Genomic DNA, 1,153,433 nt, shown 5'->3' on the forward strand with positions numbered 1-1,153,433 from the left:
ATGCTTCCACGTCTATACTCCCTATTATCATGTCTGAATCAAGGAAGACACCATCCAATTTGCCCAAGAGGTCAGTGGTATCCCGCACAAACGAATTCAAAGACCCAACAAAAGGCTTAAGAATTTTGTCCACATAGATCCCCAGTTTTTCGGTAAGGCTACCATTGCCAGACACAATGGGCCTCCCCTTTAAAGGGGTTGTACCTTTGTGAATTTTCGGGAGGCAATAGAAGGTAGATAAGACCGGGTACCTAAAAATTAGGAAATCCCTTTCCTCCTTACCAACCACTCCATCCAGAACACCTTGTTCTACAATGGATCTCAGTTCTTGTAAAAACGGTTCAATGGGATTTGACCTTAATACTTCATATTCATCCCTTCTCTCCAGTAGGGAGAGGCACATGGACTGATATTCAGGTGTATTCATAATGACCACGTTACCACCTTTATCCGAAGATTTTATGGTGATATCGTGGTCATTCTCAAGATCAAGAAGACAGGACATTTCAGTTTTTGCTGCATGCTGGCCGCAATATTGCCTTGCGCTGGCGTGTACTCCGGAGGACAGAGAATGAAGTTCAATCCAATATTGCGGCCAGCATGCTGCCAGCGGGTAAGGAAAGGGTGAATCAAACACCCAAAAACCCCGCCCATATGCCCAAAACTGGTCCCGCCAAATTCAGGTGACAGGTTCCCTTTAAGATTGCCTAATCTATTGCCACAAGTGCGTTGAAAAGAAAAGAGTTCAGCGTGAATTATCTGGAAAGGCAACTTAGCATACTTCAGTAGATTAGTGTTACTTCCAAATAGACCAGTTCCGTATTGAGAAATGTGGCACACCCTGTAATTGGCACAGTATACAATATGCGACTATTATCTGCAGATTATGTTACCAGGGCAATCCTCTATATCGGGTAAAACACAACATCAATCTCCTTTTCATATATATGATAAAACCTGATTATAGCAGCAGCACTAGAAAAACACGTAATGTTGCTCTGTTGTAGAGCTATTTTAATGTGGTTTCTTATCCAAACGTACCAAGGATCCATAATAGAAGGGACTTTTGTATCTGCTCTTGTGTTTGTCTAACACATTGCCGGCTGCAGAATACCATGCAGAGTCAATTCCATCTCTAAAGGTACCGTCACACTCAGCGACGCTGCGGCGATATAGACAACGAGCCGACCTAAACTAGATCCCTGGAGCGTCGCTGTTTAGGTCACTGTAGAGACGTCAATCACAGCAACTCCAGAACGATGCAGGAGCGATCCAGTGACGTAACGGCGACTCACTTCTCGTTCTCGCTGGTTGTTAGCTCCATTACATCCATTGTTAGCGTCGTTGCTTTTGATGTCAAACATGACGATACACGCCGACCTGGCGACAAAATAAAGTTCTGGACTTCTAGCTCCGACCAGCAATGGCATAGCGGGATCCAGATCGCTGCTGCGTGTCAAACACAACGAGATCGCTATCCAGGACGCTGCAACGTCATGGATTGTTGTCGTTCTCTTTGCAAAGTTGCTGAGTGTGATGGTACCTTAACACCACGTCCTTTCTACTCCTGAATGCTGATCTAATCTAAATTGTAAGCCAATTAAAGTTGATAAACTTATGATTCAGACTACAGTAGTGCTTGAAAGTTTGTGAACCCTTCAGAATACTCCAGATTTCTGCATACATTTATAGAATTATATAAGCAGATAAAAATCAAATGAAACATAGAATATTAGACTTTGTAAATGAGGAAAATGATCCAATATCACTTATCTAAGTGGCAAAAGTATGTGAACCCCTGCTTTCTGTATCTGGCATGACCCCCATGTGCAGCAATAAGTGTGTATATAGGCTAAAAGGAATTTTATACCATTCATTCCTCCCTTCATCTCTGTTATGTCGGTTGGTTTTCTCCTATGAACTGCTCACTTTATGTCTTTCAATAACATTTCTGTAAAATTATGGTCAGAACTTTGACTTGGCTATTCCAAAACTTTACCTTTATTCTTCTTTGAGCATATTACATACACACAGATACTTCTCACAAAATTAGAATATCATCAAAAAGTTAACTTATTTCAGTTCTTCAATGCAAAGTGTGAAACTAATATATAGAGTCAATACAAACAGAGTGATCTATTTTTATAAGTGCTTATTTCTGTTAATGTTGATGATTATGGCTTACTGCCAATGAAAACCCAAAAGTCATTATCAGTAAATTAGAATAATTAACCAAAAACACCTGCAAAGGCCTTCTAAGCATTTAAAAAGGACCCGTAGTCTGTTTGAGTTGGCTCCACAATCACGGGGAAGACTGCTGACTTGACAGATGTCCAGAAGGCAGTCATTGACACACTCCACAAGAAGGGTAAGCCACAAAAGGTCATTGCTAAAGAAGCTGGCTGTTCAGAGTGCTGTATCCAAGCATATTAATGGAAAGATGAGTGGAAGGAAAAAGTGTGGTAGAAAAAGCTGCACAAGCAACCGGGATAACCGCAGTCTTGAAAGGATTGTTAAGAAAAAGCCATTCGAAAATTTCCCAGGGAGTGGACTGCTGCTGGAGTCATTGCTTCAAGAGCCACCACATACAGACATATCCAGGACATGTGCTACAAGTGTCACATTCCTTGTGTCAAGCAACTCATGACCAATAGCCAACGCCAGAAGCATCTTACCTGGGCCATGGAGAAAATAACTGGACTGTTACTCAGTGATCCAAGGTATTGTTTTAAGACGAAAGTAAATGTTGCATTTCATTTGGAAATCAAGGTGCCAGAGTCTGGAGGATGAGTGGAGAGGCCACAATCCAACTTGCTTGAGGTCTAGTGTGAAGTTTCCACAATCAGTGATGGTTTGGGGAGCCATATCATCTGATGGTGTAGGTCCATTGTGTTTTATCAAGACCAAAGTCAGTGCAGCCGTCTACCAGGAAATTTTAGAGCACTGCATGCTTCCCTCTGCTGACAAGCTTTTGGAGATGGAAATTTCATTCTCCAGCAGGACGTGGCACCTGTCCACACTGACAAAAGTACCAGTACCTGGTTTAAAAACAACAGTATCACTGTGCTTGATTGGCCAACAAACTCGCCTGACCTTAATCCTATAATCTATGGGGTATTTTCAAGAGGAAGATGTGAGACACCACACCCAACAATGCAGACGAGCTGAAGGCTGCATTCAAAGCAACCTGGGCTTCCATAACACCTCAGCAGTGCCACAGGCTGATCGCCTCCATGCCACACCGCATTGATGCACTAATTGATGCAAAAGAAACACTTAACAGAAATAAACACTTGAAATAGATCACACTGTTTGTACTGACTCTATATAATATATGAGTTGCACTTTTTGTATTGAAGAACTGAAATAAATTATTTTTGTGAGAAACACCTGTACATATATACATGCATATTAGTCCATAGACCTATGTACCTCAAGGTCACACTCCGTACCTAGATATACAACACATAATCCAAATCAACAGGATCTGGAATAAAGGGGTGATTAAATTTGACTGAAAATAGACAAAGTTTTATTCAAAATTCATGACAACAAAAGTAAAGACATTAGAAAAGCTGCCTCATGTGAACAGGAGGCGCAGCGGAAATGTGGCACCCCAGAGTCTGGTTTCCATGGTGACATTGCCTCCCTCTAAGGGGTGATGTCATGCCTGGAGGCAAGAAGGAAGGTCCCCATGCCAGGTAACACAGTGTACATGTCAAATCCTGCTCCAGGCCAGTAAGGGGAACTTCCTCATAAATTCTGGCCAGCAGGTGGGGTTAGTGAGTCAGAAAGAAGTCAGTTGAGAGGGTAAACAGGGGAATTGTCATGGAAACGGGAGCCAGCTGGAGCTCGTGACAGGACAGTGAGCATACCTCCCAACTTTTGAAGAAGGCAAAGACGGACAAAAGTAGTGGCGCGCGCAGCGCACCACGGCAAATTTTAGGCCACTCCCCTGACCACACCCATTTCAAAACTAGTCACACCTATATCCATGCCCCAACCACACCCATTTAGCATTGCTGATCACACTTTCATAAACAATAATTATAAACAGAAAAAAATATGGCCACACAGTGCTCCATACTGTTTAATGGACACAGATAATGCTCCATACTGTATAATGGCCACACATTATGCTCCATACTGTATAATGGCCACATGTGATGCTCAATACTGTATAATGGACACACATGATGCTCAATAATGTATAAAGGCCACAGAGTTCTCCACATACTGCATAATGGCCACACATGATGATCAATACTGTATAATGGCCACACAGTGCTCCATACTTTATAATGGCCCCCGCTTGATGCTCCATACTGTATAATGGCTACACATGATGCTCCATACTGTATAATGGCCACACATCATGCTCCATACTGTATAATAGCCACCCAGTGCTCCATACTGTATAATGGACACACATGATGCTCCATACTGTGTACTGGCCACACAATGCTTCATACTGTATTATAATGGCTACACATGATGCTGCATACAGTATAATGGCCACACATGATGCTCAATACTGTATAATGACCACACAGTGTTCCATACTGTATAATGGCCCCACGTGATGCTCCATAGTGTATAATGGCCCCACATGATGCTCCATACTGTAAAATGGCCAAATAGTGCACCATACTGTATAATGGCAACACATGATGCTCAATACTGCATAATGGCCACACAGTGCTCCATACTGTATAATGGCCCCACATGATGCTCCATACTGTATAATGGCCCCACATGAAGCTCAATACTGTATAATGGCCACACATGATGCTCAATACTGTATAATGGCCACACAGTGCTCCATGCTGTATAATGGCATCACATGATGCTCCATACTGTATAACAGCCACACAGTGCTCCATACTGTATAATGGCCCCACATGATGCTCAACACTGTATAATGGCCAAACATGATGCTCCATACTGTATAATGGCCACACAGTGCTTCATACCATATAATGGCATCACATGATGCTCCATACTGTATAACAGCCACACAGTGCTCCATACTGTATAATGGCCACACAGTGCTCCATACTGTATAATGGCCCCCCACATGATGCTCCATACTGTATAATGGCTACATGTGATGCTCCATACTGTATAATGGCCACACATGATGCTCCATACTGTTTAATGGCCACACAGTGCTCCATACTGTATAATGGCCACACATGATGCTCCATACTGTATAACAGCCACACAGTGCTCCATACTGTATAATGGCCCCGCATGATGCTCAATACTGTATAATGGCCACACATGATGCTCAATACTGTATAATGGCCACACAGTGCTTCATACCATATAATGGCATCACATGATGCTCCATACTGTATAACAGCCACACAGCGCTTCATACTGTATAATGGCCACACAGTGCTCCATACTGTATAATAGCCCCCCACATGATGCTCCATGCTGTATAATGGCTACACATGATGCTCCATACTGTATAATGGCCACACATGATGCTCCATACTGTTTAATGGCCACACAGTGCTCCATACTGTATAATGGCCACACATGATGCTCCATACTGTATAATGGCCACACAATGCTTCATACTGTATAATGGCTGCACATGATGCTCAATACTGTATAATGGCCACACATGATGCTCAATACTGTATAATGGCCACACAGTGCTCCATACTGTATAATGGGCTCACATGATGCTCCATACTGTATAATGGCCCCACATGATGCTCCATACTGAATAATGGCCCCACATGATGCTCCATACTGTATAATGGCCCCACATGATGCTCCATACTGTATAATGGCTACACATGATGCTCTATAGTGTATAAAGGCCACACAAGATGCTCCATACTGTATAATGGCCCCACATGATGCTCCATACTGTATAATGGCCACACAATGCTTCATACTGTATAATGGCTGCACATGATGCTCCATACTGTATAATGGCCCCACATGATGCTCCATACTGAATAATGGCCCCACATGATGCTCCATACTGTATAATGGCCACACATGATGCTCCATACTGTATAATGGCTACACATGATGCTCCATACTGTATAAAGGCCACACATGATGCTCCATACTGTATAATGGCCCCACATGATGCTCCATACTGTAGAATGGCCACACAATGCTTCATACTGTATAATGGCTGCACATGATGCTCAATACTGTATAATGGCCACACAGTGCTCCATACTATATAATGTGCACACATGATGCTCCATACTGAATAATGGCCCCACATGATGCTCCATACTGAATAATGGCCCCACATGATGCTCCATACTGTATAATGGCCACACATGATGCTCCATACTGTATAATAGCCATACATGATGCTCCATACTGTATAAAGGCCACACATGATGCTCCATACTGTATAATGGCCCCACATGATGCTCCATACTGTATAATGGCCACACAGTGCTCCACACTGTATAATGGCCCCACATAATGCTCCATACTGTATAATGGCTACACAGTGCTCCATACTGTATAATGGCCCCACATGATGCTTAATACTGTATAATGGCCACACGTGATGCTCAATACTGTATGATAACCACACATGATGCTCAATACTGTATAATAACCACACATGATGCTCAATACTGTATAATGGCCACACAATGTCCATACTGTATAATAGCGTCACATGATGCTCCATACTGTATAATGGCTACACAGTGCTCCATACTGTATAATGGCCCCACATGATGATCTATACTGTATAATGGCCACACATGATGATCAATACTGTATAATGGCATCACATGATGCTTCATACTGTATACCAGCCACACAGTGCTCCATACTGTATAATGGCCACGCATGATGCTCAATATTGTATAATGGCCACACAGTGCTCCATACCATATAATGGCATCACATGATGCTCCATACTGTATAACAGCCACACAGTGCTCCATACTGTACAATGGCCCTACATGATGCTCCATACTGTATAATGGCCACACATGATGCTCAATACTGTAAAATGGCCACACCGTGCTCCATACTGTATAATGGCCCCACATGATGCTCCATACTGTATAATGGCCACACATGATGCTGCGTACAGTATAATGGCCATACATGATGCTCAATACTGTATAATGGCCACACAGTGCTCCATTCTGTATAATGGTCAAACGGTGCTCCATACTGTATAATGGCCACACATTATGCTGTGTACAGTATAATGGCCACACATAATGCTCAATACTGTATAGTGGCCACACAGTGCTCCATACTGTGTAAAGGGCACACATGATGCTCCATACTGTATAATAGCCACACAGTGCTCCATACTGTATAATGGCCACACATGACAATGCCAGTGTACAGTTGGGGCTGTAGATGTGTCCCAGCAGCTCTACTTACAATGCAGGCAAAGATTTCACCACCTGTCGCTGTCCACACTGCTGCCTCACAGATCCTGCACATTGCAATGTAGCCCAGCTCTGCGAACTCTGCATGCACTCGGACAACACCACTATCTACTGGCTCCACTCCATAACTGCTGTAGTATATAAAAGATATATATATATATATATATATATATATATATATATATATATATATATATATATATACACTATGTTCCAAATTATTATGCAAATTACATTTTTCTCAGATTTTCCTAAAAGGTCAGGGCAAATGACAGTCAGTCTAATAAAAGTAATCACCCGTTAGATTATACATTGAATTTTATTGAAGAAACCTCCCTATGATAACAGTATAATCTCCAAAATGAATAAAAACTCAAAATGCACTGTTCCAAATTATTATGCACAGTAGAATTTCTAAACATTTGATATGTTTTAAAGAACTGAAAATGCTCAATTGTGGAATTTGCAGCATTAGGAGGTCACATTCACTGAACAAAAAAGCTATTTAACTCTAAAACATCCTAACAGCCCAAGTTACATGTTACCATAGAACCCTTCTTTGATATCACCTTCACAATTCTTGGATCCATTAAACTTGTGAATTTTTGGAGGATTTCTGCTTGTATTTCTTTGCATGAAGTCAGAATTGCCTCCCAGAGCTGCTGTTTTGGTGTGAACTGCCTCCCACCCTCATAGATCTTTTGCTTGATGATACTCCAAAAGTTCTCTATAGGGTTGAGGACAGGGGAAGATGGTGGCCACACCATGAGTTTATCTCCTTTTATGCCCATAGCAGCCAATGACTCAGAGGTTTTCTTTGCAGCTTCAGATGGTGCATTGTCATGCATGAAGAAGATTTTGCTCCTGAAGGCACGCTTCTCCTTTTTATACCATGGAAGAAAGTTGTCAGTCAGAAACTTTATGTACTTTGCAGAGGTCAATTTCACACCTTTAGGAACCTTAAAGGGCCCTACCAGCTGTTTCCCCATGATTCCGGCCCAAAACATGACTCCTCCACTCCTTGCTGACATCGCAGCCTTGTTGGGACATGGTGGCCATCCACTACTCCATCCATCTGGACCATCCACAGTTGCTCGACACGCATCAGTAAACAAGACTGTTGGAAAATTAGTCTTCATGTATGTCTGGGCCCACTACAACCGTTTCTGCTTGTGAAAACTGTTTAGCGGTGGCCGAATAGTAGGTTTATGCACCACAGCAAGCCTTTGAAGGATCCTACACCTTGAAGTTCGAGGGACTCCAGAGGCACCAGCAGCTTCAAATATCTGTTTGCTGGTTTGTAATGGCTTTTTAACAGCTGCTCTCTTAATCCGATTAACTTGACTGGCAAAAACCTTCCTCATTCTGCCTTTATCAGCACGAACACGTCTGTGCTCAGATACAGCCACAAATCTCTTAACAGTACGATGATCACGCTTAAGTTTTCGGGAAATATCTATTGTTTTCATCCCTTGACCAAGGCATTGCACTATTTGATGCTTTTCAGGAAGAGAGAGATCCTTTTTATTTCCGATATTGCTTGAAACCTGTGACCTGCTTAATAATGTGGAACATCATTTTTAAGTAGTTTTCCTTTAATTAGAATCACCTGGAAAACTAATTATCACGTGTTTCAGATTGATTTCAGTGATCCATTGAGCCCTGAGACACAATACCATGCATGAGTTTATTTGAAAAACAAAACAATTAAATCTTTACGACACTGAAATCCAGTTTGCATAATAATTTGGAACACAGTGTATACATGCTGTGGAGCAGTGGATTGCTCTGGCTAACAAGCTGCACTGGATTGCTCTTGCTAACAGGCTTGACTGGATTGCTCTAACACCACACAGTAACCATACCTCAGAATGTCCTCTCTCCCTCTCTGAACCACCGGAGAATATACGGAGGGGCATGGCCTAATCAAGGGGCGTGTTGGCTGCTTCTCCTGTTGGCTGTGCGGGAGAAGCAGAGTCTGTGTGGGACTGCGGGGCACAGCCTTACAATCGGGACAGTCCCGCAGTATGAGGAACAGTTGGGAGCTATGCAGTGAGAAAGGAGAGTTGGCAGTTGGTCTGTGGAGAGGGAAGGAACAGGAACAGAGATAAGAGCTCAGGGGAATAAAAACTGCGTATAGCTGACCCCAGAGCGGAGCGCTGATAAAAAGGGATGCCAGAGTCCTTGGCTGGGCAGGTTCTGTACGCCTTGACAGCCGAATCTGGAGGGCAGGGGACTGCAAGTTCCCTTGGCACAACGAACACCTGAAGGCATGGTAGCAGACCAAGAGCCCACGGCTGACAGTGAAAAGGACATTGCCCGTGAAATAGGCTCACGCTGTCTGCCATACAGGTTAGAAATCCTCACGCAGGATAGGGCCGCAGCTTAGCTACAAGCAGCAGGGACCTTAAAAGAGAGCGCAGAAAGAAAGTCCTCAACTCCACCTGGCAGGGTGGATCCCCTGAAAGCCTCCAGGCAAGCCGGACTCAATCCGTCATCTGTAATTGGTACCCTAGATTGCATCTAGTTTCAACTAAAAGGTAAAGAAAGCTGCACCTCTCTGTGTCCTTCACTTATTCTCCGCACCCCAACATTCACCACCATCTGAACAATCAAATATATTTGCCCTTGGGCCCCGCTCTACCTGTAGGTAGCTGAACCACCTTTGCTGCATTAGCATCAGCCTCAGTGGACCTAAACCGCAGCGTCGGCCACCCAATGCCGAATACCACGGGTGGCATCACGACCAAACACCACATAATTATCCTCCATTTTATGCCACAGCCAGGGCCACGGAAACAGATCACGGCCCCGTGACCTCCCCCATAAAACTGTCCGGTCCGATTCTGGGTACCCCACGGCCCTGGCGGGCACATCAGAAGTAGTGCAATTTAAAATTAAGGAGTAATTTCTTATACTTGTACAGTCAGAATACACAAGGATATACAGGGTCAGCAATTGAAGCAAATACATATTGGGAAAAACATTTTGCAGCATAAGTAACCTGGAAATTAGTTTGTTTGACTACCTCGCACTGTTTACTTGTCTCCTCTACTGTTTATCTGCCATGTCTAACTGCAGAGCACTACGACAAACATGACACTAAGGTCTCATACACATGTCAGTATTTTTGATCAATATTTCATCACTAATTGCAGGCCAAAACTAGAAGTGCAACTTCCAGAGAAAAACTGTAATTGAAGAATGACACATGTTCTGTGTTTTGGAGCTGCTCCTGGTGTTGGCATACAAATACTGATGAAATACTGATCAAAAATACTGATGTGTGAATGAGGCCTTAGTCTGTGTCTTAGATCGGTGTGTCAGCAGTGTACGGTCTGTGTGTCAGTTTTACCATCAGTCTTATCAGTGGTTTTCATGGATGGATAAATAAATTACATAGCTTGTCCTATAATTTGCAAAGGTTAAATCCGTACAGCACACGGACTATACACGGATGCCATTAATGTACTATATGTGTTTTTCACAGACTCATAGACTTGTATTGGTCTTTTTCATTCGTATTACTGGAAAAACCAAGACATGTGAACAGCACCATAGGTTATGGATTGTGCAACACAGAAATTTGATTGAGGCCTAAGCAGGACCGGTGTCAGCACCCGGCGTACCCGGGCAAATGCCGGGGCCCTGGTGAGACAGGGGGGCCCATTCAGGGCCGGCGTTAGGGGCAGGCTGCCCGCATGCGGCCCCTGAGGCAGGCATCTGCGGTCTGAGGTGCACGCTAGAAGAGAGGAGGCAGAGGCAGCACGGAGCTCTGGAACTTTTGCAGCTGCTGGAGAGCCGCCCACAATCTGTCGCCATGGATACGCAGCAGAGCAGAGTGACTTCCGACTGTCCAGTGCCTGGAGAATGAGCCGAGCGTCGACAAACAGGAAGTGTGCAGCACCTGCCACCTGGAGCAAAGGATTGCGGGGGCCGGGGGGATGCAGAGCCTGGCTGGGAGGACAAGGTATGGGCTCTTATATACTGGTTGGGCTGTATTATATACTACGTGGTGGGCTGCTATATGATACGTGGGCTGCTATATACTACATGGGCTGCGCTGCTATATACTACGTGTGCTGCTATATACTACGTGGGCTGCTATATACTACGTGTGCTGCTATATACTACGTGGGCTGCTATATACTACGTGTGCTGGGCTGCTATATACTACGTGTGCTGCTATATACTACGTGGGCTGCTATATACTACGTGTGCTGGGCTGCTATATACTACGTGGGCTGGGCTGCTATATACTACGTTGGCTGCTATATACTACGTGGGCTGGGCTGCTATATACTATGTGTGCTGCTATATACTACGTGGGCTGGGCTGCTATATACTACGTGTGCTGGGCTGCTATATACTACGTGTGCTGGGCTGCTATATACTACGTGGGCTGGGCTGCTATATACTATGTGTGCTGCTATATACTACGTGGGCTGGGCTGCTATATACTACGTGTGCTGGGCTGCTATATACTACGTGTGCTGGGCTGCTATATACTACGTGGGCTGGGCTGCTATATACTACGTTGGCTGCTATATACTACGTGGGCTGGGCTGCTATATACTATGTGTGCTGCTATATACTACGTGGGCTGGGCTGCTATATACTACGTGTGCTGGGCTGCTATATACTACGTGTGCTGGGCTGCTATATACTACGTGGGCTGGGCTGCTATATACTATGTGTGCTGCTATATACTACGTGGGCTGGGCTGCTATATACTACGTGTGCTGGGCTGCTATATACTACGTGTGCTGCTATATACTACGTGGGCTGGGCTGCTATATACTACGTGTGCTGGGCTGCTATATACTACGTGTGCTGGGCTGCTATATACTACGTGTGCTGGGCTGCTATATAGTACGTGGGCTGGGCTGCTATATACTACGTGGGCTGGGCTGCTATATACTATGTGTGCTGCTATATACTACGTGGGCTGGGCTGCTATATACTACGTTGGCTGCTATATACTACGTGGGCTGGGCTGCTATATACTACGTGGGCTGGGCTGCTATATACTACGTGGGCTGGGCTGCTATATACTACGTGGGCTGGGCTGCTATATACTACGTGTGCTGGGCTGCTATATACTACGTGGGCTGGGCTGCTATATACTACGTGGGCTGGGCTGCTATATACTACGTGGGCTAGTCTGCTATATACTACGTGGGCTGGGCTGCTATATACTACGTGGGCTGGTCTGCTATATACTACGTGGGCTGGGCTGCTATATACTACGTGGGCTGGGCTGCTATATACTACGTGGGCTGGGCTGCTATGTACTACGTGGGCTGTGCTGCTATATACTACGTGTGCTGCTATATACTACGTGGGCTGTGTTATATACTACGTGGGCAGTGTTATATACTACATGGCTGTGTTTATATGCGATCATGAATCGTGGTATGTGTTAAAGAGGGGGCCCACTGAGACTCTTTCGCCCGGGGCCCTCAAAAACCTGGAGCCGGCCCTGGGCCTAATATACACTCATTTTTTTTTCTCTTGGCCAGATATTAATTTATAGTGAAGTATGTGCTTAGATCTAGGTCTAATTATACTCACTAAACAAATAACTATTTGATTTAAGACTAGTAGAGAAGGCAATAAAATGTGAAGATAAACAAGGAAAGCTGCAGGCCAGAATGGACTAAAAGGCTTAGCTCCCATGATGAGTATTTGGTGAGTTTTTGATGTTGCAGAATTTCTGCACCAATTAGCTAACTTAGATTACGTGTGCTTTTTTCATTGTGTTTTAGGTGCATTTTTTACATGAATTTTATTGCAATTTTTCTGCTGCGATTTTTGACTTCTTTTGGCATGCCATATTTTAAATGAAAATTATTTTATTTTGATACTTCCTGTTATTTGGCTGTTATAAAACTTTGTTGATAAAGTCATATGCGGATTACATGTAATTTAGGTGCGTTTGATCACGGGGTGATCCGATTTTCTTGGATGTGGAGAGTAAATAAAAATTCTCAATCTACTCCATTAAAATAATGACATCTAAGTGTGGTCCGATTTTTTCCACAGACCCATGGATATGAATGGTCGAGTACTATCCGATAATCTGATGCAATATGTGTATTCTGCCATTTTTTCCTCGGACCGACTTGGACATATGCACTGCCCTATAGAATAGAATCATAGAATAGTAGAGTTGGAAGGGACTTCCTGGGTCATCTGTTCCAACCCCCTACTCAAAGTATATAACATGGGGATGAGTTCTATCCATTAAAACGACCACTGAGTCTGCGTTCTCTGTGCCGCTGCTTCCTCCTACCTGTTAACAAAGGACTGGTACATGACTTGTTCCTTCCAAAGACCTTACAAAAGTCCAGGGACATTCATTATGTGTGGAGAAAAGATTATTTTGGGATCTAACTAGGAAAGGGTTCTTTACAGTTAGAGCAGTCAGACTGTGGAATGCCCGACCACAAGAGGTAGTAATGGCAGACACTATAACTAAATTTAAAAAGTGCTGGATGCTTTTCTCACAAAAATGGCAGTGTGGGTTATAAACAATTTAGCAATAGAGAATGTAGACTTGCCAGAGGCTGAACTTGATGGAACTATGACTACGTAATTGTATATCTGGAGGTAAAATATCAGACAGTCCAGGAGTGGGCATAATGCCAGTGCAGCCGGCACAGCTGCCCTGGTGCCCAGAGGTGGAATGTATTGCAATGCGTTGTGGGTACTGAGGAGGGTAAGAAGAATTGTTTATTTTTTTAAAATGTGTTGAAAAAGAAGCACATTATTATTAGAAAGGGTCCAGGATGGGAGACATTTTACCATGAAGAGGCTCAGGATGGGAAATGTTTTACTAAAAAGGAGCCCATGACAGAGGCCATTTTACCAAAAAGGAGTCCAGTATAGGGGACATTTTACAAAAAAAGAGCCCCGGATGGGGACATTATACCATGAAGGGGCATAGGATTGGGAACATTTTAACTTGAAGGGGGCCAGGATAGGGGACATTATTATATTATGGGGCACAGGATGAATGACATTATACCAGGATGTGAGTCATTATTATATGGGGGCGAACCTTGACACTGGTATTGTTGATGTTTTTCGGTGGGATAACCCATATTAATTTTATCCTGATTAACTATAACTCCACCCACTTACTACACCTTAAAATAAAACGAAGGCACCGTAAATTATTTGGATAATTAAGGCCACAGCAGCCTTTATTTAAACAAACATGCAATGACAAAAAACACAAAATAATATAACACACTGGTAGGGGTCCTTGAAGCTCCCAAAATTTGGTTATTACCAAACATAAAGTGTAAACATAAAAAAATACCATATATTACTCCCAGCTGTTACCACACTGGCTGGAGAACACTACCATAACCCCAACACCACCCTAACCCCAAAACCCCAACCGTAACCCCAACCGTAACCTCAACACAATCCTAAACACAACACAACCCTAACCTCAACACAACCATAATCCCAACACAACCATAACCCCAACAAAACCCTAACCCTAGCCCCAAACCTAACCCTAGCCCCAACCCTAACCCTAGCCCAACCCTAACCATAGCTCTAGCCCCAACTCTAACCCTAGTCCAACCCTAACCCTAGCTCTAACCCTAACCCCAACCCTAACCCTAGCCCCAACCCTAACCTTAGCCCAACCCTAACCCTAGGTCTAACCCCAACCCTAATCTTAGCTCTAACCCCAACCCTAGCCCCAACCCTCAAACTAACTACAAAGAAAAATACCCTGGATATTTTCCAATGCTGAGGGGTGCTATACACTTATTTCTAAGCGCCGTTAAAAAGCGGTGCTGAGGAATTAGTATTCTTATCTGCCATCATTAAAAGGAGTATTGGCAGTCATTATGGAGTTAATGGTGGGATATATATTGGTATTTAGGGGTGCAGTGTGGGGGATTTTTTATTCAGGAGACAAATGTATATATTCAATATATGTGACCTTGTTATTTTCAGAGCTGTGGTGATCAGTGAGACATCATGAGTCAGGACTGGGAGATGTTGACATGAATGTCTGACCAGGTGGAGAATAAACAACAGAAAACGAGATGTCAGTGGTCACTGGATCTAAATATTTATTCTGTATCTACACCGAATGACTTGAAGCTGCTTTGTTTTTTATACCTTCAGGTATTAGGCTTTAACAAAACTTTATTGAAAGTGATTTGCTGATTACGTGCGTTTTTTATGTATTTTCTCAGCATTAAAACCACAATTGCATTTTTTTACCTGTGGATTTCCTGCATCTAATGCAAGTCTATGGGAAAAATCTGTACATAAAACTCATCACATTCGCAAGAGAAATTAATAAGTTGCAGATTTGAAAAACGCACAGCATGCAATTTTACACTGAATAAAAAAACACAGTGGGCATGACATTTCTATAAATCCCAGTCATTTTGCTGGAACTATAAGGGTATGTGCACACGTTGCGAATTTTGCTGCGGATCGGATTGGCCGCGGCGGATTCGCAGCAGTTTTCCCTGAGTTTACAGAACCATGTAAACCTATAGAAAACAAAATCCGCAGTGCACATGCTGCGGAAAAAAAACGTGCAGAAATGTAGGGTTGTTTATTCCGCATGTCAATTTTTTGTGCGGATTCCGCAGCAGTTTACACCTGCTCCATCATAGGAATCTGCAGGTGTAAAACTGCAGGTGGAATCCGCACAAAATCCGCAAAAAAAACAGCGGTAATTCCGCAGGTAATCTGCAGTGCGGTTTACCTGCGGATTTACCAAAATCAGTCTGGAAACATCCGCACCACTTTCCGCAACGTGTGCATGCAGCGCCTCAGAGTCCTGGTCACTGCAGTAATGTCGTTCTTCCACCAGGGGGAGTGATATTACGTCTGAGGGCAATAAAGGAGATCTCTTTACCAGGTATCACAAACCACACAACACACTTCACACTCCAGGCTGCCAGGGGGAGCTACGCTCCTATCTATTAGGGCACTCCTCACAATTAGGTAAAACTGGTGGTCTGGACAGAAAGAGAGGTAAAAGCTGGCTGGAGTGAGTTCCAGTCAGATCCAGACTGCGGTCTGAGGAGGACAAGGGTCAACGGAGCTGCGCCTGCCCCACGTGCGGCAGCATCCTAAGAAAGAGGCATTAGAAGAGAGGCGTATTGCAGAGGGTGAGAAACGAAGTCACAGCACAAGGAGAGGAAACCAGAAGGAGTTCTGCCCTGTGAAAGGCTGCCTCCTTCTGAGGCGCAGGAACCCCGGTAGCCAGAATACTGAGGGAGTAAGGATCTCTACGCTTTACTTCAGAGACTGGCAGGACAGTCAATTCCATGTTAGCTGCCCGACCTTATACCCAGGAAGCACGGTGGCAACTTGTGGGGGCCTGGGCGTGATAGAGTCCCTGTAAAAAGCCTCAGGCCATCAGTCATACTGGTTTGTCCTATCCTATCCATCAGGGGGACAGAGAGAAAGAGACTTAACATCCAGAATAGTTGTGAGGACCTTACCGAGAAGCTCAGCAGGGAGGTACTACAACACCCAGGCGCCAGAGGAAGGCTACTAATTTCCACCTGGATAAGGGGACTCTGGATTTGCCTTCAGACCTGCCAGACTCTGCCTGCCCTGTGATCTGTACCCTGGACTGTGGACACTAAAGCCTTCAGTAAAGGTAAAGAGACTGCAACCTGGTGTCCTCGTTATTCACTGCGCCTCACACCATCCACCATCTACACTCTGGGAAGCCCTGGGGATACACTTCACCTGTGGGAAGGTATACCATCTAGCTGCCATAACATCACCCCAGCGGACCCCTAAGCAACGTCGGTCACCCTGACCGAATACCACAGGTGGCGTCACGAACATTATCCCGTTAAAGACCTTTCCCCCCATTTATTAACGGACACCCCTAGGGCCACGGACCGGGTCAGCCACCGTTACATCCCCGCCGAGAACCGAAGGGCCCGGTGCCAAGTACCCCATTGCCCTACTGGGGGCGCTCCATGCACGTAGCCTTAGATGCTGTGTCCAAAACTCACCAAAAACTCATCTGGGCACACGGCCTTAAGTTTGTTCAAAGAATGGATAAAAGTAACCTACAGTTAGGTCCATATATATTTGGACAGAGACATTTTTCTAGTTTTGGTTATAGACAATACCACAATGAATTTTAAACAAAACAATTCAGATGCAGTTGAAGTTCAGACTTTCAGCTTTCATTTGAGGGTATCCACATTAAAATCGGATGAAGGGTTTAAGAGTTTCAGCTCCTTAACATGTGCCACCCTGTTTTTAAAAGGACCAAAAGTAATTGGACAGATTCAATAATTTTAAATAAAATGTTCATTTTTAGTACTTGGTTGAAAACCCTTGGCTGGCAATGACTGCCTGAAGTCTTGAACTCATGGACATCACCAGACGCTGTGTTTCCTCCTTTTTGATGCTCTGTCAGGCCTTCACTGCGGTGGTTTTCAGTTGCTGTTTGTTTGTGGGCCTTTCTGTCTGAAGTTTAGTCTTTAACAAGTGAAATGCATGCTCAATTTGGTTGAGATCAGGTGACTGACTTGGCCATTCAAGAATATTCCACTTCTTTGATTTAATTAACTCCTGGGTTGCTTTGGCTTCATGTTTTGGGTCATTGTCTATCTGTAGGATGAAACAACGACCAATCAGTTTGGCTGCATTTGGCTGGATCTGAGCACACAGTGTGGCTCTGAATACCTCAGAATTCATTCGGCTGCTTCTGTCCTGTGTCACATCATCAATAAACACTAGTGACCCAGTGCCACTGGCAGCCATGCATGCCCAAGCCATCACACTGCCTCCGCCGTGTTTTACAGATGATGTGGTATGCTTTGGATCATGAGCTGTACCACGCCTTCGCCATACATTTCTCTTTCCATCATTCTGGTAGAGGTTGATCATGGTTTCATCTGTCCAAAGAATGTTCTTCCAGAACTGTGCTGGCTTTTTTAGATGTTTTATAGCAAAGTCCAGTCTAGCCTTTTTATTCTTGATTCTTATGAGTGGCTTGCACCGTGCAGTGAACCCTCTGTATTTACTTTCATGCAGTCTTCTCTTTATGGTAGATTTGGATATTGATACGCCTACCTCCTGGAGAGTGTTGTTCACTTGGTTGGCTGTTGTGAAGGGGTTTCTCTTCACCATGGAGATTATTCTTCTATCCTCCACCACTGTTGTCTTCCGTGGACGCCCAGGTCTTTTTGCATTGATGAGTTCACCAGTGCTTTCTTTCTTTCTCAGGATGTACCAAACTGTAGATTTTGCCACTCCTAATATTGTAGCAATTTCTTGGCTTGTTTTTTTCTGTTTTCGCAGCTTAAGGATGGCTTGTTTCACTTGCATGGAGAGCTCCTTTGACCGCATGTTTACTTCACAGCAAAACCTTCCAAATGCAAGCACCACATCTCAAATCAGCTCCAGGCCTTTTATCTGCTTAATTGAGAATGACATAACGAAGGGATTGCCCACACCTGTTCATGAAATAGCCTTGGAGTCAATTGTCCAATTACTTTTGGTCCCTTTAAAAACAGGGTCGCACATGTTAAGGAGCTGAAACTCCTAAACCCTTCATCCAATTTTATTGTGGATACCCTCAAATGAAAGCTGAAAGTCTGAACTTCAACTGCATCTGAATTGTTTTGTTTAAAATTCATTGTGGTAATGTCTATAACCAAAATTAGAAAAATGTTGTCTCTGTCCAAATATATATGGACCTAACTGTATTTCCTCTGAGATTAACCTTTTTCTCACATTCAGAAACTGCGCTCTGCCACAGGTTCCAAGCCAGAAAGAAAATTACTGTTCTTTGTGCAAGTAAATGTTTTTGTTTCAAAATGAAAATCAACATTGAATAGAAATGTAAAATGTTATAATACTGTGACCTATTCTCTATCCTTCACCTGTCACCTATGAGAATATTGTCGCTTTCCAAATGATTGCCTTGGCAAGAACGTTATCAGTGTGTAAATGAGTATGCAACTACCAATGAAGGGCATGTCAGTGATAGTAAATTAAGGCAAACTTCGCAGGAAAAAGCTTACTCTATATCAAAATTACCATAGACTGTCCAGTGGGCAAGAATTTAGATAATTTATACACTTATATTTAAGGCATATTTTGGTATCATACTTTTCTGCGCTCATGCTTTAGTGCAGATTGTAATGTAAAAAAGTTTCTTTTATACATGAAACAAGAAATAAAACTTTGGTGAAACCATAAACAAAGATGATTGCTGGTCTATTCAATTGCAAATACAATTGTCTCTTGTTTTTTGTACTTCATGTAATTGACAGAATGCTGATAAATTCTTCATACATCATCTTTATTAATTCTCTCTCTGTGCCAAGTGTGTAACTCCAATGAAAGCCAAACACACAGCTCCTATGGGGCTTGTGAGTTGAATGGTACCCAATGTCAAATATCCCCCTGTCCCGAATCCGCCTACTTCTCTGGATCTCCACCATATTGAATGGTACAGGATCCGGGTGAAGTGTCAGTGAATGCGCTGCTGATGAATATATTCAGATAGTTGATGATATTTTCAAAAGTTTTTTTGGACAGGTTTCAGGTCAACGCATTTTGAAGTCATACACAGGACCTCTTCATCAAGACAAAACAAGAGGTTTTGTCCTGATAAAGAAGTCCTGCGTATGACTTTGAGACCCGTTGACCTGAAACCTGTCCAAAAAAACTTGTGAAAATATCATCGACTATCTGAATATATTCATCAGCAGCGCATTCACTAACTCTTCACCCAAATCCTGAAGCAGGTTTTACACAGCTGAAACCCTCTCGTAACTTCTGCATTTGGAGCTAGCTCATATCCCAGTAGTTTAATCTCTTGGATGCCATGGTGAACAGCAACTATGGCATATAAATGGTTAGACAAGGGAATCTGTTATGACCTGGTGGTTACGGAGTGGTACTGAGATGACCTGGTGGGTAAAACCAATCATGGACAAGCTCAGAGGAGGTGGCAGCTCTACAGACAGTAATCACCTATATGACCTAGTGATTACGGAGCAGCACTGAAATGACCTAGTGGGTAAAACAAATAATGTACTAGCTCTGAGGAGGTGGTAACTTTACTGACCGCAATCCCTACTCCTAACACCAACACTAGAAATAGCCGTGGAGCGTTCCTATCTCTGCCTAGACGCCTCTTCACAGCCTAAGAACTAGCTACCCCTGAAGATGGAAACGGAAAACTATCTCGCCTCAGAGAAACCCCCAAAGGAAAGATAGCTCTCCACAAATATTGACGGTGAGTGAAGAGGGAAATGACAAACTCAGAAATGAAGCTAGATTTTAGCAAAGGAGGCCACTACTATCTAAATAGACAGAGAAAAAAAAGGCTACTGTGCGGTCAGTATAAAAACTAAATGTCCACGCAGAGTTTACAAAAATAACCTCCACACCGACTCACGGTGTGGAGGGGCAAATCTGCAACCCCAGAGCTTCCAACTAGCCGGAATATTTCATGATGACAAGCTGGACAAAAGAGACATAACTTAAACTGAACAAAAGGTCATAGGCAGGGAAACACCCAAAAACTAGCAGAACTTATCTTAAGCTGAAATGGACTGGCCAACAGAGAACTTCCAGGAAAGGACTGAATCCACAGGAAGGAACATTGACAGCTGGCATCAACTACAGCCTAAAGCCCAGTTAAATAACAAGGCCAGGGCACCGATTAGTGAAAGCAGCTGCTAAGTTCCACTTGAAACCACCAGAGGGAGCCCAAGAGCAGAACTCCCAAAAATACCATTCATGACCACAGGATGGAGCCCAAGAACGGAATTCACAACAGTACCCCCCCCTTGAGGAGGGGTCACCAAACCCTCACCAGAGCCCCCAGGCCGATCGGGACGAGCCAAATGAAAAGCACGCACCAAATCGGCAGCATGGACATCGGAGGCAAAAACCCAAGAGTTATCCTCCTGGCCATAACCCTTCCACTTGACCAGATACTGAAGTTTCCGCCTTGAAAGACGAGAATCCAAAATCTTCTCCACCACATACTCCAGCTCCCCCCCAACCAACACCGGAGCAGGAGGGTCAACGGAGGGAACCACGGGCACCACATATCTCCGCAACAAAGATCTATGGAACACATTATGAATGGAAAACGAAGCTGGAAGGGCCAAACGAAAAGACACCGGATTGATAATTTCAGAAATCCTATAAGGACCAATAAAACGAGGTTTGAACTTAGGGGAAGAGACCTTCATAGGAACATGACGAGAAGACAACCAGACCAAATCCCCAACCCGAAGCCGGGGACCAATGCACCGACGGCGGTTAGCAAAACGTTGAGCCTTTTCCTGAGACAATGTCAAATTGTCCACCACATGAGTCCAAATCCGCTGCAACCTGTCCACCACAGAATCTACCCCAGGACAGTCCGAAGGCTCAACCTGCCCTGAAGAAAAGCGAGGATGAAAACCAAAATTACAAAAAAAAGGCGAAACCAAGGTAGCAGAACTAGCCCGATTATTAAGGGCAAACTTGGCCAACGGCAAGAAGGTAACCCAATCATCCTGATCAGCCGACACAAAGCATCTCAAATAGGTTTCCAAGGTCTGATTGGTTCGCTCCGTCTGTCCATTTGTCTGAGGGTGAAACGCCGAAGAAAAAGACAAATTAATGCCCATTCTACCACAAAAGGACCGCCAAAACCTAGAAACAAACTGGGTACCTCTGTCAGACACAATATTCTCCGGAATACCATGCAAATGAACCACATGCTGGAAAAACAAAGGAACCAAATCAGAGGAGGAAGGCAACTTAGGCAAAGGTACCAAATGGACCATTTTAGAAAAACGGTCACAAACTACCCAGATGACAGACATCTTCTGAGAAACAGGAAGATCAGAAATAAAATCCATGGAAATATGCGTCCAGGGCCTCTCAGGGATAGGCAAAGGCAAAAGCAACCCACTAGCACGAGAACAGCAGGGCTTAGCCCGGGCACAGATCCCACAGGCCTGCACAAAGGAACGTACATCCCGTGACAAAGAAGGCCACCAAAAGGACCTGGCAACCAAATCTCTGGTACCAAAGATCCCAGGATGACCAGCCAACACTGAACAATGAATCTCAGAAATCACCTTACTAGTCCATCTATCAGGAACAAACAATTTCCCCACAGGACAGCGGTCGGGTCTATCAGCCTGAAACTCCCGAAGCACCCGCCGTAAATCAGGGGAGATAGCAGAAAGAATCACCCCCTCCTTGAGAATACCAGCCGGCTCACGGACTCCAGGAGAATCAGGCAAAAAACTCCTAGACAGGGCATCAGCCTTCACATTCTTAGATCCCGGAAGATACGAGACCACAAAATCAAAACGGGAGAAAAACAAAGACCACCGAGCCTGTCTAGGATTCAACCGCTTGGCTGATTCAAGGTAAATCAGATTCTTATGATCGGTCAAGACCACAACACGATGCTTGGCTCCCTCAAGCCAATGTCGCCACTCCTCGAATGCCCACTTCATAGCCAACAATGCCCGATTGCCGACATCATAATTACGCTCAGCAGGCGAAAACTTTCTGGAGAAGAAAGCACACGGTTTCAACACAGAGCCATCAGAACTTCTCTGAGACAGAACAGCTCCTGCCCCAATCTCAGAAGCGTCATCCTCAACCTGAAAAGGGAGAGAGACATCTGGCTGACGCAACACAGGGGCAGAAATAAAACAACGCTTAAGCTCCTGAAAGGCCTCCACAGCCGCAGAGGACCAATTCACCACATCTGCACCTTTCTTGGTCAAATCGGTCAGAGGTTTAACCACCGTAGAAAAATTAGCAATGAAGCGGCGATAAAAATTAGCAAAGCCCAAAAACTTCTGAAGGCTCTTCACAGATGTGGGCTGCGTCCAATCATAAATAGCCTGGACCTTAACAGGGTCCATTTCAATAGCCGAGGGAGAAAAAATGAACCCCAGAAAAGAAACCTTCTGAACTCCAAAAAGGCACTTAGACCCCTTCACAGACAGTGTATTAGCACGAAGAATCTGAAATACCATCCTGACCTGCTTCACATGAGACTCCCAATCATCGGAAAAAAACAAAATATTGTCCAAATATACAATCATAAATTTATCCAGATACTCCCGAAAAATATCATGCATAAAGGACTGAAACACAGATGGAGCATTAGAGAGCCCGAAAGGCATCACAAGATATTCAAAATGGCCTTCGGGCGTATTAAATGCTGCTTTCCATTCATCACCCTGTTTGATGCGGACCAGATTATACGCCCCTCGAAGGTCAATCTTGGTAAACCAGCTAGCCCCTTAATCCGAGCAAACAAATCAGAGAGCAAAGGCAAAGGGTACTGGAATTTGACCGTGATCTTATTAAGAAGGCGATAATCTATACAGGGCCTCAAGGAGCCATCCTTCTTGGAAACAAAAAAGAATCCCGCTCCCAACGGTGACGAAGACGGGCGAATATGCCCCTTCTCCAAGGACTCCTTTACATAAGTCCGCATAGCGGCATGCTCTGGCACAGACAGATTGAAAAGTCGACTCTTAGGGAACTTAAAGCCACGAATCAAATTAATAGCGCAATCACAGTCCCTATGAGGAGGCAGAGGACTGGATTTAGGCTCCTCAAATATATCCTGGAAATCCGACAAAAACTCAGGAACTTCAGAAGAAGGGGACGAGGAAATTGACATCAGAGGAATGTCACTATGTATCCCCTGACAACCCCAACTAGTCACAGACATAGATTTCCAATCCAGTACTGGATTATGTAACTGTAACCATGGAAACCCCAGCACAACCACATCATGCAAATTATGCAACACCAAAAAATGAATATTTTCCTGATGTGCTGGAGCCATGTTCATGGCTAACTGTGTCCAGTACTGAGGTTTATTCTTGGCCAATGGCGTAGCATCAATCCCCCTTAAGGGAATAGGACTCTGCAAAGGCTCCAAGGAAAAACCACAGCGCTTGGCAAATTCTAGGTCCATTAAGTTCAGCGCAGCGCCAGAATCCACAAATGCCATTACAGAAAAGGATGACAATGAGCAAATCAGAGTAATAGACAAGAGAAATTTAGGCTGTACAGTACTGATGGTAACCGAACTAGCAACCCTCATAGTTCGCTTCGGGCAATCAGAGATAGCATGAGTAGCGTCACCACAGTAAAAACACAGCCCATTCTGACGTTGGAACTCCTGCCGTTCTGCTCTTGTCAAAACTCTATCACATTGCATAGGCTCAGAACTCTGTCCAGAGGACACCGCCATATGGTGCACAACCTTATGTTCACGTAGGCGCCGATCAATCTGAATGGCCAGAGACATTGATTCGTTCAAACCAGCAGGTGTGGGAAACCCCACCATAACATCTTTAAGAGCTTCAGAAAGACCCTTTCTGAAAATAGCCGCCAGGGCATCCTCATTCCATTTTGTAAGCACAGACCACTTACTAAATTTCTGACAATATATCTCTGCCGCTTCCTGACCCTGACACAGAGCCAGCAAAATTTTTTCTGCCTGATCCACAGAATTGGGTTCGTCATAAAGCAATCCAAGTGCTTGAAAAAATGAATCTACATTGAGCAATGCAGGATTCCCTGGCTCAAGGGAGAATGCCCAATCCTGCCGGTCACCACGCAGCAGAGAAATAACAATCTTCACCTGCTGAATGGGGTCACCAGAGGAACGGGGTCTCAGAGCAAAAAACAATCTGCAATTATTTTTAAAATTCAAAAACCTAGATCTATCCCCAGAAAACAAATCAGGGATAGGAATTCTAGGCTCAGAAACAGGAGTTTGAACAACCTAATCTTGGATACTCTGTACCCTTGCAGCGAGATGATCAACACGCGCAGACAGACCCTGAACCTCCATATCAGTACCAAGCTCCTGCACCATCCAAAAATCAAGGGGAAAAATAAAGACGAAACAAGCAACAAGAAAAAAAAAACTATGACTCAGAACTTTCTCTTCCCTCTTTTGAGATGCATTTAACACTTTGTGGGCCAGCTGTACTGTTATGACCTGGTGGTTACGGAGTGGTACTGAGATGACCTGGTAGGTAAAACCAATCATGGACAAGCTCAGAGGAGGTGGCAGCTCTACAGACAGTAATCACCTATATGACCTAGTGATTATGGAGCAGCACTGAAATGACCTAGTGGGTAAAACAAATAATGTACTAGCTCTGAGGAGGTGGTAACTTTACTGACCGCAATCCCTACTCCTAACACCAACACTAGAAATAGCCGTGGAGCGTTCCTATCTCTGCCTAGACGCCTCTTCACAGCCTAAGAACTAGCTACCCCTGAAGATGGAAACGGAAAACTATCTCGCCTCAGAGAAACCCCCAAAGGAAAGATAGCCCCCCACAAATATTGACGGTGAGTGAAGAGGGAAATGACAAACTCAGAAATGAAACTAGATTTTAGCAAAGGAGGCCACTACTATCTAAATAGACAGAGAAAGAAAAGGCTACTGTGCGGTCAGTATAAAAACTAAATGTCCACGCAGAGTTTACAAAAATAACCTCCACACCGACTCACGGTGTGGAGGGGCAAATCTGCAACCCCAGAGCTTCCAACTAGCCGGAATATTTCATGATGACAAGCTGGACAAAAGAGACATAACTTAAACTGAACAAAAGGTCATAGGCAGGGAAACACCCAAAAACTAGCAGAACTTATCTTAAGCTGAAATGGACTGGCCAACAGAGAACTTCCAGGAAAGGACTGAATCCACAGGAAGGAACATTGACAGCTGGCATCAACTACAGCCTAAAGCCCAGTTAAATAACAAGGCCAGGGCACCGATTAGTGAAAGCAGCTGCTAAGTTCCACTTGAAACCACCAGAGGGAGCCCAAGAGCAGAACTCCCAAAAATACCATTCATGACCACAGGATGGAGCCCAAGAACAGAATTCACAACAGGAATCCCACACACAAACCATAGAAAAAAAGTAGCCATTGTTTCTAATCTAGTACAACCTCTTGACCCACTAAAAGCATTTATCAACTATTCACAAGTCACAGGATACTCATGCTCTCTTGGAGACCAAGTGGTCAGAAGACCAGTAATCAAACGTTTATTACTTATCCTGTAAATAAGATCTACAGTTAATGTTGTTAGTGGGGCAAGTCCTTTAAATATGCAGCTTGGACTGTTTGCTACAATAAAAACTGCAAATTAAACATAGCTGTGTATTTGTTGAGGTCCTATTGGCTTGAACTAGCTGGGTCATTGAGAGTTAAAAGCAGAGGCAAATCTAAGTTTTCCTGCACCCGGGGCAAAAATGCAGTTTGGTGCCTCCTCCTATACACAGCTTAAGTGGTTTGTGTAGTTGTTAGAGCTATTAACATGGCACTAGGTAATGTAGAATAGATAAATCTAAGATAATATCAAGCTATGGTATTATTATTGATGCATTTATAATTAATAATAAGTGCTTGTATGTTATAAAAAATGAGGCATATGTCATCAAGTTGATGGTTAGTACATAGCAGCCCAAAATACATAAAAACTAATAAAGCAAACACAGTGCATCCATATTGTACATAGTAACAACACTATAGTACTACAGATCACATTTATCTCAGTTTTAAAATGAGCAGTGCTTGTAAGCCCTAACTAGTTATGCTAAATAAAACATGGATCAACCAGTTCATATTTAAATGATCAATTAGGTGTATATTAGCGAAATAAGTTTAATGTAATACAATCATTAATAAGATAGAAAGAAACATTTATTTGTGCTACAATATGCAGGGTTAACAATTGAACCTACTACTGTATAATTATACACAGTTAACCTACATCTGCTACAAGTGATTGTATAAGCGTGCATATTTGTGATAATAGCTACATATACAATATTAGGGTTGAGCGACTTTCATTTTTTTAAGATCGAGTCGGGTTTTGCGAAACCCGACTTTGTCCAAAGTCGAGTCGAGTGAAGTCGGCCGATTATCGCGAAAAGTCGGGGATCGACCGAAACATGAAACCCAATGCAAGTCAATGGGGAAGCATAGTCGGCAGTGAGTGGAGGCCAGGAAAACACCTACAGTGCCCATTTAATGCCAAAAACATCCATTCTTGTTTCTGAAGCTTGTCAATCTTAATTAACTTTCTAATAATGGTTGGGCATTGGAAATTGGGGGTCATTTGGCAAAAGTTGTGGGGGGTAGGGCTGGTTCAAGGTTTTAGTGGGCCCAGGAAACGTGGACTACGTCACGGCGGTGGAGCAGTGAGAGGTAAGTATTTCAACTTTGCAAGTGCTGTGATCCTGAGCAAGCAGGGAGGCCCACTCGTTCGCATTGGCACTGGCACAGGGCCCCTCAAAGTACGGCGGTGTGTTTGCACGGCGGGGGCGCCTCCCCCCGGCAGCGATACTTTTGCGTACTCTGAGGGGCCCTGTGCCTGTGACGTCGCCAACGAGTATGCCCCCCTACCTGTTGAAGAAACCTGCACTTTCATCTGCACCTTCCTCTTTGTCCCTGTGTAAGGTGGTATAGTATGCGGGAAGGGGAACCTGACTTTCAGCAGGGTCAGATTGTGGCTGTGTAGCGTGCAAGGGGAATGTAGTGGTCTGGGTCAAAGTACCACAAGACTCATCTAGCACCGGCTGGGCAATGGGCAGGATGAGGACGAAACACTGATATAGGCCCAAATAATAAAGTGGGTAAAATGCAGTTCAAAATTGGTAACAGGACTAACCAGGTGGCATTGCTTAGTTCAGTGGAGTAGAAAACCCATGAGCGGCAGACACCGTTAGTAGGGCCGAACCACACTAGTAGGCCCTATGCAATTTAATATTACAAATGAAGGCCGAAAGCCTGAAGGTTAAAGGTCAGGAAAATAACACAGGACAACACCAAGGTGCGGCACACACCGTTACTAGGCCCAACCAAAGTAGTAGGCCAACTGCAGTTTAATTATTTAAAATGTAAGCCGAAAGCCTGAACATTGAAGGTCGGGACAACAAAACAGGAGAAAACCCAGTAGGGTTAGACACCGTTTTAAGGGCCCAACCACACATTTTAAAAACAACTACTTAACGAGAGCCTTAAGATTGAAGCTCAGCTTTATACAGTGGAGGACAACACCATGGAGCGGCACACACCGTTAGTAGGCCCCAACCACCAATTTTTAAAAACAACTACTTAACGAGAGCCTTAAGATTGAAGCTCAGCTTTATACAGTGGAGGACAACACCAGGGAGCGGCACACACCGTTAGTAGGCCCCAACCACCAATTTTTAAAAACAAATACTTAATGAGAGCCTGAAGGTTGAAGCTCAGACAAGGAAACCTGTAGGAGAACACCCAGGAGGAGGAGAACACCCAGGAGGAGGAGAACACCCAGTAGCGTCAGACACCGTTTTAAGGGCCCAACCACACATTTTAAAAACAACTACTTAACGAGAGCCTTAAGATTGAAATTCAGCTTTATACAGTGGAGGACAACACCAGGGAGCGGCACACACCGTTAGTAGGCCCCAACCACCAATTTTTAAAAACAAATACTTAATGAGAGCCTGAAGGTTGAAGCTCAGCTTTATACAGTGGAGGACAACACCAGGGAGCGTCAGACACCGTTAGTAGGCCCCAACCACCAATTTTTAAAAACAACTACTTAATGAGAGCCTGAAGGTTGAAGCTCAGCTTTATACAGTGGAGGACAACACCAGGGAGCGGCACACACCGTTAGTAGGGCCCAACCAAAGTTGAAGGCCAAATGCAGTTTAATATCTGCTACTATAGGCTGAAGGCCTAAAGACTGAAGCTCAGCTTTATACAGTGGAGGACAACACCAGGGAGCGGCACACACCGTTAGTAGGCCCCAACCACCAATTTTTAAAAACAAATACTTAATGAGAGCCTGAAGGTTGAAGCTCAGACAAGGAAACCAGGAGGAGAACACCAAGGAGGAGGAGAACACCAAGGAGCGGCAGACACCGTTACTAGGCCCCAACCCAGGTAGCAGGGCAACTGCAGTGTTACATTTAAAAATACTTTATGAGAGCCTGAAGGTTGAAGCTCAGACAAGGAAACCTGGAGGAGAACACCAAGGAGGAGGAGAACACCAGGGAGCGGCAGACACCGTTACTAGGCCCCAACCCAGGTAGCAGGGCAACTGCAGTGTTACATTTAAAAATACTTTATGAGAGCCTGAAGGTTGAAGCTCAGACAAGGAAACCAGGAGGAGAACACCAAGGAGGAGGATAACACCCAGGAGGAGGATAACACCCAGGAGGAGGAGAACACCCAGGAGCGGCAGACATCAACAGTAGGCCCCAACCAAACTAGTAGCCCAAATGTTGTTTCCTATTTTTTAAAACAGCCCAAAAACCTGAATTGAGGACAATTTGAATTAGGGACTGCAGACAGAGTTAGTAGGCTATCCCCTGTGGACCATGCATCCACCACATTAACCCATTGCGCGGTAATGGACACATAACCTTCCGTGGCCATGTCTACAGGTCCATGCGTCTGTTGTCAGGTGCACCTTTGTGCTCACAGATTGCCAGAGTGCATGGACAATGCGGTCTTTTACATGCTGGTGGAGGGTTGGGATGGCTTTCTCGCAAAAGAAGTGTCAACTGGGTAACTCGCAGCGTGGTACAGCGTAGTCCATCATGGCTTTATTAATATCAAATAAAATAAAAAAAATAGGCTCTATGCACTTTAAAATAGGTTCCAGGGGTACACGTGCAGCATTGGTGTGGTCAGCGGAGTACGATTGCAAGGAAGGACCGCAGACAGGCTTACTAGGCCTAAAATAAATAAAAATAGGCTCAAGGCACTTAGAGTTATTTCGCAGGGGTACACAGGCAGCATTGGTGTGGTCAGCGGAGGACGATTGCAAGGAGAGACCGCAGACAGGCTTACTAGGCCTAAAATAAATAAAAATAGGCTCAAGGCAATTAGAGTTATCTCGCAGGGGTACACAGGCAGCATTGGTGTGGTCAGCAGAGGACGATTGCAAGGAGGGACCATAGACAGGCTTACTAGGCCTAAAATAAATAAAAATAGGCTCAAGGCACTTAGAGTTATCTCGCAAGGGTACACAGGCAGCATTGGTGTGGTCAGCGGAGGACGATTGCAAGGAGGGACCGCAGACAGGCTTACTAGGCCTAAAATAAATAAAAATAGGCTCAAGGCAGTTTTAAATAGGTTACATGGGTACACAGGCAGCATTGGTGTGGTCAGTGGAGGAGGATTGCAAGGAGGGACCGCAGACAGGCTTACTAGGCCTAAAATAAATAAAAATAGGCTCAAGGCACTTAGTTATCTCGCAGGGGTACACAGGCAGCATTGTTGTGGTCAGCGGAGGACGATTGCAAGGAGTGTCTGACAGTTAGTACTCCCAAAAAATAAATAGATGTTAATGTCTCGCAAAACAACAAAACAAAACAAAAAAAGTGTGGCATACTTAGGTACAGGGGTGGGCGCCTCTACTGAGTTTCAGACATAGTAATTTGGCAATACGTATTTACTGGTGTCAATATAGGACACTGACCCTGACTATTTTAACTAGCATCATACATGTCAACAAATTGGTATTGTCAGTGCCAGGCATTGAAGGATGTCAGCGCATAGACTAAACATTGTTGGAGCTCTGAGAGATAATTTTGCACGTGGTAGAGCACAGTTTGAGCTGGGGGGGGACTCTCTTGTGGCCGGCGGTACAGGCCCAGGGCCCCTCATGTTACAACGGAGTGTCTGACGTTGGTTGCGTGCCACCACCGCCAGAGACACTTTATTGTACTATGAGGGACCCAGTGGCAGTGCCGTCGACCAAAAGCGGGCACACACACCTCTTCAGACAAACGGCACTCTAACGGGTGCTTGCGCCAAGTGGCAAGACCACGGCCCCGTGGGGGGAGTTTTCCCATTTAGGGAGGTGTAAACATGTCGTATGCTGGACAAACAGCTGCTGCAAATTAAGAGATTGGAACACTCAGTAAGACCAGTCCACAAGCAAGACCTTTTTATAGGAAAGCTAGGTGTCAGCCGGGAAAGGTGGGGCAAAATAATTTGAAATCCAGGAGTGGTTCATTTTAATGAAGGTTAGATCATCAACATTTTGGGTAGCCAGACGAGTCCTTTTTTCGGTTAATAGTGAACCAGCAGCACTGAATACTCTTTCTGATAGCACACTAGCTGCTGGGCAAGCAAGCTCCTGCAATGCATATTCTGCCAATTCAGGCCAGGTGTCTAATTTGGATGCCCAGTAATCAAATGGGAATGACGCTTGAGGGAGAACATTGATAAGGGCTAAAAAATAGTTAGTAACCATACTGGACAAATGTTGTCTCCTGTCACTTTGAATAGATGCTGCAGTACCTGTCCTGTCTGCAGTCATTGCGAAATCACTCCACAACCTGGTCAGAAAACCCCTCTGTCCAACGCCACTTCTGATTTGTGCACCTCTAACACTTCTGCCCTGTAGCCCCCTGCAGCTCGTGTGAGAACCATCACCGGCGCTGTGTGCTGGGAATGCCTGAATCAAACGGTCTACAAGAGTTGCTTGTTTGGTTGCTAATATTTGTTCGAGGTTCTCATGTGGCATAATATTTTGCAATTTGCCTTTATAGCGAGGATCAAGGAGGCAGGCCAACCAGTAATCATCATCGGTCATCATTTTAAGAATGCGTGGGTCCCTTTTGAGGATACGTGTTGTGAATTCCGTTCTCGGGCTCCCTCCTGTGGTCGTGAATGGTACTTTGGTGAGTTCTGTCCTTGGACACCCTCTGGTGGCTTTGAGTGGAACTGCTGATCTTTGAGGTTGGCTTTCTCAGCTGCCCTTGTTTATTGCTTCTGCTCGCTTCCCTATTTAACTCTGCCCAGGTCGTTAGTTCATGCCAGCTGGCAATGTCTCAGTACTGGTTCAGATCTCTCTTGGATTTCTCAGATGACCTGTCTACTCCAGCAGAAGCTAAGTCCTTGCTAGTCATTTGCTGTTCATCGGTTTTGAATTTATTTGTCAGTACATGCTATGTTTCTAGTCCAGCTTGCTATTATGATATTTCCTTGCTAGCTGGAAGCTCTGGGGGTGCAGAGCTGCACCTCCACACCGTGAGTCGGTGTGGAGGTCTTTTTGCACACTGCGTGTTTTTTGTAGTTTTTAATACTGACCGCATAGTTCCCTTTCCTATCCTCTGTCTTTCTAGAGAAAATTCGGCCTCCTTTGCTAAAATCTGTTTCATTCCTGTGTTTGTCACTTCCCTCTTAACTCACAGTTAATATTTGTGGGGGGCTACCTTTACTTTGGGGAATTTCTCTGAGGCAAGGTAGGCTGCTATTTCTATCTTTAGGGGTAGTTAGCTCTTAGGCTGTGAATAGGCGTCTAGGGAGACTTAGGTACGCTCCATGGCTATTTCTAGTGTGTGTGATAGGATTAGGGATTGCGGTCAGTAGAGTTACCACCTCCTCAGAGCTTGTCCCAGGTTTTCTGTTTTAACCATCAGGTCACTTCGGATGCTCCTAACCACCAGGTCCATAACAGATACGTAAGGCATAATCCGCCATGTGGGCCAAAGTTCCAGTAGTCAAATCTGCGGTTGTGCTGGTTTGAGGGGCAGTTACAGGCAAATCTACGTCACTTGTCTCCCTCAAAAAACCTGAACCCAGCCTTGCCACACCAGCAATTTCCATTGGACCCGGAGAAGCTTCCTCATTTAAAAAATACTCATCCCCATCATCCTCCTCGTCCTCCTACTCTTCGCCCGCTACCTCATCCTGTAGACTGCCCTGACCAGACAATGGCTGACTGTCATCAAGGCTTTCCTCTTCCTCGGCTGCAGACGCCTGCTCCTTTATGTGCGTCAAACTTTGCATCAGCAGACGCATTAGGGGGATGCTCATGCTTATTATGGCGTTGTCTGCACTAATCAGCCGTGTGCATTCCTCAAAACACTGAAGGACTTGACAGAGGTCTTGGAGCTTCGACCACTGCACAGCAGACAACTCCATGTTTGCCATCCAACTGCCTGCCCATGTATGTGTATCCTCCCACAAATACATAACAGCACGCCTCTGTTCGCACAGTCTCTGAAGCATGTGCAGTGTTGAGTTCCACCTTGTTGCAACATCGATGATTAAGCGATGCTGGGGAAGGTTCAAAGACCGCTGATAGTTCTGTATACGGCTGGAGTGTACGGGCGAACGGCGGATATGAGAGCAAAGTCTGCGCACTTTGAGGAGCAGGTCGGGTAACCCCGGATAACTTTTCAGGAAGCACTGCACCACCAGGTTTAAGGTGTGAGCCAGGCAAGGAATGTGTTTCAGTTGGGAAAGGGCTATGGCAGCCATGAAATTCCTTCCGTTATCACTCACTACCTTGCCTGCCTCAAGATGTACAGTGCCCAGCCATGACTGGGTTTCTTTCTGCAAGAACTCGGACAGAACTTCCGCGCTGTGTCTGTTGTCGCCCAAACACTTCATTGCCAATACAGCCTGCTGACGCTTGCCACTAGCTGTCCCATAATGGCACACCTGGTGTGCAACAGTGGCAGCTGCGGGTGGAGTGGATGTGCGACTGCGGTCTGTGGACGAGCTCTCGCTTCTGCAGGAGGATGAGGAGGAGGAGGAGGGGGGCGAACACCTACAGCCAACTGTTTCCTAGACCGTGGGCTAGGCAGAACTGTCCCAATATTGCTGTCCCCTGTGGACCCTGCATCCACCACATTCACCCAGTGTGCCGTGATGGACACGTAACGTCCATGGCCATGCCTACTGGTCCATGCATCTGTTGTCAGGTGCACCTTTGTAGTCACAGATTGCCTGAGTGCATGGACGATGCGCTCTTTAACATGGTGGTAGAGGGCTGGGATGGCTTTTCTCGAAAAGAAGTGTCGACTGGGTAGCTCGTAGCATGGTACAGCGTAGTCCATCAGCGCTTTGAAAGCTTCGCTTTCAACTAACCGGTAGGGCATCATCTCTAATGAGATTAGTCTAGCAATGTGGGCGTTCAAACCCTGTGTACGCGGATGCAAGGATGAGTACTTCCTTTTCCTAACGAGAGTCTCATGAAGGGTGAGCTGGACTGGAGAGCTGCATACGGTGGAACTAGCGGGGGTGCCGGTGGACATGGGTGACTGAGAGAGGGTTGGAGATGGTATTGTTGCCGGTGCCCTACATGCAGTGTTTCCTACTACTAACCTGGTGATTCCCTGACTGCTTTGGCCTGGCGACGAAAGCTGCACAGATACTGCAGGTGGTGTGGGAAATGGTGGGCTTACAGGGAGGGAAGGGATGTAGCGTTGCTGACTAGCTTCATTGGCTGAGGGTGCTGCAACCTTTAGGGACATTTGGTAGTTAGTCCAGGCTTGCAAATGCATGGTGGTTAAATGTCTATGCATGCAACTTGTATTTAGACTTTTAAGATTCTGACCTCTGCTTAAGGTAGTTGAACATTTTTGACAGATGACTTTGCGCTGATCATTTGGATGTTGTTTAAAAAAATGCCAGACTGCACTCTTTCTACTATCGGATACCTTTTCAGGCATTGCAGACTGAGCTTCTTTAACCGGATGGCCACGCTGTCCTCCAACTGGTTTTGGTTTTGCCAAGCGTTTTTGGCCAGATACGGGCCCGGCAGATGGAACCTGTTGTGATGTTGATGCCTGCTGCGGCTCCTCCTCCGCTTCAGAACTACTGCCGCCTGCACCCTGTTCCCCCAATGGCTGCCAATCGGGGTCAACAACTGGGTCATCTATGACCTCCTCTTCTATGTCATGTGCAACTTCGTCTGTGTCACCGTGTAAGCCGGTGGTATAGCGTTCGTGACGGGGCAACATAGTCTCCGCTGGGTTTGATTCTGGCTCAGTACACTGCGAGGGCAATGTTCTGGTCTGAGTCAAAGGAACAGCATAGTAATCTGGCTGTGGCTGTGCATCTGTGCACTCCATATCCGATTCAACTTCTAATGGGCATGGCCTGTTAACTGTTTCACTGTCTAACCCAGGAACGGTATGTGTAAAGAGCTCCATGGAGTAAGCCCTTGTGTCGCCTGACGCATCCTTCTCTCTTGTTCTGGGTGAAGAAGACAAGGAAGCGACTTGTCCCTGACCGTGAACATCCACTAACGACGCGCTGCTTTTACATTTAGCACTTTCAGAAGAGGAGGCAAAAGAGCTAGAGGCTGAGTCAGCAAGGAAAGCCAAAACTTGTTCTTGCTGCTCCGGCTTTAAAAGCGGTTTTCCTACTCCCAGAAAAGGGAGCGTTTGAGGCCTTGTGTAGCCAGACGACGAACCTGGCTCAACAACTCGAGACTTAGGTGCTGTACTGCTTTTACCACGACCACCTGATGCTCCACCACCACTACCATCATTACCAGCTGACAATGACCGCCCACGGCCACGACCTCTTCCACCAGACTTCCTCATTGTTTGCAAAACGTAACCAAAGTAACGGTATTTGTTACTGTAAAACAACTTATAAGGTGAACTGTCATGGTTCTCAATGGCAAGAGAACGTAGTAAAGCATAAAAAAGGACTAGCTCTTGGAAGATGGGAACTCGAGCTGACTGTGAGCTAAACCTACCGCACAACTAACAGTGGCCGGGTAGCGTGCCTACGTTTTATCCCTAGACGCCCAGCGCCAGCCGGAGGTCTGACTGACCCTAGCAGAGGAAAATACAGACCTGGCTTACCTCTAGAGAAATTTTCCCCAAAAGGCAGACAGTAGCCCCCACATATATTGTCGGTGATTTCAGAGGAAATTGACATACGAAGTATGAAGATAGGTTTAGCAAATTGAGGTCCGCTTACTAGATAGTAGGAAGACAGAAAAGGGAACTTCACAGTCAGCTGAAAACCCTTTCAAAACACCATCCTGAAATTACTTTAAGACTCTAATATCAACTCATGACACCAGAGTGGCAATTTCAGCTCACAAGAGCTTCCAGCCTCAGAAATATTCAATCACAGAGAACTGGAACAAAAATGCAAAACAAACTTAGGACTACAAGTCCAACTTAGCTGATAGTAGTCTAGGAGCAGGAACATGCAACAGAAAGGCTTCTGGTAACATTGTTGGCCGGCATAGAAATGACTGAGGAGCAAGGCTAAATAGAAAACTCCCACATCCTGATGGAAACAGGTGAACAGAGGAGATGAAGCACACAAGTTCAGTACCACCAGTGACCACCGGGGGAGCCCAGAAACCAAAATCACAACAGTACCCCCCCCTCAAGGAGGGGGCACCGAACCCTCACCAGAACCACCAGGGCGATCAGGATGAGCCCTATGAAAGGCACGGACCAAATCGGAGGCATGAACATCAGAGGCTGTCACCCCAGAATTATCCTCCTGACCGTAGCCCTTCCACTTGACCAGATACTGAAGTCTCCGTCTGGAAACACGGGAGTCCAAGATCTTCTCGACAACGTACTCCAACTCACCCTCAACCAACACCGGAGCAGGAGGCTCAACGGAAGGCACAACCGGTACCTCATACCTGCGCAACAATGACCGATGAAAGACATTATGAATAGAAAAAGATGCAGGGAGGTCCAAACGAAAGGACACAGGGTTAAGAATCTCCAATATCTTGTACGGGCCGATGAACCGAGGCTTAAACTTAGGAGAAGAAACCTTCATAGGGACAAAACGAGAAGACAACCACACCAAGTCCCCAACACAAAGACGAGGACCAACACGACGACGGCGGTTGGCAAAATGCTGAGTCTTCTCCTGGGACAACTTCAAATTGTCCACCACATGCCCCCAAATATGATGCAACCTCTCCACCACAGCATCCACTCCAGGACAATCCGAAGACTCCACCTGACCGGAAGAGAAACGAGGATGAAACCCCGAATTACAGAAGAAAGGAGAAACCAAGGTGGCAGAACTAGCCCGATTATTGAGGGCAAACTCCGCCAAGGGCAAAAAGGCAACCCAATCATCCTGATCCGCAGACACAAAACACCTCAAATAAGTCTCCAAGGTCTGATTAGTTCGCTCGGTCTGGCCATTAGTCTGAGGATGGAAAGCAGACGAAAAAGACAAATCAATGCCCATCCTAGCACAGAACGCTCGCCAAAATCTAGACACGAACTGGGTTCCCCTGTCAGAAACGATATTCTCCGGAATACCATGCAAGCGAACCACATTTTGAAAAAACAGAGGAACCAGCTCGGATGAGGAAGGCAATTTAGGCAAGGGGACCAAATGGACCATCTTAGAGAAACGGTCACACACCACCCAGATGACAGACATCTTCTGAGAAACAGGGAGATCAGAAATAAAATCCATGGAGATGTGAGTCCAAGGCCTCTTCGGAATAGGCAAAGATAACAACAATCCACTAGCCCGAGAACAACAAGGCTTGGCCCGAGCACAAACATCACAAGACTGCACAAAACCTCGCACATCTCGCGACAGGGAAGGCCACCAGAAGGACCTAGCCACCAAATCCCTGGTACCAAAGATTCCAGGATGACCAGCTAACGCAGAAGAATGGACCTCCGAGATGACTCTACTGGTCCAATCATCAGGAACAAACATTCTACCAGGCGGGCAACGATCAGGTCTATCCGCCTGAAACTCCTGCAAGACCCGTCGCAAGTCTGGGGAAACAGCAGATAATATCACTCCATCCTTAAGGATACCTGTAGGTTCAGAATTACCAGGGGAATCAGGCTCAAAACTCCTAGAAAGGGCATCCGCCTTCACATTTTTAGAACCCGGTAGGTAAGAAACCACAAAATTAAACCGAGAGAAAAATAACGACCAGCGCGCCTGTCTAGGATTCAGGCGCCTGGCAGACTCAAGATAAATCAAATTCTTGTGGTCGGTCAATACCACCACCTGATGTCTAGCCCCCTCAAGCCAATGACGCCACTCCTCAAAAGCCCACTTCATAGCCAAGAGCTCCCGATTACCAATATCATAATTTCGCTCAGCGGGCGAAAATTTACGAGAAAAGAACGCGCAAGGTCTCATCACGGAGCAGTCGGAACTTTTCTGCGACAAAACCGCCCCAGCTCCGATTTCTGAAGCGTCGACCTCAACCTGAAAAGGAAGAGTAACATCAGGCTGACGCAATACAGGGGCGGAAGAAAAGCGGCGCTTAAGCTCCCGAAAGGCCTCCACAGCAGCAGGGGACCAATCAGCAACATCAGCACCCTTCTTAGTCAAATCAGTCAACGGTTTAGCAACATCAGAAAAACCAGTTATAAATCGACGATAAAAATTAGCAAAGCCCAAAAACTTCTGAAGGCTCTTAAGAGAAGAGGGTTGCGTCCAATCACAAATAGCCTGAACCTTGACAGGGTCCATCTCAATGGAAGAGGGGGAAAAAATGTACCCCAAAAACGAAATCTTTTGAACCCCAAAAACGCACTTAGAACCCTTTACACACAAGGAATTAGAGCGCAAAACCTGAAAAACCCTCCTGACCTGTTGGAAATGAGAGTCCCAGTCATCCGAAAAAATCAAAATATCATCCAGATACACAATCATAAATTTATCCAAATATTCACGGAAAATGTCATGCATAAAAGACTGAAAGACTGAAGGGGCATTTGAAAGACCAAAAGGCATTACTAAATACTCAAAATGGCCCTCAGGAGTATTAAATGCGGTTTTCCACTCATCCCCCTGCTTAATTCGCACTAAATTATACGCCCCACGAAGATCAATCTTAGAGAACCACTTGGCCCCCTTTATTCGAGCAAACAAATCAGTAAGCAGTGGCAAAGGATACTGATATTTAACCGTGATTTTATTCAAAAGCCGATAATCAATACACGGCCTCAAAGAGCCATCTTTTTTAGATACAAAGAAAAAAACGGCTCCTAAGGGAGATGACGAAGGACGAATATGTCCCTTTTCCAAGGACTCCTTAATATATTCCCGCATAGCAGCATGTTCAGGCACAGATAGATTAAATAAACGACCCTTTGGAAACTTACTGCCCGGAATCAGATCTATAGTACAATCGTACTCTCTGTGCGGAGGTAGTGAACCAAGTTTAGGCTCCTCAAAAACGTCACGATAATCAGATAAAAATTCCGGAATCTCAGAGGGAATAGATGACGAAATGAAAACCAAAGGTACGTCCCCATGAGTCCCCTGACATCCCCAGCTTAACACAGACATTGCTTTCCAGTCGAGGACTGGGTTATGAGATTGCAGCCATGGCAATCCAAGCACCAACACATCATGTAGATTATACAACACAAGGAAGCGAATAATCTCCTGGTGATCCGGATTAATACGCATAGTTACTTGTGTCCAGTATTGTGGTTTATTACTAGCCAATGGCGTGGAGTCAATACCCTTCAGAGGTATAGGAACTTCCAGAGGCTCTAAATTAAACCCACAGCGTTTGGCAAAGGACCAATCCATAAGACTCAAAGCGGCGCCAGAGTCGACATAGGCGTCCGCGGTAATAGACGATAAAGAGCAAATCAGGGTCACAGATAGAATAAACTTAGACTGTAAAGTGCCAATTGAAACAGACTTATCAACCTTCTTAGTACGTTTAGAGCATGCTGATATAACATGAGTTGAATCACCACAATAGAAGCATAACCCATTTTTTCGCCTAAAATTCTGTCGTTCGCTTCTGGACAGAATTCTATCACATTGCATAATCTCTGGCGCCTTCTCAGTAGACACCGCCAAATGGTGCACAGGTTTGCGCTCCCGCAAACGCCGATCAATCTGAATAGCCATTGTCATGGACTCATTCAGACCTGTATGCACAGGGAACCCCACCATAACATCTTTAATGGCATCAGAGAGACCCTCTCTGAAGTTCGCCGCCAGGGCGCACTCATTCCACTGAGTAAGCACAGACCACTTACGAAATTTTTGGCAGTATATTTCAGCCTCATCTTGCCCTTGAGACAGGGCCATCAAGGCTTTTTCAGCCTGAATCTCTAAATGAGGTTCCTCATAAAGCAACCCCAAAGCCAGGAAAAACGCATCCACATTGAGCAACACAGGATCCCCTGGTGCCAAAGCAAATGCCCAATCCTGAGGGTCGCCCCGGAGCAAGGAAATTACAATCCTGACCTGCTGTGCAGGATCTCCAGCGGAGCGAGATCTCAGAGACAAAAATAATTTACAATTATGTTTGAAATTCTGGAAGCGAGATCTATCCCCGGAGAAAAATTCAGGCAAAGGAACTCTAGGTTCAGATATAGGAGCATGAATTACAAAATCCTGTAAACTTTGAACCTTCATAGAGAGATTATTCAAACCTGTAGCTAAACTCTGAGGATCCATTTTAATCAGGTGAAATCAGAACCATTCAAGGATTAGAAGGAGAGAGAGACGAAGGCTGCAGTAAGCAGAGATGCTAGTGAATCAACTAATGAGCAAACTCAGAAAAAAAATTCTCTGCAGACTTCTTTTCTCTCCTTTCTTCAGCCAATTATTTTGACCCTTGGCCGGCCAAACTGTCATGGTTCTCAATGGCAAGAGAACGTAGTAAAGCATAAAAAAGGACTAGCTCTTGGAAGATGGGAACTCGAGCTGACTGTGAGCTAAACCTACCGCACAACTAACAGTGGCCGGGTAGCGTGCCTACGTTTTATCCCTAGACGCCCAGCGCCAGCCGGAGGTCTGACTGACCCTAGCAGAGGAAAATACAGACCTGGCTTACCTCTAGAGAAATTTTCCCCAAAAGGCAGACAGTAGCCCCCACATATATTGTCGGTGATTTCAGAGGAAATTGACATACGAAGTATGAAGATAGGTTTAGCAAATTGAGGTCCGCTTACTAGATAGTAGGAAGACAGAAAAGGGAACTTCACAGTCAGCTGAAAACCCTTTCAAAACACCATCCTGAAATTACTTTAAGACTCTAATATCAACTCATGACACCAGAGTGGCAATTTCAGCTCACAAGAGCTTCCAGCCTCAGAAATATTCAATCACAGAGAACTGGAACAAAAATGCAAAACAAACTTAGGACTACAAGTCCAACTTAGCTGATAGTAGTCTAGGAGCAGGAACATGCAACAGAAAGGCTTCTGGTAACATTGTTGGCCGGCATAGAAATGACTGAGGAGCAAGGCTAAATAGAAAACTCCCACATCCTGATGGAAACAGGTGAACAGAGGAGATGAAGCACACAAGTTCAGTACCACCAGTGACCACCGGGGGAGCCCAGAAACCAAAATCACAACAGTGAACTCAAACTTCTGTAGGATTTATATATACCTTTATAGGTGCCTGACACTGAAAGGAAAATCAGGCCCAATGTTACACACTACGTTTTCTGTGCCCCAATAATTTGAGACAGATGGCACACACAGGACCGGCACTCAAGCAGAAATGCCAATCTTAATCTCCCACTATTTTTTTTTCAGGGAGTATTAAAAAAAAAAAAAATTGACAGTATGACACACTAGGTTTTCTGTGCACCAATAATTTGAGACAGATGGCACACACAGGACCGGCACTTAAGCAGAAATGCCAATCTTAATCTCCCACTAATTTTTTTTTTCGGGGAGAATTTAAAAAAAAAATAAAATAAAATGGCCCAGTGTTACACACTAGAATTTCTGTGGCACACAATGAGAGACAGATGCCACACACAGCACTGGCACAGGGGCAGACTTGACAATCTTTATCTCCCACTATTTATTTATTTTTTTTCAGGGAGAATTTAAAAAAAAAAAAAAAAAAGGCCCAGTATTACACACTAGGTTTTCTGTGGCACACAATGAGAGACAGATGCCACACACAGCACTGGCACAGAGGCAGACTTGCCAATCTTTATCTCCCACTATTTGTTTATTTTTTTTCAGGGAGAATAAAAAATAAAAAAAAAGCCCAATATTACACACTAGGTTTTCTGTGGCACACAATGAGAGACAGATGCCACACACAGCACTGGCACAGAGGCAGACTGTTAGGGTTTGCGGAACGCACCAAATATATTTATTGAGGTGATTGGTGCGTTCGCAACCCGGGATCCACCATGAAGGAATATCCTGCTAAGTGGATGGCGGCGCTATATGGCGGTAATAACCAGCTCTGTTAGCTTCACAGAGTGGCCGAGAAGACAAAGCTCTGTGCCCTGTTAACTGTCACAGAGACACAGGCTAACTACCCAGACGCGAGCAGTCAGTGGTCATTCATGCATACTACTCTCCTCGCCGGAGGTGCCAGCATTCTAAGGGCTTGTTTCAGCCGGGTCCCTGAATACTCTCACACACAAACTCCTCGCCGGAGGTGCCAGCATTCTAGGGGCTTATTTCAGCCGGGTCCCTGAACACATTCACACAAATGACCACAATGGCGCAAAGCATGTAACGTATGAAGATACTAGCGCATGGCCGTGCGGCCATGCGAGCCTTAAATAGCTGCAGTACCTACAGGACCTTAAAGAAGAGGACCAATGAGAGATTGCCATACCTGAGCATGTGACCCTAGATCTCCACTGAGAGATCTTGCCCTGGGCATGCTCAGTGTGTGCAGAGCAGGACTTAGTCCAAGCACCTATAGGACCTTCCTGAAAGGACCAATGGACTTGGCTGCAGAAGCTGAACATGTGACCCCTGATCTCCAGTGAGAGATCTTGCCCTGGGCATGCTCAGTATGTGCAAAGCAGGACTTAGTCCCAGAAAAGCCTGTTTGCCGTAGATCAGTGCAGGGTACAATAGTAGAGCCTGGAGAGGCAGCAATAACCCTTTGCACTGAATCAGACTCAGTGAGACGCTGGGACCGACGTCTCCGCTGAGCAGGCTCCACTGCGGCCGATGGAGAATGGGAGACCGCAGCAGAGACGGATAGAGATTCCCCCTGTGCAGCAGAGGAAACTCGACTCCTAACATTACCCCCCCCCTAGGGCCCCCCCCTCCTTGAGCCTCGCTACGCTCAAAAGCTGCAATGAGCAGCGGAGCCCGAATGTGCTCCACAGGCTCCCAAGTTCTATCCTCAGGACCGTGACCCTTCCAATCCACCAGATAAAATTTCTTGCCACGTACCACCTTGCACCCCACGATAGCATTCACCTCAAACTCATCCGTAGATGAACCCGATGTCACGGCAGATGACTCAGAAAACCGGGACAAAATAACGGGCTTTAAGAGGGAAACGTGAAAAGTATCGGTGATACCAAGGCGTGGAGGAATAGCCAAACGGTAGACCACAGGGTTCACCTGTTCCAGAACCTTGAACGGACCAATGTAGCGAGGAGCAAACTTAGTGGACTTAACTCGCAGCCTGATGTTACGGGCGGAGAGCCACACTAAGTCGCCAGGAGCAAAGGTCGGAGCGGGGCGTCGGTGTGTATCAGCCGAGACCCTCATTCTCTCCTTGGAGGCCCGGATGGCATCCTGTGTGCGGTCCCAGATGTCACGTGCCTCCACCGCCCAGTCTGCCACCCTAGAATCGGTGGATGGCATGGGCACAGGGACACGCGGATGCTGGCCGTAATTAAGGAGAAAAGGAGTCTGACCAGTGGAATCGGCTATGGCATTATTCAAGGCAAATTCTGCCCAAGGTAGCAAAGATGCCCAGTCATCCTGCCTAGCAGAGACAAAATGTCGCATGTATGTCACCAGAGTCTGATTGGTTCTCTCTACCAACCCATTCGTCTCGGGATGATATGCAGAGGAGAGATTCAGCTCTATGCTGAGTAAACGGCAGAGCTCTCTCTAAAACCGAGACGCAAACTGGGGACCCGGTCGCTGACAACTTTATCAGGCATACCATGTAAGCGGAAAATATGCTTAATGAACAACGCCGCCAAGGCCCTTGCAGAAGGTAACCGTGGTAGTGGCACCAAATGCACCATTTTCGAGAAATGATCGGTGATGACCCAAATGATGGTACAGCCACGAGACTTGGGCAAACCCACCACAAAGTCCATCCCGACCATCTCCCAAGGCCTGTCTGCCACCGGCATGGGGTAAAGTAACCCGGCAGGCCGTTGCCGTGAAGACCGATTCTGGGCGCAGGAGACACACGCCCGAATATAGTCCCCGACATCACGGGCCATATGCGGCCACCAGTACGTCCTCGCCAAAAGCTCAGATGTCCTCTTGGTTCCAAAATGTCCACCCACTCTGGACGAGTGTGCCCAAGAGAGAACCTCCGGTCGCAAATTTGCTGGTACGAAAGTCTTGCCCGGGGGCACGGACTCAAGCGAAACCGGGGCCACAGTTCTCAGGCTCTCAGAGGGGACAATAAGCCGAGGCTCCTCATCCTCCTCCTCAGATGACACTACGGAGCAAGAGAGAGCATCGGCACGAGTGTTCTTCTCTCCAGAGAGAAAATGGAGAGTAAAATGGAACCGGGAGAAGAACAGGGACCATCTGGCCTGGCGAGAATTCAGCCGCTGGGCCGTCTGTATATACACCAAGTTTTTGTGGTCGGTGAATACTTAAAAGGGAAAGCGAGCTCCCTCCAAGAGGTGTCTCCACTCAGAAAAAGCCAACTTCATTGCTAGCAACTCCCTGTCCCCGATGGAATAATTCCTCTCCGTTGGTGTGAAGGTCTTGGAGAAGAAGAAGCAAGGATGCTTCCGACCTTGAGCATCCTTTTGGAAAAGGACTGCTCCAGCACCAACGGATGAGGCATCCACCTCCATAATAAATGGCTTATCTACATCGGGACGATGTAGAATGGGAGCGCTAGCAGAGTGTGACTTAATCGAAAGAAATGCCTTGGAGACATCCTCCGACCACAACTTGGGATTTGCTCCCTTCTTGGTGAGGGCAACCAAGGGAGCTACCAAAGTTGAAAAGTGTGGAATGAACTGGCGATAGTAATTGATGAACCCCATAAAGCGCTGCACCGCTTTAAGTGAATGGGGTTCCTGCCAGTCCATCACAGCCTGTAGCTTGGCAGGATCCATAGCCAAACCCTGGGCAGAGATGATATAACCAAGGAATGGCAAGGACTCCTGCTCAAACACACACTTCTCCAATTTAGCGTAGAGGGAGTTTGACCCTAAGAGGTCGAAGACTTTGCGAACATCTCTCCGGTGGGAGTCAATATCTGGAGAGTAGATGAGAATATCATCCAGATAGACTATGACCGAGGTGGTGAGCATCTCCCGGAAGATGTCGTTCACGAAGTCTTGGAAAACGGCTGGGGCATTACAGAGCCCAAAGGGCATTACCAGATATTCATAGTGCCCATCCCTGGTGTTAAAAGCCGTCTTCCACTCGTCCCCCTCACGGATGCGGATCAGGTTATAAGCACCCCGCAGATCTAATTTAGTAAAAACCTTTGCTCCCCGTAGCCTATCAAAGAGCTCAGATATCAGGGGTAGTGGGTACTTGTTTTTAACGGTGATGGCGTTAAGACCCCTGTAGTCAATGCATGGACGCAATTCTCCACTCTTCTTCTGTACGAAGAAGAACCCAGCCCCAGCAGGTGACACTGACTTCCTAATAAAACCTCTTGCCAGATTTTCTTGGATATACTGAGACATTGCCTCCGTCTCCGGGAGAGATAACGGATAGACTCGACCCCGGGGAGGCTCAGCTCCAGGCAAGAGATCGATTGGACAGTCATAGGGGCGGTGAGGCGGAAGGGTCTCCGCAGCCCTTTTGGAGAATACGTCCGCATGAGGCCAATAGTGCTTGGGGAGAGAGGAAAGATCTGCGGGTACCTCAGTTGTAGCAACCTGAACGCACTCCCTCTGACATCTACCCTCACAGGATTTACTCCATCCCAAAATTTTCCCTGAGGACCACTCTATATGAGGAGAATGAAAACGAAGCTAGGGTATCCCCAACAGGACCTCATCAACTCCCTCAGGAAGGACCAAAAGAGAAATAATCTCCTGATGTGATGGAGATAACGAGAGAGTGAAAGGGATGGTTTGGTGTGTAATCTGTAAAGGTAGTGTCGACCCATTTACCACTCGAATCGTTATTGGCTTGGCGAGCATCACCAGGGGTATTGCGTGTCGCTGAGCGAAAGTGGAAGACATAAAATTACCCTCCGCTCCAGAGTCCATGCAAAGCTCTACCATAAGAGTGGATGGGCCTATGGTAATTGTCCCCTTGAAGGACAATTTTGAGGTAAACGTCGCCGTGCCTAATGCACCTCCTCCAACTGCCACTAGACACTGACATTTCCTCGACCGCTGCGGACACTTAGAGGCAAAATGTCCGGACTGCCGGCAAACATGACAGACCTTAGAGGCAAGAGCAGCCTGGGACTTAGACCCCGCTCGTGACCCCTCCATGGCCTCATGTGACTCGGGCGCCTGGACAGGAGATTCCAAAGGTCTGGCAAAGGTGGGAGCCAGCCTTAAGCTCTGCTTACACTGGGCTCGCTCCAACCTTCGCTCGTGAAAACGAAGGTCTATGCGAGTTGATATGGATATGAGCTCCTCCAGTGTAGCGGGAATCTCCCTAGTGGCCAAAGCGTCCTTCACATGGTCAGCCAGCCCCCTCCAGAAGACTGGGATGAGGGTTTTATCAGACCACTTCAACTCAGACGCTAAGGTCTGGAAGAGAATGGCAAATTGACTGACCATGGTCGAACCCTGAGTCAATGCCAGCAGTTGGAGCGCCGTATCATGGGTGACTTGAGGTCCTACGAAGACCTGCTTCAGAGTGTCCAGAAACCGAGGAACACTCTGCACCACATGATCGTTGCGCTCCCACAGCGGCGTAGCCCACTCCAAAGCTCTGTCCGACAGAAGAGAAATTACAAATCCCACCTTTGCCCGCTCTGTGGGAAAATGTGCAGCCAGGAGCTCGAGATGAATACCGCACTGGCTCACGAATCCCCTACAGGACTTACTGTCCCCAGAGAATTTTTCAGGCAATGGAAGATGGGATAAGGTCGGGACAGAGGTGGCAGTGGGTAAAGCTGCTGCAGCCACGCTAGCAGCCTGAACAGCAATTGCGGTAACATCCACCGCCGAGGTTGCACGCTCGAGAGACGCCAACCGGCCCTCCAGCAGCTGGATGTACCCCTGCAATCGCTGTTTGTCCGCCATTACTTAGCCAGATCCTGGCGCTCGTATAATGTTAGGGTTTGCGGAACGCACCAAATATATTTATTGAGGTGATTGGTGCGTTCGCAACCCGGGATCCACCGTGCAGGAATATCCTGCTGCTAAGTGGATGGCGGCGCTATATGGCGGTAATAACCAGCTCTGTTAGCTTCACAGAGTGGCCGAGAAGACAAAGCTCTGTGCCCTGTTAACTGTCACAGAGACACAGGCTAACTACCCAGACGCGAGCAGTCAGTGGTCATTCATGCATACTACTCTCCTCGCCGGAGGTGCCAGCATTCTAAGGGCTTGTTTCAGCCGGGTCCCTGAATACTCTCACACACAAACTCCTCGCCGGAGGTGCCAGCATTCTAGGGGCTTATTTCAGCCGGGTCCCTGAACACATTCACACAAATGACCACAATGGCGCAAAGCATGTAACGTATGAAGATACTAGCGCATGGCCGTGCGGCCATGCGAGCCTTAAATAGCTGCAGTACCTACAGGACCTTAAAGAAGAGGACCAATGAGAGATTGCCATACCTGAGCATGTGACCCTAGATCTCCACTGAGAGATCTTGCCCTGGGCATGCTCAATGTGTGCAGAGCAGGACTTAGTCCAAGCACCTATAGGACCTTCCTGAAAGGACCAATGGACTTGGCTGCAGAAGCTGAACATGTGACCCCTGATCTCCAGTGAGAGATCTTGCCCTGGGCATGCTCAGTATGTGCAAAGCAGGACTTAGTCCCAGAAAAGCCTGTTTGCCGTAGATCAGTGCAGGGTACAATAGTAGAGCCTGGAGAGGCAGCAATAACCCTTTGCACTGAATCAGACTCAGTGAGACGCTGGGACCGACGTCTCCGCTGAGCAGGCTCCACTGCGGCCGATGGAGAATGGGAGACCGCAGCAGAGACGGATAGAGATTCCCCCTGTGCAGCAGAGGAAACTCGACTCCTAACATTACCCCCCCCCCCCTAGGGCCCCCTCCTCCTTGAGCCTCGCTACGCTCAAAAGCTGCAATGAGCAGCGGAGCCCGAATGTGCTCCACAGGCTCCCAAGTTCTATCCTCAGGACCGTGACCCTTCCAATCCACCAGATAAAATTTCTTGCCACGTACCACCTTGCACCCCACGATAGCATTCACCTCAAACTCATCCGTAGATGAACCCGATGTCACGGCAGATGACTCAGAAAACCGGGACAAAATAACGGGCTTTAAGAGGGAAACGTGAAAAGTATCGGTGATACCAAGGCGTGGAGGAATAGCCAAACGGTAGACCACAGGGTTCACCTGTTCCAGAACCTTGAACGGACCAATGTAGCGAGGAGCAAACTTAGTGGACTCAACTCGCAGCCTGATGTTACGGGCGGAGAGCCACACTAAGTCACCAGGGGCAAAGGTCGGAGCGGGGCGTCGGTGTGTATCAGCCGAGACCCTCATTCTCTCCTTGGAGGCCCGGATGGCATCCTGTGTGCGGTCCCAGATGTCACGTGCCTCCACCGCCCAGTCTGCCACCCTAGAATCGGTGGATGGCATGGGCACAGGGACACGCGGATGCTGGCCGTAATTAAGGAGAAAAGGAGTCTGACCAGTGGAATCGGCTATGGCATTATTCAAGGCAAATTCTGCCCAAGGTAGCAAAGATGCCCAGTCATCCTGCCTAGCAGAGACAAAATGTCGCATGTATGTCACCAGAGTCTGATTGGTTCTCTCTACCAACCCATTCGTCTCGGGATGATATGCAGAGGAGAGATTCAGCTCTATGCTGAGTAAACGGCAGAGCTCTCTCTAAAACCGAGACGCAAACTGGGGACCCCGGTCGCTGACAACTTTATCAGGCATACCATGTAAGCGGAAAATATGCTTAATGAACAACGCCGCCAAGGCCCTTGCAGAAGGTAACCGTGGTAGTGGCACCAAATGCACCATTTTCGAGAAATGATCGGTGATGACCCAAATGATGGTACAGCCACGAGACTTGGGCAAACCCACCACAAAGTCCATACCGACCATCTCCCAAGGCCTGTCTGCCACCGGCATGGGGTAAAGTAACCCGGCAGGCCGTTGCCGTGAAGACCGATTCTGGGCGCAGGAGACACACGCCCGAATATAGTCCCCGACATCACGGGCCATATGCGGCCACCAGTACGTCCTCGCCAAAAGCTCAGATGTCCTCTTGGTTCCAAAATGTCCACCCACTCTGGACGAGTGTGCCCAAGAGAGAACCTCCGGTCGCAAATTTGCTGGTACGAAAGTCTTGCCCGGGGGCACGGACTCAAGCGAAACCGGGGCCACAGTTCTCAGGCTCTCAGAGGGGACAATAAGCCGAGGCTCCTCATCCTCCTCCACAGATGACACTACGGAGCAAGAGAGAGCATCAGCACGAGTGTTCTTCTCTCCAGAGAGAAAATGGAGAGTAAAATGGAACCGGGAGAAGAACAGGGACCATCTGGCCTGGTGAGAATTCAGCCGCTGGGCCGTCTGTATATACACCAAGTTTTTGTGGTCGGTGAATACTTGAAAGGGAAAGCGAGCTCCCTCCAAGAGGTGTCTCCACTCAGAAAAAGCCAACTTCATTGCTAGCAACTCCCTGTCCCCGATGGAATAATTCCTCTCCGCTGGTGTGAAGGTCTTGGAGAAGAAGAAGCAAGGATGCTTCCGACCTTGAGCATCCTTTTGGAAAAGGACTGCTCCAGCACCAACGGATGAGGCATCCACCTCCATAATAAATGGCTTATCTACATCGGGACGATGTAGAATGGGAGCGCTAGCAGAGTGTGACTTAATCGAAAGAAATGCCTTGGAGACATCCTCCGACCACAACTTGGGATTTGCTCCCTTCTTGGTGAGGGCAACCAAGGGAGCTACCAAAGTTGAAAAGTGTGGAATGAACTGGCGATAGTAATTGATGAACCCCATAAAGCGCTGCACCGCTTTAAGTGAATGGGGTTCCTGCCAGTCCATCACAGCTTGTAGCTTGGCAGGATCCATAGCCAAACCCTGGGCAGAGATGATATAACCAAGGAATGGCAAGGACTCCTGCTCAAACACACACTTCTCCAATTTAGCGTAGAGGGAGTTTGACCCTAAGAGGTCGAAGACTTTGCGAACATCTCTCCGGTGGGAGTCAATATCTGGAGAGTAGATGAGAATATCATCCAGATAGACTACGACCGAGGTGGTGAGCATCTCCCGGAAGATGTCGTTCACGAAGTCTTGGAAAACGGCTGGGGCATTACAGAGCCCAAAGGGCATTACCAGATATTCATAGTGCCCATCCCTGGTGTTAAAAGCCGTCTTCCACTCGTCCCCCTCACGGATGCGGATCAGATTATAAGCACCCCGCAGATCTAATTTAGTAAAAACCTTTGCTCCCCGTAGCCTATCAAAGAGCTCAGATATCAGGGGTAGTGGGTACTTGTTTTTAACGGTGATGGCGTTAAGACCCCTGTAGTCAATGCATGGACGCAATTCTCCACTCTTCTTCTGTACGAAGAAGAACCCAGCCCCAGCAGGTGACACTGACTTCCTAATAAAACCTCTTGCCAGATTTTCTTGGATATACTGAGACATTGCCTCCGTCTCCGGGAGAGATAACGGATAGACTCGACCCCGGGGAGGCTCAGCTCCAGGCAAGAGATCGATTGGACAGTCATAGGGGCGGTGAGGCGGAAGGGTCTCCGCAGCCCTTTTGGAGAATACGTCCGCATGAGGCCAATAGTGCTTGGGGAGAGAGGAAAGATCTGCGGGTACCTCAGTTGTAGCAACCTGAACGCACTCCCTCTGACATCTACCCTCACAGGATTTACTCCATCCCAAAATTTTCCCTGAGGACCACTCTATATGAGGAGAATGAAAACGAAGCTAGGGTATCCCCAACAGGACCTCATCAACTCCCTCAGGAAGGACCAAAAGAGAAATAATCTCCTGATGTGATGGAGATAACGAGAGAGTGAAAGGGATGGTTTGGTGTGTAATCTGTAAAGGTAGTGTCGACCCATTTACCACTCGAATGGTTATTGGCTTGGCGAGCATCACCAGGGGTATTGCGTGTCGCTGAGCGAAAGTGGAAGACATAAAATTACCCTCCGCTCCAGAGTCCACGCAAAGCTCTACCATAAGAGTGGATGGGCCTATGGTAATTGTCCCCTTGAAGGACAATTTTGAGGTAAACGTCGCCGTGCCTAATGCACCTCCTCCAACTGCCACTAGACACTGACATTTCCTCGACCGCTGCGGACACTTAGAGGCAAAATGTCCGGACTGCCGGCAAACATGACAGACCTTAGAGGCAAGAGCAGCCTGGGACTTAGACCCCGCTCGTGACCCCTCCATGGCCTCATGTAACTCGGGCACCTGGACAGGAGATTCCAAAGGTCTGGCAAAGGTGGGAGCCAGCCTTAAGCTCTGCTTACACTGGGCTCGCTCCAACCTTCGCTCGTGAAAACGAAGGTCTATGCGAGTTGATATGGATATGAGCTCCTCCAGTGTAGCGGGAATCTCCCTAGTGGCCAAAGCGTCCTTCACATGGTAAGCCAGCCCCCTCCAGAAGACTGGGATGAGGGTTTTATCAGACCACTCCAACTCAGACGCTAAGGTCCGGAAGAGAATGGCAAATTGACTGACCATGGTCGAACCCTGAGTCAATGCCAGCAGTTGGAGCGCCGTATCATGGGTGACTTGAGGTCCTACGAAGACCTGCTTCAGAGTGTCCAGAAACCGAGGAACACTCTGCACCACATGATCGTTGCGCTCCCACAGCGGCGTAGCCCACTCCAAAGCTCTGTCCGACAGAAGAGAAATTACAAATCCCACCTTTGCCCGCTCTGTGGGAAAACGTGCAGCCAGGAGCTCGAGATGAATACCGCACTGGCTCACGAATCCCCTACAGGACTTACTGTCCCCAGAGAATTTTTCAGGCAATGGAAGATGGGATAAGGTCAGGACAGAGGTGGCAGTGGGTAAAGCTGCTGCAGCCACGCTAGCAGCCTGAACAGCAATTGCGGTAACATCCACCGCCGAGGTTGCACGCTCGAGAGACGCCAACCGGCCCTCCAGCAGCTGGATGTACCCCTGCAATCGCTGTTTGTCCGCCATTACTTAGCCAGATCCTGGCGCTAGTATAATGTTAGGGTTTGCGGAACGCACCAAATATATTTATTGAGGTGATTGGTGCGTTCGCAACCCGGGATCCACCGTGCAGGAATATCCTGCTGCTAAGTGGATGGCGGCGCTATATGGCGGTAATAACCAGCTCTGTTAGCTTCACAGAGTGGCCGAGAAGACAAAGCTCTGTGCCCTGTTAACTGTCACAGAGACACAGGCTAACTACCCAGACGCAGGGCCGGCGTTAGGGGCAGGCAGACTAGGCAGCTGCCTGGGGCCCCCGCTGCCCTAGGGGCCCCCAGCCAGGGGCAGACATACTGTTGATGGCACTGCTCCAGGGCCCAGAGGTGGAGGGGGGCCCCTGCAGGCAGGCCCGGTATCATGCAGGGTCGGGCCCCTCTCACTCCCTCCTGTAATCATGGAACACTGAGTGTCGGGGAGAGAGCGGGGCGCGAAGTGCAGGAGATCAAAAAGGGGGCGTGTCATGCAGGGAAAGACGCTGGCCAATGAACGCTTTCCTTACCTCACAGTGACCAGACTGAGGAGAGCGCTCACTGGCTGCCGTCTGTCCCCCTGCATGGAGCGTCCCAATCGTGAGTACTCGCCTACAGTCAGGGGCCCCGGCTGCACAGCACATAGAGACATCAGTGGAGGAAGAGCAGGACTTACAGGGGGTCTTCTGCTCCCTCCACTGTTCTGTTCAGAGCAGGCTGCAGCGTCTCCTCACAGAGCAGAGATGGGGGAGGAGCTCACTGCAGGGGACAGCACGGCAGCAAAATGTATGCTGTGAAGTGACCTGAAAAGTAATGTGCAGTTATAGTGCTCTTTATAACTTATCTCTTTATAATTTTAGTCATGGAACTTTTTGAATTTGAGTCTTTTCCTCCCTTACTGGGAATTTATCATCAGGTGCTGTCTGCTCTGTGCCCCATCCCCCACAGTGGGGTCTGCAGCCTTCTCCAGCTGAACTGACCTGCAGGGCTCATCTGATCACCTATACAAGATTAGTATGTATGTATGTATATGCATGTGTGCATCTGTGTGTATGTTTCTATCTGTGTGTATCTGTGTATGTACAGTATATGTGTGTATGTATATGGTATAGTTGTATGGCTGTGTGTGTATGCATGTACAGTATGTGTGTATCTGTGTATGTGAAATAAATTTGTATGGATATATGGTATATATGTATGTTTATGTGCATGTACATACAGTATATGTATATGTGTGTACGGTATGTGTATACTATGTGTATATACTGTATGTGTGTATGTACGGTACGTGTATGTGTATCTGTATGTTCGGTATATGTGTGTGTATGCATGTACGGTATATGTATGTATGTACGGTATGTGCATTTGGGTGTATTTTATATGTATGTACGGTATGTGTGTACTATATGTATATAACTGTATCTGTGTATGTACGGTATATGTGTGTATCTGTGTGTATGTACGGTATATGTGTACGGCATTTGTGTGAATGTACGGTATATGCATGTGTGCATGTACGGTATGTGTATGTATGATGGTATATGTATGTGTATCTGTGTGTACGTACGGTGTATGTATGTGTATTTGTGTGTATGTATGGTATATGTATGTACGGTATGTGTATACTATCAGTGTATATAACTGTATGTGTGTATGCATGTAAGGTGTATGTCTGTGTATGTACGGTATGTGTATGTACGGTGTATGTATGTACAGTATATGCCGGAACAAAAATCATTGTTCTCATCAGCACATCGCCCAGTTAAAACTGCAGATATTCTGCTAAGATGATACTGTATGGGGACAGATTGATTTACTAGTGATCATTCTCTCCCCAGCCAGTGTAAAGAGGCTAGAAACAAGTGGCGAATGACTTCAATATTGTTGATCACGCTCGTCTAGTGGCCTGAAATCAGCGCATGTAGCTACAACCAAAATGTTTCTGTTGGTGCAATATGTTAGCATTTGGGGCCCCATTTTAAACTTTTGCCTAGGGCCCCACTTTGCCTAAAACCGGCCCTGCCCAGACGCGAGCAGTCAGTGGTCATTCATGCATACTACTCTCCTCGCCGGAGGTGCCAGCATTCTAAGGGCTTGTTTCAGCCGGGTCCCTGAATACTCTCACACACAAACTCCTCGCCGGAGGTGCCAGCATTCTAGGGGCTTATTTCAGCCGGGTCCCTGAACACATTCACACAAATGACCGTGCGGCCATGCGAGCCTTAAATAGCTGCAGTACCTACAGGACCTTAAAGAAGAGGACCAATGAGAGATTGCCATACCTGAGCATGTAACCCTAGATCTCCACTGAGAGATCTTGCCCTGGGCATGCTCAGTGTGTGCAGAGCAGGACTTAGTCCAAGCACCTATAGGACCTTCCTGAAAGGACCAATGGACTTGGCTGCAGAAGCTGAACATGTGACCCCTGATCTCCAGTGAGAGATCTTGCCCTGGGCATGCTCAGTATGTGCAAAGCAGGACTTAGTCCCAGAAAAGCCTGTTCGCCGTAGATCAGTGCAGGGTACAATAGTAGAGCCTGGAGAGGCAGCAATAACCCTTTGCACTGAATCAGACTCAGTGAGACGCTGGGACCGACATCTCCGCTGAGCAGGCTCCACTGCGGCTGATAGAGAATGGGAGACCGCAGCAGAGACTGATCGAGATTCCCCCTGTGCAGCAGAGGAAACTCGACTCCTAACACACACTTGCCAATCTTTATCTCCCACTATTTATTTTTTTTTTTCAGGGAGAATTAAAAAAAAAAAAATGGCCCTGTATTACACACTAGGTTTTCTGTGGCACACAATGAGAGACAGATGCCACACACAGCACTGGCACAGAGGCAGACTTGCTAATCTTTATCTCCCACTATTTATTTTTTTTTTCAGGGAGAATTAAAAAAAAAAAATGGCCCAGTATTACACACTAGGTTTTCTGTGGCACACAATGAGAGACAGATGCCACATACAGCACTGGCACAGAGGCAGACTTGCCAATCTTTATCTCCCACTATTTATTTTTTTTTTTTCAGGGAGAATTAAAAAAAAAAAAAAGGCCCAGTATTACACACTAGGTTTTCTGTGGCACACAATGAGAGACAGATGCCACACACAGCACTGGCACAGAGGCAGACTTGCCAATCTTTATCTCCCACTATTTTTTTTTTTTTCAGGGAGAAGTAAAAAAAAAAAAAAGTGGCCCAGTATTACACACTAGGTTTTCTGTGGCACACAATGAGAGACAGATGCCACACACAGCACTGGCACAGAGGCAGACTTGCCAATCTTTATCTCCCACTATTTATTTTTTTTTTCAGGGCGAATTAAAAAAAAATAAAAAAATGGCCCAGTATTACACACTAGGTTTTCTGTGGCACACAATGAGAGACAGATGCCACACACAGCACTGGCACAGAGGCAGACTTGCCAATCTTTATCTCCCACTCTTTATTTATTTATTTTTTTCAGGGAGAATAAAAAAAAAATGGCCCAGTATTACACACTAGGTTTTCTGTGGCACACAATGAGAGACAGATGCCACACACAGCACTGGCACAGAGGCAGACTTGCCAATCTTTATCTCCCACTATTTATTTATTTTTTTTCAGGGAGAATTAAAAAAAAAAAATGGCCCAGTATTACACACTAGGTTTTCTGTGGCACACAATGAGAGACAGATGCCACACACAGCACTGGCACAGAGGCAGACTTGCCAATCTTTATCTCCCTGCAGTAATCTCAGAAAAGTATGGCAGGCAGCTATAAAAAGTACAGCTGCACACAAAAGTGTGGACAAACAAACAAGATAGCTGTGCAGAAAGGAAGGAACAACAGGATTTGTGCTTTGAAAAAAGCAGTTGGTTTGCACAGCGGCGTACACACAAAGCAACGCAGCTATCAGGGAGCCTTCTATGGCAGCCCAATGAGCTACAGCGCTGAGGAAAAAAAATGTAGCTTCCACTGTCCCTGCAAACAAAAGGTGGTGTTAGACAGTGGAAATCGCTACAGCACAAGCGGTTTGGGGGTGAATGTACCCTGCCTATCACTATCCCTGCTTCTGAAGAAGCGGCAGCAACCTCTCCCTATGCTCAGATCAGCAGCAGTAAGATGGCGGTCGGCGGGAACGCCCCTTTATAGCCCCTGTGACGCGGCAGAAAGCAAGCCAATCACTGCAATGCCCTTCTCTAAGATGGTGGGGACTGAGATCTATGTCATCACGCTGCCCACACTCTGCGTCCACCTTCATTGGCTGAGAAATGGCGCTTTTAGCGTCATTGAAACGCGACTTTGGCGCGAAAGTCGCGTACCGCATGGCAGACCCCACACAGGGATCGGGTCGGTTTCATGAGACGCCGACTTTACCAAAAGTCGGCGACTTATGAAAATGAACGATCCGTTTCGCTCAACCCTATTACTGAGCATACATTTCAGTAGGCCAACATTTCGCATTTTAAAATCATTTTTCAAGCTGGTGTTATAAAGTATCCTAATTTACTGAGATAATGACTTTGGCATTTTCATTGGTTGCAAGCCATAATCATCAACATTAACAGAAATAAACACTTAAAATAGATCACTCTGTTTGTAATGACTATATATGAGTTTCACATTTTGTATTGAAGAACTGAAATAAATTAACTTTTTGATGATATTCTAATTTTCTGAGAAGCACCTGTATATAGCAAATCTTTTGCCCCAATACTGATTCACTGCCATGTGCTACTAAAAACTGCCGTAAGCCTCCCCAACAAGTTTCACCAGCTTTACTGGTGTCATCAGGTGATTGAGGCTAATTGAGGCTTTAGTAGTATTATTAAAAGTTAATTTTTAGGTCCTTAGTTAAGGGATTATTTGCCTTTTGGCGACATTGCTGGAATGGCACCGTTGCTTGAGGTGAGTGTACATTATTTTTATTTTTTGTCCTGCACTGAATTATTTAAGCAGGGTTACCCAGTAGTGAACAACCCCTTTAACCGCTTTCCGACGTTGGGCGTAATAGTACACCCACGTCGGACTTTGATCTCAGGCGGTGATCCCACATCTTTCCCGACACATGTCAGCTGTTTTTTTAACAGCTGACATGTGCCCGTAACAGTCGCAGGTCACCGATGGGTTGGCATGACAACCAAAGGTCTCCTGGAGACCTCTATGGTTGTCACGGCTGGATTGCTATTAGCACCACCCGATGGTTGGCGCTCATAGCAAGTGAGGTTTCCTGCTACATGGAAGTGATCTGATCATCGCCTGCATGTAGCAGAACTGATTGGATTATGGCAGCTTTTAGTCTCCCATGGAGAAAAAAAATGTTTTTAAAAATATTTTAAAAATATATATTTTGGCCCATTCAAAATAAAATTTAAAAAAATCAAACATACACATATTTGTTATTGCCCGATCTGTTAATAAAAAGAAAGGATTAATTTTTTTACACAATGCTTCTGCATTTTCGCCTAGTTTTTGTTAAACAGAGAATGAAAGAGTTATTTTCCATGTGTTGTTGAACGACCCAGAACTATCAAGTTCAGGGTTCGCACCGGACACCTAGTTTCCGTTACCGAACACAGACTTTTTACCGGAAGGTCTACTGTTTGGGCTGGGATGCCTAAGGGTATGTGCACACGTTGCGGAGTTTGCTGCGGATCCGCAGCGGTTTTGACGCTGTGGATTCGCAGCTGTTTTCCATGAGTTTACAGTACCATGTAAATCTATGGAAAACAAAATCCGCAGTGCACATGCTGCAGAAAAAAATGCGCGGAAACGCTGCGTTGTTTATTCCGCAGCATGTTCATTCTTTGTGCAGATTCTGCAGCGGTTTATACCCGCTCCATAATAGGAATCCGCAGGTGTAAAACCGCAGGTGGAATCTGCACAAAAACCACATAAAATCCGCGGTAAATCCACAGTAAATCCGCAGGTAAAACGCAGTGCTTTTTACCTGCGGATTTCTCAAAACAGGTGCGGAAAAATCCGCAGAGATTCCAACTACGTGTGCACGTAGCCTAATAATGTTTTTGAAAGACTACAGCACAGCCAATCAACAAGCTTTTAGGCTGTGGGCATCTCCAGAACCATCATGTGACCCATCCTGTAAAAATGCTGGGTCACGTGTACCACCACCATTCTGCACTTAGCGTAGGGATAGGACGCAGCTGAAATGGGGGACAGTGTTTGGGCCTGTGTGTGCGCACTCTGCAAAAAAGCTTGTGTGTCTACTCTGCAACCTGGACTATGGTAGTACTGTGCAAAAAAGCCTGTATGTGTTTTCTGCACCTCCGCTTGTGGGAGTACTGTTCCACAAAGCCTGTGCATGCACTCTGCACCCCTATCTGTGAGACTACTAAGCCAAAAAGCCTGTGTGTATACACTGCACCCCCACCTGTGGGAGTACTGTGCCAAAAAAGCCTCTGTCTACTCTTAGCCATGTCTGTACGAGTAGTGGTCCTAAAAATAGTTATACTCTGCTGCTGTGTATGTACAAGTTCTGTCTGGACATAAAAAAAAAACTCCACTCTATCGCTGAGTCTGTATGAGTTTGTGACTGGAACAAAAAAGATTATTCTCTGTTGCTGTGTCTGAGCGAGTACTGTGTCTAAAAATTAATAAAGCTCTGCATCACTTTGCGTGCGAATATTGTGTATAAGAAATTATTAGACTGCAACTGTGTCTGGATGAGCAGTGCTTAAAAAATAATTATACTCTGCAGCATTTTTTGAGTGGTGAGCAAAAAAAAATTATACTCTATCGCTGTGTCTGTACAAGTAGGGGGGCCACTGTGCCTGTATTAGTAGTGCTTCTAAAAAATTATTATACTCTGCTGCTGTGTCTGTATGAGTAGTGTGCATAAAAAAATTATACTATGCAACCGTCGGTGTGCATAAAACAATCATAATTTTCAACCATGTGTGTGCGAGTAGTGTGTCAAAAACAACTTCAAAACATGAGTGGAAATCTGGAGGTGCTAAGGGGAGTTGCACGGAAATTACAACCTTAACTACAAAAAGATGCCCTATTACAATCCATTTTTCCAGACCCCCCACTACTTTGTTTTAGGCAGCCCTCACGTTTAAGAAGCAACATTGTGAGAAGCTCCCTGTCCTCTCCAACAGCTGCAGGAACCTTTCCTTGCAACCAGAAAAAATGTAAAACCTGTCCATTTATAATGACCACGGACAAGATAACGATCCCCAATTCACATCAGGACTACAAGATCCCAGGTACTTTCAGCTGCATCACATCTAATGTGACACAGTTATTTATACCAAATGTCCAACTGGGAGTCTGTATGTAGGGGAGACAGGGCAAAAACTGAGAACAAGGATGAATTCTCATTGTCACACAATAAAAGAAAAAAAGAATGGATCTACCTGTGGTCAAACATTTTTGTCTCCCTGATCACAGCACCATAGACATAAGATAACTTGTATTAAAAGGTAACTTCAAATCTGAGAGAGACAGAAGAGTCTGGGAGTATAAACTCATGATGATCTTTGACACTCTCAGTGCAGGAATGAATGTGTTGCAAGGAATTTGCTCCTCAGACCTTGTGGGGGCATCACAACACAGAACCAGACCCCAATCAGAGGACAATAAAACTTTCACACCTTATCCGTGAACTGTTCCAATATTTATTGCCACAACTGTATATCACTCTCACATAATGATAGTTCTGCTTCATGTCACTTGTCTTATCTATTGCAATATTTTTTTCTGTGCTGTGTTGTATATAAATATGTGATTCTAAAGATTTTATATTAGTCTATGCCTGATGAAGAGACCTGAGTAGTCTCGAAAGCTTTCAATTTGTTACCATCTTTTCAGTTAGCCATTAAAAGGTATCAACCACTAAGGACTCTCAATTCTAAATATTTTTCTATCTACTGGCTAACACGGTACAAAGATACATATATCTTTCCTGTGCTAATTTGCCCAATTTGTTGCCATTGCTGTACAATAGTTACTTCCATCACTGGAGTGGGATTGCACAATGTGTGAATACAAGTGCACGCTGGTAGAGGCACTACTGACGGCATTCCCACCTGATAGCGGGAGCTCGCTGGAAGCACAAAGCACAGGGGAATGAAGTCATCAACGAAACTGGGGCACTGCTGCCTCCTTGGAAAGCACGGTTGGCATGGATGAAATGTGGCAAAACGTTCTCACCACACCACACCACACCACACCACAACATCCGGCACCACCATCTGATACTGTCTGTATTAGCAGTAGGCAGCGTTGCAACAACATGGTGGTAGAGTACATGTCCACACATCTCCACAAAGTAACTGGTCTGCTTTAACTGGGTGTCCAAATTGGACACATAACCTTAGCTTGCCCTTTATGCATTGGAGATGCTACCCTGCACTGCGGGAAATGTACTGTCGGAACGTGTGTTTAGCACAGACAGGAAAATCCGCCTGTCCACAGACAACGGGCCTCCCCCCCCAAAAAAAAAAAACAGTGTTGGCTACCTCCTACTCTGCCTGTTTCACCTGCACCGCCATGTCCAGCTCCTCCTCCACTTGGAACTCCGCCCTACTAGTTCTAGATTGTTAATTCTATGTTCTTTTAAGTCAGTTCCATAAAAAAACCACCCCCCCACAAAAACAGTGTTGTATTACTTACTCCTCTCTTGCCTCTTCTACCTAAACCACCATATCCACCTCTTCCACTAGGACTTCTATCTCCTGGTTGTAGATTTCTCCTCCCTTGCCTTTTGCACCTACACCGCCACATCTATCTCTTCCACTTCAACCTCCAACTCCTGGTTCTAGATTGTTAATTCTATGTTCTTTTAAGTCAGTTCCATAACAAAAAAATGAGAAAAAAACAACCCCTACAAAAACAGTGTTGGATTACTCCTCCCAATCCTCTTCCACCTACAGTTTGTTACACAAACACAGCACTCTGTCAATAGGTAAGAGTTGGTGCTCAAGAAGGGTGTCCAACCCATTGACCAATATATGACAAAAACTTGGCACGCATATTAGTTGTAAAGTGATGATTTGTTGATTTTTATTGCACGTCCAGACACAGATTCAACAGATGTTGTTAAACGTTTTCGGTCCCAATGGACCTTCTTCAGAACAATTCAAAATTATCTGATATAAGGATATCAAAAGAGAATACAGAACAAGTATTTTAGTCTCTGCCTGGTGTCACAATGTCACAGAATAAGTGTAACGATTAATATATTGATATATTGACGGAAAGGGAAAATAAGGTGTCTGAATAGAAAAAATAAAACAAAATATATACATAAGTTACATGATAAATATGCAAAGGATATATGCGGAAGCAACTGCAGTGGTCAAGTCAATCTAAGGGCTAAGCATTCTCTACAACAATATATAGACGGAGAAAGAAAATATGCCTACATAGTATGCGCTAAGTTATCAAAGGATATTCCATAAGGACCCGTTGAAGTGCTGAGGCACGAAACGGCTGTTGTCCGCTTCTTTTTCACATCCCTCCCTGCACTTTTTTTGTAATATGTCCAAATAAATGGTGACTACTATATATGGGTAAGTGCGCTTCTTTTTTTCACTTTCTTATGGACTATACTGTTTGTGCTTTATAAGCTGCACCCCGATGAATGTAAAAAGGATTATCTTCCCGGCTTTTCTGTTAAAAGGGCTTTTGGAAAACAGAGTCTAGCGTTGAACAGCTGTGCGGAGGTGTTTCTTTCTGCTATTTTTTATCAAAGGATATATGTGCTCCTGGGAAAAGAGGTGGAGCTCCCACGTGGGTCAGAGTCGAAGGGTACGGTGGAGTTCATCCTTATAAGTAAATAAGAAATGCTAGTGCGCAGTGAAATGTGCCTAAGGAAAAAAAGCATATAGGGTGTTGAAATGCATACAGTCAAAAACCAATAGCATACAGTCAAAAAAACGCTTACTAATACACAGATGTGGGGGCTGTTAGGCGAACTAAGTCGCTATGGAAGGCTGTGGCCCATGTTCGAAATGGTAAGAAGGCGGACAGTTTATCACCAAACGGTTTGAGATAAATATGCTGAGAATAAGGCTGCTGTAGGACAATGGAAGAGTGGCTTACCGGAGTGAAGAGTGGCAGCGAGTACCGCCAGAGAGGGACGCGCTGACTAACCGGGGCTCACTTCCGGGTTAATGCAGGAAATCGTGCGTCACGTGATACCGCGTGTCATCGTGGTCACGTGAGCGGGGAGCTGCGCACCAAGAAGGCAGCATAGAAGGCGGACATTCTAAGTCCTGGCAGCCTGCCCATTGTGGAGAGTTAAATTAATGTTTGGGGAGGGATAAAGATGCCGCGGTGAGTTTGCACACTGGAACACCAGGGGTGTGAGGAACAATGTAATATGTGATGCACTAAGTAAATGGGTAAAATCCATATAGCTCAAGGATGTTAATACGTGGTTGAAGACTAAAGGTACCTTCACACTCAGCAAACTTTACCACGAGAATGACAACGATCCGTGACGTTGCAGTGTCCTGGATAGCGATCTCATTGTGTTTGACATGCAGCAGCGATCTGGATATCGTTGGTCAGAGCTAGAAGTCCAGAACTTTATTTAGTCGTCAGGTCGGCGTGTATCGTCATGTTTGACAGCAAAAGCAACAATGTCAGCAATGTTTTACATGGAGCTAACGACCTGTGAGAACGATAAGTGAGTCACCGTTACGTCACAGGATCGCTCCTGCATCGTTGTGGAGCTGCTGTGTTTGACGTCTCTACAGCGACCTAAACAGCTACACTACATACTCACATTCTGATGTCTGTCACGTCCCCCGCCGGCGGCTAACCTGCACTGAATGTGTCAGCGCCGGCCGGCCGTAAAGCAGAGCACAGCGGTGATGTCACTGCTGTTACTGCCAGCGCCGCTGACACATTCAGTGCAGGGAAGCCGCCGGCGGGGGACGTGACAGACATCAGAAGGTGAGTATGTAGTGTTTTTTTTTTACTTTTACAATGGTAACCAAGGTAAATATCGGGTTACTATGCGCGGCCCTGCACTTAGTAACTCGATGTTTACCCTGGTTACCCGGGTGCTGCAGGGGGACTTCGGCATCATTGAAGACAGTTTCAACGATGCCGAAGTCGTTCCCCTGATCGTTGGTCGCTGGAGAGAGCTGTCTGTGTGACAGCTCCCCAGCGACCACACAATGACTTACCAACGATCGCATCGCTGGTCGTGATCGTTGGTAAGTCGTTTAGTGTAACGGTACCTTAACCCTTGTGGGCTTTTATGTATCTATGGGTTTACGGCCCATTGTCTGATGATTCCATGGTATCTCAGTCTCATCCCACCTTGAAAGCTGGCCACTTGAAGGGCGGGATGAAACCAGAGTTACACATAGTGCAAATCACTATATAAGGCCAGAGAAATTTGACTAAGACAGAAGCATAAACTGGTGTACCTGTACTTACATGTGTACAGTGATGTGATACCTGCATAAATGGGGACGCCCGTGCAGTGTAGTGAATTTTCCAGGGGTTCTCTGTCTTGGTGTTGCTTCTCTGATTTTCCAGACGGATGATGTTTAAAAGCTCCTTGGTGACAGATGATGTGAGTATATGTCCTTAATCATTATATGTATTTAATCTTTTTATGTACTTAATCATTATATGAATTTAATCCTTATACTGTATGTACTTTGTATCTTAAAATATACAAAGGTGTACGCAATCATACTATTCAATCATACCATTCCTTTAATTTTGTACTTTGAAATAAAATTGCGTTATATCCCAAGCAGTAGCCTTCTTTAAAGCCGTATCCAAACCTTAGTGTAAAAAACTTGGCAATACAGGGCAATAGCAAGAAAATTGTGCTGCAAACAAATGTGGATAAAAATTAATATATTTTAATCTTTGACCATGAGGCGGAGGTCCAAGTGGAGGAGGAGGTAGAGGAGAAGGTGGAGATGGCACTGTAGGTGGAAGGTGGAAAGGGAAAATAAGGTGTCTGAATAGAAAAAATAAAACAAAATATATACATAAGTTACATGATAAATATGCAAAGGATATATGCGGAAGCAACCTCAGTGGTCAAGTCAATCCAAGGGCTAAGCATTCTCTACAACAATATATAGACGGAAAAAGAAAATATGCGGACATAGTATGCGCTAAGTTATCAAAGGATATATGTGCTCCTGGGAAAAGAGGTGGAGCTCCCACGTGGGTCAGAGTCGAAGGGTACGGTGGAGTTCATCCTTATAAGTAAATAAGAAATGCTAGTGCGCAGTGAAATGTGCCTAAGGAAAAAAAGCATATAGGGTGTTGAAATGCATACAGTCAAAAACCAATAGCATACAGTCAAAAAAACGCTTACTAATACACAGATGTGGGGGCTGTTAGGCGAACTAAGTCGCTATGGAAGGCTGTGGCCCATGTTCGAAATGGTAAGAAGGCGGACAGTTTATCACCAAACGGTTTGAGATAAATATGCTGAGAATAAGGCTGCTGTAGGACAATGGAAGAGTGGCTTACTGGAGTGAAGAGTGGCAGCGAGTACCGCCAGAGAGGGACGCGCTGACTAACCGGGGCTCACTTCCGGGTTAATGCAGGAAATCGTGCGTCACGTGATACCGCGTGTCATCGTGGTCACGTGAGCGGGGAGCTGCGCACCAAGAAGGCAGCATAGAAGGCGGACATTCTAAGTCCTGGCAGCCTGCCCATTGTGGAGAGTTAAATTAATGTTTGGGGAGGGATAAAGATGCCGCGGTGAGTTTGCACACTGGAACACCAGGGGTGTGAGGAACAATGTAATATGTGATGCACTAAGTAAATGGGTAAAATCCATATAGCTCAAGGATGTTAATACGTGGTTGAAGACTAAAGGTACCTTCACACTCAGCAAAGTTTACAACGAGAATGACAACGATCCGTGACGTTGCAGTGTCCTGGATAGCGATCTCATTGTGTTTGACATGCAGCAGCGATCTGGATCCCGCTGTGATATCGTTGGTCAGACCTAGAAGTCCAGAACTTTATTTAGTCGTCAGGTCGGCGTGTATCGTCATGTTTGACAGCAAAAGCAACAATGTCAGCAATGTTTTACATGGAGCTAACGACCTGTGAGAACGATAAGTGAGTCACCGTTACGTCACAGGATCGCTCCTGCATCGTTGTGGAGCTGCTGTGTTTGACATCTCTACAGCGACCTAAACAGCGACGCTGCAGCGATCGGCTCGTTGTCTATATCGCTGCAGCGTCGCTGAGTGTGACGGTACCTTTGGTAGCTAATAGGCAAGATGCACTAGGTATTATTTGTAATGTATACTATAGCGACTAATATACTATACCGTGTAAAGCACGGGGTGCCAAGAGAGAGATACAGTGGAAGATCAACGATTCTAGAAGGATAAAGAGAATAAGGTTATAATACAGGAAACAAATGTCCATATACAATTAGAGATACGCATTCAAAGGTATACATTTAAAGGAAACTGGACGTATAGTAGTCCCTATTCAGGCCCCTTGGTTCCAAAGTCTGTAGGGTAAAAATCCAATAAGCTTCACGTTTCTTGAGCAGCTTGATCCTGCTCTGTCCCCTCCTGCCTTGATCAATATGTTCCAAAACCTGGAAACGTAATTGGGCGATACTATGGCCCATAGTCCGAAAGTGATGTGGGAGGGGGAGATGGTCCCTGTTACATCGTATATTGGACTTGTGCTGTGATATCCGATCACGTATGGCCTGGGTAGTCTCTCCAATATATGCCAAGCCACAGGGACACTTAATGATGTAAATTACATAGGAGGAATCACAGGTAAAAAAGCCTCGTAACGGGATACCCTTACCAGTATGTGGATGGAAGACTAGGTCTCCCTTCTGAACATTATTGCACTGCAGACAATTTAAACAAGGAAAGGTTCCTTGTTTTTGAGTACGTAGGAAAGTCTGTCTGGGCACCCTGATACTGGAACCTACATCAGCCCTCACCAACTTGTCCTTGATGTTGGTGGGGTGTCGATAACAGGACAGGAAAGGCTGCTGAAACTCCGGGACTTTGGGGTAACTTTTGCTTAAAATGTTCCAATGTCGGTGGATTGAGGCATGGACTTGCCTTGAGAATGGGTGATAGGTATTAACGAATGGAATTCGCGGTACCAAGTTTTTGGGCTTAGGGACTGAGTGCCTAGCTTGTGTTAAAAGATTCTTTGGGTATCCCCTATTAGAGAATTTCTCCTCCATTTCATTTAGTCTCTGGTTTCTAACATCATCATCAGTAACTATGCTTTTGACCCTCTGGAATTGAGATGTTGGAATAGATTTTTTTATTGCCGTGGGGTGAAAACTGGTATACTGGAGAAGGCTGTTTCTAGATTTGGTATGTAGGTCAATGTATACCATCCGTATTTTTGTAAATTCTATCTAGTGTCAAGGAAACTGATGTTGTCAATACTGTGCTGTAACGTAAATTTGAGTTCCGGCCAAATGTTATTGATGTGGGTGTCAAAAAGGAGAAGTGTTTCTAGTGGACCATCCCATAAACAAAAGATATCGTCTATGAACCTACGCCATAATTTAGAGTGATTCTGGAAAAGGAGATGGTTAAATACGAAACCCTCCTCAAATGCTGCCATGTAGGCCACTGCATAGGGTGGCGCTACGTTCGAGCCCATCGCGGTCCCTTTTCGCTGGACGTAAAATGTATCTTGAAATAGGAAGTAATTCTCCTTGAGGACTAGGCCCAATATGTCAGAGCAAAACTGTCTAACTTTGGGATCAACATTAGCTTATATCAGTAGTCTGTCTGTGGCTTCCATCCCCTTGATGTGTGTGATGGACGTATATAGACTACTTACGTCCCAGGTGACAAGTATTGTGGATGTGGGTAATGGGCCCAAAGATTTGATTAGTTCCAAAAATTCATTTGTATCAAGCAGGAAAGATCTCGTCTGTTGAGTAAGTGGTGCCAAGATTTTCTCTAGTGTGATGGCTAGAGGTGAGAGAATAGAGTCAATTGATGAAACTATGGGACGACCTGGTGGTTTGTGCAAATTTATATGTATTTTTGGAAGTACATAGAAGACTGGTATTATAGGATCAGTTTTAATGAGATAATTTTTCAGTTTTTTGTCTATGGTGCCCTCATCAAAGTGATGATTGACAAAAGACAAAATTTTGGTGGCTATATTATTTGTGGGATTGTGGGGGATGGGTTCATAGACCTGAGTATCACTTAATTGTCTCTGTATTTCAGAGATGTAATATGTGCTATCCATCACAACTATGGCTCCGCCCTTGTCGGCAGGTTTTATAACCAGAGTTTTATCAGTGGATAGTTTTTCCAAAGCTAGTTTTTCCTTATGTGTTAGATAACACATCTAGATGTGTTAGGGATTATTTTTGGGTGACATGAAGACGCTAGGCGTCCGTAGGCCCAGTTCCCTCAATTGTAAAAAGGCCAGATCATTATGACTCGCAGTGGTATCTGGGATGCCCTGGAAGTGTGCTTTAAGCCTAAGATTGCGAAAAAATCTCTGCAGGTCCAAGTTAAGTTAAAAAAAATTGAACTTGTATGATTGATGGTCAAAAAGAGAGGTCTTTTTGTAATAGTGAGACTTGATTGGAATCTAGGTTTTTTGAGGAAATGTTAACAACTAGGGGGATTTGCCTACCTGTGACCTGGTGGTTACTTGTGTCCTGGTGTCCCTGGCGGCATTAGCCCCCCCGCCTCGTCTTCCTTTGGACCTGCCTCTGTTGACCCCTAAAAAAGGGACTGTGATAGAAGGGTTCGTTGAGCTGGTTCTGCTGTCTGCTGATCCAGCTTGGTGAGGTGCGCCGTCAGTAGGACCGTTGTCTATCGCACCATTGGTATACTCGATCTTGCAAGTAATCCTCAGTATCTCTCAAAAATTTGGACCTCTTTTTCTTCTCTAGGTCTTGACGATGGGCCTGTAGAGTCTCTTGATTTTTCACCTTGATGGCCTAGAACTCTTCTTGTGTGAGGGTGCTTGCCAGTTGGTTTTCTATGGTGGCTAACTGTGTATTCACAGTGTCTAGGTTCTTTTGCAGATGGGCCAGAGTCAAAGTCATAAGATAAACGAACATTTGTTCAGGATGTGTTCAAATTTAGAACAATACTCTTTATCGTCTTTAAAGAACGTGGGTTGAAGGGGGACTCGTAGTCCCCTAGGAATTCATTGAACACGTAAGTGTTTGGCAATGGTGACTGTGTGTAGTTCAAAGTTGATCGCCCTTTTGGTCTCCCTCTCTAGATCCCTGTTCTTCAACTCCTGTGTAGAGGTGTGGAGAAATTCACCGGAAGCTGTAACCTTGGAGATAATTTCGGCTGTTTCATCAGCATTGTAAAAGAAAGTCTCACTAGACATAGTAGACAGGTGCCCGTGTAAAGGGAAGTTCAAATATCGTTACACAAACACGGCACTCTGTTGGTTTTTGACTGTATGCATTTCAACACCCTATATGCTTTTTTTCCTTAGGCACGTTTCACTGCGCACTAGCATTTCTTATTTACTTATAAGGATGAACTCCACCGTCACTTCGACTCTGACCCACGTGGGAGCTCCACCTCTTTTCCCAGGAGCACATATATCCTTTGATAACTTAGCGCATACTATGTCCGCATATTTTCTTTTTCCGTCTATATATTGTTGTAGAGAATGCTTAGCCCTTGGATTGACTTGACCACTGAGGTTGCTTCCGCTTATATCCTTTACATATTTATCATGTAACTTATGTATATATTTTGTTTTATTTTTTCTATTCAGACACCTTATTTTCCCTTTCCACCTTCCACCTACAGTGCCATCTCCACCTTCTCCTCTACCTCCTCCTCCACTTGGACCTCCGCCTCATGGTCAAAGATTAAAATATATTAATTTTTATCCACATTTGTTTGCAGCACAATTTTCTTGCTATTGCCCTGTATTGCCAAGTTTTTTACACTAAGGTTTGGATACGGCTTTAAAGAAGGCTACTGCTTGGGATATAATGCAATTTTATTTCAAAGTACAAAATTAAAGGAATGGTATGATTGAATAGTATGATTGCGTACACCTTTGTATATTTTAAGATACAAAGTACATACAGTATAAGGATTAAATTCATATAATGATTAAGTACATAAAAGGATTAAATACATTTAATGATTAAGGACATATACTCACATCATCTGTCACCAAGGAGCTTTTAAACATCATCCGTCTGGAAAATCAGAGAAGCAACACCAAGACAGAGAACCCCTGGAAAATTCACTACACTGCACGGGCGTCCCCATTTATGCAGGTATCACATCACTGTACACATGTAAGTACAGGTACACCAGTTTATGCTTCTGTCTTAGTCAAATTTCTCTGGCCTTATATAGTGATTTGCACTATGTGTAACTCTGGTTTCATCCCGCCCTTCAAGTGGCCAGCTTTCAAGGTGGGATGAGACTGAGATACCATGGAATCATCAGACAATGGGCCGTAAACCCATAGATACATAAAAGCCCACAAGGGTTAAGGTACCGTTACACTAAACGACTTACCAACGATCACGACCAGCGATGCGATCGTTGGTAAGTCATTGTGTGGTCGCTGGGGAGCTGTCACACAGACAGCTCTCTCCAGCGACCAACGATCAGGGGAACGACTTCGGCATCGTTGAAACTGTCTTCAACGATGCCGAAGTCCCCCTGCAGCACCCGGGTAACCAGGGTAAACATCGGGTTACTAAGTGCAGGGCCGCGCATAGTAACCCGATATTTACCTTGGTTACCATTGTAAAAGTTAAAAAAAAACACTACATACTCACCTTCTGATGTCTGTCACGTCCCCCGCCGGCGGCTTCCCTGCACTGAATGTGTCAGCGGCGCTGGCAGTAACAGCAGTGACATCACCGCTGTGCTCTGCTTTACGGCCGGCCGGCGCTGACACATTCAGTGCAGGTTAGCCGCCGGCGGGGGACGTGACAGACATCAGAATGTGAGTATGTAGTGTTTTTTTTTACTTTTACAATGGTAACCAGGGTAAATATCGGGTTACTAAGCGCGGCCCTGCGCTTAGTAACCCGATATTTACCCTGGTTACAAGTGAACACATCGCTGGATCGGTGTCACACACACCGATCCAGCGATGACAGCGGGTGATCAGAGACAAAATAAAGTTCTGGACTTCTAGCTCCGAACAGCGATATCACAGCGGGATCCAGATCGCTGCTGCGTGTCAAACACAACGAGATCGCTATCCAGGACGCTGCAACGTCACGGATCGTCGTCGCTCTCGCTGCAAAGTCGCTTAAGGTACCTTCACACGAAATCGTTTCGTTTGACACGCAGCAGCGATCAGGATCCTGCTGTGATGTCGCTGGTCGCTGAATAAAGTCCAGAACTTTATTTGGTCGTCCGATCGCCGTGTATCGTTGTGTTTGAAAGCAAAAGCAACGATACCAGCGATGTTTTACACTGGTACCCAGGGTAAACATCGGGTTACCAAGCGCATGTTTACCCTGGTTACCAATGTAAAAGTAAAAAAAAACAAACAGTACATACTCACCTGCGCGTCCCCCAGCGTCTGCTTCCTGACACTTACTGAGCGCCGGCCCTAAAGTGAAAGTGAAAGCACAGCGGTGACGTCACCGCTCTGCTGTTAGGCTTAGGGGCCGGCGCTCAGTCAGTGTCAGGAAGCGGACGCTGGGGGACGCGCAGGTGAGTATGTACTGTTTGTTTTTTTTACTTTTACGCTGGTAACCAGGGTAAACATCGGGTTACTAAGCGCGGCCCTGCGCTTAGCAACCCGATGTTTACCCTGGTTACCCGGGGACCTCGGCATCGTTGGTCGCTGGAGAGCGGTCTGTGTGACAGCTCCCCAGCGATCAAACAGCGACGCTGCAGCGATCGGCATCGTTGTCGCTATCGCTGCAGCGTCGCTTCGTGTGAAGGTACCTTTAGTGTGAAGGTACCTTTAGATAAAACTACCATAGACAGAGGTTAAATAAACCTTAATGTTTTACAATAACAAACAAACTTAAAACTGTTTGTAAACTCAAAGGTCTTTAGACAATAAATAAACAGCTCTCAAGATTGTGTCACAATGAGCATTGTCTGTCTGTAAATGTATGACAAGAAATGCTGCTCTATAATAGTCTGTATGCATTCAGTATATTTCAAAATGGACTCAAAATAGCCATTTTTAAATTCACATTACAATCCACCCTTGGCTATTTTGAGCCAAACATTATTTACACAAGGTACCATATCCTAAGGTGATGGTTTTAGTGGATGATTGGCATAAGGATAATAATGGAAGTGTGCACTGTATACAACAGCACAAAGCAATGCATGCACAAATTATAGCAAGATTACTATTATATGTTAAGTTTTAAGTCACATCTTCTTCTATGTCTTTATCTTGAGTTAACACCTCTATCTGCTTTGTCCATATCTGTAAAGGGGTCCGTACTGCCACCAGACACGCTTTAATATATTGGTAGCAGTAGTAGACTTTGTCATATAAAAATGGCTAGTGTTCTTCAGCTGAGCCAAGTAAATCCATAGATTCTGTTTGGTCTTCATTAAGCTCCACTTTCCATGGTTGGTCTCTTGGTGTTCGGTCTGAAGATCTCTTGGGTAGTGACGGAACTTGAAAGGACCATGCACACGGTGGCTGCAACAATGCACCATTTCCAGATTTTGATCTAAAGGGAAAATATATATTACTCTCTGAGATAACACCTGTCTGTTGGGACGAGTTCCCACTTCTCTTGCCCGGGTTTCATAACTATCAGCACATTATTTGCTTCACGAGCAATTACTTCTGCAGGTTCTGGAGGACCTTTGTCCCCCAGATTTTTACACCATCATTGTTAGAATGTGAGAATCCAAATCCTTTAGCAAATCTAACCTGATGGACACCCCTCTGGTCTGTGCCCATTGGTAAGTAGCTTTTTCTCCCAGGTGTCCATATTTCTGGTGTGCCCACTGAGTCAATCCGAGCAGTCCCTCAGTGGTGTCAGTCTTTGAACTGGATTCAGCGACTGATATTTTGGAATGTTCATCTGCTACTGAGTTGAAAAGTCTTTCAGTGTACCTGAAGCACAATAATCATCAACATTAAACACAGTCACTTTAATTCTTTGTACAATTACCCAGAAATCTTGCCACAACTTTCCCCACACTACAGGATTGTTCCATTCAGTAGTAGTAGGCACAAGCACACGGGTCTCTAATAAATTTTGTAATTATAACCTTGCGCCCACTGAACTGTTTTGGATTTACATAAATCAAACTGGCCTCCACCCTTGTATCTACCAAAGCTTTAACATGTTGGCTGTTTTTATTTTTACAGTTAATCACTAAATCTACATGAGTGCGTCTATCCATTTGTGGTTCGTGGCCAGCTATTTAATCAGTCTAATTTCCACTCCCTATTCATCCTCCATTTTAGATGAAAGCATCTTGGTTGGAGAAAATGATAGCCCCTCAGTTGGGTTTTAAATTCCTGTATCAAGGATTTGACTTCAGCATAAAGATCCTCAATCCCCGGTGCTGTGGGCTTTGATGGAGATGAAAAGGGAGCGGGCCCTCTCTCTCCCCGTGTCCTGTCTGGCTCCTGCTGTGGAGATTCAGAATCTTTTACTGTAACCTTTTTATTATGTGACACAGCTGACTTTTTATTAATTCCTCTCTTTTGATACAATTTCCACATCTCGTCAGTACCAATCCCATCTATTTTATCCCTGTGAATGCCATCCTTTATTAAGGCCCTAAACATATATTTCCATGTAATACGGGTCCCAGGATTGTAATTACTTTTTACATCATCATGCTGCTCTTCAGCAGGAAAATTACCCTTTTGTTTGGGACCCCAATCTCCCAGATCCCTTAACTGTCGAATTGCCTCCAATGTACTGGCGATTGTTTTCCCAGTCTGATTTACCATTAGTGTCATCATGATATGTTTATAAGCTGGAGGGGCATTTCTAATGACACGATTTCTAACAGATACACTTACAACAACTTGCATATAATCATTGTCACGATTCACACCGTGACTGTCACGATCCCTTAGCCGCGGCAAGCAGTTTGTCACGAAATCCCCAGGGATTCCTGACCACTGTCACCAATATGTCACGGATTGGGGTGACTTTAGACCAACAGACGGCTATCACATGTGCAGGGGGCTTATCTTAGTTATCCCTCCACTGCCACAATGTGATAAAAAAAAAACCACACCAGGTTATTGACCTCTTAGTTTACAGCAGGGGCTTATTTTAGGTATCCCACTGCTCTTCAATATACCATGAACTGCAGGGATTTGTGTATCCCGCTTACAGTTCCACTTAAACCTTGCAGCTCTCTGGCGCCCCCCTTACTGTCAGGTCAGATTAGGTACTGCACCTAGGGTAAATAGTCGCCAGAAAGGCTGCCTGCTTTGTACTGGCTATTGGGCACGCTGCAGCGACGCGATAAACTACTCCCGCTCAGGCAGGAACAGTAATTATCAAGCCGCAGTCGCTACAGTGACACCCAAAGGCCTGCACAGTACACGGTATTACTGCCACCAGCTTCGATTAAACGGGTCCGAAGCTAACCCAACACAGTAGCGTAAATTCCCTTCAGAAGACTTAGGGTACGTTTTTAGAGCATGGAGAAAGAACTGGCATGAAATAATATACCCCACAAAATGTAGGCAGTGCTTTATCAAAATATTTTACAAAGATGTTACAAATGAGACAATTGCAAATATGTACAAGGTAATTATAAAAAAAAGGGAATAACATGAGAAATAACACTTACAGTTGTTCAAAGCATTGCAGGCAACAGGCATGGGGAACTATCCATCTATCCCAGTGCATCAGGGCGTGCACTCTGGGCTCTTCAGGTAAAAACTCAAATCTGACCCTCTTGGACGCCGGCCAGCACTTAAAACCTATAGCCTGTGACCTCACAGAAAGGGCTGGCTTTTCCAAACCCTCCTACCTCTTCCTTTTTTACTGACAGGGCATGAAATATATCTGATGCCTGTAACTTCGCTACAGAACATGTCATAATCGTACCATACCCAGCATTCATCTCGTATTATCGCTGGCATTCTAGTGAGATCAAATATGTCCTATTTGGGATGTATATTTACAGAGAAATCCTTACTTCTTCACCCGATGGAGTTAAAAGCTCATGTTTAGAGTGATGGGTAGATCCTTTGATGGAGATTACAAATATATGTTTTCGTGGTCTTAACTTAAACGATTTGCCTAATATCTTCCAAAAACAGAACAAAAGACTTTCAAGATTCTAGAAGTTTCTAATCCAGTTAAAGCTGGGCACTTTCCACTACAGGAAATGCCGGTCGTAAATACCTTGGTGCGGGGGATGAGGGCTTGTGAGCTGAAAGTCAGGTAATTGCAGCCACAAGCTGCCGCAGAATCACTCCAAGAAGGGGGGCTTAGCCCACAGCAGGCTAGCAAGAGAACTAAACTTATATGATATTTCATACCATATCGTGACACCTCCCCCTTTTGGCGTGCGCTAGGGAGGTAGAACCCCACGGTATGCCTCCATGCGCACCTCAGTAGGTTCACCCTGGCGGGACAGTCCATCTGCATTCCCATGCTCTTTGCCCGCTTTGTGTTTAATGGTGAAGTCAAATTGCTGAAGGGCAAGGCTCCAGCGCAGCAACCTGCCGTTGGTTCCACACATGGTGCTTAGCCAGCGCAGAGGGTTGTGGTCGGTCACCACAGTGAAGGTGTGACCGTACAAGTAGGGCTGCAAGCGCTGCAGGGCCCAGACTATGGCCAGGCTCTCCTTCTCGATGGTGGAGTAGGCCATTTCCCTCGGCAAAAGTTTCCGGCTCAGGTACAACACGGGGTGCTCTTGGTCCTCCGAGTCAACCTGGCTGAGCACAGCACCGAGGCCAAACTCGCTGGCATCAGTCTGTACCAAGAACAGTCGACTGCTGTCGACTGCTTTCAACACAGGGGCGTTGCACAGTGCGGTTTTCAATGCCTGGAAGGCCCCCTCACAGCCATCTGTCCAGTTGACGATGTGGGATATCGTCTTCCTGGTGAGGTCCGTCAAAGGTTTTGCCAGGCTACTATAGTGCTGCACAAAGCGCCTATAGTACCCTGCAGTGCCCAGGAAGGACATCACCTGTTTCTTGGTCCCAGGAGTGGGCCAGTTCACGATCGCGCCCACTTTCTCAGGCTCTGTCTTCAGGGTGCCTCCGCCTACCCGGTGCCCCAGGTAATGGACCTCACTCATGCCCATCTGGCACTTTGCCGGCTTGATAGTCAGTCCTGCTCAGTGAATTCGCCTGAGCACCTCCTCGAGATGCTGCAGGTGTTCCTCCCAGGAGGGACTGAAGATGGCAATGTCATCCAAGTACGCCACTGCGTACTTCTCCAGTCCCTGAAGCAGGAGTTTGACCATCCGCTGGAAAGTGGCAGGGGCATTCTTCATGCCGAAGGGCATGACCGTGGACTCGTACAGTCCAAAGGGTGTGATAAAGGCGGACTTCTCCTGTGCCTCGGGGCTCAAGGGAATCTGCCAGTATCCGCGACTCAGATCCATTATTGTCAGGTATTTTGCGCCAGCTAACTTCTCAAGCAGCTCCTCGATGCGCGGCATTGGGTGCGCGTCAGAGGCTGTAATGGCATTGAGCCCCCTGTAGTCCATGCAGAACCGGGTGGTCCGGTCCTTCTTTGGCACGAGCACTACAGGTGAGGCCCACGCGCTCTTTGACCGTCGAATCACCCCCAGCTGTAACATCTCATCGATCTCCTGGCGCATAATCTGCTGCACCTGGTCAGAGATTCGATAGGGTGTTCGCCGTAGTGGGGCGTGATTCCCGGTGTCCACCTCGTGGACGGCTAACTCCGTCCTCCCAGGTCGGTTGGAGAACACGACCCGGAAGGGTTCCAGTGTGGTTTGCAACTGCAACCGCTGTGGTTCATCTAGCGAGGCGCTTCCTCCACGTCCTCAATGGACCCACGGGCCTTGGCTTTGGCCAGCATGTCCAGGAGGGTGTCTTCCTCCCCATCTTCGGGTAAGCTGCAGACCGGTAGGACGAAAGATTCACGTTCGTGATGAGCCTTCATCATGTTGACGTGAAAGGCCTTTCGCCTACCCCGAGCGTGGTCAAGCGTGACCACGTAGGTGACCGGGTTGAGCTGTTGGTGGATGACGTATGGACCCTCCCAGGCTGCCTGAAGCTTATCCGTTGGTACGGGGACCAGCACCCACACCTTTTGACCCACGTGGTAGGTCCGCTCCCGGGCGTTCTGGTCGTACCAGTGCTTCTGATCAGCCTGAGCCTGCGTCATGTTGTCATGCACCAACTGTGTCAAGGTCTGCATCTTGTCACGGAAGCGCATGACATACTCCACTATGGACACTTCAGAAGGGTTCGGCTCCTCTTCCCAGGATTCTCTTACCAACCCAAGGGGTCCCCGGACTCGCCTGCCGTACAGGAGCTCGAAGTGGGAGAACCCCGTCGAGGCCTGCGGAAACTCTCGGTAAGCGAATAGCAGGTGTGGGAGGTACCGCTCCCAGTCGCGCCCTTGTGTCTCAACCAGCATGCGTAGCATCTGTTTGAGGGTACCATTGAAGCGTTCACACAAGCCATTGGTCTGTGGGTGATACGCACTCGATACCAGGTGCTTCTCCTGCATTTTCTTACAGAGAGCCTCCATTAGGTGAGACATAAATTGGGTCCCTTGATCAGTGAGCATCTCCCTGGGAAATCCTACCCATGCAAAGATAGCCAACAGGGCGTCCGCCACCTTATCTGCCCTAGTTGACGACAGAGCTACTGCCTCTGGGTACCGGGTAGCGTAGTCTACCACAGTAAGAATATATCGCTTTCCAGAGCTGCTGGAGACGGCCAGCAGGCCCACAATGTCCACCGCGATCCTCTGGAAAGGCTCCTCTATCACTGGCAAAGGGATCAGGGGAGCCTTAAGAGCAGGCCCCGCCTTCCCCACTCTTTGACAGGTGACACAGGAGCGGCAGTAGTTTGACACATCTGTCCCCATCTTAGGCCAATAGAAGTGTTGAGACAGCCGGGCCTTAGTTTTGCTGATCCCCAAGTGTCCAGCTAGCGGGATCTCATGGGCAATCCGCAACAACTCACCCCGGAATTGCTGCGGGACGACCAGCTGTCTTTCCCTCAACCACTCCTTTTGTGATTCTCCGGGTACTGTCTCCCGGTACAACCTTCCTCCTTCCCAGAACACCTTCTCCTTATCAGTCTCGGAGAAGCGCGTCCCGGCGAGTTGTCTCAAACTCTCTAGGCTCGCATCCGTGTGCAGAGCAGCCTGAAACTCCTGGCTAGGGGAAGCCAGAAGCGATGTCAGGGTCCCTTCCCCACGGGAACCCTCTGGGACCTGCTCTGGGTCCACCTCTGGTTCAGTCATACTAATGACTGAGGAGGGTCCGGAAGGCAAACAGGTATCTGCGTTCCGGGCACTCTGACTGCGGGTGACAGCAGCTACGTAGGCTGTCTCCCCGGGGGATTCTACAGACCCATCAGCCGACGCTGCTATGGGCTCTACCTCCCCATCCACCCCCATTACCTCAGGAGCATTGCTACTTATGGGCCAGTTACCTTCCTCGGTGGCACTGGTCAATTGCATGGCATCACCTTCCTCACGGTTCCCATGTATGCCCATTTCCTGTAGCACCGACACTTGCCCCTGCTAGGGGTTCCTCAGCCGTCTCACTACGCAGAGCGACGTGGCTGAGCACTCCTGTACCTACGGACACATCAACTTTCACAGAAACATCATTATCAGGTTCAGTTGGCACAGGTACAACATTTTCACCATCAATCCTAGGGAAAAAATGGTTATCAGATGCATCATTACAAGATAAAGCATGGTCTGGTAACACATGCGATTTCCCATCATCATCATCATCATCATCAGGGTTAACTTTACCCTCATTAGTAGATTGGGGAGGGGTGTCAACGTCGTAGTATGCAACCAACCTCCCCAAATCAGTCCCCAACAAAACATCAGTGGGCAAATTATCAGACAGCCCCACTTCATTCACCCCACTCCCAGCACCCCAATCAATATAAACCCGGGCCATTGGCAAGGGACAGCTGATGCCCCCAATCCCAGTGACAGTTAGGGTTTTCCCCGGAATGATTTCTTCAGGGGCTGCCAGTTCGGGTCGGATGAGGGTTCGTTCAGCCCCGGTGTCCTTGAGGCCTGTAGCAACACGACCTCCCACAGTGACGTGCTGTACGTTGTCACACACCCTCCCAACCACACCACCCACCAAAAGAACTGCTGCGTTAGGCCCTGGGGCCTTGGCTGGGGGTTTCTTCCGCTTGTCTGGACAGTTGGGACTGATATGACCAGGCTGCCTGCAGTGGTAACACTGGCGAAGTTCGGTGGTAGGTCTGGTGCTGTTGGCCACGGGGACAGGACCTCTGGGGTGTTGGCTGGCAGGGGTACTGGCGTTGGTTGCAGGCTTACCCCCTCTCCAGCTGGTGGTGACTGGCTTCCGCACTTCCGATCTATGGTTGGCCTCATAGGCATCGGCAATCTGCGCTGCTTTCGTCACGTCTTTGGGTTCTCTGTCCATCACGAACTGTCGCACCTCAGCTGGGCAAAGATGGAAGAACTGGTCTTTGATCATCAGGTCTCGCAGCTGGGCAAAGGTGGTCACTGACAGTCCTTGGGTCCACTGGTCAAAGTGGGTCCCCAGTCCATGCACCACATCACTGTAACTGTCGTGTGGGCCACGTTGGAGGGTCCGGAACTTCTTACGGTACACCTCGGGTGTAAGCTGGTACTTGGCTATGAGAGCCTGCTTGATGGCCTCATAGTCACCATCTTGTTCTTGAGGGAGGGCAGCAAACGCCTCCAGAGCTTTTCCTCTCAGCCCTGGTGTCAGGTATCGTGTCCATTCTTGTGTAGGCAGCTGGTACTGTCTGCAGGCTTTCTCAAAGGCCCGCAGAAAAGTGTCCAAGTCCCCATCCTTTTCCATAACTGGAAAGTGGTCGGGCCGGGGCTTCGGTATCTGAGCGCTGCTGGGCTCACGGCTGGACTGGGACAACCCCTGCATTTGCAGTCGGGCCATCTGCAGCTGGTACTCCCGCTGCGCTTGGGCCTCTCGCTTGGCTCGCTGGGCCTCTCGCTCAGCTCGCTGGGCCTGGGCCTCTCGCTCGGCTCGGGCCTCGGCCTCCTGCCGGTATTGCTGAATCAGCTGCCGACGTCCCTCATGGTCGTCAGTGGGGAATTCTTTCAAGGCCGCCTGCAGGTGGGGGTCCAATTCGCCCGGATTGCTAACAGGGCCAGCATTCAGTGGTTGGACCTCGGCTGCAGCACCATGTTCGCTGGTGCCGGCTTCTGCGGCTTCTGGGCTCTGTGAGTGGTCTAGAGCGGCTTCCCATTGCATCAGGACTGCGACCAGTTCGCTTTTGTTTTTGCTTGCATAGTCAATGTGCTGTGACTTGCATAAGGCAACAAGGGTGTCTCTGGTCTGCTGTTCATAAAAGGCTTCTCCCAGCCCAACCATGGTTGCCAAATAAAAGATAGAATAGAAAAACGAAGAGAAAGGGAGGGGATAATTACCAGTACACACAATTGTCTCACAACTAATAAACACTGAGTTCGTTCTCCAAACTTATTTGCGCAGAGTCCTCGCAAGAACTTTCTGCAAGTTTTTAGTGAGAGGAATGATTGCTCAAACCAAATCACTAATGCTCTAATATCCCACCGCCTTGCCACCAATTGTCACGATTCACACCGTGACTGTCACGATCCCTTAGCCGCGGCCAGCAGTTTGTCACGAAATCCCCAGGGATTCCTGACCACTGTCACCAATATGTCACGGATTGGGGTGACTTTAGACCAACAGACGGCTATCACATGTGCAGGGGGCTTATCATAGTTATCCCTCCACTGCCACAATGTGATAAAAAAAAACCCACACCAGGTTATTGACCTCTTAGTTTACAGCAGGGGCTTATTTTAGGAATCCCACTGCTCTTCAATATACCATGAACTGCAGGGATTTGTGTATCCCGCTTACAGTTCCACTTAAACCTTGCAGCTCTCTGGCGCCCCCCTTACTGTCAGGTCAGATTAGGTACTGCACCTAGGGTAAATAGTCGCCAGAAAGGCTGCCTGCTTTGTACTGGCTATTGGGCACGCTGCAGTGACGCGATAAACTACTCCCGCTCAGGCAGGAACAATAATTATCAAGCCGCAGTCGCTACAGTGACACCCAAAGGCCTGCACAGTACACGGTATTACTGCCACCAGCTTCGATTAAACGGGTCCGAAGCTAACCCAACACAGTAGCGTAAATTCCCTTCAGAAGACTTAGGGTACGTTTTTAGAGCATGGAGAAAGAACTGGCATGAAATAATATACCCCACAAAATGTAGGCAGTGCTTTATCAAAATATTTTACAAAGATGTTACAAATGAGACAATTGCAAATATGTACAAGGTAATTATAAAAAAAACAGGGAATAACATGAGAAATAACACTTACAGTTGTTCAAAGCATTGCAGGCAACAGGCATGGGGAACTATCCATCTATCCCAGTGCATCAGGGCGTGCACTCTGGGCTCTTCAGGTAAAAACTCAAATCTGACCCTCTTGGACGCCGGCCAGCACTTAAAACCTATAGCCTGTGACCTCACAGAAAGGGCTGGCTTTTCCAAACCCTCCTACCTCTTCCTTTTTACTGACAGGGCATGAAATATATCTGATGCCTGTAACTTCGCTACAGGACATGTCATAATCGTACCATACCCAGCATTCATCTCGTATTATCGCTGGCATTCTAGTGAGATCAAATATGTCCTATTTGGGATGTATATTTACAGAGAAATCCCTACTTCTTCACCTGATGGAGTTAAAAGCTCATGTTTAGAGTGATGGGTAGATACTTCGATGGAGATTACAAATATATGTTTTCGTGGTCTTAACTTAAACGATTTGCCTAATATCTTCCAAAAACAGAACAAAAGACTTTCAAGATTCTAGAAGTTTCTAATCCAGTTAAAGCTGGGCACTTTCCACTACAGGAAATGTCGGTCGTAAATACCTTGGTGCGGGGGATGAGGGCTTGTGAGCTGAAAGTCAAGTATTTGCAGCCACAAGCTGCCGCAGAATCACTCCAAGAAGGGGGGCTTAGCCCACAGCAGGCTAGCAAGAGAACTAAACTTATATGATATTTCATACCATATCGTGATAATCATCATAGGTGTTTGCTGAAATAACATTTTTCATGACCTCCTCCTTCAACCTCAGAGCACAATCTTTTAACGTAAACCATGGTTTTTCAGTGGGCAGCCAGTCCGCCTCAGATGGGTATTTATGCTGCAATGCCATAGCCACAACATCAAGCATACTACACACCACATATGGTCGCTGGATTATCAAAGTACGAAATGCCTCCTTCACTACAGGCTCATGACTGAGTTGGACAAATGTGGGGCCATCCACAGCGTCCACCTGTACTCTTTGAGCCCCATCTCCCATAATCTGATTGCCCAAGCTACCAGGGATTCATTTGACTTTTGAGAAAAATGATCATGAAGGTCATTAAGCTCCTTCTGACTGTAATCCTCAACCGCATTCTCATTCCGTCTACCTGTCGCTGTCTCTACAATCCGTCTCCGATATATAGGTTGAGCTTTCACTGGGTTAAGAGGAGGATCAATTTCCCTCTTCCCATGGAAATGTTCCTCCTCAGACTCGAGATCGGTGATGTTTTCGGAGTCAGTTGAATTCCAAATATCACCATCCCACTGATCAGTGTCCCACTCTATCCCTGCTTTGGCTATAGCCAAAGCTACTTTGTTTTTATTCACCTTCCCTTGCCTCTTTCTGTATTTATACTCTGCTACACGTACGGCAGCCTTTTCTGCAACATGCTGATACCCATCACATCTGTCCATTAATAACTTATTCTGACATTATGCTCCAATGCATTCTGGGCCTCACACAACTGTTTTTCCAATTTCTGGACTTTTGTTAACATACATATTCTTTCCTCATGCTGTTTTCTATATGCAGACAACAATATCCATCTGTGCCTAGCAACAGCGCCCAACTCTTTACCATACCTCCCAACTTTCGAGGAAGGGAAAGAGGGACAAAGTGAGCAAGTGGGCAAATTTAGGCCACACCTCTGACCACACCCATTTCACAACTAGCCACGCCCCACCACACCCATTTAGCACTTCTGATCACAATGTTTCGTAAACAATTATAAACAAAAAATATGGCCACACAGTGCTCCATACTGTACAATGGCCACACACGATGCTCCATACTGTACAATGGCCACACACGACGCTCCATAGTGTACAATGGCCACACACGATGCTCCATAGTGTACAATGGCCACACACGACGCTCCATAGTGTACAATGGCCACACACGATGCTCTATACTGTACAATGGCCACACACGACGCTCCATACTGTACAATGGCCATACACGACACTCCATACTGTACAATGGCCACACACGACGCTCCATACTGTACAATGGCCACACACGACGCTCCATACTGTACAATGGCCACACACGACGCTCCATACTGTATAATGGCGACACATGACTCTCCATACTGTACAATGGCCATTGGCCACATTATGCTCCATACTGTATAATGGCCCCACATGATGCTGCGTACAGTATACTTGCCCCACGTGATGGTCCATACAGTATTATGGCGCCACATGATGCTTTGTACAGTATAATGGCCCCACACGATGCTGGGTATAGTATAATGGCCACACACAATGCTGGGTAAAGTATAATGGCCCCTCACGATGCTCCATACAGTATAATGGCCCCACACAATGCTGGGTGCAGTATAATGGCCACACATGGTTACCCCACCCCCATCATTGCCTTCTCCATCACTACACACAGACACCTTTCACCGCGCTCCCTCGCAGCAGCCGGCAGCTTCCACTCCCACGGCGCTGAATGGTGTCATCCAGTCAAGCCGCTGACTGCTCATGTCGCTGCAGCTGTGATACGCCACTGATAAAGACCTCTGTGTCTACTGTGCCAGTCAGTGTCAGAGCGAGGAGCAATATCTGCTCCGATCCGACACAGCCAGCGTCCGCTCCGTACACCTCGTACACATGCGACTCCGCTCCATACACCTTGCACATGCGGCTCCGCTCCGTACACCTCATACACACACGGCTCCTCCCCATACACCTTGTACACACACGGCTCCACTCCGTACACCTTGTACACACATGGCTCCGCTCCGTACACCTCGTACACACACGGCTCCGCTCTGTACACCTCATACACACACAACTGCGCTCCATACACCTTGCACATGCGGCTCCACTCCGTACACCTCGTACACACACGGCTCCGCTCCGTACACCTCGTACACACACGGCTCCGCTCTGTACACCTCGTACACACACGGCTCCACTCCGTACACCTCGTACACACACACGGATCCGCTCCGTACACCTCGTACACACACGGATCCACCCCGTACACCTCGTACACACACGGATCCGCTCCGTACACCTCGTACACACACGGCTCCGCTCCGTACACCTCGTACACACATGGCTCCGCTCCGTACACCTCATACACACACGGCTCCGCTCCGTACACCTCGTACACACACGGCTCCGCTCCGTACACCTCGTACACACACAGCTCTGCTACATTTACACAGTAAACACCTCCTGACCCCACACATAACAGGCAGCGCATCACCAGGGCACGTGCTTCTCTCCAGAGAAGGGGGTGTGTGAGCCCTGTGCCAGTGCTGCATGGCGCTCACCTGCGGGTGTCCTCACCAGGGCATGTGTTGCTTCCCTGGCAGTGATGGAGGGGCAGCGACAGCACATAGCCTCATTAGGTGCAGATCAGTAAATCTGGAGACATTTCTCTGCACGGTGAGAACTAGCTTCCTTTGCTACAAGCAGAGAAACAAGCAGCCTGCTGCAGCACATGGCTACCGAGCACGCCCACTCCAGCTCATTATCCTGCTGGCACCTACCTGGCACCGCACACACCGGGGGCATGAGGGTCGGTGTGCCTGCTCGTCCTGCACAACATCCAGCTCCTCCTCCTCCTCGCCACGTCCGTGTCCTGCGGATCATGACCCCGTGCCCAGCGCTGGCAGCGCCTCCTTTATGCCACAGGAAGCCCTAAGAGTAAGACTCAGGAACATGGGGAAGGGACATGGCCTAACACAAGGGGGGGTGTGACGGGTAATTCTCCTGTGTTGTTTGCGTTTTCGGGAGGAGAGTGTCCCGGGCAGGACAGCGGGGAAAAGCTTCAAATGCGGGACAATCCCGCACAATGAGGGACGGTTGGGAGCTATGTCTTTACCTATCTCCACTTTCACTTTCTGTAAGCATGCAACCACATCAGCAGGTTCAGCATCCTTCAAACATTTGTCCCATGCTTCACCCAAACCAGCACTGTGCGACCACTTGGTTGCCAAAATATGATAGGGAGCCTGTTCCCAACCTGGAATCTCAATAGACTCACTCACAGCCGCCTTTTTCTTAAAGAGAGGCATATTTTACACAATATCACACTATCACACAGAGTCCTGCTAATATTATAAACCTCTGAGCCTTCTGCGTATCCTGCTGACTGCGCCAATTATGTATTGCCAAGTTTTTTACACTAAGGTTCGGTTACGGCTTTAAAGAAGGCTACTACTTGGGATATAACGCAATTTTATTTCAAAGTACAAAATTAAAGGAATGGTATGATTGAATAGTATGATTGCGTACACCTTTGTATATTTTAACCCCTTAGTGACAGAGCCAATTTGGTACTTAATGACCGAGCCAATTTTTACAATTCTGACCACTGTCACTTTAAGAGGTTATAACTCTGGAACGCTTTATCGGATCCCGCTGATTCTGAGATTTTTTTTTGTGACATATTGTACTTCAAGTTAGTGGTAACATTTCTTCGATATTACTTGCGATTATTTATGAAAAAAACGGAAATATGGCGAAAATTTTTAAAATTTTGAAATTTTCAAACTTTGTATTTTTATGCCCTTAAATCAGAGAGATATGTCACGAAAAATAGTTAATAAATAACATTTCCCACATGTCTACTTTACATCAGCACAATTTTGGAAACAATTTTTTTTTTTGTTAGGGAGTTATAAGGGTTAAAAGTTGACCAGCAATTTCTCATTTTTACAACACCATGTTTTTTTTAGGGACCACATCACTTTGAAGTCATTTTGAGGGGTCTATATGATAGAAAATAACCAAGTGTGACACCATTCTAAAAACTGCACCCCTCAAGCTGCTCAAAACCACATTCAAGAAGTTTATTAACCCTTTACGTACTTCACAGGAACTGAAACAATGTGGAAGAAAAAAATGAACATTTAACTTTTTTTGCAAACATTTTACTTCAGAACCATTTTTTTTAATTTTCACAAGTGTAAAAACAGAAATTTAACCACAAATTTTGTTGTGCAATTTCTCCTGAGTACGCCGATACCCGATATGTAGAGGTAAACCACTGTTTGGGTGCACCGCAGAGCTTGGAAGAGAAGGAGTGCCGTTTGACTGTTTCAATGCAGAATTGGCTGGAATTGAGATCGGACGCCATGTCGCGTTTGGAGAGCCCCTGATGTGCCTAAACAGTGGAAACCCCCCACAAGTGACACCATTTTGGAAACTAGACCCCTTAAGGAACTTATCTAGATGTGTGGTGAGCACTTTGAACCCCCAAGTGCTTCACAGAAGTTTATAACGTAGAGCCGTGAAAATAAAAAATCGCATTTGTTTCCACAAAAATGATTTTTCGACCACAAATTCTTATTTTCACAAGGGTAACAGGAGAAATTAGACCACAAAAGTTGTTGTGCAATTTCTCCTGAGTACGTCGATACCCCATATGTGGAGGTAAACCACTGTTTGGGCGCACCGCAGAGCTTGGAAGTGAAGGAGCACCGTTTGACTTTTTCAATGCAGAATTGGCTGGAATTGAGATCGGATGCCATGTCGCGTTTGGAGAGCCCCTGATGTGCCTAAACTGTGGAAACCCCCCACAAGTGATACCATTTTGGAAACTAGACCCCTTAAGGAACTTATCTAGATGTGTGGTGAGCACTTTGAACCCCCAAGTGCTTCACAGAAGTTTATAACGTAGAGCCGTGAAAATAAAAAATCGCATTTTTTCTACAAAAATGATCTTTTTGCCCCCAAATTTTTATTTTCACAAGGGTAACAGGAGAAATTAGACCACAAAAGTTGTTTTGCAATTTCTCCTGAGTACGTTGATACCCCATATGTGGGGGTAAACCACTATTTGGGCGCACCGCAGAGCTTGGAAGAGAAGGAGTGTCGTTTTACTTTTTCAATGTAGAATTGGCTGGAATTGAGATCGGACGCCATGTCACGTTTGGAGAGCCCCTGTTGTGCCTAAACAGTGGAAACCCCCCACAAATGACACCATTTTGGAAACTAGACCCCTTAAGGAACTTATCTAGATGTGTGGTGAGCACTTTAAATCCCCAGGTGCTTCACAGAAGTTTATAACGTAGAGCCGTGAAAATAAAAAAATCACATTTTTTCTACAAAAATGATCTTTTTGCCTCCAAATTTTTATTTTACCAAGGGTAACAGGAGAAAATGGACCCCAGAAGTTGTTGTACAATTTGTCTTGAGTACGCTGACACCCCATATGTGAGGGTAAACCACTGTTTGGGCGCATGGCTGAGCTCGGAAGCAAAGGAGCGCCATTTGACTTTTCAATGCAAAATTGACTGGAATTGAGATCGGACGCCATGTCGCGTTTGGAGAGCCCCTGATGTGCCTAAACAGTAGAAACCCCCCAAAAGTGACCCCATTTTGGAAACTAGACCCCCCATGGAACTTATCTAGATGTGCAGTGAGAACTTTGAATGCCCAAGTGCATCACAGAAGTTTATAATGCAGAGTCGTGAAAATAAAAAAAATTTTTTTTTAACAAAAAAGATTTTTTAGCCCCCAAGTTTTTATTTTCACAAGGGTAACAAGAGAAATTGGACCCCAAAAGTTGTTGTCCAATTTGTCCTGAGTATGCTGGTACCCCATATGTGGGGGTAAACCACTGTTTGGGCGCATGGCTGAGCTTGGAAGGGAAGGAGCGCCGTTTTGGAATGCAGACCTTGATAGAATTGTCTGCGGGTGTTATGTTGCGTTTGCAGACCCCTAATGTACCTAAACAGTAGAAACCCCCAACAAGTGACCCCATTTTGGAAAATAGACCCCCCAAGGAACTTATATAGATATGTGGTGAGAACTTTGAATGCCCAAGTGCTTCACAGAAGTTTATAATGCGGAGTAGTGAAAATAAAAAATATATTTTTTTCCCACAAAAAAGATTTTTTAGCCCCCAAATTTTTATTTTCACAAGGGTAACAAGAGAAATTGGACCCCAAAAGTTGTTGTCCAATTTGTCCTGAGTATGTTGGTACCCAATATGTGGGGATAAACCACTGTTTGGGCACACGGCAGAGCTCGGAAGGGAAGGAGCGCCATTTTGGAATGCAGGCTTTTGACAGAATGGTCTGCGGGCGTTATGTTGCGTTTGCAGAGCCACTGATGTACCTAAACAGTAGAAACCCCCCACAAGTGACCCCATTTTGGAAACTAGACCCCCCAAGGAACTTATCTAGATATGTGGTGAGAACTTTGAATGCCCAGGTGCATCACAGAAGTTTATAATGCAGAGTAGTGAAAATAAAAAAATATTTTTTTTTCCCACAAAAAAGATTTTTAGCCCCCAAGTTTTTATTTTCACAAGGGTAACAGGAGAAATTGGACCCCAAAGGTTGTTGTCCAATTTATCCCGAGTACGCTGATGCCCCATATGTGGGGGTAAACCACTGTTTGGGCGCACGGCAGAGTTCAGAAGGGAGGAAGCACCATTTGACTTTTTTAGCGCAAAATTGGCTGTCGTGTTTGGAGACCCCCTGATGTACCTAAACAGTGGAAACCCCCCAATTCTAACTCCAACCCTAACTCCAACACACCCCTAACCCTAATCTCAACACGATCCATAATCCTAATCACAACCCTAACGATAATCACAACCCTAACCCCAAAACAGCCCTAATCTCAACCCTAACCATAACCCTAATCAAAACCCTAAATCCAACACACCCCTAACCCTAATCTCAACCCTAACCTCAAACCTAGCCCTAATCCCAATACACCCCTAACCCTAATCCCAACCCTAACCTTAACCCTAATCCCAACCCTAACCCTAATCCCAACCCTAATCCCAAACGTAACTCTAATCCCAACCCTAATCCCAAACGTAACCCTAATCCCAACCCTAATCCCAAACGTAACCCTAATACCAACCCTAACCCAAACCCTAACCCTAATCCCAACTCTAACCCTAACTTTAGCCCCAACCCTAACCATAACTTTAGCCCCAACCCTAACCATAACTTTAGCCCCAACCCTAACCCTAACCCTAATTTTAGCCCCAACCCTAGCCCTAACCCTAACTTTAGCCCCAACCCTAACCCTAAATTTAACCCTAACCCTAGCCCTAACTTTAGCCCCAACCCTAACCCTAAGGCTACTTTCACACTTGCGTTGTGTGGCATCGTCGCAATCCGTCGTTTTGGACAAAAAACGGATCCTGCAAATGTGCCCACAGGATGCCTTTTTTGCCCATAGACTTGTATTACCGACAGATGGCCACACGTCGCGTCCATCGTGCACTGGATCCGTTGTGTTTTGGCGGACCGTCGTCACAAAAAAAGTTCAATGTAACCTTTTTTTTGTACGTCGCGTCCGCCATTTCCACGCATGCGTGGCCGTAACTCTGCCCCCTCCTCCCCAGGACATAGACTGGGCAGCGGATGCGTTGAAAAACTGCATCCGCTGCCCACGTTGTGCACAATTTTCACAACGTGCGTCGGTACGTCGGGCCAACGCATTGCGACCGCCCCGTACCGACGCAAGTGTGAAAGAAGCCTAAGGCTACTTTCACACTAGCATCGTAATCGGCCCATCGCAGTGTGTCGGGCTGACGTACCGACGCTAGCGTTGTAAGCGCCGCACAACGGGTGCAGCGGATGCTGTTTATTCAACGCATCCGCTGCCCCATTGTGAGGTGCGGGGAGGCGGGGGCGGAGTTCCGACCGTGAATCCGCGGTCGGAAATGGCGGACACGTCACACAAAAAAAGTTACATGTAGCGTTTTTTTGTGCTGACGGTCCGCCAAAGCATGACACATCCGTCGCATGATGGATGCGACGTGTGGCAATCCGTCGCAATGTATCGCTAATGCAAGTCAATGGAGAAAAAACGCATCCTGCAAGCACTTTTGCAGGATGCGTTTTTTCTCCAACGACGCATTGCGACGGAAGCCAAAAAACGCTAGTGTGAAAGTAGCCTAACCCTAACCCTAGCCCTAACCCTAAATTTAGCCCCAACCCTATCCCTAAATTTAGCCCCAACCCTAACCCTAGCCCTAACCCTAGCCCTAACCCTAACCCTAATTTTAGCCCCAACTCGTCTCTCCTGCAAGAGGCAAGAGGAGACGCAGGAGGACCCGGGGACACCGGGTGAGTATGATAGGGTCCCCGAATCCCCCTATTTCTCTGTCCTCTGATGTGCGATCACATCAGAGGACAGAGAATTACAGATCGCTTTTTTTTTTTTTTTTTTTTTGCGGTCGCCGGTAAACAGTTAATTACCGGCGATCGCAAAACAGGGGTCAGTAAAAACAGACCCCGATCATGTTCTTTGGGGTCTCGGCTACCCCCGGCAGCCGAGACCCCAAAGATCTGCCGGGTGCCGGGCGGCGGGCACACTGCGCATGCGCCCGCCATTTTTTCCCGGAAAAAAGATGGCGGCGCCCATCGGGAGCCACGAGGAGCACCGGGGGAGATAGGTGAGTATTGGGGGGCTATTGGGGGCCATCGGGGACACTATTTCTCTGTCCTCCGATGTGCGATCACATCGGAGGACAGAGAAATTAAATGGCAAATCGCGTTGTTTTTTTTTGTTGCGACCGCCGGTAAATGGTTAATTACCGGCGATCGCAACTCGGGGGTCGGTAAAAACCCCCCAAATCATGTTCTCTGGGGTCTCGGCTACCCTCGGTAACCGAGACCCCAGAGAAAATCCGACTCTGGGGGGCGCTATTCACTTTTCCACAGCGCCGTTAATTAACGGCGCTGTGGTTTAAGTACCCTTAGCGGCCGCCGTTAAAAGGCGTATCGGCGGTCGTTAAGGGGTTAAGATACAAAGTACATACAGTAAAGGATTAAATTCATATAATGTTTAAGTACATATAAGGATTAAATACATATAATGATTAAGGACATATACTCACATCATCTGTCACCAAGGAGCTTTTAAACATCATCCGTCTGGAAAATCAGAGAAGCAACACCAAGACAGAGAATCCCTGGAAAATTCACTACACTGTACGGGCGTCCCCACTTATGCAGGTATCACATCACTGTACACATGTAAGTACAGGTACACCAGTTTATGCTTCTGTCTTAAGGTAGCTTCACACTAAGCGACGCTGCAGCGATACAGACAACGATGCCGATCGCTGCAGCGTCGCTGTTTGGTCGCTGGAGAGCTGTCACACAGACAGCTCTCCAGCGACCAATGATGCCGAGGTCCCCAGGTAACCAGGGTAAACATCGGGTTGCTAAGCGCAGGGCCGCGCTTAGTAACCCGATGTTTAAAAAAAAAAAAAAACCAAACCACAACACAAGGATTCCTAAAATATAACTTTTAATGTTTAAAGTTAAAATAACAAAGTTCTAAAATTGAGGACAGCACAATACAGATAAACAACCAGCAGGGGGAACAAATAGCCCCTACCAAATACCCTACTCTTGTCTACTACCTACTTACGGGGGTAGGCACCCTAAGTTACTGCGGTTGGCGCCCCCGTTCCACGAAGACTAGCCCTATTAGCCCTACAGATAGCCTACAGTCCCTCTAAGGTAGTTTCATGGATATAATTTGACCCAAAACCAAAATAATCATAAAAAATTAGCAAAATAGTTCGTATAAAGAATAAGAAAAAAATAGAAAAAACAAACTAAGCAAAAAAACACAAAATTAGTAGTATAACCAAAGGCTGAGGACCCTTAATAGGGTATTAATATACAATAAATGGTTACACAGAGAACAAAATCATTATTCTATTCATATATAGTAATTGATATATCATGTATAGTTTTCAAAGATAGATCATCATTATCCTATCCATACAAATCCGTAAGGGCAAATCCCAGTAATATCATAATCAATATATTATAAAAAATTAGCAAAATAGTTTAAACCAATACAAAAAAATGAAAAAAATAAACGAAACAAAAAAACAAAAGATATATATTATGTAGCCGAAAGGCTACAAGCCCTTAGTGGGATAGTTGTAGATGTTAAGTATTTAGGATATAGAAAAGGAAGATATTATTCTCTCATTTTCACAGAGCAAATCCATCAAGTAGAGTCACTCAGAACACAATGCAAACCACCTCTGTTAATTTGGTGGCCTACTAATTTTTATCCAGAAAAAATAACATATTATAAAAAATTAGCAAAAAACTGTATGAAAAACATAGATGAAAAAATGAAAAAAACAAAACCAAGCAAAAAAACTAAATAGTCTTATAAGCCGCAGCCTTTGTGTCCTTAGTCAGGAACTCAAAAAAATATTGTTTAGGGCAAATAAAGAGAAAAAAAAATTAATGTCCCATTTATGCAAAAGTCTCAATTGTGGGGAGCCACTCAAATAACAGCAGTGTTGATAAATAGATCTCACACAATGGTGATGTCAGTCAAAATTAAATACTCAAAGCCAATTTACATAAACTGGCTAATTTATGTTTACAGTAGAATCATTATATAGAGTGGAAACCCCAAAGTATAATGAAAAAGAGAAAAAAATCTTGTCCCAGGGAGATGTATAACTAATAGTCATTTAGATGGCCTCAACTTATACAGTTCAAACAATTATTCAGCCACATAGAGCACTTATCCGCCGAGAGAGAGGATGAAAACATGGCCTTTTGATCCATAAAAGTCCTTCAATGCCGTTGTGGATATCAATCCAATCGTCCTCAGGATATTCACATCCCAGCAACTAGGGCGTTCATAGGTTAATCACAAGCACTAGAGATATCCGTTCAATAATAGTTTCAAAAACCAGATCCTCTGGCAGCCATAATCCATGCAGCTACAATATTCATTATGCCGCAACAAGCGCTTTTACTCATCTGCTTAGTCGAAGTCCTCCAGTAGCATTTCAGATCCAATCAGCCACCAGTCGGCCTCTCCAAAACATAGTTACTCGGCCATATCCACTGTTCATCTGATGTATAAAAGTCCTTCAGCCGCACTGCAAGTATTGATCCGGCCACTGGCAAACATCTCCACATGGGAAAGCTTCCCTATAATACCCAACGCGTTTCCCCCCCGTGGAAAGACCGGGGGTTCATCAGGGGGTACGACCGTCCAAGTGGTGCAAAGATTTATCATCTTTGCACCACTTGGACGGTCGTACCCCCTGATGAACCCCCGGTCTTTCCACGGGGGGGAAACGCGTTGGGTATTATAGGGAAGCTTTCCCATGTGGAGATGTTTGCCAGTGGCCGGATCAATACTTGCAGTGCGGCTGAAGGACTTTTATACATCAGATGAACAGTGGATATGGCCAAATAACTATGTTTTGGAGAGGCCGACTGGTGGCTGATTGGATCTGAAATGCTACTGGAGGACTTCGACTAAGCAGATGAGTAAAAGCGCTTGTTGCGGCATAATGAATATTGTAGCTGCATGGATTATGGCTGCCAGAGGATCTGGTTTTTGAAACTATTATTGAACGGATATCTCTAGTGCTTGTGATTAACCTATGAACGCCCTAGTTGCTGGGATGTGAATATCCTGAGGACGATTGGATTGATATCCACAACGGCATTGAAGGACTTTTATGGATCAAAAGGCCATGTTTTCATCCTCTCTCTCGGCGGATAAGTGCTCTATGTGGCTGAATAATTGTTTGAACTGTATAAGTTGAGGCCATCTAAATGACTATTAGTTATACATCTCCCTGGGACAAGATTTTTTTCTCTTTTTCATTATACTTTGGGGTTTCCACTCTATATAATGATTCTACTGTAAACATAAATTAGCCAGTTTATGTAAATTGGCTTTGAGTATTTAATTTTGACTGACATCACCATTGTGTGAGATCTATTTATCAACACTGCTGTTATTTGAGTGGCTCCCCACAATTGAGACTTTTGCATAAATGGGACATTAATTTTTTTTTCTCTTTATTTGCCCTAAACAATATTTTTGAGTTCCTGACTAAGGACACAAAGGCTGCGGCTTATAAGACTATTTAGTTTTTTTGCTTGGTTTTGTTTTTTTCATTTTTTCATCTATGTTTTTCATACAGTTTTTTGCTAATTTTTTATAATATGTTATTTTTTCTGAATAAAAATTAGTAGGCCACCAAATTAACAGAGGTGGTTTGCATTGTGTTCTGAGTGACTCTACTTGATGGATTTGCTCTGTGAAAATGAGAGAATAATATCTTCCTTTTCTATATCCTAAATACTTAACATCTACAACTATCCCACTAAGGGCTTGTAGCCTTTCGGCTACATAATATATATCTTTTGTTTTTTTGTTTCGTTTATTTTTTTCATTTTTTTGTATTGGTTTAAACTATTTTGCTAATTTTTTATAATATATTGATTATGATATTACTGGGATTTGCCCTTACGGATTTGTATGGATAGGATAATGATGATCTATCTTTGATAACTATACATGATATATGAATTACTATATATGAATAGAATAATGATTTTGTTCTCTGTGTAACCATTTATTGTATATTAATACCCTATTAAGGGTCCTCAGCCTTTGGTTATACTACTAATTTTGTGTTTTTTTGCTTAGTTTGTTTTCTCTATTTTTTTCTTATTCTTTATACGAACTATTTTGCTAATTTTTTATGATTATTTTGGTTTTGGGTCAAATTATATCTATGAAACTACCTTAGAGGGACTGTAGGCTATCTGTAGGGCTAATAGGGCTAGTCTTCGTGGAACGGGGGCGCCAACCGCAGTAACTTAGGGTGCCTACCCCCGTAAGTAGGTAGTAGACAAGAGTAGGGTATTTGGTAGGGGCTATTTGTTCCCCCTGCTGGTTGTTTATCTGTATTGTGCTGTCCTCAATTTTAGAACTTTGTTATTTTAACTTTATACATTAAAAGTTATATTTTAGGAATCCTTGTGTTGTGGTTTGGTTTTGTAGTCTAGGATTCCGTTTATATTTGCCTTTGGTCTTTAACCCGATGTTTACCCTGGTTACCAGTGTAAAATAACAAACACTACATACTCACCTTCGCGACCCCCGGCGTCCGCTTCCCTGCACTGACTGAGCGCCGGCCCTAATAGCAGAGCGGTGACGTCACTGCTATGCTGTATTTTTACTTTAGGGCCGTCACTCAGTCAGTGCAGGAAGCGGACGGCGAGAGACGTGTGACAGACATCAGAGGGTGAGTATGTACTGTTTTTTTTTTTACTTGTACGATGGTAACCAGAGTAAATATCGGGTTACTAAGCGCGGCCCTGCGCTTAGTAACCCGATATTTACCCTGGTTACCATTGTAAAACATCGCTGGCATCGTTTCTTTTGCTGTCAAACACAACGATACACGGCGATCTGATGACCAAATAAAGTTCTGAACTTTAACCAATGACCAGCGATATCACAGCAGGATCCAGATCGCTGCTGCCTGTCAAACACAACGATATCGCTATCCAGGACGCTGCAACGTCACGGATCGCTAGCGATATCGTTTAGTGTGAAGGTACCTTTAGTCAAGTTTCTCTGGCCTTATATAGTGATTTGCACTATGTGTAACTCTGGTTTCATCCCGCCCTTCAAGTGGCCAGCTTTCAAGGTGGGATGAGACTGAGATACCATGGAAACATCAGACAATGGGCCGTAAACCCATAGATACATAAAAGCCCACAAGGGTTAGATAAAACTACCATAGACAGAGGTTAAATAAACCTTAATGTTTTACAATAACAAACAAACTTAAAACTGTAAACTCAAAGGTCTTTAGACAATAAATAAACAGCTCTCAAGATTGTGTCACAATGAGCATTGTCTGTCTGTAAATGTATGACAAGAAATGCTGCTCTATAATAGTCTGTATGCGTTCAGTATATTTCAAAATGGACTCAAAATAGCCATTTTTATATTCACATTACATGCCCCCATTGTGCTTCCTTTTGCAGCTCTCTGGCCCTTAGTACACCATGTTCCAAATTATTATGCAAATGACATTTTTCTCGGATTTTCCTAAATGGTAGGTGCAAATGACAGACAGTCTAAGGGTACTGTCACACAGTGCAATTTTCGTCGCTACGACGGCACGATCCGTGACGTCGCAGCGTCGTATGATTATCGCTCCAGCGTCGTAGACTGCGGTCACACTCTGCAATCACGGCGCTGGAGCGATGCCGAAGTCCCCGGGTAACCAGGGTAAACATCGGGTTACTAAGCGCAGGGCCGCGCTTAGTAACCCGATGTTTACCCTGGTTACCAGCATAAACGTTAAAAAAACAAACACTACATACTTACATTCTGGTGTCTGTCCCCGGCGTCTCAGCTTCTCTGCACGGTGTGAGCACCATAGCCGGAAAGCAGAGCGGTGACGTCACCGCTGTGCTCGCTTTCCGGCCGGCAGGCGCTCACAGTGCAGAGAAGCTGAGACGCCGGGGACAGACACCGGAATGTAAGTATGTACTGTTTGTTTTTTTAACGTTTACGCTGGTAACCAGGGTAAACATCGGGTTACTAAGCGCGGCCCTGCGCTTAGTTACCCGATGTTTACCCTGGTTACAAGCGAACACATCGCTGGATCGCTGTCACACACAACGATCCAGCGATGTCAGCGGGTGATCAAGCGACGAAAGAAAGTTCCAAACGATCTGCTACGACGTACGATTCTCAGCAGGGTCCCTGATCGCAGTAGCGTGTCAGACACAGCGATATCGTAACAATATCGCTAGAACGTCACGAATCGTGCCGTCGTAGCGATCAAAATTGCACTGTGTGACAGTACCCTAATAAAAGTCATCACCCGTTAGAGTATACATCGAATTTTATTGAAGAAACCTCCCAATGATAACAGTATAATCTCCAAAATAAATAAAAACTCAAAATGCACTGTTCCAAATTATTAGGCACAGTAGAATTTATAAGCATTTGATATGTTTTAAAGAGCTGAAAATGCTCATTTGTGGAATTTGCAGCATTAGGAGGTCACATTCACTGAACAAAAAAGCTATTTAAGTCTAAGTTCACATTTGCGGTCTGCGCCGCAGCGTCGGGCGCCGCAGCGTCGCCGCATGCGTCATGCGCCCCTATATTTAACATGGGGGCGCATGGACATGCGTCGCACTTGCGTTTTGCGCCGCATGCATCCCTGCGGCGCCCGCGTCCGGGCGCAGAGGACGCAGCAAGTTGCATTTTTGCTGCGTCCAAAATCAATGAAAAAAAGGACGCATGCGGCGCAAAACGCAGCGTTGTGCATGCGTTTTGCTGCGTTTTTGTTTGCGTTGTGCGTTGCGGTGCCGACGCTGCGGCGCACAACGCAAATGTGAACGTAGCCTAACTCCAAACAGGCCAAGTTACATGTTAACATAGGACCCCTTCTTTGATATCACCTTCACAATTCTTGCATCTATTGAACTTGTGAGTTTTTGGAGAGTTTCTGCTTGTATTTCTTTGCATGAAGTCAGAATAGCCTCCCACAGCTGCTGTTTTGATGTGAACTGCCTCCCACCCTCATAGATTTTTTGCTTGATGATACTCCAAAGGTTCTCTATGGGATTGAGGTCAGGGGAAGATGGTGGCCACACCATGAGTTAACTTTTTTTTATGCCCATAGCAGTCAATGACTCAGAGGTATTCTTTGCAGCATGAGATGGTGCATTGTCATGCATGAAGATGATTTTGCTTCTGAAGGCACATTTTTGCTTTTTATACTATGGAAGAAAGTTGTCAGTCAGAAACTCTATATACTTTGCAGAGGTCATTTTCACACCTTCAGGAACCTTAAAGGGCCCTACCAGCTGTTTCCCCATGATTCTGCCCCAAAACATGTCTCCTCCACCTCCTTGCTGACATCGCAGCCTTGTCGGAACATGGCGGCCATCCACCAACCATCCACTACTCCATCCATCTGGACCATCCATGGTTGCTCGACACTCATCAGTAAACAAGACCGTTTGAAAATTAGTCTTCATGTATGTCTGGGCCCACTGCAACCGTTTCTGCTTGTGAACACTGTTTCGGGGTGGCCGAATAGTAGGTTTATGCACCACAGCAAGCCTTTGAAGGATCCTACACCTTGAGGTTCGAGGGACTCCAGAGGTACCAGCAGCTTCAAATAACTGTTTGCTGCTTCATAATGGTATTTTGGCAGCTGCTCTCTTAATCCAATGAATTTGTCTGGCAGAAACCTTTCTCATTATGCCTTTATCTGCATGAACTCTGTCTGTGCTCTGTTTCATAGCAAATAGATAAATGGCTGCACTCAATTGTACTAAAGCAAATGAATGTGTGATACATGAAATGTGAATAGCATAATGGCTTGTGAAATCTATGAAAAAACACATGAGATGCTTAGCACAAAATTTGGCCAAAAAATGTGAGCCCATCAACCAACGTCAAGGTAATCTCATGAATCGGATGGGTACCTGACCTAACTGCCTAGTGTGAACACTTACCTCTGGCTAATGTCATGGTAAAGTCTGTATTTATAGGAAGGTTGGAACCAAATGTGTTTGGATGTAATTAAAATCACAGCATGGTGAAGGGCGGGGTGTTCAAGTCAGAAAAAATAGTGCATAGCAAGTAATGGTAAACTGACTGAACAGAGAACTAGTCTGAACTGGTGCATAACCAAAAACAACTTACATAGCAAATAGATAAATGGCTGCACTCAATTGTACTAAAGCAAATGAATGTGTGATACATGAAATGTGAATAGCATAATGGCTTTTGAAATCTATGAAAAAACACATGAGATGCTTAGCACAAAACTTGCCCAAAAAATGTGAGCCCATCCACCAACGCAAGGTAATCTCATGAATCAGATGGGTCCCTGACCTAACTACCTAGTGTGAACACTTACCTCTGGCTAATGTCATGGTAAAGCCTGTATTTATAGGAAGGTCAGAACCAAATGTGTTTGGATGTAATTAAAATCACAGCATGGTGAAGGGTGGGGTGTTCAAGTCAGAAGAAATAGTACATAACAAGTAATGGTAAACTGACTGAACAGAGAACTAGTCTGAACTGGTGCATAACGAAAAACAACTTACATAGCAAATAGATAAATGGCTGCACACTATTTGCTATGTAAGTTGCTTTTGGTTATGCACCAGTTCAGACTAGTTCTCTGTTCAGTCAGTTTACCATTACTTGCTATGTGCTCTGTTTCAGTCACAAATCTCTTCACAGTATGATGATCACTCTTAAGTTTTCATGAAATATCTAATGTTTTCATACCTTGTCCAAGGCATTGCACTATTTAATGCTTTTCAGCAGCAGAGAGATCCTTTTTATTTCCCATATTGCTTGAAACCTGTGGCCTGCTTAATAATGTGGAACATCATGGCCTCATAGAACCCATTCATACAATAAAAACACAAAACACTTTAATTGTGGATAAAAATTGCCGTGTAGTTTATTTAGGGTTACATAAATTAATTAATCACCAATAAATAAACTCCTCAAATTATAAAACCAAAGTTCCAAACTTTTCCAATAAACCAATCCACCCAGACATGGGTGATTTTCCCACAAGGCCATGACTCAGCGAGACATGGCCCCCCCAAACCACACAGCCATTTTTCAATGATAGTTTGTAAGTCCAAATTAAAAATACCAAGGCCAATATCCGATAAATGAACCAAATCAGGCCTATAAAGGCCCGGTAAAAAACCCTTCAAATCCGAATGAAAAACCCTGAAATTAAAAGAAAAATTTTTTTCATGGATTTATTGACCCTTCTCCGGATTTTATCTAAAAAAGAAAATTGATTGTTGTGCCACAAAAGTCTGGGAATAATCTCAGAAAAAACGAAGTTTGAATCAGGAAGAATTTGCTTAAGATAGATAATATCGGATCGCATGGCCGATAATAAGTCAAGAGTCCTGATTTTTCCCGAGATCATTCCCAGGTACATGAAATATAATTAAATCAGGGGAAGGAAATTTAATTAGCCATTTCTTCACTTCAGCAACCAGGCAATGCCATTTCAAGCCGCGAACTCCATGCCACCAAACCTGAATATCAGAAAGATTAAAGGATACATTTTCAGTATAAGATCGTTGGCTGGCCCTCTTCCTGGCCCAGAAGATAAAAGAATGTCCGACTATCCAAATGACTAGCGGACCTGAAAGAAAACCAATAATTAATAGTCATACAGATCATGTCGTACATATAATTTGAACCTTTTGGAGTTCCATCTTCCCAATTCCTTTATCCCTAAATCGGAAAGCCCGGCCCTAGAGGCCTCTGTAGCTGCTCCGATTCTAAACGAATGAGATGTGATTTTAAGGTGTTTTTTACCCAAAAAGCTTAAACATTTTTTAGGATAAAATTAAATTGGAAGACAGTAACCGGAGAAAAATCCCTATGAATGAATAATGGGCCCTGTCCCATAGGTCTGACCTTAATCCAATTTGCCATGTTATCAACAGGGCAGGGCCGGACTGGGACTAAAATTCAGCCCTGGCATTTGAAGTTACACAGGCCCACTTGTCACATGGTGACTGTATAATATCTTTGTACACTTGTAGGCAGGGCCGGTTTTAGGCAAAGTGGGGCCCTAGGCAAAGTTTAAAATGGGTCCCCAAATGCTAACATATTGCACATCACACAGAAGCCTTTCTGTTGTATTTACGTGCGCTGAGTTCAGGCCGCTAAACGAGTTTGATCGACAATACTGAAGTTGTTCAACGCTTGTTTCCCGGCCTCTTTCCACCAGCTGAGGAATAATGATGAGACAGAACGATCACTAATAGATCACCATACAGTATCATGTTTTCAGCAGCACATCTACAGTTTACACTGGCAATGTGCTGCTGACAACAAGGCTTTTTGTTCCAGCAAAAACAATCCGAATATGCAGCATTTTACTTGTTTAGTAAAATACACCCCATAGTCCTCCATATATTATAATGTGCTCCATAGTCCTCCATATAGTATAATACACTCCCTATAGTCCTCCATATATTAAAATACACTGCTCAGTCCTCCACATAGTATAATACACTCCTCATAGTCCTCCATATAGCATAATACAATCCTCATAGTCCTCCATATAGCATAATACAATCCTCATAGTGCTCCATATAGTATAATGCACCGCCACAGTCATCCATGTAGTACAATTCACTTCCCATAGTATAATGCACCCCATAGTTCTTCATATAGTATAACGTATTCCCCATAGTCCTCGATACAGTATAATGCAGCCCACATATAGTATAATGCAGCCACCCCAGAGTATAATGCAGCCACCCCAGAGTATAATGCAGCCACCCCAGAGTATAATGCAGCCACCCCACAGAGTATAATGCAGCCACCCCAGAGTATGTAACCCCCATAGAATATAATACAGCCCACCTCCCCATAATATATAATGTAGCCCCCCATAGAATATAATGCAGCCCCCCATAGTATATAACGCAGCCTCCCCCATAGAATATAATATACCCCCACAATAGTATATAACACAGCCACACAGTACATAACATGGCCTCCCCCATAGAATATAATATACTCCCCATAGTATATAGCAAAGCCCGCATATTATATAGCACAAACCGCATAGTATACAGCACAGCCTGCATACTATAGCACAGCTCGCGTAGTAGATAACACAGCCCACACAGCAGTATTCAGCACAGACCACACAGTAGTATACAGCACAGACCACACAGTAGTATACAGCACAGACCACACAGTAGTATACAGCACAGCCCACGTAGAAGTATACAGCACAGTCCACACAGTAGTATACAGCACAGCCCACAGAGTAATATATACAGCACAGCCCACAAAGTAATATATACAGCACAGCCCACAAAGTAATATATACAGCACAGCCCACAAAGTAATATATACAGCACAGCCCACAGAGTACTATATACAGCACAGCCCACAGAGTACTATATACAGCACAGCCCACAGAGTACTATATACAGCACAGCCCACAGAGAACTATATACAGCACACAGTAGTATACAGCACAGAGCACAGCCCACAGAGAACTATATACAGCCCACAGTAGTATACAGCACAGAGCACAGCCCACAGAGAACTATATACAGCACAGAGCACAGCCCAGAGAACTATATACAGCCCACAGCAGTATACAGCACAGAGCACAGCCCACAGAGAACTATATACAGCCCACAGTAGTATACAGCACAGAGCACAGCCCACAGAGAGCTATATACAGCCCACAGTAGTATACAGCACAGAGCACAGCCCACAGAGAACTATATACAGCCCACAGCAGTATACAGCACAGAGCACAGCCCACAGAGAACTATATACAGCCCACAGCAGTATACAGCACAGAGCACAGCCCACAGAGAACTATATATAGCACAGAGCACACAGTAGTATACAGCACAGAGCACAGCCCACAGAGAGCTATATACAGCCCACAGCAGTATACAGCACAGAGCACAGCCCACAGAGAACTATATACAGCCCACAGTAGTATACAGCACAGAGCACAGCCCACAGAGAGCTATATACAGCCCACAGTAGTATACAGCACAGAGCACAGCCCACAGAGAACTATATACAGCCCACAGCAGTATACAGCACAGAGCACAGCCCACAGAGAACTATATACAGCCCACAGCAGTATACAGCACAGAGCACAGCCCACAGAGAACTATATACAGCCCACAGTAGTATACAGCACAGAGCACAGCCCACAGAGAACTATATACAGCCCACAGCAGTATACAGCACAGAGCACAGCCCACAGAGAACTATATACAGCCCACAGCAGTATACAGCACAGAGCACAGCCCACAGAGAACTATATACAGCCCACAGCAGTATACAGCACAGAGCACAGCCCACAGAGAACTATATACAGCCCACAGCAGTATACAGCACAGAGCACAGCCCACAGAGAACTATATACAGCCCACAGCAGTATACAGCACAGAGCACAGCCCACAGAGAACTATATACAGCCCACATCTCTTCTCTTCCTCCCCTCACCTCCTCCGAGAATGGCCCCACAGTCCAGAAAAAAAAAAAACTCTCCTCACCTCTCCTCGTGCCCAGCGTTGCTTCCTGGTTCCTGCTCCTGTCTCAGCAGCTGCAGTCTGCCCGGGACACAGCAGGTGCGCGATGATATGACATCATCGCGCACCCGCAGTGTCAGAGGCAGACGGGGAATGATGGGAGAGGAGCGTCTGTAGACGCTCTCTCCTCCATCATTGCATTCAACTGTACCGGCGTCTATACGCCGGTATAGTTGAATGCGACGGCGGGGGCGGCGGATTGAGCGGCCCACCACTGGCACCGGCCCTTCTGGCATTTGCCAGAAGTGCCCTATGGCCAGTCCGGCCCTGCAACAGGGCAAATGATTGAGTCATGGATCGCGTTAATTTTCAACCTAGCTCCCCTGACTAATTGATCCGTCTTCGATTTTCTTATAAATAAAATTAAAAATGACTCATGAATCTGGACATCCGAAATCATGAGTCCCGAAGGCTCCGATTTCTTAACAGAAACCACCTCACCAATGTGAAGTGCTCCAAAAAAGGACAGGGAAAAGAGAGAGCTAAATAATAAGGCTTCCTCAGAATTTACGCAAACGTGGATGAGACAGGAGCACAATTCTTCAGTAAAGACAGGGAAATAGGTTGTCTCGAGTCAGGTATAAAATTGGTTTTCCTAAGGCCTTTTAAAAACTGCTTTACTGGAAAAAGTTTAGTTAAAGCAATACTGCCGGAAAGTTTAAGGAAAAATGAAACTCCTGCAAGGCATTTCGTTATTGCAGAGTAAGACAAACCTTTTTGTACCATAGATTCAGCAAACTTTAGTGCTGCTACCGGATTAGAAACAGCTGGGTCAAAATAATGTAGGTTACAAAAATTACTCCAATTCCGCTATGGAGCCGAGTAGTCAGCCCATGATCTAAATCTAACGATTTTTTGATAAAAAACGGTATCAGAGTGCAATCGCATCCCAAATTGAAATGGGTAAGAGGGTCGCTTCCGAATCCGCGTTGGGAACCTGCAGGAAAAAATTCGACCACTGACGATTTTGTAAAGAGTCAGTTGTGAAAATTAATTTGCTCCTTCCCAACTTAGCTTTCAGCCATATATTACACTTCAGGCATTGTAAAACCATTTGTCTCAAAATTCTGGCAGCAAAAGTATTTTTAGAAGATAACGTGTTGATAGAAAAAACTACTGCCTGGTTAGCGGAAAGGAGTAAAATCCTGGAATTCTGCATTAATGATCCCCAAATAACTATTCCTGCAAAAATAGAAAAAAAGTTCCAACACCATTAAGTTTGAAGTTACTTTCTTAGACACCCAACTTATTGGCCACTGGATGGACATCTAATGAGAGTCAAATAAAATACTGAAGCCACGCGGCTATCCACTGCAAAAAGAAAGGGAAAAGAATCAGCAGAGACAAAAGATGACTGCCACAAAGATCTGCCATTATGCTCTGACAAAAAGGAGAGCCAAATTCTAGCGTCTTCTTTTAGGTCAGAACGGATTCTAACATGCGAATGAGGTGAAGATAGACCTTTAGTGGCATCATATAAAGTTCTACAAAAAGCCCGACCTATAGGAATGACGCGAACCGCGAAATTCAATAGACCTAACAATGATTGAATTTCCTTAAGAGTGACCTTGTTCTTGGCTAAAAAATTTGATAACGCAATGCGCAGTTTAAACATTTTTTTTTTATCAGGAAGTCTAGATTCCATATTTTTTGAGAATCAAGTGTGATTCCCAGAAATTCGATAGATCTAGATGGACCAACTGTTTTTTCGTGAGCAATAGGAACACCGAAGTGCTCACACATTTGGATAAATTTATTGAGGGTATCTTTGCATATTGAGGAACCATAAGGACCGACAAACAAAAAATCGTCTAAATAATGGAGGATACATGCATCCTTACAATTAGTTTGTAAAACCCAATGAAGAAAAGAAGAAAAACTTTCGAAATACAAACACGACAAAGAAAAGCCCATTGGCTTATCAATGAGGCACTTATCAAAAAAGAAGCAGTCATCAAAATAAAAACCTAAAGAATTAAAACCGCACGGGTGAATGGGAAGGAGTCTAAAAGCAGACTTAATATCTGACTTGGACATTAAAGCATTAAAACCAAATTTCTTGAGGATTTCTAATGCAGAATCAAAAGATGAATAGGACACAGAGCATAAAGCCTTGTCCACTTCATCGATCAAGGATGAACCCAGCGGATATGATAAGTGGTGAATTAGCCGGAAAGAGCCCTCTTTTTTTTTTGGCACAATACCCAATGGTGATATACGGAAATTAACGAACGGCGGGGTTAAAAAAGGGCCTGAAACTCTGCCTACCTGAATTTCATTAATAATTTTATCCCTAGCTGCCTCAGGGTGAGCCTTTAAAGAGGGTAAATTAGGAACAACAGAACAGCCCGCCCCTTTAAATTGTGGGATAAAAAATCCTTCAGAAAAACCATTAAAAAGCAGCTCACTGGTCTCCTAGTCGGGAGATTTGCTTAGCCATACTGACATGTTTGCCAGAATCACTGACGTCTGTGCTTTTTGAATTAGGCTTCTTACCCGAGGACTGTTGAACTGCTTGCTTTCTAAAACATTTAGACATAGGGTGTGAGTTACCTCAGAACGAGCATTCATGGCGGAATCTACAGTTGTTGTTCCACTTACAAAAGGAATCGTTGAAAGTGAAACAAGCACCGCCTTTACTTGAACTAGAAGGGGTTTGTTTAGTATTACTATGTCTCTGAACGGGTAATTTGTGCCTGAAAGCTTCATCGTAATTTAGCCAAGCGAACCCGCCAAAATTCCAATAAGCTTCCAGGATTATGTCCAAGTGCTGAAATAACTTGCTGCAGAGATGGGGAGATTTTTCACCCAAAACTGCAGCAAAAATAGAAAAAGCTTGCACCCAGTTGTTGAAAGATTTAAAGTTGGTGCGTTTAAATTCATCTGAATCAGCTTTCTCATCCTTCTTTTCGAATTTTGAAAGCTGGTCCTTTCTAGGCAGTAAAGAAAAAATATCAACATAATGATTATTCCAAATAAGCTCTGTAACAGAAGGGCTTAAATGGAATCCTAAGGGAGACAGCTCGCATGTCAGAGCTTCTTTAAAAGGGCTAACAGGGGCAGTGTTAGCTGATGAATTGTCAGAAATTGCAGCACTGTGTACAGCTGATGTGACAGCAAGGGGGGGGGAATAGCTTCTCTTAAAGTTTCAGCTAACACTTTCATTATGATGTCTTTTAAATGTGAGTGTGGGACAGACAAAGGAACATTGAAAGTCTCACCCCTCGATGAATGCTGGTCGTTTCTCTGCTCCCTACAGCAGCTGGAGCTCGAGCCCTCCATGTTGGGCAAGCTCATATGGGAAGCTGATGTAAGCGGCGTTTCTTCTTCCTCTTCTGAATGTGACGACAGGGGGTCCTCCCGAACCGAACCGGTGGTCCGTACCGCAGATGCAGAAGCCACCGTTGTAGTAGTATCCAATGACACCGCAGCGCTTTTACGGCCGCGGTGTGTTAAAGACATCCTGGCCGCTTCGGTTGAGGCGGTCGGCGCTCTGTCATGACGCTGGCGGTGGAAGTTTCGCGCTGGGCTGCGAGACTTCTGAGGAGGGCGGCGCCGCGACTTCCCTCTTCCTTCCTGGACAGTGCGGCTGGAAGCAGGCGGCGACACCGAAGGAGAGTATGGGGTCCTTTGCCTCCTGCGCCTCCCTGAAGCGGTGGGTGTCGGCAGGACCGGCGGGGCTTGACACGGCGAACGAAGGGTATCTTCTGGAGGAGGAGGGACAGCGTCGGCAGGCGCTGAGATAGGTTTCATAGCCAGGCACTGCCTCAGCCAGTCCGCTCCATCCTCGCCGCCTGCTCTAGTCAGGAGCTGTTGAAGGAGATTCTCCATCCTGGGGTATGTGTCTTCTTTATCTTCTTCCGCTGACAGAATGACCAGATACCACAAAACCAGGGTTTATATATTCAAAAAAAGAGCGCCAAAGCTGCTAACAGCCAATAGAAAACCGTTACAATAGCTGCCAAACATACCAGAAAAAACTGGATAAAACCAGTTTCACACTTTCAGAGATGACTGACCTGACCTTTATTTGACCTTTCTTCTGACAGAAAGTCATATTAAATGACAGGGTCCATGAGGCCATGAGACCCCCGCTATATTTCTTTCAGGTTTACGCGGGGGGGCTAACCTTTTTAAGTAGTTTTCCTTTAATTAGAATCACCTGGAAAACTAATTATCACATGTGTTTAACCCCTTTCTGTCATTAGACGTACTATTCCGTCCATGTGGGGTGGGCCCTACTTCCCAAGGACGGAATAGTACGTCATACGCGATCGGCCGCGCTCACGGGGGGAGCGCGGCCGATCGCGGCCGGGTGTCAGCTGCCTATCGCAGCTGACATCCGGCACTATGTGCCAGGAGCGGTCACGGACCGCCCCCGGCACATTAACCCCCGGCACACCGCGATCAAACATGATCGCGATGTGCCGGCGGTGCAGGGAAGCATCGCGCAGGGAGGGGGCTCCCTGCGGGCTTCCCTGAGCCCCCCGCAGCAACGCGATGTGATCGCGTTGCTGCGAGGGTCTTACCTCCCTCCCTGCCTGCTCCAGACCCGGATCCAAGATGGCCGCGGATCCGGGTCCTGCAGGGAGGGAGGTGGCTTCACAGAAGCCTGCTCAGAGCAGGCACTGTGAAGCAGCCTGCACTTCTTGCAGATCGGTGATCTGTCAGAGTGCTATGCAAACTGACAGATCACCGATCTGTATTGTCCCCCCCTGGGGCAAAGTAAAAAAGTTAAAAAAAAATTTTCCAAATGTGTAAAAAAAAAAAAAAAAAAAAAAAAAATATTCCAAAATAATGAAAAAAAAAATATATATATTATTCCCATAAATACATTTCTTTATCTAAATAAAATAAAAAAAACAATAAAAGTACACATATTTAGTATCGCCGCATCCGTAACGACCCGACCTATAAAACTGGCCCACTAGTTAACCCCTTCAGTAAACACCGTAAGAAAAAAAAAAAAAAAACGAGGCAAAAAACAACGCTTTATTATCATACCGCCGAACAAAAAGTGGAATAACACGCGATCAAAAAGACTGATATAAATAACCATGGTACCGCTGAAAACGTCATCTTGTCCTGCAAAAAACGAGCCGCCATACAGCATCATCAGCAAAAAAATAAAAAAGTTATAGTCCTGAGAATAAAGCGATACCAAAATAATTATTTTTTCTATAAAATAGTTTTTATCGTATAAAAGCGCCAAAACATAAAAAAAATGATATAAATGAGATATCGCTGTAATCGTACTGACCCGAAGAATAAAACTGCTTATCAATTTTACCAAACGCGGAACGGTATAAACGCCTCCCCAAAAAGAAATTCATGAATAGCTGGTTTTTGATCACTCTGCCTCACAAAAATCGGAATAAAAAGCGATCAAAAAATGTCACGTGTCCGAAAATGTTACCAATAAAAACGTCAACGCATCCCGCAAAAAACAAGATCTCACATGACTCTGTGGACTCAAATATGGAAAAATTACAGCTCTCAAAATGTGGTAACGCAAAAAATATTTTTTGCAATGAAAAGCGTCTTTCAGTGTGTGACGGCTGCCAATCATAAAAATCCACTAAAAAACCCGCTATAAAAGTAAATCAAACTCCCCTTCATCACCCCCTTAGTTAGGGAAAAATAAAAAAATTAAAAAATGTATTTATTTCCATTTTCCCATTAGGGTTAGTGTTAGGGCTAGAGTTAGGACTAGAGTTAGGGCTAGGGTTAGGGTTAGGGCAAGGGTTAGGGCTAGGGTTAGGGCTAGGGTTGGGGCTAGGGTTGGGGCTAGGTTTAGGGCTAGGATTAGGGCTAGGGTTAGGGCTAGGGTTGGGGTTAGGGCTAGGGTTGGGGCTAGGGTTAGGGCTAGGGTTAGGGCTAGGGTTGGGGCTAGGGTTAGGGCTAGGGTTAGGGCTAGGGTTAGGGCTAGTGTTACGGCTAGTGTTAGGGCTAGGGTTATTGCTAGGGTTAGGGCTAGGGTTGGGGCTAGGGTTGGGGCTACAGTTAGGGTTGGGGCTAAAGATAGGGTTAGGGTTTGGATTACATTTACGGTTGGGAATAGGGTTGGGTGTGTCTGGGTTAGAGGAGTGGTTAGGGTTACTGTTGGGATTAGGGTAAGGGGTGTGTTTGGATTAGGGTTTCAGTTATAATTGGGGGGTTTCCACTGTTCGGGCACATCAGGGGCTTTCCAAACGGGATATGGCATCCGATCTGAATTCCAGCCAATTCTGCGTTGAAAAAGGAAAACAGTGCTCCTTCCCTTCCGAGCTCTCCCGTGTGCCCAAACAGGGGTTTACCCCAACATATGGGGTATCAGCGTACTCAGGACAAATTGGACATCATCTTTTGGGGTCCAATTTCTCCTGCTACCCTTGGGAAAATACAAAACTGGGGGCCAAAAAATAAGTTTTGTGGGAAAAAAAGGATTTTTTATTTTCACGGCTCTGCGTTGTAAACTGTAGTGAAACACTTGGGGGTTCAAAGTTCTCACAACACATCTAGATAAGTTCCTTGGGGGATCTAGTTTCCAATATGGGGTCACTTGTGGGGGGTTTGTATTGTTTGGGTACATCAGGGGCTCTGCAAATGCAAAGAGACGCCTGCAGACCAATCCATTTAAGTCTGCATTCCAAATGGCGCTCCTTCCCTTCCGAGCTCTGTCATGCGCCCAAACAGTGGTTCCCCCCCACATATCGGGTATCAGCATACTCAGGACAAATTGGACAACAAATTTTGGGGTCCAATTTATCCTGTTACCCTTGTGAAAATACAAAACTGGGGGCTAAAAAATCATTTTTGTGAAAAAAAAAAAAGAATTTATTTTCACGGCTCTGCGTTATAAACTGTAGTAAAACACTTGGGGGTTCAAAGTTCTCACAACACATCTAGATAAGTTCCTTGGGGGGTCTAGTTTCCAATATGGGGTCACTTGTGGGGGGTTTGTACTGTTTGGGTACATCAGGGGCTCTGCAAATGCAACGTGACGCCTGCAGACCAATCCATTTAAGTCTGCATTCCAAATGGCGCTCCTTCCGTTCCGAGCTCTGTCATGCGCCCAAACAGTGGTTCCCCCCCACATATGGGGTATCAGCATACTCAGGACAAATTAGACAACAACTTTTTGGGTCCAATTTATCCTGATACCCTTGTGAAAATACAAAACTGGGGGCTAAAAAAAATCATTTTTGTGAAAAAAAAAGAATTTTTATTTTCACGGCTCTGCGTTATAAACTGTAGTGAAACACTTGGGGGTTCAAAGTTCTCACAACACATCTAGATAAGTTCCTTGGGGGGTCTAGTTTCCAATATGGGGTCACTTGTGGGGGGTTTGTACTGTTTGGGTACATCAGGGGCTCTGCAAATGCAACGTGACGCCTGCAGACCAATCCATTTAAGTCTGCATTCCAAATGGCGCTCCTTCCCTTCCGAGCTCTGTCATGCGCCCAAACAGTGGTTCCCCCCCACATATCGGGTATCAGCATACTCAGGACAAATTGGACAACAAATTTTGGGGTCCAATTTATCCTGTTACCCTTGTGAAAATACAAAACTGGGGGCTAAAAAATCATTTTTGTGAAAAAAAAAAGAATTTATTTTCACGGCTCTGCGTTATAAACTGTAGTGAAACACTTGGGGGTTCAAAGTTCTCACAACACATCTAGATAAGTTCCTTAGGGGGTCTACTTTCCAAAATGGTGTCACTTGTGGGGGTTTTTAATGTTTAGGCACATCAGGGGCTCTGCAAACGCAACATGGCATCCCATCTTAATTCCAGTCAATTTTGCATTGAAAAGTAAAATAGCGCTCCTTCCCTTCCGAGCTCTGCTATGCGCCCAAACAGTGGTTTACCCCCACATATGGGGTATCGTCGTACTCAGGACAAATTGCACAACAACTTTTGTGCTCTAATTTCTTCTCTTACCCTTGGGGAAATAAAAAAATGGGGGCGAAAAGATCATTTTTGTGAAAAAATATGATTTTTTATTTTTACGGCTCTGCATTATAAACTTCTGTGAAGCACTTGTTGGGTCAAAGTGCTCACCACACATCTAGATAAGTTCCTTAGGGGGTCTACTTTCCAAAATGGTGTCACTTGTGGGGGGTTTCAATGTTTAGGCACATCAGGAGCTCTCCAAACGCAACATGACGTCCCATCTCAATTCCAGTCAATTTTGCATTGAAAAGTCAAATGGCGCTCCTTCCCTTCCGAGCTCTGCCCTGCGCCCAAACAATGGTTTACACCCACATATGGGGTATCAGCGTACTCAGGACAAATTGCACAACAATTTTTGGGGTCCAATTTCTTCTCTTACCCTTGGGAAAATAAAAAATTGGGGGCGAAAAGATCATTTTTGTGAAAAAATATGATTTTTTATTTTTACCGCTCTGCATTATAAACTTCTGTGAAGCACTTGTTGGGTCAAAGTGCTCACCACACATCTAGATAAGTTCCTTAGGGGGTCTACTTTCCAAAATGGTGTCACTTGTGGGGGGTTTCAATGTTTAGGCACATCAGGGGCTCTCCAAATGCAACATGGCGTCCCATCTCAATTCCAGTCAATTTTGCATTGAAAAGTCAAATGGCGCTCCTTTCCTTCCGAGCTCTGCCATGCGCCCAAACAGTGGATTACCCCCACATATGGGGTATCAGCATACTCAGGACAAATTGTACAACAAATTTTGGGGTCTATTTTCTCCTGTTACCCTTGGTAAAATAAAACAAATTGGATCTGAAATAAATTTTGTGTGAAAAAAAGTTAAATGTTCATTTTTATTTAAACATTCCAAAAATTCCTGTGAAACACCTGAAGGGTTAATAAACTTCTTGAAAGTGGTTTTGAGTACCTTGAGGGGTGCAGTTTTTAGAATGGTGTCACACTTGGGTATTTTCTATCATATAGACCCATCAAAATGACTTCAAATGAGATGTGGTCCCTAAAAAAAAATGGTGTTGTAAAAATGAGAAATTGCTGGTCAACTTTTAACCCTTATAACTCCGTCACAAAAAAAAATTTTGGTTCCAAAATTGTGCTGATGTAAAGTAGACATGTGGGAAATGTTACTTATGAAGTATTTTGCATGACATATGTCTGTGATTTAAGGGCATAAAAATTAAAAGTTGGAAAATTGCGAAATTTTCAAAATTTTCGCCAAATATTCATTTTTTTCACAAATAAACGCAACTTATATCGAAGAAATTTTACCACTATCATGAAGTACAATATGTCACGAGAAAACAATGTCAGAATCGCCAAGATCCGTTGAAGCGTTCCAGAGTTATAACCTCATAAAGGGACAGTGGTCAGAATTGTAAAAATTGGCCCGGTCATTAACGTGCAAACCACCCTTGGGGGTGAAGGGGTTAAGATTGATTTCAGTGATCCATTGAGCCCTGAGACACAATACCATCCACGAGTTTATTTGAAAAACAAAACAATTAAATCTTTATCACTTAAATCCAATTTGCATAAAAGTTTGGAACATGGTGTATGTCCATTTTACAGCCATTTTAAGGCACCAATGTTCGGGTTGCCTTTGACTTCTATTGGGTTCAGGTTCAGAGTCAAGTTCAGATCCTAAACCGAGCTTTGAACTACAGTACAGCCGAACCTGACCATCCACGGGTCCGCTTATCTCTACTAAGGACCACAGTTTTTTATTATGTTCTAATACATAGAACCACAACTATTGCAAACTCCTGATTTGTGGCTTCCCCTCTAACTCTCTCACACCCCTCCAATCTATACTAAACCTGACCAACTAATCCATCTGTCCCCCTGCTACTCCCCGGCCTCTCCTCTCTGTCAATTCCTTCACTGTTTCCCCACTGCCCAGAGACCCCAGTTCAATACTCTAACTTTGGTACACAAAGCCATCCACAACTTGTCTCCTCCATACATCTGTGACCTAGTCTCCCGATACTTACCTGCACACAACTTCCGATCATCAAAAGATCTCCTTCTGTACTCCCCTCTTATCTCTTCTTCCCGCAATCACATACAAGATTTCTCCCGTGCATCCCCCCTACTCTGGAACTCTCTACCCCAACATATCAGACTCTCGCCTATCATGGAAATCTTCAAAAGGAACCTGAAGACCTACTTCTTCCCACAAGAGTACAACCTGTAGTAACCCTCATTCCAACATACTGCTGCACAACCAGCTCTGCCCTCACCTATTGTATCCTCACACATCCATTGTAGATTTTGAGCCCTCACAGGCAGGGTCCTCTCTCCTCTTGTACTGGTCGGAGACTCATTTTGGTCACAATTGTTTTATTTGTTTTTACTATGTATACCCCATTTCACATGTAAAGCGCTGTAAGGAGGTGAAGCACAAGAAGAGTCTGGGGGCGGTTACCTTCTCGGCTCTGTGCCTGGAACCATTGAGCTGTGCTACAGGTTCCCCAGGGGGCAGACTTAGAGACTGGGACAGGAAGGAAGCCAGGCAGAGAGCAGGAAAGGCATGCGCACAAGGAACAGAGCAGCATGAGCAGCGGTCAGAGCAGGGTGCAGCTGCACGTCGGGAGAGAGAGATAGCTCCCGGTCAGAGGACAAATACAGGGAGATTGCCCAGAAAGACTACACCTTGTGAGTACATGAAAGCGGACTCTGCTGTGACTGGAGAGGGGCACTTTGAGACCCGTGCAAATACATTGGCCCCTGCAGAGACTGTGGCCCCCTGGTACCCAGGGTATCAGTACAGAGACTGTGACTCCTGGTACCCACGGTATCAGTGCAGAGCCCTTGATTCCTGGTGAGAGACTTAATAATAGACTGACCATCATTTTCCCAGGATAGGCTGTGCTGTAAAAGCTAAAGACTCAGAGCCAGTGCATATCACATTAACTCCCGAAACCCCAGGCAGCGGGTTCCTAGAGACTACTCCGCCCACGGACAACAGAGGGATGACAAGTGCCGCTGTTTTTCGGCACCTACGTTGGAGAAGACGACCCTTCAAGCAATTCCTCATCAGACTGATAAGTGTTCTTTTTCTCAAGAACTCCTGCTTAATTCTGTTACACTGTTTGACTCCCATATTTTTGCACTGTTTTATTGCTAGTTATATTCCACTGCTTCCTCCCTGCGAGGAGAACCTGATTCCTGTTATTAAACCCCTCAACTGTTGGTGTGTCTGTTTCGTGGTGACATACTCAGTACCTGCATACTATTGCAGCGCCATGGAATAAATGGCACTATAATAATAATAAATAATAATAAATAAATAGATTTAGCCATTTATCACAATTTATGTACAATCTAGGGCCACTTTCACTTGCTATTTTAGTTAATGAATTGTGAGTTCAGCTGAAATTAAAAGGAAGTAAAAGTCAGTGTTCATGTGAATTTTGCTTTGTTTGTAAAGATCTCTGGATCAATATGAGTTTCAACATCAACTTGTTTACACATGGATTAACTATAACACGCCCTTCACTTCTTACCGTTACTTACTCGTCACCATTTATAAACCTTGCTGTTGAAGCTAGTATTCACTTATCTCTAAACATACTGTGGTATGGTTTGCTTTGTTTTTTCTTCTTCTACTTTTTCCTTTTTAAAGTTATTTTCTCAACTTTCACTTAATTTTGATTTTAATTATTTTTTAGTATTACTCTGTATCCTAACCCCCTTTCCAAAACATTAATGTTTGAGAAAGCCAAGTGTGGTGGAGCTTTCTGAAGTGAGAAGTAAGCACAGAGTTAAAGACTGGAATTATACAAGTGACCTGACAACTCCAGAGCACGCGTAAGTTTATATTCAGTTAACGTAAAAATTAATATATTAGTTGTCCACCTTGGGGTACTTTTTTTTTTTACTTAAATGCATATAATTTGGGCTAAAAATTATTTTTGGAATTGAGTTTTATTATAACTGTTACCCTGCACAACTGTAATTTAGTCTGTGATCATAAATCAGCTGAAAGGAGAGAAAAAAGACAGATAAAGTTAGGGTACTGTCACACAGTGGCACTTTGATCGCTACGACGGTACGATCCGTGACGTTGCAGCGATATACATACGATATCGCTGTGTCTGACACGCTACTGCGATCAGACATCACGCTGAGAATCGTACGTCGTAGCAGATCGTTTGGAACTTTCTTTCGTCGCTTGATCACCCGCTGACATCGCTGGATCGTTGTGTGTGACACCGATCCAGCGATGTGTTCGCTTGTAACCAGGGTAAACATCGGGTAACTAAGCGCAGGGCCGCGCTTAGTAACCCGATGTTTACCCTGGTTACCAGCGTAAACGTAAAAAAACCAAACACTACATACTTACATTCCGGTGTCTGTCCCCCGGCGTCTCAGCTTCTCTGCACTGTGAGCGCCTGCCGGCCGGAAAGCGAGCACATCGGTGACGTCACCGCTCTGCTTTCTGGCTATGGCGCTTACACAGTGCAGAGAAGCAGAACGCCGGGGGACTGACACCGGAATGTAATTATGTAGTGTTTGTTTTTTTTACGTTTACGCTGGTAACCAGGGTAAACATCGGGTTACTAAGCGTGGCCCTGCGCTTAGTAACCCGATGTTTACCCTGGTTACCCGGGGACTTCGGCATCGCTCCAGCACCGTGATTGCAAAGTGTGACCGCAGTCTACGACGCTGGAGCGATAATTATACGACGCTGCGACGTCACGAATCGTGCCGTCGTAGCGATGAAAATGGCACTGTGTGACGGTACCCTTACAATAGTGAGCTGAAAGGTTATCTATCAACTCATTCTGCAGCCAGCAATATACAGTACAACATAGAGGATATAGAAAGTGCAACATTTTCAATGCAACTCAACTGCAAAAATGATTTTTATCACTAATTACATACATTTATGTGATACAAAAATGATGGAAAACCTTTTCATCTTTTTGGCTATGATTAGGAATAAGCAGTTTGTAATTGGGTTTATATTGTTTAAGTTACAAATGCAATTTATAACTGAGGAAACAAAAAACTGAGCTGGACTGTAAGCTGGTATAGGTGCAAAGTGTAAGAGCACATTCACACTATTGCTATTTCACAGACAAAACCCAAGAAAAAACACAAAAATGAGCATATAGCCTACAGCAAGTAAATAAGTAAATAGTAATCGTACATGTAAATAACATAATATACTTAGTAAATGCTATTTTGATTTAAAAAAAAAACCCATAAAAGCCATCCCACCACAACAAGGTGTGTTATGACCCCAGTGGACAGGGTCTCAGAGGAACGTGTAAGTCTGCAAGATACAAAAATCCAGCTCATAGGGCTGTGGTAACTGGGTTGACCAAATAGCTACTCCTAACGCCAACACTAGAAGTAGCCGGGGATCATGCCTACGGTGATCGCTAGATGACTCGCGCCAGCCGGAGAATCTAACTACCCCTAGGAGAAGAAAACAAAGACCTCTCTTGCCTCCAGAGAAAGGGACCCCAAAGCAAGATACAAGCCCCCCACAAATAATAACGGTGAGGTAAGAGGAAATGACAAACACAGAAATGAACCAGGTTCAGCAAAGAGAGGCCAGCTTACTAATAGCAGAATAAAGCAAGATAACTTATCTGGTCAACAAAAACCCTATAAAAATCCACGCTGGAGATTCAAGAACCCCCGAACCGTCTAACGGTCCGGGGGGAGAACACCAGCCCCCTAGAGCTTCCAGCAAAGGTCAGGATACAGATAGGAACAAGCTGGACAAAAATACCAAACAAAACAAAAGCAAAAAGCAAAGAAGCAGACTTAGCTTGAAAAACAGGAACCAGGATCAGAGGACAAGAGCACAACAGATTAGCTCTGATTTCAACGATGCCAGGCATTGAACTGAAGGTCCAGGGAGCTTATATAGCAACGCCCCTGAACTAACGCCCCAGGTGAGGATATAGGAAAAGACAGACGCTCCAGAGTCAAATCACTAATGACCACTAGAGGGAGCAAAAAGCAAAATCACAACAGTACCCCCCCCTTAGTGAGGGGTCACCGAACCCTCACCACGACCACCAGGGCGATCAGGATGAGCGGCGTGAAAGGCACAAACTAAATCGGCCGCATGAACATCAGAGGCGACCACCCAGGAATTATCTTCCTGACCATAGCCCTTCCACTTGACCAGGTACTGAAGCCTCCGCCTGGAGAGACGAGAATCCAAGATCTTCTCCACCACGTACTCCAACTCGCCCTCAACCAACACCGGAGCAGGAGGCTCAGCAGAAGGAACCACAGGCACAACGTACCGCCGCAACAAGGACCTATGAAACACGTTGTGGATCGCAAACGACACAGGAAGATCCAGGCGAAAGGACACAGGATTAAGAATTTCCAATATCTTGTAAGGACCAATAAAACGAGGTTTAAATTTGGGAGAGGAAACCTTCATAGGAACAAAGCGGGAAGAAAGCCACACCAAATCCCCAACACGTAGTCGGGGACCCACACCGCGGCGGCGGTTGGCAAAGCGCTGAGCCCTCTCCTGTGACAACTTCAAGTTGTCCACCACAAGATTCCAGATCCGCTGCAACCTATCCACCACAGAATCCACCCCAGGGCAGTCAGGAGGTTCCACATGACCCGAAGAAAAACGAGGGTGGAAACCAGAGTTGCAGAAAAACGGCGAAACCAAGGTGGCGGAACTAGCCCGATTATTAAGGGCAAACTCAGCTAACGGCAAGAAGGTCACCCAATCGTCCTGATCAGCAGAGACAAAACACCTCAAATAAGCCTCCAAAGTCTGATTAGTTCGCTCCGTCTGTCCATTAGTCTGAGGATGGAAAGCAGACGAAAACGACAAGTCAATGCCCATCCTACTGCAAAAGGATCGCCAGAATCTGGAAACGAACTGGGATCCTCTGTCTGACACAATATTCTCAGGGATGCCGTGCAAACGAACCACGTTCTGGAAAAACACAGGAACCAGATCGGAAGAGGAAGGCAGTTTAGGCAAAGGAACCAAATGGACCATCCTGACCTGCTCCACATGCGAGTCCCAATTATCAGAAAAAAACAGAATATCATCCAGATAAACGATCAGAAATTTATCCAGATAGTTCCGGAAAATGTCATGCATAAAGGACTGAAAAACTGAAGGGGCATTAGAGAGCCCAAAAGGCATCACCAAGTACTCAAAATGACCTTCGGGCATATTGAATGCGGTTTTCCATTCATCCCCTTGCTTAATGCGCACAAGGTTGTACGCACCACGAAGGTCTATCTTGGTGAACCACTTGGCACCTTTAATCCGGGCAAACAAGTCAGACAACAGCGGCAAAGGATACTGAAATTTGACAGTGATCTTATTTAAAAGCCGATAGTCAATACAAGGCCTCAAAGATCCGTCCTTTTTAGCCACAAAAAAGAATCCCGCACCAAGAGGGGAAGAAGACGGACGGATGTGTCCTTTCTCCAGAGACTCCTTGATATATGAACGCATAGCGGTATGTTCAGGTATCGACAGATTAAACAGTCTTCCCTTAGGAAACTTACTGCCTGGAATCAAATCTATTGCACAGTCACATTCCCTATGAGGAGGCAATGCACTGGACCTGGACTCGCTAAAGACATCCTGATAATCAGACAAGTACTCCGGAACTTCCGAAGGCGTAGAAGAAGCAATAGACACAGGCAGGGAATCCTCATGAATACCACGACAGCCCCAACTAGACACTGACATAGCCTTCCAGTCAAGGACTGGATTATGGGTCTGTAACCATGGCAGCCCCAAAACAACCAAATCATGCATTTTATGTAGAACGAGAAAACGTATCACCTCGCGGTGTTCAGGAGTCATGCACATGGTAACCTGTGTCCAATACTGCGGCTTATTTTCTGCCAATGGCGTAGCATCAATACCCCTAAGAGGGATAGGATTTTCTAATGGTTCAAGAATAAAACCACAGCGCTTAGCAAATGAGAGATCCATAAGACTCAGGGCAGCACCTGAATCTACAAACGCCATGACAGGATAAGATGACAGTGAGCAAATCAAAGTTACAGACAGAATAAACTTAGGATGCAAATTACCAACGGTGACAGGACTAACAACCTTAGATATACGTTTAGAGCATGCTGAGATAACATGTGTAGAATCACCACAGTAGTAGCACAAGCCATTCCGGCGTCTATGAATTTTCCTCTCATTTCTAGTCAGGATTCTATCACATTGCATCAAATCAGGTGTCCGTTCAGACAACACCATGAGGGAATTTGCGGTTTTTCTATCACATTGCATCACATCAGGTGTCTGTTCAGACAACAACATGAGGGAATTTGCGGTTTTGCGCTCCCGCAACCGCCGGTCAATTTGAATAGCCAGGGACATGGTATCATTCAGACCTGTGGGAATGGGAAAACCCACCATAACATTCTTAATGGCCTCAGAAAGGCCGTTTCTAAAATTAGCGGCCAGTGCACACTCGTTCCAATGTGTCAGCACGGACCATTTCCGAAATTTTTGGCAATACACCTCTGCCTCGTCCTGGCCCTGAGACATAGCCAGCAAGGCTTTCTCTGCCTGAATCTCAAGATTGGGTTCCTCATAAAGTAAACCGAGCGCCAGAAAAAACGCATCAATATCAGCCAATGCCGGATCTCCTGGCGCCAACGAAAAAGCCCAATCCTGAGGGTCACCCCGTAAGAATGAAATAACAATTTTTACTTGTTGAGCAGAGTCTCCAGACGAACAAGGTTTCAGGGACAAAAATAATTTACAATTATTCCTGAAATTCCTAAACTTAAATCGGTCTCCTGAAAACAGTTCAGGAATCGGAATCTTGGGTTCAGACCTAGGATTTCTGGTAACATAATCTTGTATACCCTGCACACGAGCGGCAAGCTGGTCCACACTTGTAATCAAGGTCTGGACATTCATGTCTGCAGCAAGCTTAAGCCACTCTGAGGTAAAGGGGAAAAGAAAAAAAAAAAAATGAGAGAGGGAAAAAAAAAAAAACTCAAAATTTTCTTTCTTATAATCCCACTTCTGCAATGCATTAAACATTTAATACTGGCCTGGCATACTGTTATGACCCCAGTGGACAGGGTCTCAGAGGAACGTGTAAGTCTGCAAGATACAAAAATCCAGCTCATAGGGCTGTGGTAACTGGGTTGACCAAATAGCTACTCCTAACGCCAACACTAGAAGTAGCCGGAGATCATGCCTACGGTGATCGCTAGATGACTCGCGCCAGCCGGAGAATCTAACTACCCCTAGGAGAAGAAAACAAAGACCTCTCTTGCCTCCAGAGAAAGGGACCCCAAAGCAAGATACAAGCCCCCCACAAATAATAACGGTGAGGTAAGAGGAAATGACAAACACAGAAATGAACCAGGTTCAGCAAAGAGAGGCCAGCTTACTAATAGCAGAATAAAGCAAGATAACTTATCTGGTCAACAAAAACCCTATAAAAATCCACGCTGGAGATTCAAGAACCCCCGAACCGTCTAACGGTCCGGGGGGAGAACACCAGCCCCCTAGAGCTTCCAGCAAAGGTCAGGATACAGATAGGAACAAGCTGGACAAAAATACCAAACAAAACAAAAGCAAAAAGCAAAGAAGCAGACTTAGCTTGAAAAACAGGAACCAGGATCAGAGGACAAGAGCACAACAGATTAGCTCTGATTTCAACGATGCCAGGCATTGAACTGAAGGTCCAGGGAGCTTATATAGCAACGCCCCTGAACTAACGCCCCAGGTGAGGATATAGGAAAAGACAGACGCTCCAGAGTCAAATCACTAATGACCACTAGAGGGAGCAAAAAGCAAAATCACAACAAAGGTGTACCCATCTGGACAGTCGTAACTTATCTCTAGTATTAAAACCTTGCCATGAGTCAAATGACATCAATGTGAATAAGGACAGGGCCCAACTATGACACCCAGGTTAGTATTATCCCAATGGATACACCTTGTGGTGGGATGGCTTTTATGCTTTTTTGATAGAAAAGGAAAGCAACAGGTGAACAGTGAGGTATTAGGTTTTAGGTTTATGTAACCTTTTTGCTGTCCCTCTCTGGTTCATGTAGCCACAATTTTGCTTATTTCACAAGAAGAAAATTTCAAAAAATCCCTTTTGTGGAGAATTTGTCCATCTCTAATAGTGACATACATTAAATTTGCTGCCTGCATGTTTAAAAAATCCTTTCAAATATGGCCAGATAGTATTTCTCGAGTGATCCCTATACATACTGGGTGAAACTGGTTCATTGAGCTCTATCCAAAAAGTTTTTGCTTATAATAAGTGTCACGGGCTTACCGGGACAGAGAGGAGCCTGAAGACCGTAGCATCTGATTTCTCCTACTCCTGCACTGATTACAAGAACTCCACCTTCATATTAAATGGTGCAGGTTTCTTCTAGCAGTGCAGGGATTAATCTTCCTAGCTGAGAGCTTCGGGAAGCTTTCCTGTGTTTAAGGCTCAGCTGTTCACTGTTAGCCACTCCCCTCTCCTATATAATCTGGGCCGTGGCTAGCACTCATTGCCAGAGCTAGGTTATGCTACATGGCTGGAGGTTGTTGGTGGTTGTTGCTGGAGAAGGCGTTTGGTGGATTTATCTGTGACTGTTGCTAGGTTTTGATTGTGTGATAATTACCTTTCTTCTCCTACTTTGGTTTAATCCCATCCTCCACTACCCAGTGTTTAACTTTGTTTATGTGTGTATATTTGTATGATTGGTATTTTCCATTTTCCCTGTTCATATTACCTTGTTAGTCTGGTTGGTGTATTATGGTACACTACGACTACCCTCTTCCCTGGGTGGGGGAAGGGTACAAACTGAGGGCGGATTCAGTAGCTAAAGCAAGGTACGTGGCCTTGGCTTCTTTGGCATCTTCACCATCAGAAGTAATCTAGGAAACAGTGTGATCTAGGGCACCCCTAGTGTTATGGACATGGAAGGAGCCCCTGATCCCGGGACACCCAACAACAGTCATGACAATAAGGTTCCTCAGAGGCACCATGTCCTATACACTTAAGCTTAAGCAGTTTGCGTAGTCAACATCTAAAAGTTCACATGTCATGTGCATAGCTGTTATGACCCCAATGGCAGAGGGTCTCAGAAATAATTACTAAGTCTGCAAACACAAAAAACCAGCTCATAGGGCAGTGGTAACTGAGCTGACCATATATCTAATCCTAGCACCACAAATAGCAGCAGCCGGGGAACGTGCCTACGTTGGTTCTAGACGTCTCGCGCCAGCCGGAGAACTAACTAACCCTAGAAGGGAAAAGAAAGACCTTTCTTGCCTCCAGAGAAAGGACCCCAAAAGTTGGATACAAGCCCCCAACAAATAATAACGGTGAGGTAAGAGGAAAAGACAAACGTAAGGATGAGCTAGGTATTTAGCAAAGAGAGGCCCACTAGCTAATAGCAGAATATAGTAAGATGACTTATATGGTCAGCAAAAACCCTATCAAAATATCCACGCTGGATATTCAAGAACCCCCGAACCGTCTAACGGCCCGGGGGGAGAACCCCAGCCCCCTAGAGCTTCCAGCAAGGTCAGGAATCACATTTAGTACAAGCTGGACAAAAATGAGAGCAAGCAAATAACCAAAAAAACAAAGAAGCAGGACTTAGCTTAATTTAGCACGAACCCGGACCAGCAGACAGGAGCAAACAGAAAGGATCTGATTACAACGATGCCAGGCACTGGACTAAGGATCCAGGAAGCTTATATAGCAACTCCCCTGGACTAACGACCCAGGTGGGTGCCAAACTGAGGAAAGACAATCCCAGAGTAATATCACTAGTAACCACAAGAGGGAGCCAAAAAGTCTAATTCACAATACATAGCTACAGTCATGTGCCAACGAGTTACTCTTCCTAATTCTCTCAATTTTCAGTAAAAAAAAACTACAGCTTCTGCTTCATTAAAAAAAAGCAGGAAGAGAAGTTATTTGTCATGAGACTGTAAGTATGAAAATTTCATATAAGTGATCATGTGATGAAAAGCAAGCAGAGCTAAATTCTGAAGCTGAGTATATTACAAGCTATTAGGATTTGGCATGCTGCAGTGCTTAATTTTATAATTAATGCTCCTCACATAAATATTTATATAGTAACCTTATCTAGTCAGATAGCACAATATATTATTAACATAGCCAGGTATCACGTTATCTCACACGTTTTTTATTTATTTTTACTCCCTTACGACCCTTTACAGACATCAGTATCGCTGTACCCATTGTAGCTCACAATCTAAATTTCCTACCAGTATATCTTTGGAACATGGAAGGAAACCTGAGTACCTGGAAGAACTCCACATAAACACGAGAACATACAAAGTCTTTGCAGATGTTGTCCTTGTTGGGGTTTGAAGCTAGGACCCTAGTGCAGCAAAGCAACAATGCTAACCACTAAGCCATCATGCTGTCCTTATAACTTTAATGCTCCCTCCAGTTTAGACCAGAACAAGAGTAAGATTATTCCCTTTGTAGAAATAGAAAAATATCCAGCGTGCTGAATAAAATTCAAAAGTCGTTATTGAAGAATTAAAAAGTCGCATCAGATTAAATTCCGAAACACAAATGCTAGATTTGCACATTTTTTTCTGCCCATGTACCCTGAGGTCAACTTTTTAATACTTCAATAAAGACTTCAGAATTTTATTCAACAAAATATTTTTCTATTTCTACGAATGGTTTGCTAACTGCGGCACTGCATGTTTCCTTGCGCGGTATCCATTGAGAAGGCCTGCTCATATTTTTCTCTTTTTTTAAGATTATTCCCTCTCCAGTCCCAAGCACAGTCAGTATTCAGCAGCAGACACTCCCTGAAACAATCCTTGTTACAGTGTTAGGGCTCATACTCACTTGCGAGAAACTCGGATGAGTCTCGCACGTCAATACCCGGCACTCAGGAGCGGAGCGTGCGGCTGCATTTATGGCTATGCGGCCGCACGCTCCGATCTAAGTGCCGGGTGCAGTGCCAGGTATTAACATGCGACACTCATCCGAGTTTCTCACCAGTGAGTATGAGCCCTGAGGAGCATGACTGCTGGAGTCAGCTAAAAAGAAAACAGTAATTGGTGTCCCTCTGCCCTACAGTCATCAGTGTGCCAGGTACATGCCTTGCTCCCCTCCTAGATATGTCAGTATGTAATGTACTATTCCTCTGTGCAGACTGTAACAGGAATGCATTGGACGTTCTTACCTAGTGATAATCCTTATGTAGCATGTAGTGGGTGTTACTAAGGACTGATCAGCTTTACGCCAGAGGTCAGGTTTGGATTGTGTGAGACAGAACTTTATTGATGATTGTGTGTGGTGCGGGTACAAGATGTGACTCTTTAAGGCCCACATTATATTACAATATGTACCGGTCGGCGGTAGTTTAATAGACTATTTACATTGGCAGCCTGTGCTTCAGATATATACTGAAGGATCAGTGAAAGATTATTCAGTGCACATAAATTGCCATTGTTCTCGGCAGCACATGTCCCAAAAATGATTGGGAGAGCTTCTTTAATTTTTCTGCGGTGACGTAGTACTGAAGCGGGGCTGATACAGGGAGAACATGGTGACCAGTGTGTATGTTACTACATTAACTGCACTTATATACACGATAGCTAATGCATGGGAAAATTAAAAAAAATTAACTGGAGTGATGTGTTGTGAATTCGGTTTGTGGGCTCCCCCGGTGGTCTGTTATGGTAGTGTCTCTTATGTGCCTTCCTCCATCTCTGATTACCTGTCGCCACCCTCTAGGGGAGTTTCCTATTTAAGGCTGCTTGGCTGTTAGTCACATGCCGGCCAACAATGTGCTAGTAGCATTCTGTTGCATTCACCTGCCTCAAGTTCCAGTTCAGCTAAGTTGTATTTTGTTTCTTGTTTTGCTATTTTTGTCCAGCTATCTGCAATGTGACTCTTCAGTGCTGGAAGCTCTTGTGGACAGAAAATTACTACTCCAGTGGCATGAGTTGTCACTGGAGTTTAAAGTAATTTCTGGATGGTGTTTTTGAATAGTGATTTTTAGGTCGACCGTGAAGTAACTCTTTCCTGTCCTTCTGCTATCTAGTAAGCGGACCTCACTGTGCTAAATCTGCTGTTCATCCTACGTATGTCATTTCCTCTGAACTCACCGTCAATATCTGTGGGGGCCTACTATCATCTTTTGGGGTTCCTCACTGGAGGTAAGGCAGGCCTGTATATTCCTCTTATAGGGGTAGTTAGATCTCCGGCTGGCGCGTGGTGTCTAGGGCATCGTAGGTACATTCCCCGGCTACTGTAAGTGTTGGGTCAGGTTCAGGTCACGGTCGACCTTAGTTTCCATCACCCGAGAGCTAGTCCGTTTTGTATTTTTTTTCCCATGGTCATTGGGGTAACCATAACAGTTTGGCCGGCCTGTAAAAAATCTATGTGTTAAAATATGCACTAAAGTAGGAAGGAGAAGAAAAGGTTTTTTTTTTTTTTTCTGTGTTTGAAAGTGCACCTTAGTTTGATCATTTGTATTCCTTGCTTAAACTGCAGTCTTCAGCCTTTTTTTTTCTCCTCTCCTCTTAACCTTTGAATGCTTGGGTTACACCCATTTGAAACATGGATCCACAGAGTTTAGTTGCAGGTTTGAATAACCTTGCGACAAAAGTACAGAACCTACAAGATTTTGTTATACGTGCTCCAATGTCTGAACCTAAGATTCCTCTGCCTGAATACTTTACCGGAGACAGATCCCGGTTTTTGAGTTTCAGAGAAAATTGCAAATTGTTTTTGTCTCTGAGATCTCACTCTGCTGGTGATCAGACTCAACAAGTTAAAATTGTTATCTCTCTACTGCGCGGCGACCCACAAAGTTGGGCATTTGCATTATCGCCAGGGGATCCTGCGTTGTTAAATGTAGATGCGTTTTTTCAGGCTTTGGGGTTGCTTTATGAAGAACCTAATTTGGAGATTTTGGCTGAGAAAGCCTTGATAGCTCTTTCCCAAGGGCAAGATGAAGCTGAGATATACTGCCAGAAATTCCGTAAATGGTCGGTGCTTACTAAATGGAATGAGTGCGCTTTAGCAGCTAATTTCAGAGAAGGTCTCTCTGATGCCGTGAAGGATGTCATGGTGGGGTTCCCTGTGCCTACAGGTCTGAATGATGCCATGAAATTGGCTATCCAGATTGATCGGCGTTTGCGGGAGCGCAAATCTGTGCACCATATGGCGGTGTCTTCTGAGCAAAGACCTGTGCACCATTTGGCGGTGACCTCTGAAAAGGCATTAGAGCATATGCAATGCGATCGTGTTTTGTCTAGAGGCGAACGTCAAAATTACAGGCGCAAAAATGGATTGTGCTTCTACTGTGGAGATCCAGCTCATGTTATATCAGCATGCTCTAAACGTATAAATAAGGTTGATAAAAAGGTTGATAAATCTTTTTCTACAGGTACCTTGCAGTCAAAATTTCTTTTGTCCGTGACATTGATTTGTACCTTATCATCTGTGACTGTGAATGCTTATGTGGATTCTGGCGCCGCTCTGAGTCTCATGGATTGGTCCTTTGCCAAGCGTTGTGGGTTTGATTTGGAGCCGTTGGAAGTTTCTATTCCCCTGAAGGGTATTGATTCTACACCTTTGGCTAGCAATAAACCACAATATTGGACACAAGTGACTATGCGTCTTACCCCAGACCATCAGGAGATTATTCGTTTCCTTGTATTATATAACCTACATGATGTCTTAGTGCTTGGATTACCATGGTTACAGATTCATAATCCCGTCTTGGACTGGAAATCTATGTCTGTGTTGAGCTGGGGATGTCGGGGTATTCATGGGGAAGCACCTTTGGTTCGTGCATTTCATAGTGCTCATCCAGGTCGCCCTGGTGGTTCTGGTGAGGGTTCGGTGCCCCCTCCTTAAGGGGGGGGTACTGTTGTGAATTCGGTTTGTGGGCTCCCCCGGTGGTCTGTTATGGTAGTGTCTCTTATGTGCCTTCCTCCATCTCTGATTACCTGTCGCCACCCTCTTGGGGAGTTTCCTATTTAAGGCTGCTTGGCTGTTAGTCACATGCCGGCCAACAATGTGCTAGTAGCATTCTGTTGCATTCACCTGCCTCAAGTTCCAGTTCAGCTAAGTTGTATTTTGTTTCTTGTTTTGCTATTTTTGTCCAGCTATCTGCAATGTGACTCTTCAGTGCTGGAAGCTCTTGTGGACAGAAAATTACTACTCCAGTGGCATGAGTTGTCACTGGAGTTTAAAGTAATTTCTGGATGGTGTTTTTGAATAGTGATTTTTAGGTCGACCGTGAAGTAACTCTTTCCTGTCCTTCTGCTATCTAGTAAGCGGACCTCACTGTGCTAAATCTGCTGTTCATCCTACGTATGTCATTTCCTCTGAACTCACCGTCAATATCTGTGGGGGCCTACTATCATCTTTTGGGGTTCCTCACTGGAGGTAAGGCAGGCCTGTATATTCCTCTTATAGGGGTAGTTAGATCTCCGGCTGGCGCGTGGTGTCTAGGGCATCGTAGGTACATTCCCCGGCTACTGTAAGTGTTGGGTCAGGTTCAGGTCACGGTCGACCTTAGTTTCCATCACCCGAGAGCTAGTCCGTTTTGTATTTTTTTTCCCATGGTCATTGGGGTAACCATAACAGTGATGCTTACTAAAGCTTGACCTGAAAAAATCTAATCCTATACAGGGAGTGAAGGAAAATCACACGTCATAAGTTTTCCTCCTCTTCTTCACTACTTCTATCTGAAGAACAGTGGAGTAGGAATAATTCATGAAATCTCAGTCTGGATTAGGAATAGATCGGTCGCAACCACATTTAGAAGTCCTGCCTTTCAAATAAAACCTATTCTGAAGCTGTAATATAGTTGGGATTGAGAGCTGTAAGTCTCGGCAAGCTCTCACTTTACCGTCACATCGCAAGCTGGCGACAGTCACAATATGGTCTGTTAGAGAAGCAAAAAAAAAAGAGCATTTGCTATGTGTAAGATCTTCTCCTGGCCACTGATGTGCCTACCTGTGCAGGGAACTATTAAATAGTCATTGGCAAGGAAATTGTTAAATGCTGAAGTAGTGCCCCAGACACAGAGCCAAGTGGTCACTAGAAATCAGCATTTTCACTATGTGCCTGAGGTGCAGAGGTTCTGCAGGGGTGGGATTAAAGTTCCCAGCTAAGCTCTCCCTCTCCTCCTGCTAACTGACGTCCCCTTGCTCTCTGCACCCAGAGCACATGCCCTGCCTGATCACCCTAGGCATGTCGTTGAGTTACTCAAGAATTCAGTACCACAACCAACAATACCACTGTGTCCATATTGATTATCCCTAGCTTGTGATATGTTAGTAGAACTATAGAAGTTTCACATGATAATGAGAGAGGAATCTGGCAGCATTAAAGGGATTTATCCGAGACTTTTGTACTTTATTTTTATGGGGCAAGTTGCTAACTACCTGCCTGTTCTGCCCATATCTCCACCGACTCAGAGTCGTCACAGACTATTCTGGTGATGATTCTACAGCTTCCTTTGATGTCACCTCAACAGAGCAACTTCTTCTCTTCTGCTCTGCTCTGCTCTGTAACATCACATATTTTATTTTTGTTCCCCATTAACAGGTATTATAACTACAAGATTAATATTTTGTTGTGACTTGTAGGTTTTTGAGCTGAAAAAATATGTAATGTGCAGGTGCTATTAAAACACTGATGATGCACCGACCAAACACTGATGGCACTTAGATCAAAAACACTGACACGTATTATTTTTATGCATATGTGAAAAACTTGGATGTCTGAATTAAGCCTAACTGTTTATAAATATTCAACAATAATTGTCATCTAGAAAGTACAATTATCCTTAGGTTCGGCATAACAAATGTGTTTTAAAAATTAGGTATACAAATTTTTTAAACTAATAATAAACATTGTTTTTTAGGTTTCTTGAAGATGAAGTTGTTGGGATTCATCAGCAGTTCTACACTCCTCATAGTGTTATTTCTAGCTAATTTCACAGTCAGAAGTCACGGTATGTAATTGTTACATTAAACATCAGAGTGAATTTCACACAGATGATTTTTATAATATATTTTTACCTATTTTAAAATAATAACTTTTAGCATTTTCTTTTTGACTTATAGTAAATGTTAGATTTCAGAAAACAGGTTTGAGTGTCATTGGAAAAATGCCTATAGAGTAATGGTTGCTTTAATTTTTTTATGAAATCAATAATTGCAAGTTTTTACTTAAAAATAACTTACTTATTCAGTGAACATAGATTTTCCATTACTGAGATAGGAGATGGCAGTTGGTGCTCATAATATTCTATGGAAAACTGTAACCGTCATTTCAGGAGAACTTGCAGCAGAATGTCTGTGTCTGCCTCTAGCTCCTCCTCCATCTCCTCCTCCTCCCCTTCCATAAAATTTTAAAAGCACGAACTGCCATGTCTTATTTCAGTAATGTAAAAATCTGATTCACTGAATATAGATTTCACCCATGAATTGATAGTGAAAGAACAATCCAGGATGAGAGGAAAACGCATTTATCTTATGAGATATCTTACAAAGTTGCTTATTTTTTTAATACTATTGATTTCTGAAATAAAAATGAAAATAGAAGTTATTCTTTAACCCCTTTATGCAAAATCATATACATATAGGTTAAATTATATCGCCCCACATTTAAATTGTCACCCCACAAAATTAATACAAACTGGCTGTCACCTTCACTGGGGACATGCTTCTAGCCGGTGCAGGACCAATCAGCTTTGGCCTCACTCTGCAGTCGTAGTAATTGGTCTGTCTGTACAGACAGACCAATCACAGTGAAGCAGTTTGGTTTAGTTCTGCTTTCCCAGCTTTGATCTTCTCAGTGATTCACAGTGACGATCAAAGCCAACTGTCAAGTAGTGCCGTAGAGTGCTATACACCCTCTTCCCTCAGTTACTACTGCTGTTATCACCGATCATGGCGCCCCTGTCAATAGCATAGCGACAGTGGCATCTAAATGGTTAACCATCATGGCTTCCCCACAATCACGGGGTCTTGATCATTACCAAAGCAACTTTTAGGCCAGTTAATGGCCTTGTGTTCTGCCAGCTATGGTGGCACATTCAGTCCTGCCTTAGCAGAGTAGCAGAGTATGACAGGTTAAGTGTTACTGTAAAACTGACAGGTCTCATGCTCTGCAGTACATGAGTATCGCAGTGTATGAGACCAGCCACAAACATGGAAAATAGTCAAGTTCCATGTTAGCAGTATGTAAAAATACGAAAAATAAATTGATAACTTTATAAAAAAGAACATAAAAATGTTATGCCACTAGTAGCTCAAATTTTACATAAAAATAAATAAAAAAAGTACAGAAGATGTGGTCACTTCTTCATCTCCCCGTGAAACAAGACGTCATCAGGGGACGCGTCGACATAAGCAGTGCTAACTGACCATAGCACTGCCCCTTGATGACGTACTGTTTCAGCAATGACGCTACAGAGAAGTGAGTGCAGCCCCAGCTTTCTGTGATGTTTCATTTGAGACTCTTCTCAAACGAATCGTCACAGGAAGTGAAGTAAAAAAAAAAACACAAATAGGAAATAGTAGGACAGGGAGAAGTGTTGGAAGTTTAATAATAAATCTAATTACAAAAGTGCTTAGGGCTTAAAGATAGGTATTTATAAAGTGCTTTATAGGTATTGGACTATCATTTTACCTCTCAGGGCTATTTTACTAATTAAATTAATGATAAAGCTATATAAGACCTAGAACAGTGATAGAAGTGATACCTGTTTTGTAGTAATCCACTGTGCCAGCACTGACAAATGAAACTTTGAAACCACATGCAAATAAGCTTGGAAGTGCATTGGGGGCGTGTTGAAGCAAAGTGATCTATTTTTCTTTGATTGTAATTTTTAAGTACTTCTGATTCCTGTAGGGATTCAATTATACGATAAGGAAAAGTGTAATCATCACATAACAAATCAGTATCAAATCAATAAAGATTTTTTTCCCTACATGATGAAGATGTCTGTTCATTACTGAAAGAGTTGAAATAATGCATATTTATTTGCTTTCATAATGTGGATTTATTTGGTATTAGAGTATCACACTGACTGTCCAAATATTGCATTTGGCCCCCAGCACCATGCACTAGTTAGTCTTACCAGTTTTTTTTAATATAAATACCTATATAACAAGGCAGATTTGTTCGTTAAATGAGTTTTCAACTTTTAAAAACGTGGATCACAAAAGCTTTCATACTTTGGCCAAAAGTTTAGTGGTATCCTCTTCCTAGTAATTTTGGAATATTAATTGTTATGATCCTTAATGGCTGAGGATCACAAATAGACCAGCAAGTGAATAAACTAAGGACGAGCTCTAGGTAGATGGTAACTGGACTGATCGCAAATCTGAACCTATCCAAAACAACTAGAGGTAGCCGGTGAACGTGCCTAAAAAATTCCTAGACGTCTCGAGCCAGCCTGAGGAACTAGCTACCCCTAAAGAGAAAGAAAGACCTCGCTTGCCTCCAGAGAAATAATCCCCAAAGATATAGAAGCCCCCAACAAATATTAACGGTGAAGTAAGAAGAAGGCACATACATAGGGATGAAATCAGATTCAGCAAAAGAGGCCCACTAGTACTAGAAAGCAGAAAATAGAGCAGGGGTCTATGCGATCAATAAAAAACCCTTACAAAATATCCATCCTGAGATTTCAAGAACCCACACACCAACTAACGGTGTGTGGGGAGAAACTCAGCCCACTAAAGCAACCAGCAAGCGAGGGAATTACATTTTAGCAAGCTGGAACAGAAAACATGAAAAACACCGCTGATCAAAAAATGAGCAAACAAAACTTAGCTTGAGCTGGATGGACTGGGAGCAAGGTAGTCAGAAGGAATCTGAGTAGCACTGATTACATCGACAGCCGGCAACAAGTGGAAGTAAAACAGAGCTATATAGGAACCTCCCAGAGGATAACGAACCAGCTGATAGCCAGAGACCAGCAGGATAACAGACAAAGCCACCAGGGGGAGCCCAAAGCAAAAGTCACACCATACCACCAGTGACCACAAGAGGGAGCCTGAACACAGAGTTCACAACAGTACCCCCCCCCCCCCTTGAGGAGGGGTCACCGAACCCTCATGAAAACCGCCAGGGCGATCAGGATGAGCCACATGGAAGGCACGAACCAAATCGGCCGCATGAACGTCAGAGGCGACAACCCAAGAATTATCCTCCTGACCATAGCCCTTCCATTTAACCAAATACTGGAGCCTCCGTCTAGAAATACGAGAATCCAAGATCTTCTCCACCACGTATTCCAATTTTCCCTCAACCAGCACCGAGGCAGGAGGCTCAACCGGAGGAACCACAGGCACCACATACCTCCGCAACAACGAGCGATGGAACACATTATGAATAGCAAATGATGCTGGGAGGTCCAGACAAAATGACACAGGGCCAATGACTTCCAGAATCTTATAAGGACCGATAAACCGAGGCTTGAACTTAGGAGAGGAGACCTTCATAGGAACGAAGCGAGAAGACAACCACACCAAGTCCCCAACGCGAAGTCGGGGACCCACACAGCGACGGCGGTTGGCAAAGAGCTGAGCCTTCTCTTGAGACAGCTTCAAATTGTCCACCACATGATTCCAAATCTGATACAACCTATCAACCACAACATCCACTCCAGGACAGTCAGAAGGCTCCACCTGACCCGAGGAAAAACGAGGATGATACCCCGAATTACAAAAAAAAGGAGAAACCAAAGTAGCAGAACTAGCCCGATTATTAAGGGCAAACTCGGCCAACGGCAAAAAAGTAACCCAGTCGTCCTGATCAGCAGAAACAAAACATCTTAAATAAGTCTCCAAGGTCTGATTAGTTCGCTCGGTTTGGCCATTCGTCTGAGGATGGAAGGCCGACGAAAAAGACAAATCAATGCCCAATTTAGCACAAAAGGTCCGCCAAAATCTAGACACAAACTGGGATCCTCTGTCAGAAACAATGTTCTCAGGAATCCCGTGCAAACGAACCACATTTTGAAAAAACAGTGGAACCAACTCGGAGGAGGAAGGCAACTTAGGCAAGGGCACCAAATGGACCATCTTAGAAAAACGATCACACACCACCCAGATGACAGACATTCTCTGAGAGACAGGGAGATCAGAAATAAAATCCATGGAAGGCAAAGGTAACAGCAAACCACTGGCTCGAGAACAGCAAGGCTTAGCCCGAGCACAAATTCCACAAGACTGCACAAAGGAACGCACCTCCCGCGACAAGGAAGGCCACCAAAAAGACCTGGCCACCAAGTCTCTGGTACCAAATATTCCAGGATGGCCCGCCAACACCGAAGAATGAACCTCGGAGATGACTCTGTTGGTCCATCTATCCGGGACAAACAGTCTCTCCAGTGGACAGCGATCAGGTCTATCCGCCTGAAACTCTTGCAGCACACGTCGCAAATCTGGGGAGATGGCAGACAAAATCACCCCTTCTCTAAGGATACCAGCCGGCTCTGAATCTCCAGGAGAGTCAGGCACAAAACTCCTAGAAAGAGCATCAGCCTTCACATTCTTCGAACCAGGCAGGTACGAAACCACGAAATCAAAACGAGAGAAAAACAACGACCAACGAGCCTGTCTGGGATTCAGCCGCTTGGCCGACTCGAGGTAAATCAAATTCTTGTGATCAGTCAAGACCACCACACGATGCTTAGCTCCCTCGAGCCAATGTCGCCACTCCTCAAATGCCCACTTCATAGCCAACAACTCCCGATTACCGACATCATAATTCCGCTCGGCAGGCGAAAACTTTCTTGAAAAGAAAGCACATGGCTTCATCACAGAGTCATCGGAGCTTCTCTGCGACAAAACAGCCCCCGCTCCAATCTCGGAAGCATCAACCTCCACCTGGAAGGGAAGTGAGACATCTGGCTGACATAAGACCGGAGCCGAAGAAAACCGGCGCTTCAGCTCCCGAAAGGCCTCCACAGCCGCAGAGGACCAATTAGTCACATCAGAACCTTTCTTGGTCAAATCCGTCAAAGGCTTAACAACACCAGAAAAATTAGCTATGAAGCGACGGTAAAAATTAGCAAAACCCAAGAACTTCTGAAGACTCTTAACAGATGTAGGCTGCGTCCAGTCATGAATAGCCTGAACCTTGACTGGGTCCATCTCAATAGTAGAAGGAGAAAAAATGAAACCCAAAAAAGAAATCTTCTGGACTCCAAAAAGACATTTTGAGCCCTTCACAAATAAAGCATTGTCACGCAGGACCTGAAAGACCATCCTGACCTGCTTAACATGAGACTCCCAATCATCCGAAAAAAACAGAATATCATCCAGAAACACAATCATAAACTTATCCAGATATTCACGGAAGATGTCGTGCATAAAGGACTGAAAGACTGAAGGAGCATTAGAAAGTCCAAAAGGCATCACCAGGTACTCAAAATGGCCTTCAGGCGTATTAAATGCAGTTTTCCATTCATCACCCTGTTTTATACGCACAAGGTTATACGCACCACGAAGATCTATCTTGGTGAACCAACTAGACCCCCTAATGCGAGCAAAAAAATCAGTTAACAATGGCAAAGGATACTGAAATTTGACCGTGATTTTATTCAAAAGGCGATAATCAATACAAGGTCTCAGGGAACCATCCTTCTTAGCCACAAAAAAGAATCCTGCACCAAGAGGGGAAGAGGATGGGCGAATATGTCCCTTCTCCAAAGACTCCTTTATATAACTCCGCATGGCAGCATGCTCCGGCACAGATAAATTGAAAAGTCGTCCCTTAGGAAACTTACTACCAGGAATCAAATTTATAGCACAATCACAGTCCCTATGAGGAGGTAGAGAATTGAGTTTGGGCTCCTCAAATACATCCTGGTAGTCTGACAAAAACGTAGGGACTTCAGAAGGAGTGGACAAAGCAATTGACACCACAGGAGCGTCACCATGAATTCCCTGACAACCCCAACTTGACACAGACATAGCTTTCCAATCCAGGACTGGATTATGAGTCTGCAACCATGGTAGACCCAACACGACGACATCATGCAAATTATGCAATACAAGAAAGCGAATCACCTCCTGATGAACAAGAGTCATGCACATGGTCACTTGTGTCCAGTACTGAGGTCTATTCATAGCCAATGGTGTAGAGTCAATTCCCCTTAGTGGAATAGGGAATTTTAAAGGCTCCAAATCAAAACCACAGCGCCTGGCAAATGACCAATCCATCAGACTCAGGGCAGCACCTGAATCTACAAAGGCATTAACCGGGTAAGATGACAGGGAACAAATCAGGGTAACAGACAAAATGAACTTAGGCTGTAAAGTACCAATGGTGACAGATTTATCAACCTTTTTTTTGCGCTTAGAGCATGCTGAGATAACATGAGCTGAGTCACCACAGTAAAAGCACAACCCATTTTGCCGTCTATAATTTTGCCGTTCACTTCTGGTCAGAATTCTGTCACATTGCATAGATTCAGGTGTCTGTTCAGAAGACACCGCCAAATGGTGCACAGGTTTGCGCTCCCGCAACCGCCGATCAATCTGAATGGCCAGAGTCATTGACTCATTCAGACCTGCAGGCGTAGGGAACCCCACCATGACATTCTTAATGGCTTCAGAAAGACTTTCTCTGAAATTAGCAGCCAGGGCACACTCATTCCACTGAGTAAGCACCGACCATTTCCGAAATTTCTGGCAGTACACCTCTGCTTCATCTTGCCCCTGCGAGAGGGCCAATAACGCTTTCTCAGCCTGGTTCTCAAGATTAGGTTCCTCATAGAGCAATCCAAGGGCCAGAAAAAACGCATCTACACTAAGCAATGCAGGATCCCCTGGCGCCAATGCGAAGGCCCAATCTTGTGGGTCACCACGCAAAAAGGAAATGATAATCTTAACTTGCTGAACGGCATCACCAGAGGAACGAGGTTTCAAAGAAAGAACCAACTTACAATTGTTCTTAAAATTCAGGAACCTAGATCTATCTCCATAAAACAACTCCAGAATAGGTATTCTAGGCTCAGACATAGGACTGTGAACAACAAAATCCTGAATACTTTGAACCCTAGCAGCAAGATGATCCAGACTGGAAGCCAAGCTCTGGACATCCATGTCAGCATCTGAACTCAGAGCCACACCAAGATTAAGAGGAGGAGAGAAGCTAGCACAGCAGCTAGACACACGGCAACAACAAGAAAAAAAAAAAGAAAAATTTCTCAAGGCTTCTTTTCTCCTGCTTCTGCCATGCAATTAACACTTTGTTGGCCGGCTGTACTGTTATGATCCTTAATGGCTGAGGATCACAAATAGACCAGCAAGTGAATAAACTAAGGACGAGCTCTAGGGAGATGGTAACTGGACTGATCGCAAATCTGAACCTATCCAAAACAACTAGAGGTAGCCGGTGAACGTGCCTAAAAAATTCCTAGACGTCTCGAGCCAGCCTGAGGAACTAGCTACCCCTAAAGAGAAAGAAAGACCTCGCTTGCCTCCAGAGAAATAATCCCCAAAGATATAGAAGCCCCCAACAAATATTAACGGTGAAGTAAGAAGAAGGCACATACATAGTGATGAAATCAGATTCAGCAAAAGAGGCCCACTAGTACTAGAAAGCAGAAAATAGAGCAGGGGTCTATGCGATCAATAAAAAACCCTTACAAAATATCCATCCTGAGATTTCAAGAACCCACACACCAACTAACGGTGTGTGGGGAGAAACTCAGCCCACTAGAGCAACCAGCAAGCGAGGGAATTACATTTTAGCAAGCTGGAACATAAAACATGAAAAACACTGCTGATCAAAAAATGAGCAAACAAAACTTAGCTTGAGCTGGATGGACTGGGAGCAAGGTAGTCAGAAGGAATCTGAGTAGCACTGATTACATCGACAGCCGGCAACAAGTGGAAGTAAAACAGAGCTATATAGGAACCTCCCAGAGGATAACGAACCAGCTGATAGCCAGAGACCAGCAGGATAACAGACAAAGCCACCAGGGGGAGCCCAAAGCAAAAGTCACACCATACCACCAGTGACCACAAGAGGGAGCCTGAACACAGAGTTCACAACAATTAATACAAACAAAAAAATAAGCACAAATACTAGAGTGTCTATTGGCTTTTGCAAGGGTTCAACTGCAATAGTGGGAAAGTCAGTGTAACAACATGAAAGCAAATAAATGTGTACTAAAGGGAATTTGTCAGCGGGCTTTTGCCTTGTACTCTAAGAGCAGCAGGCAAAATGCATGATTCCAGTAATCCACTTCCAATAGGTTCCAATCCACACTTACTGGTCTACGTGTTGTTTCAATAAAATCAGTGTTTTATCAGCAGGAGATTATCACTAGAGGACTAGTTGTCTCATGTAATGTAGTCCTCCTGCTCTGTATAACTCCGCCCCCTCCACTAATTAGTAGCTTCCTGGCTATGCACAGTGTACACAGAAAACTGGCAATCAGTGATGTGGGCGGGGTTATAGAGAGCTCAGCATCCAGAGAACTGATAGATCTGCAGCAGAGAAAACAGTGATTTTATCAAAATGACAGAAAACAGTCCAGTAAGTGATACAGAGCTCGAATCCGGGTGTCTGTCCTTACACCATGCTACTGTCAGATTGCAAAGCAAAAGTGACAGATTCCCTTAAGAAATACAATAAAAATCATTAATTGTAAGCTCATAGTATTTTGAGACCATATTGAATGCAAGGCAGCAGCCCCCAAATATGTCCCAGTGTCAATCATAATTGCTGTCACCTAACCCTCATCACTGTATCACTGTGAAATGACAGAATATATATTTTTTAACTTGAAAAGAAAATACAGTGCAATCTCTAGAGATGAGTGAATCCTTGAAATTGATATTTGCCAGATTCACAGAATTTTACCGCCAAATTTGATTGGCATCAAACTAACTCGCTGCACTATGAGTGGATAAAAAGCGCTCATCTCTAGTAATTACACGAAATTGTTGTTGTTCAAAAATCCCTATATTCTATGTAATTTTTTTAAGAATTATATTTTTAGTTCACTTATTCAAGAATAGAATTGCTAAAATAGAATATATTCTAACATCTCTGCCATGTTTTTTATTCATAAAGCTCAAGCTGCTTCAGATTTGGATATAGATGGTCTCGAACAAGATATTTCTACCCCATGCTCAGGTATGATTCTCATAAATGGATGAACGTTTTCATAGTAAACTTCTCCATACCAGTGCTAGTAGGTGAAAACATATGCAATGAAGAGGCTAGACGGTGTCAATGGTGGAGGATAGGTTTAGAAGGAGAAGCGCAGCGTAGATAGAGAAGAGCCGAAGAGTCCAAGTGTGGAACACAAAATGTTCAGTTGTGAGGTATGTGGAGACCAAAGAGAAGGCCTGTACAATAACCAAAGGTGAAAATGTTTTTTTGAAAGGAGGGTCGACTGAGTCAATAGTGGAATAGTTACCATCAGGTATTTGATGACTTTTGGCTAAAAAGGATCTTTCACCAGTTATAGAATGTTAAATCATGGAATAGTGGCTGCAGAGCTGAATAACACATTTAAAAAAAAAAAATTGTATTTCTCATCTCCATTTTGGAGATACTAGATAGTAAAGTTGGATTCTTATTTTTGCAAAGACCAAAGGAGAATTAGAAGAGATTCTTCTCTGCAATTAAAATGGCACATAATATCATACTGATTTGTTGTTGCTTCTTATAGAATCATTCTTAATGTTGTCTTGCTTTAATTTTTCTTTCCATTACAGATAATTGCTTTACAAGCTTTGCAACACAGGATCAGCAGACAAATGGTGACAACAATAGGTTTACAGGTACTGCATTCTCTACTAATTTTGTTAATTTTGTCTTTTATTCTAGTTGCACTTTTTCTAAATATGAATTATGAAATTTCCTAAATTAGTTTCCTAATTGTGAAGTTCAAATGCTGTGTAACCCATGCCAATTGTTGTGGTCTATAACTACTTTTTGTTGTACTAGGCTTTTTGTCATGTCCCACGACTTGAGAAATCATTTAATGTTTGCATTGTTTGTGTTCCATCCTTTCTTTCTAGGCAGAAGTTTGCCTTTCCCTTTATTTTGTCCCAACTCTCTCACTGTAGTCCTGTGATGTATGTTTGTTCACGCCCTTATTCTCCATTTTGTCATCATCCCCATATCTGTATGCATCCTATTACATGTCCTCTGTTGAATATTCCTTTTTACCTGCTACTTTCATCATAATACAAGAATTTCGGTTAAAGCAATCCTCTTTTCCTGGAGTCTTCTTACATGAGATCGTGGCTGAGTTAAGCTATCTGATAAATCGGTATGAACGTGAGTACAGGTCAATACGGAAGCGCCCAAAAGAATAGGTCTATCCAGGCACCACTGCGTTCTACATACCCATGAGTCAGAATAGTAAAAAGGAATAGCCTGCCTTCAGAGACAGTAACTCAAGGTCTGTGCTGAACCTCAGTGGAAAAGGACATTTCCCAGATACACAGTAACCCAGTTCCCAGCCAGACCCCAGTGTGCATAGAAGCACACACTGCAGATAAACAGTGAGAAGTATAACCCTCATCATCCACTCTTCCTGCCTGCAAACAAATCATGTCTGAAGCAAGGAATACAATGTCCCTACCAGACTTACAAACACAGGACAGAGACCCAGATCCCCATCCACCAGCTAGTGAAAGAGGAAAACGTACAGTTAAACCTACATGGAAAGTCATGGAGAATTTAGAGACTGAAAAATGTGTTGTATATAGTGATGTGTCTTCACTGTGGGAGAAAGTGCTGAGTCACATAGACACTGTATCAAGGCCTGCTTCTCATGAGTTACCACTTGAGGGAGCCCTAGAACAATTATGCACAGCATACCAAAGGTATATGGAGAAGACTGACCAATACATTATTCTCCTGAAGAAACTGAATTTGCCAGAGACTTTAAAAGAATTGCAAAGTTTCCAGCAGCTTAATTCTGAAAGGGACTGCACCGTACGCGACATTAAGACAAAGATAGAGGCTAAAATTGCACGGACACCGGATGCATCATCTCGCTCATCCAAATCGTCTAAGCACTCAAAACGCTCATCTAGGTCAAGTTCATCAAAATATTCCACTCTCAGCCAGCAGCTTATAAGGGCACGTGCTAAGGCAGAAACGTCTAAGATACAAGCAGCCTTTGCGCAAAGGAGAGCAGAAATGGATGCAGCCACAGCACAAAAGAGAGCAGAAATGGATGCAGCCGCAGCACAAAAGAAAGCAGAAATGGATGCAGCCACAGCACAAAAGAGAGCAGAAATGGATGCGGATGCAGCACGCAAGGAAGCTCTGGAGAAGGAATGTGAGCACGCAACAGCCATGGCGGAGTTAAGGATCCTGGAGCGAGCTATCAGTGGGAGTCAAAGAGACAGCATCAGTTTGTGTGAAGTGGAAGCGGAGGACCCTATTGAACGCACAAGAGACTACGTGCTAAGCCAAAATGGCGAACCGCAGATCATCACTAACACTTCTGATGGCGTTCATGCTTCTCCAGGACACCAGGATGCCGATCCACTTACAGAACCCTACACTCAAGGTCAGTACAATGCTCCCAAACTTGAACTTCCTTCGTATTCCAGTATGCGCCAAGACCATGCATCTCATCAAACTCCACAGGCTATTATCTACACGCAACCCAATATACCGGCAGGTCATTATACTCTCGACAACCGCACAGTACCAGCTCCGCATGTAGCAGAGACTATACCCACCAAACCGGTTGCTGGACTAAATGCATATGCCACTCCATACTTACCCACATTTCAAGGCCAAGACGTCTCCACTCCTATGTACAACACCGCTCAGCCCACATTCGTGCATCCTAAGTCAGAAAGAACAGACATGTCCGACTTCGCAAGGTACATGATTCGCCGCGAACTTACTAAAACCGGTCTCACAAGGTTTGACGACCAACCTGAAAATTACAGAGGTTGGAAAAATGCCTTTAGAACCGTAACTAGTGACCTCGGCATCACTGCTGCCGAAGAGCTGGACCTGCTAATCAGATGGCTAGGACCACAATCCACCGAGCGTGTCAAGAGACTCAGGTCTGTACATATCAGTAATCCAACGGCTGGTCTCATGGCTGCATGGGAAAGACTAGAGAAAAACTTTGGCAGTCCAGAAGCCATAGAGGACGCACTGTTCAAGCGATTACAGAGTTTTCCAAAGATATCAAGCAAGGACAGTTCAAAGTTCCTAGAGCTCAGTGACTTGCTGTTAGAGCTCCAGCTGGCCAAGGCAGACACCCACCTACCTGGCCTCAGCTACCTGGACACTGCTCGTGGAGTAAATCCCATTATCTCCAAGCTACCGTACAACTTGCAAGAAAGGTGGACTACACTAGGGTCAAAATACAAGAAAGACCATCAAGTGTCATTTCCTCCATTCTCCTACTTCTGTGAGTTTATAAAAGACGTGGCAGAGCGCAAGAACGACCCAAGCTTTTCTTACCAAGAATCCAGTGGCCCAGCTTCACCTCCTTCTAAATACGTCAGCGCACGCTCGAACGACAGAAACCGCAGAGGTCCAGTGTCAGTGAAGAAGACGGATATTCTTCCCTTACCAACACCAGCCCCAGACAAGAGTAACAAAGGTGAAAAGATAGAGAACCCAAATCGTGAATGTCCCATCCACAAGAAGCCACATCCCTTAAAAAAGTGCATCGGCTTCAGGAAGAAACCGCTCCAGGAACGCAAGGAGCTTCTAAAGAGGTTCGGGGTATGCTACAGATGTTGTGCTTCTACTGAACACCTTGCTAAAGACTGTAAAACTACAATTAAGTGCATGGAGTGTGACAGTGAGGACCACGTACAAGCACTCCACCCATTCCGTCCTGACTCTACACTTACTCCTTCCCCCACCACGAGCCATGGCGGGGAGGACGCAGCTCAAACTGCAAGCCATACCACAATATCTTCTTCATGCACAGAAGTCTGCGGAGAAGACCTTTGGGACAAGTCCTGTGCGAAGATTTGCCTGGTGAACGTATATCCCAACGGTCACCCAGAGAAAGCCGTGAAGGTGTACGTCCTTCTGGATGATCAGAGCAACCGATCACTTGCAAGGTCAGAACTCTTTGATATGTTTAACTTAAAGGGAAATGCTTACCCTTACACCTTAGGTACCTGCAGTGGTGTTACAGAGGTTTATGGGAGAAGGGCCAGTGGTCTTACAGCGACATCTCTCGAGAACACCGTCGAGATACCGTTACCTACACTGGTCGAGTGCAACCAGATTCCATCCAATCGAGAAGAGATCCCAACGCCAGAGGCTGCTCTTCATCACCAACATCTCAAGGGGATAGCAAACAAGATACCAGCCCTCAACAACAGTGCAGATATCCTGATTCTGCTAGGCAGAGACATCCTCCGGCTGCACAAGGTGCGTCAGCAAATTAATGGACCACACGATGCACCATTTGCCCAACGCTTAGATCTAGGCTGGGTAATCATAGGCAATGTTTGCATACACAAGATGAAGAGACCTAACAACATCTCCTCTTACAAGACACACATTTTGTCAAATGGTCGCAGCACCCATTTCCAACCATGCCCACATCACTACTGGGTGAAAGAGAAAGTGAGCAACACCAAGTGGCAACAGGAATCCTTCAACAACATGAACACACTCCAGTCCTGGGAAGAAAACCTCGGGTCATCAGTGTTCGATTCCACAAGTAATGACAACAAGTTGGCACCCACAAGGGAAGATAAAGAATTTATAAAGGTTATGGATAAAGAATTTGTTCAAGACGACTCCAACAGTTGGGTAGCTCCTTTACCCTTTCGTTTCCCAAGAGTGAGGTTGCCGAACAACCTGCAGCAAGCAACTGCAAGGTTCTCATCCTTAAAGCGTACCCTAAAGAGGAAACCAGAGATGGAGAAGCATTTCATTGACTTTATGCAGAACATCTTTGACAGAAATCATGCTGAACCTGCGCCACCACTGAGGGAGGGAGAAGAATGTTGGTATCTTCCATCCTTTGGTGTCTATCACCCTCGCAAGCCTAATCAGATCAGAGTGGTGTTTGACTCCAGTGCTCAGTTTGAAGGCCTCTCTCTCAATAACCTGCTCCTAACTGGGCCCAACCTGAACAACAGCCTCCTTGGAGTATTGATCCGCTTCAGACAAGAACCTATTGCCATAATGGCCGACATTCAGCAGATGTTTCATTGCTTCATTGTGAAAGAAGACAACAGAAACTATCTTAGGTTCCTATGGCACAAGGACAACAACGTCAACAATCAGGTCATAGACTACCGGATGAAGGTCCATGTCTTCGGCAACAGTCCCTCACCTGCTGTGGCGATCTATGGACTGAGACGGACAGCCCAGGAAGGTGAGAGAGAGTACGGTTCCGATGCTCGGCAATTTGTAGAGAAGAACTTCTACGTGGACGATGGGCTCAAGTCCTTGCCCACAAGCGAAGATGCAATTGACCTACTCTCCAGAACACAGGAAATGCTATCCACATCAAACCTCAGACTCCACAAGATTATCTCTAACAGTCAAGAGGTAATGAACGCGTTTCCATCTGAGGACCATGCCACAAACCTAAAGGACCTCAACTTGGGTTCCGATGTTCCTCCAACACAGCGCAGCCTTGGTCTACTGTGGGATATCAAACGGGACACCTTCACTTTCCAAGTGTCACCCTATGACAAACCCTTTACCAAACGAGGAGTCCTATCTGTCATAAATAGCATCTATGATCCTCTCGGGTTTGTAGCACCCATCACTATTCAAGGCAAGATACTGTTAAGACAGCTTACGGCCGAGAACACGGATTGGGACACCCCGCTCCCAACTCAGAAACAGCAAAGGTGGGAGGCGTGGAAGAAGTCTCTGAAGTTCTTAGAGCAACTCCAAGTCCCACGTTGTTATTCTCCAAGATCACCTTCGACTGCAATCAGAAGAGAAGTCCATATTTTCTCTGACGCATCTACAGAAGCCATAGCCGCAGTAGCTTATCTGATGACCTTAGGAGCTAACAAGGTACACTGTGGTTTCATCCTGGGTAAAGCCAAATTAACTCCAAAGCCTGCACACTCTGTACCCAGACTCGAGCTTTGTGCTGCGGTATTGGCAGTAGAAATTGCTGAAGTTGTACAAGACGAAATGGACATTACAATTGATTCCTTTACTTTCTACACTGACAGCAGGGTGGTACTCGGGTACATTCACAACCAAACAAAGCAGTTCTATACATATGTGAGCAACAGAGTTGAGCGCATCAGAAGTTTTTCTACCCCTGAGCAGTGGCATCACATCTCCACCGATTTAAACCCAGCCGACCGAGGTACAAGACTCGCAGCTGCTTCTAAGCTTGGTGACAACATGTGGTTGACGCCTCCCAGTCTCCTGTACGAAGATTTCTGTGCGAACAACACCAAAAATGCTTATGAGCTGGTGGAACCAGAATCTGACAAGGAGATAAGACAAACTATTTCTGCTCACTATACTTCAATGACATCTAGGCAAGGTTTGAAGTCTCATCGTTTTGAACGCTTTTCAAGCTGGTCCTCCGTTGTACGAACTGTAGCTCGTCTCATTCACATTGCTCGCTGTTTTGCAAAGGACAAGCCCTCAGGGTGCCATGGTTGGCACGTGTGTAAGAGTCGTCTTACTGCCGACGACATAGACCATGCTGAACAAGTTATCATCAGGTGTGTGCAACAAGAAGAATATTCACATGAGATTGGCAGTATTACCAAGGGAGTCAGCGTGTCCAAAAACAGCACTCTACTCGACTTGAATCCAGTAGTCGATCATCTCAAGTTTCTAAGAGTGGGAGGACGTTTAAGTAAATCAGACCTATACGATAAGGAGCAGAACCCTATCATCATTCCAGGTCGACATCACGTCACTACTCTGTTGATTCGGCACTATCACGAACGAGTACAGCACCAAGGCAGACATCTTACTGAAGGTGCCATCAGGTCTGCTGGCTTGTGGATCATGGGAATGAAGAGGTGCGTCTCTTCAGTTCTCCATAGATGTGTCAAGTGTCGAAGGTTACGAGGAAAACACCAACAACAACAAATGGCGAACCTCCCAGCAGATCGACTGAGCATGGACCAACCGTTTTCATATGTTGGTGTAGACATCTTCGGGCCATGGTCGGTTGTTACCAGGAAAACCCGTGGAGGAGCCGCGAACAGTAAGCGATGGGCTGTCCTATTCACCTGTCTCAGTATCCGTGCAGTTCACATCGAGGTTATTGAATCCATGGATACCTCCAGCTTCATCAATGCCCTAAGAAGATTCTTTTCCATCCGGGGACCTGCCAAACAACTCCGGTCCGACTGCGGCACAAACTTTGTAGGAGCCTGCAAGGATCTGCAGTTTGACAACTTCTTGTCCGACAATGGATGCACTTGGGTATTCAACCCTCCACACTCTTCACACATGGGTGGATCTTGGGAACGCATGATTGGTGTTGCACGAAGGATCCTCGACTCCATGTTGCTGGACCATAAACTTCCCCTTACTCATGAAGTTCTGGTCACCTTCCTCGCAGAAGTGTCAGCCATAATAAATGCTAGACCTTTGGTTCCAGTATCATCCGACCCCGATGCTCCAACGATACTTACTCCAGCTACACTCCTTACACAGAAGATTGGAGCCGCTACAGTCCCACCTGGGAATTTCGATAACAAGGACATTTACAAACGTCAGTGGAGACAAGTTCAACACCTGGCTAATGTGTTTTGGCATCGCTGGAAGACCGAATATTTACACTTGCTTCAAAACCGTCACAAATGGCAGACGCCCAGTCCCAATCTCCAAGAAGGAGACCTTGTTCTCTTAAAGGACAAAGAGGCTCATCGTAATGACTGGCCAATGGGACTTATCACCAAAGTCCTACCCGGTGAGGACGGAAAGACTCGTAAGGTAGAAGTTAAGGTGACAAAAGGGGGCTCTACCCGAACCTTCTTCCGCCCGGTCACTGAACTCGTGCTGCTTCTACGAAAGGAGGACATCACATGAACTGAACATGCTCCTGGACGTTGTTCACGGCGGGGAGCATTCCTCCTCATTCCCCAGTTTATTGAATGTTGACATTTTCCATTGGATTGAACCCTTAACATTCCCATTGGATTCTGGGTTGGTGGAAGAGTTTGCATGTTTGCGGCTTCCCCAATCTGAAGATGGGTTTTATATACTTGAACTTATCTTTCGGTGTGATCTACGGGTCAACAACAACGAGTTGGACTTAAAAATCTTTTATGTTTATTATTGCATGCATGTTTTCTTCCTCTTGTTTTTTCAGGTTCGAACGACTTCGAAAAATTACGGACATCGTGAAATCCAAGGATTTCAGACGGGGAGTGTCATGTCCCACGACTTGAGAAATCATTTAATGTTTGCATTGTTTGTGTTCCATCCTTTCTTTCTAGGCAGAAGTTTGCCTTTCCCTTTATTTTGTCCCAACTCTCTCACTGTAGTCCTGTGATGTATGTTTGTTCACGCCCTTATTCTCCATTTTGTCATCATCCCCATATCTGTATGCATCCTATTACATGTCCTCTGTTGAATATTCCTTTTTACCTGCTACTTTCATCATAATACAAGAATTTCGGTTAAAGCAATCCTCTTTTCCTGGAGTCTTCTTACATGAGATCGTGGCTGAGTTAAGCTATCTGATAAATCGGTATGAACGTGAGTACAGGTCAATACGGAAGCGCCCAAAAGAATAGGTCTATCCAGGCACCACTGCGTTCTACATACCCATGAGTCAGAATACTTTTCTTTGTCTGCTGTACGGCTGACCATGGAGTCTGTCAAGATCATAGAAAGTTGAATAAAATTATATCCAATGTCTTATTCCAGAGAAATCTACATTTTTCCTGCTATATAAATGAGCTGTTACCTCTCCTAGCAGGTGACCTCTCATAGCGTTTCAGCTTCCATCTCACACAGACAGTGTGGGAAAAAGGGCAGTACAGCACAGCTGACAGCACTGGTGAGACGACAACTGCAAATGTAGTTGGAATTGTACAAAATTCAACTCTTCTGTACTGTACTCATCTGCCCAATTTCCAAAGTTGTCCTCAGAGGATGATCTTGGTAATCGGGTAATGGGTTTGGTATGGGTTCATCTAGTTCCACGTTGACTCTCTCTTTAGCAATAATATAATTGTGGAGAACCACACAAGCCTTCACCACCTCATCAACTCTCTCAATTTTCAGATTTATAGCGGATCCTAAAATCCGCCATTTGGAGACAAGGATTCCAAAGGCGCACTCCACAGTTCTTCTGGCCCTGGACAGTCTATAATTAAAAATACTTTTTGTGTGGTCCAAGCCCCGACTGGAGTAGGGTTTCAGTAGGTTGGCACACATTTGAAATGCCTTATCCCCAACCACCACAAATGGCATTGCCGGGCCTTCGGTGTTGGGAAGAGGTCGTGGCTGGGGGAAATTAAAATTGTTCTGATATAATCTTCGGCCCATATCAGACTCCTTAAATGTCCGTGAATCATTTGCACGGCCAAACGCTCCAATGTCCATGGCGACAAACCTGCAGTCCGCACCTGCAATTGCCATGAGCACGGTGGAAAAATATTTTTTATAATTAAAAAACAGAGATCCACTTCTTGCAGGCTTTGTAATCCTAATATGCTTCCCATCCACAGCTCCAATACAGTTAGAGAAAGAACACAATTGTTCAAATTTTTGGGCGTTGGCCTCCCATAATTCAGTTGTAGGGAGGGGTAAAAATTCTTCACGGACATTGTCCCACAAAGCGCGGTATGTGTCGGCAATAATTCCAGAAAGTGTGGAGACTCCAATCCTGAATTGGAAATGCAGGGATCTCAAGGTCTCTCCGGTAGCCAGGAAACTGCCAAACAGATAAATTTAAAAATTAAATTAAGTACATTGAAATATAAAAATAGAATAAAACAAAAAAAAAAGAAGGAAACATTGCTGAACATATGACAGGCCTTTACATTGCAAGATAACGTACCGTAGAGTCACCAGCAGCCGTTCCTCAGCAGAAATTGATCTCCGGAGCTGTGTGTCCTGCCTGCTAATGGATCCTTCCACAAGACGAAGCAGATATTGGAAGCTGTCTCGAGACATCCTGGTAAATTCAAAATATTTTTCCAGGTTGTCGTTTAGCTCGCCAAACAAGCAATGGTAGGCTCCACGGCTCTCCCAGACTTCCACTATAGGGTGTAGCCAAAAGCGCCGATGAAGACTCTTTCTCCGTTTCTCTCTTTTCCTTTGCTCGTAATAGGCAATAGCGTAAGCATTAGACAAGGCAAACTCCAACTCCATATTCATGTAGATACTCTCCATGGAACGCTCCATCATGATGCTGTAAACACAAGCAAAATGGGAGGAATTCATCTCTACAAGGGTCTATATACACAAATTCCATTGCACCCACCCTCCTCTATCCATTGGTGGTCCTTTCTATATACACAAATTCCATTACTCCCACCCTCCTCTATCCATTGGTGGTCCTTATCTCTTGTCTAGACACAAAATTTGGCTTTTGTTTCCCAGCAATTGGGTAAAGAATGTCACAACGCATGCGTCCAAAAATGCAGCGTTTTTGAAAAACGCAATAAAAACGCACACATAACGCTGCATTTTTTGACACATACGTTGAACGCATGCGTACAAAAAATGTTGCGTTTTGCGTGCATTTTAATTGCGTCATGCGTTGCGTCGACGACGCTGCGTCCAAAGACGCGAATGTGAACGTAGCCTTAGTTGTAATCAGGTACAGCTCTGCAGCAGAGCTGAAAAAAAACAGACAACTGCTGATGCATATCTGTTTGTAATGGCACAACGTTCAGTTCTGCTGTACTATGTTATAATGTGATATGATGTGGGTAGTGCATTATCTCAAGCTGGCTGGTAGCAGCCATTATGCAAACGTGCGAGCTCCACCAATCAGACACATAATACTTGCATACAGTATATACATTTATCAAGCACAAGCATTCATCTATGGGTGAGTATGATAAGCTTGTGTTGCCTTCTATAGTGAATGGGCAACCAGTGCTATGACTTGTGCAGGATAGAAATATAAGTGGGCAGCATGGTGGCTCAGTGGTTAGCCTAGGTTCAAACCCCACCAAGGACAACATCTGCAAAGAGTTTGTATGTTCTCCCCGTGTTTGGTGGGTTTCCTCCTGGTACTTCGGTTTCCTCCCACACTCCAAAGACATACCGATAGGGAATTTAGATTGTGAGCCCCATCAGGGACAGCGATGATAATGTGTGCAAACTGTAAAGCGCTGTGGAATATGTTAGCGCTATATAAAAATAAAGATTATTTATCAGTGTAGTGGCTGTACAAAATATGACCCTGGCTGCTACATTCAGGATAGACTGGAGAGTGAACAGTTTAGGGAGACTGATCAGCAGTGAGTAGTAAAAATGAGAAATGAATAAGAGTGACAGTAATATTTTTTATGGGAGGATTCTGGAGATGTTTTTAAGCTGCCAATGACACAAGCTTGTGAGTGAGTGGATGTAGGGAATGAAACAAAGTTCCAAGTCAAATATAACCCCAAGATAGAGGATGTGCTGCTTGGGAGGTATGGTGGAACCACACTCAGAAATATGGTAGACATTTCATAGTTAGAAAGGTTAGTAGAGGGGGGAAACACAAGGAGTTCCATATTGGAAATATTCAGTTTGAGATGTATAGAGGACAAGATGTTAGAGACAGCCAACAGTCATTGGTGTTTTGTAGTAGACGTAATGAGGGGGTAATGTTAGGAGGAGAAGTGTATGATTGGGTGTCATCAGAATAGAGATGGTACACCCTGAGAAATCCCACAGAGGAAAAGAAGAACCAGTAAATTATACAATTAAGTGGTAGTGGTAGAAATTAGTGACCATAACATTTAACTGATAGTATAAGCATTAAGTCAGGGAAGGACTGGGAGTAGGTTGGGGCCAACGATGACTGCAAGTCACAAAAGCAGCAAGTCATAACAGAAAAGGAAGGAAGGTTGTGTTCAGAGAGCAGAAGAGGAGCCTTAGTAATACCACTGACAATAGGCTCATGTCACAGCTCATTTTTGACCACCTCTATGCTCTGAATCTCCTTATGGGCAAACAGGTTTTAATTTTAATGTCCTCCTCATTTAAAATGTTTGTCCACTTCTAGTACAACCCCTTCTCATTCTGAATGTTTGCCTCCATTAAACAAAAACACCTATACTTACCTCCCGTGCCGGCACCATTCCAGCGGTGTAGGCTCTCGTGTACCAGGGCTCATGTGAGGTTGTTATGTCACGTGAGCCTTGTGCCCAATCAGTGTTGGTGTCACGCTGGTGTCCCTGCCTTCAGATGTATAAGTAATCAACAGGAAGTGAGAGCTGTGCCTGATGCTCACTTCCTGTTAATTACTTATCTGTCTGAAGGCCGGGGCAGTGATGCTAGTGCTGATTGGGCACAGGCCTCACATGAAATAATAACCTCACATGAGCCACGAGAACACGAATGCTGATGCTGCTGGAACGGCGCCTGCGCGGAAGGTGAGTATAAGTGTTTTTATTTTATTTCAGATATTCATATTGAGAAGAGGTTGTCCTAGTAGTGGACAACACCTTTAAAAAAAATAAATCAACATGAAAATTCAGTCCAATCTGCAAGTATCATGTGATAGAACACAGGGAGCTAACAGATCGTTATATAGCTTGGTAAGAAAAGATTCAGTATAACTCACAGTTTTAATCATTTAAATCTTCGCTAGTGCTGGGATTTTTGATCCAGTGGACTGTCCTATTGTAAAGTGGCCACGAGAGGTAGTTATGCCCGAACTGCTGTCCGGGTATACTTTGGCACTTTATAGCAAAACAATGTCCCAGTCCCAATTTGCTGTCAGGTGTGGGGTGCATCACACTGCTGCTGCAGGCCTTCGCTATCTCCAGTCCTCCATCTTCAGGAGTCGCTACACATAATTCAGGGAACACCAAGTTCATTGCAACAAGCAAACATTTAATTGTCAGTTCAAGTTCATCAGGTTGTAACACGTGGGATAGGGCACAATGCTTCATATTTCTTCCTTCCTACTATCTTCAGCCCTACCACTTGTTTATCTTGGACTATCCCCATCCCTCTGATGCTGCCCATCTCAGGGATTTCTTGTCCACTTCAGCAGTGCACCCAAGATTCATTACCTTCTATCTATACAGGTCTCTGTCCATCTTTCCTTGTTTGCCAGAGGACATGATGTGCCCAGCAGCTCCTATGCCAGAACTTGGGCTCCAGACATGACAGGAGCATCCACTCAGGATTCCAGTATTTTCCTTAGAATAAATCTTCAGCCCTACCACTCTTTGCCCTGTGCTATATCCAAGCCCCACTGACTGTCAGCCTCAGGGATTTCTTGTCCACTTCAGCAGTGCACTCAGGATCCATTACGTTCCGTCTGCCCTGTCCATCTTCCACTGTGCACCAGAGGACATGATGTGCCCGGCAGCTCCTATGCCAGAGCTTTGGCTCTGAACATGATAGTATTCCAGTATGGCTTTCCACTGCATTAAGTGACTGGTACATGCTGTAGCAGCCCACCGTTCTTGAACTTGACCTTGTCAGTGCACTTCACAGTCTGAGTCATTAACAGGAAGTGCCCACTTTTTACTAACACTAGTCCCTACCCACTGGGCTAGTTCTATATTTTAACTATGGCCTCCCCGCTAACTCCCTTGCACCACTCCAGTCTGTCCTCAACTCTGCTGCTCGGCTAATTCACCCCTCAACTCGCTACTCCCCTGCTTCACCCCTCTGCAAATCCCTCCACTGGCTCCCAAATCCCCAGAAAATCCAGTTCAAACTACTAACACTGATCTACAAAGGCATCCACAACCTGTCCCCTCCCTATATCTCTGAACTAATCTCCCACTATCTTCCCTCACGTAATCTCCGATCCTCCCAAGACCTCCTTCTCTCCTCCACACTTATTCGTTCCTCACACAACCGCCTCCAAGATTTCTCCAGAATATCCCCCATCCTCTGGAATTCCAAGCCTCAACACGTCCGTTTATCCACAACCCTCGTATCCTTCAGACGGAACCTGAAAACCCATCTCTTCAGGAAAGCCTACAGCCTGCAATAACCATTCTGCCACATCACCAACCACCCGAGCTGCCGCCATGTCACCAACCACCCAAGCTGCCGCCACGTCACCAACCACCCGAGCTGCCGCGTTGCCACCGCTAGAGCTGCCACCCCACCAACCACCCGAGTTGCCGCCTCACCAACCACCCGAGCTGCCGCCTCACCACCACCAGTGCTGCAGCATACCGACCTCCTGTCTCTTCCCCATTATCCCGAAGAATGTAAGTCCGCAAGGAAAGGGTCCTCTCCCCTCTATACGAGTCTGTCACTGTAGATTTGTTTACTGTTAACGATATCTATAACCCTGTATGTAACCCCTTTTCACATGTACAGCACCATGGAATTAATGGTGCTATATAGATAAATAATAATAATAACAACTATATTCTATCCCTTAGCCAGTGATGACAAACCTTTTAGAGACTGAGTGCCCAAACTGACAAAGAGTCAACACAGCAATTTAACTTGCATATTGAGGTTTTGGTTTAGAAAAAACAACTCATGCAGAGAGCAGGCAGTGGCAACAGAGAGCAGCCACAGACAAAAGCAGGGGTACCAGACTGCAGATATACAGTGGGGAAAGAAAGTATTCAGTCAACCACCAATTGTGAAAGTTCCTCCACTTAAAAAGATTTGCAAAATAAATCTTGCCAAATCAGACAAGCTTATTTTCTGGATTTGTTTTCTCATTTTGACTTTCATAGTTGTGGTCTACCTGTGATGTCAATTACAGGCCTCTCTCATCTTTTTAAGTGGGAGAACTTTCACAACTGGTGGCAGACTAAATACTTTTTCCCCCCACTGTAAAGGAATATGCTTCCTATCCTGGTATATGCCCCTTATCCTGGTATATGCACCTTCATCCTAGTATGTGTGCCATCATCCTGATATATGTGTCTCATGCTTGTGCCACCCACCCTGGTTTATGCCCCCCACCCTTGTATATGCCACTCATCCTGGTATATGCACCCTCATCTTGGTATATGCACCCTCTGACTGGTATATGCACCCTCTGACTGGTATATGCATCCTCATCCTGGTATATGCACCCTCATCCTGCTAAATGCACCCTGATCCTGGTATATGCACCCATGTCCTGGTATATGCCTCCACCAACCATGTATATGCTCCCCCATCCATGTATATGCTCTCCCATCCATGTACGCTCCCCCATCCTTGTATATAATACCCCATCCTTGTATATGATGCCCCTATCCTTGCATATACTCCCACAATCCATGTATATGACTCCATCCTGGTATATGCTCCCACATCCTTGTATATGCTTCCACATCCTGGTATATATGCACCCCCATCCTGGTATATGTCCCCTTTCCTGGAATATATGCTGCCCATCCTTGTATATGCTCTTCATTCTGGTATATATGTTCACCCATCCTGGCATATGCCCTTCATCCTGGTATATGTTCCCCCATCCTTGTAAATGCCCCTCATCCTGGTATATGCACCTTCATCATGGTATGTGCATGCTCATCCAGGTATATGCATGCTCATCCTGGTATATCTACCCTCCTCATGGTATATGCACTGTCATCATAGTATATGCATCCTCATCCTGGAATATGCACCCTCATCCTGGTATATGTGTGAGGGAGGGCCAGGGCCGTAGTCATAGCCGAGGACACCGGGGGATTTGTGCCCTGGCCTCCCATCACATGAAAATAGTGTCCTTTACTCTGCATACCTGTGGCTCCACTTTCTACACCATCAGGGTCCACTCTGCTCTGCTGTATGCTCCTTATAGACGGTTCCGCATAAATAGAGACACAGTCCATTTCAACTTTCAAATGAACAACTTTACTGATTTCTTTACGCAGCACATCCATATTCTTCACAGCATTTACAGCAGGTTTCACATTGCACATTTCTTCCTCTTTCCCTGCCCTTCGCTCTCTGTCACACAGCATGTACCCTGGTTAAACATGGTCTTGCATGGTTCCTCAGCATCCTCCCTGTTCAGCTCTGCTACAGTTAGACATTCCCTAGTCTGTTTTGCACCAGACATGAGAGTATCAGCCTCCTAAGTCAGTTGCCACCTGGCGAGCAACCCGCCCATCTGTACCGTCTCTTGCGGTGACACAGCGTCCTCCTGGTCCAAACTCACTGCATCTGAGAGTTCCCTCAGCCGTTTCGGACCGGATCTGAGGGCATTAGACCATGCGGTAAGCTGCCACATCATGGAGCCACATGCGTCCTTGTACTGTCACTACTTCTGTCTTAAGCTTCTTTTCCTGCTGCTGTTCTGGCCTACTACTGTTCAGGCCTGCTGCTGAGGATGGCTGGGCATCTCCCTTAATCAACGTTGCATGGCCACTGCTATCATTCCGGGCACTTAAGCCCATGCAGGTGGCTTGGGCACCCTGGTACGACTGACTGCTATGAGGAAATTCTCCCTCTCTTAGCTGCAGCTGATCCCTCCTATGTTTAACTATTTTCTACCCTATACTATCTTCCATTCTATATATTGCCCCATCTAGTGGCCAGAAATGGGTACTATTCTTTCCATAATAACAGGTTCACAACACGACAATTATGTACATTACACTATACACATAATATTCACAGTATCAACCCAAAGGAAGGAAGTGGAGTATTGACGGTCCCGTACACCCCTTACATTCGCCTGCTCCATCATTGTATATGTTTCCCCAATCCATGTATATGCTCCCCCAATTTTGTATATGCTCCCCCATCCTTGAATATAATTCCCCATCCATGTATATTATTATTATTATTAAGCAGGCCACAGGTTTCAAGCAATATGGGAAATAAAAAGGATCTCTCTGCTGCTGAAAAGCGTTAAATAGCGCAATGCCTTGGACAAGGTATGAAAACATTTGATATTTCACGAAAACTTTAGAGGGAACATCATACTGTGAAGAGTTTTGTGACTGAAACGGAGCACAGACAGAGTTCATGCAGATAAAGGCATAATGAGGAAGGTTTCTGCCAGACAAATTCATTGGATTAAGAAAGTAGCTGCCAAAATACCATTACAAAGCAGCTATCAGTTATTTGAAGCTGCTGGTGCCTCTGGAGTCCCTCGAACCTCAAGGTGTAGGATCCTTCAAAGGCTTGCTGTGGTGCATAAACCTACTATTCGGCCACCGCGAAACAGTGTTCACAAGCAGAAACGGTTGCAGTGGGCCCAGACATACATGAAGACTAATTTTCAAACACTCTTGTTTACTGATGAGTGTCGAGCAACCTTGGATGGTCCAGATGGATGGAGTAGTGGATGGTTGGTGGATGGCCACCATGTCCCAACAAGGCTGCGACGTCAGCAAGGAGGTGGAGGAGTCATGTTTTGGGCCGGAATCATGGGGAAACAGCTGGCAGGGCCCTTTAAGGTTCCTGAAGGTGTGAAAATGACCTCAGCAAAGTATATAGAGTTTCTGACTGACAACTTTCTTCCATGGTTTAAAAAGCCTAAACATACCTTCAGAAGCAAAATCAACTGCCTGCATGACAATGCACCATCTCATGCTGCAAAGAATACCTCTGAGTCATTGGCTGCTGTGGGCATAAAAGGAGTGAGTTAACTCATGGTGTGGCCACCATCGTCCCCTGACCTCAATCCTATAGAGAACCTTTGGAGTATCATCAAGCAAAAGATCTATGAGGGTGGGAGGCAGTTCACATCAAAACAGCAGCACTGGGAGGCTATTCTGACTTCATGCAAAGAAATACAAGCAGAAACTCTCCAAAACCTCACAAGTTCAATGGATGCAAGAATTGTGAAGGTGATATCAAAGAAGGGTTCCTATGTTAACATGTAACTTGGCCTGTTAGGATGTTTTGGAGTTGAATAGCTTGTTTGTTCAGTAAATGTGACCTCCTAATGCTGCAAATTCCACAAATGAGCATTTCCTTCCCGACATGTGACGGTATAGTACGTCACATGTCGGGACCCCCGCTTTGATGTGCGCTCCGGCGGTGAGCGCACATCAAAGTCGCGACATGTCAGCTGTTTTTTACAGCTGACATGTGCGCGCAATAGCGGCGGGTGAAATCGCGATCACCCGCCGCTATTAACTAGTAGTGTTGAGCGATACTTTCCGATATCGGAAAGTATCGGTATCGGAAAGTATCGGCCGATACCGTCACAGTATCGGAATCCAATCCGATACCAATACCCGATCCCAATGCAAGTCAATGGGACGAAAATATCGGAATTAAAATAAACCCTTTCTTTCCTTGTAGGTTAATTCTACATGAAGGAAAACAACTAAGAATAATGTAGGATGTATTGGGGGAGGTGGCGGAGACATTAAAGGCACAGGGGTTTATCCCAATCAAATAGAATAGCAGTATTTTTAATTTTTTTATGACGTTCGGCGTTAGAAAGAAATTGACTATGTTAATTTTTTATTTATTTTGTCAGATATTGATGTTTCACTACTTCCACGCCCTTCACCCTATTTTTTACTTCTCCCACACTTTCTTCTTCATTATCCTCATCATCAGCTTCTGTGACATCAACTTCTTCACCTTATTCATCTTCTTCTTTTCTACGTATATATATATTTTTTTTTTTACATTGTTCATATTCTTTTTATTTAACTATTATCTTTTTTATATTCAACTTCTTCATCATATTCTTATTTGTGACAGGCATTCCCGTAGTTGTTATCTATAAAAGTTTGAAGATTACACCTTCCGTTCTGCCTGTCACAAAACAGTTACATTTGTCCGCGTTCAGTTTGGCCTGCAGCATCAGGCTTTATCCAGGGGCACCACGAGGAGGAACGGACTCACCCCCATACACTGCTTAGTCTTCTTCTGCTTATAATTTAGATAATATCTTTTGCTCTGATATTTAGTCTTATGCTTAATGTTCTTCTGCTCTTTGTTCTGCAGCCTCTTGTTCTTCTGCTTCTCGGTCTTCCAGGTTGTCGTCGTCATCTCCAGGGTCGTCATCTCCAGGGTCGTCGTCATCGGGGTCGTCGTCATCGGGGTCGTCGTCATCGGGGTCGTCTTCAGGGTCATCGTCTCCAGGGTCGTCGTCATCTCGGTGGTTGTCGTCTCTGGTGTCGTCATCATCTTAGGGGTGGTCTTCCGGGTCATCGTCTTTCGGGTCTTGAACTTGGAAATGTAGCAGAAGGTACAAGAAGGCTGAGAAAATGCCGAGAAACAGCTGATGGAACTGGAACTCGGATGGCTACCCGAAGGTCCAAGAGCCAATGGAACTACCGAGGACCAGCTGACGTTACTGGAACCCGGTTACTAAGCAGGAGGTACCCGTGCCTGAAAGCACTACCAAGGACCACCTGACGTTGGTGGAACTCGGATACCCAGAGGGAGGCACCTAAGCCAAAGGCTCTGCCCGGAACCAGCTGACGGTACTGGAACCAGGATGGGGAGCAGAAGGTACAAGAGCAAAAGACACTGCCGAGAACCAGCTGACGGTACTGGAACCCGGATGGGTAGCCGAAGGTCCAAGAGCCAATGGAACTACCGAGGACCAGCTGACGTTACTGGAACCCGGTTACTAAGCAGGAGGTACCCGTGCCTGAAAGCACTACCAAGGACCACCTGACGTTGGTGGAACTCGGATACCCAGAGGGAGGCACCTAAGCCAAAGGCTCTGCCCGGAACCAGCTGACGGTACTGGAACCAGGATGGGGAGCAGAAGGTACAAGAGCAAAAGACACTGCCGAGAACCAGCTGACGGTACTGGAACCCGGATGGGGACCTATTCAAGCTTGTCTTCCTAGGGCCCCAACTGGCGGTGTGTTAGAGCCCAGGGACAGCAGGAGGAGGAGCAGGAGGAGGAGGAGCAGGGGGAGGGGAGTGTAGGCCGAAGCCTGCACTGGCGGCAGCTTTGGGTGTGTTGTGTCTGCGTGGCTTTTGCAGGACACGTTGCCGGCTACACAGCAGGGGAACAGCTGGCGGTGCTGGACCCCACTGACACATTGGCGAGGTGTTTGGCTCTGTGCAGCCAGCACTTCCGGACAGCAACTAGCGTTGTTGGAGCCCGGGCTCTGCAGGTGGAGCAGAGTGTAGGCCGAAGCCTAATTGAACCGATTTCAAAAGTCACCTTTAACCCCCCCTCAGGGGTTACAAAGTAGAAGAGCCACAGCTTATGCAGCAGCAGTGCTGCGCAAGTCAAAGGTTGCTCTTGTAATTTTTCTCCTTGCACACGCTGAATGGAACACGTATAACATTTAGCCCTTTATACAGTCAAACTGTGTAATGGAGGCGAGAGTTCCCTTTGTAATGAGACGCAGCACAGGTGTCAAGAATCCCACCTTGGTGCTGGGTGCAGCCTCCCGAGCGTTGTTATTTGCTGTACAGGAGTCTGCGCTGTCGTGTTATCCCCTGGCCTAGCGCCGTTAGCGCTGCCCATCTTCTGGCATCATGTAATGTCGGCCGGTGCGGTTCGCGATGCCCATGAATCCCAGCCCCGCAGTGTCTTAACATTGTTAAAACACTGCGGGGCTGGGATTCAGGGCCTGGCGCAGCACATATGTTCGCCTCTCACACTCGGGTCCTTACACCCGCTTCAGACTGTGCGGCGTCATCTGATCCCTTATCGCATGCCACGGCCATGAAGCCGCACAGTCCGAACAAGGCGGAAGGAGAGGAGGGACAGGCGAACTGATGCACTGATCCTGCCCATGAATCACACCCTCGCAGTCCCAATAAATAAGACACCGAGGGGCGTCGTGTGGGTCAGGGCGGCCGCAGAGGCGCAGCCAGCCAAACAATGATGCCAGAAGACGGGCAGCGCTACCAAGGGGGTTGCAGCGTGTCATTACAAAGGAAAGTCACACCACCGGGACGGTTAAATGGTCACACAGAGGACACATTTCAGACGTGTTTTCAGTTCCACATGTGCGAGGAGAATACGTTTCTGAGCCACCTTGCACACATGCAGCATTACCGCTGTACAAGGTGGCTGGATAACGTAAAAACGCCTGGGGGAGGGGGGACAGGTTCCCTTCAATTTCAGTTCTTGTGTCTGCGTGGCTTTTGCAGGACACGTTGCCGGCTGCACAGCAGGGGAACAGCTGGCGGTGCTGGACCCCACTGACACATTGGCTGGTGTTTTTCTCTGTGCAGCTAGCACATCTGGGCCCCAACTGGCGGTGTGTTAGAGCCCAGGGACAGCAGGAGGAGGAGCAGGAGGAGGAGGAGCAGGGGGAGGGGAGTGTAGGCCGAAGCCTGCACTGGCGGCAGCTTTGGGTGTGTTGTGTCTGCGTGGCTTTTGCAGGACACGTTGCCGGCTACACAGCAGGGGAACAGCTGGCGGTGCTGGACCCCACTGACACATTGGCGAGGTGTTTGGCTCTGTGCAGCCAGCACTTCCGGACAGCAACTAGCGTTGTTGGAGCCCGGGCTCTGCAGGTGGAGCAGAGTGTAGGCCGAAGCCTAATTGAACCGATTTCAAAAGTCACCTTTAACCCCCCCTCAGGGGTTACAAAGTAGAAGAGCCACAGCTTATGCAGCAGCAGTGCTGCGCAAGTCAAAGGTTGCTCTTGTAATTTTTCTCCTTGCACACGCTGAATGGAACACGTATAACATTTAGCCCTTTATACAGTCAAACTGTGTAATGGAGGCGAGAGTTCCCTTTGTAATGAGACGCAGCACAGGTGTCAAGAATCCCACCTTGGTGCTGGGTGCAGCCTCCCGAGCGTTGTTATTTGCTGTACAGGAGTCTGCGCTGTCGTGTTATCCCCTGGCCTAGCGCCGTTAGCGCTGCCCATCTTCTGGCATCATGTAATGTCGGCCGGTGCGGTTCGCGATGCCCATGAATCCCAGCCCCGCAGTGTCTTAACATTGTTAAAACACTGCGGGGCTGGGATTCAGGGCCTGGCGCAGCACATATGTTCGCCTCTCACACTCGGGTCCTTACACCCGCTTCAGACTGTGCGGCGTCATCTGATCCCTTATCGCATGCCACGGCCATGAAGCCGCACAGTCCGAACAAGGCGGAAGGAGAGGAGGGACAGGCGAACTGATGCACTGATCCTGCCCATGAATCACACCCTCGCAGTCCCAATAAATAAGACACCGAGGGGCGTTGTGTGGGTCAGGGCGGCCGCAGAGGCGCAGCCAGCCAAACAATGATGCCAGAAGACGGGCAGCGCTACCAAGGGGGTTGCAGCGTGTCATTACAAAGGAAAGTCACACCACCGGGACGGTTAAATGGTCACACAGAGGACACATTTCAGACGTGTTTTCAGTTCCACATGTGCGAGGAGAATACGTTTCTGAGCCACCTTGCACACATGCAGCATTACCGCTGTACAAGGTGGCTGGATAACGTAAAAACGCCTGGGGGAGGGGGGACAGGTTCCCTTCAATTTCAGTTCTTGTGTCTGCGTGGCTTTTGCAGGACACGTTGCCGGCTGCACAGCAGGGGAACAGCTGGCGGTGCTGGACCCCACTGACACATTGGCTGGTGTTTTTCTCTGTGCAGCTAGCACATCTGGGCCCCAACTGGCGGTGTGTTAGAGCCCAGGGACAGCAGGAGGAGGAGCAGGAGGAGGAGGAGCAGGGGGAGGGGAGTGTAGGCCGAAGCCTGCACTGGCGGCAGCTTTGGGTGTGTTGTGTCTGCGTGGCTTTTGCAGGACACGTTGCCGGCTACACAGCAGGGGAACAGCTGGCGGTGCTGGACCCCACTGACACATTGGCGAGGTGTTTGGCTCTGTGCAGCCAGCACTTCCGGACAGCAACTAGCGTTGTTGGAGCCCGGGCTCTGCAGGTGGAGCAGAGTGTAGGCCGAAGCCTAATTGAACCGATTTCAAAAGTCACCTTTAACCCCCCCTCAGGGGTTACAAAGTAGAAGAGCCACAGCTTATGCAGCAGCAGTGCTGCGCAAGTCAAAGGTTGCTCTTGTAATTTTTCTCCTTGCACACGCTGAATGGAACACGTATAACATTTAGCCCTTTATACAGTCAAACTGTGTAATGGAGGCGAGAGTTCCCTTTGTAATGAGACGCAGCACAGGTGTCAAGAATCCCACCTTGGTGCTGGGTGCAGCCTCCCGAGCGTTGTTATTTGCTGTACAGGAGTCTGCGCTGTCGTGTTATCCCCTGGCCTAGCGCCGTTAGCGCTGCCCATCTTCTGGCATCATGTAATGTCGGCCGGTGCGGTTCGCGATGCCCATGAATCCCAGCCCCGCAGTGTCTTAACATTGTTAAAACACTGCGGGGCTGGGATTCAGGGCCTGGCGCAGCACATATGTTCGCCTCTCACACTCGGGTCCTTACACCCGCTTCAGACTGTGCGGCGTCATCTGATCCCTTATCGCATGCCACGGCCATGAAGCCGCACAGTCCGAACAAGGCGGAAGGAGAGGAGGGACAGGCGAACTGATGCACTGATCCTGCCCATGAATCACACCCTCGCAGTCCCAATAAATAAGACACCGAGGGGCGTTGTGTGGGTCAGGGCGGCCGCAGAGGCGCAGCCAGCCAAACAATGATGCCAGAAGACGGGCAGCGCTACCAAGGGGGTTGCAGCGTGTCATTACAAAGGAAAGTCACACCACCGGGACGGTTAAATGGTCACACAGAGGACACATTTCAGACGTGTTTTCAGTTCCACATGTGCGAGGAGAATACGTTTCTGAGCCACCTTGCACACATGCAGCATTACCGCTGTACAAGGTGGCTGGATAACGTAAAAACGCCTGGGGGAGGGGGGACAGGTTCCCTTCAATTTCAGTTCTTGTGTCTGCGTGGCTTTTGCAGGACACGTTGCCGGCTGCACAGCAGGGAAACAGCTGGCGGTGCTGGACCCCACTGACACATTGGCTGGTGTTTTTCTCTGTGCAGCTAGCACATCTGGGCCCCAACTGGCGGTGTGTTAGAGCCCAGGGACAGCAGGAGGAGGAGCAGGAGGAGGAGGAGCAGGGGGAGGGGAGTGTAGGCCGAAGCCTGCACTGGCGGCAGCTTTGGGTGTGTTGTGTCTGCGTGGCTTTTGCAGGACACGTTGCCAGCTACACAGCAGGGGAACAGCTGGCGGTGCTGAACCCCACTGACACATTGGCTGGTGTTTTTCTCTGTGCAGCTAGCACATCTGGGCAAAAACTGGCGGTGTTAGAGCCCAGGGTCAACAGGAGGAGCAGGGGGAGCGGAGTGTAGGCCGAAGCCTGCACTCGAGCAAGTTGAAAGGAAACCTTTAACCCCCCCCCCCCCCAGGCGTTTGTAGCTGAAAGAGCCATTGTGTACAGCACTAATGCTGGAAAAGGTAAACTTAGCTCTTTTAATTATGGTCCTTGTACATGCGGAACCTAACATTTATGAAATGTGTCTCCTCACAGCGTTAAACCGTCCGGTAGGTGGAACTTTCCTTTGTCGTGTGACGCAGCACAGCCATCATTTTTACCCCCTTGGCGCCGTGCGCCGCCTCCTCAGCGTTGTTTGAATCTGTCCCGGAGCATGCGCTGTTAGGTTACCCCTTGGCCATGCACACATGTTGCGCTGCCCGTCTTCTGACCTCATTTGGTGTCAGGCTGGCTGCGCCTGTGCGGGTGCGCTGGCCGAGATCCCGCCTCGCAGTGTCGTCTAATGTAATCCCACCGCGGGCCTGTGATCCGTGCCCGTGCGCAGTGCATATCCTCTCCTCTCACTCCCCTCCCTACGGCTTCTTTTTCAGACTGTGCGGTGTCACGGCCGTGGCATGCTATTAGGGACCAGCTGACATCGCACAGTCTGAAGAAGCCGTAGGGAGGGGAGTGAGAGGAGAGGATATGCACTGCGCACGGGCACGGATCACAGGCCCGCGGTGGGATTACATTAGACGACACTGCGAGGCGGGATCTCGGCCAGCGTACCCGCACAGGCGCAGCCAGCCTGACACCAAATGAGGTCAGAAGACGGGCAGCGCAACATGTGTGCATGGCCAAGGGGTAACCTAACAGCGCAGGCTCCGGGACAGATTCAAACAACGCTGAGGAGGGGGCGCACGGCGCCAAGGGGGTAAAAATGATGGCTGTGCTGCGTCACACGACAAAGGAAAGTTCCACCTACCGGACGGTTTAACGCTGTGTGGGGACACATTTCATAAGTGTTTGGTTCAGCATGTGCAAGGAGCATCACGAAAAGAGGCACTTTTTCCCTTTGCATCATTACTGCTGCACAAGGTGGCTCCTTCAGTAACAAACGCCTGGGGGGGGGGGGGGGTCAGGTTCCCTTACATTAAACTTGTTGTGCCTGCGTGGCGGTCGCAGTACACGTTGCCGTATACACAGCAGGGGAACAGCTGGCGGTGCTGAACCCCACTAACACATTGGCGAGGTGTTTGGCTCTGTGCGTACAGCACTTCTGGACGGCAACTGGCGGTGTTGGAGCCCAGGGACAGGTGGAGGAGGAGGAGGTTGGAGGAGGTTGGAGGAGGTAGGAGGGATTGCCACACACACAGCAGGGGAACAGCTGACGTTACTGAACCCCAATAACAGAGGAGGGACTGTTGACTGTGCGTACAGCACTTCTGGACGGCAACTGGCGGTGTTGGAGCCCAGGGACAGGTGGAGGAGGAGGAGGTTGGAGGAGGTAGGAGGGATTGCCACACACACAGCAGGGGAACAGCTGACGTTACTGAACCCCAATAACAGAGGAGGGACTGTTGACTGTGCGTACAGCACTTCTGGACGGCAACTGGCGGTGTTGGAGCCCAGGGACAGGTGGAGGAGGAGGAGGTTGGAGGAGGTTGGAGGAGGTAGGAGGGATTGCCACACACACAGCAGGGGAACAGCTGACGTTACTGAACCCCAATAACAGAGGAGGGACTGTTGACTGTGCGTACAGCACTTCTGGACGGCAACTGGCGGTGTTGGAGCCCAGGGACAGGTGGAGGAGGAGGAGGTTGGAGGAGGTAGGAGGGATTGCCACACACACAGCAGGGGAACAGCTGACGTTACTGAACCCCAATAACAGAGGAGGGACTGTTGACTGTGCGTACAGCACTTCTGGACGGCAACTGGCGGTGTTGGAGCCCAGGGACAGGTGGAGGAGGAGGAGGTTGGAGGAGGTAGGAGGGATTGCCACACACACAGCAGGGGAACAGCTGACGTTACTGAACCCCAATAACAGAGGAGGGACTGTTGACTGTGCGTACAGCACTTCTGGACGGCAACTGGCGGTGTTGGAGCCCAGGGACAGGTGGAGGAGGAGGAGGTTGGAGGAGGTAGGAGGGATTGCCACACACACAGCAGGGGAACAGCTGACGTTACTGAACCCCAATAACAGAGGAGGGACTGTTGACTGTGCGTACAGCACTTCTGGACGGCAACTGGCGGTGTTGGAGCCCAGGGACAGGTGGAGGAGGAGGAGGTTGGAGGAGGTAGGAGGGATTGCCACACACACAGCAGGGGAACAGCTGACGTTACTGAACCCCAATAACAGAGGAGGGACTGTTGACTGTGCGTACAGCACTTCTGGACGGCAACTGGCGGTGTTGGAGCCCAGGGACAGGTGGAGGAGGAGGAGGTTGGAGGAGGTTGGAGGAGGTAGGAGGGATTGCCACACACACAGCAGGGGAACAGCTGACGTTACTGAACCCCAATAACAGAGGAGGGACTGTTGACTGTGCGTACAGCACTTCTGGACGGCAACTGGCGGTGTTGGAGCCCAGGGACAGGTGGAGGAGGAGGAGGTTGGAGGAGGTTGGAGGAGGTAGGAGGGATTGCCACACACACAGCAGGGGAACAGCTGACGTTACTGAACCCCAATAACAGAGGAGGGACTGTTGACTGTGCGTACAGCACTTCTGGACGGCAACTGGCGGTGTTGGAGCCCAGGGACAGGTGGAGGAGGAGGAGGTTGGAGGAGGTAGGAGGGATTGCCACACACACAGCAGGGGAACAGCTGACGTTACTGAACCCCAATAACAGAGGAGGGACTGTTGACTGTGCGTACAGCACTTCTGGACGGCAACTGGCGGTGTTGGAGCCCAGGGACAGGTGGAGGAGGAGGAGGTTGGAGGAGGTTGGAGGAGGTAGGAGGGATTGCCACACACACAGCAGGGGAACAGCTGACGTTACTGAACCCCAATAACAGAGGAGGGACTGTTGACTGTGCGTACAGCACTTCTGGACGGCAACTGGCGGTGTTGGAGCCCAGGGACAGGTGGAGGAGGAGGAGGTTGGAGGAGGTAGGAGGGATTGCCACACACACAGCAGGGGAACAGCTGACGTTACTGAACCCCAATAACAGAGGAGGGACTGTTGACTGTGCGTACAGCACTTCTGGACGGCAACTGGCGGTGTTGGAGCCCAGGGACAGGTGGAGGAGGAGGAGGTTGGAGGAGGTTGGAGGAGGTAGGAGGGATTGCCACACACACAGCAGGGGAACAGCTGACGTTACTGAACCCCAATAACAGAGGAGGGACTGTTGACTGTGCGTACAGCACTTCTGGACGGCAACTGGCGGTGTTGGAGCCCAGGGACAGGTGGAGGAGGAGGAGGTTGGAGGAGGTAGGAGGGATTGCCACACACACAGCAGGGGAACAGCTGACATTACTGAACCCCAATAACAGAGGAGGGACTGTTGACTGTGCGTACAGCACTTCTGGACGGCAACTGGCGGTGTTGGAGCCCAGGGACAGGTGGAGGAGGAGGAGGTTGGAGGAGGTTGGAGGAGGTAGGAGGGATTGCCACACACACAGCAGGGGAACAGCTGACGTTACTGAACCCCAATAACAGAGGAGGGACTGTTGACTGTGCGTACAGCACTTCTGGACGGCAACTGGCGGTGTTGGAGCCCAGGGACAGGTGGAGGAGGAGGAGGTTGGAGGAGGTAGGAGGGATTGCCACACACACAGCAGGGGAACAGCTGACGTTACTGAACCCCAATAACAGAGGAGGGACTGTTGACTGTGCGTACAGCACTTCTGGACGGCAACTGGCGGTGTTGGAGCCCAGGGACAGGTGGAGGAGGAGGAGGTTGGAGGAGGTTGGAGGAGGTAGGAGGGATTGCCACACACACAGCAGGGGAACAGCTGACGTTACTGAACCCCAATAACAGAGGAGGGACTGTTGACTGTGCGTACAGCACTTCTGGACGGCAACTGGCGGTGTTGGAGCCCAGGGACAGGTGGAGGAGGAGGAGGTTGGAGGAGGTAGGAGGGATTGCCACACACACAGCAGGGGAACAGCTGACGTTACTGAACCCCAATAACAGAGGAGGGACTGTTGACTGTGCGTACAGCACTTCTGGACGGCAACTGGCGGTGTTGGAGCCCAGGGACAGGTGGAGGAGGAGGAGGTTGGAGGAGGTTGGAGGAGGTAGGAGGGATTGCCACACACACAGCAGGGGAACAGCTGACGTTACTGAACCCCAATAACAGAGGAGGGACTGTTGACTGTGCGTACAGCACTTCTGGACGGCAACTGGCGGTGTTGGAGCCCAGGGACAGGTGGAGGAGGAGGAGGTTGGAGGAGGTAGGAGGGATTGCCACACACACAGCAGGGGAACAGCTGACGTTACTGAACCCCAATAACAGAGGAGGGACTGTTGACTGTGCGTACAGCACTTCTGGACGGCAACTGGCGGTGTTGGAGCCCAGGGACAGGTGGAGGAGGAGGAGGTTGGAGGAGGTTGGAGGAGGTAGGAGGGATTGCCACACACACAGCAGGGGAACAGCTGACGTTACTGAACCCCAATAACAGAGGAGGGACTGTTGACTGTGCGTACAGCACTTCTGGACGGCAACTGGCGGTGTTGGAGCCCAGGGACAGGTGGAGGAGGAGGAGGTTGGAGGAGGTAGGAGGGATTGCCACACACACAGCAGGGGAACAGCTGACGTTACTGAACCCCAATAACAGAGGAGCGACTGTTGACTGTGCGTACAGCACTTCTGGACGGCAACTAGCGGTGTTGGAGCCCAGGGGCAGGTGGAAAAGCAGAGGAACACAATGTAGGCCGAAGCCTGAGAAAGTCGAAAGGGAACCTTTAACCCCCCCCCCCAAGGCGTTTGTAGCTGAAAGAGCCAGCTTGTGCAGCACAAAAGATGCAAAAGGAAAAGGTGGCTCTTTTCATCATGCTCCTTGCAAACACAGAACTAAACACTTTTAAAATGTGTCCCCTGAAGCCGTGAAACCGTCCCGGAGGTGGGACTTTCCTTCGTAATATGACGCAGCACAGCCATCATTACTACCCCCCCGCCGCCGTGCCCCGGCTCCTCAGCGTTGTTTGATTCCGTCCCGGAGCCTGCGCTGTTATGTTATCCCGTGGCCAGGCACACTTAGCGCTGCCCATCTTCTGACATCATTTGGTGTCAGGCTGCCTGCGCCTCTGCGGCCGCGCTGGCCGAGAGCCCGCCTCGCAGTGTCTTCTGATGTAATCCCACTGGGGGCCTGGGATCCATGGCCATGCGCAGTGCATATCCTCGCCTCTCACTCCCCTCCCTACGGCTTCTTTTTCAGACTGTGCGGTGTCACGGCCGTGGCATGCTATTAGGGACCAGCTGACACCGAACAGTCTGAAGAAGCCATAGGGAGATGAGTGAGAGGTGGAGGTTCAGATATGCACTGCGCATGTCCATAGATCCCAGGCCCCCAGTGGGATTAAATCAGAAGACACTGCGAGGCGGGCTCTCGGCCAGCGTGGCCGCACAGGCGCAGCCAGCCTGACACCAAATGATGCCAGAAGACGGGCAGCGCTAAGTGTGCCTGGCCACGGGATAACATAACAGTGCAGGCTCCGGGACGGAATCAAACAACGCTGAGGAGCCGGGGCGCGGCGCCGGGGGGGTAGGAATGACGGCTGTGCTGCGTCATATTACGAAGGAAAGTCCCACCTCCGGGACGGTTTTACGGTATCAGTGGACACATTTTATAAGTGTTAAGTTTTGCGTGTGCAAGGAGCAAAACCAAAATAGCTACCTTTTTCCTTGTGCAGCATTACTGCTGCACAAGGTGGCTTTTTCAGTAACAAACGCCTTGGGGGGGGGGGACAGATTCCCTTACATTTCAGTTGTTGTGTCAGCGTGGCGGTCGCATGACACATTGCCGGCTACACAGCTGGGGATCAGCTGACGTTACTGAAACCCAATAACACTGGGTCGTATGTTTTGACTGTGCAGACGGCACTTCTGAGCCTCAACTGGCGGTGTTGGAGCCCAGGAATTTAAGTTCAGGTGGTAGAAAGATGAACACAACAGGAGACCTGGATAACGTATACAGTGACCTAATTATTTAATCAGGAGGAGGAGTGGCAAATTCCTGCGAGATCCAGGCCTTGTTCATTTTCAGGAAAGTAAGCCGGTCAACGTTATCGGAGGATAGTCGCATGCGACGGTCAGTTAGTACACCACCTGCAGCACTAAAGACACGTTCCGATAATACACTGGCCGCAGGGCAAGACAGCACCTCCAATGCATACTGGCTTAGCTCTGGCCATGTATCCAGCTTTGAGACCCAAAACTTGAAAGGGGAAGAGCCGTCTGGGAGTACAGCAAGAGGGCAAGACATGTAGTCTGTCACCATCTGACGGAACCGTTGCCTCCTGCTGACTGGAGCCGTCTGTGATGGTGTAGACTTTTGTGGGGGGCACAGAAAACTGTGCCACAGTTGGGCCATACTGGTCTTGCCTTGGGCAGAGGCACTGCTTCTGCTCCCTCTTTGTGCAGAGCCTCCACCACTGCCTGGACGCACTGAGCTGCTTTGGAATGCACTAGCAGCACTTCTCTCAGTTGGAATGGAGAAGATGATGGAACTGACCAGTGTGTCTTGGTACTCCCGCATTTTTCGCTCCCGGTTCAACGGTGTGATGAGGCTTTCTACGTTGTCCCGGTAGCGAGGATCGAGGAGGGTGAACACCCAATAATCAGACATGTTGAGAATGTGGTCGATGCGGCGGTCGTTTCTCAGGCACTGCAGCATGTAATCCACCATGTGCTGCAGACTGCCAACTGCCCAAGAAACGCTGTCCCCAGCTGGAGGCGTGATCTCTGCCCGCTCGTCATCACCCCACCCTCGCTGTACACACTGAGTACTGGACAATTCGGGAACTCCCTCCTCTGGACGGATGTCTTCCTCCTCCATTGACTCCTCCTCATCCTCCTCACAAACTGTCCCCTGCCTACGCGTTTGTGAGGAACCACGTGGCGCTGACTGTCCAGAAGATGATGGAAGTGGTGAATCCTCATCCTCCACCTCTTCCACAACATCATCCCTTAGCGCTTGCAGTGATTTTTCAAGCAGGCAGATAAGGGGGACAGTCATGCTGACTAGTGCATCATCTGCACTCGCCATCCGCGTGGAATAATCAAAGGGACGCAAAACCTGGCAGACATCCTTCATAGTGGCCCACTCTGTGGTTGTGAAGTCTGTACGGCGCTGACTGCGACTTTTTTGTGCCTGATACAGCTGGTACTCCATTACAGCTTGCTGCTGCTCACACAACCGCTCCAACATATGTAACGTGGAATTCCACCTGGTAGGTAGGTCACATATGATGCGATGTTCCGGCAGGCGGTGTCGGCGCTGCAGAGCCGCAATGCGCGCTTTTGCCGTGCTGGAACGCCGCAAGTGAGCACACTCTAGGCGGACCTTGTGCAGCAGTGCATCAAGATCCGGATAGTCCCTCAAAAAACTCTGCACGACCAAATTGAGCACATGTGCCAGACATGGGATGTGAGTGAGGTTGCCGAGGCCCAGGGCTGCCACCAGATTTCGGCCATTATCACACACTACCATGCCTGGCTGGAGATTCGCTGGCTCAAACCACACATCGCTCTCCTGCTTGATGGCATTCCAGAGCTCCTGCGCTGTGTGGCTACGATTCCCCCAAAAAATTAATTTCAAGACGGCCTGTTGACGTTTGGCCACGGCTGTGCTCATGTCGGTCGTAACAGGTACACGTTCATCACGGGTCCATGTGGAGGTGGACTGTGACGGCTCCTGCAGCGATGATTCTGAGGAACTGGTGTAAGAGGAGGAGTCAATGCGTACAGAATGGATTCCTGCAATCCTTGGAGTGGGCAGGACACGTCCTGCGCCACTCGCACGGTCTGTACCCGGCTCAACTACATTAACCCAATGGGCAGTGAGGGAAAGGTATCGCCCCTGTCCATGTTGACTGGTCCACGCATCGGTGGTGAGGTGGACCTTGCTACTGACGGCGTTCAGTAGCGCGTGTTTTATGTGTCCCTCCACATGCTTGTGCAGGGCAGGGACGGCTTGCCTGCTGAAGTAAAAGCGGCTAGGCACATTGTACTGTGGGACTGCCAATGACATCAAGTCACGGAAGCTGTCAGTCTCCACCAGCCTGAATGACAGCATTTCCAGTGACAGAAGTTTGGCAATGCCTGCAGTCAGAGCCTGTGCTCGTGGGTGGTTTGACGAGAAAGGCCGCCTTTTCTCCCATGCCTGTACTACCGATGGCTGTAGACTGGGCTGGGAGTGTGTGGATGACTGGGAAAGTGGTGCTGCGGGTGGAATTACAGCGGGTCTCTGGACAACAGGGCCAGAGGTTCTTCCACGGCGATCCTGGGAGGAAGCCGAACCAGCTGCGTGTGAGCTAGAGGAAGAGGCAACACGAGCTGAAGAGGTGGTAGCTGCCGCTGTTGGTTGGCCTAGCTCTTCAGTGTGTTTGTCTAACTCCGCCGGGTGCCTGTTGCGCACATGTTTCCACATGTTGGAGGTATTGAGGTTGGCGACTTTTTGACCTCTTTTGATTTTTCGATGACACACATTGCATCTGACATAGCAAATGTCATCTGCAACTGTGTCAAAAAAGGACCAGGCACTGCAAGTCTTGGGAGCCCCCCTTTTGACTTTTGGAAGAGACATGCTCCTTACGGGTGCCAAAGCGGAGGCTGCAGGATCCGCAGTCTTCCCCCTCCCTCTCCCTCTTTGGGCCGTACGGGGAATCTCTTCCTCAGAGCTGCTCCCACCACCTTCCTGTCCCTGACGCCAAGATGGGTCAAGGACCTCATCATCTACACTACCCTCTGCCCCCAACTGCTCCTCCTGGGTAGTCTCAGCAGCAGAGCACGCACCAGTAAGTGGCACCTGAGTGTCATCATCAGCTGATGCGGCCTGCGAGGTGGTGACCGGAGCCACTGGCCCACCCGCCTCTTCAGAGGAAGACAGAAAAAGCTGTTGGGCATCACTGCACCCTGCCTCTTCTTCCATTTCTCCAATGCTGCTTGGCTGGCCCCCTGTTTCCAAGCCAAGAGATGATTCAGAGAACAGAAGTAGAGACTGCTCCTGTCCTGGGATCTCTGTCTGCCTGGGCAATTTTGCAGGTGGTGAAGAGACAGATGGCTGCTCTCCAGTGCTCTGTGTCTGAGAGGATGTGGCACTAATGGAAGTTGATGCATTAGCTGCCATCCATCCCACAACGGCTTCAATTTGGTCTTCACGCAGCAGCGGTGTACGGCGCTCGGCGACAAAGCTGCGCATGAACGACTGTTCCCTTGTGAAAGTGGGTGCTGATGACTCACCGGTGCCCGCAGCAGGCACAGAATCCCCACGTCCCCTCCCTGCTCCGCGCCCACGCCCACGCCCACGTGCCTTACTCACTGCCTTCTTCATCTTGGTTGACTGATAAAGATAAGCAGAAAAGTACTAACGGCTTTGTGTGCTTATTCCTGAGCAACTCCTCCTAACAGGTATAAGACACACTAATTTTCTAAAGTGTGGACTAGACTTGAATATGAGCTAATGTGGCCTACACAAATGTAAAGTGGTGTAACTGGTGTGTTTGGTGAACTTTATTATTTATTTATTTTTTTTGGGCTGAACTGACAACGGATAGAGCTGCAATCACACGGAGACCGTGCAGACAGCCGTAAACGGCGCTGCAAGGCCCAAAAACCCTCCTCTACTTTATCCTATGTAGTGTTTTTCCACAAATTAGCTGGAGACGGGTGGAAAGACACTAATAGGATTTTTTAAAATAAATTAGCAGCAGACTACACTACTTTTAAAAAAAAGAAAATTGATTTGGCGGTATGACGCAGTGAAAAACCCTGAGCTGCAGACAACCAGGCTACGGCTGCTCACAGACTACAGGGCGAGCTGCAGTCACACGGAGACCGTGCAGACAGCCGTAAACGGCGCTGCAAGGCCCAAAAACCCTCCTCTACTTTATCCTATGTAGTGTTTTTCCACAAATTAGCTGGAGACGGGTGGAAAGACACTAATAGGATTTTTTAAAATAAATTAGCAGCAGACTACACTACTTTGAAAAAAAAGAAAATTGATTTGGCGGTATGACGCAGTGAAAAACCCTGAGCTGCAGACAACCAGGCTACGGCTGCTCACAGATTACAGGGCGAGCTGCAGTCACACGGAGACCGTGCAGACAGCCGTAAACGGCGCTGCAAGGCCCAAAAACCCTCCTCTACTTTATCCTATGTAGTGTTTTTCCACAAATTAGCTGGAGACGGGTGGAAAGACACTAATAGGATTTTTTAAAATAAATTAGCAGCAGACTACACTACTTTGAAAAAAAAGAAAATTGATTTGGCGGTATGACGCAGTGAAAAACCCTGAGCTGCAGACAACCAGGCTATAGCTGCTCACAGATTACAGGGCGAGCTGCAGTCACACGGAGACCGTGCAGACAGCCGTAAACGGCGCTGCAAGGCCCAAAAACCCTCCTCTACTTTATCCTATGTAGTGTTTTTCCACAAATTAGCTGGAGACGGGTGGAAAGACACTAATAGGAATTTTTGGAAAAAATGTGCAGCAGCCTGCACTACTTCAAAAAAAAAAAAAAAAAGGACAGTATGAGGCAATGAACCACCCTCCCTGAACTGAATACAACCAGCTATGGATGGCCTATGTGGCTGCACTCAGACTAGAGAGTGGGCTGCACTCACACACACACACACACACAGACCTTGCAGATCGCTGTGAAAACAGCGCTACAAGGCAAAAGCAAGGTGAATAGTAGGTGAACACAGCGGTTGCTAAATTAGCCTTTGGAAAGCACAAAGAAGCAAATCGCTATCTCTAAACTGTCCCTCAGTCAGCAAACAGCGTCCTGTCACTAACTGAATTCACAGCAGAGTGATCGCAAAATGGCGCCAGCGACTTTTAAACTGCATCATGACATCATTTCAGCAGCCAATCACAGCCTTGCCAGTAGTTTCATGCCCTCCATGCTAAACAGGATGTGCCCACACTTGGAATCTTTCTCATTGGCTGAATTTCTGAATTTTGAATCATTGAACTTCCGATTCCGGTATCCGATACGCGCCAAGTATCGGAATCCCGGTATCGGAATTCCGATACCGCTAGTATCGGCCGATACCCGATACTTGCGGTATCGGAATGCTCAACACTATTAACTAGTTAAATGCCGCTGTCAAACGCAGACAGCGGCATTTAACTACCGCATCCGGCCGTGCGGCCGGATATGAGCGCATCGCCGACCCCCGTCACATGATAGGGGGTCGGCGATGCTCCTCCATTGTAACCATAGAGGTCCTTGAGACCTCTATGGTTACTGATTGCCGGTGGCTGTGAGCGCCCCCCTGTGGTCGGCGCTCACAGCACACCTGCAAATCTGCTGTGTAGCAGCGATCTTATGATCACTGCTGCATAGCAGAGCCGATCGGGCTGTGCCTGCTTCTAGCCTCCCATGGAGGCTATTGAAGCATGGCAAAAGTAAAAAAAAAAAGTTTTTAAAAATGTGAAAAAAATAAAAAAAATATAAAAGTTTAAATCACCCCCCTTTCGCCCCAATCAAAATAAATCAATTAAAAAAAACCCCAACCTACACATATTTGGTATCGCCGCGTTCAGAATCGCCCGATCTATCAATAAAAAAAAAGCATTAACCTGATCGCTAAATGGCGTAATGAGAAAAAAATTCGAAACGCCAGATTTACGTTTTTTTGGTCGCCACGACATTGCATTAAAATGCAATAACGGGCGATCAAAAGAACGTATCTACACCAAAATGCTATCATTAAAAACGCCAGCTCGGCACGCAAAAAACAAGCCCTCACCTGACCCCAGATCACGAAAAATGGAGATGCTACGAGTATCGGAGAATGGCGCAATTTTGTTTTGTTTTGTTTTTTGCAAAGTTTGGAATTTTTTTTCACCACTTAGGTGAAAAATAACCTAGTCATGTTAGGTGTCTATGAACTCATAGTGACCTGGAGAATCATAATGGCAGGTCAGTTTTAGCATTTAGTGAACCTAGCAAAATAGGCAAGCAATAAACAAGTGTGGGATTGCACTTTTTTTGCAATTTCACTGCACTTGGAATTTTTTTCCCGTTTTCTAGTACACGACATGCTAAAACCAATGATGTCGTTCAAAAGTACAACTCGTCCCGCAAAAAATAAGCCCTCACATGGCCAAATTGACGGAAAAATAAAAAAGTTATGGCTCTGGGAAGGAGGGTAGCGAAAAACGAAAACGGAAAAACGGAAAAAGCTCCGGGGGTGAAGGGGTTAAAACATATCAAATGTTTAGAAATTCTACTGTGCCTAATAATTTGGAACAGTGCATTTTGAGTTTTTATTCATTTTGGAGATTATACTGTTATCATTGGGAGGTTTCTTCAATAAAATTCAATGTATAATCTAATGGGTGATGACTTTTATTAGACTGACTGTCATTTGCACCGACCCTTTAGGAAAATCCGAGAAAAATATCATATGCATAATAATTTGGAACACGGTGTATGTTCCCTTCATCCTGGCATATATGCTCCCCCATCCTTGTATATGCCCTTCATCCTGGTATATATGCCCCTATCCTTGTAACTGTAACCCCATAATTGTATATGCGCCCCCATCCAGGAATATGTCCCCCATCGTGCCTGCGCCACTGTTCAAAGCAGAGAAAGAAAAAAACCCCACAATAAACAGTTCTATTCACCTTCCTTCCTTTCTTTCCCCTACTGTGTTGTATTCTGAAGTTAGCTGCTGTTTTCACCATCCAAACGATGGGAGGTGAATAATGTCACTGCCAGTGGCATGTACGCTGACATCAGTTGCTGGCCTCTGATTGGCCATCAACATGTATAGCAGTGCACGGACTCGCTGGCCAAGGTTCCCTGATGCGGAATGGCGATGGCGCGCTCATGCCCACAGGAAGGGTTCTGTGTGCTCTCTCCGGCACATGTGCCATAAGTTCGCCACCACTGCTATAGACTAAACCTTGTATCCTAAACCATTGCTAAGCCACTTAACTATATGAACAGTACTTATACTATTACAGGCCTAATCCTGTACTTACCCTGCACTATACACTATTCATATTGTACATTAACCCTTTACATTACTTATACGCTGTACATTACCATCACACAATATAAAAGACCCACATCACTATTCACATTACTGTACATGTAGAACTGCATGACACTGTACACATAGCGCAATTGTTCTCTTCAGGGGTATTAATGCAGCAGAACAGTCTAACTCTTTCACTATCACCATACCCTCCTTACTTATGAACTAGAATCTCATCACTGTCCGCACCCCATGCTACTCTCTCTTCCCGCTGTTCCCCCTGCTGCCCCTTCTTCACACTGTCTCCCTCACATTACTCCCATTCCATGATGAGGCCTTGTTACTCCCTCTCCCTACTAAGCTCCTCATTCTGACTTGTATATACTGAGTCTCCTCAGCTGTCCTAGCTGCATATTGAGCCCTCAATGCTACTCCTTCTCCATACTGAGCATCTTCGCTTTCACTTTTACCATATTGGGCTTAGCCCACACTGTTCCTTTTCCATTCTAAGCCACCAATGCCGACTCTTAGGCCGGGGTCACACTAGCGTAGAATACGGACGAGTGCTATGCGACAAAACATTGCATAGCACTCGGCCCAGTGTTAATTTATGGTGCAGCTCCCATTTCCGTTTTTTTCTCAGGCGTATTCAGCGTGCGATTGATATTGGAGCATGCTTGTACGCGTATATCGCCCGAGTCTCGCCAATGCAAGTCTCTGGCTAAGTCTGATGAGTCTTATACTTTTGGCATAACATGCAGGAAAAAGGGAGTTTTTGGCATGCAGTTTAGACAGTAACACAATTGTGTACCACCCTTGTTAAGGCGGAAGTCATTGCAGAAGCACAACAGGGTTAGTTTATACCATAGATAGGGATGAAGCAGATACAGTTGTGCTCAAAAGTTTACATACCCCGGCAGAATTTTTGCTTTCTTGGTCTTTTTTCAGAGAATATGAATGATAACACCAAAACTTTTTCTCCACTCATGGTTAGAGGTTGGGTGAAGCCATTTATTGTCAATCTACTGTGTTTTCTCTTTTTGACATCATAGTGACAACTCAAGACAGCCAAATGACCCTGATCAAAAGTTCACATACCCCATTTCTTAATACCATGTATTGTCCCCTCTAACATCAATCACAGCTTGAAGTCTTTTGTGCAAGTTGTAGATGAAGTTCTTTATTTTCTCAGATGGTAAAGCTGCCCACTCTTCTTGGCAAAAAGCCTCTAGTTCCTGAAAATTCCTGGGCTGTCTAGCATGAACTGCATGCTTGAGATCTCCACAGAGTGGCTCAATGATATTGAGGTCAGGAGACTGAGATGGCCACTCCAGAACCTTCACTTTGCTGTGCTGTAGCCATTGACAGGTCGACTTCACCTTGTGTTTTGGATCGTTGTCATGATTAAACGTCCAAGTATGTCCCATGCACTTTTGAGTGCAAATTTGCTTCCATTATTTGCTGATAACGTGCTGCATTCATCTTTCCTTCAATTCTGACCAAGTTTCCTGTGCCTTTGTAGCTCACACATCCCAAAGACACCAGCGATCCACCTCCTTGCTTTACAGTAGGAATGGTGTTCCTTTCATCATAGGCCTTGTTAACCTCTCTGCAAATGTAACGTTTATGGTTGTGGCCAAAAAGGTAAATTTTGGTCTCATCACTCCAAATTACAATGTTCTAGAAGTTTTAAGGCTTGTCTCTGTGCTGTTTTGCTTATTGTAGGTGAGATACTTTGTGGAATTTGTGCAGTAGTGACTTTCTCATGGCGACTCGACTATGCAGCCCATTTTTCTTCAAGGGCCTCCTTTTATTGTGCATCTTGAAACAGCCACAGTGCTAGTTTTCAGAGAGTCCTGTATTTCAGCTGATGTTATTTGTGGGTTTTTCTTTGCATCCCGAACATTTTTCCTGGCAGTTGTGGATGAAATATTTGCTCGTCTACATGACCGTGGTTTTATTTTTAGAGAGCCCCTGATTTTCTGTTTGTTAATTACAGTTTGAACGCTGCTGACTGGCATTATCAATTCCTTGGATATATTTTTGTATCCCTTTCCTGTTTTATACAGTTCAACTAGCTTTTCCCGTAGATCCATTGACAATTCTTTGGCTTTCCCCATGACTCACAATCCAGAAACGTCAGTGGCTGGATTAAAAAAAATGCAAGAGTCTGTCTGGATCCCAGAAACTCACTCAGCTTATATGTACACATACTGATTACAAGCAAACAGGTCACAAGTGAGGATGTTACCTTTAGTAGTCATTCAAACCTACTTGTGTCAATGTCTGTGCATATTATCAGGCCAAAATCACCAAGATATGTGAACTTTTGATCAGGGTTATTTGGATGTTTTGGGTTGTCATTATGATTTAAAAAGAGAAAATACAGCAGTTTTCACCCAGCCACTAGCCATGAGTGGAGAAAAACTTTTGATGTTATTCATATTCTCTGAAAAAAAGGCCTAGAAAGAAGAAATTCTGCTGGGGTGTGTAAACTTTTGAGCAGAACTGTACTCCTACAAGGAAAGACCTTTCCTTAATGGCACATAACTACTGCAGGACTTGGTGAGACCTAAATCTTTCTTTTGAGCACTTCCCGTATTTCTGCACTATATTTTTTGACTATCTCTGTTATTATGATTCTGATGTGTTTGGTATAACACTGTAACATAGTATGTCTGACATCGATTGTCAGCGCCTCTGCATGGTTCCCCTTCTCATTTCATGCAGGGGCGCCGCCACACTCACTGCCCTGGCAATGGCAACATCCTCGTGCTCCTCTCCCTCCTTCCCCTGTGCATGCAGCACAAACCTCAGGCTGCTTAACTAGTGCATGTGCTCCTCTTTCCTTAAAGGGGCAGCTTGCACACCTGCAAAGGTGCCCCCAGCCAATAGCTGGGAGGCACCTTGCATAAAAAGCACATTCCCCAATGGGAATGTGCCTGAGCAGCCCCTATAGTTACTTAGCAGTAGTGTGTGTGTGTGTACATACATGTGTGTGTATGTACGTTTACCACTGTATGTTGCCAGATCCCCCGCCTTAGTCTGTTGTAGTTAGTTCTTTATTCAGTATTGTCCCTGTAATCTTGGGTATTTTATACGTGACCCTGAAGCCACTACTGCGGTACCTGAACCATTTCCCGAGACCTGTGTGTCTGAATGAAAACTTATCCTTGATCCCTACGTTATCTGGACTGTCCATCAGTCTCCATATCCTGCCAGTCACTGACTCCGCTCCCGTGTCCCCTTCCAACAAACCCGACCCCTGGGGTTGGCAGCTGCTGTGCCGGGGACAGACTAGGAGTGGTACCTGGCAGCTACATGCAGCTCAAGCATGACTCCACCATCAGGAGCTCCAGTGAACACCAGGTAGCCCCTTGGCTATGCCCTTCCTAGACAAGCCAGGCCCCATGGCACAGTGGGTCCACGAACCACCAGTGTCACCTGTGAACATGACAGTAGGTCTCACTTTGCGGTATTTTATCACTGCATTGTTTTTATAGATCTGTAGCTGAGCCTATCGGGTTATGGCAGCTTCTATTAAGGATAAAAATGGCACACACATCGTGAGATGCAGTGAGAATTTAATAAAGTAGAGTACATACAGTTTACAGTTGATGTTTCAGTCAAATTTAGACCTTCATCAATGAATCACTAAAGAGCTTATGGGTTTTGTGGGTCACATAGGGTTAACAACCCCACTTATGGTAAGGAATCAGTCTCTGATAGTCGTGTCCGGCACAAGCCGGTAGAAGTGATGGACGCAGTATCCACCGCTAGTCCAATGTGTGACTGTTCAATGAGCGTGATCAAGAATATTGAAGCCCTTCAACGCTTATTTACTGGCCTCTGTACATTGGCTGGTGAAAAATGATGTGACGACGAATGAGCAATCACTAGTAGATCAATCTGTCCCCATCACGGTATCATGTTATCTACAGCATGTCTGCAGCTTACCGCGGGTGGTGTTGTGAATTCTGTTCTTGGGCTCCCTCCTTTGGTTATTATCAGTGGTAGCGCTGCTGTCTGTCCTTCACAGCAGTTATCAGGTGTGTTCACTCTGGACTGGGCTATTTAGTCTGGCTTCACCCTTTAATGAGTGCCAGTTGTCCATTGTATCTGGAGGATTCACATCTCTTCATGGTCTCTCTTGCTTCCTGGTCTTTTCACCAAGATAAGTCCTGCTTGTTTTGCAGCCCACATTTTGTGGGCCTTATTGTTCAGTGCATTTCATGTTTTTTCTTGTCCAGCTTAATCTGTGTAAGGATTTATGCAGTCCAGCTGGAATCTCTGGAGAGGCAGATATACCCTTCATGTCTTTAGTTAGATGTGAAGTTTTTGTACTTTCTGTGGTGGATATTTCATAGTATTTTATTACTGACCGCATAGTTGTCACGCCCTACAGATGGATCTATCGGGTGGACCCTCTGGACCGCAAATACAGCGGTTGCTGATACCAGGAAGGGAGAGCCAGACCAAGAAAGCAGGTTCAAACGCTTTATTGTAAAGTAATACAAATACTAGGGGAGACACCCCAAAGGAGGGCCACAGGACCACAACACCAGGGTGCCTCTAAGGAGTCCAAGGCTTGGAGTGACCCCTATACAGGGATTTCCCCTTGACCACCAATAGAGGGTCCGATGAAGCAGACACCTGTGTTAAACCGACCTAGGAGGCTGGGAAGAAATGAACTGACAAAACAGGGCAGAACGTGGAACTAGGAAGCAGGCTGAAGACTGCAGGGAACCGTACAGGATCCAGGACTCAGGATGCCGAGAAGGCCAGACACAATCCTAGGGAAAAAGGAACACAGAGTAAGGCAGGCAAATTGGATTGGTAAGCATAGCAGGACCAGACCTGGAGCAGCAACTTCAGGATAATAGAAGTTGCCCAGACGGAGTCCAGGAGTGACTGAGATCCTTTTATCCCTCCAGCCTGCAGGTGATAGGCCGGGAGGAGGGACAGTGAGTAGGAACGGGCTGTCCCTTTAAGAAGCCTGAGAGCTGGCCTGCCCGCCCCCTATGCACTCCCTTGGAGAGGGAGAGGAACGAGGAAGTGCAGCAGACATGGGAGCAAGGACCCGGGCAGCATGTCTGCAGGGATGGACCCCGGAGCGCCGGCGGACGACCAGAGCGTGACCCTGCTGGCTCAGGACAGGACCGGAGGAGGTAAGAACAGGCGGGGAAGAGAAAGTAGGTGCCCCGGGCCGCGAGGTGGTGACAGTACCCCCCCTCCAGGCCCCCCCGGGCGGCGACTGGCAAGGAACCGACGTATGAGACGAGGAGCATGGATGTTGCACTCCGGTTCCCAGGACCTCTCCTCAGGACCAAACCCCTTCCAGTCGACCAGGTACCATGTGGCACGCCCTCTCTTCTTCACGTCCAGAATGGCACTGACCTCATACTCGTCATTGGCCGAGATAGGAGGAGGACGCTCTCCCGGACCCTGGGAGAAGCGGTTGAGGATCACAGGCTTGAGGAGGGAACGGTGGAAAGAATTATGTATTCGCAGAGAAGGAGGCAGTCGTAGCCGATAGCACACATCGTTGAGTCTCCGGGACACCTCGAACGGTCCGGTGTACCGAGGTCCGAGCTTGAAAGAGGGCACCTTAAGGTGGACGTACTTGGCTGATAACCATACCTTGTCACCCGGTTGAAACATCTGGGCATCAAGTCTTCTTTTGTCGGCATGGTCCTTCATACGCTGGGATGCTTTCTCAAGAGCTACACAAGTCTTTTTCCAGATGTCGGCGAAGTCGCGAGCCACGGCCTCTGCTGCAGGATTGGTAGTTGCGATGTCCAAGGGAGTCGGGATCCTCGGGTGCTGCCCATATACAATAAAAAATGGAGTGTTACGTGAAGACTCACCAACATGATTATTGTACGAGAACTCCGCCCAAGGCAGTAGGGACGTCCAGTTGTCGTGGTGTGCGTTGACAAAGTGCCGTATATAACCTTCCAACACCTGGTTTACCCGTTCCACCTGTCCGTTAGACTGTGGATGATAAGCCGAAGAGAAGTCCAAGGCAATATCGAGTTTCCTGCAGAGAGACCGCCAGAATCGGGACACGAATTGAACTTCCCTATCGGAAACAATGTTGGAGGGTAACCCATGCAACTGGAGGATATATTGAACAAACAACTCGGCCAGCTTGGGTGCCGAAGGAAGACCAGGCAGAGAAACGAAGTGACCCATCTTGGAAAATCTGTCCACCACGACCCAGATGACAGAATTCCCGGAGGATGCAGGAAGATCCGTGACGAAGTCCATCGCAATGTGTTGCCATGGTTTTGATGGTATAGGCAAGGGCAAGAGTTGACCGGCGGGAAGCCGTTTGGGGGTCTTGTTGCGGGCACAGGAAGAACAGGCAGAGACATAGTCTGTCACCTCTTGACGCATCCCAGGCCACCAGTAGTACCGGCCGATCAACTGTAGGGTCTTAGTCAGACCCGCGTGCCCGGCTAGTAAGTAGGAATGTCCCCAGCGAAGGATGCATTCTCGATTAGGTTCAGGCACCAGCGTCTTACCTGGGGGTACCTGCGACAGTCGGAGCGGTGCAACCATGATCACCTTGGATGGATCGATGATGGGACGAGGTTCCTCCTCATGATCGTCGGTAAGAAAAGACCGGGAGAGGGCGTCAGCCTTGACATTCTTATCTGCGGGACGAAAATGAAGACGGTAGCCAAACCGAGCAAAGAATAAAGACCAACGGGCCTGGCGAGGATTGAGCCTCTGGGCAGAGTGGAGATAGGCCAAGTTCTTGTGGTCGGTGTAGATCACCACCGGGTGCACCGCTCCCTCTAGGAGATAACGCCACTCCTCCAAGGCCATTTTGATGGCAAGCAACTCACGGTCACCAATGGAGTAATTCCGCTCACAGGGGGAAAAGGCCTTCGAAAAGAAGCCGCAAGAGACCATACGTCCGGAGGCGGCTTTCTGCGTGAGGACGGCCCTGGCACCTGTGGAGGATGCGTCCACCTCCAGAAAGAACTGCTTCTCAGCGACGGGCCTGTGCAGGGCTGGTGCGGAGGAGAAGGCCCGTTTGAGTGCCTGGAAGGAGCACTTGGCCTCTGGAGCCCATCCATTAGCAGGTGTTCCCTTGCGTGTGAGTGCAGTGAGGGGCTTGACCAGATCCGAGAAGTGCGGGATAAACTGCCGGTAGTAGTTGGCGAATCCCAAGAAGTGCTGGATCGCTTTGATCCCGACCGGCCGAGGCCAGTTCATGATGGCCGACACTTTATCAGGATCCATCTCCAGCCCAGAGTCAGAGACGATGTATCCAAGGAACGGCAGAGAAGACCGCTCGAAGAGGCATTTCTCATACTTGGCGTACAAGCGGTTCTCCCGTAATCGAAGGAGAACTCGTCGGACGTCTCTTCTGTGTGTGGGTAAGTCTGGGGAGAAAACCAAGATGTCATCTAGGTATACCACAACACATATGTACAGCAAGTCACGGAAGACGTCGTTCACAAACTCCTGGAAAACGGCTGGTGCATTGCACAGTCCGAAGGGCATCACCCGGTATTCGAAGTGACCATCACGGGTGTTGAAGGCAGTTTTCCACTCGTCACCGGCCCGGATGCGGACAAGGTTGTAAGCCCCTCGCAGGTCCAGCTTGGTGAACATCCGGGCTCCCCGGAGCCGATCGAAGAGTTCTGTAATAAGAGGCAGAGGGTACTTATTCTTTACCGTGATGGCGTTTAATCCACGGTAGTCAATGCAAGGACGCAAAGACCCATCTCTCTTTTTCACGTAGAAGAACCTGGCTCCAACAGGGGATGTGGACCTCTGGATGAATCCCCGGGCCAAGCTGTCTGTGACGTATTCTGACATCGCCTGAGTCTCAGCAGGGGACAGTGGGTAGATTCGTCCTGTAGGAAAAGAAGCACCTGGAACCAAATCGATGGGTCAATCATAAGGCCTGTGCGGGGGCAAGACCTCTGCTTCTCGTTTATCAAAGACATCCGCATATGCCCAGTAGGCCTCCGGAAGTCCAGGCAAGGACGTTGGTGAGGGAGGCAAACGGATAGGCCGGACGGACAGCAGGCAACGGCTATGGCAGGCCAAACCCCAACGCTGGACCTCCCCACTTCGCCAGTCTATGACTGGCTCATGCATACGCAGCCATGGCAGACCGAGCATGAAAGGTGGGGAGAGAGTGGGTAGCACGTAAAAGGCAATCCTCTCAGTATGGAGAGCTCCGATCTGAAGCTCCACCTCACTGGTAATGCCCTCAACGGAGTCTTGTAGGGGTCTCCCGTCAATGGAGGTGATGGTGCGGGGATGCTGCAGGGGGTGTATAGGGATGTCGAGGCGGAGAGCCATGTCTCGCTGAATAAAGTTACCTGCAGATCCCGAGTCCAAATACGCCAACTCTGAGAACCGCCTGTCACCGACTTTCACCTGTATGGAAACAGTTAACGGTAGAGAGGTATCACTCTCACCTAGGATGGCCTCTCTTACCTGTCCTAGGTGGAGGAGTTTTCCGGTCTTCTGGGACATTGCCGGCGGAAGTGGTTGGAGCCACCACAATAGAGACACAACCTCCGGGCGACTCTCTCCTCATGCTCCCGGGGACTCAGCCGGAGACGATCCACCTCCATGGGTTCGGGTGCTTCGGCAGACGAGGCGTTACCTGGTAACAGGGGCCTCTGAAAAGAGGGTGCCAATCGAGGTGGTCTCCTCTCCTGGGTTCTCTACTTGGTGCGTTCTTGTAGGCGGCGGTCCATCCAGACGGCAAGGGAGATGTATTCGTCCAGGGTACCGGGAAGGTCTCGTGCGGCAAGCTCGTCCTTCAGGCGACTGGATAACCCTCTCCGGAAGACACCGATCAGGGGCTCGTCACACCAGCGAAGCTCTGAAGCCAAAGTGCGAAACTGTATGGCGTATTGGCCAACCGACAGAGTACCTTGCTGTAAGTTGAACAACTCCTCCGTGGCCGAAGCCACTCGACCTGGCTCATCAAAGATCTTCCGGAAGGCGTCCAAGAAGGACCGCAGATCGGATACAATGGGGTCCTCTCTCTCCAGTAGTGGGTTGAACCAGGCCAAGGCCTCGCCCTCCAGGTGTGATGCCAGAAAGGCCACTTTCGCCACATCCGTAGGGTATTGATGAGGGAGAAGCCTGAAATGCAGCTGGCATTGGTTGATGAAACCCCTGCACATTTTTGGATCCCCAGAGTACCTGGTGGGTTTGCAGAGATGAGGGGAAGAGAAGACGCCTCCTATGGCACCGGGATCCAACACGGGTGCAGCAACCGGGGCAGGAGGGGACCGCTGCAGATTCGAGAGCCGCTCGTCCACAGACGTCATGTACTCCAGCATCTGGGTCTGTATCCGTCCTTGTTGATCCAGCTCTTGATGTAGATCTGCAAGATGAGAGGAGTAAGATGCATCCACCCCCTGAGGGGAACCTAGACGGGCCTCAAGGGTCCGCATGAACGCCACAACCTGTTCCTGGCTCTGGCGGAGACTAGCAAGCTCCCTCTGAGCATCGAACCTGGCATCAGCAGGGTCCATGGCCTGGGCAAAATCTGTCACGCCCTACAGATGGATCTATCGGGTGGACCCTCTGGACCGCAAATACAGCGGTTGCTGATACCAGGAAGGGAGAGCCAGACCAAGAAAGCAGGTTCAAATGCTTTATTGTAAAGTAATACAAATACTAGGGGAGACACCCCAAAGGAGGGCCACAGGACCACAACACCAGGGTGCCTCTAAGGAGTCTAAGGCTTGGAGTGACCCCTATACAGGGATTTCCCCTTGACCACCAATAGAGGGTCCGATGAAGCAGACACCTGTGTTAAACCGACCTAGGAGGCTGGGAAGAAATGAACTGACAAAACAGGGCAGAACGTGGAACTAGGAAGCAGGCTGAAGACTGCAGGGAACCGTACAGGATCCAGGACTCAGGATGCCGAGAAGGCCAGACACGATCCTAGGGAAAAAGGAACACAGAGTAAGGCAGGCAAATTGGATTGGTAAGCATAGCAGGACCAGACCTAGAGCAGCAACTTCAGGATAATAGAAGTTGCCCAGGCGGAGTCCAGGAGTGACTGAGATACTTTTATCTCTCCAGCCTGCAGGTGATAGGCTGGGAGGAGGGGCAGTGAGTAGGAACGGGCTGGCCCTTTAAGAAGCCTGAGAGCTGGCCTGCCCGCCCCCTATGCACTCCCTTGGAGAGGGAGAGGAACGAGGAAGTGCAGCAGACATGGGAGCAAGGACCCGGGCAGCATGTCTGCAGGGATGGACCCCGGAGCGCCGGCGGACGACCGGAGCGTGACCCTGCTGGCTCAGGACAGGACCGGAGGAGGTAAGAACAGGTGGGGAAGAGAAAGTAGGTGCCCCGGGCCGTGAGGTGGTGACAATAGTACTCTGTCCTATCTTTTCTATCTAGCTAGATAGGCCTCCTTTGCTAAATCCTGTTTTCAGCCTGTGTATGTTTTTTCCTCTCCTCTCACAGTCAATATTTGTGGGTGCTGCCTATCCTTTGGGAATTTTCTCTGAGGCGAGATAGCTTTCCCTTTTCTATCTATAGGGTTAATTAGTTCTCCGGCTGTGTCGAGGTGTCTAGGATCAGTAGGTACATCCCACGGCTACTTTTAGTTGCGGTGTTAAATTCAGGGTCCGCGGTCAGTATAGATACCACCTTCTCCAGAGTGCGTCTCATGCTGCTCCTAGGCCACCAGTTCATAACAGGGTGGTGTGCTGCGGAGAACAATGATTTTTATTTCAGCATAAATAATCCAATCACCTGATGAATGAGCAGTATCTTCAATGGACCTTTTAACAGGATAATGATCCCATGCATAACTAAAAGCCAAAGGTTTGGTTTCAGAAGTAGTCTTGGGAGAGTGACCATCAAAGTTGCCTGGCTTAATCTCCATTGATAATCTTTTTATATGATTTGAAGCGTGGCTGGAGCAAGTCAACCCAATACTATTAGTAAACTGGAGGCCATTGCCCAAAGGAACATAACATGACTCCCCAGGAACGCTGTCAGAAACTGGTGTCTATATATGTATCATCTTTGCAGCATGTCATAGCAGCCAAGGGATGCTCCAAGTGCTTAAGACACTTGTCATGAAGTGGTTTTATTGAGCTTTTTATAGTTTTTTGTTTTTGTATGGTTTATTCCAAATGGCAAAAAATGTGTACGCTTTGCTAAGAAACCCAATTTACAATGGAGGTTGACTGAATTTATTATGGGTCGACCATTAGTGAATGTTAACATAATGATTACATGGTTTGCATGTTAAATATGGCATTTGGAGTGTTAATAATCTTGCTTTATTGAACTTCACAATATGAATGACCTTTACATTGATTGGGCAGGAACCCGTATATGCCATGTATCCGATACATGTGAGGTCACCTACAGGTTTAAGAGGATTTGAAGAGAACAGAAATATGCAGGTTCAGTGAAAAAGAGCATACCTAAATACATTTGAAGTATTTCATTTTGAAACTGGAAAACCCCTTTAAAGTACTTGATTCTTGATGTAACTATAACTGAGATCTTCTGCGATGGTCAAACACTTAACAAGATTTTGTGTATATTTCACAGGCTTTTGCAGAACTCCCCCAGATATTCTATTTGCAGAGCTCAGTGAAGAATTCTTGGAAGAATCCATCTTCTCTATAGGTACCACAGTAAGGTACAGGTGCCAAACCGGCTATTCCCCTTCACCAGGAACCGATGTAGCTGTGACATGTTTGACTGATGGAACGTGGTCTTTTCCTCATTCATTTTGCAAATGTAAGTTTACTTTAGTACTTTCTCATGAAAAAGGATAGGTTTTGAAAATATCAATTAACAAGGTTTTAATGCCTTAAACAAATCGCAGTATATTATTTGTACTATATGTAGTGATTTGTACTATGGCCCGCACAACTATCCTCCCGATTATAAAATTGACCAAGGAAATTCTTATACATTAACACATTTAATTACAAAACCTGAAGAAGCACATGTGCCAAACAAAAATATAAACATAATATAAAAGCAAGAAGTATTAACATTACAAATAAAATCAAACATGCAATAAAAAGGGTATGTAATACCTTTGAATAGGACTTTAAATCAAATGATAAAGTCACAAATGAAAGGAAATCAACTTTTTATATATGAAGTATGTAATAAATAAGTATATCTAATATATAGTCTAAAGGATAAGCAGCCACACTATATTAGCAGCCACATACAAGTATATAGGCATAGAAGTATATGGAAATTATTACCAATAAGTAAAATGGCACACATCAATCTTAAAAAGCAGAAAGCATAAAGAGATGGATACTTGATAAGTCATATGAAAAAGGATAAAGTATCACAGCGCTAAATAGCCATTGATCAAAGAGATGCATTCATGCACTCACCCAGAAACACACCCAACGTGTCCCAGATGAAGCTTCAGCGAAACGCGCATTAGGTGTATTTCTGGCTGGGTATGTATGGATGTGTTACTGGTGCCTTGGGACAAGATACTTTACCGGAAATTGCCATATAGGATTAGAGTAACATCCAAAAGCATGTGGACACCTGACCATCACACCTACAGTGCCTTGAAAAAGTATTCATACCAGGTAAACTATTCCACATTTTTTCATGTTACAATCTCAAACTTAAATGTATATTAATGGGATTTTATGTCAAATACCAATACTATAAGTATTTGTAAACTGTAAAGGAAATTATATATGGTTTTCTAACATTTAAAAAAAATTAAATCTGAAAATCGTGTTGTGCATTTGTATTCAGCCCCCATGAGTTGATACTTTGTAGGACCACCTTCTGATGCAATTACTGCTGTGAGTCTTTTGGAGTATGTTTCTAATAGCTTTGAAAATTTAGAGGCTGACATTTTTGCCCATTCTTCTTTGTAAACTCGCTCTAGCTAAGTGAAATTAGATAGAGAGCGTCTGTGTATAGCAATTTTTAAGTCTTGATACAGATTTTCAATGGGATAAAGGCCTGGATTTTTACTGGGTCATTCAAACACATGAATATGGCTTTTCTAAACTATTCCATTGTAGCTGGCAGTATGTTTAGGGTTATAGTCCTGCTGGAATGTGAACCTGTGCCCCAGTTTCAAGTCTTTGCAGTCTCAAACAGGTTTTCCTCCAGGATTGCCTTTAATTTAGCTCCATCCATCTTCCCATCAAATCTGACCAGCTTCCCTGTCCCTACTGAAGAAAAGCATTCCCACCGCATGATGCTGCCACCACCATGTTTGAAGGTGGTTATGTTGTTTTCAGGGTGATGTGCAGTGTTATTTTTATGCCACACACAGAGTTTCGCATTTAGCCCAAAATTCGACTTGGGCTTCATCAGACCAGAGCACCTTCTTACACATGCTAGCTGTGTCCCTTACATGACTCTTTGCCATCATCATATGGCTTGCTTTAAAAAATGTCTTAGTCCTTGCTACTCTTCCATAAAGACCCTAGATTTGTGGAGTATACAAATAATAGTTATCCTGTAGATTCTCACCTAAGCTGTAGATCTCTGCAGTTGCCCCAGAGTGACCATGGGCCTCTTGGCTGCTTCTATAATTAATTATCACCTTGTTTAAGATGCCAGTTTAGGTGGACGGTCTTGTCTTGGTAGGTTTGCAGTTGTGCCATACTCCTTCCATTTTTGGATGATGTAATGTATTGAACAATGCTCCATGAGTGTTGAGCGATACCGTCCGATACTTGAAAGTATCGGTATCGGAAAGTATCGGCCGATACCGGCAAAGTATCGGATCTAATCCAATACCGATACCCGATACCAATACAAGTCAATTGGACTCAAGTATCGGACGGTATCCCTGATGGTTCCCAGGGTCTGAAGGAGAGGAAACTCTCCTTCAGGCCCTGGGATCCATATTAATGTGTAAAATAAAGAATTAAAATAAAAAATATTGATATACTCACCTCTCCGACGCAGCCTGCAGCTTACCGAGGGAACCGGCAGCCTTCTTTGCTTAAAATGCGCGCGTTTACTGCCTTCCGTGACGTCACGGCTTGTGGATTGGTCGCGTGCCGCCCATGTGACCGCGACGCGACCAATCACAACAAGCCGTGACGTAATTTCAGGTCCTGAATGCCTAATTCTAGGCATTCAGGATTTGAAAATTACGTCACGGCTTGTGATTGGTCGCGTGCTGCCCATGTGACCGCGACGCGACCAATCACAAGCCGTGATGTAATTTCAGGTCCTGAATGCCTAATTCTAGGCATTCAGGATTTGAAAATTACGTCACGGCTTGTGATTGGTCGCGGTCACATGGGCGGCACGCGACCAATCACAAGAAGGCTGCCGGTTCCCTCGGTAAGCTGCAGGCTGCGTCGGAGAGGTGAGTATATCAATATTTTTTATTTTAATTCTTTATTTTACACATTGGTATTAATCCCGATACCGATTCCCGATATCACAAAAGTATCGGATCTCGGTATCGGAATTCCGATACCCGCAAGTATCGGCTGATACCCGATACTTGCGGTATCGGAATGCTCAACACTATCCATAAGATGTCCAGAGCTTAGGTTATATATATATATATATATATATATATATATATATATATATATATATATATATACATATATATATATATATATTTTATAACCTAAACAAGCTTTACTTTTCTCCACAACTTTATCCCTGACCTGTCTGGTTTCTTTCTTGGTTTCATGATACTGTTTGATCCCTAATGTTCTCAAACAAACCTCTGAGGCCTTCACAGAACAGCTGTAGTTATACTGACTGAGAGTACATTATACACAGGTGGACTCAATTTACTAACTATGTGGAAAACTTTGGAAGAAATTGGTCACTCAGGAGTTTACTTTAGGTGGATCAGACGACAGGATGCAGAATACAAAAGCATGTTACAATTTGCAGATTTATATTTTTAAAATAATTAGAAAACCATGTATCATTTCCTCTACACTTCACAATTCTGAACAAATGTCTTTTGCAATTTTATGACATTCTCATGACTTTATCACTTTTGAAATTTTGGAGGAAACCAAATGGCATCATATTTAACCCCTTCCCGACCTGTGACACAGCGTATGCATCATGAAAGTCGGTGCCAATCCAACCTGTGACGCATATGCTGTGTCACAGAATGATCGCGTCCCTGCAGATCGGGTGAAAGGGTTAACTCCCATTTTACCCGATCTGCAGAGACAGGGGGAGTGGTACTTCAGCCCAGGGGGGGGTGGCTTCACCCCCCCGTGGCTACGATCGCTCTGATTGGCTGTTGAAAGTGAAACTGCCAATCAGAGCGATTTGTAATATTTCACCTAAAAAACTGGTGAAATATTACAATCCAGCCATGGCCGATGCTGCAATATCATCGGCCATGGCTGGAAAACCTGAAGTGACTCCCCCCACCCCACCGATCGCCCCCCCAGTCCTCCGTTATGGGGTCCGGTCCCCTCCGTCCTGTGCTCCGCTCCCCCGTCCTCCTGCCCGCTCCCCCCCTGCTCCTATGTCACCCCCCGGTGCTCCAACGCCCCCCCCGTGCCCCGATCTCCCCCCCCTTATACTTACCGAGGCTCCCGGTGTCAGTCCGTCTCCTCGCTGGGTGCCGCCATCTTCCAAAATGGCGGGCGCATGCTCGGTGCGCCCGCCGAATCTGCCAGCCGGCAGATTCATTACAAGTACATTTTGATCTCTGTGGTAGGTTCTATCACAGCGATCAAAATAAAAAAATTAATAAAAAAAACCCACCCCTTTATCACCCCCATAGGTAGGGACAATAATAAAATAAAGAAAATATTTTTTTTTCTTTTTCCACTAGGGTTAGGGTTAGAACTAGGGTTAGGGTTAGAACTAGGGTTAGGGTTACGGGTAGGGTTAGGGTTAGGGGTAGGGTTAGGGTTACAGGTAGGGTTAGGGGTAGGGTTAGGGTTATGGCATGTGCGGATTTGGCTGCGAATCCGCAGCGGATTGGCCGCGGATCCGCAGCGGATTGGCCGCTGCGAATTCGTAGCAGTTTTCCATCAGGTTTACAGTACCGTGTACACCTATGGAAAACCAAATCCGCTGTGCCCATGGTGCGGAAAATTCCGTGCAGAAAAGCTGCGTTGTATTTTCCGCAGCATGTCAATTCTTTGTGCGGATTCCGTAGCGTTTTACACCTGTTCCTCAATAGGAATCTGCAGGTGAAATCCGCACAAAAAAACACTGGAAATCTGCTGTAAATCCGCAGGTAAAACGCCTTTTACCTGCAGATTTTTCAAAAATCGTGCAGAAAAATCTCACACGAATCCGCAACGTGGGCACATACCCTTAGGGTTAGGGTTGGAATTAGAGTTAGGGTTGGAAATAGGGTTAAGATTAGGCTTGTGGTTAGGGTTACGGATAGGGTTAGGGGTGTGTTGGGGTTACAGTTGTGGTTAGGGTTGGGATTAGGGTTGGGATTAGGGTTAGGACTGGAATTAGGGTTACGGGTGTGTTGGGGTTAGGGTTGTGGTTAGGGGTGTGTTGGGGTTAGGGTTGGGATTAGGGTTATGGCTACAGTTGGGATTAGGATTAGGGGTGTGTTGGGGTTAGTGTTGAAGTTAGAATTGAGGGGTTTCCACTGTTTAGGCACATCAGGGGTCTCCAAACGCAACATGGCGCCACCATTGATTGGAGCCAATCTTGCATTCAAAAAGTCAAATGGTGCTCCCTCCCTTCCAAGCCCCGACGTGCGCCCAAACAGTGGTTTACCCCCACATTTGGGGTACCAGCGTACTCAGGACAAACTGGGCAACAACTGTTGGGGTCCAATTTCTCCTGTTACCCTTGCGAAAATAAAAAACTACTTGCTAAGACATAATTTTTGAGGAAAGAACAATTATTTTTTATTTTCACGGCTCTGCGTTATAAACTTCTGTGAAGCACTTGGGGGTTGAAAGTGCTCACCACACATCTAGATAAGTTCCTTGGGGGGTCTAGTTTCCAAAATGGGGTCACTTGTGGGGTGTTTCTACTGTTTAGGCACATCAGGGGCTCCGCAAATGCAACGTGATGCCCGCAGACCATTCCATCAAAGTCTGCATTTCAAATGTCACTACTTCCCTTCCGAGCCCTGACGTGCGCCCAAACAGTGGTTTAACCCCACATATGGGGTATCACTGTACTCACAACAAACTGGGCAACAAACATTGGGGCCCAATTTCTCCTGTTACCCTTGTGAAAATAAAAAATTGCTTGCTAAATCATCTTTTTTGAGGAAAGAAAAATGATTTTTTATTTTCATGGCTCTGCGTTGTAAACTTCTGTGAAGCACTTGGGGGTTGAACGTGCTCATCACACATCTAGATAAGTTCCTTGGGGGGTCTAGTTTCCAAAATGGGGTCACTTGTGGGGTGTTTCTACTGTTTAGGCACATCAGGGGCTCTGCAAATGCAACGTGATGCCCGCAGACCATTCCATCAAAGTCTGCATTCCAAAACATCACTACTTCCCTTCCGAGCCCCGGCATGTGCCCAAACAGTAGTTTACCCCCACATATGGGGTATCAGCGTACTCAGGAGAAACTGGACAACAACTTTTGGGGTCCAATTTCTCCTGTTACCCTTGCAAAAATAAAAAATTCTGGGCTAAAAAAATATTTTTGAGGAAAGGAAACACATTTATTATTTTCACGGCTCTGCGTTATAAACTTCTGTGAATCACTTGGGGGTTCAAAGTGCTCACCACACATCTAGATAAGTTCCCTTGGGGGTCTAGTTTCCAAAATGAAGTCACTTGTGGGGAGTTCCTACTGTTTAGGCACATCAGGGGCTCTGCAAACGCAACCTGACGCCCGTAGAGCATTCCATCAAAGTCTGCATTTCAAAACGTCACTACTTCCCTTCCGAACCCCGACGTGTGCCAAAACAGTGGTTTACCCCCACATATGGGGTATCAGCGTACTCAGAAGAAACTGGAGAACAACTTTTGGGGTCCAATTTCTCCTGTTACCCTTGGGAAAATAAAAAATTGTGGGCTAAAATAATCATTTTTGAGAAAAGAAAAATTATTTTTTATTTTCACGGCTCTGCGTTATAAACTTCTGCGAAGCACTTGGGGGTTCAAAGTGCTCACCACACATCTAGATTAGTTCCTTGGGAGGTCTAGTTTCCAAAATGGGGTCACTTGTGCGGGAGCTCCAATGTTTAGGCACACAGGGGCTCTCCAAACGCGACATGGTGTCCGCTAATGATTGGAGCTAATTTTCCATTCAAAAAGCCAAATAGCGTGCCTTCCCTTCCGAGCCCTGCCGTGCACCCAAACAGTGGTTTACCCCCACATATTGGGTATCATCGTACTCAGGACAAACTGGACAACAACATTTGGGGTCCAATTTCTCCTACTACCCTTGGGAAAATAAAAAATTCTGGGCTAAAAATCATTTTTGAGGAAAGAAAAATTATTTTTTATTTTCACGGCTCTGCGTTATAAACTTCTGTGAAGCACCTGGGGGTTATAAGTGCTCACTATGCATCTAGATAAGTTCCTTGGGGGGTCTAGTTTCCAAAATGGGGTCACTTGTGGGAGCGCTCCAATGTTTAGGCACACAGGGGCTCTCCAAACGTGACATGGTGTCTGCTAGCGATGGAGATAATTTTTCATTCAAAAAGTCAAATGGCGCTCCTTCCCTTCCGAGCCTTACCATGTGCCCAAACAGTGGTTTACCCCCACATGTGAGGTATCGGTGTACTCAGGAGAAATTGTCCAACAAATCTTAGGATCCATTTTATCCTGTTGCCCATGTGAAAATGAAAAAATTGAGGCTAAAATAATTTTTTTTGTGAAAAAAAAGTACTGTTTCAGTTTTACGGATCAATTTGTGAAGCACCTGGGGGGTTTAAAGTGCTCACTATGCTTCTACATAAGTTCCTTGGGGGGTCTAGTTTCCAAAATGGGGTCACTTGTGGGGGAGCTCCAATGTTTAGGCACACGGGGGCTCTCCAAACGCGACATGGTGTCCGCTAAAGATTGGAGCCAATTTTTCATTGAAAAAGTCAAATGGTGCTCCTTCCCTTCCGAGCCCTGCCGTGCGCCCAAACAGTGGTTTACCCCCACATATGAGGTATCAGCGTACTCAGGATAAATTGGACAACAAGGTTCGTGGTCCAGTTTCTCCTTTTACCCTTGGGAAAATAAAAAAATTTTCGCTAAAATATCATTTTTGTGACTAAAAAGTTAAATGTTCATTTTTTACTTCCATGTTGCTTCTGCTGCTGTGAAACACCCGAAGGGTTAATAAACTTCTTGAATGTGGTTTTGAGCACCTTGAGGGGTGCAGTTTTTAGAATGGTGTCACTTTTGGGTATTTTCAGCCATATAGAACCCTCAAACTGACTTCAAATGTGAGGTGGTCCCTAAAAAAATGGTTTTGTAAATTTTGTTGTAAAAATGAGAAATCACTGGTCAAATTTTAACCCTTATAACTTCCTAGCAAAAAAAATTTGTTTCCAAAATTGTGCTGATGTAAAGTAGACATGTGGGAAATGTTATTTATTAACTATTTTGTGTCACATAACTCTCTGGTTTAACAGAATAAAAATTCAAAATGTGAAAATTGCAAAATTTTCAAAATTTTTGCCAAATTTCCATTTTTTGCACAAATAAACTCAGAAATTATCGACCTAAATTTACAACTAACATGAAGCCCAATATGTCACGAAAAAACACTCTCAGAATCGCTAGGATCCGTTGAAGCGTTCCTGAGTTATTACCTCATAAAGGGACACTGGTCAGAATTGCAAAAAATGGCAAGGTCATTAAGGCCAAAATAGGCTGGGTCATGAAGGGGTTAAAGAGCTTTCTCAGATGATCTGCTCCTTAGACAGCCCAAATGGCCAAAATTCTGTGCTAGAGATGGAATGGAATCTTCTCTTCTTTTTTTCCAGAAACCCAGCCATCCCTCCAAGTTTTTGACATTTTTATCTGAAAGGAAAGAACACCTTATCTAGAAAATACCTAATGATTATCAATATCAAAAATTCTACCTCATAGTAACCTCAATGTGGCATTTCCATCCTCTCCCCTTAATACTCAGCAGGCTTGTAGGTTATATCATGTGCTGTTATTACTGTGATTAGCGGTAAAATAAAATTAGTTAACATAGTTACTAATATAGTTCTATAGACATAACATTGATTTGTTGTGACTATTAAAATTTTTTGATATTGGCTGCATTTCTCTTTCCATTACAGATGATCCCAAAAGTGAAAGCCAAAAAAATCCTAAAAATACAGGTGCTGATTGAATTCTCTTTCAATTTTGGATTTTAGTCTAGTCATACATGTTCTCCCTTTTCTTTGTTTTCTGTCTAGTTGGTCCATTATCTATATATATAATTGTCTAAGGGTTTTTCCGTCTGTCTGTCTGTCTGTCTTTCTGTCTGTCCTGGAAATCCCGCGTCTCTGATTGGTCGAGGCTGCCAGGCCTCGACCAATCAGCGACGGGCACAGCATGGCGACGATGATGTCATAAAGGTTGCCTCGACCAATCAGCGACGGGCACAGTCTGCCGCGAATTCGCCTCGACCAATCAGCGACGGGCACAGTATCGACGTAGATGTCATAATGGTTGCCATGGCGACGATGATGTCATAAAGGTTGCCTCGACCAATCAGCGACGGGCACAGTCTGCCGCGAATTCTGGAATCATCATTGTCTATATACTACGGGGACATGCATACTCTAGAATACCCGATGCGTTAGAATCGGGCCACAATCTAGTCTACTATATAATTGTCTAAGGGGTACTTCCGTCTTTCTGTCTGTCCTTCTGTCTGTCTGTCTGTCTTTCTTTCTGTCTGTCACGGATATTCATTGGTCGCAGCCTCTGTCTGTCATGGAATCCAAGTCGCTGATTTTTCTCGCCAGCTGCCGTCATGGCTGCCGTGACCAATCAGCGACGGTCACAGTCCGATTAGTCCCTCCCTACTCCCCTGCAGTCAGTGCCTGGCGCCCGCTCCATACTCCCCGCAGTCACCGCTCACACAGGGTTAATGCCTGTGTGACCACGTTTTTACTATTGATGCTGCCTATGCAGCATCAATAGTAAAAACATCTAATGTTAAAAATAATAAAAAAAATAAAAAATCATTATATACTCACCTTCCGCCGCCTTTCCCGCTCCTCGCGACGCTCTGGTGACCGCTCCATGCAAGCGGCAGGTTCCGGTGGCAAGGATGGTCTGTGAGAAGGACCTGCCATGACGTCACGGTCATGTGACCGCGACGTCATCACAGGTCCTGCGCGCCTGCACGAGAAGGACCTGCCATGACGTCACGGTCATGTGACCGCGACGTCATCACACCCTGGGACCGGAAGCTGCCGCCTGCACCGCACACAGGCGATGGAACTACTACAAGGAGCCCTCGGAAGGTGAGTATATGTTTATTTTTTATTTTTTAACCTGTGACATACGTGGCTGGGCAATATACTACGTAGCTGGACAATATACTACGTGACTGGCCAAAATACTACGTGGCTGGGCAATATACTACATGGCTCTGTGCTGTATACTACATCGCTGTGCAATATACTATGTGGCTCTGTGCTGTATACTACGTCGCTGTGCAATATACTACGTAACTGGGCAATATACTACGTGGCTCTGTGCTGTATACTATGTAACTGGGCAATATACTATGTGGCTGGGCAATATACTACGTCACTGGGCAATATACTACGTAACTGGGCAATATACTACGTTGCTGGGCAATATACTATGTCACTGGGCAATATACTACGTCACTGGGCAATATACTACGTCACTGGGCAATATACTACGTCACTGGGCAATATACTACGTAACTGGGCAATATACTACGTGGCTAGGCAATATACTACGTGGCTGGGCAATATACTACATGGGCTGTGCAGTGTACTACGTGGGCTGTGCAATATACTACGTGGACATGCATATTCTAGAATACCCGATGCGTTAGAATCGGGCCACCATCTAGTATTTAATAGTTGACCATGAGACATCTAAAAAAAATGGAGCCAGCAGGAACCTCTGCTGCTTCGTTCCAGCAATGAATGAGAATCACAGCAGTTGGACCTAAAGTGATTGGACATTGATGGCATCGCGAAGCAGTTGAAGGATTTCCTATACAAACTCCTGAATGGCTCATACAGTATACACACTGGCCAATGATGAAATTGTCATTTTTTGAGGCATGTAGTATTTCCTATGCCCTTGTCAATTGTCAGAGGAGCCATCTAAAGAATGTAATAGAGAAAGATGTATCTGATCCAAAACTACAGGTCCTTCTCAAAAAATTAGCATATAGTGTTAAATTTCATTATTTACCATAATGTAATGATTACAATTAAACTTTCATATATTATAGATTCATTATCCACCAACTGAAATTTGTCAGGTCTTTTATTGTTTTAATACTGATGATTTTGGCCTACAACTCCTGATAACCCAAAAAACCTGTCTCAATAAATTAGCATATTTTACCCGTCCAATCAAATAAAAGTATTTTTTAATAACAAACAAAAAAACCATCAAATAATAATGTTCAGTTATGCACTCAATACTTGGTCGGGAATCCTTTGGCAGAAATGACTGCTTCAATGCGGCGTGGCATGGAGGCAATCAGCCTGTGACACTGCTGAGATGTTATGGAGGCCCAGGATGCTTCAATAGCGGCCTTAAGCTCATCCAGAGTGTTGGGTCTTGCGTCTCTCAACTTTCTCTTCACAATATCCCACAGATTCTCTATGGGGTTCAGGTCAGGAGAGTTGGCAGGCCAATTGAGCACAGTAATACCATGGTCAGTAAACCATTTACCAGTGGTTTTGGCACTGTGAGCAGGTGCCAGGTCGTGCTGAAAGATGAAATCTTCATCTCCATAAAGCATTTCAGCCGATGGAAGCATGAAGTGCTCCAAAATCTCCTGATAGCTAGCTGCATTGACCCTGCCCTTGATGAAACACAGTGGACCAACACCAGCAGCTGACATGGCACCCCACACCATCACTGACTGTGGGTACTTGACACTGGACTTCAGGCATTTTGGCATTTCCTTCTCCCCAGTCTTCCTCCAGACTCTGGCACCTTGATTTCCGAATGACATGCAAAATTTGCTTTCATCAGAAAAAAGTACCAGGTCAGGCGCTTCTGCCGCTGTTTATGGTTCAAAAGTGGCTTTACCTGGGGAATGCGGCACCTGTAGCCCATTTCCTGCACACGCCTGTGCACGGTGGCTCTGGATGTTTCCACACCAGACTCAGTCCACTGCTTCCTCAGGTTCCCCAAGGTCTGGAATCGGTCCTTCTCCACAATCTTCCTCAGGGTCCGGTCACCTCTTCTCGTTGTACAGCGTTTTCTGCCACATTGTTTCCTTCCAACAGACTTACCATTGAGGTGCCTTGATACAGCACTCTGGGAACAGCCTATTTGTTGAGAAATTTCTTTCTGGGTCTTACCCTCTTGCTTGAGGGTGTCAATGATGGCGTTCTTGACATCTGTCAGGTCGCTAGTCTTACCCATGATGGGGGTTTTGAGTAATGAACCAGGCAGGGAGTTTTTAAAAGCCTCAGGTATCTTTTGCATGTGTTTAGAGTTAATTAGTTGATTCAGAAGATTAGGGTAATAGGTCGTTTAGAGAACCTTTTCTTGATATGCTAATTTATTGAGACAGGTTTTTTGGGTTATCAGGAGTTGTATGCCAAATCATCAGTATTAAAACAATAAAAGACCTGACAAATTTCAGTTGGTGGATAATGAATCTATAATATATGAAAGTTTAATTGTAATCATTACATTATGGTAAATAATGAAATTTAACACTATATGCTAATTTTTTGAGAAGGACCTGTATGTTTTTTTTCAAGTGTATAAATGTAAAAACTGCAAAACAAGAAGTAGGGGTAGTGGTTGAAGGAGATGACAGAAACAGATAGAAATGAATGGGAATCTGTCATCAGGTTTTTTTTTTGCTATATAATGTAAAATCAGCAAGATGTAGAAGCAGAAACCCCAATTCCAGTGATGTGTTATTTGCTAGGCTGGTTGTTGTAGGTTCAATAAAATTCTGGTTTCTCCAGCAGGAGATTATCACTAGAGGACTAGCTGTTTTGTGCCAGGAAGTCCTCCATAATTACAGTGGGGCAAAAAAGTATTTAGTCAGTCAGCAATAGTGCAAGTTCCACCACTTAAAAAGATGAGAGGCGTCTGTAATTTACATCATAGGTAGACCTCAACTATGGGAGACAAACTGAGAAAAAAAAATCCAGAAAATCACATTGTCTGTTTTTTTATCATTTTATTTGCATATTACGGTGGAAAATAAGTATTTGGTCACAAACAAACAATCAAGATTTCTGGCTCTCACAGACCTGTAACTTCTTCTTTAAGAGTCTCCTCTTTCCTCCACTCATTACCTGTAGTAAGGGCACCTGTTTAAACTTGTTATCAGTATAAAAAGACACCTGTGCACACCCTCAAACAGTCTGACTCCAAACTCCACTATGGTGAAGACCAAAGAGCTGTCAAAGGACACCAGAAACAAAATTGTAGCCCTGCACCAGGCTGGGAAGACTGAATCTGCAATAGCCAACCAGCTTGGAGTGAAGAAATCAACAGTGGGAGCAATAATTAGAAAATGGAAGACATTCAAGACCACTGATAATCTTCCTCGATCTGGGGCTCCACGCAAAATTCCACCCCATGGGGTCAGAATGATCACAAGAACGGTGAGCAAAAATCCCAGAACCACGCGGGGGGACCTAGTGAATGAACTGCAGAGAGCTGGGACCAATGTAACAAGGCCTACCATAAGTAACACACTACGCCACCATGGACTCAGATCCTGCAGTGCCAGACGTGTCCCACTGCTTAAGCCAGTACATGTCCGGGCCCGTCTGAAGTTTGCTAGAGAGCATTTGGATGATCCAGAGGAGTTTTGGGAGAATGTCCTATGGTCTGATGAAACCAAACTGGAACTGTTTGGTAGAAACACAACTTGTCGTGTTTGGAGGAAAAAGAATACTGAGTTGCATCCATCAAACACCATACCTACTGTAAAGCATGGTGGTGGAAACATCATGCTTTGGGGCTGTTTCTCTGCAAAGGGGCCAGGACGACTGATCCGGGTACATGAAAGAATGAATGGGGCCATGAATCGTGAGATTTTGAGTGCAAACCTCCTTCCATCAGCAAGGGCATTGAAGATGAAACATGGCTGGGTCTTTCAACATGACAATGATCCAAAGCACACCGCCAGGGCAACGAAGGAGTGGCTTCGTAAGAAGCATTTCAAGGTCCTGGAGTGGCCTAGCCAGTCTCCAGATCTCAACCCTATAGAAAACCTTTGGAGGGAGTTGAAAGTCCGTGTTGCCAAGCGAAAAGCCAAAAACATCACTGCTCTAGAGGAGATCTGCATGGAGGAATGGGCCAACATACCAACAACAGTGTGTGGCAACCTTGTGAAGACTTACAGAAAACGTTTGACCTCTGTCATTGCCAACAAAGGATATATTACAAAGTATTGAGATGAAATTTTGTTTCTGACCAAATACTTATTTTCCACCATAATATGCAAATAAAATGATAAAAAAACAGACAATGTGATTTTCTGGATTTTTTTTTCTCAGTTTGTCTCCCATAGTTGAGGTCTACCTATGATGTAAATTACAGACGCCTCTCATCTTTTTAAGTGGTGGAACTTGCACTATTGCTGACTGACTAAATACTTTTTTGCCCCACTGTATGTGCTCTACATAACCCTACCCCCACCACTGATAAGCAGCACTCTGCCAATGCACAGTGAACATAGGGAGCTGCCAATCAGTGGTATGTGTGTGTGTGTGGGGGGGGTTATACAGTGCTTAGTATTCAGAGAACTCCTAAACCTGCCATAGAGACAACAGTAATTTTATAAAGACTGAATTAAGCAGACCAGTAAGTGAAACATTGCGGCAATCAGGGTCTTTGCCCCTACAGCATGCTACTGTCGGATGAGGTATCAAAAACCTGATAGCAAATTCCATTTAAAAATCTGATAGGTTTAGCCCAAAAAATAAAATCAAGTTCTCTGTCCTCCTTTAATTTCTTCCGAGTGCACTGATATGCCATATGGGGTCTAAAACTATTTTTGAAGCACAATGCGGAACTGAGAAGGGAAGGAGCTCCATATTACAGTGTAGATTTTTCTGCACTGGGTTGAGGGTGCCATTTCACATTGGCCGAGCCCTGGAGGTGTCAGAACAGAAAAACCCCAATAAGTGACCCTATTTTACAAACCAAACCTCTCAATGACTTCATATAGGAGTGTAGTGATCATGTTGACCCAACAGGTGTGTCACAGAATTTTATACCATTGGGTAGTTAAGAAAAAAACATTTACATTTTAACCATCAAAATTGTGTGTTAGCCCCAAATTTTACATTTTCATACTGGGCAATGGGTAAAAATGACACCATAATTTGTCCCACAGTTTCTTCTGAATGTAGAAATACCCATATGTGGCTGTACAGTACTGCTTAGCCACACGACCAGACTCGGTAGAGACGGAGTGCTATTTGCCTCCTGGAGCGCAGATTTTCCTAGAATATTTTATGGACTCCATATACAGAGCCCCTAAGTGCTAGAAAAGCAGAGTCCCCCCTTACGCTAACACCCGCACCAGCGCTCAGCATGAAACAGCATTTTGCAGAAACGCAGCACCGTACAGCTCATAATAATAAACATGGGAGAATTTGGTAATTTTTTCTTGTATTGCAGGCAATGAACCCAGGAGCAGATTATTTACGTGCATAGAGATATACTGTGTATAAGGCCAGTTTTACACGTCAGTGGCTCCGGTACGTGTAGTGACAGTTTTCTCACGTACCGGGGACACTGACACAAGTAGACCCATTCAAATGAATGGGTCTATGCACATGCCTGCGTGTTTTCATGGACCGTGTGTCCGTGTGCAAAACACGTAGACATGTCAGTTTTTCTCTGGCAGCACGGTCCGCAAAGCATCCCGCACACATGCACACGGAGAACAGTGTGCACTCTCCTCCGTGTGCATGTACCGCCGCAGGAGAAACAGCGCTACAGTTAAGCGCTGTCCCCTGGGTGTGGTGCTGAAGCCGGCATTCATGCCTTCTGTCCTGCTCGGCTGAAAGCAGCGCTTGCAGGAGAGAAGAGATGAAAGATCAAGTTTTTTTTGTTAAAAATAAAGTTTGTGGTCCCCTCCGGCGTCCCACCCCTCCCCACCCCCCGACGGCAGCTTGGCCTGTGTGAGCGATCACGTGGTACTGCTCATTACAGTGATGAATATGTGGCTCCACCTCCCATAGGGGTGGAGCCGCATATTCATCACTGTAATGAGCGGTACCACGTGACCGCTCACACAGGACAGGCTGCCGGCGCTGAGAGGAGGCATTGCGGGAGCTGGGTGAGTATTTCTCGGCAAGCAGGCGGGCGCACAGGAGGTGGGAGGCGGGAGGTCACCCCCAAACTTTATTTTTAACAAAAAATAAATAAAAAATTGATTTTCAATCTCTTCTCTCCTGCGGGCGCTGCAGGGGACAAGAGATGAATGCCGCCTTCAGCACCACACTCTGGGGACATCACTTACTGTAGCACTGTCTCTCCTTCATGGTCCGTGTGGTCCTCAGGCAGCACACGGCTGCCGCACATGTGCCACACTGATGTGCCACGTGAGCACGCGGACACGGATAACTCCGGTACCGTTTTCTCCGGTACTGGAATTATCTGGACGTGTGAGACTGGCCTAACAAGGTATTTCCATGTTCCCTGTATACTGATGTGAAGAAGTCAGATTTTTTATTCCTATAAAACTGCTAAAATAATAAAAAGCAATTACAGGAAAATATAGATTTTCCCATGAGTCTCCCCTGTAATCAAACCCACAAACCTCAACATTACAGGCAGGAGATAAACCTGCTGAGCCAGAAGTTCTGGTGATGTAATGGGGAGAATTTTGAATACTTGATCTGTATTGCAGCCGCCAACCCCACAGGCAGATTGTACTGATACATTGTATATACAGTGTATTTCTATTTCTCTGTATTCTAGAGGGAGAATAAAAGTTTTTTTTAACGCTAAAAAATACCTAAAAACAATTAAAATATTGCCATTTTTAATGTGCTTTAATTTTAAATAATCAGCAAACAACCCATAAACCCATGGGTTTAATAGAGACTAGATGGTGGCCCAATTCTATCGCATCGGGTATTCTAGAATATGTATGTATATAGCAGCCACATAGTATATAGCACAGGCCACGTAGTATATAGGAGCCATGTAGTATATAGCAGACAAATACTACGTGGCTTGTGCTATATACTATGTGGCTGCTATATACATACATACATATTGTAGAATAGCCGATGCGTTAATACAGGCCATGCAGTATATAACAGCCCACGCAGTATATAGCAGCCACGCAGTATATAACACAGGGCACGTAGTATATAGCACAGCCCACGCAGTATATCACACTGCCCATGTAGTATATAGCACAGTCCCCGCAGTATATCACACTGCCCATGTAGTATATAGCACAGCCCACGCAGTATATCACACTGCCCATGTAGTATATAGCACAGCCCACGCAGTATATCACACTGCCCATGTAGTATATAGCACAGCCCATGCAGTATATCACACTGCCCATGTAGTATATAGCACAGCCCCCGCAGTATATCACACAGCTCATGCAGTATATCACACTGCCCATGTAGTATATAGCACAGCCCACGCAGTATATAGCACAGCCCACGCAGTATTTAGCAGTGTGGGCACCATATCCTTGTTAAAAAAAAATAATTAAAATAAAAAATAGTGATATACTCACCCGCCGGGATCCACCGAAGCTCTGGCGATGCCCGTGCGGCTGCCGCCATCTTCCGTTCCCAGGATGCATTGCGAAATTACCCAGAAGATTTAGCGGTCTCGCGAGACCGCTAAGTCTTCTGGGTAATTTCGCAATGCATCTCTGGGAACGGAAGATGGCGGCCGGCACGAGCGCATCGTCGGACGACGGAGGGTGAGAATAGCAGTGTTTTTTTAATTATTTTTAACATTAGATCGTTTTACTATTGATGCTGCATAGGCAGCATCAATAGTAAAAAGTTGGTCACACGGGGTTAATAGAAGCTGTAACGGAGTGCATTACCCGCGGCATAACGCTGTCCGTTACCGCTGCCATTAACCCTGTGTGAGCGCTGAGTGGAGGGGATTATGGAGTGGGCACTGACTTCGGGGAGGAAGGAGCGGCCATTTTGCCGCCGGACTGTGCCCGTCGCTGATTGGTCGTGGCCGTTTTGCCGCGACCAATCAGCGACTTGGATTTCCATGACAGACAGAGGCCGCGACCAATGAATATCCGTGACAGACAGACAGACAGAAAGACAGACAGACGGAAGTGACCCTTAGACAATTATATATTAGATGAAATACCCCTGAGGCCATGTTCACATGTAGCATAAAGGCTGCATTTTGTTTATTTTTTTTCTGCAGATGTCCTCACTACACAATGCAATAGAAATCTTCTCTGATTATTGTGAGTTTGCTGCAATTCTTTTGTGAGAGTTCCGCCATATTTGATGCATTTTTGGTGCAGATGTGAATTCACGTGTTTAATTCCTTTTTAATATTAGAGGAAAGCATTTAAAAATGTAACGCCATTTTTTTCTTCTTTCAGAAGAAGCCCATATAGAAAAAAACACCAAAACAGTGCAGTTCAGCCTTGAGTTTAGACACACAGGAGGCACAGTTTTCAAGAAATCACTTCCACTAAGCTTAGACATTTAGACCGTGTTCACATGTAGCGTAAATGCTTCTTATTTTCTACTACCATTTTTGCACCGAAATTCTGTGTTTAACAATCCAAGCAAAGTGGATGTGATTTCATGAAAACTGCGCCTGCTGTGCTTCTATACACGTGGCTGAACTGTGCTGTTTTGGAAAAAAACGGCTGTTACTTTTTTAGGTGCAGAATCAAAGCTTTTCCATATTATAAAAAACACTTAAAAACGTGGCTTTACATCTGGACTAAAAGTGCATCAAATAAGGGGAAAAGGCATCAAAAATGCAGCAATAATCAGAGAAGATTTGTATTGTGTAATATGGTGCGGACACAGGAAGAAAACCAAAAACACAGTGTTTATTCAACGTGTGAACTCGGCCTTACAGAGACCAAAAAGCCAGGTGTTGTATAGAGATGGGAAAAGAGAAAAAAGTAGCGGTTCAGCACACCTGCTTAGTGCAAGGTAAAAAAAGTCCAGGAAAAGACCAGCCTTCGCTTCATCTAAAAAAGGCTTTTATTCCAGTAAAGATAAAATCAAGAGCAGGTCACACAGCAGTGCTCCATGAGGCGTAGAGGGAAACCATAAAAAGAGTTTCTGACTTATGTGGTCCTTAATCGCTGCCGGAATGTTCACAATCACACAACTATATTGGGTGTGTGTGTGTGTATAAAAAAAACGATGAAAAAGACACACCAGTGAATATACAAATATAACACAGAACAGTGTATATACAGATAACACCATGAGAAAACAAGCTCAAACAAAGCAATAACACAATTAATAATGCAAAATTAATTCAGACCATTTGTTGAGCCCCATGGGAGATGAGGAGAGCTCTCCTCCAGTCACAGCCTTGTACCGCCCTGTTAACGCTCTCAATGGCACTAAAAGAAAAGTGAGTTAAATCTCCTGCATGTGTCAGCAAAAAGTGCCTGGACACATTAGATGGATGTGATGGATTGGGGTCAGAAGCATCTCTGACATGCTCTCTAATGTTTTGTTTTAACCTGGGAGTTGTACACCCTATATAGGAAACTTTACATAAATCCTAGTGTGCACAATACACAACATACATAGAATTGTAATTCTGGAATTGTTTTAATTTATACTCACTATTATTAATTGTGTCACATTACAGTGGTTTTATTTGCATACTTGCAACATGTGCATCTCTGCATCCCACACTTGTAGAATCCCTTATAATTTAACCAAGATCCACTGTGATTCAAATTAGACACAAAATGAGAGGCACATGCACTAAACGCCTTCAGAGAGGGACAGCCTATGGGAGAAAACAAAAGCTGCTAGGAGGTATGTTACACACCCTGTCAAACGTGTGCAATAAGATACACTAAAAAAAACATAAATAGGTACAGTATATAACTTTGCACTAGTCTGTCCTTCCTAGGAACAAGTAGGCCCCGCAAGAAGCGTGCTAACATGTATACATCAATGGCACAAAAGGTATATATGTAAATGAACACCAATAAAAGCACAATAAAAACAAAAAAAGAGCGGTATTGTACACTGTACACTGAATAGCAAGCTTGGGGTGGGTGACAAACCAGGCTGCAAATAGGTGATTTATAAAAATTGAAGTATGGCAATCAGTCTTATTTGCCCACCCTGCTATTATTGCATATGTGCCAATATATATTCAGTTACACATTGAAAAACTAAAAAAACATAGTGAAAAACACTATACACTAACAAAGTAGGTAATTATTACACTATTCACCTCTATGCAGTCCAGTAAAGTTCTTAGTTGTATCCACTTGAAAAAAGAACCTCACTAGGCGGATGTATGGAGGTCCTTGGAAAAATAAAAAAAAAGCAAATAGAGTTGCAATGCAGTGAACAGGCAGCCCCGGGCGGTGGTGTGCCTGTATGTGAAGAAACAAGGCAATGTGGCCACAGGTACAGCAGCGTGTGACGTCACACAGTCCATGGAGCACTGAAGCCAGTGTAATCCACCAGTCCTAGTCCTTGTGTGTTTTGGAAAACTTGGTTTCCTTTTTCAGAGGAAACAGAGTTTATACTTGGCTATTTCGGAGGAAAACTTTTTTTTCAGCAGCAAATCTTTTTTCAATATGTGGTGAGGTATGGTCGATATATTGATGATTTGTTCCTTAATTTAGTCAAGTGACTAGGCGGCCATACCACACTTTATGCAAAATTTGAATGGCAATTAATACAATCTTAAAGTAACCCATCATTGGCAAAACTATTCTATTTCACCTTTGGATTTAATTTGAACTTCAAAGATAATAGAGTGGATACTCATACTTATCATAAGGAAGTATCGTGCAATACCATCCTAAATGCCAATTCATGCTACTCTAGGAATACCATCAAGGGTGTGCCCGATGGTGAGTTGAACCGTGTACGTAGGAATTGTACTGACAATTGTTTTCTGTCAATGTTCCAGGTTAAAGAAAAGACATTAACAAGATTGGACTTTTTATAATGCTAGGAATAAAATTAGTAACAACAATAGGCAGTTTGTTCTTAAAATATAATAAAAATTCTCTTCCCAATAGAAATAAATTGATGTCAGCACTTTTATTAAAGAATTCCCTGAGATAAAATGTATTATTAATACGATACGATACGATACGATACACTTTATTGATCCCGTGGGAAATTATGGTATCACAGCAGCACAACTTAAATCATAAAAATCATAAAATGAATTACTTAATTGACATGACAGTGTAGTTGACAGAAGAACATTATACATTATACATTAGAACAGGACATACACAACTAGTGAACTGAAATGTAGAGAAATAAAGTAGACATTCACCTTGATGATTTAACCCTAATGTTATTGTTGTACATTCCCATGGCAGTTGGCACAAATGATTTCCTATATTTTTCCTTCTTACACCTCAGAAGTATTAGCCAGTTACTGAAGGTGCTCTTCTGTCTCATGAATAGCTCATATAATGGATGTGCATTATTGTTCATGATTGCCATACACTTTTTCAGAGTTCTTCTCTCCACTACCTCCTCAAAAGAGTCCAGATTGCAGCCAACAGCAGAACTTGCCTTCTTGATAATCTTATTCAGCTTATTAGCATCAGAGGCCCGCACACTACTACCCCAGAATATGACTGCGAAAAAGATGGCACTTGCCACTACAGACTGGTAGAACATTTCTAACATTTTGCTGCACACATTAAAAGACCTCAGTTTCCTTAGGAAATACAATCTGCTCATCCCCTTCTTGTAGACAAACTCTGAGTGGCATCTCCAGTCCAGTTTGCTGTTCAAATGGACCCCCAAATATTTGTAACTCTCCACCTGCTCTACCTCCTGCCCAGCAATAGTGATCGGTAAGCATTCCATCTTTATCCTGCTATAGTTCGCCACCAACTCCTTAGTTTTCTTAACATTTAGTTGTAGATAGTTACCATTGCACCAATCCACGAAATTCGACACCACCCTTCTGTATTCCTCATCCCCCTGATCTCCCCTAATACATCCCACAACCACGGAGTCATCCGAAAATTTTTGAAGGTGGCAAAGATCAGATTTATACTGAAAGTCTGAAGTATACAGTGTGAAAAGAAAGGGCACAAGCACCGTTCCCTGGGGGGCACCTACACTGCTCAATAATCTGCTTGACACAACTGCTCCCATCTGTACAAACTGTGGCTGATCTGATAGGTAGTCAGCTATCCAATTTCTCATCCCCTCCTCAACCTTCATATCAGTCATCTTTTTGTGTAGTAAAAGTGGCTGCAGGGAGTTAAATGCACTCGAGAAATCGAAGAACATTGCTCGCACCATGGTTCCGTCAGTCTCCAGAAATGAATGTACACTATGTAACAGGGAAAGAATAGCATCATCCACCCCCAATCTATGTCGGTAAGCAAACTGAAGGGGATCAATAAAAGCATTGACCCTTGGTCTTAAGTGAGCAAGCACTAATCTTTCCAAGGCCTTCATAGCGTGAGATGTTAAGGCTACAGGACGATAGTCTTTTAGGGTTGCAGGAGAAGAAGTCTTGGGTACCAGCACCAGACAGGAAGTTTTCCATAACACAGGTACCCTCTGTGTTTGTAGACTTCCATTAAATAGGAGTGTAAAGACAGTACACAGCTGGTCTGCACACACTTTAAGGACATGTGGACTGAGTCCATCAGGTCCTGCAGCTTTACCAATGTTAAGTGACTTAAACTGCCTCCTCACATCATTTTCGGATACTCTAAAATTAGTCTGCTCATCCTCCAATATCGATGTTGCAGAATTTGCCCCAATTCCCATCCACTAACAGTTGGCAGTACACATGTACTGCTAAACCTATTGAAATACTCGTTCATCTCATTAGCCTTGTCCAGTTTTCCTCCCCCATGTTCAGACCTCACCTTAAGCCCAGTCAGTAATTTCATTCCTGACCAAACCTCTCTGGTATTATTGTGGGACAGTTTCTTTTCCAGTTTAATTCTGAAGGCTTCCTGGGCCTCCTTTATTTTATGCTTCAATTCATGCTGTATCATTTCAATTTCCTCTTTGTCACCTAATTTAAATGCCTTTTTTTTTCCTGTTGAGAAAATGCTTCAATTCCTTTGTTATCCATGGCTTGTTATTTGCAAAACACCTAATCTTTTTAGCCAGCACCAACATATCAGTGCAGAAGTTAGGGTACCGTCACACATTGAAATTTCCATCGCTACGACGTTACGATTCGTGACGTTCTAGCGATATCGTTACGATATCGCAGTGTCTGACACGCAGCAGCGATCAGGGATCCTGCTGAGAATCGTACGTCGTAGCAGATCGTATGGAACTTTCTTTCGTCGCTTGATCACCCGCTGACATCGCTGGATCGTTGTGTGTGACAGCGATCCAGCGATGTCTTCGCTTGTAACCAGGGTAAACATCGGGTAACTAAGCGCAGGGCCGCGCTTAGTAACCCGATGTTTACCCTGGTTACAAGCGTAAACGTAAAAAAACAAACCGTACATGCTCACCCGTCGGTGTCCTTCAGGTCCCTTGCCGTCTGCTTCCTGCTCTGAGTGCCGGCCGGAAAGTGAGAGCAGATCACAGCGGTGCTGCGCTCCGCTCTCACTGTACGGCTGCACTCAGAGCAGGAAACAGACGGCAAGGGACCTGAAGGACACCGACGGGTGAGCATGTACGGTTTGTTTTTTTACGTTTACGCTGGTAACCAGGGTAAACATCGGGTTACTAAGCGCGGCCCTGCGCTTAGTTACCCGATGTTTACCCTGGTTACCCGGGGACTTCGGCATCGCTGCAGCGCCGTGATTGCAACGTGTGACCGCAGTCTACGACGCTGGAGCGATATTCATACGATCGCTGCGACGTCACGGATCGTGCCGTCGCATCGATGAAAATTTCAATGTGTGACGGTACCCTTAATGTAGTCAGTCACTCTACCAACCACTTCATTAACATTTGTATACTCGTCCATTGTCCCAAGCAACACATCCCAGTCTGTAAGATGAAAGCAATCCTGTAAAGCCTGTTCATTTGTTGGACTCCACATTCTAACAGATTTAATCGTAGCAGTCTGTTTACTAACAACAGGTTGGTAGACTGGTGACAATAGTATAAGATTGTGATCAGACTTCCCCAAGGGCGGCAGGGTAGACAATGCATAAGCATTCTTGACATTCGCATAGAGTAAGTCCAAAATAATTTTGTCACATGTTGTACATTTAACAAATTGATAGAATTTAGGTAAGGCAGTAGAAATTTTAGCCCGATTAAAATCCCCAGAGATTACAGTAAGCGAGTTGGGGTGTTTCAACTGGAGCAGAGCAATGACTCCTGACAGCACTTCACCTGCAGCCTCATGGTTTGCAGTTGGTGGTATGTACAACACTATTGCAATAACAAGCAAGAATTCTCTAGGAATATAGTAAGGTCTGAGGCCAACAGCTAGCAATTCAATGTTAGGACAACAATGGCGCTCCCTCACTGTCACATGCCCCTGATTGCACCATCCATTGTTTATGTAGAGTATAACTCCACCGCCCTTTTTTTGCCGCTCTTCATAGTGTCTCTATCCACCCGGACCATGTGAAATCCTGGTACTGAGACACTTGAGTCAGGGATCTCGCCACGTAACCATGTTTCAGTAAAACACATCAAACTGCTTTCTTTGTAATCCCTCTGGGTCCGTATTAATGCCAGCAGTTCATCCGACTTATTTCCCAGTGATTGAACATTCCCCATGATGATGGACGGAACTACAGGTTTAAACCGTCTTCGCCTTGCCTTAAGTTTTTTGCCCGCTCTGCAGCCTCTGAAAGGTCGCCTTACCTCACATGGGACACGTGGTCTACCCACTGCAGGAGAAGGCATTAGCCTGCACAGCTCCAGAAGTCGGCCCCTTGAGTAAGCAACGCGTTTAGGAACAGACTTTGAGACATCAATCAAAACCTTGCCCATGTTAGTCGCACCAAGCCTGTCCATGTAGGGAGGCATACAGTGCGCGCCTCCAGACATAGCTGTACCAATTCCCAGACAGGTAGTGGCCGCCTGGCAGTAGGTGCATATAATACCACCTACTAGATAATAGATATCTTCCCGTGTTGTTTTCAATGATGATAAACTCAGAAACATAGTTCACAATGGTTGCCGAGTTGTTGTTTTTTAGCAAAAAGGCCCCCTACATTAATTAATGCTCTATCATCCAGTATAATTAATTCAAATAGGAGTTACAGTGGGTCTTGATTAAAATATAAGGGATTCTACAAATGTGGAATGCAGAGATGCAAGTATGCAAAGAAAACCACTGTAATTTTTGACACCGTTTATAATAGTGTTTATAAATGAAAACAATTCCTGAATTGGAATAATGCGTATGTTGTGTATAGCGCACATAAAAAAAAAAGCTTTCAACAATTGAAAAAATTTAACGGTTTAATGTTTTATTTTAAATATTATAATTTGTTTTTAATGAAGTAAAATATGAAAAATAATTTTAAAAGGTTTGGCATTTCCACTTTTAAACACTAGGGGGAGGAGCCGCTGAAATTTGCCATAAAAATCTAGTGTACACCTAGTGTACACATTACGACTACAGTAAATGTGGGCGGGGTCTGCTCACATGTGCGTGACGTCACTCCTCCCCTCCCCTTCTGGGTGTTCGTAAAAGGTTAAGAAAGGATGAAGTTTATGGCATAGGGTGTATCACATGCACGATTAGATAAGCTTAGAGTAATACACGCTGGGGTTCGATACAGGGCTAAATTTAGTTTATCACATGATGGGAATAGGTATTGAGCTCAGCAGAGCATATCACACAAGATGGAATTAGATACGCACTGTGTAATGTATGTAAGAGGTGACCCGGCTCCGTCTAATTCTATGGGAGCAGTGGTGTAATGTGTGATACCCAGTAGCATAGCTACCGGGAGGCACCATGCTCTGAGGGCCCCCCAAAGTTATGTACTGTAAACTGTATTGGCGCTCTCCGATACAGTAAAACTCTGCGGCAGAGCAGGGAGACATGATCTCTTTGCATTGCCACGTGGCCACTGTGGGGCCCCTGTGCCTGGCTGGGGGAGTCCAGCACTGTACCCCCCTCTTGCTATCACATGTTCAACTGTATCGGCTGGATGCTGACACAGTTGAAAGCAATGATGATGAGTGAGGGAGCGTGACGCATTAATCCCCCTCTGCGTCTGACATCACTGACAGCTGGTGCAATGACATCATTATATGTTGCTCGCTGCAATGACCAGAGCAGGGGGGGATCAAGGAGGAGAAGTGAGTATTGTATATATATAATTTTTTTTCTGGGAGAGCAATATAATATATGGAGGACTATGGGGTGCATTATATTGGATGGGGGGCAGTGAGGAGTGCATTATAATAAATGGAGGTCTATGTGGAGTGCATTACACTATGTGGAGGCCTATCTGGAGTGCATTATACTATGTGGAAGCCTATGTAGCATGCATTACATTATGTGGAGGCCTATGGGGAGTGCATTATTATATATGGAGGCCTTTGGAGACTGCATTACGCTATATAGATGCCTATGGGGAGTGCATTACACTATTTAGAGGCTATTTAGTGGGTCCTCATACAGTGTGGGAGTTAATGTGGGTCCATTATAAAATCTTGGGGCCATTATACATTGTTGGGGCCATCAAACGGTGTTTGCCAGATGGAAAAGTGAATGATTCCATCAGACAGAACGTCAGTTGTAAGTCACTATCTATAACTATAATCTCATATGTATTCTGCAGCACTGATCTACCACTTTATGGTGGTAATATCAGTGGGCTTCTTTCACACTTCCGTCTCCTGCTGTGTGTCGTTGTGCAGTGAAATGACGTATCGACGGACGTCACGAAAATAGTGAAAAACGTGTGTGACGCATCCAGTGTAATGACAGATGCATCGTTTGTGTTGTTGCCACAATGTCAATGGAGACATTTACAGGAAGAGAGAGAGAGAGACTTTTTCCCGGATTTCAAAATCCTTCCGGGCGTGCTCAGAAGGGAAAAACGTGATAGGTTGCTGGATTCCTGTGTGTGACGGTCAGCGACGGATCCTGCGTCCATAGGCTTCCATTATCGCCGACGACGGGCAGTGCAGTATGCGTCGCTGACCGATTTTCCAACGTGCTCAAAAAACGTTCCTCTGAATGTTTTCTCCGCACGATGGACCGCTATTTTCCGCACGACGGATGAAACGGATGGCCATCCGTCATAATCCGTCGCTAATACGTCTATGGGAAACTGCAGGATCCTGCAAATTATTTTGCAGGATCCTGCATTCTCAAAAATCGATGGAAGTGTGAAAGAGGTCTTAGTCTCTGTATTGAGATTTTTTTTGTAACAGCGAGGTCATCTGCAGAGGTTCTCCTATTAGGGTGCGCCACCGTAGTTGTCATCAGGGTTACCTGGTTAGGGGCCCACGCAGAAGTTTCTCTCCTCCCCGAACCAAAATCCTTGCTACACTTCTAGTGACACCACTCCGTCCACTTCTATGGGAGCAGTGGTGTAATATATGACCCAACTCCATCCACTATATTACTACTCCCATAGAAGTAGATAGAGCAGGGTCACACATTACACCACTGCTCCCATAGAAGTGTATGGAGTGGGGGTCATACATTTCTTAGGGAGAAGTGGTGTAACACTTGACCCTGATCTGTCCACTTCTATGGGATCAGTGGTGTAATATGTGACCCTGCTCCATCCATTTCTATGGGAGCAGTGGTGTAATGTGTGACCCCGCTATGTCCACCATATTATTACTCCCATAGAGGCACACAGAATGGGGTTACACATTACACCACCTCGGGGTCTGTGGATGAGTGGAGGGGGAGAGGGGTTGGTGACTGGAGGAGAGCTTTCCTCAACAGAGAAACATATTGGATTCTAATGTTGAATACATCATCTCCCATGGGGCTCAACAAAAGGTCTTACTTAATTTTGCTTTATTAATTGTGTGATCGTTTTTAGTTTTTGTTTTCTCATGGGTTTTTTTTGTTTATAGATTGTTTTGTGTTAAATTTGTATATTCACTTGTGTGTCTTTTTCATTGGTTTCTTATCCGTACACACATGCAGGCTAATCAATCAACCAGACTGCGATTACATATAGTTGTGTGATCTGGAGTTAACATTTTGGCAGTGATTAAGGACCACGAATGTCAGAAACGTGTTGCCTTATGTTTTTATAGTTTCCCTCTATGCCTCACGGAGTACTGTTGTGTGAACTGTTCTTGATTTTATCTTTACTGGAATAAAAGCCTTTTTATGGATGAAGCGAGGGCTGGTCTTTTCCTGGACATAAAAATGAGAAAGTTCTGGCAGCTCTGACTGTGAATGAAGGAAAAAAAATTACAGGTACCAACTAGAGATGAGCAGGACGCACAGATGACGTCGAACCAGGTAAGAGATTCGCAGCCTGCCGTCCAGGCACCCGGTAGCACTGACCTGGATGCTGGAGACGAGTTTTGTGAATCAATCCGCTCATCTCTAGTCCCAACTGTCATGGATACAGTAGACAGTCCTGGATTTGGGTCCGCAGTCTCGGGCATCTGCTGACTTTCCCTCACTGCCACCACTCCCCTGACATCTCCTACCAGGGTAGAAAAAATTAGTAAATGGGCATGCATTGGGGTGTGGCCAGAGCACGGCCAAAATTTGCCACAGATCGCTTAGCTCGTCACATAATTTGTCTCTTTTTGTTCTTCAAAACTTGGAAGTTATGCATTACGCAGTATACAACAGGGGCACATTTATAAGATTATCTCAGCATAAGAACAGGGTTTTTTTTTTTTTTTGTGGAGCTTATATTTATTCCTAGATCTACTAATTAAAATGTACTTTGTTTGTGGGGAAAACCCTTTTAAGCTCTTTGTCCTTTACCTACCTTCTTTCTATAAAGGTCTTGATCAAAACTGACCTCCAGTAAAAATTTTACAAGTTTTTTTTGCATTTCACAGGCTTTTGCAGTTCTCCCCCGGATATTCCCTTTGCAGAGCTTAGTGAAGAATTCTCAAAACAAACTGTCTTCTCTAAAGATACCACTGTCACCTTGAATTGCCAAACCGGCTATTCACCAACACCAGGACATATTTTAACTGCAACGTGTTTAAGTGATGGAACATGGTTTTCTGACACAGTTTGCGGACGTAAGCATACCTTTTGTGTTGTTTTGACCTAAAAGTGTTTTTTGCCTTTATTAAATAACAAGTTTCAAAATTTTACAAAATAGAAAAGTTTGCAATGGAGTATTTAGCTGGGATCGGCAGGTCTAACATCCACGAGAGAACAGATTATTTTTAGTTTAGGTTATTGATATCATCATGCTTACCTAAAAGTACACTTTTTGGGGTTCCCCTCTGAGAAATAGAGCAATTGTGTCTGCCCTCATGTCTGTTGGAAGTTGTATATCGTTGCATGAGTCTCACAGAAGAGCATAAATGGCTGTGATTGGGACCTTCAGCAGGCCTTGGCTGCCAAGTTATCACATTGGTAACCCATGACCATGTTGTGGGTGGCCGATGGAAGCTGATACCTGCTCCACAGGTGGCTGCTCCACCTAAATGTCACTGTTATGGGTTGACAGTAGCATCTAAATTAACAGTAGCCCAGCTCATTAAAAAGTTTAAGCGACTGCAAATAAATAACTAAAAAAATAAACAAAGACCCCAGCCTGTTTTTTAGTTATTACATTGTGATTTAATAAAATCAGAAAAAGAAAAAATGTACGCAAGAACCAATCATAATAAAAAATACAAAATTTTATTGACAAAAAAGAACCAAAAAGACAGACAAAGTTATTAAAAAGTGGGAAACCAAAAATTTGGCAACAGGAACCCACCACATATTATTAAGAGGTTGTACATAGAAATTAATAAACTAAACACACTTCACAGGATCATACATCCAAAAAAGAGCCAAAAACTCCTAGTGGAAAAACATTCTCCTAAAGAAACGTGGAGGACTACAAGAAAAATCAAGATTGTACAAAAATTACCTCTGGTGGGTGCCATTACCTGCCCCTACGTATGTTTCAGCTATTGCCTTCTTCTGTGATTTAATGTAGCACTTTTTGATTTTTCGCACGTCTTATAATTCTCTTAATAGGCATTTGCAGGTCTCCCCCAGATATTCCATATGCCGAACTCAAAGATGATATTTTGAAACAAGTAGATTTCCTGCCTGGTGGCATTGCCAGTTACAAATGCAAATCTGGCTTTGTATATATACCTGGAGCTAAAGATTTTGTAACGTGTGTGGATGGGAAATGGTCTACAAATGATTTTTTTTGTACCCGTAAGTTCATCTTTGTTTTAAAGCAAAAACAGTATTAGTTATAAGATGACGTTGAGCAAGAGACGTGTACATACCTGTCCCTTTGATTTACAATTCTTCTTTACACTCTTTTTCAATCCATCAATTTTTATTTTTGCTCCAAAGGCTTGGTATGTGTAAATATAACAAATCTTTGCTGTCACACCACCAAGGTTACTTAATGACTACACCTTGGGAATGCTGCTGCCGATCCCTTAGCTCGGTGATTGTGCAGAGTTAAGCAGAATAAGATTTCTGAGCCCAGTGATTGGCTGCAGCTGTCAAGTGCTGTATACATGAGAAAACCACTGCAGCCATGCCAACGATTGGTGGCACTGACAGAGAGACATTGTTGTGCTTTAGATTTGGATTTTGTTGTTTTAACATACCATGTCTTTGGAATGAAAAAATAAAAAGTAAAATAAAAAACCTCTATAATTCCTTTTAAGTTCTTTTGCTATCTCCTCCTACTCTGCCATCTGCATAGAATCTTATCAGTAGCAATATTAAAATCTGTATTCATTGAATACAGAGTTTACTTGTGAAGTGAGAATTTTGATCAGTACAGGAGGAGAAAGAAGCAGAATTCTCTAAGATAAAAGGCAAATTTTTGTATTTACGACGTACTGTATGTGCATTATTGATTTCTGATATATAAATTAAAAAGACCATTGCTCTTTAGACACTGAATAAAGGTGATGTAAAACAATATGCTGACCTATTGACAATGTGATATCTTAAAAAAAAACACAAATCACACATATGCCATTTCCTTTGTTGAAAATAAAAGCAAGTAAACTGTTACTCATTTGTCATTCACTACCTAAGATGCCTGAAATTAGGCGATCGAGAGCATTAGAACTCAAGTAAGAAGAATCTTGGGGGAACCATCTTAATGAAACGTCTGATATTTTGTTTGAATAGTCCTTTGTCCGAGGACTTCAGAAAGGTTATAGATGCCAATGAGTCTAAAAAGGAATTTTTAAAAATCATCAAGTGATTTCATTGTGAGGAAAATTATCAAGTAGGTGGCTCAAGCAAGACCATACCAGCAAGATCAACATGATACAAGATTGCAAAGTGCTTGAACAAGTCTTTAAGAACCCCCAAATTTCATTTTGTGCCTTAAAGGGAATCTGTCACCTGAATTTGGCGGGACCTTTTTTCGGTCCGATGGGCGGTGTTTTCGGGTGTTTTATTCACCCGTTCCTTTCCCGCTGGCCGCAATATTGGCACTATGTCCCGGAAGTATTTTGCTGTGATCCAGGACATAGTGCGCCTAGGCATACGTACTAATGCTTTTCGGCTTTGCCCGCAGTTGGGTAAAGCATACTGCGCGTGCGCGAGGCAAGATTGCATTGTGCAGGCGTGTTCTACGGAGGACAGCGAATTAACTTCAAGCCAATATTGCGGCCAGCATGCAGCCAGCGGGAAAGGAAGGGGTGAATCAAACACCCGAAAACACCGCCCATCGGACCGAAAAAAGGTCCCGCCAAATTCAGGTGACAGGTTCCCTTTAAGAACTGACGATTACCATGAGTCTACAGTTAGAAAGACTTGCATGTATATGCACTGCCTACAAGGTGTAAATATTTTTGGACCATAAAACACATATGAGCAAGGCTAATGATTGCCCATGAAAACTTGAAATAGTTTGCCAGTGACAACAAGGTGTTCTAGACAGTGACTTATTTGTCCACATTGCTAGAAGACAAATGGCATAAAGCAAAAACAGATTTTGACCAAAAGAACCTAATTAACAAAACATAGCAGGAAAAATATTATGTTTGTGGCATAGACAGCTCACAGTCACAAAATCTACTATAGTTTTTTTTTTAGGATAATGTAACAAAGTTTATCAGAAGACTGAATCTTAGCCACAACTGGGCATTGCAATATGACAAAAACCATAAGCAGGCAATTAATAACATTATAGAATGGCTGAAAAAAGGAAATGGAAGAATCTTGAATGGACCTATCTGGATCCAAATCCTCTGAAGAAACTCCTCACATATTATACATGGAAAAGATGGAAAAGTTCATGGAAAAGACTAATAGTTATAAGAGACACTTGTTTAAAGAAGACCTTTCACCAAATTTTTCCTGCTGAACTGGACACACAATGTAATAGTGGCTGCAAAGCAGAATATTTTTTTCATGTTCCTGCTCCTTTGCAGAGATATTAGCAATCAAAATATTTGGCACATTATGAGTTGATTTTCGTTATGTTCAAGTGGGCAATATCAGACAATTTTCACTGAGGGCATGTACTTCTTCCCCCTTTATAACATTATCCAATCATAAGCAAGAAGAAATGCACAGAAAAAAAGAACATGTCCCACAAAAGCTCAGAACAGGTTTCCCCTGTGTGAGATGTACTGACAGCCTGCTCTGGTTTAGGTGGTAGTTATCTGTGCTCTACTACCAGCACTTTTTAATTATGCACAAAGTTTGACCAGTACATCAGGGTTGTCTGTCATTACATCTCACACTCTGAGAAACCTGCTCTAAGCTAGTGTGGGGTGTGTTCTGTTCTGTTTCTTCTGCTTATTGCTGCCTGCTTATGGTTGGGCAAAGTCATACAGGGGAAGAAGAACACACCCCCAGTGAAAACTCTCTGATAACAACCACTTGGACTTACTAGGTGCCAAATATTTTGTCTGCAATGGAGAGGCGAAATAAAAAATATATATATATATATATATATTATGTATATATTCTGTGCAGCAACCATGTCTGATTCAATGTGGAAAATTTAGTGAAAGGTAGTCTGTAAGGTTTTACAAAAGAGGAAATACAAGGCAAAAAGAGCGAAGACTATACTTAGCTTCCAACAGAAGAAATGGCATAGTTCAGATTTCTTTTGAATTGTGTCTAGTTGCATCAACTTTATATACTGCTTGAATCAAGCAAGCAACAAATTCACATTGTTGGGGATAATTGTACTTAATTGGTATTATCCTGCTTTGTTGAAAGTTATCACAGTATTTTTGTATCCACCATTCTGTATTTTACATCTCCACTTTGCTTTATAGCTTTATTGTAATTTATCGCAGCACTATTCTCTCATCTGTATCCTATAGGAACTTGGGGGAAGCATGTAAGGGCGCTAACATGCATCTTACAGGTTGTTTAATTTCGTAAATGTACAGCCTGGCAGTGGGACAATGTGGTTTGCACTGTTATGTTAATTCTATACCACTAGTGTATTCTTTGTCATCAGTCAATTGCCTTATTGCAGTCACGTCCAGGATGTTGGCAGCAATACCACAGACCTTATAGAGTTATTATACTCTATAATATAGTTGTGCATGCAGGGACATGCGTTGTATGTGGTGAGTCTGCATGCGTCATTTTGACGTGCCTGCTGAGCGCAACATGTTGCATTCGGCAGGCACGTCAAAACGCCGCATGCGGATGCATCCGCATACAACGCATGTCCCTGCGTACACAATGTTAAAGATAGGTACGCAGGACGCATGCGGAAGTAGGCGGAGCTTAAGGAAAGAAGTCCGCAGCACCACGCTGCAGACTGAAACGCTAATGTGAACCCGCCTAAGAAAACTGGTAGAGCTGTAGCCTATAAAACAGTGATTTTACTACATCAAAGAGTCAAGTAAGTGAGACATCGTTGAAATGAGTGTTTTTGTTCCCATTTTATGCTACTCTCAGAATGGGAAGCATCAGCTTGATGAACATTATTAGGCATACAGTTACATATTTTCGGGAATTTTTTGTAGTTTTGACAATTAAGTTGCTGAAATTTTCATAATCATAGCAAAAAATGCTAACGACATGAATGTTATAGAAATGTTTGCTTGGAGACGGTAATTAAACTGCCACACAAACTTTTGTGATCTATGGTTTGTTGCTTGTGTGTGTGAATGTCTGTATGGAAATGTGGGTGAGGCAAAGGGCTCTGCAATGAGGACACTGGAAGACATTGGAGAGGCTGTCACTGCTACTGTTTTGTACTGGCTGGCTAGCATTACATCCACATGATGTCCTTTAGGAGTCAAGATTAGAATGTGGGTGGAAAATATGTTAATAATTCATTGTTTCACTTTAGCAAAGGCTTGCGGATTTCCACCACGACTTGAGTATGGACTACCTAGAGACGAAGATTTGGAAAGAACCCTGTTTTCTGTTGGTACAAAAATTATGTATGTTTGCCGACCTGGTTATACTAAAATTCCTGGCAAAAGCGCACTTGTAACATGCATGGATGATTCCACATGGTCTCCACCAAATGTGTTTTGTAAACGTAAGTTACCGTATACCATTTGCAATCAATTGAAACAATTCAATTCGACTAATTTTGCGGTGCTCAAAGGGAACCTGTCAGCAGGATTGTGCACAGTAACCTACACACAGTGTCAGATCGACGCCGTTATACTGATTACAATGTTACCATGGTTGATGAAATCCATCTTGTGATTGTTCTTTAATCTTTATTTTCAGTTTTGTGCTAATGATGCTCATGCCCTATGGTGGGTCTGGAGGGGGGGTCTGAATGCGGTGCTCCGATTAGGTATTCATAATGCAGACTGCTGACAGGTCACTGATCCATCTGTGACCTGCCCCCTAGTTTGCATAATGAATATCAGTACCTACTGAGGAAAAAAAACACATTTTGCAGGCAGGTGCAGCATAATCACATGTTTTGTGTGCCAAAAATACATTTTATTCATGTTATTCAGCTTGGAGAAAAAAAATCAATTTGAAAATGGCGCCTGCGCAGTAGCTGCTATTGGTGTCTAGCTGTGATCCGATAGCTGCTGCTGCGCATACATCTCCATCTTACTGGAGAACAAAAAAAAAATTCCTCTTCCAAGATGGCACCGCTGGCGCATGCGCAGTAGCAGCTATCGGCTATCTCTGAGCTGCTACTGCGCAGGTGCAGGTGGCGCCATCTTAGAGGAGGAATTTTTTTTCTTCTCCAGTAAGATGGCACTGCCGGCACATGCGCAGTGGCAGCTATCGGATCACAGCTAGACACCAATAGCAGCTACTGCGCAGGCGCGGCGGGCGCCATTTTCAAATCGATTTTTTTTCTAGCTGAATAACATGAATAAAATGCATTTTTGGCACATAAAACATGCGTTTATGCTGGCACCTGCCTACAGAAGTTTTCTTTTGAAGTATATACAGATATTCATTATGCAAACTAGCGGACAGGTCAGCGAGCGATCAGTGACCTGTCATCAGTTTGCATTATGAATATCTAATCAGAGCACCACATGCATAGCCCCCCTCCAGGCTGCCCCAGAGCACAAGCATGCCATTATCTGCAAACTGAAAATAAAGATTAAAGAACAACCATAAGACGGATTTCATCAACCAAGTTATCATTTTAATTAGTATAATGGCACCGAGCTTACACAGTCTGAAGGTTACTGTGCACAATCCTGCTGACAGGTTTCTTTAAAAAAATGTTTACATTTGAAAATTTGATTTAATTTTGATGATACAGGAGTAGTTATTTACCACAACAATAGGGGAACATTCATATTCATTATTGTATTATCAGTATTACATCACCATGAGTCTATCGAGCCATCAGTATTGCATCTTCTCAGAGTGACCAATAGAAACCTGCTATCTCAGCCTCGATGATGCAGTTCAATAAAGCTACATCACTAGGTTTTGGAAATACTCTCTTTATTAGTCAGACAGCATTATTTATTAGCCTTTTTGCTTAATTCTGTCAGAATAAATTCACTGAGGCCTTGGACTTGCATTAACAAATGAGATTATTTTTGCTACTTTTTACAGTGCATTGCAAAAGTATTCGGCCCCCTTGAACTTTTCAACCTTTTCCCACATATCATGCTTCAAACATAAAGATACCAAATGTAAATTTTTGGTGAAGAATCAACAAGTGGAACACAATTGTGAAGTTGAACGAAATTTATTGGTTATTTTAAATTTTTGTGGAAATTCAAAAACTGAAAAGTTTTTATATATGTAAATGTGGCAAAGTGACCCTTGCATCACAGGAGAGAAAGCTGACTTCTGTGGTTAAGAAAGCCTACGACCTGATATGTGGCTGCAGAATAGGACATGAGGACAAGGGTTGGGCCTCACACATTTGCTGTACTAGATGTGCATCACATCTTACACCACAGTTGACTTGGAAAAGTCAGTCTATGTCTTTTGCAGTCCCAATGGTCTTAAAAGATCCAACTACCACTAACAGTTGCTATTTCTGCATGTTGTTTTCCCTTTATAATTCTCAATAGATATTCTATAGTACGTTTAATTACAGATAAGGTTCCTCTATGTGCATCTTTATGTTTGTAGAAATAATAATGTTCAAAAGTAATAATTACATTTCTATGCATTATCTACATAATTTACGTAGTAGTAAAATGAAAGCTCTTCAATGTCATAAAAAGATCCAAATGACAAGTTTTCATTGTGATATTTGAATTCAGCTCATCAAAATCATAAAAAAGGCACATTTCATTTCTGAATCAAAGCAACTTTTAAAAATTTGTATCTGGTCCCAGGTCCCCCAACAAATTCTGGTAAGCTTCATGTTCTCATTTGCCTGCTAATGGCTTTGTCCTTTGCACGGCTCCTTTTGGGGGAATGTTTCCCTTAGCTTGCCCTGTGGTACATACCATTTCATATGTGATCACTTGATGCACTTACACTGGTATCTTACTTTTTTCTGTTGGGAGACCGTGTGTTTTTCTGCATTGCCCTGGTGTTACTTTTAGTGTTACTATGTTATGTGCATTTTTTACTCGTATACATTTGCTTAATAAATTTGACTTTTTATTCTATTCACCTATTGCTCCCCGTCCTCCTTTTTTGTTCCTATTACACTGGAGCTGGTGTTGACTTGTCAGGGGTGGATTACGTCATCTGCTGCCATACTGGCGTATAATATGTATCTGAGATTTTTATTGCCATTAACTTTTAAAAATTCGTATTGGAGCTTTCTGACTTATTGCAGAAGAACTACACAAATTCTTTTATTACCTACAAATAATGGCAGCAAGCCAGCGGGTCAATGTAAAGGATAGTGAGGGGAATAGTAGTCATAGACAGTATACGTATGCAAAACCTACCAATATTATCACAAGTGTATTAAAATACCAACTTTATTAAATAAAAAAATATAAGATTTACAGAATAAAAAGTGAATAGATGATATCAGCATTGAAAAATACCAAAGAAGATACAAAGTATACAAGTAATGAACAAGTCAAATGGCAATAAGGAAAGAGTGTATGAATACATAAACCATATAGTAATTATCAGCTAGGGCAGGTTGCTATGCATTGTAAAGATGAATAAATTAAAAACCAGAAGGGTTAATAAATAGTAGTCAGAGATTAAATAAAAATTCTCAAATTAACTATAGTAAGGGATGGTGCATATCAGAAAAATGATATAATGCCTATTATAACAATCTCGTGCCTTACATATAATACAAGGTAGCCATAGACTCAAAGTAGATGCATAGAGCATAGAGTGTATTACCTTTGATGCCTGACGCGCGTTTCTCCCTGGCCTCTTCCAAGGGGCGATGCAGACAATTAGTACATGGTTTATGTATTTATATACTCACTCATTATTGCCATTTGACTTCTGCACTACTTGTATTCTTTTTATCTTCACTGGCATTTGTCCAAGATAATATCACCTATTCACTAATTATTATTAGTAAAATGAAGCACATGCAGATTTTGGAGGTGGAAATACTTGCAGCAAAGAGCGACCAATGCAGTCTGCACAACACACAACTGCTTTAGAACATGTATTCCTATCAGACTGATACCATTCCAAAATAACTAGTCAGCTTTTTCTGATATATTCAGGTTAACCATTGGTAAAGGGCTGTTCAGAACCTTTTTTGTACCAAATGCCCCAGCCTGGCCCAAAAAAAAGCTTATTCATGGGCTGATTCCCCTCCATATCACTCCTTGGGTCCTCCTCTAATTTCCCATCCACCTCTTCAGATGGGGATATAATGTAACTACTGAAGCCAAATAGTGCAAAAAATCACTTGGCACGTGATTGGCTGCAGTGGTCACAATTGTATGTGACTGGAAGAGAAGGAGACCGTTGAGGAATACAGAAAGTGGTATAGATGGGTATTGGCAGGTGAGTATTTTTTATTTTTACTTATCAACCCTTTTTAAGGTGGGTCACATTTATTAACTTAAGTAGTTATTCCAACTTTAAGGATTATTTTTTTTTATTTGAAAATGTTCTGTTTTCCTAAATGCAGCTGAAATTCAGCAGGTACTGCTTAAATCGCACTGAAGTAATCTCCCCCTTAGTGATGGATGAGGGTGGCCAAAATTATGTTCTATGTTATAAAATTGAATAGCACTGAATATTGGACTTAAAAATGAAATTAAGTAGGAATATGTATGTTTAGGAACAGAAGACTAGAATATTTTTACTAGCCAAGAATTGTCAGAATAATACCAGAGCGGTTATAAACTTTTGTTAGTTTTCTTTTCTTCAAAGGCTACAGCCAATACTTCAGAGGTTCACTTGATTTGACTAGTACTTTCTTTTCTGTAGGTAGATCCTGTGGTAATCCTGGAGAGGCGGAAAATGGTCAAATGCAGGCTGAGAACTTGGACTTTGGCTCCAGAGTAACATATACTTGTAATCGTGGGTGAGTTTTAGGAGTGCTTGCTTACATTTTCAATTCACTCTAAAGCCATGTGCACGCGACATCTTTTAGACGTTGGCATACCCGCATAGCTTTAGAAGCTGAAGGCGCTTCAGAAAATGCCTGCGGTGTTATCCTGAAGTGTCTTCTTTCTTACCTTCTCTGTTATTTTTAAGGAAGCTTTGCCGTTGGTGTCTTTTTTCATGCAGGGATCTTTTGAGCACACTGAAGATACTCGGGTAACACCTTATCCAAGCATGTTCACACATCACTATTATTAACCCTACTATTTTGAAGGGTTTTTCAACATTTTGCATCTTTCTTTGCAAGGACTGTTTTTTCACCTTTGACATGTATGAATAAATGTTACATTTTAATAAAATTAAAAACAAAATTCTCTGAGAGCCACAACTTTATTTTTTCAGCTACAGAGGTATATGCGAGTTTGTTTTTTGCGGGATGAACTGCAATTTTAGTTATATTTTTGAGGCTTGGACTTTTTAATCACTCTTTAGATTTTTTTTGTTGCGAGGTGCTGAAAAAATGTATTCTAACTTTTTGTTTACTGCATTCACTCAGAGAGGCTAGTTAAAAGTTTTATAATTTGGGTTGTTACAGATGTGGCGATGCCAAATACTGTATGCTTTTTTTCAACATTAAAGGACTTAAATTGCTAAAAAGAACTATTTCCATTTTGTTAACCTATTTTTTTTTAGTCTTCTAAATATATTTTTTACTTTGCTGGTATGCTACACTGGAGGAGATTACACAAACTTTCTCCTGTCTCTGGTACAGCCTATCAGCTCCCATGCATCCTCTCATCTTCTTCTTCACGCTGGCTGTTGAGGGAAGAGCATTTTAATGGGCTTCATCTCAGCCTGGATCGCAACAACAGAGTTGATCCAAGGTTACATTGCTACATAGGTTGAAAAAAGACCTAGGTCCATCAAGTTCAACCTTCCTCCAATATTTGTACATTTCGTCACTAATTTAACTGTAACTCACAATGTTATGTGTATCAATGAAATAGTCCAGCCCTTTTTTAAAAGCTGTTATAGTGTCTGCCATTACTACCTCTTGCTCTAACTGTAAAGAACCCTTTTCTATTTAGCAGCCGAAATCGCCTTTCTTCCACTGGTAATGAGTGCCCCTGGTCCTTAGTAGGATCTTTGGAAGGAATAAGTGATGTGCCAGTGTTTAGTACTGGCCACTAGTGTTGAGCATTCCGATACTGCAAGTATCGGGTATCGGCCGATACTTGCTGTATCGGAATTCCGATACCGAGAGCCGATATTTTTGTGATATCGGGTATCGGTATCGAAACAACATTAATGTAAAAATGTGTAAAAGAGAGAATTAAAATAAAAAATATTGCTATACTCACCTCTCCGACGCAGCCTGCACCTTACCGAGGGAAGCGGCAGCGTTCTTTGTTTAAAATTCGCGCTTTTCTTTCCTTTACATGAGTCCCGGCTTGTGATTGGTTGCGTGCCGCCCATGTGACCGGCACGCAACCAATCACAGCAAGCCGTGACGTAATTTCAGGTCCTTCAGGATTTTAAAATTACGTCCCGGCTTTGTGATTGGTTGCGTCGCAGTCACATGGGAGACGCAACCAATCACAAGCCGTGACGTCACGGGAGGCTGGACACGCGCGCATTTTAAAATGGGCGCGTGTCCAGCCTCCCGTGACGTCCCGGCTTGTGATTGGTTGCGCCGCGATCAACCAATCACAAGCCGGGAGGCTGGACACGCGCCCATTTTAAAATTTTAAAATGCGCGCGTGTCCAGCCTCCCGGCTTGTGATTGGTTGACCGCGGCGCAACCAATCACAAGCCGGGACGTCACGGGAGGCTGGACACGCGCCCATTTTAAAAAGCGCGCGTGTCCAGCCTCCCGTGACGTCACGGCTTGTGATTGGTTAATGGCGGCCATGTTGCCGGGACGCGGACCAATCACAGCAAGCCGTGACGTAATTTCGTCACGGCTTGCTGTGATTGGTCCGCGTCCCGGCAACATGGCGCCGTGACCAATCATAAGCCGGGACGTCACTGGAGGCTGGACACGCGCGCTTTTTAAAATGGGCGCGTGTCCAGCCTCCCGTGACGTCCCGGCTTGTGATTGGTTAATGGCGGCCATGTTGCCGGGACGCGGACCAATCACAGCAAGCCGTGACGTAATTTCATCACGGCTTGCTGTGATTGGTCCGCGTCCCGGCAACATGGCCGCCCTGACCAATCACAAGCCGGGACTTCACGTAACCAAGTAAAAGCGCGAATTTTAAACAAACAACGCTGCCGGTTCCCTCGCTGAGGTCCAGGCTGCGTCGGAGGGTGAGTATAGCGATATTTTTTATTTTAATTCTTTCTTTTACACATTTATATGGATCCCAGGGCCTGAAGGAGAGTTTCCTCTCCTTCAGACCCTGGGAACCATCAGGAATACCGTCCGATACTTGAGTCCCATTGACTTGTATTGGTATCGGGTATCGGTATCGGATTGGATCCGATACTTTGCCGGTATCGGCCGATACTTTCCGATACCGATACTTTCAAGTATCGGACGGTATCGCTCAACACTACTGGCCACACATATATTTATACATGTAAATGAGATCTCCTCTGAGGCTTCTTTTTTCTAAGCTAAACAAGCCCAACTTTTCCAACCTCTCCTCATATGAGAGGCCTTCCATCCCTTATAATAATCTAGTTGCCCATCATTGAACTGATTCTGATATCCTTTTTAAAATGTGGAACCCAAAACTGGATCCCATATTCTAGATGTGGTCTCGTCAGTGATTTTTAAAGGGTAATAATACATTGGGATTGCGGGATTTTATCTCTCTTTTTATGCATCCTAAAATCTTGTTTGCTTTTGCGGCTGCTGCTTGACATTGAGTACTGCTGCTCAGCTTACTTGTAACCAGAATACCCAAGTCCTTCTCCTGTTCTGTAGTCCCGAGTACTCTCCCATTTAATGTATATGCAGCAAAAAGATTATTCCATCCTAAGGTGCATTACTTTACATCTATCTATATTAAATCTCATTTGCCAAGTGTTTGCCCATTCAGTCATCTTATTCAGATCATTTTGCAATATTGGAATATCAAAATCAGATTTTAATATCCTACATAGTTTGGTGTCGTCAGCAAAGACTGACACTTTACTCTCAATCCCATCCACAAGGTCATTAATAAAGAGGTTAAAAATAATCGGTCCTAGCACAGATCCCTGCAGTACCCCACTGCTGACTTTATCCCATTTAGGGAATGTACCATTTATGACAACTATTTGTTTCCTGTCATTTAGCCAATTCCTTACCCATCTGCATATAGTTTCCCCCAGACCCTGCTTCAGTAAGAGGCTGTTATGTGTAACAGTATCAAATAACTTTGCAAAGTCCAGATAAATCACATCAGCCTCATTACCAACATCCAGATGTCACAGGGTTACCGCCACAGAGACGATCCAGAAGATCGCAGTGTCTGATTGCTCCTACTCTGAAAAAAAGCATTTCACCTTCTTTTTTAATGGTGTTAATTTCTTTTGGCAGAACAGGGGTGTTCTGGGAGTATGAGCTCTCAGCTGAGCTTGGTTAGCCACTCCTATCCCCTTTATAATCTGGGTCCTGATTGAAACACAACATCAGAGATAGCTTATGCTGCATGGCTAGGAGGAGAGGCATTTTTGGTGGTTATATGAGAAGTTTTGGTGGCTAGGAGTTCATCAAGATGCCTGGGAGTATGTAGCCGCTTGCAGTGTCTGTGTGCATTCTAAGACCTCTTATACTCGTCCGTCGGGGACTCTCCAACCAATGGAGATTCCCAGTAGACCTTGGACTCACTTGTAGGTTGATTGCATCATGGATCTACCTGTGTTGGTGGGGAATATGGTAATTTTGGTGGTCATGGATAGATTCAGTAAGATGTCTCATTTTATTGCATTACCAGCTTTACCGAACGGCAAATTTTCATCAGCGAAATTGAAAAATTACATGGGATCCCGACCGATATTGTTTCTGACTGGGGGGTACAGTTTGTTTCCAAGTTTTGGAGGGCATTTTGCACCCGTCTGGGGATCCATCTGTCATTTTCTTCTGCATTTCACCCTCAGTCTAATGAGAAGACTAGACTCGTTAACCAGAATCTGGAGACTTATCTTAGGTGTTTTGTATCTGAGAATCAGGAGGATTTAGTTACCTACTTACCATTAGCCGAATTCGCAGTACATAATCATTGTAATGAATCTACTGGAAAGTCCCTGTTCTTGAGGGCGTATGAGTTTCATCCCCAGCTCAGACATCCGATTTGTACTTACCACTTCATAGAAACCCAACATGTTAGTTAGACATGACTTATTCTTCATGAATCCATGCTGATTGTCAGTTATTATATGATCTACAATATATTTCTGCAGGTCATCTCTTATAATGCCCTCAAACATTTTGCGCACCTCTGATATCACACTTACCGTTGCCTGGGTCCACCTTCTTACCTTTATTAAATATCGGTACCACGTAAGCCACCCTCCAATTTTGTGGCAACACCCCTAGTACAAGGGAGTCTAAGAATATGAGATACAGTTGTCTGTCAGTTGAGTTCAATTCCCTCAGTATCCATGGAAGAATACCATCTGGGCTGGGTGATTTATTTATGTTTTAATTGCTCAGACGTAGGTGTACTTCTTTTTGTGTTAAACTATTTATATCAGGTGGTGAACTTTGATTTTTGCCTTGTTGAATGAGCCCTGTAACAGACAGTTCATTGGTGAACACAGATGAAAAGTGCCTGTTTCTCAGCTTTTTCCTTGTCCTCTATAATTATCTTGTTATTGTTGTCTTTTAAGGGGCCAACACCATCTGTTTTTTTCTTTTTGGCATTGTTGTATTTATAAAAATTTGGGGGATTTATTTTAATGTCGTTGCCGATTTGTTTCTCTGTGGATAACTTTGCTAGCTTGATTTCTTTTTTACTTTTCTTATTTAGATAATATATATATAATATACCGTTATATACTCGAGTATAAGCCGAGATTTTCAGCCCACTTTTTTGGGCTGAAAGTGACCCTCTCGGCTTATACTCGAGTCAGTGTCGGTGTGGGGTCGGCGGGTGAGGGGGAGCAGCAGATGTGACATACTTACCTGCTCCTGGCACTGTCCCTGCATGTCCCATGGTCTCCGGGCAGCGCTTCCTGTGTTCAGCGGTCATGTGGTACCGCTCATTAAAGTAACGAATATGCACGCATATTCATTACTCTAATGAGTGGTATGTGACTGCTGAACACAGGAAGATGCTGCCGCCTCCCGGAGACCATCTGACAGTGAGAAGCTGCCAGAGACCGCGCCGGGAGTAGGTGAGTATATCAGGGGAGGGGGAGTATTGCGTGATAGTCACCTTCCTCATTCCATCGCTGCGCGCTGCTCTGCCTTCCGTCCTCTGGCTGTGACTGTTCAGGTCAGAGGGCACGATGACGCGATTAGTGTGCGCGCCGCCCTCTGCCTGAACAGTCAGTGCCGAGGATGGAAGACAGAGCAGCGCGCAGCGATGGAACGTGGAAGGTGACTATCGCAAGTGCCGGGGGCCTGAGCGAAGAGAGGGGCCCCTAATGTGTGGAGCATCTCATGGGGCCACAATGTATGGAGCATCGTATGGGGCCATAATGTGGGGAGCATCTCATGGGGCCATAATGTATGGAGCATCTCATGGGGCCATAATGTATGGAGCATCTCATGGGGCCATAATGTGTGGAGCATCTTATGGGGCCATAATGTGTGGAGCATCTTATGGGGCCATCAACCTTTATGCAGCATTGTATGGGGCAAATGTTTCTATGGAGCATCTTATGGGGCCATTATTAACCTTTGTGCAGCATTATGTGGGGTATATTTTATTTTAATATGGAGCATCTTATGGGGCCCATCATGAACTGTATGGAGCATTATATGGGGCTCCTGATTCAATATGGATATTCAAAAACACTTAACCTACTGATGTCCTAATTAATTTTACTTTTATTGGTATCTATTTTTATTTTTGACATTAACCGGTAGCTGCTGCATTTCCCACCCTAGGCTTATACTCGAGTCATTACGTTTTCCCAGTTTTTTGTGGCAAAATTAGGGGGGTCGGCTTATACTCGGGTCGGCTTATACTCGAGTATATATGGTAATATAATATATATAATAATATATATATACTCCTGAAATGCTACTTCAGTGTTCTCGCCTTTCAAGATTCTTAATGCCCTTTGTTTTTGTCTTATTAAACTTTGTACTGTCTTATTTATCCATAATGGTTTCTTTTTATTTCTTGACATTTTATAACCAGAGGTTATAAGTTTTCTGCAGGATTCTAGTAATATTCCCTTAAAATGCCCCATTTATGTTCGGTATTACCAGTTACCATGACAAGGTCCCAGTTTACACAATTAAGCTCTTCCCTTAATTTTGTTGAAATCAGCTTTTTTTTATCACAACCATTGAATGTCTGGATAGTTAAAATCCCCCATTGTAAAAACCCTATTACTGTTTGCTGCCTTTTTAATTTGATGCAACATTTCATCATCTACCTGTTCAGCTATATTTAATAGAAGAAAACTGAAGCACCACTGTAATTGGTATTGGAGGGGAACAAATCACAAAAACTCCCTCTTCATGCCCTTTAGGCCACACAGGATAACTCCAAGCAAGGATATGTACAAAAAAACGGAGCAGGAATATCCACAACAACATAGTTGTATATAAAAGCAAAAAGTTTATTAAATACAGCTCATAAACATTAATATATGTATGCACATACTACCGCGAGTGCTGTACGCAACCCGCAGATACAGAGAGGTAACAAGAAAAAAATATATATATTAGGAGGTTTGTAGCAAAATCCGATTAGCAGTTTTCAATAATTGCCATCCCAAAGTACATTTACCCATAGTGACTCTACATTGCTGTAACTCCCTCCAATGTCTTCATTGAGCACAGGTTTTAATTTGGATTTTACAAAGATGCACAGCCCTCCACCTTTTTTTTTTTAATCTTTCCTGTCCTTTCTAAATGTAGTGTTAACTCTCTACATTTTACCCAGTCATGGCCTTCGTCTAGTCATGTTTCCGTAATGCCCAACACATCGTTTTCTGTGACCATCATAAGAGTCTCCAGTTCATTAATTTTGCTTTCTAGACTTCTAGCATTTGCCATCAGACTTTTAATATTATTAGCACATTTGTTATTCCTACTCAGCTCCCTGCTTTCCTTGCATATCCCAGCCGCCCAAATCCTCATTAACCCCTAGTGTTCCACTCCTTTTGTCTACTCTATCTATCACCTTATTAGTACCTCATTAGTACAACTACCCTAGTACAACTAGGTTAATTTTGAAGCTGCAATTTTGAACCACTGTAATCATCATCATGACCCAGTCGGAAGTGTCAGCGGCAGAAACCCGGAGCTCTTAATTTAACTCTGGATTTCTCGGGTTGGATTCTGATCTAATTTTGAATCACACTTTTGTAGCTGCAATCCAGTCTGAGATATCACAATTGGTCAGACATATCTCACACGACCCTGGCTCTCCAGCGTTGCTACCTTGCAAGGATGCATGAAATACTTCCTTGGCAGAGAAAGTGTTAAATACAGTTAATTTTATGCTTAGCGTCATTACTTTTGGATATAAACTTGTATGAAGCTGTGATAAAGACTCTTTCTTGTTTTTTCTATTTCAGATATAAGATGACAACGAAAAGAAATTACAGAGATTGTCAGGCAAATGGGGCATGGAGCAATCAAGTTCCTGTGTGCGAAGGTAATATCTAATTAAAAGGTAACGCAACATTTGATAACAAACAAGAAAAGTAAGAAATGTAAGAAAACTGATAACGACAAGAAATACTTGAAGTATAAGACACGGTAAGGCCTTCTTCACACAATATGTGCACAATGAGTTTCTTTTTTTACTGTGATTTTCCAAAAATGTGGACATTTTTGGAAAATCACAGCAAATAAATGAATTGAGAATGCATTGTGTGAACCCTGCCTAAAGGTGTTTATCTGAAATTTACTATAAATGATCAGTGTGTTTTCTTTGTCTTATCTGCAGTCTGCTATCTGTCACAATACATAACATTTCTTTTATGATGTATTCCCAGAGTTTTGAAAGAAATGACAGGAAAAATTCATATTCTTTTTCCTGAGGCAACAACCATAGCTAAAAAACAGCATGTGTGAATATAGCATAACCACTCATTCCCAGAGACTTATTACAACTCTGTATTACATTTCCATTGTTCAAAGATGTAATATGGCAGCTGTCGCAATCTTTAATTCTATCGTGGTATGCCTCATAAATCAGGCACAGACTTAATGGGGTTCTGTCAGCAGTGTTTTTCTACCTCATCTGACAGCAGCATGATGTAGGCAAATAGACCCTGAATCCAACGGTATATCAATTAGTTTACTCTGCAGTTGTGACACAATCAGAGTTCTTAGATGCAGCATAAAGCAAAGCTGAGAAATCTGACCCTGCCCACACCAGGCTCCCTGTGTACGTAGTGTATTGACAGTAAGCCTCTTATCACAGGAGGGGGTGGAGTCAGACAACTTAGCATTTACCAGCTAGTCACAGCAATGATAATCACAAGATGATAAAACCTTCATTGTAAGCAACAGCACACAGCCTAATAAGTGACATATTATTGAATTAAATTTTTTAAACCCTGCCTCATGCTGTCTCCAGATTACATAGCAAAAACCTGCTGAAAGATTCCCTTTAATAAGATTCTGTTGATTCTGACGGGAAAATAGTGCTATAAGCTCAATTTACCTATTTTTTTAAGGTATTATGCCTTCTGAAATATAGTTTCTAGAGGAGAAAAGGCATCATATTGCCAGTTATAAAAGCCCCTGAGTCATTAAGACTGGCATTTCTTATAAAGAGGGGCGTGCAGGAATAAGATGAGCCAAATGTATTAAGAGCTGCACGGCACTTACTGAATTTGGTATATCTTGTTAGTGGTGTGCACCTCTGTGCACCAAGCCAGAAATATGACTCCAGTGAGGTAGGAAATACTACCATGTTTCATGAATTTAATAGGTGGGTATAATCATGTCCCGTCCCACCCCAACTCTGCCCGTTTTGGCAGAATTGCTTGAAACTGTTATGAAAACACCAAGAATCGCAACTCTGCATTGTGCAAGAATTTTCTGGCTATTTTAAGTGTTTTTTAGCAACAAAATTCTGGCTTTAACACATTAATGATTGCTCTGCCGCAAAGTGCCTCTGAATTTATCCTACAGAACAATCGGTACTCTGTATACTTCCGTATAGGTACAGTGCACCCTTCTCTGCCATGCGCCTGAGGCCTATAGGGCTTTTCCCATTTCAGAAATGTAGGACATAGCCACGGGTCTGAAAGGTGTGCGCCTCAAAGGTAGAACCTGAATCTATCTCAAAAAGGAGTGTCCTCCATCTACCTCATCGAAACAAGAATGAATGGACAGGCGCGTGAACAGCTTCCTCCATTCGATTCTATAAGAATTCCCGAAACACCTTGTCTTGAGATACTGTAGGTATTGATCCTTAGGACACAAATGGCTAATTTGGAATAACACTTTTTCAAAAAATTATTATTATTATTCATTCTTGTTGTTAAAGGATAAAATAAGGCAACTTCAGTTCTATACATAACGTGTAATGTATCTTGCCATGTTCTGCACCTTGGAAATTGGGTTGCACATTCTGTATACTGAACAGAGAAAGTCACAATCTTCTCTCTAGTGTTAAGTTCCTAAAATCTTTTCCTTACAGTTTTAATCCACATATTATTTACTTTTATCACTTTCAGTGCAGATCTGTGAAGCACCATTTCCTATTTTAAATGGACATTATTATCCAGAGAAAGAGGAATACTCCTACCTCGATTCTGTGAGATATGTATGCAGTGGAAATCTGCAAATTATAGGAGACCATAACATGTTCTGTAAAGAGGACGGAACGTGGAGTTCTGATGCCCCGGAGTGCAAATGTAAGATATGTTTTACAATATTGTATCTAGAATAACTTACTTCTTTGAATAGCATACATTACATACGCCATCTGTGAGCAGTGGTAAACTGGAAATCATTAAAGACGATAAAATAATTTTATAAAGGCCAACTTTTCATAGCTAGATAACCAGGTCAAGGCTTAGGTATTGTGTGATGTTCCAACTTATAGCTATGCTAAGATGTATGTTATCAACCTTTATATATACACTCACCGGCCACTTTATTAGGTACACCATGCTAGTAACGGGTTGGACCCCCTTTTGCCTTCAGAACTGCCTCAATTCTTCGTGGCATAGATTCAACAAGGTGCTGGAAGCATTCCTCAGAGATTTTGGTCCATATTGACATGATGGCATCACACAGTTGCCGCAGATTTGTCGGCTGCACATCCCAAAGATGCTCCATACAAGGCAGGATGGATCCATGCTTTCATGTTGTTTACGCCAAATTCTGACCCTACCATCCGAATGTCGCAGCAGAAATCGAGACTCATCAGACCAAGCAACGTTTTTCCAATCTTCTACTGTCCAATTTCGATGAGCTTGTACAAATTGTAGCCTCAGTTTCCTGTTCTTAGCTGAAAGGAGTGGTACCCGGTGTGGTCTTCTGCTGCTGTAGCCCATCTGCCTCAAAGTTCGACGCACTGTGCGTTCAGAGATGCTCTTAGGCCTACCTTGGTTGTAACGGGTGGCGATTTGAGTCACTGTTGCCTTTCTATCAGCTCGAACCAGTCTGCCCATTCTCCTCTGACCTCTGGCATCAACAAGGCATTTCCGCCCACAGAACTGCCGCTCACTGGACTTTTTTTCTTTTTCGGACCATTCTCTGTAAACCCTAGAGATGGTTGTGCGTGAAAATCCCAGTAGATCAGCAGTTTCTGAAATACTCAGACCAGCCCTTCTGGCACCAATAACCATGCCACGTTCAAAGGCACTCAAATCACCTTTCTTCCCCATACTGATGCTCGGTTTGAACTGCAGGAGATTGTCTTGACCATGTCTACATGCCTAAATGAACTGAGTTGCCGCCATGTGATTGGCTGATTAGAAATTAAGTGTTAACAAGAAGTTGGACAGGTGTACCTAATAAAGTGGCCGGTGAGTGTATATATATATATATATATATATATATATATATATATATATATATATATATATATATATACAGTATATATATATATATATATATATATACATACACAGTGTATATATATATATATATATACAGTATATATATATATACACAGTATATATATATATATATATATATATATATATATATATATATATAATATATATATATCTATTGTAAATACGGTTTCAAGAGAGGTTGTTCAAATTTGTAAGGTATGCAACCCTGTTTTAGTGGGGGGGGGTCATTTTAATTAGGGAGCAAACTAATAAAACAAATAATGAAGGTCCAAATGGAGGAGGATGTTGAGGTACAGGATTATGTGGTGTAGGAGGAGGAGGTAGCCAACACTGGTTTTGTTTTTTTCATGTTGCCTTCTCCTCCTACTCCACGTTCTCCACTGTCTCCTCATCCAGTCAGAAATAGCGGTCGGTCTACTCACACTTTTGGCATTCTCATCCTGCTGCTGCACATCCCCCACTGTTACTAATCAGTTTTTACCTGTCTTTGTTTTTATGACTTTACAATAAAGATTATTAATAAGGCTGGGTTGATATATTGATTTGCAAAAGTAGTAGAAAAAACAGACCCGGCCTGAAAAATTATGTTTGGGGTGTAGAAATGGCAATGATACTGTTGATGGCAATTATTTATTTCTCAGAGTACTTCAAAACACACAGTGGCTTAAAAGACAGTACTCCCACAGGCGGAGGGGAGAGTGTACACACAGCATCCTAAAGGCACAATACTTCCACCAGGTGGGGGGTGCAGAGTACACACAATGGCTGTTACCACAGAAATAACACATATAGGGGTTGCAGAGGCTACAATTTGTACAAGCTCATCGAAATTGGACAGTAGAAGATTGGAAAAACGTTGCTTGGTCTGATGAGTCTCGATTTCTGCTGCGACATTCGGATGGTAGGGTCAGAATTTGGCGTAAACAACATGAAAGCATGGATCCATCCTGCCTTGTATGGAGCATCTTTGGGATGTGCAGCCGACAAATCTGCGGCAACTGTGTGATGCCATCATGTCAATATGGACCAAAATCTCTGAGGAATGCTTCCAGCACCTTGTTGAATCTATGCCACGAAGAATTGAGGCAGTTCTGAAGGCAAAAGGGGGTCCAACCCGTTACTAGCATGGTGTACCTAATAAAGTGGCCGGTGAGTGTATATATATATATATACATACACAGTGTATATATATATATATATATATACAGTATATATATATATATACAGTATATATATATATATATATATATATATAATATATATATATCTATTGTAAATACGGTTTCAAGAGAGGTTGTTCAAATTTGTAAGGTATGCAACCCTGTTTTAGTGTGGGGGGGGTCATTTTAATTAGGGAGCAAACTAATAAAGCAAATAATGAAGGTCCAAATGGAGGAGGATGTTGAGGTACAGGATTATGTGGTGTAGGAGGAGGAGGTAGCCAACACTGGTTTTGTTTTTTTCATGTTGCCTTCTCCTCCTACTCCACATTCTCCACTGTCTCCTCATCCAGTCAGAAATAGCGGTCGTCTACTCACACTTTTGGCATTCTCATCCTGCTGCTGCACATCCCCCACTGTTACTAATCAGTTTTTACCTTTTATCTTTGTTTTTATGACTTTACAATAAAGATTATTAATAAGGCTGGGTTGATATATTGATTAGCAAAAGTAGTAGAAAAAACAGACCCGGCCTGAAAAATTATGTTTGGGGTGTAGAAATGGCAACGATACTGTTGATGCCAATTATTTATTTCTCAGAGTACTTCAAAACACACAGTGGCTTAAAAGACAGTACTCCCACAGGCGGAGGGGAGAGTGTACACACAGCATCCTAAAGGCACAATACTTCCACCAGGTGGGGGGTGCAGAGTACACACAATGGCTGTTACCACAGAAATAAGGGTACCGTCACACATTGAAATTTCCATCGCTACGACGTTACGATTCGTGACGTTCTAGCGATATCGTTACGATATCGCTGTGTCTGACACGCTACTGCGATCAGACACCCTGCTGAGAATCGTACGTCGTAGCAGATCGTTTGGAACTTTCTTTCGTCGCTTGATCACCCGCTGACATCGCTGGATCGTTGTGTGTGACAGCGATCCAGCGATGTCTTCGCTTGTAACCAGGGTAAACATCGGGTAACTAAGCGCAGGGCCGCGCTTAGTAACCCGATGTTTACCCTGGTTACAAGCGTAAACGTAAAAAAACAAACCGTACATACTCACCCGTCGGTGTCCTTCAGGTCCCTTGCCGTCTGCTTCCTGCTCTGAGTGCCGGCCGGAAAGTGAGAGCAGAGCGCAGCGGTGCTGCGCTCTGCTCTCACTGTACGGCTGCACTCAGAGCAGGAAGCAGACGGCAAGGGACCTGAAGGACACCGACGGGTGAGTATGTACGGTTTGTTTTTTTACGTTTACGCTGGTAACCAGGGTAAACATCGGGTTACTAAGCGCGGCCCTGCGCTTAGTTACCCGATGTTTACCCTGGTTACCCGGGGACTTCGGCATCGCTCCAGCGCCGTGATTGCAACGTGTGACCGCAGTCTACGACGCTGGAGCGATGATTATACGACGCTGCGACGTCACGAATCGTGCCGTCGCAGCGATGAAAATTTCAATGTGTGACGGTACCCTTACACATATAGGGGTTGCAGAGTACACACAGCATTTTGTTTGCAGAGTGCACAGTCAGAATCTGTCCCTCACTCAAGCTGCGTCCTATTCTTACAATAATGAGTGAATAATGGCGGCAGGTCAGGTGCTGCGCCAGCCAATCACAGCCATGCCAATAATTGGCATGGCTGTGATGGTTCTAGAAGTGCTCACAGTCTAAAAGCTTGTTGAGTGGCTGCTCTATGCCTTTAAACACACTTTATTAGACTGGTGGACCCTAACAGGGAGCCAGATATAAAGTAAATTGTCGATGTTCGGTACCGGGCACTAGGTGTCTGGTACGAACGCAGAACTTTCCATTTCGGTTTCGCTCATCCCTAGTCCCATCCATTCTTTCCCCTTTTACTGATAATTAACATACATAATGTGAAAATGGACTGTTGGAACACAAATGACATATAACAAGAAAATGTAAAAAAAAATACTTATTTGGCTGGCATATATTTATTTTGTGTATGTGTTAGATATACTTTATGGTTGATTTTAAAGACGCCTTCAGTAGTGCATAGCGCTAAATGTTCCCCTTCCATTTGTTTGTATTCTTAGCTGTTCAGTGTTCTGATCCACATGTGTACAACGCATACAAAGTGTCAGGATATTCGGGCCCATACCTTATGAATTCTGCTGTGAGGTTTTCTTGCAGACCACAATATGTATTGATTGGATCTGATGTTGTGAAATGTAATCAAAGTAGTAAATGGGAACCTGAACTACCAAAGTGTGTTGGTAAGTATATATTCTGTATTTTACAAATACATATTTAATAATTGTCAGATGGTAGATATGCGGCGCGCCCCCACACCGCCGCAGGGCCGAGGGGTACCCGGAGCCGGGCCTCTAGGTCTCAGTCCTGGGATTGTCACGGTGGCTAGACCCGGTCCGTGGCCCTGTCCGTCAGTGGGGGACGTCCGGTGAAATAGGTGGTGATAACGGTGGTGTAGCGGTGCAGTTGTGGGGTGCAGGTCGCGGTAAATAACGAGGACACCAGGTTGCAGTCTCTTTACCTCTTTACTGGAGATCTCTGAGTCCTCAGTCCAGAATACGGTTCACCAGGCTGCGCAAGTCCGGCCGGTCCAATGGCACCTCCAGAGTTCTCTTCACAGGTGGAAATCAGTGCCTTCCTTCTTAGCGCTGTGTGTTGTAGTCCTTCCCTGCTGTGCTCACGGAAAGTACCCCACAACTGTTGTGTCTGTTTCTTAAGTTCCCTCACAACTCGATTAGATGTTCCTCTCTTATTCCATCCCTCCCTGTTATTCAGGTTGGAACGGCACCCGTTTGTCAGGTAGGCCTGGAGTTCTTCCGGGACCCTAGTGACGCCCCTCTCCCGCAATTGCCCCCCAAGACTTCATAGGTGATATGTGGTAGACAGCCCGCCTGAGACTGACTGTCCTGCCGCTGTTTGGAGTATGGCTTAAAGCTGTATATTATTCCACTCCCTCGGCGTTCCGGCCACCGGTAATGCGCCTCAGCAAGGTGCTGCCTCTTTCAACAAAACCCCTGCTGGTATTCTCCTTCTGCTCGATTTCGTTTCTCACTCAGCACAATCTATCTCGCTTCTAGTCCTTTCTTAGGGCACCGCCGCTATTCTGAGCAGGCACGGTCCCGTTGCGTTCTTTCAATGCCAAGCCTCTGCCAGGATCCCACCCCTGGCAGAGACCCTACTGTCTCTTCCTCCACAACACCCTCTCTCACTAGGTGTTGCTTCGTTCAATCCAGTCAGCGTTCTCTCTAACTTCCTGCCTGACCCCCAGTTTACCCACTATGGTGGGGAGTGGCCTAATGAATAGCACCCTTAGCTCCCCCCGGAGGCCCTGCTGTGAAACATATTGGTGTCTGTGATACCTGATCAGAGGAACTCCTTCAGTGCCATCGAACGCGCCATGGCTCCCCTTAGTGGCGGAGCCACAGTACTGCAACGACCAGGACTCTGGGGCGCTGCACTCCCCCCTGGTTAAACACAGTACTCCGGGACTGGGAAGAAAACAACAATACAGGTTAGCAAAAAGACATACAAATTTGTTGAGTGCAAAACAATAAGCATACTTGAACAGGCTTCCCTTTATGGGAGGTGAGGACACTTTAACGTTACAAAACATAATCAAATATCATAGCAACAGGCTACAATTTACTCTCATTACCCAACCGGGTATTCTACTAAGTGCAAATGCTGGAACAATAAATTAACATTGCCTTTGAGAAACATACACTCTTAGTTTATCAAAGGCCTTCCTATAATCACATTACAGGGCAAGGTAACTCTTCATTCTCCTACTTTTGAACCTGCAGGACCGCCTGTCCCTATGGCACCAGACCTACTGCCTCTCCTTTCTTTTACAGGACCGCCCCGTTCAGCCAGGGCCTACTGCCTTTCTCTACTATACATAGTATAGACATAACATTCCTTTCAGTTTGAGAACATGGAGCCCACTCTGCCTGGCTCCTATAAGGACTCACTCACTAACCCCTACGGGTCTACTTTCTGTCCTTAGTAACGAACTAACTTTCTATGGGGACGCAGGGTTTACCTTCTATCCTCACCTTCATTATTACTTTCTTACATTTCTATCCATGCAGAACTCTAGTCTACCTCAACAGGCTTTCTGCATCTTTCCTTTTGAAGAACATTATTCAAGCTTCACATTTCAAACATATTAAACACATATAACTTTTCATGTAAAACGGTTACATTTCTTGCAAAGCATCATCATGACATTACTGTTCCAAAACAGTATCACTTTCAGGTTCAATTCCAACCTCCCCTTTAAGAGGAGATCAAGTCTTTCTGAGGTAGCTCTTCTTCTCAGCCTACCAGTCCATGCAAAGGCTCCGGAATGGTATCTTCGCAAAATGTCTTTAAACAAAACCAGTAGGAAGCACCTTTAAGAAGGTGCAAACTATTTACAGGAAAGTTTGAATCATGCACAGTCCATGATTACTGCAGTTCGTGTAACTTTGTGCAAAACTTCTGGAAAACGACAATAGTGACCCCGGGTCAACAAAGGGGTCACCTTTTTAAAGTTTACCCTGGACGGGTTTAGCAGCAACAGGAACAAAAGAACAAACAGTAACTATTTACATTTTCAGGTTTCCGAGGTTTACTCTTTCTCAGGTGGCTTGGGCTCCTGCCCCCCGGCCACTGTGGTGCCAGTGTTCACGGTTCGAACGTGCAGATGAACTCGACTGGCCAACTCGGTGGCCGCTACCAGGCGCACCGTTGCGATGGTGACAAGGTCGGGTGCTCCTGGGACCAGGTCCGAGGTGGTAAGGGTCGCGGCTCCAAACATACACCGCCGAACATTCCGTGCATACCACCCGAGCGGGTTCTGGTGGCGGCTGTAGGTCACCTGATCCCCCTTTTGCAATGGTTCTCCACTTCGGCCACAGCAGGGAGCCCTCACGTTACAGTGCGCAACAAAAACGTCAGTATCCAATCCCGGCTCGTGTATGAGGCCCCACCCCCTTCTTGCATGGTAGGCCAACACAGTGCCCCGCCTTATCACGTCTCTGTCATCCCATGCCGGAGGGGATTGTTGTATTTTCGATGGACCCATCAGCTCGGCCTCTTTCCGGCCTTTCCACTGTAGAATCAATCACTGTCTATATTGTTCCCACGTAAGCACCGCAAGAGTGGACCCGTTCTCCTGGGATCCATCTGTCCCAACCCAGGGGCTGTCCCACCGAAGAACTACTCCATCTAGACTCACATCCACGGGCTCCCCCACTCTAGTCGACAGCGGTGGCACCATCCTCCCCAGGTCACCAGGGGATAACACCATTAACCCTGCCGAGAAGGGTCGACCTTTACTGAGATGGAGGTGGGTCGTGGAAGCGGACTCGTGAGGGGGAGCAGGGGCGTCTTCCGTACCTACGCCTGATGTGGTTCCACCGATGTCGATCCGGTCCACTGACAAGAACGCTGGAGTCGGCTGCTGCTCGGACCGCGGCTCTTCCGATGCGGCCCCCGAACGCTGCTCCGCTCGCTGTGGTTCCTCCTCCACGGACTCCAAGGTCAGGGTTGGTGGACTCAGCTCTGCTATCTGTTCCAGGAGTTTCAGGTCCTCCGGCTGCAGGGGACATAAGTCCGTCTCCGGTGAAGAGGGGCAAGCCGGAGTCGCATCTTCCTCGCTCAGGCACTTGCTGTTCATCATCGCTGCCTGATAGTCGGTGGCAGTGCATGCACCTGACTCCGCCATTTCTCCGAGGTCTGGCTTCTCCATCTCCCGCTTCCCGCTGTTGCAAATCAGGAGGTTGTCTTCTGCTTTGGGGCAGGTCATCTCCTTGCAGCCCGAAGCGCAGAGGGCGGTATCCATTTCTCGCGCCATTCTGGTAGTCTCCTCCCATAGCACGCCCTCCTTCTTCTCCAAAGTAGCAATGGCGGCGGCCTTTGGCGGGAACTTCTCTTGGTCAATGGTAACACACAGTCTTTTCAATAAAGTACGGTTCAAGTACGACAAATCACAGTCTCTAGGCACACATGACCTGATTCTTCAGGCTTAAGTAGATCCTGTTCGTGACGCCAAGTCTGCGGCGCGCCCCCACACCGCCGCAGGGCCGAGGGGTACCCGGAGCCGGGCCTCTAGGTCTCAGTCCTGGGATTGTCACGGTGGCTAGACCCGGTCCGTGGCCCTGTCCGTCAGTGGGGGACGTCCGGTGAAATAGGTGGTGATAACGGTGGTGTAGCGGTGCAGTTGTGGGGTGCAGGTCGCGGTAAATAACGAGGACACCAGGTTGCAGTCTCTTTACCTCTTTACTGGAGATCTCTGAGTCCTCAGTCCAGAATACGGTTCACCAGGCTGCGCAAGTCCGGCCGGTCCAATGGCACCTCCAGAGTTCTCTTCACAGGTGGAAATCAGTGCCTTCCTTCTTAGCGCTGTGTGTTGTAGTCCTTCCCTGCTGTGCTCACGGAAAGTACCCCACAACTGTTGTGTCTGTTTCTTAAGTTCCCTCACAACTCGATTAGATGTTCCTCTCTTATTCCATCCCTCCCTGTTATTCAGGTTGGAACGGCACCCGTTTGTCAGGTAGGCCTGGAGTTCTTCCGGGACCCTAGTGACGCCCCTCTCCCGCAATTGCCCCCCAAGACTTCATAGGTGATATGTGGTAGACAGCCCGCCTGAGACTGACTGTCCTGCCGCTGTTTGGAGTATGGCTTAAAGCTGTATATTATTCCACTCCCTCGGCGTTCCGGCCACCGGTAATGCGCCTCAGCAAGGTGCTGCCTCTTTCAACAAAACCCCTGCTGGTATTCTCCTTCTGCTCGATTTCGTTTCTCACTCAGCACAATCTATCTCGCTTCTAGTCCTTTCTTAGGGCACCGCCGCTATTCTGAGCAGGCACGGTCCCGTTGCGTTCTTTCAATGCCAAGCCTCTGCCAGGATCCCACCCCTGGCAGAGACCCTACTGTCTCTTCCTCCACAACACCCTCTCTCACTAGGTGTTGCTTCGTTCAATCCAGTCAGCGTTCTCTCTAACTTCCTGCCTGACCCCCAGTTTACCCACTATGGTGGGGAGTGGCCTAATGAATAGCACCCTTAGCTCCCCCCGGAGGCCCTGCTGTGAAACATATTGGTGTCTGTGATACCTGATCAGAGGAACTCCTTCAGTGCCATCGAACGCGCCATGGCTCCCCTTAGTGGCGGAGCCACAGTACTGCAATGACCAGGACTCTGGGGCGCTGCAGATATTCATGTAGTAGCCAACTGTTTTACCAGCTCTACCCCTGTTTGGTAATGGTTATCATTATTGATTGCCATATATTTACATGTTAGTTATTACTTCTCTTTTAGGTGTTTGCCAGTTTCTTCCTCGCTTCAAATATGCAGAAATAGTGGAACCTACTAATGAATCAAGATTCCTTGAAGGCACCGAACTAAAGTATAAATGTAAAGAAGGTTATGAGCTTGCTCCTGGGGCAGTAGCTACTGTCACATGTTCTGGGTTTAAGTGGTCTCCTTCTACTGAATTTTGTACACGTATGTATACTTTTATCTGTTACTATATACTGAAGTGGTTTAAAAAATGTATGAAACGCAGAGTTTTTCCTGTCTTTACATTCACACTTGCTTGGCACTTTACCTCCTAAAAATATGAATACAGATATTCATGTCTGTGTGGCCATCTCTCATCTCACAGCGGCATGTGTAAGGCCCCATTCCAGAATAGACCTTGTCGTGTTGGAAAATGGCCGTACTACTGTTTCCTAGACCAAATCAATGTACCGTCGAGTTGTTAGTATACCTTTAATAAAAACAATAATGGTCCAGTTACTCGGTTACTGTACATTATGCCACACCACACCCTGGAGTAGGAGTTGTATGAAATTCACTGTTGAAGGGCCCTTCATGGCGTTGTCTATGTAGTCTCCAGATTAATCATCGGCTATGATTGGATCCAGGACAAAAGTGAGACTCATCGCTGAATAATATAGATATCCATTACAGGCACTGGAATCCATCTGGAGATTAGTGGGCAAAGCCATGAATGGCCTGTAAGAGGGAATGCTATTCTAGTGCTACTCCCATGATTATGCCATGGGGTGACATAATGTACGGTAGCCAGATCCCTCAAGTATTAATTCAAGGCAGGGCCGGACTGGCCATCGGGCAGTTCTGGCAAATGCCCGAAGAGCCGGTGGCAGTCGTGGGCTGCTCGCCAGCGCCGACTCCCCACCCCGACTCACCCCCCCGCCGCATTCAACTATACCGGCGTCTATGACGCCGGTACAGTTGAATGCAATGATGGAGGAGAGAGCGTCTGCTGACGCTCCCTCTCCCATCATTCCCCGCTCTGCCTCTGACACTGCAGGTGCGCGATGACGTCATATCATCGTGCACCTGCTGTGTGACTGGGCAGACTGCAGCTGCTGAGACCGGAGCCAGGAGCAGCGCTGGGCACGAGGTGAGGTGAGTGTTTTTTTTTTTAAATATATCACTGAGTGATAACTGGATTGGGGGGGCTGCATTACATTCTATGGGGCTGTGCTGTATTACATTCTATGGAGGATGTGCTGCATTATATTCTATGGGGGCTGGCTGCATTACATTCTATGGGGGCTGTGCTGTATTACATTCTATCGGGGCTGTGCTGCATTACATTCTATGGGGGCTGGCTGCATTACATTCTATGGGGGCTGTGCTGCATTACATTCTATGGGGGAGGGCTGTATTACATTCTATGGGGTGCTGTATTATATTCTATGGAGGGGCTACATTATATTCTATGGGGGCTGCATTACGCTCTATGAGGGGGCTACCATATATTATATATGCAGGGGCTGCAATATACTATATGAGGGGGCTGCATTATATTCTCTGGGGGGTTACATTATACTCAGGGGGCTACAATATATTCTGTGGGGTGGCTGCATTATACTCTGGGGTGGCATCATTATACTATATGTGGGCTGCATTATACTGTATCGAGGGCTATGGGGAATACATTATTATTACTATATGAAGAACTATGGGGTGCATTATACTATGGAAAGTGAATTGTACTACATGGATTATACTATATGGAGCACTATGAGGAATGTATTATACTATTTAGAGGACTGAGGAGTGTATTATACTATAGGGAGGAATTGCAGTGTATTTTAATATATGAAGGTCTATGAGGAGTGTATTATACTATATGGAGGACTGAGGTGCACATTATAATATATGAAGGACTATGGGGTGTATTATACTAAACAAGCAAAATACTGCCTATTCATCGAGTGATTGGATTTTTTATGTGGGAACGGAAATCCTTGTACTCAGCAGCACATCACCGGTGTAAACTGTAGTTGTGCTGCTGATAACATGATACTGTATGGGGACAGATTGATCTACTGTAATTGTGATTGTTCTGTTCCCTTCATTCTTTCTCAGTTGGTGTAAAGAGGCTGGGAAACAAGCGAACAACTTCACTATTGTCGATCACACTCGTTTAGTGGCCTGAGATCTGCACATGTAAATACAGCAGAAATGCTTCGCAGGGAGATGAGGAAAGGATGATGACAGTTGTAGTTAGCACCTGGCGCCTGGGAATAGCGCTAACTCTACTGCTTTTCCCAGCTGCCAGAGCATTTAATTGTGGTATGTGTGATGATTTTTAGGGTTGATGTCAGCTGCGTTATGTCAGCTGCTATCAATCCCTGGTGTAAGTAATGGAGAGGTGTCTATCAGACACCCCCACTACTAGCCCAGACCTGGCGAGATCCAGCAACTCTGAAGAGCGGTGACGGTAGTAACAATACCGCTCTTCACAGTCGCCGAGCTCAGCGCAAGACCCGGAATATCTGAAGAGCAGTGACATTACTGATGTCACCGCTCTTCAGAGTCACCGGGTCTCGTGCTGCGCAGCGGAACCAAAAGTGGCGGTAGGCAAAGTTTATGGAGCATCAGAATGAGGTTCCATAGCCTTTGGTCGTCTCAATCCCTTCATTATCTATGAGATCCAGTTATATAGGTAAAGTAGCGGCTTTTCTTGGTACTGCAACTAAAAGCAATAAATAGGACTGAGCTGTAATGCTGGATACAGCTGTGATTATATGTTATATAGTCGTGTTACACTCCCCTCACTTCTTGTCACCTACAAGTGTACAAAGATATTACACAGTCACCATGTGACAAGTGGGCCTGTGTAACTTCAAATGCCAGGGCTACATTTTAGTCCCAGTCCGGCCCTGATTCCAGGTACACTAACAGCTCAGCATTATATAAATTTAGTGGTGGAAATAGAGAAGCAGCTATTTTTTCCCTTCCCCATGACAGCACCGGTACATGAGAGATGGTCCCACCCCCAAGAACAGGAAACCTGCATAGGAGATAAAAGATGGGGGCGGCACCTCTCTCCTCAGTTTGGTTTCCTGTTCTTGTGGGGAACCTGCGGTGCTGCATGGAGGAGAGTTCTCCCTTGCTAGGCCGGTCTCTGACCGAGGTCCGCGGTGGGAGCAGCGGCGGCGGCGTGCGCGCGTCGCCTCCATACCTGGCTGCATGTGCGTCCTTCCCCACTGCGGACTCCCCGGCGTCCGCTCCTGGCCGGAGGCTGGGCCGGGGGAGAAAGTGAAAGCGTGCCCATCACGACGCTGGCGCCGAGTGAATGGGGGAACTTCCGGGTTGGAACCAGAAGTGACGCTGTAAGCTGAAGGAGCGGTGTGCTGACACTCCCCGGGGGGGAGGAAGTTCAGGGGCGCACACACCGCTTCCTGCCCGACCGTATTTAAACTACAAGGCGGCAAGCAGGCACCGGTAACGGTCTCCTGCAAGATGGCAGATCCGATGGAATCAGCGATCCCAGCAGAAAACCCACAGCCTGTCGTGGTACTAAGGGTCCGGTTGGTGAGTGCCTTTGTAAGGCAAAAAACATGTTAGTAACACTGTGTTTTCTGTATATATATATGCAGGGAAAGAAAGTTACCTCTAAACAAAAGCATAAAGTGTGCGCACTCTGTGATAGAAGCCTTCCCAAAGCATATGAGAAGCGTATGTGCCGCTCATGCATAGAAAAAACTGTATCTGAAGAGTCATCATCATTGCTTCAGAATATAAAGGATATTGTTAGAAACGAAGTGCACAGCACTGTAAAGGAGCAGTTAAAACATCATGGATTGCAGAGCTCCGTAAACCCGCCCTCTACGCCTGCCCAAATATCTGATGTAGAATCCGAGGGTGAACTGGGGAAGCTTCCGCCCGAGGAGGTTTTGGACCTGGACTCTTCAGATGAAGAGTGTGGCCGGCCATATATGTTATCAGAAGACATGGGGAAGTTGCTAAAACTGGTTAGGTCCACCCTGGGGGTTGAGATGCCAAAAGAAAAACAAACGATTCAGGACTCCATGTTCAGTAATTTAGAAGATAAAAAACGGAAAGTTTTCCCATTTCACGATAATATATTAAATCTTATCAAAAAAGAATGGAAAAAAACAAATAAAAGGATTTCAGTTCCCCAGGCCTTAAAACGTAAATATCCCTTTGATGAGGAAATTTGCGAAAAATGGGAAAAGGCACCTAAGTTGGACGCGGCTATCGCAAGTAACTCCAGGGGCATAGCACTTCCTTTCGAGGATATGGGGGCCCTAAAAGACCCCCTAGATAAAAAGGCGGATGCCTTTCTAAAATCAGCCTGGGAAGCCTCAACTTGGGTGTTCAAACCTGGAGTAGCGGCTACTTGCACTGCCCGTGCCATGGTTAAATGGCTAGAGGAACTAAGCGACCAAATAAAAAACAAGTGTCCAAGAGACAGACTTCTAGAAGTCATCCCTCCACTACAAAATGCAGCGGGATTCCTGGCGGACGCTGCTATTGATTCTGTACGGTTTGCTGCCCGGGCTAGTGCCCTCTCTAATTCAGGAAGAAGAGCGTTATGGTTAAAAAACTGGAATGCTGATTTTCAATCAAAAGTGAAGCTCTGTGCTGTACCCTGTGAGGGGCAATATTTATTCGGGAGGGCTTTAGATGAAATTTTAGAAAAAGCGGCGGACAAGAAGAAACACTTCCCTCCACCTCCCTTCTTTAAACAACATTGGTATGACAATCGTCGGTCCTTTCGAGGATCGGGTAGAGGCCGGGGCCGCCCAATGGATAGAACCACATGGGGGAAACCCTGGGGTGAAAAAAGAGAAAGAGGTTTTCTTTTCAATAAACCTCCAAAACCAGATCCCAAACAATGACGCCATATTCCAGGTGGGAGGAAGGTTACGGTTTTTTGTCCATCAGTGGGTAACCTTACAGCCGTCTCAATGGATAATCAACTTGTTATCAGACGGCCTACGATTAAACTTCATCTCCCTGCCTCCTCACCGAATAAAAGTTACTCGTGTGGCCAAAAAGAACCAGTTAGTTCTCGAAAAAGAAGTTCATCTTCTTTTAGACAAAAAAGTCCTGGTAAGAGTACCTCCACAGGAAATAGGGAGGGGGTTTTACAGCACCCTTTTCCTCACTCCAAAACCGGATGGGTCATTAAGAACAATTTTCAACCTAAAAGAATTAAACAAATTCATCCGAGTGGAAAAATTCAAAATGGAAACTCTGAGAACGGCGGTAAAACTGCTGTATCCAGGATGTTACATGGCAGTGATAGACCTTACCGATGCCTATTATCATGTGCCAATCAGAAGAGAGCATCAACAATTTCTAAGGTTGGTTGTGCAGCTGGGACAGGTCTACACCCATCTACAATACCAATGTCTCCCCTTCGGGGTATCTGTGGCTCCTCGTATCTTTACAAAAATAATTTCGGAAGTAGCATCCTTCGTAAGGAGAGAAAATATTCTACTAGTGCCCTATTTAGACGATTTCCTCCTTATAGCAGACAATCAAGAAGATTGCATAAAAGCAGTTACGACAGTACGAGAGCTGCTAACCAAACTGGGGTGGATAATAAACTTAAAAAAATCAAGATTGATTCCGGTCCAGATACAGGAGTTCCTGGGAATTCAATTAAATTCAGTCAGACAAGTCTGTATCCTTCCAGACAGGAAAGTCGAGGCCATAAAACAACGAGTAAGACAAATACAGGCGGCCCAATAGGTCTCGGTGAGGGAAGCCATGTCCCTCCTAGGTATGCTAACTGCAACAATTCCGGCGGTCCAATGGGCATAACTTCATTCAAGGGACCTACAGTGGCAGATCCTGTCAGAACAAACAAAAATACCTTACAACTTAAATCGAAAAATCGTATTGTCAAAACATGTACGGGACTCTCTAAACTGGTGGCTAGATTCCGAAAATCTAAAAAAAGGGGTCCCATGGTCAATCCAGAATCCTGTGGTACTGACCACGGATGCGAGCCCGTTAGGTTGGGGGGCACACCTATCAGATCGGATCCTACAGGGTCTATGGGATCCACAAATGCAATTAGCCTCCTCAAACCTGAAGGAATTAACAGCAGTAAGGCAAGCGATTCTTCAAACGGAAGAGGATGTCAAAGGAAAACATCTGGTAGTGTTGTCCGACAACAGCACAACGGTATCGTATATAAATCGACAGGGAGGAACCAGATCAAGTCCCCTAATGGAAGAAGCAAGAAGACTATTTCTTTGGGCCGAAAACCACCTTTTATCTCTTACAAGTACACACTTAAAGGGGTCAGACAACTTTGTCACAGATTTTCTGAGTCGTCACGTCCTGCACCAGGGCGAGTGGTCGCTAAATCAAAAAATATTTGGAGAAAATCTGTGCCATCTGGGGGCTTCCTCAAGTGGATCTTTTTTCCACAAGGCAGAATCGAAAAGTAGAAAGATTCTACTCTCTAAACCCGAAAGAGAACCCGGAAGGAGTAGATGCGTTACTGCACCAATGGAGATTCCAACTAGCCTACGCATTTCCCCCAGTCCCATTAATCCCTACAGTCCTAAAGAAGATCCGAGAAGAGAAATCACGCATAATCTTCAACGCACCCTTCTGGCCAAAGAGAGCTTGGTTCACTTGGCTCAGACGTATGTCCATCTCGGACCCATGGATACTTCCAGAGGTTCCAAACCTTCTGCACCAGGGTCCAGTGACACATCCTCAGGTTCACAGCCTACACCTCACTGCTTGGAACTTGAGAGGGGACTTCTGCTAGCAAAGGGGTTCTCGGATCCGTTAGTTACTACTCTACTGTCCAGTAGAAAGAAAATCACAGCTGATAAATACCAAAGGGTATGGGGAAAATTTTTAGAATTCTCAGGCCGACGGATAACAGATACCGTTCAGAAAGTCCCTATATCAGAAATCCTAGAATTTCTCCAAAAGGGGCTGGAGAGAGGATTATCTACCAGCACCCTAAAAGTGCAAGTCTCGGCACTTAGCGCCCTGTTTGACCAAAAATTGGCTGATCACCCCTGGGTGTGTAGGTTCATTCGGGCCTCCTTTACAGCCAGACCATTCAAACCTCGTCCAAAGGTCTCTCCCTGGGATTTAAATTTAGTTTTAAATGCCTTGACCTCCTCTCCCTTTGAGCCTCTTTCCTCCATATCGGAAAAAGCGCTAACTTTAAAAACGGTTCTTCTCATTGCCCTTACCTCAGCCAGACGCATTAGTGAGCTTCAGGCTATATCTATAGACCCTCCTTACACTACATTTCTAGAGGACAGGGTAATTATAAAATCTGATCCGGCCTTCTTACCAAAGGTCAACTCGAAATTCCACAGGGACCAGGAGATAGTCTTGCCCTCATTTTGTGCCAATCCAAAATCCCAGGGAGAAGAAACCTTCCATTGCTTGGACGTCAGACGTTGCCTACTTCAATATATAGAAGTGACAAAACCATGGCGACAGTCTTCAGCCCTTTTTGTCTCCTTTCAGGGGGTAAACAGGGGAAAAAAGGCCACAAAATCAACCATTGCACGGTGGCTCCGTATGGCTATATCACTTTCCTATTCCTCTTCGGGGCAGGTCCCTCCACCTGGTGTTAAGGCCCACTCTACTAGGGCTATTTCCACATCTTGGGCAGAGAGGGCAAATGCATCGATAGAGCAAATCTGTAATGCAGCAGTATGGTCTTCACCCTCTACTTTCTTCCGCCATTATAGATTAAATCTGGGGCTATCAGATCTTGCCTTTGGTAGAAAAGTACTATCTGCCGTTGTCCCACCCTAGAGGTTCTTTCTATTTCTTCCTCTCATGTACCGGTGCTGTCATGGGGAAGGGAAAAAATGATAATTACTTACGGGTAATTTGATTTTCCAGATCCATGACAGCACCGCTCTAGTTCCCGCCCTATCTTGGTGATGGTTGTGTGATTCACAAAAAAATTTAAAAAAAACAAAACAAAGGATGGGGTAATAACCACTTAACATGTCAATAGAAAAATAGTCTTTAGAATTTAAAATAATGTATATATGCCTAAAACTAATATAGCGGTTACCTTACGTTCTCTGTAAACAAACTGAGGAGAGAGGTGCCGCCCCCATCTTTTATCTCCTATGTAGGTTTCCTGTTCTTGGGGGCGGGACCATCTCTCATGTACCGGTGCTGTCATGGATCTGGAAAATCAAATTACCCGTAAGTAATTATCATTTTTCCAAAGTGTCACAAGAGCCAGTTTTCAAAATGACAATGGTAGGCAGCGTGTTGCTTGTGCTAATTTGAACATCCTGTGTGGTCTAAATGTGCTCCTATAGCCTGCAGCACAGCTGAACCTGTCTCCCATAGAGCACATCTGGGTTATTATTAATTGGCAATTCAAATAGCACTGCCAGCAGTGGATCTTGACAAATTGGGTGCCCAAGTCCATTCAGCGTGACAGAACATTCCTCACACAAAAGTTATTATCCTCATTGATAGTATGCCAAGGTGTCTTAGTGCATGTATTTGTGCATGTGGCTTTCATACTTGAATAATGAATAAATTCTGAATAAATAAAGATGTTTTCAACATTTTCCTCACCTTTTTACATTATTGTCATCTTTATCGATCCTGTGATTTCCATAATAACACTACATTTCATTTGGTGCTGCTATTTCAATGTTGAGAAAATGTGCATTGAAAGATTTAGGGTATGTGCACCCTTGGAATGTGTAGAAAAGAACCCGGTGAGTTTTTTTTTTTTTAAAGGAAGACGTTTCTGAACACGCCAGCATCTTTTGCCCTAAAGCGTGAGGTTAATTCTTTTAACCTTTTCAAATCTTTGGAAACCTGAATCAGTTAAAAGAAGCTAAAAAGACTGTTGTGCTCAAAAATTTACATACCCCGGCAGAATTTTTATTATTTATTATTATTATTATTAAGAAATAGGGAGTTGCGTGTTGGGCAAAAAAGGCGCAAAATAACTGCCCATGAATTGAGGAAAATCAAGCGTGAAGCTGCCAAGATGCCATTTGCCACCAGTATTGCCATATTTCAGAGCTGCAACGTTACTGGAGTAACAAAAAGCACAAGGCTGAAAAACGACCACCTTTGAATAAGAAACATAACATAAAACGTCAAGACTGGGCCAAGAAATATCTTAAGACTGACTTTTCAAAGGTTTTATGGACTGATGAAATGAGAGTGACTCTTGATGGGCCAGATGGATGGGCCAGAGGCTGGATCAGTAAAGGGTAGAGAGCTCCACTCCAACTCAGACACCAGCAAGGTGGAGGTGGGGTACTGGTATGGGCTGGTATCATCAAAGTTGAACTTGTGGGACCTTTTCGGGTTGAGGATGGAGTGAAGCTCAATTCCCAGACCTACTGCCAGTTTCTGGAAAACAACTTCTTCAAGCAGTTGTACAGGAATAAGTCAGTATTGTTCAAGAAAAACATGATTTTCATGCAGGAGAATACTCCATCACATGCCTCCAACTACTCCACAGCGTGGCTGGCCAGTAAAGGTCTCAAAGAAGAAAAAATAATGACATGGCCCCCTTGTTCATCTGATCTGAACCCCATAGAGAACATGTGGTCCCTCATAAAATGTGAGATCTACAGGGAGGGAAAACAGTACACCTCTCGGAACAGTGTCTGGGAGGCTGTGGTGGCTGCTGCATGCAATGTTGGTCGTAAACAGATCAAGCAACTGACAGAATCTATGGATGGAAGGCTGTTGAGTGTCATCATAAAGAAAGGTGGCTATATTGGTCACTAATTTTTTGGGGGTTTGTTTTTGCATGTCAGAAATGTTTATTTCTAAATTTTCTGCAGTTATATTGGTTTACCTGGTGAGAATTAACAAGTGAGATGGGAATATATTTGGCTTTTATTAAGTTGCCTAATAATTCTGCACAGTAATAGTTACCTGCACAAACAGATATCTTCCTAAGATAGCCAAATCTAAAAAAAACACTCCAACTTCCAAAAATATTAAGCTTTGATATTTATGAGTCTTTTGGGTTAATTGAGAACATAGTTGTTGATCAATAATAACAATAATCCTCTAAAATACAACTTGCCTAATAATTCTGCACACACTGTATAAATACATTGTGTATGCCAGTCTTAATAAACAGGACCACTGGAGTAAGCAGTAATTCATTAAGAGGGGTAAACATAACAAAATTAGGAGCATGTTTCAACTGGGGTGTGCCAGTGCCAGAAATGTTACTTTTGGAATACATTTCTGGCTAAATTGGCTTCATAAACACAGTGTAAATTTTGATCACTTTGATAGGTGGGCTTTGCAACACCATGCCCTGCTACAGCTAGTTGAGGGGGCCTTAGTGTCCCCAGACTAGTCTGACCACTTCGCATGTTATCACGCTCCTGTGGGCATGATAGCATAATTTACAAACGCTGACATCATCGCTAGTGCTATACTTACCTTGCGCATGCGCGCGGCTTCTTCCACTCTCATTGATTTTCTGAAGCCAAGTGTACGAGTGTCAGCTTCAGAGAGTTGTGACAAAGTGATGAAGTTGTGACAAAGTGATTAAAAAGCCTGCATCTTAATAAATTTATTACATTTTTCTCAAGTAAACTATAGATTTAGACCTGAATATGAAACTTAGGTATAAATCAATTCCCCATTGTGTCTATTGTTTGCACATGCCCCACATAAATAGAATTTAATTAGTGTATAAATGTGTTGTAGGAATTACATTCCAATCTTGTAGATTAGTTTTAGATTCAGTTTTTGAAAAATATTTGTTTTTTATCTCATTCAGCAAAATTATGTGTAGAACCAGAACCTACGCCTAATGGAAGAATTATTGCTGGATCACTTTCATTTGGTACTCGTATAACGTATATTTGTGACATTGGGTAAGTAAAACTAATACATTTAGATGCCTTTTGTTACACAATGAAATATCCATTTACAATATACCGGTTTGCAAGGTTGCAGCAAATAAAAAAATGTTTTAGAATAATTAATACTTTCCTAATTGTAATAGTTATCAGAAGGGTAATTTCAATCATTATGGTGATTTAAAATACAATAAAAGGATATTCCCTGGTCTTCTGTGAGAAAAAGTTAGTTACTACTTGTTGCATAGTTTATATAAGGGGTTAAACACAAATTTTCCCAAAGAGGATATCGAGAGATTGAGCAATAATAAAAAAACTCTAAATATCAGTACCACACAACAAGCCCTAATTGGGTATGAAAAACCACAAAAGAAGGGTCAAGAAGAGTATATTTACCAAAAAGTTAACATTTTATTAATATTAAAATTATGCAAAATACATTAATCCAGAGTAGCACTACCAAAGCAGGTAACATGGGGATTTTGTGAATCAAAGTATAGCATCATTAACAACTAAAACAATTTAGTACAATAGATTGCCATTACTATGCTCTGTAAATAATGTGAGCGCACATTGAATACATAGGAGTCACCATTCCTAGTCCCATAAGGGGTCAAACTCCAAGTGGAGAGAAAACATGGATATAAGTCACTCATTTAGAATAAAGTGCCACAGTGCACATTAGTGCATATTGATTAAACAGAGTATTCATAGACAAAGTACAAGCGCAAGCGCCATAACTTACTTGACATAACACAAAATTAACACCCAGGCCTTTTTTTTAACACGCTTACTGAAATTTAATTAATACTTTATGCAAAAGCCATTGTTGGTGATGACAGCTCAAGATGCCTCCTGTTCGAAGAAACTAGTTGCATGCATTGTTCAGGTGGGATTTTGGCCTATTCTTTTCACACACACTCTTCAAATCCTGAATGTTACATGGTCTCCTTCTATGAACTCCAAGATTGAGTTCCTTCCATAAATTTTCTATTTGATTCAGGTCAGGTGATTGGCGGGGCCATTCTAGCACCTTTATTTTCTTTCTCTGAAATCAACTGAGAGTTTCTTTTGGCTTTGTATTTGGGATCATTATCTTGCTAAAATGTCCACCCTTTTTGTGCTGAACATGCCTTTTGTTCAACAATGCAGTCTTGCATGGTGAGCTTGCATACAGGCCACAGAGGTTGGGTGCATTACTTATTGTCTTCTTTGACACAATCGTACCTGCTGATCCAGGTCTTTCTGTAGCTCTCCACAGGTGGACCCTGGCTCTTGGACAATGCTTCTAATAATTATTTTCATGCTTCTGTCTCAAATCTTGCGGGAAGCACCTAGTCATGGCCGGTTTATGGTGAAATTATGTTCTTTCCACTTCTGGATTATGACCCCAACAGTGCTCATTAGAACCTTTAATAGTTTAGAAATTCTTCTGCAACCAATGCCATCACTATGTTTTGCAACACTATGGTCGCGAAGGTCTTGAGACATATTACTGGTTTTACCCATTGTGGGATGTTTTTTGTGTGGCACCAGGGTAATGAGAAACCTTTTTATATGCCATCATTTGAACCAGCTAATATTATTTTCACTATGTGGCAGGATTGTTTTCTAATTTCTGGTAGAAATAGCTGGTGTCATGACTTTCCATGGCTTTTTAAATTATGTTCTTTCCACTTCTGGATTATGGCCTCAACAATACTCACTACAACCATCAGTATTTAGAAATTATTTTCTAATAATTGCCATCAGTATGATTTGGAATAATAAGGTTGCAAAGGTCTTGAAAGAGCTCACTGGTTTTCTGATTGATTGTGCTATACTATGATATTTGATAGCTGCAATGCTTTGTGGAGAAGCCCACACAGTAATGCCTGAGAAAATGTGAGCCTTCTGTTTCTAAGGTAATATTCTACAATGTGTAAAATGGTGGGAATTTTTTTTGGCATGAATCAAATTAAAATTATTTGAAGTGTTGTCCATGTTTGTGCAGTTAGCTGGCCTCTGATATTGCTGATTTTACTATTTTTCTCTTTCACCAGCCTCACAGCATCTTTTGCTGTGGCTTCCTTCTTTTCAATAAGAGCCCATACTAGTTCTGTAAGCACAGTCTTCTCTTCTCACTCCTCTTTAGAGACTGCAGCTCCTTGCTCTGTAGCGCAGTTGACCCCAAACATCTTGCAGTCCTGTTCAAACTCTACTGAAATGTCTAGAAGGCTTCTGGAAAAAGAGGAGACCTCTGCATTCCCAGAAGATATTGCAAATCTCCTGGGAGCGTAACAAAGCTGCTCATAATTTCTTTGAAAAGAGGGAGTGGACAAAGAAGCTCAGGGGTTGGGAAATAGGGCATGGAGAGGGAAGAACCTGAAAAAAAGGGCGTGATTGTTGAAAGATGTTTCTGCCAGGTGCTTTGCGAACTACACTTCAATTTACTAGTGAAGAATAAATAATTTACCCAGTATTATTTATCATTTTAGCTACACGATGAAGAGCCTAAGCTACAGAGAATGCCTGTCAAATCAATCTTGGAGTTTGCCCATACCTGAATGTGAAGGTATACTATCAATCAGTGAACACATATGAGATTGTGCATAAAAATAAAATAGAACATCTTAAAGTGTATATTTGTTCTTACAACAGATTTTAACATCCAAAATTTTAGGCTGACTTTCTTTATGTATTATTTTGAAGATTAAAGCTGTTTTATGATACAGAGATCCAAATCCCCTTCATAAAAAATACAATTCAAGGGAACCTGTAATTTGGCTCATGTTGTCAGAATCAGGACCCGCTTCAAGTTTTCGTGGGCCCTAGGGGAAAGAGTCTCAGTGGGCCCCTTTAACACATACCACAATTCATGATGCACAGATATGGCAGAGAATTATCAGTATAGTACAATGCCAAAAATGTAAGTTACTTCTTACATTACATGAGTTTTATCAATAGCTCAGAAACTGGACAGTATAGTCCTACATACAGTATTATGGGCACAACATGGTGCTCCATAGAAAATAATAGGCCCCATGTAATGCTCTGTACAGTATAATGAGCCCCATATAATGCTCCAAACAGTTTAATGGACCCCATATAGTGCTCCATACGGTATTAGTGGACCCCATATAATGCTTCATGCAAAATAATGGGCACCATATAATGCTCCATGCAGTATAATGGACTCCACATAATGCTCCATACAGAATAATGGACCCCATATATTGCTCTATACTTAATGAGCCCCATGAAAGGCTCATTACACAGTGGGCCTCATATAATGCTCCATACAGAATAGGCCCCATATATTGCTCTATATATAATTGGCCCCATATAATGCTCCAGTATATGATGGCCTCATATGATGCTCTATATATAAAGAGCACAATATGATGCTCCAGTATTTGATGGGCCCCATAGGATGCTCCCTATACAATGGGCCCCATATGATGCTCCTTATGATGCTCCAGTATATGATGATCCAGTACTCCTCAGCATCACCGTCTTCCAGCACTCTGCACTGTGCTTGTTAAGATAGAGGATGCACAGTACTGATGTCATTGTGCCCACTGACCTGAAACGTCAGAGTCAGAAGATGCGGAAGACGCCGCAGCGCTGGAACCAGGAGAGGTAAGAATTGTAAGTACCAGGGCCCCTCACATGTAGCATGAATCCTGGACCTGCACCAGTGAAGAATGCAGCTTGTCCCCAAAAAATAAACCCTATGAAACTATTTACAGAAGAGTATAACATTTATTGGGCTTATAATGTGGCAAACCCCAGTAAAATACTTACATTTTTTTGTGAGAGTGATATATACTATATATAAACTATATATATATACTGTGTATATATATATATATATATATATATATATATATATATATATATACCGTATTTTTTGCTTTGTAAGATGCACTTTTTTCCCCCAAACTTGGGGGGAAAATGGGAGTGCGTCTTTGAAAGTGAGCATGCCTTACCGGTTGGGGTGTCCGGGTATCTCCGGGTGCCCGGCGGTTGCTGGCTGTTGCTGTGGGTGTCTCCAGTGCCCAGTGGTGCTGTGTGGGTGTCCGGCACTGCCCAGGGCTCTGCTGACATTTTGCGACAGGCCAGAGCCCCGGCACTTCTAGGATTCCACGTGCGCTGGTCTTCGAGAATATGGCCGCTGCCGGGGGCATGCGCTGATGGTGATCTCGGGATCAAGATCTCGAAAGATGAGATTTCAGCACTAAAAACATTTTGGAAAGATGCCAACAATTTTGTCCAGACCATTTTTGAGATTTTGTATCAAATTCTGTCCAATTTGCTGTTTTTCTCTGTGTTTTTTTGCTGTTGTTTCAATACACACACAGGAAGTAATCACGTGTATAACAAAAAGTGTAATTGCAATAATTTTCTGGGAAAAATCCTTTATTTTCTGTAACAATTTCAAGGGTGCCAACACTTTCGACTATGACTGTAGCTGATCGGCATGGATGTCGTGTGTCACACTTCCACGGATCAGATATTGATGGTCTATCCTAGAGATAGGTTGCACCATTATTTACCAAGAATGATTACTCTAGAACAATGAAAATGCATAACTGCCATAGAAAATAGGAAAAAAGCGCTATATAATGTACACATGAAATATTTATCTGCAAAAATTGCTATGAAAAAGGAAGGTACTTTGCGCATAAATTGGCAAATGTATGTGAGCCCAATTGCCACGTGAAGGCGTCTTTCGTAATTGGGTCCCTGTCCTGTTTTGTCACCTCTCCTGGGCAAAAAAGCCTGCAATGTATGGGTCAGGAGTGGACCAGCTAACTACTTAAAATCACCTGTGGCTATTGGGAGTGGGAGTGCACAGGTCCAACTTTTTCAACTTATTTGTTTTTTTGGTTGGCGCCTGTTCACACTAGCTTGGATTTGTTGGTCTTGCTCGCTATTTGTATTTATCCTAGAGATAGGTCATCAATTAAAATGTAGATGTTAGGGAATAAGTTAGATGTACCTCAAAATGCTACCAATGAAAAATACAACTCATCCCAAATAAAACAAGCCGTCATGCAACAACAAAAAATAAAAGTGACTTCACAGAATTTCACCAAATACAACGATTTTATGGAACAAGAATACGTTTTGACTTTTGGTATTTTACAACAGTATCAGACAGCTCTGACAAAGTGGGTGGAGCTTAGATGAGGCGGGGGCTGCCCAGTAAATACATAACAATTTATGCCACTTTAGTGATGTAAACTTCTACGGAAATATAACCAATTCTTTGACTGGAGTAATACCGTACTTCTGGCAGTGATGCATGGCATTTGAAAGATGCTCCTAACTCTTATTCCTTTGATGCCATACAAAACGCCAACCTTAAAGGATTGGATCCAATGACTCTGCAAAGCCAGCTGAACCCACACATGTTTGCTATCACTAATTAAGAATGTCATGCATTATTATATATTCCTATATTTTGTTTTACATATATTTAAATATATTTATTTGACTTATTCCAGTTCAAACATGTTTGGCCCCTGAATGGTCAAATAATGGGTGGATTGAGCCAGAAAAGCAACAATATTTTTACAATGATACTATATCATTTGGCTGTCATGAAGGATATAAGCTTATTGGCCAAGACATAATTACCTGCAACCATGATGGAAGATGGAATTATAAGGAACCAGAATGCAGAGGTAAATAACTGCTTGGGGATTATTTGCTTTGAGAAGAACTTTCATGATTTCACAAAATGGGTTCAGATAGATCTCACCCTTTGCTTTAAATATATGCACATCTCACTGGCGGACACAGACAGAAGAGGGCCCCAGTGCAAGAACATTATATGGGCCCTTTGCAGCCCAGTGGCTCTTCATAATCCACAATTCCACCTGAGAAGGTGTAAATGGGTACACTTCCCTTATCTCTTGGGCGCCTGCGTGGGAGCACAGACTGCACCAATGATATGTTCGCACTGGGGCATCTCCTACACAATGCCATCATAAATCCATGTAAACAGTAATTCCTCACACACATGTTAGATATGGAAAAGCGTTTATTTCATGTGCAAAAATTAAACATGTGCACAGACATGATGAGTGCAGGAATAGGTGACATAAAATGCTATTAACGTTTTGACCCTTCCTGGGTCTTGTTCATAATGTCACAGTGGAAAAAGAAAAACTACTCCGGAAATGTCACTATACTGTACATATATACACAATAACCCACACAATCATAGATCATGGATTAAAGGGGAACTATTCATACAAGGCCAGTCTGTGCATTAGCAACCCTCACTGCACCAGTTTGCACGGACGTCTGCATGAGCCCTAAAATAAGGAATAAATGAATAAAATTCAGTAATGAATGTGTTCCGCTAATAGAATCATATTGAAATAGTGAGAAATTAGAGATTCTTGTAAATCCAGTTACAGCATGGATGCCTATGCAACTACTTTTTTTCTGAACTAAAAATGAAGCAAATTGCATACAGCATTGACTTTTGGAATAAAAATTGTAAAGGATTTCTGTAATCATCAACACTATTTGAAAACTTGCATTTTTTTTATTGAAGATACATAAAAATAATACAAAAAAAATATTACAGGAGTTTTCTACTATTTTGTCTTAGATTGAGCAAACAGGAATAATATTTGCTGAAGATTGGAATGATAATTAATTGAACTAAATTTACAGAATGTTCACTTTTTTAAATATTGTCTTCAATTTTACCAAGTCCCATCTACAGGTTGCAGAAAGAAATTTACAGAAGTAATTGATCTTCAGGTTAATCTGGAGCATGACAATTTATACTGTGTGTTTTTTACTACTTTGTTCACCTTTGGTAATCTAGATGGTGAAATCCGCTGCAAATACTCAAATTTTGACATAGATTAGCTGTGAATAATCTGCAGCAGAAAATTTGAACTCACCCATGCCAATTCCAAAGTAAATTCTTAAATTGTTTGTTGTTGGATAAAGCTATTTACCTGCAGATGCAGGATTAATCTGCAAGTAACTCATTAGGTGCCAAATACTTTGAATGTAATATCTCTGCAATAGAAGAGTAAAATAAAAAAGTAAATACAAAAAAAACCCTCATTTTACTCCCCTCTGCAGCTACTATTACGTCCCCAGCTCAGAAGAGACATTTGGTGAAAGGTCCTTTTTAAGCTTTATTTTTCAGGGATATACCTTTCCTACTGAGAAATCAGCATTTGAATTGATATTAAAGAGGCTGGAGGACAATTGTAGCTCTAAAACCTCTGTCACTCCAGCTGAATTCTCCGTCCAGCGCCATCCTCTCCTGCTTGACTGACGGCTCTTTTGCCTGAAGTCATGCAGCGCAAATGCGGTCAGTCAAGTGGGAGGAGGCAGCGTTCGGTCAGGAATAGAACTGGAGTGACAGAGGCTTTATATCTTCAAGGTGTTCCTACATTCTGGACCCATAGGACACAGGAAAAAATACATATTTTTAAGAAATGAAATTTGCTAACAACATTTTATTCAGTTGGAATATAAAATAACTTCTACAATATGATTTCCATCATTTGTGATGCAAAGAGTGATGCGCGTTGCACATTTGTATTATAATTAATTAAATTGATTAAAATGATAGATAATAAGAATTCCTAAGTGTCCAGACTTTAGAGACACCCTGTACAAATAATTATTCAGCCTCGTTTGCATATCAATACAAAAGCTGATTTCTCAGTAACGGAGGAACGGACTGACCATGTAAAGATATTGCTTGACTTGTATTTGAAAGTGCTTTATGCACATTTATATTAGCTTGTGGGTGAAATCCTCCTGACAGGTTCCCTTTAAAGAGAACCTGTCACTATGAACTACTATAATGTGAGGATTTCTGAAGGGATTGGGAAACATACAATGTAAGGCTGGGGTCACACTTGGCGTAAGACAATACGCCACGTATTATACGTCCGTACTACGGCCGTAATACAGAGAAATGTTCCCAAAATATTGATCCGTAGGCAGGGTGTGTCAGCGTATTTTGCGCATGGCATCCTCCGTATGTAATCCGTATGGCATCCGTACTGCGAGATTTTCGCGCAGGCTTGCAAAACCGACATCTAATGGATTTATGTGCTCAAATGTTCATTAAAACATATATACAGTATATATATATATATATATATATATATATATATATATATATGTCATTGAGACACATATATATATATTCTGTATTTAGATGTCATTCAGCGCGATATCTGTGAACAGCCGGTAATTCAATTGCCGGCTTTTCATTTCTCCTTCCCAAACCCGACAGGATATGAGACATGGTTTACATACAGTAAACCATCTCATATCCCCAATTTTTTTGCATATTCCACACTACTAATGTTAGTAGTGTGTATGTGCAAAATTTCAGTGCTGTAGCTGCTAAAATAAAGGGTTAAATGGCGGAAAAAATTGGCGTGGGCTCCCGCGCAATTTTCTCCGCCAGAATGGTAAAGCCAGTGACTGAGGGCAGATATTAATAGCCTAGAGAGGGTCCATGGTTATTGGCCCCCCCTGGCTACAAACATCTGCCCCCAGCCACCCCAGAAAAGGCACATCTGGAAGATGCGCCTATTCTGGCACTTGGCCACTCTCTTCCCACTCCCTGTAGCGGTGGGATATGGGGTAATGAAGGGTTAATGCCACCTTGCTATTGTAAGGTGACATTAAGCCAGATTAATAATGGAGAGGCGTCAATTATGACACCTATCCATTATTAATCCAATTGTATGAAAGGGTTAAAAAAACACACACACACATGATTTAAAAAGTATTTTAATGAAATAAACACAGCGGTTGTTTTAATAATTTATTGCTCTCTCAATCCATCAGCAACACCCTCGCTTGGCAAAATAATAAACGCACAAGATACATACCCTCAGCTGAACCGTCACGTCCCACGAAGTAATCCATCTGAAGGGGTTAAAATATTTTACAGGCAGGAGCCCTGCAAATGCAGCTGTGCTCCGTGCCTGTAATCCCCGGCGAATGAATGAAATGTAGGTCATTGACCTACATTTCCTTCAGTCGCGGTGATGCGCCCCCTGGTGGATGTCCTCATATGACCTGGAGCGTGGGAAAAAGTTCCCAGGCTGCAGTTCATGAGAACATCCAGCAGGGGCGCATCACCGCAACTCAATGTAAGTACAGATACAGCTTTCCTTTCAGCACCCGGGGATTACAGGCACGAGCGAGTGGTTTATCGCAGCTCGTGCCTGTAATATTAGTTAACCCTTTCAGATGGATTACCTCGTTGGACGTGACAGATCATCGGAAGGTATGTATCTTGTGCGTTTATTATTTTTCCAAGCGAGGGTGTTGCTGATGGATTGAGAGAGCAATAAATTATTAAAACAACCGCTGTCTTTATTTCATTAAAATACTTTTAAATCATGTGTGTGTGTTTTTTTAACCCTTTCATACAATTGGATTAATAATGGATAGGTGTCATAATTGACGCCTCTCCATTATTAATCTGGCTTAATGTCACCTTACAATAGCAAGGTGGCATTAACCCTTCATTACCCCATATCCCACCGCTACAGGGAGTGGGAAGAGAGTGGCCAAGTGCCAGAATAGGCGCATCTTCCAGATGTGCCTTTTCTGGGGTGGCTGGGGGCAGATGTTTTTAGCCACGGGGGGGCCAATAACCATGGACCCTCTCCTGGCTATTAATATCTGCCCTCAGTCACTGGCTTTACCATTCTGGCGGAGAAAATTGCGCGGGAGCCCACGCCAATTTTTTCCGCCATTTAACCCTTTATTTTAGCAGGTACAGCGCTGAAATTTTGCACATACAACACTACTAACATTAGTAGTGTGGAATATGCAAAAAAAATGGGGATATGAGATGGTTTACTATATGTAAACCATGTCTCATATCCTGTCGGGTTTGTGCAGGAGAAATGAAAAGCCGGCAATTGAATTACCGGCTTTTCACTAACACCGCTGCATATTTCTCGCAAGTCACACTGCTGGTCCGTGTGGAATCCGTATTTTTCTCGCCCCCATAGACTTTCATTGGCGATTTTTTTGCGCAATACGCTGACAATCGCAGCATGCTGCGATTTTGTACGGCCATAGAAAGCCGTATAATACGGATCCGTAATATACGGCTGATAGGAGCAGCCCCATTGAGAATAATTGTGCCGTATGTAATGCGAGTTTTACGGACGTAGTTTCTGCGCTCTTACGTCCGTAAAACACGCATGTGTGACCCCGGCCTAATTCTTTTCACTGAAATAATTTTCACATTTTCGTGGTGACACATTTCCTTTAAATAATGAAGTCTGTCAGAAGTTAAGAAAAAAGTGAATTATAAAATATTTATTGAATAAGAAAACTGTTTTTTCACCAGGCATCTGTAAAGACCCACCTACCCTTGATTATGCTATATTGGATATTCAAAATAAACCCACAGCAATCTATGTTGTTGGCAATAAAGTACAGTACAAATGTAGATGTGGATATGTTCGGAATACTGTGAACAAACATTATAGTATAACTTGTTTGGAAAACTCTGAATGGTCAGATATACCCAAGGCGTTCTGTAATCGTAAGTATTCACATTTTTTGGTAGTTTGTAAAGAATGATAAAATGCATTTAAAAATTCATAGTCTGTCCAAGGCTCTGTCCTTCCAAGTTTGTGATACCCATTCATATTATATACAGAGAGAAAATCTCCCATATAACCTTGACAAATGCAACTGTACTAGATATCAGTATATTTTTCACTTATTGACTCTGATTGTAAAAAATAGAAAAAAAAGTGCACTGTTTTATGACATTCCATAATGTACCTTGGTTGAATCTATCTGTTGTTGGTGGGAATAAAAAGACTCTATGACATTGAAATTGCAACACCAAGAAGGAAAAATTGTGGAATTATGGAAATCACAAGATGAATAGACATGCTAATGATATTCAAATCATAGGAAAATGGAAACAAATTAATTAATTTAATGGAAACAAATTAATTAATTCAGTATTGAGTGTAATTGTCACATACACAAATACCTGCACTTGCACACCTTGGCTGTTATTAATAAGGTTATTTATGGTTGTCCGAGGAATTTTCTGCTACGCCGAATACAGTTGAGAACGCTAATCATCAAGATCTGCTGCTGACAGTTTTTTTTTTTGCAAATTGCCAACCAGTGACACCTCAGATGTGCTTGATGACAGACAAGTCCGGAGACGCTGCAGCCCATACTATAATAATAATTATCTTTACTTTTATATAGCGCTAACATATTCCGCAGCGCTTTACATTTTGCACACATTATTGTCGCTCACAATCTAAATTCCCTATCAGTATGTCTTTGGAATGTGGGAGGAAACCAGAGTACCCGGAGGAAACCCTCGCAAACACGGAGAGAACATACAAACTCTTTGCAGATGTTGTCCTTAGTGGGGCTTGAACCCAGGAATCCAGCACTGCAAGGCTGCTGTGCTAACCACTGAGCCACCGTGCTGCCCTGCTGTACTTTCATGTTTAGGTCACACAGGCTGCTCATAGTAGTATGAGCAACATGCATCCTCTGCTGTTGTGATGAAAAATGGCTTCAGGGACACTTTCGAGAAATGTCCGCACCATTTGTTCCATTACTGAAATCAAAGTAACGCCGAGCTATTTGTACCTGAAATGAAGACTAGAGGGGTCCGGCTACCATACATTAGGCCACCACACACTAAAATCCCTGAAGAAGGCACAGCATGGCATTCCCTCCTCAAAGTCTCTTCTTTGCTCTCAAAGAGTATCAAGGAGCAGAGCAAGATGGCAATGGAGGTTGTATGGAGATTTATCCCCTTCAGTGATGAATCCTACTTTTGTCTTGGACATAATGATAGCCAAAGATTGGTCTGGAGACCACTTTGGCAATGGCATGGAAAAATTTGTTACCATTTTTTCATCATTTGCATATAATTAACATGTTTATTGATCCTGTGATTTTCGTAATCCCACTACTTTTCGGTCTTGATGTTGCAATTTTAATGTTAATTGGTGTAGTTCATATACTAACAAATTACCGTAGGTTTATCTGCAAAATGTACAAAGTTTCTGCTGTTTGCAATTAACCAAAAAAGAGCAATTTAAATAGCTCAACACAACTGATATAATAATTGTTTTATAAAAATACAATACAAAATGCCACTTTAAATAACTACTTCAGTCTTAGAATATTCAATACTTTGAATAAAGCTCTCCATAAGAGCAATTATTTATGTTTATGTAGTGTTTTACCATAAATTCAATGACTATTGAAGCTTACTTCTGAACTTCCCACAAGATGGGATTCAGGCATATGCACTGAACTGTTCAATGACAGTAATGATCCAGACAGAGTTACCGTGTGCTCTGTTTTACATCATGTATACGTTTTTTGAAGATGGACAGCAAGACATAGTAGACTACTGTACATCTAGCTGCCAGCCTCAACTAGTCAAATATGCCCGAAAATGATGTATGACAAAGCCCATTGTGAGTCTGTCTGCTGCATCAATACCTTCAATAGCCCTTTAATACATGTGGCTGATTCAAGTACACCTGAAGCCATTAATCAGTGGCTTCATTAATTGCATCATGTGTGTTTGGAAAAAAATACATAAAATATCTGGACTAGCTAGAAACTTGTTCCCTGTGATGTTTGATTGCATATCAGAAATATGGTTGAGGCAAGAGAGTGAGCTAAGATATTTAGAGAATAGATCACTGCCTTGCACACTAAAAAGTAAAGGATACAAAAATATACAAGCATTTTTCAATATTCAGATACAGTTGAAAGCATAATCCAGAAGTTCAAAGTTAATGGAACACTGGCAACGCTATCTTGACCCAGCAGAAAAAGGAACCTATTCTGGAGGAGGGAAGTATCCAAAAGACCCTGAAGTGATTGCAAAAGACCTGCATCAAAAGTTGATGGCAGCAGGAACTGAGGTCTCTGCACAGCAAAGCACATATTAAATGTGGAAGGTCTCCATACTCAAACTCCAAAATGTACACCTCATCTCACCTAAAAGAAAAGTCAGCTCCAATATTTTCAAAACTAGAGATGAATGGATCACACATAATTCAAACTCACCTATTTTTGCCTGGAATTTTTTTTTTTAAAAGTTATTCTCCACGAATATTATGTCCCATATTATGTTGTGGGGTCTCCACAAACCCCAGAGCACAATAAATGTAGTATGTACAAAATAATAAAATCCTTATCCTCACTGCTCACCTCTCCAGCCCATCCGCTCATCATTCTCACTTATCCAGTCCTCATTGCATCTTTAGATCACCGGCGCTCATGTTGAATTCCCCTCTGGGCTTGGACTTATGTGTTTTAAGAGGCCCAAGAGAATTCTGTGCAAATGCATGCCGAGTGTAATGGTGTCATGGCATGTGCCATGACTTGGTGCACACATGCACATAACCCACTTGGTCCTAATCAAAAATGAATTCCCCAGTCTTGTGTGAGTAGAATTCAATTCCATTCAAATTTATTCACTCATCTCTACCTAAAACCTTATAAATAAGTCACAAGGTTTTGGAATATTGTTCTGTGGAGCAGTGAAACAATACCAAAACTAATTTAGCCTATGGATCAATTGAGTGTCTTAAAGTGTAAGAATGAAGCATACATTGAAATGGAAACCTTCTTTACAGTCATGCATGATGGCGGCTTAATGATGCATTGCGTCCCTTTGCTTCCTGCACTGAAAACTTGCAGTGTGTGGAGGGAAAGATGAATTTAATCAAGTCATCAAAGCCTGAGTGAAAATATCATATCATGCAGCTGGAGGGTAGGTTGGCGGCTCTCAAGAGAGCTCTCTGGAGAGACCTGAAATGGCTGTCCACCAACATTCACCATCCAATCTGATGGAACTGGGCAGGATCTGCAAGGAAGAATGGCAGAGGGTCCCCAAATCCAGCTGTCAAAAACTTTTTGCATCATTCCCAAGAAGACTCATGGCTGTATTAGCTCAAAACTGTGCAACTACTCAATACTGAGAAAAGGGTCTGATTACTTATGACCATGTGGTATTCCAGTTTTTCTTTTTTAATAAATTTGCGAAAATTTCTACATTTCTGTTTTTTTTCAGTCAAGATGGGGTGCAGAGTAGAGTGTACATTAACCCCTTCACCCCCAAGGGTGGTTTGCACGTTAATGACCAGGCCAATTTTTACAATTCTGACCACTGTCCCTTCATGAGGTTATAACTCTGGAACGCTTCAACGGATCTTGGCGATTCTGACATTGTTTTCTCGTGACATATTGTACTTCATGATAGTGGTAAAATTTCTTCGATATAACTTGCGTTTATTTGTTAAAAAAACATATTTGGCGAAAATTTTGAAAATTTCGCAATTTTCCAACTTTGAATTTTTATGCCCTTAAATCACAGACATATGTCACGCAAAATACTTAATAAGTAACATTTCCCACATGTCTACTTTACATCAGCACAATTTTGGAACCAAATTTTTTTTTGTTATTGAGTTATAAGGGTTAAAAATTGACCAGTGATTTCTCATTTTTACAACACCATTTTTTTTCAGGGACCACATCTCATTTGAAGTCATTTTGAGGGGTCTATATGACAGAAAATACCCAAGTGTGACACCATTCTAAAAACTGCACCCCTCAAGGTGCTCAAAACCACATTCAAGAAATGTATTAACCCTTCAGGTGTTTCACAGGAATTTTTGGAATGTTTGAAAAAAAGTTAAATGTTCATTTTTATTTACACAAAATTTATTTCAGCTCCAATTTGTTTTATTTTACCAAGGGTAACAGGAGAAAATGGACCCCAAAATTTGTTGTACAATTTGTCCTGAATACGCTGATACCCCATATGTGGGGGTAAACCACTGTTTGGGTGCATGGCAGAGCTCGGAAGGAAAGGAGCGCCATTTGACTTTTCAATGCAAAATTGACTGGAATTGACATGGGACGCCATGTTGCGTTTGGAGAGCCCCTGATGTGCCTAAACATTGAAACCCCCCACAACTGACACCATTTTGGAAAGTAGACCCCCTAAGGAACTTATCTAGACGTGTGGTGAGCACTTTGACCCAACAAGTGCTTCACAGAAGTTTATAATGCAGAGCCGTAAAAAAAAAAATCATATTTTTTCACAAAAATGATCTTTTCGCCCCCATTTTTTTATTTTCCCAAGGGTAAGAGAAGAAATTAGACCACAAACGTTGTTGTGCAATTTGTCCTGAGTACAACGATACCCCATATGTGGGTGTAAACCATTGTTTGGGCGCAGGGCAGAGCTCGGAAGGGAAGGAGCGCCATTTGACTTTTCAATGCAAAATTGACTGGAATTGAGATGGGACGCCATGTTGCGTTTGGAGAGCCCCTGATGTGCCTAAACATTGAAACCCCCCACAAGTGACACCATTTTGGAAAGTAGACCCCTTAAGGAACTTATCTAGATGTGTGTTGAGCACTTTGACCCAACAAGTGCTTCACAGAAGTTTATAATGCAGAGCCGTAAAAATAAAAAATCATATTTTTTTACAAAAATGATCTTTTCGCCCCCATTTTTTATTTTCCCAAGGGTAAGAAAAGAAATTAGACCACAAAAGTTGTTGTGCAATTTGTCCTGAGTACGACGATACCCCATATGTGGGGGTAAACCACTGTTTCGGCGCATAGCAGAGCTCGGAAGGGAAGGAGCGCTATTTTACTTTTCAATGCAAAATTGACTGGAATTAAGATGGGACGCCATGTTGCGTTTGGAGAGCCCCTGATGTGCCTAAACATTAAAAAACCCCACAAGTGACACCATTTTGGAAAGTAGACCCCCTAAGGAACTTATCTAGATGTGTTTTGAGAGCATTGAACCCCCAAGTGTTTCACTACAGTTTATAAAGCAGAGCCCTGAAAATAAAAATTCCTCTTTTTTTCACAGAAATGATTTTTTAGCCCCCAGCTTTGTATTTTTACAAGGGTAACATAATAAATTGGACCACAAAAGTTGTTTTCCAATTTGTCCTGAGTACGCTGATACCCCATATGTGGGGGGGAACCACTGTTTGGGCGCATGACAGAGCTCGGAAGGGAAGGAGCGCCATTTGGAATGCAGACTTAAATGGATTGGTCTGCAGGCGTCACGTTGCATTTGCAGAGCCCCTGATGTACCCAAACAGTAGAACCCCCCCCACAAGTGACCCCAAATTGGAAACTAGACCTCACAAGGAACTTATCTAGATGTGTTGTGAGAACTTTGAACCCCAAGTGTTTCACTACAGTTTATAACGCAGAGCCGTGAAAATAAAAAATCCTCTTTTTTTCACAGAAATGATTTTTTAGCCCCCAGCTTTGTATTTTTACAAGGGTAACAGGATAAATTGGACCCCAAAAGTTGTTGTCCAACTTGTCCTGTGTACGCTGATACCCCATATGTGGGGGTAAATCACTGTTTGGGCGCATGGCAGTGCTTGGAAGGGAAGGAGCGCCGTTTGGAATGCAGACTTAGATGGATTGGTCTGCAGGCGTCACATTGCATTTGCAGAGCCCCTGATGTACCTAAACAGTAGAAACCCCCCACAAGTGACCCATATTGGAAATTAGACCCCCCAAGGAACTTATCTAGATGTGTTGTGAAAACTTTGAACCCCCAATTGTTTCACTACAGTTTACAACGCAGAACCGTGAAAATAAAAAATCCTTTTTTTCCCACAAAACATATTTTTTAGCCCCCAGTTTTGTATTTTCCCAAGGGTAACAGGAGAAATTGGACCCCAAAAGATGTTGTCCAATTTGACCTGAGTACGCCGTTACCCCATATGTTGGGGTAAACCCCTGTTTGGGTACACGGGAGAGCTCTGAAGTGAAGGAGCACTGTTTTACTTTTTCAACGCAGAATTGTCTGGAATTGAGATCGGATGCCATGTCCCGTTTGGAGAGCCCCTGATGTGCCTAAACAGTGGAAACCCCCCAATTATAACTGAAACCCTAATCCAAACACACCCCTTACCCTAATCCCAACGGTAACCCTAACCACACCCCTAACCCTGACACACCCCTAACCCTAATCCCAACCCTATTCCCAACCGTAAATGTAATCCAAACCCTAACCCTAACTTTAGCCCCAACCCTAACTGTAGCCTTAACCCTAGCCCTAACCCTAGCCCTAACCCTAGCAATAACCCTAACCCTAGCAATAACCCTAGCCCTAACCCTAGCCCTAACCCTAGCAATAACCCTAGCCCTAACCCTAGCCCTAACCCTAGCAATAAACCTAGCAATAACCCTAGCCCTAACCCTAGCAATAACCCTAGCCCTAACCCTAGCCCTAACCCTAGCAATAACCCTAGCCCTAACCCTAGCAATAACCCTAGCCCTAACCCTAACCCTAGCCGTAACCCTAGCCCTAACACTAACCCTAACCCTAGCCCTAACCCTAACCCTAATGGGAAAATGGAAATAAATAATTTTTTTTTATTTTTTTATTTTTCCCTAAGGGGGTGATGAAGGGGGGTTTGATTTACTTTTATAGCGGGTTATTTAGCGGATTTTTATGATTGGCAGCCGTCACACACTGAAAGTCGCTTTTTATTGCAAAAAATATTTTTTGCGTTACCACATTTTGAAAGCTATAATTTTTCCATATTTGAGTCAACAGAGTCATGTGAGGTCTTGTTTTTTGCGGGACGAGTTGATGTTTTTATTGGTAACATTTTCGGGCACATGACATTTTGTGATCGCTTTTTATTCCGATTTTTGTGAGGCAAAATGATCAAAAACCAGCTATTCATGAATTTCTTTTGGGGGGGGCGTTTATACCGTTCCGCGTTTGGTAAAATTGATAAAGAAGTTTTATTCTTCGGGTCAGTACGATTACAGCGATACCTCATTTATATCATTTTTTTATGTTTTGGCGCTTTTATACGATAAAAGCTATTTTATAGAAAAAATAATTATTTTGGTATCGCTTTATTCTCAGGACTATAACTTTTTTATTTTTTTGCTGATGATGCTGTATGGCAGCTCGTTTTTTTGCGGGACAAGATGATGTTTTCAGCAGTTCCATGGTTATTTATATCTGTCTTTTTGATCGTGTGTTATTCCACTTTTTTTTCGGCGGTATGGTAATAAAGCGTTGTTTTTTGCCTCGTTTTTTTTTTTTTTTTCCTCACGGTGTTTACTGAAGGGGTTAACTAGTGGGACAGTTTTATAGGTTGGGTCGTTACGGACGTGGCGATACTAAATATGTGTACTTTTATTGTTTTTTTTTTTATTTAGATAAAGAAATGTATTTATGGGAATAATATATATATTTTTTTCTTTATTTAGGAATTTATTTTTTATTTATTTTTTTACACATGTGGAAAAAATTTTTTTTCCTTTTTTACTTTGGCCCAGGGGGGGACATTACAGATCGGTGATCTGACAGTGTGCACAGCACTCTGTCATATCGGCGATCTGCTGTGCAGGGCTGCAGGCTTACCAGCGCCTGCTCTGAGCAGGCACTCAGTAAGCCACCTCCCTCCCTGCAGGACCCGGATGCCGCGGCCATCTTGGATCCGGGACCTGCGGCGAGGAGGGAGGTAGGAGACCCTCGGAGCAACGCGATCACATCGCGTTGCTGCGGGGGTCTCAGGGAAGCACGCAGGGAGCCCCCTCCCTGCGTGATGCTTCCCTATACCGCCGGTACACCGCGATCATGTTTGATCGCGGTGTGCCGGGGTTTAATGTGCCGGGGGCGGTCCGTGACCGCTCCTGGCACATAGTGCCGGATGTCAGCTGCGATATGCAGCTGACACCCAGCCGCGATCGGCCACGCTCCCCCCGTGAGCGCGGCCGATCGCGTATGACGTACTATCCCGTCGGTGGTCATACGGGCCCACCTCGACGGGATAGTACGTCAGATGTCAGAAAGGGGGTAATGTGAAAAAAATTTACTTTTTTGAATTTACCAAATGGCTGCAATGAAACAAAGAATGAAAAATTTAAAGTGGTCTGAATACTTTCCGTACCCACTGTATATCATATACCAACATAACATCCCAATAAAATATATTTAAGTTTGTCCAAAACCAAGAAAATACGAATGGCACTGAGAAGCGCACTTTACTCACAGGTATCACAGGGTGGACTCTGAATCACGGACACGTTGCAGTGATATGATCACTAGTGTTGAGCATTCCGATACCGCAAGTATCGGGTATCGGCCGATATTTGCTGTATCGGAATTCCGATACCGAGATCCGATATTTTTGTGGTATCGGGTATCGGTATCGAAACAACATTAATGTGTAAAATAAAGAATTAAAATAAAAAATATTGCTATACTCACCTCTCCGACGCAGCCCGCACCTTACCGAAGGAACCGGCAGCGTTGTTTGCTTAAAATTCGCGCTTTTTCTCCCTTACGTGAAGTCCCGGCTTGTGATTGGTCGCGTGCCGCCCATGTGGCCGCGACGCGACCAATCACAGCAAGCCGTGACGTAATTTCAGGTCCTTCAGGATTTTAAAATTACGTTCCGGCGTTGTGATTGGTCGCGTCGTGGTCACATGGGCGACGCGACCAATCACAAGCTGTGACGTCACGGGAGGCAGGACAAGCGCGCATTTTAAAATGCGCGCGTGTCCAGCCTCCCGTGACGTCACAGCTTGTGATTGGTCGCGTCGCCCATGTGACCGCGACGCGACCAATCACAACGCCGGAACGTAATTTTAAAATCCTGAAGGACCTAAAATTACGTCACGGCTTGCTGTGATTGGTCGCGTCGCGGCCACATGGGCGGCACGTGACCAATCACAAGCCGGGACTTCACGTAAGGGAGAAAAAGCGCAAATTTTAAGCAAACAACGCTGCCGGTTCCCTCAGTAAGCTCCAGGCTGCGTCGGAGAGGTGAGTATAGCAATATTTTTTATTTTAATTCTTTCTTTTACACATTAATATGGTTCCCAGGGCCTGAAGGAGAGTTTCCTCTCCTTCAGACCCTGGGAACCATCAGGAATACCGTCCGATACATGAGTCCCATTGACTTGTATTGGTATCGGGTATCGGTATCGGATTAGATCCGATACTTTGCCGGTATCGGCCGATACTTTCCGATACCGATACTTTCAAGTATCGGACGGTATCGCTCAACACTAATGATCACACTGTTGAAGGTGCTTGCTGAAGAAAACACATGAAAAAAGTCCCATAGAGAAGAAAAATAGCAGCAACACTTCAGATATTTGTGATAAATATCTTTAGTCCTTTATTTCTCAACGAGTTACATGGACAAGGTGATGCGGGCAGGACAAGTGCAGGTTATGCAGGCAAAAGAGACAGGACGACGACCGTTTCGCGTTGTACACGCTTCCACGGGTCCAGATATTTAAGTTTGTGGGTGTAATATATATGTATATAATATACAGTGGCTTGAAAAAGTATTCAATCAGTGCAGCAAGTCTTTTGGAGTATGTGTGTGTCTATTTCTCTCTCTGTATACTGTATTGCAGAGGTGTCAAACTGCATTCCTCGAGGGCCACCAACAGGTCATGTTTTCAGGATTTCCTTGTATTGCACAGGTGATAATTTAATCACCTGCACAGAATGATTCCAGCACCTTGTGGAATGCTAAGGAAATCCTGAAAACATGACCTGTTGGCGGCCCTCGAGGAATGCAGTTTGACACCTCTGCTGTATTGTGGTGTGACTGGTGGTCGCGTGGTTAATGGGAGGTATGTATCACAGGGATGGATGCTCCCTGCGATGCAACCCGGAGTATTTAGCCTTTAGTGCACATAAGCACTAAAGATGTCGCTTAATGCACCTGGGTCTTGTTGCGGGTAGCTATGAGAGATAGGAGGGTCTGGCTACCCACATACCTCACCTCTGGGTGAGGGTGCTCACTGTACCCCTTTTTCCTGCGGGAAGTGCTTGTGTTTGAGGACCTGCAGTGATGTCATGATCATGTGACCAGTGCATGAAGTTACCTCACCTGTGGGTGTGGTTACAGGCTACCTAATGGAGGTGTGTTTGGCACATTTGAGTGAGTGTTTGGGAGTCTGTCAGTGTGGGCAGACTTCCATGTGTCCTGGGTGGACAATACAGAGAGACCGTGTTTAGGCTGTAGAGCCTGCATGCTGGACATAGCACAGCCTGAGTGCCCACAGACCTGAGAGAGCGGAGCTCTACTATGGACATTAAGGATTTATCTGTCTGATGTAAGACGGTTTACCTCTTGTTCATGTTTCTACGGTTTATGGAGAGAATAAACCACATAGACTGTTTTAATTGGAAAAACCGTGACTGAGTGCTTGAATCCGGTGCCAAGCGAGTGTCCCCCAAGACACGCAGTAAGCGTAACGTTACAGTATATATAGCAGCATATCAAAATATTTTAAAGTTATACATGTTGATAAAAAAGTATTTACATTTATTTAGTCATCTAACACATACATCATTTACAGGGAGATCGTGTGGCCATCCTCCAGCGATAAAGAATGCGATATCGGACGCAAAAGACTTTTTATTCGATTCTAAAGCAGTTTATAAATGTGAAAAGGGGTGAGTTGAACAAAAACGTGTAGAGTATTTTAATTTTTTTAATTACTTTTATATGAACACTTATTACAATAATGTTGTGGTTATGAAAACTAGCTAAGTATAAAAAAGATGGATCCTTGTATTTTCCAACCTCCAACACCACTGTTTAATTGGCTCTGACTTTATTTTATAGAACTATCGTAAGTCTGTGACTGGTATTTATTGTTTTTTCTGTAAATTTCCTATGGCCATGACATAATGCTGCCACGTCAATAAATATTTGCACTGATTGACATGGAAAAGTTATGCAGGCAAGAACAGGTTGGCATCAGGTCACATATATATACAAATAATGATATACAAACTGAGCAAAATAAAGTTTTTATCTGCTCAATAAAAGTGGTGCGATATTCCACAAAAAAACTATTTTACAATCAGTTTATAGGCAAATTGCAGTTGCACACAATTTGCTTTGTGGTCTATGTTGATAAGTTTAGATTTTTTTCATGACACCTCGTGACCCCATTGGCAGTCAATAAATGGGGTTTTACGATGCATAATTGTGAGATTTATGTAGCTCGACGCAGATTGACATGTACCTTCTAAAGAGATTAAAAGTAGTTACTAGTTTCTAAAATCATTTTAAAATTTTTCAAACATCAATGCAGTCAAGTAATTTTGTTTATCAGTCTCTACATGTTAGATTTCAAATTGATTGTAAAAGAAGGGGCTACTTTTTTCCTCCATTGAGTATAATGAAAATCTGATGCAAATCAGACTACCATATAGAAAGATTTTTACTTAGGATATTATTACATAGCCAAGAATCCACCTAAAAAGCACCAAAGAGCACCCCATAACATGAGCATAACGCACAGCAATTTTAAAACAACATTACTGTGTACATGTTCCATTTTATCACATCTTTTAACCGTTTCATTATTCTGAAGTTCTTAAAAGAAGTAACATGTTAATTCTTTACAGTATAGAGTAAGAGACACAGTCACCTGAGTCCTCACTAGAAGCACGGCGAAACCACTGCCGGCATTTTCCTGGAGCGGCTTCGTCTTCGAAAACTCACCGACATGCTCAGTGTGCCGTGTGCACATACCCTTACAAAACACAGATTACCACTTATTGCTGGGCCACACCTGTACTTCCTGTGGTTTAAAGTCACATGTACAAGTACAATCTGGTTATCTACATGCAGTAAGGTGCCCGTGGCTTCATCACGTGTAATAGCACTCTAAATGTACAGTATGTGCACATGACTTTTTAAGCTCTGCCTAACCTGCTGGATTTTTCAAGCCAAAGACGCTTCAGGAAAACGCTGGCCATGTTTTTCCTAAAGTGTCTATTTTGACATCTTAATGTAGTTGGTTTTTGTAGCTGCTCTGAAGTTAACGTTTTTCTTTTTACTTGTATCTACGATATCCAAGAAGTATAATTTCTCCTTGCGGAGATTGACATGCTAAGCATGCCGAGATGAGGAGACTAAAAGCCACAATGCTCCTCTGGGAAATATGCAAATTGTCTCTTAAGAGAGGAAAAGAACTAGAACTCTAGTGCCATCTATTGGAAGTAGCAATCCTAAAAGTCAATGTCAACCCATACTTGTATGTACAAAATAGTGAGCTGCTTGCAAGAGGTAGCCACCATGACTTTGGATACCTGAATTACAAAAGCCTAAACACATGAACAGCAAGTCATTTTTACACTGCATTGCATATGTTCCTTTTTTTAGGATTTCTGTAGCGTTTTTTCAGGAGGATTATGGAGCGCATTTTCCTAAAAAGATGTTCTGTGCACATACCTTAGGGCCACTTTCAGTTGGGTGTATGAGAAGCTCATTTGTGCACCAGCATTAAGGCTGCAAGTACTGGTCCAACCATGGGTCTATAAACCAAATCCGGACTGCCGTATTCATAGTGATGTAGGAAGCTGACAGGTTGTGTTCTTTGAGCCCTTATACACTTGTCTGTAAAACTGGCCTAAAGCACGTTATACAGCAGCTTAGGTGATTAGTATAAGAAAAAAGTATCCTCTCTAAAAATGTAACTTGGAAAATGATATTTACCTGCAGGTATAGGATGAATCTGCGGGTAAATAGTGTTAATATGGTGTCTGACCGTATTACTGAAAGAACGACTAACAGGAGAACAGAAATGTATTCCCTCCCGAGAGTCACCTGATTTCAGTCATAGATGTTCATGGCATGGCTATAGCACCACTCGCAGCACCACTTATTATACCGTGAAAGATAGCTGTAAACGTGTTCCAGCACATTGATTGACAACTCGCTCTACACAGATGTTTTTACAGCCTCAGCTCACAGTACAGTAAGTGGTGCTGTTAGCGGTGACTGTACAGTGCCATGTAAAAGTTTGGGCACCACCATCAAAATTACTGCTATTGTGAACAGAAAAGCAAGTTGAAGATGAAATGATCTCTAAAAGGTCTAAAGTTAAAGATGACATTTTTCATTTGTATTTTAGGCAAAAAAATAAAAAAAGATATATATTTTCATCTTTTACATTTTAAAAATTACAAAAGGAAAATGGGCCAATGCAAAAGTTTGGGCACCAGAAGCAACATGGCACTAGGGCAGTGATGGCGAACCCTATGACACGCGTGTCAGTGCTGACACGCGTAGTCATTTTCAGTGACACGCCGGCCGCCGGCCGCGGCCCCATAGAAATTGCTTCTTTCCCAGGGTCTGAAGGAGAGGAAACTCTCCTTCAGGCTCTGGGAACCATATTAATGTGTAAAATAAAGAATTAAAATAAAAAATATTGCTATACTCACCTCTCCGACGCAGCCTGGACTTCAGCGAGGGAACCGGCAGCGTTGTTTGCTTAAAATTCGCGCTTTAACTTCCTTACTTGAAGTCCCGGCTTGTGATTGGTCGCGCGCCGCCCATGTGACCGCGACGCGACCAATCACAGCAAGCCGTGACGTAATTTTAGGTCCTTCAGGATTTTAAAATTACGTTCCGGCGTTGTGATTGGTTGCGTCGCGGTCACATGGGCGACGCGACCAATCACAAGCCGTGACGTCACGGGAGGCAGGAGACGCGCGCATTTCATATACAGTATAGTGACAAATAATTTTGTACAAAATAGTCCACAAAATGCAACACAATGCTAAATAATTATATTTGTCCATTTCCTTTAGATATAAAACGGATTCGCCCAGTAATTCTATCAAATGTGAATCAAATGGAAGATGGAATGGAACCTTGCCTGTTTGTACAGGTAAAATGCTAGCTAAAATGTGGATTTGTCTCTCACACACTCGTAGGACTCCTAAACAGCAGCGCAGTGAGTCCTTCTGACTGTATGACCGCATCTGAGAAGATCTCAGTTTCCTGACATTCAGCTTGTATAGAGCCATAATCCAGCAATTTACAACTCTATAGGCCAAATAAGAGCAAAAGCGACTCAACAATAGAATTATACTACTGGAGGAACTTGAGTCAAATGCCAGTAATTACAAATAATACTCAAACTTTATTAAATCACATATATAAACAGAATAAAATCAATTTTGTGCAAAATGTACACGATTCCATGAGCAATCAGTACATGGTATAACAATATGAGGTAGATGACACAAAATTCCAAGATAAGTGAGTACCGGTATACCTTATCAGAGCGTATGGGCTAAGGTGCAAGTACACATTGCCCACTTATCTTGGAATTTTTTATCATCTACCTCATATTGTTATACCATTTACTGATTGCTCATGGAATTGTGTACAATTTTGCACAAAATTGATTTTATTCTGTTTATATATGTGATTTAATAAAGTTTGAGCATTATTTGTAATTACTGGCATTTGACTCAAGTTCCTCCGGTAGTATAATGAAAATAAAATGTCTAAAAATATATAAGAACAAAAATAGTAAAAGACACAAAAACATTTTCCTAATAAAAAAGCCTTTAAAAGGGAGTCTGTCAGCAAGTTTTTGCAAGATGTTTGCTCAGCAGACACGCAGAAAGATTAGATAACATAATGTGAATATTTACATTTATTAAACAAAGGAAGAGATGGTAAGTAAACAGTGTATAAATAACACATACAATGACAGCAGTACTCTCAATAACACTGATAAGACTATATGCAAGTACACTTAAACAGAATTAATAGTTATATGCTAGCAAAATACAATGTGATTTACCCTTATTATGCATAAATTAATAAAACAACAACATTGTGCCAGTACTTTAGTAATCACCTATTTGGTGCAGTTTTCAAAGGGTCTCTCACAGAGGAGGCTTTTTCTCCTAACTAACTGAACTTCTATAAGGCTATTTATATATTCAGATGAAAGATGGTACAGTACATCCTGAAACTGAAATAGAAGGGTCTTTGCTGGTCTGAGCCTTGAATAATCAGAAATGACGTATTGAAACTCTTAGAGAATGCCGATCTCTCCAACGCAAGACTTTGCTAAGTCCTTAGAGATAAGGCCTCACATGGCCTAGCCCAAGATGCTGTGTACTTGTTTGACCTCACTGAATCAGCTCATATCAAGCTGAGCAATGTGTCCCAGAGCCACCAACAACAGATTCAGAGTTGCACCACCCTATCCAGACTTTCTTCAATCATCAGCAACTTCACTTCCACTCAGACTCCCCTTTGACTCCTCCCAACCACTCTCCGAGCTCCAAAAACCTCTAAGCTCCAACTCTGGCCTCTCGCTGCTGCCCACTCCTGGCCAGATCATATATTACATCACAAATCTCCAACAATACAGTGAATTGCAATTAACCCTTACAGGTATATTATATTAGGTTAACTGCATACATTTTTCAAGTTTTGAGCACATATCAATTTAACAATATTTTCTTGGTTTGCTTTTCAGTCCAAAAATGTTCACCACCAGAAGATCTTGAAAATGGATCATACAGCCTTAAGAAAAATGAGTATTTGTATGGAGAAACTGTGACATACAAGTGCAATACACTACAACTTGTTGGAAAAGCATCTGTATCTTGTACGGATGAAGGAAAATGGTCATCTAGTGCACCCCAGTGTAGAGGTTAAACATTTCGCTTTCTTTTTGTCGCGAAAATCTAACGATTGTAGGTTATATGGGTAGTCTAGATACAATTTGTACTGAACTGTCTCTTGTAAATTATTTTATTACTCTTGTAAATGGGCTTAGTTTATTATTTCAGCTCTGTCTCATCAACTTGAATGGGAATAAGCCGATACACGATACACAACCCAAAAACAAGAATGATACCATTCTTGTTTTATAAAAAAAAAGAAAAGCCATTTGTCAATTTATATAAACCCCTTTAAAGCATATGTATCACTAAATTTAACAATACAAATTACAAATAGATCTCAGACTTTATGAGATTGTTGTTTTTATTTTTAACCCCTTAACGACAGACAATATGCCTTTTAACCCCTTCATGACCCAGCCTATTTTGGCCTTAATGACCTTGCCGTTTTTTGCAATTCTGACCAGTGTCCCTTTATGAGGTAATAACTCAGGAACGCTTCAACGGATCCTAGCGGTTCTGAGAATGTTTTTTCGTGACATATTGGGCTTCATGTTAGTGGTAAATTTAGGTCGATAATTTCTGAGTTTATTTGTGAAAAAACGGAAATGTGGCAAAAATTTAGAAAATTTCGCAATTTTCACATTTTGAATTTTTATTCTGTTAAACCAGAGAGTTATGTGACACAAAATAGTTAATAAATACCATTTCCCACATGTCTACTTTACATCAGCACAATTTTGGAAACAAATTTTTTTTTTGCTAGGAAGTTATAAGGGTTAAAATTTGACCAGTGATTTCTCATTTTTACAACAAAATTTACAAAACCATTTTTTTTAGGGACCACCTCACATTTGAAGTCAGTTTGAGGGTTCTATATGGCTGAAAATACCCAAAAGTGACACCATTCTAAAAACTGCACCCCTCAAGGTGCTCAAAACCACATTCAAGAAGTTTATTAACCCTTCAGGTGTTTCACAGCAGCAGAAGCAACATGGAAGGAAAAAATGAACATTTAACTTTTTAGTCACAAAAATGAACTTTTAGCAACAATTTTTTATTTTCCCAAGGGTAAAAGGAGAAACTGGACCACGGACGTTGTTGTCCAATTTGTCCTAAGTACGCTGATACCTCATATGTGGGGGTAAACCACTGTTTGGGCACACGGCAGGGCTCGGAAGGGAAGGAGCGCCATTTGACTTTTTCAATGAAAAATTGGCTCCACTCTTTAGCGGACACCATGTCGCGTTTGGAGAGCCCCCGTGTGCCTAAACATTGGAGCTCCCCGACAAGTGACCCCATTTTGGAAACTAGACCCCCCAAGGAACTTATCTAGAAGCATAGTGAGCATTTTAAACCCCCAGGTGCTTCACAAATTGATCTGTAAAAATGAAAAAGTACTTTTTTTTCACAAAAAAATTATTTTAGCCTCAATGTTTTCATTTTTACATGGGCAACAGGATAAAATGGATCCTAAATTTTGTTGGGCAATTTCTCCTGAGTACACCGATACCTCACATGTGGGGGTAAACCACTGTTTGGGCACATGGTAAGGCTCGGAAGGGAAGGAGCGCCATTTGACTTTTTGAATGAAAAATTATCTCCATCGTTAGCGGACACCATGTCGCGTTTGGAAAGCCCCTGTGTGCCTAAACATTGGAGCGCCTCCACAAGTGACCCCATTTTGGAAACTAGACCCCCCAAGGAACTTATCTAGAGGCATAGTGAGCACTTTAAACCCTCAGGTGCTTCACAAATTGATCCGCAAAAATGAAAAAGTACTTTTTTTTTCACACAAAATTTCTTTTAGCCTCAATTCTTTCATTTTCACATGGGCAACAGGATAAAATGGATCCTAAAATTTGTTGGGCAATTTCTCCTGAGTACGCCGATACCTCATATGTGGGGGTAAACCACTGTTTGGGTGCACGGCAAGGCTCAGAAGGGGAGGCGTGCCATTTGACTTTTTGAATGGAAAATTAGCTCCAATCGTTAGCGGACACCATGTCGCGTTTGGAGAGCTCCTGTGTGCCTAAACATTGGAGCTCCCCTACAAGTGACCCCATTTTGGAAACTAGACCCCCCAAGGAACTTATCTAGATGCATAGTGAGCACTTATAACCCCCAGGTGCTTCACAGAAGTTTATAACGCAGAGCCGTCAAAATAAAAAATAATTTTTCTTTCCTCAAAAATGATTTTTAGCCCAGAATTTTTTATTTTCCCAAGGGTAATAGGAGAAATTGGACCCCAAATGTTGTTGTCCAGTTTGTCCTGAGTACGATGATACCCCATATGTGGGGGTAAACCACTGTTTGGGCGCACCGCAGGGCTCGGAAGGGAAGGCACGCCATTTGGCTTTTTGAATGGAAAATTAGCTCCAATCATTAGCGGACACCGTGTCGCGTTTGGAGAGCTCCTGTGTGCCTAAACCTTGGAGCTCCCGCACAAGTGACCCCATTTTGGAAACTAGACCTCCCAAGGAACTAATCTAGATGTGTGGTGAGCACTTTGAACCCCCAAGTGCTTCACAGAAGTTTATAACGCAGAGCCATGAAAATAAAAAATAATTTTTCTTTTCTCAAAAATGATTTTTAGCCCACAATTTTTTATTTTCCCAAGGGTAACAGGAGAAATTGGACCCCAAAAGTTGTTGTCCAGTTTCTCCTGAGTACGCTGATACCCCATATGTGGGGGTAAACCACTGTTTTGGCACACGTCGGGGTTTGGAAGGGAAGTAGTGACGTTTTGAAATGCAGACTTTGATGGAATGCTCTGCGGGCGTCAGGTTGCGTTTGCAGAGCCCCTGATGTGCCTAAACAGTAGGAACTCCCCACAAGTGACTCCATTTTGGAAACTAGACCCCCAAGGTAACTTATCTAGATGTGTGGTGAGCACTTTGAACCCCCAACTGCTTCACAGAAGTTTATAACGCAGAGCCGTGAAAATAATAAATGTGTTTCCTTTCCTCAAAAATATTTTTTTAGCCCAGAATTTTTTATTTTTGCAAGAGTAACAGGAGAAATTGGACCCCAAAAGTTGTTGTCCAGTTTCTCCTGAGTACGCTGATACCCCATATGTGGGGGTAAACCACTGTTTGGGCACATGCCGGGGCTCGGAAGGGAAGTAGTGACGTTTTGGAATGCAGACTTTGATGGAATGGTCTGCGGGCATCATGCTACGTTTGCAGAGCCCCTGATATGCCTAAACAGTAGAAACCCCCCAAAAGTGACCCTATTTTGGAAACTAGACCCCCCAAGGAACTTATCTAGATGTGTGGTGAGCACGTTCAACCCCCAAGAGCTTCACAGAAGTTTACAACGCAGAGCCGTGAAAATAAAAAATCATTTTTCTTTCCTCAAAAAAGATGTTTTAGCAAGCAATTTTTTATTTTCACAAGGGTAACAGGAGAAATTGGACCACAATATTTGTTGCCCAGTTTGTTGTGAGTACGCTGATACCCCATATGTGGGGGTAAACCACTGTTTGGGCGCACGTCAGGGCTCGGAAGGGAAGTAGTGACATTTGAAATGCAGACTTTGATGGAATGATCTGCGGGCATCACGTTGCATTTGCAGAGCCCCTGATGTGCCTAAATAGTAGAAACACCCCACAAGTGACCCCATTTTGGAAACTAGACCCCCGAAGGAACTTATCTAGATGTGTGGTGAGCACTTTCAACCCCCAAGTGCTTCACAGAAGTTAATAACGCAGAGCCGTGAAAATAAAAAATAATTGTTCTTTCCTCAAAAATTATGTTTTAGCAAGTAATTTTTTATTTTTGCAAGGGTAACAGGAGAAATTGGACCCCAACAGTTGTTGCCCAGTTTGTTCTGAGTACGCTGGTACCTCAAATGTGGGGGTACACCACTGTTTGGGCGCACGTCGGGGCTTAGAAGGGAGGGAGCACCATTTGACTTTTTGAACGCAAGATTGGCTGGAATCAATGGTGGCGCCATGTTGCGTTTGGAGACCCCTGATGTGCCTAAACAGTGGAAACCCCTCAATTCTAACTTCAACACTAACCCCAACACACCCCTAATCCTAATCCCAACTGTAGCCATAACCCTAATCACAACCCTAACCCCAACACACCCCTAACCACAACCCTAACCCCAACACACCCGTAACCCTAATTCCAACCCTAACCCTAATCCTAACCCTAATCCCAACCCTAACCACAACTGTAACCCCAACACACCCCTAACCCTATCCGTAACCCTAACCACAAGCCTAATCTTAACCCTATTTCCAACCCTAGCCCTAATTCCAACCCTAACCCTAAGGCTATGTGCCCACATTGCGGATTCGTGTGAGATTTTTCCGCACGATTTTTGAAAAATCTGCAGGTAAAAGGTACTGCGTTTTACCTGCGGATTTACAGCGGATTTTCAGTGTTTTTTTGTGCGGATTTCACCTGCGGATACCTATTGAGGAACAGGTGTAAAACGCTGCGGAATCCGCACAAAGAATTGACATGCTGCGGAAAATACAACGCAGCGTTTCTGCACGGAATTTTCCGCACCATGGGCACAGCGGATTTGGTTTTCCATAGGTGTACATGGTACTGTAAACCTGATGGAAAACTGCTACGAATTCGCAGCGGCCAATCCGCTGCGGATCCGCGGCCGATCCGCTGCGGATCCGCGGGCAATCCGCTGCGGATCCGCGGCCAATCTGCTGCGGATCCGCGGCCAAATCCGCACTGTGTGCACATGCCATAACCCTAACCCTAACCCTACCCCTAGTTCTAGTTCTAACCCTAGTTCTAACCCTAACCCTAGTGGAAAAAAATATATATATATTTTCTTTATTTTATTATTGTCCCTACCTATGGGGGTGATAAAGGGGGGGGTTTATTTATTATTTTTTTATTTTGATCGCTGTGATAGAACCTACCACAGCGATCAAAATGTACTTTGCCGGCCGGCAGATTCGGCGGGCGCACTGCGCATGCGCCCGCCATTTTGGAAGATGGCGGCGCCCAGGGAGAAGACGGACCGACTTCGGGAGGCTCGGTAAGTATGAGGGGGTGGTGGGGGGGTGGATCGGAGCACAGGGGGGGGAGCGGACAGGAGCACGGGGGAGCGGACAGGAGCACGGGGGAGCGGACAGGAGCACGGGGGAGCGGACAGGGGGACGGAGGGGGGTACCGGACAGAACGGAGGACTGGGGAGGAGATCGGGGGCGGTGGGGGGGGCAGAACATGATTTCCAGCCATGGCAGATGCTATTGCAGCATCGGCCATGGCTGGATTGCAATATTTCACCATTTTCATAGGTGAAATATTGCAAATTGCTCTGATTGGCTGTTGCACTTTCAACAGCCAATCAGAGCGATCGTAGCCACGTGGGGGCAAAGCCACCCCCCCTGGGCTGAAGTACAACTCCCCCTCTCCCTGCAGATCGGGTAAAATAGGAGTTAACCCTTTCACCCGATCTGCAGGGATGCGATCATTCCATGACGCCACATAGGCGTCATGGGTCGGATTGGCACCGACTTTCATGACGCCTACGTGGCGTCAAAGGTCGGGAAGGGGTTAACAGCGGCAGTTAAGGGTACTTATTCCTCAGTGCTGCTTTTTAATGGCGCTGAGAAATAAGTGTATAGTGCCCCCCAGTTTTGGAAAGTCTCCGGGATCTCGGCTACTGGGTGTAGCTGAGACCCCAGAGAACATGATTCGGGTTGGTTTTTACCGACCCCGGTGTTGCGATCAAGGTTATTCATGGAATTACAGCGACCACAAAAAAAGTCTAATTTCCCATTTAATTTCTCACTCCTCTGATGTGATCTAGCACATCAGAGGAGAGAGAAATGGGGTCCCTTGATCCCCCCCGGTATTTCCGGTGTCCCTGGACCCTCCTGCTTCCCCGGTTCTGTCCCTCGGCCTATTGTTGCTAAGATCTGTCAGCCGGCATCTGGCAACAATAGATTTTTCCTATTGGTTCATTTTGATCACTGTGATAGACCCTATCGCAGTGATCAAAATAAAAATATAGTAAATAAAATGCCCTTTTTCATCCCCTTAGTTAGGTAAAAGTAATAAAATAAATGTATTTATTTCCATTTTTCCATTAGGGTTGGTCTAGGGCTAAGGCTAGGGTTGCGGCTAGGGTTAGAGTTATGGTTGAGCTAGTGTTAAGGTTGGGCTAGGGTTAGGGTTGGGCTAGGGTTAGGATTGAGCTAGGTTTAGGGTTGGGGCTAGGGTTGTGTTGTGGTTAAGGTTGTGGTTAGTGTTATGGTTGGGATTACAGTTAGGGTTGAGATTAGGGTTAGGGGTGTGTTAGGGTTAGGGTTATGGCTAGGGTTGGGATTAGGGCTAAGGGTGTTTTGGGGTTAGGGTTGTGGTTAGGGTTATGATTAGGGTTGGGATTAGGGTTAGGGGTGTGTTGGGGTTAGGGTTGTGGTTAGGGTTGGGATTAGGGTTAAGGGTGTGTTGGAGTTAGGGTTGTCGTTAGAATTGGGGGGGTTCCACTGTTTAGTGACATCACGGGGTCTCCAAATGCGACATGGCGCCCACCATTGATACCAGCCAATTTTGCATTCAAAAAGTCAAACGGTGCTCCCTCCCTTCAGAGCCCTTCCATGCGCCCAAACAGTGACTTTTCCTCACATACGGGGTGTCGGCATACTCAGGAGAATTTGCACAACAAATTTTGTGGCTCATTGTCTCCTGAAACCCTTGTGAAAATAAAAAAGTTTGGTTCCAAAGTATTTTTTTCTGAAAAAACTAAAATGTTCATTTTTTCCATTCACATTGCTTCAGTTCTCGTGAAGCACCTCAAGGGTAAATAAACTACTTGAATGTAGTTTTGCACACCTTGAAGGGTGCAATTTTTAGAATGGTGTCACTTTTGGGTATTTTCTGTTATATTGAACCCCCAAACTCAGTTAAATGTTTTTGTAAATTTTGTTGGAAAACTGAGAAATTGCTGGTCAAATTGTAACCTTTTTAACATTCTAACAAAAACATTTGAACATTTCCAAAATTGTGCTGATGTAAAGTTGACATGTGGGAAATGTTATTTAGTATCTATTTTGTGTGACACAACTCTCTGATTTAAGGCTACAAAAATTAAAAGTTTGAAAATTGCAACATTTTCAAAATTTTTGCCAAATTTCATTTTTTTAAAAATAAACACAAGTATATCGAAGAAATTTTACCACTAACATGAAGTACAAAATGTCACAAAAAAAAATATCTCAGAATCAGTGGGATACATTGAAGCATTCCAGAGCTATAACCTCATAAAATGACATTGGTCAGAATTGAAAAAAAAATTGGCTTGGTCATTAAGTAGCAAATTGGCTCTGTCACTAAGGCGTTAAAATATCACTGACTGTTTAATTTTCATGAGTTCAATTGTATTCAGTCTCTGCCCACCAAGTGTGACTGATAGCTGCAGCTTGTACTGAGCAGTGTGAAATCTCAACAGCAGGAGGGGTGTTGAGGAGCTGTTAATCAGGTGGATGAAGATTGAGATAAACTTCTAGAATGGATTACAGAGGTATTCCTCTATTATTAGAGGAAATAGCATAACATACACCCTAAAATAACAACCTTACTAAATCAAATTTAAAAACCAGACATATATATCAACCCAAGTGAGAACAATACAGTATAGTCACACCCCTACACCCCTATGAACACAAATCCACCCATACTGATGGGTCACACTGATCCAAAGAACCGGGTAGTTCTCGTTTGCCTTATGAAACTCCTGGTCTGTCATTGCCTAACAGCGGAGGCTGGCACCCTATATGTGAACGGCAGTGGAGCCCCCGCTCCAAGATGGCTGTCTTTCCTAAGCCCTGGAAGTCCCTTATAATTGCTTATATAGATCTCAGGGCAAACATTCAATCAAAGGGTAATACAGATACAGCCTTAACGGTAAACCCAATGGAGTGTGCTAGACTGTTTTCATAATAAAGTGCATTAAGTGACAATGTGCAAAAACAAAACCAGTTCCTTCTGTACTGGGTCCCATAATTAAGGCTAATAAACCCTAATGAATCCCTTAAACACTCATTTCCTGCCTACCAGCGGAGGTTGGCATTTTAGTTAAAGTTGATGATATGGTGCTTCCGCTCTCCCTATATAACCCTAGTAAACAAATACACATGTACAATCAAAATTGCAGAGGTGAAAAGATTTTATCTTAATGAAAATCAAAAGCTCTTCCCTCAAACTACCTCAATGTTGATGCCTGTAGAATGCCTCAAAAATACATCCAGTGTCAACATGTAGAGGTAAAAAGTTTTTGAGGCATAAGCATTGATGAAAATCAATGCTTATGCCTCAAAAACTCATTCAATACTGATGCCTCAACAAATGTATATAAAATATCAAAATACAGAGGTGAGAGGGAATAACATTAATGATAATATATCCTGATACCTTTGGATGTCACAATACTTATGCCTCAGGAATGCCTCAAATACTCATCTAATATCAACCAAAAGGAATTTATCTTTGATGGAAGTAAAATGCTGGGCATGTTATTTACCTAAGCAATATCTATGTCATCTGAGCAACATCTCACCGTCTGTTTGGAGATTAATATTTGTTTGGAGAGCACATGGGGTACACAGATCAAAGAAGAGATGACATGAGAGGAGAAGACAACAGATGGGGGAGAGAGAAAGCGCACAGGGGTGAGAGAGACAGAGCACAGGGGGGAGACAGCTCAAACGGGACAGCACATGAGGGGAGAACACAGCACAGGAAGGAGAGAGACAGCAGACAAGGGGGATATAGCACATGGGGTAGACAGGTCAAAGAACAGAGCACAGACGGGAGAAGTCAGCACATGGGGAAAGAGAGAGTAGATAGGTGGGTGAGCACATGGGAGGAGAGATTTTCAACGCTGCAAAGCCTGCCCCCATCATGACATTACCACCCTCCCAATGCGATAGCATCAGGCCTCCATCTAGTTGTTCTATAAAATTGTTAATAGTTTATTATTAGAGGAAATACAACATTTTTATTCGGCTTAAGAGATCTATTTAGTAGTGTACATAGTTCGGATCTGGTAACAGACCCATTTTATAATGTACATGAACCACTATGTACAGTTCGATGTGTAAAGAGATGAGATAATAGTCTTTTTTTAAATAGGTTTTTGGTCTCTTAGCAGCAGAAAAAAACATCAAAAACACACATTAGGTAAAAACGAAGTTTGTTATATATACTAATACTGTAATGATTATGACACAATGTAAAACTGCTGAATTTTGATCTCAATAATGAATTAACTCCTGTTACTTTTTTTTTTGCAGATGCCTGCACATCCCCTCCTGAACTTCCCTTTGCAGCGGTGGATATAGAAGTTAGCAACCCCGAGTATGCTGATAGGGAAGAAAGCTTGCAGTACAAATGTCGTCCAGGTTTTGTTCCCGTTAGTGGCTCAAATAATAAAATTACTTGTCTTGAAAACCTCAAATGGTCACAGTATGACATATTCTGCAGAGGTAAGTTTATTTCTACAACTGTGCAGGACATCAATATAAGATCTGCGGAGGACCAACAATTGGGTCTCCCACTGACCAGCTGTTACAAGCTCTGGTGGTGATGCACAATGCACAAGACATACTATTAGGCTGTCTGCCAGTATAACATTCATAGGCTGAATAATGCTCTACACTACATAAATAGTGCGTGGCATTATGTATGCAAATAAAAAAATCGGGTGTTCAAGTCCCCCTGGGAGACTAATAAATATTGTGAAAAAAATAAAAAATGTTTTTAAGTATTCAAAAATTCAGAGAAAATGAAGAAAAATCCACATTTTCTGATAAAAAGTTGATTAAACCCTTTCTGGCATTGGACATACTATTCCGTCCATGTGACCTGGGACTTAATTCCCATGGATGGAATAATACGTCATAGGCGATCAGCCGTGCTCACGGGGGAGAGCGGCTAATCACGGCCAGGTGTCAGCTAATTCTCACAGCTGACACCCGACACATTAATCTAATGTGTATGGGGGGTAAATATTTTATGTTTTCTAAAGTCTCTTTCTGTTTTTGAAAGTTTTGTATAAGTCTTTTAAAAAAGTAAGGTCCAAAAATAACTTTTCTTTTTTCCATGCAGCAATATCATGTGGCCACCCAGGACAAATAGATAATGGAGAGATGCAATATGACCACTTCTCTTTTGGTTCAAGAGTCAACTACACTTGTAATCCAGGGTAGGTTGGCATTAGAGAAGTCACAGTTTTTCAAGAGACAACTGATAATTTACTTTGTATCAAAAACTATTACAATGTAGAATTATTAATATACAGTATGTAAAACAGCAGATTGGCTTATCACAACATATAACCTCTTAACGCTCCATCATGGAGTGGATTGCAATGTGTGGAGCAGTCTCAGGAGCTGTGCGCTCACAGAGGGCAGATGCCGACTTTGTTGCACAGATGGCATCTAACTCTTAGCTTCAATTGAAGTTGGCACTGATCAATGTTTTTAGCCCCTTAAAGGGAACCTGTCAGCAGTTTTGGCCAATATAAGATATGGCCACTGCCTTTCAGGGCATATCTACAGCATTCTATAAAGCTGTAGATAAGCCCCCGGTCCGACCTGAAAGATAAGAAAAATAAGTTTTATTATACTCACCTGGGGGGGCAGTCCAGTCCGATGGATGTTGCAGGTCCAAGTTCGGCGCCTCTCATCTTCTTGCGATGCCGCCTTCCTGCTGCTTCATTGCTTCCCGGCATCGCGGATCCTATGCAGGCGTACTTATCTGCCCTGTTGAGAGCAGACCAAATTACTGCAGTGTGCAGGCGCTGGGAAAGGTCAGAGAGACCCACCTGCTGACAGGTTCCCTTTAAATACTGTTTCCAGTCCGTGACAAAATATTGATTCTCAGTGGGAGAAACAAAATAATAATCTTGTGGTTATGATACCTTTTAATGGCTAGCAAAAGTAAAATGTGTGATGTTACAAAGCAAGCTTTCAATACTACTTAGGTCTCTTCATCAGGCATGATATTAGGACTGTCTACTGCAATACTACAGTATGGTAATATAAGTGATGAAACAATATCAGGTTCAAGTTCCTGGGGAGTAGTAAAAAGAAAAAGTTTATAGTTTATAATTTATAAAGTTTCTACAAATATTAAAATAAAATGTAAAGAATGAATCAAACACCTTTTCCCCACTTACAAATACAGACATTTAAAAAAATAAAATAATAGACATATTTATTGTATTCACATTTGGAAAAGTTTGATCTATCAAGACATTATACTGTTTAACTCATATGGTGAACATTATAAAGAGAGAAAGCTCAAAAGCTACAATTTATTTGTCTTGCTGTACTTTCTACAAAAATGCAGTTAAATGTGATAGAAACATTACATGTATTCAAAAGTGGTACCATTAAAACTACAGCTTCCCAAACAAAAAAAACAGACCTAACAGAGCCCCGTAAGAGAAAAATAAAAAGCTATAGGTCTCGTAGTTTTTAACTAAAATAGTTAAAGGGAATTTTTTACTACCCAAATCTGAGAGCAGCATAATGAAGGGGCAGAGACCCTGATTCCAGCTGTTTAACTATTTAACCCTGATTCTAGCTATTTGACAACTTTCTGTGTACACTATGCGTAGGCAGAAAATTGCTAATCAGTGGTATGCGCTGGGTCATATAGTGTTCAACATTAAGCAAGCTGGTAGATATGTAGATGTGATTTTATCAAAACTGCAGAAGGCAGCCCAGTAAGTGATACATTGATGGAATCAGGGTCTCCGCCCCTACATTATGCTGCAAAAAAATGGTGACATAATCCTTTTAAGTATCCACAAATTTCCAAAAGATTACTTGTTGTTTTAACTGTTCTGTAAAAATAAACTCTGCAATTTCATTGATTGCCATGGGCAACAAGGCAAGGTTTTCTGTTGGACAGACAGTTTTACCCAGGCCATTTTTTTTTTAAGAAATCAGTAAATTAAGTAGTCTCAGAGGTGGCCACTGGCCAGGATTACAATTAGGCATTTTTAAAATCCAAAACAGGAGTCAATCTTTCAAATATAGTTTTTTCTGTATGTTCCACTCCTGGTTTTGACATACAAAAACTGATGAAAAATGCTAAACGTGTGAATAAGACCTTATGGAAACAGCTTAGCTCTTAGTACTATATATTTTTAGTGACTTCCGTTCACTTCCATTTAAGTAAAGGAAACAGGGTAGCACAGCCAGCTTGGCTGTTTCCATAATTCAAGGCACTTCTGTCTGTCACATTTAGATAGGAAGACATGAATAGCCATGGAAATACTCATTTGAGTCTGTGTTTTCCTCAGTGCCGCTGTTCCTCTGAAAACTATTTTTTAAAATCAAATATGTTATTAAGATTACTTTCTCTTATTGTTATTCATATTCAAGATATTCGATGATATCAAAAAGAAATTACAGAGAATGTCAAGCAGATGGAACTTGGAGTGGTAAACCCCCAGTGTGCAAAGGTAAAGTACCAACAATGACATTGACCATATTTTTCGGACTATAAGACGCATCAGACCATAAGAGGAACCCCAAATTTTCAGAAGAAAAATAGGGAAAAAATTGATACGTCAGATGAGGGTCCATCTTATAGTCTGAATTCAGCTTTCCGGGTTGTAGGGTGTGATTGGGAGCACTAGTGGAGCGGGGTCACAGGAGGTGTTCACTGGTCTGGCTATGATCCGACTCATCCCAGGCTGGTGCGGCAGATTCGGTGGTATGGGGGCTCCTCCGACATTTTGTGAAAGCCCGGAGTCCCAACACATCCATCCCAGGCTGGTGCACGGCAGTTTTGGAGATGCTCGGTGGTGCGGGGGCTCCACCAACATTTTGTGAAAATCCGGAGCCCCCATACTTCCACTGCTGTAATGTGGTGACCTACAGGAAAATAGCCACCAGAGGCGGCGCATGCGCAGACTGAGACCTCGGCGCCGAGATCTCGTCTCCCGAGATCTCAATCTGCACATGCGGTGCCTCCAGTGGTGTTGGGCTCTAAGCTCAACACCCAATTGTGGACGTCAGGACCTCATACCACCTTCACATAGTCTGTTTCTGACAGTTTGAGCAGACACATGGATGTTAGTGGCCTACTGGAGGTCATTTTGCAGGACTCTGGCACTGCTCCTTCTGTTCCTCCTTGCACAAAGGAGAGGTAGCGGTCCTGCTGCTGGGTTGTTGCCCTGCTATGGCCCCTTCCATGTCTCATGGTGTACTGGCCTGTCACCTGGTATCTGCTCCATGCTCTGGACATTGTGCTGACAGACACAGCTACACTTCATGCCACAGCTTGCAGTGATGTGCCATCCTGGATGAACTGCATTACCTGAACAACTCATGTGGGTTGTAGACACTGCCTTATTATTATTATTATTATCTATTTATTTATATAGCACCATTAATTCCATGGTGCTGTACATGAGAAAGGGGTTACATACAGGGTTATTGATATCATTTACAGTACACAAATTTATGATGACAGATGAGTACAAAGGAGAGAGGACCCTGTCCTTGCCGACTTACATTCTACGGGATACTGGGGAAGAGACAGAAGGTCGGGGATGCGGCAGCTCTGGTGGTGTTGAGGCGGCAGCTCGGTGGTTCGTGAGGCGGCAGCTCGGGTGGTTGGTGAGGTGGCAGAATGGTTATTGCAGGCTGTAGGCTTTCCTGAAGAGATGGGTTTTCAGGTTCCGTCTGAAGGATCCTAGGGTGGTGGATAATCGGATGTGTTGAGGCGTGGAATTCCAGAGGATGTGGGATATTCGGGAGAAATCTTGGAGGCAGTTGTGTGAGGAACGAATAAGTGCGGAGGAGAGTAGGAGGTCTTAGGAGGATCGAAGATTGCTTGAGGGAAGATAGTGGGAGATTAGTTCAGAGATATAGAGAGGGGACAGGTTGTGGATGGCTTTGTAGATTAGTGTTAGTAGTTTGAACTGGCTTCGTTGGGGAATTGGGAGCCAGTGGAGAGATTTGCAGAGGGGAGAAGCAGGGGAATAGCGTGGAGAGAGGTGGATTAGCCATGCAGCAGAGTTGAGGACAGACTGGAGTGGTGCAAGGGAGTTTAGCGGGGAGGCCACAGAGGAGGGTGTTGCATTAATCGAGGCAGGAGATGATGAGGGCATGCACAAGAGTTTTAGTAGATTGTGGGGTTAGGAAGGGAGGGATTCTGGCAATATTTTTGAGTTGGAGGCGACAGGAGGTGGCCTTATGCTACTGTACAGTACCTCTACTGGTGTGAGCAATGACAAAATGCAAAGGTGACCAAAATAACAGATAAAAAGAATGATAACTGAGAAATGGTCTGTGGTCACCCAGTGCAGAACCACTTCTTTATAGAGGTTGTCTTGCTAATAGTCTATTATTTCTATGTGTTGTCTGTTTCATTTGCATAACAGCAGGAGTTACATTGTGTTGACTTGGAATTATGTTGTGTTGTTTAAGTGTTCCCTTTATTTTTTTGAGCAGTGTATAGATTGTGCCTTTTTTTTACTTGGTAATTTATGGGTACCCTTCATACTTTTATGGGAGTTTTGATCAGAAGGCACTTCATGCTTATGCTCATAGAAGGCCGGAAGACTATGGAGGAAAGAAAATAAAAGTTATTTTTCCTCTCAAGTGGCCAAGGGCCAAAGAGCTCAAAAGGGGTTTAATACAGTCCTAGGAGACCTTCCAAGTATTATACATATATTTTAAGAACAATTAGAGAATTTGCAGTGTTAAGATTCCTGGCAAAGTTATTCAGCGGAAATCAAATTTTGGGGGAAAAATTAGGTAAAGTCAGCGAATTTGAATTTCAAAAGATTCGCTCATCTCTAGCACTTGACATTCTAGCAGACCACATTCAGAACTAATGCCATCAGTGCTTCTGGATCTAGCACATGGATAACTTGTGCACCAGATTTTAGAAATGGACCCAGGAAAAGCCAAAGGATCATCTTTTTGCAGGACTCGAAAGCTATTATTTTTTTCTTTTTTTGCAAAATAAGACAATTGCAAGGAGCTCAAATAGAGGAAATAAGTTTTATGGACTCTGGGCTATATTGCAAAAGATGATATGAAAGTGTAACATGGCCATTGTAATATAAAGCACTGTAAATCAATATCCACAGAATTCCCCCAACATGCTGCATCCTTATCTAAAAAGAGGGAACATAAAAGTGGCACCTCATACTCATCATTAGCCCTTCACAAGTTTCTATAGGAAGTCAAAAACGTTCTGACCCCAAACCAAACTTACTGAAGATTTATAACATAGAGCACGTCATGAATTAGATGAGCAGGCATCACCACTCCCTGTCGCGCCCTCATCCCACCCTAATTCCACCCATTTTTGCAGGGCTGGCCAAAACGGTCATCAAAATGGCAAAAGTCACACAATTTTTGTGCATACTCATATTGTGCAAAAATTTTGAAACTTATCAAAGTGTTTTAAACAAGATTTTTGGAGTATATACTTTTGATTAATTGGGGCCATAGTCTAGGATATCTCTGGAACATGCAACATCACTAGCTCATTCTGCAGCTTCCCAAGTTTCCTCTTCAATATTTTTTCCCTCTTTTATGCAAAAAAGTCCCTTCCATACAGGACAGCATAATCTTCAGCAATGAAGTAAAACTATAGACTTTTTGGTAAGCCTCAAGTAACTGTTGTAAAATTTTAAGAATTTAAACTATATGAAAGATTAAATAGAAAAAAGAGCACGATGGTGAAAACATATAGTGAATACATTACTTCTATATATGTATATAGACTGGTGTAATTGATATTCTTGTTTCATAGAACCTGTGTGTGATCAAATCTGGGAATTGCAAGAAGAAGCTCGCAAATGTACATCTACTCCAGATGAATGGATTAAGTATCTTCAGGTGCAGTACCTCTATCATCAAATTGAAAACTTGAAATTGGACAATGAAATTAAGAAAAAGCTAAATAATGCTACTGTTCAAATCAGTTCCACATCAGATAAGAAGAACCAAAAGAGCTGATTCTTTATAAGATGCTTTAATGCAATAAGATTACAGTTAAATTGATTAGCTATGCAGTGTTATGTAAACTCGTTTCAAAAAAATATATAACATATATATATAAATATAACCCAATAAACTCATTTACTCAAATGATGAATGTTGATTTTTCTTTTGTATATAAAGCCTAACGCACCATATTACTTACTCCTTTATTTTAAAGAGTTGCAAAAATTTTCAGCTATTTATATATTTTAAGGACTTTTTAAGGTCCTGATACCCCCCGCAATCACTGAAGTTATTGAAAGGCTGTAGAGAAATGCACAACTCAGGATAGGCAGAAGTTCTAAACTCCTGCTTGAATGAGTGACCAGGACAAGGTAAGGACTGAATAGAAAGTATTAGGCCCCGATGTAACATAATGCTTAAGCCAGAATTCTGGCATAAAACATTTTTAAAAGTCGCAAAATTGTGCAAAAATATTACAACTATTGATGTTTCCATACCACTTTCGCCCAACTCTGCCAAAGTGAGCAGAGGTGGGGAGGAACTGGTGAGGGATGAGGCATAACAACACCTGCCCAGTGTACACTACCCCAGAAATGTTACTCCAGCAAAGAGGCGCACGCAACTGATAAGATGCGCGTAATCCATTAAGTGGTGTGCGCTTCTTAATGAATTAGGTGCGCCTTACTCCTACACGCCCATCATTAACACTGGCGTATGAAATGCCAGCCTTAAGATATAGGCTTTCAATTGAATCTGTCTTCTACTCTGAGCACTTGCTCAGGCAGGAGATATGAATTTCTCAGCATTCTTTTGACTGATTGGTGGGGATCTTAGGACCTGGATCCCCACTGATCTACAGACAATTATTGGGTCTAAAAATTATAAACAATTGGTCAATTATAATTGATTAGTTGCTCTTTAACTTCCATTATATTATCTGGTTTGCAATATCGGATTTGAAGTCTGCATGCAGAGCTCCAAATGGGGTCCCAGTTTTAAAAAACAAACATTTTAAACCTCATTTTCAATTACAAATTTTTTTTTACAAAAAAAAAGTGTTTAAAAATCCTAAAATTGGAAAAATATACTTTTTATATCATTTGTGACATTGCAGAAAATATCAAGTATAACTTGCTATTTAGTAAAGTGCTGATGTAGTATCGAAAATTAAACACAGGGTGGCAACAAGGTAACATGGTAAAAATTAGCCAAGTGAAACCACTTGGCAATCACAATGAAAATCTAGTGGTATTTTAAACCCTTTGCACAAAATGCCAGATATGTTCATCAGTGTTGTGGTCAGCATATGTAGAGAGGAACATGCAGTGGATTCAGGTTATGTTACATAGCCGGCATATTTCCCCTGCGGCAGTGGCTACAGCTGAGCTCTGATTGCTGCTGTTAGCACTTTAGCTGCTGCTGCTAATCTCTAACAGCGGCTTTTAAATTTCACCAGCCCCACAATATACAGTATATCACAAAAGTGATTACACTCCTCTGTGTACAAGCCTTCAGGTAGACTCAGGAGCATGTGAACATAAGACACCAGTAGGTTTATTATATGCAGCATAAGCTACGGTGTTGAAAACAAAACACAGCCCTCCGGGCACGACAGAAAAACAAAAACAAAAGTCATCACATACAGTTCAGTCCTCCTTTGTACGTGGTACTCCCACACACTGTAAGGAAAAAAACACTTTCAGTCCTCAACTTCTGTGGGAAGTACAGAATCTCCCCACAGCTCCATACACAGACCGAACCACAGGTCCAGGTATATATCACATGTACTAGTCACGTGACCATGACATCACTGCAGGTCCTCAAACACCTGCAGGTCCTGCAGGGAAAGGGGTATGGTGAGCACCCCTCCCGCCTGCACTGCGGGTGCTCACATGAAACCTGCCCATTAAACTCTGTACATGGCCTCTCAGCACCTAGTGTGCAGGAAGCACAAAACACTCTGGTTTCACATCACTGACCACTGCATAAGCAGTGTCATGTACCTCCCTTCCTCTACAAAGCTAGTGGTTCTGTCACACCTTACATTTTTGTAAATATTTTATTATATCTTTTCATGGAACAACACTGAAGATATGACACTTTGATACTGTGTAAAGTCATTAATAAACAGGTTGTATAATAAATTACATTTAGTGTGCCCTTTAAATGACTCAACACACAACCATTAATGTCTAAACCGCTAGCAACAAAAGTGATTACACCCCGAAGTGAAAATTACCAAATTAGCCATTTACCATATCAGGTGTCATGTGACTCATTAGTGTTACAAGGTCTCTTGTGAATAGGGAGCAGGAGTGTAAAATTTGCTGTTATCGCTCTCACACTCTCTCATACTGGTCACTGGAGGTTCAGCATGGCACCTCATGACAAAGAGCATTTTTGCCCTGCGTTTTTCACCACTGACTTAACTGAAAATCAACCAAAAATGCATAAAAAAACACACCAAAAAGGCTAATTTTTGCAGCTGCGTTTTTCCTGCCAAGAGATGCAGAAATGGCGCAAAAATTTTACTCAAAGTGTGGACATACCCATGTCAGTATTATATTGCTCACCCATAGACTATTCCATGGTCTGGAGTATATTTCTTTGGTCTATAACCCTCCAAAGTGCATAGCCTTTATGAGTCTAGGAGTGCCAATACATGACAATTTGAACAGAATAAGTATGAGGCCCTTCTTTATGTCTTTTTGTCTAATACAGGATGTACCTTAGTCCATTATTTTTAGCAGTTCTTGCTTCCATCATAAATTGCATTGATATTTCATATTTTTTAATAATAAAGTAATTTAGGTTTACTTAAATTATATATATTTTTTTAAATCCATTTTAAATATTGCCTTATACAGGAGTTATACAGGCAAAAAAAAATTCTTAATGTAGCGCCCCCACTGCCGCAGGGCCGAGGGGTACCCGGTACCGGGCCTCCGAGTCTCTGCTCTGGGGTTGTCACGGTGGCTAGACCCGGTCCGTGACCCTGCTGAGGGGCGTACAGTAATAGATGTGGATAGATGATGGTGGTGGTGATGCTGTAGTGGTGCGGTGCAGTAAATAACGAGGACACCAGGTTGCAGTCTCTTTACCTCTTTACTGAAGATCTCTGGGTCCTCAGTCCGGAATCTGGATAACCAGGCTGCGCAAGTCCGGCCGGTCCAATGGCACCTCCAGAGTTCTCTTAACAGGTGGAAATCTGTGCCTTCCTGCTAGCGCTATGTGTTGTGGTCCTTCCCTGCTGTGCTTACGGAAAGTCCCCACAACTGTTGTGTCTGTTTCTTAAGTTCCCTCACAACTCGATTAGATGATGTTCTGCTAATCCTCCGTCCCTCCCTGATGTTACGGTTTGAACGGCACCCGTATGACGGGTAGGCTCGGAGCTCTTCCGGGACCCTAGAGTCGCCCCTCTCCACAAGTTGCCCCCCAAGACTGCATAGGTGATTTAGGCGAGACAGCCCGCCTTAGACTGACTGTCCTGCCGTTGGTTTAGAGTATTGCCTGAAGCTGAATATTGTAATACTCCCTCGGCGTTCCAGCCGCCGGTTGTGCGCCTCAGTAGGATGTTGCCTCGGTCTCACAGCACGACTCCTACTGGTATTCTCCTTCTTGCTTTGATCTCGTTTCTCACTCAGCACAATCTATCTCGCTTCCAATCCCTTCTTGGGCACCGCCGCTATGCTGAGCAGGCACGGTCCCGTTACGTTCGCTCAAGTTGCCAGGCCTCTGTCAGGATCCCACCCCTGACAGGGACCCTACCGAATCTTCTCCCACAACACCCTCTACCACAAGGTGTTGCCTGGTTCCAACCCAGTCAGCTTTCTGATCTAACTTCCTGCCTGACCCCCAGTTTACCCACAATGGTGGGGAGTGGCCTAATAAATAGAACCCTTAGCTCCCCCTGGTGGCCCGGCTGTGAAATGTATTGGTGTCTGTGATACCTGTCCAGATGAACTCCTTCAGTGCCATCAGACGTACTATAGCTCCCCTTAGTGGCGGAACCACAGTACTGCAACGACCAGGACTCTGGGGCGCTGCACTCCCCCCCCGGTTAAATCCAGTACTCCGGGACTGGGAAGAAAACAACAATACAGGTTAGCAAAAAGACATACAATTTTGTTGAGTGCAATAACAATAAGTATACTTGAACAGAGCTTCCCTTTATGGGAGGTGAGGACACTTGAACTGTTGTGAACTATACTTCTTGGCTCCCTCTTGTGGTCACTAGTGATTTGGCACTTGATTGTCTTTTACCAGGTTGGTACTCACCTGCTTCGTTAGGCCTGGGGTGTTGCTATTTAAACTTCCTGGATTCTCAGTCCAGTGCCTGGCATCATTGTAATCAGTTCATTTCTGTTTGCTCCTATCTTCAGGTCCTGGTTCTTTGCAAGATAAGCTAAGTCCTGCTTTCTTATTTTTGTTTATTTGCATTGTTCTTATTTTTGTCCAGCTTGTACAAAATTTGATTCCTGATATCGCTGGAAGCTCTAGGGGGCTGATATTCTCCCCCCTCACCGTCAGTCGGTTTGGGGGTTCTTGGATACTCAGCGTGGATATTTTGCAGGGTTTTTTGCTGACCATATAAGTCATCTTTCTATCTTCTGCTATTTAGTCAGTGGGCCTCTCTTTGCTAAAATCTAGTTCATTCTTACGTTTGTCTTTTCTTCTTGCCTCACCGTTATTATTTGTTGGGGGCTTGTATTACTTTGGGGTCTTTTCTCTGAGAGAGGTCTTATTTTCCCTGATAGGGTTAGTTAGTTCTCCGGCTGGCGCGTGACGTCTAGGATTAACGTAGGCACGTTCCCCGGCTACTGTTAGTGTTTGCACTAGGATCAGGTATATGGTCGGCCTAGTTACCACTTCCCTATGAGCTGGTATTTATGTTTGCAGACTTGCTTTAATCTCACAGATCCCCTGCCATTGGGATTCATAACAGTATGCCAGGCCATTAATAGTTAATACATTGCAGAAGTGGGATTAAAAGAAAAGGAGTTCTGAGTTTTTTTTTTTTTTTCCTCCTCTTTCTTCCTTCCCCTTTTTCTCAGAGTGGCTGTAAGCTTTGCTGCATACATGAATGTTCAGACCTTGATTACTAGTGTGGATCAGCTTGCTGCACGAGTGCAGAGTATTCAGGATTTTGTTGTTAGCAGTCCTATGTCTGAGCCTAAGATACCTATTCCTGAGCTGTTCTCTGGAGATCGATTTAAATTTAGGAATTTTAGGAATAATTGTAAATTGTTTCTATCTTTGAAACCTCGTTTGGAGATTCAGCTCAGCAAGTTAAAATTGTTATCTCCTTTTTGCGTGGCGACCCTCAGGATTGGGCTTTCGCGTTAGCGCCAGGAGATCCGGCATTGGCGGATGTTGATGCGTTTTTTCTGGTGCTCGGATTGCTTTATGAGGAGCCTAATCTTGAAATTCAGGCAGAAAAAGCTCTACTGGCTATCTCTCAGGGCCAGGATGAAGCCGAAGTGTATTGCCAAAAATTTCGGAAATGGTCCGTGCTTACTCAATGGAATGAATGTGCTCTGGCCGCAAATTTCAGAAATGGCCTTTCTGAAGCCATTAAGAATGTGATGGTGGGTTTCACAATTCCTACAAGTCTGAATGATTCTATGGCGCTGGCTATTCAGATTGATCGGCGTTTGCGGGAGCGCAAATCCGCTAATCCTCTGGCAGTGTTGTCTGAACAGACACCTGTTTCAATGCAATGTGATAGAAACCCCGATCCAGCAATGCAATGTGATAGAATCCTGACTAGAACCGAACGACAAAATCATAGACGACAGAATGGGCTGTGTTTTTACTGTGGTGATTCTACACATGTTATATCAGCATGCTCTAAACGCTTAACCAAGGTTGTCAGTCCTGTCTCCATTGGTAATTTGCAGCCTAAATTTAATTTGTCTGTGACTTTAATTTGTTCATTGTCTTCCTACCCTGTTATGGTGTTTGTGGATTCAGGTGCTGCCCTGAGTCTTATGGACTTGTCGTTTGCCAAGCACTGTGGTTTTGTCCTGGAGCCTTTAAAAGTTCCTATTCCTCTCAGAGGAATTGATGCTACGCCACTGGCGGAAAATAAACCGCAGTTTTGGACACAAGTGACCATGTGCATGACTCCTGAACATCGGGAGGTGATTCGTTTTCTTGTTCTGCATAAAATGAATGATTTGGTCGTGTTAGGTCTGCCATGGTTACAGACCCATAATCCTGTTTTGGATTGGAAGGCTATGTCTGTGTCGAGTTGGGGTTGTCAGGGAATTCATTGCGATTCTCCGCCGGTGTCTATTGCTACTTCTACTCCTTCAGAAGTTCCTGAGTATTTGTGTGACTATCAGGATGTATTCAGTGAGTCCAGGTCCAGTGCTCTTCCTCCTCATAGGGACTGTGACTGCGCTATAGATTTGATTCCTGGCAGTAAATTTCCTAAGGGACGATTATTTAATTTGTCTGTACCCGAACATGCTGCGATGCGTTCTTATGTCAAGGAGTCTTTGGAGAAGGGGCATATTCGTCCATCCTCTTCCCCTCTTGGTGCGGGATTCTTTTTTGTGGCCAAGAAGGACGGGTCTTTGAGACCTTGTATAGACTATCGGCTTCTGAATAAAATCACTGTTAAGTTTCAGTATCCTTTGCCACTATTGTCAGACTTGTTTGCTCGGATTAAGGGTGCCAAGTGGTTCACCAAGATAGATCTTCGTGGTGCGTACAACCTTGTGCGCATTAGGCAGGGAGATGAATGGAAAACTGCATTCAATACGCCCGAAGGTCATTTTGAATACTTGGGGATGCCCTTTGGGCTCTCTAATGCTCCTTCAGTGTTTCAGTCCTTTATGCATGATATCTTCCGGAAGTATCTGGATAAATTTATGATTGTTTATCTGGATGATATTCTGGTTTTCTCGGATGATTGGGATTCTCATGTAAAGCAGGTCAGGATGGTGTTTCAGGTTTTGCGTGATAATGCTTTGTTTGTGAAGGGCTCAAAGTGTCTCTTTGGAGTGCAGAAGGTTTCCTTTTTGGGTTTTATTTTCTCCCCTTCTGCTGTGGAGATGGACCCAGTCAAGGTCCGAGCTATTCATGATTGGACTCAGCCCACGTCTGTTAAGAGTCTTCAGAAGTTCTTGGGGTTTGCTAATTTCTACCGTCGCTTTATCGCTAACTTTTCTAGCGTTGTTAAACCTTTGACAGATATGACCAAGAAAGGTTCTGATGTGGCTAATTGGGCCCCTGCAGCCGTGGAGGCCTTCCAGGAGCTGAAGCGCCGGTTTACTTCGGCGTCTGTTTTGTGCCAGCCTGATGTCTCACTTCCCTTTCAGGTTGAAGTGGATGCTTCTGAGATCGGTGCTGGGGCTGTTTTGTCGCAGAGAGGCTCTGGTTGCTCTGTGATGAGACCATGTGCTTTTTTCTCTAGGAAGTTTTCGCCTGCTGAGCGGAACTATGATGTTGGTAATCGGGAGTTGTTGGCCATGAAGTGGGCATTTGAGGAGTGGCGTCATTGGCTCGAGGGCGCTAAGCATCGTGTGGTGGTCTTGACTGATCACAAAAATCTGATGTATCTCGAGTCTGCTAAGCGCCTGAATCCTAGACAGGCTCGTTGGTCATTGTTTTTCTCTCGTTTTGACTTTGTGGTCTCGTACCTGCCTGGTTCGAAGAATGTTAAGGCTGATGCTCTTTCTAGGAGCTTTGTGCCTGACTCTCCTGGAGTCTCGGAGCCAGCTGGTATTCTTAAAGAGGGAGTAATCGTGTCGGCCATATCTCCTGATTTGCGACGTGTGTTGCAGAGATTTCAGGCTGGTAGACCTGACTCTTGTCCACCTGACAGACTGTTTGTTCCTGATAAATGGACCAGCAAAGTCATTTCCGAGGTTCATTCCTCGGTGTTGGCAGGGCATCCGGGAATTTTTGGTACCCGAGATTTGGTGGCTAGGTCCTTTTGGTGGCCTTCCTTGTCACGGGATGTGCGGTCATTTGTGCAGTCCTGTGGGACTTGTGCTCGGGCTAAGCCTTGTTATTCTCGTGCTAGTGGGTTGCTTCTGCCCTTGCCCGTCCCGAAGAGGCCTTGGACACACATTTCCATGGATTTCATTTCTGATCTTCCGGTGTCTCAAGGAATGTCTGTCATCTGGGTGGTGTGTGATCGTTTTTCCAAGATGGTCCATTTGGTACCCTTGCCTAAGTTGCCTTCCTCTTCCGATCTGGTTCCTTTGTTTTTTCAGAATGTGGTTCGTTTACACGGCATTCCGGAGAATATCGTGTCCGACAGAGGATCCCAGTTTGTGTCCAGATTCTGGCGATCTTTTTGTGCTAAAATGGGCATTGATTTGTCGTTTTCATCTGCCTTCCATCCCCAGACTAATGGTAAAACGGAGCGAACTAATCAGACACTGGAGGCTTATTTGAGATGTTTTGTTTCTGCGGACCAGGATGATTGGGTGACCTTCTTGCCATTGGCGGAGTTTGCCCTTAATAATCGGGCTAGTTCCGCTACTTTGGTTTCGCCATTCTTCTGCAACTCTGGTTTTCATCCTCGTTTCTCCTCGGGTCATGTTGAATCTTCTGAATGTCCTGGGGTGGATTCTGTGGTGGATAGGTTGCAGCGGATTTGGAATCATGTGGTGGACAACTTGAAGTTGTCACAGGAGAAGGCTCAGCATTTTGCCAACCGCCGCCGCGGTGTGGGCCTCCGACTTCGTGTTGGGGATTTGGTTTGGTTGTCTTCTCGGTATGTCCCTCTGAAGGTTTCCTCTCCTAAGTTTAAGCCTCGCTTTATTGGTCCTTATAAAATTTTGGAAGTTCTTAACCCAGTTTCTTTTCGTTTGGATCTTCCGGTGTCGTTTGCCATTCACAACGTGTTCCATAGGTCTTTGTTGCGGCGATACGTTGTGCCTGTGGTTCCTGCTGTTGAGCCTCCTGCTCCGGTGTTGGTTGAGGGCGAGTTGGAGTACGTGGTAGAGAAGATCTTGGATTCTCGTCTCTCTAGACGGAGGCTTCAGTATTTGGTCAAATGGAAGGGCTATGGTCAGGAGAATAATTCCTGGGTGGCCGCCTCTGATGTTCATGCGGCCGATTTGGTTCGTGCCTTCCACGCTGCTCATCCTGGTCACCCTGGTGGTCTTGGTGAGGGTTCGGTGACCCCTCCTTAAAGGGGGGGTACTGTTGTGAACTATACTTCTTGGCTCCCTCTTGTGGTCACTAGTGATTTGGCACTTGATTGTCTTTTACCAGGTTGGTACTCACCTGCTTCGTTAGGCCTGGGGTGTTGCTATTTAAACTTCCTGGATTCTCAGTCCAGTGCCTGGCATCGTTGTAATCAGTTCATTTCTGTTTGCTCCTGTCTTCAGGTCCTGGTTCTTTGCAAGATAAGCTAAGTCCTGCTTTCTTATTTTTGTTTATTTGCATTGTTCTTATTTTTGTCCAGCTTGTACAAAATTTGATTCGTGATATCGCTGGAAGCTCTAGGGGGCTGATATTCTCCCCCCTCACCGTCAGTCGGTTTGGGGGTTCTTGGATACTCAGCGTGGATATTTTGCAGGGTTTTTTGCTGACCATATAAGTCATCTTTCTATCTTCTGCTATTTAGTAAGTGGGCCTCTCTTTGCTAAAATCTAGTTCATTCTTACGTTTGTCTTTTCTTCTTGCCTCACCGTTATTATTTGTTGGGGGCTTGTATTACTTTGGGGTCTTTTCTCTGGAGGCAAGAGAGGTCTTATTTTCCCTGATAGGGTTAGTTAGGGTCGGCTGGCGCGTGACGTCTAGGATCAACGTAGGCACGTTCCCCGGCTACTGTTAGTGTTTGCGCTAGGATCAGGTATATGGTCGGCCTAGTTACCACTTCCCTATGAGCTGGTATTTATGTTTGCAGACTTGCTTTAATCTCACAGATCCCCTGCCATTGGGATTCATAACATTGAACGTTACAAACATGGTTAGATATCATAGCAACATGCTATAAGTAACTTTTCTTACCCAACCGGGTATTCTACTTAGTACAAATGCTCGAACAATAATTTAACATTGCCTTTAAGGACGTACACTCTAAATCCACTAAAGACCTTCTTATAATCACATCATAAGGCAATTTAACTTTTTCATTCTCCTTCTTTAAATCTGCAGGACTGCCTGTCCTAACGGCACCAGACCTTCTGCCTCTCCTTTCTGTTACAGGACCGCCCCGTTCAGCCCGGGCCTACTGCCTTTTCAACTACTATACACAGTATAGAACATAACAGTGCACCTGGCACTTAACCCTTCTTGGCCTGGGAAGAGTGAGGTCCAGGGTTACACCCAGGGCTGGACAAACGCCGTTAATCCGTCTTGCATGTACTGTTAAATCGTGCGCAGCGATAGCGGCTGCTGCAAGATCAGTCACTGGAACGGAGTCAGCAGCTGTGGCACTAGCAGTCGCGGGAGTGGTGTCAGTTGTCAGGGCAGGGTCGTCCTTCCTACCTGCTTCAGATGCGGTCCCTCCGGTGCCGTCTGCTCTGCCTCCGCTGGGGTCTGGAATGCTGGCTGCAGGGCCTCGTGCTGCGACGTTGTCATCTCTGCTCGCAGCATCTCACTTTCCGGCAGGGCCTTGCTTTCTGGCTTCGGAGCGCTGGAACTTCTTTCTTGCTCCGGACCAGACGAGACTGCCGACAGATGTCTGGTGAGGCTCCCGATGATGGTCTTCTTCCACCCGGCCTCAGTGCTCAGCTGCGTCTGCGGGAGTTGGTGGATCAGCTCGTCCGCTCCGGTCTGCAGGAGGTCAGCGTCAACTATGGAGGTCTGGCTGCGGTGCCTCTCCGGGTAGCTGGGGGAGTCCTCGGCTCCGACCCCACGCTCCGGCTCCGGGCGGCTCGCCATGGCATCCTCCATGTCGCTGACTTCTTCTTCCTGGTCCTTTTCCCGCTCTCTCCTTCGTGGGCGGTTTCGTTTTCTTTGTCTCTGCCCACCATTGAGGATCAGGAGGCGGACCTCGGCTGCTGACGGACACGTCCTCAAGGGGCAGAAATACTTAGACTGGGCGGCCATTGTCTTTCGCGCTCTTCAGCTTGTTCACGCCCACTTCCACGCCCTTCTTCTTCTCCTGCGCTCTCCTTAGCGCTGTAATGGCGGCGGTTTTGGCGGGAACTTCTGGCGGCAAGTGGCAACACACAGTCTTTGCAATCAGTCACAGTCCAAGCATAATAAATCACAGTTCCAAGGCACACATGACCTGATTCTTCAGGCTTAAGTAGATCCTGTTCGTGACGCCAAGTTGTAGCGCCCCCACTGCCGCAGGGCCGAGGGGTACCCGGTACCGGGCCTCCGAGTCTCTGCTCTGGGGTTGTCACGGTGGCTAGACCCGGTCCGTGACCCTGCTGAGGGGCGTACAGTAATAGATGTGGATAGATGATGGTGGTGGTGATGCTGTAGTGGTGCGGTGCAGTAAATAACGAGGACACCAGGTTGCAGTCTCTTTACCTCTTTACTGAAGATCTCTGGGTCCTCAGTCCGGAATCCGGATAACCAGGCTGCGCAAGTCCGGCCGGTCCAATGGCACCTCCAGAGTTCTCTTAACAGGTGGAAATCTGTGCCTTCCTGCTAGCGCTATGTGTTGTGGTCCTTCCCTGCTGTGCTTACGGAAAGTCCCCACAACTGTTGTGTCTGTTTCTTAAGTTCCCTCACAACTCGATTAGATGATGTTCTGCTAATCCTCCGTCCCTCCCTGATGTTACGGTTGGAACGGCACCCGTATGACGGGTAGGCTCGGAGCTCTTCCGGGACCCTAGAGTCGCCCCTCTCCACAAGTTGCCCCCCAAGACTGCATAGGTGATTTAGGTGAGACAGCCCACCTTAGACTGACTGTCCTGCCGTTGGTTTAGAGTATTGCCTGAAGCTGAATATTGTAATACTCCCTCGGCGTTCCGGCCGCCGGTTGTGCGCCTCAGTAGGATGTTGCCTCGGTCTCACAGCACGACTCCTACTGGTATTCTCCTTCTTGCTTTGATCTCGTTTCTCACTCAGCACAATCTATCTCGCTTCCAATCCCTTCTTGGGCACCGCCGCTATGCTGAGCAGGCACGGTCCCGTTACGTTCGCTCAAGTTGCCAGGCCTCAGTCAGGATCCCACCCCTGACAGGGACCCTACCGAATCTTCTCCCACAACACCCTCTGCCACAAGGTGTTGCCTGGTTCCAACCCAGTCAGCTTTCTGATCTAACTTCCTGCCTGACCCCCAGTTTACCCACAATGGTGGGGAGTGGCCTAATGAATAGAACCCTTAGCTCCCCCTGGTGGCCCGGCTGTGAAATGTATTGGTGTCTGTGATACCTGTCCAGATGAACTCCTTCAGTGCCATCAGACGTACTATAGCTCCCCTTAGTGGCGGAACCACAGTACTGCAACGACCAGGACTCTGGGGCGCTGCACTAACATTTTTTTTCCTGTAAAATGCAATTTCCTGTCGGTTTGGAATGTTTTATTGTAACTCCTTAAAGTAGATTAAAAGTGGAGTAAAAGTTCTCCGCAGAGATCCTGGAGTCAGAGATGCTTCCAGAGGTCTTCCGCTTGCTATTCTCCTATTTTCACTGCCCCCATACCTCTTTGTAAGGTCTGATGGAAAAAAGCTCAAATTTCCCATTGACTCCCATTATACTCATTACTTGAAACGAGTGTGCGAGCATTAGAAGTTACTCAGTTTGAGCAACGAGCACCCGAGCATTTTAGTTCTCGCTCATCCCTAATCAGAACACAAAGCAAAGAGCAATACACCACAGATCAAGACTATGACTGGCAATGGTCCGACCATTGCTAGCCAGCTAAATAACTAGGGAATCAACCTGGAAGGGTAACACCTGGAGGAAACCCCTTAGACCGGGCCAGATTGGGCAGTTGACCTGTCACTCACAATACTAACAGCCCAGCATGTCCCTGATCCTATCGAGCGGTTGAGATGACACTCACAGCGTCCTTAGGACAAAATGAGTGGTGGAATCGTGACAAAATCCTCTGAAAATGTCAAATCACATTCGATGATTCAGACTTTTGGAAAAAAAATACATTTTTTGATCTTGTCGCTTGGGTTCTTGCATCTAAGAAAAATTCATTATTTGAGGCTGCGATAATAGACAAAAAAGAAAGGAACTAACTATTGGATAAAATCAGATAACAAAACTTATAAAAGTCAAGAATTAAATCCTTTTACAATGAAGCATTCTAGTGACATAATGTATGAAATTTGCAGAAATTGAAAAACTGTTTTCTATAAGCCATATCACCTGAAGTAAATTTCACAATAAAAGGTATTTTGATGGTGAAATACTACAGAAAAGGTTAAATACCCACACATTCCCTCCATATCCTCTTTATTTTCTAATTATTTCATTTTTTAACACTATTTGACACCACTTTAGCGGTAGTGTCCATTCATACCTATTTCTGAAATACGTATGAATGGTCACTACCTCTAAAGTGATGTCAAATAGTGTTCAATAAAGGAAAAAAGCGCAATGTACATATATACACAATACACAAATAATGCAATATAAAAAATAAAAGATGTGAGCAGTAACACTGTGCAGTATAGTACCATGTGTATAGTCCCCCAGGTAAATTGGTTAATAGAACAGCATCATATGGGATTGAGGACCCTGTGTGTATCGCAACAGGAGAAAGTTAGGAAGGAAACAAATTTTAGCAAAATTTGAGCATTTTGTAAATGTTTTTATTTGAATTATTTAGGTTTTTGTGTTTGTTACATATTAAAAACTTACGGTATATGGTTTAAATTTAGGAAGTTCAACTGATCTATTGTACATCTTTCCTTTTTTGAATTGCATACGTTTTACTAAAATTTTGGTTATGTTACGTGTATGCCGCTAGGTTCAGATAGGGGCAGGACAGGTCTCATGAATTCTTTGGAACTCTGGGGGAATCGTTACTCAGGGTGACCATGTACTGCAGCTTCCTCAGGCACAAGATGGATCCATTTGCTCACACAGATACAATTGATATAGTCCTCATGAAAAGGGTTGAGCGAAACGGATCGGTCATTTTCATAAGTCGCCGACTTTTGGCAAAGTCGGCGTCTCATGAAACCCGACCCGATCCCTGTGTGAGGTCGGCCATGCGGTACGCGACTTTCGCGCTAAAGTCGCGTTTCAATGACGCTAAAAGCGCCATTTCTCAGCCAATGAAGGTGGACGCAGAGTGTGGGCAGCATGATGACATAGATCTCAGTCCCCACCATCTTAGAGAAGGGCATTGCAGTGATTGGCTTGCTTTCTGCGGCGTCACAGGGGCTATAAAGGGGCGTTCCCGCCGACCGCCATCTTACTGCTGCTGATCTGAGCGTAGGGAGAGGTTGCTGCCGCTTCTTCAGAAGCAGGGATAGTGTAAGGCAGGGTACACAAAGCCCCAAACCGCTTGTGCTGTAGCGATTTCCACTGTCCAACACCACCTTTTGTTTGCAGGGACAGTGGAAGCTACATTTTTTTTCCTCAGCGCTGTAGCTCATTGGGCTGCCCTAGAAGGCTCCCTGACCCTGATTTTTTTTTTTTAATTCTCCCTGACAAAAAAAACATAGTGGGAGATTAAGATTGGCATTTGTGCTTGAGTGCCGGTCTTGTGTGTGCCATCTGTCTCAAATTATTGGGGCACATAAAACCTAGTGTGTCATACTGGGAATTTTTTTAATTCTCCCTGAAAAAAAAAACATAGTGGGAGATTAAGATTGGCATTTGTGCTTGAGTGCCGGTCTTGTGTGTGCCATCTGTCTCAAATTATTGGGGCACATAAAACCTAGTGTGTCATACTGGGAATTTTTTTAATTCTCCCTGAAAAAAAAACATAGTGGGAGATTAAGATTGGCATTTGTGCTTGAGTGCCGGTCTTGTGTGTGCCATCTGTCTCAAATTATTGGGGCACATAAAACCTAGTGTGTCATACTGGGAATTTTTTTAATTCTCTCTGACAAAAAAACATAGCGGGAGATTAAGATTGGCATTTGTGCTTGGGTGCCGGTCTTGTGTGTGCCATCTGTCTCAAATTATTGGGGCACATAAAACCTAGTGTGTCATACTGGGAATTTTTTTAATTCTCCCTGAAAAAAAAACATAGTGGGAGATTAAGATTGGCATTTGTGCTTGAGTGCCGGTCCTGTGTGTGCCATCTGTCTCAAATTATTGGGGCCCATAAAACCTAGTGTGTCATACTGGGACTTTTTTTTATTTTTGTTTAAATTCTCCCTGACAAAAAAAACATAGTGGGAGATTAAGATTGGCATTTGTGCTTGAGTGCCGGTCCTGTGTGTGCCATCTGTCTCAAATTATTGGGGCCCATAAAACCTAGTGTGTCATACTGGGACTTTTTTTATTTTTGTTTAAATTCTCCCTGACAAAAAAAACATAGTGGGAGATTAAGATTGGCATTTGTGCTTGAGTGCCGGTCTTGTGTGTGCCATCTGTCTCAAATTATTGGGGCACATAAAACCTAGTGTGTAACATTGGGCCTGACTTTCCTTTCATTGTCAGACACCTATAAAGGTATATATAAATCCTACAGAAGTTTGAGTTCACCTTATAAGTTGTTTTACAGTAACAGATACCGTTAATTTGGTTACGTTTTGCAAACAATGAGGAAGTCTGGTGGAAGAGGTCGTGGCCGTGGGCGGTCATTGTCAGCTGGTAATGATGGTAGTGGTGGTGGAGCATCAGGTGGTCGTGGTAAAAGCAATACAGCACCTAAGTCTCGAGTTGTTGAGCCAGGTTCGTCATCTGGCTACACAAGGCCTCGAACGCTCCCTTTTCTGGGAGTAGGAAAACCGCTTTTAAAGCCGGAGCAGCAAGAACAAGTTTTGGCTTTCCTTGCTGACTCAGCCTCTAGCTCTTTTGCCTCCTCTTCTGAAAGTGCTAAATGTAAAAGCAGCGCGTCGTTAGTGGATGTTCACGGTCAGGGACAAGTCGCTTCCTTGTCTTCTTAACCCAGAACAAGAGAGAAGGATGCGTCAGGCGACACAACGGGTTACTCCATGGAGCTCTTTACACATACCGTTCCTGGGTTAGACAGTGAAACAGTTAACAGGCCATGCCCATTAGAAGTTGAATCGGACATGGAGTGCACTGATGCACAGCCACAGCCAGATTACTATGCTGTTCCTTTGACTCAGACCAGAACATTGCCCTCGCAGTGTACTAAGCCAGAATCAAACCCCGCTGAGACTATGGTGCCCCGTCACGAACGCTATACCACCGGCTTACACGGTGACACAGACGAAGTTGCACACGAGATAGAAGAGGAGGTCATAGATGACCCAGTTGTTGACCCCGATTGGCAGCCATTGGGGGAACAGGGTGCAGGCGGCAGTAGTTCTGAAGCGGAGGAGGAGGAGCCGCAGCAGGCATCAACATCACAACAGGTTCCATCTGCCGGGCCCTTATCTGGCCAAAAACGCGTGGCAAAACCAAAACCAGTTGGAGGACAGCATGGCCATCCGGTTAAAGAAGCTCAGTCTGCAATGCCTGAAAAGGTATCCGATAGTAGAAAGAGTGCAGTCTGGCATTTTTTTAAACAACATCCAAATGATCAGCGCAAAGTCATCTGTCAAAAATGTTCAACTACCTTAAGCAGAGGTCAGAATCTTAAAAGTCTAAATACAAGTTGCATGCATAGACATTTAACCACCATGCATTTGCAAGCCTGTACTAACTACCAAACGTCCCTAAAGGTTGCAGCACCCTCGGCCAATGAAGCTAGTCAGCAACGCTACATCCCTTCCCTCACTGTAAGCCCACTATTTCCCGCACCACCTGCAGTATCTGTGCAGCTTTCATCTCCAGGCCAAAGCAGTCAGGGAATCACCAGGTTAGTAGTAGGAAACACTGCATGTAGGGCACCGGCAAGAATACCATCTCCAACCCACTCTCAGTCTGCCATGTCCACCGGCACCACCGCTAGTTCCACGATCTCCAACTCTCCAGTCCAGCTCACCCTACATGAGACTCTTGTTAGGAAAAGGAAGTACTCATCCTCGCATCCGCGTACACAGGGTTTGAACGCCCACATTGCTAGACTAATCTCATTAGAGATGATGCCCTACCGGTTAGTTGAAAGCGAAGCTTTCAAAGCGCTGATGGACTACGCTGTACCATGCTACGAGCTACCCAGTCGACACTTCTTTTCTAGAAAAGCCATCCCAGCCCTCCAACAGCATGTTAAAGACCGCATCATCCATGCACTCAGGCAATCTGTGACTACAAAGGTGCACCTGACAACAGATGAATGGACCAGTAGGCATGGTCAGGGACGTTACGTGTCCATCACGGCACACTGGGTGAATGTGGTGGATGCAGGGTCCACAGGGGACAGCAATATTGGGACAGTTCTGCCTAGCCCACGGACTAGGAAACAGTTGGCTGTAGGCGTTCGCCCCCCCTCCTCCTCTTCCTTGTCCTCCTGCAGAAGCGAGAGCTCGTCCACAGACCACAGTCGCACAACCACTCCATCCGCAGCTGCCACTGTTGCACACCAGGTGTTCCATTATGGGACAGCTAGTGGCAAGCGTCAGCAGGCTGTATTGGCAATGAAGTGTTTGGGTGACAACAGACACACCACGGAAGTTCTGTCCGAGTTCTTGCAGAAAGAAACTCAGTCATGGCTGGGCACTGTACATCTTGAGGCAGGCAAGGTAGTGAGTGATAACGGAAGGAATTTCATGGCTGCCATAGCCCTTTCCCAACTGAAACACATTCCTTGCCTGGCTCACACCTTAAACCTGGTGGTGCAGTGCTTCCTGAAAAGTTATCCGGGGTTACCCGACCTGCTCCTCAAAGTGCGCAGACTTTGCTCGCATATCCGCCGTTCGCCCGTACACTCCAGCCGTATGCAGAACTATCAGCGGTCTTTGAACCTTCCCCAGCATCGCCTAATCATCGACGTTGCAAGAAGGTGGAACTCCACACTGCACATGCTTCAGAGACTGCGAACAGAGGCGTGCTGTTATGTATTTGTGGGAGGATACACGGGCAGGCAGTAGGATGGCAGACATGGAGTTGTCAGGTGTGCAGTGGTTGAAGCTACAAGACCTGTGTCAAGTCCTTCAGTGTTTTGAGGAATGCACATGGCTAGTTAGTGCAGACAACGCCATAATAAGCATGAGCATCCCCCTAATGCGTCTGCTGATGCAAAGTTTGACGCACATAAAGGAGCAGGCGTCTGCAGCCAAGGAAGAGGAAAGCCTTGATGACAGTCAGCCATTGTCTGGTCAGGGCCGTGTAGAGGACGTGGTAGCGGGCGAAGAGGAGGAGGACGAGGAGGATGATGGGGATGAGTACTTTTTTAATGAGGAAGCTTCTCCTGGGCCAACAGAAATTAGTGGCATTGCAAGGCCGGGTTCTGGTTTTTTAAGGGAGACAAGTGACGTAGATTTGCCTGTAACTGCCCCTCAAACCAGCACAACCGCGGATTTGACAACTGGAACTTTGGCCCACATGGCGGATTATGCCTTACGTATCCTCAAAAGGGACCCTCGCATTATTAAAATGATGACCGATGACGATTACTGGTTGGCCTGCATCCTTGACCCTCGCTATAAAGGCAAATTGCAAAATATTATGCCACATGAGAACCTCGAACAAATATTAGCAACCAAACAAGCAACTCTTGTAGACCGTTTGATTCAGGCATTCCCAGCACACAGCGCCGGTGATGGTTCTCACACGAGCTGCAGGGGGCTACAGGGCAGAGGTGTTAGAGGTGCACAAATCAGAAGTGGCGTTGGACAGAGGGGTTTTCTGACCAGGTTGTGGAGTGATTTCGCAATGACCGCAGACAGGACAGGTACTGCAGCATCTATTCAAAGTGACAGGAGACAACATTTGTCCAGTATGGTTACTAACTATTTTTCATCCCTTATCGATGTTCTCCCTCAACCGTCATTCCCATTTGATTACTGGGCATCCAAATTAGACACCTGGCCTGAATTGGCAGAATATGCATTGCAGGAGCTTGCTTGCCCAGCAGCTAGTGTGCTATCAGAAAGAGTATTCAGTGCTGCTGGTTCAATATTAACCAAAAAAAGGACTTGTCTGGCTACCCAAAATGTGGATGATCTAACCTTCATTAAAATGAACCACTCCTGGATTTCAAATTATTTTGCCCCACCTTTCCCGGCTGACACCTAGCTTTCCTATAAAAAGGTCTTGCTTGTGGACGGGTCTTACTGAGTGTTCCAATCTCTTAATTTGCAGCAGCTGTTTGTCCAGCATACGACATGTTTACACCTCCCTCAATGGGAAAACTCCCCCCACGGGGCCGTGGTCTCGCCACTTGGCGCAAGCACCCGTTAGAGTGCCGTTTGTCTGAAGAGGTGGGTGTGCCCGCTTTTGGTCGACGGCACTGCCACTGGGTCCCTCATAGTACAATAAAGTGTCTCTGCCGGTGGTGGCGCGCACCCAACGTCAGACACACCGTTGTAACATGAGGGGCCCTGGGACGGTACCGCCGGCCACAAGAGAATTCACCCCCCCCAGCTCAAACTGTGCTCTACCACGTGCAAAATTATCTCTCACAGCTCCACCAATGTTTAGTCTATGCGCTGACATCATTCAATGCCTGGCACTGACAATACCAATTTGTTGACATCTATGATGCTAGTTAAAATAGTCTGGGTCAGTGTCCTATATTGACACCAGTAAATACTTAGTGCCAAATTACTATGTCTGAAACTCAGCAGAGGAGCCCACCCCTGTACCTAAGTATGCCACACTTTTGTTTTTTTGTTTTGTTGTTTTGCGAGACATTAACATTAGGGTTGAGCGACTTTCATTTTTTTAAGGTCGAGTCGGGTTTTGTGAAACCCGACTTTGTCCAGAGTCGAGTCGAGTGCAGTCGGCCGATTATCGCTAAAAGTCGGGGATCGACCGAAACACGAAACCCAATGCAAGTCAATGGGGAAGCATAGTCGGCAGTGAGTGGAGGCCAGGAAAACACCTACAGTGCCCATTTTAATGCCAAAAACATCCACTCTTGTTTCTGAAGCTTGTCAATCTTAATTAACTTTATAATAATAGTTGGGCATTGGAACTTGGGGGTCATTTTGCAAAAGTTGTGGAGGGTAGGGCTGGTTCAAGCTTTTAGTGGGCCCAGGAAACGTGGACTACGTCACGGCGGTGGAGCAGTGAGAGGTAAGTATGTCAAGTTTGCAAGTGCTGTGATCCTAAGCAAGCAGGGAGGCCCCCTCGTTGGCATTGGCACTGGCACAGGGCCCCTCAAAGTACAGCGGTGTGTTTGCACGGCGGTGGCGCCTCCCACCAGCAGCGACACTTTTGCGTACTCTGAGGGGCCCTGTGCCAGTGACGTCGCCAACGAGTATGCCCCCCCCACCTGATGAAGGAACCTGCACTTTCATCTGCACCTTCCTCTTTGTCCCTGTGTAAGGTGGTATAACATGCGGGAAGGGGAACCTTACTTTCAGCAGGGTCAGATGATTCTGGCTGTGTAGAGTGCAAGGGGAATGTAGTGGTCTAGGTCAATGTACCAGCAGACTCATCTAGCAGTGGCTGGGGAATGGGCAGGATGAGGAGGAAACAGATATAGGGCCAAAGAATAAAGTAGGCTAAATGCAGTTCAAAATTGGTAACAGGACTAAACAGGCGGCATTGCTTTGTTGAGTGGAGTAGCAAACCCAGGAGCAGCAGACACTGTTTTAAGTGCCCAAACACACTAATAGGCCAAATGCAGTTTAATATTTGCTACTGTAGGCCAAAAGCCAGAAGGTAGAAGCTCAGCTTTATTCAGTTGAGGACAACACCAGGCAGGGGCAGACACCATTAATAGGCCCATAACCACCTATTTTTAAAAACACAGCACTTAAAGAGAGCCAGAAGGTGGAAGCTCAGCTTTGTTCAGTTGAGGACAACACCAGGGAGGGGCAGACACCGTTAGTAGGCCGGAACCACCAATTTTTTTAAAAAACAGCACTTAATGAGAGCCAGAAGGTAGAAGCTCAGCTTTATTCAGTTGAGGACAACACCAGGCAGGGGCAGACACCGTTAGTAGGCCGGAACCACCAATCTTTTAAAAAACAGCACTTAATGAGAGCCAGAAGGTAGAAGCTCAGCTTTATTCAGTTGAGGACAACACCAGGCAGGGGCAGACACCGTTAGTAGGCCGGAACCACCAATCTTTTAAAAAACAGCACTTAATGAGAGCCAGAAGGTAGAAGCTCAGCTTTATTCAGTTGAGGACAACACCAGGCAGGGGCAGACACCGTTAGCAGGCCGGAACCACCAATCTTTTAAAAAACAGCACTTAATGAGAGCCAGAAGGTAGAAGCTCCGCTTTATTCAGTTGAGGACAAACACCAGGGAGCAGCAAACAGAGTTATTAGGCCCCATCCAGCAATTAAAAAAAAAAAAAAAAAATTAATCAGAGCCAGAAGGTAGAAGCTCAGCTTTATTCAGTTGAGGACAACACCAGGCAGGGGCAGACACCGTTAGTAGGCCGGAACCACCAATCTTTTAAAAAACAGCACTTAATGAGAGCCAGAAGGTAGAAGCTCAGCTTTATTCAGTTGAGGACAAACACCAGGGAGCAGCAAACAGAGGTATTAGGCCCCATCCAGCAATTAAAAAAAAAAAAAAAAATTAATCAGAGCCAGAAGGTAGAAGCTCAGCTTTATTCAGTTGAGGACAACACCAGGCAGGGGCAGACACCGTTAGTAGGCCCATAACCACCTATTTTTAAAAACACAGCACTTAAAGAGAGCCAGAAGGTGGAAGCTCAGCTTTGTTCAGTTGAGGACAACACCAGGGAGGGGCAGACACCGTTAGTAGGCCGGAACCACCAATTTTTTAAAAAACAGCACTTAATGAGAGCCAGAAGGTAGAAGCTCAGCTTTATTCAGTTGAGGACAACACCAGGCAGGGGCAGACACCGTTAGTAGGCCGGAACCACCAATCTTTTAAAAAACAGCACTTAATGAGAGCCAGAAGGTAGAAGCTCAGCTTTATTCAGTTGAGGACAAACACCAGGGAGCAGCAAACAAAGGTATTAGGCCCCATCCAGCAATTAAAAAAAAAAAAATTAATCAGAGCCAGAAGGTAGAAGCTCAGCTTTATTCAGTTGAGGACAACACCAGGCAGGGGCAGACACCGTTAGTAGGCCCATAACCACCTATTTTTAAAAACACAGCACTTAAAGAGAGCCAGAAGGTGGAAGCTCAGCTTTGTTCAGTTGAGGACAACACCAGGGAGGGGCAGACACCGTTAGTAGGCCGGAACAACCAATTTTTTAAAAAACAGCACTTAATGAGAGCCAGAAGGTAGAAGCTCAGCTTTATTCAGTTGAGGACAACACCAGGCAGGGGCAGACACCGTTAGTAGGCCGGAACCACCAATCTTTTAAAAAACAGCACTTAATGAGAGCCAGAAGGTAGAAGCTCAGCTTTATTCAGTTGAAGACAACACCAGGCAGGGGCAGACACCGTTAGTAGGCCGGAACCACCAATCTTTTAAAAAACAGCACTTAATGAGAGCCAGAAGGTAGAAGCTCAGCTTTATTCAGTTGAGGACAACACCAGGCAGGGGCAGACACCGTTAGTAGGCCGGAACCACCAATCTTTTAAAAAACAGCACTTAATGAGAGCCAGAAGGTAGAAGCTCAGATTTATTCATTTGAGGACAACTTGAATTAGGGACTGCAGACAGACTTACCAGGCTGTCCCCTGTGTGGACCATGCATCCAATACATTAACCCATTGCGCCACAAAGGACACGTAACCTTCCGTGGCCATGCCTACCGCTCCATGTGTCTGTTGTCAGGTGTACCTTTGGACTCACAGATTGACAGAATGACAGGACAATGTGGTCTTTAACATGCTGGTGGAGGGGTGGGATGGCTTTTCTCGCAAAAGAATTGTCAACTGGGTAGCTCATAGCGTGGTACAGCGTAGTCCATCATGGCTTTATTAATATTAAATAAAATAAAAAAATAGGCTCTATGCACTGTAAAATAGGTTCCAGGGGTACACGGTCAGCAGTGGTCAGGTTAGTGGAGGCCTAGTGGAAGGAGGGACCGCAGACAGGCTTCGAAGGCCTAACATAATAAAATGGGCTGGCTGTAGGCACTTTATAATTGGTTCCAGGGGGACACGGGCAGCAGTGGTCTGGTCATTGGAGGCCTAGTGGAAGGAGGGACCGCAGACAGGCTTCCAAGGCCTAACATAATAAAATGGGCTGGCTGTAGGCACTTTATAATTGGTTCCAGGGGTACACGGGCAGCAGTGGTCAGGTCAGTGGAGGCCTAGTGGAAGGAGGGACCGCAGACAGGCTTCCAAGGCCTAACATAATAAAATGGGCTGGCTGTAGGCACTTTATAATTGGTTCCAGGGGGACACGGGCAGCAGTGGTCTGGTCATTGGAGGCCTAGTGGAAGGAGGGACCGCAGACAGGCTTCGAAGGCCTAACATAATAAAATGGGCTGGCTGTAGGCACTGTAAAATAGATTCCAGGGGTACACGGGCAGCAGTGGTCAGGTCAGTGGAGGCCTAGTGGAAGGAGGGACCGCAGACAGGCTTCCAAGGCCTAACATAATAACATGGGCTGGCTGTAGGCACTTTATAATTGGTTCCAGGGGGACACGGGCAGCAGTGGTCTGGTCATTGGAGGCCTAGTGGAAGGAGGGACCGCAGACAGGCTTCCAAGGCCTAACATAATAAAATGGGCTGGCTGTAGGCACTTTATAATTGGTTCCAGGGGTACACGGGCAGCAGTGGTCAGGTCAGTGGAGGCCTAGTGGAAGGAGGGACCGCAGACAGGCTTCCAAGGCCTAACATAATAAAATGGGCTGGCTGTAGGCACTTTATAATTGGTTCCAGGGGGACACGGGCAGCAGTGGTCTGGTCATTGGAGGCCTAGTGGAAGGAGGGACCGCAGACAGGCTTCGAAGGCCTAACATAATAAAATGGGCTGGCTGTAGGCACTGTAAAATAGGTTCCAGGGGTACACGGGCAGCAGTGGTCAGGTCAGTGGAGGCCTAGTGGAAGGAGGGACCGCAGACAGGCTTCCAAGGCCTAACATAATAAAATGGGCTGGCTGTAGGCACTTTATAATTGGTTCCAGGGGTACACGGGCAGCAGTGGTCTGGTCATTGGAGGCCTAGTGGAAGGAGGGACCGCAGACAGGCTTCCAAGGCCTAACATAATAAAATGGGCTGGCTGTAGGCACTTTATAATTGGTTCCAGGGGGACACGGGCAGCAGTGGTCTGGTCATTGGAGGCCCAGTGGAAGGAGGGACCGCAGACAGGCTTCGAAGGCCTAACATAATAAAATGGGCTGGCTGTAGTCACTTTATAATTGGTTCCAGGGGTACACGGGCAGCAGTGGTCAGGTCAGTGGAGGCCTAGTGGAAGGAGGGACCGCAGACAGGCTTTCAAGGCCTAACATAATAAAATGGGCTGGCTGTAGGCACTGTAAAATAGGTTCCAGGGGTACACGGGCAGCAGAGGTCTGGTCAACGGAGGCCGATTGTAATGAGTGTCTGCCAGTTAGTAGTCAAAAACAACAAATAAATGTGAATGTCTCGCATTAAAACAAAACAAAAACACTAAAGGGTGCAATCATTAGGTTCAGGGGTGGGATCCTCTGCGTTGTTTCAGACCTACTAATTTAGCGCAAAGTATTTACTGTGGTAAATAGAGGACACTGCCCCTGACTATGTTAAGTACCATCATACATGTCAACACAATGGTATTGTCAGTGGCAGGTATGGAAGGATGTCAGCGCATAGACTAAACATTGGTGGAAGTGTGAGAGATAACTGTGGAAGTGGTAGAGCAATGTTTGACCTGGGGGTGGGTGAACTCTCTTGTGGCCGGCGGTACAGGCCCAGGGCCCCTCATGTTACAACAGTGTGTCTGACGTTGGGTGCGCACCACCACCGCCAGAGACACTTTATTGTACTATGAGGGACCCAGTAGCAATGCCGTCGACCAAAAGCGAGCACACCCACCTCTTCAGACAAACAGCAGTCTCACGGGTGCTTGCGTCAAGTCGCGATACCACGGCCCCGTGTGGGGAGTTTGGCCATTTAGGGAGGTGTAAACATGTCGTATGCTGGACAATCAGCTGCAGCAAATTAGACATTAGAAAAGTAATTCACAGTAGTCCACAGGCAAGAGCTTTTCATAGGAAAGCTAGGTGTCGGCCGGGCAAGGTGGGGCAAAAGATTTCGAAATCCAGTTGTGGTTCATTTTAATGAATGTTAGATCATCAACATTTTGGGTAGCCAAACGAGTACTTTTTTCGGTTAATATTGAACCTGCAGCACTGAATACTCTTTCTGATAGGACACTTGCTGCCGGGCAAGCAAGCTCCTGCAATGCATATTCTGCCAATTCTGGCCAGGTGTCTAATTTTGATGCCCAGTAATCAAATGGGAATGACGGTTGAGGGAGAACATCGATAAGGGATGAAAAATAGTTAGTAACCATACTGAACAAATGTTGTCTCCTGTCACTTTCAATTGATGCAGCAGTACCTGTCCTGTCTGCGGTCATAGCAAAATCACTCCACAACCTGGTCAGAAAACCCCTCTGTCCAACGCCACTTCTGATGTGTGCACCTCTAACACTCCTAGTCTGCTGCCCCCTGGAGCTCGTGTGAGAACGATCACATGCGCTGTGTGCTGGGAATGCCTGAAGCAAACGGTCAACAAGAGTTGATTGTTTGGTTGCTAATATTAGTTCCAAGTTCTCATGTGGCATAATATTTTGCAATTTGCCTTTATAGCGTGGATCAAGGAGGCAGGCCAACCAGTAATCGTCATCGTTCATCATTTTCGTAATGTGTGTGTCCCTTTTTAGGATACGTAAGGCATAATCCGCCATGTGGGCCAAAGTTCCAGTTGTCAAATCTCCGGTTGTGATTGGTTGACGGGCAGTTTCAGGCAAATCTACATCACTTGTGTCCCTCAAAAAACCAGAACCCGGCCTTGCCACACAACCAATTTCCAGTGCCCCCGGGAAAGCTTCCGCATTAAAAATATACTCATCCCCATCATCCTCCTCGTCCTCCACCTCCTCTTCGCCCGCTACCTCGTCCTGTACACTGCCCTGACCAGACAATGGCTGACTGTCATCAAGGCTTTCCTCTTCCTCTGGTGCAGACGCCTGATCCCTTATGTGCGTCAAACTTTGCATCAGCAGACACATTAGGGGGATGCTCATGCTTATTATGGCGTTGTCTGCACTAACCAGCCATGTGCATTCCTCAAAACACTGAAGGACTTGACACATGTCTTGTATCTTCGACCACTGCACACCTGACAACTCCATGTCTGCCATCCTACTGCCTGCCCGTGTATGTGTATCCTCCCACAAAAACATAACAGCCCGCCTCTGTTGGCAGTCTCTGAAGCATGTGCAGTGTTGAGTTCCACCTTGTTGCAACGTCTATGATTAGGCGATGCTGGGGAAGGTTCAAAGACCGCTGATAGGTCTGCATACGGCTGGAGTGTACAGGCGAACGTCGGATATGTGAGCAAAGTCCACGCACTTTGAGGAGCAGGTCGGAGAACCCAGGATAAGTTTTCAATAAGCACTGCACCACCAGGTTTAAGGTGTGAGCCAGGCAAGGAATGTGTTTCAGTTGGGAAAGGGAGATGGCAGCCATGAAATTCCTTCCGTTATCACTCACTACCTTGCCTGCCTCAAGATCTACTGTGCCCAGCCACGACTGCGTTTCTTGTTGCAAGAACTCGGACAGAACTTCCGCGGTGTGTCTGTTGTTGCCCAAACACTTCATAGCCAATACAGCCTGCTGACGCTTGCCAGTAGCTGGCCCATAATGGGACAATTGGTGTGCAACAGTGTCATCTGCCGATGGAGTGGTTGGCCGACTGTGGTCTGAGGAAGAGCTGTAGCTTCTGCAGGAGGACGAGGAGGAGGAGGAGGGGGTGCGAACGCCTACAGCCAACTGTTTCCTAGACCGTGGGCTAGGCACAACTGTCCCGAAATTGATGTCCCCTGTGGACCCTGCATCCACCACATTCACCCAGTGTGCCATGATGGACACATAACGTCCCTGGCCATGCCTACTGGTCCATGCATCTGTAGTCAGGTGCACCTTTGTACTCACAGATTGCCTGAGTGCATAGACGATGCGCTGTTTAACATGCTGGTGCAGGGCTGGGATGGCTTTTCTGGAAAAAAAAGTGTCGACTGGGTAGCTCGTATCGTGGTTCAGCGTACTCCATCAGGGCTTAGAAAGCTTCGCTTTCAACTAACCGGTAGGGCATCATCTCTAACGAGATTAGTCTAGCTATGTGGGCGTTAAAACCCTGTGTACGCGGATGCGAGGATAAGTACTTCCTTTTTCTAACCAGAGTCTCATGTAGGGTGAGCTGGACTGGAGAGCTGGAGATCGTGGAACTTTCGGGTGTGCCGGTGGACATGGCAGACTGAGAGACGGTTGGAGACGGTATTGTTTCCGCCGGTGCCCTAGATGCAATATTTCCTCCTACAAAACTGGTGATTCCCTGACCCTGACTGCTTTTGGCTGGCAAAGAAACCTGCACAGATACTGCCGGTGGTGCGGAAAATGGTGGCCTTACAGTGACGGAAGGGATGTTGCGTTGCTGACTAGCTTCATTGGCCGAGGGTGCTGCAACCTTAATGGATGTTTGGTAGTTAGTCCAGGCTTGAAAATGCATGGTGGTTAAGTGTCTATGCATGCAACTAGTATTGAGACTTTTCAGATTCTGACCTCTGCTTAAGCTAGTTGAACATTTTTGACAGATGACTTTGCGCTGATCAATTGGATGTTGTTTAAAAAAATGCCAGACTGCACTCTTCCTAGCATCAGATCCCTTTTCAGGGATTGCAGACTGAGCTTTAACCGGATGGCCACGCTGTCCTCCAACAGGTTTTGGCTTTGACACGCGTTTTGGGCCAGATACGGGCCCGGCAGATGGAACCTGTTGCGATGTTGATGCCTGCTGCGGCCCCTCCTCCACCTCCGCTTCTGAACTACTGCCGCCTGCACCCTGTTCCCCCAATGGCTGCCAATCGGGGTCAACAACTGGGTCATCTATTACCTCCTCTTCGAGCTCGTGTGCAACTTCGTCTGTGTCACCGTGTCGGTCGGTGGTATAGCGTTCGTGGCGGGGCAACATAGTCTCATCAGGGTCTGATTGTGGATCAGTACCCTGAGAGGGCAATGTTGTGGTCTGAGTCAAAGGAGCAGCATAGTACTCTGGCTGTGGCTGTGCATCAGTGCACTCCATGTCAGAATCTACTTGTAATGGGCATGGCTTGTTAAGTGTTTCACTTTCTAAGCCAGGGACGGTATGTGTAAAAAGCTCCATGGAGTAACCCGTTGTGTTGCCTGCTGCATCCTTCTCTCTTGTTGTAGTTTTTGCTGAAGAGGACAAGGAAGCGACTTGTCCCTGACCGTGAACATCCACAAGCGACGCGCTGCTTTTACATTTACCAGTTTCAGAAGAGGAGGCAAAAGAGCTAGAGGAGTCAGGAGTGGCACACAAGCCCTGAGGCCAATATTTTTCTCCCACTGATTGATGTAGTGATTTTTTTTCAGATAGATTTTAGAACCCAAATCAAGCAAAAAAATTAATAGGCTTTCTATGGCCCACTGAGTGAGAGATGGCACACACAGGAGTCAGGAGTGGCACACAAGCCCTGAGGCCAATATTTTTCTCCCACTGATTGATGTAGTGATTTTTTTTCAGGTAGATTTTAGAACCCAAATCAAGCAAAAAAATTAATAGGCTTTCTATGGCCCACTGAGTGAGAGATGGCACACACAGGAGTCAGGAGTGGCACACAAGCCCTGAGGCCAATATTTTTCTCCCACTGATTGATGTAGTGATTTTTTTCAGGTAGATTTTAGAACCCAAATCAAGCAAAAAAATTAATAGGCTTTCTATGGCCCACTGAGTGAGAGATGGCACACACAGGAGTCAGGAGTGGCACACAAGCCCTGAGGCCAATATTTTTCTCCCAATGATTGATGTAGTGATTTTTTTTCAGGTAGATTTTAGAACCCAAATCAAGCAAAAAAATTAATAGGCTTTCTATGGCCCACTGAGTGAGAGATGGCACACACAGGGATGGCACTCTAGCAGAAATGCCAATCTTAATCTCCCACAAAAAAAAAAAAAAAAACAGGGACTGTCCTACAATTACTACCTCCCTGCAGTAATCTCAGCCAGGTATGGCAGGCAGCAATAAGGAGTGGACTGATGCACAAATTAAATAAAAAGTGTGGACAAACAAAAAAGATAGCTGTGCAGAAAGGAAGGAACAAGAGGATTTGTGCTTTGAAAAAAGCAGTTGGTTTACACAGTGGCGTACACACAGCAATGCAGCTATCAGGGAGCCTTCTAGGGCAGCCCAATGAGCTACAGCGCTGAGGAAAAAAAAAAAATGTAGCTTCCACTGTCCCTGCACACCGAAGGTGGTGTTGGACAGTGGAAACCGCTACAGCACAAGCGGTTTGGTGGTTAATGGACCCTGCCTAACGCTATCCCTGCTTCTGACGAAGCGGCAGCAACCTCTCCCTAAGCTCAGATCAGCAGCAGTGAGATGGCGGTCGGCGGGAACGCCCCTTTATAGCCCCTGTGACGCCGCAGACAGCAAGCCAATCACTGCAATGCCCTTCTCTAAGATGGTGGGGACCAGGACCTATGTCATCACGCTGCCCACACTCTGCGTTCACCTTCATTGGCTGAGAAATGGCGCTTTTCGCGTCATTGAAACGCGACTTTGGCGCGAAAGTCGCGTACCGCATGGCCGACCCCGCACAGGGATCGGATCGGGTTTCATGAAACCCGACTTTGCAAAAAGTCGGCGACTTTTGAAAATGAACGACCCGTTTCGCTCAACCCTAATTAACATCTATTTATTTTTTGGGAGTACTAACAGTGTCAGACACTCCTTGCAATCGTCCTCCGCTGACCACACCAATGCTGCCTGTGTACCCATGTAACCTATTTAAAACTGCATAGAGCCTATTTTTATTTATTTTAGGCCCAGTAAGCCTGTCTGCGGTCCCTCCTTGCAATCGTCCTCCGCTGACCACACCAATGCTGCCCGTGTACCCCTGGAACCTATTCATATAGCCACTTTTTTAAATTGTAGGTTTACTAAGTCTGTATGCGGTCCCTCCTTCCAATAGTCCTCCACTGACCACACCAATGCTGCCCGTGTACCCCTGGAACCTATTTAAAAGTTCATAGAGCCTATTTATATATTTTATTTAATATTAATAAAGCCATGATGGACTACGCTGTACCACGCTACAAGCTAACCAGTCGACACTTCTTTTGCGAGAAAAGCCATCCCAACCCTCCATCAGCATGTAAAAGACCGCATTGTCCATGCACTCTGGCAATCTGTGAGTACAAAGGTGCACCTGACAGCAGACGCATGGACCTGTAGGCATGGCCACGGAAGGTTACGTGTCCATTACGGCGCAATGGGTTAATGTGGTGGATGCATGGTCCACAGGGGACAGCCTACTAAGTCTGTCTGCAGTCCCTAATTAAAATTGTCCTCAATTCAGGTTTTCGGGCTTTTTTAAAAAATAGGAAACTGCATTTGGGCTACTAGTTTGGTTGGGGCCTACTAGTGATGTCTGCCGCTCCTGGGTGTTCTCCTCCTCCTTGGTGTTCTCCTCCTTCTTGGTGTTCTCCTCCAGGTTTCCTTGTCTGAGCTTCAACCTTCAGGCTCTCATTAAGTATTTTTAAATGTAACACTACAGTTGCCATACTACTTGGGTTGGGGCCTAGTAATGGTGTTCTCCTCCTCCTTGGTGTTCTCCTCCAGGTTTCCTTGTCTGAGCTTCAACCTTCAGGCTCTCATTAAGTATTTTTAAATGTAACACTACAGTTGCCATACTACTTGGGTTGGGGCCTAGTAACGGTGTTCTCCTCTAGTGTGGTTCGGCCCTACTAATGGTGTCTGTCCGCAGCTCCTGGGTTTTCTACTCCACTGAACTAAGCAATGCCACCTGGTTAGTCCTGTTACCAATTTTGACCTGCATTTTACCCACTTTATTATTTGGGCCTATATCAGTGATTCCGCCTCATCCTGCCCATTGCCCAGCCGGTGCTAGATGAGTCTTGTGGTACTTTGACCCAGACCACTACATTCCCCTTGCACGCTACACAGCCACAATCTGACCCTGCTGAAAGTCAGGTTCCCCTTCCCGCATACTATACCACCTTACACAGGGACAAAGAGGAAAGTGCAGGTTTCTTCAACAGGTAGGGGGGCATACTCGTTGGCGACGTCACAGGAACAGGGCCCCTCATAGTACGCAAAAGTGTCGCTGCCGGTGGGAGGCGCCCCCGCCGTGCAAACACACCACCGTACTTTGAGGGGCCCTGTGCCAGTGCTAATGCGAACGAGTGGGCCTCCCTGCTTGCTCAGGATCACAGCACTTGCAAAGTTGAAATACTTACCTCTCACTGCTCCACCGCCGTGACGTAGTCCACGTTTCCTGGGCCCACTAAAACCTTGAACCAGCCCTACACCCCACAACTTTTGCCAAATGACCCCCAATTTCCAATGCCCAACTATTATTATAAAGTTAATTAAGATTGACAAGCTTCAGAAACAAGAATGGATGGTTTTGGCATTAAAATGGGCACTGTAGGTGTTTTCCTGGTCTCCACTCACTGCCGACTATGCTTCCCCATTGACTTGCATTGGGTTTCATGTTTCGGTCGATCCCCGACTTTTCGCGATAATCGGCCGACTTCACTCGACTCGACTTTGGACAAAGTCGGGTTTCGCAAAACCCGACTCGATCTTAATAAAATGAAAGTCGCTCAACCCTACTCATGAACAGTGTAGTTTAATGTCACAGCACATTCAGTACAATTCAAGTCTCTTAAGCACATGCTTTTTAAACAGAACAGCTGCTTCTAAGAGGCACATTGACTAACAGTCTCTTTTGAGAGCACAGATCAAGACTCTTTACAAAACACAGCAGTACACAACATTCCTTCTAACACAGTGTAATGGAGGAGGGAGGGGGGTTGCTGAGAGAGATTATACCTGTAACACAACTTTTTCCAGTCCTTATCTTCCTGCTCCTGTTAGACTTCCTCAACTAGCAGTACAGGGGTTTAGCCAAACTCCACTCTGTAATGGAATCCTGCATCCCTATGGTTCACTTGCCTGAACTTTTTATGAGACAGATCAGAGAAACACACCACTCATGTCTTTGCTTGCTGCCAGAACAGTAAACAAGTTTCCCACAATCCCCCTCGAGCTCTGCTAACCACTTCCTGTCTCCTGTGACTGTGTTAACCCCTCTAGTTGCTGGATGCTTTTGAAGCAACAGCAGTTAGCACTATTTTCGCATGTCACACTCTTCCCTCTTTTTGAATGTTGTCCTACATATTTGCCTCAATTGAATGATCTGACCAATTCTGAGACAGTGGTGGTCATCATGTCCCTTCATACACATATTGGCATAACATTCACAAACATTAAAGGGAGGGTGCCGTGATTTTAGTTTTTGTATTAATAATTATTGATTATATAATCAATTATTTTTAATGCAAAAGTAAATGTACTACTTTCATACTTTTTTATTTATTCACTTTTACTTTTACTTTTACCACTGGAGGCTGCCATTTTCATTAGTGTAGGTGTAAGTGTCTGGGCACGACACTTGCACTCCTCACTTACGGCAGCCATGGGCATAGGAGCCAACGGTCGGACTCCGACCGCATCTCTTTCATTGAGGCCGCTCTTCCTGCCTCTCAGCTGTGACTTGGGCACGCCCACTGAGCTGCTACGTCACAGCTGTGAGAGGAGATCGCGGCCATTTTGTTGTTTATTTTCCTCTGTCATCGCACACACAGCTCAGTGTGTGCGATGGCAGGAGCTGCCAGGGAGAAGCTGCTGCTGGGAAGCAGGGTCTGAGGTAAGTATCTGCAGCGAGGAGCAGTGATTGCAGCCTGTACTTAGTATTACAGGCTGCAATCACTGCTCACTGCCGACCTGTTCAGAGCACAGCAGGGAGATCGGCACACTGCTCTGCCCTGAACATGATTCAGCACTTCCTGGGAGAGGACTGAAGGTAAGTACAGGGTTTTTTTTTTCTTATGCATCTACCACTGCTACCTGCCTCTATATACCACCTACCACTGCTGCCTGCCCCTATATACCACCTACCACTGCTACCTGCCTCTATATACCACTGCTACCTGCCTCTATATACCACCTACCACTGCTACCTGCCTCTATATACCACCTACCACTGCTACCTGCCTCTATATACCACTGCTACCTTCCTCTATATACCACCTACCACTGCTACCTGCCTCTATATACCACTGCTACCTGCCTCTATATACCACCTACCACTGCTACCTGCCCCTATATACCACCTACCACTGCTACCTGCCTCTATATACCACTGCTACCTGCCTCTATATACCACCTACCACTGCTAGCTGCCTCTATATACCACTGCACTGCTACCTGCCTCTATATACCACCTACCACTGCTACCTGCCTCTATATACCACTGCTACCTGCCTCTATATACCACCTACCACTGCTACCTGCCTCTATATACCACTGCTACCTGCCTCTATATACCACCTACCACTGCTACCTGCCTCTATATACCACTGCTACCTGCCTCTATATACCACTGCTACCTGCCTCTATATACCACTGCTACCTGCCCCTATATACCACTGCTACCTGCCCCTGTATACCACTGCTAGCTGCCTCTGTATACCACTGCTAGCTGCCTCTATATACCACTGCTAGCTGCCTCTGTATACCACTGCTAGCTGCCTTTATATACCACTGATAAATGCCCTATATACCCCTGCTACCTGCCTCTATATACCACATACCACTGCTAGCTGCCTCTATATACCACTGCTAGCTGCCTCTATATACCACTGCTAGCTGCCTCTATATACCACGGCTAGCTGCCTCTGTATACCACTGCTAGCTGCCTCTGTATACCACTGCTAGCTGCCTCTGTATACCACTGCTAGCTGCCTCTGTATACCACTGCTAGCTGCCTCTGTATACCACTGCTAGCTGCCTCTGTATACCACTGCTAGCTGCCTCTGTATACCACTGCTAGCTGCCTCTGTATACCACTGCTAGCTGCCTCTGTATACCACTGCTAGCTGCCTTTATATACCACTGATAAATGCCTCTATATACCCCTGCTACCTGCCTCTATATACTACATACCACTGCTAGCTGCCTCTATATACCACTGCTAGCTGCCTCTATATACCACTGCTAGCTGCCTCTATATACCACTGCTAGCTGCCTCTATATACCACTGCTAGCTGCCTCTGTATACCACTGCTAGCTGCCTCTGTATACCACTGCTAGCTGCCTCTGTATACCACTGCTAGCTGCCTCTGTATACCACTGCTAGCTGCCTCTGTATACCACTGCTAGCTGCCTCTGTATACCACTGCTAGCTGCCTCTGTGTACCACTGCTACCTGCCTCTGTATACCACCTACCGCTGCTGCCTGCCTCTATATACCACTGCTGCCTGCCTCTGTATACCACTGCTGCCTGCCTCTGTATACCACTGCTACCTGCCTCTGTATACCACTGCTACCTGCCTCTATATACCACCTACCACTGCTACCTCTGTCCTGTGTAGCTAATCTAGTCCTGTGTAGTCTAGTCCTGTGTAGCTAATCTAGTCCTGTGTAGCTAATCTAGTCCTGTGTAGCTAATCTAGTCCTGTGTAGTTAATCCTGTCCTGTGTACTGTGTCCTCAGCAGTCAGTATCACACAGGACAGGATTAGATACACGGCTCAGCAGTCGGTATCACACAGGACAGGATTAGATACACGGCTCAGCAGTCAGTATCTAATCCTCTCCTATGCACTCCTCTCCCCCCTGCGTGTCATTCCCCATTGTGGTTTATTATTTTTGTTGTGGGAGATCAGGGAGTCGAGGATTATGCATTCGGTATTGTTTAAAAAAGATTAATAAAGGACTTTATTCTGGCCGAGTCTTTATTTACAATACAACTATAGGATTAGTAATGGATGGGTGCCTTATAGATGCCTCTCCATTACTAAGCCATGGGCTTGATGTCACCGGACAATATGAAGGTGACATTAACCCCAAAAATATGAACCCCACTTGCTACTGCTACAGGGCAAGTGGAAATTGCCAGGCAAAACGCCAGAAAAGGCGCATGTAAAAGGCGGCTGAGAGCTGATGTTTTTAGCCTGGGGGGGACAATATCCATGGCCCCTTCCTAGGCTATTAATGTCAGCCCGCAGCTGTCAGCATAGTATTTGATGGTTATTAATTATAGGGGGCCCCACGTCTTTTTTTGGGGGGTGTCCCCCATTTTAATAGCCAGTAAAGGCTAAGTATACAGTTGGGAGCGTGTGAGTGTGAGCACACCCTCCCCCCCCATAGACCAGTACACTGCTCTCCTGAAATACTCTATGTTCCTGTCACCCTGCTCCTTCCACCATACATCTCTGTGACCTCCCTAGAGCAGCACAATACCATATGGATCACGTATAATGCCGCTATATATATTTATCACATAATACTCCCATAAAGACCACACATTATGCCGAGATATTATAATATATATATAATATCACACATTATGCCGCCAAGTATTGTGTGATCTATGTGACGGTATTATATGTGATCTATATGGCGGTATTATGTTTGATCAGTGTTGTGGAATGATGTAAAAACTATATGACGGTGGTATATGAGAACTATATTGTGGGATTATGTGTGATCTATGGGGCAGTACTAGGTGAGAATTATATGGTGGTATTACGTGTGATCTATATGGTGGTATGTGAGAACTGTATGACAGTATTGTGTGATCTATTTGATAGTATTGTGTGTGATCTATATGGCGGTATTATGTGTGATCTATATGGCGGTATTATGTGAGAACACTATGGCAGTATTATCTCCAGAAAGTGGACCCATTCTATGGTGGTTCTGGCTGAGCACCTGCACGCGGGTCTGGGGTAATAGAGGGGGCAGCATGACCTCCTGTAAGGTGCAGTCAGGGCTGGTGAGGCAGCTGAGGAGAGGGGTCTCACTTTTATCGTTACTATATGGCTACATTTCCTTCCCAGCGTCACCCCGTACTTCGCCTGTCGCCTCGCTTTCATACATCGCCAGGACAGAATGGAGAAGACAGGATCTGAGGAGGGGAATGGGGTCTTTGCATGCAATGTCTGGATCAGAACAGGCCATCAATCCGCAGAAATGTTTCCTGGATTTCTGTGGAGCAGACGGTCCATCCATGTGTATAAAAGACAGCGCTCTATGTACAATCCCTGGCTGCTCCCCGCACCAAATTGCGTGCCCCCCATAGACCTGCACACTGCACTCCTGAAATACTCTGTGCTGCTGTCACCCTGCTCCCTCCACCATATATCTCACAGAATCCTTGCTGCCTGCCATCCTCGGTGACTGTCTACTTGTCAGTATAAGGCTGCCGTCACACTATCAGTATTTGGTCAGTATTTTACCTCAGTATTTGTAAGCCAAAACCAGGAGTGGGTGATAAATGCAGAAGTGGTGCATATGTTTCTGTTATACTTTTCCTCTAATTGTTCCACTCCTGGTTTTGGCTTACAAATACTGAGGTAAAATACTGACCAAATACTGCTAGTGTGATCCCGGCCTTACTCTGCAGTCACCAAGAAAATGGCCGCTCACTGGGTTCCTGAATATCATCCTCTCTTATCCCTTAGCAAACACCCAGAAGGGGAGGAGAGGAGTGACATCACACACGTCAGCAGACTCCGCCCATAATTACTGCAGTGCTGTAATGTGAGCTAGTTGTACACTAGGTTTTTCTGAAATTTCAGCAGCTGCTCCCCCTAGTGTTTAAAAGTGGAAATTCCAAAACCTTTCAAATTATTTTTCAGATTTTACTAAATTATAAACAAATGATAATATTTTTTAAGAAAATGTAAACATTAATTCTTTACATTTTTACAATTGCTGTAAAAAAAAATTTTTTTTGATGGCACCTTCCCTTTAACCTCTTCATGACCCAGCCTATTTTGGCCTTAATGACCTTGCCGTTTTTTGCAATTCTGACCAGTGTCCCTTTATGAGGTAATAACTCAGGAACGCTTCAACGGATCCTAGCGATTCTGAGATTGTTTTTTCGTGACATATTGGGCTTCATCTTAGTGGTAAATTTAGGTCGATAATTTCTGAGTTTATTTGTGAAAAAAACGGAAATTTGGCGAAAATTTAGAAAATTTCGCAATTTTCACATTTAGAATTTGTATTCTGTTAAACCAGAGAGTTATGTGACACAAAATAGTTAATAAATAACATTTCCCACATGTCTACTTTACATCAGCACAATTTTGTAAACAAAATTTTTTTTTGCTAGGAAGTTATAAGGGTTAAAATTTGACCAGTGATTTCTCATTTTTACAACAAAATTTACAAAACCATTTTTTTTAGGGACCACCTCACATTTGAAGTCAGTTTGAGAGGTCTATATGGCTGAAAATACCCAAAAGTGACACCATTCTAAAAACTGCACCCCTCAAGGTGATCAAAACCACATTCAAGAAGTTTATTAACCCTTCAGGTGTTTCACAGCAGCAGAAGCGACATGGAAGGAAAATATGAACATTTAACTTTTTAGTCACAAAAATGATCTTTTAGCAACAATTTTTTTATTTTCCCAAGGGTAAAAGGAGAAACTGGACCACGGACGTTGTTGTCCAATTTGTCCTGAATACTCTGATACCTCATATGTGGGGGTAAACCACTGTTTGGGCACATTGTAAGGCTCAGGAGGGAAGGAGCGTCATTTGACTTTTTGAATGAAAAATTATCTCCAATCGTTAGCGGACACCATGTCGCGTTTGGAAAGCCCCTGTGTGCCTAAACATTGGAGCTCCCCCACAAGTGACCCCATTTTGGAAACTAGACCCCACAAGGAACTTATCTAGAAGCATAGTGAGCACTTTAAACCCTCAGGTGCTTCACAAATTGATCCGTAAAAATGAAAAAGTACTTTTTTTTTTACACAAAATTTTTTTAGCCTCAATTTTTTCATTTTCACATGGGCAACAGGATAAAATGGATCCTAAAATTTGTTGGGCAATTTCTCCTGAGTACGCCGATATCTCATATGTGGGGGTAAACCACTGTTTGGGTGCATGGCAAGGCTCGGAAGGGAAGGCGTGCAGTTTGACTTTTTGAATGGAAAATTAGCTCCAATCGTTAGCGGACACCATGTCGCGTTTGGAGAGCCCCTGTGTGCCTAAACATTGGAGCTCCCCTACAAGTGACCCCATTTTGGAAACTAGACCCCCCAATGAACTTGTCTAGATGCATAGTGAGCACTTTAAACCCCCAGGTGCTTCACATAAGTTTATAATGCAGAGCCGTGAAAATAAAAAATAATTTTTCTTTCCTCAAAAATGATTTTTAGCCCGGAATTTTTTATTTTCCCAAGGGTAACGGGAGAAATTGGACCCCAAATGTTGTTGTCCACTTTGTCCTGAGTACGATGATACCCCATATGTGGGGGTAAACCACTGTTTGGGCGCACGGCAGGGCTCGGAAGTTAAGGCATGCCATTTGGCTTTTTGAATGGAAAATTAGCTCAAATCATTAGTGGACACCATGTCGCATTTGGAGAGCCCCTGTGTGCCTAAACATTGGAGCTCCCCCACAAGTGACCCCATTTTGGAAACTAGACCTCCCAAGGAACTAACCTAGATGTGTGGTGAGCACTTTGAATCCCCAAGTGCTTCACAGAAGTTTATAACGCAGAGCCATGAAAATAATAAATGTGTTTTCTTTCCTCAAAAATATTTTTTTAGCCCAGAATTGTTTAATTTACCCAAGGGTAACAGGAGAAATTTCACCCCAAGAGTTGTTGTCCAGTTTCTTCTGAGTATGCTGATACCCCATATGTGGGGAAAAACCACTGTTTGGGCACATTCCGGGGCTCCGAAGGGATGTAGTGATGTTTTGGAATGCAGACTTTGTTGGAATAGTCTGCGGGCATCATGTTACGTTTGCAGAGCCCCTGATGTGCCTAAACAGTAGAAACCCCCCACAAGTTACCCCATTTTGGAAACTAGACCCCCAAGGAACTTATCTAGATATGTGGTGAGCACTTTGAACCCCCAAGTGCTTCACAGAAATTTTCAACTCAGAGCCGTGAAAATAAAAAATCATTTTTCTTTCCTCAAAAATTATGTTTTAGCAAGCAATTTTTTATTTTCCCAAGGGTAACAGGAGAAATTGGACCCCAACAGTTGTTGCCCAGTTTGTCCTGAGTACACTGATATCCCATATGTGGGGGTAAACCACTGTTTGGGCACAAGTCGGGGCTCGGAAGGGAAGTAGTGACATTTTGAAATGCAGACTTTGATGGAGTGGTCTGCGGACGTCACATTCCATTTGCAGAGCCCCTGATGTGCCTAAACAGTAGAAACCCCCCACAAGTGACCCCATTTTGGAAACTAGACCTCCCAATGAACTAATCTAGATGTGTGGTGAGCACTTTGAACCCCCAAGTGCTTCACAGAAGTTTATAATGCAGAGCCGTGGAAATAAAAACATTTTCATTCCTCTAAAATTATGTTTTAGCAAGCAATTTTTTATTTTCGCAAGGGTAACAGGAGAAATTAGACCCCAATAATTGTTGCCCAGTTTGTCCTGAGTATGCTGGTACCCCATATGTGAGGGTAAACCACTGTTTGGGGCACACGTCAGGGCTCGGAAGGGAGGGAGCACCATTTGACTTTTTGAACGCAAGATTGGCTGGAATCAATGGTGGTGCCATGTTGCGTTTGGAGACCCCTGATGTGCCTAAACAGTGGAAACCCCTCAATTCTAACTCCAACACTAACCCCAACACACCCCAAACCCTAATCCCTACTCTAGCCATAACCCTAATCACAACCCTAACCCCAACACACCCCTAACCACAACCCTAACCCTAAAACCACAAGTTTAACCCCAACACACCCCTAACCATAACCCTAACCACTAGCCTATTCTTAACCCTATTTCCAACCGAAGCCCTAATTCCAAACCTAACTCTAATTTCAACCCTAAGGCTATGTGCCCACGTTGGGGATTCGTGTGAGATTTTTCCGCACCATTTTTGAAAAATCCGCAGGTAGAAGGCACTGCGTTTTACCTGTGGATTTACCACGGATTTCCAGTGTTTTTTATGCGGATTTCACCTGCGGATTCCTATTGAGGAACAGGTGTAAAACGCTGCGAAATCCACACAAAGAATTGACATGCTGGGGAAAATACAACGCACAGTGGATTTGGTTTTCCATAGGTTTACATGGTACTGTAAACCTGATGGAACACTGCTACGAATCCGCAGCGGCCAATCCACTGCGGATCCGCAGCCAAATCTGCACTGTGTGCACATAGCCTAATTCTAACGCTAACCCTACCCCTAACCCTACCCCTAACCCTAACCCTAACCCTAGTTCTAACCCTAGTTCTAACCCTAATGGGAAAAAAAATATTTTCTTTATTTTATTATTGTCCCTACCTATAGGTGTGATAAAGGGGGGTTTCATTTACTATTTTTTTTATTTTGATCACTGTGATAGGTGTTATCACAGTGATCAAAACGTAGCTGGAACGAATCTGCCGGCCGGCAGATTCGGCGGGCGCACTGCGCATGCGCCCGCCATTTTGGAAGATGGCGGCGCCCGTGGAGGAGACGGATGGACTCCGGGAGGCTCGGTAAGTATGAGGGGGGGGATCGGAGCATGGGGGGATGATCGGAGCACGGGGGGGTGGGATCGGAGCACAGGAGGAGCGGACAGGACGACGGAGGGGAGCAGAGCACAGGATGGAGGACTGGGGAGGAGATCGGTGGCGGTGGGGGGGGGGACAGATCGGGGTTTCCAGCCATGGATGATGATATTACAGCATCGGCCAAGGCTGGATTGTAATATTTCACCAGTTTTCATAGTGAAATATTACAAATCGCTCTGATTGGCTGTTTCACTTTCAACAGCCAATCAGAGCGATCGTAGCCACGGGGGGTGAAGCCACCCCCCCTGGGCTGAAGTACCACTCCCCCTGTCTCTGCAGATCGGGTGAAATTGGAGTTAACCCTTTCACCCGATCTGCAGGGACGCGATCATTCCATGACGCCATATAGGCGTCATGGGTCGGATTGGCACCGACTTTCATGACGCCTACGTGGCATCATGGGTCGGGAAGGGGTTAATAACAACCTATTATTACAGTGCCTTGTGAAAGTATTCGGCTCCCTGGAACTTTTCAACCTTTTACCACATATCATGCTTCAAACATAAAGATACCAAATGTAAATTTTTGGTGAAGAATAGTGTTGAGCATTCCGATACCGCAAGTATCGGGTATCGGCCGAGACTTGTGGGTATCGGAATTCCGATACCGAGATCCGATACTTTTGTGGTATCGGGTATCGGTATCGAAACAACATTAATGTAAAAATGTGTAAAAGAGAGAATTAAAATAAAAAATATTGCTATACTCACCTCTCCGACGCAGCCTGCACCTTACCGAGGGAAGCGGCAGCGTTCTTTGTTTAAAATTCGCGCTTTTCTTTCCTTTACGTGAAGTCCCGGCTTGTGATTGGTTGCGTCGCAGTCACATGGGCGACGCAACCAATCACAGCAAGCCGTGACGTAATTTCAGGTCCTTAAGGATTTTAAAATTACGTCCCGGCTTTGTGATTGGTTGTGTCGCAGTCACATGGGCGACGCAACCAATCACAAGCCGTGACGTCACGGGAGGCTGGACACGCGCGCATTTTAAAATGCGCGCTTGCCCAGCCTCCCGTGACGTCCTGGCTTGTGATTGGTTGCATCACGGTCAACCAATCACAAGCCGGGACGTCACGGGAGGCTGGACACGCGCGCATTTTAAAATGCGCGCTTGTCCAGCCTCCCGTGACGTCCCGGCTTGTGATTGGTTGCATCGCGGTCAACCAATCACAAGCCGGGAGGCTGGACACGCGCGCATTTTAAAATGCGCGCTTGTCCAGCCTCCCGGCTTGTGATTGGTTGACCGCGATGCAACCAATCACAAGCCGGGACGTCACGGGAGGCTGGACAAGCGCGCAATTTAAAATGCGCGCGTGTCCAGCCTCCCGGCTTGTGATTGGTTGACCGCGATGCAACCAATCACAAGCCGGGAGGCTGGACACGCGCGCATTTTAAAATGCGCGCTTGTCCAGCCTCCCGGCTTGTGATTGGTTGACCGCGATGCAACCAATCACAAGCCGGGACGTCACGGGAGGCTGGACAAGCGCGCAATTTAAAATGCGCGCGTGTCCAGCCTCCCGGCTTGTGATTGGTTGACCGCGATGCAACCAATCACAAGCCGGGACGTCACGGGAGGCTGGACAAGCGCGCAATTTAAAATGCGCGCGTGTCCAGCCTCCCGGCTTGTGATTGGTTGACCGCGATGCAACCAATCACAAGCCGGGACGTCACGGGAGGCTGGACAAGCGTGCATTTTAAAATGCGCGCGTGTCCAGCCTCCCGTGACGTCATGGCTTGTGATTGGTTGCGTCGCCCATGTGACTGCGACGCAACCAATCACAAAGCCGGGACGTAATTTTAAAATCCTTAAGGGCCTGAAATTACGTCACGGCTTGCTGTGATTGGTTGCGTCGCCCATGTGACTGCGACGCAACCAATCACAAAGCCGGGACGTAATTTTAAAATCCTTAAGGACCTGAAATTACGTCACGGCTTGCTGTGATTGGTTGCGTCGCCCATGTGACTGCGACGCAACCAATCACAAAGCCGGGACTTCACGTAAGGAAAGAAAAGCGCGAATTTTAAGCAAACAACGCTGCTGGTTCCCTCGGAGAGGTGAGTATAGCAATATTTTTTATTTTAATTCTTTCTTTTACACATTAATATGGTTCCCAGGGCCTGAAGGAGAGTTTCCTCTTCACAATTGTGAAGTTGAGCGAAATGTATTGGTTGTTTTAAATTTTTGTGGAAATTCAAAAACTGAAAAGTGGGGCGTACAATATTATTCGGCACCTTTAACTTAATACTTTGTTGCGCCACCTTTTTCTGCGATTACAGCTGCAAGTCGCTTGGGGTATGTCTCTATCAGTTTTGTACATCGAGAGACTGAAATTCTTGCCCATTCTTCCTTGGCAAACAGCTCGAGCTCAGTGAGGTTTTATGGAGATCATTTGTGAACAGCAGTTTTCACCTCATTCCACAGATTCTCGATTGGATTGAGATCTGGACTTTCACTTGGCCATTCTAACATCTGGATATGTTTATTTGTGAACCATTCCATTGTAGATTTTGCTTTATGTTTGGGATCATTGTCTTGTTGGAAGACAAATCTCCGTCCCAGTCTCATGTCTTTTTGCAGACTCCAACAGGTTTTCTTCAAGAATGGTCCTGTATTTAGCTCCATCCATCTTCCCATCAATTTTAACCATCTTCCCTGTTCCTGCTGAAGAAAAGCAGGACCAAACCATGATGCTGCCACCACCATGTTTGACAGTGGGCATGGTGTGTTCAGGGTGATGAGCTGTGCTGCCTTTTTACTCCAAACATATTGTTTGGCATTGTTGTCAAAAAGTTCGATGTTGGTTTCATCTGACCAGAGCACCTTGTTCCACATGTTTGGTGTGTCTCCCAGGTGGCTTATTGCAAACTTTAAACAACACTTTTTATGGATATATGTTTGAGAAATGGCTTCCTTCTTGCCACTCTTCCATAAAGGCCAGATTTGTGCAGTATACGACTGATTGTTGTCCTTTGGACAGACTGTCCCACCTCAGCTGTAGATCTCTGCAGTTCATCCAGAGTGATCATTGGGCTCTTAGCTGCATCTTTGATCAGTCTTCTCCTTGTTTGACATGAAAGTTTAGAGGGACGGCTGGGTCTCGGTAGATTTGCAGTGGTATGATCAGGGTCGAATTAAGAGTTTCTGCTGCCCTAGGCACTTTTAGTGCTGCCTCCCCCTTTGGTGAGTATGACACTATCGGCAGTGACTTTGCCATAAATCGCTGATGTGAAAGCCTTTTGCAGCAGATCCGGCAGTTTTTCCGCATCTGCCGTGTAACGGATCACTTATGGCAACACTGCGTTCGGCCTCATTCATTCCCTATGGGACTTGCGGACATGTGCGGCACTTGCGGCTTTGCCGCGATCCGGCAAATGCGGTACTTGCAGCAATGGAAAAAAACACTGCTAGCAGTGTTTTTTGTATCACCGCAAGTGCAAAACCACAAGTGCCGCACATGTCTGCAAGTAGCCATCACTACCTGTCCCTGCACCTTGCTAGCTCATCCCAAACCATCCCACTCTGACCTAAAACTACACTATAAAGCTTTAGGAAAACTATTTATTAACTGACATATTCCTATGATAATGAGGCTCCAGGCTACGGCGTAGACTGGGATGGGCAATCTCCGGGTCTCCATTCTCTCTCTGTGGACACCCTCAGTCCCTGCCTCACTGCCTGTGCACAGACATCCCTCCACCAGACCCGGTAATCACCGCTCGCAGTGGCATACCGGTAGAGGTGTATCTAGGGTTTCTGGCACCAGGGGCAAGAATTCATTTTGGTGCCCTTCCCCCCACAGGACATATGTGATTTGTACACTTAGTCATGTACCGACGAGCTCCTCTCCCTAATACTCTCAATGTTCAGTGAAAAACAGAGAAGCAGAAGAGAAGCTCGTTGTCCCAGGACCACAAGTATAAAAATCACATATGAGTAACGTGTCCATGTGATGACTACTGAAACCTGCAGAGTTGAATCCTGACATTGCAGGCTTCTGAATTTTCACAATGCATGCACTGCACACTTTTAGGATTCTCCCATACCGGTGGACAGTCATGTCAGCACAAGTATGTGATTTGTATACTTCTGACCACATTCTGACTAGACGTGCCCGGCCTCGCTCAGTTCATTTTCATGGACAGAGGCCACATATGTCTAGTCAGCATGTGACTGCATTAATGTAAATCGCAGACTCATCACAAACCTGGACATCCCCTTTAATGCTCCTAACATAAATAAAAACATGAGTTAGTCAGTATCACAAATAACATTTACATCCAGGTACCTTATAAATGGCGTCGCCTCTGGAGCAGTTCTCCTTCTTTTCTTCATCTTGTCCAGGCCCCATGATAAGTTTTCTCATCCACAGCCGTCTCTGCAGACTTACATCTTCTCCGCTCTTTTGCAGAAAATCTCCACATGACGCCCTTAAAGATACAAGTGTCATTATAATGCTCCTGAATAGAAAATTGCCCCTCACTATATTGTCTGCACAAAATATGACCCCCACACTGTCCCTCTTATGGTACATGCTCTTCACACTGACCTCTCCTTTCCATACCAATCTCCCTCTTCACATTGTCCTCTCACACTGTGTCTTCCCCTATAGGGCTCAGTATTTATACTGTATTCTCTCATCACACTCTTCCTCCTTGGTATACTATCTCCTCCTGGCTGTGCCCTTACACTGTTCCTCCATGCTACGCCCCCACTACTCAGTTTCTATTATGTGCCCACTCACTTTTCTGCCCCATACTGTCTCCTCACACTATTCCCCTCCCTCCTCATACTGTCTCCTCTCACATCCCCCCTGTTCACCATCCTGTCTCCTCATATATTTACCCCCTCACTTTCTATACTGCCTGCTCACCTGACTCCCCATACTTTGCACACATCCCATCACCCTCACTCCCCGTACTCTGTCCACATTCATTTTTCACATCGCTACTCATACTGTGTCCACACACATTCCCTCGTTCGCTCCCCAAACTGTCTGCACCCATCCCCCCATATTGCTTCCTCACATGTGCCCCCCATTCCCCCATACTGTTTCCTCATACATGCCCCCCATTCCCCAGTACTGTTTCCTCATACATGTCCCCCATCCTCCCATCCTGTACGCATGGCTCGGCTCCCCCATCTTGTATGCATGGCTAGGCTCCCCCATCCTCCCATCTTGTATGCATGGCTCAGCTCCCCCATACTCCCATCTTATATGCATGGCTCAGCTCCCCCATACTCCCATCCTGTATGCATGGCTCGGCTCCCCCATCCTCCCACCCTGTATGCATGGTTCCCCCATCCTGTATGCATGGCTCCCCCATCCTCCCATCCTGTATGCATGGCTCGGCTCCCCCATCCTCCCACCCTGTATACATGGTTCCCCCATCCTGTATGCATGGCACCCACATCTCCCACCCTGTATGCATGGCTTGGCTCCCCCATCCTCCCACCCTGTATGCATGGCTCCCCCATTCTCCCATCCTGTATGCATGGCTCCTCCATCCTCCCATCCTGTATGCATGGCTTCCCCATCCTCCCATCCTGTATGCATGGCTCGACTCCCCCATCCTCCCACACTGTGTGCATGGCTCCCCCATCCTCCCACCCTGTGTGCACAGCTCCCCCATCCTCCCACCCTGTGTGCACTGCTCCCCATCCTCCCACCCTGTATGCACGGCTCCCTCATCCTCCCACCCTGTATGCATGGCTCCCCCATCCTCCCACCCTGTATGCATGGCTCCCCCATCCTTCCACCCTGCATGCATGGCTCCCTCATCCTCCCACCCTGTATGCATGGCTCCCTCATCCTCCCACCCTGTATGCATGACTCCCCCATCCTCCCACCCTGTATGCATGGCTCCCCCATTCTCCCACCCTGTATGCATGGCTCCCTCATCCTCCTACCCTGTATGCATGGCTCCCCCATCCTCCCACCATCCTCCCACCCTGTATGCATGGCTCCCTCATCCTCCCACCCTGTATGCATGGCTCCCCCATCCTCCCACCTTGTATGCATGGCTCCCCCATCCTCTCACCCTGTGTGCACGGCTCCCCCATCCTCCCACGCTGTGTGCACAGCTCTCCCATCCTCCCACCCTGTGTGCACCGCTCCCCATCCTCCCACCCTGTGTGCACGGCTCTCCATCCTCCCACCCTTTGTGCACGGCTCCCCCATCCTCCCACCCTGTGTGCACGACTCCTCCATCCTCCCAACCTGTGTGCACGGCTCCCCCATCTCCAACCCTGTGTGCACGGCTCCCCTATCCCCCCACCCTGTGTGCACGGCTCCCCCATCCTCCCACCCTGTGTGCACGGCTCCCCCATACTCCTCCCGTCCTCCTCCCCTGTCATACTCACCTTTCTCTCACTGCGCGGCGCAGAACTTCCCAGTATCTCTGCAGTGTCTTCCTTCCTGTATGAGCAGTCACGTGGTACCGCTCATTAAGGTGATGAATATGTGTCCATATTCATCACCTTAATGAGCAGTACCACGTGACTGCCGAGGACAGGATGAGCTGCCGGCGCTGAGACGGAGTTACAGCAGGCACCGCTGGAGGAAGGTGAGTATAAAGTCTTCAGGGAGGGGGCGGGTTGGAGGGACTGAGGGGGCGGGGGGGCGGGCGCTTGACCCTGGACTTTATATAAAAAAAAAAACTTGCTCAAGAGCGCCCCCCCCGCATCCTGCTGCCCTAGGCACGTGCCCTCAAGTGCCTAGTGGAAAATACGGCCCTGGGTATGATACTCCTTCCATTTCAATATGATTGCTTGCACAGTGCTCCTTGGGATGTTTAAAGTTTTGGAAATCATTTTGTATCCAAATCTGGCATTAATCTTGTCCACAACAGTATCACGGACCTGGCTGGTGTTACTTGGCCTTCATGATGCTCTCTGTGCTTCAAACAGAACCCTGAGTCTATCACAGAGCAGGTGCATTTATACGGAGACTTGATTACACACAGGTGGATTATATTTATCATCATTAGGCATTTAGGACAACATTGGATCATTCAGAGATCCACAATGAACTTCTGGAGTGAGTTTGCTGCACTGAAAGTAAAGGGGCCGAGTAATATTGCACACCCCACTTTTCCGTTTTGAATTTCCCAAAAAATTTAAAATAACCAATAAATTTCGTTCATCTTCACAATTGTGTTCTACTTGTTGTTGATTCTTCACCAAAAATGTACATTTGGTATCTTTACATTTGATGCATGATATGTGGGAAATAGGGTTGAGCGACTTTTACTTTTTTAGGATTGAGTCGGGTTTCGCGAAACCCGACTTTGTCAAAAGTCGGGTCGAGTGAAATCGGCCTATTATCGCGCAAAGTCGGGGATCGACCGCAACACGAAAACCAATGTAAGTCAATGGGGAATCAAAGTCGGCAGTGAGTGGAGGACAGGAAAACACCAACAGTGCCCATTTTAACCCCTTCATGACCTTGGGATTTTCCGTTTTTCCGTGTTCGTTTTTCGCTCCCCTCCTTCCCAGAGCCATAACTTTTTTATTTTTCCATCAATTTGGCCATGTGAGGGCTTATTTTTTGCGGGACGAGATGTACTTTTGAAAGACATCATTGGTTTTACCATGTCATGTACTAGAAAACGGGAACAAAATTCTCAGTGAGGCAAAATTGCAAAAACAGTGCAATCTCACACTTGTTTTTTGTTTGGCTTTTTTGCTAGGTTCACCAAATGCTAAAACTGACCTGCCACTATGATTCTTCAGGTCAGTACGAGTTCATTGACACCTAACAAGACTAGGTTATATTTTATATAAGTGGTGAAAAAAAATTCCAAACTTTGCTAAAAAAATAAATAAATAAATTGCGCCATTTTCCAATACTCTTAGCGTCTTCATTTTTCATGATCTGGGGTCGTTTGAGGGCTTATTTTTTGCATGCCCAGCTGGCATTTTTAATTATACCATTTTGGTGCAGATACATTCTTTTCATCGCCCGTTATTGCATTTTAATGCAATGTCGCGGCGACCAAAAAAACGTAATTCTGGCGTTTCAAATTTTTTTCTCGCTACGCCGTTTAGCGATCAGGTTAATGCTTTTTTTATTGATAGATCGGGCGATTATGAACGCGGCGATACCAAATATGTGTAGGTTTGATTTTTTTTTTATTGATTTATTTTGATTGGGGCGAAAGGGGGGTGATTTAAACTTTTATATTTTTTTTATTTTTTTCACATTTTTTAAAACTTTTTTTTTAACTTTTGCCATGCTTCTATAGCCTCCATGGGAGGCCAGAAGCAGGCACAGCACGATCGCCTCTGCTACATAGCAGCAATCTGCTGTTCGCTGCTATGCAGCAGAAAATCAGGTGTGCTGTGAGCGCCGACCACAGGGTGGCGCTCACAGCTGCCGGGCATCAGTAACCATAGAGGTCTCAAGGACCTCTATGGTTACAATGTACAAGCATCACCGACCTCCGATCATGTGACGGTGGTCGGCGATGCACTCATTTCCTGCTCCCCGGCCGGAAGAGCAGGTTAAATGCCGCTGTCTGCGTTTGACAGCGGCATTTAACTAGTTAATAGGCGCGGGCAGATCGCTATTCTGCCCGCGCCTATTATGGGCACATGTCAGCTGTTCAAAACAGCTGACATGTCCCGGTTTTGATGCCGCCGGAGCCCGCATCAAAGAGGGGCTTCTGACCTCGGACGTACTATCCCGTCCGAGGTCAGAAAGGGGTTAATGTCAAAAACATCAATTCTTGTCACTTAAGCTTGTGAATCTTAATTTACCTTATAATATTAGTTAGGCATTGAAAATTGGGGGTATTTTGGCTAAAGTTGTGGGGAGGGGGGGAGGGCTGGCTCAAGTATTTGGTGGGCCCAGGAAACGCGGACTATGTCATGGCGGTGGAGCCAGGAGAGGTAAGTATTAAAACTTTGCAAGTGCTGTGATCCCGAGCAAGCAGGGGGGGCCCACTTGTTTGCACTGGCACTGGCACAGGGCCCCTCAAAGTACGGCGGTGTGTTTGATGGCGGGGGCGCCTCCCACCAGCAGAGACACTGTTGCGTACTATGAGGGGCCCTGTGCCAGTGACGTTGCCAACGAGTATGCCCCCCCCACCTCATGAAGGAACCTGCACTTTCATCTGCACCTTCCTCTTTGTCCCCTTGTAAGGTGGTACAGTATGCGGGAAGGGAAACCTGACTTTCAGCAGGGTCAGATTCTGGCTGTGTAGAGTGCAAGGGGAATGTAGTGGTCTGGGTCAATGTACCAGCAGACTCATCTACCAGTGGCTGGGCAATGGGCAGGATGAGGAGGAAACACAGATATAGTCCCAAAGAATAAAGTAGGCTAAATGCAGTTCAAAATTGGTAACAGGAGTAAACAGGCGGCACTGCTTTGTTCAGTGGAGGAGAACTCCAAGCAGCGGCAGACACCGTTAGTAGGCCCAACCAAACAAGTAGGCCAAATGCAGTTTAATATCTGATGTAGGCCGAAAGCCTGAAGATTGAAGCTCAGCTTTGTTCAGTGGAGGAGACAAGCAAGGAGCGGCAGACACCGTAACTAGGGCCCAACCAAACTAGTAGGCCAAATGCAGTTTAATATCTGATGTAGGCCAAAAGCCTGAAAATTGAAGCTCAGCTATATTCAGTGGAGGAGACAAGCAAGGAGCGGCAGACACCGTTACTAGGGCCCAACCAAACAAGTAGGCCAAATGCAGTTTAAAATTTCCTATAGGCCAAAAGCCTGAATTTTGAAGCTCAGCTTTGTTCAGTGGAGGAGACAAGCAAGGAGCGGCAGACACCGTAAGTAGGGCCCAACCAAACAAGTAGGCCAAATGCAGTTTCATGTGTTATGTAGGCCGAAAGCCTGAAGATTGAAGCTCAGCTTTGTTCAGTGGAGGAGACAAGCAAGGAGCGGCAGACACCGTTACTTGGGCCCAACCAAACAAGTAGGCCAAATGCAGTTTAAAATTTCCTATAGGCCGAAAGCCTGAATTTTGAAGCTCAGCTGTGTTCAGTGGAGGAGACAAGCAAGGAGCGGCAGACACAGTTAGTAGGGCCCAACCAAACAAGTAGGCTAAATACAGTTTCATGTGTTATGTGTTATGGACTGGTAATTTAGGAGCGACATGCGACTAGCTCTGAGCAGGTGGTAATTATACAGACCGCAGTTCCTGATCTTAACACAACACTAGCAGTAGCCGTGGGATGTTCCTGTCACTCCCTGGACACCTCGTCACAGCCGGAGAACTAGCTACCCCTAAAGGTAGAAATAGGAAAGCTATCTTGCCTCAGAGAAAATCCCCAAAGGATAGGACAGCCCCCCACAAATATTGACTGTGAGAGGAGAAGGAAATGACATACGTAGTATGAAACAAGATTTAGCAAAGGAGGCCACTTCTAGCTAGATAGATAGTACAGGAAAGAACACTGTGCAGTCAGTAATAAAAACTAGAAAAAGTCCACCGCAGAGATATGCAAAAATCTCCACACCTGACTAAAGGTGTGGAGGGCAAAATCTGCAGCCCAGAGCTTCCAGCTTAGCTGAATAGATCCATACTGACAAGCTGGACAAATGAGCAAAAATAGAATGTGCTGAAAAATAAAGTCCACAACAAGTGGACTGCAAAAGGACAAGCAAGTTCAAGACTTATCTTTGCTGAACTGGACAGAGTGTCAGGGAAATCCAAAAGAGCAGTGACTCCAAGCAGGAACAATTGACAACTGGCATTGATTGAGGGATTAGGCCAGACTAAAATGGCCGAGCCAGAAAGACGATCAGTGGAAGCAGCTGCTGATGCTAAATCCAAGAAGCAGCTATACCACTCAAAACCACAGGAGGGAGCCCAAGAGCAGAATTCACAAAAGTGCTACTTACAACCACAGGAGGGAGCCCAAGAGCGGAATTCACAACAGTTATGTAGGCCGAAAGCCTGAAGATTGAAGCTCAGCTTTGTTCAGTGGAGGAGAACACCAAGCAGTGGCTGACACCGTTAGTAGGCCCAACCAAACAAGTAGGCCAAATGCAGTTTAATATCTGACATTGGATGAAAAGTGAGGCTCAGCTTTGTTGAGTGGAGGACAACTGTAATGGGAGGCAGACACAGTTAGTAGGCATAAATAAGAAAGTAGGCAAAATGCAGTTCAAAATTGGTTAGTGCAGTATACAGGCGGCATAGCTTTGTTCAGCAGAGGACAACTGTAATAAGTGGCTCAGACAGAGAGTAGGCCTACAATTAAAAAAGGTGGCTAATTGCAGTTCAAAATTTGTAATAGGAGTACACAGTCGGCATAGCGTGGTTCAGCGGAGGAGGACAAGTGTAATTAGTGGCTCTGACACACTGAGTAGGCGTAAAATAAAAAAGAAGGCTCCGGGCCCGGATGGGATACACCCCCGAGTACTGCAGGAATTAAGTACAGTCATTGATAGACCATTATTTTTAATCTTTAAAGAGTCCATAATAACAGGGTCTGTACCACAGGACTGGCGTATAGCAAATGTGGTGCCTATATTCAAAAAGGGGACAAAAACTGAACTCGGAAATTATAGGCCAGAAAGTTTAACCTCTACTGTGGGTAAAATCCTGGAGGGCATTCTAAGGGATGCTATACTGGAGTATCTGAAGAGGAATAACCTCATGACCCAGTATCAGCACGGGTTTACTAGGGACCGTTCATGTCAGACTAATTTGATCAGCTTCTATGAAGAGGTAAGTTCCGGACTGGACCAAGGGAGCCCAGTGGATGTAGTGTATATGGACTTTTCAAAAGCTTTTGATACTGTGCCACACAAAAGGTTGTTACATAAAATGAGAATAATGGGGATAGGGGAAAATATGTGTAAGTGGATTGAGAGCTGGCTCAGGGATAGGAAACAAAAGGTGGTTATTAATGGAGCACATTTGGACTGGGTCGCGGTTAGCAGTGGGGTACCACAGGGGTCAGTATTAGGCCCTCTTCTTTTTAACATATTTATTAATGACCTTGTGGGGGGCATTCAGAGTAGAATTTCAATATTTGCAGATGACACTAAACTCTGCAGGGTAATCAATACAGAGGAGGACAAATTTATATTACAGGATGATTTATGTAAACTAGAAGCTTGGGCTGATAAATGGCAAATTAGCTTTAATGGGGATAAATGTAAGGTTATGCACTTGGGTAGAAGTAATAAGATGTATAACTATGTGCTTAATTCTAAAACTCTGGGCAAAACCGTCAATGAAAAAGACCTGGGTGTATGGGTGGATGACAAACTCAGATTCAGTGGCCAGTGTCAGGCAGCTGCTACAAAGGCAAATAAAATAATGGGATGCATTAAAAGAGGAATAGATGCTCATGAGGAGAACATAATTTTACCTCTATACAAGTCACTAGTTTACTAGTTCGACCACACTTAGAATACTGTGCACAGTTCTGGTCTCCGGTGTATAAGAAAGACGTAGCTGAACTGGAGCGGGTGCAGAGAAGAGCGACCAAGGTTATTAGAGGACTGGGGGGTCTCTAATACCAAGATAGGTTATTACACTTGGGGCTATTTAGTTTGGAAAAACGAAGGCTAAGGGGTGATCTTATGTTAATGTATAAATATATGAGGGGACAGTACAAAGACCTTTCTGATGATCTTTTTAATCATAGACCGGTGACAGGGAAAAGGGGGCATCCTCTACGTCTGGAGGAAAAAAGGTTTAAGCATAATAACAGACACGGATTCTATACTGTAAGAGCAGTGAGACTATGGAACTCTCTGCCGTATGATGTTGTAATGAGTGATTCATTACTTAAATTTAAGAGGGGACTGGATACCTTCCTGGAAAAGTATAATGTTATAGGGTATATATATTAGATTCTTTGATAGGGCGTTGATCCAGGGAACTAGTCTGATTGCCGTATGTGGGGTCGGGAAGGAATTTTTTTCCCCATGGTGGAGCTTACTCTTACCACATGGGTTTTTTTTGCCTTCCCCTGGATCAACATGTTAGGGCATGTTAGGCTATGGGTTGAACTAGATGGACTTAAAGTCTTCCTTCAACCTTAATAACTATGTTACTATGTTACTATATACAGTTCACAATTGGTAAGAGGAGTACACAGGCGGCCTTGCTGGATTCAGCGGTGGAGGACAACTGTTGTGAACGTCTGACACAGTTACTAGGACAAAATAAATAAGTAGGCTAAATACTGTTCTACATTGGTAAGAGGAGTACACAGGCGGCCTAGCTTGTTGCAGGGGGGGGACAGTTGTAATGTGTGGCTCCGACAGACAGACAGAGGCCTAACATAAAAAAAGGTGGCTAAATGCAGTTCAAAACTGCTAGCAGGACTAAGCAGGCAGCCTAGCTTGTTTCAGCTTGGGAGGACAACTGTTATGAGAGGCTGACACAGTTACTAGGCACAAATAGGTAAGTAGGCTACATGCAGTTCACAATTGGTAACAGGAGTACAGAGGTGGCATAGCTTTGTTCAGCGGAGGTCAACTGGTAGAAGTGGCTGACACAGTTAGTAGGCCAAAATACTAAAGTGGGCTAAATGTCAGCCAAGGAATTGGTCATAAATAAACTGGTGGCATAGCGAGGTACACGGGTGGGCTCCTCTGCAGAGTTGCAGACAGGGGTAGTTGGCGCAAAGTATTAAGGGGTCTAAATGGAGCCCAGGGCCCCTGTATATTTTTACTATTATCTATCATTGCAACAAATTTGTTATGGCAGTGCCATTTAAGGATTTAACAGCACAGACTACACAGTGGTGGGGCAGGGAGAGGTAAGTTTTGCAAGTAGTAGAGCACAGTTCGAGCTGGGGGGGAACACTCTCTCGTGGGCGGCGGTACTGGCCCAGGGCCCCTTATATTACGACGGTGTGTCTGACGTTGGTTGTGCACCACCACCACCCTCAGAGACACTTAATTGTACTATGAGGGTACTATGTACTGTGCCAGGGTCGTGGCCCAAGAGTGGGCACACCCACCTGTCCAGGCAAACGGCACTCGCACGGGTGCTTGCGCCATGTTGTGACCACGGCCCTGTGGGGGGAGTCAGCCCATTTAGGGAGGTATACAAATGGCCTATGGTGGACATTCGGCACCTGCAAATGGCGGAATTGGGGCAGTCAGTAAGAGGAGGCCAAAAACAAGAAATTTTTCTGGCAAGCTATGTGTCAGCAGGGGAAGGTGGGGCAAAATAATTTGAAATCCATGATTGGTTCATTTTAATGAAGGTTAGATCATCAACATTTCGGGGAGCCAGACATTTCCTTTTTTCGGTCAGTACTGAACCTGCAGCACTGAAGACTCTTTCTGAGAGCACACTAGCAGCTGGGCAAGCGAGCTCCTGTAATGCATAATCTGCTAATTCGGGCCAGGTGTCTAGTTTAGATGCCCAGTAATCAAAGGGGAATGACCTGTGAGGGAGAACATCGATAATGGCGGAAAAATAGTTGGTAACCATACTGGACAAATGCTGTCTCCTGTCACTTTGAATCGATGCAGCAGTACCTGTCGTGTCTGCAGTCATTGCGAAATCACTCCACAACCTGGTGAGAAATCCCCTCTGTCCAATGCCACTTCGGCTTTGTGCACCTCTAGCACCTCTGCCATGTTGCCCCCTACAGCTCGTGTGAGAACCATCAGCGCCGCTGTGTGCTGGGAATGCCTGAACCAAACGGTCTACAAGAGTTGCTTGTTTGGTAGCCAATATTTGCTCAAGGTTCTCATGTGGCATGATATTTTGTAATTTGCCTTTGTATCGTGGATCCAGGAGGCAGGCCAACCAGTAATCGTTATCGGTCATCATTTTGATAATGCGGGGGTCCCGTTTTAGGATACGCAAGGCATACTCTGCCATGTGGGCCAAAGTCTCAGGTGTCAATTCACTGCTTGTGCTGGGTTGAGGAGCACTTTCTTTAAAATCTACATCACTTTTGGCCCCCAAAAACCCTGTACCTGACCTTGCAATGCCACCAGTTTCTATTGCCCCCTGAGAAGCATCCTCCTCCCATAAATATTCAGCCCCATCATCATCCTCCTCCTCCTCCTCTTCATCCGCCACCTCGTCCCGGAGACTTCCCTGACCAGACAATGACTGACTGTCATCAAGGCTTCCCTCCTCCTCGGCCGCAGATGCCTGCTCCTTGATGTGCGTCAAACTTTGCATCAGCAGATGCATTAGTGGGATGCTCATGCTTATGATGGCGTCGTCCGCACTGACCAGTCGTGTGCATTCCTCAAAACACTGAAGGACTTGACAGAGGTCTTGGAGCTTCGACCACTGCACACCAGACAACTCCATGTCTGCCATCCAACTGCCTGCCTGTGTATGTGTATCCTCCCACAAATACATGACAGCACGCCTCTGTTCGCACAGCCTCTGAAGCATGTGCAGTGTAGAGTTCCACCTTGTTGCAACGTCTATTATTAGGTGGTGCTGGGGAAGATTCAGCGATCGCTGATGGTTAAGCATACGGCTGGAGTGTACGGGCGACCGGCGGATGTGCGAGCAAAGTCTGTGCACCTTCAGGAGCAGGGCTGGTAAATCAGGGTAATTCTTTAGGAAGCACTGCACCACAAGGATCAAGGTGTGAGCCAGGCAAGGTATGTGTTTCATTTCGGAAAGGGCTATGGCAGCCATAAAATTCCTTCCGTTATCACTGACTACCTTGCCTACCTCAAGATGTGCACTGCCCAGCCATGACTGAGTTTCTTGCTGCAAGTACTCGGCCAGTACTTCCGCGGTGTGTCTGTTGTCGCACAAACACTTCATTTGCAGCACAGCCTGCTGATGCTTACCACTAGCTGTTCCATAATGGGACACCACGGGTGCAAGACTGGCAGCTGCGGATGGAGTGTTCATGCGACTGAGCTCTGTGGACAAGCTTTCGATTGTGGAAGAGGAGGAGGAGGTGCAAACGCCTACAGCCAACTGTTTCCTAGACCATGGGCTAGGCAGAACTGTGCCACTATGGCTGTCCCCTGTGGACCCTGCATCCACCACATTAACCCAGTTTGCCGTGATGGACACGTAACGTCCCTGGCCATGCCTACTGGTCCATGCATCAGTTGTTAGGTGCGCCTTTCTACTGACCGATTGCCTCAGTGCATGGACAATGCGTTCTTTGACATGTTGGTGGAGTGCTGGGATGGCTTTTCTCGCAAAGAAGTGTCGACTGGGTAGGTCATAGTGTGGTACTGCGTAGGCCATCAGGGCTTTGAAAACTTCGCTTTCAACCAACCGATAGGGCATCATCTCTAATGAGATTAGTCGAGCAATGTAGCCGTTCAAACCCTGTGTACACGGATGAGAGGAAGAGTACTTTCTTTTCCTATCTAGAGTCTCTTGTAGGCTGAGCTGGACTGGAGAGCTGCATATGGTGGAACTAGCGGGGGTGGTGGTGGACATGGCAGATTGAGAGAGACTTGGTGATGGTATTCTTGATGTGGGCCTACCTACAGTGTTTACAACCAAGAACCTTGTGATTCCCTGACTGCTTTGGCCTTGCGACAATACTTCCACATTTGTTACTGGTGGTGCCATGGGCTTCCAGTGAGGGAAGCAAAGTTGCGTTGCTGACTAACTTCAATATGAGCAGGTGCATCAATGGTACGGGAAGTTTGGTAGTTAGTCCACGCTTCCAAGTGCCTGCTGGTTAGATGTCTATGCATGCACGTTGTATTTAAACTTTGTAGATTCTTCCCTCTGCTAAAGGTCTTGGAGCATTTCTTACATATAACTTTGGACTGATCATTCGGATCTTGGTTAAAAAATTGCCACACTGCACTCGTCCTACTATGGAATACCTTTTCAGGCTTTGCACGCCATGCTACTGTCACCGGATTGCAATGCTGTCCTACACCTGTTGTGTTTTTTAACACATGTTTTGGGCCTGATGCGGGCCTGCCAGATGACAGCTTTTGCGATGTAGATGGATGCAGCAGATCATCCTCCTCCGCTTCTGAGCTACAGGCAGCGGCACCCTCTTCCCCCAATAGCTGCCAATCAGGGTCAACAACTGGGTCATCTACCACCTCCTCTTCAATGTCATGTGCACCGTCCTCTGTGTCAACGTGTAAGGTGCTATAGCGTTCGGGACTGGGCACCATAGTCTTTTCAGGGTCAGATTCTGGCTGAGTACACTGCGAGGGCAATGTTGTGGTCTGAGTCAATGGAACAGCATAATAATCAAGCTGTGGCTGTGCAACTGTGCACTCCATGTCCGATTCATCCTGTAATGGGCTTTTAACAATTTCCCTCTCTAACCCAGGCACGGTATGTGTAAAGAGCTCCATGGAGTAAAGTGTAGTGCTGCCTGCCGCATCCTTCACTTTTGTTTTGGGTGAAGGACACAAGGAAGCAACTTTTTCCGGACCTGGAGCAGCCACTGACGACTCGCTGGTTTTAGATTTCAAAGCTTTTGAAGAGGAGATGAAAGAGCTAGTGGCTGAGTCAGCAAGGAAAGCCAAAACTTGTTCTTGCTGCTCCGGCTTTAAAAGTGGTTTTCCAACTCCCAGATAAGGGAGCCTTCAAGGCCTTGTGTAGCCAGACGATGACGCTGCCTCAACACCTCGAGCCTTTGGTGCTATCTTGCTTTTCCCAGTACCACCAGATGCTCCACTACCACCACCACCATCAGTACCAGCTGGCAACGACCGCCCACGGCCTCTTCCACCAGACTTCCTCATTTTTGCAGAAATGTTACCAATATAAAAACCATTATATGCTACTGTTAAACAAGGTAGAAGATGTATATTAACTTTTGGAGAATTTATATCTCCCTTTTTTTGGCAGGAAGACTGCAGGAAAAAACAGGCCCTGTGTATTACACCACACAATGTACAAGGCAGAACGCGGCTGGCAGATATACAGTATGCCAAACAGAACTCACGTAGATCCACTAAGTGGCAATTTAAAGCTCCCTTTTTTTTGTGGGGGGAGACTGCAGGGGAAAACAGGCCCTGTGTATTACACCACACAATGTACAAGGCAGATCGTGGCTGGCAGATATACGCCAAACAGAACTGATGCAGATGCACTGAGTGGCAATATAAATCTCCCTTTTTTTGTGTGGGACACTGCTGCAAAAAAAAAAACAGGCCCACTGTATTATACTACACAGTATAAGTGTCAGAAAGTGGCTGGCAGATATACGCCAAACGGAACTGACGCAGATGCACTTAGTGGCAATATAAATCTCCCTTTGTTGTGTGGGACACTGCAGCAAAAAAAAAGCAGGCCCACTGTATTACACTACACAGTATAAGTGGCAGAAAGTGGCTGGCAGATATACGCCAAACAGAACGGACGCAGATGCACTTAGTGGCAATATTAATCTCCCTTTATTTGTGTGGGAGACTGCTGCAAAATTTAGGCCTAGTGTATTACACTACACAGTATAAGTGGCAGAAAGTGGCTGGCAGATATACGCCAAACAGAACTGACGCAGATGCACTGAGTGGCAATATAAATCTCCCTTTTTTCGTGTGGAACTCTGCAGCAAAAAAAAAAAAACAGGCCCACTGTATTACACTACACAGTGTAAGTGTCAGAAAGTGGCTGGCAGATATACGCCAAACAGAACTGATGCAGATGCACTTAGTGGCAATATAAATCTCCCTTTTTATGTGTGGGACACTGCAGCAAAAAAAAAAACAGGCCCACTGTATTACACTACACAGTATAAGTGGCAGAAAGTGGCTGGCAGATATACGCCAAACAGAACTGACGCAGATGCACTGAGTGGCAATATAAATCTCCCGTTTTTTGTGTGGGACACTGCAGCAAAAAAACAAAAAAAAAACAGGCCCACTCTATTACACTACACAGTATAAGTGGCAGAAAGTGGCTGGCAGATATACGCCAAACAGAACGGACGCAGATGCACTTAGTGGCAATATAAATCTCCCTTTTTATGTGTGGGACACTGCAGCAAAAAAAAAAAACACGCCCACTGTATTACACTACACAGTATAAGTGGCAGAAAGTGGCTGGAAATATATATATAAAAAAAAGGGACTGTACTACAATAACAATCTCCCTACAATGATCTCAGGAAAAGTATGGCAGCCAGCAATAAAAAGGACTGCTGCACACAAAAGTGTGGACAAATAAACAATAGAACTGTGCAGAAAGGAGCAACAGGATTTTTGCTTTTAAAAAAGCAGTTGGTTTGCACAGCGGCATACAAACAGCAATACAGCTATCAGGGAGCCTTATAAGCTACAGAGCTGATGCACAGAAATCTAGCCTCCACTGTCCCTGCAAAGAAAAGATGGTGTTGGACAGTGGAAATCGCTACAGCACAAGTGGTTTGGGGGTTAATATTTCCTCCCTAACAATATCCCTGCTTCTGACGAAGCTGCAGGAACCTCTCCCTATGCTCAGATCGGCAGAAGTAAGATGGCGTTCGGCATGCATGCCCCTTTATAGCCCCTGTGACGCCGCAGAAAGCAAGCCAATCACTGTCATGCCCTTCTCTAAGATGGTGGGGACCGAGAACTATGTCATCACGCTGCCCACACTCTGCGTCCACCTTCATTGGCTGAGAAATGGCGCTGAAAGCATCATACGAAACGCGACTTTGGCACGAAGATTGCCGACAGCATGGCCGATCCCACGCTTTGCCACCCGACTTTGCCGAAAGTGGACGATTTTTGAAAATGTCCGATCCGTTTCGCTCAACCCTAGTGGGAAATGGTTGAAAAGTTTCAGGGAGTAGAATACTTTCACAAGGCACTGTAGTGCAGCACCCCAGGTAGCCGGTTGCTGCAGTGATGTTGCCTTCCCTTTTGGGAGGGTGACATCACGCTTGGAGGCAAGGGGGATTCTTTCTATCAGGTAAGGCACTTACATTCAACACATTTGAATCTAGGCCAGGAGGGGGAGCTCTGAACCCGGATTCAGGGGACCGTCTCTTAGCTATATGTATCCTGGTCTGGAGGAGGAGCCAGTCAGTTGGTAGGAGTCTGAGAGAGGAGAGGAGAGTAGAAGGACGTCTGGAGCAGACGTAGAGGCCCAGCAGCCACAAGGGAGCTGCAGCCTCTGGAAAGAGAGATAACAAGAGGAGTTGAATTGTGAAGGAGCTTAGAGGGAAGAAGCACAGTGGAGGAAAGTGCTCAGGAGGGGAACAGCAGAAGGACACCTTTAGAGCCAGAGCGCAGAAGCCGGGTACCGGGAGACGGAGGTCATGTTGTTCTCCAGGACGAGCGACAGAACCGGAGGGCATAGTACTATATGTCAATTGCCTGTAACAAGTCTGAGGTAAGGCAGTGACCTTAAGAGCCGTGTCATCTAAGTGATCCTATAAACAGGCTCAAACTGCCTATTGTACAGACATCTGTCTTAGGACAGGAGAGAGGGGACCCTGTCAGCAAGCTTTAAGCCACAGGGACCCCGCCATCTGGCACAAGTAGGAAGGGCTTATGGACCTCACCTGAAGTGGTATCCTTTATTTCCTCCAAGCCGGCATGACTACAGCTACCCTACACCTGGTACCCTGGACTGAGGACTGCTACCATCAGTAAACCGGGTAAAAGACTGTAAACTCTGTGTCCTCCACTTATTCGTCGGCATACCCCATCTTTGCCACACACTTTGGGAGCCCTGGGGACCCCGCTTCACCTGTGGGAAGCGTTACCATTTTGCTGCAATAACATCACCCCAGAGGACCCCTTTAAGCAGCGTTGGTCCCTGCTGACTGAATACCACAGGTTGATTCATGAACAATAGACATTACAAATCCCTTTAAAGACCTTTTCCTTTAATTGGGCACCCAGGGCCACGGACCGGGTCGCAGCCCCCGTGACATCTCCTTTAAGACCGGACCTGGTACCGAGTATCCCGCTGCCCTGGCAGGGCGCTCCAACTTGGCATCACAAACAGGATGAACCGACCCGAAAAATCCGGTCATGTGCGCCTCAGAGACTGTGATTTGTTGTTCAACTATTGAACTGTAAATTGTGCCACAACTGCCACCATTATAGCACCATGTGTCGTGCAGGAGGAAATGTGTTATGATCCTGGTGGCAAGGATCGCAAACTGACCTGCTAAGTAACAGAAATCCTTAGGACAAGCTCTGGGGATGTGGGAGCTATACTGACCGCAACCCTGATTCTATCAATACACACTATAGGCAGCCGTGGAGCGTTACCTAAAATCCTAGATGCCTCATCACAGCCTGAGAAACTAGCTACCCCTAGAGAGAAAGCAAAGCCTCACTTGCCTCAGAGAAATCATCCCAAAGTTTTAGACAGCCCCCCACAAATAATAACGGTGAGTTAAGGGGAAAACACAAACGTAGAAATGAAAACAGGTTTTTAGCAAATGAGGCCCGCTAACACTAAGTAGTCAGAAGACAGCAAGGGATCTGTGCGGTCAGTATAAAATGCTATCAAAAATAATCCACGCAGAGATTACAAGAACCCCCACACCGACTCACGATGTGAGGGGCGCAACTCTGCACCCCAGAACTTCCAGCAAGCGAGAATATTACATATAAGCAAGCTGGACAGAACTCATCATATACAGAGAAACATTTTCAAGGAAATAATGAGCAAACATGAACTAGCAAGACTTAGCTTCTCAGGAGGAGACAGGTCACAAGGAAAGTCCAGAGAGATCAGAACCAGTACTGAATACAATGACAGCAGGCAAAAAGTGAAGGTCCAGGTGGAGTTAAATAGAGGCCAGACTAGCAGAAAACGAGGCAGCTGGATTCCAGCTACAGACCCGCAGTAAGCACTAAAGGCCACCAGAGGGAGCCCAAGAACAGAACTCACACAATACCACTCATGACCACAGGAGGGAGCCAGAGAACGGAATTCACAACAGAAATGGGCGCGTTGTCGTGGGTGGCACCTGGAGGAACGGCGCAAAAACTATGGCCGCCCCTCATCAGCATTATTATGTGAGAGAAATATGCCCATCAACTAGAGAGGTCCGCCTCCTGATCTTGGATGGCGGAGTGAAGAAAAGGAACCGTCGACGAAGACGGGCGTGGTGCAGCAAAACCGCGGGAAGCAACACTGAGGAAGCAGAACCAGAAATCAACATGGCGGAGGGAGGTGAGCGGACACCGGAGCGAGGGATGGAGCAAGAGGACTCTCCCGGCCGGGACCCACAAGAACCGTACCTGTCACCGACGATGAACCCGGACCTCCTGTGGAGAGAAGTGGAGGAGCTGACCCGGCAACTCATGCGGCTACAGCAGGAGACCATGGCCGGGTGGAGAGAGGCCTACATAGGCAGTCTCGCCGGATGACTGCTGCATACCCTGACTGGTCCGGAGCCGAAAAGCAGTTCGGGAGTTCCGGAGGCAGAGGTAAGGGGCAAGACCCTGATGACCCCGATGGTGAAAGGCCCCAGTGACTTTCCCAACTCACCTCCTCCGCTGTGCACACCCGACCAGGGTGATGAGGCCCTCGAGGACACGCCACCCTACCTCGAGAGAATCCTGGTTGCCAGCTCCACGCCGACCCCAAGCCTTGACGACACCTTGCTAGGCCCCTTTCCGGTCCCGCCAGCACCGACACCTGGGCAGGCATGTCGCCGACTACCGCGGGACGAGAGCATCCAGAAACAGATGACTTATCCCTGTAAGTGAATCCCAGGCTAGCTCCCCAGAGCCCATGGTGTTTGCAGGGGGACCCGCAGGGAAGGACCTGATCGCACTCCAGGGGAGATCCCCATGGTTACCTGGCAGGAGCACTGCAGGTGTCGGGAGGAGAGGGAGCGACAGGAATCCTTGGCTGGAGCAGCGGCATTTGAAGAGAAAAATCTGGCAGGGAAGGCCCGTGTATGTAAGATCCCATGGTCAGAGAGAGGACCACTGCGGCTGGGGGAAGTCATGATCTTTAATAAGCAACGAGGCTGGGACTTTATTATGGAAGAAGGAAAAAAAAAAATGAGACCAAACCAGCTCACCTACTAGGCATTTGTTGTGGGGAAGCCCGGATGACGTGCAGTCTTCACGTGAGGCAATAGAACAAATAGAGGAGAAAATCCAGCTTCCAAAAATATCAAAATTTATTAAAGATAAAATCCAAAGTCCAAAAACATGGTTCACAGGAGAAGAAATAGCAGCAAGCTACATGTTTCGAACAATAAGTTCTTTTTCAAAGCTGCTCACCATGCACCAGAGTGAGGTTTAAATAGCAGCTGTGAAAATCACAGAAAATCACTCCACCACCTGATGCAGCAGTGATTATATACAATAAAAACGCAAAAATATCACAAAAAACATCACAAAAAAACAAAGAAATATATAATATACATATGTGAAATATATAGTACAACTAGACAATGTGAATCTCTCAGTAATGAAACATGATTTCCTTGCGAGCATTTAAGCCCATGGGATGGCAAGTGTTAAGGTAAAACATCCAATAAGCTTCACGCGTCATAAGACGTCTCTTCAAGTCTCCTCCTCTGGCTGTCACTCCAAGCCTCTCAATGCCGACAACCCGAAGGAATGCAGTATTTCTTTGATGACTGGTGATAAAATGCTTAGACGCATGAGACACAGAACGATTATTATTAGTGGACACAACAATATCAGTGATATGTTCAGAGATACGCGTCTTTAACATGCGAGTGGTACAACCTATGTAACTTAATTTGCATTTCATGCATGTTATCATATAAACCACATTCTTACTATTGCAGTTAATAAATTGCTGGATTTTATGTTCTTGTTTATCACTGCTATCAGTAAAAGAATGCGTGACAACGGAATGGGCACATGTGCGACATTTAGAAGCACCACAGTGATAAAAACCTATATGGTGTAACCATGTATGGGAGACTTTACTAGATTTAAATAGGCTGGGTGAGAGAATGTCAGACAAAGTGGTAGCCTTTTTTGCAATCACCTGACAGCCTGAAGATAGAATTTCAGAAAGAATCTCGTCCTCATATAAAATAGGAATGTTTTTCAAGATAAGAGATTTAATATCGTTGTATTGAGGACTATATTTGATAGAGCAAAAGGTTTTTTGATTTTGATACACTTTTTTCTCCTTATTTTTTGATACCAGCATATCGCTGCGTTTTTTTTGTTGTACTATATTTTTAGCTCTATCAAGAGACCAATTAGAATAGCCTCTTTTTTCTAATTTTTTACAACACAGATCGGTCTCTTGCTTTAAAATACTGGCATCATTACAATTCCTGGTTATTCTGGTAAGCTCGCCCACTGGTATGGACTTTATTGTATGTCCAGGATGGCTGCTGGACGCATGTAAAATGCTATTGCCAGAGAGGGGTTTATGAAATGTGGAGGTGGTAATAACATGGCCCACAGTACTGCACAGTGTCAAGTCCAAAAAAGAGATCATGTGCGGATTATGACTGCATGTGAAGCGAAGATTGAAGTCATTAGAATTGAGATGGACAAGAAACTCTGGTATGGCAGACACATCGCCACTCCAGATGAGGAGTAAATCGTCGATGTATCTACCATACCAGAAAATGTCCATCGCAAATGGGTTGCAATCCGAATAAAAAAACAATTCCTCCCAATATGACATTACCAAGTTAGCAACAGATGGTGAGTGTTTACCTCCCATAGAAACTCCTTTGCATTGGAGAAAGAACTGCTGATCAAAGGAGAAATAATTATGAGTCATTAAGAAAAAGATAACCTGTATAACATAATTACACAAATCAATAGTGTAGTTACTGTACTTATGCAGATGAAATTCTAGTGCTTGAATGACAATGTTTTGTGGAATACAGGTATACAATGAAATGACATCACAACTTATCCATTGAAAACCATCACACCATGCAATATTAGAGAGCTGATGTAGAACATCTCTTGAGTCTCTCAAAAAACCTGGAACTCTCACAACCAATGGCTGTAGAAGAGAGTCAACCCATTGGCTTAGACGTTCTGTTAGAGAACCCATCCCTGATAATATAGGGCGCATTGGTGGAGGTGTAATACCTTTGTGTACTTTGGGTAAGCCATACATTGTAGGTATAGTGGGGCAATCAACCTTGAGATACTCAACATGTGTTCTGGTTAGAACACCCAAAGCTGCGCCTTCATCTATCAAGCTGAACAGTTCTTTTTTGTAAACCGATGTGGGATCTGAAGGCAGTTTTCTGTACGTTGTGGTGTCATTCAAGAGATTGTTCATCTGATCTTTATACATCAATGTGTCCATGACAACAATCAGGCCACCTTTGTCTGCCTTTTTTATAGTGATCTGGTCCATCTTTTTAATTTCCTGGAGAGCTCTGCGCTGCTTCCAATTTAAATTACCTTTATGTGTTCTATGCTGGACATGTGTGTCTAAAGATCTCAGATCTCGTTCAATGACAGCTTGAAATCTGTCCATGCAGTCAACACGTGATTGAATAGGATAAAATGATGGATTTTTTGTTACAAATTGATCAGCTTGATTTACATCTCGGTTTAAAGATACATTAGACCCATTCAAGTCATTCAGATTTCTCAAAAGACATTGTTCATTAAACGTAAGGTCACAAAATTCATTCCTGACAGCAGAGGTATCCACAATGGAGGTAGATTCCTGTTTGAAAAAAATGTCTTTTGACTGTCAAATTACGAATAAATCTGTTGATGTCTATCAATGTATGAAATAAATCAAACCGTTGATCCGGTGCATATTTGAGTCCCAAGGACAACACTTGCAATTGATCAACTGAGAGATCACAACTAGAAATATTTAAAATATTAGAAAAATCACCTGAAAAAGATGTTACTTTCTGTTGCGGGTAGCCATGCGAAAGTTTCCTGCGGTGTTTGCGGCCCCCGCGCCTCTTGCGTTTTTTGAGTTAAATCTTCTTGGTTTACGGTAGTAGGTGTTGGTGTTATCCACATTTTGATTGATGTTTTCATCACCACCAGTTTCAATAGACCCATTATCCATAGAATCCATGTCTGAGGAACTGAAAGAAACTCGGCGCTCAGATATATCAGAGGAATTAGTACATTTCAGGATTGGGCGAGGGCTTTTGTGTGCTTTCTGCCATCTACCCCATTCATATACCTGATTTGTTTGATAATCTCTTAAGTCACGTTGAAATTTATTTTTCTTGCGACTCATGATTAAATCTTCTGTTTTCAATAAAGATATTTTTATATTTTTTAATTCCTCATTATATTTAATAGTGTCTTTATTTTCCAAGCTAGTTTTAATGTTGTTGATTTCTGACTGAATATTTTTCAGCTTGGTGTCCTCATATTTCATGATTAATTGCATTAGCTGAATGGAGCAATTACTTAGGATCATATTCCACTCTTGCACAAACTGCTGTGAATATGTGGTGGTGGGAATTTTCTTAATGCGCAACCCTCTGGGGATCATTTCTTTTTGCACATAATTGTCCAAAGTAGTAAAATCCCACCACACTTTCATTTCATTTATCATCAGTTTTTCTAGCTTATTAACGTCTGTGCTGAAAAGGTCTGACTCAGACCCATCCATTGTGGAGGATAAATCCATTGAGAACAACTGAGCGGCTTTACGAGCTCTTTCTGGACTTTCATTCATTTTGTAAAGATATTCCAAAAAAACCCACAAACAAAAAAAAGGAAGAAAATATATGCCTTAGAGCACAAAAATATTAAACAAAGCAAACACTTGTTTTTACAGGCTCTTGGTGTGCACGGTTTCAAAACTGTACTATAACAGAAGGAAAAAAAAAAAATGAGACAAAACCAGCTCACCTACTAGGCATTTGTTGTGGGGAAGCCCGGATGACGTGCAGTCTTCACGTGAGGCAATAGAACAAATAGAGGAGAAAATCCAGCTTCCAAAAATATCAAAATTTATTAAAGATAAAATCCAAAGTCCAAAAACATGGTTCACAGGAGAAGAAATAGCAGCAAGCTACATGTTTCGAACAATAAGTTCTTTTTCAAAGCTGCTCACCATGCACCAGAGTGAGGTTTAAATAGCAGCTGTGAAAATCACAGAAAATCACTCCACCACCTGATGCAGCAGTGATTATATACAATAAAAACGCAAAAATATCACAAAAAACATCACAAAAAAACAAAGAAATATATAATATACATATGTGAAATATATAGTACAACTAGACAATAATTTTTACTTTAATTTGACACCACAACGTACAGAAAACTGCCTTCAGATCCCACATCGGTTTACAAAAAAGAACTGTTCAGCTTGATAGATGAAGGCGCAGCTTTGGGTGTTCTAACCAGAACACATGTTGAGTATCTCAAGGTTGATTGCCCCACTATACCTACAATGTATGGCTTACCCAAAGTACACAAAGGTATTACACCTCCACCAATGCGCCCTATATTATCAGGGATGGGTTCTCTAACAGAACGTCTAAGCCAATGGGTTGACTCTCTTCTACAGCCATTGGTTGTGAGAGTTCCAGGTTTTTTGAGAGACTCAAGAGATGTTCTACATCAGCTCTCTAATATTGCATGGTGTGATGGTTTTCAATGGATAAGTTGTGATGTCATTTCATTGTATACCTGTATTCCACAAAACATTGTCATTCAAGCACTAGAATTTCATCTGCATAAGTACAGTAACTACACTATTGATTTGTGTAATTATGTTATACAGGTTATCTTTTTCTTAATGACTCATAATTATTTCTCCTTTGATCAGCAGTTCTTTCTCCAATGCAAAGGAGTTTCTATGGGAGGTAAACACTCACCATCTGTTGCTAACTTGGTAATGTCATATTGGGAGGAATTGTTTTTTTATTCGGATTGCAACCCATTTGCGATGGACATTTTCTGGTATGGTAGATACATCGACGATTTACTCCTCATCTGGAGTGGCAATGTGTCTGCCATACCAGAGTTTCTTGTCCATCTCAATTCTAATGACTTCAATCTTCGCTTCACATGCAGTCATAATCCGCACATGATCTCTTTTTTGGACTTGACACTGTGCAGTACTGTGGGCCATGTTATTACCACCTCCACATTTCATAAACCCCTCTCTGGCAATAGCATTTTACATGCGTCCAGCAGCCATCCTGGACATACAATAAAGTCCATACCAGTGGGCGAGCTTACCAGAATAACCAGGAATTGTAATGATGCCAGTATTTTAAAGCAAGAGACCGATCTGTGTTGTAAAAAATTAGAAAAAAGAGGCTATTCTAATTGGTCTCTTGATAGAGCTAAAAATATAGTACAACAAAAAAAACGCAGCGATATGCTGGTATCAAAAAATAAGGAGAAAAAAGTGTATCAAAATCAAAAAACCTTTTGCTCTATCAAATATAGTCCTCAATACAACGATATTAAATCTCTTATCTTGAAAAACATTCCTATTTTATATGAGGACGAGATTCTTTCTGAAATTCTATCTTCAGGCTGTCAGGTGATTGCAAAAAAGGCTACCACTTTGTCTGACATTCTCTCACCCAGCCTATTTAAATCTAGTAAAGTCTCCCATACATGGTTACACCATATAGGTTTTTATCACTGTGGTGCTTCTAAATGTCGCACATGTGCCCATTCCGTTGTCACGCATTCTTTTACTGATAGCAGTGATAAACAAGAACATAAAATCCAGCAATTTATTAACTGCAATAGTAAGAATGTGGTTTATATGATAACATGCATGAAATGCAAATTAAGTTACATAGGTTGTACCACTCGCATGTTAAAGACGCGTATCTCTGAACATATCACTGATATTGTTGTGTCCACTAATAATAATCGTTCTGTGTCTCATGCGTCTAAGCATTTTATCACCAGTCATCAAAGAAATACTGCATTCCTTCGGGTTGTCGGCATTGAGAGGCTTGGAGTGACAGCCAGAGGAGGAGACTTGAAGAGACGTCTTATGACGCGTGAAGCTTATTGGATGTTTTACCTTAACACTTGCCATCCCATGGGCTTAAATGCTCGCAAGGAAATCATGTTTCATTACTGAGAGATTCACATTGTCTAGTTGTACTATATATTTCACATATGTATATTATATATTTCTTTGTTTTTTTGTGATGTTTTTTGTGATATTTTTGCGTTTTTATTGTATATAATCACTGCTGCATCAGGTGGTGGAGTGATTTTCTGTGATTTTCACAGCTGCTATTTAAACCTCACTCTGGTGCATGGTGAGCAGCTTTGAAAAAGAACTTATTGTTCGAAACATGTAGCTTGCTGCTATTTCTTCTCCTGTGAACCATGTTTTTGGACTTTGGATTTTATCTTTAATAAATTTTGATATTTTTGGAAGCTGGATTTTCTCCTCTATTTACTTTATTATGGAAGCTGGCATGATCAATGATATTTTCTTTAACTGGAGGGATGTGGAATCTCACCTAATAGAAGGACACCCTGATAGGGACCTGAATATTGGCGATCGTGGGACCTACACCTGTCACATTGGAGAGAAAGGATAGTATGCACTAGACTGCAAAAAGCGTATACCACGCTCAGCCCCGTAAAAGTCGCAGCCCAGGCCAGGCCAATGCCCAAACGTGATCAGTCCACTCAGACACCGGTGGTGGAACTAGCCAGCAGGCCCTTGTGTGTAGTACCTATGGAGAGGTATGACCCAGAGTGTCCCCGACCAGGAAGTGACAGCCCTACCCAGCTACCCTGGAAAAGGAAATAAACAGTTGGTTCTCTAATTTGAATTTAAATAGGACTACAGAAAATTCTACCTTTGTTGTTCCAGTTTGGAAGTTTAATTAAACCAGATCAGGTTTCCACTTATAGAGTTCATTTGTTTTAAAAAAAGACAATAGGATCATGAACAGTGAATGATTCACAAACTGTACTGTAAATATTTGGCACCTCCTTAGGTGCTTTCTACTGGTTTTACGTGGAAGCCTTAAAGGGGCGGTTCCAAAGTTGCCTTTAATTGTTGATTGTTTACATAAAGAGCTGAAGCAAAACCCATTGGTGCGGCAGAACACTGGGTCTAGATACGCCTTGAAGCTCGCCCAAGCCCTACATTGGGGGTTGATAACGGGTCCCTCGCTTCGTTGCTGCTGTTCAAGAATGTGATTGTTGGACTTGAATATTGATTTAAATAATACATTCGCACTACTTCAGAGTTGAGAAAATTTAGAGAGTTAGAATTGATTTTGATATGCTAGAGAGTTTTGTAGATTAAATTATGCACTTTTTGACCAGTTAAAGTGTTGCACTTTTGAATAAAATATATATATGTGATGTAGCATACCTGAAAAGGTAGTTGATAGTTATGAGAGAAGTTATGCACTCAAATTGTGAAGATAGTATACCCTTAGAGGGTAATTTCATTGAGTTTGAAAGTAATTGATATTGTTTGAAGCTTTGAAGCGACAGAAGGTGTTAGATAGTCAGAAAAGCTAATGATCGCTTTTGCACGGTAATTAAAGTAGAATTCTGAGTAGTATACATGCAGGGGTAATAGCCATTTTATAGTAAATATGTTTGCAACGTTAAAGAAATTAATTCCTCCCATAAAGGGAAGCCAAAGTTACTATTAATTTGTTTTACCTGTTATCAAGCATTATAAAAATGTTTTGTATGTCTTAAAGTAACCTGGTGTTTATGTTTCTTTCCTTTTCCCAGTCTGGGAGTACTGGAGTTAACGGGGGGGAGTGCAGCACCCCAGGTAGCCAGTTGCTGCAGTGATGTTGCCTTCCCTTTTGGGAGGGTGATGTCACGCTTGGAGGCAAGGGGGTTTCTTTCTATCAGGTAAGGCACTTACATTCAACACATCTGTATCTAGGCCAGGGGAGCTCTGAATCCGGATTCAGGAGAGGGTCCCTTAGATAAATGTATCCTGGTCTGGAGGAGGAGCCAGTCAGATGGTAGGAGTCTGAGAGAGGAGAGGAGAGTAGAAGGACATCTGGAGCAGACGTAGAGGCCCAGCAGCCACGAGGGAGCTGCAGCCTCTGGAAAGAGAGATAACAAGAGGAGTTGAATTGTGAAGGAGCTTAGAGGGAAGAAGTAGAGTGGAGGAAAGGGCTCAGGAGGGGAACAGCGGAAGGACACCTTCAGAGCCAGAGGGCAGAAGCTGGATACCGGGAACCCGAGGTTGTGTTGTTCTCCAGGACGCGCGACAGAACCGGAGGGCATAGTACTATATGTCAATTGCCTGTAACAAGTCTGAGGTGAACCAGTGACCTTAAGAGCCGGGTCATCTAAGAGATCCTATAAACAGGCTCAAACTGCCTATTGTACAGACATCTGTCTTAGGACAGGAGAGAGGGGACCCTGTCAGCAAGCTTTAAGCCGCAGGGACCTCGCAATCTGGCGCAAGTAGGAAAGGCTTATGGACCTCACCTGAAGTGGGATCCCTTATTGCTTCCAAGCTGGCCAGAATACAGCTACCCACCTGGTATCCTGAACTGAGGACTGCTACCATCAGTAAACCAGGTAAAAGACTGCAAACTCTGTGTCCACCACTTATTCGTCAGCATACCCCATCTTTGCCACACACTTTGGGAGCCCTGGGGACCGCCCTTCACCTGTGGGAAGCGTTACCATCTTGCTGCAACAACATCACCCCAGAGGACCCCTTTAAAGCAGCGTCAGTCCCTACTGACCGAGTACCACAGGTGGCGTCACGAACAATAGACTGTCATGATCTCAATGGCAAGAGATCATAGCATCAGCATATATAGGAACTAGCTCTTGGAAGATGGAAACTGAGCTGACCATGAACTAAACCTAACACACAACTAGCAGTGGCCGGGTAGCATGCCTACGTTGATTCTAGATGCCCAGCACCAGCCGGAGGACTAAATAAAACTAGCAGAGGAAAATATTAGTCCTAGCTCACCTCTAGAGAAATACCCCGAAAGGAGACAGAGGCCCCCCACATGTATTGGCGGTGAATCAAGATGAAATAACAAACGTAGTATGAAAATAGGTTTAGCAAATTTGAGGTCCACTTACTACATAGCAGAAGACAGGAAGGACACTTTCATGGTCAGCTAAAAACCCTATCAAAACACCATCCAGAAATTACTTTAAAACTCTGGCATTAACTCATAACACCAGAGTGGCAATTCCTGTTCACAAGAGCTTTCCAGACACAGTAACGAAACTACAGCTGTGAACTGGAACAAAAATGCAAAAACAAACATGGACAAGAGTCCAACTTATCTAGTAGTTGTCTAGGAGCAGGAACAAGCACAGAGAGGCTTCTGATAACATTGTTGACCGGCAAGCAACTAACAGAGCAGCAAGGTTATATAGCGACTCCCACATCTTGATGGGAACAGGTGAACAGAGAAGATGAAGACACCAGTTCAATTCCACCAGTAGCCACCGGGGGAGCCCAGAATCCAAATTCACAACAGTACCCCCCCCTCAAGGAGGGGGCACCGAACCCTCACCAGAACCACCAGGGCGATCAGGATGGGCCCCATGAAAGGCACGAACCAGATCAGAGGCATGAACATCAGATGCATTCACCCAAGAATTATCCTCCTGGCCGTATCCCCTCCACTTGACCAGATACTGGAGTCTCCGTCTGGAAACACGAGAGTCTAAGATTTTCTCCACAACGTACTCCAACTCACCCTCAACCAACACCGGAGCAGGAGGCTCAACGGAAGGCACAACCGGTACCTCATACCTGCGCAATAATGACCGATGAAAAACGTTATGAATAGAAAAGGATGCAGGGAGGTCCAAACGGAAGGAAACAGGGTTAAGAATCTCCAATATCTTATACGGGCCGATGAACCGAGGCTTAAACTTAGGAGAAGAGACCCTCATAGGGACAAAACGAGAAGACAACCACACCAAGTCCCCAACACGAAGACGAGGACCAACACGACGACGGCGGTTAGCAAAAAGCTGAGTCTTCTCCTGGGACAACCTCAAATTGTCCACCACCTGCCCCCAGATCTGATGCAATCTCTCCACCACAGCATCCACTCCAGGACAATCCGAAGATTCCACCTGACCAGAGGAAAATCGAGGATGAAACCCCGAATTACAGAAAAACGGGGACACCAAAGTGGCAGAGCTGGCCCGATTATTGAGAGCGAATTCCGCCAATGGCAAAAAAGCAACCCAATCATCCTGGTCAGCAGACACAAAACACCTCAGATATGTCTCCAGGGTCTGATTAATCCGCTCAGTCTGGCCATTCGTCTGAGGATGGAAAGCGGACGAAAAAGATAAATCTATGCCCATCCTAGCACAGAATGCCCGCCAAAATCTAGACACGAATTGGGTACCTCTGTCAGAAACGATATTCTCAGGAATACCATGCAAACGAACAACATTTTGAAAAAACAGAGGAACCAACTCGGAAGAAGAAGGCAACTTGGGCAGAGGAACCAAATGGACCATCTTAGAGAAACGGTCACACACCACCCAGATGACAGACATCTTCTGAGAAACAGGCAGATCTGAAATAAAATCCATCGAGATGTGCGTCCAAGGCCTCTTAGGAATAGGCAAGGGCAACAACAATCCACTAGCCCGAGAACAACAAGGCTTGGCCCGAGCACAAACGTCACAAGACTGCACAAAGCCTCGCACATCTCGTGACAGGGAAGGCCACCAGAAGGACCTTGCCACCAAATCCCTGGTACCAAAAATGCCAGGATGACCTGCCAACGCAGAAGAATGAACCTCAGAGATGACTCTACTGGTCCAATCATCAGGAACAAACAGTTTATCAGGTGGGCAACGATCAGGTCTATCCGCCTGAAACTCCTGCAAGGCCCGCCGCAGGTCTGGAGAAACGGCTGACAATACCACTCCATCCTTAAGGATACCTGTGGGCTCAGAGTTACCAGGCGAGTCAGGCTCAAAACTCCTAGAAAGGGCATCCGCCTTAACATTCTTAGAACCCGGTAGGTATGACACCACAAAATTAAACCGAGAGAAAAATAATGACCAGCGCGCCTGTCTAGGATTCAGGCGCCTGGCGGTCTCAAGATAAACCAAATTTTTGTGGTCAGTCAATACCACCACCTGATGTCTGGCCCCCTCAAGCCAATGGCGCCACTCCTCAAAAGCCCACTTCATGGCCAAAAGCTCCCGATTCCCAACATCACAATTCCGCTCAGCGGGCGAAAATTTACGGGAAAAGAAGGCACAAGGCCTCATCACGGAGCAGTCAGAACTTTTCTGCGACAACACTGCCCCAGCTCCGATCTCAGAAGCGTCGACCTCAACCTGAAAAGGTAGAGCAACATCAGGCTGACGCAACACAGGGGCAGAGGAAAAACGGCGCTTAAGCTCCCGAAAGGCCTCCACAGCATCAGGGGACCAATCAGCAACATCAGCACCCTTCTTAGTCAAATCGGTCAATGGCTTAGCAATATCCGAAAAACCAGCAATAAATCGACGATAAAAGTTAGCAAAGCCCAAAAATTTCTGAAGACTCTTAAGAGAAGAGGGCTGCGTCCAATCACAAATAGCTTGAACCTTGACAGGATCCATTTCAATGGAAGAGGGGGAAAAAATATATCCCAAAAAGGAAATCCTCTGTACCCCAAAAATACACTTAGAACCCTTCACACACAAAGAATTAGACCGCAAAACCTGAAAAACCCTCCTGACTTGCTGGACATGAGAGTCCCAGTCATCCGAAAAAATCAGAATATCATCCAGATACACAATCACAAATTTATCCAAATAATCGCGAAAAATATCATGCATAAAGGACTGGAAAACTGACGGAGCATTTGAAAGACCAAAAGGCATCACCAAATACTCAAAGTGGCCCTCGGGCGTATTAAATGCGGCCTTCCACTCATCCCCCTGCCTGATTCGCACCAAATTATACGCCCCACGAAGGTCAATCCTAGAGAACCACTTGGCCCCCTCCATGCGAGCAAACAAATCAGTCAGCAACGGCAATGGGTATTGATATTTAACAGTGATTTTATTCAAAAGCCGATAATCAATACATGGTCTCAAAGAGCCGTCTTCTTTTGACACAAAGAAAAAACCGGCTCCTAAGGGAGATGACGATGGACGAATATGTCCCTTTTCCAAGGACTCCTTTATATATTCACGCATAGCAGCATGTTCAGGCACAGACAGATTAAATAAACGACCCTTTGGGTATTTACTACCCGGGATTAAATCTATGGCACAATCGCACTCTCGGTGCGGAGGTAACGAACCAAGCTTGGATTCTTCAAAGACGTCACGATAGTCAGACAGGAACTCAGGAATTTCAGAGGGAATAGATGATGAAATGGAAACCACAGGTACATCCCCATGAGCCCCCTGACATCCCCAGCTCAACACAGACATAGCTTTCCAGTCGAGGACTGGGTTGTGAGATTGCAGCCAAGGCAATCCTAGCACCAAATCATCATGTAGATTATACAGCACCAGAAAGCGAATAATCTCCTGGTGATCCGGATTAATACGCATAGTTACTTGTGTCCAGTATTGTGGTTTATTATTAGCCAATGGGGTGGAGTCAATCCCCTTCAGAGGAATAGGAGTCTCCAAAGGCTCTAAATCATACCCACAGCGTTTGGCAAAGGACCAATCCATAAGACTCAAAGCGGCGCCAGAGTCGACATAGGCGTCCGTGGTAATAGATGACAAAGAGCAAATCAGGGTCACAGATAGAATAAACTTAGATGGTAAGGTGCAAATGGAAACAGATTTACCAAGCTTTTTAGTGCGCTTAGAGCATGCTGATATAACATGAGTAGAATCACCACAATAGAAACACAACCCATTTTTCCATCTAAAATTCTGCCGCTCGCTTCGGGACAGAATTCTATCACACTGCATACTCTCTGGCGATTTCTCAGTGGACACCGCCAGATGGTGCACTGGTTTGCGCTCCCGCAAACGCCTATCGATCTGAATAGCCATTGTCATGGACTCATTCAGACCCGCAGGCACAGGGAACCCCACCATAACATCCTTAATGGCATCAGAGAGACCCTCTCTGAAAGTCGCCGCCAGGGCGCACTCATTCCACTGAGTAAGCACAGACCATTTACGGAATCTTTGGCAGTAAATTTCCGCTTCATCTTGCCCCTGAGATAGGGACATCAAAGTTTTTTCTGCCTGAAGCTCCAAATGAGGTTCGTCATAAAGCAACCCCAAGGCCAGAAAAAACGCATCCACATTGAGCAACGCAGGATCCCCTGGTGTCAATGAAAAAGCCCAGTCTTGAGGGTCGCCCCGGAGCAAGGAAATCACAATCCTGACCTACTGTGCAGGATCTCCGGCAGAGCGAGATTTCAGGGACAAAAATAATTTGCAATTATTTCGAAAATTCTGAAACCCAGATCTATTCCCCGAGAAAAATTCCGGCAAAGGAATTCTCGGCTCAGATACAGGTGCATGACAAACAAAATCTTGCAAATTTTGTACCTTCGTGGCGAGATTATTCAAACCTGCAGTTACACTCTGAAGATCCATTGCAAACAGGTGAACACAGAGCCATTCAAAGGAGAGAAAAAAAAAAAAAAAAAAAAATTTCAGCAGACTACTTATTTCTCTCCTTTCTCAGCCAAGGATTTTAACCCTTTAGTGGGCCGGTCAAACTGTCATGATCTCAATGGCAAGAGATCATAGCATCAGCATATATAGGAACTAGCTCTTGGAAGATGGAAACTGAGCTGACCATGAACTAAACCTAACACACAACTAGCAGTGGCCGGGTAGCATGCCTACGTTGATTCTAGATGCCCAGCACCAGCCGGAGGACTAAATAAAACTAGCAGAGGAAAATATTAGTCCTAGCTCACCTCTAGAGAAATACCCCGAAAGGAGACAGAGGCCCCCCACATGTATTGGCGGTGAATCAAGATGAAATAACAAACGTAGTATGAAAATAGGTTTAGCAAATTTGAGGTCCACTTACTACATAGCAGAAGACAGGAAGGACACTTTCATGGTCAGCTAAAAACCCTATCAAAACACCATCCAGAAATTACTTTAAAACTCTGGCATTAACTCATAACACCAGAGTGGCAATTCCTGTTCACAAGAGCTTTCCAGACACAGTAACGAAACTACAGCTGTGAACTGGAACAAAAATGCAAAAACAAACATGGACAAGAGTCCAACTTATCTAGTAGTTGTCTAGGAGCAGGAACAAGCACAGAGAGGCTTCTGATAACATTGTTGACCGGCAAGCAACTAACAGAGCAGCAAGGTTATATAGCGACTCCCACATCTTGATGGGAACAGGTGAACAGAGAAGATGAAGACACCAGTTCAATTCCACCAGTAGCCACCGGGGGAGCCCAGAATCCAAATTCACAACAATAGACATTACAAATCCCTTTAAAGACCTTTCCCTTCTGTGAGATGTTAATGAGTTGGTGGTACAATTCTGAAGGTCTCTCTTCTTTATAGTGTCCTTTTAAAATCATCTTCAACTGTGGTAGGGTCAATTGACTTTTCATCTCTAGCATACTGCGGAGGTTCAGTCCTGGGCTAATCACTTTCACCACCCCCTCAATGATCTCATCTGGCTGGTAGCCTTTCAATGATCCTGCATCGATCTGGTGCAACAAGTTCATATAAGACAGTTTCTCTTTCTGCTCACACTCTTCAATCTCTCCCAGGATCTTGAACTCTTTCTTTATGTTGATTTGTGGTGTTGGAGAATACTTTTTCCTGATATATCAAACACAAGCATGTTAAAGGTTCTGTCAGAGTCTGTCACACGTTCAGAGGGTTGGGTAGATTTCTGCAGGATTGTTGTTAAGGCTTTGAATTGTTCTTTCAATTCCTGTAGTTCTTTCAGGGGAAGGAGATTCCCGCTCTTGGTAATTGGTGCCGCTCCTCCATCTTCCAACTTCAACCCGTTTAGAAACTGTTAGCTCCTGCAGGAATGTCCTCGTGACATCTTCAGCTTCTTTCTCCCCCAGCTCATCCATCTGTGTATTAATGGCGGCTGCAAGTTGTCTGCGGGAGCGTGTTTTAGAGATCTGTTCTTCTGACATCTTTATATGTTCTGCTACTGTTCCCAATTCTTCACATGTTAACTGAAGCAGTTCACTGATCCTGTCCATTTGTTTTTCCACATCCATTGCTGCTAGTGAGTTTTCTTTAGGGCTGGTCCCCTATAACTGGTGTAGCAAAGTTGAGTTGAGGTGCTGTGCAGCTTTAGGGCTGGTCCCCTTTAACTGGTGTCGCAGAGTTGAGTTGAGGTGCTGTGCTGGTTTAAGGGTGGTCCCCTTTAACTGGTGTAGCAGAGTTGAGTTGAGGTGCTGTGCTGCTTTAGGGCTGGTCCCCTTTAACTGGTGTAGCAGAGTTGAGCTGAGGTGCTGTGCTGCTGTATTTTCCAGTCACTTTGCCTCTTTTCCCTCTACACGCTAATTCCCTCTCAGAATTCCCCGTACAGGCCACCAATATCACGCGCATGCCACTAAATTCAGATAGGGGTGGGACAGGTCTCATGAATTCTTTGGAACTCTGGAGCAACTGATACCCAGGGCGACCATGTACTACAGCTTCCTCATGCACAAGATGGTTCCACTTGCTCACACAGATACAATTGATAGAGTCCTCATGAACATGAGCAGTGTAGTTTAATGTCACAGCACATCCAGTACAATTCAAGTCTCTTAAGCTCAGGCTTTATAAACAGTACAGCTGCTTCTAAGAGGCACATTGACTAACAGTCTCTTTTGATAGCACAGTACAGCACAGATCAAGACTCTTTACAAAAGCACAGTAGTACACAGCATTCCTTCTAGCACAGTGTAATGGAGGAGGGGGGTTGCTGTGGGAGATTATCTCTGTAACACAGCTTCTTACAGTCCTTATTTTCCTGCTCCTGTTGGACTTCCTCAACTAGCAGTATAGGGGTAGCCCAACTCCACTCTGTAATGGAATCCTGTATCCCTATGGGTCACTTTCCTGAACTTTTTGTGAGACAGATCACAGAAACACATCACTCATCTCTTTGGCTGCTACCAGAATAGTAAACAAGTTTCCCACAATCCCCCTGGGGCTATGCTACCCACTCCCTGTGACTGTGATAACCCCTCTAGTTGCTGGATGCTTTTGAAGCAACAACAGTTAGCACTATTTCTGCTTGTCACAGTTAGTTAGTACACTATTAGTATACAGGTGTTGTCCGCTTGTTACTTTTGATAGAGGAGCGATGTGAATACAACAATAATAAGGGTGGATAGGTCTCTCAGGCTCTGTAGGGAACCCTGTTTGAACAGGTGTAGAAGATTGAATATTCTCACATCCGAGAGAATCGGGTCAATTATTCAAATCACACTCTGATCACAGTATGATCATAGTGTGATTAAATTCTCTTGGTTGAGGGGAAGATGGAGAAAAAAATCCTCCATCTTCTCAATTGTGAAAATAAATGGAAATCGGACTGCAGTCAAATATCATCGAGTGCTATCAGAATATGGGATCAACCTGAGGCACGCAGTGATTTTTTTACTCGGACAGACACTGGGTGAAGAAAAAATCTGACATGTGCCTAACCGCACAGACTAGCATTTGTCCGAATGCGATCCAATGTTTTGTCGGATTGCAGATGGACAGAAAATATGGTTTCCTGCACCTGCCCTATCTCTCACTCACAAGCAAACGCGTAATCACTGCCTTCTATTCTAAGTTCCATGAAAACATGTGAAATATTCTCTTCAACCAACCAAATGGACTGACAACTACTGCTGAACTATTTTTAAGGCATTTTCTGCAATTATTACTTAATGAATTCAAATTAATAAAACAATTTAATATGCCACTACATATTACCACAAGAATGATCATGGAGTTCTCATGATGTACCTGGGGAATACATGTTTTTATAGGAAACGTTAAAACTATCTACTGCAACACGAAATATTTAACAATGCATTTCATGTGACCTCCTGGAAGGTCAGTCAGCTAAGCCCAGGAGTGGGCTGGATCCATGAATGAGGCAGTGCCAATGTTTTCTTTACTGTTCTGCAATCTGGCTGTGTGGGTGATACAGGTAGGATGCATAGAGACTTTCCTACAGTTGTGACATTACTATGTCTATAGAGAGGAGCCGCTGATAGCTTTCTCCATGCTTTGCTGATTACATACTTGTCAGATAAGGAACATTACTCATGTCTTTAGATGGCTCAGTAGTTAGCACTGTTGCTTTGCAGCTGGGGTCTTGGATTAAAATCTAACTAAGGACAAAATCTGCAAGGAGTTTGTATGTTCTCCCCATGTTTGCGTGAGTTTCTTCCGGGTACTTTGGTTTCCTCCCACACTCCAAAGACATACTGATAGGGAATCTAGATTGTGAACCCAATGAGGATGGTGATGATAATGTCTGTAAATTGCTGTGGAATATGATGGTGCTATATAAGCAATGTGTTACGATCTCCACTCTGTTCCTGCTCTTTCAATTTCGTCTCTGACTTCCCTTTGTCGTACTGCGCCATTTCCTGGACCTGACCTCTGATTGTTTGACCTCCCTTTACTGATTCAGTAAGTAGTATATATTTTTATTATCAGTCATTGTAGTTTTTTTCTCCACTTTTGGGACTAATATTTACTATAGTGACTCTCATCACCCCTGCATTGAGCAGGGGATTGGACACGATGACACTTAAGGTTCCTTCCAATTCTAACATTCTGTGATTCAATGATGCTATGAATCGCTTTAAGTAATCCTGAAAAATAAAGTTTTGACAAAGATTTTAGGAATAGAGAGAATGGTAATTAATATGGCTGATTGGAGTTTTGATAGGTTATGATTAGTGTTGAGCGATACCGTCCGATACTTGAAAGTATCGGTATCGGAAAGTATCGGCCGATACCGGCAAAGTATCGGATCCAATCCGATACCGATACCCGATACCAATACAAGTCAATGGGACTCAAGTATCGGACGGTATTCCTGATGGTTCCCAGGGTCTGAAGGAGAGGAAACTCTCCTTCAGGCCCTGGGATCCATATAAATGTGTAAAAGAAAGAATTAAAATAAAAAATATCGCTATACTCACCTGTCCGACGCAGCCTGGACCTCAGCGAGGGAACCTGCAGCGTTGTTTGTTTAAAATTCGCGCTTTTACTTGGGTACGTGAAGTCCCGGCTTGTGATTGGTCAGGGCGGCCATGTTGCCGGGACGCGGACCAATCACAGCAAGCCGTGACGAAATTACGTCCCGGCTTGCTGTGATTGGTCCGCGTCCCGGCAACATGGCCGCCATTAACCAATCACAAGCCGGGACGTCACGGGAGGCTGGACACGCGCCCATTTTAAAAAACGCGCGTGTCCAGCCTCCAGTGACGTCCCGGCTTATGATTGGTCACGGCGCCATGTTGCCGGGACGCGGACCAATCACAGCAAGCCGTGACGAAATTACGTCACGGCTTGCTGTGATTGGTCCGCGTCCCGGCAACATGGCCGCCATTAACCAATCACAAGCCGTGACGTCACGGCAGGCTGGACACGCGCGCTTTTTAAAATGGGCGCGTGTCCAGCCTCCCGTGACGTCCCGGCTTGTGATTGGTTGCGCCGCGGTCAACCAATCACAAGCCGGGAGGCTGGACACGCGCGCATTTTAAAATTTTAAAATGGGCGCGTGTCCAGCCTCCCGGCTTGTGATTGGTTGATCGCGGCGCAACCAATCACAAGCCCGGACGTCACGGGAGGCTGGACACGCGCCCATTTTAAAATGCGCGCGTGTCCAGCCTCCCGTGACGTCACGGCTTGTGATTGGTTGCGTCTCCCATGTGACTGCGACGCAACCAATCACAAAGCCGGGACGTAATTTTAAAATCCTTAAGGACCTGAAATTACGTCACGGCTTGCTGTGATTGGTTGCGTCGCCCATGTGACTGCGACGCAACCAATCACAACGCCGGAACGTAATTTTAAAATCCTGAAGGACCTGAAATTACGTCACGGCTTGCTGTGATTGGTTGCGTCCCGGTCACATGGGCGGCACGCAACCAATCACAAGCCGGGACTCACGTAAAGGAAAGAAAAGCGCGAATTTTAAACAAAGAACGCTGCCGCTTCCCTCGGTAAGGTGCAGGCTGCGTCGGAGAGGTGAGTATAGCAATATTTTTTATTTTAATTCTCTCTTTTACACATTTTTACATTAATGTTGTTTCGATACCGATACCCGATATCACAAAAATATCGGATCTCGGTATCGGAATTCCGATACAGCAAGTATCGGCCGATACCCGATACTTGCAGTATCGGAATGCTCAACACTAGTTATGATGTTTACTGCTAAAATAATGTTTAACCCCTTTCTGGCATCAGACGTACTATCCCGTCGAGGTGACCTGGGCCCGTATGACCATCGACGGGATAGTATGTCATATGCGATCGGCCGCGCTCATGAGGGGAACGCGGCCGATCGTGGCCGGGCGTCAGCTGATTATCACAGCTGACATCTGGCACTATGTGCCAGGAGCAGTCATGGACCTCTCCTGGCACTTTAATCTCCGGAACACTGCGATCAAACAAGATCGCAGCGTTCCGGTGGCATAGGGAAGGGGGCTCCCGCTGGCTTCCCTGAGACCCTCAGAACAACGCAATGTGATCGTGTTGTTCTGAGGATCTCCTCCTGTCTCCTCCCTGCAGGCCCCAGGATCCAAGATGGCCGCGGAGTCCTTCCAGGTCCTGCAGGTTTGTGGCTTCTCAGTGCCTGCTGAGAGCAGGCGCAGAGAAGCCTTCTGCACTGCCTGTCAGATTGCTGATCTGACACAGTGCTCTGCAAAATGTCATATCAGCGATCTGACACTATATAGTGATGTACCACCCTGGGACAAAGTAAAAAAAAAATATACTGTGTAAAAATATATTTTTTTAATTCCTAAATAAAGAAACAAAAATATTGTTCCAATAAATTAATTTCTTTATGTAAATAAAAAAAACAATAAAACTACACATATTTAGTTTGCCGCATCCGTAATGACCCGACCTATAAAACTGTCCCACTAGTTAACCCCTTCAGTGAACACTGTAAAAAAAAAAAAAAAAAAAACGAAGCAAAAAAAAAATGCTTTATCATCATAAAGCCAAACAAAAAGTGGAATAACGCGATCCAAAAGACAGATATAAATAAACATGGTACCACTGAAAATGCCTTGTCCCACAAAAAGCGAGCTGCCATACAGTGCCATCAGTAAAAAAATAAGAGTTATAGCTCTCAAAATAAAACGATGCAAAAACAATTATTTTTTATATAAAATAGCGTTTATTGTATAAAAGTGCCAAAACATAAAAATAAATAAATGAGGTATCGCTGTAATCGTACTGACCCAAAGAATAAAACTGCTTTATCAATTTTACCACACGCGGAATGGTATATACGCCCCACGCAAAAGAAATTCATGAATTGCGATCAAAAAATGTCATGTGCCTGAAAATGGTACCAATAAAAACGTCAACTTGTCCCACAAAAAGCAAGACCTCACATGACTCTGTGGGCCAAAATGTGGAAAAATTGTAGCTCTCAAAATGTGGTGATGTAAAAACTTTTTTGTAATAAAAAGCGTCTTTTAGCGTGTCACAGCTGCCAAACATAAAAACACGATATAAAAACCCGCTATAAATAGTAAATCAAACCCCCCCTTTATCGCCCCCTTAGTTAGGGAAAAATAATAAAATAAAAAAAGTATTTATTTCCATTTTCTAGTTAGGGTTAGGGTTGGGGCTAAAGTTAGGGTTGGGGCTAAAGTTAGGGTTAGGGTTAGGGCTAAAGTTAGGGTAGGGGCTAGAGTTGGGCTTAGGGTTTGGATTATGTTTATGGCTGGGATTAGAGCTAGGGTTGGGATTAGGGTGAGGTGTGTCTTCGGGTTAGGGGTGTGGTTATGGTTAGGGTTGTGATTAGGGGTAGGGGTGAGTTGCAGTTAGGGTTGGAGTTAGAATTGGGGGTTTCCACTGTTTAGGCACATCAGGGCCCTCCAAATGCGACATGGTGTCCGATCTCAATTGCAGCCAATTCTGCGTTGAAAAAGTAAAATGGTGCTCCTTCCCTTCTGAGCTCTGCTGTGCGCCCAAACAGTAGTTTACCCCCACCTATGGGGTATCAGCGTACTCAGGACAATAAATTGGATAACAACTTTTGGGGTCCAATTTCTCATTACTCTTGGGAAATTAAAAAATTGGGGGCTAAAAAATCATTTTTTGGGGGAAAAAATAATTTTTTATTTTCACAGTTCTGCCTTATAAACTTTAGTGAAACACTTGGGGGTACAAAGTTCTCACAACACATCTACATAAGTTTCTTGGGGGGGTGTAGTTTCCAAAATAATGTCACTTGTGGTTTTTTTACTTTATAGGCACATCAGGGGCTATGAAAACCGAACATGACGCCCACAGACCATTCCATCAAAGTCTGCATTCCAAAAAATCGCTAATTCCCTTCCGAGCCTCGACGTGTGCCCAAACAGTAGTTTTCTCCCACATATGGGGTATCTGCGTAGTCAGGATAAATGGACAACAACTTTTGGGGTCCAATGTCACTTGTTACCCTTAGAAAAATGCAAAATTGGGGGCTAAAAAATAATTTTTGTAGAAAAAAAAAAGATTTTTTATTTTCACGGCTCTGCGTTATAAACTTTAGTGAACACTTGGGGGTTCAAAGTTCGTACAACACATCTAGATAAGTTCCTTGGGGGGTCTAGTTTCCAATATGGAGTCACTTGTGGGGAGTTTCTACTGTTTAGGTGCATCAAGGGCTCTGCAAAAGCAACGTGATGCCCGCAGACCATTCCATCAAAGTCTGCATTCCAAAACGGCACTCCTTCCCTTCCAACTCTGCCATGCGCCCAAACCGTGGTTCCCCCACACATTTGGGGTATCAGCGCACTCAGCACAAATTGCACAACAACTTTTGTGGTCCAGTTTCACCTGTTACCATTGGAAAAATAAAAAATTGGGGGCAAAAAGATCATTTTTGTGAAAAAAATATGATTTTTTATTTTTACGGCACTGCATTATAAACTTCTGTGAAGCACTTGGAGGTTAAAAGTGCTCACCACACATCTAGATAAGTTCCTTAGGCGGTCTACGTTCCAAAATGCTGTCACTTGTGGGAGGTTTCAATTGTTTAGGCACATCAGGGGCTCTCCAAACGTGACATGGCGTCCGATCTCAATTCCAGCCAATTTTGCACTGAAAAGTCAAACGGCGCTCCTTCCCTTTCACGCTCTGCCATGTGCCCAAACAGTAGTTTACCCCCAGATATGGAGTATCGGCATACTCAGGACAAATTGTACAACAACTTTTGGGGTTCAATTTCTCCTGTTACCCTTGGTAAAAAAAAACAAATTGGATCTGAAGTAAATTTTTTGTAAAAAAAAAGTTAAATATTCATTTTTTTAATAAACATTCCAAAAATTACTGTGAAGCACCTGAAGGGTTAAAAAAACGTCTTGAATGTGGTTTTGAGCACCTTGCGGGGTGCAGTTTTTAGAATGGTGTCAATTTGGGTATTTTCTATCATACAGATCCCTCAAAGTGACTTCAAATGTAATGTGGTCTCTAAAAAAACAAATGGTGTTGTAAAAATGAGAAATAGCTGGTCAACTTTTAACCATTATAACTCCCTAACAAAAAAAAATGGTTCCAAAATTGTGCTGATGTAAAGTAGACATGTGGGAAATGTTACTTATAATGTATTTTGTGTGACATACAGTACAGAGCAAAAGTTTGGACACACCTTCTCATTTAAAGATTTTTCTGTATTTTCATGACTATGAAAATTGGAAATTCACACTGAAAGCATCAAAACTATGAATTAACTAACATGTGGAATTATATACTTAACAAAAAAGTATGAAACAACTGAAAATATGTCTTATATTCTAGGTTCTTCAAAGTAGCCACCTTTTGCTTTGATGACTGCTTTGCACACTCTTAGCATTCTCTTGATGAGCTTCAAGAGGTAGTCACCGGAAATGGTTTTCACTTCACAGGTGTGCCCTGTCAGGTTTAATAAGTGGAATTTATTGCCTTATAAATGGGGTTGGGACCATCAGTTGTGTTGTGCAGAAGTCTGGTAGATACACAGCTGATAGTCCTACTGAATAGACTGTTAGAATTTGTATTATGGCAAGAAAAAAGCAGCTAAGTAAAGAAAAACGAGTGGCCATCATTACTTTAAGAAATGAAGGTCTGTCAGTCCGAAAAATTGGGAAAACTTTGTGTCCGCCCCCAAAAAAAATTGTCCCCAAGTGTCGTTGCAAAAACCATCAAGCGCTACAAAGAAACTGGCTCACATGAGGACCGCCCCAGGAAAGGAAGATCAAGAGTCACCTCTGCTTCTGAGGATAAGTTTATGCAAGTCACCAGCCTCAGAAATCGCAGGTTAACAGCAGCTCAGATTAGAGACCAGGTCAATGCCACACAGAGTTCTAGCAGCAGACACATCTCTACAACAACTGTTAAGAGGAGACTTTGTGCAACAGGCCTTCATGGTAAAATAGCTGCTAGGAAACCACTGCTAAGGACAGGCAACAAGCAAAAGAGACTTGTTTGGACCAAAGAACACAAGGAATGGACATTAGACCAGTGGAAATCTGAGCTTTGGTCTGATGAGTCCAAATTTGAGATCTTTGGTTCCAACCAACTAGAAGCTTGGGCTGATAAATGGCAAATGAGCTTTAATGGGGATAAATGTAAGGTCATGCACTTGGGTAGAAGTAATAAGATGTATAACTACATAAAGACTGGGGGGTCTGCAATACCAAGATAGGTTATTACACTTGGGGCTATTTAGTTTGGAAAAACGAAGACTAAGGGGTGATCTTATTTTAATGTATAAATATATGAGGGGACAGTACAAAGACCTTTCTGATGATCTTTTTAATCATAGACCTGAGACAGGGACAAGGGGGCATCCTCTACGTCTGGAGGAAAGAAGGTTTAAGCATAATAACAGACGCGGATTCTTTACTGTTAGGGTACCGTCACACAGTGGCATTTTTATCGCTACGACGGCACGATTCGTGACGTTGTAGCGATATTGTTACGATCTCGCAGTGTCTGACACGCTACTGCGATCAGGCACCCAGCTGAGAATCGTACGTCGTAGCACATCGTTTGAAACTTTCTTTCGTCGCTGGATCTCCCGCTGTCATCGCTGGATCGTTGTGTGTGACAGCGATCCAGCGATGCGTTCGCTGGTAACCAGGGTAAACATCGGGTTACTAAGCGCAGGGCCGCGCTTAGTAACCCGATGTTTACCGTGGTTACCAGCGTAAAAGTAAAAAAAAACAAACCGTACATGCTCCCCATCTGATGCCCGTCAGGTCCCTTGCCGTCTGCTTTCCGCTCTTACTGTCTGCCGGCCGGAAAATGAGAGCAGATCACAGCGGTGACGTCGCCGCTGCGCTCTGCTCTCACTGTACGGCCGGATCTCAGTCAGAGCAGGAAGCAGACGGCTAGGGACCTGACGGGCATCAGATGGTGAGTATGTACGGTTTGTTTTTTTTTACTTTTACGCTGGTAACCACGGTAAACATCGGGTTACTAAGCGCAGCCCTGCGCTTAGTAACCCGATGTTTACCCTGGTTACCCGGGGACTTCGGCATCGCTCCAGCGCCGTGATTGCAACGTGTGACAGCAGTCTACGACGCTGGAGCGATAATCATTCGACGCTGCGACGTCACGAATCGTGCCGTCGTAGCGATGTAAATGGTACTGTGTGACGGTACCCTAAGAGCAGTGAGACTATGGAAATCTGCCGTATGATGTTGTAATCAGTGATTCATTAATTAAATTTAAGAGGGGACTGGATACCTTTCTGGAAAAGTATAATGTTACAGGGTATATACACTAGATTCCTTGATAAGGCGTTGATCCAGGGAACTAGTCTGATTGCCGTATGTGGAGTCGGGAAGGAATTTTTTTCCCCATGGTGGAGTTACTCTTTGCCACATGGGGTTTTTTTGCCTTCCTCTGGATCAACATGTTAGGGCATGTTAGGTTAGGCTATGGGTTGAACTAGATGGACTTACAGTCTTCCTTCAGCCTTAATAACTATGTAACTATGTAACTATGTGTCTTTGTGCAACTCAGAAAAGGTGAACGGATGGACTCTACATGCCTGGTTCCCACCGTGAAGCATGAAGGAGGAGGTGTGATGGTGTAGGGGTGCTTTGCTGGTGACACTGTTGGGGATTTATTCAAAATTTAAGGCATACTGAACCAGCATGGCTACCACAGCATCTTGCAGCGGCATGCTATTCCATCCGGTTTGCGTTTAGTTGGACCATCATTTATTTTTCAACAGGACAATGACCCCAAACACAGCTCCAGGCTGTGTAAGGGCTATTTGACCAAGAAGAAGAGTGATGGGGTGCTACGCCAGATGACCTGGCCTCCACAGTCACCAATCGAGATGGTTTGGGTTGAGCTGGACCGCAGAGTGAAGGCAAAAGGGCCAACAAGTGCTCAGCATCTCTGGGAACTCCTTCAAGATTGTTGGAAGACCATTTCTTGTGACTACCTCTTGAAGCTCATCAAGAGAATGCCAAGAGTGTGCAAAGCAGTCATCAAAGCAAAAGGTGGCTACTTTGAAAAACCTGGAATATAAGACATAATTTCAGTTGTTTCACACTTTTTTGTTATGTATATAATTCCACATGTGTTGATTCATAGTTTTGATGCCTTCAATGTGAATTTACAATTTTCATAGTCAAGAAAATACAGAAAAATCTTTAAATGAGAAGGTGTGTCCAAACTTTTGGTCTGTACTGTATCTGTGTGATTTAAGGGCATGAAAATTCAAAGTTGGAAAAATGCAAAACTTTCAAAATTTTCACCAAATTTCTGTTTTTTTCACAAATAAACGAAAGTCATATCAAAGAAATTTTACTACTGTCATTAACTACAATACGTCATGAGAAAACATTGTCAGAATCACCAGGATCCATTGAAGAGTTCCAGAGTTATAACCTCATAAAAGGACAGTAGTCAGAATTATAAAAATTGGCCCAGTCATTAACGTGCAAGCCACCCTTGGGGGTAAAGGGGTTAAGGCTAGTTTCACATTTGCGGATGAGGGCTTTGCGGAGGACTGCATAGTTCCTCCATTAAGCCCCGCCCACTGCCGTGCCTCTTCCTTCAGCTCCGCCTACGTCGACATGCGTCCTGCGTACCCTATCTTTAACATTGGGTACGCAGGCCATGTAGATGTATGCAGATGCCTCCGCATGCGTCATTTTCACGCCGTGCCAACCTGCATCGAACGCAACATGTTGCATTTTGTTGCAGTTGGTGCAGCGTTAAAAGGATGCATGCGGAAGAGATGCAGCAGTGGGAGGGGCTTAACAGAGGCACTACGCAGTCCTCCACAAAGCCCTCGTCCGCAAATGTGAAACTAGCCTAAGTTAACTAATTTTTCGGATTTTTAATTTTTGCATGTATTAATAATCAATAAATTATACTGAAAAGTAAGGGCAATTTAAATGGGTTTCCCACTCTTAGAAAAGAGTACCCCAAACATTGACTGTCATGTAGAATGACACAATCAGATGGTACTCACCCTCCCGGAGCCAGGGTTGGCTTTCTGCTACTGTTACGGTCTCATTGTTTTGACTGAATCAGTTGTGCTACATTGACAGCTCAATCACTGAGCTCACACTGCACCACACAAGGCACCGAGCTCCATGATTGGCTGCAGTGGTGTTGTATACTGTCAATGTGACGTCATTATTGGAGCCAAAATACTGAGACCGGGGCAGGGGCGAAGCGTCAACACTGGACCTGGGGTGGGTGAGTACCATATGATATCATTACTTAACGCACTAGGCAACGTTTTCCAGTGTCATATTGCATCTCTATATAAATTATCCTGTCTCCTTTGTAATTTAAAGAAGGAACAATAGATCTGCTTGTTTTGCATTCCTACAGGATATATCTGCACAAGAAAGGTCAGTGTCTCTGGAGAAATGAAATATTTATTTGGATAGGAAGCATCTGCACAGAGAAAGGAAGTTCTGGTAACATTAAAAAGCAAAAACAAAGAAAACAGGTGCTTAGAAAGATGTACAATGTGCAGTTAGGTACCCCGGGCGCACTACTCTAGCAAAGCATATATTTGTGAGGTGCAATAACCAGGAGTAAAAGTAAATGCAAGGAAGAGAAGAAAAAAACACTACTGTAAGGTATGCATGCTACACATGAGAAAAAATAATGTACAATGTGCATGACTATGCAGTTGTGCTCAAAAGTTTACATATCCTGGCAGAATTTTTACTTTCTTGGCCTTTTTTCAGAGAATATGAATGATTATACCAAAACTTTGTCCCCACTCGTGGCTAGTGGTTGGGTGAAGCCATTTATTGTCAAACTATTGTGTTTTCTCTTTTTAAATAATAATGACAACCCAAAACATCCAAATGACCCTGATCAAAAATTCACATACCATGGAGATTTTGGCCTGATAACATGCACAGAATTTGACACAAATGTGTTTGAATGGCTACTAAAGGCCACATCCTCACCTATGACCTGTCTGCTTGTAATCAGTGTGTGCATAAAAGCTGAGTGAGTTTCTGGGATCCAGACAGACTCTTGCATCTTTCATCCAGCCACTGACATTGCTGGATTATGAGTCATGGGGAAAGCAAAAGAATTGTCAATGGATCTATGGGAAAAGGTAGTTGAACTGTATAAAACAGGAAAGGGATACAAACAGATATATAAGGAATTGATAATGCGAGTCTGCAGCGTTCAAACTATGATTAACAAATGGAAAATCAGAGGCTCTGTAAAAACAAAACCACGGTCAGGTAGTCCAACAAAAATTTTGTCCACAACTGCCAGGAAAATTGTTCAGGATGCAAAGAAAAACCCACAAATAACATCAGCTGAAATACTGGACTCTGAAAACTAGCAGTGTGGCTGTTTCAAGATGCACAATAAGGAGGCACTTGAAGAAAAATGGGCTGCATGGTCGAGTCGCCATAAGAAAGCCATTACTGCACAAATGTCATGAAGTGTCTCACCCACAATATGCAAAACAGCACAAAGACAAGTCTCAAAACTTCTGGAACAAGGTAATTTGGAATGATGAGACCAAAATTGAACTTTTTGGCCACAACCATAAACTTTACATTTGGAGAGAGGTCAACAAGGCCTATGATGAAAGGTACACCATTCCTACTGTAAAGCATGGAGGTGAATCGCTGATGTTTTGGGGATGTGTGAGCTACAAAGGCACAGGAAACTTGGACAAAGTTGAAGGAAAGATGATTGCAGCACAATATCAGCAAATACTGAAGGCAAATTTGAAATCATCAGCCCGGAAGCTGCGCATGGGACGTACTTGGATGTTCCAACTTGACAACGATTCAACATAAAACCGCCCAGGCACCACTCCCATAACTGGAATCCGAAAGCTGCCGGGAGGACTAAAGTTCATCCGGATAAAAGGTCTAAGTGCTGATGCTCAGCAGGTTCAGAATGCTATTAACCTGCAGATTAAGCCCATATCTGTAGGTTAATATAATGTTTTCATGTGACAGGTTCTCTTTAACCCTTTATCGACCAGAGTTATTTTTGTTTTTGCATTTTTGTTTTTTGCTTCCCTTCTTCCCAGAGCCATAACTACTTTTTTATTTTTCGGTCAAAATGGCCATGTGAGGGCTTGTTTTCTGTGAGATGAGTTGTAACTTTGAACAACACCATTGGTTTTAGCATATCATGTACTGGAAAACAGGAAAAAAATTCCAAGTGTGGTGAAATTGCAAAAAAAAGTTGCTGTCCCACATTTGTCTTTTTTTTTTACCATGTTCCCTAAATGCTAAAGCTGACTTGCCATTATGATTTTACAGATTATTACGAGTTCATAGACACCAAACATGTATAGGTTCTTTTTTATTTAAGTGGTGAAAAAAAATTCCAAAATTTGTTAAAAAAAAAATCGTGCTGTATTCCGATACCCATAGCACTTCCATTTTTTGTGATCTGGGGTTGGTTGAGGGCTTAGTTTTTTGTATGCTGAGCTGATGTTTTTAATGTTACCATTTTGGTGCAGATATGTTCTTTTGATCACTTGGTATTGCATTTTAATGCATTGTTGCGGCAACCAAAAAAATGTAATTTTGGCGTTTTGACTTTTTTCTTGTTGCGCCGTTTAACGATCGGGTTATTTTTTTTATAGATCGTGTGATTCTGAATGCAGCGATACCAAATATGTGTATATTTGAATTTTTTAATTTTTAATGGGACAAAAGGGGGGAGATTTGAACCTTTATATTTTTACATTTTTTTAATAGTTTCAAAAACTTTTTTTTTACTTTTTCAATGCTTCAATAGTCTTTATGGGAGACTAGAAGCAGCACTACTTTGATCGGCTCTGCTACATACAGGCCATGATCAGATCGCCTGGATGTAGCAGAAATGCTCTGCTGGAGACCTCTGGTTGTCATGCCAACCCATCAGTGACCCACAATCACATGACGGCATCACCCATGGACAGGTTTAATGACGTGCTTTCGGTAAGAGATTGACAGCAGCATTGCATTTAACTAGTTAACAACCATGGGTGGATCGCCCTGGAGCTAGGAAGAAATCATTAACATAAAGAAACAATACAAGATTTCTCAACATCAAGACCATTAATATGAGACATACAGGTGGGACTAGTGTAACATTTTTTTACCTGTATCCCCATATTAATAGATCATAAACATCTCGGGGGTGACAGATTCCCTTTAAAAACAGAAAAGTTCTGAAAATGATTCTTCATGGTATGATTTTTTTACAAGACAAAAGGATGACATTTTAAGAGTGATGCGTAGACTTTTAACCCCTTTACACTCGAAGGTGGTTTGCACTTTAATGACAAGGCCAATTTTTACAATTTTGACTAGTGTCACTTTATGAGGTAATAAGTTTGGAGCGCTTCAACTGATCGCGCTAATCCTGAGAATGTTTTTTCGTAACATATTGTACTTCATGATAGTGGTAAAATTTAGTTGATATAACTTGAGATTTTTGTGCAAAAAATGGAAATTTGGTGAAAATTTGCAAAATTCAGCAATTTTCAAACTTTTTTAGGGACCATTTCACATTTGAGGTGCCTTTGAGGGGTATATACAGTATGATAGAAAATACACAAAAGTTACACCATTCTAAAAACTGCACCCCTCAAGGTGCTCAAAACCACATTCAAGAAGTTTATTAACCCTTCAGGTGCTTCACAGGAATTTTTGGTATGTGGAAAAAAAAGAACACAACTTTTTTTTGCAAAAAATGTACTTCAGGTCCAATTTTTTTTATTTTGACAAGGGTAACAGGAAAAAATGGACCCCAAAATTTGTTGAGCAATTTATCTTGAGCATGCCTATAACCCATATGAGGGAGAAAACCACTGTTTAGGCACACAGTAAAGCTCGGAAGGGAAGGAGCGCCTTTTGACTTTTTGAATGCAAAATTTGCTGGAACAATTGGTCGACGCCATATTGCATCTGGAGAGTCCCTAAACAGCCTAAACAGTGAAAATCCCCCACATATGACACCATTTTGGAAACTAGACCCCTCAGGGAACTGATCTAGATGCGTGGTAAGCACATTGAACCCTCAGCTGCCTCACAGAAGTTTACAATGTTGACCCGTGAAGATAAAAAAAATCACATTTTCCCCAGAAATATGTTTTTAGCCCCAAATTTTGCATTTTCATAAGAGTAACAGGAGAAATTGCACCATGTAGTTTCTCCTTAGTATGCCGATACCCCTTGTGATAATCCTATGAAAACTGTTGAAGGAAAGAGCGCAAATAGTGTCTTATCTGAGAAGGTTAAAAGGTTAATTAATAGGATTGCACACACCAGATGTAGCTGAGTTGAAGCATTAAAAGAATCGCTACAGCAGATCCACGAGTCCAGGAAGGACTAGCCGTTAGATACAGATTGGGAAAATTGTGGTAAATTTCTGCGCTGCTGAATCACTAGAATTACAAAATTATTAGTACATGTGGCTTTATTATTCTATGCGTTTCAGAGTTCAAGACTCCTTCATCAGGAAAAACCACAGGAACATGTTTCCTAATGAAGGAGTCTTGAACTCTGAAATGCATAGAAAAATAAAGCCACATGTACTAATAATTCTGGAATTCTAGTGATTCAGCAGTGCAGAAATGTACCACAATTTTCCCAATCGATACCCCTTGTGAGGGAGAAAACTACTGTTTGGGTTCATGGTAGGGTGATCAGAAAAGAAGGAGCGTCATTTGACTTTTTGAATGTAAAATTTCCTGGAATCATTAGCGGGCATCATGTCACCTTTGGAGAGCTCCTGATATGCCTAAACAGTGGAACCCAAAAAAAATTGACCCCATTTTGGAAATTAGACCAATCAATGAATGTATTTAGATGTGTGGTGAGCTCCTTGAATCCTAGGGTGCTTTACAGAAGTTTATCATGGTGAGCCGTGAAAATAAAAAAAATCACTTTTCCCCCCAAAAAATGTTACTTTAGCCCCAAATTTTGAATTTTCATAAGGGTAACAGGAGAAATTGCATGATACAATTTGTAGTACAATTTTTCCTGAGTACGTCGATACGTTGGGGGATACTACTTTTGAGGCACAGTGCAAAGCTCAGAAGGGAAGATGAACCATATTGGAGTTCAGATTTTTCTGGAATGGTTTGAGGCTGCCATGTCACATTGACAGAGCCCCTGAAGTGCTAGAACAACAGAAGCCCCCATATGTGAACTCACTTTACAAACTACATTCCCAATGAATTCATCTAGGGGGTCAATGATCATTTTGATACTGGAGCGCCCCGGTAGGGCTATGGGTTACTTGGAGCCGGGCCCTTCAGTTCTCGATGGGGATGTCACGGTGGCTGACCCGGTCCGTGGTCCTAGGGGCGTCCGTATGTAAAATGGGGGAAAGGTCTTTAAAGGGATAATGTTCGTGACGCCACCTGTGGTATTCGGTCAGGGTGACTGACGCTGCTTAGGGGTCCGCTGGGGATGATGTGACGGTAGCTAGATGGTGTACCTTCCCACAGGCGAAGTGTATCCCCATGGCTTCCCAGAGTGTAGATGGTGGATAGTGTGAGGCGCAGTGAAGAACAAGGACACAAGGTTGCAGTCTCTTTACCTTTACTGAAGGCTTCAGCGTCCACAGTCCAGAGCACCAGACCACAGGGTAGGCAGAGTCCGGCCGGTCTGAAGGCAAATCCAGAGTCCCCCTTATCCAGGTGGAAATCAATAGCCTTCCTCTAGTGCCTGTGTGTTGTAGTCCCTTCCTGCTGAGCTTCTCGGTAAGGTCCTCACAACTGATGTTGGTGTTCTAGATGTTATGTCTTTCTCTCTGTCCCCCAGATGGCTAGGAACAACCCGTATGACTGATGGCCTGAGGCTTTTTACAGGGGCTCTAGCACGCCCCAGCCCCCACAAGTTGCTACCGTGCCTCCTGGGTATGGGTCGGGCAGCTAACGTGGAAGTAACTGTCCTGCCGGTCTCTGAAGCAAGGCTTGGAGACGATTGCTCCCTCGGTGTTCCGGCTACCGGCTTCTGCACCTCAGAAGGAGGCAGCCTTTTACAGGGCAGAACTCCTTCTGGATTCCTCTCCTTGTGCTATGACTTCGTTTCTCACCCGCTACAATACAATTCCCTTTCGTGTCCTTCCTTAGGATGCTGCCACATGTGGGGCAGGCGCAGCTCCGTGGCCTTCTGTCTAGGCCTCTGACAGGATCCCACCCCTGTCAGGGACCCCTCTGTCTGCAGCTTTTTGATGTTCCTCCTTGCCCTCTGGCTGCCTGACAGGGTGCTGCCTGGGTGAAGCCCAGTCAGCTTCTGCCTAACTTCCTATCCAGCCCACCAGTTTTACCTAATTGTGAAGAGTGCCCTAATAGATAGGAGCATAGCTCCCCCTGGCGGCCTGGAGTGTGAAGTGTGTTGTGTTGTTTGTGATACCTGGTAAAGTGATCTCCTTTAGTGCCTCCAGACGTAATATCACTCTCCCTGGTGGAAGAATGACATTACTGCAACGACCAGGACTCTGGGGGGCTGCAATACCACATATGCCTCACAGAATTTTATACCATTGAGCAGTAAAGAAATAAATGACATTTTTATCACTAAAATGTTCTTTTAGCCCTATGCTTTTAATTTTTCTAAGGCTGGCGTCACACTAGCGAGTTTTACGGATGTATGAGCGCATAAACTACGTCCGTAAAATACGCATTACACACGGCCCAATGATTCTCTATGGCCCAGCTCCTATCTGCCGTATATTACGCATCCGTAATTTTCCATAGAAAATCGCAGCATGCTGCGTTTGTCACCGTATTGCACAAAAAAATCGCCAATAAAAGTCTATGGGGGCGAGAAAAATATGGATTCCACATGGACCAGCAGTGTGACTTGCGAGAAATACGCACCGGTGTTAGTGAAAAGCCGGTAATTCAATTGCCGGCTTTTCATTTCTCCTTCACAAACCCGACAGGATATGAGACATGGTTTACATACAGTAAACCATCTCATATCCCTTTTTTTTTGCATATTCCACACTACTAATGTTAGTAGTGTGTATTTGCAAAATTTTGGCGCTGTAGCTTGTAAAATAAAGGGTTAAATGGCGGAAAAAATTGGCGTGGGCTCCCGCGCAATTTTCTCCACCAGAGTGGTAAAGCCAGTGACTGAGGGCAGATATTATTAGCCTAGAGAGGGTCCATGGTTATTGGCCCCACCTGGCTACAAACATCTGCCCCCAGCCACCCCAGAAAAGGCACATCTGGAAGATGCGCCTATTCTGGCACTTGGCCACTCTCTTCCCACTCCCGTGTAGCGGTGGGATATGGGGTAATGAAGGGTTAATGTCACCTTGCTATTGTAAGGTGACATTAAGCCAGATTAATAATGGAGAGGCGTTAATTATGACACCTATCCATTATTAATCCAATAGTACTAAATGGTTAATAAAACACACACACATGATTAAAAAGTATTTTAATGAAATAAACACACAGGTTGTTTTAATATTTTATTGCTCTCTCAATCCACCTGAAGACCCTCGCTCTGAAAAATAATAAACCAACAATATACATACCTTCTGATGATCTGTCACGTCCCGCGAAGTAAATCCATCTGAAGGGATTAAATCATTTTACAGCCAGGAGCTGTGCTAAAGCACTCGCTCGTGCCTGTAAACCCCGGGTGCTGAAAGGAAAGCTGGGTGATCTGTAGTTATCTTGAGTTGCGGTGAGGCGCCCTCTGCTGGATGTCCTCATGAACTGGAGCCTTGGAAAAGTTCCCACGCTCGAGTTCATATGAGGACATCCAGCAGGGGGCGCATCACCGCAACTCAAGGTAACTACAGGTCACCCAGCTTTCCTTTCAGTACCCGGGGTTTACAGGCACGAGCGAGTGCTTTAGCACAGCTCCTGGCTGTAAAATGATTTAACCCCTTCAGATGGATTTACTTCGTGGGACATAGCAACGGAAGGTATGGAATATTGTTGTTTGTTATTTTAACTTTGTTTCAGAACGATGGTCTTCAGATGGATTAAGAGTCTAATAAAATATTACAACAACATGTGTCTTTATTTCATTAAAATACTTTGTAATCATGTGTGTGTGTTTTATTAACCATTTAGTACTATTGGATTAATAATGGATAGGTGTCATAATTGACGCCTCTCCATTATTAATCTGGCTTAATGTCACCTTACAATAGCAAGGTGACATTAACCCTTCATTACCCCATATCCCACCGCTACACGGGAGTGGGAAGAGAGTGGCCAAGTGCCAGAATATGCGCATGCGCATCTTCCAGATGTGCCTTTTCTGGGGTGGCTGGGGGCAGATGTTTGTAGCCAGGGGGGGCCAATAACCATGGACCCTCTCTAGGCTATTAATATCTGCCTCAGTCACTGGCTTTACCACTCTGGCGGAGAAAATTGCGCGGGAGCCCACGCCAATTTTTTCCGCCATTTAACCCTTTATTTTACAAGCTACAGCGCCAAAATTTTGCACATACACACTACTAACATTAGTAGTGTGGAATATGCAAAAAAAAGGGGATATGAGATGGTTTACTGTATGTAAACCATGTCTCATATCATGTCGGGTTTGGGAAGGAGAAATGAAAAGCCGGCAATTGAATTACTGGCTTTTCACATATATCGCGCTGAATTAAATATAAATACAGAATATATATATATGTGTCTCAATGACACATATATATATATATATATATATATATATATATATATATATATATATACTGTATATATGTTTTAACGAACATTTGAGCACATAAATCCATTAGATGTCGGTTTTGCAAGCCTGAGAGAAAATATCGCAGTACGGATGCCATACGGATTACATACGGAGGATGCCATGCGCAAAATACGCTGACACATCCTGCCTACGGATGACATACGGATCACTATTTTGGGAACATTTCTCCGTATTACGGCCGTAAAAAACGGACCGTATTGTCTTACGCTGAGTGTGACGCCGGCCTAAGGGCTAATAGGAATTTTTTTTACAACAAACTGAGGTCCATTTTTTCCCAATACCCTAAATGTAATCGGGAAATATTTTTCAGGCACAGTGCGAAGCTCAGAAGGGAAGGAACACTATACTATAGTGCATATTTTACATAAGTGAGCCCATTTTGCAAAGTTCACCTCTCAATGAATTCATCTAGGGGTGAAGTGATCATATTAACATCACGGGTGTGTCACAGAATTTTATACCATTGGGCAGTGGAGAAAAAGTGACTAAATTTTACCACCAAAATTTTGTTTTAACCCCAGATTTTACATACATTTTCACGCAAGAAGTGGGTAAAAATGGCACCACAATTTGTCCCACAATTTCTACTGAACGTGGCAATACCTCATATGTGGCTGTACAGTACTGCTTAGCTATACAGACTCAGGAGGAACAGAGCGCTATTTATAGCGATACCACAGTTATATTTTTTTATGTTTTGGCGTTTTTACACAATAAAAACAATTTTATAGATAAAATAAAAAATTTGTTTCGCTTTATTCTGAGAACTATAACTTTTTTATTTTTTCGATGATGGAGTTGTTTGGCAGCTTGTTTTTTGAGGGACAAGATTACGTTTTCAGCGGTACCATGTTTAATGATATCTGTCTTTTTGATTGCGTTATATTCCACTTTTTGTTCGGCAGTATGATGATAAATCATTGTTTTTTGCCTTGTTTTTTATTTATTTTTTATGGTGTTCATTAAAGGGGTTAACTTGTGGGACAGTTTTATAGGTCGGGTCGTTCAGGATACGATGATACCAAATGTATCCAAACGTGTACTTTTATTGTTTATATCTTTTTTCATACAACTATTAATTTATGGGTACAATATCTTTTGATTTTATTTATTTTTTTTGTTTAAATATTTTTACAATTATTTTAAAAAAATATTTAACTTTTTTAACTTGTAACGCTATGGGACTTTCATTTTTTGCAGGCTGATCGCTTGTATAGCATAGAAATGTAGCAGAATTCCAATGGTTTGCAAATTATCAGCTCCGCACTGACAGGGTAAGTTGCTGATGATGCTTTGGACATGATCAGCATCTTTCCTAGCTCTGGTGACTTGGATGTCGTCATGACGACATCGGGTCACCATGGCAACGATCGAGACCCCGCAATGACGCCGCGAGTCTTCGATCCAAGGGCAGAGGGGCTGTCTTCTCCTGTCTGCTCTCAATCGCAGATCTGTGCTTTCACAGAGTGGGTGTGAGCGCGATCCCTGATATGTATCCATACGGCACAGGTCAATAAGACCCAAGTCACAAGGATGTTTGGAAACATTTCTGGTGTGAAAGTGATTAATATCCTGTATAGGAGGGAAAATAATTCACAGGCTAACTTGATGTAATGGTGGAAACCTATTACTGTACCATGCTCAAATTCAGTCAGCTCTTTTCAATTGCGCAATTTTTTTTATTTTAGAAATTTCACTTCACTTGGAATTTTGTTTTCTCATTTTCCAGTAAACCATATGATGAAATCGACGGTGTCATTAATAAGTACAACTAGTCACACAAAAACAAGATCTGGATTTGTCAGCAGGAAAATTAAAAAAAAGTTATGGCTCTTGGAAGAAGGGGAGGGAAAAATGAAAAAGGAAAGATGAAATGTAAAACCCTAGTTTCTCATTTTATTAATGTGTTCTCTGCAGGGTTTCTAAAAGACCATTTGCTTCAGGAAAATGCAGAAAATCTTTCAGACTGACAACAGTAGAGGCATAATTACCTACAGGTGTTTCATATAATTATAGGTCTAGTGTTTCTTTAATGGATAAATACTATATAACTACAGGGTGGGCCATATATATGGATTTACCTAAATAAAATGGGAATGGTTGGTGATACCAACTTCCTGCTTGTGGCAGATTAGTATACGTGAGGGGGAAAACTTTTTAAGATGGGTGGTGACTATGGTGGCCATTTTGAAGTTGGCCATTTTGGATCCAACCTTATTTTTTCCAATGGGAAGAGGGTCATGTGACACATTATTGAGAATTTCACAAGAAACACAATGGTGTGCTTGGTATTAACGTAATTTTATTCTTTCATGAGTCATTTACAAGTTTTTTTTGTGTTTACAGCCATTGACATATTGCAGAGGTTAACACGTGAGGAGAGTATAGAAATTGTGTTGATGTCTGGTGAGTGCAGTACCCGGGTCATTGTAGCAGATTTAAATGCAAGACACCCTACGCAAGAAAACTGTCACCATTCTCATGTTATTTAGGTGTATCTATATAAATGGCCCAAAAAAGTTTGCCTCATGACTGAACATAATGTTCTGTTTAAACTGAGAGTCCTGTTCCAATTTTTGTTTTGACCTTTCTGCAAATTCAGTGCTCCAATCTAGCATCAGTCGAACATCCCTTTGGCGGATATTAGCTACTCACAAATGGCACCCTTATAAAATCCAGCTGCTGCAGCATCTCAATGACGATGACCCAGACTGGCACTCTGAATTTGCAGAATGGGCAAAACAAAAATTGGAACAGGACCCTCAGTTTACACAGAATATTATGCTCAGTGATGAGGCAAACTTTTTTGGGAGGGCCATTTATATGGATACAGCTAAATCAAATGGGAAGGGTGACAGTTTTCTTGCGTAGGGTGTCTTGCATTGAAATCTGCTGCAATGACCCGGTGTACTGCGTTCACCAGACAACAGCACAAATTCTATCAGCTCCTCAAGTGTTAACCTCTGCGACATGTCAATGGCTGTAAACAAAGAGAAACTTGTAAAAAACTCATGAAATAATAAAGTTATGTTAAAACCAAGCACACCATTGTTTTTCTTGTGAAATTCTCAATAAGTTTGATGTGTCACATGACCCTCTTCCCATTGGAAAAATAAAGTTGGATCCAAAATGGCAGACTTCAAAATGGCCACCATGGTCACCACCCATCTTGAAAAGTTTTCCCCCTCCCATATACTAATGTGCCACAAACAGGAAGTTTGACTTAGGTGTATCCATATAAATGGCCCACCCTGTACATTAAAAACTCTTCAAAATTTGTGGAGAAAATTGTGTAAGACTTTTATTAATCAGGAAAAACATTGAATTGAAATATTATTGATATAGTCAAAGTATTTCATGTAATGTACAATTTTGGTTTTTGTTGATAGGCAGTTTTGTGATGAAAAACAAAAATAAAATAAATGTCATCTTTTTTTTTCATTCCAGACTTCATTATAATGGCACCTGTGCAATATTCAGTGGGAAGTTTGTGGATAATTTTCCTGATTTTTCTATCTCAAATTATTTGTATTAAAGGTAAGTTATGATTTTTCACACATCTTAGCTGGATAGTTTGATCAGGCAAATACCGATGGTCAGACACAATAAGAAAACTGAAATCTGCTGAAATAGCCATAATTTATAGGGAAATAGTGAATCTACACACATGGTCAAAATTGTTGGTGCCCCTCGTTTAATGACAGAAAAAAAAACCAATGGTCACAGAAATAACTTGAATCTGACAAAAGTAATAATAAATTAAAAATCTATGAACATGTACAAGACCAGGTCCAATATTTATGGACATAACTGTTTATCACTCATGGTAATTCTGCTTCATGTCACCTGTCTTATCCATGTTTTTTTTTCTGTGATATGTTGAGCATAAATATGTAATTCTCCAGAATTTCTTTTAGTCTATGCGTGATGAAGGGACCTGTGTAGTCTCGAAAGCTTGCAATTTGTTACCATCTTTTCAGTTAGCCATTAAAAGGTATCAACCACTGAGGGCTAGGGTTGAGCGACTTTTACTTTTTTAAGATCGAGTCGGGTTGAGCGAAACCCGACTTTATCAAAAGTCGGGTCGAGCGAAATCGGCCGATTATCGCGAAAAGTCGGGGATCGACTGAAACACGAAACCCATTGTAAGTCAATGGGGAATCAAAGTCGGCAGTGAGTGGAGGACAGGAAAACACCAACAGTGCCCATTTTAATGTTAAAAACATAAATTCTTGTCACTTAAGCTTGTGAATCTTAATTTACCTTATAATAATAGTTAGGCATTGAAAATTGGGGGTCATTTGGCTAAAGTTGTGGGGAGGGGGGGAGGGCTGGCTCAAGTTTTTTGTGGGCCCAGAAAAAAAGCGGACTACGTCACGGCGGTGGAGCCGGGAGAGGTAAGTATTAAAAATTTGCAAGTGCTGTGATCCTGGGCAAGCAGGAGGGGTCCACTTGTTCGCATTGGCACTGGCACACGGCCCCTCAAAGTACGGCGGTGTGTTTGACATCGGGGGCGCCTCCCACCGGCAGAGACACTTTTGCGTACTATGAGGGGCCCTGTGCGAGTGACGTCGCCAACGAATATGCTCCCCTACCTGATGAAGGAACTTGCACTTTCATCTGCACCTTCCTCTTTGTCCCCGTGCAAGGTGGTATAGTATGCGGGAAGGGGAACCTGACTTTCAGCAGGGTCAGATTCTGGCTGTGTAGAGTGCAAGGGGAATGTAGTGGTCTGGGTCAATGTACCAGCAGACTCATCTAGCAGTGGCTGGGCAATGGGCAGGATGAGGAGGAAACACAGATATAGTCCCAAAGAATAAAGTAGGCTAAATGCAGTTCAAAATTGGTAACAGGAGTAAAAAGGCGGCACTGCTTTGTTCATTGGAGGAGAACACCAAGCAGCGGCCGACACCGTTAGTAGGCCCAACCAAACAAGTAGGCCAAATGCAGTTTAAAATTTCCTATAGGCCGAAAGTCTGAAGATTAAAGCTCAGCTTTGTTCAGTGGAGGAGACAAGCAAGGAGCGGCAGACACCATTACAAGGGCCCCACCAAACAAGTAGGCCAAATGCAGTTTAAAATTTCCTATAGGCCGAAAGCCTGAAGATTGAAGCTCAGCTTTATTCAGTGGAGGAGACAAGCAAGGAGCGGCAGACACCGTTACTAAGGCCTAACCAAACTAGTAGGCCAAATGCCGTTTAATATCTGATATAGGCCGAAAGCCTGAAGATTGAAGCTTAGCTTTGTTCAGTGGAGGAGACAAGCAAGGAGCGGCAGACACCGTTAGTAGGCCCAACAAAACAAGTAGGCCAAATGCCGTTTAAAATTTCCTATAGGCCGAAAGCCTGAAGATTGAAGCTCAGCTTTGTTCAGTGGAGGAGACAAGCAAGGAGTGGCAGACACCGTTACTAGGGCCCAACCAAACTAGTAGGCCAAATGCCGTTTAATATCTGATATAGGCCGAAAGCCTGAAGATTGAAGCTCAGCTTTGTTCAGTGGAGGAGACAAGCAAGGAGCGGAAGACACCATTAGTAGGCCCAACCAAACAAGTAGGCCAAATGCCGTTTAAAATTTCCTATAGGCCGAAAGCCTGAAGATTGAAGCTCAGCTTTGTTCAGTGGAGGAGACAAGCAAGGAGGGGCAGACACCGTTACTAGGGCCCAACCAAACTAGTAGGCCAAATGCCGTTTAAAATTTCCTATAGGCCGAAAGCCTGAATATTGAAGATCAGCTTTGTTCAGTGGAGGAGACAAGCAAGGAGCAGCAGACACCGTTACTAGGGCCCAACCAAACTAGTAGGCCAAATGCCGTTTAATATCTGATATAGGCCGAAAGCCTGAAGATTGAAGCTCAGCTTTGTTCAGTGGAGGAAACTGTTGTGAATTCCGTTCTGGAGCTCCCTCCTGTGGTTGCTAATGGTATTTTTGTGAGTTCTGCCCTTGGGCTCCCTCTGGTGGTTTCGAGTGGAACTGCTGCTCCGTTAGGTAGCTGTAGCAGCTGCCATCACTGATCGCCTTGCCTGGGTTTGTTATTTAAACCTGCTCTGGGCTTTAGTTCATGCCAGCTGTCAATGTCTTAGGTTGGATTTGGTTCTCTCCTTGGATTTCTCATATGGCCTGTCCTTGTCAGCAAAACATAAGTTCTGCTAGTTCTTGTTCGTCCATTTGCTTTGGACATTATTGCTTTGCAAATATGTCTCTTTTTGTCCAGCTTGTCACTATGTCATATTCAGGCTAGCTGGAAGCTCTGGGAAGCAGATTTGCCCCTCCACACCGTGAGTCGGTGTGGAGTTCATTTTTTGTAAACTCTGCGTGGATTTTTGTAGTTTTTAATACTGACCGCACAGTATCCTTTTCTCTCTGTCTATCAAGTTTAGTATTGGCCTCCTTTGCTGAAAACTGATTTCATTTCTGTGTATGTCATTTCCCTCTCCACTCACAGCCAATATTTGTGGGGGGCTATCTTTCCTTTTGGGGTTTTCTCTGAGGCAAGATAGCTTTCTATTTCCTTCTTTAGGGGTAGTTCATTCTTAGGCTGTGAAGAGGTGTCTAGGGAGAGTCAGGAACATCCCACGGCTATTACTAGTGTTGTTGTTAGGATTAGGGATTGCGGTCAGTAGAGATACCACCTCCTCAGAGCTCGTCCCATGTTGCATTTTAGCCACCAGGTCATATCGGTGTGGCCTCTTAACCACCAGGTCATAACAGAGACAAGAAAGGAGCGGCAGACACCGTTAGTAGGCCCAACCAAACAAGTAGGCCAAATGCCGTTTAAAATTTCCTATAGGCCGAAAGCCTTAATAATAATAATAATAATCTTTATTTATATAGCGCCAACATATTCCGCAGCGCTTTACAGTTTAACAGTTTCAAACACAGCAGTCATAGGTAACAATGTTAACAATACAGCAATAAAGCAAAATAAGACGACCCTGCTCGTGAGAGCTTACAATCTACAATGAGGTGGGGAGATACAAAGTACAGGTGTGTATTTACAATGATGTATTTACAATGATGGTCCAGCCATCTTCAGGGGGTGGGGGGTAGATGAGATAGTGAATGGGCTACACACACACATAAAATGACTGATTAGGGAACGTGATAGGCCGCTCTGAACAAATGAGTTTTGAGTGAGCGCCTAAAGCTATGCAAGTTGTGGATGGTCCTAATATCTTGGGGTAGAGCATTCCAGAGGATTGGCGCAGCACGGGAGAAGTCTTGGAGTCGGGAGTGGGAGGTATGGATTAGTGCAGAGGTTAGTCGAAAGTCGTTTGCAGAGCGCAGCGGTCGGCTAGGCCGATAGACAGAAATGAGGGAGGAGATGTAAGGGGGTGCCGCACTGTGGAGAGCTTTGTGGGTGAGAACAAGTACTTTGAATTGTATCCTGTAATGAATGGGCAGCCAGTGTAATGACTGGCGAATAGCGGACACGTCCGAGTAACGATTAGCCAGATGGACGACCCTGGCTGCTGCATTAAGGATAGACTGGAGAGGGGAAAGTCGCGTGAGGGGGAGGCCAATTAAAAGAGAGTTACAGTAGTCCAGGCGGGAGTGGATTAGGGCGACAGTGAGAGTTTTTGTTGTCTCCATGGTGAGAAAAGGGCGGATTCTAGAGATGTTCTTTAGGTGTAAGCGGCACGAGCGGGCAAGAGATTGTATGTGGGAGGTGAAGGAGAGATCGGAGTCAAACATGACACCCAGACAGCGTGCCTGCTGCCTAGGTGTTATTATGGTGCCACCCACGGAGAGGGAAATGTCAGATTTAGGGAGGTTAGTAGAAGTCGGGAGCAGAAGAAGTTCAGTTTTGGAGAGGTTGAGCTTCAGATAGAGAGCGGACATGATGCTAGAGACTGCAGACAGACAGTCAGTGGCGTTCTGTAGTACAGCGGGGGTAAGGTCAGGGGCCTTAAGATTGAAGCTCAGCTTTGTTCAGTGGAGGAGACAAGCAAGGAGCGGCAGACACCATTACTAGGGCCCAACCAAACTAGTAGGCCAAATGCAGTTTAATATCTGATATAGGCCGAAAGCCTGAAGATTGAAGCTCAGCTTTGTTCTGTGGAGGAGACAAGCAAGGAGCAGCAGACACCGTTACTAGGGCCCAACCAAACTAGTAGGCCAAATGCCGTTTAAAATTTCCTAAAGGCCAAAAGCCTGAAGATTGAAGCTCAGCTTTGTTCAGTGGAGGAGACAAGCAAGGAGCGGCAGACACAGTTAGTAGACCCAACTAAACAAGTAGGCCAAATGCCGTTTAAAATTTCCTATAGGCCGAAAGCCTGAAGATTGAAGCTCAGCTTTGTTCAGTGGAGGAGACAAGCAAGTAGTGGCAGACACCGTTAGTAGGGCCCAACCAAACTAGTAGGCCAAATGCCGTTTAATATCTGATAAAGGCCAAAAGCCTGAAGATTGAAGCTCAAATTTGTTCAGTGGAGGAGGCAAGCAAGGAGCGGCAGACACCGTTACTAGGGCCCAATCAACCTTGTAGGCCAAATGCAGTTTAATATCTGATATAGGCTGAAAGCCTGAAGATTGAAGCACAAGAGAAAAGCACAGAACACCAAGGAGCGGCAGACACCGTTACTAGGGCCAACCAAAGTAGTAGGCCAAATGCAGTTTAAATTTCCCTATAGGCCGAAAGCCTGAAGATTGAAGCTCAGCTTTGTTCAGTGGAGGAGACAAGCAAGGAGCGGCAGACACCGTTACTAGGGCACAACCAAACCAGTAGGCCAAATGCCGTTTAATATCTGATATAGGCTGAAAGCCTGAAGATTGAAGCACAAGAGAAAAGCACAGAACAACAAGGATCGGCAGACACCGTTACTAGGGCCAACCAAAGTAGTAAGCCAAATGCAGTTTAAATTTCCCTATAGGCCGAAAGCCTGAAGATTGAAGCTCAGCTTTGTTCAGTGGAGGAGACAAGCAAGGAGCGGCAGACACCGTTACTAGGGCCCAACCAAACAAGTAGGCCAAATGCCGTTTAAAATTTCCTAAAGGCCAAAAGCCTGAAGATTGAAGCTCAGCTTTGTTCAGTGGAGGAGACAAGCAAGGAGCGGCAGACACAGTTAGTAGGCCCAACTAAACAAGTAGGCCAAATGCCGTTTAAAATTTCCTATAGGCCGAAAGCCTGAAGATTGAAGCTCAGCTTTGTTCAGTGGAGGAGACAAGCAAGTAGTGGCAGACACCGTTAGTAGGGCCCAACCAAACTAGTAGGCCAAATGCCGTTTAATATCTGATATAGGCCAAAAGCCTGAAGATTGAAGCTCAAATTTATTCAGTGGAGGAGACAAGCAAGGAGCGGCAGACACCGTTACTAGGGCCCAATCAACCTAGTATGCCAAATGCAGTTTAATATCTGATATAGACCAAAAGCCTGAAGATTGAAGCTCAGCTTTGTTCAGTGGAGGAGACAAGCAATGAGCGGCAGACACCGTTACTAGGGCCCAAACAAACAAGTAGGCCAAATGCAGTTTAAAATTTCCTATAGGCCGAAATCCTGAAGACTGAAGCTCAGCTTTGTTCAGTGGAGGAGACAAGCAAGGAGCGGCAGACACCGTTAGTAGGGCCCAACCAAACAAGTAGGCCAAATGCAGTTTAAAATTTCCTATAGGCCGAAAGCCTGAAGATTGAAGCTCAGCTTTGTTCAGTGGAGGAGAAAAGCAAGGAGCGGCAGACACAGTTAGTAGACCCAACTAAACAAGTAGGCCAAATGCCGTTTAAAATTTCCTATAGGCCGAAAGCCTGAAGATTGAAGCTCAGCTTTGTTCAGTGGAGGAGACAAGCAAGTAGTGGCAGACACCGTTAGTAGGGCCCAACCAAACTAGTAGGCCAAATGCCGTTTAATATCTGATAAAGGCCAAAAGCCTGAAGATTGAAGCTCAAATTTGTTCAGTGGAGGAGACAAGCAAGGAGCGGCAGACACCGTTACTAGGGCCCAATCAACCTTGTAGGCCAAATGCAGTTTAATATCTGATATAGGCTGAAAGCCTGAAGATTGAAGCACAAGAGAAAAGCACAGAACACCAAGGAGCGGCAGACACCGTTACTAGGGCCAACCAAAGTAGTAGGCCAAATGCAGTTTAAATTTCCCTATAGGCCGAAAGCCTGAAGATTGAAGCTCAGCTTTGTTCAGTGGAGGAGGCAAGCAAGGAGCGGCAGACACCGTTACTAGGGCACAACCAAACTAGTAGGCCAAATGCCGTTTAATATCTGATATAGGCTGAAAGCCTGAAGATTGAAGCACAAGAGAAAAGCACAGAACAAAAAGGATCGGCAGACACCGTTACTAGGGCCAACCAAAGTAGTAAGCCAAATGCAGTTTAAATTTCCCTAAAGGCCGAAAGCCTGAAGATTGAAGCTCAGCTTTGTTCAGTGGAGGAGACAAGCAAGGAGCGGCAGACACCGTTACTAGGGCCCAACCAAACAAGTAGGCCAAATGCCGTTTAAAATTTCCTAAAGGCCAAAAGCCTGAAGATTGAAGCTCAGCTTTGTTCAGTGGAGGAGACAAGCAAGGAGCGGCAGACACAGTTAGTAGGCCCAACTAAACAAGTAGGCCAAATGCCGTTTAAAATTTCCTATAGGCCGAAAGCCTGAAGATTGAAGCTCAGCTTTGTTCAGTGGAGGAGACAAGCAAGGAGCGGCAGACACCGTTACTAGGGCCCAACCAAATAAGTAGGCCAAATGCCGTTTAAAATTTCCTATAGTCCGAAAGCCTGAATATTGAAGCTCAGCTTTGTTCAGTGGAGGACACAAGCATGGAGCGGCAGACACCGTTACTAGGACCCAACCAAACTAGTAGGCCATATGCCGTTTAAAATTTCCTATAGGCCGAAAGCCTGAAGATTGAAGCTCAGCTTTGTTCAGTGGAGGAGACAAGCAAGTAGTGGCAGATACCGTTAGTAGGGCCCAACCAAACTAGTAGGCCAAATGCCGTTAATATCTGATATAGGCCAAAAGCCTGAAGATTGAAGCTCAGCTTTGTTCAGTGGAGGAGACAAGCAAGGAGCGGCAGACACCGTTACTAGGGCCCAATCAACCTAGTATGCCAAATGCAGTTTAATATCTGATATAGACCAAAAGCCTGAAGATTGAAGCTCAGCTTTGTTCAGTGGAGGAGACAAGCAATGAGCGGCAGACACCGTTACTAGGGCCCAACCAAACTAGTAGGCCAAATGCAGTTTAAAATTTCCTATAGGCCGAAATCCTGAAGACTGAAGCTCAGCTTTGTTCAGTGGAGGAGACAAGCAAGGAGCGGCAGACACCGTTAGTAGGGCCCAACCAAACTAGTAGGCCAAATGCAGTTTAAAATTTCCTATAGGCCGAAAGCCTGAAGATTGAAGCTCAGCTTTGTTCAGTGGAGGAGACAAGCAAGGAGCGGCAGACACCGTTACTAGGGCCCAACCAAACTAGTAGGCCAAATGCAGTTTAATATCTGATATAGGCCGAAAGTCTGAAGATTGAAGCTCAGCTTTGTTCAGTGGAGGACACAAGCAAGGAGCGGCAGACACCGTTACTAGGGCCCAAACAAACTAGTAGGCCAAATGCCGTTTAATATCTGATATAGGCTGAAAGCCTGAAGATTGAAGCACAAGAGAAAAGCACAGAACACCAAGGAGCGGCAGACACCGTTACTAGGGCCCAACCAAAGTAGTAGGCCAAATGCAGTTTAAATTTCCCTATTGGCCGAAAGCCTGAAGATTGAAGCTCAGCTTTGTTCAGTGGAGGAGACAAGCAAGGAGCGGCAGACACCGTTACTAGGGCCCAACCAAACAAGTAGGCCAATTGCCGTTTAAAATTTCCTATAGTCCGAAAGCCTGAAGATTGAAGCTCAGCTTTGTTCAGTGGAGGACACAAGCAAGGTGCGGCAGACACCGTTACTAGGGCCCAACCAATCTAGTAGGCCAAATGCCGTTTAATATCTCATATATGCTGAAAGCCTGAAGATTGAAGCTCAGCTTTGTTCAGTGGAGGAGACAAGCAAGGAGAGGCAGACACCGTTAGTAGGACCAACCAAACAAGTAGGCCAAATGCCGTTTAAAATTTCCTATAGGCTGAAAGCCTGAAGATTGAAGCTGAGCTCTGTTCAGTGGAGGAGACAAGCAAGGAGCGGCAGACACCGTTACTAGGGCCCAACCAAACTAGTAGGCCAAATGCCGTTTAATATCTGATATAGGCCGAAAGCCTGAAGATTGAAACTCAGCTTTGTTCAGTGGAGGAGACAAGCAAGGAGCGGCAGACACCGTTAGTAGGGCCCAACCAAACTAGTAGGCAAAATGCCGTTTAATATCTGATATAGATCGAAAGCCTAAAGATTGAAGCTCAGCTTTGTTCAGTGGAGTAGACAAGCAAGGAGCGGCAGACACCGTTACTAGGGCCCAATCAAACTAGTAGGCCAAATGCAGTTTAATATCTGATATAGGCCAAAAGCCTGAAGATTGAAGCTCAGCTTTGTTCAGTGGAGGAGACAAGCAAGGAGTGGCAGACACCGTTACTAGGGCCTAACCAAACAAGCAGGCCAAATGCAGTTTAAAATTTCCTATAGGTCGAAAGCCTGAAGACTGAAGCTCAGCTTTGTTCAGTGGAGGAGACAAGCAAGGAGCGGCAGACACCGTTACTAGGGCCCAACCAAACAAGTAGGCCAAATGCCGTTTAAAATTTCCTATAGTCCGAAAGCCTGAAGATTGAAGCTCAGCTTTGTTCAGTGGAGGACACAAGCAAGGAGCGGCAGACACCGTTACTAGGGCCCAACCAAACTAGTAGGCCAAATGCCGTTTAAAATTTCCTAAAGGCCAAAAGCCTGAAGATTGAAGCTCAGCTTTGTTCAGTGGAGGAGACAAGCAAGGAGCGGCAGACACAGTTAGTAGGCCCAACTAAACAAGTAGGCCAAATGCCGTTTAAAATTTCCTATAGGCCGAAAGCCTGAAGATTGAAGCTCAGCTTTGTTCAGTGGAGGAGACAAGCAAGTAGTGGCAGACACCGTTAGTAGGGCCCAACCAAACTAGTAGGCCAAATGCCGTTTAATATCTTATATAGGCCAAAAGCCTGAAGATTGAAGCTCAAATTTATTCAGTGGAGGAGACAAGCAAGGAGCGGCAGACACCGTTACTAGGGCCCAATCAACCTAGTATGCCAAATGCAGTTTAATATCTGATATAGACCAAAAGCCTGAAGATTGAAGCTCAGCTTTGTTCAGTGGAGGAGACAAGCAATGAGCGGCAGACACCGTTACTAGGGCCCAACCAAACAAGTAGGCCAAATGCAGTTTAAAATTTCCTATAGGCCGAAATCCTGAAGACTGAAGCTCAGCTTTGTTCAGTGGAGGAGACAAGCAAGGAGCGGCAGACACCGTTAGTAGGGCCCAACCAAACTAGTAGGCCAAATGCAGTTTAAAATTTCCTATAGGCCGAAAGCCTGAAGATTGAAGCTCAGCTTTGTTCAGTGGAGGAGAAAAGCAAGGAGCGGCAGACACCGTTACTAGGGCCCAACCAAACTAGTAGGCCAAATGCAGTTTAATATCTGATATAGGCTGAAAGCCTGAAGATTGAAGCACAAGAGAAAAGCACAGAACACCAAGGAGCGGCAGACACCGTTACTAGGGCCAACCAAAGAAGTAGGCCAAATGCAGTTTAAATTTCCCTATAGGCCGAAAGCCTGAAGATTGAAGCTCAGCTTTGTTCAGTGGAGGAGACAAGCAAGGAGCGGCAGACACCGTTACTAGGGCCCAACCAAACAAGTAGGCCAAATGCCGTTTAAAATTTCCTATAGTCCGAAAGCCTGAATATTGAAGCTCAGCTTTATTCAGTGGAGGACACAAGCACGGAGCGGCAGACACCGTTACTAGGACCCAACCAAACTAGTAGGCCATATGCCGTTTAAAATTTCCTATAGGCCGAAAGCCTGAAGATTGAAGCTCAGCTTTGTTCAGTGGAGGAGACAAGCAAGTAGTGGCAGACACCGTTAGTAGGGCCCAACCAAACTAGTAGGCCAAATGCCGTTAATATCTGATATAGGCCAAAAGCCTGAAGATTGAAGCTCAGCTTTGTTCAGTGGAGGAGACAAGCAAGGAGCGGCAGACACCGTTACTAGGGCCCAATCAACCTAGTATGCCAAATGCAGTTTAATATCTGATATAGACCAAAAGCCTGAAGATTGAAGCTCAGCTTTGTTCAGTGGAGGAGACAAGCAATGAGCGGCAGACACCGTTACTAGGGCCCAACCAAACTAGTAGGCCAAATGCAGTTTAAAATTTCCTATAGGCCGAAATCCTGAAGACTGAAGCTCAGCTTTGTTCAGTGGAGGAGACAAGCAAGGAGCGGCAGACACCGTTAGTAGGGCCCAACCAAACTAGTAGGCCAAATGCAGTTTAAAATTTCCTATAGGCCGAAAGCCTTAAGATTGAAGCTCAGCTTTGTTCAGTGGAGGAGACAAGCAAGGAGCGGCAGACACCGTTACTAGGGCCCAACCAAACGAGTAGGCCAAATGCAGTTTAATATCTGATATAGGCCGAAAGTCTGAAGATTGAAGCTCAGCTTTGTTCAGTGGAGGACACAAGCAAGGAGCGGCAGACACCGTTACTAGGGCCCAACGAAACTAGTAGGCCAAATGCCGTTTAATATCTCATATATGCTGAAAGCCTGAAGATTGAAGCTCAGCTTTGTTCAGTGGAGGAGACAAGCAAGGAGAGGCAGACACCGTTAGTAGGACCAACCAAACAAGTAGGCCAAATGCCGTTTAAAATTTCCTATAGGCCGAAAGCCTGAAGATTGAAGCTGAGCTCTGTTCAGTGGAGGAGACAAGCAAGGAGCGGCAGACACCGTTACTAGGGCCCAACCAAACTAGTAGGCCAAATGCCGTTTAATATCTGATATAGGCCGAAAGCCTGAAGATTGAAACTCAGCTTTGTTCAGTGGAGGAGACAAGCAAGGAGCGGCAGACACCGTTAGTAGGGCCCAATCAAACTAGTAGGCCAAATGCAGTTTAATATCTGATATAGGCCAAAAGCCTGAAGATTGAAGCTCAGCTTTGTTCAGTGGAGGAGACAAGCAAGGAGTGGCAGACACCGTTACTAGGGCCTAACCAAACAAGCAGGCCAAATGCAGTTTAAAATTTCCTATAGGTCGAAAGCCTGAAGACTGAAGCTCAGCTTTGTTCAGTGGAGGACACAAGCAAGGAGCGGCAGACACCGTTACTAGGGCCCAACCAAACTAGTAGGCCAAATGCCGTTTGAAATTTCCTAAAGGCCAAAAGCCTGAAGATTGAAGCTCAGCTTTGTTCAGTGGAGGAGACAAGCAAGGAGCGGCAGACACAGTTAGTAGGCCCAACTAAACAAGTAGGCCAAATGCCGTTTAAAATTTCCTATAGGCCGAAAGCCTGAAGATTGAAGCTCAGCTTTTTTCAGTGGAGGAGACAAGCAAGTAGTGGCAGACACCGTTAGTAGGGCCCAACCAAACTAGTAGGCCAAATGCCGTTTAATATCTGATATAGGCCAAAAGCCTGAAGATTGAAGCTCAAATTTATTCAGTGGAGGAGACAAGCAAGGAGCGGCAGACACCGTTACTAGGGCCCAATCAACCTAGTATGCCAAATGCAGTTTAATATCTGATATAGACCAAAAGCCTGAAGATTGAAGCTCAGCTTTGTTCAGTGGAGGAGACAAGCAATGAGCGGCAGACACCGTTACTAGGGCCCAACCAAACAAGTAGGCCAAATGCAGTTTAAAATTTCCTATAGGCCGAAATCCTGAAGACTGAAGCTCAGCTTTGTTCAGTGGAGGAGACAAGCAAGGAGCGGCAGACACCGTTAGTAGGGCCCAACCAAACTAGTAGGCCAAATGCAGTTTAAAATTTCCTATAGGCCGAAAGCCTGAAGATTGAAGCTCAGCTTTGTTCAGTGGAGGAGAAAAGCAAGGAGCGGCAGACACCGTTACTAGGGCCCAACCAAACTAGTAGGCCAAATGCAGTTTAATATCTGATATAGGCCGAAAGTCTGAAGATTGAAGCTCAGCATTGTTCAGTGGAGTACACAAGCAAGGAGCGGCAGACACCGTTACTAGGGCCCAACCAAACTAGTAGGCCAAATGCCGTTTAATATCTGATATAGGCTAAAAGCCTGAAGATTGAAGCACAAGAGAAAAGCACAGAACACCAAGGAGCGGCAGACACCGTTACTAGGGCCAACCAAAGAAGTAGGCCAAATGCAGTTTAAATTTCCCTATAGGCCGAAAGCCTGAAGATTGAAGCTCAGCTTTGTTCAGTGGAGGAGACAAGCAAGGAGCGGCAGACACCATTACTAGGGCCCAACCAAACAAGTAGGCCAAATGCCGTTTAAAATTTCCTATAGTCCGAAAGCCTGAATATTGAAGCTCAGCTTTGTTCAGTGGAGGACACAAGCACGGAGCGGCAGACACCGTTACTAGGACCCAACCAAACTAGTAGGCCATATGCCGTTTAAAATTTCCTATAGGCCGAAAGCCTGAAGATTGAAGCTCAGCTTTGTTCAGTGGAGGAGACAAGCAAGTAGTGGCAGACACCGTTAGTAGGGCCCAACCAAACTAGTAGGCCAAATGCCGTTAATATCTGATATAGGCCAAAAGCCTGAAGATTGAAGCTCAGCTTTGTTCAGTGGAGGAGACAAGCAAGGAGCGGCAGACACCGTTACTAGGGCCCAATCAACCTAGTATGCCAAATGCAGTTTAATATCTGATATAGACCAAAAGCCTGAAGATTGAAGCTCAGCTTTGTTCAGTGGAGGAGACAAGCAATGAGCGGCAGACACCGTTACTAGGGCCCAACCAAACTAGTAGGCCAAATGCAGTTTAAAATTTCCTATAGGCCGAAATCCTGAAGACTGAAGCTCAGCTTTGTTCAGTGGAGGAGACAAGCAAGGAGCGGCAGACACCGTTAGTAGGGCCCAACCAAACTAGTAGGCCAAATGCAGTTTAAAATTTCCTATAGGCCGAAAGCCTGAAGACTGAAGCTCAGCTTTGTTCAGTGGAGGAGACCAGCAAGGAGCGGCAGACACCGTTAGTAGGGCCCAACCAAACTAGTAGGCCAAATGCCGTTTAATATCTGATATAGGCCAAAAGCCTGAAGATTGACGTTCAGCTTTGTTCAGTGGAGGAGAACACCAAGCAGCGGCAGACACCGTTAGTAGGCCCAACCAAACAAGTAGGCCAAATGCAGTTTAATATCTGACATTGGATGAAAACTGAGGCTCAGCTTTGTTGAGTGGAGGACAACTGTAATGGGAGGCAGACACAGTTAGTAGGCATAAATAAGAAAGTAGGCAAAATGCAGTTCAAAATTGGTTAGTGGAGTATACAGGCGGCATAGCTTTGTTCAGCGGGGGACAACTGTAATAAGTGGCTCAGACAGACAGAGTAGGCCTACAATAAAAAAAAGGTGGCTAATTGCAGTTCAAAATTTGTAATAGGAGTACACAGTCGGCATAGCGTGGTTCAGCGGAGCAGGACAAGTGTAATTAGGTGCTCAGACACACTGAGTAGGCGTAAAATAAAAAAGAACGATATATGCAGTTCACAATTGGTAAGAGGAGTACACAGGCGGCCTTGCTGGGTTCAGCTGTGGAGGACAACTGTTGTGAGAGTCTGACACAGTTACTAGGACAAAATAAATAAGTAGGCTAAATGCTGTTCTACATTGGTAAGAGGAGTACACAGGTGGCCCAGCTTGTTTCAGGGGGGGGACAGTTGTAATGTGTGGCGCCGACAGACAGACAGACAGATGCCTAACCTAAAAAATGGTGACTAAATGCAGTTCAAAACTGCTAGCAGGACTAAGCAGGCGGCCTAGCTTGTTTCAGCGTGGGAGGACAACTGTTATGAGAGGCTGACACAGTTACTAGGCACAAATAAGTAAGTAGGCTACATGCAGTTCACAATTGGTAACAGGAGTACAGAGGTGGCATAGCTTTGTTCAGCGGAGGTCAACTGTTAGAAGTGGCTGACACAGTTAGTAGGCCAAAATACTAAAGTGGGCTAAATGTCAGCCAAGGAATTGGTCATAAATATACTTGTGGCATAGCGAGGTACAGGGGTGGGCTCCTCTGCAGAGTTGCAGACAGGGGTAGTTGGCGCAAAGTATTAAGGGGTCTAAATGGAGGCCAGGGCACCTGTATATTTTTACTATCATCGTTCATTGCAACAAATTTGTTATGGCAGTGCCATTTAAGGATTTAACAGCACAGACTACACAGTGGTGGGGCAGGGAGAGGTAAGTTTTGCAAGTGGTAGAGCACAGTTCAAGCTGGGGGGGAACACTCTCTCGTGGGCGGCGGTACTGGCCCAGGGCCCCTCATATTATGACGGTGTGTCTGACATTGGTTGTGCACCACCACCGTCAGAGACACTTCATTGTACTATGAGGGACCCGGTGCCAGTGCCGTGGCCCAAGAGTGGGTACACCCACCTCTCCAGGCAAACAGCACTCGCATGGGTGCTTGCGCCACATTGTGACCTCGGCCCTTTGGGGGGGAGTCAGCCCATTTAGGGAGGTATACAAATGGCCTATGGTGGACATTCGGCACCTGCAAATGGCGGAATTGGAGCAGTCAGTAAGAGGAGGCCAAAAACAAGAAATTTTTCTGGCAAGCTACGTGTCAGCAGGGGAAGGTGGGGCAAAATAATTCGAAATCCATGATTGGTTCATTTTAATGAAGGTTAGATCATCAACATTTCGGGGAGCCAGACGTGTCCTTTTTTCGGTCAGTATTGAAGCTGCAGCACTGAAGACTCTTTCTGAGAGCACACTAGCAGCTGGGCAAGCGAGCTCCTGTAATGCATATTCTGCCAATTCGGGCCAGGTGTCTAGTTTAGATGCCCAGTAATCAAAGGGGAATGACCTGTGAGGGAGAACATCGATAATGGCGGAAAAATAGTTGGTAACCATACTGGACAAATGCTGTCTCCTGTCACTTAGAATCGATGCAGCAGTACCTGCCGTGTCTGCGGTCATTGCGAAATCACTCCACAACCTGGTGAGAAATCCCCTCTGTCCAATACCACTTCGGCTTTGTGCACCTCTAGCACCTCTGCCATGTTGCCCCCTACAGCTCGTGTGAGAACAATCAGCGCCGCTGTGTGCTGGGAATGCCTGAACCAAACGGTCTACAAGAGTTGCTTGTTTGGTAGCCAATATTTGCTCAAGGTTCTCATGTAGCATGATATTTTGTAATTTGCCTTTGTATCGTGGATCCAGGAGGCAGGCCAACCAGTAATCGTCATCGGTCATCATTTTGATAATGTGGGGGTCCCGTTTTAGGATATGCAAGGCATGCTTTGCCATGTGGGCCAAAGTTCCAGGTGTCAATTCACTGCTTGTGCTGGGTTGAGATGCACTTTCTTGAAAATCTACCTCACTTGTGGCCCGCAAAAACCCTGTACCTGACCTTGCAATGCCACTAGTTTCTATTGCCCCCTGAGAAACATCCTCCTCCCATAAATATTCAGCCCCATCATCCTCCTCCTCCTCCTCCTCTTCATCCGCCACCTCGTCCCGGAGACTTCCCTGACCAAACAATGGCTGACTGTCATCAAGGCTTCCCTCCTCCTCGGCCGCAGACGCTTGCTCCTTGATGTGCGTCAAACTTTGCATCAGCAGACGCATTAGTGGGATGCTCATGCTTATGATGGCGTCGTCCTCACTGACCAGCCATGTGCATTCCTCAAAACACTGAAGGACTTGACAGAAGGGCTTGGAGCTTCGACCACTGCACACCAGACAACTCCATGTCTGCCATCCAACTGCCTGCCAGTGTATGTATATCCTCCCACAAATACATGACAGCATGCCTCTGCTCGCACAGCCTCTGAAGCATGTGCAGTGTATAGTTCCACCTTGTTGCAACGTCTATTATTAGGCGGTGCTGGGGAAGATTCAGCGATCGCTGATGGTTAAGCATACGGCTGGAGTGGACGAGCGACCGGCGGATGTGCGAGCAAAGTCTGCGCACCTTCAGGAGCAGGGCTGGTAAATCAGGGTAATTCTTGAGGAAGCACTGCACCACAAGGTTCAAGGTGTGAGCCAGGCAAGGTATGTGTTTCATTTCGGAAAGGGCTATGGCAGCCATAAAATTCCTTCAGTTATCACTGACTACCTTGCCTGCCTCAAGATGTACACTGCCCAGCCATGACTGAGTTTCTTGCTGCAAGTACTCGGCCAGTACTTCCACGGTGTGTCTGTTGTCGCCCAAACACTTCATTTGCAGCACAGCCTGCTGACGCTTACCACTAGCTGTTCCATAATGGGACACCACAGGTGCAACACTGGCAGCTGCGGATGGAGTGTTCATGCGACTGAGCTCTGTGGATGAGCTTTCGCTTCTGGAGGAGGAGGAGGAGGAGGTGCAAACGCCTACAGACAACTGTTTCCTAGACCGTGGGCTAGGCAGGACTGTGCCACTATGGCTGTCCCCTGTGGACCCTACATCCACCACATTAACCCAGTGTGCCGTGATGGACACATAACGCCCCTGGCCATGCCTACTGGTCCATGCATCAGTTGTGAGGTGCGCCTTTCTACTGACCGATTGCCTCAGTGCATGGACAATGCGTTCTTTGACATGTTGGTGGAGTGCTGGGATGGCTTTTCTAGCAAAGAAGTGTCGACTGGGTAGGTCATAGCATGGTACTGCGTAGGCCATCAGGGCTTTGAAAGCTTCACTTTCAACCAACCGGTAGGGCATCATTTCTAACGAGATTAGTCGAGCAATATAGCCGTTCAAACCCTGTGTACACAGATGAGAGGAATAGTACTTTCTTTTCCTATGGAGAGTCTCTTGTAGGCTGAGCTGGACTGGAGAGCTGCATATGGTGAAACTAGCGGGGGTGGTGGTGGACATGGCAGATTGAGAGAGGCTTGGTGATGGTATTCTTGATGTGGGCCTACCTACAGTGTTTCCAACCAAGAATCTTTTGATTCCCTGACTGCTTTGGCCTTGCGACAATACCTCCACATTTGTTATTGGTGGTGTCATAACCGGTGGGCTTCCAGTGAGGGAAGCAATGTTGCGTTGCTGACTAACTTCAATTTGAGCAGGTGCATCAACGGTATGGGAAGTTTGGTAGTTAGTCCATGCTTCCAAGTGCCTGCTGGTTAGATGGCTACGCATGCACGTTGTATTTAAACTTTGTAGATTCTTCTCTCTGATAAAGGTCTTGGAGCATTTCTTACATATAACTTTGGACTGATCATTCGGATCTTGGTTAAAAAATTGCCACACTGCACTCGTCCTACTATGGAATACCTTTTCAGGCTTTGCACGCTGTTGTGAATTCTGCTCTTGGGCTCCCTCCGGTGGTTGTAAGTGGTAGCGCTGCTGTCTCTGAATCGCAGCATTTATCAGGTGTGTTCACTTTCTGCAAATCTGACTGGGCTATTTAGTCTTGCTTCACCCTTTAGCCAGTGCCAGTTGTCCATTGTTCCTGGAGGATTCACATCTCTGTCTGGTCTCTCCTGCTTTGCAGTTCTTTTCAAAAAAGATAAGTTCTGGCCTTGATTTTTTGCTGTCCACATGCTGTGGCCTTATTGTTCAGTTCTTTTCCATGTTTTTTGTCTTGTCCAGCTTGGTCTGTATAAGGATTTGTTTAGCCAAGCTGGTATCTCTGGAGATGCAGATATACCCTCCATATCTTTAGTTATCTATGGAGTTTTTGTATTTTCTGTGGTGGATATTTTCTAGTGTTTTAATACTGACCGCATAGTACTCTGTCCTATCCTTTCTATTTAGCTAGAAGTGGCCTCCTTTGCTAAATTCTGATTTCAGTCTGTGTATGTTTTTTCCCTCTCCTCTCACAGTCAATATTTGTGGGGGGCTGCCTATCCTTTGGGAATTTTCCCTGAGGCAAGAGAGTTTTCCCTTTTCTATCTCTAGGGGTACTTAGTCCTCCGGCTGTGTCGAGATGTCCAGGGAGCGCTAGGTACATTCCACGGCTACTTCTAGTTGCGGTGTTAAGTTCAGGGTCTGCGGTCAGTACAGGTACCACCTTCTCCAGAGTACGTCTCATGCTGCTCTTAGGCCACCAGATCATAAGAGCACGCCGTGCTACTGTCACCGGATTGCAACGCTGTCCTACACCTGTTGTGTTTTTTGACACACGTTTTGGGCCTGATGCGGGCCTGCCAGATGAAAGCTGTTGCGCTGTTGATGCCTGCTGCGGCTCATCCTCCTCCGCTTCAGAGCTACTGCCAGCAGCACCCTCTTCCCCCAATAGCTGCCAATCAGGGTCAACAACTGTGTCATCTATCACTTCTTCTTCAATGTCCTGTGCACCTTCCTCTGTGTCACCGTGTAAGATGCTATAGCGTTCGGGACAGGGCACCATAGTCTCATCAGGGTCAGATTCTGGCTGAGTACATTGCGAGGGCAATGTTGTGATCAGAGTCAATGGAACAGCTCAATAATCTAGCTGTGGCTGTGCATCTGTGCACTCCATGTCCGATTCATCTTGTAATGGGCTGTGAACTATTTCCCTTTCTAACCCTGGCACGGTATGTGTAAAGAGCTCCATGGAATAAACTGTAGTGTCACCTGCCGCATCCTTCACTTTTGCTTTGGGTGAAGGACACAAGGAAGCGACTTGTTCCTGACCGTGAGCATCCACTGTCGACTCGCTGCTTTTAAATTTGGAACTTTCGGAAGAGGTGGCGAAAGAGCTAGAGGCTGAGTCAGCAAGGAAAGCCAAAACTTTTTCCTGCTGCTCCGGCTTTAAAAGCGGTTTTCCTACTCCCAGAAAAGGGAGCCTTCGAGGCCTTGTGTAGCCAGACGATGACCCTGGCTCAACAACTCGAGCCTTAGGTGCTATTTTGCTTTTCCCACTACCACCAGATGCTCCACCACCACCACCATCATTACCAGCTGGCAATGATCGCCCATGGCCACGACCTCTTCCACCAGACTTCCTCATTCTTAGGAAAATGTAACCAAACTAACAACCGTTATATGGTACTGTAAAACAAGGTAGAAGGTGTATGTAAACTTGTTGTGAATTTAAATCTCCCTTTCTATATGTGTGGGGGACTGCTGCAAAATTCAGGCCCACTGTATTACACTATACAGTATAAGTGGCAGAAAGTGACTGGCAGATATACGCCAAACAGGACTGACTCAGATGCACTCAGTGGCAATATAAATCTCCCTTTTTATGTGTGGGAGACAGCAAAAAAATCAGGCCCACTGTATTACACTACACAGTTTGAGTGGCAGAAAGTGGCTGGCAGATATGCCACAAACAGGACTGACGCAGATGCACTCAGTGGCAATATAAATCTCCCTTTTTTATGTGTGGGAGAATGCAGGAAAAAATCAGGCCCACTGTATTACACTACACAGTTTGAGTGGCAGAAAGTGGCTGGCAGATATGCCACAAACAGGACTGACGCAGATGCACTCAGTGGCAATATAAATCTCCCTTTTTATGTGTGGGAGACAGCAGAAAAATCAGGCCCAGTGTATTACACTACACAGTTTGAGTGGCAGAAAGTGGCTGGCAGATATGCCACAAACAGGACTGACGCAGATGCACTCAGTGGCAATATAAATCTCCCTTTTTATGTGTGGGAGACAGCAAAAAAATCAGGCCCACTGTATTACACTACACAGTTTGAGTGGCAGAAAGTGGCTGGCAGATATGCCACAAACAGGACTGACGCAGATGCACTCAGTGGCAATATAAATCTCCCTTTTTTATGTGTGGGAGAATGCAGGAAAAAATCAGGTCCACTGTATTACACTACACAGTTTGAGTGGCAGAAAGTGGCTGGCAGATATGCCACAAACAGGACTGACGCAGATGCACTCAGTGGCAATATAAATCTCCCTTTTTATGTGTGGGAGACAGCAGAAAAATCAGGCCCAGTGTATTACACTACACAGTTTGAGTGGCAGAAAGTGGCTGGCAGATATGCCACAAACAGGACTGACGCAGATGCACTCAGTGGCAATATAAATCTCCCTTTTTATGTGTGGGAGACAGCAGAAAAATCAGGCCCACTGTATTACACTACACAGTATAAGTGGCAGAAAGTGACTGGCAGATATACGCCAAACAGGACTGACGCAGATGCACTCAGTGGCAATATAAATCTCCCTTTTTATATGTGGGAGACAGCAGAAAAATCAGGCCCACTGTATTACACTACACAGTTTGAGTGGCAGAAAGTGGCTGGCAGATATGCCACAAACAGGACTGACGCAGATGCACTCAGTGGCAATATAAATCTCCCTTTTTATGTGTGGGAGAATGCAGAAAAAAATCAGGCCCACTGTATTACACTACTCAGTTTGAGTGGCAGAAAGTGGCTGGCAGATATGCCACAAACAGGACTGACGCAGATGCACTCAGTGGCAATATAAATCTCCCTTTTTATGTGTGGGAGAATGCAGAAAAAAATCAGGCCCACTGTATTACACTACACAATTTGAGTGGCAGAAAGTGGCTGGCAGATATGCCACAAACAGGACTGACGCAGATGCACTCAGTGGCTATATAAATCTCCCTTTTTATGTGTGGGAGACAGCAGAAAGAAATCAGGCCCACTGTATTACACTACACAGTTTGAGTGGCAGAAAGTGGCTGGAAGATATATAAAAAAATACAAGGGCTGTAGTAGAATTTCAATCTCCCTACAATGATCAAAGGACAAGTATGGCAGCCAGCAATAAAAAAAAACTGCTGCACACAAGAGTGTGGACAAAGAAACAAGAGAACTGTGCAGAAAGAAGCAACAGGATTTTTGCTTTGAAAAAAGCAGTTGGTTTGCACAGCAGCGTACAAACAGCAATGCAGCTATCAGGGAGCCTTATAAGCTACAGAGCTGATGCACAGAAACCTAGCCTCCACTGTCCCTGCAAAGAAAAGGTGGTGTTGGACAGTGGAAATCGCTACAGCACAAGCGGTTTGGGGGTTAATCTTTCCTCCCTAACAATATCCCTGCTTCTGATGAAGCTGCAGCAACCTCTCCCTATGCTCAGATCGGCAGAAGTAAGATGGCGGTCGGCGTGCACGCCCCTTTATAGCCCCTGTGACGCCGCAGAAAGCAAGCCAATCACTGTCATGCCCTTCTCTAAGATGGTGGGGACCGAGACCTATGTCATCACGCTGCCCACACTCTGCGTCCACCTTCATTGGCTGAGAAATGGCGCTTAAAGCGTCATATGAAACGCGACTTTGGCATGAAGATCGCCGACCACATGGCCGATCCCACGCTGGATCGGGTTTTTAAAATATCCGATCCATTTCGCTCAACCCTACTGAGGACTCTCAATTCTAAATATTTTTCTATCTACTGGCTAACACGGTACCAAAATATATATCTTTCCTGTATCAGTTCCATTTCATGAGTTTTATTTTTTAAAAATTCTGTGGAAGCATGGTTGAAAATCAATGTCTAACTTTAATTTGTTAATTTTCATAGAATCTTAATTTATTATTACATTTGTCAGATTCAAGTTATTTCTGTGACCATTCTGGGTTTTTCTGTCATTAAATGATGGCTACCAACAATTTTAACCACGTGTGTATATTCAACCCTTCCTTTAGTCAGGCCAAATTGAGGCAATCATCAGAAAATTACCTATTTTTTAAAATCTGTTTTTTTTGTGACGTATTAAAAGAAAAGTGTTGACAATTTTTTTTGTATCACAACCTATATTAAAAAATAAATAAGTTAGTAAGTTTGCAATTTTCAATCTGGCAAAGAACCCATTTATTTTTCAAATATCATAATGCTTCATCTGGTAACCACTGTGTACTCTTCAGGAACGTACATCACTGATCAGTATTCATGCTCAATTTTTAGTGCAGAACTTCCTTTTACTGTCAGTTTACATTTGTGCCACCACCATGTGTGCATCCTGCCTCCATTGAGACCTGATCCTTGATTCACATAACAGATTGGCATTTTTTACACTGTTTTCTTGTCATTTTTTTTTATTCAACACTTACACCACTCTCCCCATGTGTGTCCTCCTGCCAATACGTGTTGATAATTGAAGCATATTGGCTGCATGATTTCAGACATATATGTTTGACTCTGAAATACTGCGATGTTTCAGATAAAAACACGATTTAAAAGTGACAATAAAAAGAGTATATAGACAGGACAACATGGGATAGCAGTTGATTCTTTCTGTGAGGGGAAAACTTTACCTGGCTGTTTTTAAACATGTTTGACCACATTTTACTGTATTGTTGGATATTTGTGATGTAATATATGATCTGACCAGTAGAGGGCAATGGAGAGACCGGAGTTGCAGCACGGGTGTTTGGAAGTTGGCGACATTTTCTAGGGGAGTTCAAGGGGAGAGTGAAGCTGCATACAAGTCTTTTATGTGCAGCAATGTGCCAAGCAGCCACCCCCTCCATTAATTTGGTAGGTTGTGAGTGGCTGCTTCATCGGTTATGCTGCACCTGTGTTTTTTCTACCACATGGGTCCACTGCATCCTGAGAGTGCCTTGTTTTGCTGTATTTTCTATTTTTGGAGGATCTTTGAATCCTCTTTTTGTGCTTTTGATGTTGAGAGTGAAGCTGCGCATCATTTGAAAGAGGTCTGGATAGAACGGTGTGATTCTAGATCTGTTTTTGGTGACTCTGGGATGCGTTTTTCGGCATGAAATGAGCCAACTCAGGGAGTTCAACCAAGGACAGAGCTTATTGGGCTAGGCCACATGAGGGCATATTTCTAAGGACTTAGAGAAGCCATGTGTTGGAGAGATCGGCATTCTCTAAAAGCTTAAAGTCAGCGTTTCTTATTACTCGGGACTCCACCCAGCAAAGGCCCTTCTACTTCTGGTTCAGGATGTACCGGTACTATATTACATCTGAATATACTGCTCTGGCAAAAATTAAGAGACCATATCAAAACCCTGTCATGGGCAGCCCAATCTCCAGACCTGAACCCCATTGAAAACCTCTGGAATGTAATCCAGAGGATGATGGATAGTCACAAGTAGGGTTGAGCGACCTTTACTTTTATAGGATCGGGTCGGGTTTCACGAAACCCGACTTTTTCAAAAGTCGGGTCGAGTGAAATCGGCCGATCCTATAAAAAAGTCGGGGTCGGGGTCGGCCGAAACTCGAAACCCAATGCAGTGCATTGGGTTTCCAATGGTTCCCAGGGTCTGAAGGAGCGGAAACTCTCCTTCAGGCCCTGGGATCCATATTTAAGTGTAAAATAAAGAATTAAAATAAAAAATATCGCTATACTTACCATCTGACGGGCCCTGGTACTAACCGGGAACCTTCCTTCCTTAGAATCAGCCTTCCAGGACCTCGCGGTGACGTCGCGGTGACGTCGCGGCTTGTGATTGGTCGCGCGGCCGCCCATGTGACCGCTCGCGCGACCAATCACAAGCCGCGACGTCACCGTGACGTTACCGAAGGTCCTGGAATGGCTGATTCTTAGGAAGGAAGGCTGCCGGAAAGAAGCAGGGTGTGTCCGAGGGTGAGTATATACCTAATAGGAATATACTCACCCTCGGCTTTGTTCCGGCAGCCTTCCTTCCTAAGAATCAGCCCTTCCAGGACCTTCGATGACGTCACGGTGACGTCGCGGCTTGTGATTGGTCACGCGAGCGGTCACATGGGCGGCCGCGCGACCAATCACAAGCCACGACGTCACCGCGACATCACCGCGAGGTCCTGGAAGGCTGATTCTAAGGAAGGAAGGTTCCCGGTTAGTACCAGGGCCCGTCAGATGGTAAGTATAGCGATATTTTTTATTTTAATTCTTTATTTTACACTTAAATCTGAATTCCGATACCAATTCCCGATATCTTAAACATATCGGGAATCGGTATCGGAATTCCGATTCCAGATTCAGAAGATCGCCGACTTCATGGCCGACCCCACACAGGGGTCGGGTCGGGTTTCATGAAACCCGACTTTGCCAAAAGTCAGCGACTTCTGAAAATTGCCGACCCGTTTCACTCAACCCTAGTCACAAGCCATCAAACAAAGAACTGCTTAAGTTTTTGTGCCAGGAGCAGTGTGAAAGACTGGTGGAAAGCATGCCAAGACGTATGAAAGCTGTGATTAAAAATCATGGTTATTCCACAAAATATTGATTTCTGAACTCTTCCTGAGTTAAAACATTAGTATTGTTGTTTCTAAATGATTATGAACTTGTTTTCTTTGCATTATTTGAGATCTGAAAGCACTGGTTTTTTTAAATTTTGACCATATCTCCTTTTCAGAAAACAAATATCAAATTTATTGCTTTGAAATTCAGAGACATGTTGTCAGACGTTTATAGAATAAGTGAACAATTTACAGTTTACACAAAAATATACCTATAAAGAGAAAAATCAGACAAACTGAACATTTTGCAGTGGTCTCTTAATTTTTGCCAGAGCTGTATACTGTATGTACATATACAAATAACTTTATTGAGGTCTAGTTAGTTAGGAGAAAAGGGTTCTGCTGTAACAGACCCTTCCAAAACTGCTCTGAGTAGGGGATTACTAAAGTACTGGCACAACCCTGTCATTTTATGGATTTATGCATTGAAAGGGTTAATCATGTGTATTTTGCTTACATTTAACTGTTAATTCTGTTAACTGTACCTGTGTATACTCTTAGTCACTATTATTTAGAGTCACTGCTGTCATTGTATTTGTTACTTATACACTGTTTACCTACCTTCCTTTCCTTTTTTTTAAACAGGTTAGTAAAAATGTATATTATACTATCTAATCTTTTTGCATACCTGCTGATTGCTGCTATACAGTTAAATGATCATAGTAAAGTTCCACCAGGTCAGAGAAAAAAAAAGACCAAACGGAGCAGTAATTCATAAGTTGATCTCACCTATGTTGCTGTAAGCCTCTGTCTGTGATGCCACAGAATGCCCCGATGCACTTTTCGCTTGAGAAAGCAGAGCCACGAAATGCGCCTGGTGGAGCTTTACTATGATCATTTAACTGTGTTGCAGTCTGAATTTTGGTCTGTTCCACTATATGTATGGACTTGATCCTGTTATTTTTTCTATACCTCATACATGTCTCGTGGTACACATGGTTCATGCTATCTTTATATCTGTATGTTGATATCTCTAATAAATATTGATGTTTTGTATTAATTATTTCTTTAAGTGGTGTTTTTTGAATAATTTTTTATCCTTTTTTTTATGTCAATTGTATATGTTGGGGGCTGACCTGACATTGATCCCTGTACTAAGTTTGGTATTGTGATGTGTACTGATGATGGTGCTGGTACTATATTCATGCACTGAGAATAGTTCTGGCAATGTATGAATGCACTGGTTGTGGCTCTGTTGCTGCGTTCATGTACTGATAGTGGTTCTGGGTGTGTAATCATGTGCTGATGGAGGTTCTGGTGATTTATGCATGTACTAATCATGTTTCTGATACTCTAGATGTAGTAATTCTTAAAAACTGAAAATACAGCAGTTGGAATGAGCCCATACAGAGTAAAAAAGTATTTGATATACTAATGATTTTTCAAGTTTTCCCACTTGCAAAGAATGGAGAGGTCTGTAATTTTTATCATTGGTACACTTCATCTGTGAGAGACAGAATCTTTAAAAAATAAAAAAAATCACATTGTATGATTTTAACATAAATAATTTGCATTTTATTGCATGAAATAAGTATTTGCTACAATAGAAAAACAAAACTTAATATTTGTTACAGAAAACTTTCTTTGCAATTACAGAGGTCAGATGTTTCCTGTAGTTCTTGACCAAGTTTGCACACACTGCAGGGATTTTAGCCCACTCCTCCATACAAATTTTCTCCAGATCTTGCAGGTTTTGAGGCTGTCCTGGGTAACATTGAATTTCAGCTCCCTCTATAGATATTCTAATGGGGTCATGTCTGGAGACTGGCTAGACCACTGCAAAACCTTTAAATGCTTCTTACGGAGCCACTTCTTAGTTGCCCTGGCTGTGTGTTTTGGGTCATTGCCAAGCCTTGACCCATCTTACTGAGATACATGACCCCATCAATATGGTGCAATTGTCCTGTCCCGTTTCCACCACCGTGCTTCACGTTTGGGACAGTATTCTTTGGGTTGTACTTAGCCTTCTTCTTCCTCCACACACTCCGAGTTGAGATGATACCAAAATGTTCTATTTTGGTCTCATCGGACAACATGAGCTTCTTCCATGCCTCCTCTGGATCATCAAGATGGTTACTGTTCAACTTCAAATGGGCCTGGATATGTGCTGTCATGAGCAGGTGGAACTTGCATGCCCTGCAGTATTTTAATCCAGGACGGCATAGTGTGTTACTAATGATAATGTTTGAAACTGTGGTCCCAGCTCTATTCAGGTCATTGAGCAGGTCCTACAGTGTAGTTTTGGGCTGATTCCTGACCTTTCTCAGAATCATCCTTACCCCACGAGGTGTGACATTGCATGGCGCACCAGACCGAGGAAGATTGACAGTCATCTTGTGTTTCTTCCTTTTTCTAATAATTGTGCCAACAGTTGTTGCCTTCTCACCACGCTGCTTACCTATTGTTTTGTAGCCCACCCCAGCCTTGTGCTGGTCACCAATTTTATCCCTGGTGTCCTCAGTAGTGTTGAGCATTCCAGTACTGCAAATATCGGGTATCGCCGATATTCGCTGTATCGGAATTCCGATACCGAGTTCCGATATTTTTGCAATATCGGATATCGGAATTGGAAGTTCCCATAGTGCAATAATGCACTATAATGGAGTGTGGGTGGTGCGTGGGCGGAGACTGCGTGTCTCTGTGCGGGCGGGGTCTGTGCGGGACCGTGGGGGGGTCTGTGCGTGCTTGCCGAGTCTGTATGCGGGCTGCCGGGGGGTCTGTGCGGCCTCTCGGGGGGCTGTGCGGCCTGCCGGGGGGTCTGTGCACCCTGCCGGGGGGTCTGTGCGGCCTGTCGGGGGTCTGTGCAGCCTCTCGGGGGTCTGTGTGGGCTGCCGGGGGTCTTTGTGTCTGTGCAGGCATCGTCCGATGGGACTACAAGACCCATCGGACGATGCCTGCTACAAGGACAGTGATTGACACATTAGCCAATGATGGGACAGTAGTAGTCCCATCATCCGGCTAATGTGTTGAATGTAAAAAAAAAAAATACTACATACATACTACATACATGCTACATACATGCTAGATACATACTACATGCTACATAAATGCTACATACATACTACATGCTACATACATGCTACATACACACTACATACATGCTACATACATACTACATGCTACATATATACTACATACATACTATATACGTACTACATATATACTACATACATACTACATGCCACATACATGCTACATACATGCTACATACTACATACATACTACATACATGCTACATAAATATTACATACATACTACATTGTTATGATCCTTAGTGGTTGAGGATCACAAAATACTCCAGCTAAGTAACAAAACATAGGACAAGCTCTAGGGAGGTGGTAAACTGGACTGACCGCAAATCTGAACCTATCCAACACACTAGAGGTAGCCGGTGAACGTGACTAAAATCCTAGACGTCTCGAGCCAGCCTGAGGAACTAACTACCCCTAGAGAGAAAGAAAGACCTCACTTGCCTCCAGAGAAATAATCCCCAAAGATATAGAAGCCCCCAACAAATAATAACGGTGAGGTAAGAGGAAGGCACTTTCACAGGGGTGAAAGCAGATTCAGCAAATGAGGCCCACTAATACTAGATAGCAGAAAATAGAAAAGGGGTCTGTGCGGTCAGTAAAAAACAATTACAAAATATCCACACTGAGATTTCAAGAACCCCCGCACCAACTAACGGTGCGGGGGGAGAAACTCAGTCCCCTAGAGCAACCAGCAAGCGAGGAAATCACATTTTAGCAAGCTGGACAAGAAACATGATGAATGCTGATAATCAATAAATAAACAAACAAAAACTTAGCTTGTCTTGGAGAGACTGGGAGCAAGGTAGTCACAAGGAATCTGAAGAGCACTGAATACATTGAGAGCAGGCAAGGAACTGAGTATCCAGGTGAGCTAAATAGGAAACCAACCAAGGATAACGAACCAGCTGATGCTGCCAACCTGCAGAAAGACAACACTACACAGTACCGCTTGTGACCACTAGAGGGAGCCCAAAAATAGAGTTCACAACACTACATGCTACATACATGCTACATAAATACTACATACATACTACATACTACATACATACTACATGCCACATACATGCTACATACATGCTACATACATACTACATGCTACATACATGCTACATAGATACTACATACATACTACATGCCACATACATGCTACATACATATTACATACACTGTCATGGTTCCCAATGGCAAGGGAACGTCAGAGAACTTAAATAACAGACTAGCTTTTGGGTGATGGAATCTCGAGCTGACCGTGAGCTAAACCTACCACACAACTAACAGTGGCCGGGTGACGTACCTACGTTTTATCCCTAGACGCCCAGCGCCAGCCGGAGAACTAACTAACCCTAATAGAGGAAAAAACAGACCTGGCTTACCTCTAGGGAAATTCCCCCAAAAAGGAGACAGAAGCCCCCCGCATATATTGACAGTGAGTTCAGAGGAAAAGACATACGCAGTATGAAGGTAGGTTCAGCAAAGCGAGGTCCGCTTACTAGATAGCAAGAAGATACAATAGGGAACTTCACGGTCAGCTGAAAACCCTATTAAAATACCATCCAGAAATTACTTTAAGACTCATGTGTCAACTCATGACACCGGAGTGGTAATTTCGGCCCACAAGAGCTTCCAGCTACAGAAACATAACATAACTGTGAACTGGAACAAAAATGCAAACAAACTTAGGACTAAGAGTCCAACTTAGCTGATAGTAGTCTAGAAGCAGGAACATGCAACAGAAAGGCTCTGGTTACATTGATGGCCGGCACTAGAATAACTGAGCAGCAAGGCTAAATAGGATACTCCCACATCCTGATGGAAACAGGTGAACAGAGAAAGTGAAGCACACAAGTCCAGTACCACCAGCGACCACCGGGGGAGCCCAAAAACCAAATTCACAACAGTACCCCCCCCTCAAGGAGGGGGCACCGAACCCTCACAAGAACCACCAGGGCGATCAGGATGAGCCCTATGAAAGGCACGGACCAAATCAGAGGCATGAACATCAGAGGCTGTCACCCAAGAATTATCCTCCTGACCGTAGCCCTTCCACTTGACCAGATACTGAAGTTTCCGTCTGGAAACACGGGAGTCCAAGATCTTCTCCACAACGTACTCCAATTCACCCTCAACCAACACCGGAGCGGGAGGCTCAACGGAAGGCACAACCGGTACCTCATACCTGCGCAATAATGACCGATGGAAGACATTATGGGTAGAAAAAGATGCCGAGAGGTCCAATCGAAAGGACACAGGGTTAAGAATCTCCAAAATCTTATACGGGCCGATGAACCGAGGCTTAAACTTAGGAGAAGAAACCCTCATAGGGACAAAACGAGAAGACAACCACACCAAGTCCCCAACACGAAGACGAGGACCAACACGACGACGGCGGTTAGCAAAATGCCGAGTCTTCTCCTGGGACAACTCCAAATTGTCCACCACCTGTCCCCAAATCCGATGCAACCTATCCACCACAGTATCCACTCCAGGACAATCCGAAGACTCCACCTGACCAGAAGAAAAGCGAGGATGAAACCCAGAATTGCAAAAGAAAGGAGAAACCAAAGTGGCAGAACTAGCCCGATTATTGAGGGCAAACTCCGCCAACGGCAAAAAGGCAACCCAGTCATCCTGATCCGCAGACACAAAACACCTCAAATAAGTCTCCAAGGTCTGATTAGTTCGCTCAGTCTGGCCATTAGTCTGAGGATGGAACGCAGACGAAAAAGACAAATCAATGCCCATCCTAGCACAGAACGCCCGCCAAAATCTAGACACGAACTGGGTCCCCCTGTCAGAAACGATATTCTCCGGAATACCATGCAAACGGACAACATTTTGAAAAAACAGAGGAACCAACTCGGAAGAGGACGGCAACTTAGGCAAGGGCACCAAATGAACCATCTTTGAAAAACAGTCACACACCACCCAGATGACAGACATTTTCTGAGAAACAGGGAGATCAGAAATAAAATCCATAGAGATGTGAGTCCAAGGCCTCTTTGGAATAGGCAAAGATAACAACAATCCGCTAGCCCGAGAACAACAAGATTTGGCCCGAGCACAAACATCACAAGACTGCACAAAAACTCGTACATCTCGAGACAGAGAAGGCCACCAGAAGGACCTAGCCACCAAATCTCTGGTACCAAAGATCCCGGGATGACCTGCCAACGCAGAAGAATGAACCTCCGAGATGACTCTACTGGTCCAATCATCAGGAACAAACAGTCTACCAGGCGGGCAACGATCAGGTCTATCCGCCTGAAACTCCTGCAAAGCCCGTCGCAGGTCTGGGGAAACAGCAGATAATATCACCCCATCCTTAAGGATACCTGTAGGTTCAGAATCACCAGGGAAATCAGGCTCAAAACTCCTAGAAAGGGCATCCGCCTTCACATTTTTAGAACCTGGTAAGTATGAGACCACAAAATTAAACCGAGAGAAAAACAACGACCAGCGCGCCTGTCTAGGATTCAGGCGCCTGGCAGACTCAAGATAAATCAAATTCTTGTGATCGGTCAATACCACCACCTGATGTCTAGCCCCCTCAAGCCAATGACGCCACTCCTCAAAAGCCCACTTCATAGCCAAAAGCTCCCGATTACCAATATCATAATTTCGCTCGGTGGGCGAAAATTTTCGAGAAAAGAACGCACAAGGTCTCATCACGGAGCAATCGGAACTTTTCTGCGACAAGACCGCCCCAGCTCCGATCTCGGAAGCATCGACCTCAACCTGAAAAGGAAGAGTAACATCAGGCTGACGCAACACAGGGGCGGAAGAAAAGCGGCGCTTAAGCTCCCGAAAGGCCTCCACAGCAGCAGGGGACCAATCAGCAACATCAGCACCCTTTTTGGTCAAATCAGTCAAAGGTTTAGCAACATCAGAAAAACCAGTTATAAATCGACGATAAAAATTAGCAAAGCCCAAAAATTTCTGAAGGCTCCTCAAAAACATCACGATAATCAGATAAAAATTCCGGAATCTCAGAGGGAATAGATGACGAAATGGAAACCAAAGGTACGTCCCCATGAGCCCCCTGACATCCCCAGCTTAACACAGACATTGCTTTCCAGTCAAGAACTGGGTTATGAGATTGTAACCATGGCAATCCGAGCACCAAAACATCTTTAATGGCATCAGAGAGACCCTCTCTGAAATTCGCCGCCAGGGCGCACTCATTCCACTGAGTAAGCACAGACCATTTACGAAATTTTTGGCAGTATATTTCAGCTTCATCTTGCCCTTGAGATAGGGCCATCAAGGTTTTTTCAGCCTGAATCTCTAAATTAGGTTCCTCATAAAGCAACCCCAAAGCCAGAAAAAAGGCATCCACATTGAGCAACGCAGGATCCCCGGGTGCCAATGCAAATGCCCAGTCTTGAGGGTCACCCCGCAGCAAGGAAATTACTATCCTAACCTGCTGTGCGGGATCTCCAGCGGAGCGAGATCTCAGGGAAAGAAATAATTTACAATTATATTTGAAATTCAGGAAACGAGATCTATCCCCGGAGAAAAATTCTGGTATAGGAATTCTAGGTTCAGATATAGGAGCATGAATAACAAAATCCTGTAAATTTTGAACCTTCGTAGCAAGATTATTCAAACCTGTAGCCAAACTCATAGGATCCATTTTAATCAGGTGAGATCAGAGCCATTCAAGGATTAGAAGGAGAGAGAGAGGCAAAGGCTGCAATTAGAGCAGAAATGCAACTGAGTAAACTATAGAGCAAGCTCAGAAGGAAAAAAAAAAAAAAATCTGCAGACTTCTTTTTCTCTCCTTTCTTCTGCCAACGGTTTTAACCCTTGGCCGGCCATACTGTCATGGTTCCCAATGGCAAGGGAACGTCAGAGAACTTAAATAACAGACTAGCTCTTGGGTGATGGAATCTCGAGCTGACCGTGAGCTAAACCTACCACACAACTAACAGTGGCCGGGTGACGTACCTACGTTTTATCCCTAGACGCCCAGCGCCAGCCGGAGAACTAACTAACCCTAATAGAGGAAAAAACAGACCTGGCTTACCTCTAGGGAAATTCCCCCAAAAAGGAGACAGAAGCCCCCCACATATATTGACGGTGAGTTCAGAGGAAAAGACATACGCAGTATGAAGGTAGGTTCAGCAAAGCGAGGTCCGCTTACTAGATAGCAAGAAGATACAATAGGGAACTTCACGGTCAGCTGAAAACCCTATTAAAATACCATCCAGAAATTACTTTAAGACTCATGTGCCAACTCATGACACCGGAGTGGTAATTTCGGCCCACAAGAGCTTCCAGCTACAGAAACATAACATAACTGTGAACTGGAACAAAAATGCAAACAAACTTAGGACTAAGAGTCCAACTTAGCTGATAGTAGTCTAGAAGCAGGAACGTGCAACAGAAAGGCTCTGGTTACATTGATGGCCGGCACTAGAATAACTGAGCAGCAAGGCTAAATAGGATACTCCCACATCCTGATGGAAACAGGTGAACAGAGAAAGTGAAGCACACAAGTCCAGTACCACCAGCGACCACCGGGGGAGCCCAAAAACCAAATTCACAACAATACATACTACATACATACATAGGACATGCTACATACATGCTACATACATACATACATACAACATACATACTACATACATACATACTACATACATACTACATACATACTACATGCAATACATTCATACATTACATACAATACATACATACAGACATACAGTACATTAAACATAGATTTCATACTCACCATTACTTGTCACTTTGTTCCCCGAAGCCAGTGTCATCTGTAAAAAAGATTAAAATAACAAACAACCAATATTCTCCCTGTCCGCAGAAATCCACGAGTGTCCCACGACGATCTCCCGTGGAGAACGGCTGTATCAGCTGATGCGACCGCTCTCTAGGGGCTCCAGGAACACAATGATGGGAGGAAGGTATCCTTCTGCATTGTAATCCTCCGCCGCTGTAAAAAAAGTCCCTAGTCTCACTTTATGCCATTGCTGTGTGAGAAATTTTCCCAGGCAGCAATTGACATAAAGTGAGACTCAGAGGTTACTATAGTTCAGTGATGCACTGCAGGAGCCATTGTCTCTTGTCAGTGTGTCACTGAAGGTCCTATAGAGCAGTGACATCACCCGATGTCACTGTTCCATAGGGGAGATCGTCATGGGACACTCGTTATTAATTGGACTACGACGGACAGGTAGTATACAGTTTATTATTTTACATTTTTTGCAGGCGCTGAAGTATGGTAAGTATGGTGAAATGAACAATATTAAAATACTTTTTTCCGAATGTGTGTGTTTTATTAACCCTTTACTAGTATTGGATTAGTAATGGATAGGCGTCTTATTGACACCTCTCCGTTATTAACCCGGCTTAATGTCACCTTACGATAGCAAGGTGACATTAACCCCTTATTACCCCATATCCCACCGCTACACAGGAGTGGGAAGAGAGGGGCTAAGTGCCGGAATCTGCGCATCTTACAGATGCGCCATTTCCGGGGTGGCTGCGGACTGGTATTTGTAGCCGGGGGGGCCAATATCCATGGCCCCTCTCTAGGCTATAAATATCAGCCTAAGTCCCATTTTATAAACAAGATAAAAAAGCAAGTTTTTATTTATAGAAAAAATATATATTACAACAAGTAATCACAAAAAGTGATAATACAGCAAGGGAACATTGCGGAAAACACTGAAAAAATCATCACAGCAGTGACTACCCCAATGGCACACTGAAACCATTTCATTTGTAAAGTGCTACTAGTGCATATTAAACGGTAACAGAACAGCTTGAACCAAAGCACTACTCGTCAGATTTTATCCAACCCCCAGTGGGGACCCGTTTTGCCCAATCACATATATTAGACTAGCATTGGTTCAATAGTTCTTACCCATCAGTCTGGTACCAGGGGGATCACCGCCGCAGCCCCAACGCGTGTTTTGCGTCAGCACCAAACTGCATCAAAAACTGCACCCAAAACCTGCATCAAAAACCACACCAAAAACCTGCATCAAAACCTGCATCAAAAACTGCATCATAACTGCACCAAAAACTACATAAAAAACAGCATCAAACACTGCATCAAAACCTGCATCATAACTGCACAAAAACTGCACAAAAACTGCACCAAAGACTGCATCAAAAATCGCATCAAAAACCGCACCAAAAACCTGCATCAAAAACCGCACCAAAAACAGCATCAAAACTGCACCAAAAACAGCATAAAAAACCGCACTAAAAACCTGCATCAAAAACCGCACTAAAAACCTGCATCAAAACTGCACCAAAAGCTGCACAAAAAACTGCACCAAAAACTGCATCAAAAACTGCACCAAAACCTGCATCAAAAACAGCATCAAAATCTGCACCAAAAACCTGGACCAAAAACTGCATCAAAAAATGCACCAAAACCTGCACCAAAAACTGCATAAAAATCTGCACCAAAAACTGCATCCAAAACAGCACCAAAAACTGCATAAAAATCTGCACCAAAAACTGCATCAAAAACCGCACCAAGAACTGCATAAAAAACAGCATCAAAAACTGCATCAAAACTGCACCAGTTTGTGATGCAGGTTTTGATGCAGTTTTTGGTGCAGTTTTTTTTGTGCTGTTTAAATGCGTTTTTTGTGCAGTTTTTGGTGCAGTTTTTTATGCAGTTTTTGATGCAGGTTTTGGTGCGGTTTTTGATGCAGTTTTTGGTGCGGCTTTTGATGCGGTTTTTGATGCAGTTTTTGGTGCAGTTTTTTATGCAGGTTTTGATGCAGTTTTTTGTGCGGTTTTTGATGCAGTTTTTGGTGCAAGTTTTGGTGCAGGTTTTTGGTGCAGTTTGGTGCAGTTTTGATGCAGTTTTTGGTGCAGTTTTTGCGCGGTTTTGATGCAGTTTTTGGAAATAAATAAATAAACGGAAAATGTGCATGATTTGAATGGAAACATGCATGAAAAAACGGATTCGGAGGCCGGATTCACCATTTCACATCTCAGTTTCATACGTTTTTTGCCGGATCTGTCGCTGTGCGTTTTTTCGTATGTGTTTTCCGTCCGGCGGAAACAGCTTTTCTGACGGATCCTGCAAAAAACGGATGAAACGTGTGGCCATCAGGCACAATCCGGCGCTAATACAACTCTATGAGAAAAAAACGGATCCGTCTGAAAAAAACGGATCCAGCAAATGTGCTCGCAGGATGCGTTTTTTTACCCATAGACTTGTACTAGCGACGGATCGCGACAGATGGCCACATGTCGCATCCGTCGTGCAACGGATCCATCGTGTTTTGACTGACCATCGGCACGAAAAAACGTTCTAGTGAACTTTTTTTGTCCGTCATGTCTGCCATTTTCTACCGCGTATGCAAGGCCGAAACACCGCCCCTCCTCCCCGGACTTCAGAATGGGCAGCGGATGCATTGAAAAACTGCATCCGCTGCCCACGTAGTGCACAAATTTCACAACGTGCGTCGGTACGTCGGCCCGATGCATAGCAACGGACCGGTACCGACGCAAGTATGAAAGAGGCCCTAATGAGCGTTGAATTAAAAAAAAAAACTGAAAAAAGTGGCGTGGGCTCCCGCGCAATTTTCTGCGCCAGAGGGGGAAAGCCGACGGCCGTGGGCCAATATTTGTAGCCTGGGCTATGAATATCAGCCCGCAGCTGTCTGCATAGCCTTTACTGGCTATTAATATAGGGGGACCCCCAAAAAAATGACATGGGGTCCCCCTATATTTTATAGCTAGAAAGGCTACGCAGACAGCTGCGGGCTGATATTCATAGCCTAGAGAGGGGCCATGGATATTTGCCCCCCGGCTACAAATACCAGTCCGCAGCCGCCCCGGAAATGGCGCATCTGTAAGATGCGCCAATTCCGGCACTTAGCCCCTTTCTTCCCACTCCTGTGTAGCGGTGGGATATGGGGTAATAAGGGGTTAATGTCACCTTGCTATCGTAAGGTGACATTAAGCCGGGTTAATAACGGAGAGGCGTCAATAAGACGCCTATCCATTATTAATCCAATACTAGTAAAGGGTTAATAAAACACACACATTCGGAAAAAAGTATTTTAATATTCTTCATTTCACCATACTTACCATACTTCAGCGCCTGCAAAAAACGTAAAATAATAAACCGTATACTACCTGTCCGCCGTAGTCCAATTAATAACGAGTGTCCCACGACAATCTCCCCTATAGAACAGTGACATCGGGTGATGTCACTGCTCTATACGACCCTCAGTGACACACTGACAGGAGACAATGGCTCCTGCAGTGCATCACTGAACTATAGTAACTAGGGTTGAGCGAAACGGGTCGTTCATTTTCAAAAGTCGCCGACTTTTGGCTAAGTCGGCGTCTCATGAAACCCGATCCGACCCCTGTGCTTGTCGGCCATGCGGTACGCAACTTTCGCGCCAAAGTCGCGTTTCAATGACGCGAAAAGCGCCATTTCTCAGCCAATGAAGGTGAACGCAGAGTGTGGGCAGCGTGATGACATAGGTCCTGGTCCCCACCATCTTAGAGAAGGGCATTGCAGTGATTGGCTTGCTGTCTGCGGCGTCACAGGGGCTATAAAGGGGCGTTCCCGCCGACCGCCATCTCACTGCTGCTGATCTGAGCTTAGGGAGAACTTGCTGCCGCTTCGTCAGAAGCAGGGATAGCGTTAGGCAGGGTCCACTAACCACCAAACCGCTTGTGCTGTAGCGATTTCCACTGTCCAACACCACCTTCGGTGTGCAGGGACAGTGGAAGCTACATTTTTTTATTTTTTTTTTCTCTCAGTGCTGTAGCTCATTGGGCTGCCCTAGAAGGCTCCGTGATAGCTGTATTGCTGTGTGTACGCCACTGTGGAAACCAACTGCTTTTTTCAAAGCACATATCCTCTTGTTCCTTCCTTTCTGCACAGCTATCTTTTTTGTTTGTCCACACTTTTTATTTAATTTGTGCATCAGTCCACTCCTATTGCTGCCTGCCATACCTGGCTGAGATTACTGCAGGGAGATAGTAATTGTAGGACAGTCCCTGTTTTTTTTTTGTTTTTTTTTTATTTGTGGGAGATTAAGATTTGCATTTCTGCTAGAGTGCCATCCCTGTGTGTGCCATCTCTCACTGAGTGGGCCATAGAAAGCCTATTTATTTTTTTCCTTGATTTGGGTTCTAAAATCTACCTCACCAAAAAAACACTACATCAATCAGTGGGAGAAAAATATTGGCCTCAGTCAGGGCTTGTGTGCCACTCCTGTGTGTGCCATCTCTCATTCAGTGGGCCATAGAAAGCCTTTTTTTATTATTATTATTATTATTTGGTTTGTAAAGTCTCCCTGAAAAAAAAATAAATAAATAAAAAAACAGTGGGAGATTAATATTGCCCTTTCAGCTTGTGTGCCAGTCTTGACTCCTGGGTGTGCCACCTCTCTCTCTCAAATTGTGGGCCATAGAAAGCCTATTTATTTTTTTCCTTGATTTGGGTTCTAAAATCTACCTCAACAAAAAAACACTACATCAATCAGTGGGAGAAAAATATTGGCCTCAGTCAGGGCTTGTGTGCCACTCCTGTGTGTGCCATCTCTCACTTAGTGGGCCATAGAAAGCCTATTTATTTTTTTCCTTGATTTGGGTTCGAAAATCTACCTTAAAAAAAAAACACTACATCAATCAGTGGGAGAAAAATATTGGCCTCAGTCAGGGCTTGTGTGCCACTCCTGTGTGTGCCATCTCTCACTTAGTGGGCCATAGAAAGCCTATTTATTTTTTTCCTTGATTTGGGTTCGAAAATCTACCTTAACAAAAAAACACTACATCAATCAGTGGGAGAAAAATATTGGCCTCAGTCAGGGCTTGTGTGCCACTCCTGTGTGTGCCATCTCTCACTTAGTGGGCCATAGAAAGCCTATTTATTTTTATCCTTGATTTGGGTTCGAAAATCTACCTTAACAAAAAAACACTACATCAATCAGTGGGAGAAAAATATTGGCCTCAGTCAGGGCTTGTGTGCCACTCCTGTGTGTGCCATCTCTCACTTAGTGGGCCATAGAAAGCCTATTTATTTTTTTCCTTGATTTGGGTTCGAAAATCTACCTTAACAAAAAAACACTACATCAATCAGTGGGAGAAAATATTGGCCTCAGTCAGGGCCTGTGTGCCACTCCTGTGTGTGCCATCTCTCACTCAGTGGGCCATAGAAAGCCTTTTTTTTATTTTTTTTTTATTTGGTTTCTAAAGTCTCCCTGAAAAAAAAATAAAAAATAAAAAAACAGTGGGAGATTAATATTGCCCTTTCAGCTTGTGTGCCAGTCTTGACTCCTGGGTGTGCCACCTCTCTCTCTCAAATTGTGGGCCATAGAAAGCCTATTTATTTTTTTCCTTGATTTGGGTTCTAAAATCTACCTCAACAAAAAAACACTACATCAATCAGTGGGAGAAAAATATTGGCCTCAGTCAGGGCTTGTGTGCCACTCCTGTGTGTGCCATCTCTCATTCAGTGGGCCATGGAAAGCCTTTTTTTTATTATTATTTGGTTTCTAAAGTCTCCCTGAAAAAAAATAAAATAAATAAAAAAACAGTGGGAGATTAATATTGCCCTTTCAGCTTGTGTGCCAGTCTTGACTCCTGGGTGTGCCACCTCTCTCTCTCAAATTGTGGGCCATAGAAAGCCTATTTATTTTTTTCCTTGATTTGGGTTCTAAAATCTACCTCAACAAAAAAACACTACATCAATCAGTGGGAGAAAAATATTGGCCTCAGTCAGGGCTTGTGTGCCACTCCTGTGTGTGCCATCTCTCATTCAGTGGGCCATAGAAAGCCTTTTTTTTTTTTTTTTTTTTTTTTATTATTTGGTTTGTAAAGTCTCCCTGAAAAAAAAAAAAAAAAAAAAAAAACAGTGGGAGATTAATATTGCCCTTTCAGCTTGTGTGCCAGTCTTGACTCCTGGGTGTGCCACCTCTCTCTCTCAAATTGTGGGCCATAGAAAGCCTATTTATTTTTTTCCTTGATTTGGGTTCTAAAATCTACCTCAACAAAAAAACACTACATCAATCAGTGGGAGAAAAATATTGGCCTCAGTCAGGGCTTGTGTGCCACTCCTGTGTGTGCCATCTCTCACTCAGTGGGCCATAGAAAGCCTATTTATTTTTTTCCTTGATTTGGGTTCGAAAATCTACCTTAAAAAAAAACACTACATCAATCAGTGGGAGAAAAATATTGGCCTCAGTCAGGGCCTGTGTGCCACTCCTGTGTGTGCCATCTCTCACTCAGTGGGCCATAGAAAGCCTATTTATTTTTTTCCTTGATTTGGGTTCGAAAATCTACCTTAAAAAAAAACACTACATCATTCAGTGGGAGAAAAATATTGGCCTCAGTCAGGGCTTGTGTGCCACTCCTGTGTGTGCCATCTCTCACTTAGTGGGCCATAGAAAGCCTATTTATTTTTTTCCTTGATTTGGGTTCGAAAATCTACCTTAACAAAAAAACACTACATCAATCAGTGGGAGAAAAATATTGGCCTCAGTCAGGGCTTGTGTGCCACTCCTGTGTGTGCCATCTCTCACTTAGTGGGCCATAGAAAGCCTATTTATTTTTTTCCTTGATTTGGGTTCGAAAATCTACCTTAACAAAAAAACACTACATCAATCAGTGGGAGAAAAATATTGGCCTCAGTCAGGGCTTGTGTGCCACTCCTGTGTGTGCCATCTCTCACTTAGTGGGCCATAGAAAGCCTATTAATTTTTTTCCTTGATTTGGGTTCGAAAATCTACCTTAACAAAAAAACACTACATCATTCAGTGGGAGAAAAATATTGGCCTCAGTCAGGGCCTGTGTGCCACTCCTGTGTGTGCCATCTCTCACTCAGTGGGCCATAGAAAGCCTTTTTATTTATTTTTTTTTTATTTGGTTTCTAAAGTCTCCCTGAAAAAAAAAATAAATAAAAAAACAGTGGGAGATTAATATTGCCCTTTCAGCTTGTGTGCCAGTCTTGACTCCTGGGTGTGCCACCTCTCTCTCTCAAATTGTGGGCCATAGAAAGCCTATTTATTTTTTTCCTTGATTTGGGTTCTAAAATCTACCTCAACAAAAAAACACTACATCAATCAGTGGGAGAAAAATATTGGCCTCAGTCAGGGCTTGTGTGCCACTCCTGTGTGTGCCATCTCTCATTCAGTGGGCCATAGAAAGCCTTTTTTTTTTTTTTTTTTTATTATTTGGTTTCTAAAGTCTCCCTGAAAAAAAACAAAAAAAAAAAAAAACAGTGGGAGATTAATATTGCCCTTTCAGCTTGTGTGCCAGTCTTGACTCCTGGGTGTGCCACCTCTCTCTCTCAAATTGTGGGCCATAGAAAGCCTATTTATTTTTTTTATTTTTTTTATTATTTGGTTTCTAAATTGTCCCTGAAAAAAACATTTTATCTTATTTGGTTTCTAAAGTCTCCCTGAGAAAAAAAAAATAAAAAAATAGGTGGGAGATTAATATTGACATTTGTGCTTGAGTGACAGTCCTGCGTGTGTGTCATCTCTGTGATTTGGTGCCACAGAAAACAGAGTGTGTAACATTGTGCCTGATTTTCCTTGTGGTCTCACCAACCTGTTAAGGGATATAGAAATCATACTGAAGTTATAGCTCACCGTGTAAGTTGTTTGACAGCAACAAATAAAGTTACTTTGGTTAAGTTTTTAAAACAATGAGGAAGTCTGGTGCAAGAGGTCGTGGACGTGGGCGTTCATTGTCAGCTGGTAATGATGGTAGTGGTAGTGGAGCATCAGGTGGTCGTGGGGATAAAAATATTCCACCTAAGTCTGGAGCTGTGGAGCCAGTTTCGTCGTCTGGCTACACAAGGCCTCGAAAGCTTTCTTTTCTGGGAGTAGGAAAACCGCTTTTAAAGCCGGAGCAGCAACAGCAAGTTTTGGCTTACATTGCAGACTCAGCCTCTAGCTCTTTTGCCTCCTCTTCTGAAACTGGTACAGTGGGGCAAAGAAGTATTTAGTCATTCAGCAATAGTGCAAGTTCCACCACTTAAAAAGATGAGAGGCGTCTGTAATTTACATCATAGGTAGACCTCAACTATGGGAGACAAACTGAGAAAAAAAAATCCAGAAAATCACATTGTCTGTTTTTTTATCATTTTATTTGCATATTATGGTGGAAAATAAGTATTTGGTCAGAAACAAACAATGAAGATTTCTGGCTCTCACAGACCTGTAACTTCTTCTTTAAGAGTCTCCTCTTTCCTCCACTCATTACCTGTAGTAATGGCACCTGTTTAAACTTGTTATCAGTATAAAAAGACACCTGTGCACACCCTCAAACAGTCTGACTCCAAACTCCACTATGGTGAAGACCAAAGAGCTGTCAAAGGACACCAGAAACAAAATTGTAGCCCTGCATCAGGCTGGGAAGACTGAATCTGCAATAGCCAACCAGCTTGGAGTGAAGAAATCAACAGTGGGAGCAATAATTAGAAAATGGAAGACATTCAAGACCACTGATAATCTCCCTCGATCTGGGGCTCCACGCAAAATCCCACCCCGTGGGGTCAGAATGATCACAAGAACGGTGAGCAAAAATCCCAGAACCACACGGGGGGACCTAGTGAATGAACTGCAGAGAGCTGGGACCAATGTAACAAGGCCTACCATAAGTAACACACTACGCCACCATGGACTCAGATTCTGCAGTGCCAGATGTGTCCCACTGCTTAAGCCAGTACATGTCCGGACCCGTCTGAAGTTTGCTAGAGAGCATTTGGATGATCCAGAGGAGTTTTGGGAGAATGTCCTATGGTCTGATGAAACCAAACTGGAACTGTTTGGTAGAAACACAACTTGTCGTGTTTGGAGGAAAAAGAATACTGAGTTGCATCCATCAAACACCATACCTACTGTAAAGCATGGTGGTGGAAACATCATGCTTTGGGGCTGTTTCTCTGCAAAGGGGCCAGGACGACTGATCCGGGTCCATGAAAGAATGAATGGGGCCATGTATCATGAGATTTTGAGTGCAAACCTCATTCCATCAGCAAGGGCATTGAAGATGAAACGTGGCTGGGTCTTTCAACATGACAATGATCCAAAGCACACCGCCAGGGCAACGAAGGAGTGGCTTCGTAAGAAGCATTTCAAGGTCCTGGAGTGGCCTAGCCAGTCTCCAGATCTCAACCCTATAGAAAACCTTGGGAGGGAGTTGAAAGTCCGTGTTGCCAAGTGAAAAGCCAAAAACATCACTGCTCTAGAGGAGATCTGCATGGAGGAATGGGCCAACATACCAACAACAGTGTGTGGCAACTGTTATGGTTCTCAATGGCAAGAGAACATAGCCCAGCAAACATACGAACTAGCTCTTGGAAGGATGGAAACTAAACTGACCATGAACTAAACCTGCCGCACAACTAACAGTAGCCGGGTAGCGTAGCCTGCGTTTTATCCCTAGACGCCCAGCGCCGGCCGGAGGACTAACTAATCCTGGCAGAGGAAAATATAGTCCTGGCTCACCTCTAGAGAAATTTCCCCGAAAGGCAGACAGAGGCCCCCACAAATATTGGCGGTGATTTTAGATGAAATGACAAACGTAGTATGAAAATAGGTTTAGCAAAATTGAGGTCCGCTTACTAGATAGCAGGAAGACAGAAAGGGCACTTTCATGGTCAGCTGAAAACCCTATCAAAATACCATCCTGAAATTACTTTAAGACTCTAGTATTAACTCATAACATCAGAGTGGCAATTTCAGATCACAAGAGCTTTCCAGACACAGAAACGAAACTACAGCTGTGAACTGGAACAAAATGCAAAAACAAACAAGGACTAAGTCCAACTTAGCTGGGAGTTGTCTAGCAGCAGGAACATGCACAGAAAGGCTTCTGATTACAATGTTGACCGGCATGGAAGTGACAGAGGAGCAAGGCTAAATAGCGACTCCCACATCCTGATGGAAACAGGTGAACAGAGAGGATGATGCACACCAGTTCAATTCCACCAGTGGCCACCGGGGGAGCCCAAAATCCAATTTCACAACAGGCAACCTTGTGAAGACTTACAGAAAACGTTTGACCTCTGTCATTGCCAACAAAGGATATTTTACAAAGTATTGAGATGAAATTTTGTTTCTGACCAAATACTTATTTTCCACCATAATATGCAAATAAAATGATAAAAAAACAGACAATGTGATTTTCTGGGATTTTTTTTCTCAGTTTGTCTCCCATAGTTGAGGTCTACCTATGATGTAAATTACAGACGCCTCTCATCTTTTTAAGTGGTGGAACTTGCACTATTGCTGAATGACTAAATACTTTTTTGCCCCACTGTAAATGTAAAAGCAGCGCGTCGCTTGTGGATGTTCACGGTCAGGGACAAGTCGCTTCCTTGTCCTCCTCAGCAAAAACTACAACAAGAGAGAAGGATGCAGCAGGCGACACAACGGGTTACTCCATGGAGCTCTTTACACATACCATCCCTGGCTTAGAAAGTGAAACACTTAACAGGCCATGCCCATTACAAGTAGATTCTGACATGGAGTGCACTGATGCACAGCCACAGCCAGAGTACTATGCTGCTCCTTTGACTCAGACCACCACATTGCCCTCTCAGGGTACTGATCCACAATCAGACCCTGATGAGACTATGTTGCCCCGCCACGAACGCTATACCACCGACCGACACAGTGACACAGACGAAGTTGCACACGAGCTCGAAGAGGAGGTAATAGATGACCCGGTTGTTGACCCCGATTGGCAGCCATTGGGGGAACAGGGTGCAGGCGGCAGTAGTTCAGAAGCAGAGGTGGAGGAGGGGCCGCAGCAGGCATCAACATCACAACAGGTTCCATCTGCCGGGCCCCTATCTGGCCCAAAACGCGTGTCAAAGCCAAAACCTGTTGGAGGACAGCGTGGCCATCCGGTTAAAGCTCATTCTGCAATCCCTGAAAAGGGATCCGATGCTAGGAAGAGTGCAGTCTGGCATTTTTTTAAACAACATCCAATTGATCAGCGCAAAGTCATCTGTCAAAAATGTTCAACTAGCTTAAGCAGAGGTCAGAATCTGAAAAGTCTCAATACTAGTTGCATGCATAGACACTTAACCACCATGCATTTTCAAGCCTGGACTAACTACCAAACGTCCCTTAAGGTTGTAGCACCCTCGGCCAATGAAGCTAGTCAGCAACGCAACATCCCTTCCGTCACTGTAAGGCCACCATTTTCCGCACCACCGGCAGTATCTGTGCAGGTTTCTTTGACAGCCAAAAGCAGTCAGGGTCAGGGAATCACCAGTTTTGTAGAAGGAAATATTGCATCTAGGGCACCGGCGGAAACAATTCCGTCTCCAACCGTCTCTCAGTCTGCCATGTCCACCGGCACACCCGCAAGTTCCACGATCTCCATCTCTCCAGTTCAGCTCACACTACATGAGACTCTGGTTAGAAAAAGGAAGTACTTATCCTCGCATCCGCGTACACAGGGTTTTAACGCCCACATAGCTAGACTAATCTCGTTAGAGATGATGCCCTACCGGTTAGTTGAAAGCAAAGCTTTCAAAGTCCTGATGGAGTACGCTGAACCACGATACGAGCTACCCAGTCGACACTTTTTTTCAAGAAAAGCCATCCCAGCCCTGCACCAGCATGTTAAACAGCGCATCGTCCATGCACTCAGGCAATCTGTGAGTACAAAGGTGCACCTGACTACAGATGCATGGACCAGTAGGCATGGCCAGGGACGTTATGTGTCCATCACGGCACACTGGGTGAATGTGGTGGATGCAGGGTCCACAGGGGACATCAATTTCGGGACAGTTGTGCCTAGCCCACGGTCTAGGAAACAGTTGGCTGTAGGCGTTCGCACCCCCTCCTCCTCCTCCTCGTCCTCCTGCAGAAGCTACAGCTCTTCCACAGACCGCAGTCGGCCAACCACTCCATCGGCAGATGACACTGTTGCACACCAGTTGTCCCATTATGGGCCAGCTACTGGCAAGCGTCAGCAGGCTGTATTGGCTATGAAGTGTTTGGGCGACAACAGACACACCGCGGAAGTTCTGTCCGAGTTCTTGCAACAAGAAACGCAGTCGTGGCTGGGCACAGTAGATCTTGAGGCAGGCAAGGTAGTGAGTGATAACGGAAGGAATTTCATGGCTGCCATCTCCCTTTCCCAACTGAAACACATTCCTTGCCTGGCTCACACCTTAAACCTGGTGGTGCAGTGCTTATTGAAAACTTATCCTGGGTTCTCCGACCTGCTCCTCAAAGTGCGTGGACTTTGCTCACATATCCGACGTTCACCTGTACACGCCAGCCGTATGCAGACCTATCAGCAGTCTTTGAACCTTCCCCAGCATCGCCTAATCATAGACGTTGCAACAAGGTGGAACTCAACACTGCACATGCTTCAGAGACTGTGCCAACAGAGGCGGGCTGTTATGTTTTTGTGGGAGGATACACATACACGGGCAGGCAGTAGGATGGCAGACATGGAGTTGTCAGGTGTGCAGTGGTCCAAGATACAAGACATGTGTCAAGTCCTTCAGTGTTTTGAGGAATGCACACGGCTGGTTAGTGCAGACAATGCCGTAATAAGCATGAGCATCCCCCTAATGCGTCTGCTGATGCAAAGTTTGACGCACATAAAGGAGCAGGCGTCTGCACCAGAGGAAGAGGAAAGCCTTGATGACAGTCAGCCATTGTCTGGTCAGGGCAGTGTACAGGACGAGGTAGCGGGCGAAGAGGAGGTGGAGGACGAGGAGGATGATGGGGATGAGTATATTTTTAATGCGGAAGCTTTCCCGGGGGCACTGGAAATTGGTTGCGTGGCAAGGCCGGGTTCTGTTTTTTTGAGGGACACAAGTGACGTAGATTTGCCTGAAACTGCCCCTCAACCAATCACAACCGGAGATTTGACAACTGGAACTTTGGCCCACATGGCGGATTATGCCTTATGTATCCTAAAAAGGGACACACGCATTACGAAAATGATGAACGATGACGATTACTGGTTGGCCTGCCTCCTTGATCCACGCTATAAAGGCAAATTGCAAAATATTATGCCACATGAGAACTTGGAACTAATATTAGCAACCAAACAATCAACTCTTGTTGACCGTTTGCTTCAGGCATTCCCAGCACACAGCGCACGTGATCGTTCTCACACGAGCTCCAGGGGGCAGCAGACTAGGAGTGTTAGGGGTGCACACATCAGAAGTGGCGTTGGACAGAGGGGTTTTCTGACCAGGTTGTGGAGTGATTTTGCTATGACCGCAGACAGGACAGGTACTGCTGCATCAATTGAAAGTGACAGGAGACAACATTTGTCCAGTATGGTTACTAACTATTTTTCATCCCTTATCGATGTTCTCCCTCAACCGTCATTCCCATTTGATTACTGGGCATCAAAATTAGACACCTGGCCAGAATTGGCAGAATATGCATTGCAGGAGCTTGCTTGCCCGGCAGCAAGTGTCCTATCAGAAAGAGTATTCAGTGCTGCAGGTTCAATATTAACCGAAAAAAGGACTCGTCTGGCTACCCAAAATGTTGACGATCTAACATTCATTAAAATGAACCACAACTGGATTTCGAAATCTTTTGCCCCACCTTGCCCGGCCGACAACTAGCTTTCCTATGAAAAGCTCTTACCTGTGGACTACTGTGAATTACTTTTCTAATGTCTAATTTTCTGCAGCTGATTGTCCAGCCTACGACATGTTTACACCTCACTAAATGGCCAAACTCCTCACACGGGGCCGTGGTATCGTGACTTGGCGCAAGCACCCGTGAGACTGCTGTTTGTCTGAAGAGGTGGGTGTGCTCGCTTTTGGTCGATGGCATTGCTACTGGGTCCCTCATAGTACAATAAAGTGTCTCTGGCGGTGGTGGTGCGCACCCAACGTCAGACACACTGTTGTAACATGAGGGGCCCTGGGCCTGTACCGCCGGCCACAAGAGAGTTCACCCACCCCCAGGTCAAACATTGCTCTACCACTTCCACAGTTATCTCTCACACTTCCACCAATGTTTAGTCTATGCGCTGACATCCTTCCATACCTGCCACTGACAATACCATTGTGTTAACATGTATGATGGTACTTAACATAGTCAGGGGCAGTGTCCTCTATTTACCACAGTAAATACTTTGCGCTAAATTATTAGGTCTGAAACAACGCAGAGGATCCCACCCCTGAACCTAATGATTGCACCCTTTAGTGTTTTTGTTTTGTTTTAATGCGAGACATTCACATTTAATTGTTGTTTTGGACTACTAACTGGCAGACACTCATTACAATCGGCCTCCGTTGACCAGACCACTGCTGCCCGTGTACCCCTGGAACCAATTATAAAGTGCCTACAGCCAGCCCATTTTATTATGTTAGGCCTTCGAAGCCTGTCTGCGGTCCCTCCTTCCACTAGGCCTCCACTGACCAGACCACTGCTGCCCGTGTACCCCTGGAACCTATTTTACAGTGCCTACAGCCAGCCCATTTTATTATGTTAGGCCTTCGAAGCCTGTCTGCGGTCCCTCCTTCCACTAGGCCTCCACTGACCAGACCACTGCTGCCCGTGTACCCCTGGAACCAATTATAAAGTGCCTACAGCCAGCTCATTTTTTTATGTTAGGCCTTCGAAGCCTGTCTGCGGTCCCTCCTTCCACTAGGCCTCCACTGACCAGACCACTGCTGCCCGAGTACCCCTGGAACCAATTATAAAGTGCCTACAGCCAGCCCATTTTATTATGTTAGGCCTTCGAAGCCTGTCTGCGGTCCCTCCTTCCACTAGGCCTCCACTGACCAGACCACTGCTGCCCGTGTACCCCTGGAACCAATTATAAAGTGCCTACAGCCAGCCCATTTTATTATGTTAGGCCTTCGAAGCCTGTCTGCGGTCCCTCCTTCCACTAGGCCTCCACTGACCAGACCACTGCTGCCCGTGTACCCCTGGAACCTATTTTACAGTGCCTACAGCCAGCCCATTTTATTATGTTAGGCCTTCGAAGCCTGTCTGCGGTCCCTCCTTCCACTAGGCCTCCACTGACCAGACCACTGCTGCCCGTGTACCCCTGGAACCTATTTTACAGTGCCTACAGCCAGCCCATTTTATTATGTTAGGCCTTCGAAGCCTGTCTGCGGTCCCTCCTTCCACTAGGCCTCCACTGACCAGACCACTGCTGCCCGTGTACCCCTGGAACCTATTTTACAGTGCCTACAGCCAGCCCATTTTATTATGTTAGGCCTTCGAAGCCTGTCTGCGGTCCCTCCTTCCACTAGGCCTCCACTGACCAGACCACTGCTGCCCGTGTACCCCTGGAACCTATTTTACAGTGCATAGAGCCTATTTTTTTATTTTATTTAATATTAATAAAGCCAGGATGGACTATGATGTACCACGCTATGAGCTACCCAGTTGACAATACTTTTGCGAGAAAAGCCATCCCACCCCTCCACCAGCATGTTAAAGACCGCATTGTCCTTGCATTCTGTCAATCTGTGAGTCCAAAGGTACACCTGACAACAGACACATGGACCTGTAGGCATGGCCACGGAAGGTTACGTGTCCTTTGTGGCTCAATGGGTTAATGTATTGGATGCATGGTCCACACAGGGGACAGCCTGCTAAGTCTGTCTGCAGTCCCTAATTCATGTTGTCCTCAACTGAATAAAGCTGAGCTTCTACATTCTGCCTCTTATTAACTGCTGTTTTTTTAAAAAAATGGCTGTTACGGCCTACTAAAGGTGTCTGCCCCTGCCTGGTGTTGTCCTCAACTGAATAAAGCTGAGCTTCTACCTTCTGCCTCTTATTAACTTCTGTTTTTTTAAAAAATTGGCTGTTCCGGCCTACTAAAGGTGTCTGCCCCTGCCTGGTGTTGTCCTCAACTGAATAAAGCTGTGCTTCAACCTTCTGTTCCAAATTACGATTTTTAAAAATGAAATTGGCTGTTCCGGCCTACTAAAGGTGTCTGCCCCTGCCTGGTGTTGTCCTCAACTGAATAAAGCTGTGCTTCAACCTTCTGTTCCAAATTACGATTTTTAAAAATGAAATTGGCTGTTCCGGCCTACTAAAGGTGTCTGCCCCTGCCTGGTGTTGTCCTCAACTGAATAAAGCTGTGCTTCAACCTTCTGTTCCAAATTATGATTTTTAAAAATGAAATTGGCTGTTCCGGCCTACTAAAGGTGTCTGCCCCTGCCTGGTGTTGTCCTCAACTGAATAAAGCTGTGCTTCAACCTTCTGTTCCAAATTACGATTTTTAAAAATGAAATTGGCTGTTCCGGCCTACTAAAGGTGTCTGCCCCTGCCTGGTGTTGTCCTCAACTGAATAAAGCTGAGCTTCAACCTTCTGTTCCAAATTACGATTTTTAAAAATGAAATTGGCTGTTCCGGCCTACTAAAGGTGTCTGCCCCTGCCTGGTGTTGTCCTCAACTGAATAAAGCTGAGCTTCTACCTTCTGCCTCTTATTAGCTGCTGTTTTTTAAAAAAATTGGCTGTTCCGGCCTACTAACGGTGTCTGCCCCTCCCTGGTGTTGTCCTCAACTGAACAAAGCGGAGCTTCCACATTCTGGCTTTCGGCCTATACTATCAGATATTAAACTGCATTTGGCCTACTAGTGTGGTTAGGCCCTTGAAACAGTGTCAGCTGCTCTTGGGTTTGCTACTCCACTGAACAAAGCAATGCCGCCTGTTTAGTCCTGTTACCAATTTTGAACTGCATTTAGCCTACTTTATTCTTTGGCCCTATATCTGTTTCCTCCTCATCCTGCCCATTGCCCAGCCACTGCTAGATGAGTCTGCTGGTACATTGACCTAGACCACTACATTCCCCTTGTACTTTACACAGCCAGAATCTGACCCTGCTGAAAGTAAGGTTCCCCTTCCCGCATGTTATACCACCTTACACAGGGACAAAGAGGAAGGTGCAGATGAAAGTGCAGGTTCCTTCATCAGGTGGGGGGGCATACTCGTTGGCGACGTCACTGGCACAGGGCCCCTCAGAGTACGCAAAAGTGTCGCTGCTGGTGGGAGGCGCCCCGCCATGCAAACACACCGCCGTACTTTGAGGGGCCCTGTGCCAGTGCCAATGCGAACGAGTGGGCCCCCCCTGCTTGCTCAGGATCACAGCACTTGCAACGTTGAAATACTTACCTCTCCCTGCAACACCGCCGTGACGTAGTCCGCATTTCCTGGGCCAACGAAAAACTTGAGCCAGCCCTACTCCCCCCACAACTTTTGCCAAATGACCCCCAATTTCCTATGCCCAACTATTATTATAAAGTTAATTAAGATTGACAAGCTTCAGAAACAAGAATGGATGTTTTTGGCATTAAAATGGGCACTGTAGGTGTTTTCCTGGCCTCCACTCACTGCCGACTATGCTTCCCCATTGACTTGCATTGGGTTTCGTGTTTCGGTCGATCCCCGACTTTTAGCGATAATCGGCCGACTGCACTCGACTCGACTCTGGACAAAGTCGGGTTTCGCAAAACCCGACTCGATCTTAAAAAAATGAAAGTCGCTCAACCCTAATAGTAACCTCTGAGTCTCACTTTATGTCAATTGCTGCCTGGGAAAATTTCTAACACAGCAATGGCATAAAGTGAGACTAGGGACTATTTTTTTTACAGCGACGGAGGAATAGAATGCGGAAGGATACCTTCCTCCTGTCATTGTGTTCCTGGAGCCCCTAGAGAGCGGTCGCATCAGCTGATGCAGCCGTTCTCCACGGGAGATCGTCGTGGGACACTCGTGGATTTCTGCGGACAGGGAGTATATTGGTTGTTTGTTATTTTAATCTTTTTTACAGATGACACTGGCTTCGGGGATCAAAATGACAAGTAATGGTGAGTATGTACTCTATGTTTAATGTACTGTATGTCTATATGTATGTCATGTATGTAATGTATGAATGTATGTATGTAGTATGTATGTATGTAGTATATATGTAGTATGTATGTATGTAGTATGTATGTAGTATGTATGTATGTATGTGGTATGTAGTATGTATGTAGTATGTATGTAGTATGTATGTAGCATGCATGTAGCATGTATGTAGCATGTATGTAGTATGTATGTAGCATGTAGTATGTATGTAGTGTGTATGTAGTATGTATGTAGTATATATGTAGTATGCATGTAGCATGTATGTTGCATGTATGTAGCATGTATGTAGTATGTATGTAGCATGTATGTAGCATGTATGTAGTATGTATGTATGTAGCATGTATGTAGCATGTATGCAGTATGTATGTAGTATGTATGTATGTAGCATGTATGTAGGATATATGTAACATGTATGTATGTAGTATGTATGTAGTTGTTTTTTTTTACATTTAACACATTAGCTGGATGATGGGACTACTACTGTCCCATCATTGGCTAATGTGTCAATCACTGTCACTGTAGCAGGCATCCTCCGATGGGACTTGCAGTCCCATTGGACGATGCCTGCACACACGCACAGAGCCCCGGCAGCCCGCACAGAGCCCTGGCACGCCGCATAGAGCCCAGCACAGCGCCCCGGCACGCCGCACAGAGCCCCGGCACGCCGCACAAAGCCCCGCACAGAGCCCCGGCAGCCCGCAAAGAGCCCCGGCAGCCTGCACAGAGCCCCGACACGTCGCACAGAGCCCCGTCAGCCCGCACAGAGCCCCGGCACGCCACACAGAGCCCCGGCATCCCGCACAGAGCCCCGGCACACCGCACAGAGCCCCGCACAGAGCCCCGGCAGCCCACACAGAGCCCCAAGATACCCGTACAGATCCCCGGCAGGCACGCACAGACCTCGCCTGCACACACAGAGACGCACAGTGTCCGCCCACGCACCGCCCACACTCTTCCCCCCTCCGGAACAAGATGTAGAAGCACAGAAAGGGCTTATTTACATTCCGATATTTGTGTCCATTGACTTGCATTGGTATCGGGTATCGGTATCAGCGATATCCGATATTTTATGGATATTGGCCGATCCAATCCGATACCGATACTTCTGGATATCGGACGGTATCGCTCAACACTAGTCCTTAGACATCCCTTTAGTCTCGGCCATGGTATAGAGGTTTGAATGTGATTGATTAAGTGTTTGGACAGGTGTCTGTAACACTGGTAATGAGTTCAAACAGGTGCAATTAATGCAAGTAATGAGTGCAGAGTAGGAGGGCTTCTTAAAGAAAAACTAACAGGTCTGTGAGAGCCAAAATTCTTGTTGGTTGGTAGATGATCAAATACTTATTTCATGCAATAAAATGCAATTTAATTATTTAAAAATCATACAATGAGATTTTCAATTTTTTATTCTAAGATTCTGTCTCTCAGTTGAAGTGTACCTATGATAAAAATTACAGACCTCTCCATTCTTTGTAGGTGGGAAAACTTGCAAAATCGTCAGTTTGTCAAATACTTTTTTTCACCACTGTACATGTCAGCTGAACAAGTGTTTTAGTAAAGTCCATTATAGACTTTAGATAGCTTTCGGTTGAATGATGGTTAGCAGATCTTTCGGCCAGTAGTTATGTTGCCCAACCAACTCTCCTATCCACACTCCTGTGTTTTCTATGAGAGAGCCACTATCTGATGTCTTTGGTGGTAGCTTATCTCTCAGGCCATGTTCACACGTTGCGGATTTTTCCGCGGATCCGCAGCATTTTTGATGCTGCGGATCTGCAGCAGTTTCCCATGCGGTTTACAGTACCATGTAAACCTATGGAAAACCCAATCCGCTGTGCACATGCTGCGGAAAAAAACCACGCTGAAATGCAGCGTTGTTTTTTCTGCAGCATGTCAATTCTTTGTGCGGATCTGCAGCGTTTCTGCACACATTGACTTGCATTGAGTTGGGCACATCCGCAGCAAAACCAGATGTAAAAAAGATCTGTGGTTTAGCTGCGGATGAAACGCTGCAGATCGGGAGGAGGCCATTTCCGGTGACTACCTCTTGAAGCTCATCAAGAGAATGCCAAGAGTGTGCAAAGCAGTCATCAAAGCAAAAGGTGGATACTTTGAAGAACCTATAATATAAGACATAATTTCAGTTGTTTCACACTTTTTTGTTAAGTATATAATTCCACATGTGTTAACTCATAGTTTTGATGCCTTCAGTGTGAATGTACAATTTTCAAAGTCATGAAATTACAGCAAAATCTTTAAATGAAAAGGTGTGTCCAAACTTTTGGTCTGTACGGTACATACAGTACATACAACATACAGTACATACAGTACATACAACACATACATATAGACATACAGTATATACAACATAGAGTACATACTCACCATCACCTTGATCCCCAAAGCCATTGCTCACCTGTAAAAAAATATTAAAATAATAAACAAACAATATACTCCCTGTGTCCGCAGATATCCAATTAATACGAGTGTCCCACGACGATCTCCTGTGGAGAGCTGCCACATCAGCTGATGTGACCGCTCTCCAGAGGCTCCAACAATACAACGACAGAAGGTATCCTTCTGCACTGTATCCCTCTGCCTCTGTGAGAAATAGTCCCTATTCTCACTTGTGGCACTGCTGTGTGGAAAATTCCCACTCAGCTTTTGTCATAAAGTGAGACCAATGAACTCAGGTAACCTCTTTAGTGATGCACTGCAGGAGCCATTGTCTCCCGATGTCACTGTTCTATAGGGGAGATCGACATGAGTCACTCGTTATTAATTGGACTGCATCGGACAGGGAGTATACGGTTGTTTTATTATTTTTTATTTTTTGCAGGCGATTGAGTATGGTAAGTATGGTGAAATTAATATTATTAAAATACTTTTTTCTGGCTGTGTCTTTTTTTAAACTCTTTCACTACTATAGGATTAATAATGGATAGGCGTCTTATTGACGCCTCTCCATTATTAACCGGGCTTAATGTCACCTTACATTAGCAAGGTGACATTAACCCCTTATTACCCCATATCCCACCGCTACTCGGGAGTGGGAAGAGAGGGGCTAAGTGCCGAAATTGGCGCATCTTACACATAGCCGAGGGGCAGATATCCATGGCCCCTCTCGAGGCTATGAATATCAACCCGCAGCTGTCTGCGTAGCCTTTCTGGCTATAAAATATAGGGGAACCCACGTCATTTTTTTGGGGGGTCCCCCTATTTTAATAGTCAGTAAAGGCTACGCAAACAGCTGCGGGCTGATAGTCATAGCCTGGGAAGGGGCCATGGGTATTAACCCCTTCCCAGGCTACAAATATTGGCCCTGGCTGTCGGCTTTCCCCCTCTGGCGCAGAAATTGCACGGGAGCCCACGCCATTTTTTTCCTTTCTTGTTTTAATTAAACATGCTTATTAATCAACATCGGCCTTGCTATTATATATCTATCTGGCTACTTTCACTCATCAGGTTTTTGCCGTCAGGCACAATCCGGCGAGTTTTGAAAAAAACGCATCCGTTTTTTCTGCCGATCCTTTTTTTCTCATAGAGTTGTATTAGCGTCGGATTGCGCCTGATGGCCACACGTTTCATCCGTTTTTTTGCCGGATCCGTCAAAAAAGCAGTTTCCGGCGGATGGAGAAAACTTACAGAGGAACATTTTTTCTGTCCGTCGAAAAAACGCCCAGTGACTGATCTGGTGAAAAAACGTATGAAACTGAGATGTGAAATGATGAATCCGGCCCCCGAATCTGGTTTTTCATGTATTTTTCCATTCAAATGGAAAAAAAGGATCAGTTGCATCAGTTTTTCACTATTTGCAACCTATCCGTTTTTTCACAAATTTGCCGGGTCCTGCCTGACGGAAAAAAACTGATGTGTGAAAGTAGCCTAACTATCCATATATCTATCTACATCTATCCACAGATATATCTATCCATACATATATCTATAGATAGATACATAGATCTATCTATTCATATATCTATAGATTTATCTATCTATCTATATCTATCTTTCTATCTATCAATCTGTCTATCTGTGTGTAATGGGGTGTGGGTTGGACAAATGTAAAAGAGGAGGTTGGACAAGAAATGACATCACAATTTTTTTTTTTTTGCTCAATAATACATCTTTATTTAGCTTTCAAAAATGCATACAAAAACGCATCAAAAAACACCAAAAACATGCAAAAAACGCATCAAAAACGCATCAAAAATGCACCTGCATTTTCTGCCAAGAGCTGCGGATTTAGTGCAGAAAAATCCGCAGGCAAATCTGCAACGTGTGCACATACCCTCAGATAACAAAGGGTCTGCAGTTCAAAATCAGACATGCATGACCATTTAGATTGTCTAGGGCAGCATGAATTCACGTAGGGCCCTGATAAGAATTATTACATAGAGTTAGAAGTCTAGTCTTACATACTTACATGATACACTTATGATTTTTTGTATCCCAAATTGTAGGGTTTTAAGCATCTTACCCTTTTAGTGGACACAATTGGCTGACATATCTTTCTTGTATGTAGTTCATAGGTATATTTTGTGGTTGATGATGATAAGTAGATATATGATAAGTTCAAAACTACAGAGTGCTCCAGGTTTCACTATGATGTGTTTCTTTTTATTGTTAGCTGTTCAGTGTCCTGATCCAAATGTGGACAATGCGGTCAAATTGTCTGGCTATGTGGGCCCATACTCTATAAATTCAGTTGTGAGATTTCGGTGCAAGAAACAATATAAATTGATTGGATCTGATACTGTAAAATGTAATCAGAGTAGTAAATGGGATCCTGAGCTGCCAAAGTGTCTTGGTAAGTATTTTGGGGTACATGTAACTTATTAACTATTTTTTAATAACTTTATATGGTGAGAAATCGAAAAAAATCACAGCAATCCTATGGTTGTATTTTCCCATTTTACATTTCTCCATATTCACATTTTGTGAGTCACTGTGATGCCAAATTTATATAGTTTTATTTATGTTTTATTACTTTTACAAAAAGTTCACTGGCGAAAAATCATTTGCTTTTGAGTTGCCATTTTCTTAGAGCCATCATTTTTTAGAATTTTATAACAATGAAGAATTATGAAGGCTTATATTTTGCATGACAAGATATAGTGGTACCATTTTCTGGTGCGTACTTGCAACACTTTTTGAGACATCAAATGTACAAAAGAAATATCAATTGTAACATTTTTTGGAAACACTCTTTTAGACAGTTTCATTTAGATATTAACTCTAGATTGAAGATCCATACGGTAATGACAATAACAAATTTTTTCTATGTCTTATTCTTTTTACCTCCAAAAATCAACTGAAAAAATAAGTAATTTTTCAGGGGGATTTACCATATTTTGAACCCCACTGCTTTTTTATTTTCCCAATAGAAAAAGCTATGTGATAGCTTACTTTTTGTGGGTTTTACTTTGCACTGTTTCCAGTTTTTGTGTACATGAAATGTTTTGCTCACTTTTTATGTCATTATTGACACTAGATCAGCAGCAGCTTGGCTTTGTTGGGCACCTGCAGATGACCTCACGGTATGACGTACATATCAGTCATGGAGCACAAAGTGACATCCCCTCATGACGTATATGTACATCACATAGCGTTAAGAGGTTAAACCTAAGATGGCAAGTATCCATGAAGCAACTATCAGTGTTATTTGAGTTATCTTAGTTTGGTAATGTTGATTGTTATTGATTGCCGTACAATCACATATGAATTACTATTTCTCTTTAAAGGTATTTGTACGTTTCCTACTCACTTCTCATTTGCGGAACTAGAGGTACCTACTACCCAATCAATTTTCCTTGAAGGCACCCAACTGAAGTACAAATGTAAACAAGGCTATGAACGTGTCCCTGGGACAGTCGATACAGTCACATGTTCTAAATTTCAGTGGTCTCCTTTTGAACTGTTCTGTAAACGTATGTATACTGTAACCTATTACTATGTACTGGAAAGATTTAAATATACTTTATACATGGATAGAAGTATTGTTAGACACCACTTAATCATTGAATTCAGATTTTTCATTCAGTCCAATTGCCCCAAATGTATAAAATCCAACCCCTAGCCATGTACACTGCCTTTACAAACATTCGTGAAAGGATGGCTTGTTCTTAAAGAGCTCACTGAATTCCAGTGTGGTCCTGTAATAGGACGCAACAAGTCAGTTTGTGAAATTTGTTCCCTTTTCACAATCAACTTTGAATAGTATTATTGAAAAATGGAAGCAACAAAGTGACAGAACACGTAAAATTACGGGGTAAGTGGCTGGGTGCTAAGGCACATAATGCATATGACAAATATTACTACCTATAGTAGTAAATTAATAAACAGTTACATATATGGCGTATCTGCAATACAAATATATATATAGAAAATATATCTAAACATATACAAATGAGGTTCTTTGACACATTTGACAAAAGTATGTGAACCAATCTGCCAAACAAATAAATAAACCTAGCACTTTTCACACCATGAACTGGGACTTTTTTAAATTCTTTCTTCCTGTTTTTTTTTTTTTTACAGAAAAATTGCAAAAACACCTCTATACCAAGCAGATAGCGCAAGATCTATACTATTTACAACTGTTGATATTATAGCTCCCATTGGTCCCCCTCTATTCATAATGACTAGTGATGATGAGCGAATGTGCTCGCCACTAGGGTTGAGCGACTTTCATTTTTTTAAGATCGAGTAGGGTTTTGGGAAACCCGATTTTGTCCAGAGTCGAGTCGAGTGCAGTCGGCCGATTATTGCTAAAAGTCGGGGATCGACCGAAACACGAAACCCAATGCAAGTCAATGGGGAAGCATAGTCGGCAGTGAGTGGAGGCCAGGAAAACACCTACAGTGCCCATTTTAATGCCAAAAACATCCATTCTTGTTTCTGAAGCTTGCCAATCTTAATTAACTGTATAATAATAGTTGGGCATAGGGAATTGGGGGAAAGTTGTGGGGGGAGTAGGGCTGGCTCAAGTTTTTCGTGGGCCCAGGAAATGCGGACTACGTCACGGCGGTGTTGCAGGGAAAGGTAAGTATTTAAACGTTGCAAGTGCTGTGATCCTGAGCAAGCAGGGGGGGCCCACTCGTTCGCATTGCCACTGGCACAGGGCCCCTCAAAGTACGGCGGTGTGTTTGCATGGCGGGGGCGCCTCCCACCAGCAGCGACACTTTTGCGTACTCTGAGGGGCCCTGTGCCAGTGACGTCGCCAACGAGTATGCCCCCCCACCTGATGAAGGTACCTGCACTTTCATCTGCACCTTCCTCTTTGTCCCTGTGTAAGGTGGTATAACATGCGGGAAGGGGAACCTTACTTTCAGCAGGGACAGATTCTGGCTGTGTAGAGTACAAGGGGAATGTAGTGGTCTAGGTCAATGTACCAGCAGACTCATTTAGCAGTGGCTGGGCAATGGGCAGGATGAGGAGGAAACAGATATAGGGCCAAAGAATAAAGTAGGCTACATGCAGTTCAAAATTGGTAACAGGACTAAACAGGCGGCATTGCTTTGTTCAGTGGAGTAGCAAACCCAAGAGCAGCAGACACTGTTTCAAGGGCCTAACCACACTAGTAGGCCAAATGCAGTTTAATATCTGATAGTATAGGGCGAAAGCCAGAATGTGGAAGCTCAGCTTTGTTCAGTTGAGGACAACACCAGGGAGGGGCAGACACCTTTAGTAGGCCGGAAAAGCCTATTGCATTTTTCAAAATGGTAATTTGGAGCAGAAGGTTGAAGCTCAGCTTTATTTAGTTGAGGGCAACACCAGGCAGGGGCACACAGACAGACACCTTTAGTAGGCCGGAAAAGCCTATTGCATTTTTTAAAATGGTAATTTGGAGCAGAAGGTTGAAGCTCAGCTTTATTTAGTTGAGGACAACACCAGGCAGGGGCACACAGACAGACACCTTTAGTAGGCCGGAAAAGCCTATTGCATTTTTCAAAATGGTAATTTGGAGCAGAAGGTTGAAGCTCAGCTTTATTTAGTTGAGGGCAACACCAGGGAGGGGCAGAAGCCGTTAGTAGGCCCTAACCACCATTTTTTTTTTTTAAAACCACTTAATGAGAGCCGGAAGGTTGAAGCTCAGCTTTATTTAGTTGAGGACAACACCAGGCAGGGGCACACAGACAGACACCTTTAGTAGGCCGGAAAAGCCTATTGCATTTTTCAAAATGGTAATTTGGAGCAGAAGGTTGAAGCTCAGCTTTATTTAGTTGAGGGCAACACCAGGCAGGGGCACACAGACAGACACCTTTAGTAGGCCGGAAAAGCCTATTGCATTTTTCAAAATGGTAATTTGGAGCAGAAGGTTGAAGCTCAGCTTTATTTAGTTGAGGGCAACACCAGGGAGGGGCAGAAGCCGTTAGTAGGCCCTAACCACCATTTTTTTTTTTAAAACCACTTAATGAGAGCCGGAAGGTTGAAGCTCAGCTTTATTTAGTTGAGGACAACACCAGGGAGGGGCAGAAGCCGTTAGTAGGCCCTAACCACCATTTTTTTTTTTAAAACCACTTAATGAGAGCCGGAAGGTTGAAGCTCAGCTTTATTTAGTTGAGGACAACACCAGGCAGGGGCACACAGACAGACACCTTTAGTAGGCCGGAAAAGCCTATTGCATTTTTCAAAATGGTAATTTGGAGCAGAAGGTTGAAGCTCAGCTTTATTTAGTTGAGGGCAACACCAGGCAGGGGCACACAGACAGACACCTTTAGTAGGCCGGAAAAGCCTATTGCATTTTTCAAAATGGTAATTTGGAGCAGAAGGTTGAAGCTCAGCTTTATTTAGTTGAGGACAACACCAGGCAGGGGCACACAGACAGACACCTTTAGTAGGCCGGAAAAGCCTATTGCATTTTTTAAAATGGTAATTTGGAGCAGAAGGTTGAAGCTCAGCTTTATTTAGTTGAGGACAACACCAGGCAGGGGCACACAGACAGACACCTTTAGTAGGCCGGAAAAGCCTATTGCATTTTTTAAAATGGTAATTTGGAGCAGAAGGTTGAAGCTCAGCTTTATTTAGTTGAGGACAACACCAGGCAGGGGCACACAGACAGACACCTTTAGTAGGCCGGAAAAGCCTATTGCATTTTTTAAAATGGTAATTTGGAGCAGAAGGTTGAAGCTCAGCTTTATTTAGTTGAGGGCAACACCAGGGAGGGGCAGAAGCCGTTAGTAGGCCCTAACCACCATTTTTTTTTTTAAAAACCACTTAATGAGAACCGGAAGGTTGAAGCTCAGCTTTATTTAGTTGAGGACAACACCAGGCAGGGGCACACAGACAGACACCTTTAGTAGGCCGGAAAAGCCTATTGCATTTTTCAAAATGGTAATTTGGAGCAGAAGGTTGAAGCTCAGCTTTATTTAGTTGAGGGCAACACCAGGCAGGGGCACACAGACAGACACCTTTAGTAGGCCGGAAAAGCCTATTGCATTTTTTAAAATGGTAATTTGGAGCAGAAGGTTGAAGCTCAGCTTTATTTAGTTGAGGACAACACCAGGCAGGGGCACACAGACAGACACCTTTAGTAGGCCGGAAAAGCCTATTGCATTTTTCAAAATGGTAATTTGGAGCAGAAGGTTGAAGCTCAGCTTTATTTAGTTGAGGGCAACACCAGGGAGGGGCAGAAGCCGTTAGTAGGCCCTAACCACCATTTTTTTTTTTAAAAACCACTTAATGAGAGCCGGAAGGTTGAAGCTCAGCTTTATTTAGTTGAGGACAACACCAGGGAGGGGCAGAAGCCGTTAGTAGGCCCTAACCACCATTTTTTTTTTTAAAACCACTTAATGAGAGCCGGAAGGTTGAAGCTCAGCTTTATTTAGTTGAGGACAACACCAGGGAGGGGCAGAAGCCGTTAGTAGGCCCTAACCACCATTTTTTTTTTTAAAACCACTTAATGAGAGCCGGAAGGTTGAAGCTCAGCTTTATTTAGTTGAGGACAACACCAGGCAGGGGCACACAGACAGACACCTTTAGTAGGCCGGAAAAGCCTATTGCATTTTTCAAAATGGTAATTTGGAGCAGAAGGTTGAAGCTCAGCTTTATTTAGTTGAGGGCAACACCAGGCAGGGGCACACAGACAGACACCTTTAGTAGGCCGGAAAAGCCTATTGCATTTTTTAAAATGGTAATTTGGAGCAGAAGGTTGAAGCTCAGCTTTATTTAGTTGAGGACAACACCAGGCAGGGGCACACAGACAGACACCTTTAGTAGGCCGGAAAAGCCTATTGCATTTTTCAAAATGGTAATTTGGAGCAGAAGGTTGAAGCTCAGCTTTATTTAGTTGAGGGCAACACCAGGGAGGGGCAGAAGCCGTTAGTAGGCCCTAACCACCATTTTTTTTTTTTAAAACCACTTAATGAGAGCCGGAAGGTTGAAGCTCAGCTTTATTTAGTTGAGGACAACACCAGGGAGGGGCAGAAGCCGTTAGTAGGCCCTAACCACCATTTTTTTTTTTAAAACCACTTAATGAGAGCCGGAAGGTTGAAGCTCAGCTTTATTTAGTTGAGGACAACACCAGGGAGGGGCAGAAGCCGTTAGTAGGCCCTAACCACCATTTTTTTTTTTAAAACCACTTAATGAGAGCCGGAAGGTTGAAGCTCAGCTTTATTTAGTTGAGGACAACACCAGGCAGGGGCACACAGACAGACACCTTTAGTAGGCCGGAAAAGCCTATTGCATTTTTCAAAATGGTAATTTGGAGCAGAAGGTTGAAGCTCAGCTTTATTTAGTTGAGGGCAACACCAGGCAGGGGCACACAGACAGACACCTTTAGTAGGCCGGAAAAGCCTATTGCATTTTTTAAAATGGTAATTTGGAGCAGAAGGTTGAAGCTCAGCTTTATTTAGTTGAGGACAACACCAGGCAGGGGCACACAGACAGACACCTTTAGTAGGCCGGAAAAGCCTATTGCATTTTTCAAAATGGTAATTTGGAGCAGAAGGTTGAAGCTCAGCTTTATTTAGTTGAGGGCAACACCAGGGAGGGGCAGAAGCCGTTAGTAGGCCCTAACCACCATTTTTTTTTTTTAAAACCACTTAATGAGAGCCGGAAGGTTGAAGCTCAGCTTTATTTAGTTGAGGACAACACCAGGGAGGGGCAGAAGCCGTTAGTAGGCCCTAACCACCATTTTTTTTTTTAAAACCACTTAATGAGAGCCGGAAGGTTGAAGCTCAGCTTTATTTAGTTGAGGACAACACCAGGGAGGGGCAGAAGCCGTTAGTAGGCCCTAACCACCATTTTTTTTTTTAAAACCACTTAATGAGAGCCGGAAGGTTGAAGCTCAGCTTTATTTAGTTGAGGACAACACCAGGCAGGGGCACACAGACAGACACCTTTAGTAGGCCGGAAAAGCCTATTGCATTTTTCAAAATGGTAATTTGGAGCAGAAGGTTGAAGCTCAGCTTTATTTAGTTGAGGGCAACACCAGGCAGGGGCACACAGACAGACACCTTTAGTAGGCCGGAAAAGCCTATTGCATTTTTCAAAATGGTAATTTGGAGCAGAAGGTTGAAGCTCAGCTTTATTTAGTTGAGGGCAACACCAGGCAGGGGCACACAGACAGACACCTTTAGTAGGCCGGAAAAGCCTATTGCATTTTTCAAAATGGTAATTTGGAGCAGAAGGTTGAAGCTCAGCTTTATTTAGTTGAGGGCAACACCAGGGAGGGGCAGAAGCCGTTAGTAGGCCCTAACCACCATTTTTTTTTTTTAAAACCACTTAATGAGAGCCGGAAGGTTGAAGCTCAGCTTTATTTAGTTGAGGACAACACCAGGGAGGGGCAGAAGCCGTTAGTAGGCCCTAACCACCATTTTTTTTTTTAAAACCACTTAATGAGAGCCGGAAGGTTGAAGATCAGCTTTATTTAGTTGAGGACAACACCAGGCAGGGGCACACAGACAGACACCTTTAGTAGGCCGGAAAAGCCTATTGCATTTTTCAAAATGGTAATTTGGAGCAGAAGGTTGAAGCTCAGCTTTATTTAGTTGAGGGCAACACCAGGGAGGGGCAGAAGCCGTTAGTAGGCCCTAACCAAAGTTGAAGGCCAAATGCAGTTTAATTTCTGATACTATAGGCCGAAAGCCAGAAGGTGGAAGCTCCGATTTAGACAGTGGAGGACAATTTGAATTAGGGACTGCAGACAGACTTAGTAGGCTGTCCCCTGTGGACCATGCATCCACCACATTAACCCATTGCGCCGTAATGGACACGTAATCTTCCGTGGCCATGCCTACAGGTCCATGCGTCTGTTGTCAGGTGCACCTTTGTACTCACAGATTGCCAGAGTGCATGGACAATGCGGTCTTCTACATGCTGGTGGAGGGTTGGGATGGCTTTTCTCGCAAAAGAAGTGTCGACTGGTTAGCTTGTAGCGTGGTACAGCGTAGTCCATCATGGCCTTATTAATAGTAAATAAAATATATAACTAGGCTCTATGAACTTTTAAATAGGTTCCAGGGGTACACGGGCAGCATTGGTGTGGTCAGTGGAGGAGTATTGCAAGTAGGGGCTGCAGACAGGCTATCAAAGGCCTAAAATAACAAACAGTAGGCAGTCATGGCAGTTTTACATCGGTTACATGGATACACAGGCAGGCACTCCAGGCAGCATTGTGGTCAGTGGAGGAGTATTGCAAGTAGGGGCCGCAGACAGGCTATCAAAGGCCTAAAATAACAAACAATAGGCTCATTGCAGTTTTACAGCGGTTACATGGATACACGGGCAGGCAGCTTGGTGGTCAGTGGAGGAGTATTTAAAGTAGGGACCGCAGACAGGCTTCAAAGGCCTAACATAAGAAAATGAGCTGGCTGTAGGCACTTTATAATTGGTTCCAGGGGTACACGGGCAGCAGTGGTCTGGTCAGTGGAGGAGTATTTAAAGTAGGGACCGCAGACAGGCTATCAAAGGCCTAAAATAACAAACAATAGGCTTATGGCAGTTTTACAGCGGTTACATGGATACACGGGCAGGCAGCTTGGTGGTGAGTGGAGGAGTATTTAAAGTAGGGACCGCAGACAGGCTATCAAAGGCCTAACATAACAAACAATAGGCTCATGGCAGTTTTACAGCGGTTACATGGATACACGGGCAGGCAACTTGGTGGTGGTGAGTGGAGGAGTATTTAAAGTAGGGACCGCAGACAGGCTATCAAAGGCCTAAAATAACAAACAATAGGCTCATGGCAGTTTTACAGCGGTTACATGGATACACGGGCAGGCAGCTTGGTGGTGGTGAGTGGAGGAGTATTTAAAGTAGGGACCGCAGACAGGCTATCAAAGGCCTAACATAACAAACAATAGGCTCATGGCAGTTTTACAGCGGTTACATGGATACACGGGCAGGCAGCTTGGTGGTCAGTGGAGGAGTATTTAAAGTAGGGACCGCAGACAGGCTTCAAAGGCCTAACATAAGAAAATGGGCTGGCTGTAGGCACTTTATAATTGGTTCCAGGGGTACACGGGCAGCAGTGGTCTGGTCAGTGGAGGACTAGTGGAAGGAGGGACCGCAGACAGGCTTCAAAGGCCTAAAATAACAAACAATAGGCTCATGGCAGTTTTACAGCGGTTACATGGATACACGGGCAGGCAGCTTGGTGGTCAGTGGAGGAGTATTTAAAGTAGGGACCGCAGACAGGCTTCAAAGGCCTAACATAAGAAAATGGGCTGGCTGTAGGCACTTTATAATTGGTTCCAGGGGTACACGGGCAGCAGTGGTCTGGTCAGTGGAGGAGTATTTAAAGTAGGGACCGCAGACAGGCTATCAAAGGCCTAAAATAACAAACAATAGGCTTATGGCAGTTTTACAGCGGTTACATGGATACACGGGCAGGCAGCTTGGTGGTGAGTGGAGGAGTATTTAAAGTAGGGACCGCAGACAGGCTATCAAAGGCCTAACATAACAAACAATAGGCTCATGGCAGTTTTACAGCGGTTACATGGATACACGGGCAGGCAACTTGGTGGTGGTGAGTGGAGGAGTTTTTAAAGTAGGGACCGCAGACAGGCTATCAAAGGCCTAAAATAACAAACAATAGGCTCATGGCAGTTTTACAGCGGTTACATGGATACACGGGCAGGCAGCTTGGTGGTGGTGAGTGGAGGAGTATTTAAAGTAGGGACCGCAGACAGGCTATCAAAGGCCTAAAATAACAAACAATAGGCTTATGGCAGTTTTACAGCGGTTACATGGATACACGGGCAGGCAGCTTGGTGGTCAGTGGAGGAGTATTTAAAGTAGGGACCGCAGACAGGCTATCAAAGGCCTAAAATAACAAACAATAGGCTTATGGCAGTTTTACAGCGGTTACATGGATACACGGGCAGGCAGCTTGGTGGTGAGTGGAGGAGTATTTAAAGTAGGGACCGCAGACAGGCTTCAAAGGCCTAACATAAGAAAATGGGCTGGCTGTAGGCACTTTATAATTGGTTCCAGGGGTACACGGGCAGCAGTGGTCTGGTCAGTGGAGGAGTATTTAAAGTAGGGACCGCAGACAGGCTATCAAAGGCCTAAAATAACAAACAATAGGCTTATGGCAGTTTTACAGCGGTTACATGGATACACGGGCAGGCAGCTTGGTGGTGAGTGGAGGAGTATTTAAAGTAGGGACCGCAGACAGGCTATCAAAGGCCTAAAATAACAAACAATAGGCTTATGGCAGTTTTACAGCGGTTACATGGATACACGGGCAGGCAGCTTGGTGGTGAGTGGAGGAGTATTTAAAGTAGGGACCGCAGACAGGCTATCAAAGGCCTAAAATAACAAACAATAGGCTCATGGCAGTTTTACAGCGGTTACATGGATACACGGGCAGGCAGCTTGGTGGTGGTGAGTGGAGGAGTATTTAAAGTAGGGACCGCAGACAGGCTATCAAAGGCCTAACATAACAAACAATAGGCTCATGGCAGTTTTACAGCGGTTACATGGATACACGGGCAGGCAGCTTGGTGGTCAGTGGAGGAGTATTTAAAGTAGGGACCGCAGACAGGCTTCAAAGGCCTAACATAAGAAAATGGGCTGGCTGTAGGCACTTTATAATTGGTTCCAGGGGTACACGGGCAGCAGTGGTCTGGTCAGTGGAGGACTAGTGGAAGGAGGGACCGCAGACAGGCTTCAAAGGCCTAAAATAACAAACAATAGGCTCATGGCAGTTTTACAGCGGTTACATGGATACACGGGCAGGCAGCTTGGTGGTCAGTGGAGGAGTATTTAAAGTAGGGACCGCAGACAGGCTTCAAAGGCCTAACATAAGAAAATGGGCTGGCTGTAGGCACTTTATAATTGGTTCCAGGGGTACACGGGCAGCAGTGGTCTGGTCAGTGGAGGAGTATTTAAAGTAGGGACCGCAGACAGGCTATCAAAGGCCTAAAATAACAAACAATAGGCTTATGGCAGTTTTACAGCGGTTACATGGATACACGGGCAGGCAGCTTGGTGGTCAGTGGAGGAGTATTTAAAGTAGGGACCGCAGACAGGCTATCAAAGGCCTAAAATAACAAACAATAGGCTCATGGCAGCTTTACAGCGGTTACATGGATACACAGGCAGCTTGGTGGTGAGTGGAGGAGTAGTGCAAGGAGTGTCTGTCCCAGTACTCCCAAAATATAAATAGATGTTAATGTCTCGCAAAACAACCACAACAAAAAAAAAGGTGGCATACTTAGGTACAGGGGTGGGCTCATCTACTGAGTTTCTGACATAGTAATTTGGCAGTAACTATTTAATGGTGCCAATATAGGACACAGACACAGACTACTTTAAGTTGCATCATAGATGTCTACAAATTTGTATTGTCAGTGCCAGACATTGAATGATGTCAGCGAATAGACTAAAGATTGGTGGAGCTGTGCGACATAATTTTGGACGTGGTAGAGCACATTTTGAGCTGGGGTAGGGGGGAACTCTCTTGAGGCCGGCGGGACCGCCCCAGGGCCCCTCATGTTACAACGGTGTGTCTGACGTTGGGTGCGCACCACCACCGCCAGAGACACTACATTGTACTATGAGGGACCCAGTAGCAATGCCGTCAACCAAAAGCGAGCACACCCACCTCTTCAGACAAACAGCAGTCTCACGGGTGCTTGCGCCAAGTCGCGATACCACGGCCCCGTGTGGGGAGTTTTGCCATTTAGGGAGGTGTAAACATGTCGTATGCTGTACAATCAGCTGCAGCAAATTAGACATTAGAAAAGTAATTCACAGGCAAGAGCTTTTCATAGGAAAGCTAGGTGTCGGCCGGGCAAGGTGGGGCAAAAGATTTCGAAATCCAGTTGTGGTTCATTTTAATGAATGTTAGATCGTCAACATTTTGGGTAGCCAGACGAGTCCTTTTTTCGGTTAATATTGAACCTGCAGCACTGAATACTCTTTCTGATAGGACACTTGCTGCCGGGCAAGCAAGCTCCTGCAATGCATATTCTGCCAATTCTGGCCAGGTGTCTAATTTGGAGGCCCAGTAATCAAATGGGAATGACGGTTGAGGGAGAACATCGATAAGGGATGAAAAATAGTTAGTAACCATACTGGACAAATGTTGTCTCCTGTCACTTTCAATTGATGCAGCAGTACCTGTCCTGTCTGCGGTCATAGCAAAATCACTCCACAACCTGGTCAGAAAACCCCTCTGTCCAACGCCACTTCTGATGTGTGCACCCCTAACACTCCTAGTCTGCTGCCCCCTGGAGCTCGTGTGAGAACGATCACGTGCGCTGTGTGCTGGGAATGCCTGAAGCAAACGGTCAACAAGAGTTGATTGTTTGGTTGCTAATATTAGTTCCAAGTTCTCATGTGGCATAATATTTTGCAATTTGCCTTTATAGCGTGGATCAAGGAGGCAGGCCAACCAGTAATCGTCATCGTTCATCATTTTCGTAATGCGTGTGTCCCTTTTTAGGATACGTAAGGCATAATCCGCCATGTGGGCCAAAGTTCCAGTTGTCAAATCTCCGGTTGTGATTGGTTGAGGGGCAGTTGCAGGCAAATCTACGTCACTTGTGTCCCTCAAAAAACCAGAACCCGGCCGTGACACGCAACCAATTTCCTGTGCCCCCGGGAAAGGTTCGGCATTAAAAATATACTCATCCCCATCATCCTCCTCGTCCTCCACCTCCTCTTCGCCCGCTACCTCGTCCTGTACACTGCCCTGACCAGACAATGGCTGACTGTCATCAAGGCTTTCCTCTTCCTCTGGTGCAGACGCCTGCTCCTTTATGTGCGTCAAACTTTGCATCAGCAGACGCATTAGGGGGATGCTCATGCTTATTACGGCGTTGTCTGCACTAACCAGCCGTGTGCATTCCTCAAAACACTGAAGGACTTGACACATGTCTTGTATCTTAGACCACTGCACACCTGACAACTCCATGTCTGCCATCCTACTGCCTGCCCGTGTATCCTCCCACAAATAAATAACAGCACGCCTCTGTTCGCACAGTCTCTGAAGCATGTGCAGTGTTGAGTTCCACCTTGTTGCAACGTCTATGATTAGGCGATGCTGGGGAAGGTTCAAAGACCGCTGATAGGTCTGCATACGGCTGGCGTGTACAGGCGAACGTCGGATATGTGAGCAAAGTGCACGCACTTTGAGGAGCAGGTCGGAGAACCCAGGATAAGTTTTCAATAAGCACTGTACCACCAGGTTTAAGGTGTGAGCCAGGCAAGGAATGTGTTTCAGTTGGGAAAGGGAGATGGCAGCCATGAAATTCCTTCCGTTATCACTCACTACCTTGCCTGCCTCAAGATCTACTGTGCCCAGCCACGACTGTGTTTCTTGTTGCAAGAACTCGGACAGAACTTCCGCGGTGTGTCTGTTGTCGCCCAAGCACTTCATAGCCAATACAGCCTGCTGACGCTTGGCAGTAGCTGGCCCATAATGGGACAACTGGTGTGCAACAGTGTCATCTGCCGATGGAGTGGTTGGCAGACTGCGTTCTGTGGAAGAGCTGTAGCTTCTGCAGGAGGACGAGGAGGAGGAGGAGGAGGGGGTGCGAACGCCTACAGCCAACTGTTTCCTAGACCGTGGGCTAGGCACAACTGTCCCTAAATTGATGTCGCCTGTGGACCCTGCATCCACCACATTCACCCAGTGTGCCGTGATGGACACATAACGTCCCTGGCCATGCCTACTGGTCCATGCATCTGTAGTCAGGTGCACCTTTGTACTCACAGATTGCCTGAGTGCATGGACGATGCGCTGTTTAACATGCTGGTGCAGGGCTGGGATGGCTTTTCTGGAAAAAAAGTGTCGACTGGGTAGCTCGTATCGTGGTTCAGCGTACTCCATCAGGGCTTTGAAAGCTTCGCTTTCAACTAACCGGTAGGGCATCATCTCTAACGAGATTAGTCTAGCTATGTGGGCGTTAAAACCCTGTGTACGCGGATGCGAGGATAAGTACTTCCTTTTTCTAACCAGAGTCTCATGTAGGGTGAGCTGGACTGGAGAGCTGGAGATCGTGGAACTTTCGGGTGTGCCGGTGTACATGGCAGACTGAGAGACGGTTGGAGACGGTATTGTTTCCGCTGGTGCCCTAGATGCAATATTTCCTCCTACAAAACTGGTGATTCCCTGACCCTGACTGCTTTTGGCTGGCAAAGAAACCTGCACAGATACTGCCGGTGGTGCGGAAAATGGTGGCCTTACAGTGACGGAAGGGATGTTGCGTTGCTGACTAGCTTCATTGGCCGAGGGTGCTACAACCTTGAGGGACGTTTGGTAGTTAGTCCAGGCTTGAAAATGCATGGTGGTTAAGTGTCTATGCATGCAACTAGTATTTAGACTTTTCAGATTCTGACCTCTGCTTAAGCTAGTTGAACATTTTTGACAGATGACTTTGCGCTGATCAGTTGGATGTTGTTTAAAAAAATGCCAGACTGTACTCTTCCTAGACTCGGATCCCTTTTCAGGGATTGCAGACTGAGCTTTAACCGGATGGCAACGCTGTGCTCCAACAGGTTTTGGCTTTGACACGCGTTTTGGGCCAGATACGGGCCCGGCAGATGGAACCTGTTGCGATGTTGATGCCTGCTGCGGCCCCTCCTCCACCTCCGCTTCTGAACTACTGCCGCCTGCACCCTGTTCCCCCAATGGCTGCCAATCGGGGTCAATAACTGGGTCATCTATTACCTCCTCTTCGAGCTCGTGTGCAACTTCGTCTGTGTCACTGTGTCGGTCGGTGGTATAGCGTTCGTGGCGGGGCAACATAGTCTCATCAGGGTCTGATTGTGGATCTGTACCCTGAGAGGGCAATGTGGTGGTCTGAGTCAAAGGAGCAGCATAGTACTCTGGCTGTGGCTGTGCATCAGTGCACTCCATGTCAGAATATACTTGTAATGGGCATGGCCTGTTAAATGTTTCACTTTCTAAGCCAGGGACGGTATGTGTAAAGAGCTCCATGGAGTGACCCGTTGTGTCGCCTGCTGCATCCTTCTCTCTTGTTGTAGTTTTTGCTGAGGAGGACAAGGAAGCGACTTGTCCCTGACCGTGAACATCCACAAGCGACGCGCTGCTTTTACATTTACCAGTTTCGGAAGAGGAGGCAAAAGAGCTAGAGGCTGAGTCTGCAATGTAAGCCAAAACTTGCTGTTGCTGCTCCGCCTTTAAAAGCGGTTTTCCTACTCCCAGAAAAGAGAGCGTTCGAGGCCTTGTATAGCCTGACGACGAAACTGGCTCCACAGCTCCAGACTTAGGTGGAATATTTTTATCCCCACGACCACCTGATGCTCCACTACCACTACCATCATTACCAGCTGACAATGAACGCCCACGACGACCTCTTGCACCAGACTTCCTCATTGTTTTAAAATCTTAACCAAAGTAACTTTATTTGTTGCTGTCAAACAACTTACACGGTGAGCTATAACTTCAGTATGATTTCAATATCCCTTAACAGGTTGGTGAGACCACAAGGAAAATCAGGCACAATGTTACACACTCTGTTTTCTGTGGCACAAAATCACAGAGATGACACACACGCAGGACTGTCACTCAAGCACTAATGTCAATATTAATCTCCCACCTAATTTATGTATTTTTTTTTTTCAGGGAGACTTTAGAAACCAAATAATAAGAAAAAAAATAAATAAATAAATAGGCTTTCTATAGCCCACTGAATGAGAGATAGCACACACAGCAGTGGCACACAAGCCCTGACTGAGGCCAATATTTTTCTCCCACTGATTGATGTAGTGTTTTTGTGTTGAGGTAGATTTTAGAACACAAATCAAGGAAAAAAAAAAAAAAAGCTTTCTATGGCCCACTGAATGAGAGAGGTGGCACACCCAGGAGTCAAGACTGGCACACAAGCTGAAAGGGCAATATTACTCTCCCACTGTTTTTTGTATTTTTTTTTTTTTTTTTCAGGGAGACTTTAGAAACCAAATAATATTAAAAAAAACAAAAAAAAAATAGCCTTTCTATGGCCCACTGAATGAGAGAGAGAGGTGGCACACCCAGGAGTCAAGACTGGCACACAAGCTGAAAGGGCAATATTACTCTCCCACTGTTTTTTGTATGTTTTTTTTTTTTTTTTCAGGGAGACTTTAGAAACCAAATAATATTAAAAAAACAAAAAAAAAAATAGCCTTTCTATGGCCCACTGAATGAGAGAGAGAGGTGGCACACCCAGGAGTCAAGACTGGCACACAAGCTGAAAGGGCAATATTACTCTCCCACTGTTTTTTTATGTATTTTTTGTTTTTTAAGGGAGACTTTAGAAACCCAATAATATTTAAAAAAAAAAATAAATAGGCTTTCTATGGCCCACTGAATGAAAGGGAGAGAGGTGGCACACCCAGGAGTCAAGACTGGCACACAAGCTGAAAGGGCAATATTACTCTCCCACTGTTTTTTTATGTATTTTTTGTTTTTTAAGGGAGACTTTAGAAACCCAATAATATTTAAAAAAAAAAATAAATAGGCTTTCTATGGCCCACTGAATGAGAGGGAGAGAGGTGGCACACCCAGGAGTCAAGACTGGCACACAAGCGGAAAGGGCAATATTACTCTCCCACTGTTTTTTTAGGTTTTTTTTTTTTTTCAGGGAGACTTTAGAAACCAAATAATATTAAAAAAAAAAAAAAAAAAAAATAGGCTTGCTATAGCCCACTGAATGAGAGATAGCACACACAGCAGTGGCACACAAGCCCTGACTGAGGCCAATATTTTTCTCCCACTGATTGATGTAGTGTTTTTGTGTTGAGGTAGAATTTAGAACACAAATCACGGAAAAAATAAATAGGCTTTCTATGGCCCACTGAATGAAAGGGAGAGAGGTGGCACACCCAGGAGTCAAGACTGGCACACAAGCTGAAAGGGCAATATTACTCTCCCACTGTTTTTTTATGTATTTTTTGTTTTTTAAGGGAGACTTTAGAAACCCAATAATATTTAAAAAAAAAATAAATAGGCTTTCTATGGCCCACTGAATGAGAGGGAGAGAGGTGGCACACCCAGGAGTCAAGACTGGCACACAAGCTGAAAGGGCAATATTACTCTCCCACTGTTTTTTTAGGTTTTTTTTTTTTTTTTCAGGGAGACTTTAGAAACCAAATAATATTAAAAAAAAAAAAAAAAAAATAGGCTTGCTATAGCCCACTGAATGAGAGATAGCACACACAGCAGTGGCACACAAGCCCTGACTGAGGCCAATATTTTTCTCCCACTGATTGATGTAGTGTTTTTGTGTTGAGGTAGATTTTAGAACACAAATCACGGAAAAAATAAATAGGCTTTCTATGGCCCACTCAGTGAGAGATGGCACACACAGGGATGGCACTGTAGCAGATATGCCAATCTTAATCTCCCACAAAAAAAAAACAAAAAAAAAAACTGTCCTACAATTACTATCTCCCTGCAGTAATGTAAGCCAGGTATGGCAGGCAGCAATAGGAGTGGACTGATGCACAAATTAAATAAAAAGTGTGGACAAACAAAAAAGATAGCTGTGCAGAAAGGAAGGAACAAGAGGATATGTGCTTTGAAAAAAGCAGTTGGTTTCCACAGTGGCGTACACACAGCAATACAGCTATCACGGAGCCTTCTAGGGCAGCCCAATGAGCTACAGCGCTGAGGGGAAAAAAAAAAAAAAATAGCTTCCACAGTCCCTGCACACCGAAGGTGGTGTTGGACAGTGGAAATCGCTGCAGCACAAGCGGTTTGGTGGTTAGTGGACCCTGCCTAACGCTCTCCCTGCTTCTGACGAAGCGGCAGCAACCTGTCCCTAAGCTCAGATCAGCAGCAGTAAGATGGCGGTCGGCGGGAACGCCCCTTTATAGCCCCTGTGACGCCGCAGACAGCAAGCCAATCACTGAAATGCCCTTCTCTAAGATGGTGGGGACCAGGATCTATGTCATCACGCTGCCCACACTCTGCGTTCACCTTCATTGGCTGAGAAATGGCGCTTTTCGCGTCATTGAAACGCGACTTTGGCGCGAAAGTCGCGTACCGCATGGCCGACAAGCACAGGGGTCGGATCGGGTTTCATGAGACGCCGACTTAGCCAAAAGTCGGCGACTTTTGAAAATGATCGACCCGTTTCGCTCAACCCTACTCGCCACTACTTGGTACTCGCCCAAGTATCACTATGCTAGGTGTACTCGGCGAGCACCGAGTATTTCCGGGATTATTTGGCGGGAGCTCAGGTCCCCGCCGTGCAATTTTGGTGCTATTTAGAGCGCCAATGACCGTGCAGGGATTGTCTGCCATGCACTGTAATGCCGCAGCCATCTTTGTTGTGGTATTACAGTGATTGGAGGCCGCACAGCATCATCAGGTCTATTAGAGACCTGGGGCCACCCTGCTCACCGCATTCTGCTCCACAGTTAGCTAGTGTAGGGAGAGTTGCTGAGATAGGGTCAGAATCGTTCTTTTAATAGTTAGTGTGGGTCTGCTAGTGTTCAGTCCACAAATCCTGATAACCCAACAGTCCTTTTTAGGGCTAATTTGGGGGTACAGTGATTGCAGCGCTAGGTAGGCAGAGGAATCTATGTGCACATATCCACATCAGTGCAAGGTCTGCAGGCACTGTATGTGAGTATATAGATCTCACAGCATACCTCCAAAAGCTCCATTACTGTCTGCTGCTGCTTATTTACCGTAATACCCACCTAGCTGCAGTTATCTGTGGGAATTTTTTTTTTGCAGCTTATACCGCTCATTTTATTCAAAAGCAAACCATAGCCCCCTTTTTTCTACATTAATTTGCTTGGTCATGCTGCAGACTACAGCTAGGTCATTGCAATATAAGAGCGTGCAAATCTAAGAATTAAAAATTGTTTTGTTTTTTTTTGTCCCAGGCATCAAGATGTGAGTGCGCCCAAAAATCTGTCCTTTTTGTGGTACTATCTAATATTTTGGAGCATTTACATATTTACACCATTTTGCTGCCCCAAAAATCTGTAGCTGTCCCAAAAATATTTAGCTACAGCTCTTATATTTATCACTGTGAGTTGTACGCCACACACATCGCATATCATTGCGCTAAATATCTTACAATTTTAGTACTCTTTTTTTTTTTTAGTGTCATAGCCAATATGTTGACACAATGTTTGTGTGCCCCCAAAAAATAAGGCCACATTTTGATTAGTTTGTTATCTCCGTCAGACGCCTGGTGTATCTGTGGTGGAAAAATCTTGGCTTCGCAGGCATATGTTGCATAGTTCTGTCTGCTAGCCTTGTTCTACTCTTTTTTTTTTCCAAAATTACCAAAAAACATTAAAAAAAAGTTTAGACAGTCTGTTATCTCCGTCAGACGCCTGGTGTATCTGTGGTGTCCAAATCTTCGCTTTGCAGGCATACTGATCACATATAATTTTTCTCCAAATAAATCCATTTGTACTGATCTTTTCAAATATTTCAGTAGTCAATTTAAAATGGGCAAGGCAAGGGTCAAGGGATGGGGACATGGACATGATGCTGATGGTGCATGCAGAGAACGAGGCTGTGGCCAAGCTAAAAGTGGGCCACAACAAAGACTCACATCTTTGCGCTCTACCTTTCTGTCCCAGTTCCTAGGGGACCACAGCACCCCTCTATTGAAGCCAGAGCAGTGTGAAACGGTTGTTGGTTGGATAGTGGATAAAGCTTCCAGTCACTTAGCCACCACCACCATGTCTTCCACACGGTCAAGTCTGAGTAGCCATGAGTGTGGACCGGATATTACTCACCCTGATCCTCCTTCCTCCCAACATGCCGAGTGCCCTGAGACAACTGATCCAACACTTGGACACTCTGAAGAGCTGTTCACTTTCCCTTTAAAGATTCTGGACTCTCAGAGAGTCAACTTGAAGTGGGGCAAGATGGGATTGCATATAGTGATGCCCAAAGATTTGAACAGCCATGGTCACATGAAGGCAATGGTGGCAAAGTGGCACAAGACGTGGACGATGATGAGACACAATTGCCAGAAAATCAGAAGGAGGAGCAGGGTGCCAATGTGGAAGACGAGGTGGTGGATGACATAGTGACTGACCAAACCTGGCAGGAGGACATGCAGAGTGAGGACAGCAGCACACATGGGGAAGGAGGCTTATCACCCCAACAGGCAGAAAGAAGCTGTGTGGTGACAACAGACAGAAGGCGTGCATCCGTTCCCCATAACACCAACATGAGGGACGTTGCCATTCCAACTGTTAGATCTTCCCAAGTCTGATTATTTTTTAAAGACTCTGCCATTAACCCCAAAAAGGCCATTTGCAGCACCTGCCATGCCCGCATCAGCAGGGGTAGCAAAACTACTAGCCTGACCACCACCAGCATGATCAGGCACATGGCAGCAAAGCACCCAACTTTGTGGGCCAAACCCCAGGCTCCAGGAACATTGTCTACAGGTGACACCATTTCTTCTTCCACTGTTTTGCCTAGAAGCCAAACCTCAGTCCACCGTGCATGTGAAGATGCCTCTGGCCCTGCACCTGTTGTTGCCCACAGTCAAGCAGCACCGTCATCAAGCCTGTCCACATCCTTGTCCCAGTACAGCCTTCAGTTGTCTATACCCCAGTCATTGGAATACAAGCGGAAATACCCAGCCAACACCCTGCAGGCCACAATACTAAATTCAAACATTTCTCACCTGCTAGCGCTCAAAATGTTGCCTTTTAGGCTCATTGAGATGGAAGTTTTCTGCATCCTGATGGCAGCGGCTGTCCCAAGGTACTCGGTCCCCGGTCACTACTATTTCTCCCAGTGTGCCGTACCGGCATTACACCAGCATGTGTCCCACAACATTACCCATGCCCTCAACAATGCTGTTACTGGTAAAGTGACAAGTGGACAAGTGCTTGTGGGCAGGGACGGTATATCTCACTGATGGCACACTGGGCTGACATAGTGGAAGCTGGGACCCAGTCAGAAATTGGGATGGAACACATCCTCCCCACGCCGAGGATTGCGGGCCCTACATCATTCAGGGTTGCCCCCACAGTTAACAGCTCCTGCATCTCCTCCTCCTCTTCAGCCTCTGTCTCTAAAATAAACACATCAGTCAGGAGCTGGAAGCACTGCAGCACTGCCTCAGCCAAGTGGCAACAGGCTGTGCTGAAGCTAATCTGCTTAGGTAACAAACCGCACAATGCTGAAGAGTTGTGGACAGCCCTGAAAAATCAGTCAGATATTTGGGTGACACTGCTGAATCTACTGTCAGGCATGGTCATGTGTGACAATGGCCAGAACCCTGTGGCAAGGTGAGCTCACAAACGTACCTTGTCTGGCCCATGTGCTTAACCTTGTGGTTCAATGTTTTCTCAAAAGCTACCCGAAGCTGCCAGATCTGCTAGTGAAAGTATGCCATCTGTCTGCCCATTTTAGAAAGTCAGCTCCAGCTCCAGTCACCCTTGCCGTGCTTCAGCAGCATTTGCATCTTCCGGCTCACCGACTGGTGTGTGATGTCCCCGCGTATTGGAACTCTACACTGCATATGATGGAAAGGATTTGTGAGCAGAAGAGGACAGTTGTTGACTACCAGCATCAACAAGGCCGTCGATATTCAGTTCAGACGCCACACATAAGACCTCAGGAGTGGACATGGATGTCCGACATATGTATCCTCCAAAATTTTGAGGACTGCACCAAGATGGTGAGCGGCAATGACGCCATAATTAGCGTCACCATCCCGCTTCTCTGCATCTGCTACTCACAATAAAAGAGAATGCATTGCAGGCAGAGCACAAGTATATGGAGCAAGGAACCGTACAGGGTGATTACACTCAGCCCAGCCTCATGTCTTCCCAACGTGGATTGATAGACAATGATTAGGAGAAGGAGGAGGAAGAACAGGAGCTACATTCATGCGCTTTAGATGGTACTACAAGCACAGCTGTCATACCGTCTGTTCAGCAGGGATGGCCTGAGGACAGGGAGGAGGAGGAAAAGGAGGATAGCATGGTCAGTCTTCCTGTTGGTGAGGACACGGAAGTCTTGCCTGTTAGCAATCTGGCAAGCGTGGCTGACTTTATGTTGCGCTGCGTTTCATGTGACCCTCGCATTATTAAAATTTTCAGTGACACTTATTACCGGTTGGTGACACTTCTAGACCCACGCTACAAGGAGAACTTTCAATCTCTTCTTCCAGAGACAGACAGGTGTACTAAAATCTTGCAGTACCAGAAAAAAATTCCCATGTGAGAATGCTGGCAGCAGACATCAGAGTTTGTTGTACAACCAAGGAGTCCAAGCGAGAGAGACAGAAGTACAATCCAGCTCAGGCAAGGGAACAATGGCAAAGTTCTGGGACAGTTTTCTCAGGCCCTCCCATCGTTCTGGCACAGAGGCAAGGGGGTCTGTCACAAGAAGTGCAATGTTTGGGAAGATGCTGAGGGAGTACCTTGCAGATCGTACAAACGTCCTCTTGGATTCCTTTGTGCCTTTTAATTATTGGGTAGCCAAGCTGAACATGTGGCATGAACTTGCTCTCTACGCCTTGGAGGTCCTAGCATGCCTTGCTGCCAGCGTTCTGAGTGGGTTTTTAGTGCCGCTCGTGGAATTATAACAGATAAGCGCATCCGCCTGTCAACTGAAACTGCTGACAGGCTGATGCTTATAAAAATGAACAAGGGCTGGATTGGGCAAGACTTCTGTACATCACCAAGTGAAAACAGCGTAACATAACTTCTAATACATTGTCTTTTTTGTGGAGGTGTAATTCTCATGCACATTTTCACAACCATACATGGGTATACGCTTCCAGATTTGGTCTGTTTGGTGTTATCCTCCTCCTTATCCTCATCATCCACAACCACTAGAACACCAGGGTGAACGTATTCCGTGATGCAAAAGTCACTAAATTTTTGTGCAAGGGTGGTTTTATGATGCCCGTTACCGATTTGAAACCAAAACAAATGTTACTCCCCCAGGGGGAAATGTCGTAAAAATTAGATGTACGTATATTTTTCCAATTTACTCTTATATTTTCCGTTTCTCGTATTTCTGGACTATCCTCTAATGAGCTAGTGTATACCTCAACAATAAAAAAATATTGAAACACTATTATATTATGTTTTAATTTATATCCCTGTCTCTGGGCTGTTGCTAGGGACAAACATATCTCGTTGAACACATTCTGGCTTCATATCTATGAACCTGTGTTTGCCCCTCCCTTTTGTTATTATCTTTTATAGGTGGATACATATTTTTTATTTATTTCAGTATGATTTATCATTATGTCTCCTCATTCTCAGCCACTAGATCACCAGGGCTAATGTGTTCTGTTCTGCTACAGGCAGTCCAATTGTTGACAAGCGTGTCTACGATGCCCATAAAATATTTAAAAAAGTGTACCCCCATGGAGAAATGTTTGTCAGCCCATGCACTGCGTGTATGGGCATTACAAGTCTAGGAGTACACACTCCTTTATATTGGGCCTAGTTTTTAATGAGGCTTTCATCAATGTCTCCTTATTCTCCACCACTAGATCACCAGGGTTAAAGGGCTATGTGTAGTGTTGAGCATTCCGATACCGCAAGTATCGGGTATCGGCCGATATTTGCTGTATCGGAATTCCGATACCGAGTTCCGATATTTTTGTGATATCGGAAATCGGAATCGGAAGTTCCCAGTGTATGGTTCCCAGGGTCTGGAGGAGAGGAGACTCTCCTTCAGGCCCTGGGATCCATATTCATGTAAGAAATAAAGAATTAAAATAAAAAATATGGATATATTCACCTGTCCGACGGCCCCTGGACCTTACCGATGTAACCGGCAGCCTCCGTTCCTAAGAATGCAGTGAGTTTAGGACCTGTGATGACGTCGCGGCTTGTGATTGGTCGCGTGAGCGGTCACATGAGCGGTCACGCGACCAATCACAAGCCGCGACGTCATCGAAGGTCCTTCACTCCTCATTCTTAGGAACGGAGGCTGCCAGTTACATCGGTAAGGTCCAGGGTCTGCCGGAGGGGTGAGTATATCCATATTTTTTATTTTATTTCTTTATTTTTTACATGAATATGGATCCCAGGGCCTGAAGGAGAGTTTCCTTTCCTTCAGACCCTGGGAACCATCCAGGATACCTTCCGATACTTGTGTCCCATTGACTTGCATTGGTATCGGGTATCGGTATCGGCGATATCCGATATTTTTCGGATATCGGCCGATACCATCCGATACCTTTGAGTATCGGAAGGTATCGCTCAACACTAGTTATGTGCTGCTACAGCCATTAAATTTTTGGCAAAGGGTGTCTATGAACCCCATAAATAATTTTTTAAAAATGTACCCCCCATGGGGAAGAGTTTATCAGCCCATGCACATAGTGTATGGGTATTATAAGTCTAGGAGACACATTCCTTTACATTGGACCTAGTATTTAATGAGGCTTTCATCAATGTCTCCTCATTCTCCGCCAATAGATCACCAGGGTTAACGTGTTCTGTACTGCTACAGGCAGTACAATTTTTGTCAAGGTTGTCTCTAATGCCTATAAAGTATTTTTAAAAAGTGTACCCCCCCCATGGGGAAATGTTTGTCAGCCCATGCACTTAGTTTATGGGCATTACAAGTCAAGGAGACCCGCTCCTTAACATTGGGTCTAGTTTTTAATAAGGCCTTTCTCCACATCTCATCATTCTCTGCCACTAGAACACCATGGTGAACTACTGCTGCTACAGCCATTCAATTTTTGTGCAAGGGTGTTTTTATGATGCCTGTTACCAATTTGAAACCAAAACAAATGTTACTCCCCCAAGGGGAAATGTTTGTACAATTTTAGTACTCCAAATGTTTTCTTTTAGTGTCATAGCCTACTTATGGACACAATTTTGGTCCAAAAAAAGAAATCAAGAACACTTTTTGATCACACTGTTATCTCCGTCAGATGCACGGTGTATCTGTGGTGTCCAAATCCTTGCTTCGCAGGCATACATTGTTAGGGCTGGCGGAACGCACCAAATAATAATAAGAAAAATATAAGGTGCGTTCGCAGCCCGGGGTCCACCGTGCAGAGAGGACACCTGCTGCTCGGTAATAGCGGACAGTATATGGTGGTATAATGTGAACACACACAGGTTAGCTTCACCCGGTATGTAAGGAGGCGAACCCTGTTGCATCACAGGGCTGCAATACCGCAGAGTGAACACTAGTATTAGGTCACAGGACTCTGCCCCAAGGACACGGGGTTAGAGTCCCTCTAGACCACTAGCGCTAGGCGCCGCAACTGCGGTGCCAGGGAGAAACTAAATATAAAGATTTACCACACAAGGTGCATACAGCGCTGCTCTGGAGGACGCCACTAACCACCCTAACTAGGGCCTGGAAAGCACACTAGTTGTGCACGGAGCCACACTGGCGGTCGCTGCTAATTTGACGCAGTACCTTGTGCTCTCATGCTGGATGGCACAGTCTGGCGCTAGATAGCTCCATCACCCAAGTACATGCATCAACACTAGGGAGGAGTATGAGTAAGGAGCTTTCACCAGATTCAATCACACATCCACACACACACACGAGTTCAGCCATGCGAGCCTTTTATAAATGTAGCCTTCTGGGACCTTCCTAGTGGTCCAATCGGAGCCGCTACAGGACCTGAGCATGTGACCTCCGACCTCCAACGAGAAGTCGTCCCACGAGCATGCTTAGTAGATGAAAAGCAGGACTTAGTCCCTGGAACATCTGCTCGCCGCTGATCAGTGCTGGTTACAAAGGTTGAATCTGGGCAGCAGCTGTAACCAGACGCACAGTATCAGCTTGAGCCAGACGCTGGGACCGACGTCTCTGCTGAGCACACTCCACTGTAGCTGGGGAAGAATGGGAGACCGCAGAGAACATGCTTCAAGATTCCCCCTGTGCAGCGGCGGGAACTCGACACCTAGCATACATTGCATTTTTGGGGTCTGCTACCCTTGGTGTATACAGTATTTTGTGGTTTTTAAAATTTAAAAAGTACTTCCCACATATTGAAACAGTCTGTTATCTCAGTCACACGTCTGGTCTATCTGTGGTCTTCAAATCTTGGTTTTTCTGCCATATGGAGCGGCCCCCAGATGCAGGGCAGCGGGGTACTCGGTACAGGGTCCCTCGGTCTCGGTTCTAGGGGTGTCACAGTGGCCCGACCCGGTCCGTGGCCCTGCTAAGGGGCGCCCAAATAAAGGTGTAGGTGAAAGTTTGTCAAGTGTTCGTGACGCCACCTGTGGTATTCGGTCAGGGTGACCGACGCTGCTAGGGGGTCCGCTGGGGTGATGGAATGGCAGCTAGATGGTGTAACTTCCCACAGGTGAAGTATGTCCCCAGGGCTTCCCTTGATGAGTAGATGGGAATGGTGTAGGTCGCAGTAAATGATGAGGACTCAGGGTTGCAGTCTCTTTACCTCATTACTGAAGGCTTCGGCATCTGCAATCCAGAGCACTGCTAACAGGGCTGGCTGAGACCGGCCGGTCCGAAGGCACATCCAGAGTTCCCTTTGCAGGTGGAAATCAGTAGCCTTCCTACTAGCACCTGTGTGTGTGTAGTACCTCCCTGCTGAGCACCACGGGATAGTCTTCACAACTGTCGTGTATGTTTCTGTTCTTTCTCTCCGTTCCCCAGATGGTTTGGATACGATGCACCTGTATGACGGGGTAGGCCTGGAGTTATTTTATAGGGACCCTAGAGATGCCCCTCTCCCACAATTGCCTCCGTTGTCTTCATTAGGTGTAAAGGTGAGACAGCCAACCAAGCAACTCTCTCTCTCACTAGATGTTACCTGGGCAAAACCCAGTCAGCTTCTCCCTAACTTCCTATCCGACTCCCAGTTTTACCAGAGTGTGAGGAGTGTCCTAATACATAGAACCTTTTGCTCCCCCTGGTGGCCGGAGTGTGCAGTGTAGTGTGTGACTGTGATACCTGGTCAGGTGAACTCTTTTAGTGCCATCAGACGTACCATCACTCCCCCTTGTGGCAGAGCGACAATACTGCAACAACCAGGACTCTGGGGCGCTGCACATACATTCCAGTTTTTGGTCTGATACCCTTGGTGTATATGGAATGCTTGCCAGGGCCACAGGGTACTCGGTACCAGGTCCGGTACTTAAAGGATGTGTCACGGCTGTGACCCGGTCCGTGGCCCAGGGCGCCCATGTAAAAGTGATATTGATTAAAGTTTATGTTCGTGACGCCACCTGTGGTATTCGGTCAGTGGGGATCGACACTGCTTAAAGGGGTCCTCTGGGGTGGTGTTGTGGCAGATAGATGGTGTAACTTCCCACAGGTGAAGTAGGACCCCAGGACTCCCGGCGTATAGGTGAAGATTTTGAGAGGTGCAGTGAAGAATGAGGACACAGGTTTGCAGTCTTTTTACCTGGTTTACTGTAGGCTTCAGGCACTTGCAGTCCAGGGCACCAGATAACAGGTACAGGCAGTATCCGGCCAGCTTGGAAGAGAATCCAGAGTCCCCTTTACCAGGTGGAAATGAAATTCTTCCTCAAAGCATGGTGGTGTTGTAGTCGATTACTGCCTATGGCTTCTGATAAGATCCTCACAGTTCTCTCTGTCCTCCATAAAGGTGGGACACAAACCCATATGACAGGTGACTCGAGCCTTTTTACAGGGTCTCTAACACAACCCGGGCTCTATGTGTCACTGTGTCTCCTGGGTATTAGGGCAGACATGTGATGTGTAATCCAGCTGTCTTGCTGGTTTCAGCTGTAAGTCTTAGAGTCCCTCACAACCTCGGTCTTCCAGCTACTGGTAATCTGCGCTTCACAGGGAGATAGCTCACTCGCAGCTGTCCTCCCCAAATGTCACTCTCCTGTGCTTCGCTCTCCTGCATGCTCACTAAACAATATTCTTCTTTTCGTATTTTCTCTCTTTCTCCAGGAGCTGTAGCAACTCTGGCTACATGGCCCCTTCAGTCCTTCTGACACTCAATGTCTGACTGCTCTCTCCTCTGTCCTCTGACAGACTGCTTGACTTCCTTTCCCTCCAGACCAGAATATAGGGAAGTTCCCCTTAATCTGGGTTCAGAGCTCCCCCTTCTGGCCTGGAGTGTGAACATGTTGTGTGCATTGTGATTACCTGATAAAAGGAGTCCTTCATTGCTTCCTAGCGTGACATCACTCTCCCCATGAGGAAAGCAATGCCACTGTGATGACCAGGACCCTGGGGCATCACATATACAGCATTTTGTGGTTTGAACATTTTTAAAAATACAGGCCACATATTGAAACAGTCTGTTATCTCCATCTGACGGCCGTTTTATGTGTGGTCTAAAAATAGTTTTTTTTCATGCATACATTCCAATTTTTGGTCTGTCTTATACCCTAGGTCTATACACTATCTTGGTAAAAACATATATATATATATATATATATATATATATATATATATGTATATACAGTATATATATATATATATATATATATATATATATATATATATATATACAGGTCCTTCTCAAAAAATTAGCATATAGTGTAAAATTTCATTATTTACCATAATGTAATGATTACAATTAAACTTTCATATATTATAGATTCATTATCCACCAACTGAAATTTGTCAGGTCTTTTATTGTTTTAATACTGATGATTTTGGCATACAACTCCTGATAACCCAAAAAACCTGTCTCAATAAATTAGCATATCAAGAAAAGGTTCTCTAAACGACCTATTACCCTAATCTTCTGAATCAACTAATTAACTCTAAACACATGCTAAAGATACCTGAGGCTTTTAAAAACTCCCTGCCTGGTTCATTACTCAAAACCCCCATCATGGGTAAGACTAGCGACCTGACAGATGTCAAGAAGGCCATCATTGACACCCTCAAGCAAGAGGGTAAGACCCAGAAAGAAATTTCTCAATAGGCTGTTCCCAGAGTGCTGTATCAAGGCACCTCAATGGTAAGTCTGTTGGAAGGAAACAATGTGGCAGAAAACGCTGTACAACGAGAAGAGGTGACCGGACCCTGAGGAAGATTGTGGAGAAGGACCGATTCCAGACCTTGGGGAACCTGAGGAAGCAGTGGACTGAGTCTGGTGTGGAAACATCCAGAGCCACCGTGCACAGGCGTGTGCAGGAAATGGGCTACAGGTGCCGCATTCCCCAGGTAAAGCCACTTTTGAACCATAAACAGCGGCAGAAGCGCCTGACCTGGGCTACAGAGAAGCAGCACTGGACTGTTGCTAAGTGGTCCCAAGTACTTTTTTCTGATGAAAGCAAATTTTGCATGTCATTCGGAAATCAAGGTGCCAGAGTCTGGAGGAAGACTGGGGAGAAGGAAATGCCAAAATGCCTGAAGTCCAGTGTCAAGTACCCAGTCAGTGATGGTGTGGGGTGCCATGTCAGCTGCTGGTGTTGGTCCACTGTGTTTCATCAAGGGCAGGGTCAATGCAGCTAGCTATCAGGAGATTTTGGAGCACTTCATGCTTCCTGGCACCTGCTCACAGTGCCAAAACCACTGGTAAATGGTTTACTGACCATGGTATTACTGTGCTCAATTGGCCTGCCAACTCTCCTGACCTGAACCCCATAGAGAATCTGTGGGATATTGTGAAGAGAAAGTTGAGAGACGCAAGACCCAACACTCTGGATGAGCTTAAGGCCGCTATTGAAGCATCCTGGGCCTCCATAACATCTCAGCAGTGTCACAGGCTGATTGCCTCCATGCCACGCCGCATTGAAGCAGTCATTTCTGCCAAAGGATTCCCGACCAAGTATTGAGTGCATAAATGAACATTATTATTTGATGGTTTTTTTGTTTGTTATTAAAAAACACTTTTATTTGATTGGACGGTTGAAATATGCTAATTTATTGAGACAGGTTTTTTGGGTTATCAGGAGCTGTAGGCCAAAATCATCAGTATTAAAACAATAAAAGACCTGACAAATTTCAGTTGGTGGATAATGAATCTATAATATAATGGTGGATATAAATCTATATTATTAATATATGAAAGTTTAATTGTAATCATTACATTATGGTAAATAATGAAATTTAACACTATATGCTAATTTTTTGAGAAGGACCTGTATATATATATATATATATATATATACAGTCCCATGTAAAAGTATTCGGCCCCCTGGAACTTTTCAACCTTTTCCCAAATATCATGCTTCAAACATAAAGATACCAAACATAAATTTTTGGTGAAGAATCAACAAGTGGAACACAATTGTGAAGTTGAACGAAATTTGTTGGTTATTTTACATTTTTGTGGAAATTCAAAAACTGAAAAGTGGGGTGTGCAATATTATTCGGCCCCTTTAACTTAATACTTTGTTGCGCCACCTTTTGCTGTGATTACAGCTGAAAGTCGCTTGGGGTATGTCTATCAGTTTTGTACATCAAGAGACTGAAATTCTTGTCCATTCTTCCTTGGCAAACAGCTCAAGCTCAGTGAGGTTTGATGGAGATCATTTGTGAACATCAGTTTTCAGCTCTATCCACAGATTCTCGATTGGATTGAGGTCTGGACTTTGACTTGGCCATTCTAACACCTGGATACATTTATTTGTGAACCATTCCATTGTAGATTTTGCTTTTAAAAACGCTGCATGTGAACATAGCAAAAGTGTTGGAGGAACATTTCGGTCTGGGGTTAATTATTTTGCCTTATATACAAGTCATTACCCTGGAAACGATGTACCCAGCAAAATTCATTTTGGTTTCGTGTTTGTATGCACCTGTAAAAATGGCATGAAACCCTGATAACATTGCTTATAGCTGTGACCTAGGAGTCAGAAATGCTTCCAAAGGCGATCCCAATGTTGTTCCCATGTCATTTGAGCAGTGTTTCCATCATTTTCAGATGTTTTTAGACCTTAAAAGGACCCCTGAGGGGGATCACGGTAAAAATACTTGGGTTTCCCATAGACCTACATTGGGTTCATTGCTTGGGTCGGGTATTCCAATTTGCTCAACCCGAGCAACGAGCACCTGAGCATTTTAGTGCTCACCCATCACTAATAATGACCTTTTCACCCACTCATTAGATGTTTCAATACAAAAGATAGGATCTGAACCAGTCTCTGACTGATATTTCCTGAAAGAACTGGAGTCTGGAGTCTTAAATGATTGGGTAGAATGGGGATGGGTGGAATTAGAAAGTAAACAGAGCTCTACATTGAAAAATCAATTTTTGGTGTAATCTATATACTCCTCCTCACTGAGGACTTGGAAGGTCAGCAGCATCATCAGATGGTGTAGGCTACACCAGTAGTGATTATTGAAGATTTTAACTACTCAGATATTGAGTAAGATTATGGTTCTGCTTCAAAAGCAAAGGGGAGAAAATTCTTCAGCTTGTTGCAGGATAATTTTATGGGCCAGGTTGTAGACCAACCAACAAGAAGCGATATTCTTTTGCATTTGGTCTTGTCTGACAATGTAGAGATTGTGATAAATGTCCCTCCTTGTGAAAATCTTGGTAATAGTAACTACAATATTATTACCTAGTACTTAAACTGTGAAAAAACTATACGTGGGGGTGGAGAGAAAAAAAACACTTTTAAAAAGGCCAATTTGCTGAGCTTAAAATTTTTTCTTCAGAACATTGACTGGGAGCAGCTGCTATCTGATAGGGAAAGTAATACAAATGATAAATGCCTTCATTTGCAAAATCTATTTCTATGGGTAACAGGATGGATAACAGAAATTAAACCTGTTTGACTTACACCTACAGTGAGAAAGGCTATTAATGGCAAAAAAAAAGAACATTTAGAGTAGGGTTGAGCGAAACGGATTGGACAATTTCAAAAGTCGCTGACTTTTGGCAAAGTCGGGTTTCGTGAAACCCGACCCGATCCCACTGTGGGATTGGCCATGAGGTCGGCGATCTGCGCGCCAAAGTCGCGTTTCGTACGACGCTTTAAGCGCCATTTCTCAGCCAATGAAGGAGGATGCAGAGTGTGGGCAGCGTGATGACATAGGTCTCGGTCCCCACCATCTTAGAGAAGGGCATGGCAGTGATTGGCTTGCTTTCTGCGGCATCACAGGGCCTATAAAGGGGCGTGCACACCGACCGCCATCTTACTGCTGCCGATCTGAGCATAGGGAGAGGTTGCTGTAGCTTCGTCTGAAGCAGGGATATTGTTAGGGAGAAAAGATTAACTCCCAAACCGCTTGTGCTGTAGTGATTTTTACTGTCCAACACCACCTTTTCTTTGCAGGGACAGTGGAGGCTAGATTTCTGTGCATCAGCTCTGTAGCTTATAAGGCTCCCTGATAGCTGCATTGCTGTTTGTACGCCCCTGTGCAAACCAACTGCTTTTTTCAAAGCAAAAATTATGTTGCTTCTTTCTGCACAGTTCTCTTGTTTCTTTGTGTGCAGCAGTCCTTTTTATTGCTGCCATACTTGTCCTTTGATCATTGTAGGGAGATTGAAATTCTACTACAGCCCTTGTATTTTTTGATATATCTGCCAGCCACTTTCTGCCACTCAAACTGTGTAGTGTAATACAGTGGGCCTGATTTTTTCTGATGTCTCCCACACATAAAAAGGGAGATTTCTATTGCCACTGAGAGCATCTGCATCAGTCCTGTTTGTGGCATATCTGCCAGCCACTTTCTGCCACTCAAACTGTGTAGTGTGATACAGTTGGCCTGATTTTTTCTGCTGTCTCCCACACATAAAAAGGGAGATTTCTATTGCCACTGAGTGCATCTGCGTCAGTCCTGTTTGTGGCATATCTGCCAGCCACTTTCTACCACTCAATCTGTGTAGTGTAATACAGTGGGCCTGATTTTTTCTGCTGTCTACCACACATAAAAAGGGAGATTTCTATTGCCACTGAGTGCATCTGCATCAGTCCTCTTTGTGGCATATCTTCCAGCCACTTTCTGCCATTCAAACTGTGTAGTGTAATACAGTGGGCCTGATTTTTTCTGCTGTCTCCCAGACATAAAAAGGGAGATTTCTATTGCCACTGAGTGCATCTGCATCAGTCCTGTGTGTGGCATATCTGCCAGCCACTTTCTGCCACTCAAACTGTGTAGTGTAATACCGTGGGCCTGATTTTTTTCTGCATTCTCCCACACATAAAAAGGGAGATTTATATTGCCACTGAGTGCATCTGCGTCAGTCTTGTTTGTGGCATATCTGCCAGCCACTTTCTGCCACTCAAACTGTGTAGTGTAATACAGTGGGCCTGATTTTTTCTGCTGTCTCCCACACATAAAAAGGGAGATTTCTATTGCCACTGAGTGCATCTGCGTCAGTCCTGTTTATGGCATATCTGCCAGCCACTTTCTGCCACTCAAACTGTGTAGTGTAATACAGTGGGCCTGATTTTTTCTGCTGTCTCCCACACATAAAAAGGGAGATTTCTATTGCCACTGAGTGCATCTGTGTCAGTCCTGTTTGTGGCATATCTGCCAGCCACTTTCTGCCACTCAATCTGTGTAGTGTAATACAGTGGGCCTGATTATTTTTTCTGCTGTCTCCCACACATAAAAAGGGAGATTTCTATTGCCACTGAGTGCATCTGCGTCAGTCCTGTTTGTGGCATATCTGCCAGCCACTTTCTGCCACTCAAACTGTGTAGTGTTATACAGTGGGCCTGATTTTTTCTGCTGTTCCTCGCACATAAAAAGGGAGATTTCTTTTGCCACTGAGTGCATCTGCGTCAGACCTGTTTGTGGCATATCTGCCAGCCACTTTCTGCTACTCAAACTGTGTAGTGTAATACAGTGGGCCTGATTTTTTCTGCTGTCTCCCACACATAAAAAGGGAGATTTATATTGCCACTGAGTGCATCTGCGTCAGTCCTGTTTGTGGCATATCTGCCAGCCACTTTCTGCCACTCAAACTGTGTAGTGTAATACAGTGGGCCTGATTTTTTTCTGCATTCTCCCACACATAAAAAGGGAGATTTATATTGCCACTGAGTGCATCTGTGTCAGTCCTGTTTGTGGCATATCTGCCAGCCACGTTCTGCCATTCAAACTGTGTAGTGTAATACAGTGGGCCTGATTTTTTCTGCTGTCTCCCACACATAAAAAGGGAGATTTCTATTGCCACTGAGTGCATCTGCATCAGTCCTGTTTGTGGCATATCTGCCAGCCACTTTCTGCCACTCAAACTGTGTAGTGTAATACAGTGGGCCTGATTTTTTCTGCTGTCTCTCACACATAAAAAGGGAGATTTATATTGCCACTGATTGCATCTACGTCAGTCCTGTTTGTGGCATATCTGCCAGCCACTTTCTGCCACTCAAACTGTGTAGTGTAATACAGTGGGCCTGATTTTTTCTGCTGTTTCCCACACAAAAAAAGGGAGATTTCTATTGCCACTGAGTGCATCTGCGTCAGTCCTGTTTGTGGCATATCTGCCAGCCACTGTCTGACACTCAAACTGTGTAGTGTAATACAGTGGGCATGATTTTTTTCTGCATTCTCCCACACATAAAAAGGGAGATTTCTATTGCCACTGAGTGCATCTGCATCAGTCCTGTTTGGCGTATATCTGCCAGCCACGTTCTGCCTTGTACATTGTGTGGTGTAATACACAAGTCCTGTTTTTCCCTGCAGTCTCCCCCCACAAAAAAAAGTGAGCTTTAAATTGCCTCTTAGTGGATCTACGTGAGTTCTGTTTGGCGTATATCAGCCAGCCGCGTTCTGCCTTGTACATTGTGTGGTGTAATACACAGGGCCTGTTTTTCCCTGCAGTCTTCCCGCCAAAAAAAAGCGAGATATAAATTCTCCAAAAGTTAATATAAACCTTCTACCTGGTTTAACAGTAGCATATAATGGTTGTTATATTGGTAACATTTCCGCAAAAATGAGGAAGTCTGGTGGAAGAGGCCGTGGGTGGTCGTTGCCAGCTGGTACTGATGGTGGTGGTAGTGGAGCATCTGGTGGTACTGGGAAAAGCAAGATAGCACCAAAGGCTCGAGGTGTTGAGGCAGCGTCATCGTCTGGCTACACAAGGCCTCGAAGGCTCCCTTATCTGGGAGTAGGAAAACAGCTTTTAAAGCCGGAGCAGCAGGAACAAGTTTTGGCTTTCATTGCTGACTCAGCCTCTAGCTCTTTCACCTCCTCTTCAGAAGCTTCAAAATCTAAAACCAGCGGCAGCGAGTCGTCAGTGGCTGCTCCAGGTCCAGAAAAAGTTGCTTCCTTGTGTCCTTCACCCAAAACAAAAGTGAAGGATGCGGCAGGCAACACTACACTTTACTCCATGGAGCTCTTTACACATACCGTGCCTGGGTTAGAGAGAGAAATTGTTAAAAGCCCATTACAGGATGAATCTGACATGGAGTGCACAGATGCACAGCCACAGCTTGATTATTATGCTGTTCCATTGACTCGGATCACTACTTTGCCCTCGCAGTGTACTGAGCCCGAATCTGACCCTGATGAGACTATGGTGCCCAGTCCCGAACGCTATAGCACCTTATACGTTGACACAGAGAACGGTGCACATGACATTGAAGAGGAAGTGATAGATGACCCAGTTGTTGACCCTGATTGGCAGCCATTGGGGAAGAGGGTGCCGCTTCCTGTAGCTCAGAAGCAGAGGAGGATGATCTGCTGCATCCATCTACATCGCAAAAGCTGTCATCTGGCAGGCCCGCATCAGGCCCAAAACGTGTGTCAAAAACCACAACAGGTGTAGGACAGCGTTGCAATCCGGTGACAGTAGCACGGCGTGCAAAGCCTGAAAAGGTATTCCATAGTAGGACGAGTGCAGTGTGGCAATTTTTTAACCAAGATCCGAATGATCAGTCCAAAGTTATGTGTAAGAAATGCTCCAAGACCTTTAGCAGAGGGAAGAATTTACAAAGTTTAAATACAACGTGCATGCGTAGACATCTAACCAGCAGGCACTTGGAAGCATGGACTAACTACCAAACTTCCCTTACCATTGATGCACCTGCTCATATTGAAGTTAGTCAGCAACGCAACTTTGCTTCCCTCACTGGAAGCCCACCGGTTATGGAACCACCAGTAACAAATGTGGAGGTATTGTCGCAAGGCCAAAGCAGTCAGGGAATCACAAGGTTCTTGGTTGGAAAAACTGTAGGTAGGCCCACATCAAGAATACCATCACCAAGCCTCTCTCAATCTGCCATGTCCACCACCCCCCGCTAGTTCCACCATATGCAGCTCTCCAGTCCAGCTCAGCCTACAAGAGACTCTAGATAGGAAAAGAAAGTACTCTTCCTCTCATCCGCGCACACAGGGTTTGAACGGCTACATTGCTCGACTTATCTCGTTAGAGATGATGACTTACCGGTTGGTTGAAAGCAAAGCTTTCAAAGCCCTGATGGCCTACACAGTACCACGCTATGACCTACCCAGTCGACACTTCTTTGCGAGAAAAGCCATCCCAGCACTCCACTAACATGTCAAAGAACGCATTGTCCATGCACTGAGGCAATCGGTCAGTAGAAAGGCGCACCTAACAACTGATGCATGGACCAGTAGGCATGGCCAGGGACGTTTTGTGTCCATCACGGCACACTGGGTTAATGTGGTGGATGCAGGGTCCACAGGGGACAGCCATAGTGGCACAGTTCTGCCTAGCCCACGGTCTAGGAAACAGTTGGCTGTAGGCGTTTGCACCTCCTCCTCCTCCTCCAGAAGCGAAAGCTCATCCACAGAGCTCAGTCGCACGAACACTCCCTCCGCAGCTGCCAGTGTTGCACCCGTGGTGTCCCATTATGGAAAAAGTACATACAATGAGATACGGCCTTCCCAAAACCCTGTCTGATGACAAATGCACACTTAGCAGGATGCAGCAGGCCTCCACTGATAAAGGCTAGGAGTGGCACAAGTGCAAACTACTTGATAAAAACAACCACCCCCACCCTCCAAACACTGCAGGGGTTGGCTGCCTAGTAGAAAAAATGCACATTGATATAACTCACATAGGACGCCAGTCACACTAATAAGTGTGGTGCACAGTGTCTGGTATGCAACCTATTAATGACGCCCCTTGTATTAACAGGCGGGCTGCATATTATAGTGCTGGGCAGCCCGCGTGGTAATACAAGGGGCGTCATTAATAGGTTGCATACCAGACACTGTGCACAGTGTACACTGTGTACAGTTTTTTTGTTTTTATCAAGTAGTTTGCACTTGTGCCGCTCCTAGCCTTTATCAGTGGAGGCCTGCTGCATCCTGCTAAGTGTGCATTTGTCATCAGACAGGGTTTTGGGAAGGCCGTATCTCATTGTATGTATTTTTTCTGAGTTTGTCCCATTATGGAACAGCTAGTGGTAAGCGTCAGCAGGCTGTGCTGCAAATGAAGTGTTTGGGTGACAACAGACACACCGCGGAAGTACTGGCCGAGTACTTGCAGCAAGAAACTCAGTCATGGCTGGGCAGTGTACATCTTGAGGCAGGCAAGGTAGTCAGTGATAACAGAAGGAATTTTATGGCTGCCATAGCCCTTTCCAAAATGAAACACATACCTTGCCTGGCTCACAACTTGAACCTTGTGGTGCAGTGCTTCCTCAAGAATGACCCTGATTTACCAGCCCTGCTCCTGAAGGTGCGCAGACTTTGCTCGCACATCCGCCGGTCACCCGTACACTCCAGCCATATGCTTAACCATCAGCGATCGCTGAATCTTCCCCAGCACCGCCTAATAATAGACGTTGCAACAAGGTGGAACTATACACTGCACATGCTTCAGAGGCTGTGCGAGCAGAGGCATGCTGTCATGTATTTGTGGGAGGATACACATACACGGGCAGGCAGTTGGATGGCAGACATGGAGTTGTCTGGTGTGCAGTGGTCGAAGCTCCAAGACCTCTGTCAAGTCCTTCAGGGTTTTGAGGAATGCACATGGCTGGTCAGTGCGGACGACACCATCATAAGCATGAGCATCCCACTAATGCGTCTGCTGATGCAAAGTTTGACGCACATCAAGGAGCAGGCGTCTGCGGCCAAGGAGGAGGGAAGCCTTGATGACAGTCAGCCATTGTCTGGTCAGGGAAGTCTCCGGGACGAGGTGGCGGATGAAGAGGAGGAGGAGGAGGAGTATGCTTCTCACGGAGCAATAGAAACTGGTGGCATTGCAAGGTCAGGTACAGGGTTTTTGCGGGACACAAGTGATGTTGATTTTCAAGAAAGTGCTCCTCAACCCAGCACAAGCAGTGAATTGACACCTGGAACTTTGGCCCACATGGCAGAGTATGCCTTGCGTATCCTAAAACGGGACCCCCGCATTATCAAAATGATGACCAATGATGATTACTGGTTGGCCTGCCTCCTGGATCCACGATACAAAGGCAAATTACAAAATATCATGCCACATGAGAATCTTGAGCAAATATTGGCTACCAAACAAGCAACTCTTGTAGACCGTTTGGTTCAGGCATTCCCAGCACACAGCGGCGCTGATGGTTCTCACACGAGCTGTAGGGGGCAACATGGCAGAGGTGCTAGAGGTGCACAAAGCCGAAGTGGTATTGGACAGAGGGGATTTCTCACCAGGTTGTGGAGTGATTTCGCAATGACCGCAGACACGGAAGGTACTGCTGCATCGATTCAAAGTGACAGGAGACAGCATTTGTCCAGTATGGTTACCAACTATTTTTCCGCCATTATCGATGTTCTCCCTCACAGGTCATTCCCCTTTGATTACTGGGCATCTAAACTAGACACCTGGCCTGAATTGACAGAATATGCATTACAGGAGCTCGCTTGCCTAGCTGATAGTGTGCTCTCAGATAGAGTCTTCAGTGCTGCTGGTTCAATACTGACCGAAAAAAGGACACGTCTGGCTCCCCAAAATGTTGATGATCTAACCTTCATTAAAATGAAGCAATCATGGATTTCGAATTGTTTTGTCCCACCTTCCCCTGCTGACACGTAGCTTGCCAGAAAAATTTCTTGTTTTTGGCCTCCTCTTACTGACTGCTCCAATTCCCCCATTTGCAGGTGCCGAATGTCCACCATAGGCCATTTGTATTCCTCCCTAAATGGGCTGACTCCCCCCACAGGGCCGTGGTCACAACGTGAAGCAAGCACCCGTGCGAGTGCCGTTTGCCTGGACAGGTGGGTGTGCCCACTCTTGGGCCACGGCACTGGCACAGGGTCCCTCATAGTACAATGAAGTGTCTCTGACGATGGTGGTGCACAACCAACGTCAGACACACCGTCATAATATGAGGGGCCCTGGGCCAGTACTGCCGCCAACGAGAGAGTGTTCCCCCCCTGCTCGAACTGTGCTCTACCACTTGCAAAACGTACCTCTCCCTGCCCCACCACTGTGTAGTCTGTGCTGTTAAATCCTTAAATGGCACTGCCATAACAAATTTGTTCCAATGATAGATGATAGTAAAAATATACAGGGGCCCTTGCCTCCATTTAGACCCCTTAATGCTTTGCGCCAACTACCCCTGTCTGCAACTCTGCAGAGAAGCCCACCCCTGTACCTCGCTATGCCACCAGTTTATTTATGACCAATTACTTGTCTGACATTTAGCCCACTTTAGTATTTTGGCCTACTAACTGTGTCAGCCACTTCTAACAGTTGACCTCTGCTGAACAAAGCTATGCCACCTCTGTACTCCTGTTACCAATTGTGAACTGCATGTAGCCTACTTACTTATTTGTGCCTAGTAACTGTGTCAGCCTCTCATAACAATTGTCCTCCCACTCTGAAACAAGCTAGGTCGCTAGGTTAGTCCTGCTAGCCGTTTAGAGCTGCATGAAGCCACCGTTTTTTATTTTAGGCCTCTGTCTGTCTGTCTGTCTGTCGGCACCACACATTACAACTGTCCCCCCCTTGAAACAAGCTAGGCCACCAGGTTAGTCCTGCTAGCAGTTTAGAACTGCATGAAGCCACCGTTTTTTATTTTAGGCCTCTGTCTGTCTGTCTGTCTGTCGGCGCCACACATTACAACTGTCCCCCCCCCCTGAAACAAGCTAGGCCGCCAGGTTAGTCCTTCTAGCAGTTTAGAACTGCATGAAGCCACCGTTTTTTATTTTAGGCCTCTGTCTGTCTGTCTGTCTGTCTGTCTGTCGGCACCACACATTACAACTGCCCCCCCCCTGAAACAAGCTAGGCCGCCTGTGTACTCCTCTTACCAATGTAGAACAGCATTTAGCTTACTTATTTATTTTGTCCTAGTAACTGTGTCAGACACTCACAACAGTTGTCCTCCACCGCTGAACCCAGCAAGGCCGCCTGTGTACTCCTCTTACCAATTGTGAACTGTATATAGCCTTCTTTTTTATTTTACGCCTACTCAGTGTGTCAGAGCCACTAATTACACTTGTCCTCCTCCGCTGAACCACACTATGCCGACTGTGTACTCCTATTGCAAATTTTGAACTGCAATGCACCTTTTTTAATTGTAGGCCTACTCTGTCTGTCTGAGCCACTTATTACAGTTGTCCTCCGCTGAACAAAGCTATGTCGCCTGTGTACTCCACTAACCAATTTTGAAATGCATTTAGCCTACTTTCTTATTTATGCCTACTAACTGTATCTGCCTCTCATTACAGTTGTCCTCCACTCAACAAAGCTGAGCCTCAGTTTTCATCCGATGTCAGATGTTAAACTGCATTTGGCCTACTTGTTTGGTTGGGCCTACTAACGGTGTCTGCCGCTCCTTGGTGTTCTCCTCCACTGAACAAAGCTGAGCTTCAATCTTCAGGCTTTCGGCCTATAGGAAATTTTAAACTGCATTTGGCCTACTTGTTTGGTTGGGCCCTAGTAACAGTGTCTGCTGCTCCTTGGTGTTCTCCTCCACTGAATATAGCTGAGCTTCAATCTTCAGGCTTTCGGCCTATAGGAAACTTTAAACTGCATTTGGCCTACTTGTTTGGTTGGGCCCTAGTAACGGTGTATGCTGCTCCTTGGTGTTCTACTCCACTGAATATAGCTGAGCTTCAATCTTCAGGCTTTCGGCCTATAGGAAATTTTAAACTGCATTTGGCCTACTTGTTTGGTTGGGCCCTAGTAACGGTTTCTGCTGCTCCTTGGTGTTCTACTCCACTGAATATAGCTGAGCTTCAATCTTCAGGCTTTTGGCCTATAGGAAATTTTAAACTGCATTTGGCCTACTTGTTTGGTTGGGCCCTAGTAACAGTGTCTGCTGCTCCTTGGTGTTCTCCTCCACTGAATATAGCTGAGCTTCAATCTTCAGGCTTTCGGCCTATAGGAAATTTTAACTGCATTTGGCCTACTTGTTTGGTTGGGCCCTAGTAACGGTGTATGCTGCTCCTTGGTGTTCTCCTCCACTGAATATAGCTGAGCTTCAATCTTCAGGCTTTCGGCCTATAGGAAATTTTAAACTGCATTTGGCCTACTTGTTTGGTTGGGCCCTAGTAACGGTGTCTGCTGCTCCTTGGTGTTCTCCTCCACTGAATATAGCTGAGCTTCAATCTTCAGGCTTTTGGCCTATAGGAAATTTTAAACTGCTTTTGGCCTACTTGTTTGGTTATGCCCTAGTAACGGTGTCTGCTGCTCCTTGGTGTTCTCCTCCACTGAATATAGCTGAGCTTCAATCTTCAGGCCTTCAGCCTATAGGAAATTTTAAACTGCATTTGGCCTACTTGTTTGGTTGGGCCCTAGTAACGGTGTCTGCTGCTCCTTGGTGTTCTCCTCCACTGAATATAGCTGAGCTTCAATCTTCAGGCTTTCGGCCTATAGGGAATTTTAAACTGCATTTGGCCTACTTGTTTGGTTGGGCCCTAGTAACGGTGTATGCTGCTCCTTGGTGTTCTACTCCACTGAATATAGCTGAGCTTCAATCTTCAGGCTTTCGGCCTATAGGAAATTTTAAACTGCATTTGGCCTACTTGTTTGGTTGGGCCCTAGTAACGGTTTCTGCTGCTCCTTGGTGTTCTACTCCACTGAATATAGCTGAGCTTCAATCTTCAGGCTTTTGGCCTATAGGAAATTTTAAACTGCATTTGGCCTACTTGTTTGGTTGGGCCCTAGTAACAGTGTCTGCTGCTCCTTGGTGTTCTCCTCCACTGAATATAGCTGAGCTTCAATCTTCAGGCTTTCGGCCTATAGGAAATTTTAACTGCATTTGGCCTACTTGTTTGGTTGGGCCCTAGTAACGGTGTATGCTGCTCCTTGGTGTTCTCCTCCACTGAATATAGCTGAGCTTCAATCTTCAGGCTTTCGGCCTATAGGAAATTTTAAACTGCATTTGGCCTACTTGTTTGGTTGGGCCCTAGTAACGGTGTCTGCTGCTCCTTGGTGTTCTCCTCCACTGAATATAGCTGAGCTTCAATCTTCAGGCTTTTGGCCTATAGGAAATTTTAAACTGCTTTTGGCCTACTTGTTTGGTTATGCCCTAGTAACGGTGTCTGCTGCTCCTTGGTGTTCTCCTCCACTGAATATAGCTGAGCTTCAATCTTCAGGCTTTCGGCCTATAGGGAATTTTAAACTGCATTTGGCCTACTAATTTGGTTGGGCCCTAGTAATGGTGTCTGCCGCTCCTTGCTTGTCTCCTCCACTGAACAAAGCTGAGCTTCAATCTTCAGGCTTTCGGCCTATAGGGAAATTTAAACTGCATTTGGCCTACTACTTTGGTTGGGCCCTAGTAACGGTGTCTGCCGCTCCTTGGTGTTCTCCTGTGCTTTTCTCTTGTGCTTCAATCTTCAGGCTTTCGGCCTATATTTACAATATGAAACTGCATTTGGCCTACTTGTTTGGTTGGGCCCTAGTAACGGTGTCTGCTGCTCCTTGGTGTTCTCCTCCTGAATATAGCTGAGCTTCAATCTTCAGGCTTTCGGCCTATAGGGAATTTTAAACTGCATTTGGCCTACTACTTTGGTTGGGCCTTAGTAACGGTGTCTGCCGCTCCTTGCTTGTCTCCTCCACTGAACAAAGCTGAGCTTCAATCTTCAGGCTTTCGGCCTATAGGGAATTTTAAACTGCATTTGGCCTACTACTTTGGTTGGGCCCTAGTAACGGTGTCTGCCGCTCCTTGGTGTTCTCCTGTGCTTTTCTCCTGTGCTTCAATCTTCAGGCTTTCGGTCTATATTTACAATATGAAACTGCATTTGGCCTACTAGTTTGGTTGGGCCCTAGTAACGGTGTCTGCCGCTCCTTGCTTGTCTCCTCCACTGAACAAAGCTGAGCTTCAATCTTCAGGCTTTTGGCCTATAGGGAATTTTAAACTGCATTTGGCCTACTACTTTGGTTGGGCCCTAGTAACGGTGTCTGCTGCTCCTTGGTGTTCTCCTGTGATTTTCTCCTGTGCTTCAATCTTCAGGCTTTCAGCCTGTATTTACAATATGAAACTGCATTTGGCCTACTAGTTTGGTTGGGCTCTAGTAACGGTGTCTGCCGCTCCTTGCTTGTCTCCTCCACTGAACAAAGCTGAGCTTCAATCTTCAGGCTTTCAGCCTATAGGGAATTTTAAACTGCATTTCGCTACTACTTTGGTTGGGCCCTAGTAATGGTGTCTGCCGCTCCTTGCTTGTCTCCTCCACTGAACAAAGCTGAGTTTCAATCTTCAAGCTTTCGGCCTATAGGGAATTTTAAACTGCATTTGGCCTACTTGTTTGGTTGGGCCCTACTAACGGTGTCTGCTGCTCCTTGGTGTTCTCCTCCACTGAATATAGCTGAGCTTCAATCTTCAGGCTTTCGGCCTATATCAGATATTAACCTGCATTTGGCCTGCTTGTTTGGTTGGGCCTACTAACGGTGTCTGCCGCTGCTTGGTGTTCTCCACCACTGCACAAAGCTGTGCCACCTGTTTACTCCTGCTACCAATTTTGAACTGCATTTAGCCTACTTTATTCTTTGGGACTATATCTGTGTTTCCTCCTCATCCTGCCCATTGCCCAGCCACTGCTAGATGAGTCTGCTGATACATTGACCCAGACCACTACATTCACCTTGCACTCTACACAGTCAGAAGCTGACCTGTTATGATCCGGTGACCCTGGAGCCGCATGAGACTATCTCTGGAGTAGGTGGTATGTTGTGAAATTGGATTTTGGGCTCCCCCGGTGGCCACTGGTGGAATTGAACTGGTGTGCATCATCCTCTCTGTTCACCTGTTTCCATCAGGATGTGGGAGTCGCTATTTAGCCTTGCTCCTCTGTCACTTCCATGCCGGTCAACATTGTAATCAGAAGCCTTTCTGTGCATGTTCCTGCTGCTAGACAACTCCCAGCTAAGTTGGACTTTAGTCCTTGTTTGTTTTTGCATTTTGTTCCAGTTCACAGCTGTAGTTTCGTTTCTGTGTCTGGAAAGCTCTTGTGATCTGAAATTGCCACTCTGATGTTATGAGTTAATACTAGAGTCTTAAAGTAATTTCAGGATGGTGTTTTGATAGGGTTTTCAGCTGACCATGAAAGTGCCCTTTCTGTCTTCCTGCTATCTAGTAAGCGGACCTCAATTTTGCTAAACCTATTTTCACACTACGTTTGTCATTTCATCTAAAATCACCGCCAATATTTGTGGGGGCCTCTGTCTGCCTTTCGGGGAAATTTCTCTAGAGGTGAGCCAGGACTATATTTTCCTCTGCCAGGATTAGTTAGTCCTCCGGCCGGCGCTGGGCGTCTAGGGATAAAACGCAGGCTACGCTACCCGGCTACTGTTAGTTGTGCGGCAGGTTTAGTTCATGGTCAGTTTAGTTTCCATCCTTCCAAGAGCTAGTTCTTATGTTTGCTGGGCTATGTTCTCTTGCCATTGAGAACCATAACAGTTTGACCAGCCACAAAGGGTTAAATTAATTGACAGAGAAAGGAGAGAAAAGAGAAGTCTGCTGAAGATTTTTTTTTTTTTTTTTTTTTTCCCTTCAGTTCTGAGTGTGCTTGTAATTGAATCTCTTGCAAGTCTGCCTATATTGCAGCCTTTCTCTCTCTCTCTCCTTCTAATCCTGGAATGGCTCTGTGTTCACCTGTTTAAAATGGATATTCAGAGTTTAGCTGCAGGTTTGAATAATCTCACCACGAAAGTTCAAAATTTACAAGATTTTGTTGTTCAGGTTCCTATATCTGAACCTAGAATTCCTTTGCCTGAATTTTTCTCGGGGAATAGATCTTGCTTTCAAAATTTCAAAAATAATTGCAAGTTGTTTTTGTCCCTGAAATCTCGCTCTGCTGGAGATCCTGCTCAGCAGGTCAGGATTGTGATTTCCTTGCTCCGGGGCGACCCTCAGGATTGGGCTTTTGCATTGGCTCCAGGGGATCCTGCGTTGCTCAATGTGGATGCGTTTTTTCTGGCCTTGGGGTTGCTTTATGAGGAACCTCAGTTAGAACTTCAGGCGGAAAAGGCCTTGATGTCCCTATCTCAGGGGCAAGACGAAGCTGAAATATACTGCCAGAAATTCCGTAAATGGGCTGTGCTTACTCAGTGGAATGAGTGCGCCCTGGCGGCGAATTTCAGAGAGGGTCTCTCTGATGCCATTAAGGATGTTATGGTGGGGTTCCCTGTGCCTGCGGGTCTGAATGAGTCCATGACAATGGCTATCCAGATCGATAGGCGTCTGCGGGAGCGCAAACCTGTGCACCATTTGGCGGTGTCTACTGAGAAGACGCCAGAGAATATGCAATGTGATAGAATTCTGTCCAGAAGTGAACGGCAGAATTTTAGACGAAAAAATGGGTTGTGCTTCTATTGCGGTGATTCAACTCATGTTATTTCAGCATGCTCTAAGCGTACTAAGAAGCTTGATAAGTCTGTTTCAATTGGCACTTTACAGTCTAAGTTTATTCTATCTGTGACCCTGATTTGTTCTTTATCATCTATTACCGCGGATGCCTATGTCGACTCTGGCGCCGCTTTGAGTCTTATGGATTGGTCCTTTGCCAAACGCTGTGGGTATGATTTGGAGCCTCTTGAAACTCCTATACCCCTGAAGGGGATTGACTCCACCCCATTGGCTAGCAATAAACCACAATACTGGACACAAGTAACTATGCGGATTAATCCGGATCACCAGGAGATTATTCGCTTTCTTGTGCTGTATAACCTACATGATGTGTTGGTGCTTGGATTGCCATGGCTGCAATCTCATAACCCAGTCCTTGACTGGAAAGCTATGTCTGTGTTAAGCTGGGGATGTAAGGGGACGCATGGGGACGTACCTGTGGTTTCCATTTCATCATCTATTCCCTCTGAGATTCCTGAATTCTTGACTGAATATCGTGACGTTTTTGAAGAACCTAAGCTTGGTTCATTACCTCCGCACCGGGAGTGCGATTGTGCCATAGATTTGATTCCGGGTAGTAAATACCCTAAGGGTCGTTTATTTAATCTGTCTGTGCCTGAACATGCTGCTATGCGAGAATATATAAAGGAGTCCTTGGAAAAGGGACATATTCGTCCTTCGTCATCTCCCTTAGGAGCCGGTTTTTTCTTTGTGGCTAAGAAAGATGGCTCTTTGAGGCCGTGCATTGATTATCGGCTTTTGAATAAAATCACGGTTAAATACCAATATCCGTTGCCACTGCTGACTGATTTGTTTGCTCGCATAAAGGGGGCCAAGTGGTTCTCTAAGATAGATCTCCGTGGGGCGTATAATTTGGTGCAAATTAAGCAGGGGGATGAGTGGAAAACCACATTTAATACGCCCGAGGGCCACTTTGAGTATTTGGTGATGCCTTTTGGTCTTTCAAATGCCCCTTCAGTCTTTCAGTCCTTTATGCATGACATTTTCCGTGATTATTTGGATAAATTTATGATTGTGTATCTGGATGATATTTTGATTTTTTCGGATGACTGGGACTCTCATGTCCAGCAGGTCAGGAGGGTTTTTCAGGTTTTGCGGTCTAATTCCTTGTGTGTGAAGGGTTCTAAGTGCGTTTTTGGGGTTCAAAAGATTTCCTTTTTGGGATATATTTTTTCCCCCTCTTCCATCGAGATGGATCCTGTCAAGGTTCAGGCTATTTGTGATTGGACGCAACCCTCTTCTCTTAAGAGTCTTCAGAAATTTTTGGGCTTTGGTAACTTTTATCGTCGATTTATTGCTGGTTTTTCTGATGTTGTTAAACCATTGACTGATTTGACTAAGAAGGGTGCTGATGTTGCTGATTGGTCCCCTGCTGCTGTGGAGGCCTTTCGGGAGCTTAAGCGCCGCTTTTCTTCCGCCCCTGTGTTGCGTCAGCCTGATGTTGCTCTTCCTTTTCAGGTTGAGGTCGACGCTTCTGAAATCGGAGCTGGGGCGGTTTTGTCGCAGAGAAGTTCCGATTGCTCCGTGATGAGACCTTGTGCTTTTTTCTCGCGTAAATTTTCGCCCGCCGAGCGGAATTATGATGTTGGGAATCGGGAGCTTTTGGCCATGAAGTGTGTCATGATCTCAATGGCAAGAGAACATAGCATCAGCATATATAGGAACTAGCTCTTGGAAGATGGGAACTGAGCTGACCATGAACTAAACCTAACACACAACTAGCAGTGGCCGGGTAGCATGCCTACGTTGATTCTAGATGCCCAGCACCAGCCGGAGGACTAAATAATGCTAGCAGAGGGAAATATTAGTCCTAGCTCACCTCTAGAGAAATACCCCGAAAGGAGACAGAGGCCCCCCACATGTATTGGCGGTGAATCAAGATGAAATAACAAACGTAGTATGAAAATAGGTTTAGCAAATTTGAGGTCCACTTACTACATAGCAGAAGACAGAAAGGGCACTTTCATGGTCAGCTGAAAACCCTATCAAAACACCATCCAGAAATTACTTTAAAACTCTGGCATTAACTCATAACACCAGAGTGGCAATTCCTGTTCACAAGAGCTTTCCAGACACAGTAACGAAACTACAGCTGTGAACTGGAACAAAAATGCAAAAACAAACATGGACAAGAGTCCAACTTATCTAGTAGTTGTCTAGGAGCAGGATCAAGCACAGAGAGGCTTCTGATAACATTGTTGACCGGCAAGCAACTAACAGAGCAGCAAGGTTATATAGCGACTCCCACATCTTGATGGGAACAGGTGAACAGAGAAGATGAAAACACCAGTTCAATTCCACCAGTAGCCACCGGGGGAGCCCAGAATCCAAATTCACAACAGTACCCCCCCCTCAAGGAGGGGGCACCGAACCCTCACCAGAACCACCAGGGCGATCAGGATGGGTCCTATGAAAGGCACGAACCAGATCAGAGGCATGAACATCAGATGCATTCACCCAAGAATTATCCTCCTGGCCGTATCCCTTCCACTTGACCAGATACTGGAGTCTCCGTCTGGAAACACGAGAGTCTAAGATTTTCTCCACAACGTACTCCAACTCACCCTCAACCAGCACCGGAGCAGGAGGCTCAACGGAAGGCACAACCGGTACCTCATACCTGCGCAATAATGACCGATGAAAAACGTTATGAATAGAAAAGGATGCAGGGAGGTCCAAACGGAAGGAAACAGGGTTAAGAATCTCCAATATCTTATACGGGCCGATGAACCGAGGCTTAAACTTAGGAGAAGAGACCCTCATAGGGACAAAACGAGAAGACAACCACACCAAATCTCCAACACAAAGCCGAGGACCAACACGACGGTGGCGGTTGGCAAAAAGCTGAGTCTTCTCCTGGGACAACCTCAAATTGTCCACCACCTGCCCCCAGATCTGATGCAATCTCTCCACCACAGCATCCACTCCAGGACAATCCGAAGATTCCACCTGACCAGAGGAAAATCGAGGATGAAACCCCGAATTACAGAAAAACGGGGACACCAAAGTGGCAGAGCTGGCCCGATTATTGAGAGCGAACTCTGCCAATGGCAAAAAAGCAACCCAATCATCCTGGTCAGCAGACACAAAACACCTCAGATATGTCTCCAGGGTCTGATTAGTCCGCTCGGTCTGGCCATTCGTCTGAGGATGGAAAGCGGACGAAAAAGACAAATCTATGCCCATCCTAGCACAGAATGCCCGCCAAAATCTAGACACGAATTGGGTCCCTCTGTCAGAAATGATATTCTCAGGAATACCATGCAAACAAACAACATTTTGAAAAAACAGAGGAACCAACTCGGAAGAAGAAGGCAACTTGGGCAGAGGAACCAAATGGACCATTTTAGAGAAACGGTCACACACCACCCAGATGACAGACATCTTCTGAGAAACAGGCAGATCTGAAATAAAATCCATCGAGATGTGCGTCCAAGGCCTCTTAGGAATAGGCAAGGGCAACAATAATCCACTAGCCCGAGAGCAACAAGGCTTGGCCCGAGCACAAACGTCACAAGACTGCACAAAGCCTCGCACATCTCGTGACAGGGAAGGCCACCAGAAGGACCTTGCCACCAAATCCCTGGTACCAAAAATGCCAGGATGACCTGCCAACGCAGAAGAATGAACCTCAGAGATGACTCTACTGGTCCAATCATCAGGAACAAACAGTTTATCAGGTGGGCAACGATCCGGTCTATCCGCCTGAAACTCCTGCAAGGCCCGCCGCAGGTCTGGAGAAACGGCTGACAATACCACTCCATCCTTAAGGATACCTGTGGGCTCAGAGTTACCAGACGAGTCAGGCTCAAAACTCCTAGAAAGGGCATCCGCCTTAACATTCTTAGAACCCGGTAGGTATGACACCACAAAATTAAACCGAGAGAAAAATAATGACCAGCGCGCCTGTCTAGGATTCAGGCGCCTGGCGGTCTCAAGATAAATCAAGTTTTTGTGGTCAGTCAATACCACCACCTGATGTCTGGCCCCCTCAAGCCAATGGCGCCACTCCTCAAAAGCCCACTTCATGGCCAAAAGCTCCCGATTCCCAACATCATAATTCCGCTCAGCGGGCGAAAATTTACGGGAAAAGAAGGCACAAGGCCTCATCACGGAGCAGTCAGAACTTTTCTGCGACAAAACTGCCCCAGCTCCGATCTCAGAAGCGTCGACCTCAACCTGAAAAGGTAGAGCAACATCAGGCTGACGCAACACAGGAGCAGAGGAAAAACGGCGCTTAAGCTCCCGAAAGGCCTCCACAGCGTCAGGGGACCAATCAGCAACATCAGCACCCTTCTTAGTCAAATCGGTCAATGGCTTAGCAATATCCGAAAAACCAGCAATAAATCGACGATAAAAGTTAGCAAAGCCCAAAAATTTCTGAAGACTCTTAAGGGAAGAGGGCTGCGTCCAATCACAAATAGCTTGAACCTTGACAGGATCCATTTCAATGGAAGAGGGAGAAAAAATATATCCCAAAAAGGAAATCCTCTGTACCCCAAAAACACACTTAGAACCCTTCACACACAAAGAATTAGACCGCAAAACCTGGAAAACCCTCCTGACTTGCTGGACATGAGAGTCCCAGTCATCCGAAAAAATTAGAATATCATCCAGATACACAATCATAAATTTATCCAAATAATCGCGAAAAATATCATGCATAAAGGACTGGAAAACTGACGGAGCATTAGAAAGACCAAAAGGCATCACTAAATACTCAAAGTGGCCCTCGGGCGTATTAAATGCGGTTTTCCACTCATCCCCCTGCCTGATTCGCACCAAATTATACGCCCCACGAAGGTCAATCTTAGAGAACCACTTGGCCCCCTTTATGCGAGCAAACAAATCAGTCAGCAACGGCAATGGGTATTGATATTTTACAGTGATTTTATTCAAAAGCCGATAATCGATACATGGTCTCAAAGAGCCGTCTTTTTTTGACACAAAGAAAAAACCGGCTCCTAAGGGAGATGACGATGGACGAATATGTCCCTTTTCCAAGGACTCCTTTATATATTCTCGCATAGCAGCATGTTCAGGCACAGACAGATTAAATAAACGACCCTTTGGGTATTTACTACCCGGGATTAAATCTATGGCACAATCGCACTCTCGGTGCGGAGGTAATGAACCAAGCTTGGATTCTTCAAAGACGTCACGATAGTCAGACAGGAACTCAGGAATTTCAGAGGGAATAGATGATGAAATGGAAACCACAGGTACATCCCCATGAGCCCCCTTACATCCCCAGCTCAACACAGACATAGCTTTCCAGTCGAGGACTGGGTTGTGAGCTTGCAGCCAAGGCAATCCCAGCACCAAATCATCATGTAGATTATGCAGCACCAGAAAGCGAATAATCTCCTGGTGATCCGGATTAATACGCATAGTTACTTGTGTCCAGTATTGTGGTTTATTATTAGCCAATGGGGTGGAGTCAATCCCCTTCAGAGGAATAAGAGTCTCCAAAGGCTCTAAATCATACCCACAGCGTTTGGCAAAGGACCAATCCATAAGACTCAAAGCGGCGCCAGAGTCGACATAGGCGTCCGTGGTAATAGATGACAAAGAGCAAATCAGGGTCACAGATAGAATAAACTTAGACGGTAAGGTGCAAATGGAAACAGATTTATCAAGCTTTTTAGTGCGCTTAGAGCATGCTGATATAACATGAGTAGAATCACCACAATAGAAACACAACCCATTTTTCCGTCTAAAATTCTGCCGCTCGCTTCGGGACAGAATTCTATCACACTGCATACTCTCTGGCGACTTCTCAGTGGACACCGCCAGATGGTGCACTGGTTTGCGCTCCCGCAAACGCCTATCGATCTGAATAGCCATTGTCATGGACTCATTCAGACCCGCAGGCACAGGGAACCCCACCATAACATCCTTAATGGCATCAGAGAGACCCTCTCTGAAAGTCGCCGCCAGGGCGCACTCATTCCACTGAGTAAGCACAGACCATTTACGGAATCTTTGACAGTAAATTTCCGCTTCATCTTGCCCCTGAGATAGGGACATCAAAGTTTTTTCTGCCTGAAGCTCCAAATGAGGTTCGTCATAAAGCAACCCCAAGGCCAGAAAAAACGCATCCACATTGAGCAACGCAGGATCCCCTGGTGTCAATGAAAAAGCCCAGTCTTGAGGGTCGCCCCGGAGCAAGGAAATCACAATCCTGACCTGCTGTGCAGGGTCTCCGGCAGAGCGAAATTTCAGGGACAAAAATAATTTGCAATTATTTCGAAAATTCTGAAACCCAGATCTATTCCCCGAGAAAAATTCCGGCAAAGGAATTCTCGGCTCAGATATAGGTGCATGACAAACAAAGTCTTGCAAATTTTGTACCCTCGTAGCGAGATTATTCAAACCTGCAGTTACACTCTGAAGATCCATTACAAACAGGTGGACACAGAGCCATTCAAAGATTAGAAGGAGAAAAAAAAAAAAAAAAAATTCTCAGCAGACTTCTTATTTCTCTCCTTTCTCAGCCAAGGATTTTAACCCTTTAGTGGGCCGGTCAAACTGTCATGATCTCAATGGCAAGAGAACATAGCATCAGCATATATAGGAACTAGCTCTTGGAAGATGGGAACTGAGCTGACCATGAACTAAACCTAACACACAACTAGCAGTGGCCGGGTAGCATGCCTACGTTGATTCTAGATGCCCAGCACCAGCCGGAGGACTAAATAATGCTAGCAGAGGGAAATATTAGTCCTAGCTCACCTCTAGAGAAATACCCCGAAAGGAGACAGAGGCCCCCCACATGTATTGGCGGTGAATCAAGATGAAATAACAAACGTAGTATGAAAATAGGTTTAGCAAATTTGAGGTCCACTTACTACATAGCAGAAGACAGAAAGGGCACTTTCATGGTCAGCTGAAAACCCTATCAAAACACCATCCAGAAATTACTTTAAAACTCTGGCATTAACTCATAACACCAGAGTGGCAATTCCTGTTCACAAGAGCTTTCCAGACACAGTAACGAAACTACAGCTGTGAACTGGAACAAAAATGCAAAAACAAACATGGACAAGAGTCCAACTTATCTAGTAGTTGTCTAGGAGCAGGATCAAGCACAGAGAGACTTCTGATAACATTGTTGACCGGCAAGCAACTAACAGAGCAGCAAGGTTATATAGCGACTCCCACATCTTGATGGGAACAGGTGAACAGAGAAGATGAAAACACCAGTTCAATTCCACCAGTAGCCACCGGGGGAGCCCAGAATCCAAATTCACAACAGAAGTGGGCTTTTGAGGAGTGGCGTCATTGGCTTGAGGGGGCTAGACATCAGGTGGTGGTATTGACTGACCACAAAAATCTAATTTATCTTGAGTCCGCCAGACGCCTGAATCCTAGACAGGCGCGCTGGTCGTTGTTTTTCTCTCGGTTTAATTTTGTGGTGTCCTACCTGCCGGGTTCTAAGAATGTTAAGGCGGATGCCCTTTCTAGGAGTTTTGAGCCTGACTCCCCTGGTAATTCTGAACCTACAGGTATCCTTAAGGATGGAGTGATATTGTCTGCCGTTTCTCCAGACCTGCGGCGGGCCTTGCAGGAGTTTCAGGCGGATAGACCTGATCGTTGCCCACCTGGTAGACTGTTTGTTCCTGATGATTGGACCAGTAAAGTCATTTCTGAGGTTCATTCTTCTGCGTTGGCAGGTCATCCTGGAATCTTTGGTACCAGGGATTTGGTGGCAAGGTCCTTCTGGTGGCCTTCCCTGTCTCGAGATGTGCGAGGCTTTGTGCAGTCTTGTGACGTTTGTGCTCGGGCCAAGCCTTGTTGTTCTCGGGCTAGTGGATTGTTGTTGCCCTTGCCTATCCCGAAGAGGCCCTGGACGCACATCTCGATGGATTTTATTTCGGATCTTCCTGTTTCTCAGAAGATGTCTGTCATCTGGGTGGTGTGTGACCGTTTCTCTAAGATGGTCCATTTGGTTCCCCTGCCTAAGTTGCCTTCTTCTTCCGAGTTGGTTCCTCTGTTTTTTCAAAATGTGGTCCGTTTGCATGGTATTCCGGAGAATATCGTTTCTGACAGAGAAACCCAATTCGTGTCTAGATTTTGGCGAGCATTCTGTGCTAGGATGGGCATAGATTTGTCTTTCTCGTCTGCTTTCCATCCTCAGACTAATGGCCAGACCGAGCGGACGAATCAGACCTTGGAGACATATTTGAGGTGTTTTGTGTCTGCAGATCAGGATGATTGGGTTGCTTTTTTGCCTTTAGCGGAGTTTGCCCTCAATAATCGGGCCAGCTCTGCCACCTTGGTGTCTCCCTTTTTCTGTAATTCGGGGTTTCATCCTCGATTTTCTTCTGGTCAGGTGGAATCTTCGGATTGTCCTGGAGTGGATGCTGTGGTGAAGAGGTTGCATCAGATTTGGGGGCAGGTAGTGGACAATTTGAAGTTGTCCCAGGAGAAGACTCAGCTTTTTGCCAACCGCCGGCGTCGGGTGGGTCCTCGGCTTTGTGTTGGGGACTTGGTGTGGTTGTCTTCTCGTTTTGTCCCTATGAGGGTTTCTTCTCCTAAGTTTAAGCCTCGGTTCATCGGCCCGTACAAGATATTGGAGATTCTTAACCCTGTGTCCTTCCGTTTGGACCTCCCTGCATCTTTTTCTATTCATAATGTTTTTCATCGGTCATTATTGCGCAGGTATGAGGTACCGGTTGTGCCTTCCGTTGAGCCTCCTGCTCCGGTGTTGGTTGAGGGCGAGTTGGAGTACGTTGTGGAAAAAATCTTGGACTCCCGTGTTTCCAGACGGAAACTCCAGTATCTGGTCAAATGGAAGGGATACGGTCAGGAGGATAATTCTTGGGTGACTGCCTCTGATGTTCATGCCTCCGATTTGGTCCGTGCCTTTCATAGGGCTCATCCTGATCGCCCTGGTGGTTCTGGTGAGGGTTCGGTGCCCCCTCCTTGAGGGGGGGGTACTGTTGTGAAATTGGATTTTGGGCTCCCCTGGTGGCCACTGGTGGAATTGAACTGGTGTGCATCATCCTCTCTGTTCACCTGTTTCCATCAGGATGTGGGAGTCGCTATTTAGCCTTGCTCCTCTGTCACTTCCATGCCGGTCAACAATGTAATCAGAAGCCTTTCTGTGCATGTTCCTGCTGCTAGACAACTCCCAGCTAAGTTGGACTTTAGTCCTTGTTTGTTTTTGCATTTTGTTCCAGTTCACAGCTGTAGTTTCGTTTCTGTGTCTGGAAAGCTCTTGTGATCTGAAATTGCCACTCTGATGTTATGAGTTAATACTAGAGTCTTAAAGTAATTTCAGGATGGTGTTTTGATAGGGTTTTCAGCTGACCATGAAAGTGCCCTTTCTGTCTTCCTGCTATCTAGTAAGCGGACCTCAATTTTGCTAAACCTATTTTCATACTACGTTTGTCATTTCATCTAAAATCACCGCCAATATTTGTGGGGGCCTCTGTCTGCCTTTCGGGGAAATTTCTCTAGAGGTGAGCCAGGACTATATTTTCCTCTGCCAGGATTAGTTAGTCCTCCGGCCGGCGCTTGGCGTCTAGGGATAAAACGCAGGCTACGCTACCCGGCTACTGTTAGTTGTGCGGCAGGTTTAGTTCATGGTCAGTTTAGTTTCCATCCTTCCAAGAGCTAGTTCTTATGTTTGCTGGGCTATGTTCTCTTGCCATTGAGAACCATAACAGTGGTACCTGTACTGACCGCAATCCTAATACTGACACCGCAAATAGAAGTAGCCGTGGGATGTACCTAACCAGGCCTAGACACCTCGACACAGCAGGAGAACTAAATACCCCTAAAGACGGAAATGGGAAATCCTATCTTGCCTCAGAGCAGAGCCCCAAAGGATAGGCAGCCCCCCACAAATATTGTCTGTGAGTTTAAGAGGAAATACGTACACAGGCAGAAAAAAACAGAGTTTAGCAAAAGAGGCCCTTCTAGCTAGATAGAAAGGATAGGACAGAGTTCTTAGCGGTCAGTATTAAAACACTAGAAAATTCCACAGCAGAAAATACTATTCACTACATCTAACTAAAGACATAGGATGTATATCTGCATCTCCAGAGAAACCAGCATGACAGAAAAATCCAAACAAGTCAAGCTGGACAAAAACACAATAGATTGCACTGCACATAAAAGCACACTGCATGCGTGCTACAGAGAACCAAAACAAGGCACTTATCTGAGCTGAAATGACAGCAGGGCAGTGGAGCCAGACAGAGATGCAATCCCTCCAAGATACAATGGACAACTGGCAAGGATTGATGGATCCTAAAAACCTAAATACCGAATAGAGCTGCAATAAGCAGAAACACCTGTCCGGCCTATAATCCAGAGACCACAGCACTACCACTAACAACCACCGGAGGGAGCCCAAGAGCAGAATTCACAACAGTACCCCCCCTTGAAGAGTGGTCACTGTTGTGAACTCTATTTTTGGGCTCCCTCTAGTGGTCACAAGCGGTACTGTTGTCTTTCTGCAGGTTGGCAGCATCAGCTGGTTCGTTATCCTTGGTTGGTTTCCTATTTAGCTCACCTGGATACTCAGTTCCTTGCCTGCTCTCAATGTATTCAGTGCTCTTCAGATTCCTTGTGACTACCTTGCTCCCAGTCCTTCCAAGACAAGCTAAGTTTTTGTTTGTTTATTTTTTGATTATCAGCATTCATCATGTTTCTTGTCCAGCTTGCTAAAATGTGATTTCCTCGCTTGCTGGTTGCTCTAGGGGACTGAGTTTCTCCCCCCACACCGTTAGTTGGTGTGGGGGTTCTTGAAATTTCAGTGTGGATATTTTGTAAGGGTTTTTTACTGACCGCACAGACCCCTTTTCTATTTTCTGCTATCTAGTATTAGTGGGCCTCATTTGCTGAATCTGCTTTCACCCCTGTGTATGTGCCTTCCTCTTACCTCACCGTTATTATTTGTTGGGGGCTTCTATATCTTTTGGGATTATTTCTCTGGAGGCAAGTGAGGTCTTTCTTTCTCTCTAGGGGTAGTTAGTTCCTCAGGCTGGCTCAAGACGTCTAGGATTTTAGTCACGTTCACCGGCTATTTCTAGTGTGTTGGATAGGTTCAGATTTGTGGTCAGTCCAGTTTACCACCTCCCGAGAGCTTGTCCTATGTTTTGTTACTTAGCTGGAGTATTTTGTGATCCTCAACCACTAAGGATCATAACAGTAGAGCAGGCCAAAAAGTGTTTAATGCATCGCAGAAGTGGGATTAAAAGAAGACCTGAGTAAATTTTTTTTTTTTCCTCCCGCTTTTCCTTTGCTGCAGTCTGTTTAGCTTCTTTCATCCCCTTGAACTCTGGGTGGTTTTGAGCTCAGCTGCAGACATGAATGTTCAGACTCTGGCTTCTAGTGTGGATCATCTTGCTGCACGGGTGCAACGTATTCAGGATTTTGTTATTCATAGCCCTATGTCAGAACCAAAGATACCCATTCCTGAGTTGTTTTCTGGAGATAGATCTAGGTTTCTAAATTTTAAGAATAATTGTAAGTTATTTCTATCTCTGAGACCTCGTTCCTCTGGTGATTCCGCTCAGCAAGTTAAAATTGTTATCTCCTTGTTGCGTGGCGACCCTCAAAATTGGGCTTTCTCTCTGGCGCCAGGAGATCCTGCATTGCTTAATGTAGATGCATTTTTTCTGGCTCTTGGATTGCTTTATGAGGAGCCTAATCTTGAGAATCAGGCAGAAAAAGCATTGCTGGCTATCTCTCAAGGTCAGGATGAAGCAGAGGTGTATTGTCAAAAATTTCGGAAATGGTCGGTGCTTACTCAATGGAATGAGTGTGCCCTGGCTGCAAATTTCAGAGAAGGTCTTTCTGAGGCCGTTAAGAATGTTATGGTGGGGTTTCCCACCCCTACAAGTCTGAGTGATTCTATGGCTTTAGCCATTCAGGTTGATCGGCGTTTGCGGGAGCGCAAATCTGCTCATCCTTTGGCGGTATTTTCTGAACAGAGACCTGAGTCTATGCAATGTGACCGAACTCTGACCAGAATTGAGCGACAAAGTCATAGACATCAAAATGGGTTGTGCTTTTACTGTGGTGATTCTACTCATGTTATCTCAGCATGCTCTAAACGCTTAAAAAAAATCGCTAAACCTGTCACCATTGGTATTATGCAGCCTAAATTTATTTTGTCTGTTACTTTGATTTGTTCTTTGTCGTCCTACCCAGTTATGGCTTTTGTGGATTCGGGTGCTGCCCTGAATCTGATGGATTTGTCGTTTGCCAGGCGCTGTGGTTTTGTCCTGGAGCCTTTGGAATTTCCTATTCCTCTGAGGGGAATTGATGCTACGCCATTGGCTGAGAATAAGCCTCAGTATTGGACGCAAATGACCATGTGCATGACTCCCGTACATCAGGAGGTGATTCGCTTTCTTGTTCTGCATAATTTGCATGATGTTGTCGTTTTGGGTCTGCCATGGCTGCAGGCTCATAATCCAGTTTTAGATTGGAAAGCTATGTCTGTGTCAAGTTGGGGTTGTCAGAGAATTCATGGCGATGCTCCGTTGGTGTCTATTGCTTCTTCCACTCCTTCTGAGGTCCCTGAGTTTTTGTCTGACTACCAGGATGTATTTGATGAGCCCAGGTCCAGTGCCCTGCCCCCTCATAGGGATTGTGACTGTGCTATAAATTTAATTCCTGGCAGTAAATTCCCTAAGGGACGACTTTTTAATCTGTCTATACCAGAGCATGCCGCGATGCGGAGTTATATAAAGGAGTCTTTGGAGAAGAGACATATTCGCCCATCCTCTTCCCCTCTTGGTGCAGGATTTTTTTTTGTGGCCAAGAAGGACGGTTCTTTGAGACCTTGTATAGATTATCGTCTTCTGAATAAAATCACAGTCAAATTTCAGTATCCTTTACCACTACTGTCTGATTTGTTTGCTTGGATTAAGGGTGCCAGTTGGTTCACCAAGATAGATCTCCGTGGTGCGTATAACCTTGTGCGCATTAAGCAGGGAGATGAATGGAAAACAGCATTTAATACGCCTGAAGGCCATTTTGAGTACTTGGTGATGCCTTTCGGACTCTCTAATGCTCCTTCTGTGTTTCAGTCCTTCATGCATGACATCTTCCGAAAATATCTGGATAAATTTATGATTGTTTATCTGGATGATATTTTGGTCTTTTCTGATGATTGGGAGTCCCATGTGAAGCAGGTCAGGATGGTGTTTCAGGTCCTGCGTGCTAATGCCTTATTTGTGAAGGGCTCAAAATGCCTCTTCGGAGTACAGAAGGTCTCCCTTTTGGGTTTTATTTTTTCTCCTTCTACTGTGGAGATGGACCCAGTCAAGGTCCAGGCTATTCATGACTGGACTCAGCCCACGTCTGTTAAGAGTCTTCAGAAGTTCTTGGGTTTTGCTAATTTTTACCGTCGTTTCATCGCTAATTTTTCTAGCGTGGTTAAACCTTTGACGGATTTGACCAAGAAGGGTTCTGATGTGACTAATTGGTCTCCTGGAGGCCTTTCGGGAGCTGAAGCACCGGTTTTCTTCAGCTCCAGTCTTATGTCAGCCAGATGTCTCTCTCCCCTTCCAGGTCGAGGTTGATGCTTCTGAGATTGGAGCAGGGGCTGTTTTGTCGCAGAGAAGCTCTGATGGCTCTGTGATGAAGCCATGTGCTTTCTTTTCAAGAAAGTTTTCGCCTGCCGAGCGAAATTATGATGTTGGTAATCGGGAGGTGTTGGCTATGAAGTGGGCATTTGAGGAGTGGCGACATTGGCTCGAAGGAGCTAAACATCGTGTGGTGGTCTTGACTGATCCCAAAAATCTGTTTTACCTTGAATCTGCCAAGCGCCTGAATCCTAGACAGGCTCGTTGGTCGTTGTTTTTCTCCCGTTTCAACTTCGTGGTCTCATACCTGCCTGGTTCGAAGAACGTGAAAGCTGTTGCACTTTCTAGGAGTTTTGTGCCTGACTCTCCGGGAGTTTCTGAGCCGGCTGGTATTGTCAGAGAGGGAGTGATTTTGTCTGCCATTTCCCCAGATTTGCGACGAGTGCTGCAGAAATTTCAGGTGGATAGACCTGACCGTTGTCCACCAGAGAGACTGTTTGTCCCGGATAGATGGACCAGCAGAGTTATTTCCGAGGTTCATTCTTCGGTGTTGGCGGGTCATCCTGGGATTTTTGGTACCAGAGATTTGGTGGCTAGGTCCTTTTGGTGGCCTTCCTTGTCGCGGGATGTGCGTTCCTTTGTGCAGTCTTGTGGGGTTTGTGCTCGGGCTAAGCCTTGCTGTTCTCGTGCCAGCGGTTTGCTTTTGCCTTTGCCTATTCCGAAAAGGCCTTGGACGCACATTTCCATGGATTTCATTTCGGATCTTCCAGTATCTCAGAAAATGTCTGTCATTTGGGTGGTGTGTGATCGTTTTTCCAAGATGGTCCATTTGGTGCCCTTGCCTAAGTTGCCTTCTTCCTCCGATTTGGTTCCTCTATTTTTTCAGAATGTGGTTCGCTTGCACGGCATTCCTGAAAATATTGTGTCTGATAGAGGATCCCAGTTTGTGTCCAGGTTTTGGCAGACTTTTTGTGCTAAGATGGGCATTGATTTGTCTTTTTCGTCGGCCTTCCATCCTCAGACTAATGGCCAAACCGAACGAACTAATCAGACGTTGGAAACTTATTTGAGATGTTTTGTTTCTGATGATCAGGATGATTGGGTGACTTTTTTGCCATTGGCCGAGTTTGCCCTTAATAATCGGGCTAGTTCTGCTACTTTGGTTTCGACTTTTTTCTGCAATTCTGGTTTCCATCCTCATTTTTCCTCGGGTCAGGTTGAGTCTTCTGACTGTCCTGGGGTGGATTCTGTGGTGGATAGGTTGCAGCAGATTTGGAACCATGTGGTGGACAATTTGAGGTTGTCACAGGAGAAGGCTCAGTGCTTTGCCAACCGCCGCCGCGGTGTGGGTCCCCGACTTCGTGTTGGGGATTTGGTGTGGCTGTCTTCTCGGTATGTTCCTATGAAGGTCTCCTCTCCTAAATTCAAGCCTCGCTTCATCGGTCCTTATAAGATCTTGGAAATCCTTAACCCGGTGTCTTTTCGTTTGGATCTCCCAGCATCGTTTGCCATTCATAATGTGTTCCATAGGTCTTTGTTGCGGAGGTATGTGGTACCTGTGGTTCCTTCTGTTGAGCCTCCTGCTCCGGTGCTGGTCGAGGGCGAATTGGAGTACGTGGTGGAGAAGATTTTGGATTCTCGTATCTCTGGACGGAGGCTTCAGTATTTGGTTAAGTGGAAGGGCTATGGTCAGGAGGATAATTCCTGGGTTGTCGCCTCTGATGTTCATGCGGCCGATTTGGTTCGTGCCTTCCACGTGGCTCATCCTGATCACCCTGGGGGTCTTGTTGAGGGTTCGGTGACCCCTCCTCAAGGGGGGGGTACTGTTGTGAACTCTATTTTTGGGCTCCCTCTAGTGGTCACAAGCGGTACTGTGTAGTGTTGTTTTTCTGCAGGTTGGCAGCATCAGCTGGTTCGTTATCCTTGGTTGGTTTCCTATTTAGCTCACATGGATACTCAGTTCCTTGCCTGCTCTCAATGTATTCAGTGCTCTTCAGATTCCTTGTGACTACCTTGCTCCCAGTCCTTCCAAGACAAGCTAAGTTTTTGTTTGTTTATTTTTTGATTATCAGCATTCATCATGTTTCTTGTCCAGCTTGCTAAAATGTGATTTCCTCGCTTGCTGGTTGCTCTAGGGGACAGAGTTTCTCCCCCCACACCGTTAGTTGGTGCGGGGGTTCTTGAAATTTCAGTGTGGATATTTTGTAAGGGTTTTTTACTGACCGCACAGACCCCTTTTCTATTTTCTGCTATCTAGTATTAGTGGGCCTCATTTGCTGAATCTGCTTTCACCCCTGTGTATGTGCCTTCCTCTTACCTCACCGTTATTATTTGTTGGGGGCTTCTATATCTTTGGGGATTATTTCTCTGGAGGCAAGTGAGGTCTTTCTTTCTCTCTAGGGATAGTTAGTTCCTCAGGCTGGCTCGAGACGTCTAGGATTTTAGTCACGTTCACCGGCTACTTCTAGTGTGTTGGATAGGTTCAGATTTGCGGTCAGTCCAGTTTACCTCCTCCCGAGAGCTTGTCCTATGTTTTGTTACTTAGCTGGAGTATTTTGTGATCCTCAACCACTAAGGATCATAACAGGTCACCGAACCCTGACCAGAGCCCCCATGCCGATCAGGACGAGCCAGATGAAAGGCCCGAACCAAATCAGCAGCATGGACATCAGAGGCAAAAACCCAAGAATTATCCTCCTGGCCATAACCTTTCCATTTGACAAGGTACTGAAGCTTCTGTCTTGAAAAACGAGAATCCAAAATCTTCTCAACAACATACTCCAACTCCCCATACACCAACACAGGAGCCGGAGGAAAGAACGGGCACCACATATTTCCGCAATAAAGATCTATGGAAAACATTATGGATAGCAAAAGATGCCGGAAGGGCCAAACGAAAAGACACCGGATTGATAATCTCAGAAATCCTATAAGGACCAATAAACCGAGGTTTAAACTTAGGGGAAGAAACCTTCATAGGAACATGACGAGAAGACAACCAGACCAAATCCCCAACCCGAAGCCGAGAGCCAACACACCGACGACGATTAGCAAAGCGCTGCGCCTCCTCCTGAGACAACACCAAATTGTCCACCACATGAGCCCAAATTTGCTGCAACCTGTCAACCACAGAATCCACACCAGGACAATCAGAAGGCTCAACCTGCCCCGAGGAAAAACGAGGATGAAAACCAAAATTACAAAAGAAAGGCGAAACCAAGGTAGCCGAACTAGCCCGATTATTAAGGGCAAACTCGGCCAATGGCAAGAAAACCACCCAATCATCCAGATCAGCAGACACAAAGCATCTCAAATAAGTTTCCAAAGTCTGATTAGTTTGCTCGGTTTGGCCATTTGTCTGAGGATGAAATGCGGAAGAAAAAGACAAATCAATGCCCAGTTTAGCACAAAAGGCTTGCCAAAACCTAGAAACAAACTGGGAACCTCTGTCGGACACAATATTCTCCGGAATACCATGCAAACGAACCACATGCTGAAAAAACAATGGAACCAAATCAGAAGAGGAAGGCAACTTAGGCAAAGGCACCAAATGAACCATCTTAGAAAACCGACATCCTCTGGGAAACAGGAAGGTCTGAAATAAAATCCATAGAAATATGCGTCCAAGGCCTCTCAGGGACCGGCAAAGGCAAAAGCAACCCACTAGCGCGGGAACAACAAGGCTTAGTCCGCGCACAAGTCCCACGGGACTGCACAAAAGAACGCACATCCCGCGACAAAGAAGGCCACCAAAAAGACCTACCAACCAAATCTCTGGTACCAAAAATACCAGGATGACCAGCCAACACAGAACAATGAACCTCCGAAATCACCCTACTAGTCCATTTATCAGGAACGAACAGTTTCCCCACTGGACAGCGATCAGGTTTGTCAGCCTGAAATTCCTGAAGAACCCGTCGCAGATCAGGAGAGATGGCAGAAAGAACCACCCCTTCCTTTAGAATGCCGACCGGTTCAAGGACCTCCGGAGAATCAGGCAAAAAGCTCCTAGAGAGGGCATCAGCTTTAATATTCTTAGAACCCGGAAGATACGAGACCACGAAATCAAAACGGGAGAAAAACAAAGACCATCGAGCCTGTCTAGGATTCAGCTGCTTAGCAGACTCGAGGTAAATCAGATTTTTATGATCGGTCAAGACCACAATACGATGCTTGGCTCCCTCAAGCCAATGTCGCCACTCCTCGAACGCCCACTTCATAGCCAACAATTCCCGATTGCCGACATCATAATTACGTTCAGCAGGCGAAAACTTTCGGGAAAAGAAGGCACATGGTTTCATCAAGGAACCATCAGAATTCCTCTGAGATAAAACGGCCCCTGCCCCAATCTCAGAAGCGTCAACCTCCACCTGAAACGGAAGAGAAACATCTGGCTGATGCAACACCGGAGCCGAAATAAATCGACGCTTAAGCTCCTGAAAGGCAGAGACAGCCGCAGAGGACCAATTCGTCACATCAGCGCCCTTTTTCGTCAAATCGGTCAGGGGTTTAACCACACTGGAGAAGTTAGCAATGAAACGGCGATAAAAATTAGCAAAGCCCACAAATTTCTGAAGACTCTTCACGGGCGTGGGCTGAATCCAATCGTGAATGGCCTGAACCTTAACGGGATCCATCTGTATAGATGAGGGAGAAAAAATAAAGCCCAAAAAAGAAACCTTCTGTACTCCAAAAAGACACTTGGACCCCTTCACAAACAAAGCATTGTCACGAAGGATCTGAAAAACCATCCTGACCTGTTTCACATGAGACTCCCAATCATCGGAAAAAATCAAAATGTCATCCAAATATACAATCATGAATTTATCAAGATAATTCCGGAAGATATCATGCATGAAGGACTGAAAAACAGACAGAGCATTAGAGAGCCCGAAGGGCATCACAAGGTATTCAAAATGACCCTTGGGCGTATTAAACGCAGTTTTCCATTCGTCGCCCTGCTTAATACGAATAAGATTATATGCCCCTCGAAGGTCAATCATAGTAAACCAACTAGCCCCCTTAATCCTAGCAAACAAATCGGAAAGCTAAGGCAAAGGGTATTGAAATTTGACCGTGATCTTATTCAAGAGACGATAATCAATACAAGGTCTCAAGGAGCCATCCTTCTTGGCAACAAAAAAAATCCCGCTCCCAATGGTGAAGACGATGGCCGAATATGCCCTTTCTCCAATGACTCCTTAATATAAGTCCGCATAGCGGTATGTTCAGGCACAGACAGGTTGAAAAGTCGGCCCTTAGGAAACTTACAACCTGGAATCAAGTCAATCGCACAATCACAGTCCCTATGCATTGGAAGGGAACTGGACTTGGGCTCATTTAACACATCCTGAAAATCAGACAAGAACTCTGGAATTTCAGAAGGGGGAGAAGAGGAGATTGACATCAAAGGAACGTCACCATGGACTCCCTGACAACCCCAACTAGTCACGGACATAGATTTCCAATCCAACACTGGATTATGTACCTGCATCCATGGAAAACCCAGCACAATAACATCATGCAAATTATGCAACACCAAAAAGCGACAATCCTCCCGATGGGCTGGCGCCATGCACATGGTCACCTGTGCCCAAAACTGGGGTTTATTTTTAGCCAAAAGTGTAGCATCAATGCCCCTTAAAGGAATAGGGTTTTCCAAAGACTGCAAGGGGAAACCACAACGTCTAGCGAATTCAGAGTCCATTAAATTCAAAGCGGCGCCAGAATCTACAAACGCCATGACAGAGAATGACGACAATGAGCAGATCAATGTCACAGATAACAGAAATTTAGGTTGTACGGTACCAATGGTAACTGAACTAGCAATTCTCTTAATACGCTTAGGGCAGACCGAAATGACATGAGAAGCATCACCACAATAAAAACACAACCCATTCTGACGTCTGAATCCCCGTCGTTCAGCTCCAGACAGAATCCTATCGCACTGCATAGGCTCAGGCATCTGCTCTGAGGACAACGCCACAGTGCGCACAGCTCTGCGCTCACGCAGGCGCCGATCAATCTGAATGGCCAGAGACATAGAATCGCTCAAACCAATAGGCGTGGGAAACCCCACCATAACATCTTTAACAGATTCAGAAAGACCCTTTCTGAAAATTGCCGCCAAAGCATCCTCATTCCACTTAGTCAGCACAGACCATTTTCTAAATTTCTGACAATATAATTCTGCCGCTTCTTGACCCTGAGACAGGGTCAACAAGATCTTCTCAGCATGATCCACAGAATTTGGTTCATCATATAATAACCCTAGAGCTTGAAAAAAGGCTTCTACATTAAGCAAGGCAGGATTCCCAGATTCCAGGGAAAATGCCCAATCCTGAGGATCGCCACGCAGCAGGGAAATTATAATTTTAACCTGCTGAATGGGATCACCAGAAGAACGAGGTTTCAGAGCAAAAAACAGTTTACAGTTATTTTTAAAACTCAAAAATTTAGACCTGTCCCCAAAAAATAACTCCGGAGTAGGAATCCTAGGCTCTAAAACCGGAGTCTGAACAAGATAATCGGAAATACCCTGAATCCTAGCAGCTAGTTGGTCTACACGAGAAGCTAATCCCTGAACATCCATGCTAGCACACAGCTCCTCAGTCACCCAGAGAAAAAGAGGAAAGGAAAGACAAAACAGACTGCAGAAAAAAAAATGGCTCAGGACTTTTCTTCCCTTCTTCTGAGATGCATTTAACTCATTGTTGGCCAGTTGTACTGTTATGATCCGGTGACCCAGGAGCTGCATGAGACTATCTCTGGAGTAGATGGTATCTGTACTGACTGCAATCCTAATACTGACAACGCAACTAGAAGTAGCTGTGGGATGTACCTAACCAGGCCTAGACACCTCGACACAGCCGGAGAACTAAATACCCCTAAAGATGGAAATGGGAAATCCTATCTTGCCTCAGAGCAGAGCCCCAAAGGATAGGCAGCCCCCCACAAATATTGTCTGTGAGTTTAAGAGGAAATACATACACAGGCAGAAAAAACAGAGTTTAGCAAAAGAGGCCCTTCTAGCTAGATAGAAAGGATAGGACAGAGTTCTTAGCGGTCAGTATTAAAACACTAGAAAATTCCACAGCAGAAAATACTATTCACTACATCTAACTAAAGACATAGGATGTATATCTGCATCTCCAGAGAAACCAGCATGACAGAAAAATCCAAACAAGTCAAGCTGGACAAAAACACAATAGATTGCACTGCACATAAAAGCACACTGCATGCGTGCTACAGAGAACCAAAACAAGGCACTTATCTGAGCTGAAATGACAGCAGGGCAGTGGAGCCAGACAGAGATGCAATCCCTCCAAGATACAATGGACAACTGGCAAGGATTGATGGATCCTAAAAACCTAAATACCGAATAGAGCTGCAATAAGCAGAAACACCTGTCCGGCCTATAATCCAGAGACCACAGCACTACCACTAACAACCACCGGAGGGAGCCCAAGAGCAGAATTCACAACACTGACCCTGCTGAAAGTCAGGTTCCCCTTCCCGCATACTATACTACCTTAAACGGGGACAAAGAGGAAGGTGCAGATGAAAGTGCAGGTTCCTTCATCAGGTCAGGGGGGGCATACTCGTTGGCGATGTCACTGGCACAGGGCCCCTCAGAGTACGCAAAAGTGTCTCTGCCGTTGGGAGACGCCCCCGCCATCAAACACACCGCTGTACTTTAAGGAGCCCTGTGCCAGTGCCAATGCGAATGAGTATGCCCCCCCTGCTTGCTCAGGATCACAGCACTTGCAAAGTTGAAATACTTACCTCTCCCTGCTCCACCGCCGTGACGTAGTCCGCGTTTCCTGGGCCCACGAAAAACTTGAGCCAGCCCTACCCCCCCACAACTTTAGCCAAATGACCCCCAATTTTCAATGCCTAACTATTATTATAAGGTAAATTAAGATTCACAAGCTTAAGTGACAAGAATTTATGTTTTTGACATTAAAATGGGCACTGTAGGTGTTTTCCTGTCCTCCACTTACTGCCGACTTTGATTCCCCATTGACTTACATTGGGTTTCGTGTTTTGGTCGATCCCCGACTTTGCGCGATAATCGGACGATTTCACTCAACTCGACTTTTGACAAAGTCGGGTTTCGCGAAACCCGACTCGATCCTAAAAAAGTAAAAGTCACTCAACCCTAATTTAGAGTAGAGAAAACAGGTAGATCCCCTAAATAATGGTAATGTAGAGTTGATCATGGAGGATCAAGAAAAGGCAAAATTACTTTATGGATTCTTTAGCTCTGCATATACAAAAGCTGAACTTAGAAAAGGCATAAAGAAGAGCCAGAAAAATAATAAAAGGCATGGAGGATTTTAGTTGTGAGGAAATATTAAACAATGTCTACTTATTTAGTCTTTAATATTTGTCCAACAGTCATCTCATTGACACTCCCATACACAGGAGCACTCGCTTAACTAAACGCTCCTGTGTTCTCTATGAGAAAGCTGCTGAGTGACATGTTGGCCAGAGGTCATCTCCAGGAGATCAATGCAATTGGCAGTCCAGAATTGGACATGACTGATTAACATCTCTCTTGACCATCAGATGACTGGCACTCGGGCTTAACTACAACAGGTGTAGGGGTTGCAATCGCACCCAGGCCCTGGAGCCTAGGGGGACTGTTGTGAATTCTGTTCTCGAGCTCCCTCCTGTGGTTATGAATGGTACTTTGGCGAGTTCTGTTCATGGACTCCCTCTGGTGGCTGTGAGTGGAGCTGCTGGTTCTGAGATTCCTTCTCCAGCTGATCTCGTTCAGGTCTTGGCTGGCTGCTCTATTTAACTCCACCCAGATCGTTACTTGATGCCAACTGTCAATGTCCTAGTACTGGTTCAGTTCACTTGGATCTTTCAGATGACCTGTCTACTTCAGCAAAAGCTAAGTCCTTGCTAGCTTATTTGTTACCACTGTGTTTTTGTCCAGCTTGCTATAATGAATTTATCTTGTTAGCTGGAAGCTCTGGGATGCAGAGTGGCACCACCGTGCCGTGAGTCGGTGCGGTGGTTTCTTTTGCACACTCTGCGTGGTTTTTTTTGTTAGTTTTTTATGCTGACCGCAAAGATACCTTTTCTATCCTCAGTCTGTTTAGTCAAGTCTGGCCTCCTATGCTGAAACCTATTTCATTCCTGTGTTTGTAACTTCCATCTTAACTCACAGTCAATATATGTGGGGGCTGCCTATTTCTTTGGGGAATTTCTCTGAGGCAAGGTAGGCTGTATTTTCTATCTTTAGGGGCAGTTAGCTCTTAGGCTGTGAAGAGGCGTCTAGGCAGAGTCAGGAACGCTCCACGGCTATTTCTAGTTGTTGTGATAGGATTAGGGGTTGCGGTCAGCAGAGCTCCCACTTCCCAGAGCTCATCCTGTATCGCTAGTTTGCTCATCTGGTAATTTCTAGTGTTCCTAACCACCAGCCCAACATAACAGTACAGCTGGCCCACAAAGTGTTAATGCATCTCAATAGAGGGATAAGAGAAGTTCTGAGACCATTTTTTTTTCTCTGCAGTGTGTTTTGTATTTCTTTTCCCCTTAACCTCTGGGTGGTTCAGGACACAGGTGTAGATATGGACATTCAAGGTCTGTCCTCTTGTGTGGATCAACTCACTGCAAGGGTACAAAGCATTCAAGATTATGTAGTTCAGAACCCGATGTTAGAACCCAGAATTCCAATTCCTGATTTGTTTTCTGGGGATAGATCTAAGTTCCTGAATTTCAAAAATAATTGTAGACTGTTTCTTGCTTTGAAACCCCGCTCCTCTGGTGACCCCATTCAGCAAGTAAAAATCATTATTTCTCTGCTACGTGGCGACCCTCAAGACTGGGCATTTTCCCTTGCGCCAGAAGATCCTGCATTGCACAATGTAGATGCATTTTTTCTGGCCCTTGGATTGCTTTATGATGAACCAGATTCAGTGGATCAGGCAGAGAAAATTTTGCTGGCTTTGTGTCAGGGTCAGGGTGAAGCAGAAGTATATTGTCAGAAGTTCAGAAAGTGGTCTGTGCTTACTCAGTGGAATGAGTGTGCCCTGGCGGCAATTTTCAGAAAGGGTCTTTCTGAAGCCCTTAAGGATATTATGGTGGGATTCCCCACGCCTGCTGGTCTGAATGAGTCTATGTCCTTGGCCATTCAGATCGATCGACGGTTACGTGAGCGCAAAAATGTGCACCATTTGGCGGTGTTTCCTGAGAAGAAGCCTGAGCCTATGCAATGTGATAGGACCTTGACCAGAGCTGAACGGCAAGAATACAGACGTCAGAATGGGCTGTGTTTTTACTGTGGTGACTCCACTCATGCTATCTCTGATTGTCCTAAGCGCACTAAACGGTTCGCTAGGTCTGCCACCATTGGTACTGTACAGCCAAAATTTCTTTTGTCCGTTACTCTGATTTGCTCTTTGTCATCCTATTCTGTTATGGCATTTGTGGATTCAGGCGCTGCCCTGAATTTGATGGACTTGGAGTTTGCCAGGCGCTGTGGTTTTTTCTTGGAGCCCTTGCAGTATCCTATTCCATTGAGAGGAATTGATGCTACACCTTTGGCCAAGAATAAGCCTCAGTACTGGACTCAATTGACCATGTGCATGGCTCCTGCACATCAGGAGGATATTCGCTTTTTGGTGTTGCATAATCTGCATGATGTGGTCGTTTTGGGTTTGCCATGGCTACAGGTCCATAATCCTGTATTGGATTGGAAATCAATGTCTGTATCCAGTTGGGGTTGTCAAGGGGTACATGGGGATGTCCCATTGTTGTCTATTTCGTCCTCCCATCCTTCTGAAGTCCCTGAGTTCTTGTCAGATTACCGGGATGTATTTGATGAGCCCAAATCCAGTGCCCTACCTCCTCATAGGGATTGCGATTGTGCTATTAATTTGATTCCTGGTAGTAAGTTTCCGAAGGGCCGACTGTTCAATTTATCTGTGCCAGAACACGCTGCAATGCGGAGTTATATAAAGGAGTCCTTGGAGAAAGGGCATATTTGCCCGTCGCCGTCACCGTTGGGAGCAGGGTTCTTTTTTGTGGCCAAGAAGGATGGTTCTCTGAGACCTTGTATAGATTACCGCCTTCTTAATAAAATCACCGTCAAATTTCAGTACCCATTGCCGCTACTGTCTGATTTGTTTGCTCGGATTAAGGGAGCTAGCTGGTTCACCAAGATAGATCTTCGAGGGGCGTATAATCTTGTGCGTATTAAACGGGGCGATGAATGGAAAACAGCATTTCATACGCCCGAGGGCCATTTTGAGTACTTGGTGATGCCATTCGGGCTTTCTAATGCTCCATCTGTGTTTCAGTCCTTTATGCATGACATCTGCCGAAAGTACCTGGATAGATTCATGATTGTATATTTGGATGATATTTTGGTCTTTTCGGACGATTGGGAGTCTCATGTGAAGCAGGTCAGAATGGTGTTCCAGGTCCTTCGTGCTCATTCCTTGTTTGTGAAAGGGTCTAAATGTCTCTTTGGAGTTCAGAAGGTTTCATTTTTGGGCTTAATTTTTTCCCCTTCTACTATCGAGATGGACCCTGTTAAAGTTCAGGCCATTTATGATTGGACTCAGCCTACTTCTGTGAAGAGCCTTCAGAAATTTCTGGGCTTTGCTAATTTTTACCGTCGCTTCATCGCTAATTTTTCTAGTGTTGTTAAACCATTGACTGATTTAACCAAGAAAGGTGCTGATGTGGTCAATTGGTCCTCTGCGGCCGTTGAGGCTTTTCAGGAGCTGAAGCGTCATTTTTCTTCTGCCCCTGTGTTGTGTCAGCCAGATGTTTCACTCCCATTTCAGGTCGAGGTGGATGCTTCTGAGATTGGAGCAGGGGCTGTTTTGTCTCAAAGAGGTTCTGATGGCTCTGTAATGAAACCATGTGCTTTCTTTCCTAGAAAGTTTTTGCCTGCTGAGCGCAATTATGATGTGGGTAATCGAGAGTTGTTGGCTATGAAGTGGGCGTTTGAGGAGTGGAGACATTGGCTTGAAGGAGCCAAACATCGTGTGGTGGTCTTGACGGATCACAAGAATCTGACTTATCTCGAGTCTGCCAAGCGTTTGAATCCTAGACAGGCTCGATGGTCGCTGTTTTTCTCCCGCTTCAATGTTGTGGTTTCGTACCTTCCGGGTTCTAAGAATGTGAAGGCTGATGCCCTTTCTAGGAGTTTTGTGACTGATTCTCCGGGAGTTCCTGAGCCGGCTGGTATTCTCAAAGAGGGGGTAATTTTGTCTGCCATCTCCCCTGATTTGCGGCGGGTGCTGCAGGAGTTTCAGGCTGATAGACCTGACCGTTGCCCAGCGGAGAAGCTGTTTGTCCCTGATAGATGGACTAGTAGAGTTATCTCTGAGGTTCATTGTTCGGTGTTGGCTGGTCATCCTGGAATCTTTGGTACCAGAGATTTGGTGGCTATATCCTTTTGGTGGCCTTCCTTGTCACGAGATGTGCGTTCTTTTGTGCAGTCCTGTGGGACTTGTGCTCGGGCTAAGCCCAGCTGTTCTCGTGCCAGTGGGTTGCTTTTGCCCTTGCCGGTCCCTAAAAGGCCCTGGACGCATATTTCCATGGATTTTATTTCAGATCTCCCTGTCTCTCAGAGGATGTCAGTTATCTAGGTGGTTTGTGATCGCTTCTCTAAGATGATCCATTTGGTACCTTTGCCTAAATTGCCTTCCTCCTCTGATTTGGTTCCATTGTTTTTCCAGCATGTGGTTCGTTTACATGGCATTCCGGAGAACATCGTGTCGGACAGAGGTTCCCAGTTTGTTTCAAGATTTTGGCGGTCCTTTTGTGCTAAGATGGGCATTGATTTCTCTTTTTCTTCAGCTTTCCATCCTCAGACAAATGGCCAAACCGAACGAACCAATCAGACTTTGGAAACATATCTGAGATGCTTTGTTTCTGCTGATCAGGATGATTGGGTGTCCTTCTTGCCTTTGGCTGAGTTCGCCCTTAACCCCTTCATGACCCAGCCTATTTTGGCCTTAATGACCTTGCCGTTTTTTACAATTCTGACCAGTGTCCCTTTATGAGGTAATAACTCAGGAACGCTTCAACGGATCCTAGCGATTCTGAGATTGTTTTTTCGTGACATATTGGGCTTCATGTTAGTGGTAAATTTAGGTCGATAATTTCTGAGTTTATTTGTGAAAAAAACGGAAATTTGGCGAAAATTTTGAAAATTTCGCAATTTTCACATTTTGAATTTTTATTCTGTTAAACCAGAGAGTTATGTGACAAAAGATAGTTAATAAATAACGTTTCCCACATGTCTACTTTACATCAGCACAATTTTGGAAACAAATTTTTTTTTGCTAGGAAGTTATAAGGGTTAAAATTTGACCAGTGATTTCTCATTTTTACAACAAAATTTACAAAACCATTTTTTTTAGGGACCACCTCACATTTGAAGTCATTTTGAGGGTTCTATATGGCTGAAAATACCCAAAAGTGACACCATTCTAAAAACTGCACCCCTCAAGGTGCTCAAAACCACATTCTAGAAGTTTATTAACCCTTCAGGTGTTTCACAGCAGCAGAAGCAACATGGAAGTAAAAAATGAACATTTAACTTTTTAGTCACAAAAATGATCTTTTAGCAACAATTTTTTTATTTTCCCAAGGGTAAAAGGAGAAACTGGACAACGGACGTTCTTGTCCAATTTGTCCTGAGTACGCTGATACCTCATATGTGGGGGTAAACCACTGTTTGGGCGCACGGCAGGGCTCGGAAGGGAAGGAGCGCCATATGACTTTTTCAATGAAAAATTGGCTCCAATCTTTAGCGGACACCATGTCGCGTTTGGAGAGCCCCCGTGTGCCTAAACATTGGAGCTCCCCCACAAGTGACCCCATTTTGGAAACTAGACCCCCCAAGAAACTTATCTAGAAGCATAGTGAGCATTTTAAACCCCCAGGTGCTTCACAAATTGATCCGTAAAAATGAAAAAGTACTTTTTTTTCACAAAAAAATTATTTTAGCCTCAATTTTTTATTTTCACATGGGCAACAGGATAAAATGGATCCTAAATTTTGTTTGGCAATTTCTCCTGAGTACACCAATACCTCACATGTGGGGGTAAACCACTGTTTGGGCACATGGTAAGGCTCGGAAGGGAAGGAGCGCCATTTGACTTTTTGAATGAAAAATTATCTCCATTGTTAGCGGACACCATGTCGCGTTTGGAAAGCCCCTGTGTGCCTAAACATTGGAGCTCCTCCACAAGTGACCCCATTTTGGAAACTAGACCCCCCAAGGAACTCATCTAGAGGCATAGTGAGCACTTTAAACCCCCAGGTGCTTCACAAATTGATCCGCAAAAATGAAAAAGTACTTTTTTTTCACACAAAATTTCTTTTAGCCTCAATTTTTTCATTTTCACATGGGCAACAGGATAAAATGGATTCTAAAATTTGTTGGGCAATTTCTCCTGAGTATGCCAATACCTCATATGTGGGGGAAAACCACTGTTTGGGTGCACGGCAAGGCTCGGAAGGGGAGGCGTGCCATTTGACTTTTTGAATGGAAAATTAGCTCCAATCGTTAGCGGACACCATGTCGCTTTTGGAGAGCCCCTGTGTGCCTAAACATTGGAGCTCCCCTACAAGTGACCCCATTTTGGAAACTAGACCCCCCAAGAAACTTATCTAGATGCATAGTGAGCACTTATAACCCCCAGGTGCTTCACAGAAGTTTATAACGCAGAGCCGTGAAAATAAAAAAATAATTTTTCTTTCCTCAAAAATGATTTTTAGCCCAGAATTTTTTATTTTCCCAAGGGTAATAGGAGAAATTGGACCCCAAATGTCGTTGTCCAGTTTGTCCTGAGTACGATGATACCCCATATGTGGGGGTAAACCACTATTTGGGCGCACGGCAGGGCTCGGAAGGGAAGGCACGCCATTTGGCTTTTTGAATGGAAAATTAGCTCCAATCATTAGCGGACACCATGTCGCATTTGGAGAGCCCCTGTGTGCCTAAACATTGGAGCTCCCGCACAAGTGACCCCATTTTGGAAACTAGACCTCCCAAGGAACTAACCTAGATGTGTGGTGAGCACTTTGAACCCCCAAGTTCTTCACAGAAGTTTATAACGCAGAGCCATGAAAATAAAAAATAATTTTTCTTTTCTCAAAAATGATTTTTTAGCCCACAATTTTTTATTTTCCCAAGGGTAACAGGAGAAATTGGACCCCAAAAGTTGTTGTCCAGTTTCTCCTGAGTACGCTGATACCCCATATGTGGGGGTAAACCACTGTTTTGGCACACGTCGGGGTTCGGAAGGGAAGTAGTGACGTTTTGAAATGCAGACTTTGATGGAATGCTCTGCGGGCGTCAGGTTGCGTTTGCAGAGCCCCTGATGTGCCTAAACAGTAGGAACTCCCCACAATTGACTCCATTTTGGAAACTAGACCCCCAAGTTCCCCAAGGGAACTTATCTAGATGTGTAGTGAGCACTTTGAACCCCCAAGTGCTTCACAGAAGTTTATAACGCAGAGCCGTGAAAATAAAAAATGTGTTTCCTTTCCTCAAAAATATTTTTTTAGCCCAGAATTTTTTTATTTTTGCAAGAGTAACAGGAGAAATTGGACCCCAAAAGTTGTTGTCCAGTTTCTCCTGAGTACGCTGATACCCCATATGTGGGGGTAAACCACTGTTTTGGCACACATCGGGGTTCGGAAGGGAAGTAGTGACGTTTTGAAATGCAGACTTTGATGGAATGCTCTGCGGGCATCAGGTTGCGTTTGCAGAGCCCCTGATGTGCCTAAACAGTAGGAACTCCCCACAAGTGACTCCATTTTGGAAACTAGACCCCCAAGGGAACTTATCTAGATGTGTGGTGAGCACTTTGAACCCCCAAGTGCTTCACAGAAGTTTATAACGCAGAGCCATGAAAATAATAAATGTGTTTCCTTTCCTCAAAAATATTTTTTTAGCCCAGAATTTTTTATTTTTGCAAGAGTAACAGGAGAAATTGGACCCCAAAAGTTGTTGTCCAGTTTCTCCTGAGTACGCTGATACCCCATATGTGGGGGTAAACCACTGTTTGGGCACATGCCGGGGCTCGGAAGGGAAGTAGTGACGTTTTGGAATGCAGACTTTGATGGAATGGTCTGCGGGCATCATGTTACGTTTGCAGAGCCCCTGATATGCCTAAACAGTAGAAACCCCCCACAAGTGACCCCATTTTGGAAACTAGACCCCCCAAGGAACTTATCTAGATGTGTGGTGAGCACGTTGAACCCCCAAGTGCTTCACAGAAGTTTACAACGCAGAGCCGTGAAAATAAAAAATCATTTTTCTTTCCTCAAAAAAGATGTTTTAGCAAGCAATTTTTTATTTTCACAAGGGTAACAGGAGAATTTGGACCCCAATATTTGTTGCCCAGTTTGTTGTTAGTATGCTGATACCCCATATGTGGGGGTAAACCACTGTTTGGGCACACGTCAGGGCTCGGAAGGGAAGTAGTGACATTTGAAATGCAGACTGTGATGGAATGGTCTGCGGGCGTCACATTGCATTTGCAGAGCCCCTGATGTGCCTAAACAGTAGAAACACCCCACAAGTGACCCCATTTTGGAAACTAGACCCCCGAAGGAACTTATCTAGATGTGTGGTGAGCACTTTCAACCCCCAAGTGCTTCACAGAAGTTTATAACGCAGAGCCATGAAAATAAAAAATAATTGTTCTTTCCTCAAAAATTATGTTTTAGCAAGTAATTTTTTATTTTTGCAAGGGTAACAGGAGAAATTGGACCCCAACAGTTGTTGCCCAGTTTGTCCTGAGTACGCTGGTACCCCAAATGTGGGGGTAAACCACTGTTTGGGCGCACGTCGGGGCTTGGAAGGGCGGGAGCACCATTTGACTTTTTGAACGCAAGATTGGCTGGAATCAATGGTGGCGCCATGTTGCGTTTGGAGACCCCTGATGTGCCTAAACAGTGGAAACCCCTCAATTCTAACTTCAACACTAACCCCAACACACCCCTAATCCTAATCCCAACTGTAGCCATAACCCTAATCACAACCCTAACCCCAACAAACCCCTAACCACAACCCTAACCGCAACACACCCGTAACCCTAATTCCAACCCTAATCCTAACCCTAATCCCAACCGTAACCCTAATCCCAACCCTAACCACAACTGTAACCCCAACACACCCCTAACCCTATCCGTAACCCTAACCACAAGCCTAATCTTAACCCTATTTCAAACCCTAGCCCTAATTCCAACCCTAACTCTAATTCCAACCCTAACCCTAAGGCTATGTGCCCACGTTGCGGATTCGTGTGAGATTTTTCCGCACGATTTTTGAAAAATCTGCAGGTAAAAGGCACTGCGTTTTACCTGCGGATTTACAGCAGATTTCCAGTGTTTTTTTGTGCGGATTTCACCTGCGGATTCCTATTGAGGAACAGGTGTAAAACGCTGCGGAATCCGCACAAAGAATTGACATGCTGCGGAAAATACAACGCAGCGTTTCTGCACGGAATTTTCCGCACCATGGGCACAGCGGATTTGGTTTTCCTTAGGTGTACATGGTACTGTAAACCTGATGGAAAACTGCTTCGAATTCGCAGCGGCCAATCCGCTGCGGATCCGCGGCCAATCCGCTGCGGATCCGCAGCCAATCCGCTGCCGATCCGCTGCGGATCCGCGGCCAATCCGCTGCGGATCCGCTGCCAATCCGCTGCCGATCCGCTGCCGATCCGCGGCCGATCCGCTGCGGATCCGCTGCCCATCCGCTGCGGATCCGCTGCCGATCCGCTGCGGATCCGCTGCCGATCCGCTGCGGATCCGCGGCCGATCCGCTGCGGATCCGCGGCCGATCCGCTGCTGATCCGCTGCCGATCCGCTGCGGATCCGCGGCCGATCCGCTTAGGATCCGCGGCCGATCCGCTGCGGATCCGCGGCCGATCCGCTGCGGATCCGCGGCCGATCAGCTGCCGATCCGCTGCCGAGCGAGGAGGCGTACGGACACCGGGAGGATCGGTAAGTATGAAGGGGTGGTGGGGGGGTGGATTGGAGCACAGGGGGGGTGATTGGAGCACAGGGGGGGTGATCGGACCACAGGGGGGAGCGGACAGCAGGACGGGGGAGCCGGCAGGCGGACGGAGGGGACCGGAGGACTAACGGAGGACTGGGGGGCGATCGGTGGGTGTGGGGGGGGTGACTTCAGGTTTTCCAGCCATGGCCGATGATATTGCAGCATCGGCCATGGCTGGATTGTAATATTTCACCAGTTTTTTAGGTGAAATATTACAAATCGCTCTGATTGGCAGTTTCACTTTCAACAGCCAATCAGAGCGATCGTAGCCACGGGGGGGTGAAGCCACCCCCCCTGGGCTGAAGCACCACTCCCCCTCTCCCTGCAGATCGGGTAAAATAGGAGTTAACCCTTTCACCCGATCTGCAGGGACGCGATCATTCCATGACGCCACATAGGCGTCATGGGTCGGATTGGCACGGGTTTTCATGACGCCTACGTGGCGTCATGGGTCGGGAAGGGGTTAATAATCGGGCCAGCTCGGCTACTTTGGTTTCGCCTTTTTTCTGTAATTCTGGTTTTCACCCTCGTTTTTCTTCAGGGCAGGTTGAGCCTTCGGACTGTCCTGGTGTGGATTCTGTGGTGGACAGGTTGCAGCAAATTTGGACTCACGTAGTGGACAATTTGACATTGTCCCAGGAGAAGGCTCAACGTTTCGCTAACCGCCGTCGCTGTGTTGGTCCCCGACTTCGTGTTGGGGATTTGGTTTGGTTGTCGTCTCATTTTGTTCCTATGAAGGTTTTGTCTCCTAAGTTTAAGCCTCGTTTCATTGGTCCTTATAAGATTTCTGAAATTATTAATCCTGTGTCATTTCGTTTGGACCTTCCAGCTTCTTTCGCCATCCATAATGTGTTCCATAGGTCGTTGTTGCGGAGATATGTGGCTCCTATGGTTCCCTCCGGTGATCCTCCTGCCCCGGTGTTGGTTGAGGGGGAGTTGGAGTATGTGGTGGAGAAGATTTTGGATTCTCGTATTTCGAGACGGAAACTTCAGTATCTAGTCAAGTGGAAAGGTTATGGTCAGAAGGATAATTCCTGGGTGGTTGCCTCTGATGTTCATGCTGCCGATCTTGTTCGTGCCTTTCATTTGGCTCGCCCGGAGCGGCCTGGGGGCTCTGGTGAGGGTTCGGTGACCCCTCCTCAAGGGGGGGTACTGTTGTGAATTCTGTTCTCGAGCTCCCTCCTGTGGTTATGAATGGTACTTCGGCGAGTTCTGTTCATGGACTCCCTCTGGTGGCTGTGAGTGGAGCTGCTGGTTCTGAGATTCCTTCTCCAGCTGATCTCGTTCAGGTCTTGGCTGGCTGCTCTATTTAACTCCACCCAGATCGTTACTTGATGCCAGCTGTCAATGTCCTAGTACTGGTTCAGTTCACTTGGATCTTTCAGATGACCTGTCTACTTCAGCAAAAGCTAAGTCCTTGCTAGCTTATTTGTTACCACTGTGTTTTTGTCCAGCTTGCTATAATGAATTTATCTTGTTAGCTGGAAGCTCTGGGATGCAGAGTGGCACCACCGTGCCGTGAGTCGGTGCGGTGGTTTCTTTTGCACACTCTGCGTGGTTTTTTTTGTTAGTTTTTTATGCTGACCGCAAAGATACCTTTTCTATCCTCAGTCTGTTTAGTCAAGTCTGGCCTCCTATGCTGAAACCTATTTCATTCCTGTGTTTGTAACTTCCATCTTAACTCCCAGTCAATATATGTGGGGGCTGCCTATTTCTTTGGGGAATTTCTCTGAGGCAAGGTAGGCTGTATTTTCTATCTTTAGGGGTAGTTAGCTCTTAGGCTGTGAAGAGGCGTCTAGGCAGAGTCAGGAATGCTCCACGGCTATTTCTAGTTGTTGTGATAGTAATCTTAGGCAAAATGAAGACCGCGCTCACGGGATATATTTTAGATAGTTTATTTGAGCCTACGCGTTTCAAGAACGTTCTTGCTCTCTTCCTCAGGGCATGTAATACATAACACAATATGGAGTATATTTATAGAAAGGAAGGGGAGGGGCGGCCATGCCCTTATATTATAATACATAAACTAGATTAAAAACATATATATATAGTAATACAGAAGCAATACTCATTACTATTGATAACCTAAAACGATAATTATTGTAAAAACAGAAACATTGAAAAAATAAAAAGGAAAATATAAAAAGGAAAAATGGGAAAAATAAGCCGGGATCTAAATATAAAATGGCAGGGATCTCAGGTAGCCCAACAGGTGTTCGAACCAGGGACCCTTGTGTGGTAATTCTATTATTTAGGCTGTTCAAGTCGTTGTGCCACAGGTTACTAATGGATTCTTTTTTGATATTTCTTGTGGAGATAAACCCAAAACTAAGAAAAAGGAGAACACACAATCTTGCAAGAAGGATGTACACTGTTGTTAATTATACAATACATAATGTTATAATTTTTATACTATAATATGTACTAAAAACCCTCCAAGAAACCAGAGATAATTATTAGAATGAAATTCAGTCGTTATAACCACACTTCAGTTCAAGATTTTGTTAGGTCAAAGGATATCTGCTATTACATTTAGCCCTTCAGGTTCAAGGGAATTCAATGTGTAGATCCAAAAAACCTCTTTCCTATTAAGTGACTGTATGCGATTAGAAACATGTGCAGGAACGTGATCAATGGGGTGAACTCGGAATAATAAAGGATTGCAATTGTGTGCGATACTAAAATGTTTGGAAAGACCAAGTTTAAGGTAACCTATTTTAATATTGTGTCGGTGGGAATTCATACGGAGGTGGAGTGGTTGTGTAGTCCTACCAACATATATCTTGTTGCATGGACAAGTGATAATGTAAATGACAAAGGAAGTGGTGCAGGTGAAAAAATGACTAATTGGAAAAGAATAAGGAAAGGAGGGATGTTTAAATGTTGTACTGGTATGGGCTATAATACCACAACACAGACATTTTTTGTGGAGACATTTAAAAATCCCTGGTTTTTGTGCAACAAATGATTTTTTTTCCCTCATCAAGAAGTCTGCTAGGAGCCAATTTATTTTTCAGGCTTGGTGCTCTCCTAAAAATAATTTTAGGTTGTTGTGGCACCAGTTTACCAAGTATGTTGTCCTCTCTTACTATATGCCATAACCTGGGGTCTCGATTTTACTTCTGTTTTTAACAAAACTGCTATTAATTATCTAGATGTGATATTTTTTATTGTGGATGGAGAGATTCATACAAAGAACTTTTTTAAAAAAGTAGACAGTAATAGCTATGTTCATTACAATAGCAACCATCTTGATAAATGGCTCTGTAATATTCCAAAAAGCCAGTTCATGCGCATTAGGAAAAATTGTTCTTCTGATAGTGATTTTAAGGATCAATCGGAGTTTTTAAAAAATAAGTTTTTAGCACAAAAATACCCCAGGGAGTTGGTAAACAGAGCAATCGAACATGTTTTTAAGAATTTTAATCAAGAAATGTTATTAAAAAAAGAAAAAGCCGACACTGCAGCTAGTTTAGAAGAATACACCTGTAGTTTTTTAACCACATTCAGTACTGACCACAAATTCATTAAAAAATCTATTAATGAGTTATGGCATATAGTAAGAGAGGACAACATACTTGGTAAACTGGTGCCACAACAACCTAAAATTATTTTTAGGAGAGCACCAAGCCTGAAAAATAAATTGGCTCCTAGCAGACTTCTTGATGAGGGAAAAAAATCATTTGTTGCACAAAAACCAGGGATTTTTAAATGTCTCCACAAAAAATGTCTGTGTTGTGGTATTATAGCCCATACCAGTACAACATTTAAACATCCCTCCTTTCCTTATTCTTTTCCAATTAGTCATTTTTTCACCTGCACCACTTCCTTTGTCATTTACATTATCACTTGTCCATGCAACAAGATATATGTTGGTAGGACTACACAACCACTCCACCTCCGTATGAATTCCCACCGACACAATATTAAAATAGGTTACCTTAAACTTGGTCTTTCCAAACATTTTAGTATCGCACACAATTGCAATCCTTTATTATTCCGAGTTCACCCCATTGATCACGTTCCTGCACATGTTTCTAATCGCATACAGTCACTTAATAGGAAAGAGGTTTTTTGGATCTACACATTGAATTCCCTTGAACCTGAAGGGCTAAATGTAATAGCAGATATCCTTTGACCTAACAAAATCTTGAACTGAAGTGTGGTTATAACGACTGAATTTCATTCTAATAATTATCTCTGGTTTCTTGGAGGGTTTTTAGTACATATTATAGTATAAAAATTATAACATTATGTATTGTATAATTAACAACAGTGTACATCCTTCTTGCAAGATTGTGTGTTCTCCTTTTTCTTAGTTTTGGGTTTATCTCCACAAGAAATATCAAAAAAGAATCCATTAGTAACCTGTGGCACAACGACTTGAACAGCCTAAATAATAGAATTACCACACAAGGGTCCCTGGTTCGAACACCTGTTGGGCTACCTGAGATCCCTGCCATTTTATATTTAGATCCCGGCTTATTTTTCCCATTTTTCCTTTTTATATTTTCCTTTTTATTTTTTCAATGTTTCTGTTTTTACAATAATTGCCACAACAACCTAACAATTATTTTTAGGAGAGCACCAAGCCTGAAAAATAAATTGGCTCCTAGCAGACTTCTTGATGAGGGAAAAAAAAATCATTTGTTGCACAAAAACCAGGGATTTTTAAATGTCTCCACAAAAAATGTCTGTGTTGTGGTATTATAGCCCATACCAGTACAACATTTAAGGCCGGCCTCACACTAGCGAGTTTTACGGACGTAAGAGCGCAGAAATTACGTCCGTAAAACTCGCAAAATAAACGGCACAATTATTCTCAATGGGGCTGCTCCTATTAGCCGTATATTACGGTTCAGTATTATACGGCTTTCTACGGCCGTACAAAATCGCAGCATGCTGCGTTTGTCAGCGTATTGCGCAAAAAAATCGCTAATGAAAGTCTATGGGGGCGAGAAAAATACGGATTCCACACGGACCTGCAGTGTGACTTGCGAGAAATACGCAGCGCTGTTAGTGAAAAGTCGGTAATTCAATTACCGGCTTTTCATTTCTCCTGCACAAACCCGACAGGATATGAGACATGGTTTACATACAGTTACATACAGAGAGCCAAAAAATCATCATGATGACTGTTATTTATGGTAAACACAGGTACAGGCACATCTTCACAATGAGGGACAGGCCTTCTTGCAGATTCCATGTTACTCCCATTTTCGTTTCTTATGCTTATTGAATCCTTGCACTTGCACTGCACAGAAATAACAGTCATCATGATGATTTTTTGGCTCTCTCCACACCATTGGAAGACCAAATTTGAAGCTTTTTCTTTGTCCTTTGCTCCATTTTCGTAATAATTCGATACATGCTTTGCACACTATGTGTGGTGCCCAAAACTTGTCTTGGTCCCCAAGCATAACCCCAAAATAGGCAAAATGCACTTTTTTTTACGAAGTCTGTTATGTTTCTTCTATGTTTTGGCAGTGTGTATTCACCACAAATGTAACAGAATGAGTCTGGATCGTTAAGACAACTTCTTCTTGATGAGTTCATGCTTTTCACTGGAAAACAGACAACAACATAAAGTTAGTGCAAAAATCAAGCTATGAACAAACTTTTAGAACACTAATTAACACAAAACTATATTGAGAACTGCTCAGTTCAAGTACTAATCCAAAGAAATTAATGAGATGATGCGTCGCATTTACCAACAAGTGCTGTTGTGAATCCGCTTTTTGGGCTCCCCTTGTGGTTGCTGGTGGTACTGGTGACTTGTGTGTGCTTTGCTGTCTCAGTTCACCTGCTCCCATCAGTGTTTGGCAGTTTCCTATTTATCCTTGCTCTCCAGTCATTTCCTTGCCGGTCATCATTGTAACCAGAGCCTTCGGTTGCATGTTCCTGCTACTAGTCTGCTGATCAGCTAAGTGGACTTTGTCCTTTTGTTTTGTATCTTTTGTCCAGTTTGCAGTTTTTGTTATTCTCTGTAGCTGGAAGCTCTTGCGGGCTGAAATTGCCACTCCTGTGTCATGAGTTGACACAGGAGTCTTAAAGTAATTTCAGGATGGTTTTTTGAAAGGGTTTTCAGTTGACCGTGAAGTCCTCTTTTGTATCCTTCTGCTATCTAGTAAGTGGACCTCTCTTTGCTAAATCTACTTTCATACTGTGTATGTCTTTTCCTCTTAACTCACCGTTATTACATGTGGGGGGCTGCTATCATCTTTTGGGGTATTTCCCTAGAGGTAAGCCAGGTCTGTTCCTTCCTCTACCAGGCGTAGTTAGTCCTCCGGCTGGCGCGTGGCATCTAGGAAGTCGTAGGTATGCTCCCTGGCTACTATTAGTTGTGTGGTAGATTTAGCTCACGGTCAGCTCGAGATTCCATCACCCAGAGCTCGTCCGTTATTTTTGTGTTCTGATGTTTCCCTGCCATTGGGAATCCTGACAGTATGACCGGCCAATGTTAAAGTAATTGGCAGAAGAAAGGAGAGAAAAAAGAAGTCTGTAGATTTTTTTTTTTCCCCCTATGCTTGCTCCATAGTTGGATCAGTTGTATTTCAGCTCTAATTACAGCCTTTGCCTTTCTCTCCTTCTAATCCTTGAATGGCTCTGATCTCACCTGTTTAAAGATGGACCCTCAGAGTTTGGCTATAGGTTTAAATAATCTTGCTACCAAGGTTCAAAATTTACAAGATTTTGTTATACATACTCCGATGTCTGAACCTAAAATTCCTACACCAGAGGTGTTTTCCGGAGATAGATCTCGGTTCCTGAATTTCAAATATAATTGTAAATTGTTCCTTTCTCTCAGACCTCACTCCTCTGGAGATCCTGTCCAGCAGGTTAAGATTGTAATCTCTTTGCTGCGAGGTGACCCTCAAAATTGGGCATTTTCATTGACACCAGGGGATCCTGCGTTGCTCAATGTGGATGCGTTTTTTCTGGCTTTAGGGTTGCTTTATGAGGAACCTAATTTGGAGATTCAAGCTGAAAAAGCTTTGATAGCCCTATCTCAAGGGCAAGATGAAGCTGAGATATACTGCCAAAAATTTCGTAGATGGTCTGTGCTTACTCAGTGGAATGAGTGCGCCCTAGCGGCAAATTTCAGAGAGGGCCTTTCTGATGCCGTTAAAGATGTTATGGTTGGGTTCCCTGCGCCCACAGGTCTGAATGAGTCCATGACAATGGCTATTCAGATTGATCGGCGTTTGCGGGAGCGCAAACCCGTGCACCATTTGGCGGTATCTTCTGAAGAGACGCCAGAGAAAATGCAATGTGACAGAATTCTGTCCAGAAGCGAGCAGCAGAATTATAGGCGTAAAAATGGGTTATGCTTCTATTGTGGTGATTCTGCTCATGTTATATCAGCATGCTCTAAACGTACAAGGAAGGTTGACAAGTCAATTTCAATTGGCACTTTACAGTCTAAATTTATTCTGTCTGTAACCTTGATTTGTTCATTATCAGTTATTACCGTGGATGCCTATGTGGACTCTGGCGCCGCTCTGAGTCTTATGGATTGGTCCTTTGCCAGGCGCTGTGGGTTTGATTTAGAGCCTCTGGAAGTCCCTATACCTCTGAAGGGTATTGATTCTACGCCTTTGGCTTGTAATAAACCACAATTCTGGACGCAAGTGACTATGCGTATGACTCCAGACCATCAGGAGGTGATTCGCTTCCTTGTGTTGTACAATTTGCATGATGTTTTGGTGCTTGGATTACCATGGTTACAATCTCATAACCCAGTCCTTGACTGGAAAACAATGTCTGTGTTAAGCTGGGGATGTCGGGGGGCTCATGGGGACATACCTTTGGTTTCCATTTCGTCATCTATTCCCTCTGAGATTCCGGCATTTTTGTCTGATTATCGTGATATTTTTGAGGAGCCAAAAATTGGTTCACTCCCTCCCCACAGAGATTGTGATTGCGCCATAGATCTGATTCCTGGCAGTAAATTTCCAAAGGGTCGTTTGTTTAACTTATCTGTACCTGAACATGCTGCTATGCGAGAGTATATTAAGGAGTCCCTGTAAAAGGGACACATTCGTCCTTCTTCATCTCCTTTAGGAGCTGATTTTTTCTTTGTATCTAAAAAGGATGGCTCTCTGAGGCCTTGTATTGATTATCGACTCCTGAATAAAATTACAGTCAAATATCAGTATCCGTTGCCTTTGCTGACTGATTTGTTTGCTCGCATAAGGGGGGCTAAGTGGTTCTCTAAGATTGATCTTCGTGGGGCGTATAATTTGGTGCGAATTAAGCAGGGGGATGAGTGGAAAACCGCATTTAATACGCCTGAGGGCCATTTTGAGTATTTAGTAATGCCTTTCGGCCTTTCTAATGCACCTTCAGTCTTTCAGTCCTTAATGCATGATATTTTCCGTGAATATTTGGATAAATTTATGATTGTGTATTTGGATGATATTTTGATTTTTTCTGATGACTGGGAGTCTCATGTTCAACAGGTCAGGAGGGTTTTTCAGGTTTTGCGGGAGAATTCTTTGTGTGTAAAGGGTTCAAAGTGTGTTTTTGGGGTTCAAAAGATTTCCTTTTTGGGGTACATTTTTTCCCCTTCTTCTATTGAGATGGACCCTGTCAAGGTTCGGGCTATTTGTGACTGGACGCAGCCTACTTCTCTTAAGAGTCTTCAGAAATTCTTGGGCTTTGCTAATTTTTATCGTCGATTTATAACTGGTTTTTCTGGCGTTGCTAAACCTCTGACGGATTTGACCAAAAAGGGTGCTGATGTTGCCAATTGGTCCCCTGCTGCTGTGGAGGCCTTTCGGGAGCTTAAGCGCCGCTTTTTGTCTGCCCCTGTGTTGCGCCAGCCTGATGTTTCTCTTCCCTTTCAGGTTGAGGTCGATGCTTCCGAGATCGGAGCGGGGGCGGTTTTGTCGCAGAAAAGTTCCGACTGCTCAGTGATGAGACCTTGTGCGTTCTTTTCTCGAAAATTTTCGGCCGCCGAGCGAAACTATGATGTTGGTAATCGGGAGCTTTTGGCCATGAAGTGGGCATTTGATGAGTGGCGTCATTGGCTTGAGGGTGCCAGACATCAGGTGGTAGTTTTGACGGATCACAAGAATCTGATTTATCTAGAGTCTGCCAGGCGCCTGAATCCTAGACAGGCACGATGGTTGTTGTTTTTTTCTCGGTTTAATTTTGTGGTTTCATACTTACCGGGTTCTAAAAATGTTAAGGCAGATGCTCTTTCTAGGAGTTTTGAGCCTGACTCTCCTGGGGATTCTGAACCTGCTGGTGTCCTTAAGGATGGGGTGGTTTTGTCTGCTGTCTCCCCAGATCTGCGACGTGCTTTGCAAGAATTTCAGGCGGATAGACCTGATCGTTGTCCGCCTGGTAGACTGTTTGTTCCTGATGATTGGACCAGTAGAGTCATCTCGGAAGTTCATTCTTCTTCGCTGGCAGGTCATCCTGGAATTTTTGGTACCAGAGATTTGGTGGCTAGATCCTTCTGGTGGCTTTCCCTGTCTCGGGATGTGCGTGTTTTTGTGCAGTCTTGTGATGTGTGTGCTCGGGCCAAGCCTTGTTGTTCTAGGGCTAGTGGGTTATTGTTGCCCTTGTGTCATGATCTAAATGGCAAGAGAACATAGCATCAGCATATATAGGAACTAGCTCTTGGAAGATGGGAACTGAGCTGACCATGAACTAAGACCTACCGCACAACTAGCAGTGGCCGGGTAGCATTCCTACGTTTTATCCCTAGATGCCCAGCGCCAGCCGGAGGACTAAATAATGCTAGCAGAGGAAAATATTAGTCCTAGCTCACCTCTAGAGAAATACCCCGAAAGGAGACAGAGGCCTCCCACATGTATTGGCGGTGAATTAAGATGAAATAACAAACGTAGTATGAAAATAGGTTTAGCAAATTTGAGGTCCACTTACTAGATAGCAGAAGACAGAAAGGACACTTTCATGGTCAGCTGAAAACCCTATCAAAACACCATCCAGAAATTACTTTAAAACTCTGGCATTAACTCATAACACCAGAGTGGCAATTCCTGTTCACAAGAGCTTTCCAGACACAGTAACAAAACTACAGCTGTGAACTGGACAAAAATGCAAAAACAAACATGGACAAGAGTCCAACTTATCTAGTAGTTGTCTAGGAGCAGGAACAAGCACAGAGAGGCTTCTGATAACATTGTTGACCGGCAAGCAACTAACAGAGAAGCAAGGTTATATAGCGACTCCCACATCTTGATGGGAACAGGTGAACAGAGAAGATGAAGACACCAGTTCAATTCCACCAGTAGCCACCGGGGGAGCCCAGAATCCAAATTCACAACACCCTTGCCTGTTCCGAAGAGGCCTTGGACGCACATCTCTATGGACTTTATTTCTGATCTCCCTGTTTCTCAGAAGATGTCTGTCATCTGGGTGGTGTGTGACCGTTTTTCTAAAATGGTTCATTTGGTACCATTGCCTAAGTTGCCTTCCTCATCTGAGTTGGTCCCTCTATTTTTTCAAAATGTGGTTCGCTTGCATGGTATTCCGGAAAACCTCGTTTCTGACAGGGGAACCCAGTTCGTGTCTAGATTTTGGCGGGCATTCTGTGCCAGGTTGGGCATTGATTTGTCTTTTTCGTCTGCATTCCATCCTCAGACTAATGGCCAGATGGAGCGAACTAATCAAACCTTGGAGACTTATTTGAGGTGTTTTGTGTCTGCGGATCAGGATGACTGGGTTGCCTTTTTGCCGTTGGCAGAATTTGCTCTTAATAATCGGGCTAGTTCTGCCACTTTGGTTTCTCCTTTCTTTTGCAATTCAGGGTTTCATCCTCGTTTTTCATCTGGTCAGGTGGAATCTTCGGATTGTCCTGGAGTGGATGCGGTGGTGGATCGGTTGCATCAGATTTGGGGACAAGTGGTGGACAATTTGAAGTTGTCCCAGGAGAGGACTCAGCAGTTTGCTAACCGCCGTCGTCGTGTTGGTCCTCGCCTTCGTGTTGGGGACTTGGTGTGGTTGTCTTCCCGTTTTGTCCCTATGAGGGTTTCTTCTCCTAAGTTTAAGCCTCGGTTCATCGGTCCTTATAGGATTTTGGAGATACTTAACCCTGTGTCCTTTTGTTTGGACCTCCCGGCATCTTTCGCTATCCATAATGTATTCCATCGGTCGTTGTTGCGGAGATATGAGGTACCGGTGGTTCCTTCTACTGAACCTCCTGCTCCTGTGCTGGTGGAGGGTGAATTGGAGTACGTTGTAGAGAAGATCTTGGATTCCCGTATTTCCAGACGGAGACTTCAATATCTGGTTAAATGGAAGGGCTATGGTCAGGAAGATAATTCTTGGGTAACTGCCTCTGATGTTCATGCCTCGGATTTGGTTCGTGCCTTTCATAGGGCTCATCCAGATCGCCCTGGCGGTTCTCGTGAGGGTTCGGAGCCCCCTCCTTAAGGGGGGGGGAACTGTTGTGAATCCGCTTTTTGGGCTCCCCTGGTGGTTGCTGGTGGTACTGGTGACTTGTGTGTGCTTTGCTGTCTCAGTTCACCTGCTCCCATCAGTGTTTGGGAGTTTCCTATTTATCCTTGCTCTCCAGTCATTTCCTTGCCGGTCATCATTGTAACCAGAGCCTTCGGTTGCATGTTCCTGCTACTAGTCTGCTGATCAGCTAAGTGGACTTTGTCATTTTATTTTGTATCTTTTGTCCAGTTTGCAGTTTTTGTCATTCTCTGTAGCTGGAAGCTCTTGCGCGCTGAAATTGCCACTCCTGTGTCATGAGTTGACACAGGAGTCTTAAAGTAATTTCAGGATGGTTTTTTGAAAGGGTTTTCAGTTGACCGTGAAGTCCTCTTTTGTATCCTTCTGCTATCTAGTAAGTGGACCTCTCTTTGCTAAATCTACTTTCATACTGTGTATGTCTTTTCCTCTTAACTCACCGTTATTACATGTGGGGGGCTGCTATCATCTTTTGGGGTATTTCCCTAGAGGTAAGCCAGGTCTGTTCCTTCCTCTACCAGGCGTAGTTAGTCCTCCGGCTGGCGCGTGGCATCTAGGAAGTCGTAGGTATGCTCCCTGGCTACTATTAGTTGTGTGGTAGATTTAGCTCACGGTCAGCTCGAGATTCCATCACCCAGAGCTCGTCCTTTATTTTTGTGTTCTGATGTTTCCCTGCCATTGGGAATCATGACAAAGTGCTATAAATAAGATACCAAAAATGTCAAAAACTTGAGCCAATCTGGCAAAACTGATAGCATATTCAGAATCAGCACCCCAAAAATACCCCAAATTCATTAAAATATTTTGGACACCAGAAAAAAAAATTTTTTTTGTTGACCTGTGTTATCAATTTAGGTTATCAATAGTAATGGGTATTGCTTCTGTATTACTATATATATGTTTTTAATCTAGTTGATGTATTATAATATAAGGGCATGGCCGCCCCTCCCCTTCCTTTCTATAAATATACTCCATATTGTGTTATGTATTACATGCCCTGAGGAAGAGAGCAAGAACGCTCTTGAAACGCGTAGGCTCAAATAAACTATCTAAAATATATCCCGTGAGCGCGGTCTTCATTTTGCCTAAGATTACTACCCCCAACATCCTTTCGGATTTCTGTGGAGACCTGCTGCTACGGTTACACCTGCATGGGAGTTGTGACCTATTTTCACAACTGCAATAGGTGAGCACATTCCCTACAAAGTCTGTATTTATTCATATACAGTGTGACACATTGGGGGCGCCTTGTGTTTTTTTCCTTTTCATTTTAGTTGTTGTGATAGGATTAGGGGTTGCGGTCAGCAGAGCTCCCACTTCCCAGAGCTCGTCCTGTATCGCTAGTTTGCTCATCTGGTCATTTCTAGTGTTCCTAACCACCAGCCCAACATAACAGGGGACCCTAAAAGTCCATTTGACCTAGAGATAAAGACTATTGCTATTAAATATTTAAAATATTTGGGGGCCCCATTGGAACTTTCACGTTGGGGCCCATGAGTTTCAAGTTATGCCACTGCCGGCACTCCTATATACTTTAGACCATAGGCCAAACCCGTAGATATTGGTGGGTTCAGCTGACATTTATTGACTGTGTATGGGGGGACTTTAGTGTAGCTAGAAAGAAGCTTATATTTTCTTGAGTTTGTTGTTGAGTTAGGAGATTATCTTTTGGATTATAAAGAGAGCTATAAACGTTGCTAAAAGCATCTGCTATCTGTTGAGTGTGTGATTTTTTTTTTGCAGGGAACTGATGGGAGCGTAAAATTATCTCAATTACTTTTAGCTTATTTTGCTTTAATTTCTTGTGTCCATAAGAGAAGAAATTGTGTTATGAAGGACGTAGGATTGAATTTCGTTTGGAGAGTTGATTTTAATATTTGATAAGGAGAAAAGATCGAATTTGGCCTCTTAACGAGGATAGCTTTAAGTGGTTTGCGGTTTAGAATCTACATAACTATATTTCAGATTGAAAACAACAACATTTTTAACAGAAATTTAGAGCTACTTATAAGTGTGTTCTGGTAGAATCCAGTGGAGTAGAGAATGGTGGCCAGGTTAAGCATCAAACTAAGGGAGGCAAGTCTCTTGAGCACAAATTAAATAGGCATTACTGTAAGAGCTTCTTTCTAAAAGGATGCATTTTTAATTGGATATTTCAACCCCTTAATATTCATGCAAGGAATTTTAATAGACATTATAAGAAAATATAAAAGGATTAAAGATTATCTGTCAAGAGGATCCACTCTGCTAAGTTGTCTATATGGTCATGCAGGTCATAGTGAGTTGAGTTAAATTATACCTTCATAACTATAATCTGATAAATGGTTTCTGAGAACTCCATGTTCTTAAATTATGCAAATGAGCTGAAAAAATATTTTCAGTTCATTTCCATATAAGAATAACATGGATTTCCTAGGAACCATTCCTCAGATTGCAGATATCAAGGTATCATTTGATTTAACTTTCTACAACCTGCATACCCATAAAGATGTCTTAGGGGGGTTGAGTCACATGATCAATTCACTTTAAGGAGTAAGAGTAGAGATATTTGGTGGAGGTGTAGATATAGCTAGACTTTTTCTGAGACTTCAAGGTTTCCCTGGAAATCCAATGGGTCATCATATAGTTCTCAATTTCCATTATCTGTGTGAAAATGGTGTGCTCCTGAAGACAGAACATTACAACATGCCTTTAAAGGGAACCTGTCAGCAGGATTGTGCACAGTAACCTACAGACAGTCTCAGGTCGGGTCTATTATACTGATTAAATTGATACCTTGGTTGATGAAATCCATCTTGTGGTTGTTGTTTAATCTTACTTTTCAGTTTTTAGTTAATGATATGCTCATGCCCCAGGGCGGGCCTGGAGGGGAGTCTTCATGTACTGCTCTGAATAGGTATTCATAATGCAGACTACTGACAGGTCACTAATCCCTCATTAACCTGCCCCCTAGTTTGCATAATGAATATCTGTACATACTGAAGAAAAAATAAAAACCGTCTGCAGGCAGGGGTCTGCCGTGGCACCTGCACTGCAGCATAATCACATGTTTAATGTGCAGTTACTACATGTGGTTGAAATTTTCCTGAGGTGTATAACAAAAAAAAGTTAAAATGGCGCCGCCCGCACCTGCGCAGTAGCAACTCTCGATGTACATAGCTGTGATCCAATAGCTGCTATTGCGCATGCGCCGGTGGCGCCATCTTGGTGGAAGATTTTGTTTTCTTCTCTAGCAAGATGGCACCTGCGTAATAGCAGCTATCGGATTACAGCTGTGTACACCAAAAGCTGCTACGGCCCAGGTGTGGGCGGCACCATTTTAAAATTAATTTTCTTTTGTTATACACCTCAGGAAAAGCTCAATCTGCTAACAGGTTCCCTTTAAGTTTGCCTAAAAATCATTTCACCTAACGAATGAGTGTTTTGCTTGTTCGCTTGATGATTGGCAATGGCAACCTGTTTACACTGCTCAATTATCAGGAATCAAGAGTAGCTAAGAACACTCATACACATTAAATGGCCAAATCCTAAAGATAAAAAGACAAAATAAAAATTTGGGGTACATTTTTTTCTCATTACCCCTTGCAAAAATAAAACATTTGAGGCTAAATGTCATGACTCGATTGTCATGTGTCTCGAGACCAGGGGCTCCTTCTCTGTCCCTAAGGCTAGGGGGGCCCTAGGTCGCCCTGTTCCCCAAGTTTCTTCTGATGGTGAAGATGCTGGGGCTACGTACCTTGCCTTAGGTCCTGAATCCGCCCTCAGTCTGTACCATTCCCACACCCAGACTAACAAAGTAATACGTACAGGGGTAACAAAAAAATACCAAATATACTCACATATAACAGACGTATGTGGAACGCCCGCCAGGGCCGTGGGGTACTCAGTACCAGGTCCGGTACTTAAAGGGATGTGTGATAGCCCTGGGTGCCCATGTTAAAGGGATGGTTTTTCAAAGGGGTTTTTGAAATAAAGAAAGTTTGTGACGCCACCTGTGGTATTCGGTCAGGGATGACCAACGCTGCTTAAATGGGTCCTATGGGGTGATGTTATGGCAGCCAGATGGTATAACTTCCCACAGGTGTAGTAGGTCCCCAGGGCTCCCGGTAAATAGATGGAAGATGGTGAGTGGTGCAGTAAAGAATGAAGGACGCAGTTGTGCAGTCTTTTTACCTGGTTTACTGATGGTAGCAGGCAGCCCCTGTCCAGGGCACCAGATCACAGGTACAGGCAGGGTCCAGCCAGCTTGGAAGTGAGTTCAGAGTCCCCTTTAACCAGGTGGAGTTAAAAGCCTTCCCTTTAGCGTGGTGGTATTGTAGTCCCTTGCTGCCTTAGGCCTCACACAATGTCCTCACGTTCTCTCTCTGTCCCCCTTTAGGTAGGACACTAACTCGTACGACAGGTAACTCAAGCCTTTTTACAGGATCTCTATCACGACCCGGGCTCTATCTGTTACTGTGTCCTCGGGTGTTAATGGTGGACAGGTAGCTTGAAATCTAGCTGTCCGCCGGGTTATGCCATGGGGCATGAAGTTACCCCCACAACCTCGGTATTCCGGTTAACAGTATCTGCGCTCTGTCAGGGAGGTAGCCCAGACGCTGCTATTCTCCCTTGTTGTCACTCTCCAGTGCTTCGCTCTCTGGCATGTTAGCTAAAGGCTGTTCCTTCTGTATCTCGCTATCTAGGAGCTACAGCACCTCAGGCTGTACGACTCGTCACCCGTCCTTCTGCCTCAGACTGCTCCAGTCTGCTGTCTGGCACCAACTGTCTAAATCTTCTTAACTGCCTAGCAACTGCCTAGCAACAAACTCCTCCTTCCTACCAGAGACAGCATGCTCCCCTGAAGTCGGGTGCAGAGCTCCCCCTTCTGGCCTGGAGTCAGAACGGTGTATGTGCTAATTACCTATCAAAAGGAATCCTCCATCACTGCCAAACGTGACATCACTCTCCCCATGAGGAAATCAATGCTACTGTGACAACCAGGACCCTGGGGCGTCACCCCCCCCCCCCATTAAATCCTGTACTCCCTGACTGGGAAAAGAAAGCAACAGTTACAGGTTATAAAAAGACATGCAAAATTTTTGTAAATGCTGATGAACAGGTTTAACATATGCCAACTTGAGCTTCCCTTTATGGGAGGTAATTAATTCTTGAACGTTACAGGAACATATTTACATTAATAAAAAAATTTTCTTCTTGTTCTCGAGCAGGTCCTCAGGCCTGCATCCTCCTGGACTGGAGGCCTGCTGGATCTTCCCCTTTGGGGGCATTTGCATGGACTGCACAATTTTGGTTAAGGGCATAGTCCTGTATACTGTCCTACACCCTCTGTTTACGTCCAAAGAATCTCATTTTTACTATTGCTGCAGTGCGAGTGTCGAAAGTGTCTTTCAGTTTGGCTAATATTTGCTCAACAGTTCCTTTTTCAATATCTGGCCAGGATTTTACTTCTCTTTGTGCTGCACCAATTAATTGGCCAGTTATAATGCTGAATTTTTGTTGTTCCAACAGGGGGTACACCTGAAATAAGCTGCAGAGTCTTTGTTTAAAGTAATTGAGGTTGTGGGACTCCCCTGAATATTGTGGCAGCCAGGCCGCTCCTGGTATATAGGGCATGGATAGCGGCATAATAGGAGCTGTTACAGTGGCTGGGTCCGGCCTGTTTGCAGGAACCGGTGGCATTATGGGACCTGCGGCTGTGACTGCCAATAGTTCTCCTCCTAGGTCCGAGATTTCCATTCCTCTGTGCTAACCTTCAGTTTGGCTGACATCTCTCCTCCGGAGTCTGCAGCGGTTCCTCCTGTGCGCGGTTAGTCACTCTTTCCAGTCTTCCGTCCAGGACTTTGCATCGTCTTCACTTGCGGTTCTCCTGCACTGCGTCCTCACTTGCTGCTCTCAGTTCAGGCTCCGCCCACAATGGCACACCCCTCTTTTCCTGCGCTCCTCGTGGCACTCCTTTTGGCGGCTGTTGGTGGTTATTTTGAAAACAAAGTGCATGCACCGTGTGACGCAGTGATGGCGGCAGTTATGGTGTGAAGCAGTTATGGCGACGTTTTGATGGCAATGTTTTAGAAACCCATTAAAGTCTCTGGCATACAACTTAATAAAGTCTCTCTTTTAAGCCCAATCTCTTAGGCGCACAAGACCCGTTTGCTGGGTCGGTCCATCCTGTTTGTGATGCCAAAATGGAACGCCCACCAGGGCCGTGGGGTACTCGGTACGGGGCCTGGAACTTAAAGGGATGTGTCATGGCGGCGAACCGGTCAGTAGCCCTGGGCGCCCATGTTAAAGGGATGGTTTTTAAAGGGGTTTTTGAAATAAAGAAAGTTTGTGACGCCACCTGTGGTATTCGGTCAGGGATGACTGTTGTGAATTTGGATTCTGGGCTCCCCCGGTGGCTACTGGTGGAATTGAACTTGTGACATCATCTTCCCTGTTCACCTGTTCTGATTAGATCTGGGTGTCGCTATATAACCTGGCTTCTCTGTTAGATGCTTGCCGGTCAACAATGTTATCAGAAGCCTCTCTGTGCTTGTTCCTGCTCCCAGACATCTACTAGATAAGTTGGACATTCGTCCATGTTTTGTTTTTGTATTTTGGTTCCAGTTCACAGCTGCAGTTTCGTTACTGTGTCTGGAAAGCTCTTGTTGATCAGGAATTGCCACTCTGGTATTATGAGTTAATGCCAGAGTCCTAAAGTAATTTCTGGATGTGTTTTAAAAAGTAGGACATGCTACCTGGCTACTTCTAGATGATGCGGTAGGTTTAGTTCATGGTCAGTATAGTTACATCTTCCAAGAGCTTGTTCCTATAGAGGCTTATGCTAGTTCTCTGGCCATGGAGATCATGACAGTTTGACCGGCCCACTAAAGGGTTAAAATCCTTGGCTGAGAAAGGAGAGAAATAAGAAGTCTGCTGAGAGTTTTTTTTTTTTTTTTTTTTTTTTCTCTGTGCTCTTAATTGGATCACTTGCCAGTCTGTCTATGCTGCAGTCTTTCTTTTTTTTCTCTCTCCTTATAATCTTTGAATGGCTTTGTGTTCACCTGTTAATAATGGATCTTCAGAGTGTAACTGCAGGTTTGAATAATCTCACCACGAAAGTACAAAATTTGCAAGATTTTATTATTCATGCTCCGGTATCTGAGCCGAGAATTCCTTTGCCGGAATTCTTCTCAGGGAATAGATCTAGCTTTCAGAATTTTAGAAATAATTGTAAGCTATTTTTGTCCCTGAAATCTCGTTCTGCTGGAGACCCTGCACAGCAGGTTGGGATTGTGATTTCCTTGCTCCGCGGCGACCCTCAAGACTGGGCTTTTGCATTGGCACCAGGGGATCCTGCGTTGCGCAATGTGGATGCGTTTTTTTTGGCCTTGGGGTTGCTGTATGAGGAACCTCATTTGGAACTTCAGGCAGAAAAAACTTTGATGTCCCTATCGCAGGGGCAAGATGAAGCTGAAATTTACTGCCAAAGATTCCGTAAATGGTCTGTGCTTACTCAGTGGAATGAGTGTGCCTTGGCGGCTACTTTCAGAGAGGGTCTCTCTGATGCCATTAAGGATGTTATGGTGGGGTTCCCTGTGCCTGCGGGTCTGAATGAGTCCATGACAATGGCCATTCAGATCGATAGGCGTCTGCGGGAGCGCAAACCAGTGCACCATCTGGCGGTGTCCACTGAGAAGACGCCAGAAAGCATGCAGTGTGATAGAATTCTGTCCAGAAGCGAGCGGCAGAATTTTAGACGGAAAAATGGGTTGTGTTTCTATTGTGGGGATTCTACTCATGTTATATCAGCATGCTCTAAGCGTACTAAAAAGCTTGATAAATCCGTTTCCATTGGCACTTTACAGTCTAAATTTATTTTGTCTGTGACCCTGATTTGCTCTTTGTCATCTATTACTACTGACGCCTATATCGACTCTGGCGCCGCTTTGAGTCTTATGGATTGGTCCTTTGCCAATCGTTGTGGGTATGATTTAGAGCCTTTGGAAACTCTTATTCCTCTGAAGGGGATTGACTCCACCCCATTGGCTAATAATAAACCACAATACTGGACACAAGTGACTATGTGTATTAATCCGGATCACCAGGAGACTATTCGTTTTCTGGTGCTGTATAATCTACATGATGATTTGGTGCTGGGATTGCCATGGCTGCAGTCTCACAACCCAGTCCTTGACTGGAGAGCTATGTCTGTGTTGAGCTGGGGATGTAAGGGGACTCATGGGGACGTACCTTTGGTGTCCATTTCATCATCTATTCCCTCTGAAATCCCTGAGTTCCTGTCTGATTATCGTGACGTCTTTGAAGAACCCAAGCTGGGTTCACTACCTCCGCACCGTGAGTGCGATTGTGCTATAGATTTAATTCCGGGTAGTAAATACCCAAAGGGTCGTTTATTTAATCTGTCTGTGCCTGAACATACTGCTATGCGAGAATATATAAAGGAGTCCTTGGAAAAGGGACATATTCGTCCATCGTCATCTCCCTTAGGAGCCGGTTTTTTCTTTGTGTCAAAAAAAGACGGCTCTTTGAGACCATGTATTGATTATCGGCTTTTGAATAAAATCACGGTTAAATATCAATACCCATTGCCGTTGTTGACTGATTTGTTTGCTCGCATAAAGGGGGCCAAGTGGTTCTCTAAGATTGATCTCCGTGGGGCGTATAATTTGGTGCGGATCAGGCAGGGGGATGAGTGGAAAACCGCATTTAATACGCCCGAGGGCCACTTTGAGTATTTGGTGATGCCTTTTGGTCTTTCTAATGCCCCTTCAGTCTTCCAGTCCTTTATGCATGATATTTTCCGCGATTTTTTGGATAAATTTATGATAGTGTATCTGGATGATATTCTGATTTTTTCGGATGACTGGGACTCTCATGTCCGGCAAGTTAAGAGGGTTTTTCAGGTTTTGCGGTCTAATTCTCTGTGTGTCAAGGGTTCTAAGTGCGTTTTTGGGGTTCAGAGAATTTCCTTTTTGGGATATATTTTTTCTCCCTCTTCCATTGAGATGGATCCTGTCAAGGTTCAAGCTATTTGTGATTGGACGCAGCCCTCTTCTCTTAAAAGTCTTCAGAAATTTTTGGGCTTTGCCAACTTTTATCGTCGATTTATTTCTGGTTTTTCGGATGTCGTTAAGCCATTGACCGATTTGACTAGACAGGGTGCTGATGTTGCTAATTGGTCCCCTGATGCTGTGGAGGCCTTTCAGGAGCTTAAGCGCTGTTTTTCTTCTGCCCCTGTGTTGCGTCAGCCTGATGTGACTCTTCCTTTTCAGGTTGAGGTCGACGCTTCTGAGATCGGAGCTGGGGCAGTGTTGTCGCAGAAAAGTTCTGACTGCGCCGTGATGAGGCCTTGTGCCTTCTTTTCCCGTAAATTTTCGCCCGCTGAGCGGAATTATGATGTTGGGAATCGGGAGCTTTTGGCCATGAAGTGGGCGTTTGAGGAGTGGCGCCATTGGCTCGAGGGGGCCAGACATCAGGTGGTGGTATTGACTGACCACAAAAATTTGATTTATCTTGAGACCGCCAGGCGCCTGAATCCTAGACAGGCGCGCTGGTCATTATTTTTTTCTCGGTTTAATTTTGTGGTATCGTACCTACCAGGTTCTAAGAATGTTAAGGCGGATGCCCTTTCTAGGAGTTTTGAGCCTGATTCACCTGGCAACTCTGACCCCACAGGTATTCTTAAGGAGGGAGTTATCTTGTCAGCCGTTTCTCCAGACCTGCGGCGGGCCTTGCAGGAGTTTCAGGCGGATAGACCGGATCGTTGTCCGCCTGATAGGCTGTTTGTTCCTGATGATTGGACCAGTAAAGTCATCTCTGAGGTGCATTCTTCTGCGTTGGCAGGTCATCCTGGAATTTTTGGTACCAGGGATTTGGTGGCAAGATCCTTCTGGTGGCCTTCCCTGTCACGAGATGTGCGAGGCTTTGTGCAGTCTTGTGACGTTTGTGCTCGGGCCAAGCCTTGTTGTTCTCGGGCTAGTGGATTATTGTTGCCCTTGCCTATTCCTAAGAGGCCTTGGACACACATCTCGATGGATTTTATTTCAGATCTGCCTGTTTCTCAGAAGATGTCTGTCATCTGGGTGGTGTGTGACCGTTTTTCTAAGATGGTTCATTTGGTTCCCCTGCCCAAATTGCCTTCTTCTTCCGAGTTGGTGCCCCTGTTTTTTCAAAATGTTGTTCGTTTGCATGGTATTCCTGAGAATATCGTTTCTGACAGAGGAACCCAATTTGTGTCTAGATTTTGGCGGGCATTTTGTGCTAGGATGGGCATAGATTTGTCTTTTTCGTCTGCTTTTCACCCTCAGACTAATGGCCAGACCGAGCGGACTAATCAGACCCTGGAGACATATCTGAGGTGTTTTGTGTCTGCTGACCAGGATGATTGGGTTGCTTTTTTGCCATTGGCGGAGTTCGCCCTCAATAATCGGGCCAGCTCTGCCACTTTGGTGTCCCCGTTTTTCTGTAATTCGGGGTTCCACCCTCGATTTTCCTCCGGTCAGATGGAATCCTCGGATTGTCCTGGAGTGGATGCGGTGGTGGAGAGATTGCATCATATCTGGGGGCAGGTGATGGACAATTTAAAGTTGTCCCAGGAGAAGACTCAGCTTTTTGCCAACCGTCACCGTCGTGTTGGTCCTCGGCTTTGTGTTGGAGATTTGGTGTGGTTGTCTTCTCGTTTTGTCCCTATGAGGGTCTCATCTCCTAAGTTTAAGCCTCGGTTCATCGGTCCGTATAAAATATTGGAGATTCTTAACCCTGTTTCCTTCCGTTTGGACCTCCCTGCATCCTTTTCTATTCATAACGTTTTTCATCGGTCGTTATTGCGCAGGTATGAGGCACCGGTTGTGCCTTCCGTTGAGCCTCCTGCTCCGGTGTTGGTTGAGGGTGAGTTGGAGTACGTTGTGGAAAAAATCCTAGACTCCCGTGTTTCCAGACGGAGACTCCAGTATCTGGTCAAGTGGAAGGGATATGGCCAGGAGGATAATTCTTGGGTCACTGCATCTGATGTTCATGCCTCTGATCTGGTTCGTGCCTTTCATAGGGCCCATCCTGATCGCCCTGGTGGTTCTGGTGAGGGTTCGGTGCCCCCTCCTTGAGGGGGGGGTACTGTTGTGAATTTGGATTCTGGGCTCCCCCGGTGGCTACTGGTGGAATTGAACTTGTGACATCATCTTCCCTGTTCACCTGTTCTGATTAGATCTGGGTGTCGCTATATAACCTGGCTTCTCTGTTAGATGCTTGCCGGTCAACAATGTTATCAGAAGCCTCTCTGTGCTTGTTCCTGCTCCCAGACATCTACTAGATAAGTTGGACATTCGTCCATGTTTTGTTTTTGTATTTTGGTTCCAGTTCACAGCTGCAGTTTCGTTACTGTGTCTGGAAAGCTCTTGTTGATCAGGAATTGCCACTCTGGTATTATGAGTTAATGCCAGAGTCCTAAAGTAATTTCTGGATGTGTTTTAAAAAGTAGGACATGCTACCTGGCTACTTCTAGATGATGCGGTAGGTTTAGTTCATGGTCAGTATAGTTACATCTTCCAAGAGCTTGTTCCTATAGAGGCTTATGCTAGTTCTCTGGCCATGGAGATCATGACAGATGACCAACGCTGCTTAAAGGGGTCCTATGGGGTAATGTTATGGCAGCCAGACGGTATAACTTCCCACAGGTGAAGTAGTGTTATGATCCGGTGGTAGGATCTCAAAACTGACCTGACACATGTGACCAGAATATAGGACCAGTTCTGGGGAGGTGGAAGCTATACTGACCGCAATCCTGATCCTATCCACAAACACTAAAGGCAGCCGTGGAGCGTTCCTAAAATCCTAGACGCCACGTTCACAGCCTGAGAAACTGACTACCCCTAGAGAGAAAGCAAAGACCTCACTTGCCTCAGAGAAATAACTCCAAAGATTTAGTCAGCCCCCACAAATAATAACGGTGAGTTAAGGGGAAAAGACAAACGTAGAAATGAAACAGGTTAAGCAAATGAGGCCCGCTAACACTAGATAGACTGAAAATAGATAGGAGTCTGTGCGGTCAGTACAAAAACTATCAAAAATAAACCACGCAGAGAATACAAGAACCCCCACACCGACTCACGATGTGAGGGGCGCACTCTGCACCCCAGAACTAACCAGCAAGCGCAAGTTCACATATAAGCAAGCTGGACTGAACTCATCATGTACAGAGAAACGTTTTCAAGGAAATAATGAGCAAAAAGAACAAACAACTTAACTTCTCCAGCAGGAGACTGGTCACAAGGAATATTCAGGAGCTCTCAGAAACAGGACTGAATACACCGATAGCAGGCAACAAATGAAGGGCCAGGTGAATTAAATAGGCCTCAGCATAGCAGGAAATGAAGAAGCTGAGCCCAGCCAAGACCAGCCATATCGCTAAAGGCCACCAGAGGGAGCCCCAGAACAAACTCACACAATACCGCTCATGACCACAGGAGGGAGCCCGAGAACGGAATTCACAACAAAGTAGGTCCCCAGGGCACCCGGTGAATGGATGGAATATGGTAAGTGGTGCAGTAAAGAACGAAGGACGCAGTTTTGCAGTCTTTTTATCTAGTTTACTGATGGTAGCAGGCAGCTTCTCTCCAGGGCACCAGATCACAGGTACAGGCAGGGTCTGGCTGGCTTGGAAGAGAGATCAAAGTCCCCTTTAACCAGGTGGAGTTAAAAGCCTTCCTTTTAGCGTGGTGTGTTGTGAATTCTGTTTGTGGGCTCCCCCGGTGGTGTTTTATGGTAGTGCCACTTATTTGCCTTCTTCTATCCTTGATCACCTGTTGACACCCATTAGGGGAGTTTCCTATTTAAGGCTGCTTGGCTGCTGGTCTGATGCCGGCCACCAATGTATCAGTAGCATTCTGTTGCATTCTCCTGCCTCAAGATCCTGTTCAGCTAAGTTGAATTTTGTTTCTAGTTTATTCTATTTTTGTCCAGCTATTTGCAATGTGACTCTCTGTAGCTGGAAGCTCTCGTGGACTGGAATTGCCACTCCAGTGGCATGAGTTGTCACTGGAGTTTTAAAGTAATTTCAGGATGGTGTTTTTGAGTAGTGTTTTGAAGTTGACCGTGAAGTGACTCTTTCCTGTACTTCTGCTATCTAGTAAGCGGACCTCACTGTGCTAAATCTGCTGTTCATCCTACGTATGTCTTTTCCTCTTGACTCACCGTCAATATCTGTGGGGGGCTGCTATCTCCTTTTGGGGTTCATCTCTGGAGGTAAGGCAGGCCTGTATATTCCTCTGATAGGGGTAGTTAGATCTCCGGCTGGCGCGTGGTGTCTAGGGCATCGTAGGAAACACTCCCCGGCTACTTCCAGTGTCGTGTCAGGTTCAGGTCACGGTCACTTTAGTTCCCATCACCCGAGAGCTAGTCCGTTGTTATTTTGATTTCCCTGCCATTGGGAAAATCATAACAGTTTGGCCGGCCCACATGTGTTAAACTATGCACTAAAGCAGGAAAGGATATGAAAAGGTTTTTTTTCCTTCTGTGTTTGGAAAGTGCACCTTAGTGCTTATTTGTACTCCTTGCTTAAACTGCAGTCTTCAGCCTTTTTTTTTTCTCCTCTCCTCTTAATCTCTGAATGGCTTTGGTTACACCTGTTTGAATCATGGATCCACAGAGTTTGGTTGCAGGTCTGAATAACCTGGCTACAAAGGTCCAGAACTTACAAGATTTTGTTATACGTGCTCCAATGTCTGAACCTAAGATCCCTATGCCTGAATTTTTTACCGGAGACAGATCCCGTTTTTTGAATTTCAGAGAGAATTGTAAATTGTTTTTGTCTCTGAAATCTCACTCTGCTGGTGATCCTGCGCAACAGGTTAAAATTGTTATTTCTCTATTGCGGGGTGACCCACAGAGTTGGGCATTTGCATTGTCGCCAGGGGATCCTGCGTTATTAAATGTAGATGCGTTTTTTCTGGCTTTGGGGTTGCTTTATGAAGAACCTAATTTAGAGATTTTGGCTGAGAAAGCCTTGATAGCTCTTTCTCAAGGGCAAGATGAAGCTGAGATATACTGCCAAAAATTTCGTAAATGGTCAGTGCTTACTAAATGGAATGAGTGCGCTCTAGCAGCTAATTTCAGAGAAGGTCTCTCTGATGCCGTGAAGGATGTCATGGTGGGGTTCCCTGTGCCTACAGGTCTGAATGATGCCATGAAATTGGCTATCCAGATTGATCGGCGTTTACGGGAGCGCAAATCTGTGCACCATATGGCGGTATCTTCTGAGCAAAAATCTGTGCACCATATGGCGGTATCTTTTGAGCAAAAACCTGTGCACCATATGGCGGTATCTTCTGAGCAAAAACCTGTGCACCATATGGCGGTATCTTCTGAGCAAAAACCTGTGCATCATTTGGCGGTGACCTCTGAAAAGGCACCAGAGCATATGCAATGCGATAGTGTATTGTCTAGAGGCGAACGACAGAATTACAGGCGCAAAAATGGGTTGTGCTTCTATTGTGGAGATCCAGCTCATGTTATATCAGCATGCTCTAAACGCATAAAGAAGGTTGATAAAAAGGTTGATAAATCTTTTTCTATGGGTACCTTGCAGTCTAAATTTCTTTTGTCCGTGACATTGATTTGTACTTTATCATCTGTTACTGTGGATGCTTATGTGGATTCTGGCGCCGCTCTGAGTCTCATGGATTGGTCCTTTGCCAAGCGTTGTGGGTTTGATTTAGAGCCTCTGGAGGTTTCTATTCCCTTAAAGGGTATTGATTCTACACCTTTGGCTAGCAATAAACCACAATATTGGACACAAGTGACTATGCATCTGTCCCCAGACCATCAGGAGATTATTCGTTTCCTTGTGTTATATAATCTACATGACGTATTAGTACTTGGATTACCATGGTTACAAATTCATAATCCAGTCTTGGACTGGAGATCAATGTCTGTGCTGAGCTGGGGATGTCAGGGGATTCATGGGGATGCACCTTTGGTTCCCATTTCTTCATCTACTCCCTCTGAGATCCCAGCATTTCTGTCAGATTTTTATGATGTCTTTCAGGAGCCTAAAACTGATTCTCTCCCTCCTCACAGAGAGTGTGACTGCGCTATTGAGTTGATTCCCGGTAGTAAATTTCCTAAGGGTCGCTTGTTTAATTTGTCTGTACCTGAACATACTGCTATGCGGGAGTATATCAGAGAATCTTTGGAAAAGGGTCATATTCGCCCCTCTTTGTCTCCACTTGGGGCAGGGTTTTTCTTTGTGGGTAAAAAGGATGGTTCATTGAGACCTTGTATCGACTATCGACTTCTGAATAAGATTACAGTTAAATACCAGTATCCGTTACCTTTACTGACTGATCTTTTTGCTCGCATAAAGGGGGCGAAGTGGTTCACTAAGATCGATCTACGTGGTGCGTATAATTTGGTGCGGATTAAGCAGGGGGATGAGTGGAAGACCGCATTTAATACGCCTGAAGGCCATTTTGAGTATTTGGTAATGCCTTTCGGTCTCGCGAATGCCCCTTCCGTTTTTCAGTCCTTTATGCACGATATTTTCCGTGAATATCTGGATAAATTTATGATTGTGTATTTGGATGATATTTTGATTTTTTCGGAGGACTGGGAATCTCATGTTCAACAGGTCAGGAGAGTTTTTCAGGTTTTACGAGCTAATTCTCTATTTGTGAAGGGCTCAAAGTGTATTTTTGGGGTTCAGAGAATTTCCTTTTTGGGATATATTTTTTCCCCTTCATCTATGGAGATGGACCCTGTTAAGGTTCAGGCTATTTGTGATTGGGTACAACCTACTTCTCTAAAGAGTCTTCAGAAATTCTTGGGATTTGCTAATTTCTATCGCCGATTCATAGCGGGGTTTTCTGCCATTGCTAAACCTTTGACTGATTTGACCAAGAAGGGTGCTGATGTTGCTAATTGGTCCTCTGCGGCTGTGGAGGCCTTTCGGGAGCTTAAGCGCCGCTTTTCTTCTGCTCCTGTGTTGCGCCAGCCTGATGTTTCGCTCCTGTTCCAGGTTGAAGTAGATGCTTCCGAGATCGGAGCAGGTGCAGTTTTGTCGCAGAAAGGTCCTGACTGCTCAGTGATGAGACCATGTGCGTTTTTCTCTCGAAAGTTTTCGCCCGCTGAGCGAAATTATGATGTTGGAAATCGGGAGCTCTTGGCCATGAAGTGGGCATTTGAGGAGTGGCGTCATTGGCTTGAGGGTGCTAGACACCAGGTGGTGGTCTTGACTGACCACAAAAATCTAATTTATCTTGAGTCAGCCAGGCGTCTGAATCCTAGACAGGCGCGCTGGTCGTTGTTTTTCTCTCGATTTAACTTTGTGGTTTCATATCTGCCTGGGTCTAAGAATGTGAGGGCGGATGCCCTCTCTAGGAGTTTTGAGCCTGACTCGCCTGGTGATTCCGAACCTACTGGCATCCTGAAGGATGGGGTGATATTGTCAGCTGTCTCCCCAGACCTGCGGCGCTCTTTGCAGGAGGTTCAGGTGGATAGGCCTGATCGTTGTCCGCCTGGTAGATTGTTTGTCCCTGATGACTGGACCAGTAGAGTTATTTCGGAGGTTCACTCTTCCGCGTTGGCAGGTCATCCTGGAATTTTTGGCACCAGGGATCTGGTGTCTAGGTCCTTCTGGTGGCCTTCCTTGTCTCGAGATGTACGTATTTTTGTGCAGTCTTGTGATGTTTGTGCTCGGGCTAAGCCCTGCTGTTCCCGGGCCAGCGGGTTGTTGTTGCCCTTGCCTATTCCTAAGAGGCCTTGGACGCACATCTCTATGGACTTTATTTCTGACCTTCCTGTTTCTCGTAGGATGTCCGTCATCTGGGTGGTGTGTGACCGTTTTTCCAAGATGGTTCACTTGGTACCTTTGCCCAAATTGCCCTCCTCCTCTGAGCTGGTCCCTCTATTTTTTCAGAATGTTGTGCGTTTGCATGGTATTCCTGAGAATATAGTGTCTGACAGGGGTACTCAGTTTGTGTCTAGATTTTGGCGGGCGTTCTGTGCCAGGATGGGCATCGACTTGTCTTTTTCGTCTGCATTCCATCCTCAGACTAATGGCCAGACTGAGCGTACTAATCAGACCTTGGAGACTTACTTGAGGTGTTTTGTGTCCGCTGATCAGGACGATTGGCTTGATTTTTTGCCATTGGCAGAGTTTGCCCTTAACAATCGGGCCAGTTCTGCCACTTTGGTTTCTCCATTTTTTTGTAATTCAGGGTTTCACCCTCGCTTTTCGTCCGGTCAATTGGAGTCTTCGGATTGTCCTGGAGTAGATGCTGTGGTTGATAGAATGCATCAGATTTGGGGACAGGTTGTGGACAATCTGAAGTTGTCCCAGGAGAAGACTCAACAGTTCACTAATCGTCATCGGCGTGTCGGTCCTCGTCTTTGTGTTGGGGACCTGGTTTGGTTGTCTTCTCGATTTGTTCCTATGAAGGTCTCGTCTCCTAAGTTTAAGCCTCGGTTTATCGGCCCTTATAGGATTCTGGAGGTTCTCAATCCTGTGTCCTTTCGTTTGGACCTCCCAGCATCTTTTACTATTCATAATGTTTTTCATCGGTCATTGTTGCGGAGGTATGAGGTGCCGGTTGTTCCGTCTGCTGATCCTCCTGCTCCTGTGCTGGTTGAGGGTGAGTTGGAGTATGTGGTGGAAAAGATCTTGGACTCCCGTGTTTCCAGACGGAAACCTCAGTATCTGGTTAAGTGGAAAGGCTATGGTCAGGAGGATAATTCTTGGGTGACAGCATCTGATGTTCATGCTCCTGATTTGGTTCGTGCATTTCATAGTGCTCATCCAGATCGCCCTGGTGGTTCTGGTGAGGGTTCGGTGCCCCCTCCTTAAGGGGGGGGTACTGTTGTGAATTCTGTTTGTGGGCTCCCCCGGTGGTGTTTTATGGTAGTGCCACTTATTTGCCTTCTTCTATCCTTGATCACCTGTTGACACCCATTAGGGGAGTTTCCTATTTAAGGCTGCTTGGCTGCTGGTCTGATGCCGGCCACCAATGTATCAGTAGCATTCTGTTGCATTCTCCTGCCTCAAGATCCTGTTCAGCTAAGTTGAATTTTGTTTCTAGTTTATTCTATTTTTGTCCAGCTATTTGCAATGTGACTCTCTGTAGCTGGAAGCTCTCGTGGACTGGAATTGCCACTCCAGTGGCATGAGTTGTCACTGGAGTTTTAAAGTAATTTCAGGATGGTGTTTTTGAGTAGTGTTTTGAAGTTGACCGTGAAGTGACTCTTTCCTGTACTTCTGCTATCTAGTAAGCGGACCTCACTGTGCTAAATCTGCTGTTCATCCTACGTATGTCTTTTCCTCTTGACTCACCGTCAATATCTGTGGGGGGCTGCTATCTCCTTTTGGGGTTCATCTCTGGAGGTAAGGCAGGCCTGTATATTCCTCTGATAGGGGTAGTTAGATCTCCGGCTGGCACGTGGTGTCTAAGGCATCGTAGGAAACACTCCCCGGCTACTTCCAGTGTCGTGTCAGGTTCAGGTCACGGTCACTTTAGTTCCCATCACCCGAGAGCTAGTCCGTTGTTATTTTGATTTCCCTGCCATTGGGAAAATCATAACAGTGGTGGTATAGTAGTCCCTTGCTGCCTTAGGCCTCACACATGGTCCCCATGCTCTCTCTCTGTCCCCCTTTAGGTAGGACACTAACCTGTACGACAGGTAACTCAAGCCTTTTTATAGGATCTCAATCACGACCCGGGCTCTATCTGTTACTGTGTCCTTGGGTGTTAATGGTGGACAGGTAACTTGAAATCTAGCTGTCCGCCGGTTTCTGCCATGGGGCATGAAGTTACACCCACAACCTTGGTCTTCCAGTTAACGGTATCTGCGCTCTGTCAGGGAGGTAGATCAGTCGCTGCTATTCTCTCTTGTTGTCACTCTCCTGTGCTTCGTTCTCCGGCACATTAACTAAAGGCTGTTCTTCCTTCTGTATCTCGCTATCTAGGAGCTACAGCACCTCAGGCTGTACAACTCCTCACCCATCCTTCTGCCTCATACTGCTCCAGTCTGCTGTCTGGCACCAACTGTCTAAATCTTCCTAACTGCCTAGCAACTACCCAGCAACTAACTCCTCCTTCTGACCAGAGAGAGCAGCTCCCTGAAGTCGGGTGCAGAGCTCCCCCTTCTAGCCTGGAGTCAGAACGGTGTTGTATGTGTTAATTACCTGTCTAAAGGAATCCTCCATCGCTTCCAAGCGTGACATCACTCTCCCCGTGAGGAAAGCAATGCCACTGTGGCAATCAGGACCCTGTCGTGTCACATATGCACTGGAGAGTGGAGGATGGGGTTAAACCAAAGTAGGATAAGAAAGTGAACACTCAAAATGCTGCAACAGTCACAGATAAATCCACCAAACGGTTTTCTCCAATAACCACCAGCAACAACCACCAGCCATGTAGCAAAAGCTAGCAATGACAATGAGTGCTAACCAGGACCTAGTTTATATAGGAGATGGAAGTGGCTAACAGTACTCAGCTGAGAGCCTAAGCACTCCAGGAGCTCTCAACAGGACAGATTAACCCCTGCACTGCCCAAAGAAATTTATATAGTTTAGTGAGAACTAGGTGAAATGCTTTTAATCCGTGCACGAGTAAGAGAAAGGTCTTCTGGCTCCGCTTTGTCATGGTAAACCCATGACACTAAAGCAACATTTTAGTTGAAAGAATATAATTTTTCATCTTTCCATTCCACTTTGCAGCAAATACAGCAGCATTATTATGGGAACAGCCAATAATACTAACAACAGGTGTTACAGTTGCATAAGAAAATCACAACATTTACATAAACCAGACATATACAAAAATCGTGTGCACACCAAAAGTACCCAAAAATTAAGTTTACTGAGTATGAAAAAAAACAAAAAAGTTCCACCAACAATTAAAAACACTATAAACCGCATATGATCTATAATATTAGTCACATCTATTTATATAATTGCCTTCTAATGTTTTCAATACCTGTTCTGTCCAGATGCCACCGTATCTCAGAATTTCAAGGAAGTTCACCGACCGCTATATTGGGGCACACAAGTGATGGGTGTCTCATTATGGAAACTGCTGCTGGTATCAACCTATTGCACAGTACCACCAGCAGAACACCGTCGCACCACACACACACACTCTATACGCTGTACACACTCACACACGCTCACACACACTCACACAGTCTATTGCATGGTACCACCAGTGGAACACCGTCGCGAACACGCCGCCGGGATCAGCCAAATGATTCACTGACTGCCGCCATCTTTGTACAGGAGGAGGGCATGTGCAGTTTTAATGTGACTGCCGCTATCTGCACAAAGATGGCGGCGGTCTGATTTACTGTGCCTGTGCGAATTACGCGCAGGTGCAGTGAATCATTCAGCTGATCCCGGCGGCAGATGAGTGACGTGTCTACAGGCAGAGGAAGCCGGTCACATTAAAGGGGTTTTCCCATGAAAGAAAGTTCGTTTTAAAAATTGACTGTGTCTGACCGTGTATGTAGCACACCACATCACCTGGGCAGGGGAGGAAGCAAAAGCCAATACTGACATTACAGCAGGTGATCACAGTGGATTCATTCATTCATTAAAATATTTCACTGACTGTTTTTAAAAAATATTTTACCTCACAAAATATATCCTCTGTGATCTTCTGCTGTAATGTCAGTATTTGTCTTTGAGGTGAAAACACAGCACAGGAAGGAGAGAGACATGGGGGGATAGCACATGGGGTAGACAGGTCAAAGAAGAGAGCACAGATGGGAGAAGTCAGCACATGGGGAAAGAGAGAGTGGATAGGTTGGTGAGCACATGGGGGGAGAGATTCTCAACACTGCAAAGCCTGCCCCCATCACGACATTACCGCCCTCCCGATGCGGTAGCATCGGGCCTCCATCTAGTAACAATATAATAGACTATAACCACAGTGTAAATATCCGAAATTTGAAAGTACACAGTAAGATCACACATACCTAAACATTAGATAAATAAGCTTGAAACAAGGTAGTAATAAATAATTGAAAAAAAGCAGCTGAATATAATGTTAAACCTATAAATTAAAAAAATGTGGGTAAGTTGCTGAAAGGAACAGTGACAATGTGGTAGCCAGATTATGAAATGAAAATTAAAAAAACCCAACAGTAAAAATGGATTGATATATCAATATTTCGCCATGGATTTGACCCACTTTGCTTTAATTTCTATAATGCACCTGAAAAGTTAGCAAACTTTCTGAGTTCTTCGAGGGATGCAGTTTTTAAAGCAGTATCCTTTTTGATGGCTACATAAAGTCACCAAATTACTGAAGCAAGAGCACAACATTTCAGAGATGTTACAACAAGACATTTGTGCATGGGGTCCATGGGGGTGATGCCTCCTAAACATAAACTGAGGTTACACAATTAAAGTTTTGGTATTTTTACAAATGGAGAGGTGGTGGGAGCAATGAGGTAGGAGTTTGGTGATCTGGAGTCTGTTTAGTGGAGGTGTGAAATGTGTATGTAGTGAGTCATAAATCCAGATGGTAGATTAAGTCCTAAGGCCCCGTCTCACATAGCGATTTACCAACGATCACGACCAGCGATACGACCTGGCCGTGATCGTTGGTAAGTCGTTGTGTGGTCGCTGGGGAGCTGTCACACAGACAGCTCTCTCCAGCGACCAACGATCAGGGGAACGAATTCGGCATCGTTGAAACTGTCTTCAACGATGCCGAAGTCCCCCTGCAGCACCCAGGTAACCAGGGTAAACATCGGGTTACTAAGCGCAGGGCCGCGCTTAGTAACCCGATGTTTACCCTGGTTACCAAAAAAAACAAACAGTACATACTCACCATCTGATGTCCGTCAGGTCCCTTGCCGTCTGCTTCCTGCTCTGACTGAGTGCCGCCGTACAGTGAGAGCAGAGCGCAGCGGTGACGTCACTGCTGTGCTGTGCTCTCACTGTACGGCGGCAGTCAGTCAGAGCAGGAAGCAGACGGCAAGGGACCTGACGGACATCAGATGGTGAGTATGTACTGTTTGTTTTTTTTTACATCTACGCTGGTAACCAGGGTAAACATCGGGTTACTAAGCGCGGCCCTGCGCTTAGTAACCCGATGTTTACCCTGGTTACCAGTGAAGACATCGCTGGATCGGTGTCACACACCGATTCAGCTATGTCAGCGGGACCTCAACAACCAAAAAAAGGTTCAGGCCATTCCGACATGACCAGCGATCTCACAGCAGGGGCCGGGTCGCTGGTACGTGTCACACATAGCGAGATCGCTACTGAGGTCGCTGTTGTGTCACAAAACTTGTGACTCAGCAGCGATCTCGCTAGCGATCTCGCTAAGTGAGACGGGGCCTCTACTGACAAAGGCTTGAACATTATCATGACCTCTAAGTATTAAGACTTTTAAATCTGTCATACGGTGTCCTGGTCCAAAAAAATGTTTTCCTCAGGTGTGTTCAGCTCATTCTTTATAACGTGCCTGTGAAGATTAATCGTCACTTGTAGCTTTTGCTTAGTTCCCCAAACACCAAACACAGATCTATCTGAAAAACCTGCTGACATTGAACACAGATGTAAACCAAAAAATAGTGCCCGAAGTGAACTTACCTGTAAGATTATTTTAGAGTTTGCTATTATCACCCCACGTCACACAGTGTTGATATAGATTAATATTTACATCCAGGCACTTACTGCTGACATCTCGTCTGATTAGTGTCTTTTTCTGCCTCTGATCAGACCTTCATGTCGACATCTCCCGGCCACATCTCATTTTGTCACGATGATCTTCGCAGCCCTGAAAATAACAAGGTCACATACCTTGTATGCATACTTGTCACTCCCCCCTCAATACAGATATGTACCCCATCAATCCAAATATAAAGTGATAAGCAGCACTGTTCCCTCCAATAACTATATTCTCTGTGACTCTCCCCAATTAACTGTAAGGCTATGCACACACAGAAAATGTGCAAGGTTTTACAGTACAAGCAAAGTGAATGAGATCCCTGAAGTCTCACGCTCACGTTGCTTATTTGTTCCTTGCAGATTTGCAGCAAATTTAAATATGCATGATGTCAATTCTTGCAGCGTATTTCGCCTGTACTAATAGGGAAAAATATGTAACAAAAGCATGGCAAAAATGTGGAAAAATATAAATGTGTTTTATGCAGCATTCTTCCTGCCAACACATTAGGACATGCCTCAGAATTTTCTCCTGCGAATCCTGACCGTGTGCACATAGCCTTAGTCCCTGTCCTGTGTCCCACCAGTCAGTATAAGTCCTTGATAGCATCATAATGAATTTGATGGTGGGAGAAGACGCTATCAGGTACTAAGCATCCTCCGTCACCTCCCAATTCATTACAAGTCCCTGACAGAGTCTTCTCACACCTTTCAGTTCATTATAAAGGGTCCTATGCACCTTACCCTCTCCCCAATAAGTTTTAAGTCTCCGATAGCATCACATTGAATTGATAGATGGGGGAGGATGCTATCAGGGGCTTAGCACCCTCCACCACCCAATTAATTTTCCATCTATAAGTTACATAGTTACATAGTTATTAAGGTTGAAGGAAGACTGTAAGTCCATCTAGTTCAACCCATAGCCTAACCTAACATGCCCTAACATGTTGATCCAGGGGAAGGCAAAAAAACCCCATGTGGCAAAGGGTAACTCCACCACGGGGAGTCCATTACAAGTCCCCCTTACTCCCATCCCAATCCCCCACAGCCCTCATGGTCCTCCGCCCCCCTGCATCCCATCATTGTTTTCTCCACTATCCCAATCATTGTTCTCTCCCACCGTCTCCATTATTGCCCTCTTCAACACCCCAGTCATTGTTCTCCCCCAACACCTCCATCATTGCCCTCTCCACCATGCCAATCATTGTTCTCTCCCACCACCTCCATCATTGCTCTCTCCAACACCCCAATCATTGTTCTCCCCCACCATTCCCATCATTGTCCTCTCCCCACCCTCATCATTGTTCTCCCCAGCACCCCCATCATTGCCCTCTCCACCACCTACATACACGAACACACACAGCACCACTCACCTCTTTACACATTACACATACACACACAGCACCACTCACCTCTCTACACATTTCCCCACAGCATCTTTGTCACTGGCAGCTTTCTAGCTGACACAGATCAATGCTCAATACTGACATCATCCAGCTGTGCTGCTATGTCATACAGGAAGCGGAGGACAGCTCCCTGCCCACTGTACAGGAGGGCAATCTAGCCAGGGGCTCCCCAGAGCCTGAGGGCCAGAGGAACACTTGATTGCCCTCAATTTTAACCACCCTGCAGGGGCCCCCTCCACTTCCAGGCCCTGATGCAGCTGCACATGTGGTATATATCTGCCCCTGCTTATATATTTAACAGTCTTGGGTTTATTCATTGTACTGAACTGTTATCTGGATGCCAAGAAAAAACTGACATGTCTATCTCAGACTGTGGATTCATACTTTTATGTGAATATGTGCTGGAAGTGAGCAGGTAGATTACTGCATAGTGCAATATTGCTCAAGGAAGAGGCTTTTTCCATTGAACTGTAAAAGAAGGACGAGAATCAGGAGTTTTGCAATACATTCTTGTGTTTGATTAGAAAATTTTAATAAATGATTACTTGAAATATTTGCCCTGGAATATAGTTGATTCTAAAAAAACCTCTGACATTAAATTTTTTTGGATGAATATTTTGATGCATGCAGAGTTTTTTTCAGTTAGGATTTGTGCTTCCTTGCTGGCTCATCATAGCACGGTGAGGGAGCGCATTGTCACTATGCATATTGCACAGTGACAAGATCCTACTGAACATACGTTGGAACTTGCCCAGTCCCTGAAATGGACATCACTGATGACGCTTGGGGACAGAGGCTGTGTCAGTGACCCCTGATGATGACTCGTTTGAGTATCCCAGCATGCACTGGGATTCTAAAATGAAGCATCACCAAACAGAAAGTAGTAAAATAGATTGCGTAATGAAGGAACAATAGGTAATTTGCTTATTTCACATATTTATTTAATCTTTACCAGATGCGATACTCTAAAGAATAGTGTCATGATATTTCTCATAAAAAAATGTAGTGGTTTATAGGATTGTCCACCAAAAAGCATCATTGCAGCAAAACATAAAAGAGGTGAAATAGTTACAAAGAGATTTTCCATTTGTCCATATCAAAGTTTGTTCCCCATCTTTCCTGAGATTCTGAATGGTAAATGGCGTCTGTCTCTGTCATGGAATATGGTAGAAGTCATCATGAAGCACATGGCTATCAGCTGTTCATTCCATCCATGTGGAGTCTGAAGTCCATAGAGAGTAAAGGAGAAGGCCCCAAGTGACAGCCCCCTAAGTGACAGCCCCCACCCTCCTATGAGCTGTGGATATATATGTCACATAGAGGTAATGTGTATAAGCGGGCACCATCCACTAATATAATTTGTACCGGGATCACCCAATGCATATAAACAAGTAATCACAAAAAGTAAAGAAAAAGACATATGCAAAAAAGGGATCACCAAAATAGAATTCAGTGCAAAAAATATATTTTTATTAATTAGAAACCACCACATACAAAACAATTAAAAACATTTAAACGTCCCCACTTGGAAAATGATCTGAGAGGTCTGGGTCATGTAATAGTGAGTATAATACTCAAACCAGAACCGTAGAGAGTGAAGGAGAAGGCCCCAAGTGACAACCCCCTCCCTCCTATGAGCCGTGGATATATATGTCACATAGAGCACATGTTCTCTCTATATGGTGTTAACTTTTACTCTGAGCTAAATATACAGCATAAAAATCAACAAACAGGTGCTGCGCTAGCAGGAGGAACTGTGACTAGGAATACATCTCAGTCACCTACCTCGCTGTTATGAACTGACGTGTCCACTTGGGACAATGGGCTGCTGCAGACCGTCCTCTGCTATCTTGGAAGATCTGTGATTAAAACAGTGCAGCCACGCAAGCGATGCACTACCATCCGGGGAGCGTCCTCCCGTAGTGCTGAAAACCCCACCAGTCTCGCCGCTGTAGTATCCGGCAGGCAGCTGCGGCCGATAGCGCCGCCGTGCAGTGGCGTGGTGAGCGGGGGGCGTGGCTACTAGGTGACGTCACCAGTCCGTATGACGGACACTAACAAGGGCCAATCCCGACGCGTTTCGAGGGTGCCGACCCTCTTTCTCAAGTCCTTGAGTCCTTGTTTTAATCACAGATCTTCCAAGATAGCAGAGGACGGTCTGCAGCAGCCCATTGTCCCAAGTGGACACGTCAGTTCATAACAGCGAGGTAGGTGACTGAGATGTATTCCTAGTCACAGTTCCTCCTGCTAGCGCAGCACCTGTTTGTTGATTTTTATTCTAATTTTAATATTGGTTGGCAGGGTTGCACACTACGTGCCAAGGTGCTTGCAGCTGAAGGTTCGGGCCAATACATAGTGCCAGTGTGTTACTTTACGGTGTTTGGTAAATATACAGCATAGCGTATGTAATGTCAACGAAACCTTCCACGAAGCTCAGTACAGATTTGAGTCAATTCTCAATAATTAATATTTAACAATTCCCCCTTTTGAGGGTGACAGACATTGATTGGAACCCTCAAAGTAGATATATTGATAATAATAAAATCTTCTTTCTTCTTTTCTTCTTCTTTGGCAAAATAATGTCCATAAAAATAATAATAAATTATTGTTATACGTGTTCAATAACATAATGATATGTAAAATCGTGTTATGGTAAGCCGTGACCAATATTCATATAAAATATATTATACTTCCCTATATATAAATTGTTGTTTAATGTCATCTGGTCTTCATCTTGATGTCTTCTGTCTTCTTCTTGGTTCTTTTAAAACAATCTTTATTATAATTCTTTTGAAATGTCATGTAGATATTGTAGAGACCGTGTGTCATGTGTCAATCAAAGTCCATAAATTCAAATGTTGATAGGAAAACAAAGTCTGTAGATGAAATGTAGCTTTAATATCTGTGCAGTGTCACCTTTAAAGACCTGGACTTACATTGGCTCGCCTTGGATATTTCTGAAATCCTCCATGTCATCCACACTGGTCTTGGAACTGGTGTGACGTCTTTGATCAGCACAGCAATGGTTAAAATGACTCTACCTTGCTAAACATAGCACCATAACCAGTCATTAGTCCATAGGAGACATGTCAGGGTTGTAGCTTCCTGACAATTACCTTTATTGTTCACCAGCTTTTCTTCGAAGCTTGATAGGTGATAGAAAACCACTGGAACATGATTAAAACATAATAACATAGTTCATCTTAGCATCATAGGATCATCGTTCTGTCCAATTGTGGTTGTCCATATAGATATTGCAATCATGGTTGTCAGTGATGGATGCTGCAATCATAGTTCTCAGTGATGACATGAATTGTAATTGACACAGTCTATTATTACTCAGTAATCATAGCATTGTTACCTTGTGGAACTTCTGGAGAGCGGCTTTTTCTTCTTGCAACTTTTAAGAATCATTTTAATTTATAAATATGAAAAGTCTTTATTAATGTAACTCCAGTATCTTAAGTGAAGTCTTCAGTCACTATTTCTATACCAATTTTGGTCACTTTCCTGACCTGTAATATCACGTACCATAGCAATCAATAATATCCATATAATTATTATCAGAATATTAACCCCTTAATGACGCCAATACATCTTTTAACTGACCTGAGATATAAGAGAATAGCATCCCCATACATGTGACAATCCAGAGCTGTCAGCTGTACAATATAGCTTACAACTTGCTGCATCAGCCACGATCAGTGTTTGCACCGTCCAAATCTGTTTAACCCCTTAGATGCTGCTGTCAATAGTGACTACATCATTATAAATGGTTAAAAAGAGTGTAGGGGCTCCCTCTTTATCCCAATCGGTGCCCTCAGATCATGATTGTGTGGTCCTGATGTTTGTCATGGCAATTCACGACCAAATAGCGGCTGTAGTAAATGACGACTGTAGTAATACACATTTTTGTCATGATTCCCCAATGGCATGGGAACATCAGAAACACAAAATAACAGACTAGCCCTCGGGTGATGGAAACTCAAGCTGACCGTGACCTAAATCTACCACACAACTAACAGTAGCCAGGAAGCATTCCTACGGCTGCCTAGATGCCATGCGCCAGCCGGAGAACTAACTACACCTGGAAGAGGAAGGAACAGACCTGGCTTACCTCTAGTGAAATTCCCCAAAGATGATAGTAGCCCCCACATATATTAACGGTGAGTTCAGAGGAAAAGACATACACAGTATGAAGGTAGATTTAGCAAAGCGAGGTCCACTTACTAGATAGAGGAAGGATACAAAAGAGGATTTCACGGTCAGCTGAAAAACCCTTTCAAAAACCCATCCTGAAATTACTTTAAGACTCCTGTGTCAACTCATGACACAGGAGTGGCAATTTCAGTCCACAAGAGCTTCCAGTAACAGGAAATGACAAACTGTAAACTGGACAAAAAATACAAAACAAAAAGGACAAGAGTCCACTTAGCTGATCAGCAGACTGGTAGCAGGAACATGCAACTGAAAGACTCAGGTTACAATGATGACGGGCAAGGAAGTGACTGGAGAGCAAGGCTAAATAGGGAACTCCCAAAACTGATGGAAGCAGGTGAGCTGAGGCAGAAAAGAACACACAAGTCTCCAGTACCACCAGCCACCACTAGGGGAGCCCAAAAAGCGGATCACAACAGTACCCCCCCCTTAAGGAGGGGGCACCGAACCCTCACAAGAACCGCCAGGGCGACCTGGATGAGCCCTATGAAAGGCACGAACCAAATCCGAGGCATGAACATCAGAGGCAGTTACCCAAGAATTATCTTCCTGACCATAGCCCTTCCATTTAACCAGATACTGGAGTCTCCGCCTGGAAATATGGGAGTCCAAGATCTTCTCTATAACGTACTCCAATTCACCCTCAACCAGCACAGGAGCAGGAGGCTCAGCAGAAGGAACCACCGGCACCTCGTATCTCCGCAACAACGACCGATGGAACACATTATGGATAGCGAAAGATGCCGGGAGGTCCAAACGAAAGGAAACAGGGTTAATAATCTCCAAAATCCTATAGGGACCGATGAACCGAGGCTTAAATTTAGGAGAAGAAACCCTCATTGGGACAAAACGGGAAGACAACCACACCAAGTCCCCAACACGAAGGCGAGGACCAACCCGACGCTGGCGGTTAGCAAACCGCTGAGTCCTCTCCTGGGACAAATTCAAATTGTCCACCACTTGTTCCCAAATCCGATACAACCGATCCACCACAGCATCTACTCCAGGACAATCCGAAGACTCCGCCTGACCAGAAGAAAAACGGGGATGAAACCCCGAATTGCAAAAGAAAGGGGAAACCAAAGTGGCCGAACTAGCCCGATTATTAAGAGCAAACTCCGCCAACGGCAAAAAGGCAACCCAATCATCCTGATCCGCAGACACAAAACACCTCAAATACATCTCCAACGTCTGATTAGTTCGCTCCGTCTGGCCATTAGTCTGAGGATGGAAGGCAGACGAAAAAGACAAATCAATGCCCAACCTGGCACAGAATGCCCGCCAAAATCTAGAAACGAACTGGGTACCCCTATCAGAAACGATATTTTCAGGAATACCATGCAAGCGAACCACATTTTGAAAAAACAAAGGAACCAACTCAGACGAGGAAGGCAACTTCGGCAATGGCACCAAATGAACCATCTTAGAAAAACGGTCACACACCACCCAGATAACAGACATCCTCTGAGAGACAGGAAGATCAGAAATAAAGTCCATCGAGATGTGCGTCCAAGGCCTCTTCGGAATAGGCAAGGGCAACAACAACCCGCTAGCCCTAGAACAACAAGGCTTGGCCCGAGCACACACATCACAAGACTGCACAAAAACACGCACATCTCGAGACAGAGATGGCCACCAGAAGGATCTAGCCACCAAATCCCTGGTACCAAAAATTCCAGGATGACCCGCCAGCGTAGAAGAATGAACCTCCGAGATGACTCTACTGGTCCAATCATCAGGAACAAACAGTCTACCAGGTGGACAGCGATCAGGTCTATCCGCCTGAAACTCTTGCAAAGCACGTCGCAGATCTGGGGAAATAGCGGATAATATCACCCCATCCTTAAGGATACCTGTAGGTTCCGAATCACCAGGGGAATCAGGCTCAAAACTCCTAGAAAGGGCATCTGCCTTCACATTCTTAGAACCTGGTAGATATGAGACCACAAAATTAAACCGAGAGAAAAACAACGACCAGCGCGCCTGTCTAGGATTCAGGCGCCTGGCAGACTCAAGATAAATCAGATTCTTGTGATCAGTCAAAACCACCACCTGATGTCTAGCACCCTCAAGCCAATGACGCCACTCCTCAAATGCCCACTTCATGGCCAAAAGCTCCCGATTACCGACATCATAATTTCTTTCGGCGGCAGAAAATTTTCGAGAAAAGAACGCACAAGGTCTCATCACTGAGCAATCGGAACTTTTCTGCGACAAAACCGCCCCCGCTCCGATCTCGGAAGCATCGACCTCAACCTGAAAGGGGAGAGAGACATCAGGCTGGCGCAACACAGGGGCAGACGAAAAGCGGCGCTTAAGTTCCCGAAAGGCCTCCACAGCGGCAGAGGACCAATTGGCAACATCAGCACCCTTCTTAGTCAAATCCGTAAGAGGCTTAGCAACACCAGAAAAACCAGTTATAAATCGACGATAAAAATTAGCAAAGCCCAAGAACTTCTGAAGACCCTTTAGAGAAGTAGGCTGCGTCCAGTCACAAATAGCCCGAACCTTGACAGGGTCCATCTCAACAGAAGAAGGGGAAAAAATGTACCCCAAAAAGGAAATCTTTTGAACCTCAAAAACACACTTAGAACCCTTTACACACAGAGAATTCTCCCGCAAGACCTGAAAAACCCTCCTGACCTGCTGAACATGAGACTCCCAGTCCTCAGAAAAAATCAAAATATCGTCCAAATACACAATCATAAATTTATCCAGATATTCACGGAAAATATCATGCATAAAGGACTGAAAAACTGAAGGTGCATTAGAAAGGCCGAAAGGCATTACTAAATACTCAAAGTGGCCCTCAGGCGTATTAAATGCGGTTTTCCACTCATCCCCTTGCTTAATTCGCACCAAATTATACGCCCCACGGAGATCAATCTTGGAGAACCACTTAGCCCCCCTTATGCGAGCAAACAAATCAGTAAGCAGCGGCAACGGATACTGATATTTGACAGTAATTTAATTCAGGAGTCGATAATCAATACAAGGCCTCAGCGAGCCATCCTTTTTAGAGACAAAGAAAAACCCAGCTCCTAAAGGTGATGAAGAAGGACGAATATGTCCCTTTTCCAGGGACTCCTTAACATACTCTCGCATGGCAGCATGCTCAGGTACAGATAGGTTAAACAAACGACCCTTTGGAAATTTACTGCCTGGAATCAGATCTATGGCGCAATCACACTCTCTGTGGGGAGGGAGAGAACCAATTTTAGGCTCTTCAAAAATATCCCCAAAATCCGACAAAAATGCCGGAACCTCAGAGGGAATAGATGACGAGATAGAAACCAAAGGTATGTCCCCATGAGCCCCCCGACACCCCCAGCTTAACACAGACATAGTTTTCCAGTCCAGTACTGGGTTATGAGATTGCAACCATGGTAATCCAAGCACTAACACATCATGTAAATTATGCAACACGAGGAAGCGAATCATCTCCTGATGGTCTGGAGTCATACGCATAGTCACTTGCGTCCAGAACTGTGGTCTATTACAAGCCAGAGGTGTAGAATCAATACCCTTCAGAGGTATAGGAACTTCCAGAGGCTCCAAATCAAACCCACAGCGCCTGGTGAAGGACCAATCCATGAGACTCAGAGCGGCGCCAGAGTCCACATAGGCATCCACGGTAATAACTGATAATGAACAAATCAGAGTTACAGACAGAAGAAATTTAGACTGTAAAGTGCCAATAGAAACAGACTTGTCATCCTTCCTAGTACGTTTAGAGCATGCTGATATAACATGCGCGGAATCACCACAGTAGAAGCACAAGCCATTTTTGCGCCTATAATTCTGCCGCTCGCTTCTTGACAGAATTCTGTCACATTGCATTTTCTCTGGCGTCCCTTCAGAAGATACCGCCAAATGGTGCACGGGTTTGCGCTCCCGCAAACGCCGATCAATCTGAATCGCCATTGTGATGGACTCATTCAGACCTGTGGGCGTAGGAAACATCCTTAACGGCATCAGAAAGGCCTTCTCTGAAAATTGCCGCTAGGGCACACTCATTCCACTGAGTAAGCACAGACCATTTACGAAATTTTTGGCAGTATATCTCAGCTTCATCTTGCCCTTGAGACAGGGCTATTAAAGCTTTTTCAGCTTGAATCTCCAAATTAGGTTCCTCATACAGCAACCCTAAAGCCAGAAAAAACGCATCCACATTGAGCAACGCAGGATCCCCTGGTGTCAATGAAAATGCCCAATTTTGAGGGTCACCTCGCAGCAAAGAAATCACAATCTTAACCTGCTGAACAGGATCTCCAGAGGAGTGAGGTCTGAGAGAAAGGAATAATTTACAATTACATTTGAAATTCAGAAACCGAGATCTATCTCCGGAAAATACCTCTGGTGTAGGAATCTTAGGTTCAGAAATAGGAGTACGTATAACATAATCTTGTAAATTCTGAACCTTCGTAGCAAGATTATTTAAACCTGCAGCCAAACTCTAAGAGTCCATCCTTACACCGGAGAGATCAGAGCCATTCAAGGATTAGAAGGAGAGAAAGGCAAGGCTGTAAATAGAGCAGAAATACAACTGAGCCAACTAAGTAGCAAACATGTGAAGAAAAAAAAAAAAAAAAAAATCTACAGACTTCTTTTACTCTCCTTTCTTCTGCCAATTACTTTAACAGTGGCCGGTCATACTGTCATGATTCCCCAATGGCATGGGAACATCAGAAACACAAAATAACAGACTAGCCCTCGGGTGATGGAAACTCAAGCTGACCGTGACCTAAATCTACCACACAACTAACAGTAGCCAGGAAGCATTCCTACGGCTGCCTAGATGCCATGCGCCAGCCGGAGAACTAACTACGCCTGGAAGAGGAAGGAACAGACCTGGCTTACCTCTAGTGAAATTCCCCAAAGATGATAGTAGCCCCCACATATATTAACGGTGAGTTCAGAGGAAAAGACATACACAGTATGAAGGTAGATTTAGCAAAGCGAGGTCCACTTACTAGATAGAGGAAGGATACAAAAGAGGACTTCACGGTCAGCTGAAAAACCCTTTCAAAAACCCATCCTTAAATTACTTTAAGACTCCTGTGTCAACTCATGACACAGGAGTGGCAATTTCAGTCCACAAGAGCTTCCAGTAACAGGAAATGACAAACTGTAAACTGGACAAAAAATACAAAACAAAAAGGACAAGAGTCCACTTAGCTGATCAGCAGACTGGTAGCAGGAACATGCAACTGAAAGACTCAGGTTACAATGATGACCGGCAAGGAAGTGACTGGAGAGCAAGGCTAAATAGGGAACTCCCAAAACTGATGGAAGCAGGTGAGCTGAGGCAGAAAAGAACACACAAGTCTCCAGTACCACCAGCCACCACTAGGGGAGCCAAAAAAGCGGATCACAACACATTTTCATTTCTGCCATGCCACATTGCATTAATTCCTGAAAAGCACCTGAAGGGTTAATAAACTACCTGACAGCAGTTTTCAAGATGTCAGGGGGTTCTGTTTTTAAAATGGTATAACTTATGGGGGTTTCCAAATATATAGGACCCCTAAAGTCACTTAAAATATGGATAAGTCCCTAAAAAATACATTTTGTATATTTCCTTGAAAAAATAAAAAATTGCTGCTACATTTTTAAACCTCCTAAAATGCTAACAAAATAAAATAACATTTTACAAATGGTGCTGATGAAAAGCAGAAATGAGAGACATGTTATTTATTAATGTTTTGCTTTTGTATGACTATCTGGATTAAAGGAATAATCATTCAAATTTTGAAAATTGCTAATTTTTTTACATTTTTCTCAAATGTCTGATATTTTTTTATAAATAAATACAAAACATATCTGCCTAAATTTACCATTATCATAAAGTATAATGTGTCACGAAAAAAACATTCTCAAAATCACTGGGATTTGTTGAAGCGTTCCAGAGTTATTACCACATAAAGTGACACTGGTCAGAATTAAAAAAAATTGGCTCCTTCACTAAGGGGTTAATATAGAATTCATATTTGGAAAAATAAAACAATAATAATTGATAATACATTATTAACCATATTCTCTATGTGGTAGAACATTTTTATGCCATAGGTGCAATTACCTTTAGATGTCAGTGTATTTTTTATGTAACAAGTGTTTCCATCTTTATTACTAAAACTTTATTAATAAACTATATGTATTAGACCAATAATATGTAAGAATGTGTAGCCATGAACCAAGATAAGAATATATATGAATGAATGACTGAAAGAATTGTTGTATTTAACTCAGAATTGAAACATTTTTCCCATAATGGAACCATATCATCACTATACTTAATGAAGCAATATTCTTGTACAAGACATTACATTATAAACCCCTTAAAGGGAGGGTGCCGTGATTTTAGTTTTTGTATTAATAATTATTGATTATACAATCAATTATTTTTAATACAAAAGTAAATGTACCTCTTTCATACTTTTTTATTTATTCACTTTTACATTCACCACTGGAGGCCGCCATTTTCATTAGTGTGGGTGTAGGTGTCTGGGCACGACACTTGCACACCTCACTTACGGCAGCCATGTACATAGGAGCCAACGGTCGGGCTCCGACTCCATCTCCTGCCTCTCAGCTGTGACTTGGCCACGCCCACTGAGCTGCTACGTCACAGCTGTGAGAGGAGATCGCGGCCATTTTGTTTATTTCCCTCTGCCATCGCACACACAGCTCAGTGCGTGCGATGGCAGAAGCTGCTGCTGGCAGAAGCTGCTGCCGAGGGTCCAGGGTAAGTATCTGCAGCGAGGAGCTGTGATTGCAGCCTGTACTTAGTATTACATTACAGGCTGCAATCACTGCCGACCTGTTCAGAGCACAGCAGGGAGATGTCACACTGCTCTGCCCTGAACATGACTCAGCACATCCTGGGAGAGGACGGAAGGTAAGTACAGGGTTTTTATTTTCTTATGCATCTACCACTGCTGCCAGCCCCTATATACCACCTAGCACTGCCTGCCTGCCTCTGTATACCCCTGCCTGCCTCTGTATACCACTGCCTGCCTCTGTATACCACTGCTACCTGCCTGCCTCTGTATACCACTGCCTGCCTCTGTATACCCCTGCCTGCCTCTGTATACCACTGCCTGCCTCTGTATACCACTGCTACCTGCCTGCCTCTGTATACCACTGCCTGCCTCTGTATACCACTGCCTGCCTCTGTATACCACTGCCTGCCTCTGTATACCACTGCCTGCCTCTGTATACCACTGCCTGCCTCTGTATACCACTGCCTGCCTCTGTATACACCTACCACTGCTACCTCTGTCCTGGGTAGCTAATCCTGTCCCGTGTACTGTGTCCTCAGCAGTCAGTATCACACAGGACAGGATTAGATACACGGCTCAGCCGTCGGTATCACACAGGACAGGATTAGATACACGGCTCAGCCGTCGGTATCACACAGGACAGGATTAGATACACGGCTCAGCAGTCGGTATCACACAGGACAGGATTAGATACACGGCTCAGCCGTCGGTATCACACAGGACAGGATTAGATACACGGCTCAGCAGTCAGTATCTAATCCTCTCCTATGCACTCCTCTCCCCCCTGCGTGTCTTTCCTCAATGTGGTTTATTATTTTTGTTGTGGGAGATGAGGGAGTCGAGGATTATGCGTTCGGTATGGTTTAAAAAAGATTAATAAAGGACTTTATTCTGGCCGAGTCTTTATTTACAATACAACTATAGGATTAGTAATGGATGGGTGCCTTATAGACGCCTCTCCATTACTAAGCCGTGGGCTTGATGTCACCGGACAATATGAAGGTGACATTAACCCCACAAATATGAACCCCACTTGCTACCGCTACAGGGCAAGTGGAAATTGCCAGGCAAAGCGCCAGAAAAGGCGCATGTAAAAGGCGGCTGAGAGCTGATGTTTTTAGCCTGGGGGGGGACAGTATCCATGGCCCCTTCCTAGGCTATTAATGTCAGCCCGCAGCTGTCTGCATAATATTTGATGGTTATTAATTATAGGGGGCCCCACGTCTTTTTTTGGGGGGTGTCCCCCATTTTAATAGCCAGTAAAGGCTGCAAGTACAGTTGGGAGCGCGTGAGTGTGAGCACACCCTCCCACCCACAGACCAGTACACTGCTCTCCTGAAATACTGTGCTCCTGTCACCCTGCTCCTTCCACCATACGTCTCTCACCTCCCTAGAGCAGCACAATACCATATGGATCACGTATAATGCCGCTATATATATATATATATATATATATCACATAATACTCCCATAAAGACCACACATTATGCCAGGATATTATAATATATATATATAATATCACACATTATGCCGCCAAGTATTGTGTGATCTATGTGACGGTATTATATGAGATCTATATGGCAATATTATGTTTGATCAGTGTTGTGGAATGATGTAAAAACTATATGACGGTGGTATATGAGAACTATATTGTGGGATTATGTGTGATCTATGTGGAAGTACTAGGTGAGAATTATATGACGGTATTATTTGTGATCTATATGGTGGTATGTGAGAACTGTATGACAGTATTGTGTGATCTATTTGATAGTATTGTGCGTGATGTATATGGCGGTATTATGTGTGATCTATATGGTGGCATTATGTGAGAACACTATGGTGGTATTGTGAGATGGCAGTATTATCTTCAGAAAGCGGACCCATTCTATGGTGGTTCTGGCTGAGCACCTGCACGTGGGTCTGGGGTAATAGAGGGGGCAGCATGACCTCCAGTTAGGTGCAGTCAGGGCTGGTGATGCAGCTGAAGAGAGGGGTCTCATTTTTATCGTTACTATATGGCTACATTTCCTTCCCAGCATCACCCCGGACTGCGCCTGTCGTCTCGCTTTCACACATCGCCAGGACAGGATGGAGAAGACAGGATCTGAGGAGGGGAATGGGGTCTGCATGCAAAGTCTGGATCAGAACAGGCCATCAATCCACAGAAATGTTTCCTGGATTTCTGTGGAGCAGACGGTCCATCCATGTGTATAAAAGACAGCGCTCTATGTACATACAATCCCTGGCTGCTCCGCGCACTGAACAGGGGGCCCCTCCATAGACCAACACACTGCTCTCCTGAAATACTCTGTGCTGCTGTCACCCTGCTCCCTCCACCACATATCTCCCAGAATCCTTGCTGTCTGCCTTCCTCGGTGACTGTCTACTTGTCAGTATAAGGCTGCTGTCACACATTCATTATTTGGTCAGTATTTTTCATCAGTATTTGTAAGCCAAAACCAGGAGTGGGTGATAAATACAGAAGTGGTGCATATGTTTCTGTTATACTTCTCCTCTAATTGCTCCACTCCTGGTTTTGGCTTACACATACTGAGGTAAAATACTGACCAAATACTACTAGTGTGACGGCAGCCTTACTCTGCAGTCACCAACAAAATGGCTGCTCACTGGGTTCCTGAATATCATCCTCTCTTATCCCTTAGCAAACACCTAGAAGGGAAGGAGAGGAGACATCACACAGGTCAGCAGACTCCGCCCATATTTACTGCAGTGCAGTAATGTGAGCTAGTTGTACACTAGGTTTTTCTGAAATTTCAGCAGCTGCTCCCCCTAGTGTTTAAAAGTGGAAATTCCAAAACTTTTCAAATTATTTTTCATATTTTACTAAATTATAAACAAATGAAAATATTTTTTAAGAAAATTTAAACATTAATTCTTTACATTTTTACAATTGCTGTAAAAAAATTTTTTTTTATGGCACCTTCCCTTTAAGCCCCAAGGGTGGTTTGCATGTTAATGACCGGGCCAATTTTTACAATTCTGACCACTGTCCCTTTATGAGGTTATAACTCTGGAACGCTTCAATGGATCCTGATGATTCTGACATAGTTTTCTCATGACATATTGTACATCATGACAGTGGTAACATTTCTTTGATATTACCTGCGTTTACTTGTGAAAAAAACGGAAATTTGATGAAAATTTTGAAAATTATGCAATTTTCCAACTTTGAATTTTTATGCCCTTAAATCACAGAGATATGTCACACAAAATACTAAATAAGTAACATTTTCCACATGCCTACTTTATATCAGCACAATTTTGGAACCCCAATTTTTTTTTGTTAGGGAGTTATAAGGGTTAAAAGTTGACCAGCAAGTTCTCATTTTTGCAACACCATTTTTTTAGGGACCATATTACATTTGAAGTCACTTTGAGGGGTCTATATGATAGAAAATAACCAAGTGTGACACCATTCTAAAAACTGCACCCCTCAAGGTGCTCAAAACCACATTCAATAAGTTTATTAACTCTTCAGGTGTTTCACAGGAATTTTTGGAATGTTTAAAAAAAACCGAACATTTAACTTTTTTCACAAAAAATTTACAGCTTCAATTTGTTTTATTTTACCAAGGGTAACAGGAGAAAGTGGACCACAAACGATGTTGGACAAATTGTCCTAAGTACGCCGGTACCCCATATGTGGAGGTAAACCACTGTTTGGGCGCATGGCAGAGCTCGGAAGGGAAGGAGCGCGGTTTGACTTTTCAATGTAAAATTGACTGGAATTTAAATGGGATGCCATGTTGCATTTGAAGAGCCCCTGATGTGCCTAAACATTGAAAACCCCCACAAGTGACACCACTTTGGAAAGTAGACACCCCTAAGGAACTTATTTAGATGTGTGGTGCGCACTCTGACCCACCAAGTGCTTCACAGAAGTTTATAATGCAAAGCCGTAAAAATAAAAAATCATATTATTTCACAAAAATGATCTTTTCGCCCCCAATTTTTTATTTTCCCAAGGGTAAGAGAAGAAATTGGACCCCAAAAGTTGTTGTGCAATTTGTTTTGAGTATGCTGATACCTGATATGTGGGGGTAAACCACTGTTTGGGCGCATGGCAGAGCTCGGGAGGGAAGGAGTGCCGTTTAACTTTTCAATGCAAAATTGACTGGAATTGAGATGGGACACTATGTCGCGTTTGGAAAGCCCCTGATGTGCCTAAACATTGAAACCCCCACAAGTGACACCATTTGGAAGGTAGACCCCCTGGAACTTATCTAGATGTGTTGTGAGAGCTTTGAACCCCCAAGTGTTTCACTACAGTTTATAACGCAGAGCCCCCTGTTTTGTATTTTTCCTAGGGTAAGAGGAGAAATTGGACCCCAAAAGTTGTTGTCAGTTTGTCCTGAGTATGCTGATACCCCATATGTTGGGGTTAAACCCCTGTTTGGGCACACGGAAGAGCTCGGAAGGGAAGGAGCACTGTTTTACTTTTTCAACGCAGAATTGGCTGGAATTGAGATCAGACGCCATGTCACGTTTGGAGAGCCCTGATGTGCCTAAACAGTGGAAACCACCAATTCTAACTGAAACCCTAACCTAACCACACCCCTAACCCCAACCACACCCCTAACCCAGACACACCCCTAACCCTAATCCCAACCCTAACCACACGCCTAACTCCAACACACCCCTAACCCTAATCACAACCATAACCCTAACCACACCCCTAACCTTGACACACCCCTAACCCTAATTCCAACCGTAACTGTAATCCAAACCCTAACCGTAACTTTAGCCCCAACCGTAACCCTAACTTTAGCCCCAACCCTAACCCTAACTTTAGCCCCAACCCTAACCCTAACTTTAGCCCCAACCCTAATCCTAACTTCAGCCCCAAAACTAACTGTAGCCCTAACCCCAACCCTAGCCCCAACCCTAGCCCCAACCCTAACCCTAGCCCTAACCCTAGCCCCAACCCTAACCCTAGCCCCAACACTAACCCTAGCCCAACCCTAACCCTAGCCCTAACCCTAACCCTAGCCCCAACCCTAACCCTAGCTCCAACCCTAACCCTAACTCTAATGGGAAAATGGAAATAAATACATTTTTTTATTTTACTATTTTTCCCTAATTAAGGGAGACATGAAGGGGGGTTTAATTTACTATTTATAGCGGGGGGTTTAGCAGATTTTTGTGATTGGCAGCTGTCACACGAAAAGACGCTTTTTATTGCAAAAAATAGAGTTTGCATCTCCACATTTTGAGAGCTATAATTTTTACATATTTTGGTCCTCAGAGTCATGTGAGGTCTTGTTTTTTGCAGTACGAGTTGACGTAATTTATTGGTACCATTTTTGGGCATGTGACATTTTTTGATCGCTTTTTATTCCGATTTTTGTGAGGCAGAATTACCAAAAACCACCTATTCATGAAATTCTTTTTTAGGGGGCGTTTTTTCCCGTTCCATGTTTGGTAAATTTGATAAAGCAGTTTTATTCTTCGGGACAGTACGATTACAGCGATACCTCATTTATATTTTTTTTATGTTTTGGCGCTTTTATACAATAAAAACTATTTTATAGAAAAAATTATTTTTGCATCTCTTTACTCTGAGGACTATAACTTTTTTATTTTTTCGCTTATGACGCTGTGTGGCAGCTCTTTTTTTGCGGGACAAGATGATGTTTTCAGCAGTACCATGGTTATTTATATCCGTCTTTTGGATCGCGTGTTATTCCACTTTTTGTTCACCGGTATGATAATAAAGCATTGTTTTTTGCCTTTTTTTCTTTTTTTTTTACAGTGATCACTGAAGGGATTAACTAGTGGGACAGTTTTATAGGTCGTGTCGTTACGGATGCGGCGATACTAAATATGTGTACTTTTATTGTTTTTTATTTATAAAGAAATGTATTTATGGGAACAATATTTTTTTTTACTTTAATTAAGAATTTTTATTTTTTATTTTTTTTACACATGTAAATGTTTTTTTTTTTTACTTTTTTACATTGCCCCAGGGGTGGACATCATGTTATAGTGTCAGATCGCTGATCTGACACTTTGGACAGCACTGTGTCAGATCAGCGATCTGGCAGGCAGTGCTGCAGGCTTGCAAGCGCCTGCTCTGAGCAGGCGCTTGCAAGCCACCTCATTGTATTTCCCGGAAGCAGCCCCACGGCCATATTGGATCCTGGTCCTGCAGGGAGGAGGAGGTAGGAGACCCTCGGAGCAACGCGATCACATCGCATTGCTTCGAGGGTCTCAGGAAGCACGCAGGGAGCCCCGTCCCTGCGTGATGCTTCCCTATGCCGCCGGAACACTGCGGCACATAGTGCCGGATATCAGCTGTGACAGTCAGCTGACACCCGGCTGCGATCGGCCGCGCTCCCCCCGTGAGTGCGGCCAATCGCATATGACATACTATCCCGTCACTGGGATTGCGTCCCAGGTCACTTCGACGGGATGGTACGTCATATGGGATTAAGGGGTTAAATATTGATGTTTTCTTCTTGATAAAAATAAAAATTAAGAATAAAAATGAAGTAAGAATAAAATAAAAAATGAAAAATAAAAATTAGAATAAAAATAAAAATAAGGCCTTTATATGTTGATGACAAATGCAGAGTAGTTATACTCTCAGTAACACATACCCTTAATATTTCCATTATTTGGATGTTTTCATATTTATCATACCCTTGTATTAACAAAATATTGAAATTATGCAACTTTGCATGTAATACCCTTCATTTAGGTAAAAAATGACTCTTTTATAATACTTAATGTTATTATACCCAATAGTACCTTATTAATAATTCTTCTTTATTAAAATGTGTGAAGAAGAAGTATTGATGAAATGTGATGATGTAAACAGGATCAAAAACACATTTTCCCCTTAAAGGGACACTGTCACCTGAATTTGGAGGGAACAATCTTTAGCCATAGGGGCGGGGTTTTCGGGTGTTTGATTCACCCTTTCCTTACCCGCTGGCTGCATGCTGGCTGCAATATGGGATTGAAGTTCATTCTCGGTCCTCCGTAGTACATGCCTGCACAAGGCAATCTTCCCTCCAAATTCAGGTGACAGTGTCCCTTTAATATAAAAAAATATTATTTTATGAAAAAATTAATTTATAAAGACCAAAATTTAAAATAATTATTTTTATTTTACAACTGTCAAATCGGCTTGATGCCATATATTTGTCTGAAGATGTGTAACCATCAATGTAACCATTAAAAAAAACACTGAATACCATAACATTATCATTTGGAAAAAAAATTATTCTAAATGTAGCTTTTCTTAAACCATTGTGATGTGTGATTACACTTATCCACAATTAACTAAATAAAGAAATAATAACTACTAAAGAAATATAGAAATATGTTGAGTAGATAATATTTCATTATATCTTAATATTCTAATAATTTAACTGATTTGCATTATTTCCCATAAACACAAGTCTTTGCTTTTTCCAGCATACCATGAATCATTACTCATGAGTAGTGTTGAGCATTCCGATACCGCAAGTATCGGGTATCGGCCGATATTTGCTGTATCGGAATTCCGATACCGAGATCCGATATTTTTGTGGTATCGGGTATCGGTATCGAAACAACATTAATGTGTAAAATAAAGAATTAAAATAAAAAATATTGCTATACTCACCTCTCCGACGCAGCCTGGACCTCACCGAGGGAACCAGCAGCGTTGTTTGCTTAAAATTCGCGGGTTTACTTCCTTACGTGAAGTCCCGGCTTGTGATTGGTCGCGTGCTGCCCATGTGGCCGCGACGCGACCAATCACAGCAAGCCGTGACGTAATTTCAGGTCCTTCAGGATTTTAAAATTACGTTCCGGCTTTGACGTCACGGCTTGTGATTGGTCGCGTCGCCCATGTGACCGCGACGCGACCAATCACAAGCCGGAACGTAATTTTAAAATCCTGAAGGACCTAAAATTACGTCACGGCTTGCTGTGATTGGTCGCGTCGCGGCCACATGGGCGACGAGACCAATCACAAGCCGTGACGTCACGGGAGGCTGGACACGCGCGCATTTTAAAATGCGCGCTTGTCCTGCCTCCCGTGACGTCCTGGCTTGTGATTGGTCGCGTCGCCCATGTGACCGCGACGCGACCAATCACAAAGCCGGAACGTAATTTTAAAATCCTGAAGGACCTGAAATTACGTCACGGCTTGCTGTGATTGGTCGTGTCGCGGCCACATGGGCGGCACGCGACCAATCACAAGCCGGGACTTCACGTAAGGCAGTAAACCCGCGAATTTTAAGCAAACAACGCTGCCGGTTCCCTCGGTGAGGTCCAGGCTGCGTCGGAGAGGTGAGTATAGCAATATTTTTTATTTTAATTCTTTCTTTTACACATTAATATGGATCCCAGGGCCTGAAGGAGAGTTTCCTCTCCTTCAGACCCTGGGAACCATCAGGGATACCGTCCGATACTTGAGTCCCATTGACTTGTATTGGTATCGGGTATCGGTATCGGATTGGATCCGATACTTTGCCGGTATCGGCCGATACTTTCCGATACCGATACTTTCAAGTATCGGACGGTATCGCTCAACACTACTCATGAGGTATCTTATTCATACATCAAAAGTATCACATTCCACATTGTATTCACTCTTAGCAGCTGCTCATACACGCATCTGTCACTCAGACTATGACACATACAAGTTCATAACACAAATTTCACATACAAAGGTATGAATACATGTATATTAACCCAGGTTATTGTATCCTAATTATCAATGCGCATTGTAAACTATTAAATTTAATATCTTAATTTTTTTTTTAATATTCCCCAAATACACATTACCTAACACTTTGTAAACCATTCTATAGATAGAAGGACTCATAAGAAAATTAGGCATGAGTTGTAACCATATATTTGGTGCAGTGGCTGCAACTGAATCCAAACCCTGAAACTTAGGCCTAAAGAATTCCTTTGACTTGCAAAAATTGAAGCCTCTTAGAAGTTCTTCTCACTGAGGGTGCAAGTACTTTAAACTGAATCAGGGGTGTATGGTATCCTTATTATTAACCCACAGTTTAGATATCACCTGCTGTGACTGTCATGTCATGCCATGCAGTAAAGATATATTATTATCATGCAAAGAAAAAAATCTGCGCTAATTTTAGAATAAGTTAGTTATATATTATTTCTTTTAAGTGTTAAATGTATAAAATCATGCAATTATTATTAACTTTAATTTGGACTTGGACCTCTCACTATTTTTAGTGGCCCTTGTGCATCTGTCCCTTGTACGTCATCTAATGTCCGTTCTCATGTCTCCTCCCATGTTTCCTCCATTTTTTTTACATCATGAGACTTAATTGACAGCCCCCTAAGTGACAGCCCCCACCCTTCTATAAGCTGAGGATATATATGTCCCATAGAGCACGTGCTCTCTCTATATGGTGTTAACTTTTACTCTGAGCTAAATATACAGCAATAGAGTATGTAATGTCAGCGAAACCTTCCACAAAGCTCAGTACAGATTTGAGTCAATTATCAATAATTAATATTTAACATATATTATTAAAGAGATTACATTATGACATTAAAGAAGCAGACATTTAGAATTAAAATAAATGTTAGCTTTGAAACACCCTTTTAAATCAAACTATGCTACATGTTGTGAGCCACTGTATAAGATGCACTGTACATGTAAATTGATGTAAGAATATCTCTTTACTCAATAAGTCTGTCATATGCACAATTCCTTTCGTAAATATAGTTTAATCAGTATATAAATGTGATCTAGGAAATATGATGAAATTGCTGCTGTTTTTATGTCCACACAGCAATAACATGTGTAGAACCAGAAACTGTGTCTAATGGAAGAATTCTTTCTGCTTTATCATTGTATGGGAATCGTATAACATATGCTTGTGAAACTGGGTGAGTAAAATGAATACTTATAAATGCATACTTTTTACAATATGTAACCATCCTTTACCATATTTTTTTGACAGTAAGACCCACCAGATTATAGGACACAACAGAATTTAGGCAACAGAATATATAACAAGTATTACATATCATGGTATTTCTTGAACGATGAAGCTCACCTGGCAAAAGGACGCATTTAAAGGGAATCTGTCACCACATTTGACCAATCTAAACTATTAATATAGGTTATATACAGCTGAAAAAACGTGATTCTGTATGTCAAACAACTTTGTTAAGAAATCATCTTTTATCACTCTATGTAAATGACCTCTTCCAGGCTCTGAGGAGGATGGTGCCTGAAGATAACTCTGCCTCCAGAGCTTGTTTAAAATATGAGGTTGAGTTACCAGTGTGAGATATGTAACTAACACAGAACAGCAGGAATGAACCTTGTCTTCTTGCAAACACATTTTTTTGCTTCTCTCTGAGCTCTGCTGAATTGCAACATTATTGCAACCCTGTCTGCCTGTGAGATGGTGGCTGAAGCTGAGAGGAACCTGCAAATGTGTAATTTATAATCACACACAGCTCTGCAGTGAGATCAGGAGAGCAGAGAGCGGACATCACACATCACACTGATAACTCACCCTTCATGTAAAACAAGCCCTGGAGGCAGAGTTAACTTCCATGCAGTATCCTCCCCAGAGCATGGAAGAGGTAATTTATATAAAGTGATAAGTAATTTATCAACCACAAGGCATCTGATGTGAGACATACAGGTAGGGTTTTTTTCAGCAGTCTATAACCTGTATTCCCATATTAATTGTTTAGATAGGTCAAATGTGGTGACTAGTGTTGAGCATTCCGATACCGCAAGTATCGGGTATCGGAATTCCGATACCGAGATCCGATACTTTTGTGGTATCGGGAATCGGTATCGAAACAACATTAATGTGTAAAATAAAGAATTAAAATAAAAAATATTGATATACTCACCTGTCCGGAGGATCCTGGACATCACCGCTGGTAACCGGCAGCCTTCTTTGCTTAAAATGAGCGCGTTTATGGCCTTCCATGACGTCACGGTTTCTGATTGGTCGCGTGCCGCTCATGTGACCGCCACGCGACCAATCACAAGCCGTGATGTAATTCTCAGGTCCTAAATTCCTAATTCTAGGAATTTAGGACCTGAGAATTACGTCACGGCTTGTGATTGGTCGCGTGGCGGTCACATGAGCGGCCATAAACGCGCTCATTTTAAGCAAAGAAGGCGCCGGTTCACAGCAGTAAGGTCCAGGCTGCGTCGGAGAGGTGAGTATATCAATATTTTTTATTTTAATTCTTTATTTTACACATTAATATGGATCCCAGGGCCTGAAGAGTTTCCTCTCCTTCAGACCCTGGGAACCATCAGGGATACCTTCCAATACTTGAGTACAATTCACTTGTATTGGTATCGGGTATCGGTATCAGATCAGATCCGATATTTTGCTGGTATCGGCCGATACTTTCCGATACCGATACTTTCAAGTATCGGACGGTATCGCTCAACACTAGTGGTGACCGTTTCTCTTTAAGTTTAGAAAATAATAAAAAAAATTAATACTGATCAGTTTACCATTCTGCCTTGCAACATCTTAGGGGGAAAGAAAGGGAATGTCGTAGTGAAAACTTAAAGTCCATAAAGACATCTCCGTAAAGGGGACATACCACCCTCATATTGAACATATATGATTAGGGATGTGCGGACCCATGGATGTTGGGGTCCGTCTGGTTTGGATGAACTTTAAAAAACATTTGATTCTGCTACCCGAATGGAACCGAAACTTGAACCCAAAGCCGGACTGAATGGGAGGCCTGAGCATCTGGTGGTTCCCATGCTGTCATGTGTGTGAAAGCGTGGCAAACACCAGGTCTGATAAGTGGTAACCTTACAAGTTACTGCCGGTCAGAGTGCTATGGTTTCCATGCTGTCACACAGATGACAGCATGTCAGCCAGCAGCTGTGTCCAGCAGTAAAAAGGCTACCATCGGTCAGGCGTTGGCTGATGAGTGCTACTCTCATCAGCGTATGCCTGGTCTCACTGAAAGCAGAGAGATCAAGCAACGCTGATAAGAATATTCACCAGCCGATGCCTGATCATTTTAATGAAGATGTCAGTTAGATAAAGAATGAGTGCTTTGCGTGTGTATTTTACTATACATGTATTTATTGAATAAATAATTTTGAAATATGGCTTGGGGATCACCCTAATTTTTATTAACCAGCTGAAGAAGAGAAGACAGCTAAGAGCTTGTATTATTATTCTGGTAAAGGGCCACTATCCATTGAACTTCCCATGCTATTAATATCATCTCACAGCTGTCTGTGTAACCTTTACTGGTTATTAAAATGGGAGACCACCAAAAAATAACATGAGGTCCCCTCAAGTTTGATAACCAGCAAACTTAACAGACAGCTGTGAGCTGATATTAATAGGCTTAGAAGGAGCCATGGATATTGGCCCCCTCCCAGACCAAAAACAAAAAGAAATTGGGTGATGGTAAGTGGGGTAATGGTTTTGGGGTTGATACCAGCTTTGTAATGTCAGCTGACATCAAGCCCAGAGGTTAATAATGGAGAGGAGTCTATCAGACACCCCATTACTAACCCTGTAATGAAAAGTAAGAAAGACACACATAAAAAAGTCCTTTAATTGAAAACAGCACTCCTGGCCCTCTTTTACCCATTTATTAATGTAAAAAATCAAAAATCAAAGTTATACTCACTTTTCTACCGATAATCCATCATGCTGATTTCCCCATCTCTGCTATATCTGGTTGTATTGTCAAGCGGCGACATCATGAAATGTTACTGCTCAGCTTGGCAATCAGATCACATTGAGCTTAGCATGAGAATGCGGCTGCGTGAGACCGGCAGTAACCTTAATGACGTCACAGCTGGTCACACGCAGTTGCAATCTCACGCTAAGCTCAGCTTGAGCTGGTTGCGGAGCTGAGCGGTAACGTCTGTTACTTCTCAGCAATGCAACCAGATATAGCAGAGTTGGGGGCATTATGGATTATTGGAGGAAAGGTGAGTACAACTTCGATTTTTTTTTACATTAATAAATGGGTAAAAGAGGGTTAGGGAGTGTTTTTTTCAATTAAAGGACTTTTTTCTGTGTGTGTCTTTATTACTTTTGATTACAGGGATAGTAATGGTGGTGTCTTATAGAAGCCTCTCCATTACTAAACTCTGGGCTTGATATCAGCTAACATTACTAACCTGACATCAACCCCAAAACTATTACCCCACTATCCACCACACCAGGGCAAGTGGGAAGAGCCTGGCTAAGCAGCAGAATTGGTGCATTTAATGGATATGCCTTTTCTAGAGTGGCTGTGGGTTGCTATTTTTATGCTGGGGAGGGCCAATATCCATGGGCTCTTCCCAGTCTGAGCATACCAGCCCCAGCTGTATGCTTTAGTTTGGCTGGTTTTCAAAAATGGGGAGGACCCCACACCATTTGTTTTTATTATTTATTTAAATAATTTAAAAAAATGGTCTTGGGAACACTCTATTTTTGATAACCAGCTAAGATAGAGCTGACAGCTGAGGGTTGTAGCCCACAGCTATCAGTTTTACCTATGCTGGTTATCAAAAATAGAGGGAACCGCACGTCTGTTTTTATTATTATTTATTTATATTTTAAACAGTGTACCAGCCAATCACAGCCATGCAAATACTTGACATGGCTGTGATGGGGCCGGAAGTGTCCACACATGAAAAGCTTGTTGATTTGCTGTGCTGTAGCCTTTCAACAAGCTTTGAAAGGCTGATGAACATGATCAGTAACCCGTACTTCTGGAAGAAGTCCATGTTCGGCTTCCATGCACAGACACTAGGTGCTTGGTACGGACCACGATTCTTACCATTCGGGTTTGCCCAGCTCTACAAATCATTAATTATAACTGGGGAAGTAAAAAAGAACTGACACTTCAAACTAGTTTTAAGTTGGACTCCACATTCAACATATGGGATTAATTGTTGTTGGGGAAGAGATAAACTAATTATAACTTGGAAAGTGAGAGAAAGCTGACACTTCAATTTCCATTGAAGTAGGGGCTCCAGCAGTGGCCAGGTAATTACAACAGGAAATTTGCTCTGAGAAAAAGACATGAAGACTGACATTTGTTTATTCAGAAGCAGGGAAGTTCAGGGTCTTTCTCTGCTCAAAGTACAGTACAGACCAAAAGTTTGGACACACCTCATTTAAAGATTTTTCTGTATTTTCATGACTATGAAAATTGTACATTCACACTGAAGGCATCAAAACTATGAATTAACACATGTGGAATTATATAACAAAAAAGTGTGAAACAACTGAAGTTATGTCTTATATTCTAGGTTCTTCAAAGAAGCCACCTTTTGCTTTAATGACTGCTTTGCACACTCTTGGCATTCTCTTGATGAGCTTCAAGAGGCAGTGACCGGGAATGGTCTTCCAACAATCTTGAAGGAGTTCCCAGAGATGCTTAGCACTTGTTGGTCCTTTTGCCTTCACTCTGCGGTCCAGCTCACCCCAAACAATCTTGATTGGGTTCAGGTCTGGTGACTGTGGAGGCCATGTCATCTGGCGTAGCACCCATCACTCTCCTTCTTGGTCAAATAGCCCTTACACAGCCTGGAGGTGTGTTTGGGGTCATTGTCCTGTTGAAAAATAAATGATGGTCCAACTAAACGCAAAGCGGATGGAATAGCATGCTGCTGCAAGATGCTGTGGTAGCCATGCTGGTTCAGTATGCCTTCAATTTTGAATAAATCCCCAACAGTGTCACCAGCAAAGCACCCCCACACCATCACACCTCCTCCTCCATGCTTCACGGTGGGAACCAGGCATGTATAGTCCATCTGTTCATCTTTTCTGCGTCGCACAAAGATACGTGGTTGGAACCAAAGATCTCAAATTTGGAATCATGAGACCAAAGCACAGATTTCCACTGGTCTAATGTCCATTCCTTGTGTTCTTTAGCCCAAACAAGTCTCTTCTGCTTGTTGCCTGTCCTTAGCAATGGTTTTCTAGCAGCTATTTTACCACGATGGCCTGCTGCACAAAGTCTCCTCTTAACAGTTGTTGTAGAGATGTGTCTGCTGCTAGAACTCTGTGTGGCATTGACCTGGTCTCTAATCTGAGCTGCTGTTAACCTGTGATTTTTGAGGCTGGTGACTCGGATAAACTTATCCTCAGAAGCAGAGGTGACTCTTGGTCTTCCTTTCCTGGGGCGGTCCTCATATGAGCCAGTTTCTTTGTAGCGCTTGATGGTTTTTGCCACTGCACTTGGGGACACTTTCAAAGTTTGCCCAATTTTTCGGACTGACTGACCTTCATTTCCTAAAGTAATGATGGCCACTAGTTTTTCTTTACTTAGCTGCTTTTTTCATGCCATAATACAAATTCTAACAGTCTATTCAGTAGGACTATCAGCTGTGTATCCACCAGACTTCTGCACAACACAACTGATGGTCCCAACCCCATTTATAAGACAAGAAATCCCCCTTATTAAACCTGACAGGGCACACCTGTGAATTGAAAAACATTTCCGGTGACTACCTCCTGAAGTTTATCAAGAGAGTGCCAAGAGTGTGCAAAGCAGTCATCAAAGCAAAAGGTGGCTACTTTGAAGAACCTAGAATATAAGACATAATTTCAGTTGTTTCACACTTTTTTGTTAAGTATATAATTCCACGTGTTAATTCATAGTTTTGATGCCTTCAGTGTGAATGTACAATTTTCATAGTCATGAAAATACAGAAAAATCTTTAAATGAGAAGGTGTGTCCAAACTTTCGGTCTGTACTGTATTTTTTACAGACCTTTTGGAGCCAGTGGTCAGTGATAAATATTGAGGTCTGCATAGATCTGCTGTTCATGGGAGAAACACTTTTGTCGTAGCAAAGGGATGAACATATAAGGATGAGAAAACGGTAGCAAAGCTTTGACCCTTTGACTTTCAGGCTCCAAATCTAACCATCCACTACTGCTTCGAACATGAGACTACCATTATTTTATAGACAATCCTCTTGACTATGTCATACACAAATTTCCATGCTAATGGTAACTAAACAGACCCTATTATCAATAAAGCGATAAGTCTGATGATTTTTACAGAACCCATTACACATTCAGCCCCTCTTATGTTCCCACATCCAGCCCCTCATAGTGTTCCCAGAGCCAGCCCCTCATAATGTCCCCACACCCAGCCCTCCACAATGTCCACACAGCCAGCCCCTCATAATGTCCCCACAGCCAGCCCCCAATGTCTCCACATAAAGCCACTCAATGTCTCTACATCCAGCCCCTCATAATGTACCCATTTTCCAGCCTCGCATAATGTCCCCACATCCAGCCCCCGTATAATGTCCCAGCACCCAGCTCCTCAAAATCTGCACATCCAGCTCCCCCATATTGACCGCACAGCCATCCCCTCTTAATGTCCCCATTTATTGGCAAATTAAAATAAGAAAAATAAAAGAAGAAAGCTTATATTCACCTAATCCAGGCTCCCTGCCCAGCGCAGTCTCCACATCTTCCTCTCTCTGATACAGCAGTGGGCGCTGAATGGGGCAATGACATCACTATAATGTGCCATCCGAGGTCCCCCTCATGCACCGTCTCCCTCAGTGAAGGAAGCGAGCGATGGACGTCGTGCAAGTAGAGAGAGGGGTGAGTGGTGTCAGTGACTGACACAGTTCACCTTAGTGCCCGCACCCCGCAGTCACAGGCATTCAGAAATGTCAGGGTTTTTTTTCCAAAGGGCAACCCCATCAGGGAGGCAAGAGGTAGCACCCTAGGCAGGTGCCTACCCTGCCTACTCCTTGTCTGGGCCCTGGGTATAAGTGATGACAGTTTTCTTTTTCAGGTCAGTGCGATTACAGCGATACTAGATTTATATCTTTTTTTATGTTTTGATAGTATCACACAGTAAAAATGCTTCTTTTATAAAAATAAATTTTTTTTCATGGTCAAATTTTGAGAATTGGAACTTTTTTATTTTTTGGCGAACAAGGCTGTGTCAGACGCTATTTGTTGAACAACTAGATAGATTTTTTGTTATTTTGGGGTACATATCACTTATTGATCGCTTTTTATTCAGATTTTTTTTTCCACAGAATGAACAAAAACAGCAATTCAGTTATTCATTTTATTTATCTATGTATTTTTTTTGCACGGTTTACGGTGTGGTAAAAATGATAAGATGGATTTATTCTTCAGATCAGTATGATTACAGCGATAGCAGATTTACAGTACAGCTCTGGCAAAAATTAAGAGACAATGGCACAGTTTTATAAAAATCAGTTTCTCTACATGTCTGACAGCCATTCTATTCAGGGGCGGAACTACCATGGTCGCAGGGGTCGCAGCTGCGACTGGGCCCGGAGTGCTTAGGGGCCCACCCAGTCCAGCAAAGACTGGGCGGGCCCCTAAGCACTGAGCTACAAAATTGTCCGCCGGCCCTTTAAATCAGGGGGTGGCTTTTCATGTGGCCCACAGGCAGGTCTGCAATGCTCCAGCGGCAGCCTGCTGTATCATGCCAGCTGCCGACCCGTTAACCCCCGAGTGCAGGGTAAGCAGCGTTCATTACAGAACGTTGCCTGTCCTGCACAGGAATGATGTCATCGGGGTGGGCGGGGTTACTGGGTGGGCGGAGTTACCGCCCAATGCTCTGCTGCCCGACACAAAGACTACAGAGCGATCTCTGTGCTGGCAGCTTTGTGCAGGTGATCTGTGCCCCTCAGCTCTGTGCCACCCCCCACTGTTAGCCCCAATATGATCTCTGCCCCCCCGCTGTGTGCCCCAATATGATCTCTGTGCCCCCAATATGATCTCTGCCCCAATATGATCTCTGTGCCCCCCAATATGATCTCTGCCCCCCACGCTTTGTGCCCCAATATAATCTCTGCCCCCCCAACGCTGGGTGCCCCAATATGATCTCTGTGCCCCCCTCCCTGAGTGCTCCAATATGATCTCTGCCCCCCCACTCTGTGTGCCCCAATATGATCTCTGCTCCCCACGCTGCGTGCCCCAGTATGATCTCTGCCCCCATGCTGTGTGCCCCAATATAATCTCTGTGCCCCCCCGCTGAGTGCCCCAATATGATCTCCCCCCCACGCTGTGTGCCCCAATATGATCTCTGCCCCCCACACTGTGTGCCCCAATATGATCTCTGCCCCCCACGCTGTGTGCCCCAATATGAGCTATGTGCCCCCCGCTGTGTGGCCCAATATGATCTGTGCCCCCCACTGTGTGCCCCAATATGATCTCTGTGCCCCCCGCTGTGTGCCCCAATATGATCTCTGTGCCCCATGTGATCTCCTTGCCCCCAACTATAAGCCCCCTGTGATCTCTGTACCTCTCAGCTATGTGATCTCTGTGCCCCCCAGCTATGTGCCTCCTGTGATCTCTGTTCCCCCGTGATCCCTGTGCCCCCCAGCTATATGCCCCCTGTGATTTCTGTGCCCTTTGTGAGTGTGGCCCTCGTTCGTGCTTGGGTGTGCGTCTGCAGCCCTGGTCAGTGCGGGCAAACCGGAGAGCGTGTGCACACCAGGGCCGGTGCAGTAGTGAGAAAAGGCCACGCAGACGCCTGACCCTCACTCTGAACAGCGCTCTCCTCACCAATCCCCGGCCGGCATCCTCTCCAAGTCCTCAGCACCTCCGACGCTGGCTGGACAGTGGACCCTCCTCATCCTCCTCCATCTCAGGTGAGTACCAGGATGAAAGCTTTTTACGTATATGCAGCATTTGCAGTCTGACCTGTATACTATGTATAGACTGCTGCATGTACAATGTATAGGTGACACTGCTGTATATAATCACCGTATCACCTATATAATGTATGTTCAGCAGTCTATATTCATTATATAGGTGACACACTGACTAATGTGACTAATGTGTATATACATGATACTGCTGTGTATATATATATATATATACTGTGACTATACACTGCAATCACAGTATCACCTATATAATGTATGTACAGCAGTCTATATACATTGTATAGGTGAAACTGCGACATGTACGTTATATAGGTTATACCTCTGTGTGTAATATACTGTGCCCCCTGTGTATAGCTCATGTAGGACAGCCACAGTGTGTGTGTGTATATGTGTGTAAGTGTGTATATAACACACACACTGCGGCTGGCCTATATGAGCTATACACAGCGGGCACAACAGAGGTGTATCTAGCCTTTCCTGCACCCGGGGCAAAGGATCAGTTTGGCGCCCCCCCAAAAAAAACTTCCCCCCCCAAACCTCCCCCATTTGAACCTTAACTCTATTGAAACTGTATGACCAAGCCAAGGTACATTCCTGAATCCCCATAATGTTAAAATAGATACCAATAAAGGTAAAATTAATTGAGACATCAGTAGGTTAAGTGTTTTTGAATATCCATATTGAATCAGGAGCCCCATATAATCCTGCATAAAGGTTAATAATGGCCCCATAAGAAGCTCCATAAAGATATTTGCGCCATATAGTGCTGCAGAAACGCTGATTATGGCCCCAGAAGATGCTCCATAAAGATATTTGCCCCATATAGTGCTGCACAAACGTTAATTATGGCCCCATAAGATGCTCCATACAGACACTTGCCCCATTATAGTGCTGCACAAATGTTATGGCCCCATAAAATGCTCTATACAGACACTTGCCCCATTATAGTGCTGCACAAATGTTATGGCCCCATAAGATGCTCTATACAAACACTTGCCCCATATAGTGCTGCACAAATGTTATGGCCCCATAAGATGCTCCATACAGACACTTGCCCCATATAGTACTGCACAAACGTTATGGCCCCATAAGATGCTCTATACAGACACTTGCCCCATCATAGTGCTGCACAAACGTTATGGCCCCATAAGATGCTCCATACAGACAATTGCCCCATATAGTGCTGCACAAACGTTGATTATGGCCCCATACAGACACTTGCCCCATTATAGTGCTGTACAAATGTTATGGCCCCATAAGATGCTCTATACAGACACTTGCCCCATATAGTGCTGCACAAACGATATGGCCCCATAAGATGCTCCATACAGACAAGTGCCCCATATAGTGCTGCACAAACGTTATGGCCCCATAAGATGCTCTAAACAGACACTTGCCCTGTTATAGTGCTGCACAAACGTTATGGCCCCATAAGATGCTCTATACAGACACTTGCCCCATATAGTGCTGCACAAACATTATGGCCCCATAAGATGCTCTATACAGACACTTGCCCCATATAGTACTGCACAAACGTTATGACCCCATAAGATGCTCTATACAGACTCTTGCCCCGCTATAGTGCTGCACAAACATTACGGCCCCATAAGATGCTCTATACAGACACTTGCCCCATATAATGCTGCACAAACGTTATGGCCCCATAAGATGTTCTATACAGACACTTGCCCCATATAGTGCTGCACAAACGTTATGGCCCCATAAGATGTTCTATACAGACACTTGCCCCATATAATGCTGCACAAACGTTATGGCCCCATAAGATGTTCTATACAGACACTTGCCCCATATAGTGCTGCACAAACGTTATGGCCCCATAAGATGCCCCATACAGGCACTTGCCCCATTTGCTGTTGCTGCGATAAAAAAAAAAAATCACATACTCACCTCTCTGTCGCTCAGGCCCCCGGCGCTTTCAATATTCACCTGCTTCTCATTCCAGCCACCGCTTTATCTTCAGCACTGACGTTCAGGCAGAGGGCGCGCACTAACTACGTCACCGCGCCCTCTGACCTGAGCGTCACTGCTTAAGATGGAGCGGCGCCAGAACAAGGAGCATGTGAATATCGCGCTGCGCTCCCCTCCCTGTTATACTCACCTGCTCCTAGCACGGTGCAGTCCCTGCTTTCCCGGCGCTGGCAGCTTCTTCCTGTACTGAGCGGTCACCGTTACCGCTCATTACAGTAATGAATATGCGGCTCCACCACTATGGGAGGTGGAGCCGCATATTCATTACTGTAATGAGCGGTACCATGTGACCGCTCAGTACAGGACGAGGAGCCTCCTTGGACCGCCGCATCATCAGGCGGCCCGCTGGCATCCCCCTGTCGGCTGCACCTGGGGCATATGCCCCGGCTGCCCCCCCTGGATACGCCACTGGGGCACAGTAATTTACACACAGTGGTATAACCTATATAACGTACATACCGCAGTTTCACCTATATAATGTGTGTGTCTGTCTGTCTATATATATATTTATATTTATTTACACACACACACAGCACTCTGATTGATTGTGATAAAAGTGTCGGACTCTTTATTGGCCCATGTGGCAAGGTTTCGGATCAATAACTGATCAATTCTCTGATATGAAACTGAAATGTTGCCACATGGGCTAATAAAGAGTCCACTGTTTAAAGGGATTGTCTCCCACTAGGACAACCTCTTCTTAATCTGAATGTTCGGCCCCAATAAATTAATAAAGCCTATACTCACCTCCTGTGCCGGCGCCATTCCCACAGTGGCTGTGATGACCCCCTCGGGGCTGTGATGTGCTGTTGTGATTCCCAGCACCAATCAGCGCTGGTGTCACTGTCTCCATCTTCGGACAAACTGAACGTGAAGAGGAAGTCCAGGACGAGGGTGTGAGTTTGGATCAGGATACCCTCCTCAAGGCTGGAGGTTGTGGTCTGTATAAAGGCCATGAACTTCACTCTTGTGAACACAGCCTACAACTAATTTTGTAATGGTGCATGGATACTAACAGATCGTGTTCGTTCATGCATGTCGCCACTTCTAATTCACCTATATATTTTGGCATGGGTGGGGGCCCCATTTGACAGTTCTCACCGGGGCCCATAACTTTGTAGTTACGCCACTGATTCTATTCCAGTGTCAGTTGAATTCCAACCACAGTACACCTCATTCTACTTAATGTGCTTCTGATTAGGTGATCACCTGAACCAAATCTTTTTTAATGAAGAAAAGTATAAAAACCCTGCTGTGGTGTTCACAATTCTGAATTAGGAATTTTGCAATAGGACAAGCTGGATGGCAAAACAAGTGCTAGTAATATCCCAAAAGTAATAGGAATGAAAAAATAACTTTTAACCATGCCAAAGGAGTTGAAAACAAAGTCTTGAGTGAGGAAAAGAAGTGCTCAATTCTGCCTTTACTAGCAGAGGGACACAGTGAGCGTCATGTTGCCTCAATCCTTTAAATTTCTAAGACGGCAATCCATTACAACAAGGTCAAGCAGCAGATAACAAAAATACAGACCGGCAGAGGGCAAAAACGACTCTCCACTGACTGGGATGACAGACATCTTATTCGAATGTCACTCAGCAACTGCAAGATGACATCAAGTGACCTATAAAAGGAATGGCAAATGGCAGCAGCGGTGAAGTGCACGGCAAGAACTGTTTGTAACAGGCTCCTAGAGGCAGGGCTCAAGCCATGTAAAGCTAGAAAAAAGCCTTTCATCAATGAAAAGCAAAGGAGAGCCAGGCTGTAATTTGCTAAAGACCAAAAAGATTGGACCATAGAGTACTGGAGTAAGGTAATCTTCTCTGATGAGTCTAATTTTCAGCTTTGCCCAACACCTGGTCATCTAAGGCTAGGTTCATATTGCGTTAGGGCAATCCGTTTAGTGCTAGCGGATTGCGCTAACGCAATGTTTATTTAGGGGCCGCATTAGGGGTCGCGTTAACGTCCCCGCTCTCGCAGATCCCCGATCTGCGAGAGCAAGGAACGGACCTCGGGCGCGCTGCAAGCAGCGTCCGAGGCGCGCCACAGAAGAACGGCACATCACTAGCGCGAGCCGAAAAAGGCACGCGCTAGTGATGCGCTACAGGGAAACTTCATATTGCTGTCAATGGGTGCGCTAACGGACCCGTTGCATGGCGTTAATTGCGACATTTTCGACCGTGCAACGCTGTCCGTTAGCGTGCACACATTAACGCAATGTGAACCTAGCCTAATGGTTAGACGGAAACCTGGAGAGGCCTACAAGCCACAGTGTCTTGCACCCACTGTTAAATTTGGTGGAGGATCAGTGATGATCTGGGGATGTTTCAGCAAGGCTGGAATTGGGCACATTAATCTTTGCGAAGGACATATGAATCAAGCAGCATAAAAGATTATTCTGGATAAACAGTTGATTCCTTCTGCTCAGGCAATGTTCCCCAACTCTGAGGACTGTTTTTTCCAGCAGGACAATGTGCCATGCCACACAGCTAGGTCAATTAAGGTGTGGATGAAGGACCACCACATAAAATCCCTGTTATTGCCAGCCCAATCTCCAGACCTGAACCCCATTGAAAACCTCTGGAATGTAATCAAGAGGAAGATGGATATTCACAAGCCATCAAACAAAGAAGAACAGCTTAAATTTTTTGTACCAGGAGTGGCATAAGTTCACCCAAAAGCTTTGTGAAAGACTGGTGGAAAGCATGCCAAGACGCATGAAAGCTGTGATTAAAAATCATGGTTATTCCACAAAATATTGATTTCTGAACTCTTCCTAAGTTAAAACATTAGTATTGTTGTTTCTATATGATTATGAACTTGGTTTTTTTGCATTATTTGAGGTCTGAAAGCAATGCATTTTTTGTTATTTTGACCATTTTCAGAAAATAAATACAAAATTTGTTGCTTGGAACTTTGGAGACATGTTGTCAGTAGTTTATAGAATAAAAGAACAATTTACATTTTAGTAAAAAATATACCTATAAAGAGAAGAATCAGACAAACTGAAAATTTTGCAGTGGTCTCTTAATTTTTAAAAACGTATAGAATAATTTTTCGCGCTGGTACACCCTATTGAATGACAACCAAATTGCCAGGATAATTTAAGAACTTATGGACTCGCATATGTTATGTCTCCGGATACCAACGTGGATGTATTACCACACCCGTTATGCGATCAATAATCCAATAAATATGGTGCAGTCTATGTCCTATTAAAACCACAATATTGTTTGCCAAATTGCAGAAAAGTCCAGTCTCCGGTTAAAACATACAGTCATAAAACAGTGAATACCTTGAGAAATGAGAATAGATCCACTCTTCCTTTGAAGAAGTTTTCCGCTGTACTGGACAGCACGTGTAGTAACCTTGTTGGAAGCGGGATGCCGGAGAGCTACCCCGGCCGGTAGTAGCTCAATCCGGGTGTCCAATTCCAATTAGGAGACGGAGATACTCCGTCTTGGTCCGACGCCGCCGCACGGTGCGAGGTGTACAAGCGGCGCGTCTAGTACCTGTGTGACGTCAGTGATCAGGTGACCGACCCACGTGATCGTGAAACTCCGTACGGATCGCTGTGGGGACCAAAACTTAATTTTTGACAGAGCTGTATATAGTTTTTTATGCTTTGGTACTTTTACACACTAAAAACAATATTTTACAAAAATGTATTTGATTTTGCAGTGCCAAATTCTGAGAGTTGTAACTTTTTAACTTTTTGCCAAATGAGTCAGAAAAGGGCTTGCTTTTTGCAGGACGGTTTGGCGGGTACATTTTTACCATTTTTCTTAACATGACTTTTGGTTGCTTTTTATTCCATTTTTTGTGTGCCAGTAAAATGAAAAAGCATAATTTTTGGCGTATTTTTCATTTTCTATGGTGTTCGCCATATAAAATTAATAATGTGACAGTTTTATAGTTTGGGTCATTATGGATGCAGCAATACCTTTTTTGGTGTACTTTTTTAATGCAAATTTTTTTAGTAGCAGAACAGGTTTTTATGATTTGTGTGTGCTTTTTTTGTGATTTTTTTTTAACTTTTGTACACATTTTATGCAACTTTTTTTACATTTTCACTTAGTTCCACTGTGGGACATGAATATTTTTTACTTTGATCCCTGGTCTCCCACACTACAGTACACATGTACTGCAGTGCTGAGACCTATCAGTGACTCACTGACACAGTCTCTTAGACTCTGCTTACAGGTCACTGTACCCCGAGGTCATCAGATGACCATGGGGTACCATGGCAACGATCGGCACCTGCCATTACAATCGCATAGGGTTGGTGTTGCCAAAGGGGGTCTTTTAACCCATTAATCACCACAGATACACCTTTTAACAGCGGTCACAACGACAGATACACCTTTTAGCAGTGATCGTTAACATAGTAACATAGTAACATAGTTTTTAAGGTGGAAGGAAGACTTTAAGTCCATCTAGTTCAACCCATAGCCTAACCTAACATGCCCTAACATGTTGATCCAGAGAAAGGCAAAGAAAACCCATGCGGCAAACACTACGCTCCACATTTGGGAAACAAATTTGTTCCCGACTCCACATACGGCAATCAGACTAGTTCCCTGGATCCCTATCAAGGAATCTAGTATATATAACCGGTAACATTATACTTTTCAAAAAAGGCATCCAGTCCCCTCTTAAATTTTAGTAATGAATCACTCATTACAACATCATACGGCAGAGAGTTCCATAGTCTCACTGCTCTTACAGTAAAGAATCCTTTTCTGTTATTATGCTTAAACCTTTTTTCCTCCAGACGTAGAGGATGCCCCCTTGTCCCTGTCTCAGGTCTATGAGTAAAAAGATCATTAGGTCTTTGTACTGTCCCCTCATATATTTATACATTAAAATAAGATCACCCCTTAGCCATCGTTTTTCCAAACTAAATAGCCCCAAGTGTAATAACCTATCTTGGTATTGCAGACCCCCCAGTCCTCTAATAACCTTGGTCGCTCTTCTCTGCACCCGCTCTAGTTCAGATATGTCTTTCTTATACACCGGAGACCAGAACTGTACACAGTATTCTAAGTGTGGTCGAACTAGTGACTTGTATAGAGGTAAAATTATGTTCTCCTCATGAGCATCTATGCCTCTTTTAATGCATACCATTATTTTATTTGCCTTTGTAGCAACTGCCTGACACTGGCCACTAATGTGAGCTTGTCGTCCACCCATACACCCAGGTCTTTTTCATTGACAGTTTTGCCCAGAGTTTTACAATTAAGCACATAATTATACATCTTATTTCTTCTGCCCAAGTGCATGACCTTACATTTATACCCATTAAAGCTCATTTGCCATTTATCAGCCCAAGCTTCCAGTTTACATAAATCGTCCTGTAATTTAAAATTGTCCTCTGTATTGATTACCCTGCAGAGTTTAGTGTCATCTGCGAATATTGAAATTCAACTCTGTATGCCCCCTACAAGGTCATTAATAAATATGTTAAAAAGAAGAGGGCCCAATACTGACCCCTGTGGTACCCCACTGCTAACCGCCACGTCGCGGCGGTGGAGCAGGGAGAGGTAAGTATTTCAACTTTGCAAGTGCTGTTATCCTGAGCAAGCGGGGGGGCACTCGTTCGCATTGGCACTGGCACAGGGCCCCTCAAAGTACGGCGGTGTGTTTGACGGCGGGGGCACCTCCCACCGGCAGAGACACTTTTGCGTACTATGAGGGGCCCTGTGCCAGTGACGTCGCCAACGAGTATGCCCTCACCACCTGATGAAGGAACCTGCACTTTCATCTGCGCCTTCCTCTTTGTCCCCGTGTAAGGTGGTATAGTATGCGGGAAGGAAAACCAGACTTTCAGTAGGGTCAGATTCTGGCTGTGTAGAGTGCAAGGGGAATGTAGTGGTCTGGGTAAATGTACCGGCAGACTCATCTAGCAGTAGCTGGGCAATGGGCAGGATGAGGAGGAAACACAGATATAGGCCCAAAGAATAAAGTAGGCTAAATGCAGTTCAAAATTGGTAATAGGACTAAACAGGTGGCATTGCTTTGTTCAGTGGAGGACAACTGTAATGAGTGGCAGACACAGTTAGTAGGCCCAAATAATAAAGTGGGCCAAATAAAGTTCAAAATTGCTAACAGGAGTAAACAGGCGGCACTGCTTTGTTCAGTGGAGGAGAACACCAAGGAGCGGCAGACACCATAAGTAGGCCCAACCAAACTAGTAGGCCAAATGCAGTTTCATATTCTATATACAGTCCGAAAGCCTGAAGATTGAAGCTCAGCTTTGATCAGTGGAGAACACCAAGGAGCGGCAGACACCATTAGTAGGGCCCAACCAAACTAGTAGGCCAAATGCAGTTTCATATTCTAAATACAGGCCGAAAGCCTGAAGATTGAAGCTCAGCTTTGATCAGTGGAGGAGAACACCAAGGAGCGGCAGACACCGTTAGTAGGGCCCAACCAAACTAGTAGGCTAAATGCAGTTTAATATTCTAAATATAGGCCGAAAGCCTGAAGATTGAAGCACAGGAGAAAAGCACAGGAGAACGCCAAGGAGCGGCAGACACCGTAAGTAGGCCCAACCAAACTAGTAGACCAAATGCAGTTTCATATTCTAAGTATAGGCTGAAAGCCTGAAGATTGAAGCACAGGAGAAAAACACAGGAGAACACCAAGGAGCGGCAGACACCGTTAGTAGGGCCCAACCAAACTAGTAGGCCAAAATGCAGTTTCATATTCTAAATACAGGCTGAAAGCCTGAAGATTTAAGCTCAGCTTTGATCAGTGGAGGAGAACACCAAGGAGCGGCAGACACCGTTAGTAGGGCCCAACCAAACTAGTAGGCCAAATGCAGTTTCATATTCTAAATATAGGCCGAAAGCCTGAAGATTGAAGCACAGGAGAAAAGCACAGGAGAACACCAAGGAGCGGAAGACACCGTAAGTAGGCCCAACCAATCTAGTAGGCCAAATGCAGTTTCATATTCTAAATATAGGCCGAAAGCCTGAAGATTCAAGCACAGGAGAAAAGCACAGGAGAACACCAAGGAGCGGCAGACACCGTTAGTAGGGCCCACCAAACTAGTAGGCCAAATGCAGTTTCATATTCTAAATACAGACCGAAAGCCTGAAGATTGAAGCTCAGCTTTAATCAGTGGAGGAGAACACCAAGGAGCGGCAGACACCGTAAGTAGGCCCAACCAAACTAGTAGGCCACATGCAGTTTTATATGTTATACAGGCCGAAAGCCAGAAGATTGAAGCTCAGCTTTGTTCAGTGGAGGACAGCTGTAATGACTCGAGTGGCGCAGACAGACACAGGTAGTAGGCCTAAAATAAAAAAGTAGGCTAAATTCAGTTCAAAATTGGTAACTGGAGTAAAGTGGCGTCATTGCTTTGTTCAGCGGAGGACAGCTGTAATGAGGGGTGTTGTGAACTCGGTTTTTGGGCTCCCTCTTGTGGTCACAAGTGGTACTGTGTGAGTGCTGTCTTTGGGCTCCCTCTGGTGGCTCTTTGTGTCATTCTGCAGGTCTGGGGCTGGCTTCAGCTGTCTCGTTATCTGTTGCTGGTTTCCTATTTAGCTCTCCTGGACTTTCAGTGGTTGCCTGGATCAGGATCAGGTTGCGGTCAGTCCAGTTACCACCTCCCTAGAGCTTGTTCTATGTTCAGTAACTTAGCTAGTTCATTCTGTGATCCTCAGCCACTAAGGATCATAACAGTACAGCAGGCCAAAAAGTGTTTAATGCATCGCAGAAGTGGGATAAGAGAAGTCCTGAGTACAATTTTTTTTTTTTTCCTCTCCCTTTGCTGCAGTCTGTCCAGCTTCTCTCATCCCCTTAATCTCTGGGTGGCTTTGAGTTCAGCTGCAGACATGGATATTCAGAGTCTGACTTCTAGTGTGGATCGTCTTGCTGCAAGGGTGCAAAGCATTCAGGATTTTGTTGTTCACAGTCCTATGTCTGAGCCAAAAGTACCTATTCCTGAGTTGTTTTCAGGAGATAGATCGAGGTTTCTGAATTTTAAGAATAATTGTAAATTATTTCTTTCTTTGAGACCTCGTTTCTCTGGTGATTCCGCTCAGCAAGTTAGAATTGTTATCTCCCTGTTACGTGGCGACCCTCAAGATTGGGCTTTCTCCCTGGCGCCAGGAGATCCTGCATTGCTGAATGTGGATGCGTTTTTTCTGGCGCTTGGATTGCTTTATGAGGAACCTAATCTTGAGAACCAGGCAGAAAAGGCCTTGTTGGCTCTCTCTCAGGGTCAGTATGAAGCTGAGGTGTATTGTCAAAAATTTCGGAAATGGTTGGTGCTTACTCAGTGGAATGAGTGTGCCCTGGCTGCAAATTTCAGAGAAGGTCTTTCTGAAGCCATTAAGAATGTTATGGTGGGGTTCCCCATGCCTGCAAGTCTGAATGACTCAATGGCTTTGGCCATTCAGATTGATCGGCGTTTGCGGGAGCGCAAATCTGCGCACCATCTGGCGGTGTTTTCTGAACAGAGACCTGAGTCTATGCAATGTGACCGAATTCTGACCAGAATTGAGCGGCAAAGTCATAGACATCAAAATGGGTTGTGCTTTTACTGTGGTGATTCAACTCATGTTATCTCAGCATGCTCTAAGCGCTTAAAAAAAATTGCTAAAACTGTCACCGTTGGTACTATACAGCCTAAATTCATTTTGTCTGTTACTTTAATTTGTTCTTTGTCATCCTACTCGGTTATGGCTTTTGTGGATTCAGGTGCTGCTCTGAACCTGATGGATTTGTCGTTTGCCAGGCGCTGTGGTTTTGACCTGGAGCCTTTAGAATTCCCTATTCCACTGAGGGGAATCGATGCTACACCATTGGCTGAGAATAAGCCTCAGTATTGGACTCAAGTGACCATGTGCATGACTCCTGTACATCAGGAGGTGATTCGCTTTCTTGTGCTGCATAATTTGCATGATGTTGTCGTTTTGGGTCTGCCATGGTTGCAGGACCATAATCCAGTACTGGATTGGAAAGCTATGTCTGTTTCAAGTTGGGGTTGCCAGGGAATTCATTGCGATGCTCCTTTGGTGTCAATTGCTTCTTCCTCTCTTTCTGAGGTCCCTGAGTTTTTGTCGGACTACCAGGATGTATTTGATGAGCCCAGATCCGGTGCCCTGCCTCCTCACAGGGATTGTGATTGTGCTATAAATTTGATTCCTGGTAGTAAGTTCCCTAAGGGATGACTTTTTAATTTATCAATACCAGAACATGCCGCGATGCGGAGTTATATAAAGGAGTCTTTAGAGAAGGGACATATTCGCCCGTCCTCCTCCCCTCTTGGTGCAGGATTCTTTTTTGTGGCCAAGAAGGATGGTTCTCTGAAACCTTGTATAGATTATCGTCTTCTAAATAAAATCACGGTCAAATTTCAGTATCCTTTGCCATTATTATCTGATCTGTTTGCTCGGATTAAGGGGTTCAGTTGGTTCACCAAGATAGATCTTCGTGGTGCGTATAACCTTGTGCGTATTAAGCAGGGGGATGAATGGAAAACAGCATTTAATACGCCCGAAGGCCATTTTGAGTACTTGGTGATGCCTTTTGGACTCTCTAATGCTCCTTCTGTGTTCCAGTCCTTCATTCATGACATTTTCTGAGAATATCTGGATAAATTTATGATTGTGTATCTGGATGACATTTTGGTCTTTTCTGAGGATTGGGAGTCCCATGTGAAGCAGGTCAGGATGGTATTTCAGGTCCTGCGTGCTAATGCCTTATTTGTGAAGGGCTCAAAATGTCTCTTCGGAGTACAGAAGGTTTCATTTTTGGGTTTTATTTTTTCCCCTTCTACTATTGAGATGGACCCAGTCAAGGTCCAGGCTATTCATGACTGGACTCAGCCTACATCTGTTAAGAGTCTTCAGAAGTTCTTGGGTTTTGCTAATTTTTACCGTCGCTTCATTGCTAATTTTTCTGGCGTGGTTAAACCCTTGACGGATTTGACCAAGAAGGGTTCTGATGTGACTAATTGGTCTCCTGCGGCCGTGGAAGCCTTTCGGGAGCTGAAGCGCCGGTTTTCTTCGGCTCCAATTTTGTGTCAGCCTGATGTCTCTCTTCCTTTCCAGGTCGAGGTTGATGCTTCTGAGATTGGAGCAGGGGCTGTTTTGTCGCAGAGAAGCTCTGATTGCTCTGTGATGAAGCCTTGTGCTTTCTTTTCAAGAAAGTTTTCGCCTGCCGAGCGGAATTATGATGTTGGTAATCGGGAGTTGTTGGCTATGAAGTGGTCATTTGAGGAGTGGCGACATTGGCTCGAGGGAGCTAAGCATCGTGTGGTGGTCTTGACTGATCACAAAAATCTGATTTATCTCGAGTCTGCCAAGCGGCTGAATCCTAGACAGGCTCGTTGGTCATTGTTTTTCTCCCGTTTCGAGTTCGTGGTCTCGTACCTGCCTGGTTCGAAGAACGTGAAGGCTGATGCTCTTTCTAGGAGTTTTGTGCCTGACTCTCCGGGAGTTTCAGAGCCGGCTGGTATCCTCAGAGAGGGAGTGATTTTGTCTGCCATTTCCCCAGATTTGCGACGAGTGCTGCAGAAATTTCAGGCGGATAGACCTGACCGTTGCCCACCAGAGAGACTGTTTGTCCCAGATAGATGGACCAGCAGAGTTATTTCCGAGATTCATTCTTTGGTGTTGGCAGGCCATCCTGGGATTTTTGGTACCAGAGATTTGGTGGCTAGGTCCTTCTGGTGGCCTTCCTTGTCGCGAGATGTGCGTTCCTTTGTGCAGTCCTGTGGGATTTGTGCTCGGGCTAAACCTTGCTGTTCTCGTGCCAGCGGTTTGCTTTTGCCTTTGCCTGTCCCGAAGAGGCCTTGGACGCACATTTCCATGGATTTTATTTCGGATCTTCCAGTCTCTCAGAGAATGTCTGTCATCTGGGTGGTGTGTGATCGTTTTTCCAAAATGGTCCATTTGGTGCCCTTGCCTAAGTTGCCTTCCTCCTCTGATTTGGTTCCTCTATTTTTTCAGAATGTGGTTCGTTTGCACGGCATCCCTGAAAATATTGTGTCTGACAGAGGATCCCAGTTTGTGTCCAGATTTTGGCGGATCTTTTGTGCTAAGATGGGCATTGATTTGTCTTTTTCGTCGGCCTTCCATCCTCAGACGAATGGCCAAACCGAGCGAACTAATCAGACCTTGGAAACTTATTTAAGATGTTTTGTTTCTGCTGATCAGGATGATTGGGTGACTTTTTTGCCATTGGCCGAGTTTGCCCTTAATAATCGGGCTAGTTCTGCTACTTTGGTTTCGCCTTTTTTCTGCAATTCTGGTTTTCATCCTCGTTTTTCCTCGGGTCAGGTTGAGCCTTCTGACTGTCCTGGGGTGGATTCTGTGGTGGATAGGTTGCAGCAGATTTGGAACCATGTGGTGGACAATTTGAAGTTGTCACAGGAGAAGGCTCAGCGCTTTGCCAACCGCCGTCGCGGTGTGGGTCCCCGACTTCGTGTTGGGGATTTGGTATGGCTGTCTTCTCGGTATGTTCCTATGAAGGTCTCTCTCCTAAATTCAAGCCTCGCTTCATCGGTCCTTATAAGATTTTGGAAATCCTTAACCCGGTTTCATTTCGTTTGGACCTCCCAGCGTCGTTTGCCATTCATAACGTGTTCCATAGGTCTTTGTTGCGGAGGTATGTGGTGCCTGTGGTTCCTTCTGTTGAGCCCCCTGCCCCGGTGCTGGTTGAGGGCGAATTGGAGTACGTGGTGGAGAAGATCTTGGATTCTTGTATTTCTAGACGGAGGCTTCAGTATTTGGTTAAGTGGAAGGGCTATGGTCAGGAGGATAATTCCTGGGTTGTCGCCTCTGATGTTCATGCGGCCGATTTGGTTCATGCCTTCCATGTGGCTCATCCTGATCGCCCTGGGGGTTTTGATGAGGGTTCGGTGACCCCTCCTCAAGGGGGGGTACTGTTGTGAACTCTGTTTTTGGGCTCCCTCTTGTGGTCACAAGTGGTACTGTGTGAGTGCTGTCTTTGGGCTCCCTCTGGTGGCTCTTTGTGTCATTCTGCAGGTCTGGGGCTGGCTTCAGCTGTCTCGTTATCTGTTGCTGGTTTCCTATTTAGCTCTCCTGGACTTTCAGTGGTTGCCTGCTGTCGATGTATTCAGTGCTATTTTGATCTCTCCTGAATCCCTTCGTTATCAGTCTCTCCAAGAGAAGCTAAGTTTCTGTTTGGTTATTTTTTTGCTCATCAGAGTTCAATATGTTTCTTGGTTATTTATTTGTCTTTGTCCAGCTTGCTAATATGTGATTTCCTTGCTTGCTGGTAGCTCTAGGGGGCTGAGTTTCTCCCCTCACACCGTTAGTTGGTGTGGGGGTTCTTGAATTCTCAGCGTGGATATTTTGTATAGGGTTTTTTACTGACCGCACAGTTCCCTGTCTGTCTATCTAGTATTAGTGGGCCTCATTTGCTGAATCTGTTTTCATTTCTACGTGTGTATTTTCCCCTTACCTCACCGTTATTATTTGTTGGGGGCTTCCTATATCTTTGGGGTCATTTCTCTGAGGCAAGTGAAGTCTTACTTTCTCTATAGGGGTAGCAAGTTTCTCAGGCTGCGTCGAGACGTCCAGGAATTTAGGCACGTTCACCGGCTACCTTCAGTGTGTTTGGTTAGGATCAGGTTGCGGTCAGTCCAGTTACCACCTCCCTAGAGCTCGTTCTATGTTCAGTAACTTAGCTAGTTCATTCTGTGATCCTCAGCCACTAAGGATCATAACAGAGGGGCAGACACAGTTTGTAGGCCGAAAAAAGTAAGTAGGCTAAATCCAGTTCAAAACTGGTAACAGGAGTGAACGGGCGGCATTGCTTTGATCAGTGGAGGACAGCTGTAATGAGTGGCACAGACAGACACAAGTAGTAGGCCTACAATAAAAAAGTTGGCTAAATGCAGTTCAAAACTGGTAGCAGGAGTGAACTGGCAGCATTACTTTGTTCGGTGGAGGACAACTGGAAGAAGTGGCTGACACAGTTAGTTGGCCAAAATAGTAAAGTGGGCTAAATGTCTGCAAAAAAAAGTTCCTAAATAAACAGGTGGCAAAGCTAGGTACAGGGGTGGTTTCCTCTGCTGAGTAGCAGACAGTGGTAGTTCGCGCACAGTATTCACCTGTCTAAATGGAGGGCAGGGCCCCTGTATATTTTTACTATCATCTCAACAAATTTGTATTGGCAGTGCCATTGAAGGATTTAACAGCACCGACTAAACAGTGGTGGAGCAGTGAGAGGTAAGTTTTGCATGTGGTAGAGCACTGTTTGAGCTGGGGGGGAACACTCTCGTGGGCGGCGGTACTGGCCCAGGGCTCCTCATATTACGACGGTGTGTCTGACGTTGGGTATGCACCACCACCGACAGAGACACTTCATTGTACTATGAGGGACCCTGTGCCAGTGCCGTCGCCCAAAATTGGGCACACCCACCTGTCCAGGCAAACGGCACTCGCACGGGTGCTTGCGCCAAGTCGTGACCATGGCCCCATGGTGGGAGTCAGCCCATTTAGGGAGGTGTAAAAATGGCCTATGGTGGACATTCAGGAGCTGCAAATGGAGGAATTGGAGCAGTCAGTAAGAGGAGGCCAAAAGCAAGACCTTTTTAAACGGAAAGCTACGTGTCAGCAGGGGAAGGTGGGGCAAAATAATTAGAAATCCATGATTGGTTCATTTTTAATGAAGGTTAGATCATCAACATTTTGGGTAGCCAGACGAGTCCTTTTTTCGGTCAGTATTGAACCAGCAGCACTGAATACTCTTTCTGATAGCACACTAGCAGCTGGCAAGCGAGCTCCTGTAATGCATATTCTGCCAATTCAGGCCAGGTGTCTATTTTAGATGCCCAGTAATCAAAGGGGAATGACGGGTGAGGGAGAACATCGATAAGGGAGGAAAAATAGTTCATAACCATACTGGACAAATGTTGTCTCCTGTCACTTTGAATTGATGCAGCAGTACCTGTCGTGTCTGCGGTCATTGCGAAATCACTCCACAACCTGGTCATAAAACCCCTCTGTCCAACGCCACTTCTGATTTGTGCACCTCTAACACCTCTGCCATGTTGCCCCCTGCAGGTCGTGTGAGAACCATCACCGCCGCTGTGTGCTGGGAATGCCTGAACCAAACGGTCTACAAGAGGTCCTTGTTTGGTAGCCAATATTTGCTCAAGGTTCTCATGTAGCATGATATTTTGCAATTTCCCTTTATAGCGTGGGTCCAGGAGGCAGGCCAACCAGTAATCGTCATCGGTCATCATTTTGATAATGCGGGGGTCCCTTTTTAGGATACGCAAGGTATAATCAGCCATGTGGGCCAATGTTCCAGGTGTCAATTCACTGCTTGTGCTGGGTTGAGGAGCACTTTCTGGCAAATCAACATCAGTTGTCTCCCGTAAAAACCCTGTACCTGACCTTGCAACGCCACCAGTTTCTATTGCCCCCTCAGAAGCTTCCTCCTCCCATAAATATTCATCCCCATCATCCTCCTCCTCCTCTTCGTCTGCCACCTTGTCCAGGAGAGTTCCCTTGGCAGACAATGGCTGACTGTCATCAAGGCTTCCCTCCTCCTCGGCTGCAGACGCCTGCTCCTTAATGTGCATCAAACTTTGCATCAGCAGACGCATTAGTGGGATGCTCATGCTTATGATGGTGTCGTCTGCACTTACCAGCCGTGTGAATTCCTCAAAACACTGAAGGACTTGACAGAGGTCTTGTAACTTCGACCACTGCACACCTGACAACTCCATGTCTGCCATCCAACTGCCTGCCCGTGTATGTGTATCCTCCCACAAATACATTACAGCACACCTCTGTTCGCACAGCCTCTGAAGCATGTGCAGTGTGGAGTTCCACCTTGTTGCAACGTCGATTATTAGGCGGTGCTGGGGAAGCTTCAACGATTGCTGATGGTTGTGCATACGGCTGGAGTGTACGGGCGACCGGCGGATGTGCGAGCAAAGTCTTCGCACCTTCAGGAGCAGGGCTGGTAACCCCGGATAACTTTTCAGGAAGCACTGCACCACCAGGTTCAAGGTGTGAGCCAGGCAAGGTATGTGTTTCAGTTCTGAAAGGGCTATGGCAGCCATAAAATTCCTTCCGTTATCACTGACTACCTTGCCTGCCTCAAGATGTACACTGCCCAGCCATGACTGAGTTTCTTGCTGCAAGAACTCGGCCAGAACTTCCGCGGTGTGTCTGTTGTCGCCCAAACACTTCATTTCCAACACAGCCTGCTGACGCTTACCACTAGCTGTTCCATAACGGGACACCTCGTGTGCAACACTGGCAGCTGCGGATGGAGTGGTAGGGCGACTGCGCTCTGTTGGACGAGCTTTCGCTTCTGGAGGAGGAGGAGGGTTGTCGAATGCCTGCGGCCAACTGTTTCCTAGACCTTGGGCTAGGCAGAACTGTCCCACTATGGCTGTCCCATGTGGACCCTGCATCCACCACATTAACCCAGTGCGCCGTGATGGACACGTAACGTCCCTGGCCATGCCTACTGGTCCATGCATCTGTTGTGAGGTGCACCTTTTTACTGACTGATTGCCTGAGTGCATGGACAATGCGGTCTTTGACATGCTGGTGGAGGGCTGGGATGGCTTTTCTCGCAAAGAAGTGTCGACTGGGTAGGTCATAGCGTGGTACTGCGTAGGCCATCAGGGCTTTGAAAGCTTCGCTTTCAACCAACTGGCAGGGCATGATCTCTAACGAGATTAGTCTAGCAATGTGGGCGTTCAAACTCTGTGTACGTGGATGAGAGGGTGAGTACTTTCTTTTCCTAACAAGAGTCTCTTGTAGGGTGAGCTGGACTGGAGAGGTGCATATGGTGGAACAAGCGGTGGTGGTGGTGGTGGACATGGCGGATTGAGAGAGGGTTGGTGATGGTATTCTCGATGTTGACCTACATACAGTATTTCCTACCAAAAACCTTGTGATTCCCTGACTGCTTTGGCCTTGCGACGATACCTCCACATTTGCTGCTGGTTGTGTCCTAACCGGTGGGCTTACAGTGAGGGAAGCAATGTAGCGTTGCTGACTACCTTCATTCTGAGCAGGTGCACCAACGGTACGGGACGTTTGGTAGTTAGTCCAGGCTTGCAAGTGCATGCTGGTTAAATGTCTACGCATGCACGTTGTATTTACATTTTTTACATTCTGCCCTCTGCTAAAGGTCTTTGAGCATTTTTTACAGATAACTTGGCACTGATCATTCGGATCTTGGTTCAAAAATTGCCACTCTGCACTCTTCCTACTATCGAATACCTTTTCAGGCATTGCACGCTGTGCTGGCTGCTTTCACTGGATGGCCACGCTGTCCTAAAACTGGTTTTGTTTTCGACACACGTTTTTGGCCTGATACGGGCCTGCCAGATGAAAGCTGTTGCGATGTTGATGCCTGCTGCGGCCCATCCTCCTCCACTTCAGAAATACTGCCAGTGGCACCCTGTTCCCCCAATGGCTGCCAATCTGGGTCTACAACTGGGTCATCTATTACCTCCTCTTCAATGTCCTGTGCACCTTCCTCTGTGTCACCATGTAAGGTGCTATAGCGTTCAGGACGGGGCACCATAGTCTCATCAGGGTGAGATTCTGGCTGAGTACACTGCGAGGGCAATGTTGTGATCTGAGTCAATGGAACAGCATAAAAATCTAGCTGTGGCTGTGCATCTGTGCACTCCATGTCCGATTCATCTTGTAATGGGCTGTGAACTATTTCCCTTTCTAAGCCTGGCACGGTATGTGTAAAGAGCTCCATGGAGTAAACTGTAGTGTCACCTGCCGCATCCTTCACTTTTGCTTTGGGTGAAGGACACAAGGAAGCGACTTGTTCCTGACCGTGAGCATCCACTGACGACTCACTGCTTTTAAATTTGGAACTTTCGGAAGAAGAAGCGAAAGAGCTAGAGGCTGAGTCAGCAAAGAAAGCCAAAACTTGTACCTGCTGCTACGGCTTTAAAAGTGGTTTTCCTACTCCCAGAAAAGGGAGCATTCGAGGCCTTCTGTAGCCAGACGAAGACGGAGGCTCAACAATTCGAGCCTTAGGTGCTATTTTGCTTTTCCCACTACCACCAGATGCTCCACCACCACCACCACCACCACCATCATTACCAGCTGGAAATGACCGCCCACGGCCTCTTCCACCAGACTTCCTCATTTTTGGGAAAGTGTAAACAAACTATCAACCGTTATATGGTACTGTAAAGCAAGGTAGAAGGTGTATGTAAGCTTGTTGAGAATTTAACTCTCCTTTTTATGTGTGGGAGACTGCTGCAAAAATCAGGCCCACTGTATTACACTACACAGTATAAGTGGCAGAAAGTGGCTGGCAGATATACGCTGTTATGACCCCAATGGCAGAGGGTCTCAGGAATAACTACCAAGTCTGCAAACACAAAAAAACAGCTCATAGGGCAGTGGTAACTGGGCTGACCATATATCTAATCCTAGCACCACAAATAGAAGTAGCCGGGGAACATGCCTACGTTGGTTCTAGACGTCTCGCGCCAGCCGGAGAACTAACTAACCCTAGAAGGGAAAAGAAAGACCTTTCTTGCCTCCAGAGAAAAGACCCCAAAAGTTGGATACAAGCCCCCAACAAATAATAACGGTGAGGTAAGAGGAAAAGACAAACATAAGAATGAGCTAGGTATTTAGCAAAGAGAGGCCCACTAGCTAATAGCAGAATATAGTAAGATGACTTATATGGTCAGCAAAAAACCCTATTAAAATATCCACGCTGGATATTCAAGAACCCCCGAACCGTCTAACGGCCGGGGGGAGAACACCAGCCCCCTAGAGCTTCCAGCAAGGTCAGAAATCACATTTAGTACAAGCTGGACAAAAATAGTAGCAAAGCAAGTAACTCAAAAAACAAAGAAGCAAGACTTAGCTTAATTTTGCAAGAGCCAGGACCAGCAGACAGGAGCAACAGAAGGATCTGATTACAACGATGCCAGGCACTGGACTAAGGATCCAGGAAGTTAATATAGCGACACCCCTGGACTAACGATCCAGGTGAGTGCCAAACAGAAAAAAGACAATCCCAGAGTCATACCACTAGTGACCACAAGAGGGAGCCAAAAAGTCTAATTCACAACAGTACCCCCCCCTTAAGGAGGGGTCACCGAACCCTCACCAAGACCACCAGGGCGATCAGGATGAGCAGCGTGAAAGGCACGAACTAAATCGGCCGCATGCACATCAGAGGCAACCACCCAGGAATTATCCTCCTGACCATAGCCCTTCCACTTGACCAGATACTGAAGCCTCCGCCTGGAGAGACGAGAATCCAAGATCTTCTCCACCACGTACTCCAACTCGCCCTCAACCAACACCGGAGCAGGAGGCTCAACAGAAGGAACCACAGGTACAACGTACCGCCGCAACAAAGACCTATGGAACACGTTGTGAATGGCAAACGACACAGGAAGATCCAAGCGAAAGGACACAGGATTAAGGATTTCCAATATCTTGTAAGGACCGATGAAGCGAGGCTTAAATTTAGGAGAGGAGACCTTCATAGGAACAAATCGAGAAGACAGCCATACCAAATCCCCAACACGAAGTCGGGGACGCACACCGCGGCGGCGGTTGGCAAAACGCTGAGCCTTCTCTTGTGACAACTTTAAGTTGTCCACCACATAATTCCAGATCTGCTGCAACCTATCCACCACAGAATCTACCCCAGGACAGTCAGAAGGCTCCACATGTCCCGAGGAAAAACGAGGATGGAAACCAGAGTTGCAGAAAAATGGCGAAACCAATGTAGCGGAACTAGCCCGATTATTAAGGGCAAACTCAGCCAACGGCAAGAAGGTCACCCAATCATCCTGATCCGCAGAAACAAAACACCTCAAATAAGCCTCCAGAGTCTGATTAGTTCGCTCCGTTTGTCCATTAGTCTGAGGATGAAAGGCAGACGAAAACGACAACTCAATGCCCATCCTAGCACAAAAGGATCGCCAGAACCTGGAAACAAACTGGGATCCTCTGTCAGACACAATATTCTCAGGAATGCCGTGTAAACGAACCACATTCTGAAAGAACACAGGAACCAGATCGGAAGAGGAAGGCAGCTTAGGCAAAGGTACCAAATGGACCATCTTAGAAAAGCGATCACATACCACCCAGATGACAGACATGCCCTGAGACACCGGGAGATCTGAAATGAAATCCATGGAAATGTGTGTCCAAGGCCTCTTCGGGACAGGCAAGGGCAAGAGCAACCCGCTGGCACGCGAACAGCAAGGCTTAGCTCGAGCACAAGTCCCACAAGACTGCACAAACGACCGCACATCCCGTGACAAGGAAGGCCACCAAAAGGACCTAGCCACCAGATCTCTGGTGCCAAAAATCCCCGAATGCCCTGCCAACACCGAGGAATGAACCTCGGAAATGACTCTGCTGGTCCACTTATCAGGAACAAACAGTCTGTCAGGTGGACAAGAGTCAGGTCTACCAGCCTGAAATCTCTGCAACACACGTCGCAAATCCGGAGAAATGGCTGACAAGATAACTGCCTCTTTAAGAATACCAACTGGTTCTGCGACTCCCGGAGAGTCAGGCACAAAGCTCCTTGAAAGAGCATCAGCCTTCACATTCTTTGAACCTGGTAAATACGAGACCACAAAGTCAAAACGAGAGAAAAACAATGACCAGCGGGCCTGTCTAGGATTCAGGCGTTTAGCAGACTCGAGATACATCAAATTTTTGTGATCAGTCAAGACCACCACACGATGCTTAGCACCCTCGAGCCAATGACGCCACTCCTCAAATGCCCACTTCATGGCCAACAACTCCCGGTTGCCAACATCATAATTCCGCTCAGCAGGCGAAAACTTCCTCGAGAAAAAGGCACAAGGTCTCATCACAGAGCAACCAGGGCCTCTCTGCAACAAAACGGCCCCTGCCCCAATCTCAGAAGCATCCACTTCAACCTGAAAGAGAAGTGAGACATCAGGCTGGCACAAAACAGGCGCCGAAGTAAACCGGCGCTTCAACTCCTGGAAAGCCTCCACGGCTGCAGGAGCCCAGTTAGCAACATCAGAACCTTTCTTGGTCATATCCGTCAAAGGTTTAGCAATGCTAGAAAAATTAGCAATAAAACGACGGTAGAAGTTAGCAAAACCCAAGAACTTCTGAAGACTCTTAACTGACGTGGGTTGAGTCCAATCATGAATAGCACGGACCTTGACTGGGTCCATCTCCACCGCAGAAGGGGAAAAAATAAACCCCAAAAAGGGAACCTTCTGTACTCCAAAGAGACACTTTGAGCCCTTAACAAATAAAGCATTCTCACGCAAAACCTGAAACACCATCCTGACCTGCTCTACATGCGAGTCCCAGTCATCAGAAAAAAACAGAATATCATCCAGATAAACGATCATAAATTTATCCAGATACTTCCGGAAAATATCATGCATAAAGGACTGAAACACTGAAGGAGCATTAGAGAGCCCAAAAGGCATCACCAAGTACTCAAAATGACCTTCGGGCGTATTAAACGTGGTTTTCCATTCATCTCCTCGCTTAATGCGCACAAGGTTGTACGCACCACGAAGATCTATCTTGGTGAACCACTTGGCACCTTTAATTCGGGCAAACAAGTCTGACAACAGAGGCAAAGGATACTGAAATTTAACAGTGATTTTATTCAAAAGCCGATAGTCAATACAAGGTCTCAAAGATCCGTCCTTCTTGGCCACAAAAAAGAATCCCGCACCAAGAGGGGAAGAGGAAGGACGGATATGCCCCTTCTCCAGAGATTCCTTGATATACGAACGCATTGCGGTATGCTCAGGTACAGACAGATTAAATAGTCTTCCCTTAGGAAATTTGCTACCTGGAATCAAATATATGGCACAGTCACAGTCCCTATGAGGAGGCAGAACACTGGACCTGGACTCGCTGAACACATCCTGATAATCAGACAAATACTCAGGAACTTCCGAAGGAGTAGAGGAAGCAATAGACACCGGCGGGGAATCACCATGAATACCCTGACAGCCCCAACTTGACACAGACATTGCCTTCCAATCCAAGACTGGATTATGAGTCTGTAACCATGGCAAACCCAAAACGACCAAATCATGCATTTTATGCAGAACAAGAAAACGAATCACCTCCCGATGTTCAGGAGTCATGCACATGGTTACCTGTGTCCAAAACTGCGGTTTATTTTCCGCCAATGGCGTAGCATCAATACCCCTCAGAGGGATAGGATTAACCAAAGGCTCAAGAACAAAACCACAGCGCTTGGCAAATGACAGATCCATAAGACTCAGGGCAGCACCTGAATCCACAAACGCCATAACAGGGTAAGAGGACAATGAGCAAATTAAAGTCACAGACAAAATAAATTTAGGTTGCAAATTACCAATGGCGACAGGACTAACAACCCTTGTTAGGCGTTTAGAGCATGCTGATATAACATGTGTAGAATCACCACAGTAAAAACACAACCCATTCTGACGTCTATGATTTTTCCGCTCATTTCTGGTCTGAATTCTATCACATTGCATCAAATCAGGTGTTTGTTTAGACAACACCACCAGAGGATTAGCGGTTTTGCGCTCCCGCAAACGCCGGTCAATTTGAATAGCCAGCGCCATGGAATCATTCAGACTTGTAGGAATGGAGAAACCCACCATCACATTCTTAATGGCTTCAGAAAGGCCATTTCTGAAGTTTGCGGCCAGAGCACACTCATTCCACTGAGTAAGCACGGTCCATTTCCGAAATTTTTGGCAATACACTTCAGCTTCATCCTGGCCCTGAGAAATAGCCAGCAAGGCTTTTTCTGCCTGAGCCTCAAGATTGGGTTCCTCGTAAAGCAATCCGAGTGCCAGAAAAAACGCATCAATATTTGCCAATGCCGGATCTCCTGGCACTAGCGAGAAAGCCCAATCCTGAGGGTCGCCCCGTAAAAAAGAGATAACAATTTTAACTTGCTGAACTGAGTCTCCAGATGAACGGGGTCTCAGAGATAGAAACAATTTACAATTATCCCTGAAATTCCTAAACTTAAATCGGTCTCCAGAAAACAGTTCAGGAATAGGTATTTTAGGTTCAGACATAGGACTACTGGTAACAAAATCTTGTATGCTTTGCACACGAGCAGCAAGCTGGTCCACACTTGTAATCAAGGTCTGGACATTCATGTCTGCAGCAAGCTCAAGCCACTCAGAGGTAAAGGGGAGGAAGAGAGGGAAAAAAAATAAATTCAGAATTTCCTTTCTTATATCCCACTTCTGCAATGCATTAAACATTCAATGTTGGCCTGGCATACTGTTATGACCCCAATGGCAGAGGGTCTCAGGAATAACTACCGTCTGCAAACACAAAAAACCAGCTCATAGGGCAGTGGTAACTGGGCTGACCATATATCTAATCCTAGCACCACAAATAGAAGTAGCCGGGGAACGTGCCTACGTTGGTTCTAGATGTCTCGCGCCAGCCGGAGAACTAACTAACCCTAGAAGGGAAAAGAAAGACCTTTCTTGCCTCCAGAGAAAAGACCCCAAACGTTGGATACAAGCCCCCAACAAATAATAACGGTGAGGTAAGAGGAAAAGACAAACATAAGAATGAGCTAGGTATTTAGCAAAGAGAGGCCCACTAGCTAATAGCAGAATATAGTAAGATGACTTATATGGTCAGCAAAAAACCCTATTAAAATATCCACGCTGGATATTCAAGAACCCCCGAACCGTCTAACGGCCGGGGGGAGAACACCAGCCCCCTAGAGCTTCCAGCAAGGTCAGAAATCACATTTAGTACAAGCTGGACAAAAATAGTAGCAAAGCAAGTAACTCAAAAAACAAAGAAGCAAGACTTAGCTTAATTTTGCAAGAGCCAGGACCAGCAGACAGGAGCAACAGAAGGATCTGATTACAACGATGCCAGGCACTGGACTAAGGATCCAGGAAGTTAATATAGCGACACCCCTGGACTAACGACCCAGGTGAGTGCCAAACAGAAAAAAGACAATCCCAGAGTCATACCACTAGTGACCACAAGAGGGAGCCAAAAAGTCTAATTCACAACAATACGCCAAACAGAAATGACGCAGATGCACTTAGTGGCAATATAAATCTCCCTTTTTATGTGTGGGAGACTGCGGCAAAAATCAGGCCCACTGTATGACACTACACAGTATAAGTGGCAGAAAGTGGCTGGCAGATATACGCCAAACAGAAATGACACAGATGCACTTAGTGGCAATATAAATCTCCCTTTTAATGTATGGGAGACTGCGGCAAAAATCAGGCCCACTGTATTACACTACACAGTGTATGTGGCAGAAAGGGGCTGGCAGATATACGACAAACAGAACTGACGCAGATGCACTTAGCGGCAATTTAAATCTCCCTTTTTATGTGTGGGAGACTGCTGCAAAAAACCAGGCCCGCTGTATTACACTACACAATGTAAGTGGCAGAAAGTGGCAGGCAGATATACGACAAACAGAACTGACGCAGATCCACTTAGTGGCAATTTAAATCTCACTTTATTATGTGGGAGACTGCTGCAAAAAACCAGGCCCGCTGTATTACACTACACAATGTAAGTGGCAGAAAGTGGCAAGCAGATATACGACAAACAGAACTGACGCAGATGCACTTAGCGGCAATTTAAATCTCCCTTTTTATGTGTGGGAGACTACTGCAAAAATCAGGCCCACTGTATTACACTACACAATGTACGTGGCAGAAAGTGGCTGGAAGATATATTAAAAAAAAAAGGGACTGTACTACAATAACAATCTCCATACAATGATCTCAGGAAAAGTATGGCAGCCAGCAATAAAAAGGACTGCTGCACACAAAAGTGTGGACAAATAAACAATAGAACTGTGCAGAAAGGAGCAACAGGATTTTTGCTTTTAAAAAAGCAGTTGGTTTGCACAGCGGCGTACAAACAGCAATGCAGCTATCAGGGTGCCTTATAAGCTACAGAGCTGATGCGCAGAAATCTAGCCTCCACTGTCCCTGCAAAGAAACGGTGGTGTTGGACAGTGGAAATCGCTACAGCACAAGCGGTTTGGGGGTTAATCTTTCCTCCCTAACAATATCCCTGCTTCTGACGAAGCTGCAGCAACCTCTTCCTATGCTCGGATCGGCAGAAGTAATATGGCGGTCGGCGTGCACGCCCCTTTATAGCCCCTGTGACACCGCAGAAAGCAAGCCAATCACTGTCATGCCCTTCTCTAAGATGGTGGGGTCCGAGACCTATGTCATCACGCTGCCCACACTCTGCGTCCTCCTTCATTGGCTGAGAAATGGCACTGAAAGCGTTATACGAAACGCGACTTTGGCGCGAAGATCGCCGACAGCATGGCCGATCCCACACACGAAACCCGACTTTGCCGAAAGTCGGCGATTTTTGAAAATGTCCGATCCATTTCGCTCAACCCTAGTTGTAGCCTATGCTGTGAGTGGATTGGCTGCCAAGAATTACAACGCACCACAATACCCCTTTCATAAGATTTCCAGGGGGGACTCCTGAAAAAGTGTTGCATTGAATTCAAGGCCTGCCCTGCTACCAATTCAAATGCACCCCAATAAGCCTTTGAACCCACATACTGGATGGGCCCATGAAAATCCACTTCAAAATATGCATTTTGTACTCCTATACTCCTTTGTTTTACACATTGGCAGCAAGGCCAGCCCTGCTGCATAGTCAGTCATATGCACACCATTAGGCCTTGGAACCCACATATTGGATGGGCCCATGAAAATCCACTTCGCAATATACATTTTGTACTCCCGGAGAATTTGGCAATTTTATTTGCCATATTTTTAACACTAAGGATCAGATATGGCTTTAAATAAGGCTAATACTTCTATTTCAACGCAATTTTATTGCAACCTACAAAATTCAAGGAATAGTATGATTGAATAGTGTGAGTGCATACACTTTTGTATATGTTAATATACAAAGGTGAATAAGTACATATAAGGATTAAATATATATTGTGATTACGGATATTTGAAGATTAACTACATACAGTAAACTTACATCATTCACAAGAGGCTTTTGAACATCATCCGTCTGGAATATCAGAGAATCAACACCAAGACAGAGAACCCTTGGGAAATTACCTACACTGCATGGGCGTCCCCAATTATGCAGGTATTAGCACACTGTACATGTACAGGTACCCCAGTTTTGGCATCTGTCTTAGTCATGTTTCTCTGGTCTTATATAGTGATTTAGGGTACCGTCACACAGTGCCATTTTCATCGCTACGACGGCACGATTCGTGACGTTGCAGCGTCGTATGATTATCGCTCCAGCGTCGTAGACTGCGGTCACACGTTGCAATACACGGCGCTGGAGCGATAATTTCATGACATATTTGCAATGTAGAAGCCGTTGGTTACTGTGCGCACATCGTATACAACCTGTGTCACACGATGCAATCATGCCGCCACAGCGGGACACTAGACGACGAAAGAAAGTTTCAAGCGATCTGCTACGACGTACGATTCTCAGCGGGGATCCGGATCGCAGTAGCGTGTCAGACACAACGATATCGTAACGATATCGCTAGAACGTCACGGATCGTGCCGTCGTAGCGATGAAAATGGCACTGTGTGACGGTACCCTTACACTATGTAGTAACTCAAGTTTCACCCAGGCCTTCAAGTGGCCAGCTTTCAAGGTTGTATGAAACTGAGATATCATGGAGTCATCAGATGAAGGTCCATAAATCCCTAGAAAATAAAAGCCATAATGATTTAGATCAAACCACCACAGAGTTTCAGTAAACCTTAATGTTTTACAATGACAAACAGCAAACATATAGAGGCTTAGAACTGTGTGTGAAGTGAATAAACAAACATTTCTCAAGATTGTGTCACTATGAGCATTGTCTGTCACATCTGTAAATGTTTTACAAGAAATGTAGCTATGTTATTGTCTGAATGCATTCGGTATACAGTATTTTAATCTGGATTCCAAATCGCCATTTGTATATTCGCCATTTGTACATTTTAGGCAGCCAAGGTTATCGCTCTCAAGGAGAGAAACGAAACTAATATAGTCAACAAAGAAATATTTGTAATTAACTACTGAGCAAAACTAACAGCATTGCTTTATCAAATTTATATGAAGTGTATTGTGTCCAATGTGAGCAACCAGGCAACACAAAAAGGAGCTTTTCAAGTGAGCTCTTTAAGGTACACAAATGTTATAAAGTCTTTGCCAACAAGGATGTGGTTTCACCAAAGGGGGTACCTATTTTAAAAATAAACTATTGCCATCACAGCCCCCTTGCTCAAAATTCTGTGGCCTATAAAAGTACAGAACACGTTCACCCAGGTCATGTCGTCAGAGATAAGGAAGAGACAATGCAGGAAGCAGAGTTAAGAAGTAGGCCCAATGTAGGGGTGTGGGTCTTTGAGACTTGTAATGGAGGACATGAGCTGGCAAACAATTCCTCAATGTGGGGTATTTTTTTATTAAATAAAATAGTGCCATCACAGCCCCCTTGCCCAAAATTCACCGTAAAATAGAACTTTCACCCAGGTGATCTAGTGGCAGTTAAAGGACATATTGCAGGGGACAGAGTTAAGAAGTAGGCCCAATGTAATGTAATGCCCAATTCCTCAATGTGGGGTCCTTTTTTACTAAATAAAATAGTGCTATCACAGCCCCCTTGCCCAAAATTCACCGCACAGAGCACGTTCATTCTGGTGGTCTAGTGGCAGGTAAAGGACACATTGCAGGAGACAGAGTTAAGAAGTAGGCCCAATGTAATGTAATGCCCAATTCCCCAATGTGGGGTCCTTTTTTTACTAAATAAAATTTTGCCATCACAGCCCCCTTTGTTGTGAATTTGGATTTTGGGCTCCCCCGGTGGCCACTGGTGGAATTGAACTTGTGTCATCATCTTTCCTGTTCACCTGTTCTCATCAGATCTGGGTGTCGCTATATAACCTGGCTTCTCTGTTAGTTGCTTGCCGGTCAACAATGTTATCAGAAGCCTCTCTGTGCTTGTTCCTGCTCCCAGACATCTACTAGATAAGTTGGACTTTCGTCCATGTTTGTTTTTGCTTTTTGGTTCCAGTTCACAGCTGCAGTTTCGTTACTGTGTCTGGAAAGCTCTTGTTGATCAGGAATTGCCACTCTGGTATTATGAGTTAATGCCAGAGTCCTAAAGTAATTTCTGGATGGTGTTTTGTTAGGGTTTTCTGCTGACCATGAAAGTGTTCTTTCTGTCTTCTGCTATCTAGAAAGCGGACCTCAAATTTGCTAAAACTATTTTCCTGCTGTGTTTGTTATTTCATCTAAAATCACCGCCAATATATGTGGGGGGCCTCTGTCTCCTTTTTGGGCATTTCTCTAGAGGTGAGCCAGGTCTTATATTTCCCTCTGCTAGCATTATTTAGTTCTCCGGCCGGCGCTGGGCATATAGGGATAAAAAGTAGGACATGCTACCTGGCTACTTCTAGTTGTGCGGTAGGTTTAGTTCATGGTCAGTACAGTTCCCATCTTCCAAGAGCTTGTTCCTATATAGGCTTATGCTATGTTCTCTAGCCATGGAGATCATGACACCCCTTGCTCAAAATTCACCGTACAGAGCACGTTCACCCTGGTGATCTAGTGGCAGTTAAAGGACAAATTGCAGGAGACAGAGTTAAGAAGTAGGCCCAATGTAATGTAATGCCCAATTCCCCAATGTGGGGTCCTTTTTTTACTAAATAAAATAGTGCCATCACAGCCCCCTTGCTCAAAATTCGCCATACAGAACACGTTCACCCTGGTGATCTAGTGGCAGGTAAACAAGAGACATTGCAGGAGACAGATTTAAGAAGTAGGCCCAATGTAGGGGTGTGGATCTCTGACACTTGTAATGGAGTTCCTGGCCTGACAAGCATTTGCTCATGGGGGGTAAATTTTTTAAAAATATTTCATGTGGATCATAGACACCCTTGCCAAAAAATTGACTGTCTGTAGCAGCACAGAACACGTGAAAACTGGTGATCTAGTGGAGGAGAATGAGGAGAAATTGCTGAAGGCCTCATTGCAAACCTAGTCCCAATGTAAAGGATTGTGTCTCCTACACTTGTAATGCCCATACACTAAATGCCTATGGCCTGACAAACATTTTCCCAAGGGGGATACATTGATTAAAAACATACTATGGGCATCCGAGACACCCTTGCCAAAAAATTGACTGTCTGTAGCGGCGCAGAACACGTGAACCCTGGTGATATAGTGGTGGAGAATGAGGAGACATTGCTGAAGGCCTCTTTAAAACCTAGGCCCAATGTAAAGGATTGTGTCTCCTACACTTGTAATGCCCATACACTATGTGCCTATCGGCTGACAAACATTTCCCAAAGGGGGATACATTTATTAAAAACATACTATGGGCATCTGAGACACCCTTGCCAAAAAATTGACTGCCTGTAGCGGCCCAGAGGCCGATAAGCCTGGTGATCTAGTGGTGGACAATGAGGAGACATAAAGCTAAATCATAATGAAATTAAACAAAGAAATAAAAAATGTGAATCCACTGATGAAAGTAAATAACAAAAGGGAGGGGCGAACACAGGTTCATAGATTTGAAGCCTGAATGTGTCCAACGAGATATGTTTGTCCCTAGCAACAGCTCAGAGACAGGGCTATAAATAAAAATATAATTTAAAAGTCTTTGAATAATTTTCTACTGTTGAGGTATACACTACCTCATAACAGGACTGTCCAGAGATTGGAAAAATGGAAAATATAAGAATGCATGGGATAAATAGACTTACATCTCTTTTTTATTATATTTTCCCCTGTGGGAGTAACATTTGTTTTGGTTTCCAATTAGATATGGGCATAATATTTACACCCTTGCAAAAAAAAAAAATTGTGCCTTTGGCATCACAGAAACAGTTCACTCTGGTGCTCTACTGCTTATGGATGATGAGGATGAGGATAAGGAGGAGGATAACAACTAACAAATCTGGAAGCGTATACCCATGTGTGGTTGTGAAGAGGTGCATGAGAATACACCTCCCCAAAAGAGAGAATGTATTTGAGGTTATGTTTCACTGTATTCACTTGGTGGTGTACAGAAGTCTTTCTAAATCCAGCCCTTGTTCATTTTTATAAGAGTCAGCCTGTCAGCATTTTCAGTTGACAGGCGGATGCGCTTATTATAATTCCACCAGCGGCACTAAAAACCCGCTCTGACAGAAAGCTAGCAGCAGGGCAGGCCATGATCTCCAAGGCGTAGAGAGCCAGTTCATGCTTCGTGTCCAGCTTGGATACCCAATAATTAAAAGGCACAGAGGAATCCCGGAGGACTTTTGTACGATTTGCAAGGCACTCCCTCAGCATCTTCTCAAACATTTCACTTCTTGTGAGAGCACCCCTTGCCTATATCGAGGGACAGTGGGAGGGTCTGAGAAAATTGTCCCAGAACTTTGCCATTGTACCCCTGCCTGAGCTGGATTGTACTTCTGTCTCTCTTGCTTGGACTCCTTGGTTGTACAACAAACTGTGACATCTGCTGCCAGCGTTCTCACATGGGAATTTTCTAAGTAATTCCGCTACAAGGGCCCTCTGGTACTGCAACATTTTAGTACACCTCTCTGCCTCTGGTAGAAGAGATTGAAAGTTCTCCTTGTAGCGTGGGTCTAGAAGTGTCACCAACCAGTAATGAGTGTCACCCAAAATTTTTATAATGCGAGGGTCACGTGAAACGCAGCGCAACATAACGTCAGCCATGAGTGCCAGACTGCTAACAGATAAGAATTCCGTGTCCTCACCAATAGGATGACTTACCATGCTGTCCTCCTCCTCCTCATCCTCATCCTCCTCCTCCCTGTCCTCAGGCCATCCCTGCTGAACAGATGGTATGACAGCTGTGTTTGTAGTACCATCTATAGCGCATTAAAGTAGCTCCTGTCCTTCCTCCTCTTCCTCCTCCTCATTGACTACCAATCCATGTTGAGAAGACATGAGGCTGAGCTGAGTGTAATCCCCCTGTATGGTTCCTTGCTCCATGTCCTCGTGCTCTGCCTGCAATGCATCCTCTTTAATTGGGAGCAGAGAGGTTTTTAGAATGTTGAGAAGTGGGATCGTGACGCTAATTATGGCATCATCGCCGCTCACCATCTTGGTGCCGTCCTCAAAGTTTTGGAGGATGGTACATATGTCGGACATCCATGTCCACTCCTGAGGTCTTATGTGTGGTGTCTGAACTGAATATCGATGGCCTTGTTGATGTTGGTAGTCAACAACTGCCCTCTTCAGCTCACAAATCCTTTCCAACATATGCAGCATAGAGTTCCAGCGCGTGGGGACATCACACACCAGTCGGTGAGCTGGAAGCTGTAAACGCTTCTGAAGCACGGCAAGGGCGGCTGAAGCTGTAGCTGACTTTCTAAAAATGGGCAGACAGATGGCATACTTTCACTAGCAGATCCGGCAGCTCTGGGTAGCTTTTCAGAAAACATTGAACCACGAGGTTAAGCACATGGGCCAAGCAAGGTACGTGTGTGAGCTCACCTTGCCTCAGAGCTGCCACCAGGTTACAGCCATTGTCACACACGACCATGCCTGGCTGTAAGATCAGCTGTGTCATCCAAACATCTGACTGCTCTTTCAGCGCTGTCCACAACTCTTCTGCATTGTGCGGTTTGTCACCTATGCAGATTAGCTTCAGCACAGCCTGTTGCCGCTTGGCTGAGACAGTGCTGCAGTGCTTCCAGCTTCTGACTGATGTGTTGATTTCAGAGATGGAGGATGAAGAGGAGGAGGTGCAGGAGCTGTAGACTGTGGAGGCAACCCTGATTGACGTACGGCCAGCAATCCTCGGCGTGGGGAGGATGTGTTCCATCCCAAGGTCCGACTGGGTCCAGGCTTCCACTATGTTAACCCAGTGTGCCGTCAGTGAGATGTACCATCCCTGCCCACAAGCACTTGTCCATGTGTCCGTGGTTAGGTTGACTTTCCCTGTAACAGCATTGTTGAGGGCATGGGTAATGTTGTGGGAAACATGCTGATGTAATGCCGGTATGGCACACCGGGAGAAATAGTGGCTACTGGGGACCAATTACCTTGGGACGGCCGCCGCCATCAGGTTGCAGAAAGCTTCCATCTCAATGAGTCTAAAAGGTAGCATTTCTAGCACAAGCAGAAGAGAAATAATAGAATTTAGGATTTGCTTGTGGGGCGTTGGCTGGGTATTTCCGCTTGCGTTCCAAAGACTGGGTTATAGACAACTGATGGCTGTGCTGGGACAAGGATGTGGACAGGCTTGATGATGGTGCTGCCATCTGGTGAGTATCAGACAGCAAAAAAAGTGGTCCACCGGCCTACAATGCCCAAACTTGGAGCACGCAGATATATGAGGGTTGTCACGGAAATACCACACTGGCAAATATGTGGCCTTTTTATATTTTTTTAAGCTAAATAGTGCTGTAAATAATTAGAGAAACAGACAGCAAAAAAAGTGGCAAAATGGCCTAAAATGCCCAAACTTGAGCACACAGATATATGAGGCCATTTTTGGTTAATTTAAAACACACACAAAAAAAAAATCGTAGAACAAGGTTAGCACACAGAACTATGCTACATATGCCTGAAAAACTATGATTTTTAAACAGGCCTCTGTCTGACAGAACAGACTGTATATTTTTTGGGGGGGATTAATTTTGGGGAAAAAAAATTGAAACTAGTTATATAGTAAAGAAGCTGCAGCAGCAGACAGTTATGGAGCTTTGGGAGAGATGCAGTGGAAGCTATGTATGCACATACAGTGCCTGCAGGCCTTGCACTGATGTGGATATTCCGTGCCCTGCCTACCTAGCGCTGCAATATCGGGACCCACGAATTAGCCCTAAAAAGGACTGTTGGTTTCTCAGGAGTTGTGGATTTAAGAGTTGCAGACCTACACTAACTATAAAAACCATGATTCTGACCCTATCTCGGCAGCAGCTCTCCCTACTCTCACTGAATCTGGAGCTGAATGCAGCGAGCAGGGCAGCACCAGGTCTCTTATACTCGGGATGATGCTGTGCGGCCAAGCCAATCACTGCACGACCACAACAAAGATGGCTGCGGCATTTCATAGCCTGGCAGACAATCCCTGCAGCATGATTGGGTCTCTAAAGTCCACCAAAAATGCTGTGTGGAGACACCTGTATGTGACAACTGACACCCTGCGGTATCGGCCATCACCGGTTTTGTGACCAATCGGGGCCAATTAACCCTTGTCAATTGTGACAGGGTTATTTAAGTTGTTACAAGGGGTCAAAAACCTACTTAGTAACCATCAGACCCCGTGATGAGAATCATGTGATGACCTGTGAGATCCAGAAATAAGCAATAAGCCCAGTTTGTCTGTGGGAGTAGTGTGCCTACAACCAATTTTTTTCTACTCTGCACCTGTGTCTGTGCGAGAAGTGTGAATAACCAATTTTTTCTGCATTGCACCTGTGTCTATGTGAGTAGTATGGTAACCAATTGCGAGTGCGAATAATGTGCCTAGGCAATATTTAATACTCTGTACTGCACGTGAAAAATCATCTCAGTACAGATTACTGCCTGCAATAACCTCGCTGCCCCCTCACCAATACTAGAGCTGCCGCCTGACCAATATTAGAGGTGCTGCAACCCCGAACCTACGGTATCTTCCCCAGTTGGCATTGGTGGTCCGCTGACCTTTTGTACTACCCCTCCCACAAACTCATCCTCAAACAGAACCAGTAGGTGGCATCAGTGCACTCAATCTCTTCCACTTGTGGGGCAGGGCCAGGTAGATGGCCATAGAACCACAGCCAACAGAGTCATTAAAAAGCAGAAGTAACTGCTGCTTGACTCGAAGCTCAGACTGTTTGCTTGATTTGCAAGGGGGTGAAGAGGAAGACAGATGCCCATGGGCCGCAGGTGCAAACTCTGTGCTTCTAGCAGTGAACCAGGTGGAAGATAAAGCAAAGGAACTAAAGGCACTCTCAGCCATCTAATCTAAATCCACCTCTACATGTTCTGCCCTGACCATTCATCCAGTGGTACTTAGGCCTATGAAATTACAGATTGTCTTGTCGTCTGCGTGCACCATAGGAAAGTGTTTCATATGGACGCATGGTAGGCACCGATCGATCATGTCCTCTTTCTCCCTACAACAGCTACACCACTACCAGAAGCAACACTGTCAAGTTCCCTATTTGGTGCTCTCCTAATTCCTTGTATCACAAAAAAGTGCAGAGTATTACACAGCCTGTACACAGAGAGAGAGTGGCCAGTAGTTAATTACACTGCCTGTATGCAGAGTGACCCCACAGAGACTGTTTTCAGAGCACCCAAAAAAATTAAATAAACAAAAACAATATTTGGTACCTCCTCCTCCGCTTCTTCCACCTACACTGCCACATCCACCTCCACCAAGATTATTATTTTTTTATTCTGTTATTTTCAGTGATTTCCCTATCCACATTTGTTTGCAGGGCAATTGTCCTGCTTACCTCCATTAAGCTTCTATTTGCTCCATAGCCATTACGATGACCATTTTGCAGCCATTTTAAAGCACAGAAGTTAAGGTCCCCTTTGACTTCTATTGGGTTTGAGGTCACGTTCATATGCTGAACAAAACTTTCAACTACAGTGCGGTTGCACCCAATGAACCCAAACATCCATGGGTCCGCTCATCCCTAATTGCTGCCATCAGAAAAGACCATGGAAAATGTGACAGGTTCCCTTTAATGTTGATGTTTGTATCAATGGTTTACTAGTTGAGAGTTAATTGTCTTCCCATTACCATTTTTAGGTACAAGTTTAAAAGCATCAACTACAGAAGCTGTATGTCAGATCGATCTTGGAGTTTGCCCATCCCTGAATGTGAAGGTAAAGTACTAAATCAGTGTTCATTTTTAATAGTGTATAAAGGAAGATGAATTGTTAAAAATTGTAAGGAGTTTTGACCAATGGGGGTCAAAGCCCAAAAATCCCTGAGGATTGTTCCAGCGTTAATTTGCGTGTTTCCTCAGTGCCGCCCTACTCACCATGGTCACTGCATGGCATCCACTTGTGTCAGGTCGGCTCACTGGGGTACTGTTTATTGCAACGCTCCTCTGCACTGCTACAAATGCATGCTGCTTCCATTTGGCCTTAGGGGGCATGGCCGGTGTCTGCAGGATGTTAACAATGCTTTGTCCTGGAGAGATTAGGTTCCCTGACCTATCTTATGCGAGCAGGTTCTAAATAAGGCAGCTAGTAGACCTAGTAGTCCATGATCATGCTCATTTCTGTATTCTGCTTCTCATTACTGACCTGGCTAGTCTTTCCGTCCTGCCTGACTTCTCCACTCCTGACGTCAGCCATACCTTCTGACCCTGTGCTGCCTGCCCCAACCTCAAACCATCTGACCAGATTTTGTCTGTGCCCTCCTGTACCATGTATCTGTGTCTCTGAACCTCCGGTCAGCGGCTGCAGTCTCGGGGACTGCCCTGGAGTGGTGCTTGGCAACTATATGCAGCCAAGCCTAACCTCACCAACAGAGGCTCTAGCCAAAATCAGGTTGTTGCTTAGTCTCACCCCTCCAGGGTAAACCCGGCCCATGGCGCAGTGGATCCACACCCACCAGCGTTACACAGATTGCTAAAACAAAGAGGCAATGGCCCCCTAAATAGATTGGGGGAAGATAAAGCTGATAATGAGTGTGGAGCAATTAGGTAAGGTCTATTTTCCAAACCTCAGGAAATTTCCTGCATTGAGCAATGCCCAGCAGATTCTTGCTGAGATGGAAAAAAATGTCCATCATCATATGTATATAAATCATAATGATCTTTTGACTTCTGCCCACTGTGCTTACAATATTCTTGCAGGAAGGTGGCTCTGTTATACAGCTGGGATCTTAATGCAACTGGTGGTATCAAAGTTACCTCTGATGCGACAGTAAAAAGCATCGGCTGAATCTAATGTGTTTAGCTGAGAGAGAGGACTTCCTCTATCTGTTTTTTGGCACCTCAAAACAGAGGGTTACCATGGCAGCAGGGCCCTTAAAAATAGTTCCCAGGTCTCCTAGACATTTATTGCATACACACGTTTTGTTACACACGTTTATTTCCTCTGGGTGTACTGGAATAACATAAAGAATGAGAAAAAAGGCAAATTGGATATCATTTCACCCAAAACCCCAGAAACGGGCTGGGCAAAATTGTTGGCATCTTTCCATAATTGTGAGTAAACAACTTTGTTTATATCTCCTTAACACTAGAAGTCCCAGAAATTTCGAGCTCCCCCCTGAAGTCCTGAAAGAGGGTCAAATGACCCTTAGTCCAAACTGACAACTCTGATGGCTCCAATTAGCATCCTTTCATTTGTAAATGTGGCCATTTCCTTAGGAATCTGCAGGGGGCAATTGTGTTGATCCACCTCAACAAAGGTCTTGTAAGAGAGTTGAACCAGCCTGGCTTCTCTATTGTTAGTGGGTAAAAAACCTAGGAATGCACATATCAAAATCAGCAGGTTTTTTTAAAATAATATAAACTTTAAAACGTAACTTTTACTTCGTTACTGCATAAAATTACGAACATACAGTGTCACACAGTGTGCAGGTGCTGACTTACATATAACACATAACAAATCAACGAAACCTTTAAAAACGTCACTGTCTCTGTTCACCGTTATGAGCCAAATTGGGTCTCTCTATGGGTGATAGTGTCCTATTCACCTCTGTTGGTGACTACCGTGCCGGGATGGATGAGAGTACCCCTCTTTACACGCTTTATCAGTTCTTTATACTTATATATTCCTCCGTATGAACGGGGATTCTAAGCTTAGACGGGTGTAACCTTGGATACCTATCACGGTTCTCCCATAGGTAGGTATAGAGTACAGTGAAACTAGATCCTCTGGTATCAGTGCGCAAATAACTTTACTACATGCACATAACTGTTCATGATCTAGACAACCTTAAATATAGAGTGGGTTTAACATCCCTTATATCAGTGGCTAAACTAACAGTCACACCGTTTTCCCTCAAGGAAACCTTCTCTAGGTGTGTGTCCGCCTGAGGCCACTTGTTAAGGTTATGTAGTGCGTCCACCCATCCCCAGTATACTCATCTGCTAGGCATCCTGGTCGCAGTTTTTCTGCAGGATGAGTTGCTGTAGGATCCCTTTAGCGGTTTTCTCATGTGTCCGCCTCTCGGTTTCCTATAACTTTTATGCCTCCCGACGCGTTTCTTCCTGAAATGGGTTCATCAGGGGATTGTTGGCATGCTACTGGGCAATCGCTGGTCTACTTACATGTAGCCAGTCTTTATAACGGAGTGGTTGCCGGTATTCGCGCTGGCGTGCTTCCGGACGCCAGTGCCATTTCCGGTTAGGGTGTGCGCGCACTCCTCGGTGCCGCGCACTCAAGTAACCGGCCTCGTACATTTCATGGACCCGCGTTCGGATCCTAGTGTGTCAAGGCGCATGCACCATACTGTGACGCGCATAGTATCCCTAGCGACCGTGACGCTTCTGCTCCCAGCGTAACGTCATTTCCGGTTTTCTTTAAACCTTGTATTGCGGGCATCTATGCATATCAGTGGAAACGGAGAGGCACTCTCATGGTCATTCTCTATAAATACCTCAATCTATTGCGCCACTTCCCTTTCTTATATTATGGGTAAACAAAGTACCCTCCAGCCAAAAAATAGGTATGTACGGATGAAGTGTTATCCACAGCCCTTTTATACCTTCCTGGACCACGACCTTTCTAAAAGATGTACTAGTCGGTCGTGAACCTTTAACCCAAAGAAACCCTATTGTAAATTGGACCACATGATATGACGCAAAATGAGTAGGGATCCCACATGGCTGGGTGAAAGGGTGAAAGGCTGTTATAAGTGAAGAGGTGAATAGGACACTATCACCCATAGAGAGACCCAATTTGGCCCATAACGGTGAACAGAGACAGTGACGTTTTTAAAGGTTTCGTTGATTTGTTATGTGTTATATGTAAGTCAGCACCTGCACATTATATTATTTTAAAAAAATCTGCTGATTTTGATATGTGCATTCCTAGGTTTTTTACCCACTAACAATAGAGAAGCCAGGCTGGTTCAATTGTGCAACTGTTTGGTATGGCGGGTTTCTTATCCACAGGGATAGACACCAATACTTGGATGAATGAGGCCAAAAGTGTTTTTTTGGAAGGAACTTTTACCCAAAAGAGGTACACACCCTCCTTTAACTCTGCATTTAAAGAACTGACTAAGGCATATAAAGATCAGATCACATCTTGGTGGGAAGTGCAGAGTCTCGATAATTACATCAGAGCAGGGATAGTACCAAGACACCTAAGAATAACTAACTCTCCAGGATATAGATATAAGGGGACAGAATTTTATAAAAAGTGGGAAAGAGAAGCCACAGACAGTTCCCTGAAGCTTATGAAACTACTCCTAGATGAAGAGAGATTGATGTTGGTAGAATTGAATAATAACCTAAAAGAACAGATCGAGGTGACAAAGAAATTTACGGCCGAACCAGAGTTTGGTAACAAGGAAAAAAGCCTCCAAAATACTATTGAAAAATTCCAATATCACCTAAAAGAAAAGAAACACAAATTTTTTGTTAGAGACTTGCAGGATTTTAGGGATAATAAGGCATACTCATTACATAATCCCAAGCCACCTAAACCACAAGAAACCGATCCTTCATCATCAGAAGTGGAGTTTTCAGATTCTGACACCCGCCCCAAAAATCCAAAAGGGAAGACAAGGGGAAGAGGAGGGTCACGAGGAGGTAGAGGAACAGGTAGAGGGTCACCACAGGGGGACCGTTTTTTAGACCTCAGCTATCCGCTGAGGAACCGGTTCAATCCTCGGAATCCTATGTAGACAATCGCGTTATTAATTTATCCTCAAAAACCCTGAGCAGCGAACAGATGGCTGTGTTAAGTAAGGGCCTCTCCTTTGTCCCAACAACCGACTATGAGAGCTTTGAGGCGGTAAAAGACCTTAATCTGTTTATCCGCCGACTAAAGTGGAAAAAGCACTTTGTAAATGAAGATAAAAAACGCTGTCTAGAATTGGGCATTAATGAGGACCTTCTGGGGGATGTGAAGTTCTTGTTTCACTTAAGTGACACTGACCCGAACGAAATAGGGGAAGGTCCATTCACCGATCTCAAAAACAAAAGCAGGCGCATGCCACCCGCCACGAGTGATTTAAGTCCAATAGATGTGTTTCTGAATTTGGTGACAAAAGATCTAGTAGAACTGGAATCCAAAATAAAAAGAAAAGGTGCATATAATCTAACAAAAAATGAGATGAAAAGTTTATGTGATCTAGAGAAAGATCGCGACAGAGTCATAAAACCTTCAGACAAGGGAGGTAACATAGTTGTAATGGATGTAGGGCAATATCGAGACTTATGTTACTCCCTTCTCCGGAAGGAAATGGGATACGAGAAACTGGAGGCAAATCCCACTTAAGATATATCATGAACAACTAAGAGGACTGGTAGCGGAAGGCTTCAACAATAAATTGATAGACGCAAATGAAAGGGACTTTCTGATAACTGTGCACCCTGTAGTACCAACCTTCTATTGTGTACCCAAAATACACAAAGGTACCAATCCATTGAAAGGGAGACCCATAGTCTCAGGAATTGGTAGCCTTACGCAAAATCTAGGACTGTATGTGGATCGCGTTTTGCGGCCCTTCGTGGTTTCTCTAAGTTCTTACACTCGTGACACGACAGACCTACTTCTTAAATTAGAGAGTGTGGTACTGGATGCGGACATGTTGCTGTGCTCCATCGACGTGGAAGCACTATATTCTTCTATCCTACACATCAAAGGGATCATGGCTGTGGAGTACTTCCTCAACACAAGAGGGTTACAATTCCGCCAACACAATAAATTTGTAGTTAAGGCTCTGGAATTTTGTCTAACAAAAAACTATTTCCTGTTTGATGGAAATTACTTCCACCAGCTCAGGGGCACTGCGATGGGGAGCCCTTGTGCCCCCTCGTATGCAAATCTGCTCCTGGGCTGGTGGGAGGAAAATGTGGTCTTCGGTGAAAGGTCAGACACAGAAGACAACATCGTCATGTGGCTACGCTACATTGACGACGTGTTTGTCATTTGGAGGGGAAGCGAAGAAGGCTTTGTCTCCTTTGTAACAGGCCTTAATGATAACGATCTGGGCCTCCATTTCACCTATGAAATGGGCAGAACCAAATTGCCATTTCTGGACGTAATCATAGAAAAGGGAAAAGATGGCCAAATAACAACAAGCACGTATAGAAAACCGACAGCGTCCAACTCCTTGTTACGGTGGGAGTCAAACCATCCAATTTCCCTTAAAAAGGGTATCCCTAAAGGCCCCGTCTCACATAGCGATTTACCAACGATCACGACCAGCGATACGAGCTGGCCGTGATCGTTGGTAAGTTGTTGTGTGGTCGCTGGGGAGCTGTCACACAGACAGCTCTCTCCAGCGACCAACGATCAGGGGAACGACTTCGGCATCGTTGAAACTGTCTTCAACGATGCCGAAGTCCCCCTGCAGCACCCGGGTAACCAGGGTAAACATCAAGTTACTAAGCGCAGGGCCGCGCTTAGTAACCCGATGTTTACCCTGGTTACCAAAAAAAACAAACAGTACATACTCGCCTTTCGGTGTCCCTTGCCGTCTGCTTCCTGCTCTGACTGAGCCGCCGTACAGTGAGAGCAGAGCGCAGCGGTGACGTCACTGCTGTGATCTGCTCTCACTTTCCGGCCGGCAGTCAGTCAGAGCAGGAAGCAGACGGCAAGGGACCTGACGGACATCAGATGGTGAGTATGTACTGTTTGTTTTTTTTTACATTTACGCTGGTAACCAGGGTAAACATCGGGTTACTAAGCGCGGCCCTGCGCTTAGTAACCCGATGTTTACCCTGGTTACGAGTGAAGACATCGCTGGATCGGTGTCACACACACCGATTCAGCGATGTCAGCGGGACCTCAACGACCAAAAAAAGGTCCAGGCCATTCCGACACGACCAGCGATCTCACAGCAGGGGCCTGATCGCTGGTACGTGTCACACATAGCGAGATCGCTACTGAGGTCGCTGTTGCGTCACAAAACTAGTGACTCAGCAGCGATCTCGCTAGCGATCTCGCTATGTGAGACGGGGCCTTAAGGGACAGTATCTGAGAGTCCGTAGAAACTGCTCTGAGTCTCATGTATATCACAAACAGGCAGATGACCTCAGAACACGCTTCCAAGAACGGGGATACCCTAATAATGTACTCAAGGAAGCTTATAGTGCATCCCTAACGAAACAAAGGAAGGACCTCCTAAAACCGACTCCTAAGAAGGAAGGGGACCAACAAATGAGATTGATCACTAAATACACAAACGGAGCTACAGACTTGAGAGAAATTCTAAAAAAGCACTGGCCCATCCTCCAGATGGATAGCGACCTGAAGGGAATACTCACCCCGGCCCCACAAATCACTTTTAGAAAGGGCCGCTCGATTAAAGACAGGGTAGTCCACAGCCATTTTACCCCCCCCTCCTAAAAGTGAATCCCACATGGCTGGGTGAAAGGGTGAAAGGCTGTTATAAGTGTGGCCAATGCAAATACTGTGCGTCCCTAAGCCAAGGGGCGGAGTTTGTGAGTAACGTGATGGGAAAAGTATACCGCATAAACCATTTCAGAAACTGTAAGACTAGAGGTGTAGTTTACAAGATGACCTGTGATTGTGGAGTGGAGTATGTGGGGAAGACTAGTAGAGAACTAAGAAGAAGGGTGGGTGAACACCATGGAGATACGATCAAAGGGAGGAACACCACAGTGGCAAACCATATTAACAGGGTACACCAAGGCAACCTGAAAGTTGTAAAATTCATGGGGATAGACAGAATATACCAACCGCCAAGAGGCGGAGATTGGGACAAGAATATCCTGCAAAGGGAGAGTAAATGGATTTTTCGATTACAAACCACAACACCACAGGGTCTTAACGACCAACTTAGCTTTACTTCCTTCCTATAAAAGTAGGATACATCAGGGCATCTAGACTGTAGGGAAAGCCGCCGTTGAGTGGGGGCGCCAATGCGCAGGATTAGGTGCCAACCTCCGCGTGAGGTAGGGATCAAGATAGGAAGGGTGAAATAGGGTCAGGATAGTCATCACCCTGTGTCTATCATTTCTAACACAAAGGTCTGTCGTGTCACTCCATGTGGAGCATCTGGAGATACACGGTAATTTTTGTATTCCATTCTATTTCCTTATATCCCTACTCATTTTGCGTCATATCATGTGGTCCAATTTACAATAGGGTTTCTTTGGGTTAAAGGTTCACGACCGACTAGTACATCTTTTAGAAAGGTCGTGGTCCAGGAAGGTATAAAAGGGCTGTGGATAACACTTCATCCGTACATACCTATTTTTTGGCTGGAGGGTACTTTGTTTACCCGTAATATAAGAAAGGGAAGTGGCGCAATAGATTGAGGTATTTATAGAGAATGGCCATGAGAGTGCCTCTCTGTTTCCACTGATATGCATAGATGCCCGCAATACAAGGTTTAAAGAAAACCGGAAATGACGTTACGCTGGGAGCAGAAGCGTCACGGTCGCTAGGGATACTATGCGCGTCACAGTATGGTGCATGCGCCTTGACACACTAGGATCCGAACGCGGGTCCATGAAATGTACGAGGCCGGTTACTTGAGTGCGCGGCACCGAGGAGTGCGCGCACACCCTAACCGGAAATGGCACTGGCGTCCGGAAGCACGCCAGCGCGAATACCGGCAACCACTCCGTTATAAAGACTGGCTACATGTAAGTAGACCAGCGATTGCCCAGTAGCATGCCAACAATCCCCTGATGAACCCATTTCAGGAAGAAACGCGTCGGGAGGCATAAAAGTTATAGGAAACCGAGAGGCGGACACATGAGAAAACCGCTAAAGGGATCCTACAGCAACTCATCCTGCAGAAAAACTGCGACCAGGATGCCTAGCAGATGAGTATACTGGGGATGGGTGGACGCACTACATAACCTTAACAAGTGGCCTCAGGCGGACACACACCTAGAGAAGGTTTCCTTGAGGGAAAACGGTGTGACTGTTAGTTTAGCCACTGATATAAGGGATGTTAAACCCACTCTATATTTAAGGTTGTCTAGATCATGAACAGTTATGTGCATGTAGTAAAGTTATTTGCGCACTGATACCAGAGGATCTAGTTTCACTGTACTCGATACCTACCTATGGGAGAACCGTGATAGGTATCCAAGGTTACACCCGTCTAAGCTTAGAATCCCCGTTCATACGGAGGAATATATAAGTATAAAGAACTGATAAAGCGTGTAAAGAGGGGTACTCTCATCCATCCCGGCACGGTAGTCACCAACAGAGGTGAATAGGACACTATCACCCATAGAGAGACCCAATTTGGCCCATAACGGTGAACAGAGACAGTGACGTTTTTAAAGGTTTCGTTGATTTGTTATGTGTTATATGTAAGTCAGCACCTGCACACTGTGTGACACTGTATGTTCGTAATTTTATGCAGTAACGAAGTAAAAGTTACGTTTTAAAGTTTATATTATTTTAAAAAAACCTGCTGATTTTGTCTTGTAAGAGAGTGTAAACAAAAGAATGTAAGCTGCTCCTGAGTGTGTCTGCCCACCCCCCAGCTGCATTGTTGTGCAGGGGATATGCATAAGGTTGTTAACACTTTAGCAAATTTGCATGCAGCCTTTTGTGCTGTGGGGGATAAATAGGTGACTGCTTCACCTATTTTGTTCACAAGAAACAAAATGCAGAGAAGGCACACAATTCAACAGGCATTGGAACTGATCCTGAGCAACACCAACCCTTCAACCGGATTCGGACTCTGAGCTGTCTTCAGGTTAGACTTTTCAAATTACCTATTTTTATTTTCTGACTATTTTTTTAGGCTAGGTTCACATTTGAGAGAATTTCAGTTCCAGCAGGGAACTTAGAAATTTTCTCAGCCTCTGCATGTTCCCTGCATGTGGGAGAGCGGGGAACGCGGTCCCTAGCAACCCGCTGTGCTTACTGGTTACTAGCTACACAGCAGGCTGCGGGGAGTGTGATTCGCACCCCTGCATCCCCCCTCCCCAGGGAACGCATCTTGAGGAGTTCTCTGTGCGGGAGGGATGCGGGGGTGCAAATCCCACTCCCCGCAGCCCACTGTGTAGCTGATATCCAGTAAACACAGCGGGTTGCTAGGGACTGCGTTCCCCGCTCTCCCGTATGCGGGGAACATGCGGAGGCTGAGAAAATTTCTAAGTTCCCTGCTGGATTCGCAGGGAACTGAAATTCTCTCAAATGTGAACCTAGCCTTTAGAACCAAAACAAAATGTTAATTTGAAATTATTTATCTTGCAGATGAGGAGACTCCTCCTCTACCAAAAAAGAGAGCTCGGTTGGCGAGTGAGCCGACAGAGACCGCAAAAGATGGCACAGTGTGGCGTGAAGTACAAGTGGGGAAACGTCTCCATTTCACCCCAATAGAACCATACCCTACAGATGGAGAGCCAAGTGCTAAGGCCAGACAAAGTGTCCGGAGTCGCCTTCAGCGCTTCCTCTGTTTTATCACTCTTGACATGCTTCGTAGCATTCAAGAATGGACTACTCAACATGCACGTCACACAGAGCAGGTGGATTGGTTCATGGGTCTCCTGGAACTAATGGCATTTATTTCAGTCATTATCTTGCGGGGGGTGACCAAGGTTCCATCACTACGTGACAGCTGATCAGCAAACCTGGCAAACCCAAAGATCATTGCAACTATGACCCAAAACGGCTTCCAAGACATTATGCAACACCTACGCTTTGATGACATGTTCACACGCAGTGAGCGAGTGGAGACCGATAAGTTTGCTGCAATCTCCGATGTGTGGAGATTGTTTATCAGCCAACTGCATCGCATCCTACCACCCTGGTCGACACATCACTATTGATGAACAGCTTTTCCCGTCGAAGACTCGCTGCTGTTTTCTACAATACATTGCAACAAAACCAGACAAGTTTGGCATCAAGTTTTGGGTGGCTTACGACTTGAAATCAAAGTACATCTGTTATGTCCTCCCATTTCTTGGCAAGGACCCCAGTCATCCCAGCGGGGAGAGACTGTCCGAATATGTAGTGATGAGGCTGATGGAACCATTCATGGACAAGGGCAGAACTGTAACCACAGACAATTTCTTTACATCATTGTCACTTGCACAATGACTGCTTAGTCGAAAAACCACTATCCTCGGCACAGTCAACAAGAGTCGCCGGGAAATTCCTCAATCCGCTAGACAGATGGACCGCACTGAATTCACCACTCAGGTGTTTTCAATCACTGGTGCCACACTGACAGTGTATGCACCCAAACAAAAGAAGGCCGTCTACATTCTCAGCAGCATGCACAGCGTGGTTGAGACTGAGGATACCAACAAAAGGAAGCCAAACACGGTCACACAATACAACCACACAAAGTGCGGTGTGGATGTAATGGACCAAATGGTGCGGGAGTACAGCGTGCGTGCAGGAACACAGAGATGGCCAGTTGCCGTGTTCTACAACATGATTGACATGGCAGCACTGAATGCTCATGTTCTTTATCAAGGTATGCACTGGGGTGCAGGAGAGAGGGGTGGACTTCCTGGTTGAGCTTGAAAAAGAGTTAGGTGGCTCTCATGTGACTGAAAAGAAGGCACGCAAGGAGAAACTCCTTCGGCAACAACCTTCCACACCCAGCCCTGGCAAAAGGGCGAAGTGTCAGGTCAACCATCGATGCATGGACAATTGTACAACTGAGAGAAGTGTTGACTGCTACAAATACACATGTGGCAAATGTACCAGGGACATACCCAGGCAGTGCCAGGTATGTTCCGACAGTGCAGACAGACTGCTGAGTGAGTGCTGAAATGCTAGTCACACAAGAAGGACATGCCACTCAAACACACACGCAGCCCCCCACTGCAGCCTATTGTAAATATGTGTGGAATTGTTTTATTCCTTGTATTTTTTTTATTATTTTTATAACAAAAATAAAAAGCATGGAAACAAATAACAGTTGTTCTTTTGTATATTTTTCACACTGAAATTTTTTTTCGCTAGTGCGCTTGAGGCCTTAGACACAAATCCTTCTGGTCATTACTCACAGCTGTAACTTGCTCTAAAATTTCTAATTCTCTATTTAAAATATATAAAAAATGATTCATTGTTTCAATGCTTTTTTGCTCAAATAAAACTGAACTAAATACAATATGTATAGTCTTTATATTATCAAATACAATAAACTAAACAGAACTAACTAGAAACTAAAGGTACCTTCACACTGAACAACTTAACAACGATAACGATAGCGATCCGTGACGTTGCAGCATCCTGGATAGTGATATTGTTGTGTTTGACACGCAGCAGCGATCAGGATCCTGCTGTGACATCGTTGGTCGGAGCTAGAAGGCCAGCACCTTATTTTGTCGCTGGATCACCCGCTGACATCGCTGGATCGGTGTGTGTGACGCAGATTCAGCGATGTCTTCACTGGTAACCAGGGTAAACATCGGGTTACTAAGTGCAGGGCCGCGCTTAGTAACCCGATATTTACCCTGGTTACCATTGTAATTGTAAAAAAACCCAAACACTACATACTTACATTCCGGTGTCTGTCGCGTCCCCCGGCGTCCGCTTCCCTGCACTGTGTCAGCGCCTGCCGGCCGTAAAGCAGAGCACAGCAGTGACGTCACCGCTCTGCTTTAGGGCCGGCGCTTACACAGTGCAGGGAAGCGGATGCCGGGGGACTCGACAGACACCGGAATGTAAGTATGTAGTGTTTGGTTTTTTTTACATTTACACTGGTAACCAGGGTAAACATCGGGTTACTAAGCGCGGCCCTGCGCTTAGTAACCCGTTGGTTACCCTGGTTACCCGGGGACTTCGGCATCGTTGGTCGCTGGAGAGCTGTCTGTGTGACAGCTCTCCAGTGACCACACAACGACGAAACAGCGACGCTGCAGCGATCGGCATCGTTGTCTATATCGCTGCAGCATCGCTTAATGTGACGGTACCTTAAATGGCTAAACTCAATGGAAAACAACAACCTCCTGTGGTGCGACAGTAATGGCCTTAATTACAGAACAAAAGACGGTGATTAGAGGATGTTAGCTAAAATCCTTCAGGTCATTCCACCCGTCTCTGGGTTCCAAAGGTAGAAATGTTAAATGACCCCTCTCTGGGACTTCTAGTGTTAACGACCCAGCCTGGTTACCCATCCTGTCTGACCTCTCTGCTCCTGACTTTGGCTATTTGTATTACACCTCTGCTGCCTGCCCCACCCTTGGACTGTCTGACCACGTTTTTGTTTTGGCTAACCCCAGTCTAATGTGTATGAAGGCCTTTAGATTCAAGGTTGCAAAATCAGTAAAATAACGACAGAATAAGCTATCATCTATATTTAAATACAACAAAATCAAGTAAGATCGTCCGTCCTCACTATATCTTTCACCTTATGATGAATCCAGTGGGACAAGGTGAGGTGAGGTTTGAGGTGGATTTACAGTGAGATGGAATACAGGATCTAGAGGCAATGATAATGTGCTTTAATATTTTTTTATATATTTTTTATATATATATATATTCTTGTGGAGGTTGCTAAGATTTAGGAGACACATGGGTACCAGTATGTGGAAGAATGGACAGATAGTATTATCCACACATACCAAAAACTGGTATTTTTCCTGATAATATGAAAAAGGGAACCCTGTTCTCTTCCAACAAACTGGATCGGCCGATGGATGATTATTTCATTTGGCAAGAACATAGTACCAGCGCTCAGGATGTTGTAACCTACTTCTTGATATTTGTTGACAATTGAGGATTTGTGAATAAACATGCAGATTATATCAATATGATTTAGAGTAAAAGAGATATCCAATTCAGCCTATTACTATGGGTAACTATACGTGGTGATGGCAATAATGGAAAGCTGCTAATTGGAATTTGCTACAAGCCTCCTAATTTAGCTGAACAGGTGAAATTTATGAGTATGACATGCTGCAACAAATTAAAAAGGCAGCAAACAGTAATAGAGTTCTTATGTCAGGACTCTGAACATTTTTTATTACCTTTTGTGCATTACTGCCCTTTTCCAAGATGGCATCTTTGGTCTCATGTGCACGGTGTGTTCCTGCTATAAAACTCCACCCAAGCCTTCAGTCTGTGCTAGAGTATTCTGCCTTGCATCCAGCTCCAGACCCTGGTGACTCCCTGGCTATATACCTGCTCCTGTGAACCTGTGGGGTGATCCTGCTACTCTGCTCTGAGTTCCTGCTGCATACACCAGTTCCAGTAATCCTCCTTCATCTGCTGCTCGTGTTTACTTCCATCTGCATTTGCTGGACATGTAAGCTGTTTGCTGCTCTGCAAGAACCTGAGACTATTACCGAGGCCTCCCTGGTTGAGCTGAGATATTATTTGAACTGCCTTATAAGCATATCTATCTGTGTTTTGGACTAAGCAAGGACTTATTCGTGTCAAGTATCCTCAAGAATAATTGTGCTTCATAGACTTTCTGCGTGATTGCATTTTCCTCTGAAGGTTCCTATAGACTGCTAAGCTGCGTTTAATATTTACACCAAGTGTTGTGGACTTGAGTTTCTCTCCTCACCTGTTTGAATTACCGTGTGATAATATAGACTTTACCACTTATAAAACTGTGTCCTGTAGTTGTCTTGTTCCACGCAAAGAGTCTCCTAAGTTATCCCCTATAATTATTACAGGATACTCTAGCCTAAAAAAAGGAGACTGCTGGAACAATGACTGCAGAGAGCAGATTAGAGCAGGTGTTTTCCATAATTAGATCACTGCAGAAAGATGTGGAAGGTCTGCAAAAGAAGTTTGGAAGCTTTGAACACAATCAACAAGTGTTTGGACAGACTTTGCAGGACTTAAGCACCTGCATGGCAGCCCAGGAAAACAAACTTGCTGGCGTAGAGTCCCAGTATGGACGGGCTTTTCAGGACATAAGCACGCACATAGCTGCACAAGCGACTTTTCCCTCTGGGCAACCGCCACCAGCTAGCCCACCTAAGTTGCCCCCATTCAGATTTAATGGTGATCGCGACAAATTTCTTGGCTTTGTGAATCAATGTATGCTATACTTTGATGTGCATGCTGACTGTTTTCCTAATGATAGATCCAAAGTATTGTGTGTAATAATGCTGCTGACCGCACGAGCGCTCGCTTGGGCGAATCCAATGATTGAGTCTCGTGACCCACGGTTAAATAACTTGGATGATTTCTTGGCCGATATGGCATTAATGTTTGATGATCCTAATCACCGTGCAACCGCTGAATCTGCTTTATTGTCTTTACGCCAGGCAAAACGTTCTGTTATTGAGTATGCTACTGAATTCAGGAGATTATCAGTAAATACCATTCGGGACAGTTATGCACAATTGCCTATTTTTAAAAGGGGTCTGTCTAGTATTGTAAAAGATGAACTAGCTCACTCTGAGTCACCACAAGAGCTAGAGACATTTATACAGCATTGTGTGTGCATTGACATTCACCTAACTGAGCGTAGGCAGGAGAAGTTTGCTGCATATAACCGTATTTCTAACTTTTCCCTTCCTTCCAAAGAGCCTGCAGGTAAAACATCTCGGGAGGTGGAGGAGGTGCCCATGCAAATTAATTCCGTTCAGAGGCGCGAGATCAATGAGCACCGGGAGCATCGCCTTCATGAAAGTCTATGTTTCTACTGCGGCCAGTCTGACCACTTCTTGATCAATTGTCCTAAGTGTCCTAGACGGCCTAACAAGGGGAGTAGTAGGGGAGTATGACAACTGTGATGATGAATCTGACATCTCTGAATGTAGCTTGCCTTTAAACGCTGTAGTCCATTCACTTTCTATGACTTCACCCCCCAAGGAGCTTAAGGAAAAGAACTCTCACTGTTCTCTCCCTATTAAGATCCTGTGTTCAGGACAGTGGATTTCCAGTGCAGCTATGATTGACTGTGGTGCAGGTAGCAATTTCATGGATATCGCATTTGCCAAGGAACATGGTATTGAAATTCAGCAAAGAGCCTCTCCAATTACCATGGAAACAGTGAATGGGTCACCTTTAATCTCTGGGCCTGTGGATCAGGAGACTGTACCCCTTGAAATTTTGTTGGAGTCTAATCATCAGGAGCAACTTTCTTTCTTGCTAATTTCTTCTCCTCATTTTCCTGTGATTTTAGGCATTCCTTGGTTGCGTTCTCAGAACCCAATTATCAACTGGGAGACCAAGGAGATTATCTTTCCAACAAGGAGCAACTCAGCGTTAACAGAAGCTGTCCCTGAGTCCACGACTACGGAACCACATGTACAGGTATTTTCTTTACCTCCAGCATATAAAGAGTTCTCTGACATCTGTGACAAGAAGAATGCAGATCAGCTTCCTCCACACAGGCATTATGACTGTCCCATTGAGTTGCTTCCTGGGGCAGCTATTCCATTTGGTAACGTATACCCTTTGGCGGCACCTGAGCTTCAAACCTTAAAGGAGTATATTGATGAAAATCTGGCCAAAGGCTTCATATGTCCTTCTTCCTCACCAGCAGGGGCACCTATATTTTTTGTAAAGAAGAAGGATGGGACCCTGAGACCCTGTGTTGACTATCGGAAACTCAATAAGGTAACAATATGAAACCGTTACCCTTTGCCTCTGATTCCCGAATTACTGGAAAGAGTCCGCCATGCTAAGGTGTTCTCTAAACTGGATCTTCGTGGGGCTTATAATTTGGTGCGTATTCGTCCAGGGGATGAGTGGAAGACAGCATTCAGATGCCGGTATGGACACTTTGAATCTCTTGTGATGCCCTTAGGGCTTTGTAACGCCCCTGCAACGTTTCAACACCTTGCTAATGACATTTTCAGAGATTTGTTGGACCAGTTTGTGGTGATCTATTTGGACGATATACTAATCTTTTCTGACTCTCTACAGGAACATGAAGAACATGTCAAAACTGTTTTAAGATGTCTGAAAGAGAACCATCTGTATATTAAGCCAGAGAAATGCGAGTTCCATCGTTCTGAGATACAGTTCTTGGATTATATCATCTCTCCCCAGGGGCTGAACATGGAATCTGGTAAGATTCAGACTATCCTTGACTGGCTGGTACCCAAGAACGTTAAGGAGGTCCAACGTTTTATTGGTTTTGCAAATTTCTACAGACGCTTCATTCAAAATTTTTCTGATATTGTCCATCCCATTACTTCCTTAACAAAGAAGGAAAAGCCCTTTAAGTGGTCCTCACAGGCTCAAGAAGCTTTTGATCGGCTGAAGATCTGTTTCACATCAGCACCGCTGTTGATACACCCAGATCCAACACATCCTTTCATTGTGGAGGTGGACGCTTCTGATAATGCTTTGGGGGCTATTCTCTCCCAAAGAACTGGGGAGAAGGGTCTGCTACATCCTTGTGCTTTCTTTTCCCGTAGACTAACCTCAGCAGAGAAGAATTACGACGTGGGAGACCAGGAATTGCTGGCTATTATTGCGGCTTTCAAAGAATGGAGGCATCATCTGCAAGGAGCTGCACAACAGATCATAGTGCTAACTGACCATCGCAATTTAGAGTTCCTTAGATCCGCTAGACGTCTTTCTCCTAGTCAGGCTCATTGGAACTTATTTTTAAATCAATTTAACTTTGTTATCTCGTACCATCCAGGTTCTCGTAATGGGAAGGCTGATGCTTTATCCCGAATCCATGCTGCAGATTCCATACCTGGAGCCCCGTCCAAGACCATTCTTTCTGATGCCAATTTCATCGGAGTTATCCACGATCAGGACTTGTGGAAGGAGTGCAGGGAGGCCTATGATGGTGATGTATTTCTGGCCAACCCACCTGTGGATATTAATCTTGTCTTTAAGGGTGGCATGTGGTTCAGAGATCGACGTATCTACGTCCCTGAGGTCGTCCGTCTGCAGATCCTCAAGTTGGTACATGACTCCAAGTTGGCTAGTCACAGGGGGTACAGAAGACACAAGAGTTTCTGAGCTGATTCTTCTGGTGGCCAACTTGCCTGAAGGATACCAAGGACTATGTTCTCTCTTGCAAGGTATGTGCTCATTACAAGATTCCTCATGTGGCACCTACGGGTCTTCTACAACCATTACCTGTTCCATCCCGCCCTTGGGGGTCTATATCAATGGACTTTATTGTGGAGCTGCCTACATCGGGGGGCATGAATACAATCATGGTGGTAGTTGATCGCCTGACTAAAGCTGCTGATTTTGTTCCGTGCACCGGCCTCCCCTCAGCTAAAGATACAGTGAACTTGGTTATACAGAATGTCTTTCGGTTGCATGGGGTTCCGGATGAGATCATCTCTGACCGTGGAGTACAGTTCACTTCAAGATTCTGGAAGGGGTTTTGCTCTGCACTCAATATTAATGTCTGTGTCTCTTCCGCTTACCATCCCCAGACAAATGGTCAGACTGAGCGTACCAACCAGATGCTGGAACAATATCTAAGATGCTATGTCAGCCATCTCCAGGATGATTGGTTGGAGTTGCTGCCGTTAGCCGAATTTTCATATAACAGTTCTCAGAGCGCCTCCACTAAATTTACACCTTTCTTTGCCAATCTGGGTTATCATCCGTGTATCTTACCTAGGTCTCCAATTAATTCTCCAGTTCTGGCAGTGGAGGAAAGGCTGACTGCGATGAGGCAAATTCTGGAGGTACTGAAGGAATCCCTGACCACAGCTCAAGAACGTTATAAGAGATCGGCTGATAGATTCCGTAAACCTGCACCCATGTTCAAGGTAGGAGATTCCGTGTGGTTAGCAACTAAGAATCTGAAGTTAAAAGTTCCTTCACAAAAACTTGGACAGAAATTCATTGGCCCTTTCAAGATCAACGGTATTGTGAGCTCTGTGGCCTGCCGGCTAAAGCTGCCTAGGACTATGAAGGTACACCCAGTTTTTCATGTATCTTTACTAAAGCCTGTATCTCTTAATACCTTCCAGGGACGTGTTGTGCCACCTCCGCAGCCTGTGGTGATTGATGGGCAAGAACAATTTGTGGTGGAGGAAATTGTTGATTCCAGGATTCGCAGGAATCGGCTCCAATATCTGATAAGATGGCAGGGATATCCCCCTGAGGAAGACTCTTGGGAACCTGTGGAAAACATCAATGCCCAACAGAAGATTTCTCGTTTTCATCAGAGATTCCCTGAGAAACCAGGTCCAGGATCATCCTGAGGCCGCTTCTAAGGAGGGAGTAATGTCAGGACTCTGATCATTTTTTATTACCTTTTGCGCATTACTGCCCTTTTCCAAGATGGCGTCTTTGGTCTCATGTGCACTGTGTCTTCCTGCTATAAAACTCCACCCCAGCCTTCAGTCTGTGCTAGAGTATTCTGCCTTGCATCCAGCTCCAGACCCTGGTGACTCCCTGGCTATATACCTTGTAGCGTGGCTAAAGGGCGGCTAATCGACGGGAGATATGTGTCACATAGATGGCTTGCCGCTGTGATGTAACCATAGCTACCTACATGTGTGTCAGGACCTGTGGTGATGTCACAACCACATGTCTGATCATGTGATGGGTTCTGGGTGTGGTTAGACCTATAAAAGAAAGCCTAATACTTAACACAGTGGATATGTGTGGAGGTGCTAGCCTCCAGAGGGTGTTAAGGCTCCAGGCCTGAGTCTGAAGGAATGGACAGTTGTTTTTTCCTTTTGCCTGAGTTAAAGGCTATTTGTTTTCTGTTTATGCTAACTGGTTTATGAAGCAATAAACCTTTGAACTTTTGTTGGAACCTGCCTCCTAAGTGCCAGCCGTCGCACCTGAGTGAGTGAAACCCCTACAATTGGTGGAGAATGCGGGAAGCGTTCCCAGTGGAGACGTAAGTCTATTTTTGAATGTCCTGGATCAAGTCGGCTGTAAGCCAGCAAGCATTGCCGGGGAAAATGGAGGACCTGCTGAAACACTTGGTCCAGTCGCAGTCACAGCAGCAAGAGGCTAACAGGCTGTTTATGCAACAGTTGCAGCAGAACCAGCAAGAGACCAACAAGCTGTTGATGCAGCAGATACAACAGAGCCAGCAGGAGCAACGGCAGAACCAGCAGGAGCAACGGCAGCAGATGCAACAGAACCAGCAGGAGCAACGGCAGCAGATGCAGCTTCTGGCAACCGCCATCCAGGGCAAGACGAGCGCCCCAACCCCAGGTTTGGCTGATGACACCATCCGGAAGACGGTAAGACACGCATTACAGAAAATGACTCCCAGGGATGATGTTGAGGCCTTCCTGACGGTGTTTGAGAGGGTCGTTGAGAGGGAAAAACTTCCGCCAGAGCAGTGGGCAGAGGTGTTGGCGCCTTACCTGACGGGGGAACCTCAGAAGGCATACTATGATTTGACCTTGCAGGATGCCAAGGAGTATGACAAATTGAAAGCCGAGGTTCTCGCACGTTTGGGGGTGACACTGACTGTTAGGGCACAGCGAGTTCACTGCTGGGCCTATCACCGGGACAAACCGCCTCGCTCCCAAATGTTTGACCTGTTGCACCTGGTCCAAAAATGGCTGCAGCCAGAGTCCTCTACGCCTGCACAGAAGGTAGAACGGGTGATGATGGATCAGTTTGTGCATTCCCTCCCGAGGTCCATACAGACTTGGGTTGCCCAGGGTGATCCCCAGAATGCCGACGAACTGATTGGACTGGTCGAGAGATACCAAGGGATGGAAGGCTCCTTTGGGAGGCAGCCCATGCCATACTGGGGGTCCCAGAAAGCTGCTGAGTCCCAAAAAGGGGTGGCGCGTCCAAGGTCACAAAGGGCGGGGGAGGTGGTGCCCAAGGTCCCTACGGGTGATATTATTTGCTGGAGGTGCCACGGGCCAGGACATATAGCTGCCCGTTGTTCCCAGACCACTGAGCAGATGGACTGCAGCATGGGACGCCGTAGTTCATACTATGCATATCCAGCCTGTAGTGTGAACTCTCCGCCCAACGAGGGGCCTCAAGCGTATTCTGTAAAGGTGAACGGTCGAGCAGCAATGGCGCTGTTAGACTTAGGGAGCTTAGTGACCCTGGTGAGGGCCACTTTCCCTCTCCACCTGCTCCCAGGAAAGAAGGTCGGCGTGCGGTGCATACATGGTGATGCCAAGGACTACCCTATGGCCAGGGTGGATATTCAAACGGCGTGTGGCACTGAGTCCCATGAAGTTGGCATCGTTCGGGACTTATTGCACCCTATAATTATTGGTCGGGATTTCTGTTTGTTTTGGGATTTGTGGGGTAAGGGTTCTGAGGTCACTAGCAAGAGTAGGGAACCAATGAACCCTAAAAAGCTATCGCCACACCCAGAAACAGACAGGTTTCCTTTTTGTGTCCTGCTTGGGGATGAGGAGGAAGTGTCCCCTGCATCTGACATTCTGGAGTTAGAGGTAACCGGTGAAAATTTTGGGACTGCCCAACATAGGGACCCAACTCTGAGGGAAGCCTTTAATAATGTCACAGTTATTAATGGGGTTGCACAGGAGCCGGGGGCAGACGCAAGATTTCTGCATTTTCTGATGAATGGGGAGTTGTTGTACCGAGTCACGAAAATGAGGGAGGAGTTGATAGAACAGTTGGTAGTGCCGGGTCCGTATAGACGGAAGGTATTGGATATGGCCCATTCACACATCTTGGGTGGACACCTAGGGGTGGAAAAAACGCAGGAACGGGTTGTGCAGAGGTTCTATTGGCCTGGGTGTCACCGGGAAATAGTGAACTATTGCAGGTCTTGCCCTACATGTCAGCTAACTGCCCCCAGTCCTCATTTCCGGAGCCCCCTTGTGCCATTGCCCATTATTGAGGTACCATTCGAGAGAATTGCCATGGACCTGGTCGGTCCCTTAGTTAAATCAGCCCGGAGCCATCAGTATACACTCACCGGCCACTTTATTAGGTACACCATGCTAGTAACGGGTTGGACCCCCTTTTGCCTTCAGAACTGCCTCAATTCTTCGTGGCATAGATTCAACAAGGTGCTGGAAGCATTCCTCAGAGATTTTGGTCCATATTGACATGATGGCATCACACAGTTGCCGCAGATTTGTCGGCTGCACATCCCAAAGATGCTCCATACAAGGCAGGATGGATCCATGCTTTCATGTTGTTTACGCCAAATTCTGACCCTACCATCCGAATGTCGCAGCAGAAATCGAGACTCATCAGACCAAGCAACGTTTTTCCAATCTTCTACTGTCCAATTTCGATGAGCTTGTACAAATTGTAGCCTCAGTTTCCTGTTCTTAGCTGAAAGGAGTGGTACCCGGTGTGGTCTTCTGCTGCTGTAGCCCATCTGCCTCAAAGTTCGACGCACTGTGCGTTCAGAGATGCTCTTAGGCCTACCTTGGTTGTAACGGGTGGCGATTTGAGTCACTGTTGCCTTTCTATCAGCTCGAACCAGTCTGCCCATTCTCCTCTGACCTCTGGCATCAACAAGGCATTTCCGCCCACAGAACTGCCGCTCACTGGATTTTTTTTCTTTTTCGGACCATTCTCAGTAAACCCTAGAGATGGTTGTGCGTGAAAATCCCTGTAGATCAGCAGTTTCTGAAATACTCAGACCAGCCCTTCTGGCACCAACAACCATGCCACGTTCAAAGGCACTCAGATCACCTTTCTTCCCCATACTGATGCTCGGTTTGAACTGCAGGAGATTGTCTTGACCATGTCTACATGCCTAAATGCACTGAGTTGCCGCCATGTGATTGGCTGATTAGAAATTAAGTGTTAACAAGAAGTTGGACAGGTGTACCTAATAAAGTGGCCAGTGAGTGTATATTAGTCATCCTGGACTATGCCACACGCTATCCTGAGGCAATTCCTCTGAGAAATTCTTCCTCGAAGAGTATAGCCCGCGAGTTGGTCCATGTGTTTTCCCGGACAGGTCTGCCGAAGGAGATTCTGACTGACCAGGGGACACCTTTCATGAGCAAGGTGATGAGGGAGTTATGCAAAGTCCTGAAAATCTCCCAGTTGAGGACCTCGGTGTACCATCCCCAGTCAGATGGTCTTGTTGAGAGATTTAACAAAACACTGAAGAGCATGCTGAGAAAAGCTGTAGAGAAAGACGGTAGAGACTGGGACTGTCTCCTACCATATCTGATGTTTTCCATTCGTGAAGTTCCACAGGCCTCCACAGGGTTCTCACCGTTTGAGCTTCTATATGGCCGACATCCGAGAGGACTCCTGGATATAGCCAAGGAAACTTGGGAAGCCGAAGTTACGCCCCACAGAAGCGTCATTGAGCATGTGGCCCTGATGCAGCAGAGGATTACAAAGGTGATGCCTATCGTGAAAGAACACCTCCTCCAGGCACAAGAAGCTCAGGCCAGGGTCTACAACCGGTCTGCAAGAGTTAGGCAGTTCAAACCGGGAGACCGAGTTCTTGTATTAGTCCCGACGGTGGAGAGCAAGTTCTTGGCCAAATGGCAAGGGCCATATGAGGTCGTAGAGAAGGTTGGTGAGGTAAACTATAAAATTCACCAACCAGGTAGACGGAAACCAATCCAAGTCTACCATGTCAACCTCATCAAGCCATGGCAAGATAGAGAGCCGGCAGTAACTCCATCTTTGCTAAGCAACCCAGAAGGTGAGGTTGGAGGGGTTACTATAGCGGAGACGCTATCGAAGGCCCAGAAACAGCAGTGCCGGGAGTTACTCCAGAAGAACAGGGACCTGTTTTCTGACTTACCTGGGTACACGAAGGTCATAGAGCACGAGGTCCTGACAGAGCCACATGTGCAGGTGAATGTGAAGCCCTATCGAATTCCTGAGGCACGTCGAGAAGTAATCTTCAAGGAAGTGGAGCGTATGTTGAAGCTTGGAGTTATTGAGGAATCCAAGAGCGGTTGGTCGAGCCCAATTGTCCTGGTCCCAAAACCTGATGGGGAGTGGAGATTTTGCAACGACTATAGGAAGTTGAATGAGGTCTCCAAGTTTGCCGCATATCCCATGCCCCGCGTTGATGAGCTCATCGAAAGGCTTGGGCCCGCCAGGTACATAACCACCTTGGATTTGACGAAGGGGTATTGGCAGATCCCCATGGCACAGGAAGCCAAGGAGAAGACGGCGTTTTCTACACCAGATGGATGTTTTCAGTATGTCCGGATGCCTTTTGGCCTACAGGGAGCTCCGGCGACCTTCCAGAGGGCTATGGATAGAATCCTTGCACCCCATAAGGCATACGCTGCTGCGTACCTGGATGATATTGTCATCTTTAGCCCGGACTGGGAAAGTCATCTGGAAAAGGTCCAAGCAGTGTTTGATGCTATAAGAGAGGCCGGGTTTACAATAAACCCGAAGAAGTGTGCCTTGGGTAAAGAAGAAGCTAAGTACCTTGGATATATAGTGGGTCATGGAGAAACAAAACCCCAAATCAGTAAAGTGGAGGCGATTCAAACATGGCCAAAACCAGTTTCCAAGAAGCAAGTTAAAGTCTTCCTGGGAATCGTGGGATATTACAGGAGGTTTATCCCAAACTTCGCCACGATGGCTGCGCCTCTGACTGACCTGCTAAAAGGGACAAAATCAGTAATGGTTAAGTGGTCCAAAGAAACAGAGTCAGCCTTCCAAGAAATGAAAGAGGCTTTGTGTAAGCAACCCATTCTGATGGCCCCAAACTTCAAGAAAGAGTTTATTCTTCAGACAGATGCCTCAGATGTTGGGGTAGGAGCAGTCCTTTCCCAAGAACTACATGGGGAGGAGCATCCTGTTCTCTATCTGAGTAGGAAGCTGTCCTCGTCTGAAAAGAACTGCTCAGTCGTAGAGAAGGAGTGCTTGGCCATAAAGTGGGCCATGAACACGTTATGGTACTATCTGCTGGGGCGTAAATTTAGGCTGATATCCGACCATGCCCCACTTAGATGGATGAGGGAAACGAAGGGTAGAAATGCTAGGGTCACCCGTTGGTTCTTAGCCCTGCAGGACTTCTGTTTCCATGTGGAACATAGGGCCGGGAAGCTGCATGGTAATGCGGATGCCCTGTCAAGAATCCCTTGTCTAGTGGGGGAAAGTGCCAAGCCCCACGGCTTTAGGCAGAGGGGGAGGTATGTAGCGTGGCTAAAGGACGGCTAATCGACGGGAGATATGTGTCACATAGATGGCTTGCCGCTGTGATGTAACCATAGCTACCTATATGTGTGTCAGGACCTGTGGTGATGTCACAACCACATGTCTAATCATGTGATGGGTTCTGGGTGTGGTTAGACCTATAAAAGAAAGCCTAATACTTAACACAGTGGATATGTGTGGAGGTGCTAGCCTCCAGAGGGTGTTAAGGCTCCAGGTCTGAGTCTGAAGGAATGGACAGTTGTTTTTTCCTTTTGCCTGAGTTAAAGGCTATTTGTTTTCTGTTTATGCTAACTGGTTTATGAAGCAATAAACCTTTGAACTTTTGTTGGAACCAGCCTCCTAAGTGTCAGCCGTCGCACCTGAGTGAGTGAAACCCCTACAACCTGCTCCTGTGAACCTGTGGGGTGATCCTGCTACTCTGCTCTGAGTTCCTGCTGCATACACCAGTTCCAGTAATCCTCCTTCATCTGCTGCTCGTGTTTACTTCCATCTGCATTTGCTGGACATGTAAGCTGTTTGCTGCTCTGCAAGAACCTGAGACTATTACCCAGGCCTCCCTGGTGGAGCCAATATATTATTTGAACTGCCTTATAAGCATATCTATCTGTGTTTTGGACTAAGCAAGGACTTATTCGTGTCAAGTATCCTCAAGAATAATTGTGCTTCATAGACTTTCTGCGTGATTGCATTTTCCTCTGAAGGTTCCTATAGACTGCTAAGCTGCGTTTAATATTTACACCAAGTGTTGTGGACTTGAGTTTCTCTCTGCACCTGTTTGACTCACCGTGTGATAATATAGACTTTACCACTTATAAAACTGTATCCTGTAGTTGTCTTGTTCCACGCAAAGAGTCTCCTGAGTTATCCCCCATAATTATTATATCTTATTATGGGAGATTTTAACTATCCAGACATTCAACGGGACATAGAATTTTCTGGTTTTGCTAAAAGCTACAAGTTCTCATCCACACTTCAGGAAAATTATCTCTCTCAGCTGGCAGATGAACCAACCACGGGAGGTAAGCTGCTGTATCTGGTTCTGTCAAATAGACCAGATGCAATTTCAGATCTACAGGTCAAGGAGCATTTGGGAAGCAGTGACCATAAGGCTGCTGTCACACTAGCAGTATTTGGTGAGTATTTTACATCAGTATTTGCAACCAAAACCAGGAGTGGGTGATAAATGCAGAAGTGGTGCATATGTTTCTATTATACTTTTACTCTAATTGTTCCACTTCCGGTTTTGGCTTACAAATACTGATGTAAAATACTGACCAAATATTGCTAGTGTGACGGCAGCCTTACATAGTAAGTTTCAATTTAATTTTCAATCAAACATTCAAACATTCAAAGGGAAAATGCAAAAACCTGGAATTTTAGGAAAGCTGATTTCAACAAATTATGGGAAGAGCTTAATCATCCAGACTGGGACCTTGTCATGATAACTGGGATACTGAACATAAATGGGGCATTTTTAAGGAAATACTAGAATCCTGCAGAAAACTTTTACTCTCTCGTAATAAAATGTCAAGGGATACAAATAAACCGTTATGGATAAATAAAACAGTACAAAGTTTAACAGACAAAATCAAAGGGCATTCAAAATCTTGAAAGCCATGAATACTGAAAAAGCATTTCAGGAGTATAAAGATCTAAATAAGAAATGGAAAAAAGAAATCCAGCTAGCAAAGTTATCCACAGAGAAACAAATCGCCAGCAACATTAAAATGAATCGCAAAAATTTTATAAATACATCAACACCAAAAAAGAAAAAAACAGATGGCATCAGCCCCTTAAAAGATGATAATAACAAGATAATTATAGAGGACAAAGAAAAAGCTGAGATATTAAACAGGCACTTTTCATCTGTGTTCACCAATGAACTGTCTGTTACAAGTTCACCGCCTGATATAACTAGTTTAACACAAAAAGAAGTACACCTTCATCTGAGTAATTTAACCCCTTAGAGACCCTGGCCATTTTCGTTTTTAATTTCTGTTTTTCACTCCCCTTCTTCTCAGAGCCATAACTTTTTTATTTTTCCATCAATATGGCCACATGAGGGTTTGTTTTTTGCAGGACAAGTTGTACTTTTGAATGACACCGATGGTATTACCATATTGTGTACTCAAAAATGGGGAAAAAAAATCCAAGTGTGGTGAAATTGCAAAAAAAGTGCAATTCTACAACTTTTTTTAATTTCTTTTTACCATGTTCACCAAATGCTAAAACTGACCTACCATTATGATTCTCCAGGTCATTATGAGTTCATAGACACAAAACATGTCTAGGTTCTTTTTTATTTAAGTGGTGAAAAAAAATCCAAAGTTTGTTAAAAAAAAATTGTGCTATTTTCCGAGATCTGTAGCATCTTCATTTTTCGGGATCTCGGGTTGGGTGGGGGCTTATTTCTTGCGTGCCAAGCTGATGTTTTTATTTATACCATTTTGGTGCAGATACGATCTTTTGATCACCCATTATTGTATTTTAATGCAATGTTGCGGCGACAAAAAAATTTAATTCTGGCATTTTGACTTTTTTTTTTTGCTACCCCATTTAGCGATCAGGTTAATCCTTTTTTTTATAGGTCGGGTGATTTTGAACGCAGTGATATCAAATATGTGCATGTTTAATTTTTTTTAATGGTTTTATTTTGAATGGGGCGAAAGGGGGATGATTTAAACATTTTTTTTAAAAATATTTTTAAAAACTGATTTTTTTTACTTTTGGCATGCTTCAATAGTCTCCATGGGAGACTAGAAGCTGCCATAACCTAATCGGCTCTGCTATATACAGGCGATGATCAGATCACCTGTATGTATCAGAATTGCTGACTTGCTATGAGCGGCGACCATCGGGTGGCGCTCATAGCAATCTGGCACTGACAACCATAGAGGTCTCCAGGAGACCTCTGGTTTTCATGCCAACCCACTGGTTACCCTCGATCACGTGATTGGGGTCACCGGTGGGTGGATTTCTGGCCCAATGGCGCGTTAAATGCTGCTGTCAGAGTTTGATCTCGATTTTACCCACGGCTGATCCAGGCACATGTCAGTTGTTCAAAACAGCTGAGATGTACTGGGAATGATGTGGGCTCACTGCTGGAGCCCACATCAAAGGGAGGGAAGCAACCTCCGCCGTACTAGTACAGAGGAGGTTGCAAAGAGGTTAAACATTGACAAATCCCTTGGCCCAGATGGCATTCATTCACTGATACTGAGAGAATTGAGGTCAATAATTGACAGACCACTGTATCTCATATTCTTAGGCTCTCTTGTAACAGGGGTGGCGCCACGGGATTGGAGGATGGCTGATGTGGTAAGAAGGTGGATCCAGGCAACTACCGTCCGGTAAGCCTGACATCAGTAATGTGAAAATTTTTTGAGGGCATTATAAGAGATAACCTGCAGAAATATATTGTAGATAATGATATAATAACTGACAACCAGCATGGTTTCATGAAGAATAAGTTGTGTCTAACTAACATAGTTGGGTTTCTATAAGGAGGAAAGTGCAAATCTGGATATAAGGTAATGTGGCTGATGTGATTTATCTGGCCTTTGCAAAGCGTGGGGGCCCTTGGTGTGGGTTACGAGCTTACGTATTTTGGCCAAAATATCAACCAATACCTCACTATTTTTGTATGTATTTTTTGCACTATATTTTTTGGGGTGCAGCCGAGCCCAAACATGTTCGGTCTCACATAAGGGGTGTTCACACTGGGATGCATTGAGAGTGTGCTGGTCAGCCCTCCTAATCGAAAAGTAGGGGTGTGACTAATAGGCTGTGAACCAGACACTATGCAGTACCCTTTGCAAAGGTATCATACATCATACTTTATTGCCTGTATTAATCAAGGTTTTTTTATCCTTTGTTATTACATACTTAAATTAGACAATCTGGCCATATGCTTTTTACTGCTCTTGCATAAAATGTTATATTCTAATATTTGATATCTTAATGTTCAATATTTCAAATATACAATTATTGCTTACACGGAATTGCAGTTTTTCAGTCATCTTGCCTGGCTGAAAAAATTGCAATCTGTTGTACATATCCAAAAATATAAAAACTATGCCTTGCAGCGCAAAAAAAGCACAGGTTAAAAAAAATACAAGTATAAAGCATTATATGGCAAAGTGGATGGTATCATTCAAAAAGTACAACTCGTCATCAAACGGCTATGTCGACAGAAAAAAAACAGTTATGGCTGTTGGAAGTCGGGAAATAAAAAACAAAAGTGCAGAAATTTAAATTTGTAAGAAGGAATTTAAATTAGTTGAACGATCTGAAACAATAACGTGACAAATAGCAAATACTTTTCTTTAGCATTGTGCACAAATTGTGAATATATGCAGTATATTGCATCTAAATAGTATAGATGTGCATACATATTAATTTATATCAGCTCTATTCCAGCTCGAACATGTGCTAATCCTGGATATGTAGAAAATGGATGGTACAGTCCTCACTTGGACGAATACCTTTACAATGATACTATAACATATTACTGTGAAGAAGGATTTCAGCTTATTGGTAAAGCTTCAATTACCTGCAGACTCGAAGAAAGATGGAGCAATAATCCACCTCAGTGCCGTGGTAAGATAGCCATGTAAATATCGCATGCAAATCCAAGCCATATCTGGAATGAGTCTGATTTAAAAAAAAACACACTAAAAGCAAAATAAATGCTAATAGAAACAGCATAGGTGATAAATGGGGACTGATTGTTAGTGCAACACACCAGGTAACCGGTTGTTGCAGTGATGTTGCCTTCCTTTCGGGGAGGATGATGCTATGCTTGGAGGCAAGGGAGATTCTCTCTATCAGGTAAGGCACTCACATTCAACACATCTGAATCTAGACCAGGAGGGGGAGCCCAGGACCCGGATTCAGGGGAGCTCCCTTAGACTTTATGTATCCTGGTCTGGAGGAGGAGCCAGTTAGTTGTAGCCAGTCTGAGAGAGGAGAGGAGAGTAGAAGGATGGCTGGAGCAGACGTAGGGGCCGAGCAGCCACGAGGGAGCTGCTACCTCTGGAAAGAGGGAGAATCCGAAGGAGAGCTGAATAGTGGAGGAGCTTAGAGGGAAGAAGCACAGAGGAAGAGGCTCAGGAGGGGAACAGCGGAAGGACACCCTAGGAGCCAGAGCGCAGAACCTGGGTACCGGGAGCCCGAGGTCGTGTTGTTCTCCAGGATTCTCGACAGAATCGGAGGGCATAGGACTGTATGTCAATTGCCCGCATCAAGTCTGAGGTGAAGCAGTAACCTTAGAGCCCGGGTCATGATAGAGACGCTATAAACAGGCTCGAACTGCCTATCGTACAGACATCTGTCTTAGGACAGGAGAGAGGGGACTTGCAATAAGCTTCAAGTGGCAGGGACCTAATCAACTAAATAGCGCAAGTAGGAAAGGCTTATGGACCTCACCTGGGAGAGGGATCTCCTATTGCCTCGAAGCCGGCCGGACCACAGCTACAATGCACTTGGTACCCTGGACTGAGGACTGCTATCATCAGTAAACCAGGTAAGACTGCAAACCTGTGTCCTCGTTCTTTGCCATACCATCCACCACACCATCGGTGCCCTACACCTGGGAAGCCCTGGGGACCCCGCTTCACCTGTGGGAAACGTCACCATCTTGCTGCATAACATCACCCCAGAGGACCCCTATAACAGCATCGGTCCCTACTGACCGAAAACCACAGGTGGCTTCACGAACAATAGACTTTATTCACAATACCCTTATAGACCTTTCCCTTTAATTGAGCACCCAGGGCCATGGACCGGGTCGCAGCCACCGTGACATCCCCTTTAAGACCGGACCCGGTACCGAGTACCCCACTGCACTGGTGGGGCTCCCCATTAGCACTCATCAATTATTAGATTGAGGGACCTCCATTCCTCGCTCTGCAGACCACCAAAATGGAGAGGACTGGTATGTTGTAATGTAAAGGGGATTTTTTATCTGTTTCTAGTCTGTGTCCGCTTCTACCATCAGTGTGACATCCGTTTTTCTCATATGAAAAATTATGGTTTCTCCAAACCAATAGAAAGTAAAAAACAGATGACACATGTAGGGTTGAGCGAAACGGGTCGATCATTTTCAAAAGTCGCCGACTTTTGGCTAAGTCGGCGTCTCATGAAACCCGATCCGACCCCTGTGCTTGTCGGCCATGCGGTACGCGACTTTCGCGCCAAAGTCGCGTTTCAATGACGCGAAAAGCGCCATTTCTCAGCCAATGAAGGTGAACGCAGAGTGTGGGCAGCGTGATGACATAGATCCTGGTCCCCACCATCTTAGAGAAGGGCATTGCAGTGATTGGCTTGCTGTCTGCGGCGTCACAGGGGCTATAAAGGGGCGTTCCCGCCGACCGCCATCTTACTGCTGCTGATCTGAGCTTAGGGACAGGTTGCTGCCGCTTCGTCAGAAGCAGGGAGAGCGTTAGGCAGGGTCCACTAACCACCAAACCGCTTGTGCTGCAGCGATTTCCACTGTCCAACACCACCTTCGGTGTGCAGGGACTGTGGAAGCTATTTTTTTTTTTTTTTCCCCTCAGCGCTGTAGCTCATTGGGCTGCCCTAGAAGGCTCCGTGATAGCTGTATTGCTGTGTGTACGCCCCTGTGGAAACCAACTGCTTTTTTCAAAGCACATATCCTCTTGTTCCTTCCTTTCTGCACAGCTATCTTTTTTGTTTGTCCACACTTTTTATTTAATTTGTGCATCAGTCCACTCCTATTGCTGCCTGCCATACCTGGCTTACATTACTGCAGGGAGATAGTAATTGTAGGACAGTTTTTTTTTTTGTTTTGTTTTTTTTTGTGGGAGATTAAGATTGGCATTTCTGCTACAGTGCCATCCCTGTGTGTGCCATCTCTCACTGAGTGGGCCATAGAAAGCCTATTTATTTTTTCCGTGATTTGTGTTCTAAAATCTACCTCAACACAAAAACACTACATCAATCAGTGGGAGAAAAATATTGGCCTCAGTCAGGGCTTGTGTGCCACTGCTGTGTGTGCTATCTCTCATTCAGTGGGCTATAGCAAGCCTATTTTTATTTTTATTTTTTAATATTATTTGGTTTCTAAAGTCTCCCTGAAAAAAAAAAAAAAACCTAAAAAAACAGTGGGAGAGTAATATTGCCCTTTCAGCTTGTGTGCCAGTCTTGACTCCTGGGTGTGCCACCTCTCTCCCTCTCATTCAGTGGGCCATAGAAAGCCTATTTATTTTTTTTTTTAAATATTATTGGGTTTCTAAAGTCTCCCTTAAAAAACAAAAAATACATAAAAAAACAGTGGGAGAGTAATATTGCCCTTTCAGCTTGTGTGCCAGTCTTGACTCCTGGGTGTGCCACCTCTCTCCCTTTCATTCAGTGGGCCATAGAAAGCCTATTTATTTTTTCCGTGATTTGTGTTCTAAATTCTACCTCAACACAAAAACACGACATCAATCAGTGGGAGAAAAATATTGGCCTCAGTCAGGGCTTGTGTGCCACTGCTGTGTGTGCTATCTCTCATTCAGTGGGCTATAGCAAGCCTATTTTTTTTTTTTTTTTTTTTATATTATTTGGTTTCTAAAGTCTCCCTGAAAAAAAAAAAAAAACCTAAAAAAACAGTGGGAGAGTAATATTGCCCTTTCAGCTTGTGTGCCAGTCTTGACTCCTGGGTGTGCCACCTCTCTCCCTCTCATTCAGTGGGCCATAGAAAGCCTATTTTTTTTTTTTTTTAAATATTATTGGGTTTCTAAAGTCTCCCTTAAAAAACAAAAAATACATAAAAAAACAGTGGGAGAGTAATATTGCCCTTTCAGCTTGTGTGCCAGTCTTGACTCCTGGGTGTGCCACCTCTCTCTCTCATTCAGTGGGCCATAGAAAGGCTATTTTTTTTTTGGTTTTTTTAATATTATTTGGTTTCTAAAGTCTCCCTGAAAAAAAAAAAAAAAACATACAAAAAACAGTGGGAGAGTAATATTGCCCTTTCAGCTTGTGTGCCAGTCTTGACTCCTGGGTGTGCCACCTCTCTCCCTTTCATTCAGTGGGCCATAGAAAGCCTATGTATTTTTTTTTTTAAATATTATTGGGTTTCTAAAGTCTCCCTTAAAAAACAAAAAATACATAAAAAAACAGTGGGAGAGTAATATTGCCCTTTCAGCTTGTGTGCCAGTCTTGACTCCTGGGTGTGCCACCTCTCTCTCTCATTCAGTGGGCCATAGAAAGGCTATTTATTTTTTTTTTAAAATATTATTGGGTTTCTAAAGTCTCCCTTAAAAAACAAAAAATACATAAAAAAACAGTGGGAGAGTAATATTGCCCTTTCAGCTTGTGTGCCAGTCTTGACTCCTGGGTGTGCCACCTCTCTCCCTTTCATTCAGTGGGCCATAGAAAGGCTAATTATTTTTTTTTTTAAATATTATTGGGTTTCTAAAGTCTCCCTGAAAAAAAAAAAAAAAACATACAAAAAACAGTGGGAGAGTAATATTGCCCTTTCAGCTTGTGTGCCAGTCTTGACTCCTGGGTGTGCCACCTCTCTCCCTTTCATTCAGTGGGCCATAGAAAGCCTATTTATTTATTTTTTTAAATATTATTTGGTTTCTAAAGTCTCCCTGAAAAAAAAAAAAACATAAAAAAACAGTGGGAGAGTAATATTGCCCTTTCAGCTTGTGTGCCAGTCTTGACTCCTGGGTGTGCCACCTCTCTCTCTCTAATTGTGGGCCATAGAAAGCCTTTTTTTTTTTTTTTTTTTTTTTAATATTATTTGGTTTCTAAAGTCTCCCTGAAAAAAAAAAAAACATAAATTAGGTGGGAGATTAATATTGACATTAGTGCTTGAGTGACAGTCCTGCGTGTGTGTCATCTCTGTGATTTTGTGCCACAGAAAACAGAGTGTGTAACATTGTGCCTGATTTTCCTTGTGGTCTCACCAACCTGTTAAGGGATATTGAAATCATACTGAAGTTATAGCTCACCGTGTAAGTTGTTTGACAGCAACAAATAAAGTTACTTTGGTTAAGATTTTAAAACAATGAGGAAGTCTGGTGCAAGAGGTCGTCGTGGGCGTTCATTGTCAGCTGGTAATGATGGTAGTGGTAGTGGAGCATCAGGTGGTCGTGGGGATAAAAATATTCCACCTAAGTCTGGAGCTGTGGAGCCAGTTTCGTCGTCAGGCTACACAAGGCCTCGAACGCTCTCTTTTCTGGGAGTAGGAAAACCGCTTTTAAAGGCGGAGCAGCAACAGCAAGTTTTGGCTTACATTGCAGACTCAGCCTCTAGCTCTTTTGCCTCCTCTTCCGAAACTGGTAAATGTAAAAGCAGCGCGTCGCTTGTGGATGTTCACGGTCAGGGACAAGTCGCTTCCTTGTCCTCCTCAGCAAAAACTACAACAAGAGAGAAGGATGCAGCAGGCGACACAACGGGTCACTCCATGGAGCTCTTTACACATACCGTCCCTGGCTTAGAAAGTGAAACATTTAACAGGCCATGCCCATTACAAGTATATTCTGACATGGAGTGCACTGATGCACAGCCACAGCCAGAGTACTATGCTGCTCCTTTGACTCAGACCACCACATTGCCCTCTCAGGGTACAGATCCACAATCAGACCCTGATGAGACTATGTTGCCCCGCCACGAACGCTATACCACCGACCGACACAGTGACACAGACGAAGTTGCACACGAGCTCGAAGAGGAGGTAATAGATGACCCAGTTATTGACCCCGATTGGCAGCCATTGGGGGAACAGGGTGCAGGCGGCAGTAGTTCAGAAGCGGAGGTGGAGGAGGGGCCGCAGCAGGCATCAACATCGCAACAGGTTCCATCTGCCGGGCCCGTATCTGGCCCAAAACGCGTGTCAAAGCCAAAACCTGTTGGAGCACAGCGTTGCCATCCGGTTAAAGCTCAGTCTGCAATCCCTGAAAAGGGATCCGAGTCTAGGAAGAGTGCAGTCTGGCATTTTTTTAAACAACATCCAACTGATCAGCGCAAAGTCATCTGTCAAAAATGTTCAACTAGCTTAAGCAGAGGTCAGAATCTGAAAAGTCTAAATACTAGTTGCATGCATAGACACTTAACCACCATGCATTTTCAAGCCTGGACTAACTACCAAACGTCCCTCAAGGTTGTAGCACCCTCGGCCAATGAAGCTAGTCAGCAACGCAACATCCCTTCCGTCACTGTAAGGCCACCATTTTCCGCACCACCGGCAGTATCTGTGCAGGTTTCTTTGCCAGCCAAAAGCAGTCAGGGTCAGGGAATCACCAGTTTTGTAGGAGGAAATATTGCATCTAGGGCACCGGCGGAAACAATACCGTCTCCAACCGTCTCTCAGTCTGCCATGTACACCGGCACACCCGAAAGTTCCACGATCTCCAGCTCTCCAGTCCAGCTCACCCTACATGAGACTCTGGTTAGAAAAAGGAAGTACTTATCCTCGCATCCGCGTACACAGGGTTTTAACGCCCACATAGCTAGACTAATCTCGTTAGAGATGATGCCCTACCGGTTAGTTGAAAGCGAAGCTTTCAAAGCCCTGATGGAGTACGCTGAACCACGATACGAGCTACCCAGTCGACACTTTTTTTCCAGAAAAGCCATCCCAGCCCTGCACCAGCATGTTAAACAGCGCATCGTCCATGCACTCAGGCAATCTGTGAGTACAAAGGTGCACCTGACTACAGATGCATGGACCAGTAGGCATGGCCAGGGACGTTATGTGTCCATCACGGCACACTGGGTGAATGTGGTGGATGCAGGGTCCACAGGCGACATCAATTTAGGGACAGTTGTGCCTAGCCCACGGTCTAGGAAACAGTTGGCTGTAGGCGTTCGCACCCCCTCCTCCTCCTCCTCCTCGTCCTCCTGCAGAAGCTACAGCTCTTCCACAGAACGCAGTCTGCCAACCACTCCATCGGCAGATGACACTGTTGCACACCAGTTGTCCCATTATGGGCCAGCTACTGCCAAGCGTCAGCAGGCTGTATTGGCTATGAAGTGTTTGGGCGACAACAGACACACCGCGGAAGTTCTGTCCGAGTTCTTGCAACAAGAAACGCAGTCGTGGCTGGGCACAGTAGATCTTGAGGCAGGCAAGGTAGTGAGTGATAACGGAAGGAATTTCATGGCTGCCATCTCCCTTTCCCAACTGAAACACATTCCTTGCCTGGCTCACACCTTAAACCTGGTGGTGCAGTGCTTATTGAAAACTTATCCTGGGTTCTCCGACCTGCTCCTCAAAGTGCGTGCACTTTGCTCACATATCCGACGTTCGCCTGTACACGCCAGCCGTATGCAGACCTATCAGCGGTCTTTGAACCTTCCCCAGCATCGCCTCATCATAGACGTTGCAACAAGGTGGAACTCAACACTGCACATGCTTCAGAGACTGTGCGAACAGAGGCGTGCTGTTATTTATTTGTGGGAGGATACACGGGCAGGCAGTAGGATGGCAGACATGGAGTTGTCAGGTGTGCAGTGGTCTAAGATACAAGACATGTGTCAAGTCCTTCAGTGTTTTGAGGAATGCACACGGCTGGTTAGTGCAGACAACGCCGTAATAAGCATGAGCATCCCCCTAATGCGTCTGCTGATGCAAAGTTTGACGCACATAAAGGAGCAGGCGTCTGCACCAGAGGAAGAGGAAAGCCTTGATGACAGTCAGCCATTGTCTGGTCAGGGCAGTGTACAGGACGAGGTAGCGGGCGAAGAGGAGGTGGAGGACGAGGAGGATGATGGGGATGAGTATATTTTTAATGCCGAACCTTTCCCGGGGGCACAGGAAATTGGTTGCGTGTCACGGCCGGGTTCTGGTTTTTTGAGGGACACAAGTGACGTAGATTTGCCTGCAACTGCCCCTCAACCAATCACAACCGGAGATTTGACAACTGGAACTTTGGCCCACATGGCGGATTATGCCTTACGTATCCTAAAAAGGGACACACGCATTACGAAAATGATGAACGATGACGATTACTGGTTGGCCTGCCTCCTTGATCCACGCTATAAAGGCAAATTGCAAAATATTATGCCACATGAGAACTTGGAACTAATATTAGCAACCAAACAATCAACTCTTGTTGACCGTTTGCTTCAGGCATTCCCAGCACACAGCGCACGTGATCGTTCTCACACGAGCTCCAGGGGGCAGCAGACTAGGAGTGTTAGGGGTGCACACATCAGAAGTGGCGTTGGACAGAGGGGTTTTCTGACCAGGTTGTGGAGTGATTTTGCTATGACCGCAGACAGGACAGGTACTGCTGCATCAATTGAAAGTGACAGGAGACAACATTTGTCCAGTATGGTTACTAACTATTTTTCATCCCTTATCGATGTTCTCCCTCAACCGTCATTCCCATTTGATTACTGGGCCTCCAAATTAGACACCTGGCCAGAATTGGCAGAATATGCATTGCAGGAGCTTGCTTGCCCGGCAGCAAGTGTCCTATCAGAAAGAGTATTCAGTGCTGCAGGTTCAATATTAACCGAAAAAAGGACTCGTCTGGCTACCCAAAATGTTGACGATCTAACATTCATTAAAATGAACCACAACTGGATTTCGAAATCTTTTGCCCCACCTTGCCCGGCCGACACCTAGCTTTCCTATGAAAAGCTCTTGCCTGTGAATTACTTTTCTAATGTCTAATTTGCTGCAGCTGATTGTACAGCATACGACATGTTTACACCTCCCTAAATGGCAAAACTCCCCACACGGGGCCGTGGTATCGCGACTTGGCGCAAGCACCCGTGAGACTGCTGTTTGTCTGAAGAGGTGGGTGTGCTCGCTTTTGGTTGACGGCATTGCTACTGGGTCCCTCATAGTACAATGTAGTGTCTCTGGCGGTGGTGGTGCGCACCCAACGTCAGACACACCGTTGTAACATGAGGGGCCCTGGGGCGGTCCCGCCGGCCTCAAGAGAGTTCCCCCCTACCCCAGCTCAAAATGTGCTCTACCACGTCCAAAATTATGTCGCACAGCTCCACCAATCTTTAGTCTATTCGCTGACATCATTCAATGTCTGGCACTGACAATACAAATTTGTAGACATCTATGATGCAACTTAAAGTAGTCTGTGTCTGTGTCCTATATTGGCACCATTAAATAGTTACTGCCAAATTACTATGTCAGAAACTCAGTAGATGAGCCCACCCCTGTACCTAAGTATGCCACCTTTTTTTTTGTTGTGGTTGTTTTGCGAGACATTAACATCTATTTATATTTTGGGAGTACTGGGACAGACACTCCTTGCACTACTCCTCCACTCACCACCAAGCTGCCTGTGTATCCATGTAACCGCTGTAAAGCTGCCATGAGCCTATTGTTTGTTATTTTAGGCCTTTGAAGCCTGTCTGCGGTCCCTCCTTCCACTAGTCCTCCACTGACCAGACCACTGCTGCCCGTGTACCCCTGGAACCAATTATAAAGTGCCTACAGCCAGCCCATTTTCTTATGTTAGGCCTTTGAAGCCTGTCTGCGGTCCCTACTTTAAATACTCCTCCACTGACCACCAAGCTGCCTGCCCGTGTATCCATGTAACCGCTGTAAAACTGCCATGAGCCTATTGTTTGTTATGTTAGGCCTTTGATAGCCTGTCTGCGGTCCCTACTTTAAATACTCCTCCACTCACCACCAAGCTGCCTGTGTATCCATGTAACCGCTGTAAAGCTGCCATGAGCCTATTGTTTGTTATTTTAGGCCTTTGAAGCCTGTCTGCGGTCCCTCCTTCCACTAGTCCTCCACTGACCAGACCACTGCTGCCCGTGTACCCCTGGAACCAATTATAAAGTGCCTACAGCCAGCCCATTTTCTTATGTTAGGCCTTTGAAGCCTGTCTGCGGTCCCTACTTTAAATACTCCTCCACTCACCACCAAGCTGCCTGCCCGTCTATCCATGTAACCGCTGTAAAACTGCCATGAGCCTATTGTTTGTTATGTTAGGCCTTTGATAGCCTGTCTGCGGTCCCTACTTTAAATACTCCTCCACTGACCACCAAGCTGCCTGCCCGTGTATCCATGTAACCGCTGTAAAACTGCCATGAGCCTATTGTTTGTTATGTTAGGCCTTTGATAGCCTGTCTGCGGTCCCTACTTTAAATACTCCTCCACTCACCACCACCAAGTTGCCTGCCCGTGTATCCATGTAACCGCTGTAAAACTGCCATGAGCCTATTGTTTGTTATGTTAGGCCTTTGATAGCCTGTCTGCGGTCCCTACTTTAAATACTCCTCCACTCACCACCACCAAGTTGCCTGCCCGTGTATCCATGTAACCGCTGTAAAACTGCCATGAGCCTATTGTTTGTTATGTTAGGCCTTTGATAGCCTGTCTGCGGTCCCTACTTTAAATACTCCTCCACTCACCACCAAGCTGCCTGTGTATCCATGTAACCGCTGTAAAGCTGCCATGAGCCTATTGTTTGTTATTTTAGGCCTTTGAAGCCTGTCTGCGGTCCCTCCTTCCACTAGTCCTCCACTGACCAGACCACTGCTGCCCGTGTACCCCTGGAACCAATTATAAAGTGCCTACAGCCAGCCCATTTTCTTATGTTAGGCCTTTGAAGCCTGTCTGCGGTCCCTACTTTAAATACTCCTCCACTGACCACCAAGCTGCCTGCCCGTGTATCCATGTAACCGCTGTAAAACTGCCATGAGCCTATTGTTTGTTATTTTAGGCCTTTGATAGCCTGTCTGCGGTCCCTACTTTAAATACTCCTCCACTCACCACCACCAAGTTGCCTGCCCGTGTATCCATGTAACCGCTGTAAAACTGCCATGAGCCTATTGTTTGTTATGTTAGGCCTTTGATAGCCTGTCTGCGGTCCCTACTTTAAATACTCCTCCACTCACCACCAAGCTGCCTGTGTATCCATGTAACCACTGTAAAGCTGCCATGAGCCTATTGTTTGTTATTTTAGGCCTTTGATAGCCTGTCTGCGGTCCCTACTTTAAATACTCCTCCACTGACCAGACCACTGCTGCCCGTGTACCCCTGGAACCAATTATAAAGTGCCTACAGCCAGCCCATTTTCTTATGTTAGGCCTTTGAAGCCTGTCTGCGGTCCCTACTTTAAATACTCCTCCACTCACCACCAAGCTGCCTGCCCGTCTATCCATGTAACCGCTGTAAAACTGCAATGAGCCTATTGTTTGTTATTTTAGGCCTTTGATAGCCTGTCTGCGGCCCCTACTTGCAATACTCCTCCACTGACCACAATGCTGCCTGGAGTGCCTGCCTGTGTATCCATGTAACCGATGTAAAACTGCCATGACTGCCTACTGTTTGTTATTTTAGGCCTTTGATAGCCTGTCTGCAGCCCCTACTTGCAATACTCCTCCACTGACCACACCAATGCTGCCCGTGTACCCCTGGAACCTATTTAAAAGTTCATAGAGCCTAGTTATATATTTTATTTACTATTAATAAGGCCATGATGGACTACGCTGTACCACGCTACAAGCTAACCAGTCGACACTTCTTTTGCGAGAAAAGCCATCCCAACCCTCCACCAGCATGTAGAAGACCGCATTGTCCATGCACTCTGGCAATCTGTGAGTACAAAGGTGCACCTGACAACAGACGCATGGACCTGTAGGCATGGCCACGGAAGATTACGTGTCCATTACGGCGCAATGGGTTAATGTGGTGGATGCATGGTCCACAGGGGACAGCCTACTAAGTCTGTCTGCAGTCCCTAATTCAAATTGTCCTCCACTGTCTAAATCGGAGCTTCCACCTTCTGGCTTTCGGCCTATAGTATCAGAAATTAAACTGCATTTGGCCTTCAACTTTGGTTAGGGCCTACTAACGGCTTCTGCCCCTCCCTGGTGTTGCCCTCAACTAAATAAAGCTGAGCTTCAACCTTCTGCTCCAAATTACCATTTTGAAAAATGCAATAGGCTTTTCCGGCCTACTAAAGGTGTCTGCCCCTCCCTGGTGTTGTCCTCAACTGAACAAAGCTGAGCTTCCACATTCTGGCTTTCGCCCTATACTATCAGATATTAAACTGCATTTGGCCTACTAGTGTGGTTAGGCCCTTGAAACAGTGTCTGCTGCTCTTGGGTTTGCTACTCCACTGAACAAAGCAATGCCGCCTGTTTAGTCCTGTTACCAATTTTGAACTGCATGTAGCCTACTTTATTCTTTGGCCCTATATCTGTTTCCTCCTCATCCTGCCCATTGCCCAGCCACTGCTAAATGAGTCTGCTGGTACATTGACCTAGACCACTACATTCCCCTTGTACTCTACACAGCCAGAATCTGTCCCTGCTGAAAGTAAGGTTCCCCTTCCCGCATGTTATACCACCTTACACAGGGACAAAGAGGAAGGTGCAGATGAAAGTGCAGGTTCCTTCATCAGGTGGGGGGGCATACTCGTTGGCGACGTCACTGGCACAGGGCCCCTCAGAGTACGCAAAAGTGTCGCTGCTGGTGGGAGGCGCCCCCGCCATGCAAACACACCGCCGTACTTTGAGGGGCCCTGTGCCAGTGCCAATGCGAACGAGTGGGCCCCCCCCTGCTTGCTCAGGATCACAGCACTTGCAACTTTTAAATACTTACCTTTCCCTGCAACACCGCCGTGACGTAGTCCGCATTTCCTGGGCCCACGAAAAACTTGAGCCAGCCCTACTCCCCCCACAACTTTCCCCCAATTCCCTATGCCCAACTATTATTATACAGTTAATTAAGATTGGCAAGCTTCAGAAACAAGAATGGATGTTTTTGGCATTAAAATGGGCACTGTAGGTGTTTTCCTGGCCTCCACTCACTGCCGACTATGCTTCCCCATTGACTTGCATTGGGTTTCGTGTTTCGGTCGATCCCCGACTTTTAGCGATAATCGGCCGACTGCACTCGACTCGACTCTGGACAAAATCGGGTTTCCCAAAACCCTACTCGATCTTAAAAAAATGAAAGTCGCTCAACCCTAGACACATGGATGACATCCAAAGTGCTAGCAATTTTTTTTATGCACCTTCGCAACAAAGCTTTGATAAACATTCACGTCAATGGTTGACTTTCATTTAAATCTGCAAATCAGCATGCAAAAAAAATGTAACACTTTGACATGGCCACAGACTACGATGGTTACACTTTCTATTCGTGAAAAACATGGCTAGAGCACCTACGACGAAAATGGATGCAAGTATGAGGCCTAATTAAAATTTCTAACTGGGTTGTTCACTTTCAAATAATAATTTGCCTCAGTGGCAGTTTGTTAAAAAATATCAAACTTTTTTGTACTCACCTTCAAAGGGTCCACCACTGAGTCTCCGCTGCTACTCCTGACACCACGACAGCCAATCAGTGAGCTCAATGGCATCCTGTCTCCACTGGCAGAGTCGCAGAGATCACGAAGTATAGCGGGGTTTATTATTTTTTCACAAACTACAGCCAGGTCTGAACATTATCTGAAAGGGAACAATCTCTTTAAGCCACATTGCTGAATTAAAGCAGATCTGCCTAATATTATTGCTCACAGAATGTGGACAATAACGGATAATGCCCTCAGTGATAATCGATTGCTCTACAGGATGTTTAGTTCTGGATTACCATTGTTTGGCTAGGCTAATACAGTTTTGTGATGTCCTGTTTTGTATAGATGAGGTTATATGTTTGACATTTATCTATTTAGATGCATGACTTAATTATAACAATAATCACAATCATAAGTGTAAATATTTGTCCCAAGATGGCTCTTGCTTGCCCTGGAGCTGTAGACCATGTGTGACTTCACTAACGCAATATGAATTTTATCTTCTGCTTTATTATCAGGCATTTGTAAAGCTCCACCCGACCTTTATAATGCTCAACTGCAGTTCCAGTATAAAACAAAGGAAACTTTCTTTATTGGCACAAGCGTTCAGTACATGTGCAGACCTGGATACTATCAGGATTACAGATTCACAAATACTATAACTTGTTTGGGAAACTTGACATGGTCCAAAACACCCAATGATTTCTGTAAACGTAAGTACTGATATATGGGTTGTGCTATAAATTCAGTAGTAAATGTGAGATTTAATTAAAAAAAATTAAATTAAATCTTGAAAATAAAATGTTGGTACGGTATATTAAATGGTAACTAAAAGAACAGACAACCTTCTTGCTGTCTGTGCACAGGTTTTTAATAAACAGAGAATCTATTGAAATGAAATTTTATCTATATACTCTAGGAACCTAGGCAGACATATTTTCTATTTTGTCGATTGTGCCCAGCTGAAAAATAATCTAGGTGACACTTTTGTATAATAAAATCTCATATGACTAGGGGTTGTCCACTACTCAGACAGACCCTTCTCAATCCCCATGGTTACCCTCAGTAAAATAATAACATTTACACTTACCTCTGGTTCTGGTCTAGCGGTGACAATGTTATGGCATGCGATTCCTGCTGGCTTCACTCTTCCCTCCTTCGGCGAAATCAACAAATCCAGTGGAAGTGATGGCTACAATTGCTCTCTGACTTGCTCTGGATATGCTAATTTGTCCGAAGGAGGGAAGAGTGAAGCCAGCGCTGATTGGCCGCAGAGATCGTGTGACATAACAAATGTTACGCGACCCACAAGAGAGGAAGTGCAGACACCACTAGAATGGCGCTCATAGCAAGTGAGCATTTCTGCTACAAAGAGCAGGGCTGCAGCGGAGAAGAAGGATGAAATAGCAGACAGACATTCTGGGATTTTGGTTAGTAGGGAGGTGATATCTGGTTCAGAGAGGTAGATCTGTGTGTCATCAGCATAGAGGTGATACTGCAAACCATGAGATTATATGAGCTGTCACAGGCTGAAGGTGTAAATGGAAAAGAGTAGGGGCCCTAGAACTGAACTTTGTGGGACTCCAAAAGATAGAGGGCAAGGTGAGGAGGTAGTGTGTGAGTGGGAGACACTGAATGTCAGGTCTGTTAGGTATGACACAATCCAAGATAGGGCCAAGTCTGTGATGTCAAGAGATGAGAGGGTCTGTAGTAATAGGGAGTGGTCCACTGTGTCAAAGGCAGAGGACAGGTCCAGGAGGTGGATAGAGTGGTGTCACTTGGCTTTGGTAGTCAATAGGTCATTGGTGACTTTTGTTAGGGCAGTTTCAGTTGAGTGACGCGGTCGGAAGCAAGATTGTAAGCGGTCAAAGACGGAGCAGGAAGTGAGATGGGAGGACAGTTTGAAATGGACATGTTGTTCCTAGTGTTGAGCGATACCTTCCGATACTCAAAGGTATCGGTATCGGATGGTATCGGCCGATATCCAAAAAATATCGGATATCACTGATACCGATACCCGATACCAATGCAAGTCAATGGGACACAAGTATCGGAAGGTATCCTGGATGGTTCGGATATTTGCTGTATCGGAATTCCGATACCAAGTTCCGATATTTTTGTGATATCGGAAATCGGAATCGGAAGTTCCCAGTGTATGGTTCCCAGGGTCTGAAGGAAAGGAAACTCTCCTTCAGGCCCTGGGATCCATATTCATGTAAAAAATAAAGAATTAAAATAAAAAATATGGATATACTCACCCGTCCGGCGGCCCCTGGACCTTACCGATGTAACCGGCAGCCTCCGTTCCTAAGAATGAGGAGTTTAGGACCTTCGATGACGTCGCGGCTTGTGATTGGTCGCCAGGGGCCGCCGGATGGGTGAGTATATCCATATTTTTTATTTTAATTCTTTATTTTTTACATGAATATGGATCCCAGGGCCTGAATGAGAGTCTCCTCTCCTCCAGACCCTGGGAACCATACACTGGGAACTTCCGATTCCGATTTCCGATATCACAAAAATATCGGAACTCGGTATCGGAATTCCGATACAGCAAATATCGGCCGATACCCGATACTTGCGGTATCGGAATGCTCAACACTAGTTGTTCCATTAGTTTTGAGGAATGAGGAGAACTAATATTGGATAATAGTTAGGTTCAGAGGATTGGTCAAGCGAGTGCTTTTTCAGGATGGTTGTGATTGAGGCATGTTTAAGGCATGAGAGAAAACACCAGTTGTTACTAATAGGTTTAAGAGATGGGTTAGGGTTGGGATAAAGACTGTGGTGAGGTTTGGGATGATATGGGATGGGATCGGGTCAAGTGCACAGGTCGTGAGATGTGATCTTGAGAGTAGGGTCTTCTGTAATGATGGAGAAGCTGGTTTTGGAGAAGGAGGGCTGAGTAGTTAGGAGGGTTGTAGGCAAAAGCTTTCTCTGATGTTATCAATCTTCTGTTTGAAGAATGAGGCAAAGTCTTCAGCTGAGATCAGTGGAGAGGGAGAAGGTGCTGGGGACGAAGGAGAGAATTGAAGGTGTTGAATAGCTGTTTAGGGTTGTGAGACAGGGAGGATATGAGAGATGAGAAGCAGGTTTGTTTTGCTTTGGCAAGTGTGGCCATAAAAGTAGTGAGGGACTGTTTGAATGTGATGAAGTCCTAGTTGGAGTGTGATCTTTTCCATCTCAGCTCAGCAACCCTGGAAGCCCGCCTCAGTTCTTTGGTCAGGCTGGTGTGCCAGGGTTGTCTGTTGATGTTGTGAGCTTTAGTATGTGTGAGGGGCGACCGATTCAAGAACTATAGCTATTGTGATGTTATATAAAGCGGCAGCGGCATCCGCATTGTGTAAGAAACTTATGTCTGTAAGAGGAAGAAGAGATTCAGAGAGTGAGTGTAGATCAAGATGTTTGAGATTTCTGCGAGGGTGTGCAAGTTTATGGGGTGGGGATTGTGGACCTGGAGAGGAAAGGGAAGAGAATGTGAGTAGGTTTTGGTCAGAAAGAGGTAGAGGTGAGTTAGAGAGGTTAGATAGGGAGCAGAGGCTGGTGAAGATGAGGTCCAGTGTGTGGTCATCTTTATAAGTGGCTGCAGAAGACCATTGAGCAAGGCCGAAGGAGGAAGTGAGAGATGGAAGTTTAGTGACAGCTGAGTGAGTTGTGTCAATGGGTATGTTGAAGTCACCCATGATTATAGGGGGATGTCAGTGGAGAGGAAATGAAGTAGCCAGATGGTTAAGTGGTCGAAGAAGGTGGTGGCTGGCCCTAGCAGGAGGTAAATGATAGCCATTTGGAGGTTGGTAGGGGAGTAGATGCACACAGAGTGCACCTCAAAAAGAAGGGAAGGTAAAAGAGGGTGGCATTGGGATGTGGATGAAGGAGCAGTTATCTAACAGGAGAAAACCAACTCCTCCGCTGTGCTTGCTGCTGGGGCAGGGGTGTGGGAAAGGTGGAATCCACTATATGAAAGTGCAGCTGGAGAGGCTGTGTCAGAGGGGTTGAGCCAGTTTTCGGTAATACGCCCCCTGAAGAAATGTGTACGAAATGCGCGTCAGGATCAAGGGACGCAGCATCGAATCCACACATTAAGTAAGTTATTCAAGGAGAGATTCATATGTATATATTTTGTCTCTGGTATTGAATTGTCTATGCAATAGCCATATTTGGGATCAGTAGATATAGGCATATCAGGCGTGGTTAGAAGCAACTATAGTAATTACCAAGCTCTTTCACAGTTGATGTATAACCTATCTACTAGGCCTTGTAGACATTCTATCAGCTAAGGGACTATAAGAATTGTTTGGATTTATCCTATACTTTTTGACTTTGCATAATGCTATATAGCAAAAGGATATTGATGTTAGGTGAATAGTAGATTCTTTAGCAAGGTGTCCCTCACATCTTGGGTCTTGATTTGTTAATTTATTATGGAATTTATTGTAAGAAACGTGTAATAAAAAATGGTATTTTATGATAATTGGTAATCATTGTGCATTATTCGTTCACTTCCCCTGGCATAGGGAGTAGGGTGTTCCGAAGTGCTTTTCGGTAATAGCGAGGAAGGGAAGTTTGTTAGTAATGAAAAGATCATGGATGTAGGAAAATTTGTTGCAGACAGAGTGAGCGTTCCATAGCGGAAGCGGAAGTGGGTATAAGGTTAGAGAGGTTATGAAAATTTGTAATAAATTGTGGATGGGAAGTAGAAATGACTGTGGGGAGGTGGTGAGGAGGACCAGGATTTGGAGAAATATCACTGGCAGTGAGGAGGAGCAGAGAAAGTGATAGCAGGTGGGAGCAGGAGAGGGCATGAGAGGGCTGTCTGTGTTTGGAGACAGTGGATTGTATGTTGAGGAAAAGTTCTAAGGAGGAGGTAAGATGGATGGGGAGGATGGAGGGAGAGAATCAGTTTCTTACTTGATGTTGGGATTAGGGGGTTAGTAGAAAGAGGAGGATTTTTGGGGTGACAGTGAAAACAAACAGAAACATTATTTAAAGTGACTGTATCCAGTTACCTTCAGTTCCCTTGTGGTTCAAATCTGGATTAATTCTTTCATCCGCACTTCTATGATACTTTTATATGATGCACTGGGCAGACTGACGTCTTGGCAGACTTATGTGATATTCTTACTGTATGCTAACGATTTCTTCCAGGCCATGGGGGCTCATCAAAATACTACCCCCCTCCGATGCACGTCAGTTATGAGCTCGGAATTCTGCGCCTGCACCCTGCACTCATTCAGAGATACATACCTCTTCCTCTCTTATATGGGAATCATATTCAGAGATCTTCTGCGCAGGATCCGGCGACTTCTGCTCCAGTGACCTCCGGTGTGTGAGCTGATAAGTAGTGTTGAGCATTCCGATACCGCAAGTATCGGGTATCGGCCGATACTAGCGGTATCGGAATTCCGATACCGGGATTCCGATACTTGGCGCGTATCGGATACCGGAATCGGAAGTTCAATGATTCAAAATTCAGAAATTCAGCCAATGAGAAAGATTCCAAGTGTGGGCACATCCTGTTTAGCATGGAGGGCATGAAACTACTGGCAAGGCTGTGATTGGCTGCTGAAATGATGTCATGATGCAGTTTAAAAGTCGCTGGCGCCATTTTGCGATCACTCTGCTGTGAATTCAGTTAGTGACAGGACGCTGTTTGCTGACTGAGGGACAGTTTAGAGATAGCGATTTGCTTCTTTGTGCTTTCCAAAGGCTAATTTAGCAACCGCTGTGTTCACCTACTATTCACCTTCCTTTTGCCTTGTAGCGCTGTTTTCACAGCGATCTGCAAGGTCTCTCTGTGTGTGTGTGTGAGTGCAGCCCACTCTCTAGTCTGAGTGCAGCCACATAGGCCATCCATAGCTGGTTGTATTCAGTTCAGGGAGGGTGGTTCATTGCCTCATACTGTCCTTTTTTTTTTTTTTTTTGAAGTAGTGCAGGCTGCTGCACATTTTTTCCAAAAATTCCTATTAGTGTCTTTCCACCCGTCTCCAGCTAATTTGTGGAAAAACACTACATAGGATAAAGTAGAGGAGGGTTTTTGGGCCTTGCAGCGCCGTTTACGGCTGTCTGCACGGTCTCCGTGTGACTGCAGCTCGCCCTGTAATCTGTGAGCAGCTATAGCCTGGTTGTCTCCAGCTCAGGGTTTTTCACTGCGTCATACCGCCAAATCAATTTTCTTTTTTTTTCAAAGTAGTGTAGTCTGCTGCTAATTTATTTTAAAAAATCCTATTAGTGTCTTTCCACCCGTCTCCAGCTAATTTGTGGAAAAACACTACATAGGATAAAGTAGAGGAGGGTTTTTGGGCCTTGCAGCGCCGTTTACGGCTGTCTGCACGGTCTCCGTGTGATTGCAGCTCTATCCGTTGTCAGTTCAGCCCCCAAAAAATAAATAAATAATAAAGTTCACCAAACACACCAGTTACACACCACTTTACATTTGTGTAGGCCACATTAGCTCATATTCAAGTCTAGTCCACACTTTAGAAAATTAGTGTGTCTTATACCTGTTAGGAGGAGTTGCTCAGGAATAAGCACACAAAGCCGTTAGTACTTTTCTGCTTATCTTTATCAGTCAACCAAGATGAAGAAGGCAGTGAGTAAGGCACGTGGGCGTGGGCGTGGGCGCGGAGCAGGGAGGGGACGTGGGGATTCTGTGCCTGCTGCGGGCACCGGTGAGTCATCAGCACCCACTTTCACAAGGGAACAGTCGTTCATGCGCAGCTTTGTCGCCGAGCGCCGTACACCGCTGCTGCGTGAAGACCAAATTGAAGCCGTTGTGGGATGGATGGCAGCTAATGCATCAACTTCCATTAGTGCCACATCCTCTCAGACACAGAGCACTGGAGAGCAGCCATCTGTCTCTTCACCACCTGCAAAATTGCCCAGGCAGACAGAGATCCCAGGACAGGAGCAGTCTCTACTTCTGTTCTCTGAATCATCTCTTGGCTTGGAAACAGGGGGCCAGCCAAGCAGCATTGGAGAAATGGAAGAAGAGGCAGGGTGCAGTGATGCCCAACAGCTTTTTCTGTCTTCCTCTGAAGAGGTGGGTGGGCCAGTGGCTCCGGTCACCACCTCGCAGGCCGCATCAGCTGATGATGACACTCAGGTGCCACTTACTGGTGCGTGCTCTGCTGCTGAGACTACCCAGGAGGAGCAGTTGGGGGCAGAGGGTAGTGTAGATGATGAGGTCCTTGACCCATCTTGGCGTCAGGGACAGGAAGGTGGTGGGAGCAGCTCTGAGGAAGAGATTCCCCGTACGGCCCAAAGAGGGAGAGGGAGGGGGAAGACTGCGGATCCTGCAGCCTCCGCTTTGGCACCCGTAAGGAGCATGTCTCTTCCAAAAGTCAAAAGGGGGGCTCCCAAGACTTGCAGTGCCTGGTCCTTTTTTGACACAGTTGCAGATGACATTTGCTATGTCAGATGCAAGGTGTGTCATCAAAAAATCAAAAGAGGTCAAAAAGTCGCCAACCTCAATACCTCCAACATGTGGAAACATGTGCGCAACAGGCACCCGGCGGAGTTAGACAAACACACTGAAGAGCTAGGCCAACCAACAGCGGCAGCTACCACCTCTTCAGCTCGTGTTGCCTCTTCCTCTAGCTCACACGCAGCTGGTTCGGCTTCCTCCCAGGATCGCCGTGGAAGAACCTCTGGCCCTGTTGTCCAGAGACCCACTGTCATTCCACCCGCAGCACCACTTTCCCAGTCAACCACACACTCCCAGCACAGTCTACAGCCATCGGTAGTACAGGCATGGGAGAAAAGGCGGCCTTTCTCGTCAAACCACCCACGAGCACAGGCTCTGACTGCAGGCATTGCCAAACTTCTGTCACTGGAAATGCTGTCATTCAGGCTGGTGGAGACTGACAGCTTCCGTGACTTGATGTCATTGGCAGTCCCACAGTACAGTGTGCCCAGCCGCTTTTACTTCAGCAGGCAAGCCGTCCCTGCCCTGCACAAGCATGTGGAGGGACACATAAAACACGCGCTACTGAACGCCGTCAGTAGCAAGGTCCACCTCACCACCGATGCGTGGACCAGTCAACATGGACAGGGGCGATACCTTTCCCTCACTGCCCATTGGGTTAATGTCGTTGAGCCGGGTACAGACCGTGCGAGTGGCGCAGGACGTGTCCTGCCCACTCCAAGGATTGCAGGAATCCATTCTGTACGCATTGACTCCTCCTCTTACACCAGTTCCTCAGAATCATCGCTGCAGGAGCCGTCACAGTCCACCTCCACATGGACCCGTGATAAACGTGTACCTGTTACGACTGACATGAGCACAGCCGTGGCCAAACGTCAACAGGCCGTCTTGAAATTAATTTTTTTGCGGAATCGTAGCCACACAGCGCAGGAGCTCTGGAATGCCATCAAGCAGGAGAGCGATGTGTGGTTTGAGCCAGCGAATCTCCAGCCAGGCATGGTAGTGTGTGATAATGGCCGAAATCTGGTGGCAGCCCTGGGCCTCGGCAACCTCACTCACATCCCATGTCTGGCACATGTGCTCAATTTGGTCGTGCAGAGTTTTTTGAGGGACTATCCGGATCTTGATGCACTGCTGCACAAGGTCCGCCTAGATTGTGCTCACTTGTGGCGTTCCAGCACGGCAAAAGCGCGCATTGCGGCTCTGCAGCGCCGACACCGCCTGCCGGAACATCGCATCATATGTGACCTACCTACCAGGTGGAATTCCACGTTACATATGTTGGAGCGGTTGTGTGAGCAGCAGCAAGCTGTAATGGAGTACCAGCTGTATCAGGCGCAAAAAAGTCGCAGTCAGCGCCGTACAGACTTCACAACCACAGAGTGGGCCACTATGAAGGATGTCTGCCAGGTTTTGCGTCCCTTTGATTATTCCACGCGGATGGCGAGTGCAGATGATGCACTAGTCAGCATGACTGTCCCCCTTATCTGCCTGCTTGAAAAATCACTGCAAGCGCTAAGGGATGATGTTGTGGAAGAGGTGGAGGATGAGGATTCACCACTTCCATCATCTTCTGGACAGTCAGCGCCACGTGGTTCCTCACAAACGCGTAGGCAGGGGACAGTTTGTGAGGAGGATGAGGAGGAGTCAATGGAGGAGGAAGACATCCGTCCAGAGGAGGGAGTTCCTGAATTGTCCAGTACTCAGTGTGTACAGCGAGGGTGGGGTGATGACGAGCGGGCAGAGATCACGCCTCCAGCTGGGGACAGCGTTTCTTGGGCAGTTGGCAGTCTGCAGCACATGGTGGATTACATGCTGCAGTGCCTGAGAAACGACCGCCGCATCGACCACATTCTCAACATGTCTGATTATTGGGTGTTCACCCTCCTCGATCCTCGCTACCGGGACAACGTAGAAAGCCTCATCACACCGTTGAACCGGGAGCGAAAAATGCGGGAGTACCAAGACACACTGGTCAGTTCCATCATCTTCTCCATTCCAACTGAGAGAAGTGCTGCTAGTGCATTCCAAAGCAGCTCAGTGCGTCCAGGCAGTGGTGGAGGCTCTGCACAAAGAGGGAGCAGAAGCAGTGCCTCTGCCCAAGGCAAGACCAGTATGGCCGAACTGTGGCACAGTTTTCTGTGCCCGCCACAAAAGTCTACACCATCACAGACGGCTCCAGTCAGCAGGAGGCAACGGTTCCGTCAGATGGTGACAGACTACATGTCTTGCCCTCTTGCTGTACTCCCAGACGGCTCTTCCCCTTTCAAGTTTTGGGTCTCAAAGCTGGATACATGGCCAGAGCTAAGCCAGTATGCATTGGAGGTGCTGTCTTGCCCTGCGGCCAGTGTATTATCGGAACGTGTCTTTAGTGCTGCAGGTGGTGTACTAACTGACCGTCGCATGCGACTATCCTCCGATAACGTTGACCGGCTTACTTTCCTGAAAATGAACAAGGCCTGGATCTCGCAGGAATTTGCCACTCCTCCTCCTGATTAAATAATTAGGTCACTGTATACGTTATCCAGGTCTCCTGTTGTGTTCATCTTTCTACCACCTGAACTTAAATTCCTGGGCTCCAACACCGCCAGTTGAGGCTCAGATGTGCCGTCTGCACAGTCAAAACATACGACCCAGTGTTATTGGGTTTCAGTAACGTCAGCTGATCCCCAGCTGTGTAGCCGGCAATGTGTCATGCGACCGCCACGCTGACACAACAACTGAAATGTAAGGGAATCTGTCCCCCCCCCCCCAAGGCGTTTGTTACTGAAAGAGCCACCTTGTGCAGCAGTAATGCTGCACAAGGAAAAAGGTAGCTATTTTGGTTTTGCTCCTTGCACACGCAAAACTTAACACTTATAAAATGTGTCCACTGATACCGTAAAACCGTCCCGGAGGTGGGACTTTCCTTCGTAATATGACGCAGCACAGCCGTCATTCCTACCCCCCCCGGCGCCGCGCCCCGGCTCCTCAGCGTTGTTTGATTCCGTCCCGGAGCCTGCGCTGTTATGTTATCCCGTGGCCAGGCACACTTAGCGCTGCCCGTCTTCTGGCATCATTTGGTGTCAGGCTGGCTGCGCCTGTGCGGCCACGCTGGCCGAGAGCCCGCCTCGCAGTGTCTTCTGATTTAATCCCACTGGGGGCCTGGGATCTATGGACATGCGCAGTGCATATCTGAACCTCCACCTCTCACTCATCTCCCTATGGCTTCTTCAGACTGTTCGGTGTCAGCTGGTCCCTAATAGCATGCCACGGCCGTGACACCGCACAGTCTGAAAAAGAAGCCGTAGGGAGGGGAGTGAGAGGCGAGGATATGCACTGTGCATGGCCATGGATCCCAGGCCCCCAGTGGGATTACATCAGAAGACACTGCGAGGCGGGCTCTCGGCCAGCGCGGCCGCACAGGCGCAGCCAGCCTGACACCAAATGATGTCAGAAGACAGGCAGCGCTAAGTGTGCCTGGCCACGGGATAACATAACAGCGCAGGCTCCGGGACGGAATCAAACAACGCTGAGGAGCCGGGGCACGGCGGCGGGGGGGTAGTAATGATGGCTGTGCTGCGTCATATTACGAAGGAAAGTCCCACCTCCGGGACGGTTTCACGGCTTCAGGGGACACATTTTAAAAGTGTTTAGTTCTGTGTTTGCAAGGAGCATGATGAAAAGAGCCACCTTTTCCTTTTGCATCTTTTGTGCTGCACAAGCTGGCTCTTTCAGCTACAAACGCCTTGGGGGGGGGGTTAAAGGTTCCCTTTCGACTTTCTCAGGCTTCGGCCTACATTGTGTTCCTCTGCTTTTCCACCTGCCCCTGGGCTCCAACACCGCTAGTTGCCGTCCAGAAGTGCTGTACGCACAGTCAACAGTCGCTCCTCTGTTATTGGGGTTCAGTAACGTCAGCTGTTCCCCTGCTGTGTGTGTGGCAATCCCTCCTACCTCCTCCAACCTCCTCCAACCTCCTCCTCCTCCACCTGTCCCTGGGCTCCAACACCGCCAGTTGCCGTCCAGAAGTGCTGTACGCACAGTCAACAGTCCCTCCTCTGTTATTGGGGTTCAGTAACGTCAGCTGTTCCCCTGCTGTGTGTGTGGCAATCCCTCCTACCTCCTCCTACCTCCTCCAACCTCCTCCTCCTCCACCTGTCCCTGGGCTCCAACACCGCCAGTTGCCGTCCAGAAGTGCTGTACGCACAGTCAACAGTCCCTCCTCTGTTATTGGGGTTCAGTAACGTCAGCTGTTCCCCTGCTGTGTGTGTGGCAATCCCTCCTACCTCCTCCTACCTCCTCCAACCTCCTCCTCCTCCACCTGTCCCTGGGCTCCAACACCGCCAGTTGCCGTCCAGAAGTGCTGTACGCACAGTCAACAGTCCCTCCTCTGTTATTGGGGTTCAGTAACGTCAGCTGTTCCCCTGCTGTGTGTGTGGCAATCCCTCCTACCTCCTCCAACCTCCTCCTCCTCCACCTGTCCCTGGGCTCCAACACCGCCAGTTGCCGTCCAGAAGTGCTGTACGCACAGTCAACAGTCCCTCCTCTGTTATTGGGGTTCAGTAACGTCAGCTGTTCCCCTGCTGTGTGTGTGGCAATCCCTCCTACCTCCTCCTACCTCCTCCAACCTCCTCCTCCTCCACCTGTCCCTGGGCTCCAACACCGCTAGTTGCCGTCCAGAAGTGCTGTACGCACAGTCAACAGTCCCTCCTCTGTTATTGGGGTTCAGTAACGTCAGCTGTTCCCCTGCTGTGTGTGTGGCAATCCCTCCTACCTCCTCCTACCTCCTCCAACCTCCTCCTCCTCCACCTGTCCCTGGGCTCCAACACCGCCAGTTGCCGTCCAGAAGTGCTGTACGCACAGTCAACAGTCCCTCCTCTGTTATTGGGGTTCAGTAACGTCAGCTGTTCCCCTGCTGTGTGTGTGGCAATCCCTCCTACCTCCTCCAACCTCCTCCTCCTCCACCTGTCCCTGGGCTCCAACACCGCCAGTTGCCGTCCAGAAGTGCTGTACGCACAGTCAACAGTCCCTCCTCTGTTATTGGGGTTCAGTAACGTCAGCTGTTCCCCTGCTGTGTGTGTGGCAATCCCTCCTACCTCCTCCTACCTCCTCCAACCTCCTCCTCCTCCACCTGTCCCTGGGCTCCAACACCGCCAGTTGCCGTCCAGAAGTGCTGTACGCACAGTCAACAGTCCCTCCTCTGTTATTGGGGTTCAGTAACGTCAGCTGTTCCCCTGCTGTGTGTGTGGCAATCCCTCCTACCTCCTCCAACCTCCTCCTCCTCCACCTGTCCCTGGGCTCCAACACCGCCAGTTGCCGTCCAGAAGTGCTGTACGCACAGTCAACAGTCCCTCCTCTGTTATTGGGGTTCAGTAACGTCAGCTGTTCCCCTGCTGTGTGTGTGGCAATCCCTCCTACCTCCTCCAACCTCCTCCTCCTCCACCTGTCCCTGGGCTCCAACACCGCCAGTTGCCGTCCAGAAGTGCTGTACGCACAGTCAACAGTCCCTCCTCTGTTATTGGGGTTCAGTAACGTCAGCTGTTCCCCTGCTGTGTGTGTGGCAATCCCTCCTACCTCCTCCAACCTCCTCCTCCTCCACCTGTCCCTGGGCTCCAACACCGCCAGTTGCCGTCCAGAAGTGCTGTACGCACAGTCAACAGTCCCTCCTCTGTTATTGGGGTTCAGTAACGTCAGCTGTTCCCCTGCTGTGTGTGTGGCAATCCCTCCTACCTCCTCCTACCTCCTCCAACCTCCTCCTCCTCCACCTGTCCCTGGGCTCCAACACCGCCAGTTGCCGTCCAGAAGTGCTGTACGCACAGTCAACAGTCCCTCCTCTGTTATTGGGGTTCAGTAACGTCAGCTGTTCCCCTGCTGTGTGTGTGGCAATCCCTCCTACCTCCTCCTACCTCCTCCAACCTCCTCCTCCTCCACCTGTCCCTGGGCTCCAACACCGCCAGTTGCCGTCCAGAAGTGCTGTACGCACAGTCAACAGTCCCTCCTCTGTTATTGGGGTTCAGTAACGTCAGCTGTTCCCCTGCTGTGTGTGTGGCAATCCCTCCTACCTCCTCCAACCTCCTCCTCCTCCACCTGTCCCTGGGCTCCAACACCGCCAGTTGCCGTCCAGAAGTGCTGTACGCACAGTCAACAGTCCCTCCTCTGTTATTGGGGTTCAGTAACGTCAGCTGTTCCCCTGCTGTGTGTGTGGCAATCCCTCCTACCTCCTCCTACCTCCTCCAACCTCCTCCTCCTCCACCTGTCCCTGGGCTCCAACACCGCTAGTTGCCGTCCAGAAGTGCTGTACGCACAGAGCCAAACACCTCGCCAATGTGTTAGTGGGGTTCAGCACCGCCAGCTGTTCCCCTGCTGTGTATACGGCAACGTGTACTGCGACCGCCACGCAGACACAACAAGTTAAATGTAAGGGAACCTGACCCCCCCCCCCCCCCAGGCGTTTGTTACTGAAGGAGCCACCTTGTGCAGCAGTAATGATGCAAAGGGAAAAAGTGCCTCTTTTCGTGATGCTCCTTGCACATGCTGAACCAAACACTTATGAAATGTGTCCCCACACAGCGTTAAACCGTCCGGTAGGTGGAACTTTCCTTTGTCGTGTGACGCAGCACAGCCATCATTTTTACCCCCTTGGCGCCGTGCGCCCCCTCCTCAGCGTTGTTTGAATCTGTCCCGGAGCCTGCGCTGTTAGGTTAGCCCTTGGCCATGCACACATGTTGCGCTGCCCGTCTTCTGACCTCATTTGGTGTCAGGCTGGCTGCGCCTGTGCGGGTGCGCTGGCCGAGATCCCGCCTCGCAGTGTCGTCTAATGTAATCCCACCGCGGGCCTGTGATCCGTGCCCGTGCGCAGTGCATATCCTCTCCTCTCACTCCCCTCCCTACGGCTTCTTCAGACTGTGCGATGTCAGCTGGTCCCTAATAGCATGCCACGGCCGTGACACCGCACAGTCTGAAAAAGCCGTAGGGAGGGGAGTGAGAGGAGAGGATATGCACTGCGCACGGGCACGGATCACAGGCCCGCGGTGGGATTACATTAGATGACACTGCGAGGCGGGATCTCGGCCAGCGCACCCGCACAGGCGCAGCCAGCCTGACACCAAATGAGGTCAGAAGACGGGCAGCGCAACATGTGTGCATGGCCAAGGGCTAACCTAACAGCGCAGGCTCCGGGACAGATTCAAACAACGCTGAGGAGGCGGCGCACGGCGCCAAGGGGGTAAAAATGATGGCTGTGCTGCGTCACACGACAAAGGAAAGTTCCACCTACCGGACGGTTTAACGCTGTGAGGAGACACATTTCATAAATGTTAGGTTCCGCATGTACAAGGACCATAATTAAAAGAGCTAAGTTTACCTTTTCCAGCATTAGTGCTGTACACAATGGCTCTTTCAGCTACAAACGCCTGGGGGGGGGGGGGGGGTTAAAGGTTTCCTTTCAACTTGCTCGAGTGCAGGCTTCGGCCTACACTCCGCTCCCCCTGCTCCTCCTGCTGACCCTGGGCTCTAACACCGCCAGTTTTTGCCCAGATGTGCTAGCTGCACAGAGAAAAACACCAGCCAATGTGTCAGTGGGGTTCAGCACCGCCAGCTGTTCCCCTGCTGTGTAGCCGGCAACGTGTCCTGCGACCGCCACGCAGACACAAGAACTGAAATTGAAGGGAACCTGTCCCCCCTCCCCCAGGTGTTTCTATGTTTTACAGCTACCTTGAACAGCAGTAATGCTGCATGTGTTCAAGGTGGCTCAGAAACGTATTCTCCTCGCACATGTGGAACTGAAAACACGTCTGAAATGTGTCCTCTGTGTGACCATTTAACCGTCCCGGTGGTGTGACTTTCCTTTGTAATGACACGCTGCAACCCCCTTGGTAGCGCTGCCCGTCTTCTGGCATCATTGTTTGGCTGGCTGCGCCTCTGCGGCCGCCCTGACCCACACAACGCCCCTCGGTGTCTTATTTATTGGGACTGCGAGGGTGTGATTCATGGGCAGGATCAGTGCATCAGTTCGCCTGTCCCTCCTCTCCTTCCGCCTTCTTCGGACTGTGCGGCTTCATGGCCGTGGCATGCGATAAGGGATCAGATGACGCCGCACAGTCTGAAGCGGGTGTAAGGACCCGAGTGTGAGAGGCGAACATATGTGCTGCGCCAGGCCCTGAATCCCAGCCCCGCAGTGTTTTAACAATGTTAAGACACTGCGGGGCTGGGATTCAGGGGCATCGCGAACCGCACCGGCCGACATTACATGATGCCAGAAGATGGGCAGCGCTAACGGCGCTAGGCCAGGGGATAACACGACAGCGCAGACTCCTGTACAGCAAATAACAACGCTCGGGAGGCTGCACCCAGCACCAAGGTGGGATTCTTGACACCTGTGCTGCGTCTCATTACAAAGGGAACTCTCGCCTCCATTACACAGTTTGACTGTATAAAGGGCTAAATGTTATACGTGTTCCATTCAGCGTGTGCAAGGAGAAAAATTACAAGAGCAACCTTTGACTTGCGCAGCACTGCTGCTGCATAAGCTGTGGCTCTTCTACTTTGTAACCCCTGAGGGGGGGTTAAAGGTGACTTTTGAAATCGGTTCAATTAGGCTTCGGCCTACACTCTGCTCCACCTGCAGAGCCCGGGCTCCAACAACGCTAGTTGCTGTCCGGAAGTGCTGGCTGCACAGAGCCAAACACCTCGCCAATGTGTCAGTGGGGTCCAGCACCGCCAGCTGTTCCCCTGCTGTGTAGCCGGCAACGTGTCCTGCAAAAGCCACGCAGACACAACACACCCAAAGCTGCCGCCTGTGCAGGCTTCGGCCTACACTCCCCTCCCCCTGCTCCTCCTCCTCCTGCTCCTCCTCCTGCTGTCCCTGGGCTCTAACACACCGCCAGTTGGGGCCCAGATGTGCTAGCTGCACAGAGAAAAACACCAGCCAATGTGTCAGTGGGGTCCAGCACCGCCAGCTGTTCCCCTGCTGTGCAGCCGGCAACGTGTCCTGCAAAAGCCACGCAGACACAAGAACTGAAATTGAAGGGAACCTGTCCCCCCTCCCCCAGGCGTTTTTACGTTATCCAGCCACCTTGTACAGCGGTAATGCTGCATGTGTGCAAGGTGGCTCAGAAACGTATTCTCCTCGCACATGTGGAACTGAAAACACGTCTGAAATGTGTCCTCTGTGTGACCATTTAACCGTCCCGGTGGTGTGACTTTCCTTTGTAATGACACGCTGCAACCCCCTTGGTAGCGCTGCCCGTCTTCTGGCATCATTGTTTGGCTGGCTGCGCCTCTGCGGCCGCCCTGACCCACACAACGCCCCTCGGTGTCTTATTTATTGGGACTGCGAGGGTGTGATTGATGGGCAGGATCAGTGCATCAGTTCGCCTGTCCCTCCTCTCCTTCCGCCTTCTTCGGACTGTGCGGCTTCATGGCCGTGGCATGCGATAAGGGATCAGATGACGCCGCACAGTCTGAAGCGGGTGTAAGGACCCGAGTGTGAGAGGCGAACATATGTGCTGCGCCAGGCCCTGAATCCCAGCCCCGCAGTGTTTTAACAATGTTAAGACACTGCGGGGCTGGGATTCAGGGGCATCGCGAACCGCACCGGCCGACATTACATGATGCCAGAAGATGGGCAGCGCTAACGGCGCTAGGCCAGGGGATAACACGACAGCGCAGACTCCTGTACAGCAAATAACAACGCTCGGGAGGCTGCACCCAGCACCAAGGTGGGATTCTTGACACCTGTGCTGCGTCTCATTACAAAGGGAACTCTCGCCTCCATTACACAGTTTGACTGTATAAAGGGCTAAATGTTATACGTGTTCCATTCAGCGTGTGCAAGGAGAAAAATTACAAGAGCAACCTTTGACTTGCGCAGCACTGCTGCTGCATAAGCTGTGGCTCTTCTACTTTGTAACCCCTGAGGGGGGGTTAAAGGTGACTTTTGAAATCGGTTCAATTAGGCTTCGGCCTACACTCTGCTCCACCTGCAGAGCCCGGGCTCCAACAACGCTAGTTGCTGTCCGGAAGTGCTGGCTGCACAGAGCCAAACACCTCGCCAATGTGTCAGTGGGGTCCAGCACCGCCAGCTGTTCCCCTGCTGTGTAGCCGGCAACGTGTCCTGCAAAAGCCACGCAGACACAACACACCCAAAGCTGCCGCCTGTGCAGGCTTCGGCCTACACTCCCCTCCCCCTGCTCCTCCTCCTCCTGCTCCTCCTCCTGCTGTCCCTGGGCTCTAACACACCGCCAGTTGGGGCCCAGATGTGCTAGCTGCACAGAGAAAAACACCAGCCAATGTGTCAGTGGGGTCCAGCACCGCCAGCTGTTCCCCTGCTGTGCAGCCGGCAACGTGTCCTGCAAAAGCCACGCAGACACAAGAACTGAAATTGAAGGGAACCTGTCCCCCCTCCCCCAGGCGTTTTTACGTTATCCAGCCACCTTGTACAGCGGTAATGCTGCATGTGTGCAAGGTGGCTCAGAAACGTATTCTCCTCGCACATGTGGAACTGAAAACACGTCTGAAATGTGTCCTCTGTGTGACCATTTAACCGTCCCGGTGGTGTGACTTTCCTTTGTAATGACACGCTGCAACCCCCTTGGTAGCGCTGCCCGTCTTCTGGCATCATTGTTTGGCTGGCTGCGCCTCTGCGGCCGCCCTGACCCACACAACGCCCCTCGGTGTCTTATTTATTGGGACTGCGAGGGTGTGATTGATGGGCAGGATCAGTGCATCAGTTCGCCTGTCCCTCCTCTCCTTCCGCCTTCTTCGGACTGTGCGGCTTCATGGCCGTGGCATGCGATAAGGGATCAGATGACGCCGCACAGTCTGAAGCGGGTGTAAGGACCCGAGTGTGAGAGGCGAACATATGTGCTGCGCCAGGCCCTGAATCCCAGCCCCGCAGTGTTTTAACAATGTTAAGACACTGCGGGGCTGGGATTCAGGGGCATCGCGAACCGCACCGGCCGACATTACATGATGCCAGAAGATGGGCAGCGCTAACGGCGCTAGGCCAGGGGATAACACGACAGCGCAGACTCCTGTACAGCAAATAACAACGCTCGGGAGGCTGCACCCAGCACCAAGGTGGGATTCTTGACACCTGTGCTGCGTCTCATTACAAAGGGAACTCTCGCCTCCATTACACAGTTTGACTGTATAAAGGGCTAAATGTTATACGTGTTCCATTCAGCGTGTGCAAGGAGAAAAATTACAAGAGCAACCTTTGACTTGCGCAGCACTGCTGCTGCATAAGCTGTGGCTCTTCTACTTTGTAACCCCTGAGGGGGGGTTAAAGGTGACTTTTGAAATCGGTTCAATTAGGCTTCGGCCTACACTCTGCTCCACCTGCAGAGCCCGGGCTCCAACAACGCTAGTTGCTGTCCGGAAGTGCTGGCTGCACAGAGCCAAACACCTCGCCAATGTGTCAGTGGGGTCCAGCACCGCCAGCTGTTCCCCTGCTGTGTAGCCGGCAACGTGTCCTGCAAAAGCCACGCAGACACAACACACCCAAAGCTGCCGCCTGTGCAGGCTTCGGCCTACACTCCCCTCCCCCTGCTCCTCCTCCTCCTGCTCCTCCTCCTGCTGTCCCTGGGCTCTAACACACCGCCAGTTGGGGCCCAGATGTGCTAGCTGCACAGAGAAAAACACCAGCCAATGTGTCAGTGGGGTCCAGCACCGCCAGCTGTTCCCCTGCTGTGCAGCCGGCAACGTGTCCTGCAAAAGCCACGCAGACACAAGAACTGAAATTGAAGGGAACCTGTCCCCCCTCCCCCAGGCGTTTTTACGTTATCCAGCCACCTTGTACAGCGGTAATGCTGCATGTGTGCAAGGTGGCTCAGAAACGTATTCTCCTCGCACATGTGGAACTGAAAACACGTCTGAAATGTGTCCTCTGTGTGACCATTTAACCGTCCCGGTGGTGTGACTTTCCTTTGTAATGACACGCTGCAACCCCCTTGGTAGCGCTGCCCGTCTTCTGGCATCATTGTTTGGCTGGCTGCGCCTCTGCGGCCGCCCTGACCCACACAACGCCCCTCGGTGTCTTATTTATTGGGACTGCGAGGGTGTGATTGATGGGCAGGATCAGTGCATCAGTTCGCCTGTCCCTCCTCTCCTTCCGCCTTCTTCGGACTGTGCGGCTTCATGGCCGTGGCATGCGATAAGGGATCAGATGACGCCGCACAGTCTGAAGCGGGTGTAAGGACCCGAGTGTGAGAGGCGAACATATGTGCTGCGCCAGGCCCTGAATCCCAGCCCCGCAGTGTTTTAACAATGTTAAGACACTGCGGGGCTGGGATTCAGGGGCATCGCGAACCGCACCGGCCGACATTACATGATGCCAGAAGATGGGCAGCGCTAACGGCGCTAGGCCAGGGGATAACACGACAGCGCAGACTCCTGTACAGCAAATAACAACGCTCGGGAGGCTGCACCCAGCACCAAGGTGGGATTCTTGACACCTGTGCTGCGTCTCATTACAAAGGGAACTCTCGCCTCCATTACACAGTTTGACTGTATAAAGGGCTAAATGTTATACGTGTTCCATTCAGCGTGTGCAAGGAGAAAAATTACAAGAGCAACCTTTGACTTGCGCAGCACTGCTGCTGCATAAGCTGTGGCTCTTCTACTTTGTAACCCCTGAGGGGGGGTTAAAGGTGACTTTTGAAATCGGTTCAATTAGGCTTCGGCCTACACTCTGCTCCACCTGCAGAGCCCGGGCTCCAACAACGCTAGTTGCTGTCCGGAAGTGCTGGCTGCACAGAGCCAAACACCTCGCCAATGTGTCAGTGGGGTCCAGCACCGCCAGCTGTTCCCCTGCTGTGTAGCCGGCAACGTGTCCTGCAAAAGCCACGCAGACACAACACACCCAAAGCTGCCGCCTGTGCAGGCTTCGGCCTACACTCCCCTCCCCCTGCTCCTCCTCCTCCTGCTCCTCCTCCTGCTGTCCCTGGGCTCTAACACACCGCCAGTTGGGGCCCAGATGTGCTAGCTGCACAGAGAAAAACACCAGCCAATGTGTCAGTGGGGTCCAGCACCGCCAGCTGTTCCCCTGCTGTGCAGCCGGCAACGTGTCCTGCAAAAGCCACGCAGACACAAGAACTGAAATTGAAGGGAACCTGTCCCCCCTCCCCCAGGCGTTTTTACGTTATCCAGCCACCTTGTACAGCGGTAATGCTGCATGTGTGCAAGGTGGCTCAGAAACGTATTCTCCTCGCACATGTGGAACTGAAAACACGTCTGAAATGTGTCCTCTGTGTGACCATTTAACCGTCCCGGTGGTGTGACTTTCCTTTGTAATGACACGCTGCAACCCCCTTGGTAGCGCTGCCCGTCTTCTGGCATCATTGTTTGGCTGGCTGCGCCTCTGCGGCCGCCCTGACCCACACAACGCCCCTCGGTGTCTTATTTATTGGGACTGCGAGGGTGTGATTGATGGGCAGGATCAGTGCATCAGTTCGCCTGTCCCTCCTCTCCTTCCGCCTTCTTCGGACTGTGCGGCTTCATGGCCGTGGCATGCGATAAGGGATCAGATGACGCCGCACAGTCTGAAGCGGGTGTAAGGACCCGAGTGTGAGAGGCGAACATATGTGCTGCGCCAGGCCCTGAATCCCAGCCCCGCAGTGTTTTAACAATGTTAAGACACTGCGGGGCTGGGATTCAGGGGCATCGCGAACCGCACCGGCCGACATTACATGATGCCAGAAGATGGGCAGCGCTAACGGCGCTAGGCCAGGGGATAACACGACAGCGCAGACTCCTGTACAGCAAATAACAACGCTCGGGAGGCTGCACCCAGCACCAAGGTGGGATTCTTGACACCTGTGCTGCGTCTCATTACAAAGGGAACTCTCGCCTCCATTACACAGTTTGACTGTATAAAGGGCTAAATGTTATACGTGTTCCATTCAGCGTGTGCAAGGAGAAAAATTACAAGAGCAACCTTTGACTTGCGCAGCACTGCTGCTGCATAAGCTGTGGCTCTTCTACTTTGTAACCCCTGAGGGGGGGTTAAAGGTGACTTTTGAAATCGGTTCAATTAGGCTTCGGCCTACACTCTGCTCCACCTGCAGAGCCCGGGCTCCAACAACGCTAGTTGCTGTCCGGAAGTGCTGGCTGCACAGAGCCAAACACCTCGCCAATGTGTCAGTGGGGTCCAGCACCGCCAGCTGTTCCCCTGCTGTGTAGCCGGCAACGTGTCCTGCAAAAGCCACGCAGACACAACACACCCAAAGCTGCCGCCTGTGCAGGCTTCGGCCTACACTCCCCTCCCCCTGCTCCTCCTCCTCCTGCTCCTCCTCCTGCTGTCCCTGGGCTCTAACACACCGCCAGTTGGGGCCCAGATGTGCTAGCTGCACAGAGAAAAACACCAGCCAATGTGTCAGTGGGGTCCAGCACCGCCAGCTGTTCCCCTGCTGTGCAGCCGGCAACGTGTCCTGCAAAAGCCACGCAGACACAAGAACTGAAATTGAAGGGAACCTGTCCCCCCTCCCCCAGGCGTTTTTACGTTATCCAGCCACCTTGTACAGCGGTAATGCTGCATGTGTGCAAGGTGGCTCAGAAACGTATTCTCCTCGCACATGTGGAACTGAAAACACGTCTGAAATGTGTCCTCTGTGTGACCATTTAACCGTCCCGGTGGTGTGACTTTCCTTTGTAATGACACGCTGCAACCCCCTTGGTAGCGCTGCCCGTCTTCTGGCATCATTGTTTGGCTGGCTGCGCCTCTGCGGCCGCCCTGACCCACACAACGCCCCTCGGTGTCTTATTTATTGGGACTGCGAGGGTGTGATTGATGGGCAGGATCAGTGCATCAGTTCGCCTGTCCCTCCTCTCCTTCCGCCTTCTTCGGACTGTGCGGCTTCATGGCCGTGGCATGCGATAAGGGATCAGATGACGCCGCACAGTCTGAAGCGGGTGTAAGGACCCGAGTGTGAGAGGCGAACATATGTGCTGCGCCAGGCCCTGAATCCCAGCCCCGCAGTGTTTTAACAATGTTAAGACACTGCGGGGCTGGGATTCAGGGGCATCGCGAACCGCACCGGCCGACATTACATGATGCCAGAAGATGGGCAGCGCTAACGGCGCTAGGCCAGGGGATAACACGACAGCGCAGACTCCTGTACAGCAAATAACAACGCTCGGGAGGCTGCACCCAGCACCAAGGTGGGATTCTTGACACCTGTGCTGCGTCTCATTACAAAGGGAACTCTCGCCTCCATTACACAGTTTGACTGTATAAAGGGCTAAATGTTATACGTGTTCCATTCAGCGTGTGCAAGGAGAAAAATTACAAGAGCAACCTTTGACTTGCGCAGCACTGCTGCTGCATAAGCTGTGGCTCTTCTACTTTGTAACCCCTGAGGGGGGGTTAAAGGTGACTTTTGAAATCGGTTCAATTAGGCTTCGGCCTACACTCTGCTCCACCTGCAGAGCCCGGGCTCCAACAACGCTAGTTGCTGTCCGGAAGTGCTGGCTGCACAGAGCCAAACACCTCGCCAATGTGTCAGTGGGGTCCAGCACCGCCAGCTGTTCCCCTGCTGTGTAGCCGGCAACGTGTCCTGCAAAAGCCACGCAGACACAACACACCCAAAGCTGCCGCCTGTGCAGGCTTCGGCCTACACTCCCCTCCCCCTGCTCCTCCTCCTGCTGTCCCTGGGCTCTAACACACCGCCAGTTGGGGCCCTAGGAAGACAAGCTTGAATAGGTCCCCATCCGGGTTCCAGTACCGTCAGCTGGTTCTCGGCAGTGTCTTTTGCTCTTGTACCTTCTGCTCCCCATCCTGGTTCCAGTACCGTCAGCTGGTTCCGGGCAGAGCCTTTGGCTTAGGTGCCTCCCTCTGGGTATCCGAGTTCCACCAACGTCAGGTGGTCCTTGGTAGTGCTTTCAGGCACGGGTACCTCCTGCTTAGTAACCGGGTTCCAGTAACGTCAGCTGGTCCTCGGTAGTTCCATTGGCTCTTGGACCTTCGGCTACCCATCCGGGTTCCAGTACCGTCAGCTGGTTCTCGGCAGTGTCTTTTGCTCTTGTACCTTCTGCTCCCCATCCTGGTTCCAGTACCGTCAGCTGGTTCCGGGCAGAGCCTTTGGCTTAGGTGCCTCCCTCTGGGTATCCGAGTTCCACCAACGTCAGGTGGTCCTTGGTAGTGCTTTCAGGCACGGGTACCTCCTGCTTAGTAACCGGGTTCCAGTAACGTCAGCTGGTCCTCGGTAGTTCCATTGGCTCTTGGACCTTCGGGTAGCCATCCGAGTTCCAGTTCCATCAGCTGTTTCTCGGCATTTTCTCAGCCTTCTTGTACCTTCTGCTACATTTCCAAGTTCAAGACCCGAAAGACGATGACCCGGAAGACCACCCCTAAGATGATGACGACACCAGAGACGACAACCACCGAGATGACGACGACCCTGGAGACGATGACCCTGAAGATGACCCCGATGACGACGACCCCGATGACGACGACCCCGATGACGACGACCCTGGAGATGACGACCCTGGAGATGACGACGACAACCTGGAAGACCGAGAAGCAGAAGAACAAGAGGCTGCAGAACAAAGAGCAGAAGAACATTAAGCATAAGACTAAATATCAGAGCAAAAGATATTATCTAAATTATAAGCAGAAGAAGACTAAGCAGTGTATGGGGGTGAGTCCGTTCCTCCTCGTGGTGCCCCTGGATAAAGCCTGATGCTGCAGGCCAAACTGAACGCGGACAAATGTAACTGTTTTGTGACAGGCAGAACGGAAGGTGTAATCTTCAAACTTTTATAGATAACAACTACGGGAATGCCTGTCACAAATAAGAATATGATGAAGAAGTTGAATATAAAAAAGATAATAGTTAAATAAAAAGAATATGAACAATGTAAAAAAAAAAATATATATATACGTAGAAAAGAAGAAGATGAATAAGGTGAAGAAGTTGATGTCACAGAAGCTGATGATGAGGATAATGAAGAAGAAAGTGTGGGAGAAGTAAAAAATAGGGTGAAGGGCGTGGAAGTAGTGAAACATCAATATCTGACAAAATAAATAAAAAATTAACATAGTCAAATTCTTTCTAACGCCGAACGTCATAAAAAAATTAAAAATACTGCTATTCTATTTGATTGGGATAAACCCCTGTGCCTTTAATGTCTCCGCCACCTCCCCCAATACATCCTACATTATTCTTAGTTGTTTTCCTTCATGTAGAATTAACCTACAAGGAAAGAAAGGGTTTATTTTAATTCCGATATTTTCGTCCCATTGACTTGCATTGGGATCGGGTATCGGTATCGGATTGGATTCCGATACTGTGACGGTATCGGCCGATACTTTCCGATACCGATACTTTCCGATATCGGAAAGTATCGCTCAACACTACTGATAAGGCAGTTAGGTGCTCTGTCCACTTCCTCCCTGCATAGTCATCGCCATGTACACATGGTTCCTAGTGATGACTATGCAGGGAGGAAGTGGGGAGAGCACCTCATCACAGTAACTTGCCAGCGCCTGCTCAGAAGATACCTGAATGCAGTGCCAATAAAAGGGAGGAAGAAGTATGGATTTGTAAGGGAATGTAGGGCACAGGTGCAGGATTCTGGGCCAGAACTGACATACATGAGCGGGGGTTAGTATTGCAATGAAGAAAGGAGGCATGATTTTCCTCCAGGCATCGCACGCACCGGTGCACTCATTAGCATAGAGTCAGAATACATCTCTCAACAAGACCGTTAATATGAGGCATACAGGTAGGACTAGTGTAACATTTCTATTATCTGTATGCCCATATTTATAGTCATAGTAACAATTATAGTGGAACACTCAGGAACCTCTTGGCTTCAGACAAATGAGTAAATTGAGCAAGAGTACGGTTAACAAATCTGTATTATACAAATAAACGTAGGTTCAGCAAGTGAGCAAAAGTTCAAGAAAACACAGCAAACGGAGATACTTGAAGTAGTTCATATGCAGTACTGCTGCATGTAAGTCTCTTGGGAGTGGCACACACTAGGGAATGCTGATGAGAAGACACATTTCACAACAGGGCTGGCAGTCTCTGAATAAGAGTCCCGAAAACATTGCAGAGCTGTGAACCTCTTAGGAAGTCCAGAACAACATACAGCCACTGAACACACACAAGATTAACTGAAGCAGGCTGAGCTTACGTGTCCTAAGCAGGCAGGCTGAGGCAGATGCAGAGAAACACAACACACAGCTTGTTGACGGAGCACCACTGAGAGCTGAAGAGGTTTTGCTAAAAGGGCTGAACAGGATCTCCTGGAGAGGAGCAGTCTCTTGCAGCACAGAGCAGGAATTCAAGCAGAATACATAAGCATAGACTGCAAGGCAAACTAGGGTTATAAAAACAGGGAAGGCGGATTACATGAGCAGGAGCGAGGCAGCAGACGCCATCTTGAAAAAGGGCAGTAAAGCATCAAATATAAAGAGGGAATCAGAGTCCTGACAGTCATCTACGTGCTGGGGGTGACAGATTCCCTTAAATCTTTATTTATAGTTTTCAGCTACTGAGATTCTCATGATTCGTGGCGGGCTTACATATTCATCTTTATGGCTTATGACAGGTTACTTATCCCTCAATGACCTGCCCCCTATTTTCATACTGTATATCTTATTGTTTGAAAAAAAAATTCATCATGTAGGCGGTGGCACCTACCACTGCATGGTAGGATCTATAATATCCTTATTTTAATTTTATTTAGTCACAAAAATTTCTTGAGAAAAAAAATGTTCTTAATCAAAATGGTGTCAGCGGCCACACCTGCACAGAGGCATAATTTGGAACATGATAGAGGCTACCGGTACCATTTTGATGGAAGCACGTTTTTTTTTTCTCTAACAAAATGGTGCCAGTGGCGACGCCCAGGGCCGGACTGGTCATTTGGCAATTCTGGCAAATGCCAGAAGGGCCGGTCTTGTTGTGGGCTGCCTTGTCTGCTACGTTGTTAACAGAATCAATGTTCTCAAGACACCCACACTGTTAACAGTTGTGATGGAGCACAAAGCCGGTCACCCCGTCACTTACCTCAGCATGCCGTGGGTATAATTAGAAATATTGGTCTTGTAGTAAATCTTCCTTTCCTCCATTCAGGGTAATATTAGTAATATATCCCATCTGGTTATTGGGGACGGGGACACCAGGGGCCTGTGTGATTTCAAATGCCAGGGCTGAATTTCATCCCCAGTTCGTACCTGGCGACGCCTGTGTAGTAAGATTTATCACGCTCTGAATGATGCTACTCTGCAGGGGCAGCCACCGGCACCATTTTGATTAAGATAATTTTCTTTTTTTTCCCAAGAAATTTATATGACTAAACAAAATGAATATATGGATATTATAGATCCGATCATGCTACAGTGCATGATGAATATATTATAATTTTTTTAACTATAAGATATGCAGGATACAAAATAGGGGGATCAGTGACCTGTCAGAAGCCATACACATGAATACATAAGCAGAGCATCACATGAAGACCCTTGCCTCCCCAACAGGCCGTCCCCAGAGCACGAGAATCTTATTAACTGAAAACTACAACTAAAGATTAAACAACAACCACAAGATGGATTTCATCAACCAAGATATCATTGTAATCAGTATAACAGCGCTGACCTAACACTGTCTGCAGGTTACTGTGCACAATTCTGCTGACAGGTTCACTTTAAGCAGACTGCAGTAAATGCTTGCCAATCAGTAATAGTTTACCAATTGTTGATCGTTTAGTGCCATTGGTCGGTCTGTGTTACTGTACCTCTACACAGTGTAGATACAGAATAAGTATTTACATCCAGTAACTCATCACTGTCTCGTCTGATTACAGCCTTTTTCTTTTTGTCAGACCAGTTTAATATACTAACTCTGGGACTCGGTCACTGCAGAGTTTTCCGTACTGATCACAGTGCCCCTCAAAATAAGAAAGGTCACATATATGTACATACTGTATTTACTCGAGTATAAGCCGACCCGAGTATAAGCCGAGGCACCTAATTTTGCCGCGAAAAACTGGGGAAGCTTATTGACTCGAGTATAAGCTGGATCTGCATTGTCCCCTCATCCCTGTCCTGGTATGCATGGCTCCCCTGTTCCTATCCTTGTATGCATTATGCATGGCCCCCCCCATATCTGTCTTTGTATGCATGGCTCCCTCCATTGCTGTCCTGGTATGCATGGCTCTCCTGTTCCTATCCTTTTATGCATTATGCATGGCCCCCCCATCTCTGTCTTTGTATGCATGGCTCCCCCCATCGCTGTCCTGGTATGCATGGCTCCCCCTCCTGTCCTGGTGTGCATGGCTCCTATTACAAAAAAAACAACATCCTACTCACCTCCTTGCGTACCCTGCTTACGGCTTCCAGCAGCTCTTCCTGTGCTGAGCAATCACATGGCCCCGCTCATTAAGGTAATGAATATGCACGCGTCTCCACGGCGGCTGCGGGTGTCACTGTGGGCGCTATAAGAGAAATTAATATTCATTTCTCTTTAGCAGAGAGCACAGTTACAGCTGCAGCCGCCGGCTCCTGCTTCTGTCACCTGCTGCTTCACCGCTCCCCGCCGCCAGTTTCTGGGACAATTGACTCGTGTATAAGCCGAGGGAGGCATTTTCAGCACAAAAAAATGTCCTGAAAAACTCGGCTTATACACAAGTATATACGGTATTTGTTTCCTGAATAAGAAATCACCCAGTGCCGTTCAGTATGCTGTTGAATACAGACATGAGCCACATCCTTAATATATAATTAGCTATTATGCAACTCACCATTACAAATGTAAATTGTTTATTCACGCTTGTTAACTATAATTAGCCACTTTTCCCCTGCCAAATAAAATATATAAATTAATTAACTAGTCACTGCACACTTTCCCCAGTTCATTACAAGTCACGCTCCTGCATCATCTATGTCCCACCACTGCACACCTCCCACTCCCCATTACATTATAATGACATACCACTCCAATTTCCTCAATTTATAATAATTTCCTCTCTCCCCCACCCTCAATTCACCATAATATAATTTCCTCCTCGCCCTCACTCAATTCATTATAATTCCTGCTCTCCTATCCCCAATTCATTGATCTCCTGTAGCTCCACTTCGTCTTGTGGCTGGCACACACATGTGATAGTGTCCCACAAAATGTTATAATAAGGGCAATCTCCCCGAAGCCTTGAGCAGTTACTGAGACTGCTCTCGATATAATTCACTTATGCTACTATTCCCTATGATAGAGTTGTCTTTTAGATATTTGATTACATGCTGCAATCATTGTCTTTTGCAGATAGATTTTTAAGCACATCAGTTTATTTTTCTACCAGATGACACAGATTTTAATCAAGTCAAATGGCCATTTGCACAGACCAATCTAGGTCTTATTTAGATGGGTAGATAATCAGAAAACAGGCCGACAAATACCTGACAAACAAGCAAAATGCTAGGTCGTTGGATGTCATGATTTTTAAGCCATCTTCAAAATCATCATGATAGGTGACACCCCATCCTGTGTAAAAAGTGATTATGTAAAGATGAATTAATGATGGTTATGATAGACAAAATACCAAGAAATAGATTTTCCAAACATTATGTGAAAATTCCACTCATTTCAATAGGTCACTTATCTGATAACGCTTTTTACAAAAAAAGCAATAAAAAAGATCTATATCCTCAACCCTCTTGTCCCCTCAGGGATGCATCACTTACTTGAAGTTTGCTGCAGTTTTGATAAATCAGTTTTATCTGCTGCAGATCTAGAAGTTTTTTTAATTCAGAGCTCTGTACCTTCACCATAGATTGGCAGCTTCGTGTGTACACTGTGGATAGGCAGAAAGCTGACAATCAGTTGTGGGGGTGGGGGTTATAGAGAGCTCAAGAATATAGAGGACTACATGGCAGCAAGTTTACTAGTAATAATGATATTTCCATGATACCCTCATATTCTGCAGCACTTTGAAATTCAGAGGGAACATGCACAAACAAAATATATACCTGAAAGTGAATGTCCATATTTTAACATTGTGTCTTTCTTTATTGCAATATATATCTGAATTTATTCCAGATATACAGTATATGCCAAAACTAATTGGCAGCTGCTGTGAACCCATCGTCATGTTTGTTTTAAAATGGTCAATGTCACACTAGTCAATATGTGAAAATAAGTGGTCAGCATTTGAAATGATAAATGAAATTAAAGAGAGATTGTTTCAAGATATAAGATTAATTTTTTAATTCATTTATATGTATTACAGTTTACACATGTCCTACTCTTGCACATGTTAAGAATGGGTGGTATGCTCCTGAACTGGATGAATACCTTCACAATGACACTGTAGCATATGACTGTCATGAAGGATTTCAGCTTGTCGGTCAAGCTTCAATTACCTGTGGCCATGATGGAAGATGGAAATCTAACCCACCAGAGTGCAGAGGTAAGCATTAGGGATGAGCGAATAGCTTCGGATAAGTTCTTATCCAAATAGCTATAGCGCTTCCCGAATAGCTGCATTGGGTACCCGGATACCTGGAGCATTCCCGATAATCAGCTGATCGTCGCTGCAGCTGCATGTGTCGTGGCTGTGTTACAGTCACAACACATACATGGAGAGCCCAACAAACAGGCTCTCAACTACTGGTCGAATTTTGTATAGACGATCAAGGTTGGGTTCGTCTCGGGGAGAACACTGCGCATTATCACTATAATAGTTACATAGTTACATAGTTATTAAGGTTGAAGGAAGACTTTAAGTCCATCTAGTTCAACCCATAGCCTAGCATGCCCTAACATGTTGATCCAGGGGAAGGCAAAAAAAACCCATGTGGTAAGAGTAAGCTCCACCATGGGGAAAAAAATTCCTTCCCGACCACACATATGGCAATCAGACTAGTTCCCTGGATCAATGCCTTATCAAGGAATCTAATATATGTACCCTGTAATATTATACTTTTCCAGAAAGGTATCCAGTCCCCTCTTAAATTGAAGCAATGAGTCACTCATTACAACATCATACGGCAGAGAGTTCCATAGTCTCACTGCTCTTACAGTAAAGAATCTGCGTCTGTTATTATGCTTAAACCTTTTTTCCTCCAGACGTAGAGGATGCCCCCTTGTCCCTGTCTCAGGTCTATGATTAAAAAGATCAGCAGAAAGGTCTTTGTACTGTCCCCTCATATATTTATACATTAACATAAGATCACCCCTTAGTCTTCGTTTTTCCAAACTAAATCGCCCCAAGTGTAATAACCTATCTTTGTATTGCAGACCCCCCAGTCCTCTAATAACCTTGGTCGCTCTTCTCTGCACCCGCTCCAGTTCAGCTATGTCTTTCTTATACACCGGAGACCAGAACTGTGCACAGTATTCTAAGTGTGGTCGAACTAGTGACTTGTATAGAGGTAAAATTATGTTCTCTTCATGAGCATCTATGCCTCTTTTAATGCATCCCATTATTTTATTTGCCTTTGTAGCAGCTGCCTGACACTGGCCACTGAATATGAGTTTGTCATCCACCCATACACCCAGGTCTTTTTCATTGACGGTTTTGCCCAGAGTTTTAGAGATAAGCACATAGTTATACATCTTATTACTTCTACCCAAATGCATGACCTTACATTTATCCCCATTAAAGCTCATTTGCCATTTATCAGCCCAAGCTTCTAGTTTACATAAATCAGCCTGTAATATAAAATTGTCCAAATTGTCCATAATGCAAAAATGTTAGTATTGATTCAAATTGTGTCCTTGTCATGGCCATATAAAAAACTGGTGTGCTTTATAAAATATCAGCACTCCAGGATTACTGAATTTCACTATGTCTATATGCAGCACAATACCCCCAAATGTCATAATTTCTGATGCATTTACAGGGGTCCATCTGGCAAATGATGATGTGAGATTTTGGATGAAAAATTGATGGGTATATAAATTTGTCTGGGCCACCATAAGATTTATAATATCCTCAGTGAAGTAGACTTTGAAAAAGTCAATTTCAGTGAGGCTTGTAGTGTCAAATTAGATTCCTGAGCGTCCCATGAAATCTGGAATAAGAGGCTGATCGTTTTCAGATGGTATTCCTCAGCGGCTGTCCATCCTATCCCTCCCTAAGTCTTGGAGGGTAGAATAGATGAAGGAGGAAACAGAAAGTAAGGTGCCTGTGTGAGTTGAAAAACGCAATAACAGCACTTGTGACTTGCTTTCTGGCCATGGATTATTCAATATAAGTACATTGATTTTTAGTACATTGGGTAGTGTGAGTTGGAATCTCTTTTATTTTCAGTCAGCAACCCATCCATTCCTGACAAGTGACTAGGACCGATTGCAGCTTGAAATATGTGATGGAGGTCATTTCTAATACATTCTGGGAGAGCCCATTTGATAAAAAAAATCAATCCAATCTTGTTTTGTTTGATTTGAGTAATAGCAATAGTTCTGTTGATGGCTGAAACATATGATCTATTTCTCTATTTGATGGCAGAGTTGAGAAATATAAAGACTTGTGTATTTAGTCTAATCATTTTAAAATTACTTCTATTGTTATTCCTTATAGGGGTTGTCTCTTTTCAACAATCTTTTACCTGCTCAGTTATACAAACAAACTGAACTTTACTTATCCTCCCTGTCTGAATCGGCAGAGTCACTGACGCCACTTATTGGCTACAGAATGTTGCCGAGACAATTTCTGCAGCTAATGAAAAGAGGCTGGAACCTGAGTGTCATCACTAGGCCTGGGATTGTTAAGTAAAGGTTAGTTTGTTTGTTTTTTATACACATAACTGAGCGTATCAGCAAAAGATTGTTGAAAGGGGATAACCAGTTTAACAAAACACACTCATCAACATTGAAATTTCGACACCTAGAATGAAAAGTAGTGGAATATGCAAATGATGAAAAAATAGAAACAACATTTTCAGAACATTTTAATTTATTCAATGTTGAGCTTGAGCGCCATGCGCAGAAATGCTTACACTTGGCACACCTTGGCTGCTATGATGTGCTGCTGGCAGCTCCCTTTAGAATTGCCGACCAATGACTTCCCAGAAATGCTTGATGGAAGACAAATTTGGAGACCCTGCACGCCATGGTAGCACATTTGGTCCATTCAGGCTCCTCACAGTAGCATAAGCAACATGTGACCAGACACTTTTGATACTGAAAACTGTCAAAAGTTATGCAAGAAGCTATTTGTTTTATTACTGTTTTTATATTTATATTAATATTGTTAAAAAATCAGCATTTTATTTTTTGTTTTAATCAGGAATTTGTGATGACCCGCCTGACCTTTATTATGCCCAACTGGATATCAGATCGAAAGCCATAACAACCTTTTTTGCTGGAACCACAGTACAATACAATTGCAAAAGTGGATATATTCGGAATAACATGTACAGGAATAGTATAACTTGTTTGGGAAACTTCACTTGGTCAGGAATGTCTAAAGAGTTCTGTAAACGTAAGTACTCAAGTTATTCTTCTGGTTTAAAGGGAACATGTCAGCAGGATAGTGCACGGTAACCTACACACAGTGTCAGGTTGGCGCCCTTACACTGATTAAATTGATACCTTGGTTGATGAAATCCGTGTTGTGGTTGTTGTTTTATCTTTATTTTCAGTTTTGAGTTAATGATATGCTCGTGCTCCGGGACTCTTCATGTGATGCTCTGATTAGGTGTCACCAGTATGACTTCTGACAGGTCACTTATCCCTCAGTGACCTGCCCCCTAGTTTACATAATGAATATTATATATATTAAAAAAATAAATCCCCTTCTGCAGGCAGACGCAGGTGGTGGTGCCTGCACTGCACCATGATCGCAACCATATTGTGCATTTAATTATTCTTTTTGATGGTATCTATAAATTCGTAAACTAAAAAAATCAGTTTGAAAATTGTGCCGGCTGCACCTGCGTAGTAGCAGCTATCAGAGATCCGATAGCTGCTACTGCGCAGGCGCAGACGGCACTATCTTGCTAGAGAAAAAATGCCTCTTCCAAGATGGTGCCGTTGGCGCCTGCGCAGTAGCATCTATCGGATCGGATCGCCTGTGCTGCTCCATGAATGTATCCATATTGCGCATTTAATTATTCTTTTGATGGTATCCATAAATTCCTAAACAAAAAAAATTAGTCTATGTATGGCACTGATCCCTCAGTGACCTGCCTCCTAGTTTACATAATGAATATTATACATATCTTGGAAAAAACCCTTCTGCAGGCAGGTGCCTGCGCTGCAGCCTGATCGCATCTGTAATGTGTTTATAATTAATTTCTTTGATGTTCTCCTGATATTAATAAAAAAAAAGTTGTTTGAAAATGGAGTCGGCCACACAGTAGCAGTAGCAGCAATCAGTGATCTGATAGCAGCTACTGCGCAAGCGCTGGCAGCGCTATCTTGCTGGAGAAAAAAATTCATCCTCCAAGATGTTGCTGCCGGAACCTGCGCAGTAGCAACTATCTAGCAAGGTGGCACTGCCGGCGACTGTGCAGTAGCAGCTATGGGTTCACCGATAGCTGTTAATGCACAGGCGTGGCCGGCACATGTTCAAATGGATTTTTTTAAGGAATATCAGCAAAGAAATTAATTAGAAACACATTACATATGCGATCAGGCTGCAGATCAGGCACCAATGCTGGCCCCTGCCTGCAGAAGGTTTTTTTTTTTCCCAAGCAATATGTAATATTAATTATGTAAACTAGTTGCAGGTCACTGAGAGATCAGTGACCTGTCAGTAGCCATACACATGAATACCTAATCAAAGCACACATGATGACCCCCCCCCCCACAGGGCCGCCCCGGAGCACAAGCTGTTGTGTATCCGCTTTTTGGGCTCCCCTGGTGGTTGCTAGTGGTACTGGTGACTTGTTTGCACTTTGCTGCTTCTGTTCACCTGCTTCCATCAGTGTTTGGGAGTTTCCTATTTAGCCTTGCTCTCCAGTCTTTTCCTTGCCGGTCATCATTGTAACCAGAGCCTTCGGTTGCATATTCCTGCTACTAGTCTGCTGATCAGCTAAGTGGACTTTGTCCTTTTGTTTTGTACCTTTTGTCCAGTTTGCAGTTTTGTTATTCTCTATAGCTGGAAGCTCTTGCGGGCTGAAATTGCCACTCCTGTGTCATGAGTTGACACAGGAGTCTTAAAGTAATTTCAGGATGGTTTTTGAAAGGGTTTTCAGTTGACCGTGAAGTCCTCTTTTGTATCCTTCTGCTATCTAGTAAGTGGACCTCTCTTTGCTAAATCTACTTTCATACTGTGTATGTCTTTTCCTCTTAATTCACCGTTATTACATGTGGGGGGCTGCTATCATCTTTTGTGGTATTTCCCTAGAGGTAAGCCAGGTCTGTTTCTTCCTCTACCAGGCGTAGTTAGTCCTCCGGCTGGCGCGTGGCATATAGGAAGCCGTAGGTATGCTCCCTGGCTACTGTTAGTTGTGTGGTAGATTTAGCTCACGGTCAACTCGAGTTTCCATCACCCGAGAGCTTGTTCGTTACTTATATGTTTCTTACGTTCCCTTGCCATTGGGAACCATGACAGTATGACCGGCCCGTGTTAAACTTATTGGCAGAAGAAAGGAGAGAAAAAAGAAGTCTGTAGATTTTTTTTTTTTTTTTCCTATGTTTGCTCCATAGTTGGATTAGTTGTATTTCAGCTCTAATTACAGCCTTTGCCTTTCTCTCCTTCTAATCCTTGAATGGCTCTGAGCTCACCTGTTTAAAGATGGATCCTCAGAGTTTGGCTGCAGGTTTAAATAATCTTGCTACGAAGGTTCAAAATTTACAAGATTTTGTTATGCATACTCCTATTTCTGAACCTAAAATTCCTACACCAGAGGTGTTTTCCGGAGATAGATCTCGGTTTTTGAATTTCAAATATAATTGTAAATTATTCCTTTCTCTCAGACCTCACTCCTCAGGAGATCCTGTCCAGCAGGTTAAGATTGTAATCTCTTTGCTGCGAGGTGACCCTCAAAATTGGGCATTTTCATTGGCACCAGGGGATCCTGCGTTGCTCAATGTGGATGCGTTTTTCCTGGCTTTAGGGTTGCTTTATGAGGAACCTAATTTGGAGATTCAAGCTGAAAAAGCTTTGATAGCCCTATCTCAAGGGCAAGATGAAGCGGAGATATACTGCCAAAAATTTCGTAGGTGGTCTGTGCTTACTCAGTGGAATGAGTGCGCCTTAGCGGCAAATTTCAGAGAGGGCCTTTCTGATGCCGTTAAAGATGTTATGGTCGGGTTCCCTGCACCTACAGGTCTGAATGAGTCCATGACAATGGCAATTCAGATTGATCGGCGTTTGCGGGAGCGCAAACCCGTGCACCATTTGGCGGTATCGTCTGAAGAGACGCCAGAGAAAATGCAATGTGACAGAGTTATGTCCAGAAGCGAGCGGCAGAATTATAGGCGTAAAAATGGGTTATGCTTCTATTGTGGTGATTCTGCTCATGTTATATCAGCATGCTCTAAGCGTACTAGGAAGGTTGACAAGTCCATTTCAATTGGCACTTTACAGTCCAAATTTATATTGTCTGTAACCTTGATTTGTTCATTATCAGTTATTACCGTGGATGCCTATGTGGACTCTGGCGCCGCTCTGAGTCTTATGGACTGGTCCTTTGCCAGGCGCTGTGGGTTTGATTTAGAGCCTCTGGAAGTCCCTATACCTCTGAAGGGTATTGATTCTACACCTTTGGCTTGTAATAAACCACAGTTCTGGACGCAAGTGACTATGCGTATGACTCCAGACCATCAGGAGGTGATTCGCTTCCTTGTGTTGTACAATTTACATGATGTTTTGGTGCTTGGATTACCATGGTTACAGTCTCATAACCCAGTCCTTGACTGGAAGGCTATGTCTGTGTTAAGCTGGGGATGTCGGGGGGCTCATGGGGACACTCCTATGGTGTCCATTTCATCATCTATTCCATCTGAGATTCCGGCATTTTTGTCTGATTATCGTGATATTTTTGAAGAGCCTAAGATTGGTTCACTCCCTCCTCACAGGGATTGTGATTGCGCCATAGATCTGATTCCTGGCAGTAAATTTCCAAAGGGTCGTTTGTTTAACCTATCTGTACCTGAACATGCTGCTATGCGCGAGTATATTAAGGAGTCCCTGGAAAAGGGACACATTTGTCCTTCTTCATCTCCTTTAGGAGCTGGTTTTTTCTTTGTCTCTAAAAAGGATGGCTCTCTGAGGCCTTGTATTGATTATCGCCTCCTGAATAAAATTACAGTCAAATATCAGTATCCGTTGCCTTTGCTGACTGATTTGTTTGCTCGCATAAGGGGGGCTAAGTGGTTCTCTAAGATTGATCTTCGTGGGGCGTATAATTTGGTGCGAATTAAGAAGGGGGATGAGTGGAAGACCGCATTTAATACGCCTGAGGGCCATTTTGAGTATTTGGTAATGCCTTTCGGCCTTTCTAATGCACCTTCTGTCTTTCAGTCCTTAATGCATGATATTTTCCGTGAATATTTGGATAAATTTATGATTGTGTACTTGGATGATATTTTGATTTTTTCTGATGACTGGGAGTCTCATGTTCAGCAGGTCAGGAGGGTTTTTCAGGTTTTGCGGGAGAATTCTTTGTGTGTAAAGGGTTCAAAGTGTGTTTTTGGGGTTCAAAAAATTTCATTTTTGGGGTATATTTTTTCCCCTTCTTCTATTGAGATGGACCCTGTCAAGGTTCGGGCTATTTACGACTGGACGCAGCCTACTTCTCTGAAGAGTCTCCAGAAATTCTTGGGCTTTGCTAATTTTTATCGTCGATTTATAGCTGGTTTTTCTGGCGTTGCTAAACCTCTGACGGATTTGACTAAAAAGGGTGCTGATGTTGCCAATTGGCCCCCTGCTGCCGTGGAGGCCTTTCGGGAGCTTAAGCGCCGCTTTTTGTCTGCCCCTGTGTTGCGCCAGCCTGATGTTTCTCTTCCCTTTCAGGTTGAGGTTGATGCTTCCGAGATCGGAGCGGGGGCGGTTTTGTCGCAGAAAAGTTCCGACTGCTCAGTGATGAGACCTTGTGCGTTCTTTTCGCGAAAATTTTCGGCCGCCGAGCGAAACTATGATGTTGGTAATCGGGAGCTTTTGGCCATGAAGTGGGCATTTGAGGAGTGGTGTCATTGGCTTGAGGGTGCCAGACATCAGGTGGTAGTTTTGACTGATCACAAGAATTTAATTTATTTGGAGTCTGCCAGGCGCCTGAATCCTAGACAGGCACGTTGGTCGTTGTTCTTTTCCCGGTTTAATTTTGTGGTCTCGTACTTACCGGGTTCTAGGAATGTGAAAGCAGATGCTCTTTCTAGGAGTTTTGAGCCTGACTCTCCTGGGAATTCTGAACCTGCTGGTGTCCTTAAGGATGGAGTGGTTTTGTCTGCTGTCTCTCCAGATTTGCGACGTGCTTTGCAAGAATTTCAGGCGGATAGACCTGATCGTTGTCCGTCTGGTAGACTGTTTGTTCCTGACGAGTGGACCACTAGAGTCATCTCGGAAGTTTATTCTTCTACTCTGGCAGGTCATCCGGGAATTTTTGGCACCAGAGATTTGGTGGCTAGATCCTTCTGGTGGCCTTCCCTGTCTCGAGATGTGCGTGTTTTTGTGCAGTCTTGCGATGTGTGTGCTCGGGCCAAGCCTTGTTGTTCTAGGGCTAGTGGGTTGTTGTTGCCCTTGTCTATTCCGAAGAGGCCTTGGACGCACATCTCTATGGACTTTATCTCGGATCTCCATGTTTCTCAGAAGATGTCTGTCATCTGGGTGGTGTGTGACCGTTTTTCTAAAATGGTTCATTTGGTGCCATTGCCTAAGTTGCCTTCCTCATCTGAGTTGGTCCCTCTGTTTTTTCAAAATGTGGTTCGCTTGCATGGTATTCCGGAAAACATCGTTTCTGACAGGGGTACCCAGTTCGTGTCTAGATTTTGGCGGGCAGTCTGTGCCAGGTTGGGCATTGATTTGTCCTTTCCGTCTGCATTCCATCCTCAGACCAATGGCCAGACGGAGCGAACTAATCAAACTTTGGAGACTTATTTGAGGTGTTTTGTGTCTGCGGATCAGGATGATTGGGTTGCCTTTCTGCCGTTGGCGGAGTTTGCTCTTAATAATCGGGCTAGTTCTGCCACTTTGGTTTCTCCTTTCTTTTGCAATTCAGGGTTTCATCCGCGTTTTTCATCTGGTCAGGTTGAATCTTCGGATTGTCCTGGAGTGGATGCGGTGGTGGATCGGTTGCATCGGATTTGGGGACAAGTGGTGGATAATTTGGAATTGTCCCAGGAGAGGACTCAGCAGTTTGCTAACCGTCGTCGTCATGTTGGTCCCCACCTTCGCGTTGGGGACTTGGTGTGGTTGTCTTCCCGTTTTGTCCCTATGAGGGTTTCTTCTCCCAAATTTAAGCCTCGGTTCATCGGTCCTTATAGGATTTTGGAGATTCTTAACCCTGTTTCCTTTCGTTTGGACCTCCCGGCAACTTTCGCTATCCATAATGTGTTCCATCGGTCGTTGTTGCGGAGATATGAGGTACCGGTGGTTCCTTCTACTGAACCTCCTGCTCCTGTGCTGGTGGAGGGTGAATTGGAGTACGTCGTAGAGAAGATCTTGGACTCCCGTATTTCCAGACGGAGACTTCAATATCTGGTTAAATGGAAAGGCTATGGTCAGGAAGATAATTCTTGGGTAACTGCCTCTGATGTTCATGCCTCGGATTTGGTTCGTGCCTTTCATAGGGCTCATCCAGATCGCCCTGGCGGTTCTTGTGAGGGTTCGGTGCCCCCTCCTTAAGGGGAGGGTACTGTTGTGTATCCGCTTTTTGGGCTCCCCTGGTGGTTGCTGGTGGTACTGGTGACTTGTTTGCACTTTGCTGCTTCTGTTCACCTGCTTCCATCAGTGTTTGGGAGTTTCCTATTTAGCCTTGCTCTCCAGTCTTTTCCTTGCCGGTCATCATTGTAACCAGAGCCTTCGGTTGCATGTTCCTGCTACTAGTCTGCTGATCAGCTAAGTGGACTTTGTCCTTTTGTTTTGTACCTTTTGTCCAGTTTGCAGTTTTGTTATTCTCTGTAGCTGGAAGCTCTAGCGGGCTGAAATTGCCACTCCTGTGTCATGAGTTGACACAGGAGTCTTAAAGTAATTTCAGGATGGTTTTTGAAAGGGTTTTCAGTTGACCGTGAAGTCCTCTTTTGTATCCTTCTGCTATCTAGTAAGTGGACCTCTCTTTGCTAAATCTACTTTCATACTGTGTATGTCTTTTCCTCTTAATTCACCGTTATTACATGTGGGGGGCTGCTATCATCTTTTGTGGTATTTCCCTAGAGGTAAGCCAGGTCTGTTTCTTCCTCTACCAGGCGTAGTTAGTCCTCCGGCTGGCGCGTGGCATATAGGAAGCCGTAGGTATGCTCCCTGGCTACTGTTAGTTGTGTGGTATATTTAGCTCACGTTCAACTCGAGTTTCCATCACCCGAGAGCTCGTTCGTTACTTATATGTTTCTTACGTTCCCTTGCCATTGGGAACCATGACAACAAGCATATTATTAACTCAAAACTGAAAATAAAAATTAAACAACAACCACAAGACGGATTTCATCAACCTAGGTATCATTTTAATCAGAATAACTGCACCAACCTGACAGTTTCTGTAGGTTACTGTGCATAATCCTGCTGACAAGTACCCTCTAAAAGTAGAAATGAGCAAACCTTTTAAGGTTTGGTTCGATTTGCCGAACACGTAGACGTTAGCCGAGCATATTTGCCGAACGTACCCGAACGCCATTAAATTCAATGGAAGGAGAAACCAAATGTATACATAATACTTTAAAGGGTGACAAAAAGCTTCCCAAACAGCTTAAATTAGGGGCAGACACCATAAAAAGTGGCATCAATTGACCCACAGTAGAAATTTGCAGATGGTGCAGCAGTCAGCCATGGACAATGCATGAGGTAACAGGGTCTGGCCCAGCATTTACAGCTTTCAACTGAAGTTTCAATGAGGACCTATTGGTTAAGGGAGCAGTGTAAGCCTTCTTAGCTGGGAACCCTGATAGCTCAGGCAACACCTCCAATTTTTTTTCCAACCACACTCAGATGGTACAAAGACCAAACTTGGAGTCTCCAAATTTCAAAAAAACATTGTCACACATCACTAAAGTAGCATCAAATTCCACATAGTAGAATCAGTATAATAGGCCTCTGATACACCTTCCACTACAGGCAACCCACCAGATGGAGGCCCATCTTGGATTCTCCATGTTTCAAAATATATGTTTATAACATCAGCAGCTGTAGCAACAGGAGGCACAGAAGCCACCACAAAGGTGGCACAGACTGCAATAATGCGAGATCAATGCATGACACTAAAAACTACACCATCGCCTAGTCCGCACAGTCTGTAACTGGGGTGAAAATGTCATTGGAGATCCATGACTTGTTCATTTTGTTGAAAGTTAGGCGGTCTACACTTTCTGGGAATAGCTGGATGGGCTTATCCATCAGGACGCCACCAACAGTGCTGAAGACACGTTCTGAGAGAACGCTGGCTGACGGGCATGCCAAAACCTAAAAGGTGTGAAAGTCGAGCACGGGCCACTCTTCCATTTTTGAAGACCAAAATTCAAAAGTGTCCAAACCCCCCTGATGGCATTGATATTGAGCTCCAGATACTCCTGAACCATTCTCTCCAGTCGTTCACAACGTGTCAGACTTGTACTCTGTTCTGGTGGTGCATGGGCTGGTGTAAAAAAAGTGTGAAACAACTCACTGAAATTGCTTATGCCACTTGCACTGCTGCTGCTGCTAATGTTTTTGCGATGATGCCTTGACATTCAGGGATTGGTTGTCTAGAACTGGGATGCACACTGTGTGCCTCACTGCTGTCTTGGGGAAAACCACTCTTAAGATTGTCTACAAGCGTGGTTCGAAATTCCAGCAAACACACGTCCCTTTCCAGTGGGGGGAAGCATCTGGCTAAATTCACTATTGTACCATGGATTTAACAGTGTGGCAACCCAGTAGTAATCACTATTTCTAACTCAAAGAATACAGGCATCATGTTGAAGATAGTGCAGCAAGAGGGTGCTCAGGTGTCGGGCGCTTGCAAGAAGTTCAAGTCCACGGTGCGTTGGTGGTGGAGTAACACTCACGGTTGCTTCCTCCGTCCACTCCTGCCAACCACGGACAACAGAGAGGGGATCATTTTCCTTTTCCTGTCATGACTCTTTCTCATCCATTACCTTGTCCTCCTCCGTTTGCTCCTCGGCTCTTGCGCCTTAACTAACAGTTTGTCTGGTACCATGAGCCCCCCTCGATCAATGTAAGTCACCCTTCCATGGCACATGCCTGAGCGACGACAGTCTGGAAATTTGAGGTATTGTTGTCCCTTCTGAATCCTCTTCTGCTTCCACCTTTTTCTCTGGGATCACCACCTCCTCACGCAGACTATTGAAAGTGTGCTCCAACATGTAGATGACCTGAATAGTGATGCTGATGATGGCATCATCAGTATGCTGTCCTCATACACGTTAGTAAGGTGTGCAATGAGACATGTAGCTAAACCCCCCTGTCTTCTTTAAAAAAAGAGGCTGTAAAGTTGTAAGCTTCTTTAATTGATTGTAGATGTGACAGGAAAGGGTGAAACTATAAGATGCAATAACAGGAGCAGTTCAGAATATGTAACTGTACAATACATAAAAAACAGATAGTCTGCAATACACAGCAACATGAGGTAATATACAAGCTGGTGATTACCTATTTAATACAGCAAACATTCTTACAAACACAGGACTGTAACATAGATAGTGACTTACCAACTATGCTTAGAACAGGCTGCTTACAAGGAGCATGCAGAAAAACAAGTGATCTGGTTTCTCATACAGGAACAATGGCTGCTATTCCCTTCACAGTGTCATAATAAGACCACAATGCAGCAGGAGCAATCCCACAATGCCCTAGGAACTTCCCTTAATACATTGCAAACTAAACTAAAATGTATACATCAAAACCACCAGCAGATGGTGCTGTTACCTTACAATATAAAAATATAGGAAGGATTAATACAAACCGAAAATACATTGTCTGTGATAACTGAGACACAAAGAATAACTAAACTTTTTAGACAGAAATTATATTGCTGGACAGAACAGTCAGCGCTAACCATCTTAGTAGCCATTTTAAAACTGTGCAGAAGGGTGCAGGGGTCCTTCTTCTGTGCCCACTCCACAAGCATGATTTGCACCAAGTCTGCACTGCGTTGGCCCAGGCTATGCAAAAGGACATACTGCAGCAGGGCTCGTTGCTGCTGCCACTGTCGCTGAAGCATGTGCAGAGTGGAATTCTATGATGTCTGTATCCATCCGTATCTACCAGGCAGAAATACAGCATTTCAGTGGCCAACAGATTGGAGATGGTAGAGTTCAAACTCTTAGTTTTGGCATGTGTAGGAGGAAACATTATTTTACGTGACCAGAACTGTGGGACCGAGGGCTCGCTGCTGTGCTGAAAGAGGGTGGAGTACAGAGAACAGGACAAACTGCTGGACCAAGAGTGTGGTTCAGGCGGAGATGTTATGGTGGATTGAGAAAGATGTGTTGTGCTAGGTGACACAAAAACAGCAGGCATGACGGGCTCTCACTTCCCTCAACTGTAGGTGGTAAACAAGTGGAGTTTCTGCGTCCAGAGACCTGTGTGAGAAGACTTATGCATGGTGATGAAGAAGGAGGAAGCAGCAGATGGGGTTGATGAGACAGCCGGTGGTTGGCATTTTAGCACAGTCAGATTCCCACACTAAGGCATGTTGATCATGCATGTGTCGGTTCATGCATGTAGTTGTGAAATTATTGCACTTTTTGCCTCTACTGAGTTTTTTTTTTTTTTAATTTGGCAGGTAACGCGAGTTGGCTCATTTTTTGCTGTCTCAAAAAAGACTCAGGCCAGTCAACCCTTGCCTCCTCTGTGAACTGCACACCCGCGACCGGTGCTGGCCACAGCCACAGTTCTTGTCATGGTTGCATCACTCTGGTATCTGAGTCTCATCAAGATCACCTCCATCACCAGGGGTTAACGTCTGGTGACTATTTCGTCCTGCTCCGGATCCAACATGAAAAATTTGGGGACCCTGTGCAGATGCTTTCCTCCTCTGCATTCTGTGAATTTTTGGAGCACACCTCTGATGCCCATGAAATAGAATGTGTGAACAGCTCTGCAGAATAGCGCATCTGTGGTTCCCCACAGTCAGTTGGGCATTTGGAAATTTGTGCCGTGGTTGGAAACTAGGGTTTTTGGGGTGCCACCTCTGAGGATGGTACTCTGTGTGATGTTAAGGTGGAGGAAGAGGAGGAGAGGCCACTAGATGCAGGGCTTGCCATCCACTGGAGCACATGCTTCTTCTGGCCCTCATCTACAAAGCAGTACTGCTGTGTGGCTGACACAGAAAGGGAGTAGAGTAGCTCGTCCAATAAGAGAAGTTGTCAGTGGATTTTTTTTTAGGACAAGACGGTGTTTGTTCAGTTGAGCTTTCATTAATATTAACCACTTAGTGACAGAGCAAACTTAGTACTTAATGACAAAGCTATTTTTTACAATTCTGACCACTGTCACTTTATGAGGTTATAGCTCGAGAACGCTTCAGCGTATCTCACTGATTCTGAGATTGTTTTTTTTTTTTACGTATTTGGTTTCATGTTAGTGGTAACATTTCTTTGATAGAACTTAAAATTATTTATGAAAAAAATGGAAATTTGGCAAAAATTTTGAAAATTTTGTAACATTTTTACTCAAGGTTATAAATAACACTTATGACTAACTCGACTATAAATAACCATCATTACCCAGCCGGGTATTCTATCTACTAAGTGCAAGTTTTAAACAATAATTTAACTTTTCCTTTAAGGGCGTATAAGCTGAACCCACTAAAGGCCTACTATAAAACTCTAAGATATAAATTAACTTTGTCTTTATTTTCTAAATACAACACTTTTACTTTGAACATGCAGGACCGCCTTTCTACTCGTCCAGGCCTACTGCCTCTTTTCTTCTATTAGCTCAATTTTTATTCACAGTACAAGATCAATCAACCATCTCTCTATGGTTTCCAGGAGGACTCACTAACCCCTACGGGTTCACTTTATTGAAATTCGGCTTTCAACTCTTTCCTGTCCTCAATCTCTAGTAACATTATTAAACAATTCCTATTGCTATCTAACTAACTACATACTATTCCTATGTAAACATTATTACAATCCAACTTTTTCTTAAGGCAACATCATATTTAAGTGCAACACGTGAACATTCCCTTTAAGAGAGACTCAAGTCTCTTTGAGGTAGTGCAGACTCTCTATCTGCAAGTCCGTTTAAAGGCAAGAACTTTTGCGCTGTATTCAAGAACAGTCTCTTCAAAAAGTTCTCCTTTTTGTAAAACCAGTAGGGGGCACCTTTAAGAAGGTGCAACTATTTACAGCAACACTTTATGAATCATTCGCCATCCATGATTCAGCAGTCTTTTAAAACAGTGATGCAAAACAAACATAAAGCATTAAGGATCCCGGGTAAACGAAGGGATCCCTTTAAGGACTAACCCTGGTCGGGTTTTAGCAACAAAACAGCAGACAAACAAACAGTTAACTATTTAAAGTTTCAGGTTTCCGAGGTTTAGTTGGACGGCTTCCAGGGCTGCACCAGGCACTTAACCCTTCTTGGCCTAGGAAGGGTGAGGTCCAGGGTTACACCCAGTGCTGGATAAATGCCGTTAATCCGTTTTTCATGTACGGTTAAGTCATGCGCAGCGATGGAGGTCTGCGCAGTTTGAGTATGGGCATTTGCTGCAGCAGAGGTAGTGGCTGCTGCAAGATCACTCACTGGAACGGGGTCAGCAGCTGTAGCACTAGCAGTCGCTGGAGTGGTGTCGGTCATCAGGGCAGGGTCGTCCTTCATACCTGCTTCAGATGCGGTCCCTCCGGTGCCGGTCTCCTCTGTCTCCGCTGGGGTCTGGAACGCTGGTTGCGGGGCCTTGTGCTGCGACGTTATCATCTCTGTTTGCAGCATCTCGCTTTCCGGCAGGGCCTTGTTTTCTGGCTTCGGAGCGCTGGAACTTCTTTCCTGCTCCGGACCAGATGAGGTTGCCGACAGGCATCTGGTGAGGCTCCCGATGAAGATCTTCTTCCACCCAGCCTCAGTGCTCAGCTGCGTCCGCAGGAGTTGGTTGCTGAGCTCGTCCACGCCGGCCTGCAGGAATTCAGCATCAGTGGTGGAGGCTGTCATGTTCCCAATGGCAGGGAATTAAACACATAACACGGGCAAAAACAGGACGAGCTCTAGGGTGATGGAACCTGAGCTGACCGCGATCCTGAACCTCAACACTCAACTAACAGCAGCCGGGGAACGTTCCTGGGGGGACTCTAGACGTCTCGCGCCAGCCGGAGATCTAGCTACCCCTATCAGAAGAATCACAGACCTATCTTGCCTCCAGAGAAATATTCCCACAGAAATAGCAGCCCCCCACATATAATGACGGTGAAATGAGAGGAAGGCACAAACGTAGTTATGAAAACAGATTCAGCAAAATGAGGCCCGCTTAAGCTAGATAGCAGAGGATACAAAAGGTGAACTGCGCGGTCAGCTTAAAACCCTTCAAAATACCATCCTGAAATTATTTGAACTCATGTGCCAACTCATGGTACATGAGTGGTAATTTCAGCCCACTAGAGCAACCAGCAGCAGAGAATTACATATCTGCAAGCTGGACTAAAAACATGAAAGCAAACATGAAACAGGGAAATCCAGACTTAGCTTGTCTTGAAGGCCTAGGAGCAGGTAGCAAAGGTAACAGAGACACACTGATACATTGATAGCCGGCAAGGGAATGACAGGAAAGCCAGGTTAAATAGGAAACACCCAGCCTCTGATGGACAGGTGGAAACCAGAGACCGCAACCCACCAAAGTCACCCAGTACCAGCTGTAACCACCAGAGGGAGCCAAAAAACAATCCACAACAGTACCCCCCCCTTGAGGAGGGGTCACCGAACCCTCACGAGAACCCCCAGGGCGATCAGGATGAGCTCTATGGAAGGCGCGGACCAAATCAGTCGCATGAACATCAGAGGCGACCACCCAGGAATTATCCTCCTGACCATAACCCTTCCACTTAACCAAATAGTGGAGTTTACATCTGGAAACACGAGAATCCAAGATCTTCTCAACAACATACTCCAATTCTCCCTCCACCAGCACCGGAGCAGGAGGCTCAACCGAAGGAACAACGGGCACCTCATACCTCCGCAATAACGACCGATGGAACACATTATGAATAGCAAACGATGCTGGGAGATCCAAACGAAAAGATACAGGGTTAAGAATCTCCAAGATCTTATAAGGACCGATGAACCGAGGCTTGAACTTAGGAGAAGAGACCTTCATAGGGACAAAACGAGAAGACAACCACACCAAGTCCCCAACAAGAAGTCGGGGACCCACGCGGCGACGGCGATTAGCAAACTGCTGAGTCTTCTCCTGAGACAACTTCAAATTGTCCACCACCTGATTCCAAATCTGATGTAGCCTGTCCACCACCACGTCCACTCCAGGACAATCCGAAGGCTCCACCTGACCAGAGGAAAAACGAGGATGAAACCCCGAATTACAAAAGAAAGGAGAAACCAAAGTAGCAGGACTAGCCCGATTATTAAGGGCAAATTCGGCCAGTGGCAAAAAGGCAAACCAGTCATCTTGATCAGCAGAAACAAAACACCTTAAATAAGTTTCCAAGGTCTGATTAGTTTGCTCCATCTGGCCATTCGTCTGAGGATGGAATGCAGAAGAGAAAGACAAATCAATGCCCATCTTAGCACAAAACGTCCGCCAAAATCTAGACACAAACTGGGATCCCCTGTCAGAAACGATATTCTCCGGAATCCCATGCAAACGAACCACGTTCTGAAAAAATAAAGGGACCAACTCAGAGGAGGAAGGCAACTTAGGCAAGGGTACCAAATGAACCATCTTAGAAAAGCGGTCACACACAACCCAGATAACGGACATTTTCTGTGAGACAGGGAGATCTGAAATAAAATCCATGGAAATGTGCGTCCAAGGCCTCTTCGGGATAGGCAAGGATAACAACAACCCACTGGCCCGAGAACAGCAAGGCTTAGCCTGAGCACACACTTCACAAGACTGCACAAAGGTGCGCACATCCCTTGACAAGGAAGGCCACCAAAAAGACCTGGCCACCAAGTCTCTAGTACCAAATATTCCAGGATGACCAGCCAACACAGAAGAATGGACCTTGGAGATGACTCTACTGGTCCAATCATCCGGAACAAACAGTCTTTCTGGTGGACAACGATCAGGTTTATCCGCCTGAAACTCCTGCAATGCACGTCGCAAGTCTGGGGAGACGGCGAACAATATTTCCCCATCCCTAAGGATACCAGTAGGCCCAGAGTCTCCAGGAGAGTCAGGCACAAAACTCCTGGAAAGAGCATCTGCCTTCACATTCTTTGAACCTGGCAGGCATGAAACCACAAAATTGAAACGAGAAAAAAACAACGACCAACGAGCCTGTCTAGGATTCAGACGCCTGGCAGACTCAAGGTAAATCAGATTTTTGTGATCAGTCAAGACCACCACACGATGTCTAGCACGCTCAAGCCAATGACGCCACTCCTCAAATGCCCACTTCATGGCCAAAAGCTCCCGATTACCCACATCATAATTGCGCTCGGCGGGCGAGAATTTTCTAGAAAAGAACGCACATGGCTTCATCACCGAGCCATCGGAACTTCTCTGTGACAAAACCGCCCCCGCTCCAATCTCGGAAGCATCAACCTCAACCTGAAAAGGAAGTGAAACATCTGGTTGACATAACACAGGAGCAGAAGAAAACCGGCGCTTAAGTTCCTGAAAGGCCTCCACAGCCGTAGGAGACCAATTAGCAACATCAGCACCCTTTTTAGTCAAATCAGTCAAAGGTTTAACAACACTGGAAAAATTAGTAATGAACCGACAATAAAAATTAGCAAAACCCAAGAACTTCTGAAGACTCTTAACAGATGTAGGTTGTGTCCAGTCACAAATCGCCTGAACCTTGACGGGATCCATCTCAATAGTAGAAGGAGAAAAAATGTACCCCAAAAAAGAAATCTTCTGGACTCCGAAGAAACATTTTGAGCCCTTCACAAACAGAGAATTGGCCCGCAGGACTTGAAACACCTTCCTGACCTGTAGAACATGAGACTCCCAGTCATCAGAAAACACCAAAATATCATCCAAATACACAATCATAAACTTATCCAGATATTCACGGAAAATATTGTGCATAAAGGACTGAAAGACTGAAGGAGCATTAGAAAGTCCAAAAGGCATTACCAAATACTCAAAATGGCCCTCAGGCGTATTAAATGCGGTTTTCCACTCATCACCCTGCTTTATCCGCACAAGATTATACGCACCGCGAAGATCTATCTTAGTGAACCACCTAGCCCCCTTAATGCGAGCAAACAAATCAGTCAGTAATGGCAATGGATACTGATATTTGACAGTAATCTTATTCAGAAGGCGATAATCTATACAAGGCCTCAGGGAACCATCTTTTTTTGCCACGAAAAAAAAACCTGCTCCCAGAGGGGACGAAGATGGACGAATATGTCCCTTTTCCAAGGACTCCTTAATATAATTCCGCATAGCAGTATGCTCTGGCACTGACAGATTAAATAAACGACCCTTAGGGAACTTACTGCCAGGAATTAATTCTATAGCACAGTCACAATCCCTATGAGGAGGGAGCGAATTGAGCTTAGGCTCCTCAAAAACATCCCGATAGTCAGACAAAAACGCAGGGACCTCAGAAGGAGTAGATGAAGCGATTGAAATCAGAGGTGCATCATCATGAACCCCCTGACATCCCCAGCTTAACACAGACATTGTTTTCCAATCCAGGACTGGATTATGAGTTTGTAACCATGGCAGACCAAGCACTAGTACATCATGTAAATTATACAGTACAAGGAAGCGAATCACCTCCTGATGAACGGGAGTCATGTGCATGGTCACTTGTGTCCAGTACTGCGGTTTATTCATAGCCAATGGTGTAGAGTCAATTCCCTTCAAAGGAATAGGAACTTCCAGAGGCTCCAGACTAAAACCGCAGCGTTTGGCAAATGACCAATCCATAAGACTCAGGGCAGCGCCCGAATCCACATAGGCATCGACGGAAATGGATGACAGTGAACAAATCAGAGTTACAGACAAAATGAACTTAGACTGCAGAGTACTAATGGCAAAAGATTTATCAACCTTTTTTGTGCGTTTAGAGCATGCTGATATAACATGAGCTGAATCACCACAATAAAAACACAATCCATTTTTCCGCCTATAATTTTGCCGTTCACTTCTGGACTGAATTCTATCACATTGCATAGTCTCAGGTGCCTGTTCAGAAGACACCGCCAACTGGTGCACAGGTTTGCGCTCCCGTAAACGCCGATCAATCTGAATGGCCATAGCCATAGACTCATTCAGACCTGTAGGCGCAGGGATCCCCACCATAATATCCTTAATGGCCTCAGAAAGACCATCTCTGAAGTTTGCAGCCAGGGCGCACTCATTCCACTGAGTAAGCACCGACCATTTCCGAAATTTTTGACAATATACTTCCGCTTCATCATGCCCCTGAGAGAGGGCTAATAAAGCCTTTTCAGCCTGAATCTCCAGGTTAGGTTCCTCATAGAGCAATCCCAGTGCCAGAAAAAACGCATCCACACTGAGCAATGCAGGATCCCCTGGTGCCAATGCAAATGCCCAATTCTGAGGGTCGCCCCGCAGGAAAGATATTACAATCTTGACCTGCTGAGCAGGGTCTCCAGAGGAGCGAGATTTCAAAGAAAGAAACAATTTGCAATTGTTCCTGAAATTCAGGAAGGTAGATCTATCTCCAGAAAAAAACTCTGGAATAGGAATTCTAGGTTCAGACATAGGAGTGTGAACAACAAAATCCTGTATGTTTTGAACTTTTGCAGCAAGATTATTCAGGCTGGAAGCCAAACTCTGGACATCCATGTTAAACAGCTAAGGTCAGAGCCAATCAAGGGTTAAGAGGAGGTAAGAAGCAGCTAGACAGCAATTAAGGGCTAGGCAGCAAAACTCTGAGGGAAAAAAAAAAAAAAAATTCCCTTCAACACTTCTTTTTCTCCTGCTTCAGCCCAAACAATTAACACTTTGTGGGCCGGCTATACTGTCATGTTCCCAATGGCAGGGAATTAAACACATAACACGGGCAAAAACAGGACGAGCTCTAGGGTGATGGAACCTGAGCTGACCGCGATCCTGAACCTCAACACTCAACAGCAGCCGGGGAACGTTCCTGGGGGGACTCTAGACGTCTCGCGCCAGCCGGAGATCTAGCTACCCCTATCAGAAGAATCACAGACCTATCTTGCCTCCAGAGAAATATTCCCACAGAAATAGCAGCCCCCACATATAATGACGGTGAAATGAGAGGAAGGCACAAACGTAGTTATGAAAACAGATTCAGCAAAATGAGGCCCGCTTAAGCTAGATAGCAGAGGATACAAAAGGTGAACTGCGTGGTCAGCTTAAAACCCTTCAAAATACCATCCTGAAATTACTTGAACTCATGTGCCAACTCATGGTACATGAGTGGTAATTTCAGCCCACTAGAGCAACCAGCAGCAGAGAATTACATATCTGCAAGCTGGACTAAAAACATGAAAGCAAACATGAAACAGGGAAATCCAGACTTAGCTTGTCTTGAAGGCCTAGGAGCAGGTAGCAAAGGTAACAGAGACACACTGATACATTGATAGCCGGCAAGGGAATGACAGGAAAGCCAGGTTAAATAGGAAACACCCAGCCTCTGATGGACAGGTGGAAACCAGAGACCGCAACCCACCAAAGTCACCCAGTACCAGCTGTAACCACCAGAGGGAGCCCAAAAACAGAATCCACAACAGGAGGCCTGGTTACGGTGCCACTCCGGGTAGCTGGGGGAGTCCTCTGCTCCGACCCCACGCTCCGGGTGGCTGGCCATGGCGTCCTCCACGTGGCTGACTTCTTCTTTGTCCTTTTCCCGCTCTCTCCTTCGTGGGCGTTTTCACTTTCTTTGTCTCCGCCCTCCATTGAGAATCAGGAGGCGGATCTCGGCTGCTGACGGACACGTCCTCAAGGTACAGAAATACTTAGACTGGGCGGCCATTGCTCTTCGCGCTCTTCAGTTTGTCCATGCCCACAAATCCACGCCCTTCTTCTTCTCCTGCGCTCCTCGTGGCGCTGTAATGGAGGCGGTTTTGGCAGGAATTTTTGGCGGCAAATAGCAATACACAGCCTTTGCAATAAATCACGGTTCAAGCACAATTCAATCACAGTTCCAAGGCACACATGACCTGATTCTTCAGGCTTAAGTAGATCCTGTTCGTGACGCCAAGTTGGAGTGCCCCCAGACGCAGGGCCGTGGGGTACTCGGTACCGGGCCTCTCTGTCTCGGTCCTGGGGTTGTCACATTGGCTAGACCCGGTCCGTGACCCTGCTAAGGGGCGTCCAATGAAAGGTGTGATGATGGTGCGTGGTGCAAGGTGCGATGAATAACGAGGACACAGGGTTGCAGTCTCTTTACCTCTTTACTGAAGGCTTCAGGATCCGCAATCCAGAGCACTGCTAACAGGGCTGGCTGAGACCGACCAGTCCGAAGGCACATCCAGAGTTCCCTTTGCAGGTGGAAATCAGTGCCTACCTTCTAGCGCCTGTGTGTTGTAGTACCTCCCTGCTGAGCACCACGGGATAGTCCTCACAACTGTTGTTTCTGTTTCTGATGTTCTTTCTCTCCGTCCCCCAGATGATTTGGCTAGGACGCACCCGTATGACGGGGTAGGCCTGAATTATTCTGGGACCCTAGAGATGCCCCTCTCCCACAATTGCCTCCGTTGTCTGCTTAGGTGATTTCGGTGAGACAGCCAACCTAAAGTTAACTGTCCTGCCGCTGTTTGAAGTAATGCTTGGAGCCCAATACTTCCTCGGCATTCCGGCCACCGGCTACGCGCCTCAGTAGGATGTTGCCACGATCTTAAGGCACGACTCCTACTGGTTCTATTCACCTTTGTGCTGTGATCTCGTTTCTCACTTCTCCACAATAAACCTTGCTTCGTGTCCTTTCTTAGGATGCCACCGCAACGTGTGCAGGCACGGCTCCGTAACGTTCTGTCCTTTTCGCTAGGCCACTGTCAGGATCCCACCCCTGACAGAGACCCCCCTGAATCTTCCCAGGAACTCCCTCTCTCACAGGATGTTGCCTGAGCAAAACCCAGTCAGCTTCTCTCTAACTTCCTATCCAACCCCCAGTTTTACCAGATTGTGAGGAGTGGCCTAATACATAGAACCCTTTGCTCCCCCTGGAGGCCAGAGTGTGAAGTGTAATGTGTGACTGTGATACCTGGTCAGGTGAACTACTTTAGTGCCATCAGACGTACCATCACTCCCCTTAGTAGCGGAGCATCAGTACTGCAACGACCAGGACTCTGGGGCGCTGCACTGTATATATCCTTCCCATTTTGTAACCTGCTGTTTCACAACCTTAGGCCCACAGCTGTCAGTCACCTGTCACTAAATGAACAATCAATATTTATTTTCTTAAATAGTGTGCCTGAACAACACTGTTATACCTAACGATTTTTAAGAGGAAATGTGACCTTCTGATTTCTCATTGAAACACAGTTTTATCACAAACGATTTGCAGTAGCTAATTGGTCCTCCTGGCTGCACCCCAATATTAGGTCTAATGATTTTTAAGTGGAAATCTGGCCTTCTGATTTCTCATTGAAACACTGATTTATCAGAAATGGTTTATATTATCTAATTTGGTCTCCTGACTGCACCCCTATATTAGACCTAACGATTTTTAAATGGAAATCTGGCCTTCTGGTTTCTCATTGAAGCACAGTTTTATTACAAACGATTTGGATATGCAAATGGGGACTCCTCAGACTTTAACACAGTCTTTGCACAATCTAGTTAGATGCTGGAAGGTATATTTCATACAGGACAGTATTATATCTAGCTAAATGACAAGTTCACTTCCTGCACCAGCAGGAGAGAAGCGGTTTCTCTGCACTGTGACACTGAGAAAATTGGCGCCAGCAAAACAAGATGTCCACTTTTTATATGGTCATGGACATGTGACTTCGGCAGCCAATTACAGAAGACCTTGTGTCATGATGTTGTGGATGGTTTCTGCGACCTGATTGGCTACCGGAATTGACACACATAAAGCTAGGGGAGGAAAAAAATTCCCCACACCCCCTCCCCTCCAACCCTTTCCGAACTGTGATTGAATTTTGAAAACTTTCAGTAAAATGATCTTGAAACCGAACACAAATCCAAATGTGCTATGTTCGTGCCAAATATGAGATTGGCGAACGTTTTCCTAACAAGTTTGCTCATCTATATTTAAAAGGACCATATCCAGCATATAAGATGTATCATTAACAAATAACATATACAGAACACTTAGACTGTATTAGCTCTCCTATATGAATGAGAACAAATATACCAAATATGATTATAAACTGTACAAATTGTAATAGGACTATAATAAATTTATGAGCTATAGTGAAAATATAGATATAGGTGTGTCATCCACAAATAATCTGTACATCCCAGTGAACAACCCCAGAGGGTTGTTGACCACTGTAGTGTGTGGTAGATTGGCTCACTCAGCTGCTTTCAGAGGTAGACACATGAAGGCTTCTTAGGTAAGTCACCTGCTGGTTTATTATGGGACAGCATAAACCAGTGCAGGGTGTAACAAAATAAACATGGCCATTCTGGAATAATGGCAAAACAAAAGATAAATCACAGCAAAGTCCTTATCTCTGAGGGGTTCACCCGCTCAGACAACCATATGTCTTCAGCTCCTCCTGGAGCCATGTCTGGAGACTTTCCTCTCCAAACACACTACACCAAGAAACAAGAACAGTGGCTGCTCATTTAGCTTCCCACTGTTCCCAGCCATACCATTGAGGTGGAAATATCGTGAGTAGGCGTCCTGCCCATCTATCACCTACTCACTAAAAACCCGACCATTGTAATGGCTAGTTGATGATGCTTGCTGTATTTTAAGATGCATGTTAGTCTTTAAATTTTATGAGACTTTGATAACTATGTATTTATAAAGAAAAAACATAAACGTAAAAATGACATCAAAAAGTTTTTTTTTGTTTTATATACTGTATTTTGCTAACATGCACATCACTTACAGGAAAATCTTGTGGCCGTCCTCCCACCGTATCAAATGCAGTACTGGAAGTAAAAGACTTTTTATTTGAGTCCAAAGCAGTTTATACATGTGAGAAGGGGTGAGTTAAATGACAGTTCTTAATTTTTTTTGTTTTGTTACAGTTTTCATGTGAACATTCATTACTGTAATATTGTAATATTGTAATATTATGTTTGACAAACATTTATCAAAACTAGCAAAGTAAAAAAAAATATCAGATTTTCTAATATTTTTAACAATCATCTGATCAGTGGTCACGATTCTTCTGCACGAAATGATGTGTATGTTAATTCGTTCACCGCCAAGTCTATATTCACTTTCCTGACCAGGCCAAATTGTATAACTCTTATCAGTGTCACCTCATGAGCTAATAACTGCAATGCTTCAACATATTTCGGTGACTCTGTTTTTTCATGACGCATTGCACCTCATGATAGTGGTAACATTTGTGAGATATGAGTTACGTTTATTTAGAAAAATATATAAAATTTGACAACAAATTTGAAAATTTCACAATTTTAAAATGTTTATTTTTTGATGCCCTTAAACCAGATAATTATATCACACAAAATAGATAATAAATAACATTTACCACATCTGCTTTATTTTTAAAACAAATTTTTTTTTGCTAGGAAGTTAAAAGTTAATCAGCAATTTTTCTCACAAAAATTTGCAAAACTTATGTTTTCAGACGACGTCAGATTTGAAGTGACTTTGAGGGGCCTATGTGACAGAAAATATTCAAAAGTGACACCATTTTAAAAACTGCACCCCTCAAAATGCTTAAAAACAAATTCAAGAAGTTTATTAACCCATTAGATTAGCTTCACAAGAATTAAAGCAATGTGGAAGGAAAAAATTAACTCTTTCATTTTTCGCACAAAAATATTGGTTTAGCCTCACTTTTTTCATTTTCACAAGGGTAACACGAGAAAATGGACCATATATTTTTTGTGCAAATTTTTTTGAGTACGCCGGTATCCCATATGTGGGAGAAACCTACTGTTTGGACACATGGCAGGGCTCGGACGGGAAGGTGCACTCACTTTTCGAGTGTAAAATTGGCTGGAATACAAAGATAGTGAACACCATGTCATGTTTATAGAACCCCTGATGTGTCTAAATAGTGGAACTACCCACAGGTGATCCCATGTTGGAACCAACAAACCTCAAGAAACTAATCTATAGATGTGGGGAGCACCTTGAACCCACAGGTGCTTCATGAAATGTTATAATGTTTAGTCGAGAAAATAAAAAAATACATTTTTCCCATAAAAATATTGTTTTATCCCCAAATTTTTCATTTTCATTTTTAAATTAAAATAATAGACACCATGGATCATAGGCCAGAGAGCATCCACAGTGCCTCCATCTGCCACATTATAGGGAATCTTCGGTCTCAATCACATATTTGCGAGATTTACATGGAAACCCCGGTGTAAGCGTTCAGCACAGAGCGCAGGACAAATGTGAGCCGAGCCTTATTACGTTCTTTGGAAGACAGAATGAACAAATCAACAGCAGGTCAAGATTTAGTTTTGTTTATTTTTTACGCTATTCCATGTGCGGTATAAGTGATTAGACGGATTTATTCTTTGGGTCTATACAATTACAGCGATTCCAGATTAATATAACTTTTTCATGTTTGCCTGATATCACACTGTCACGGCCACTCCTTCTGCGGCCGTAACTGCTGCCGGGACCACCGCCGCTCCCCCCGCTCATACTTACCCACTGTGGCGCGCTCCTCCTGCAGGCGCGCGTTCTCTCCTTCATTCTTCTCCGCTCTCTGGTTCTCTTCGGGTGCGCGTGCACTTCCTCTTTCTGATTTACAGGCGCTCTGTATCTCCTCTCTGTGATCCTGGAGGACCGTGACCCGGAAGTCCTTCAGCACTCCATGTATTTAAGGCGATTCCTTCCTCTGCTCCTTGACTGTCTGTCATTTGTGCTTCTGTGACTCAGGTCCACAATTGTCTTTGCATTGCCTGTTCTGAGTCTCCGCTCTGTCCAGCCAGTTCAGCTTCTCTGCCTTTCCCAGGCTTCCTTGTCTCCTCGTCCAGTCCAGCCTTCCCAGTGTCCGCTCCGTACTCTGTTAGTCTGGTGTCTCTGTCCTGTCCTGATTCCTTTGTGTCTTCCCCTGCCCAGTGCTCCTTTGGTCTCGCCTGTACTCGGCTCTTACCAAACTGTATTTCATCTTACCCTGCTCTGTCCATCCTACGCCCAGCTTCTCTATTTTGTACCTCCTACTACCTGTCTCCGGGTTCCAGCTTCTGCGGCAATAGTCTCCCTTGGGTCTGCCCCTAACCCTCCCTTTATATGGGGTGGTCTACCTGGTCAGCTCACCCTTGGGAGGTTCATTGTTGTGGATCTGCGGGTCCACTCCAGGTGTTCCAAAAGATCTCACACACACATTAAAAAATGTTGTGTTTTGTTGTTTTTTTTTACAAAAACAAGTTTTTTCACCACCAAATTTTGAGAGCTACAATTTTTCTATATTTCTGCCAACAGAGTCATGTGATAGTTTGTTGCCATCTCAAATTCTATTTTTCTGTCATCAGTCATGTGAGAGATTTTTTACCATATTTTGAGAGCTACAACTTTTCCATATTTCTGCCAACAAAGTCATGTGAGAGTTAATTTTTTGAGAGACGAGTTGATGTTTTTATTGGTACCATTTTAGGGCACATAACATTTTTTAATTGTATTCTATTCTGATTTTTAGGAGGTAGAATTATCAAAAAACAGCAACTCAGGAACTGATTTGTGAGGATTATTTTTATGCCATTTGCCATGTGGTTAAAGTGATAAGGCAGCTTTATTCCCAGTATGATTACAGTGATATCACATTTATATGGTAAAGCTGAGCTCATGGTGGCAATCATGCCGTCACATTGGCTACATCAATTTGTAGGAACCGCTTCCCAATCATGACATACAGTTACTTCTGTATGTCTGGGACACAAAAACTGTAGAACAAGTCCATGATTAAATGAAAAATATCTATAATTTATTTATTTTTTTAAATTTCTAAACCCAGTTTAACATCAAAATAGGCTTAGTACATTATGTTGATAAAATGTCCATAGAAAAATTTGTACATTACAGTGCCTTGCGAAAGTATTCGGCTCCCTTGAACTTTTCAACCTTTTCCCACATATCATGCTTCAAACATAAAGATACCAAATGTAAATTTTTGATGAAGAATCAACAACAAGTGGAACACAATTGTGAAGTTGAATTAAATTTATTGGTTATTTAAAATTTTTGTGGAAATTCAAAAACTGAAAAGTGGGGAGTGCAAAATTATTCGGCCCCTTTAACTTAATACTTTGTTGCACCACCTTTTGCTGTGATTGCAGCTGCAAGTCGCTTGGGGTATGTCTCTATCAGTTTTGTACATCGAGAGACTGAAATTCTTGCCCATTCTTCCTTGGCAAACAGCTCGAGCTCAGTGAGGTTTGATGGAGATCATTTGTGAACAGCAGTTTTCAGCTTTTTCCACAGATTCTCAATTGGATTGAGGTCTGGACTTTGACTTGGCCATTCTAACAACTGGATACGTTTATTTGTGAACCATTCCATTGTATATTTTGCTTTATGTTTGGGATCATTGACTTGTTGGAAGACAAATCTCCTTCCCAGTCTCAGGTCTTTTGCAGACTCCAACAGGTTTTCTTCAAGAATGGTCCTGTATTTGGCTCCATCCATCCTCCCATCAATTTTAACCCCTTCCCGACCTGTGACGCCATGTAGGCGTCATGAAAGTCGGTGCTAATCCAACCTGTGATGCCTATGTGGCGTCTTGGAGGGATCGCGTACCTGCAGATCGGGGGAAAGGGTTAACTCCAATTTCACCCGATCTGCAGGGACAGGGGGAGTGGTACTTCAGCCCCCCCCCATGGCTACGATCGCTCTGATTGGCTGTTGAAAGTGAAACAGCCAATCAGAGCGATTTGTAATATTTCACCTATGAAAACTGGTGAAATATTACAATCCAGCCATGACCGATGCTGCAATATCATCAGCCATGGCTGGAGACTGAGATCTGCCCCCCACCGCCACCGGTCGCCTCCCCAGTCCTTCGTCCTGTGCTCCGCTCCCCTCCGTCTGCCTGTCCACTCCCCCGTCTTCCTGTCCGCTCCCCCGTGCTCCGTTCCCACCTTCGTGCTCCGATCCCACCCCCCCGTGCTCCGATCCCCCCATGCTCCGCTCCCCCCCTCATACTTACTGAGCCTCCCGGTGTCCGTCTCTGTCTGCTTCATGGGTGCCGCTATCTTCCAAAATGGCGGGCGCATGCGCAGTGCGCCCACCGAATCTGCTGGCCGGCAGATTCATTCCAGATAGGTTTTATCACAGTGATCAAAATGTATCACAGTGATCACCCTCATAGGTAGGGACAATAATAAAAGAAAGAAAATATATTTTCTTTTATTTTTCCACTAAGATTAAGGTTAGAACTAGGGTTACGGTTAGGGCTAGGGTTAGGGTTAGAATTAGGGTTAGGGTTAGAATTAGGCTATGTGCACACCGTGCGGATTTGGCTGCGGATCCGCGGCGGATTGGCCGCTGCGGATTCGCAGCAGTTTTCCATCAGGCTTGCAGTACCATGTAAACCTATGGAAAACCAAATCCGCTGTGCCCATGGTGCGACAAATACAGCACGGAAACGCTGCATTGTATTTTCCGCAGCATGTCAATTCTTTGTGCGGATTCTGCAGAGTTTTACACTTGTTCCTCAATAGGAATCCGCAGGTGAAATCTGCACAAAAAACACTGGAAATCCGCTGTAAATCCGCAGGTAAAACGCAGTGCATTTTACCTGCGGATTTTTCAAAAATAGTGCGGAAAAATCTCACACGAATCCGCAACGTGGGCACATAGCCTTAGGGTTAGGGTTGGAATTAGAGTTAGGGTTGGAATTAGGGATAGGGTTGGAAATAGGGTTAAGATTAGGCTTGTGGTTAGGGTTAGGGGTGTGTTGGGGTTAGGGTTGTGGTTAGGGTTGGGATTAGGGTTAGGGTTGGGATTAGGGTTAGGGGTGTGTTGGGGATAGGGTTGTGGTTAGGAGTGTGTTGGGGTAAGGGTTGTGATTAGGGTTATGAGTTGGGATTAGGGTTAGGGATGTGTTGGGGTTATTGTTGGAGTTAGAATTGACGGGTTTCCACTGTTTAGGCACATCAGGGGTCTCCAAATGCAACATGGCGCCACCATTGATTCCAGCCAATCTTGCGTTCAAAAAGTCAAATGGTGCTCCCTCCCTTCCGAGCCCTGACGTGTGCCCAAACAGTGGTTTACCCCTACATATGGGGTACCAGCATACTCAGGACAAACTGGGCAACAACTGTTGTGGTCCAATTTCTCCTGTTACCCTTGCAAAAATAAAAAATTGCTTGCTAAAACATAATTTTTGAGGAAAGAAAAATGATTTTTTATTTTCACGGCTCTGCGTTGTAAACTTCTGTGAAGCACTTGGGGGTTCAAAGTGCTCAGCACATGTCTAGATAAGTTCCTTGGGGGGTCTAGTTTCCAAAATGGGGTCACTTGTGGGGGGTTTCTACTGTTTAGGCACATCAGGGGCTCTGCAAACGCATCGTGATGCCCGCAGACCATTCCATCAAAGTCTGCATTTCAAAACGTCACTACTTCCCTTCTGAGCCCCGACGTGTGCCCAAACAGTGGTTTACCCCTACATATGGGATGCCAGCATACTCAGGACAAACTGGGCAGCAACTATTGGGGTCCAATTTCTCCTGTTACCCTTGCAAAAATAAAAAATTGCTTGCTAAAACATAATTTTTGAGGAAAGAAAAATTATTTTTTATTTTCACTCTGCATTATAAACTTCTGTGAAGCACTTGGGGGTTTAAAGTGGTCACCACACATCTAGATTAGTTCAATGGGAGGTCTAGTTTCCAAAATGGGGTCACATGTGGGGAAGCTCCAATGTTTAGGCACACAGGGGCTCTCCAAACGCGACATGGTGTCCGCTAACGATTGGAGCTAATTTTTCATTCAAAAAGTCAAATGGCGCTCCTTCCCTTCCGAGCCCTGTCATGTGCCCAAACAGTGGTTTACCCCCACATGTGAGGTATCGTTGTACTCAGGAGAAATTGCCCAATAAATTTTACGATCCATTTTATCCTGTTGCATATGTGGAAATGAACACATTGAGGCTAAAATAATTTTTTTGTGAAAAAAAAGTACTTTTTCATTTTTACTAATCAATTTGTGAAGCACCTGGGGGTTCAAAGTGCTCACTATGCATCTAGATAAGTTCCTTGAGGGGTCTAGTTTCCAAAATGGGGTCACTTGTGCAGGACCTTCAATCTTTAGGAACACAGGGGCTCTCCAAACGCGACATGGTGTCCGCTAACGATTGGAGCTAATTTTTCATTCAAAAGTCAAATGGTGCTCCTTCCCTTCCGAGCCCTGTCGTGCGCCCAAACAGTGGTTCCCCCCCATATGGGGTATTGGTGTACTCAGAACAAATTGTACAATAACATTTGGAGTCCAGTTTCTCTTTTTACCCTTGGGAAAATAAAAAAATTGTTGCTAAAAGATCATTTTTGTGACTAAAAAGTTAAATGTTCATTTTTTCCTTCCACGTTGCTTCTGCTGCTGTGAAGCACCTGAAGGGTTAATAAACTTTTTGAATGTGGTTTTGAGCACCTTGAGGGATGCAGTTTTTAGAATGGTGTCACTTTTGGGTATTTTCAGCCATATAGACCCCTCAAACTGACTTCAAATGTGAGGTGGTCCCTAAAAAAAATTTTTTTGTAAATTTCGTTGTAAAAATGAGAAATCGCTGGTCAAATTTTAACCCTTATAACTTCCTAGCAAAAAAATGTCGTTTCCAAAATTGTGCTGATGTAAAGTAGACATGTGGGTAATGTTATCTATTAACTATTTTGTGTCACATAGCTCTCTCATTTAACAGAATAAAAATTCAAAATTTGAAAATTGCGAAAATTTCAACATTTTCGCCAAATTTCCATTTTTTTCACAAATAAACGCAAAAATTATCAACCTAGATTTACCACTAACATGAAGCCCAATATGTCACGAAAAAATAATCTCAGAACCGCTAGGATCCGTTGAAGCGTTCCTGAGTTATTACCTCATAAAGGGACACTGGTCAGAATTGCAAAAAACGGCCAGGTCATTAAGGTCAAAATAGTCTGGGTCATGAAGGGGTTAACCATCTTCCCTGTCCCTGATAAAGAAAAGCAGGCCCAAAACCATAATGCTGGCACCATCATTTTTGACAGTGGGGATGGTGTGTTCAGGGTGATGAGCTGTGTTGCCTTTAAGCCAAGAATATCGTTTGGCATTGTTGCCAAAAAAATCGATTTTGGTTTAATCTGACCAGAGCACCGTCTTACACATGTTTGGTGTGTCTCCCAGGTGGCTTGTTGCAAACTTTAACCCCTTAAGCCCCAAGGGTGGTTTGCACGTTAATGACCGGGCCAATTTTTACAATTCTGACCACTGTCCCTTTATGAGGTTATAACTCTGGAATGCTTAAACAGATCCTGATGATTCTGACACTGTTTTCTCATGACATACTGTACTTCATGATAGTGATAAAATTTATTTGATATTACCTGCATTTATTTGTGAAAAAAATGGAAATTTGGCGAAAAGTTTGAAAATTTCTCAATTTTCCAAATTTGAATTTTTATGCCCTTAAATCACAGAGATATGTCACAAAAAATACTTAATAAGTAACATTTCCCACATGTCTACTTTACATCAGCACAATTTTGGAACCAAAATTTTTTTTGTTAGGGAGTTATAAGGGTTAAAAGTTGACCAGCAATTTCTCATTTTTACAACACCATTTTATTTAGGGACCACATCACATTTGAAGTCATTTTGAGGGGTCTATATGATAGAAAATAAACAAGTGTGACACCATTCTAAAAACTGCACCCCTCAAGGTGCTCAAAATCACATTCAAGAAGTTTATTAACCCTTCAGGTGTTTCACAGGAATTTTTGGAATGTTTAAAAAAAAATGAACATTTAACTTTTTTTCACAAAAAATTTACTTCAGCTCCAATTTGTTTTATTTTACCAAGGGTATCAGGAGAAAATGGACCCCAAAAATTGGTGTACAATTTGTGCTGAGTATGCCGATACCCCATATGTGGGGGTAAACCACTGTTTGGGTGCATGGCAGAGCTCGGAAGGGAAGGAGCGCCATTTGACTTTTCAATGCAAAATTGACTGGAATTGAGATGGGACGCCATGTTGCGTTTGGAGAGCCACTGATGTGCCTAAACATTGACACCTCCCCACAAGTGACACCATTTTGGAAAGTAGACCCCCTAAGGAACTTATCTAGATGTGTGGTGAGCACTTTGACCCACCAAGTGCTTCACAGAAGTTTATAATGCAGAGCCGTAAAAATAAAAAATCATATTTTTTCACAAAAATGATTTTTCGCCCCCAATTTTTTATTTTCCCAAGGGTAATAGAAGAAATTGGACCCCAAAAGTTGTTGTGCAATTTGTCCTGAGTACTCTGATACAAAATATGTGGAGGTAAACCACTGTTTGGGCACATGGCAGAGCTCGGAAGCAAAGGAGCGCGATTTGACTTTTCAATGCAAAATTGGCTGGAATTGAGATCAGACGCCATGTCGCGTTTGGAGAGCCCTGATGTGCCTAAAAATTGAAACCCGCCACAAGTGACACCATTTTGGAAAGTAGACCCACTAAGGATCTTATCTAGATGTGTTGTGAGAGCTTTGAACCCCCAAGTGTTTCACTACAGTTTATAACGCAGAGCTGTGAAAATAAAAATTCTTTTTTTTCCACAAAAATTATATTTAGCCCCCAGTTTTGTATTTTACCATGGGTAAAAGGAGAAATTGGACCCCAAAAGTTGTCCAATTTGTCCTGAGTATGCTGATACCCCATATGTGGGGGGAACCACCGTTTGGGCACATGGCAGAGCTCGGAAAGGAAGGAGCGCCTTTTGGAATACAGACTTAGATGGAATGGTCTGCAGGTGTCACATTGCATTTGCAGAGCCCCTAATGTACCTAAACAGTAGAAACCCCCCACAAGTGACCTCATATTAGAAACTAGACCCCCCAAGGAACTTATCTTGATGTGTTGTGAGAACTTTGAACCCCCAAATGTTTCACTACAGTTTATATTGCAGAGCCGTGAAAATAAAAAATCATTTTTTCCCACAAAAATGTTTTTTAGCCCCCCAAATTTTTATTTTCCCAAGGGTAACAAGAGAAATTGGACCCCAAAAGTTGTTGTCCAATTTGTCCTGAGTATGCTGATACTGATACCCCATATGTTGGGGTTAAACCCCTGTTTGGGCACACGGAAGAGCTCGGAAGGGAAGGAGCACTGTTTTACTTTTTCAACGCAGAATTGGCTGGAATTGAGATCAGACGCCATGTCACGTTTGGAGAGCCCTGATGTGCCTAAACAGTGGAAACCACCAATTCTAACTGAAACCCTAACCTAACCACACCCCTAACCCCAACCACACCCCTAACCCAGACACACCCCTAACCCTAATCCCAACCCTAACCACACGCCTAACTCCAACACACCCCTAACCCTAATCCCAACCATAACCCTAACCACACCTCTAACCCTGTCACACCCCTAACCCTAATCCCAAAAGTAAATGTAATCCAAACCCTAACTGTAGCCCTAACCCTAACTGTAGCCCTAACCCGAGCCCCAACCCTAACCCTAGCCCTAAACCTAACTTTAGCCCCAACCCTAACTGTAGCCCTAACCCTAACCGTAGCCCTAACCCTAGCCCCAACCCTAACCCTAGCCCCAACCCTAACCCTAACCCTAGCCCTAACCCTAGCCCTAACCCTAGCCCTAACCCTAGCCCTAGCCCTAACCCAAGCCCTAACCCTAGCCCTAACCATAACCCTAACCCTAATAGGAAAATGGAAATAAATCCTTTTTTTAATTTTATTATTTTTCCCTAACTAAGGGAGTGATAAAGGGGGATTTGATTTACTATTTATAGTGGGTATTTTAGCTGACTTTTATGATTGGCAGCTGTCACACACTAAAATACGCTGTTTATTGCAAAAAATAGTTTTTGCGTCTCCACATTTTGAGAGCTATAATTTTTTCCATATTTTGGTCCACAGAGTCATGTGAGGTTTTGTTTTTTGCAGGACGAGTTGACGTTTTTATTGGTATCATATTCGGGCACGTGACATTTTTTGATCGCATTTTATTCCGATTTTTGTGAGGCAGAATGACCAAAAACCAGCTATTCATGAATTTCTTTTTTTGGGGGGGCCGTTTATACCGTTCCACATTTGGTAAAATTGATAAAGCAGTTTTATTCTTTGGGTCAGAACGATTACAGCGATACCTCATTTATATTTTTTTATGTTTTGGCGCTTTTATACAATAAAAACTATTTTATAGAAAAAACAATTATTTTTGCATTGCTTTATTCTGAGGACTGTAACTTTTATATTTTTTTGCTGATGATGCTGTATTGTGGCTCATTTTTTGCGGGACAAGATGTCGTTTTCAGCGGTACCATGGTTATTTATATCCGTCTTTTTGATCGCATGTTATTCCACTTTTTGTTCTGCGATATGATAATAAAGCGTTGTTTTTTGCCTCGTTTTTTTTTTTTTTTTACGGCGTTCACTGAAGGGGTTAACTAGTGGGACAGTTTTATAGGTGGGGTCATTACGGGCACGGCGATACTAAATATGTGTACTTTTATTTATTTTTTTATTATTTAGATAAATAAATGTATTTATGGGAACAATATATATATATATATTTAAGGAATTTTTTTTTTTTTTTTTACACATCTAAATATATATTTTTTTACTTTATAACATTGTCCTGGGGATGGACATCACACTATAGGGTCAGATCGCTGATCTGACACTTTGCACAGCACTGTGTCAGATCAGCGATCTGACAAGCAGGGCTGCAGGCTTACTAGCGCCTGGTCTGAGTCCCTGCAGAACCTGGAAGTAGCCCGCGGCCATTTTGGATCTGGGGCCTGCAGGGAGGAGACGCTCGGTACAAGGTGAGCACATCCCCCTGTACCGAGGGTCTCAGGGAAGGACGCAGGGAGCCCCCTCTCTGCGCGATGCTTCCCTATGCCCTTGGAATGCTGCGATCATGTTTGATCGCACTGTTTCGGCGGTTAATGTGCCAGGAGAAGTCCGTGACCGCTCCTGGTACATAGTGCTGCATGTCAGCTGCGATAGTCAGCTGACACCCGGCCGCGATTGCATATGACGTACTATCCCGTCACTGGGAATTAAGTCCCAGGTAACCTCGACGGGATAGTATATCATATGGGATTAAGGGGTTAAACAACACTTTTTATGGATTTCTTTGAGAAATGGCTTTCTTCTTGCCACTCTTCCATAAAGGCCATATTTGTGCAGTGTACGACTGATTGTTGTCCTATGGAAAGACTGTCCCACCTCAGCTGTGGATCTCTGCAGTTCATCCAAAGTGATCATGGGCCTATTGGCTACATCTCTGATCAGTCTTCTCCTTGCTTGAGATGAAAGTTTAGAGGGACGGCCGAGTCTTGGTAGATTTGCAGTGGTATGATACTCCTTCCATTTCAATATGATCGCTTGCACAGTGCTCCTTGGGATGTTTAAAGTTTTCGAAATCATTTTGTATCCAAATCCGGCTTTAAAGGGGGCCAAATACTTTTGCAAGGCACTGCATATACTGTACACTGCTCAAAAAAATAAAGAGAACACTAAAATCCCACATCCTAGATATCACTGAATGAAATATTCCAGTTGTAAAGCTTTATCCATTATATAGTGGAATGCATTGACAACAGTAAAACGTAAAAATGATACTACAATGCCTACAATGCCTGGGCATGCTCCTGATGAGGCAACGGATGGTTTCCTGAGGGATCTCCTCCCAGACCTGGACTAAAGCATCCGCCAACTCCTGGACAGTCTGTGGTGCAACATGACATTGGTGGATGTGCAGCGCCCCAGAGTCCTGGTTGCTGCAGTAATGTCGCTCTTCCCCCAGGGGGGAGTGATATTACGTCTGATGGTACTAAAGGAGTTCACCTGACCAGGTATCACAGTCACACACTACACTTCACACTCCAGTCCACCAGGGGGAGCCTTGCTTCTATCTATTAGGGCACTCCTCACACACGGGTAAAACTGGTGGGTTGGATAGGAAGTCAGTCAGAAGCTGCCTGGGTTTGACCCAGAGAGGACCTGTCAGGCAGACAGGGGGAGAAGGAGGAACATCTGAGCTGCAGACAGAGGGTCCCTGTCAGGGGTGGGATCCTGACAGAGGCCAAGCACAAGATAGAAAGTTACGGAGCTGCGTCTGCACCCATTGCGGCAGCATCCTAAGAAAGGACATGAAGCGAAGTATATTCTGGAGATTGAGAAACGAAGTCACAGCACAAGGAGATAATACCGGGAGACGTCCTGCCCCAAGATCGGCAGCCTCCTTCTGAGGCACGTAGCCGGTGGCCGGAACACCGAGGGAGTAATTGACTCTACGTATTACTTCAAAGACTGGCAGGACAGTCGATTCCAAGTTGGCTGCCCGACCTTAATACCTAAGAAGACACGGAGGCAAATTGTGGGAGAGGGGCGTCTCTAGGGTCCCTATAAATAAGCTCCAGGCCTACCCCGTCATACGGGTTGTCCTATCCATACCATCTGGGGGACAGAGAGAGAGAGAGAACATCAGAAACATCCACGAAAGTTGTGAGGACTATCCCGTGGTGCTCAGCAGGGAGGTACTACAACACACAGGCGCTAGTAGGAAGGCTACTGATTTCCACCTGGTTAAGGGAAGTCTGGATGTGCCTTCGGACTGGCTGGACTCTGCTGCCCTGTGAACGGTACTCTGGACTGTGGACGCTGAAGTCTTCAGTAAAAGGTAAAGAGACTGCAACCTTTGTGTCCTCGTTATTCATTGCGCCTTACAACGTCCAATATTACCACTTACACATCTGGGAAGCCCTGGGGACATACTTCACCTGTGGGAAGGTATACCATCTAGCTGCCATTCCATCACCCCAGTGGACCCCTAAGCAGCGTCGGTCACCCTGACCAAATACCACAGGTGGCATCACGAACACCGTACAAACTACACCTTTAATTGGGCGCCCCTCAAAAGGGCCACGGACCGGGTCAGGCCACCGTGACATCCCCAGAACCGAAAGGGACCCGGTACCGAGTACCCCATTGCCCTACACATGGGGGCGATCCAGATGGAGCGAGACATGATGTCCCAGATGTGTTCAATCAGATTCAGGTCTGGGGAATGGGTGGGCCAGTCCATAGCTTCAATGCCTTCATCTTGCAGGAACTGCTGACACACTCCAACCACATGAGGTCTGGCATTGTCCTGCATTAGGAGGAACCCAGGGCCAACCACACCAGCATATGGTCTCACAAGGGGTCTGAGGATCTCATCTCAGTAGCTAATGGCAGTCAAGCTCCCTCTGGCGAGCACATGGAGGGCTGTGTGGCCCTCCAAAGAAATGCCACCCTACACCATTACTGACCCACTACCAAACCGGTCATGCTGAATATTGTTGCAAGCAGCAGATCGCTCTCCATGGCGTCTCCAGACTCTGTCACGTCTGTCACATGTGCTCAGTGTGAACCTGCTTTCATCTGTGAAGAGCACAGGGCGCCTGTCATGCCGATATGGCGATAAAGGGGCAGGACGGCGTACTGGGACCCTCACCTGTCCCTGCCACTATAAGGGGCCCTGGTTTTCCCTTATCTCAGGGGTACCTATGATGGTTAGGAGGCCTGAGCCGCCAGCGTATCCCTGTCTCCTGTGCAGGCCCTATCAGTGGCCCCCTCTTTCCCCAAGGGAGGAGGACTGCACCAGTGTAAAAATATGACAAGCAAACAGGGTATGCAGACAAGGTAACTAAAATCTCAAACTCACCAAATGCTCACACAGCCACAGAGGAAACACAGAGAAGGAAAGAGGGGGGGAAAAACTAAAAAGGAAAACAGGTATAACATGCAACCAAAACAGCAGACAACAATCTCTGCAAATAAACCTCCAAGCTCCTAACAGCACGCTCCTTCTCACTCCAAGCCAGGCAGCAGAACTGATCACTGACAACAGTTGAAGTCAAAGCAGAGTCTATATAGGAGAGGAGGTTACAAAAACCAATTCAGCTGAGAGTCCAAGCCCTCAGCAACAAGGTTTAACTCCTGCCCTGCTGGCACAAGACAGCCATGTCAGAATTTAGGAGAAGAGCTTCTGTTCATCGTGTATGAATGAGGCCCAGAGCGCTGCGGTTCTCTGGAACCTCTCTGTCATGGTAGCCCCATGACAGTACCCCCCCTTCTACGAGGGACCTCTGGAACCTCAGGACCAGGTTTATCAGGATAAGCTGTATAAAATGCCCGGACTAACCTAACCGCATGGACATCGGCTGCAGGTACCCACATCCTCTCCTCAGGACCGTACCCTTTCCAATGTACTTGATACTGTAGAGACCGGCGAACAAATCGAGAATCCATGACCCTGGCTATCTGGAACTCGAGATTTCCATCAACAAGGACCGGAGAGGGAGGTGAAGGTGATGGATTAGGTGATGCCACAAACCTCTTGAGTAAGGAGCGATGAAAAACATTATGGATCCTAAACGACTGAGGTAAAGCCAGCCGAAATGCAACATGATTGACGACGGCCACAATCCTATAACGGCCAATAAACCTAGGGCCCAATTTCCACGAGGGAACTCTCAGTTTAATATTCTTTGAGGACAACCACACCCAATCACCCACACACAGGTCCGGACCTTCCATACGTCTCCGATCAGTCGCATTCTTATATCTGGAACTCATCCTCTTTAATTTATCAAGAACCCCTTGCCAAACGGACGTGATGGACGAAGAAAACCTCTCCTCTTCAGGCACCCCTGAGGAATCCTTCCTATTAAATGAACTGAATTGAGGATGAAAACCATATGCCCCGAAAAACGGGGATTTACCAGTAGACTCATGAGTACGGTTGTTTATTGCAAACTCTGCCAATGGTAAGTACTTAACCCAGTCCTCCTGATTTTCTGAAATGAAAAACCTGAGATAAGTTTCAAGATTTTGATTTACACGTTCTGTCTGACCATTGGATTGAGGATGAAAAGCTGAAGAAAATGACAAAAGAAATAAACTGCACCCCACGGTCTGACACAATATCTGAAGGAACACCATGCAATCTCACAACCTCCTTGATAAAGATCTGTGCCAGAGTCTTGGCATTAGGTTACGCAGGAAGGGCAATAAAATGTGACATCTTGCTAAATCTGTCGAATGTGACTAAAATAACTGTATTACCCTCAGAAACCGGTAAGTCAGTGATAAAGTCTATTGACAAATGGGTCCAAGGTATATTGGGAATCTCCAGAGGCTGGAGAGACCCAGATGGGCGAGTACGAAGGGTCTTGGAACGCGCACACACACTGCAGGCAGCGACATATTCCTGTACATCATGATTTACCCCAGACCACCAAAAACGCCGAGTGAGAAGGTCCGAGGTAACTTTACTTCCAGGGTGTCCAGCCAGAACCGAATCATGATGTTCATTGATGACCCTAAGACGAAGATTAGCAGGAACATACAGTTTACCTAAAGGACAGGCTGCTGGGGCGTCCCCCTGCGCCTCTACCACCTCTCTCTTAAGATCCAAATTAATTGCGGCGACAATTACACCCTTCTGCAGTATAGGACCTGGCTCATAAATATCCCCACCCCCTGGAAAACAATGGGATAACGCATCAGCCTTGACATTCTTGCTTCCCTGCCTATATGTAATATAGAAATTGAACCTGGCGAAGAACAGAGACCACCTAGCTTGCCTAGGTGTGAGACGCTTCGCAGATTCTAAATACAACAGATTTTTGTGAACTGTGATCACTATGACTGGGTGAAGTGCTCCCTCCAAAAAATGGCACCATTCTTCAAAAGACCATTTAATTGCCAACAGCTCCCTGTTACCAATATCATAATTCCTCTCAGTAGGAGATAATTTTTTCGAGAAAAATGCACATGGACGCCACTTACTCGGAGAAATCCCCTGTGACAATACAGCTCCCACCCCCACCTCAGAGACATCCACCTCTACCACAAATGGCTGCGTGATGTCACGCTGTATTAGTATGGGTGCAGTGGAAAAACACTTCTTCAAAGTTTCAAAAGCCTGGCAGGCTGCACTGGACCAGTCAGAGAAGTCTGTGCCTCTTTTGGTCATATCTGTTAAAGGTTTGGCTACTACTGAAAAGTCTTTAATAAATTTGCGATAGTAGTTTGCAAAACTAAAAACCTCTGTAAGGCCTTAAGGACCTCAGGACGCTCCCACTCCAAGACCGCCTTGACCTTAGCCGGATCTAGGGCCGGACTGGCCATCGGGCACTTCTGGCAAATGCCAGAAGGGCCGGTGCCAGTCGTGGGCCGCTCGATCTGCCTCCCCCACCCCCGCCGACTCCCCCACTCGCCGTCGCATTCAACTATGCCGGCGTATAGATGCCGGTACAGTTGAATGCAATGATGGAGGAGAGAGCGTCTACAGACGCTCCCTCTCCCATCATTCCCCGCTCTGCCTCTGACACTGCGGGTGCGCGATGACGTCATATCATCGCGCACCTGCTGTGTCCCGGGCAGACTGCAGCTGCTGAGACAGGAGCAGGAACCAGGAAGCAACGCTGGCAAGAGGAGAGGTGAGGAGAGTGTTTTTTGTTTTTTTTACTGGACAGTGGGCCATTCTCGGGGGGGGGGGGAGAGATGCGGGCTGTGCTCTGTGCTGTATACTACTGTGTGGGCTGTGCTACATATAGTACTCTGTGGGCTGTGCTGTATATATTGCTCTGTGGGCTGTGCTGTATATAGTACTCTGGGCTGTGCTGTATATATTGCTCTGTGGGCTGTGCTGTATATAGTACTCTGTGGGCTGTGCTGTATATAGTACTCTGTGGGCTGTGCTATATATAGTACTCTGTGTGCTGTGCTGTATATATTACCCTGTGGGCTGTGCTGTATATAGTACTCTGTGGGCTGTGCTATATATAGTACTCTGGGCTGTGCTATATATAGTACTCTGTGGGCTGTGCTGTATATATTGCTCTGTGGGCTGTGCTGTATATAGTACTCTGGGCTGTGCTGTATATATTGCTCTGTGGGCTGTGCTGTATATAGTACTCTGTGGGCTGTGCTGTATATAGTACTCTGGGCTGTGCTATATATAGTACTCTGTGGGCTGTGCTGTATGTATTGCTCAGTGGGCTGTGCTGTATATAGTACTCTGGGCTGTGCTGTATATATTGCTCTGTGGGCTGTGCTGTATATAGTACTCTGTGGGCTGTGCTGTATATAGTACTCTGGGCTGTGCTATATATAGTACTCTGTGGGCTGTGCTGTATATATTGCTCTGTGGGCTGTGCTGTATATAGTACTCTGGGCTGGGCTGTATATATTGCTCTGTGGGCTGTGCTGTATATATTGCTCTGTGGGCTGTGCTATATATAGTACTCTGTGGGCTGTGCTGTATATAGTACTCTGGGCTGTGCTATATATAGTACTCTGTGGGCTGTGCTGTATATAGTACTCTGTGGGCTGTGCTGTATATAGTACTCTGTGGGCTGTGCTGTATATAGTGCTCTGTGGGCTGTGCTCTATATAGTGCTCTGTGGGCTGTGCTGTATATAGTACTCTGTGGGCTGTGCTGTATATAGTACTCTGTGGGCTGTGCTGTATATAGTACTGTGTGGGCTGTGCTGTATATAGTACTCTGGGCTGTGCTGTATATATTGCTCTGTGGGCTGTGCTATATATAGTACTGTGTGGGCTGTGCTGTATATAGTACTCTGTGGGCTGTGCTGTATTTAGTACTCTGTGGGCTGTGCTGTATATAGTGCTCTGTGGGCTCTGCTGTATGTAGTACTGTGTGGGCTGTGCTATATATAGTACTCTGTGGGCTGTGCTGTATATAGTACTCTGTGGGCTGTGCTGTATATAGTGCTCTGTGGGCTGTGCTGTATATATTACACTGTGGGCTGTGCTGTATATAGTACTCTGTGGGCTGTGCTGTATATAATACTCTGTGGGCTGTGCTGTATGTAGTGCTCTGTGGGCTGTGCTGTATATAGTACTCTGTGGGCTGTGCTGTATATAGTACTCTGTGGGCTGTGCTGTATATAGTGCTCTGTGGGCTGTGCTATATATAGTACTCTGTGGGCTGTGCTGTATATAGTACTCTGTGGGCTGTGCTGTATATATTGCTCTGTGGGCTGTGCTATATATAGTACTCTGTGGGCTGTGCTGTATATAGTACTGTGTGGGCTGTCCTGTATATAGTACTCTGGGCTGTGCTGTATATATTGCTCTGTGGGCTGTGCTGTATATATTGCTCTGTGGGCTGTGCTATATATAGTACTCTGTGGGCTGTGCTGTATATAGTACTCTGGGGTGTGCTATATATAGTACTCTGTGGGCTGTGCTGTATATATTACTCTGTGGGCTGTGCTGTATATATTGCTCTGTGGGCTGTGCTGTATATAGTACTCTGGGCTGTGCTGTATATATTGCTCTGTGGGCTGTGCTGTATACTTCTACGTGGGCTGTGCTGTATACTACTGCGTGGTCTGTGCTGTATACTACTGCGTGGGCTGTGCTGTATACTGCTGTGTGGGCTGTGTTATCTACTACACACGCTGTGCTATATACTATACGGTTTGTGCTATATACTATGGGGGCTTTGCTATATACCATGGGGAGTATATTATATTCTATGGGGGAGGCCATGTTATGTACTATGTGGCTGTGTTATATACTATTGTGGGGGTATATTATATTCTATGGGGGGGCTGTGTTATATACTATGGGGGAGGCTGTGTTATATACTATTGGGGCTGCATTATATTCTATGGGGGGCTACATTATATATTATGGGGATGTGGGCTGTATTATATTCTATGGGGGGTTACATTATACTCTGTGGTGTGGCTGCATTATACTCTGGGGTGGCTGCATTATACTATATGTGGGCTGCATTATACTGTATCGAGGACTATGGGGAATACGTTATACTATATGAAGAACTATGGGGTGCATTATACTATGGGAAGTGAATTGTAGTACATGGATGACTATGGCGGTGCATTATACTATATGGAGCACTATGAGGAGTGTATTATACTATGTGGAGGACTGAGCAGTGTATTTTAATATGGAGGACTATAGGAAGTGTATTATACTATATGGAGGACTGTGGAGCATATTATAATATATGGAGGACTATGGGGTGTATTTTACTAAACAAGTAAAATGCTGCATATTCAGATTGTTTTTGCTGGAACAAAAATCATTGTTCTCAGCAGCACATCGCGGGTGTAAACTGTAGATGTGCTGCTTATAACATGATACTGTATGGTGATCTGCTAGTGATCTATTAGTGATCATTCTGTCCCATCATTATTCCTCAGTTGGTGGAAAGAGGCCGGGAAACAAGCGTTGAACAACTTCCGTATTGTCGATCAAACTCATTTAGCGGCCTGAACTCAGCGCACGTAAATACAACAGAAATGCTTTTGTGTGATGTGCAATATGTTAGCATTTGGGGCCCCATTTTAAACTTTACCTAGGGCCCCACTTTGCCTAAAACCGGCCCTGCCTACAAGTGTACAAAGATATTATACAGTCACCATGTGACAACTGGGCCTGTGTGACTTCAAATGCCAGGGCTGAATTTTAGTCCCAGTCCGGCCCTGGCCGGATCCACACGAAATCCTGTGGAGGACAAGAAATAACCCAAGAACGGAATCTCTTTGACCGCGAACATGCATTTCTCAAGTTTGGCAAATAGTTTATTGTCCCTGAGTACATGAAGGACCTGCCTTACATGAACCTGATGGGACTCGAGGTCAAGGGAATAAATTAAGATGTCATCGAGATATACCACCACAAACCTACCTATCAGGTGACTAAGTATATCATTGACAAAGCGTTGGAACACCGCAGGAGCACCACACAACCCAAAAGGCATGACCAGGGTCTCGTAATGTCCCTCTGGAGTATTAAACGCCGTTTTGCATTCATCCCCCTTGTCAAGATTCACACCGTGACTGTCACCAATTGTCACGATCCCTTAGCCGTGGCCCGCAGTTTGTCACGAAAATCCACAGGGATTCCTGGCCACTGCACCATTAGGTCACGGATTGGGGTGACTTTAGACCAGCAGACGGCTATCACATGTGCAGGGGGGCTTATCCTCGTTATCCCTCTACTGCCACAATGTGATAAAAAAAAACACACACAATGCTATTGACCTCTTAGTTTACAGCAGGGGCTTATTTTACGTATCCCACTGCTCTTCAATATACCATGAACTGCAGGGATTTGTGTATCCCGTTTACAGTTCCACTTAACACTTGCAGCTCTCTGGCGCCCCCCTTACTCTCAGGTCAGATTAGGTACTGCACCTAGGGTAATTAGTCGCCAGAAAGGCTGCCTGCTATGTACTGGCTATTGGGCACGCTGCAACGACGTGATAACTACTCCCACGCAGGCAGGAACAGTAATTATCAAGCCGCAGTCGCTGAAACAACACCCCAAAAGTCTGCACACGGTAAGCTGCCACCAGCTCCGATCAAACGGGTCCGGAGCTAACCCAAAACAGTAGCGTAATTTCCCTTCAAGAGACAGGGTACGTTTTAAGAGCAGGGAGGAAGAACTAGCATTAAATATTATACTCCAGAAAGGTTAGGCAGTGCTTTATCAAAATTATACAAAGATGTTACAAATGAGACAATTGCAAATATGTACAAGGTAATTATGAAAATAAAAGGATTAAAGGAAGAAAATATAACTCACATGTTCTTAGTTCATATCAGTTCAGGCAAACACCATGCTAGTGGGAGGGGCTCCCAAAAATCCCAATGCATGAGGTGCAGCTCTTCAGGTCAGACCCACATGTTCTTCCAGCAACAGACTCACTGCTGGAGTCCGGCCAAAACAGTTATAGCTTAGCCTGGTGACATCACCAAAAAGGCTGGCTATCCCAGTCCCTCCTCTCTCTGCATTCTGACTTAGTATAAGCTAAATCTTTCTAAGACTTGTAATTCCACTGCTGAACATATCATAGTCCTGACAAACCCAGCATTCATCTCAGATTACCGTGGGCTTTCTAAGGGGATCAAATATGTCCTATTATTTACAGAGCAATCCCTACTTCTTCACCCGATGGAGTTAGACGCTGATGCTTAGAGTGATGGGTAGATCCTCCGAGTGTGATTATGACGATATATTTTTGTGTTCGTATTTTAAATCGTTTGCCTAATATCTTACAAAAATGGAACAAAGGACCGCATGGTTCTAGAGACTTAGAATCCAGTTCTTGCTGGAGGAAGCTTCTACCTGGTCGTAAACATTCCTTTAGGCAATAAAACGCTCTTCCCCCATGTACATTGGCAAGGGAAGCTCAACTCTGAAGTAAAAGAGAAGGGGGGTTTCTTAGCCCACATCCTGGGCTGACAAGAGAAACTAAACTTATATGATATTTCATACCATATCGTGACACCCCTCCTTCATCCGAATGAGATTATATGCCCCTCTGAGGTCTAATTTGGAGAACCACTTAGCCCCCACAATTTGATTAAAGAGGTCCGGAATAAGAGGGAGCGGGAAAGAATCCCGGACTGTAATTTGATTCAATACATGGAAGTCTAAGCATGGGCGTAAACCCCCGTACTTCTTCTTTACAAAGAAGAACCCAGCAGCAATGGGTGATGACGAGGGTCTGATATGACCCTTGGCCAGACTCTCCGTGATATAGTCCTTCATGGCCTGTCTCTCTGGGGCAGAGATGTTGTATAGCCTACTCTTAGCCAGTTTAGCACCAGGAATGAGACGTATGGTGCAATCATAAGAGCGGTGTGGAGGTAATTCCTGACTCCCCTCCTCAGAGAATACATCCTCAAAATCTGAGATGAACTCTGGCAGAACCTGAGAACTCAACCCGGCCAGCCGAGTGCCTAGGCAATGTTCCTGACAAAACTCACTCCATCTAGCAACCTCCCGAGTCTGCCAGTCTAACACCGGGTTGTGTAACGTGAGCCATGGTAAACCGAGAACTACAGGCGATGGCAATCCCCCAACACATAACAATCTATTGACTCGGAGTGCAACGCCCCTATTTGTAGGCTCACCCCACGGACGATCTGAGTGAAAGTCACCTGGCTCAAAGGTGCAGAATCAATAGCAATTATAGGTATGGGTCTAGACAACTCCTGAGTTTTAAGCCCGTGTGCCTGAACAAACCCAGCATCAATTAAATTAAACCCTGCCCCAGAGTCCAGGAAGGCAGAGATTATGAGCCTACTTTCACCAAGACGAATCTCGGCTGGTAAGAAAAATTGTGGCTTACCTATGGAGGAAACAAGTACACCCGAGTTGCCAACCTCCCCGCAACCCGGGCTCAAAAGTTTTCCAGCGGTTGTCTTTTAGAAGGACACACATTCGCATAATGACCCCTTCTGCCACAAAAAAAACATGCACCTCCCTTACGCCATACTACTGCAGGCCCCTTAGAACGAGAAGCGCCACCCAACTGCATAGGTTCCCCTAGAGATTCAGGTTCTGGTAAGTCCAAATCTGAGTTACCCTTGAATAGCGGTGATCCATTAAGTCTCTGGCGCAGGCGGCGGTCTACACGGATCGCTAGAGACATAGCTGCCTCCAGTGTGGTTGGTGTCTCCTGCAGGGTGAAAGCATCTTTTATCTTATCAGATAGTCCCTGATAAAATTGACTGCGGAGTGCAGGGTCATTCCACTTTGTGTCAGTAGCCCATCTCCGAAACTCACAGCAGTACTCCTCTACTGGCCGGTCTCCCTCCCGAAGGTGGCGTATTGTGGACTCAGTGAGGGAGACACGGGCAGGATCATCATACACTTGACCTAGGGCTCGAAAAAACTCTTCCACAGTCCGTAACGGCAAAGCGTCAGCGGGAAGTGAAAAAGCCCAGGTCTGGGGATCACCCTGTAGGAGTGATACTACAATTCCAACCCTCTGCTGCTCTGAACCTGAAGTGTGAAGACGCAACCTAAAGTATAATTTACAGGCTTCCCTGAATGTAACAAATTTGTCACGCCCCCCAGAGAACCTGTCAGGTAATGCAATTTTAGGCTCCAGCGAAGCTTGTGGTGGTGTAGCAACCCCTGCAGAGGCCACTGGAGTGCGATGTACAACCGCTGAGCGGAGGTCAGCCACCTCTAGACTGAATTGCTGCAATTGTTCAGCTAAAGCAACAATGGGGTCCATATTGGACCAAGAAAATTTTATAGGTCAGTGATACTGTCACACCAATACGGCGATAAAGGGGCAGGACGGCGTACTGGGACCCGCACCTGTCCCTGCCACTATAAGGGACCCTGGCTTTCCCTTATCTCAGGGGTACCTATGATGGTTAGGAGGCCTGAGCTGCCAGCGTATCCCTGTCTCCTGTGCAGGCCCTATCAGTGGCCCCCTCTCCCCCTCAGGGAGGAGGACTGCACCAGTGTAAAAATATGGCAAGCAAACAGGGTATGCAGACAAGGTAACTAAAATCTCAAACTCACCAAATGCTCACACAGCCACAGAGGAAACACAGAGAAGGAAAGAGGGGGGAAAAAACTAAAAAGGAAAACAGGTATAACATGCAAGCAAAACAGCAGACAACAATCTCTGTAAATAAAACTCCAAGCTCCTAACAGCACGCTCCTTCTCACTCCAAGCCAGGCAGCAGAACTGATCACTGACAACAGTTGAAGTCAAAGCTGAGTCTATATGGGAGAGGAGATTACGAAAACCAATTCAGCTGAGAGTCCAAGCCCTTAGAAACTTCAGCAACAAGGTTTAACTCCTGCCCTGCTGGCAAAAGACAGCCAGGTCAGAATTCAGGAGAAGAGCTTCTGTTCATCATGTGTGAATGAGGCCCAGAGCGCTGCGGTTCTCTAGAACCTCACTGTCGCTGTAGCCCCATGAAAGTGCCAGTGGCGAATTTGCCAATCCTGGGTGCCAAGCATCCTGCATGGTGTTGGGCTGTGAGCACAACCCCCATCTGTGGATGTCGGGCACTCAGACCATCCTCATGGAGTCGGTTTCTAAGTTTTTGAGCAGACACATGCACATTTGTGGCCTGCTGGAGGCCATTTTGCAGGGCTCTGGCAGTGCTCCTCCTGTTCCTCCTTGCATAAAGGCTGAGGTAGCAATGCTGCTGCTCGGTTGTTGCTCTCCTACGGCCCCCTCCACATCTCCTGGTGTACTGGCCTGTCTCATGGTAGCGCCTCCAGCCTCTGGACACTATGCTGACAGTCACAGCAAACCTTCTTGCCACAGCTCGCATTGATGTGCCATCCTAGATGAGCTGCACTACCTGAGCCACTTGTGTGGGTTGTAGAGTCCGTCTCATGCTACCACGAGGGTGAAAGCACAACCAACATTCAAAAGTGACCAAAACATCAGCCAGAAAGCATTGGAACTAAGATGTGGTCCCCACCTGCAGAACCACTCCTTTATTGAGTGTGTCTTGATAATTGCCAATAATTTCCATCTATTGTCTATTCCATTTGCACAACAGCATGTGAAATTGATTGTCAATCAGTGTTGATTTCACAGAAGTTTGATTTACTTGGAGATATGTTGTTTAAGTGTTAAGTGTTCCCTTTATTTTATTGAGCAGTATATATACAGTATATTTATATACAGTTGTGCTAAAAAGTTTACATACCCCAACAGAACTTTTGCTTTCTTGGCCATTCTTCAGAGAATATGAATGATAATAACACCAAAACTTTTTCTTCATTCATGGTAAGTGATTGTGTGAAGCCATTTATTGTTTTCTCTTTTTAAATCATAATGACAACTCAAAACATCCAAATTACACTGATTAAAAGTTCACATACCCTGGTGATTTTGGTCTGATAACATGCACAGAAGTTGACACAAATGGGTTTCAATGGTTACTAAAGGTAACATCCTCACCTGCGACCTGTTTGCTTGTAATCATTGTGTGTGCATAAAAGCTGAGTGAGTTTCTGGGGTCCAGACTGACTCTTGCATCTTTCATCCTGCCACTGATATTTCTGGATTGTGAGTCATGGGGAAAGCAAAAGCATTGTCAATGGATCTACGGGAAAAGGTAGTTGAACTGTATAAAACAGGGAAGGGATACAAAAAGATATCCAAGGAATTGATAATGCCAGTCAGCAGCGTTCAAACTGTAAATAACAAATGGAAAAATCAGGGGCTCTGTGAAAACAAAACCACTGTCAGGTAGACCAACAAAAATGTCGGCCACAACTGCCAGGAAAAATGTTCGGGATGCAAAGAAAAATCCACAGATAACATCAGCTGAAATACAGGACTCTCTAGAAACTAGTGGTGTGGCTGTTTCAAGATGCACAATAAGGAGGCACTTGAACAAAAATGGGCTTCATGGCTAAGTCGCCAGAAGAAAGCCATTACTGCGCAAATGCCACAAAGCACAGAGACAAGCCTCAAAACTTCTGGAACAAGGTAATTTGAAGTGATGAGGCCAAAATTGAACTTTTTGGCCACAACCATAAACATTACATGTGGATAGAGGTCAACAAGGCCTATGATGAAAGGAACACCATTCCTACTGTAAAGCACGAAGATGGATTGCTGATGTTTTGGGGATGTGTGAGCTACAAAGACAATGGAAACTTGGTCAAAATCGAAAGAAAGATGAATGCAGTAGGTTTTCAGCAAATACTGAAGGCAAATTTGCATTCATCAGCCCGGAAGTTGCCCATGGGACATACTTGGATGTTCCAACATGACAATGATCAAAACACAAGGCTAAGTCGACCTGTCATTAGCTACAGCAGAATAAAGTAAAGGTTCTGGAATGGCCATCTCAGTCTCCTGACCTTAGTATAATTGAGCCACTCTGAGGAGATCTCAATCGCACAGTTCATGCTAGACACTCCCAGGAATTTACAGGAACTAAAGGCATTTTGCCAAGAAGAGTGGGCAGATTTACCATCTGAGAAAATAAAGAGCCTCATCCACAACTACCACAAGAGACTTCAAGCTGTCTGTCATGCTGCAGCTCCACAGGTAAGTGCAAACTCCAGTAGATGGCAGCAGAGTGGAGTGAGGGCTGAAATCCTGTTCAAAGCAGACCAGCAGAACTGCAGCGAGGCTACCACCATTATCAGCTGAATGGTCAGACAAACCGGGTAGATACTAGAGAGTAGCATAGTACCAAAGGGAATTCCAAACACAAAGTCAAAGGAGTGCCAAAAGGTCAGTACCAGTCCATAGCAGAAGTATCCAAAGGAAGAGACAGATTCTGGTCAGAGCAAAAGCAGAGTTGAGTACCAGGGAATCCAAATGCACAGGGACACACAGAGTTGGAGCAGGAAGAGAGGAATGAACAGACATTGGTAAAAACAGCTAAATGCAGCAGAACAAATCAGGGTTTCACCAGAGCCAGCTACACACGCAGTACGCAGTAATTATAACTGACACTGCCTGCAGGATGCAGTGCAGCTAAATAGAAGACCCAACACCGGAACGAGGCAGAGAAAGTTAACCCCTGACATGACCAGACCAGGAAAGGAGAGACAAGACCCAAAACCCGGTCTGCATTATGACACTACAATTCTCTCAAGAGGGGGGCCACCAGACCCACAGGTTTCCCAGATTGATCCTCAGGACCGTAACCCCTGCAATGTACCAAGTACTGAAGCGAACTGCAAACCATCCGAGAATCAACAATCCATTCAACTTCATACTCAGTTTGTCCGTCCTCAGAGACAGGAGGCAGAGGGGGTGGAGACCCAGCAGAGGAAGGTACAAATGACTTAAGAAAGGACTTATGGAAAAATTGGGGATACAAAGCGATGGAGGTAAGCGTAAACGAATGCAACTGGATACAAACCTCAATGATCTCGTAAGGACCAATTAACTTGGGACCCAGCTTAATTGAAGGAAGTTTCAGATGTATGTTACTGGTAGACAACCACACTTTATTTCCTATCAGAAATTTAGGTCCTACATGTTAGGAGTCAAGTTCCCGCCGCTGCACGAGGGGAATCTCGAATCATGTCTGCTGCGGTCTCCCATTCTGCATCGGCCGCAGTGGAGCCTGCTCAGCGGAGACGTCTGTCCCAGCGTCTCACTGAATCGGATACTGTGCAAAGGGTTACTGCTGCCTCTCCAGGCTTTACTATTGTACCCTGCACTGTTCTGCGGCGAGCAGGCTTTTCTGGGACTAAGTCCTGCTTTGCACACACTGAGCATGCCCAGGCAAGATCTCTCAGTGGAGATCTAGGGTCACATGCTTAGGGTACTGTCATGATCTGTACTTTTGCCCTGTCCTGTATTTGAATCATATGTATTTTCTTGTGCTTTGAGTTAATCTGTAACAATGTCTCCTTCCCCCAATACTTGCAGCTCTAAGCTATAATGTAATTAAGCTTTGTCAACATCACTAGGAAGGAATAGCCATTCTTCCTCACAGCAGGTGGCTAGTCAAATGTACATACTACGGAGCCAACTAGTCTGGAATCTTCTGGTGGACTCAGCCATTGAATAGAAGGTGTGACCCCTACCCCCCTTCATGGGCGGATCCCAGGAGCTCAGACAATCCATTATTATTTTGAGATCAGATGTGAGTTGATGCTGGAAGGAGAAGGAGTAGGGATTCTTAGCTGAGGCAAGACCCTACGTTCATCTGTGACTGCGGAAGCGAGACTTGAGCTGAGGCCATATCTCGTCGTTCGTGAGATTGTTTGGGATCTCTTGGACTCGTGTGGACTATAATTTTGTTAGCTGGCACAAGGATTATCGGGAGGTGCCCCCGAACCTGTTCTGTTGGACTAATTGTGGACTCTGTAGATCTACCTGCCTGTGTTGTTCCAGCGTTCTTGATAATAAATCTGTGGAATCATCCCTTGGCCTGTTGTCCCTTCTTGCTCTGCCGTACACCCCGTCACAAACTGGTGGCAAGCAGCGGGATCAGAGCAGAAGGAATGGAGGACAATGGCCCAACGTCTGGAACCAGCACCGCAGAGTACAAGAACTGGACTTTGGGGAGCCTACAATCAAAGGCCCGTGAAGTAGGAGTCCGTTTTAAAGGACTCTCCAAGGAGCAGCTAATTGAGGCTTTGGAAGGAGTTCGCCTGCAAGATGACGCTGAGGAGGGATCCTCACAGCAAATGGAGGAAAGACTGCAGCCGGAGGTAAATACCCACAAAAGTCAGTGGGTTGTATGGTACGAGGAGGAGTTGGCATTGCTGGGAGAGGAGCTCACCATCGCCGATAAGAAGGAGGCCATTCACAGAGCTCAGGAGAGGCAGAGGGAGGCCATTCACAGAGCCGAGGACAGAGCTCAGGAGATGGCATTGCTGGAGAGGCAGATCGCTTTGGAAGCAGCTAGAAGCTCCAGACAGACTGTAACCCCAGCACCCACCATGAGGGAACTCCCCAGAGTGTCCCGCAAAGACTTCAAGCCGTTTAATGAGGCTTCAGGCGACATTGAGGATTTCTTCCAGGACTTTGAGCATCAGTGTCGATTAATGGAAGTCCCGGACAGGGAGCGAGTCCGACATCTGGTGGGGCTCTTAGAGGGTGGAGCTGCCGCAGCCTATAGAGCTATGGGCCCTCGAGAGAACTGTGAGTATGCGGAGATTAAACTGACTATTCTTGAACATTATGCTGTGACGCCAGACACTTACAGGACTCAGTTCCGTACTTTAGCCTGCAATGAGGAAGTGTCTTTCAAGATGTATGCCCACAGACTCAAACAAATATGTAATCGCTGGCTGGAGGCAGAGGAGGCCTTAACCTGGGAGACATTTCTCCAGGTTATCCTAAAAGAGCAGTTTTACTTCCAGTGCCCTGCTGAGATCCGGGAATGGGTGCGTGAGAGGAGACCAGCGACAGTGGAAGAAGCTGCATCTCTCGCTGATGAGGCTCTCACCATCAAGCCTCAGTGGAGGGTTCTGTTAGAGGATCGAGAGACACCTACCAGCTCCACAACACCGGTGGCCCCCAGTTCTTCTGTCCCCATTGTTCCCCGTTCCTCTAAGCCACCACCTCATGCTGATACCCGTGTAAATGTGCCTCCAGTTGCTTCTACTGCATTTTCTGGAATACGACGAGGAGAGGAAGTAGCAGAGCGCAGGTGTTATGGTTGTGGGCATCCGGGGCATCTGCAGGCCTCATGCCCAGCCAGCCCATGGAGGAGTCGTCCTCAAACCCCTACCGCACCTTCAGGTGGGAGCCGGCCTCCAGGTTCCCTTACCCCTCGCCCAAGAGGACGCCTTGGATGGAGTGAGACCCAGCACAGATGCTATCGATGTGGGCAGCCGGGGCATCTGCAAGCCTCCTGCCCAGCTGTTCAAATGAGGATTGATCCTGTACCCAGTCGTATTATTAATTATGTACAGCCAAGTGCCATGGAGGAAGACGTGTCACCATTACGTGAGGACTGGCCTAGTGCCTCACCCACCCATGTTGCACCCCTAGGAGTTTATGGGGTGCGACCTGCAGCTATGATGACGTCTGCTCATCGAAGTAAGCACTTGCAGGAGGTCGTGCTGGATGGACAGAGACTTATTGGATTTTGTGACTCGGGGGCTTTCCTCACACTGGCTGATCCCCGAGTGGTTCGGCCTGAGGCAATCCATAGAGGACCTGGGATTGTTATTGAACTGGCTGGTGGACATTGGAGGACTATTCCCACAGCCACTGTGGATCTGAACTTTGGTTTTGGGGTCAGGCGATGTTTGGTTGGGGTGATGGGAGGTCTGCCTGCAGATGTTCTCCTGGGCAATGATGTGGGAGAGCTACGATGCCAATTCGTGGCTGCATGAAGCCACATGTAAGTTACGCTCTGCCTGTGTGTACTTAACCAGCGACCTGTAGAGGTCCCTAGTACGTACACAAATTGGGAGGGGAAGGGATTGTCATGATCTGTACTTTTGCCCTGTCCTGTATTTGAATCATATGTATTTTCTTGTGCTTTGAGTTAATCTGTAACAATGTCTCCTTCCCCCAATACTTGCAGCTCTAAGCTATAATGTAATTAAGCTTTGTCAACATCACTAGGAAGGAATAGCCATTCTTCCTCAAAGCAGGTGGCTAGTCAAATGTACATACTACGGAGCCGACTAGTCTGGAATCTTCTGGTGGACTCAGCCATTGAATAGAAGGTGTGACCCCTACCCCCCTTCATGGGCGGATCCCAGGAGCTCAGACAATCCATTATTATTTTGAGATCAGATGTGAGTTGATGCTGGAAGGAGAAGGAGTAGGGATTCTTAGCTGAGGCAAGACCCTACGTTCATCTGTGACTGCGGAAGCGAGACTTGAGCTGAGGCCATATCTCGTCGTTCGTGAGACTGTTTGGGATCTCTTGGACTCGTGTGGACTATAATTTTGTTAGCTGGCACAAGGATTATCGGGAGGTGCCACCGAACCTGTTCCGTTGGACTAATTGTGGACTCTGTAGATCTACCTGCCTGTGTTGTTCCAGCGTTCTTGATAATAAATCTGTGGAATCATCCCTTGGCCTGTTGTCCCTTCTTGCTCTGCCGTACACCCCGTCACAGGTACTGCAGCAACTTCCATTGGTCCTTCTTGGAAGGTCCTGTAGGTGCTAGGACTAAGTCCTGCTTTGCACACACTGAGCATGCCCAGGGCAAGATCTCTCAGTGGAGATCTAGGGTCACATGCTCAGGTACTGCAGCAACTTCCATTGGTCCTTCTTGGAAGGTCCTGTAGGTGCTACAACTATAAAAGGTTCTCATGACCGCACGGCCATGCGCTAGTATCAAATATGTGCAAGCTCAGCACCAGTGTGGTCGTGTGTGTGGTCAGGGACCCGGCTGAAATAAGCCCCTAGAATGCTGGCACCTCCGGCGAGGAGTTTTTGTGTGTATGCAGTCAGGGACCCGGCTGAAATAAGCCCCTAGAATGCTGGCACCTCAGCCCTGAGTGAATTCAGGGCTGGCTAATAGCCATTAGAATTCCGGCTCCACCGGAGAGGAGCAGCGTGTTTGGTTGGGACTGCATGACCACTGTCGGCTCTACTCAGTAGCTGTGTTCCCTGTGAGCTAAACAGGGCACAGCGTTCTCTTTACTACGGGCTCTGTGAAGTAACAGATTTTGTTTATTCTAATTTACTTCACTGCCTTACTTAGCAGCAGGTTCTTTCCTGCACGGTGGATCCCGGGTTGCGAACGCACCTATCTCTTTAATAAATATATTTGGTGCGTTCCGCCAACCCTAACAGTATACTAGCGCCAGGATCTGGCTAAGTAAAGGCGGATGAACAGCGATTGCAGGGGTACATCCAGCTGCTGGAGGGCCGGTTGGCGTCTCTTGAGCGTGCAACCTCGGCGGTGGATGTTACCGCAATAGCTGTTCAGGCTACTAGCGTGGCTGCAGCAGCTTTACCAACTGCCACCTCTGTTCCGACTTTTTCTCACCTCCCATTGCCTGAGAAATACTCTGGGGACAGTAAGTCCTGTAGGGGTTTCGTGAGCCAGTGTGGTATACACCTCGAGCTCCTGGCTGCACGTTTTCCCACAGAGCGGGCAAAGGTGGGATTTATAATCTCTCTCCTGTCGGACAGAGCTTTGGAGTGGGCTATGCCGCTGTGGGAGCGCAACGATCATGTGGTGCGGAGTGTTCCTCAGTTTCTGAACACTCTGAAACAGGTCTTTGTGGGACCTCAAGTCACTCATGATACAGCGCTCCAACTGCTGGCTTTGACTCAGGGTTCAACCATGGTCAGCCATTTTGCCATCCATTTCCGGACATTAGCGTCTGAGTTGGAATGGTCAGATAAAACCCTCATTCCTGTATTTTGGAGGGGGCTGGCTGACCATGTGAAGGACGCTTTGGCCACTAGGGAGATTCCCGCCACACTGGAGGAGCTCATAGCTGTATCAACTCGCATAGACCTTCGTTTTCATGAGCGAAGGTTGGAGCGAGCCCAGTGTAGGCAGAGGTTTCGGCTGGCTCCCACCTTCGCCAGACCTTTGGAATCTCCAGTCCAGGCGTCCGAGTCACATGAGGCCATAGAGGTGAACGAGCGGGATCCAAGTCCCAGTCCGCTAGTGCACTTAAGGTCTGTCATGTTTGCCGGCAGTCAGGACATCTTGCCTTCAAGTGTCCTCAGCGGTCGGGTAAACGTCAGCGTCTAGTGGCAGTTGGAGGAGGTACACTAGACACGGTGACGTTTGCCTCTAAGTTGTCCTTCAAGGGGACAATTACCATAGGCCCATCCACTCTTATGGTAGAGCTATGCGTGGACTCTGGGGCAGAGCGTAATTTTATGTCATCCGCTTTCGCCCAGCGTCACACAATACCCCTGGTGATGCTCGCCAAACCTGTAACCGTTCGAGTGGTAAATGGGTCGACACTACCCTCACAGATTACCCACCAAACCATTCCTTTCACTCTATCTGTGTCTCCATCACATCAGGAGATTATCTCTCTATTAGTCATTCCTGAGGGAATTGATGAGGTCCTATTGGGGATACCATGGCTACGCTATCATTCTCCTCATATAGAGTGGTCCTCAGGGAGAATTTTCAGATGGAGTAAATCCTGTGAGGGTAGATGTTAGAGGGAGTGCGTTCAGGTTGCTACAACAGAGGTACCCGCAGATATTTCCTCTCTCCCCAAACACTATTGGCCCTATGCGGACGTGTTCTCCAAAAGGGCTGCGGAGACCCTTCAGCCTCACCACGCCTATGACTGTCCTATTGACCTCTTGCCTGATACTGAGCCTCCCCGGGGTCGAGTCTATCCGTTATCTCTCCCAGAGACGGAGGCAATGTCTCAGTACATCCAAGAGAATCTGGAAAGAGGATTCATTAGGTAGTCAGTGTCACCTGCAGGGGCTGGGTTCTTCTTCGTGCAGAAGAAGAGTGGAGACTTACGTACATGCATAGACTACAGGGGTCATAAAGCCATCACCGTTAATAACAAGTACCCATTACCCCTGATATCTGAGCTTTTTGATAGGCTACGGGGAGCAAGGGTATTTACAAAATTAGATCTGCAGGGTGCTTACAACCTGATTCGCATCCGTGAGGGGGATGAATGGAAGACAGCTTTTAACACCAGGGATGGGCACTATGAATATCTGGTGATGCCCTTCGGGCTCTGTAATGCCCCAGCCATTTTCCAAGACTTTGTGAACGACATCTTCCGGGATATGCTCACCACCTCGGTCGTAGTCTATCTGGATGATATTCTCATCTACTCTCCAGATATTGACTCCCATCGGAGAGATGTTTCCAAAGTCTTCGACTTCTTATGGGCAAAGTCCCTCTACGCCAAGTTGGAGAAGTGTGTGTTTGAGCAGGAGTCCTTGCCTTTCCTTGGTTATATAATCTCTGCCCAGGGTTTGGCTGTGGATCCTGCCAAACTACAAGCTGTGATGGACTGGCAGGAACCCCATTCACTTAAAGCAGTGCAGCGCTTTATGGGGTTCATTAATTACTATCATCAGTTCATTCCACACTTCTCAACTTTGGTAGCTCCCTTGGTTGCCCTCACCAAGAAGGGAGCAAATCCCAAGTTGTGGTCGGAGGATGTCTCCAAGGCCTTCCTCTCGGTTAAGTCACACTTCGCTAGCGCTCCCATTCTACATCGCCCCGATGTAGATAAGCCATTTATCATGGAGGTGGATGCCTCATCCGTTGGTGCTGGAGCAGTTCTTTTCCAAAAGGATGCTCATGGTCAGAAGCATCCTTGTTTTTTCTTCTCCAAGACCTTCACACCGGCGGAGAGGAATTATTCCATTGGGGACAGGGAGTTGCTAGCCATGAAGTTAGCTTCCTCAGAGTGGAGACACCTCTTGGAGGGAGCTCGCTTTCCCTTCCAGGTTTTCACTGACCACAAGAACTTGGTATATCTACAGACGGCCCTGAATTCTCGCCAGGCTGGATGGTCCCTGTTCTTCTCCCGGTTTCATTTTACTCTTCATTTTCTCTCTGGGGAGAAGAACATTCGCGCCGACGCTCTCTCCCGCTCCGAAGTGTCATCTGAGGAGGAGGAGGAGGAGCCTCGGCTTATTGTCCCTTCTGAGAGCCTGAGAACTGTAGCTCCGGTTTCGCTAGAGTCTGTGCCCCCGGGCAAGACTTTCATGCCAGCGAATTTGCGACCGGAGGTTCTCGCTTGGGCTCACTCGTTCAGAGTGGGTGGGCATTTTGGGACCAAAAGGACATCTGAGCTTTTGGCGAGAACATACTGGTGGCCGCATATGGCCCGTGATGTCGGGGACTATATTCGAGCATGCGTTTCCTGCACCCAGAATCAGTCTCCTCGGCAACTGCTTGCTGGGTTGCTTTACCCCCTACCGGTGGCAGATAGGCCCTGGGAAATGGTCGGGATGGACTTTGTGCTTACCCAAGTTTCGTAGCTGCACCGTTATCTGGGTTGTCACCAATCATTTCTCTAAAATGGTGCACTTGGTGCCGCTTCCACGGTTACCTTCTGCACGGGCCTTGGCGGCGTTGTTCATAAAACATATTTTCCATTTACATGGAATGCCTGATAAAATTGTCAGTGACCGGGGTCCCCAGTTCGCGTCTCGGTTTTGGAGAGAGCTCTGCCGTTTACTCAGCATAGAGTTGAATCTCTCCTCTGCATACCATCCCGAGACGAATGGGTTGGTAGAGAGGACCAACCAGACTCTGGTGACATACTTGCGGCATTTTGTCTCTGCTAGGCAGGATGACTGGGCATCTTTGCTACCTTGGGCAGAATTTGCCTTGAACAACGCCGTAGCCGATTCCACTGGGCAGACTCCTTTTCTCCTTAATTACGGCCAGCATCCGCGTGTCCCTGTGCCCATGCCCGTGTCTTCCACCGATTCTAGGGTGGCAGACTGGGCGGTGGAGGCAGGTGACATTTGGGACCGCACACAGGATGTCATCTGGGCCTCCAAGGAGAGAATGAGTATTTCTGCTGATACACACCGGCGCCCCACTCCGACCTTTGCTCCTGGCGACTTAGTGTGGCTCTCCGCCCGTAACATCAGGCTGCGAGTTGAGTCTACTAAGTTTGCGCCTTGCTACATTGGCCCATTCAAGGTTCTGGAACAGGTCAACCCTGTGGTCTACCATTTGGCTATTCCTCCATGCCTTGGTGTCACCGACACTTTTCACGTTTCCCTCTTAAAGCCCGTTCATATGTCCCGGTTTTCTGAGTCATCTGCTGGGACATCGGGTTCATCCACGGATGAGTTTGAGGTGAATGCTATCGTGGGGTGCAAGGTGGTACGTGGCAAGAAATTTTATCTGGTGGACTGGAAGGGTCACGGTCCAGAAGATAGAACCTGGGAACCTGTGGAGCACATTCGGGATCCACTGCTCATTGCAGCTTTTGAGCGTAGCGAGGCTCAAGGAGGGGGGCCCTAGGAGGGGGGTAATGTTAGGAGTTGAGTTCCCGCCGCTGCACAGGGGGAATCTTGAACCATGTCTGCTGCGGTCTCCCATTCTGCATCGGCCGCAGTGGAGCCTGCTCAGCGGAGACGTCGGTCCCAGCGTCTCACTGAATCGGATACTGTGCAAAGGGTTACTGCTGCCTCTCCAGGCTTTACTATTGTACCCTGCACTGTTCTGCGGCGAGCAGGCTTTTCTGGGACTAAGTCCTGCTTTGCACACACTGAGCATGCCCAGGGCAAGATCTCTCAGTGGAGATCTAGGGTCACATGCTCAGGTACTGCAGCAACTTCCATTGGTCCTTCTTGGAAGGTCCTGTAGGTGCTACAACTATAAAAGGTTCTCATGACCGCTTGGCCATGCACTAGTATCAAATATGTACGAGCTCAGCGCCAGTGTGGTCGTGTGTGTGGTCAGGGACCCGGCTGAAATAAGCCCCTAGAATGCTGGCACCTCCGGCGAGGAGTTTCTCATGAGTAAATTCAGGGCTGGCTAATAGCCATTAGAATTCTGGCTCCACCAGAGAGGAGCAGCGTGTTTGGTTGGGACTGCATGACCACTGTCGGCTCTACTCAGTAGCTGTGTTTCCTGTGAGCTAAACAGGGCACAGCGTTCTCTTTACTACGGGCTCTGAGAAGTAACAGAGTTCGTTTATTCTAATTTACTTCACTGCCTTACTTAGCAGCAGGTTTTTTCCTGCACGGTGGATCCCGGGTTGCGAACGCACCTATCTCATTAATAAATATATTCGGTGCGTTCCGTCAACCCTAGCACTACAGATCATCGCTTATCAGCAAAATGTTTCTGTTTGCCCTGGGCCACCCCAATGTTCTTCTGGACCTACCTCCAAACCTTCCCCAACCTATGAACTGCCGAATCAGCCCGTGGACACCCCGAATCCAGCCTGGAAAATTCACCAAAATGGGGTTGAAAACCATGGTTACAGAAAAGCGGAGAAGTGCTGGTGGACTGATTAACCCAATTATTAAATGCGAACTCAGCCACGGGCAACGAGGAACACCAATCATCCTGCTTTGACGTGGCAAGACACCGCAAAATCTGTTCTAGTGACTGGTCTTCTCCGTCTGGCTGTTAGTCTCAGGATGGTAGGCAGAGGAGAAGGTCAAGCTTATACCCAATCTCTTACAAAATGCCCTCCAAAATTTGGACATGAATTGCACCCCTCCGTTAGACACCAAATTCAGAGGCACACCATGCAACCGCACAACGTGCTCAGTAAATAACTTAGATAGTGTTTCAACTTTAGGTAGTCCTGCCAAAGGTACAAAATGGGCCTGTTTGCTAAATCTGTCAAGCACTACCCAGACCACAGTTTTGCCATTGGAAGAAGGGAGATCAGTGATAAAATGCATGAACAAATGAGTCCAAGGTCTATCTGGAATTCGCAAAGGCACCAATTCCCCAGCTGGCCGGTTATGGGAGACTTTAGCATGGACACACGCATCACAAGCAGACACAAACACGGCAATGTCAGGAGACATGGAGGACCACCAAAACAGTCTAGCAATAGCTCTCCGGGTGGCCGCGACTCCTTGGTGCCCACTGAGAACAGATTCGTGGAACTCCCAAAGAACCCTCAACCATTACTGAGCTGGGATGATGAGCTTGTTATCGGGCAATAACGGAGGACCAAGAGACTTGACCTCACGGATTTCAAGTTCCAATTCGTAAAACACGCCAGCCACAACCACCCCATGTTAAAGAATGGAGGAGGGAGGTTCTGGAGGAGATATCGGATCCAAGCTGCGAGATAAGACATCGGCCTTGACATTCTTGGAACCAGGCCAAAATGTGATAGAAAAATGAAAACAAGAAAAAAAAGCAACCACCTTGCCTGTCTAGGAGTCAAATGTTTGGCAGACTCAATGTAAGACAGGTTCCTGTGGTCTGCAATCACCGTGATCCGATGAACAGCCCCCTCTAAAACATTGCCTCCATTCTTCAAAAGCCAATTTTATGGCTAATAACTCCCGATTTCCGACATCGCAATTTCTCTCAGCAGGAGAAAATATTTTGGAGAAAAAGGCACAAGGTCTTAAGCTGGTCAAAGTGACGGGTCCCTGAGACAGGACCGACCCCACTCCCACCTCCAATGCATCCACCTCCTCAATGAATGGTTCAGACGGATTGGGCTGGACCAACACAGGAGCAGACATAAAACATTTTTTCAATGTAGAAAAGGCTACAACTGCCGGAGACGACCAGTTTTTAAGATAAATTCCCTTACGGGTGAGATCAGTGAGAGGCTTGACCACCTGAGAAAACCCCTTAATAAATTTGCGATAGTAATTAGCAAAACCCAAAAAACGCTGAAAACCCTTGAGGTCTCTGGGTTGCACCCAATCAACAATGGCCTGTACCTTTCCAGGGTCCATACGAAACCCCTTGGTAGAAAGGATGAACCCCAGAGCGAACAGAGGGTTCTCCCGTAACCTCAGAAGAACTGCACGTAAATGACCCATGTGAGATTCTTTGTCAGATGAAAATACCAGAATGTCATCTAGATAAACCACCATAAAGCGCCCAATAAAGTCAGAAAATCATTAATGAAATTTTGAAAAACCACTGGCGTGTTCGTGAGACCAACGGGCATGACCACATTTTCAAACAAACCCTCAGAGGTGAGAAATGCCGTTTTCCACTCATCACCCTCCCGAATACGGATAAGATTATATGCTGAGGTCCAACTTGGAAAACCACTTAGCCTCAGATAATTGGTTGTAAAGATCAGGAATAAGTGAGAAGGGGTAGATATTTCTCACCGTAATTTTATTTAGTTCCCAAAAATCAAGGCAAGGGCGTAAACCACCATCTTTCTTTTTGATAAAAAAAAATCCAGCAGCCACAGGAGAGACAGAGGGATGGATGTGACCTTTATGCAAACTTTCTGAAATATAATCTTTCATAGCAGTACGTTTCGGGCCGGAAAGATTGTACAAATGGGCCTTGGGCAATTTAGCACCCGGAAGGAGGTTAATGGAACAATCATAGGGGCGACGTGGTGGCAATACCTCAGCATCTTTTTTGGAAAACACATCCTTAAAATCTTTCAAGTACTCCAGAATACCCTCCAGATTAACGAATGACACCAGAGCAACAGAAAGACAACCATTTGAACAATTAGGACCCCATTTCACAATATCCCGAGATTCCCAGTCAATAACAGGACTGTGCAACTGTAACCAGGGGAATCCCAACACCAGTCCCGCAGGAAGATTATCCAGAACATAACATGAAATGTGTTCCTGATGCATGGAATCCACCTTGAGGAGGAACTCCTCAGAGACAAACTCAACAATATTCTTACCCAGCGGTGTCTTCTAAATGGCAATGATATGGATTGTGGCTTCAAGCCTAACTGTCCCTATCTTACTCTTGGACACCAAGCTTTAGTCAATGAAGTTCATGGAGGACCCACAGGCCACAAAAGCTGAAGTAGGTGTGTAACTATCCCCACAACAAAGTTCCACCTCCAACAAAATCTTTTGAAATGAGGAAAAAGGTACCTGAGAGAGTGGGTGACCTCGGCAATCACCCAGACTTAGGCATTTCCCGACAACTTGTTAGTCGGTGGGCAAGAGGGGCAGTCCTTTATCCAGTGTCTAGGATTTCCACAATAAAAACATAATCTCTCTTCATGTTGTCGCTTCCTCTCCTTGTCCTTAAGGTTAATGGCCCCAACCTCCATTGGTTCCGTATATGGCATCACATCAGAATTATCAGAATGTAGAGGAACCTCTCGCTGAATTACACCTCTCTACCGCAACCTCCGATCCATATGAATGGCCTGAGTCATGGCCTCCTCCAAGGAGCTGGGTGGCAGATGGAGAGCCATAGCATCCTTAAGATGATCTGACAGTCCTCTCCTGAACTGACAGCTCAGTACAGAGTCGTTCGAGGACACTTCGGTGGACCACCGTCTGAACTCAGAAAAATACCATTCAGCAGTGAGTTTACCCTGGGAGAGACCAATGATCATTTCCTCTGCCACACTGACCCAGTTCTGGTTCATCAAAAATCAGTCCTAAAGCCTCAAAGAACCTATTCACAGACACATTCAGGGGTAGTAACAGGTAAAGAAAAAGCTCAAGTTTGAGGACCCTTCAGGAGTAAAGAAATAATTATTCCCACCCATTAACTCTCATCACCTGAGGATCAGGGTCTAAGGGAGAAAAGCAGCTTACAACTCTCCCTGAATGTACAGAACGTCTCCTTTTTTCCAGAGAAAGTATCAGGGAGCCTGAGCGTAGGTCCGAGTGCTTACAGGTTGATTGTGTCGTAGAACCCTGAAAAGACTTAACCGTCTCAGTAAGTTCGCTCTGGAGTTGATTATGGGAATTGGCCAGGGCTCTATGTTCCACTGACAGTTCCTGCATCACTTGAGTCAAATTAGACATCTGATCCGCCAGGGTACAAAGCAGATCCATAAAGAGAGGAACAAAAGGAAAAAAAAAATCTGTCTAAGGTCAGTTATAATATCACGCTGCAGCTCTGCAGGTAAGTGCAAACTCCAGTAGATGGCAGCAGAGTGGAGTGAGGGCTGAAATCCTACTCAGAGCAGACCATCAAAACTGCAGTGAGGCTACCACCAGGTGGCAGCAGAATGGTCAGACAAGTCGGGTAGATACCAGAGAGTAGCGTAGTACCAAGGAGAATTCCAAACACAGAGTCAGAGGAGCGCCAAAAGGTCAGTACTGGTCCGTAGCAGAAGTATCCAAAGGAAGAGACAGAATCAGGGCAGAGCGAAAGCAGAGTCGAGTACCAGGGAATCCAAACACACAGGGACACTTGACAAAGACCATGTTGTGAGGTCGAAACGTTGCACGACTTGGTGCTGGATTAAAGTCCACAATTTTTCTTGAACTGAAGTGCTGCCTGATTTTTTTCTATTTACATATATATATATATATATATATATATATATATATATATACACACACAGTATATACACTGCTCAAAAAATAAAGGGAACACTTAAGCAACACAATGTAACTCCAAGTCAATCACACTTCTGTGAAATCAACATGTCCAGTTATGAAGCAACACTGATTGTGAATCAATTTCTCCTGTTGTTGTACAAATGGAACAGATAACAAGTAGAGAATATAGGCAATTAAAGGGAACCTGTCACCCCGGTTTTTCACTCGGAGATAAAAATACCGCTACATAGGGCATGAGCTGTGCTTTACAAAAGTGTTTTTTTTCTACCCTGATTCCCCACCTAAGCTGCCGAAATTACTTACCAAAGTCGCCGTTTTCGCTTGTCAATCATGCTGGTCTGGTCATATGGGCATGGTGACAAAGCTGTTTCTTCCCCCAGATCTTGCTTAGGTTTCTGTTGGTGGCGTAGTGGTTTGCGACTGCGCAGGTGACGAAAAACAGCGCGATCTGTGCTATATCCCTGGTGATCGGTGGGGGCGGCCATCTTCCTGTGGCCGCGCGTGCGCAGTTGGAGCGCTCTGCTGCCCGGGGCTTCAGGAAAATGGCCGCGGGATGCCGCGCATGCGCAGATGAAGATCACGGCGGCCATTTTCCTGAAGCCGAGATGCGAACTCTGCTTCAGGAAAATGGCCGCCGCGATCTCCATCTGCGCGCGCGTGGCATCCCGCGGCCATTTTCCTGAAGCCCCGGGCAGCAGAGCGCTCAATCTGCGCACGCGCGGCCACAGGAAGATGGCCGCCCCCACCGATCACCAGGGGAATAGCGCAGATCGCGCTATTTTCCCTCCCCTGTGCAGTGGATTCTGGACTTGGGCATGCGCAAACCACTACGCCTCCAACGGAAAACTAAGCAAGATTTGGGGGAAGACACCACGCCCATCTGACCAGACTAGCCTGATTGACAGGCGAAAACGGCTACTTTGGTAACGTATTTCGGCAGCATAGGTGGGGAATCGGGGTCCACAAAATACACTATTGTAATGCACAGCTCAGGCCCTATTTAACAGTATTTTTATCTCATACGGAAAAAATGGGGTGACAGGTTCCCTTTAATGAGACAACCCCTATAAAAGGAGTGGTTCTGCAGGTGGTGACCACAGACCATTCTCTGTTCTCATACTTTTTTGCTGTTGTTTTGGTCACTTTTGCTTTTTGTCATTGCTCTCACCCCTAGAGATACCGTGACATGAGGCGGTGTCTACAAACCACAGAGGTTGCTCAGGTAGTGCAGCTGATCCAGAATGGCACATCAATGTGAGCTGTGGCAAGAAGGATAGCTGTGTCTGTCAGCATAGTGTCCAGAGCATGAAGCAGATACCAGGAGACAGGCCAGTAGACCAGGAGACATGGAGGGGGCAGTTGGTAGGGCAACAACCCAGCAGAACAGCTGCCTCCTACTTTGTGCAAGAAAGAGCAAGACGAGTAGTGCTAGGACCCTGCAAAATAACCTCCAGCAGGCCAATAATATCCACGTGTATGCTCAAACTGTCATAAACAGACTCCATGAGGGTGGTATCAGGGCCCGACGTCCACAAGTGGATGTTGTTCTTACAGCCCAACAACATGCAGGTCCATTGGAATTTGTCAGAGAACATCAAGATCGCCAGTTTCGATATTGGTGCCCTGTGCTCTTCATGGCTGAGAGCAGGTTCACACTGAACACATGTGACAGAGTCTGGAGACGCCATGGAGAACATTCCACTGCCTGGAACATCCTCCAGCATGACCGGTTTGGAAGTGGGTCAGTAATTGTGTGGGGAGGCATTTCTTTGGAGGGCTGCACAGCCCACCATGTGCTAGCAAGAGGTACCCTGACTACCATTAGGTCTCAAGAAAAGATCCTCAGACCCATTGTGAGACCATATGCAGGTGCAGGGGGCGGCCCTAGATCCTTTCTGATGCATGACAATGCTGGGCCTCATATGGCTGAAGTGTGTCAGCAATTCCTGCATGATGAAGGCATTGATGGTATTGACTGACCTACCCGTTTCCTATATGTGAATCCAGTTGAGCTCATCTGGGACATCATGTCTTGTTCCATCCACCAATGCCACATTGCACCACAGACTGTCCTGGAGTTGACTGATGCTTTAATCCTGATCTGGGAGGAGATACCTCAGGAGAACATCTGCCACTTCATCAGGACCATGCCCAGGCATTGTATGGAGGTCATACAGGCACGTGGAGGCCACACACACACTACCGAGCATCATTTCCTTGTTTTGAGGCATTTCCACTGAAGTTGGATCAGCCTGTAATTTGATTTTCCACTTTGATTTTGAGTATCGTACCAAATCCAGGCCTCCGTGAGTAGTGTTGAGCGATACCTTCCGATACTCAAAGGTATCGGTATCGGATGGTATCGGACGATATCCAAAAAATATCGGATATCGCCGATACCGATACCCGATACCAATGCAAATCAATGGGACACAAGTATCGGAAGGTATCCTGGATGGTTCCCAGGGTCTGAAGAAGAGGAAACTCTCCTTCAGGCCCTGGGATCCATATTCATGTAAAAAATAAAGAATTAAAATAAAAAATATGGATATACTCACCCCTCCGGCGGCCCCTGGACCTTACCGATGTAACCGGCACCCTCCGTTCCTAAGAATGAGCAGTGAAGGACCTTCGATGACGTCACGGCTTGTGATTGGTCGCGTGACCGCTCATGTGACCGCTCTCGCGACCAATCACAAGCCGCGACGTCATCGCAGGTCCTAAACTCACTGCATTCTTAGGAACGGAGGCTGCCGGTTACATCGGTAAGGTCCAGGGGCCGCCGGACGGGTGAGTATATCCATATTTTTTATTTTTATTCTTTATTTTTTACATGAATATGGATCCCAGGGCCTGAAAGAGAGTCTCCTCTCCTCCAGACCCTGGGAACCATACACTGGGAACTTCCGATTCCGATTTCCGATATCACAAAAATATCGGAACTCGGTATCGGAATTCCGATACAGCAAATATCGGCCGATACCCGATACTTGCGGTATCGGAATGCTTAACACTATCCGTGAGATATTCATTTTGATTTACATTGATAATTTTTAAGTTTTATTGTTCTCAACGCTATCCACTATGTAGTGAATAAAAATTTACAACTGGAAAATTCTATTCAGTGATATCTAGGATGTGGTATTTTAGTATTCTCTTTGTTTTTTTGAGCAGTATATACACTCACTGGCCACTTTATTAGGTACACCTGTCCAACTTCTTGTTAACACTTAATTTCTAATCAGCCAATCACATGGCGGCAACTCAGTGCATTTAGGCATGTAGACATGGTCAAGACAATCTCCTGCAGTTCAAACCGAGCATCAGTATGGGGAAGAAAGGTGATTTGAGTGCCTTTGAACGTGGCATGGTTGTTGGTGCCAGAAGGGCTGGTCTGAGTATTTCAGAAACTGCTGATCTACTGGGATTTTCACGCACAACCATCTCTAGGGTTTACAGAGAATGGTCCGAAAAAGAAAAAAAATCCAGTGAGCGGCAGTTCTGTGGGCGGAAATGCCTTGTTGATGCCAGAGGTCAGAGGAGAATGGGCAGACTGGTTCGAGCTGATAGAAAGGCAACAGTGACTCAAATCGCCACCCGTTACAACCAAGGTAGGCCTAAGAGCATCTCTGAACGCACAGTGCGTCGAACTTTGAGGCAGATGGGCTACAGCAGCAGAAGACCACACCGGGTACCACTCCTTTCAGCTAAGAACAGGAAACTGAGGCTACAATTTGTACAAGCTCATCGAAATTGGACAGTAGAAGATTGGAAAAACGTTGCTTGGTCTGATGAGTCTCGATTTCTGCTGCGACATTCGGATGGTAGGGTCAGAATTTGGCGTAAACAACATGAAAGCATGGATCCATCCTGCCTTGTATGGAGCATCTTTGGGATGTGCAGCCGACAAATCTGCGGCAACTGTGTGATGCCATCATGTCAATATGGACCAAAATCTCTGAGGAATGCTTCCAGCACCTTGTTGCCACGAAGAATTGAGGCAGTTCTGAAGGCAAAAGGGGGTCCAACCCGTTACTAGCATGGTGTACCTAATAAAGTGGCCGGTGAGTGTATATATACAGTATATATATATAGTTATTAACATTTTTGATTTGTTAGGTTTGCATACCTTTAACGTTAACCTTTCACCAAGTTTTGAGTCTCTAAATAAATGACACCATCTTTATCTTCTCCTTTACTGCATTCCATAAACGTGTCCATCATCTCCTGACTCCCTCTGTATACCTCCCAAAATGCCATTGTAATTGTTTTCATGTTGTATGTAAATGAGGATGGTCTGGTCTGTTGGGCGTCCTCATTGCTGTATCTGTGCCTCCACTCTGCTCCTAATCAGGATGGTAACGATTGCAGTCACAGAGGAAGGGACCATGATCGTGCTTGTGCTGGAGGTGGGCCTGACGACACCGATGTCAACTTCAGCTGGATGTGCATCCAAGGATGCACATGAAGCTGAAGTGTTTGCAGCACAGGAAGCCGGCAAGTTGTGCAGTGCTCAGCACTGGTTAATTGGTGTTATATCCCCTGCCCACAGTAGGGCAGAGCAAAGTGTACCTGCAAGGGTCTGCAAAGCTACTGCATAGGCAGAAGATTTTGTTTTGCTAATTTGATGACGCGGGTTTACGGCCAATAAACTCACTTCACCTATGTGACCTCAGTGCGAGAGCCGTGGGAAATTTTAGATACATTTTCTCACGGCGCTCGCACTGACGTTACATAGGTCACTGACGTCACATAGGTGAAGTGAGTTCATTGGCCGTGAACTCGCAGGACCTGTCAGATGGCACTGCGAGCAGGAGAACTTTCTCACACTTGCAGTGCCATCAGACAGGGAATAGCAATTCACAGAGAGACACCGAGCACACGGTGCTCAGTTTCTCCACTGGATGACAGGCTGAATGGTCGCACCATGCAACCTGCCATCTAGATGTAGCAAAGCTGAACATTTCGTGGAGCTAATGGATTAAAAGCATCTCTGCGGAAAAGTGGGAATTTTGTTGTTTGCTTTTGTACCTCTTTTGCAGATGACAAGGTCATCGGGGTGAATGGGCGAGGTCGTAAGTATGGTTTAATTAAGAATATTAAATGAGAATGTGTCTTTCTTTCAATTAAAGGATTTTCGGGGTGTCGGTGTTTTCTTACAATTTGACTATGGGGTTAGTAATGGGGGTGTCTTATTGATGACTCTCAATTACTAACCTTGGGGCTTGATGTCGCCAGACAATACAAAGGTGACTTCAACCCCCCCATTTGCCACCACTACAGGGCAAGTGGGAAGAGCGAAGCTAAGTGCCAGAATTGGAGCATCTTAGAGATGCGCCCTTTCTGGGGAAGATGAGAGTTTATGTTTTCAGCCAGGGGGGCAGTATCCATGTCCCCTTCGTAGGCTATTAATATCAGCCCGCAGCTGTCTGCATAGCCTTTGCTGGTTATTAATTATAGCGGGACCCCACGTCATTTTTGGGGGGTCCCCCATTTTAATAGACAGAAAAGGCTAAGTATACAGTTGTGAGCTGATATTAATAGCCTGGAGGCTCCATGGGTATTACCCCCTTCCCAGGCAATAAACATCTGCCCCCAGCTGTCAGCTTTCCATCTGCTGGTTACGAAAATTGTGAGGGAGCCCACGCCATTTTTTCTGAAAAATAATCTTTTATTAAATCCATGTACAGTAATTTGCACACACTATACTAATTGTATTTGTCACTGACATCTATATATCTACCTATTATATTTGTATTTACTGTATGTAATCCATCTCTTCTATCCTGTCGGCTCATGCAGTGATTTTACAGAACCCGGCAGATAAATTACCGGCTTTTCTTCTATATAGTATATCTATCTATGCAATATAAATACATATATATATATATATATATTTGTGTGTCACTTGCATCTGTATATCTATGTATTCTGCAGTATATGTATATACAGTATCTATTCTACCTATTCTATTATAACCTGCCACTCTGTGATTATACTGTAGGCGGCAGATGAATTGCCTGCTTTCATTCTATCTATTATATACTGTATATATATATATATATATATATATATATATATATATATATATACACACAGTATATATATATATATATATATATATATATATATATATATATATATATATATACTGTATATATACACACACACTGCTCAAAAAAAATAAAGGAAACACCTAAACAACAGAATCCAACTCCAAGTAAATCAAACTTCTGTGAAATCAAACTGTCCACTTAGGAAGCAACACTGATTGACAATCAATTTAATATACTGTTGTGCAAATGGAATAGACAACAGATTGAAATTATTGGCAATTATCAAGACACACTCAATAAAGGAGTGGTTCTGTAGCTGGGGACCACAGACCACATCTCAGTACCAATGCTTTCTGGCTGATGTTTTGTTCACTTTTGAATGTTGGTTGTGCCTTCACACTCGTAATAGCATGAGATGGACTCTACAACCCACACAAGTGGCTCAGGTAGTGCAGCTCATCCAGGATGGCATATCAATGCAAGCTGTGGCAAGAAGGTTTGCTGTGTCTGTCAGCGTAGTGTCCAGAGGCTGGAGGCGCTACCAGGAGACAGGCCAGAACACTGGAGACATGGAGGGGGCCGTAGGAGGGCAAAAACCCAGAAGCAGGACCGCTACCTCAGCCTTTGTGCACGGAGAAACTGGAGGAGCACTGCCAGAGCCCTGCAAAATGACCTCCAGCAGGCCTTAAATGTGCATGTGTCTGCACAAACGGATAGAAACCGACTCCATGAGGATGGTCTGAGTGCCCGATGTCCACAGATTGAGGTTGTGCTCACCGCTCAGCACCGTGCAGGATGCTTGGCATTTGCCACAGAACACCAGGATTGGCAAATTCGCCACTGGCGCCCTGTACTCTTCACAGATGAAAGCAGGTTCACACTGAGCACATGTGACAGATGCGACAGAGTCTGGAAACGCTGTGGAGAGCGATCTGCAGCCTGCAACATCCTTCAGCATGACCGGTTTGGCAATGGGTCAGTAATGGTGTGGGGTAGCATTTCTTTGGAGGGCCGCACAGCCCTCCATGTGCTCGCCAGAGGTAGCCTGACTGCCATTAGGTACCGAGATGAGATCCTCAGACCCCTTGTGAGACCATATGCTGGTGCGGTTGGCCCTGGGTTCCTTCTAATGCAGGACAATGACAGACCTCATGTGGCTGGAGTGTGTCAGCAGTTCCTGCAAGAGGAAGGCATTGAAGCTATGGACTGGCCGCCCATTCCCCAGACCTGAATCCGATTGAAAACATCTGGGACATCATGTCTCGCTCCATCCACCAATATCACGTTGCACCACAGACTATCCAGGAGATGGCAGATGCTTTAGTCCAGGTCTGGGAGGAGATCCCTCAGGAGACCATTCGCCGCCTCATCAGGAGCATGCCCAGGCATTGTAGGGAGGTCATACAGGCATGTGGAGACCACACGCACTACTGACCATCATTTAATTGTCTTGAGGCATTTCCACTGAAGTTGGATCAGCCTGCAATTTCATTTTCCACTTTGATTTTGAGCATCATTCCAACTCCAGACCTCCGTGGGATATTAGTTGTGATTTACGTTGATCATTTTTAGGTTTTACTGTTCTCAGCGTATTCCACTATATAATGAATAAAGATTTACAACTGGAATATTTCATTCAGTGATATCTAGGATGTGGGATTTTAGTGTTCCCTTTATTTTTTGAGCAGTGTGTATATATATATATATATACAGTGGGGCAAAAAAGTATTTAGTCAGTCAGCAATAGTGCAAGTTCCACCACTTAAAAAGATGAGAGGCGTCTGTAATTAACATCATAGGTAGACCTCAACTATGGGAGACAAACTGAGACAAAAAAATCCAGAAAATGTCTGTTTTTTTATCATTTTATTTGCATATTATGGTGGAAAATAAGTATTTGGTCAGAAACAAACAATCAAGATTTCTGGCTCTCACAGACCTGTAACTTCTTCTTTGAGTCTCCTCTTTCCTCCACTCATTACCTGTAGTAATGGCACCTGTTTAAACTTGTTATCAGTATAAAGAGACACCTGTGCACACCCTCAAACAGTCTGACTCCAAACTCCACTATGGTGAAGACCAAAGAGCTGTCAAAGGACACCAGAAACAAAATTGTAGCCCTGCACCAGGCTGGGAAGACTGAATCTGCAATAGCCAACCAGCTTGGAGTGAAGAAATCAACAATGGGAGCAATAATTAGAAAATGGAAGACATTCAAAACCACTGATAATCTCCCTCGATCTTGGGCTCCACGCAAAATCCCACCCCGTGGGGTCAGAATGATCACAAGAACGGTGAGCAAAAATCCCAGAACCACGTGGGGGGACCTAGTGAATGAACTGCAGAGAGCTGGGACCAATGTAACAAGGCCTACCATAAGTAACACACTACGCCACCATGGACTCAGATCCTGCAGTGCCAGACGTGTCCCACTGCTTAAGCCAGTACATGTCCGGGCCCGTCTGAAGTTTGCTAGAGAGCATTTGGATGATCCAGAGGAGTTTTGGGAGAATGTCCTATGGTCTGATGAAACCAAACTGGAACTGTTTGGTAGAAACACAACTTGTCGTGTTTGGAGGAAAAAGAATACTGAGTTGCATCCATCAAACACCATACCTACTGTAAAGCATGGTGGTGGAAACATCATGCTTTGGGGCTGTTTCTCTGCAAAGGGGCCAGGACGACTGATCCGGGTACATGAAAGAATGAATGGGGCCATGTATCGTGAGATTTTGAGTGCAAACCTCCTTCCATCAGCAAGGGCATTGAAGATGAAACGTGGCTGGGTCTTTCAACATGACAATGATCCAAAGCACACCGCCAGGGCAACGAAGGAGTGGCTTCGTAAGAAGCATTTCAAGGTCCTGGAGTGGCCTAGCCAGTCTCCAGATCTCAACCCTATAGAAAACCTTTGGAGGGAGTTGAAAGTCCGTGTTGCCAAGCGAAAAGCCAAAAACATCACTGCTGTAGAGGAGATCTGCATGGAGGAATGGGCCAACATACCAACAACAGTGTGTGGCAACCTTGTGAAGACTTACAGAAAACGTTTGACCTCTGTCATTGCCAACAAAGGATATATTACAAAGTATTGAGATGAAATTTTGTTTCTGACCAAATACTTATTTTCCACCATAATATGCAAATAAAATGATAAAAAAACAGACAATGTGATTTTCTGGATTTTTTTGTCTCAGTTTGTCTCCCATAGTTGAGGTCTACCTATGATGTAAATTACAGACACCTCTCATCTTTTTAAATGGTGGAACTTGCACTATTGCTGACTGACTAAATACTTTTTTGCCCCACTGTATATATATATATATATATATATATATATATATATATATATGTGTGTTTTGAAGAATATTTCCTTTGAAAACGATGTGTAAATGACATAGAGAATTGCTGTATGTAAAAGATCATGTTAAAATCGCATCGCAATCAAATAGCGCTCGCACTGCATTCGGATGTCAATCGGATACTAGGTGTGAGAAATCGGATTGTACTCACTTGACACTCACATTACACTCCTGCGACTCTCGGCTGGGAGACTCATACTTTTAGGGAGGGGTCACACTAGTGTAAAATACGAATGCGTGCTGTGTGAGAAAACATTGCATAGCACTCGGACCACTGTTAACCCCTTCACCCCCAAGGGTGGTTTGCACGTTAATGACCGGGCCAATTTTTACAATTCTGACCACTGTCCCTTTATGAGGCTATAACTCTGGAACGCTTTGACGGATCTTGGCGATTCTGACATTGTTTTCTCGTGACATATTGTACTTCATGTTAGTGGTAAAATTTATTCGATATAACTTGCGTTTATTTGTGAAAAAAATGGAAATTTGGCGAAAATTTTGAAAATTTTGCAATTTTCCAACTTTGAATTTTTATGCCCTTAAATCACAGACATATGTCACGCAAAATACTTAATAAGTAACATTTCCCACATGTCTACTTTACATCAGTACAATTTTGGAACCAAAATTTTTTTTTGTGACGGAGTTATAAGGGTTAAAAGTTGACCAGCAATTTCTCATTTTTACAACACCATTTTTTTTTAGGGACCACATCTCATTTGAAGTCATTTTGAGGGGTCTATATGATAGAAAATACCCAAGTGTGACACCATTCTAAAAACTGCACCCCTCAAGGTGCTCAAAACCACATTCAAGAAGTTTATTAACCCTTCAGGTGTTTCACAGGAATTTTTGGAATGTTTAAATAAAAATGAACATTTAACTTTTTTTCACACAAAATTTATTTCAGCTCCAATTTGTTTTATTTTACCAAGGGTAACAGGAGAAAATGGACCCCCAAAGTTGTTGTACAATTTGTCCTGAGTACGCTGATACCCCATATGTGGGGGTAAACCACTGTTTGGGCGTATGGCAGAGCTCGGAAGGAAAGGAGCGCCATTTGACTTTTCAATGCAAAATTGACTGGAATTGAGATGGGACGCCATGTTGCGTTTGGAGAGCCCCTGATGTGCCTAAACACTGAAACCCCCTACAAGTGACACCATTTTGGAAAGTAGACCCCCTAAGGAACTTATCTTGATGTGTGGTGAGCACTTTGACCCACCAAGTGCTTCACAGAAGTTTATAATGCAGAGCCGTAAAAATAAAAAATCATATTGTTTCACAAAAATGATCTTTTCACCCCCAATTTTTTATTTTCCCAAGGGTAAGAGAAGAAATTGGACCCCAAAAAATGTTGTGCAATTTGTCCTGAGTACGATGATACCCCATATGTGGGTGTAAACCATTGTTTGGGCGCATGGCAGAGCTTGGAAGGGAAGGAGCGCCATTTGACTTTTCAATGCAAAATTGACTGGAATTGAGATGGGACGCCATGTTGCGTTTGGAGAGCCCCTGATGTGCCTAAACATTGAAACTCCCTACAAGTGACACCATTTTGGAAAGTAGACCCCCTAAGGAACTTATCTAGATGTGTGGTGAGCACTTTGACCCACCAAGTGCTTCACAGAAGTTTATAATGCAGAGCCGTAAAAATAAAAAATCATATTTTTTCACAAAAATGATCTTTTCGCCCCCAATTTTTTATTTTCCCAAGGGTAAGAGAAGAAATTGGACCCCAAAAAATGTTGGCCAATTTGTCCTGAGTACGATGATACCCCATATGTGGGTGTAAACCATTGTTTGGGCGCATGGCAGAGCTTGGAAGGGAAGGAGCGCCATTTGACTTTTCAATGCAAAATTGACTGGAATTGAGATGGGACGCCATGTTGCGTTTGGAGAGCCCCTGATGTGCCTAAACATTGAAACTCCCTACAAGTGACACCATTTTGGAAAGTAGACCCCCTAAGGAACTTATCTAGATGTGTGGTGAGCACTTTGACCCACCAAGTGCTTCACAGAAGTTTATAATGCAGAGCCGTAAAAATAAAAAATCATATTTTTTCACAAAAATGATCTTTTCGCCCCCAATTTTTTATTTTCCCAAGGGTAAGAGAAGAAATTGGACCCCAAAAAATGTTGGCCAATTTGTCCTGAGTACGATGATACCCCATATGTGGGTGTAAACCATTGTTTGGGCGCATGGCAGAGCTTGGAAGGGAAGGAGCGCCATTTGACTTTTCAATGCAAAATTGACTGGAATTGAGATGGGACGCCATGTTGCGTTTGGAGAGCCCCTGATGTGCCTAAACATTGAAACTCCCTACAAGTGACACCATTTTGGAAAGTAGACCCCATAAGGAACTTATCTAGATGTGTGGTGAGCACTTTGACCCACCAAGTGCTTCACAGAAGTTTATAATGCAGAGCCGTAAAAATAAAAAATCATATTTTTTCACAAAAATGATCTTTTCGCCCCCAATTTTTTATTTTCCCAAGGGTAAGAGAAGAAATTGGACCCCAAAAAATGTTGGCCAATTTGTCCTGAGTACGATGATACCCCATATGTGGGTGTAAACCATTGTTTGGGCGCATGGCAGAGCTTGGAAGGGAAGGAGCGCCATTTGACTTTTCAATGCAAAATTGACTGGAATTGAGATGGGACGCCATGTTGCGTTTGGAGAGCCCCTGATGTGCCTAAACATTGAAACTCCCTACAAGTGACACCATTTTGGAAAGTAGACCCCCTAAGGATCTTATCTAGATGTGTTTTGAGAGCTTTGAACCCCCAAGTGTTTCACTACAGATTATAACGCAGAGCCGTGAAAATAATTTTTATTTTTTTTCTCAAAAATGATTTTTTAGCACCCAGCTTTGTATTTTTACAAGGGTAACAGAATAAATTGGACTCCAAAATTTGTTTTCCAATTTGTCCTGAGTACGCTGATACCCCATATGTGGGGGGGAACCACTGTTTGGGCGCATGACAGAGCTCGGAAGGGAAGGAGCGCCATTTGGAATGCAGACTTAAATGGATTGGTCAGCAGCCGTCACGTTGCATTTGCAGAGCCCCTGATGTACCCAAACAGTACAAACCCCCCACAAGTGACCCCATATTGGAAACTAGACCTCCCAAGGAACTTATCTAGATGTGTTTTGAGAACTTTGAACCCCCAAGTGTTTCACTAAAGTTTATAGCGCAAAGCCGTGAAAATAAAAATTCTTTTTTTTTTTTCACAAAAATGATTTTTTAGCCCCCAGTTTTGTATTTTTACAAGGGTAACAGGATAAATTAGACCCCAAAAGTTGTTGTCCAATTTGTCCTGAGTACGCTGATACCCCATATGTGGGGGGGAACCACTGTTTGGGCGCATGACAGAGCTCGGAAGGGAAGGAGCGCCATTTGGAATGCAGCCTTAAATGGATTGGTCTGCAGGCGTCACGTTGCATTTGCAGAGCCCCTGATGTACCCAAACAGTACAAACCCCCCACAAGTGACCCCATATTGGAAACTAGACCTCCCAAGGAACTTATCTAGATGTGTTGTGAGAACTTTGAACCCCCAAGTGTTTCACTACAGTTTATAACGCAGAGCCGTGAAAATAAAACATCTTTTTTTTCCCACAAAAATGATTTTTAGCCCCCCAAATTTTTATTTTCCTAAGGATAACAAGAGAACTTGGACCCCAGAAGTTGTTGTTCAATTTGTCCCGAGTACGCTGATAACACATATGTTGGGGTAAACCCCTTTTTGGGCGCACGGGAGAGCTCGGAAGGGAAGGAGCACTGTTTTACTTTTTCAACGCAGAATTGGCTGGAATTGAGATTGGACGCCATGTCGCGCTTGGAGAGCCCCTGATGTGCCTGGACAGTGGAAACTCCCCAATTCTACCTGAAACCCTAACCCAAACACACCCCTAACCCTAATCCCAACGGTAACCCTAACCACACCCCTAGCCCTGACACACCCATAATTCTAATCCCAACCCTAATCCAAACGTAAATGTAATCCAAACCCTAACCCTAACTTTACCTCCAACCCTAGCCCTAACCCTAACCCTACCCCTCACCCTAACCCTAAACGTGACTGAAATACGTGTCACTAAAATACGTGTCACTAAAATACGTGGCACTGAAATACGTGGCACTGAAATACGTGGCACTGAAATACGTGGCACTGAAATACGTGATACGTGGCACTTAAATACGTGGCACTGAAACACGTGGCACTGAAATACGTGATACGTGGCACTGAAATACGTGGCACTGAAATACGTGGCACTGAAATACGTGGCACTTAAATACGTGGCACTTAAATACGTGGCACTGAAATACGTGGCACTGAAATACGTGGCACTGAAATATGTGATACGTGGCACTTAAATACGTGGCACTGAAACACGTGGCACTGAAACACGTGGCACTGAAACACGTGGCACTGAAATACGTGGCCCTGAAATACGTGGCACTGAAATACGTGGCACTGAAATATGTGGCACTGAAATACGTGGCACTGAAACACGTGGCACTGAAACACGTGGCACTGAAATACGTGGCCCTGAAATACGTGGCACTGAAATACGTGGCACTGAAATATGTGGCACTGAAATACGTGGCATTGAAATACGTGGCACTGAAACACGTGGCACTGAAATACGTGGCACTGAAATACGTGGCACTGAAATATGTGGCACTGAAATACGTGGCACTTAAATACGTGGCACTGAAATATGTGATACGTGGCACTGAAATACGTGGCACTGAAATACGTGGCACTGAAATACGTGGCACTGAAATACGTGGCACTGAAATACGTGGCACTGAAATACGTGGCACTGAAATATGTGATACGTGGCACTTAAATACGTGGCACTGAAACACGTGGCACTGAAACACGTGGCACTGAAACACGTGGCACTGAAATACGTGGCACTGAAATACGTGGCACTGAAATACGTGGCACTGAAATACGTGGCACTGAAATACGTGGTACTAAAATATGTGGCACTGAAATACGTGATACGTGGCACTGAAATACGTGGCACTGAAACACGTGGCACTGAAATACGTGATACGTGGCACAGAAATACGTGGCACTGAAATACGTGGCACTGAAATACGTGGCACTGAAATACGTGGCACTGAAATACGTGGCACTGAAATACGTGGCACTATGACTGTCAGAAAATGTTCATTAAACGGTTAGGGGTGAGGTTAGGGGTAGAGTTAGGGTTAGGGTTTGGATCCCTTTATCACCTTGATGGTGGTGGGTGGCTTTTCAGTGTGTTTTCTGTTTTTTTTCGATAAAAATGCATGCGTTTTTAACGCAAACAAACGCATGTGCTTAAAAACGCAAGAAAATACTGCAGGTTGTATTTCTGAAAATGAACACATGCAGAAAAAACCGCATGCGTTTGAAAACGCGACCAAACGCGTACAAAAAAACCGCATGCGTTTTCAATGTCAAATATAGGGAAAAAACGCATGCGTTTTTTTGTGCAAAAAACGCTGCAGACAAAAACGCAAGTGTGAAACCAGCGACGCTTTTTATAGCAAAAAAGTTTTTGCGTCTCCACATTTTGAGACCTATAATTTTTCCACATTTTGCTCCACAGAGTCATGTGAGGTCTTGTTTTTTGCGGGACGAGTTGACGTTTTTATTGGTAACATTTTCGGACACGTGACCATTTTTGATCGCTTTTTATTCCGATTTTTGTGAGGCAGAATGACCAAAAACCTGCTATTCATGAATTTCTTTTGGGAGAGGCGTTTATACCGTTCCGCGTTTGGTAAAATTGATAAAGCAGTTTTATTCGTCGGGTCAGTACGATTACAGCGATATCTCATTTATATCATTTTTTTATGTTTTGGCGCTTTTATACGATAAAAACTAAAATATAGAAAAAATAATTATTTTGGTATCGCTTTATTCTCAGGACTATAACTTTTTTATTTTTTTGCTGATGATGCTGTATGGCGGCTTTTTTTTTGCGGGACAAGATGACGTTTTCAGCGGTACCATGGATATTTATATCAGTCTTTTTGATCGTGTGTTATTCCACTTTTTGTTCGGCGGTATGGTAATAAAGCGTTGTTTTTTGCCTCGTTTTTTTTTTTTTTTTCTTACGGTGTTTACTGAAGGGGTTAACTAGTGGGGCAGTTTTATAGGTTGGGTCGTTACGGACGCGGCGATACTAAATATGTGTACTTTTATTGTTTTGTTTTTTTTATTTAGATAAAGAAATGTATTTATGGGAATAATATATATTTTTTTTATTATTATTTATTTAGGAATTTTTTTTTTATTTTTTTTTACACATGTGGAAAAATTTTTTTTTTACTTTTTTACTTTGTCCCAGGGGGGGACATCACAGATCATTGATCTGGCAGTGTGCACAGCACTCTGCCAGATCGACGATCTGCTGTGCAGGGCTGCAGGCTTACCAAGTGTCTGCTCTGAGCAGACACTCGGTAAGCCACCTCCCTCCCTGCAGGACCCGGATGCCGCGGCCATCTTGGATCCGGGACCTGCGGCGAGGAGGGAGGTAGGAGACCCTCGCAGCAACGCGATCACATCGCGTTGCTCCGGGGGTCTCAGGGAAGCCCGCAGGGAGCCCCCTCCCTGCGCGATGCTTCCCTATACCGCCGGTACACTGCGATCATGTTTGATCGCGGTGTGCCGGGGGTTAATGTGCCGGGGGCGGTCCGTGACCGCTCCTGGCACATAGTGCCGGATGTCAGCTGCGATATGCAGCTGACACCCGGCCGCGATCGGCCGCGCTCCCCCCGTGAGCGCCGCTGATCGATGATGACGTACTATCCCGTCGGCGGTCATACGGGCCCACCCCACCTCGACGGGATAGTACGTCAAATGTCGGGAAGGGGTTAATCTATGGGGCAGATCACATCACCGTTTTTTTTCTCGGGTTTATTCAGCATGCAAGTGAAATCACAGTATGCTGCAATTGGACGCGTATATCACCCAAGTATCGCCAATGCAAGTCTATGGGTGCGAGAAAAAAATCGGACACAAACGAACCATCAGTGTATCTTGTGAGAAAGGCAAGGAGGTGGATAAGAATGTGGGTCGGGTTCATCCGCTTTTGAGGCGACGGGTGACTAAAAGACATTTAGACATTTCCACCATCTGTATGCTTCTCTACACAGCCATCCTGACAAGTTCTACAGGTATTGTCGGATGAGCTTGCTAACATTTGACATTCTTCTCAACACTGTGCTCCCTGGTATCACCTTCAAGGGCACCAAGATGCGCAAATATATTTCTGCAGAGGAGCGCCTTCTACTGACATTACGGTATGTATTCATCTTCTTTCTGCCTTTTTTTTTTGGGGGGGGGGATAAATAAACGGTTCCCTTGCTTTTGTTATCATTTGTGGTTTATAGCCTTTTTAAAGTTAAATTGCTTAATCACATTTTCCCTTTAACATTCCATGCTGTTTTTATTTTTTATCTTTTTCTTTGGCATTGAATTGTATTGTCTCTTGTTTAGGCAGGGCTTAGTTTGCTATGTGCATTACTTTTATGATGTCCTAAACTGTTAAGATGCTGCGTGAATATGTCCTTTCCTAATTTTTTTTATTCCTTTTTGTAGCTTCCTATCCACTGGTCTCTCCTATGCGGCCCTTCATCTGAAATTTTTGATTGGGAAATCCACCATCTCAGGCATTGTCCGTTCTACTTGTACAGAAATCTGATCACGCCTGCATAATTCTGTAATGTCTGAGCCCAACAAAGAAGATTGGCTGTGGATTGCCCATGGCTTTGAGGATATGTGTCAGTTTCCAAATTGCATAGGAACCCTGGATAGGAAGCACATATGTGTTTGTAAGCTGCCAAACTCAGGGTCCCAATATTATAATTATAAACAGTTTTTTTCTGTAGTGCTGTTGGCCCTGGTCGACAGTGCATACCGGTTTATAATTGTTGATATTAGGGCCTATAGAAGAACTGGAGACTCCAGAGTATTCAATTCCTCTATAATGGGTCGGCGGCTGCGCACTAATGATTTGGACCTCCCACCCCCACGTCAGCTACCACGGTCTACTATGGAAGCGGTGCCTTATGTCATTGTTGCTGATGAGGCCTTTCAATTGAACCGTAACGTCATGAGGCCCTATCCACGTAGAGCCCTGGGCCACCGGCGCAGAATACTGTATTTAATTATCGCCTATCCCATGCACGACGATTGGTGAGGTGTGCTTTTAGAATATTCTGTGTCAAATGGTGGGTCCTGCAGTCAGCCATTCAACTTAGTGAAGGTAATGTGAATGTGGTAATTAAAGCCTGTGTCATACTTCACAACTTCACCAGAATCCATGATTGTACATCAAATGATGTCGATAATAGTGCAGATGGAAATAATGGCATGGCTACTACACATGTACATCATCCACGTCATCAGCCCTCTGGACTTAAAGTGCGGGATGTGTTTACTAATTGTTAAATATGCTTAGTTCGCACATTTATTTAATCAGGAATTTACCAGGTGCGTTACTCTTAAAGAAAAATGTCATGATATTTTCATGCAAAATGTAGTGGTTTATTGAATTGTCCACAGAAAAACCACATTGCGGCAAAACATAAAAATAGATGAAATATTTACGAACAGATTGTCCATTTGTCTTGTTACTCATCGTTTCTGAGATGGAGTAGAAGTCATCTTCCTTTCATAGAGTAGAATCATGGCTACCAGCTGTTTCTTCCTTGTGTGTCTTGTCTGATGTCCATGGAGAATGATGAAGGCAGGAGGTGACAGCTCCCACGTGACAGCCCCCACACCCTCCTAAAATACATTATTTATATGTCCCACAGACCACGTGTTCCCTCTATATGGTGTTGACTTATACTCTGAGCTACATATACAGAAATAGCTTCTGTAATGTCAGCGAGAGACAATGTGTTCAGTACAGAATTTAGTATAAGAATAATTCAATTAATAATTAATATTTAACACTAATTATTTTGTTTCACCAGAGGGATATACTCCATGGCAAGACAATGCAGTGTCTATGTTATGATATTTTTCACTTTTGTTAAAATAAACTTATGTTAACCCCTTTCTGACATCTGACGTACTATACCGTCGAGGTGGGGTGGGCCCGTATGACCACCGACGGGATAGTACGTCATCACCGATCAGCGGCGCTCACGGGGGGAGCGCGGCCGATCGCGGCCGGGTGTCAGCTGCATATCGCAGCTGACATCCGGCACTATGTGCCAGGAGCGGTCACGGACCGCCCCCGGCACATTAACCCCCGGCACACCGCGATCAAACATGATCGCGGTGTACCGGCGGTATAGGGAAGCATCGCGCAGGGAGGGGGCTCCCTGCGGGCTTCCCTGAGACCCCCGGAGCAACGCGATGTGATCGCGTTGCTCTGAGGGTCTCCTACCTCCCTCCTCGCCGCAGGTCCCGGATCCAAGATGGCCGCGGCATCCGGGTCCTGCAGGGAGGGAGGTGGCTTACCGAGTGTCTGCTCAGAGCAGACACTTGGTAAGCCTGCAGCCCTGCACAGCAGATCGCAGATCTGGCAGAGTGCTGTGCACACTGCCAGATCAATGATCTGTGATGTCCCCCCCTGGGACAAAGTAAAAAAGTTAAAAAAAATTCCCCACATGTGTGTAAAAAAAAAAAAAAAAAAAATATCCTAAATAAAGAAAAAAATATATATATATTATTCCCATAAATACATTTCTTTAGCTAAATAAAATAAAAAAAACAATAAAAGTACACATATTTAGTATCGCCGCGTCCGTAACGACCCAACCTATAAAACTGCCCCACTAGTTAACCCCTTCAGTAAACACCGTAAGAAAAGAAAAAAAAAACGAGGCAAAAAACAACGCTTTATTATCATACCGCCAAACAAAAAGTGGAATAACACGCGATCAAAAAGACTGATATAAATAACCATGGTACCGCTGAAAACATCATCTTGTCCCGCAAAAAACGAGCCGCCATACAGCATCATCAGCAAAAAAATAAAAAAGTTATAGTCCTGAGAATAAAGCAATACCAAAATAATTATTTTTTCTATAAAATAGTTTTTATCATATAAAAGCGCCAAAACATAAAAAAATGATATAAATGAGATATCGCTGTAATCGTACTGACCCAACGAATAAAACTGCTTTATCAATTTTACCAAACGCGGAACGGTATAAACGCCTCCCCCAAAAGAAATTTATGAATAGCTGGTTTTTGATCACTCTGCCTCACAAAAATCGGAATAAAAAGCGATCAAAAAATGTCACGTGTCCGAAAATGTTACCAATAAAAACGTCAACTCGTCCCGCAAAAAACAAGATCTCACATGACTCTGTGGACTCAAATATGGAAAAATTACAGCTCTCAAAATGTGGTAACGCAAAAAATATTTTTTGCAATGAAAAGCGTCTTTCAGTGTGTGACAGCTGCCAATCATAAAAATCCGCTAAATAACCCGCTATAAAAGTAAATCAAACCCCCCTTTATCACCCCCTTAGTTAGGGAAAAATAAAAAAATTAAAAAATGTATTTTTTTCCATTTTCCCATTAGGGTTAGGGCTAGAGTTAGGACTAGAGTTAGGGCTAGGGTTAGGGTTAGGGCAAGGGTTAGGGCTAGGGTTAGGGCTAGGGTTGGGGCTAGGGTTGGGGCTAGGGTTAGGGCTAGGGTTGGGGCTAGGATTAGGGCTATGGTTAGGGTTGGGGCTAGGGTTGGGGCTAGGGTTAGGGCTAGGGTTAGGGCTAGTGTTACGGCTAGTGTTAGGGCTAGTGATAGGGCTAGGGTTATTGCTAGGGTTAGGGTTAGGGTTAGGGCTAGGGTTGGGGCTAGGGTTGGGGCTACAGTTAGGGTTGGGGCTAAAGATAGGGTTAGGGTTTGGATTACATTTACGGTTGGGAATAGGGTTGGGTGTGTCTGGGTTAGAGGAGTGGTTAGGGTTACTGTTGGGATTAGGGTAAGGGGTGTGTTTGGATTAGGGTTTCAGTTATAATTGGGGGGTTTCCACTGTTTAGGCACATCAGGGGCTCTCCAAACGGGACATGGCATCCGATCTGAATTCCAGCCAATTCTGCGTTGAAAAAGGAAAACAGTGCTCCTTCCCTTCAGAGCTCTCCCGTGTGCCCAAACAGGGGTTTACCCCAACATATGGGGTATCAGCGTACTCAGGACAAATTGGACATCATCTTTTGGGGTCCAATTTATCCTGCTACCCTTGGGAAAATACAAAACTGGGGGCCAAAAAATAAGTTTTGTGGGAAAAAAAAGATTTTTTATTTTCACGGCTCTGCGTTGTAAACTGTAGTGAAACACTTGGGGGTTCAAAGTTCTCACAACACATCTAGATAAGTTCCTTGGGGGGTCTAGTTTCCAATATGGGGTCACTTGTGGGGGGTTTGTACTGTTTGGGTACATCAGGGGCTCTGCAAATGCAACGTGACGCCTGCAGACCAATCCATTTAAGTCTGCATTCCAAATGGCGCTCCTTCCCTTCCGAGCTCTGTCATGCGCCCAAACAGTGGTTCCCCCCCACATATGGGGTATCAGCGTACTCAGGACAAATTGAACAACAACTTTTGGGGTCCAATTTATCCTGATACCCTTGTGAAAATACAAAACTGGGGGCTAAAAATCATTTTTGTGAAAAAAAAAAGAATTTTTATTTTCACGGCTCTGCGTTATAAACTGTAGTGAAACACTTGGGGGTTCAAAGGTATCAAAACACATCTAGATAAGTTCCTTAGGGGGTCTACTTTCCAAAATGGTGTCACTTGTGGGGGTTTTTAATGTTTAGGCACATCAGGGGCTCTCCAAACGCAACATGGCATCCCATCTTAATTCAAGTCAATTTTGCATTGAAAAGTAAAATAGCGCTCCTTCCCTTCCGAGCTCTGCTATGCACCCAAACAGTGGTTTACCCCCACATATGGGGTATCGTCGTACTCAGGACAAATTGCACAACAACTTTTGTGGTCTAATTTCTTCTCTTACCCTTGGGGAAATAAAAAAATGGGGGCGAAAAGATCATTTTTGTGAAAAAATATGATTTTTTATTTTTACGGCTCTGCATTATAAACTTCTGTGAAGCACTTGTTGGGTCAAAGTGCTCAACACACATCTAGATAAGTTCCTTAAGGGGTCTACTTTCCAAAATGGTGTCACTTGTGGGGGGTTTCAATGTTTAGGCACATCAGGGGCTCTCCAAACGCAACATGGCGTCCCATCTCAATTCCAGTCAATTTTGCATTGAAAACTCAAATGGCGCTCCTTCCCTTCCGAGCTCTGCCCTGCGCCCAAACAATGGTTTACACCCACATATGGGGTATCAGCGTACTCAGGACAAATTGCACAACAATTTTTGGGGTCCAATTTCTTCTCTTACCCTTGGGAAAATAAAAAATTGGGGGCGAAAAGATCATTTTTGTGAAAAAATATGATTTTTTATTTTTACGGCTCTGCATTATAAACTTCTGTGAAGCACTTGTTGGGTCAAAGTGCTCACCACACATCTAGATAAGATCCTTAGGGGGTCTACTTTCCAAAATGGTGTCACTTGTGGGGGTTTCAATGTTTAGGCACATCAGGGGCTCTCCAAATGCAACATGGCGTCCCATCTCAATTCCAGTCAATTTTGCATTGAAAAGTCAAATGGCGCTCCTTTCCTTCCGAGCTCTGCCATGTGCCCAAACAGTGGTTTACCCGCACATTTTGGGTATCAGCGTACTCAGGACAAATTGTACAACAAATTTTGTGGTCTATTTTCTCCTGTTACCCTTGGTAAAATAAAACAAATTGGAGCTGAAATAAATTTTGTGTGAATAAAAGTTAAATGTTTATTTTTATTTAAACATTCCAAAAATTCCTGTGAAACACCTGAAGGGTTAATAAACTTCTTGAAAGTGGTTTTGAGTACCTTGAGGGGTGCAGTTTTTAGAATGGTGTCACACTTGGGTATTTTCTATCATATAGACCCCTCAAAATGACTTCAAATGAGATGTGGTCCCTAAAAAAAACTTTTAACCCTTATAACTCCGTCACAAAAAAAAATTTTGGTTCCAAAATTATGCTGATGTAAAGTAGACATGTGGGAAATGTTACTTATTAAGTATTTTGCGTGACATATGTCTGTGATTTAAGGGCATAAAAATTCAAAGTTGGAAAATTGCGAAATTTTCAAAATTTTCGCCAAATATTCGTTTTTTTCACAAATAAATGCAAGTTATACCGAAGAAATTTTACCACTATCATGAAGTACAATATGTCTCGAGAAAACAATGTCAGAATCGCCAAGATCCGTTGAAGCGTTCCAGAGTTATAACCTCATAAAAGGACAGTGGTCAGAATTGTAAAAATTGGCCCGGTCATTAACGTGCAAACCACCCTTGGGGGTGAAGGGGTTAATGAATGAAGTGTGTTATGATTTTGCATAATATTTATCAATTTGTCAAATTAAACACATCATCTACATATTTCAAAAAGTAGAAATGACACATTGAATTGACATTTTTTAGTCAGAACAGGTTTGTTTCAAACAAAAAAACAAATTGATATAATATGGCAAATTTGGCTACTATGACAAGGCGATCATCAACTTTAAAATTAACAGTTTACTCATTATGTGACATTTCTTTACAAATTCACGTATGTAGGTGGTGGTGATGGCGGGAGGGCAGCATGAGTGGTTTGAGTATTGAGTATTGGCCCTTTTAGAGTCTGCACTTTCTAGACCACCAATGTCCTCACGACACCTCCCCAGCCCCTGCTGGCACTACCACAGCTCCTGCTGCAGTTACAAACTGCCGGCACCTCTGGGTGCTGATCACAAGCCGCTGTTGCTGCAACTGCAGCTCCTGCTGCTGCAGAACCTCTCGCTGCAACTGCAGCTCCACTCTGCAAGGCTCTGCAATACACTGCGTGGCTCCACACTGCAGACTTCGTGGACCTGCCGATCCATGGCAAATCTTCGTAACCCTGCCGAGTTACAGCCAGACGCTAGTAATCTTCGTTGACCCGCTGATCCACAGCAAGCTGTCTTGAAAAAAAAGTCTTTGTGACCTCGCCAAGCCACAGCAATCACCTCCACATGTGCTTCCTGGACCATTGCCCGCAGTCCAGCACCATATGTGATGCAACGATCACTAACGGGTTGGGGAATACTCGCTCGGTAGCGATATAACACACATCAAGACCGTATTTTCTTTAGCAAAAGTCCTTGCCTGGTTTATTAAACCTCCATAAACCACCGTATGTCATTTGAACATCACAGGACTGACATATAGTCCATTTCAGCTGCAGTAACATTCATACAGTTCATTATATGCATCTACAGAACATAACAATTACTGACTTGCCTGTCCGGCACACATCAGTCAGTTCTAATAGCAGATACTTCTCTGCCGTTATAGCCCCCCTTTCTGTTACCTTCCTGGAGCTCCTGCTCCACACACTGATCTCCTGTCAGTCCTCTCTCCTGGGGAAGCTGTCTTACTGGGATCACCATCCTTGTGACCAGTGCACTCACGACAGTGCAGACCCGCAGACGAAACGGTAGCTCGCCCGATGCAGTGCCATCACAGACTCTGCATTCATGGCCTCTCCATGTGCTCTTGAGGATGTCTGTCCCCATCTGGGACCATCCAACACACAGGTCTCCATGTTCAAGACCTCACCATATGCTCTTCAGGTGGTTAGCACCTCCAACACATATGCCTTCCAGGACCTTACACATGGACCAATCAGGTCCATACATTCTCTAACATGTGACCACACCATGGTCACATTATATACTTGTAACCACTCCAATAGGTGGGAGGTGTGTGTGGTTAGTCAGACCCGCCCAGCTCTCCGACTAACCCTGTAAGCCTCCCTTTAAAGCTACTCAACAATACTTGTGAGAATACAGGTCCCAGAACAACATTACCGCCTTCCAGTGCAGAGGATCTCCTCTGCGACACATACCGGACATTTACAATAATTCCGGACTTTGTCTCATCATCACAGTTATGCCTGCGACTGCCATGCATTCCCATGGCCTCAATACACCTCTGTGTGCATTCTGAGGAGAACATACAGTGCCCCCTAGCTGTAACAGAGGTCACTGCATCACAGTGGTTGTCGCTAGACATCTGCCATCTTTCTAGGCACAAGAACACCTGAGTCAGATTATTTGGTGGTGGTGGTTGGTGGTATCCGTGGAGGCGTGTTCAGGACTCTTTTGAGAGGTTGCCAGGGAAATTTGCATGCTAAAGCTTCCTGATAATGGATGAGGCAATTGCCTGTCACCTGAAACATGGTTGCATATTTCTCGCAAGTTACACTGATGGTCCGTGTGGTGTCTGATTTTTTCTCGCACCCATAGACTTGCATTGGCGAGACTTGGGCGATATACGCGTACAATCGCAGTATGCTGTGATTTCAGTGGCACACTGAATACGCCCGAGAAAAAAACGGTGATGTGAGCTTCCCCATAGATTAACACTGGTCTGAGTGCTATGCGATGTTTTCTTGCATAGCACTCATCCATATTCTATGCTACTGTGACCCCGGTCTAAGTCTTGTAGTTCACCTCACTTTGTATCAGCAGACCTGAGCAGGACCTAGACCTGACTGCTCAAATTCCTGCCCGTGGAAAGCTGTATAGACAAGATGCTAGCCCAAAAAGGGGAAGCCACACTCCTGTTTGTACAAAGGTAAAAAAAAACTAAAGCAAACTCAAAGAAATGAGGCAGAAAATATGTTGGTATATGTGCAATGTGTAAATGCACATTCACACTGTGGCCATTTAACAGACAGAACTTAGAATGCAAAAACATGAGCAAATACCCCGTAATAAGTTGGTAAATACATTGACACATTGAATTGCTGCAGATTTAATTCACCTCCTCAAGATATTTTCCATCACAGTTTTTTTTCAGCATGTCAATAAGTTTTGATGAACTCTGATTTTAGCAGACCAGTCAAACTGGCTCATTTGACATTCAGTTGTGGTCCTTATATACGCAGACCTCACGCACACAGAAAAAAGTGTTTATGCGAAATTAACCTGTGTATGAGATTCTGCAAATTTGCATCAATTTTTATGTACAGTAACTGTAATAAACTGTGGACTTTTATTGCCTCCCTCCAAATCTTGATGAAAATCGTTGAGCTAATGTACAAAATTAAATTTGTCATTTTAGATACAAGATGGTTTCCCCAGGTAATTCTCTCATCTGTGGACCAAATGGAGGATGGACTGGTACTTTATCTGTTTGTGAAGGTATAGTAAGCAATATGTCAACTTTTCATTAGGCTCCTGAATAAAAATTAGGAATATTTCCCAGCAAAATTAAAATATATAGTGAAAATCCCAGTCTCTCATGCAGCCCCCTCTGTGGGTGGACTTCCCAGGAATTCCAAGATAGCAGATAGCAGCATCAAGGATCATCATCTGCCCTATGTGAAGCTGTCTGAGCTACGGAACCTGCTCTATCCATCAGCACCATGACATAATAGTATGCATTGGGGCTGGAAGGGGTTAACTCTCATATACATGTTACAGAAATGTTCTACGCCTAAAAGAAGACATGCAGCGTGGATTGAATGTCAATTCTTTGTGTTGAATTCATTGTGAATTCAACTTTATGCAATGCAAAGGGTGAAAGTAACAAAATTTGTAGCAAAATACACATCACATTCATATACAAGTTTTGCTAATTTTATCAGTTCCATAAAAGTTAATGGGACAAATGACAAAGGTTTCTGTTTTGTCTTACAAGCAGGAGATAGTGGAAAACTATGTGAAGCCGCATCTCATAGGACACACTGAAGATCCTGCAAGCAGCAAACATTGATAGTAGACAATAAGGGTCTGTGCACATGTTGAGTATTTCTTGGCAGCAAAAAACAAAGCAGCAAAAACGCACATTTGTGCCGCGTTTTTATGCATGTTCAATGTGTTTTTACATGCGTTTTCCTAGTGCATTTAGACAGCAATGAATAGTATGTGTAACTTATTAAAGCCAGTTGAAAAAAAAGATATAAAGCTTTTATGATGTACCGCTATTTCCTTGTTGAACCCATTTCCTCTTCATTCTCCATTTTTTAATTGAACTGTACTGATAATGTCAAGCACAGAACCTTTAATGCGGCTCCGCAGGCCATATCTGCATCTATTACTAATCATAGTAGTCAATCAACTACTTCATCGTAGAATCCAGGTAAACTCAAGTATATGTAAATAATATTTTACATGTCTCTTTTTTTCTGTGGTGTGCTGTAATTAATTGTTTATCTTATAGGATCAGTCCAAAAGAAGATATGCGTGCACCCAATTATAATGGACCACACCTGAAGGGTGAACGTCGCACAAGCCGATCTCCCTACCTACAGAAAACCCTTGAATAAGGCCATAAAGGCCGAAACGTTGGGATAATTTTTCTCTGTTTTTCATTGTCGGCTGTGGATTCCCTAAATAAAACACATACTTTACTTCACTTATTATGGACTGAAATCATTTGAGTGCTTGAGGTTACCTGCAACTACTGTTACCTAATAACATCATGTCAATTATATGAGTGTAACGTACAGGCTCGCCTGCGGTACAGTACAACAGTTTACAATCTTACAATCAATTACCTCTATCTATAAATATTCCTTCCCCTTCTCGATATGACTTCAATAAACTCAAAGGAATAATCTGTCCTCAATTATACTGAAAATACCCTAATGGTTAACCAACTGCAATGGCTATTTAGCCAGAAATGTAGTCTATTGAAGTTGAACAATTATCCCATACTATAATGTTCCTCAAAAACTCTCTCCTGAAACAAAAATAAGTTCAAGCTTGGTCTGAAGTTCTTTGCATGCCGTGTTGGCACCTAGGCATGGATTAGGATTCTTAATTACGGAATAAACAGGAAACATCCGAAAGTTCCGGATTTGATTTTGGCAATGAATGTGGCCTAAAATAGTCAATATGCCAATCTGTCTAACTATATGCTCTATTTCAGTCTTGAGTATTTTGGCACCACAGTGTAGTGAGGTGCATGGATGGTCACGCACTGGGTGGTGCAGTGGGCCTTAGTATTCTATCCGACTCGGGTCTCCTTTGGACAAACAATCAGTGTATACAAATGGATGTGGGGCCCCTCCAGCAGGTGAATTGTACCATTGATGACTGTCACTTAACACCTCAGCGGCGTCCAACAGCTCTCATGCTAGATCCCAGCTTTTTCAATCTATCAGCAGTATTCCTGGCAGAAATCTCCTCACATCTGGACAAGTTCTGGTCACGAACATGATCAGCTCCCCTCTGCCATTGTTCTGGTCTCGGTGGGATGCTTCCATTAGATGATGTCTTTGGATTTTCCTCAAACACATCCTTTCATTGTTCTCAATAGCTGCATACTGGCCTTAAGATGACCGTACTTCCTCTTCCTGTGTTTCACATCATTTCAGATTGTAGCTCCACCTTTGACATTCATTTAGCATCTTTTTACAGTCTTTCAGAAATGCTTAGGGAACAGAGACATCTTGTGACCGAATAACATTACTGAAGAGAGTTAAATCTATGTACAACAGGTACAGTATTATACTGATGCGGACACAGGTATACACATTTGTGCCACCCTGGTGACCTGACATCTCACAAAGGGCCACTTCCATATTTTATGAAGGGATTTAAGGAAGGGGAGTTAAACGTGTGTAAAGATGCTATCATATCTAAAATATGTACTAAAAAATATCACAGTTTACCTAAGTATTTTTTTCCCGACAAATTTATCATTTTGTCGCATTCCTATAAATGTCTCTTGAACATACTATCTACAGAGCTGACCTATTCTGATACAGTGATGAGAAAGGTGATCACTGCTGAGGAAAGGTTGCTCATCCCCTTCAGTAAGTAATGCAAAAAATGTTTTCACATGTTAAATATTTACAATTGTGTATATGTAAAAAAAAAAAACTACTCCAAATTTTTGGAAAAAAAATAATTTTTCCGATAGTTTGAGCTTGCACTATTTATGGAGTAATTGTGTTTTTTGGTCTGAGTGCTGAGTGCTATCATGTAAAGGATTATTTCTGTAACAGCATACTCTGTGATACTCTGCTTTTTTCAGTGTTATTTTGTGTTAAGTAGAGGTATATCTTAGAGTCCTCTCAATACTGATTGATTAGTTTACCGATGTGATCTGCATGAGTGGCGCCAAGCCCAACTTACAATGTGATGAAATACAATCATTAATGGTTGTGTTACTACACTATTTTTGTGCAGTTTTTGGTCATAATTATTTGTTCATACAATAATTTTTTTAGTGTCTGTTTCTAATTCTCTTTACTTTTCTTCTGTAGATTTATCGCCACAGGAGAGAGCTGTGCATCACTGCACCAATTTAGGGTTGGTAAATCCACCATTTCCAAAATTGCCAGGTGAACATGTAAAGTGATCTGGCAGAAGATCTGGCCCACAGTGATGCCTTCCCCAGCCGAGGAGACTTGACTGCAGGTCGCAGCAGGCTTTAGCAACCACCACGATCAGGATGACACTTCTTTAATTATTTTTCTGTGGTCCTTATGCTGGTGGCTGATGTACATTACAAATTTGTTGCTAGTTGGAACCAAACACAGTTGATACTATGATTAAGGCATGCTGTGTACTCCACAACTATGTTCGTGAGTACAGAACTGAGATAGTTGAGGAATCAGAGCTGCCAGCACTTAATACAGATATTAACTTGGGTCCGGGACATCTAACTATGATGTCTGGGTGTAAGATGCCTTTTGCTGACTATTTTATGAGTCCAGAAGGTGCTGTGTACTGGCAATACTCCTGTGTAGGCGTTGTTCAGCCTGACAAGAAGCGAAGAATGGAACTCAATTGAGAAAAAAAAAAAAAAAGAAAGACAAAATGCTTACTCTTGTTTTTGTTTATTTAAATTCCAATATTTTGTTGTAAATATGCTTTGTCACATTAATAAACCTTTACTAACTGTATATTCCGGTTCTTGGTGTCAATTTTTTTGTAATTGTAATTCTGTCTGTCTCCAGCAGTTTGTGACCTGCGGGATCACTCCAGTGTTTGCTTATAAGTCTATCAGAGCCATAACGGGGATCTCAGAGACTTGCATCGAGAGCTTGTAACCGTTACCTTTGACTTCTGGACAGTCATAAGTACCATACACAAGATGGTGGCGCAGTGTTTGAGCGGCATTGGGAATAGCTGAAGTTGGCATCTGATAAGAAGATCAGGGAACTTGAATTTGTAGCACCACCTCTGCTTTAAAAAATAATGACCGCTGGAGTGGTTCTTTAAAGGGGTTGTCCACTACTAGGACAACCTCTTTTTGATCAAAATGTTTAGCCCCGATATAATAATAAAGCTTTTACTCACCTCCCGTGTCAGCAACATTCTCATGGTGTGAGCACTCGCTCTCCCCGGGGCTCTCGTGCGGTGTTATGACATGTGACACTGGCTTCCAGTCAATGTTGACGTCACTGTCCCCGGTGTCCAGACTGCAGCTGATCTCAGACTTCCTATTCATGTTTGAGTTGTCGACACCGCGAGAGCGAGTGCCGACACCATGGGAACGGCACGGGAGGTGAGTATAGGCTTTATTATTTTGTGGGGGCCAAGCGAGGGGTATGACAAGGAGTTGTCCAAATAGTGGACAACTCCTTTAAAGGGACTCTGTCACCCCCTCCAGCCGTTAGAAACTAAAAGAGCCACCTTGTGCAGCAGTAATGCTGCATTCTGACAAGGTGGCTCTTTTAGTTATTGGTGCAGTCAAAGCAGAAATAAAGCGTTTTATAATTTCGCAAAAATACCTGTCTTTAGTCCTGGAGGCAGGTCTTAACCCCCTTGCTGCACACGCCACACTGCCGTCACTCAAGGCTTCTTTGGTGCCGGGCGCCGCCCCCTCCGCACTGTTTTCAAATCAAATCCGGCGCCTGCGCTGTTTTGGTCTGGCTGGGGCAGGCGCAGTGAGCGCTGCCCATCTGACCTCAGATGCAGTCTCGCAGACTGCAGGATTCACAAGCTGGGTGGCCGCACAGGCGCAGTCTGCGAGACTGCATCTGAGGTCAGACGTGTAGCGCTCACGGCGCCTGCCCCAGGCAGGCCAAAACAGCGCAGGCGCCGGATTTGATTTGAAAACAGCGCGGAGAGCTGATCAGAGTCAGCTGCAGACTGGGGCCTCATGATGGGGATGAGCGGAAAGCAATAGCGCTGCTCAAATGGCACATTTAAAAATGCAAGGTATTTGAAGTAAGCCTTATTTCCAATGTTTAAATCGATCTGCTCACTACACATTGTAGTGGACAACCTCTAAGAAATCCAGAATGCACGCTGTAAGTTAGTATACATGTAGTAAATTTGTATAAATTTTAATCTAGACACATTTCTCTGTCTTGCAGACTTCTTATTCAGAACCTTGTGGTTCTCCAGAATAAGCCGGATTACTTACCGGTAATGCTCTTTTAATGAGTCCACGACAGCACCCACATGAGAGAGGGGGATCCGCACATAGGAACAGGAAACCTACAGCATAAAAAGAGGTGGTCCCCTCTCCTCCTCAGTTTAGTTTTCAGAGTACAAGGGGAACCGCAAAGTTTTAGTATTAACTTATATTAGCAATTATAAATATCTTAACGCTCTATACAACCATTATTTGTGAGCTTAAAAGAAGGAAATTGTGCATAATTAGGGAGGGTAGTGAATGGGTGCTGTCGTGGACTCATTAAAAGAGCATTACCGGTAAGTAATCCGGCTTTTTACCCTTCGCCACGACCGCACCCACATGAGAGACTTTCAGAAAACCATCATCTGGGTGGGATTACTGTACTAAGGACAGCTCTACCAAAGGCCAAATCAGAAGATGTAGATTGATCAAGTCTATAATGGTTGTAAAAGGTGGAAGGTGTTGACCAAGTTGCGGCCTTACATATTAAATCAATCGGCACATCTGCTTTGTCCGCCCAAGAGGATGCCATGGCTCGTGCCGAATGTGCTTTTATGCCCTCCTGAGGAACTTCACCTTTTGACGAATAAGCTAAGCAGATAGCTTCTCTGATCCACCGGGATAAGGTAGCTTTAGGGACCCCACGTCCTTTCCTGTGGCCCTGAAAGGAGACAAACAGAGCCCTACTTTGCCTCCAGGCCTGAGATCTATCTACATAGGTCAGGATGGCCCTTTTAACATCTAGAGTATGGAACTTTTGTTGTTCTGGAGTTACTGGAGTATCAAAAAAGGAAGGGAGAAAAATTTCTTGTGACCTATGATAACTAGATGCGACTTTAGGAAGGTATGAGGGGTCTGGTTTAAGAACTACCCAATCTTTGAAGACTAACAAGGGTGGGTCTACGGAGAGGGCCTGGATGTCGCTAACCCTTCTAGCTGATGTCAAGGCTACTAATAGAGCTACTTTATATGTTAAGATATTTAAGGGTATAGCATCCAGTGGTTCAAATGGGGAATTAGTTAAGGCCTCAAGGACTAGGTTTAAATCCCATGGTGGTAAATGGGGAATGTGGACCGGGTTACTCCGCTCACATGCCTTTATAAATCTGGCGACCCATCTATCTCCTTCTAAATTGCACCCATACAGGGCCCCCAATGCTGAGACCTGCACTCTTAAGGTGTTCATTGATAACCCCAGTTCTCGATATTTTTGTAAAAATTCTAGGATGGGTACACCTGGAGCCTGTCTAGTGAAAGGTTCCATATGAAAATTGAAGCCTCTTGAACTTAATAGCTGCCTCTCAAATTCCACGCCGTCAAGTGAAGTCCTTTCACTTGCGGATGGAAGAATGGTCCTTGAGATAGTAGCTTCCGGTCTGACGGAAGAATCCACGGGTCGCATAGAGACATGGCTTGGAGACAAGAGAACCACAGCCTCTTCGGCCAAAAGGGTGTGATAAGAATCACTCTTGCTTTTTCCCTCCTGATCTTTGAGCACCAGTGGGATTAGTGTCATCGGGGGAAAGGCATACGCTAGATCGAACTTCCAGGGATGCTGAAGTGAGTCCAACATGTCCGGATGATCTATCATGTTCAAGGAAGCGAACCTTTGGACTTGTCTGTTCTCTCTGGTAGTGAACAAGTCTGTTTGTGGAGCATCCCATAATTTTATTATCTTCTTGATTATAAGTTTGTTGAGAGTCCATTCTCCTTGTCGCAGCATGTTTCGGCTGAGAAAGTCTGCTTTTGTGTTTTCTACACCTTTGATGTGAAGGGCTGTTAGAGATGCAAAATGAGTTTCTGCTAAGTAGAAAATATCTGTTGCTACAGACATCAGATTTTCTGAACGTGTACCCCCTTGACTATTCACGTATGCCACTGTAGTGGAATTGTCCGACAAAATTCTTACATGTTTCCCTCGAATCTGTGGGAGAAAATGATTTAAAGCATACTCAACCGCTTTTAGCTCTTTCCAATTAGAAGAGTAGACTGACTCTGCCGGATTCCAGAGATCTTGAGCTAAACTATCCCCCATGTGGGCACCCCAACCCGAGGGGCTAGCATCAGTGGTGATTATTTTGGAAGGCTCTATTATCCAGGGTACTCCTTTAGATAGGTGATCTATATCTAACCAGGCCAGGGACTTTACTACATTTTGGGAAAGAGTTAATTTACTTTCCAGATGGCCCTGCGATTTTTCCTGAACATATAAAATTTCATATTGGAATGGTCTAATATGATACTGGGTCCAAGGGACTGCTGAAATACATGAAGTTAGGGATCCCAGTAAGGACATAGCCTCCCTTAGTGACATGTTTGGATCTTTTATTGCCAATGTCACTTTTGATTGTACAGTCAATTTCTTTGACTGTGGGAGGAAGCACCTCCGACTTACGGAGTCTAGATGGAGTCCTAGGAATGTTTGAAAGGTTTCTGGAATCAATCTGGATTTTTCGAAGTTGACGATCCATCCTAACTCCTGCAGGGATGAAATCGTATAGATAAACAATTTTTACACTGAGAGACAGAATTTCCTACTACAAGAAAGTCATCTAGGTAGGGTATTATTAGAGTATCCTGTTGGCGCAAGTAAGCCATCACCTCTAGCATTACTTTTGTAAAGACACGAGGAGCCATCGAAATACCAAAGGGCATTGCCACATATTGGAAGTGACGAATTTGTCCGGCCAGTTTGACCGCTACCCTCAGGTATCGCTGGTGTTTGGTGTGTATGGGTAGATAATAGGCATCTTTTAGGTCTATTCCCACCATCACACATCTATGAAACAAAAGTTTGATAGTAGAACCAATGGATTCCATCTTAAAGGTACGGTTACATAAAAACGAATTTAATTTTTTGAGATTAATAATGGTTCGGAATGAACCGTCCGGTTTATTGATTAAGAATAAAGGGGAATAAAACCCCCTTCCTTCCTGACCCTTGGGAACTTCTATCAAAACTTTTTTGGATAGCAAAGACAGGATTTCCAATTCAAGAGCCTTTTGTTGATCTGGTCTTCTAGGCGATGTTACTATAAATGAATCCCAAGGGATCTGATCAAATTCTAATTTTAACCCGAACTCTATGATGTTAAGAATCCATTGGCTTGATGTTATTTGCTTCCAATTCTGGACAAAATATTTTAGTCTACCTCCAACTTGAGAATTAGCGGTATTTGTTACGTCTTGCGTTATAGGATCCACTAAACAATGCACCTTTTTGTTTTGTGTCCTTCGCTTCCCAGCGATCTCTTTGAGTTTCTACCGTTTTATTTCTGATAAAGGGGCGTCTTCTAAAGGCTCTCCTGTAAAAAGAGACTGATTAGGAAATCCCTTCTTTCTCTCTCCTGCTTTAGTTAGGAGATCGTCCAATGTCTTCCCAAAAAGAAACTCACCCTGGCACGGGATCGCACAAAGTTTTGCTTTTGTCTGTGCGTCCCCCTTCCGGCTCTTTAACCAAAGTGCTCGCCGGGCTGTGTTTACAAGGTCGGCTGACCTGGCTGCTAAACGTAGTGAGTCTGCCGATGCATCCGCTAGGAATGCTACAGCTTCCTTTATTAGAGGGATTGTCGGCAGAATTTTTTCTCTGGACGTTTTACCTCTAATCTGCTCTTCCAACTGATCCACCCAAACCAGTAATGATCTGGTGGTACAAGTACTGGATATGGCAGGTTTGAATGCTCCCGTGTTGGCCTCCCATGACCTTTTTAATAAGCTTTCTGCTTTACGGTCTAAAGGATCTGGTAAGACCCCTGAATCCACCGGCAACATGGACTGTTTTGATGTGGAAGCAACCGCAGCATCCACCTGCACTCCAGGTACTTTGGACCAGGAATTTAGTTCCTCATCACTAAAGGGATAGCGTCTTTTAGAGGATGATGGTAAAAAACCTTGCAGGTTCTGCTTATCCCATTCTTTCGTTATTAATTCTTTAATAGTTGAAATTACAGGAAAAGTTCTCCGTTTTTTCTGGGCCAACCCAGCAAACATTATGTCCTGTGCCAATTTTGACCCCTTTGTATCAGGACATCCCATTGTACTTCTGACGGATTTTATTAGATTATCTATGCTACCATCTGGTAGACATAGACCGCCTTCAGTTTCAGATGAACTTGACTGGGACTTTGAATTGTCCGAGGATTTTTCCTGCACGTCATCTGAATCTGAGTCTACTGGTGAAAGGGATCTGCTCGGATGGCGTGTACTGGAACCACTGGTGTGCCCCAACCCCTGCATTTCTTTCCAAATTATAGCTCGTACATCTGCTGGCGTCATTACCCTTTCTTCCTGTAAGGTTAGACTGATGCAGTCGGGGCATAACCTTTTCATATATGAATCCGGGAGAAGCTGTTTGCAAAGGGCACATTACTTATGTTTGGACTTGTGAGTCCGTTTCTTAGTCTAGAAGGAGAGGGATCATAGGAGGAATAAATCAGCATATAGGAGGAGGTTTTACCACTCACCCAGTGAAGCTGAAAGGTACCGGTTCTGGAGGCGGAGTTTTAGGTAGATCGTCGTTAACATTCCTCTGCCTCACAGTGGATCGCTTCTCTGTGGAGCGATCACTGCTTTTAGTGCTGCTTCTGGCACTTCCTTCCTTGCTGGGAGGACGCTGTTCTGCCGCAGGTAGGTGCGCTTCGTCGGCCGGTGAAGCCATACTGACACACACCGGCTCCGACGGCGGCACCGCTTTTTAAATCTGGCACCGCTTTTCCTGCCTCCCCGGACCCACCTGGAAGTGCTCCAGCTACTTCCGGGTTAGACGCGCCACCTTCTCACTGAGCGGCAGCCGATGCTCTGAAAAGCCGGCTGCAGCCGCGTGCGCCCTCATGGAGCCGGGCGGCCCACCCCGGACCATGGATCGGTGGACATACGAAGGGGGAGGCTGCAAGCAGGGGTTCCCCCCATCACTGCATCTGGTACCGCAACCCCTGCTGTTCCCACAGATACCACACAGGTGGATGCTTCTGACCCAGGAATCCTCTTCACTGTATGTAACTTGGGATTCCTATAGGAATAGGAAACCTAAACTGAGGAGGAGAGGGGACTGCCTCTTTTTATGCTGTAGGTTTCCTGTTCCTATGGGCGGATCCCCCTCTCTCATGTGGGTGCTGTCGTGGCGAAGGGTAAAAAGAAGTCGACACAACATTGAAACACTTCAAGATTGAACTGGAAACTAATTATTATTATACTATTATATAAAGTCATTACAAACAGTGATCTATTTCAAGTGTTTATTTCTGTTAATGTTGATTCTGGCTTACAGCCAATGAAAACCCAAATGTCATTATCTCAGTAAATTAGAATAATTAACAAAAACACCTGCAAAGGCTTCCTAAGTGTTTACAAAGGTCCCTTAGTCTGTTTCCGTAGGCTCCACAATCATGGAGAAGACTGCTGACTTGACAGATGTCCAGAAGGCAGTCATTGACACAATCCACAAGGAGGGAAAGCCACAAAAGCTCATTGCTAAAGAAGCTGGCTGTTCACATAGTGCTGTATTCAAGCATATTAATGGAAAGTTGAGTGGAAGGAACAAGAGTTGTAGAGAAAGGTACACAAGCAACCGGGATAACCGCAGCCTTGAAAGGATTGTTAAGAAAAGACCATTCAAAAATTTGAGGAACATTCACAAGGAGTGGACTGCTGCTGGAGTCATTGCTTCAAGAACCGCCACACACAGATGTATTCAGGACATGGGTCACAAGTGTTGCATTTGTTGTGTCAAGCCACTCATGACCAATAGACAAAGCCAGAAGCATCTTACCTGAGCAAAGTAGAAAAAGAACTGGACTGTTGCTCAGTGGTCCAAGGTGTTGTTTTCAGATGAAAGTACATTTTGCATTTAATTTGGAAATCAAGGTCCCAGAGTCTGGAGGAAGAGTGGAGAGGCATACAATCCAAGCTGCTTGAGGTCTAGTGTATAGTTTCCCCAATCAGTGATGGTTTGGGAGCCATGTCATCTGCTGGTGTAGGTCCACTGTGTTTTATCAAGACCAAAGTCAGCACAGCCGTCTACCATGAAATTTTAGAGCACTTTGTTGCTTCCCTCTGCCAACAAGCTTTTTGGAGATGAAAATATTCTCCAGAAGGATTTGGCACCTGTCTACACTGCAAAAAGTACTAATATCTGGTTTAAAAACAACAGTATCACTGTGCTTGATTGCCAGCAAATTTGCCTGACCTTAACTCCATAGAGAATCCATGGGGTAATGTCAAGAGGAAGATGAGAGACACCAGACCCAGCAATGCAGACGAGCTGAAGGCTGCTATCAAAGCAACCTGGGCTTCTATAGCACCTCAGCAGTGCCACAGGCTGAACACCTCCATGCCATGCTGCATTGATACAGTAATTGATGCAAAAGGAGCCCGGACCAAGTATTGAGTGCATTTACTGAACATGCATTTCAGTAGGCCAACATTTTGGGGTTTTAAATCATTTTTCAAGCTGGTGTTATAAAGTATTCTAAATTACTGAGATAATGACTTTTGGGCTTTCATTGGCTGTAAGCCATAAACATCAACAGAAATAAACACTTGAAATAGATCACTCGTTTTTTTGTATTGAGGAACGTGTGTGTGTGTGTGTGTGTGTGTGTGTGTGTGTGTGTGTGTGTGTGTGTGTGTGTGTGTGTGTGTGTGTCCGGGATTGGCATCATCGCAGCTACAGCCACAAAATTTTGCACAGGCACGTCTGGACCCTGAGAGCATCATAGGCTATGTTGTGAGGCAAAATTTTAACCCCGCGCATTCCAATTCACCAAACAATTTTGCCCCTATCTACATAATGAGGAAAAAGTGAAAGGAAAAGTGTTGGAGGCAAATTGACAGCAGCCAGATGTGAATAAAGGGTACTTAAAGAATGAGAGCGATGCCACCAAAGAGTATATACCGTACAGTTGCTAAGGTGGGGCCCCGACATGGGATACTCACCACACATGGTGATATGAACACACACAAAATGCGCCACACACTACCACGTGCTTGAACACATATCACCCTCAGCACACATTTCACCACACATACACCAACCTCGCCACAAAAGTCGAAACACAAAAGTCACCACTCAAAACTCGCCATGCGCAAAACTTGCACACGTGGAAAAATTGACACATGCACAAAAGTTGCAACACATGCAAAAGTTGCCTCACACAACTTGCACCTACTCAAAACGTACCACACAAAACTCGCCACGCGCAAAACTCGCCATGCGCAAAACTTGCTACACTAACCTGTCACATGCAACTCGACACACAAAAAGTTGCTACACACATGTCGCCACACAAAACTCAACACACACAACTTGACACATGAAACTCGCCCAAAACACACACAAGTCTGGTATTATCCTTCAAAAATAAAAATCTGATTAATAAGCAGACAAACTACAAGAGCAACAAATGTATCATATAGGAAATACGGCAGCTGACAGTCACATGGCCTGTCTATTATGTGTGAGCTAATATATACTGCCAAGGAGGAGGGCTTCCTGTTGGCTGGGGATTTATCAGGCTGCCAATTTAGCTTACAAATACTGAGGTAAAAATACTGACCAAATAACGTGTGAACAAGGTCTAATACAGGAGAAGATGACACACATATATACTATATACAGGGGAGATGACTTACAAGTATATACAGGAAGAGATGACATACAGGTATATACTATATAAAAGAGGAAATGACAGAGGTATACAGGAGGAGATGACATACAGCAGGTACATACTATATACAGGGGAGATGACATACAGGTATATAGTATATACAGGAGATGACATACAGGTATATACTATATATAGGAGGAGATGACATACAGGTGTATACTATATATAAGGGAGATGACAAACATGTATATACCGAGGGGAAAATGAGAGGTGTGAGGTGAAAATGAAAAGGTGTGAGTGCAAAATGAGAGGAATGAGGGAAAATAGTGGAGTGATCGGAAAATTACAGATGTGAGGTCGAAATGACAAGTGTTAGGGGGGAATGAGAGGAAGGGAAAATAAGAGGAGTGAGGGGGAAAATGAGAGGAGTGAGGGGGAAAATGAGAGGCATGATGAGAAAATAAGAGAAGTGAGGTGCTATAACTAACCACAGATATTTACTATGCCCAGGCAACGCCGGGCTCTTCAGCTAGTACTATATAAAAGAGGAGATGACACATAGGTATATACACACAGGAGGAGATGACATACAGCAGGTACATACTATATACAGGGGAGATGACATACAGGTATATACTATATACAGAAGAGATGACATACAGGTATATACTATATACAGGAGTTGACACATAGGTATATACAATATACAGGAGGAGATGACATGCAGCAGGTATATACTATTTACAGGGGAGATGACATACAGGTATATTACTATATATAAGGGAGATGACAAGCATGTATATACCGAGGTGAAAATGAGAGGTGTCAGGTGAAAATGAAAAGGTGTGAGTGCAAAATGAGAGGAATGAGGGAAAATAGTGGAGTGATCGGAAAATGACAGATGTGAGGTCGAAATGACAAGTGTTAGGGGGGGAAATAAGAGGAGTGAGGGGGAAAATGAAAGATGTAAGGGGGAAAATGAGAGGCGTGATGGGAAAATAAGAGAAGTGAGGTGCTAAATGAGAGGCGTGATGGGAAAATAAGAGAAGTGAGGTGCTATAACTAACCACAGATATTTACTATGCCCAGGCAACGCCGGGCTCTTCAGCTGATTATATATACAGTATATATATATATATATATATATATATATATATATATATACTAGACTGTGGCCCGATTCTAACGCATCGGGTATTCTAGAATATGCATGTCCCCGTAGTATATGGACAATGATGATTCCAGAATTCGCGGCAGACTGTGCCCGTCGCTGATTGGTCGAGGCAACCTTTATGACGTCATCGTCGCCATGGCAACCATTATGACATCTACGTCGATACTGTGCCCTTCGCTGATTGGTCGAGGCCTGGCGGCCTCGACCAATCAGAGATGTGGGATTTCCATTATGACATCATCGTCGCCATGCTGTGTGAGATGTGGGATTTCCAGGACAGACAGACAGACAGACAGACAGACAGACGGAAAAACCCTTAGACAATTATATATATAGATAGTGATGCAGCGGTAGGACCATACACAGTGAAATGGCAGTGACCAAAGCAAGTTCAAACAAAATGTTTCTTTATTGTGTTACTTCACACAGTCTGTACATTATACAGCTTCTTCATACAGTCCATTAGTAATACATGGCTATATGATGCAGTCAATAAACATGCCAAACTTCCATCTGTCCAGTTTCCTTGGGTGACCACACGCTGGTATCAAGTCTCTGTACTCACTCAGTGCACTGCACTCTTTATCCTCCGGATTGCAGACGGATAAACACAAGACAGCCCAAGACACAGGGTGTCAGTCTCTTTGGTTCCTTCTGCCTCTGTGTTACTCCACACAGAGAGAACTCTGCAGACAACTGCTCTGTCTGCTTCCAAGCTCAACACGGACACACCTCCCTCTCTACTCCAGGGCTTTTAATCAGTCACTGCTTGACTATTCTAATTACAGCCACACCTGTGTCTGCAGTACACCCTCATGGCCTCACTTCGCTTCCATGCACATTCTGAAGAGCACATACAGCGCCCCCTAGCTGTTACAGGGGTCACTGCCTCACAATATATATATATATATATATATATATATATATATATATATATATATATATATATATATATATATATATACAGCTCTGGTAAAAATTAAGAGACCACCACAACAAAACCCTTTCATGGCCAGCCCAATCTCCTTACCTGAACCCCATTGAAAACCTCTGGAATGTAATCAAGAGGATGATGGATAGTCACAAGCCATCAAACAAAGAAGAAATACTTAAATTTTTGTGCCGTGAGCAGTGTGAAAGACTGGTAGAAAGTGTGCCAAGACACACGAAGGCTGTGATTAAAAATCATGGTTATTCCACAAAATATTGATTTCTGAACTCTTCCTGAATCAAAACATTAGTATTGTTGTTTCTAAATGATTATGAACTTGTTTTCTTTGCATTATTTGAGGTCTGAAAGCACTGTGTTTTTTTGTAATTTTGACCATTTCTCCTTTTCAGAAAAAAATCCAAAATTTATTGCTTAGAAATTTGGAGACATGTTGTCAGTAGTTTATAGAATAAAATTAAAATTTACATTTTACTCAAAAATATACCTATAAAGAGAAAAAGCAGACAAAATGAAAATTTTGCGGTGGTCTTTTAATTTTTGCCAGAGCTGTATATACTCATCTATACACAAACATATGTACGGTGTGCATATATAAATACACATATTTACATATATAAGAGATATACATATACACTTATATTTATGTACATGTATGTGGATATATATAAGAAAATCCAATAAAAGCAACTTGCTAGCCCAATGAGTGTTCTGACATCAATCTCAATTTGCCGGTAACAGGACATCTTGATGGATCATTTGTTACACACTCTGCAAGCTCTCTGCTGCTTGGAGAAAAGTGGTGGTGTGGCGCCCTGTGTCTGTGTCGCCACAAAATGGTCACATATGTACTATTTTATATGTGTATTGCAAATGATGGGAGTTATGCTTTCTCTGCTGGGGACAACTGCACACACAATTTACCCCACTCCCTTAGGCCCAAGTCGCACTTAACGTATAAAAATACGGTCCATTTTTTACGGCCGAGAATCGCATCAGTGTTTTATGAACAGTAATTTCCATGCATCAAAGTATCCGTGTGTCATCCATATGGCATCCGTATAGCGAGTTTTTCTCACACCCTTGCAAAATGGACATTTAATGGTTTTTAGACCTGAAATAATTTAAATCATAATCAGCAACCCTATTTATTGCCTCTACAACAGTGTCACACTCCAATCTGAGCAATTTCTGGCTGTGCTTGTGTTGGGGTATTTCTTCTTTGTGTGAAACATGCAAATTGCCTCTTCTGAGAAAAAGAGGACTTTACTCTATAGCGCCACCTATTGGATGTAGCGATCCTACAAGTCACAATCAACCATTTAACGAGTCGTGCAATATGACTTAGGATAAAAGCCAAATCAGTATCTCAATTCGCAGACACGGTGTTTCGGGCTATTGGCCCTCGTCAGTGCGAAGCATGAGAACTGATTTGGCTAGGTGAGAGGCTCTGGAGTGGGGTCTAAGGGGTAACGTTTCTCCTTATGGAGAGTGACATACCATCTCTGGCTTGTCAAGGTAAGGAAGCTTATTCGCCGTGCAATGCTCCTCTGGGAATTTAAATATGCAAATTGCCTCTTCTGAGAAAAAGAGGACTTTACTCTATAGCGCCACCTATTGGAAGTAGCGATCCTACAAGTCACAATCAACCCTTTAACGAGTCGTGCAATATGACTTAGGATAAAAGCCTCTCACCTAGCCAAATATTTTTCTGTAGTGTTGTTGGCCCTGGTCGACAGTCGCTACAGGTTTATAATTGTAGATAAAGAGGTCTATGAAAGAACTGGAGACTCCAGAATCTTTTATTCTTCCATTATGTGTCGGCGGCTATGCAATAATCAGTTGGACCTACCACCACCACGCCAGCTTCCAGGCTCCAATAAGGAACCTGTGCCTTATGTCCTTGCTTCAGATGAGGCCTTTGAATTAACCCATCATGTCATGAGGCCCTATCCCCGTAGAAACCTGGACCACTGGCGCAGAATCTTTAACTTTTGCCTATCCTGTGCACGACGACTGGTGGAGTGTGCCTTTGGCATTCTATGTGCCAAATGGTGTGTCCTCCAGTCAGCCATTCATCTGAGTGAAGCTAATGTAAATGAAGTAATTAAAGCATGTGTGTTCCTTCACAACTTCAGCAGAACACATGATTGCTCATCACCTGATGATGATGAAGTTGTGTTGGGAAATGTTGTGATGCCTATTCCACATGTGATACCTCCCCATCGTCAGCCCTCTGGACTCAAAGTGCGGGATGTGTTGACTAATTATTTTGTTTCACCTGAGGGAGCTACTCCATGGCAAGAGAATGCTATATCTATGTTGTAATTTGACTTTTTTTAAGTGAAAAGCATGTTTGATATTAAAGTGTGTGTTCTGTTTCCCTTACATTGTTTAAAATGTGTAAATCTTAAGCTGATCAATATCAGCATTAAAAAGCAGACAGAATTCATATTGTTTCAATTGTTTATAATGTCAAAATAGAACTTTTGAAAACAATAAACCAGATTAGTTGCATATGGCTTTTGTGCCCAAACAAATTTAGGCAAGAAATAGTGAACCCATTTTTTTTTTTAAAACAAAATGACTAACAAATAAATAACTTTGCGTAAGCAAAAAAAAAACCACAACAAAATTATAAGTTATGGTAGGTTGGTGGTGGGGATGGTGGGAGGCCAGCTTGAGGTGGTTGCTGTGTTTGAGGCGCAACTTGGACCTCACCCTGTGTGTGGACATATTCTGCCCCAGAATGGGTGATGTGGCCATGATCCTGTTGGTGAGGAAAGAAGTGGGGTGAGGGATATTGTAGTGGATACTCCTGGGTATTTGGGTACTAACGTGTTTCATGACCCTCAATATGGCTATATTGACCATACCCATGGTGGGACCAGCCTCCAACAGTGGGTCTGATCAAGTGGCCATATTGGGCTGGTGGGTTGGTGACGGATTTGCCTGTGGTGTAGGCATCCGGGGAGGAGGTGGCTCAGATACTGATTGTGCCTGCACTTCTGTTATTGGTGCCATTCTGAGCTGGTTATTTGGGGACAGCTGCCACCGTTCTATATATTCAAAAAGCTGATATGGGTTATTGGGGGGTGTACAGGCATCAATATTTGAATAGATCCTCGCACATGCAGTCTGACTTCCCGGGGTAGTGGACTGAGGTACCGGGCCATGCTGCGGGCATAAGCTTCCTCACCATCATCGTGGGCAGCCCTGGAAAAATAATTTAACACCCCTGATTCTACATGCCTCCTGGTGTCAGAGGCTGTTATGTTTCTCCTGCGTTGGCCACGGCGGGGGATGACGGCAGGCTGTGGTGAGGTCTCCAGAGGCATGGTAGGGCTGCTGCTGTTTCCCTGGTCCTCCTGTTGCTGTTCCTCCTGTCTTCCTGATGCCACTGCTGGTGCTGGTGGTGGTGGGATGCAGCTGGAAGGTGCAGATGATGGGCCAGCCACCTCTTCACTTCCCCGACTGGGTCGATAGGGGCCTTGGAGTCGGAGCCTGTTTCCCTCTCAGTGAGGTTGGACTGAGTGCTGTTTTTTATTGGGTAAAAAAAAAAAATTGTAGATATGACCCTAACAGCATATATATAAAAAGTGGTGTGATGTAAGTACTTACGGTCTGATCCAGTATGGGAGCCAGAAAGGACAGGCAATCATAATAAATATATTTCCATTTAGTCGGTGTGGTGTGATGTAAGTACTTACGGTCTGAGATCCAGTATGGGAGCCAGAAAAGACAGGCAATCATAATAAATATATTTCCATTTAGTCGGTGCTGCATCACCCCTCCTGGTCCGCTGCTGACATTCCCGCGGCTACTGATCCCTGATGCTGTGCCAGCGTCTCATGACATCATCCACTGCAACGTAACATAATAATTAATTATGACATTGAAATTTTTAGGAAAAAACTTTAACATATATTTTACACTGTCATGTGGCCTGATAATGTTAAATTTTTACATCAGAAATATTCCACATATTCTTCAAAATCCATCACACATTATGATTGTATAGTCTAATGGTAACACGTGTTAGTTTGCTCAATAATATTAATAAAGGATAGTACTTACTAATTTGTTGCTGGCCCTCACGTGGTCTGTCCTCATAGTCAGGGAACATCTGGAGACATATCCTCCTCCATGCCGCCTCTTTTCAGGCCCGGTCAGCATAATGGGCGTCCCTCTGATCCCACAGTTCTGACCTCTCTTGGACCAGAACTATCAGCATCTCCACATTTAAGGTACCGTCACATTAAGCGACGCTGCAGCGATATAGACAACGATGCCGATCGCTGCAGCGTCGCTGTTTCGTCCTTGTGTGGTCGCTGGAGAGCTGTCACACAGACAGCTCTCCAGCGACCAACGATGCCGAAGTCCCCGGGTAACCAGGGTAAACATCGGGTTACTAAGCACAGGGCCGCGCTTAGTAACCCGATGTTTACCCTGGTTACCAGTGTAAATGTAAAAAAAAAAAAACACTACATACTTACATTCCGGTGTCTGTCGCGTCCCCCGGCGTCCGCTTCCCTGCACTGTGTAAGCGCCGGCCCTAAAGCAGAGCGGTGACATCACCGCTGTGCTTTGCTTTACGGCCGGCCGGCGCTGACACAGTGCAGGGAAGCGGATGCCGGGGGACGCGACAGACACCGGAATGTAAGTATGTAGTGTTTTTTTTTACATTTACACTGGTAACCAGGGTAAACATCGGGTTACTAAGCGCGGCCCTGCGCTTAGTAACCCGATGTTTACCCTGGTTACCAGTGAAGACATCGCTGAATCCGCGTCACACACACCGATCCAGCGATGACAGCGGGTGATCAGCGACGAAATAAGGTGCTGGCCTTCTAGCTCCGACCAACGATATCACAGCAGGATCCCGATCGCTGCTGCGTGTCAAACACAACGATATCGCTATCCAGGACGCTGCAACGTCACGGATCGCTATCGTTATCGTTGTTAAGTTGTTCAGTGTGAAGGTACCTTTATGTATGTTGACATACTGGACTCCATGGAGGCGTTCTTCCTGCATGTGTAGAGCGCTTTCTAAGCTAATTAGCATGTCAAAGCTTCATGATAATGGATGATTCAATTTCCTGTCACCTGGAGGAGTCTTGCGTATTTCTCGCAAGTCACACGTATGGTCCGTGTGTAATCAGTATTTTTCTCGCACCCATAGACTTGCATTAGCATTTTTCGGGCGTAATACGGTGACAATCGCAACATGCTGCGATTTCCTCCACACGTATAATACGGCCGAAAAAATTACACATGATGCGAGCTGCCCCATAGATTAACATTGGTCTGAGTGCTATGCGATTTTTTCGTGCATAGCACTTGTCCGTATTTCTCGGTAGTGTGACTCTGGCTTTACTCTGCCTGAAGCTTAGAACTTTGCACAGATACCCTAACTGGGAGGGGAGGTACTTAGTTAGTCTGTGAGGAAACAGTGGAAATTAAATGGAGAATGATCATGGAGGAGAGACATGTGCTCTCTCCAGGGACAGTGCAGAGAAGGATCAGGGTATCAGCCCCTAGGCCATCCATACTTCCAGAGTCGGGTGGTAAACCGAGATGCTGTGTGGTTTTCATAACCAGCAGTGAAGTATTTTTCCCAGGAGCTCCTATTAATCACGCAATCATGAAGCACTATACACTGTAACTGAGAGCGAAAAACCTCAGCTCTCCCAGAACACCCCCAGGGCGTCCAACAAATAGGACCACTCCAAGCAGAGATATATACGGAAAAATAGAGCAAAAAAGTCCACAGATACATAATTAAGTATAAAATGTATGAATAACGTTTTATTACAATCGATCAAAAAATACAAAACAATAACAAAATCATAAGTCAAACAGTGCAGAAGTGTGCTGTAGACACTCTGCAGAACAGAAAAGAACAATAAGGAGGACACATGACGGAAAGTGGAGTAGGGAGAGGCACTATGAATAAATCTCTTAGGTCATATGAGCAGGCCAAACAAATATCTATTAACAGGCAAAGGGTCCCAAAGGTATCCCATCCATGTAGCCAGCATAGATTAAGTATGACATCTTAAAGGCTTACCCATGTCAATAGTCACAGAGAGTGCCCCCTCCTTCTCACCGCCCCCGAAGCCCAGGAGCTCCCAGGAGCTCCGTAGCAACAGAGAATCAGTGAGAAATTATGCAAGAACATACACGTGCTTCACATAGGATTCATGCTGCAAGTTACTGGGGGAGAAAACACCATGAGTACTTGGCTGTACTGGAAGTTTCAGACTCCAGGAAACCTTTGTCCCAGAAGGGATTAGAGAAGCAGGGAGTTTATACTGATTCACAGCAAAGAGAGATAATTCCCATCATGCAGAGCAGACCGTATACCTGGTGAGAGTTCTATTCCATCCTTCAGTAAATGGTAAAGTGGCTTACCTTGTCTCCTGCTTTATTACTCTGCACCATCTACTTCTATCACTATCCCTGGGGGCCAGCCATAGTCGGAGGGTGTTAAACACATGCACTGCAATCATCACCTACCCCCCAGGGATCATCTGCAGTGCTGGCCATCTTACAGCCAAACACTCCAACTTGCGTCATGAACTCTTCTTTCTAATTTTTGTTTTTATTTTTATGTTTAATCCCTATTTCACTGTCCCTGGAGCACAGGCACCGGGCACGGCCACCATTGCCATGACATCCCAGAATCCAACGCTGCCCGGCGTCCTGAGTACCCCACTCTAGGTGATACAAAACTTGGCGTCACGAACAGGATACTGTGCGCCTAAAGACCCTAACGTTTCTAAAGAACTGTTGTTGTTTCAAGTTCCTGTGGTAGTGAGGAAGTCCTGGTCACTGTCCGTGCAGTGGCAGGAATCGCGGTAGGCAGGTACGGACTGGGGATGAAATTCAGCCCTGGCATTTGAAATCACACAGGCCCATGCTGTCCCCGTCCCCAATAACTAGATGGGATATATTACTAATATTGCCCTGGATGGAGGAAAGGAAGAATTACTACAAGACCAATATTTCTAATTATACCCACAGCATGCTGAGGTAAGTGACAGAGTGACTGGCTTTGTGCTCCGGCACAACTGTTAACAGTATGGGTGTCTTGAAAACATTGATTCTGTTAACAAAGTAGCACACAAGGCAGCCCACAACAAGACCGGCCCTTCTGGCATTTGCCAGAATTGCCAAATGGCCAGTCCGGCCCTGGCGGTAGGTGGACCCAGGATCCTACAGGGGCAACAACCTGCAACAGGCAGAGCGGTGAGTCACACCACTGCAAGGGTTAACTAGGGAGGGAAGATGTCTGATACCGGCGACCCTCAAGGTGAAGCAGCTGCGGCTCCCATATTGCCGTTAACAATGCCTTATATTCTGGGTGCGGCATGGCTGCCATAGTATGCAGGCGAATCATACACCTTAAGTGACTTCAAGGAAAAGCTGCGCAGCCTGTTCGAAATCTACCCTATATCAGAGGAGCAGAAAGTCCAGAAAGTCAGTATACTTCCAAGTTAGCTCAGTGGCACTGCCCAGAGAGAAGTTAGATCTTGGCCATCGACTAATAAAAAGTTTGTAAAAGACATTTTTGCTAGACTAAGGGGTACTTTTGACACCCATACTGCTTCAGAAATGAAGATGCGATTTTTCAGCTGCCGATAGAAATCAGAGGACACTGTTAGAGACTATGCCCTTAACCTTTAACCTGCAGGATGCGCTGTGGACCATCAAACAAATTGATCCAGACAGTGTAAGGGTACCGTCACACAGTGGCATTTTCATCGCTACGACGGCACGATTCGTGACATTCTAGCGATATCGTTACGATCTCGCAGTGTCTGACACGCAGCAGCGATCAGGGACCCTGCTGAGAATCGTACGTCGTAGCAGATCGTTTGAAACTTTCTTTCGTCGCTGGATCTCCCGCTGTCATCGCTGGATCGTTGTGTGTGACAGCGATCCAGCGATGCGTTCGCTGGTAACCAGGGTAAACATCGGGTTACTAAGCGCAGGGCCGCGCTTAGTAACCCGATGTTTACCGTGGTTACCAGCGTAAAAGTAAAAGAAAAAAAACCGTACATACTCACCATCTGATGTCCGTCAGGTCCCTTGCCGTCCGCTTCCCGCTCTGACTGTCTGCCGGCCGGAAAGTGAGAGCACAGCACAGCAGTGACGTCACCGCTGTGATCTGCTCTCACTGTACGGCGGCACTCAGTCAGAGTGGGAAGCGGACGGCAAGGGACCTGACGGACATCAGATGGTGAGTATGTACGGTTTGTTTTTTTTTACTTTTACGCTGGTAACCACGGTAAACATCGGGTTACTAAGCGCGGCCCTGCGCTTAGTAACCCGATGTTTACCCTGGTTACCAGCGAACCTCGGCATCGTTGGTCGCTGGAGAGCGGTCTGTGTGACAGCTCCCCAGCGACCATACAACGACTTACCAACGATCACGGCCAGGTCGTATCGCTGGTCGTGATCGTTGGTAAATCGTTATGTGAGACGGTACCCTAAGAGATGAGAACAAAATGATGAAAGAGCAGTTCATTGAGGGCCTTTTGTCTGACTCTAGTAAGGCTCAACTGCGCATTATGTCGTTGCAGAACCCTTACATGGACTTTACATGGACTTTGCTCAGTTTAAGGAGAGATCCATTCGTATCCTAAAGAAATCTACCTATGTCTGCACTGAGCCAGTTAAACACCTGACAGTTACATACCACCAGGGGGCAGTGTCCTCACCCCAGGTGTCTGCAGTACAGTACATTCAGACTCAGGCTGATGATTCTACTGCAGATTTACGGTTGCAAGTACAGGAACTGACTAAAAGTGTGGCTGCTTTATGTAAAACTGTCCAGTCTCTGCAGATCTGTTCCCCCACAGAGAGGATCCAATTAGCCTCGAGCCCGGATGATCTCCCATGGTGACGGCCGAAGAGGATGCCACAACAGCAGCGATGAGTGACCCACACCGGCAGGAGATCTACTGATCGATTCGACCCTTCCGCAAGACCCATCTGCAGATAAGGAATATCCTTTAAATGGGCGACCCCTGGGGGCAGGGACCAACTCCACGGGAGTAAGACAATCTGGTCCAACTAACTGGAGAAACAAGTGTGTTGGAGGATGTCCGCTTATACCCATTGTAATTGATGGTAACCCCTTCACTGCCCTCCTGGACACTGGTTCGCAGGTAACCACAATGCCCCACACACTGTGTCAGAGATATTGGGCTGATGCTGATTTCACCCGACGCCCTGATGGTGACTTGTCATTAATAGCAAGTAATGGTCACACTCTGACACATGTGGGGTACAAAGACGTCATTAAAGTGGGGAGGGTGGAGCTCAAAGCTCAAGGTCTCGTGATAGTAGATGTAGAAAGAAGGGAGTGTCAACCTACCATAACACTGGGCACAAATGTGATTGAAAATTGTTTAAGTGAGGTCATCGCCATTTTGCAAGACATAGCCGAGTCGGCCCGTACAAGGGGCAGCATGTCCTTAATAAAGAAATCAAGGCCCTCGTGCAGCAACAGCAGGTGGAGATAACTGGTGGGGAGATTGGTAGCGTAAGGGTGAGTGATCCCAACTCCAATATGCTTCGCCCCAGGAGTAAGACTCTCATCTGGTGCAGAGCAGCAGGGACTACCTGGCTCTGCTTGAACCAGTCTATTCAGATAGCAGACCTACTGTGATGACAGCCAGGGGGATTGTTGATGTTAAAAAGGGCAGGGTCCCGGTACGTGTTCTGAACTGTGGGGAGGAGGAAGCTTGCTTTCCCCGTCATGCAACTGTAGCCAAACTATTCACAGTCAGCAACAATGATATTCAGACAATGGCTCTCGTGTTCAGATGGAGGACTGGTTCCAAAGGATGCATGCTGGCACCGACTCCACTCCTGCACATCAGAAAACGGAGTATATCGAGTAGTACAAGAGTACGAGAGGGTTTTCAGTAAGCATCCCTTGGATTTTGGGCAGGTAAAAGGGGTTCAACATAATATTCCCACAGGAGATCACCCACCTATCACAGAAAGGTATCGTCCCATACCTCCCACTCATTATCAGTGTGCAAAAGGTATGCTAAATGAAACAAGCAGGGGTAATCAGGGATAGCTACAGTCCTTGGGCGGCTCCCCTGGTGTTAGTCAAAAAGAAAGATGGTACCATGCGCATGTGTGTAGATTACAGACAGATTAACAAAATTACTCACAAAGATGAGTACCCCTTACCGTGCATAGACGAGTCCCTAGCAGCATTAAAATCGTCTAGGTACTTCTCCACTATGGACTTAACCAGCGAGTACCGGCAGGTTCCTGTTGCAGAGGTGGACAAAGAAAAAACTGCGTTCACTACTCCTATGGGGCTATGTGAGTTTAATTGCATGCCATTCGGATTGTGCAATGCACCCGGAAGCTTTCAGAGACTTAAGGAATGTTGCCTTGGACATAAGAACTTTGAGACTGTGCTATTGTACTTGGATGATGTCATTGTATATTCTACGACCTATGAAGAACACCTGCAACACCTGGTAGAGGTCTTTGAGGCATTGTCCAACTTCGGCTTTAAGGTAAAACCATCCAAATGTCATCTACTAAAGCCCAAAGTGCATTATTTAGGTCATGTCATGAGTGCAGAGGGAGTAGCACCCGACCCAGACAAAGTGACTGTCATCAGAGACTGGCAGATACCCACCGACATCCAAGAGGTCAGACAATTCCTAAGGCTAGTGGGATACTACAGATGCTTTATTAAAGACTTTACTAAATTGGCAGCCCCCCTTCAAGACCTCCTAGTGGGCCAACCCAAAAAGGCCAGAAGTAAGAGTCCCCCGATAGAGTGGGGGGCTAGGTTGGATGAGTCGTTCAAAAGCCTTAAGCAAGCACTCACCGGAGAAGAGATCTTCGCTTATCCAGACTATGATTGGCTGTTTATACTGCACACAAATGCCAGCAATACTGGGTTAGGAGCTGTCCTATCTCAGGAGCAGCAGGGTAAGGATGAAGTCGTTGCTAAAGGTACCTTCACACTAAACGATGCTGCAGCGATACAGACAACGATCCCGATCGCTGCAGCGTCGCTGTTTGGTCGCTGGAGAGCTGTCACACAGACAGCTCTCCAGCGACCAACGATGCCGAGGTCCCCGGGTAACCAGGGTAAACATCGGGTTGCTAAGCGCAGGGCCGTGCTTAGTAACCCGATGTTTACCCTGGTTACCAGTGTAAAATGTAAAAAAACAAACAGTACATACTCACCTTCGCGTCCCCCGGCGTCCGCTTCCCTGCACTGACTGAGCGCCGGCCCTAACAGCAGAGCGGTGACGTCACCGCTGTGCTGTGCTTTCACTTCACGGCCGGCGCTCAGTCAGTGCAGGAAGCGGACGGCGAGGGACGTGACGGACATCAGAGGGTGAGTATGTAGTGTTTGTTTTTTTTTACTTTTACAATGGTAACCAGGGTAAACATCGGGTTACTAAGCGCGGCCCTGCGCTTAGTAACCCGATATTTACCCTGGTTACCATTGTAAAACATCGCTGGCATCGTTGCTTTTGCTGTCAAACACAACGATACACGCCGATCTGACGACCAAATAAAGTTCTGAACTTTCCTAAACGACCAGCGATATCACAGCAGGATCCTGATCGCTGCTGCCTGTCAAACTCAACGATATCGCTATCCAGGACGCTGCAACGTCACGGATCACTAGCGATATCGTTTAGTGTGAAGGTACCTTTATGCAAGTTGGAAGCTTCCTTTGACTGAGAGGAACAATACCAACTATAGCTCCTTCAAGTTAGAATTCTTGGCTATTGTTTGGCCAGTTACAGAGAGGTTCAAGCACTATTTAGCCTCATCTAAATTTACCATCTATATGGACAACAATCCACTGACCCATGTAAAGACAGCCAGGATCTGCTCCTTGGAACAAAGATGGATGGCTCAGTTATCCAACTATGAGTTTGTCAATAAATACTGAGCTGGCACTAAAAATACCAATGCTGATGCCTTGTCCCATATGCCAAATTCTCCTGATCCAGAAGATGATCTGGTGGGCCTGGAAGAGATAGAAATGCTGGCATTCCACCGCCACGCTGCCTCCCAAGACTATAACCGTGTGACAGGGAGAAGTCTTGCCATTCAAGAAGTTTCCCTTAATCCACTACCCCACCATGGTTGGGCAGAGACACAGAGCAGTGACCCGGAAAAATGTATTGTCAAAGAACTCCTTTGTGAAGCAAATTCATCTCCAGCTCCTGATGCACCTGCAGATGTCCAACAGTTGTGAAAAGAAAGAAAAAGCTGTTCACTTTGGAAGGCAACTTGGTCCGAAGAGCTATTAAGCCACGTACGCATGAACTGGTATGGCAGATCATGGTCCCAAGAAAATAAGTGCCCATGATCTTAGAAGATTACCACAATCAAGTGGGACACTTTGGTTGGAAAAACTTCTTCTGCTTCTTCTGGACAGGTATGAGACGGTCCATTGAACAGTGGTGTAGGGAATGCGGCCCATGTAATCTCAGACGGAAGAATTCCACCAGTCAAAGGGCCCTCTTGCAGCCCATCATCACTAAGCAACCTCTGGAGCTAGAGGCCTTAGACCACGTGCAACTATCCCCAAGCCGATCAGGATATAACTATGCCTTAATAGTGGATCACTATTCCCAAAGACCGAACAGCAAGAACAGCGACAAAGGCATTCCAAGAGTATTTCTGCAGACCCCATGGTTACCCAGATCAAGTGCTGACAGACAGAGGTCCTGCCTTCGAAGCAGAAGTCTTCAAAGAATTTTGCTCCCTATATGGATGTAAAAAGATCAAAACAATGCCATACCACCCACAAGGCAATGGTCTTGTGAAAAACTGAATTATCTGGTAATCAATTTATTGCAGATCCTACCACTAGAAGAAAAAAACAATTGGCCTGAGAAATTGACTGATTTGATGGAAATGTACAATCGTATCCCAACCAGCTCAACAGGGTATGCTCCAGCTTACTTGATGCGTGCACGGTCAGGTAAACTCCCCATTGACCTGGAAATGGGAGTCCTAACTCCTGAAACCATATCCAGCCAATTAGACACTGATTAGAACAGAGAAAGACTGCAGTATCAAAACGTTCAGCAATGTGTAGAAGAAAGTCTTGCTCAAGCTAGGCAAAAACAGGAAAGAGACTTTAATCGACATGCTGTGGCAACCTCCTTACCACCAGGTCAACAAGTGTTAAAGAAAAAGAGAAGAAACCACAAGTTAGATGACCAATGGGAAACCCATCCTTACACTTTTCAACCGTTTAACTATGACAACAGCAAAGTGTGCACCAAAGATGGCAGAAAAACGTGTAGTACCGTATCAAGAGACAATCTGAAAGTATGTCCAGCACAATTGCGTGAAAGCGTTGAGACTAAGGAAGATCCTCAGCTAATAGAAAAGACTGACGCAAAGATTCGCACTGTCCTAGGTTAATACCCCAGTTCTTGGCTACAAGTTGACAACGCAGTGGTAATTCCAGTGATGGTGTTCCCACAACGGTCTTTACCAGAGACACCAAACCATTCTGAAAGTAACGAACAGCTAATGCCAGCTACTGACACTTTGCATGCGGAAGAAACAGAAAACTTCCCCACAGTCAGCAGTGAACCTGTCGTACCTGTGGTAGGCTCAAAGAATCGTAGGAAGTTGCCTAGCATTCCTATTTTGCGCAGATCACAGCGTAGCACACAGGGACAAACCCCTTCTAGCTACCAAAATGATTTATAAAGTATTCTCATAGAGTATTAAAAATAATAAGTATATTTTGAATTTGTACTTACCCTGAACTATGCCTTATGTAATGTTATTAAAAATGTTGAAGAAGTTGTGCCCACATGGACTAATGTGATATTTCAGTAACTGATATGCTTTCTTCTACTACAAGAACTTTTGTAAGGATTCATAAACTTGAGAGGAAACCTCGTTCATCGTGCCTTAGCAAAAAGCCACCTAAAACAGCCAGTGCAGTGAAGGTTATATTATTTTCTGTGTGCCCTGCATTTGCACTCAGGGATGATCAAACAAATTGGAAGTGGTTTTGGGCTGTGATCCACGACTCAGTCAATGTGATTGTTTACTTATACTCAGGTTAAATGTTACGTCATTTTATTATACGTCGGCGTTCGGTGGTGTAGCCCAAGGACATGCTTCCTTTAATTTTTAACTTGCAATTTCACCGCACTTGTAATTTCTTTCCCGTTTTTGCAGTACAATATGTGGTAAAATCAATGGTGTCATTCAAAAGGACAACTCATCCCACAAAAAATAAGCCCTAATACGGCTATGTTGACAGAAAAATAAAAAAGTTATGCGAAGAAGGGGAGCAAAAAATGATAATGCAAAAATGGAAAATCGCCCAGGGTGCAGGGCTTAAAAATGTTCTTATATTTGGGATCTGCTTTTTTGTTGTTTGTTTTTTACTAAATGTATCCATGTTTTCTTGATTCCTTTTAAGTCCAAAATTGTTTACCGCCTGAGGATCTGGAAGTTGGATCATACAGTCCTAAGAAAAATGAGTATTCTTACAATGAAACTGTGATATACAAGTGCAATACACTACAACTTGTTGGAAAAGCTTCAGTCTCCTGTACAGATGAAGGCAAATGGTCATCTGGTGCACCACAGTGTAGAGGTTAGACATTTCACTTACTTATTTTTTTTTGTCTGGAGATACAATTAGTACTGAACTATTATGTTACTTTTGTAAATGTACTGTGTCTACTATTTCAGCTCTATCTAATTCACTTGAATGGGAATAAGCTGCAATACCTCACAATCGACACAACCTAAGAACACAAATGGCACTATTTTCAATTTGAAGCAGATGGCATAAGCCACTGGGCTCAGTGATTGGCAGTGATGCGAGCTGTTGTCCTGACATCACTGCTGCAGCCAAAACACTGAGACCTGAGCAGAGGCTGTGATCCAACACTGTCTGGTTTTCTTAGGGCGCAGATAGACTTCCATATAACTCTTGCGAGGATCGCATCGCACTGCACAGACTGACCGGGCACCTCTCCTGACCAGAGATTGACAGGGTGATGTATTTCTCTACAGATGTCATGCTCAGGTCAGGAGAGTCAACAGCCAGTTCAAGGATTGCGATATCATCTTCGCACAAGTTATACGGAAGTCTGTCTGCCCTCTTATTTCACATTACAGAAATCATTTGGTCCCCTCTTCTAAATCTGGAAAACCATTTTAAGGCCGGGGTCACACTTGCGAGTGCAATGCGAGAAACGAGTCTCACGCATCAATACTCGGCACTGCCGCCAGCACTCGGGACCGGAGCGTTCAGCTGCATAGAAATACATGCAGCCGCACGCTCCGGTCCTAGTGCTGGCGGCAGTGCCGGGTATTGATGCGCGAGTTTCTCGCATCACACTGGCAAGTGTGACGCCGGCCTAAAGACTACATTCTCAATATGTCTATTTTATGCAGTTTAGCCGTGCAAAAAACACAGCGCATTACAATTACAGCAATTTCTTGAGAGTTATAGAAAGCCCACTGTGGGTTTTTTACTCAATGTAAACTGACCTGTGCTGTGTGTTTGAAATCTGCAACATGTTAATTTCTTTTGCGAAAAATATGAATTTTATTTGCAGATTTTTCCCATAAATTTGAAAGAGAGGAGGAAAAACTGCATGTGTGTTTTTTCTGCAGAAACACATGTAACCGTATGTGGTATCCAAGACAAAGCAGTTTTATTTAAACCAGGACATATAAACATGAAACAAAAACCACAGCAGAAAAAAAATGTACACATGTAAAACACCCACAAAAAAACACAATAAAATAGCGATAGTGACCTAATATAACTAATAGCAGCAGAAATGCCGGAGAAAATCTGTAGCATCAAAACCTCCCCATATTCTCATCATTGGAACTTAGCCTTATACTGTGAGGCCGGCGTCACACTAGGCGTAAGTAAATACGGTCCATTTCTTACGGCCGTAATATGCAGTAATTGTCCCAACTGTAATTGTCCCAACTGCGATTTTTACCCACAAATTTATCCGTGTGTCATCCGTATGGCTTCCGTACGGCGATTTTTCCTCGCAGGCTTGCAAAATGGACATATCATGGATCCATCGGCTCAAATATTCTTAAAAACATATATACAGTTATATATATATATATATATATATATATATATATATACACAGTACAGACCAAAAGTTTGGATACACCTTCTCATTTAAAGATTTTTCTGTATTTCCATGACTATGAAAATTGTACATTCACACTGAAGGCATCAAAACAATGAATTAACACATGTGGAATTATATGCTCAACAAAAAAGTGTGAAACAACTGAAATTATGTCTTATATTCTAGGTTCTTCAAAGTAGCCACCTTTTGCTTTTATGACTGCTGTGCACACTCTTGGCATTCTGTTGATGAGCTTCAAGAGGTAGTCACCGGGAATGATTTTCACTTCGCAGGTGTGCCCTGTCAGGTTTAATAAGTGGTATTTCTTGCATTATAAATGGGGTTGGGACCATCAGTTGTGTTGTGCAGAAGTCTGGTGGATACACAGCTGATAGTCCTACTGAATAGACTGTTAGAATTTGTATTATGGCAAGAAAAAAGCAGCTAAGTAAAGAAAAACGAGAGGCCATCATTACTTTAAGAAATGAAGGTCAGTCAGTCCGAAAAATTGGGAAAACTTTGAAAGTGTCCCCAAGTGCAGTGGCAAAAATCATCAAGCGCTACAAAGAAACTGGCTCACAAGAGGACCGCCCCAGGAAAGGAAGACCAAGAGTCACCTCTGCTTCTGAGGATAAGTTTATCCAAGTCACCAGCCTCAGAAATTACAGGTTAACAGCAGCTCAGATTAGAGACCAGGTCAATGCCACAGAGAGTTCTAGCAGCAGACACATCTCTACCATAACTGGAGGAGACTTTGTGCAGCAGGCCTTCATGGTAAAATAGCTGCTAGGAAACCACTAATAAGGACAGGCAACAAGCAGAAGAGACTTGTTTGGGCTAAAGAACACAAGGAATGGACATTAGACCAGTAGAAATCTGTGCATTGGTCTGATGAGTCCAAATTTGAGATCTTTGGTTCCAACCACAGTGTCATTGTGCCATGCAGAAAAGGTGAACGGATGGACTGTACATGCCTGGTTCCCACCGTGAAGCATGGAGGAGGAGGTGTGATGGTGTGTGGGTGCTTTGCTGGTGACACTGTTGGGGATTTATTGAAAATTGAAGGCATACTGAACCAGCATGGCTACCACAGCATCTTGCAGCGGTATGCTATTCCATCCGGTTTGCGTTTAGTTGGATCATCATTTATTTTCCAACAGGATAATGACCCCAAACACACCTCCAGGCTGTGTAAGGGCTATTTGACCAGGAGGGAGAGTGAACCAGACCTGAACCCAATCGAGATGGTTTGGGGTGAGCTGGACCACAAGGTGAAGGCAAAAGGGCCAACAAGTGCTAAGCATCTCTGGGAACTCCTTCAAGATTGTTGGAAAACCATTCCCGGTGACTACCTCTTGAAGCTCATCAAGAGAATGCCAAGAGTGTGTAAAGCAGTCATCAAAGCAAAAGGTGGGTACTTTGAAGAACCTAGAATATAAGACATAATTTCAGTTGTTTCACACTTTTTTGTTAAGTATATAAATTCATAGTTTTGATGCCTTCAGTGTGAATGCACAATTTCCATAGTCATGAAAATACAGAAAAATCTTTAAACGAGAAGGTGTGTCCAAACTTTTGGTCTGTACTGTATGCCAGTGAGACATATATATATATATATATATATATATATATATATATATATATATTTATATTTATATTTAATTCAGCGCTAGATAGGGAAAGCCGGCAATTGAATTACCGGCTTTTCTGCTATCTCCTTCACAAACCCGACAGGATATGAGACATGGTTTACATACAGTAAACCATCTCATATCCCTTCTTTTATTACATATTCCTCTTTACTAATGTAAGAAGTGTCTGTGTAAAATTTTGAGGCTCTAGCTATTAAATTAAGGGGTTAAATCCTGGAAAAAATTGGCGTGGGCTCCCGCGCAATTTTCTCCACCACAGTGGGAAAGCCAGTGACTGAGGGCAGATATTAATAGCCTAGAGAGGGACCATGGTTATAGGACCCCCCTGGCTAAAGACATCTGCCCCCAGCCACCCCAGAAAAGGCACATCTGTAAGATGCGCCTATTCTGGCACTTAGCCTCTCTCTTCCCACTCCCGTGTAGCAGTGGGATATGGGGTAATGAAGGGTTAATGTCTGTAAAACTTGGTGAATGAATGGAATGCAGGGGAATGTACTGTAGTTACCTCGAGTCGCGGTGATGCGCCCTCTGCTGAATGAACTCATATGAACTCGAGCCTGGGAAAATATTCTGAAAAGTTTTACAGTCAGAAGCACAGCTGCATTAGCAGAGCTCCTGGGTGTAAAATGATTTAACCCCTTCATCTGGATTTACAGCGTGGGACAAGACTGTAACGACGGAAGGTATGGAATATTGTTGTTTGTTTTTTTAACTTTATTTCAGGTGACAAGGGTCTTCAGGTGGATTAAGAGTATAATAAAATATTAAAACACCATGTGTCTTTATTTCATTAAAATACTTTTTAATAATGTGTGTGTGTTTTATTAACCATTTACTACTATTGGATTAATAATGGATAGGTGTCATAATTGACGCCTCTCCATTATTAACCTGGCTTAATGTCACCTTACAATAGCAAGGTGACATTAACCCTTCATTACCCCATATCCCACCTCTACAGGGGAGTGGGAAGAGAGAGGCTAAGTGCCGGAATAGGCACATCTTACAGATGTGCCTTTTCTGGGATGGCTGGGGGCAGATGTTTTTAGCCAGGGGGGTCCTATAACCATGGTCCCTCTCTAGGCTATTAATATCTGCCCTCAGTCACTGGCTTTCCCACTGTGGCGGAGAAAATTGCACGGGAGCCCACACCAATTTTTTCCAGGATTTAACCCTTTAATTTAATAGCTAGAGCCACAAAATTTTACACAGAGACACTTCTTTCATTAGTAAAGAGGAATATGTAATAAAAGAAGGGATATGAGATGGTTTACTGTATGTAAACCATGTCTCATATCCTGTCGGGTTTGTGAAGGAGATAGCAAAAGCCGGCAATTGAATTACAGGCTTTTCTGCTATCTAGCGCTGAATTAAATATAAATATATATATATATATATATATATATATATATATGTCTCACTGACATATATATATATATATATATATATATATATATATATATATATATACACACATACTATGTGTAGACATTTATTCTACCTATTCTATTCTATTCTGTCAGTGTGATTTTACTGTACACCGCACTGAATTGCAGGCTTTTCTGTAGAACACCGATGCGTATTTCTCGCAAGTCGCACGCATGGTCCGTGTGTAATCCGTAATTTTCTCGCCCCCTAGACTTTCATTGGTGGATTTTTTGCGCAATATGCTGACAAACGCAGCATGCTGCGATTTTCTACACCCGTAACATACCGTATATTACGGATGCGTAATATACGGCAGATAGGAGCTGCCCCCTAGAGAATCATTGGGCCGTGTGCAATGCGTATTTTCTGGACGTATTTTCTGCGCTCATACATCCGTAAAACTCGCTAGTGTGACGCCGGCCTCATAGTCATCATATTTATCAGCACAAGGTAGAGCTTCTGAATTTTAAAGACAATAATAAATTAATTCTACTATATTTTTGCAGCTGTTTGCACATTTCCTCCTAAACTTGACTTCGCAGTTGTAGAGGAAGAGGAAGAGTTCATTGATATGGGAAAAAGCATACAGTACAAATGCCGCGCTGGTTTTGTTCCTGTCACTGGCAAAAATAATAAACTAACATGCCTTGAAAACCTCAAATGGTCACAGCATGAGTTGTTCTGCACACGTAAGTCTATTTTATGCTCCCATTCCTACTTTATGCTATAAAATTAATTTATAATATGGGGTAATGTGTAATTCAGATGATTTTTCTCACAAAATAAGAGGCCAAACCCAGAAATCCCTCCAGGTGCATGATATTAGACTAACTTCAATGCAATATTGAGTGGCATAGTTGTGAGGAGAAAAATCAGAATAAGGTCTCATTTAGATGTCCATTTTTTTCTCTTAGGCTATGTGCACATGTTCCTGATTTTTCGCGTTTTTTGCGCTTTTTTTCGGCGGTATTCTGCGGCAAAAACGCATAAAAAATACATACATTATGCATCCGATCATTTCCAATGAATTCCGCAATTTTTGTGCACATGCTGCAGATTTTTCAGCAAAAAAAACTGCATGCGGAAAAATACACAGCATGTTCATTAATTTTGCGGATTTTTTGTGGATTTCCCACTATGAAATTGAATTGGGAAGCTCCGGAAAAACATGCGAAAAATCCACACAATATCCGCTCAAAAAATGCGCAAAAAACGCAACAAAACCACGAGTAAAACGCATGCGGATTTTATGCGGAGAATCTCCGGTTTTGCTCAGGAAATTTCTGCATAAAATCCTGACATGTGCACATAGCCTTAAAAGAAAAAAAAAAAAAAAAACGGCCCTATTTTCATTACTGCTTTGGACCAGTGTTTCACCAGCGTTTGGTCAGTGTGTACATTTTTTTACTATCATTGTTTCATTACAGATTTTCTAATATGCAAATAAAATTTGCTAAGCTCCTACCCATTCCAATGTTAAAAAAGGACAGTATGTGTTTTGTATATGATATGAATAACATTCATGTGTTGTCAGTAATTTTTATGGACCGGCAGACTTGTATGGGTGACTTTCATTGGTGACTCAGATCAAAAATGGACATGTCTCCTTGATTTCTTTTGCTGACACGTCCACAAACACGACAAGTAAAAAACTCCTTAGAATATAATGGACACAGATAGAACACATATGTGAAATTTAGATGTCTAAATTAGGCATAAAGAAGCATAAAAGGTTTTTGAAGCTGCACTTTATTTACTCCACATGACCCAAGTTCAGAAGTGCTGGTTTGCATACTGACTGGAGATTTGTAACTCAAATGAAACTTGAAACTTACAATATATTTATTAAAAAATGCTTTATTGATACTCTTTTAAAAGTGCTTGCAATTTACATTAAATCTACTGACTTGTTTCCTTAGTCATAGCATGCTTTTCTCTTTTGAATAAACATGGTAAAAAGATTGTGAAACCAATGAAACAACAATGCATTATGGCTACATGCACACAGTGTAGGGTACATTGCATCAATGATGTCATCTTCTATAAAATATTACCTCTATATGATCCCCAATTATGAAATCTAACCATCACTGTCTATCCTTATTAGCTACAACCTCCACACTGTCTGCCTTTATTAGCTAGAACTGCCACATTGTTCCTCTTCAGTGCCGTCTTTTACGCTGCTCCTTTTCCATCCTGTACCAGAACCACCATCAGCACATTAATATATCACCAGAACTATCTTCAGTACGTGAAAATATCACCAGAACCATCATCAGTACCTGAATACACAACCAACCATCATTAGTACATGAATATCGAACTACAAAAACTATCACACATGAAAATATCACTAAGCTTACTACAGCAATCAATTGCAATGTCAGGTAAGCCCCTGTCATATCCATTTGTATTACATGAACCTTCAACTCCTTATACAACCTTAACAATGTTAAGGAGATGCTGGAAGTCATTACCAACCATCATTTGACTACAGCCCATACAGGAACCACAGTACTGATTAGACTTAGTCAGTATCACATGGAAATATTTGCATTCAGGTCCCATACGCAAGATGTCTTCTCATATTGAAGTCCTTTTCTTTCTTATTTCCACCATCTTGGCCAGATGACATAATGACTTTTCTAATCTCTGCAGATTTCACTCTTTTCTGGCCTTCTGTAGCACATCTCAACATGGTGCCCTTAAAAATAGAAGTGTCATTATGTTACTCTGCTACCTGCACAAAAAAATTACCCCCAAACTGTTCCTCTTATGTTACATGACCTTCACACTATCCTATTAATGTGGATACCCTCAAATAAAAGCTGAAAGTCTGAACTTCAACTACATCTGAATTGTTTTGTTTAAAATTCATTGTGGTAATGTCTATAACCAAAGTAAGAAAAATGTTGTCTCTGTCCAAATATATATGGACCTAACTGTATATAATTTATATCAGCACAATTTTGGAGCCAAATGTTTTTTGGTTAGGAAGTTATAAGGGTTAAAAATTGAACAGTGATTTCTCATTTTTACAACATCATTTTTTGGGGGACCAAATCTTATTTGAAGTCACTTAGAGGGGTCTATATAATAGAAGATACCCAAAAGTGACACCATTCTAAAGACTGCACCCCCAAGGTACTCAAAGCCAAATTCAAGAAGTTTATTAAAGGGAACCTGTCACCCCCAAAATCGAAGGTGAGCTAAGCCCACCGGCATCAGGGGCTTATCTACAGCATTCTGTAATGCTGTAGATAAGCCCCCGTTGTATCCTGAAAGATGAGAATAGGAGGTTAGATTATACTCACCTGGGCGGTCGGTCCTATCCGATGGGCGTCGCCTCTCTGACCTTTCCCGGCGCCAGCGCACTGCAGTACATTGCTCTGCCCTCAAAATGGCAGACAAAGTACGCCGGTGCCGGAGCCGCAGAGTGAAGACAAGAAGAGGACATCATCGTAAGAAGATAGGAGGCCCCAGACCGGACCACGATGCCCATCAGACCGGACCGCAGCGGGACCGCCCCTGGGTGAGTATAATCTAACCTCTTTTTCTCATCTTTCAGGATACATCGGGGGCTTATCTACAGCATTACAGAATGCTGTAGATGAGCCCCTGATGCTGGTGGGCTTAGCTCACTTTCGATTTGGGGGGTGACAGGTTCCCTTTAAACCTTCAGGTGCTTCACAGGAATTTTTTGAATGTTATAAAAAAAATTAACATTTAACTTTTTTTCACAAAAAATTTAATTCTGATCCAAATTTTTTTATTTTACCAAGGGTAACAGGAGAAATTAGACCCTAAAAGTTGTTGTGCAATTTGTCGTGAGTACAATGATACCCCACATATGGGGGTCAACCACTGTTTGAGCACATGGCAGAGCTCGGAAGGGAAGGAGCACCATTTAACTTTTTCAACGCAAAATTGGCTGGAATTAAAATCAGATGCCAAATCGTGTTTGGAGAGCCCCCTGATGTGCCTAAACAGTGGAAACCTCCCACAAGTGACCGCATTTTGGCCACTAGATACCCCAAGGAACTTATCTAGATGTGTGGTGAGCACTTTGAACCCCCAAGTGCTTCTGTAACACCCCAGGTAACCGATTGTTACAGTGACATTGCTTTCCTCACGAGGAGAGTGATGTCACGCTTTGAAGAAGGGAAGGATCCATTTATCAGGTAATCAGCACATACAACACCATTCTGACTTCAGGCCAGAAGAGGGAGCTCTATACCCGACTTCAGGGGTGCTGTTCTCTCTGGTGAGGAGGAGGAGTCAGTTGCTAGGCTGTTGCTAGGCAGTTAGGAAGAGTTAGTTAATTGGTGAGAGGAGAGCGACGTGTGAGGAAGGAAAGCTGGAGCCGAGTGATTCTGCAGCTCCTGGGAAGGAAAGACAGAGCAGAGCAACTGATAAAGAGACTGAAAGGGAAAAGAGGCAAAGGCGAAGTTAAGACCAGAGGAGAATAGCTGCAATTTAGCTACCTCTTAACAGAGCGCAGATACCGGTGGCCTGTAAACCGAGGTTGTGAGGGGCTCTAAGACTCACAGCAGAAACCGTCAGGACAACTGAACTACAGGTCACTTGGCCGCCCTAACGCCTGAAGACACAGTGGTGTATAGAGTCCGGGTCGTGATAGAGACCCTGTAAAAAGGCTCAAGCCACCTGTCATATAGGTTAGTGTCCCACTTACACAAAAGGACAGAAACCTCATGAGGACCTTGTTGGACAGCTATAGGCAGCAAGGAACTACACCTCAAGGCTAGAGGGAAGGCTTCTAACCGCACCTGGTAAGGGGGAAATCCCAACTTCCTTCCAAGCCAGCTGGACCACCACCAACACCTGTGATCCAGTACCCTGGTGTTATGACCGGGTGGTTACAGAGTAGCACTGAGATGACCTGGTGGGTATGGAGCACTGAGATGACCTGGTGGATAAAACCAATCATGGACAAGCTCCGAGGAGGTGGCAGCTCCACCGACAACAATCACAGTTATGACCTGGTGATTACGGAGCAGCACAGAAATGACCTGGTGGGTAAAATGTACAAGCTCTGAGGAGGTGGTAGCTTTACTGACCGCAATCCCTACTCCTAACACCAACACTAGAAATAGCCGTGGGACGTACCTATCTCTGCCTAGACGCCTCGACACAGCCTAAGAACTAACTACCCCTGAAGATGGAAACAGAAAACTATCTCGCCTCAGAGAAACCCCCAAAAGGAAAGATAGCCCCCCACAAATATTAACGGTGAGTGGAGAGGGAAATGACAAACTCAGAAATGAAAAATAGATTTCAGCAGAGGAGGCCAACACGATCTAAATAGACAGAGATAGAAAAGGATACTGTGCGGTCAGTATAAAAACTAAAATCCACGCAGAGTTTACAAAAATAACCTCCACACCGAATCACGGTGTGGAGGGGCAAATCTGCACCCCAGAGCTTCCAAATAGCCTGAATATTTCATAATGACAAGCTGGACAAAAGAGACATAACTTAAACCTGAACAGAAGGTCAAAAGCAGGGATACACCCAAGAACTAGCAGAACTTATCTTAAGCTGAAATGGACTGGCCAACAGAGTACTTCCAGGAGAGGACTGAATCCAACAGGAATACATTGACAGCTGGCATCGACTACAGACTAGAGCCCAGTTAAATAACAAGGCCAGGGAACCGATTATTGAAGGCAGCTGCTAAGTTCCACTCGAAACCACCAGAGGGAGCCCAAGAGCAGAACTACCAAAAATACCATTCATAACCACAGGATGGAGCCCAAGAACGGAATTCACAACAGTACCCCCCCCCCTTGAGGAGGGGTCACCGAACCATCACCAGAGCCCCCAGGCCGATCGGGACGAGCCAAATGAAAAGCACGTACCAAATCGTCAGCATGGACATCGGAGGCTAAAACCCAAGAATTATCCTCCTGGCCATAACCCTTCCACTTGACCAGATACTGAAGTTTCCGCCTCGAAAGACGAGAATCCAAAATCTTCTCCACCACATATTCCAACTCCTCCTCAACCAACACCGGAGCAAGAGGGTCAACGGAGGGGACCATGGGCACCACATACCTCCGCAACAAAGATCTATGGAACACATTATGAATGGAAAAAGAAGCTGGAAGGGCCAAACGAAAAGACACCAGATTGATAATTTCTGAAATCCTATAAGGACCAATAAAACGAGGCTTGAACTTAGGGGAAGAGACCTTCATAGGAAAATGACGAGAAGACAACCAGACCAAATCTCCCAACCCGAAGCCGGGGATCAACACACCGACGGCGGTTAGCAAAACATTGAGCCTTTTCCTGAGACAATGTTAAATTGTCCACCACATGAGTCCAAATCCGCTGCAACCTGTCCACCACAGAATCTACCCCAGGACAGTCCGAAGGCTCAACCTGCCCTGAAGAAAAACGAGGATGAAAACCGAAGTTACAAAAAAAAGGCGAAACCAAGGTAGCCGAACTAGCCTGATTATTAAGGCCAAACTCGGCCAACGGCAAAACGGTAACCCAATCATCCTGATCAGCAGACACAAAGCATCTCAAATAAGTTTCCAAGGTCTGATTGGTTCGCTCCGTCTGTCCATTTGTCTGAGGGTGAAATGCCGAAGAAAAAGACAAATTAATGTCCATTCTAACACAAAAGGACCGCCAAAACCTAGAAACAAACTGGGTACCTCTATCAGACACAATATTCTCCGGAATACCATGCAAACGAACCACATACTGAAAAAATAAAGGAACCAAATCAGAGGAGGAAGGCAACTTAGGCAAAGGTACCAAGTGGACCATTTTAGAAAATCGGTCACAAACCACCCAGATGACAGACATCTTCTGAGAAACAGGAAGATCAGAAATAAAATCCATGGAAATATGCGTCCAGGGCCTCTCAGGGATAGGCAAAGGCAAAAGCAACCCACTAGCATGAGAACAGCAGGGCTTAGCCCAGGCACAGGTCCCACAGGACTGCACAAAGGAACGCACATCCCGTGACAAAGAAGGCCACCAAAAGGACCTGGCAACCAAATCTCTGGTGCCAAAGATCCCAGGATGACCAGCCAATACAGAACAATGAATCCCAGAAATCACCTTACTAGTCCATCTATCAGGAACAAACAATTTCCCTACAGGACAGCGGTCGGTCTATCAGCCTGAAACTCCTGAAGCACCCGCCACAAATCAGGGGAGATAGCAGAAAGAATCACCCCCTCCTTGAGAATACCAGCCGGCTCAAGGACTCCCGGAGAATCAGGCAAAAAACTCCTAGAAAGGGCATCAGCCTTCACATTCTTAGATCCCGGAAGATACGAGACCACAAAATCAAAACGGGAGAAAAACAAAGACCACCGAGCCTGTCTAGGATTCAACCGCTTGGCAGACTCTAGGTAAATCAGATTCTTATGATCAGTCAAGACCACAACACGATGCTTAGCTCCCTCAAGCCAATGTCGCCACTCCTCAAATGCCCACTTCATAGCCAACAACTCCCGATTGCCGACATCATAATTACGCTCAGCAGGCGAAAACTTTCTGGTGAAGAAAGCACACGGTTTCAACACAGAGCCATCAGAACTTCTCTGAGACAGAACAGCTCCTGCCCCAATCTCAGAAGCGTCAACCTCAACCTGAAAAGGGAGAGAAACATCTGGCTGACGCAACACAGGGGCAGAAGTAAAACGACGCTTAAGCTCCTGAAAGGCCTCCACAGCCGTAGAGGACCAATTCACCACATCAGCACCTTTCTTGGTCAAATCGGTCAGAGGTTTAACCACAGTAGAAAAATTAGCAATGAAGCGGCGATAAAAATTAGCAAAGCCCAAAAATTTCTGGACGCTTTTCACAGATGTGGGTTGAGTCCAATCATAAATAGCCTGGACCTTAACAGGGTCCATTTCAATAGCCGAGGGAGAAAAAATGAACCCCAGAAAAGAAACCTTCTGAACTCCAAAAAGGCACTTAGACCCCTTCACAAACAGTGCATTAGCACGAAGAATCTGAAATACCATCCTGACCTGCTTCACATGAGACTCCCAATCATCAGAAAAAACCAAAATATCATCCAAATATACAATCATGAATTTATCCAGATACTCCCGGAAAATATCATGCATAAAGGACTGAAACACAGATGGAGCATTAGAGAGCCCGAAAGGCATCACAAGATATTCAAAATGGCCTTCTGGCGTATTAAATGCTGTTTTCCATTCATCACCCTGTTTGATGCGGACAAGATTATATGCCCCTCGAAGGTCAATCTTGGTAAACCAGCTAGCCCCTTTAATCCAAGCAAACAAATCAGAGAGCAAAGGCAAAGGGTACTGGAATTTGACAGTGATCTTATTGAGAAGGCGATAATCTATACAGGGCCTCAAGGAGCCATCCTTCTTGGCAACAAAAAAGAACCCCGCTCCCAACGGTGACGAAGACGGGCGAATATGCCCCTTCTCCAAGGACTCTTTTACATAACTCCGCATAGCGGCATGCTCTGGCACAGACAGATTGAAAAGTCGGCCCTTAGGGAACTTACAGCCAGGAATCAAATTAATAGCGCAATCACAGTCCCTATGAGGAGGCAGGGGACTGGATTTGGGCTCCTCAAATATATCCTGGAAATCCGACAAAAACTCAGGAACTTCAGAAGAAGGGGACGAGGAAATTGACATCAGAGGAATGTCACTATGTATCCCCTGACAACCCCAACTAGTCACAGACATAGATTTCCAGTCCAGCACTGGATTATGTACCTGTAACCATGGAAACCCCAGCACAACCACATCATGCAAATTATGCAACACCAAAAAGCGAATATTTTCCTGATGTGCTGGAGCCATGTTCGTGGTTAACTGTGTCCAGTACTGAGGTTTATTCTTGGCCAATGGCATAGCATCAATCCCCCTCAAGGGAATAGGGCTCTGCAAGGGCTCCAAGGAAAAACCACAGCACCTGGCAAATTCTAGGTCCATTAAGTTCAGGGCAGCGCCAGAATCCACAAATGCCATTACAGAAAAGGACGACAATGAGCAAATCAGGGTAATAGACAAGAGAAATTTAGGCTGTACAGTACTGATGGTAACCGACCTAGCAACCCTCTTAGTACGCTTCGGGCAGTCAGAGATAGCATGAGTAGCGTCACCACAGTAAAAACACAGCCCATTCTGACGTCTGAACTCCTGCCGTTCTGCTCTCGTCAAAATCCTATCACATTGCATAGGCTCAGAACTCTGCCCAGAGGACACCGCCATATGGTGCACCACCTTATGTTCACGTAGGCGTCGATCAATCTGAATGGCCAGACACATTGATTCGTTCAAACCAGCAGGCGTGGGGAACCCCACCATAACATCTTTAAGGGTTTCAGAAAGACCCTTTCTGAAAATAGCTGCCAGGGCATCCTCATTCCATTTTGTAAGCACAGACCACTTTCTAAATTTCTGACAATATATTTCTACTGCTTCCTGACCCTGACCAAGAGCCAGCAAGATTTTTTCTGCCTGATCCACAGAATTAGGTTCGTCATAAAGCAGTCCAAGCGCTTGAAAAAATGAATCTACATTGAGCAATGCAGGATTCCCTGGCTCAAGCGAGAATGCCCAGTCCTGCGGGTCGCCGCGCAGCAGAGAAATAACAATCTTCACCTGCTGAATGGGGTCACCAGAGGAACGGGGTCTCAGAGCAAAAAACAATCTGCAATTATTTTTAAAGTTCAAAAACTTAGATCTATCCCCAGAAAACAAATCAGGGTTAGGAATTCTAGGCTCAGAAACAGGAGTTTGAATAACATAATCTTGGATACTCTGTACCCTTGCAGCGAGATGATCAACACGCGCAGACAGACCCTGAACCTCCATATCAGCACCAAGCTCCTGAACCATCCAAAGATCAAGGGGAAAAAAAAGGACAAAACAGGCAACAAGGAAAAAAAAAAATGACTCAGAACTTTCTTTTCCCTCTTTTGAGATGCATTTAACACATTGCTGGCCAGCTGTACTGTTATGACCGGGTGGTTACAGAGTAGCACTGAGATGACCTGGTGGGTACGGAGTAGCACTGAGATGACTTGGTGGATAAAACCAATCATGGACAAGCTCCGAGGAGGTGGCAGCTCCACCGACAACAATCACAGTTATGACCTGGTGATTACGGAGCAGCACAGAAATGACCTGGTGGGTAAAATGTACAAGCTCTGAGGAGGTGGTAGCTTTACTGACCGCAATCCCTACTCCTAATACCAACACTAGAAATAGCCGTGGGACGTACCTATCTCTGCCTAGACGCCTCGACACAGCCTAAGAACTAACTACCCCTGAAGATGGAAACGGAAAACTATCTCGCCTCAGAGAAACCCCCAAAAGGAAAGATAGCCCCCCACAAATATTAACGGTGAGTGGAGAGGGAAATGACAAACTCAGAAATGAAAAATAGATTTCAGCAGAGGAGGCCAACACGATCTAAATAGACAGAGATAGAAAAGGATACTGTGCGGTCAGTATAAAAACTAAAATCCACGCAGAGATTACAAAAATAATCTCCACACCAACTCACGGTGTGGAGGGGCAAATCTGCACCCCAGAGCTTCCAAATAGCCTGAATATTTCATAATGACAAGCTGGACAAAAGAGACATAACTTAAACCTGAACAGAAGGTCAAAAGCAGGGATACACCCAAGAACTAGCAGAACTTATCTTAAGCTGAAATGGACTGGCCAACAGAGTACTTCCAGGAGAGGACTGAATCCAACAGGAATACATTGACAGCTGGCATCGACTACAGACTAGAGCCCAGTTAAATAACAAGGCCAGGGAACCGATTATTGAAGGCAGCTGCTAAGTTCCACTCGAAACCACCAGAGGGAGCCCAAGAGCAGAACTACCAAAAATACCATTCATAACCACAGGATGGGGCCCAAGAACGGAATTCACAACACCCTGGACTGTGGCTGCCTGAATTGCTTCAGTAAAGAGGTAAAGAGACTGCAACCTTGTGTCCTCTGTTTCTTATTATACCATCTCCATCTACACACGGGAGCCCTGGGGACCTTCTTCACCTGTGGGAAGTTATACCATCCGGCTGCCATAACATCACCCAAGAGGACCCCTTTAAGCAGCGTCGGTCACCCCTGACCGAATACCACAGGTGGTGTCACAAACTTTCCTAATTTCTACAAATCCCTTTAAAGACTATCCCTTTAACATGGGCGCCCAGGGCCATGGACCGGGTCGCCGCCGCCGTGACATGTCCCTTTAATTACCGGACCCGGTACCGAGTACCCCACTGCCCTGACGGGCGACTCACTTCACAGAAGTTTATAACAGTCGTGGGAAATAAAAAATCATATTGTTTCCACAAAAATGATCTTTTCACCCTCAATTTTTTATTTTACCAAGGGTAACAGGAGAAATTGGACCCAAAAGTTGGGGTAAACCACTGTTTGGGTGCATGGCAGAGCTTGGAAGGGAAGAAGCGCCATTTGACTTTTTCAACGCAAAATTGCCTGTAATGGAGATTGGATGCCATATCGCATTTGGAGAACCCTTGATTTGCCTAAACAGTGGAAACCCCCCATAAGTGACGACATTTTGGAAACTACACCCTCCAAGGAACTTATCTAAATGTGTGGAGAGCACTTTGAACCCCCAAATACTTCACAGAAATTTATAACGTATAGCCATGAGAATAAAAAATCAGACCCCTCTATTCTTGATAATCATGACAGCCCCCAGCTGTGATTTTTGCCTGGCTGGTTATGGAAAATACAGGGGGACCCACAACTTTTTTTCTTTATTTATTTATTTATAGCGCAAGCGGCAGCTGGTGAATACCCCCATCAACCGCTCCTGCTGTCACTGTTATTAGAGGCAGCAGGGGTAGACTGATGGGAGTAATAGTCCCATCAGCCGCCGCCTGCTGTCTCTTTTATCACTTAAATATAACTCATCATTCTCCCCTGCTCGCGCCGATCACCAGTAGAGCTGGGAAAAATGATTAGAGCTGTGTTCAGCACCCGGCGCTGGGGAACAGCGCTTACTGTAATGCTTTTTCCCTGGCACCCGTCCATGTGGTATTGATGTGGCACACAGGTGGCACATGGATGCCACACATGTGCTGTACATATTATACACACGGACACTGACATGTCCGGTACCGTAAATTTCAGGACATGTGAAAGAGACCTTATTGTGAGTTTTTTTGTTTGGCTGCTGTCACACACTAAAAGATACTTTTTATTGCAAAAAAATATTTAATATTTTTTTGCATCACCACATACTGAGAGCTATAATTTTTCCATATTTTGGCCAACAGAGTCATGTGATGGCTTGTTTTTTGCCAGACAAGATGACATTTTTATTGGTACCCTTTTCAGTCACATAACATTTTTTGATCACTTTCTATTCCGATTTTTGGGAGGAGGAATGAACAAAAAACATCAATTCTGGAATTTCTTTTTTGGGGGGGGGGTGGTTTATACCGCTCCGTGTTTGGTAAGATTGATAAGGCAGTTTTATTCTTTGGGTCAGTACAATTACAGCGATACCTCATTTATATCTTTTTTAAGTTTTAGCGCTTTTATACAATAAAAACTATTTTATAGAAAAAATAATTATTTTTGCATCGCTTTATTCTGAGAGCTATAACTTTTTATTTTTCCACTGATGAAGCTGTATGGTGGCTCATTCTTCGTGGGATGAGATGACGTTTTCAGCGGTACCATGTTTATTTATATCCGTCTTTTTGATCACATGTTATTCCACTTTTTGTTGATGATGATAAAGCATTGTTTTTTGCCTTGTTTTTTATAATGTTTTTTATAGTGTTCACTAAAGGGGTTAACTAGTGGGACAGCTTTATAGGTCGGGTTGTTGTGGATGCGGCGATACCAAATATGTGTACTCTTATTGTTTATATATATTTTTTTTAATTCAAATATTTATTTACAGATAGAATATATGTTGATTTTTTTTATTATTATTCTCGTTTGTTTTTTTTTAATATTTTTACAGTTATTTAAAGAAAATGTTTTACTTTTTTTTTAACTTTTTTATTTTGTTCCAATATGGGATAATCATTTTTTGCAGGCTGATCGCTTCTATAGTATGGAGATGAAGCAGCATCTCCATGCTAAACTGTCAGCTCTGCACTGACAAACTTGCTGATCATGCACTCTGCATGATCAGCAAGTTTCCTAGCTCTGGTGACCGGATGTCATCATGATGACATCGGGTCACCATGGCAATGGTCAGGACCCCACGTCACACCGTGGTGACTCTGATCCAAAGGCAGAGGGGCTGTCAGCCCTCTGCCGGCTTCCAGAATGCTGCGATCGCGATCATGTTCGATCACAGCATTTTGCGGGTTAAAGTGCCGCAAGCGGTCTGTGACCGCTCCTTGCACCACCTAGTGTCGGGTATCAGCTGTCAGAATCATGATGTAATAATCTGTTCCTGGTTCAATAGGCCCAGGGCACATGGACGAATCATTACGTCTAATATCAGAAAGGAGTTAAAGTAAATCTGACACAGAAATCAGGGATGTGTCACTTGTCAAAGTGTGTGCTGCTGTTTACTTACTGTGTATGATTTATCATTAAGAGACTAACATTGCCAGTCTAGCACGGCAACTAAGCACCTTACTGTCTTAAGACTTTGTACACAGAAAGCCCGGTGTGGGGTAAGCTTTCCCAGCTCATCCTCATTATAAAAGCTCTGATTGTGTCAGAACGGCTGCACAAAGTAATTTAAGTGATAAATAATTGGAATCAGCTTCTCTTTGCCTACATCAGGCTGCTCTCAGGTGAGGAAGCAAAAATCTGCTGACAGATTCCAGTCCATGCAAACCATGTTTTTGTATTTGTTGTGTCTCCAGGTTTTTTAAAAAAGTCTAATCGATAACATATTCCCCAAAGTACCAAAATTTGCAGACTATAAGATGCACTAGCCCATAAGATGCACCCCAAATTTTGGGTGGAAAATAGGTAAAAAAAATGTAAATAAAATGGTGATGCATCTTATAGTCTGTTTTAATGGTAGTTTAATGAGGATGGCAGTGGTAGAGCAGGGTCACAGGAGGCAGGGTCATTGCTTTAGGATGCCGGCTGTAGCAGGAATGAGGCGATGCTACGGGCCTCGTGCTGGAAGGAGAGGGCTTCCAGACGGTGCGTGGCTGCAGGCCCTGTGCTCTCATATGATGTTGCAGCCCCAGCTGTCAATTTTGCCTGGCTGGTTTAAAAAATACAGGGGAACCCACGTTGATTTTTCCATTTACTTATTTATTTATATCGCAGGTGGCGGGTAAGGGATAATCCCATCAGCCGCTGCCTGCTGTCACCGTCATTAGCTGCAGCAAGTGTAGGCTGATGAGAGTAACACATTCCCATCAGCAATTGCCTGCTTTGATTGCTCTTACTTGAATATAGCTCTCATCATTCTCCCCTGCTCAGTCGGAGATCAGATGATGAGAACCGTCTTCAGCACCCAGCGTCGGGGAACAGCATTTACTGTACAGCTTCTTCTCTGGCACCAGTGTGTGTCACACGGATGACACCCATGTGTGTCATCCGAGAGCTCGTGTGCAGGATGTTTTGCAGCCTGTGTGCTGACGGTAAAAAATGGACGTCAGTATGTTTTGCCCACGGACACGCGGTCCGTGGGTACACACTGGCATGTGCACAGACCCATTCACTTGAATGGGCCTACATGTATCCGTGTCTCCGGTAAGTGTGAAAACTGTCACCACATGTAACGGAGACACAGACATGTGAAAGAGCCCTAAGATGGTACACCTGCTTGCATAGAAAATACAGCATACTGCATACTGAGTAAAGTGCCAGGAGCAAAGAAAATCTGTGCAATGGATGCAGGTCCAAGATAATAAGTAAATCAAATAATGTATATTGATTAATAATAATGATACATGCATAAATATGAAAAAAATAAAAAATATTACCAAAGTTAATACTAAAAAAAAACAAGGACAGATGCCAAAGAAGAAAAACGAGGTATGAGGTATAAATCCTGGAAATCTTCTACAATTCATTGGTTGCAATGTGAATCCTGGACAGCACATGAATTGCACGCCGTTCACTGTCCATGATTTTCATAGACCCAGACTGTAGTGCAATATGTATATGTACAGTGCCTTGCAAAAGTATTCGGGCCCCCTGGAACTTTTCAACCTTTTCCCACATATCATGCTTCAAACATAAAGATACCAAATGTAAATTTTTGGTGAAGAATCAACAATAAGTGGAACACAATTGTGAAGTTGAATGAAATTTATTGGTTATTTTAAATTTTTGTGGAAATTCAAAAACTGAAAAGTGGGGCATGCAATAGTATTCGGCCCCTTTACTTTCAGTGCAGCAAACTCACTCCAGAAGTTCATTGTGGATCTCTGAATGATCCAATGTTATCCTAAATGCCTAATGATGATAAATATAATCCACCTGTGTGTAATCAAGTCTCCGTATAAATGCACCTTCTCTGTGATAGTCTCAGGGTTCTGTTTGAAGCACAGAGAGCATCATGAAGACCAAGGAACACAACAGGCAGGTCCGTCATACTGTTGTGGAGAAGTTTAAAGCCAGATTTGGATAGAAAATGATTTCCAAAACTTTAAACATCCCAAGGAGCACTGTGCAAGCGATCATATTGAAATGGAAGGGGTATCATACCACTGCAAATCTACCAAGACCCGGACTGTTGTGAATTCTGCTCTTGGGCTCCCTCCGGTGGTTGTTAGTGGTAGTGCAGTGGTTTCTGGATTATAGGCCAGGGCAGGTGTTTCTGCTTATTGCAGCTCTATTAGGTATTTAGGTTTGTAGGATCCATCAATCCCTGCCAGTTGTCCATTGTATCTTGGAGGGATTGCATCTCTGTCTGGCTCCACTGCCCTGCTGTCTTTTCAGCTAAGATAAGTGCCTTGTTTTGGTTCTCTGTAGCACGCATGCAGTGTGCTTTTATGTGCAGTGCAATCTATTGTGTTTTTGTCCAGCTTGACTTGTTTGGATTTTTCTGTCATGCTGGTTTCTCTGGAGATGCAGATATACATCCTATGTCTTTAGTTAGATGTAGTATATAGTATTTTCTGCTGTGGAATTTTCTAGTGTTTTATTACTGACCGCTTAGAGCTCTGTCCTATCCTTTCTATCTAGCTAGAAGGGCCTCATTTGCTAAACTCTGCTTTTTCTGCCTGTGTACGTATTTCCTCTTAAACTCACAGTCAATATTTGTGGGGGGCTGCCTATCCTTTGGGGCTCTGCTCTGTGGCAAGATAGGATTTCCCATTTCCATCTTTAGGGGTATTTAGTCCTCCGGCTGTGTCGAGGTGTCTAGGCCTGGTTAGGTACATCCCACGGCTACTTCTAGTTGCGGTGTCAGTATTAGGATTGCGGTCAGTACAGGTACCATCTACTCCAGAGATAGTCTCATGCGACTCCAGGGTCACCGGATCATAACAGTACAACTGGCCAACAATGAGTTAAATGCATCTCAGAAGAAGGGAAGAAAAGTCCTGAGCCATTTTTTTTCTGCAGTCTGTTTTGTCTTTCCTTCCCTCTTTTCCTCTGGGTGACTGAGGAGCTGTGTGCTAGCATGGATGTTCAGGGATTAGCTTCTCGTGTAGACCAACTAGCTGCTAGGGTACAGGGTATTTCCGATTATATTGTTCAGACTCCGGTTTTAGAGTCTAAATTTTTGAGTTTTAAAAATAACTGTAAACTGTTTTTTGCTCTGAAACCTCGTTCTTCTGGTGATCCCATTCAGCAGGTTAAAATAGTCATCTCCCTGCTGCGTGGCGATCCTCAGGATTGGGCATTTTCCCTGGAATCTGGGAATCCTGCCTTGCTTAATGTAGAAGCCTTCCTTCAGGCTCTAGGGTTATTATATGATGAACCAAATTCTGTGGATCATGCTGAGAAGACCTTGTTGACCCTGTTTCAGGGTCAAGAAGCGGCAGAATTGTATTGTCAGAAATTTAGAAAATGGTCTGTGCTGACTAAATGGAATGAGGATGCTTTGGCGGCAATTTTCAGAAAGGGTCTTTCTGAATCTGTTAAAGATGTTATGGTGGGGTTTCCCACGCCTATTGGTCTGAGCGATTCTATGTCTCTGGCCATTCAGATTGATCGGCGCCTGTGTGAGCGCAGAGTTGTGCGCGCTGTGGCATTGTCCTCAGAGCAGATACCTGAGTGTTATGATCCTTAGTGACCTAGGATCACAAATCTAACCAGCTAAGTAAAGAACATAGGACGAGCTCTGGGGATGTGGTAACTGGACTGACCGCAATCCTGAACCTAACCGCACACACTATAGGCAGCCGTGGAACGTTACCTAAAATCCTAGACGTCTCTTCACAGCCTGAGAAACTGACTACCCCTAGAGGGAAACAAAGCCTCACTTGCCTCAGAGAAATAACCCCAAAGTATAGAACAGCCCCCCACAAATAATAACGGTGAGTAAAGGAGAAGGCACAAACGCAGTTATGAAAACAGATTCAGCAAAGGAGGCCCGCTAATCACTAGATAGACAGAGGACAGCAAAGAGTCTATGCGGTCAGTACAAAACCCTATCCAAAAATATCCACGCTGAGGATGCAAGAACCCCCACACCAACTAACGATGTGGGGGGAGCACCTCAGCACCCCAGAACTAACCAGTGAGCAAAAAGTCACATTAAAGCAAGCTGGACTGAACTCATAATACACTGAGAAACGTTTTAAAGGAAATCATGAGCAAATAAACAAGCAAACTTAGCTTCTCCTAGCAGAAGACTGGACAAAAGGAATATTCAGGAGAGCAATGAATCAGGACTGAATACACCGACAGCAGGCAACAAGTAAAGATCCAGCTGGCTTAAATAGGCCCCGCTAGCAGCAAACATGAAACAGCTGAACTCAGCCAAGACCAGCCATATAGCTAAAGGCCACCAGAGGGAGCCCAAGAACAAATTCACAACAGAGCCCAAGAACAGATTCACAACAGTACTGTTGGGGTGGCCTGCAAGTCAGACCCTTCAGGGATATTGGATGGCTGCCAAATGAGTTGATTCTCTGGAGTGATGGACACAGACAGATGTGGTATCTGATCAAACCATGCCATGCTTATTACAGGAAGGACATCCAGTTATATACACGTTAGAGTAGGCGTATACATTATGTCCACCAATCAGCTGTTTATTACATATGAAATCATCCTATTATTCATCAGGTCTAATTCCTAATAAGGACATCTCTGAGAAGGTGACTATGACATAAGGGGTGACTTAGGTTTATCCATGTCAGGGGCTAAGGGTCTAAGTCTTATCTTTATTAGGCCTAACCCTCGTCAATAACTTTAATCATCAATGCTGATCAGTAATCACGTTGTCAGCAGGTATGACTTAGCAAAGTCTCAGACATGTTAAAACATATTCTGTCAGCCTAGAAATCAGTATATAAGAATTAAAGCCTATATGTGTACCAAGGTGGTCCCTGATTTCCCTATCAGTACCCCCCCTTAAGGAGGGGTCACCGAACCCTCACCAGGGCCCCCAGGCCAATCAGGACGAGCCAAATGAAAGGCACGAACAAAATCGGCCGCATGGACATCGGAGGCGACAACCCAGGAATTATCCTCCTGACCATAGCCCTTCCACTTAACCAAGTACTGAAGCCTCCGTCTCGAAATACGAGAATCCAAGATCTTCTCCACCACATACTCCAACTCTCCCTCGACTAAGACCGGAGAAGGAGGATCAACAGAAGGGACCACAGGCACCACATATCTCCGCAACAATGACCGATGGAACACATTATGAATGGCAAACGATGTAGGAAGGTCCAAACGAAATGACACAGGGTTGAGGATTTCCAAAATCTTATAAGGACTGATGAAGCGAGGCTTGAACTTAGGAGAGGAAACCTTCATCGTGACAAAACGAGAAGACAACCATACCAAATCCCCCACACGAAGTCGGGGACCCACACAGCGACGGCGGTTAGCAAAGCGCTGAGCCTTCTCTTGGGACAAGGTCAAATTGTCCACCACATGGTTCCAAATCTGATGCAACCTATCCACCACAGAATCCACCCCAGGGCAGTCAGAAGGCTCAACCTGACCCGAGGAAAAATGAGGATGAAAACCAGAATTGCAAAAGAAAGGTGAAACCAAAGTAGCAGAACTAGCCCGATGATTGAGGGCGAACTCAGCCAATGGCAAAAAGGTCACCCAATCATCCTGATCAGCAGAAACAAAACATCTCAAATAAGCCTCCAAGGTCTGATTGGTTCGTTCGGTTTGACCATTCATCTGAGGATGGAAGGCCGACGAAAAAGACAATTCAATGCCCATTTTAGCACAAAAGGACCGCCAAAATCTAGACACAAACTGGGATCCTCTGTCAGACACAATGTTCTCCAGAATACCATGTAAACGAACCACATTCTGAAAAAACAGTGGCACCAAATTGGAAGAGGAAGGCAGTTTAGGCAAGGGTACCAAATGGACCATTTTAGAAAAATGATCACAAACTACCCAGATGACAGACATCTTCTGAGAGACAGGAAGATCCGAAATAAAATCCATGGAAATATGCGTCCAAGGCCTCTTCGGGACAGGCAAAGGCAAAAGCAATCCACTGGCACGAGAACAGGAAGGCTTGGCCCGAGCACAAATACCACAGGACTGCACAAAGGAACGCACATCCCTCGACAAGGAAGGCCACCAAAAGGACCTCGCCACCAAATCCCTGGTACCAAAAATCCCAGGATGACCCGCCAACACCGAAGAATGTACCTCGGAAATAACTCTACTGGTCCATCTGTCCGGAACAAACAGTCTCTCCGGTGGACAACGGTCAGGTCTATTGGCCTGAAACTCCTGCAACACCCGTCGCAGATCAGGAGAGATGGCAGACAAAATCACCCCCTCTTTGAGGACACCAGTTGGTTCAGAAACTTCCGGGGAGTTAGGTACAAAACTCCTAGAAAGGGCATCAGCCTTCACGTTTTTCGAACCCGGAAGATATGAAACCACGAAATTGAAACAAGAGAAAAACAGCGACCATCGAGCCTGTCTCGGATTCAACCGCTTGGCAGACTCAAGATAAGTCAAATTCTTGTGATCCGTCAAGACCACCACACGATGCTTGGCTCCCTCAAGCCAATGTCGCCACTCCTCAAATGCCCACTTCATTGCCAACAACTCTCGATTACCAACATCATAATTCCGCTCGGCAGGCGAAAACTTTCTTGAAAAGAAAGCACATGGTCTCATCACAGAGCTATCAGAGCTTTTCTGCGACAAGACAGCCCCTGCTCCAATCTCAGAAGCATCAACCTCGACCTGAAAGGGAAGAGAGACATCAGGCTGGCGCAAGACAGGAGCCGAAGAAAACCGACGTTTCAGCTCCTGAAAGGCCTCCACGGCCGCAGGGGACCAATTCGTCACATCAGAACCCTTCTTGGTCAAATCCGTCAAAGGCTTAACCACACTAGAAAAATTGGTGATGAAGCGACAGTAGAAATTAGCAAAACCCAAGAACTTCTGTAGACTCTTCACAGATGTAGGTTGAGTCCAGTCATAAATAGCCTGGACCTTGACTGGATCCATCTCAATAGCAGAAGGAGAAAAAATAAAGCCCAAAAAGGAAACCTTCTAGACTCCGAAGAGACATTTAGAGCCCTTCACAAACAAGGCATTGGCACGCAGGACCTGAAATACCATCCTGACCTGCTTCACATGAGACTCCCAATCATCAGAAAAGACCAAAATATCATCCAGGTACACAATCATAAATCTATCCAGATACTCTCGGAAGATGTCGTGCATGAAGGACTGAAACACAGAGGGGGCATTAGAAAGCCCAAAAGGCATCACCAAGTACTCAAAATGGCCTTCGGGCGTATTAAATGCAGTTTTCCATTCATCACCCTGCTTTATGCGCACAAGATTATACGCACCTCGAAGATCTATCTTGGTGAACCAACTGGCCCCCCTAATCCGGGCAAACAGATCGGACAACAGTGGCAAGGGGTACTGAAATTTGACCGTGATGTTATTAAGAAGGCGATAATCTATACAGGGTCTCAGAGAACCATCCCTCTTGGCCACAAAAAAGAACCCCGCACCCAAAGGAGACGAGGACTGGCGAATATGTCCCTTCTCCAAAGACTCCTTAATATAACTCCGCATAGCGGTATGTTCTGGTACAGATAAATTAAAAAGTCGTCCCTTAGGGAACTTACTACCAGGAATCAGGTTTATGGCACAATCACAATCCCTATGAGGAGGTAGGGCACTGGATTTGGGCTCATCAAATACATCCTGGTAGTCCGACCAAAATTCAGGGACTTCAGAGGGAGTAGAAGAAGCAATTGATACCAAAGGAGCATCGCCATGAATTCACTGGCAACCCCAACTTGACACAGACATTGCTTTCCAATCCAGAACTGGGTTATGAGCCTGCAGCCATGGCAGGCCCAATACGACAACATCATGCAAATTATGTAGTACCAGAAAGCGAATCACCTCCTGATGTGCAGGAGCCATGCACATGGTCAATTGAGTCCAGTACTCAGGTTTATTCTTGGCCAATGGTGTAGCGTCAATTCCCTTTAGAGGAATAGGGAATTGTAAAGGCTCCAAGATAAAACCACAGCGCCTGGCAAATGACAAATCCATCAAATTCAGGGCAGCACCTGAATCCACAAAAGCCATAACTGAGTAGGATGACGGAGAGCAAATCAAAGTAACAGACAAAATGAATTTAGGTTGTACAGTACCAATGGTGACAGACTTAGCGAAGTTTTTTGTGCGCTTAGAGCATGCTGAGATAACATGAGCAGAATCACCACAGTAAAAGCACAACCCAATCTGACGTCTGTAGTTTTGCCGTTCAACTCTGGTCAGAATCCTGTCGCATTGCATAGGCTCAGGTTTCTGCTCGGAAAATACCGCCAGATTGGGCACAGGTTTGCTCTCCCGCAAACGCCGATCAATCTGAATGGCCAAAGACATAGACTCATTCAGACCCGTAGGCGTGGGGAACCCCACCATAACATCTTTAAGGGCTTCAGAAAGACCCTTTCTGAAAATCGCCGCCAGGGCGCACTCATTCCACTGAGTGAGCACTGACCACTTCCTGAACTTCTGGCAATAAATCTCTGCTTCATCCTGGCCTTGAGAGAGAGTCATCAAAACCTTTTCTGCCTGGTCTACTAGATTAGGTTCCTCATAAAGCAATCCAAGCGCCAGAAAAAACGCATCAACATTTAGCAGTGCAGGATCTCCTGGCGCCAGCGAGAATGCCCAATCCTGAGGGTCGCCACGCAACAAAGAAATAGCAATCTTAACTTGCTGAACAGAGTCACCAAATGAGCGAGGTCTCAAAGAAAGGAACAACTTACAATTATTCTTAAAGTTCGAAAACTTAGATCTATCTCCGGAGAACAGCTCAGGAATAGGTATTTTAGGCTCTGACATAGGACTGCGGATTACATAATCCTGAATGCCCTGTACCCTTGCAGTGAGATGATCCACACTAGAAGACAGACTCTGAATGTCCATATCAGTAGCTGCATTCAGAACCACCCAGAGATTAAGGGGAGGAGAGAAGCTGAACACAGTGCAGAGGAAAAAAAAAAATGACCTTAGGATTTCTCTTCTCCCTCTTCTGCTGCATTTAACACTTTCTGGCCTGCTGTACTGTTATGATCCTTAGTGGCCTAGGATCACAAATCTAACCAGCTAAGTAAAGAACATAGGACGAGCTCTGGGGATGTGGTAACTGGACTGACCGCAATCCTGAACCTAACCGCACACACTATAGGCAGCCGTGGAACGTTACCTAAAATCCTAGACGTCTCTTCACAGCCTGAGAAACTGACTACCCCTAGAGGGAAACAAAGCCTCACTTGCCTCAGAGACATAACCCCAAAGTATAGAACAGCCCCCCACAAATAATAACGGTGAGTAAAGGAGAAGGCACAAACGCAGTTATGAAAACAGATTCAGCAAAGGAGGCCCGCTAATCACTAGATAGACAGAGGACAGCAAAGAGTCTATGCGGTCAGTACAAAACCCTATCCAAAAATATCCACGCTGAGGATGCAAGAACCCCCACACCAACTAACGATGTGGGGGGAGCACCTCAGCACCCCAGATCTAACCAGCGAGCAAAAAGTCACATTAAAGCAAGCTGGACTGAACTCATAATACACTGAGAAACGTTTTAAAGGAAATCATGAGCAAATAAACAAGCAAACTTAGCTTCTCCTAGCAGAAGACTGGACAAAAGGAATATTCAGGAGAGCAATGAATCAGGACTGAATACACCGACAGCAGGCAACAAGTAAAGATCCAGCTGGCTTAAATAGGCCCCGCTAGCAGTAAACATGAAACAGCTGAACTCAGCCAAGACCAGCCATATAGCTAAAGGCCACCAGAGGGAGCCCAAGAACAAATTCACAACAGAGCCCAAGAACAGATTCACAACACCTGAGCCTATGCAGTGCAATAGGATTCTGTCTGGAGCTGAACGACGGGGATTCAGACATCAGAATGGGTTGTGTTTTTACTGTGGCGATGCTTCTCATGTCATTTCGGTCTGCCCTAAGCGTATTAAGAGAATCGCTAGTTCAGTTACCATTGGTACCGTACAACCTAAATTTCTGTTATCTGTGACATTGATCTGCTCATTGTCGTCATTTTCTGTCATGGCGTTTGTAGATTCTGGCGCCGCTTTGAATTTAATGGACTTTGAATTTGCTAGACGTTGTGGTTTCCCCTTGCAGTCTTTGGAGAACCCTATTCCTTTAAGGGGCATTGATGCTACACCTTTGGCTAAAAATAAACCCCAGATTTGGACACAGGTGACCATGTGCATGGCGCCAGCCCATCGGGAGGATTGTCGTTTTTTGGTGTTGCATAATTTGCATGATGCTATTGTGCTGGGTTTTCCATGGTTGCAGGTACATAATCCGGTGTTGGATTGGAAATCTATGTCTGTGACTAGTTGGGGTTGTCAGGGAGTTCATGGTGACGTTCCTTTGATGTCAATCTCCTCTTCCCCCCCTTCTGAAGTTCCAGAGTTCTTGTCTGATTTTCAGGATGTGTTCAATGAGCCCAAGTCCAGTTCCCTTCCACCGCATAGGGACTGTGATTGTGCTATTGACTTGATTCCAGGCTGTAAGTTTCCTAAGGGCCGACTTTTCAACCTGTCGGTGCCTGAACATACCGCTATGCGGAGTTATATTAAGGAGTCTTTGGAGAAAGGGCATATTCGGCCATCGTCTTCACCATTGGGAGCGGGATTTTTTTTTGTTGCCAAGAAGGATGGCTCCTTGAGACCTTGTATTGATTATCGCCTCTTGAATAAGATCACAGTGAAATTTAAATACCCTTTGCCTTTGCTTTCTGATTTGTTTGCTAGGATTAAGGGGGCTAGTTGGTTTACTAAGATTGACCTTCGAGGGGCATATAATCTTATTCGTATTAAGCAGGGTGATGAATGGAAAACTGCGTTTAATACGCCCGAGGGCCATTTTGAATACCTTGTGATGCCCTTCGGGCTCTCTAATGCTCCATCTGTTTTTCAGTCCTTCATGCATGATATCTTCCAGAATTATCTTGATAAATTCATGATTGTATATTTGGATGACATTTTGATTTTTTCCAATGATTGGGAGTCTCATGTGAAACAGGTCAGGATGGTTTTTCAGATCCTTCGTGACAATGCTTTGTTTGTGAAGTGGTCTAAGTGTCTTTTTGGAGTGCAGAAGGTTTCTTTTTTGGGATTTATTTTTTCTCCCTCATCTATAGAGATGGATCAGGTTAAGGTTCAGGCCATTCATGATTGGATGCAGCCCATGTCCGTGAAGAGTCTTCAGAAATTTTTGGGCTTTGCTAATTTTTATCGCCGTTTCATTGCTAACTTCTCCAGTGTGGTTAAACCCCTGACCGATTTGACGAAAAAGGGCGCTGATGTGACGAATTGGTCCACTGCGGCTGTCTCTGCCTTTCAGGAGCTTAAACGCCGATTTACTTCTGCTCTGGTGTTGCGTCAGCCAGATGTTTCTCTTCCATTTCAGGTTGAGGTTGACGCTTCTGAGATTGGGGCAGGGGCCGTTTTGTCTCAGAGGAATTCTGATGGTTCCTTGATGAAACCATGTGCCTTCTTTTCCCGAAAGTTTTCGCCTGCTGAACATAATTATGATGTCGGCAATCGGGAATTGTTGGCTATGAAGTGGGCGTTCGAGGAATGGCGACATTGGCTTGAGGGAGCCAAGCATCGCATTGTGGTTCTGACCGATCATAAAAATCTGATTTACCTCGAGTCTGCCAAGCGGCTGAATCCTAGACAGGCTCGATGGTCTTTGTTTTTCTCCCGTTTTGATTTCGTGGTCTCGTATCTTCCGGGTTCTAAGAATATTAAAGCTGATGCCCTCTCTAGGAGCTTTTTGCCTGATTCTCCGGAGGTCCTTGAACCGGTCGGCATTCTAAAGGAAGGGGTGGTTCTTTCTGCCATCTCCCCTGATCTACGACGGGTCCTTCAGGAATTTCAGGCTGACAAACCTGACCGCTGTCCAGTGGGGAAACTGTTCGTTCCTGATAAATGGACTAGTAGGGTGATTTCGGAGGTTCATTGTTCCGTGTTGGCTGGTCATCCTGGGATTTTTGGTACCAGAGATTTGGTTAGTAGGTCTTTTTGGTGGCCTTCTTTGTCGCGGGATGTGCGTTCTTTTGTGCAGTCCTGTGGGACTTGTGCGCGGGCTAAGCCTTGTTGTTCCCGCGCTAGTGGGTTGCTTTTGCCTTTGCCGGTCCCTGAGAGGCCTTGGACGCATATTTCTCTGGATTTTATTTCAGACCTTCCGGTTTCCCAGAGGATGTCAGTTATCTGGGTGGTTTGTGACCGGTTTTCTAAGATGGTTCATTTGGTGCCTTTGCCCAAGTTGCCTTCCTCTTCTGATTTGGTTCCATTGTTTTTTCAGCATGTGGTTCGTTTGCATGGTATTCCGGAGAATATTGTGTCCGACAGAGGTTCCCAGTTTGTTTCTAGGTTTTGGCGAGCCTTTTGTGCTAGGCTGGGCATTGATTTGTCTTTTTCTTCCGCATTTCATCCTCAGACAAATGGCCAAACCGAGCGAACCAACCAGACTTTGGAAACTTATTTGAGATGCTTCGTGTCTGCTGATCAGGATGATTGGGTGGCTTTCTTGCCATTGGCCGAGTTTGCCCTTAATAATCGGGCTAGTTCGGCCACCTTGGTTTCGCCTTTTTTTTGTAATTTTGGTTTTCATCCTCGTTTTTCTTCAGGGGAGGTTGAGCCTTCTGATTGTCCTGGTGTGGATTCTGTGGTGGACAGGTTGCAGCAAATTTGGGCTCATGTGGTGGACAATTTGGTGTTGTCTCAGGAGGAGGCGCAACGTTTTGCTAATCGTTGTCGGTGTGTTGGTTCCCGGCTTCGGGTTGGGGATTTGGTCTGGTTGTCTTCTCGTCATGTTCCTATGAAGTTTTCTTCCAATAAGTTTAAGCCTCGGTTTATTGGTCCTTATAGGATTTCTGAGATTATCAATCCAGTGTCTTTTCGTTTGGCCCTTCCGGCATCTTTTGCTATCCATAATGTTTTCCATAGATCTTTATTGCGGAAATATGTGGTGCCCGTGCTTCCCTCTGTTGATCCTCCGGCTCCTGTGTTGGTTGATGGGGAGTTGGAGTATGTGGTTGAGAAGATTTTGGATTCTCGTTTTTCGAGACGGAAGCTTCAGTACCTTGTCAAATGGAAAGGTTACGGCCAGGAGGATAATTCTTGGGTTTTTGCCTCTGATGTCCATGCTGCTGATTTGGTTCGGGCCTTTCATCTGGCTCGTCCTGATCGGCCTGGGGGCTCTGGTGAGGGTTCGGTGACCCCTCTTCAAGGGGGGGGGGGGTACTGTTGTGAATTCTGCTCTTGGGCTCCCTCCGGTGGTTGTTAGTGGTAGTGCAGTGGTTTCTGGATTATAGGCCAGGGCAGGTGTTTCTGCTTATTGCAGCTCTATTAGGTATTTAGGTTTGTAGGATCCATCAATCCCTGCAAGTTGTCTCTTGTATCTTGGAGGGATTGCATCTCTGTCTGGCTCCACTGCCCTGCTGTCTTTTCAGCTAAGATAAGTGCCTTGTTTTGGTTCTCTGTAGCACGCATGCAGTGTGCTTTTATGTGCAGTGCAATCTATTGTGTTTTTGTCCAGCTTGACTTGTTTGGATTTTTCTGTCATGCTGGTTTCTCTGGAGATGCAGATATACATCCTATGTCTTTAGTTAGATGTAGTATATAGTATTTTCTGCTGTGGAATTTTCTAGTGTTTTATTACTGACCGCTTAGAGCTCTGTCCTATCCTTTCTATCTAGCTAGAAGGGCCTCATTTGCTAAACTCTGTTTTTTCTGCCTGTGTACGTATTTCCTCTTAAACTCACAGTCAATATTTGTGGGGGGCTGCCTATCTTTTGGGGCTCTGCTCTGTGGCAAGATAGGATTTCCCATTTCCATCTTTAGGGGTATTTAGTCCTCCGGCTGTGTCGAGGTGTCTAGGCCTGGTTAGGTACATCCCACGGCTACTTCTAGTTGCGGTGTCAGTATTAGGATTGCGGTCAGTACAGGCACCACCTACTCCAGAGACAGTCTCATGCGGCTCCAGGGTCACCGGATCATAACACCGGACGTCCCTCTAAACTTTCATCTCAAACAAGGAGAAGACTGATCAGAGATGCAACCAAGAGGCCCATGATCACTCTGGATGACCTGCAGAGATCTACAGCTGAGGTAGGACAGTCTGTCCATAGGACAACAATCAGTCGTACACTGCACAAATCTGGCCTTTATGGAAGAGTGGCAAGAAGAAAGCCATTTCTCAAACATATCCATGTATAAAGTGTAAAGTGTTGTTTAAAGTTTGCAACAAGCCACCTGGGAGACACACCAAACATGTGGAAGAAAGTGCTCTGGTCAGATGAAACCAAAATCGAACTTTTTGGCAACAATGCCAAACGATACAGTATGTTTGGCGTAAAGGCAACACAGCTCATCACCCTGAACACACCATCCCCACTGTCAAACATGGTGGTGGCAGCATCATGGTTTGGGCCTGCTTTTCTTCAGCAGGGAAAGGGAAGATGGTTAAAATTGATGGGAAGATGGACGGAGCCAAATACAGGACCATTCTTGAAGAAAACCTGTTGGAGTCTGTAAAAGACCTGAGACTGGGACCGAGATTTGTCTTCCAACAAGATCAAACATGAAAGAAAATTCTACAATGTAATGGTTTACAAATAAACGTACCCAGGTGTTAGAATGGCCAAGTCAAAGTCCAGACCTCAATCCAATCGAGAATCTGTGGAAAGAGCTGAAAACTGCTGTTCACAAACGATCACCATCAAAACTTACTGAGCTCGAGCTGTTTGCTAAGGAAGAATGGGCAAGAATTTCAGTCTCTCGATGTACAAAACTGATAGAGACATACCCCAAGTGACTTGCAGCTTTAATCGCAGGCAAACGTGGCGCAACAAAGTATTAAGCTAAAGGGGCTGAATTATTTTGCATGCCCCACTTTTCAGTTTTTGAATTTCCACAAAAATTTACAATAGCCAGTACATTTCGTTCCACTTGTTGTTGATTCTTCACCAAAAATTTACATTTGGTATCTTTATGTTTGAATCATGATTAGTAGGAAAAGGTTGAAAAGTTCCAGGAGGCCGAATACTTTCGCAAGGCACTGTATATATGTGTGGCCGACAGTTAACTAGCATCAGTCCTTAAGATGCAGGTCTCACCAAAGTGATAATATATGCTATCCTGAGAAAAGGCAGTTTTCCTGTTCTCAGACCACAGGGGGCCTTCTTGGAAAGACACAAATTGGAAACATTTAACACCTCTGATGCCTCAAAGGCAGATGCCAAATGGGACCTAGTGCAGCCTGACAATTTCTATTTACTATGAGAAAGGTTACCCAAAGAGTTTCAGAGAAAATAATATATTCATTGGTGGAGTGGCCATAGTCCAGTCACAAGCCAGCAATTATAATATTAATCTGAGAGGCTGGTCTAGAAATTTGACCTCCAGGTTGACTCTATAAATTAGGCCTTACCACAAAGAAAGATGTTCATATGTGGGGGCAGCCTGGAAAGCTGATGTGAGCCATTCCATATTTCTCCCTCCCTCCAGACTGCAAAGTTCGATATTTCTGTAAGTTCTCCCTTTCATTTTATAACTGTTTTTTCATATTTGTATGTCACTTTTTATTCCCATATTTTTATACCTTTTTATTGTAAGCACTGTACCTTTTCTATTAAAGCTTAAAACTTTAATAAGTCTGACCCTTGTATGCTCTAAAGAATCCATAGCCTTAAAGTATGTGATCCTTATAATTGGCAGACAGTAGCAGTAATATTGCTACAAGCTGCGTCCTACGCTGGTCGCCGCATCGTCAAAACGACGCATGCGGAAGCATCCACATACTGCGGCACGACCTGCGTACCTAATGTTAAAGATAGGTACACAGGCCGCATGCCGGCTGCATGCAAAAATAGGCGGGGCTAGCGGCCGAGGGCGGGGCTTCACGGAGGACGTCCACAGCCCTCCGCAGCTGCTGCAAACGCTAATGTGAAACCGGCCTTAGATACTTTCCTTCAGGGGTTTGAAAAAACCTGCAGGCAATACCATCTACCCCGTGAGCAGTGGGCGCAGTATCTAACCCCAGGGTTGAGAGGCAAAGCCCTGGAAGTTTTTGCTGGTCTCCCACCAGACCTAGATGGGAGCTATGAGGCCATAAAAGAGGCCCTGATCAGGAAATACAACCTACTCCTAGAAGTGTATCGAAAAAAAGTTCCGAAACCAATGTTGATCAACTGCGGATTTCGTGAGCACCTTGAGGACCACGTTCCACCAATGGATCAGAGGACTTTCTGTTAACAGTTTTGAGGACTTAATGGATCTTATGGACAAGGATCAATTTCTTCATATGTGCCCCATGGATGTACGACAATTGGTGTGTGATCGAGAGCCACAAACTGCGGATCAGGATGCAAAGATTGCTGACTGCTATGCTGCTGACAGGATGCCTGAGGTGTGGAAGCCATCGGGATTCAGCTGGAAGGGAGGTAAGCCAAACGGGGACCGTCGATGCTTCTCCTGCAACAAAGTGGGACATGTCAGCGCAGATTGCCCTGATAAGGAGAAACACCCAACTACAACCACAAAGCCGTATGGGCCCCCTCCTACTGTCCTCTTTGTGGCCGGCTCTGATGTGAGGACTAATGAGAACTGTCAATCTGTCACTGTTGGCAATAAAATCACCATTGGTCTCAGAGACACTGGGGCAGAAGTGGCTCTGTTGCATCCAGCAATGTAAACCCTGCCGATATCATACCAGGAAAGACTATGTCTATAACCAGGATTGGAGGGGTCAGCCCTGCCGTGCCCATGGCCCATGTCTACCTGGACTGGGGAGCAGGGAAAGCACTGAGAGAATTGGGAGTATTCGAGGCTATTCCCACTAATGTGTTGCTAGGCACAGACTTGGGGAGGATCGTGTCCCACTATATTCCTCCCTTGAAAGTAAATGCTACAGAGAAGGTGGAAGCAAGTAACCTACCTGAGATCCCGTGCGAGGAGGGAAAATGTACCAATGCACCGGACTGTACATATGTGGCAGCTGTGACCCGGAGTCAGGCTGCGGCTCAGACTCAACCCCAGAGATTAGAGGATGAGTCTCAGACAGAACTGGCAGAACAGGAAGGCCATACTATGGTCCAGGAGTCTCCTCACATGGCAGACCCACCAAGGTCCCTGATATCCAACACTGAAGACTGAGCTTAAGAACAGAGCATGGCATTCACACTAGGTCAGGCCCTGCAGACTGACAGTCAGAGCTTCCAGGACCCTGCAGACAGATGTCAGACTGGAGAAGCTCAGATGTCTTGCAGACCAACCCCCTACTGCTTCTGACAAAGAGAGAGTATACTGGGACCCGGGAAGACTGTATAAAGAGACTCTCCCCACTGATACTACAGAACCTTGGGACTGTGAAAAGCAGCTAATCGTTCCTTATCCATTCAGGGAACAATTATTGAGAATTGCTCATGAAATTCCTCTGGCTGGACACCTTGGAATACAAAAGACCAAAGCTCACCTGACACATAAGCCTTTCCAGCAAGTGGCTGTGGATATCATAGCGCCGCTCACAATACCTAGCAGCTCTGGAAAAAAGTTCATCCTTACAGTGGTGGGCTATGCTACAAGATACCTGGAAGCTGTGGCACTGTCCTCCATCCGGGCAGATAAAGTGGCGGATGCTTTAATTACTGCTTTCTCTCATGTGGGTTTCCCCAGGGAAATGTTAACTGATCAGGGAACCCAATTCATGTCCAATGTGATGGAAAGCCTCTGTGAAAAAATACAAGCACAGCGTTTTATGGCCAGCGCCGATCATCCCCAAACCAACTGACTCTGCGAGCGGTTTAATGGGACATTAAAACAAATGCTCAAAATGCTGGTGGAGATTGAAGGGAGAGACTGGGAGCAGTACCTCCCCCATCTGTTGTTTGCGTACAGAGAGGTACCCCAGGCGTCTACAGGATTCTCCCCCCTTTGAACTGGTATATGGTCCTGGGTTGTGATCTTGTAGACTGGGGGTAATGTATTTTGGCCATATGCCCATAGTTGTTGTAAGATCATGGACGTAAGGTTTTATAAAAATTAGTTGCATCGTTAACTTGCCTAGGTGATTATTACAACCCACAACCTCAGATCATCACACAGGGATATGTCAGCTTGTGATCTGCATTATGGATAATATTTTTGATCCATAATGTAGATCACAAGCTGACATATTCCTGTGTGACATACTCAGTTTTCAATAAAAGTAAATTTTAAAGTATGCTACCAAATATCCTCCCCTGCAGATCTAACATGGATTGTGAAGTGAGACAGCTGCGCTCTTGCACAGGCAAACTCAGTTCATGATACTCAATAGATGTGGTTCTGTTGCCTTGGAAGTTGTACAATTTAGCTTCCAGTTTTGCTTTTCCAATCCCAATGTCATTTCTCGCAGGAGAGTACTAATGCAGGGATTGTTCAAATATTTCCATGTTCATAGTATTAAAAAGTAAAGTCAAAGCGTAAATTGTTTTTTTTATCATTACAGCCATATCCTGTGGTGACCCAGGAGATATAGATCATGGACAGATCCAATCCGAAGATTTTTTTTTTGGTTCAAGAGTCTACTACACTTGTAATCCAGGGTAATTATATACAGCTAAATCCATAAATTTACTGTACATACACCTTTGCCACATTCATTAAAACTATGTTTTTCACAAGCCCTGACATTTAATCCTAGTACATATTCTATCTTATAGAGTCAGTTATTGATTTCAACTTTTACTTGTTTCATCAGCTTCACAGTAGCTCAGAAGTTTACATAAATGTGCTGAGGATTTGGTACAGGAAAGAAATATATCTTGGTACCGTGTTAGCCAGTAGATAGAAAAATATTTAGAACTAGCTGAAGAGCCCGGCGTTGCCTGGGCATAGTAAATATCTGTGGTTAGTTATAGCACCTCACTTCTCTTATTTTCCCATCACGCCTCTCATTTTCCCCATCACATCTTTCATTTTCCCCCTCACATCTCTCATTTTCTCCCTCACACCTCTCATTTTCCCCCTCACTCCTCCTATTTTCCCCCTCACTCCTCTCATTCCCCCCTAACACTTGTCATTTCAACCTCACATCTGTCATTTTCCGATCACTCCACTATTTTCCCTCACTCCTCTCATGTTGCACTCACACCTTTTCATTTTCACCTCACACCTCTCATTTTCACCTCAGTATATACATGTTTGTCATCTCCCTTATATATAGTATACACCTGTATGTCATCTCCTGAATATAGTATATACCTGTATGTCATCTCCCCTGTATATAGTATATACCTGCTGTGTGTCATCTCCCCTGTATATAGTATATACCTGTATGTCATCTCCTCCTATATATAGTATATACCTGTATGTCATCTCCTCCTGTATATAGTATATACCTGTGTGTCATCTCACCTATATATAGTATATATCTGTGTGTCATCTCCTCCTGTATATAGTATATACCTGTATGTCATCTCCTCCTATACATAGCATATACCTGTATGTCATCTCCTCCTGTATATACTATATACCTGTAGGTAATCTCCTCCTGTATATAGTATATACCTGTGTGTCATCTCCTCCTGTATATAGTATATACCTGTATGTCATCTCCTCCTGTATGTAGTATGTACCTGTATGTCATCTCCTCCTCTATATAGTATATACCTGTGTGTCATCTCTCCTGTATATAGTATATACCTGTGTGTCATCTCCCCTGTAAATAGTATATACCTGTGTGTCATCTCCTCCTGTATATAGTATACTGTATATCTGTATGTCATCTCCTCCTGTATTAGACCTCGTTCACACGTTATTTGGTCAGTATTTTTACCTCAGTATTTGTAAGTTAAATTGGCAGCCTGATAAATCCCCAGCCAACAGTAAGCCCACCCCCTGGCAGTATATATTAGCTCACACATACACATAATAGACTGGTCATGTGACTGACAGCTGCCGGATTCCAATATGGTACATTTGATGCTCTTGTAGTTTTTCTGCTTATTAATCAGATTTTTATTTTTGAAGGATAATACCAGACTTGTGTGTGTTTTAGGGCGAGTTTCGTGTGTCAAGTTGTGTGTGTTGAGTTGCGTGTGGCGACATGCATGTAGCGACTTTTGTGAGATGAGTTGTGTGGCGACATGCGTGTAGCAACTTTTTGTGTGTCGAGTTGCATGTGACAGGTTAGTGTAGCAAGTTGTGTGCAGCAAGTTTTGCGCATGGCGAGTTTTGCGCGTGGCGAGTTTTATGTGTGGTGCCTTTTGAGTATGTGCAAGTTTTGTGTGAGGCAACTTTTGCATGTGTTGCAACTTTGTGCATGTGGCAATTTTTCCGCGTGTGCAAGTTTTGCGTGTGGCGAGTTTTACATGAGGTGAGTTTTGCACGTGTGGCGAGTTTTGCATGTGGAGAGTTGTGCGCGTGGCGAGTTTTGAGCGGCGACTTTTGTGTTTCGACTTTTATGTGGCGAGGTTGGTGTATGTGTGGTGAAATGTGCGCAGAGGGTGGTATATGTGTTCGAGCACGTGGTAGTGTGTGGCGCATTTTGTGTGTGTGTTCATATCCCCGTGGTGGTGTGGTGATTATCCCATGTCGGGGCCCCACCTTAGCAACTGTACAGTATATACTCTTTGGCGCCATCGCTCTCATTCTTTAAGTCCCCCTTGTTCACATCTGGCAGCTGTTAATTTGCCTCCAACACTTTTCCTTTCATTGTTTCCCCATTATGTAGATAGGGGCAAAATTGTTTGGTGAATTGGAAAGCGCGGGGTTAAAATTTCACCTCACAACATAGCTTTGACGCTCTCGGGGTCCAGACGTGTGACTGTGCAAAATTGTGTGCCTGTAGCTGCGACGCCTCCAACACTTTTCCTTTCACTTTTTCCCCATTATGTAAGATAGGGGCAAAATTGTTTGGTGAATTGGAAAGCGCGGGGTTAAAATTTCACCTCACAACATAGCTTTGACGCTCTCGGGGTCCAGACGTGTGACTGTGCAAAATTTTGTGCCTGTAGCTGCGACACCTCCAACACTTTTCCTTTCACTTTTTCCCCATTATGTAGATAGGGGAAAAATTGTTTGGTGAATTGGAAAGCGCGGGGTTAAAATTTCACCTCACAACATAGCCTATGACGCTCTTGGGGTCGAGACGTGTGACTGTGCAAAATTTTGTGGCTGTAGCTGCGACGGTTCAGATGCCAATCCCGGACATACATACATACACACACACATACAGTGGGGCAAAAAAGTATTTAGTCAGTCAGCAATAGTGCAAGTTCCACCACTTAAAAAGATGAGAGGCGTCTGTAATTTACATCATAGGTAGACCTCAACTATAGGAGACAAACTGAGAAAAAAAAATCCAGAAAATCACATTGTTTGTTTTTTTATCATTTTATTTGCATTTTATGGTGGAAAATAAGTATTTGGTCAGAAACAAACAATCAAGACTTCTGGCTCTCACAGACCTGTAACTTCTTCTTTAAGAGTCTCCTCTTTCCTCCACTCATTACCTGTAGTAATGGCACCTGTTTAAACTTGTTATCAGTATAAAAAGACACCTGTGCACACCCTCAAACAGTCTGACTCCAAACTCCACTATGGTGAAGACCAAAGAGCTGTCAAAGGACACCAGAAACAAAATTGTAGCCCTGCACCAGGCTGGGAAGACTGAATCTGCAATAGCCAACCAGCTTGGAGTGAAGAAATCAACAGTGGGAGCAATAATTAGAAAATGGAAGACATACAAGACCACTGATAATCTCCCTCGATCTGGGGCTCCACGCAAAATCCCACCCCGTGGGGTCAGAATGATCACAAGAACGGTGAGCAAAAATCCCAGAACCACGCGGGGGGACCTAGTGAATGAACTGCAGAGAGCTGGGACCAATGTAACAAGGCCTACCATAAGTAACACACTACGCCACCATGGACTCAGATCCTGCAGTGCCAGACGTGTCCCACTGCTTAAGCCAGTACATGTCCAGGCCCGTCTGAAGTTTGCTAGAGAGCATTTGGATGATCCAGAGGAGTTTTGGGAGAATGTCCTATGGTCTGATGAAACCAAACTGGAACTGTTTGGTAGAAACACAACTTGTCGTGTTTGGAGGAAAAAGAATACTGAGTTGCATCCATCAAACACCATACCTACTGTAAAGCATGGTGGTGGAAACATCATGCTTTGGGGCTGTTTCTCTGCAAAGGGGCCAGGACGACTGATCCGGGTACATGAAAGAATGAATGGGGCCATGTATTGTGATATTTTGAGTGCAAACCTCCTTCCATCAGCAAGGGCATTGAAGTTGAAACGTGGCTGGGTCTTTCAACATGACAATGATCCAAAGCACACCTCCAGGGCAACGAAGGAGTGGCTTCGTAAGAAGCATTTCAAGGTCCTGGAGTGGCCTAGCCAGTCTCCAGATCTCAACCCTATAGAAAACCTTTGGAGGGAGTTGAAAGTCCGTGTTGCCAAGCGAAAAGCCAAAAACATCACTGCTCTAGAGGAGATCTGCATGGAGGAATGGGCCAAAATACCAACAACAGTGTGTGGCAACCTTGTGAAGACTTACAGAAAACGTTTGACCCCTGTCATGGCCAACAAAGGACAATACAAAGTATTGAGATGAAATTTTGTTTCTGACCAAATACTTATTTTCCACCATAAAATGCAAATAAAATGATAAAAAAACAGACAATGTGATTTTCTGGATTTTTTTTTCTCAGTTTGTCTCCCATAGTTGAGGTCTACCTATGATGTAAATTACAGACGCCTCTCATCTTTTTAAGTGGTGGAACTTGCACTATTGCTGACTGACTAAATACTTTTTTGCCCCACTGTACACACATTCAGCTTTATATATTAGATTGAGAGTCCTCAGTGGTTGATACCTTTTAATGGCTAACTGAAAAGATGGTAACAAATTGCAAGCTTTCGAGACTACGCAGGTCTCTTCATCAGGCAAAGACTAAAACAAATTCTGAAGAATCACATATTTATGCACAACATAGTATAGAAAAAAAAAAAAAAAAAGGGAGAGGGGAAAAAAAACCATGGATAAGCCAGGTGACATGAAGCAGAATTACCATGGGTGATAAACAGTTACGTCCATAAATATTGGGCCAATTCTTAGATAAGGATTGTTTTATTGTCCTGTGATTAGGGTCTGGTTCTGTTGTGATGACCCCACATGGTCTGATGGGTTAGTTCATTAGTTGATGTAAAAAGACATAAATCCGTGTGACACATTCATTCCTGCATTTAGAGTGTCAAAGGTCGTCATCAGTTTATATTCCCAGACTCTTCTGTCTCTCTGGGTTTTGAAGTTACCCTTTAACACAAGTAATTTCATGTCCATAATGTTATGATTTGGGAGACAGAAATGTATTGCCACAGGTAGATCCATTCTTTTTTCTCTTATTGTATGGCGATGAGAGTTCATCCTTGTTCTCAGTTTCTGCCCTGTCTCCCCCACATACAGACCCCCAGTTATTTATGGACGTAACTGTTTATCACCCATGGTAATTCTGCTTCATGCCACCTGGCTTATCCATGGTTTTTTTTCCCCTCTCCCTTTTTTTTTTTTTTTTCTATACTATGTTGTGCATAAATATGTGATTCTTCAGAATTTGTTTTAATCTTTGCCTGATGAAGAGACCTGAGTAGTCTCGAAAGCTTGCAATTTGTTACCATCTTTTCAGTTAGCCATTAAAAGGTATCAACCACTGAGGACTCTCAATTCTAAATATTTTTCTGAGGATTTGGTGGCATTGTCTTTAAAGGGGGTGTCCGAGATCTCAGTCAGAGCAGGAAGCAGACGCTGGGAGACGCGCAGGTGAGCATGTACTGTTTTTTTTTTTACTTTTACGCTGGTAACCAGGGTAAACATCGGGTTACTAAGCGCGGCCCTGCGCTTAGTAACCCGATGTTTACCCTGGTTACCAGTGTAAAACATCGCTGGTATCGTTGCTTTTGGTGTCAAACACAACGATACACAGCGATCGGACGACCAAATAAAGTTCTGAACTTTATTCAGCGACCAGCGACATCACAGCAGGATCCTGATCGCTGCTGCGTGTCAAACTAAACGATATCGCTAGCGAGGACGCTGCAACGTCACGGATCGCTAGCGATATCGTTTAGTGTGACGGTACCTTAAGCTTTAACCTCTTGGCTGATGACTTGTGATGTTGTTTCAATATCCCCACAAATTGTATTTTTCTTCTTATGATGATATCTATTCTGTAAAGGGCACCCATACGTCCTGCAGTAAAGCACACCTCTCCCAGAAACATAATACCACCACCCCATCGCCCCCACTTCACAGTTCGGATGATGTTCTTTGGCTTGCTAGCCTTTATCTTTTACCTCATAACAGAACTATCATCATTATCGCCAAACAGTTCCATTTTTGTTTTAACATACCGGAAGATATGTCTTCAAAAAGTAAACTCTATCCCATTGTACAATTGCAAACTGCAACCTAGCTTGTTATGGCGTTTTTGAAGAAGTAGCTTCTTCCTTACTGGTCGCATTGCTATAGGACACATATACTATTGATATCGATGCTTTGGTACCTATTTTCTTCAGAAAGGCCTTTTGATATTTTCTTTGGATTGATTTGTAATTTTTGTACCAAAGTACGTTCTAGGCGACAGTAAACATATTCGTCCTGAATGTTATGATGGCAGAATGATCCCGTGGTTTTGAAAATTGCAGATTATTATTTGAACAATGAATATTATGAACATAGTGATTTCATGTGATTGAAAATTGTTTCCAAGGATATATCAGATTTCTGGAGGTCCAGGATGAGGGGCAGGCAGGGTAGGCAAGCGCCTAGAACGTTGCCTCCTATCTACGAGAGGGGGGCGGTTTTTGAGGAAGGAAAAAAAATTACATGGCTGAATGCTTGTGGCCATCTGGCATCTTCCTCCGGCTGCAGACATGCAGCACAGTGACAGCTGGGGTGCAGGCACACAGGGGAGCAGTGTCAGTCACTGACACTACTCACGCCTTTCTCTAGCTGTGCCCCTGCCGTCGCTCCTTGACTGACGTAGCCCTGCATTGTGTGGTTACCTCTGCAGCTCCTCCTCGCTCTCTGGACCTCCTCTTCCCGCCATCTGTAGCAGGGACTCCATGCATCTAAGTGCTGAATCTGAGATACTGCACAACATCACTGACAGGGAACATATGCTGGAAGAGGATGGGGCTTAGGTCCGAGGAAAGATATTCATGGGATTAAGTCTGTGGGGAATATTAATACAGCCGGCCATGGGGAGGAGTGAGGTGACAGCCCTTTCTCCTCTGTGGATGCACAACACATCCTCTCCCTCATGTAATGTCATGCAGCTCAGTAGTCGTGACAAAGGTGGGAGGGTGGGGTGAGAGTCTACAGGGCTGACAGAGGGTCTCCTGTGTGTACAAACCCTCCCTCCGGCTGCTGATATTCAACTCCACGATTCCACTGCTGTTACTGAATGTAAGATAATAACAAGAGAGTCAGTAAGTATATGTCATATGTTTGTATAATGTGTATATAGCTGTATAATGTGGTATAATGTGTAGGTCGGAACATACTGAGTTGAGTGTGAGAACCGCTACCTGTGACCAGCATTACAACTCCGGTCACATGTAGTCGCATTCTCAAGCTCTCTATCTCATCTCAGTGTGTTCTGGCTGGCAGAGTGAGCAGTCGCTTTACTGATGTGACTGCTCATCAAACCATCTGGATCATTGTGAGATATGAGCATTAATGGATTATCGTCGGAAAGGTAAGAATTACCTTGATTTTTTATTTTTATATTTTGGTTCATAAATAGATAAAAGAGGGTGAGGGATTGTTTATTTCAATTTAAGGACTTTACTCTGTTTATCTTTATTAAATTTTATTATGGGGTTAGTAATGGGGGTGTCTGACGCCTCTCCATTACGAACTCTTGGGCTTGATATCAGCAGACATAAAACAGATGACATCAACCCCACAACTATTACATCACTTGCCACCGCACCAAGGCAAGTGGGGAGAGAGGAAGCTAAATGCCAGAATTGGCACATCTAATGGATGCTCCATTTCTGTGGTGGCTGATGTTCTTAGTCTGGGTAGGGGCCAATATCAACAACCCTGTTCATTGGCCCCTTCCCAGAATATTAAAACCAGCCCGCAGCTTACACCTTTTACCTCAGCTTGTTGGGAAAATTATGGGGGACCCCACGCTGTTTATTTTAATTCATTCATTAAAATAATATGCATAATAAACAGAGGGTGCTGCCTTCAAGTCTCATCAGCGTCCCCTGTTCACGCTGATGGAGAACAAGGGACAATGATGAGAGCTGCATTCAGCACCCGGCGCCTAGGAACAGTACTAACTGTACTGCTTTTTGCAAGGCACCGGTGTCACACAGATGCGGCACACGGATGCCACATGTATGTTACAGGATAGCTAGAAGGAATATAGAGCGCACATAGGGTCTTATCCAAGATAAAAGGAATGTCCATGAGAGATAATTCAAATTCACTCACTTATTGTGGTTGTGTGAGGCACAACCAGTGTGCTTAGCATTGGCAGCTGCTGCAATCCCCGAAGTGATGATTCTTTGTTGGGTAAAGAGATTCGGGCATCAGACTGCGCTGCTTGACTGTCAGAATGATGTACCAGTAGAGTCCAAGTAGGTGCAATTGAGAAATAGACTTTGGCTATGTGCACACGTTGCGGATTAGGCTTAGGAATTTCTGGTGCGGATTCTGCATCACTTGGCAGAAAACGCAGGTGCGGATTTGACGTGTTTTTTGTGCGGATTTGCTGCAGATTTACTGAGTTTTTTACCCCTGCGGATTTCTATAATGGAATGGGTACAATAATGCTGCAGATCCGCAAAAAAGAAATGACATGCTACTTCTTTTAATCCGCAGCGTTTCCGCACAGAATTTTCCGCACCATGAGCACACCATTTTTTTTTTACCATTGATTTACATTGTACTGTAAATCACTTGCGGATCTGCAGCGTTTCTGCACCGCAAAAAACGCTGCGGATCCGCAGGAAATCCGCAACGTGTGCACATACCCTATTTCTATGCGTTTCTTGGCGATCACACCACTTCCTCAGGACAGTCCGTACACATACAGAGTCTTTTATTTATAGCGAGACATGCCCATGAAACGCCTCCTTTAAAAAAAAACACACCACACCCAATGGGCGGGAAATCAGACAGAAACACATGTATACATTATAATAATAATAATAATAATAATAATAACAATTTTATTTATATAGCGCCAACATATTCCGCAGCACTTTACAAATTATAGAGGGGACTTGTACAGACAATAGACATTACATCATAACAAATCACAGTTCAAAATAGATACCAAGAGGAATGAGGGCCCTGCTTGCAAGCTTACAATCTATGATAGATTTTCATGCGTTTTCATGGGCCTCTTGCTATAAATAATAGACTCTGTATGTGTATGTGTATAGACTGTCCTGAGGAAGTGGTGTGATCACCACGAAATGCGTAGAAATAAAGTCTATTTCTCATTGCATTTACTTGGACTCTACTGGCACATCATTCTGACAGGCAAGCAGCGCAGTCTGATGCCCCATTCTCTTTATCCAACAAAGAATCACACGTATGTTACGCACAGACGCGTATAGCACCAGTACTGTTTTATCAGTACCGATAATATCAGGAAGTGTGAAGGGGCCTAAGTCCTCCTATAAAACTCCACTGCTAGCTTCACAGGAGAACATCAATTTAACTATACGCTGCAATACTTTGGAATTGCAGTATATAGTATAAGTGATCAAATGCTTGCCTAGGGCAACTAATAAAATAAAAGTATGAAAGCTGAAGCCCCAGTTTAGGGTATATGCACACGTTGCGTATTCCATTGTGGATTTTTCAGTGCAGATTCTGCAAAATCCCCAGGTAAAATGACCTGCATTTTACCTGCGTATTCCCTTCGGCTTTTCTGAGGATTTTGTGCAGATTTCGCTTGTGTTTTTAGGGTATGTGCACACGTTGCGGATTTCCTGCGGATCCGCAGCGTTTTTTGCGGTGCAGAAATTCTGCAAATCCGCAAGTGATTTACAGTACAATGTAAATCAATGGCAAAAAAAATCCGCTGTGCTGACGGTGCGGAAAATTCTGTGCGGAAACGCTACGGATTAAAAGAAGTAGCATGTCACTTCTTTTTTGCGGATCTGCAGCGTTTTTGTACCCACAGTAAATCCGCAAAAAATCTGCAGCAAATCCGCACCAAAAAGGCACAAAATCCGCAACAAATCCGCACCTGCAGATTTGCCTGTGGAATTTTTTGTGCAGATTCTGCATTTTTGACAGAAAACGCAGGTCAGAATCTCCGCCTTTTTTTGGTATGTGTACACGTTGCAGATTTTTGTGCGGATTTCTTCTTTTTTTTACCGCGGCAGATTTCTATTATGGAATGGGTGCAGAAACGCAGCAGATCTGCAAAAAGAATTGACACGGTCCTTTTTTGAATCTGCTGCATTTTCCGTGCAGATTTTTCTGCACCATTAGCACAGCATTTTTTTTTTGCCATTGATTTACATTGTACTGTAAATCTCTTGCTGATCTGCAGCGTTTCTGTGCAGAAAAAAACACTGCAGATCTGCAGGAAATCTGCAACGTGTGCACATACCCTTAGGCCGGGATCACACATGCGAGAAATACGTCCGAGTCTCGCATGGTAATACCCGGCATTGCCGCCGTCACTCAGGAGCAGAGAGTGCGGCCGCACAGCAATACATGCGGCTGCACGCTCAGCTCCAGAGAGACGGCGGCAATGCCGGGTATTACCATGAAAGACTCGGACGTATTTCTCGCATGTGTGGTCCCGGCCTTACTCATTCAAAAGTAAAGTAAAAAAAACCTTTTGTATAATCTTTTCTAAAAAAGTCTTATCTATCAAATTATTAACCCCTTCAAGACACAGCCCTTTTTTGTTTTTGAGTTTTCGTTTTTCGCTCCCCTCCTTCCCAGAGTTATAACTTTTTTATTTTTCCGTCGCTATGGCCATGTGGGGGCTTATTTTTTACAGGACGAGTTGTACTTTTGAACAGCACCATTGGTTTTACCATGTCTTGTACTAGAGAACGGGAAAAAAATTCCAAGTGTTGTGAAATTGCAAAAAAAGTGCAATCCCACACTTGTTTTTTGTTTGGCTTTTTTGCTAGGTTCACTAAATGCTAAAAGTGACCTGCCATTGTCATTCTCCAGGTCATTACGAGTTCATAGACACCAAACATGTCTAGGTTATTTTTTATCTAAGTGGTGACATTTTTTTTTAAACCTTTGCTAAAACAAAAAGAGAAAAATAAATAAAGCGCCATATTCCAATAACGGTAGCGTCTCCAATTTTCAGGATCTCGGGTCAGTTGAGGGCTTATTTTTTGCGTGCCGAGCTGATGTTTTTAATGATACCACACTTTTGCAGATCTTTTGATCGCCCGTTATTGCATTTTAATACAATGTCTCGGCGACCAAAAAACGTAATTCTGGCATTTCGAATTTTTTTCTCGCTACGCTGTTTAGCGATCAGGTTAATGCTTTTTTTTATTGATAGATCGGGCGATTCTGAATGCGGCAATACCAAATATGTGTATGTTTGATTTTTTTTATTGTTTTATTTTGGATGGGGTGAAAGGAGGTGATTTAAACTTTTTTTTTTTTCATATTTAAAACTTTTTTTTAAAACTTTTGCCATGCTTCAATAGCCTCCATGGGAGGCTACAAGCTGGCATAGCCTGATCGGCTCTGCTACATAGGAATTTAGGACCTGAGAATTACGTCACGGCTTGTGATTGGTCGCGTGGCGGTCACATGGGCGGCCGCGACCAATCACAAGCCGTGACGTCATCTAAGGCCCTGAACGTGCTCATTCTTAAGAAGGAAGGCTGCCGGAAAGAAGCAGGGCGCATCCGAGGGTGAGTATATACCTAATAGGAATATACTCACCCTCGGCTTCTTTCCGGCAGCCTACCTTCCATGACGTCACGGCTTCTGATTGGTCGCGGCCGCCCATGTGACCGCCACGCGACCAATCACAAGCCGTGACGTAATTCTCATGTCCTAAATTCCTAGAATTAGGAATTTAGGACCTGCGGGATGACGTCACGGCTTCTGATTGGTCGCGTGGCGGTCACATGAGCGGCACGCGACCAATCAGAAGCCGTGACGTCATGGAAGGTACTGAACGCGCTCATTTTAAACAAAGCAGGCTGCCGGTTACCAGCGGTGATGTCCAGGCTGCGTCGGAGAGGTGAGTATATCAATATTTTTTATTTTAATTCTTTATTTTACACATTAATATGGTTCTCAGGGCCTGAAGGATACCTTCCAATACTTGAGTCCCATTGACTTGTATTGGTATCGGGTATCGGTATCGGATTAGATCCGATACTTTGCCGGTATCGGCCGATACTTTCTGATACCGATACTTTCAAGTATCGGACGGTATTGCTCAACACTAATCATGACAGTACCCTCCTCTCAAGGGGGGGCCACCGGACCCCCAGGTTTTCCAGGATAACGTGCATGAAAAGCCCAGACCAGTCGATTAGCATGGACAGATCGTGCCGGGACCCAAGATCGATCCTCAGGACCGTAACCCCTCCAATGGACCAAGTACTGAATAGAACTACGGACCATGCGAGAATCTACAATCTGTTCCACTTCATACTCGGTCTGACCATCCACAGAGACAGGAGGCGGAGGGGATGGAGACCCAGCAGAGGATGGTAAAAATGACTTAAGAAGGGACTTATGGAACACATTGGGAATCCGAAGCGTTGGAGGAAGTCGTAAGCGAAAGGCAACTGGATTGATCACCTCAATGATCTCATAAGGACCAATAAACCTGGGACCTAGCTTAGCCGAAGGAACCTTGAGACGAATGTTCCTAGTAGACAACCACACTTTATCTCCCACCAGGAACATAGGTCCCACAGACCGTCGCTTATCCGCAAAAAGTTTATGTTTGCCCTGAGCCTCTCCGATGTTCTTCTGGACCTCCCTCCACACCTCCCCCAATCGTTGCACTGCTGTATCAGCCCCTGGACATCCTGAATCCAACCTAGAAAATTCACCAAAATGAGGGTGAAAACCATAGTTACAGAAGAATGGGGAGGTGCCCGTCGACTGGTTAATCCGATTGTTAAATGCAAACTCAGCCAGGGGCAACGAAGAACACCAATCATCCTGCCAAAATGTAGCAAGACACCTCAAAATCTGTTCAAGAGACTGATTGGTCCTCTCTGTCTGACCGTTAGTCTCAGGATGGTAAGCAGAGGAGAACGTCAAACAAACACCCAATTTTTTACAAAAAGCCCTCCAAAATTTGGACACAAATTGTACCCCTCTGTCAGAAACCACATTCAAAGGTACACGATGCTACCGTACAACATGCTCAATAAACAGCTTAGATAATGTTTCAGCATTAGGCAATCCTGCGAGAGGTACAAAATGCGCCTGTTTACTGAATCTGTCAACCACTACCCAGATTACAGTTTTGCCATTAGAAGAAGGGAGGTCAGTGATAAAATCCATGGACAAATGAGTCCAAGGTCTATCCGGAATTGGCAATGGCACCAATTCCCCGGCTGGCCGGTTATGGGAGCTCTTAGCATGGGCACAGGTATCACAAGCAGACACAAACACAGTGACATCAGAGGTCATGGAGGACCACCAAAACAGCCTAGCGATGGCTTTCCGGGTGGCAGAGATCCCCGGGTGTCCACTGAGAGCAGAATCATGGAACTCCTGGAGAACCCTCAATCGGTACTGAACTGGGACAAAAAGCTTATTGTCAGACAAAGAGGGAGGAGCAAGAGACTGAGCCTTTCGAATCTCCTGCTCCAATTCAGAGGATACCCCTGCAACAACCACCCCGTGCTGACGAATGGAGGAAGGAGGTTCGGGGGGTGATATCGGATCAAAACTGCGAGATAAGGCATCAGCCTTGACATTCTTGGAACCAGGCCGAAAAGTGATAGAAAAATGAAAAGGAGAGAAAAAAAGCGACCACCTAGCCTGTCTTGGATTTAACCGTTTGGCATTTTCAATATAAGACAAGTTCTTGTGATCAGTAATAACCGTGATCCGATGAACCGCCCCCTACAAAAAATGCCTCCATTCTTCAAAAGCCAATTTTATGGCCAATAACTCCCGGTTCCCAACATCATAGTTCCTCTCAGCAGAAGAAAACTTCCGGGAGAAAAAGGCACGTGGTCTTAAATTGGTCAAAGTAACAGGTCCCTGAAACAACACTTCCCCTACTCCCACCTCTGATGCGTCCACCTCCACAATGAATGGTTCAGATGGATCGGGCTGAACTAATACAGGAGCAGTCATAAAACGCTTTTTTAATGTAATAAATGCTTCAACTGCCAAGGATGACCAAACTTTGAGATCAGCCCCTTTGCGAGTGAGATCAGTGAGAGGCTTGACAACCTGAGAAAACCCCTTAATGAATTTCCGATAATAATTGGCGAAACCCAGAAAACGCTGCAACCCCTTCAGGTCTCTGGGTTGCACCCAATCAACAATGGCCTGTACCTTTCCAGGATCCATCCGAAACCCATTGGCAGAAAGGATGATCCCCAGAAAAGAGAGCTCCTGGACACAAAACTAACATTTCTCGGGTTTAGCGAACAGAGAATTTCCCCGTGACCTGTGAAGAACAGCACGTAAATGACCAATGTGGGATTCCTTGTCAGGCGAGAAAACAAGGATATCATCCAGGTATACAACCATAAAGCACCCGATAAAATCAGAAAATACATCATTCATGAAATTTTGAAACACTGCGGGCGCGTTAGTGAGACCGAAGGGCATGACCAAGTTCTCAAACAGACCCTCGGAGGTGAGAAATGCCGTTTTCCACTCATCCCCCTCCTGAATACGGATAAGGTTATATGCTCCCCTAAGATCCAGTTTGGAAAACCACTTAGCCCCAGACAGTTGGTTATAGAGATCAGGAATGAGTGGGAGAGGGTAGGTATTTCTCACCGTAATTTTATTTAGTTCCCGGAAATCGAGGCATGGATGTAAATCACCATCTTTCTTCTTGACAAAAAAAAATCCTGCGGCCACAGGTGAGACACAGGGACGGATGTGACCTTTGCGAAGACTTTCAGAGATATAGTTTTTCATGGCAATACGTTCCGGGCCAGAAAGATTGTACAAACGGGCTTTGGGCAATTTAGCACCCGGAATAAGATTGATGGTACAATCATAAGAACGATGGGGTGGTAAGACCTCAGCCTCTTTTTCGGAGAACACGTCCCCAAAGTCCTTTAGGTACTCCGGAATACCCTCCGGACTAATGGTGGACACAAACACAGCAGAAAGACAACCATTGGAACAATTAGGACCCCATTTAACAATATCACGAGATCCCCAGCCTATAACAGGATTATGCCTCTGCAACCAGGGGAACCCCAACACCAATCCCGCAGGAAGATTATTCATAACATAACATGACATTCGTTCCTGGTGCAAGGACCCCACTTTGAGGAGGAACTCCTCAGAGACAAATTTGATAACATTTTGAGCCAACGGTGTCTTATCAATGGCAACAATATGGATGGGAGCCTCTAGCCTAACTGTCCCTAACTTTAATTTGGACACCAGACTAGAGTCAATGAAGTTCATGGAAGATCCACAGTCAACAAATGCTGAAGTGGATGCAAAACCACCTCCAGAACACAGTTCCACCTCTAACAAAATTTTTTGAAATGACGAAAATGGTACCTTAGAGTCTGGATGGCCTCCAAGACCATAACCCAGATTCAGCAGCTTGTTACTCGATGGACAAGAGGGGCAGTCCTTCTTCCAATGTCCCAGTTCTCCACAGTAAAAACATAATTTCCCATCACGTCGCCGTTTCCTTTCCTTCTCCTTGAAATTGGTGGCAACAAGCTTCCATAGTCTTATTGAATGACATCGCCTCAGACTTGGCAGGCAAAGCAGGAATCTCACGCTGAAAAATTCTTCTCTCCCGTAACCTCTGGTCCATACGAATGGCCTGGGTCATGGCCTCTACCAGGGAACTGGGTGGTGTTTGTAGGGCCAGCGCGTCCTTGAGATGATCTGAAAGTCCTCTCTCAAACAGGCGCCTCAGAGCAGAGTCACCCCAAGACACCTCAACGGACCACCGCCTAAACTCAGAACAATACTGTTCAGCAGTGAGTTCATTCTGGGAGAGACTCATGATCATGTCCTCTGCTATCCTGACCCGGTCTGGTTCGTCATAAATCAGTCCCAAAGCCTCAAAGAATCTGTCCACAGACAAACGTTCAGGGGCAGAAGCAGGTAAAGAGAAGGCCCATGACTGAGGTCCCTCCCGCAGTAAGGAAATGATTATCCCCACCCGATGACTCTCATCTCCAGAAGATCTGGGTCTAAGAGAAAAAAAAAGCTTGCAACTCTCCTTAAAAGTAAAAAATCTCTCCCTCTCCCCAGAGAATGTATCTGGGAGCTTGACTGTAGGTTCAGGAGAGTGCAAAGAGACATCAACAGTGTCAGAACGCTTACAGTCAGTCTGCAAAGATTTAACTGTGTCAGACAACTCCCTTTGCAGGTGGTTATGAGATGAGGACAAGGCCCTCTGTTCCACAAACAGGTCTTGTATCATAACTGTCAAACTATCCATTTGATCCGCCAAGGTATGGAGCGGATCCATAGCAAACAGAGCAAGGAAAAAAAAAATGCAGAAATCCCTTCAAATGTGTGGTCAGCTATAATGTCATGCAGCTGCAGTGCAGTACAGCTCAACCTCCACCAGGGGGAGCTTGGTAGAGAAGCAAGACTGCACACACAGAGCAGCTGAACAGATGCCACCTAGTGGCGAGAGAGAGAGGTCAGGATAGCCAAGTCAGGACACAAGATAGCACTACAGTACAAAATGATTTAGACAGAATGGATAGTCAGGACGTAGCAAGGGATCAGTAAACCAGGACGGGCAAAATACGGTACAATAGGGACAAGCTGAAACGGAGTCAAAACGCCAAGCCAGGAGGTCAGAACCAGGGAGTCAAGCAGATGTACAGACAAACAAAGAGACACTGGGAAAGGGCAGGCAGGGGGAGATAACAGACACAGGAAAAGTCAGGGTTCGCAGCAGGACAAATCAAGAGCTTCCAGAGAAAGGTTCATGCGCCAAAGATAGAGCTATAGCTGACACCACCCTCAGGATACCTGGGAGCTAAACAGCAAACCCGAGCCCAGAATGAGGCAGAGCAAAGTTAACCCTAGACATGATCCACCCAGAGAAAGAGCAGACAGGACTAAACTCTGGAATGGATCATGACAGCGTGCAGCTCAAGCTCAAGAATCTTGCCGTGAAGGAGAAGTGTTAGGAAAAGTGATCATTCCCCCTGCTTCCAAACTCATTCTACCACCTGGACAAACAATACTTACCTTGCCCGTTTGAGCTTGTACCCCAATGGAAGGAGTTGAGATTCAAATTGAGCCTTCTTTTTCATAGAAACTTTCCTCGGGATTCTTGGTGGCACAAACGTTAGCCACTGTGTGCGATGGGACTGTTCCTGTATGCTGCGTCAATTTAGAGGATCAGGATGTCACAGTTATCCCCAAACACGAAGTAGCCCGGATTGTGAGTATGCCTGAAGAGATAATGGCACCTCAGACTGTACAACTGGAGGTTCAGCAAGGAGACCCCTAGACTGTGATGGTGAACTCCTCTTCGTCACTGGAGCTCCAGCACATTCAGGACGGACAATTTGTTCTTGAACAAATGTGGGATGAATTGGTCAGACTCACTCAGTCAAAGGTGTAACAGGTGGTAGCTCTGATAGGGCAATATAGGGACGTGTTCACCCGCCATGAAGACAATTTTGGCTGCACCACGGCTATCACACACAAGATACCCACTGGAAATACTGCACTCATTAGAGAACGCTATCGGCAAATCCCACCACAGCTGTACCAAGAGGTGAAGAGCATGTTGGGACAGATGTTGCAGAAAGGTGTCATCATAGAGAGTCAGAGTCCATGGGCTGCTCCAATAGTGCTGGTTCAGAAGAAGGACAGGACTATGCATTTTTGTGTGGATTACCGGAAACTCAATGCTTGTACCATGAGAGACTCATACCCATTACCCAGGATTGATGAGTCCCTGTCCGCGTTTGGAAAAGCAATTTTTTTCTATGCTGGACCTTGCCAGCAGCTATGGCAAGTGCCGAAGTCTGAACAGGATCGAGCAAAGACCGCTTTTATTCTACTCATGGGCCTGTTCGAATTTAACCAAATGCCGTTCGGCTTGGCCAATGCACCCGGAACTTTTCAACGTCTCATGGAAAGGTGTCTGGGAAACTTGAATTTTGAAGCTATGCTTATCTATCTAGACGACATTATAGTCTACGCTGCTTCATTAGAGGAACATCTCCGACGACTAGAACAGGTGATGAGTCGCCTACAGAAGCACGGATTAAAGGTGAAACCTCAAAAATGTCATTTGTTCGGCACCCAGATTGAATACTTGGGCCATGTAGTTTCCGCTGATGGGGTGAAACCATCCCGAGAAAATATTGCGGTGATACAGGATTGGCCTACTCCAGAGACAGTGAAAAATGTTTGAGCATTCCTGGGATTAACTGGATATTACTGCCGTTTTGTGAAGAATTTTGCCCACCGAGCAAAACCGCTGCTGAAGTTGCTTAAAGGACTGCCCTCGGGCGCAAAGAACTGGAATATTTGTTGGAAGGAACACCAGGAGGAAGCTTTTCGAGATTTAAAGAAAGCAGTGACGGAAGCTCCTGTGTTGGCCTATGCGGACTTTTCTCAACCGTTTATTCTCCACATCAATGGAAGTTTACATGGCCTTGGTGCTGTGTTGTCACAGATACAGGATGAGAGAGAGTGGGTGATCGCTTACGCAAGTCGGTCCCTTCACGATTCTGAACGTAATCCGGACAACTATAGTTACTTTAAGTTGGAGCTGCTAGCATTGGTGTGGTCTATGATGGAGGGTGCGCAGAATATTTGTCCGGTTCTGAAGTGCTGGTACACACCGATAACAACCCATTGGCTCATCTGGAAATTGTGAAACTGGGAGCTCTGGAACAACGATGGGTGGCCAGAATGACAAAAGTTTCATTAGAAAATTGCTTACAAAAGAGGAGCAGAGAACACTCATGCAGATGCCCTATCTAGGGTGAAACGTGCGAAACTTGAGCGAAATAGAGATGAAGAACTAGAAAGTGAGGAGGTCCCAGGTTTCTAGGCCTCGCCAGGATGGTGGTGACATCGCAGGACCAGGTACAGGGAGTCGCTTTGGGCCGATCTAGGGATGAATGGGTCCAGTTGCAACAAGAAGATAGTGAGCTTGCTCTGCTTAGATGGTGCATGTCGGGGCTGGAACTATCGGGACTGTCACCAGTGTTGCCAGGGGAAGTGTTTTCTGACCAGAGTAGACCCATGAACCTGAATGCTGGAGGCGGGTGTGAGATAAAAGGGACTGCACGCATGGGAACAAGGCTTTTGGCGGGTACCCAGCATGTGCTACAGGAGAAGGTTGACTCCCTCTCCGCAGACCAAAGCCTACAGACAGGACCGCTTTGCAGGGCTCCATCCCCCGTGCATACAGACTGTGCATCCCCAGAGACTAACTCCCCATTAATCCCCGACCCTAACAGCACTAAACCGGTCGGTGCATCGGACATCTGCTGACTCTCTTTGCAACACTTAACCAGCATCGCATGCAGTTCGCAGCGGGGAGACTGCGGTCTCCACGCTGGGACTTTGTACTTCTTTGGCTGTGCAGCAGACTTTTCCCCATTCTGCACCTCGTTCCAGGATCCCAAGACCACGTGTAAGAAGACCAAGATACTTTGCCGCCGTACAGAGACAGTGCTTCACTTTTCTCCAGGAACGGCTCAGAGACGTCAAGCGCCACCTACGGCGCCATCGTGGGATTTTCCAGCCACCATTATCCAGGAACCAGAGACTGATAAGTTAACCCGTTATTTCACCCATTGCAGTTACTTTATTGCTATATACACATTGTGGACCTGTATGCTTACACCCCCCTTTCTCCCTGCGTGGAGTATTTACTGTTGAGACATTTATATATATAAAACCGGTGAAGTCTTGCTCTGCCTCCTGCGTTCCTGCTAGTACCTTACACAAGTGCAATATCACTGTGGCAGTGGTTTATGACAGAGAGGCTCATTGTGATGTGGCAGTGGGCTTCATACAGTCTAATCAGAATGTTAAACTAAGAACCTAATGTCCGGTTTTGCAAATTTTTGCTTAGCTGCAATAGATCAGTATATAAATTTGGGATGTGTGGTCTCTCACTCTGGCACAATTACCATGGCAGATGCTGGTGGGTAAGGGGTCCCCACACTGTTGCAATTTAAATACTAGTTAGGGCTCATTTTTGTCATCAATTAGCATTTGGCTACTGTTGGTTATTATTTGGCTACCTTCTATGTATGTTAATCAGTGTCATTCCATCTAGCTAATCATATCTTTGATTCCCTGAATTTGTATATTGACGAAGAATGTGTACACATGAAAAGGTGTTGGCCAATGGGTGTGGTGTCTGCCACGTGCAGTATGTGATCCTAACAGCTGCGGGTGGAATTGCGATCCACCCGCGGCTGTTAACATGTTAAATGCAACTGTTAATCTCATGAGCATTCTGGTAAATCCTATATGGGCAACAAACCACAGTACATATTTAAACAGGTCAAGTGACTACTGTGTGAATATTAAAAGATTAGATGAATGAGTTCAGTGTAATAAGCATAGGAAAGCATATAAATAGATAAAAGCACCCAAGAACCAATCAGTAGTTATATAAAAAGTACAACTTTATTGAAAAAAGTTAAAAAACCTTTATAAATGCATGCATAAAAGTTGGATTGTAGGGTGATGAGGGAGAGAGGCCAGAAAAGTGGAACCGCAACTCAAAGGGGTAAATCAGGACAATACAGATGAGCTCAGAAATACAGACTGTATGAATGTAGAATGTAAGTCCGCAAGGACAGGGTCCTCTCCCTTCTGTACTAGTCTGTCATTGTCAATTCGTTTACTGTAAACGATATCTATAACTGTATGTAAACCCTTTCTCAGTCTTTCATCAAGTAAATGAAAAATTTTTATCTGTGAGTTGCGGTGCCACCATGCCAATGCGCGTTTTCGGCCAAAGTGCCTTCTTCTGGGGAATCACAGCTTCAAGTCTCTACTGAAGCAAGTTAAAAGCAAAAAAAAATGTTTCTAACAATATTTAAAAACGATAAAAGTTCAATTCACCCCCCTTTTGCCCCATTCAAAATAAAACAAGAAAAATCAAAAATACACATATTTAGTAAAGCGCATTCATAAACGCCTGATCAAAATATAAAAAAAATTAATCCAATCGGTAAACGGCGTAGCGAAAAAAAAAGTCAAAACGCCAGCAGTACGTCGTTTTGGTTGACGTAACATTGCAATATCAGGCGATCAAAACATCGTATCTACCCCAAATGGTATCAATAAAAACGACAGCTCAGCGCAAAAAATATATACCCTCAACAGCCCCAGATTGTGAAAAATGGAGACGCTAAGAGTGTCAGAAAATTTCGCTTTTTTAACAAATTTTTAATTTATTTTTACAACTCAAATAAAAAAAAAAAGAACATGGTAAAAAAAAAAAAAACAATTGTGGGATTGCACTTTTTTTTCTTCTTTTGCAGTACATTATATGGTAAAGGAGTTAAGAACCAAGCACTTGTTTTTCCATTATCACATTGAAAAAGCCATAACTTATTTTTCCGATGATGTAGCTGTATGAATACTTATTTTTTGGATGACTAGTTGTAATTTTCAATTATAATATTTTAGAATACATATAATTTATCTATAAGGTTTTACTAAATTATGGCTATATATTGGACACTTAAAACCACTTTTTCATTGCATTGCATGTACTTTTTGAAGTAATTATGAAATTATTTTAAATAACTCAAATGATTCATCATGGTCACTTTCTTTTATTTTTAATTTATATTCAAGATATTCGATGATATCAAAAAGAAATTACAGAGAATGTCAATCAGACGGAACTTGGAGTGGTAAACCTCCAGTGTGCAAAGGTAAAGTACCCACAAATACATCTACTTTGTAATCAGATAAGGATTCTTACTGCTTTCATGAAACCATAACGCTTCATTGCCTGAAATCTAAAAATGGTTGCAATTTAACCCTATAGACTAAATTTACATACATCATTTTGGTCTGCTTTCATTACATTTTTTGTTTTTTATAAAGGAGGTAGACAGATGCTTTTTGGTAGTCAAAAACTATGACTGTCTTAAGACTTTTGCTTCCTCAAGAAAGCACTATAAGCTGCATCTTGTCTGTGTCACCTTTGTTGCATTTTTTTGTATAACTACAGTACCTTTAAAAAGTTTGAACACACCTACTCATGCAGTGGTTTTCCTTGTTCGCATTGGAATGTCCACATTGTAAATCCAGACAGAAGTCCGCAAAATCACAAATGGAAACAAGAAGTAAAGAAGAGCGTGTTAAAAAAAAAATAAATAAATAATAGGTGGTAAACTTTAGATTCCTCAAAGTATTCCCATTACTCTGATGAGAACTTTATACCCTCTTGACATTCTTGAAAGCAGCTTCATAAGGTAGTTCACCTGAGGTGGCTTTCAATAAATAGGTATGCCTTCACAAGAATTGAATTGTGGAATTATTATTATTATTTATTGTTATAGCGCCATTTATTCCATGGCCCTTTGCATGTGAGGAGGGGTATACATAATAAAAACAAGTACAATAATCTTAAACAATATAAGTCATAACTGGTACAGGAGGAGAGAGGACCCTGCCCGCGAAGGCTCACAATCTACAAGGGATGGGTGAGAATACAGTAGGCGAGGATAGAGCTGGTCATGCAGCGGTTTGGTCGATCGGTGGTTACTGCAGGTTGTAGGCTTGTCGGAAGAGGTGGGTCTTCAGGCTCTTTTTGAAGGTTTCGATGGTAGACGAGAGTCTGATGTGTTGCGGTAGAGGGTTCCAGAGTAGGGGTGATACGCGAGAGAAATCTTGTATACAATTGTGAGAAGAGGAGATAAGAGGGGAGTAGAGAAGGAGATCTTGTAAGGATCGGAGGTTTCATGTAGGTAAGTACCGAGAGACGAGGACACAGATGTATGGAGGAGACAGGTTGTGGATGGCTTTGTACGTCACGGTTAGGGTTTTGTACTGGAATCTCTGGGCAATGGGGAGCCAGTGAAGGGATTGACAGAGGGGAGAGGCCGGGGAATAGCGGGGGGACAGGTGGATTAGTCGGGCAGCAGAGTTTATAATAGATTGGAGGGGTGCGAGAGTGTTAGAGGGGAGGCCACAGAGTAGGAGGTTGCAGTAGTCAAGGTGAGAGATGATGAGGGCATGGATTAGGGTTTTTGCAGATTCTTGGTTGAGGAATGTACGGATTCGTGAAATATTTTTGAGTTGAAGTCGGCAGGAAGTGGAAAGGGCTTGGATATGTGGTTTGAAGGAGAGATCAGCGTCAAGGATTACCCCGAGGCAGCGAGCTTGTGGGACTGGGGAGAGTGGGCAGCCATTTACTGTAGTGAATAGGTTCGTTGGGGGGGTCGCGTGAGATGGGGGAAAGATGATGAATTCTGTTTTGTCCATGATAAGTTTCAGAAATCTAGCGGAGAAGTATGATGAAATAGTGGACAGACATTGAGGGATTCTGGTTAGTAGAGAGGTGATATCTGGTCCAGAGATGTAGATCTGTGTGTCATCAGCATAGAGGTGATACTGAAAGCCATGAGATTCTATGAGCTGTCCCAGGCCAGAGGTGTAAATGGAGAAGAGCAGGGGCCCTAGAACTGAACCTTGTGGGACTCCAACAGATAGAGGGCGAGGTGAGGAGGTGGTGTGTGAGTGGGAGACGCTGAATGTCCGGTCTGTTAGGTATGATGAGATCCAGGATAGGGCCAAGTCTGTGATGCCAAGGGATGAGAGGGCCTGTAATAATAGGGAATAGTCCACTGTGTCAAAGACAGCCAACAGGTCGAGGAGGAGGAGGACAGAGTAGTGTCGCTTGCTCTTAGCGGTTAAGAGGTCATTGGTGACCTTAGTTAGGGCAGTTTCAGTGGAATGGTGTGACCGGAAGCCAGATTGTAAGCAGTCAAAGAAGGAGCAAGAAGAGAGATGGGAGGACAGTTCAAGGTAGACGGGTGGTTCCAGTAGTTTGGAGGCATAGGGGAGAAGTGATATAGGGCGATAGCTAGATACGGAGGATGGGTCAAGAGAGGGCTTTTTGAGGATAGGTGTGATGGAGGCATGTTTAAAGCTTAAGGGGAAAACAGCAGTTGTTAGTGATAAGTTGAAGAGATGGGTTAGGGTTGGGATGAAGACTGTGGTGAGGTTTGGGATGAAGTGGGATGGGAGCGGGTCAAGTGCACAGGTGGTGAGATGCGATCTTGAGAGTAGAGTAGAGAGTTGATCTTCTGTAATGGTGGAGAAGTTGGTTTTGGAGGTGGAGGGCTGGGAAGTCGGGAGGAAGGGCTCTGGGGGTTGTTGACCAAAACTGTCTCTGATGTTATCAATCTTCTGCTTGAAAAATGAGGCAAAGTCTTCAGCTGAGATAAGTGGGGAGGGAGGAGGTGCTGAGGGACGGAGGAGAGAATTGAAGGTGTTGAATAACTGTTTAGGTTTGTGAGATAGGGAGGATATGAGAGATTAGAAGTAGGTTTGTTTAGCTGTGGTGAGTGTGGTCTTGAAAGTAGTGAGGGACTGTTTGAATGCGATGAAGTGCTCGTTGGAGTGGGATCTTTTCCATCTGCGCTCAGCAGCCCTGGAAGCTCGCCTCAGTTCTTTGGTCAGGCTAGTGTTCCAGGGCTGTCTGTTGATTTAGCGAGCTTTGGTATGTGTAAGTGGGGCAGCAGATTCCAAAGCTACAGCTATTGTGGTGTTATATAGAGCGGCAGCGTCATCCGTATTGTGTAAGGAACTTATATCTGTGAGAGGGAGGAGGGATTCAGAGAATGAATGTAGGTTAAGATGTTTAAGATTTCTGCGAGGGTGTGAAAGTTTGTGGGGTGGGGATTGTAGACATGGAGTGGAGAGGGAAGAGAATGTGAGAAGGTTGTGGTCAGAGAGAGGAAGAGGTGAGTTAGAGAGGTTAGATAGGGAGCAGAGGCGGGTGAAGATGAGGTCCAGTGTGTGACCATCTTTGTGGATGGCTGTAGAAGACCATTGAGTGAAGCCGAAGGAGGAAGTGAGAGATAGAAGTTTAGTGGCAGCTGAGAGGGAAGTGTCAATGGGGATGTTGAAGTCGCCCATGAAGATAGTGGGGATGTCCGCGGAAAGGAAATGAAGTTGCCAGGTGGTGAAGTGGTCAAAGAAGGTGGTAGCTGGCCCTGGGGGGTGGTAAATGACAGCCAGTTGGAGGTTGGAGGGGGAGTTGATGCGCACAGAGTGCACCTCAAAGGAAGGGAGGGTAACAGAGGGTGGCAGTGGAAATGGGGTAGGGAGCAGTTATCTGACAGGAGAAAACCAACTCCTCCACCATGTTTGCTGCTGGGGCGGGGTGTGTGAGAAAGGTGGAAGCCACCATAAGAGAGTACAGCAGGGGAGGCTGTGTCAGAAGGGGTGAGCCAGGTTTCAGTGATGGCGAGGAAGGAAAGTTTGGTAGTAACAAAAAGATCATGGATGTAGGAAAGCTTGTTGCAGACAGAGCGAGCATTCCACAGAGCTCCTGTTAGTGGGACTGGGGAAGCGGGGGCTGGGTGAATGGGTATAAGGTTAGAGAGGTTACGGAAGTTTGTGATAGAGCGTGGATGGGAGGTAGAAATGACTGTGGGAATGTGGTGAGGAGGACCATGATTTGTAGAGATATCACCAGCAGTGAGAAGGAGCAGAGAAAGTTTTAGCAGGTGGGAGCAGGAGAGGGCATGAGGGGGCTGTCTGTGTTTGGAGGCAGAGGATTGTAGGTTAAGGAACAGTTCTGAGGAGGAGGTGAGATGGATGGGGAGGATTGAAGCAGAGATAAACAGTTCCTTACTTGGTGTGGGGATCACTGGCTTTCAGAACATCTTTGTGACCATCAAGTGTGTTTTGCAGATAACTTGTTGGTACACAGTTCCATACAGTGCTGAGCACTAGTGAAGAGCGTATATATACTCGTTACTCGAGATTTCCCGAGCATGCTGACCTCTGAGTATTTTTTAGTGCTTGGAGATTTAGTTTTCGTAGCTGCAGCTGAATAATTTACATCTATTAGCCAGCATAAATACATGTGGGGGTTGCCTGGTTGCTAGGGAATCCCCACATGTAATCAAGCTGGCTAACAGATGTAAATCATTCGGCTGCGGTGATGAAAACTAAATCTCTGAACACTAAAAAATACTCGGAGGACCCCCGAGCAATGAGCATACTCGCTCATCACTACTGAGCACTAGGGTTGAGCGAAACGGGTCGGCAATTTTCAGAAGTCGCCGACTTTTGGCAAAGTCGGGTTTCATGAACCCTGACCCGACCCCTGTGTGGGGTCGGCCATGAAGTCGGCAATCTTCTGAATCTGGAATCGGAATTCCGATACCGATTCCCGATATGTTTAAGATATCGGGAATTGGTATCGGAATTCAGATTTAAGTGTAAAATAAAGAATTAAAATAAAAAATATCGCCATACTTACCATCTGATGCGCCCTGGTACTAAGCGGGAACCTTCCTTCCTTAGAATCAGCCTTCCAGGACCTTGCGGTGACGTCGCGGTGACGTCGCGGCTTGTGATTGGTGCGCGGCCGCCCATGTGACCGCTCGCGCGACCAATCACAAGCCGCGACATCACCGTGACGTCACCGAAGGTCCTGGAAGGGCTGATTCTTAGGAAGGAAGGCTGCCGGAACGAAGCCGAGGGTGAGTATATTCCAATTAGGTATATACTCACTCTCGGACATGCCCTGCTTCTTTCCGGCAGCCTTCCTTCCTAAGAATCAGCCCTTCCAGGACCTTCGGTGACGTCACGGTGACGTCACGGTGACGTCGCGGCTTGTGATTGGTCGCGCGAGCGGTCACATGGGCGGCCGCGCACCAATCACAAGCCGCGATGTCACCGCGACGTCACCGCAAGGTCCTGGAAGGCTGATTCTAAGGAAGGAAGGTTCCCGGTTAGTACCAGGGCCCGTCAGAGGATAAGTATAGCGATATTTTTTATTTTAATTCTTTATTTTACACTTAAATATGGATCCCAGGGCCTGAAGGAGAGTTTCCGCTCCTTCAGACCCTGGGAACCATTGGAAACCCAATGCACTGCATTGGGTTTCGAGTTTCGGCCGACCCCGACCCCGACTTTTTTATAGGATCGGCCGATTTCACTCGACCCGACTTTTGAAAAAGTCGGGTTTCGTGAAACCCGACCCGATCCTATAAAAGTAAAGGTCGCTCAACCCTACTGAGCACTATTCAATAAGTGTTCTAAGTCAAAATATAGCAAGAAACAACCACACAACTAAGAGGAATTAAAATGCATCTTTATTTTAAGACAAGAAGGTCAGTCAATTTGGAAAATTGTTAGAATCTTAAAGATATCCTCAAGTTCAATTACAAAAATAATCAGTTGCTATGAGAGGCTCATGAGAACTTCCCCAGGAAAGGAAGACCAAGAATTACCTCATCTGCAGTGGATAAATTTATCAGAGTTACCAGCCTCAGAAAATGCTAATTCAAAGCACCTATGATAGCAGCCCTCATAAATTAAGCACAGAAAACAAGAGGCAGACACATCTCAACATCAACTGTCCAGAGTACATTGTGACAAGCAGACCTTTATGGTTGAATTGCTGCAAGGAATCCACTACTGAGGACTGCAAAGAAGAGGAGACTTGTTTTGATGTGTGATGTTGTGGGGGTGCTTTGCTGAAGACACTGCTGATGATGTATTCCAAATAAATGCTTAGCTCCTCTGGGCAAACCTTAAAGGGAATCTGTCAGTAGGATCAACCCTCCTAAGCTGTCTAAATGGGAATGTAGGTCAAAGGAACATGAATAAAATGATAACTTGATATCTGATGCCTTATTCCAGAGAACTGTTAAAATCAGTTGGCTGAACACAGATTTGCATGAGAGAATGCCTTCAGAGATTATTTTAAATGAAAGGTGGCATTACCAGTGTAAGTCATGTAACTAACACAGAACTGAACTTTATCTCATTAGAAACACATTTGCAGCAGCAGCTCTCACAGCTCTCCTGTATTGCAACATTAACTGCATGTGAGATGGAAGCTAAAGTCTACATTGACTATATGTGACTACAGACTGGGCATTGCACACTGTCACAATTATGTATTGAATGTGTGGGTGAGAATTCATGTGACCACATGTATACAATTTGCAGTCACCTGCTCACGAAGAGATCTTAACAAATTACTTGGAGCGCATAAACCACATACAAATAGCAGTTAAAAAGATTTATATCTTTAATCAAAAGTAGACAATACACATATATCTCACATAAAGTTATGTCAATACAGAGATGTTTGAATCCGGTGAAGGGAGCACCAATAAAGTGTCACCCCACACCCACAAATACAGAAATCATGAGAACCAAAATATTGAATGGTATATTAATATAAATTGACAGTGCATTGATTAGTGTCATGTAACATTAGAACAATGACCAGTTCATAATCACTAGAAGAAAGGTACTTAAGGGGCCATATACGGTCTGTGACCAAATACATCTAATAAAACAGTACCAATGGTAGTGAAGCAAATCCTAATCACTAGAGGTTCTTACCCATATTGTGAGTGTGAGGTGGGGCACATGTCAACCTCACACTCACAATATGGGTAAGAACCTCTAGTGATTAGGATTTGCTTCACTACCATTGGTACGGTTTTATTAGATGTATTTGGTCACAGACTGTATGTAACTATGGCACCTTAAGTACCTTTCTTGCAGTGATTATGAACCTGTCATTGTTCTAATGTTACATGACACTAAGGCTATGTGCCCAAGTTGCGTTTCAGCGTTTTTGCCGTGATTTTTCACTGCGGAAACGCTTAAAAAACATTTACAAACTGCATCCCATTACTTTCTAATGCAATTGATGTGCCCATGCTGCATTTTTTTCCACGGCGGAAACGCATTGCGGAAAAAAAGCAGCATGTTCATTATTTTTGCGGAATCGTGGCAATTCCGCACCCATAGACATGCATTAGAAAAACGCTAGAAAATAGCATGAAAAACGCAAGCAAAATGCATCAATTACGCGTAAAAAAATGCGTATAAAACGCGTCTAAATCCGCATGCGTTTTTCCTGCCAAGGGTGTGCAGATTGAAGCAGAAAATTCTGCTTTAATTCTGCAACGTGGGCACATAGCCTAATCAATGCCCTGTCACTTTATATTAATATACCATTCAATATTTTGGTTCTCATTATTTCTGTATTTGTGGGTGTGGGTGACACTTTATTGGTGCACCCTTCACCGGATTCAAACATCTCTGTATTGACATAACTTTATGTGAAATATATGTGTATTGTCTACTTTTGATTAAAGATATAAATCTTTTTAACTACTATTTGTATGTGGTTTATGTGCTCCAAGTAATTTGTTAATATGTCTGGAGGGAGCTCCACAGGGCTATTGCCCATATCGTTCTGGGTATTTTGCTTTGCGATTATTGATTATGGTTTCTGTGCCTGAGATTTTGTTTCTGCTCATGAAGAGGTAGTGTGAAATGAACTGACAGAAGCCAGATGAGACTAGTTGTCGCCAAGTATGCAAATCACATACATGCTGTCATGCGAGCACTTACCGACAGTGAGAATACACGGGAATCATGACTTTGTGTGCATTGTACACTGTCATGATTCAGCAGTCTCCAATTACAGTGTTGGCAGACTTTTCTTCTGAGAATGGAAATCTTCTTTAAAGAGAACCTGTGAGCAGTAGTTCGGGCAGCATATATCAGACACTGGCTGTATGAATTCTGCCATGTTTGATTCTGAAACTATGCAGCATTTCAAAGAAAAATATTTTAAAAGGTTGCCAGGGACCAAGCCACATGGGAGGATAGTTTGACAGGCCAGGCGGGTTTCCAGCAAATTTTACCCATCTGCTGCCAATGACTGACAGGTCTCTCCCTATAAACGCACTTAGGAAGAGACATGTCACTCAAGGGGAGTGGGCAAAGAGAAGACACCGGGGTCCCATCTTTTGGCAGCTTTAAATGTATGTTTTTCTCTGAATTGTCGCAGTGTTTCATAGTCAAACATGTATGGCTGAAATCATACAGCCAATGCCTGATAGGTGGTACTCGTGGATCTACTGCTCTCAGATTCCCTTTTAAGGAGTTTTCCATTGTCAGAAGAAAAGCCTGCAAACATTATATGTGATTGTAGATTAGTGTCTTCTGCCCCAGTCAGCTTACCTTTAAAGTAAATGCTGATTTTTACACACATTTTTTCAGAAAAAAAGTGACAGTAGCCCGTCGGCATGCTTAGATGAGTGAAAGCTGCAGCTCTTGGGATGAAAAAAGTTCTTTAGTTTCCTGGTAGTCGCACTGTCAGTAAGGCAACTAAGCAGTCTAATAACGCTATTAACCTGCAGATTGACCCTATATGTGCAGGATAATAGCATTTGGGGTTCCCTGTAAAGAGCTGTATGAGAAGCAGAGTTACGAGTCGCCATAGGGATATACTGAGAGATGAAGTAACAAACAATTTTTAATCTATTTAGTAAAAACATAAGTTGGTAGTTAAGGGTGGACATTCACAGTGGCTGTGAACTTACAGGTAATGAATCTCATTCAATAAAAATGCTTTTCCGACTTGAAAACAAGCATGTTTTTTGTAAACTGATGTAATTGATATCCTTGTTTCATAGAACCTGTGTGTGATCAAATCTGGGAATTGCAAGAAGAAGCTCGGAAATGTACATCTACCCCAGATGAATGGATTAAGTATCTTCAGGTGCAGTTCCTCTATCTTCAGATAGAGAACTTGAAGCTGGACAATGAAATAAAGAAGAGGCAACTGAGCTCTACAGTTGAACCCAATCTCAAATCAGAAGAGTAAAGAGTGCTATAAATTTGCTATCTAAGAAGATAAGATAATTCTCAAGCAATTACTTTAGCATTAATATGCAACTTTCTTACTTAATAAATGAATATATATATATATACATACACACACACATAAACATTGCATTATCGCACTATAACCTTGCCCTTAAATGCATATTTGATATACAAAGCCTGTCCATAGCTCATCACTAGTGATGAGGGAGTATACTCGTTACTTGAGATTTCCCGAGCTGCTTGGGTGATCTCCAAGTACTTGGATGTGCTCGGAGATTTAGTTTCTGTGTCCATAGCTGCATGATTTGTGGGTGCTAGACAGTCTGAATACATGTGGGGATTCCCTAACAAAGAGGCAACCCCACATGTACTCAGGCTGGCTAGCAGCCGCAAATCATGCAGCTACAGAGACAGAAACTAACTAAATCTCCGAGCAGGGCCGTATTTAGAGTTTCTGCTGCCCTAGGCACTTTTAGTGCTGCCTCCCCCATTGGTAAGTATGACACTATCGGCAGTGACTTTGCCATAAATCGCTGTTGTGAAAGTAGCCTTTTGCAGCAGGTCCGGCAGTTTTTCCGCATCTGCCGTGTAACGGATCACTTACGGCTCTCCCATCCTCCCATCCTGTGTGCACGGCTCCCCATCCTCCCACCCTGTGTGCGCGGCTCCCCCATCCTCCCACCCTGTGTGCAAAGCTCCTCCATCCTCCCACCCTGTGTGCACGGCTCCCCCATCCTCCCACCCTGTCATATTCACCTTTCTCTCACTGCGCGGCGCAGAATTTCCCGGCATCTCTGCAGCGTCTTTCTTTCTGTATGAGCAGTCACGTGGTACCGCTCAGTAAGGTGATGAATATGCGTCCATATTCATCACCTTAATGAGCGGTACCATGTGACCGCTGAGGACAGGATGAGCTGCCGGCGCTGAGATGGAGTTGCAGCAGGCACAGCTGGAGGAGGGTGAGTATGAAGTCTTCAGGGAGGGGGCGGAAGGGGGGGGCGGGCGCTTGACCCCGGACTTTATAAAAAAAAACCTTGCTCAAGTGCGCCCCCCACATCCTGCCACCCTAGGCACGTGCCCTCAAGTGCCTAGTGGCAAATACGGCCCTGTCTCCGAGCACATCCAAATACTCAGAGATCACCTCAGCATGCTCAGGAAATCTCGAGTAACAAGTATACTCGCTCATCACTACTCATCACCAAAGATTACATTTTTGGAGGTTGAAATATGGACCCATACACATGCATTTCAGCCTCTGTAATCTGTTATGCTGTACTCTGTATTTTCAGATGCTCACTAACTTCTAGTAGAGAACTTGCTAAATTGCTTTAAGGGGTATGCACCAGTGATGATCGAGTGTGCTTGTTACTCGAGTTTTCCGAGCCTGCTCAGGTGTTCTCCGAGTATTTAGGGTGTGCTCGTAGATTTTGCTTGAGCCACTGCAGCTGCATGATTTAACAGCCTGAACACATGTGGGGATTCCCTAACAAACTAACTCAACCATAATCTATGAGCACGCCCAAGATACTCGGAGAACACCCGAGCATGCTTGGAAAACTCGAGTAATGATCACACTCGCTCATCACTAGTATGCACCAAGATTAGAAGTTAACCCCTATCCACAGAAAAGTTGCTAACTTCCCAAGTGCTGGGCGTCCGACATCTGAGACTCTCACTGATCCTTAAAGGGAACCTGCACCCCCAAAATCGGCGATGAGCTAAGCCCACCAGCATCAGGGGCTTATCTACAGCATTCTGGAATGCTGTAGATAAGCCCCCAATGTATCCTGAAAGATGAGAAAAAGAGGTTATATTATACTCACCCAGGGGCGTTCCCGCTGCGGTCCGGTGTGATAGGCGTCGCGGTCCAGTCTGGGGCCTCCCATCTTCTTACAATGACGTCCTCTTCTTGTCTTCACGCTGCGGCTCCGGCGCAGGCATAATTTGTCTGCCCTGTTGAGGGCAGAGCAAAGTACTGCAGTGCACAGGCGCCGGGTCTCTCTGACCTTTTCCGATGCCTGCGCACTGCAGTACTTTACTTAGCCCTCAACAGGGCAGACAAAGTATGCCTGCGCGGGAGCCACAGCATGAAGATAAGAAGAGGATGTCATCGTAAGAAGATGGGAGGCCCCGGACCGGACCACGACGCCCACCGCAGCGGGACCACCCCTGGGTGAGTATAATCTAACCTCTTTTTCTTATCTTTCAGGATACATCAGGGGCTTATCTACAGCATTCCAGAATGCTGTAGATAAGCCCCTGATGCTGGTGGGCTTAGCTCACCTTCGATTTTGGGAGTGACAGGTTCCCTTTAAAACCGGTGTTTCTAAATAGAGCAGAGGCCAATCATGTGCACTTCTGCTCCATTTATTTTGAAAGAAGTTTGAAAGACAGCCCAGCCCCATTTTTGGGGTCAGTGGGGATCCCAGACTCCTGGCAATTGGGAAGGTATCCCCTATCAAGTATTTTTAGGTTAATTTCCCATCTCGGTAATCTTGATACATACCCATTAAGTTTTATAAACGTTAACGTTAACACTATGTGAAATATCAGAGCCAAAGATTGCAGTTTCTTTGCGTATCTTTACGCAAGGCAGACAAAATCAATGTTCCCAATATACTTGTACTAGTGATATTGTGGCACCCCAGGAGTCCGGATGCCACAGTGGTACTGCCTGCCTCCCAGGGAGGGTGATGTCATGCCTGGAAGCGAGAAGGAATCCCCTTAGCAGGTAACACTTACATACAACACTTTCCTGACTCCAGGCCAGAAGGGGGAGCTCTAAACTTGGTTTCAGGGTAGCTTCCCTATAAGTTCTGGCTTGGAGGAGGAGTTAGAGGTCAGTCTGTGTGAGACAGTGAAGGGAGAGGAAGCAAGTAGGAGAGAAATTGGGAGTGGAGCTGCGATTGAGCTCACCACCAGGATTGAGCGCCAAAGAAACCGGACACCGGGGTCCGAGGTTGTGTGGGAACTGTATGCCCCACAGCTGAAACCGGAGGGCAGGAGATTGCAGATCTCCTGGCCACAACAGACGCCGAAAGGCACAGCAGTCCAGAGTCACCACAAGAGAGGGACACCTGTAAAAAGGCTCGAGCTGCCTGCCATGTGGGTAGTGTTCCACTTGAGGGACAGATTGAGAGGGGCTTGAGGAATGCTAATGCATCAAGAACCCAGAATTCAGCGCAGAAAGGAAGGCTTCCAACCCTACCTGGCTAGGGGGATTCCGAACCGCTTCCAGGCTGCCTGGATTTCAAGATCACCTGTAAACTGTGCCCCAGACTGCACTGGCAATTAAAAGGTAAAGAGACTGCGAATCATGTGTCCTCCAATTCTTTCCTGCACTTCACCATCTATCATCCCTTACCAATTGCATCGGAAGCCCTGGGGACTAAGCTCTACCTGTGGGGAGCTATACCAACTCTGCTGCAACACTATCAGCCCCAGTGGACGCCTTTAAGCAGCGCCGAACATCCCTGGCCGAGTACCACAGGTGGCTTCATGAACATTTAATCATAGACTTTATTTGCCACTGCACTTTAAACCCCTTTACTTGGACACCCAGGGCCACGGACCGGGTCACTGCCGCCGTGACTTCCCCTTTAAGAACTGTGCTGACCCGGTACCGAGTATCCCACGGTCCCAGCAGGTGCTCCAATATTATCTCTATTGTTCCAATTTCACTACAGGTCCCATTGTACTTCAGAGTTTGTAATGACAGATAAAGGGAGCTCCCCTCCAACAGCCCTGACAGAGAGGAGAACCGGCTTAGCTAGTGCTCCGAGTTAAAGAGTAAGGGTACCGTTACATTAAACAATTTACCAATGATCACGACCAGCGATACGACCTGGCCGTGATTGTTGGTAAGTCGTTGTGTGGTCGCTGGAGAGCTGTCACACAGACAGCTCTCCAGCGACCAACGATGCCGAAGTCCCCGGGTAACCAGGGTAAACATCGGGTTACTAAGCGCAGGGCCGCGCTTAGTAACCCAATGTTTTCCCTGGTTACCATTGTAAATGTAAAAAAAAAAAAAAAACTACATACTTACATTCCGGTGTCTGCCACGTCCCTCGCCGTCAGCTTCCCGCACTGACTGTGTCAGTGCCGGCTGTAAAGCACAGCACAGCGGTGACGTCACCGCTGTGCTCTGCTTTTACTTTACGGCCGGCACTCACAGTCAGTGCGGGAAGCTGACGGCGAGGGACGTGGCAGACACCGGAATGTGAGTATGTAGTGTTTTTTTTTTTTACATTTACAATGGTAACCAGGGTAAACATCGGGTTACTAAGCGCGGCCCTGCGCTTATTAACCCGATATTTACCCTGGTTACAAGCGAACACATCGCAAAAGAAAGTTTCAAACGATCTGCTACGACGTACGATTCTCAGCGGGGTCCCTGATCGCAGTAGCGTGTCAGACACAGCGAGATCGTATGTATATCGCTGGAACGTCACGGATCGTGCCGTCGTAGCGACCAAAATGCCACTGTGAGACGGTACCCTAACTGTTCTTTACATTATTATTTAATTATAATGTAGAGCAAGTGATTTTAATAATCTTTCAAATATACCTTATAAATGACATCAGAAAGAAAACCTTTCAAAAAACTTCTAGAAAATGTCCACCTATGCTGTTTCTGATGCAAATCTGCATTCACTTCCACACACACTGAACGGCATTAGGGTATGTGCACACGTCCGGAATGCATGCAGTATTTTCCTGAGATAAACCTGAGGTTTTCCGCAGGAATTCTGCACACGTTTTTTTTGCGGATTTTGCGTGGTTTTTTTTGCGGATTTTATGCAGATTTTTAGTGTTTTTTTCTGGACACTCCAAATGCCATAATATAATGGGAAATCCGCATAAAATCCGCAAAAATAATGAACATGATGCTTCTTTTCCCGCAATGCGTTTTTTTTGCGGAAAAAACGCATCATGTGCACAAAAAATGCGGAATGCATTCTAAATGATAGGATGCATATGTATGCGTTTTTTATGCGTTTTTATAGCGTTTTTATCTGGAAAAAACGCACAAAAACCGCAAAAAATCCTGAACGTGTGCACATACCCTTAGGGTGGGTGCGGAGCCTACACAGCGTCATAACTATTAAAACAAGTGGAAAGCTCCAAAGCAAATGAGTGGGGGCGGTGATTGGTGATCCTAAAAGCGATGTGGCAACTAGAAAGCAGATGCTAAAGCAAAACCAATCACATGAAAAAGAGATGGATGGCCAAAATTATATGAGAGACAGAATTTCATGCATATCACATCCATATCATAGTAATAAATAGTAAATAAATTCTTCTTAGCCCATGTGCAAATACTTGTTCGCATACACTAAACATCCTCAATAAAAGATTGCATTATAATATGGACATGCAGAGGCTTATTCCTCATATAATCCAAAGTGCAACCCCTCAGTGGAGCCCTTTATTCTTTCCATACTTTAGAAAATTCTTAGTCAATAAGCATTTAACGCTACCACATTGGAATAATTAACTTAAGCACTAAGTATGATACTGTGCTAAGTGATAAATATGTCAAAATGTAAAAAAATACATATTGATGTAATGCAATTAAACTCAAGTCAAAATACAAATATCCAATTTGCAGTAATAACTACTGATGAATAAGTGTACAGTTATTTTAATATTGTATTTTTGTCCAATACATTGTTGTTAAGTAAATAATTTTTTTTCTTTCAATTATTTTTTATTAGGTTTAACAGTATTAAGTAAATAATTTAACCCATCTCCAATCTATAACATATTATTACATTTTTGGTAATGCTGATGGCGCAGACTCAGGAACTGAGCCCACATCACTGGCAGCCAGTGTTAGCTATAACATGTTGCAATGACCAGTGTCAGTTCGAGCACTGGTACCAAATGTTTAACGCCCTAAATTCTGCAGCCGCTAAAGAAGCCAATAATTGCCGTGGCAACTGGAGACATCAACAATGGCTGCCAGATTTGACTGTCTATTAGGCCCTGCCAAAATCAGGGTCTAATATGCTACGTTTCTACATGTCAGTGTCACACTGCAATACAATTCATTATACATAAGATTTGAAAGGTTTCTCCTTGTGAAGAGTGCCAAGTTGGCATACAGAGGCTTATAGGCCCTACAATGCTTCCCTGGGAATTGAAAAATAGAAAAGGGCATTTTCAGGGAAGAGGACTGGAACTCTAGTTTCCTCCTATTAGCAGCAATCCTAAAAGTCAACATTGACCCTTTAATGTCCTTGCCACATGACTTAGGATGAGTCAAGCAAAAAATCCCAGGTGCAGACATGTGTTTTGGGTTGTTTGCCCCTCATTAATGGAAAGCAAGAGAACTGATTTGGTTGGGTAGGAAAATTCTGATAAAGTGTCTAGTAGGAAACGCTTCTCCTTTTTGAGCGTGCTACCTCCAATAGGTAGCACTATATTTCCTTTCTTCTACTTCTTTGAAAAGACTATTTGCAAATGGAAATTCCCAGGGGAGCATTGTATAAGTCTCTGTAAAAGCCAACGTTTTTCAGAGTAAAACATAGATGTTTGCAATGAAGAAGCCAGTCTCTGATTTATGCTGTCCATGAATCAGTTAACAGGTTTCCTCCAATCCCTTTAGGTGCACATGTATGGAGCAGATTCAAGAGCTGAGCCCATTCTATTCAGGGCAGGTGTCAGCTCTGCTGCACAACCTGAACATGACTATGGGTACCGTCTCACATAACGATTTACCAACGATCACGACCAGCGATACGACCTGGCCGTGATCGTTGGTAAGTGGTTGTGTGGTCGCTGGGGAGCTGTCACACAGTCAGGTCTCCAGCGACCAACGATGCCGAGGTCCCGGGTAACCAGGGTAAACATCGGGTTACTAAGCGCAGGGCCGCGCTTAGTAACCCGATGTTTACCGTGGTTACCAGCGTAAAAGTAAAAAACAAACAAACAGTACATACTGACATTCCGGTGTCTGTCCCCCGGCATTCTGCTTCTCTGCACTGTGTCTGTGCCAGCCGGAAAGCACAGCGGTGACGTCACCGCTGTGCTCGCTTTCCGGCCAGCCGGCGCTCACAATGCAGAGAAGCAGAACGCCAGGGGACAGACACCGGAATGTAAGTATGTACTGTTTGTTTTTTTGTACTTTTACGCTGGTAACCACGGTAAACATCGGGTTACTAAGCGCGGCCCTGCGCTTAGTAACCCGATGTTTACCCTGGTTACAAGCGAACGCATCGCTGGATCGCTGTCACACACAACGATCCAGCGATGACAGCGGGAGATCCAGCGACGAAAGAAAGTTCCAAACGATCTGCTACGACGTACGATTCTCAGCAGGGTCCCTGATCGCTGCTGCGTGTCAGACACAGCGATATCGTATGGATATCGCTGGAACGTCACGAATCGTGCCGTCGTAGCGGCCAAAGTGCCAATGTGTGACAGTACCCTAACAAAAGCAATCAGAACTAGTGCTGATTGTAGCTGTTAAATAACACTGCAATCTGTGACAGGAAAGATATGTCTTTGTACTGTGTTAGCCAGTATGTAGAAAAATATTTAGAATTGAGAGTCCTCAGTGGTTAATACCTTTTAATGGCTAACTGAAACTGGTTATTACTTACCGGTAATAGGATTTTACACGACAGCACCGGCAGAGAGAGGGTATCCGCCCACCATCAGGACAGGAACCTACAGGCTGGAAAAGGGGGGCAGTCCCCTTGCCTCCTCAGTTTTGTGTTTCAGAGCATAAGAGGAACCGCCATTGGTTAGCACACAATAACTATCCTATTTACATTATCATATACCATCACCTCTACAGAATGAAAACTATATAGAAAAATTAAAACTATCCTCAGAGTGCAGGAAATTTAGCAAATAATTACATGTGGGTGCTGTCGTAAAATTCTATTACTAGTAAGTAATAAGCGGTTTTCCTATCGCCACGACAGCACCCACGGAGAGACTTATAGAGCCTAACATTTGGGAGGGACCACAGCACCAAGAACGGAACGCCCAAAGTCTAAATCAGTGGTGGATGATAGGTCAAGACAGTAGTGCTTATAAAAGGTAGAAAGTGATGCCCAAGTAGCTGCTTTACAAATTACATCAATAGAGAACTCCGCCTTCTCTGCCCACAAGGAAGCCATAGCTCTTGCTGAGTGTGCTTTAATTCCCTCTGGCGGCAATTCTCCTTTTACTGAATAGGCCAGGATGATCGCATCCCTTATCCAACGGTAACATGCAAAAAAGCACAACCGACTACTGGAATACCACATAGTTAAAATAGTCTATAAATAAAGGTAACCCATAGTCAGACTGTTAGGACCATAAAGGACCCACTAAAGTCAAATAGAACCACACCACAGAACGAAATAGTGGAAAAATTGTCCAAATAACGTAACGAATATATATAATGCAATAAAGTTTATTAAATAATACAAAAGGTAATAAACAGAGACAGGGCTAAAAAAGTGGTGAACCAAGCCACAGCACAAATGGTAGGAGACCGCAAAATGAACCCAAATATCACAACAATAAAAGCCAGACCATTATAAATAGCGTCAATACAAATGTAAATATCCTGCTTCCAGTAACATACCAAGTGGCGTGTAATCAGGCACATGCAATCTCCCGTCCTCCCCGATGCGTGTTTCGGAAGAGAAACTTCCTTCTTCAGGGGGTGTGCCGCAAAGAACACCAAGGGAAAATATATACACAGAACTTCCGGAAGTACCTGTGCGTGTCAGTCAGCCGAAGACACTAGTCCAGCCCCTATCCCGGTGCGGCCACTACCACTGACGCAAGCACACATGGGGCCCCATGTGACTAATACGTCAGATAGAGGGCGGCGCCAGAGAAGGATGTAGGACGCAGCAGACAGGCACGCACATGCCGGCGGCCATTTTAACTAAGGGAAAATAGCAAGGACTATAGATGCTGAGCTCATGTGTAAAAGGTAACTAACAGATATGGATTTAACGATAATATATGTAAAATAAACATGGCGCAAAGACATTCCATCACTAGATACAATCACAGATACGGCTATAACAGATGGAAAATAGGGAAATAACATATCATCATACCATCATGCATATAAGTATCCACCAGTGATTAAAGAGATTATATCCCACAGGCTTATTCATTCCTCCGTATCTGGCAAGATAATAAACTATATACCCCGGTGAAAGTTCCAGGGGAAAATACATATTGCACAGAGAATAGCATGAAAAGGTGCACCCACATATATATAGATGTATATAAATCCAAATATCTAAACAGACACATTCGCAGCATATATAGCATAACAACAAGAAATACAAGTAGATTAACAGAAAATAGGTAAACCAATCTTCTTGGCGGATAAGGTGTACTTCACGAACATCAAAGGAACATCAAGAACATCAAAATATCACTAAAAAATAGAAACAAGAGTTAATATATAATTAAAAACAATGTGCGAAGCAAGCAACCACCACAATTGCGCATCAGCGGGAAGACCCCTGAAAGGGAGCAAACGAGAGGCATTCATTCAACCCAAAGGGACGTACAGTATTCAGAGCCCAAATCCACCTTGTCTCAAGTCTAGCAAGGCGTTTGGACAACTCGCCACCCCGAATATTAATTTTCAGGGCATCGATACCACGTACCCTCAGGAGAGAACCATCACAATTATGGAAGTCCCTAAAGTGCCGCGGTATCGTTTTAAGGGTAGCAACGTCCGCGTGGCCAACTGCCGCCTGAATACCCAGTACGTGTTCACGTATGCGAACTTTTAATTGACGTGTTGTTAATCCAATGTAGATTAAATTACATGGACACGTCGCATAATATATAACGTATCTAGTGGTACACGTGATACATTGTCGGATTTTAAAAGATCTTGTACCGTCAAAATTAACAAAGCTGTCGCATCGTTCCACACTGGGGCAGGCGACACATCCGCCACACGGCACGCAGCCAACCCTAGTCCTAAAGTTGTCCAAAAATGTAGGCCTCGCCCTTTCAGCATAGTGACTCGAGACAAGGTGGTCTCTCAGATTTTTTGCCCGTCTATAGGACATAGAAGGTTTAGGGGGGGATAAATTTCTTTAAGACAGGATCCACTCTTAGAATCGGCCAAGCCTTTTGTAGAATAGAATAGACACTCTTAGACCGAGAACTAAATGTGATGATAAATCTCACAGTATCAGACGCCCTAGATCCATGTCTAGACTCAGTGTTATACAGTAGGTCATGTCGAGAAGCATGTTTGGCACGATGGTATGCCGCCTTAATCATCCTGCGACTGTACCCCTTGCCTTGCCAAAAACCGTTGTCTGAGTTCCTCAGCCCTAGACTCGAAATCACCATCAGAGGAGCATATCCGGCGGAGACGGAGAAATTGTCCCACTGGCACAGAGCGAATCATGTGCCTGGGATGCCCAGATGAAGCAAGAAGTAATGTATTAGTGGCCATCTCCTTCCTGAAGATATCAGTTTGTAAAACACAGGATACGTCCCGTTTGATGGTGACATCCAAAAAATCCAATATGAAATCCTTACTTGATATGCGTTCAAAACTATGGTGGAATCGGCTATTCCTAGATAAATATAAAAGTAATGGAATGATCCCTAGGGGACTGCGGGTCAGAGTAATTCCATCATTTCCAGTGGAAGATTTGACATTCATTACTAAATGGGAAGATGCTTGTAATGTCTGCTCATCTACCCTAATGCAACTTTTGATAGAGCTCAATACAACCAACATCAATGAGCTTGATAGTTTGATTGATACGGCACAGGCGGAACTCCGTACGGGGTGTCCTCCTGAGAAAATTCAGCAATTTGAAACAAAATTTAGAAGAATCAACGGATGATATGGTTAAGAAAATAAAAAATACACAAATGTTGAAATATACCAGAGATGTTGGGGACTATCAGTCCAAAAAGGTTTACCTCTGGAGAAAAAAGACTAATTTGAATCCACAGAAGAGTGGTTCAAATATCTCCATCTCATCATTGAGTGGACATTCGGATTTACCATCCGCATCAGGAACAACAGCAGAATCTAGGGAGGCTGCAAGACTTCGTGACCATGTGTCACGGGGGTACTGGGTAGACTACAGCTGATTACCCGGGCCCCTGCAATATCCCTCAAACTAGGGAAACCCTGTCTGTCCCTCTCCCAGAGTTTACACTGAAGGTGTGCATGTCTGGGCCACCAGGCCTGACCCTGAGTCCTGTTTCAGTACTAAGCTGAAACCTTCACCCACCACCCAGTGATAAGACCTCTCACCAACCCCTACAGAAAGACAGGGAAAACTAAAAAACGCACCACGCCGCAGACACACAGGAAAACACTATAATGTGCACAGGGCAAAACAATACAAATATAGGAAGGAGAAATATAACGAAGGATAATACACCACCAGATATGATATTTCCTCTCCTAGACCACCACTCCAGACCGAGATCACCAGGCACAAGACACAAGCTATAATCGGCGACGCCCAAAGCCCAGCAAAACTATTTAAAGGCAATGGGCGTGACTAATCCTCCAACCCGAGTACCAGCTAGATTAACCCCGGACAATCTGGATCAATCTAGCCGGCGCCACTGAGCATATAGTGGACGAATGAGGAATTAACGCTGTCTGTCGGACGCCCTAGTGTGAACAGCGTCCGACATGACAGTACCCTGCCTTCTACGAGGGACCCAAGGGCCCTCACAACTTATAGGACCCGGCTTGTCCGGATGGCGGCGGTGAAACATACTGACCAGCCGGTCCGCATGTATATCCGAGGTTGGTACCCAAGACCTCTCCTCCAGCCCATAACCATGCCAGTGTACCAGGTACTGTAACGTGCGGCGCACCACTCGAGAGTCAACCACTTTGGAGACTTCAAACTCTAAACTGCCATCCACCCAGACTGGAGGAGGCATCGGCGCAGTGTCCACAGAACCCACCACCTTTTTTAATAACGATCTGTGGAACACGTTGTTAATCTTATATACCGTAGGGAGCTCCAATCGGTAGGCAACCGGGTTAATGATGGCGGCGACCCTAAATGGACCAATAAACCTAGGACCCAATTTAAGGGATGGTATTTTGAGTCTTATGTTTTTTGTGGACAACCACACCCAGTCACCCACACTCAGGTCCGGACCTGTCACACGTCTACTGTCAGCCACACGTTTGTACCTTGCACCCACGCTCAACAGGCGCTGTTTCACTTTCCTCCAGACGGAAGACAGTTGTGCTCCTAACAGGTCCTCCTCCGGGACGCTGGAAGAGCCCCCCTGACTCAAAGTACAAAATTGAGGATGGTGCCCGTAAACACAAAAGAACGGAGACTCACCAGAAGATTCCTGGCGGTGATTATTTATGGCAAACTCAGCCAAAGGAAGGAACGTCGACCACTCCTCCTGGTTGTCAGAAACAAAACAGCGTAAGTACTGCTCCAAATTTTGGTTCATACGCTCGGTCTGACCATTTGACTGAGGATGAAATGCCGAAGAATGCGACAACTTGATCCCCAGCCGTGAGCAAAATGCTTTCCAAAATTTTGCCACAAACTGAGTACCCCTATCAGACACGATATCAGACGGGACCCCGTGAAGTCTGACCACCTCCTGCACAAATACCTGAGCCAGAGTCTTAGCGTTAGGCAACGAAGGCAAAGACACAAAGTGCGACATTTTTGAGAACCGATCAACAATCACCAAGATGACCGTGTTCCCAGCTGAGGAGGGCAAGTCCATGATAAAATCCATGGAGATCTCCATCCATGGCCTACTGGGTACCTCGAGAGGAAGTAGTGTGCCAGCAGGACGGGAGCGGGGCCTCTTAGCCCTAGCGCACGTGGTGCATGCTGACACGTATGAGACCACGACCTCTGGGATTTTGGGCCACCAAAACCGACGCGACACCAACTCCAAAGTACCCCTAACCCCTGGGTGACCAGCCAGGACAGCATCATGATGCTCTGCCAATATCTTTAGGCGAAGATGGAGTGGTACAAATGATTTGTTAATGGGAAGCTCTGGTGGTACTTCCTCCTGAGCCTCAGCAATCTCAGCCTCAACCTCTGTCGTGAGAGCCGAGACCACTACACCTTTTTGGAGGATGGGTACCGGTTCTTCCCGAGGTTCTCCCCCCGTAAAACACCTGGACAAAGCATCCGCCTTAGTGTTCTTAGACCCAGGTCGGTAAGTAACAAAAAAGTTGAACCGCGTGAAAAACAATGCCCAGCGAGCCTGCCTGGGGGACAGACGCTTGGCTGACTCCAAACAAAGCAAATTCTTATGGTCGGTAATAACAGTAACCTGGTGAACCCACCCCTCCAAAAAGTGTCGCCATTCCTCAAAAGCCAACTTGATAGCCAACAACTTCCTGTTGCCGATATCCTAGTTACGTTCGGCGGGCGACAGTTTCTTGGAGAAATAGGCGCATGGACGCAACTCGCTCAAGGATGAGCCTTGAGACAGCACCGCCCCCACTCCAACCTCAGACGCATCGACTTCCACGGTAAATGGTTTCGATACATCCGGTTGCACCAGAATGTGAGCTGAAGCAAAACTGTTCTTCAGAAACTCGAATGCGCGCACAGCAGGCTCAGACCAGGTGGAGAAATCGGTACCTTTTTTTGTCATGTCAGTGAGCGGTTTAGCAATGGTAGAAAAGTTTTTGATAAACTTTCTATAATAGTTAGAAAACCCAAGCACTTTTAGGTTATCAGGCCGTTCCCAACGCAGCACCGCTTGCACCTTAGCGGCGTCCATTTTAAACCCAGAAGCGGACACAATATAACCCAAGAAAGGCAACTCCTGAACCGAAAATACACATTTCTCCAATTTAGCATAGAGCTTATTCTCTCTGAGTTGCTGTAACACCTGCCTAACATGCTCTAAATGAGTATCACGGTCGCATGAATAGATGAGAATGTCATCAAGGTACACAATAACGAATTTTCCCAGGACATGAGAGAACACATCGTTTATGAAATGTTGAAATACAGCAGGCGCGTTTGTCAAACCAAATAGCACCAGATTTTCAAAATGACCCTTAGGAGTACTAAAAGCCGTTTTCCACTCATCCCCTTGACGGACTCTTATGAGGTTGTACGGCCCCCTGAGGTCAAGCTTAGAGAACCACCTAGCACCAGCCACCTGATTGAACAGATCGGGTATCAGCAGCATAGGGTATGGGTCACGAATCGTAATCTGGTTTAACTCCCTGAAATCCAGACATGGGCTATAACCGGCGACGCCCAAAGCCCAGCAAAACTATTCAAAGGCAATGGGCGTGACTAATCCTCCAACCCGAGTACCAGCCAGATTAACCCCGGACAATCTGGATCAATCTAGCCAGCGCCACTGAGCATATAGTGCACGAATGAGGAATTACCGCTGTCTGTCGGACGCCCTAGTGTGAACAGCGTCCAACATGACACCATGCTTACCATCCATATAAGAGAAAATCTTTTTCTACATCACATAAAGATAATAAGGTGATTAATCTAACAAAGTATTCTTTGACTCAGACCGACTTATGTCTTCTTGGTAAGGGTCTGTCCTTTATTCCCACCTCTAGATTCGATTTATTCACCACTATAAAGGACATACAATTTCTTGTAAATGACAATCTTACACGGGAGGAGAGACTTAGACTGAGATATTTACAGGAGTTACCAAATATGGTAATTAAACCCGCCGATAAGGGTGGTAATGTCGTCCTGTGGCCAATCAATATGTATGAGAGGGAGGTGTCAACTTAATAACACTACTTGCTATAGAAAGCTTACCTATAACCCTTCTCTGCGAATTGTTCTCAATTAGATACCATCTTGAATCGGGCCCTCCAGGATGGCATTATTACTAAAGAATTATCATCGGCGTTGTTGGTCCCTGAGCCGACTATCTCGACCTTGTATCTCCTCCTGAAGATACATAAGAATATCTCCTCGCCACCTGGCAGACCTATCATTTCTGGCAGAGGGATCTTTCTTGAACATATAAACAAGTGGATTGATTGTCACCTCCAACCCCTCGTATCGGGCCTTCCTTCTTTTCTTCGAGATACGGGAGATCTTTTGCGCAGGGTCGATGGGTTGTGTTTGGAGGGTGATACTCTTCTGGTTTCAGCAGATGTGGAATCCCTCTATACTAATATCAGACATAAGGATGGCATTGCAGCCGTACGGATTTTTCTCGGTACTCCATCATTGCCACCTGACATGAGGGATCTGCTGCTGGAGCTTTTAGAGTTCACCCTCACCCATAATTTTTTTGTTTTTAAGGGGTCCTACTACCTGCAGCTCCATGGGACCTGTTATGACCCCAATGGCGAGGGTCTCAGAGAAATAGGTAAGTCTGCGAAGTACAAAAATCCAGCTCATAGGGCAGTGGTAACTGGGTTGACCATATATCTACTCCTAACGCCAACACTAGAAGTAGCCGGGGAACATGCCTACGTTGGTCGCTAGATGTCTCGCGCCAGCCGGAGAACTAACTACCCCTAGAAGAGGAAAACAAAGACCTCTCTTGCCTCCAGAGAAAGGACCCCAAAAGTAGGATACAAGCCCCCCACAAATAATAACGGTGAGGTAAGAGGAAATGACAAACATAGAAATGAACTAGGTTTAGCAAAGAGAGGCCCGCTTACTAATAGCAGAATGTAGTAAGATAACTTATATGGTCAACAAAAACCCTATCAAACATCCACGCTGGAAATTCAAGAACCCCCGAACCGTCTAACGGCCCGGGGGGAGAACACCAGCTCCCTAGAGCTTCCAGCAAGGACAGGATACAGATTAAGTACAAGCTGGACAAAAATGCAAACAAAAACAAATAGCAAAAAAGCAAGAAAGCAGACTTAGCTTAATCTAGCAGGAACCAGGAACAGTAGACAAGAGCACAACAGATTAGCTCTGATTACAACGTTGCCAGGCATTGAACTGAAGGTCCAGGGAGCTTATATAGCAACACCCCTGAACTAACGGCCCAGGTGAGCATACAAGGGATGACTGACATACCCAGAGTCAAATCACTAGTAACCACTAGAGGGAGCCAAAAAGCAAATTCACAACAGTACCCCCCCCCTTAGTGAGGGGTCACCGAACCCTCACCAAGACCACCAGGGCGATCAGGATGAGCGGCGTGAAAGGCCCGAACTAAATCGGCCGCATGCACATCAGAGGCGACCACCCAGGAATTATCCTCCTGACCATAGCCCTTCCACTTGACCAGGTACTGAAGCCTCCGCCTGGAGAGACGAGAATCTAAGATCTTCTCCACCACGTACTCCAACTCGCCCTCAACCAACACCGGAGCAGGAGGCTCAGCAGAAGGAACCACAGGCACAACGTACCGCCGCAACAAGGACCTATGAAATACATTGTGAATGGCAAACGACACCGGAAGATCCAGGCGAAAGGACACAGGATTAAGGATTTCCAATATCTTGTACGGACCAATGAAGCGAGGCTTAAATTTGGGAGAGGAGACCTTCATAGGAACAAATCGAGAAGACAGCCATACCAAATCCCCAACACGAAGTCGGGGACCCACACCGCGGCGGCGGTTGGCAAAACGCTGAGCCTTCTCCTGTGACAACTTCAAGTTGTCCACCACATGATTCCAGATCCGCTGCAACCTATCTACCACAGAATCCACCCCAGGACAGTCAGAAGGCTCCACATGTCCCGAGGAAAAACGAGGATGGAAACCAGAGTTGCAGAAAAATGGCGAAACCAAGGTGGCGGAACTAGCCCGATTATTAAGGGCAAATTCAGCCAACGGCAAGAAGGTCACCCAATCATCCTGATCAGAAGAGACAAAACACCTCAAATAAGCCTCCAGAGTCTGATTAGTTCGCTCCGTTTGTCCATTAGTCTGTGGATGAAAAGCGGACGAAAACGACAAATCAATGCCCATCCTACCACAAAAGGATCGCCAGAACCTGGAAACAAACTGGGATCCTCTGTCCGACACAATATTCTCAGGAATGCCGTGTAAACGGACCACGTTCTGGAGGAACACAGGAACCAGATCGGAAGAGGAAGGCAGCTTAGGCAAAGGAACCAAATGGACCATCTTGGAGAAACGATCACATATCACCCAGATGACAGACATGCCCTGAGACACCGGAAGATCAGAAATGAAATCCATAGAGATGTGTGTCCAAGGTCTCTTCGGGACAGGCAAGGGCAAGAGCAACCCGCTGGCACGAGAACAGCAAGGCTTAGCTCGAGCACAAGTCCCACAGGACTGCACAAAAGACCGCACATCCCTTGACAAGGACGGCCACCAAAAGGACCTGGCCACCAGATCCCTGGTGCCAAAAATTCCCGGGTGCCCTGCCAACACCGAGGAATGAACCTCGGAAATGACTCTACTGGTCCACCTAGCAGGCACAAACAATCTGTCAGGTGGACAAGAGTCAGGCCTACCAGCCTGAAATCTCTGCAACACACGTCGCAGATCCGGAGAAATAGCTGACAAGATAACTCCTTCCTTAAGAATACCCACAGGTTCAGCGACTCCAGGAGCATCAGGCACAAAGCTCCTAGACAGAGCATCGGCCTTCACATTCTTCGAACCTGGTAAATACGAGACCACAAAGTCAAAACGGGAGAAAAACAATGACCAGCGGGCCTGTCTAGGATTCAGGCGTTTAGCAGACTCGAGATACATCAGATTTTTGTGATCAGTCAAAACCACCACACGATGCTTAGCACCCTCGAGCCAATGACGCCACTCCTCAAATGCCCACTTCATGGCCAACAACTCCCGATTGCCCACATCATAATTTCGCTCTGCAGGCGAAAACTTCCTAGAGAAAAAGGCACAAGGTCTCATAGTAGAGCAACCAGGACCTCTCTGAGACAAAACGGCCCCTGCCCCAATCTCCGAAGCATCCACCTCAACCTGAAAGGGCAGTGAGACATCAGGCTGGCACAAAACAGGCGCCGAAGTAAACCGGCGTTTCAACTCCTGGAAAGCCTCCACGGCAGCAGGAGCCCAGTTAGCTACATCAGAGCCTTTCTTGGTCATATCCGTCAAAGGTTTAACAACGCTAGAAAAATTAGCGATAAAACGACGGTAAAAGTTAGCAAAACCCAAGAACTTCTGAAGACTCTTAACTGACGAGGGCTGAGTCCAATCATGAATAGCTCGGACCTTGACTGGGTCCATCTCCACAGCAGAAGGGGAAAAAATGAACCCTAAAAAGGGAACCTTCTGTACACCAAAGAGACACTTTGAGCCTTTAACAAACAAAGAATTTTCACGCAAAATCTTGAAAACCATCCTGACCTGTTCTACATGCGAGTCCCAATCATCAGAAAAAACCAGAATATCGTCCAGATAAACGATCAAAAATTTATCCAGATACTTCCGGAAAATGTCATGCATAAAGGACTGAAAAACTGAAGGCGCATTAGAGAGCCCAAAAGGCATCACCAAGTACTCAAAATGACCTTCGGGCGTATTGAATGCGGTTTTCCATTCATCTCCTTGCTTAATGCGCACAAGGTTATACGCACCACGAAGATCTATCTTGGTGAACCACTTGGCACCTTTAATCCGGGCAAACAAGTCTGACAACAGCGGCAAAGGATACTGAAATTTGACAGTGATCTTATTTAAGAGCCGATAGTCAATACAAGGCCTCAAAGATCCGTCCTTTTTGGCCACAAAAAAGAATCCCGCACCAAGAGGGGAAGAAGAAGGACGGATATGCCCCTTCTCCAGAGACTCTCTAATATATGAACGCATAGCGGTATGTTCAGGTACCGACAGGTTAAATAATCTTCCCTTAGGAAACTTACTGCCTGGAATCAACTCTATTGCGCAGTCACACTCCCTATGAGGAGGCAGTGCACTGGACCTGGACTCGCTGAAAACATCCTGATAATCAGACAAATACTCCGGAACTTCCGAAGGCGTAGAAGAAGCAATAGACACGGGCAGGGAATCCCCATGATTTCCACGGCATCCCCAACTTGACACTGACATGGCCTTCCAATCCAAGACTGGATTATGGGTCTGCAACCATGGCAACCCCAAAACAACCAAATCATGCATTTTATGCAAAACAAGAAAACGTATAATCTCCCGATGATCAGGAGTCATACACATGGTAACCTGTGTCCTAAACTGCGGTTTATTTTCTGCCAACGGCGTAGCATCAATACCCCTAAGAGGGATAGGATTTTCTAATGGCTCAAGAACAAAACCACAGCGCTTGGCAAATGACAGATCCATAAGACTCAGGGCAGCACCTGAATCTACAAACGCCATGGCAGGATAAGATGACAGTGAACAAATCAAAGTTACAGATAGAATAAATTTAGGTTGCAAATTACCAACGGTGACAGGACTAACAACCTTAGTTAGACGTTTAGAGCATGCTGAGATAACATGTGTAGAATCACCACAGTAGTAACACAAGCCATTCTGGTGTCTATGAATTTTCCGCTCATTTCTAGTCAGGATTCTATCACATTGCATTAAATCAGGTGTTTGTTCAGACAGCACCATAGGTGAATTTGCGGTTTTTCTATCACATTGCCTTAAATCAGGTGCCTGTTCAGACAACACCATAAGGGAATTTGCGGTTTTGCGCTCCCGCAACCGCCGGTCAATTTGAATAGCCAGGGCCATGGAATCATTTAGACCTGTGGGAATAGGGAAACCCACCATCACATTCTTAATGGCTTCAGAAAGGCCATTTCTAAAATTTGCGGCCAGTGCACACTCGTTCCACTGAGTCAGCACGGACCATTTCCGAAATTTTTGGCAATACACTTCAGCCTCGTCCTGGCCCTGAGACATAGCCAGCAAGGCTTTTTCTGCCTGAATCTCAAGATTGGGTTCCTCATAAAGTAAACCAAGCGCCAGAAAAAACGCATCAATATCCGCCAATGCCGGATCTCCTGGCGCCAGCGAGAAGGCCCAATCCTGAGGGTCGCCCCGTAAAAAAGAAATATCAATTTTCACTTGCTGAGCGGAGTCTCCAGATGAACAGGGTCTCAGGGACAAAAATAATTTACAATTATTCCTGAAATTTCTAAACTTAAATCGGTCTCCGAAAAACAATTCAGGAATCGGTATCTTAGGTTCTGACATAGGATTTCTGGTAACATAATCTTGTATGCCCTGCACACGAGCAGCAAGCTGGTCCACACTTGTAATCAAGGTCTGGACATTCATGTCTACAGCAAGCTTGAGCCACTCAGAGGTAAAGGGGAAAAGAAAAAAAAAAATGAGAGAGAGGAAAAAAAAAAAAAACTCAGAATTTTCTTTCTTATAATCCCGCTTCTGCAATGCATTTAACATTTAATACTGGCCTGGCAAACTGTTATGACCCCAATGGCGAGGGTCTCAGAGAAATAGGTAAGTCTGCGAAGTACAAAAATCCAGCTCATAGGGCAGTGGTAACTGGGTTGACCATATATCTACTCCTAACGCCAACACTAGAAGTAGCCGGGGAACATGCCTACGTTGGTCGCTAGATGTCTCGCGCCAGCCGGAGAACTAACTACCCCTAGAAGAGGAAAACAAAGACCTCTCTTGCCTCCAGAGAAAGGACCCCAAAAGTAGGATACAAGCCCCCCACAAATAATAACGGTGAGGTAAGAGGAAATGACAAACATAGAAATGAACTAGGTTTAGCAAAGAGAGGCCCGCTTACTAATAGCAGAATGTAGTAAGATAACTTATATGGTCAACAAAAACCCTATCAAACATCCACGCTGGAAATTCAAGAACCCCTGAACCGTCTAACGGCCCGGGGGGAGAACACCAGCTCCCTAGAGCTTCCAGCAAGGACAGGATACAGATTAAGTACAAGCTGGACAAAAATGCAAACAAAAACAAATAGCAAAAAAGCAAGAAAGCAGACTTAGCTTAATCTAGCAGGAACCAGGAACAGTAGACAAGAGCACAACAGATTAGCTCTGATTACAACGTTGCCAGGCATTGAACTGAAGGTCCAGGAAGCTTATATAGCAACACCCCTGAACTAACGGCCCAGGTGAGCATACAAGGGATGACTGACATACCCAGAGTCAAATCACTAGTAACCACTAGAGGGAGCCAAAAAGCAAATTCACAACAGGGACCGCCATGGGTGCGGCCTTCGTGCCCGCCTATGCCGGTCTGTTCCTGGGGCTGTGGGAGAGGGACCTCTTCCTGTCCGACGAACAGGGGTTAATGGACCGTGTCCCTTTTTGTACCTTGAGCAATTGATTCATACCTTGAACGGCAATGACATCAATGTACATTTGACTTTTTCTTTTAATAGTAGGTCTTTGGATTTTTTGGATGTCACCATCAGACGGGACGTATCCGGTCTTTTACAAACTGATATCTTCAGGAAGTAGACAGCCACTAATACATTACTTCTTGCTTCATCTGGGCATCCCAGGCACATGATTCGCTCTGTGCCAGTAGGACAATTTCTCTGTCTCCGCCGGATATGCTCCTCTGATGGTGATTTCAAGTCTAGGGCTGAGGAACTCAGACAACGGTTTTTGGCATGGGGGTACAGTCGCAGGATGATTAAAGCGGCATACCATCGTGCCAAACATGCTTCTCGACATGACCTACTGTATAACACAGTCTAGACATGGATCTAGGGCGGCTGATACTGTGAGATTTATCACCACATTTAGTTCTCGGTCTAATAGTGTCTATTCTATTCTACAAAAGGCTTGGCCGATTCTAAGAGTGGATCCTGTCTTAAAGAAATTTATCCCCCCTAAACCTTCTATGTCCTATAGATGGGCAAAAAATCTGAGAGACCACCTTGTCTCGAGTCACTATGCTGAAAGGGCGAGGCCAACATTTTTGGACAACTTTAGGACTAGGGTTGGCTGCGTGCCGTGTGGCGGATGTGTCGCCTGCCTGTCATGATCTCCATGGCTAGAGAACATAGCATAAGCCTATATAGGAACAAGCTCTTGGAAGATGGGAACTGTACTGACCATGAACTAAACCTACCGCACAACTAGAAGTAGCCAGGTAGCATGTCCTACTTTTTATCCCTATATGCCCAGCGCCGGCCGGAGAACTAAATAATGCTAGCAGAGGGAAATATAAGACCTGGCTCACCTCTAGAGAAATGCCCAAAAAGGAGACAGAGGCCCCCCACATATATTGGCGGTGATTTTAGATGAAATAACAAACACAGCAGGAAAATAGTTTTAGCAAATTTGAGGTCCGCTTTCTAGATAGCAGAAGACAGAAAGAACACTTTCATGGTCAGCAGAAAACCCTAACAAAACACCATCCAGAAATTACTTTAGGACTCTGGCATTAACTCATAATACCAGAGTGGCAATTCCTGATCAACAAGAGCTTTCCAGACACAGTAACGAAACTGCAGCTGTGAACTGGAACCAAAAAGCAAAAACAAACATGGACGAAAGTCCAACTTATCTAGTAGATGTCTGGGAGCAGGAACAAGCACAGAGAGGCTTCTGATAACATTGTTGACCGGCAAGCAACTAACAGAGAAGCCAGATTATATAGCGACACCCAGATCTGATGAGAACAGGTGAACAGGAAAGATGATGACACAAGTTCAATTCCACCAGTGGCCACCGGGGGAGCCCAAAATCCAAATTCACAACAGTACCCCCCCCTCAAGGAGGGGGCACCGAACCCTCACCAGAACCACCAGGGCGATCAGGATGGGCCCTATGAAAGGCACGAACCAGATCGGAGGCATGAACATCAGATGCAGTGACCCAAGAATTATCCTCCTGGCCGTATCCCTTCCACTTGACCAGATACTGGAGTCTCCGTCTGGAAACACGGGAGTCTAGGATTTTCTCCACAACGTACTCCAACTCACCCTCAACCAACACCGGAGCAGGAGGCTCAACGGAAGGCACAACAGGTACCTCATACCTGCGCAATAACGACCGATGAAAAACGTTATGAATGGAAAAGGATGCAGGGAGGTCTAAACGGAAGGAAACAGGGTTAAGAATCTCCAATATTTTATACGGACCGATGAACCGAGGCTTAAACTTAGGAGAAGAGACCCTCATAGGGACAAAACGAGAAGACAACCACACCAAATCTCCAACACAAAGCCGAGGACCAACACGACGGTAACGGTTGGCAAAAAGCTGAGTCTTCTCCTGGGACAACTTCAAATTGTCCATCACCTGCCCCCAAATATGATGCAATCTCTCCACCACCGCATCCACTCCAGGACAATCCGAGGACTCCACCTGACCGGAGGAAAATCGAGGATGGAACCCCGAATTACAGAAAAACGGGGACACCAAGGTGGCAGAGCTGGCCCGATTATTGAGGGCGAACTCCGCCAATGGCAAAAAAGCAACCCAATCATCCTGGTCAGCAGACACAAAACACCTCAGATATGTCTCCAGGGTCTGATTAGTCCGCTCGGTCTGGCCATTAGTCTGAGGGTGAAAAGCAGACGAAAAAGACAAATCTATGCCCATCCTAGCACAGAATGCCCGCCAAAATCTAGACACAAATTGGGTTCCTCTGTCAGAAACGATATTCTCAGGAATACCATGCAAACGAACAACATTTTGAAAAAACAGGGGAACCAACTCGGAAGAAGAAGGCAATTTGGGCAGGGGAACCAAATGGACCATCTTAGAAAAACGGTCACACACCACCCAGATGACAGACATTTTCTGGGAAACAGGCAGATCTGAAATAAAATCCATCGAGATGTGCGTCCAAGGCCTCTTAGGAATAGGCAAGGGCAACAATAATCCACTAGCCCGAGAACAACAAGGCTTGGCCCGAGCACAAACGTCACAAGACTGCACAAAGCCTCGCACATCTCGTGACAGGGAAGGCCACCAGAAGGATCTTGCCACCAAATCCCTGGTACCAAAAATTCCAGGATGACCTGCCAATGCAGAAGAATGCACCTCAGAGATGACTCTACTGGTCCAATCATCAGGAACAAACAGCCTATCAGGCGGACAACGATCCGGTCTATCCGCCTGAAACTCCTGCAAGGCCCGCCGCAGGTCTGGAGAAACGGCTGACAAAATAACTCCATCCTTAAGGATACCTGTGGGCTCAGAGTTGCCGGGTGAATCAGGCTCAAAACTCCTAGAAAGGGCATCCGCCTTAACATTCTTAGAACCCGGTAGGTATGACACCACAAAATTAAACCGAGAAAAAAATAATGACCAGCGCGCCTGTCTAGGATTCAGGCGCCTGGCGGTCTCAAGATAAATCAAATTTTTGTGGTCAGTCAATACCACCACCTGATGTCTGGACCCCTCAAGCCAATGGCGCCACTCCTCAAACGCCCACTTCATGGCCAAAAGCTCCCAATTCCCAACATCATAATTCCGCTCAGCGGGCGAAAATTTACGGGAAAAGAAGGCACAAGGCCTCATCACGGAGCAGTCAGAACTTTTCTGCGACAACACTGCCCCAGCTCCGATCTCAGAAGCGTCGACCTCAACCTGAAAAGGAAGAGCCACATCAGGCTGACGCAACACAGGGGCAGAAGAAAAATGGCGCTTAAGCTCCTGAAAAGCCTCCACAGCATCAGGGGACCAATTAGCAACATCAGCACCCTGTCTAGTCAAATCGGTCAATGGCTTAACGACATCCGAAAAACCAGCAATAAATCGACGATAAAAGTTGGCAAAGCCCAAAAATTTCTGAAGACTTTTAAGAGAAGAGGGCTGCGTCCAATCACAAATAGCTTGAACCTTGACAGGATCCATCTCAATGGAAGAGGGAGAAAAAATATATCCCAAAAAGGAAATTCTCTGAACCCCAAAAACGCACTTAGAACCCTTGACACACAGAGAATTAGACCGCAAAACCTGAAAAACCCTCTTGACTTGCTGGACATGAGAGTCCCAGTCATCCGAAAAAATCAGAATATCATCCAGATACACTATCATAAATTTATCCAAAAAATCGCGGAAAATATCATGCATAAAGGACTGGAAGACTGAAGGGGCATTAGAAAGACCAAAAGGCATCACCAAATACTCAAAGTGGCCCTCGGGCGTATTAAATGCGGTTTTCCACTCATCCCCCTGCCTGATCCGCACCAAATTATACGCCCCACGGAGATCAATCTTAGAGAACCACTTGGCCCCCTTTATGCGAGCAAACAAATCAGTCAGCAACGGCAATGGGTATTGATATTTAACCGTGATTTTATTCAAAAGCCGATAATCAATACATGGTCTCAAAGAGCCGTCTTTTTTTGACACAAAGAAAAAGCCGGCTCCTAAGGGAGATGACGATGGACGAATATGTCCCTTTTCCAAGGACTCCTTTATATATTCTCGCATAGCAGCATGTTCAGGCACAGACAGATTAAATAAACGACCCTTTGGGTATTTACTACCCGGAATTAAATCTATAGCACAATCGCACTCACGGTGCGGAGGTAGTGAACCCAGCTTGGGTTCTTCAAAGACGTCACGATAATCAGACAGGAACTCAGGGATTTCAGAGGGGATAGATGATGAAATGGAAACCAAAGGTACGTCCCCATGAGTCCCCTTACATCCCCAGCTCAACACAGACATAGCTCTCCAGTCAAGGACTGGGTTGTGAGACTGCAGCCATGGCAATCCTAGCACCAAATCATCATGTAGATTATACAGCACCAGAAAACGAATAATCTCCTGGTGATCCGGATTAATACGCATAGTTACTTGTGTCCAGTATTGTGGTTTATTATTAGCCAATGGGGTGGAGTCAATCCCCTTCAGAGGAATAAGAGTCTCCAAAGGCTCTAAATCATACCCACAACGATTGGCAAAGGACCAATCCATAAGACTCAAAGCGGCGCCAGAGTCGATATAGGCGTCCGTGGTAATAGATGACAAAGAGCAAATCAGGGTCACAGACAAAATAAACTTAGACTGTAAAGTGCCAATGGAAACAGACTTATCAAGCTTTTTAGTACGCTTAGAGCATGCTGATATAACATGAGTAGAATCCCCACAATAGAAACACAACCCATTTTTCCGTCTAAAATTCTGCCGCTCGCTTCTGGACAGAATTCTATCACACTGCATACTTTCTGGCGTCTTCTCAGTGGACACCGCCAGATGGTGCACTGGTTTGCGCTCCCGCAGACGCCTATCGATCTGAATAGCTATTGTCATGGACTCATTCAGACCCGCAGGCACAGGGAACCCCACCATAACATCCTTAATGGCATCAGAGAGACCCTCTCTGAAAGTAGCCGCCAAGGCACACTCATTCCACTGAGTAAGCACAGACCATTTACGGAATTTCTGGCAGTAAATTTCAGCTTCATCTTGCCCCTGAGATAGGGACATCAAAGTTTTTTCTGCCTGAAGTTCCAAATGAGGTTCGTCATAAAGCAACCCCAAGGCCAGAAAAAACGCATCTACACTGCGCAACGCAGGATCCCCTGGTGCCAATGAAAAAGCCCAGTCTTGAGGGTCGCCACGGAGCAGAGAAATCACAATCCGAACCTGCTGTGCAGGGTCCCCGGCAGAACGAGATTTCAGGGACAAAAATAACTTGCAATTATTTCTAAAATTCTGAAAACCAGATCTATTCCCCGAGAAAAATTCCGGCAAAGGAATTCTCGGTTCAGATACCGGAGCATGAACAACAAAATCTTGCAAATTTTGTACTTTCGTGGTGAGATTATTCAAACCTGCAGTTACACTCTGAAGATCCATAATAAACAGGTGAACACAGAGCCATTCAAAGATTAGAAGGAGAGAGAAAAAAAAGAAAGACTGCAGCATAGACAGACTGGCAAATGATCCAATTAAGAGCACAAAAAAAAAAAAACTCTCAGCAGACTTCTTATTTCACTCCTTTCTCAGCCAAGGAATTAACCCTTTAGTGGGCCGGTCAAACTGTCATGATCTCCATGGCTAGAGAACATAGCATAAGCCTATATAGGAACAAGCTCTTGGAAGATGGGAACTGTACTGACCATGAACTAAACCTACCGCACAACTAGAAGTAGCCAGGTAGCATGTCCTACTTTTTATCCCTATATGCCCAGCGCCGGCCGGAGAACTAAATAATGCTAGCAGAGGGAAATATAAGACCTGGCTCACCTCTAGAGAAATGCCCAAAAAGGAGACAGAGGCCCCCCACATATATTGGCGGTGATTTTAGATGAAATAACAAACACAGCAGGAAAATAGTTTTAGCAAATTTGAGGTCCGCTTTCTAGATAGCAGAAGACAGAAAGAACACTTTCATGGTCAGCAGAAAACCCTAACAAAACACCATCCAGAAATTACTTTAGGACTCTGGCATTAACTCATAATACCAGAGTGGCAATTCCTGATCAACAAGAGCTTTCCAGACACAGTAACGAAACTGCAGCTGTGAACTGGAACCAAAAAGCAAAAACAAACATGGACGAAAGTCCAACTTATCTAGTAGATGTCTGGGAGCAGGAACAAGCACAGAGAGGCTTCTGATAACATTGTTGACCGGCAAGCAACTAACAGAGAAGCCAGATTATATAGCGACACCCAGATCTGATGAGAACAGGTGAACAGGAAAGATGATGACACAAGTTCAATTCCACCAGTGGCCACCGGGGGAGCCCAAAATCCAAATTCACAACACCTGCCCCAGTGTGGAACGATGCGATAGCTTTGTTAATTTTGACGGTACAAGATCTTTTAAAATCCGACAATGTATCACGTGTACCACTAGATACGTTATATATTATGCGACATGTCCATGTAATTTTATTTACATTGGATTAACAACACGTCAATTAAAAGTTCGCATACGTGAACACGTACTGGGTATTCAGGCAGCAGTTGGCCACGCGGACGTTGCTACCCTTAAAACGATACCGCGGCACTTCAGGGACTTCCATAATTGTGATGGTTCTCTCCTGAGGGTACGTGGTATCGATGCCCTGAAAATTAATATTCGGGGTGGCGAGTTGTCCAAACGCCTTGCTAGGCTTGAGACAAGGTGGATTTGGGCTCTGAATACTGTACGTCCCTTTGGGTTGAATGAATGCCTCTCGTTTGCTCCCTTTCTGGAGTCCTCCCGCTGATGCGCAATTGTGGTGGTTGCTTGCTTCGCACATTGTTTTTAATTATATATTAGCTCTTGTTTCTATTTTTTAGTGATATTTTGATGTTCTTGATGTTCCTTTGATGTTCGTGAAGTACACCTTATCCGCCAAGAAGAAGATTGGTTTACCTATTTTCTATTAATCTACTTGTATTTCTTGTTGTTATGCTATATATGCTGCGAATGTGTCTGTTTTGTTTTGGATTTATATACATCTATATATGTGGGTGCACCTTTTCATGCTATTCTCTGTGCAATATGTATTTTCCCCTGAAACTTTCACCGGGGGTATATAGTTTATTATCTTGCCAGATACGGAGGAATGAATAAGCCTGTGGGATATAATCTCTTTAATCACTGGTGGATACTTATATACATGATGGTATGATGATATGTTATTTCCCTATTTTCCATCTGTTATACCTGTATCTGTGATTGTATCTAGTGATGGAATGTCTTTGCGCCATGTTTATTTTACATATATTATCGTTAAATCCATATCTGTTAGTTACCTTTTACACATGAGCTCAGCATCTAATCTATAGTCCTGGCTATTTTCCCTTAGTTAAAATAGGCATGTGCGTGCCTGTCTGCTGTGTCCTGCATCCTTCTCCAGCGCCGCCCTCTATCTGACGTATTAGTCACATGGGGCCCCATGTGTGCTTGCGTCAGTGGTAGTGGCTGCACCGGGATAGGGGCGGGACTAGTGTCTTCGGCCGACTGACAAGCACAGGTACTTCCGGAAGTTCTGTGTATTTATTTTCCCTTGGTGTTCTTTGCGGCACGCCCTCTGAAGAAGGAAGTTTCTCTTCCGAAACGCGCGTCGGGGACGGCGGGAGATTGCATGTGCCCTGATTACACGCCACTTGGTATGTTACTGGAAGCAGGATATTTACATTTGTATTGACGCTATTTATAATGGTCTGGCTTTTATTGTTGTCATATTTGGGCTCATTTTGCGGTCTCCTACCATTTGTGCTGTGGCTTGGTTCACCACTTTTTTAGCTCTGTCTCTGTTTATTACCTTTTGTATTATTTAATAAACTTTATTGCATTATATATATTCATTACGTTATTTGGACAATTTTTCCACGATTTCGTTCTTTTGTGTGGCCCTTATCCAACAGGCAATAGAATTCTTTGTGACACTTGAACCTTTCCGTTGTCCCTGGAAAGCAACAAAGAGTGCCCTACTCTTCCTCCAACTCTGAGTTTTAGCTAGGTACTCTAGAAGTAATCTCCTAACATCTTGTGTATGGAACCTTTGTTCTTCAGATGTAGTTGGATTTTCATAAAAGGACAGCAAATAGATTTCCTGACTTCTATGAAATTTTGAAGTAATTTTTGTAGATAGGATGGGTCAGGTTTTAAAACTATTTTGTCTTGATAGATCATTAGAAAGGGAGGATATACTGATAATGCTCGAAGATCACTTACCCACTTAGCTGAAGTTAGAGCCACCAACAGGGCTGTTTTAAAGGTCAGTACTTTTTCTGCAGCCGAGTCCAACAGCTCAAAGGGTGGACTACTTAACACATTGAGCACCATGTTAAAGTCCCATGGTGGTAGTCTGGCAATGTGCAGTGGATTGGTTCATTCACAGGCTTTAATGAACCTAGATACCCATCTGTTACCAGCCACTTTAGAGTTACAGTATATAATGCCCCTAACGCTGACACTTGTACTTTAAGATTGCTGACTGACAACCCCAATTCCCGACCTTTCTGTAAGAATTCTAGGATTGCCGGAATTGGAATAAAATCTGACAGGGGAGACGAGTAAGACATTAAGAACTTTTTCCACGTTTTACAATATATAAATATACCGTATATATATATATATAATTTTTGTAGTGGTTTCTTTCCTGCTTTTTAGTAACATGGAAATTAGGGATTCTGAGGATCCCCTACTCCTCAGTAGCTCCCTCTCAAATTCCACGCCGTCAAGTGGAGACCCTCCACTCGAGGATGACAGAATGGATCCTGAGAGAGGAGCTCCGGTATCGATGGCAATACCCTGGGGTCGGTCACAGACGTCGTACTCGGCCATGAAAACCATGGCCTTTTGGGCCAGAATGGGGCTATTAGTATTACCCTTGCTCCCTCTTCCCTGATTTTCCTGATAACTAGAGGGACCAGGCATATAGGAGGAAATGCGTACACCAGGGAAAAATTCCACCTGACCTGAAGGGAATCCATTACCTCTGGATGGTCTGCTGCCCGCAGAGATGCGAATCTCCTGACCTGACTTTTGTCCCTTGTGGCAAACAGATGTATAACTGGTAGGCCCCACAAACATACTATTTGCTTGAAGATCTCCCTGTTCAAGGTCCATTCCCCCTGGCTCAAGAAATGTCATCTGAGATAATTCACCTGTACATTGTGTTCCCCTCTTATGTGGAGTGCAGACAGGGAAAGGAACTGAGCATTGGGTGGGGTCAATATGTCTTCTGCAGTGGAGTATATTCGTACGTGAGACCCCCGCAGTTCTGGCAAAAACTGAAGAAGGGCATATTTTACTGCCATCAGTTCTTTAAGATTTGAGGAATTTTGAATTTCCATGGTGGTACATCTCCCCTGGACTAACTTGTTTCCCATATGAGCCCCCCACCACTGGGGGCTGGCATCTGTCATAACTACAATGTCTGGTTTTATCTCCCATAATACCCCTTTTGACAAATGTAGTAGCTTCAGCAACCAGACTAGATTTTCTCTTGTATTGACCGAAACCCTGAATTTTTTTCAGTCTCCTTTCTTCTTGAAGTACTTCTCTCTGTAATGTTCTGGTGTGGAAATGAGCCCACTGAACACCTGGCATACATACAGTGCCTTGCGAAAGTATTCAGCCCCCTGGAACTTTTCAACCTTTTCCCACATATCATGCTTCAAACATAAAGATACCAAATTTACATTTTTGGTGAAGAATCAACAACAAGTGGAACACAATTGTGAAGTTGAATGAAATGTATTGGTTATTTTAAATTTTTGTGAAAATTCAAAAAATGAAAAGTGGAGCGTGCAATATTATTCAGCCCCTTTAACTTAATACTTTGTTGTGCCACCTTTTTCTGCGATTACAGCTGCAAGTCGCTTGGGGTATGTCTCTATCAGTTTTGTACATCGAGAGACTGAAATTCTTGCCCATTCTTCCTTGGCAAACAGCTTAAGCTCAGTGAGGTTTGATGGAGATCGTTTGTGAACATCAGTTTTCAGCTGTTTCCACAGATTCTCGATTGGATTGAGGCCTGGACTTTGATTTGGCCATTCTAACACCTGGATACATTTATTTGTGAACCATTCCATTGTAGATTTTGCTTTATGTTTGGGATCATTGTCTTGTTGGAAGACAAATCTCTGTCCCAGTCTCAGGTCTTTTGCAGACTCCAACAGGTTTTCTTCAAGAATGGTCCTGTATTTGGCTTCATCCATCTTCCCATCAATTTTAACCATCTTCCCTGTCCCTGCTGAAGAAAATCAGGCCCAAACCATGATGCTGCCACCACCATATTTGACAGTGGTGATGGTTCGTTCAGGGTGATGAGCTGGTTGCTTTTACGCCAAACATATCATTTGGCATTGTTGCCAAAAAGTTCGATTTTGGTTTCATCTGACCAGAGCACCTTCTTCACCACATGTTTCGTGTGTCTCGCATGTGGCTTGTTGCAAATTTTAAACAACACTTTTTATGGATATCTTTGAGAAATGGCTTTCTTCTTGCTACTCTTCCATAAAGGCCAGATTTGTGTAGTGTATGACTGATTGTTGTCCTATTGACAGACTGTCAATCCTCAGCTGTAGATCTCTGCAGTTCATTCAGAGTGATCATGGGCCTCTTGGCTGCCTCTCTGATCAGTCTTCTCCTTGTTTGAGATGAAAGTTTAGAGGGACGGCCGGGTCTTGGTAGATTTGCAGTGGTATCATACTCCTTCTGCAGTGCCCCAGAGTCCTGGTCATTGCAGTAATATCATTCTCCTCTAGGGGTGGGTGATGTTATGTTTGGAGGCAAAGAAGGACAACTGCATCCAGGTATCACAAACATGCAACACATTTCACACTCCAGGCCACCAGGAGGAGCTCTGCTCCTATTTATTAGGTCACTCCCCACACTTAGGTAAAACTGGTTGCCTGGAGAGGAAGTTAGTTAGTTGCTGGCTGAGCTTCGCTCAGGTTGTTGGTCCCTGACAGGAGTGGCATCCTGTCAGAGATCGAGGAAGAAGGACACGGAGCTATGCATGCCCTGAGAGCTGCAGCTTCTAGAAAGAGACACTGAAGGAGAACTGTATTTCAGAGAGGGTGAAAGAAGTCGAAGCAAAGGAGTGGATACCAGAAGGAGCCCAGCTCTACACAGGCTGCCTCCTTCTGAGTCGCAGGATCCCGGTAGCCGGAACACCGAGGGAGAAACGATCCTTTATGCCTTGCTCCAGAGACCGGCAGGACAGCTAATTTCACGTTACCTGCAAGCCCTATACCCAGGAGGCAAGGTGGCACCCCTTAGAGGCTGGGGCATGATAGAGTCCCTGTAAAACGCCTAAAGCCACCGGTCATACGGGTTTGTCCTATCCTATCCGGGGGACAGAGAGAGAGACATAACATCTAAAAAATCTGTGAGGACCTTATGAGAAGCTTAGCAGTAAGGGACTACAACTCTGCAGCGCTAGAGGAAGGCTACTGATTTCCACTTGGACAAGGGAACTCTGGACTTGCCCCCAAACTGGCCGGACTCTGTCTGCCCTGTGATCTGGTGCTCTGGACTGTGGATGCTGGAATCTTCAGTAAAGAGACTGAAACCTTGTGTCCTCATTCTTCACTGCGCCTCTCACCATCCACCATCTACACACTGGGAAGCCCTGGGGACATACTTCACCTATGGGAAGGTATACCATCTAGCTGCCATAACATCACCCCAGCGGACCCCTTAAAGCAGCATCGGTCACCCTGACCGAGTACCACAGGTGGCGTCACAAACACAAACTCTATCCCTTTAAAGACCTTTCCCTTTTACACAGACGTCCCAGGGCCATGGAAGCATGCTTCCCTTGGCGATATAGAATGCCACCATCGCTGGAGCTTCACTACGTGCTGACCACCGGATCTCTAAAGCGGCCTTAGTGCGCTGTCAGCCCCAGGTCTATATACTGTACTTAGTGTTGGAGATAGCTTAAAAAATATCAGAGGGACTTCCCAACTGGCCAAACATGTTATCCTAACATTCTAGATAAATTGAACTGTTCTGAGGAAGGTCCACCTGGGACCGAAAACGTTCAACAAACTGTTTCTATGTCTGGACACAAAATAAATTGTATTTTCTTTTTAAAATATAAAATAAATACCGCACAACAAGGGTCTAAATAGGCTATATGTTAGTCACCGATTTGCCTCTTATAAGGTAAATTCTGCACGATATGGCAGATATAATGAACTAGTGTATAGTCAAATGACGATTGGCAATATCCCCACCTGTAATTAGAATGTACCACAATCAGTGTGTACCACACATATACCTGTTAGGGTGAATAAATGATGAATCACATACCGTGACGGGCTGTCCTGTAATGCTGTGAGATGATTCGTAGTAGGTACCCCAGCAAGTGCATATGATAGTCCACAAATGTGGACAAAGAATCTAATGGTGAGGATGGTCCTCTATATGATGGCGGTCAGGTAGGCGCACACTAGTACCACTTATCCGATCCAAGACCGGGTGCCAGTATGCAGTACAGAGCCAGGAATCGTCCCGGCCGGAGGCGATCCTGGTTGTGCTGAAAGAAATGGCCGATGCTGCCAGGCAGCGTGTGACGTCACAGGCCTACGGAGTCTCACTAGAGCAAAAAGCAAACCAACGCGTTTCGGAGTGTACCGCACTCCTTCTTCAGGGTTACCGCCCCCAAATGGCTGGCTCCATATATATGAATACACTACAGGCACCCTGCTGTGTACTCTATGTTAACCATGTGCATACCTCCACCCGCCATACTACGCTGTCATCGTGTGTGCATTAAACTCATACCAACTGCAATTGAGATGTTACAGTTAATACATCTACTCCCCGTTACTACAACATTACTTAGGAACAATTTATTGATAAAATATTCTGAAACTATGCAGAATAATCCACTTGTCTATCACTAAAAAGTGCACCTCTATTAGGTACACAAATGTGCATTGTATTGCACGACCACATATAAAATACATATTACACGTAGTCAATTTTTATTATACAAGAATTAAAATAAATAAAACAAGTCTATAATAATTAATCAATTCCAAAATATGAAGATATAAAACAAGACCAAGAGATACTTAAGAATAAAAATAGACATAAAAATAGATACAAAAAACCTAAACAGCTTATAGATACACAGCTTAGGATATGCATGGGGTCTGACAAATATATACTCACGTGTGTCCAACCCCATACCAGGCCGATACCATAATATTAGTTAAAATGCGTATAGTTCCAGCTCACAGTTTAATCCCTTAGGATATAAACTGTCTAGAGTGAAGATCCATTGGGATTCAAGTCTCGACATTTTTCTGAGGAAATCCCCACCTCTTTTATCTGGACGTACAATTTGAATACCGCAAAAAAATGTGTCTCTTAGGGATTGCCCATGTTTCTCCCTATAATGGCGAGAGAGTGGATGTCCTGCAGCCCCTTTTTGTATGTTTTTAAAATGTTCCCTAATCCGTACTTTTAGTTGGCGTTTAGTGCGTCCAACGTACAACTTTTTACAAGGGCATTGGATTAAATAAATAACTCCAGCGGTATGACAGGATATACAATCCTCAATCATAAATTGCTTAATTGCATTCGAGTCCGAGAATGTTAGTTGTCTTGTTTTTTTAAAAACAGTGTGCATACATCCGTAGCACCCTTTACATGGTAAGAAACCCTTCCTAGAATAATTAGACACTGCCAACTCCCCTGATCTATTCGCGAGGACCATTCGTGTTGTAGGGGCTATAAGATGGCCTAAGGATTGAGCTTTACCATATATAAATCTAGGATTACATGGAAGATACTCCCCTATCACTTTATCCTTCTGTAGGACCAACCAGTGTTTACGCACAATATTGGTGAATTTATTGTGTCCACTGTGAAACTGGGTTATAAATGGCAGCTCAAGGATCTGCTGCTGTATATTTGCAGTCCCTGCTTCAGTGGTAGTATTAGATTTCTGTAATAAGACATCCCTCGATAATGAGGCCACTTCCTCAAGTACAGTCAAGTAAAAAAGGCAGCACACTGCAGCGCTAAGACATGCAAACATGAAACATGAAAACTGAACTGCAATACTGCACTAGAAATATGAAAAATGAGAGCGTTTAGCGCATAAAAATGGCCAATTTTATGTGTACCTGATAGCCCCTTTACGGCATCTCTCTTATATCAGGTCCTACGCTTGCCTACCTCGCTGAGAATAAACGTCTCCATGTGAATGGGTACCTGTGAAAAACCTCTTCCTAGACTCATATTCTCTCTCTCTGTGGAGGGGTACTGGACCTGCTGTAATTAAAACACCTGAGGCTAGGAGGCGGAGTGCTCAGTCAGAAGGCTAAATAATATATTTGAAAAAACTGACCGTCACATCCATACATAGACTAAGTGTGAACAGGTGCTGAACCTAGAGTAACCAACTCATATACAGTCAAGTAAAAAAGGCAGCACACTGCAGCGCTAAGACATGCAAACATGAAACATGAAAACTGAACTGCAATACTGCACTAGAAATATGAAAAATGAGAGCGTTTAGCGCATAAAAATGGCCAATTTTATGTGTACCTGATAGCCCCTTTACGGCATCTCTCTTATATCAGGTCCTACGCTTTTTTCAAATATATTATTTAGCCTTCTGACTGAGCACTCCGCCTCCTAGCCTCAGGTGTTTTAATTACAGCAGGTCCAGTACCCCTCCACAGAGAGAGAGAATATGAGTCTAGGAAGAGGTTTTTCACAGGTACCCATTCACATGGAGACGTTTATTCTCAGCGAGGTAGGCAAGCGTAGGACCTGATATAAGAGAGATGCCGTAAAGGGGCTATCAGGTACACATAAAATTGGCCATTTTTATGCGCTAAACGCTCTCATTTTTCATATTTCTAGTGCAGTATTGCAGTTCAGTTTTCATGTTTCATGTTTGCATGTCTTAGCGCTGCAGTGTGCTGCCTTTTTTACTTGACTGTATATGAGTTGGTTACTCTAGGTTCAGCACCTGTTCACACTTAGTCTATGTATGGATGTGACGGTCAGTTTTTTCAAATATATTATTTAGCCTTCTGACTGAGCACTCCGCCTCCTAGCCTCAGGTGTTTTAATTACAGCAGGTCCAGTACCCCTCCACAGAGAGAGAGAATATGAGTCTAGGAAGAGGTTTTTCACAGGTACCCATTCACATGGAGACGTTTATTCTCAGCGAGGTAGGCAAGCGTAGGACCTGATATAAGAGAGATGCCGTAAAGGGGCTATCAGGTACACATAAAATTGGCCATTTTTATGCGCTAAACGCTCTCATTTTTCATATTTCTAGTGCAGTATTGCAGTTCAGTTTTCATGTTTCATGTTTGCATGTCTTAGCGCTGCAGTGTGCTGCCTTTTTTACTTGACTGTATATGAGTTGGTTACTCTAGGTTCAGCACCTGTTCACACTTAGTCTATGTATGGATGTGACGGTCAGTTTTTTCAAATATATTATTTAGCCTTCTGACTGAGCACTCCGCCTCCTAGCCTCAGGTGTTTTAATTACAGCAGGTCCAGTACCCCTCCACAGAGAGAGAGAATATGAGTCTAGGAAGAGGTTTTTCACAGGTACCCATTCACATGGAGACGTTTATTCTCAGCGAGGTAGGCAAGCGTAGGACCTGATATAAGAGAGATGCCGTAAAGGGGCTATCAGGTACACATAAAATTGGCCATTTTTATGCGCTAAACGCTCTCATTTTTCATATTTCTAGTGCAGTATTGCAGTTCAGTTTTCATGTTTCATGTTTGCATGTCTTAGCGCTGCAGTGTGCTGCCTTTTTTACTTGACTGTATATGAGTTGGTTACTCTAGGTTCAGCACCTGTTCACACTTAGTCTATGTATGGATGTGACGGTCAGTTTTTTCAAATATATTATTTAGCCTTCTGACTGAGCACTCCGCCTCCTAGCCTCAGGTGTTTTAATTACAGCAGGTCCAGTACCCCTCCACAGAGAGAGAGAATATGAGTCTAGGAAGAGGTTTTTCACAGGTACCCATTCACATGGAGACGTTTATTCTCAGCGAGGTAGGCAAGCGTAGGACCTGATATAAGAGAGATGCCGTAAAGGGGCTATCAGGTACACATAAAATTGGCCATTTTTATGCGCTAAACGCTCTCATTTTTCATATTTCTAGTGCAGTATTGCAGTTCAGTTTTCATGTTTCATGTTTGCATGTCTTAGCGCTGCAGTGTGCTGCCTTTTTTACTTGACTGTATATGAGTTGGTTACTCTAGGTTCAGCACCTGTTCACACTTAGTCTATGTATGGATGTGACGGTCAGTTTTTTCAAATATATTATTTAGCCTTCTGACTGAGCACTCCGCCTCCTAGCCTCAGGTGTTTTAATTACAGCAGGTCCAGTACCCCTCCACAGAGAGAGAGAATATGAGTCTAGGAAGAGGTTTTTCACAGGTACCCATTCACATGGAGACGTTTATTCTCAGCGAGGTAGGCAAGCGTAGGACCTGATATAAGAGAGATGCCGTAAAGGGGCTATCAGGTACACATAAAATTGGCCATTTTTATGCGCTAAACGCTCTCATTTTTCATATTTCTAGTGCAGTATTGCAGTTCAGTTTTCATGTTTCATGTTTGCATGTCTTAGCGCTGCAGTGTGCTGCCTTTTTTACTTGACTGTATATGAGTTGGTTACTCTAGGTTCAGCACCTGTTCACACTTAGTCTATGTATGGATGTGACGGTCAGTTTTTTCAAATACTTCCTCAAGTACTTCTTCCAGCATTTGTTTAGAGTATCCTTTATCTAGGAATTGTTGGGTTAGATAATTCGACTCCTCATTATAATCACCCAAATTCGAACAATTCCTCCGTACCCTGGTATATTGGCTTTTGGGTATATTTTGTAGCCAAACCGGTAAATGACAACTTGTCATATGAATAAAACTATTAGAGTCTACCTCTTTATGGTAGCACTTAGTGTGGAGCTGACTGTTCTCTACAAAAATATTCAGGTCTAGGAAATTCACACTAGTTGTACTTATAATTGGTGTGAACTCCAAGCCATATTGGTTAATATTTAGACCTGAAATGAAGACACCCAAATCCTCCTGAGAACCTTCCCATATGAAGAGAATATTGTCGATGAAACAACGCCAGATCACTAATCCTGGGTGCAGCTGTCCTTCCTTATAGATATATGTATTCTCCCAGTTAGCGTCATAAATATTCGCATAACTGGGCGCAAACCGCGTACCCATCGCGGTCCCCCATGTTTGTATATAATAATCATCTTCATATAAGAAATAGTTGTGCTGTAATATAAACTTGATACACTCCACAATATACTGTATTTGTGTTTCAGAATAGACATCTAAGCCCTGGAGTGAATGGTAGACTGATTGGCATCCTTTTTCCTGGTCTATTACTGTATACAGTGATCTAATATCCAGGGTGCCTAGTATGTAATTACTTTTCCACTGGACTTCAGTTAAAGCCTCCAGTGTATGGCCGGTGTCCTTAAGGTACGCTGGTATTAACCGCATGCGCTTCTGCAGATGGATGTCAACATATCTGGATAAATTGGCCGTTGGAATGTTAATCCCTGATATAATGGGTCTACCAGGGGGGTTTTGTGATGCTTTTGTGTAACTTAGGGATATGATAAAAAATAGCCCTGCTGGGGTTCTTATTTAAAATAAAAGAGAATTATTTTCTATTTATAATGCCCATGGTCTTACCCTTTTGGGCTAGTATGTTTAATTTGCTGACAAAATGGGCAGTCGGGTCATTGTTTAGTTTTTTATATGTGATTTGATCCCCCAAAAGTCTCACAGCTTCCTGGTGGTACATGCTGTGATCCAATATTACTATACCCCCCCCCCCCTTGTCGGCGGGGCGCACGACAATGTCGTGATTTGATTGTAAATCCTTTATTGCCTTCTTTTCTTGCGGGTTGAGGTTTTGTGGCATGTATTTGGAATTCTTCAAATTAAGTCGTCTAATGTCTCTCGAGACCAACATATCAAAAGATTGGAAGGCACTGGAATACTCGTGTATAGGATCAAACTTAGATGGATTCGCTAAGGAGGTGTGAACAAATGCCGACGTCTCATTCTGTCTATAATTAGTGGTCATTTGTTCCCATATCATGAAATATTTTTTGAGGGCTAAATTCCTTAAGTATTTTTTCATACTAATGTATAGATTAAATGGAGTGGCCCACCTGGTTGGTGCAAATTTAAGTCCCTTTTGTAGGAGAGAGGTTTCATATTCTGTTAGCTCATGTGTACTTAGGTTATATATTTTTTGTGGGTGCATAATCTTCTTATCTAGGTTTTTCTTTTTGGAGAGCCGCCCCCCCCCCCCCCCCCGTTTGCCTCTTTTTGTTTTTATTTTGTTGGTCTGGCCTGGGAAAAATCCCGAGTGATACGTTGCTGAGCTATTGTTCCCCTCGTTTTTCCCACTGTACCCCCTCTTCCTCCCCTAGTGGTGGTGAATTTTTTAGGTTGATGTTCCCTACTTGCTGGGTTAGGTAGCCTATATGTAATAATCGCTTGTCCCTTCACCACATGCATTGGGCGAATCAGTATTAATTAAATTTGCTTGATCAATTTGCGTAGTTAGAAGCCTACTATGATGTGTTTCCTCAACAGGAGGGACTAGTTCTTCAGCATCCCCCATATCCAATGTTAAGGGAAAATATCTATTATTACAGCGAGTGGGATTGTTGATCTGACTATTACTCTTACTACAAATGTGAGGTAGTTCACATGACCCAGTATGTGGACCTTCTGATGTATCTATTGGGGTAATGGCCCCCTGACATGGTGAATAGTCAGTCAACAGAGTTTCCCTCCTACACGTAGACACAGGAGTATACTGGGTGGAATTAGAGTTAGCATAAACAGAGAATTCCAAAGACTTCTCGTTAATGCTAGATGTTAAATTACACTCGTCCAAGGTGATAAACTGCTCACCAATGGTTGGTGCTAGATTGTCCAATACTGGTGTTATATTAGCCAGATTGTCTCTACGAAATTTTCTTACTTTCTTCTCTATTATGTCTTTCTCCCGTGCCTTTAATCTCTGTAAGATATTTTCCGCAAGATCCTGATTGTCTTGGGTAAGTTGGCATATTTTAAGCTCATCAAAAATTTTGACTATTTGACGACTAGTGTTATTTAGGTTCAGGGTGCGTTTATTGATAATAAATTGTAATGCTTGCATAGAGAAACCATGGAACATCAGGTCCCACTCTTTCCTAGTTACTTGGTCCCCAAAATCCCCTGCTAAATCTTTATAGATCAATAAGCCCTTTGGTACTGTATTGGCTTGTGCATATTTCTCCAGAGAGGCTATCTCCCACATATCACGCATCTCCATATTTAGCAGCCTCTTCAGAGATTTAAGTAGGTCCCTGGCGGGGCTGGAATGATCTGAGGGGGAAAAATTTAAAGGGAACCGTTGTTTGATGTAGGTGTACCTTAAATCCCTGTCTTTCCATAATGCGCCAAGCGCCATTGTAGAAGCCGCCTAAGTGTGTAAGCACAGAAAACGCAGATAAAACACAACACTAGAACACACTAGCGCTAATAGAAACACGGCCCAAGTGCTGCAGGTATTTAGGCAGATCTGTGCACACTCTGCCAGAAGAACAAGCAAACCAATATAAAATATAAAATAAATACCGCGCAATAAGGGTCTAAATAGGCTATATGTTAGTCACCGGTTTGCCTCTTATAAGGTAAATTCTGCACGATATGGCCGATATAATGAACTAGTGTATAGTCAAATGTCGATTGGCAATATCCCCACCTGTAATTAGAATGTACCACAATCAGTGTGTACCACACATATACCTGTTAGGGTGAATAAATGATGAATCACATACCGTGACGGGCTGTCCTGTAATGCTGCGAGATGACTCGTATCTTGTTATAAGAATGAACGCTGCCGCTACAGCTGCATTTGCCCTCTGCCTCCATTGTCGGCTGGTGCTCCATGTTCCCCAGAAAGGATTCCATATGCACACATGGGGCTTAGCACCACACCAGATGAAAAAGGGCTTGGCCATGACTCCTCTGCAGTCTCCTCCGGAAGTCATTTCTCCACTTCCGAGTCATAGGTGCTTAACACCGCCGCCAGCATCTGAGTGTCGGCGGCCTCCAGGATGAACGCAGAGGCACCGCTTCTCCTGCGCTGCGACCGCATGACCCAGGGCGCCCCCTCAGAATCTGGGATCGCAACATCAGTGGATTAGACGAGGAGGGGTCTGCGTGCAGAACACCACCGATGCTGCTTCCGGCTTCCCAGGCTCTGCCGTTCTATCAGACACTGCACAGAGGCTGCATGGAGCCGGATAAGATTTCATCCCGCAGGTTCCCACTTCAGGACAGGAACCCAAAACTGAAAAACAAAACTGAGGAAGCAAAGGGACCGCCCCCCTTTTCTAGCCTGTAGGTTCCTGTCCTGAAGGTGGGCGGATCCCCTCTCTCTGTGGGTGCTGTCATGGCGATAGGAAAAAGATGGTAACAAATTGCAAGCTTTCAAGAATACTCAGGTCTCTTCATCAGGCATAGACAATTACAAAATCTGAAGAATCACATATTTATGCACAACACAACAGTGAGATAATGCAATAGATAAGACAAGTGACGTGAAGCAGATCTATCATTATGGGAGAGGGGTAAACATAAATATTGGAACAGTTCATACCTTAAATGGGACAGTTTCCATCCAAAACACATAAAAAACTCTGTTATCTACAGCCAATCCATCAGAAACAATTGTATATGTTCCAACCACATGGATATAGACTAACACCTTGGTTGCCTCAGAAAGACCTTTTTGAATCAGAGCTACCATCCAAGAACAATTGAAAACCAAATTACAAGAGCCACCAGAATATCAAGGAATCATCTCCTACATTACAAAGCTAAAGAAGAAAATAACCGCTTGTCTCTAGTAGACACCTACAATCCAGATCAGGAGGTGCTAAGGGGAGATGCACAGAAATTACAACCTTTACTAGAAAAAGAAGCCCGATTACAATCCATATTTCCTGACCCCCCACTACTGTGTTTTAGGCAGCCCCCAAATTTTAGAAGCATCATTGTCAGAAGCTCCCTGTCCTCTCCAACAGCTACAGGAACCTTTCCTTGCAACCAGAAAAAAATTTAAAATCTGTCCATTTATAATGACCATGGACAAGATAAAGATCCCCAACTCACATCAGGACTACAAGATCCCAGGTACTTTCAGCTGCATCACATCTAATGTGGTGTACCTAATTATTTGTGCTAAATGTCCAACTGGGGTCTGTATGTAGGGGAGACAGGGCAAAAGCTTAGAATAAGGATGAATTATCACCGCCACAGAATCAGATAAAAAATAATGGATCTACCTGTGGCGAAACCTTTATGCATCCCTGATCACAGCAACATGGACATGGAATTACTTATTATTAAAAGGTAACTTCAAATCTCAGAGAGACAGAAGAGTCTGGGAGTATAAACTTATTTTTTTTGTTGTTAGCAGCTGGTTGAAGATATTAAAATATAACCTTTATTAGATCCATTAAAAAGAATTTAAAAAAGTGCGGGAAAATAGTGCAAACAAAAAAGGTGCTTGTGCTTCAAACCATAAGTGCAACATAAAAACTAAACAAGTAACAATTGCACATACCACATTTCTCAAAAGAGAGCAATAGTTAAGTCTGCTTACTGCAAGTCAGAGATCCCACTTTTTTGGGGCTCTGTATATTCAATCACACCATAGAAACGCCACCATATCAAATACCCGCCCTGTAATTACGACAGAGCCATATACAAGAATAGGTATCAGCGCAGTCAAAATCTGACCTTCAGTTGCGCTTTTTTTGGGAGGTCAAATTGGGCACCGCCAACAATACACGGCCGTCCCCTACGGTGATTTCGTGGTAGTGCTACATCTATGCAAGCTCATAACATCACTATAAATGACGTATTATCCCGAACTCGGTCAACAGAATACATAATACCTCTCACCCGGGGCAGGCATGTTCAGTATATGGCACGAGCGGGTATGTTATTTTAAAGCAAGATTTTTATACTCATCTGCAGAACACAGTTATTTCAACTGGTGCCTTTATCCGAGTGTCCAGGCTCTAATAACTGGGATTGGTCCATATTTTGCCATGCCATCCTTGCCTTCCAGCAGTTAATGTCTCCTTACGCGTTTCATCTTACAACTCATCAGGGGGTAGCGACATCACATCTATATCAAATGAGCATTGCTGAATTCATGATCTACTTACTTGTCTTAAATAGACTACATGCAAATTCCCACATCGCGTGGTTCCGGACGCCGGTAGGTCACTTCCGGTGTACGAAATGCCCATGCGCCGGGACATGTGCGTCACGTCCTGGACTTGAACCGCAAGCAGTGAGCGCTGGAGCGCTCACGTCACTTCCGGCTGGAGATGCGCCGGGACATATACATCACGTCCTGGACTTGGACCGCAAGCGGTGAGTGTTGAAATGCTTACGTCATCTCCAGCTACTAACCACATGAGCTATTGTATTGTACCGCTAACGTATTGGTCATGTGACCTCCGCCGGTACACAACCATAGTGTGGCAGACAGAAAAGGCCTGTCACTCTATTACATACATCCAGGTGGACGTCAAACCTTAGCCACCCTAGAAGCTGTCTCAGAACTAAGTACATATGTGCGGATTTCTTGAAATCCCTGAATAAAATGCACCTTAACGGGATATTAGCCAAACTTCTATACTCATTCCGAGCTATCACAGAAAAACTCAAAGAACTAATTAGTGAGCTCCAATAATTTCTAGGAGGTAAAGAGGATGCACAAACAAACCTCAAAATAGCGGTACAATGCTTGTGCACCCATATGTACAATCAGTGAAAATTAAGGTGGTGGCCTTTTTTTAGGACACGACGGAACCTCCAAGACACACATATCTCATACAGGAAGGATAGAAACGGTGAGTCCCTCAAACAAGGTCCCTCATATTCCCTACCTATTAAGACCCTACCTGCCGCGGAGGTTGGCACCCTAAGAACCTATGCAGTGGCGCCCCCACTCGACGACGGCTATCCCTACAGATAGAGTCCCTAGTGCGTGACCTACACGTAGAGGAAGGAAGAAAAGTTCAGCTGTTCATTCAAACCGTTCGGGCTCATTGTTTGCAGCCAAAAAATCCACATGCATTCCCTCTGCAGGATGCGTTTGTCCCAATTTCCACCTCTTTGGGACTGAAAAATCTTCTCTATCCCCATAAATTTAACCGCTTTCAGATCACCATTGTGTATTCTATTGATGTGATTGGCCACGGACGTGTCTCTCCCGTTGATAGTGTCCCTATGATGCTCCCCAACTCTTCTTCTTAGTTCACGACTGGTTTTGCCTATATATTCCATAGCACATAGGCATGTCATCTTGTAAACAATCCCTTTAGACCTGCAATTAATAAATTGCCGTATGTCATATCTCTTTCCTGTTGCATTACTGGCAAACTCTTTACCTTGAGTGATTGACCCACAGTATTTACAGTTCCCACATCTGTAACAACCTTTCACTTCGCCACCAAGCCAGGTATCACGCGAAGGGGAGGGAGGGGTGAAATGACTGTGGACCACCCTATCTCTAATAGACCGTCCTTTCCTAAAGGTAATTTGTGGGGATGTAGTGATAACGTCACTCAGATCACTATCCATCAAGAGGATAGACCAATGGCGTTGCAAAATTCTCCTCAAATCTTTCGCCCCATTGGTATATTTTGTAATGAACCTGGTAACGTTATTCTCTACTTTGTTATTCACTGGAACCAGTAAATCCTTGCGATCTTTTGACAAAGCCGCAACGTGGGCATCCCTCAAAACGTTATTGGGGTAACCCCGCTGTAGAAAACGTGTTCTTACATCATCTGCTTGTTTTTTATAAACATGAGTATCAGAGCAGTTCCTGCAGACTTGGAGGTATTGACCCTTAGGAATCCCTCTCCTGAGGGGGAGTGGATGATTTGATTCCCACCTCAAGAGTGAATTGGACGCAGAAGGTTTTCTATATGTACTGGTAACAAGTTGGCCATCCTTTCCTCTCTCAATCAGAACGTCAAGAAAAGCAAGTCTATGGGCACTCAATTCATAAGTAAATTGCAGGCCTAGATCATTCTCATTCAGGCCCATGACAAAAGTGCAGAAACTGGCCTCGTCACCTTTCCAGATAACGAAAACGTCATCTATGTACCGCAGCCACAGAACAATGTTGTCCTCGGCTGTGCACATAGTTTCGCCAAAGACGACATTTTCCTCCCACCAGCCCAGGAGCAAATTAGCGTACGAAGGGGCACATGAACTCCCCATCGCTGTGCCCCTGAGCTGGTGGAAGTACTTGCCGTCAAATAGGAAATAATTCCTGGTAAGGCAGAATTTAAGGGCCTGAATGACAAATCTATTATGATTGGCAAATTGGCGTCCACGTGTGCCTAGGTAATAGTCCACAGCCATAACACTCTTATCGTGAGGGATGGAAGAGTACAGGGCTTCAACATCAATCGAGCACAAAATCATGTCTCTGTCTAGGATAACGTGATCGAGTTTAAGAAGGAGGTCCATCGTGTCCCGTGTGTATGAGCTCAGAGACACCACGAACGGTCTTAAAATTTTATCAACGTACAGGCCCAGGTTTTGTGTTAGACTCTCTATACCAGAGACTATCGGCCTCCCTTTAAGGGGGTTTAGCCCCTTATGTATTTTTGGTAAACAATAGAATGTGGATACAACCGGATGGGTGGGTATAAGGAAATCCATTTCATTAGCATCAATTACCTTCCCATGAAAGGCTTCCATGACAATTTGTCTCAGCTCTTTATGATACAGGGCAGTTGGATTATGTTTGAATTTTTCATAGGTTGTATCCACATTAAGAAGGGAGTAACAAAGTTCCTTATATTGGGGGACATCTAGGACTACTATGTTTCCCCCTTTTTCAGAGGGTTTGATAATCCTCTCGCGGTCTCTCTCCAACTCACATAGGCCCTCCATTTCCCCCCTTGTCAGATTGTACATATTCCTCCTTTTCTTTTTCTCAAGTTCCATGATCTCATTGGAGACCAAATTAACAAAAACGTCCACAGTGCCCAGATCATTGGTTATAGGTGGCATACGAGTACTTCTGTTTTTCAAATCAGTGAAAGGTCCCTCCCCTAGATCGTTTCGGTTAGGGTCCCCCAAATGAAATAAAAGTCTAACGTCACTTAATAGGTCCTCATCAATGCCCAACTCGGTACTACATTTCTTATTTTCGCTTATGAAGTGCTTCTTCCACTTCAAATGGCGGGCAAATAAATTGAGATCCTTGATAGCCTCAAAGCTCTCAAAATCCGTAGTGGGGACAAATGACATACCTTTACTTAGGACTGTGTTGTGAACTATATTTCTTGGCTCCCTCTTGTGGTCATTAGCGGTATGGCACTTGGAGTGTCTTTCCCCAGGTTGGCACTCACCTGGTTCGTTTGGCCTGGGTGTGCCTATATAAACTTCCTGGATACTCTGTATATTGCTTGGATTCGTTGTTATCAGACCTAGTCTGTTTTCTCCTGTCTCCTGGTCTCCTGATTTTGCAAGATAAGCTAGTCCTGCTTTCTTATTTTTGTGCATTTGAATTTCCCTTATTTTGTTCCAGCTTTGTTTAAAATGTGATTCCTGATTTTGCTGGAAGCTCTAGGGGGGCTGTTATTCTCCCTCCACACCGTTAGTCGGTGCGGGGGTTCTTGGATATTCAGCGTGGATATTTTGTAGGGTTTTTTGCTGACCGTATAAGTCATCTTCCTATTTTCTGCTATTAGTCAGTGGGCCTCTCTTTGCTAAATCTAGTTCATTCTTACGTTTGTCATTTCTTCTTACCTCACCGTTATTATTTGTTGGGGGCTTGTATTATAACTTTGGGGTCTTTTCTCTTGAGGCAAGAGAGGTCTTATTTTCTCTGAAAGGGTTAGTTAGTTCTCCGGCTGGCGCGAGACGTCTAGACCCAACGTAGGTACGTTCCCCGGCTGCTGCTAGTTGTTTGTGCTAGGATCAGGTATACGGTCAGCCAAGTTACCACTTCCCTATGAGCTGGTTTTTTGTGTTTGCAGACTTAGCTGGTACTCCTGAGATCCTCTGCCATTAGGATCATAACAGTAATCCAGGCCAAAAAGTGCATTGCTGAAGCGGGATTATAAGAAAAGAAGTCTGAGTTTTTTTTTCTTCCTCCCCTTTATCTCTGAGTGGCTTGAAGCTCTGCTGCAGACATGAATGTTCAGACTCTGATTACTAGTGTGGATCAGCTTGCTGCAAGTGTGCAGGGCATTCAGGATTTTGTTATTAGCAGTCCTATGTCAGAACCTAAGATACCTATTCCTGAGCTGTTCTCTGGAGATCGATTTAAATTTGGGAATTTTAGGAATAATTGTAAATTGTTTCTATCTTTGAGACCTCGATCGTCTGGAGACTCAGCTCAACAAGTTAAAATTGTTATCTCCTTCTTGCGTGGCGACCCTCAGGATTGGGCTTTCTCATTGGCGCCAGGAGATCCAGCATTGGCAAATATTGATGCGTTTTTTCTGGCACTCGGATTGCTTTATGAGGAGCCCAATCTTGAAATACAGGCAGAAAAAGCATTGCTGGCTATCTCTCAGGGCCAGGATGAAGCTGAGGTGTACTGCCAAAAATTTCGGAAATGGTCCGTGCTTACTCAATGGAATGAGTGTGCTCTGGCCGCAAATTTCAGAAATGGCCTTTCTGAAGCCATTAAGAATGTGATGGTGGGTTTCCCCATTCCTACAAGTCTGAATGATTCTATGGCTCTGGCCATCCAGGTTGATCGGCGTTTGCGGGAGCGCAAAACTGCTAATCCTCTGGCGGTGTTGTCTGAACGGACACCTGACTCAATGCAATGTGATAGAATCCTGACTAGAACAGAACGGCAAAATCATAGGCGTCAGAATGGGTTGTGTTTTTACTGTGGTGATTCTACACATGTTATCTCGGCATGCTCTAAACGGCCATCAAAGGTTGTTAGTCCTGTCGCCATTGGTAATTTGCAGCCTAAGTTCATTTTGTCTGTGACCTTGATTTGCTCATTATCTTCCTACCCTGTTATGGCATTTGTGGATTCAGGTGCTGCTCTGAGTCTTATGGATTTATGGTTTGCCAAGCGCTGTGGTTTTGTCCAAGAGCCTTCAGAAAATCGTATTCCTCTTAGAGGAATTGATGCTATGGCTATGCCATTGGCGGAGAATAAACCGCAGTATTGGACACAAGTGACCATGTGCATGTCTCCTGAACATCGGGAGGTGATTCGTTTTCTTGTTTTGCATAAAATGCAGGATTTGGTTGTTCTGGGTCTGCCATGGTTACAGACCCATAATCCAATTTTGGATTGGAAGGCAATGTCCGTGTCAAGTTGGGGTTGTCAGGGAATTCATTGCGATTCCTCGTCGGTGTCTATTGCTTCTTCTACTCCTTCTGAAGTCCCTGAGTATTTGTTGGACTATCAGGATGTATTCAGTGAGTCCAAGTCCAGTGCCCTTCCTCCTCATAGGGACTGTGACTGCGCTATAGATTTGATTCCTGGTAGTAAGTTTCCTAAGGGACGACTATTTAATCTGTCTGTACCTGAGCATGCCGCGATGCGTGCTTATATTAAGGAGTCTTTGGAGAAGGGACATATTCGTCCATCCTCTTCCCCTCTTGGTGCGGGATTTTTTTTTGTGGCCAAGAAGGACGGGTTTTTGAGACCGTGTATAGACTATCGGCTTTTGAATAAAATCACTGTCAAATTTCAGTATCCTTTGCCACTATTGTCGGACTTGTTTGCCCGGATTAAGGGTGCCAAGTGGTTCACCAAGATAGATCTTCGCGGTGCATACAACCTTGTGCGCATTAAGCAGGGAGATGAATGGAAAACTGCGTTCAATACGCCCGAAGGTCATTTTGAGTACTTGGTGATGCCTTTTGGGCTTTCTAATGCCCCCTCAGTGTTTCAGTCCTTTATGCATGACATTTTCCGGAAGTATCTGGATAAGTTTATGATTGTTTATCTGGATGATGTTCTGGTTTTCTCTGATGATTGGGATTCTCATGTAAAGCAGGTCAGGATGGTGTTTCAGGTTTTGCGTGATAATGCTTTGCTTGTGAAGGGCTCAAAGTGTCTCTTTGGAGTGCAGAAGGTTTCCTTTTTGGGTTTTATTTTCGCCCCTTCTACTGTGGAGATGGACCCAGTCAAGGTCCGAGCTATTCATGATTGGACTCAACCCACGTCCGTTAAGAGTCTTCAGAAGTTCTTGGGTTTTGCTAATTTCTACCGTCGTTTTATTGCTAACTTTTCTAGCGTTGTAAAACCTTTGACGGATATGACCAAGAAAGGTTCTGATGTTGCTAATTGGGCTCCTGCGGCCGTGGAGGCCTTCCGGGAGTTGAAGCGCCGGTTTACTTCGGCGCCTGTTTTGTGCCAGCCTGATGTCTCACTTCCCTTTCAGGTTGAAGTAGACGCTTCTGAGATCGGTGCAGGGGCTGTTTTGTCGCAGAAAGGCTCTGGTTGCTCTGTGATGAGACCATGTGCTTTTTTTTCTAGGAAATTTTCGCCTGCTGAGCGGAACTATGATGTTGGTAATCGGGAGTTGTTGGCTATGAAGTGGGCATTTGAGGAGTGGCGTCATTGGCTCGAGGGAGCTAAGCATCGTGTGGTGGTTTTGACTGATCACAAAAATCTGATTTACCTCGAGTCCGCTAAGCGCCTGAATCCTAGACAGGCTCGTTGGTCGTTGTTTTTCTCCCGTTTTGACTTTGTGGTCTCGTACCTGCCTGGTTCAAAGAATGTGAAGGCTGATGCTCTTTCTAGGAGTTTTGTGCCTGACTCTCCTGGAGTCTCAGAGCCAGCGGGTATTCTTAAAGAGGGAGTAATCTTGTCGGCCATTTCTCCTGATTTGCGACGTGTGTTGCAGAGATTTCAAGCTGGTAGACCTGACTCTTGCCCACCTGACAGACTGTTTGTTCCTGATAAATGGACCAGTAGAGTTATTTCCGAGGTTCATTCCTCAGTGTTGGCAGGGCATCCTGGGATTTTTGGTACCAGAGATTTGGTGGCTTGGTCCATTTGGTGCCCTTGCCTAAATTGCCTTCCTCTTCCGATTTGGTTCCTTTGTTCTTTCAGAATGTGGTTCGTTTGCACGGCATTCCTGAGAATATCGTGTCTGACAGAGGATCCCAGTTTGTGTCCAGATTCTGACGATCCTTTTGTGCTAGGATGGGCATCGATTTGTCATTTTCGTCTGCCTTTCATCCTCAGACTAATGGCCAAACGGAGCGAACTAATCAGACGCTTGAGGCTTATTTGAGATGTTTTGTTTCTGCGGATCAGGATGATTGGGTGACCTTCTTGCCATTGGCTGAGTTTGCCCTTAATAATCGGGCAAGTTCCGCTACTTTGGTTTCGCCATTTTTCTGCAACTCTGGTTTTCATCCACGGTTTTCCTCGGGTCATGTTGAGCCTTCTGACTGTCCTGGGGTGGATTCCGTGGTGGATAGGTTGCAGCGGATTTGGAATCTAGTGGTGGACAACTTGAAGTTGTCACAGGAGAAGGCTCAGCACTTTGCCAACCGCCGCCGCGGTGTGGGTCCCCGACTTCGTGTTGGGGATTTGGTTTGGTTGTCTTCTCGGTATGTCCCTCTGAAGGTTTCCTCTCCTAAGTTTAAGCCTCGCTTTATTGGTCCTTATAAATTTTTGGAAGTCCTTAATCCGGTGTTGTTTCGTTTGGATCTTCCGGTGTCATTTGCCATTCACAATGTGTTCCATAGGTCTTTGTTACGGCGGTACGTGGTGCCTATGGTTCCTGCTGTTGAGCCTCCTGCTCCGGTGTTGATTGAGGGCGAGTTGGAGTATGTGGTGGAGAAGATCTTGGACTCTCGTCTCTCTAGACGGAGGCTTCAGTATCTGGTCAAATGGAAGGGCTATGGCCAGGAGGACAATTCCTGGGTGGTCGCCTCTGATGTTCATGCGGCCGATTTGGTTCGTGCCTTTCACGCTGCTCATCCTGATCGCCCTGGTGGTCTTGGTGAGGGTTCGGTGACCCCTCCTTGAAGGGGGGGTACTGTTGTGAACTATATTTCTTGGCTCCCTCTTGTGGTCATTAGCGGTATGGCACTTGGAGTGTCTTTCCCCAGGTTGGCACTCACCTGGTTCGTTTGGCCTGGGTGTGCCTATATAAACTTCCTGGATACTCTGTATATTGCCTGGATTCGTTGTTATCAGACCTAGTCTGTTTTCTCCTGTCTCCTGGTCTCCTGATTTTGCAAGATAAGCTAGTCCTGCTTTCTTATTTTTGTGCATTTGAATTTCCCTTATTTTGTTCCAGCTTTGTTTAAAATGTGATTCCTGATTTTGCTGGAAGCTCTAGGGGGGCTGTTATTCTCCCTCCACACCGTTAGTCGGTGCGGGGGTTCTTGGATATTCAGCGTGGATATTTTGTAGGGTTTTTTGCTGACCGTATAAGTCATCTTCCTATTTTCTGCTATTAGTCAGTGGGCCTCTCTTTGCTAAATCTAGTTCATTCTTACGTTTGTCATTTCTTCTTACCTCACCGTTATTATTTGTTGGGGGCTTGTATTATAACTTTGGGGTCTTTTCTCTTGAGGCAAGAGAGGTCTTATTTTCTCTGAAAGGGTTAGTTAGTTCTCCGGCTGGCGCGAGACGTCTAGAACCAACATAGGTACGTTCCCCGGCTGCTGCTAGTTGTTTGTGCTAGGATCAGGTATACGGTCAGCCAAGTTACCACTTCCCTATGAGCAGGTTTTTTGTGTTTGCAGACTTAGCTGGTACTCCTGAGATCCTCTGCCATTAGGATCATAACAGGACTGCCATTTGGTCCTCACTTAGGGGTCTAGAGGACAGATTGATAACCTGGTTTAGGTGGGATTCCGGGAGTTGAACCTGTTTCTGAGCAGGTAGCCTAGATCTAAAAAACGCTCCCCTGATGGTGAACCCCTATTCGTTCCTCTACCACCACATGTACCTCCTTTACCTCTTGTTTTCCCCCTTCTATTTTTGGGTCTGGTTTCTGTGTCTGAGTGTTCAGCCTCTGACGAGTAGATATCAGTTTCTTGATGCCTAAATGATCTAGAATTAGGGATTAGATAGGCTTTGTTATCACGAAAGTCTTGTAGGTCCCTAATAAAGACTTTATGCTTTCTCTCTTTAAGATGATACTGGAACCTGTCTATGGTGTTTTGTAAGACTACTTCCTTTGCCCCAAATTCTGGCTCAGCCGAAAACTTTTTTGTAATCTCAATCTGCTCTTTGAGGTTCTCGTTTAGATTATTAAGCATAACTTTCTCCTCCTCCAGAAGTAACCTGTTATGACCTGGTGGTTAAGGAGCAACATGGGACGAGCTCTGAGGAGATGGTATCTTTACTGACCGCAGTTCCTGAACCTGACACAACACTAGAAGTAGCCGTGGAATGTTCCTGTCACTCCCTAGACATCTCGTCACAGCCGTAGAACTAACTACCCCTAAAGATGGAAACAGGAAAGCTATCTTGCCTCAGAGAAAATTCCCAAAGGACAGACAGCCCCCCACAAATATGGACTGTGAGTGGAGAGGGAAATGACATACACAGAATGAAACCAGGATTTAGCAAAGGAGGCCACTTCTAACTAAATAGACAGAATAGGAAAGGATACTGTGCGGTCAGTATTAAAAGCTGAAAAATCCATCACAGAGTTTACAAAAAATCTCCACACCTGACTAACGGTGTGGAGGGCAAATCTGCTTCCACAGAGCTTCCAGCTTAACGGAATGTAGAATACTGACAAGCTGGACAAGAGCAAACATAAAATGAGCTGAACGATTAAGTCCACAGCAAGTGGACAACAAATGACATGCAAGGACTTATCTTTGCTGAACTGGACCGACTATCAAGGAAATCCAAGGAGAGATCTGAATCCAACCAAGAAACATTGACAGCTGGCACTGGCTGAAGATCAGAGCCAGGCTAAATAGCAGAGCAGGAGAGACGATCAGTGGAAGCAGCTGCTAAGCTAAATCCAAGGAGCAGCAGTTCCACTTAAAACCACCGGAGAAGCCCAAGGGCAGAATTCACAAAAGTGCCATTTACAACCACCGGAGGGAGCCCAAGAACGGAATTCACAACAGTACCCCCCCTTGAGGAGGGGTCACCGAACCCTCACCAGAGCCCCCAGGCCGATCAGGACGAGCCAAGTGAAAGGCACGAACCAAATCGGCGGCATGGACATTGGAGGCAACAACCCAAGAATTATCCTCCTGGCCATAACCCTTCCACTTGACAAGATACTGAAGCCTCCGCCTTGAAAAACAAGAATCCAAAATCTTCTCCACCACATATTCCAACTCCCCCTCAACCAACACCGGGGCAGGAGGATCAACAGAGGGAACAACGGGCACCATATATCTCCGCAACAAAGATCTATGGAAAACATTATGGATGGCAAAAGAGGCAGGAAGGGCCAAACGAAAAGATACCGGATTGATAATCTCAGAAATCTTATAGGGACCAATAAAGCGAGGCTTGAACTTAGGGGAAGAAACCTTCATAGGAACATGCCGAGAAGATAACCAAACTAAATCCCCAACACGAAGCCGGGGACCAACACACCGACGGCGGTTAGCAAAACGTTGAGCCTTTTCCTGAGACAACGTCAAATTGTCCACCACATGAATCCAAATCTGTTGTAACCTGTCCACCACAGAATCCACACCAGGACAATCAGAAGGCTCAACCTGCCCTGAAGAAAAACGAGGATGAAAACCAAAATTACAAAAAAAAGGCGAAACTAAAGTAGCCGAACTAGCCCGATTATTAAGGGCAAACTCGGCCAACGGCAAGAAGGCCACCCAATCATCCTGATCAGCAGACACAAAGCATCTCAAATAGGTTTCCAAGGTCTGATTGGTTCGCTCAGTTTGGCCATTTGTCTGAGGATGAAACGCCGAAGAAAAAGACAAATCAATGCCCATCCTAGCACAAAAGGACCGCCAAAACCTAGAAACAAACTGAGAACCTCTGTCAGACACAATATTCTCCGGAAAGCCATGCAAACGAACCACATGCTGAAAAAACAATGGAACCAAATCAGAGGAGGAAGGCAATCTAGGCAAAGGTACCAAATGGACCATCTTAGAAAACCGGTCACAAACCACCCAAATAACAGACATCTTCTGGGAAACAGGAAGATCCGAAATAAAATCCATGGAAATATGCGTCCAGGGCCTCTCAGGGACCGGTAAAGGCAAAAGCAACCCACTAGCGCGGGAACAGCAAGGCTTGGCCTGGGCACAAGTCCCACAGGACTGCACAAAAGAACGCACATCCCGCGACAAGGAAGGCCACCAAAAGGACCTAGCAACCAAATCTCTGGTACCAAAAATCCCAGGATGACCAGCCAACACCGAACAATGAACCTCAGAAATTACCTTACTAGTCCATCTATCAGGAACAAACAGTTTCCCCACTGGACAGCGGTCAGGTTTATCAGCCTGAAATTCCTGAAGCACCCCCCGTAAATCAGGGGAGATGGCCGAAAGAATCACCCCCTCCTTGAGAATACCAACCGGCTCAAGGACTCCCGGAGAATCAGGCAAAAAACTCCTAGAGAGGGCATCAGCCTTAACATTCTTAGATCCCGGAAGATACGAGACCACAAAATCAAAACGGGAGAAAAACAGGGACCATCGAGCCTGTCTAGGATTCAACCGCTTGGCAGACTCGAGGTAAATCAGATTCTTATGATCGGTCAAGACCACAATGCGGTGCTTGGCACCCTCAAGCCAATGTCGCCACTCCTCAAATGCCCACTTCATAGCCAACAACTCCCGATTGCCGACATCATAATTACGCTCCGCAGGCGAAATCTTTCTGGAGAAGAAGGCACACGGTTTCATCAAAGAACCATCAGAATTTCTCTGAGACAAAACGGCCCCTGCCCCAATCTCAGAAGCGTCAACCTCAACCTGAAAAGGAAGAGAAACATCCGGCTGACGCAACACAGGGGCAGAAGTAAATCGACGTTTAAGCTCCTGAAAGGCCTCAACAGCCACAGAGGACCAATTCATCACATCAGCGCCTTTCTTCGTCAAATTGGTCAGGGGCTTAACCACACTGGAAAAGTTGGCAATGAAACGGCAATAAAAATTAGCAAAGCCCAAAAATTTCTGAAGGCTCTTCACAGAAGTGGGTTGAATCCAATCATGAATGGCTTGGACCTTAACAGGATCCATTTCTATAGCCGAGGGAGAAAAAATAAAACCCCAAAAAGAAACCTTCTGAACTCCAAATAGGCATTTAGACCCCTTCACAAATAAAGTGTTAGCACGAAGGATCTGAAATACCATCCTGACCTGTTTCACATGAGACTCCCAATCGTCGGAAAAAATCAAAATATCATCCAAATATACAATCATGAATTTATCAAGATAATTCCGGAAGATATCATGCATGAAGGACTGAAACACAGATGGGGCATTAGAGAGCCCAAATGGCATCACAAGGTATTCAAAATGGCCTTCGGGCGTATTAAATGCAGTTTTCCATTCGTCACCCTGTTTAATACGAATAAGATTATACGCCCCTCGAAGGTCAATCTTAGTAAACCAACTAGCCCCCTTAATCCGAGCAAACAAATCAGAAAGCAAAGGTAAAGGGTATTGGAATTTGACCGTGATCTTATTAAGAAGGCGATAATCAATACAGGGTCTCAAGGAGCTATCCTTCTTGGCAACAAAGAAGAATCCCGCTCCCAACGGTGACGAAGAGGGCCGAATATGCCCCTTCTCCAAAGACTCCTTAACAGAACTCCGCATGGCAGCATGCTCTGGCACAGACAGATTGAAAAGTCGGCCCTTAGGGAACTTACAGCCAGGAATCAGGTTAATAGCACAATCACTGTCCCTATGAGGAGGAAGGGAACTGGACTTGGGCTCATCAAATACATCCTGGAAATCCGACAAAAACTCAGGAACTTCAGAAGAGGGGGAAGAGGAAATTGACATCAAAGGAACGTCACTATGTACCCCTTGACAACCCCAACTAGTCACAGACATAGATTTCCAATCCAGCACTGGATTATGTACCTGTAATACCTGTAACCATGGAAAACCCAGTACAACCACATCATGCAAATTATGCAACACCAGAAAACGACAATCTTCCTGATGTGCAGGAGCCATGCACATGGTCAGCTGAGTCCAGTACTGAGGTTTATTCTTGGCCAATGGTGTAGCATCAATGCCCCTTAAGGGAATAGGGCTCTGCAAAGGCTGAAAGGAAAAACCACAGCATCTGGCGAACTCTAAGTCCATTAAGTTCAGGGCAGCGTCTGAATCCACAAATGCCATGACAGAAAAGGACGATAATGAGCAAATCAGGTTAACAGACAAGAGAAATTTAGGCTGCACAGTACTAATGGTAACAGACCTAGCGACCCTCTTAGTACGCTTAGGGCAATCAGAAATAGCATGAGCAGAATCACCACAGTAAAAACACAGCCTATTCTGACGTCTGAATTCCTGCCGTTCTGCTCTAGTCCAAATCCTATCACACTGCATAGGCTCAGGACTCTGCTCAGAGGACACTGCCATATGGTGCACAACCTTGCGCTCGCGCAGGCGCCGATCAATCTGAATGGCTAGAGACATAGAATCGTTCAAACCAACAGGCGTGGGGAACCCCACCATAACATCTTTAAGGGCTTCAGAAAGACCCTTTCTGAAAATTGCAGCCAGTGCATCTTCATTCCATTTAGTGAGCACAGACCATTTTCTAAATTTCTGGCAGTATAATTCTGCCACTTCCTGACCCTGACACAGGGCCATCAAGGTTTTTTCTGCCTGATCCACAGAATTAGGTTCATCATACAGTAATCCGAGCGCTTGGAAAAATGCGTCTACATTAAGTAATGCCGGATCCCCTGACTCAAGGGAGAATGCCCAATACTGAGGGTCTCCACGCAGCAGAGAGATGACAATTTTCACCTGCTGAATGGGGTCACCAGAGGAACGGGGTCTCAAAGCAAAAAACAATCTGCAGTTATTTTTAAAGTTCAAGAACTTAGATCTATCCCCAAAAAACAAATCCGGAGTAGGAATTCTAGGCTCCAAAATCGGAGTCTGAACAACATAATCTTGGATACTCTGTACCCTTGCAGCAGGTTGATCCACACGAGAGAACAAACCCTGAACATCCATGTCAGTGCCAAAATCCTGAACCACCCAGAGATTAAGGGGAAAAAAAGACAAAACAGGCTGCAGAGAAAAAAAATGGTTCAGAACTTTTTTTTCCCCTCTTTTGAGATGCATTCAATACATTGCTGGCCAGCTGTACTGTTATGACCTGGTGGTTAAGGAGCAACATGGGACGAGCTCTGAGGAGATGGTATCTTTACTGACCGCAGTTCCTGAACCTGACACAACACTAGAAGTAGCCGTGGAATGTTCCTGTCACTCCCTAGACATCTCGTCACAGCCGTAGAACTAACTACCCCTAAAGATGGAAACAGGAAAGCTATCTTGCCTCAGAGAAAATTCCCAAAGGACAGACAGCCCCCCACAAATATGGACTGTGAGTGGAGAGGGAAATGACATACACAGAATGAAACCAGAATTTAGCAAAGGAGGCCACTTCTAACTAAATAGACAGAATAGGAAAGGATACTGTGCGGTCAGTATTAAAAGCTGAAAAATCCATCACAGAGTTTACAAAAAATCTCCACACTCTGACTAACGGTGTGGAGGGCAAATCTGCTTCCCCAGAGCTTCCAGCTTAACGGAATGTAGAATACTGACAAGCTGGAAAAGAGCAAACATAAACTGAGCTGAACGATTAAGTCCACAGCAAGTGGACAACAAATGACATGCAAGGACTTATCTTTGCTGAACTGGACCGACTATCAAGGAAATCCAAGGAGAGATCTGAATCCAACCAAGAAACATTGACAGCTGGCACTGGCTGAAGATCAGAGCCAGGCTAAATAGCAGAGCAGGAGAGATGATCAGTGGAAGCAGCTGCTAAGCTAAATCCAAGGAGCAGCAGTTCCACTTAAAACCACCGGAGGGAGCCCAAGGGCAGAATTCACAAAAGTGCCATTTACAACCACCGGAGGGAGCCCAAGAACGGAATTCACAACAGTAACCTCATTAAGCGAAGAGAGCTGTCTGTTGCCTCTTTCTCCCATGAATTAAACAGGCTGGAGCTTTTATACCTATATCCTGGGGTTAGAGGGATTCTTAAATGTCTGGGCACGATCCCTGCCTTAATGTAGTTTTCGAGGCTCTGGACCTCCCACCATGACGTGACTTGTTGTTTGTAAACTTTTGTAAGTTCTTTAAAGGCGGCGTTAAATGAGGGTGTATATCTTTTCTGTGTAAACACTCCGTCTGAGAAGACGTTTTTAACTTCATTAATCCACGTATTGGTGTCTAGGCCAGTGGACAAGAAACCTGCCATATCACAAATCAACGCATTTTTTGGGACTGAAAAATCTTCTCTATCCCCATAAATTTAACCGCTTTCAGAAAGATTTGAGGAGAATTTTGCAACGCCATTGGTCTATCCTCTTGATGGATAGTGATCTGAGTGACGTTATCACTACATCCCCACAAATTACCTTTAGGAGAGGACGGTCTATTAGAGATAGGGTGGTCCACAGTCATTTCACCCCTCCCTCCCCTTCTCGTGATACCTGGCTTGGTGGCGAAGTGAAAGGTTGTTACAGATGTGGGAACTGTAAATACTGTGGGTCAATCACTCAAGGTAAAGAGTTTGCCAGTAATGCAACAGGAAAGAGATATGACATACGGCAATTTATTAATTGCAGGTCTAAAGGGATTGTTTACAAGATGACATGCCTATGTGGTATGGAATATATAGGCAAAACCAGTCGTGAACTAAGAAGAAGAGTTGGGGAGCATCATAGGGACACTATCAACGGGAGAGCCGTCGTCGAGTGGCGGCGCCACTGCGTAGGTTCTTAGGGTGCCAACCTCCGCGGCAGGTAGGGTCTTAATAGGTAGGGAATATGAGGGACCTTGTTTGAGGGACTCACCGTTTCTATCCTTCCTGTATGAGATATGTGTGTCTTGGAGGTTCCGTCGTGTCCTAAAAAAAGGCCACCACCTTATTTTCACTGATTGTACATATGGGTGCACAAGCATTGTACCACTATTTTGAGGTTTGTTTGTGCATCCTCTTTACCTCCTAGAAATTATTGGAGCTCACTAATTAGTTCTTTGAATTTTTCTGTGATAGCTCAGAATGAGTATAGAAGTTTGGCTAATATCCCATTAAGGTGCATTTTATTCAGGGATTTCAAGAAATCCGCACATATGTACTTAGTTCTGAGACAGCTTCTAGGGTGGCTAAGCTTTGACATCCACCTGGATGTATGTAATAGAGTGACAGGCCTTTTCTGTCTGCCACACTATGGTTGTGTACCGGCGGAGGTCACATGACCAATACGTTAGCGGTACAATACAATAGCTCATGTGGTTAGTAGCTAGAGATGACGTAAGCGTTTCAACGCTCACCGCTCGCGGTCCAAGTCCAGGACGTGATGTATACGTCCCGGTGCATCTCCAGCTGGAAGTGACGTGAGCGCTCCAGCGCTCACTGCTTGCGGTTCAAGTCCAGGACGTGACGCACATGTCCCGGCGCATGGGCATTTCGTACACCGGAAGTGACCTACCGGCGTCCGGAACCACGCCACGTAGGAATCTGCATGTAGTCTATTTAAGACAAGTAAGTAGATCATGAATTCAGCAATGCTCATTTGATATAGATGTGATGTCGCTACCCCCCTGATGAGTTGTAAGACGAAACGCGTAGGGAGACATTAACTGCTGGAAGGCAAGGACGGCATGGCAAAATATGGACCAATCCCAGTTATTAGAGCCTGGACACTCGGATAAAGGCACCGGTTGAAATAACTGTGTTCTGCAGATGAGTATAAAAATCTTGCTTTAAAATAACATACCCGCTCGTGCCATATACTGAACATGCCTGCCCCGGGTGGGAGGCATTATGTATTCTGTTGACCGAGTTCGGGATAATACGTCATTTATAGTGATGTTATGAGCTTGCATAGATGTTGCACTACCACGAAATCACCATAGGGGACGGCCGTGTATTGTTGGCGGTGCCCAATTTGACCACCCAAAAAAAGCACAACCGAAGGTCAGATTTTGACTGCGCTGATACCTATTCTTGTATATGGCTCTGTCGTAATTACAGGGCGGGTATTTGATATGGTGGCATTTCTATGGTGTGATTGAATATACGGAGTCCCAAAAAAGTGGGATCTCTGACTTGCAGTAAGCAGACTTAACTATTGCTCTCTATTGAGAAATGTGGTATGTGCAATTGTTACTTGTTTAGTTTTTATGTAGCACTTATGGTTTGAAGCACAAGCACCTTTTTTGTTTGCACTATTTTCCCGCACTTTTTTAAATTCTTTTTAATGAATCTAATAAAGGTTATATTTTAATATCTTCAACCAGCTGCTAACAAGAAAAATAGAGGTTGATTACAATCTTGTCTTTGCTGGAAAGAGTATAAACTTATGACAACTGTTGACACTCTCAGTGCAGGAATGAATGTGTCGCATGGATTTACCTTATTTTTCGGATTATAAGATGCTCCGGATTATAAGACGCACCCCAAATTTTGAGGAGAAAAATAGGAAAACATTTTTTTTAATAAAATGGTGGTGCTTCTTATAATCCATGCTTCTCATTACTTACCGGGGTGGTGGCTGCAGTGAAGCGGGGTCCCATGGTCACCGCTGGAGGAGGCAGGAGTGGTGTGACGTTGCAGACTGCAGGCTGGTATGAGGGGGTTTTCCGATGTGCGGTGCACTGCGGGGGTGTCCAGCGCTGCAGAAGTGCCTGGCGGTGCTGCGGGGGGGGGTCCAGTGCTGCTGCTGGTGTCTCGAGCACTGGTGGGGTGCCCGGCGGTGCTGCGGGGTGCCCAGCTATGCTGTCAGGTGATGCTGCTGGTGTCTCCATTGCTGCTAGGAGCTCTGCTGACATCTTGTGAAAAGTCTGAGCCCCTCGCAGTTCCATGGTTTCCTGTGCGGTGAACTCCGGGAAAATGGCCGTCGGGGGGCAGTGCATGTGCAGATGGAGATCTCAGCACCAAGATCTCAGGAGATGAGATTTCAGCACTGAGATCTCATCTGCCGAGATATTGGTCCTGAGATCTCCATCTGCGCATGCGCCGCCCCCCGCGTCCATCTTCCCGGAGTCCACCGCTCAGGAAACCATGGAGCTGCAGGGGGCTCTGGCCTTTCACAAGATGTCGGCAGAGCTCCCGCAGCATCGGAGACACCAGCAGCAGCAACGGACACCCCCGCTGCAGCGCCGGACACCCTCTCATCCCAGCCTGCGGCCTGCAGCAACGGTACCGGTAAAGTATATCTGCTTTAGAAGATGCACCCCCAATCCCCCCCCCCCCAATTTGGGGGAAAAAAGTGTGTCTTATAATCTGAAAAATATGGTATGTCTTTTTACATCAATTAAGGAATTTGCTCCTCAGGCCTTGTGGGGGCATCACAACACAGAACCAGACCCCAATCAGAGGACAATAAAACTTTCACATTCCTTATCTATTAACTTTTCCAATATTTATCTTTATCACTCTCCCATAACAATAGTTCTGCTTCACGTCACTTGTCTTGTCTATTGCATTATCTCTCTGCTGTGTTGTGTATATGTATGTGATTCTTCAGATTTTGTATTAGTCTATACCTGATGAAGAACCCTGAGTAGTCTCAAAAACTTACAATTTGTTACCTTCTTTTCAGTTAGCCATTAAAAGGTATCAACCACTGAGAACTCTCAATTCTAAATATTTTTCTGTCAATCAGTGAACACACTTAAATGCTACTGTCCACTCTAACATTGGCAATTAAGTAGAGAGAATGCCTACTGAAGGTTCCTCTCATTGCCATCTTCGTACTATTCTGTGCTGTTTATAGATGAATGATGCTACAACCTGTTTTTGCTCACCGTTCTTTTCTCCCCACAGAATGCAGCACCCTGTTCCACCGATCCCAATGATCTACATACTGAATGCTCAACCCCTTTTTGTTCATGGTTCTCATGGAGAATTTTCATTCACTGAATAATCCCTGCTTTTCATTAAGGCTAGTAATTTTTACTGTGAAAAGATGCATAAGCTGCTATAAACTTCCCATAATAAAGATTCTCCAGCTCATGAGTGATAACAAGGTCTGACACACTGCTGTAAACTCCCTATTGTAAATAGGTGGGGGGGGGGGGTGTATGTAAGAGAGTTCCTAGCCTGTGCTTGTTACAGTGCTGACTAATGTATTGCTTATCTTTATATATGTGTTTAAATATAAACATTGTCAAGCAGGGCCTGCATTGTGGAAGGGGAGGGTGCCTAGCGAGATCCTACAAAGCTGCAGGTTCAATGGGCGAGTCAGTCTGTGGCAGCCAGTCTTTACGTGATAATGCTGGTCATGTATTATCAGTGCAATTTTCAAACTTAGAAGTATGCAAAGACCTTTGGTGACAATATGGTCACGTAACCAAAGGCATACCTCTTAACTATTCTGGATTCAGCCAAACAGTAGGTTGGGCTATGTTCTCAGGACACTGATACAGTTGAATATAATGGTGGAGCAAACAATTGACAGATTCTTGCGCTACCACTCTAATTATTGCCTGAAGTTCCTGCCTTGACCTTTCAGTCACACAACCTGAAGGCAGGACCTTCAGAACCCAGTTCAGTAACTCAGCAAGCAGGGGTGTGACAGGCAAGTGTAATGCTTGTGTGGATGCATAATACTGTGTGGGAAGGACTTCAAGGGCCAACATAATGTGTGGGGGAACTGTGTGTACGGGAATTTTGAGGGATTACACTGCATGAGGGGGACTATGCAGGCATCATATTGTGTGTTGGGGGAACTGTGTTAGGCATAATTCTGTGTAGGGGCAGTATAGGGGCATAATACTGTGTGAATGGATCTAAGGGGGTATCACACAATGTTGGGGGACCGTGGAGGCATGATACTATTTGAGTGGAATTGTGTGGGCACATTCTATGTGAGGAGGACTGTGGTGACATGATACCATGTGAGGGGTGTGACGCTAGTCACTACTCACAGACAGGCCGTGAGGCAGAAGAGTCAGATATTCCGGGGTCAATACCAAGAGAGTACATAGATAATCAAGGGAAAAGACAAAGGAGTAAGTCAGGTCACAGTCCACGGTCAATAACCGGAGAACTCAGAGCAAAAGCCGAAGGACAAGATGAAGGGGTAGTGAGAACACAGTCCAAAGGATCAGGCAGCAGAAGATCAGAGCTCAGAGCAACAGAATCAGGCTAAGGGCTCATTTCCACTGGCGAGGAAAACGGACGAGTGCAATCCGATAAAAAATCGGATTGCACTCGGACCAATGTTATTCAATAGGTGTCTTTTCATTTGCGATTTTTTTCTCTGCCGAAATCGGACTGAGAAAAAAATCGCAGCATGCTGCGATTTGCTGCGAGTCTCGGACGAGACTCACCAATGCAAGTCAATGGGTGCGAGAAAAAAAACGGACGGAATACGGACCATCCGTATTCCGTCCGTTTTTAACGGATACATCACCATTCTGTGGCCTAGAACACTGTCCATGGTCCTGTAAATGACTGTCTAAAAATAGTTGCAGAGAAAAAAAACGGATGTCATACGGATGTAAAACGGATTGCACTCGCATTACACTCGCATGACAATCGCATGACAGTCGCATACGCTACATCCCTTTTTTCGGTCCAGATTACGGACCGATTTGTCTCTCGCCAGTGGAAATGAGCCCTAACACTAAGACTATGTGCCCACGTTGAGGATTAGGCTTAGGAATTTTTGGTGCGGATTCTGCATCTCTTGGCAGAAAATCCAGGTGTGGATTTGATGCGTTTTTTGTGCGGATTTTGTGCTGATTTGCTGTGGATTTACTGCGTTTTTTACCCCTGCGGATTTCTATAATGGAATGGGTACAAAAATGCTGCAGGTCCGCAAAAAAGAAGTGACATGCTCCTTCTTTTAATTCGCAGCGTTTCCGCATGGAATTTTCCGCACCATGAGCACAGCATTTTTTTTTCCCTATTGATTTAGATTGTACTGTAAATCACTTGCGGATCTGCAGTGTTTCTGCACCGCAAAAAACGCTGCGTATCTGAAGGAAATCCTCAACATGTGCACATACCCTTACCAAGAAACACATACTACGTCTGACAAGGATCAGGGGCAGACAGCTCAATTAAGTAGCTATGCGATTACCAGAACACTGAACATCTGCAGAAGTCTCGCACGGCCCAGTCACAGATTGGACAGCAGAGCTGTCAATCAAGGCACCAACAGCCCAGCAAGCCCATCACAGAATTAGACAACCAAGCTGTCAACCAAGACACACACAGCTCAGCAAGACAGTTTCCACAGAACAGCATAGCAATCATTCACTGAGCGGAGGAATCATGACAAGGGGGACCATGAGGGTATCATAGCGTGTTGGGTGACTATGGTGACATCATACTATGTTGGGACACTCAGGGCATCAAATTGTGTGGGTGAGTGCAGGAACATCATACGATGTTGGGGACTGTGGGGGCAATACACAGTGGGGAGGCTGTAGTGGGCATAATTTTGTGTAGGGTCATTGTGGGAGAATGTACTGTGGGCATCATTCTTTGTGTGGGAGACACATACTGTGCGTGAAGGGCTGTTGGGGCATCATGTGTGAGGAAATCTACTGAGGGCATCATACTGTGTGAGGGGGTTTGCTGGGATCATACTATCTGTGGTGTGGAATAATGTACTGAAGGGGCCTCATGTGTTTGGAAGAACGTACTGTGTGAGCATCATACTGTGTCAGGGGGCTGATGGAGCATTATAGGGTGTGGGGGTGTTGTGGGGACATCGTACATATAAGAACATACTGTGGGGGAATAATACTGTGTCTGGGGGCTGGTGAAATATTATACTGTGTGTAGGGGAATGTACTGTGGAGGAATGACAGTACATCTGCGGGACTATATTGGCTGGGTAATGTAGGGCATCATTCATTGAGTGGTGCAATAAACTGTGTAAGAATGTTATGTGTGTTTGGGAAAACATAGTTTAGGGATATCATACTGTGTTTTGGGCTGTGGGAGCATCATACTGTGTGTGGGACAATCTACTGTGGGGACATCACAGTGTGTTGGGAAATGTACTGTAATATCTATATATATAATTGTCTAAGGGTCTGTTTGTCTGTAACCGAAATCCCGCATCGCTGATTGGTCGCACCCGGCCGGTCTCGACCAATCAGCATTCATAAATAAACTACATACGTATACTAGAATGAGAATAACATGAAGGACAGTCTGTGAGGGAGAGAATAACATGGAGGACAGTCTGTGAGGGAGAGAATAACATGGAGGACAGTCTGTGAGGGAGAGAATAACATGGAGGACAGTCTATGAGGGAGAGAATAACATGGAGGACAGTCTATGAGGGAAAGAGTGACATGGAGGACAGTCTGTGAGGGAGAAAATAACATGGAGGACAGTGTGTGAGGGAGAGAATAACATGGAGGACAGTCTGTGAGGGAGAGAATAACATGGAGGACAGTCTGTGAGGGAGAGAATAACATGGAGGACAGTGTGTGAGGGAGAAAATAACATGGAGGACAGTCTGTGAGGGAGAAAATAACATGGAGGACAGTCTGTGGGGGGAGAATAACATGGAGGACAGTGTGTGAGGGAGAGAATAACATGGAGGACAGTCTGTGAGGGCGAGAATAACATGAAAGACAGTCTGTGAGGGAGAGAATAACATGGAGGACAGCCTGTCAGGGAGAGAATAACATGGAGGACAGCCTGTCAGGGAGAGAATAACATGGAGGACAGTCTGTGAGGGACAGAATAACATGGAGGACAGTGTGTGAGGGAGAGAATAACATGGAGGACAGTCTGTGAGGGAGAGAATAACATGGAGGACAGTGTGTGAGGGAGAGAATAACATGGAGGACAGTCTGTGAGGGCGAGAATAACATGAAGGATAGTCTGTGAGGGAGAGAATAACATGGAGGACAGCCTGTGAGGGAGAGAATAACATGGAGGACAGCCTGTCAGGGAGAGAATAACATGGAGGACAGCCTGTGAGGGAGAGAATAACATGGAGGACAGTGTGTGAGGGAGAGAATAACATGGAGGTCAGTCTGTGAGGGTGAGAATAACATGAAGGACAGTCTGTGAGGGAGAGAATAACATGGAGGACAGTGTGTGAGGGAGAGAATAACATTGAGGACAGTATGTGAGGGTGAGAATAACATGAAGGACAGTCTGTGAGGGAGAGAATAACATGGAGGACAGCCTGTGAGGGAGAGAATAGCATGGAGGAAAGCCTGTCAGGGAGAGAATAACATGGAGGACAGCCTGTCAGGGAGAGAATAACATGGAGGACAGTCTGTGAGGGAGAGAATAATATGGAGGACAGTGTGTGAGGGAGAGAATAACATTGAGGACAGTATGTGAGGGTGAGAATAACATGAAGGACAGTCTGTGAGGGAGAGAATAACATGGAGGACAGCCTGTGAGGGAGAGAATAACATGGAGGACAGCCTGTCAGGGAGAGAATAGCATGGAGGAAAGCCTGTCAGGGAGAGAATAACATGGAGGACAGCCTGTCAGGGAGAGAATAACATGGAGGACAGTCTGTGAGGGAGAGAATAACATGGAGGACAGTGTGTGAGGGAGAGAATAACATTGAGGACAGTATGTGAGGGTGAGAATAACATGAAGGACAGTCTGTGAGGGAGAGAATAACATGGAGGACAGCCTGTCAGGGAGAGAATAACATGGAGGACAGTCTGTGAGGGAGAGAATAACATGGAGGACAGCCTGTGAGGGAGAGAATAGCATGGAGGAAAGCCTGTCAGGGAGAGAATAACATGGAGGACAGCCTGTCAGGGAGAGAATAACATGGAGGACAGTCTGTGAGGGAGAGAATAATATGGAGGACAGTGTGTGAGGGAGAGAATAACATTGAGGACAGTATGTGAGGGTGAGAATGACATGAAGGACAGTCTGTGAGGGAGAGAATAACATGGAGGACAGCCTGTCAGGGAGAGAATAACATGGAGGACAGTCTGTGAGGGAGAGAATAACATGGAGGACAGTCTGTGAGGGAGAGAATAACATGGAGGACAGTGTGTGAGGGAGAGAATAACATTGAGAAGAGTCTGTGAGGGCGAGAATAACATGAAGGACAGTCTGTGAGGGAGAGAATAACATGGAGGACAGTCTGTGAGGGAGAGAATAACATGGAGGACAGTGTGTGAGGGAGAGAATAACATGGAGGACAGTCTGTGAGGGCGAGAATAACATGAAGGACAGTCTGTGAGGGAGAGAATAACATGGAGGACAGCCTGTGAGAGAGAGAATAACATGGAGGACAGCCTGTCAGGGAGAGAATAACATGGAGGACAGCCTGTGAGGGAGAGAATAACATGGAGGACAGCGTGTGAGGGAGAGAATAACATGGAGGTCAGTCTGTGAGGGCAAGAATAACATGAAGGACAGTCCGTGAGGGAGAGAATAACATGGAGGACAGTCTGTGAGGGAGAGAATAACATGGAAGACAGTCTGTGAGAGAGAGAATAACATGGAGAACAGTCTGTGAGGGCGAGAATAACATGGAGGTCAGTCTGTGAGGGCGAGAATAATATGGAGGTCAGTCTGTGAGGGAGAGAATAACATGGAGGACAGTGTGTGAGGGAGAGAATAACGTGGAGGACAGTCTGTGAGGGAGATAATAACGTGGAGGACAGTCTGTGAGGGCGAGAATAACATGAAGGACAGTCTGAGAGGGAGAGAATAACATGGAGGACAGTCTGCGAGGGAGAGGATAACATGGAGGACAGTCTGTGAGGGAGAGAATAACATGGAGGTCAGTCTGTGAGGGAGATAATAACATGGAGGACAGTCTGTGAGGGCGAGAATAATGTGGAGGACAGTCTGTGAGGGAGAGAATAACATGGAGGACAGTCTGTGAGGGAGAGAATAACATGGAGGACAGTCTGTGAAGGAGAGAATAACATGGAGGACAGTCTGTGAGGGAGAGAACAACATGGAGGACAGTGTGTAAGGAGAGAATAAAAATTTTCCTCGTTTTTAAGTTTATCATATGGTAAAATAAATGGTGTCTTTGAAATCTATAAGTCATCCTGTAGAAAATAAGCTGTCATACAGCGATAGATGACTAATAAAGTTTTGACTCTTAAAATAAAGACAGGAGAAAAACAATGGCAGTGTGTCCAATGGGTTAAAACAAATGTAAGCACCAATGTTTATATGAATACTAGATGGTGGCCCGAATATAACGCATCGGGTATCTACTATGTAATCGTCTAATTGTGTCTTATTGTAACGGAAATCTCGCATCGCTGATTGGTCTCGCCAACTACCCGCGACCAATCAGCGACAGGAGCAGTCTGGCCGCGAATTGGCGTGGGATTTGAATCACGCCAATGAACCGGCCGGCCGTGACCAATCAGTGATATTGGAGGTGGATTTATACACCGCTTCACTTATAATGTATATATTTTACCCGGAAAATCCTGTGTATTCATTGCATTATTCTTAAATCTTCATAAATAAACTATATACATATTCTAGAATACCCGATGCGTTAGAATCGGGCCACCATCTAGTATTTGAACTTCCGCTTATCATAAAAATGTATACTTTATTAGACAATATTAAATAATACAAATGTAATAATTGCAGGTTAAAATAAACAGAGAGAGGGAAGCCTATCTAATAATATAGAAGAACTATGCTTCTATTGATACATAAACTATCACGCATAAATGCAATTTTATATATAGTATTGTGGTAGTGATCTGCAGATTCCACCACCCAGGATATGTGTACACATTTAGCATTTGTATTTATATGCGTTTTTCCATGCATTTTTATGGGGGGCTTTCTCATTCATTAAAATGGGTGAAAAACACTGCAAAAACGTGAAAATAATTGACATGCTGCAAACTTGAACCTGCTTCAAATTTGCAAGGAAAATCAGCAACATGTGCATAAGAGTTCAGAAATCTCATTTACTTTCCTGGGACAGTATAATGTTGAGTTTTTTGTGACAAAAATGCGATGTGTGAACATTGTAATTTGTAGTACAACTCCCTGAGTGAAATAAAATATGAGAAATTGCCTTCCCTACATGTTTCACTGTCTACAAGCTTCATTAGGGAAAGAAAAGGAGCAAAAAAATGTGTGAGTGTGACAATGTAGTTTAGGTGCATTTTACTGTGTCATGAGGCTGTGGGGACATCATATTGTGTGTGGGGGAATGCAGGGCCAGACTGGGACAAAAAAGCTGCCCTGCCACACAAACCCCACCAGTCCATATACTGTACTTTAACACTCCCCCCACCCCCGATCAGTGAATTTTGCTATACTTTGTCGTGCCCTTCAACACTCCTCTTAAAGGCGTTATTTGAAGAGCCACATGTGAATGGCGCCACAGTGCACATGATTGACCACAGGTCCATTTACATAGTGCTCTTTAGAGCTCCAGTTCTCGGGATCATGGGGGTCCCAGCGGATGGACCCCAGCAATTGGAAAGTTCTCAAGATAGGAGATTTGTTCTGCCTTCCTTTATGATGCTGTGTGGATTCTAGCATACGGCTAAACCTTCATCCATTGCCTCAGTAAACAGACTGTATTGGTTATTAAAGGGAACCTGTCACCACGTTTTTGGAAGATGGGATAAAAATAGCGTTAAATAGGGGCAGAGGTGGGCGTTACATTAGTGTGTGTGTTATGCGTTTATTACCCACCTAAGTTGCCGAAATAACTTTGCAAAGTCTCCGTTTTCGCCTGTCAATCAGGCTGGTCAGGTCGCATGGGCGTTGTCTTCCCCCAGATTTGGCGTAGTTTTCCGTTGGTGGCGTAGTGGTGTGCGCATGCCCAAAGTCCGGAATCCTCTTCCAGGGGATTTAAAATAGCGCGGTGTTCGTTATTGCATTGGTGATCGGTGGGCGCGGCCATCTTCCTTTGGCCGCGCGTGCGCAGAAGCGGCGCTCTGCTGGCCGCGGCTTCAGGAAAATGGCCGCCGCGATATCCATCTGCGCACGCGCGGCATCCCGCGGCCATTTTCCTGAAGCCGCGGCCAGCAGAGCGCCGCTTCTGCGCACGCGCGGCCAAAGGAAGATGGCCGCGCCCACCGATCACCAATGCAATAACGAACACCGCGCTATTTTAAATCCCCTGGAAGAGGATTCCGGACTTTGGGCATGCGCACACCACTACGCCACCAACGGAAAACTACGCCAAATCTGGGTGAAGACACCACGCCCATGTGACCTGACCAGCCTGATTGACAGGCGAAAACGGAGACTTTGCAAAGTTATTTCGGCAACTTAGGTGGGTAATAAACGCATAACACACACACTAATGTAACGCCCACCTCTGCCCCTATTTAACGCTATTTTTATCCCATCTTCCAAAAACGTGGTGACAGGTTCCCTTTAAGTCTATATTTATTGAGATGGTGAACGATGAACAACAATAGCAGATGATATTGTGAGATATGATATATAATGGATGATCAGGTAAAAACTACATAGGAAATAACTGCATCAGTAGTTGACATATTACAGCATGTTACAAGATGCAATAACATGAATAACACTTGTAGGTTGTGAGCCCTCGCGGGCAGGGTCCTCTCTCCTCCTGTACCAGTTGTGACTTGCATTGTTCAAGATTATTGTACCTGTTTTTATGTATACCCCTCCTCACATGTAAAGCGCCATGGAATAAATGGCACTATAATAATAAAAAATAATAATAATAACAGAGAGATTAGAGAGCTAACACAGCATAAGATAGATACACAGTTGTCATGGCTATCATAGGGCAAGTTCAGGTTGTCAGCACTGCACTACTTTATACAGGCAAGCATCTATCTGCATACAAACAGCAATATGAAACAAAGCACAACATGCTGGACTACATACTCTGCTACACAGTGGCTGCATAACTGTTCTAACATAACACACACATATAAGTACATTTGTGCTTCACCGAAATCTTCTTATCAAGAGCAATGATCTGCAGGAAGAGAGAGCCAGGAACATGTGTGTAAGACTCAAGGTCCGGGGAAAATGGCTACTTTTGCCCGGGAAACCAGGGGGGGCGGTTCTAGTCAGGACACAGACTTAAAGCGATAAGCTCCTGGATACAGAACAGGAAAAATGTGTACCTAATGACCTCTAATGGTGACACGTGGTACTACATTGTGAATTAACTTGCTGCACATTAATGGGCAGAACACTCCCCACTTGGCATCAACGGATCCCACTATTTGGTTCTTTTGGGGAAAATAACAATAAAAGTTCAATAACTGGCCTGAGGAACAGTTTGTTCTCCCCAAGCTTGCACACTCTGACCTCTACTTTGCGCACCTTCCCATCCTTGCTGGGAAAAGGCTTGGTGAATAAATCGAGTGGCCACTCATTTCAATGCGACTGACTGTCTTTGACGAGTACAACATCGCAAGGTTGGATGTTTTGGCGGTCTTTCTGACACTTTGTCCTGATTTGCAGGGTGGAGAGATATTGCTTTCTTCATCTGTCCCAAAAGACATTGGACATGCTTTGTACAACACAAAGTATTGTAACCTTGGCTCTTTCCAGGTTGGGAGCGGTAAACACATGCTTGCAGTGATGCCAACCTTTACGAGGTTTCTGGCATGCAGGTAGTGCTGACTTGTAGGACTGGGCTACATGAAGTAGACAAGCGATGGCTCGAACAAGTGACTTCCAGGTTGAGAACCTGATGAACCGATGAGATTTGAGGTGTTGACTTGAAATCACTGTATGTAGAGCAGACACTCGAGGATGGAGCTCTTTGTTGGTATCTGGATACACTAGTTCGAATGTACCAGACCTGCTGATGTGAGGCATAGAATGGTTCAAGGACGCAGGGCCTGTGAACCATGTAGTGTCTTTAAGATGACTTGGTGCAATGGATCTAGTCGCATGGTCTGCAGGATTGTGGTGAGTAGGCACGTAGTGCCACTGATTAGGGCAGGTGGATCATCTTATCCTCAGTACTGGGTTGCTGACGTAGACACAGAAGCGTCGCATTTCATTGCAGATGTATCCCAGTACCACCTTGCTATCGATGTAGAACTCTGCATCTTTGATCTCCAGGTTCATCCCATCTGAGATAAGCTCAGCCAACTCAACTGCGAGGACGGCAGAGCAGAGTTCCAGTCTAGGTATCGTGTGTTCACGTAGTGGCGCCAGTTTAGTCCGGCTCATCATGAATCCAATATGGCATTGTTCCTTCTTGTCTATGGTTTTGAGGTATGCTACTGCTGCGATCGCTTTGACTGGGTCATTGTCGCGGTACCAGTACCTCAAGTAGTTTCTGTGTTCCTCCTTGATGAGAAAACAGTGGCACATCTGTTGTATATCAGCCATAAATGCCCCCGTATCTCTCCGGAAACAGAGTAGTACCAGAGTAGTACTTCTAGGAGTCTGTTGTTGAGGTCTAGGCCTGACAATAGGACATCATTCAATGAGACGTCTTCGCATTTGGCGCTTGAGTCGAATACCACTTTTATTTGCCCTGGCTTCTTAGGATGGTACACTCCGAAGATGGGCAAGTACCAACACTCCTCTGAGTGCCGAAGTGCAGGTGCAATCTCTGCGTGGTTGTTCTGGAATATCTTCCCCATGAAAGTAAAGAAATGTTCCTTCGTCTCAGGTGACTTCTGAAACTTGTGTATGAGGGAGATAAATCGGTTGTAGACCAGTTCCCTGTTGTTGGGTAGGCGTCTTCTCTGAGGTCAAAATGGTAATGGTGCGACCCAACTGTTTGACTTGTCCTTGACAATTTGACTATCCATAATGTCCAAGAACATCTATATATCTATATCTATAGATATAGCTACCTTGTCGTCTTCCTTAGTCCTGTGGAAGACTGTACATTCTATGTGGTCTTGTTCACCTTCACAGGCATGGTCGTCGTTGGTAAGAACTGAGAAAGGGCAAGGTAGGGAAGTGCTGTTTGGTAATTCCTTTACTTTATGCCCTTAAAGGGAACCTGTCACCTGAATTTGGCGGGACTGGTTTTGGGTCATATAGGCGGGGTTTTCGGGTGCTTGATTCACCCTTTCCTTACCTGCTGGCTGCATGCTGGCCACAATAATGGATTGAAGTTCATTCTCTGTCCTCTGGAGTACACGCCTGCGCAAGGCATTACCCTTCAGGTGTTTCACAGGAATTTTTGGAAAGTTTAAATAAAAATTAACATTTAACTTTTTTTTACACAAAATTTATTTCAGCTCCAATTTGTTTTATTTTACCAAGGGTAACAGGAGAAAATGACCCCAAAAGGTGTTGTACAATTTGTGCTGAGTACGCTGATACCCCATATGTGGGGGTAAACCACTGTTTGGGCACATGGCAGAGCTCAGAAGGGAAGGAGCGCCATTTTACTTTTCAATGCAAAATTGACTGGAATTGAGATGGAACGCCATGTTTTTTTAGCCCCCCAAATTTATATTTTCCGAAGGGTAACAAGAGAACTTGGACCCCAAAAGTTGTTGTCCAATTTGTCCCGAGTATGCTGATGCCCCATATGTTGGGGCAAACCCCTGTTTGGGCGCATGGGAAAGCTCGGAAGGGAAGGAGCACTGTTTTACTTTTTCAATGCAGAATTGGCTGGAATTGAGATTGGATGCCATGTCGCGTTTGGAGAGCCCCTGATGTGCCTAAACAGTGGAAACTCCCCAATTCTAATGGAAACCCTAATCCAAACACACCCCTAACTCTAGTCCCAATGGTAACCCTAACCACACCTCTAACCCTGACACACCCCTAACTCTAATCCCAACCCTAATCCCAACCGTAAATGTAATCCAAACCCTAACCCTAACTTTAGCCCCAACCCTAGCCCCAACCCTAACCCTATCCCTAGCCCTAACCCTAGACCTAACCCTAGCCCAAACCCTAGCCCTAGCCCTAACCCTAGCCCTAACCCTAGCCCTAACCCTAGCCCTAACCCTAACCCTAGCCCTAACCCTAACCCTAGCCCTAACCCTAACCCTAGCCCTAACCCTAATGGGAAAATGGAAATAAATACATTTTTTTAATTTTATTATTTTTCCCTAACTAAGGGGGTGATGAAGTGGGGTTTGATTTACTTTTACAGCATTTTTTATAGCGGATTTTTATGATTGGCAGCCGTCACACACTAAAAGACGCTTCTTATAGCAAAAAAGTTTTTGCATCTCCACATTTTGAGACCTATAATTTTTCCATATTTTGGTCCACAGAGTCATGTGAGGTCTTGTTTTTTGCAGGACGAGTTGACGTTTTTATTGGTAGCATTTTCGGACACGTGACAGCTTTTGATCGCTTTTTGTTCCGATTTTTGTGAGGCAGAATGACAAAAAAACAGCTATTCATGAATTTCTTTTGGGGGAGGCGTTTATACCATTCCACGTTTGGTAAAATTGATAAAGAAGTTTTATTCTTCGGGTCAGTACGATTACAGCGATACCTCATTTATATCTTTTTTATGTTTTTGCGCTTTTATACGATAAAAACTATTTTATAGAATAAATAATTATTTTGGCATCGCTTTATTCTGAGGACTATAACTTTTTTATTTTTTCTTTGATGATGCTGTATGGTGGCTCGTTTTTTGCGGGACAAGATGACGTTTTCAGCGGTACCATGGTTATTTATATCCGTCTTTTTGATCGCGTGTTATTTCCACTTTTTGTTCGGCTGTATGATAATAAAGTGTTATTTTTTGCCTCGTTTTTGTTTGTTTTTCCTACGGTGTTCACTGAAGGGGTTAACTAGTGGGACAGTTTTATAGGTTGGGTCGTTACGGACATGGTGATACTAAATATGTGTACTTTTATTGTTTTTTTTATTTAGATAAAGAAATGTATTTACGGGAATAATATTTTTTTTTTCTTTATTTAGGAATTTTTTTTTTTTTTTTTACACATGTGGAAATTTTTTTTTTTACATTTTTACTTTGTCCCAAGGGGGGACATCGCAGATCGCTGATCTGACAGTTTGCACAGCACTCTGTAAGATCGGTGATCTGACTTACAGTGCTGCAGGCTTACCAAGAGCTTGCTCTGAGCAGGCACTCGGTAAGCCACCTCCCTCCCTGCAGGACCCGGATGCTGCGGCCATTTTGGATCCGGGGACTGCAGAGAGAGGAGGTAAGAGACCCTCGGAGCAATGCGATCACATCGCGTTGCTCCGGGGGTCTCAAGGAAGCACGCAGGGAGCCCCCTCCCTGCGCGATGCTTCCCTGTACTGCCGGCACACCGCGATCATGTTTGATCGCGGTGTGCCGGGGGTTAATGTGCCGGGGGCAGTCCATGACCGCTCCTGGCTCATAGTGCCGGATGTCAGCTGCGATAGTCAGCTGACACCCGGCCGCAATCGGCCGCGCTCCCCCCGTGAGCGCGGCCGATCGCTATGGACGTACTATCCCATCGGTGGTCATACGGGCTCACCCCACCTCGACAGGATAGTACGTCCAATGTCAGAAAGGGGTTAACTGAGGTAACACATTACACAGGCCCAGTCCACAGGGTGGAGCTGCCCTAATTACTGGAGGCCTCTTGGTACTTGGTCAGGAACAGATTAGACAGGTGCACCTGATTCCTATAAGAACCAGAGAGTTCTGGCGCCGCCCCCTATGCACACAGCCAGGAAGCATGCAGAGAGCAGAGGCACAGAAGCCAGCAACAGACAGAACACAACATGACATGGACCAGTGAGTAAGATGGTGTGTGAGGGATGGGAGGCCATGTAGTGATGCCAGCAGAGTTGTTACACACCGTGTGCGACTGGCAGTTCCGTTTTTACTGTTCTGCCTGGACTCTTGTTCCCTGCGGCTGTATGGCGGCTGCTGTAATACCCGTATGCAGAGCAGTTTGGGTGGTAGTGGTCCCATACAGTCTGTGTAATTACCGCATGCGACTGGCGGTCCATTTTTACTGGAGCCTGGACTCTTGTTCCCTGCGGCTTTATGGCGGCTGCTGTAATACCCATATGCGGTGCATTCTGGGTGGTAGCGGTCCCGTACAGCCTGTACAACCACCACCTGCGGCCAGCAGTTCTGTTTTTACGGGGGCCTGGACTCTTGTTCCCCACGGCTGTATGGCGGCTGCTGTAATACCCGTATGCAGTGCAGTCTGGGTGGTAGCGGTCCCATACAGTCTGTGTAATCACCGTGTGCGACCGGCGATCCGTTTTTACTGTTCTGCCTTCTTCCACGTATGATGCTGTGTGGATTCCAGCATACAGATAAACCTTCATCCACTTCCTCAGTAAACAGACTGTATAGGTTCTTAAGTCTATATTTATTGAGATGGTGAACGATGAACAACAATAGTAGATGATATTGTGAGATATGCAATATACACTGTGTTCCAAATCATTATGCAAATTGGATTTAAGTGTCATAAAGATTTAATTGTTTTGTCTTTCAAATAAACTTGTGGATGGTATTTTGCCTCGGGGCTCAAAGGATCACTGAAATCAATCTTAAACATATGTGATAATTAGTTTTCCAGGTGATTCTAATTAAAGGAAAACTACTTAAAAATGATGTTCCATATTATTAAGCAGGCCACAGGTTTCAAGCAATATGGGAAATAAAAAGGATCTCTCTGCTGCTGAAAAGCGTTAAATAGTGCAATGCTTTGGACAAGGTATGAAAACATTAGACATTTCACGAAAACTTAAGAGTGATCATCATACTCTGAAGAGTTTTGCAACTGAAACAGAGCACAGACAGAGTTCATGCAGATAAAGGATAATGAGGAAGGTTTCTGCCAGACAAATTCATTGTATTAAGAGAGCAGCTTCTAAAAAAACATTACAAAGCAGCAAACAGTTATTTGAAGCTGCTGGTGCCTCTGGAGTCCCTCGAACCTCACGGTGTAGGATCCTTCAAAGGGTTGCTGTGGTGCATAAACCTACTATTCGGCCACCTCTAAACAGTGTTCACAAGCAGAAACGGTTGCAGTGGGCCCAGACATACATGAAGACTAGTTTTCAAACAGTCTTGTTTACTGATGAGTGTCAAGCAACCCTGGATGGTCCAGCTGGATGGAGTAGTGGATGGTTGGTGGTTGGCCACCATGTCCCAACAGGGCTGCGACGTCAGCAAGAAGGTGGAGGAGTCATGTTTTGGCCCGGAATCATGGGGAAACAGCTGGTAGGGCCCTTTAAGGTTCCTGAAGTTGTGAAAATGACCTCTGCAAAGTATATAGAGTTTCTGACTGACAACTTTCTTCCATGGTATAAAAAGCAGAAACAAGCCTTCAGGAGCAAAATCATCTTCATGCATGACAATGCACCATCTCATGCTACAAAGAATGCCTCTGAGTTATTGGCTGCTATGGGCATAAAAGGAGATAAACTCATGGTGTGGTCACCATCTTCCCCTGACCTCAACCCTATAGAGAACCTTTGGAGTATCATCAAGCAAAAGATATATGAGGGTGGAAGGCAGTTTACATCAAAACAGCAGCTCTGGTAGGGGGGCGTGGCCTGATAGTGAGAGGGAGCAGTCGCATCTCACTAGGGCTCTTGCTCTGAGACTGCTTCCTAGACGCTCTTTTTTGGCTATGATAAGCCAAATAACCCCACTGATCAGCTAAAAGAGCTGCGACCGCCCGAGGAGGACACAGAGGACAAGAGGAGCGCATCGCTCCTTCAAAATACCGGCGGACCTAAGTGGAGGGAAAGAGACGCGATAGAGACGCCGCCATTTTGAAGGCCGCACGGACCGGGAGCACGGCAAGCTGTGGGGCCACCGAGAAGGTACACATCGCCTCCTACCCTGGATAGCCCTTCTTCTCCACCCCAGCTAAGCACCTACGCCTGAACGTTTCGCCGCTTACCGGTGCCGGAGTCCCTGCACATCAGCGCACCTCCCCTCCCTCTGTGCGGTGCGGAACTGCGTTGCTGAGCTCCGGCTGCTGCCTCCTGACAGGGTGGCCGGACGTTAAGAGAGACGCACCTGACGGAGTGTCCGCCGAGTAGACCCGCTGTTTGACTGCACCGCTCTGTGCTCCGTCTGGCCCGGCGGTTGTGTGGCTGGGGCAGAGTGTCTCGGGGAGTTGAGGCGAGCCTGGGGATTTCCCGCCATTCCCGGCGCCATCTTGCTGTCCCTGCAAAGGGCTGAGGGAAGCTCCTCTGAATACAATCAAGCTGTGAACTCTTCCTCTCCATAACACACCAAAATACCTCCTTTACTGCTGCCCCATACCCATTGTTATCTGGGCCAATTTAGAGGAGAAGTTAATACACTAATAACACCCTGGTGTGAGACAAACAGGCAGCAACTTTAATCACTTAATATTTACTTTCTATGCCGCTGGCGCCTCCCTGAGACTCAGAGATTTATGTACACTACTACAGAGATGGTGCCCTAGAAGACAACCACATTGTGACATTTAATAAACAAAACAAGAATTGTGATCTAATTTCAGAATGTGCAAATTATGCTCAGCAAGACACTAATCTTCTCCACTGATCTTACAGTGACACCTAGTGTCCATGCTGCATTCTAGATCCGAACACACCAAAAAGATTTGCTAAATAAACCTTTCTTTTGTCTACACCATGATTAAAACTATCTAATCCCTTCATGGATGGGAGGCGATTTTAGAAGCTAACATATCTGGACCCAAACAGTCATAATGGTGAAGACGAGCAAAGAACGTGCTAAGAGTTTAAAGGGAACCTGTCACCTCGTTTTTTCGGTATGAGATAAAAATACTGTTAAATAGGGCCTGAGCTGTGCATTACAATAGTGTAGTTTGTGGACCCCGATTCCCCCCCTATGCTGCCGAAATACGTTACCAAAGTAGTCGTTTTCGCCTGTCAATCAGGCTGGTCAGGTTGCATGGGCGTGGTGTCTTCCCCCAGATCTTGCGTAGTTTTCCGTTGGTGGCGTAGTGGTGTGCGCATGTCCAAGGTCCCGAATCCTGCACAGGGGTGTGAAAATAGCAGCGATGTCCGTTATTCCATTGGTGGTCGGTGGGCGCGGCCAATTTGCTTTGGCCGCGCGTGCGCAGAAGCGGCGCTCTGCTGGCCGCGGCTTCAGGAAAATGGCCGCGGGCATCCGCGCGTGCGCAGATGGCTATCGCGGCGGCAATTTTCGAGAAGCAGAGTTCGCATCTCGGCTTCACGAAAATGGCCGCCGCGATAGCCATCTGCGCACGCGCGGATGCCCGCGGCCATTTTCCTGAAGCCGCGGCCAGCAGAGCGCCGCTTCTGCGCACGCGTGGCCAAAGCAAGATGGCCGCGCCCACCGACCACCAATGGAATAACGGACATCGCTGCTATTTTCACACCCCTGTGCAGGATTCGGGACCTTGGACATGCGCACACCACTACGCCACCAACGGAAAACTACGCAAGATCTGGGGGAAGACACCACGCCCATGCGACCTGACCAGCCTGATTGACAGGCGAAAACGACTACTTTGGTAACGTATTTCGGCAGCATAGGGGGGGAATCGGGGTCCACAAACTACACTATTGTAATGCACAGCTCAGGCCCTATTTAACAGTATTTTTATCTCATACCGAAAAAACGAGGTGACAGGTTCCCTTTAACTCCAGCCCTCTACCAAGGAAAACAGGGTGAAATGGAAAAGTTTCTTAAACAAAAAACAACAACTAAAGCTATACTTAAAAACTCTAACCCTAATACTGGCACAGAGGAACTAATGGAAGACTCTGATTCTAGCGATGAGGCTTCTGGGAGTGACTTCCCCCAATCTGATTCCTGAAAACTTTCTAGATCGTTCTTCAGGAAGTCTCTATCTCAGGCCATGAAACCTCTAATAGCTGAAATTGCTGGTATGAGGGCAGATCTCTCACACATAGGAAATAGAGTTGAATCACTAGAGAACGCTCAATCCGCTATTGTCCATCAATCAAATTCAATAAAGGACCACTTGGAATTCCACAGACACCAGCTAAACAACGCGGCTCTTGCGTTGGAAGACCAGGAGAACCGGAGCCGGAGAAAAAACGTTGGCATCAAGGGCTTGCCCGAAAGTGTGTCCCAGGAGATATTGGAGAAGGCTACCAAAGAGATTTTTGCTTTACTGTTACCTCAGGAAAAATGCGATCAAATCATCATCGAATGAGTCCACAGGTCGCTGAGACCAAAACCCAAGCCCACAGACCCACCAAGAGATGTTATCTGTGGATTGCTGAACTATCTAGATACTGCTGCCTTAATGATGGCCTCCAGAGATAAAAAATCGCTCTGCTATGAGGGGTCCCCCATTCAGATTTTTCAAGATCTGGCTCCTTCCACCCTAATGAAACGCAAGGTCCACTACTTGACACTCTGCGCTCCAAGAAGATCCTTTATAGGTGGCTTTTTCCCTTTGGCCTGGCGATACATGGAGGGGGTAAACAAGTCATTGTAAGAAGCCCGGATGACCTTCCTGGGGTTTGGGAGGCCTTCGATCTTACTCCTATGGAGATCCCTTCTTGGCTCCCCATGGACATGGATCCACACTCGCCTTCCCCCTTGAGAGCTATTCCGGGGGAACATGGTGACTGGACCCCAGTCAAGAGAGGGGCATCCCCCAGACAGGGGAAATCGGGAGTTAAAAAGAAGCCCCCCCTTGAGCTTCTCACTCTTCACATCATTGTTTTGATATGCTCGTGATACACTTGTGTCTTCTACCGTTATGGTTTTTTTTCTTATTAGTTCTTTAAGGTTTTTAGATATTGTTAAATCGATCTTTTGTTTGACAGATCGCCTCTCGTGCATGAGATTGCACCCACCCTATCTGCTATGGGAGGACTCCCTGGCCCCCGCCTCTGCGGCAGATGGGCATTCTGTTTGTATATATGAAGCGATGGCCAGGGGACCACCACTGTGCAGGAAGACTACTGTACACAAGATGAGGTGCAAACAACAAAGGGTAGATTTATTGGGAGACAGGGAATGAAGGGAATGAGGAAGATGCAAACAGGGGTTAACAATAGCAAAAGACAATATAAATGAGTAATCTTGTCCGGAAAATAGCACGGTGCTCCAACAATCACAGACTCAGAATTTATCTCACAAGCAACTTTAAACAATAAAACCAATAACGATGCTACTCTATGTATAACCTCCCTGGCCTTTACTAAGCAGGCCACACGGCTCCCGTGTTCTGACTACTGAAGCCTCCACTACACCCTAACAGGTGCATCATACAGGAACAAACTCACGGTGATGTTGGGGACACAGGTCCAGTCCCAGGGGGCCCCCAGAAGTCCAACACGGTGGTGCACACGGATTCGTGTCAGCTCTGTGAAGCGTGGTCTTCTCCTTGTTTCTGGATACTGTAAGTCCCTTTCTCAGTATCTTCGTGGCTTCACAAACTAGCACAGAACAGCCACCTTTGCTGTAAAGGCTTGCAAATTTCAGAAGTTCACTCTGTCCCAGCCTGGGACCTTTCTTGTAGCAAACAACACACAGATCTCTCTAGAAGCTTCTCCTCTCACACGCAGCACAGGCTCAACTCCTCCCCTCAAGCTAGGGCAGTTCATCTTCACAGCCTTAAGCAGGGGAAAAGCAGAACATTCCATCTCACACCAGACAAGGGGGTGCAGTCTCTTAAAGTGACAGCGTGTTCCTTACTGTCCATAACAGAACCACCCTCTTACATATATATGTTCCCCTTTCTTTTCCCCGACATAGGTACCTTCCCTTGTTACATTTGATCTGGTGCAGATATAGTACATCTTCAAGAGCACCTCGAGCTTCCTCTTTTACGCAGCCATGATTAAGTGTAACCCCTCGGCCAACATAATTTTGGCCTCTTATAATGTTAAAGGCATACGGTCCCCAAATAAACGAAGTCAAATTCTGAGATTCCTACATTAAAAAAAAAAAAACATTGCTTTTCTACAGGAAAAGCATTTTAAACACAACAGGGTCCCAGACATGTCCAGATCCTACTTTCCTCACGGATTTCACAGAACTGGTACTTCGGCCTCTAGAGGAGTTTGCATACTGATAGACAAAAATGTACCTTTTACTCTAAAAGCCTCTCTGTCAGACCCAGAGGGTAGATTTATAATTCTTAAAGGCCTTTTTGCCAACACCAAAGTGACCTTATGTAACCTATATGCACCAAACCATAATCAAATAAGCTGGCTATGCAAATCACTACAAACCCTGAAGTTATTCACGGATGGAGTATTGGTGGTGGGAGGTGACTTTAACCTACCTCTCAATCCATTCTTAGACACATCGTCAGGGAAGACTCACTTGGCTCAAAAAGCCCTCAGAAAATTGCACCTCTCCCTACAATCGTTAAATCTAATAGATACTTGGAGGACACTACACCCCGCAGATAGAGACTACACCTTCTATTCACCCCCCACAATTCCTACCACAGAAATGACTACCGTATTTTTCCGACCATAAGATGCACTTTTTTTCCTCCAAATTTGGGAGGAAAGTGTGGGTGCGTCTTATGGTCCGGATGTAGCATGTGGGGAGGGGGGCAGCAGCGAGTGGGATTGCACTGTTATCCCACTTCAGGAGGCAGAAAAATGTCTCCACTGCTGGGAATCAGCTCTGGGGAAACCACGTGGTCCTGATGATTAAGTGCAGTGAATATTCATTAGCTACTCCCCGCCCACCTATCAGCTGAGCGGTGAGCCAGAGCAGCAAATGAATACTGCACTTAAGCAGCGACACACATGGATTCCCCAGCGCTGATTCCTGCAGCAGCTGGGGAGATCCGTGTGTCCGGGGGAGGAGGAGGCAGCAGAAGCAGGGTCCGGGGGAGAGGAGATCGCTGCCTACCTTCCTGGGCTGGAGCTGAGTGCTGTGCAGTGTGCACAAGGAGGACCTGTGATGATGTCAGAAGTGGGCAGGCTGGAGCATCACATGGCAGCACAGAGCCCTCCCTCTTCTTGACATCATCACAGGTCCTTCAGACCCCCAACTAGAATCTGCAGGATTCCTCTTATAACCTGTGCTGTGGAAAGGCAACAAGAGGGAGGGCTCTGTGTGTGCAGCCATGGGATGCTTTTACCTCACCACAGTGGCTGGCTGGCTGCCACAATTAAGAGGTTAGTCTTTCCAAAACACAATAAAGCACTCTGCCACTCCTTTAGTGAACTATAACTCCCAGCATGTCATAGGATCTGCAGGACATGCTGGGAGTTATAGTTCTCCCATGGGATTTTAAAGCAGCACTCCAGTGTTATTTTGCAGTGCTGGAGTGGTGCTTTCAATATAAGCCCTGTGCCCCCATTCTTATACTCACCCTCCAGCAACTTCATATAGTACTTCACAGACACCACACTGGTCCCGCAGCTTCCAACATAATAACATACTGTTATATACAGTGCCTACAAGTAGTATTCAACCCCCTGCAGATTTAGCAGGTTTAATAAGATGCAAATAAGTTAGAGACTTCAAACTTCAAACAAGAGCAGGATTTATTAACAGAGGCATAAATCTTACAAACCAAAAAGTTTTGTTGCTCAGTTAAATTTTTATAAATTTTAAACATAAAAGTGTGGGTCAATTATTATTCAACCCCTAGGTTTAATATTTTGTGGAATAACCTTTGTTTGCAATTACAGCTAATAATCATCTTTTATAAGACCTGATCAGGCCGGCACAGGTCTCTGGAGTTATCTTGGCCCACTCCTCCATGCAGATCTTCTCCAAGTTATCTAGGTTCTTTGGGTGTCTCATGTGGACTTTAATCTTGAGCTCCTTCCACAAGTTTTCAATTGGGTTAAGGTCAGGAGACTGACTAGGCCACTGCAACACCTTGATTTTTTGCCTCTTGAACCAGGCCTTAGTTTTCTTGGCTGTGTGCTTTGGGTCGTTGTCTTGTTGGAAGATGAAATGACGACCCATCTTAAGATCCTTGATGGAGGAGCGGAGGTTCTTGGCCCAAATCTCCAGGTAGGCCGTGCTATCCATCTTCCCATGGATGCGGACCAGATGGCCAGGCCCCTTGGCTGAGAAACAGCCCCACAGCATGATGCTGCCACCACCATGCTTGACTGTAGGGATGGTATTCTTGGGGTCGTATGCAGTGCCATCCAGTCTCCAAACGTCACGTGTGTGGTTGGCACCAAAGATCTCGATCTTGGTCTCATCAGACCAGAGAACCTTGAACCAGTCAGTCTCAGAGTCCTCCAAGTGATCATGAGCAAACTGTAGACGAGCCTTGACATGACGCTTTGAAAGTAAAGGTACCTTACGGGCTCGTCTGAAACGGAGACCATTGCGGTGGAGTACGTTACTTATGGTATTGACTGAAACCAATGTCCCCACTGCCATGAGATCTTCCCGGAGCTCCTTCCTTGTTGTCCTTGGGTTAGCCTTGACTCTTCGGACAAGCCTGGCCTCGGCACGGGAGGAAACTTTCAAAGGCTGTCCAGGCCGTGGAAGGCTAACAGTAGTTCCATAAGCCTTCCACTTCCGGATGATGCTCCCAACAGTGGAGACAGGTAGGCCCAACTCCTTGGAAAGGGTTTTGTACCCCTTGCCAGCCTTGTGACCCTCCACGATCTTGTCTCTGATGGTCTTGGGATGCTCCTTTGTCTTTCCCATGTTGACCATGTATGAGTGCTGTTCACAAGTTTGGGGAGGGTCTTAAATAGTCAGAAAAGGCTGGAAAAAGAGATAATTAATCCAAACATGTGAAGCTCATTGTTCTTTGTGCCTGAACTACTTCTTAATACTTTAGGGGAACCAAACAGAATTCTGGTGGGTTGAAGGGTTGAATAATAAATGACCCTCTGAAAAGACTTTTCACAATTTAAAAAAAAAATAAACAAAGAAATAACATTCTTTTTTGCTGCAGTGCATTTCACACTTCCAGGCTGATCTACAGTCCAAATGTCACAATGCCAAGTTAATTCCAAATGTGTAAACCTGCTAAATCTGCAGGGGGTTGAATACTACTTGTAGGCACTGTATAATGACACCACATATAATAGTATGTTATTAAATATTTTACCACATTTTTTTGCTTCAAATATTTTTTTCCCTATTTTCCACCTCTAAAACCTGGGTGCGCCTTATAGTCCGGTGCGTCTTATAGTCCGAAAAATACGGTACCTTTTAACAACGGCGCCTCACCTTCAACTCATTAATTCGGCTACAATTGACAATATAACTTTGTCAGATCATGCCCCCATTTTTTTAGAAATGAACATTGCTTCCCTGCCCAGATGGGCAATGACTTGGTCCCTAAATGAAACCCTGTTAGCTTCTGATATCCATCTAACTAAACTAACAGACACCCTTAATTACTTTTTTCAAGAAAATTCTAATTCAGGACCCCCACCTACCATCATATGGGAAACACACAAAGCTGTTATGAGGGGCGAATTCATAGCTCTGGGCACATTTGTCAAAAAGGAAAGGTCAAAACAAATAATATCAATTATTCATCAAATTAACACCCTTGAGAAGATCCATAAAAAATCCCAAAGCAAGCCAATACAAAACGAGTAATTAAATTTGAGAAATACTTTAAAAAATGTTCTTAACATCCAATCAGCCAAAATTTACATGAGGAGTGAACAGAGATTTTACTTACATGGAAACTGAGGCAGCAAATTAATGACTTCATTACTTAAAAAACGCAATGAACGGAAGTTTATAAACCACATTCTATCTACAAACAAGTCACACAAATACAAGACTCCTGACATTGCAGAAGAGTTTAGATCCTTTTATGAAAGCCTCTACAACTTACCCGCACCACCACAATTAGGAGACCCATCTGAAATTCTCACCAAAATAAATGAATTTCTTGCACCCCTTAAGCTCCCTAAAGTCTCTGTTGAGGGCCACCAAATATTATTAGCACCTATCTCTCCTAAAGAGATACTAGACACGTTAGCACTGATCCCCAATGGGAAGGCTCCGGGCCCTGACGGACTTCCTATTATCTACTACAAAAAATTTGTTAAACAACTTCTACCTCATCTGGTATCTTTATTCAATTCGCTCCTAGAAGGTCAAACTTTACCTAGACAATCCCTAGAAGCCTATATCTCGGTAATTCCTAAAGAAGGCAAAGACCCCACAGCCTGCTCTAGTTACAGACCCATCTCCCTTCTAAATTCAGACATTAAGCTTTGGGCTAAACTCCTAGCTAATAGATTGAGCTCCTTTTTACCCAAATTGATCCACACAGATCAAGTGGGATTTGTGAAGGGTAGAGAAGGTAAAGATAACCAAAATTATTCAGTCAATAGCTTTTGCTAACAATATGGGGACCCCCTTGGTCCTCCTATCAATGGATGCTGAAAAAGCATTTGACAGGGTGAGCTGGTGTTTCATGGAACAGGCTTTGATTAAGTTTGGCTTCCCATCGCAATTTATTGACGCAATCTTCTCCCTTTACTCGCAACCTACGGCTAAGGTACGAGTGAACAGCACCCTGTCAGATAGCTTTAATATCCACAATGGTACGAGGCAGGGATGCCCATTGTCCCCGTCATTATTTATCTTAGTCATAGAAACCTTAATTCAAACAATAAGAAAGGAAACTCTGATCGAGGGGCTGAGGATTGGCTCGTTGGTGTTAAAAACTTTAGGATTTGCAGATGACTTACTTTTCTTGATCGCCAACCCATTCCAAGCCTTCCCGAAAATTCTAGACATTTTTCAACAATTTGGGCTTCTATCCAATTTTAAAATCAATACCGCAAAATCTAAAGTCTTAAACATCTTCCTTCCCCACTCGCGACTCACCACGCTACACTCCCTGTGCCCTTTTTCTTGGGCTACGCATTCTATAAAATACCTAGGTATAGATATTACAAGGGACCCTAGCCAACTCTTCAAAGCAAACTATTCCGCTCTATCTAAAAAGGTGCAAGGTTTACTGAAATCATATAATTTACCCACTTTGTCTTGGTTAGGACGCATTAATGTCTTCAAGACGTACATCATGCCAATAATCCTATACACGTTAAACATGGTCCCGATCCATATCCCAAAAACTTATTTTAAAAACCTCAAGTCTACAATAGCCAAATTTATCTGGAAACAGAAACCTGCTAGAATCACATATAGATTCCTTTCCCGCTCGTCATTGACCGGTGGTTTGAAAGTCCCTGACCCGGCTTTATATTTCCGAGCAGTCCACATATGTAGATGGCTTAAGATTGTAACCAGCTTCGAGAAAGGAGACTGCTATAATGTGGACCTAGAATTGCTGGGACCAACGGGAATACCTTGTCTCTGGTCACTGGCTAAACTTCCTAACGAATTCAGACTGGATGAGGTGACTTCGACAACACTCAAAATCAGGCGTTTATTAAATAAGGAACTTCCTCTAGACTCCTTCCCCTCTGCGTTTGCCCCAATCTGCTCCATACCATTCTTATTAGACCCGAGCTATAGAGACCCTTACGGATTACGGCCTTCACTCCCCAAGGAACCTTTGAAGAACTTCTATAATGAGAAAATCCTTCATAGAGGGACCTGGCCTACAGGCGCCCTGACACAACCCAAAAACTTCCTTCAAACTCAACATATTAGACGCACACTCCTTACTTTCAAAAAGAAGTTTCCCCAGAAATCTAAATGGTCATGGCTTGATATAATGTATAAAACCCCTCACCCTGAAATGAAAAGGGTTTCTCGAGTCTATTCTCAACTCAACTCCATCAACAACTGCTCTAAACCTACATTTATTCATTCCTGGGAGTTGGAGATGGAGGTGACTTTTACAGAGACGCAAACCTCAAAAATGCTAGCCAATGCACGAGGATGCTACCGATGTATACTACTTCAAGAAAACGCCTACAAAATTTTGACCAGATGGCATTTGACTCCTGTTAAGTTGATCCATCCAGGACTGATAGACGACAGCTCATGTTGGAGGTGTCATGGTTTTTTGGGCCACCACACTCATATATTTTGGGAATGTCCTAAATTGACTACATTTTGGGAGGAGATTAATAAGCTCCTTAAGAGACTTCAGTTAATTAAAACTAATTTACAGGCTCCTGAGGTCCTACTTTCCTGCCCATCTAGCAATTACAGACCTAGGAAACACAGACTTTTACCACTATTACTTAGTGCCGCAAAACATTTAATCACGCTGCATTGGAAAGATGATTACCCCCCAACAATAACTGAATGGCTGTCCAAAATTGACCAAATCTTGAGACTCGAAAAATTATCTAGCTGGGAAATGAACACCCATGATCTGTTCATTAGGATTTGGGCCCCCTGGAGGGAGTTACGAGCAAACGGTTATAATTGATTTCACTTTTGCTTCTTAACGTGTGCCCCAGATGTTATTTGTAAGAGCTGGTTGTATTTTCATAGAATTTAATTGCTCTTTGCTACAACTTACACTATGGTACCATTTCATGCTGTTCTAGTTTAAATACCCTACCCTATCCTTTCCTTCAATTTTTCCCCTACTTTCTCCTTTCCTCCCCCATCACCCAATTACCCTTACCCCTATTCTACCAGGTTGTGCTCCCCCTTCCCTTCTCCTCACCATTTCCCTGTTCCTCTCCTTTTAAATCCATAGCATCTGAAAGTTGAATGCTGTTCTTCTTCATACAAGATAACATTATACTTTACTTGTTTTTTTTATTATCACTTATTCTTAAATAAAGAATTTACAAAAAAAAGAAAAAAAAAACAGCAGCTCTGGTAGGCTATTCTGACTTCATGCAAAGAAATACCAGCAGAAACTCTCCAAAAACTCACAAGTTCAAAGGATGAAAGAATTGTGAAGGTGATATCAAAGAAGGGTTCCTATGTTAACATGTAACTTAGCCTGTTAGGATGTGTTAGAGTTAAATAGCTTTTTTTGTTCCGTGAATGTGACCTCCTAATGCTGCAAATTCTACAAATGAGCATTTTCAGTTCTTTAAAACATATCAAATGTTTAGAAATTCTACTGTGCCTAATAATTTGGAACAGTGCATTTTGAGTATTTATTCATTTTGGAGATTATACTGTTATCATTGAGAGGTTTCTTCAATAAAATTCAATGTATACTCTAACGGGTGATCACTTTTATTAGACTGACTGTGATTTGCACCGACTATTTAGGAAAATCCAAGAAAAATGTCATTTGCATAATAATTTGGAACATGGTGTAATGAATGATCAGGTAAAAACTACAAAGGAAATAACAGTGCACCAGTACTTGGCACATTACAGCATGTTACAGGATGCAATAACATGAATAACAGAGATTGCAGAGCTAACACAGAACACAGCATAAGAACGATACACAGTTATCATGGCTATCTTAGGGCAAGTTCAGGCTGTCAGCATTGTACTACTTTATACAGGCAAGCATCTATCTGCATACAGAGAAACAGCAATATGAAACAAAGCACAACATGCCTAACTACACACTCTGCTACACAGTGGCTGCATAACTGTTGTAACACAAACATGAAGGTACATTTGTGCCTCACCGGAATCCACTTATCAAGAGCAATGGTCTGCATCAAGAGAGAGCAAGGAACATGTGTGTAAGACTCAAAGGTCCGGAGGAAAATGGCTACAACCTTCTTGCCTGGGAAACCAGGGTTCAGAACACAGGGATTAAAGCGAAATGCTACTGAATACAGGAACAGGATAAATGTGTACCTAATGGTGTAGTCCTGGAGGAGAAGGCGTCCTGAATCCTGGCGGCGGCAATGAATCCTCGTGGTCCGGTCCATGATCAGCGGGTCTAGGAGCGGTGAGCAGGAAAGAACACAGTACTTTGTCTAGTCCAGAGACAGTAACTGGTTGAAAGCAGGTGTAACGGAAAACCACTCTCGGCAGGTGTCCCAACTTCCCCAACGTTAAGTGCTCATGTCAACGCACTGACTAAGGGGCTTTTCACTCATGGTCAATATTATCAGAGGAGACCAGATACGTCCTTGTCGGCAGTGTCTGGTCACAGCTCTCAGACCCTTCTGACTGTGGTCTGCTTTGTCTGGAGGTCCAACAGTAGGAGCCCTGACACTGCCCTCCTGCACACTGTGCGTTCCCGCTCTGACTGACTGATTTCCTATGCGCTGCAGCTCTTTTAACTTAGTCATGTCCCCTACACCAGAGTGCAAACGTCGGTCTGGTGCCTTATGCAACCTGGGTGACAACCCTGACAGTTCCGGATCCGTCATGGAGTAGGTACACCTGATCCGGGTCTTCTCCTTACACCTCCAACACAGATTCAGGCAGTGAGGAAGATCCCACATTCTTCTATTCCTCTATCTAGTGAAGAGTGAAGAGGGACCCAAAGCAAAAAAAATTATCAGCCTGTTATTATGGATTTCATTGTCAACTCAGGAATCCAGTTTGACACTACAGGCCTCAGTAAAATTGACTTGTTCAAATTCTTTTTCAGCGAGGAAACAATAAATCTTATAGTAACCCAGACAAATTTATATGCCCATCAATGTTTCACCCAAAATCCCACATCATCATAGCCAGATTGACCCCTGTAAATGCAGTAAAAATTATGACATTTTGGGGAATTGTGCTGGATATGGGCATAGTCAGAACACCAGAGCTTTGGCAATTCTGAAATACTGATTTACTCTACAGCACACACGTATTCCGTATGGCGATGACAAGGACACTATTTGAAACAATCCTAAAATGTTTGCATTATAGTAGTAATGTGCAGGGTCCTCCCCGAGAGGATTCTAACTTTGATCAACTGTATAAAATTCGGCCTGAAGTTGAAAACTCCAAAGGAACATCTGTATAGATAAATCTTTGGTTCATTTCAAAGGGAGGGTAAAATTCCAAAAATATTTGCCCAGTAAGAGGGCCAGGTACGTAATTAAACTGTACAAGCTGTGCGAGAGTTCCTCAGGGTACACCAACAGATTTAGGGTTTACGAAGGGAAGGACACACAGATTGACCCTCCTGGGGATGAGTGGGAAAATTGTGTGGGAATTGCTGCACCCACTGCTGGATAAAAGTTATCACATCTGTCATGCCTACCTGGGTGGTGGGGTACTCGGAACCAGGTTGGGCAGTTCTTTGGGGAAGTCACGGGGTCATGACCCGACTCCGTGGCCCTGGCTGTGCCGTAAAATGGGGAATATGAATATGGGATTTAACGTGACGGCATCTGTGGTGTTCGACAACAGATGGCCGATGCTGCTAAAGGAGACCGCTGGGGCTGATGGTGATGCAGCTAGGATGGTTCTGCTCCCCACAGGTGGAGCTGGGCCCCAGGGCTACCGGTTCCGTTTATGTCAGGCTTCGTGTACCTTGTGGTGCAGGACTCAGGGCGCAAGAGATCACTGGAGGACACAAGGGCTGTAGATTTCTTTTCCTTTACTTGATGGTTGATAGTACAGACCGGGGCACTGGCAACAGATCGTAATGGAGAGCCGGGCAGCCTGGAAGCAGTTTTGGATACACCTGGCCAGGTAGGTATGGAGGCCTTCCTTCTGCGCTGTCCTCCCTTTTTCCATGCTGCCTAACAGCTCACCCTCCTGCTGCTCACTGTCTCTCTGTGTTTATAAAAACAAACCGTTGCCTGCAAGGCAGGCAGTTCGATCCTATCACAGGTGCCGTTCCTTTGTGTCGGCTCCAGGTTCTGGTATGCTGCTGTGCCGCCGGGTATTAGATTGGGCCAGGAGACCTGCAGTTCCCTGCCCTCTGGATTTAGCTGCCGGAACTTCAGTTCCCACGCAACCACGGACTCCGGTATCCGGTTCCTAGCGCTCAGCTCTGGAGCGAGTTTAATCACAGCTCTACTCCCCAGGTTCTACTCGACTTCTCTCCTACTGACACCCCTCCTTGCTTCCAGGCATGACAATACTCCCTGAGAGAGACAATGCCACTGTGGCAACCGGACTCCTGGGTTGCCACATTCCCCCTATTGAAATTCAGTACTCCCGGACTGAGGAAACAAATTAACAAGTGAACAATCATAACTATTTACAAGATTTAAAAAATAAAAATTACAAAAACCAAAGCTCAAAAATAGTCCTGGGGACGATTAGTCCATGCGTCATTGTCCATTTTTCATTCCCAAGCCAGGTTGGTAACTATATACAAGTATTGTCCTGGTCACAACGAGTCCAGTGACCCAATTGTCCTTTAAATCAAGTAACGTAGGATTGCACAAGACTTCTTACAGAGTCTCTGTAGGCTCATATGCTTGACGGTTAAGTACTTACATTACATACTTACATATCTTATTTACACAATCTACTTACATGCGGAAACTTACGGTGATTTGACCTAGGGTACTACGGGTAGACCTTCGTAGCACCTGTACTGGTGTATTGCGCTCTCTATTAGCTGTGCTATGGGTGACTCTACGAAGCACCGGTATACCTAATGTTCTACGAACACTGATGCTCACCGTGCACATGACAGATTCGCCCCTGGCAGGGGGTGGATTCTCTTGCTCTGCTGCTGGTGTGGCATCTGCTGCTTGAACCCCCTGGTCTTCAGGCTGGTCTTGAGTTGCATCTCTTTCTGGCACTACTAGCTGGGGAAAGGTCAAAAAGGGCACGACTATGGCGTGATTCACTCTTGTCCAATTTGGAATGAAATCGCTGAGTACTGTGCTGATCTTTTCCTCCACCTCTTCCACTGGCTGAGGAATGTCTTGGTCTTCAATCCTTTCCTTTAGTTGGTCAGGGAATGGTTTTAGATGATCCCTCGACCGCCGCTGAGGTTTCTCCTCCATCTTTACTGATGAGGCACACCTTGGTGTTATCAAAGTCTGAAGGTAAAAAGATGTATGGCTCAGCCTCCCACTGGTCGTCTAGTTTGTGAACTCGTATCTTCCTTTTGAGTACTTGTTCTCAAGGTAACAAGGGAACTACAGGGGCATGCTGATTATAATATCTCTCCTGCCTTTGTCTTGCCTGGGACAAACTTTTCTCTACACATTCTTGCACCTTGTAATATTGTTGCTGCTGCTCCATATCCCAGTCTGCATCTGGTGATGTCATCTCAGGTGTTAAAACTCCCATGTCCAAATCAATGGGTAACTTGACAGGTCTTGCCTTCATCAGGTAGGTGGGTGTACAGTTGGTGGAGTTCAACAGGATGTGGTTATATAAGTCTACCAGATCCGGTAACTTCTCTGCCACAGGCTACACCCTTCCAGGGGCAGAGCATTCAACAGGTCTATTACTACCTGGTTCATTTTCTCACATATCCCGTTGGTCTGGGGATGATACGGCGTGGTTCTTATTTTCTTACAGCCATACAGGTTACAGAACTCCTGGAACACTTCTGCTCCAAAGGCTGGGCCTTGGTCGGGAAGCACTCATTCAGGGTAACCGGGCGGGCGACAAAAGTGTTGTTGAAATGCTTTGACTGCCGTCTTCACCGTCTGATCCTTTACTGGCACTACTAACAGGAACCGGGAGTAGTGGTCTACTATGGTGAGGGCGTAGACATAGCCTGACAGGCTTGGGGCCAGCTTCACATGGTCCAAGGCTACCAGCTCAAGTGGTTGTTTGGTGACTATGGGCTGTAGGGGAGCCCTCTGGCTATCACAGTCTTTCCATCTCAGGTTGAATGGACCACATTCTCTACACCATTTCTCGATTGCCTTCCTCATGCCAACCCAGAAGAATCACTCACGTAGCAGGACTTCCAACTTCTTCCACCAGAAGTGTCCTTCTCCATCGTGGTATGCTTCTAAGACCATTGGCGCATCCCACTTCGGGACTGTCACCTGCCATACCCGTTCATGGGTTCGGGAGTTGACATTTCTCTGACACAGCTTCCCCTCATAGATGAACAGCTTGCCCTTCTCCTTCCACAACTGTTGGGTCGTTTGTGGAGCATCTGGACCAGGGTGCGAATCAGCTTGGGTCAGCAATTCCTTTAGTAGGCGGACTGTCGGATCACTGTCCTGTGTTTCTGCCCATCCATGGTGGGGCAATGGGTTAATCATTGCCTCTTGCACGGCATAGCACTTGTGCCTCACGCAGTGGGAGCACTGGGCCGCACCGGGGTGATGGAAGACTGGTAACTTGATTTCTTCAAGTTCCTCTGGGTCTTCTCCCCCATCCGGCAAGTTGAGCATCCTGGACAGCGCATCAGCATTAGCGTTTTTATGCCCTGCCCAGTATTTGATGGTAAACTTGTAATTGGACAGCCAAGCCATCCATCGCTGCACCAAAGCACCTAGCTTCGCCATTTAAAGGTGGGTCACCGGATTTTTATCCATATAAATGATAAGCTTCTCTGAAGCCAGGTGGTGCTTGAAGCGCTCTGCTACCGCCCAGACTATGGCGAGAAACTCCAGTTTAAAGGAACTATAGTTGTCGGGGTTCCTTTCTGTGGGATGAAGCTTCCTGCTGGTGTAGGTAATCACTCTCTCTCTGCCTTGCTGTACCTGGGACAGCACTGCTTCCAATCCCACATTGCTGGCATCCATATAGAGTATAAAGGGTTGGCCATAGTCGGGGTAGGCCAGGACTTCGTCTCCCGTAAGAGCCATTTTCAACCGAGTGAAGGATTCTTCTCTTTTACTACACTCGAACGGAGGACTCAGGTTCTTGGCCTTCTTGGACTGACCTATTAAGAGGTCCTGCATAGGTGCCGCTATCTTTGTGAAGCCCTTTATGAATCTACTGTAGTAACCTACCAGCCCAAGGAACTGCAGCACTTCCTTGATAGTGGAGGGACTTGGCCAGTCCTTGACCACGGTGACTTTTTCGGGGTCTGGTGCCACACCTTTGGCGCTTACCACGTGACCTAGGTACTGCATCTTGGGCTTTAACAGGTGGCACTTGGATGGCTATACTTTCAGACCAAAACCAGATAAGGCCTCAAACACCTCGGCCAGGTGCTCCAGGTGGTCTGCGTATGTCTTTGAGTAGACGATGACATCATCCAGATACAACGAAATGGTTTTGAAGTTTTTATGTCCTAGGCAGCATTCAATTAACCATTGGAATATTCCCAGTGCATTGCAGAGCCCAAATGGCATGCAGTTGAACTCACAGAGGCCATTGGTGTCGTAAACGCTGTCTTCTCTCTGTCTGCTTCTGCCACGGGAACCTGCCAATACCCACTGGTGAGATCTAAAGTGAAGAAATAGTTAGCGGATCTCAGTGCAGCTAATGATTCCTCAATCCATGGTAATGGGTAGGAAACTTTATATGTAATGCAATTAACCCCTTCACCCCAAAGCCTGTTTTCAACTCCCTGACCAGGCCATTTTTTTCAATTCTGACCACTGTCACTTTATGAGGCCATAACTCTAAAATGCTTCAACGGATCCTGGTGATTCTGAGATTGTTTTCTCATGACTAGTGTTGAGCATTCCGATACCACAAGTATCGGGTATCGGCCGATATTTGCGGTATCGGAATTTTGATACCGAGTTCCGATATTTTCAGTATATCGGATACCAGAATCAGAAGTTCCCATAATTCAAAGTGCCCGAATTCAGCCAATGAGGAATGATTAGAAGTGTGGACACATCCTGTTCTGCATGGTGGGCATGTAACTACTGGCATGGCTGTGATTGGCTGCTGAAATGATGTCATGATGCACTATAAAAGTCGCTGCCACCATTTTAGGCTCACTCTGCTGTGAATTCAGTTAGGGACAGGACGCTGTGTTCTGACTGAGGGCCAGTTTAGAGATAACGATTTGCTTCATTGTGCTTCACCTAGGCTAATTTAGCAACCGCTGTGTGAGAATCTTGCTTTTGCCTTGCAGCGCTGTTCACAGCTGTCTGCAAGGTCTCTGTGTGTGTGAGTGCACATCGCTCTGCAGTCACAGCTGGTTGTAGTCAGCTCAGGGTGCATCACTGCCTCATACCGTTCAATCCATTGTCCTTTTTTGCAATTAGTGCAGCCTGCTGCACATTTTTTCAAATATTTCCTATTAGTGGCTTTCCATCCATATTCAGCTAAATTGTGGAAAAACACTACATAGGATTACATAGAGGAGGTTTTTTTGGCCTTGGAGCGCCGTTTACGGCTGTCTGCACGGTCTCTGTGTGAGTGCACATCGCTCTGTAGTCTGTCCGCAGCCACAGCCGGTTGTAGTCAGCTCAGGGTGCTTCACTGCCTCATACCGTTCAATCCATTGTGCTTTTTGCAATTAGTGCAGCCTGCTGCACATTTTTTCAAATATTTCCTATTAGTGGCTTTCCATCCGTATCCAGCTAAATTGTGGAAAAATACTACATAGGATTACATAGAGGAGGTTTTTATGGCCTTGCAGCACCGTTTAAGGCTGTCTGCACGGTCTCTGTGTGAGTGCACATCGCTCTGTAGTCTGTCCGCAGCCACAGCCGGTTGTAGTCAGCTCAGGGTGCGTCAGTACCTCATACCGTTCCATTGTCTGTTTCTCAATTAGTACAGCCTGCTGCACATTTTTTCAAATTTATCCTATTAGTGGCTTTCCCTCCGTATCCTGCTAGATTGTGGAAAAACACTATATAGGATTACATAGAGGAGCTTGTTTTGGCCTTGCAGCGACATTCACGGCTGTCTGAACGGTCTGTGTGTGAGTGCAGCTCACTCTGTAGTCAGTTCTGCAAAAAAAAAAAATTTTAATAAAGTTCACCAAACACACCACTTTACAGTTGTGTAGGCCACATTAGCTCATATTAAAGTCTAGTCCACACTTTAGAAAATTAGTGTTTCTTATACCTGTTAGGAGCTGTTCAGGAATAAGCACACTAAGACCTTATTACTTTTCTGCTTATCTTTATCAGTCAACCAAAATGAAGAAGGCAGGGAGTAAGGCACGTGGGCGTGGGCGTGGGCGCGGAGCAGGGAGAGGACGTGGGGATTCTGTGCCTGCTGCGGGCACCGGTGAGTCATCATCACCCAGTTTCAGCAGGGAACAGTCCTTCATGCGCAGCTTTGTAGGAGATCGCCGTACACCGCTGCTGCGTGAAGAACAAATTGAAGCCGTTGTCGGATGGATGGCAGCTAACGCATCGACTTCAATTAGTGCCACATCCTCTCAGGAACAGAGCACTGGAGAGCATCCATCTGTCTCTTCACCACCTGCCAAATTGCCCAGGCAGTCAGAGAGCCCAGGACAGGAGCCATCTCTACTTCTGTTCTCTGAATCTCTTGGCTTGGAAACAGGGGGCCAGCCAAGCAGCATTGGAGAAATGGAAGAAGAGGCAGTATGCAGTGATGCCCAACAGCTTTGTCTCTCTGACTCTGAAGAGGCGGGTGGGCCAGTGCCTCCGGTCACCACACCGCAGTACGCATCTGATGATGAGACTCAGGTGCCACTTTCTGATGCGTACTGTGCTGCCGAGACTACCCAGGAGAAGCAGTGGTGGCAGAGGGTAGTGTAGATGATGAGGTCCTTGACCCATCGTGGCGTGAGGTACAGGAAGGTGGTGGGAGCAGCTCTGAGGAAGAGATTCCCCGAACCAAAGAGGCATTTCCTGTAGCCTCCACTTCGGCACCCGTTAGGAGCATGCCTCTTCCAAAAGCCAAAATGGGCGCTCCCAAGACTTGCAGTGCCTGGTTCTTTTTTGACACAGTTGCAGATGACATTTGCTTTGTCAAATGCAAGGTGTGTCATCAGAAAGTCAAATGAGGGAAAAATGTCAGCAACCTCAATACCACAAATATGTGGAAACATGTGCGGACCAAGTGGAGTTACAAAAACACACTGAAGACCTAGGGCAACCTACAGCGGCACCTACGACCTCTTCAGCTCGTGTTGTTGCCTCTTCCTCCAGCTCACACACAGCTGGTTCGGCTTCCTCACAGGATCGCCATGGAAGAACCTCTGGCACTGTTGTCCAGAGACCCACTGTAATTCCACCCACAGCACCACGTTCCCAGTCATCCTCACACTCCCAGCCCAGTCTACAGCCATCGGTAGCACAGGCATGGGAAAAAAGGCAGCCTTTCTCGGCAAATCACCCCCGAGCACAGGCTCTGAATGCTGGCATTGCAAAACTACTGTGCCTTGAAATGCTGTCATTCAGGCTGGTGGAGACTGACAGCTTCCGTAACTTGATTGCATTGGCAGTCCCACAATACAATGTGCCCAGCCGCTTTTATTTCAGCAGGCAAGCCGTCCCTGCCCTGCACAAGCATGTGGAGGGACACATAAAACACGCGCTACTGAACACCGTCAGTAGCATGGTCCACCTCACCACCGATGCGTGGACCAGTCACCATGGACAGGGGCGATACCTTTCCCTCACTGCATATTGGGTTAATGTTGTAGAGCCAGGTACAGATCGTGCGAGTGGCACAGGACGTGTTCTGCAAACTCCAAGGATTGCAGGAATCCAGTCTGTACGCATTGACTCCTCCTCATACTCAAGTTCCTCAGAATCATCGCTGCAGGAGCCGTCACAGTCCACCTCCACATGGACCCGTGAACGTTTACCTGTTACGACCGATATGAGCACAGCCATGGCCAAATGTCAACAGGCCGTATTGAAATTAATTTCTTTGGGGAATCGCAGCCACACAGCGCAGGAGCTCTGGAATGCCATCAAGCAGGAGAGCGATGTGTGGTTTGTGCCAGCGAATCTCCAGCCAGGCATGGTAGTGTGTGACAATGGCCGAAATCTGGTGGCAGCTCTTGGCCCTGGCAACCTCACTCACATCCCATGTCTGGCACATGTGATCAATTTGGTCGTGCAGAGTTTTTTGCGGGACTATCCGGATCTTGATGCACTGCTGCACAAAGTCCGCCTAGAGTGTGCTCACTTGCGGCGTTCCAGCATGGCAAGATCGCGCCTTGCAGCTCTGCAGCGCCGATTCCGCCTTCTGGAACATTGCATCATATGTGACCTACCCACTAGGTGGAATTCCACGTTACATATTTTGGAGCGGTTGTGTGAGCAGCAACCAGCAGTAATGGAGTACCAGCTGCATCAGGCACAAAGAAATCGCACTCCGCGCCGTTCAGACTTCACAACCACTGAGTGGGCCACTATGAAGGACGTCTGCCAGGTTTTGCGTTCCTTTGATGATTGCACATGGATGGCGAGTGCAGATGATGCACTAGTCAGCATGACTGTCCCCCTTATCTGCCTGCTTAAACAAACACTGCAAGCGCTAAGGGATGATGTTGTGGAAGAGGTGGTGGATGAGGAGTCACCAATTCCGTCAGCTTCTGGACAGTCAGCGCTACGTGGTTCCTCACAAAGGCCTAGGCAGGGGACACTTTGTGAGGAGGATGAGGAGGAGTCAATGGAGGAGGAAGACATCGGTCCAGAGGAGGGAGTTACACAATTCTCCAGTAGTCAGTGTGTAGAGCGAGGGTGGGGTGATGCAGAGCAGGCAGAGATCACGCCTCAAGCAGGGGACAGCGTTTCTTGGCCAGTTGGCAGTCTGCAGCACATGGTTGATTACATGCTGCAGTGCCTGAGAAATGACCGCCGCATCGCCCACATTCTCAACATGGCTGATTATTGGGTGTACACCCTCCTAGATCCTCGCTACCGGGACAACCTACAAAGCCTCATAACACCGTTGAACCGGGAGCGTAAAATGCGGGAGTACCAAGAAACACTGGTGAATTCCATCATCTTCTCCAGTCCAACTGAGAGCAGTGCTGCTAGTGCTTTACAAAGCAGCTCAGTGCATCGAGGCAGTGGAGGAAGCTCTGCACAAAGAGGGAGCAGAAGCAGTGCCTCAGCACAAGGCAAGACCAGTATGGCCCAACTGTGGCAGTTTTGTGTGCCCGCCACACATGTCTACACCATCACAGATGGCTCCAGTCAGCAGGAGGCAACGTTTCCGTCAGATGCTGACAGACTACATGTCTTGCCCTCTTACTGTACTCCCAGACGGCTCTTCCCCTTCAAATTTTGGGTCTCTAAGCTGGATACATGGCCAGAGCTAAGCCAGTATGCATTGGAGGTGCTGACTTGCCCTGCTGCTAGTGTATTATCGGAACGCGTCTTTAGTGCCGCAGGTGGTGTACTAACAGACCGTCGCATGCGACTATCCTCCGATAACGTTGACCGGCTTACTTTTCTGAAAATGAACAAGGCCTGGATCTCGCAGGAATTTTCCACTCCTCTTCCAGATTAAATAATTGGTTGGCTACAGTATCCAGGTCTCCTGTTGCGTTCATGTTTCTACCACCTGAACTGTAATCCCTGGGCTCCAACACCACCAGTTGATGCTCAGAAGTGCCGTCTGCACAGTCAAAACACATGACCCAGTGTTATTGGGTTTCAGTAACGTCAGCTGATCCCCAGCTGTGTAGCTGGCAATGTGTCCTGCGACCGCCACGCTGACACAACTACTGCAATTTAAGGGAACCTGCCCCCCCAGGCGTTTGTTACTGAAAGAGCCACCTTGTGCAGCAGTAATGCTGCACAAGGAAAAGGTAGCTCTTTTAGTTTAGCTCCTTGCACACGCAGAACTTAACACTTATAAAATGTGTCCCCTCATACCGTGAAACCGTCCCGGAGGTGGGACTTTCCTTCGTAATGGGACACAGCACAGCCGTCATTCCTACCCCCTTGGTGCCGTGCGCCGCCTCCTCAGCGTTGTTTGAATCTGTCCCGTACCCTGCGCTGTTATGTTATCCCTTGGCCATGTGCACTTAGCGCTGCCCATCTTCTGACATCATTTGTTGTCAGGCTGCCTGCGCCTGTGCAGACGCACTGCCCGACATCCGCCTCGCAGTCTCTTCTGATTTAATCACACTGCGGGCCTGGGATCCATGGGCATGCGCAGTGCATATCTTCACCTCAGGCTCTCACTCATCTTCCTCCACCTTCTTCAGACTGTGCGCCATCAGCTGATCCCTAATAGCATGCCACGGCCATGACGCCGCAGAGTCTGAAGAAGCCGGAAGGAGGGGAGTGAGAGGTGAAGATATGCACTGCGCATGCCCATGGATCCCAGGCCCGCAGTGTGATTATATTAGACGACACTGCGAGGCGGGAACCCTGACAGTGCGGCCGCACAGGCGCAGCCAGCCTGACACCAAATTATGTCAGAAGACGGGCAGTGCTAACTGCGCATGGCCAAGGTTGAACATAACAGCGCAGGCTCCGGGACAGATTCAAACAACGCTGAGGAGGCGGCGCACGGCACCAAGGGGGTAGGAATGACGGCTGTGCTGTGTCCCATTTTGAAGGAAAGTCCCACCTCCGGGACAGTTTCACGGTATCAGGGGACACATTTTATAAGTGTTTAGTTATGCGTTTTCAAGGAGCTTAATTAAAAGAGCCACCTTTTCCTTTTGCATCATTAGTGCTGCACAAGGTGGCTCTTTCAGCTACAAAAGCCTGGGGGGGGGTTAAAGGTTCCCTTTCAACTTGCTCCAATTAGGCCTCAGGCTACACTCTGCTCCTCCTTCAACACCGCCAGTTGCTGTCCGGAAGTGCTGTCTGCACAGTCAACAGTTGCTCCTCTGTTATTGAGGTTCAGTAACGCCAGCTGCTCCCCTGCTGTGTTGCAGCAATAACTCTAGCCTGCTCCTCCTGCTGTCCCTGGGCTTCAACACCACCAGTTGCTGTCCGGAAGTACTGTCTGCAAAGTCAACAGTTGCTCTTCTGTTATTGGGGTTCAGTAATGCTAGCTGCTCCCCTGCTGTGTTGCGGCAATAACTCTAGCCTGCTCCACCTGCTGTCCCTGGGCTTCAACACCGCCAGTTGCTGCCCTGAAGTGCTGTCTGCACAGTCAACACTTGCTGCCGTGTTATTGGGGTTCAGTAACGTCAGCTGACCCCAGCTGTGTAGCCGGCAATGTGTCCTGCAAACGCCACACAGACACAACAGATATTAAACTGCCTCGAGTGCAGGCTTCAGCCTACACTCTGCTCCTCCTGCTGTCCCTGGGCTTTAACACCGCCAGTTGGTGCTCGAAAGTGCTGGCTGCACAGAGAGAAACACTCGCCAACGTGTCAGTGGGGTTCAGTAACGCCAGCTGTTCCCCTGCTGTGTAGCCGGCAATGTGTCTTTCAAATGCCACGCAGACACAACAGATATTAAACTGCCTCCAGTGCAGGCTTCGGCCTACACTATGCTCCTCCTGCTGTCCCTGGGCTCTAACACCGCCAGTTGGTGCTCGGAAGTGCTGGCTGCACAGAGTGAAACACTCGCCAACGTGTCAGTGGGGTTCAGTAACACCAGCTGTTTCCCTGCTGTGTAGCCGGTAATGTGTCCTGCAAACGCCAGGCAGAAACAACAGATATTAAACTGCCTCCAGTGCAGGCTTCGGCCTACACTATGCTCCTCCTGCTGTCCCTGGGCTCTAACACCGCCAGTTGGCGCTCGGAAGTGCTGGCTGCACAGAGAGAAACACTCGCCAACGTGTCAGTGGGGTTCAGTAACGCCAGCTGTTCCCCTGCTGTGTAGCCGGCAATGTGTCCTACAAACGCCACGCAGACACAACAGATATTAAACTGCCTCGAGTGCAGGCTTCGGACTACACTATGCTCCTCCTGCTGTCCCTGGGCTCTAACACCGCCAGTTGGTGCTCGGAAGTGCTGGCTGCACAGAGAGAAACACTCACCAACGTGCCAGTGTGGTTCTGTAACGCCAGCTGTTCCCCTGCTGTGTAGCCGGCAATGTGTCCTGCAAACGCCACGCAGACACAACAGATATTAAACTGCCTCCAGTGCAAGCTTCGGCCTACACTATGCTCCTCCTGCTGTCCTTGGGCTCTAACACCGCCAGTTGGTGCTCGGAAGTGCTGGCTGCACAGAGAGAAACACTCGCCAACGTGTCAGTGGGGTTCAGTAACGCCAGCTGTTCCCCTGCTGTGTAGCCGGCAATGTGTCCTGCAAATGCCACACAGACACAACAGATATTAAACTGCCTCCAGTGCAGTCTTTGGCCTACACTATGCTCCTCCTGCTGTCCCTGGGCCCTGACACTGCCAGTTAGTGCCTGGAAGTGCTGGCTGCACAGAGAAAAACACTCGCCACTGTGTCAGTGGGGTTCAGTAACCCCAGCTGTTCCCCTGCTGTTTAGCCGGCAATGTGTCCTGCGACCGCCATGCAGACACTCCATCAGATATAAAACTGCCTCGAGTGCAGGCTTCGGCCTACACTCTGCTACTCCTGCTGACCCTGGGTTCCAACACCATCAGTTGGTGCTCGGAAGTGCTGTTTGCACAAAGAAAAACACTTGCTCCTGTGTTAGTGGGGTTCAGTAACGTCAGCTGCTCCCCTGCTGTGTATCTGGCAATGTGTCCAGCGACCGCCACGCGGACACTCCATCAGATATAAAACTGCCTCGAGTGCAGGCTTCGGCCTACACTCTGCTCCTCCTGCTGACCCTGGGTTCCAACACCGCCAGTTGGTGCTCGGAAGTGCTGTTTGCACAGAGAAAAACACTTGCTCCTGTGTTAGTGGGGTTCATTAACGTCAGCTGCTCCCCTGCTGTGTATCCAGCAATGTGTCCAGCGACCGCGACGCTGACACTCCAACAAATGTTAAACTGCCTCGAGTGCAGGCTTCGGCCTACACTCTGCTCCCCCTGCTGACCCTGGGCTCCAACACCGCTAGTTGGGGCTGTAGGAAGACAATCTTGAATAGGTCCCCCTGGTTCCAGTACCATCAGCTTTTTCCGGGCAGAGCCTTTGGCTTAGGTGCCTCCTTCTGGGTAATCCGAGTTCCACCAACGTCAGGTGGTCCTTGGTAGTGCTTTCTGGCATGGGTACCTCCTGCTTAGTAACCGGGTTCCAGTAACGTCAGCTGGTCCTCGGTAGCTCCATTGGCTCTTGTACCTTCGGCTACCTATCTGGGTTCCAGTACCGTCAGCTGGTTCTCGGCAGTGTCTTTTGCTCTTGTACCTTCTGCTCTCCATCCTGGTTCCAGTACCGTCAGCTGGTTCCGGGCAGAGCCTTTGGCTTAGGTGCCTCCTTCTGGGTATCCGAGTTCCACCAACATCAGGTGGTCCTTGGTAGTGCTTTCTGGCATGGGTACCTCCTGCTTAGTAACCGGGTTCCAGTAACATCAGCTGGTCCTCGGTAGTTCCATTGGCTCTTGTACCTTCGGCTACCCATCCGGGTTCCAGTACCGTCAGCTGGTTCTCGGCAGTGTCTTTTGCTCTTGTACCTTCTGCTCCCCATCCTGGTTCCAGTGTCATCAGCTGGTTCCGGGCAGAGCCTTTGGCTTAGGTGCCTCCTTCTGGGTATCCGAGTTCCACCAACGTCAGGTGGTCCTAGGTAGTGCTTTCTGGCACGGGTACCTGCTGCATAAGTAACCGGGTTCCAGTAACGTCAGCTGGTCCTCGGTAGTTCCATTGGCTCTTGGACCTTCGGGTAGCCATCCGGGTTCCAGTTCCATCAGCTGGTTCTCGGCATTTTCTCAGCCTTCTTGTACCTTCTGCTACATTTCCAAGTTCAAGACCCTAAAGACGACGACCCTGAAGACCACCCCTAAGATGACGACGACACCAGAGACACCAACCCCTGAGACGACGACCCTGGAGATGACGACCCTGAAGACCACCCTGATGACGACGACGACCCGGGAGATGACGACCCTGGAGACGACGACCTGGAAGACCGAGAAGCAGAAGAACAAAAAGCTGCAGAACAAAGAGCAGAAGAACATTAAGCATAAGACTAAACATCAGAGCAAAATATATTATCTAAATTATAAGCAGAAGAAGACTAAGCAGTGTATGGGGGTGAGTCCGTTCCTCCTCGTGGAGCCCCTGGATAAAGCCTGCTGCTGCAGGCCAAACTGAACGCGGACAAATCCTGTTGTAACTCTTTTGTGACAGGCAGAACGGAAGGTGTAATCTTCAAACTTTTATAGATAACAACTACAGGAATGCCTGTCACAAATAAGAATATGATTAAGAAGTAGAATATGAAGAAGAATAATAGTTTAATAAAAAGAATATGAAGAATGTAACAAAAAAGAATAATAGGAAGAAGGTGAAGAAGAAGATGAATAAGGTGAAGAAGATGTTGATGTAAAAGATGCTGCTGCTGAGGATGATGAAGAAGAAAGTGTCGGAGAAGTAAAAAAGAAGGTGAAGAGCATGGAATTAGTGAAACATCAATATCTGACAAAATATAAAAAATCTTAACATAGTCAATATCTTTGTAACTCCGAACGTCTTAAAAAAAAAATAATAATTCCTGCTATTCCATTTGATTGGGCTAAACCTCTATGCCTTTAATGTGTCCTCCACCTCCCCAATACATCCTACATTATTCTTAGTTGTTTTCCTTCATGTTGAATGAACCTACAAGGAAAGAAAGGGTTTATTTTAATTCCGATATTTTTGTCCCATTGACTTGCATTGGTATCAGGTATCGGTATCGGCGATATCCGATATTTTTCGAATATCGGCCGATCCAATCCGATACCAATATTTTCAAATATCGGAAGGTATCGCTCAACACTACTCATGACATATTGTACTTTATGATAGTGGTAAAATTTCTTTGATATGACTTGCGTCTATTTGTGAAAAAAACGGAAATTCTGCAAAAAAATTTAAAATTTCGCAATTTTCAAACTTTTTGTTTATATGCCCTTAAATTATAGAGTCATATCACACAAAATAGTTAATAAATAACATACCCACATGTCTGCTTTAAATCAGCACAATTTGGGAAACATAATATTTTTTGTTAGGAAGTTATAAGGGTTAAAAGTTCACCAGCGATTTCCCATTTTTACAACAAATTTGCAAAACCATTTTTTTAGGGACCGCCTCACACTTTGAGTGTTGAGTGACTTTGAGGAGCCTATATGACAGAGAATGCCCAAAAGTGACACCATTCTAAAAACTGCACCCCACAAGGTACTCAAAACCACATTCAAGAAGTTTATTAACCCTTCAGGTGCTTCACGGGAATTTTTGGAATGTTTAAAAAAATGAACATTTAACTTTTTTCACCAAAAATTTAATCCAGATCCAATTTGTTTTATTTTACCAAGGGTAACAGGAGAAATTGGACCTCAAAATTTGTTGCACAATTTGTTCTAAGTACGACGATACCCTATATGTGGGGATAAACCACTGTTTGGGTGCATGGCAGAACTCGGAAGAAAAGGAGCGCCGTTTGATTTTTCAATGCAAAATTTCCTGGAATTGAGATCGGACACCATGTCGCGTTTGGAGAGCCCCTGATGTGCCTCAACAGTGGAAACCCCCAACAAATGACACCATTTTGGAGAGTAGACCCCCTAAGGAACTTATCTAGATGTGTGGTGAGCACTTTGAACCCCCAAATGCTTCACAGAAGTTCATAATGTAGAGCTGTAAAAATAATAAATCATATTTTTTTCACAAAAATGATCTTTTCGCCCTAAATTTTTTATTTTCCCAAGGGCAACAGGAAAAATTGGACCCCAAAACTTGTTGTGAAATTTGTCCTGAGTACGCTGATACCCCATATGTGGGGGTAAACCACTGTTTGGGCGCATAGCAGAGCTCAGAAGGGAAGGAGAGCAGTTTGAATTTTCAATGCAAAATTGGCAGGAATTGAGATTGGATACTATGTCGAGTTTGGAGAGCCCCTGATGTGCCTAAACAGTGGAAACTCCCCACAAATGATACCATTTTGGAAAGTAGACCACCTAAGGAACTTATCTAGATGTGTGGTGTACACTTTGAACCCCAAAGTGCTTCACAGAAGTTTATAATGTAGAGCTGTAAAAATAAAAAATCATATTTTTTTTACAAAAATTATCTTTTCGCCCTAAATTTTTTTTTTCCCAAGGGTAACAGGAGAAATTGGACCACAAAACTTGTTGTGTAATTTGTCCTGAGTACGCTGATACCCCATATGTGGGGGTAAACCACTGTTTGGGTGCATGGCAGCGCTTGGAAGTGAAGGGGCACCGTTTTACTTTTTCAAAGCAGAATTGGCTAGAATTGAGATCAGACGCCATGTCATGTTTGGAGAGCCCCTGATGTGCCTAAACAGTGGAAAGCCCCCACAAGTGACCCCATTTTGGAAACTTGACCACCCAAGGAACTTATCTAGATGTGTAGTGAACTTATCTAGATGTGTGGTGAGCACTTTGAACCTCCAACTAAAGTTTATAATGTAGAGCTATGAAAATTAAAAAATCATTTTTTTTCCACAAAAATGATCTTTTAGCCCGCAATTTTTTATTTTGCCAATTGTATCCAGAGAAATTGGACCCCAAAAGTTCTTGTGCAATTTGTTCTGAGTACGCTGATACCCCACATGTGGGGGGAACCACTGTTTGGGCGCATGGCAGAGCTCGGAAGGGGAGGAGTGCTGTTTTGGAATGCAGACTTTGATGGAATGGTCTGCGGGCGTCACGTTGCGTTTGTTGAGCTCCTGATGTACTTAAACAGTGGAAACCCCCCACAAGTGACCCCATTTTGGAATCTAGACCACCCAGGGAACTTATCTAGATGTGTAGTGAGCACTTTGAACCCCCAATTGTTTCACTAACGTTTATAACGTAGAGCCGTGAAAATTAAAAAAAAATTTCCACAAAATTATTTTTAGCCCCCAAATTTTTATTTTCACAAGGGTAACAGGAAAAATTGGACTGCAAAAGCTGTTGTCCAATTAGTCCTGAGTATCCTGATACCTCATATGTGGGGGTAAACTACTGTTTGGGTCCACAGCAGAGCTTGGAAGGGAAGGAGCACCGTCTTACTTTTTCAACACAGAATTGGCTGGAATTGAGATCGGACGCCATGTCATGCTTGGAGAGCCCCTGATGTGCCTAAACAGTGGAAACTCCCCAATTCTAACTCCAACCCTAACCCCAACAAACCCCTTAACCCTAATCCCAACCCTAGCCATAACCCTAACCACAACACTAACCCAAACACACCCTTAACCCTAATTCCAACCCTAACCACACCCCTAACCCCAACACACCCCTAGTCCTAACACACCCCAACCCCAACACACCCCTAACCCTAATCCCAACCATAACCCTAACCACACCCCAACCCTAACACACCCCTAACCCTAATCCCAACCTTAATCCCAACCCTAATCTCAACCGTAATCCAAACCCTAACTCCAAATTTAGCCCCAACCCTAACTCTAACTTTAGCCCAACCCTAACAATAACTTTAGCCCCAACCCTAATCCTAACCCTAATGGGAAAATGGAAATAAATAATTTTTTTTAATTTTATTATTTTTCCCTAACTAAGGGGATGATAAAGGGGAGTTTGATTTACTATTTATAGTGGCTTTTTATAGCGGATTTTTATGACTGGCTGCTGTTACACACTAAAAGACACTTTTTATTGCAAAAAATAGTTTTTGTATCATCACATTTTGAAAGCTATAATTTATCCACATTTTGGCCCACAGAGTCATGTGAGGTCTTATTTTTTGAGGGACGAGTTGATGTTTTTATTGGTACCATTTTCGGGCACATGACATTTTTTGATCGCTTTTTATTCCAATTTTTGGGAGGCAGAATGAACAAAAAACAGCAATTCCGGCATTTCATTTGGGGGGGCGTTTATACCGTTCTGCATGTCGTAACATTCATAAGGCAGTTTTATTCTTCGGGTCAGTACAATTACAGCGATACCTCATTTATATCATTATTTTATGTTTTGGCGCTTTTACATAATAAAAACTATTTTATATAAAAAAAAATAATTGTTTTTGCATCACTTTATTCTGAGAGCTATAACTTTTTTATTTTTCTGCTGATGGAGGTGTATTGCATCTTGTGTTTTGCGGGACAAGATGACGTTTGCAGCGATACCATTTTTATTTATATCTGTTTTTTATCGTGTTTTATTGCACTTTTTGCTTGGTGGTAAGATGATAAAGCATTGTTTTTGCCTCTTTTTTTATTTTTTTCACGGTGTTCACTGAAGGGGTTAACTAGTGGGATAGTTTTATAGAGCGGGTCAATACGGACATGGCGATACCAAATATGTGTACTTTTAGGGTATGTGCACACGATGCAGATTTAGTGCAGAATTGGTGCAGAACTGCAGCAGATTTTTCTGCTGCAGAAACGCTGCAGAACTGCACTGTGATTTACAGTACAATGTAAATCAATGGGAAAAAAAAAAAGCTGTGCACATGGTGCAGAAAAATCTGCGCAGAAACGCTGCAGATTTCAAAGAAGTGCACGTCGCTTCTTTTGTGCAGTTCTGCAGCGTTTCTGCTGCAGATTTTTCTGCACCGTGTGCACAGCTTTTTTGCACAGAAACTGCACAGAAACTGCATAGAATCTGCGCAGAAACTGCATAGAATCTGCATAGAATCTGCGCAGAAACTGCATAGAATCTGCATAGAAACTGCACAGAAACTGCATAGAATCTGCGCAGAAACTGCATAGAAACTGCATAAAAACTGCATAGAAACTGCACAGAAACTGCATCAAATCTGCAGATGCAGATTTAGTGCAGAAAATTCTGCACCACATTTCCTACGTGTGCACATAGCCTTATTGTTTTTTTTATTTACATAAATGGATTTATTGGAAAAATATTTATTTTATTTTTTTCTTTATTTGGGGATTTTTTTAATATATTTTTATACATTCTAATTTTTTTTTCACTTTATAACATTGTCCCAGGTTGGGACATCACTATATAAAGTCAGATCCTGATCTGACACTTTGCATAGCACTGTGTCAGATCACTGATCTGACAGGCAGTGTAGGAGGCTTGCCGGCGCCTGCTCTCAGCTGGCGCTCGCAAGCCACCTCAGTGCAGAACCCGGAAGGACCCCCGAGGCCATTTTGGATCCAGGGTCTCCATGGAGAACAATGTGATCTCATTGCGTTGTTCAGGTGGGAGAGCGCAGGGAGCCCCCTCCCTGCGCGATTGTTGTCTCTTCAGAGGGGTTAAATGCCCACGATCGGCGCTAGCACCGATCGTGGGCATTGCTGCGGGGTGTCAGCTGTCACATACAGCTGACACCTGCACGTGATCACCGCGGCGCTCAACGTGAGACCGCGCGATCCTGCTGCCGCACTAGTACTGCGGTTTACGGGAACACAGTTCCCGTAGAGCAGTACTAGCATGGCGCATGTCGGGAAGGGGTTAATCTGCCTGTAGTCAACAGACATCCTCATTGTACCATCTTTCTTTCTAACGAGGACTAACAGCGCTGCCCAGGGACTACAACTGTTTCTGATTACCCTAGCCTCCTTCATCTCCCGTAACATACCCTTGGCACATTGATAGTGAGCTGGGGGCACAGACCGGTATCTTTCTTTAATGGGCGGATGATCTCCAGTGGGGATATGGTGTTGGACCCCTTTTACCTGCTCAAAGTCTGTTAAAGACCGGCTCATATTCTCGAACCACCTGGTAAACCCCATGCTTTTGGTGTGAAGGGGTGGAGTGAGTGCCTATGTGTAGCTTCTGACCCCAATCCTTCAGCTGCCTCTCAGAGCCATTGTCCTCCGCCTGGTTGGACGGAAGCAAGGGTTCCACGGCCTTTATTGCATTATTACTGACTGTGTACAGCTTAGCAAGGGTGGCTTATCGGAGTAAATGGACCTCCTTTTCCCCACAATTCAGGATGCGTATCGGTACTCTCCCCTTGTGGACATCGACTACCCCCCTGGCTGTCAGGACAGTGGGCCTACTATAAGAGTACACTGCTTCTACCAGGGCCTGGTAATCTTGACCCCTGAGGCCTATTGCTGCTCGACACCAAATCAACATTTCACTCCTAGGGGGTATTGCAATGGGGAATGGATCACTCATTCTGACACTGCCAACTTCTCCATCAGACAGCTCTACCTGTTGTCTCTGCATCAGGGCTCTGATTTCCTTTTGCAGGACACCCTGGTGACTGGAACTGGCAGTCTTGGCTACCTGTTGCAACAAAACAATAATTTATCCAAGACAATTCTCTATTACATTGGTGCCTAGAGTAATCATAGGATGGCATTCTTGTCTGTCAATATCAACTATAATCAAACCTTGTGACTGTAATTCTACTCGGCCAACCTTGATGGTCAAACCCTTATACCCCACCTGAGGCAAGGGCTGACCATTGCTGGCAAAGATGTTAAAGTGTACATCTGGGCTGTGAGTAATGTCTGAATCAGCCCAATACCATTTAAAAAGGATATATGGCATCGTTGTCACCTGAGAGCTGGTGTCCAATAAAGCGTTCATCGGGATGCCATCAATCACGACAGGCAGGACCGGCCGTCTTCCCACATACTTGTCTCTCCAGCTTTTTGGGCCCGGTCGTCTTACTCCTGGGGGTTGCCCCTCTGCCCCAGGGGTTGCTTGTTTAAATTACAGAATCTTGCGATTTGCCCCGCCTTGTTGCAGCAGCGACAGATGGGCTGTCAGTCCTGGTCGTAGCGATCGTTGTCTCTCCCTCTGGTCAGTGGGATTCTCCTCTGCCATCGCCACGGGACATCATCTGGACAGGAGGCCAGCTGGATCTTCTCCTTTGGGGACACTTGCATCGACTACATGGTTTTGGTTAGTGCAAACACACTTTTGGTCAGCTCCTGGACCTGGAGACGTAGGCCTGCAGAGGAGTCATTATCTAGGGTTAGTGCATCGGCCTTCACTGGTGCCTGGGAAAAGGACGCCGCCTCCTGGTGGTGTGTGATAGCTTGGGAGTTCGAGGGGTGCAGTGCCACTTGGGGTTGGTTCTCGCAGCACACGGATGGCCCGGTCTTTAAATCGTGTGAAATCCAGGTCAGGGTTTTGCAGGGCCATAATGTGCAGCTGTGTCCGGTGAGCGATAGACAGGAGCCCCTCAGTAGACTGCTTGGTTAGCAATCTGTCCTCATCTTGCACACTGTCAGGGTCTACCTGTTTAATGGCATGCAGTGCCTCTTGCAGGTTTAGGGCATAGCCCCTTACACTGTCCAGCACCCTTTGTTTGCACCTGTAGCTGTTGTGCGGGTGTCAAAAGTATCCTTCAGCCGGGCCAGGATTTGCCTAACAGTTCTTTTGTCGGTGCCCAGCCAGGACTTCACCTCCCTCTAGGCCACACCAGTTAGCTGTCCAATAAGGATGCTGACTTTTGCGCTGTCTGAAGGGGGTAAACTTCGAATAAACTGTGCAGTCTCTCTCTAAAGTCGCTCAGGGTGTGCAACTACCCTGATTACTGAGATAGCAAGGCCGCCCCTGGGATATATGGTGTGGATAAAGGCATTACGGTGACTGCGGCTGCACCTGCCGCTGGATCCTCTCCTAGATTGGGCATCTCCTTCCCCCCTAGCGAACCTCAGCCAGGTTGTGGGTATCGTTACCGTAGGAAGCGGATGCTCCGCATTTGGGATGGATTGAGCTCCCAGGGGTTTCCAAGTCGGGGCCTCCTGCTTTCTGCACACCATGTGGCGCAGTAATCACGGCTATTTTACAGTTCAATAAAGTCTATGGCACACAGTACCAGTAATACCGGGCTGCGAAATCCTGTTTGTGATGCCAAAATGACACACCCACCAGGGCCGTGGGCTACTGGTTCCGGTTATGTCAGGCAGGCTTCCTGTACATTGTGGTGCAGGACTCAGGGCACAAAAGATCACTGGAGGACACAAGGGCTGTAGTTTTCTTTTCCTTTACTTTATGGTGGATGGTACAGACTTGAGCACTGGTAACAGATCGTAATGGAGAGCCGGGCAACCTGGAAGGTAGGTACACCTGGCCAGGTAGGTACAGAGGCATTCCTTCTGTGCTGTCCTCCCTTTTTCCTTGCTGCATAACAGCTCACCCTCCTGCTGCTCACTGTCTCTCTGTGTTTTTAAAAACAAACTGTTGCCTGCATGGCAGGCAGTTCGAGTCTATCACAGGTGCCGTTCCTTTGTGTCGGCTCCAGGTTCTGGTATGCTGCTGTGCCACTGGGTATTAGATCGGGCCAGGAGACCTGCAGTCCCCTGCCCTATGGATTTAGCTGCCAGGACTTCAGTACCCATGCAGCCACGGACTCCGGTATCTGGTTCCTAGCGCTCAGCTCTGGGTCGAGTTTAATCACAACTCCACTCCCCAGGTTCTGCTCGACTTCTCTCCTACTGACACCTGGTAAGTGGACTCCTCCTTGCTTCCAGGCATGACATTACTCCCTGTGAGGCAATGCCACTGTGGCAACCGGACTCCTGGGGTGCCACACATCTACATCGACAAATTTTACATAAGCATCCCACTCTTCAAGACCCTCTCTGTCAGGTACAGTTGCATGCGACACTGTGTATAAAAAATCAAAGAAGTCTTCCTAAGCTTCTAATTGGGCAACTGCTGAGAAAGGGTAACAGCAGAGCCCAATGCAGCAGCAGCAGCATGCTGGTTGTAAAGTACAAGGACAAGAGGGATGTCTTTATTTTGACCACCATACACCATGAAAACAGCTCCCTTCTCACTGGCCAAAGTATTACAACACAAGTCAGAAAGCCAGATTGTGTCTTGGATTATAATAAGTATATGGGGGATGTACATCTCTCAGATCAGGTCCTGAAACCATAAAGTGTCATGCGAAAAGCTAAAGTATGGTAAAAATATTGGCTCTGTACATTGTACAGATGGCACTGTACAATGCTTTTGTGCTGTTATGATATGCAAACAATACAAAGACCTTCCTTCAGTTTCAGGGGGTAGTCATCAAGGTCCTAATAGTTTGACCCTCAGTAAGGTGAGGATCCAGTATGTCTGAAACTGATAGTACCGCTCCATTTTCCAGCAGAGGTTCCCCAAACAGCAAATAATTGAAGAACACAAAAAAGGTGCAGAGTATGCTCCATGATGGGAATCCGAAAAGACACAATTTACCACTGTAAAGTCTTCCCTGAGAAACCTGGCCTTTGCATTAAGGATTGCTTCATAGCGTACCACATGTCCACAAAGGAATACAATTTGTTTTATTGACACAACACAGTTTTATAATCTGACTAGATGGCAGCCCGATTCTAAAGAATCGGGAGTCTAGAATCCATATATACTTTATTTATTCAAATGTAAGAATAATACAATTAATAAATAATAGTAAGAAAGAACAAAAAATGGCTGCACTCACCAGCTCTTGACAATTCTTGTTATTTAAGGTACAGTTACACAGGATCCATGAACATGCTTATGAGGGGAGTGATGAAAGACATCAGACAACAACTTTGCGTGTTGTGGCAAATGCCACAACAACGGTTCTTTGCTTAAGAACAATAATGTAAATAATAAATAATATGTATCAATAACTATGTATATTGGTATGTTCTTTCTTGGCACAAATTGCAGGAAGTAGTATTCTAGGCAATTATATATTAGATGGGCATTTCCTGAAGGAAATACATGGTGCTTGAACAGCGCTACCAGCTTTACAGCAGCACTTTTCACACACGGGACTGGGGGGCGCGCTTACTTTTGCACCCGGGGCCGGGGGCGCACTTACTTTTGCACCCGGGGGCGCACTTACTTTTGCACCCGGAGGCGCACTTACTTTTGCACCCGGGGGCGCACTTACTTTTGCACCCGGGGCGCACTTACTTTTGGGGCCGCACTTACTTTTGGTGGGCGGGTCTCCTCGGCCTCCGATTTGGTTGGTGGGGCCCCTCGTCCTCCGATTTGGTGGGTGGGGACCCTCGGCCTCCGATTTGGTGGGCGGGGACCGGCCTCCAATTTGGTGGGCGGGGACCCTCGGCCTCCGATTTGGTGGGCGGGGACCCTCGACCTCCGATTTGGTGGGCGGGGAAACTCGGCCTCCGCTTTGGTGGGCGGGGCCCCTCGGCCTCCGATTTGGTGGGCGGGGTCCCTCTGCCTCCGATTTGGTGGGCGGGGACCCTCGGCCTCCGCTTTGGTTGGCGGGGCCCCACGGCCTCCGATTTGGTGGGCGGGGTCCCTCTGCCTCCGCTTTGGTGGGCGGGGCCGCTCAGCCTTCGATTTGGTGGGCGGGGCTCCTCGGCCTCCGATTTGGTTGGCGAAGCCCCTCGGCCTCCGATTTGGTTGGCGGGGCCCCTCGGCCTCCGATTTGGTGGGCGGGGACTCTCGGCCTCTGATTTGGTGGGCGGGGACCCTTGGCCTCCGATTTGGTGGGCGGGGACCCTCGGCCTCCGATTTGGTGGGCGGGGACCCTCGGCCTCCGATTTGGTGGTCGGGGACCCTCGGCCTCCGCTTTGGTGGGCGGGGCCCCTCGGCCTCCGATTTGGTGGGCGGGGTCCCTCTGCCTCCGATTTGGTGTGCGGGGACCCTCGGCCTCCGCTTTCGTGGGCGGGGCCCCTCGACCTTCGATTTGGTGGGCGGGGCTCCTCGGCCTCCGATTTGGTTGGTGGGGCCCCTCGGCCTCCAATTTGGTGGGCGGGGACCCTCGGCCTCCAATTTGGTGGGCAGGGACCCTCGGCCTCCGATTTGGTGGGCAGGGACCCTTGGCCTCCGCTTTGGTGGGTGGGGCCCATCGGCCTCCGATTTGGTGGGCGGGACCCCTCGGCCTCCGATTTGGATGGTGTGGACCCTCGGCCTCCGATTTGGTGGGCGGGGACCCTCGGCCTCCGATTTGGTGGGCGGGGACCCTCGGCCTCCGATTTGGTGGGCGGGGCCCCTCGGCCTCCGATGTGGTGGGCGGGGACCCTCGGCCTCCGATTTGGTGGGCGGGGACCCTCGGCCTCCGATTTGGTGGGCGGGGCCCCTCGGCCTCCAATGTGGTGGTCGGGGCCCCTCGGCCTCCGCTTTGGTGGGTGGGGCCGGGCCCCTCGGCCTCCGCTTTGGTGGGCGGGGCCGCTCGGCCTTCGATTTGTTGGGCGGGGCTCCTCGGCCTCCGATTTGGTTGGCGGGGCCCCTTATCCTCCGATTTGGTGGGCGGGGACTCTCGGCATCCGATTTGGTGGGCGGGGCCCCTCGGCCTCCGATGTGGTGGGCGGGGCCCCTCGGCCTCCGCTTTGGTGGGCGGGGCCAGGCCCCTCGGCCTCCGCTTTGGTGAGCGGGGCCGCTCGGCCTTCGATTTGGTGGATGGGGCTCCTCGGCCTCCGATTTGGTGGGCGGGGCCCCTCGGCCTCCGATTTGGATGGTGTGGACCCTCGGCCTCCGATTTGGTGGGCGGGGACCCTCGGCCTCCGATTTGGTGGGCGGGGACCCTCGGCCTCCGATTTGGTGGGCGGGGACCCTCGGCCTCCGATTTGGTGGGCGGGGCCCCTCGGCCTCCGATGTGGTGGGCGGGGCCCCTCGCCCTCCGATTTGGAGGGCGGGGACCCCCGGCCTCCGATTTGGTGGGCGGGGCCCGTCGGCATCCGATTTGGTGGGCGGGGACCCTCGGCCTCCGATTTGGTGGGCGAGGACCCTCGGCCTCCGATTTGGTAGGCGGGGCCCCTCGGCCTCCGCTTTGGTGGGCGGGGCCCCTCGGCCTCCGATTTGGTAGGCGGGGACCCTCGGCCTCCGATTTGGTAGGCGGGGCCCCTCGGCCTCCGATTTGGTGGGCGGGGACCCTCGGCCTCCAATTTGGTGGGCGGGGACCCTCGGCCTCCGATTTGGTGGGCGGGGACCCTCGGCCTCCGATTTGGTGGGAGGGGCCCCTCGGCCTCCGATTTGGTGGGCGGGGCCCCTCGGCCTCCGATTTGGTGGGCGGGGCCCCTCGGCCTCCGATTTGGATGGTGTGGACCCTCGGCCTCCGATTTGGTGGGCGGGGACCCTCGGCCTCCGATTTGGTGGGCGGGGACCCTCGGCCTCCGATTTGGTGGGCGGGGACCCTCGGCCTCCGATTTGGTGGGCGAGGACCCTCGGCCTCCGATTTGGTAGGCGGGGCCCCTCGGCCTCCGATTTGGTGGGCGGGGACCCTCGCCCTCCCATTTGGTGGGCGGGGACCCTCGGCCTCCGATTTGGTGGGCGGGGCCCCTCGGCCTCCGATGTGGTGGGCGGGTCCTCTCGGCCTCCGATTTGGTGGGCGGGGACCCTCGCCCTCCCATTTGGTGGGCGGGGACCCTCGGCCTCCGATTTGGTGGGCGGGGCCCCTCGGCCTCCGATGTGGTGGGCGGGGACCCTCGGCCTCCGATTTGGTAGGCGGGGCCCCTCGGCCTCCGATTTGGTGGGCGGGGACCCTCGCCCTCCCATTTGGTGGGCGGGGCCCCTCGGCCTCCGATTTGGTGGGCGGGGACCCTCGCCCTCCCATTTGGTGGGCGGGGACCCTCGGCCTCCGATTTGGTGGGCGGGGCCCCTCGGCCTCCGATTTGGTGGGCGGGGCCCCTCGGCCTCCGATTTGGTGGGCGAGGACCCTCGGCCTCCGATTTGGTAGGCGGGGCCCCTCGGCCTCCGATTTGGTGGGCGGGGACCCTCGGCCTCCAATTTGGTGGGCGGGGACCCTCGGCCTCCGATTTGGTGGGCGGGGACCCTCGGCCTCCGATTTGGTGGGCGGGGCCCCTCGGCCTCCGATTTGGTGGGCGGGGCCCCTCGGCCTCCGATTTGGTGGGCGGGGCCCCTCGGCCTCCGATTTGGTGGGCGGGGCCCCTCGGCCTCCGATGTGGTGGTCGGAGCCCCTCGGCCTCCGCTTTGGTGGGCGGGGCCTGGCCCCTCGGCCTCCGCTTTGGTGGGCGGGGCCGCTCGGCCTTCGATTTGGTGGGCGGGGCTCCTCGGCCTCCGATTTGGTTGGCGGGGCCCCTCGGCCTCCGATTTGGTGTGTGCTCTGCCTGGGGCCCCTGTGCTCTGCCTGGGGCCCCTGTGCTCTGCCTGGGGCCCCTGTGCTCTGCCTGGGGCCCCATGTTCTGCCTGGGGCCCCTGTGCTCTGCCTGGGGCCACTGTGCTCTGCCTGGGGCCCCATGTTCTGCCTGGGGCCACTGTGCTTTGCCTGGGGCCCCATAAGCTGCCTGGGGCCCCTGTGCTCTGCCTGGGGCCACTGTGCTCTGCCTGGGGCCCCATATGCTGCCTGGGGCCACTGTGCTCTGCCTGGGGCCCCATATGCTGCCTGGGGCCACTGTGCTCTGCCTGGGGCCCCATATGCTGCCTGGGGCCCCTGTGCTCTGCCTGGGGCCCCATATGCTGCCTGGGGCCCCTGTGCTCTGCCTGGGGCCCCATGTTCTGCCTGGGGCCCCTGTGCTCTGCCTGGGGCCACTGTGCTCTGCCTGGGGCCCCATATGCTGCCTGGGCCCCCTGTGCTCTGCCTGGGGCCCCATATGCTGCCTGGGGCCCCTGTGCTCTGCCTGGGGCCCCTGTGCTCTGCCTGGGGCCCCATATGCTGCCTGGGGCCCCTGTGCTCTGCCTGGGGCCCCTGTGCTCTGCCTGGGGCCCCATGTTCTGCCTGGGGCCCCTGTGCTCTGCCTGGGGCCACTGTGCTCTGCTTGGGGCCCCATATGCTGCCTGGGGCCCCTGTGCTCTGCCTGGGGCCCCATATGCTGCCTGGGGCCCCTGTGCTCTGCCTGGGGCCACTGTGCTCTGCCTGGGGCCCCATATGCTGCCTGGCGCCCCTGTGCTCTGCCTGGGACCACTGTGCTCTGCCTGGGGCCCCATATGCTGCCTGGGGCCCCTGTGCTCTGCCTGGGGCCACTGTGCTCTGCCTGGGGCCCCATATGCTGCCTGGGGCCCCTGTGCTCTGCCTGGGTGTAGGACACTGGTCACGTCACTTAACTCCGGACATTAGCTCCGGACATTAGCTCCGGACATTATCTCAGGACATTAGCTCCGGACAAAGCCACGGAAGTTGGCACAAATTGCAGGAAGTAGTATTCTAGGCAATTATATATTAGATATACTCCCCGCAACTTACAAATACCATCACATCATAAATTCATACACCAGTAAAACCAAAAGCATTATTATCATTACCTTAATTATACCTCTATATAAGTTCTTTGAGGGATGCAGTTTCCAAAATGGGGTCACTTGTGGGAGGTTTGCCCTGTTTAGGTACATCATGGCCCTCCAAACGCAACATGGTGCGCGCAGACCATTCAGACTATACAGTGCAACATCGTAGTATTCGCATACTTGAGCTCTGACCAAGCCAACTTGTGTGCATATTTCTACACATACAGTATATTACAGCCTTAAATACAACATAAAATAAAGGTGCAATGCAGGCAATAAAATGTCATTAAACTGCATATATTAAAGACTAGATGGCAGCCCGATTCTAAAGAATCGGGAGTCTAGAATCCATATATACTTTATTTATTCAAATGTAAGAATAATACAATTAATAAATAATAGTAAGAAAGAACAAAAAATGGCTGCACTCACCAGCTCTTGACAATTCTTGTTATTTAAGGTACAGTTACACAGGATCCATGAACATGCTTATGAGGGGAGTGATGAAAGACATCAGACAACAACTTTGCGTGTTGTGGCAAATGCCACAACAACGGTTCTTTGCTTAAGAACAATAATGTAAATAATAAATAATATGTATCAATAACTATGTATATTGGTATGTTCTTTCTTGGCACAAATTGCAGGAAGTAGTATTCTAGGCAATTATATATTAGATGGGCATTTCCTGAAGGAAATACATGGTGCTTGAACAGCGCTACCAGCTTTACAGCAGCACTTTTCACACACGGGACTGGGGGGCGCGCTTACTTTTGCACCCGGGGCCGGGGGCGCGCTTACTTTTGCACCCGGGGGCGCACTTACTTTTGCACCCGGAGGCGCACTTACTTTTGCACCCGGGGGCGCACTTACTTTTGCACCCGGGGGCGCACTTACTTTTGCACCCGGGGGCGCACTTACTTTTGCACCCGGGGGCGCACTTACTTTTGCACCCGGGGGCGCACTTACTTTTGCACCCGGGGGCGCACTTACTTTTGCACCCGGGGGCGCACTTACTTTTGGGGCCGCACTTACTTTTGGTGGGCGGGGCTCCTCGGCCTCCGATTTGGTGGGCCGGGCCCCTCGGCCTCCGATTTGGATGGTGTGGACCCTCGGCCTCCGATTTGGTGGGCGGGGCCCCTCGGCCTCCGATTTGGTGGGCGGGGCCCCTCGGCCTCCGATTTGGTGGGCGGGGACTCTCGGCCTCCGATTTGGTGGGCGGGGACCCTCGGCCTCCGATTTGGTGGGCGGGGACCCTCGGCCTCCGATTTGGTGGGCGGGGACCCTCGGCCTCCGATTTGGTGGTCGGGGACCTTCGGCCTCCGCTTTGGTGGGCGGGGACCCTCGGCCTCCGATTTGGTGGGCGGGGTCCCTCTGCCTCCGATTTGGTGTGCAGGGAACCTCGGCCTCCGCTTTGGTGGGCGGGGCCCCTCGGCCTTCAATTTGGTGGGCGGGGCCCCTCGGCCTCCGATTTGGTTGGTGTGGACCCTCGGCCTCCGATTTGGTGGGCGGGGACCCTCGGCCTCCGATTTGGTGGGCGGGGACCCTCGGCCTCTGATTTGGTGGGCGGGGACCCTCGGCCTCCGATTTGGTGGGCGGGGCCCCTCGGCCTCCGATTTGGTTGGTGTGGACCCTCGGCCTCCGATTTGGTGGGCGGGGACCCTCGGCCTCCGATTTGGTGGGCGGGGACCCTCGGCCTCCGATTTGGTGGGCGGGGACCCTCGGCCTCCGATTTGGTGGGCGGGGCCTATCGGCCTCCGATGTGGTGGGCGGGGCCCCTCGGCCTCCGATTTGGTGGGCGGGGACCCCCGGCCTCCGATTTGGTGGGCGGGGACCCCCGGCCTCCGATTTGGTGGGCGGGGCCCCTCAGCCTCCGATTTGGTGGGCGGGGACCCTCGGCCTCCGATTTGGTGGGCGGGGCCCCTCGGCCTCCGATTTGGTGGGCGGGGACCCTCGGCCTCCAATTTGGTGGGCGGGGACCCTCGGCCTCCAATTTGGTGGGCGGGGCCCCTCGGCCTCCGATTTGGTTGGCGGGGACCCTCGGCCTCCAATTTGGTGGGCGGGGACCCTCGGCCTCCAATTTGGTGGGCGGGGCCCCTCGGCCTCCGATTTGGTTGGCGGGGCCTCTCGGCCTCCGATTTGGTGGGCGGGGCCCCTCGGCCTCCGATTTGGTTGGCGGGGCCCCTCGGCCTCCGATTTGGTGGGCGGGGACCCTCGGCCTCCGATTTGGTGGGCGGGGCCCCTTGGCCTCCGATTTGGTTGGTGGGGCCTCTCGGCCTCCGATTTGGTGGGCAGGGACTCTCGGCCTCCGATTTGGTGGGCGGGGACCCTCGGCCTCCGATTTGGTGGGCGGGGCTCCTCGGCCTCCGATTTGGTTGGTGGGGCCCCTCGGCCTCCAATTTGGTGGGCGGGGACCCTCGGCCTCCGATTTGGTGGGCGGGGACCCTCGGCCTCCAATTTGGTGGGCGGGGCCCCTCAGCCTCCGATTTGGTGGGCGGGGACCCTCGGCCTCCGATTTGGTGGGCGGGGCCCCTTGGCCTCCGATTTGGTTGGTGGGGCCCCTCGGCCTCCGATTTGGTGGGCAGGGACTCTCGGCCTCCGATTTGGTGGGCGGGGACCCTCGGCCTCCGATTTGGTGGGCGGGGCTCCTCGGCCTCCGATTTGGTTGGTGGGGCCCCTCGGCCTCCAATTTGGTGGGCGGGGACCCTCGGCCTCCGATTTGGTGGGCGGGGACCCTCGGCCTCCGATTTGGTGGGCGGGGACCCTCGGCCTCTGATTTGGTGGGCGGGGACCCTCGGCCTCCGATTTGGTGGGCGGGGCCCCTCGGCCTCCGATTTGGTTGGTGTGGACCCTCGGCCTCCGATTTGGTGGGCGGGGACCCTCGGCCTCCGATTTGGTGGGCGGGGACCCTCGGCCTCCGATTTGGTGGGCGGGGACCCTCGGCCTCCGATTTGGTGGGCGGGGCCTATCGGCCTCCGATGTGGTGGGCGGGGCCCCTCGGCCTCCGATTTGGTGGGCGGGGACCCCCGGCCTCCGATTTGGTGGGCGGGGACCCCCGGCCTCCGATTTGGTGGGCGGGGCCCCTCAGCCTCCGATTTGGTGGGCGGGGACCCTCGGCCTCCGATTTGGTGGGCGGGGCCCCTCGGCCTCCGATTTGGTGGGCGGGGACCCTCGGCCTCCAATTTGGTGGGCGGGGACCCTCGGCCTCCAATTTGGTGGGCGGGGCCCCTCGGCCTCCGATTTGGTTGGCGGGGACCCTCGGCCTCCAATTTGGTGGGCGGGGACCCTCGGCCTCCAATTTGGTGGGCGGGGCCCCTCGGCCTCCGATTTGGTTGGCGGGGCCTCTCGGCCTCCGATTTGGTGGGCGGGGCCCCTCGGCCTCCGATTTGGTTGGCGGGGCCCCTCGGCCTCCGATTTGGTGGGCGGGGACCCTCGGCCTCCGATTTGGTGGGCGGGGCCCCTTGGCCTCCGATTTGGTTGGTGGGGCCCCTCGGCCTCCGATTTGGTGGGCAGGGACTCTCGGCCTCCGATTTGGTGGGCGGGGACCCTCGGCCTCCGATTTGGTGGGCGGGGCTCCTCGGCCTCCGATTTGGTTGGTGGGGCCCCTCGGCCTCCAATTTGGTGGGCGGGGACCCTCGGCCTCCGATTTGGTGGGCGGGGACCCTCGGCCTCCGATTTGGTGGGCGGGGACCCTCGGCCTCCGATTTGGTGGGCGGGGACCCTCGGCCTCCGATTTAGTGGGCGGGGCCCCTCGGCCTCCGATGTGGTGGTCGGGGCCCCTCGGCCTGCGCTTTGGTGGGCGGGGCCGGGCCCCTCAGCCTCCGCTTTGGTGGGCGGGGCCGCTCGGCCTTCGATTTGGTGGGCGGGGCTCCTCGGCCTCCGATTTGGTTGGCGGGGCCCCTCGGCCTCCGATTTGGTGTGTGCTCTGCCTGGGGCCACTGTGCTCTGCCTGGGGCCCCATATGCTGCCTGGGGCCCCTGTGCTCTGCCTGGGGCCCCATATGCTGCCTGGGGCCCCTGTGCTCTGCCTGGGGCCCCTGTGCTCTGCCTGGGGCCCCATGTTCTGCCTGGGGCCCCTGTGCTCTGCCTGGGGCCACTGTGCTCTGCCTGGGGCCCCATAAGCTGCCTGGGGCCCCTGTGCTCTGCCTGGGACCACTGTGCTCTGCCTGGGGCCCCATATGCTGCCTGGGGCCCCTGTGCTCTGCCTGGGGCCACTGTGCTCTGCCTGGGGCCCCATATGCTGCCTGGGGCCACTGTGCTCTGCCTGGGGCCCCATATGCTGCCTGGGGCCCCTGTGCTCTGCCTGGGGCCCCATATGCTGCCTGGGGCCCCTGTGCTCTGCCTGGGGCCCCTGTGCTCTGCCTGGGGCCCCATGTTCTGCCTGGGGCCCCTGTGCTCTGCCTGGGGCTACTGTGCTCTGCCTGGGGCCCCATATGCTGCCTGGGGCCCCTGTGCTCTGCCTGGGGCCCCATATGCTGCCTGGGGCCCCTGTGCTCTGCCTGGGGCCACTGTGCTCTGCCTGGGGCCCCATAGGCTGCCTGGGGCCCCTGTGCTCTGCCTGGAACCACTGTGCTCTGCCTGGGGCCCCATATGCTGCCCTGGGGCCCGTGTGCTCTGCCTGGGGCCACTGAGCTCTGCCTGGGGCCCCATATGCTGCCTGGGGCCCCTGTGCTCTGCCTGGGTGTAGGACACTGGTGACGTCTCTTATCTCCGGACATTAGCTCCGGACATTAGCTCCGGACATTATCTCCGGACATTAGCTCCGGACATTATCTCCGGACATTAGCTCCGGACAAAGCCACGGAAGTTGGCTCAAATTGCAGGAAGTAGTATTCTAGGCAATTATATATTAGATGAACAATATAATATGGCATCACATGGCACAACAAAGGCCACCACTTATTTCATTGGTGGTCCAAAGTTCAAGAATATTTTATGCAGTCCTGTCCTGACCCACCCATATCCCTTTTGGAGGCCACAAATGCACTTATATTAAAGCATTTTCGTCTAATATATAATTGCCTAGAATACTACTTCCTGCAATTTGTGCCAACTTCCGTGGCTTTGTCCGGAGCTAATGTCCGGAGATAATGTCCGGAGCTAATGTCCGGAGCTAATGTCCGGAGCTAATGTCCGGAGATAAGTGACGTCACCAGTGTCCTACACCCAGGCAGAGCACAGGGGCCCCAGGCAGCGTATGGGGCCCCAGGCAGAGCACAGTGGCCCCAGGCAGAGCACAGGGGCCCCAGGCAGCATATGGGGCCCCAGGCAGAGCACAGTGGTCCCAGGCAGAGCACAGGGGCCCCAGGCAGCCTATGGGGCCCCAGGCAGAGCACAGTGGCCCCAGGCAGAGCACAGGGGCCCCAGGCAGCATATGGGGCCCCAGGCAGAGCACAGGGGCCCCAGGCAGCATATGGGGCCCCAGGCAGAGCACAGTGGCCCCAGGCAGAACATGGGGCCCCAGGCAGAGCACAGGGGCCCCAGGCAGAGCACAGGGGCCCCAGGCAGCATATGGGGCCCCAGGCAGAGCACAGGGGCCCCAGGCGGAGCACAGGGGCCCCAGGCAGCATATGGGGCCCCAGGCAGAGCACAGGGGCCCCAGGCAGCATATGGGGCCCCAGGCAGAGCACAGTGGCCCCAGGCAGAGCACAGGGGCCCCAGGCAGAACATGGGGCCCCAGGAAGAGCACAGGGGCCCCAGGCACAGCACAGGGGCCCCAGGCAGCATATGGGGCCCCAGGCAGAGCACAGGGGCCCCAGGCAGCATATGGGGCCCCAGGCAGATCACAGTGGCCCCAGGCAGCATATGGGGCCCCAGGCAGAGCACAGTGGCCCCAGGCAGAGCACAGGGGCCCCAGGCAGCATATGGGGCCCCAGGCAGAGCACAGTGGTCCCAGGCAGAGCACAGGGGCCCCAGGCAGCTTATGGGGCCCCAGGCAGAGCACAGTGGCCCCAGGCAGAACATGGGGCCCCAGGCAGAGCACAGTGGCCCCAGGCAGAGCACAGGGGCCCCAGGCAGAACATGGGGCCCCAGGCAGAGCACAGGGGCCCCAGGCAGAGCACAGGGGCCCCAGGCAGCATATGGGGCCCCAGGCAGAGCACAGGGGCCCCAGGCAGCATATGGGGCCCCAGGCAGAGCACAGTGGCCCCAGGCAGCATATGGGGCCCCAGGCAGAGCACAGTGGTCCCAGGCAGAGCACAGGGGCCCCAGGCAGCCTATGGGGCCCCAGGCAGAGCACAGTGGCCCCAGGCAGAACATGGGGCCCCAGGCAGAGCACAGGGGCCCCAGGCAGAGCACAGGGGCCCCAGGCAGAATATGGGGCCCCAGGCAGAGCACAGTGGTCCCAGGTAGAGCACAGGGGCCCCAGGCAGCCTATGGGGCCCCAGGCAGAGCACAGGGGCCCCAGGCAGCATATGGGGCCCCAGGCAGAGACAGGGGCCCCAGGCAGCATATGGGGCCCCAGGCAGAGCACAGTGGCCCCAGGCAGAGCACAGGGGCCCCAGGCAGAACATGGGGCCCCAGGCAGAGCACAGGGGCCCCAGGCAGAGCACAAGGGCCCCAGGCAGCATATGGGGCCCCAGGCAGAGCACAGGGGCCCCAGGCAGCATATGGGGCCCCAGGCAGAGCACAGCGATATTTTGGACCACTGTGCGGTGTTTCAGACCCCCTGTGTGATGTCTGGGGCCCTGTTCTTAAGTATATTAAAGATTAAAGTAACGTATATTAAAGTATATTATAGATCAAATTTGACACGTTTATGAGAACCATTGAGTGATATACTCAAGAATGACATAATTTTTCAACATTTTATGGTTTCAAACTGTAAACACTCAGAGTTTTTTTTACTTCAACCAGAAAACCTTAACGGTTCATAAAAAACTTGACTGTTCAGGATATGATAAAAGTCATAGTATTCTGAATCTTTAACTTATAAAGATACCTTTACATGGGGTGATTATTGGTTCCAGAGAGGCTTTCGGCCGATAATCGTACACATGGCTGGTGACAGGACAATACAATATAAACGTTCAAAGGTAAACACTGATAACATTAAAATCTAATATATAATTGCCTAGAATACTACTTCCGGCAATTTGTGCCAACTTCCGTGGCTTTGTCCGGAGATAATGTCCGGAGATAAGTGACGTCACCAGCGTCCTACACCCGCTCAGGGTGGACAAAGATATATGCCTTCGTGGTGCGCGGCACTTTTCTGATTGGTTGCCGCCTGCCGCGAGCGACCAATCAGAAATGTGCCGTACTGTCAAGAATTGTCAAGAGCTGGTGAGTGCAGCCATTTTTTGTTCTTTCTTACTATTATTTATTAATTGTATTATTCTTACATTTGAATAAATAAAGTATATATGGATTCTAGACTCCCGATTCTTTAGAATCGGGCTGCCATCTAGTATTCTATATTTTTGTTCATCTTTTTTTCCATTACTAAAGTAAGCATTAAAAAATGTACATCTGTAACTAACAATCTCTAGTTTAAAGTGTTCGCTCCCTTCTTCGGCCCAAGTGCAGGCTGTCACAAGATATTTCAACATATAGTGATAACATAATTATGTTTAACTTTTTATAAAACTGCAGTGCAGGGTGGAGACGTCTTTTTTTTTGTTAGGCGCTGAGCAGGAAACTGCAGAGTTCACATGAATGGTTAGCTGATCTAAGTATAGCAAATTACTCATGGATAGAATAACAGCATACTTTTAGAACTCGAAAAACTTTATAATACACTATGGTTAAACTCCTCATCGATGCCAAGTAGATGAAACATTCTTATTTACATTTATAACATTTTATAGTATTCCTTAGAACGTTACAAGGTTTATCATAGCCATAGTGAGCTGATGCTTGTATTGCTCAAACCCATATTGTCTTTATCCATGGCTGTAATATATTCATAGTAGAAATTAAAGCAAAGCTCCCAGATTCGTTAGGACTGTCCCGTCACAGCTTTTCTCAAGGCTTCTTCTCACTTCTCTGATGTTTTCATAGCTCAGTACAGTACATAAATTAAATTGTATAACTCACCTCTTCTGGTCTCCTCAGGACTCAAATTCGCAAATCCTCACATATCTGCGTTTGAAGGTTACCGCTCTACCACTTAGCTACAGTCCACAATGATGTACATTGGAGATTTTGGTTATCTTGACCTCTGTCGCAGGCAACAAATCCAGAAGCAGATTATAAATATCCATAGAAATACATGGTGTATAACAATGTATATTTATGGTGCATGTATACTTAGGTGAAGAAACATTTTTTAGTTCTTATTAAAGTAGTAAATGTAATAAACAATTAACAAACTATTTTCTGTGAGTGCTCCCAGGTCTTAAACCCATAACCTTAAAACATTGCAGCCAGAGAACTTAGGCTACGTGCACAATATGCGGTTTTTATTCTTTTTCGCTGTGTTTTTTTCCTCGTGGAAATGGACCAAAAATGCAATGGAATCCTAATGCAAGCTAATTCTATGACAATCCTGAAGTGTTGTGCACATGATAAGTATATTTCCATAAGTATTTGCAGTGCATTTTTTTCTGCAGTATGACAATTCTCAATTCTTTTTGCGTTTCTGCACCCATTGACTTCAATTGAGTCAGTCAAATCAGCAGCAAAAATGCAGATGTAAAAATGTTTGTGGATTTGCTGAGGTTTTGTTTTGCATTTTACCGGCTTCCTATGGTGTTTCCCACGCTGTCATCTGTGTGACAGTGTGGGAAACACCGGTGCGGTTGTTCTTATCGGCGGTAACGCAACCTTACCGGTGGTCGGAGTGCTGCGGAATCATGCTCGCAGATGTCAGTGTGACCCCAAAGCTGTGACTGTCACCCACAGTAATGTTACCGCCGGTACTGTTGGTCACAGCACTGCGGAATCATTCTCTCAGATGTCAGTGGGATCCCACAGCTGTGACTGTGACCTAGCGTAGCGCTACTGCAGACTGTCGGTCAGAGTGCTGCGGGATCATGCTGGCAGAAAACTTGGCACTCAGCTTGATGATATGCAGGGAACTTTGATACAGTCCAATGTATAGCATATATACTTCAAACATTTCGGTCATTTGGCGACCTTCATCAGTGTACTGATTGCTTGCTGTAAAATACACTACCATTTAAAAGTTAAGGTCACCCAGACAATATTGTTTTCCATGAATATTAATCAAATGAGTTGCCAAATTAATTTAAAATCTAGTCCAGACATTGACAAAGTTCGAAAGAAAGATTTTTATTTGAAATAATAATTTTCTCCTTCAAACTTTGCTTTCGTCAAAGAATGCTCCCTTTGCAGCAATTCCAGCATTGCAGACCTTTGGCATTCTAGCAGTTAATTTGCTGAGGTAATCTGGATAAATTTCACCCCATGCTTCCAGAAGCCCCTCCCACAAGTTGGTTTGGCTTGATGGGCACTTTTTGCGAGCACCATACGGTCAAGCTGCTCCCACAAAAGCTCAATGGGGTTGAGATCTGGTCACTGGCCACTCCATTACAGATAGAATACCAGATGCCTGCTTCTTCCCTAAATAGTTCTTGCATAATTTGGAGGTGTACTTTGGGTCATTGTCCTGTTGTAGGATGAAATTGGCTCCAATTAAGCGCTGTCCACAGGGTATGGCATGGCATTGCAAAATGGAGTGATAGCCTTCCTTATTCAATATTCCTTTTACCTTGTACAAATTTCCCACTTTATCAGCACCAAAGTAACCCCAGACCATCACATTACGTCCACCATGCTTGACAGATGGTGTGAGACACTCTGCCAGCATCTTTTCAGTTGTTCTGCATCTCACAAATGTTTTTCTGTGTGATCCAAACATATATATATATATATATATATATATATATATACACTCACCGGCCACTTTATTAGGTACACCTGTCCAACTTCTTGTTAACACTTAATTTCTAATCAGCCAATCACATGGCGGCAACTCAGTGCATTTAGGCATGTAGACATGGTCAAGACAATCTCCTGCAGTTCAAACCGAGCATCAGTATGGGGAAGAAAGGTGATTTGAGTGCCTTTGAACGTGGCATGGTTGTTGGTGCCAGAAGGGCTGGTCTGAGTATTTCAGAAACTGCTGATCTACTGGGATTTTCACGCACAACCATCTCTAGGGTTTACAGAGAATGGTCCGAAAAAGAAAAAAAATCCAGTGAGCGGCAGTTCTGTGGGCGGAAATGCCTTGTTGATGCCAGAGGCCAGAGGAGAATGGGCAGACTGGTTCGAGCTGATAGAAAGGCAACAGTGACTCAAATCGCCACCCGTTACAACCAAGGTAGGCCTAAGAGCATCTCTGAACGCACAGTGCGTTGAACTTTGAGGCAGATGGGCTACAGCAGCAGAAGACCACACCGGGTACCACTCCTTTCAGCTAAGAACAGGAAACTGAGGCTACAATTTGTACAAGCTCATCGAAATTGGACAGTAGAAGATTGGAAAAACGTTGCTTGGTCTGATGAGTCTCGATTTCTGCTGCGACATTCGGATGGTAGGGTCAGAATTTGGCGTAAACAACATGAAAGCATGGATCCATCCTGCCTTGTATGGAGCATCTTTGGGATGTGCAGCCGACAAATCTGCGGCAACTGTGTGATGCCATCATGTCAATATGGACCAAAATCTCTGAGGAATGCTTCCAGCACCTTGTTGAATCTATGCCACGAAGAATTGAGGCAGTTCTGAAGGCAAAAGGGGGTCCAACCCGTTACTAGCATGGTGTACCTAATAAAGTGGCCGGTGAGTGTATATACACTGTTCAAAAAATAAAGGGAACACTAAAATCCCACAATATCACTGAATGAAATATTCCAGGTGTAAATCATTATTCATTACATAGTGGAATGTGTTGAGAACAATAAAACCTAAAAATTATCAAAGTAAATCACAACTAATATCCCACGGAGGTCTGGAGTTGGAATGATGCTCAAAATCAAAGCCGAAAATGAAGTTACAGGCTGATCGAACTTCAGTGGAAATGCCTCAAGACAAGGAAATGATGCTCAGTAGTGTGTGTGGCCTCCACGTGCCTGTATGACCTCCCTACAACGCCTGGGCATGCTCCTGATGAGGCGACGGATGGTATCCTGAGGGATCTCCTCACAGACCTGGACTAAAGCATCCACCTACTCCTGGACAGTCTGTGGTGCAATGTGATGTTGGTGGATGGAACGTTGTCATTTGGCCCACGGTTAAATATGAAAAAGAGGCGTTGAGACAGCTGAATTGTAGGGACACCTATGCGGCGCGCCCCCACACCGCCGCAGGGCCGAGGGGGTACCCGGAGCCGGGCCTCTAGTTCTCAGTCTCGGGGTTGTCACGGTGGCTAGGCCCGGTCCGTGGCCCTGTCCGTCAGTGGGGGACGTCCGGTGTAATAGGTGGTAGTAATGGTAGCGATGGAGCGGTGCGGTTGTGGGGTGTAAGTCGCGGTAAATAACGAGGACACCAGGTTGCAGTCTCTTTACCTCTTTACTGGAGATCTCTGAGTCCTCAGTCCAGAACACGGTTCACCAGGCTACGCAAGTCCGGCCGGTCCAATGGCACCTCCAGAGTTCTCCTCTCAGGTGGAAATCTGTGCCTTCCTTCTAGCGCTATGTGTTGTAGTCCTTCCCTGCTGTGCTCACGGAAAGTAACCCCACAACGGTTGTGTCTGTTTCTTAAGTTCCCTCACAACTCGATTTGATGTTCCTCTGTAATCCACCCCTTCCCTGTATTCAGGTTGGAATGGCACCCGTTTGTCAGGTAGGCCTGGAGTTCTTCCGGGACCCTAGAGTCGCCCCTCTCCCGCAATTGCCCCCCAAGACTTCATAGGTGATATGTGGTAGACAGCCCGCCTGAGACCGACTGTCCTGCCGCTGTTTGGAGTATGGCTTGAAGCTGTATTCTAATCCACTCCCTCGGCGTTCCGGCCACCGGTATTGCGCCTCAGCAGGGTGCTGCCTCTTTCAACAAAACCCCTGCTGGTATTCTCCTTCTGCTTGATCTCGTTTCTCACTCAGCACAATCTATCTCGCTTCTAGTCCTTTCTTGAGTCCCGCCGCTTCCAGGAGCTTGCGCGGACCCGTTACGTTCTTTCAATGCCAAGCCTCTGCCAGGATCCCACCCCTGGCAGAGACCCTACAGTCTCTCCCTTCACAACACCCCCTGCCACAGGGTGTTGCTCCGTTCAATCCCGTCAGCGTTCTGTTCTAACTTCCTGCCTGACCCCCAGTTTACCCACTATGGTGGGGAGTGGCCTAATGAATAGCACCCTTAGCTCCCCCCGGAGGCCCAGCTGTGAAACATATTGGTGTCTGTGATACCTGATTGGAGGAACTCCTTCGGTGCCATCGAACGTACCATGGCTCCCCTTAGCGGCGAAGCCACAGCACTGCAACGACCAGGACTCTGGGGCGCTGCACTCCCCCCTGGTTAAACACAGTACTCCGGGACTGGGAAGAAAAACAACAATACAGATTAGCAAAAAGACATACAATTTTGTTGAGTGCAAAACGATAAGTATACTTGAACAGGCTTCCCTTTATGGGAGGTGAGGACACTTTTAACGTTACAAACATAGTCAACTTTATAAATTACAGGCTATACATAACTCCTGTTACCCAACCGGGTATTCTACTTAGTGCAAATTCTGGAACAATAAATTAACATTGCCTTTAAGAAACATACACTCTTAGTTTACCAAAGGCCTTCCTATAATCACATTACAGGGTAAGGTAACTTCGCATTCTCCTACTTTGAACCTGCAGGACCGCCTGTCCCTATGGCACCAGACCTACTGCCTCTCCTTTCTTTTACAGGACCGCCCCGTTCAGCCAGGGCCTACTGCCTTTCGCTACTATACATAGTATAGACATAACATTCCTTTTGTTTAAAGAACTCTGAGCCCGCTCTACTCGGCTCCTTTAAGGACTCACTCTCTAACCCCTACGGGTTCGCCTTCTGTCCTTAGTAACAAAGTAACTTTCTATGGAGACGCAGGGTTGACCTTCTATCCTCACCTTCATCATTACTTCCTTACTTTCAGCTATGCAGATCTCTATCTCTACCCCTACGGGCTCTCTGCATCTTTTCTTTCTGCAAAACATTATTTAGATTTCACATTTCAACAAATTCAACACATATAACTTTTCATGTAAAACAGTTACATTTCTTTTTCAAGCTTCATTATCACATTACTGTTCTGCAACAGTATCTTTCTCAAGTTCAATTTCACACATCCCCTTTAAGAGGGGACCAAGTCTTTCTGAGGTAGCTCGTCTTCTCAGCCTACCAGCCCACGCAAAGGTTCCGGTATGGTATCTTCGCAAAGTGTCTTTAACTAGAACCGGTAGGAAAGGTATCTTCACAAAGTGTCTTTGGCTCAAACCAATAGGGCAAATATCTTCGCAAAGTGTCTTTGGCTAAAACCAGTATGGAGCACCTTTAAGAAGGTGCAAACTATTTACAAAAGAAAGTTCGAATCATGCACAGTCCATGATTTCTGCAGTTTGTGTAACTTGGTGCAAAAACTTCAAGAAAAAGAAAAACAAACAAAGGGGATCCCGGGTCAACAAAGGGATCCATTAACCCAGGACGGGTTTAGCAGCAACTTAAAAGAACAAACAGTAACTATTTACATTTTCATGGTATCGAGGTTTATTCTTCTTCTGGTGGCTTGGGTTCCTGAACCCCGGCCACTGCAGCGCCAGCATCCGCGGTTCGAACATGCAGATGAACCCGACTGGCCAATTCCGGGGCTGCTACTAGGCGTACCGTTGCGATGGTGACAAGTTCGGGTGCCCCCGGGACCAGGTCTGGGGCTGCAGGTGCCGCAGGTCCAGACATACACCGCCGAACATTCCGTGCATACCACCCAAGTGGGTTCAAGTGGCGGCTGTAGGTCACAGGATCCCCCTTCTGTAACGGTTCTCCGCTTCGGCCACAACAGGGAGCCCTTACGTTACAATGCGCAACGAAAACATCAGTATCCCGTCCCGGCTCGTGTATGAGGCCCCACCCCCTTTTTACATGGTAGGCCAACACAGTGCCCCGCCTTACCGCGTCTCTGTCATCCCATGCCGGGGGGGGTTGTTGTACTTTCGATGGGCCCATCGACTCAGCTCCTTTCCGTCCTTTCCACTGCAGAATCAAGCACTGTCTATATTGCTCCCATGTAAGCACCGCAAGGGTGGACCCGTTCTCCCGGGATCCATCTGCTCTAAACCAGGGGGTGTCCCACCGAAGAACTACTCCATCTAAGCTCACATCCACGGGCTTCCCCACTCCGGTCGACAGCGGTGGCACCATCCTCCCCAGATCATCGGGGGATAGCACCATTAGCCCTGCCGAGATAAGTCGCTCCCTACTGAGATGGAGGTGGGTCATAGAAGCGGGCTCGTGAAGGGGAGCAGGGACGTCGGCCATACCTGCGCCTAATGTGGTTCCATCGGTGTCGCTCTGGTCCGTTAACGAGGACGCTGGAGTCGGCTGCAGCCCGGACCGGGGCTCCTCCAATGGGATACTCGGACTCCGCTCCGCTTGCTGTGGTTCCTCCTCCTCTAACTCCGAGGTCGGGATTGGTGGACGTAGCTTCGCTGTCGGATCCGCAGGCTTCCGGTCCATCTCCGGTGAAGAAAGGCAGGCCTGAACCGCTTCTTCCTCGCTCAGGCACTCGCCGTTCATCATCGCCACCTGATAGTCGCTGGCAGTGCATGCACCTAACTCCGCCATTTCTCTGAGGTCGGGCTTCTCCGTCACCAGCCTCTCGCCGTTGCATATCAAGGGGTGTTTCTCTTCTGCTTTGGGGCAGGTCATTCCTCTGCAGCCAGAAGTGCAGGGGGCGGTAGCCATTTCTCGCGCCACACTGGGAGTCTCCGCCCATAACACGCCCTCCTTCCCCTTGGGTGTAGCAATGGCGGCGCCTTTTGGCGGGAACTTTTGGCGGCTAATGGCGCAGCACAGTCTTACAATAAAGTACAGTCCAAGCACAACAAATCACAGTCTCTAGGCACACATGACCTGATTCTTCAGGCTTAAGTAGATCCTGTTCGTGACGCCAAGTCTGCGGCGCGCCCCCACACCGCCGCAGGGCCGAGGGGGTACCCGGAGCCGGGCCTCTAGTTCTCAGTCTCGGGGTTGTCACGGTGGCTAGGCCCGGTCCGTGGCCCTGTCCGTCAGTGGGGGACGTCCGGTGTAATAGGTGGTAGTAATGGTAGCGATGGAGCGGTGCGGTTGTGGGGTGTAAGTCGCGGTAAATAACGAGGACACCAGGTTGCAGTCTCTTTACCTCTTTACTGGAGATCTCTGAGTCCTCAGTCCAGAACACGGTTCACCAGGCTATGCAAGTCCGGCCGGTCCAATGGCACCTCCAGAGTTCTCCTCTCAGGTGGAAATCTGTGCCTTCCTTCTAGCGCTATGTGTTGTAGTCCTTCCCTGCTGTGCTCACGGAAAGTAACCCCACAACGGTTGTGTCTGTTTCTTAAGTTCCCTCACAACTCGATTTGATGTTCCTCTGTAATCCACCCCTTCCCTGTATTCAGGTTGGAATGGCACCCGTTTGTCAGGTAGGCCTGGAGTTCTTCCGGGACCCTAGAGTCGCCCCTCTCCCGCAATTGCCCCCCAAGACTTCATAGGTGATATGTGGTAGACAGCCCGCCTGAGACCGACTGTCCTGCCGCTGTTTGGAGTATGGCTTGAAGCTGTATTCTAATCCACTCCCTCGGCGTTCCGGCCACCGGTATTGCGCCTCAGCAGGGTGCTGCCTCTTTCAACAAAACCCCTGCTGGTATTCTCCTTCTGCTTGATCTCGTTTCTCACTCAGCACAATCTATCTCGCTTCTAGTCCTTTCTTGAGTCCCGCCGCTTCCAGGAGCTTGCGCGGACCCGTTACGTTCTTTCAATGCCAAGCCTCTGCCAGGATCCCACCCCTGGCAGAGACCCTACAGTCTCTCCCTTCACAACACCCCCTGCCACAGGGTGTTGCTCCGTTCAATCCCGTCAGCGTTCTGTTCTAACTTCCTGCCTGACCCCCAGTTTACCCACTATGGTGGGGAGTGGCCTAATGAATAGCACCCTTAGCTCCCCCCGGAGGCCCAGCTGTGAAACATATTGGTGTCTGTGATACCTGATTGGAGGAACTCCTTCGGTGCCATCGAACGTACCATGGCTCCCCTTAGCGGCGAAGCCACAGCACTGCAGCGACCAGGACTCTGGGGCGCTGCACCTACATTCGGCTGTCTCATAGTCCTATGGATATGTACAAACGTGAGTTGGATGGAATTTTACGAAACGCTTTGGATCAGGGAACCATCAATAAAAAGGTGTTTGATGGTTTGACGGTGGAATTTCCTAAAACACCTACACTGTACCTACTACCTAAGGTACATAAAGATATGACAAATCCTCCCGGGAGACCTATAGTCTCTGGGATCGGTGGTTTGTGTGATCCAATTTGTAGGTACATTGACTTCTACTTAAGATCTATGGTGGAGATATTGCCTTCTTACGTTCGGGATACCACCGATATGCTAACCAAAATAGAGGGGATGGTTTTGGAGCAGGACATGTGGCTAGTAACAGCTGATGTCGAGTCATTGTACATTTGTATGGCACACGATGACGGGATTGAGGCTGTCCGCTTCTTCCTGAGGAACAGCAACTGGGATGGCCAGATTGGTGATCTTATTGTGACCTTGTTGAGGTTTGTTTTGACCCAAAATGTATTCCTGTTTAAAGATAGGTACTACCTTCAAAAACGCGGAACTGCCATGGGGGCAGCTTGTGCCCCCGCCTATGCCAACCTGTTCCTTGGTCTATGGGAGAGATCCATATTCCATCAGGATGGGGTCTCTGCCGTGGACCGGGTGCAGTGTTGGCATAGGTATATTGATGACATCTTCTTTATATGGCAGGGTAGTGAGCGCGGTATTATGGAATTTGTGGGTCAACTCAACTGTAATCCTCATAACATCAGGTTGACATACAAGGCACATAAACAGAGAATCGACTTTTTGGATATCTGTATTGAGGTGGATGAGATGGGGACGCTGCATACAGATATATTCAGGAAGGCTACTTCAGTCAATTCCTTGTTGCATGCGTCCTCATCCCATACCACACATACCATTAAAGCCATCCCAGTTGGTCAGTTCCTCAGGACAAGGCGGATTTGCTCCACTGAACAAAAATTCGAGGTTCAGTCTGATGATCTTAAAAGTAGATTCAAGGCTCGTGGCTATAGCAATCGCTGTATAAAACAAGGGTATATGAGAGCCAAGAAAACGGAGAGACACCAGCTACTTTATGAAAAGGAGAAGAGAGTTACATCTGAAAATAATGTTAGATTTATTTCTACATATAACTGCCAGTGGAAACGTATGCAGGATATAGTCAATAAACACTGGTCAGTTCTTCTCACTGACTCTGTCTTGGCATCCAATATCCCTCAGAGACCCAATTTTACAGCAAAGCGGGGCACAAGTATCAGAGATCTATTAGTGAAAAGCCACTATGTGGCAAAAACAATTAATCCCCTAAATCCAACTAACAGAGGTCCCACGTGGGGGTGGTACCCCTGCGGTGATTGCTTGGCCTGTAAAGAAAAGAACCTTATCAGGGGCACTCATTTCACGTCGTCGTGTGGAAGGAAGAGGTTTCAGATTCGCCATCACATACTCTGTACTAGTACTTTTGTTGTATATCTGGCCACATGTCCTTGCTCCAAAATATATGTTGGGCTCACGTCACGTCAGCTGCGTGTACGTGTGAGAGAGCACGTAAGGGATATCGTAAATGCACGCAAAGCTGAAGACGTTGGTGCCTTAAAAACCATCCCGAAGCATTTTTATATGTTTCACGGATGTGATCCCTCTGGTCTATGGATCATTGGGATCGATCAGGTTCATGGTGGCAGTAGAGGTGGAAACATAAAACGTTTACTTGCGCAGGTTGAATGCAAGTGGATAGTGACCTTGGATTCCATGTCCCCTGTAGGACTAAATGAGACAATTAGTTTTGTCCCTTTTCTATGAGGGACCTTGTTTTTCCGTGTCCTTGCCTGTTGAAGACTTGAATTAATCTGTCATTACATTTTAATATATTTATTTTATGTGTTTTTTCTGTGTATTCTTACTTTTTTCATCTTCTACATCCCTAGAATTAATCGTTTTTCAGCACGTGGTTTTGTGTGGCCATTAGCCAGCGGTACATAAAGAATATTGAAGTAGGATAAGAGCATCGATAAAACCGCATCAATAACTATCACTGGAAGATTGTTCACGATTCAATAATGTTTCTTATTTATTTTCACTTTTATTATTGTATATGTATATTTGTTACATTTGTAATTAGTGTTGTACTGCACTTTTATTGTTCATTTTTATTTTATTTCTGTATATGTATGCCTGTTTCATATGTAAACAGTGCTGTATTGCACTTTTTAATATATATTCATTAATTATATGAATAATAGCTACATGCACTCTTTAGCACATTATATTTATTATATTACTGTATTGCAATATGCACTGATGTGGCGGTAATCTGTGTTTTTTCTGTTTCCTTTTCTGATTCCCCTTTTTTGCCTTGGCTTTAAGTATGATACTTGGGGTTATATAGTAGCAATTGCGATGTGCATTTATTTATGAGTTGTTTTTTTATTTATTTATTTTATTTTCTGGGTTTATATATTCTATTAGCGTCTTGCACGCATTTACTATTGCGGTCTCATACTTACATATTGCGGATGTCACTTCGTACCGCTGCAGCGAGTCCCTTACTCATCTTGAGCCCGTCTGTTGGTGTGCGCACGCGCTCCACGCTTGGTAGGGAGTCCCTGGATCTCCGGCTTCTGTGATCTGAGAGCGCATGTCTGTGACTTCAGCAGGGGATTTCCCCTTGACGTGCGCTCCCAGTGAATGCTGGGGATTGAGGACTTCCTCCTGTTCGGGCTGTGGTGCGCCTGCGCACTAAAAACGCCGGTCTATGGGCACCATTATAAAAACGCCATGTTTCTGTTAAGCTCCTTCATTCCCTCTTTGAGAAAGCAACGCGAAACGCGCGTTAGGGGGTACTCAGGGTCCCAGGCAACCACCATTTTCACCATGGGTAAGGAATTTTGGACTACATCTGTATTATAACTGCACCGTAATTGGCCCTTTTTAACCCCTTAATCCCATATGACGTACTATACCGTCGAGGTGGGGTGGGCCTTAATTCCCGGTGACGGTATAGTACGTCATACGCGATCGGCCGCGCTCACGGGGGGAGCGCGGCCGATCGCGGCCGGGTGTCGGCTGCATATCGCAGCTGACATCCGGCACTATGTGCCAGGAGCGGTCACGGACCGCCCCCGGCACATTAACCCCCGGCACACCGCGATCAAACATGATCGCGGTGTGCCGGCGGTACAGGGAAGCATCGCGCAGGGAGGGGGCTCCCTGCGGGCTTCCCTGAGACGATCGGTACAAGGTGATGTACTCACCTCGTACCGAACGTCTTCTCCCTGCAGGCCCCGGATCCAAAATGGCCGAGGGGCTGTATCCGGGTCCTGCAGGGAGCACTTCCGTGTCGGAGCAGGCTGCAGATGAAAGCTGCAGCCTGCTCCGATGAAAGTATGATCACGGATCTGATAGAGTGCTGTGCTCACTATCAGATCTGCGATCTGTGATGTCCCCCCCTGGGACAAAGTAAAAAAGTAAAAAAAAAAATTTCCACATGTGTAAAAAAAAAAAAAAAAAAATTCCTAAATAAATAATAATAATAAAAAAAATATTATTCCCATAAATACATTTCTTTATCTAAAAAAAACAAACAAAAACAATAAAAGTACACATATTTAGTATCGCCGCGTCCGTAACGACCCAACCTATAAAACTGGCGCACTAGTTAACCCCTTCAGTAAACACCGTAAGAAAAAAAAAAAAAAAACGAGGCAAAAAACAACGCTTTATTACCATACCGCCGAACAAAAAGTGGAATAACACGCGATCAAAAAGACAGATATAAATAACCATGTTACCGCTGAAAACGTCATCTTGTCCCGCAAAAAACGAGCCGCCATACAGCATCATCAGCAAAAAAATAAAAAAGTTATAGTCCTCAGAATAAAGCGATGCCAAAATAATTATTTTTTCTATAAAATAGTTTTTATCGTATAAAAGCGTCAAAACATAAAAAAATGATATAAATGAGGTATCGCTGTAATCGTACTGACCCGACGAATAAAACTGCTTTATCAATTTTACCAAGCGCAGAACGGTATAAACGCCTCTCCCAAAAGAAATTCATGAATAGCTGGTTTTTGGTTATTCTGCCTCACAAAAATCGGAATAAAAAGTGATAAAAAATGGTCACGTGTCCGAAAATGTTACCAATAAAAACGTCAACTCGTCCCGCAAAAAACAAGACCTCACATGACTCTGTGGACCAAAATGTGGAAAAATTATAGGTCTCAAAATGTGGAGACGCAAAAACTTTTTTGCTATAAAAAGCGTCTTTTAGTCTGGTTTCACACTTGCGTTTTTATCTGCATGCGTTTTTTAAAAAAACCGCATGTGTGAAAAAATGCATGTAAACGCGGTAAAACGCATGCGTTTTTATAGAAAAACACAAGAAAACAAGAAAAAAACAAAAAACCCTAACCCTACCCCTAACCTGAAATACGTGGCACTGAAATACGTGGCACTGAAATATACGTTTATATACGTATATACGTATATAAGTGCCACGATATTTCAGTGGCCACGTATATAAGTGCCACGTATTTAAGTGCCACGTATTTAAGTGCCACGTATATAAGTGCCACGTATATAAGTGCCACGTATATAAGTGCCACGTATATAAGTGCCACGTATATAAGTGCCACGTATTTAAGTGCCACGTATTTAAGTGCCACGTATTTAAGTGCCACGAAATTTCAGTGCCACAATATTTCAGTGCCACGTATTTCAGTGCCACGTATTTCAGTGCCACGTATTTCAGTGCCACGTATTTCAGGCACTGAAAAATACGTGGCACGTAAATACTTCAGTGCCACGTATTTAAGTGCCACGTATTTAAGTGCCACGTATTTTTCAGTGCCTGAAATACGTGGCACTGAAATACGTGGCACTGAAATATCGTGGCACTGAAATATCGTGGCACTGAAGTATTTACGTGCCACGTATTTTTCAGTGCCTGAAATACGTGGCACTGAAATACGTGGCACTGAAATACGTGGCACTGAAATATTGTGGCACTGAAATATTGTGGCACTGAAATATCGTGGCACTTAAATATGTGGCACTTAAATACGTGGCACTTAAATACGTGGCACTTAAATACGTGGCACTTATATACGTGGCACTTATATACGTGGCACTTATATACGTGGCACTTATATACGTGGCACTTATGACTGTCAGAAAATGTTCAGTAAACGGTTAGGGGTAGGGTTTCAGGTAGAATTGGGGAGTTTCCACTGTTTAGGCACATCAGGGGCTCTCCAAACGCGACATGGCGTCCAATCTCAATTCCAGCCAATTCTGCGTTGAAAAAGTAAAACAGTGCTCCTTCCCTTCCGAGCTCTCCCGTGCGTCCAAAAAGGGGTTTACCCCAACATATGGGGTATCAGCATACTAGGGACAAATTGAACAACAACTTCTGGGGTCCAAGTTCTCTTGTTATCCTTGGGAAAATAAAAATTTGGGGGGCTAAAAATCATTTTTGTGGGAAAAAAATATGTTTTATTTTCACGGCTCTGCGTTGTAAACTGTAGTGAAACACTTGGGGGTTCAAAGTTCTCACAACACATCTAGATAAGTTCCTTGGGAGGTCTAGTTTCCAATATGGGGTCACTTGTGGGGGGTTTGTACTATTTGGGTACATCAGGGGCTCTGCAAATGCAACGTGACGCCTGCAGACCAATTCATTTAAGTCTGCATTCCAAATGGCGCTCCTTCCCTTCCGAGCTCTGTCATGCGCCCAAACAGTGGTTCCCCCCCACATAGGGGGTATCAGCGTACTCAGGACAAATTGGACAACAACTTTTGGGGTCCAATTTATCCTGATACCCTTGTGAAAATACAAAACTGGGGGCTAAAAAATCATTTTTGTGAAAAAGAAAAATAATTTTTATTTTCACGGCTCTGCGTTATAAACTGTAGTGAAACACTTGGGGGTTCAAAGTTCTCACAACACATCTAGATAAGTTCCTTGGGGGGTCTAGTTTCCAATATGGGGTCACTTGTGGGGGGTTTGTACTGTTTGGGTACATCAGGGGCTCTGCAAATGCAACGTGACGCCTGCAGACCAATCCATTTAAGTCTGAATTCCAAATGGCGCTCCTTCCCTTCCGAGCTCTGTCATGCGCCCAAACAGTGGTTCCCCCCCACATAGGGGGTATCAGCGTACTCAGGACAAATTGGACAACAACTTTTAGGGTCCAATTTATCCTGATACCCTTGTGAAAATACAAAACTGGGGGCTAAATTTCATTTTTGTGAAAAAAAAAAAAAAATTATTTTCACGGCTCTGCGTTATAAACTGTAGTGAAACACTTGGGGGTTCAAAGTTCTCACAACACATCTAGATAAGTTCCTTGGGGGGTCTAGTTTCCAATATGGGGTCACTTGTGGGGGGTTTGTACTGTTTGGGTACATCAGGGGCTCTGCAAATGCAACGTGACGCCTGCAGACCAATCCATTTAAGTCTGCATTCCAAATGGCGCTCCTTCCCTTCCGAGCTCTGTCATGCGCCCAAACAGTGGTCCCTCCCCACAAATGGGGTATCAGCGTACTCCAGACAAATTGGACAACAACTTTTGGGGTCCAATTTATCCTGATACCCTTGTGAAAATACAAAACTGGGGGCTAAAAAATCATTTTTGTGAAAAAAAATAATAATTTTTATTTTCACGGCTCTGCGTTATAAACTGTAGTGAAACACTTGGGGGTTCAAAGCTCTCAAAGCACATCTAGATAAGTTCCTTAGGGGGTCTACTTTCCAAAATGGTGTCACTTGTGGGGGGGTTTAATGTTTAGGCACATCAGGGGCTCTCCAAACGCAACATGGCATCCCATCTTAATTCCAGTCAATTTTGCATTGAAAAGTAAAATAGCGCTTCTTCCCTTCTGAGCTCTGCTATGCGCCCAAACAATGGTTTACACCCACATATGGGGTATCGTCGTACTCAGGACAAATTGCACAACAACTTTTGTGGTCTAATTTCTTCTCTTACCCTTGGGGAAATAAAAAAATGGGGGTGAAAAGATCATTTTTGTGAAAAAATATGATTTTTTATTTTTACGGCTCTGCATTATAAACTTCTGTGAAGCACTTGTTGGGTCAAAGTGCTCAACACACATCTAGATAAGTTCCTTAAGGGGTCTACTTTCCAAAATGGTGTCACTCGTGGGGGGTTTCAATGTTTAGGCACATTAGGGGCTCTCCAAACGCAACATGGCGTCCCATCTCAATTCCAGTCAATTTTGCATTGAAAAGTCAAATGGCGCTCCTTCCCTTCTGAGCTCTGCCCTGCACCCAAACAATGGTTTACACCCACATATGGGGTATCAGTGTACTCAGGACAAATTGCACAACAATTTTTGGGGTCCAATTTCTTCTCTTACCCTTGGGAAAATAAAAAATTGGGGGTGAAAAGATCATTTTTGTGAAAAAATATGATTTTTTATTTTTACGGCTCTGCATTAAAAACTTCTGTAAAGCACTTGTTGGGTCAAAGTGCTCACCACACATCTAGATAAGTTCCTTAGGGGGTCTACTTTCCAAAATGGTGTCACTTGTTAGGGGTTTCAATGTTTAGGCACATCAAGGGCTCTCTAAATGCAACATGGCGTCCCATCTCAATTCCAGTCAATTTTGCATTGAAAAGTCAAATGGCGCTCCTTCCCTTCCGAGCTCTGCCCTGCGCCCAAACAATGGTTTACACCCACATATGGGGTATCAGCGTACTCAGGACAAATTGCACAACAATTTTTGGGGTCCAATTTCTTCTCTCACCCTTGGGAAAATAAAAAATTGGGGGTGAAAAGATAATTTTTGTGAAAAAATATGATTTTTTATTTTTACGGCTCTGCATTATAAACTTCTGTAAAGCACTTGTTGGGTCAAAGTGCTCACCACACATCTAGATAAGTTCCTTAGGGGGTCTACTTTCCAAAATGGTGTCACTTGTGGGGGGTTTCAATGTTTAGGCACATCAGGGGCTCTCCAAATGCAACATGGCGTCCCATCTCAATTCCAGTCAATTTTGCATTGAAAAGTCAAATGGCGCTCCTTTGCTTCCAAGCTCTGCCATGCGCCCAAACTGTGGTTTACCCCCACATATGGGGTATCAGCGTACTCAGGACAAATTGTACAACAACTTTTGGGGTCTATTTTCTCCTGTTACCCTTGGTAAAATAAAACAAATTGGAGCTGAAATAAATTTTGTGTGAAAAAAAGTTAAATGTTCATTTTTATTTAAACATTCCAAAAATTCCTGTGAAACACCTGAAGGGTTAATAAACTTCTTGAAAGTGGTTTTGAGTACCTTGAGGGGTGCAGTTTTTAGAATGGTGTCACACTTGGGTATTTTCTATCATATAGACCCGTCAAAATGACTTCAAATGAGATGTGGTCCCTAAAAAAAAATGGTGTTGTAAAAATGAGAAATTGCTGGTCAACTTTTAACCCTTATAACTCCGTCACAAAAAAAAATTTTGGTTCCAAAATTGTGCTGATGTAAAGTAGACATGTGGGAAATGTTATTTATTAAGTATTTTGTGTGACATATGTCTGTGATTTAAGGGCATAAAAATTCAAAGTTGGAAAATTGCGAAATTTTCAAAATTTTCGCCAAATATTCGTTTTTTTCACAAATAAACGCAAGTTATATCGAAGAAATTTTACCACTAACATGATGTACAATATGTCACGAGAAAACAATGTCAGAATCGCCAAGATCCGTTGAAGCGTTCCAGAGTTATAACCTCATAAAGGGACAGTGGTCAGAATTGTAAAAATTGGCCCGGTCATTAACGTGCAAACCACCCTCGGGGCTTAAGGGGTTAATGTATATGGTAGCTATATGTCCACTTGGACACTAGCACAATACAATTAATTTATTATTTACACCATACCTTATGTGCCAGTATGGGTGCTTTTTTATGCATATATTTATACCATGGTGTTCTTTACCTTTTTTGCCTGTGACTCGGATGTCTTTGTACTAGGGTCTCCTTTTTTTCTTCGATTGTACTTTTTGTAATTTTTGGACTACTTTATGTCTTTTATACAAGTTATGGTAATAAAATATTTATTTTAAATTTCGTATAGAACTCCTTTTTTTGTTTGGTAGTGATGTTGGTGGATGGTGCGAGACATGATGTCCCAGATGTGTTCAATCGGATTCGGATTCAGGTTTGGGGAACGGGCGGGCCAGTCCATAGCTTCAATGCCTTCATCTTGCAGGAACTGCTGACACACTCAAGCCACATGAGGTCTTGCATTGTCCTGCATTAGGAGGAACCCAGGGCCAACCACACCAGCATATGGTCTCACAAGGGATCTGAGGATCTCATCTTGGTACCTAATGGCAGTCAGGCTACCTCTGGCGAGCACACGGACGGCTGTGCGGCCCTCCAAAGAAATGCCACCCCACACCATTACTGACCCACTGCCAAATTGGTCATGCTGAAGGATATTGCAGGCAGATCACTCTCCACGGTCTCTCCAGACTCTGTCACATGTGCTCATTGTGAACCTGCTTTCATCTATGAAGAGCACAGGGCGCCAGTGGTGAATTTGCTAAGGCTACGTTCACATTTGCGTTGTGCGCCGCAGCGTCGGCGCCGCAGCGCACAACGCAAACAAAAACGCAGCAAAACGCATGCACAACGCTGCGTTTTGCGCCGCATGCGTCGTTTTTTTCATTGAATTTGGACGCAGCAAAAATGCAACTTGCTGCGTCCTCTGCGCCTGGACGCGGGCGCCGCACCGACGCATGCGGCGCAAAACGCAAGTGCGCCGCATGTCCATGCGCCCCCATGTTAAATATAGGGGCGCATGACGCATGCGGCGCCGCTGCGGCGCCCGACGCTGCGGCGCTGGCCGCAAATGTGAACGTAGCCTAATCCTGGTGTTCTGTGGCAAATGCCAAGCGTCCTGCATGGTGTTGGGCTGTGAGAACATCCCCATCTGTTGACGTCGAGCACTCAGACGATCCTCATAGAGAAGGTTTCTAACCATTTGTGCAGACACATGCACATTTGTGGCCTGCAGGTCATTTTGCAGGGCTCTGACAGTGCTCCTCCTGTTCCTCTTTGCACAAAGGCTGAGGTAGCGGTCCTGCTGCTCGGTTGTTGCCCTCCTATGGCCTGGTGTACTGGCCTGTCTCCTGGTAGCACCTTCAGCCTCTGGAAACTACGCTGACAGACACAGCAAACCTTCTTGCCACAGCTCGCATTGATGTGCCATCCTGGATGAGCTGCACTACCTGAGCCACTTGTGTGGGTTGTAGAGTCCGTCTCATGCTACCACGAGTGTGAAAGCACAACCAACATTCAAAAATGACAAAAACATCAGCCAGAAAGCATTGGTACTGAGATGTGGTCTGTGGTCCCCACCCGCAGAACCACTCCTTTATTGAGTGTGTCTTGATAATTGCCAATAATTTCCATCTGCTGTCTATTCCATTTGCACAACAGCATGTGCAATTGATTGTCAAACAGTGCTGCTTCCTAAGGGAACAGTTTGATTTCACAGAAGTTTGATTTACTTGGAGTTATATTCTGTTGTTTAAGTGTTCCCTTTATTTTTTTTGAGCAGTGTATGTTAAAAAAAAAAAATCACCTCCTGCAGACAGGCGCTTGTATTTAATCAATGCTTTTGATGGTATACATAAATTAAAAAAAATCAGTCTGAAAATGGCGCCGGCCTCGCCTGCACAGTTGCAGCTATTGGCAACGGCAACCAATCCATTTCCAGGAAACTGTTCATGTAGGAATGCTCGGATCGGACAACCATAATGTGGTGGTGTACCATCTCGGGTGTCAGGTCCAAGCATTCTTACATGAACAGTTTCCTGGAAAGTGGAATGGTCATCGTATGCCAGTTGAATGGCCACCAAGCTCTCCCGATCTGACCCCCTTAGACTTTTATCTTTAGGGTCATCTGAAGGCAGTTGTCTATGCTGTGAAGATACGAGATGTGCAGCATCTGAAACGGATACTGGAAGTCTGTGCTAGCATTTCTTCTGCGGTGTTGCTATCAGTGTGTCAAGAGTGGGAGAAGAGTGTTGCATTGACAATCCAACACAATGGGCAGCACACATTTTATAAGTGGTCATAAACTTGCAAATAACTCATGAAAGAATAAAGTTACGTTAAAACCAAGCACACCATTGTTTTCCTTGTGAAATTCTCAATAAGTTTGATGTGTCACATGACCCTCTTCCCATTTAAAAAATAAAGTTGGATCCAAAATGGTCAACTTCAAAATGCCCGCGATGGTCACCACCCATCTTGAAAAGTTTTACCCCTCCCATATACTAATGTGCCACAAACAGGAAGTTAATATCTCCAACCATTCCCATTTTATGTAGGTGTATCCATATAAATAGCCCACCCTGTATATAATATTCATTATGCAAACTACGGGGCAGAAGCCATGCTGGTGAATACCTAATCAGAGCACCACATGAAGACCTCCCCCACAGCCGCGCCCCGCAACACGAGCATATCATTAACTCAAAACTGAAAATAAAGATTAAACAACAACCACAAGACTGATTTCATCAACCTAGGTATCATTTTAATCAGTATAACGGCGTCACCTTGACAGTGTCTGTAGGTTAGTCAGCAAAATCCTGCTGACAAATTCCCTTTAGCCTCTTTAGCACCAAAAGAAAAAAAAACATTTAATATGGGACACGAAACACACAGGTTAAATGGCTGATCTGCAATTTACAATATGTAATGACCTATAATCCCAGATCTCCCAGGAGAATGTGACATACTTTTGACAGTGTCATTCCATGTACCCAACATGACTGCATGGCTCCGATGGGTTGTAAGGACAGGCAGGGGTCTGCTGAAGGTCTCTGTGCTTATTATGACGATTCTCCTGTGAAAGCCAGCATTTAGCTGAGACTGTGATTTTCACTATACATAGCAGTTTTGATCCACTGCTATATACTATGTATAACAAATAATGGTATCGGCAAGCATAATGTCATGGAAAAATTGGAGGAAAAACTCCACTAATAACAATAATAGAACAGTAAATAGAAATAATTCCACATATCATCTTATGGACTGTAATAGGGGCCAACTGCAACCAACAATATATAAAAAGACCAAGAAACAAAAACAACACTCATAAAGCCCATTAGAAGTAACCAAAATATAAATCTTTATTATTACCAAAACAGGAAAAAGGGACGAATTGGGCTAAAAAGAGTAAAACTAGACGTTAACAGCATCCAAAAAAATCGCCAAGGGCAAGCATGTCACAGACATTAAGTACAACATATATCATCAGTACAGATGTACAATCCATTATAGGAGGCAACCCAGAAATAACATCAAGTAATTGTGAATATAAATACCTTAGTGGATTGAAATGACAGGATCGCTGTGGCACGCCCGTCCACCCCGACGCGTGTTTCGGTCAAAAGACCTTTCTCAAGGGGTGTAAAGCATGTGTTAACGTCGCAAGAATAAATACAGGTGGACCGGAAATGGAGACGAGATCAGGATGCCACATTACCATGGGCACCATCGCAGCCACCGGATCGCACACAGCGCATCAGCCGAGACTGGAAACATGTGGGGCACCACGTAATCCGGATACAGATGCGTCGCTGGAGCACAAGCCGGCAAGCGCACAGGGAACCATGGAGCATGCGCATAGAGGTGTAAGGACACCAGCAGCCATGACAGCTGATGGCAAATAGTGAAATATATTATCAAAATTAGATTTTTACAAGAAACATAGTATCATGCTAAGTAATGGATAGCCTCAGGATACACACAGGCATCAAAGTGTATATCCTGAAGATAATCCAATGGAGCATTTAAGTATATAACTGCAAAAATTAACCCATAAAGTATCAAAACATATATATAGCAGAGTATATAGATGTATTACATAACGCATAAGGCCATTACAAACATATGACAGAAGACAATAGACAAATTAATATCAAAATATCTAGAAAAAATTATAAATATAAATACTGTATATATAAAGACAGTATTATGATATAAAGTATAGTAGCATAATAGCATATCAATCCTTTACTTAATTCCAAATATTAATCATCTAAAGTGAATTATCACAATTAGGCGAAACACCATGAATAACAGAAACTCGCCATGTACAGGGTAATAGTGCAGAACATATATATAAAGCATTTAAAATAGACAAAGATGTCAATATATCTAAGCGATGGCACATGTTCCATATTGCTTCTCTGGATAGTCCATAAATGGTAAACCCATTTCAGCATATTCTGCAAGGTTCTAATACTGGACCAAATCATTTCCGGACCTGCACATAAAAATTACAGAATGTTAAAATCATATAAAAACATATTTGGATGCGGGAAAATACTCAAAGAGTCAGTGGTCGGGCAATCAGAGAAACGGCACGGAACTTAAATTTTCAGAAAAAACTTGGCTCAGCCAGATGGAACAGGTTTACGGTGCCGGTGGGGCTGAAGCTTAGCGGCTGGGTGATTTGAGATGGGATGAAAAGAAATATGGGCACTGTTTTCTAGGGCACTTGCACCCAGTATTACTATATTATAGAGGGTTACTTTAGAATTTAGAGGGTACAGAGAACCACACAGCAGGTGCAATAATAGGATCACATACGGCAGCAGAGGCTCAGTATCGGGGTATCAGGTGCAGTAATAGGGTCAGATATGGCAGCAGCAGCTCAGTATCGGGGTATCAGGTGCAGTAATAGGGAGACATATGGCAGCAGTGGCTCAGTATTGGGGTATCAGGTGCAGTAATAGGGACACATATGGCAGCAGTGGCTCAGTATTGGGGTATTAGGTGCAGTAATAGGGACACATACGGCAGCAGAGGCTCAGTATTGGGGTATCAGGTGGTGTAACAGGGACACAAACAGGTGCAGCGGCTCAGTATTGGGATATCAGCTGGAGTAATAGAGACACATACGGAAGCAGCAGCTCAGTATCGGGGTATCAGGTACAGTAATAGGAACACATATGGCAGCAGCGGCTCAGTATTGGGGTATCAGGCGTAGTAATAGGGACACAAACGGCAGAGGCTAAGTATTGGGGTATCAGGTGGAGCAATAGGGACACATACTGCAGCAGCGGCTCAGTTTTGGAGTATCAGTGGAGTAATAGGGACACATAGGGCAGTAGCGGGTTAGTATTGGGGTATCAGGTGAAGTAATAGGGACACATACGGCAGCAGCGGCTCAGTATTGGGGTATCAGAAGCAGTAATAGGGACACATAAGGCAAGCAGCGGCTCAGTATTGGGATATCAGCAGGATGAGGAGTTTGTGCAGGTTGGGAATAGATGGTGATGGCTGGAATATGAGAAGTGAAACGTGTCTTTGTTGTATTTTCTGCAGCAGAGTCCTGGCTGGAAGATGTTATGTCAGTCTGGGCCAGATGGAAAAGATAGGAAAAGTGAACGATTCCATCAGAAAGGATGTCAGCGGTAAGTCATTATCTGTAATTGTGTTGTGATCACTTATATGTACTGTAGGGCTGGTATTTACCACTGACCATATGGCGGTAATATCAATATTGGTCATTGTATAGAGATTATTTTCAGTAACAGCGCGGTGATCTACTGAGGTTCTCCTCCACTATTAGGGTGCGTCACCGAGTTGTAATCAAGGTTACCTGGTCAGGGGCCCACTCAGAAAGTTCGCCCCCCTGAGCCAAAGCCCTAGCTATGCCTCTCATGTGTACTCAAGATATATGTACTTACTGTAATGTCTGTGACATGCTTGCCCTTGGCGATTTTTTGGATGCTGTTAACATCTAGTTTTATTCCTTTTAGCCCCATTCGTCCTTTTTCCTGTTTTGATAATAATAAAGATTTATATTTTGGTTACTTCTAATGGAATTTATGACTGTTGTTTTTGTTTCTTGGTCTTTTTATATATACTATGTATAGTAGAAGCAATCAGATTATTGCAGCTTCAGATCCCCTAAGGTGACTAACAAATACAGTAAAAAGCGAAAAATGTGTTTTAAAAAATATGAAAAAAAAAATGTAAAAAAAATATATAAAAGTTCAAATAACCCCCCTTTGGCCACATTAAAAATAAACCAATTAAAAAATACACATATTTGGCATTGCTGCATTCATAACAGTCTGATATATCAAAATATAAAATAAGTTAATCCGATTGGTAAACAGCGTAATGAATAGAAAAATAAAAATACCAGAATTACATTTTTTGGCTGCTGTAACATTGCAATAAAATGCAATAAGAGGCAACAACATATCTACCCCAGTATAGCATCAGTAAAACCATCAGCTCAGGGAGCAAAAAATAACACACTTGGATTTTTTTTTCAAGCTTTCCAGTACATCACGATGAAATGAATGGTACAACTTGTCCCACAAAAAACAAGCCCTCAAAAATATAAAAATATAAGGCTCTTGGAAGACGGGGAGGAACAAACTAAAACGAATAAAAGAATAACAGAAATTGTCAGCGGCGTGAAGAGGTTAGGGGGCATTAACAAATGAAATTTGCTTTTCTAAAGCCATGGTTTCTAGTTTTTTTCAATTTGTAATAATTTCTTGAAAATTTTGAAGCTTATTATGCTCCAAACTTGCAAATCTGATATTGTATCTAGTGCCGACCAGGAACAGAAAATTACCTGTTTGGCTGGTTCATCAGCTGAGATAAATAATTGTTTTGAATTATGGATAAAAACTTACAGCTATACAACTTTCAACACAATCACTTTCAGCTTTTATTTATGACAGCAATTCATTCTCCACCAGTTCAGTTATTTTGGGTGTCTTATAGCAAACTCCAATTAGAAGTTTACTATTATTACCTTCAAGATGGATATTTACCTATAACATCTTCTTACAGTTATTCTGTACAGGTCTTTGGAAAAGGGATTTGTATTTTTGTAAACTCAAATTTATGTTATCATTCCTATCTGTTCTGAAAAGTGTAGCTTTCTCATCCTGCCGGGTTTCCATTATATCCAGCCCATCACATATTAATGACAGGTACAGATTATAATTTCCAAATTATGCATTCAATTTGCAAAATTTCTTGCCTGCGCCAGCAGACTTTTGATACTACCAAGACATTTATTTTTCTTAGTTTCACATTCATTTTTAATCACCTTTCTACTTTCATTGCAAGTCCCAGCCCATCTAAATCCCCATCCAAGTAAATTCCACTTTCTACTAGTGCTAACCTATTTTTTGAACAACCACCCTCCCTCACTTACATCATAAATTAAAAGTTTCACCAACCTTTTAACCATTTTTTCCACCAGCAAAGCTGCACCCTCCACATTTAGATGAAGCCCATCCCTACTGTAGAGTCTGTAGCCGACAGAGAAGTCTGCTTCTGCAACAACTTCCTTTCACCAATTTATAAGCCACTTATTTAGGTCCCTAAGCTCTCGCTGTTGTTCTAGTGCACTGGTAATATTTCTGAAAACACTTAGAGATCCTGGATTCAGCTACTCTAATAGCTCCTTAAAATTATTTGTGACCTTTCCCTCTGACTTTGGTCATTGCTATTAATGTGTCCCAATGATGGATAGCTCTTCCTCAGCCTCACCCAGCAATTTGTCTATCCAATCCTCAATACGTCAAACCCAACTTCCTGGGAATTATTTATGCCGTACATTTTGTCGTGAGTCAAACCAGTTAGTGGGAATAATAAAGACTTTCTAAGTTATGAAGTATACTCTTCAATAACCAATATTTTGAAAACTCCTAGGTTATAATGCATTGCACAATATGCTATTAACTTTATACTTCAGCAGATGGAATGTAAGCATTCTTGGTTGATAAGCAACCATATCAACAAATTCGAAAAGGTAAGAATAATTAACCAAGTGAGACTGCAAAAAGCATCACAGAAAAAAGGCAACCGTATTTACCAACATCAAGTCACTAAGGGATGCAGTACGGTTACAGTGCACTTACATAGTGCTGGCTGGGCAGCCTGCCCGATCTGATAGTATGGATCAGTAAGTATCTGTGTGACTGATGCCCTCACTAGACTTAGTTGTGTTCAAATAACACAACCAACCCCTCTTTGAATGGTAGGCGTGGGAGTGGATATTTCATCATTACTTCGCATCTCTGTTTCCCCCTCCTTTATCACGGGGACCTGCTGCTCACTGCAGTGCAATAGAAATATGAACTGGTATTAGTACTGTAAATACGGCTGCTTTTTTTGTATAATGTATTTTTAATTTTATGTCCTTTTCAGAGAGCTGATTTTAGTGAGACTGCAAATATAAAAACTACAAATCTAATATCAGTTAGCAACATGAGAAACAAGTGAAAATGTAATTTGGGGTTTTTCTACATATCAGAATATTATATCATATCATACTATATTCATGATACGCAATTAACCATTTCCAAGGGCTGCAAAAAGCAGCAGACCACGCGGCTGCTATGTGGCCTATGAGTTGGGCTCCCCCTCTCCTTCTGTGGAGCATTTAGATTTCAGGGCATTTCAACTGCACCGGGGCCCAGAGCGGGAGGGGGCCCCCGACAAACATGCAAAGCAATGTTGTTAATAACAGACAGCGGCAGTATTACTGCTAACAGGAGAAGCAGGGGGCCCGTTCTCCTGCACGCATGTTATCTGATGGTCAAACGGGTCCCCCTCCTCACCTGTTAGCATACATTATGCTACTGTCCGGCTGGCTGTCACTCGTGCGGTCTGCGGTGAGGTGACGGGTGGCAGACGATGGGACAGGAAGAGAGGAGTGAGGGAGGGGGAGGGCCTCTCAGTGAGTCACTGAAGCTTGGTCTGCTTGTGTCTCACTGCTGCTGCTGTGCACGTTTGAACTCTTCCCAGAGCCTCAGTGATCCGCAGGACTGGGTCCTGGATACACATGAAAATAGGGGGGTGAGGGGAGGAATTACTGGTCTTGGTAGGGCCCGTCGGTAATAAATACCGTATATACTCGAGTATAAGCCGAGAATTTCAGCCCATTCTTTTAGGCTGAAATTGCCCCTCTCGGCTTATACTAGAGTCATACCCAGGGGTCGGCAGGGAAGGGGGAGCGGCAGCTGTGTAATCATACTCACCTGCTCCTGGCGCGGTCCCTGCTCTTTTTTGCGGGACAAGATGACGTTTTCAGCGGTACCATGGTTATTTATATCCGTTTTTCTGATCGCGTGCTATTCCACTTTTTGTTCTGCGGTATGATAATAAAGGGTTGTTTTTTGCCTCGTTTCTTTTAATTTTTTTTACGGTGTTCATTGAAGGGGTTAACAAGTAGGACAGTTTTATAGGTGGGGTCGTCATGGACGTGGCGATACTAAATATGTGTACTTTTATTGTTTTTTTTATTTAGATAAAGGAATGTATTTATGGGAACAATATATATATATTTTTTCTTTATTTAGGATTTTTTTTATTTTTTGTTTTTTACACATGTGAATATTTTTTTTTAACTTTATAACATTGCCCCAGGGGGGCATCATGTTATAGGGTCAGATCGCTGATCTGACACTTTGCAGAGCACTGTGTCAGATCAGCGATCTGACATGCAGGGCTGCAGGCTTACCAGTGCTTGCTCTGAGCAGGAGCTGGTAAGCCACCTCCCTGCAGGACCCGGTTGTAGCCCCGTGGCCATTTTGGATCCGGGGCCTGCAGGGAGGAGATGCTCTGTACATGATGATGAGCACATCGCCTTGTACCGAGGGTCTCAGGGAAGCCCGCAGGGAGCCCCCTCCCTGCGCGATGCTTCCCTATGCCCCCGGAACGCTGCGATCATCTTATATAATATATGAGTTTCACTTTTTGTATTGAAGAACAGAAATAAGCTAACTTTTTGATGATAGTCTAATTTTGGGAGATGCACATGTATGTCCTGGACTCAGCACGTTATCTTTGTATGGCATTCGTTACCATACCCTGAGCTAAGTGTACAAAAATATCACATGTACTTCAGCAAAACCTTTCATTAGGGTGAAGCAATGTACCCAGTACAGAGTTGAGTAATGTTCTAGTATTGGAAACTAATAATTTAATTTGACTTAATTAATATTTAACAGAGCTTCAGTCTGCACACTGCACAGAGTGAAGTAGCGCATCGAGGAAACAGGGTGGATGTATTTTTTTTATTTTGTCAGTTATTGCTTGTGGAGGGTACAATGGAGCATCACACTGTGTGGGTTTCACACAGTGTCAGTGTTTATGGAGGCATCATGCTGTGTGTGGGGGCATCATACTGTGTGTGGGGGCATCATACTGTGTGTGGGTGCTGTAGGGACCACCATACTGTAGAAAACTGTGGTCAACATCATACTATGTGGAGGACTATCATACTGTGTGGAGAACTGACTGCTTTGTTGAAGCAGTGGGGGCCATCATCAGTGTGTGAGGGATTGTAGTGACATCATGCTGTGTGGGGGCTGTAGTGGGCTTGAGTATGTGGGGGGAGTGTGGTGGCATCATACTGTATTGTGAATACTGTGTCCAAGACTGTTGGGGTATCGTACTGTGTGACTAAGACTGGGGTTGCACTTTATTGTAAGGGGGGCATAATACTGTGTGTGTGAAGCTGTGGGGACATCACATTATGTGAGGACCATTATAATCTGTGAGGGCGACACTAGCAGAGTCATGTGGGGGCATCATACTGTGTGAAAGACAATGGTCGCATTATACTGCATGGGGGTATTATACTGTGTGGAGGGACTGTGATTACATCATACTGTCTGAGGGGACTGTAGGGTTGTCATACTGTGTGGGTGGAGAATTTTGGGGATATGAAAGGAGTATCACAGCAGGTTAGAAAAATAAGGCGCTTCAGTAGGTGCACTATTTTTGTGTATGAGCTGTAATGCATGTCATTTTCCCTATGTTTAAAAGATGGGATGTATGTCCTTCTGTGACTGTGCCTATGTGTCGTTACAATGTCTGTTTTGATGAATATTTTTTTTTATTGGTGGAGGGGAGATTGAAAATCAATACAGTCTCTTGAAGTCATGTTGATTACAGTTTTTTTAATTTAAACATTACCACATTCATGTTTCTTAACAAAAATTTATGCAAGATGGTGAATTACTTTTTTCTTACATTTTCAGCTAACTTTCTCTCTTTCACTTTGAGATATATAATTTTCACTCAAATTTAAAACAAAAAAACTCAGCTGGTCTTGTAATCTGTTGTGATGCTAGTCACTTCTCATGGACTAGCTGTGAGGCAGAGTGGTCAAGAGTTCTAAGGTCAAGAGCCAGGAACGTACTTCATAAAACAGATGGAAGAGACAATCCAAGGTCCAAGGTCAGGCAATGAAAAATCTACAAACAGAATGCAAGGCACAGAGAGACAAAGCACACAATAGCTAAATGTACATCTGGAAGAGTCTGGGAGTAGCAGCTCAGTTAAGTATCCTGGCACTCACCTGGATAATGAACACCTGGAGACAGCCAGCGCCTCCCAGTCTCAGATGAGATCATGTTGATGATTATGGCTTACGGCCAATGAAAACCAAAAAGTCATTATCTCATTAAATTAGAATAATTAACATAAAACACCTGCAAAGGCTTCTTAAGCGTTTAAAAAGGTCCCTTATTCTGTTTCAGTAGGCTCCACAATCATGGGGAAGACTGCTGACTTGACAGATATCCAGAAGGCAGACTCTGTGAACAGCCAGCTTCTTTAGCAATGACCTTTTGTAGCTTGCCATCCTTGTGGAGTGTGTCAGTGACTGCCTTCTGGACGTCTGTCAACATAATAACAATAATAATAATAATCTTTATTTTTACATAGCACTAACATATTCCGCAGCGCTTTACAGTTTTGCACACATTATCATCACTGTCCCTGATGGAGCTCACAATCTAAATTCCCTATCAGTATGTCTTTGGAATGTGGGAGGAAACCGGAGTACCCGGAAGAAACCCACGCAAACACGGGGAGAACTGTTGTGAATTCCGCTCTTGAGCTTCCTCCGGTGGTTGTAAGTGGCACTTTTGTGAGTTCTGCTCTTGGGCTCCCTCCGGTGGTTTTAAGTGGTACTGCTGCTCCTTGGAATTAGCAGTCAGCAGCTGCTTCCACTGATTGTCTTTCTGGCTCGGCTATTTAACCTGGTTCTATCTTTCAGCCTGTGCCAGTTGTCTATGGTTCCTGGTTGGATTCACATCTCTGCTTGGATTTCCCTGATATTTTGACCAGTTCAGCAAAGATAAGTCCTAGCCTTGTTCTTTTGCAGTCCACTTTTTGTGGACTTAATCGTTCTGCGCTTTCTATGTTTTTTCTAGTCCAGCTTGTCAGTATGGATTATTTCAGTTATGCTGGAAGCTCTGGGAAGCAGATTTACCCTCCACACCTTTAGTCAGGTGTGGAGATTTTTGTAAACTCTGTGGTGGATTTTTCTAGTTTTTAATACTGACCGCACAGTATTCTGTCCTGTTCTATCTATCTAGCGAGAGTGGCCTCCTTTGCTACATCCTGGTTTCATTCTGCGTATGTCATTTCCCTCTCCACTCACAGTCAATATTTGTGGGGGCTGTCTAACCTTTGGGGATTTTCTCTGAGGCAAGATAGCTTTCCCGTTTCTATCTTTAGGGGTAGTTAATCCTCCGGCTGTGACGAGGTGTCTAGGGAGCGACAGGAACATCCCACGGCTACTTCTAGTGTGTGTTAAGCTCAGGAATTGGGTCAGTACAGGTACCACCTCCTCCAGAGCACGTCCCATGTTGCTCCTAAACCACCAGGTCATAACAGAGAACATACAAATTCCTTGCAGATGTTGTCCAAGGTGGGATTAGAACCCAAGACTCCAGCGCTGCAAGACTGCAGAGCTATCCACTGAGCCACTGTGCTGCCTGCACTGTAAGTTCGAAGGGCAGCCGGGGCCGCAGCAGAACACACAGGCGACTGCTGCGTGTTGACTTCCTCAAAGTGGTCGATGTTGCGGCTGCTGCTCCGACTGCGGAAGGTCGTCTGGGAAGTGAGGGACGCACCGCGGTTGTCACTGACAAGGCGGTAAATCCGGGAGCCCCAGTGGGACGTTAATAAAGGCAGAGGAGGCGGAGCCCGGCGCACAGAGTATTTAGTGATGGCTGGGAGGCGTTTGTGTCCGGGGGAAAAGACATGCCCCCGGACAAATTCGAGGCATCAGGGACAAATTATAAAAACGATTATTTTAGCGTTGAAAGGGACCACAATTAAAAGAGCCCCCTTGACAGAATGCAGCATTAGTGCTGCACAAGGTGGCTCTTTTAGTTAAAAATGCCTGGGGGGTGACAGGTTCCCTTTAAAATAATATATTAGTTTCACTTTTTGTATTGAAGAACTGAAATAAATTACCTTTTTGATGATATTCTAATTTTGTGAGAAGCACGAATATATATATATGTATGTGTGTGTGTATATAGATACATCTTACATACATACATACATCTCCTTTATTATGTATATTGCCATCCCTTATTAAACAGTGCCATCTCTTGTTATCCACAGCTCTGTCCCTAACATATCGGATTATATAGAGCCCTGCTTTTTATTACCGTTCTCTCTTGTTAGATACAGTGGGGGAAAAAAGTATTTTGTCAGCGACCAATAGTCTCTTTTATTATGTATATTGCCATCCCTTATTAAACAGTGCCATCTCTTATTATGCACAGCTCCGTCCCTAACATATCGGATTATATAGAGCCCTGTTTTTATTACCGTTCTCTCGTTAGATACAGTGGTGAAAAAAGTATTTAGCCAGCGACCAATTGTGCAAGTTCTCCCACATAAAAAGATAAGAGAGGTCTGTAATTAACATCATAGGTAGACCACAACTATGAGAGTCAAAATGAGAAAATAAATCCAGAAAATCACCTTGTCTGATTTGGCAAGATTTATTTTGCAAATTATGGTGGAAAATAAGTATTTGGTCATTAACAAAAGTTCATCTCAATATTTTGTTATATATCTTTTGTTGGCAATGACAGTGGTCAAACGTTTTCTGTATGTCTTCACAAGGTTGGCACACACTGTTGGTGATATGTTGGCCCATTCCTCCATGCAGATCTCCTCTAGAGCAGTGATGTTTTGGGCCTCTCGCTAGGCGACACGGACTTTCAACTCTCTCCAAAGGTTTTCTATGGGGTTAAGATCTGGACACTGGCTAGGCCACTCCAGTACCTCTATATGCTTCTTACGAAGTCACTCCTTTGTTGCCCTGGTGATGTTCTCGGGACCATTATCATGCTGAAAGACCCATCCACGTTTCATCTTCAATGCCCTTGCTGATGGAAGGAGGTTTGCACTCAAAATGTCATGATACATGGCCCCATTCATTCTTTCATGTACACGGATCAGTCGTCCTGGTCCCTTTACAAAGAAACAGCCCCAAAGCATGCCATCCCCATGCTTCACAGTTGGTATGGTGTTCTTGGGATGCAACTCAGCATTCTGTCTCCTCCAAACAGGATGAGTTTTTGTTTCTACCAAACAGTTCTACTTTGGTTTCATCAGACCATACGACATTCTCCCAATACTCTTCTGGATAATCCAAATGCTCTCTAGCAAACTTCAGATGGGCCTGGACATGTACTGGCTTAAGCTGGGGGACATTTCTGTCACTGCAGGATCTGAATCCCTGGCAGCGTAGTGTGTTACTGATGGTAACCTTTGTTACGGTGGTCCCAGTTCTATGCAGGTCATTCATTCATTAGGTCTCCCCGTGTGGGATTTTTGCTTAGAAAACAGCAAAACGGCAGAGATGCTTACCTGCCTAGGCCTCCAAACAAATGCACTATCAGGATGCAGTGGACCCATGTAGTTAAGATGGCAGCAACACAGTTTTGGTCTTGTAAATTGTGGTGTCTGTTCACATGTGATGCATTTGGATAGGCCTGGGCAGCCTGCCTGATCCTGCAGTGACAGATGTGTCCCCCAGCTTAAGCCAGTACATGTCTGGGCCCATTTGAAGTTTGCTAGAGAGCATTTGGATTATCCAGAAGAGTATTGGGAGAATGTCATAAGGTCTGATGAAACCAAAGTAGAACTGTTTGGTAGAAACAAAAACTGTTTTTGTGCTATATTTGTTTAGTGTTAGGACTCATAAGTGTGGGGACCCATGACGTGGGTACGAGCTTGCGTATTTTGGCCAAAATATTAACTAATACCTCACATATTTTTTATATGTATTTTTTACACTTTTTTCGGGGGGGAAGTTGGGCCCCTTCGGTCTTGTAAACTGTGGTGTCTGTTCACATGGGATGCATTTGGATAGCGCTGGGCAGCCTGCCTGATCTAATAAAAGGGTGTCACTACTAGGCTGTTAACCTGGATGCTGTGCATCTCCATTGTGTGAACAGCACCACATATAAGTATTTTATGTGCACAGATATGCCAAGCAGCCACCCCCTCATTTGATTGGTAGGTTGTGAGTGGTTGCCTCATCGGTATTTCTACATCTGTGTTGCCGCCATCTTAATTACATGGGTCCACGGCATCCTGATAGTGCATTTGTTTGGAGGCCTAGGCAGGTAAGCATCTCTGCTGTTTTCTGAATTTTTGGAGGATCTCTGAATCCTCTTTTTGTGCTATATTTGTTTAGCATTAGGACTCGTATGTGTGGGAACCTGTGACGTGGGTACGAGCTTGTGTATTTTAGCCAAAATATTAACTAATACCTCACTTTTTTTATATCTGTTTTTTGCACTTTTTTGGGGGCGCAGTTGGGCCCATTCGGTCTTGTAAACTGTGGTGTCTGTTCACATGGGATGCATTTGGATAGCGCTGGGCAGCCCGCCTGATCTAATAAAGGGGTGTCACTACTAGGCTGTTAACCTGGACGCTGTGCATCTCCATTGTGTGAACAGCACCACATACAAGTCTTTTATGTGCAGTAATATATGCCAAGCAACCACCCCCTCCATTTTATTGGTAGGTTGTGAGTGGTTGCTTCATCAGTATTTCTGCACCTGTGTTGCCGCCATCATATTTACATGGGTCCACTGCATCCTGATAGTGCATTTGTTTGAAGGCCTAGGCGGGTAAACATCTCTGCTGTTTTGCTGGTTTCTGAATTTTTGGAGGATCTCTGAATCCTCTTTTTGTGCTGCTCCATGTCGTCCAAATACTTTTTGAAATCAACCTCCTCATCTGATGAGGATGAGAAACGGCAGCAGCAGCATTGGCAGGATCCGAGTCCTCTTGCTCTTGGCTGTCCTGTAGCCCACTCATCCTAACTGCTATCTCAATCAGAGCTTACTTTCCTTTAGTAAGCTGTTGATCATCCAGCAATATACGATGACTTGGGTACACATAAACAGCTGCCAGAAGAATTTTATTTTTCTAATAGCAGTGTCTCTCTCCATTTCATTGAAGCAGCAATGCCATCTGCGATTAAACCTCCTCTTTGGGACAGGCAAAACTACAAGTTCTTCCACTTCTTTATAAAAAATGCCAGGAGTTAAATCCTTAGCTTATAACTCTTAGTCGCTGTAAATGGGTGATGAAGCAATTCCCTCAATTCAGTCACATGTGTTCATTGACCTTCATGTAGTGTTACCTGAGGGTTGTTCATATCTACAAGGAAGGGTTTCAGCTCAAGCAATCGCTCAGTCATTAAATAGATGCTGCCCCACCGAGTGGCTGCATGCACAATTGCCCCTTTTCCAGCATATCTCTTCAAGATGGAATCAATTTTAGGGGTTCTGGCAGCAATAGCCAATATCCTCACTTTGCTAATCATAGTTTGAGCATGTCCCTCTTGCAGACTATCTCTTATTGCCAGCTGCAGCGTGTGGACAACACAGTACATGTGACGAATAGGAAAGAGGTGTAAAGCAGCTTCAACAAGATCATCTAATTGTAAAGAATTATTTTTGTAATGCAACTGCGGAGCAGTTGCGCTCAGCCACCACCAGGGGGCGATGTTACGGGAAAAGGGTTGCACTTACTGTGTAGCACTTCGGTGCAGAAGTGCAGGCTGCCACCAGGAGGTGGCAGAGTAGTCAGACAGGCCGAAGTCAGCAACAAACAGGGATATGAAGTACCAGAGGTCACAGCAAAGCACAAGGTCAGAGACGAGCCAAAAGTCAGAGCCAGATGGGAGACCGGTATCCAAAACGTGAGATGGAAAGAGGAGTCAAGGTACAAGCCAGAGGGTCAAAAGCCAGTTGGGAAACGCAGTACCATAGACAGAAAAAACAGAGGCAGTGTTCGGAGTTCAAGCCAAGTCATACACTGTAGGAAAATCACTAAACTTACACTGAGTCAGGGATAGGGAACAGATCAGACACACACACAGGAAGTCAGAGGCAGAAGGATCACTAGAGTATATGGATCAGCTGCTCTGGAAGCATGAACTATCACTGACAAAGGCTACTTAAAATAGCACCAATAAATAGCCACCCAAAAATCTAAGAGAGGAAGGAAACGTTAACCCCTCCATGACCAGGCCGGGGAAAGAGAAGCAAAAAGCAAACCCCGATCATGACAATTTTTGCCGTTCTGTAGTAATATCGGTTTGTTCCTACGTTATGGGAACAGGACTGTGGCCTTCCATCTCCAACATACTGAATGTGAAATGTTCTAGCTGCTGTTCACATCCATTATTCTCATTCATCAGTTTAATTCTACTTATCACGTTTGAAGCATTCTCAGTTTCAATAGCAAGAACCTGTTTTTTATTGAGTTCATAATCTTGCAGAACTATTTCCACTAAGGTCTGGATAAACTGGCTGCTGTGATGAGCTTTAGTATCTTTTACTGCCAGCATCTTAGTAACAATTTTTTGCTGTCACAAACATATTGAACGTTGATAGCAAACTAGTTCATTCTATGACGTGTGCAGGCATCCATTTTAAGAAACACAAAGCGTCTCCTGAGAGTACTTTTAAGATCTTCCATTTGGTTAAGGGTTTTGTTGTGAATTCCGTTCTCGAACTCCCTCCTGTGGTCATGAATGGTACTTCGGTGAGTTCTGTCCGTGGACTCCCTCTGGTGGCTGTGAGTGGAGCTGCTGGTTCTGAGATTCCTTCTCCAGCTGCCTCGTTTAGGGCTAGGCTGGATTCTCTATTTAACTCCACTCAGATCGTTACTCCATGCCAGCTGTCAATGTTCTAGTACTGGTTCAGATCTAGCCTGGATCTTTCTGAGGACCTGTCTACTCCAGCACAAGCTAAGTTCCTGCTAGTTCATTTGTTACATATGGTTTTTCTTGCTAAGTTCTAGTCCAGCTTGCTTTCATGAAACTACCTGGCTAGCTGGCAGCTCTGGGGGTGCAGAGTGGCACCACCGCATCGTGAGTCGGTGCGGGGGTATTTTTTGCACACTCTGCGTGGTTTTTGTAGCTTTTTGTGTTGACCGCAAAGATCCCTTTTCTATCCTCAATCTGTTTAGTTAGACTGGCCTCTCTTTGCTAAAACCTATTTCATCCTGTGTTTGTGATTTCCTCTTATCTCACAGTCAATACTTGTGGGGGGCTGCTTTTACCTTTGGGGAAATTTCTCTGAGGCAAGTGAGGCTTTGTTTCCTTTCTTTAGGGGTAGTTAGCTCTTAGGCTGTGAAGAGGCATCTAGGCAGAGTCAGGCACGCTCCACGGCTATTTCTAGTTGTGTTGATAGGAGTAGGGTTTGCGGTCAGCAGAGTTCCCATTTCCCCAGAGCTCGTCCTGATTCCGTGTTTAACTATCAGGTCATTCCTGGTGCACCTAACCACCAGGTCCATAACAGTACAGCTGGCCCACAAAGTGTTAATGCATCTCAATAGAGGGAAAAGAGAAGTTCTGAGACCATTTTTTTTTCTCTGCAGTGTGTTTTGCCTTTCTTTTCCCCTTAAACTCTGTGTGGTTCAGAACTTAGGTGTGGATATGGACATTCAAGGTCTGTCCTCTAGTGTAGATCAACTCGCTGCAAGGGTACAAAACATTCAAGATTATGTAGTTCAGAATCCTATGTTGGAGCCTAGAATTCCAATTCCTGATTTATTTTCTGGGGATAGATCTAAATTTCTGAAGTTCAAAAACAATTGTAAACTGTTTCTGGCTCTGAAACCCCGCTCTTCTGGTGACCCTATTCAGCAAGTAAGAATCATTATTTCTTTGTTGCGTGGCGACCCTCAAGACTGGGCATTCGCCCTGGCGCCAGGAGGTCCTGCATTGCGTAATGTAGATGCGTTTTTTATGGCGCTGGGTTTGCTTTATGATGAACCGAATTCTGTGGATCAGGCAGAGAAAATTTTGCTGGCTTTGTGTCAGGGTCAGGATGAAGCGGAGGTATATTGCCAGAAGTTCAGAAAGTGGTCTGTGCTCACTCAGTGGAATGAGTGTGCCCTGGCAGCAATTTTCAGAAAGGGTCTTTCTGAAGCCCTTAAGGATGTTATGGTGGGGTTCCCCACACCTGCTGGTCTGAATGAATCAATGTCCTTGGCCATACAGATCGATCGGCGCTTACGTGAGCGCAAAACTGTGCACCATTTGGCGGTATCCTCTGAGCATAGGCCTGAGCCTATGCAATGTGATAGGACTTTGACCAGAGCTGAACGGCAAGAACATAGACGTCAGAATGGGCTGTGTTTTTACTGTGGTGACTCCACTCATGCTATCTCTGATTGTCCTAAGCGCACTAAGCGGTTTGCTAGGTCCGTCACCATTGGTACTGTACAGCCTAAATTTCTTCTGTCCGTTACTCTGATTTGCTCTTTGTCATCCTATTCTGTTATGGCATTTGTGGATTCAGGCGCTGCCCTGAATTTGATGGACTTAGAGTTTGCCAGGCGCTGTGGTTTTTTTCTTGGAGCCCTTGCAGCATTCCATTCCTTTGAGGGGAATTGATGCTACGCCTTTGGCCAAGAATAAGCCTCAGTACTGGACCAAGTTGACCATGTGCATGGCTCCTGCGCATCAGGAGGATATTCGCTTTTTGGTGTTGCATAATCTGCATGATGTGGTCGTGTTCGGTTTGCCATGGCTGCAGGTCCATAATCCAGTATTGGATTGGAAATCAATGTCGGTGTCCAGTTGGGGTTGTCAAGGGGTACATGGGCATGTTTCATTATTGTCAATTTCTTCCTCCACTCCTTCTGAAGTCCCTGAGTTTTTGTCGGATTACCGGGATGTATTTGATGAGCCCAAGTCTAGTACCCTACCTCCTCATAGGGATTGTGATTGTGCTATTAATTTGATTCCTGGTAGCAAGTTCCCTAAGGGACGACTTTTCAATTTGACTGTGCCAGAACACGCCGCTATGCGGAGTTATATAAAGGAGTCCTTGGAGAAAGGGCATATTCGCCTGTCGTCGTCACCATTGGGAGCAGGGTTCTTTTTTGTGGCCAAGAAGGATGGTTCTCTGAGACCTTGTATAGATTACCGCCTTCTTAAAAAAATTACGGTCAAATTTCAGTACCCTTTGCCTCTACTGTCTGATTTATTTGCTCGGATTAAGGGGGCTAGTTGGTTCACCAAGATAGACCTTCGAGGGGCGTATAATCTCGTGCGTATTAAACAGGGTGATGAATGGAAAACAGCATTTAATACGCCCAAGGGGCATTTTGAGTACCTGGTGATGCCATTCAGCCTTTCTAATGCTCCCTCTGTGTTTCAGTCCTTTATGCATGACATCTTCCGAAAGTATCTGGATAGATTCATGATCGTATATTTGGATGATATTTTGGTCTTTTCGGATGATTGGGAGTCCCATGTGAAGCAGGTCAGAATGGTATTCCAGGTCCTTCGTGCTAATTCCTTGTTTGTGAAGGGGTCTAAATGTCTCTTCGGAGTTCAGAAGGTTTCCTTTTTGGGCTTCATTTTTTCCCCTTCTACTATCGAGATGGATCCTGTTAAAGTCCAAGCTATTTATGATTGGACTCGGTCTACATCTGTGAAGAGCCTTCAGGAATTTCTGGGCTTTGCCAATTTTTACCGTCGCTTCATCGCTAATTTTTCTAGTGTTGTTAAACCGTTGACTGATCTGACCAAGAAGGGTGCTGATGTGGTGAATTGGTCCTCTGCGGCCGTTGAGGCTTTTCAGGAGTTGAATTGTCATTTCTCTTCGGCTCCTGTGTTGTGTCAGCCAGATGTTTCGCTCCCTTTTCAGGTCGAGGTTGATGCTTCTGAAATTGGAGCAGGGGCTGTTTTGTCTCAGAGAAGTTCTGATTGCTCTGTAATGAAGCCATGCGCTTTCTTTTCGAGAAAGTTTTCGCCTGCTGAGCGTAATTATGATGTTGGCAATCGGGAGTTGTTGGCTATGAAGTGGGCATTCGAGGAGTGGCGACATTGGCTTGAAGGAGCCAAGCATCGCGTGGTGGTCTTGACAGATCACAAGAATCTGACTTATCTCGAGTCTGCCAAGCGGTTGAATCCTAGACAGGCTCGTTGGTCGCTGTTTTTCTCTCGTTTCAATTTTGTGGTTTCAATTTTGTGAATTCTCCTGGGGTTCCTGAGCCGGCTGGTATTCTCAGAGAGGGGGTAGTTCTGTCTGCCATCTCCCCTGATTTGCGGCGGGTGCTGCAGGAGTTCCAGGCTGATAGACCTGACCGTTGTCCAGCGGAGAAACTGTTTGTCCCTGATAGATGGACTAATAGAGTTATCTCTGAGGTTCATTGTTCGGTGTTGGCTGGTCATCCTGGGATTTTTGGTACCAGAGATTTGGTGGCTAGGTCCTTTTGGTGGCCTTCCTTGTCGCGGGATGTGCGTTCTTTTGTGCAGTCTTGTGGGACTTGTGCTCGGGCTAAGCCCTGCTGTTCTCGGGCCAGTGGGTTACTTTTGCCCTTGCCGGTCCCGAAAAGGCCTTGGACGCATGTTTCCATGGATTTTATTTCAGATCTTCCTGTTTCTCAAAGGATGTCGGTCATCTGGGTGGTTTGCGATTGCTTCTCTAAAATGGTCCATTTGGTACCCTTGCCTAAATTGCCTTCCTCCTCTGATTTGGTTCCATTATTTTTCCAACATGTGGTTCGTTTGCATGGCATTCCGGAGAACATCGTGTCTGACAGAGGTTCCCAGTTTGTTTCAAGGTTTTGGCGGTCCTTTTGTGCTAAGATGGGCATTGATTTGTCTTTTTCTTCGGCTTTCCATCCTCAGACAAATGGCCAAACCGAACGAACCAATCAGACTTTGGAAACTTATCTGAGATGCTTTGTTTCTGCGGATCAGGATGATTGTGTGACCTTCTTGCCATTGGCTGAGTTCGCCCTTAATAATCGGGCCAGTTCGGCTACTTTGGTTTCGCCTTTTTTTTGTAATTCTGGTTTTCATCCTCGTTTTTCTTCAGGGCAGGTTGAGCCTTCGGACTGTCCTGGTGTGGATTCTGTGGTGGACAGGTTGCAACAAATTTGGACTCATGTGGTGGACAATTTGACCTTGTCCCAAGAGAAGGCTCAACGTTTTGCTAACCGCCGTCGCCGTGTTGGTCCCCGACTTCGTGTTGGGGATTTGGTTTGGTTATCATCTCGTTATGTTTCTATGAAGGTTTCTTCTCCTAAGTTTAAGCCTCGTTTCATTGGTCCTTATAAGATTTCTGAAATTCTTAATCCTGTATCATTTCGTTTGGCCCTTCCTGCTTCTTTTGCCATCCATAATGTGTTCCATAGGTCGTTGCTGCAGAGATATGTGGCGCCTATGGTTCCCTCCGTTGATCCTCCTGCTCCGGTGTTGGTCGAGGGGGAGTTGGAGTATGTGGTGGAGAAGATTTTGGATTCTCGTATTTCGAGACGAAAACTTCAGTACTTGGTCAAATGGAAGGGCTATGGTCAGGAGGATAATTCCTGGGTTGTTGCCTCTGATGTCCATGCTGCCGATTTAGTTCGTGCCTTTCATTTGGCTCGTCCTGATCGGCCTGGGGGCTCTGGTGAGGGTTCGGTGACCCCTCCTCAAGGGGGGGGGTACTGTTGTGAATTCCGTTCTCGAACTCCCTCCTGTGGTCATGAATGGTACTTCGGTGAGTTCTGCTCACGGCTATTTCTAGTTGTGTTGATAGGAGTAGGGTTTGCAGTCAGCAGAGTTCCCATTTCCCCAGAGCTCGTCCCGATTCCGTGTTTAACTATCAGGTCATTCCTGGTGCACCTAACCACCAGGTCCATAACAGGGTTTCTTCAGTCACTAATTTTCTAATACTTTCTCTTTCCAGATAAACACGAAAGTTTGCGGGCCATTTCTCCATTAAGAGCTGTAAAAGTCTGGTCGTGCAAATAATGATAATGGTACACTGTCCTTCACAACACATTTAAACACATTTGCTGTCATTGTTACAGTATCTTATAACTGATGTTGGAGATGCTTTCCTCCTCCTTTGCCTGGCGGGAAGTGTTGGTCTCTGGTTTCTTGGTGCTGCTGTGATCTTTTTCAATCACAGCTTTGTAAACTTCTGGGTGGCAGTGTTGCAAATGTCTTTTTGGATTGGAAGCTCTTGAAGGAGCATTTTTATCACTGCCTGAGTATGCACTGATTTTTGGCATCACAGCATTGACGAAGAAGGAGCACCTCCTTCGAAACGCGTTGGTTGGTTACCCTGACAAGCACCCGCCTAACTTGTGACGTCACTACCCTAGCCACGCCCCCCCCTTCATACCGCTACTGCTCCGGCGTTGCTTCCGGCCGGGGCACGCTAGGAGTGAGCGGTCTCTGCCCGCGCTAGACGCCCAGCATTCAACCTTCTATCTGGGTTCAGTCGGCTCCGGATCTCCCTGAAGGCTCAGCTCGGCTCAGCAGAAGGGATTTGGACATCTACTGATCTCCGTGACTATCCTCACGCCTACATCTAGTAAGTGTATGTGCATGTACATAAACTGTCTGCACCACGGACCTTCTCCGCTAAGCAGAGCACAATTGGCCCCGTTTTTTTCCCTCACAGCAGGCAGCGCTGTAGTGTACGCAGCGTTCTTTTTCCCATTAGCGCAGGTGAGGTATCGGTTTATTACATTATTTGTTTTCATCTTGGTCACTTATACATTGACACACAAAATGTTTTTACCTTGACTCACTGTGAAATGTTCAAATACAGCTGACTTCATAAGATGCTTCTTAGACGTTTGTAATTATGTAAATTCGCTCACAAAATAATTTTTTCCTGTAAAAAATAAGGTATATTGTAATTCTTGCAAGAATAGGGAACCATGGACTGTATAATTTAGGATAGAAATAAAACAATCTTTGCATAAATCAATAGGACAGATAAGTATAAAGTTTGTAAAATATGTTGTTAGATAGCTTTACTCTGAACAAGCTTGTCTCAGAGTACAGCTCACTAAATGCTTCACATCATATTTCTTCACAGTCTATGAAGAGGGGAGGAGGGAGGGAGCATGTTTATGCTGAATCATTTTCCAGAACACACACACAAATATACAGTATATGTCCTCATTGATCCTGTTACTGTATTTCCGAATTTGAGATGTTAGAAAAGTTTTCCCCTTATATTCTATGTATCAGTGTATATAAGTCATCAGAGTATCTAATTTCTCCAAACATGAGCTAAGAAGAAAAACAAACTAAAACATCAAGCATACAGAGACAACATATACTGGACTATTGATTTATGCAGTTTATTGATAGTTTAGATATGCTTTAAGAAGTGCTTACCTTCCTTAATCCTGCTTTCCTGTTTACTCCAGAAGTTCTGAGATGAATGTAAGCTTTCCTTCCCTGTGTGTTTGTTATTTTTCCCCTTATCTGTAGAGGAGCTTCGCTACTTATCATGAACATAAACTGCAGCACAGACTAATCTCAGCTAAAAGTCTAGACCTCAGATCAGTAATAGGACAGACCTTTATAGGACATTTCATAACTTTCCCAAATTCTTATGAAAAACATATTCCCAACAAACTGCATTGAACTACTGTACCCAATTTATTATATATTTTAGGGGTCAGTCGGTCCATTTTATACCGAATCCACCAAAATGAGCTCCGACTCTGACTCCACAGCCCTACCTGACAGCGTCTTCTCCCACCTTTCAGTTCATTATAAAGTGTCCTATGCACCTTACCCCCTCCTCTCCCACTCCCCCGATAGCATCACAATAAATTGTGAGATGGGGAGGATGCTATCAGGGGCTTAGCACACTCCTCCAACACCCAATTAATTTTACATCCATATCTAACGTTCTCTTCCCCCTGTTCATAAGTCCATTATAAGTCACACTTACTCCCATCCCTATCCCCCTGTTCTCCTTCCCTCAGCATCCCATAATTGCCCTCTCCACCAACCCAATCATTGCCTTCTCCCTCACCACTCCCATCATTGTCTTCTCCCCACCACCCCATAATTACCTTCTCCTCACACCACCCACATCATTACCCTTTCCCCCACCTCCATCATAGCCCTTTCCTCCACCTCCATTATAGTCCTCTCCTGCACCTCCATCATATCCTTCTCCACCACCCCAATCATTGTTCTCCCCACCACCTCAATCATTGCTCTCCCCCACCATCTCCATCATTGCCCCATCCACCAACTCAATCATTGTTCTCCCCACCACCCTCACCATTGCCCTCTCCATTCCTCAATCATTGCTTTCCCCTACCACTTCTATCATTGCCCTCTCCACCACCCCAATCATTTCTCTCCCCATCACTTCCATCATTGTTCTTCCCCACCATCTCCATAATTGCCCTCTTCACCACCCCAATCATTGTTCTCCCCACCACCTTCATCATTGCCCTCTCCACCACCCCATTGTTCTTCCCCACATCTTTGAACCTCTCCCCCACCACCTTCATTGCCCTCTCTACCACCCAAATCCAAATCATTGTTCTTCCCCACCACCCTCATCATTGCCCTCTCCACCACCACCCTCATCATTGCCCTCTCCACCACCACCTTCATCATTGCCCTCTCCACATCCATCATTGCCCTCTTCACCACCCCAATAATTGTTCTCCCCATCATTGCCCACTCCACCACCTGCATCATTGTTCTCCCCATCTCCATCATTGCCCTCTCCACCACCCCAATCATTGTTCTCCCAATCCACTTTCATCATTGCCCTCTCCAGTACCTTAATTTCCTTCTCCACCACATCCATCATTGTCCTCTCCATCACATCCATTATTTCCCTTTCCACCACCTCCATTATAGTCCTCTCCACCACCTCCATCATTGCCTTCTCCCCCACCGCAATCATTGCCCTCTCTACCACACCTTCATCATTGCCCTGTGAACCACATCCATCACTGGCCTCTCCATCACCTCCAATATTACCCTTTCCACCACCTCCATCATTGCCTTCTCCTCACACCACCCACATCATTACCCTCTCCCCCACCTCCATCATAGCCCTCTCCTCCACCTCCATCATAGCCCTCTCCAGCAACTCAATCATTTCCTTCTCCACCACCCCAATTATTGTTCTCTCCCACCACCTCAATCATTGTTCTCCCCCACCACCTCCATCATTGCCCTATCCACCAGTCCAAATGAAAGTTAAGAGGGATGGCTGGGTCTTGGTAGATTTGAAGTGGTATGATACTCCTTCCATTTCAATATGATCGCTTGCAAAGTGCTCCTTGGGATGTTTAAAGTTTTGGAAATCATTTTGTATCCAAATCCAGCTTTAAACTTCTCGGCAACAGTATCACGGACCTATCTGTTATGTTCCTTGGTCTTCATGATGCTCTCTGTTATGGACCTGGTGGCTAGGAGCACCCGGAATGACCTGATGGTTAAAACGTAAAACCTGGGACAAGCTCTGAGGAGGTGGTAACTCTAATGACCGCAATCCCTAATCATATCACACACACTAGAAATAGCCGTGGAGCGTACCTAACTCTCCCTAGACGCCTCTTCACAGCCTAAGAGCTAACTACCCCTAAAGATAGAAATAGGAGCCTACCTTGCCTCAGAGAAATTCCCCAAAGTAAAGGTAGCCCCCCACAAATATTGACTGTGATTTAAGAGGGAAGTGACAAACACAGGAATGAAACAGATTTTAGCAAAGGAGGCCGAATCTTCTCTAGAAAGACAGAGGATAGGAAAGGGAACTGTGCGGTCAGTATTAAAAACTACAAAAACCACGCAGAGTGTGCAAAAAGACCTCCACACTGACTCACGGTGTGGAGGTGCAACTCTGCACCCCCAGAGCTTCCAGCTAGCAAGGAAATATCATAATAGCAAGCTGGACTAGAAACATAGCATGTACTGAGAAATATATTCAAAAACCAATGAACAACAAAAGAACTAGCAGGGACTTAGCTTCTGCTGGAGTAGACAGGTCATGAGAGAAATCCAAGAGAGAACTGAACCAGTACTGAGACATTGACAGCTGGCATGAACTAACGATCTAAGCAGAGTTAAATAGGAAAGCCAGCAGAAGCAATAAGCGAGGGCAGCTGAGAAAGCCAACCTCAAAGATCAGCAGTTCCACTCAAAGCCACCAGAGGGTGTCCAAGGACAGAACTCACCAAAGTACCATTCACGACCACAGGAGGGAGCCCGAGAACAGAATTCACAACAGCTCTCTGTGCTTCAAACAGAACCCTGAGACTATCACAGAGCAGGTGCATTTATACGGAGACTTGATAACACACAGGTGGATTATGTTTATCATCATTAGGCATTTAGGACAACATTGAATCATTCAGAGATCCACAATGAACTTCTGGAGTGAGTTTGCTGCACTGAAAGTAAAGTGGCTGAATAATATTGCACGCCCCACTTTTCAGTTTTTGAATTTCCATAAAAATTTAAAATAAATAAATTTCGTTCAACTTCACAATTGTGTTCCACTTGTTGTTGATTCTTCACCAAAAATTTAAATTTAGTATCTTTATGTTTGAAGCATGATTTGTGGGAAAAGGTTGAAAAGTTCCAGGGAGCCGAATACTTTCGCAAGGCACTGTATGTTGCATTTGAGTGCATTTACTGAATATACATTTCAGTAGGCCAACATTTCGGATTTTAAAATAAGTTTTTCAAGTTGGTGTTATAAAGTATTCTAATTTACTGAGATAACGATGTTTGAGTTTTCATTGGCTATAAGCCATAATCATCAACATTAAAGGAACCTGTCAGCAGATTTTGCTGCTATAAGATGTGGCCACTGCCTTTCAGGGCTTATCTACAGCATTCCATAATGCCGTAGATAAACACCTGGTCCGACCTACAAGTGAAGAAAAATAAGATAAATTATACTCACCCGGGGGGGTGCGGTCCAGACCAATGGGTCCGGCACCTCCCATCTTCTTGCGACGCCGTCCTCCTGCTTCTTCATTGCTCCCCGACATCGGCGCTCCTGCGCAGGCATACTTCTCTGCCCTGTTGAGGGCAGAGTAAAGTACTGCAGTGCGCAGGTGCTGGGAAAGGTCAGAGAGGCCCAGCACCTGCGTACTGCAGTACTTTGCCCTCAACAGGGCAGAGAAGTACGCCTGCACAGGAGCGCCGACTGAAATACATCGCTCTGTTTGTAATTACTCTAATATATGAGTTTCACTTTTTGTATTGTTGAACTGAAATAAATTAACTTTTTGATGATAATCTAATTTTGCGAGTTGCACCTGTATATTAACCCTTTTGTTGCTTCACAGGAATTAAAGCAATGAAGAAGGAAAAAATAAACATTTTAATTTTTCCTACAAAAATGTTCATTTAGCCCCAAATTGTATGGCTAACAGGAGAAAATTAACCTTACAATTTGTTGTGCAATATCTAGTGAAAGACTACTGTTTAGGCAGACAGCAGGGCTCGGAAGGGAAGGAGTACCGTTTGACTTTTAGACTGCAAAATTGTCTGGAATAGATAGCGAATGCCATGCCGAAACAGTGGAAACACCACACAAGTGACCCCATTTTGGAAACTACACCCCTCAATATACTTATCTAGGGGTGTTGTTGTGAATCCGCTTTTGGGCTCCCCTGGTGGTTGCTGGTGGTACTGGTGACTTGTGTGTCTTTGCTGTCTCAGTTCACCTGCTCCCATCAGTGTTTGGGAGTTTCCTATTTAGCCTTGCTCTCCAGTCATTTCCTTGCCGGTCATCATTGTAACCAGAGCCTTCGGTTGCATGTTCCTGCTACTAGTCTGCTGATCAGCTAAGTGGACTTTGTCCTTTTGTTTTGTATCTTTTGTCCAGTTTGCAGTTTTGTTATTCTCTGTAGCTGGAAGCTCTTGCGGGCTGAAATTGCCACTCCTTGGCTGGAACAGATTGTGAATGCCCCCATCATGCCAAAACAGGGGTAGTTAGTCCTCCGGCTGGCGCGTGGCATCTAGGGTTAATCAGGTATGCTCCCTGGCTACTATAAGTTGTGTGGTAGATTTAGCTCACGGTCAGCTCGAGATTCCATCACCCAGAGCTTGTCCGTTATCTTTGTGTTTTGATGTTTCCCTGCCATTGGGAATCATGATAGTATGACCGGCCCGTGTTAAAGTTACTGGCAGAAGAAAGGAGAGAAAAAGAAGTCTGTAGAGTTTGTTTTTTTTTTTTTTTCCCTATGTTTGCTCCATAGTTGGATCAGTTGTATTTCAGCTCTAATTACAGCCTTTGCCTTTCTCTCCTTCTAATCCTTGAATGGCTCTGATCTCACCTGTTTAAAGATGGATCCTCAGAGCTTGGCTGCAGGTTTAAATAATCTTGCTACTAAGGTTCAAAATTTACAAGAATTTGTTATACATACTCCGATGTCTGAACCTAAGATTCCTACACCAGAGGTGTTTTCCGGAGATAGATCTCGGTTTTTGAATTTCAAATATAATTGTAAATTATTCCTTTCTCTCAGACCTCACTCCTCTGGAGATCCTGTCCAGCAGGTTAAGATTGTGATTTCTTTGCTGCGAGGTGACCCTCAAAACTGGGCATTTTCATTGACACCAGGGGATCCTGCGTTGCTCAATGTGGATGCCTTTTTTCTGGCTTTAGGCTTGCTTTATGAGGAACCTAATTTGGAGATTCAAGCTGAAAAAGCTTTGATAGCCCTATCTCAAGGGCAAGATGAAGCTGAGATATACTGCCAAAAATTTCGTAAATGGTCTGTGCTTACTCAGTGGAATGAGTGCGCCCTAGCGGCAAATTTCAGAGAGGGCCTCTCTGATGCCGTTAAGGATGTTATGGTCGGGTTCCCTGCGCCTACAGGTCTGAATGAGTCCATGACAATGGCTATTCAGATTGATCGGCGTTTGCGGGAGTGCAAGCCTGTGCACCATTTGGCGGTATCTTCTGAAAAGTCGCCAGAGAATATGCAATGTGACAGAACTCTGTCCAGAAGCGAGCGGCAGAATTACAGGCGTAAAAATGGGTTATGTTTCTATTGTGGTGATTCTGCTCATGTTATATCAGCATGCTCTAAACGCACAAAGAAGGCTGACAAGTCTATTTGCACTTTACAGTCTAAATTTATTCTGTCTGTAACCTTGATTTGTTCATTATCAGTTATTACTGTGGATGCCTATGTGGACTCTGGCGCCGCCCTGAGTCTTATGGATTGGTCCTTTGCCAGGCGCTGTGGGTTTGATTTAGAGCCACTGGAAGTCCCTATACCTCTGAAGGGTATTGATTCTACCCCTTTGGCTAGTAATAAACCACAATTCTGGACGCAAGTGACTATGCGTATGACTCCAGACCATCAGGAGGTGATTCGCTTCCTTGTGTTGTACAATTTACATGATGTTTTAGTGCTTGGATTACCATGGTTACAATCTCATAACCCAGTCCTTGACTGGAAAACAATGTCTGTGATAAGCTGGGGATGTCGGGGGGCTCATGGGGATGTACCTTTGGTTTCCATTTCGTCATCTACTCCCTCTGAGATTCCAGCATTTTTGTCTGATTATCGTGATGTTTTTGAAGAGCCTAAGATTGGTTCTCTCCCTCCCCACAGAGATTGTGATTGCGCCATAGATCTGATTCCTGGCAGTAAATTTCCAAAGGGTCGTTTGTTTAATTTATCTGTGCCTGAACATGCTGCTATGCGAGAGTATATTAAGGAGTCCCTGGAAAAGGGACATATTCGTCCTTCTTCATCTCCTTTAGGAGCTGGTTTTTTCTTTGCGTCTAAGAAGGATGGCTCTCTGAGGCCTTGTATTGATTATCGACTCCTGAATAAAATTACAGTCAAATATCAGTATCCGTTGCCTTTGTTGACTGATTTGTTTGCTCGCATAAGAGGGGCTAAGTGGTTCTCTAAGATTGATCTTCGTGGGGCGTATAATTTGGTGCGAATTAAGCAGGGGGATGAGTGGAAAACCGCATTTAATACGCCTGAGGGCCATTTTGAGTATTTAGTAATGCCTTTCGGCCTTTCAAATGCACCTTCGGTCTTTCAGTCCTTTATGCATGATATTTTCCGTGAATATTTGGATAAATTTATGATTGTGTATTTGGACGATATTTTGATTTTTTCTGATGACTGGGAGTCTCATGTTCAACAGGTCAGGAGGGTTTTTCAGGTTTTGCGGACTAGTTCTTTGTGTGTAAAGGGTTCAAAGTGTGTTTTTGGGGTTCAAAAGATTTCTTTTTTGGGGTACATTTTTTCCCCTTCTTCTGTTGAGATGGACCCTGTTAAGGTTCGGGCTATTTGTGACTGGACGCAGCCTACTCCTCTTAAGAGTCTTCAGAAATTCTTGGGCTTTGCTAATTTCTATCGTCGATTTATAACTGGGTTTTCTGGCGTTGCTAAACCTTTGACTGATTTGACTAGAAAGGGTGCTGATGTTGCCGATTGGTCCCCTGCTGCTGTGGAGGCCTTTCGGGAGCTTAAGCGCCGCTTTTCGTCTGCTCCTGTGTTGCGCCAGCCTGATGTTTCTCTTCCCTTTCAGGTTGAGGTCGATGCTTCCGAGATCGGAGCAGGGGCGGTTTTGTCGCAGAAAAGTTCCGATTGCTCAGTGATGAGACCTTGTGCGTTCTTTTCTCGTAAATTTTCGGCCGCCGAGCGAAACTATGATGTTGGTAATCGGGAGCTTTTGGCCATGAAGTGGGCGTTTGAGGAGTGGCGTCATTGGCTTGAGGGTGCCAGACATCAGGTGGTGGTTTTGACTGATCACAAGAATCTGATTTATCTGGAGTCTGCCAGGCGCCTGAATCCTAGACAGGCACGCTGGTCGTTGTTTTTTTCTCGGTTTAATTTTGTGGTCTCATACTTACCGGGTTCTAAAAATGTGAAGGCAGATGCTCTTTCTAGGAGTTTTGAGCCTGACTCTCCTGGGGATTCTGAACCTGCTGGTATCTTTAAGGATGGGGTGGTTTTGTCTGCTGTCTCCCCAGACTTGCGACGTGCTTTGCAAGAATTTCAGGCAGATAGACCTGATCGTTGTCCACCTGGTAGACTGTTTGTTCCTGATGATTGGACCAGTAGAGTCATCTCGGAAGTTCATTCTTCTACTCTGGCAGGTCATCCTGGAATTTTTGGTACTAGAGATTTGGTGGCTAGGTCCTTCTGGTGGCCTTCCCTGTCTCGAGATGTGCGTGTTTTTGTGCAGTCTTGTGATGTTTGTGCTCGGGCCAAGCCTTGTTGTTCTAGGGCTAGTGGGTTATTGTTGCCCTTGCCTATTCCGAAGAGGCCTTGGACGCACATCTCTATGGACTTTATTTCTGATCTCCCTGTTTCTCAGAAGATGTCTGTCATCTGGGTGGTGTGTGACCGTTTTTCTAAAATGGTCCATTTGGTGCCATTGCCTAAGTTGCCTTCCTCATCTGAATTGGTCCCTCTGTTTTTTCAAAATGTGGTTCGCCTGCATGGGATTCCGGAAAACATCGTTTCTGACAGGGGAACCCAGTTCGTGTCTAGATTTTGGCGGACATTCTGTTCCAGGTTGGGAATTGATTTGTCTTTTTCGTCTGCATTCCATCCTCAGACTAATGGCCAGACGGAGCGAGCTAATCAAACTTTGGAGACTTATTTGAGGTGTTTTGTGTCTGCGGATCAGGATGACTGGGTTGCCTTTTTGCCGTTGGCAGAGTTTGCTCTTAATAATCGGGCTAGTTCTGCCACTTTGGTTTCCCCTTTCTTTTGCAATTCAGGGTTTCACCCTCGTTTTTCATCTGGTCAGGTGGAATCTTCGGATTGTCCGGGAGTTGATGCTGTGGTGGATCGGTTGCATCGGATTTGGGGACAAGTGGTGGACAATTTGAAGTTGTCCCAGGAGAGGACTCAGCAGTTTGCTAACCGCCGGCGTCGTGTTGGTCCTCGCCTTCGTGTTGGGGACTTGGTGTGGTTGTCTTCCCGTTTTGTCCCTATGAGGGTTTCTTCTCCTAAGTTTAAGCCCCGGTTCATCGGTCCTTATAGGATTTTGGAGATTCTTAACCCTGTGTCCTTTCGTTTGGACCTCCCGGCATCTTTCGCTATCCATAATGTATTCCATCGGTCGTTGTTGCGGAGGTACGAGGTACCGGTGGTTCCTTCTACTGAACCTCCTGCTCCTGTGCTGGTAGGGGGTGAATTGGAGTAAGTTGTGGAGAAGATCCTGGACTCCCGTATTTCCAGACGGAGACTTCAGTATCTGGTTAAATGGAAGGGCTATGGTCAAGAAGATAATTCTTGGGTAACTGCCTCTGATGTTCATGCCTCGGATTTGGTTCGTGCCTTTCATAGGGCTCATCCAGATCGTCCTGGTGGTTCTCGTGAGGGTTCGGTGCCCCCTCCTTAAGGGGGGGGTACTGTTGTGAATCCGCTTTTGGGCTCCCCTGGTGGTTGCTGGTGACTTGTGTGTCTTTGCTGTCTCAGTTCACCTGCTCCCATCAGTGTTTGGGAGTTTCCTATTTAGCCTTGCTCTCCAGTCATTTCCTTGCCGGTCATCATTGTAACCAGAGCCTTCGGTTGCATGTTCCTGCTACTAGTCTGCTGATCAGCTAAGTGGACTTTGTCCTTTTGTTTTGTATCTTTTGTCCAGTTTGCAGTTTTGTTATTCTCTGTAGCTGGAAGCTCTTGCGGGCTGAAATTGCCACTCCTGTGTCATGAGTTGACACAGGAGTCTTAAAGTAATTTCAGGATGGTTTTTTGATAGGGTTTTCAGTTGACCGTGAAGTCCTCTTTTGTATCCTTCTGCTATCTAGTAAGTGGACATCTCTTTGCTAAATCTACCTTCATACTGTGTATGTCTTTTCCTCTAAACTCACCGTCATTACATGTGGGGGCTGCTATCATCTTTTGGGGTATTTCCCTAGAGGTAAGCCAGGTCTGTTCCTTCCTCTACCAGGGGTAGTTAGTCCTCCGGCTAGCGCGTGGCATCTAGGGTTAATCAGGTATGCTCCCTGGCTACTATAAGTTGTGTGGTAGATTTAGCTCACGGTCAGCTCGAGATTCCATCACCCAGAGCTCGTCCGTTATCTTTGTGTTTTGATGTTTCCCTGCCATTGGGAATCATGATAGGGTGTGGTGAGCAGCTTGAACCTACAGGCACTCCACAGAATTTTGTAACGTTGAGCTGTGAAAATGAAAAATTACATTTTTCTTACAAACATGTTCCTTTTTCTCCAATTTTTTCATTTTCATAAGGTTAACAGGAGAAAAAGGACATTATAATTTATTTTGCAGCCTCTTCTGAGTCCGCTGATACCCCATATGTGGTGGAAAACTAATGTTTAAGTACACGGCAGGGCTCAGAAGGGGAAGGAGCGCTAACTGAATTCTGGAGCGCAATCTTGGCTGGAACAGATTGTGAATGCCCCCATCATGCCAAAACAGCAGAAACCCTCAAAAGTAACCCCATTTTGGACACTACACTTCTTGAGGAATTTACATAGCAGTGTAGTGAACATTTTTAACACTCAAGCGATTCACAGAAATGTATAGTATAACTCGGCTAAAGTCAATGGAAAATTACCTTTTTTTCCACTAAAATGTTATTTTGACCTCAAGTTTTCAATTTTCAAAAGGGATAAAAGGAAAAAATGGACGACAAAACATGTTATGCTATTTTTCCCGAGTATACCAATACCTTATATGTGGTTATACTCTTCTTTAGAGGCACAGTGGAAAGCTCAGAAGGAGCACCATATTGTAGCGCACAATTTGCTGCAAGGTTTTGAGGTTGCCATGTCACATTGGTAGAGCCCCTGAGGTCCCAGAACAGAAGAACTACCCTCCATAAGTGACCTTATTTTACAAACTACACCTCTCAATGAATTTGTCCAAGAGTGCAGTGATCATATTGACACCATGGGTGTGTCACAGAATTTTATACGGTTGAGCTGTAAAGAAAAAATAATTACATTGTTACCACAAAATTTTTGTTTTGGTCACAGATTTTACATGTTCACAAGGGGAAATGGGTAAAATGGCACCAAAATTTAACACAATTTCTGCTAAATGTGGCAATACCCCATATGAGGCTGTACACTACTGCTTAGCCACACTGCGAGACTCAGAAAGGAAGGGACGCTATTTGACTCTTGGAGAACAATTTTCAAACAAGTTTGCAAACTCTATATAGAGTCCCTAAGTTCCATAAGAGCAAAATCCCCCTCAAGTGACCCCATTTTGGTAATTACACCACTCCGAGAATTTATCTACAAGTGCAGTGACGATTATGACTCCATGGGTGTTTGCCAGAAACATGCAGCAGTGAATGTTGCTGAGTGAAGATTGCAAATCTGTCAGTGTAGTGCCAGTACATTGTAGTGCTCATGCATTGAAATTCCCATACATTGTGCCCAGCTCATGCTTCTGGAGACATGGGCCATATAAATTAAGCCGGCTCTCACTACAGAAAAAACAAACGTGGATGTTAACTGTGGAATAGGCACAGTGGGGGAGAAGGGGTAGAATCAGAAGGGCATTTGGCATAGTAGAAGTCACTGGATTTCTTTTGGGGGGTGAGGAGCCATCTCGTTTTTTCAGAGCCTTTGTGTTACCAGTAATAATAATAATCTTTATTTTTATATAGCGCTAACATAATCCGCAGTGCTTTACAGTTTGCACACATTATCATCGCTGTCCCCGATGGGGCTCACAATCTAAATTTCCTATCAGTATGTCTTTGGAGTGTGGGAGGAAATTGGAGAACTTGGAGGAAACTCACGCAAACACGAGGAGAACATACAAACTCCTTGCAGATGTTGTACTTGGTGGGACCACTGAGCCACCGTGCTGCCCTAAGTAAGGAGAAAACCCCCTATATTTCCATCAACAGTTGACGGACCTGAGTGGGGGCTTTTTTGTGGATTAAAAGCTTTTACGTTTTACATAAAATTTTGGATCACATTTATCCTATGCTCTACGCTGAGCACTTAGGGGTTTCCATCTAAATCTCCGAATGACATGATCCAGATGAAACCCCTGATAAACTGTCCACTACTAGGACACCTTCTCTTACCACTCTCGCTTGGCCCTGATAAAATAATAAAGCATGTACTCACCTCCCGTGCCGACGCCGTTCCCGTGGTGCCAAGACACTTTCACCAGGGCTCCCGTGCAGTTCTTGTGAATCGACCCCGATGCCCAAGCTGTCTGGGCATCAGGGTCCTATCTCACAGGACGACACATCAATTGAGCAGGAAGAGTGAGAGATCAGCCGCAGCCCGAACTTCCTCTTCATGTTAAATTTATCTGAAGGCGGAGACAGTGACGCCAGCGCTGATTGGGCGGCGGGGTCACATCTTACAACTGCGCTATAATACTGTAGGAACGACACTGACATGGGAGGAGAGTACAGGCTTTATTATAGTGCTTTGGAACAAAGCACTATATTGTAATCCGAACGTGGTTAACTTCTTCTTTGGCTTTTTTCCGCAATTAATGCGGCCCGAACCGCTGCACGCACAGACTCCAGTGAGGCGTCATTTCGAAGTCAGCGTCCATGAGAGGTGTGCTAAGTATTTTTCTTGTCGATCGGATTTGTAGTTTTGGTGCAATTTTCGTTTGAAATTTTTTTTTCCAGTCATTGGAATGCATTGTCTCAATGTATTTCAATGGGGAAATTTTCCCATAGGGTTATATGGGCCTGATTTCTGAGGCAATTTCAAATGTAACTGCTACCTGGGCTGATTAGCTCATTGATATGCGCAGTCAGACCCAGTTACTATGCCAACACCTATCAGCAGGTCCCCAGGGGTTAAGCTCAACCCTGAGGGGCTACAACTACCAAACCAGTGCCTGAGGGGCACCCAAGTGTGAAAGTCTTGCAGGGGCAGCCCGGACACCATTCCAAAGCACTATCTGTAGTTCCTTCAGGAAATACCCATCTAGGTATTATTATTTTATGGGGCCCAATCAAGCAAGGGTTGTCTTAACGGTGGCTAACCCCTTTATTAAAGTAGAGCTCCCCTTCAAACACCTCAGGACGCCGTCCCTGCTGAGGCTTTCTATGTGTATACTCCGTATATCAGTAAGTGCCGGATTTATAGGCACTTTCACCTCAGGAAAGTTAGCTATTAACCTTACAGCAGGGCTCACGTCCCGCCGTGCTCACCGTGCAAAGCACAACTAACCACAGGCGTGTCTGTCTGCGGGAGGCGCGAAGCTCCTTCTCTATGTCTCCTCACCGAGTACTTTTCCAATTCCTGTCAGCCAATGCCTTCAGCCAATCCCCGGTGTTAATAAGGAGCAGGGGGCGGGGTTTGTGTTTCTCGAGCCGGTGACGTCGTTTTCTTGTGCAGTGTGCACAGTTCCGGGTCCTGTGAAGTGACCGCTGTGTGTGGAGGAGAGGCGCTGAGTGCGGGGCGGCTTCAGGTACGGTTCGCAGAGCGGTGACAGGTGCAGGTGGCTGACTGTGTCACTACAACTGGAGCTGCTGCTGTCAGACGCCATTAATGCTGCGCCTCCTGACACACCCTTGCAATGTCTTCCTATGCTGATAAGGCTGTGGTAGCAGAGGCATGGTGCCCGTGTGTGGGGGGTGGCCAGTGTCACCATGGCAAGTGTCCGGGCACTGATAAGTAGCCTGGCGCTGTGTGTGGGCGAGGAGCAGCACCTGGCATAGTGTATGGAGGCACAGTGTCCGCAACTTGTCAATGGCCCCAATCTATTCCCTGTAGGAGCTGGGTGACGGCTTGTTTTTGTAATAATATTTATTTTTATAGCGCAGACATATTCCGTAGCTTGCTACAATCAGAAGGGACTTGTACTTTTGTGCTGCGAGTGACGTGTTTATAGATGACATTTTGGGGTAGATACAGGGTTTTCCCTTTTTATTGCATTTTGTGGTGGAGGGGGCTATTTTGTAAGTCTCCCCATGTTTGTGTGGGTTTCCTCCAGTTTCTCCGGTTTCCTCCTGCACTCAAAAGACATACTGATAGGGAATTTAGATTGTGAGCCCCATTGGGGACAGTTACAGTAATGTATGTAAAGCGCTGTGGAATAAGGTAGCGCTATATAAGCAAAGCATAATAATAATAATAATAATAAAAGTTCCTGTACTTTAACCCCTTTCTGCCATTGGACGTACTATTCCGTCCATGTGGGGTGGGCCCTAATTCCCAAGGACGGAATAGTACGTCCAGCGCGATCGGCTGCGCTCACGGGGGGAGGGCGGCCGGGTGCCAGCTGCCTATCGCAGCTGACATCTGGCACTATGTGCCAGGAGCGGTCACGGACCGCCCCCGGCACATTAACCCCTGGCACACCGCGATCAAACATGATCGCGGTGTGCCGGCGGTACAGGGAAGCATCGCACAGGGAGGGGGCTCCCTGCAGGCTTCCCTGAGACCCCCGGAGCAACACGATGTGATTGCATTGCTGCGAGGGTCTCTTACCTCCTATCCCTGCAGCAGGCCCGGATCCAAGATGGCCGCGGGGCTGCATCCGGGTCCTGCAGGGATTACTTCCGGGTGCCGTGCAGGCGCTGGTAAGCCTGCATGGCTGTATGTCAGATCGGTGACCTGACAGAGTGCTGTGCAAACTGTCAGATCATCGATCTGTGATGTCCCCCCCCCCCCCCTGGGACAAAGTAAAAAAGTTAAAAAAAAATTCCCACATGTGTAAAAAAAAAAAATAAATAATAATTCCTAAATAAAGAAAAAAAATATATAATATTCCCATAAATACATTTCTTTATCTAAATAAAAAAAAAAATCAAACAATAAAAGTACACATATTTAGTATCGCCGCGTCCGTAACGACCCCACCTATAAAACTATATCACTAGTTAACCCCTTCAGTGAACACCGTAAAAAAAAGGCAAAAAAACGCTTTATTCTCATACCGCCAAACAAAAAGTGGAATAACACGCGATCAAAAAGACGGATATAAATAACCATGGTACCGCTGAAAACGTCATCTTGTCCCGCAAAAAACGAGCCACCAAACAGCATCATCAGCGAAAAAATAAAAAAGTTATAATCCTCAGAATAAAGCGATGCCAAAATAATAATTTTTTCTATAAAATAGTTTTTATCGTATAAAAGCGCCAAAACATAAAAAAATGGTATAAATGTGGTATCGCTGTAATCGTACTGACCCGAAAAATAAAACTGCTTTATCAATTTTACCAAATGCGGAACGGTATAAACGCCTCCCCCAAAAGAAATTCATGAATAGCTGGTTTTTAGTCATTCTGCCTCACAAAAATCGGAATAAAAAGCGATCAAAAAATCTCCCGTGCCCGAACATGTTACCAATAAAAACGTCAACTCGTCCCGCAAAAAACAAGACCTCACATGACTCTGTGGACTCAAATATGGAAAAATTATAGCTCTCAAAATGTGGTAACGCAAAAAATATTTTTTGCAATAAAAAGCGTCTTTCAGTGTGTGACGGCTGCCAATCATAAAAATCCGCTAAAAAAGCCGATATAAAAGTAAATCAAACCCCACTTCATCACCCGCTTAATTAGGGAAAAATTCAAAAATTTAAAAAATGTATTTATTTCCATTTTCCTATTAGGGTTAGGGCTGGGGCTAGGGTTGGGGCTAGGGTTAAGGCTACAGTTAGGGTTAGGGCTAAATTTAGGGTTAGGGTTTGGATTACATTTACGGTTGGGATTAGGGTTAGGGGTGTGTCTGGGTTAGAGGTTTGGTTAGGGTTACCGTTGGGATTAGGGTTAGGGGTGTGTTTGGATTAGGGTTTCAGTTATAATTGGGGGGTTTCCACTGTTTAGGCACAACAACGGCTCTCCAAACGCGACATGGCGTCCGATCTCAATTTCAGCCAATTCTGCGTTGAAAAAGTAAAACAGTGCTCCTTCCCTTCCGAGCTCTCCCGTGCGCCCAAACAGGGGTTTACCTCAACATATGGGGTATCAGCGTACTCGGAACACATTGGAGAACAACTTTTGGGGTCCAATTTCTCCTGTTACCCTTGGGAAAATACAAAACTGGGGGCTAAAAAATAATTTTTGTGGAAAAAAATATTTTTTATTTGCACGGCTCTGCTTTATAAACTGTAGTGAAACACTTGAGTTCAAAACTCTCACAAAACAACTAGATGAGTTCCTTAGGGGGTCTACTTTCCAAAATGGTGTCACTTGTGTTTTTTTTTTTACTGTTTAGGTACATTAGGGGCTCTGCAAACGCAGTGTGACGCCTGCAGACCATTCCATCTAAGTCTGCATTCCAAATGGCGCTCCATCCCTTCCGAGCCCTCCCATGCGCCCAAACAGTGGTTCCCCCCCACATATGGGGTATCAGTACTTTGGACAAATTGGACAACATCTTTTGGGGTCCAATTTTTCCTGTTACCCTCGGGAAAATACAAAACTGTGGGCTAAAAAATAATTTTTGTGGGAAAAAATTTTTGTTTTATTTTTACGGCTCTGCATTATAAACTTCTGTGAAGCACTTGGTGGGTCAAAGTGCTCACTACACCTCTAGTTAAGTTCTTAGGGGGTCTACTTTCCAAAATGGTGTCACTTGTGGGGCGGTTTCAATGTTTAGGCACATCAGTGGCTCTCCAAACGCAATATGGTGTCCCATCTCAATTCCTGTCAATTTTGCATTGAAAAGTCAAATGGCGCTCCTTCCCTTCCGAGCTCTCCCATGTGCCTAAACAGTGGTTTACCCCCACATATGGGGTATCAGCGTACTCAGGACAAATTGTACAACAACTTTTGGGGTCCAATTTCTTCTCTTACCCTTGGGAAAATAAAAAATTGGGGGTGAAAAATAATTTTTGTGAAAAAATACGATTTTTTATTTTTACGGTTCTGCATTATAAACTTCTGTGAAGCACTTGGTGGGTCAAAGTGTTCACCACACCTCTAGATAAGTTCCTTTGTGGGTCTACTTTCCAAAATGGTGTTACTTGTAGGGCGTTTCAATGTTTAGGCACATTAGTGGCTCTCCAAACGCAACATGGCGTCCCATCTCAATTCCTGTCAATTTTGCATTGAAAAGTCAAACGGCGCTCCTTCCCTTCCCTGATTTTTACCATATAGCTTACTGGAAAATGTGGAATAAATGCCAAGTGCTGTGAAATTGCAAAAAAATTTGCAATTGTGCAATTATTTTTTAATTACCATGTTCACTATTTGGTAAAACTGGCCTGGCAATATGATTTCACAGGTCTGTAGGAGTACACAGATACCAAACATTTATAGTTTATTTCTTATTTAAAGGGGTTATCTGTCCAGATCGATAAGTCGTCCGTCACTGTGTGTGACTGCAGTCATATGAATCTCCCCAGTGCACGCACTGTGAGCTGAGAGGATGTATTCGTTATACCTTATATACTCGAGTATAAGCCGACCCGAGTATAAGCCGACCCACCTAATTTTGCCACAAAAACAGGAAAAACTTATTGACTCGAGTATAAGCCTAGGGTGGGAAATGCAGCAGCTACCGGTGAATTTCAAAAATAAAAATAGATGCTCCATACCGTTCATTATGGCCCCATAGCTGTGCCATATAGTGCTCTGCACCGTTCATTATTGCCCCATAGCTGTGCCATATAGTGCTCTGCACCGTTCATTATTGCCCCATAGATGTAACATAGAAAACTGCCATTGCTACTGCAATAAAAAAAAAAAAAATGACATACCTCTCTTGCTTGCAGCTCCTCAGCGTCCCGTCCCAGCGTCTCTCTGCGGCGCACACACTATATGCGTCATCGCGCCCTCTGACCTGCACAGTCAGTGCGGAGAGACGCCGGGAAGATGGAGCGGCGCCCGGCGTGTGGAACGCGGACAGATGAATATGTAATACTTACCTGCTCCCGGCGTCCCGCTCCTTTCCCCGGACAGCTGGTCTTCGGTGCCGCAGCCTCTTCCTCTCAGCGGTCACCGTTACCGCTCATTAGAGAAATGAATATGCGGCTCCACCCTTATGGGAGTGGAGTCCATATTAATTTCTCTAATGAGCAGTCCCACGTGACCGCTGAACAGGGGAAGAGCTGCGGCACCCGCAGACCGTGGGACTGCAGGGACAGCGCCAGGAGCCCCGGAAGCAGGTAAGTAGGCCTCAGCCCCCTCTCCCCTCACCCGCTGACCCTGCCGCCGACAGTGACTCGAGTATAAGCCGAGAGGGGCACTTTCAGCCCAAAAATTTGGGCTGAAAATCTCGGCTTATACTCGAGTATATACGGTATATACATGTACAGCCATACAGACAGACAGCCAGCTCTGCTATCTACTGGCTAACACGGTACCAAGATATATATCTTTCCTATATCTTTTATTCTATAAACTACTGATATGTCTCAGAATTTTCAATCAATAAATTTTGTATTTTTTTCTGAAAAGGAGAAATGGTCAAAATTAAAAAAAATAACCTCTGTGCTTTCAGACCTCAAATAATGCAAAGAAAACAAAACAAGTTCATAATAATTTAGAAAGAACAATACTAATGTTTTAACCCCAGATGAGTTCAGAAATCAATATTTTGTGGAATAACCATGATTTTTAATCACAGCTTTCATGCGTCTTGGCATGCTTTCCACCAGTTTTTCACATTGCTCCTTGGCACAAAAATTTAAGCAGTTCTTCTTTGTTTGATGGCTTGTGACTATCCATCCATCCTCTTGATTACATTCCAGAGGTTTTCAATGGGGTTCAGGTTTGGAGATTGGGCTGCCCATGACAGGTATTGATGTAGTGGTCTCTTAATTTTTGGCAGAACTGTATATTGTGTTCAGGTTCTATGCATTTATATATCTGTCTATTTTTCAGCTATATACATATAACCAGTACCGTATATGTTATATGTTTATTAATAGGTCATTACCTGTTCATGGTCCCCTTTTTGATGGTCTTCCATTTTATTGCTCTGCATTTGTGCTCATTTCTGTTTTTACATAAGTGCTGGCACTTGGTCGAATGTAGTTCCATTCATTGCCACCCACTGTTCAATAAAGTTGTTATATTTTTACTTGTATGTTCCACATTTTTCGCACATATTTACCCCGTTATGTACAGATTAATGCATATGGTATTTCCTGTTTGTTGCACATATGATACGCTGCGTTCAATTTTTGAGTTTGTTCTAACAGTCAAGATAGTGGACAACCTCTTTAAACAGATTGGCCTGTGAAATTAAGCTATCCTTTACCCGTAGGACAGAGGATAACATAGATTGGTGGGGTTCTTTAACCCCTTCCTGCTGAAGACTGTTCTAACCTTCCTGACAAGGCCAAATGTTTCAATTCTGACCAGCGTAATTTGTGTGATAGTAACTGCAATCATTCTGTATAGCCCAGTGGTTCGGAGATAGTTTTTCATGACACCTTATGCTTCAAATAGTAGTAAATTTAGGTTTATATTACTTGCATTTGTGAAATTATCAAAAATTTAGAAAATTTAGCAATGTCCGAACTTTGAATTTTAATTCCCTTAAACCAGCTAGTCACACAAGAGTTAATAAATAACATTTATAACATTTAGCATATGTCTACTTTACATCGGCATCATTCTTGTAAGACTTTTTTTTTTTTTTTGAAGGATGTTTGGAGACTAAACATTTTAGCAGCAATTTTTTATTTTTTCAATGAAATATACAAAACCTATAGTTTTAGGGACCGTTTCACTTTTGAAGTAACGTTGAGGAGCCTATATGATAGAAAACCTGCAAATAGGTCTTCGTTTTACAATGTGCACCCTTCATCTCATTCAATCCTGTATTGGGATAGCTTCTTAACCCTTTAGGTGCTTCACAGGATTTATTGCAATTTGGAAGAAATTATTATTTTTTTTATTTTATTTTTTTCCAGCCAATTTTTTTAAAAGGAGAAAATGGACATCACAACTAGATTGTTCAATTTCTCCTGGGTACACAGCTATCCCATATGTAGTTGGAAACTTGGGCACATGGCAGATCTCAGAAGGGATTGGATTCTAGATGCCATGCAGCATTTGCAGTGCCATTTCGGTGCCAGAGCAGTAGAACCCCTCCCCACCAAGTGATTACATTTTGGAAATTACACTCATCCATGAATTTACAGATAAATGTGATGACCATGTTGAACAGAAATTTATAATATTGAGCTCTGAAAACTTTTTTTCCCATGAAAATGTTGCTTTAGCCCCAAATTTTTCATTTTTACAAGGGTAACAGGAGAAAGTAAACCCAACAATTTGTTGTGCGATTTCTTTCTTTTAAATCTATTTAACGGCTTAATAACTGTTTTTTTAATTAAAAATTCCAAAAGAATTGCCCTTTAATATTTTTTAGGAATTAGTAGGAGTAATATTTACCTGCGCTAACTACAATAGGGTAAAATTTTAACCCCTTTCTGACATTAGACGTACTATCCCGTCGAGGTGGGGTGGGCCCGTATGACCACCGACGGGATAGTACGTCATACGCGATCGGCCGCGCTCACGGGGGGAGCGCGGCCGGGTGTCAGCTGCATATCGCAGCTGACATCCGGCACTATGTGCCAGGAGCGGTCACGGACCGCCCCCGGCACATTAACCCCCGGCACACCGCGATCGCGGTGTACCGGCGGTACAGGGAAGCATCGCGCAGGGAGGGGGCTCCCTGCGGGCTTCCCTGAGACCCCCGGAGCAACGCGATGTGATCGCGTTGCTCCGAGGGTCTCCTACCTCCCTCCTCGCCGCAGGTCCCGGATCCAAGATGGCCGCGGCATCCGGGTCCTGCAGGGAGGGAGGTGGCTTACCGAGTGCCTGCTCAGAGCAGGCGCTGGTAAGCCTGCAGCCCTGCACAGCAGATCGTCGATCTGACAGAGTGCTGTGCACACTGTCAGATCAATGATCTGTAATGTCCCCCCCTGGGACAAAGTAAAAAAGTAAAAAAAAAATTCCCCACATGTGTGTAAAAAATTTTTTTTTAAAAAATATCCTAAATAAAGAAAAAAAAAATATTATTCCCATAAATACATTTCTTTAGCTAAATAAAATAAAAAAAACAATAAAAGTACACATATTTAGTATCGCCGCGTCGTAACGACCCAACCTATAAAACTGCCCCACTAGTTAACCCCTTCAGTAAACACCGTAAGAAAAAAAAAAAGAGGCAAAAAGCAACGCTTTATTATCATACCGCCGAACAAAAAGTGGAATAACACGCGATCAAAAAGACTGATATAAATAACCATGGTACCGCTGAAAACGTCATCTTGTCCCGCAAAAAACGAGCCACCATACAGCAATCATCAGCAAAAAAATAAAAAAGTTATAGTCCTGAGAATAAAGCGATACCAAAATAATTATTTTTTCTATAAAATAGTTTTTATCGTATAAAAGCGCCAAAACATAAAAAAATGATATAAATGAGATATCGCTGTAATCGTACTGACCCGACGAATAAAACTGCTTTATCAATTTTACCAAACGCGGAACGGTATAAACGCCTCCCCCAAAAGAAATTCATGAATAGCTGGTTTTTGATCACTCTGCCTCACAAAAATCGGAATAAAAAGCGATCAAAAAATGTCACGTGTCCGAAAATGTTACCAATAAAAACGTCAACTTGTCCCGCAAAAAACAAGATCTCACATGACTCTGTGGACTCAAATATGGAAAAATTACAGCTCTCAAAATGTGGTAACGCAAAAAAATATTTTTTGCAATGAAAAGCGTCTTTCAGTGTGTGACGGCTGCCAATCATAAAAATCCGCTAAAAAACCCGCTATAAAAGTAAATCAAACCCCCCTTCATCACCCCCTTAGTTAGGGAAAAATAAAAAAATTAAAAAATGTATTTATTTCCATTTTCCCATTACGGTTAGGGTTAGGGCTAGCGTTAGGGCTAGGGTTAGGGTTACGGTTAGGGCAAGGGTTAGGGCAAGGGTTGGGGCTAGTGTTACGGCTAGTGTTACGGCTAGTGTTACGGCTAGTGTTACGGCTAGTGTTACGGCTAGGGTTGGGGCTACAGTTAGGGTTGGGGCTAAAGATAGGGTTAGGGTTTGGATTACATTTACGGTTGGGAATAGGGTTGGGTGTGTCTGGATTAGAGGAGTGGTTAGGGTTACTGTTGGGATTAGGGTAAGGGGTGTGTTTGGATTAGGGTTTCAGTTATAATTGGGGGGTTTCCACTGTTTAGGCACATCAGGGGCTCTCCAAACGGGACATGGCATCCGATCTGAATTCCAGCCAATTCTGCGTTGAAAAAGGAAAACAGTGCTCCCTCCCTTCAGAGCTCTCCCGTGTGCCCAAACAGGGGTTTACCCCAACATATGGGGTATCAGCGTACTCAGGACAAATTGGACATCATCTTTTGGGGTCCAATTTCTCCTGTTACCCTTGGGAAAATACAAAACTGGGGGCCAAAAAATAAGTTTTGTGGGAAAAAAAAGATTTTTTATTTTCACGGCTCTGTGTTGTAAACTGTAGTGAAACACTTGGGGGTTCAAAGTTCTCACAACACATCTAGATAAGTTCCTTGGGGGGTATAGTTTCCGATATGGGGTCACTTGTGGGGGGTTTGTACTGTTTGGGTACATCAGGGGCTCTGCAAATGTAACGTGACGCCTGCAGACCAATCCATTTAAGTCTGCATTCCAAATGGCGCTCCTTCCCTTCCGAGCTCTGTCATGCGCCCAAACAGTGGTTCCCCCCCACATATGGGGTATCGTCGTACTCAGGACAAATTGCACAACAACTTTTGTGGTCTAATTTCTTCTCTTACCCTTGGGGAAATAAAAAAATGGGGGCGAAAAGATCATTTTTGTGAAAAAATATGATTTTTTATTTTTACGGCTTTGCATTATAAACTTCTGTGAAGCACTTGTTGGGTCAAAGTGCTCACCACACATCTAGATAAGATCCTTAGGGGGTCTACTTTCCAAAATGGTGTCACTTGTGGGGGGTTTCAATGTTTAGGCACATCAGGGGCTCTCCAAATGCAACATGGCGTCCCATCTCAATTCCAGTCAATTTTGCATTGAAAAGTCAAATGGCGCTCCTTTCCTTCCGAGCTCTGCCATGCGCCCAAACAGTGGTTTACCCCCACATATGGGGTATCAGCGTACTCAGGACAAATTGTACAAGAAATTTTGGGGTCTATTTTCTCCTGTTACCCTTGGTAAAATAAAACAAATTGGAGCTGAAATAAATTTTTTGTGAAAAAAAGTTAAATGTTCATTTTTATTTAAACATTCCAAAAATTCCTGTGAATCACCTGAAGGGTTAATAAACTTCTTGAAAGTGGTTTTGAGTACCTTGAGGGGTGCAGTTTTTAGAATGGTGTCACACTTGGGTATTTTCTATCATATAGACCCGTCAAAATGACTTCAAATGAGATGTGGTCCCTTAAAAAAAATGGTGTTGTAAAAATGAGAAATTGCTGGTCAACTTTTAACTCTTATAACTCCGTCACAAAAAAAAAATTTTGGTTCCAAAATTGTGCTGATGTAAAGTAGACATATGGGAAATGTTACTTATTAAGTATTTTGCGTGACATATGTCTGTGATTTAAGGGCATAAAAATTCAAAGTTGGAAAATTGCGAAATTTTCAAAATTTTCGCCAAATATTCGTTTTTTTCACAAATAAACGCAAATTATATCGAAGAAATGTTACCACTATCATGAAGTACAATATGTCACGAGAAAACAATGTCAGAATCGCCAAGATCCGTTGAAGCGTTCCAGAGTTATAACCTCATAAAGGGACAGTGGTCAGAATTGTAAAAATTGGCCCGGTCATTAACGTGCAAACCACCCTTGGGGGTGAAGGGGTTAAAATAAGATATGGGTTAGAAATATGGGTTAAAAACCACTTACAATTTGCTAATGTTGGAAAAAGTATAGATAGACTCCGGATCCTGTTTGATGCCTGTTGCGGGTGGCGTTATAAGTTATTGGTACCAATATGGGTACTGTGCTGTTTGCAGATGCTCAGGTGTTTGAGGATGTTCACTCTTGTATCGTCTTACGGTTCCCCCTGAGGGATAAATGTACACCTCTTAAATTGTGATTACACTAGTCCATATATAGAGCCTAGAAATGTGGGTTTGGGTGTACTCACTCTTGATGGGCGGTCAACATGCTGATAACCATCAGCTAGTGGGAGGCGCTCAGGGCAGGATATATGTCCTGTGTAATGGAGTTTGGGAGGATCGTCTCCCTGAGTGAATGTGCCAATACAACATACAGATCAACAAGCACACATGTTAATAGTGCCCACTGCACTGATGAATACTCACTGATTCCCCGTGCTGCAGGGCCTGGATATCGTGTAGGTCGCAAGCGAGTTACCGCTGTGATTTTGTGAGGTAGATTGCGGGTCTACCTCACAAAATCACAGCGGTAACTCGCTTGCGACCTACACGATATCCAGGCCGTGCAGCACGGGGAATCAGTGAGTATTCGTCAGTGCAGTGGGCACTATTAACATGTGTGCATGTTGATCTGTATGGTGTATTGGCACATTCACTCAGGGAGACGATCCTCCCAAATTCCATTACACAAGACATATATCCTGCCCTGAGCGCCTCCCACTAGCTGATGGTTATCAGCATGTTGACCGCCCATCAAGAGTGAGTACACCCAAACCCACATTTCTAGGCTCTATATATGGACTAGTATAATCACAATTTAAGAGGTGTACATTTATCCCTCAGGGGGAACCGTAAGACGATACAAGAGTGAACATCCTCAAACACCTGAGCATCTGCAAACAGCACAGTACCCATATTGGCACCAATCTATAATATAACGCTGGGAGCGTCCCTCTGTCCGAAGCCTTTATAGACTGCGCAAGCGCCGGCGCAGTTTGGACCCCACAGAGCGACGCTCCCAGGAGATCGCGGTATGCGTAAGCGCTGAACGCACACCGCGATCTCCAACGGAGAAACAGGGACGAGCCAGGAGGCGGAGGGTGAGTATAATTACCTGTCCCGTTCCACCGACGCGATTCCGGGCCATGAATGTCCCCCTGCTCCCGGAATCTGCGCCTGCGCAGTCCGCGCTTTCCGGCGCCTTTTTCTTGAAGACACATTGCAGTGTGTCTTCAAGAAAATGGCGCCGGAAAGCGCGGACTGCGCAGGCGCCTATTCCGGCACCAGGAGGACACAGAAAATGGCGCCGGAAATGAATGAGGTAGCGCAAGTAACAAATTGCTGTGCCATGAGGCTGTGGCACTTCATGCCACAGCTATTTGTTACTTACGCCACCTGATTCATTTCCGCCGCCATTTTCTTGGTCCTGCTCCCGGAATCGGCGCCTGCGCAGGCCGCGCTTTCCGGCGCCATTTTCTTGAAGACACATTGCAGTGTGTCTTCAAGAAAATGGCGCCGGAAAGCGCGGACTGCGCAGGCGCCGATTCCGGGAGCAGGACCAAGAAAATGGCGGCGGAAATGAATCAGGTGGCAACAGCCGCCGCACCCAGCACAGCCGTCCACAGCCGCCGCACCCAGCACAGCCACGCACAGCCGCCCACAGCCTAGCACATTTTTGCATTTTTACCCCACTTTGAATTTTTTTCCTGTTTTCTAGTACACTATATGGCAAAACCAATGGCGTCGTTCAAAAGTACCATACAACTCATCCTGCAAAAAGCAAGCCCTCACATGGCCATATTGATGGGAAAAATAAGAAAGTTATGGCTCTGGAAAGATGGGGAGCAAAAAAATGGAAACTCCCAAAATGTAAAAACAGAAGAAGGGATTAATGTACATTTTTTTATGTTGATGTGCAGCATTTGTATGCAAATAGTGATGCATTTATAGCTGTATGTTTTTCCCTTACAGGATTCTCTAAAATGTCTGTGTGGTATACAGCTGGAAGAATTTGGACAGTTTTCTTAATTTTCTCATCACAGATAAATTGTATTAGGGGTAAGTTCAGTGTTTTTCAGCTTCAACTGGTTTTACTGTGACTATTTTTTATCACCTCTGTTTAAAGGGGTTGTTCAGTCTAAATTGATAAATTTGCAGTGACTCTGTGTGACTGCAGACTTATGAATCCCCCCAGCGCACGCACTGTGTACTGCGGGGATTCGCTTGTTTCTGAGTCTGAGCAGGAGGGTATAGTGACTGAAGACTTATCAATTGGGACCGGACAACCCCTTCAACTGTGACAGTCTGAACTACTCAACATCCAGCCAGCCAGATCCCGCAGTACATAAAAAACAACAAATTCTGCTGTTGCTTAAGCCGTAACCGTCAAATCTGAATTTAAAATATTTTCCATTGACTAGTTGTCACAAATCCCATAGTCTATGTTTTGTTAATTAAATTATAAGTTAGGCTACTTTCACACTAGTCCGTCGGTACGGGCCGTCGCAAACCGTCGGCCAGACGTACCGACGGACAGTGTGTTAATGTAGCACAACGTGGGCAGCGGATGCAGTTTTACAATGCATCCGCTGCCCATTGTGAGTTCCGGGAAGGAGGGGGCGGAGTTTCAGCCGCCTATGCGCAGTCGAAAATGGCGGACTCGATGCACAATAAAACGTTACATGGAACTTTTTTGTGCCGAAGTTCCGGCAAAACACGACGCATCCGTCGCACGACGGATGCGACTTGTGGCAATCCATCGCAATGCGTCGCTAATGCAAGTCTATGGAGAATAAACGCATGCCGCGGGCAACTTTGCAGGATGCGTTTTTTCTCCAAAACGACGCATTGCGACGGACAGCAAACAACGCTAGTGTGAAAGTAGTCTTAATCTGTCCGTCTGTAAGCAGGTACAGGTGCAATATCTGGTGGCCAGCCCATACCACCCACAGACCAACGACCTGTGCGAACGGTTCAGTGGCACCCTGCAGCAGATGCTTAACACATTGGTCAAAAACTAGGAGCGGTACCTCCCACACCAGCTATTTGCTTACTGGTAGGTTCCACCATTCTCAACACTGTTTTTCCCCTTCAAGCCTCCTGTAGAGGCAACGTGTGCGGGGGCCCCTGGCTCTGGTGAAAGAGGTCTGGGAAGGATACTTGGCCACCCCTGGAGTGTCAGTCATCGAGTATGTAGTGCGCTTCCGTGACAAGATGCAGATTTTGGCGCAGCTGGTGCACGTTAATATGATGCAAGCATAGTCCGCCCAGAAGCAATGGTACAACCAGAATGCTTGTGAGAGGACCTATAGGTGGGTCAAAAGGTGTGGGTATTGGTGTATCTACCCCAGGACAAGCTTCAGGTGGCTTAGGAAGGTCCGTACCTCAATCGCCAGCAGCTCAGTGCCGTAACGTACCTGGTCATCCTGCACCAAGCCTGAGGAAGGTGGAAGGCTTTCCACGTGAACATGATGAAGGCACGTAATGAGCAGGAGGCTTGTGCCCTCCTCGTATGCAACCTGACGACAGAAGAGGGAGAGGCAGAGACCTCTCGGATATGCTCGTCCAGGCTAGGATGGGTGGGACCATCGAGGATGTGGAGGTTTACAACCTGCTCTTGTCAGACCAATAATCCCAGCTGTGGGCAACCTAACATCCCTTCCGGGATTTGTTCATCAACAATCCCGAAAGGAAAGAGTCTGCCGTCCATCATGTGTATCATGTATTGAGAATTATCGCACACTCAGGATTGGTATGATGCAAAAGTATTCAACAAGTTTATTCTGGATAACAAAAAGTTGCCACAGAAAATGCTATTAAAGAATACGTGCAGATAGAAACCCAACGTTTCGACCCTCCCGGGTCTTACTCATGGGGTTACATGGTTTCCGAATAGATATGTGTTATGGACCTGGTGGTTAGGTGCACCCGGAATGACCTGATGGTTAAACTAGAAATCGGGACAAGCTCTGGGGAAGTGGGAACTCTGCTGACCGCAAACCCTACTCATATCACACACACTAGAAATAGCCGTGGAGCGTACCTAACTCTCCCTAGACGCCTCTTCACAGCCTAAGAGCTAACTACCCCTAAAGATAGAAATAGAAGCCTTACCTTGCCTCAGAGAAATTCCCCAAAGGAAAAGGCAGCCCCCACATATATTGACTGAGTTTAGAGGAAAGTCACAAACACAGGAATGAAACAGGTTTTAGCAAAGGAGGCCAGACTTCACTAAATAGTCAGAGGATAGAAAAGGGAACTATGCGGTCAGCACAAAAAACTACAAAAACCACGCAGAGTATGCAAAAAGACCTCCACACCGACTCACGGTGTGGAGGTGCAACTCTGCACCCCCAGAGCTTCCAGCTAGCAAGGAAATATCATGATAGCAAGCTGGACTAGAATTAGCAGTGCTAAGAAATATATTCCGGAAGCAATAACAACAAATGAACTAGCAGGAACTTAGCTTCTGCTGGAGTAGACAGGTCATCTGAGAAGTCCAAGAGAGATCTGAACCAATACTGAGACACTGACAGCTGGCATGAAGTAACGATCTGAGTGGAGTTAAATAGGAAAGCCAGCATAGCAATAAACGAGGGCAGCTGAGAAAGCCAACCTCAAGGACCAGCAGTACCACTCAAAGCCACTAGAGGGAGTCCAAGGACAGAACTCACCAAAGTACCATTCATGACCACAGGAAGGAGTCCGAGAACGGAATTCACAACAGTACCCCCCCTTGAGGAGGGGTCACCGAACCCTCACCAGGGCCCCAGGCCGATCAGGACGAGCCAAATGGAAGGCACGAACTAAATCGGCAGCATGGACATCGGAGGCAACAACCCAGGAATTATCCTCCTGACCATAGCCCTTCCATTTAACCAGGTATTGAAGCTTCCGTCTTGAAATACGAGAATCCAAAATCTTCTCTACCACATACTCCAACTCCCCCTCGACCAACACCGGAGCAGGAGGAACAACGGAGGGAACCATAGGCGCCACATATCTCCGCAACAACGACCTATGGAACACATTATGGATGGCAAAAGAAGCTGGAAGGGCCAAACGAAATGACACAGGATCGAGGATTTCAGAAATCTTATAAGGACCAATGAAACGAGGCTTAAACTTAGGAGAAGAAACCTTCATAGGAACATAACGAGATGACAACCAAACCAAATCCCCAACACGAAGTCGGGGACCAACACAGCGACGGCGGTTAGCGAAACGTTGAGCCTTCTCCTGGGACAACGTCAAATTGTCCACTACGTGAGTCCAAATTTGCTGCAACCTGTCCGCCACAGAATCCACACCAGGACAGTCAGAAGGCTCAACCTGCCCTGAAGAAAAACCAGGATAAAAACCAGAATTGCAGAAAAAAGGCGAAACCAAAGTAGCCGAACTAGCCCGATTATTAAGGGCGAACGCAGCCAAAGGCAAGAAGGTCACCCAATCATCCTGATCAGCAGAAACAAAGCATCTCAGATTGGTTCGTTCGGTTTGGCCATTTGTCTGAGGATGGAAAGCCGAAGAAAAAGACAAATCAATGCCCATCTTAGCACAAAAGGACCGCCAAAACTTAGAGACAAGCTGGGAACCTCTGTCCAACACCAAATCAGAGGAGGAAGGTAATTTAGGTAGGGGTACCAAATGGACCATCTTAGAAAAGCGATCACAGACCACCCAGATGACAGACATCCTTTGAGAGACAGGAAGATCAGAAATAAAATCCATGGAAATATGCGTCAAGGGCCTTTTCGGGACCGGCAAGGGCAAAAGCAACCCACTTGCACGAGAACAGCAGGGCTTAGCCCGAGCACAAGTCCCACAGGACTGCACAAAAGAACGCACATCCCGTGACAAGGAAGGCCACCAGAAGGACCTAGCCCCCAAATCTCTGGTACCAAAAATCCCAGGATGACCAGCCAACACCGAACAATGAACCTCAGAAATAACTCTACTAGTCCATCTATCAGGGACAAACAGTTTCTCCGCTGGACAACGGTCAGGTCTATCAGCCTGAAACTCCTGCACCACCCGCCACAAATCAGGGGAGATAGCAGACAGAATTACCCCCTCTTTGAGAATACCAGCCGGCTCTGGGACTCCCGGAGAATCAGGCACAAAACTCCTAGAAAGGGCATCAGCCTTCACATTCTTAGTACCCGGAAGGTAGGAGACCACAAAATCGAAACGGGAGAAAAACAGCGACCATCGAGCCTGTCTAGGATTCAACCACTTGGCAGACTCGAGATAAGTCAGATTCTTGTGATCCGTCAAGACCACCACGCGGTGCTTGGCCCCCTCAAGCCAATGTCGCCACTTCTCGAATGCCCACTTCATAGCCAGCAACTCCCGATTGCCAACATCATAATTACGCTCAGCAGGCGAAAACTTTCTAGAAAAGAAAGCACATGGCTTCATCACAGAGCCATCAGAACTTATTTGAGACAAAACAGCCCCTGCTCCAATCTCAGAAGCATCAACCTCGACCTGAAAAGGGAGCGAAACATCTGGCTGACGCAACACAGGGGCCGAAGAAAAGCGACTTTTCAACTCCTGAAAAGCCTCAACGGCCGCAGAGGACCAATTCACCACATCAGCACCTTTCTTTGTCAAATCAGTCAAAGGTTTAACCATACTAGAAAAGTTAGCGATGAAGCGACGGTAAAAATTAGCAAAGCCCAGGAATTTCTGAAGGCTTTCACAGATGTAGGTTGAGTCCAATCATAAATGGCCTGAGCTTTAACAGGATCCATCTCGATAGTAGAAGGGGAAAAAATGAAGCCCAAAAAGGAAACCTTCTGAACTCCGAAGAGACATTTAGACCCCTTCACAAACAAGGAATTAGCACGAAGGACCTGGAATACCATTCTGACCTGCTTAACATGAGACTCCCAATCATCCGAAAAGACCAAAATATCATCCAAATATACAATCATGAATCTATCCAGATACTTTCGGAAGATATGATGCATAAAGGACTGAAACACAGATGGAGCATTAGAAAGCCCAAAAGGCATCACCAGGTACTCAAAATGGCCCTCGGGCGTATTAAATGCTGTTTTCTCTTCGCCACGACAGCACCCACTGAGAGAGGGGATCCGCCCCTAGGAACAGGAAACCCTACGGAGAGATAAAAGGGGCGGTCCCCCTCGCTCCCACAGTTTGGTTTCCTGTTCCTATGGGAAATCCACGGAGAAGAGGATGCCTAGCCTGGATGCCGCTTGCGCAGTTTACCTGTGAGGACGGCAAGGGCTCCAGAGCTGGATGCAGCGTCGGGGGTCCTCTTCTCAGCTCCCCCTCTGCTGGCAGGCACCATGAGGCCAGAACTGCAGGGGTTCCTGGCTCATGGAAAAACCACCCGGATCGTCTGCGGGACCAAGCGCCGAGGTAGGGTGAGCGCTGCGCTTTGGCGAGCTCTCATGCGGCGTGGAGCTCCACTATTTCCCCGGGGGTGCTGAGGTAAACTCCGGGGTGAGAGAGGAGGTGGACGGCACCCGCGCTGATGCCGGTGGCAGCGCGGGTGCATATAGTATGGCCGCGACCCGGAAGTGATTAGCACTTCCGGGTTCAACCGGAAGAAGATGGCGGCCCCCATGTGAAAAGGACGCCGGCGCTAAGTCTCCGGCATCCAATATGGATTCCATGCAGGACTCTGTGGTGCCTTCTGTGGAAGCTACCGCAACCATCCCACGCAGCCGGGGCAGCAGCAGTCGCTCTAATCAGAGCGGATCTTCTAGGAAGAAGTCGGACCGAGCTATTTCTCTGCCACAGTCTCCTCCTCGTCAGTCGGTACCTTAAACAGACAGCTTCACTGGGGTGAGTGTGCATCTACCCTGATAGGCTGCTTATTGTTCCCTCTCCTTCTATACACCCTAGGCAAAGAAAACTGAAAAGACGAAACACAAGCAGTGTGCGTTATGTCTCCAGCCCCTTCCGGATAGTTACACAAAGAGGCTTTGCAAATCATGCATTAATTCCACCTTACGGCAGGAAGCCGCAATTAAATCAGAAGATATCAGACTTATGATTAGGCAGGAATTACGAGCCCTTCATAGTTCTGACAAAGAGCCATGTACCAAAGAGAAAAAGGGGTACGTGTCCCCTATATCTGATCAGTCTTCTGATATGGAGAAGGCAGACTGGGATATTACCAACGAATATGCTTCCTCAGATGATGATCAGGATACATGCTTTCCCACTGATAGTATTGATAACCTTGTGAAGTCCGTTTGTAACACCATGGGCATTGAGAATTCGAAAGTCCCGAAAACGCAGCAGGACATAATGTTCGCTGGTTTATCGGAGAAGAAAAGACCCTCCTTTCCAATAATAGCGGCGGTAAAAAATCTAGTCAAAAAAGAGTGGGAGACTCAGGGACAAAGGGGATTAATTACCACCATCCTCAAAAAGGCGTTATCCCTTCAATAATGAAGAGTTTGCAACATGGACAAAAGCCCCGAAGGTGGACGCAGCAGTGGCATCCACATCAAAAAAATCCCTGTTACCTGTAGAGGATTCAGGTTCATTACAGGACCCACTGGACCGCAAAGCCGACTCTCTGTTAAAAAGAGCCTGGGAGTCATGTACGGGAGCTTTTAGACCGGCTATTTCAGCAACATGCACCGCTAGGTCCATGTTAGTCTGGCTAAATGACTTAGAGGAAGGACTAAAAGGCGGTCTCTCTAGAGACAAACTGAGGTCCTCTATACCCTTAATTAGGGGTGCTACAGCCTTCCTAGCGGACTCATCTGCCGACTCCATACGCTTGGCAGCCAAGTCGGTAGGTCTGATGAATGCAGCACGTAGAGCCCTGTGGCTTAAGGGCTGGAAGGGTGATCTCCAGACGAAATCCAAATTATGTGGCCTCCCATATCAGGGTGAGTACCTGTTTGGTACCAAACTGGACGAAATCCTCACTAAAGCGGGAGAGAGAAAGAAGGGCTTCCCTAATAATAATTACCTTCCGTCCTATAGGAGAGCGTTCCGGAAGCCCGTGTTTAATAAAAGAAAAGATTTTAAGAACCAAGACCGCTGGACCCCTAGAGATACCAAACAAAGGGGTGCATTCTTTGGGAAGCGCCCTTTCAAACCTGAAGACAAACCCCGTTAGAGCAGATCTACCTGTGGGAGGTAGATTGTCCTCCTTCTCAAACCAATGGAGGAAAATAACATCAAACGTGTGGGCAAATAGTCTCATCACCTCTGGTTTAAAGTTAAAATTTGCCCGAGTCCCTCCGGACTCATTTCTATTGACTTCTTTAAAATCGCCGTCTCAACAGGAGGTATTAGAGCAAGAAGTAATGAATCTTCTGTCAAAAGGAGTTTTGGTGGAGGTTCCATTTCTTCAGGAAGGGAAAGGGTTCTATTCCCCTTTATTTTTAATTCCAAAACCTGATGGATCGTTCAGAACCATTATAAATCTTAAAAAACTGAACACCTTCTTAGAAAATCAAACCTTTAAAGTGGAATCTATCCGGTCCACCATAAAACTCCTGTTACCCCATTGCTTTATGGCGGTTCTTGACTTGAAAGATGCGTATTACCATCTACCAATCTTTAAGGAACATCAACAATATCTCCGCGTGGCGATTGTACTAAATGGGTGTATACGACATTTTCAGTATACAGCGATGCCCTTTGGACTATCAATAGCTCCAAGGGTGTTCACTAAACTGATGTCAGAGGTAATGTCATATCTAAGATCAAAAGACACCCTCATAATCCCATACCTAGACGACCTCTTGGTAGTAGGAAAATCCCCTTCATAATGTCAGCAACGATTGTGTGATATAATTTCATCTTTGCAGAAATTAGGGTGGTTAATAAATTGGGATAAATCTAGGCTAGTCCCGACAACTCGGCAAACATTTTTGGGGATTATATTAGACTCTATAAAACAAAAATGTTTCCTCCCAGAAAACAGTTAGAAATAAAGTTCAGTCTGTATTAGATAAACCTATAATTTCCCTGCGGGAAGGCATGTCCCTACTTGGCTCCTTCACGTCGTGTATACCGGCTGTTCCATGGGCTCAGTTCCATTCAAGGTGTTTACAGTATGCAATTTTACATGAGGAGATAAAATTACAAGGACGATTAGACGGTAAAATTTCCCTTTCCGGTGACGTAATCCAATCCCTAACCTGGTGGCTAGAACCGGATCATCTAACTAGCGGGGTTCCCTGGGTGGTTAAACCCTCAAACATAATATTTACAGATACCAGTCCTAGTGGTTGGGGAGCACACTTAGGGGACCAGTTAGCCCAAGGACTATGGTCGGTTACGGAGTCAGATGACTCATCTAATAAAAAAGAAGTAAAAGCTATCTATCATGCCCTATGTGAATTCCTTCCGCAGCTACACGGAACACATACCAGAGTTCTCTCAGACAACATGACATCAGTGGCTTACATCAATCATCAAGGGGGAACAAGATCAGGCACTCTCATGTCTATAGCCGAAGACATCCTAACTCTAGCCGAGAACCATCTTCTGTCCTTGTCAGCTCTACATGTCCGAGGAGTAGACAACTCAAAAGCGGACTTTCTCAGTCGTCATACCCTCCACCAAGGGGAGTGGGTGTTAAATCATCAGATATTCAAGATGATAACCATGAAATGGGGTATACCCCACATAGATCTCTTCGCTACAAGAGACAACAGGCAGGTAAAAACATTCGCCTCAATGTTCCGAACCGACAACCCCGATGTTCTCGATGCCCTCCAGGTTCCATGGACATTTCAGAAGGTATATGCCTTTCCTCCGTTGATTCTTCTTCCAACAGTAATCAGGAAGATAAGGGAGGACAGAGCAAACATAATATTGATTGCCCCGTTTTGGCCAAAGAGACCATGGTTTTCCCTGCTCAGAGCCATGTCCATCTCGGATCCATGGATTCTCCCAGAGGATCAGGATCTTCTCTTCCAGGGGCCCTTCAACCACCCTCATGTGAAGGGACTACGGTTGACAGCCTGGAATTTGAGAGGCGCTGTTAAAACTAAGAGGCTTCTCTGATAAAGTAATTGATACCTTATTGCTAAGTAGGAAAAGATCCACTACATCGATCTATGTAAGAGTGTGGAAAAAATTCTTAAGCCTCTATCCATCAGCCCTGTCAAATGAAATTCCGGTCTCTATTATTCTCGAATTTCTCCAGAGAGGACGTGATTTAGGCCTTGCAGTTAGTACCTTAAAAGTACAAGTTTCTGCACTAGGAGCCTTGTATAGTCACAACATTGCGGGTGATAGGTGGATAGCCAGATTTATTTCAGCCTGCCAGAGATCAGAACCAGTTCAAATTCCCCACTTACCTCCTTGGGATGTTAATCTAGTCCTTGAAGCCTTGACAGATCACCAGTTTGAGCCTCTACACTCAGCTCATATTAAACATGTCTCCCTCAAGACTGCTCTTCTTGTCGCTCTAGTATCGGCAAGAAGGGTAAGTGACATACAGGCACTATCAGTAGATCCTCCCTTTATGTCAATATTGCCAGATAGAATTGTCCTGAAAACAGACCCTTCCTACCTACCTAAAATGTGTACTAAATTTCATAGGTCTCAAGAAATTCTTCTTCCTTCCTTCTATAATAACCCTACAAATCAGGAAGAGGAGAAGTACCATACTTTAGATGTGAGAAGGGCTGTAATAACTTATCTAGACAGGACTAGCGCCTGGAGGAAGAGCAGGGCTCGCTTTGTTTCCTTTCAGGGTCAAAGGAACGGAGCTGGTGTTACAAAAGGCACTTTATCCCGATGGATTCGGGAGGCGATATACCTGGCCTATTCGTCTAAAGGGGAAGATCCACCTGAGACTGTGAAGGCACATTCCACCAGAGCGATAGCATCATCTTGGGCTGAGCGGGCAGAGGTTCCAATAGATCTCATATGTAAGGCCGCAACCTGGTCCTCTCCTACTACCTTCTATAGTCACTATAGACTAGATCTATCTACCTCCACTGACTTCTGTTTCGGTAGATCAGTTCTTAACACAATAATCCCCCCCAAATAACTATCTCTGAAAGTCTCTCAGTGGGTGCTGTCGTGGCGAAGAGAAAACACCGGATTACGTACCGGTAATGCTCTTTTATAGAGCCACGACAGCACCCCTTCACTTCCCTCCCTTATATATTAGTTTGCATATGAGCACTATTAAGGGTGATTGGTTCTTGTAAATATACGTAATTAAGTTAAGATAAAATGTTAATATAGAATGACCTACTAAAACTGGTGGGCGGTTCCTCGCAATCTCTGTAACCCAAACTGTGGGAGCGAGGGGGACCGCCCCTTTTTATCTCTCAGTAGGTTTTCCTGTTCCTAGGGGCGGATCCCCTCTCTCAGTGGGTGCTGTCGTGGCTCTATAAAAGAGCATTACCGGTACGTAATCCGGTGTTTTCCATTCATCGCCCTGTTTAATACGCACAAGATTATACGCCCTTCGAAGATCTATCTTGGTGAACCAACTAGCCCCCTTAATCCGAGCAAACAAATCTGACAGCAGAGGCAAAGGGTACTGAAATTTGACCGTGATTTTATTGAGAAGTCGGTAATCTATACAGGGTCTCAGAGAACCATCCTTCTTGGCCACAAAAAAGAACCCTGCTCCCAACGGTGACGAAGACTGGCGAATATGCCCCTTCTCCAAGGACTCCTTTATATAACTCCGCATAGCGGCGTGTTCTGGCACAGATAAATTGAAAAGTCGGCCCTTAGGAAACTTACTACCAGGAATCAAATTAATAGCACAATCACAATCCCTATGAGGAGGTAGAGCACCGTATTTGGGTTCATCAAACACATCCCGGTAATCCGACAAGAACTCAGGGACTTCAGAAGGAGTGGAAGAAGAAATTGACATCAACAGCACATCGCCATGTACCCCTTGACAACCCCAACTAGACAGACATTGATTTCCAATCCAATACTGGATTATGAACCTGTAGCCATGGCAAACCCAACACGACCACATCATGCAAATTATGCAACACCAAAAAGCGAATATCCTCCTGATGTGCAGGAGCCATGCACATGGTCAACTGAGTCCAGTACTGAGGTTTATTCTTGGCCAAAGGCGTAGCATCAATTCCCCTTAGTGGAATAGGATACTGCAAAGGCTCCAAGAAAAAACCACAGCGCCTGGCAAACTCCAAGTCCATCAAATTCAGGGCAGCGCCCGAATCCACAAATGCCATAACAGAGTAGGACGACAATGAGCAAATCAGAGTAACAGACAAAAGAAATTTAGGCTGTACAGTACCAATGGTGACAGACCTAGCAAACCGCTTAGTGCGCTTAGGACAATCAGAGATAGCATGAGTGGAGTCACCACAGTAAAAACACAGCCCATTCTGAGGTCTGTCTTCTTGCCGTTCAGCTCTGGTCAAAGTCCTATCACATTGAGCAGAGGCCTGAGCCTATGCAGAGGACACCGCCAAATGGTGCACAACTTTGCGCTCGCGCAAACGCCGATCAATTTGAATGGTTAAGGACATTGATTCATTCAAACCAGCAGGCATGGGGAACCCCACCATAACATCCTTAAGGGCTTCAGAAAGACCCTCACAAGAGGACAGACCTTGAATGTCCATATCTACACCTGAGTCCTGAACCACCCAGAGGTTAAGAGGAAAAGAGAGACAAAACACACTGCAAAGAAAAAAGAAATGGGTTCAGAACTTCTCTTATCCCTCTTTTGAGATGCATTAACACTTTGTGGGCCAGCTGTACTGTTATGAACCTGGTGGTTAGGTGCACCCGGAATGACCTGATGGTTAAACTAGAAATCGGGACAAGCTCTGGGCAAGTGGGAACTCTGCTGACCGCAAACCCTACTCCTATCACACACACTAGAAATAGCCGTGGAGCGTACCTAACTCTCCCTAGACGCCTCTTCACAGCCTAAGAGCTAACTACCCCTAAAGATAGAAATAGAAGCCTTACCTTGCCTCAGAGAAATTCCCCAAAGGAAAAGGCAGCCCCCCACATATATTGACTGTGAGTTTAGAGGAAAGTCACAAACACAGGAATGAAACAGGTTTTAGCAAAGGAGGCCAGACTTCACTAAATAGTCAGAGGATAGAAAAGGGAACTATGCGGTCAGCACAAAAAACTACAAAAACCACGCAGAGTATGCAAAAAGACCTCCACACCGACTCACGGTGTGGAGGTGCAACTCTGCACCCCCAGAGCTTCCAGCTAGCAAGGAAATATCATGATAGCAAGCTGGACTAGAATTAGCAGTACTAAGAAATGTATTCCGGAAGCAATAACAACAAATGAACTAGCAGGAACTTAGCTTCTGCTGGAGTAGACAGGTCATCTGAGAAGTCCAAGAGAGATCTGAACCAATACTGAGACACTGACAGCTGGCATGAAGTAACGATCTGAGTGGAGTTAAATAGGGAAGCCAACATAGCAATAAACGAGGGCAGCTGAGAAAGCCAACCTCAAGGACCAGCAGTACCACTCAAAGCCACTAGAGGGAGTCCAAGGACAGAACTCACCAAAGTACCATTCATGACCACAGGAGGGAGTCCGAGAACGGAATTCACAACAGATATGTATAAGTAGCAAAAGCAGAAGAAAAGGACAGTCTCCTTAGTGAAATGGTAAGTGTCTAAAAGGATGGCCGTCTCGTCAGTGGTAGGTCTGTAGCGTCCTGTGTCTTCTGGATAAGCGTCAGACACTTACCATTTACCAGGGAACCTGCCAGAAACACAGATGCCCCCTCATTTTTCTGTGTTGAGTGACAGAAAATGCACTAAGGAGACTGTCCTCACCTGTAGTCTTTGTTCCAACGAAGGACCGGACAACCCACTTCTGAGTGGACTATAGGGAGCTCAACACTGTCTGTGAATGATGCGTGCCCAATGTTGTGTATCGTTGACCCTTTTGATCAGTTAGCCGAGGCCAAGTACCTGACCATCATGGATCTGAGTTGGGGATATTGGCAGATTCCTCTGACCTGCGAGGCACGGGTACCCTGTGCCTTTATCGCACCCTTTGCACTGTACGAGTCCACAGTGATACCATTCGGCATGAAGAATGACCTTCCACTTTTCAACGGATTGTAAACAAACACGCTGCTCAAGGGACATGAAGGGTACGTGGCCGCATATCTGGACGACATTGCCATCTTCAGTCCCACCTGGGAGGATCATCTGGAGCATCTGGCGCAGGTGCTCAGGTGGATCCGCTGGGCAGGCTTGACCATGAAGCCGAAAAAGTGCCAGTTGGGTATGAGTGAGAACTCACTAAGGAGAAGCTGCTTTCCGCAGCCGCTTGACCAAATGACTGTGAGACTGCCTTCCGGGTGCTGAAGACCGCCCTTTCCAGCTTCCCGGTTTTACAGGCAGCCGACTTAACACGGTCGTTTGGGGTATAGACCCACACCAGTGACTTTGGCTTCGATGCTGTGTTCAGCCAGGTCGAGACTACGGGCCAAGAACAATCTGTTTTGTACCTGAGCCACAAGCTCTTGCCGAAGGAGGTGGCCTACTCCACGATGGAGAAGGAATATCCGGCAATTGTGTGGGCCCTGCAGTGTCTGCAGCAATACTTGTACGGACGCCAATTCACCGTGGAAACAGACCACAACCCCCTCAACTGGTTACACTCCGTATCCAGAACAAATGGGAGGTTGCCATTCTGGAGCCTTGGGCACCAGCATTACCACTTTGCCATTCGACAAAAGAATGCCTCTCACGCTCACGCCCTGACTGCTGGGCGTGAGCTCGGGGGGTTTGTGGCCCCACTGTTCCACAAACCAGACTACCCTGGAAGGGGCGTGACTATGACAGCTGCCTGGGTTTTCACTTGAGCCTCTGATGGTGAAGTCAGGCTTGTGCAGCAGGCAGCTGCCAGGTGCTACTCCAGGGTGGGTGGTGTCTGGCTGTAGCTGCTGATCCCACTTGGAGAACAGGAACACTAGGACAGGTGCGGGCATCAGGAATGACTGGCAGAAGAGCATGGCTGAAGCTCAGATGAGTAGGCTGGCATGGCTGAGACACAGGGCTGGCAGGCACGCCAGAGAACACAGGGCTGGCAGGCGCGCCAGAGGACACAGGGCTGGCAGGCGCGCCAGAGGACACAGGGCTGGCAGGCGCGCCAGAGGACACAGGGCTGGCAGGCGCGCCAGAGGACACAGGGCTGGCAGGCGCGCCAGAGGACACAGGGCTGGCAGGCGCGCCAGAGGACACAGGGCTGGCAGGCGCGCCAGAGGACACAGGGCTGGCAGGCGCGCCAGAGGACACAGGGCTGGCAGGCGCGCCAGAGGACACAGGGCTGGCAGGTGCGCCAGAGGACACAGGGCTGCTTGGTGTGGTGTATGAAGGAACAGGTAGGGACCTGTTCACACTGGAGATGCAGGTAAGGAAACAAGCCAGAAGGAAAGGAGAATGAAGGAACAGGTTGGGACCTGTTCACACAGGAAGAGAAGTGCAAGGCTGCAGATAGGAGCGGAAGAGCAGCAAGAGATAGCGTAGCAACAAAAGCTAAGCAGAGCAGAACCGCAAGGAATGCGGAGAGGAGCTGCAGCAAGAGATTTCTGCAGAAGCTAAGCAGAGCGGAGCCACAAGGAATGTGGAGAGGAGCTGCAGCAAGAGGTTTCTGCAGCAGTTAAGCAGAGTAGAACCGCAAGGAATGCGGAGAGGAGCTGCAGAAAGATTCCTGCAGCAGCTAAGCAGAGTAGAATGGCGCAGAACCGCAGGAGTGCGGGGCAGAGGTAAAGCCACAAAGGTACAGAGCAGGCAGAGCCACGAGAGTGCGGAGCATAAGCAGACCGATAACACAAGGAAAGACACAACAGGGAAGGAAGCCACAGACAAGGAGACCGAGATAAGACTAAAGGCCCCGTCTCACATAGCAAGATCGCTAGCGAGATCGCTGCTGAGTCACAAGTTTTGTGACGCAACAGCGACCTCAGTAGCGATCTCGCTATGTGTGACACGTACCAGCGATCAGGCCCCTGCTGCGAGATCGCTGGTCGTGTCGGAATGGCCTGGGCCGTTTTTTGATCGTTGAGGTCCCGCTGACATCGCTGAATCGGTGTGTGTGACACCGATCCAGCGATGTCTTCACTGGTAACCAGGGTAAACATCGGGTTACTAAGCGCAGGGCCGCGCTTAGTAACCCGATGTTTACCCTGGTTACCAGCGTAAATGTAAAAAAAACCAAACAGTACATACTCACCATCTGATGTCCGTCAGGTCCCTTGCCGTCTGCTTCCCACACTGACTGAGCCCCGCAAAGTGAAAGTGAAAGTACAGCACAGCGGTGACGTCACCGCTGCGCTCTGCTCTCACTGTATGGCGGCACTCAGTCAGAGCAGGAAGCAGACGGCAAGGGACCTGACGGACATCAGATGGTGAGTATGTACTGTTTGGTTTTTTTGGTAACCAGGGTAAACATCGGGTTACTAAGCGCGGCCCTGCGCTTAGTAACCCGATGTTTACCCTGGTTACCCGGGTGCTGCAGGGGGACTTCGGCATCGTTGAAGACAGTTTCAACGATGCCGAAGTCGTTCCCCTGATCGTTGGTCGCTGGAGAGAGCGGTCTGTGTGACAGCTTCCCAGCGACCACACAGCGACTTACCAACGATCACGGCCAGGTCGTATCGCTGGTCGTGATCATTGGTAAATCGCTATGTGAGACGGGGCCTTAAGTTTAGACAAGGCAATGGAACAAGACAAGAAACAAGAACAAAGACACAGGGACCAGGATATTCTGCCTCCTGGAGGGCGAAAAACAAGATCAAGGCAAGGAGAAAAGCCTCTAGAGAAGGGAGTAACACAGAGCAAGGCCTGGCAAACTCAGAAGCTAAGCACAAACTGAGCTAACACATTGCACAGTCCCAGTCCACTGGGTGGAGCTGCACTAAATACTGGAGGCCTCTTGGTAATTGGTCAGGAACAGATTAGACAGGTGCACCTGATTCCTATAAGAACCAGAGAGTTCAGGCGCAGCCCCCCTATGCACACAGCCAGGAAGCCTGCATAGAGCAGAGGAACAGAATATGGAGCTGGCAAGAAACAGAAACCACATCATGGCCTGGAAAAGTGGGTAAGATAGTGTGAGAGATGAGAGGCCATGCCGTGATGCCAGCAGAGTTGTTACAATGCCATTGGGTTATACCGAAGAAGGGAGGTTGCGGACGGTCGCGCCGGGAAACAGTTGAAGTGTACCTTTTGATAAAAATTGCAAACCTCTCCATTCTTTGTAGGTGGGAAATTTTGCAAAATCATATATCACTTCTTTTCTCCACTGTTTAGCACTAGCGATCAGACGATTAAAGCTCTGTCTAAAAAAGAAAGCTATTAAAACAATAAAAAAAAGTTTTTAAAACTATTAAAAAAAAAATAAAAATAATAATTTTAAAATGAAAGTTCAAATAACCCCCCCCCCTTTTTTGCCCCATTCAAAGTAAAGCAATAAAAAAAAAAATCAGAAATTCGCATATTTGGTATCGCTGCTTTAAGAAACATCATCTATCAAAATATAAAAAGAATCCGATCAGTCAACGGCGTAACAAAAGATCAAAACGACAAATTTTTTGTCGCTGCAACACTGCAAAAAAATGCAATAACAGGCGATCAAGACATCGTATCTACACTAAATGATATCAATAAAAAGCTTGGTGCGCAAAAAATAAGCAATGCCTTAGCCTTAGATCCCGAAAAATGGAGATGCTACAGGTCTCGGAAAATGGCGCCATTTTCTTTTATATTTTTTTATTTTTTATTTTTTTTTTTACAAACTTTGGATTTTTTTCACCACTTAACTAAAAAAATAACCTATACATGTTTGGTATCTGTGAAGTTGTAATGACCTAGAGAATCATAACAGGAGGTCAGTTTTAGCATTTAATGAACATGATTAAAGAGAACCTGTCACCCCCAAAATCGAAGCTGAGCTAAGCCCACCAGCATCAGGGGCTTATCTACAGCATTCTGTAATGCTGTAGATAAGCCCCCGATGTATCCTGAAAGATGAGAAAAAGAGGTTAGATTATACTCACCTGGGGGGGGCGGTCCGGTCCGATAAGCATCGCGGTCCGGTCCGGGGCCTCCTATCTTTATAGGATGACGTCCTCTTCTTGTCTTCACGCTACGGCTCAGGCGCAGGCGTACTTTGTCTGCCCTGTTGAGGACAGAGTAAAGTACTGCAGTGCGCAGGTGCCGGGAAAGGTCAGAGAGACCCTGCGCACTGTAGTACTTTGCTCTGTCCTCAACAGGACAGACAAAGTACGCCTGCGCCAGAGCCGCAGCCTGAAGACAAGAAGAGGACGTCATCGTAAGAAGGGAGGCCCCGGACCGCGACGCTCATTGGACCGGACCGACCCCCCCAGGTGAGTATAATCTAACCTCTTTTTCTCATTTTTCAGGATACATCGGGGGCTTATCTACAGCATTCCTGAATGCTGTAGATAAGCCCCTGATGCCGGTGGGCTTAGCTCATGTACGATTTTGGGGGTGACAGGTTCCCTTTAAAAAAAAAAGCCCCCAAAAAACTGTTGTGTACTTTTTTTTGCAATTTCACCACACTTGGCATTATTCTTTCCGATATACCATATGGTAAAATCAGTGGTGTCGATGAAAAGTAAAACTTGTCCTGCAAAAAACAAGCCCTCACATGGCCGTAGTGACAGAAAAATAAAAAAGTTACGGCTCTGGTAAGAAGGGGAGCAAAAAGCGAAAATGCAAAAATGAAAAATCCCAAGGTCATGTAGGTATTAAGGACTCTGTCAGAAATGTCCTCTCTTCCCATTAAATACTGGCACAGTCCCCTGTAAAAGTAAAACATGCAGAACCGGTACCCACATATTACCAACAAACGCAGTCTGCATACCCAATGCAAATCGGGACTATAAAATCATGGATATCTTATGTACGTCCTCCAATGTGGTGCACATGACAGTCTACGAGGTGCCCTCTGTAAGTGCTTATACTGGGGAAAATAAACAAAAACTAGAAATGATGGTGAATCTACACAGATAAAATAAGCAATGAGTCAATCACGCCTGTGTGAAATAATTTCTTTGGACCGGAACACAGTATGACAGATTTAAGAATCTTAATACTGAAAATTCTTTTTAGGAACAGAGTGAAAAATCGAAAAATCTGTGAATTCAAGCTGATAAGGATGTTCAAGCGTTAGTCAAAAGGCTAAAGGGGCATTTGCACTGCAAGATAATCGTGAACAAGCATTTCACTATTTTCTTGCCATGTGAACGGACTGCCAATCACCTGCTGAACAAGTAAAATTTTAATTTATTGGATGAAATGATCTTTTATGCAGAATAAAAAATTATAAATAAATAACAAAGACTGACTGGCACATCCAAGCTAGTGTGAAAAGTGGATACCAGGAGCAGCCACCTCCAGATACAATATACAAAAAAAGGTTGCACTCTATCGTGCTAAAGCATGTCAATGTGAAACATATGAAATATGAATAGCAATACGGCTTCTGAATATTAAGAAAAAATTGAGATGCTTTGTACGTAATTTGGCCAAATCATGCCTGCACATCAACCAACGTCAAGGTGGTCTCAAAAACTGATGGGTCCTTACTACGTATCAATGTGAATACCTCTCTTAGGCTGATGTCTGAATTGCTGGGTGAATCTGGACACCTCTCTCAATAAAGACTTCATTAATTACAGCAGGTTTCTACCTACCCATAAATGCAGGCTTTATGACATGACATGCTTTAGCACGATAGAGTGCATCCTTTTTTTGAATAAAAAATTCTAGTTCTAGACAGTGGATTGTCCTGTGCAATCAAGACTTGTACTGCAGAGAACAATGGCAGACTATGCACACTGTGCAATCGATTAGTCTGTAAATGGTCAGCTTGTATAAACAGGCATTCAAAAGTTTAGCTATGGTATTGTGCCACCAGTCAGTTTATGTAATTAACACCTGGATTTTAGGAATGTATCATCACATAGACACACCTCACTCCTTCAACAGACTGACTCCATATGACTAAACTCCCAAGTCCTCACCCTTTTCCAACTCTCAATTTGTTTCCAAGGCCTCAGTGGTATTGCTTATCTTCTGGAGGCATCATCCAATGCACAAATGTCCTTAAATATCTATTAAAGGGAATCTGTCAGTAGGTTGAACCCTCATAAGCCATCTACATGGGCATGTAGGTCATAGGAATATGAATGAATTGATATCTTGCTACCAGCGATTCAAAGTCTTATGCAGATCCTTATTCAGATCAGTGTCCGGCCCAAAACCTGGAGCAGGTCACTTAGGCTTCTTTCACACTTGCGTCAGTACGGGTCCGCCGCTAAGCGTCGGCGCGACGTACCGACGCACGTTGTGAAAATTATGCACGACGTGGGCAGCGGATGCAGTTTTTCAACGCATCCGCTGCCCATTCTAAAGTCCGGAGAGGAGGGGGCGGACTTCCGGCCACGCATGTGCGGTAGGAAATGGCTGACGCGACGTACGAAAAAGCGTTCCCTTAAACGTTTTTTCGTGCCGACGGTCCACCAAAACATGACGCAACCAGTGCACGATGGACGCGATGTGTGGCCATACGTTGCGATCCGTCGGCAATACAAGTCTATGAGCAAAAAAACGCATCCTGCGGGCACATTTGCAGGATCCGTTTTTTGCCCAAAACGACGGATTCCAAAAAACGCTAGTGTGAAAGTAGCCTTACATACTGTATATGAAAAATGTGGATATCTTGGGAATAAGACATCAGATCACAGATATCAAGATATCATTTTATTCAGCTTCCTATTACCTACATGCCCACGTAGACGGCTTATGAGGGTTCATCCTTCCAATAAATTCAGTATTTCATTTGTAAACTTACCTTTTCTTTACCAGATGAAGGAGACTGTGTGCTTTGAATACTTGCAGATATAATTTTTGTGGTTAATTAATAAAGGTTTCGCTTCTAAAATTAAATTTGGGATTTTTTGACACACAAGAATTTACATATAGTAAAAGCCAGTTCCGGAATTAACATCTACAGGTGATTTCTCACATTAGATTTTCTCTTTCATAACCAAAATCCATTCTTGGTGCATAAGTATAGGTGGAAATATTAGATTTCTTGAGGCCCCACTTGCAATGTGAAGGAGAGATCATGTCACCTTTCCTTGCAACTGTCAAGAAGCCTAGATCTGGTATGTTGACTTCTTATATAACTCTACGGAAGCTACAGAAAAAGTCAAGTGAGTGTTCCAACATTTAGTACCTCCCCTGTAGCTATTGAAAAAATGCATACCTCTGTACTGCCTGCGGTATCAAAGTGCTGATAAAACACTGAAAGAAATCACATGTTGCAAAATTAACATGACATGCAAGGAAAAAAGACTTTTGAAATCTCATTCATTTTGCCGTTAGTGTAAAAATGCCATGTGTGAACATACTGTAATTATTTAATTTCTATAATTTTGAGGGTGGTATTTAAAGTGTTCCCTCCTCCCCTCCAGGTGATTGTGGGCCACCTCCAGTTATACCACACACTCGGCCAGTTGCAGAGACATCTGGAGTACCTGGTGATACTGTTGTCTACGTGTGTGATCGGAACAATGGGTACTATGACATTCCAGACCAAGAAAAAACCATTACCTGCAAGGATGACAACACATGGTCATCAGTCCCTGAATTCTGTGCAAGTGAGTGTGCTTTTACTTACACACATTATGTAAGGTTACTATTTATCTTCTACATGGTAGACGGTAAGAAACTTTATCTAATGGGTTTTTCCTTGAATTATATTAAAGATGCCAACTGAAATTTGATTAAAAAAAATATTATACCTTGGCCCAATTACAACTCGTTAGGCATAGCTCCCAACCGTCCCGAATTCAGGGGGACTGACCCGATTTGAGAGGTCAGTCCCATTGCATCGTCACATCAGGGCTTTGTCCCAGACCTCCAATACTCCTATGTGTGCTATGTCTCCTCTCAGGATCTTCTCTTCATGACTCTGTAGCTCCTCCTAGTCGGGGGAAGGGGCCAGCATCTCTGCTCTGCTTAGGCCTCTTTCACACTAGCGTCGTGCACTGCACGTCGCTATGCGTCGTTTGGTTGAAAAAACGCATCCTGCAAAAGTGCTTGCAGGATGCGTTTTTCACCATTGATTTGCATTAGCGTTGCATTGCGACGCTTTGCCACACGTCGCAACCGTCGTGCGACGGTTGCGCCGTGTTGTGGCGGACCGTCGGCTGCAAAAAAACGTTGCATGTAATGTTTTTTGCTGCCGACGGACCGCCATTTCCGACCGCGCATGCGCGGGCCCGAGTACGACGCTAGTGTGAAAGTAGCCTTACACTTACATAAATAAACAATTCTCTTGTGTTGTGAGCTGGCCTTCCCAGGACTCAAACCTACAACCTCTATCACTGCAGGCAGTAGCTAAAGCTATGAGCCACAACCTGCACTGAGAAAGAAAAGAGACTTTTCTATACTTGAAGCTACATTGCAGGCAGTGAAGCACAGATGGATTATAATAGTACATAGAGATGCATCTGTTCACAGAAGTTTATTTGTATGTACCTGTTTTCTAGATGTGAAGTAAAAGTCAGATTTTTTTTGTTCCCACAAAACAAAAAATAATAATAAACAATGACATTTTCTCATGTATCTCCCTGGGAATCAAACTCACAACCTACATCATTGCAGGCATTAGCTTTAATCAGAATTTTTATACTTGAAGCTGCAGTGCAGACTGTGAGCCCAAAGGCAGGTGATAATGAAGAAACATAGAAATATACGGTTATATACAAATGTTTTTCTGTGTACCTGTGTTCTACAGGGAAAATTAGATTTTTTTTCTTCCTATAAAATTACTCAAAAATTATCTATCTATCTATCTATCTATCTATACACACTGTGTTCCAAATTATTATGCACAAAGAGTTTAGGAGTGATAAGGTTAAAATTTTTTTGTTTGTCATTTAAACTCATTGATGGTGATGTGTGTCAGGGCTCTTTATATCACTGAAAGCAATTGAAGATACCTGTGCAAATTAGTTTGGCGGGTGTGTCTAAATAAAGGCAAGACTACTTAAGAAGGCTGTTCCACATTATTAAGCAGCCTACATTTTTTGCCAAAATGGGAAAGAACAAGGATGTGTCGGGCTGCTGAGAAGCAACAAATTGTGGAGTATTTAGGTCAAGGCATGACTACAATCAACATTGCCAAGACACTTCATCGTGATCATCGCACAATCAAGAAGTACAGTTATATGAAAAAGTTTGGGCACCCCTATTAATCTTAAGCTTAATGTTTTATAAAAATTGTTTTTTTTGCAACAGCTATTTCAGTGTCATATATCTAAGTCTACGTTCACATTTGCAGTCTGCGCCGCAGCGTCGCCGCATGCGTCATGCGCCCCTATATTTAACATGGGGGCGCATGGACATGCGTCGCACTTGCGTTTTGCGCCGCATGCGTCCCTGCGGCGCCCGCGTCCGGGCGCAGAGGACGCAGCAAGTTGCATTTTTGCTGCGTCCAAAATCAATAAAAAAAAGGACGCATGCGGCGCAAAACGCAGCGTTGTGCATGCGTTTTGCTGCGTTTTTGTTTGCGTTGTGCGTTGCGGCGCCGACGCTGCGGCGCACAACGCAAATGTGAACGTAGCCTAATAACTGTTGGACACAGTAATGTTTCTGCCTTGAAATGAGGTTTATTGTACTAACAGAAAATGTGCAATCTGCATTCAAACAAAATTTGACAGGTGCATAAGTATGGGCACCCTTATCATTTTCTTATTTTAAATACTCCTACCTACTTTTTACTGACTTACTAAAGCACTTTTTTTGGTTTTGTAACCTCATTGAGCTTTGAACTTCATAGCCAGGTGTATGCAATCATGAGAAAAGCTACTTAAAGTGGCCACTTGCAAGTTGTTCTCCTGTTTGAATCTGCTCTGAAGAGTGGCATCATGGGCTCCTCAAAACAACTGTCAAATGATCTGAAAACATTATTCAACATAGTTGTTCAGGGGAAGGATACAAAAAGCTGTCTCAGAGATTTAACCTGTCAATTTCCACTGTGAGGAACATAGTAAGGAAATGGAAGAACACAGGTACAGTTCTTGTTAAGGCCAGAAGTGGCAGGCCAAGAAAAACATCAGAAAGGCAGAGAAGAAGAATGGTGAGATCAGTCAAGGACAATCCTCAGACCACCTCTAGATAGCTGCTGCATCAACTTACTGCAGATGGTGTCACTGTGCATCGGTCAACTATACAACGCACTTTGCACAAGGAGAAGCTGTATGGGAGATTGATGCGAAAGAAGCCGTTTCTGCAAGCATGCGACAAACAGTCTGCTGAGGTATGCAAAAGCACATTTGGAGAAGCCAATTTCTTTTTGGAAGAAGGTCCTGTGGACTGATGAAACCAAGATTGAGGAGTTTGGTCATACAAAAAGGCGTTATGCATGGCGGCAAAAAAACACAGCATTCCAAGAAAAACACTTGCTACCCACAGTGAAATTTGGTGGAGGTTCCATCATGCTTTGGGGTTGTGTGGCTAATGCTGGCACCAGGAATCTTGTTAAAGTTGAGGGATGCATGGATTCCTCTCAGTATCAGCAGATTCTTGACAATAACGTTCATGAATCAGTGACAAAGTTGAAGTTATGCAGGGGATGCATCTTTCAGCAAGACAATGATCCAAAACACCGCTCCAAATCTACTCAGGCATTCATGCAGAGGAACAATTACACTGTTCTGGAATGGCCATCCCAGTCCCCAGACCTGAATATCATTGAACATCTGTGGGATCATTTGAAGAGGGCTGTCCATGCTCGGCGACCATCAAACTTAACTGAACTGGAATTGTTTTGTAAAGAGGAATAGTCAAAAAATACCTTCAGCCAGGATCCAGGAACTCATTAAAAGCTACAGGAAGCAACTAGAGGCTGTTAATTTTTGCAAAAGGAGGATCTACTTTGTCACTTTTCTGGTAAGGTGCCCATACTTATGCACCTGTCAAATTTTGTTTGAATGCAGATTGCACATTTTCTGTTAGTTCATTAAACCTCATTTCAAGGCAGAAACATTACTGTGTCCAACAGTTATTAGATATATGAAACTGAAATAGCTGTTGCAAAAAAAAACAATTTTTATAAAAACATTAAGATTAAGATTAATAGGGGTGCCCAAACTTTTTCATATAACTGTATGTAGCAGATTCCCAGCACACACGTGCGCGTGCTGATAAGGAAAAATTGAAGCCTCTTTCCAACAGGCAATTGCTTAAGGTTAAAAGAGCAGCTGCAAAAATGCCTTGTCTTAGCAGCAGACAAGTTTTTGAAGCTGCTGGTGCCTCCAACGTCCCCAGAACAACAAGATGCAGGGTCCTTCAGAGGTTTGCAGCTGTGCATAAGCCATCCTGTCGACCACCTCTATCCACTGCACACAAGCAGAAACTGGTCCAGTGGGCCAAACGATACATGAAGACTGACTTCAAAATGGTTTTGTTCACCGATGAGTGCTGTGCAACGCTCGATGGTCCAGATGGATGGAGTGGAGGATGGCTGGTTGATGGACACCCCATGAAAACACGGCTAAGGCGCCAACAAGGAGGAGGTGGAGTAATGTTTTGGGCTGGAATCATGGGGAGAGATTGTCGGCCCCTTTATGATCCCTGAAGGGGTAAAGATGAACTCCATAATCTATGTGGAGTTTCTAAAACAACACTTCCTGCCATGGTTCAAGAGGAAGAACCGTGCTTTCCGCAGCAAGATCATTTTCATGCATGATAATGCACCGTCTCATGCTGCGAAAAACACATCTGCATCTCTGGCTGCTATGGGCATAACAGAGGACAAACTTATGGTGTGGCCACCATCTTCCCCTGACCTCAACCCCATTGAGAACCTCAGGAGCATCATCAAAAGGAGTGTCTATGATGGCGGGAGGCAGTTCACATCTAAGCAACAGCTCTGGGAGGGTATTCTGTCCACATGCAAAACAATTGAAGCAGAAACCATCCAAAAACTGACAAATTCAATGGACGAGAGAGTTCAGAAGCTTCTTTCGAACAAGGGGTCCTATGTGCAAATGTAACATCACCTATAATAAAGTTGTCACTTGAAAACTGTTAGATTTCATTTTGTAATAAGCTGATAATGCTTATAACTTCACAATTGACCATTTTTTTGGTTCAAAATTAAAAAAAAAAAAAAGGTTGAAAACTCAGCTGTGCATAATAATTTGGAACATGCATTTTGAGTGTTTATTTTTTTTTTTTTAAAGATACTGTTTTCATAGGCAGTTTGTTCCAAAACATTGCAATTATACTATAATAGCAGATGACTGGAAAATAACAATGACTGCAATTCAGATAGGTAGTTTAGAGAAAATATGAGGAAATATTATTTGCATAATAATTTGGAACACAGTGTGTGTGTATGTATATATGTATGTATATGTATATATATATATATATATATATATATGTGTATGTATGTGTGTATATATATATATATATATATATATATATATATATATATATATATATATATATATATATGTATGTATGTGTATATATGTATATATATATATATATATATATATATATATATATATATATATATATATATATATATATATATATATATACATATACATATACATATATATATATATATATATATATATATATATATATATATATATATATATATATATATATATATATATTTTCGTATATACTCGAGTATAAGCCGAGATTTTCAGCCCACTTTTTTGGGCTGAAAGTCCCCCTCTCGGCTTATACTCGAGTCATAGCCAGAGGTCGGCAGGGGAGGGGGAGTGGGGGCTGTCTAAAAATACTCACCTAGTCCAGGCGCGGTCCCTGCAGGTCCCTGGCTTCCCCGGCGCCGGCAGCAGCAGCTTCAGCTTCTTCCTGTACTGAGCGGTCACATGGTACCGCTCATTACAGTAAATGAATATGCGGCTCCACCTCCCATAGGGGTGGAGCCGCATATTCATTACTGTATTGAGCGGTAACAGTGACTGCTCAGTACAGTTAGAAGCTGCGGCGTCGGGTAAGCAGGGACTGCACAGCGCCAGGACCAGGTGAGTATACGGGGAGGGGAGCGCAGCGCTGCGCGATAGTCACCTTTCCTCGTTCCGGGCGCCGCTCTGTCTTCAGCAGTGACGCTCAGGTCAGAGGGCGCGGTGACGTAGTTAGTGTGCGCCCTCTGCTGAACGTCGGTGCTGAACATGGAGTGGTGCCGGAACGAGGTGCGGGTGACTATTGAAAGTGCCGGGGGCCTGAGCGACGGAGAGGTGAGTATGTGATTTTTTTTCTTTTTATCGCAGCAAATGGGGCAAATATCTGTATGGGGCATCTATGGGGCCATAACGTTTGTGCAGCGCTATATGGGGCCATAACATTTGTGCAGCACTATATGGGGCCATAATGTTTCTGCAGCACTATATGGGGGCCATAACGTTTGTGCAGCACTATATGGGGCAAGTGTCTGTATGGGGCCATAATTAACGTTTGTAGGGCACTACAGTATATGGGGCAAGTGTCTGTATGGAGCATCTTATAGGACCATAATCAAGGTTTGTGCAGCACTATATGGGGCAAATTTCTTTATAGAGCATCTTATGGGGCTATAATAAGCATTTGTGCAGCATTATGTTGGGCAAATGTGTCTATGGAGCATCTTATGGGGCCTTTATTAACCTTTATGCAGGATTATATGGGGCATATTTTAATATGGAACATCTTATGGGGCCATCATAAACTGCATGGAGCATTATATGGGGCTCCTGATTCAATATGGATATTCAAAAACACTTAACCTACTGATGTCTCAATTAATTTTACTTTTATTGGGATCTATTTTTACTTTTGACATTTACTGGTAGCTGCTGCATTTTCCACCCTAGGCTTATACTCGAGTCATTAAGTTTTCCCAGTTTTTTGTGGCAAAATTAGGGGGGTTGGCTTATACTCGGGTCGGCTTATACTCGAGTATATACGGTATATATATATTGTTTAATGCTCTTAAAAAAAAAAACAAAAAAAAAACACCTCCATAAATCAGCAAATAGCATGGACATATGTGGTGTCCCTGGAATTGTAACAACCCACACAAGACCACATTCAGATTATTAACCTTTTTCTGACATCCGACATACTATCCCATCCATGTGGGTTGGGCCCGTATGACCATGGACGGGATAGTACGTTGAGGCCGATCGCCGCGCACACGGGTGATGTGTGGCTGATCGGGGTGATGTGTAGCTGATCGGGGCCACGTGTCAGCTGATTCCCACAGCAGCGTTCCGGCGGCATAGATAAGCATCGCGCATGGAGGTGTGATCGCGTTGTTCTGAGGGTCTCCCTGCCTGCAGACCCCCAGATCCAAGATGGCCGCGGGGTCTTTCTGGTTCCTGCAGGGAGGTAGCTTGTCAGTGCGTGCTGAGAGCAGGCACTGGCAAGCCTCCTTCAGTGCCTGTCAGATCGCTGATCTCACACAGTGATCTGACTTTATACAGTTATGTCCCACCCTGGGACAATGTAAAAACGTAAAACAAAAAATATTATACTGTGTAAAAAAATTTTTTTTTCAAATTCTTAAAGAAAAAAAAAGTTCCAATAAATACATTTCTTTATGTAAATAAAAAACAAACAAACAATAAAAGTACACATATTTAGTATCACCGCGTCTTTAATGACCCGACCTATAAAACTGTCCCACTAGTTAACCCCTTCAGTGAACACCGTAAAAAAATGAATAAAAAAACGAGGCAAAAGACAATGCTTTATCATCATACTGCCGAACAATATGTATAATAACACGCGATCAAAAAGACTGATATAAATAATCGTAGTACCGCTGAAAACTTCATCTTGTCCCGCAAAATCTTGTCACTTTGTCATCAGCGAAAAAATAAAGTTATAGCCCCCCAGAATAAAGCGATGCAAAAATAATTATTGTATAAAAGCGCCAAAACATAAAAAAAATGATATAAATGAGGTATCGCTGTAATCGTACTGACCCGAAGAATAAAACTGCTTTATCAAACGCCCCACCCAAAAGAAATTCATGAATTAATGGTACCAATAAAAAAGTCAACTCGTCCCGCAAAAAACAAGACTTCACATGACTCTGTGGGCCAAAATATGGAAACATTATAGCTCTCAAAATGTGGTGATGCAAAAACTATTTTTTGCACTAAAAAGCGTCTTTTACACTGTGTGCAGTATTATTCGGCAAGTTGAATTTTGATCACATGATACTTTTTATACATGTTGTCCTATTCCAAGCTGTTCAGGCTTGAGAGCCAACTACCAGTTATGTAAATCAGGTGATGTGCATCTCTGTAATGAGGAGGGGTGTTGTCTAATGACATCAAAACCCTATATAAGGTGTGCTTAATTATTAGGCAACTTCCTTTCCTTTGGCAAAATGGGTCAGAAGAGAGATTTGACGGGCTCTGAAAAGTCCAAAATTGTGAGATGTCTTGCAGAGGGATGCAGCAGTCTTGAAATTGCCAAACTTTAGATGCGTGATCACCGAACAATCAAGCGTTTCATGGCAAATGGCCAACAGGGTCGCAAGAAGCGTGTTGGGCAAAAAAGGCGCAAAATAACTGCCCATGAATTGAGGAAAATCAAGCGTGAAGCTGCCAAGATGCCATTTGCCACCAGTTTTGCCATATTTCAGAGCTGCAACGTTACTGGAGTAACAAAAAGCACAAGGTGTGCGATACTCAGGGACATGGCCAAGGTAAGGAAGGCTGAAAAACGACCACCTTTGAACAAGAAACATAAGATAAAATGTCAAGACTGGGCCAAGAAATATCTTAAGACTGACTTTTCAAAGGTTTTATGGACTGATGAAATGAGAGTGACTCTTGATGGGCCAGATGGATGGGCAAGAGGCTGGATCAGTAAAGGGCAGAGAGCTCCACTCAGACTCAGACGCCAGCAAGGTGGAGGTGGGGTCCTGTATGGGCTGGTATAATAAAAAATGAACTTGTGGGACCTTTTCGGGTTGAGGATGGCGTGAAGCTCAACTCCCAGACCTACTGCCAGTTTCTGGAAGACAACTTCTTCAAGCAGTGGTACAGGAAGAAGTCGGTATCGGTCAAGAAAAACATGATTTTCATGCAGGACAATGCTCCATCACATGCCTCCAACTACTCCACAGCGTGGCTGGCCAGTAAAGGTCTCAAAGAAGAGAAAATAATGACATGGCCCCCTTGTTCACCTGATCTGAACCCCATAGAGAACCTGTGGTCCCTCATAAAATGTGAGATCTACAGGGAGGGAAAACAGTCCACCTCTCGGAACAGTGTCTGGGAGGCTGTGGTGGCTGCTGCACGCAATGTTGTTCGTAAACAGATCAAGCAACTGACAGAATCTATGGATGGAAGGCTGTTGAGTGTCATCATAAAGAAAGGTGGCTATATTGGTCACTAATTTTTTGGGGTTTTGTTTTTGCATGTCAGAAATGTTTATTTCTAAATTTTGTGCAGTTATATTGGTTTACCTGGTGAAAATAAACAAGTGAGATGGGATTATAGTTGTTTTTTTTATTAAGTTGCCTAATAATTCTGCCCAGTAATAGTTACCTGCACAAACAGATATCCTCCTAAGATAGCCAAATCTAAAAAAAAACCATTCCCAACTTCCAAAAATATTAAGCTTTGATATTTGAGTCTTTTGGGTTGACTGAGAACATAGTTGATGATTAATAATAAAAATCATCCTCTAAAATACAACTTTATTATTATTATTATTATTTATTTATATAGCACCATTAATTCCATGGTGCTGTACATGAGAAAGGGGGTTACATACAGAGTTATAGATATCATTTACAGTAAACAGGTTTACAGTGACACACTGGTACAGAGGGGAAAGGACCCTGTCCTTGCGGACTTACATTCTATGGGATAGTGGGGAAGAGACAGAATGTAGGGGTGAGGCGGCGGCGGCTCTGGCGGTGGTGAGGTGGCGGCTCGGTTACTGTAGGCTTTCCTGAAGAGATGGGTTTTCAGGTTCCGTCTGAAGGATCCGAGGGTGGTGGATAATCGGACGTGTTGAGGCATGGAATTCCAGAGAATGGGGGATATTCGGGAGAAATCAGCAGATAGAAGAGGGATAGATGCACAGGGGATTCAGAGGGTGCAGTGGCTAGTTCAGATTAGGAGACAGTTCCCACAACTTGCCTTATAATTCTGCACACGGTGTAGTGTGTGACAGCTGCCAAACATAGAAACCTGCTATAAATAGTAAATCAAACCCCCCTTTTATCACCCTTAGTTAGGGGAAAAATAATAAAATGAAAAAAATGTGTTTATTTCCATTTTCACCTTAGGGTTAGAGTTAGGGCTAAAGTTAGGGTTGGGGCTAGAGATGGGGTTAGGGTTTGGATTATGTTTACGGTTGGGGTTAAGGTTGGGATTAGGGTGGGTACTGGTGTGTCAGCGTTAGGGGTGTGGTTATGATTGGGATTAGGGTTAGGGGTGTGTTTAGGGATGGGGTTAGGGGTGTGTTCGGCTTAGGGTTGGAGTTAGAATTGGGGGGTTTCCACTGTTTAGGCACATCAGGGGCTCTCCAAATGCGACATGGTGTCCGATCTCAATTCCAGCCAATTAGGAGTTGAAAAAGTAAAACGGCGCTCCTTCCCTTCCGAGCTCTGCCGTTCGCATAAACAGTGGTTTACCCCCACATATGGGGTATCTGCGTACTCAGTACAAATTGGACAACTACTTTTGTGGTCCAATTTCTCCTGTTACCCTTGGGAAAATAAAAATGTGGGGGCTACAAAAATTTTTGTGGGGAAAAAGATTTTTTATTTTCACTGCTCTGCGTTATAAACTGTAGTGAAACACTTGGGGGTTCAAAGTTCTCACATCACATCTACATAAGTTCCTTGGGGGGTCTAGTTTTCAAAATGGGGTCACTTGTGGGGGTTTCTACTGTTGAGGCGCATCAGTGGTTCTGAACACGCAACACGACGCTTGCAGACCATTCCATCAAAGCTTGCATTCGAAAGTTGCACTCCTTCGCTTCCCGAGCTCTGCCATGCACTCAAATGGTGATTTTCCCCCCCACCCCCTCGTATGGGGTATTGGCGTACTGAGGACAAATTGCACAACCACTTTTGCAGTCCAATTTCTCCTGTTACCCTTGGTAAAATGAAACAAATTGGATCTGAAGTAAATTTTTTGAAACATTCCAAAAATTCCTGTGAAGCACCTAAAGGGTTAATAAATGTCTTGAATGTCTTTTTGAGCACCTTGAGGGGTGCAGTTTTTAAAATGGTGTCACACTTGGGTATTTTCTATCATATAGAACCCTCAAAATGACTTCAAATGTGTTGTGCTCCCTAAACAAAAATAAAAAATAAAAATTGTGTTGTAAAAATGAGAAATCGCTGGTCAACTTTTAACCCTTATAACTTCTTAACAAATATTATTTTGATGCCAAAATTGTGCTGATGTAAAGTAGACATGTGGGAAATGTTACTTATTAAATATTTTGTGTGAAATATCTCTGTGATTTAAGGGCATGAAACTTCAAAGTTGGAAAATTGCGAAATTTTCGCCAAATTTACACTTTTTCATAAATAAACGCAAGTCATATCAAATAAAATACCACTACCATGAAGTACAATATGTCACGAGAACACAGTGTCAGAATCACCGGGATCCATGGAAGCGTTCCAGAGTTGTTACCTCATAAAAGGACAGTTGTCAGAGTTGTAAAACTTGGCCCGGTCATTAACATGCAAACCACCCTTGAGGGTTAAGGGGTTAATGGTGGTTGGTAAATGATGTGAAAAATAGCATGACTGATTTTCTTCTCTGTTAAACCCATTAAAAAATTACCATTTATAATCAAGTATAAGGCAACCCAACTATAAGCCAAGGTACCTAATTTTACCACAAAAAATTGGGAAAACTTATTAACTCGAGTATAAGCTGGGTATGCATTGTTCCTCATCCCCATCCCGGTTTTCATGGCCTCCTCATCCATATCCTGGTATGCTTGGCTCCTCATCCATATTCCGGTGTCTCATTCATATCCTGGTTTGCTTGACCCCCATCAGAAAAACATTTTAAAAAAATTCTCTTACAGGGAAGGTGTCACCAGTTTTCTTGTAGTGAAATTAAGCTTAAAATAGTAAATGTATTCATGCAATGTTTGCACTGTTTGCAAACATTTCTATGTGAAAAATATATATTTTCATACAAATATATATATTTACCACTAGGGGGAGCATTTTCCGTTTTAGACCTCAAGCAGCTATAGTAAGACTTACGAGCTTTACTGTTAGCTGGAAAATTGGGGCAGTAACTGCTGGCATAACCATTTCTCTCCCCTTTTGGGTGGTCTAATATCCCTGGGGCAGAATGAAGAGCAGCATCACAGGGCAGCGCCATTTTGTGTGTGACTGCCCTGTAACCTACTATCACCAGCAATTACTGCATCAGAAACACAGCTTGTTTACAGAGAAACAGAACACAGTGGGCTCAGCGGCATGGTGGACTGGAGGAAGAGTGAAGACGTGGTGTGTATGGAGCAGCATTATCTGAGCAGAGCTGTCTGTGACTCATCCATCAGTAAGATAAGGAGGAGATCCAGGTCTGCAGTGAATGGCCAGGCATTGTAAAGGGAGGGAAGAGATACATTGGTATGGCTGAGAGAGACTGATGGGAGAGAGCGAGACATGTAGAATGATGAGTGAGACACATATGGAGCGTGATGGGGAGAGAGATACACATGGAACAGCAGGGGTGAGACACTTGGAGCGTGATGGGGAGAGAGATACACATGGAATAGCAGGGGTGAGACACATGGAGCGTGATGGGGAGAGAGATACACATGGAATAGCAGGGGTGAGACACATGGAGCGTGATGGGGAGAGAGATACACATGGAATAGCAGGGGTGAGACACTTGGAGCGTGATGGGGAGAGAGATACACATGGAATAGCAGGGGTGAGACACTTGGAGCGTGATGGGGAGAGAGATACACATGGAATAGCAGGGGTGAGACACATGGAGCGTGAAGGGGAGAGATACACATGGAATAGCAGGGGTGAGACACTTGGAGCGTGATGGGGAGAGAGATACACATGGAACAGCAGGGGTGAGACACTTGGAGCGTGATGGGGAGAGAGATACACATGGAACAGCAGGGGTGAGACACATGGAGCGTGATGGGGAGAGAGATACACATGGAATAGCAGGGGTGAGACACAAAGAGCGTGATGGGGAGAGAGATACACATGGAATAGCAGGGGTGAGACACTTGGAGCGTGATGGGGAGAGAGATACACATGGAACAGCAGGGGTGAGACACTTGGAGCATGATGGGGAGAGAGATACACATGGAATAGCAAGGGTGAGACACATGGAGCGTGATGGGGAGAGAGATACACATGGAACAGCAGGGGTGAGACACTTGGAGCGTGATGGGGAGAGAGATACACATGGAATAGCAGGGGTGAGACACTTGGAGCATGATGGGGAGAGAGATACACATGGAATAGCAGGGGTGAGACACATTGAGCGTGGTGGGGAAAGAGATACAAATGGAACAGCAGGGGTGAGACACAGGGAGCGTGGTGGGGAGAGATACACATGGAACAGTAGGGGTGAGACATGGAGCGTGATGGGGGGAGAGAGATACACATGGAATAGCAGGGGTGAGACACATGGAGCGCGATGGGGAGAGAGATACACATGGAATAGCAGGGGTGAGACACATGGAGCGTGATGGGGAGAGAGATACACATGGAATAGCAGGGGTGAGACACATGGAGCGTGATGGGGAGAGAGATACACATGGAATAGCAGGGGTGAGACACTTGGAGCGTGATGGGGAGAGAGATACACATGGAATAGCAGGGGTGAGACACTTGGAGCGTGATGGGGAGAGAGATACACATGGAATAGCAGGGGTGAGACACATGAAGCGCGATGGGGAGAGAGATACACATGGAATAGCAGGGGTGATACACTTGGGCTATGTGCACACGTTGCGGATTTTGATGCTTTCCCGCAGCGTTTTTGGATGCGCAGAATTTCATCAAATCTGCAATGTAGTTCACAACCATAGTTAGTCAATGGGAAATTGAGAATTGTTGCGCACATGCTGCGGAAAAATGCGCGCGGATTTGCAGGGTTTTATTTTCCACAGCAAGTCAATTCTTTTTGTGGATCTGCAGAGTTTCTGCACCCATTGAGTTAGGCAAATCCGCAGCAAAACTGCAGGTTTAAAAATCTGGTTTTGCTGCGGAGTTGCGTGCTATAAATGCTGCAGATAGGGAGGAGGAAGAGTGTGTGTGCGGAGACTGTGAGCTGTGAATATGTGCGTGTCTGTGTGTATCTGCGTTTGTGTGTGTGTGTGCGGGAACAGGGAGTATACTGCTGGTTTACTATTTTATTTTTTATTTTTTACAGGAGATCGAGGGCGTTGCATGGATTAGCTGAATAATAAAGATGGGAAACTGTAGTGTTTTATTTCATTAAAATACTTTATTCTAGCTGTGTGTTTATTTAACCCCTTAACTATAGGATTAGTAATGGATAGGTGTCTTATTGACGCCTCTCCATTACTAAGCCGGCTTGATGTCACCTTACAATACAAAGGTGACATCAACGTAACAAATATTACCCATATAACACCACTACAGGGCAGTGGGAAGAGAGAGGCTAAGTGCCAAAATTGTCGGATCTTAGAGATGCGCCATTTCAGGGGTGGCTTTGAGCTGGTGGCCCCTTCTTAGGCTATTAATATCGGCCCGCAGCTGTCTGCATAGCCTTTTCTGGTTATAATTATATGGGAACCCCATGTCATTTTTTGGGGTCCCCCTATTTTAATAGCCAGTAAAGGCTAAATATACAGCTGCGGGCTGATATTCATAGCCTGGTAAGATCCATGGGTACTAACCCCTTCCTAGGCTTTAAACATCATATAATTCTCACATAATACCGCCATATAGATCACACATAATGGCGCCATATAGTTCTCACATAATACTGTCATATAGATCACACATACCGCCATAGTGTTCTCATATAATGCCGCCATATACTCACATAATACCGCTATATACTTCTCACATAATACTGCCATATAATCACACATAATACCATATAGATCACACACACCATCATGTAGATCACACATAAAACCACCATATAATAATCACATAAATAATGCCACATAGATCACACATAATCCCACAATATAGTTATCATATAATACAGTCCTATATTGTTTACATTATTCCACCATACTGGTCAAACATAATACCACCATACAGATCACACATAATACTTGGCAGCATCAAGTGTGGTCTATATGGCAGTACTATGTAAAAAATATATATGGCGGCATCATGTGCGATCTATATGGCAGTATTATGTAATAAATATATATGGCGGTATGTGTGGTCTTTATGGGCGTATTATGTGATAAATAGATATGGCGGCATTATGTGTGATCCATATGGCAGTGTGCTGGGCTACGGGGGGGTCACAGAGAGATATATGGTGGAGGGAGCAGGGTGACAGGAGCACAGAGTATTTCAGGAGAGCAGTGTGCTGGTCTATGGAGGGAGTGTGCTCACGAGCTGACACATGCTCACAACTGTATACTTGGCCTTTACTGGCTATTAAAATGGGGGGCCCCAAACAAAAAAAATGACGTGGGGTCCCCCTATAATTAATAACCAGCAAAGGCTATGCAAACCGCTGCAAGATATCAATAGCCTAGGAAGGGGCCATGGATATTTATCCCCCCCCCCTCCCCAGGCTAAAAACCATCAGCTCTCAGCCGCCCCAGAAATGGCGCATCTATTAGATGCGTCTTTTCTGGCACTTTGCCCGGCTCTTCCCACTTGCCCTGTAGCGGTGGCAAGTTGGTTTCATATTTGTGGGGTTGATGTATATTGTAAATAAAGACACAGCCAGAATAACGTTTTTTCTTAATCTTAATTAAACCATACTTACCGAACGCATAATCCCCGAATCCTGCAACAAAAATAAAATAAACCACAAACATTCTTCACCTGTCCGCCGAGATGATAATCCATAATGTCCCACGACAATCCTGATCACTTTGAGAGCAGTCACATCAGTGATATGACTGCTCTCAAAGACAGCTGGCGATACACTGACAGGAGGTGGATCAGTGCGCCGCCGTGAGTATAATGTTTTTATTTTTATGTGAATATGTATGTAATGTTACTTTAAAAAAAAAAATAAAAATTGAGCACAGGTACCGACAGATGATACTACTCTCCTATCAGACATAGCCCAATGGGAGCAGTAGTGTCATCGGTCTGTGCCTGCTTTTTTACTGCAGGTCACCGCTGCAGGTCACAGTCAGCTGCGGAATCACGCTGACAACTGTCAGCATGATCCCGCAGCGCTGTGACCGACAGTACCGGCGGTAACGTAACCGCAGGTGACAGTCACAGCTGTGGGGTCACGCTGACATGTGACAGCATGACCCCCGCAGCTCGTGTTATCGCACGCACTGAGCTGTGTGTGCAATGGGGAAAGACATGCAGGGGGAGAGGACTGCATAGGAGGGAGAGCGACCCATGGGGAGTGAGACATGCAGGGGAAGAGGAGGGAGAGCGACCCTGGGGGAGAGAGACATGCAGTGGGGAGAGAGGCAGGCAGGGGGAGAGGAGTGCATAGGAGCGAGAGCGACCCATAGGGAGAGAGACATGCAGGGGGAAAGGAGGGAGAGCGACCCAAGGGGAGAGAAACATGCAGGAGGGAGAGCGACCCATGGGGAGTGAGACATGCAGGGGGAGAGGAATGCATAGGAGAGAGAGCGACCCATTGGGGGAGAGACATGGAGGGGGAGAGGAGTGCATAGAAGCGAGAGCCAACAGGCACAGGGGGATGGAGATTACACATGGGGTGAGAGACAGCACCCATAGGGAGAGACAATCACCTCCAGGGTCACAGAGGGAGATATATGGGAGAAGGAACAGAGTGACTGCAGCACAGGGTATTTCAGGACAGCAGTGGGCTGGTCTATGGGGGGTCATAGAGGAGATATATGGGGGAAGGAGCAGGGTGACAGGATAGCAGTGTGCTGGTCTATGGGAGATCACAGAGGAGATATATGGGGGAAGGCTATATGATCCCTGCTGTGGGCATTCTATTTCTCTCCCATTTTGTGAATAACATTCTTGCCATCCCCCTTCCCCTACCTTAATCCCTGTCCTGTCAGCTGTCCTGCTCTCTTTCCAGATGTCAGCTCCCTCTCTGCAGGCTGTGAATGCAGCTTACCGGAGATCACTGGCACTGTGTGTGAGTGGGGAGGCAGAGACAGAGCAGGAAAAGCACACAGGGCAGCGTGTGAGCCGGAGCAGAGGATGTCTGCTCAGGACGTGTAGTGCCTGGAGTACAGAGGAGCACGGAGGTAAATCACCCGCACTCCCCACTCTCCATCCTCCGGCTCCAGTGCGCTTCTGTCCTGTGATAGAGAGTAAGTGGAGCTCGGCAGATAGTACTGGACTATAATAAAATGGTGGCCAGTCACACCTACAACAGTGAGTTGTGCAGCCCACAGAGGCGTGCCCAGCTCACTGCTAATGCGGCTGCAATGTTAAAGATAGGGTCAGCGGCGGTTTATTATCTCCTGCGTCCATGAAGTGCCGTATTATGACACGGATAGTGTCGTGCTACTGCTTTGAAACCAAGATGTCAGCCCCCAGTGCCTTCTTTAAACTCACATAACACACGAAATGTGTTTCACATGCATTCAAAACTTGGTTATAACAGCATGTTATGCTACATTAGTGATTTACTAATGATCTACAAACACGGTACCTTCCCTTTAAGTAGCGGACACACGTGATCGCCCGACCGCTGCTGGAAGCCGTCGGCTTAGGCTACGTTCACATTTGCATTGTTGGGCGCAGCGTCGGCGACGCAACCAACAACGCATGTACACAACGCAACATTTTGCGACGCATGCGTTGTCGTAAGATCCTACAGATCGGGACTTTTGGCGCAGGGAAAACACTACAAGTAGCGTCCCCTGCGCCCTGTCTTGTGCGTCTATATGAAGCATGCGTCGAAAAACGCAGTACAACGCATACCGGTGCATGTCCATTCGCCCCCCATGTTAAAGATAGGGGCGCATGACGCATGCGTCTCCGACGCTGCGCGCAACAACGCAAATGTGAACGTAGCCTTACACTGTGTGCTCTATTACAGAGAAATGAATATTAATTTCTCTTTAGCAAGGGGCACACGCATTAGCCGCCGCAGCCAGCTCCTTCCACCTGTGACCCGCTTCTCCGACTTTGCCGCTCCCCCCTCCGTCTTCTGGGACCCTCACTTGGGTATAAGCCAAGGGGGCATTTTCAGCACACAAAATGTGCTGAAAAACTCAGCTTATACTTGAGTATATACGGTAATAAAATTGTATAGGGTGGGCCATTTATATGGATACACCTAAATAAAATGGGAATGGTTGGTGATATCAACGTCCTGTTTGTGGCACATTAGTATATGGGAGGGGGAAAACTTTTCAAGATGGGTGGTGACCATGGCGGCCATTTTGAAGTCGGCCATTTTGGATCCAACTTTGTTTTTTCCAATAGGAAGAGGGTCATGTGACACATCAAACGTATTGAAAATTTCACAAGAAAAACAATGATGTGCTTGGTTTTAACGTAACTTTATTCTTTCATGAGTTATTTACAAGTTTATGACCACTTATAAAATGTGTTCAAAGTGCTTCCCATTCTGTTGGATTGTCAATGCAACCATCTCCTCCCACTCTTGACACACTTACATCAACCCCGCAGAAGAAATGCTAGCGCAGGCTTCCAGTATCCGTTGTTTCAGATGCTGCACATCATGTATCTTCACAGCATAGACAATTGCCTGCAGATGACCCCAAAGAGTGTCAGGTCCAAGCATTCCTACATGAACAGTTTCCTGGAAAGTGGATTGGTCATCGTGGGCCAGTTGAATGGCCACCAAGGTCTCCCAATCTGACCCCCTTAGACTTTTATCTTTGGGGTCATCTAAAGGCAATTGTCTATCCTGTGAAGATATGAGATGTGCAGCATCTGAAACACATTTGAAAAGTTGATATCGCCAACCATTCCCATTTTATTTAGGTGTATCCATAAAAATGGCCCACCCTGTATTGCTGAGGCTATAAATGCTGTGTTTTTTTAATGCTTTTTTTTCTGGACGTTTTCTGCAAGTGTACAAAATGCATAACACAAAAACAATCTTCTCAAATTTATTGCGGGTTTGCTGTGTTTTTTTATGTGTTTTCATTCTTATTTGATACATTTTTGGTGCAGATGTGAAGCAGCATTTTTTAATACTTTATTAGTAAAGGAAAGTTTCTGTGCTTAAAAATGAAACTTCACTTTTGTTTTGCATGTGTATTTTTCAAGCTCCACCCAGAAGCCTTTAGAGAAGAAACCATCAAAACCTCAGTGCTTTGCTTTGAAATTTAGGCCGCGTTCCCATGTAGCATAAATTCTGGGTATTTTATGATGCAAAAAAAAAAAATGTAAACTGCAGAATCCAAACTTTCCTGTACTATAAAAATTACTTAATCCACTTTTTCACATCTGCAATAAAAAAAGCATGAAATAAGAGGGATAGCGGTAACTAGAAGTTAAGAGATTGGCTGGCCTTTCGTCCAGCCCCTGGTACAACTTACCTGAACGCTGGACCGGAGTCCTGTCAATCTATTTGCTCATCTCTGTTCAAAAATGTCCTGGATACAGTGGGTTTGCCGGATTTGGGTGTACGCCCTACAGTCTCGACCGTCTACTGAATGTCCCTCACTGCCACCGCCCCTCTGATATAATCTCCTCCTGTGAGGGTAGAAGAAATGGTAAATGGATGTGGCTAAGGGCTTCGTGAAAATTTCCCATTGGACGCTGTGCACGCCAGAATGATTTGTCCCTCTTTCTATTTTTCAAAAGTTAGGAGGTTATGCCTTTTAGGTGAAAGGGATTAGATTCCCACTACAGTCTACAGGAAATCGAGTCACTCTCTGGTCGCAAATTACCTTTTTGTAGCTTTAGAAGCTGGCAAATTGGGTAATACGACATACTGTTTCACTACATTGAAGGGGTTATCCGGGTACTTGCTTATTTTCCCTAAGAGCCTAAGGAGTTACAGGCAGGTGCAGTAGTTATTAACTGCTCTATTGTCATGGGTCAAATGAAGCGGCAGAAAACGCCTTTAACTCCTAAGCGTTTAATGTAGTTATTGTGCATATTCATCCAGTTCTGGTGGTCGGTGTCCTTGCCAATGACTTATAAACAATGTAAAATAAAAGCTGTTGTGGCAGAATGATAACTCAGAAAAAGCAAGTCCATTGCAAGCTTGCTTATTTTCATGCTCTCTAATATACCCATTATATAACAAGACAATAACCCTCTATTGCAAGTGGGAATATTAATATCTATATACAGTATATCTCCAATGCTATGCAAACTGTTAAGCAATATGATTGAAGTTGGGGAAATAAAACATACTGATATTTCATGAATTTTCCGCTGCGATTAGCAATCCTTCTCAAACTATATTCACATTGAGAGTTTGAGTTTTGTGATATTGTCATTGTTGTTATAAAATGTCTGTAGTGAAAAACACAAAAGGGTAGTAACCAGGGAAGTCACAGCTTACACCTCTGCCATGCGTTTTCTCCACTGTTACGATTTTTTTTCTACTATTATTTATTTGTATTTATTTGATCTCGCTTATATAGCACCGTTAATTTTACAACACTTTTCATCACTGTCCGTATTGGGCCTAACAATCTAAAAATCTAAATTGCTGATCTATATGTCATTAAAGTGTGGCACAAAAACCCACCCAAATACGCAGAAAACATACAAACTTTGTGTTCCTGGGTTCAAAAATCCTACCAAAAACTGAACATCTGCAGAGTTTTGCAAAGCAACAGCTCTAATGACTGAGTCACTGGAAATAGGCCCATCTACAAGCTTTGTGTTTTATATATTCAGACCTATATTCCTGATTGACGTACACCTGCAAATATTAATTGCAGCCAAGTCAGTCTGTGTATGGACACCCATTAGCAGCATTGCCAGATGGCTGATAACAGGCTATTGTACTGAGGGTTGAAAGCTTATACTACACACAGGCCTGTTTCATCAAAGTTTTTACACATAAAAACTAATTTTTGCCAACATTAGGACCAGATCAGCTTATCAGCGGGGATGCCACTCTTACTCTCCTCTAGAACATTGAGGAGCGGATGACACATAACCACAAGTATGCTAATCACATACATTCAAGGGTTACGTTACCTCCCACTCCTACGAGAAATATAAAGAGCTGTCACATTTGGCAATCTGCAGTCCGTAGAGTTTGCTTCTTAAAGCTTTTATGGAGGTATGGAAAATCTTATTTCCTGCGTGGGTCACACTCGTAGCAATTAATATTAATTGTTATGCATTATTTACATGAATTTGCCCATGTGTATTAAGTGCGTGGCATTTTGATAATGGGATTAATTAGGATTAATTAGGATTAATAACAATTTATTATTTAGTCGCCAAAGCTTTATTTCTACATATGAAAAGTGCGATAATTGGCCTGCTCACTAGAGCCAGTGAAAGTGTCAAGAGTTGTTTACCGTAGTTGCAAATCCATATTTTGTAAAGTACTGTATTTGATATATCAATTTGTATTTTTTTGTTTTTACTTTTTTATTAGGAGCCTGTGGTGTTCCTGAAAGGCTTAGTTTTGCAGTTCCAAAAGAAAGTGACCTTTCAAAAGATATCTTCCTTCCTGGTACCAAAGTTAGCTATGATTGCAGGCCAGGTTTCAGGCGTGTTCCCGGCTCAGACAATTCAGTCACCTGCCTTGACAACTTGTCATGGTCAGCGCCAAGTGATTTTTGCACACGTAAGTAAATGATCTGCCTTAACTTCTTGGTCTAATTAGCTTGTATATCGAAATATAGAAGCTGAATGTTTTCTACAGTGTGTGTTGGTTTCTGCATGACCTGGATATTGGAAATAAGTAGAAAAACTCATAGGGCACATGTACATGGACTAATTACGGATTTGTTCATGAGGTGTATATTATTAACCATGGATGAGATCAAGAATGATTTTCTCATAAATACTAGAACCCACACCCTAGAACACACACCTGTAAATTTGCAAACTACCAATCATTGGCCAGTTACTCAAATTAATGGGCACAGATAGATGTAATTAACCCCTTCCCGACCAGTGACGCCACGTAGGCGTCATGAAAGTCGGTGCCAATCCTACCTGTGACGCCTATGTGGTGTCATGGAGGGATCGCGTCCCTGCAGATCGGGTGAAAGGGTTAACTCCAATTTCACCCAATCTGCAGGGACAGGGGGAGTGGTACTTCAGCCCAGGGGGGGGTGGCTTCACCCCCTCGTGGCTACGATCGCCCTGATTGGCTGTTTCACTTTCAACAACCAGAGCGATTTGTAATATTTCACCTATGAAAATGGTGAAATATTACAATCCAGCCATGGCCGATGCTGCAATATCATCGGCCATGGCTGGAAACCCTTATCTGCCCCCACCGCCACCGATCGCCTCCCCAGTCCTCCGTCCTGTGCTCCGCTCCCCTCCGTCCACTCCCCCGTTCTCCTGTCCGCTCCCCCCATTCTCCTGTCCGCTCCCCCCCATTCTCCTGTCCGCTCCCCCATTCTCCTGTCCGCTCCCCCCCATTCTCTTGTCCGTTCCCCCCCATTCTCTTGTCCGTTCCCCCCCATTCTCTTGTCCGTTCCCCCCTATTCTCCTGTCCGCTCCCCCATTCTCCTGTCTGCTCCCACCCCCCGTGCTCCAATCCCACCCCCATGCTCCAATCCCACCCCCCCGTGCTCCGATTCCCCCACCCCCCCGTGCTCCGATCCCCCCCCCCGTGCTCCGTTCCCCCCACCCCCACCCCCGTGCTCCGATCCCCCCACCCCCGTGCTCCGATCCCCCCCTCATACTTACCGAGCTTCCCGGTATCCGACCGTCTGCTCCATGGGCGCCGCCATCTTCCAAAATGGCAGATTCGTTCCAGGTACATTTTGATCACTGTGATAAAACCTATCACAGTGATCTAAATAAAAAAAAAACAGTAAATGAACCCCCCCTTTATCACCCCCATAGGTAGGGACAATAATAAAAATAAAGAAAATATATTTACTTTTATTTTTACACTAGGGCTAGGGTTAGAACGAGGGTTAGGGCTAGGGTTAGGGCTAGGGTTAGAATTAGGGTATGTGCACACGCTGCGATTTCGTTGCCAGAAAAGCACCCACTTTGGGGAGCATTTTATCACCAAGTGTTTTTGTCTCAGATAGACCGCAATCTACATGGCTAAAATGCAAAGGCTGTTTCAAGTGCAACACAATTAATTGTTCGACATGCAAACACATGGTTACTATGAAGTCTTTTCAAAATTATAACCATACTTAGGGTACCGTCACACAGTGGCATTTTCATCGCTACGACGGCACGATTCGTGATGTTCTAGCGATATAGTTACGATCTCGCAGTGTCTGACACGCAGCAGCTATCAGGGACCCTGCTGAGAATCGTACGTCATAGCAGATCGTTTGATACTTTCTTTCGTCGCTGGATCTCCCGCTGTCATCGCTGGATCGTTGTGTGTGACAGCGATCCAGCGATGCGTTCGCTTGTAACCAGGGTAAACATCGGGTTACTAAGCGCAGGGCCGTGCTTAGTAACCCGATGTTTACCGTGGTTACCAGCGTAAAAGTAAAAAAAAACAAACCGTACATACTCACCATCTGATGTCCGTCAGGTCCCTTGCAGTCTGCTTCCCGCTCTGACTGTCTGCCGGCCGGAAAGTGAGAGCAGATCACAGCGGTGACGTCACCGCTGCACTCTGCTCTCACTGTACGGCGGCACTCAGTCAGAGCGGGAAGCAGACTGCAAGGGACCTGACGGACATCAGATGGTGAGTATGTACGTTTTTTTTTTTTTTTTACTTTTACGCTGGTAACCACAGTAAACATCGGGTTACTAAGCGCGGCCCTGCGCTTAGTAACCCAATGTTTACCCTGGTTACCAGCGAACCTCGGCATCGTTGGTCGCTGGAGAGCGGTCTGTGTGAAAGCTCCCCAGCGACCACACAGCGACTTACCAACGATCACGGCCAGGTCGTATCGCTGGTCGTGATCGTTGGTAAATCGTATAGTGAGACGGTACCCTAACTCATTCCAAATACAAGATTTTATAAATTGCAACACTCGGAATGTTGTTTATAAAATTGACTGTACCGCATGCGACAAGTCCTATATAGGGTGTACTGGACGAAAATTAAAAAAAATCGCATTACAGAACATCTATATGACATTACAAAAAATACAAATCGCAACATTTCATCTGCGGCTAAACACTTCATTGATCATCACACATGGAATTCTTCATTTTTTCGTGTATTGGGTCTGGAGAAAATAAAAAAACCTTACCGGGGTGGAGATATCCATACAATGTTATTAACCCGGGAAGCTTATTGGATTTTTGTTTTGGGCACACGTTTTCCGGGCGGCTTGAATCGTAGAAATTAGATAATGTTTCATTATTGAAATCTGTCTAAAATCCAGTAATTAATATTCTATTGTGTTCTAAGTAATTTATTTGTGTTTTTTTTCCATGTGTTCATTTGTATGCAATTGCTATAGCCTTTCAGGACCTTTTAATCATGTGATGTGTTACTTCCTGTTTATTGGCGCATAGTACTATATATGTCCACATGGGCTTTGGGATAGATCAGCTTGGATAAAGACTGCGGTTGCAGTCGAAACGCGTCGCTTTCCTCCCAGGGCTATTGTAAGATCCGTGGAGCATGCACTTTTTAAGAATTTTTCAATAAATGCAATTTTATTTTTAAGAAGCTGGAACATGTTTTTTTCTGCTGATGTAAAGTAGACATGTGGGTAATGTTATTTATTAACTATTTTGTGTCACATAACGCTCTCGTTTAACAGAATAAAAATAAAAAAATTGAATATTGTGAAATGTTCAAATTTTCCGCTAAATTTCCATTTTTTTCACAAATAAATGCAAAAATTATTGACTTAAATTTACCACTAACATGAAGCCCAATATGTCACGAAAAAACAATCTCAGAACCGCTAGGATCCGTTGAAGCATTTCTGAGTTATTACCTCATAAAGGGACACTGGTCAGAATTGCAAAAAACGGCCAGGTCATTAAGGTCAAAATAGGCTGGGTCATGAAGGGGTTAAACCAAAAAGAAGTCCATGCGTATAAGCTCCGTCATAGGGAGTATAAGAAAACCAAAAGAAAATGACGTTACAGCTGACTTAAAAATACAATAAAAGAGAAAAAAAAAAAAATGTAACAAAACCAGCTCACCTACTAGGCATTTGTTGTGGGGAAGCCCGGATAACGTGCAGTCTTCACGTAAGGCAATGGAACAAATAGAGGAGAAAATCCAGCTTCCAAAAATATCAAAATTTATTGAAGATAAAATCCAAGATTCAAAAACATGGTTCACAGGAGAAGAAATGGCAGCATGCTACATGTTTCGAACACTAAGTTCTTTTTCAAAGCTGCTCACCATGCACCAGAATGAGGTTTAAATAACAGCTGTGACACATCACAGTGAATCAATCGGCATGCTGCCATTTCTTCTCCTGTGAACCATGTTTTTGGATCTTGGATTTTATCTTCAATAAATTTTGATATTTTTGGAAGCTGGATTTTCTCCTCTATTTAAAAATACAATATTTGTTCCCAAACAGGTAATTATATAAAATCAAATTGCATATAAATAGATATGAATAACACAACAATTAAAATGAAGGACGACACACAAGTACCACGTACATGCCAAAGGAAGGACCAGATAGAACTAGTTCATAAGCCAGCAAGTACTAACTATAATAAATATACATACAGAGTATGAACCAGTCATAAAAAATACCACAAGTAATTGCAGAAAAATCAGATGTGCGAACTGAACCACCTGGTCAGTGGGATGTATATGAATATAAGAAGGATTAACTAAATACACCATAGGACAAGCAAATTATGTCAAGATATATAGGCCAAAATACACCTAAAAATAATAATAAGGTGCTAAAGTGCATAGTGCAATCTATAACTGAATACTAATATGCAAATACATATTTGTGGCAAGTGCCATAAAAAATTATTGCCATTAGTTAGACTAACATATAAGGAAGCACCTAGAGAACTAGTGAAACAGCATATATATTTTTCATAGAATGATACTTGTAGTTATATATAAGTAAATCCCATCCAGGATGAAAAGATATTTATACAAATTATAGAGAGTAAACCATGGTAGGAAATTAAGAGGACCAACCTTAGGCAGATGTGGACAGGAGGGATCACAACGCACGTTTCGCTCTACGCTTCTTCGGGGGGCATCACAGATATATGTAGTAGTTGTTGGGACCGAAAGCGTAACAAAGGTATGTGCCAAAATTATTCACTCCAGATATAGTGAATTAAGTATGTTAATCACATCCAATTTAAATAAAAAAAAAGTTTTCAAAACCAAAAATATCCATGAAATTTGTGAGTAACCTGTGTGCAGCATGTGAGTATGGCTTTTATCTGATGGCATGTGATTTATACAGGCCTACACATTTAACCCCTTAACGACTGCCGATACTCCTTTTAACAGCGGCAGTAACGGGTACTTATGCCTCGGCGCTGCTTTTTAATGGCGCTGAGAAATAAGTATCTAGCACCCCCCAACATCAGAATTTCTCCAGGGTCTCGGCTACTAGGGGTAGCTTAGACACCAGAGAACGTGATTTGGGTCGGTTTTTACCCACCCCAGTGTTGCGATCGTCATTATTAACAGAATAGCGGTGACCGCAAAAAAACAGATTTCCCATTTCATTTCTGTCTCCTCTGATGTGATCGCGCATCAGAGGAGAGAAAAATGGGGTTCCCATCCCTGCCGAGGTCTGCCGACTGGCACCAATAGGACATTTTTTTCTATTGGTTCATTTTGATCACTGTGATAGACCCTATCACACTGATAAAAATATAGAAAATAGTAAATCAAACCCCCTTGTTTCACCCCCTTAGTTAGGTAAAAATAATAAAATAAAAGTATTTATTTCCATTAGAGTTGGTCTAAATTTAGGGTTAGGCTAAGTTTAGGCTAGGGATAGGGTTGGGGCCAGGGTTAGGATGGGGGCTAGGGTTAGGGTTGGGGTTAAAATTGGGGTTAGGGTTGTGGCTTAGGGATAGGGTTGGGGCTAGGGATAGGGTTGGGCTAAAGTTAGGGTTGGGCTAAAGTTAGGGATTACGGTTATAGTTGGGATTACTGTTGGGGTTAGGTTTGTGGTTAGGGTTGTAGTTAGAATTGGGGGGGTTCCACTGTTTAGGTACATTAGGGGGTCTCCAAACGCGACATGGCGTCCCCATTGATTCCAGCCAATTTTGCGTTTAAAAAGTCAAACTGTGCTCTCTCCCTTCTGAGCCCTGCCATGTGCCCAAATAGTGGCTTTACCCCACATACAGGGTATTGGCGTACTCAGGAGAAATTGCACAACAAATTTTGTTGTCCATTTTTCTCCTGATGCCCTTGTGAAAATAAAAAAATTGGTTCCAAAGTACATTTTTGGGGAAAAAAGTAAAATGTTCATTTTTTACTTCCACATTGCTTTAGTTCTCGTGAAGCACCTGAAGGGTTAATAAACTTCTTGAATGTGGTTTTGCGCACCTTGAGGGGTGCAGTTTTTAGAATGGTGTCACTTTGGAAATTTTCTGTTATATTGACTCCCCAAACTTACTTTTCAAATGAGGTGGTCCTTAAAAAATGGTTTTATAAATTTTGTTGGAAAAATAAGAAATCGCTGGTCAAATTTTAACCCTTATAGCGTCCTAACAAAAAAAATGTTTCCAAAATTGTGCTGATGTAAGGTTGACATGTGGGAAATGTTATCTACTAACTATTTTGTGTCACGCCACTCTCTGATTTAAGGGTACAAAAATTAAAAGTTTGAAAATTGCAAACCTTTTCCAAATTTTTGCCAAATTTTTATTTTTTTTAATAAATAAATGCAAGTCATATCAAAGAAATTTTACCACTGACATGAAGTACAATATGTCACAGAAAAACATTCTCTGAATCAGTGGTATACGTTGAAGCGTTCCATAGTTATAACTTCATAAAGTGACAGAATTGTCAAAAAAAAAAAAAAGGCTTTGTCATTAATAATAATAATAATAATAATCTTTATTTATATAGCGCCAACATATTCTGCAGCGCTTTACAGTTTAACAGCTTCAAACACAACAGTCATAGGTAACAACGTTAACAATACAATAATAAAGCAAAATAAGACGACCCTGCTCATGAGAGCTTACAATCTACAATGAGGTGGAGGAGATACAAAGTACAGGTGTGTAGTTACAATTATGTATTTACAATGATGGTCCAGCCATCTTCAGGGGGTGGGGGATAGATGGAAGTAGTGAATGGGCTGCACACACACAAGCATAAAATGACTTTGATTAGTTTGATTAGTTAATGTGGTAGGCCGCTCTGAACAAATGTGTTTTGAGCGAGCGCCTAAAACTATGCAAATTGTGGATGGTCCTAATATCTTGGGGTAGAGCATTCCAGAGGATTGGCGCAGTACGGGAGAAGTCTTGGAGTCGGGAGTGGGAGGTACGGATTAGTGCAGAGGTTAGTCGAAAGTCATTTGCAGAGCGTCGCAGTCGGCTAGGCCGATAGACCGAAATGAGGGAAGAGATGTATTGGGGTACCGCACTGTGGAGAGCTTTGTGGGTGAGAACAAGTACTTTGAATTGTATTCTGTAATGAATGGGCAGCCAGTGTAATGACTGGCCGAGAGCGGATGCGTCGGAGTAACGATTAGCCAGATGGACAACCCTGGCTGCTGCATTAAGGATTGACTGGAGAGGGGAAAGTCAAGTTAGGGGGAGGCCAATTAATAGAGCATTGCAGTAGTCAAGGCGGGAGTGGATCAGGGCGACAGTGAGGGTTTTTGTTGTCTCCATGGTGAGAAAAGGGCAGATTCTAGAGATGTTGTTTAGGTGTAAGCGGCACGAGCGGGCAAGAGATTGTATATGGGATGTGAAGGAGAGATTGGAGTCAAACAAAACACCCAGACAGCGCGCCTGCTGCCCGGGGTGTTATTATGGTGCCACCCACGGAGAGGGAAATGTCAGATTTAGGGAGGTTAGTAGAAGGCGGGAGCAGAAGAAGTTCAGTTTTGGAGAGGTTGAGTTTCGGATAGAGAGCGGACAAGATGTTGGAGACTGCAGACAGTCAGTGGCGTTCTGTAGTACAGCGGGGGTAAGGTCAGGGGATGACGTGTATAGTTGTGTGTCATCAGCATAAAGATGGTACTGAAAGCCAAATCTGCTGATGGTCTGTCCAATTGGGGCTGTGTAGAGGGAGAAGAGAAGGGGCCAAGGACTGAGCCCTGAGGTACCCCAACAGTGAGAGGAAGAGGAGATGAAGTAGAAGCAGAGAACAGAACACTGAAGGAGCAGTCAGAAAGATAGGAGGAGAACCAGGAGAGAGCAGTGTCCTTAATGACTAGTGACTGGAGCCTAGAGAGTAGGAGAGGGTGGTCAACAGTGTCGAAAGCTGCAGAAAGGTCGAGAAGAATGAACAGAATGGTCACTGTTACATTTTGCTGTCAGAAGGTCATTGGTCACCTTGATGAGTGCCGTTTCTGTCGAATGTAATGGGTGGAAACCGGACTGTGAAGGGTCTAGGAGGGAATGAGTGGAGAGGTAACGGGTAAGGCGGGAGTAGATCAGGCGCTCCAAGAGTTTCGAGATGAAGGGGAGATTGGAGACCGGTCTGTAGTTGTTTGTGCAGGATGGGTCGAGGGTGGTTTTTTTTAGTAATGGAGTAATGATAGTGTTTGAAGGAGGAGGGGAAAATGCCAGAGGAGAGGGAGAGATTAAAGATTGTAGTTAGGCGAGTTTTGACGACTGAAGAGAGACTGGAGGAAGTGTGAGGGAATGGGGTCGGTGGTGCATGTAGTCGGACGAGAAGAGGAGAGGAGCTTGGAGACTTCTTCTTCTGTGATGGGATCGAATGTGGAGAGTGAGCCAGGGGAAATGCAGGGAGGGATGGGAGTCATTGCACTTGGTGTCTGGGAGCGGATTTCCTGACGGATATTGTCTATTTTCTCTATAAAGTGGGAGGCCAGGTCATCAGCACAAATGTCTGTGATAGGGTCTTGTGCTTTTGGCCTGAGGAGGGAGTGAAAGGTGTTAAAACGTTTCTTGGGGTTGTTGGATAGTGAGGAGATCAGGGTGGTGTAGAAGGTCTGTTTGGCGAGGTGAAGGGCAGACTTATAGGTCCTTAACATAAATTTGAAGTGTGTGAAGTCTTCTGGTGTGCGTGTTTTCCTCCATAAGCGTTCAGCACTCCTAGAGCATCGCTGGAGAAATTGGGTTTGCGATGTGAGCCAGGGCTGTTTCACTCTGTGTTTGGAGGTTCTGAGGGTGAGGGGAGCTACTTGGTCAAGGGTGCTTCTGAGAATGTCGTTGTAGTGATGTACAGCCAGATCAGGACATGAAAAATAGGAGATTGGGGACAATGATGAGTGTAGGGAGTCTGAAAGTGTATGAGGGTTAATGGCATGTAGATTTCTGAATGTGTTGTAGGTAGGAGAGTGCTGGGGTGGGGGAGGAAATGTGAGTGTGAAGGATAGAATGTTGTGGTCAGAGAGGGGAAGCGGTGAGTTATCTAGGTAGGAGATTGAACAGAGCCGGACAAAGACCAGATCCAGGGTATTACCGTCTTTGTGTGTTTCAGAGGTTGAGAGCTGTGAGAGGCCTAGAGAAGTGGTTAGTGATAGAAGCTGGGATGCAGATGTGGAAGTGGGGCTGTTAATGGGGATGTGGAAGTCTCCCAGGGTAAGGGTTGGAAGCTCTTAGGACATGAAGTGCGACAGCCAGGCTGAGAAGTGGTCCAGGAAGTGGGTGGGTGAGCCTGGGGGCCGGTATACGACCGCTACTCTGAGGGAGAGGGGACGAAAGAGCCTGATAATGTGGACCTCAAAAGAAGGGAATGAGAGTGATGGAACTGGGGGTATAACCTGGAACGTGCATTGTGGGGACAGGAGTATACCGACTCCACCACCAGGTCTGTTTGTGGGTCTCGGGGAAGGGGAGAATTGTAAGCCACCATGAGAAATGGCAGCGGGGTAGACAGTGTCAGAGTCCTGGATCCAGGTTTCAGTGAGGGACAACAGATTCAGAGAGTTGTTCACAAAGTAGTTGTGCAGGAAAGGAAGCTTGTTACATACAGACCGTGGATTCCAAAGGGCACAATTGAAAGAGAGAGGTGAGGGAGTGCAAGTAATATTATTAAGGTTAGTATGGTTTTGATATGAGGTAGGGTAGCAGTTGAGGATGGGGGAGCGGGGTTGGGGGGAGATGTCCCCCGAAATCAGAAGGAGTAAGAAGATAAAAAGCAAGTAGTTTTTGGAAGTGTATGAAGTTTTTTTTGTGCAGTGTGTTTGGGCAAGATGGGCTGAGGTTTTTCAGGAAGGTGAGAAGTGCATGGGAGCTGTACATTGGAGAGGGAAGGAGAGAGGAGCTGATGTATATGAGTCGTGGTGGAGGGGGGATTGGGCGGTGAATGTGGATTGCAAGGGAACATAGGAGGATAGGAGTAAAGCACATGGATAGACAGGTGAGCAGAGTGTGGGTTACCTGACTCCTGCCCTGACTAACTGCCATGGAATAACTGCTGTATTAAAGGGTCATTAAAGGGAATCTGTCACCTACTTTTTCGTATATAGGCTGCAGCCTTTAGGGCTTCTCTACAGTATTCTGTAATGCTGTATACAAGCCCCCGATGTAACCTAAAAGATTAGAAAAATAAGTTAGATTATACTCGCCTGGGGGGCAGTCTGGTGCGGTCCAGTCCGATGGGCGTCACGGTCCGGGTCTGGTGCCTCCCATCTTCATGCAATGACATCCTCTTCCTTGCTTCCTGTCACGGCTCCTGTGCAGGCGTACTTTATCTGCCCTGTTGAGGGCAGAGCAAAGTACTGCAGTGCGCAGGCGCTGGTCTCCTCGGACCTTTCCCGGCGCCTGCGCGCTGCAGTACTTTGCTCTTCCCTCAACAGGGCAAATAACGTATAAAGTATGCCTGCGCAGGAGCCGCGACAAGAAGAGGACGTGCATTGGACCGGACCGCCCCTCCCCCAGGTGAGTATAATCTACCTTGTTTTTCTCATCTTTCAGGTTACATCGAAGGCTTATCTACAGCATTGCAGAATGCTGTAGATAAGCCCCTGATGGCGGTGGCCGAAGCTCATAAACGAAAGTGTTAAACAACCTCCTAAATAACAACCATTATGTTACGGACTATTAACAGAATCATCAGCACAGTATATTCTACAACATAAGTCATTACCATTCTGCAGTTTAATTTTTTATTTTTTTTTGCAGACAGAGATTGTGGGCATCCTGGAGACATAGAGAATGGTGATTTTGAAGCGCCAGATGGTTTCAGATTTGGTTCCAGAGTGACGTATAAATGTAATGAAGGGTGAGGAGAAATTTGATCACTATACACTTAAGCTGTTGGTAAAGAGCAATTTTCACAGATTATGCAATTAACTGGCTAGGCTTTCAGACTAAATTTGAATTTACATAGCTTGGAACAGGGTCTTGTTTTAGATTGGTTGCATGAAAACTAACTCCCCTGCTGTCCTGTCACAGGTTCATTCTTCATCCCTTAAGGACCAGGGGTATTTCTGTTTTTTGCTCCCCTTCTACCCAGAGCTATAACTTTTTTTTATTTTTCGGTCAAAATGACCATGTGAGAGCTTGGTTTTTGTGGGCCGAGTTGTACTTTTGAACTGCGCCATTGATATTACCATTTAGTGTACTGGAAAATGGGAAAAAATGGAAAAATTCAAAGTTTGTAAAAAAAATAAAAATAATAAAGTTGCCATTTTCCAAGACTCGTAGCGTCTCCATTTTTCATGATCTGGGTCTGGGTGAGGGCTTATTTTTTGTGTGCCGAGCTGACGTTTTTATTGATAACATTTTGGTGTAGATATGATCTTTTGATCACCCGTTATTGCATTTTATTGTTGTTGCATCAACCAAAAAAAGTAATTCTGGCGTTTTGATGTTTTTACGTTACGCTGATTAATATTTTTCTATATATTGATAGATTGGACGATTCTGAACGCGGCGATACCAAATATGTTTTGTTTTTTTTAATTGTTTTATTTTGAATGGGGCAAAAGGGAAGTGATTTTAACTTTTTATATTTTTTAACATTTTTTTTCTTGCTTCAATAATCATCTTATCGCATGAGCAAAACCTAGCAGGCTTGATCCCTTCTTTATGTAGCAGCAATGTTCATTTGCTATGAGCACTGACCATGGGATGATGACCACGACCGGGGTCTCTGGGTTGTCATGCCAACTTAGCTACGACCCATGGTCATGTGACACAGTCGCTGATGGGCATGGGCTGTGATGCACTTCGGCACGTTCATGTTAACTGCCGCCTGTCAGAGATTGACAGCGGCATTTAACATGTTAACAGCCGCGGATGGATTGCAATTCCAACCGCGGCTGTTAGGGGCACATGACAGGGTACCATGGTAGCCATCGGCACCCGCGATTTTCATCATGGGGGTCCCATGGTTACTAAGAGGGTCTTGTGAACTCCTTGCAACCAATTTAATACCACTATCGTGATTGACAGCAGTATTTAAGGGGTTACTCGACCCCGATCGGCTCCCAAACCAGCCGGGGCCCATACTGCAGGGTGTCAGCTGTCATGTACAGCTGAAACCCATGGGAATTGTCGCCGGGCGGCGCTATACATTTATTCCGCTGAGAAATAAGGCCCCTTAACGTCCGCCATTAAAAGGAGTATCAGTGGCCGTTAAGGGGTTAAATAAGGTTTTTATGCTAAATGTAATATTGTTTTCAAATGTTGCCTTTTTTTATTTTCTTATCTCAATCTAAATTAAAAATGGAAATCTTGAAATTTTCAGATTCTGTATCTTTTTACTAATCAACCCATGTCCATTAGCCACAGTAAACAGATACCAACCCTTCTTTTGTATCGAATATATGATGGGCATGATCAAATTTCATTGTGAAGGGAGGGGAGGAAAAGGGTCAGCTTTTTTAGTTCCCGTCAACTTTCCCCTCTCCATGACATTTCCTATGTGCTTGCTGGATGACAACTCTGTAGCAGTGCAGCTGCACCTTGCAGCTACAAGATAGAAGGAAAAACCATGAAGGATGGATCTTTAACTACACTCCCGAAGACATCATATGATGAAAAAGGAGATCCAGGAGGCAATGTTTTGAAAATTGTAGTTTTATTTATTTTATTAGTCAACACGTTTCAAACAGGGCTGTGGAGTCGGAGTCTGAGCCCATTTTGGTGAAGTCGGTGTCGTGGAAATTGAGGAGTCGGAGGTTTGGTTTACCTTACCGACTCCACAGCCCTGGCAGGGCTTTGTAGCCTTAGTCGTGGTCATGGAAATTAAGGAGTCTGAGTCGGAGGTTTGGCTTACTGATTCCATAGCCATGGTTTTAAAGTTCACAGACTTTTTCATCTGGACTAAACCACATTGCAAGGAGGAGTGTACACATTTAAAATACATCATATTCTAACAAATGTGTATGCACTCCTCCATGCAATGTGATTTTGTACTGATGAAGAAGTCTGTGAACTTTGAAATATGTTTACTAATAAAACCGCAGTTTTAATCACTTTGCCTCCTGGATCTCTTTTTTTTTTTTTTTCATCATTTGGTGTCTTCAGCAGCTCAGTTAGATGCATTCTCCATGGTCTTTTTTCCATTGTATGTATCCTGGATCTGCAGCTGCTGTTCCACTGAGCCTTATTTGGTGTTGTGGTGCACAACACTGCCAGGTGAGCACATCCCGACACCTATCGTTCTCATATCCTCTCTCTGGGTAAGACTCTATTTTGCTCTATTGTCTTCCATTTTTCTCTTTTTGGATTCAGCTACGAGAAGCATTGTTTTTAAGTGAGCAGAGCTTCAGCAGGGGACTTTGATAGTCAGTATAATAGTTTTAACAACCATCATAAATAAGTTAAAGGCAATTTGTCAGCAGGATCAGCCCTCCTAAGCGGTCTACTTGTTCATGTAGGTAATAGAACATGGAATAATTTGATCACTTTGTATCTGCATTCCGATGTCTTATTCCAGAGAAATCCACGTTTTTCTCAATCTAAATGAAGTGTTAAGAATCTGCCTTCAAAGCTTATTTAGAATGAAAGGGGAATTACTAGTGTGAAATATGTAATGACTGACACTTTGCTTTCATCACAGACATCTCTGCTGTGAGATCATAACCAACACGGTACAGCAGAGCCAACACAGTACTATAAAGACTCAGAAGTCTGCAATCACACAGAGTAACTGCAGATTTTTACGAAAAGCTTGGAGAAAACCCCTTTAAGCATCTTGATTTAAAAGAGTTAAGAAGCGACACAAATTAGTCTGGTTATTTCAAATGCACCGAATCTATGTAGAATTGCAGAGTGCATGTAAAAAACAATTAACTTTGTAATTTACATCTTTAAAAAAATCCTCTGTTTACAAGAATGTAGGGAGTTTTAATTATATAGTGTACAGCTTGCTACCAAACTGCAGTCTAAGTGTCCAATTACCTAGGTAAGCGTGGCCCACTTGCAAACTATGCTTTAGAGCAGACCTGGGCAAAGTGCAGCCCACTGGCTGTTCTAGTCCAGCTCCGTGAACCGAGACAGCCGAAGGGCTGAACCCATGGCCCACGGGCAGCACAGTGCCCTCCCCTGCCCGCTATCCATCCGCTGTCAGCGTTATATGCATCCTCTGGATGTAGACCGTGGTGAATACATTGGTGGTGAGGGTCCACTGGCGCCTTTTTCAACTAATCAGCGAGTGACACAGCTCACGTGATGACTTATTTTCATCAAGTCAGCTGTGCACTTCAGAGTGTCAGTGCGCCCGGGGAAGTGGAGTGAGGCGAGTGTTTTTTTTCTTGTTAGTTTTTTTTTTTTTCCATGTTTATGGGTTCTTTGTATGTAAATAGCAGGCTATGTGGGGCTCACATTGTGTATTGGAGTCTATGTGGGACTCACACTCTATATATGTGTGTGTGTGTGTGTATATGTACTTATATCTATAATATAACGTTGGGAGCGTCACTCTGTCCCATCACTTTATATACTGCGCAAACGCCTGTGCAGTCTGGACCCCAGAGTGACGCAGCCCAGAGAAGATCGGTATGCGTAAGCACTGAACGCATACCGCGATCTCCGACGGAGAACCAGGGACGTGCCAGGAGGGTGAGTATATGCTATAGTCACCTGTCCCCGTTCCACCGCTGCGCGCCGCTCCGTCTTCTGCGTCCTCTGCCTGTGACGTTCAGGTCAGAGGACGCGATTAGTGCGCGCCGGCGCCACCCTCTGACTGAAGAGTTACAGCCAGAGGACCCGGAAGACGGAGCGGCGCACAGCGGTGGAACGGGGAACAGGTGAATATAGCAAGTGCCCGGGTGCCTGAGCCAGCGGCGACACCGGCACCTGACCACCATAGCACACCGGTGTCCCTGCCTGCTTAGGCCCCCGGCACTCGGCATATGTTTTTGTTTTTTTTTATCACAGCATATGGGGCATATAACACTGTGGATCATCTTATGGGGGCCATCAACTGTTATCGAGCAGCATACGGGGCATATACTATGGAGCATCTTATGGAGGCCATCAACCTTTATGGAGAAGTATATGGGGCATATACTATGGAGCATCTTATCGGGGCCATCAACCATTATGGAGCAGCGTACATGGATGAGAGGAGCACATGACAGAACGGGGACGCAGGATGGGAGCAGCACATTACAGAATGGGGGCGCAGGATGGGAGCACATGACAGAAAGGGACGCAGGATGGGAGCAGCACATGACCGAATGGGGGGCTGGATGGGAGCAGCACATAACAGAATGGGGGTGCAGGATGGGAGCAGCACATGACAGAATGGGGGTTCAGGATAGAAGCACATGACAGATTGGGGGCGCAGGATGGAAGCAGCACATGACAGAATGGGGGCGCAGGATGGGAGCAGCACATTACACAGTAGCCCCGGGGCGCAGGATGGGAGCAGCACATGACAGCTTTGGGGCACAGGATGGGAGCAGCACATGACAGCATGGGGGTGCAGGATGGGAGCAGCACATGAACGGATGGGGGCGCAGGATGGGAGCAGCACATGACAATGGGGGCGCAGGATGGAAGCGGCACATGACAGAATGGGGGCGCAGGATGGAAGCAGCACATGACAGAATGGGGGCGCAGGATGGAAGCAGCACTTGACAATCGGGGCGCAGGATGGAAGCAGCACATGACAGAATGGGGGCGCAGGATGGGAGCAGCACATTACACAGTAGCCCCGGGGCGCAGGATGGGAGCAGCTCATGACAGCTTTGGGGCACAGGATGGGAGCAGCACATGAACGGATGGGGGCGCAGGATGGGAGCAGTGCATGACAGCATGGGGGCACATGATGGGAGCAGCACATGACAGCATGGGGACGCAGGATGGGAGCAGCACATGACAGGATGGAAGCACCACGACAGGATGGGGCATAGGATGGGGGCGCAGGATAGGAGCACATGACAGGATGAGGGCTCAAGAAGAGAGTAAAACATGACAAGATGGAGGCGCACAAAACAGGATGGGGGCTGCACATGACAGGATATGGGCGCAAGGAGGTAGCAGCACAAGACAAGATTAGGGCACAGGATGGAAGCACCACATACCAAGATGGAGACCATACACCAACATAAATGCTCGCCACCCGGGCGTAGAATGGGTTCAATAGCTAATAAATTGTGTGTGTGTGTGTGTGTGTGTATATATATATATATATATATATATATATATATATATATATATATATATATATATATATATATATATATATATATATATATATAACCAATCAGCACTCCAAATGTGAACATGTGCACGCTGCAAACTGCAACACATAGATAAAAAAATCACAGCAGCACATGTACATGAATCGGCCATGTGAAAACACAGACAAATATACATTTCTCAAAAATATTTTTTCATAAAAATTTTTTCAAAAATTTTTTTTCATAAAACTTAGTTAAATGGAGATTCTTAGCGCATAAATTGGCCAATTCATGTATGCCCATCAACCACGGCAAGGTGATCTCCCCCTGATGGGTCCTACTCTACTGTACATGCCACTCTTGGGCCACCAGCCTACAACTCTGGACAAAACATGTCACTCTGGGCTAAGCCTACAATTTATGGGCAGGTAGAGTTGATTACCGCCACCTGCAAGGTCAATGGGAGGAGTGCAAGATAAGTCTGGATGCTGCCACATCCATACAAACAGAGGAAAAAAAAAACAATCAGCACTCCAAATGTGAACATGTGCACGCTGCAAACTGCAACACATAGATAAAAAAATCACAGCAGCACATGTACATGAATCGGCCATGTGAAAACACAGACAAATATACATTTCTCAAAAATATTTTTTCATAAAACTTACAGTTAAATGGAGATTCTTAGCGCACCCCACTGGGTGAGGGCACTCACTGTACCTTTTTCCCTGCAGGAATATGAGGACCTGTGTCCAGGGTGTGGGTCACATTATGTACCTTGTAACCACACCCCATAGGTGAGGTATATCACATGGGCTGATCACGTGATCATGACATCACTACAGGTCCTCATATTCCTGCAGGGAAAAAGGTACAGAGAGTGCCCTCACCCAGTGGTGAGGTATGTGGGTAGCCAGACCCTCCCATCTCTCATAGCTACCCACAACCCGGACCCAGGTGCACTAAATGACATCATCAGTGCTTACGTGCTCTAATGACAAGATACTCCGGGTTGCATCGCAGGGAGCATCCATCCCTGTGACACATACCTCCCATTAACCACAATGCCGGACACTGTCTCACTACCACATCCATGCATACCCATGGCCTCAATATGCCTCCGTGCATATGCTGGAGAGACCATGCAGCGCCCCCTACCTGTTACAGGGGTCACTGCATCACTATATATATATATATATATATATATATATATATATATATATATATATATATATATATATATATATATATATATATATATATATACTAGATGGTAGCCCGATTCTAACGCATCGGGTATTCTAGAGTATGCATGTCCACGTAGTGTATTGCCCAGTCACGTAGTATATTGCCCAGCTACATAATATACAGCACAGCGACGTAGGATATTGCGCAGCTACGTAGTATATTGCAGAGCCACATAGTATATTGCCCAGCCTTGTAGTATACAGCAGAGCCACGTAGGATATTGCCCAGTGACGTAGTATATTACCGAGGCACGTATAGGGCCAAAAAATAAAAAATAAACATACTCACCTAACGATCCGAGGGCCCCTTGTAGTGTATCATACTCACCATTCTTGTCGCTGCTCCTCTGCGTCCTGCCTCTTCTCTTCCTGGGATCCTGTGCAGATGGTAGTGGTCGGCTTCAGGAAAATGGCCGCTGGATGCTGCGCGTGCGCAGATCGAGATCGCGGCGGCCATTTTCCTGAAGCCGAGTTCCATTGCAAGTGCCAGGGCTGGTGGGAGCAGGACCTATGAAGACGTCGCGGTCACATGACCGTGACGTCACGGCAGGTCCTTGCCGCACACCAGCCCTGGGACGGGACCGCACCGCAAGCTGACGCTTGTAATGGAGCGGTCCGGGGAGCGTGGCGAGGAGCGAGAAAGGCGGCGGAGGGTGAGTATAGCAGGTTTTTTTTTTTTAATTTATTATTTTTAACATTACATTTTGTACTATTGATGCCGCATAGGCAGCGTCAATAGTACAAAGTTGGGGACACACAGGGTTAATAGCAGCGGTAACGGAGTGCGTTACCCTCGGCATAACGCGGTCCGTTACCGCCGGCATTAACCCTGTGTGAGCGGTGTATGCGGGCGCCGGCAGTGACTGCGGGGAGTAAGCGGCCATTTTTTTCTGGACTGTGCGCGTCGCTGATTGGTCGCGGCAGCCATGACAGGCAGCTGCCGAGACCAATCAGCAAACGAATAACGGTGACAGACGGAAGTACCCTTAGACAATTATATAGTAGATATATATATATATATATATACACACACACACACACACACACACACACACACACACACACACACACACACACACACACACACACACACACACTAGATGGGGGCCCACAGCGATGTAGTATATAGCACAGAGATGTAGTATATAGCACAGCCCACGCAGTATATAGCAATGTGGGCACCATATCCCTGTTAAAAAAAAAAGAATTAAAATAAAAAATAGTGATATACTCACCCTCCATAGGCCCCCTGGATCCGGCCGAGGCGTTTACCGATGCTCCTCACTACGCTCCAGTCCCAAGAGTGCATTGCGGTCTCGCGAGATGATGACGTAGCATGGACCTGTCACCGGAGCGTTGCGAGGAGCGGAAAAGGCCTCGGCTGGATCCGGGGGCCCACGGAAGGTGAGTATATAATGATTTTTTACTTTTTTTATTATTTTTAACATTAGATCTTATTACTATTGATGCTGCATGGTCACACAGGGTTAATAGCAGCTTTAACGGAGTGCGTTACACCGTCTCATAACGCTGTCCGTTAATGCTGCCATTAACCCTGCGTGAGTGCTGACTGGAGGGGAGTATGGAGCGGGTGCCGTGACCAATCAGCGACTTGGGATTTCCGTGACAGAAAGAAAGACAGACAGAAAGACGGAAGTGGCCCTTAGACAAATAAATATAAATATATATATATATATATATATACATACATACACACACACACACACACACACACACACACACACACACACACACACACACACACACACACACACACACACACACACACACACACTACAGACCAAAAGTTTGGACATACCTTCTCGTTTAAAGATTTTTCTCTATTTTGATGATTATGAAAATTGTACATTCACACTGAAGGCATCAAAACTATGAATTAACATGTGGAATTATATACTTAACAAAAAAGTGTGAAACGACTGAAATTATGTCTTATATTCTAGGTTCTTCAAAGTAGCCACCTTTTGCTTTGATGACTGCTTTGCACACTCTTGGCATTCTCTTGATGAGCTTCAAGAGGTAGTCACCGGGAATCGTTTTCACTTCACAGGTGTGCCCTGTCAGGTTTAATAAGTGGGATTTCTTGCCTTATAAATGGGGTTGGGACCATCAATTGTGTTGTGCAGAAGTCTGGTGAATATACAGCTGATAGTACTACTGAAAAGACTGTTAGAATTTGTATTACGGCAAGAAAAAAGCAGCTAATAAAGAAAAACGAGTGGCCATCATTACTTTAAGAAATGAAGGTCAGTCAGTCCAAAAAATTGGGAAAACTTTGAAAGTGTGCAATGCAGTGGCAAAAACCATCAAGCGCTACAAAGAAACTGGCTCACATGAGGACCGCCCCAGGAAAGGAAGACCAAAAGTCACCTCTGCTTCTGAGGATAAGTTTATCCGAGTCACCAGCCTCAGTAATCGCAGGTTAACAGAGACCAGGTCAATGCCACAGAGTTCTAGCAGCAGACACATCTCTACAACAACTGTGAAGAGGAGACTTTGTGCAGCAGGCCTTCATGGTAAAATAGCTGCCAGGAAACCACTGCTAAGGACAGGCAACAAGCAGAAGAGACTTGTTTGGGCTGAAGAATACAAGGAATGGACATTAGACTAGTGAAAATCTGTGCTTTGGTCTGATGAGTCCAAATTTGAGATCTTTGGTTCCAACCACCATGTCTTTGTGCGACGCAGAGAAGGTGAACGGATGGACTCTACATGCCTGGTTCCCACCGTGAAGACCCCTTGAAAAAGGAAAAGGTCCGAAACGCGCGTCGGGGCAGACGCTGTCGCCCGGACTGCAGCTTTACTCCGGTATCCCCGCTACACAGGTAATATTATTGACCTATTATATGGTCTTTGCTGGGAATCGTCAGCTAGGATAAGTGGGTGTGTTTGTTCTATTCTACCAGTGAGTAGCGACAGGATATTGGTACATTGTGGAGTAATTAATAGAGTATATAGTGGCTACAGCTGGTAGTGGTCCATATATAGGACTAAACATGTATACAGATACCTTGGAGTTTGGCTGCGGTGCTGGGTGACTGTGTCGGTCACCTATGTATCACACGGAGCGTATGTGTTGTTCCATTTTCACCCTCTGTCTCAATTTGGTGTGATGTAGTTTTTAATAGGTATTAATAAAGTTTATATTGATTTTTTTTCTATAAATTGACCATTGCATCATCTTTTTCGGTGGTATTCATATATAGTTTATGATGATGGTTTCGGTAGTCCTAGCAGACACATGATGTGGGTTAATATGAGGCAGGTAATTTGGATCATGTGTCTGTGTCATTTTTGCTTTATCTGGTTCCCACCGTGAAGCATGGAGGAGGTGTGATGATGTGTGGGTGCTTTTCTGGTGACACTGTTGGAGATTTATTCAAAATTGAAGGCATACTGAACCAGCATGGCTGCCACAGCATCTTGCAGCGGCATGCTATTCCATCCGGTTTGCGTTTAGTTGGACCATCATTTATTTTTCAACAGGATAATGACCACAATAACACCTCCAGGCTGAGAAAGGGCTATTTGACCAAGAAGGAGCGTGATGGGGTTCTACGCCAGATGGTTAAATGGCCAGACCTGAACTCAATCGAGATGGTTTGGGGTGAGCTGGACCACAGAGTGAAGGCAATAGGGCCAACAAGTGCTAAGCATCTCTGGGAACTCCTTCAAGATTGTTGGAAGACCATTCCTGGTGACTACCTCTTGAAGCTCATCAAGAGAATGCCAAGAGTGTGCAAAGCAGTTATCAAAGCAAAAGGTGGCTACTTTGAAGAACCTAGAATATAAGACATCATTTTAGTTGTTTCATACTTTTTTGTAAAGTATATAATTCCACGTGTTAATTCATAGCTTTGATGCCTTCATTGTGAATGTACAATTTTCATAGTCATGAAAATACAGAATAATCTTTAAATGAGAAGGTGTCCAAACTTTTGGTCTGTAATAAATATATATATATATATATATATATATATATATATATATATATATATATATATATATATATAGTGGCCCGATTCTACGCATTGGGTATTCTAGAATATGTATGTATGTACGTCGTGCTGTGAGTGGGGGTTACATTCCGCGCCAATATCGCTGATTGGTCGCGCCCGGCTGGCCGATCAGCGAAGCGTGCTTCAAATCCGGCGCCAATTCGCGGACGGACTGCGCCTGTCGCTGATTGGTCGCGGCTGGCCGGGCACGACCAATGACCGAAGCGGTGTTTAAATCCCGAGCCAATATCGTTGATTGGTAGCGCCCGGCTGGCCGATCAGCGAAGCGTGGTTCAAATCCCGCGCCAATTCGCGGACGGACTGCGCCTGTCGCTGATTGGTTGCTGGATGTCGGGGGTTCGGGGCGCAGGACATAGTACAGCCACATATTATATATCAGCCACATAGTATATTGCACAGCCCACGTAACACAGACAGCCACGTAGTATATAGCACAGCCACGTAGTACATAACACAGCCCACGCAGTATATAACACAGCCCACGCAGTATATAATTCAGCCCACGCAGTATGACACAGCCCACGCAGTATATGACACAGCCCATACAGTATATGACACAGCCCACGCAGTATAGGACACAGCCCACGCAGTATAGGACATAGCCCACGCAGTATGTGACACAGCCCACGCAGTATGTGACACAGCCCACGCAGTATGTGACACAGCCCACGCAGTATGTGACACAGCCCACGCAGTATGTGACACAGCCCACGCAGTATGTGACACAGCCCACGCAGTATGTGACACAGCCCACGCAGTATGTGACACAGCCCACGCAGTATGTGACACAGCCCACGCAGTATGTGACACAGCCCACGCAGTATGTGACACAGCCCACGCAGTATGTGACACAGCCCACGCAGTATGTGACACTGCCCACGCAGTATGTGACACTGCCCACGCAGTATGTGACACTGCCCACGCAGTATGTGACACTGCCCACGCAGTATGTGACACAGCCCACGCAGTATGTGACACAGCCCACGCAGTATGTGACACAGCCCACGCAGTATGTGTGTATGTGTATATATATATATATATATATATATATATATATATATATATATAATGTCTAAGGTCCACTTCCGCTTAACACGGTGTAACGCAGTCCGTCAACGCTGCTATTAACCCTATATGTGTGACTAACTTTTTACTATTGATGCTGCCTATGCAGCATCAATAGTAAAAACATATGTTAAAAATAATAATAAAAAATCATTATATTCTCACCTTCCGCCGTCTGCGCCAGCCTTTCCTGCTCCTCGCGACCTTCCGGTCCCAAGAATGCATTGCGGCGATGAACAGAAATGACGTAGCGGTCTCGCGAGACCGCTACATCATCACGGATTATTGCCACAAGGCATTACTGCAAGAGATAAGAAAAAGAGGACATGCTATAAACCAGGACCACCAAATTACACAAACACATATACAGTTTATTGAAAAGCTACAAAAACAGCTTTGAAGCCAGTTCATGTGTCAGTATATGACATGAGAAGGTAGAACTTAAAGGCTTTACAGCACCGTAAAAGTTGCCTGCAGCCTTAAATAGGGCTGAAAAACATGCTTACCCCCAAAGATGGAAATTTTATGCTGAAAGTGCATGACCAGTTAGGGTATGGGTCAAGAGTTCGGGAGCACTGGAGCCCAAGGCATTACTGGGAACGGAGCGTCGCAAGGAGCATCGCTAAAGGCCTGGGCTGGGTCCGGGGGCCGCCGGAAGGTGAGTATATAACTATTTTTTATTTTAATTATTTTTTTTAACAGGGATATGGTGCCCACATTGCTATATACTACGTGGGCTGTGTTATTTACTGCGTGGGCTGTGTTACGTACTATGTGGCTGTGCTATATACTACGTGGCTGTGCTATATACTACGTGGCTGTGCTATATACTACATGGCTGTGCTATATACTACGTGGGCTGTGCTATATACTACGTGGCTGTGCTATATACTACGTGGGCTGTGTTATTTACTACGTGGCTGTTATTTACTACGTGGCTGTGCTATATACTACATGGCTGTGCTATATACTACGTGGGCTGTGCTATAAACTACGTGGGCTGTGCTATAAACTACGTGGGCTGTGCTATAAACTACGTGGGCTGTGCTATAAACTACGTGGGTTGTGCTATAAACTACGTGGGCTGTGCTATATACTACGTGGGCTGTGCTATATACTACGTGGGCTGTGCTATAACCTACGTGGGCTGTGCTATATACTACGTGGGCTGTGCTATATACTGCGTGGGCTGTGCTATATACTACGTGGGCTGTGCTATATACTACGTGGGCTGTGCTATATACTACGTGGGCTGTGCTATAACCTACGTGGGCTGTGCTATATACGTGGGCTGTGCTATATACTGTGTGGGCTGTGCTATATACTGTGTGGGCTGTTATTTATCGCGTGGGCTGTGTTATATACTGCGTGGGCTGTTATATACTGCGTGAGCTGTGCTATATACTACATGGGCTGTGTTATATGCTACG

The 1,153,433-nt window shown here is 45.3% G+C and overlaps 3 protein-coding genes and 2 long non-coding RNA genes across 8 annotated transcripts in view; 4 read left to right on the forward strand and 1 right to left on the reverse strand.

Moving 5' to 3' along the window:
- The first annotated feature begins 11,253 nt into the window (after positions 1-11,253).
- On the forward strand, positions 11,254-15,530 carry LOC143818088 (uncharacterized). The gene is made up of 3 exons (XR_013224299.1): positions 11,254-11,376; positions 13,006-13,097; positions 15,387-15,530. It is a non-coding gene; the product is annotated as an uncharacterized LOC143818088 (long non-coding RNA).
- A 98,696-nt stretch (positions 15,531-114,226) lies between these two features.
- LOC143815679 (complement receptor type 1-like) lies at positions 114,227-298,318 on the forward strand. Its single transcript, XM_077295191.1, has 26 exons — positions 114,227-114,291; positions 114,385-114,523; positions 128,603-128,692; positions 137,788-137,850; positions 138,438-138,503; positions 186,556-186,747; positions 195,180-195,221; positions 215,205-215,393; positions 216,352-216,540; positions 220,628-220,822; positions 225,106-225,202; positions 232,915-232,994; positions 235,033-235,212; positions 239,609-239,788; positions 244,849-245,034; positions 255,611-255,707; positions 258,170-258,246; positions 261,185-261,364; positions 266,053-266,250; positions 277,113-277,209; positions 280,363-280,442; positions 282,057-282,233; positions 291,482-291,673; positions 292,296-292,392; positions 294,584-294,663; positions 297,978-298,318. The coding sequence occupies exons 3-26, from the start codon at positions 128,614-128,616 to the stop codon at positions 298,181-298,183; spliced, it is 3,219 nt and encodes a 1,072-aa protein (XP_077151306.1). The 5' UTR covers positions 114,227-114,291; positions 114,385-114,523; positions 128,603-128,613; the 3' UTR covers positions 298,184-298,318.
- A 102,196-nt stretch (positions 298,319-400,514) lies between these two features.
- On the forward strand, positions 400,515-893,867 carry LOC143815681 (sushi, von Willebrand factor type A, EGF and pentraxin domain-containing protein 1-like). The gene is made up of 16 exons (XM_077295192.1): positions 400,515-400,601; positions 456,645-456,824; positions 457,759-457,944; positions 589,932-590,028; positions 634,507-634,583; positions 663,228-663,407; positions 676,570-676,764; positions 705,687-705,866; positions 708,690-708,884; positions 730,661-730,757; positions 796,710-796,789; positions 826,166-826,342; positions 831,448-831,630; positions 863,097-863,193; positions 884,632-884,711; positions 893,478-893,867. The coding sequence occupies exons 1-16, from the start codon at positions 400,523-400,525 to the stop codon at positions 893,666-893,668; spliced, it is 2,274 nt and encodes a 757-aa protein (XP_077151307.1). The 5' UTR covers positions 400,515-400,522; the 3' UTR covers positions 893,669-893,867.
- Positions 893,868-1,040,974: 147,107 nt separating this feature from the next.
- LOC143815683 (uncharacterized) lies at positions 1,040,975-1,075,211 on the reverse strand. Its single transcript, XR_013223780.1, has 3 exons — positions 1,075,094-1,075,211; positions 1,043,568-1,043,657; positions 1,040,975-1,042,138 (listed from the first exon to the last, which is right to left on the reverse strand). It is a non-coding gene; the product is annotated as an uncharacterized LOC143815683 (long non-coding RNA).
- A 24-nt stretch (positions 1,075,212-1,075,235) lies between these two features.
- The window catches only part of LOC143815682 (complement decay-accelerating factor-like), a 166,914-nt gene continuing 88,716 nt past the window's right edge, over positions 1,075,236-1,153,433 (forward strand). For all 4 annotated transcript variants that reach the window (XR_013223779.1, XM_077295193.1, XM_077295194.1 and 1 more), the window contains exons 1-5: positions 1,075,236-1,075,353; positions 1,087,699-1,087,785; positions 1,108,184-1,108,369; positions 1,129,445-1,129,636; positions 1,140,196-1,140,295. Coding sequence is in view for 3 of the 4 variants with exons in the window: in XM_077295193.1 (XP_077151308.1) it covers positions 1,087,710-1,087,785; positions 1,108,184-1,108,369; positions 1,129,445-1,129,636; positions 1,140,196-1,140,295 (554 nt within the window). In the remaining variant the exon portion in view is untranslated. The remainder of the gene's footprint in view (positions 1,075,354-1,087,698; positions 1,087,786-1,108,183; positions 1,108,370-1,129,444; positions 1,129,637-1,140,195; positions 1,140,296-1,153,433) is intronic.

This window comes from Ranitomeya variabilis, chromosome 3 (assembly GCF_051348905.1).
Source record: "Ranitomeya variabilis isolate aRanVar5 chromosome 3, aRanVar5.hap1, whole genome shotgun sequence".
Taxonomy (NCBI): Eukaryota; Metazoa; Chordata; class Amphibia; order Anura; family Dendrobatidae; genus Ranitomeya; species Ranitomeya variabilis.

Bases quoted from the DNA above. Each gene is read 5' to 3' on its own strand.
- LOC143815679 (XM_077295191.1), top strand. From the start codon at position 128,614: ATGAAGTTGTTGGGATTCATCAGCAGTTCTACACTCCTCATAGTGTTA. The intron at 137,851-138,437 runs GTATGATTCTCA...TTTCCATTACAG, and splicing joins TATTTCTACCCCATGCTCAG to ATAATTGCTTTACAAGCTTT. The intron at 282,234-291,481 runs GTTAAACATTTC...TTTTTTTTGCAG, and splicing joins TAGTGCACCCCAGTGTAGAG to ATGCCTGCACATCCCCTCCT.
- LOC143815681 (XM_077295192.1), top strand. From the start codon at position 400,523: ATGGCACCTGTGCAATATTCAGTGGGAAGTTTGTGGATAATTTTCCTG. The intron at 456,825-457,758 runs GTAAGTATTTTG...TTCTCTTTAAAG, and splicing joins TGAGCTGCCAAAGTGTCTTG to GTATTTGTACGTTTCCTACT. The intron at 590,029-634,506 runs GTGAGTAAAATG...TACCATTTTTAG, and splicing joins ACATATGCTTGTGAAACTGG to GTACAAGTTTAAAAGCATCA.